A 956,876-nucleotide genomic window follows, 5' to 3' on the forward strand; every position below is an offset into this window, starting at 1 on the left:
GTCTCTCAGCTGGAGGTGGGTGTTGCCACGACTGGTCGGAAGGGTCAGCATCGACAATGCGCGGAGGCGCAGCAACGGCGGGCGGGACTACCGAATAGTTGTTCAAGGTGTTCGGACGGCGGTGACTCTGCGAGCGATGAACCACGTTGGAATGCGCAGGATGTTGAGGTGGAAGTGGCGGCACCGGTTCGTTGGTGGAGACGGAAAAGCGTCGGTCAAGATCGCCAGGGAATGCGACCGAAGATGGGAGATGCTCGACTGATCGGAATGCAGCAGAGTTGGTCGTGGGAGGAGTCTTGGGCTTTTTTTTAAAGAGGGGCATGGAGAAGGAAGTAACAGGGGGGGAGTGGGGAAGGAAATCGGGAAGAAGGAGGAAAAAGGGAGGAAGTATATGGGTATGAAAATGAGGGTGAGTTGTACAGGTGAGGAATAGGAGAGACAGTCTCCCCGCGAGTTTTGACTGGAGTAAAGGTAAAGGGACAGAGTGTTTGTGTTGTTGTTGGATTGACTGCAAGTGGAGAATCCGACTGACGACGAAGAGGAGAAAAGGTGGGACACGTGCCTCGTCATTGGTGGGCGCAACACGAGGCTGGAGATTAAATTACTTCCATGTTATTTTTAGAGTTATCGTACCGTATCCATTCGGGCCATAAAATACCCTCCCTATTCAGGTACCGGAGTATGGGGAAACCAAAACATTTCAAATACCATTATACTGTTCGACATATCTGGATGCAAAAAGAAAAAAAGCCAGAAGAACAACAAAAATATCTCGTATCATTCTTTCTTCTCGATTACATAGTAAGTCCCTCCGTACCTGAATTGAAAATACAACTGCTGACCATCGTATTCACAATGGGGCCGGTCAGGCAGAAATGATGCCTGAGCTTTAAGCTTGAGCGGCAACGATCGACGCCAAGGGATACCCGCTCAGCCTCAATCGCCAAGCATTCTTTCCATCAACAATGCTGTCCTCAAGGAATGTGCAGTCTCTCAATTTGGAATATTGTAGTGTGAAGAGGATAAGTTTAGAATGTTTCCTTCTTTAACCCACCTCTAACCGTTTCTCCGTGACCCCGGTGCCGATCGCAATATCTCCTCGGCATTTGTGTTCCAATTATATACTTCCATAGCCCTACGTAGTTACTTTGAGTACTCCGCATGAAGATGAGTCCACCGCCGTTACCCCTTTTGATACTAGGTTATAGTACATAGTGTCCTACCACTTTAGTACCATGAGCCGGCGATGAGCTGCGTATATGGTGCTGCAATGGGATTGTTTACCAACCTATCCTGAGTATCTAATATTGTAACACGGGACGATTCTTTCGTAACAGAAGTGCTCTATAGCATAGATGAGAACTCTTTACCTGATAGCATGAGTTTATGGCAACACATCATTAACGTAGTGCTACTAAATCTCTTGACCGTATCCAAACTGTAGATATTCTGTCCCTTTCTTCTTTTTTTAGGGGGTGGCTGTTTAAAGTCCTGCAATGGACTTGAAAGGCTCCCGGATAGATCGTGATAAAATATCCATAATGGCCATTAATTACTCCTAAGGCTCGATCATCGCTCCGCACAACACTAGCACATCGATATCAACGATCAAGGCTTAAAAGACTTTCTATGCGGATGTCGAATCAGAAGTACCTACTTGGTACCGCTCACCTCGTTGGGTATGCAGTAGGAAACACCCAAAAACTAAAAAGGTGGACTCGCATTAGGTAGATACTATATCTAAGTAGACTACAGGGGATTTTTGAATAATTGCCTTGCTTGTATTTTATTACTATAAGACAACATGTAATTTGCAGCACGTACCCTAATGTTGCCTCTCTGACATAGTCATAAATGATTTAAATTCATTCCAAATACGCAGCATTGAAGTCGCGTTACAGGTTACTATGGAATTGAAAATACAAAACTTTTCCTTACACACCCTGTTTAATTGACGTAACTCGGCCGGGAGGATGATGAATCTGTATTATCATTTGTAGGCGAAACAACATAGCAGGTTAACAGAATGAATATACATCGCGCGGATACACATGTATATTCATTGAGGCTCAGTTATACTTAGTCCTTAGCGATAATCAGTCACTGGCAAAACCATTAGTAAACCACCAACGCAATGAATCATATAAGTATCACATTTACTTCTCAACTAGTGGGTATCATATTACAAACTCGATAACTGTAATCTCACTATCTTCCTAGAACATAATATAACCTCCTTGGTCAAAATGATAGCCTGACACCCCAGGCGGTACCCCAGTGCTAAGACATTATCAAACATCAGCCCCTTTGGTGGATATATCCAACTCGGTATGAACCACAATCCCCGGTGAGCGACACTCATCGTGTTGGTGCGCGTTACCGCTGACCTTGATTGTGACCTGTGTCGTCGTTCGTGACCAACGATCCGCGGGCCCCGTGAGTTCAACCTGAGAGCCAGTATCGGCGTCCAAATCCCTGACTCCGTGGATTGGGTAGTGCTTGCCGCTATGAAGGCTAGAAAAACTGGAATCGGACCGAGAGCTGGCCCGGCCATGGATGACAAGGAAGGATCGGACAATCGACGCGAGTGATTGGCCCCCGCGGAGGAGGGCGCCGTAGCATGGGAGACAGGCGGCTATGATAGAACAGTTGGTCTCGATGATCATGAAGACAAGCTGTTTGGAGTGGATATCTGGGGAACACCATGCTAGTGTCAGATGTGTATTCTAGTATGGCGACAGGCTATACTTACGGACTACGGATAGGTCGGTAGCCTCTTTGGCTATAGAAGCATGGAGCAGAACCAGCCGAATAATAGCAGCAGCGCAACATCTGGGGTTTGCGTAGGTCCTTGTTAGTACATGTATAGAGCGACTCGGGGAAGGGGACGAGAGCTTACAGGGCACCTAGCACGTAGACGAGAATGAGATCCCACACCCTGTGGGGAGACATGGGTAGGAACCAAAGCATGGGGAGCGGAAACAGCAAGACGACGACATTTAATGCGATACTGGTGGCGGATTGCGCGAACTCCATTGCGACTTGATCGAATCTAAAGTGGCCCTTTCCAGTCCATGCTCTGCTGATCGGATCACCTTCTAAGAGAATCAGCTGCATTATGTTTGTTAGTTCATCTGGGATACGTATGCCGAATTTAAGAACAACTCACGAGGAAGAAGGTAATTCCCCAGCATCCAACTATGGTAATGGCAATGCATGTAGCGATCTGGAACTTGGGGATGGAAAATGTTCGTTTATAGAATAGCAAGATCGAGATCTTCACGGCAGATAGGCTAACTTGGAGGATGGCACTGCAGATGAAAACGCATTGGAATGATCTTTGGATCCCCGTCGTCACACTGATTTTGTATTTCGAGATACCAGTGATACTGCCAAAAATCCAAATAGTAAGGCTCAAAGCAAAAGTAAGAAGCTTGTGGAACGTTAGCTATAAGTTTTATTCCATTAGGCTTGAGGATACATGCCCACCCTGCCAAGATCCACCAGTCATCGGCTGCTAATTTTAACCGTCCTATTCGGCGTGCTTGGAACCGGAGAATAATCGACATTAGAGACAGTATTGGAACTATGGTTGACACAATGACGAGGGCAACAGAGACGACCGGCGTCACGTTGATGGACATTGCAGCGTCCATGGCTGGGGCCGTTGAAGAAAAGAAAGAGGGTCAGGGAGACAACATGTGGCCGAATGAGGGGATAAAAGAGTGATGAATTGAATCCAATCTCTGTGGCTTACTTTTTAAGAGGGGGGCTGAGAACCCAGGCTGTAACGTTATGCTCGGACATCTCCAGGGTTCTTTTCACTAAGATTGTGCAGAATGGAGGGTTGGGGCCAATTTTAGCAAGAAAAGACTTGGCCCTTGAGGGGCAGCAGAAGAACTGCCCAAATGAAAAAGAAAATGGCCCCCAATATGACATGCATGATCAAGACATGGAAGAGAAGAAAGTCAGCTGTATTCCACGTGGCATTGGAAATGTTATTCGAGGACACTAAACGAGGCGTTTGCATGGAGCTAATGCAACAAGGTTTTGTCTGACACCCACGCTTACCAGACTACTGAGCAGCGGTGTGAAGAGTGCCTTGAGCCATAATACCAGAATCGTGTACATAATTGTGGCATTACTTTTACAGACTTTACCTTTCCCATGTCTTTCGCTCCGTGGTGACCAAATTGATCAAACGTTGCTCTATACTGGCGAAACTAGAGCGATGGAGAACCTGCAGTCTCCCCAGTTGATATCTTGTTGATCATGGAATGCCGGTGGCTGCTTTACATGGATATCTGAGGTTTTAATGAAACCGAATTCGAGGGATTTCGGAGGATTCTGACCGCAGGTTTGAGGATCCCTCGATGGCCAGTTATGTGCTATCTAGGTATTATCTGAAGGGCTTTAACTGACCCGAGAGTAACCTTTCTGCTTTCAAATTTACTTTTCTCCTAGAGCTGAATGCAATTTTCATCTGATTTTACCTGTGACAAACTTAAGGTCGGATAGCGTGTCGAAAGTCCTCCAGCATAAATCGCATATACTCGCATCCAGCCTCGTGCCTTACCTTTTTCGCTGTAAGGGATAACACTATAGCTTAACTTCCCATACTAACTCCGTAGTACTCGCTCTCGAATGCGTTACTGATTCCAACATGCTTCGAAAGCATGCAGTCCTTGCTAATGCAATTCCTTCGCCATGAGGAGGCACCGGTCAAGTATTAACATTGCTCTACAGGTTGATCTACTTGTGCCAATCTTACGAGCCACAGCCGGCCCTTCTCTACCCTATTTCTGGATTCCTCAGAGGAAATAATTTACTGTGCTGCAGGGAATTCATGGGTAACCCTAGACAGAATCGTCAACTCCCTATCCCATGTTTTTGCCATCAATGGTTAATTCGATTGTTTGAACAATAGCCTTAGAATTATAGCAATGATGGGCATGATGCTGCAAAAACGGCGGCAGAGTCTTGTAGAGTGAGCCTGGTTGATAGGAGATGGAGATATTGATATCCGACTCTTTTATGGTCCGACCGGGGTGTTAGCACAGCAGATTGGCCATCGACCGCAAGGCCTGCCTGCAGTCGCCTTTAGGACTGTAATGGCCCCAAGAGATTATATGACGCCGTGGGTATAGCACTTAATACAAGGGGGATATACCAAACGAGACCATAAAGTGATGTACCGCCCCATGATTTCATTGATCGACCCACAACCCTTTGTTAATGGATGTGATGGTTTAGAGTAGGTGCATAAGCATTAACAAAGGATTCCATCCCGAGGATATTGCGGCGCAGCAGCCGCCTAGGGCGTGCCCCCAAAAAGCAAGATCAATCAGGAATATATTAAGGAAACGCCAGTCTTTCTTCCTATTTCTATTATATCCACCAAGAAACTCCCGTCTCCCATTCCCTGAGGCATTATGACCAAGCTCAATACCAAGCCAATTACCGTTTGGCTGACCCGTAAGCCGATTTGGATTTATGCTTCATGCACAGTATTACTGATTAATTTGTCCTGGCAGCTTCTGGCCCCAATCCATGGAAGGTACGAGCGCTGATCGACAGCACGGTGGATGCTGAAAGAAGATCAACGGGGCGGATTTGCTGACTTCATCCTGGTGGATCTTCAGGTTGTCCTCATTCTTGAGGAACTCCAGGTTCCCTACGTGATTGAATCCTTCAGGTTTAACGATGTCAAGCTCAAGCCCTACACCGATATCTGTCCTAACGGTCGAGTCCCAGGTATGTATCACACTAATCTAGACCAGTCTCGAATCGTTGAATTCTTTGGAATGGACATGCTAAGCGGAACAAATAGCGATCGTCGATCCCAACACTAACCTAACCCTCTGGGAATCTGGTGCCATTATCCAGTATCTGGAAGAGGTCTACGACACGGACAAGAAGCTAACCTATGAGTCGCTCAACGAAAGGCAGCTGCTGAACCAGTACCTTCATTTCCAGATGAGCGGGCAAGGGCCCTACTTCGGCCAGGCTGGATGGTATGACAGCCCCTTTTACTCTCTGTTTCCTCCCTTTCCCCAACTACCCCCAACCCAACATTCCACGGTGAAAAGATCATTCATATTCTAAAATAATCAGGTTCAACGTCCTCCATCACGAAAGAATCCCCTCCGCCATAGAGCGCTACAACGACCAAGTAAAGCGCTTCCTGGAGGTGTTAAACACCTGTCTTGAAGGCAAAGCCTGGCTCGTGGGCGATAAATGCACTTTTGCAGATTTGTCCTTTGTGCCCTGGAACTGTCGCCTTGACATGCTGCTGCAGACACCCCCGGGCGAGGACCCACTGGCCAAATACCCCAATGTGCAGGCCTGGCATCACCGTATGGTGGATCGACCTTCATGGAAACGCTGCATGGAGGTTCGAGATAAACTTATGGATGATCAGGGTTTAATGCCTAATGGGATGCCCAAGGGGATAAATAATATTCAAGAGTACGAGGCGGAGATTGCGCGGGAGGCTGCTGAGAAAGGGAAGGAGTAAATTGCAATAGGAGTGGTGATATATGTCAGTTTGTGAGATATACCCTACCAGCAAGTTTCGTTAAATCCGTACAAGATGAGAGATCGAATAGATATTTGTTCTTAATTTGATGGATCTACATTATTTTTCGAAGAAAATAATTAGCACAGAAAGTAGACCATGTGCCAATTCGCATGATATTACATCTAGACACAATTAATTTAGCACTTTAAAATGTTTAGGCTTAGGGTTACGTCCGTGCCCCAAGTTTGGGGGCCAAGAAATGGCTCCATGGATATTCTCCAATGCCCATCGATCGGTCCATGTACGTACTAAAATCTGACCGACCGAGAAAGACCGAACTCCTCCTTTTCTTCGCATCGACAGGAGAAGCAACAAGACAAGGCCCGTGCCCAATGTCACTCGGGAATCTACGAAGAGGGAGAGGGAGTGAAAGGAACCGCTATTTAGAGTACTGCCTTTCTTTGCTGTGTTCCATGGAATTTCCTGGCTTAGTTAGGGCTGTGGAGGATGAGGAGCAGTGGCTACCATTGTACGCGGGTTAAATCGAGTTATATACAAAAGTGGGTGGAGAGAGACTTCAGAAAGGCAGTTGATCGGTGATTCGTATTGTATTTATTGGTGCTTTTATTTGACGGTCTACGCATGTAAGATTCTTCAAAACGAGAACGAAAACGAAAACGAGAAGAAGGGAAGAAAAGACATGATGTAACGTTAGAGTGAGACACAATTTAGAATGATGACTGTATCGGTGGGTATCTACTCCTAGACTAATTAACATATGGGATAAGCAGCTAAGTATTAATGGAATAGACGAGTAAACTAATGCACAACTTGACCAGGCATCCATAGCTGCAGTGTGACTGGGGTTCCTAGGTACTTCTCCGATGGGCTGATAATTGGGGGCCGTCTGCCTTGTCTCTGTGACATGGGTTTAGGAAACAGTAGAATGGCAGCTGAATTTAAAACTGGTATGTAAGGAACAGGCATCTCGTCTCATCTCAGCCGGTGATATCCGTGGAGAAGTGACATTGTTGGCTGGCATCCCTGCCCTATATCCTAAAATGACATCCGACTGAATGCTTGATTTCCCCCCCATTTTTACGATGTCCATAACTGTCACATTGCAGAGTACAACATGCTTCAACTACATGTATTGTATGTGTACTTTGCTGTGCTTTAACTGTTTAGTATTGAGCGTGTTTCAATCTAACAGCGCTACAGAGCTAGTTATAATCACTTTCAGCCTTCAAAGATACGGTTGATCCATCAACAAGATATTCAATTGTTTTTGCGAAGCGATAAAGGCTCTAGCCTCGAGTCACTAGCGATAGTCAAGATATAATACGCTAGACCATTTCTCATCTGGCAGCATCTGCTGGTGGAGCACTGGTAGCAGCCCTATGCCTTGCGGGGCCTCTACAACCTACTACGGATGATTTGCAAAACTCAGATCACTGGTTATAATTCAAACATCTATATCGGAAAACAAGAAATACTGCACCTCTTGTCCTGGCAGCAAAAAGAATTTCTTTGAAACATTGTGCAGGGCTAGCTTTGCCAGAATGGAGATTCTTCAATTGTAAGGTTAGACGAAGGGTGATAATATTATAAATGTTATGTCGCTAATAAAGTGGAAAGTTGACATGGTTATTCTTATATAGATCCAAACCGTCCAGGCACGGGACCCGAATTTACAACTGGGAGATCAAACATCCGACAGACTATTTAAAAAATAACACTTGCAATGAGTGAATGTTGATCCAGTTCTCAAAATTGCAGGAACCAGTTTTTCAGAGCAACAATGCTCGGGGTGAGGACATTGGTGGTATAGTCATGGCGATCAAACTCGGAAAAGGCCTCCAAGGTACTCCAGGGACCTTGAGGTTGCGGCCGATAAGAGAGAATGACGCAGATGATAACTTCTTCTCCCTTTCCAAAATACATCCTCCCAATTATAACTTCGATTTTATTCAATATGTCTGCTATTATTGACCGGCTCCCATTGGAATTGCTTGAACTGGTTTGCGATGAACTAGATACGAGAGACTTGGCGTCGCTGGTTGGGACCTGCCGCGATACATACCACCGGACGATAAACCGCTTGGCGCAACGATATACGGAAATTCACTTGGACTTCTCGCAAGACAGCTTCAATCATATCCATGCGATTGCCAACAACAAGGTCATGCGACAGCAGGTCCATCGCCTGGTCGTGATGACGCCGGAGCCTTATCTCGGCCGAGACTTGCAATGGCAGCGAAGCGCAGCAGGCCACATACACAATCCGCTACAGATACCGGCCATTCAACGCTTTCGAGATGACCTCGTCGAAAGGCTTACGAATTGTCGTTCTTTTGTCATATCTCCCGTCAGAACCAAGTTCGTACCCGAAGAAGAGGACGTCAACGATAGTGAACACTTCAATCCCGACGATGCCGCTGGTATCTTGTTGGAAATAATTGCCGATGCGTCGCTACCCATGAAGCTATTCTGGTATGGCACTGGAGTTAATTATACATCAAATATCATGGATATTCGTCGATTACCAAAGAATCTCTTTACAAATCCCACTTTCAAGTCCGGGTGGGCGCAACTGGAAAATCTTCACCTGGACCACAAGCTTACGCCATACAATTATTCTTTTATTTTGAATATGATCCTCCATGCCCCTAATCTTCGCAAAATATACCTCAGTCTGGCACCACGAGATATGGCAATTGAGTTCTTCTCCCACCTTTCGCAATCTCCGTCTCTCCCTAGCTCACTGGAGAGGATTGCCTTGTGCTTCACGTCGGTACGAGCGGTTGACCTCATCACAATCCTCAGTCATTCTCGACAGACGCTTAAACGCCTCATTTTAGATGATATTGGGGGTCTATCATCGGACGGGTCCAAGCTGCATAATCAATTACAGGGTTGCTTCCCACGGCTGGAGACTATCGATTTCAACAAATGCCAATGACATTGGACGATGTATTCTTTTAGCGATGATTCAATATACCATACTTTTTGTTCTTTGATGTGTGTGTAGGTAGTTGATCAGAAGAACGCCCCGTTATATCACCATTTCCTATGCGGAAACTATGATCAACGTGTAATATATATTCGGTAATTTCACGACTTGAACTCAACGCTACCAAATTACCGACTTCATCGTCTTCACCTTCGCTCTAAACCATTCAGTATTGCATGACCACTTTTATTCGACGAATACCTACTACCTTTCACAAGAGACAACGAAAATTAGAAGCCCAAAGACGGTTCATTATTGGAGTCTATGACATTTGGGAAGCTCCGATAAGATAAGGGAAATTGGTTGTATTCGAAGTAGTGGGGCCCGGCAAACGGTGGGGGCGAAGCCCAGTCAACTTCATATAAGACTCTGGACCGCCCCAACCACGTTAAACAGTTCCTATAGCCCCTCTCTGTTGATTTCTCTCAGCGGTGCCTCGATTTGAACTGTATAACCATGGCCGAAAGCTCTTCTGTGGCTCAGCCACCTCTGAGAATCGGTACCCGACGGTCAAAGTTGGCTATTGTCCAAGCCGAGGGTATCCGTGATAGCCTGCAGAAAACTGCACCGAACCGGTCCTATGAGATTGAAACACTACACACCCTGGGTGATAAAGACAAGTCTACAGCCCTTTACAACTTCGGCGCAAAGAGTCTGTGGACCAGTGAGTTGGAGGAGAAGCTGACCTCTGGCCAATTGGACGTCATCGTGCACTGTCTTAAAGGTAAATCCGCTACTGTGCCCCCACTCAATGCCGATGAGCAATCTTATAACCATTGATTAGATATGCCAACCACGCTGCCCGAGTCGTGCGATCTCGCGGCAATTACTCTCCGCGATGATCCACGTGATGCGCTAGTTATCAAGGCCGGTCTGCCTTACACTAGCTTGCAGACACTCCCTGAAGGCGCAGTAGTTGGCACTTCGTCGGTGCGGCGCTCGGCGCAACTTCTCCGCCTCTACCCCCATCTGCGCTTTGCCAACCTGCGTGGCAATGTTGAGACCCGCTTGGCCAAAGTTGATAATCCAGAGAGTGAGTATACCTGCATGATAATGTCTGCCGCTGGCCTTGAGCGCATTGGCCTCAAGCATCGCATCAACCAATACATAGGCTCTAAGGACGGTGGCATTCTGCATGCAGTCGGCCAGGGAGCACTTGGCTTGGAAACTCGCAAGGGAGACAGCAGTACCCAAGAGTTGCTTAATAAGCTGGTTGATGAAAAGTCGACTCTCGCCTGTCTCGCGGAGCGGGCCCTTCTACGGACCCTTGAAGGTGGCTGTAGTGTCCCAATTGGCGTTGAGACGGAGTGGGTCGATCAATCGGAATATTTCCTGAGAATGCGCGCTATTGTGGTCAGTCTTGACGGGACCCAAAGCGTTCAAGACACTATTGATGCAACAGTGCGGACCAAGGATGAAGCGACAGTGTTTGGGAAAGAGCTGGCTACAAGACTTGTGACAGCGGGCGCAGATGCGATTCTGAAAGATATCAACACCAACCGACCGCCCAAGGACTGATGATTAGCGTTGTTGCTATGTAGTTTTGTATGAAAATACCCTCCACTCTGGGCATTCAGAAAATAAACGGCTTCGTTCACCTTCGATCTCCGTGACTTGGCCTGTGCTTGCCTTTCTACGGACTTGGAGCGGCTTTGTTTAGCGGTGGTATTCCACCTGGTATTAGGGTCACTCTATGGCTGCTATATTTTAAATAGCGGCTATTGTCCACTTCATTCCACTGCCAGGGTCATAATTTCGTCGGATAGTGGGTCGTGCAGCGATTCAGATGCAGGGACCAGAAAAGCACGTGACACGGACGAGGTTCCGGAAGACCGAATGTGAACTGCGATTCACCAGTAGTTACTTGAGTCCTGGCTGTTGTCGCATAAGCTAAATACCATGGAGCATGTTCATTTTGCCTAGCCGTGTTGCTGAGGACTACTCGATCTTCTAAAAACCGACAACAATGCAGATTCGGCTTTTTAAGGGACGGCGGACCGAGCCGGTAGGGAGACATGAATGGAATTGTTCCACGAGGGTAGCGAAGTCTCATCAACTAACTCGTGCTACAAATTTTAGATGCAGTGCAGAACCATGAAACCCGATTCGCTAGTCGGAACGCCACATATGTGAAGCTCAAAAGAATCCAAAGGGTCTCGAATCAACGGTCAGAATACTCCGAATTGGGCTCTGCCCTAAGTGTCTGGTCGTGGTAGGGTCTCGGTTAATACGAAGAATGACCCACGCTGGCCCACACCCTCACCGTCCATCGTTACCCTTATTGGATGGAATAATTCCGGATATTACAGGAGATCCTCACTATCTTGAGATAGTCCTGCGACCGCTGGATCCCCTTTTTCTCCTGAATTTAAGCACGTTGGGCTTGGGAAACCACCTCGTGCTGAGTTGCGCTTAAGGAAATACCAGACTTTGGTCGACTAAAGAATAGTTTTGATGGTAGTGGCCCTCTGAAGAAGGACTGATAACAATGCAAGTCTTCAAGTCGATACCCTCCAAGCAAGGCATTTTATGTAATTCCAATGCATGGACCACCACACCCTGATGGCTAGTTCGACCGGCGCCGGTTCTAACCAAGGCACTAAGTCGCATGAATCGAAAGACCAACAGGTCGCTCCTATTCTGCGTCCATAATTGGCCCCATCGTCGCAGGCCTTTATATTTCGCCGACTCCCCTCAGCCCAACGGATGTTGAGAGATTCAGGATGACCGTCCCTCGGCCAAATCCCGGGGGGTTTGAGGCTACAAGATTATGTCTGACCTCCTGTTGTCACATTTGATTTGAATTTCCGACAAGTGCCGCGTCCGATATTCAGGGGCAGCCATCCCCCCGCTATGATTTCGCTGCTACAGTCCCCGGTGCGGCGGTACGGCCTTCTGGCTGTCACGGCTATCATCCTCCTTGGCACATTATATCGTCTCTATTTCCACTCCAACCCCCTCCCACAAGTTATCCGACCAAGCGGTAGCAGCCCGGATAATAGCAATCCCAAGGGAAAAGAAAAGGAAACGGGACGATACGGCCATGACGACCCAGAAGCTGTTCCGCACCCGATCGACGGTTTAATCCGCAACGCAGAGCAAGAATGGGACCGCCTCCTCACGAAACAGGTATACAACCTCACCGACGCAGCAGCGCAATACCGACAGCGCCGCGGTCGCCACCCACCCCCAGGGTTCGACAAGTGGGTAGACCTCGCACAGCAAAAAGACGCGATTCTCATCGAAGACCTTTTCGACCAGCTCTACGATGACCTTAGTCCATACTGGGCCCTGGAGCCCAAGGTCATGCGGACACAGGCATCTGGTTGGGAGCCGCGTATCATGGTGCGTAACCACACACTCAGCTCCGCTGGCCACACAGGCGTGAACTGGCTAGAAGTCTGGATGGATCTCGTGTCCACCATCGCCGACTTTCTCCCGGACATAGATATCCCATTAAACGGCATGGATGAACCCCGCATCATCATCCCCTGGGAAACGCTCTCCGAGTACCGCGAGAAGGACCGCGCAAGCCAGAAACTGCTTGACCCTGCCACCGCCGTTGACCAGTACATGGCCCTGCCCGCCTACGACGAGGCGCATCCGAACGAACCCTTCAAACCGCCGTTCGACGGCCCCGACAGACCCTTCTGGGAGATCATGCGCGACGCCTGTCCCCCAGAAAGCCCGGGGCGAAATAGCAACATCCCACACATGGACTTCGCGAACCCGCCACCCGAGTTCTTCAATTACCGCAACTTTTCCAAGACAGGGTATATCGAGGACTTTGAGCGATCCAAGGACCCATGTTGGCGCGCAGAGCTGCAAGCCCTTCACGGCAGTTTTATCGAGCCGACATCCACATCCACCACGCACGAACTCGTCCCTCTATTCGGTGGCTCGAAGCTAACAGTCAACAACGAGATCCTCATCCCACCAGCCGTATACTGGGACGACGACCCACGATACTCAGGCGGATGGAAGAACCAAGGCGGCTCCTGGTCCGACAAAAAGGACATCGTGTACTGGCGCGGAATCGCCAGCGGCGGACGCAATCGTGTCGACACATGGACAGGCTACCAGCGCCACCGACTCGTCTCCATGCTCAACGGGACAGAAGTATCCTTGACAAACGGGTCCAAATCCGCCGGTATCAACTTCCGTCAACCGGACTACCAGTACTACAATATCTGGGCCGGCTTAGACGGTACCTTACCTGACTATCTAAACGAACACTGCGACCTCGGCTTCCTGGACCTATGCTGTTTTCCCCGCGAAGACGGCAAGCACTGTTCATACACCGACCCACATTACAAGATCGTGGAAGGCATGCCCATGAAGAAAATGTACCAGTTCAAGTATCTGCCCGACATCGACGGGAACTCGTTCAGTGGGCGTTATCGCGCGTTCTTGTTGTCGACTTCTTTGCCTATCAAGGCGACTGTATATAAGGAGTGGCATGATTCGAGGCTCATTCCGTGGGCACATTTTGTGCCTATGGATTCATTGTATATGGATATCTATGGCATTATTCAGTATTTTATTGGGTATAAGGGACGGAATGGACATGATGGACAGGCGGAGAAGATTGCACTGAATGGAAAGAGCTGGGCCGAAAAGGTGCTCAGACAGGAGGATATGCAGCTTTATGTGTATCGCTTGCTCTTGGAGTATGCCCGGTTGTGTGATGACAGGAGAGATAGTTTGGCGTTTGTGGGTGATTTATTATGAACAGATCATGATGGAAAGTTCACTTTGTAAAATAAAGCAATATAATGCAAGAAATTGTTAGCAAGACCAACCCACCATACCACTTGCTAGAAAACTCAGAAGAAAAAAGGAAAAGGCAGAAACAACGAAAAAAAAAGCCGCGCAACCCCCCCTAGTCTATGAGATGTCAGTGAAGTCTTGGTGACCGCCATGTCACTGTCAGCAAATTCTCACCGTTCATCACCAGGTCATCCTCCAGCACATCCTCCTCGTCCTCTTGCTGGTCCTGTGGCTGGGGCTCGGGCTGGGGTTGGGCCCGGGGCTGGGTGTTTTGGTGAAGATGGTTCTGTTTTCGATATCCAAATTAGTCACAATATATTCAATGCCGAAGACTACTAAAAACCCCAATGATCCGCCCCTGTAGAATTGTTAACTAGCTGTATAATGTATGGGAGCTCATAACATACCAAGGCCATGTGCCCGGCCATGTGCCCGGCCATGTGCCCGGCCATCAGCGGGCAATTGCGGTAGTTGTGCCCCCTTTCGCCACTGTAGTGGCACTTGTTCCTCGTTCTCTGCTTGATTGTTATATGCGTAAATCGAACAACGCATATCTAATACGCCGAGTCAAAACCAGCTTCTTGATGGCCCCGCGATGGCCACCACGACCACCCCTGCCTCCTCCCTGCGCCTGTACGTTTCTATTTGCGTCCATTTTTTGTTCAAAATCTGTACGAGTAGTATAAAAATGGAGGTTGGTAACTACAACAACTCCCAAGGGCCGTCATCTTAAGATCGACAGCAGGGTGCTGTATAGCCCATGCAACAACCTGTGCTTGTGTAGCACCTGTGTTACTGTGGGTTATTGTTACGCAGCTCCTGACAGGCTTGGATATGATTCTCGCGCTGTTGTTGTTGCGCTGTTGTTACTGATTATCCATCCATTTCTGATGATCCATAGGCTGTGTAGCACCTGCGTATCAGCCGTCGGCGCATGCCTTTTTCCTCGTGTGCAGTTCGGTACTGCAACTATCGTAAAATATCTTAAGCCTTGCAGTCCTCCGTCAGTGATGGCGACATATTGCCGCAATACCTGCGTCTTGCCAGATTTCGCAGTCCCAGGGTTCGCAAAGAGACGAACCCTGTTCGAACGCTACATCTGGCGATGATAGGGATCGAATGAGACGACGGCCTATAGAAGTGACACGAGAGAGCTGTTCGCTCTAGTCTCGTCATGTGTGATCAGTGGATTCTGTGTGCTTTTGGAATCCTGCAGCACTTTCCATTGCTGGGTTAAAGTCGTGGGAAATGCCGCAAGGCTATTCTGCCGACCGATTCCGACAACAGCAATGTGGTTTTGGTTGTCTTGCTCACTAGCTAAAAGAGCCTGAGGCGCTGTGAGATTCAATCCTATGTTGGTAATATTGAATTGAGTAAAGGACTCAGCAGGAGGACAGATTGTCCGGAAGAAAAGGAGCTGCCCCTGAGTAATTTAGGAGCCAGAATGTAAGTTCTAGCAGCTGAGTAGAGTCTTATCTCTCATCTCAGCTTGGGTTGCTGCAGCTTTCCAAGAACTGGAGTTCTAAAGAAAGGTTTTTGGGGGATTGTGGGTTATGTCTAGGAGTAAGAATCTACTAAAGCTTGGTTGGTAGTAATAATATAACCTACACTAGCTCTGGACCTAGGTGTGAATAGGTAGAGAGGGAAGGGCATGGGTCATAATTCGTTTGTTGTAAAGAAGCCCATGAATTCAACAAGGTGTGAATATATTCAAGAATGGCGCTGGATATGCAATAGCAGCAGTATTCCCCAGATTCATTCAACTATATGCGCCACCATTCCCATGATTAGAGAATATTGCACGTCTGCTATGCGGTCTATGTTGTGCAAAACGTGAAGCAGGAGGTAGCTCTTGGGTGTATAGTATGAGGGTATCACAAATTACAGTGCGTACAACGTATTAAGATCCATTAATATATTCTATTTCTACAGTCGATCGGTACCATCACTGTAGTTTAAAGTAAGGAACTGTGTAAGTTGTTTTTGGTTATACAGTATTAGAGATAAGATCATATTAGAGATTGCAACATTGACAGTCGAGTAATTGACTTTCTACCTCACAGCATACAAAGGGTGCTGGATACAACGCTAAACGAGCTCCCTTGTCACTGACTGCCCATGTCATACAGCTGTACACAGCCAACCGTAGGAAGCTTCACTATGCTAGCTAAATGAGATGACGAGGAATGACGTAGTGAAGTACGGGAGTAAGGGTAAGGTCCGATGGTACACCAGTTGAGGACATCTTATTCCCTATTACTTCACCAACACGTACTACTGATAGTAGACATATGACTAGGATTATAGCCAATCTTTATACTCTCCCCTCAACCTCTCCTGGTTTTATCACCAAGCTGCTTTAAGGTCTCTATTTTCTGTCTTCTCTAATGACCATGTGCACCAATAATGGGGCGTCTCGGAGGGTCGAGCTCCTGTCCGAAAGACTAATCGTGAAGTAGCCAGATGCTCTCCTGAGGGGCAATGAAGTCAACGATACTGTTGTAGAGGACTTCAAAGTTCGACGTGTTACATTTGACCCCGAAAGCTCAGATCAAGGAGCGTTGGCTTTTTTTACACCTATGCCCCTTGAAGTTCTGCGAATGTACCCAGTTCGTCCAGATCTCCTTCTCCCCGAAGAGCTGCCAAATCTCGACTTCAGAGATTATGACCCGCCGGCAGACGCACAAGCCGATGACAACGAGTACTGGAATACAGGCCTATGCACAGAGATGCTAGCTGAGTATTTCAAAAGCTACATTCTGGGAGGGTTTCCGAGACGGTTGCCCCCAAATACATGTAGCCTAGCTGATATGCGCCAGCTAAACTGGATAAGGTGAGTAGACTTACGCCTTTGGTACTTCAAATAAAAATACTCACTGACTCTGATATATAGTGTGCCTCATCCGTTCCTTCTAGGGGCTGGCCTTGACTGCTACTATCCGCGCAGTCGTAATTCCTGGTCAGCGGGTCCGATACTCGAGCCAAAATCATCTGGAGACCACGTATATTCGCATACTACGCTCGTAGTGACCCAGGACTGCGAAGGGAGCAATGATTCGATGCTATTCGGCGAGTTGGCACCAATCATATGTTCCATGTATAACAGGGCCCGCCAACCCCAGGTACCCAACGAAGATCAGGAGTCTATGTTCGATGCCCCGGGAAAGATCGCCCAGTACGACCTACAATTTCCCGAGGTTCACTTCCCAGTGATGCTTATATCTTTCGTCGACCCACAGCATGGTCGGATATTCTGCGGTTATATGAATGGGGGAGAGCTTATTATTCATCAGTCAAAACTGTACAGTTTCGAACGCAAGGAGAGTGCACCATTCGATCTTTTCGCTAGCTTTGCCTTAAGTCAACCAGCACATAGTACTACGTGAGACTGGTGGTTGCGAACGTTTCTTTGATTTGCTGCGCGGTTTTACATTATTTAATTTTTTGTTTCTAGGTTTCGAATGTTTGTTGTTGTATTTGAATTTGGTTGAAACTGCGTATAGGTGGTGGGCCTATGCAATTATGCGGAAAGATTAGGATCCTCAGAATATGTAAGTAGTGATGCTCTCTTAATATAAGTTTAGGATCGTCATCGGGGGACAGGGCATCTGCCTACCGCCTGCCTTCGGCGGCCCGCCAATCTAACTGCTAACTCTAGCTACTGTAACCCCTAAGTTAGGCAGTTGTACTCCTAAGCTGAGGCACAAGCACCCCTAAATTTGGACACCCGTAGCATATTATTGGATTTACTAGTCTAAGTTTTCATAGGATTAATGAATAACTAGTATTTCATAGCCTAAATTGAGTATCTTAACTCCCCTTATACTGAACACCTCACATAAAAAGTACGCGTTTTAGTATATAAAGTCCGAAATCGCTATATGCTGAGGCTGAATTCTGGCAGTCGAAGCTCTATTCTGACATAAGCCCTATGCCTGATTAGGTTAGTCGCCCCCCGATGACGCTCCAAAGTCTGTACCAGCCTCTCAATCTAAGCTGTATTAGGCTACGGGTATTGTCTGTGCTAACCGCCTTTGGTTAACCACGTACGAGCGGCTATGAAGACGCATTGCCTCAGCCCTAGGAGTCCATTTTTCTTTAGCTTCGCATTGGCTACATCGTTTGACATGTCGAAAATAGATCCAAGGTCCAGATATACTTCTGCCTGGTCCAAAATGGCCCCAAAACATCGAACCAAGTATAATTTAATTGCCGCGGCGGCGGTGCAGTCCATCCAACATATAAATTATGGCCCTTCACCCAGTTCTCACCCCCAAACCGAATCAGATCTTCAAGACGAAGTACTCCTGAACAATGGCAAATCTTATATTCAGTCTTTTCTTTTGCAGCGCTGTTACCCTTGCGAGCTCTCCATTCCCACCCGAGCCACAAGGACTTAGAACTCTTCCTTCGTCCCATGTTGATGGTGCATCCATATCATACAAGAAAGTACGTACAATCCAAGATTGCGCCCTTGATATTTCTAACGAAATAAGACACAAATCTGCTCAACTCCGCACCTCGATACCTACAGCGGCTATGTCCATCTTCCACCCCGTGCAGACGATGCGCATCCCCACCCAAGCAACCTGTTCTTCTACTACGCCAAATCGGCTGAGAAACGTACAACTCCGTTGACAATCTACCTCGGTGGTGGTCCTGGAGCAAGCTCCATTTCCTCCATGGCCACTGAAGTAGGACCTTGCTCCGTGAACTCAGATTCGAATAGTACATCGCCGAATCCCTGGTCCTGGACACGCGAATCGGACATCCTCTTCATCGATCAGCCGGTTCAAACTGGATTTTCATATGATGTACTTACAAATGCCACAATTGACTATTCCACAAGCACCACCACTCCAACAGACTTCGATGATGGAGTCCCGCTAGCGAACCATACGTTCGGAGTTGGGGTGTTCGGGTCTCAGGACCTAAACGGAACGGCGAATTCGACGACGAATGGAGCGAGGGTGTTGTGGGACTTTATGCAGGTCTGGATTAATGAGTGAGTGTTTTCTTTCTTTCTCGAATTTATCTTCTTGTTCTATGCTGATTGTCAGATTCCCGGAGTATGAATCACCGGATAAGAAAATACATATTTGGTCGGAATCCGTAAGTACATTATTCCCTCGGTTGTGCTTGTCTGCTAAAGAATACTCTCAAGTTCGGTGGACGATACGGCCCAACCTACGCCGCATATTTCCTGGATCAAAATGAGAAGATCCGTAACAACGAAGTGACCGAGATCTCATCTCCTTCTCCAATCACCATCGACGCACTAAGCATCCACAACGGCTGCAGCGACATCACGACGCAGGGTGCATTCTACCCCGAATACGCATACAACAACACCTACGGCGTACAGGCCATCACTGAGACACAATACGAAGAAGCCAAATATAATTGGACCAAGCCCGGCGGGTGTCTAGATATGGCCGTTCAATGTCAGGAACTCGTCCAGAAGCTGGACCCGTATAATTTCGGAAACAATGCGGAAGTCAATGATGCGTGTTTCGCTGCAGATGAATACTGCTACGAGAATGTGTTGGCAGTTTATGCCTTGTCAGGGGTGAGTTCTTCAATATGGTCAGATGAGCGTGTGTTGACTGTTGTAGCGCGATATCCATGATCTGGCCGAGGTTCCTACTACGACTGTGCCGCTGCCCTACTCGGATGGCTTTTTTAATAGGGCGTGGGTGCAGAATGCCTTGGGAGTTCCGGTGAACTATACTATGAATTCGTATACTATTTATAATGGTGCGATCCCTCTGATGGAAAAATTATTTGCTGAAGATAGGTATTGATGATACTAGCGTTTTGGAGTACCGGAAATGCACTCATTACGCGTGGCAATGCAATGGACCACTTTTCATCGATTATGGAACGGGGTGTGAAAGTTAATCTTATCTATGGGGATCGGGATTATCTCTGCAATTGTATGTCATTCACCCGTTTAACCAGAACGCCCACTTACAGTAACAATAGGGATGGGCGGCGAGAACGTCAGCTTATCCATCAAGCACGACCAGTCTGCGGAGTTCAGCTCCAGTGGGTATGCTGATCTTATTACGAATGAAACGTACGTGGGTGGTGTTGTTCGTCAGCATGGAAACCTTTCGTTTACGAGGGTGTTTGATGCAGGTCATACTGGTAAGTCTTGATAAAAAACGTGTTGATCCAGGTATACTGACTTTACAGTTCCGGCCTTCCAACCTGAGACCATGTTCCGCGTTTTCTCTCGGATCATGAACTCGAAGGATATTGCAACAGGGAATGTTACCTTAACAGAGAAACGCAGGGAGACCTACCGCACCCAAGGTCCACATTCAACCTTTGACAGAAAGAACAAGCTCCCCTCCCCAGCGACCCCGCTCTGCTACACACTGGACATGCCTACGACATGTACAGACAACCAGCAGGCGGCGCTGTTGAATGACACGGCCATTGTGGAAGACTTTGTAGTGAAGTGGCCTGTCTCCTAGATGGATGGAGCCAGTGGATGGGTGTGGCTGAGGCTGGTATACATCTGAGCTAGCTAGACATAATCATTATAGTTGTATAGACTAGAGGCACATAGAATCATCATTCAAACTCTATACTGACCCCATTATCATCGTCCAAGACAGCAGTCACATTTCTAACTCTCCGTCCAAGTGACTTCGGCCAAATATCCCGAGACCCCTCAAACTCCATGACCCGCCTAGCAGCCATTGCAGCCAATGTAGAATCCCATAGAATCTCCCTCCGTTCACAGCTCTCTAGTAGCCAGACGGCCCTACGACGAATACTCATATCTCGACAGCGCACGCCAACAATATACAACGGGGAGACAATGCCAAGATCGAAAGAAAACGCCCGTTTTTGTGAAAGTTGCCTATACAGAACTTAGTATACCCAAACTGGCCAATTAGCACGTATGAATATGACAAACCTTGTGCGCAATAGATAACTCTCCACAAGCGAAACAATCGTCTCAAACCCCGGCCGAAACTGGTCCCACGCATCCTCTGAACCATCTGGTGGGACAGCAACATACATCTTCCCAATGATATACCAAATGCGCATAATGTCCGGATCCTGACCGCCTACATACGACGTCCCATATTGACGACTTAGCCCTGGCGAGGACATGGTCTCCACAAACCTACCATGCCACTCCTTTAAGTATCTCGACGTCCGTCTCCGATCAACTGGACGAACAGACGGCGAGTGACCCTCCATAATCAATGCCATATCCAGCCGATCATGGAAGATAGAATTCAGCACACCATGCAAGGAATGTACCACATACTCGCCATTGGGTCCGAGAGCAACTCTCTCCAAGATAGACGAACCTCGCTCACCATCCCGCTTCAACGTCCGAGACAACGATGTACCCAGTAGCCCAAGCAACTGATTATCCAACCTTATAAACATTGATATCATCGTATCACGCGACACAACATCCCAGGCTAGCTCCTCTCCACACTGCAGCAGTATATCCAAGCCAGATTTAATATGAACAACCGCCGCCCTTCGACAGCCCCTGATACACTCAAAGCAAGCAAAAAGCAAACAATAAACGAGACTCAGGTCCTTCGCACCATTCCCAAGCCAAACCCTCACCTTTTCCAAGGCCCGTCCATACTGCCGCATGGCGAACTGACCCTGCGGACTCAGAAGAGAAGGATCATCACCACACTCGTAGATCTGCTGCAGAGCTCCGAACGAGATAATCGCGCGTGCAAGCCCCTCGTCGCTATGTGCAGCGCGTAATACCGGATCAGTGAAGTCAATTGGAAAGCGATATCTCGTTTGGTGGAGGAAGAAGTCAAATGATTGTCTTTCCTCGTCGGATGTCAAGAAAGGCGATCTAGATTCTGGTGCGCGGTAGACCACCATTCGTAGTTTAGGCGACGAATTCCTTTTCGGGACGACCGCGTAGCTACATGCATGCCCTGCTGAGGTACATTTCTGACAAGTTGGCTTTGTTTCGTCGCATTTTATACGTCGTTTTCTGGTTGTGTTGTTGGTACATCTTTAATTGTTGATGGTTGGGGTTATGTACTTGCAGGTTATGCAGCCTGTTTTTACTTTGCTGCCGCAGATTCGGGGCGCTTTTCTGGGGTTGGGCATTTTAGATGAGGATATTGTATTTGGGATGGATGATTAGGCTGACACATTCGTGGGATGTGCTTCTGATGACTGCTTATTTCGCCCCCAATTGAGATTCGATGCCTTAATTTATTCACTGCCTCAGGCCGCTGACAGAGTGAGTATCTCAAGATAGACGTTCGCCATTAGCAAGATGTACATAGTGGTATTAAATCAGTCATAAAGTCCCCGCGCATGAACCCCATGGTATTTCCTGTCCCAATACAGACATCAGTCCATCGCTGAATAAAAAGAACAACCGCCCAAACCAAGGAATGAACCAGATTGGATATATCAAACCCTCTCCTCAACCGTCGTATGAAACTCTCTCTGTACCGCAATCCCATCTCTAGGAATAGGTCCCATCTCAAACCCGTCAGCCTTCATCTCAGGACTCATACCTTGTACATGCGTCTGCATCTCGGTAGAGTCACTCTCATTCGGCATCTGAATCCATCTTTCACTATCAGTGCTGCGTCGGTTTTGGCGGCCGTGAGATTTAGACCCGTACGCCCTGGAATCGTACGCGTATTGAAGATTCGAGCCCTTGCTTTTCTGGCCCGAGACGCTGCTGCTGATTTTCTGTGCAGCGGTTTTGAATAATCGGTAGATTATCGGGAGGTTGGCGCAGAGGACGCCGCCGAGGGATTCGAAGGCGGAGAGGATTCCTAGAGGTACACCTTCCCCTATTTTTCTGTTAGTGTTGGGGCCCATATGGGCTTGGGGAATCGGGCTAACAGGTAATGTCTGCTGAGCCTTGGGCGACGACGTAAGCTAGGCGGGCGGCGCTTATGCCGCAGGTTCTGTTGAATATTTGTCAGTTCTTGTACGTCAGGGTCCGCGTATCAAGATTGAGGAAGATTGTCGTACATGAATCCAATGGAAAAGATTGTGATTAGAGCGATCTTCTTCTTTCGCGTTGTGCGGACTCTTACGATGACCGGGATAGGAAGAGCGAAAAGCACGAGGTCAGTGACCATGTTGGAGGAGTTGACGAAGTATGTCAGGGCTGTGGAGTTGAAGCATTCACCCTTGACGGTGCGATCCCAGAATGCGTTCAGTGGGCGACATAATGCGCCCATGAATGCTTCGATAATGGTTATCCATATCAGGACAAATATTGAACACCCGATCACTGTCTTGCTGAACCAGGGGATAGGGAAAATGCGGTAGTATAGGACGAGGATGCCGAGTTTGGTTGCGGCAAGGAAGAGGTTGTAAAGGTGACTGGCGATGTACTCTCCCTGCGTCTGTTGTCAGCGAGGCTGAGGTCTGGAGGATCACCAGGTGCTTTGACCTTCAGGAAGATCTCCAGGTCTTTGAGGTCGATAGTTGCGGTGTGACGACCGAATCCATGGCCCACACCTGTTGGGATCAGCAGGAACTAAAAATAATAATGTACAGACACTGGCCTATTCGACGTACCGCAGGCCAAAATCGTGACCGAGTATGCTACTTCGAGGGCCTGATATAAGATCAGCAATCATTGTTATATGCATAGACCCAGTTCGTGTGTGGCGAGACAGACACTTGCCAGGATGATTAGGTGGTCATCTAAATGAAGGCCCTCGTTCGACATTTTAGCAAACAGTCGCAGCACCGTGCTCGCAACTAACAGGACCGTCGGAACCGTGTATCCTACAATCACCAATGTCTCTCTTGACGGCGTTCCGTCCCAGGTCGCCATATTGGGGTATGTTCCTGGCACGCACGCTGATCCGGTAGGATATCACCTTTCCGTTTCGGACACGACAGCATCAGAGTTGCTTAGACGGCAACTGGCGCTTGACCATAAGGACTAGGAAAAGGGGCTCCATGCGGACTTTAACGGACTGTGTCCGTTTCTAGTACCATTAATATGAATTTACATGGTTGCTAGCTCTCATCGTATTGCCCCAGGGGCAGGATCCTTCAGGTCAGGCAAGAAAATGCATAAAATGCTGCCCTGTTGATTCCTAATTGTCAGCATAATCCATAAATCCAGTCCCAAGGCGGGTCTATTTGCCCGGAATAATAGAATCCCACGATGGCGACATGGGCCGAAAGCGTGGCATGAAATGAAACTAAAATAACAGGCCTTGCGAGACATAATAACCACATGTTACGGTCGCCTATATAAAACACGGCTTAAGCGTGATGGCTGAGACAAGCTCGTTGACGGACTGTGACTATGGCTCTAGTGTCCGTAATAGCGACCCAGGGTGGACCTTCACTTCAATCAGTGACTATCCATCGTATCCAATAATCATAACCACGGATGGCTGATCTTTCTCGGCATAGAATACGAGTGGTGATGTTCCATGTCAGTTCGGTTTCTCTCCCCACTTGCCATCGATCCCCCCGTATTCTCATATCACGCAGGAGGCCAAGACCCTAAATCCTGCGTTTTACCTTCGCCACTCCTTCCTCCTCGTTATTTGGGTCGACCCTCCACTTCCACGGTTCCTGAGGGATTGCACTGTGAGAACCCGCATTTTCTTGCATTGAAGGCACAACAACATCATGTTCATGACTTGGTCCATGAAGCCAGAACCGGCCTCTCCACGATCTGACTCGTCGAGTACTTCGTTCCTGAAAGAGCCAAGACGTAGAGTCCGAACGCGCAATGGCTGCAATACCTGCCGAAGGAGGCGAGTGAAATGCGACGGTAGGTGCAAGTCCGATATACCATTTTTGCTCCGGCTCGCTCTCCGAGATTCCAAGTTCAGTCTAGAGCTTTCTTATCCACCCAATACAAGGTAAAAGAGCAGAGGCTTATCCACTACTGATTTAGAGAGTCGTCCCATCTGCACACGCTGCCAGCGATCAAAGAACTCCTGTAGCTACGAACTTCAGTTGCAATGGGAGGACGAGATGCGGACGGCTGGGAAGTGTCATGGGCGAACAGGCGTTCAATCGAGGAGACATTCCTTGCAGCGCCCACCGGCAAGCGACGGAGAATTCCAACGGTTGACACGGGCCAGACGCAAGGACATGACCCATCGGCAACACGACGCTGGTTCCGTGGCGATCCGCTCTCCACCCAATACCCATAGCTCACCACCGGCCGGCCGAGTCACCTATTACACCCACTACGAGAAATGGAAAAGGGTGACGACTATTTCGCGTCCGGTACCCCTTTTACCATGGAGTATCGGTATGCCAGACGTGGACGATGTATGCTTGTCGTTTTACAGTTCCGTGATGTGCGCTGTCGGCGTGACCGTCGATGATGAGCGCTTCAACCCACTTCGAAGCACGGTTATGCGTCTCGTGTTTCGGACTGAGACAGCGTATTATGCCGTTCTTATGGCCAGTGCACATTATCTGCGCTCGGTTGAGAGTAGGTTTGAATTGATGGAGATCCAAATCCGCTCGGAGGTCCTGAGGGGCTTGCGGCGAGCCTTGATGAAAGACAATTTGGATTGGGAGGATTTGTTAGTGCCGACGATCTTTCTCTGCTCTTCCGCGGTATGTGAGGTCTCCACTGTAAATTACCTTGACTAGCGGTCATGAGATTCAAGGTTTGGCATGAAGGTGATCACTAATCATGCACTTAGATTTCTAATAGCTGCGACGGCTCCTGGGTAAAGCATCTCGCCTGTTTTCAGTTGATCGTCAAGGAGATGGCCTATGGCCACAGGAAAGCTCCTCCTGTGCCACAATTCTTCATCAGCTACTTCTCTGCGCATCTCGTGCTGGCTAAATCGGTGTTCTCGATTGACGATGTCCTGCCTGTGGGTAAAATACCAACCAACTCTACTAACCATAGCTCCTTGGTCAACTCGACGAACACTGAAAAGGTATCATGGACCTCCACCAAGGATCTCGCCAAGGTGATGCCAGCCGACACACTCCATGAGATTGACATGTGGAACGGCCACAGCGGCCACATGTTACTGATCATTAACGAAATCCTGAGTCTCAAGCACGATGCCCAAGCACTCCGCCATCAATCCTCGGACCTGTCCACTCCCCAACTAGCAGTGCAAGAGAAACATGCAGCGATTGCGGATAAGATTACAACATTGGAAGCAAGTCTAGCGACAACGACCCAGATAATCCCGGTCTCCTTATATAAAGACCGCACCTCTGCCGAGTCGAGACATGGATTTCGTTTACTGAAAAGCACAAGCGAGGCCTATCGTCTGGCGGCCTATCTCCTCCTATCAGAGGCAGTTAGTCCTCGCTTCCTCGGGTATACCCCAGCCAGCACCCAGAGCATCGAACAGCTGAGGGATTCAGCCCAGAGGGCACAATACGTAGACCGCATCTTTCATTTAGCGAGCTACGTGGTCTCATCGGTGGATCATCTCCCCATCTCCTGGCCGCTATGGCCCCTGTTCATTGCCTCCTGCTGCTGTTCAAGGGACGAAGAGACTAGAACCAGAGCTCTGGAGATATTTGGCTCTGCCAGAGAAAAGGCCCCGTATGAGAATATCCCCAGAGCTCAAACATTAGTTGAGCTACTCTGGAAGCGCAGGGACATGCAGACAGAGTCGGACAACAGTGTGCGCATCGGTCGGTTCGAGTGGGAATCAGCGATGGAGTCTCTTGGCTGGCAGACGAGTTTCGCTTGATTATTCGGTACTCCATTGCTTCTTCTGTCATCCTATTACGTTAGCTATATATACCCTTGGTGAATCACGGTTATCCCAATCCCCCACCCCACCTTCCCATTATGCATATACAAAAAGTTCCATAGAGCCACAAAACAGAACATAATACCCTACAAACAGAATCGAAAGTTCGGATTCTGCCAATCCGACACATCGCCCACCTCCTTCCCAGCAGTAGAATCCCCCGAATCTTCCACCTCCTTAGTCTCAGGCTCGATAACACGGCCCTGCTTTCGATCCCGTCTCTTATTCTCCCAGACCATATAAACACGTAGCAGAACTACATCAAGAACAGCAATGCAAAAACAAGCCAGAATAGCTGCAAACGTAGACTAATTCTATCAGTCAGCGTATATCAACAAATAAAACCAACACCCCCTCAGGCAGAAAAAGAAAGCAAAAAGAAGAGAAAACTCACATAATAATGCGGCGCCTGATTCTTCTTAAAAAGCTGCGGGCCCGCAATGTTCCCCACACAGTATCCGATAAACAAGATCGCAGTGACGGTACTCTTCTTCGTGAAGCCGGCGAAATTACTCGAGACCAGACTAAGGCTGAGGGGGAATCCCGCGCCAAAGACCGTGACCAGCCAGACGCCTACCAGACGGCCCCATTTCTTCTCGACTGGGAGTTGGCGCATGAGAAGGATGCCGATTAGGCTAACCAGCAGGGTGATTATCATCCAGTAGCAGCGGAGACCACGGAAGCGGTTGCAGGTGACTGCGCTGAGGAGGAGGAAGATCAGGGCTACTGCTGCCATGGGGATGGTGTAGAGGAGGGTGTTGAAGGTGTCGAAACCGAAGGAGGCAATTACCAGACTTGAAAACTGGTGTGCATCTTTTTAATAATGGATTCTGTGGGGGTGGTCTGGGTGAGTACTTACGTTGGTGATTCCGCCGTTAGGAAGGGAAACTAGGAAGTTGTAGGTGAACAGGAACCAGGTTTTTGGGTCTATGAGAGCTTCGATGAATTGGTCTTTCTTCCATTCGCGGCTTTGGTAGGTTTTTTGGCAGGCTTGCGCGCGACGGTAGGCTGGGCCGCGTTGAGAGGGGGAAAGGAATTTGGCGTTTAGTGGGGAGTCGGGGAGGACGAAGAATTGGAAGATTGACCAAACCAGGGTGATTATTCCGAAGATGATGAATACCCACTGGTATACTGGTTAGTCTGGTGGACCTTTTCGGCATGATGGTGTTAGAGGTTTGGTGAATATACCTGCCATGGACCCAAGCGGTTGTGGACATGGCCAATTGCGTATGAGAGAACTCCTCCGAAGATAGACGCAACGCCGTTGCCAGCAAACCAGATGCAGCTTCTAAGAGCATGCTCGGAGGGTGTGTACCACATGCCTACCACGATAGTGAAGCCTGGGCTAATAGCACTTTCAAACACGCCAAGTAATACTCGCAGTGTTGTGATGCCTGCGAAGCTGGATGCAGCCGCATGGCACGTTAAGATGATTGCCCAGATGATCCTGAGAGAGTTAGCTGATACTACCTCTGGGATAATATGTATTGAACTTACATCATGATCGAGAGGTACTTCCCGATTGGAAACTTGACAAATCCTATCGATACGGGATAGGATGCCACCATGTAGCCGAAGTAAAACGCACTGGAGGCCCATGAGTACTGGTCGGTATTCATGTGCTATATATAGTAATAGTTGAAGTCAGACTCTGCTGCTTGCAAGTATCGAATAAATTCTAGCGTACCGTTCCAGGCAACAGCCCAAGAATGGAAGTATATGACATCGCGGTTTTGTCCAGATACTGTAGCAGGTACGACACAAACATCAGAGGAAGTAGACTAAATGATGTTAAATTCGTATTCGCCAGTTTTTGAGTCAGTTCAACTCCGCGGCTGTAGAGTGCCATGTACATACCAGAGGTCGATACGACGGAGGATCGCTTTTTCTTCCATCGCCGTCAGCGGTTGATGTTCGGCAACGGTCTCACTTGGAGCTTTAGGCTCTGACCCGGGAGAACTGCTGTAGTCGGTCATGGCGAGATTATCAGTCCTGCTGAGGAGTGGGATACGTTACAGTGCCCTCCCTCGTACAGAGCAGCAGAGGAAGCAGAGAAAATGAATCTCATTGGGAGCTGTGAGTTTCTTAAAGGCCAGCACCCAGACGGAACGACTTCCCTGGAAGTCTGGTTGCACCGAATACCACCACATAAGTTAACCTCCAGCTAGACCAACATTGGAGGGATCTTGTTTCTCTAGACGCATCACCACCCAGTTAGTGGCTTTTAGCTGCATGTAAGCGTAATACTGTCCCGACTTAAGCAATCCTTCAAACCTCCATCCCGTGTCGCTAAGCCCGATCAGGTAATCAGAGGGCTCGCTTCGACCTGACCGAAAAAGTGATAGCGTGCAATGGAGGATTTGAGGCATCTCTTTGGCTGCACGCATGGACACTCCAGTCCCACCTGGATCGAACCATATTGTAGATGCAAATGATTAATATTCGTTCCCCTACAGGGCACCATCATGAAAATGCGGAGCATCATGGAAAATATTTAACGAACAAATCCTTCTGCTCCGTCCACAAAAAGAACCAAGCACGAGATACCCAGACCATCATCCGATCATATTGCTGGCTCCTGAGATCCTTTGACACGAGGAAAGCATGCACCGGATGCTCACAGACGACAGACTCTACCGGGTCGATGCCGACCTCCTCATACCAGGAAAGGGGGACCCAATCCCCCACGGTGCCGTTGTTTGGCAATGTAAAACCATACGCTACGCAGGACCCCGGTCAGAGGTCCCCGCAGAGTTTCAAGGGGCCACAACAACCCATGTTCCTGTCGTAATGCCGGGGATGTGGGATTGCCACATTCACTTCCTGGGCGCCACAGCAGCAACTATGAATGCGATCGTCGATACGCCACAAGCTCTGGCCGGTGCTCGGAGTGTGCCGGATCTACACGCCACCGTTATGGCCGGATTTACCTCTGTGCGTGAGGTCGGGGGTTACGGGTGTGATCTCGCGAAGGCTGTAGGGGAGGGGCGAATCCCTGGGCCTAATATATACTCCAGTCACTCTGCCATAAGCATGACTGCGGGACACGGTGATGTCCACGGCGTGCATAGGGACTCGCTGCTTGACCTGTGCGCGCACGGCTTACCGTTGACAATTGCTGACGGCGTACCCGAGTGCCTGCTAGCGGTACGGAAGCAGTTGCGCCGGGGTGCAACAGTCATAAAGGTCTGTGCTAGTGGAGGGGTCGTGAGCGCTATCGATGACCCGCAGCACCAGGAATTCTCCTTCGAGGAACTGAAAGCAATCGTCGACGAAGCGGCGCGGGCACGGCGCGTTGTTGCTGCTCATTGCCATGGTAAAGCGGGTATTATGAATGCATTGCGCGCTGGATGTCGCACGATCGAGCATGGCAGCTTCCTGGATGAAGAGGCCGTTGAGCTGATGAAGGAGAAGGGTGCAATCTTAGTGGCCACCCGCAGTGTCATTGAGAGTGGTCTGGCAATGAAAGATCTCTTTACCCCGTCATCCTATCAGAAGCTCCTCGAAGTCGCTGATGCACACAGAAAAGCGTATCAACTTGCTATTTCGAGAGGTGTCACGATAGCCCTTGGCACCGATCAGTTTATCAGCTCGGATAATCCGATGATAGGCTATGGTCGTAATGGACATGAAGTGAGGTATGCGGTAGACGCCGGTTTAACCCCGCTGGCGGCCATTGAAGCTGCCACGGCCAATGGGCCCCTTACTCTAGGTTACCAAGCGCCACAGAGCGGTCAGCTAAAGGAAGGATATGACGCAGACATCATTGCGGTGAGAGAGAACCCACTGGAGAATGTTGCAGTTCTGTCTAACTCAAAGAATGTCACGCACGTCTGGCGTGGCGGCATGCTGATTAAATCATGAAACGAGCATCTGAAGTGGTTTGAACGATTTAATTTAGCAGCATGGCATTCCATACATAGAATTTCGCTTTCTCGCCCAATTCAAACTCGCTTTTTGAAGAGACCTAATAGCATCCTACCATTTTATTAAATGATAAACGCAACCATACTATTCACTAAAGAGCTTATTATACAACACATACTGACAAATAGCAAGTTATATTGTACCGAAACTCACGAAGGACAGAGGAAAAGCACAGGGAACATGAGGGCCGCCTATCAGCTGTAGATCTGTATACGCATCAATCTAGCTCTTGAGGAGTAAGACGTATAAAAAGTCAAGGACATATTATATTTTGCAACGGACATGCCTAATCTTTGCACTTCTTGCAATGGTTGTACAAATATTCTCGTATCTCTAACGCTTACTGTCTAGGTTGTGAATATTTCCACGATATAGTACACCGTGAGTAAAGATATGGTTATCTGGGCCTCCTACTCATCATTACTCTATCATTACTAGATCTCAAACGCTTATACGGTTCTAGGAAGCTCATGATGGTTCATGGTAAACTAAAGCGACTTGAACGACAGAAGCAATCTAAGTTGGTACAAACATAAAGCCAAAAAACTCAACACAAACTTCAAACAACACATAACGACAAACATTCTCGACAGATTAAAACCCGAAAGTGTGGGAAACCGTAGGTTTCCCAATCCGTTCATCAAGTGGCCCAGAATGACCCAGACTCTGTCCTTCCCTTCAAGGAGTGTGCCGAACCAACCGATGAGACTATGGACCACATGCGATTGGTCATTGTCCCCAGCCTCAAACATCCCAGGTCTTTTCAGTAGCCGGTAGTTCTGATGGCGAGCTCTTTGACAGGTCCATCACAGGCAGCGACATCGCCGAGTTTTCGCGGGAGGCCTTCTTGCTCCGACGGGTGTATGACTGAGCTGCCAGACTCAAGAGCATAACCGTGAGCAAGAACAGGATAACATAAGTAGCATCACGAGCCGCCCTGTAGCCTCTGTAGTGGTTGAAGGTGGACACTTCATTTGAAATGAGTCGTGGCGTGGTTTCCACCGGTACAGGAGGCCGATGAGGCGGATCAGTGATCGTCGCAGTCTCAGGATTCCTTTCAGAGGGTCCCCAGGTTCTGTCATTTCATCCGGTTCCTCGACGAGTATATAGCCACTGCTTGAATAGATTAGATGGTGTGATCCCCAGTAGATATGATGAACTGGAACCTAGTACGTACACTGAACAAGGCTGTACGGCAACGAGGGTATAGCCTGGGGGACAGAGAGCAGTGACATCATCACCATCTCCCTCCCACTCTGGTGGAACAGAACCAGCTGGACTTTCAGGCGCAAACCCGAAGAATCTCCAGCCGTCTGGGGTCCATTCATAGAGGTTAGCCGGATATGATGGCTCCGGCCATGGTGGTTTTGGGGGTGTAGTTGAGGGAGTTAACATCGCTGCTGGCGTTGCAGTTCAACGGATCAAGTACAAAAGTGAATAATGAGGACGAGTTTCTCAGTTGATGGTGGTGTCAATGAGCTCTCATTTGGACGGGGTAGATGGGCAACAAATATGTATTTCTCGTCGTGGGAGAGTGTCAATCGGGTTATGGTGTAGTTGCTTGAGCGTCCTGAAACACAGGCGTCAGCGTCGTAGCTGCTATCGGATTCTGCTTGGGGAAGAGTAATCAGGGATAACAACAAACGACGGAATATGAAACATGAAGCAATGAAACACAAATAATGATGAATAGTTGATAGGCGAGGTGTTGCACTTCATCGTTCTAGAAGACGCACATGTGGAGATCTTAAGACAGTGGCACAAACCTACAAATTTATCTTGGTGAAACAGCTGATTAAACCCGCATAGACAGGCTCTTGACATTAGTAATGGTTACAGAAACCTAAACCTAAACTCTGCTCTGGTATTTGTTGCAGCATCGACCTGACGGGCTCGGCATTAGTCAATTTCAAAGACTACGAATGTACTATGAATGTTCCATAGCTTCTAAAGACAACGCTAAGAAAAAAAGAGACAGGTCAGAAAGTTAGCATTATGGTGTTTGACTGCGGCTACATGTTAATTTTAAACATCTGTTACTATCCTTTCTTGCATACTTCGTAGGCTACTCTTCCTAGGGGCACCTAGTAACTGACACCACTCCCCCCACGACGAGCTCTACGTAGTCTTAGAGGGAATATTCTAGGTGTAGATTGCATGGACGATTTGTCACAAATTAGTTAAATAGGGGATAACCTATTTTGATATCATCACATTGGTGGCTGCACCAGGGTCCAGGGATAGCAGGGTTAGGATATCCTCCAAGACATGTCATTCGATGGGAAAGCTGCGCGTTGCGGATCAGAGCATCTATAGATAGAATTCTAGAACATTTATGACATCTTAACAAGGTAATAGTACCTACCGAGTGGATTAGAAATCGTGGTGGAGTCAGCACCTGCGACGGAAACGTGCAGCACTACGGTACAGCCACCGGTTCTATATCCGAAGACCCGAGGATCTGCAGCTTCATTAACAGCAATGAAGCTTCCAGTGGACGGATATAACCTCGCTTAATCGTGTCATAAAACATCTCCCCACAAATAACTCGCAACAGTCTTGGATCCGGGGCTCGATGATTCGCCTAGGTTGTGATATGTATATATGTCTCAGATACTCACTGCGATGGCTGACAGAGTTTGCGTCAAATGTCATGTAAGCCAACTTGAAGCTGGCGGCTTTTAGGACATTTATGTCTCGGGTGTCTGTCTTGGTCTTATACTGCCCTGATTCTAGAATCCGTCCAACTCTCCCTGTCCAAACGGACAGTTCCTCCATAATGTTAGGTAGAATGATGTATTTGAGGCGGTATGACATACTGGTAGAGCCGTGCTTCTGGCTTTCTTTAAAAAGACCTAGTCGGTATCTTGATATACTGTTATTATAATCTCCAGTAGGAATAATGCTGATGTTATCAGAATAATAACCGTTGTCCCCAAGCACCTACCCTTTAAAGCCTTAGATTGACTTTTTGCCACTTCCTTGAAGCATAAAGTGTCGGTGAATCTATGAAAGAAAGGAGGAAGTCTTACGTGTAGAAGGAACTCGGGCCCAGCCTGATACATTGAATTGAGACATCTACAGGAGAGGTGAGAATAATCGAGTCTGGCATCCTATCCCATATCAAGGTTTTTGCCCTTTGTCTCACTTTGATAGCTCGGAATGACGAATGATGAGATATACCTGCCCTGACCTATGTCATTAGTGCGTGGTCGGCTTACCTATAGGCTGTCGATGAACGATGCTGTACTTTCTAATCACGTCGAATGGGGGATTGTGCCTCAGGGAGCAAGGTGCAATATGCGTGATTATGTATGTTATTTGGCCTCCTTTCCAGCCCCAGGCAGCCAGGCTTCCGTGGCCTTCAGACTTCATTTTCATCTTATAGAGAACGGGTCTATTTAAACTGATCCCGGAGAGCAACCGTTAAGGACCTCTTCTGTAACTCTCGTAGCTCCTGTGTTAGCCCTAGGAACCACGGCAACAACATCGGGTTTATGTTCCACTCTTATTTTTTATAATGTTGTCTTGGCTTCTTCGGTCTTTACCACGATTCCCCCTTGGGCGAACATGGAGGCCACTCAACTTCTCTAATCCGAACTTCGGCCGGATCTCTGCAAATCAGATAGTGGAAGAGGAAACTCTACCCGATTATATTGCATCACGCTACTATCCTACTCGAATCGGCGAAATAATCATGGACCGATATCAAGTCATTGGAAAATTGGGATATGGGACCACCTCAACTGTATGGCTTGCGCGGGATATGAAGTAAGGCCTCCATAGTACTCTTCACACACCTTCTTATGCAGGAGAGAAACAGCTGCCGCTCATATGTGACTCTCAAAATATTTATCAAGGCTGCTTCCATGGGACAGCAGCTTCATAATGAGCTCAAGATGTATCAACGCCTTGACAGAGCGTCAAAACGCCCAGGTCGCCCGGCCATCCGGTCTCTACGTGACTCTTTCCATATTGATGGGCCCGAAGGTAACCATCAATGTCTCGTTCATCCTCCATTATTCGAGAGTGTATGGGAGTTCCTCCACCGTAACCCCATCCAAAGGCTGCCTAAACAGTCCTGGCCTTTACGCTTTGGCGGGTGTTTCTAGCGCTAGACTACCTGCACACCGAGTGCCAGATTATACGTACTGGTATGCTACAACCTGAATCCTTTGCTTTTCTTGACTGCTAACTTAGTTTAGACATCAAGGCAAATAACATCATGTTTGAACTCGCTGACGATTCAGTCTTCATCAAGTCTGAAGATGACGAACTTCAGAATCCTTCTCCCAGAAAAGAGCTAGATGTAAGAGCAATCTATCTATCCCGGGAACTCGAAATCCTTCCGGGGAAAATAGACGCCCCCGTGCTATGTGACTTTGGCTCGGCTACGTTGGGTAGTATAGAACATTCAGAAGATGTCCAGCCTGATATTTACCGAGCGCCAGAGGTAATCCTAGAAGTTCCATGGTCATATAATATAGGTATATGAAATGTAGGATGTATGGTAAGATGGAAAACAGCCTGATCCCATTGAAAGACCTTTTTAATCTTGTTACAGATCTGGAATATCTTCGAAGGCGGCTCGTTATTCACAGGCCATGACCCTGAATTCAAAGCATACCGGAGTAGGGCACATCTTGCTGAGATGATCAATCTCCTTGGTCCTCCGCCGCCCAGTCTTCTTGCCCGGGGCAAGCAAACCCATAGGTTCTTCTCCGACACAGGCGAATTTCGTGAGGCAACGTTATTGCAAAACATGACTCCGCTCGACCAGAGGGAAACAACCCTTGAAGGCGAGGATAAGGAGAGCTTTCTACGTATGATGCGAAGGAAGTTGCAGTGGGAGCCGGAGAAGCGTAGTTCTGCGCAAGAGCTTGCGGAGGACGAGTGGATTTGCAGGCAGATAGACTAATAAATCACTTTTTGACCGGTCTCAGACTCCCAACATGTTCATTCAGGAAAGGTAAGGCTACCTCATGTAGAGAGATGGCAGAGCCCAGCGCGTCGACAAATCAGGTGCCCTGGAAGGCTCTAAGCAGATAATTCTCTGTTCTATCTATCTTCTCATAAAACTATTTCCGGGTTGACAACTAGCCTAGATAGTTGAGTCTTGACTACTACTAAATTACGGGCATTCTACTTGGCACGAAATCCAGGCAACCACTTTCAAGGTGCGGAATCAGACAGACAGGCTGCAGGCCAGATTATATAGTACAGGTAGAGATACAAGACGTAGCTCGAAAAGCTACCACAGAATCAGAGCCTGATAGGAAGATATGCGGTCAGGGAGGCATGTGGCAGGTAGCTCGGCGGTAGTAAGGTCCCGAAGAAGGCTTTATCCTGACTTCCTAGGTGCCTTTAATGCTATTGGCTAGGCAAGATTGGTCGGCGGCAATATAGCTTAGCACTGTGACAACCACACGGTAAATCAAATTTCTTCACCATTGAAAACTATAGCTGCGTCCGGGTCCTGGTTTATACCTTCCAGCTGTAAACTAATATTGGTTGGCCCCTGGTATCCCGTTGTCACCGTCACTAATAACCCCCAAACATAGACGTATCTGCTTTTGGGTTGGCATCACTTGCGAGGTATCTTGCGAAGAAGTCCCAAGAGGCTCGATCATCCGAGCTACACGGCACAAGATTAGACATTTGGATGCGAAGTCTATGGCCGTCGTAATGGGCAATAATGACCCTCCCATGTGCGGGCGCCATAAACGAGATAAGCATGACCTCAATAACAGGATAAAGTCAGCAACAAAGGTACGAACATTGTGGGAAAATGGCCTAGTTTAGCAAGAATTCACGTACTGGAATAACAAGATGTTTTTCGAGTCCTTCATCCATAAGACGGGTAGCGATTGCAGCGATTATGGTAACAACCTCAGAGCGGAGTAAAAGGATTGGATCCCCATTACTGGTATTGTACACGGCTATTTTGATGTGAGGTAAGCCGCCTTTGACCCAGCAATATGCCGGCTCACTGTAGGGGGGGAAGTAGGGATGTAGGCAAGGTTCGAATCTCGCTTCAAAAGCAAATCTAAGTAGGTCGTGATTAGCTCTGCCCATTCATATTAACATTATCACGTCAGCTCACCCAGGGGATTTCCAGCCCGTGACTACCCTCAGAGGTCTCGAGTTTCCATCGGTCCCCATTCTGGGTACAACATCCGCTTCCCACATGAGTTGATAAACTATACTGTCCAAATACTCTTCCTCGTTCCAGCATCCTATCTTGACCAGCGCAGGGCAATTGCCATCAGTCAATTGGTTAACCTCGGAGAAACGTTTTCTAATCTCGGGGGACTCCAGGTTCATTTTGTACTTGGATGAGATGCTTTCGCGCGAAAGAGGAAGAAAGAAGTTGGAGTCATTGCGTGCTGTGGCACGGGGAGTCTCCTCGATAGTGACATCGTTTATTGGCAGAACCTTGATGTCGATCTTCACTGGCAAAGATTCAAATTCATTGGGTTGAACATAAACACTAGACATATCCTTCAACCGCGTAAACGTGTCACACAGCACCCCGAAGGCTTTTCCTCTCTGGGCCTCTCGGTCATCTCGTTGCCGAAGGTGAGCAAGGCTACCCGTGAGGCGGGACAGAGATCGAAACATCTCGGACTTGAATAGGTGAGTTGGTCGATTCAGCAATGGGTAAGTCAAGGGAGAAATGGTGAGAAGGCTGACAAGAAGGGAGAGGTGGAGAAAGTAATGGAAAGGGAGAAGAGGGCGGGAAGGTAAAGAGTAACACGTCAAGGTTGCGTCTCTCTATACTGACTAAGGATTCACCCAAACAGTTTGCAAAAAAAGCCGATAACTACAGTGGGGGATCCAAAGGTATAAGGGGTCATATACTTCTGGGCCCCCACTGTAGATACTTGTCCATTCTTGAAGCAGTACGAACTAGACTGGACACAGCGCCAGGTCTGATGACGGAGCCACCTCGATTGTTCTTTGAGCTACGTCTTGTGTATCTCCTATATATAAACAGTCCTGTAGCCTGCATCATCATCGTACACAAAATGTTGTCCTCCTAGTGGGCGGAAAGACATAAATATCGCGAGTCCTGCGGTTCTGAACTTCCTGTATCAAGTTGCTGCTCTCACGCGCCAGCCAAAAGTCTCGTTGAACGTATAAACGAGGCGTTTTCCAATCATACTTTAGAAAAACTTCTTATCGGGCATACACGGATGGCGCACTACGCCCTGTCGGAGAACATATCCACATCTTCCCAGCCTGCATTGAGGGATTTGTTCGAAATAGATTCACCGCATAATGTGGCAATTGTGCTTGAAGCCCAGACAGGGTCTTCAAGCTTGTTGGGAGCGAATATGCGTGTCACGGAGTACATCCAGTACTCTCCTAAGGGGCTCCCTGCTGCAGCGCTGCTTGGAGAGATAACAATGCGGTCAAGTAACTGGAGAGAGTTAATTACTGTTTCCGCAAGAACACCATTCAAATTAATTGAGGAGTGATATTTTCATGAAATATGCCCTCATCAAAGTAAGGAGGTGCGCCGTTTCAACGATATTGGAAATATGCAGGAGCGTACAGAGCTTGTGAGCTAGATGATAAGCTGCAATCACATAGAGTCCCTTTCCAACAGGCCCCAAGACTATGCGTTTAAGTCTGCGGTCTTGCCATTCAGCCAACTCATGATTTCCGGGGTGCCCCAAAAGCGGCTTATCTATAAATTTGCCAGCAAGCCAAGTTGAGGCGTGCCTCACGCATTCATTCTAGGCGCTGGCCTACACAGCTAATATCCGAACAACCCGGAATTTCTCGTCTGCGGGGATGATACTTGAGTCCGAACCACTTGAGGACTATGTCTATTTCTATATTCCGCTAGTTAGTATCCCAAACATGCAATGGGAACGATGAATCAATGCTCCTTGTGGAACCAGGGACCATAATCTATGCGATGTACAACAGGTACTACAAAGCGTCACTGCCTTGCAGTTATGTGACAGCGCTCTGATCTCGGTCAAGACACTTATCACAACTTACAAAACCTGGCATGCGGTACAATTAACAACTCAGCTAGCAGCTCATAGTGTCAAGACGGGACACAGAGCTTTCTAACTGTCGCCAAAATATCATTCGGCTCTGGGTTACTAACAGGCGGCATTTCCTTCAAGCCGACCTCACCCCAGCTCATGTACAAGAGCTGTGCACCGCTGTGAGCGAGAATGTGTATAACGGCGATAATCATGGACAGCAACTTACGGGGAAAAGCCACACGGACCTATGGTTCCCCGGTATCCACTCGAAGGGGAACGGACGCTATATCGCAGCCCAACACAAGTGGCGAAACGGCCCAGCCTCGTTTGCCACGGGGGAGTGTATTAAGACGTTCCAAAACGTGCAAAAGGCTCTACACGACGAAGTGGAGGATCAATTGAGCAATATGAAAGAAGCCGTCGAACAGGCTTAGAGAGAGGACCGCGAGAGTAGATGAAAGCTGCGAGCAGCGAGGAAGCGCACCCTAGAAGATGACGGCGTGCTCGTTCAACAACGACACACGGACATTCCGCAACCTGAAAATCATCATCACGCATTACGGTCTTACCATGTAAGCTGCTACCCAAAATTTCCCGATCATTTATACGGATGAGGATTTATGGTCCGTGGAATGTACTGTGTGATTCCCACATGAAACAGTTTGGTATTATCGTTGTATATGTTGGCTGTCAACGACCAGACTAGCTCTTAGTGCAATATTCTTTCCAGTTTGAATGCTCTTGTTGAAGCTGGCCATGCATTGCAAGAAATGACACACCTTTATCCAATACAATTAATAGAATAGAAATTAAACTAGTTTCCTGTCTCCTAACATAGTGAGATCTATAGGTTTATTGCTTATTGATATAATGTTAGCTATATGTTGACTGCCTAAGCGGTGTGATTTCTTAACAATTTCTTCTCCACAATTGTGTTAATAAATTTAATGATTATCAAGCTCTCACTATGGATTCAAGCATGTTATTATCTTAATAGAATACATATTTTATCTAAAGGCTCTGTCTAAGGCTGCTAGAATAGTAATGTTGAAGTGAGAAGGCCATGCGTAAGCATTAGCATACATATGTTGTTATAGCTACTTTTGTTCTTATACTAAGTAAAAGTGGTGTGCAAAAGATACCACTATTGCAGTGCACCTAATCGAGCTGGCAGGAGAGATGGTTATCCAGTTTACATAGAGTGATATCGCCTGGTTACTACTCTAATATCTCCAACGGAAGAGACATTGAAAAACTGCCGGCCAGGCCGTCACAGACCCCAACGTTCCATGTGAAAGAAACCCACCGCGTCATGCAGTGGATACATGGATGGGGAACCGACGGGGGATTCATCCTTTAGAAACTGATTGATAAGATGAACGAACGGTAGATTCATCATCCGGGTGAGGCCAGAGGCAAGAAACAGCGGGCCAAGCCCACCATGGCAATTCATAACGTTATGGTTATAGTAAAAGTCCAGAGAGGTTCTTGGTGTCATTACCTAACTTCCTTTAGGGCGCAATACTACCAAGGAAAATGAGACATCCGCATCCATGTGTCGTTGTAAAATGCACTAGTATTATCGATCCACTGGTATTTTTGCAAATGTGGTCCGGCGAAAGATAAAATACGGACTGGCCCCATCGTAAAATACCAGACGGGTGGGTCCATTCCCGTACCGTGTCGTACAGCAACAGCAGATGTAACCGTGAAAGTTATCTGATCATCTGATAGGGTTAAATGGCAATCGCTTCTGACCGCCACCATACCACACGAGGAAGATTGAGCCGAGTGAATTAGTCTGCGTGGTGGAAGTCTGATATTTATCAATCGCACGCTAGTCGACCTCATAGATCTTTTAGGCTGAGCTTGGGCATGTATACTGGAATGTGTTCCGTATGACTTTCTACGAAAGCCTAAGCTTTCCCAAGGATCACTAAGAAGTCTTGTGCGAGATAGGTTCTCGGTCTGTAACTTCCATTAGTTAGATTGCAGCGCTAAGAGTCGTAACACCACACTAAGTATCTCGGCATAGCCGTTCTTCGATCTCTTGGTTTGCTTGTCAAATTGGCAAGATATACCGCTTTCAGTAATGATTTACCAAGTTGATTTCCAGGTCAATATCACAAATGTTCATGTAGAAGAGCGTTTTGCCACAGGTTGAGGTGGGCCGGTGAGCCAAGCAGCTATAGGAGATTAAGAGTACTCCAATAGTTATCCTCGCCCGGATATACGCCAGCTTGGGCCTCGTAATCCATCATGGTGGGCCATATGCGCTCCTTCCATCAATTACCGATGTCGCCGGCAATCCTGCCTGCGTTCTATAGTCCTACCGATCGGAGATGGAGACTTGGCGAGAAACCGGCTCCTGGGGCACATAGCATATATGCAGGTACAGATATGGCAGCAGCCTCGTCGGGAAATGAGAATGTGTTGTATAATGGTGTGGTAAGAAGAATTATACTGTTCTCTAGTAGCCACCGTACACTTCATCAACAAAGTCTATCAGCATCCTATATACTACATCCGTTAGACTTCTAATACTAACTGCTAGAGATTTACCTCCGATTTTACAAGGAAATCGGAGGGGATGCAAAGGAAAGAACGAAGGTCAAAGTCATGAGTGGCGTCGCGCGATATTACATTAAGCTAGGTCTATCACTAATAGGCGGTACTCCTTGGATATCTTTATTCCTTCCAACCCTGCTGAGAATCACCACCTCCTCGCCCGTTATATAGACTGGTATCTCCTAAACAAAAAATTCAGAAACTTCAAGCAATTCTCTCTTAACCTCCTAGAAACCCTCATCTTTGGATAGTTCCATAGTCCGTATCCACGGTACAAAAGATTCTCATCAGATTCGCTTTTTGTTGCTGACATCGGCAAGCAAAAAGCATAATCTAGAACAGAATACCCTTGGATTGCTGCTTCGTAAGCTTAATGTCTCTCAGGACGAACATCCAGATAAGCGACAGGGCCATGATAGCCGTTCCCGCAATCAACATGTTCTTCTGCGAGCTGGCGTAAGCAAGGGCAATGGCCTGTCGTTCAGGCGTGCCTCTTTCGTAGCTCAGTTGAACGTCAAGATCATCATAGATCGATTCCCAGTCGCTCTTGATGGAGTCAGGCAGAAGACGCTTCAATGCGTCAGGCAAGGTGTGAGTCCAGATAGCACCAGAGATACTACCGCCGATCGCACCACCGATGTTACCAAAGCAGTTGAGGAAGGCAAGAGCCGAGGAGACGTGGTTGTGGTCGGCAGCGGCCTGCACGGCAACCTGTTGACAAATAATCATCGTACCACCGGCAAAGGCAAGGAAGACCTGACACATGATCGTGTAGCCCACGGACCAGCTTGGGTTGCGGAAGTATATCATCAGGCCCACTCCAAGCAGATAAAGAGGCACGGCACCCTGGATCAGCCAGCGGAAGCGACCCGTCTTCATGATCAAGAAACCCACAACGAAAAGCCAAACTCCGGAAACTACGTCGAAAATGCTGCTAATGTATCCAGCGGTTGCAATGCTGGTGCCATAGACGACCTGTAGGTATGATGTGAAGTAGTCGAACCAGCAATAGTATGCAACTTGGTAGGTAACATCGATAAGACAAGCACCCAAAACCGTTCTGGAGAGAAGGATTTCGTATGGAAGGAAGGGCACCGGGGCGAGGTAGCGTTCGGAAAGACCGAAGGCAATCAGGACGACGAAACCGACAACAAGCATAACGATGATATGAGCAGATGCCCAGTCATCTTCCGCGGAGCCGGCGATAGTGAAGGGGAGGAGGAAAAGAACGAGACCGGCTGCCAGAAGGAAGGTACCCAGAACTACAATCATTAGTTTAATGCCTTTCGTGGCCAGAGCATGAGAACTTACGATCGAATTCGATGATGTAGTGGATGATGCTCTGCATCAATGTCCTGCCGCTCTTCTCCCTCGGTTTCAGGAGGCCGTTCTTCTTTGCCAGGTGGCGGTTGTACCGAAGGAGACAGAACATCGGGAAGGCAACGACAGGCAGAACAATGGCAAAACAGCCGTATGCCCATCGCCAGTTTGACTCGTAGAAGTGCTCAGAAGCTGCCGAACCTGCATATGCCGTGATGATATAAGGCGAGGAAGTAAATGCGTACGCAAGACCTCGATGGCGCAGCGATGATGTATCAGCTGTGATAACATCGATACTGAAAATTAAACCGGCAAAGCCGATACTGTAGAACACCTTTAGGGTGGTAAGTCTTTTGTCGCGTATGTAAAATTAGAACTTGACCTACCTGGGCTGCACAGTACGTTGCGATATTTGAGCATGTTGCAGACAATACCAAGCCAAGAATGGAGAATAAAACCATGACTAGGAAACCAATGGATCGGTCCCACAGGTTCAAAATTTTCGCAAGTGGCATATAAGTTGCGGCGGACATGACGCTGGAGACGACACTAATGGTCGGAATCAAGGAGTGTGATTCGAATCCACTAGTCACGTAGGCCGATAAGTTCCCAGTAATTGAAGATTGAAAGGCATTCACAAAGTATAGAAGCCACATGCTATTTGTCACTTAATCAGTTGCCGTACCCTCAAAGGTACCTGCTTAAAACTCACAGGATGTAGGCCGATCCCAGGGACCATTTGTTCCATGTTAATGTGATGGCTTCAGCTTGCGCTACGCCATCCTGAGCTGTATCATCAGGCACATCTTCCCTTGAAACATCATCATTAACCACTTCTTCTGGGCGTTTTGAGCCTGGATGGATATCTTCATTGGTCCCATATTCCGGAGGGTTCGGATTAGCCTCGGTTGGGCCATCCGATTTCTCAAGGAACTTCTTCTGCCACGAAGACAACATGTTGAGAGTAGAAAATGCACTCTACTACACTCTGGTAGGAAGAGATTGCTGCGAGTTGAGACAGAAGTTGTGAGATCTTCGTGGGACAAGCTTCCTGGGCACCGTTTTTCAAGTTGGATGTCTTCGCGACTAAGGCAAACCTAGCAGACCACACCGGAGAACGATCGGACCATGCCTTATCCACCTTGATGGAGCTATTGGTCGTGGCGGAGACCGCGTGGGAAAGATTCGTAAACACTGGCCAATATCCTTACACGCAAGGGGGGGAAAGGTTGGCAGAGCTTTTTTCTAGCTACTAGGGCGGCTGTACCAAATATTTTCCAATACCGAAACTTTCCGTAGACAGCCAGTGACCCGACTGCCTTGCTTAATATCGCCGACACAATCCTGTAATCTGTTAGTCAATAGACATACATTAGGGTATTCCAATGACTCGTATGACGTTCCATACATACGATACGCCTTGTGGGGGCCCCGTATTGTACTGATACCTGGATCATGAACACCGGTAAGTTAGGATACGGTCAGACTTACGTATCATTCATTAATAAATTGATTCATATTTTAATTCTTTTTTTTTTTTTTTTTTTGATTCTGTTCTCGACGCAGTCAGTGGATCCAAGCCGGCATGTTGGTTTCCTATACCGGTTGTCTCCGACTCCTAACCCGTGGTTGAAATTTTCTCTTACAATTTTTATCAATCTGATAATCTTACGTAACGATACGCCGGTCCCCACTTGACGAGACACCTTCAGGCCCTCAGGCATCACCAGGAATAAGTCACCTTGTCTCGGTGATCACTTTTCCTTTGCGACCTCGGACTCAAATTGAGAGTTCCTTGACATGTGTGTGCATTTTTCTCCCAGGTGACCCATATATTTTCTCCTTCCTACATCGTTGTCGACGAACCTCCGAAGATCAATGACCCCAACGACAATTTTGCAAGCCAAGCACACGACAACGACGATCATAAGGTTGCCAAGGGGAATTGTCGACGCCGGGTCATTATGAAGCTCGGCAAAAAGCTTGCAGGCTACCCCAGCCTACTGCTGGCCGGTAATCCTTCGAAAGTCGACATAGGGAGGCTTTTGTTGGGTATGGTAGCTTCAGCAGCGTCCGGTGTCCCCTTCCCATTAATCGCTATTCTTTTCGGTCAACTGTTAGACGACTTCAACGCCGTAACGTGTGATGAAACCGAATCGACGGGTTCCGATGCCGATTATCAACATGACATTAACGGCAAAATCCTGATCATTGTGTATCTGGCCATTGCTCAATTCGTTGCGATTTATATTCATCTTTCCTGCTGGAGCTTGAACGGCGCTCGGCTAGCGCAGAGACTGCGGGAAACGTATCTTCAAAACTTGCTTCGACAAGAACCTTCATTCTTCGATGATCTACCTCCGGGAGAACTTGCATCTCGGCTTAATGGCGATATCCAGGCGATTCGATCTGGCACGTCGGAGAAAGTGGGGATATGCTTATCGACCTTATCGTTTTTCATCACGGCATATGTCGTTGCTTTCATCAAAGACTACCGGCTGGCAGCAATGTTGATTTCATTAGTTCCCGCCTACTTCCTGATGTCATTTGTTGGAAGCCATTATATTGAAAAATACTCTGGACGTATGTCGGATTATTCCGCGACTGCCGCATCAATCGCTTCCGAGGCGCTCTCCAACACCGTCGTGGTGCAAGCCTTTGGCGCGAGCTACCGACTGGAAGATAAGTTTTCCAAGGCGCTCAAGGCTTCAGAGCAGGAAGGCTTGAAGAAGGCCGCCGCCGTGGGTATACAATCTGGATTCCTGTATTTTATCGCCTATTCTGCGAATGGTCTGGCATTCTGGCAAGGTAGTAGACGTGTTGCGGATGCAGTAGGCTCGGACACTGCTGGTGCCACCGTTGGCGCTACTTTTACAGTGATTTTCGTCCTCGTTGAAGCTACCTTGCTTCTGAGTCAGGTTGCTCCATTCCTCCACCTATTCACGGCAGCCGTTGCCTCATACCAAAAGCTGCGTGCAGACATCGACCGTCAGCCGCAAATTGATGCTACTACAGAGTCCGGCATTCGCCTCTCACAGGCAGAAGGTGGATTCGAATTCAAAAATGTCTCTTTCACTTATCCCTCACGTCCCGAGATCACAGTGCTTGACCAGATCAGCCTTTCCATCCCGGCCAACAAGCATACTGCCCTTGTTGGTCTGTCTGGAAGTGGGAAGTCAACCATCGCCGGTTTGGTTACAAGGCTGTACGATCCCACGGAGGGGCAGGTCCTCTTCGACGGCCATGACCTTCGTGAGGTCAACACCCGTGATTTGAGAAGCTTCCTTAGTCTGGTGCAGCAGGAGCCGTCGCTGCTCGATCGGTCGCTTTTGGAAAACATCGCACATGGCTTGATCAATTCGAGCAATCCCAGTCATGCTCATCTGAGGACGACACTTCTTAGCACCGGCCTCACAGATCTGGCAGCAGAAGTCAGGGAAGGTGTGGATCTCATGGCTGCGGCAGAGAAACGAGGCTCGGAAGTTGTTGAAATTGTCAACCTGGTGCGAAAGGCTGCGACGCTTGCTGATGCAGATGGCTTCATCAGTGCACTGCAGTATGGTTACGGTACACTTGTCGGTTCAAGTGGGCGACTGATCAGTGGTGGCCAGAAGCAACGCGTTTCCCTTGCTAGGGCCCTCATCAAGGATCCTGCGGTACTTATATTGGATGAGGCCACAGCCTCTCTCGATTCAAGGAGTGAGCAGCGTATTCAGCGGGCCATCTCAAATATTGCCACTGGTAGAACTATGATCACAATTGCCCATCGTCTGTCCACAATTACCAACGCCGACAATATTATTGTTATGCACAAGGGACATATCGTTGAACAGGGTGATCATGCGACATTAATGGCTAAGAACGGAGCGTACGCTGACCTAGTCAATCTGCAAACTTTGGGTTCCGCCCCCGGCAAGAAAGAAAAGACAGCTAGCGCAGACAACGTCAGCAAGTCTGACCAAGCCTCTTTATCTGACGCTGGTATTGAGGAAAGTAGTGTCTCGAAAGATGGTCTGGAAACTGCCGAGAAAAAAGAAGTCTTAGCAAGTGCAGCTCCAGTCACCGAGCCTGCTGAACCCGCTGAAGAGGAAGAAGAGCCTGAAACCCCTAAGAAATCTATGTGGGCTTTGTTGCGCGGGTATGCGCCCACATTGAGACCCCATCTGCTTTTCATTTTCCTCGCACTTCTAGGTTCTAGCATTGTCGGCGGTGCCTTCTCTGGCGAAGCCGTGATTTTCGGAAACACTGTCGGAAGTTTGAATCCCTGTCACAGTGAAAGCTATATTCGGAGCGCAGGAAACTTCTTCGGGCTTATGTTCTTCGTACTTGCCATTATCGAATTTTTCGCGAACCTGGTTAGCTGGACCGGGTTTGGCTGGGTATCAGAGAAAATCGTCTTTACAGTCAGAGTCTTGTCATTCCGCTCACTGTTTGAGCAAGATCTCCAGTGGCATCAATCTAATGGTCGGTCACCTGCCTTGCTCCTCTCCTACATTACTCGAGACGGCAATGCCTTGGCGGGACTGAGCGGCTCCGTCATTGGAACGTTGTTCTCTATCACCGTCAACCTTATTGCAGCAATCATTTTAACTCATATTATTGCCTGGAGAATCGCATTGGTTTGCCTGGCTTTAGTACCACTCCTGCTTGGAGCCGGTCTTATGGAACTTCACGTCCTTGGCAAATTCGAGGAACGCCACGAGAACGCATACACCAAGTCAGTTGACATTGGTGTAGAGGCAGTCACGTCGATCAAGACAATTGCATCCCTTTCTCTTGAAGAGGACACTTTGAGAACTTACCGACGATCCCTAAAAGGACCCCGCAAGGAGACATTTCAAGTCACTCTTCATGCAAGTCTCTGGCAGGCAATGACTTACTTCCTTGGCAACTGTGTCAATGCGTTGGCCTATTGGTGGGGTTCAAAGCAGATCATCAATGGCAACTACACGCAAACACAGTTCCTGATTGTAGTATTCTCGCTCCTGGTCAGCGCACTGCTCTGGAGTCAGATGTTTGCCCTTGCACCGGAGCTTTCCGCCGCCCGAGCGGCGATGGCAAGGATCTTGGGTCTGATTGAGATTGGGTCGGACAAGATGCAAGGACGCGTACCATCTCGTTCACCCACTATCTCTTCTTCTGAGGAGAAAGACGTTGAGACAGCTGAAACAAAATCGGTGTACGTGTCTGGTAACAACCGGGCTTCGAGCGTACAGCTTCGCAATATCCATTTCGCATACCCGGCTCGGCCGGACATTAAGGTACTAAAGGGCTTAGACGTCGATATTCGTCCTGGGCAATTCTGCGCCCTTGTCGGACCAAGCGGTGCTGGTAAATCAACCATCATTTCGCTGGTTGAACGGTTGTACACGCCCGAAACCGGATCCATCGTGATCGATGGCGTCGACGTTACCAGGCACCGAGGCGTTGACTTCCGCGACTCTATCGCTCTTGTGCCACAAGAAAGCGTGCTTTTTGAGGGCAGTATTGAGTTCAACATTGGCCTTGGTGCTAGACCAGGGCATGAAGCGACTATCGAGGAAATCAAAGAGGCATGCAAGCTTGCCAACATCCACGACGTTATAGAGGCGCTGCCAGAGGGCTACAAGACTCTTTGCGGACCTAATGGTAGCCAGTTCTCGGGAGGTCAGAAGCAGAGGTTGTCTATTGCTCGGGCCCTTGTTCGGAAGCCTAAGCTTCTGATTCTCGATGAATCGACCAGCGCTTTGGACGCTGAATCGGAGAAGCTACTGCAAGACGGACTCGAAAAGGCCGCAAAGGGCATTACTGTCATTGCTATCGCCCATCGTCTTCACACAATTAGAGCAGCAGATGTCATCTTCTTGATTGAAGGGGGTAAATGCATTGATCGCGGATCGCACGAGGAGTTGCTCGAAAGGTCGGACAGCTACAGAGCAAACGTCATGCATCAAACAGTGGCCACGTGATCGTGGATTGTGCCGGATAAACCATTGTTGCGATTTTTGGACCATTTTGATTGCATATCTGCAGAGACTGTTTTTAAATTATTCCCCGGATAGACTTTCTACATATTTGTAATAGCGGCACCTTTTTTTAAATCTATATATTATAATATTTCAATTTGTGGTTTTTATGTTTTGCAAGACAATGAGAGAAAAGTACAGTCTAGCCTTCATCTCTACCATAGCTCGGCGGTGGTAAAATCTATGTACCTTGCGTGGTTGAAGATTCAAGCCGCTTGGCTTGACAGCTCAATCACCGAGGTACAAAAGAAAGAACAGTAAGAATTTATTTACACAATTCTTATTGTAATCATTGAATACGTTGTACAAGTCCCGAATATCTCAGCTGAATTGTTCAAAACCTCCAAAACTAAAGGTACAGCTATATGGCCGTATGTATTTTAGGGTTGCACGGACAGAAAATATATCTTAACAACTAGCCCTATTCTCGCACTTCTACGGTAGGTAAAATACAACGATAATAATGGTGACTTAAGTTCGAGTCATAAATCTTTAGCTATGGCACAATGACTTCCTCCAACAGACTCTTAATATACAGGTCTGTCCAATATGACCTCATTATACACTGTCCCGTGACTTTTGGGGAAAACAGCGGGAGGTGCCAAGAACATTTGTTTTAGAGCTGGATTTGACATTTCTAATGATATACTACTAGGATATAACAAGAAAATCGACTCCTAAGAGAAATACATGCAAAAAGAACCAAATGAAATCGTTATCCATGAACCAATGTCGAGGGAGGTATCGGCGACTTTGACCAGTCTTGGGTCTAGAACATGTGACCGTCAATCAACACGTGCTCCGACGGACGCGTCGCCAGCTCCTTGACCGTGGCAGCCAACTCATCAAGGGCTGCGTCCACGAACGCCGCATCTCTTTCACTTCCAGCGACTCCGACATTCAATTGCCCACCACGGACAAACGAAACAACCTTCAAAGGATAAGGGGCATCCCCATCTGGGTTCAGAATATCAACCTTGCAAGTTCCCCCGGCAAAAGGCATGGTGTCAAAATCATCCCAGTCCTGATGATGGACAAGGGAGTCAAAACATGTTGCTTCCGATGACCATTGCGTGCATTTCTTGGAGATCTTATTGAATCCGAGGAAGTCGTGAGCTGCAGATTCGGCGCTTTGCCTCTGAACAAAGCGCAGTAGATCCATCGCGGTCCACTGTGACTGGAACGCGACTCTAATCGGGGTTAATTGGTAGCAGGGACCCATTACATTTTCCACATTTGCGAGGTCGATATTTCGGCCTGAAGTCACGCCACCGAATGTCACGTCGGGTTTTTGGAGACGGCGTGCCAGTACCAGTGCCCAAGCTGCGGTGAGCAAGTTCGCAGTCGTGACCTCGTCGAGGTCGAGGGGCTGGGAGACATCGACGGGCTTAGTATGGAATATGGCTTTGTCTGTAGGCTGTACTGACGTTCCCTCCAGAACAGATAGGGATGACCCGTTCAAAAGGTTGCGCCAGTAGTTGATTGCTTTAGTTTGGACATCCTCATCAGAAATCCGTGCAATGTATGCTGAGAACGGCTCGAAGTCGACAATCTTTCCGCCAGTGTACAAAGTTTCCAGATCTTGTAGCAGCCTAGGCAGAGACATTCCGTCGTACTGAGCGTGTGAAAGACCTAAGATGAGGCATTCTTGGCCATCGTTGCCCTCGACATGGAGCAATTTGAAGAAGGACGATCCTAGGTGGAAGGATTCTGTGTGTGATGTACAAAGATCCTTGATGTATGGACCAAGATCCTTATCAGCTTGGTGCATGGCTACAGGAACTTCCAACTCATTCAACACAACCTGGTAGAAAATAGATTCGTGTTCGATGAAGACAGTGCGCAGAATGTCGTGAGTCTTGACCAGGTCGTTGCAGGCGCGGAACAATTGCTCTCGATCGATGCTTTTGTCCAGATACAACATAGTATATTGTATCGAGGTGCGCGGTCCCTGGATGGTAGCTCTGACGTCGAGTGCTTGGGAGTCTGTCACCGGACATACGTCCTGGATGGACCACGTAACATCAGCAAGCTTCGGCCGGACAATTTCGGACAAGAACTGCTCTACATCCAAATGGCCCAGAGTCGAGAAAGCCTTGTAAGGCTGGACTTTCTGTTGCGATACCTGGCCCAGTTTCAATACTTTAGCTGCATCACCAAGACGCATGTGTTGGAAGATGTCAGCCACTGACAAACTGTGCCCCTGTGCACGAAGGCTTGAGACCAGTTTCATCGCTAAAACGGAATCACCACCCAGGCGGAAGAAGTTATCGTCGACATCAATCTTCTCGGGACTGATTCCTAGTATCTTTGCCCAGGCGGACCGCAGGATACTCTCTGGAAGGGACATATTAGTTTGCCCTAAGTTCTTCGTCCAGGCCTGCTGGAAGGCTTCACGAAGTTGGGTGAGTACGTGTTTAGGAATATTCGAGGCTAGCTGTTTGAGCAAACTGTGGTTGACTTCACCCACATCAGTGGGCAATTTGTCAAGAACAACGTAGGCTGAGGGCACCATGTATGATGGAAGGGAGTCTTGCATAAACTTGCTGAGTCGCTTCAGTGCAACGAGAAGACTAACGGAAATTGTGGCACGAACAGACGTCGAGAGGTTTTGCGTGTCTGAACCCTCACAAGTGATGTCATATTGCGCCGATAGGAGCTCAACACTGTCTTGCTCAAAAGGCTCTTGCTCTATGAATACGGCCAGCTCTTGTTCTGTCACAGAGTGGGTGTCATCTGAAGATGGTTGGAAGACGGCAGCCGCAGCACGAACATTTGGTGGGAGGTACTTTGAAAAGTGAGATTCGACATCGGCGATATCCACCGCATGCCCGTGAACTGGCACAACATTTTCCTTTCGGCCAACAAATACTAAGCTTCTATCCTCTTGTAAATTAACCATGTCTCCAGTCGGCTGCACTCTTCCCGTCCGGCCTCTAAAATTGGAGCTGCCAGCCACGAGCCAGGAGGGGGATTCAATGGCATCTCCTGAAAGGAAAGCGCCTTCGAGCCAGAGCTCGCCAACACAGCCGATTGGCGATAGCAACGACGGGTTCCTCGGGTCGCACACCCAGGAAACCACCGTAGGTGGGTAAACCGATCCTTGCTTGATGTTTGTGTTTGCTCGAAGCCTTCCGGACGATTCATCCAAGGACAAGGGAGCAATTTGATTCCATTGCCAAATCAGATCCAGTTCCGCCTCGGGCAAGCAGGATATCTCGTCTACCCTTCTAGAGAGGCCTTTTGTCAATTGCAAGCAAGCCATTTCGAGCTGCGCGAGGATTCGTTCCATTTGTGGGATCTCCACCAAGGAGCTATCGAAATTTGCGCATATTCTGAAACCACCCTTTCGGATACCACAGCCTAACATAAGCGGATACGGGTTGAAATGCAGCGCTTCACGTACGACGTCTCCGAGCTCAAAGCCAAGTTCGCTGCCCACATACTCCGGCTCTGGCTGGATGACCAAGCCTGTACCAGCTTCACATGCATGTTGCGCGTCTTGGCTGACCTTCCGAATGTTTTGCATCCCCATATGCTGATACGGGGTACGGGCCACAACGCTTTGCTGCACATCCCGCAAATAAGATTCGACTGAGCTGGTTCGAGGTATACGTACGCGGATAGGTACTGTTGCAATCAATGGGCCCACAATGCTTTCCACTCCTGGCAACGAAATGTCTCGCCCGGTGAGTGTTTCGCCGAACACAACATCGTCGCTCCCTGTATACTGCGACGCTACAAGGGCCCAGGCACCGCGAATAAGTGTTGCCAGTGTGAAAGGCCAACCGGAACCTGTCTCGAGCGGTATCTGACGTTCGACCATGGCATTCGGAACGGGCAAGTAGTCTCTCGTGGGCAATCGAGGGAATTGAGGTCCGACCGCGCCTTTTAATTCCCGTCTCCAGAATTCCTGCATGGCAACTTCATCTGTATTGCGTACCCATTTGACGAAGTCTCTGATTTGAGCCTGGGTTTCAATCGACTGGCCTTGCAAGGAATCACTGACATTCTTAAGTATTACTGGCTCTGACCACCCGTCGTAGACCACGTGATGAATCGTCCAGACCATATACCTCGTCTCAGTCTGTGGATCGCTAACTATGGCGTATCGAGCTAGACTTTCTCCAAGACTCATTCTCTCCTTCCGATCAGTCTCTAGGTACTGTACAAGATCGGATGAAGACCTCCAGGAGATAGTTTCCTTTAGCACGACTTGCTGAAGACCACGTTCCTGCAGCTGGGCCACTCGAGTGCGCAGGATGGGGCTTGCCGCGACAACCTCACCCCATGCCTTTTTCCAAGCATCAGAACTGATGTGTGAGGGAATGCGTGCGACTCTCTGGGCAATATATGGCTTGACTGACTTGAGCGAGAAGGTGAAAAGCGACTCTTGCGTGGGTGTACAAGGGTAGATGTCTTCGACGGATGCAGGATCTGATCCGCAGGCTTCTGATGCTTCCAGACAGGCGCTCTCGACAGCTTGAGAGATCATTGAAAATGGCGGTGTTTCTGTCTTTGCCTTTGAGTCGACAATGCTGACGACACTGGCCATCGCTGAGAGGGTAGGGTGGCCAAAGGTGCCAGTGACACTGAGATCGAGACCCTCCGCTCTGCAGACAGACACAAGTCTCATGGCCGCCAGGGAGTCACCACCGAGTGCGAAGAAATTGTCGTTAGGCCGAATGCCTTCGGGATCTAGTTTCAATACTTGGCCCCAACCGTGGCGCAACCGTTGCTCAAGGTCCGTTAACTCCCGTGCTGGCCCGTTGTTTGTGCCTTGATCCAACTGTTGTAAGTCTACTGTGGCGCCGAATTCACGGAGCCGTTTGCGGTCCGTCTTTCCCGAAATTAAAACCGGAATGTAATTGACCGAAATATATGCGTTTGGCACCATATAACGCGGCAAAACCTTTGCTATCTCTGCATCGGCTTTGGACAGCGTTTTGCGCAGGTCGTCGGATAGCTCTGCTGACTTTATTTCGGTATCACCATTCTTCTTCGTAGACTGGGACGCAAGGAATGCCACCAACGTGGGCTGACCCCCAGAAGACTGAGGCTTAATCACCTCCACAATCACGGTGATTTCTGCAGTTAGTCTGGCGTTAAGCTGGCTTTCGATTTCGCCCAACTCGACACGTTGTCCACGCAGTTTGACTTGTGTGTCTTTTCTCCCAGCAAAGACGATGCCCCCAGATCCGTCCGGATCATACTTTCCAAGGTCTCCAGTCTTGTACAGACGCCCCGAACGACCAGCGTAGCCATTGTGGCCAGAGACAAGCCAAGCTGGGTCGTGGATGAAAGCCGCTGCGGTTTTGTCTGGATCATTCAAGTAACCCTGTCCTACAATCGGACCTTCAACGAGTAGCTCGCCCACAGCGCCGACTGGCATTAAGACATTGTGGTCGTTAGGGTCGGCAATCCAGATGGCTGCGCCGTTTCCTGTCCCAATAGAGATATAGTCTCTACCAGTGGCAGTATCGCTGTTCACCGTACATCCGATCGTGCACTCACAGGGGCCGTAACCTATGACAATCCTAGTGTCATGGCCCCAGCGCGTCACATCCGTTGCTGCTGCTGCCTCTCCTCCCAGACCAAGAGCACTCAGCGATGCTATTACATCAGGCTCCAGAATTCTGGCCACAGAAGGAGTTATACCTGCGTAGTTGATTTTCATTCTTCGTATCACTTCATTAATATCGTTCAGTCGATCCTCATCGGAGGGAATACAAAGGCAACCGCCGTTTGCCAACGTCAAAAGCATGCTGTCGATACTGACATCGAAAGCGTAGGATGCAAAATCGAGGACCCTGGACTCCTCCGTATAACCCACAGCCTTGGCTCGTGGGAAAGCGCTGCTTGTATATGTTTCGTGAGAGATCTTGACTCCTTTGGGCGTACCCGTGCTGCCAGAAGTGAAGATGATGTACATTAGGGCAGATGAGGGGACTGCCGGCAACTGTGGAAGGGGTTCCGAATTTGACAGGTGTGCAAATGCGTCTGCTTCCACAACGATGTGCTTTCCGTCTGACATGATAGTTGTTGCCAGCTCATGCTGGTTGCGGGACGATACCATTGCCTTCGCACCGACTTGTTTAGCCATGTTCTGCAGACGAGCGAGCGGAAGTGTTGGGTCCATCATCACCAAAGTTCCTCCTGCTTTCATCACCGCAAGTACAGCGACGATTGTCCACCTTGATTTCTCAAAGCAAACCGGTATGAAATCATGTACATCCACACCCATTTTTTTCAACGAGCCTGCCACAAATGTGGAATACTGTTCGATTTGGCCATACGTCAACTCGCCATCCCATGATGAGATCGCCACCTTGTCCGGGAATCTGTTCGATTGTTCGGAAATCACATCGTGCATGCAGAAGTTGTATGAGGGAGGAAGTTCGTGATTCCATTTCCATATCGCATCCAAATCACTCGCGGTTGGCCGAAGGCAGGCTTCAATGGACGCATCGGGATTTGACAGACACATCTTGACAGTGTCGACCAGCGACTTGATGTGTTGTGTTACTGTGAATTCTAACATCGTTTCGGAGCGCCAAGCTGGGCGAATCGCGAGTCGGCCATTCTCAAAGCGTGTCTCGAGGTGAATTGCACCCTTTTTCCGCACCGGTTAGGTACTTGAAATACAACGAAAACTTCATCACTCACTTCATCTTTTACATCTTCTGATGTTTGCGACAGGGAACCCGTACTCAGCAGGAGTGAGGCAGGGCTAGACACAGTCGCACACTCACTTGACGTGACGGTCTTAACATGTTGAGAAATTGCTGCCGTGGCTTGTCCGACACTATCTTGCAATCCTGTCAATAATTCTCCCATCGACAAACATGCTTTTACTGGCTCCTGTTCAGCCCCATTATCTCGCCCCTTGTACGCCCACTCATATTGGACCTGACCACTATCGCGGGTTCGCAAGAGCACAATAAGCCATGAGATAAGCAAAACTTCCTCCTTCATGCTAGTGGGAGTGGTGGGCTCGTCGGCTGCAAGGCCGACGACCTCAAATGATGTGAAACTGTCACCATCAGCCTGACCGGCAGATGATTCGCCAACAGACCCATTTCTGTGTTGGCTTTGATTATGTGTACCATCAACCTGTATAGCCATTCTTCCGGCAGCCCAGCCTACCTGGACTCGAAATCTTGGCGGGGTATAAGGGTACGAAGAGGGGTTAGACCTCGGCCGGCCGTTCAAGTTGCTGGAGCTTTGGACTAGCCGGACCGCACTGAAGTGGTAAGGCGCAAGTTATATAACTAAGCAACCAAGGTTGTGCTAGCATTGTCCTCCACCGACGGACGAGCCGGAAAGTAACCTGAATAACTCCGTACCTGCAGGTACTCTGTAGAGTCTGACCGAGATCGCCATGGCAGGAGGCTGTGGGCTAGTCAGATTCCCACATGTCTCTTGGACGCAAGTAGAGCAGAGTATGTGTATGTACTCCGTATCCGCGTGTCCGATGAACGGATGGGACCCATAATTGCGCAGTGGAAGAGTGTCGGGCCCCAATGCTGTTCAGGTACAATACAGCCTGTACAGTACGAAAATATGGTATGTATGTACGGTATGTCTCGCTTGAGAATAGGAAACAGTAAACAAGTTACAAAACGGTATTTTCAGTTTCTTTTTTCTTTTTACTCGTGAGGGAGCTAAAGTTCTGATACTGGCGTGCGAATTAGGGGTGCCCGCATCACCTGATCATAATACCAGGCGGAAAATGATATCCGTCTTAGCCGTTGAAAATCTGCATCATTTATACACTGGCATAAGACACATTATGGTTGTGTAATATTTGCATATCGTCATGTTGAAATGGCATATATTCATAGCCAAGAGTAAAAAGATCTCGCAGAGAAAAGTCAAGAGCAGTGGACTCTGAACGGAATCTTCGTCTTCTGCTCTTCTTCCCTTTTTCCTTTTCTCTTTTTATTTTTGACAACTCGGATTTTATGCGGGCCAAGACGCCAAGATACAATCCGTACGGGATTTATTACCAAAAAACCGTGGGCCGACCCATCGGAAATACCCTAGTATCTGATAAATCTTTCTAGGGTACAAATACTGTAACATGTATTCTCCAGTACGGTTAAACACAAAGACGCCAAGATAAGGGTGTATAGCTGATCAGTACTCTGTAGGGAGCAGGATCAACGGTGATAGCCATGTCATGTTAAATATAGAGATGATCTCTGCAGGATCCTGGACCCATTTAGTAGAATGAAAGCTCATGGAGAGGAATGTCGAGAGAAAAATAGTAACAACGACGTTTTAGAGAACCGCCAAGTCCTCTACAGAGTAGTACTCTCCTAACATACTAATTTATTGATACAAGAAATGACCGCCTGACTTAGTGGATTTTTAGTACGATTAATTAATTTATCGTGGTCTTGGTGGCGGTCTTGGCTGTATTGATCCAATTTTGCTCGGGACACTTAGGCGAGAGATTCCCTATCAATCACCATTTCAATCCTTGGTAGATTACAAGTTAGAAGCTCTCCACTTCGGTTTCCGTTTCTCCACAAATGCTCTCACGCCTTCGTGAAAATTCTCCCCGGCCATGAGCTTAGGGTACCACCGGTCTACCAAGGCGGTACTACCTTCTTCCACACTGGCAATCTCCCACGCGTAATGGAGACCCTCCATCGTAACGCGGATGCTGTCCGGGCTATTCTTCGCAATGGCGCTTGCGATCTCCACTGCCGTGGCTACTAGCTGACCATGCTCCACCACGCGATTCACCAACCCCCAACGCTCTAGCTGCGATGCAGGGAAAGTCAGACCACTCAGTGCAATCTCCGCAGCTCGCTGTTTGCCCAGCACCCGAACCAACCGAGGCAGAGAGCCTGCAACAGCAGCAATTCCTCGTTGTACTTCGGGAAGCCCGAAGGAAGCTCGCTCACTGGCGACGACAATATCGCAATTGACTATCATCTCAAATCCGCCTCCGAGACAGTATCCGTTGACGGCGGCGATAATTGGCTTTCCTCCTCGCCGGCGAGGGAGCCCGGCCAGTCCGGGTGCTGTCATTTCATTCGTTTCACCGCGCGCATTGAGTTCGTTCCATTCTGTAGGAAGAGGTTAAATCGATGAGCTACAACAATGACAAAGAGGTGAAGTGTAAGGACAGTTGGCACCTTTGAGATCAGCTCCGGCGCAAAAGGATTCTCCCGTTCCTGTGATTATTGCCACCTGGAGAGTAGACTCCTGATCGAACCAATCCCATAGTCGCTGTATCTCGGCGCTCGTAGCGAGCGGTATGGAATTGCGCTGCTTTGGCCGGTTGAGTGTGAGGAGGAGAATGTTCGGAGCAGGGAATGAGACTAGACAGCCCTGGACTGGTGGATGCTGCATCTCTATCGACATTGTGTATTAATCTATAGACGAATATATCTCGGGGCGGGGAAGAGGAAGTATGTGCTCCGTAGTGTTCGTAGCGAGTGGCTTTACCACGTTTTAAGTAAAGGAGCCCCCGGTACAGTAAAGAAATAATATCTTGGCCAGCTTCACATGGACCAATGCACAATTCTAGCCAAAGCTCCGGCTTTCTTGTGCTCGGCTTTCCGTATAGTGTAAACTTTCTCCACTTAACCGTCCCTGGGCCTCGGAGTTATCTCTCTCCATGTCTTATATATACCAGGCCCAGATCCTTGCGCTTTGAGAGCCACTGTCCTCATTACAAATGCTCAATTGCTCAGATATAAACCAGGGCAACCTTCATATTCACGCAAAAATGAGCCTGTCCCTCGCAGAGTCTACGCCTAAGAGCAAACCATCATATCCTTGGGTGAAACTTCCTCATCCATACCTCACCAGCTACAAAATTCACATTGTTTCTGAATCTACACCACGAGTGCTTCAGCTCCAATTACATGATTCTTCTCTCGGAAAGCCACTCCCAGAGCCACTGCACAACAATTCCCTCACCTACACAGACGTTTCCTGGGACGAATCCGCCAAGGAAATCCCCGACAATGACAACAGTCCCTGGGCGCGAACCCGCAGAGCGCCAGGAATCTCATTCCATTGGACAAGCCCAGAGGCACCAACTCTCGGCCAGATCTGGAACGTCATCCACGCAACCTTTCTGACACACCCACAATACGAGATCCTGCGCCTAGATTTGATCGGATCCGGTAGCGAGATCATTCGCGATGAATGCATTCGCACCGGCCTGACAGTCCCCTTCCCCTCCCGCCGAGTCCCATTCGGCAACGAAAACAAATCCTCCGACGTCAACACCCTCGTCCTTCTCCGCTCCGCCTTCTGGCAAGGCGCCGCCTCACCACTCGGTCCCCGACCCATCTGGGCCGTCGACCAGGACATTCACGGCCTCCTCCGGAAATCTGTAAGCCAGTATCCAGCCCTCGCACAGAATTATGAGTTTTCGATGAAGTTCCCCGAAGAGCGCATCTACGCTCGTCACCCCATTCGACCTACAAAGCCCACCCCGGGATCCTTGGTCTACAGTCGCTACATCCCGCATCTGGACAAGCATTTCTCCCTCATGGCCGTCGACTGGCAGGACGAGGAGCACCTCCGGCTCTTCAACAAATGGCAAAATGACCCGCGCGTCGCAAAGGGCTGGAACGAGACCGGTACCCTAGACGAACACCGCGAATACCTGCGCCGTCTGCATGAAGATAAACATGTCCTGTGCTTATTCGGCCGGTTCGACGATTTCAAGTTCGCATACTTCGAAGTTTACTGGGCTAAGGTGCGTCTACACCATCCACTATACATCCCCATCTAACTCTATTATACCTGATTCTAACCCCCCAAACAGGAAGATCACTACGGCGCCCACTACGACGCAGCCGACTACGACCGCGGTCGCCACTCCTTGGTCGGCGAAAGCAGTGTCCGCGGCGCATACCGCGTAAACGCCTGGTGGGGTAGCGTAATCCACTACATCTTCCTCGATGAGCCGCGCACGCAGGCCGTGGTCGGCGAGCCGAAGGCGACGAATACAACTGTTTTGTCCTACGAGAATGCCCAAGGATTAACGATTCAAAAATACGTTGACCTTGGTCATAAGCGCTCTGTCCATGTGCATTGCAGTCGCGAGAAGTGGTTCCAGTTGTGTCCGCTTTTCTGGGATGGACGGGAGAGGCCGTTGGAGAGCTCGGATCGTATGGCTTTCGATGCGAAACTTTAGCTTTAGACTTCTTATGGAAGCGAATAGTCTTATATAATTTGTGATATGCATATACGCGTTATGGATTATTTTCTCATGCTACTGTGATACTATGGTCTATGCTTTGGTCCATTGCTGTAAAGTCAGAGGGATGCTGTAGGGATTATGCTTGTTTATTCAATGAATAGTGACAATGAATAGGCAAAGGGAAGGGCGGTTCGGCAAATCAGATAAGGAAAAACCGAACTGATAATCGGTTAGACAGTTGAACCCCTCGCGAATGATCCGATTATATTCCAGGCGGATACGCCAAGCAAGCAAGTCCTCTTGCCCAGGAACTAGTGGATTGTTAAGCGAGAGGTCAGATTTTTCTTTGTTTAAACACCTAGGATCTCGCTGCGTTCGGCTTTGTTATTCGAAATCGGCATCTAGCTACCAGGGCAGATATGTAAATCAATTACTGCTTTGGATAGGGCTACAGTAAACACCCTGTTTACCCAGAGCAACGGGTATAGGTGGGCCAGCTGTCAATGTCGATGATCGAGCAAAGATACCGGACTAGAGTTACCTACTTTACCGGAACTCGGGTGTACGAGCGGAAGCGAACTAACCTCCGATCGCTTGTGAGAGAAAACAAAAAACAAAAAAGGATATTGCAAACCTAAATAAAAGTGCAGGTTACACCCGCCAAGGCCACCAATCGGAACATTGACGCGGCCTATCAATCTAATCAGATAATTTTATCAGATAAGCTAATACCAATGGAGCATCGACCTCCGAATCCCTGAAACAAATGTCTCTCGCCGAGACTCTAGACTGCTCTAGTAAAAACATTCGACCCCAGTTATCCGCCGAACTTCATTCCGGTTTTTATTCCCTCATCGAGTCAATGATTGGCGAGCGGGACGTTCCGACCAGACTTGCACCTCTCCGCATCCTGTTTTGGTTCGGTGTGGTGGGTATTGGGAGAAGAATTTATCTGATCCGTGATTTAGTGGGATGCTTTGTTGTGGACCGGGTTTTTGTTGTTGGGTGACTTTTGTGACTGGGGTTGTTGCCTATTGTGGTGGGTTAGTTTGATCTGATAAAATCACTCACCTGCTTATTAGGTAAAGAGTCTTTGGTGCCGAAGGAAACGTGGTAGTGGATATTAATACTGAGCCCTAAGATTAGAAAATACTGTCGATATGAGACTAGCGATGTTGTTGCGGCCGGAATTCAAATTACCATTAATACGGGGTATGCTCAAATGGATACCTGAGCTTACCTTACATACAGTACAGTAAAATACACTTTCACATCGTTTTGTTACTTCGGCCCACTTTCGCAAAACCAGGCTCATGCATGTGTGGCAGGCTGGCAGCTTCTTAACCTGAATACGCTCAAAGTTCGACATGAGAAGTCCAAGAATTACCAGTGGCTACTGCAAGCTTCGGTTACATTCTTGGCTCGCTTGTCTTGTGCTACAATTGGAGGAATTTCAGTATCATGAAATTTTCACGCACACCCCTCGTCTATGTTACTGCTTCGCTTGGATAAGGCTACAACATTTTATATGCAGGGTTTGAGTTTTCAGTGTGACACTAAACTGGATAAAATGGGTCATCATGCACGGTCCCTATGTTGAATGCCATGTGCAGATTACTGGTGATGGGATGGAGCGCGACATGGACTTGCTTGGTGGGATGACTGGAGATATTTTCACATTGGTCTCTCAAAAGGAAGTACATTGCATACCCAACGGCATCAGTCGGAACAAAAACAGTAGAATTTGTAACGTAATTCTAGCTTGTGTCTTTACGTTAAGACGAAAATGTAGAATAACAACCTTGTAACCTTTCAGGCTTCTCAGTCTCATACTTGTGAGGGGTAATTCATGCAGGATGTGAATATATGCGTGATCGGCTACAATTTTATTGGCATGTCGGGACCTGCCGCTGATAAGATATATTGAGGTGGGATCCATGATCCTATTGTAGGCTAGTATGCATCAGGGCTGCATATACGAATGACTGGGCACATGTTCAAGCATCCATGGCATTATTTCCTACTATGTAAACCTCAGGTCCTTGCAGCAAGCGACGCAGCAGTGTGTTGGTCCTGAGAAAAAACAAAAAAAAAACCTACTCTTCTAATTGTTGAATTCAATATTTGTTTCATCACGGCGAACAGCGTCGCAAAAGCTGGGCCCATCGTTGCTAACCTTGGGTCTATAGCCCGAATTGGGACTTCGACCGAAGGGTAATCTAATCAGATCCCGACTGCCGCCAGAATATCTAATCTGATCTAGTTTCTTAGCGTACCAGTATCCAGACGGTCCTAACCCTAGTCGGCTTCAAAGTCTTTTAGCTTCAATATCAGCATTCGGTGAAATTCTATGCTCCACTTTTCCGTTACTAGGGCCATAGTATTCTCCGATATACACCTTACACAGCGTAATACATAAGTTACGTCCGTGATACCGCATAATGTGCCAAGAATAATTGTATTTGCTTTTCATTCACAACCTGCACCTCGTGTCTGGAATCTGCTACCCTGGGTCCATAGGTCGCTTCGGTTCCGATAATATCATCGCAACCAGAACCAAACCACTCATAGGTGGGTCCGTCGTTTCGAGTCGAACCACCTTCTCATGGAGATATCCACAGCATCCCAACGCCGACGAAAAGCGCAACCAAAGGCACATGAATCCGATCTCGGATATTCCACACTCCTGCAGAAAATGAACCGTTGCAACGAACTTCTTGACTTAATCCTAGTTCACGAAAGTCACACACGAACTACTACTTACTAGTTTTGACAAGCGTTCGATCAATCAAAGTAAGAAAGTGACATCAGGATCTCGTATCTGATTAGCTGTTCAAGATGTACTCCAAATTCTGGCCAAAAGGCGGTCTTCCCGGTATCCTGCATCATTATGTGAGTGTCCCTTGACCAAATACACATAATGAATTTAGCTGACTTGACGATGAATGCTAGACCGAAACGCTCGTCACATTCGAATACACAACCTCCACAGTCAGAAAGCCACACAGTCTCCTCTTCGTCGGCGGTCTAGGCGATGGCCTCGCAACAACATCCTACATGGCGGATCTCGCACACGCCCTCCAACCGACAGAATGGTCCCTCTTCACCCTGAACCTCACATCCTCGTACCAATCATGGGGCCTCGGCCATCTAGACCGCGACACGAACGAAATCGCCCAATGCTTAAACTACATTAAAGAATACAAGACCGAGAAATTCGGCAACGGGAAGATCGTCCTCATGGGCCATTCGACGGGTAGCCAGTGCGTTGTGCACTACCTTTCCCGGCCTAACCCGCACACCACTACTCCCTCGTTCGACCCAACGCTGGAGCATATTAAGCGCATGGTCCTTGACGGCGCGATTATGCAGGCTCCTGTCTCGGATCGGGAGGCGATCAAGTGGGTTCTTAAATGGGGTATTGGGGGCAAGTCGCCCAGCGAAGTCCGGGAAATTTACGATAAGGTTGTGGCTCTGGCCAGAGAAGGTGTCGCCAAAGATAAGGATAGCGGGTTTGACACCTTGCTGCCGATTAACTTGACCGGGACTATGGGGTATCCGCCCAATACACCCATCAGCTGTCGGAGACTTTTGAGTCTTGTTAGTCCCGATAGTCCCGATTCTCCTGGGGAGGATGATATGTTTAGTTCGGATTTGAGTGAGGAGCAGCTTGCGAAGACCTTTGGGAAGATCAAGCAGGGAGGTTTGCTGAAGCATAAGCTTATGGTTTTGTTTTCGGGGGCGGATCAGTCGGTTCCCGATTGGGTTGATAAGGAGCAGTTGTTGGAGAAGTGGAGGAAGGTGACGGATCGCGATGGGGAGGTTCCCATCTGGGATCAAGAGCATAGTGCTGTTATTCCGAATGCTTCTCATGCTTTGAGTAATGATGATCAGGCAGAGCCGAGGAAGTTCCTGGTCGAGAAGGTTATGGGGTATTTGCGTGGTGCTGAGAAGGCGTGAAGGATATCGCTATGCAAATAACTACTAGAATGTATATATGTGAAACCATCTTAAGCAAAGAATGGATAATGATATGTTACTTTAAGATCCCCTGTACTGTTCAGCCACAGCGCTATAGAAGCCCTATCCAGACTTTGATACCAGCTTTTAAGGAAAAGAAGAGCGGTCTTCACACGTTTTAGGGGGTCTTCGTCCTTGGTTGGTGTTCCACTCACCTACGTCTGATATGATGCTCTTGTGTCTCGCTATAAGCTGCTATAAACCCACCTCTGTCATCACCGCTTTCTTTCACTAAGATAGCAGCAGTTTGCCAACGGAATCTAACACCAGTGGGGTCGATGATCTTAACAGAGAACAATGGAAATGGAGCTAATGGCCTTGGTGACGCCAGTGGCGCCGATGCCCTTGACCATGTCAACACAGACTTGCAAAACACCTCACACAAGGATCCCATAGCCGTGATTGAGGTATTATGCAGACTCCCTGACGAATGCCATACCCTGAAACCTCCTCGAGGTTCGTTGAACAAGGCACTATTGCGAAGAGCCGGCCTCCTGCGTCAAGGATCAATATTGGTACTCATGTATATCCTTGGCACCAAGTGCTGAAAGCATTGACATGTACTCGGTTTGCCTGCATACTCCGTCAACCTGGGCGGCATTATATCACAGAGCCGGGCCATCTCGGTCGGCTGGAATCGCAGGGTTGGATGCCCATCAACGAGGCTCTGTTGCATAGGATCCTGCGCCTTTCTATTCTGCAGCAGACATCATCGCCGATAAACTTCGATAGTAAGACGTAGCTCATATCATAATTGGAGTCTCTGTCACTTTACTTCGGTATCGCTTCTAATACTGTTCCACCATTTCAGCCCGTTGCGGCCGACAGCTGTGGCCCATCAGCGGAGCCATCTGCCCGTACTAAAGAACGCTGGACTCTGGAATGTTCCAAGGCAACCGGGTGGATGATACCGCGCTTCTAGAATCAGCCATGCAGTCATTCATGTCGGGCTGGTCGCCACAGAGGCTTTTACAGGTGTCAATTGAGAGTTTATACATCAGCTGTAGATTCCAAACATCGTACTTTCGCGCTGTGGAGAGGACCGGGCCGACCGCATTTGTCTATATTAGACTCCGGGAGGGACACTCGGTCGAAGCCGATCTCAGGCTACCAGCTTTCAGATAACTGCAGGGTAACTTTCGAGTGGTGCAGGTGGTGGTACATAAGGGCCGTGTCTCATCACACTACTGCTGTCAGCATCTCCAGGACACCCAAGCTGAGGCGGAACTACCTTAAAACGCCGCCATTTGTGTTGATAGTATCCATTCCAAGACTTCTTGTGAAATCAACGTTGCATAATTTCCAAATGGTCGCTAATCTAATCTCGGAGAGAGCTTGGGGTGGATACACGCGGGAACTACAGATACAGAGTTAAGCCCCAAACGCGTACGGAGTACCGCACTCGAGCATGGAGGCTGCAGTATTTTCCGAATCACCTGACACAAGCCCAATAACATGTAAAAAAAAAAAAATTACCATACAGATGGAATGATAGTAGTTAGTTCAATTATCTGAATTGATAGTGGCTAGTGACTAGTCCATAAAATATCGTTGACGAAGCATAAACGTTACCGATTGTATCCTATACATGTTAAATATGGAAAGAAAGTATATATATATATATCCACGCCATGCTACATCAACGCTGACAGTTTAGGATCCAAGTTAATTTGGATGGATGCAATCTGAATAGATTGTTCAGTTTAGAATAAAACCTAGAAGGTCATTCAGACCTTACAAGGATATATAGCACTTGAAACATATCTTTTCTTCTTCTTATACTCCACTCCATATATTCTACGAGGGGCCATTTTGACGGGAACTTTTGGGCGCTGCAAGAGGTACAAGACTTGCGCCATCGGCCATCGTGGTCACCGGGGGTATGCGGAAAGACTATAAATCCGAGAACCAGACTTATCTATCACGTGGGTTGACAGAAATTTCACGGCAGGTGGCAAAATCTCAACACAAAAAGATTCGTACCCAACCCTCATATGGATATGAACCCGATGGTATCAAACAATCATTTAGCTTCTAATTTGTTGTCGCTAATCTGTTAAAACGAGAGAAATAACCGAATATATTATTATACTGAGAGTTGTTCCAGAAGGTAAACTCTGCCTTGTAACTACTGCTCAATCTTCCTGCATCACACAATCTGTTGCCTTGACCCGATTACGGCTGCGGATCATTATCATAGCATACCCCATACTCGCTTAACATCAATAAAACTAGACAGTTATCAATCTCCAGCCAACTTAGATATCCTCGTACATGGCACACATCCTAAGGCTCTATACGCGTGAAATCAAGGTCGCAATGCCCATTTATCAAGGCACTTACGCGTCCAGTCATCGCAGGTTCGAAAATCTCTCCATGCGAGCATTCCACTCGCTGAACCTCAATGTGTGGACACTGATTCCGCCACCAATCTACAATACCTGACTCAACGGCCTCCGGAGTGGCTAGGTAGAGTGAACGGCCGAGGTATTTGTCCGGGCATACGGAATTCTCCCATATATGGGCATGTTTATCAAAGTGTTCCTCAATCATGCTTGTTTGGCCGGGCCCAAAGAGGCGAACGGCATCATCAGCAGCTGTTTGTCTCTCTTCCTCGTCCTTGAAAAACGGCTGGTCTGGGTCATAACAACGCGTGTCAACAATGACTGTAGAGAAAGGTGATCCCTTTCCAGTCATCTCTAATAATCGAGCCATTTCCAGTACCAACAAGCCGCCAAAAGAGTACCCGACCAAAACGACGGGTCGGTCCTGTTCGAGGTGGACGTGAAGCGCTTCCAAGTAATGTGCGGCCCAGTCGCGCAGGGACGCAGGGCCGTCCGGTTTTCCAAAGAAAGGATCAGAGACTTGCACAATATCGTACTGTTCGCTTAGAGCCGGCACCACATGGTCAAACACGCTAGACTGACCAAAGAAGGGATGGATCAAAACCATCGTCGCCCGACTGGTGCTGCGTGTGGTTAACTGCATGTAAGCAGGGAGCTTTTGCGGTTGCACGTCACAGAGGATTCTGAATGCCTGAGATCGAATGGTCGAAAAGGAACCCAAATCTGTCAAATTGAGCTGGAAGTTGTTACGCCGTAGTAGCGCGAGTAGGCTGATAGCGCGCACGGAATCTCCCCCTAAGTGAGAGAAAGGTGTCTCCAGGCTAATGACCTCCTGGTCGATTCCTAATATAGTACCCCAATACGAGGCGAGCGTTGCTTCCAGAGTACCTGGGGAAGGGCGAAGATCAGCCGGTGGTATCCGGCTGGTGCAGGAGGACAGTAGATCTCCATTATCGACAAGCTGTTGCGCTAGAGCATGGATTCCCTTTCGATCCAGCTTATCAGAGGCTGTACGAGGAAGTGGTTTGTCGAGCAGTCGAAGGTGCGCAGGAACCATGTAGGATGGGACATTTTGTGCAATATGTTGCTGGATGGTGACAGGGGTAATGTGTGTTTGGTGAGATTTTGCCACCTCGATGAATGCAAGCAAGGTTTCCTTATCTTCCAGGGCCAGCTTGACGACGGCACACGACTGGACACCGTTGAGCTGCCTGGCTGCGGACTCAATTTCGCCCAAGTCAATACGCAGGCCTCTCAGTTTGACCTGAGAATCCATCCGCCCAACCCACTCAATCATCCCATCTCCGTGGACCTTGGCAATATCGCGAGACCTGTACATCGTCTGCCCGGCCCAGAAGGGGTCTGGGACAAATGGGCTTTCAGAAGGATCGCCGCCACCCCGGTATCCCATAGTCACCTGTGGTCCACTGATGCATAATTCACCTGGTACTCCAATAGGGACACGGTTAGATGTACCTGGCTGTAGGATGTAGACGCGACAGCCACGCAGAGGAAATCCGATCGTTGTAATCTGGGAATGGGGAACAGGTTGGTAGTAAGTGGGTCCTCGAAACATACATCCAGTCACAACAACGGTCGTTTCAGTTGGACCGTACTGTATCCAGAATACCATCTCCGTTGGTGCTTTATCCAGGATGTCTCTCTTTACGGCCTCACCTCCCACTATCACGTCACGCAAGTGCGCTAAAAGGAACCCGTCGGACAATGCACTGGAAAGCATCATATCTGCCACCGTAGGTGTTGTCATAAGTTGATTCACCGCGAAGGCATCCACCCACCCAGCAAGATCACTCCAGAGGGACTGTTGTCGGGCGAGTAAGACGCGCCCCCCTACGGCAAGTACGGGGAAGATATCGCTGACTGACATATCGAATGCATATGAAGCGATCTGAAGTCTATTCGCGGTCCAGGACATGTATGTCTCATTTGTTGCGGATCTCATAAAGGATACCAAATTTGCGTGATTGACCATCACGCCTTTAGGCACGCCCGTGGAGCCAGAAGTGTAGATAATATAGGCTAGAGAGGATAAATTGGGCTTTTCTCCGGATCGTGGAGTGCTTCCCCAACCGTCCACTGCGTCAGAAAGTTCGTCCACGGTCGAGATGGTGGCGCCTGAAGAGTGCCCAATGGCACGCAGCTTGTCAAATCCGTTCTGGCCATCCCAAAGGATAAGCTTGGCCTGGGCCGATTGACATATCATTCTTAATCGTTGCTCTGAATGGGAAATATCAAGTGGAATATAAGCAGCCCCAGCTTTTAGAACCGCCAGCATAGTCACTATCATGTCAAGTCCCTTGTCGAAAGAAATTGGAACCAAGGGTTGTTCATGACTTACTGATTTCGAAAGGTGATCGAAAAATGCGCGGATCACGATTGATAGCTTGGTGCTCTCCCTGTCGAGCTCTCCGTACGTCATGAACTGGGAGAGTTCATACTGCACAGCTATCTTGCAAGGGCTCTCCATAGCCTGTCGCGATATGAGATCATGAGCGCACAGAGACTCGCTATCAGTACCCAGCGGTAGCTCTGGGGTTTGGTCTTTCGCACAGCTGAGCTTTGTTAGCGCTGCCTCTTCAGCGTCACCAACCGTTAACCTGGCAACGGGCTGAGAGGAACTGTCAGCTATGGAACTCAGAACCTGTGATATGTGCTCGAGGAACCACTCAATGTCCTCTGTAATTAGAACTGTTGGATCAAACATGCACTGGAGGCTCATGTGACCCGTGACTGGATGGCATGAGGCTTGTAGCACGACAGGAAATTCAAACCGACCAAGATGCCCTCCTTGGACCTTGAAATTATGGGAAGCTTCTTCCCGAGAGTCCGTTTCGAAATCGAACGCCTGCTGATAAACAAAAAGCACCTGAAACGGCAGAAGATCTGGGGCATCTGACTGCCGCCGGATACTGGGCAATCCCAGCTGGTGGTAGGGCACCGTCTCCAAGTAGGAATTCAGCGACTGTTTGACCAACTGGTCAAAAGATAATCTGTGCTGACTACTTCTCGATCCCTGCCTCTGTTGCATACGTATCCTGATGGGGTGTGTTGAGATACAAGGTCCGGCTACGAACCCAGCAGCGCCATCAGTAATAGACCGTCCACTAGACACCTCTCCAAGAACGATGTCTTCAACACCACTATGCTCTGCTACGACTAGAGCCACTGCAGCCCTAGAGATCGCGGCAGGGGTGACTCCTCTTGCTCCAGCTAAATTGTGCATGTTCCCCTTCCATATCAAGGACCGGCTCGAGAACTCGTCTATTTCTGTTATTCGACCACTCTCCAATCCTCTCGCAACCGGCCAGCACGCGGCAGGCGCCCCGTTTAGATAACTTTTCCAAAATGAGGTTGCACTCTCTTTTGGCATTGCTTGCAGCTGAGAAACAAATATGCTAAATGGGATTCTGTTCATAGATGTTTGAGGAGCTCTCAGGGGAACGTAGTCTTTCGCGAGCCGAGCTTTATGATACTCCCGGGAGAGTTCGTGAATAATCCATCGGAAATATGCCTCGTCATATAGAGCGTGGTGTATGGTGAGTTCAAGTTGTGTTGAGCCAACCCCCCTTGCCTTGCACACGGTCGGTACATCTGTCAATATCAACGAGACTGGTATATGGCCAAAACCTAAAGCAGAGCGGTCGACTCCGCTATTCCGGCCCTCAATACACAAAAGCCGCTGAACCTCACGGGAGTTAATGTTGAAGATGCATTGCCAAAACGTGCTGGAGGTAATGCATGCTGAAGAGAGATCCTCAGCAACCGGTATGAATGCAGTGCGGAGTGTCTCTTCGCGCTCAACCACTTTCTGCCATGCGAGCCGCATTGCTTTTGTATCAAGCTGCGACTGCAGTCCTAGCCGCACGACACTCAGATAGCCGGAGTCTCCTGGTACAGCTAGAGAGTTGGAGAGGACCCCCTCCTGAAACGGAGTGCAAGGCATCAAGTGGCCCACTTCACTTGACTGAACACCCCAGTCGCGCAGAGTATTATGATACTTCACCTTGTCTAACGCAGAGTGTTGCGTTTTCCCATCAGTGGAAGTGTTGGCTTCTGTGTTACTATCCGATTGTTTTGATAGTAACCGGTCGGCTAACCTCACAGGCGTCGGGCAGTCGAATAGGTCCCTAACAGTCGCCGTACAATCTAGGCGTTTCGAAACTCGTGAGGCCAGGCGGGGAGCCAACAGAGAATGACCCCCGAGGCTAAAGAAGCTGCTTTCTCTGTCAACCGATTGCAAGCCTAATACCTCAGCAAAAACATCGCAAAGGATTCGCTCCATTTCACTGCCGTATTCCACCGTTACCCTGCCCGCACTCGACTCGGATTCCGTAGCCACTGGTTCTTGTTTTATGATTCTCTGGCGAAGGGCCTGGCGGTCGACCTTGCCACGATCTGTCAGTGGGAGCTGATCGAGGATTGTAATCGTGCGTGGAATCATGTAGGCTGGAAGCTGCGCGCGCAACGACTCTTTGAGCTCAAATATGCACTGTTGGTCTTGTTGGCCTTGAACTGGATGGTTGGTGAAGGAGTCGACATCCCGACACTGATGATCGACGGGGAAGTCGAACAATACCCGCTGTCGTCTAGAATTTGGCCCCATTCGATGGAAGATTGCATCAAATGCCCCGCGCTGTGAGCTTTGGCGAGCCCAGCTAATCTCTACTTGGAATCCTGCCTGGTTCGCTATGGCGACCAGATCTCCTGGCAACAAGGCCGAGCTTTGTGCTGCTCGATTACGGTGACGGACCTGCCAGTGGCTCTTAGTGTCCATGGAGCGAGGCTCAACCCCTTCTTTGAGGGCATCCACTATATACCTTTCAAGGATCGTCCTGCGATTTGGTATATTCTCCACTGCTATTATGGTGTTGTCGTGCGAACTTCTCAGGTGCTCTAACAAGCTTCGAGAATTGAGAGACCGCGCTGTATAATCGATCCAGTCGGCCTTTTTAACCTGGCAGGCGATGCGTGTCGCTGCTGTAGCATGTTTAAGGTGAACGACGGCAGAGAAGCGGTAGCAGCTGAGTTCGTTTGTGGCATTCATTAGCTTTGGGAGAATCTCAACATGCGCTACCTGATCCGGGAATTGATTGGTCAAGGAGGTGAAGAATGCAGGATCCACAAGCAACTCGGTCTCGGCTGCTTTGGATTCCTCTATACATTTCCGGATCTGATCCTGTGTGGCTCTCGCGCCGGCGTTGTGCAAGGCCTTCGAGACCAGGAACTCGTCATACAGAGGGTAAGACCGGATATCACCGAAGAACAATGACTTCACGCCCTGCAACCGAACAAGCTTCTGGACAATCTCAGAGAGATAACCTGCGCTTGGAAAGTACTGCGCGACGGAATTGATGATGACCAGGTCGGGGATGAACCCAGGGATGAAATCCTCGACACGGTCAGCCACGCCTGGATGGACCTTCACTCTCCCTGCCAATCTTTGGTCGGCGTTGGCCACCTGCTCCACCATATGAGCGAGCTTTGGTACTAGCTCAATGCCAACGTACTCTTCCAGCCCTTTAGTAATGTTGAAGAGGATCATTCCAGAACCCGTGCCTATCTCCAAGACCTTTCCGGGGTCTTGCCCGTTCAACAAGGTTTGAAGAGTGTCATCCAGCCACTCATCCATTTCTGTAAGGTCAATATTGCATCCATCGTACATAGAGAGCCATCCAACAAAATCTCGCCCGAGTCTATTGGGTTGATGTGTGAAGCTGTCATACGCCTCCGTATCAAATACATTCTTCCATGCATCCACCCGCTCCGTCTCCGCTACATCATCGTGAATTGGATGCAATGTTACAAATGCTGCTAGGTCAGCCTCTGCTCCTACACCGTTCATAACGACAGCAGCACTGCGTACTGCGCTGTGGGAGAGGATGTTGTGTTCAATCTCCCCAATTTCTACTCGATTGCCGCGGATTTTGACCTGGTCGTCTCGACGGCCAAAGTATTCCAATTGCCCATCAATTGGTCTCCATCGAGCATAATCGCCGGTCCGATATGCCCGGACTGTATCTTGACCGATGACCACGTGTACAAAGCGGCCCTCATTCTTCTCGGGGTCCGTATATCCTCTTGCTAGCCCATCTCCAGTGACAACAAGCTCCCCAACCACGCCTTTGGGGACGACATTGAGTGAATCATCCATAACATATGCACCAGAGTTGCCTATCGGCTTCCCAATAGGCACGCCATTTACGCATGACTCCTCATCCGGAATTGGGTAGATGGTACTTGCCCCTGTGTTCTCAGTGGGCCCGTACCCGTTTAAGATGATGCCCTGCGTCAGTTGCTTTGCCTGGAAGACATCCTCAGGATCGAGACGATCTCCGCCTAGAATCAATAAATCCAAGTTTTTCACAATGGAAGGGCTGTCATGCAGACACTGCTTGAATAATGCAGGGGTGAACATGGCAGCTCGCACGTGGTGGCGGGCATATACATCGCTCAGGGCCTTATAGTCTAGTACTGTCATTGCATCAACGCAAACCACCACACCACCGCTAAGAAGAGGCATAAAGACTTCCCAGGTAGACACATCAAAGGACAGACTGGCCATATGAGCTAGAGGCTTGCCTGCGGCTTTGGCGAAGTTGAAGTCTTTAGCTAGTCGTACAATTGCGCGGTGCTCGATCATGACTCCCTTGGGCCTCCCGGTCGATCCCGAAGTAAAGAGGACACATGCTAAACTAGTAGCGGATATTGAAGATTCACTTTCAAACTTCTGATTGTCTGATGGTTTATGTCGCTGATCATCGAGGAGGTTGGAGAGAGCAACGAAATCAACGTGAGCCAAACTGACGTCTGGAACAGCAACCTGAGCTCCATCCACCACAATAACAGTTATTCTTTCACTTATACACGACAGGACACTGCAAATCCGAGTTTGCGGAGTGGAAGCATCTAGTGGTAGGTACGCAAGATCTGCCTTCATGATTCCTAGAAAGACGGTGATTGCTTCGGCAGATCGAGCTGCGAGCACCCCGACGATCGTCTCCCGGTCGAGATGGAGGCTACGTAGCCACCGTTCGATATTATCCGACTGGCGGTCGAGTTCCCCATATGTGACCTCTTTTCCTTCATGCACGATAGCAATACTGTCTGGATGAGATCGTGCTTCCTGACGAAATAGGTCAACTACAGTCGCATCCCGTGGATAATCTGTCTGGTTTATGCTCAGCAGATCGTCCATGTCATGCATAGAGAGGTCATTGAGTAAGGCCATCGAAGCAACGCTTATGCTTGGTTGGTTTAACCCACACTCAAGAACTGCGTAAAACACTGAAATCATCGCCTTAACGGTTTCAGGAAAGAATATATCCTGAGCAAAAACGACCTGACCGCTTAAACCATCTTCTTCCTGGAAAAGGTGAAATTCGAGATCGAATCGAGTGGTACGTGACAGAAGGATCTGCTCTGTTAGGAGTCCCTCCAGCTCCTCCTTCCCTTGTGTTTGCGGGTGAACGGCAAATACTGTCTGGACCAAGGGATTCTGAGTTGTCTCTCTGTCGGGCTGCAGAGCAGACACGATCCGATCGAAAGGAATATCCTGGTGGGCAAAGGCCTCAGTAGCGGTTGACTGCGCCTGGTTGACAAGGTCTTCAAACGTGGTATGATGATCATCGACCTTGAGCCGGATGCACTGCACGTTGACAAAGAGTCCAATTATGTCGTGGAGTTCTTCCCGCCCTCGGTTGGCGATTGGGGTACCGATAGTTGCATCGGCTTCCCTTGTAAGGCGGTAATGGGTGGCTCTGAAGACAGCCAGTAGAACAATGAAAGGCGTTAACTGATGTTGCTTACAGTATTGGCGTAATTGGTCGTACATCGCACCATCGATGCGAACTTCCTCGAAGATTGCTTGCCTAGATGGTGCTTGAGGCCTTCGCTTATCACAAATGAACTCAGCCGGCTTACTTCCAGTGAGCTTTTCAATCCAATACTTTAGCTGGCGGTCATGTTCTACCCTTTGCTCCTTTTGACTCTCCCAAGCCGAGAAGTCGCGGTATTGTATGGGTAGCGGTGGCAGCTGAGCATGGATGGGTTTCCCGTGGAGCGCGGCAGAATAGAATGTACTCAATTCCTTCAGGAGTACTGCGACAGACCAACCATCACAAATAATGTGATGGATAACAATCGAGAGAATATGTGACCTCTTATTCTGGCGAAGAACCAGCGGTCTCCAGCCTGGATGTACTTGGAGATCAAACGGGGTGGATTGCTCCTCCTTTAGGGCCCCAAGTAGACCTTCTTCGTCCACTGCAGGTGGGACCTCAACAACCCTCAGCTGACGATGTGCGAATGGATGGACGACTTGGACGTTTTCGCCGTCACGATGCTCGAAGGTCGTCCGCAGTGTTTCGTGCCTCTCCTCAATTGCGGACACCGCGGCTTCCAACGCATCGAGATGGAGATCTCCCTGGATGCGAAGGCCAAATGGCATGAGATACCAAGTTGAACCAGGATGTAACTGGTCTAAAAACCAGAGTCGGCCCTGAGCGAATGACTGCCTGACTATCATTTTATCCTGAGTGAGTCTGGGAATTGAAGTGTAGCTTCTGTGGTTGGTAGCCGTCGACTCGAGTTGTCGTGCCAAATCTCGAGCGGTCGCAAAGTCAAACACATCTTTGAAGGTAAGGTTGGCATGGAGGCGATGATTGATCTTGGATACTGCTCGGATGGCGAGGATGGAATGGCCACCAAGGTGGAGAAAATTGTCCAATACACTTACACGTTGGGCCAGTGTTTCCTCGAAGATCTCACAGATCACCTTCTCTCTCTCGGTCGTTGGTGCGATGTAGGTGTCCTGACCCTGACTGGATAGCAGAGAGTCCGCCAACAGGTCTGTTGCTCTCTGAGCTAGCAGCTGGCGATCAACCTTTCCACTGGGGACGCGAGGAAGCTCCCCTTCCAACGGGAACAGATACGAGGGTACCATATGAGCCGGAAGCCTGGTGGAAATCCATGTTTTGATTTGGACGGCAGTATTGGCGTCCCACCCCTTGCCGGGGGTTTGGCTTGAAGTCTTCACACAGAATCCAACCAGGCTATCTCCGGTGGGAGTGTTCACCACCACGACCGCACAACCATCAACGAAACTATGCTGAGCTATCGCCATCTCAATCTCTGCAAGCTCCACACGTTGACCACGTATCTTGATTTGACGATCGAATCGACCTAGGTACTCTAGTTTTCCATCGGGATGGAACCTTCCAATATCTCCTGTCCGGTACAGGAAGCCCTCCGGTGCCTGACTTATAACACCGCGTTTAAAACGTTGCTTTGTCAGTTCTGGCTGGCCAAGATATCCCTGTGCAACTTGTGGCCCCATCACACAGATCTCGCCGATACATCCAACTGGTACATGATCGTTAGATTCGAAGCCTAGGAGGTGAATTACATTCTCCCCAAAGGGATATCCAATTGACACCGAGGTTTGCTCCTTAGCATGTGCTTTCGGAACACGATAGAACGTCACATAGAACGTTTCCGTTGGGCCGTATCCATTCCAAACCCGACACTCTTTTGGGACATAGCTCATAAGTTGTGCATCAAATACTTCACCAGCCAACAATAAAACGCTGAGGAACGGAAAGGCTATTTCAGCGTTCTTGACAGGCTCCCAGAGCATATTTGCGATTGTCGGAGTCAGAGAGATATGAGATGTGATTGAAGCATCCACCCAGGCACCTAGTGATGGGAGTAGCTTTTGTACTGGAACAAGAACCACTCTACCGCCGCAACAAAGGGTCGTAATGATGTCTGCCATGGAAACATCGAAGGTATATGAGGCCACGGGCATCCGAGAGTTGTACCACCGTCCATGGACATCCGGGTTGTTATGTCGCATGAAGGCAAGTAGATTGCGATGGGTGATCACCACTCCTTTTGGAGTTCCCGTGGAGCCCGAGGTAAACAACACATAGGCAATCCGGGAGTCGTCCCTACAATATCGTGAGATCACTGCTTGATCCGATGAGGCGGGTCTAGATTTGAGATCCTCAAGAGTAATGAGTTTGGTGTTTGTTGCGTGGCACACCGAAACCAGGATCTCATTGCTTTTATCCTCCTTCCCACAAATCATGAGCGAAGCACGAGCCGTCCTTACTATACTGATAAGTCTCTCTGGTGGGTAGCCAGGCTCAAGAGGTACAAATGCAGCGCCTGCTTTAAGGATTGCCAAAATTGCGACAACCATGTCTGTGCTGCGCTCGAAACAGATTGGAATAATTGGCTGTTGTGAACCGACGTCGTCCAATGAGACTATATGTCTTTGGAGGGCCATGGACAGACTTGTGCTTCGCTGTTGTAGTTCACCATACGTAACATATTCATGTTGTGCAAATTGCAAAGCAACTTTCTCGTGCAAATTCCTCGCAGTATCATCGAAGGCATGCGTGATGGACGATGTCTCCGTGGGCATAGTATCATCAACCTTTTCGACATCCTTTGCTGCATGACAGCGGCTCCATAGCTCTAGTTGTCTAGTCTCCTGGGCGCTGAGAGGAACTCGTGCCGACCTCAAACTATCGCTCCTGGCCGGGTCTACCTGTACGAGAGCATCGATTGATTGAGAAATATGATGTAAGAACCATTCAATCCTAGGTTTGTCGATCACGTCCGGTGCATAGGTGCAGTGGAACACAACCCCTGAATCTCCAGAGAGACACGAACATTCAAGCACAATGGGGAAGCCCATTTGCCCCAAATTACCCCCCTGTATTTGGAAGGCGTCATCTCCAGCGAGTCCTTCCTTCTGGCGAAAGGCATCCTGGTAGACAAACAGAACTTGAAACGGAAGTAGGTCTACGCGGCAAGATTGCTCTCTGATCCGTGAAAGCCCATAAAACTGGTGGGGGAGTGTTTCCATGTACGATGTGAAAGACTCGCGCAAGAGCTGCAGCATCGTACGCCTTTTGGATGCCCCTTCATCGGCTATTCGAATTCGGACTGGATGAGTGGTTGCACATGGCCCTGTAATGAATCTCGCTCTCGCGTCGCCGGGGCCGCGAATATCAGGTCTCCCCTTAGAAACCTCACCGAGCACCACATCAGTAACATTGGTGTGTTCAGCCACAGTCAGTGCTAATGCTGCACGAGCGATCGCGGCGGCAGTAACTTGGACTTTGGAAGCAGCGGCTCGAAGGTTGCCTGTCCATTCAAGTACTGCTGTCTCCGGGCTCTTCACAGAAGTGATGGAGCTTTGCATGCCGTGTGGAAGAGGCCATGTACTAGGAGTCGCATCCGCCAAATAACTTTTCCAGAATTTTCCAGCAGTAGATGTGGACGGTGCTGTACCTAGCTTAGAGTGCACGAAACGCACGTAAGTGGAGAATGGAATGCGTTGGTCTTCTGGCACTTGAGGAACTACCTCATTGCATGCGATTGACCTGTATCTGCCGGACAAATCCTTTAACAATAAGGAAAGATACGCCTCGTCGTACAATGCATGGTGCATTGTTATGAGTAGGGTGCATTCTTGCCCTTCGCCGTCCTGGCTCCCGATGGCAACTAAGGCAGCGACTGGAATATGGCCCTGCTGAGCTTTTCCTTGGAGAGATGGATAGGATGGAAGCGCAGCGTTGGGAGTCGCAGGAGTGCTGACTGTCTTCATTGTCTTAACGCGACCTGCCTGGGGTGATTCAGGATACAGAACCACTTGGAGGAGTGAGCTACCCTGTCCAAGCCCTCGTATATCAGTCATATCCATATCAGCAGGGATGAACGTGGTGCGCAGCATATCCTCGTGGTCAACTGTTTCCTGCCAAGCATATTTGAGTGCTTCTACATCGATTTCCTTGCCCAGGCCGACCGTCATATGTGCCAAATATCCAGCAGAGCTTCCACTTTCATCGTTGCTGGAAAGCACACCTTCCTGGAATGGTGTACAGGGCATTACACACCGCACCTGGCCGGGGTCTATCCCGACGCGTTGCACTATTGTCTCCCAGCCCTGAATGCCGTTGTCGGGGAGACGTGCCATCTCGTTAAGATCTAGTGTCCAGTCTGCCATGTGCACCGGAGAGACAGCCTCGTATGATGTGTTCAGTATCGTAGCTAGCTCAGCAAGACTCTGAGCCTCCACAATGTCCCGAGGGGTACATTTTAGTCCCTTCTCCCTCAGCCTAGCGTTCAACTGCAATGCCAACAGAGAATCGCCTCCGGACGATATGAAAGACTTGTCTAATGATATGATGTCTTCATTAACCTTGAATAGTTGGGCACATGACTGTCTCAACATGATCTCAGTAGGGCTTTCAGGACCTCCCGAAATATCCTGATGTGTCTCTGAGTTCATTTGTGTGGACAGAGATAACTCTATGATCGATGCCTCAGGCACTGTTTCTCCTTCCTCCAACCTCGCCATCCACGAACGCAACATTCTCTTGTCCGCTTTACCACTGGATGTCAGGGGAACTGTGCGCACATAAATCCATGTGGATGGCATCATATGACCTGGAAGCTGATTTCGACAAGAGGGCTCTACCTCTTCTTGGAGGAACGTTTTGCAAAGGCTGGGAGGCACTGGATCTTTTGTTGAGATGAAAGCAATCAGGCGCGGTAGCCCGCCTCCCCGCTTGGATTGATAAAGATCAACAATAGCATGGGCTACGCGAGGTGAGGCGGCATGGACCACTGACTCAATCTCTGCAGGCTCGGCTCGCTGTCCCCTGATTTTGATTTGGTCGTCCATCCGTCCCAGGTATTCCACCACACCACAATCCGTGAACCGCCCTAGGTCACCTGTTCTGTACAGCACCGTCTGTGTGTTGTATGGGTCTCGTGTAAACGATCGGCTTGTTAAATCTTCTCGTCCGAGGTATCCCCGGGCAACCTGGGTCCCGCCGATGCAGATTTCTCCAATTGCTCCTATGGGTTGACGGTAGTTACTGCCTGGTCGAAGAATATATATTCGATTACCACCAAAAGACCTTCCTATGGGAACCTGGGCGTGCGTTGGCTGCGCATCCACAGGGTGAAAAGATGCATAGAAAGTTTCTGTAGGGCCGTATCCATTCCATACACGACATTCACGGGGGAGTGCTTTCATAATATTTGGATCGAAAACCTCCCCTGCTAGCATCAGCACAGCTACATGTGGTGGGAGGCTCCTAGCGAGAAGAGAGGCCAGTGTTGGGGTCATGGATAGAGTAGTGGCTAGCGTCCGGTCTGCCCAGTATGGCATGGAAGCCAACATCTTCTCACTGTCCACCAATGCCACCCGAGCACCAATAGCCAGACTTATCAATAGGTCTGCCATAGACACATCGAATGTATATGCGGCCACTGGCATACGGCAACTCGTCCACCGGCCAATAATCTCATTGTGTTGAGTGGTTATGAATGATGTAAGATTGCGGTGCTCAATCATCACTCCCTTAGGCTCCCCTGTGGACCCGGAGGTGAACAGAACGTACGCGAGCGACTCGGAGTGGGCTTTACGAAGGGAGACCTCAGAGGGAGGCAATATAGAGAGGCCATCGACAGTGTATACCGTGGTCGATGTGCGGTCACCAAGCGCATGAAGCTTGCGACGGCTACCCTTGTCAAGTAAGCCGTCGACGAGTATCGTAGACCCAGTTTGGCGCAAGATAGCTTCTAGCCTGCCCTCTGGATCAGAGATATTCAGCGGTACATATGCTGCTCCAGCCTTCAATATGGCGAGAATCGCGATAACCATGTCCACGCCCCTGTCACAGCAGATTGGGATCAGCGGGGGAGTAGATCCGGACCGTGGATCAACAAGCCGTTCTATCACTCTAGCAATAGCTGTGGACTTCTTCTCTATCTCACCGTATGTTACGAACTGTGACTCTGCGACCTGAACCGCCACCTTTTCTGGCACCTGCGCAGCCCATCCCGTAATGAGATCGTGGATGCAAGGATATGAGTCAGATGGCCGCGAGTCGACGGGCTGGCTCCATTTGGTAAGCAATTGGTCTTCATTGGAAGTGATCGATAAAACACTGTCGAGTTTCCTATCCATATGGTGCGACAGTGTATGACAGTACCAGGCCATGCGCTTCACCAGGCACTGTGCAATTCCTATCTGCAAAGGATGTCGACGCTCCAGACGCATCACCATGATATTAGCGTCAACCTCCCGCTGCCAGCAGGACAGCGTAATGGAGGGAGGTAGCCCATCGTCAACACTGTCTAGCTCAAGTATTGAATTCAAGCCATCATTTTCGAGCACGTCCGTTCGAACACCAAAGAAATTAAGAAGCGTATTGACTAAAGCCGGGGCCTCCACCCCAGCGGCTCGAGCCACGCCATCGACACCAACCGTACTGTGTGAGCCGGCCAAGCGAATTGCAGCCTCTGTCGATTGCAGAAGATCCAAGACCTTACCGTGTCGGTTCAGATGGGTACGAATGGGGACAGTACTGATACAGGGGCCGATAATATCTGCCACGCCATCAACTGGAAGCTGTCGCCCTGAGAATAGCATTCCATGAGTAACATCATCGGTGTCAAGGATCTCCGAGAGGACAAGACTCCACGCCAGTGACACCAGTGCTGCAGGCGATATGCAATTTTCAGATAAAATGGCTAGGTTACAGGCCTGCTCAACCACAACGGCCGCGGCATTTATTGGGCTTGAAGACATCAAGGAGAGAGGCAGAGACTTAGGTTGTACTCCATTCAAGGTCTCCGACCAGAATTTCCCGTGGCTATGGTCTGCACGACTATCCGAAGTCACATAGCGGGCAAACGAGCCAAACGAAGGCCGTGGGATCAAAGATTTGGTTGGGCAACCATCCACAAGAATCTGGGTCAGCTCACTGAGAAGGAGATCTTGGCTCCAAGCGTCAATAAGGCTGTGGTGTAGTAGCCAGATTAATCTTGCCCCGGACCCATCGGCGGCGTGCACTATTCGAACATAAAACGCTTGCTTCATCGGATTTCCATAGTCAGGGTTGCATAATAAACTCGTGACCCTTTCCTCCATCTCAGTATGATCTTTGACCTTTACATGACCAACCGCGCTGGCGGTGGGGCTTTGTGTGTCGCGCAAGACCAAGGCCAGTGGCCCTACTTCAGGGTCGATATGGAAAACCGTCCGCAGTATCCCATGCCGCTGTATGAGGCTCTTGACGGCTCCCTCAATTTGAGAGCATATTGCTTGATCTGTGGGGATCCGCCAGATGCGGCATGTAACATATGATCGCGATTCATGATCGGCAATGCCTTCGTAAAGAAGGGCCCGTTGCATTGGGGTACACGGAATTATATCGTCCAGTGTATCTTCCGGGTAAAGGCTAAACACACGATCGAAGCAGTCGTCTGGCAGCAATCCGAACGCTGACGTCGATGACGCACTAATTGATGTCTTGCCAAGGACATCCTTTTCGGCGAGATACTGGCAGATATTTGTTATCTGCTCACCCATAAGTGTGGCGACATCCTCCTGATCCATCTCACCATCTGACGGCCATGTGGCCTCAATATAGGCTTGCCTGTCATGCACGTATAGCTCAAACGCGGCATGCGATAGAGGAATGGCGTGTGGAGAACTCTCGATCCAGCTTAGGCCTGGAATTTGGACCGGATGTAGCATCATTTCATCATGGTCATGTGGATCGTGTCTAACCCCCTGGTAATTGAAAACCAGTGGCATAATCTCGCTTTTTCGCGCATTAGCCGTACTCCAGCGGGAAGCTACGAAATGACGAAATCCTCGGTCGTTTTCCATCAATAGACGGCGCTGGTCTTTGACCCGACGCACCACGGACTCGATAGACGATGACTCACATCTGCAGTCAAGGATCATAGGTATAATTGCGGTGAACCAACCTATCGACCGCGAGAGATCGGCAGTGTTTGTTCCGGTGTGTCGACCATGTGTTTCCAATCCAACTACAAGGCGGTCAACAGCGCGCGCGAAGTGCTTGGATATCGTCATGGCTAGCCCTGCTAGTAGTAGATCGAGAGGCTCCGTCGAAAGTACGTTGTTCGAACGGCCTAGAAGTAGCGCCGTGATGCATGGGCTTAGACTAGCAGATGTTGTGGTCCGATTTACTGGGTGAATTGGAACCAGCTCCGGCTGACGAACCCACAACGGTAATTGATCGGAGTCAGATGAAGATAGCAAGATATCAGGTTCCTCCGGTATACTGCCTGTGGCTAGCGACGCATCTTGACTCTTCATCTGGCCTTCCCGCGTCCACGCGAGAAAGCTCATTGTGGCAGGCTGCAGAGCGATAGATTCTGGTTCCTCCTTTGCCCGTACCAAGACATTCAGATCATCACGAAGGATTTGCCAGGAAACTATGTCAACCACGAAATGATGAACGGTCCAGAACAGGAACACACGACTATCACCATCCAGACGATAGAGTTCGGCATCCATTACCTTACCCCGTCGGATATCTAGTCCGGTTATTCGGTGCTGGATTTGCTCTCTTAGAGCTTGTAGTGTGAGTGTCCGCGGGCTATCCAGGACTAGTGGCTTAATGTCCGAGCAAGGAAGTATCCTGATTGTCCACTCTTCCACGGGAATATCTAAGCTCCAATGTACTATTGCGCGCAAAGGATCATGATGATTGCGAAGACGTTGCAAGGCTTGCTGAAGCCGTAAGGGGCAGAGTGTTGTCACGTCCAGCAGCACTGACTGGTTAAAATGATCAATGATCTGTTCTCCACGTTGGGAAGCATACTTCAACTGGATGCCAGCGTATCTCCCAGCAATTGGTCCTAGTGCTACCGGTCCGGTATGCGCATCAATGTCCGTTGCGTCTTCAGTGCTCTTCTTGGCTGCAACAGTGTGGGAGGTCGCGCATTTTGCCTGTGAAAAGATCGTGGATGCGTTGCTTACGTCAGTCATATTGAGCTTCAGCCCAGCTTTACGCAGCAGCGATAACAGGCGAATGGCGCGAATAGAGTCACCTCCAAGACGAGAAAATGCAACATTTGGGGTGATGTTTGCCCTGTCGATCCCAAGAACCTGTACCCATGCGTCAGCAATTTTGTCTTCAATACTACCTTGTTCCCAGCTTCCAGCATGGTTTGTATGCTGGCTCGTAAATAATTCCCCTGCCTGGTCCATCGTCTCTGCTCGAGCGCCGAGTTGTCGTCGGTCGACCTTCCCGCTAGTGGTTAGGGGCATGACTTCGATAGGAACAAAACGGGAGGGGACCATGTAGCTCGGAAGGCGACTATCCAGATGGCGATGCAGTATAGACTCAGTTTCGGCCCAGTCCTGCGAACAAGTGCTTGTCTGCTGGTCCTTCTGAGTCTGGACAAAGGCAACGAGGACCTGACCATCTTCTCGATCAAGCACAATTACCGTACAGGCGGTGGCTATCGCATGCTCGAGACATACTGACTCGATTTCAGATATTTCGATTCGTAAACCACGCAGCTTAATCTGGCTATCAATTCGGCCATGGTGTTCTATTGATCCATCTCCACAGAGCCTCCCAAGATCCCCACTCCGGTACATCCGTTCGCCGACAATATGAGGATCACTAAGAAAAGACCGAGACGTCAGTTCTGGCCGACCTTGGTATCCTCTTGTGACTTGAGGTCCTCCTATGCAAATCTCTCCTATCACCCCAATGGGAACCTGTTCCAAGGTCTCTGGGTTGAGAATGTATAGTCGACAGCCCCCAAACGGATAGCCAATTGGGATATTGCGACGAATTCCATCTCCTTTGCGAATTTTATAATGCGTTGCATATATTGTCGTCTCTGTTGGACCAAAGACGTTATAGACGTCACACCCAGGGGGCATGTGTGGTAGTATGCTGGGATCAAAGGCCTCCCCACCAATATGAAGCGTACGCAGGTACGGAGGGTGGATTTCCGTCAAGAAGTTTGCCGCCACACGAGGTGTGACAAAGAGGTGGGTTATATTGGTTCTTTCGAGCCAGTCAGGCAGGCCGGCGAGTATTTCGTGGGTCTGTCCGAGGATCAGCCGACCACCACACCCTAACGTGCCAAAGGTTTCCCCTGTTGCTGCATCAAAAGTGGCTGTTGCCAGCTGCAGCCGCACTGAAGTCCAAGTTCCTACCGCCTCCGGTTCATTCGCTTGCATGAAAGCCGCTAGATTGCCGTGTTCGACCATCACCCCTTTTGGCTTTCCAGTCGATCCAGATGTGAAGATAACATATGCCAGAGATGCCGGAGTAGGCCTGAACGAGGGCTTTTTCGCTGTCTGCCCTCCATACAGAGTTCTAAGCCTTTTACTGGTAATAAGTGTAGAATTCGCCTGCTTACTGGCGGCCTGGAGCTTTTCCAAGGTTTCAGCTTCACCATCGCCCAGCATCGCTCTTGCGCCTGACAAGGAGAGGATTTGCTGGATACGCTCCTGTGGGTGATTCTGATCTATTGGTAGATATGCTGCACCTGCCTTTAGTACAGCAATCATAGCAATGACCATGTCGACAGCATTGCTGAAGCATAGAGGGACAATCTGTTGATCTCGTGATTGCTCAAGCCCCAGGCTGTCTAACCAGTTCACGAGCGCGTTGGACAGCTGGTTGCATCGCTTATTCAACTCTTTGTATGTAATGAACTCGGATTGGTTCACTTGAAGGGCAATCTTCTGTGGTGTCATATCGGCCTGCATTTCGAAAAGCTCATGGGCACAGATTTCTGCGTTTCTCGTAAACGTTGAGCCGAATGGGGTCCGTTTTGTGGACCATTTCTCTATAGCTCGTCTCATCTCCTCATCCACGACACCTGTTATGAGCTTTTGATCCGAGAGCCCATCCCGAGCACCGGCTGAGAACATGTCGAGCGTCCGACATATAGATCGCAGAAACCAGTCAACGTCCTGATCGCCGAGGTATCGCCGGTCAAAGCTACATTCAAACGCCAGGTTACCCGTCGATCTATCGCATCTCGATTCCAGTACGAGGGGAAATCCGATATTTCGTAACTTAGCCGACTTTACGTGGAAACGACTACCAGCGGTGTATTCTACAAACGCTTCCTGGTGGGCAAATAGAACCTGGAAGGCCATCAGGTCTGGATCAGCCGTCTGTCGGTGGATACTAGCTAGTCCACAATGTTGATATGGCGTTGTAGCGAGATATGATTCCAGGGCCTGAGTCACAAGCTTTAGCATCCCGGACGACGATTTGCGATCAATCTGGATGCGGACAGGATGTGTAGCGAGACAAGGCCCGAGGGTAAATCGATCATGGTCGAATCGGCCACTGGACACTTCCCCAAACACCACATCATCTGTCTGAGAGTACTGTGCCAGTGCCAGAGCCAATGCAGCACGTACAATCGATGCAGGGGTTGCTTGAAATTTCTGACCCAAAGCAACGGCGTTTCCCGTCCATGATTTGACCACGGTCATCTCTACATCTTGGCCATTTTCTTCTCGCATTCTTCGTATTCCACTTGCGACAGGCCAAGTAGCGGGGGCTACTTCGTGCATGTACTTCTTCCAGAACCCCTTCGATACCTCGGGATCATCGTTGCAGAGGGACTCCACAAAAGCGGAGAATGGCCGGCTTGGGGGCAGGGCAGCCTCTGAGCTTTCCATTTCCAGTGCTTCGTACACGATGCAAAGCTCCGCTACTATTCTTGAGAGGAATGCTTCATCGTATAACGCATGATGAATCTTAAGGTGTAACCTCCAAGGCTCATTAACAGACCCCTGACTGATTCCCGCTGAAAGAGGGACTACTCCGAATTGAAACGCTATATCTCTGTTGTCGAGGCTAACCAGCCGTCTCACGTCCTCGGCGGATTGACTCAGAACGACTTGAAGGATGTTGGACTCACTGACTGGCGGATGTTGTACTTCCGAGAATGATACAAATGCGGTCCTTAACATGTCACAACCGAATACCAATCGGTTCCAGGCTGCGTGGAACGTCCTTAGGTTTAGGCTATCGCCTAGATGTACGGTAATAGTGGCGAAGTAAGCGGACTTATCTCCGTGAAGGCTGGTCTGGATAAGACCTTCTTGCTGGGGTGTGCATGGATAAATCGCATCGATCGTGTCAGCGGCAATGCTGGAATCAGCAACGATCCGTTCCCAACTGTCCTCATGATAAAACGCCTTTGTGATCTGCTTTTTGGGGGTGCTAGACGGAGACATAGCCCTTGCTACATCACCCAGAGTCATGGGGGTAAGCAGGTCCCGTAAGGAGCAATTCATCCCTTCTTGTCGCAATGCGGCCAAAAGACGCATTGCCAACAGAGAGTTACCACCAAGGGCTATAAAAGTGGAGTCCATGGATACAGCATGAAGGGTTGTGCCCAGTATGTTCGCGCAGGTGGCTACCAAGAGCCTTTCTGCTGGGCTTTCTGGTAGCCGCTGTGTTATTTCTTGTGTTTTCCATGGCGCCGTTATTACATAGAGACCATCGTGGGTACCACCTGTTGCAACATGTTCCACCCACGAAGCTAAAGTGCCCCGGTTCAGCTTGCCACTAACTGTAAGGGGAAGATATGAAATCATGATCCACACTTCTGGAATCATGTAAGGTACCAACCGGCGTTGGCAAGAAGGCATTATGTCTTCCTGCCATGCAAGTTCAATGTCTTGCGAACCTTGACTGGCTTCAGGAACTATCCAGGCAACAAGAGCCTCGCGATCGTAACCCTCGAGGTGATTCACACTGACAGTTACCTGTGCGATGATAGAAGAGGACTGCTTGATTGTCACCTCCACTTCACCGGTTTCCACTCGTAGCCCACGCAGCTTGATCTGGCCATCTGCTCGGCCGAGATGTTCTAGCATACCTCTATGATTTAGGCGTCCCAAATCGCCAGTGCGGTACATCCTTTGCGATGGGCGAAATGGATCCGTGACAAACCCAAGGCTGGTCAGATCGGGTCGCTCGAGATAGCCGCGAGAAACCTGAGGGCCAGCAACACATATTTCTCCGATCGCATTTGGAGGAACGGCGGTATTACTACCTCCACGTCGTAATATATAGATTTGACACTGGCCGAAAGGTCGACCAATGGGCACATCTGGATTTTCTTTTTGAAGTATACAGCAGGCAACATCGACAACTGTTTCTGTAGGACCACAGGTATTCCAAACTCGTGCTTCAGCTGGGGCTTGCGCCAGGAAGCTTTGATGGAAAGGCTCACCACCAAACATAAGCGTCTGCAACCGGGGAGGTAGATGCGAAATGATAAGATCACCAATCGTTGGAGTCAATGCGAGATGGGTAATTAACATCTCCTCCAGCCAGTGATTCAAATTCGAAAGCATTTTGTTCCGCTGCACCAGAGCCAGACGGCCACCGCGGTATAGATTGGCGAAGATGTCCCCGATGGATGCATCAAAACTGTAGGCGGCCAGCTGCAATCGGGTTGATGTCCACGTACCATCCGCATTCCCCTCTCCAGCTTTCATGAATGCAACAAGATTTCGGTGCTCCACCATGACTCCTTTTGGAGTACCTGTAGACCCGGATGTGAAGAGGACATAGGCCAGAGACGATGGAGGCGGATGCTCCGACCCAGATAACTCATCGGTGGACTTGTCATGCTCGGAAAGATTCTCAATAGATGTCACCAGGATACTTAGCTCACTGCATGTTGAATGCAGAACATCCTGGAGATCTGTCTGGCCTGCAATGACCACGGTGGCATGACAGGCGCTTAAGATACTCACCAGGCGATCTCTCGGCTGAGAAGGATCTAATGGCACGTACGCACCGCCCGCTTTGAGGACTGCCACTATGGCAACCACCATATCTACGCTTTTGTCAAAACAGATGGGGACAAGTGGCTGGTCTTTCTGGTCACGGGGGAGGCAGTGCCGCAGACCTTTGGCCACCCTATCACTCTCGTTCGAAAGCTCCGCGTATGTCATAAACTGATTATGTTCCGCTTCCAAGGCGATCTTGCTGGGCCACTTGCTAGCGGCTTGTTCAATCAGGTCGTGCACATTGACAGGGTCATCCGAGACGCCTCTAGGGTTCAACGCCAGGTAATGTTGTCTGTAATCCCCCTGGCGACATATTTCCGATACAGCTGCGGCAAATGTCTGGTGGTCGATGCTATTACCGGTGGCTTGCATCCACGTTAAAGTTTGGCAAAAGAATTCAAGAAAAGAATCTGCAAATTGCTTCTCGAACCGGTTCTGATGGTATCGTATCTTGGCAAAGAATACTCCTTCTTTTGGGGGTAAAATCTCTAGGATAAAGGGGAGATCGTTCCGAGCTTCACCCTTAATCCACTCCCAGTGACCGACACCATTCGAAGGATACGACTCATTGGTTTGGCAGACTAGGCAGACGTCCAGGTCCCTGCTGCTCTCTGTTAGAAAAGACTTCAGCTGGCTAACACTGAAGTTATGCTGGGGGTCGTTGGATGAGCGCAAAAGCTGCATACATTCTCCAAGCGTCGTGTGTTCCTTCAAGTGTATATTCCGCACTTGCGGGGCCAACACCGGCCCCAATACTTGCTGGTCCTTAGGGAAGAGTCGGCTTCGGGCGGAAGTAATTTCTAGGAACAAGGAGTCATCGCTATTTCTAAAAACACTTATCGTCATGCCCAGAGCGAGCCGAAGAAGCCGTGCGGGAACAGCTGGTCGATCCGGTAACCAGATATCAGAACTGATAGAAACTTCGCGGGTTACCTCCCCCACCCTTAGGTCACCATTTGCAACTGGTCCAGGACTGAGTATAGGCGATGTCTCAATCTGGGCCAGTCGTTCGCGAAGTAATGTCTCATCCTGCTTCCAATCGCGCTTCAGCGGCTGTCGTACTAGGGAAAAGAAATCGGACCCCTTCAACACAGCTCCGGGATTCAGCATCTCCTGCTGAACCAGCTCTAGAAGAGCCCTCGCCGACCAACCATCAAGCAATGCATGATGATACCTAACGGTGATATATGACTTTTGTTCTCGCTCACAGACAACCAATGAAAATTTCCACGGCATAACTCCGTCCCACTCATCTGTACCTATGGATTCAAGTGGAAGAATACCGAAACGAATCTCCTCGCCTATCGGCTGTAGGCTTAGTAGCTTCGCTCGATGGAGGGTGTATGCCTGGTCAAGCACCGCAATCTGCACATTTGTGGAGTCAAATTCGGTTGGATGGACAAAGACAGATCGCAGCACCGCATGCTTCCTTGCTACTGCGTGAATCGCTCCATTGAGCTGGTCTGGGTCAACGATCCCCTGGGCGCTGAAATGGTAGGTTTCAAAGTAGGATTTGTGGGAAGGATCAGCAATGGTAGATACTATCATCTCCTCTTGCATCACCGAGGGAGCATGCATTGATTGCACACATCGTGGCAATGGGGATTGTACGTTTCCGATGGAGCCCATGCTGGAAGTTGCAGTGAAAGTCCAGGTAGGAGGAAGAGAAGCAGGTAGATGGCAGTTGCGACCAAGATTGAGCAACAATCGTTGCTCTGAGGGTATTCCGACTTATATTGCAGGTTCAGCCAGAATGGACACTGTCTTTCGAATAACTGACAAACACAGGAATGCCAGCTTGACCGCTATATCAATGTGATATGTACCGATGTTACAACAAGGTAAGCAAAGAAGTTCAGCCGCAAAAATCTAGGAACGCAAGCGCTATCCCAACAAGATGCAAGGAGTGTAGATCTTTCGACCTCATCTGCCCCAGTCGGAACATAATTCATTACTTAACAGCCTATTGCGCGAATAAGTCAACGCTGCGTCACTTAAAATCTTTATTGGAGAACGTATATATATACTACCGGCAGGAACAGAAGCCCTGCTACTCTTCAAATGACCTCTCAAAGTTCCACACAGCTCCATATATCTCTCTACGCGCTCTAAATCACTTGCCATGCCGACGCTTTCCGGGATTTACACCTCGCTCACAGGCCAAACCTTGGCTATCGACGAGCATGGTCATCTCAGTATCATCCACAACGACAAGCAGAAAACTAAACTGCGTGCAGACGCAGAGTTCTGGCTCTGTGAGGATGATGGAGTCAGTACTTTGGCTGTAACCCCCCACTGTCGCTGGAGAGCCCTGTACTAACTCCTGCCTTTTGCCAGAAAATCGGGAAGTTCGGATCTCCTAAGAAGGTAGCTTTCCCCACCATATCCTGATTTGCAAATCATTGCGACTAATCATTGCTAACTTGTTTCCACAGGTTACTCTGCACTTGCAGGGGAAGAAATACCACATCTGGGTGGAACCGCGCGGTTTTAGCGATGGTGCTTACGAGGCATGTAATGTGAACTTAATTTGAACACTTCCCTTTCCCAAAGAGTCCCTTCTTGGTATTGCCTTTTCCTGTCTAGCTTCGGTGCATAGCTGACTGAGGGTGATCCATGGGAACAGTACGGACTAATTCCGATCGAACCCGATGGCCAGTATAGCAACCAATTTCTCGCCCTGAATGAAGAGGGAAATCAGCTAGAGATTCTGCAGTCCTGGACTGATGCAGCCAAATTTCGATGCATGGAGTGATTTCGGGGCATGATCCGGTCGATCGATCTTATTTCATTGGATGTAGGGCAAGCCCGCGTCTGCACGGTTGCCCTGGACTCGGACTATTGTTCCTACGAAAGTATATTATCAGGGAAAAACAACCATTCCAATAAAAAGGTTGTCAGAATAGAATGTGTTCTTATTATACTTTCAATAGTGTCAGCTCTACAAACTTTAAAAGACAACTATGAATTTATAATTTTTTTTAATCTTTTTCGCCTACTTTTGACTTGTTTCGGAAATTCTCAAAATCGAGGCTGCAAGACGGCGGTGCCAAGAACTGTACCTCAAGTCAAGATATGTTGATGGAGACTGCATAAACCAGGTTTGGCTGAACAGAATCAAGGAAAGTGGGGATCGCGCTTGACGAGAAGACTCAGATCTCGATCGATCGATCATCTGACATATACAGTAAAACCCCGTTATAAGCATCCAATTCAGCAAGCCCTTCAAATTGCTTATATCGGGGGATTGCTTATAGTGAAATTTCTATATAGACTAGTAGAAACCAGGATTTAAGTAGTATATACAATTGGTTGAAATGACCCACTACACTCCTTTATAAGCCATTTTGTATGGTAATCAATTGCGGATACTCAATTAGATTGCTTATAACGCGTGAATTCCCTATATCAGGGTTGCTTATAACGGTGTTTTACTGTACCAAGCCAACGTGAAAATGAGAAGGAAATTGCGAAGCGCATAACATAAACAGCGGAGTGAGGGAATTCCATATCACCATCGCTGAGCTGAAATTCCTCACCTACAATCGGTAGTCTTGTGGCTGAGTTCAATGATCTACCAAAATACTAACCAAATCGGTAACTAAGGCGATTTAGCTTTAATAAACTAACTTTTAGCTTTTTTTTTTTTTTTTTTTTTTAGCCAGAAAGCCCTCGGAATAGCGGCGATCATGTTTCTATTCAGCCAGCCAGTACATTCCCCTTTGGTGTATCCTTGCCAGTTCACTAGGTCAAGATAGGCTTGTTGCGACCAGATGTGGTTTTTATGACAAATTGATTGAAAGGCCTTCAGTCAGCCTCCTGGCAACATTCCCTTGTCTGACATTCATTGCGTTCTTTGAGCATAGGGTTGTGCGGATAGTAGAGTATATCCTGTATTCCTTAGATCGGATACAGTTTCATTGGATGCATGTAACGCCATACTCAGGGTCAGTGAGCTCAGGGGCCAATAGACTATCTCGGTAAGCAGTACAGGGAATATCACTAATAAGGGGCCGGACGATCTCGGCCCCACCGAGCAAATCACGCGGCGGAAAATATGCTTGAATCATATTCTACTATTTCATGCTATGTTATTCGTTCCGTCTGCAAGGCCATACAATGATGTAAAGGTCCACACCGACCTTTCTGATCCAAATTAGGTAGAGCCACAGTCTCAGCGGCTCGTCTCCCTCTCGAGCATACATGAGGTATGTCATGAATCCAGCCGGAATCGCCGTGGGGGGTCTATTCGAGGCGCGTGAATCATGACATCCTCTGGGACGGCTCGAACGAATATGGACATCCTTCATCGACTCTAGTACACATCGCTGCATAGGGTATGTCGGAGGATCTTTCTAGTTAAGATGTGCGGACGTTGATCTCAGGCGAAGAATGTAAGCGCAACGAACAGAGTCTGCGCGATTTCAGAGTCAAAGTCCCTATGTGTAAATGCAAGCTCCTTACTTCGGCATTCGTGGTCTCACCGGTATTTCGAAAAGATAGTTGATGACACACCGTTGACACTTCTGGAAGTGTGACAAGATCAAGTCGATGCTCCAGAGGGCCATAACCATACACTGGGTGATATTTTACTCAACTTAGTCTGTAATGTCTACCTGTGTCTCCTCCTTCACGCTTATTAACTCACCTTTGCAAGCCCTAGCATCCTGACTCCCAACCATGGGATCACTTGGAGAGGTAGAGCCATCGGCTCCCAGCAAGAGTCTCTGCCGTGAAGACCCTGGCATTAATCTTACCAGCACACTATCCAGCTATGTTCAGCATCTCGAAAGGGAACGTGCCAAATTACCATCGTCGAAGGCGCAGGCTTGCCATAATGCCGCGGAAAAGTCGAACATTGTCGCGCTCTGCAATAAGGTCATCGCGATGACCATGGACCCGGAGATGTATCTCTTCACCACGTCCTTACAGGTACGACAGCTGACCATAGTGTGATAATATGAGCTCACTTATTTCCCTACGCGCCAGTTTCACTTCTGCTCGTGCCTGAAAACCGCGGTTGATCTTAGAGTTCACGAGCACGTTCCCCAGCATGGAGCAATCGCTGTCCAGCAATTAGCTGGGGCCGTCGGCGCCGCCGAGAAGCTGTTAAGTAAGTGCAGGACACATACATCGTAGGACCTCGGAGCTCGAAGTTAACCTAACATGCGGATTAACAGGGCGAATTATGAGGATGCTGGTGAGCAAGAGCATATTTGCCGAGCCGGAACCCGGATACTATGCCCACACCCCAGTTTCCCTAGTTATCTGCGCGCCAAATATGCCGGATCTTCTCAGCCACAGGTATTTCCTACATATAAGCTCACTTGTAGTTGGCAATGAATGCTAACTCCCTGCACGTCGAGCAGACTAGAGGATGGGTTCCGAGCTGCAAGCCGGCACGCAGAGGCACTCGCAAAGTTGCAATATCGGGATCCAAACGCGAAGGATGTTCTTGGCTTTCAACTTGCCTTCTCGACTACCAAGAGTTATTGGGACTATGTGGAGGAGGATGACCCTGAGTGCGGACAGCGGTTTTCCAAGGCGATGCGGGCAGTGACAGTCAACAAACTGGGTGATGTTCCGAAGCTGTATCCGTTTAACAAGCTCGTCGACGATGGCGGAATAATCGTTGATGTTGGGGGTGGAATGGGACAGGTCGCACAGAGTATTCTCTCCCACTGGCATGGACTCGGGCTGAAGTGCATTGTTCAAGACAAGTTTGCATCCAAGAGCGGTAGCACGCATCCCGACTTAGAGATGCAAAGCTATGACTTTTTCAGCCCACAGCCGGTTAAAGGTGTGGCAATTCCCTGTCCCCCAAGGTCTTCACGTGATTATGATAGAGAAGAACCATAATACTTGTCTCTAAACTCACTGGTTTTAGGATCTGCGGCATATCTCTTCCGTCATATATTCCACGATTGGCCGGACGATGCCTGCATAACGATCTTGAAGAATACTGTAGAGGCAATGAACCCTCACCAGAGCCGAATACTAATCTGCGATCAAATCATGGAAGAAACAAATCCTTCCACAGCAGCCGTGCTTTACGACATCGATATGATGTGTTTGTACGGCGGCAAGGAGAGAACCTTGTCAGAATGGGAGGAATTGTTGAAGGCTGCAGACCAGAGGCTGGAAATTAAGAACGTATTCAGGAGCCCGAATCAAGTCTCGGGTATTCTTGAAGTACAACTTTGCTGCGATTAGTTGATGTGGGTTTGAAAGCTGGTGGTTAAAGAGATGCCGAGCAAACGGTACGAGCCTTGGATATTTTGTCTGTTCATGGGGAGCCTAATATCTCTATTACTGTGATGCCTATTATAGCGAGCTATTTTGAACCATAATAAAAGAAATAAGGATGAAAAAATGGAAAAAGAACAAAACAATAAGCCGGTCCATCTATAACTTGAGAATTTTCACGGCCTACCTTTGTTGAGAGGTGCCTGAGGCATCTAGTCTAGCCCTAAGGCTATGGGGTGGCTCTGCAGTGGTAACTTGCGCTCGTTTGAAATTTTTCGTACCAACCGGATAAGTTTGGATCAACTTTTCCATCTGCTAGTCTATGTCCAAATACGGTTAGACCTACCCAGTTAGGCAGTATGTACTGGGTTCAATCAAGCACGGGCCAAGGCCAGCGGGCTAACTTTTAAGCTCAACCCGTCAGGAAGCTGTCCCAGGCCAACTACATATACATAGAGTGAAGATAGTGCACACTAGTAAAAGACTAGATCTTGTTAAGCTATTTGGTGACTACAGCAGTATAAATTGACTTTGCCGAATTTTGCGCAGAATTATAGATTTGTATAGTTGTGTACAAAAGTTAAGGACCCTTAGTCAAGGACATGGAAAATATATATCTTGCCTTGGTATAACAGGATTCGCTTGATGTTGTTCTTGGGATTTAAGAATCATGATTGAGCTTGGTCTATCAGTGCTCCTTGTGAATACTATTGATTAATTAGCCTTCAGCAGTTCTTTGGCTTGTCTCAGTGATATACTGAGGTTGAAGTTGCACCCCATGTGGAACATTGCAGGTGCTGATGGTGTTTCGGATCCGAGACGCCGGATCCGAACTCCCGAAGCACCATCAGCAGCATTATCTCCGAGGGCGGAATTCCGCGTCGCTGCGCGTGCGGAGCGCGTTCGGGTACAGAAGCTGAAAATATCACTTGTTACCATATATACAGTTCAGTGAGTTTTAAAGTTAGTTAATATAGAACACAAGTTTTTATATAATAATCCTACTAGTCTACCGTTCACTGCACTTCATTCAGTTGAATGCCAACTAAGAGTAAGGCTAACTGTGTTTTCATTATTATGATGCTTGGCTTTGCATGATTAGAAGCACAAAAGAATTTTTAAAGATATTGAACAATTATGGATCAATTCAGTGCAATGAAGGCACGATAGTACCATAAGAGTCTTATCATAAGACTCTAGTATATGTACTGCACATGTATACTCTTTTGCGAGAACTTTCGAATCCCAGACCAGCCACCCAGTACCACAAAGGAGCGATAAGAGGACGAGATGATGCATAACCCAGTACTTGGTTAAAGGAGAACTGTACCGACCACATCACTAGCGACACCCTCAACGGTGGGCACTACTACTCCCAGACTGCCCGGCTCGGAGATCGGCAACAACTCATCAGTCCACGAACAATTAGTCTCCGCAGCCTCGCCATCCATCCTCTTCTCTAGCCAAGCAAACGCTTCCAGAAACCCATCAAGCTGTAAAAGTACATGCTCATGGGTCAGAACATCCTTATAGTTGATCACCGTGCCGCCAGCACAATACCGCGACACAATAATTTCCGTAGAGCTAACGGGGCTGATCTCATCAAGCGCGCCCTTGTACACGAAAATCGGCATCTTAGGCGGTATCTGTCCGAGGTTGTTATCCTTTAAGGCCTGCTGCATCTGAGGATAACTTAGGATGCTGGGATCCTTGAAGTAGGAGAAGAGATCCTGGAAGGGGTATTCAATGATATTTGCCAAGAAACAGTTATGGTTCGCATCGTAAAACTTTGCCTTTTTGCTTTCGACGAGCTGCTCCTCAAACAATGCTGCGATGTCGGGGTATTCATGCGCTATGCCGTTGATGCCCCCGAAGTTTAGCCCCACAAATGGACCCTTGTTAACTGTATATGTGACGACCTCAATATCGCCGATAAGCCCTCCCAGCGCTGCGCCAACGATCATGTCTAGATCGGGAGCGTAGGTTGGCTGGAGTTCAGCGGCGAATCCGGTTGCCAGACTTCCTCCGGAATAACCCCACATAGCGACGGATGCGTTGGGAGAGACTGTAGTGAAATCTGAAGAGCCAAGGACGGCTCTAATGCCATCTAGAACTGCATGTCCAGCGCGACGATTCGCCAAGAAGGCGGCCTTGGGACCCTCGTGATCCGGCAGACTCACAATCCAGCCCTTTTCCAGCGCAGCTCTGAATAGGATCGTATGACTCTGGATTCCCGTTTTGGAAAGGATATCGCTGTCGTCTATGCCGGTTTGTAGGGTGTATGATGGGGCGCAGTCGACGGAAGATGAATCCTCTGGAATCTGATACGACAGGAGTCTCGAGGTGTTCGCATTTTCTGGGACAAGGACTGTGGTGACTGTTGCTGTGGCATTTGCCCAGTTGTCGGTGGATCGGTACAGTATTTGGTAGGCAGCTGCTAGTTTGATCTTTATGGGGTCGATAAGTGCTATCGGATTTGGCACCTCTCGGTGTCGCAGGATGGTTCCTGGTTGTGTGTTCTCATATCCTGATGGGGGTTCGTAGAAGGGGTCTGCACTGGGAGGGGTGACTGTGGCCCTATTGGCAAGACTACCAGGGTAGGCGAGACATGTCGTGAAGACGAAGAAACACAGTAGAAGTGGCCCTAGACCAAGCATTTTGAGGATGTGCAGAACTGCACGAGCTAGTTCTCTATACTCGGAAAATCATATATAACTGGACAAGGGTAATGGTTCTTAATTAGATAACATTTGCTGATATCATCCTGGGCAATATAGAAACAGCAGCTGCATAGTGTTGACGACCTTGCATGTATTTACAGTGTTATACATTCCATTCCAGTCCATGTACTCCATATACAATGATAGCAATGTAAAAACTAGTGAATGAATCGGACTTGACCAAGGATCTGCGTTTTCCTGTCTGATATGTCAGAGACTTTGAGTTCAGCCACCTTTTGTATTGACTGGCCCCCTATTAGCTAGATATTTGACTGTGTAAATGATTTCCCAGATGTGGATAACTATCAGGATGTTTTCATACAGTAAAATAAGGAGCGGATAGGAAAAGGAAATGATCAACATACCTTCTTATCCCTCGGGTCCAGATATTGGCTGGCGTGTTCCGCTACTAATGAACATCAATAGGAAAGATCCACAGAGCAGCGGAGAAAGGTATGCGTATTGCGAATCTCGCGCTCTCATGATCGACAGGGTTACATTACATAGACCAGACACATATGTCTACAGTTGGAGTTCAGGGTGTAGGTAGAGACTGTTCTCGAAAAGACCGACATCAATACGCGCTAACCGTATTGGGACTTCTAGAATTAGAGTTAGGAATCATTCTTGACCTGATCCCTTCCTATCCATTGGGTATGGAAAAACATTCCGTAGGATAAATACACACCCTGGATTGGTGCGCGATGACCTTGGGCGAATTTACACCTGGTGACCATCTAAATCCTAATTCCTGGACCCCTCATGAGGCCATGGCGAGGTCTAATCCTGGTTCCCTTCGGTCCAAACGTCGGATTGCACAGCTGGACATCTGCATATAACCACTGCCTGAATGCAACAGAAAGGTTTCTTTCCTTAATCTATTGAATGTTTGTCAACAACTCGCCCCACCTCTTTTGTCTCTGTTACACGAGTCTCGTTTACAGCAGCAATTGTGCCCCTCAGTTAAAGCCGCACGAGAGACATTTCCTACAAAGGCCCCCGGATAAAAGTCCCTACTAGTCATGGACTGTATCGCTGTTGCACGTCAAGCCAGCCCTCACTACCCTATGGTTTTGACAGAATTCCTCAGTGGTTGACAAACTTTCGTAGATATATGGGAATGTCAGAGAGTTGAAACAAACAAGGCTCTAAATAACAGAAAGCCTAGTCGATAGGAGAAACCATCTCTAACAGAGGGTTAGTGCGGGAGTAAGGCAAACCAACTAGTCACAGAAAGCATGCGTTACTGCACACAAAACGCACCATAAATCTTGAAGCTTACATAAACCTGCGATCAACCGAGTCGTACCCAACGAGTCGTTAGTTCCCGGCGAGGTTGTATCTGCCGAATCGTAGTTACTTTAGGGGTGGCTTTAGAAATAAGCCTCTCTCTTGAAAGCCTCAACCATTAATCGGACTCTGAAACAGGAGTTGTGGTGCTGATATTGTTCGGATGGCAAAGAGATCCGGTATCCAAAATGTGTCTACACTTTACCTCCGTTCAATGGCTGATGGCTGAATGATGTAGATCCGGCTCCCGTGAGATCTGTGGCTATTGCCCAGCACCTTCACATACCCATCACGTCCATCTTCCGAATCGCCGAATCAACGTAGACCCGGATCTACAACACGGAACTCCGGAGAGGTTCGAGAAAAATCATCCTCTGAATGCAGAATGGTTCGCATCGTAGTGCAATGTTAAAAGATGAAGAGCACGTACTTCCCATCTCAACCTCAGGCCTGGTTCCATCATTATCGAACTATGGAAGTACAATACATTCTGGAGATTTTGCACAACCTTGAAGCAGCCATTTGGGCTGTTCTCATCTTCATAGCCTTCGTCTTGATTTCTCAGGCTCACTACAAAGCCCAATTAGCCAAACTCCCCACCTTTGATATTGACGAAGGCAACGAGAAATGGAGGCGGACGTATTTGAAATCCGCACGAAGGCTCTATCAAGAGGGATACAAAAAGGTCAGCGTCTGCCTTGGGCTCTCAGTATCACATACGTGCTAATAACCTGACAGTTCAAAAACCAAGCCTGGATCATGCCAACTTCAGACGGTACAGGGACACCTTGATGCACCTCACAGTGTTTTAAATACTCACTATCGTGCATTTCAGGCCGTAAAACCGTGGTTGTCCCTGGTCAGCTTCTATCAGAGTTGAGCAAACTACCTGAAACTGTTCTCAGTTTCCCCACCGCAATTAACAAGGTTGGCTACCCACTCTTACACACACATGTCAGGTGTTAATATGACAAAGGTATTGGAGGTTAAATACACCAAGGTAGCTCCCGATGAGCCACTTGCACCATATTGTATCAAGGCCGATTTGAATCCTGCTTTATGTATTGTCTCTACAAGATTCATCACGGAAGCTAGTCTCTGACAATAATTAGCCCGGCTGAACCCCATTATCTATCGGGAGGTTGAAAACGCTCTAGAAGAAAAAATCCCACAATGCGAAGATTGGGCACCGGTATTCATTTATCAGAAACTTGTGAATACAGTAGCGAAAGTGTCTGGGAGAATATTCGTTGGCGCGGAGCTTTCCCACAACAAAGATTACCTCGATACAGCGATCAACTACACCATCGAATTGGGCAATGCAGTACAAGCTGTCAAGAAAATGAAGCCCTGGCTTCGGCCCTTCCTGGCATGGAAGCTTCCAGAGGTCCAACAACTCAATAAGCGTGAGGAGATGGCAATACGATTCTTAGAGCCGATTATACAAGCTCGCCGCGAGGCCTCTAAGGATCCAGATTACCAATAGCCCGATGACATGCTGCAGTGGTTCTTGAATCGCAGCGAAGATTATAAGGTTCACTCCACAAGACGCATCGTGAAAATGCAGCTTCTGGTAATATTCGCCGGGATCCATAACACGACGGTGACTGCAACCAACGTCTTATATAATCTCGCCGTTTCTCCCGAGTACATGCAGCCTCTGCGTGAAGAGATATGCAAGGCAATATCAGACAATGATGGGACGCTCACTTCACGTGCACTGCAACAGATGGAAAAGCTTGACTCGTTCATGAAAGAGACAATTCGCTTCTACCCGCCAGAACTCACCTCCTTCTCGCGCCAAACGGTCCAAGGCATTAAACTCTCCAGCGGCCAATACATCCCACCAGGTACATCCATCGAAACACCATTACAGGCCATATATCAAGATGATAGCAACTATCCCGACAGTGATACCTTCGACGGTTTCCGATTCTACAAGATCCGGCAGGGCGGTGGGGCAACTGTACACGCTCGCAATCAATTCGTCACGTCCAACGAACAGAATCTCGTCTTTGGATATGGAAAGCATGCGTGTCCAGGAAGATTCTTAGCCGCTGCGGAGATCAAGATGATCGTTTCCAAAATACTTTTAACCTACGATTTCAAAAATGCGGACGATTGGACGGAAAGATATTCGAATTATGAAGTTGGTCGACTAGTACGCCCCCCCCACTCCCCCCCGCCCCCCAACCACTGCAGGTGATGTATCAGCTAACGATCGATAGAATATGCCTGAAACGGCCATTCCACTGCTCTTTAGGAAGACAACGGCACAAGACAGTAGTTTGTGAATATAGGTCTGTGAATATAGGCAGTAGGTATGCGGAAGCCACGACGTGTTAATCATGGTTCGATCCACTTTCCAAGGATCCCTTAGGGCATCTTGTGAGTTGCCAACTACTTGTTCATTCTTTTGGGTGCTAAATGCGACGCTCGGTTAGTTTACTATTACTATTTATTATTCTATCTTTAGTTTTTATTCTTGAGTATTGCCTGGACGTGATTTGCTCCAGGCAACAAAAAAAACCTCTCAGCCACCTGTTGTTCGGGACAATATTGTGTAGTAACGATCATTTCCCAGGTTTATAAATCACGCATAGTCTCGGTTTCAATAACGATCGTAAGATACGATCGTCTCTTAGGTCTTATGGCCAGAAAGTGACGATCAATACTGTAAGGGGTAATCAACCAGATCCACGAGGAATCCACAAGTGGGTCTCCATATGTGAGTAGGATTGGGCGATGTTTCTGGTAACTGTACCGCTACAATAAGGAGTTTAACAAAGCCTTCAGAATGGCTTAAAGGTTTTGCCGCTATCATAACATAACCGGTACGCAAGTCACCAGTCTATTGACTTCCATATAAAATGGAACCTTTTAGGGTTCTTAGTAACTTCTGAGTACCATAGATATAGATTGATGCTAGGTGGAGGAGTATATACACCAGATGCCATACTGTAAGTTGGAGTTTCGAACTATGCTTTTCTCATAATTTCGTAGTAGCTGCGCTAAGAGAACCTTGAAAAGGTTGAACTGCCTTTATTCACTTGCAAATTCATTACATATTGGAAATCCTGTCTTAACAATCTCTGGTCAATGAGAAATTATGATCACAAAAGGTGTCATGAACAGTAGATGGCGGGACGCTTAAACTACTCACTGACTGGTTACATTGGTGTTTTGTAGTAGTATATATGTCCATCTTACAATATATTGCTTGTCTTCTCAATGGGGTTTCTATAATTCAGTATTGAACCTTAGAAAGCTCTGAGAGGTATACTGTTATCAAACAATAAATTGTCTTTCTTTTCGCATCTCTTTTTTGTTTTACATTGTTGTTCATTCTTATTTGTCATGGAAGTATGCCAGGATCGACAAAGAAGCCGTTCATCCTTTTAAATGTATATAGATTGTTCTAGAAGACAGATGTTGGTGGTTGCCAGTAACAATCATTGTGCTAAGGCAACCAGACTACTGCGAGGGGGGTATTTGTAAGATATCCCCACCGCCGAGCATATCCCAGCTATCGAGATCAAGAGATCCTGCAGTACATGGGTCTCTGGGGTCGTCAACGACAGGTGGATTAAAAATAGGCAGTGATCTGGGGAGATTAGGATCGAAATAATCCCCAGATTGGAGACCAGAAAGGTCAAGAGTCTCTGCATTTCCGGTATTACTGAAAGAATCCAAGGATGAGTGAGTGAAGAACGGTTGGTTGTCCCTATTTCCACCCATGATGGGTACCGTTGAACCCGGACATACCATCGTCTGCTCCTTTCGGTAACCCTCTGTAGGATAGAGGTAGGGTGATGAATATAGGGGATTTGGAGGATGCTGCATTGTCGACTGGGAGAAGAGCCTAAGCTGAGGCCATAATGTATCAGGTACCAAGGCTGAGTGCCGACGGGCTGCGAAGGCGTGGGACGCGGTAAGGAAACACTTGGTGGAAGAGTAGGTGCGAAAGAGCGGATGTCGGCACGTATGTACGGCGCCAGATCTGGATATTGGGCAATGAAATTGGCCTGCATAGAAAAGTTCGACACATCGGTAAGAGCCTGCTCGAATTCGTTGGTCAATTCAAGGTCGTTGTTATTTGGTTTCACGCGAATCAGCGGCTGATCTGGTTTAAAGCCCGCAGTTCGGACCTTAAAGCCGAGGATCAGATTGCGTATCAGGGTTTCCATCTCATGCTCTTTCCAGGTCATCGATAGGCGCTCACGTAAACGGGGCCTATTTTTGGAGGAGCTCGACTGGTTAAAATTACTCAACGCTATACTCGTTTAGTAAACTCACCACATGATGAAGTCTAGACATCCGGGATGGTGGTGGAGAAGCCGTGCGGGTGTCGGTCGATACCAGCAGGGGCATCGAGCGAAGTTTTCGGAAGATGGGAAGATAAAAAGCTGCGAAAATTACGGTAAGCCTTAATACGGGAAAAAGGCGAAGGGAAGCGTACCAGCAGATGTCGGAACTGGGTCCAGAATATTGCAATCATCTCGGCGTGAGAACGACAGCAATCTTGCCACGGCGCCATGATTCTATAGGCCAGATAGGCAGTCTTCCGGCGCACTACATCTAGAGGGCTCAGTGGCAGCAGTGTCTGCTTTTCGCACGGAAGGGATGCGCCTGTATCACTATCACCCACGAGGAGGCCCAGAAGCCTTTCATTGAAGTCAGAAGAAAGCAACCTTTCGTGCAGGACATCTAGATTTGATTTATCAGATACGAAGTACAAAAGCCAATTTGGAACTCGGTTCAAGTTCTTACCATGCGCGGCATATCCCTGCGCCTTGAAGTGTTCCGCTAGGAACTGCAGACCATCGTTGAGTCCCATAGAGTATTTCCAGGCCATTATGGCCTCCGTAAAACGATTGATAGACATCCCCGACTCTTCACTGTTCTTAAGCATGTCTGAGATAGGTAAGAAAATGGAGGGGCTCTACGCGAAGGTTCTGCAGAGGTTGCTTCTCTGTTCAACAACAGGAACATCCTGGTTGGAACCGGAGGGTGCCTCCAATCCCGAAGATGTGAGACAGGGGTCTGGAACGCCTGGAAGGCCGGTGACGCCAGAGACTAGAGTGTCTACTCTCCCAGGTCCTTCATCTAACCCCAGACACTCTTTTGAAGCCAAATAAATTTGCTCAAACTTAGCTTGGAACGTTTTTACTTTTGCCACCAGGGCCTCATTCTCGGCTAGAGTCCGCTCCACCAGAGCTTTGTGGTTGCCGTCCATGAGAAGTTCCATTTTTTACTTAAAGGCTGCAGCAGTCTGCTTTGACGGCTCCCGCATCCTCCTCTGGGTGATCCGGTCGGCCTGGCGTTTTCGCTCTAGTTGCCTGTCGTTGAACTTAAGTTTCCATGACTGGTTCGATGTGGTAGTGGAAGAGGCTGGGTTGTCTTCCTCCGAGGGACAGGTAGCCTTGCCTGCGTTCGCTGATCTTCTCTTAGGTGACATGTTACTTTGTACCCTTAACGATACAGGGGTGGGATATAAATGCCAAGTACATAGAGAGGAAATGACTGAAGAAGAAGAACAAGAGTGGAAAGTGAAAGATTCCTACCTAATCCAGATGATTAACGATTTTTGGCGCGCTAACGCAGCATCGCCCCGAAAGATCGGCGTTAATGTTTCAGGGCTATATATATTACGAGTTAGTACTTGAAGTAAATTAGGGCCTGTAATTGGTTCACGGATTTCCGGGGCCATCCGGTCACCACACGCGGCTCTCGACTCACCTCGTTTGTCTTGAAACAATTCGGCAACCAATATGATAATATGGTCCTCCTATACAATGTGAACATCCAACGCATTAATTGTCTGTGAATGTCGCCGAAATGTTCCACATTACGAGATTACTGCGGCGCTATCATCAGATACCACAGGGCACCTCTCCCTCATACCTCCCGACGGCATACTTCAGTACCTATACTGTAGTATACTTGTTCTGCTTCTTCTTGGTCTGACAGCGTGATCAATAATCTCTCTGGTCAATTTAGTTCAAGGTTAATTGTTGAAATCTAGACCTCTGGTGTAAATATCTCCGCAGCCGCATGCATCATCTTTGTCCCATAGCCAATGGCCAGCTGCTTTCGCGATGGCCAGACCCCCTTACTCAGCCAAAACCATGGATTGAAACCCATCAGACTTCAGCCAAATGACCGCTATATATTAACCTACGGTAACTAGCTACGCGAAGGTCAAGCATTATAGCCCAAATTAGCTATCGTTGTGCTAGAGTTGACCTCCATCTAGCTGCTTTAATTATCTAGCAGTAGGCAAGGTAGCAGCATCACAGCACAATCATGACAGGAATGCATCCATGTCGAACTGCAAGAAATCAGTCCAAACTTGGGGAGAATCTCGTAATGTCTTCGAGCTCCCTGACCCCTCTCACAGCGTGCCCAGCCGCTGGTGGCGTAGTGCATCACCCTTCCCTGTTATGGCGGTAATTGCCATTCTCATAGCTGTTTGACCTGCAGTCATTTAACACATGCCTAGGGAACGCTATGCGCTATCGCGATCATGTTCAATATCTGCACTGTCTCCCAAGGATGGCAGGAAACGGAAAATGCTGATGGGAGCATAACCATATTGTCACAACAAACTTGGTGAGTTTTATTCCACTTTTCTTTCCCTCCAGGGTATAACAATCAGAGTATCCTCCAGGATGGTCGCGCTCAAAGCAATATCCTTAGCTCTGGCCGCCTTATCATACATAACTCTAATATTGACAATGATGTGCAAACGGAACCCGCAACAAGGATTTATTGTGACAATATCCGGCTGGTTGATTGCAGGCGCGTTATTGTTCAGTCTCATAGGCGTCAACGCTCGACGACATCCTATAATACAATCACGACAGCCATGGAAGTATACACAGAGCTACTTCTACGGCATCATGGCTGCAGGTCTGTATACCTTGATTGCTATTTTACTAGCAGTTTATACTGCCACTGCGCGCTCAGTCCCTTTAAGTCGGCATGACAGGAGAATAGTGGAATATACAAGCATCATCCTGCGAACTATCACATTTATAGCATTTCTTACTGGTGGAGCCGGTGTATACAGCGCTGTTGAAGGGTGGTCTTTCATGGACGCCGTGTACTTTACCGACTACACCGTTCTCACGATCGGAATCGGAAATATTGTTCCCAAAACGCATCTCGGAAGAAGCCTGCTATTCCCGTACGCCACTGCCGGGATCATCACGTTGGGTCTCGTTATTAGCTCGATACAATCGTTTGGAAATAGCATCAGACATATGAAACTTAAGTTCGAGATCCAAGAAGCACGCAACAAGCTTCTGGAACAAAAGAGACCCACACAGTATGAGCACAATGACAGTAGAACGTTGTGTAGCATACCATCCACTACCACATTTCCTCAAACGAGTGACGTGGTGGAGCTCCAGCGCATCCGATACGACTTCAACCAAAGAGTCCGATGGATGGCCCTTATATTTTTCGTCGTGGCCTGGTTTGTCCTGTGGCTTCTCAGCGCCGCAGTATTTCGTCGATCGGAACGCGGCCAGAACTGGACCTACTTCACAGCTCTTTATTTTACATACACTTCGCTAACAACCATTGGCTACGGTGACTTCTATCCGACCAGCAATTTTGGCAAGGTATTTTTCGTCTTCTGGTCTCTACTCGCTATTCCAGTTCTGACCAATCTTGTCACTGCCATGGGTGAGATAGGTGTACGGACGCTTGTTTATTTTGCCGGTTATATCTTGAGACTAGGCAAAATGAGAAGAAAGAGTGGGCATGGCATGAAGAACTGCTCAGATACAGAGCCCCTGGGAAATTGTAGAGATGTTGAAAAACATGCCGAATGGTCGTCAAAGTTGAGGAAGCCATCACAGGACATAAGTACACCAGGGACAAGGAGCACTTTGACGACTAACGAGCTTGAGTTATCCCTGTCAATGAATAAAGCTGGACGGCACGGGCTTCTTCTAGCAGAAGAAATCAAAAAGCTCGTAATAGCGCTTATGAACGGATCCAATGAGCAGGACCCTCGTCACGATTGGCCTTTTGTCCTCGCCCTGCTCCATTCCGGACATGATGAAGCGCATGGTTCAATGGAACACATTTTTCCTGGGGTCATGAATGAATATACATCATACGCGAGTGGGGCCCTGAGCAGCGAAGAACGAACAGCGACGGAAAGGAACAATGAAACCTTGTTGATGCTCAAGTTGTTGGCTGATAAGCTTTGTTTGGATTTAAGGAGGGGGCAGGACCAAGTGAACCCTAGCGAGTAAATATGTTGAGTGCTGCAAATAGAAACAGCCTGGTTCTTTAAGTTAATAATAAAACAGTACAAAGGTTCAGACGAAATGTAGCACAAGGGCACCTAATGTGCCTTTACTAACATTCTTCATTGATCTTGATCCCATTATTTACTGATCTTAGGCCCCTAGCGCGGCTCAAAAGATTCCGATTGAATAACCTACTATAACCCTAAGTACTAAATCACACTCATTGCATGCGAGAACGGCTTGAACAAATACCAAAACCATGAATATTCCACAGCAAGAAGAGGAAAGAAATTATACAACCAGAGCCATCAGGAATCCATCGTGGCTCTTTGTACCCAGAGTCTGTACAAGAGCTGCCTCCACTCGCCTATCTTGTCCAACCTTTTCCACAACGGATATAGCTCCTTGCTTACGTTTCTCCGGCCCCACGATCCCATCTCCCAGCATGGCCTGAACGACGTTGTCAATCAATATGACAGCCCCAGGGCCCTTGGCTAGTTTGACACCATAGTCGAAATACTGCCACTGGTTATCCCAGTCCGCATCAATGAACACAAAATCGAACTTCGGTCGCTTCCCTTGCTGGATCTCCTCTTCTAGTCGGGGCAATACTTCCAGACCAGGTCCGAGCAACACCTCGGCCTCGTCCGGAACTTTGACCCCAGCATTGCGCAGATTTTGCATAGCAAGCTCTCGCCTGTCTTCGAGGATCTCGATGCTAGTCACTTTCCCCTTTTTGCCATTAGCATTCAGGGCCCTGGCGAACCAGATGCTGGAGTAACCGCCCAATGTGCCGATTTCCAGCACGTTGTGTGCGCCCGACATCTTGGTCAACAGCGAAAGGAATTTGCCCTGAGCCGGGGAGATGGCAATTGGTGGTATTCCACTTTTGGCACAGCTGGAGATCGTGTCGGTTAGAGCTTGGTCGGTTGAGACTAGATGGGACACGACGTATGAATCGACTTCCTTGGCGGTTGGGAGCGTGGTGTTGGTGGACATTTTGATAAGTTGATGAGATAGACTATGTTGGATTATGGGTATGGTAGGCTTGAGTAGCTGGGTTTGATGAAGATTGTCAAGGACGTGAGTTTTGGAATTCAATGGATGAGATGGACGAGCTTTATATAACTGCATTTCGCTCCTCCGGGGCTCATATAGGACCACTATCTCCGAGATGATCAGCGAGAGTCAGACTTGGCAACGTGCCACGACTCAAGTGGATCTGACTGTTGATCTTGCTTCTTGATCAAAGTTTGTTATAATCTAGTTTCAGGATTTCCCGGTTACTTAGGTCGTTGTAGTTATGACTCAACTTGGAACGCAAAGCCATTGGAGCGACACAAAGAGCGTAATATCGCTTACGATACCTGTTTATATTGTGCATAGCAATCATTAGCTTAACTATATTGTTATATGAAATTAAACATAGGTATATCTAAGACCCTCAGCCAGGGATGTCACAGTAGTAGTCTCTCGAAGGCATGCTTGTTATCTGATTGAGATCTATATTGATACATTTTCTCCTTATCGCCGAGTCTTTATCGCCGAGACCCACGTGTTTTCTCCGAGACTCACCGACGTCACGAGTTATATCTCCGCGACCTCTCGGACATCCGTGCTTCAACTCATCATCTGATAAGATTTCAATCCGATCTGATAACAAGAAGCCCGTTCTTTTAATCAAGGCGAACGATGCTACCCAATAGCGCACAGGGGATGTCCGACCCCACAGCGTCAAGTCGACCGATTACCCGGAGAAAGCGGAAACCCTTGTCTTGCTCTCTCTGCCGACGAAGGAAACTTGCTTGTGACCGTGAATACCCGTCCTGCACTCGCTGTCGCAAGACCGGCAACTCTGATTCCTGCTCATACGACGACTCTCCTGCTCCATCGCGTAATAAACAGCAAAGATCAGACGTGCCGGGGCAGAACAGACCCGTGCTTACTGCTGCCCCGGCCCCAGAGAACGCTGCCTCGTCTGCGTTTTTGGAGAGCTACAGAGACAATCATAACAATAGACCTATTGTCTCGGACCTAACGGAGCACGCAGGTACTTGGCAGCTGATAGGTGGTGATGTCGATGGAGCTACCACTATTAAAGAGCGACCGGCCATTAAAGCCGACGTGACTGAACTCACATATCCTCCTGAGCCAAAGCCAACCGAGGCGGTGGTCTTCCGAGGGGAGAACTACAAGACCCAGTATTATGGAAGTACAAATCCGACTAGTTTGATCGGTCATGTAAGCGTTGTCATAAAACTGTGTGTCGACTACAATGCTCATTGGTAATCCAGTTCCCCGAGCTTCGGTCTTACATGAAGGAGACGATCAAACACCATGCTTCTTTACCCGGTGTCCAAAAAGAACTCAAAGCATTGGACACGAAATGGAAATACGAAAAACCTCATAACCTGCCAGTCAAAACTGCCGACCTGTTGCTTCTGCTCCCAGACCAGGCAGAGATGGACGCGGCTATTCGGTTGTATTTCGAAACACTCGAGACGATGTATAGAATTTTGCACAGGCCCACTTTTATGGAGGAGTATGAACAATTGCAGCAGGATCGGACTGCCGCAAAGCCCGGATTCATTGTCCTCGTTCTACTGATCATGGCTACTGTCAGCTGCACAACCGCAACCGACCGAACATACGTAGGCAGCAGCAGTATCGGTCGAGAACGGGGATCATTGTGGATCGAAACCGCGGAAGCATGGCTTGGAAAGCAAAGCAAGAAAAATATCTACTTGGTTATATGGCAGATTCGCTGTCTACTGGTGCTGGCAAAACAGATGTGCCGCTACAAGAAGAAGCGCATGTGGTCGGTGGCAGGCGACTTGGTGAGAGAGGGAATGGCAGCTGGCTTTCATCGCGACCCGAGTCGTCTGGGAGGCAAGATATCCTTTTTCGACCAGGAGATCCGCCGACGACTGTGGGCAACAATGGCAGAGTTGGAGTTACAGGCCTCTGTTGAGCGCGGAATGCCGTCAGCACTAGCTGCAATCCGAATGGATTGTGCCCCTCCAGTTGATATCGATGATGAAGATCTCAGACCCGAATGCGATTCTACCCAGATACAGGAATCACCTAGTCACAATACCTCGACTTCCTTCCTGCGCCTATGTAGGCACAGCCTCGACCTGCGCGTGTCATTGAATTCTCGGATGAATGACCTAACCTCGGATCTGCCATATGAGGATATCCTCAGATATGAAGACATGATCATGAGTGAACTTCGGAAGCTCCCCTCGCCAACCGAAAGCAACGAGGATACTACTGACAGAAAGCTATCTCAGATGGCAAGGGTAGTCCTTGATCTGCAACTCCGGCAATTCTTGGCCTTGCTACATGCCCCCTTCGCCAGGAAGACAGAGATCAACTCACGATATGCAGTGTCAAGGATGGTTTGTTTTAACGCAGCTGCCAGCTTGATTGACCAGCATTGGAGGCTGGTACAGTCTGGAAATCCCATGTTATTGCTGTTGAGACATGACTACTTCCGCGGAGCATTAAGCCTTGCTCACTACGCATATGTATCTTCAGGTATTCAAGGTAAGTCATTTTGATTAATATATGATCGATCCTCTTACTAGCATTCCGTTGGTTAATTAATATGTCAGCCGATCTATGTTTTCCAGTCGACCACAACGCATTATTGCAGTATATCCAAAACGCTCTCACCATGCTGGAGGACAGCATCACCTATCTCGGAACCGGATTCACATACCATTGGTACATTTCTGCTGCGATATCCTTTCTCCGATCACAGTCACAGCCGGCGAAGCCCAGCGCGCTCAAGCAGGAAGCGATCAACCAAGTCGTGAGACAGTATTACCGAGTTCTTGCGTCCCAAGAGCAATTTCCTCGTGCGAAGGAGAGGATCTATTCATCACGATTCAGACAGGTACCTAAACTGGAATAGTAATTTTTAAATTTCGAAAAGGTATATGCTAAATACTATCCTACAGGGAAACCCATCGGAAGCTGAGCGACACTTCGATGTGTTAGACCCAGGGGAGATGTCCTTGGATGATGTGGGATTCCCTCAGGTATGTCACAGAAACTAGTCACACGCAGCTCGCTTTAAAATAATTAGAGATATGGATACTGATACAAGTTAGTTCGATCCGACGGTTCCCCCAATGGATCAGTATTTCTTTGGTGACCCTGCCGCTTGGACATTTGATAATCTCTGGGAGGTTGCATAGTCTACTAAGTCCTCTTATCCGCTGTCCTACCTCTTTTGATGGTAGGATCTCGATTTACTAGATTTAGTAATATTGCTTCTAAGAAAGCCAGTTAATATATGCCAGTCTTTTACAAATATTATGGTTATAATATTTCCTAACGAGAACGCTCTAGTTACATGGATAATTGTCTTTATCCTTTCCAATACCCCAGTTCAGATGTGCTTCTTCTGCACTGCAAAGTGGAAGCGTACTGAACCCTGCGGCCCCAATCTGGTATGTGATAAGCGCATCCAAATTCAGGTCATCAACGCTCTGAACGTCACCCATGCTTTTTAGCGTCCAACCGTTCTTGTTACCGTTCGCCTGGTAAGACCGGACCGTGCTGTTTGATGCCAAGTTAGATTATATCGTCTCATTGGTTGGAAGATGGGAACAAAATAGGGCCTGAAAAAGAAGAACCGCCGTACCTGGCTACTATGTCAACGGGTTTCATACCACCATAATCCTTGACGGCCCCAGTCAACTCGTCCAGCCCCGGTGGGACTTTGAATTTCAACCGCACACACACAGGGGTAGAGCCAGGCAATTGACATGTATCTCCCGCATTCCCATCTGGATACGCCAAGTAGTACAGTTTATCTTCAAAGCATACCGCGGTGGTCTCTGCGTTGGTGTCATCTAGGTAGTCAGGAATGGGATTACTCCCATCGCATGCATGGTTGGTGTCAATGACAAATGCTTTGGTGCCAGAACTCTGCCAAATACGTGGAATAAGATAAGCATAGAAGGCACGTTCAATTAATGCTTGGATTTCCGTGGCGGACATCTCTGTTGGTGGCGTAGCACCCTCAAAGCTTCCTTGGATCAATTGACCGTCTCGTATAATCTTGGATAGGTCGCGAATGGCGTCCTCCGTACCACTAAAGAGGTATCGACTGGTGTTTTCAGTTTCGTTCTGCCATGTGTGCCACACGTCCGTCATGAAGCCCATAAACTCCCATTGGTCCTCTTCATCCCAACCACTACCACGGGTTAGTAACAGCCTTATTGGCCCAAACGGAGGTTTTAGGGGAAAAGACATACTAGTCTGCCGGGTTGCTGTCCTTGGCGATATTCACCCAGGAGCCGACCATCGTGTAGACCACGTCTTTGGCGTTATCCAACATAGCAGGGTTTGCACTGAAATAAGCAGTTCTGCTCAAAACTTTACACATATGATCAGCAATAGAAGGCCCTTCTTTCTGGAAGTGTTAAATACCGTTGTTAAAAACAGGTGCCATCCCCGCTGGAACTACAAGCCCCAGAGTATCCATGAACAAGTTGAATGTCATAGTGTAGTCAGGTATTGGAGCGAACTTATTCACGAATTCAAGATTCTTGCTCGCGACCACACCTGCTGCACCAACAATACCCTTATAGAGGGATTCAAATATCTAAAAAGTGAGTTGGTGGAATAGTGTCCTAGGGACAAGTACCTGCACCTACCTTGTGAATGGCTACGAGTGAATTCATAACCTCGTAACCTGCTGGCCCAGAACCCTCTCCTTTGGACTGCTCGCACTGGAAGCTCATGCTGCAGTCAGCTTGTGCCGATAATATGCCACAGTTCATATTCTCGCGACCGTGGAAGGTGTCGCTAATAGATTTGGTAAAGTCCCAATTTCGAGGAAGGTCAAACTGGCGGTATTTGTCCAGCGCATCTTGCCACGCAGTACTGCAATCAAGGTCTTCCCATCGCTTCTTCGGTGGGATATCAAGCACACCAACGACGGCGTCATCCGTACAGGTAATCGAGCCATCCGCCCAGTGCCCGTTGCGGTCGCCGTGTATGAAAGGGCTCTTCCCATTAATGACTGTCTCAACAAAGACAGGCCATTCCTTGATAATATCTGAGAGCGACCCTCCAGGTACCAGTGCATCTGAAGGAACTTCGTGGAATGAATGCATACTGGTGGCCCATTCCACAGTGCCACCGAAGTTCAAACCCTTGTACAGGATGTCGCGGTCCGCCTTGTTGGCGTCATCCATATAGGCGACCCACTCGGTCTCGTTGTATACAAGGACGTTGGAGAGACTGTCATCAGTCCATGTGTCCGCACTTGGATTGGTGCTGAGAATCTCATCTATCTCAGCTACAGAGAGATATCCTTGTGTGGCAGTGCATCGCCCCGCCCTAGCCCCAGATGTGGCCCCTGTGAAATGACAATCAGGGCCTGTGCAGCCGGGCGTGGTCATTTTGAAGGCACGTCCGAAGCTGGCAATGCCGGTTATCACCTTGTTAGAAGGCATGCCGGCCTTGGTGACCATTGAAAGGGCGCTATATGTCTCCGTTAAATTGACATGGCTCCTCAGACAGTTTCCTTCTTCACAGCCAGGAGCTGCCCAATGGTTGCTGTGGTCCCATTGTCCGTGAAGGTCGTATGTCATGAACACGAGGTAATCGAGGACATCAGCGAGCGCGGCAATCTGGTACGGCCGTAAATACCAATACGAGGCTGGGGCAGCAATGGACAAGCTTTTGTCGCGTAATAGGCCTTTCAGAAGAATAAGAAATATTGCATACTCGACACCTTCATCCTCAGAGCCAGGTGGGATTCCAGGGATATCAGGAGCCTGTATACCGTTAGCAGTTACACCCAGCAAGACTATGGTCAGCAGCGGAGAGGAAAGCAATAAAGAAAGGAGAAGGTACAAACCCCAGGATACTCCCAATCTATGTCCACACCGTCTAGGTCGTGCTCCTCCACGAAGTTGGCTATGTTCTCTGCCATTGTCATCCGATTCGCAGACTTAACTCCCTCCCGAAAAGTCGTATACGTATCGGGAGATGTTGAGAAGTCCCACCCGCCAATGGAGAGGATACGTTTCACCCCAGTCAGCTGTTTGAACTGCTCAAACTCAAATTGGGAGAGGGCATCGCCGACTTTGACGTTGAAGTCCAATGTGAGTGTACCAAACCCGAAATGAATATGAGTATATTTCTCTGTATCGATTTGCCCGGCATCCATGTTCAAGCAGGCACGGCCAAGATTATAACCCTCAAAATATCCAATGCGTAGGTATTCCTCTGGAGGTGCTGAGCTTACCACATTTGCGTTACAGTTGGAAATACAGCCATTTTCTCCAGGTGCCGCTGTTCCTGGAGCGCCGGAGTCACTGGAACTGTAAGTGCAAAATTCGGCTGTTGTACCACATTGGCCCCACTAATATAATTAGCCTCATCATGGTCACAGCATCTCAGGTTTACACATACTATGTCACAGCATGCATTCAATGGACATGGGTTTAAACTGGCAAGGTCTTGCCCATCTGTTGGTGCTTCTGTACCAGGGACCTGGGGGCCACAAATGGCATTGGCCACGGAATTAGGCATTGGAGGATCACCAGAGCTGATACATATCTTTGTACCTTGCCATAAGGTACCGCATCCATTCCATCCTACAAGTCCGCGTGAGCGTTGGAAAGGACATTATTTGAGGAGAAAGCTAAACTTACCCCATGTCTTTTTGTTGAATTCGTCCAGATCTTCTAAAGTGATGGAATTAGCAGTGGCGATAGACTTGCAACTTTCATCCACCATAACGGTGTACGTGGCACATGAGCCATCAGGGTTAGGCTTAGGCCGAAAGTCGGGAAGGGTACCGGCTGAGCAGCAAACATGCTGTCCAGGCTGTAGACTCGAGCATAAATTAGATTGTGTGTTGTACTTTTCGAAATCAGCACCAGATACACCACATCTATTCGCAAGCGTGCCACAGCTGTCGCCCTCTAACACTTTGATGGTTGAGCATTCGGCACGACGTTGCAGGGTAGGCGTTCTTGCATTCAGGACACGAGGCCTTCGATTAAAAGCTGTGGTAGGAATCATAGCACTGTGGAACGAGGTTACCCCGGCCATGGGGGATATGGGTGTAACACACTTGCCCTGCGACCAGGTCCGAACAGTCTCCTGGACGGTGGACATACTGGCTGAAAAGGACACCATGATGCCCCAGACTTCATGAGCGTTTCGCCTAGTGCCACAGATTTGCTCTAGGACGCCATTCGAGAAACCATCATGAGTGATGTGCCGAATGAGTTCTGGAAGAAGCGATGTCGCCATCCGTTGGGTGTCCATGAGGGCACCTCCGAAGAATCCCACCGTCGCATTGCCTGACGTTGAAAACATGATTACGTTATTATCCTGCTCAACATTCTGCTCGAGATATCGTTGGATGTGGAACACGGCACCAGCGGCAACAAGACTGTCTCCGGAGGCCCCGTCGTATTCTATCCTCTGCAGTGTGACATTCTGGGCCGAAGAGTTTAGACCAGGGACAGAGGTCTCGGGGGCAGGGATATTGTCTCCCCAGATAGAACAAGCTCGAATCTTGTTCCGAACATTAGGGTTATCCAGCTCTGAATCCAACTTGAAATCCAATAACAGGGGCCGGTTACATCCGTCTAAGGCATCTGGGCTATAATATACAGCCCAGTCCTGTGGATCGGTGCCTACAAGACCGCACTGCCGCGGGCATGGATCTTTGGGGTCATAATCCCGAAACCGAGTAGGAGAAGGAGTAGTAGTAGCCAAAGAAAGAAAATGAGTGACTAAAAAGAGTGACTTGATGGGAAGCATAATGAAAAATCAAGGATTGACGGGTAGATCATTCGAAAAGAGTGTATGAAGAATAAAACGAGAGGAGTATGGATTAGACATTGGACTGAGCGAAGGCTGTCTCTTATACCTCTCTCCGGATAAAGGAGACCGTCCTTTACCTTTCTAGGGCCTGTTGCACATGTCCCTATCGAACGGCACAGAGAACGACCTAAATCTCCGGAGTGATGAAGGGATAGGTGTCCTACGGAACCCTACCAGGAAGGGCTTGTCTTGACTAAAAATGACAATTTTTGGGAAATTATGTACATGACGCTATATCTCATTGTGCCCACAGTATATTACAACGGCTAGTGTATCCTCGTCTAATTTGAGGAGGGTTGGCTGATGCTAACGGAGATAATTTTTCAAGACATTGTGGATTATCGTTGGGGCCGAGTCCGATCTCAAGTAGTAAACAGGAAGATCTCTTGAGTGGTTATGTTTGTTTTGATTAGAGCTAATAGTTGGACCTGATTTGCTATGAAAATAATGTCAGTACCAAGCTGGACTGCAAGTTAGAAGTCAGGATGTCTATGTAAATAAATTTACATACGGCTGATAGGCCGGATGATCGGCTATATTCCGCCTATTTAGCGGTCAGAAATAACCATATATGACAGACGGATTTGGCCCCTTGGAGGGTAGTAAGTACTGCTTCTGGCCTTAAGCAGCGTAAGAGTTTCTCGCTTTACCTGCTCACGGCGCCAAGCCCTTGGCACTATAGCTCCAATAGATCTTGCTTGGAATGCGGCATTTCTGTGCCCCTCGGCAAACAGACAATCTATCATTAGCAGTCATGGGACAGCTCCAGAAGCCGTTTATTCGGAGCATGTACCCAGGGCTACCGATGTCCTTAGTTTTAGCAATCAGGCAAAATCAAGATCCAATCACATTGGGGCTTAATTTCACTCATACCTGGTCAACGAGAATGCCAAGAGGTTGGTTCAGCTTAGCGAGGGAGCCGGTTGCTAATCCGCCGCAGGGCTACAACGAACGATGTAACCTGGTTATCCAAGCGCGGGCATCAGGCCCTTTATGATTCTATATCCACTCGGAAAGTCGCCCGCGTTGTTAATTCTGAACCCGGGGGTCTTATTAAACGGCCCCACATACCATAAGAATTTCCTCGAATGATGAGAATGCCCTTTCTTGTTGGTGCTATACTTCAACCCTGCATTCACGCCAAAAGATTGATCCGAAATTTGCTAGAACAAACCACGATGGCCACAATTACACTCCTTTTTTTCTGTTTTATTCTTGTCAATCATTCACTGGCACAGGAGTGGCCATATACCCCTCAAACAATCGAACTTGATCTTGTGTTCCCGCGCAATGATACGTATGCCCCCTTAGAGTACTTCCCACTCATACTGGGTCTACAAAACGCCGAAGCTGCCTGGCCCCAGGGAATCAAAATAGACTGGATGCTAGAGCAGCTGGACGCGGACACGCCTCCCCTAGAGGGATATTTCCCACCGCGCGATGAAAAGAACTACCTAGACGACTCATACCATACGCGGGACGAGCCACCGTCCGACCCATTCATCTACTACCATTTCCCCTTCACCCTACGAAACTTTACCACGGGGCATTGGCGATATTCCTGGCAGTTTGGGTTCGCCCAGAATTGTACCGCTCCAAATTCTCGAAGCGAGGGGTGGTTCTTATCCCAACCACGGCAAGAGGTCATCTTTCGTACTGCTTCCGGGGGTAGACCTGTTGATCTCCTCGACCTCCCGGAAGATTGCTTTGGTGAACCGGTTACTTTTGAGATCGTGGACTGGACGAGAACGCTATGGACAGATTTGGATACGTGTCCGATACTGAATGGAACGTCGCCTAAGCCAAATCCTTGTGCATTGCAGTTTAATCAAACATTTGTTGATAACATCACTGCTGCGATAGAGGCGGAGAAGGGGTGTAAAGCGGGGAGTTTAGCGAATCTCACAGATGTATGTGAGAGTGGTGCCGAGAGATCTGGCTCCTTGGGGATGCTCTCGTTGCAAATGAGTGTTTTTTTGATTCTTCTAACTGTATTACTTTTTTGAGTCTTGCACTGTCATGTAGACTTCAAGGTTATTGTTTCAACTCTGAATGAAACCAAAGGATAGCATTAACCTTAACGGAGGTACATCATTTAGGGCTAGTGGACGGCCCGCCTAACGCCGCAGCCAAGCCCCCCCTCCCCGAGAATGTTTCGCGGGTAATGTTCATTTAGTCAAATCCCCTGACTCCTAGATAAGCTGCCCCACAAGGTTTATAAGAGATAGGTTTCAGAAATAGCGTGATATCCAATATGGTTTAATCTGGCAGAGCCAAGCTCTATATTGCACTCCTGAATGTGTGGTCACTGGTGTCCTAATTATATTGTGGGCTTGATAGATCTCGTGTGGCCTAGACAAGCTTAGTCATATCCCAGCAGGGTTGTATAACTATAGCCTGGGACCCTTACATCGAAGAACCGGAGCAAAGGTTCTGGAACGTTAAAATCATTTCTCTATGCTACAGGCTGCATGTATCTATCATCAGTTCGCTAAAGATATACAAAATCGGTTCATAAAGTATTTCTTCAAATCAAGGCGGTCGAATCAGATCGCAGCTGGTGTAGAGAGTCCCGGATACTAGACTATATATTTTTTCATTACCTACCATCCATGTACAGCACAGCGTATGAATATCTAGGAGAAGGACACGTAGGGACGGGGAAGAAATACACGCACACAAAGGGCAAACAAATATATGTAAGAATATAATCTGGCGTTTTGATGTGTGAGACTGAGATACTATATTATCCAATCTGTTATTGATCTGCCAGATGGCTAGGTTTACGTGCAGCACAGGACTCCTGGGACGGTTCCCCAGAACTTAAATGGGAACCAAAGGGTAGGACGAACGTACTAACTTGGAAAGAGGTGTGGAAGGCACTAATTAGGAGGCTTCTGGGGCAGTGCTCTAGGCTCAGTAACGCCAATTAGCCCCGAAACAAACCATAGAGAGAACAAAATACATCAACGAGCGTTAAAGAGTGGTTTGATTAGGGAAAGACCGCTGTGGCAAGATGCCTTTGTTATTCTTTCAAAGCATTTCATTCATTTGTTTTCTATGTATTGGTTTGGGAGACCTAGGCGTTGTGGACCAGGATTCTACCCCACCGGTAAGGCACCTGCCAGGCTAGAAGTTTAATAGCTAGACCTTAACAGGCTAATAGAACTTTAGTTGATTAACTGGTTAATCATTCGTGGCTATAGCCACTTATAGGGTTGTGAGGAATGGGCCTCTACCCCTAGGGATTGGAGTCTGGCAACGGCTGTGGCTTGCTGGAACTGGATTGATGTCGTTTGTCAATCTTAGATTACCCTGTAAATTAACCTATGGAGACCCCTATGGTGTTCAGACATTTTTTGGTGGTCGAATGGGATGAACTATCGTTTGACATTTTTCACCAAGGTTGGGGGGCAAATGGGCGCCTTTCGTTTGTTATTTGGGATCGTGGCTGTTTCCGGAGTGACGAGGAGCTACACCAGGGCATATCTTGTCTCGTCTAGCAGTATTGTCGTATAGCAGACAATAGCCCTGATATTAGAAGACGTAAAAGAGCAATGCCTAATCGCCCATGATAGACTTCAGAAAAATAATAGATATCAAGGAGAGATTGCGAAGAGGTTTCGGGCAAAAGCTATACACATAGTAAGTGATGAGCAGAGGAATTGAAACAATGAAAAAAAGAGAAAAAGGAAAAAGAAAAGGAAAAAGGCAGGAACTCAAGTTAGGATGAAACAGGTTACTAGTTACTACGGCTCGTGCATGCAATGTTGACTGTACAAAGCTTTCATCTTTCATAAATATGGGAGGACTTATCATCGTTAAAGGGTTCACTGTTCTTCCTTATGTAAATCATGCCATGAATCCAGTGCAGTTGAACCATTCAGATCGTCATTAACCCTAGGTTAGCTCCGACAATATCCCCGTCACATTTAAGGGCTTCAAATCATCAAATATCTGTACTACTTTAGGAAATAGCTGTATGATATTAGCAGTGTACTGAACAATGGGTCGTGAAATAGACATACCTCACTAACGCCATCAATCAATACTGTTACAGTATTGGTACAATTAGGGTACACGAGAATATGCCCACGTTCGGTAAGGTTCTTAACTTGACCAAGGACCGTTGGGTCAATTACTGGGGAGACGTTATGAATCAACTGCAATATCTGATCTGTGCCATCAGTGGTGAGGAGTTGACCTGCATTGTCCAGCAACGTGGCGACTTGTTGAAGCAGCTCGGGTGTTATTCCCAGTGCTATCGTGTCGATTAAATCAAAGTTCCAGTTGTATTGGCGAAGTCAGCTGTGAGGAGAGTCTGTGCGACGTTCAACAGACTCTCAACCTCGTCAAGGGTCTGGTTTGTAAAGAAGCTAGCGAGACTATCAACCAAACTACCTGTTTGTGAAGCTGATTCAGAGGTTAGTACACCATTCCCATTTTGGAATAATGTTGATATTTTATTGATCGCTTCGTCGCTTAGGAACTCGAGCGCAATGGGAATCAATGCTTCGGCTTTGGTGAGTACCGTCTGGTCGGATAGGAGTCCGCTAGCGGCGGAAATGAGTGCCTCAGTATTGTTGACCATTTGAGCCGTTAAGAGATTGTTGCCGTTACTGAGGAGGTTGTTGATCTTCTGAACGTTGCTTGATGTAAGGAAGGGCGTAACTTCGTCAAGGATATTGTCGACTTCGTTGATTAGATCGCTTGTGAGGAGATTACTGGCGTTATCTAGGGTGGTATTGAGCTTGCCAACAAGCTCCGTCGTAAAGACGGGTGCGGTGGAGTCCACTATTGATCCGACATAGTTGACGACGTCGGTGGTGAGCAAGTCGATGGTAGTGTTTAGGAGAGGCTGAATGCCATCGGCGTTAGATGAGAGGAAGCTGTTGGCCTCTTGTATAAGACTCGGTATTTGTTTTGTCAAGTTAGCAGTAAGAAGGTCATTGGCATTGGTGAGTAAGTTTCCGATGTCGTCGGTATGCGGCGTGATGTACTGATTGACAGAGGTGAGTAACTGAGGGATATTTAATGCAGAAGAATTGGAGGATAGGTCGGACAACAGCGGGTCGACCTGAGTGATGAGTGATTTGGTTTCGGTTCCAAAGGAAGATGTCAGGAGCGTCCTAGTATTTTTGAGAAGGTGGTTTATCTCATTGAGGAAGTCCTCCGTAAGCAGAGGGGATGCTTCCTCAAGTAGATTGTTGATTGACTCGGCAGTGAGGAGGACATTTGCACTATCCAATAGGCTCATCGCCTCATTGATGGCCTCATTGGTGAGCTCGTCGGTCCCTATCTGGATAAGTGATTTCGTCTGGACCGATGTTTGGTTGTCAAAAAGGTCCGCCATGTGAGTGATTGATGAAACGACATCCCTGAAAAAGGGTCGTTGAGAATAAGCCTATGATGCCATCGATGGCATCCCCAACGTTTTCCGAGGTGCTGTTTGTTGTTCCGTCTGGTATCAGACTACCAAAAATATCTTCGAAGATGCTGCCCAGATCAAGACTATCCCTAGGCACTGGGTTGGAGTTGTCTGTTGCTGAATTGGATCCGTGAACCTGGAAGGTAAAAAGGAAGAGAGTGGCATATGAAATGATGGTATACATTCTGATGATGCATATGAACACCATGGATGCCTATATTCAACTACACCCTACCATTGGATCTCCACTCCTATCTCTACAGCATATATCTATATGTTAGTACATTGTTTGTTTTGCATATACCGATGTAATGCGGGGAAGTATGTGGGGAAGGATATAATGACTGCATAAACCGGACTCGGAACCCAATTTCACTGCGGATCTTGGTAGTTCTTAGGCACGTGGCTAGAGCAGAGCCTGGTAGTTCTACGGAACACATATCCTTGCTAGATATGATTGGCGTGGTAATACGTAGGCTTTGCAAATCTCCATCTCGCTAAGCTTCTTTAATATAGCATCTCGTCAGATTGCGTAGATTCCCTCCTTCCCCTGCATCCCGGGCAAATCATATACAGATTCTGGCCAACCCGGGGAAATGGCGTAATAGAGCACCACTTAGCAGGAGCCAGTTGACGTCAGGTCCCTCGGGGATGGTACCTAGTCTGAATGCTTAGCACTCTACTGAGCTAGCAGGGTTGAGTCCTGTACCTGGCTCAATATGTACAATCAGGCACCCAGCAAGGAACACATTACTTGCCGGTTAATATGGCAAGAATGTAGAGCTTGGACCCTTATTAAGATAGATTGCACTATAGAGATATTGAAGCGGGGGGAACCTCCCGCTCTTTCTGCTAGCATGCCTAGAATAGCAATACATCGGCATGCAAGATTAGAGGGAAATCATCACGCATCCAAAGGATTGACATAGCCAGAATTGTTATTGTGTTAGAATGAGGTGTTATATATTTGAGGGACACACGCATAGGATTGAGTAGGTATCACAAGAAGGAACTAAATTATATTTTTCATCAAGCAACGGTGTCTCGCAACAACGAAGTGTATATAGACTGAAATCCACCATGACCAAAACCAACGTCATCAGCCCTCTCTTTCCCAGAGCGCGATGCACCCATCCCTAGATGTTGAGATTGATCCGCATCCAATGTATGCTCCGTCTCCATCTCCAATATGTCATCCAACTGCTGACTCCCAAACTCAAAGAAATTCAAGTTGATGGCATCATCGCCAGTACTACCCTCTTCAGGGCTGGAACTGCCTGCCAGGTTGAGGGTTTCTTCCCTTATAGATTCTCCAATTGCGGCGATGAATGGAAATCGAGCATCGACTTGGCTCTCGGTATCATCGTCTTCCGGGATATCGACAGGTTGCTCTTCTGGTATAGTGCTTATCTGAGATATGGAACTTATGTCCTCAGTCACACGGCCATTTGGAGGAGCATCTGGATACACTGCACTGTCATCCGTGTCCAGCCCAATGGTCCATGGCAGGCGCTGTTGTTTCTTGGCCCAGGGTGTCTGACGGACAAGCAGGGGTAGTGCGTTGTCATACGGCAGACGACCGGTTGCAAGGCTATAGTCAAGTGACACCGATATCCTCAAATATGCCCGAGGACTACTGAGGAAGGCGTCGTACCAGTTTGTCACTCTTTTCGCGTTGAGGACAGAGGCGTCGAGTGACATTCCACCAGACGACGATTCTATCTCCATCTGCGAGGAGCCGATAGCATTCGTGCTGCATCGTAGAAAGGCTTCTTGTGTAGTAATGTATGCCAGCTGGAGAATATGGTTGGTCCCGGCAGCCACGTAGTCAGCCACATCATAAAGCATCCTCGAATGTCGGACGATCTCTCCAAGACGCTCGAGACGACGTTTTCGGATCGTCATTTCTGCCGGCGTTGGGGACAGTTTCACATCGATGGCAGTGAGAACAAGAGGCACAGCGGTATAGGCCAAACTGAAATGTCAGTGTCTATCGCCAATCGACAGTCAGAGGAAACGTACACGCTCAAAGGGATCCGCTCCGCACGGCCTTGGCTACAGAAATACTCTATAGCACTTGTTAAACCATTCATGGCTCTGCGAAGATCCGCGCCAGTTTCCAGCAGCTGGGCCCGATAATTAGCTCCGGTGAAGCTCAGATGTTTCTCGATAATCAATGCTTCGTACTGGGCCAGATCAACGCGGGCGGCACTAGAGCAATCAGACATGTTTGAAGGTAAGGATGAGTGTTAACCTACTAGTAATACATCCAAGTCAGATGAGTAAAGAAAGTGACGGTCTCATGACTGGTAGATGGTAGGACAATCGAAACGTCCTCCCACTTCGTCAGATATCGCTTGATGCGCCGAATGGCAGCAAGAACGGCCTGGAATTCGGCCAACGAAAGTGACGGGGACGATACGCCCTGCGACGAAAACACCAACGCAACCATATCGGTGAGAAGAACCGCTAGTTTGCATTGTTCCTGCAGTACTTGGAATAGTAGTATTTTAACCTGCGGGTCATATACGCGCGAGCTTACTATTTCCTCTGCGAAATCCTCTTCTGTGAGCCAGTTTGCGCCCATGTTGAATTCCACTGATGTAATTTGAGGACGACGACGCAGGCCAATCGATAGAACCCGATCACGTAGTACCATAGACCACCACAGCCGTTTCATCAAGGATAAGTTGATCCCTTGGTCACCTGGGCCTGGTCCACAACCCACAATCATAGCATTTTGAATAGCACGCATCAACCATATACTGCTAGCTTGAGGATCGTGAGCGGAGGTGTGGTGGGCGAGGAGAACGGAGCCTTGTGCTTTGGCGAATGCGTCATTTTCTGCTTGGAGATCGAAGAGTAGCTGGTGGCATTAGCAATGCTCCAACAGGGACAAGAGTAACAGGGCTAGCTACCTTGGCACGATTGTAGAATGTTGTTCTAGCTTTTCGTCTATCACTGAATCCGCATTTGTGGAGCGTTTCCAAGGAGACGTGCTGATGGTGTTAGTGGGAATGAATGACCAGAAGGATAGTGTGTATACGTACAGGGCAGCTCGAAAAGAGAAGAGCTTGCAAAACAAATAGTGATATTGTATGTGAAGCGGAGTCGGCAGAGATACGCCAAAACCCTGCTTCATCCAGAACAGGAAGACATGGATGAATTTGGAGAAAATACTGCCTCGCGAATTCATTGATCGTTGACCAATCCGGAACACTCAAGGACCCTTTCGATACCAAGTATGTCACATCTTCCTGGGGTAGGATCGCCAGACCATTGAGCGTGAGGAAAGGACAAAAGAAGAATGACACGTTGCCAGGAGTGGTGAGATCGACAGACGTTTCTATCCCAGGCCCAGTTCGAAGGTTACCATAAAGCCCATCGATTGGTTCTTCTCGGTGTTTGATTCGCTTCGCTGTTTCGTTGACAGATGCATCCCGTTGAGGAATATCCTCCTCTGCATTCCCAGGCTTTGCTGAACTATGAAAGAATTAGCTGAGTCAGGAGGGAGCTGTCGGTACATACTGCCTGCTAGCTCTTGAGCCGAGTGTGCAATCACTTCGACCATCTTGGCGACATCTCGTACATGGACAGCCATGGATAGAAGCGTCGCATCGGACCTTCCGATGTCGACACCAATAACAGGCCCGCGGGGCCCGTTTAGTTCGCTGCCACATCGGTCAAAGTCGAGGTAGTCTCCTGGACGGATGAAGATCGTGAATGTGAAAGTGAAGAGGTGTTGGGCTATGAATCTGGGGGGAGGAGACTTCCCCGCCCTTCGGTATTTCAAATATTCCCCGGATGAAGCTAGACGTTGTCGATCATGCTGGTAGAATGAGGTCTAATATTTCCGAGAACAATCCGCCAATGGACATGGACATGACTCAGTGATCAGCTTGGCAGCTTGCGTACTAACTCCAGTTCATTAGAATTACCCCTCTTTACCAGGCGGGACCTATCATTTAGAGTTATAACGTATCTATTTCTTAGAATTAAATCTCTATTGAAGGTGCCGATACCCCACAGATAATCCCGCGGCATATTCGGATCTCGGCCCCACCATGTGAAGCATAAGCAACAAATAATCCACAATAAACGGTACACTAATAACAGCTACTTATGTTGGGCCTTCTTCATTCTCTTCCGCATGTCCTTCATGTAATACCGCATAGGGTAGGTCCGAATAAAACTCGGTGTAGCAGGGTACACAACCTTCGTAAGTCCCCGGACCACCTTTTGCATTCCCCTCCGACTCCTACTGGTCTTGAGCCCATACTCCTCCCGGATACGATCTGGAAGCAAATCCGCGGTCATCAACCGCACCAGTGGCATGGAAATGCGGATCACGAAAGGAACCTGCTTATTGAACAGCAGATCCTTGCATACATTTTTCGCTTGTGGGGTTATCTGATGCTGTAACTTGTTGATTTGTTCATCCCAATAGATCCAGAACGCCTCGCGAGTCGGCGGCCACATCTCCGGCTGGACACGGAGGGAGACCGCAAGAACGGCATATTCACGATAGATTGCTTCAGCGGTGGCCTCGTCCATGCGCCCAAAGACCTGCTCATACAGATCAATCCCAACGGCGTAGAGAGTCGCCGCAACCCAGACCTGCAGGTGTGGATCATCGGCCGAGTAGTCAGGGCCTCTGACGACTGAATGTGCTTTATGGACCATCTCGATAATGATTTTCTTTTCTTCTGGTGTACCGAACGCCATGCAGTAGACGTATGTCATAGTCGTGCGAAGTCGATCCAACGGACGATAGGAGAAGTTGCTGTGTTCATCAACGCCTTTGCCAACGCCAGGCATGGCAACTTGCAGGAGAATGGCCGCTCCACCGCCGGCGAGTAGAATGCCTTCGCGAACTATTTTTTGGATTTTTTGAGGGTTCTCCAGCTCCGTGAGGAGCTTTTCATCGGCACCATTTGCTTTATCATTTTGAGTGGTGATGTCTTGTTTCTCGTCCATTTTGAAAGAGAATGGAGTAATATGGTATTATTGATTCGATTAGTTCAGAAATTAAATCTGCCCATTTCTTTATATAACATGTCCACGGTTCACATTTTCTGTATTATCCAAGGACACATGCTTGACTGGGATTCAAATGCTTATGCATACTATACCGCGGACCGGACGGACTGTCGAGAACGCCAATCTATTCTGGTAAGAACTCATCCGCGGAAGCTGTTCAAGGGGTGTGATAGCGGGGTAGCTCGATGGCGATCCTCTAGGGTACCTATTCGCTAGACTAGGACGATCAAGTGCCGCCACTGTCCAAGCGTAAGTTAGGGACATGCGGGGTGTTGCAATCTCCCGTGTTCGCAACTATTCCTCAATTTGGGTCTGTTATATACGATGTATAGATCATTATATCTACATTCGATCATTGGCCGTAAATCAAGTTGAAGATGAAGAACCAAGCTTTTCCCCGCATTCCCCAGAAATTCCATCAGAGGGCCTAGGATGTCATATAAAATAGCATGATATAGACTTGGTACATGTAGACAAGCAGCGCAATGGAGAAGAAATATTCTGAAAAGGATACACGAGCAACTAAGCTCTCTGCTCTCGACGCGGAAATTGAATATGTCGAAAATGCAGGTTCCGATGTACCTGGTCAGGGCAGAAAAGCAACCAAACTAAGAGTTAAGCGCCATTTCCGCCGTTTCTGGTTTTGTTACCTGGTCGCTGGCATCGTGTTTTTGGCTATCTTCCTCCCCATTTTGTAGGCCTTATGAAACACATTTCTTAATATACATCCTGATAATCTACAGTTTCATCTACATTATCCCTGCCATTGCGCAGAGAGTCGTCGACGATACCAGCCTTCCCGTCTATGCAGCACGTATTCTCGATCCGACGCCGGACAGTGTCACCTTCTCGATCGATACGTCGTTGAAAATCCCCGCTGGCCTCTCTGTGCGGATTGACCCATTCTCCCTGTCCCTATTCAACCGCGAAGTGAAGCCGATGGTTCCATTTATCGACGTAGCATTGCAAGGGTACAATCTCAAGGGAACTACGAAGATGAGCATCAGCAGCAATAACACAGCTGTCCTCAACCGGGAGCAATTCGTCGAGGCATTAACCAAGGCCGTATATTCGAAGCAGTTTAAATTGTCGGCAAAGGGTTCGACAACAGGACATTTGGGGGCTCTCAAGGCACCGGTGACTCTGGATAAAGATGTGGAACTTGCTGGTCAGTTCTCCGAGGCGTCATATGTTAAATGTTTCTGACAACCAAGAAAGGGCTGGACAAACTCAGCGGGTTCTCCATCGATACAGCCAGCCTTATCCTACCAGCGGAAGAAGATGGAACTAACCTGAGAGGAACCGCAACACTGCCCAACCATTCTGTTGTCACGTTTGCTCTGGTGAGTCAGTTCATTGACTAGATCTCTTGGACCATACTGATTCGATAGGGTAACGTCACTCTCAATCTCAAAAGCGCAGACGTCGTAATTGGGCAAGGCTATCTCGACAACGTCGTTTTGTCGCCGGGTAATAACACAATGCCTTTACGAGCAACACTCAATATCCGAACCGTGTTGGAGAATCTTCTGGACATCCTGGGAGCCCAAGCGTCAGCACTGATGGATGGCAAATTGGAAATATCAGCGTCGGGGAACTCCACCGTATACAATGGGCAGCATATTCCATACTTTGAAGAAGTTTTGAATAACCTCACAATTACGGCACGAGTGCCAATTGCGACAATTCTGAGCGGTACGTTGAGTGGGTTGAGGAACTCTAGCTTGTTGGATGGTTTAAATGGGACGCTGGACAGTGCGGGGGGCCTGCTCGGCAATATTGCAAAGTTGTCAGATATCCTTGGAGACTAGTTATGCATTTTTTTTATACTTAAGCAAAATAGCTCGACGATCTGCGGTCCGTGGTCCGTGGAAGTAAACCGAGGTCTGCAACTTTGAAGACAACCCCGCCCACTCATATATACAGGGTATGGAAGCACCGTATAGTCGTTATCATCAATCAATCTGCAACCATGGCTCAAATATCGGATTCCATCAACACAATCCAACGATTTACTCCAGAAGACGTTTCAAAACACAACACTCCCGATAACCTATGGACCATCATTGGCAATGAGATATATGACTTGACCGACTTTCAGAAAGAGCATCCAGGGGGAGCAAAAAGTACGCCCACTCTTTTTATGTGTTGTTTTCCAAGTTCTGACAACATTAGTTCTTCAAGCCGTTGCAGGAAAAGACGGGACAAAAAAGTTCCGCAAATATCACCGAGAGGCGTTGTTGGTGAAATACAAAACATTACTGGCAGGAGAGCTGGTAGTCCAGCCAAAGGGCCGAAAATGGTTATTCTTCAAAACTTCCAAATGAGCCATCATGGCTTCCCGTGATGGGTAACTTGTTTAGGGCTGTATGTAAAGGTGTAACGAAATTTCTCGGCTTGGGTACGTCCCAAAGCTCCTGCATGTAACTCGTTTTGTACTCATATTCATGTCTTTATCGTCTCTTTCCATTCGCTTTTCAAATATTGCTTAAAGTGCATCCTTCTTCATCTCTAGCGCCGATCGCCTAGTCGCCTCCCTGGAGGGTTCCCAGTGCAAAATTACTTTGCTTTCCTTGATGAGGGCGTCACATTTCATTTCAGATCCATGTAGCTCGAGTGAACGAATAGCAGCTTGATATTCTGGAGGAACCCTCTTGTCTTGTAGTCTATGAGTTCCCAATGCATCAAACTCTCCTCGCATTGGTCAAACCCTAGGATTTGCAGGTGGCGGAATATACATCGATTACTGCGGTATTCTTACCACTGCTCTACCAGCGATAGCATCATTTCTCAACCCATCCACTAGACGCGGCGTCTCCTCGAATTCAAAAACTTCAATTGCAGGCGTAATCTCTCCCCTGCCTGCCTGCTCCAAAAGCTCACTCATCTGGTCCTCCGTGCCTACCGAAGAGCCAACAATACAAAGACCTATCCACATCAGACTTAACACTCAAGGGATAGGATAATCATAACTTACCTCTAGCCGCGGATACTGTCGCAGAAATAGGCCAGTCCATCTCATTCGGTGGTAGTCCCACCCCAACTATCAATCCCATATTCCTCACAACCTGCGGCGCCATCGCAAATGCCTCTCTCGTCCCAGGCACCACAATTGTCGCATGTGCACCCTCTCCGCCTGTCACTTCTCGGACCCTGGCCGCAACGTCTTCCGTCCGGTAATCAATGAACACCTCGGCACCAGACTCCAAGCTAACCTTCCTCTTCACTTCGCCACTATCAACCGCAATAACCCGGAATCCCTTTATCCGAGCAGCAATCTGGACCCCCAGATGCCCCAATCCACCACCTGACCCCGAAATCACCACCCAATCGCCGGAGCTGAGGAGGTAGTCATCCAACCTCCCCACCGCACCAGCCATGGTAAGACCAGCACATAGCAAGGGCGCGGCCACTTCATCCGAGACTGTCTCCGGGATCCGTGTGATGAATCGCGCGTCCGCGATGACGTACTGTTGTAATGTACCGGGCACGTGGCGACTCGTATTCTTCTGCTGGGCGCAGTAATGATTAAACCCGCGTTGACAGGCAGGGCATGTGGCACAGGCACTGTAGAGCCATTTCACTCCGACTCGCTGGTGAAGGAGGGAGGGGGAGACGTTGGGGCCGGTTTGGATTACACTTCCGACACCTTCGTGGCCGATGATAGGGTTGTAGGCGCCCCAGGCTAGGACGGCACGGATTTCAGAGTGACTGGCTTTTGTTTAACATGTGCATTCTTTTTCCCGCTGAAATGTGATGGACGGGGGGGATGCTCACCAGAGTCCTGTACATGACAACTTGACTAGGATCTCGTCCGCTCCGGGTGTTCTGACTGGGATGTCGTCGCGGATGATCATTTCATAATTATTCCCTGGACTTTGCACGACCACTGCGCGCTGAGAGCTAGGTATGGAATCCATAATGTTTGTTACTCTACGACTATCGTTTGGTGGCATTTGTCGTGGTCTACGATGCGTTGACTACTTCTATTGATTTTGAATTTGAGGTCATCATAGGGCTACAGCCGAAGATACCCAGACGGCAATTCAGTCGGCATTCGTGTCACGTGACTTGTACCGAGATGACCGGGATGTGTATGTGATTATCTTAGTGATTTGTTCTCTGTTCATTGACTAACTATTGAACGGTTCTTGTTCAGAAACTTTGCGACTTTCCCTTTCCGGAACAGGACTAGCTCAGGGCCGCTTTTTACTCAGTGATTACTTCTAGAATATAGAGATAGACAGAAATATATATACCAAGCGCTCCGGGAGCACTAAATTAATATATCAAAGTGAATCGTGATCCGGGATCAATTCTGTATTCAATCTATGTTAGTTAACTAAGCCGACTACTTTAAACAATAGGCTAACTAAAAATCATAGCACCAAGGCCCCTCTCTTCAACAATTAACTAAGGGTATAACCATCACGACGCCTCCAGATCTATAACTAAGTTCTACTTCATTCCCTAATTTGCATATCTCTTAAATTTGCTTTCCTACGTCACAACATTGTTATTTACAAGATATAATGGGTTCATGGGTGGGAGATACCGGGAATGAGGTCATTTCCTTCTTTGGGTTGAATGATGCAAAGAGACGGTTGCGTGCAGTATGTGACGGTGTACGGAGGCTCGATCGCCAAGTGCGTCGTTCGACTTGGGTAGATCACTTCGCCGATCAAGGTATATTAGCTTCGGAGATGCTCGGTGTCACTACTGCATGCACTGTACGAATTGGGCTCTACTGACCGCTCACTGGGGTGTGGGGCAAAAAGGTTGGACATGAAGACCAGGTCACGGGTCTCAAGGTCTGATTGGCTCTCAGCTGATCTTGGAGCTTTTTGACACGCCTTAGTGCAACTCCACTGAGATTAGCACAAGTGGATCGATTCTTCTGACAATCGATGTGTCATGATCCGAAGCCGAGCCAGTGCAAATATCGTCCCATTTTTCTTGTTTTCCTGCAGCGGGTGACAAGCTTCTGCGGCAGATCTCTGGTCTCCGTATTTCATTGCCGAGAGAATGTCACTCACAATAACATTGATAACATGAGCTAAACAACAGATGGAGCTACCAATGCCTAGGAATCTTCGACTTCCACTGCATAAGGGGTCAAGTCATCTGATGAATACTACTCTGGGAGGATGAAATAGAGTTCAGACGCCAATATTTCATTATTCGAGACATTGCAGGCGGTGATGGTGAGCAACGTATCCTCCAATTGAAGCACAGAAAGCATATCCACAAGCAGTTCAGCCAAGTCTTTCCCACTATGTGACCCGAAATCTCACTGAACTCCAGGACTCGTTCCCAATATTCAAAGTTTGGAGGTAACCAGTAGCCCATAATTCCTAATATTGATTTATGATTCGTGCCGATCCACACATCCAGAGAAAGAGCAATTGTTGAGCAAGTTCTCGCAAGTTCATCAATTAGGTGGGCTCGATACTGGTCGAATCCGAGACAATATGTCGAGCGAGGGTGCGAGGTCTGAATGGAAGCGAAACTGTTACAGAACCTGGTCTAGTGTACCTTATTGAAGGCGGACACACAAGGCAGAATATCATGGGATTATGATAGCCGATTGTGTGTCATTCTTTATGCTATACTCTTTTAAACCAAACAACAGAGTGTACTTATCATCAATTGTAGTTGACGAGGATGGTAGCAAGTTTCCGGCACCTCATCCGCTACTTTCGCTGAAATAAGAAACTTTCAGCGGGATAGATCCTTTCTATGGTTATCAGTACATACATACACAGGAATTGAATGGAACTGCTTTGATTCTTCTCAAATTTGGATATTGTACCGCGGACTGAATCGAGCGGTCAGGTTCTGGACATTTCCTAGCGCTACTAGATTCACCAATAACCACCAACGCATGCTCTAGTTCCGGAAAGGTCTCGCAACAAGAACAGCAACCTCATCTCCCACCTCTCCTGGACGGTCCCGAAACTGCTTCTCCAAATGCGGCATGAGGGCCATCTTCATCCTCTCCAAATTGATATCGTCTCGGAACCAGAATCCCGCCAGTACCTCCGCCGCCTTTGCACACCTCTCTTTTAGGTCCATCTCAGGGAAACTGCAGAATGCATTCACCCGAGATATCTGAATATCACCGAAACCGTACTCACTAAAAACTCTGGCTGCTTCATGCAAAAGATACCCCTGGTGGTCAACAGCGGTGTTATCAGCCGACAACGGTGCACAGACATCATTTAAGAGATTCACGAGTTCGTTATCCGGGGCACCTTGCACAATCACGATTTTGGATTCAGGGGATGCCGGGTCCACGACGCGGGCTATCTCGTGCAACGACCTCTCCAGATCCTGGACGTAATGCAGAACCCACATGGCCACGGCTGCATCGAAATATCCGCTGGGAAAGGGGATATTCTCAGCTGATCCGGAGCGAATGACGACACCTTTCTCTTGTGCCTTTGCGGTTTGGATTTGGTTTCTGTCGGCGTTCGGTTCGATGGAGTAGGATTGGACGCCGCGGTTGGCAAGTTCGATGGGAAGCCCTAACTCCTATCAGCGGATATTCGGTAGGTGCATCTCAAGCGGTGCTGTCAGGGGTCGGAACTACAGGGGAGGCAAAATAGCATACTCCCATGACCGCTGCCCACATCCAAAACCCTTCTATTTCCTTTCAGGATATCAAGCACGGCATCGAACTCGTCCCGGACAAGTCTCTCCGAGAATGGTGCCCAGGCGCCCTCGCTCAGCGGGTGCGGCCCTCTGTATTTTGTTGGAAGGGGATAGGGAGCCATAAGTGCATGCTGCACGACCTTTTTAGCAATGATGAAATAATGATCCTGGATCTCCTTTTCGTACGGCGGGGGGGAGGAAAAGCTCGCAAATTTCTCGCTGACAATTTCAAATCCACATTTCTGGACTAGGTCATGCCAGCCAGCAGTTGTGTACAGTGTTCCTGTGAAGCGATGGTTCATGAATATCAGATCGGCGTGGCGAACCAACTTTCCAGTGCTGTCATAGAGAGTTTCATCATGCACGAGAGATGTAGCGGGGATGGTCCCTAGAACTAATACCCCGTCTTGTTTGAGCCAGTCACAGTAGTTCAGCATCATGGTGTATGTCTGCGAATGGGTGAGCTGGAACATGGAGAAGATGGAGAATATAGCGTCATATTTCATTGTAGGCTGGAAAGTGAGCATATCTGCTTTTTCAAATTTACCCTTGATGTTGGATGACGCGATCTTGATCATCGCAGTTGAGATATCGATGCCGTGTACGTTGTGGCCGGCCAGAGCGACGTTGCTTGCGACTGGTTTGCCCGTGCCACAGCCTACGTCGAGGACATGGGATTGAGGAGGGAGGAGGGAGATGGCATCGGTTACCGTTTCTTTGAGGGTTGGATTGTTCATGTAGGCATCTTCGTACTGTTGACCCAGAGAGTCGAACAGGGTTTCTGCGGATAAAGCTGAGGTGGCCATTGCGAAGGGGCTATGTTTTGTATGGATAGGCAGGGTGATCTCTACAGCAGGAGCTGTCGGTTTATATATTCATCTGTTCTATGCTAAACAGGTCTATCGACCCCGATTTGAGCCCCCAGCTGACCTCTTGGCCGCTGCAGAACGTGTGATATGTAACTATCTCCGCCTCACTTGACCTTGGACATTAGGCCCAGCAATAATCGGTACGAAATAATCCCTGTAGTGGAGTTCGCTGTGGGAGGATGGACCAGTTAACTCTCGAAAACTTAAAAGGAACATGTCACATACCCCCGATCCTCGTATTCGATTTCAAAGTCTTTCAGGATGTAGGCAAGGCACACATGCAGTGCGCTCATAGTCCAGCTAACCAACGTAAGTATAGCCCATGAGAGAGTACAGAATGCACCTAGGGAGCAGCGCATGATCCATATCGGGATACTAGATTCATACCCAATTGCCGGACACTGTCGTGGCCCAACCGAAAAACTGAGTTCGAGCTTTTGCATCTCCTTGCCTCCGACGATCCATCGACCGGGGTTGAACTGGCATGGGCTTTGGAATAGACTTTCATCATGATGGATAAAGTGACTACTGCTCGATACTTGGACCTAATGCGGTGTTAGTTTGTTTAGTGCATGGGATGTAGGATGCGCAAACCCCGCCAGGAACATCAGTCCCCGCAATTATCATCCCAGTTTCAGGTGTTAACCGTGGTATTCTGTCTCCAATGTTAGTTCTTTGTAGTTAATGGCTTACTGTGCACTACTTGGTAGATGAGGCACGAACGGTGAATTCACGCCCCCTGTGAGGCGGAGGGTTTCCTTGATGACAGCACTCTGTATTTACAGTGAGTAAGGTATGTCATTTGGAACAGAAAAAGGAGAAACATACAAGATATGGTAACTTAGCCAAGACGGTCTGTGACGGACAGGGCTTTGCACTATCTGGCCATGCCACCTCTAGCTCCTGTTGTAGTTTCCTTAGGAGGTGCTTATCCCGCATAACATAGTAAGTCGCTACAGTGAGTGTCGTCCCCACAGTATAAGCACCGGAAAACATCATGGTGAAGGCGTCTGACATAAGGGACGACCTGCTACGTAGTGCTACCTGGTGATCACCCCCTTGCATGGTCATTGCCATAAAAAATGGCAGCTGATTTCCCTTGGGCTCCGTGTCTGGACCATCAGTTAGGAGTCGATCGAGGTGGCATTCGAGATCCTAAATCGCAGTTGATGGGCTTCGTCAGAGAAATTCAAGGTTCTACCCGAGAGAGTGTGAGCATGAGTGTATATACACACCGCCAGTTTAGCGAATAACTCAGCACTCGCAGGATACAGAATGGATAAACTCCAAGGGCTGAAATAATCAATCAACTGTTGCAGCCAAGTCCAATGGCTCTGCAGCCACAGCGTCACCACCAGATCATCGATACCTAGGAGGATCGGGCAACGAAAGGCGGGTTGTTCAAGGGACCCAAACGTGGAGCCAAATGCATATTGCATCGTCAAGTCAAAGGCGAAGCATCGAAATGCCATATACATGTCGATCTGTTGCCCACTGGATGAATCTAGGCGATCGCAGAGCTTTCGAGACTAACCATTGTTGGTTACGCTTTTTATTCCGGGGCTGTGGGGACGAATAGTGTGTAGATTACCTGCGAGATAAATTGCTTGGCTTGAACTATCGACTCGCGACCCGAAAACATGCGCAGCCAGGGTTTTCTGAGGCTCTTTGCGTCTGCATGGCTTAAGGTCGAGAACGTTCCATCAGGTACGAAAAAAGCGTTGTAGAATGTAGGATCCTTGCTTGTTTCTCGGGAGTGGTAAATATCGCGGTAAGCTTCCAAAGTGGCAAAGTGTATCTAAGGCCGATTAGAGGTTTACATGTTTCAATGCGGTCGTGGAGGCTGGCTGAGGCGTACCGAGTTTGGACCTATCCTAACGACTGGGCCTGTTTGGGAATAAGAAGGCAACCCTAGTAGGAGTAAAATTTCACTCACCGTATCTTTCATGCAGAACTTTGAGTTGATGTAGCATACCACCCTTTCGAACCACGCTGTAGTAGAAATGGTATAGGTTTGTGACGGCTGCCAGGCGCGGTCCCGGAATTGAAGCCAGAGGGTGGACGAATAGGCGATATGCCACGACGCACAGGAATGCCCCCGTCAGTACCTTCAGCACAAAGACTATGAAGCTGTTTACAAGGGCGATCATCGTGATTTTGCTGCGGTGGTAGGAATTGAGCTAAGACATAAGTTAGGCCATATGGTATCATACTCTACTGAAGCCCTGTATTTATAGTTAAAGGGGAATTAACATCTGAATCAGTTGCTCATCGCAACTATTGCCTTTCCTCTCGTCTGTGGGTGCGCCTTGGTCACCAGATCTCTCGAGGACTGCACAAGCTCCCTATGTCAGGGGCTCTAGCGAATGCATATTTGCACCAATGAATTGCACGTATACGGTCAATTGGATTGACCCCATTTTCCTTTATAGTATAGCAAATCTAACAATAGGAAGGACGGTGTAGGTGGTCCTAACTAACCCACCCTAAAAGGAAGCGACTGTGGGTGTATAGAAATATATGCCCAGCCACCACCCCGGCTTTTCCATTTACCTGTGTATTTCCAGCCTCTTTCGTTGACGCTCCAATGTCTATTGAAAACAGTCTTCACTCAAGAGCGGAGGCTCTAACCTCCCTTATAACACAACATGCTTCTGGTGCGGTTGCCAATATATCTAAATCCCGCTCGATGAGGTCAACAGTCCAAGAGCGTGACCAGATACAAGTAGTGATAAATGCCTGTCAGGAGCTCACAGCCCTGCTGACAGAGCCGTATGAATGGATCGCAAACGCAGCATGGGGATATGTTGACAGTGTCGCCCTCTCGCTAGTGTTGAATTTGAAAGTCCATCGACATGTCCCCAGAAACGGTGGGACAATTTCACTTGTGGAGTTGGCTGCAAAGACAGGCAGCTCCGTCGTTCTAATCAGTGAGGTCTTTTAACTTGGATATGTAACTTGAGATTAACATAAGCAAGGCAGGATAATGCGACAATGCGTGGGAGCGTTCATCTTTGATGAAGCACTCCCACAATGCTACCGTCACAACGAGCGGTCACTGTGCCTTCTGCACGATGATTTCTCCTCCTTGATCGACTACATGTATGTAGAATTTCTTGTCCAATTCTGCGCCGTGTACAGTCCCTATTTAACCGCATAGAACCGATGATGGCCTCTTAACCGGAGCGCACCTCACTAGAAGTCTCTCTAAGACAGCCTTTCAGATTCCCAAACACTCTGGACAGGCGGCATTTCAAGACGCATTTCAAAGTGAGTCCTGCTCCGCGATTACGCAATAAATTCGGTCACTCAAGCTCTGCAGCGAGTAAAACATTATACGAGTATTACAACGCTGTTGACCTCCGCCGAGGCCAGCGCTTTGCAAGTGCAATGGCAGGACACTATAACACACCGCTAGATGACCCTATCGAGAGCATCTACCCTTTCAATGTGTTAAGAGATAATGCCCTCGTCGTTGACATCGGTGGAGGCAAAGGCCACCATTCGATCCGACTTGCTGAGAAGTACGAAATGATGTCTTTCATCGTCCAGGACCAAACCAGTGTTGTTGGAACTGTTCAAACTGAAGACTTACCACAATCCGTCGCCGGGCGAATCGAATGGCAGGCACATGACCTACACTCTCCACAGCCGGTCCAGGGGGCAGATGTTTACATATTAAGCCATATCATGATGGACAATCAGCCTGGGTGTGTAAAGAAAATTGATCCCCGTTACTTGGGAGCAATAATTAACGCCTGTTTCCTCGCAGTATCTGCGCAAATATACTCAGACATGCCTCAAACGCAATGAGATCATACCACTCGAGGATCCTGGTACATGACTTCGTCGATCCCGACAAGGGCGAACGTGCCTCTCGTTTTCTCAACGAACTTGATTTTCATATGCTTGCGAGCCTGAATTGTCTAGCAAAGCCGCTCCATGTTTGGACAGCCATCTTCTATGAGGCAAATCCGAGACTTCAATTAACTGCCGTATACAGGGGGTCCAAGAACGCAGCGGTCTTTGAATTAAGTTTGGTGGATGCTTGATAAAAATCGCTAAGATAGGCGGACTTTCAATAAGGGACTAGTCTTCCTTTCCTGTGCTTTCTTCGGTGATTTATTCAATACTTATCTACCGCAAAATTTCTGGATCAAGATCTGCTCGGGTCTGTCGAGCTCAATCGACCACCATTGTAAGCCGAAATATATATTATCGTTTCCGATTGTTCGAAGGCAAATAGTAAATTGAACAGGTTATCCTCAACACAGAATATTGTACGACTTGATCATTGGAGGCATAAATATATTAATTACAAAATTCTCTAAATCTCCTTTGGCAGCATCAAAGGCCTGCTTGAACACCTTCCTCATCCCCACCATGTCCGTCACCACGCTCATCATCTGGAAACCCTTATTCGCGTGTTCCCTCGCTTGCTCACCGGTGTCACAGTAAATTCCAGAAGCCTTGCCTGCCGCCCGGGCAGCATCATGAATTGACTGAATAGCCTTCACGTGCTCAGGATCCATTTTCTCAGGGTTGGTGATAGGGTGACCAATATTGACACTGAGATCAAAAGGCCCAATAAACAGAACATCAACACTCGGGACAGCAGCAATTTCCCTAACATTTTCCAGTGCAGCTTTTGTTTCGATTTGCACCGCAATGACAAGCGAGTCATTGGCTTGCTGTAAGTATTCCATACCCGTGAACTGTATCACCTCACCACCGTGAGGATGTTGCTCCACGAACTTCTCCACCGCGAGAAGACTCTCAAAACCCCGATTTCCAACAGGGGGAAACTTCGAATATCGGACCACATTCCTCGCATCCTCGGCTGTATCGGTGACTGGGACAAGGATGCCGTGGGCGCCGGAGTCTAATGCTCGTTTTATCATCCAAGGTTGACCTTCCGCGACACGGACGATGGGTGAGACTCCACATGCTGCGGTAGCTGCTACGATCTCATGCATTGAGTCATCGGAGATGTTGCCGTGTTCGAGGTCAATGAGGAGCCATTCGAGGTTGCGTGCTGACCGGCATATGGTTCTGGTTAGGTTGGTTCCGGGGAGCATTTGCCAGCCTCCGAAGGAGGGTTCGCCTTTTTTGAGGGATTTTTGGAGACGGTTGGCTGCTTGCATTTTGCTGATGTTGATGTGTCTGGTCAACAGAGAAAGCGATGGAGGGGATGCGACTAAATGGAGAAGAGGATGACAGTCGGCACGGCTTTTTGTCCTGATATAACTCTGCAGTGGAAGAAATCGGACTGTGCTATCATTTTCCTTGCTATATCAAGGATACAATGTCGGCATCGTACACCGACCTAATAATAATAATAAAAAAAAAAAAAAAAAAGCAAATGGGACCCTCTATTCCCTAAAATGTGTAGATGTTCGGCATCGTCGGGTTTCTCTAGAGGATCAATATTGTCTTAGCAGTAGCCGTCCCGTCGATCCCGACTCCGCGCCTCGGCCATCCATAGCCGCTCGGGAAGTTCGGGTTCCCCATGGGGATTCTATTCCACACTTCATATTGCCCACAGCTGTCAATAGACTAGTTATGGCTAGGATAGCAGGGGATCCATTTCATCATCTATCGGCATGACTATTCCTTTTGATAAAAAAACATACAACAGGAGGGATTCGCTGGTGGTCACCCACCCAACTACTAACCTCCCGGCGTGTGGCTTAAGTACGGCTGAGCGGACGGGAAGCCCTGTTCTCCACACCCTGTGGTCGTATGTACGAAGTCTCTGTATGTAGAGCATTATAATGATAAGGTCACATGATCTGGAACTAGCCTAGTGGTATACTACAATCACATAATCTAAACCGAGTAGATGGAAGTGATGTCTTTGAGGAGGCCTTAGCCTTCAACCTGTTCCAATCGATTCCCAAATGGCTTCCGTATTATCCTCTGGACCATGGTTTCCTATCACATTTGAGAGTGACTGATTCACAACCATCAGCAAATAGCTGGGGCTCGCTGTCAAAATTGTATCTATTGCGTACGCCTATTAAGATGAATCATATCATTTGCCTGCGCGCCCACTTTGTCTATATCTATAAACCTATCCCCTTGACCCCCTCATAGCGCTAAGATCTCTATAATCAACAACTGTTTGAGGCTTGCTCTTCCTGTCGAACTCGCCTCCACCCAACCGTCTCAAGTATCTCAGCCCAAAAACCCTTCGGCTGAGAGGTAAGACCCACCTCATACGCATCAATCATTGGTCTCTCCCAGATCAAGTTGGCCTCCTCAGGCTTAACTACCCTAGTACGCCAGGATAATTTCCAAGCGATGTATAGTACCGGCGCTAGAATGAGCATGGTATGGTGAGTGAAAACGTTCGAGACGTCCTAAGGAGTGAAGCTGGAGTAGCTGTAGAAGATAACGATGAGGCATTCTCCAGTCAATCCAATCGAGGCACTGTACGGCTGGAACCGGCCCACTTAGGTGAAAGTCTTGCGATCTACGGACTGTGCTTGGCAGGCTCGGTAGAAGAAAATGTAGGTAGCGCAGACAACAATGTAGTCGATGATAGCGCCAGCAGTGATAAGATTGCTGAGCCAAGTGAGCGCCTGCGAGACCCATTTCCAAGGGAAAGAAGGGACAGTAGGGGAAAGCACATCACGACGATCACACAGTATATCGGGACACCGTTCTTGGTGCATGGTTGTTCAAGGACAGGCCATATTTATTGACTTCGGCTCGCACAGTACATGTATGTATTTCCAGCCGAGAAGATCGTGGTGATGAGGAGAGCGTTGATGAGATGCGGAAATCCCGCAACTTTCATATTCTCCATTGCAAGAAAGAATGGCGATGCCGCTTCGGTACCACCTCCAGCATTTGTCAAAAACACAGATACAAGGGTCGGGTGGTTATAGGCAACGAGAATACCAACACTGATGGCAGCCAGTATATAACCTTGAAAGCGTTCTTGATGTGGACCCGTGGTCGTTTCGCTTCAGCGGCTATAAGGTTTATGAATTCCGGGCCCATAAAAGTAAAGCTGGCCGTCCATAGAGCGGCGAGGACTCCCTCGAAACGGCCTAGGTCTCCGGTGTGAAGGTACTCAGCCATAGGGCCCGGGTCACGCCAGGCTCGAAATCCGAAGGCGTCATGCTGAGGATTGCCGCCAACCATCGTGATGAAAGTGAATAGGAACAGCATTATAAGTAAAGCTATCTTACCGCTGGACCCCCAAAATTCGGCTTCGCCATATACCTTGACAGCGAAGACGCTTAAAAGACTAGAGAAATATTCAGTTCAATGTTGCTTATATAGAAACATGGAAGGCGGAGCTTATTGAGCTAATCTTACGCATAAGCAGCGATGCATGCACCACACACGGCACCAGTTGGAACATCATCTCTCCAGAACGAGAGCACCATGTTGATGGCGGTGATTTCAATGGAATTGAAAGGGCTTCAAAGAGGAAGAAGTTCCACCCTGCCATGAAACCGAAAGCATCATCGACCCATTTACCAGCCAGGCGGATGAACCCACCCGGGACAGGATACAGAACAGTCATTTCGGCCAGGCAATTGTTGACACAAGCAAGTATAAGGCAGTATATCGCGTAGCCGAGAAGCAAGCTTAGTGGTCCACTTTTTGGCAAGGCACCACCAATGCTAATGAAGAGTGCCGTACCGATAGCACCGCCGACTCCCATGATCTGAATTTGCCGATTTTCGGGACGTCGTTGCAGTTGGCCCATACCAGCGACGACTTCTCCTGGCTTCTCAATGTCCTGGGCGTCATAGTCATCCGTGCCATGGCTGACATCCTCTATGCCGTCGCTCATGGGGGCTTCTTTCATGCACATGATTATAGGAAAGGGGGATTTGAATAAGGATAGATACAATCCGAAAGGCGAGAGACGGATAACGAAAGACAGTGGCATATATAATACTTGAAATCTCTATGGACATCCTGGGGAGTACTACCAGCTCCATAGACCCGGCATTCTCGTTCTCCAGACTTCACGGTGGCTCTCATACATTCTATCTAACTTTCAAGAGCAACCCTCGGGCTCCACTAGCTTCCTACAGAGCTTAGTTCTCCAGCGATGCTGAGTTGGTTAAATACTCTCCTCAAGTTCCAGTACTCACTCATTAGTCTAGCAGCAATCATAGCATTAATATATATCTTATCTTAGCTTCATTTAACACCCCTGTCTGAACGGTCATTTTTGATCACTATGTAAGATAGCGATAGTATTTCTCAGTTCTTCGTTTCATATCGCTAAATTCGGGTTTCGCGGAGCTAGATTTAGTGAAAGTCCCAGAAATGGTAGGCATCGCCAACAGCAGCCGAACACCCGATGAATCCGATATAGCTCCGCAATCCGATTGAACCGAGATACGGCACTCGTGATTTAGGACCACCACATAGTTTGCCTCTCTTGGATAATACGTACAGCTAATCGGAAGGATACTCCGCCCTGGTTGATAGAGTTATGGTCACACGAGCGTTTTTAGTAGCGTATCTCCAACTTGATGTCAAGATCATATTAGGTTATATAAACGACCTCACTTCCATCACAATATTGGAAAGATCCACACGACTACAACAAACTCAATATTCCTGAGTCAAATAACTACCTCTTCAACAAATATGTCGACTACAACCGTTAGACCCCCAACGATCCCCCACACAGTGGTTGGCCCTGTGAGACTCACAGGAGCACGTCCAACCAACGAACTGCCACAATGGCTTATCGATGAAGCAAAGATCGAGGAAAAGCAATCTTTTGACCCCAAAATGCACATGAACTACCACCCTCCGTCGAAGATCTACACCATGAAGGAGATCGGCCTTGAAGGCCAGGGGATCTCCCCGAACGCAGTCACTGCACCATTCCAACTTTTCAACGAGGAAGCCATTAAGCAAATGAGAGCTGAGATTTTCAGCAAGCCAGTGCTTGATGAATGCCAATATACGTCATTCTTTGTGAAGAACACTATTCGGGACATGGGACCTGCGTGAGTTTGCCTGAGGTCCGGACGGGGCCTCACATGTGCTGACTACCGATATTAGACGCGCACCATTTATTTGCGATGTCTGGCGTTCACCAGAGGTTCTCGCAAAGATCTCCGAGGTGGCTGGCATTGATCTTATCCCTGCCATGAACTATGAGATTGCCGCCATCAATATCTCGGTGAATGACCAGACTACGACGGTTCTGAACAACACCAAATCAGAGGACGAGGATTTGTCTGCCTTTGCATGGCACTGGGACAGTTACCCATTTGTGTGTGTTACGATGCTTTCTGATTGCACCGGCATGGTTGGAGGAGAGACTGCACTCAAGACAGCTAGTGATGAGATCATGAAGGTTCGCGGGCCTGCGATGGTAAGTTACTGAAACACCTCTAAAAGAGCTAAGGTATAAGAGTGGTATACTTACTAATGACTCCACAGGGAACTGCTGTTGTTATGCAAGGCAGATATATTGAACACCAGGCTCTCAAGGCGTTTGGAGGCAAAGAACGCATTAGCATGATCACTTCGTTCCGCGCCAAATCTCCGCTTGTGAAAGACGATTGTGTTCTTACTGGAGTTCGGTCTATCAGCAACGTATTGGAGCTTTACAGGGAATGGTCTGAGTACAGACTGAAGGTTCTCGAAGAGCGGATTCGTGCTGAATTGGAGAACGAACGCCAAAAGCAACTGGGACAGCGTCCCTTCAGTATCTCAGATATGAAGACCTTCTTGATCCATCAGAGGGAATATTTGGATGCTACGATTGCGGAACTCATGGAATAGAGTTCCGCTCTTGTGATGTTTTTTACAACGATTTGTTTTTGTATTGTGAAAATGTATAGTTTTTCTAAGCCTTAGCACCGTCTGATATGTATTATGGTCACAGTTAAACAAACCAGGATTGACTACTACCTGAATATTTAAATGAGAACCATCAATATTTAAATTGCAGAACCTCTCAAATTCCATAATAATGTGTTATAATTTCCGTATATGGCAATATATCCAGTACAAACCCGAGAAAGCCGAAAGATTTGCCGCCATCATCGGATGGGTCTCCCGAAGATGTGTGGGGACGAATCAAAAGGGAGGATAAACGACGTAGTAGGCCTCCAAAGCTTACCTTTCATGGTAAAACTATCCTTCAAGAGGCGAAAAGCACGAGAGCCACCGAAATGCTGTCAATAACGGGTTAGGATAGGGTTGTTCCTCCACAAAGGATTGGCCTTATGCTCCACTGAAGTTAATCACTCCTTTTCGGGTGCGGGGTACGTACGCTGGGGATTCCGAAGAAATTCGACTTATATGAAAATACTGATCTTCAGAGTTGTATCTTTTCATCCTTATCCCATATCACTACTCTGGAAAAAATGGAAAGGGGTTCGAGTTATGGTCCGTCGGAAGACAAGACGGACGGCGAATGCGTAAGCATGACCTCTCGCAAGTCAGGCGGTTATAATTGAATAGAGACTTACCTGCTTCACAGATGCATTGCTTGCCGTCATAGTAAGATATAATGTACCGGTGATGCGCCATGCGCCAACTGTCAACGGCGCTCACTGAGGTGTGAGTTTGTGGAAGGAGTCAATCGGGCTGTGGTTTCTGAGAGGTCAGTTGATCGTGATTGTTGCAGGAATCTGACTGATGACACAAGTAGGACAGATATCTCCGACAGTTGGAGAAAGAGGTCGAAGAACATCGACAACTTGCTGGAGTGAGAAGCCCTCCGGTGTCGCCGTTTGAGTCGCAGACCAGGTCCAAAGACACAAGCACAGCAGAGTCAACAGAAATAGTTTCTGATTCAACAGAGGAGCCATTGCAACTACCTGGTTTAGGTTATGCACAAAGTATCTGGACGAGTCCATTTACCTTACCTTCCACAACCATCCGGAATACTCAGCAAAACAAACGCACTTGGAGTAAGTTCGTCGACCTATGTATGTCACATTAAAAACTAGCAATCGTGGCAGTCTGGCTAGCTCCATCCTCAATGTGGTCATTTACAACTCGATTAACTATCATGGTGACAGAGAAACTGCAACTCCGAAACACACACAGTGCCCATACATTAGAAAAGGAGAGCTATCCTATACGATGGGATGCCAGTCCGCCGATGACCCCCCGGATATAAGTGGCCTGCCATCCCTCGACCACGCGCTTTATCTTTCCGAAACAGTCAAATTCCACCTGGGGCAAAGCTATCGTTTGTACAATGAAGATGAATTCATCCACAACGTGCGAGAATTCTACTATGGGGACTCGTAAAAATGGCAACTGAGCATCGGCTATGGTTTATCCAGTTTCTGTTAGTTTTGGCATTTGGAACCGCCTTTCTCCACCGGTCAGGAAGATCCAAAGATCCCCCTGGATCGAAGTTCTTTATCCGTGCGATGTCTCTGATGCCCGATCAGGCGCCTTTATGGAAAGGAAGTCTGCTAGCGATTGAAGTCTTAGGTATGGCTGGGCTGTATTTATACTCCATCGACCAAAGAGAGTCTGCACATATTTACGTAAGGTTTACGTTCCCCCCGGCCTATTACGCTGTTGCTGACACTTACTTTATACAGGTTCGCCAAGCGATACAAATTGCACAATTTGAAGGCCTACACACCCACCTTCCGGAGGAGCAACTCGGCGCCGCCACCGTGTCCCGATGTCGTGACCTGTGGTGGACTTTGTACATCCTAGACCGGCATTTCTCTTACTCTGTCGGACTTCCGATGATGACACAAGATAGTGATATCAGTACTCCAATCGGTCCTCCCAGCACGTGTTCGCATCGAGACATTGTCATGAGTCTACAGGCCAAGTTGTCCCACCTGCTATTAAATATCTTAAATAGCATGTCTCTCAAGGCCCTGATTCCATCTACAAGACTAACAATATCATACTCAAGCCGTGTACAAAACCGAAAAAACACAACTCAGAGCATTCCTAGAAATGACTAGGTCCATCCTCCATACATTAGCCGGTCACGCCCAGGAAGTGGAGAAAATCATTCACGTCCGGTTCTCGAATTCCGTCGATACAATGCCCAAGGGGACGCGACATATCACGTTGCTGTACCATCAGGTATGCCTGGACGACCTGCGCAGCAACTCCCAGAAGTCTATTGTCTAATTGACGTCCCATAGTGCGTAATCGTGGCAACCCGACCACTTCTCCTCTCGGCTCTCATCGAGCGATTAGAAAACCTCGATCACGAGAGAGAATACTGGCAATCGTTTTTAGCTCTTACAAAAACCCTCATATTCATTGGAATCAAGTCCGCCGTGAAAATGCTTCAAATACTATCCAACGAGGATAATCTTCTCGGTGAGCCACTCACATTTCCACTCCGATAAAAGCAACCTAACCACATATAAAATAGAAATCTTCCTCCCCTACGACCTCGAATTCACCTACGCCGCTGCCCTCCACCTCGCAATGGCAAACGCAGTCTTCCCCCAAGCCCTAGACGGCCAAGCGTACCTCGAAGAAGCACACTGGATCCTCGACGAAATGATCTCCAACGGCAACAAAGTAGCCGAGGTCCGGAAGGCAGAACTAGTACATCTCGAAACGCTATTTGAGGAGCTAACAGCACGAGTAAAGTCCCAGGGGCTCCAGCCTCTAACATTAACCAGCCCAACTGGTGCGGAAGCTGTGCCTCAAACCCAGATAGTGGAAGAGGATGGAGAGGGAGAGACGGTTACTGATATTGGGGTTTGGGATCTCCCGATTCCAGGTGACTCACTTACGTCGCATCCGGCTGATATGCAGATGTCGAGTGTGGAGTTGCTTAATAATATTGGGATTTCTTCTTCGGACTTTCTATATATTGTGGACCAGATTGGGAATCCGGATGTTTCGTATAGTATTTTGGATCTTGGGCGCGCTGGGGGTGAGATGGAGTGATTGATGGGCAGGTCATGTTTTGAATAATTCTGGATATAGTATACCAGCTGCTACAATTCCAGAGGGAGGTTTGGTTTGTACCTCTGACTATGGGTGAAGCTAAGAGCTTCTGGCTTAGTGTTTGGGATGCATGTTTGGAGATGGAAGATATCATGACTTGCACTAAAATAGAGGACTAGAAATCAAACATGGAGTTCAATCGGACAACAACCTGAATATTCCATAGGTCAACAGGGAGAGCAAGGTGTGCAACATCTCTTATAAAGCCGAGCCCCCGGCATAGCCCAATCAATCGACCCATATCCCCAGCGACGATACATGAAGCAGAAACAGCATCTCCCCTACCCATCTCAGTCATATTCATCCTCATAGATAGCAGCATTCCAAACCTCAATAAATGTATCATAAGCAATCCCCGACTTACCCTTCGAACTAACCTCTGGTTCTACTTTCTTAGGGCTGTAAAACCTAGCACGAGCGACCGCCTCTCTTTGAGACGACGCCTTCTCTCCTCGGTAACTCTTCGGCATCATAACAATGGCGGTGCTGGGAATGGTGGATGGTTGAAAATAAGCCATATAGGGCAGATATGAGCTCATGATAACCTTAATATTCTTTCGCCGCCCAGCGAGCTCACACGCCTCACGCATTGCAGATTGGACATCTTTGTCTATCGAGGGGATGACCTTCTTGGCTGAGTCAAGTTAGTCGTGGAACTTCATCTTAAATGGAGTAAGAGGGTTGTGATACACACATGACAGATGCCACCACCTACGTCGGTACTTCCTTTTCAAATAGGTGAAGGACTGTTCCTCCTTGAGAACGGCAATGATAATTGTTTTCTTGTTGCTGTACTCTTTAATGGTGTTTACCATATAGTAACATTCATCCTCCACTGGAGTCATCGTACGTGCCGCCTTGCCAGCTTTGGTGTTAGCCTTGTGAGATGCAGTCAGACCCCGAGAAGGCGGCAACGGTCGAGCAGTGATTAAAATACCAAGCCGACGAAGCAGATGAATCCCGAAAAGCAGGAGCAGCGCAATCGTAGTACACCAAAGGTACAGGAAAATTACCATTGGAACACAGGAAGAACGTTAAGTTCTCATCTACAGCTATTGATGGCCTTGATGGTGGGTTAGAGGCGGGAAGGGTGAGGACCTCGACTCATAATTAGCCAATTGGGGCGTATGCCCATACGTCTTCACTAGATCATGGACTGCGTCAGTTAACTGATTCAATTGGTAGGATTGACGTATGGGTTATTCTGCTGCTCAAAGACCACGCTAATAGACAGTCGTACTGGGTTGAAGATAACTCTGATCAACATCTCGTCAATTAAGACGGCAATACCTCTAGTCATTAAACCGAACAGCAATAGTAGGGGACACTATACTCAACAGCCAACCTCAAAGTTCCTCAGATAGACGAGCGGAACCTTGGCTAAGTGCATCTCCACTATAGACTCAGTAAGAACCTAGGGACTGCCGGCATTTACGGTTAATTTAATTACAATTCTATCAAATCACAACTCCCTTCTTAGAGACAGGTAGGAAAGACAAGAGGAATCAAACATGAACCCAATCGTAAAAAGAATCCGAGAAAAGAAAAAGAATCGAATCCAAAGAATACACATTTAACCTCAAAGAAGAAAAGCAGACAACCCTACCGCCGATACCACATCCGTGTAACCTTAGTGTGCCTCATCTTCTTCTGCAATTGGAAGATACCATACAAAAATGCCTCCGGCGTAGGCGGACAACCCGGGATATAAACATCAACGGGAACAATTCGATCCACACCCCTAACAACGCTATAACTGTAATGATAATATCCACCCCCGTTAGCGCAGCTACCCATGCTGATAACCCATTTCGGGTCCGGCATCTGATCATAGCACTGTCTCAGAGCAGGAGCCATCTTATTGGTGACTGTGCCAGCCACGACCATGACGTCCGATTGTCGGGGCGAGGCGCGGAAGATTATTCCGAGTCGATCTTGGTCGTAGCGGGGCATAGAGACTTGCATCATTTCTACGGCACAGCAGGCGAGGCCGAAGCTTAGGGGCCATAGGGAGCTTTGACGGGCCCAGTTTACGAGTTGATCGATGGTTGTCCTGTGGGGTTGTTCGTTAGGTGCTTTTCGTAAAGTAATGGTTAACTGTCTGCAGTCTTACAAAACGTGCTCGGCTTTGTTGGAATGTGTTCCGTTGGTCTTAATAATTGACTTAGAGTTAGGGAAGGCTTTTGTGAGGGCCGTTCGGGCTTCGTTAGCTTTCGATTCAGTTGAGCTGTTGTGTCGACGTATTTCGAGAGTGGTGGAGGTAGCCGACGATAGTAATGGGGATGGTCTTTGGATAGTGCAGAACACAGCTTCTGGAAGTTAGTTTCTGTTGACAGCCATTATGATCAGGGCAGCGATTTCCTCTTTTCATTTTACTTACTTCGAGCAAGCTTTAGAGGGTTCATATTTATGATCTTGGGTATATTGTTTGACTTAGGCTCACTAGGGGAATCGACAAGAGGGCAAAAAGATATAATGTATACAAGGGAATCAATAACAGTGTCTAGGAGCAAATCAAAAAATATACATATTGAAAGGGGCGTGGTTGCGACTCTGCGAGGAGTATATCATTTTCCTGTTAAGTGGGTTTTCTCCTACTATGTGGGATTTTCCCGACTAACCATGGCAACAGCGGAAACGTGACTGCATGACCCATACTACATGCTGGACGGACTCTTTGGCCTTTTAACCATGGCTGCGAAGTCAATTTCATTTAATAAGAGTATCCTTGCAAGTATGACACTGTAAGAAAAGGTAGTTAGAAAATGATGGTCGCAGATTTATCTTCAACGGTCAATTGGGTCTCGGAACCGTGATGACAAAGCGCACATGATTTTCCTCTTCCCGATTTAATTTTTCCTGTATCGCACAACTTCACTAACGACGGACGATTAAAATGAAATGAATCACCCGAGAGGCATACTCATGAGAATACGACTAAACCAACGTTGAAGTCAGTTGTCAATAGTCAGCAAAACCCGGACAATGCCGGTGTCCCGCCAGAGTTATAAATGCGGCCGGTGCCACCAGGTATATTCGACGAGCAGTCACTTGCGACGACATGAAGCAACGCGTAAGCATAGACTGCGACAATATTGGATGGACGATGCTTAACAAACCTATTAGATGTACCGAGAAAAGGTTTCACTTGCCAGTTCTGTGAACGAAGCTTTGCACGAAGGTATGTGTGCCGTAAACATAATACCTGCCGACAAGACACTGATGGAAATACCCAAGCGACGTTCTTCGTCGCCACTTTCCAGCCTGCAAGCGGAAGGGTAGGAATCCGATTCCTTCTGAAGGCACGCGCGGCAGAAAGCGAAAAGCTTGCGATGCATGTGTCGAGAGTCGTACGCAATGTGATGGGGATCTTCCATGCGAGACATGCCTTCACAGAGGCTTGGAGTGCTCACTTAATTATATAAGAGAGCAGGAGAGGACGGCCAGGAGCAACCAAAATGGACAGGAGAGATTAGACGACTCGAGCGTCAATAGAATCCCAGTTCACTTTCTCCTGAATTTTGCCGATCCAGCAAGCAAACGATTATATGACGTTCAGCGGGTTCTTACAGGGTGCGATAAAGACCTCGGGAAATATGCATCGTGTGGGAAATACGAAATCCCCAATGTGGATAGTTCAACAGAGCAGTGGATGGGGCTTTTCCATCTCTTTATTGACACCGCAGCGTTGGATAACCCAGACCAAGACAAGTCTCTTATGTATGGGCTGGCGGACACCCAAGAGCTGAGCAACACGGTATCGAGGATTTTAGGCCTGATGAAGGACATGTTCGAATCGCGGTTCAACAATAAAGGGCATCATACTATGGTAGGGGCTGAAAGCTTTTTCTCACCAACTAATATCACTCTTTTTGTCAGCGCCTTCTTTGAACACTCATACAAAGGTATACGCTTCATTCATAAAGCATCTTTCAACGTTCATACCATCTCAGCCCAGTTACTATTAGCTATCACTTTGATGGGCGCGACATGTGTATCACCGCAGGATGCTTCTAGCGCGGAAGGGTACTCCGACGTAGCTGAGTATCTGATCTTCGATGGGCCTGAATTCGGGAAGGTTTTTAATATAGACAACCCGTCGCTCGCCAGAGAAAATATGGAAATTCTCCAGGCTGCAATGGTGATAAGTGTCATCCAGTGGTCGAAGGGCGATGTAACCATCAAAAGGCGGATTCGAACGCAGCGGTTCCCAGCTCTAGTTTGCGCTGCACGAGCGCTGAGACTGACGCAGGTGACCAATCAGGCTGTCAGCGACACAGAGTCTCTTGATTTAGACAGGTACTTCTATAGGGAGAGTCTTGTGAGGTTAGTCCAACGGTAACACGCAGTGTAAGACCCAAAACTAAATTCCTTCGCAGGGCCATGGCGTGGCTTTACCTCATGGACTCGCACTTGGCCGTCTACTATCGGAACCCGCCCCAGTTTAAGATTGCCGAGGCTTGCTTTGGCTTACCACAACATGAGGAGCTTTACGATACAATGGAACCTTCCGCCTTGGTAAATGCGTCGCAAAATGCGACCAATGGCGGACTAACCCTGACTTTGAAGTCCGTTATTCAGCGCTTGATGGAGAAGGACAGTGGACGATTTGAGGAACTAATCTCACAGCGATTTACACTATTTGGTCTTTTTTTAGTTATAGCGAGTAGGTCGCTTCACTGAAAGCCGACTTGCTATGCATGCCGCTAACTCTAAAATGACATAGGTCTTCACTGTATATTGTTCGACTTCCAAGCACTGGACACCTGTGTCGATCTATCAGGACCCTTTGGCTCCCTTGATACTGCCTTGGATAGATGGAAGAAAATGTGGGATTTAACATATACGACCATCATGCCTAGTGATATCAGAAAGTCTGGGTACATGGTGCATGCTCTCGAGCTCTGGTGGCTTGCAAAGAAGCTTACTCAGAAACCAACCGGGATATATCTAGAAAGCGGGTTTGCGCTGGACTCCACCGCCACCTTTCACGAGATGGTTCGAGAATTAAAGGGCTTTCAGCCAGTACAATGAAATACCGTATCAGCGTCTGGTGACATTGGTTCCAGTTTACAATGAATAGCCTCTTTGCTTTCGACCAACAATAACGCCATTTTGCAGACCGTCGAACAACAAAGAAAACAAAGACAATGGTATATCCCTCGAGGGTCAATGTTGGCGTTCGAAGGTTCTTTGAACCAATAGTTTATTTAAAGCCATCCAGACATTGGGGCCTCTGTGTATGGCCTTCATGCAAACAGCTATCTACCCTACTCACAGAGTCAGTTATCCAGACCTTCCCAAAAAGAACACTCCGTCTCAACCTGGGGTCTTCGTCGCCCTTTTCTCAAATATTCCTAAAACAAAGATCGTCCACGATGTCCTCCCCTCAGAACGGAATCGATTACTCAACGGATTCCTCCGTAACCACCGAATTTCGGAGACAGGATAACACTCACCAACACGCCCTGGAAGCATACAAACTGCGAGATCTCACCTCATGTCTCGAACGCCTGACCCGCGCCCAACTCATCGAAGTTCTGCAAGCTGCAGGAAACGATTATGTGGAAGTGCGTAAGCTAGTGCAGTCGAAAGTATCAGAGCAAATGGACGACAAGACCCGGATATACCGCTGCGAAATGAGTGATGTAATGAGCTTCAGGGGCTGTCGTGAGGCCGCCCGAAAAGCAATGGAGGAGGCAGAGAGTCGCGTTCGATTCTTGCGTTTATGGAACAGCTTTCCAGACAGTGGCAATGATGATTTCACAAACATGGTTCAACTCATCGCTGATCACTGTGGGGCGTTTGCGCACCCACAAACTCGTCTCAACGGGCTTACAGTTCTGTGTGAGATGTGTTATATTTTCATGGATGTGGCGAGCGATGACTTTTGGGAGCAAGATCGAAGCAAGTATGACTGGGATGTGAGTATTGAAAATGCTATGTTGGAGATAGCCACCGCCATGACGCCAGCTGAGAGACAGGCTGTGGTTGATGATGATGACTTGTGGTCTGCTCTGGTTTATGTGTATCAGGAATCAGATGAGAAGATATTCCGTGCCTTTAAAGATGTGTTAGATGAGTTCCCCAAAGTGGACACTGGAGCTGAAGATGATGGAGGGGAGAACGACGAATTACGATCTTTGTTCGAAGAGAGTGATCAAGCTGGTGAACCGAACGAGGTTGACATGTCGGAGGCTGAATAGACATAAATGTTATCTTTCCGCAGCTTGTCAGTTTTAGACTTATCGGAATCTCGTATATTTCAACCATACACTTCCTTTTATGTATATTACATAGATTAGTTATAACCGTCCATGGCGATGTCCCGGACGGGGAGCGAGGAGCGAAAGAAAAGCATCGCGCTACCCTCTGTAGTGATGGGTATAAATCATTATCAATAGGAGACTAGAGTAGAAAGAATGGTCCTTCAAGTCAGCCTGGTAATATCAACCATTTTTCTTCTTCGAGTCTCTTCTATTTGTATATAAAACTGCAGTAGTTATTTGTCCTAATAGGATTACATAACATCTACTAAGCCGTATAAAGCATAGGCTATTCCACTTTAGTACATCACTAACCTAAATAGGAAAGTTGGCTGTACATACGGAATGGAAGGCTGTATACTCGGAGAAGAGGGCTGTACGCCAATCGGTATCCCAGGTTGATCACGGTGATTAAGTGGGAGTGTGCGATTAACACTTACATTAGTACCTCTGCCAATAAAATTAGGCTTTCTCAGGCAAAGTGAGGCGTACTATCAACAACTCGGCTGTGATCTCAAATGCTGGCCGTGAATTGCCTATTAGGGTAATTTGCCCTGTGTCCCTAGTGAGCTTATGGATAAGAATGGATCCTTCAATAACTAACGCGTCGCGCGTTGCAGTCTGCCTATTTTAACATTTGTTTTTTTCATTACTATAGTCAAGGTGCCCTCAACAGCGCAGGAAATACAAAAACCTGATAGCATACTCCTTTGTTGACGCCTTAACATTTTCAAATCACCGCCCGACACTTTCCACACGGGATAACTGTCAAAATGTCCAACCCTCGACCGACCAAGCAAGCGCGCGTAAACCTCGCCGGCGACGCTCATGTCACACATCTCGAACACGACAACGCTAGTACCCAGCCAGCTAATGGCGCAATTAATTCGGAAGAGCTCCTCAGGCTAGTGGACCAGCTCAGCCACGACCAGCTGCGCGATATCGTAATCAAGGCAGCAGAAGCACACTCGGACGTGGCTACCCATATTAAGAACACGATCGAGGAAATGCGGGAAAAGGAACGCAATCGCGTAATAAATTTCGGCTCTCTTTCTAAGAGTGTCTGGTATTCTATCAATGTGGCGCATCGCAAACTAAAAGGCTCGCGCCAGTATGACGTTGCAGGCGATGTGTGGTATGAAGTCCTGGATACGATTAAGTCTATCGCTCAGCAATGCGGGCCCCTTACGAGTCTCCAGGCGCGACTTAATGGGCTGTCGGTCCTGCGCAAGATCGGAAAGACTATTTGTTTGTCTGATAATGATGTCGTGGGTCATGAAGTGCAGAAACAATTTCAGTCGGATCACTCTCCTGAAGAGGCAATGATCGAGATTCTTTCAACCATGTCAGAGGGTGAGAGAAGAGCTATCCGGGAGGAGGAATCCAGCGAAGAAGATTTATGGCCGGAGATTCTTGAGCTAGATGACCTTGCTTATAACTCGTGTCTATCTGAAAGACTTAATGAGGTGATAGATTTGATCAATCCGCCACGAGCGTGTAAAGATGCATTCGATAATGGAGCACATCTTAAATGTGGATAGCGAATCTAAGAATAAATGAATTCGTTTTCATTATTGCTCGTTAGTAACTTCCCCATAGACTCGTTAATGTCCCACAGGCTATAAGTAACAATTATTTCCTTGGCCGATATGAGCACAATACTTGTCCACATTAATAGGATAATACAGGACTGACCCATGGTCATTTTGCACGCAAATAAGTGCCCTAACGGGGATGTGCCAAGATCCATATAGCGAAATATGTGGTTAAATTGCGACTAATTAAGGTTAAGATCTGAAAGTGGCATAGTGAGGGTATCCAACTCAGCCTCACGAGGCTGTGATTATTTTACAGCTCAAAGGATTTCCCCGCATATCCTCGCTTTCAGTACCGGAGTGCTACCTCTATCCTCAGAAGTGCTGGAGCTATCACTGGGAAATAATAGCCTCGATCATCTCTTATTTCTCGATCTGTACGTTGATTCGCACAGCATTCATGCCACAGCGAGCGATAAAGAGGTTGCCGAGCTACAGTAAGCCGAAGTCATGACTGTCAACAGTCCACCCACAGACAGAAGTCAATTTGGGGTCGGTATAATCTGTGCCTTACCGTTAGAAGCCACAGCGGTAAGCGCACTTTTCGACACAGAATGGGACAGCCACTTGTATGGCAAGGCGGTAGGGGATACGAACGCATACTCCACCGGTTCCATTGGACGCCATAATGTCGTTTTGGTACATATGGCAGGCATGGGGAAGATCGCTGCTGCGACCGCGGCTGCAAACTTGCGTGCGAGCTTTGAGGGTGTCCAGCTTGCCATTGTGGTGGGTGTTTGTGGCGCTATTCCGCTCCGCAAGCAGTCAGATATGGAAATACATCTCGGCGATGTGATAATCAGCGAAGGGCTTGTCCAGTACGACTTCGGGAGAAGGTACTCCAGCAACCAATTCGCAAGGAAGGATACACCGCGCGATAACTTGCCAAGGCCTAGTCCTGAAATCCGAGCAGTCCTGGCCAAGCTGCAAGTAGAGCAGGGCCGTCGGGCGCTGCATGAAAGGACAATAGGGCATCTTTTAGACTTGCGCGAGAAGCTATATGGTGTCGCGACATATCCCGGAGCGACCGAGGATAAATTCTTTGAGCCAACATATAGGCACAAACACCACGTGGATTGGACGTGTGCGGCTTGTTTGAAGAATGATGATGTCTGTGACAGTGAAATAAAGCTTACTTGCGACCATCTCCAGTGTCATGAAGGCAACCTTGTGCCACGTCAGAGATTATCTGAGCCATTCAACCCAGTGATCCACTTCGGACTTGTTGCATCAGGGGACACCGTGATGAAATCTGGAGTGGATCGAGACAGCATTGCAGCGCGAGATCAGGTGATCGCATTCGAGATGGAAGGCGCTGGGGTTCGGAAGCTCTTTCAGGGTGTGCTGGTCATCAAAGCTGCATGCGACTACGCTGATAGCCATAAGAGTAAGAATTGGCAAGGTTATGCAGCGGCGACAGCAGCTGCTGCCACGAAAGGATTCCTAGAACATTGGGCAATAAGTCTACGAGTTGGTGCGTATTGTTGCCTCAGGTTTGGCGTCAGCTTTCAGGAGAATAACGAAAGATTCCAGATTCTTCAAGGTCCCTGCCACAAGATGTCAGCTCAGAGGCAACAAAAAGCTCGGCACAGAAACAGAAAGAGACCAATTTTCTAAAGAGCGTTCGAAAGTCGCCCTATCGAGATCGCAAAGACCGAAACCCTGATCGAATAGCAGGAACGTGTGAGTGGTTTGTCGGTCATCGCCTCTTTCAAACCTGGGAACAACGCAGATCATCGACACTTCTCTGGGTTTCCGCAGATCCAGGGTGCGGGAAGTCGGTGCTTGCCAAATACCTGGTGGACACTGTCCTCCCTGCAGATAGACGAACAATATGCTACTTCTTTTTCAAAGATGACTTTGAAGATCAGAGGAGCAGTACCAAAGCCTTATGCTGTATTCTCAGCCAGTTATTTGAGGCAAGGCGCGACTTGCTCTCTGAAGGAATCCTCGAACAGTTCGAGATCCAAGGAGACAATTTTACCAATTCATTTAGCGAACTTTGGGATACTCTCGTTACCACTATCGAGGCCCGTAACGCAGGCGAAGTAATCATCCTCCTAGATGCCATCGATGAATGTGAAGATGAAGGGCGATTCCTTCTCGAGGATGCATTGTGCAAGTTCTATGGCAGGAAAAGAGACTCGAATCTGAAGTTTCTTTTGACGACACGACCATATGGTAAGATAAAGCGGGGTCTTCGACCTCTGGACATTCCAGAATTGCCTGTCATTCATCTTTCCGGGGAGAGCGATGCTGAAATGCACAAGATCTCCGCAGAGATCGAGATATTTGTCAGAGAGAGGGTGAAGAATATCCGCGCAAAGCTGAGACTCGGACATGAGGAACAGCAGCTCCTCCTGGAGAGACTCCTATAAATTCCCAATAGAACTTATCTCTGGGCTCAGCTCACGCTCGAACTAATCGAAAGCGAAGTCGACATTGATAAGAGAAGGATTGTAGATGTCACTACCAATCTTCCCAACAGCGTTTATGACGCTTACGAAAGAATATTATCGAAAAGCCGAAACTCCGAGCAGGCCAAGAAGCTCTTGCATATTATAGTCGGAGCAGCGAGGCCTCTCACAGTCCAAGAAATGGGGGTAGCGTTAAGACTCCAAGAAAGCCACAGGTCATATCTTGATCTTGATATTATTCCAGAAGAGCGCTTTCGCGACACTATACGCGACCTTTGTGGTCTCTTCGTGACCATACTTGACTCCAGACTATATCTGATTCACCAAACTGCCAAGGAGTTCTTGATCCAAGGCGCCTCACGAAACTCTCTACAACGCACATATGACACGTTCGAATGGAAACACTCACTGAGCCCACAACAATCGCATCATATATTGTTCAGGATATGTGTCTGGTTCTTGCAGCTAAGGGAAGTAGAAATGGCACCCCTCGATGCAAAGACCGATTTGTGCATGTACGTCGACGCCTATCCTTTTCTTGACTACGCTGCGACGTTTTGGACGCTCCATCTGCAAGGTGCACATATCAATGCGGACACAATAATGCAGTTACTCCGAAGATTTTGTGATACAGGCTTGAAGGACTCGCGATTGTGGTTCAAGATATATTGGTCCAATACGCATGGGGAGATACCAAGAGACTTCACCGCACTCATGGTCGCCTCCTATTTTGGACTTGATTCAGTTGTAAAGGAACTACTAGACGATTACAAGGGTGACTTAGATTTCGTGGATAGTAAGCATGAACGGTCAGCACTTTCTTGGGCTGCCGAGAGAGGGTCTGTCGGTGTCGTCAAGCTATTGCTCAAAGGTCGGAGGCGCTCATTTATCGGAATCCACGTCCCCTCTGGGAAAGGTGCAGAAATAAACTCGATAGACGTATACATGCGTACACCGTTAACATATGCGGCATGGAACGGGCATTTAGAAGTTGTGAGCCTCCTACTACGGAAGGGAGCTGCCATCAATACGATAGACGAATTCGGCGCCACACCACTCCTTTACGCGACATACAATGCAAAAAAGCCTGTTGTTGATCTCCTTCTTGCGCAGGGAGCCAAAACACATTCTGGTGAGAATATTATCATGGCATTCTGCTCGGCTGCAGGAAAGGGGCAGGAACCCGTAATGAGGTTACTGCTCGAGAACGGCACTGATCCTGACGCGCGGCGCAGTGATGGGTGCAACTTAATCTCATGGGCCGCTTCTCATGGATATAAGGCTGCGCTTACATTGCTGATTGAGAGCGGTGGCGACATTAATAGAGGAAACTATGAGAATGGCCAAACAGCGATACACCACGCTGTTAAATATGGGCAAAAAGGAGCAGTCAGGTTGCTTGTGGAATATGGAGCTGATCTTAAACTCGGCGACAAGAATGGACAAACACCGTTACATTTCGCTTCCAGCATTGGGGACCGTGACATAGTGCAAATACTGCTCAGCAAAGATAGCCGACCGCAGCTGGAGTTGAGAGATAAGGTATATACGCGGACCCCCCTTACATGCGCTGCTACACACGGATATACAGAAGTAGTCAGATTATTACTGGACAGCGATGCTGATATTGAGGCGAATGATCTTAAGTGGGGACTAACCCCATTGTCGTGGTCCGCATTAAATGGATATGAAGCAGTGGCAGAACTTCTTCTTGACCACGGTGCCGAGTTAGAGTCCTTGGATACATGGTCTTGTCGCACACCTCTCTCCTGGGCAGCTTTTAGTGGACATGAGGCTGTTACAAAACTACTACTTGAGAGAGGGGCTTTCATTGAACATATGGATCACCCAAATGGCTTTACGCCGTTATTACTAGCTGTCAAGAATGGTCACCAAGCAGTGGTAAAACTGCTCCTTGACAAGGGCGCCGACGTACAGTATGAAGATACCTACTCCAGTCAGGACGCAATAGCATGGGCAGCTGTGAATGGACACGAGGCCATTTTAAGTCTGCTCCTTGGAAGAGGTGTTTCTATTGAGGGAAGGTCTAGCCCTGAAAGCGGACACCATTATCCCTGGCTGTTGAGAATAATCGCATGGCTGCCGTCTTGACTCTGCTCGACAACGAAGCAGATATTGAGACAAGGGATATCTATAGCCGAACCCCTTTGTGCTGTGCAGCAAAGCACGGACATACGTCAATGGTGAAGATACTCCTGGAGAGGGGCGCTAATCCTAAAGCCAAGGACATATATGGCTTTACACCATTATCCTTAGCTGTACAGAATAAGCACGAGGCTGCAGCCCTGCTCCTGTGCGATATGGAAACAGACATTGAGACAAGGAAAAGCTACAGCTGAATAATTCTTTACTGTGTTGTAAAATGTGGATATACTGAATGGGATTCTCATTATATACAAGGAAAGGGCCAGTAATGACTACAACGTGAATCTTAGGGAGACGAACGCTCATTGCGGACTAAACTGTTCATGATGCACGGCGTTCTATTCTATATATTTCCTTCTGGGCAGCCATGAAATTGTCGTTTGGCATGAGACGACCGGTGTATATATTCCTTTCTCTGCGAGTGATTTCTGACGCCATTGGACTAATGACAGCTGGTTCCGATTCAATAGAGACCTGTCTCTTTCATGATTCAGGCCAGGCCGCCAGGGCATTAAAGCACCATGGAACACTGAACCCCTCTACTTTTCCTACCGGGTAGTTGGTCAGATGCAAGCTCAAAATGTACAAGGCCAAAATGGTGACGAGCTACGTAGAGAGTCTGCAAATAGTTTTCAGTATTTCAAACTGACGGGTCTCATCTGGACATATATGGGTATGGTACTCTGTGTACGTATAATATGGATATTCCAATACCAAAAGCCAAAATTGGCACTAGATTTAATGATAAAACATTGCTTGTAGGTCCATAATATATATAAAGCAGCACAAGATGGAGAACCTCACAATTGCCAGTATCACGCCCTAAATATAGCTGTCCATGATGTCTAGAGGGCTATTTCTCACCACCTACCCCACAACGAAGGTCTCCAAGTAATCCAAGTGCGGATCAGGATATCAAATCCACGGAGACGAAGATCACGAACCATGAAGCTGATTACCGCAGCCGGAAAGGCGCGCCCCACCGGAGCTCCCTTGACTGGACATGGGCCAAACAGAACCTCCAACCCAATCCAACCTTTATATGCTGTTCTTACTACATGGAAGAATTTTGTATAAACAATCGCACAGTAATACCTCAATATCATGACAGAAAAGTACCAGCAGCACGCAATGCAAGCAATATGACCCCCCAAAGCCCCAGGTGGATCACAGCAGCGCGATTACTTAAGCGCGGACCCGCACATCCAGAAACCAAAAGATACAACCAACATCACTCCAGCGCCAACCAACTCCCCCTAAATCCAATCCTCCATCCCCCAACCATGTCCACAGACCCCGTAAAGCTCCTCCAAAGCAATAATGACGGGCCACCAGCAACCCGCCCGGACTCCCAAATCGACCAAGCCGTCGCCGTCAAATACTGGAGCGACAAACCCGCAACAGTGAACGGCATGCTTGGCGGCTACGCCCAGGTCTCGCGGACCGACCTGCGCGGATCCCGGAACTTTCTCGCAAAGGCCCGTCGATTAGTTCCCGGATGTCCGGTGACTGGGAAGCTCAAGCGTGGCGTGGATTGCGGAGCTGGGATCGGACGCGTGATTAATGATTTTCTGGGCCAGGAGTGCGAAATTGTTGATGCCGTTGAGCCGGTGGAGAAGTTTTCCCGGGTACTGAGTGAAAGGCGGCTGACGAGGAATTGTGCCCTTGGGGAGGTGCTGACTATTGGTATTGAGGATTGGGTTCCTGGGGTTAAGGTTTATGATCTTATTTGGGCGCAGTGGAGTGTTCCTTATCTGACGGATGCGCAATTGGTGGAGTATTTGGTGCGGTGTCGCGGTGCTTTGACTGATGTTGGGCTTATGGTTATTAAAGAGAATATCTCTGAGGAGCCGGAGGGGGATATCTATGATGAGTCGGAGAGCAGTGTGACGAGGACTGATGAGAAGCTACGCAGACTGTTCAAAGAAGCTGGAATGCAGCTGATCTTGTCGGAGGTACAATCGGGCTTTCCTCGACAGTTGAGGCTTTTGCCTGTCATATCTTATGCGTTACGGCCGAGGATCTAGCTGGGCTAGATCAAGGACCCTACCCTGAAGTTCCTTTGTCGATACTTTTGTCTGACTGGTGTCATTATTGTGTCAATGTCATATTGGGGGTTATAACTTGGTTAATTGCAAACCGGTCATACATTAACAATGAAAGTCATCAAAATCGATGACCTAAATAAAAAAGGACATTCTGCTTATATGCACCCAACCAAATCAAACACCATCCCAAGTAGACATGCATAGCTATGCAAAGAAAGGAAAGACAGAGGATTATGCCAGCATGCACCCACTCAACTCAAGGGCAAAGATAACGCCTGGTCAAGCCTCGTCGTAGAATATGTCCAAGACATTAAGATATAGACAACCTCGAGGACATAGGTGCACATCATCATTACCCACCGGCGTCACCACCCAGTTATTAAAAACGGCCACCAATCTCAGTCAGCCCACACAAGGCCCTCGAGACTAGGTACTCTAGTTGCCTCGGCAGAGGTTTCGAGTAACGCTCGACTTCTTTCCCGTCCTTGTATAAGATGAGTGTAGGACGTTCCACTTTCGCAAAATCTGAAATATGCTTCTGATCGCCGACGTCGACTTCATAGAATGCGACGGTGTCACTATATGCATAGGAGGCGAGGTCATCGTAGGCCAGATCGGTATCAGACGAGCGACGCCGAGAGTCACGGAAGTTGAAGACCGCGTAATTAGCTCCGCTGACTACATTGTGGTATGTGTCCAAGCTGATCACGGTCAGTATCATAGATGAGGCGTACGAGGGCAATATGAAGTTGGACTCACTCGGTAACCTTGACAGATCCCATTGTTCCTGCGATTGTGGTGAGCGTGCGCTTGAATAGATGTTGGGTTTGTGCTCTGGGGTAAATGGGCCAGCCATAGAGTGTGATATGCCTCCAGATACGGCCTGAAAACTCTTTAAATAGTTAATTAAATGTCGTAGCGAAAGCGCCACTATCGGTATAGACGCAAGTATTGTGGCATGACATGGAGTGTGGGTATAATAAGCTTCATTCCTTCACTAGCGTGAAGCAAAAGCACTTCGGATAGGTTACAAACATTGGTTACTGGTTCTGGGCTTGACGGGATTGTGTGAATGATTCATGATAACCAGTCTTCCTTGAAATATTCTTAGATTTCTTGATTTGGATAATAGAAGAAGCTATTATCGTACTATAGAATCTGACATGTAAGCCAAAGCCAGTACTCATCCCTACCCAGTTCTACAAGTCAACCATTAGGGTATACAATGAACACGTCGACCTATATAGACCCCGAAACAACAATCACCTTACTCCCCAGTATTCATACGATGTACCCGCTTTTCCCCGTATCTAAGTGGATAAGAATCTCTGGAAATAAACTCCACCCAAGTCTGGACCACTCCCCGACCAAGTGGTGTTATCTCATTCTGACGAAAAACTTTATCAACCGTTCAGGTCTCGTTACGTTCGATGACGAGCACTGTTCCCAAACCTGTTAAGTAACAATGCTTTATTCGACCCCGTGGAAGAAAAATTACAGCACGTTCGGCTGTCCATACCGAGGTGGTCTCTTGGGCATTCTTGGCTGAAGCATTAATTGGCGGGTCGATAACCGTTTTTGTAGCGCGTATTGGGTTGTGTCTGGGACTTCAACCAGACCTATTACAAGCATTCCTTGGGTGACGGGTTCTTTTGCCTGAGTGGGAAAGGACGATAATGGAAATTTGCCTCTGTGCCAAGTCATGTTCAGATGGGTATTTTGGGGTCGAATGGCATGGTTGATCTGGACTTTTATCACTTGGTTTTTATGGTTGACGTAAAGACAGGCAAACTTCCAATGTATTACGTCAGACATTGATTATAGTTATTGTCTGGTCTATTTTTATAATAAAAGTATTTTGCCTCAACTCTTGGGCTTCTGAGGAAACAAGAGGCTAGACCACCGCCAAGACGTGTCGTTAGTTTGCATTTCTCATTAAGTAATGTAAGGTTCAAGTTGATTCTGAAGTATCGGAGTCGGATTGCTCACCCACGAACAGTCCGCCTTACAAAAGCACCACGATGGCTACGAATCCAGCTCAACTGGGCAAAATAACAGTTCAGCCAGTTGTAGTTCAATCAGTTCAAGCAATTCAACTCATGTATTAAAGTAACCTAACCTGTAAATAATGTTACGAGCCGTAATTTCTCGTTCGCTAGGTGGCGACCACTTTATGATACTCTCTACTCAGCTTTCCGATATAACGCTTTATAATCATCTTATAGAGTGCCAGTAAAACACGCTCAACGGCTCAAATTAAGATTTAGTTATTTCATCTTGACCCCGAAGAGTTGAATGGTGATTCAACTCAGAAGCTGCACGGTATAAACGGCGCCGGATGCACGAAAAGCCTGAAGGTTATATTTATATTTTAAACAAACAAGGGTAGGGCAATACCAAGTATGATTTTGCAATGCTTTTTACCTACTCAAGCCACTGAGCGAAGCGAGGGATTGCAGCTTGTTGAGGTTATGAGAAATGCCATTGTATATAGAATACGAGAAACACCAGGTTGAAGAAGGATAAAATACAGTGTTGTGTAAAATAAACCCCTCACCCGCAGTATTGATACCCAACCCACATGGCTTGATATGTCAGCCTTGCAGCTACTGCTGGATTTGAACTACCCCAGTCTTTTCATCAACTCTTTTCTATATCAGAAGTATAGTTTTTATCATGCTCTGCAAGAAGTGTACTTGTATAATTCAGGACCTTCTACGGGATCCGGATAAAGAGTTTAGTAAGACATATTACAACTACCATGCAGGTATTTCATCCTCGAATGTCAAAGCTGGGGGCTGTGAGATGTGCAAAGTTCTTGTGCCACCTCGTTACAGATCACTGTCAACGGTTCATGAGTTTACGGAGAAAGACCATAAGGTGGAAGTTCGTAAACTCAATACTAAGATAATGGATCAAGACACCTTGCGGTATCTCTGGCCACCTCTGAGGGCGAATTAAATTAGGGCCATTCGCAAATTTCATATACGTCATATTTTGCGTACTATTTATTCTAAAGTCATTGTTATCAGTGATAGATAGATCCATTCATTGCTTTCATGTCTTAACATTAGAGTAATTGCCCTCAGGGTAGAGTATAACCTCCATCCACAACAAGATCCGCACCGGTAGTATAACTTGACGCATCCGAAGCCAGATACAGATAGGCACCTTTGAGCTCATGTGGCAGAGCTTCCCGACCCATCGGAATTTTACCTTTCCAAATATCCTTTGTCTCGTCAGGAACAAACGTGGAAATATCAGTAATAATGTATCCAGGCGAGACTGTATTCGCGCGCGCAAACTGAACCCATTCCACGGCAAGTGATTTACCTATAATCATTAGCACCTTGCAGGCTGTATCCAGAATAGTAGGATCAACATACACAAATGGATCACTCCGGCCTTAGCCGCATTATACGCAGCTTGGAGCTGTGGTATATTGACAATGTGTCCACTCATGGAAGCAGTCGCAACGAAACTACCGTATGTGAAGCCTTGTAGAGGATTGCCAAAAATATCTGTACCCTCGGTCTTCTGCCTTCTCCAATGAGCGCCAGCGGCTCTGGCACAATAGAATGTTCCATCTAGATCGGTTTGTGTCACGTCTCTGTAGTGGTCAAGCGGAGCATCGATCATGGGTCCTTGAGTCCACGGAATCCCGGAGTTGGCGATGAAAATGTCCAGGCGACCGTTCAATTCGCGGACGCATGTATTCAACAGCTCTTCAACCTTTTCGCTTTCGCGGATGTTTATTTGGTATGCACGGCCTAGTACATGATTAATCCGTGAATTAAAACGAGGCGCCCAATTTCGGGCTGAGAGATGGTATGACATACACTTAACGCCATATTTAGACTGGATGTTTGCAGCCTCCTCAACGGCTTTACTGTTTCTGTTATACCAGATGGCAACGTTGGCGCCAGCCTCCGCGAGTGCATGTGCGACGCTCAACCCGATACCCGATGCTGCGCCGGTGACGACGGCAGTTTTCCCCTTGAGCGAGAAGAGAGCCATAACACTCTCCTGCGCTGGAGGGGTAGTGTTGTTATGGCGGAAGAGGCCATTTACTACTGGACCTTCGGGCATTGTGTTTGCTTGCGTAGAATTGAGTATGTGAAAAGCTGGTTTGAGAAGACAGGAAGAAACTCGTACCTCCTACCTAGCCCAAGGTACCCCCATTAAATAATCTCCAGACAGAGGGTGTGCAACCTGTCGTGTGGAGTTGTGACCCCACTGTAGGTTAGACATTCATTGATGTTGTCGTTGAGATGGCACTAGAGCTCAGATTCCGGCGGAAGTGCTCCATGAACATATTGTCCACCACTGGGCTCAATGTTCACCACAATGTAGAAGGAACAGAGCACTACAAGGTCATTACATAGATACTAGGAGCTTGTGCCTCTATCCTATCCAAGTTCTCTTCTTACACATGTAGTAAATATGTGGTGGTGCACCAAAGGACGCCGCGAACGTATCGTAGATTCAACCCCGCCATAAGGTCCGGTTCCGAACGTCGTGCATTTCCGGCGGAAGCTCGTTTCTGTGTGCTAGACTTCGTGAAATCGGTCCTTCATACGGCATAGTGTGGTGGGTCGTGGGTCCCTTTCCTTCTAGTTTAGGGCATGGCTCGAGAGTATGGGATCACACTGATAACGACGGAATAATCTGGTCTACAACTATCACCTAGCTCAATCTTGGTCCATATCCAATGTTATCGTGATTCACGCTAGCCATAGTTGGATTATTGTATAATACTTTACTAGACCATGGAATACATTTCCGATTTCTTCAGCTGGTGGCAGAATGGAGACGGGAAACCGGACTGTGGGACGGACCCACACCACGGTCTTTGGGGTTGTACGGCGGACTAAATCTAGCTTACGGACAAAATAAAATATTACCAAATTTACCAATACCAACGCACTGTATATTAGCTCTACTATACTAACTATATACCATAATAACTTTAGATATAATAACCCTAAAGATTAGGATCTAGTCTTATACTACCACTACCATCACTACCACCACTACTACCACCATCACTACCACTACCACTACCACTACCACTACCACTACCACTACCACTACCACTACCACTACCACTACCACTACCACTACCACTACCACTACCAATACAGCACTACCAATACAGCACTACCACTCGGCACTATTACTATTACTACTACCACCATTAATTTAATAAATATTATTGATTATATATAAGATAAAACTACTATCTTAAATTTTTAATAATAAATATTCTATATAATAGTATATTTTAGAGCTTTATTAAATCTATATCTTAAAGTGCGTGGCAGTCGTGGCCGAATGTAAAACAGCGAGATTTCGGTAAAAAATCCGATAATCCGAAGTTTTGTCCGTTAGCTAGATTTAGTCCGCCGTAGGTTGACCGCCATATGCCATATGTCTTGCGATCAAGGTAACCTCTGATGTTTGTGGCCTCTACGTAGTCCTTAAAATAACAACTGTTGTAGACATATATGCCAATCATACCCTGCGATACGTATTTGATATTGACTCTTTTTAGCTTTCCAATTTTCTGCAGCACGTTATCAATGTAAGCCTCTAAGAATTCCAAATGAAAAAGTAACATACGGCTTCAGCGCTCCCACCGGGCTTTGTGAAAGTCTCCACTGCATTTTTCCAATTCTTCTGGAAGCCTCTCCCTGTCGAACCCTGTCCACTTCAGAAGAGTGCGAACAGATGTACTGAAAAGTCGAGACATCTTCGTGGGCACAATATGCTCGTATCCCACTGGCGCTGTCGCTAGTATATACCAACGGTCGATCAAAAGGAGTAGCGAGTTCTCTCGATTTGGCAAGTATCAGAAGATTTGTTTTTCAGACTAATATGAATTTGTAGAACAATATAGCATATCATACGGCCTTCTACTACATTGCAGTGGGGATACAGGCCCTATTTATGCATAGGAATTTGGGAGTCTCATTCAGTTCTGAAGTCCGAATGAGATGGACAGGTCGTCCGCCTACCGACCGCCACGATCATCGGCGTGTGGCTTATGAAGGATACCCCTGAGAGCTGGCTTCGAAGCCAAGACGTGCTGACTAGACCTATGACATTTCTAACGTCTTACTATGTTCGGTCGAGTTGACTTGGCCTATGCGTATCTACGCGGCAGGCGCTTAAATTTACAGACTCAATGGACGAGAGATGTGACTAGGTGCGAAGAAGCTTAATACCGTTAGACGAGGCGCAAGGCTAGATGAATTGATAGGCCAATAGTCATCAGGCTGGCAGGAAGGATTCTAAAGGGGTCTGTGCAGTATAGTGACAAGGTGCCATACTCACACGAGATGATCTTTATGAGACACGACTTGGGTGATCAGATCTCTTCCAATCCATTTCGTTTCTTATCATTTTCGCGTCCGTTGGAGTTTGTGCACCTTGACGAGGCAGGGTTTCCAGTGGTTGACCGCGGCCAATATGCCCTATTTTTAGCATCTACGAGGAATCCTGGAGTTAGCGCTGGGGCATATCTGGTCAAACAAATCAGCAAAAAATCATTGGGGATAATGATCGCCAGCTTATGAGCAGTGTTGCGACCAATCAACAGCAAAGACGCTGATCATAACCTAACATTAGTCATCCTCCTCCCATACATAATTAACCACCATGAGCCAGAAACGTTACAAGTGCTCTTCTCCCATCCCAGACAGCCTTCAACACATTCCGGGCCCTCATGCATCTGATTTTACAATGGCATCCATTTTAAGATGGGCAAGAAACTCATCTAGGAGGGCTCCCCTCGCCCCCCATGTGTTTCCCAACCACTGGCTTTGACATAGTTACCCCATCCCAGATCCTCGAGGAGCGATTCGAGGACATGAGGAAAGGTCAATATTATCCTGTCAATATTGGCGACATCTTCCGCTCCAAATATCAGGTAGTTGGGAAGCTGGGGTTCGGTATTAGCTCTACAGTATGGCTCGCTCGCGACCTGGAGTAAGCTTGCTCCTATTCCTTGGCGTCTAGCCGCGATAATCTAATGGCGTCAGAGGGCATCAATACGTGACACTCAAACTGTACACGCGCAGTGAGTCAGACTTGGCCGAGTTTCAGATTTATAATCTTTTGAACAAAGGGAGTTCATCACACCCCGGCTATGCTCATGTACGCCGAGCGCTAGACGTGTTCACCATTCCTCGCCCGGGAGGTGACCATTGTTGTCTTGTTCAGAAACCGATGTGGGAAAGCTTTCGGGATCTTCTCTACCGAAATCCCACTCATAGATTCACCGAGGAACTACTTAAGGCTGGGCTCATGCAGGTTTTCCTTGCCCTTGATTATCTACATAACGAATGCAAGCTTGTTCACACAGGTAGGAACAAATTCACTCAACTACGACTGAGTACAAGGGAAGAAGAAGGAAGCAAAAAGAGTGCATGGTCGACTAACTATGTTACTGACTAGATATCAAGGGTGACAATATCCTGCAAGAAATCGAGGATGAATCAATCCTTGAAAAGTTTACCGAGGCTGAAATGGAGGACCCTTCACCTTGAAAGACCGTCAACGGTATCCCAGTATATGCGTCTAGACGATTTGAGTTGCCAAGCTCATTTGGCCGAGCCGTTCTCAGTGATTTTGGCTCAGCAGTGCGAGGGGATGAGAGGAGAAATCATGACGCACAGCCGAATGTTTACTGATCTCCGGAGGTAATGTTTAAGACCGAATGGAGCTATCCAGTGGATATATGGAATGTGGGCACTATGGTAAGTCCTAAAGTTCATATCTGTCAACAAATCCTTGCTACTCTATACAAATATGGATGACTAGATTTGGGACCTCTTCGAAGGAAAACACATGTTCTATGGCAACGATCCAGACGGGAAAGGATATTCTACCCGTGCGCACCTTGCGGAGGTGATTGGCCTTCTAGGACCGCCACCGTTGGATATGTTAAAGCGCGGAATACGGATCAACGAGTTCTTCACTGAAGACGGTATATACTATGTGGTTCTTGGATCCACGAAGCGTCAGCAAGCGGCTTATCAATATTCCATAGGCCAATGGAAACAAGATATCGAAATACCAGATCAAAGCCTAGAAATGTCGGAAAAATTCCTTAATGGGAGAAACAAAGAGATGTTTTTAACATTCATGAGGGTAACGTCGCAATGGAAGCCAGAGGATAGAAAGACGGCCAGAGAACTTCTTGAGGACCCTTGGCTCAATGACCGACTAGACTAATATACCAGTGACTCCATCATACAGATATTCAGTACCCTCCCTACTCCAGTTAGCTCAGATGACATTCCGGGCATTCAAGCTGCGACCAACACTGCCGACCTTATATTACAAGTCGTTCAACGCTGCCCATTCATATTTCTTGCCATGTCTTTCCTGAAGCAGCGACCCAATGACGAGACTATGCAATCTCTCCTTTTAGCAATACAATATGTTGAGTCTTTAATCGTCGTTATCATTTCACACATTGGTTGATTCGATTCCATCTCACAATTTGGGAGTGTTTCCTATACGACCCTATTATACCCAACATCTTCTTCATTAACATTTCAAATAAGGAATTACTTCCTATATTCCTCATCAATCTGAATCAACGCATCCATCCCATCCCGCTCCAAAGCTTCAGTGTCCAATACCATCGTCGCGATCAAGACCGCCGACATAGGCTGCAACGGCAGCACCGCCGTGCAGGGGGCGTAGAGCCGTTTGTGGGAAGCTCAACGCGAAGGCCAACAATGCTCTTGTCAGGGGTATGCGTGAGTTTGTATTGGTAGACGATGTTGATGGCAGGCATCGGGCGGCTAGCTTATTAGACTGGACGTCGAAGTTTGTGACATCAAATATACATACCTGGGATCGTAGGTTGGCTCTTCCATTTTGAGATTCGGATGCTGGTTTTGATTGTCCTGTAGCTTAAATTGGGAAGTTTGTCAGGATGCTTTTGTACTTCCAGGCCCCTCTTACGGTGACCAATTATGACACCATTAGCTCATATACGCTATTGTAGCGTTGGCATATCAGATATCGAAAACCTATTCGGCCCGAGCACCGTGCGGGTGGTACTGGACATCGCGCACCGGCATCCCGATGGGCTATCAATAGCCTATTCTATGCCGACCGCAATAGATTATCGATCTTAAGGTTCATATATCCAATTGGTCCTAGATTCAAATCCATTTTCTTTGCTGGCTACTGGCACATAATGAGCAAGGATTTCCATAACATAAGCCCTACGGAAAGAACTGTTAATGCGACTCTAAACCTCCCGGCGACGAAGATCATTAACAAGCGTTCGTTACGGTCGGAACCGAGCTAGATCGGGAGCTCAGGTGTCTCTGGGAAAAAGAAAAATGATGGGGCAGCTCTTCATTTTCCATTGGTATACTCTATATTCGAGACGTTGAGATGGGTGATGAGAACCCCGAAAGCCATAAATCCCCTCGCACGGGCCTCTCTCGCCCGTTGCGATTATAGTAGAATGGGCTCGGTTTTCACCGTCGGATTAATTTATTGAAGACCAGGCGTCTCACTAGGTCCAGACTTCCAGAACGTTTAACATGGTCAAAACATGTCTTGGTAAAGGACATTCTTGCGAGCTGCACATCTCCAACTAGTCCGCTTGAAGGCATGATCGTGGAGTCACGGGATGCACTTAAATGATTGAACACGCGACATCCTTCCGTATTTGCAACCCTACCATGATTAGTTTTTGATTGTTGATATTGTTGATGAAACCTCGTGTGGTTGTTATTTCCACCGATATCGGCCAGTCAGAAACCTGGTTTCACGAGAAGTGCCTGCCAAGACTGTGAACTTTATTAAGGAGAAAAGTTTTCCATGTCGTATAAACAGAGATAAGGATTTTTCCTATCCGTGGGAACGACCAGTAGGAAGTCTTCTCACGGGCGCGATCGTTGGAAAACGCGTGGAAGCTCGTATTTATGGGTCCTAGGGTATAATCTCGGAGCTTTATAGCGTACCGTTGTCTCGGGCTGAACGGGCTAGATATAATTGTCTTAGCCCAAGCTAAGCTTAGTCGTCAATTAGGGACGCATCATTTTACCCTGAGTCCCTGACATGTTCTCCAGGCTGGGGGAAGTTGCCACTCTTAAGGTCCTTGGCCTAGAGTCATTTATCGCGAAATATTGCCACATACGGTACGAGGATGAGTATTCTCGGCGCGGGAAGACGGACACAGGCCGAGGTCCAACGTTACGAACCTTAAAATTTATGGCTTACAGGTTACAACCGTATGAGCGAGACTTTTTTAGACGCCACTCCATCCCCTAGCGGTGCTAGCACACACAACCACTGCACCAAGGATGATGCTGTTCTTATCCACTTAATCTTATTTTTGCGCATGGAGATCCCTGTATCTTCCGAACGTCTAATCAATCGTCTTAATCGCTGCAAGAACCACGTTGTGCGCCACGGTCCTATCCCCATTAAACGTAAAAAATGGCTGGCCCGTGTCCACAGTGGATCCGGCTCAGTACCTCATAGTTGGTAGCCACACCTTTCAGTCCCAAGGATTGGAATGTCGTTGTGACCCGTAGTGCGGGCGCCTTCTTCTCGTTTTCGCCGAGTCATGTCCATGTGTCCATATATGAGCTAGGTCTCTCTCCCGTATTAATCATTACAGCGATGGGTTCTTATTACGGGGATCACTATTGTCCCTCTCCATCCATCGGGCCGGGATGGTGTCAAATGCTAATAGCTGGGTGTGGTTGGCAGTCGTAGTGCTGATCGGTAGGTTATCTTAAACGTTGGGCAACTCTGCAGATCTCTAACAGATTTACCCTAGCATTGCTACGCTATGTCTCCCGCTGGCTTCAATTGGGTACGCCTAAAAATTTCCAAATTGAAGACCTTCTGATGATTGTCAATGTGGTGTGTTAGCAATTTTAATGCTCCCAGGCTTTACTGAGAGACTAACTATACCAGATTCTCTACGTTCTATTAACGGTGTATTTGATCGAGGTTGAAAAGTATGGGACCAATGGCATTCCCTTAGACAAAGTCGACCAGATCAAACCTTCAGCGATACCGGATCTTATCAAGGGTAGTAAACTAGTCATTGTGGTAGAACAGCTATGGCTCGGGGTCATCTGGGGATGCAAGGCCTGCTTGCTCTTGCTATACTCGACCATGACGTGAGTAAACAAGCTACCTTCGACGATTTACATCTAATCGAGCGATAGGTCTGGTCTTTCGCAACATCGAATTGTCAAACTTATCGGCACATTTTGTGCACTGAGTTTCGTGCTAGTTGAAATCCTCTTTTTCGCAGCATGGTGTCACCCCTTCTCCGCCTACTGGTCGGTCCCACCAAAGAACATACAGTGTTCCGTCTACCGCAATCACCTCATTCTAGTCCTGGCCCTGAATATCGCCACGGACCTGATGATCATGTGTATCCCATTGCCACTCTTGATCAAGGCCAAGCTCAGCCTCACCAAGAAAATTACCCTCTGTGCTGTTTTCTCACTGGGTATATTCGTCATCCTCTGCTCCATCCTATCCAAGTACTACTCGATATCGAATCCCTATGGAGACCGCTGGGTAGACTGGTACGTCCGAGAAGCAGCAACTGCGATCGTCGTGGCAAATATCCCCCAAACATGGACCCTGTTCCGCCGGATGTTCAACTGGAAGTCCTTCTTGGCACACTCGTCATATAACCGCAGCCACAGCCGCAGCAAGTACACGAACCGTCTTGATAGCTCCACCATCCATCTATCGCGATTTAAAGGTGGGGATAAGTCGCACACGCGCTCCGTTGATATCACGGCGTCTGGGGAACATATTAATCCGGACCAGCCGTTGGAAATCTGGGCGCATCGTCAGTTCCAGGTCACGAATGAACCGGGGGGATCGAGCGATAGCGGTAGTCAGAGTAGTGTCAGCTTGGAGTATGATACTACTGGACTAAATCCTCAGGGGAAGACGACTGTGACGACAAGGTCGTAATTAGACGTCTGCGTGATGTGGTATGAATGGCTGGGATGAATAATCATACACTAGAGCTTGTGTGGACATGCGTATTTTGAGACAGCGTTAACGTTTTTGGGAGGATGGTTATAATTAGACATTTATAGATATTTAGAGATACCTCGATCGAGAAGAGCACACTTAGGGCCCAAAAACAATCCGTTCATAGGAATCCCGGAACCCGCCTGCCAAGCTGCTCCGGCATGCACTGACCAGGGTTAAATCCTTCCCGCAGCATTCGTCACTCATGGTTGCCTGCAGTTGGACCACGTATGATTGCAATTCATACTTTTATTTGGCCTTAAATCAAGTTATATCCAAGAAAACGCAAGATTTTGAAGTTTCACAACTGTCTAAAAGCTTATCTAGACCTATATACACCTCTGAAGTGAACCACCCACTTCCTACTCAAAACATATGCTTTAAATTAATATCTACAACAGTATCTATTCCACGTTGTCACGCTTCGCTTCACTCGTAACACTCGCCCTTCATCAAGACTCGCCGAACGTTACAATATGCCCGGGTTGGCATTTAACCCCGACAACGATATTCCGGACTTGTCCGGTAAAGTGATTTTCATCACAGGAGGTAAGTTGCCATGCGTCGACCTCTTCCTTTTCTCTCTAACGGCGAGCAGGAACGGCTGGTTTGGGTGCTCAGTCAGTCGCCCAGATGGCCAAGCATTCTCCGGCGCGAATCTATATCAGCGGTCGGAACGCGACAAGCGCAGAGAAAATCATCAAGGAAATTGCCGAGACTGGGTCAAACACGCCTGTATCATTCGTCGAATGTGACCTCACCTCTCTAGACTCCGTGAAAAGGGCCGCAGATGAGATCATCGCGAAAGAATCGCGACTCGACGTGCTCATGTGCAACGCAGGTATCATGGCACTCCCTCCAGGCCTAACAAATGACGGATACGAGGTGCAGTTCGGCACCAATCATCTAGGCCACGCACTACTGATCCAGAAGCTGTTACCACTACTCCAACGTACCGCCGAAAGAGGCGCGGATGTACGAGTCATTATCCTCACATCTAAAGGTTATCAGCTGCATCCCTATGGGGGCATCATTTTCGACGACTTGAAGACCACGCAGGATTATGGCTTCTTGGGTTCCTGGAGACGGTATGGTCAAAGCAAACTAGCCAATATCCTGTATACTCGGGAGTTGGCTCGTCGGTATCCAGCCATTACTGTCGTATCTGTTCATCCCGGGGTGATAACTACCGGTCTGGTTGAGAACCTAGGATGGGCTCATCGATGGTTTATCTATGTGACTACTTATAATCAAATGGTGACACTGGAGGAGGGTGCTTATAACCAGTTGTGGGCTGCTACCACGTCGAAAGATGGTTTGGAAACTGGTCAGTATTATATACCGGTTGGTGTTGCGTCTAACGACAAGCTCACTAAGACTGGGCGTGATGATGTATTGGCTGGTCAACTCTGGGAATGGACGGATAAGGCGCTGGAAGACTATTTGTGATTGATTCGGAAAGATAATGTTTTCTATAATCCCCTCTCGATTTTTCTTTTCCTTTTTACCTAAGGATTTTATGCTTGGTTAACTTCATTGTACCTTTGCCTTTTTTCCCGGAATATATATATTCGATGATGTCATAGCATCTTACACGTCAGCCCCCGTTTTGATAATAAACATGTTGGTATTTCGAAGGCTTATGCTGTAGAAGTTACAGCGCCACGGTGATCGTTCTATATACTACAGTTTACTTCATTTCCTTTTCATATTCGAATGCCAGTAAAAACTCTCAGGTCGAGACTGATCCAGTGACGATGATTTCCCGAAACAAGACTAGTGACACTCACGTGTAGCGCTATTCCCGAAGTGGGGCTAGTGACTCGTCCATTCCAGAATTAAGATTCAATGATCACCAGATGCATTATACTTTTGCGCCAGATTTCTACGTGAGACCCCTGAAGAATTGTTTGGTATAAACCTATCGTTGGGTTTGCTACTTGGCAATGACGGAGTTCAATCGTACTCCGCGAGGTGGCAGGCATAGGAGTGCATGCGATCTATGTCGGCACAGAAAGGTACTGTACATTGAGTCCGGACGATATCCCGAATCCCGATGAATGACTTATCAACAACTGGTACAGATACGTTGTGATCGCGCCCAACCATCTTGTGAAAATTGCTTACTGGCGCGAGTGTCTTGTACCTTTACTGTGAAGCCATCTGAGGCGCGTAAAAGCATAAGACAGTAAGACACATCTTGAAGCTGCTTTCTGAGTTCCAATAGCCTGAAATCATCCCATCTAGGCGTCTCTCAGAGACTCAACGCCATGTACAAGATCTTGAAAACTTGATCACCAACGGCGACGCAGGCTCCCGTGGTCCAGCGAAAGCTTCGCCTACTCATCATTATTCCACGCAATCTCATTTTCATGACACGGCTGACTTTGAGAATGCCATGTCTACATTCCAACAGCATTTGGAATATTCTTGGCCCGGAGGTGATCGGTCATCCCACAGGGCCAACTTCTGCTCTGCAATTCTTCACCACACTGGTTCTCATTTCGACCTTGACGAATTCTTCAGTCAGGTCACGGGCTCGTACCACTCGCAATACGGGATGGAAGACAAGAAGCAAGCGATTTCTCAATGGCCTGACAAGCGTTTAGTCAGGAATTGTATTGAGTATTATGATCGTAAAGGGCTTTACTCGGTCTTTCCAATAGTCGATATTCGTGTGACCCGTGAGCTCTTCGACGCAGGTGTGCTAGACGACCAATCCAAAGCCAGCCCTGTGGCCAACAAGGCATGTCTAGTCGCATTCACGGCCCTCATAGCTCAGCTACATCGCCACAGTCCAATGTTCGCGAACGCCAAGCCAGATACTTACGTGCGCGCAGTATTATCGTTGTTACCGGACTTATTCATGGAAGAGGCTGACGTGAGAACATTGGAAACGTTCATTATATTGGTAGGTGGCTGAGGTGCGGAAATGGAACCAGTGTCTAATTTTTACAGACAATATATATACCCCCGACCGGGCAAAGCTACCCAGCCGAGATGATGCTTGCTGCGGCTGTACGCATCCTGTATAAGCTTGGTGGCCACCGACAACGCGCCCCCAGTGAGAATCACGGGACGCACAATCATTATCATATACGGTCGCTTTTCTGGCTCAGCTATTGGATGGACAAAGAAATGTCATTACGAGCGTGCCGCGAACCGATGATAAACGACGCAAGCTGTGACTTGGAATTGCCGTCCACCTATGTCTCCCAGTCCTCAACTTATCAGTTCCTACAGGCTCCCCTATCGTCCGACATACTATTATATCCTTCCGATCTCCGCCTTGCCTTGATCAAATCGAAAATCTATCGTCTGCTTCACTCCGAATCGGGCCGTGAAAAGCCCGAATCTACCCGGATGCAACGTATCCTTGAGTTAGATCAAGAGCTGAGTGCCTTGGAGTCGAGCTTTCCTGCACATTGCCAACCTCATGTTTTCGCAACACCGGACTGCCCTCTATACGCGTTCCATGATCTTAGCATGCGTGGGGTGACCTTGCACTTGGACTACTACTATTGTGTGAAAAGAATCCACGAGGCAAATGCCGCCTCCGGCACGCAGTACTCCTTTTCGTCGGGGATGGGACTTTCTTACCAAACGTCCCGATGTATGTTGCTATATATTAACCAAGTGCGGACTTTTATCACTTGGCATAGTTTCTGGTTCGTACCAACCGATATCCCCTCGCTATTCCTATGTACAAGCATGATTGACCTTCACGGCAGGATATATGCTCAATGGCTGCTATCGGCTGTGATATCTCTATTTTATCACTGTATGGCCAACCCCACATCTTCTACCTTTTCCGGGGATCTTGAAATTCTCGAAAATACACGAGACATTTTTACTTCTTTGATGCGCAATACCGAAGAGGGGAAGTGTATTGCGCCGTTCTATATTACCGAGGCTTTTGTTGACAAACTGATCCAATTCGCTAAGCAATCATACATGAGAGCCACCGCTATATGAGCGTTAACGTGTACACTACCTTTTTCTCCGATACGTTACAATTTCCTGACTATAATATGACTTTGACAATATTTCGAAGGAGGCTGGTACACTTACGACTTCCGCAGCTGCATAGTCAACTAGCTGGAACTTTAACACGAGGCAAGAAGGATCAAAAAGGCCCTTCTGGTTGGTCTATAGATACATATGGAGAGTTGATACCCAACCTCACGAGTCATGCCGCGGCACAGTACATCAAGGATACCGGAACAAATGCCGTTGTTTTAATTAGCTTCGGTTGTTCATTGGCGGCATTAAGCCGACTGTGGCCTCGATGATCTACGTGCTTGGACTTTCAAACCGCGGACCTCGAGGACCTCGAATTCCACCATGGGTCCTCGAACCTGCGCTCTTGGCAGACCTTAATTTTCCAATCGACTTTCTCATGTACATAGACTCCCTGATTGGCCTTCAACGCCGTATGGAAAGGTATGAAGTGCCGGGAAATCTGAGTGCAGCTCCACAGGTGAAACGCTTAATCACAACAGAGCAGCGCGCCAAGAAACACCGTCTTCTTTATCTGGACCCGCGAGGAACGTCCGAACCAATCGCTTCATTGCCGCTGAATAAGCGGGCCGTTTTTGTGCCGAGACATGAGATGCCAAGCCCAGATAACCAAGCATGCGTACTTGCTGACAAGACTGAATCTACAGTAGGGAAACTCGTCTTCACTGCCTATGAGCGGAGAATTCTTACTAACTAGCTCAACATGATCGGGTTCCTACATATCTGAAGAACTTACAGTGAGTATTACCTAGACATCAGTAGGGGGCACAAATCGTGCATAAAATGCTTACTGTCTCTACAGAATTACAATACTACGCATGGGCCTCATCACAAGCCAAGTAATCCCTCGGATTCGGTTTTCATAGCATGTGCTCCGAGTTAGAAATTAATCATTTCTTGATTGACACTAGACAAACTCGGTCATTTGTCGCTATCATTTGTTACGTGGAAACTTGGAATGTGTATACCCCAGCGAGTACTCCTGCAGACATAGATGCATAACAAGCTGCGCCCCAAAACAAAGGCGGTCTTGGCTGCAGATCTTGTGGCTCTCCGGATTCAATCTACTGCTCCAGCAGCCCCACTATACGGACTGTGAAACCCAGTCACGTTCGACCCATTCGTCATTCCAGGAGCGATTCACTGTGGTAGGTTGCGAAATGCTGTTGAATAATGATTGACACGCTGCGTTACCGTATTCAGAAGGTCAAGATTCGTTCTGCCTGTATCTCGAACATTCAAGCCGGAGTTTGCTGACGACGATGGTGACGAACGAGGACGGATCTAATCTATCGGCAGTAGACCTTGGTAGAACATGGAATCCCATCTGCTCATGGCCCCGCAAGTTGGATAATGAAGATTGGGGTATATATTGGGTTGCTATCGTCGGCATCGGGATGACAGTCACTCAGATCCTTCTTTCAACTGTTCACCGCCAGTGATATCTTCCTGTTGTTCCGACCCTCAATATGCAAATTATTTCTTTGAGCAAGCTGGCCATTCTAGGCCTGGCCGGCCTGGCAATTGCCCACCCCGGCGCCCACGAGCCCAGCTCAATGTCGCACTCCGCGAAGAGAAGCTTCCTCAACAACGCAAAGCGTTCCCTCAGCCAATGCAGCAGCCATCTGGAGCGCCGTGGAATCAACGACCGGATCCAGGCTCGCCGTGCGGCCGCATACGAGATGTACCGTAAGCGCAGCATTGATGCTCGCGATTACAACCCCTCTGTGAACACCTCGCATCACTCTACCCTTGATGTGACCTCTCAGACCACCGAGGAAGAGCTGTTCGCCAAGAACCCCGTGTGTATTCTTTCCCCGGAAGGAGAAATCGGACCTTTCTGGGTGAAGGGTGAACTGGTCCGGTCTGACGTCCGCGACGGCGAAGCCGGTATCCCGATCATCATGGACGGCCAGTTCATTGACATCGAGACCTGTGAGCCTATCAAGGATCTCTACTGGGACGTGTGGAACTGCAACTCCACCGGTGTTTACTCCGGTGTCCAGGACTCTAGCAATGGTAACGGCGATGACGACTCCAACCTCGACAAGACCTTCCTCCGTGGTATCCAGAAGACCGATGCCGAGGGTGTCGCTCAATTCAAGTCCATGTTCCCCGGTCACTACGGCGGCAGAACCACCCACGTCCACGTCGTTGCCCACGTCGGTGCTACCCAGCTGCAGAACAACACCATCACCGGCGGTCACGTCGCTCACATCGGTCAGCTCTTCTTCGACCAGGATCTTATTTACAAGGTCGAGGCTACCTACCCTTACAACACGAACAAAGTCTCCATCACCACCAATGCCGATGACCATGTCGTCCAGGATGAGACTGAGGACAGTGCCTCTGACCCCTTCTTCGAGTATGCTTTCCTCGGTGATGCTCTTGAGGATGGTATCTATGCTTGGGTTACTTTGGGTGTCAATGTCTCCGCCAGCTATGATACTAGCTATGCTTCTCTTTTGACTTCCTCTGGTGGTGTCTCCAACTCGAACAGCGGTGGCCCTGGTAGCACTGTTAACCTCTGAGCTGTTATGTCTGTCCTGGAAGCAGACTATTGATACCACAACATGTGATTGTATCTGTGTCCATTTCACTCCTTTCCTATTTCTGGATGCACACCATGTTATATAGTCATGTCGCGTTCTTGTATCTAAACTTTACCAATAGTACTTGAAGTCATTGTTTTAACCAGTGCCCTTTGCAAAAATGTAGTAGAGAATTACTCGGCCTTAAACTTGAGAAGGTTAGACGTAATCATAGGGCGTACTATGAAAGATCACTCTATTCGAAAGCCTTCACAGCCCAAGCTGAAACGCACTCCTACTCAGCCGGCTAAAGATTCTGAACAGCTCATCCGCCCCCCAACCTCCTTACATCACGTTCTCCCCCAACAAGATCGTTAACGGACTTCACCACTCACCAACATCGCCCATATGGATTTATTCACACGTCACATATAATTATCGGTTCTCAGCATGAATCCCTTCTACAAGTTAACAGGGTCAACTAGTGACGCAGATGTCGTCTTAACTGGGTCCCATGCCGTGCTCAATTGCAACTCCTGGGTATTCTGGTTCGTGTATCTATATCTCCAATGGAACGATCAACAGAACGAAGACTTACAAATTGCACGTTCAAAAGGTAAATCCCAATTGTACCCAATCCGATCCTCCTTCCTGACCCGGAAGCACCGACGCGGTTTAAATTTAGCACATATTGAGCCACAAGGCTATTGTTGTTAGGAATGTATAATAGGTAAATATACTCTGGTAATGTTACTCTGCCAAGTAGGAATATATTGGCGGGGGGTTCTCGCTGGCGGTTGCAAGTGGGCCGGGATATGTGTGTATGGGGATCCCAGCTGAGCCCGAGAACCAACACGGGTTTTCTTTGAATTTGAACCCAACCCGCGGAGCACTCTATGCAAGATGTAGGGCTACTTAGCGAAGGTAATTCATGTTGTTGGATCGATCGGAGAGTATAATTACGCTTGACAGTTCGAGCACCTCGCTGGGCAAAATTGACATGCCGGGCTTCCGGTATCAACGAGTGCAGAAGAGAGTACTTTACTAGTCTATTAATATATTGATATTCACGACTGATTCAAAGCCAGGCACAAGGAATGCAAAAGAAGTGAAATCCAAGTGATTATAGGGACCGTTGGCTGATATTTCTAAATCGTCGCGGCTCTTTGATAAGGAATGTGATGCGTAGAATCTGGGTACAAGGATTCTATGGGCTATTAAGAGTGGATTATAGATTTTCACGTGGCCCCTGACGAAGAACACGATGGAATCACTAGACACTCCATGGAACTGGGAGCGAATTGATAGACTTTTACATCGGCGTCGCTATCCGGAGAAGAAGCGGACTTGCCGTTTCGGAAGACCGGATTTAGATGGATTTTTAGTCCGGCGTAGCGCCCTAAACTCGGCTTGCCGTTCGGATTTACATTGGTCCACATCTCGGCCCTGAAATGGCCGAGCGGCAAGATTCGAGAATCGGGATGAATAATCTTTGACTAAAGATGAATCAGTATGTTAGCTATTGATAATCAAAGGTTAATAAGGACCAGACCCTTGGTCTATTCTACAAAATATCCACCTTGGACGGAGCTTCCCGCAGTGGCCTGCTGAGGACCCATATTTATGCAGTTTGATAATCATGACAGATCAAGTTTCGGAATTTGATTCAGCAAATGCGCCATTCTCGCTAAGACTATGATATTCCGGATGTTTCAACGTTTTTACATGAAGCTGATCAAAATTTTAACATTTCGACCCACTTGAGGTTTTTCTATGCACAATAGAGGCAGATAGTCCGTTTGAGTGTATATATAAAGAGATAGATACTGACTCTGATCATAATGTCGATCATCAGTTTAATATTCAAGTAGACAATCGTTGAGGCTCGACCCATCCTCAAGATGCTTTTTCCCTCTTTTGTTCTGGCGACCTTGTTGCTAGGCGCAGCGGCCCGAAGTCATGCTGGCTCGCCCTCTCACTATGATTTTGTCATTGTCGGTGGAGGCACCAGTGGATTGGTCGTCGCCAACAGACTCTCAGAAATGAACAATGTCACTGTGGCTGTCATCGAGGCCGGAGAATCAGCACTGAACAACTTCAACGTGTCTAACGTCATGGGCTACAGCACCGCGTTTGGGACTCAGGTCGACTGGGCCTACAAGACCGAGAACCAGACCTATGCAGGAGGCCTGCAGCAGACTATCCGTGCTGGAAAGGCTCTTGGTGGTACGAGCACGATCAATGGTAAGTTATAGCCTTTTTAACAGAAACACAAAACACTTTTGTGTTGACGAACTTTCTCGTAGGAATGTCCTATACTCGGGCCGAAGACGTGCAAATCGACAATTGGGAAGTGGTCGGGAACAAGGGTTGGAACTGGAAGAACCTATTTCAATACTACAAGAAGTCGGAAGGCTTCCAGGTGCCTACCAAGGACCAAATCGCTCATGGTGCTAGCTACAACGCTAGCTATCATGGTCGGAACGGCCCTCTGAAGGTTGGCTGGCCTACCTCCATGACCAACAGTAGCGTCTTTCCCGTCCTTCAACAAACCTTTGAGAAACTGGGCGTTCAGTACAACCCCGACTCCGAAGGTGGGAAGATGGTCGGATTCACTGTCCACCCCGACACTCTTGACAGGGAGATGAATGTTCGCGAAGATGCTGCCAGAGCTTACTACTGGCCGTATGAAGCCCGCTCAAATTTGAAGATCATCTCGAACACTCGCGCAGACAAGGTCATCTGGGCCAATGCCACCCAGGGAGAGGCTGTTGCCGTGGGAGTCGAGGTCACCAACGCTTACGGCACGGAAACGATCTACGCTGACAAGGAGATCATTCTGTCGGCTGGTGCGCTTCGATCCCCTGCCCTTCTCGAGCTGTCTGGCGTGGGAAACCCCGCGGTCCTCAACAAGTACAATATCCCCGTCAAGGTCAATATAACCACCGTCGGCGAGAACTTGCAAGATCAGACCAACAACGCCCTCACCTGGGAAGGCGTCGAGACGCTGACTGGCTTGGCGACCTTCTCCGTTTTACCCTCCGTGAACCAGCTCTACGGTGACAACGTCACTGCTCTAGCTTCCTACGTCAAGTTCCAACTCGCCACCTATGCAAAAATCGTCGCCAGCGCCTCTAACGGCGCCGTCAAGGAAGCCAATCTCGTAGAGGCTTTCGAGCGCCAGTATGATCTGATCTTCAACTCCCAGGTCCCCTACGCGGAAGTTGTCTTCGCCCCCAGTGGGCAATCGTTCTCCGTCGAGTACTGGCCGCTTCTCCCCTTCTCCCGCGGCAGCGTCCACATCCAGTCCGCGAACGCCTCCGACCTTCCTGCCATCAACCCCAACTACTTTATGTTTGGGCAAGACGCTGAGGCTCAAATTACGGTAGCGCAATACATCCGCAAGGCTTTGGGTACTGCGCCTTTGAGCGGTCTTGTGGGCGATGAGGTTTCCCCCGGCCTCGACGTGCTCCCTGCTAGTGCATCCAGCTCCACTTGGACCAAGTGGGTTGAGGCAAACTGTAAGCGTTTCTCCTTCCTCTGACCCCACAATCTGTAGCATAATCGCTAACCTAGCCTACCATTTCAGACCGAACCAACTACCACCCCGTTGGCACTAACAGCATGCTTCCCCGCGAGAAGGGCGGTGTTGTCAGCCCCGAGCTCAAGGTTTACGGTACCAAGAACCTCCGCGTGGTCGATGCTTCAATCCTGCCGTTCCAGCTCTGCGGCCACTTGACCAGCACTCTGTATGCTGTTGCCGAGAGGGCTTCCGATCTGATCAAGGAAAACTATCGGGCTTAGGATGTTCAGCGGTGCGCTAGATGGCTATCGTCGATCGTCCGGACAGTTCAAACGGACACGGCAAGGGACTTCCAATCCACAACTTCAACTGATTGGAAGCATATCCATCTGTGAGCGACTTTCATTCCGACGATATGGTCTGTAACAGATACTTGTATATAGGGGGGAGGACCACTTAAACCCTCCCTGAAAAACATAGCATTTAGACTTTTTACTCCCCCATATCTAAATAATTAATATTTGTTCATCTTCATGATCCGATCGGCCTCAACATCTTGAGTACGCATATGCAGACACATATATCTCCGTTGCAGAGTACCTTGTATATTCTTTGACCTGCTTCCACCTCCTTTCGGAAAAATCTAGGCCATGTCCCTTCTATCATCACTAAAAGATTTACTCGGCTGCCGCAACCTTCTCCCAAAGCACAACAAAACAAACGAATATGGCACGAACGGCACTAACAAGAAGCCAAGTAATGGCGGAAGCTCGTCGCCCCAAGAGGCTTCCAACATGACGGAGTATAATCCTCAGTCTTCGAGGTCTTTTTCATAGCTATTAGGGTTAGACAGAACCTGCCTCTCCGGGTTTCATCTCCGGTGCATTGACGACGTACGAGTTCCATAGTTGAAGGATGTTTTTCTTCTCCTCGGAAGTCTAATAGGCGACAGATTTGCCAAAGAGGGTGTCGCTAATTGCCTCAATAATCGCAACTCCTGATTGCCTAAAATCGCAACGACTAGATTACTAACTGTTTTATAAAGTCCATTGTTATTTTAGGCTCGTAGTAAGCGCATACCACGACCAACGCTCATGACATGAAAGCACAAGATCTATGATATCTAGAGGCTTGTTTACCTCCTGGGTTTCGAGCTATAACCTCAACAGGTCAACCCATGACTTAAATATCCAAATCTGTACCCAATCCACGGTTATGCTGATGCCTAAAATACAGGTATCCCTTCCTAAAGATATGGCGCAGCATATCAATGGCCCTTATTCATGTTTCAAGCCTGCCTAGTCCGTGGTGGAGCCGTTATCAAGCATGCCCAGATTAGAGAGAAGCAAAAATAGAGGGCGATCGATGACCCACTTTCGGGTTCGGGTTCGGGTTCGGATGCGGACATCAAACGGTCAAACCCTGACTTACTATATTAGACTCACCAAGATAACCATTAGGCAGCTACATATAACATGAAGGATCGTAATTCATTTTTAAGCACATAGTTGAACAGCATCAGTCTACAGGGCGTATAATAGGAGTACTTAGTTTTCAGCTTTGCACAACCAAAAAGCGAGCTTGAGCCTTGAGCATGCAGTTTACTAGTTGACCTGCATTTATAACAGTCTGTCTCTATGCGTAGTGAAGAGTCCTTATCTTGGAAAGAGCAGTACCCTCAGGTGCCAGATTAAAGTAGTACAGTTTCATAATGTAATCCTTATCCTATCAAAGATTCCCATGCCAAGTACCCGCAGGATCGACATGCGCTTGGCATCCACGCTAGCCGAGACATAGATCTGACTCTCCGTCACCCTTGAAGCTAGCTCCGTACAGCCTCAAGAATAGCCAAGAGCCAAGAAAAGTTTAAGATTATTGTAAATACATCAAATCTGGCTGCCTTGAACAGACCGAATACGAGACCCTACCTCTCCATCCATAACAACTACCGCGATCTCTTGGCTTCGCCTGGGAAACATGTATATAAGGGCTAGCTGTACAATGCAACTAGATATCAGATCATCCTACTATCTCAAGACATAATCTAGATCTCCATCGTCACAATCATCGCTTAAAACCACCCACCAACGACGCACAACACCCAACACCAAGAATGAACCTCTTCGACCCCCGCTGGAAACTCCCCCTCCACTGCTTCCAGCTATTCCTAATTGTGATAGTAATTGGCCTTTCCGCCCCAAGACTCTTCATGAAGAACCAACCCCGTACACGAGCTAGTACAATTGGCCTGGGAATGGTATATCGCCCCTCTTCCCCTCCACCCCTAAGAACCCCACAATTAACTATGGAACAAACTCAGGCCGCAAAATCCTTAGTGATTATCCTCTACCAACTGGTAACCGAACACGTCACCGCCCTCCAGAAATGGGCAAGTTTAAAAGCATACACGATCCTCAATGCCCTGGAGATCGTCTTCTGGGCCGCTGTCGCAATCTTGACTATCCAGGCCAATGTGCAGATGTGTGTGGCGCCTGGGTGTATTTTGGGTTGGGGTGTGGCTATTACGGGAATCAATTTGAGGTATGGTATCTGGCTCAAGGTGATTGGTGCGGAGATTGTGTGGCTGATGCGTTTGAGAATAGTGTTTTGGCTATTTATGCCACGATTATCTGTTATCGTGAGTGGAAGCAGCCTAAGGGTGGGTTGAGGTCGGATGGGTATAAAAGGGCTCATGAGTTGAGGAGTGTTAGTCCTGCTTCTAGCGTGTGATTTGGGGGTTGCTTTGGGATGCTTATGAGGTTATGTCTGCTTCTGTTGTGTTTTATGTATGCTTGGGTTGTTGGCTTCGGGTTTTAGAATGGATATACTAATTTCATTTGTTAGAAATATAGATTACATATGATTAAGTATATTTATATGCTCTCTGTAGATAAGATCTCCATTATATCTTTAAAGTAGACGGAGTGATGCTACATAAAAAATAAACACGGTATCGCGCTTATACTGCGTCTTGGAGTATGCCTCAGAAGGGATTCTTGGAACTGTCAACCAGCAGTCGATAGGGCCGTAGAACCCTGCTTCGTTAATGTCATCGCTACACGCGACTGACTATCGAGCAGCTCGTGAAGCTATTTCTTTACATCAGGATACGACAGTGTTCGAAGCCGCGCAGGTCGAAGAAGAAGTCAAGCTGACGAGCGAGCTGTAGGGCATCTAACGGCATATCCATATAAACCGTAAAAACGGTAGGGAAGTAATAAAGTAACAGGCGTGGAACTTCTGAAGTTTAAATGAGTAGTTCGAGGTATTTAAACACGGTTCAACCGGTCGGTGAGCGAGGTCCTAGACGGATTCACCGCTCGAGGAGGTTGAGGAGTGAGGTTCCTAGACCTGGACGGTCTGAAAAGGGCCTATACGGTCATTGAAGGCCGCCGGATCGACCAGTATGCTACCATTTCTGTAAGCTGGTCTCGTATGTGTGTGCCTTGACTAAAGTGTGGGTAAGACCATGGTACATACAGAGACGTCATTATGTGATCGTTTTGTGACAGTGGACCACTCTGAGTCAGAGCTAATGTCATCAATGATCATTGTGACTGTGTGAAGGTCATAGGTGCGTAAATTATACGACACGACTGAGCTCGCTATAAAAACCCTCTACTACCTCCTGGCTTCTCTCCATTCTTACACATGTGCTCTGAGAAGCAACTACAGAGTACTATGGCGGAGAACACCAAGGATTCAGCACCAAGTGCTGTGTCTACTGACAACCTCAATCAACCAAAACGTGTCATCTTACAACATCGTGCAAATGATTTTGACAACTGGTCTGGGGAAGATTATCACAGTGTTATAAGACTATATGCGGCCCTTTCAAGGCGTCCAGTCGATGAATTTGACTTTGGCCGAAAGATCCATTACACACATGCCCAAACCCCATTAGCAGCAGTCCGGGGATTCTTCTATATGACCCTCGATCTGCACAAGGATCTGCTCAGGAATCCTGACCCGAGCCAAGTACAGCACGAGATCTACCGCGTTTGCCGGACTGAGGATGGTACAATGTATGTGTATCACACAGTCTTTTCTGAGAACTTGGCTAATATATATATGTATAGTTCACCTTGCAAGTTTCGGAACCCAGTTAAAGAGCAGAACCTCCTACGAAAGATAAGACACTTTAGTGATACACTCGATGGGGGAGATTAGTGTGCATGCTAGGGATTTAGCAGAGGGTGTCCCGGCGGTTAGGTTTTACTGAATTCACTTCTTAGGGATTAATTTGACTCGATGGTAGTGTTGGTCATCGTGGTTTGACGGTTTAATCTGACTATCTAAAGATATGGTTGACATGTAACACATTCACGAAAACTCAAGTACCACTAGGCGGATTTAAAGTAATAGAAGGATGGTGGAAGAGAACGGATGGGAAAGAAAAAGCAGTGAAGCACCCATGATACTCCACATAAAGATATCGTTGCTAGAATCCCCGAAAGTGCTACTTGTTGCCTACTCTCATTGTCAACAGGATCCAATAAACACAATTGAGATAGTCCATATCGACAGATGGAATTGTAGCTTACAATTTGCTGGGACACCTGTTGGTGTGAGTGGGGACCTGATGTGGACGATCCTTTACTGGTAGCACTCGGGGTCGCAGTAGGAGAGGCGGGAGTGGGCGTTATAGAAACCGAGGTGGACATAGATCCAGTACCCACACAGACATAATAACCCGGTTGTATACCAACGCATCCCTTACTGATGGAGCTGTTGATTGTATTAGTTATGGTCAACTTAGTCATACTGCTGTCTATTCACAAATCATAGACTTACGGGTTCCAGGAATAGAATTGTTCAAGAGTATAGTTCCCATATTCATCCTGAATGGTGTAACATGTATCTCTGAGATGCACTAGATGATACTTGGTACAAGATGAGGTGAGACCACTTTGCGTTGGAGCCGCTGTGCCAGAGTATGTGACTGTGCCTGGAGGGCTGGAGGGCCGGGTAGCTGTGGTGGATGTGGTGGATGATGTCGCCGAAGATGGCGCTGCGACGCAGTAGCTCCATCCACGAGTCATGACACATGACGGTGACAGAGATGGATTCTAAGGAAGATTTAGTAACTTGAACTCTGTCATACAGAACAAAATGCATCCACCGATCAACAAATCACACGCAACTTGTGTGAGAGGCCAAGTCCCAACGGGATAAGACTAGGTAGTCTGAAGGAGAGAACATAAACTCACCCAAAACCGAAATTGTTGCCTCGTGATCCCAAAGTAGTCTTCAATGAACTCACAGCTGTCGCTTAATCCAATGTCGTTCGCCCAGTACTCACAGTGATCAACAACGGATGGATCAGTCGGTCCGGTCGCACTGACGCCATTGATCCACGCAATAGCTGATTTGCAAAGAAGAATCTGAAGGAAAATGAGAACACGAAGCATTTTGATGAGCGTATGGTAGACGGAGAATGGAACAAGAATCAGCACATTTCCTAGCTTAATGGTTCGAAGTCAGGAATTATGGGGATGTGGGTGAGCGGTGATCTGTAGGGACCATGGGTTAATCAGTAACACACCAATATGGGACTAAAATTAGGGTCAACCCGTAGCTCAGCTATATAGAACCTGGTCAATTGACATCCTGCTCCCCTGAATGTGGTTCGTGCTGGACCAACTAGGGAGAAGACGTGAACGAAATTCTAGGTACCTTCTAACGTTAACCAAGTCTAGCATAGACTAGGGAGTCTCAATCCCTACTGTTCTTTAAGTAAGTAACTTTCGTACGAGGCCACAGATTTCACCTCGGCAGGGTATTATGAACTGGGATTGAAATTACTATGCGCTAGCCAGGGCGCCCTACTACGACAAGCCATAAGAAGGCGTTCTTGGCACCTAAGCTAAGACTATAGTGGAGAATGAATTGATAATCAATACTACATTGTGTCACACCACCAGATCATCGGAAATTAAAAAACACTTATGTGGTGGTGGTACATTCGCGTTGAAACCTCCAATAGTGCCGTTAGAAAGAATCTTGCACTGGACAAGGAGTGTTCGACATCTAAATATGAGCTTGGTAATAAGCCACGATTGGGTCCTCGTAGCGGCAACACCTGATTCACAAGCCCAATGGTACAACCAAGTTGAATAGTATCAGAGACAATACTACATACACCCTTGGCCACCATAATGCAACTCTTAACAATAGTAGTAACGTAGTAGAGGTTCTTCAAAACGTCTACTTTGAATGCAAAACTACAGATATTACCTGATGGTTGTTCATTATTTAATACTTCGGTAGTATAAGTATTGAAATACATGCTGTTAGAGACCGTCTAAGAGCTGTTTGAAATGTAGTAAGTCTTGTCTTTATGTGTCAAGTTCAGGTTCTTCTTCGCTCTGTTCAGGTGTTTCCCATTCTAACATGCAGACATAGAATGAGCGTTCATAGGCGACAGTTCCATCCATGCCATCGCCGTCTTCTTGATCCCATTCATACTGGGATTCTTCGGATCCCTCGTGATGCTGCTGCTCCGGATTCGCGCCTTTCCTTCGTAAAAATTCAACCATCTCTTGATTACGTGTTCGAATAGCCACACGTAATGCCCGGTGTCCATACACTGCAGCCTCTACCCCACGATCGAAAAGAAACTCAAGCATGGTTCTGTCCCAGCGCTGTACCGCTAAGTTTAGAACACTAGCATAAGATAGGGGGGCCCCATGATTTAATAGTATTGCGACAATATTATATCGACTGTCTTCAACCGCTCGGTACAAGGGAGACGGGCGATAGCGGTCAGGATCAGCCCCTTTCTCAAGCAAATATTTGACTAGCTCCGCATGCCCACATTTCACCGCTAGATAGAGTGGTGGAGGGTCTTGAGCACGATGGTGTCGACGTCGGGACGTGCCAGGATCGTCATCACGCAGATTCCCACGATAGAAGTTTGCTTGTGCACCCCACTCAAATAGAAGGGTGACGATCTCCTGATTATTTACTTCTATGGCAACAAGGAGAGCCTTCTGGATATGGACAATGTCTGCAACACTGTACCCAGCCATTCTTAGTGGATGAGCTGAAATGTCGCGGGTGAATGGAAGCTCATTTTCGTCGTCCGAGTCCCACTCAAGCTCATCTTCCCATTGCTCCTCAAAAAGGGGTTGGCTTCTCCAGCTTGGTGCCGGTGGAAATCGCGACTTTGTTCGGGCGGTTTTGAGTCCCGTTAACAGCTTTTCAACGCGTCCTATGTTTCCCTGATTAGTGACAAATGCTAGTGCATATCCATGGTAGTAGCGACTGTTGTATTCATAGAGGAAATCGTATAGCGTATGATAGAAACGGCGGTTTGTCTGTACCAGTGCATAGACATCTTGTTGACAAGGCAGATACGAGGCGATCGAAAAAAGCGTCTCATTCGGTAGGCCAGTGAGATGCATTGCAAGAGAGGAAAGTTGCCAAGAGGGGATCAAGGGGCAATGATGGAACGGTGACAAAGAGCCTTTTGATGGAAGTTTTTAGCCCTTACAACAAAGAACTAGACCAGGGTGTTGGACAACACGGGATCTACTCTTCTCGTTAGTGACATCGACTCGCTTGGTCCGTGGATGATCTAGACCCGGACGGAGATCGGATATATTTGGATTTTGTGGCCACCGACGGCCCCACAGTGGCTGTGATAATCTTGTTAGATCGCTTATAACGATGTTGCTGTCGTACCAGCTACAACAGTTTCCAATGTCGTGGTTCAGGGACTGTCAATGGTGTTAGGAGCGATTGCAGTAGGACAATAGGAACGGTGTAGGTGACAACATAGAAAACCGTCAATACATATAAAACATACAGAATAGCAGATTTCAATAAAACAGATACATTAATGAATGTGCCAACACAGCAGGTGACTCAGCGCCGATTCACAAAATAGTCCTTCTATTGGACTCTTTGTACCAGGAAGCCCTTTTCTGCTCAAGCAGCTGCCGCGGTGTCTTGCCCGCTGCATTCGGCTCATCTAAGCTGCCTCCAGCATCCTGCAGGACGCCCATCATTGTATCTTGTGTCTTGATACGGTCGTCCAGAGTCACATACTCATTTTCTTGTGTCCAGACATCTCTCTTCAAGAGCGCTCCACGCCCCGCTGCTTCGCATAGTGGGGTGTCTCCCTTTAGGGTTTTTGCGTTGACATCAGCTCCTCTGTGAATAAGAAACTGTGCCGCCTTCACCTGTCGCAAGTTCCTTGCCATAATATGCAAGGCGGTAATGCCATTTCTATCAGCATGGTTGATGTTGGCACCATGCGCAATCAGGAGGTCTATCACATTGAGATCCATAGGCTCACCGTATACGGACCAAAAGGCTAAGATATGCAACACAGTCTGTCCCTTGCAGTCCTGCAGGCTTGCATTTGCACCACTTTCGCATAGAAATTTAACTATGCTATACAGATGATTGCGGCCACCTGATGCGTGTGTTGCCACTGCATAGTGCAAAGGCGTTTTGCCTTGGTTATCCTGAACATAATGGCGGTAGGATTGCCGACTAAAAGTAGTTCAAATGTATCCAGGACTCGTTGGACGATAGCACCGTCAGGGATTATAGCTTTATCAGAATCTCCTGCGCCCGCGGCAGCCCAGTGAAGGGGTAGGCGTCCCAAACTATCACGAACAGATACCATATCTGCAATATCCACATCCGTCCCTCGAAGATCAAATAGCGCTTGTACTCCTTCCACATTCCAAAACATGCTACCATAGTGAAGCGCCGTTGTATCTTGGAAGCTAGCATGCTTTTCCTTAAAGTCGGGACCCCCTATTCCCAGGCACTCCTGCCTTGTGTGTACATTTGCTCCTTCATCTATAAGGCCTTTCAACAATTTGTAGCCGGCCCGGGAAACAGCCAGGCCAAGAACGGTATGAAGTGGTTGCGGCTTGACTTCAGCGATATCCTCGTCCGGGCACATGGTAACATCGTGAACAGAAGCTCCTCTATCAAGGAGGATGTTAATCAATTGTTCACTCCGAGTAAGGCGCTTATCAACCCAATCAAGAGCCTCATTTTCATGATACTGGAGCTCGTCACTCAAGTTCCAGATAGACTGCGCCGCGCTAAGCAATGCAGTTTCACAGCCGGGCATGTTGGCGCCAACACTCCCCAGCGGAGGTTGACTATCCAGCAGGAAAAGTGCCGTCTCTAGCTGACCATATTCACAGGCGACATTCAGCAACACGATGTCCCGCTCCTCGAGAGACGTTGTTTGACCGAGATTGTCATGATAATGCTCCAAAAGCACACGAAGAACATCCGTACATCCATGCCTACAAGCGACGAAGAAAGGGTCCATTTCGCGTGCTTCTGATGAGCAAGTAATACCTCTTGGGTGTTTCTCTTTATACTGATTTAACATTGGGACATCGTTCGACTCTATGATTTTCGCTAAAAGTGAGCCGAATTCGTCCTCGTGCAGCTCGGACCCGTCTGTGTCGATAATGGGCTCGTCGTACCCCCAGGGTTGAACTCGGCGAAATTCAACATATGACATTATCTTTGGATTTCACTGGAGACGACTTTCGGAGCGAAGAAAAGATATTGGTTGAGATGTGGAGTGAATGAAAACCACACGGAAGGCGAGAGAGTATGGCGTATTTACGTCGAGAATGGATCAGTTAGACGACCCACTACCGTGCGCTAGTGGTATTACAGTATGGGGATCCAGTATCACAGCCAGCTCAGAGAATGCATGAAATCACGCCTAATCTTATAAACGTGTTGGTCAATGTCACTAATGCTGCGGATTGACAAAGACTTTCTTTCCACTGACTTTCCCGGCCATAAAAGTGTCCAGTGCATCCTGTACTGACTCTAGCCCACCCGGGAATATGTAAGAAGGGTTCGAAAAGATCCTGCCGCTGGACAGGCCTTTGGGTAGGTACTCTTGAAGATACCACACTTTGGCATCCTTGTTTTCATCCCTTGACACTAAGATATCCGAGTATCCTCCCCATTCCTTCTTCACATTCTTTGGTAGGCGTGAGTCTGCAGGGGTGGGACTTGTCGACCAAAAAAGGCCACCATCTTCCGCGAGCAACTCGCCCAAAAGTTCTGTTACTTCCGCGGAGCCAATCGCATCAAATATTCCGTCGTAGGGGCCACTGGCCTTGATTGATTCCAGGAGCTGCTCTCTAGGCAGAGTATGGTCAACGATGGATGATGGACCACGTCGCTGCACCAAGTCCCAGTTGGCAGGAGATGATGTTGTCACGACCTCATACCCAGCGTCTGTTGCATATTGAACAGCCAAACCACCAACCGAAGATGAACCACCATAAATCAGTATCTTCTTGCCATTTTTGGGGTCTCTCTCATTGATCGGAGGATAATCGAGTTTCATGCAGACGGAAAGTGCAGCAACAACAGTCGCTAGGTTGGCAATCACGCCAGACCCTTCCTCCAAGGAAGTTTGACTGTCTAGTTTCACGAGGTTCTCTTCCAGTGCCAGGGGATATTTTTGGTAGGCACCAAACCTTTTATCAACAGCTGCTCGACCCCAGCAAGCAACTGCCACGCGGTCGCCCACCTTGACTGAATCAACATTGGGCCCCACCGAGACGACTGTGCCCCCAAAGGTGTATCCGAGAATTGCCGGATATTCAATCTGAAACATTTCCCATCTAGGATTATAAAATATTAGCCAAGATGTCCCTTGAACCTATTTTCCCAAGCATCAAGAACACCAAAACATCAAAAATAGTCCAAATCACCTTTCTACTCACTTCTGGATTTTGGCTTCAATAGGATTGAAGGCAATGGCCTCATTCCGCACCAGTACTTCTCCCGCTGCTGGTGCCCATGTTTCGATCTGCTCAACTTCGACTGAAGCCCGTGGGCTCTTCAGCACAGCTGCCCTATTCACTTCCATCTCGCAGTTTAGTAGGTGAGCTTGAACTTTAACCCATCGGAACGGCAGATATATATATAACACTGGCCCCACATGAAATTTTGAGACTGTTATGTGGGGCTGATTATAATTATTAATCCATCCTGGACATTATTAAGCCAGTTCATTTAGAAGTGAAGGGCCATTGTCACCAACCAACACTACCATGGGTGACAGTGATATAGAAACACAGTGTGCATGGAAAGATGTTAAACATATCGGGAACGGAATTAATCAAGCTCCAGCAGGTATCCTGGCAAAGACCTGGAATATCTATCCATAAGGTAATGACTGTAAACGATATTAATTAATGAAGGCATAGCTAACTAAAGTTGGTAAACACTAATTGATATGGGGAAACAACACCAAAAATATGCTTAGAACTGGAGACTCCTTCAGATGTGCTGAATCGTGGTACCATTCATTCATGAAGATCTCAGGCGGTGTAGCCCTTCAGTGGACAAATCACATTCCCCTCGTCCCTCTTGCATAAAACGTGGCTGGCGTGCAACACGGCATTCTGTGAACGAATAGGTTCTCAGCCTCGGCCATCATATAAAATGGCTTACCTACCACCACTGCATACGCGCTTTGCATATCCTTCCCACTTACTCGACTTGCACAATATTCGCACCTTTGTACACTGACCTTCAAACTATGATGGATACTCTATCCCACAAATGCCAATTGATAGCTGTTAAGTCCAGACACTCTTCGACTGACAGCATGCCATGTCCTCTGTGTGCATGCATGCGGGTAGTTCCATGGTTAAGGAAAAAGGACCGCGTTAGAGCGCAAAAAGTAAGACTGATGCTCTTCCATGATGAGTGTACCGAGTGCACAGGGCGATCTGACGAAGGCTTCTGCCATGTGTGCAAAAACATGAGACTCGGACACATTCTCGGATGTCTGCTACTACGTGGGCTATTACACAAGGTGGACAATCACCGTTTACACGATATTGTTGTACGCTTTGGAACCTTGCGCGAGCTCCGTCAAAGGTCGAAGACTTGTGTTCTCTGCCAACGATGGATGCAGGTGGTGGAGTCAATTCCAGGTGATAGTGAAGAGGGCGGCGATGTTACCTTAACTTTGCAAGGCCGTTTGGATGTCGTCGATGTCTCCAATAATAAAGGTATGATAAGGAGGGCTATTCCCTTACTCACATTCAGGGCATTTTCTAACCGGCAGCGTCTGCCTACTTCCAACAGGATCATTGGGCGACAAATCCATCCAGATGATTGTACATCAAGACAGACCGGATCTAATCAGGACCCGAGATTTTCTAAAGTACTTATAGACTGGGGGGATGTCGCTTCTTGGCTTCACAAGTGTGACACTGAGCACGGAGACAAATGTGGCCTACGGTCAAGGCCCCAACATCCACCGGGGTTTCGATTAATCGATGTGACGAACAGTTGCGTTGTGACAGCTTCTCAATTCTGCAAGTATGCAGCGTTGAGCTATGTGTGGGGGGCGAATGATAAGCCGTCTCTTGAGGCAACAACGCGAAACATACGAGATCTGGAAAAAAAAGGATTTTTCCACAAGGCTTGCATCCCTGCAACCATTCGGGATGCAATGATGGCTTGCGCTAAGATGGGAATCCAATATCTCTGGGTTGACAGATTATGCATTATACAGGATCATGTCCACGAGAAGGGTATACAGATCAATGCCATGGGCACTATCTATACCAATTCCTATGTCACACTTGTCGGATTGGAAGGTCATGATGCGAATCATGGCCTTCCAGGAGTTTTTGAAGAGGAACCACCTCGTCGACAGGTCCTCCGAGTAGAGGATATCGTTTTGACCGGGTTATACGATCATCGCAGATATGAAAAGCTTGTTGGAAGGTCAGCGTGGGATAGCAGGGGCTGGACTTACCAGGAAGCTTTACTTTCTAGGAGACTACTGCTCTTTTCACATTCGGGACCCTTTTTTGAGTGTAGTCAAGATGATGGTCTATGTGGCGAACCGAACAGTATGGATCGCTATCATAGAATTCCCCTCTTCGGCGCTCGTATGGACCCGCCTGGTGAGGAGTATTGGCCATCGCAAACTTTCTCAGACCTGCTAGAGGGGTACACGAAGCGAGCCTTTTCCCATGAATCAGACATTCTGCGAGCGATTTCTGAAATCCTAAACTCGTTTTACGAAAGTCACCACTACTTCGGCCTCCCGTTTTCCGTATTTGACAACGCTATTCTGTGGAATGCAGCAGACACGACATACTCCACAAGAAATCCAACTAGTGGCGACGTTTTCCCCTCATGGTCATGGGTCTCGGTCAAAGGCGGTATCACAACCTATAATTTGCCTCTTCAAACCCTAGCAGTCTGGGCTGTCGCGTCTACGGATTCTGATTTCCTTCCGCAGCCATTGAAAGTCATCGCACCTTGGGAAAGACCGCTAGCTAATGAAAGGCAATCTTATGAGTTGATGCCAGATCATTCTGCGCTGCTTATACTGGCCTGGAAGGAGGGTTGCTTCTCAGGGAAGCTTCCAGAGGAACTGAAACCTGCAGCAAGTTGGTCGAAAATTGAAAGATTAGCACAAAAACGATGGGGAGCCAACGGTCAACATCGCATGATCCAAGACGCCCTTGGAGTGGGTGAAAGCATCGATTACAGCGACAAATTCCCACCTGAGCACATATCATTGTCGCGCTCGCGCCCTGGTGGACTTATGGTGTATACCCAATCGGTCCGGGTTCGCGTAGTGCCTCCTCAAAATCTATCTGGGAGGTTTGATGAGCACATTAAACTTTATGCCGAAGCCGGTGAAGTTGTGGCATGTGTAAGTGATGGAAGCGTGAATAAGGACTGGTTTCTTGCAACATATAGTGGTCGGACAAGCGGCACTTATGTAGATCTCCTCGCTCTCTCCCTTGAGCTCACTCCAGTTCTCTGCTTCGGCAGTGGATCATTCAGAGGTATGACCCAGCCCATCAACAAGATGGTATACAAAGACCGACAGGGACGTCCTCTGGGCAAATATTCCATAGGCCGAAAGAAGGTACCTATTGTTAATTTGATGGTTGTTGACACCCAGGATGGCGTGAGTAGGCGGGTGGCACTCGCCGAAACCTATCTCAAGACATGGGTTAAGGCGGAACGGAAACTCGCCACGTTTGTTCTAGTGTAACGGAAGTCTGCATTAGCGATAATGTTATAACTTTCTCGGATTCTCGAAAAGTGTATTGAGAAATCTCATGTCTACCCTGTATGCGTATCCATATGACGATTGGAACTGGGGTTGTCCAGAGATCCCGGATTCTACATTTCAGACACTTTTGGTCGATCGCACTGACTTTCCTTCCAGCCCTGTACATTGTGCAATACGTAGCTGCCGTAGATTACACTTGATAGACCCTATTGATGCTGCACTCTTGCAATTCAAAAGCTGAGCTTTCCAGTTAGACAGTGTCTGTAGCTTACATCCTTGGGGTGACGTACATAGTCATGACACGCTAAATGGGATCGTTTCAGACCCATGGCTATGAAGTTATCCGTAACCTATCATTGTTCAAGATATTCAAAAAGACTTCTCGAGGGGGTTGCGTTGTTGTTTCCTTTACGACTCATTTGTTGCCAAAGGGTGCCGTTCACTACCTTTCAAATGACCATGCTTTTTATTGAATACAAACTCGGTCAAACATAGTATAATGCTGCCTCCGCTCATTGTCAGATGGAGATGACTTTCTTCTGTCAGAATCATGTACCGTCTCTCTATGGTAATCCATTATCCAGTTTGGGTATTTCAAACTCTATGGCTATGCAGTATATTTGATATCAGACATCAATAACTCCGTACCGGAGAGGGAGCTTTCCACCTGATATGTATGAGAGTTGATTGGGAAGTCATGTTCAGACTGGTAACAAAAGATACGAATTAATGTCCAGCTTGAATTCATAATTCATCTATCTCGGAATAACTAAGTTGTCACTTGTTGATGTGTGTATGTATCCTTACTTAGGTGACAAGCCTTCTACGCTGTATAGCAGACCTTCCATTAGATCGACGATAACAAAGGATTTAAAAAAAAGAAAAAAAATTAATTTCATTGTTCATTTTTGCTGAGACTAAGTGGGACTATACTAGTCGCAAGGGGCTCTGGGAAAGGCACCTCGAGATAAGCTGTGGTGGGATAGAGTCCATGCAAGGGGAAGATTACGTTAGCCAACCAAAGTATTGCTGTCGATGGTATGGTCTTGGCTCAGCTGAACGTGTGGAAAGACGCGAGGGATAGAGTAAGAAACACGCAGCCAGCAAGGGTAAATGCCAAATATGAATGGAGTCCAGCAGTCGTTGATATCATGGTTTGTGGCTCTTAGGGATGGATACAAATGCACCGAATGACATTTTAGGCAGCGACCTCTTTAGTTACATTATTTTGTATCTTCGTCTGTATCTCGGCCTTGTATCTCTCGGCCCTGGCAAAGGTCTCCTTGTACGACAACGACACCACCTCTTGAACCGTTGCAGGGAGGTATTTACCAGGCTCACCGTCTTTCTGGAATCCAGGCAAGCATTTGCATACATACTTTGGATTCCCGGTGAGGAAGAAGGGGATGGAGTAGCGATCATTCCCCGAGTCGTTGATGACTCTATGCAAGTTGGATTTATACGTGTCGTTGGTCATGCGTGAAAATAAATTCCCCAAGTTGACCACGTACGCCCCAGGGATTGGCTGAACCTATATGCATAGTATCAGTATTGTGGAGTTGTTGCTAGGTAAGGAGGAATATACGTCGATCCACTCGTTGGTTGGCACGTCTAATACCTGGAGGCCGCTCACTTCATCTTGTAGCAGAAGTGTAATGCAACTAAAGTCGGTATGAGCACCGATCCCCCGCAGCCTCTCTCCCATCTGCTTGGGTGGCGGTGGATAATGCAGGTATCGCAGTGTTGCTACCGCTCCATCAGTGAGAGGATCAAAGTATGCTTCGTCGTGGTTCAATGTGAGTGCCAGAACAGCCATGATATCCTTCGCAAGGTCGAAGACGGCATGATAATATTCCATCGTGCTTTTCTGGAACTCCTCAGGGTCAGGAATTGTATCGGGCCATTGGTTGGGGCCACTGTTTAGCAGGCCCTCGAGGAAGTAAGGGTGATCCGTAGGGATCTCCCGGCCAATGTACAAGCCTTCCTTTAGATCTGGGCTGGCACCGGCCTCATTCATCTGTGATTGAAGGAGCTCATACCCGCGGTTGAAGGTGTTCTTCTCTACTAACGTCAGTGCTAGTTTTATTGCAGGTTGAGTCAATACATACTTTTGTCGATTTTCAATTTTTCTTCGAGTGGGAGGCGGAAGAAACGCTTGGAACAATTCATTGCGCGGTGTTGCAGTTCCAGCGGAATGCGATGGCCAGTGATCTGGAAGAAGCCATTGTGCAAACAGCTTTCACGGACCTGTTCCACTAGCTGGGCCTTGGCCTTGGGGTTCTCACCATAGAATGCAGAGAAATCGAGGATGGGGAGTCCCTGTGTCGCAGGCATGATGGGTAATACGTATGATAGATAACCTTCCGCGTCTAAGATTGAACTTGTCTTGTTAAACGTCTGGTACGGGATTTATAATCTCGGAAGGCTTGGCGAAATGGCTATTTTTATATAAAATGGGTCAAGCATAAAGCCTCTTCTCCTGTGATGGTATGTACGGGAGCACCAAATGAGCCACGACGCGGTTTCAATTTACTGGCCCACTCATCTCGTTCGGCATTCCATAGAACCTATTTGAGTGGTCCAAAAGCACCAGGTAAACGTAATAAATGAGGCAACTCGGACTGAATATGCGCGCTGACTGCACGACGCTCAGTAACTAAGCATGCGGGATGGAAGGATCGGCATGGGTCCAAACACCAAGGGAGCGGAATGCATCGTCAATTTCACCCAGGTTTGATTGAGTTCAAAGCTTTGTGAAAGGGCAGCCGTTTGATAACATCCATCCTTTTCTAGTACTTATTCGCACGGCAGTAAGCTATCTGGCACTACTGGTGTTGTCAACAAGAGCCTTAATTAAGAACATTCCTTAACCAGTCCGCTTTCGACGATGGGTAGAGCTGGTAACTTTGCGCAGCCATGTTTCTTTCCGCCACTTATCGCTCAGTTTGGCCGACAATCAGGAGGATCTGAGGTGGTCGAGCGGCGAGAATCTGTCACTGTACCACTGAAAGAGCTAGATATACAGTTGCTAACTTGCTGGCTTCACTCGGAAACTGTCGACCTTTTATCTCTGCTCAGAACGGCCTGGTCAGTGGTGTTGCGGACCTATACGGCCGGAGATCACATTGGCTTCGGTTTAGTGGATCTTGAAAACCAAAAGATACCAGCAAGTGACTGGTCCGACTTGAGAGAACAGATTGCTGTGTACGAATCTACAATCAATAGCTTGACAGTAATCCGCGAGCTTCTCCACGATGGCAAACAGTCCAGCAAGTCTGAGGGCTCTGAATCTAGCGACACGGCCAATAATACTCTGCACACGTCTAGCTGGCCGTTTAACTCAATTGTCTGTATAGATCGTAATGATGCTCGAAAAGGAAGTGAATTCGTGCGGATGTCACTGTCCGATATGTGCAGGGAGGCATTGAACGAAGTACATACACCTTACAATTTCTGTTGCCAACGGAATACATCCGTCACGCTACTATACTCGCCACACGTTGCTAATGCTGCCTCATCACGTATAGTTTCAAATTATCGTCCGCATCCGTCGCGATGAACTTACCGGTTTACTCACAACCATCATCGATTATACGACCACGGTCCTCTCCTACGAGCAAGCGCGGGCCGTGGCAGGAACTCTGAACAAAACGATATCAGAAGTCGTTCAGCACACGAATCAAACAGTGGCAACCCTGGACATCTGCACTGATTTCGACATTCAGCAAATGATCAAATGGAATACACCCCCTTTGAGCATGCCTCGCCTGGAACAGTGTGCATTCCAACTCATTTCCCAACGGTGCGTTGAGCAGCCCGGTGCAACGGCAGTTTCAGCATGGGACGGTGAAATGACCTATGGAGAGCTAGACCGGCGGTCCACCGCACTCGCTGTTCAATTAGCTGAGGTCGGAGTGGGCTCTGGAGTCTTTGTTCCTCTCTTTTTTGAGAAGTCCAAATGGGCGGTGGTAGCGCTTCTCGGAGTGATCAAGGCAGGGGGGGCTTTTATTCTGATCGATATCTCCTACCCACTGAAACGCATTCGCACCATCTGCCAGTCTGTGTCTGCAGAGGTTGCAGTTGCTTCCCCACAGCATCAACTCCTGGGACAGGAAATCGTACGGTTGGTCGTGGCAATTGGAGATGACTGCCCAGAAACCCCCAGCCTTCCTGCTTCTCCCAAACTATCCCCAATACACTCTGGCACGCCTGAAAGTCCGCTCTACGTCGTTTTCACATCTGGTAGTACGGGCGATCCTAAGGGTGTGATTATAGACAATGTCTCGTTCTGCTCAATATATGAGACGGTTTCCCGCGCGTTCTCATTTAGCCCTTCAACTCGACTGCTGCAATTTGCTTCACATGCCTTCACTTTATGCAGCCGAGAGATACTGCTAATCCTAATGGCTGGCGGTTGTTTATGTATTCCATCCGAGGTGGATCGTGTAAACGATCTTGCAGGCTTTTTGTGTCGCCATCGGGTTAACTTTGCTACCTTAACTCCATCCGTGGCAGGTACTATCTCTCCCTCCTCTGTTCCATCTCTCCAGACATTGCTTTTGGGAGGTGAGGCCGTAAAGCCAGCTCACATTGCTACATGGGCTGGTAAGGTCCACCTGATGATTGGGTATGGGGCGAGTGAAATCGCAGGCACAGCCATCGTGGGGTCTAATCTTCAGTTGGATAACGATCCCCGTAATGTGGGTTTCGCCTGTGGTGCAGGTCTGTGGGTCGTGGATGCTGATAGTCTTGATAAACTTGCGCCAGTTGGGGCAGTCGGGGAACTTATATTGCAGAGTCATGGGCTCGCAAGTCGCTATTTGAACGGTAATGAGCAAGTTAATCAACCGTTCTTTCACGAGGCAAAATGGCAGAAACGATTGCCCATGGAAGCCCGGATCGCACGTCTATACCGGACTGGGGACATGTTCCGGTACAACATGGACGGGTCTTTGTACTACGTGGAGAGGAAGGACAACCAAGTGAAGGTAAACGGCCAGCGGATAGAGCTGGGGGATATTGAATCGCACATTACCGCCTCTTGCACAATGGTGCATAGTTCGGTTGTCCTGCTGCTCCAACCTGATCAGCAAGCTACCAGGTCATTTCTAGTCGCCTTTCTCTGTCCTAAGGAACCTCCACGTTGGGGCACAACCACAAACAGCCCTTTAGCAATTGTCGAAACCCCAAGTAGTCAATTCTATCTTGACATTGAAAGGCTTTCCCGAGAGCTGCAGGAGTCTCTTCCATCCTACATGATTCCATCGATCTTCGTTCCCCTTTCTTCTATTCCCCTAACGCTGACAGGAAAGGCCAATCGTCGTCTCTTATTGGAAACAGTGGCGAGATGGCCAGAGGACAGATTTGGTACATATCGTTGTGGGAGTCAATCTTCGTCTACATATAAGGCCCCTGTTAATCAACGAGATGATCAGATTCGTCGCCTAGTTGCTACTGCCCTAAAGAAAAAGCCGGAGGCCATTTCGATGGGCAGCAGCTTCTTGGCCCTCGGTGGAGACTCCATTTCCGCCATGCGCCTGGTCACGCTAGCGAAGCAAGAGGGGCTATATCTCACTGTTGGTGATATCTTCAATCACCCGATCTTGTCAGACCTGGCGAGAGTTGCGCGAGAGGGCGCCATCGAGGAGTTGCAGCCCAGAAAGCTCAAATTCAAAGGGCTCAACTCTTACGATGGACTCCTCCGACGGTTAGCCCCGGACATAGCTGATAATATCCATGAAATAATCCCCACAACTGCATACCAAAGGATGACCCTGGCTGAACTACGTCCCAGATACTTGCGCATCGCTCTGCCTAGTAATGTGGACCGGGACAGACTTCTCAGCGCATGTCAGCAGCTACTAGAGAGACATGCCATCCTACGCACCATTTTCGAAATCGACAATGAAACTAATGCCTCTCAGGGCGAGGTGGTGCAGGTCATACTCCGCCCATACAAACTTAAATTTGTTGAATATCATGGTATTGATGACCTGGATCAGCATTGTCTAAATGAGTCACTCATGAGCCCTTCCTCGACTGGAGGAGGACTGCAATTCCAGGCACAACTGCTCACCATGCGGGACTCACGCCTTTTCCTGGTGCTTCGCTTTATTCATGCCCAGTATGATGGCATAAGCCTCCCGATTATGAGTCAAGATATCTCCGCGGCTTATAACCGTGTTTCCCCTGACCCAACTGCGCCATTCTCCGACCACGTTCACGCTGTATGGGCTAATCACAACGATGAAGGCCTTGAAGCCTGGAGGAGCATTCTCAAAGGGTCAGAGATGACCGCTCTGAAGCCAAAGCAGATGGCCACCACGCATGTGGAGAAGCCTGTACATGAAGCACGTCCAGTCAAGGTGATAAAACGGACACGACTAATATCTCCTCCCGAGAATATCACGATGGCGTCCTTAGTGAAAGCCGCTTGGGCACTGACATTTGCAAAGTTTGTCTCCGCGAGAGATCCTATCACCTTTTGTGCTGAGGCTGTCGCCAAAGACATCGTATTTGGCCAGGTTGTCCATGGCCGAGGTCTAGGCATTACCCACGAGAACCGTATCCTCGGGCCATGTGTGAACACCGTCCCTGTCCGCGTCGGCCTTTCCAAGTATACCAACAACCATGACTTGCTGCACCATGTTCAACAGCAACACCTCGCCACAATGCCATTCGAAAACATCGGTCTGGATGATATCATCCGGGACTGTACGGACTGGAAGCCCGGAACTAAATTCGGCAGCGTTCTGCGGTTCCAAAATTTCGATGCGAATCTATCATGTGTTTTTGATGGAGTTGCCTATGACGCTTCTGTTTATCATCTTCCAAACCAGCCATCGGAGAAGATTCATGTGATCATCATGCCCTCTGAGAATGATATGCGAATTATCATGAATGGGTATGATCATGTTGTCGGTCAGAAAGAGGTGGAGGATCTGGTAGATAGCTTCTGCGCCGCAATTGAAGATCTGGCTAGGACACCTACGAAGTGATACCATTACAAAAGTTGTTTTGGTTTTGGGTGGGGGCTGTGGGGGATCGCAGATGGCCTCTGGAATATATATCTTCCGCCCGAAGATTATGTATGAATTTTTAAGGCTGAACCTCGGTTACAGTCCCAGTCGAAAGCTGTCAGCTTTACACTTACAACTCGATGTCTTAATGTTTTAACTGCAGTTTTTTTTTAGGAGCTTTCTATACTATTTTGATTAATTGCAGTATCAATTCATATTTAAAAATTGTATTTCTTAATCATATTACGAAATTCATGAAGCCATGTTAAAGTCATGTATGGAAGAAAGATAGAATACAGAAACCTGACTTGAATTAGAGTATATATATATTTGAATCAAGTAACCGAGCTACAAAAGTTTCATACACAAAAGATTATTCCAAAATACCACGAGAATATATATACATTAGTGAATGAATAGATCCCGAGATGTTAATCTTTAAACTATTTAAGTTGCTATCACCAAATAACAAATAGTTTAAAGCGAGCGAACTAAAAACCTCATGTATTGGTAAAACAGGCATGGAATACATATTGGCAGTGGATTCCGGCTGGCGTAAGTAGCCCGGAACATGGGTTCTTCCGGCCGCTAAGCGGCCCCACAACAGCTCTGTGTTTATTTTTAGCTGGTTTTAAGCCATCATCAATTCAAGCATTCACGATCAAGACCATCAATAGACCGTCGACAATTTTTATAGTATTCACCCCCGAACTGTCTTCTTACTAGTCCAGCTCAACACGTACAGTTTGGCCCTCCAAATTGACAATGACATCCTGCGCAGCGACAAACCACGGGAACTTTGATTCCCTCTTTGCTCTACCAAGCCAATACAGCATATGCAGAGAGTCCATCTGATCGGCTCCTACAACAGTCCTGTCAACAGCTTCTGCTGCATCCGATAACTCAAATGTGGTCGAGATCATATGATTTTCGATCGTCACTTTTGCTGATACCTGTTGACCAACACTGATCAGTGCACGCCTTACAATAGACGTAGCCAGCTCGCCGAGAGGCAGAAGGGAGATGAGGCGACCCCATCCCTGGGCCGTTGGAATGCAGTTCATCTGTTCTGCTATTGCAGAAAAGGCGGCAATTATATCCTGCGGTGGCGGTTGCACATTCGGGGCCTGTGTGAGACGGTGGATGGTCACCTGCGTGTTCATCTTCTCAGCCGCCGTTGTTAGGATCTTCTCACTTGCCCACTTTGATGCGAGATATCCATTACGGCCGTCTGTCGGCGGGGCGGCATTGCTTTCAACTACCTTCTCTACCGCACCACTGGAGAGGAAATGGATCGGGATTTTCCGGTGGCTGGCAAGGGCGACGACATTCTTGGTGCCTAGCACGTTCGCGCCACGAATGATGGGGTAAGCGTCCCAAAATGACCGGTTGGCACCGGAATGAATTATGACATGGGCGGAAGCTGCCAGCGTAGCAAAGGTGCTTTCATCGAGCCCAAACATGAGTTGACCAAGGTCTCCGTTCAGCGCGGTGAATTTAGGAGAAGCTGAAGGAAGAGGTCGGCCAATGCCTCTGCCCTCGGTACGGACTCCAACAGCATATATATGAGACACGGCAGGTTCGGCAAGGAGCCGTTGGAGAATTACGTGGCCCAGAAAGCCCGTGGCGCCAGTTAAGACAATGACGATGCCTTGATCTGTTACCGGCCGCGGTGGTTCGTGATTGATGGTCAGGTCCGGCAGCGACGTTTCCTCCATCCAATTGAGCTCAATGGTAGGGATCGCATTTTGTACAACTCCGGCCATGTCACCCAAGGTGCTAGCTGAGAAAAGGTCCACCAGCGGCACAGAGACTCGCAGGATCTGCCGGATGAGCGCTTGGAGCTTGACTAGCAAAACAGAATTTCCTCCTACCATGAAGAAGTCATCCTCGCGACCGACGCCAGTAGCATCTAGTGAGGTCGATTCCAGAACCTGAACCCAGATCTCCCGGAGCATGGCTTCTGTCCCCGACAGCTCCTCGACAGGGCGGTTGCTCGTGGGTGCTTGTGGCAGTGGCATGGCACGAATAGCTTTTCGGTCTACCTTACCATGGATGGTGAGGGGAAAGTCATGAACCGGTATGAAGACAGATGGACACATATATTGCGGAAGAGGAAGGTTTGCTCGCAGCTGCTGGAGGAATCCCTCAAGGTCAGAAGGTGCACCGCCCTGTGTACTCGGTGCAAGGACAACATGAGCTGTGAGCAGCTGGCTGTCCTCACCGTGGATAGAGACCACCGCATTCAGCACCTTGCCATCTGAAGCTTGGATGATACTATTTTCGATGTCCTCAAGCTCAATTCGGATGCCACGGATCTTCACTTGTGTGTCTCCATCCAACCGACCTTCGATCACCAGGGACCCATCACTTAGTAGGCGACCACGATCAAAAGTTCGGTATGCCCTGGTCCAGCCAGACTGGGTGTATTCAGATGATGCAAAGTGGCTTTCGATAAACTTCTCTGCAGTCAAGGCTTCACGATGAAGATATCCTAAGCACGGCCCAGCACCCCCTATCAAAATCTCGCCCGAGACTCCGGGGGGCACGAGCTGCATGTCCTCGTCGACAACATATGTGGTATAATTAGGCAACGAGAAGCCGACGGGAAAAATGTCATCCGGGGTCACACTAGGCTCTTTGTAGTCAATCTTCATTTTGTGAGAGGAGATAGTAATCTCCCCTGGTCCATACGAGTTGTACAGAGATAGATTGGGTAGTTCTAATGCCTGGAATCCCTGCGAGAGTGTAGTGGTCAGGTGCTCGCCACCCCCGAAGGCATGTTTCCAGTTGGTAGCTGTACGCAGTGAGGCAGACCCATACCGCAGCCACATTGAATATTCAGCCGGAGTTGCTTTGGTATAAGTGATTTGTTCATCCCCAATCAACTTGGTAAGCGACACAGGATCCCCGCGAATATCGCGTGTGGCCACCACCACGCGGCCAGCGGTACAAAGACCCGTCAATATCTGATCCAACGAGTGATTGAACGTCATGGCTCCCTGTTGGAGTACTACCTCCGGCCCTAACTCCCAGCGCCGTGTGTATCCCTCAACTTGATTTCGGATACTAGAGTGTCGAAGCAGAATACCTTTGGGCTTGCCAGTTGACCCACTTGTGTAAAGAACAGCGGCAGGCGCATCTGGGCTCGAGAGATCATGAACGGTTAATGGTAAGCCGCCGTAGGCGCAAATTTCCGACGTATTTAGTAGCGCTATGCCAGGGCAACCTAGGTCTCTAACGGTGGGGTCCGTTTCATCATTACAGAATATAGCTGTGGGTTGACAGTCTTGGATGACCGTCATTAGTCGGCTGGGCGGGTTACGTAGGTCAAGCGGCACATAGACTGCATTGAGGCGCCAGATCGCGAGCATGCAACACACCCATTCTGCGGTTGGGTGCTGGAATATGCAGACAAACGAACCCGGGCCGACACCGACATCCCGCAATGCGAAGGCCAACGTGCGTACACGATCCATCATCCCTCGATAGGTGAAGCTGCGACCTTTGGTGTCCATTACAGCGATAGTGTTGCTTGGCTGGGCGACAGAAACTTCCTCGATCCTTCTTGATACAGTGGAAGGCCATTGTGACTTGTAAGTCGGGCCTTGGCCAACCTCAACAGCGCGCTCCAGGTCTGAAGGGTGCCAAATGCATGGTGCATGTACTTGAAGATCGAGGTCACCCGTGAACGCTTCCAAAAGGTTAATGTAACTGCGAGCAAGAACCTCACTGCCTTCCTTGGAGTAAAGTGCTTTCTGGGTCCGAAAGTGAATTGTCACATCGCCTCGAGCAGACTCGGTGACGAGAAGCGTAAGGTCATAGATTGTTCGTCCGACAGTCATCTTCGTACAGGATGAGGTTATTTCTCCTAGTTTCACTTCGCCTCCAAGGCGAGGTTGCCAATCCATTAGGACCTGAAACAGTGGACTATGTGTGTTGCTCCGGGGGACTGCTAGTTCGTCGAGCAGTTTATCGAAAGGCATAGCAGAGTGGGTCAGCGCACCATAGCATGCGTCCCGGGTACCCGCAAGAACATCGGTGAAATTATCTGGAAGTGTCCGGAAACGTAGTGGCAGCAAGTTCAAAAGAAACCCCACCGTGCTTTCGTTGCTAGGATCCAGTCGGTTAGAATCAGCAACTCCAATGCAACAGTCCTGTATCTTGGTAAGACGAGCCAGAAGGATTCTCAGCACCGCTAGAGAAAAGTGAAATGGAGTGACTCGGTGCCTACGGCACTGAGATCGAATTCTGTCCATTATGGTATTCGAGATACAGAACTGGAGCTCGTGCGTGTCATACTCCTTAAGGGGTGGACGAGAGCGCACTTTGGTCATTGGAAGAAGTCCAACTGGCTCCGGTAACGGGTTCAGCTCCTTCTTCCAGTAGTCCAATTCTCTATGCAGCATTCCTTGTTCATACGATATTCTTTGTGCAGCGGCGAAGTCTGGGTATTGACGAGAAACTGGTGGCAGCGAGAGTTTCCTATATGCTTGATCAAGTTCCTCAAGGAGAATGAAGCAGCTAGCACCGTCCATGCACATATGAGGGTAACCAATTATCAGGAATGTACTGTCGGCCGCAGGAGTCTTGACCAAGCGGAATCGAATGCATTCTCCCTTCTCTGTATCATACGGATGGTCACAGATTCGGGCATATTCATCGAACAGCCCGGACTCGTCTTCAATATCACACACTTCCAAAGTCACTGGAGAGATAGGCAAGATGGCCTGGCATGCACTCTTCATCTCTGCTCCCTCACTCAGATAGCACGTTCTCAGCGATTGGTGCCTTTGGCTGACAATCTGGATAGCTGATTGTAGATCCGCTTCAGAGGGTTGGCCATCCATAGTAAAAAGGAGGGTGACATTGAATGCTGTCCGGTCTTCATAATATTGTTGAAGAAACCAATACCGAGATTGTGCATATGATAGGTGTTCCACTCGGGCATATTCTCCTTTGCACAATGGCATGTCACCCAAATTCGATGCGGCACCCGAGCTTCTAGTGGTTGGTGAAGCAGAGCCGGAGCTTTCGGAGGATCCTTGTGCCCAAGAAACTGGCGAGTCCTGTTCATCTTGTTTCGCTGTTTGGGTAAGCCACTCCTTAGCAGAATATTGGACCAATGAGCCAATCGATGCGTTGTTGAGGAGGTTCATGATTGGCATGTCGATACCCATTTCATTCACAAACCATGAGCGAAGGCTGGTAGCAACCAATGAGTCTACCCCTAGCTCGAATAACGCTGTATTGGCAAGAATAGGGTCCTCTTTCCTCAGTCGAAGGGTCTTCTGAAGCTTTGCAGTGAATCTCCGTTGGATAATCTTCTGCAAGTTATCAATCTCTCGGCCACTCCTGATCAGCTCCTCTTTAAGGGTGAGGTCTTGCCCTCTGGACTGCCCCTCTACTGGTGTTGAAGGAGTAGCTTCGGGACCAATCATAGACCAAAAAATCGGGTTCTGAGAGAAAGCAACGTCTGAATTCTTCATGCCCTGGTCAATAGCTGCCGCAGGGATCACATTTAGGGCACCCTGGGAAGACACGCGGCCGCCAATGATGGCTTCTGCAAATACTTCACCAATATCCTCTTTCGAAAGGCCCATTTTCGCAAGGGATTTGGAATGTATTATGCTGGCTACTAAGCCCTTACGTTTCCGCTCATATGCAATATCGAATAAAACGGCGCCATTCAGAGAAGTCTCATATTGGTTTGGAAAACCAGCTGGCCACATATTTGGCGCGGAAAGAATGAAGAAATTCATTTCGCTACCATTAAACACATCGCTCAGAATTCTGGCGCCGTGGATCTTAGGTAGTGATGTGCTTTGGACGGTTATGGAGGCCGTGTCTGGCGTAATATCAGGGTCAGATGTCCTAATAACCCCACTCATAACACCTCCTATCTGGCCGATATCTTGAATGATGGTGCTTTTCACCGCAACGACCGACTCCTGATCGGTGATATTCCTTTTTCCGTGTCTGTGTTAATATCCAACCATCTTGCAGCTTCTTGGAGGACACTTACATGCTCATAACATTCACCTGGGCTCCTAGCTGGGCCATTTCATGTATCCAATCCCGATCAACAGCAGAGGATGACTCTATGAGCACGACCTTTCTCGCGCCTTTATGAATTAGTAATTCTGCTACTAGCATCGCCGTTGCCCCATCCATATTTATAACAAGATAAGCCAGCTCCGCGGAAAACAACAGCTCAGAGCTAGCTTTCTGCACGATGGTTCGAACAAAGGAATGCTTAGACCAATCGACCACTGCCGGTAGTCCTGTGTCATATTTCAAACCAGCAAGCTGCTGGACATCAATCACGCTACATCCCGGGTCCCTAGCATAATCTCCGCCCTCCGTTAGACCTAGAGCTATGTGCAGAAAGTCTGCAATTGTGGAACTGCTGGCTTCATGGCCCCCTATGCAGGGCTCCGAGGAGAAGAGGTCTTCGATTCCTGCCACAGTAACGCCCGGAGCTAGCGGTAAGTCTGAGCGAGAAAATATGCCCCCAGTCTCTTCAGCACACCTCAATATCATCGATACGTTATCTGGAAGTAACTTAACAAGAACGCGATTGGGGCTCAATGGATGGATAAAACGATCAGATGTGGCGGATTCAGAACTGCCGGTTGTGAACAGCAATGAAACATTTTGTATATGCGCATAGGCTACCAGTAGCGCCCGAAGAGGGTTGCAAGGCTCGTGGACGACGAGAGTGGTGTTCGGACCGGCGAGGGTCACTGCTGCTACAGCTGTAAGTGCCAAGATCACAGCCATCAGGGCCTTCGGCCCATCTTGAGCAATACGCTCGAACGGCCAGACCCAGCAAGATGGAACTGAAACAACCGAAGCACATTCGTCCGAAAGAGAAATAACGGAGGACTGCCCGTTGAGCACCTTCCCAACGACAAGATACAAATACGCGTTGCCGATCTTGATTGCCGACTGCGAGGATAACGTTACTTGAATTCGAATCTTTTCAGGTTCCTCAAGCACCACTGGCTGTACGGCCAAGTGATGATGGCCGGAGCTGGAAACAAGGCGGACTCCAGACTTTGAGAGCTGGACGTCTTGGTATGTGGTTTGCTGATAGGCGGTCGCTCGCTGGTTCATTAATTCACTATACCTCATCCTGGGGATGTAGACCACTCCATCCTCCAATAACAAATGGGGCTCGTTGCTCCATACGTGTGTTGGGAGTTGGTGATCATTACTAACTGAAGTGTCAGTCACCCGAAGAAGCGCCGTTGCAAGGCTACACGCGGTGGGCTGAGTGCCATGACTCATTACAAGGCACTGCAGGCGAAGATTCTGCTTTTGCGAAGAGAGACTGCGCAACACGGCAGTAACGTTACCTTGGTTCCAGATACTGGACCTAGTCCCTCGTTTCACCCAGAGGATATTGTCACTCATGTTCACCATGTTTTCAATTGCATTGTATCGGTCTTCGTCAAGGTCTTCGGAGTATGCGGTGCCTATACCTTCCAGGTAAAGGACATTTATCCGGGTTTGGCCCACCACGCGGAACGCTTTCAATTCCGGAACCTTAACGAGTGAGCGGAACCTCGGGGTCAGAATTGCTTCCAGCCCCTGCAAAAGATTCACAGTTTCAGGAGTAATGCCTCCAATGATGTAAAGATCACGCTCGTCGGCGGCTGTCCTAGCACTCATCAATAGGTCTCGAAGGGTATTAACTGTATCATCGACTGCCTGTGACACTATCAAAGAGTAGGGCTGCAGAGACGCTCCTACGGCGGGAGTTATCGTATCAACCCCGGAGAAGCCACTATCCTGAAGGGTAGAATGCCACATATCGGGTGTCCATATTTCCTCTCCCTTAAGGCCCACGGAAGCTGCAAGAACCACGGTATGGAGTACGGATGGATTTGTCTCCTGGATAGCCAATAAATAACCACCTGGTTTCAAGAGGCGACGAAGGTTCAACAACGCTTGCTCGCGGGCGGTATGGTTATAGAGTACACTGGGAATTAGAACCACATCGTACGAATGCTCTGTGTAACCTTGGTTCACTGGGTTCATGGACAAATCAAGGTGCATGATTTGCTGCTCATGTTGGTTGTCCACGTCACTTTGTGCCGTCGCGCAGTAACTGGGTGGTTGCGTGCGTACATGAGACTTGAAAGCCAGGCCCATACCAACCAATGCATCATTTGCTTCTGCGTACCCTGCGCCTCCCACCTCAAGAATGTTCAGATGGGGATATCGGAAACAGATCTGCTCCAACACGGCCCGCATGCGACATCTGAGCTTATGGAGATCAACTGAATTCTTTTGCCATTGAACCAAAAGATCGCATGATGCCTCTACCTCGCCCTGCTGTCGAACACCATTAAGCAGGTTTCTGCCTGCCGTGTGCAGAATGCCATAGGTTCTACAGCTTGAGCCTTCGGGCGCTAGCGCTTCAATTCGTTCGATTGTATCAAACATCCACTCCTTACGACAGGTCGGATGACTTCCGGCGCTCGCCTGCTCTAGTACATTATCGATCCAGTCCAGTAAGGCGGCAGTCTGGCCACTCGTGTGGATTCGTTCGTGCTGTGGGACAAGCCTGCCCGCGTGGGCCAGATAGCAGAGGGAAATCCGCTCAAGTGCCTCCAGGTCCGTATCCTCGACCCCAATAGGTAGATCTGCGTTATCTGCAGTGACATGTGGAACCAAATGGCCCCAGGCAACTTCTGAAAACAGTGTGTGACTGCCCGCGTCCGGCTCCCTGGATGGCACAAGGGTAACGCCCTCTAGCTGCATAATCCCTTGTCCCCCGTCCGCGAACAGATCAACGTCGCCTTCTATTTTATAGCTAGTAGCATTGCTCAAGATACTGTCGAATACCACTGCATTCTCTAGTAAATGCGAGTGCAGTGACATGGGATTTAGAACAATCCGCCTAATCTTACTCGGCACAAACGGGACCGACAATAGTCTCGGACTCTGTGCATCTGCGCCTGCTAGAAGAGTTTGAATTGAAGCGTCAAGGGCTGCTCCATAGTAAACTTGGGTCTTTGGGCACGTCTGTTCCAGGTTCCTTAAGAATCCGCGTGTATAAGGGACATGATGATGCAGCTTGGAAATCACCTTGAACTCTTCAGAGACTTCATATCCCAACTTGGCCAGTGTTGAATAAAATGGAGCAGAATCCGTTAGCGTCAGGCTGCAGTTGTCAAATGGTTGAGTAGGTAGCAGCATTGAGGACTGCTCTCCTTTATGGAGCGACGCTTTCCCCGACGCACAGCGCCGCATAAACCCTTCAATTTCAATATAACACGCGAAGTCCAGATAAACAACGTTCTTATCTTCAGTCAGCACATCGACTTTGAACAATGTTTCGATGCTCTGCTCCATATGGCCATCTAAAACAACTGTATGCAATAACTCGACGTCGGATATCTCGACGAAGCGAAATGGTTGGGCGTTTGTAATGATCCTTGCACCTTTCCATAACATGGCCAAGTAGGCGCTTATGGGAAATATGATCTGTGATTGAACACGGTGCCCATGAATCCACGGGATATCCTCGTGGCGCAGGTGGTTGCGCCAACGCCATTCACCTTCGCCTGAGTCCGGGCAGAGAATTCCTAAAAGCTCATCCGGCGCATCCTTGCGGTTAAGCGCCACATCTGTTAGGCGTGATACACCCCAATATTCCTCCCGATGATCAAATGGGTATGATGGGAGATGCTTCAGGAGCCGTGGCTCACGGGTGCTATCGCAAAGCTTAATATGTTCTGCCAGGTGAATAGAGTCCGGCCCTAGGTGGGCCCAGCAGGTTCCAATCATAGATGCGACAGATAGCATGTCATTAGAGCCACGTTTGAGCATACTCGTATAGGGTATCTCAGGACCAGATAAGCTCTGTTGGAAAGGCCCTTTCAAAGCTGGATGTGGCCCAATCTCAATGACAAGGTCAAATGACGTATCGCGGGTTACTGCAACCACAGCCTGGTTGAACCTAACTGGGCTGACCAAGTTCTCGTTCCAGTACTCTGCGGAGAGTAGTTTCCGGTCACCTTGGCTCATTATGCGACCTTCAAGTACGCTAGAGAACCATTTTGTGGCCGCACTATTCCGAGTCGGTGTGATGCGACAATCCTCTAGCGCTTTCTTATATTTGGCTGAGCAAGCCAGCATATGATTTGAGTGATACGCAGTGTCTACCTTTAGCGCCCTGCAGAATTTGCCTTCATCCTGCATCACACTGCAGAACTCGTGAATTCCATCAGCATCTCCTGAAAGAGTTACACTACTCGGAGAGTTATAGGCGGCAATTGTCACCCGACCTGCCCACTTTGACTCTCTGCACAGGGATTCTGCTTCCTCGTGGGACAGGCCAGCGGCTGCCATGGCACCTGCCTGGCCACCCCTGCTCCGAGCCAGTCGCGAAAATACCCCCCTGAAATAGGCGATGCGAATTGCATCAGAGGCCGTGATGAAACCGGCTGCATGTGCAGCAGCTATCTCGCCTGATGAATGCCCTATAACAGCTGAGAGCTTGATTCCTAAAGTCGATAGAATCTTTATCAATACTATTTGGATGGCGGTGCACAAGGGTTGCGACACGGTGGCCTGGTTTATCCGTGATGTGTCTGGCGATAACGAGAGCTCGTGCATCAACGAAAAGCCTGTGTCGCGATACTGGTCTGGTAGCTCATCCAAGGATTTCTGCATTTCAGCAATCCAATTGCCTGCTTCAGGGCATGCTCTGATCAGCTCTATACCCATTTTCGCCCATTGTGCTCCCTGACCAGTAAATATCCCTAGAATGCGTTTTGGACCACAGGGCGGGGCTCCCAGGATAGTTTCAAGTGTGCCAGATTGCCGGGAACATATTTCTTGTTTTATGGCATCTCGTAATTCTGAACCTGATGATGCACAGAACCAAACTCGGTGACTGAGTAAACTACGTCGAGCGAACAATGACCACGCCAGATTTGTCAAGTCAGTGTCGGGATTCTCATCAAGAAATGTACAATAGCGATGCAGCAGCTGCCCCAAAGCCCACTCCGAGCTTGCTGAAAAGACGAAGGGTAGAATAGCTAGTGGACCCTTCAAGGAATGGCTCTCTGAACCCACATCGTAACTTTCCAAAATTATATGGGCATTAGTGCCCCCGAAGCCAAATGAATTAACTGATGCACGCCTAGGGGTTCCCGGTGAAAGGGTCGGCCATGGAAGAACTTCGGTGGGCACTCTCAGTGAGCCTGCATAGGGAGCAATGTCAGGATTAAGGTTCTCAAAGTGCATGTTTGGGCTGATGGTGGCGTTTTCAATGCACAGGGAGGCTTTTAGTAGACCGGCCAGGCCTGCTGCGCCTTCTGTGTGGCCGATGATCGTCTTCACGGAGCCAACCAACAAGGCGCTACTGTCGTTACTAGCCGTAGCACTCGGCCCGAAGAAGGCGCCATGAATCGCCCTAGCTTCCTGTGGATCTCCGGCCCGTGTCCCAGTGCCATGAGCTTCGAAGTATTGACACCGATCCTCGGGACGGTTCTGAGGATCTAATCCGGCGTCCGAATATGTTTTCATGATCAAATCCTTCTGGGCCTCTGGAGATGGCATGGTAATACCCGGCGTTCTTCCATCTTGGTTCACATTAGTCGCTCGCACCACGCACTCAATGTGATCGCCATCCCTTATTGCATCGCTTAGCCGCTTCATCACCACAGCAGCAACGCCCTCACCACGAGCGTATCCGTCTGCATTTGCATCCCACATACGACTGTGACCAGTGGGACTTAGCATGTTGAGACTCGACTCGCTCAGGAAGACATTAGGAGCCAGAATCAGGTTTGTGCCAGCAGCGACGGCAAGGTGGCAATCGCCGTCTGCCAATGCCCTTGCCGCTAAGTGTACGGCTACCAGACTAGAGGAACATGCCGTATCCACGGTGATCGACGGCCCGCGGAGGTTGAAGAAGTATGAGATTCGATTTGCGACGATTGCTTGGGAGGTTCCCGTCGCAGCGTATTGGGGAAGGGTGTCCAAGTCCCGGAAGACCATGCTTCGATAGTCATCACACATGACACCGCAGAAGACCCCGGTTGAGGATCCTGATAAATCCTCAAGGCGACATCCGGCAGCCTCTAGGCCTTCATACACAGTTTCTAATAGCAATCTCTGTTGGGGGTCGATACTCTCAGCCTCGGTTCTCGAGATGTTGAAGAAAGGTGCATCGAATCGGTCTATTGGTTCGTCAAGGAAGTAGGATTTGACGGCGTTGGTTGTTCCAGGGCGTCTTGGATCATTGTGGTAGAAGGCATCTGCGTTGAACCGTCCTGAGGGTGGCTCGGAGGAGAGGTCCTGAGGCTCCAGGAGAAGCTTCCATAGTTGCGCTGTGGTAGAAGAACCCCCAGGAAATCTACAGCTGCGCCCAACAATAGCAATTGGTTCTGCTTTGGCCATGGTAGTTGTTGCTCCAATTCAAATATGAAGCCTCCCTAACACTGGACGCCTGTTTAGGTTTCAATCTTTTGCTATCACGGACAGGTTACATACATACATATATATATATATATATATATATCTTTGTTCGTCCTCGCGGTTGTATAAGCACGGCTTATCGTTCCCACGTCGCCGTTGGAGTTCGAACAAAATAAACAAGAAGCTTTTATTATTGAATGACCACCCCACGGTAACCTTTCTCAAATACTACCAATATCTAATTGTTCTTCGGGTTAGCCCTTGTTTGAACAACGGAGGCCGTGCAATTGCGCGCTACAGCTGGTCATAGCCCGGTCAGTATGAAGATCTCTCTGTCTGGCTTGGCATTAAGCTGCTGTTCCACGATCCTTACAGATAGTGGCTGGCTGAACCGCGCTGCACTCCCCCCTTGCTTCCACCAACATGAGTAGCAGCAGCCGCCCAGTGACCACATTCAAGACGATGCAGCCAAGAATACCAAATGCTAGTGAATCGATCGGCAAGTTTGCCAAGCCGGCGATGCGGAGTCGAATGCACGTCGGATTATCTCGGCCTCTCAAGCAGAACAGAAACAATCGCCAGACGAATAGGGGGATTTTCCGTCCAGTACGGCTTTATCTATTGCCCAGCCTCGTCTTTATATTCGGCGGGCTTACAGGAGGGCTGACCACATGTGTATTGGCCCAACGATCGACCGCTCAACGGTATTTAAATAGATATCTGTGTTTTGGTATCGACGCTATAGAGATAATACGAATCTCCATATCTATCGCTGTATAGCGAATAATAAGCATCCCATTTCTCAGTCCTATGATCATGTCATGAACCTTATTTGAGGACTTTCTGCATTCCCCAACAAACATATCCATCGTCCTTGGAATGAGCGGTCAAAATCAACTCGGGCTCCCCGATACAGAGGATTCCTGACGCCATCGTGGGATACCTTGATGTTAGATGCAATGCAGCTTGCCTTGCTTATCCTTCACCCCCCATGCGTGGCTCCTTTGAAGGTATTTTTTTTCTTGGTCATATATTAATTCCCCTTACTACGTGGCCTGCTAACTTGGGAAATGAATGTCAAGGAAGTATGTCTGGCGGTATGAATAATACCAGGCGGATCGTCCGAGAGTGAACTATTGTTACGTTGCATCGTGCGAATGTGGTCCGACAGCTACAGAAAGGGGGAAACCTTTCAGCTATCCAAGCATGCCGGCGGAGGCACCTTGCGGCTAGAGCTGATTGTAGGAAGTGTCAGCACAGTATTTACATTTACAATGGTTGGAATCTCATCTGAAGCTGTCTAAAGAATATCCAAACAGTTGTGTGGTCTGCCCCAGAACAGTTACAATGGCCGTGAACTTTACTCAAATCCCAACCATTGACTTGGCCCACGCGCAGTGTCCGGTTACGAAAGCCTCGTTCTTGTCAGACCTCAGAGATGCGATTGTAAAGGTAGGATTCTTCTACCTGAAGAATCACGGCGTGCCAAACAATGTCGAGCGGAACTTCGTAGAGCAATCGGTCAAATTCTTCGATCTGCCCTTGGAGGACCGCCTGGAAGTTGAGATGCTCCATAGCAAGCATTTCCTTGGTTATGTTCGCGAGCAAAACGAGAAAACAGCACAGCGGACTGACTTTCGCGAGACATTCAATGTATGTGGAGCTCCGCATCTATGGCAAAAATAACACGGCTAATGACGTCCTCCAGCTTGGGATGGACCTGGCCGCTCCAGGAGAAGAAGAGCCCGCCTATCGCAATATGAGCGGTCCCAATCTTGTGCGTATGACATTCTCCTGCGCGCTTTGTGGTGGTCCCTCGCTAATTGAGATGAATGATACAATAAAGTGGCCCAACGAGACTGCCATTCCGGGATTCCGGGCAGCAATGGAGGATTATGTGAAGCACATCCAGACGTTGGGTGACGACTTCAAAGTCCTGGTAGCCGAAGCGTTGGACTTAGAGCCAACAGCCTTTCTCCGCTTTTTCGACGAACAACCGCAAGATAGGCTGAAGCTCGCCAAGTACCCTGTTCCATCATCTATTGCCGACAGTGAGCCATCAGGCTCCTTTCAGGGAATCGGACCGCACAAGGACAGCAGCTTCCTAACCTTCCTTCTACAGGGAACGCCACACCGTGGCCTTGAAGTTCAGAATAAATCAGGGGAATGGATCCCTGCTCCCCCGGTTCCTGGAACATTGGTCGTGAACATCGGTCGCATGTTTGAGGCACTGACCGGGGGTGTTGTGACAGCCACCACGCATCGAGTCAGTCTGGAAGAGAAGAATTTCGTGGATCGCGATGGCCGACCTTTGGGTCCTCGGTTCTCGTTTCCCATGTTTCAGCTTCTGGCCTTAGACCTGAGGCGAGACCAGATGACTTTAGATATGCCCCCCCACATAGTAAAGCTGGCCAAGGAGATCAAGGTCATGTCGGATGCAGAGAAGTTCTTTGAGGAAATGTTCCGGGATTGTGCTGGTAGCGGGCTTTTCATGGCGCGTGTCATCAAGCACGAAGACGTGGCGCGCAAGTGGTATCCAGATGTGTTAGATAATGTCCTGAAGGCGCAAAAGGCGGAGCTTGGTCACTAAGACCACTGTGATGGTTTCCTTGATATAGTTTATAGCTGGAATGACAATACTATAGTTTCCTAATACGGTCTACATTAATAACGTGCTCAGATTGTTACAGAACTTTCAAACATATATATATCTTATAGTTCTACGGTACCTTATTTGAACACGGATTTTGTAGTAAATGTTAGCTATCGCTTCTTAGATACACGTATTCCTAATGATTCTGTGGTACAGTGATTAGACACGATTGCTTGTCCAGAGAAGTCACATAATCGATTATCCACAAAATACTCTGTCACATATCTTCCCGTTCTTGCTCCAACCTGAGATAGTTAATTTCCGGAAATACAACTGTTTCTAGTATTATTACCTCCCTCTGGAATGAAGTATGAAAGCTTCATCTACAAGCCAACCGGTCCTCTCTCTAGCTCCTCACGTGTTATGCCACTTTGATTGCACATTTCCCAGAAGATACCCTGTTGCTCCCAGAGACGCACAGGCGTGTCTAACTCGGCGATGCATCCTTTATCCATGACACAGATACGGTCATAGTGAATAATCGTCCGTGGCCGGTGGGCAATGCAAAATAGTGTTTTACCATGCATCCCAGCAATAGTTTCCTGGACCTTCTGATCGGTCTGGTAGTCAAGGGAAGAGGTTGCTTCATCGCAGATGATAATCTTAGAATCCCGCACAATAGCCCGGGCTAGAGCCATTAGCTGACGTTGACCGAGAGACAGATTCAGCCCTGCTTCATCCACTCGGGTGTCGAGATGCAATTGGCTTGGACCTGCCGCTTGCTCATTGACTACCTGGCGTGCATCTTTGTCACCATCGGACGGTGACTCTAGCGGCGGGTCCACTAAATGCGCCTTCCGGAGTGCTGACCAGAGCTCTAAATCTGTATACTCGTTGAACGGGTCTAGGTTGGACCGAATGGTACCCCGAAAGAGTGTAGGGTCCTGTGGAATTATAGCCAGTCGGGGTCGTAGATCATGCAACGCAATACTGGCTATATTCACACCATCGATCCAGATATTGCCTCCTGAGAGCTCAGTCAAACGGAAGAGAGCCGATACAATACTTGATTTTCCTGCCCCCGTTCTCCCTACCACACCGATGCGCTCCCCACTTTGGATGGACATTGTGAGGCCCTTGAGCACCAGAGGCAACCCCTCACGGTAACGCATCTGTACATTCTGAAAGGTAATTTGGCCTTGTGCTGGCCAGGTGCTTGAAACCTCCACCCGGTGTAGAGGGGCCGTTTTCTCCTCCTCCTCCTCCAGGGAGGTGCCATAGTGATGGAGTCGTTCGGCAGAGTTTATGTGCTGTTCAAGCTCCGTATACTGACGAATAGAGAACTGTAGAGTCTGTGAAATGCTAAGCATATAGGAAAGGATTAGGCCAGATATGCTGGGTGAAACATTGAAACGAGATGTGACGACGAGAACCCCAGTGACAAGAAGTAATGTATTGCAGACAAGATCTAGACGAACCGAAAGCCACCTCTGGTTGGCAAATATGAGAAAGTAGGCAGCGTTCGAAGAATCGATTGCCTGACCGATATTTTGTCGGAAATAGACCTCCATATTGTACGCTCTGATACATGCAATACCCGTGATGGCCTCATTGAATCTCGCAAACACGACTGAACGGAGAACAGCTTCATGTCGCTTCAGGCTTTGAGCAGAGGCCCGGTGGTATATTGTAATAAGAATGACAATGGCTACTAATGGTCCCACCGCAATAGCGAACTATCGAAAGATTGTCAGTTCTGAAATAGCGACAAGGAGCAAAGGAAGGGGGCAGCTCACATAGTGGAAGTACACAATGACAAGTATCATGATAGCAACAACCATGAGGAAGAGATATAGAAACAGCCGTAGTGCCTCACCCAACTCACTATCCAGTACCTGCACGTCTTTTGAGAACCGATTGATGATGCGCCCTAGCGGTGTCGTGTCAAAGAATGAGGTTGGTGCCCGCAGAAGACGGTACATCGCATCTTCGAGCATCACTTTACTAGCATTGGCCGCAAAGGCTGTCACGCACACCGAAAACAGATAGAGGATAGCGGCTTGACCAGCTGTTATACCTGCATATATACCCAGGTATTGGCCAAGACTCAGTTGTGGAAACTTGTTAGATGCCCAAAACGACAGCCACAACCCGCCCAAAATCGCTCCTCCAGCAGACAGGATGGCTAGGGCGAACACGATGAAAATATTAGCCATGGAACCGGAGGATACGGCATATGCCCTCCAGATGTCTCTTCTTCTTGCATGCCGCGCTCTCTCCTCATCCTTCATCAATGGCGCAGCATTTCTATTTTTAAGCTTCGATTCAGGGCAGGCTTTCTCTACTTGGACTGCATCAGCGATGCTAGGAGAGCTTGGTGTTTCTTCCTTCTCCTGATGGTTGACTGATACGAGACTCTGGAGTACTTCATTCCTCTGAACTAAATGATCGAATGTACCAATATCAACGACCCGACCGGCCTCCATCACGATAATTCGATCACAATGAGCAAGGATGTGTAGTTGATGTGTTGCCAGTATCCTACACCGATCTCTGAGTAGACCACATATCGCCTGTTTCATAATATGGAGCCCAACATTTGCATCCACTGCGGATAGCGGATCGTCCAATAGGATAATATCGCAGTTAGAGTAAATGGCTCGGGCAATATTGAGACGCTGCCTTTGGCCTCCAGATAGTGTGATACCTCGTTCTCCTATCTCTGTCTGGTCTCCATCTGCAAACGTGGCCAGGTCCGCTCGGAGAGCACAAGCGTCGATTACCTGGTCATACCGGGCGTCATCGTATTCTTGGCCAAATAATATATTGTTTCGAATAGTAGTATTCTGGATCCAGGCGTACTGGGGACAAAATGCTGGGGCAGTACGCATACGTACTGAACCTGCCGTTAGGCGCATTTCACCTGCTAAAGCTCCTAGCAAGGAACTCTTGCCACTGCCGATGGTCCCTATCACAGCGATAAGCTCCCCCGGAGCAGCCTGAAAGTCAATGTCCATGAGCCGGAATGGTCTGTTATCCTTGCTCTCACTAGCAGGCTTAGTGGCGCCATCCCAGGATGACACTGGGGGTGCAGAGGCCGATACGGGAACGGAATCCACTCCTGGTGTCTCGGCCTCTATGTCTGGTACACTCTCCCAGGTGAATGACGCTTTTTTAAACTCAAATGCGTTTTCCATGTTCCTATCCCATGTAATAAAGTCTTCCCTTTCCTCTGCTAGGAGAAACTCCTGGAGTCGATTAAGGGATGTCACAGCGTCGGTCGTAGACGTCACGACAACATTCATCATGCTGAGCGGCAATCGAATCGCGTTGAAAACCGCAAGGGAGGCAAAGATACGATCGGATGACAGTGTATGACCGCTCAGCACGTATGTCATGAAGGAAAGCAACGAGGCGAAGTTTGCCATGCTAGTAAAGGAAACAGTAATAGAGTGCCGCGTTGCCAGAAACCGCCGAAGTGAGTCGATCTCGAGTTTTCGCGTCACTCGAAGTCGCTCTAGGAAACTGTTCTCCCACGCAAAGAACTTGATAAACCTCACATTCTGTAATATCTCTTGTGTCAGGCTGACCCGCTTGTCTGTGATAGTATTTATCGCCCTGCGGCGAACGATGATGGACCGAACAGCAAAAGTGAGCAAGCATGTTATAGCAACAAGGAAAGCATATCCGGCCAAGGCGCTGTAGCCTATATTAACCAACAAGGTCACTAGAGCAACGATCAAGGCAATTGGGGTGGCACAAAGTATATGGAGCGAAGCACAGCCTTTCTCGAGACGGCTCAGATCTACCGCCATCAACGTGGTTATCCGTCCATCGCTGTAGCCTGTCCCATTGCCGGCTCTAGCATGACCAGATAATCTCATCGCTTTGGAAAACAAATTAGGAGTGAGGACTGCCTTGAGCTCGCCGCCAGCGATCAAAGATTGATAGAATGCCTGATTACTAGATAGGCTTTGTACCAATTGCATGGTAACAAGGCCGATAACCAAGCCCATGCCCTTGCCCAGGCTCGGCCCCGGTAGATTGTTGTGTTGGGAGGTATAGGCGTCCATCGCAAACTCGATTAAGCGTCGAACAACAAAGGGCGCCAGCACCAACAAACACATACTAAGAATCTGGCATATTATCCCAATGCAGAGTTCTATTTTTAATGTGTCATATAAAGCCCAAGCTAATGGCCTCTTTCCTCCACGTTCAAGCCGCCCGGCGAAGGCTTCATCCAGCTTTTTTGATAGGATACTTACGGATCGAGTTGGATTTACCGTCCAAATATCCTGGATCTCCATCTCCCGCTTGTAACCGAGCTATACTATGGTAAGTCTGTGGACGTACGCTCTCCAGGTAGTCGGTACACTGACCTTGACGATGGGGTTGACCCATTGAAAGGTTATAAGACTTGCAAAATTGGCGCCATATTCTCGAGATACCTGCCTTTCCTGTGGCACTGGAGGGGTTTTACTGGATCGTAATGGATTCAACTTAAACCACTGGAAGTACGATGGCTGTTTTCCCTGTTGCTGTTGTTCGTGTTGATTCTTCTCAATCGACTCGATCGCCGGTCCTTGTCCAGTATCGAGGGTCATAGTTGGAAGACTTGGTCAGCTTGATGGGCTGCCACGACAGACAGCTAGCAATGATCCACGAGACTCTCTTCCATACAGCAGGTTCATCAAATCAGGTAAAGGGGATAAGTATTTTCATGGCATTCTTGCTATTCTCCCTCAGAAGGATCGGCGGTCAACCCCTTTGATGTAGTCAGCCAATCCTGTCAGGCAGAGGCACTGGATCAAGTTATGCATAGTAAAGTAAGGTCTTCGAAGGAGTCCGTCTGGGCTGTATACGGCAAGGCCATGTGCTATGGGGCAAAGGTGCAATTGTGGTTGTTGGAATTATTGGAGAATGTGCATCCTGCAAGGGGCAGTATCGATCATCATTTTGTCCCCCCTTGGTCGACACCATTCCTCCATGATGGGGCATTCCACTAGTGATCAAATGAACTTTGGACCAGCTTCTTGTGACAATGAGCTCTGTTTTCTAGCCCTTGATTTATAGGGCTCCTAAATCTGCCGCATGGGAATATGACACAGAATTCCACCAATGATGTTTTCGACTTTGTTTGGAAACAAGCACTTTACATAAGTATACCTTAAAGGGGTCTGCCCAGATCAGTCAAGTTCCGTGATTCCTAATTTAATATCTCCTCCAATTTCTCTAACGAATAAATAGATTTCATAGCAAGATCAACTCCATAACGATCAGAATTTGAGGAGTTCAATTATTTGTCTAGACTTAGCAATATTGAAAGGGCAAATGTGACACCTATCAGTATCCAGTAGTCATATACCTACCGAAGCAGTGCACTGAGATATTGAATATCGAATTCCACGAGAACTATTAGAATAATCTGTTTTCTGCTAACAAACTTTGACTCTCCACCTCTATATAGTAAATGTTGGGAAGGCTTGGTTTCCAAACAATCCTGCCAAATAACTTTGAAGTGTACAGCTCACTTTATATATAAGATTTCTGTCGAGCTTTTCATAGAATCCGATCTGGTGACACTAGGCTATGATACTGCCTCTGCTGATCCTGATACGTCCTTCCACATGAAAATCGCAAATTCTCCCTCTGCCTGGGTACCAACGTACAACGAGACGTCCAGGCCAGCTATCTCGAACCCCATCTTCAGATAGCTCTGGATAGCAGGATAGTTAACATTCGATACTTCCAACCAGACATGGCGGACTGGCCATCTAGCAGAGCCAAGCGCTTCCGCGAAGCGGATTAGATTCCGTCCGATTCCTTGGCGTCGGTACAATGGGCTGATCTCGATATCAGTGATGATCAATCGAGCGTTCCAGCTGGAGAACTTGGCAGATATAAATGCGACGACTTTATTATTATTCCCGGTGGTATTAGGATCTATTGTCGGTGAATCCATAGTAGATAGCGTATTGGTATCCTCGACTACCACTGTGAAGCAATCCGGTGACTCGTCGTCCCCATCCGAGTCCTCATCATCTGGGAAGGATTTGTGCAAGGGAGTGTCTAACTGAACTGCCTTGATGTCCAACCCGAAGCCTATATCTTCGAGTTCTAAGTTGGATATGCGGGATTGAAGCTGGAAAACCCGATCTGTCACGAAGGAACTGTCTATCGTGCGCATGGACGCTTGGTCATCCGAGGTCGAGAGGCGGTACCTGAGACCCCTTGCGGCATCTGTGAAGGGTAGTTCGAGGATATCTGGCTCAGTAGGCCCCATAGTAAAGCTTATCATATCTTGAAAGAAATTTTTGGCAACAAAAAAGCGTTTAATGGAGGGTGTTGATAGTTTGCTATGTAGCCGGGCGAAGAAAACTAGTGGGGCTCATCCCGCTACATTCATTATAAGCAAATCAAATTTTGGAACGAACGGGTAACCCGCCAATAACCCATCTAAATCATATCTCAATATATGGACTGGTAGCACCAGCGGGATTTTCAGGTAGACCAAATCTCAGCTTCACACCACGAGCAGCAATGATAATAAAGATGGATCCAGGGCTGGCAGACTAAGTGGGCCTGATAGACTAACAAGTCTTGGTCCAAGTGTGTGTCTTTTACAGCCTATGTTGCATGTATATATCTTGACAACTATCAACAAACAATATATCATCGCTCCATAGTCAACTCTTTCACAATGTAATTAAGTTCCCAATTAAAGAAATGAAACTATTCTTAATGATATGTATTATAAAAAAACTAGGACTCAGATCAATCTCATTACGATACAAAAATGGTAGGTAGAATACCAACAGTTACATGTGTAAATAACAGTATTTATCCGAATACCCGCGGGTTGACATGATTTTGATACTCCTTGTGACGGCCCTGGCCGCTCTGTATGTCAGCACTAGATTCTCTAGGCTCCAACTGGTTGATTGTGTGTATTTGTATAAATAGCACAAAGCAATCTGCGTACGCTATCTGTGTCGATTCTTCTTTCCGCCCCATGTTTAGTGTTCCAGATTTTAGCTACTATTGTTATGTTATGTCAGCTTTGTATCACCCTTCATACTAAGCCTCATATATATCTCAGTGGAGCCTTGATATGGTTGTTCGACTAACTCCATGTATTATGCCGATTTCTATATAATTAAGCTTTTAACCTGATTGCAAGCTTTTGAGCAGTTCCAATTAACCCCCATTTCAGTGGAACTGTGAAAGTTTGATTTCCCCTATCTCAAAATATCGGTGTAGGCCAAAATCGGGCGGTTGGTGGTACTGGGCGTCGTGGTGTAACTAACAGTAGTTATTCCACGCAGCTAATATCCGCGGGCAAGTCGACTAACGCACATCCTGAAACTGGTGCAACTACCTACGGTCAATCCAAAGGAAGTAGCATTTTGTCGAGTTGGTCGCACCTGTCGTAATCCTGTCATCGAAGTATCTACAGGCCTTGAAATATCTCCAGAATGAGTTAGAGACTTATTAAGTCTATTTATAGTTACAATTCCCATTGGCACTCATAATAGACTTTCTAGATATGCTGTGCTATACTTAGCCACAGTGTTCATAAAAGTACTCTATGGATTTATAAAATAAAATAAATCCACGAACGAGAGTCTTGAGGACTCGGAAATTGGCCATTTTCCTTCAGCCACTCCCTGGTCTGGATGTCAAGGCAATGTAGTAGACTGGCTCCATCCTTGACACATTTTCTCTTGGACAGATACCAGCAGCAACGGCGCGCCCACTCGTCGGTTTCGAATGGGTATTGGCTCCCTGTGGCCGTTGGATATTGAGGGACTTTGGCTAACGCACACGAAATAGAAGCTGAGTCCGATTACTCCCATGCAGACCATAAGGCACCAGAGGACAAGCAGGCTACTATTTAGCTAGTTACGGTCTGTTTTGGAGACCATGATGAAACAGCAAAAGCTTCATTCTCCCTAAAAGATGATTGCGTGTCTCTCCTCTGAGAAATTTATCCCCTTCTCTCTAATTTCAAACATACGCCTAACATATACAAAATTGTGACCAAAGAAATCGAAGTCACCAAAAAGTAAGTTTTGGGCTGAATGTGGATGGTCAGAATAACAGTATATTGAGAACAATAGAGCCATTGATTCCTGTAGAAGTCCTCAAGGTTCAGTAACCAGCATACATCTTATATTTGGGGAAACCGCCCAGTCTCGCCTCCAAGAGAAAAGTTAACAGGACGATATCAATTCGCAAACCGCGCAACGGGTAGATCGATTACTTCACCCGGACATCACCGACTATCGCGTGTTGACTTCTTATCAGCGTCCAAGGAGTACAGGCATCGGCATCTAGAGTAAGGGGAACTGGTATTCTATGATGACTCATGGCCATAGTTAATCTTGGGTATCCTAATTTTTCCGCTGATATTCCAACGCCCTAATCTTATAAAAGGTGCTTCGTGACCGTATCGTAGGAATTCTCAATCCAGATTCCTCTGGTCGTTGTACGCGTTATACCACTTTTATAATCTACCCCTAACCCTATCTGCACTACAGATGATTTATGGATCTGAATGCTTTATAGAACGTATGTGTTGCATATATAGCAGTCCAGCCTTTGGTACAGCTTCGTTTTGCTCAATAGATACCCCGAAGCCGACAAATATCCAGTGTATGACATGTTGTGAAACCCTGCAGCAGAGCGGTCAGGTGTGCGTACATTGCGCATAAGATCACGACATGAAAGATCTGGTGCGAGCTTCCCCAAATATCAAACCTACCCGATGCCAAACGCTCCGGAATTCGGAACTATAGATGCTCATCAGAAATCCTGTCTCTCGGGGAACGGAACACACGGTGAGCGTACAGACATACCGCGTATAGACTGACTCCGGTACCATAGAAAGTAAGGTCGAGCAGATACCATTTTATTCCCGAGTATTGGAGCATATATTCAAGCCCGTATCGCTGGACTCCATGTAGCAGGGGTATAAAAGATGAAGCGCTAAAAATAACGAAGGCGCCCACCTTCGCCTTTCGCCAGCGCGGCGTTCTGAGCAAGGGGTTTGAGATTAGAACACCCGTGACAGTACCTGTGGTTAAGACCTAGAACCCATGTTAGCGTATCATTGGATTTGACCCGACTGCCAGGAGGATGGGGTCAATAGTGAAGATCGCTCGGAGGGACTCACAATAGCCCAGTGCAACTTTTGCAGGCTCGCTTCACAAAAGAATCCATAATAGATGCCGGAAGCGAATGTGCCCATTGCCACAATGACAATACCAAGTAGATCCATTCCATGCCAGAACTGTTCTAAATGATGCGAGTGGGGTTGCATCAGATGGTAAAGTGCGCTCAGGACCAAACAGATCTCCGCACAGCAGAAGTAGAGTCCAAACATAGCGTAGTCCATAGACGAGACATTGAGAAATTGAGGCTCTGCCAGGTACCGCAACAACGTAGTTGCGACGAGTGGTAGGAGCAGAGCTCCGATCAGATGAGTGTACACATTGCAAGACTCGTTGTGCAGAAAGGTCAGGCTGGTAAACATCCCCAGATAGCCTGCTTTCGCTGGTCGATAGCCACTTAGGATATACTTGTTGTCGAACTACCATTCGGAAATCTCCTGCCACGTTACGATTCGGGCTTTGACCTTTGGCTGGTTTGTGGGGTCCTTCTTTGTGCTCATATTGACTTTCGGCACTTGCCGTTTTCTGGGTTCTGCTCCTGACATGATTCCTTCTCCCGGGATGTCTGAGCTGGCTGGATTACTGAAAGAAGATCAGAGGGACGGCTGGGAGTCATAAAGAAAATGAGATGTAATAGTAAGCGGTTCTATAGATCCAAGACATAGCGGACCCTTTAGTGGTGTGGATGGATGAAACCAGATGTCGGACACGGAACATACGTCTTTGTACAGAACATTGCTTCAAGGGGTTAAGGGTTTCAGGTGAAAACTTCGAACAATGATCGCAGGAGTGGAGAAGTTGCTTCAGTGACCCGGGGGACTTATATTCATGGCCCTTTCCCCCCTCATCCCCACGCACAGTATGGAACTAAACTGTACACTGTCTTCTATCACAACATCACACCGAGTTCACAAGCTAATCGTGAATGGCCGCTGGTGTGTTTGGTACTACTAGTATGTTGGGTCTCGCCGAGTGCGCCAATGATAGGGTTCTGGATCCATACCCTTTGTACCGCTAGTATTTGTAACCCATACCGAATCAGCTGACACTTTGAGGTCCATTTGGTCGCGATTGCTCGTCCAACAAATATTAGGAGCCTCTTTTCACGCAAAGACGGGGATCAGTCACAAGGATTTGCCGACAGCTCGCCATGGAAATTCTAGATCGCGTGGAAGATACCTTCCTCCAAGACAATCTTTCCCCGACCATCGCAGAACATGCAACACAGTGCAACTCTCTCTTCCATAAACACATGGCTGTGCCGGATCTTGTTCCAGATCCTACTATCATGGATGATCAGCTGGCACGCTTTAAACTGTGGGCTTCAAACATGGATGTTTATGGAACGCCCGATGTTTCGTTGGACTACAGACTCCGATCCAGTGCCACAGTCCTAGAGATCATACATCAGCTCCTGGACATTATTTGTGACACTCTGACTTCTTGTAAGTACATGTCGCACCAACCATGGATAGACCGAGCGTCAAAGACTGTGTGCTAATGGTAATTTCGTCAAACAGTGAAGCCGATCGAGGGCCCCCTGCAGACTCCGAGCAGGAAAGACAACACTTATCAAAACAATGCGATTCTAAAGTCACGAGGAGACCCAACGACGATGCAAGCGACTCGGACAGCGACATGGATCCCGCAGAAGACAACATTTCGGAAATCACCGATACGATCGGCGGAACCGTGATACGGCTCTTTCGTCTATCCAATGCTGTTCGAAAGTCCGCAAAAGCCTACCGGGCTCATGAAAATGGAAGGTACAGAGACGGTGAACAAGCAAATAAGGCCATGGCCGAATCGCGCCTCCACACAGAATGCTAATTCGTTTCCAATTTCCAATGGCGCCGGATTCACTTCGCTCAGCATTGGCCGAATCCAATGCGATGCGACTTCGACGAGTGTATTATCGGCGATCGGATCCCATCGAAAGAGCCTGTTTTGGTTTAAGTCAGGCAGCGACCAATAGCCTCACCAGATAACCCCTATTTCAGCTCCAACCATCTTCTAGACTTGAATTTTGTCTCTGCTCCCACGTCACGGAGGGACTCCTGGATCCAGACAATATTCTTTTCATATATCCGCTTATCTTTGTTTACTCCGAGGCTCTCTTTCGCGGATCTTACCATCTGACAAAAGACCTTTCCAGGGTCACGGAATTTTCGAACTGCTTCGCGGACACCCCAAGAGCCTGATCGGATCTTACGTGCATGGTCTCTGAGGATGTGGCTGGTCAACGGATCATCATCAATTTCATACGCGATCATCTCGTCAGTAATAGGTACGTCGGCTCGGCCATAATGACAGAGAAACTCTATCATCGTGCGTTTCCCATAGTATGGATCAAAGACCTTTCTGTCGAACAATGTTGACCTTCGGGACCTCCTTCCTCCTCCTTTGTTAGTCAAAGCCCTCCAAACAACAGCCTCAGTGATAGGCAGATGCTTCCCAGAACTTTGGCAAAGCCACTGCATGAGTCTAGGTGCAGATGGGCTGGCATTCCCCACAACTTCGCAGAGAACAGCCTCAGTAATACGCAGATTTTCGTTCCCATAATGGAAAAGAATCTTCATAAAAATATCTCCATTCCTCTCCGTTCGTTCTGCAACGGCTTTCAGTACATCTTCAGTGATAGGTGGGTCCCCGCCCGCAAGTTCACAAAGGGCAATCAAAATCGCAGCGCCTCCAAAGAAGTCAAGGCCTGAAGCAACCTTAAGTACATCCTCGGTGATAGGCGGGTTTCCGCCAGCATATTCGCAAAGGATAATCACCATGGCAAGGTTCGCAGGTGATGCATGACTCACCGCAACCTTCAGTACATCTTCCGTGATAGGTAGGTTTTCACCACCATGTTTACAGAGGAACAGCATAATGTCCCGTGCGGGACCTCGCGATCTTGCAGCAGCAGCTTTGAGTACATCTTCCGTAATAGGTACATTTTCGCCGCTCTCCCCACAAAGGATCCTAACCATATAGTATGCAAAGTCGGAGGGATTCGTCAATGCTGCCTGGAGTACCCTGTCAGTGGTATATTGAGTCATATCTCTACGGTGGTGCTGCATGAGCTGAAGCCCAGTCAGATAAAAGTTTCTTGCCGCAGCCTCGAGTACTTGCGAGCTGATAGGCAGGCCGTTTTCTCCCCAGGCTTTGATCATGTAAGTAAAATGGGACTCTTCCGTACTGGTAGCAGCAGCACAAAGTACCTTGGCTGTGACTGGTAGTGTGATCCCGACCTGATCAAGAATAAGGTTTACTGCTTCCCAGTCCGTCTTTGCAATTCTTTCCACGACAAGATCTTCCACAATGCTGCGTATATCATCCTTGCGTTCGACTGGGGCTTGGAATAAAATGGATTGCAAGGGGCACTCATATTCACCCCCCTTCCCCACAATTGAAATACATGATTTCCAGCTCCAAATCAGCGAAATATCACGGGACCCCGTCTCTAGCGACATGGTGATTTCCGTTTGAGGGCTCTCCCCTCGCCACCTGGGAATGATATGACGCGCTCTCGTGGGTTGCAACCTGGTTCCATCATCAGAGATATGCTGATGTGTATCTTCTGTCTGCTGTGAAGTCACTGCAAGTACAATGATGACAGGATAGCCTTCGTAGAGCCTTATGACACTTGGCTTCGAAGCGCCCTCTAGAAGGATAAGAACGTCACCCTGCCGAACAGGCTTTGCCGATGGTCCAATTACCCATCGAGAACCCCACTTCTCCTTGAAATGGGCAGCGCAAGAAGTGTAAACAAAAGTAATAGTGAATGATTGCCTCACAGACGAGGTGTAACCCTCAATTGAGCTTATTTGGCCGATGGTGTACCCTTTGCCCGTTAAGAATACACTTTCGGGGTCTGGTAAAGTCTGTACACGGAATGACGATGGAAGAACGTACGTAACGAATCGTTGGAGGACCTTATCCCAAGGTGCAGTGTAGTCTGGAATAAGAGCCGCTGCTTTTCGGTCATCACACGTCAAACCGAGCAAAGCATATATTTTATCATGTAACTGGGTAGCCGCACGAGTATGGTACATGTCGACAAGCTCGGCCATAGACAGCTCTCCTCGGGTACTAGGTGTATATCTAGGACGTGCAATCGCTCCACTCATAAGGCTGAGTGCAGAATAGACTTGGCCGTCTAAATCCAACTTCAACCTTCTCAGGCCTAAGCAAAAAATGTACCCATGGATCTCCGCAGCTCCACACATGATAGAGATATCTCGTGCGACCCCAACCTCCTGGAGCACCTATATCGACTTCTTAATATAGCGTTCCAATTGCTCTCCATATGCACTTGGTGATCCCTTACCCAAATACGTCGAAACCAATCTCGATTAAGCAATTCTAAACATGCTGCTTGGTGAAATTCAGACTCCGGAGTGACCTCTTGTGGACACGTGTTTCCTGCAAGGGCCCGTTCTCCGGCGAGGCGAATAGTCTCAAAGACAAGATCGCTATTGTCTGCTACATTGCCAAGCCAGACAATGACTCGGTGAGCATGTCCATAGATATCCCGCATCAGAGGGATTTGTCGGGCTTTTTCATCTTCATTGTTTTGATTGATACATATTGCATCAACCCATAGATGTCGAACAATCTGGTCGTCTCGAATATGAAGTAATGCAGTATGAAGGTTTCGCCCAACTTGAAAGTCATCCCCGTCGACAAGGATCGACTCAGGATCATCTTGGTTACCCCAGACATAGGACAACGCCTCATAGTGGTGTGCTTTCCCCGTGTCTGCCAGGGAGTATTCAGCTAGGCAACATTCCACTCGGTCGGTTTCTTTACTTTGAGGCAGTACCTGAAGTATGCGAATAATGGTAGGCTCCGAAAGTGGACGATAAGTGTATGCAGGCATTTTAGCTCGTGCTTTTACCGTTAATGAGCTCAAGATCTGGAGAGTGGATGAAACATTGTATCCGTTGGGGGCAGGTGAGGTTTTAGGATCTGTATTTATATGTGGCAGGTCGCATAGCACCCGTATTCTGCGGCATTTCTATTGGCCCACGCTTGAGATGCACAATTGACAAGGCTACGGACCTATCATAAATCCGGACGTATTTTAGAGCCCGATCGGAAAGGCGTGGGGTTTGCCGTGCTCACTATTTCGATATAAAAGTAAGACACAAATAGTCGTAAGAAAATAGATACTAATAATTTTAGTATAGTAGCGCAGTCATGTTTATATAAAAACTTGGAGTAGTGAAATAATTGCAGGGTAATGATCCACCTGCGGCCATGCACGGCACAGCCAACATTCCGATTCAAGAATACAGTACCTTGCATACTATAGAGATTATTAGAAAGACTTCCTCTTCTATAACTCACTATTCCACAACCTCATTTTGTCTCTTTTGTGTAATGGACTAAATGTTGGCGAATCAAGTGTTCAAGGCGCGACCTTGATATCCATGACATTTTGGTCGAGTGGGCATGAGACTAAATATATTGACGGGGCACTGGTAGAGACTTGTAGAGAATCTAGAAATTCTCGAGATCCCAGGGCGCTGACCTCACACAATGCTTAGAAGTCAAAAGTCGTCTTTACCACAACTGAGTTTCTTGATCAGGTGATTATCTGCCTCTCTAATTCAGAAAATAGGCGTGGATTTGAACCACCTGGCTGGAGACAGATCGTTTCCCAATACATACCCTGACTTCGCCCACACTTTAACGGGATTGGCAGAAAGGGGGCAAAGCCCATGGAAGTGGGGCCGAAATCACTGGCACAAGAAGCTTATAATCTGGGCCTTTTGGACAGTCTAAAATTCAATAGTCCCGTTGTAGGTGGGTTAGCGGCAGTTCTAACAAATTGTCAACATCCGAGGCTGTCATCCACTGGAAGACCAAGAGAGACTAGTTCATATCAGTGGGACTAAGACGCAATCTACGTGGAAGGTTCCCCCCTTCAGCCTGTAGGGTTTATGTGTTGAGTGGCGTAAAATCAACTAGAGCGGGTAGCGATCGACACGGACACGAAGTTAAAGCTCGGGTTTCTTTCAGCTTGACGTATAATTGGTCGATCCGGCTTGTGGTATGTGGATTTGCCACGTTCCCCCACCGTCGATGCTTTCTATCGTTGAACTGGTTCGTTATCTATGCAGGGGCGAGTGGTGAGTTCACGCTATCGGATGTTAACTTTCCAGGAACTATTCGAAGAGTATTAGATTACTGTCTGTCCAGAGCCGTCTGCTGGTAATAGAAGCTGTGCAATCCAGATAGCAGACTAAGTGGATGTGTAATGCATGTAAACGTCAGATTGTGGGTAGTTAACTATTGACAAAACGAGATGGTCTGAAGGTGAAAATCTCGGTGTTGAAAAAATAACGCAACTGAGTTCCCATGGTTTGTGACCCTGATCTGCAACCACTGGTCAGAATTGTACTATCCACCAATGCATGTCGACCCTGAATGATAATCACTTTCTGGCGCTAGCTACTCGCACCATACGCAAAACACACAAGCTTTGGGGGCAAAGCCTGAGCCTGTCGTGTGCGGAGTGGGCCTTACGTCTTGTACTTGTGGAATTGTGCTATGGATCATTCCGAGGGGGGCTTCCCTGAGCCCCTCGAGCTTATCTCGAAGCCGCATTTTATCTTTCGCCATCCCCTTATTTAGCAAGGTAGCATCACATTGTCTGCTTTGCACCAGCCCTCTACAATACGAATCAAAATGGTATCCCTACGGGGATCAATATTCGCCTCGCTTCTTTTAGCTACCTCACTTGTAGCTGCCAATACAACAACTGAAGTTCTTCCACAATGCGCGGTGCGGTTCGGTGTCTTTGACTTGATAGAACAAACCCTGACACCATAGCAGGTCACCTGTGAACAAAGCACACTGCAGCAAAGGAACTCAACTTGTTCCGATACTCAGTCGACGTGTCTTTGCACCGATCATCTGTATCAGTCTACTTGGGAACAGTGTGTTCTTGCAAATTGCACGGTCAAAGAATCATTCAGTATGTGATCATATGGGCTTTCCTTGCTTGCTTCAAACTGAACAATGTACAGCTGCCAAACGGCTACAGTCTCAGCAGTGCAACCTCCCCACTCATCACGGACGCCCCGCCGCAGATCCCGCTCTCATTGTTCCGTTATGTCTTGCGACAATCCTCTTTGCTACCCGGATATGCGCTAAGTATATGCGTATCACTGGTAGTTGGGGGTGGGATGATTATACTATTATTGGGGCATATGTGAGACTGCTACCTGGCCTACCTAATTGCAACAACATCTGGGTTTCTAACATCTGCTAAGGTATTGGCCGTGACTGTATTCTCATTGAATGTGTCCAGTTAGTCACAATGTCCAAACCTATGAGGAGGAGGATGTAACTAACCTATCTTAGTGATTCATCATGGGTTCGGGAAAGACATCTGGAACATTACGCCTTTTGGAGAAATAACAGAGATAATGAAGGTAAGTCATTCCTATAACGTTCAGGGAAAATGCTCATCTCATTCTCAGATCTTCTATATCTATGTTTTGTTATACAAAATTCAAATATCTCTCGCAAAGATCTCCGTTTGTCTATTCCTATTGCGAATTTTCCAGTCCATAGCATTTCGCTACACAGCGTATACCATTATCGGTCTCAACGCCGCAATCGCAGTAACCTGGGTTCTGGTTGATGGCCTTCGGTGTACCCCAGTCCATCTGGCATGGACAGGATGGACGAAGGAAGAACAAGGGAAATGCATCGACTTTATTGCGGCAACGTTCGCTAATAGCTTCGTCAACATTGCAGTCGACGCTGTTATGGTCGCCATGCCAGTGTACGAGGTGATGAAACTAAATCTCAGCGCGCGAAAGAAACTAGGAGTTGGTGTTATGTTTGCGATGGGCTTGGTGTGAGTAATGGCCTGCGTTGCTGAACTACTTATTGTCTTCCAAGCTAAGCATTCTCACTTCCAGCCTCACTATTGTTGGAATTCTCCGAGTCGTTGTTTTCTGGTATAACCGCTGGAACAAGAACCCAACTGGTATGTGAACTAGCAACGAACCTGTGTTCCTCCCATTTCCCAGGTTAACTGGCTTCACGATAGTCGAGTTACAACCGATCAACGTCTGGTCGGTCATCGAATGTCAGGTTGCAGTGGTCTGTGCGTGCTTACCTGCAGCCAGGGCTGTGTTGGTCCGCTTCTTCCCTGGAATAATGGGTGGTTCTGCTGGTGAATCTGACGCACGTAAGGCCACGAGACCAAGTGCTCCGGGTACCAGTGGCAAAATCTCGCAAACGATGACCTATACTGTCGAGTATAGTAGGAGGGCCCAGGAAAGGGCATCGAATAGCGCAGTCAATCTTGTAGAGTTACATCGGGAGAGTGTTTAGATATGACCTGAACGAACTGGGGACCGATTGCCGTCTTTCTTACAGATTCAAAGCCGTGTTTCTTGATTCAAAGCCGTGGGCTGCCTTACTATACATATATATTTCCTTGTAATGCATTGTTGCCAAGATTATTCTAACGTCCTCATGTTATCCAAAGCCAGAATGCTCGTCAGTATTATCCTATGAATAGAGGTATATCAATGAAGAGAGCTAGATCCCAATAAGGACGATCAGGAAGGTTGACAATGTGTCATGATTCAAAAGCCGATCATATCAATTCGCACATTTTCAACTTACTTCCATAGAAGGAAACTTTAGGATTATCAACTCTCGGGGAGGAAATGGTTCCTCCCCGGCTGGTGCAAGGTCGATAATAGCTCAGGGTCTTCATCGGAGCTCCCTTCTTTTACTACGATGGCGGACTCCATCTTCGACCCTGTCTCAAACGTCACTTTGATACTGTGCAATCGGACTGCAAAAAAGGGCAACACACCGCATATTCTGTCGGCAAGGCTCGCATTGGAAACATCGGAAACATATACTTCTCCTTCATCATAATGGCTTCGGCGTTAAATTCGGTTTGTTCTTGTATAGCTGGGCTTCATAGAAAAAGTACTCTCAGGTCCGGATCTTGTGGGAAGACCATCGCAATGATCTATTCATTAGTGGCTTCGGAATCCTGACTCCTATTGACGGGTGGAGATTCAGTGGTGGATTGACCCGATGGGGGTCCTCTGGCTATACACGTCCATTGAAGAATGCAAGCTTCCTATCGGGGTCAGTGCCGACTCAGACATCCTAAACGTGGTCATCTATATTTGAATGACCGACTATACTGTAACCCGAGCTGTTCTCATTTTCCGGTGAAACTATGCTGGCCGGCGCCTCATTGTGGAAGTGGATGTTGTGATGGATTCGCAGAACAACCTTGAGACCTTACCGAATGTCGACCGGGCATTTGTTCATATTGATTATGAGACAACACATCGGCCAGAGCATGCCAAAAAGATTTATAATAATTTGGCTGCGGAGAGAACAAATCCCGTGTATCAGGGGCACTGCATGAGACAGACACTAAATAGCTCTCAAGAGAAAACCGGGTTGTTTTCGCATCACTATGTCATTCGCTACGGATAATCAACATAGCAGTGTTTCGGGCTCTAACCGCACGTCGAAGCTTACGATATCTTCGTACATTCTTGACTGGATAGTTGTTCTGTTTGTCTCTCCATATTAGCGTTCTATGTGTTTCGTTCATACTAATGTCATTTTTCTCCAGCGTGCTGGCAGCAGTAGGAGGCATATTGTACAAGATAACCGGGAATCAACATGCATTCTCCCTAGACGATCCAAACATATCTTATCCTTTATATTCGGATACATTCTCCATCACCGTGGTTGGAATCCTTGCATTAGCCGTCCCGGCTGTCATAATAATGGTTCTCAGCCTCCTAATCCCGACCTCGACAATCACCGCATCAGGCCATGGAACGCGTGGATTAAGCCCCACGAAAAGCCGCCTTTGGGAATGGCATACCGGTTGGCTCGGTCTGTGCCTCAGTCTTGCTGGTGCCTTTTTCGTGGTCTCAGGACTGAAAGATATCGTCGGAAAGCCTCGACCTGATTTCCTAGCCCGATGCAACCCCGACCTTTCCAACATCTCCGCCCACTTGGCCGGCGGCTTAGGTCTGAGACGCGAAGGAGCCGCAGTTCTAGTCCGCGCCAGTATCTGTCAGAACACAGACGCTGCTGTTATCAAAGATGGATTTGCAGCCTTCCCATCGGGACACTCCTCCTTCGCCTGGGCAGGCCTTCTCTATCTCTCACTCTGGCTCTGCGCTAAATTTGCAATCATCCCTCCGTCCCATCGTACCGGACACTCCGCACTTACCAGGAACGGACCCTCAGCATACCCACTAACTTCACGGCCAGCCGCGCCGCCTCTATATCTCCTTTTGATTGCCACCATTCCTGTTGGTCTTGCCCTTTGCATCTGTGCGACCCGCTACTCAGACTACATGCATGCCGGGTGGGACATCATGAGCGCCACTATAATTGGAATCTTGTTCGCGTGTCTCAGCTTCCGGTGGTACCATACCTTCCCATCAACGAGGCTTATAAGTCCTACCGAAGACGGTGGAGGGTGGGCATTCCCACCACGGTCCAGATCGCACGCTCTTTGGGTGGCGTATGGCAGTCGAGGATATGCCGAAAATGACAATATCAGTGGATATGAAGATTTGGAACTGGGGCCTGTGGGACACTGAATCTTTACGGTGTTATGAATTGTTTGAGATGCTCTCTTTCTGTCCACGTTCTTTGTTTCTGTGTAGGATTGACTCGGCTTTTGCTTCGGTAAATATTACCGTACCGGTATTTAGCCAGTGTATATTTTGACTCGATTATGTATAACGTCGCAGACATTGAGGTCAGAGTTTACGGATTTGTGGCACGTTTTCCAAGAGATTAAATCCGCAAGTCCGAGATGCAGATACCAAGACTCAGTTAAGGAAGAGAACCAGGTCAACCTGCGCCAAAGAAGAGATATGGTTGGCTCGGGATTGTTGCATGGCGTCTCCACTAAAGCGTTGTCGAATCTTGACCCTTTCAGACCCACTCTGGAGAACATTAATATAGCAGGACCCCTTTATCAGCAATCAAGTTTGCTGGGCCCTGAATTGCTTATAGTGAACTTTTATGAAGGGTACTTATACTTCAATTCTGAAGATTTTATGTAGTTTCTATGATATATTTGTTACGATTTCTGTGTTGCTAAGGGTTTTCGAATGGAAGATCATGATTTAGTAAAGCAATATATATGTTTTCGTTATTGAAAGGTTGTATAGGTGGGATCTCCTAGCTAAAGCTCTTGAGTAGTAGTCAGGCATGTGCTATTATACACTTTCAGAGAAAAAATATATAATTGCCTAAATAGATCCACCGCACTGGTTTCTAATTCATTTGGGGTGAAGAACTAGATATATGCCTGCAATTTCCCCAAATCAGGATTTTAGGGTATTGCGTATATGGAATGAAAGAAGTCAGCCTGGCGAAGCACTTATACCAGCAAATTCCAGAGCTCACTGTAGCTTATAAGGGGTTCGCTCTCAACTAATGTCCTACTTCCTAACTCAGAAGTTTCTAACATTGTTCCTACGAAGTATAACCTCGATCACAACCGAAGTTATTCTTGCGTGGTGGGTTTTTGTCCGTTAACGAGGAAGCTTTTCACGTAACAAGGCTAAATGAGCTCACCACGTGCTCTCGATATCTAGACTACGAGGAGGGTCCAGGGTACTTTCGCCTCATAGCTCCCTCTTCGTATGGAAAAGCCTCTGTCAGGATGGAACAAGTCGATAATAATGGAACCCTGCACAACAGTCCTTGCGCGGGCCCTCAGGATGTAGGTTACTCCAAATATGTTACTGTTAATAATAGGTACCCGTTAGCGTATCTCCTCCACGAACCTGACGATTAATAAGTTCTGTCTAGCTCAATGGGTCAGTATTCGTGGTCCACCCGAGGTATAGGATTGGCATACTGACTCGGCAAATGCTTGGGGCTCGGTCCAACCGTGGAAATATCACGGTATATTTGCCTTTCTTACCAGGAACCGTAGCTCTGAAAGCCTATCTGAAGGCATGGCTCCACAGATTTCTGCCACGAAGACTTGAAATCCATAGCAGAGTAGTCAACTCTGGACTTCCTTTTCCTTACATTCTAAACTCATATTAGGCTTCATAGTTCCTGGCCAAGCCTCATTAAACGAAGATACTTTTACTCACAATGACACGGACTTCACGAATATATTGGTGCCCTGTCCATATTTCAGGGGACAACTGCTCTGTATCTACGCTGTCCTTAATACCCTCTTTGGTCAAATTGATCTCGGTCATTACAATATTACGGGAACAATGCTCCTACACGTTTTTGTGGCGAATTCATACAGTGAGATGATTCAGTTATCTCTAGTCAGTTGCGGTTGTACATTGAGAATGGGAGAAGGGATACACGTCGGATTATCTCGGCGAACTCCCACAGGATAGACAAGGACGACCCAAAACAACCACTATCTCTAGCTTAGATATTGGGTATGGTTTCATACCCAGCATTAAGAAGCCTACGCTCTGCCGACTATCTACAGTCGTCTCCCGACTCTAGCGCAACATTCTACATCTAGAGACATTTTCCTCTCTTCCAGCCCCTTTCCTCGCTTGCTCTTGCGGTTGCCTAGTATCCTGAATCTTTATGTCGTGTATAAAAACATAAATCGCAGACCTAGCGCAACCGCAAAAAAAAAAAAAAAAAGAAAAGAAAAGAAAAGAAAAGAAAATGAAGGGAAAATAAGAAATACGCAGCGCTATAGTTTCCACGCTGTTTCAAGTATACAGCTGCATAAAATACATTGTATTCCCAGCGATGTATATATTATCCAGTGTTGTTGAAGATATAATTTGCTACTCGTCCACCGTACGCATTTGGTGTTTACCCCTGCCCGTATGCATCATGGTACCCTAAAGGTTCATGATTCACGTGGCACTCAGTGCCCTAAGTTGGGAAAACAACGCCGGACCAGGATGGATTTGAAGCTATCAAAACTCTAATGAGGTAGCCCGACAGAAAAGGTATGGCCGGAGGCTGCCAGAACATCCAGGCTAACCTTATCCAACCCAAGCGCTGGTCCTTTCAGTCTATAGCCCCCCACTATAGACGCGCCAAGACCAGTAAGCCAACGAAGGATGCATACAGGTTAGTGAAATCAGGAAGTGACACGAATCAGAGCTGCTTAACTAGGACGAAAAGCCGAGTAATCGGCTCCAGCTCCTCTTTCGGTGCTTACGAGGAAAACGCAAATAGTCTAATCCCGGGTGAAGAATTGACGCGTTCCTCATAACTCTTCTTCCACTTCGGTCAGTTATTGTGTGCTTTGCACGTAATCACATGAGTTTTGGTTTTTGCCTGTGTAATATCGCATGTTAGTTAAATTTATAAATTTTACTACCTGTTGTACCCCGCCAGTTGGATAGTGTACGGCAAGATGGGGATTCGAAGCAGCCTCACCAGTATGAACTCCCATGTTATCCAGCCGTGCGGGGCTCAACTGACAATTCGCGTTTATAGGATTTGTCCCTTTCATCGCGTACCACCATATTCTGATGGGTGTCTGTACGGTTGCAATTATCCTCTTATGTAAGAGTTTCTCAATCCTATACTAGATCTTTATTTTTTTCGGACCATAAACTTCCTCACATTTCTCCTACGCGATGGCTGATCAACCCACCAGCTGTCCTCCTCGCGGGATGCACATCCTCCAACGGCATGAATAATATCTATCTAGTCTCCCTCAAGTATAGAAATGCTAGTACATCGACCCCTAGCGACCCCTCACTCATTAATCCCAGCATTGCTGAAAAGGTCTACAATTTATCGCAACCACGCAATACTACGATTCAAGAAGTGCGGGCTGGGTACATGGGTCTCTGCTTGACTCGGAGTGACGGCGCGCAATTCTGTTCTAGTAATGCGGCAGCTTTGGCTAGTATGGTCAAGGATCAGGGATTGCAGGGTAGTAATGATACTGCCGATCCACTGAATTTGATTTGGATTGCGAAGAATTTCAAGGAGACGATTGTGTTTGACGGGTTGATGTGAGTTTCCCGATATTACTTCATTTTCCCCTTCTCTTTTTCTCCCTTCTCTTCGACTTCTTCAATATTATTCTGTCACCATGCCCATGTAAAGATGCTTTGTAACCCTTAATCGTATGTTACCAAACAAGCAGATAGCCTAACAAGGAATACCAGATTCATCGCCGTCGCCGTGGCATTCATTTGTTTCCTCGCATTAGCCACATTCCCAGGCTGGCACGAGGAAGTCGACGAGGACGGCTCCGAGCGCGAAGTCAAGCCCTTCCCCTCACGGCGAGTCTCGCAGGCTGCACTAGGTATGAGTACATTGGGATTCATATTCGCCTTGATCTCAATCCTCTGGCAGCACATCAACAGCAGTGCTGCAGGAACCATGTCGGAGAGTCTTACGTATGGGGCCATCGAGAGCCATGTTGGGACGGCGGCAATGGTTCTCGGGTGGGCTGCCGTAGTCTGTCTTGGGGTTGTTGCTCTGGCATTGCTGGTTATGATTATGAGTATTAGTCTTCTCCGTCAATTGACGGAGGAGTAGTTTCATGTCCATTTTTGTTCATTGGGGTAGGGGTTTTGGTCTTTGATTGAAGAGGCTCTAGGTCAAAAGGGCAATATATTATCAAATATATACTAGTTGCTGAAGGATCGTAGATTCTAGATACGCAAATCCTGTACAACAGGCTCTGCAGAGACGGATGTGCCCTCCGAAGAGCTAATTGTAGTCCCCCGCGATATGTTTAAAGCCCTAGAGTACAAAAGCTGCATGACTAGAAACCCGACACCAGTGACCAAAATCACCACAATAGCCGCAGTCAAGCCGGCTTTAATACCTGAAGCCAATGGACGCGTCCATATCAATGCAAGCGGGATTGCAACGAAGGCCATGATTCCAAGAGCCCAGATAAGTATCAAGCGGGTTGTTGGCGGAATACGCTCAAACAAACGCAGGATGACCCTGGGGAGTGCATAGCGAAAGTCTGGATCGGAATTGCGCCAATATGGTATGCCAACCAGTCCTAGGATGGCAAGCATAATCGCAGCGGTAACTGTACCCTGCACGCCCTGGTCCATATTCCGAGTCCAGAGTACGGCTATGGGTGCAACGGCAACAATACCGGTAATCAGAATGAGACCGACTGGGAATCCGATCACCTGCCATAACTCCGTCCCAGCCTTGCGACTCGTCTTGTTTATCCATGACCAGGTTGCCTTCCCGCTCCGGTTGAGTACACTCCCGAACCATCGCAGGAGCAGCAACATTGATAGAGATCTGACCTGCACAGGAATGCTGTGTTGCTCTGCGTACCGTCTAACATCCTGCTTCACATTCTGCTTCAAACTTGCTAGCCATTGGCTGCGCATTGTCAGTCGCATCAGGTAGGCAAAAGTTGTTACGGTACTTGCGACAACGAAAAATTTCCACACGGGCGCCGAGTCTTCGAAGGGCTCGATCTGCATGCCAAAAACGGACGTTGAAAACGAGAGTGGGATGAAGATGAACGCCAGCTCAGTGAGTCGCGTTACGGCGTGTGCCTCGTCGATGGAACGTCGGCTGTCCAGAAGACCCATGTTGGATGTCAATGAGGAAGATGCACGTCGGAGCCGGGCAAGCATCTGGTTGATTTGGTCAAAAAGATCTGATACGCTTCGTAAGATATCTGAGCTCTCATCGGATGCTGCTGGAGATGTATTGGCAGGGTGTGTGATACCAAAGAACGCCAGAAATTCCTTAATAGAGGCAATCAGATCCAACAGCTCTCGCTCGGCTTTAGTTAAGAGTTGACGCCACAATGTTAATCGATCCTCCATTTTCGTGTCATCCAGGATATCGACCTCCATGTCGCTCAAGATCTCGTTGAGCACCCGGAGCAGGGTCAAAGTATCCTGGCGAATGATCTCGAACAGTGTATCGAGCAGACTGACTGGCGCAGTCTTTTTCTCTACCATATGGTGAATTTCCTGCTGGGTAGACCTAGTCTCGTTGAGCTCATCCTGGAGAGTCGCCAAGAGATCGCCTGTCACAATAGCCTCCTCCAGATCGATAGTAACGGGTTTCCGTGAAGCCATCTGCTTGACCAAAACCTGGATGGTTCTCTCGAGATTCACTTTTGTTCTATGTACTTCGGGCCTCTTCCGCCTAAGTAGCCAGTCGAATACCCGACGTCCGGTTCTCTCTCGCCGTGGGTTCACGATCGGGATCGCCAGGGCCTCGACGCCATCATCACCCTCAATTATCAAAATTGGTCGAGTTCCTGCTCCATCACTATCACTAGCATCACCATAATCGTGATCACTGTCGGAGTTCACATCGATCTTTGGGATGACCTGCGTCTGATCATGGCTATAACTAATTGCCGGCAGAGGATCAAGCAGTACAATAACTAGACTTTCGCTCAGTTCCCCAAGTACAGAGCCGACAAGAATGACAATCGCCTACCAATCTCATAATCCCTATTCTTAGCCTTCTTCTTCCAAATTGATGCCCGTTCGACTAAGCCAAACTCTCTCGTCTCCTTTGCTGTCCGCCGCGGATCAACACGTAGGTCCCACTCGGGACGAAAGATATTTGTCTCTGCTTTGAGACTAAAGATCGAGTTTCCGGATATATAATCCAACCCATCATGATCCAAATCAAGTAGGTCTTCCCGGTCGCGGCTGGAGAATAGTGGTTGACGACGATACATGGGCCGAACCCACTGGATTGACACGTACGACTTATTCAATCCAGCTGTCTTCCATGACCGCGCCGGCGGATCATCATACTGAGCACCGCCGTACCCAGAATTCAACAAATGCTCTTCGAAGAATTCTGGCGTGACTCCGAAGGCCTCCCCCAAGGCGTGGATAGTACGTTCTGACAGATCTTCGACGATAAACACGCGCCCGCTCAACCCCTGAGGCGCGTCGCTATAGTTGGATATAAATTCAGGGTCCTCAATCTCTACACTCGAGGCCGTGTTATCGCTGTAGTACTCATAGAGTGTGATTGACGTTCTCTCCACTCGTGGAACCTTGCGGACATTGCCATTTTTGATGTGGTCGAATACACCCCCTGCGCGGTCCAGAATTTCAGCATAAGTTTGGCGTTTCTTCGGCGGATTCTCGGTCGCCTGTTCTAGTACTGGAGGTAGTTTTGGTGAGGGCGGCAATGATGGTGGCAATGGAACAGACGAAGGTAGTATGAATGTGTCCTCGTGTTCAATTAGCTCCAGGGAAGATTTCGCGGCATTTCGACCTCGTTCCCTCTGGTCACTGGCAGTCGCTGACCCATCGCGAGATCCGGGCAGTGGAATCTGCTGAGGTGTTCTGCCAGACGCGGCTGGATCATTTTGCAGGATATCCTCCAGCGAGTTTCGAGGTCTTGCCTTTAGCTTACGCGTCCTACGTGAAGCGTCCCCCGCTTCGGCGTGTTGTTGCTTGATCCAGTCCAGAACACGACGGGATGGCTGTTGCTGAGCCATAGGGTTTGACGGGGTTATTGCGTGAAATGATTATTTTCGTCTCTCCCTGTTTTGAACTTCATCATGTACACCATCGCTGGTTTTCAACTGCTGCTCTCCAGACGAAATGACTCGGTAAGCGCTGACAGTTTGTGCGCCAAGTGGAGGTGCACGACTAGTGTGATAGGTGAGGCTTAGCTGCAGACTTCAAGTGTTGGATAATGGCCTAGACCGGCTAAACATGGAAAGAAACTTGCCGATCTGCAGTAGATTTCTTGTTCTTCTTTGCTTTTCGTATCTTTCAATTTATGGATTTTGCTTTTTTTCTTTTTGTTTTCTTTTTTTTTTCGTTTGTATTTTCCCTCTTTTCGTTCCTTTGCTTTTTGCTTTACTTTTGCTTAAGGCCTGAGTGCGGCTCTAGAAGCACCTAGCTGACCTGAGCTCACGATTAAACTGTAATAAGTCCTTTCTCTCAGTTCTATATCTTGGGATCTTGCCGACTCGAGAAAGGACCTCTTATATCTCCAAAGTTTTTAAACCGCTAGCATCCCTTCAAGAGGCTGCCCGCATTATCAACTGACAAACGCTACTTTCGGAAAAATGACAACTTTTTCAAAAATCGCACTTAGCTAGCTCGATTCTTCCCAAAAATAATTCCATGCATTTTAGTACTCACGCCTGCAGTCCGTAGCATGCTAGTAAAATTTCCCTGTTCTGTTTCTACGACCCCGACAACTCGAAATCAAAATTTAGAGTACACCCGAATACCATCTGGCGAGGATATAATAAAGATATCAAGTTCATACTCGTCCACATAATCACAGAGCATCTTCAGGAGCGTAGAACCAACGCCCTGTCGTTGATGATGTGGAGCCACAGCCATAAACACGATCCCTAGGGCAGACGGGTCAACAAAGCTAGAGAAAGCTTTCGCTTGTTGACGGCTTACTGTATATCCCATTGCCTTTCCAGCCTTGCAAGACTCTTTGCCTCTCTTTTCTGAGCATTTTCGAGACATTACGCCATGAGGATACATCCAAGGAGGGGGGAGTCCAGCTGTTGTGATGTCTCGTTCTTCTCCCCTGCCTTTCTTCGCACTTGATTATCGGGCCCTCTTGGATACATTGCTCTCCATACTTCATCCCCTTTGAAAAGGGATGCGAGCTGGTAGTCCAACCTATGATTCCAACAGGTTGTCCGTCTGCTCCACATGCTTTATATAGGATTTCGTCTTGTAGATCAAGTGCCTGATAAATACCCTCAGTTACCCATCTTATTTCGTCTTCCCTATACTTCCACTGCTGCTCTGCCGAGTGTGCGAGCATCAAGCGACGCAGTGGGCCATGTAAATGAGCGGGATATTCGACGTTTCGCACGAGCGCATCCACGTCCTCGATTTCAACAGGCGACAAGGGAAATGCCATTTGGTCCTGGTTTGAGAGAAAGAAGCTCTGACCTGTCTTGAATGCTTTGCACACAGAAAAAGAAAAAGAATAAGAAGCTGATATACATCTGATTCAGCTGACGACATTATGACAAGGTACGGAAACTTCCTGGTAGCGAAAAGGGAAATTCGATTGTTTCGACGTGCACTACAGGTTAATTATGTATAGGGAATGTTTCTCACTAGTAGCCTTAAAATAGATATAAAATTTCTCTTATTTCTGCTTCATGCCTTTTATTACTGTAATAGTGATATTTCAAGCTAATGGATTGAGCTATCGAACAACATATATCTGAACTACCTCATTGCTATTATTTTAAACTCTTTATTTCTTTTCTTGAGTAACGTATACAAACCCCTTACCATGATTCCAAGTGGATCGAGATGCCTTTCGAAATCAATCACATCTTTCACACCAGGTCTAGGCCCTTTAGAGCGCTGCTGAATGCCATATTCTTCACTCATTATATGTTGACAAGGAGAGTTTCACTTATCCTCAATTTCACGTCTACAGCTCGTTTCATAAGCTATCTGTCCAAAGCTCGAAGAATGTCATCCTGTCCCGACAGATTTTCCCATTCCCATACAATTCACCTATCCAGAGGTGCTAGCACAATTAAAATTATACAAGGCGTGCACAGCCAAACCAAGCTCTCGACTCTCGACCGTGAATAATAATATTGAGACCATCAATGTGTGGTTATCTAACGGTGAATTGGACTCAATATTGGAGAGACTTTCGCCAATCTGGCTGCACTGCATGCAAATCTTCCTTTACAGTGATGCAAGCCAGAGCGAACTTTGCTTAACTCGGAGCCCTTTCAGGTCTTCATATAGTCACAAACAGAAGACTTGCATTTCAACAGGTCGCTTTCTGTTTCTCTTCTTGCATTTAAGTCACATTCTCGTACTGGGCGATTTGCTGCCATACCCCTTCATACACATCAAAATGGGCTTTACATCTATTATTGCCCGGCTTCTACTTGGGACAGTGGCAATCTTATCCTTCGTGGGAGCTATTAACGAGCAGGATTTTGCACCTGATGATATCGTCATCCGGGATATATGTATCCTTGGCGGTGGGTCCACAGGCACATATGCAGCAATCAGCTTGAAGGACAAAGCGAAAAGCGTGGTAGTCGTTGAGCGGCATAAGATCCTAGGAGGTCACACTGAAACGCTCTACCTTGGCAACAACCAGTACATCGACTACGGTGTAGAAGGAGTCTTCAACGACGAGCTAAGTCGAAAGTACCTTAAGCGTCTGGCAGTGGACTATAAACCTCTTCTGCCAAGCACCCAGACCACTGAATATGTCAACTTCAGAACTGGGAAGAAAGTGCCTCCTCCGTCTGGGATCCCTTCTGTCGTTGAGGCTGCAAAAGTATACCGCGCGGCTATCGAAAAATTCAGCTATCTAAAGGATGGGCTTTATAACCTGCCTGACCCCGTTCCCGAGGAGCTTCTGCAGCCTTTTGGCGACTTTGTGAAGAAAACCGGTATTGAGGGCTCTCTCCAAGTCGTCAAAATATTTACCCATGGTGTCGGAAACATCCTCCAAGCTCCACTACTTCGTGTCCTCCAGCTCTGCGGTCTCCCGCAGGTTGACTCACTCCTTCAGGGTGGATACATTACGCCCAAGAATGGCATGTACGAAGTCTACAACAGGGCCTCAGAAATCCTCGGGTCCGATATCTTTTACGAGACTAGTGTGATCGAAACTGAACGATCAGAGTCTGGTATCAACATCTTCGTACAAAGTGCCAACGGCATCCGCAAACTTATCAAGGCTAAACAGCTTCTCGTCACTTTTGTCCCGATTATAGAATCCTTAAACGGATTCGACCTTGTCAGGCCCGAATCTTCCCTCTTCCAGAAATGGAACTGGGTCAACTACTACGTTGCCGTCGTAAAGAACACAGGAATGCCAAATGCCACGACGCTCGTCAACGCTGACCCCGACAATACCCCAGGCAATCTCCCACTGCCGCCATTCCAGTTGGAATTGCAATACCCCGGTGTCGACGGATACCTGGTTAGCAAAATCATTGGCAACAGCACTTTCACCGCGCAGCAAGCGAAGGATCTTATACTTTCTGACCTTCGTCGCATGGGAACAGAAGGGACTTTTCCAGGTGGTGATCCCGAGATTGTGGTGTTTGGTGACCATACGCCAACCACAGTGTCGGTTTCCAATATTGATGTTCGGGATGGTTTTTATAGAAAGCTGTCTGCGCTTCAAGGAACCAAGAATACGTTCTATACTGGGTTGGCCTTTTGTTCGGATTATTCGTCTTTGTTGTGGGCGTATACGGAGACTGTTATTGGGGAGATGGTGGCTTCGTCGGCAAGTACTTGTTCACTCTGTGTCCAAGGGTATGATTGACTGGTTTTGATATTTAAATTGGAATCTATTGTCATGTTTACTTTGGTGTTCGTCTTGTATGAAAGGCGAGGTTAAGAGAAATAGGGCAATTGGATGTTGAGGGTTAATATATCTGTCCGGATGCATAGGCCAGTGCAGTGAAAGTAATTATCCTAATCACGGCTACACGGGATGCATTAACAGGTTCGCGCAAGGCTAAGATTTAATGAACTAGTAATCATAAGTTATTAGACTCAACTTAGCAACTCAAGGACTTTAGAACTAAAGCAAAGGTCCGGCAAAGTCAGGGTTACTTCTGAGATATATATCTTGTAGGAGGATACTAAACATAGGGCTTTTTGCTGCTCAAGCCTTGTGCATACGAAGTATAAGTACATCAATACAGTACTTTCGTACAATAAGGAACTGACTGAGAAATCAGTTAATTGGAAGGTTCGAGGTTCCTAGGGGCTTGCAAGTTGCAACACTCGGCTGTCGGGATACTTCCCTTCTTAGTAGATCTAGGGCAAGATCTGTATATCTCTACTGATAAGGACACGAGTCAGGTGTAAGGAAAGCGCGGCAGGTACTGAGTTATGTGGATCCTGAATAGAGTTTATCTGTTATTTGAATTACTTTCATGCATGAAAAGAAGAACATCCCTCGCTGTGGTTAATCTTGCCAAGCGTGCCCCTTGCATAGACGTTGTCCTTCGCCATGCTAGTGGACTTTTCTACGCCGATTGAATAATGCTATATTCATTGATGGAAAGTGACGCGCCCTCGCGTCTGAAGTAAGAGAATGTCATTGTTCACTATATTACATACCGCAAGGATATATTCCTCGTCATCGATGAATTAAACACAGCGTCCGGAACCCGAGTAATGACCGTAGATAGTATATGTTTCGCCGCCATATCAAACAGCCCAAGGCCTCCCATAAACCACCTATTATTAAGATATGCCTCATCTTGACATGATCACCCCCACCCAATAGACGAAAAGTCCCACTAGAACACCCATAACACTAACGCGCTGACCCCAGCCTTAACCTCGACTCACAGAAGCGGCGACGGAAGTGAAATTAGCGGACCCGACACGAGCGGAGAGTCGCCAGTGAGAGGACCAACAGTCACATTTGCCTTCTCCAGAAGGCTACCCAAGCTTGGCCTCTTGCTGTTATCTTCATTGTTGCTGTCCTTGAGATCCATAGAGGGAGAGTGGTCATCGTAGGATACTGCGGCGCTGTTACGTGACTTGTCGATGTTATTGTCACCAACTGTGGTCTTGTGGATATCTGCTTCGCCGTTTGCGGTGCCATTAACGAAGCGGCCCCATGCTGGGAAGGCGATGGCCGTCCCGGAGAGGGTAGCAAGGATTGTGAAGAAATGCATGGAGGGGAGATTATGGGTTGTATAACAGATAAACGTAGGAGATTGAAGGAATGGATCTCAAGTTGGATGAGAATTGTTGTGGGCGCTCCAGGCGCAGATGTCGTCAAGGAAAGAAACAATTTTTAGCAGTGTTTCGTTACACAGAGGATGCTTTTATATGATGAGCTTATCTAGAATATTGGCTTAGCTTGAATACTTGGCTATCTTAGGAATGTTGTGGTGGCTGCGTCCTTTGGCATCTACGAAGTTTCCATGTATTAAGCAATTTGAGGAAAGTTAAAACTGGCTTTATAGGCTGACAGAAGTTTACTTTGGATCTGGCTTTATTTCTGTTCTACTGTTTGTTGGCTATTTCGTTGGATAGGGGAGCAATACTGGGCGAAGAAGGATATATCCCAATCAGCAAGAGAGATCGACCAGCGTAAGAGATTTGGTGTCTTAGATCCGTCCAAGATAACAGCGGCGTGCAATTCCGGTGTCGGGAGATCCTCCTGGGGGTCGTGGTTGAACGTGACATGGGGATGGGATGCAAGGGATGCTGCGGAATGGCGTTCGCACATCATCCACCAGTTGAATCCGCTTCTCAAGAATGTCAGCCAGTATAAAAGTATGCTCCGAAGGGAAAAAATGGTATGCGGGATAATTCCAATGTCTGACGAGCAAGACATATGTCACTCCTCGTGGATCAATCCAGCGATTTGATTTGAGTTCATTATTTGACGAATGTCTTTCCGTCACTTTGACTGTGTCTCAACATGACTCGACAATTAGCGGAACCGGATTCAAATTGCTATCTATTATCGACATTACTCATTCTTTTCTGTGAGGCATTGGGCTAGTAGTGATCCACACCCTCCCATCTTTTATCTGAATAGAGTATGCTGGAACAAGCGACACTAGTGCTATTAGTGCTGGGATTTGCATAGCTTACATGCCATTTTGGATCCGTGTACATGAGACGCGTAGCAGCGCGCTTTTTGAATTGTGGTACAAGAGAAAGATTGGCAATTGCGGTGCAGGCCCAGTGTAAATGCTCCTAAATGGAAATAAAAAAGCTCCGCCGTTGCTAGAACATGTTCACTATTTTTATATTAGAATTGAAGAGTAATCTTATCAATAAACATAAGATTTAGGCCGCCCGCTCCTCCGTAGCTTCCTATTCAAAACCACATAGTATATGTGCAGCGCAACGCACGAAACACAGACAAAAAATAGTAAAGAAGCATTCGTCCAATGGCCCGTGGGGTACCCCCTCGTAGCCTCATTCGCCTTGTAAATCCACACCCCGACGATCTGACCCGGAGCACCAAAAGAGATGTTGAGCGCTATCGCCAGTCCGGCTCCAGCAGTGGAATGAAGGTTGGAAGATAACCAGCCAAGAAGTGGTGGAATGCACGAAAACGCACCGCTGGCCGCCACAATCAAGCAGCCATACCGATGCTGCGATACTGTTAGAAGCTTAGCTTTTCTCCGCATGGAATTATCCTTACCTGATACGCATCCGCAGGTAAGACGGCAGAGGCCAAGAAGCCCACAGCACCGATGCATGAGAATATCGCTGCGTGGATTCCGCGTCTGTTCCGATGCGAAGGTTCAGTTAGCGTATATTTCACGTTCAGTTGTCAGAGTCAGCATACGCGTTGAAGTGGTCGGCTGACCATGAAACTGCGACCGTTACTACATATGCAACGGCATAAGGCGGGACAGTCATCAGTTGGGCTTCTAGATTCTCGTATCCCAGCCCGGCAGTAATGGATGGGGTAAAGAGTGAAAGACTGGAGAAAGGAGTTGAGATGCCGAAATAAATCTACTACATATTAGTAAGTGTTAGGAAAGCAAGCATAGAACACATACCGCGTAATGGCCGTATAATCGCCAGTCAGTCAGCACAGTCTTAGCGTCAGACCAGCTCATCGTTTTAGCGCTACTCTTGGAGCCTTCCAACCGGAGTCTGTGTTTTGCCAAGTTGAGCTCTGCAGCGTTCAGCCATCCCGCTGTTTCTGGATAGTCTGGTAAGAGAAACCAGACAAGGATTGCTGACGCACACGACGGAGCTCCTTCAATTATGAATAGCCAGCGCCAGGCCGACAGACCATGGGAGCGGTTCAAATATCCCACTCCATAAGCAATAGCACCACCAAACGCACCGGCTAGTGTAGCAGAGGCGAGAATTAGTGCCACACGTATAGAGCGTTCTGAAACACGATACCAAAACGTTAGGTAATATACGAGTCCAGGGAACAGCCCGGCCTCAATGACTCCGAGCAGGAAGCGAATGCCCGTAACATCCGCAAAATTGCGAGAGCCACCCAAACCCATCGTGATGCCGCCCCAGGCAAACATGAGGAACGCAATCCACCTCTATATTAGATTAGCGCGTGCGAGGGAAAACAAACTGGATGATAGATACATACACTAGGCCTCAACTTCTTCAGCAAATAGTTTGAGGGCACCTCAAACAGTGCATATGCGACGAGAAAGACCATTAATGCAATCCTAGAAATGGGACAGTTAGCATATGCTCAAGCAAGTCAAGGAACACAGTACATACGTGTACTGGTAATTGCTCATATTTGTTTCCGAGAGGAGATCATTTCCAGTATCCTTGTTCAAGACCTTGGCATTTCCTGGAGTCAATAACGCTTAGCTGGGTTTTTCAATGGGCGTGCTCTTCATGTTTTTACCAATATTTGAGCGATCAAGGTAGCACAGTAAATAGATAAATGCTGATAAGGGTACGATGCGTAGGTCTTGTTTCCAGACCAGAGCTTTTTCAGCGGCGGTGTCATAAGCGGGTGCCGCTTCTGGGCTATTCGAAGTGTCCTGGGCCGCAGTCAACACCATCTACTATTCTCTGTCGGCAAAGAAGCATTGCTACCTACGTGGATGCCATTCTCAACGTCCTCCACTTCATGGTCGTGGGGCTTTTCGTCTTGTGCTGCCATGTCTCTCGGATCAAAGCGAGAGTCTGGTGCGTTAGGTACTCTCATTGTTTTACAGGGCGGGTTCGTATGGAAAACGGGCCCAAGAAGCTCGGTAAAAATTGATGATCATATATAGCGTACTAAAATCTCAAGACTTACGAAGTACTTCAAAGGGAACCTCACTCAGGTTTTGACATCGTCGGCGTCGGCGACCGTCGCCGACGGACAATGTCCGAGCCCACATAATTAGGGCTTCGCTTCACTTCCACCGCTGATTGAATCTGGAGAAAACGCGGGGTAAACGCCACTAGCGAAGAGCCGGGCCCTCGGCATTGGTCTATAACGTCCCCGCAGCGACGATTAATTGTGTCCGGCTTTTCGGACTAAAACTCGCCGGCTTACTTGACCGAAAACAACGGAGTCCCATCACACTTGCACACTCCGGTCTGGCGGCTGCAGGCGACATTGAAACATGCATGCTTGCGACAGATGCCATCGGCGCAAGTCAAAATGCGACAAAGTGCTACCGGCGTGTGGACCATGCCAGAAAGCTGGAGTTGCCTGCAAGTATGTCGATCGGACGAAAGGCCATCAGCAACTTCTGGAGAAATTGCAGCGTCGCTTGAAACATGTCGAAGCTACCAATCGCGCCTTGGCGGCGAAACTAGCTAGCCATGCTTCTCCAGCTGCACAAAGTGAGGCCAATGAATATGGTAACGAGGTGGATTCAGAGATGCCCGCACTGGATGATGCGCTTAGGGAAGCTACCGCTAGACGGCAGGAAATAGAAAGGGACGATAATGAGGTCATAGAGGAAGTCACCTTTCTATCCAGTGGGGCAGGGGGCGAGCAGCACTTCCTGGGCTCCGCCAGCGGTGTGTTCCTTGCTAGCTTGGTCAGTGCGACTATGGTCAGCTCCCGGTCTCAGGGTACGCACGAAGGGGATTCACGAGGAAGATCGAGTAGATTTCAACCGGTTTCACCTCTTACTACTGCCTCTTCTGAGGCTCCGGCATTACCTGCAGAGCAGGTCGCGCGTAATCTACATCGTGCCTACTTTGAACATGACCATCTCTGCTACCCTTTCCTCCATCGCGAGACCGCCCTCTGCGCATTAGACCAAGCCTATCAGGACCCCTCCTTCTTGGAACAAAATGCCTTTGCATCGTTTGCATTTGATATGATCCTCGCTATAGCCACCGCCAGTGTGCACAAGTTTAACATCGAAGCACTTCCTGATGCGGAAGCATATCAAATACGGGCAACACAGAGACTAAACGAGGTAATGCGTGATGGTGGTGTACAAGCACTTCAAGCGCTCCTGTTACTGTGTCAATACAGGATGACAAATTCGATCCAGGACACATCAACAAGTAAGTTATAGAATTTTCATAGATGTAGTTGATTGATCTGACTTTCGCCAGGCTTATGGCACATCGTTGGTGTTGCTTCCCGGATGTGCTTCGAGCTGGGACTGCATCGGGAGCCGACTTACCGGCCGACCGAGACCACAAACACTAGTGACAAAACTTCATATGCAACCATACAGTGCGAGATTCGTCGCCGATGCTTCTGGTGTGTTGTTGCGATGGATAGGTACAGACAGCTTCGTTTATCTTGGGTATAGAAACTGACATCATCCAACTAGAATCGTAAGTATTACATTGGGAAGACCTCTTGCCATACACCTACAGGACGTAGAGGTCGCCCTTCCTGACTCTAAGCATGACACTGTCTTAGGTCATGATAATGTAAACTTAGAACGCCAGTCCTCGTCATCCATCTCCCGCACGGCGTTGTTTGTTCACATTGTCCGCTACCGAATAATCTGTGGCGATATATTGTCTGCACTACACAACATATCCGGTCGAACACAAAGCGACGCTGCCTTGGTGGCTCGAGATAAACTTGCCGATGATCTTGCTCAATGGCATAATGAAACCGCGGCATTAGCGCTTCCAGAAATAGATCTGGCTAGCCCCCTTTTAGGAGACCAGTCCAGCTATCGTGCCCGGGAATGGTATGAGCTATTATATTATAATGCCCTCCTTATGCTGTATAGGCCATCACCAGCACTAGGATCATCGCCTCATCAGGACGCGGGCGTCCTACAAACCATATTCGTCGCCGCGAAACAGTCTATCACATTGTATTCACATCTTCACCGCTCCCGGCGCATTAACTACACTTGGATAACTCTCCATTCTGTTTTCATGGCTGGCCTGTCCTACGTCTATGCCGTGGGTAGACACTTCCGAGCTCGCAAGCGTCGGGCTCCCAGCAGTACATCCTCCCTCCTTCAGAGCGATCCCACCATAATTGAAATAGTGCATGACTCAAGAGCATGCTCGAATGTATTAGTCGGTATCTCTGAACGGTGGAACGTGACGAAGCACTGCCATGATGTCTTCAACCGTCTGACTGATGCCATGCTCGCGGATGCCATTGAATACCATTCCCAGACCACCGGTTCAGCATCAGCCCAACACAAGTCAGCAGCGCTTGGACCTGACGAGCCATTATTATCGGTAGATAACACAGCAGTTAGCGCCACACCGGGCATTGCACCAGTAGCTTCCTGGGACATAAGCGATCCCTCCTCGAACTCCCTGGGCGTTGACTCCGTTTTACGGGAATGCTTCGATGACCTCCGGCGCTTCCAGATGCTAGAAGGGCATGGAGATGACCCAGTCGGACGGCTATTTCACGATTGGCTAGGAGAGATCGGCGACATAGACATGAATCTACCTCCTATGTGGTGAGGATACAATTTGTATCAAAACATCATATTGATCTATGTAGTCTATCTATTTTCTTGGCACGCCATGTTCGCAGTCAATTAGATCCAACCTCTTTCTAAAAACTTCTTCGGAATGTCCACCACACGACTTCTTAAGTATTCCCCTATCCCTTTGCCCAGCCCATCAATCCGACTAGAACTAGCAATGCCACCATCTAAGAAGTCTAGAACTCTGAAGTGAACAGCTAACAGATTCTGAAACTCGCATCGTTCCGCTCGAGGCTCATTCTCTCTTTTTGGCCAGTCATCCCCAAGTAGCTCTTTGAATCGATCCACTGTTAAGAATGATTGCAGCCACGGGTACTCGTCGGAGTTTCGGACAAAGAAGCCCACATTAAAATTATCCCCTTTGTCTCCTGAGCGGGCGTGAACTATACTACCCAACGGGGCGGCCTCCTTCGCGCCGAACTGGCTCAAAGGTATGGGAATCTTGGTCTCGTAGGAAGGTCTCTGGATCGGGTATATTCTTGTGACTGGAGCAGACGGTGCACCCTGCTGTATGCCATTGGAGAGAATGATTCGATGATGTATAAGGTCAAGCGGAATAACTGCTGGAAAGACCTCCATGAATGGTTTTGCATCCATCATCCGAAAGTCAAGATTCATGTGATATCCTTTCTTCCGTTAGAATATCGCTTCTAAAACAATATATAGGGGTAGCATACCTGGGTAACTTTGCATCCGCAGGGCATATATCAGTGTCTTGAATCTCTCTGCTGAGATGTCCTCAATATTCCTCGCTTGTGTAAATACTCGTAGAAATACTGTTCCCGCCTGTTGACTAGACGGGTTGATGGCAGGTGAGCCGTAGAGTTCAATGGATAATTTGCAAAAGCCGTTACCACGGAGAGCGTGATCAAGTTGATTTCGAAGCATCTCTGCTTTCTCGTTCACGTCCAGACCATTGATGTAGAATATCGCTTCTGCTTGATAGCCTCCCGGCGCTGCTATCATGGCTTTTGTCGTCGGTGGTGGCGGTTGTCCAATGGCACCATAAACCTTGACGCGATCAGGGCCGATCTCGTCTACGGATATATTTCGCAGGTCGGCTGCGACGTCTGGATTGAGATATAACTCCCCTTGTAGCTCGTAAAGTAGCTGGGCGATGGTGTTGAACTTAGTCACTGCTCCACCATAGGCTTCACACTTAGTGATTATGCAACTGCCATCAGGACTGATTTCAGCGATGGGGAAGGAAAGGTCGACAAGGTTGGGAAGCAAGGGCTTGAAGCCGGAGAAGTTGGCACCTGTCACATACGGGCCACACTCAATGAGGTCTATGGCAATTGTGGTAAGTAACATGTCAGTAAGATCAAGCAGGGAATCATACATACGTCCAGCAACCAGTGCACCGGCAAGCTCATCCCAAGCGTCTCGCTGCCACCTATACCACCACGCCGCGGCGCCAATAACTGGCGAAGCATCAGTGACACGACCACATATGACAATGTCAGCGCCTGCATTTAGAGCTTCCACAATACCCCAAGCCCCAATGTATGCCACAGCGCAGTGTGGCTTCAATGGCCAATCCTTCAGTTTCCACTCGTCGTGGTCCAGATGATGTAAGTCCTGGAAACCAGCCTCCTTCTTCTGGATTGGCTCCGAGATATCGTCTCCTAGTACTGAAGCCACCATGACTTTGCTATGCCCTCTCTCTTTGCATAGTGCGCAAACCTTCTGCATAAGGGATGACGTGTTCAGCGCCCCAGCGTTCGCGACGACTTTTATATCCTTTGCTACAACGATATCTAGGCAGTCGCTTAACTGGGCGAGAAACCCAGGCTCATATCCCAAATCCGGGTCTTGTGATTTGGTTATCGCATTCCATGCAATATTCATTTCCGATAACCAGTCTCCGACGATGACATCGACGTTACCGTGCTGCGCCATTCGCAACATTGCCTGGGGGTGGTCGCCGGTTGCACCGGAGACATTACCGATGCGGATGGGGCGTGTGTCGAGCATTATTGATTCTGTTCCCTTTTCCCTTGCCGAGTGTATAATGCTACTCGCAACCGATGGCAGGAGGTGTGTAGTATCTAGAGCACTTTTAACTGAGCTGACCTCTGCATTGGCCTAAACTCACACGCAAATAAGGTCTCCGATGCTGTGACCAAACAGTAGGCAAAGATTCCCAAGTTTGGTCGGGTTCAACTACACCGACCCGATATATGTAATTGTATTGCTCACTCTGGGCGTCCAACCGTAGATCATGTTTCGCGGTTACTGTTCCAGGTACTCTTATCGGCCATCGGCGCCGCCAGCCGATATATCGGGGTTTCGGTCCTAGACCATGGATGATCCCATTTAAGGTTCAAAAGAATATTTCTTGAAATATTCAACCGGTAGATATTACCCGCCCATCAATCATGACTCGTGGAGCATTGTCGACCTTCCCAGGTGGGGAGGAAATCAATGTCCTGAGAAATTGATGTCCCTCAGAACTTAAAAACCCCGTTTTGCTTTGAAGTCACGACTGGCAGCCATCGAATCTCATTTCCCCTGCCACTTACAATGAGAGTATTATCTATAACCTACGTATTTGCGGTCCTACAAGTCGTCAAGGGCATCCCGCTGGGGCGGCAAGAGAAAGTGGGCTGTGCAAGTCTCGCTGGAGCCCAGATTGACAATGCGGCACATATCCATCACGCTCAAAATGTGCCTATAGGAGGGCTCACGCTATCCAGTAATGGAAGTCCCGTCAGAAATGAGCTTCCTCTCTGCCATGTTCAAGGAACCATTAACTACATGGCTGGCGGGGATGCTACGCCGGACCCACGCGGGAATAACACCCTTACCTGGGAACTATTCCTTCCAGACCAGTATCATTACAATGGACGTTTCCTTGCCGTTGGTAAGGGTTGACCAACTATATCTAAGGGGAGTACACTAATCGAGGCTCTAGGAAACGGAGGCTTCGCTGGCGATATTGATAACTCCACCATGCTCACAAACCTCAATTCCGGCTTCGCAGTCGCAGGTTGTGACAGTGGACACCCACTACTCGAAAGTGAAGCCAGTGGACCTAACGACTCTGTACCGTTCTTAGACGATATCGCGAAGGTGAAAGCCTGGATCCACAATTCAATAGCCATGACCACCAATGTCACGCGATCCATCACTGCAAACTATTACGCTGAGCAACCAGCCTACAGTTATTTCTGGGGCTGCTCAACTGGCGGTGCCCAGGGCTATGCACTTGCACAGTACCATCCTACCTTGTTTGATGGTATCTATGCTGGAAGTCCGGGAAATTGGTACAGTCACTTGATACTGAGCTTCCTCTGGAATGGACTACATGCGACTGGGGAGGGGTTTATGAGTCAGGATGCTTTGAATCTCATCACGAAAAGAACAGTAGCTGCCTGTGATGAGCTAGATGGTGTCAAAGACGGGTTGATTGAGAATCCGTTGAGGTGTGACTTTGATATCAGAACACTGGAATGCCAGCCCGGTCAGACTGCCATCAGCAACAATAAGACTGTGTGTCTTACTCCAGCCCAAATTCAATCGACACTCCAGATTTATGCCGGGCCGAAGGATCAACGTACCGGAAAGCAGATCTATCCCGGCTTCGACCTGGGCTCAGAAAACGGTTGGCTGGCCCAGGAAACATATCTGTACTCCTCGTACGCGGCTCCTATTCTTCGCCAGCTAGTCTTCAAAGACAAAACGTATAATGTCACATTTTTCAACTGGGGCTCTGATGTCGATCATCTAGACCACACTGCATCACCGGCCATTGACGAAATCTCTCCTGACCTGTCGGCATTCAGTCAGCGAGGAAGCAAGTTAATCACGCTTCAAGGATGGGCAGATCAGTACAATGCAGCTACGTGGCCAATCGAGCACCTGAAACAAATCCAGTCGACTATGAAAGGGCAAGATGTCTCAGATTTTATCCGCTTGTTCATGGTCCCTGGGGGTGGACACTGTGGGGCCAATTCAGCGTATACTCACGTACCCGCCACTTACCATGCTCTTGATGCTTTGTTGCCGTGGGTGGAGGATGGGATTCAGCCCGGGGAAGTCATGAGCTCGGCACCTCCTGATGGGTCGAATACAACTAGGAAACTGTGTGTATGGCCCAAGGAGGCGAGATTTCTTAATGGAAGCCCGGGCGATTGGCAGAGTTACACATGTGTTTAGGTATCATGACCGCAGATATATCACGTAGAGAATATTATCGCTCATTTATCTTCAATATTGTTTACTGGTTGCATGATTGGGAATACAACGCGGGTAGTATAGGATAGCCCCCTTATGATGTCCCTCTTACTGAGTCCCTCACGATACCACTCATCTTTCAGGTGTCCTTCTAAGACTGACCGTCATCACCAAGAGCCTGGTAGATTCTGTGTTCCTCAGGGGCTATATCCAAAGAATTCGAATATCCAAGGTGGGAGTCCATGCTCCCGACAGCCGAAAGAGTTGCTTGACAAAGAATAAGCTGTGTTACCCTCGGCATCAAGTTTAGTATGGATCAACTAGTCTTTCTTTGCTAGCATTGCTTGGCGGGGTCACCAGTTGAGTTAGTTTCGTTGCCCCATTTGCCCAGTTCCTTGAGAATCTGTTTGCCAAAAAGGGTCTTTACCCACTGCTTAGAAGGATTTTCATGTAATTTTTCAAAGACCTTTCTAAATGAAATTAATTTCGGCTGAATCTAGAATACCTACTTGCTACACGGAAATTGACCTCTGTACGCAAGCCGCACTTTACAAAGAAGTAGGCAAGGTCTCTTCTCATGCGATCAGATAACCCGACGATGAATATATCCGGCTCTATAACCCAGCACCCTGTTGAGATAACTTAAATCATCCCTATTTTCCTCTCTTCGAAGTCCTGTCAGTCACTATCTTCTACACCGCAGAGATGTTTCGAACTTATATCCTCATTGCTTTCTATCTCTCAGCGGTAGCTGTCAGTATAAGATTTGGACCCGGAAGCCAAGCCGGAAGCAGTGGAACAGGGGGAGTTTATGAAAATACGATCCAGCCCCCACAGTCTTCAACCCGACAAATCCACGACCAATGCGTGGGTGTCAAGATACTACCGGCAAGGAACATAAACGCAGCACCACCGGAGCCAAACAGAGGTGGAGCCAACAGAGCTCCTCAACCTGGCTCAAACGCGATAATTCCAGAGCCAGTATATGGACAACTTGGACCGAACACGGGTGAGCCACCCGTACCTCCCAACACACCCATGAAACGCGAACCTGTACCGCCGCCGAACGAAGCAGCACCCCCTGCCAGCAACAGAAACCAACCAGTCGGAAACTCGGATGCACCGCCGCAGCTGCCTCGGGCAAAGCTGTTCGGTAATTGTAGATCCAATGGCAGGGATGCGCGTCCTACAGAGGTGGTCTTGGATAATTGTCTTGGTTGGGATACTGTTAGCGAGGCATTGGTCGCGTTACCGAAGTATGCATATCCCCATGCTCTTTCTATTCATATTTATTGTTAGCTGGGTTTGTACGTCATGGATACTAAGTACTACATCTAGTGGACAAGGACTGGCGAGGGGTGGTTGCTGGGGCTGTGAATATGTCAAGATCTCTCAGGACAGGTACCGAATCGATTGTTGGTGCGATAATGTGGCCCGACGCCCCTTGGAATACGTTGCTCGGGGATCACAGCGACGGGCGGCTAAGGTCACGTTTAATCAGGGTAAGTCTTGAATGAATGGTAAGCTGATTTCAAGCTAACATGCTATAGATGGGGTGTTCCGGTTAGTCAATGGCCAGCTCGCCTGCCCTGCACAAAGGTCTTGAAAGCGAGGTTTTCATTTTACCATGAATGGTGATTGTGATGATTTAGGGTTGGGAGCACAGGGGACGTTGAACATTTCCGATGACCTCAACCAGCCATAGATTGCTATCATAGATATTGATCTCGTTACCCGCTTATCTCACATTAGCCCTAATACGAACATTTAACCACTCCATTGGGTCAGAAGCCTATACATCCTAAGCAGCTTCGCGTAGCTAACGAGCTCGAAGACAAAATTGATTTGCTTATAAGTGGATATCAATTTGCAGATCGACTGGTGGCTCCGTTACCCTATCCACAGCGTATATATAGCCGATCAGAAGAGCAGCAAAGACCTGGACCAAATGCCCAAGCTTTTAGCCGTACCGTTAGCCTATGGGAGGACTAAAATAATTGGATGTCTTCTCCGAATGGCCCCCAATAACAGCCGATTCGATTCTGGGAAAGGATCAGCGTGTTTTAGTCCTCTTTAATCGCTGCTAATATTAATTAAACTCGCCAAGGCAGACACGGCCTCGATTCGATTCAGGGACCAATGTTGATCCTGCGAAATCTCACTCTGGATCGTCAAGGCGCATGTCGATTCTGAACTTCCTCTATTTGTTCACTCTGACATGGCAAATCAACCCCGGATGCTACATATTCACCCTTTAACCACAAAATATGTCCCAAAAAACATTTGACCGGGCGGAAACGGTAGAACTGCTTTCAATTCCACGAGATGAAGAACCACTAGGGCCGAACTCGTCCAGCGAAGACGGAACAGATCTCAGCGACCGGACAGGAGTCCAATCGACGCGAAAACACCGAAAGAAGCGCAAAACGGAAAACTGGAAACGGTCGTTATATCTAGGCTCGTTATCAAGTATTATCGTACTACTGTTTAATGTTTCCTTTGTCGCCTGGGCCGTGTCGCATCATGATCTTACAGAAGATCGCGGGGTACTCTACACCGGCGATTGTACCAAGACCAAGAGAATGAGTACTGGGATTCATTTGGTCATCAACATTTTAAGCACTGCTCTGCTTTGCGCAAGTTCCTATACTATGGTAGAGAGATGTTTCTTTTACCTGTAGGGATGGTGCTTAGATCCTGACAGTCAGACAGCAATGCCTATGCGCCCCTACACGAGCGGAGATTGATCGCGCACATCAGAAGAATCAATGGCTGGATATCGGTGTGCCTAGCATGCGGAATTGGTTTCGAATCTCGAAAATGAAACTCATTCTTTGGCTGATTCTCGCGCTATCGTCTCTCCCGCTTCATCTATTGTACGTACATATTGGTTACTCTACGTTCAGTTCATATACTTATCAGAAATATTAACTGTAAGAACAGTTACAACTCGACCATCTTCTCCACAATCACAAACCTCGAGTACGAAATATTTGCAGGAAACAAGCCGTTCTCCGATTTTAACGCGAACAACGTCCGCCCACCTCACGATTTTATAGACAAGAATAACACCATGTATACGAACCCCTACTTCTCATTCTCAAGAATGCTTGACAAAGGACTCCACAACGAGCTCTACCGTCTGGAAAATGCCGACTGCATGTCCGCCTATGCCACGAACTTCCAATCCGAATACGGCAGCGTACTTTTACTCACTGACGACTTTCACCCAAACGACACCGACTTTGACTTTCTATCAATTCAGGGAGCCTCTACCCCGGTAAAAGGAAACAATCCATACGCTTGGATGTGTTGCAATCAAACCGTGTACGCCTGCGATATGCAGACTTTATGCCGCGACCAACTTCCGGAGATCCGTACTCATGTTGATAACTGGATAGTCGGTGGCTACCGCGTGAATTATTGCCTGGCGGAGAAAGTTCCAGGAAATTGCAAGCTAGAGTACAGTCTCCCTCTAGCTATTATCGTTATCGTGTTCAATACTGTCAAGGCGATCATCATCTGCGCCGTGGCCCTCACGATGACCGACCTACCCATCCTCACAACCGGCGACGCACTAGCTTCATTCCTCAAGACCCCCGAGATAAGAGATAGAGACCACTGTCTCATGACCAAAGCCCTAGCCAAGAATCCACCCTCCAAACCCCTTCCCTACAAAGCAAAGCCCCAAAGATGGGCTACCGCAGTCTCAACAGTCCGATGGATCATCTGCATAATATGGTAGGTACACCATATTCCCCCCATTACCAAAGCCAACACCACCCCCACTAACAAAACCCCACATAACCAGCTACACAATCGCCATCGCAATCTGCATCGGCCTCCTCTGCTTCGGTCTCAGCCAAATCACCAACAAAGGCAACCTCTGGTCCGGCCTCGGTATCACAAACACCGAAACCCTAATCAGCGGAAACACCTGGCCCCCTTCCCTCCTCACCAACACCATCATAGCAAACACACCCCAAATTATCTTCTCCATGCTCTACTTCGCCTCCAACAGCGTCCTCACAACCATGACCCTCGCCGCGGAATGGAGCAACTACGCCCTCCACCGAAAAGGTCTCCGCGTCTCCTCAACCCCACAGGGCTCCCAACGTACGACCTATTTCCTCTCTTTGCCTTATACATACGCTATCCCGTTGTTGATATTCTCGACCGTGTTACATTGGCTCATATCCCAGAGTTTATTCCTCGTCAATGTGGAAACATATGATATGCAATTAGAGCGGTTCCGGCTATTTGATTTCGCGACGTGTGGATATTCTCCTGTTGCTATTGTTTGTGCCATTGTTGTTGGTGGGGTCATGGTTTTTGGGCTGGTGGGGTTGGGGTTCAGGAGGTTTGGGTCTGGTATGCCTGTCGCTGGGAGTTGTAGTTTGGCTATTGCTGCTGCGTGTTATCCTGGGGTTTCTTCGGTAGATGGGGGTAGGGATGCGGTGGAGACTATGCCCCTGCGTTGGGGGGTTGTGTATCAGGGGACTGGGGATGGAGTGGAGGTTGGACGTTGTAGTTTTTCTAGTGGGGAGGTTGAAATGCCGGTAGATGGGGTGCTTTATCGGTGATGGTGTTGTTTTTTTGTATTATTAGGGTTTTGATACATGGAGTCTGTTTATTTTGTGATTAGGGTTATGTTACTTTTCATATACTGGGGTAGAGTTGGGAGAATTAGTTTGTTCTCTAGGATAGTATTGTAAATTGGAACCAGTTCCAGCATATGCATGCTTTGGTTCTCAAAGTGAAAATGTTATATTCACTGATTGAAATAATGAATAGACTCAATGCCACGATATATCCATACCGATGTCCGTATACTCAATGAAAGCCGAAGGCAAAGAGAGAGATAGAAAGAGAAAAATCAAGGAAAGGTAGAAAAGGTAGAAAGAAAGTACATACTGTAAACACAGTATATAAACAGGTGATAAGACAACAAGGTGGTATCCAAGAACGAAAAAAGAAAATCCAACATAAAATCAGAACTCATACATATACAATCAAAACCGTCATAAACTGCGCAAAAGGTATTAGAACATATGAAACACACCGTCTGCGTATATACACCGTGTATCCAAGCACATTAGCATATTAATATATACAGGCCTCGACAGAGTAAGCCCTATTGCGTTCCACGAGCCCGAGAAGCCGATCAGACAGCCTCCTCCTTAATGGGATCAGAGGATCTGCGACTCTTAACAAACTTGGGCCATGTATTAGTGAGAACGAGATACTTGATACTCTTCTCGGCGTCGTTAAAGACAGTTGGCCCGAAGGCCTCGGGGACTTCGCCCCAGAATTGCACGCGGTCGTCTGAGGACACTGGGTGGAGCTCGACCTGGGAGCCGTTGCCAAAGCTGGGTGAGGAAAGAGATTTCATGGGGAAACTGGGGGTATCGAAAGGAGTGACGGGGTCGACGGCAGCGCGCTTCTCGCCGTACAGGGAACGAGCAGGGCCCTCGAAGATGTTTTCGAGCTTTCGGAGATCTTGGGAGGAGATGTTCACGGGAAACTCGGCCTGGCTAACGCTGATAAACTTAACGTAGATATGCAATGCGCGGTTGAACCGTTCGTGGAGCAACTCTTTCATGTTATTGTCCATGGGGTCGGTGTTTTCTCGGAGCGCCTTGGGTAGCGAGTTCTTCCATTCGGCGACGCTGGTGAGGAAGGCGACATTCTCGCCGGAAAAGTCGTTGAGGGCGGAGAATTTCTGGAGAGGAGCGGGGTTACGTTCTAGGACGTGTTCCAGGGCGCCCATGGTTAGGATACTGTCGCGGGAGCCGGTGGTATCGACGGAACCGTTGTGGGATTTCCAGCCGGACATCATGGAATCGACCAAGGTAGGGATGGAGTTGAGGGACCTGGCTTCTGAACCAGACTTCCTCATTTTTGACTCCCACTGCTCGATCGCGTTGAACGTCTCTTGGCGGAGGGCGTGGTGGCGCATCACCTCCCAGCAGGGAAGAAAGACAGTGAAAATTTCCATGATCCAAATGGACAGGCAAATCCTATACCACGTCAGAAAGTTGTTTTTCCAAATATATAGACGAAGGGCTTACCACTGCGGAGGAATCCAGTACTGGTTGACTACCTGCATGGCAGGAACGTAGAGAGCGATGAGCCACATCGGGGTAGCGTGGAGGCTGCGTAAGATGTTAATGATAAAACCCTCTCTTCTTTACTTTTCATACTCACTTGGCGATAGCGCAGCCAATGGTCTGGACTCGCCAGCCTTGGGTATCATGGATATGGCGAGCTTTCCAGAGCACGAAGGGAGCGACAATCCAGGCCCAAAAGAACTGAAAAAACGCGGTGGGCCACCTAATCTGGGTTAGTATCAACTGAAATCGGGCGACCGCTTCACATCAGCATCCATGGTGTTCTTACCATTCCCAGCCTGTGCCCTGTTTTGCGGCCTGCTCCGATGGAGTACCCGTAACCTCGGTGCCGGGAATCCCCCAGGAGCTGTGCCACTTGCGAGAAATCACCCACAGCAGGATAGTGAGGAATATCTGAAAGGACATTGCGATAGCAACGAGGATGAGGATCCTCTTGGTATAATCGAGTCGGCGGAAGCGAGCAAACAAGCCGCCTTTGGGCTTTTCATCGGGAACAGACTCAGATATACGGCTATTATGGTGGGCAAATTTCCGCTGGTGCTTTGCGACGTGGAGGAAACGAGTGTTGGAAGCGTGGAATAGGGCTATTCCGCAGCCCAAATAGGTGCCCATGATCCAGTATTGGGCGTCTCCCGGCATAATGGGACCGATCATAACTCCAAACTGAACCGATGCCCAATACAAATGAAGCAGCACGATAGCTGATAGCGACATACCGATGCCTCGAATTCGAAGAGTCGGCATGTTGCGATTGGCAATGAGATAGATCATGCCCAGTGCAACGGCGGTCGTCCACACGCCGGCCCAGCATGCCCACCATATGCTCACCGGGGTGTATACGGCCTGCGGCTTAGTTTCCGGGGTGATTCCGAGTTCCGACCCCATGATGGCGGTGTTTCGCTGAAAGAATGGCTAAAGGAGCGTGGGTGTAGTTGGGTAACGTTGGTCAGCGATCGCCAGTCAAGGATGACAAGTTCGTGAGGATATCGAAGCCATGAAGGAAAGAATAAGTCAATGCACCTGCAAGGCAGCAGTTGGGCACATGGTCACCTTAATGGGTTTGCAGGATCTTAGATTGGCGATATCACTTGCAGATCGGTTCCAGGACGTGCATCCATAGTGACTCTCTAGGGCCATCTCATTGGAGGTGAGCTAGCCTAGATTGGAAGTCACAAAGGCCCACCCTTGGGACGATTCCTTGGTTTTTTAATCTCGACCCCCTCCGAACTAACGATCTGTGATTTGGAATTAATTACTGGCCCACATCCCACGCTAAAATACTACCGTCCATTTCTCACGCTGGATCACCGAAACAAAGCTCAAAAACGAGCGTTTCCAGTGGAGACGTAGCATCAGAGGGATTATCACGAGCTGGCAGTGAGATCGTCAGATAGCAAACTAGGTCATAACTGTTAACATGCTTGATATAATGAGGTGTTTCTTGCACCACGTAGGGCGGGATTGCGACGGGTTCACTCGGCGATACCGCCGGTGGACCCAAACTAAAAAAACTAATCCGCGGTCTGGGTCGGAGTACGTGCCCTATTTCCACGTGAACTAAACCGATCTTGCACGATGTCCCCTTGCACGATGTCTTCATGCACGAATCATACAGTGGATAATGCTCTGGACCTGCCTACCTAGGCAGGAGTAGATCTTAACCGAGATGGTGCAATCCGCCGATGGACCAATGTCGTCTCTGCTTAAGGTTTTCACCTTAGTCAGTTAGATGAATCCTTGTAGCATCGCAATCTCGCCGTTTGCGACCTTTTCCGTTTGCTAATGCTGCTTCGCTTGAGTCGTCCCAAATCCTAGGCTCTTTTTCTTCTTTGATATCTTTCGTTGTTGGGTGGAAGATATCCTCTATAATCTCGGCTACAGACCAGTTCATCTATTTTTTTACATCGCTTCGGACTCTCACAACGCACCTCGGCAATACCCAGTGACCAGTATTCCGGACCTCGTAGGTTCATGGCAGGGATCATAATTAATTAATCTACCCACTAAAAATCCAGCCGATCGGGAATGATCAGGAGGGATTCAAGATAGGTACCTGCGTCCCGTCTCTAGTGTACACTGTACAGAGTAGACAATCAACATAGGGCGCACGGTCGCACGTGGATATGGCGCTGTAAGGTACGGACCGTGAGATTGGATTTATAATTAATAGAATCCTTCCGTACATCTCAGTAAAAAAGAGTGAACGACCCATTAATCCGAATGTCCACCCCTAGCGTCTCTTGGCATTAGGGCTTGAGGTTTTTAGATGGCAATGGCTAGCTGAGCGGTGTGACCAAGTGGAGGGTGTGAGACGACTCAAGAAGTCAGTGGAGCTGGCAGCCGGTAAAGAAAAACGGGAGCTTGGGATTTAACTATTGTCTCCTGTCTCACCCCAAGGTTCCGCATTTTCCAGTTCTTGAATCCTTGAAAATGGAGAGAGTCGCCGATCCTTACGGCATCTAGTTTGAGTCACGTGATATGGTTTGGGTCAACAAACCAAACCAATTCTCGAATCCTGATTCTTGAGGCCATTATAATTTAGCCGTAGACCCGGTTAGCAGCTTTGATTTTGTCTTTACCGATGTTACCGATGAATATACCAAAATCAAGAAGTAAGTCATGATTCATGATAGTAATGTATTAGAACGTGAAACGATCGTGAGTGGGTTTGCGGGTCTTTTATTGGCAAAAATTCTGCTAGTCCCGTCTTAACACGGTTCTAGATATGATTTAGGAATATACAACGAGCTACTTGCAAGGGGACGGGATATTCAAGGAATATATTGTTAAATAACCTCATATCACTACCCAAGTAGGAAGCGGGTCAAAAGCTGGAATCGCCACAGTGGCTCTATCTGTCCCACCAACGCTCTTCTTGCAGTACGGCATGACGACATCTGGTGGAGTGGAAGGATCAGCAAGCTCAACTCGGGAGCATTTCTCAGGGGCCAAAATGATCAACATCTGCAACTTGAGAACAAGAAGACTGTCATTCTCTACTCCGGGATAACTTCTGGAAAACTACGGTGGATTTGATGGAGTACTTGAGCGAGCTACACTGTAGCTTGAGAGGATTTTCTCCGCTGAGCTAGAGCAGCACATTCTGGTCGCTGAGTGCATCGTTCATGTACCGAAAATATCAGACTATCATCGCCCTTGGTTAGCCACTTTTTGCAAGGGGAATAGCTGCCTATATGATCACCTCGTTATCACTATCACGCTCACAGTCAATTAAAGTTATCATCCTGCAGTAGGAGATTTTAGCTCCAATCTCTGAGTCTGGGCCCAGTACATAGGTGCTGAATCCGTGCAGAAGAGGGACCTAAACTTTACAAGGATGCACTAGCTGCGAGACATCCCGTCGGATATAGACCGAGGATACATTAAGCCATGTGGCAAGCATAAATGGGGTAAGTCGAGAAAGTAGAAAGGGAACGCAATCAGGGGTTCTAGGTCACCGGAGCGGAGAGAGCCCTGAGTTCTGGCCGAGTCCGGGGAATGTGATTGGGAATGTTGTCGATAACCAACGCGAGATGTTACGATTGAGAAGGAATCGCATCCCTGCCGCACTATATGCAAGGCTTAGGGTTAATAACAATAGTCATACTTGGCCAAAGGATTTGTTGGTTTTTTCCCGACTGCGTTACAGTACATGCTTTTGGAAGCCCTAAAGCCAATCGATCATTGTAGGGAGAATATTTCCGATTATATGAGGCGATAGCGAATAAATCCAGCAATCTGTGATATTTAAGAATTGTGCTGGCCCTGTATTTACGGAGTGCCGTCAGTGTGATAGCTTTTATATACTGACTTCAACCCAGGCTTTCGATAGATGCTGATTGAGAGTTTATTGCCGCGAGTCAAAGAATCAAGATTTTATTCAGCTGTTAGAGACCAACTATTGACTGTGCGGCTGGCAGCCACCTCACCGGTGTGACAGAACCTAGCTCCGAAGCACCATCGTAATCCCCGAGTCCAATACAAAGGAGATAGATAAGATGAGCGAAAAGAGATTGAATAACCAAGTCAATCCTCCCACATGTCACCAATTCCTTTGTAGATAAACCATCCAGTCTGCGCTCCTGGTTCTTACTCTGTCTCCTCATATTCAATTCGGGGCCTCATTACTAATAGTAAACGTTCTTCCATTAAAGAGTGATGCCAGCAGTCGAAGGTTACCTATTTCACATTTACCAGTATAGGCGTAGACAGTCTACTAGGCAATAACAAGTCAACTTCATAGGATAAACTACATATTGTTTGTCGGAAACTGCGAGGTCGAGATATGCATATCGTCTTGAACCCTCGACCATGTGACCTAGGTAAGCATATGTGGATTAACGCAAATTCTTCAATCCGTGCTCTTTTGTGTGATTCATCCGTTGGACAAGATATACTGCGTAAAACACGAGGCTGTGAGAAAATTATACTATGATCGAATGTGCAGATGACACAATTTAATAATATTGGGGTGTGGCAGGTTGTATACAGGATCCAAGTCCGTTTCAGCCTCGCGTTACCAAGCAAGCAAATCATATGTGATTACAAAAACGAATTCTCCTCGCGAACATTCAAACTCTCATCCTTCCTTACCTCCATGTCGGGGTTTACGGAGATATTTATAGTAGTAAAGAGCAACCACAATATACTTCACGCCGAGCCATATACTGTAAAATCTGGAGTATGCTGGGCCAGGAAATTGACAATAATACCTTTCAAATACATTATAGTAGATGCAACCGACAAGATCGGAGCAGTACACCAACATTCTACTGAAGTTCTAGTCTGGCAGTCTATCCACGATCTGTACATACTATCCGCCATGTATGCGTTTTACTATTATTATGCATCAGGGTGGTATAGTCCATGTTATATGACTCCTGGATACCGATATGTATAATGCACATATTAGATGGGATGGGAAGGCAGGGCTTACTATGGTTCAAACTTTGTTATTGTTTAAGTTTGCACAGTACCGCCCACCTTTATTTCTCTCTTGAGCTATCTTTACTTCTCTATTCTATATACGATGGAATGTATACGTGCATGAGGTAGAGATTGAGATACTATAGTAGTATAAAGTCTAATCACGCTGAGCTATCTAAACGTAATACATCCTTTGCAGTTGGTCTTGATCGTCGAGATTTGAAGTCCCCGCTTCAGGCACTACCTTTGAAGCGTGTGACGGGAAGGCTGTACGCGCCCTTTGCTCTCGGCCAGGTCAGTCATGATTGTGAGTTGCGATTCGTTGACGGGAGTAATGGAAATAATGGAAATAAAGGAAATGGAAAAAGGCTGCGTTGCTTAGGCACTATTAGTGTGCCTTGTTGCGCAGCGTAAGCAAGCATTATCGATACCTGAAAAAATCGGCAGGCCCCCATGTTCTGATTCAACGCGCAGCTTATATATCGCCCTGAGACCACATATATAAGCCATCCAGTATTCCCATCCCTAATCTTACCATGCACACGTCTCAAATGCGTCCTCATAGCAGACACTGTGGCCTCCTATTACTTAGCTACTTATGTCTCTACCCATACCTACATCGTAATTCATGATCATTCTTGCCTACTCTAGCGGTGCACGAAAAAATATATATATCCTCAAAGAAATGGCAAATAAAAGACCTCTCATTGAAAACTTCACCACCAACAAATAAAACCACTCCGGCTGCAAGTTAACGAAAAACTGATAAATATTGATAGCTGGTCTTGCTATTCTGGAGTGGTAATCAGCCCGGGTTAAAATGTATGTATACTGCTCAACCTCAATTTGTGCGAGTTTTCAGTGACCTTTTGATGAAGCTTATATTTTAAAAACTGTTCCAACTGTTCAACAACCAGCGGTTGTGTAGTGTAATGGTTATCACCCTGGATTCTGATTCCAGTAATCCCGGTTCGATCCCGGGCACGACCTCATCTTTTTGTTTTTCTCCCCCTTGAACCGTCACTAAGATCCCTTGGGACCCACATTCACCCGTGTTCCCATAGCTTTGTTGCTTTATGCGAGCTAAACAAATCGTGTTTTAGCTGCGCCGTAGTTCTTGAGCAGCTACGGAAGATTTCAAAACGTCGATGTTGTATGAAGTCGTGCGATTTTTAAGCACCCTTAAAAAAGTAAATTAAAATCTTTCTCCAAGATATACCATTCCCAGAAGGGCTATTTTACACCACAACATAAAGCCATCACGAACCGGTTGAAGTGCTAGGCACATTCACCTTTAGACGATCATCGACAGGGGAAAATGGAAGATCTTGATGATCAATAGCCTCGCAGAAAACACTAATTCTAATGAAGAGAAAAGGAAGTGAATCCTTCCGATTGTCATCCGAAAGCCGAGGTATAAGTCTATTAATAGTTTATCGTTTGGCCATAAGTTGAGGCAAGCATCGTTATACTGTTCCCTGCTTATTAGACTACACCTATCCCAAAGTAGGCCACAGAACATGATCAATTGAACCGAGTCGTAAGTTACAAAAAGATTGGGTCATGTATGGGGAGACCCCACACCCTGCCTTATGCCTAGATTGCCATTTATGTTACAGCGAGGATGAACTGCGTCGAGTCAAATAGAAATAGTAAGTACCCTTAGCACCGAACAGCTTAGGTGTATCCATGGCACCTGCAACCATATCGTCGCTCACATAACGAAAATGGTCAAAAATAGGCTTTTGGTCATAGATCATGGCGGTCGAGGTGACTCCTCGATAGACCACCTCCCGTAGCTATTCAGAAATAATAAGAATGTCAGCATGGTTAAGAACGGTTTCAACCACGGGTATGCGTACCGAGCAATGTCCCCAATCTTCCTTCCATACCCGGTTCCCTTCTGCATCATGAACCATGATCGGATCACCGTCGTCTACCGACCGGAAGTCTTTCCCGGCCCATTTCATTTCCTTGAGAAGCTTATGTCCAATATGTCCCGTGTCGATATCGCCGCCGTTCCACTTGCCAATCAGGAAGGAGGGAGGAACTGGCTTTAGTTGGTTGTATACATTCTCCACCGTTGATTCTGGCACAAGGTCGGTGGCCTTGGTGAGTTGAATAAACTGTGCCTCAGGTCTGTCATAGATTGTGAGTTCCTCCAATGCATTTGGATTGTACTGAGGCAAGCATGGCGGACAAGACTTACCCTGACATGATTCCTTGACGAGTTCGCAGACTCTGTCCGACTTTTTCGATAATACTTGGCTGATATAGCATAAAATTCGTTGATTCATAAAATAAGTCCGAATAAATGGCATTTATACAACTCTACTTAGGCGGGGGTTCCCCATGGGCATCTGGGGTTCGAAAAGCCTAGGTCCGCGGGGAGATCGACCCGCGGGGATTCAGTAAACCGCCGTGGACAAAACAAAGTTCTCCGTGTATGTGATTTGACAATGTCAGATACGATTTGGTCCATACCCCATATATCCTTTAGAAGATTAGACATTTCCTCTAATTGAAAGGATGACAAGGAAGCTTTATCCAATGAAGCGTCGTCATCAGTACTGGTAGACCAGTATTATGGCGGTTACTTGGCAGAGAGTTTTTAGATCAGGTATATCGGTGGTAGGTGACGTTCACGTCGAGCGCCGTATAAGTCACTGTTTTGGTGTCCTACTAGTATGTAATGCTGCCTGATTAGAGTAAGTACTTTCTGAGTCGGCCTTCTCCTCCGATTGTTTTCAAGGTTCTTTGGGTAAAGGCTTCAATGGTCGATTGGTTGGTCAGGTATCCGGCGCTTAGCTGGCGCTATGAATACCCTCCGCCACGTGAAGGTAGGGAGCAAAGCCCTTCTCGAGATCACTTCTTATTTCCAGACCAATCCTCTTTTGCTAAAGCACTGCACTTTGTTATGATTACTGAGGTAGCATGGAGGTTGTATGCTTGCCCGTGACGCTTTATGCCGCGCTGGTAATAAACGCTGACAGAAGGTCTCAGATGGGCTAATAACAGCCACAAGCATGCCCGGTCTCGTAAGAGGCGTTAACACCATTTTCTGACCATGGGAGCGATGGACAAAACTTCAATGACCTTGAATAACCATGATGGCGTAAAGAATCAAGCCGTTCACCAGAACTTCTATGGCCGGTTAGCTTTGGGAATGGCGGCTACCCAAAGCCGGAATTGGAGAGCAATTCGAGCGGTATGAGAAGCCTAAGTAAAAGTAGAATTACTTTGGGTGTGCTAACATTTGTTAGACTCGTCCGACCGACATGATAATGGTAAGCGCTCTACTTCGGATTCGAAAAGCCTCCATCGCTGAACGATATTTATAGATATCCTTCGCTCACTAGCGGTCCCAGGGATGTTTGATCGACGATGTAACCTGCAACAGCCCTATCCCACCACCTGCGAATGGATATTTGACCTAAAAGAGTAGAAGAACTGGGAGGGAAACTCTCACGGTCTGCTTTGGATAAAGGGTAAGCCTGGCGCAGGGAAGTCGACGTTAATGGCATTCCTATACAATAGACATAAGAAGATATACAAGAAAGGACGACAGGGTATCAATCTCGAGTCCTTCTTCAACGGTCGAGGGGTGGAGTCGCAGCGCTCCCCACTCGGAATGCGCGTTCGTTATTAAATCAGCTCTTTCGGCAGGATGAGGTCGTACGCCCACTAGTAAGGGACGAATACCGTGAGAAGTACCATGTCTTTGGAGGGAGCGGACATGGCTGGCATTGGCTACGGTCGGAGTTGGAACAATTGCTTCAAGATTCCATTCTTTTGTCAGCACAGGAACGACAAGTTACGATCTTCGTCGACGAACTGGATGGAGTAGGCGCACAATTTGCGTCGGAGATTACCGCGTACTTTCACCGGGTTGGTGACTCAGTTGCTGCCAAGATGGTGTCGGCAAAAATATGTATCTCATGTCGCTACTATCCCGTCCCCACCATTAGGCCGGGGGAAGAAATATTTAATTGACCAGCATAATAAAAGCGATATAACCACCTACGTCAACGACCGCCTAGATGTGGAGCACCTAGGGGTCCCTGAAATCCAGGGAGAAATTCATGGACTCATTTACAATCGGATATCATTGCACAGAGCGGTGGGTTCTTCCAATGGGTGCATCTTATCGTGGCCTTGATTGAAAGCAAGACTGCTGACGGTGAATCGGTGGATCAGGCTCGCCACTAGTTGCAATATGTCCCTCATGGACTGAGCGATGTTTACCAGGGCATCCTGAAGAATACCATCAAGCGAGAGTATCGCAGCCAGGCGCTTCTCCTTTTCCAATGGGTCTGCCATGATGGGCGACTACTCTCAGTGACGGAGATGCGATATGCCTTGGCTGCAACAGACACTGCACAAAAGTTGCATTCCATCCGCTGCCAGAGAACAGGCGACTTCGCTCAAACCGACGACCAGATAAAACAGCGCATCCATGCTTTTATCTGGCGGGTTGATCGAGGTTGTGAAGGTGCCTGAAGGTGGTGGAAATGAAACCGTCCAAGTTATTCACCAATCGGTAACTGAATTCCTGCGCGCACGAGGATTGGCTTATCTAGCTACGCTCGCTGAGACGGACAAGAAAGCCATTTGTGTTATGCCAGACACAGAGCCACCAGGCAACAATAATATCCACAACTGTCCGGCGCCATTCGACGGCTCATGTTTGAACCATCTGGTTACAGAGTATGCGAAAATTGTCGTAATTGCTATTTTAGTTGAGATGATGTTCTCAGGGTTCCCGACGAGTCCAGTTTCAGGCTAGGAATACCTGGGAAGCAGTTGTGTTCTCATTCTATTGACAATTCCGTAATGCCATGACCTTTGAGTTGGGGTTAGCACGTTACCTACATACAAACTTGTTAACACGAAACTTGAAAAGTAGTCTAGAATTATATATGAATATACTCAGCATACCAAGTGGTGCACCTGCGAGTGCATGTAAACGGATAGCCAGGCATGATACATATGCCTTCTCAAACATTATCATACGGCTGGTCAGATTCATATCTACCGCTGTGATTATAATTACGCGTAATTCAACCTGAGCCAAGTGATGAGGCACCCGATGGGATAAGGCTCCTGTGTTTCTCTCTACGAAGGAGTTCACCATGTTCCTGCCAGCTGAATCGAAACTCTAATTTCAATAGTTGTCTCCACTTTCCGGCAGATTTGGTATGTTGCTGTACCATACCTCCGGTATGCGTGTTCCATGCTCTCAGACTGAGAGTCTCGGAGTCCCACGGACAGTGCATGATTGGCCAAGGGAGTGTGAGGGATGTTGTCGATGTTCAAGCTAAACGCAATGGGATCAGTGGAAGTGGTACGTATCAGATCTAAGACTTAGACGGATCCAAAGTAGTTCCTCAGCGCGGCCGAAAGCACAGATCGGCAGTGGGGACGAACACCTCAGCTTGCTTTTTTTATTTCCCGTTTAGGTCTAGATAAAAGAGTTTTCAGCTCAGCCCAGGTGTAAACACAACTCATAAAAGACCGTAGTCCCATAACAGCGTACAGAAAACAATTATCTTGCTCGACTACGAGCCAGTCAGATTCCTATATTGATTCTATGATATAGACCGTCGCGATGTCACGTTACGCATATCCTGTGAATGCTGCCGAAGCGTGGATTCGCTCGACTAAAGTACGAGTTGTCTCAGCCCTGACAGGGCTGCCTTTTCGGCAGCTGGCGCTATTGGGTGAGTGTCGATGAAATACAGTGACTATATTCAGTTTACTGATCAGCTTCCTTAGCAATATGTCACTTTGCTGAGACCGGTATGTAATGCCCCGGATAATAGTTCCGAATATGTGACCAATGACGTGTGGAGTGGAACTGACGTTCTATCAACAGTCGTACTCACCTCCATCGTCCCGTATATGGTATGCTAGCTCAGCCTAGATCTCCTTGCATGACCTCTGCGCTTCACAGAGATTTGACTAATAACTTCTCGCACAGCCCGACATGCTCGAACATGCCGGTGTACCAAAGAGCGATGTGGCTAAGTGGGTTGGCTTCACCACTACGATCACCGCTACCTGTGCGGGCCTGATGGGCGTGATATGGGGTATGGCTTCCGATTCCATGGGTCGAAAACGGGTTATCCTGCTTGAACTGAACCTCATGCTGGTATTTGTCTTCCTGTTTGGCTTCTCACAACACCTCGCCCTCCTGGTGCTGTTCCGCGCTTTGATCGGTCTCGTGAGTGGTAGCGTCGGTATTATGCGCACCATGATCGCAGAGTTGGTCCCTGAGAAGCTGCTCCAGCCATATGCATTCAGCATCCTACCGACTGTCGAGACAATTGGGTCCGGGTTCGGCCCCGCTATAGGAGGACTCTTGGCTCGTCCAGCAGAGCATTATCCTGGCATCTTCGGCAGGATTGGACTCTTTAAGATGTTTCCCTTTGCCTTGTCTAGTGTTGCTTCCAGCTGCGTTGTAGCTTTCGCTATTACGATGGCATCTTCTTCCCTTCGTGTACGATTCACCTTTCGTTAAGGAAGCCCAGGTTGCTCTAACAGCTGTATAGGAAACGCAACCCGGGCGGAAAGACTCCCCTGACGATGGGTTGATGATCGGAAAGATTCTGAGTAGCGTGTGGGCATTGCGAAAGAGAAAGGCCGACATCCGACCGGAAGTCGTTGATGAGACAACAGCTCTACTCGGTGACACAATAGAAGATGTAGAAGAGGTTTTGGAGCAAAGAGCAGCTGAACTCGTGGGCCGTTGGAAAAGTGTTATCTCGCCACAGCCTATTCTCCTGGTGCTGATATCAGGTGTGATGAGCATGCATACCGTGGCTTTCGATTCATTGTTCCCGGTACTCTTGCACCTCCCTAAACAACATCTAAAGGGCAATCCAGATGTTCACCTGCCATTCAAATTCAGCAGTGGACTCGGGCTAGGTAAGCTAACTACCTTCGGCATTATTGCCATTTTACTAACAATTATCTGTTCCACGTAGAAACAAATGAGATGGGTCTCTTCTATTCAATCGTCGGTGTATCCAGCATGGTAGTCCAGCTCGTCATCTTCCCATGGGCGGCCAGAAAGTACGGAATTCTCCAATGTCTGAAACTGGCTTGTACCGTCTTCCCTATCATGTACCTCGTGGTCCCATTTGTACCTCTTCTCCCACAACCCCTCTCCAGTGTGGCAGTAGTTGCAGTGTTGGTTCTCAAGATGGCAGGGGCCGCCTTTGTTTTCCCATGCTGCACAATTTTAATCAGTGAGGTAGCGGGAGCCATCGGCATGCTAGCAACGGTGAATGGAATCGCTACTAGCATTATCGCCTTTGGACAGGCTCTTGGACCGGGAGTTATGGGACCTACATTCTCGTTTGGTGTCAAACTGGGCTACACGATTCTTCCTTGGTGGCTACTGGCTGGGTTCGCGTTTTTGAGTTCGCTTCCAGTTGCTTGGATTAAAGAGGTGGATATTAAACTTCCCGAGGAGGGTCTTCTTCCTAATGAGGAAGAGCAGCAGGTTGGTGACGGTGAGAATGATATGGAAGCCCGCGGCAGACAGCCTACTCTGATTTAGTTGATCTTTCGGGGTGGAAACCAACCCCATTGGCCATACACATATTGAAGCGTCGTTTACCTGCTTAGTGAACTCGTTTCAGATTAACCTGAATATTTGTTGGAACACTAATTTTCTATTTACTGCAAACAATTGTCATCAACCGAAGGGGACTTTCCAAGAGCATACATATTTGATTATTGTTTAATAATTAGTATCCATATAGGATTCCTCCCAGTATTAACTAAGCAACAATGCCATCACCACCAAGGTCATATCATAAACCTCACTGGACGAGGAAGACCAGAACAGCACACCGATTTACGCCTACCAAAACATGCCAAGCTTACTAGCCACGGCTTCATCATCTTCATAACTCTTGCAGCAAGAGTAGCATTCCTTATACATCAGGTTAACTAACGTACCGAAGACCAGTCTTGGTCATGGATACTACTCACCCCGAATTTCTTGTCATGCTGTAGCCCGAGAGTTAGCGCTATTCCAGAAAGTGTTAAGATGCCGATATGCTTACCCATCCCTCGGGACAATGTGGCTTCTCTGGGAAGCAGACCCTCCAGCAAACATCGGTACTATGGACCTCCACAAGACGCGGTACGGCGTTGGCACCGGTCAGGAGAGCGGTGGTTGCGACAAGGATGGTGGAGAACTTCATTTTGGGGAGTTGATTCGACTCCAGGAAAGGTAACGAAAGGATCTGATTTGTTGTTGTTCAGGTTGACGCGATGTGTCTGAAGAATGGTGCAATTTTGAGGGATAATGGCGCTCTATTTATCTTTGTTTATGTGATTCTAGACACTTGTTCTGCCTGGGTTGTTTCGTATGTACATTTCGACATTGTGACGTTCATGATAGATAATGTACGTTTTTGGCAACACCCTCATTCTTGTTAGATAGGATATGGTTCAAGTGTTCCGAGAGTGATTGTGATTGTAAGGCATAGTTTATTCTAGCGGTAGTACTCCAGTAACTCCATGATGTATGCGGGTAATGTATCCATTTAAGGTTATCTCTCAATGTAACCCAACAAGTCTAACCAGTCAACAACAGCAATCTTGCAGTTAAAGTTTCCGACGATACCGATCTTGAGAGAGTGGTGAGTTTCACTTGTCCAGATCATCGTGCTGTAATAAGTTTTCCGCCGGGTTGTTAGAACCGTCTATTCACTGGCTGACATAAAGTTAATATATAGATTGGCCGAAAACGTCGGTGGCAGCATGAAAAAGCCGATGTAATGACGTCAACCATATGTGCGATACATCTACCGTTTGCAGAATGCGAAGTTTTAGGTATACCAGATTCTGTATCTCGCTTTACGAGTTCTGTGATATTCATTTATATACTCATCTCTAGGATAGTGCTCTTATAAGGTTTGATTGAGTACTAGGGATCAACCACTGGATGAGGATTTAAACTACTCAGTCTGTTCCAAATCGAACATAGCTAGTGATAGCATGAGATATTACTATCGGTAGCAATGTAAAAACAGTCTCGACCTAATGACATGTTTGAGATAGTGGACACCGGCATACACCCGGGCGATCCGGAGCACTCTTCCGGTAGTGGGCTGTACGCCAAGAGCGGGTGCTACCCACGGCCCGATGGGGTTCCCGCTCACGGAAGATTCCGACCCATGCCACATATGACCTATGCAGTAGATCGAAGAATAAATTCTTAGATTCATGCACAAAGATGCTTGCGAAGCTGAACTCAATTCAATTGCACTTGCGTTTCGTGTGAAAAGTTTGTAAGTTTCCTGTGAGTACCTAACAGGTTCAACTACATTGAGTAGTAACACCAATACTTTGCAGGATAACAGTTTGTAAACAGCTTAGAGGAATTCGTCTTTGTTCAAGACCACAGATCTCGAAAGCCAGCGTACCCCTGTACGCATAATAATGGATTATGACATCGAAAAGCAGAAAGATAGTGATCCCTCCCCAGGCCTTGGCAGAAGCAACATGCTCGGAACCATTGTAGAGTACGTCCGAAATTGGTGTGACCACTTTTACTATCATATATCAGGTCACCTATCAAGTATATTCTTAGATAGTCAGTTAGAACCGCTAGACCTTCAGAAGATCAACTACTTTTTTATTATTAGAAGACTATATTAACTATTAAATAGATAGACTATGGTATATTTATAATAGTTTAGTAGTATATTCTAGAAATACTAGGATTTTGATTTATTTATTTAACTATTTTTTCTATTATTTTTATTAATTTTATTAATTCTATTTATTTTTTTAATTTTATTTTCTATTATATTATTTTATTACTATTTAAGTACTTTTTTTATATCTATTAAGCTCTTTATTAAGTATATCTTAACTATATTATTTTAATTATTAATTTTATTATTTTTATTACTTTTTTATTATTTTTATTATTTTTATTAATAATATTATTATTATTCTCTTATTTATTAGTTTATTATTATTAAGACGCTATTTATTAAGCTTATATTTAGTAGAAGTTAACTCTATTTAGTTAAATTAGCTTATTAAATTCTATTATTTTATTTTTTATTAGATTTACCGTTAGTAAATAAATTTAATTAAGATACTTTTTATTATATTAATTATTTAATTTATAAATTAAATATTAAAAAATTATTTTTTTTTAATATATATTTCTATCTACTAAATTAATTAATCTATTGGTCTATTCTATATAAAAATATTAAGGAGTTTTTATATTTATTTAATAATTTTATTATTTTTTTATTATAATACTAGTAATAGATTAAAGAATATTTAGTAAATACTTTATTAAAATTAAAATAATTTTTAGAATAAGTATTAAAATTATAGTCGCGAGTTTTAAATATTTTAATAATTAATAAACTAAGTAGTAATACAGCTATATAGATACTAGTTAAAATAAGATTATTTTAGATAAATAATCTAGATTTAATAATAACTACTAGTTAAGTAGATAATTAATTAAATAATTAAATAGATAATTAAAAATTATTTTTTAATAATATTATTAAATATATATTATTATTATATTTTTTTTTATTATTTAATTAATTAGAATATATTTTTAATTAGAATAGTATTTTAATCTATATTAATTTAATTTTAATTAAATAATAATTAAATTAATTTAATAGTTTTAATATTAATAATTTTAATAATTTTAATAATATTTAAAGTTATTAAATTTTTTATTATTAAATTTAATATTATTTCTATACTAGTTTATAACTATAGAATAGTTAAATCTATTTATTTTTATTACTAATTAATTATTTAAAATAAATATAATATTAAGTATTATATTAGTTACTAGTAATTTATAGTCTATTAATAAATTATTAATATATAAATTTTTTAATATAATAAATAATATATAATAATATTTTAAAGTATTTAAAAATTATTTAATTATTTTAACTATTAATATATAAATTTTTTTTATTTAGAATAATTAAAATAATTATTAAGATAATAGTAAAAGATTTTAATTAAACTAAAGATTATTTAATAATTTTTTATCTTTATTTTCTAATTTTTTTTAATTATTTTTTAAGTTATTTTATAATTTATTTAATAACTAATCTAATTTTTTTTATAATCTATTAAATAATTATAATAATAATAGAAAAATTAAAATAAAATACTAGAAAATAGATAAAGTAGAGTATTTTTAGCTAAATATAAAAAAAGATATTACTATAATTTAAATTAATAATTAAATTTATTATAAAAATATAAATATTTTTTTAAATTATATATATAATATAGCTATATATAAGAATAAAGTATTAATAAAAGTTAATTTATTAATTTATTTTTAAAAAGCTACTTTATTCTAGTATAGTTTTAAATTTATTAATAGAGAATAATAATTAATATATATTTCTATTATATTTAAAAATAGTATATTTTTTAAATTTATTAAATAATTTAAATTAAATTTAATTATTATATTAAATAAGTTTAATAATATAATCTATATTTTTATTAATATTTAAATTTAATAATCTATTTAATTATTTATTTAAAAAATTATTTATTTAATATAAGCTATTAATATTAATAATTTATTTAACTAGATTATAATAATTTAGAATTATTTTAATCTATATCTTTAGTAATATATTTTTTAATTAATTAAAAATAATTGACTAGATTCTTTTTTTAATTAATTAGAATAGAAGTTCTATATATAGTAAAATCTAATTAATATAAATATTATTTATTAAATATAAAGAAATATTATATATTATAATTTTATATAAAATAGTAATATTAATATTAATTTATAATAGATTTTTTATTAAATCTTTAATTTTAGAAATATTTATAGAGATTTTTAAAATAATTAATAATATAGTTTAAATATTAACTAATAATATAATAGATTATAGTAAAATCTAAACTAAAATTAAGATTAATAATAAAATTATTATTAAATATAAAATTATTAATAATTATATTTCTAGAATTAAAACTAATTACTATATTAATATTATTTATTTATTTTTTTATAAAATATAAATATAAATTATAATATTAATAATAATAGATTATTAAATATTAATAGAAATAATATATAGAAAAATAATTAAAAAAATAGTAATATTAATTATTAAGATTAGAATAATTAATAATTATAAAATAAAAATAGCTATTATAGTAATATTTAATATTCTATTAAAATATATTTAATAATTATTAATAAAGCTCTATTTTATAAAAATTAGAATTAATTTTATATATTATTTAATTTTAATTAAATTATTAATTAAAATTAATTAAATTATTTTATACTATAAGAATTTTTTAATTTATTTAATAATTTAAATATATATTATATAGATTAATTATATAATAATTATAATAACTATAACTATATTATTTATATTATCTATTTATTTAATAATTAATTTAATAAGCTAAATAAAGTATATTATATTAATTAATTTAATTAATTTATTAATAGTCTATATATTTTTAATATATTAATTAAATTTATTTTTTTAATTAATAATATAGTTTTAAATATATTAGATTAGATTAAAGATTTATTAACTATAGTAGTTATTTATTTTAATTATTATAAAAATTTTATATTAAATAATAAACTCTATTAATATTTATTATATATAACTATTATTAATAGAAATAAATCTATTATTTTATTTAAAATTGCTATAATTATTAAGTCTAAAATATTAAATATTAATAAATTATTTATTATTAAATTAAATAGATTTAATAATATTTTTTTTTTAATTAGCTTTTATTTATAAAGAGCTATTATAGTAGATTTTAGTTTAAATATTACTATATTCTATAGTTAAGTTTATTTTAATATAGATTATTTATTTACTATTATTAATATAATTTTTATAAAAACTATACTAGAGTTTAATATATATACTATTAACTATTCTATTAATATTAATAATATTAGATTATTATATTTATTAATTAAATATATAATTTTTTATATCTATTTTCTATTTTTAATAAATAATTAAAATTAATATAGTTTTACTAAGATTAAAATTAGAGTATATATTATTAAAGAAATTAAATCTAATTTATTAATTAATATAAATATTATAGATTATAAAGATATTATTATAAATCTAAATAGTAATTATAAAATAATTTATTTTTATAAAAATTTTACTTTTATAATTAATTATAAATTAAAAATTAATTATATTCTCTCTATTCTAGTCTATATAATTTAATAAATTATTATATCTATAATATTATATAGAATAATTTTTATTAAAATTAAATTAAAGCTTTTTAATTAAGATTTAATATTTAAATTAATTAATAGTATAACTATATTTTAATTAATATACTATATTTATTTAGTTAATATAAATTTTTTTTATATTAAAATATTAAATAATATATTTAAATCTATAGTTATCTTTTAATATATTTATTTTAAAGTAATTTCTAATTTAAATTATATAATTATTTATTAAATTAATAAAAATATTACTAAATTAATTTATTTATTTATTAAATTAATTATTAATAATCTAGATTAATTACTAGTTTTTAATAAATTAATTAAAAAAAAATAAACTATTCTATAGAAAAAAGTTTAATTAATAATTAAAATATTAATAAAAATAAAATAATTATTATTTTACTAGATATTATTATATATAATAAAAATCTAAAAACTATTTAATAGATTTATAAAATTACTAAATAATTTAATATATAGATAAATAATAATAGTTCTAATATTAATATTATTAATATTTTTAAGAATTAATAGTTATAAATATTTATAAAGTTTAGTTAAGAATAATATATTTTAAAATTATAGATTTATTATTTAAATTTAAAGAATTATAAAATTATTAATAAAATATTTAATTTTTTCTATAACTAAAATAAATTAATTTATATAATTAATTATACTTTAGTTAGTTATTTTATTTTTATTATATATAAAAATATATAGATACTAGATAGTTTTATTTTAAAAAATTATATAGTTATTAATTTAAAAGATATTAATAAAAAATTAATATTTAATATATATTTAATACTCTCTATTAATAATATAATTATTTTAATTAAAAACTATTTTTTTATAATTATATTTAATATTTATTAAATATTTTATTAATAATTAATAAAATATAACTATCGCGATTATTTAATAATTATTAGCTATTATAGATAAAAAATTTTTAATATTATAATTATAGATTTTATTAATAGTATATTATTTATTTAATATTAAATAAAGTTATATTTTAAAAATCTATTTAAATTTTATTAAATATATATTAATAATATTCTTATTATTTTATAAATATTTAAAAAATATTATTATTATTTAAAATTAATTTTTAAAGAATTTTTTAAGCTATATCTTAAATTAATATTTAAAAAAATATTTATTAATTTTTTATTAATTTAATTATTTAATTAATAAATTAATATTTTTAAATTATATACTTTATAAAATAAATTAAAGACTATTTAATTATTAAAATTTTTATTAATTTTAAAAAATTTTAAATATTATATTAATTTAACTAGTTAATTTTATAATTATATTAATTATTTTACTATTAAAATTAAATTTTTATAAATTTATAAAACTGCGTTATTAAAAGATATTTTAAAGAATTTATTTATTAATTAAAATAGATATATTACTACTATATTCTATAATAATTCTATTAATTAAAAATAATAAGTATTTAATATATTATAAAAAAAGTTCTATAATAAAAAATTTTTAATATATTATAATTATTATTAATAATTATATATTAATTTAAATATATTATAGAAAAATTATAATATAATAATATATTATTTTATTAATATATATATATATTTAGATATAAAAATATTATTAATTTATATTATTATATAACTAGTATTTTTTTTAAATTAAATTTTTATAATTATTAAGTCTTAATATTAATCTATTAAATTAAAGATATTTTATTTTATATAGATACTTTAGAAAATCTAATATCTTATTAAAAATATAATTAATCTAGTTATTATCTATATTAACTATTAGTTAATAGTTAATATTATTAAATAATTATTATTAAATATAATTATTATTAATAAGCTTAATTTATAATTAGTTTATATATTTTATTATATTTAATAGTTTTATATAATTATTATTTATTAATTTAATAAAATTAATATTATTATTAATATTTTATTTTATTTTTCTATAATTAATAATATATTTATTAATTATAATATTAATTTTAATAGTATATTTACTAGCTAAGTATTTTAGCTTAGTATAGCTATTTATATAAATTTAATAATATTATTAATAAATAATTTTAAGAATTAATTTTAAAAGAACTATACTAAAGATTTTTAAGTATAATATATTATTAATATTTTATAATCTAATATAGAGATTATTTTACTTTATTAATTTAATAATAAAAAAATCTTTTTTATAAAATAATAATATATATTAAGTATTAAATATATTTATAAAAATTTATAGATTTATTTATTTTATTTAATAGTATCAAAATTTTTTAAGTTTATCTATAATAATTAGAATTACTAGAGACTTAATAAATATTTTAATATACTTAATAATATAGTTATCTATTAAAATTATTAATTATTTAGAAACTATATTATTTATTATTTTATCTATTTATTTAATAAATTATATCAATATTTATTTTATAGTTAATTATAATTAATTATTATACTACTAGAATTATTTTATATTATTATTTTTAATTTTATTATAGCTTTATTTATTAAATAGAATTTTAATTAAATATTTATTTTTATTAATAAATTTATTAAATATATTAGGTTTTTATTTAATAAATTAATTTAAAAATTAATTAAATAAAGAAAATAGTTACTAATCTATTTTTAAGAATATAACTAGGGTTTATTAAAAGTTTTTATATTTAATTAAAATTTTTACTTTATAAGTAATATATAGAAAGATCTATTTTTAAAATTTAATATTATCTAGTATTATTTAATAAATTATTATTTTTAGATTAATAATATATTTAAATAAATAATTTAGATTATAGAGATTATAATCTATTATATTATTATATAAGATTTATTATAATTACTTTAATTATTTATTATTATATCTATATTTAATATATTATTAAATATTTTAACTAAGAAAATTTTAATCTAATTATTATTTAGAATTAATTTTAAATAATTATAGAATTTTTTTAAAAAATTTATATATTAAAACTATATTAATCTATAATTAAATATAGAAAAAGCTCTAAAATATATATTAATAAAAATAAAATAATATTATAATTAATAGTATTAATTAATATTATTTAAATTTAAAAATAAAGTATTTATTAAGCTATATAAAGATTATATTTTATTTATAATTAAAATAATTAATTTAAAATTTTTATAATAATATATAGAACTCTATATTATACTATAGAAAATTAATTAATATATATACTATATTAATTTACTATTTATATAGAATATATATAATATTCTTTTTATTATTTAGCTTAAGCTATATACTCGTAATATTAATTATACTATTTTTAATTAAATTAATAATTTATTTATCGACTAAATTAATTATTAAATAAATAAATTAAATAATTAATTTATTAATTAGCTTAATAATTAAATTAATAAAGATTATTTTATAGTATCTAGTTTAGTCTATAATAACTAGTTCAAAATTAACTAAATTATTAATAAATAGATTATTTAGAAAGATTATAGATCTTATTTTATATAATATTTGGTTTAATATACAGGTTATAGTCTCGATTATAATAAATAGATTAAAAATATAGATATAAATATATTAAAATTAATTAAAAAATATAAGCGCTAATAAGATTAATATTTTATAATATATTATATATTTATTAATAAAAACGTTAATATTTTTTTTAACTAGTATATTATTATATATTAGATTATCTATTAAGTATATTTTTAGATAGTTAGTTAGAACCGCTAGATCTTTAGAAGATTAACTACTTTTTTATTATTAGAAGACTATATTAATTATTAAGTAGATGGACTACGGCGTATCCGTAATATTTATTGTTGTATTGATTCTTAAATTCTAATGACTAAGTCACACTAACACGTATCGACAGTTTTTCCGAAGTACCCACTTCGATGATCATCCGTTTTCGTTCCATGGTTGGAAAAAGTCAATCGATCGTTCGTAGTCAAGAAGAACGGGATGGTCCCCGATAGGGATCGCACCCACCCAAGTTGCCATCGTGATAAACAATACCCGATACTGCCTGCCTATGCCCAAGATGGCATTATTCTAGCTCGAGTTTTTCAAGGCTCGACTGATGCTTCTGTCTTTGAGAATTATGTTGAGCAGCTTCTTCGGCACTGTGGCAGATGGCCTGAGCCAAAATCTGTGTTAGTCATGGATAACGCATCTTTTCATCATTCCAACCGCATAGAGCATATGTGCTTGGAGTCAGGTGTGAAATTGGTCCATTTGCTTCCATATTCCCCGGACCTGAATCCGATTGAACGATGCAATAACTAGTGCTCATTCGATCGGCCAAGAAACTATAAGTTTCTTGTTTTTTTGCAACTACTGGCCAAACTATCTCATAGAGTCAACCCGATCCCTTGAGTCCCCATCGAAATGTATATTTAAGGGACAATGCCGCTCTAGGAAAGAGCTGCTCCGTCGGTGAAGAAACCAAATATAGTATCATCATCAAGAAACGTATGTTTGGCCCCATCATGGACATTAAATTGACATACATCCTCCACGCCGTCTTCCCCGAGTGTGATGGTTCCCGGCACGAGGTCAGTACCGATGTTGGCAGCTAGGCGAGAGTTAGTATGGTTTATATTAGCTCAGCGAAGCCAACTGACCATGAAGAGACGACCAGGAACTGCATCGGAGGTATTGTCTGTGATGCAGGGTGCTAGTTTCGCAACACGAAGCATGAGGCTTTTCAGTAACGCCAATGGCTTTTTCAGCCCGGATCCACATCCTTTCTGATACTCCAACAGAGCAGACCAGAAGAAACGACACGCCTCAGTATAATCATCGCGGCCTTGACTATCAGACTGAAGTAAATTAAGCACGGCACTATACATAGCATATGAGATGCCAATTTGGGCACGTCGGAGTGTGAATGACCTTTGGTATGTTTCGGCAAGTGCGCGGATGTTAAACGCCGCTTCGATACATTTGTCCATTGCTTCATGCTTGTCCTGTGCGTGCAAATTAAGGCCGAAGCGATTCTGTGTCGTAAATGGTTGTTGAGTCAAGATTACTAAGGTCCAGTATGTGGTGCTAAGAATCTTGTCAGCAAGATAAGAAATGATGCCATAATTCCATAACAACACATACTAAAGTGTCATCTGGTGTGGTGGAGGGGGGTCGTCCACGCTTGGATCAAACGATAGATGCGAAGGAAGGCCCGATCTCCACTCGTCTAATTTCATCATGATTTGTTGTCTGGTCTCTAAGAGACTAAGCAACGATTTGACCCCATGTCCTGTCGAATAAAACGCTCCTATGACTGATTCTGTTATGACTGAAAGTTGGAGCAAACATTCAAACGTGCTGAGAGCGAATGAAGGTCTACCGCGGTACATCGGGGCCTTGGCATTGCATAGCTCAACATTGGGGTCGACATAAGGTTTCCATTCTTCCAGCTCCTCGAAAGAGTCAAGAAACTCCCGAGGTACATTGGCCTGGGACAGGTACAAAGCCGGATTTTGACTGAAATAAAGGGATTGAGATTTGTCGGTGGCATAGGCACCCCAGTATACTCTTCTTCTGATCTCTCGCTCCAAGGGAGAGAGTATCATATCGTCTCCGCAGTGAGAAGGCTTCCGATCTTCCAGATGGTAGCCGAGATCGAATATCATTCGGTAGGCCATACCACAAAACACCCAGCCAGCACTCTGTTTGCCATACTGTACCAGGCAGGCACCACAGAGAAAAAGCGCAACCACGGTAGGCAGATTGGGTTTGTCGATATAGTGGACAAGCAAAGATTTGAATCGGCCGTAGAATGCCATTCCTGGGGCTCGCGGGTCGCCGCTATCTGGTAACAATGGGTTCCGGTCGCTGTAAAGGCTGCTCTGTATGTATATAGCATTCATGAGAAGTTTGTTAACGTAAGGCTCATTGGTAAGAAGACTATCCACAAAGGCTGGGCGATAAGTAAGAAGATACATCAGGTGAAGTCGGTTCCAATGAAGGCCCAATAGATGCATCGCTGTATCCATAGGAACGCCATCAAAGTCGATGTATGCGTCCATGCTCGACGTGTGATAAAGCATGTGTTCTTTCTGTCTACTAATTGCCGAGAAAGAGATGAGCTGGTCTCGAACGGCGGTCCGGGAATCATTTTCAACATCTCTTGGCTGTGTTGTGGCTGACGAGTGTTCGAGGTAGCGATGACAAAGATTTGTCACACCATAGGCCTGTATGCCAGAGATATCAGAGTCGATTCGAGGATTTCAAGGTGCGGCGTCATTATCTTGACTGGCTGACCGGTGATCAAGTGATAAACGGGAGTTAGTGGACGGTATAAACCCTGGCCGCTTTTCGTGTCGAGGAGTTCCTGATATCTGCTCAAGTGACACGATTCCAGATTTTAATTCATGATCTGGCTCTAGCCCAGAATTCGGATGTCCTCTCTGAAGTAGTTCTGAGGGCAATTTGGTACTGCTAGAATTCCCGTCGATGACATCTCCCGCACCGCTTGCCTTGTGGGCTTGATCCTTCAATTCTTAAATTTGCTTTTGAAGCAAGTAGACATCCACTCTCTTGGCCCTGGTAGCTGTTCTCCTCCCATCCTTGGGATATTCGCAGTGCTGATTCTTCAGGATACATAGGCCGCATTTTGGAAGCTGACCGTCACATTTGATCTTTCATCAGAAGTTAGCTAGTCCTTCAGAAGCGTAGGAGGCGGAAACCCGAGAGCCAAAGTCTTTCTTTTCCATCCATGTTTATTTCAGGCATCATCCACGTGACTTGTGGGATGACTTACCTTCTTGAGACGACAATGTTTGCACGTGGAGCAAGCGGCACGAGCTTGGGCTCGTGCCTGCCGACGAGGGCGCATTTGTCGTGGGGGCGTCATGCAAGAAGAAGGCCGACGTCTTTGAGATCATATTCGCCACTTTCGGCTTGTCGTGTTCATGAGACCGCACGGCTTCCGCGAAAAGGGTCAAGCTCGGGATCGAGAAACCTGAAGATGGGGCGGAAGTGCTGGGAGAAGGGGCGGAGCGGGAAAATTAGTCATCATACGCCTCGGCAGCCCTAAATCGCCATTGGATGCAATAGGATGAGGTTCGTATAACTGGTAAAGTTCATAGTTATATTTGCTTTGCTGACAGGTTTAGAAAATGCCATCTGAATATTCGATCACCATTCTTTAATAATCCATTCTGTGATTGGCCACGTCAGGCATGGCTACTTTCGGACATTTAGAGTACCGGCTTTGGTCTCGGAGTCTTGAAGAACCGGATAATTTGCTATCTATAAAGTAATCCCTCGGACTGATTTGTTTTTTGCAAGCTCGCCGCAAATACCTTTCCTTGATACTACGCACCTGTCCTCAAATTCGTTCAATCCAACGATATGCCAATTCTTCGACACCTTCTCGCCTACTCCCATCCTCGTCTCCGACACGAAGCTTTGCTCACTCGGTTGCATCTCCGGCCACCGGGTCGCATTCCAGTGGGCTATCATCACACCCGAGCTACCAATTTGCAAACAAAACATGGTCCAGCTCCTACGTCCGTGATCAGAAAACTTCAGAGACCAGTTACAAGACTATTTTATTGGTTCTCAGATTCTCAAACCCGACGACCATGGATTACCCAATTATGCCTCACGCCGCTGATATATTGTCTTGGTGACTTCTCAGCGCAAATGATAGAGGATGAGGATTAAAATTTTTATCGCTCACTACGAAGTTTCGTCATCGGGCTAGTTATAGCGATTCCTAGCTGTGAGTGGTTTCTGTTCTTAGGGCGACGGTTCAATTACAGTTCGCCCTCCTTGTCTCTGGGCGCTAAAGTGGCTGCCAACCAAATCTCCTACACACCGATGTTCAATGTCTACTATTTTACATTTCATGGGCTCCTCGCCGGGGAGGGGCTTTGGGGTGCATTTGAAAGAGTCAAAAACACGGTCCCTATAAGTATTCCGGGAAGCATCCTTTATTGGCCTTTGGTGATGGCTTTCAACTTTTCACACATCAGACCCCAGTCTCGATCGATAGCAACATCTCTATTTGCAGTTTTCTGGCAATCATACTTGAGCTGGCTGAATAGCTCCGCTGGTAAGGGGGAAGCAAAGCACACATGCAATAAATGGACATCTGGCGTGGCGAACGTGGAGGATTTAGAGCGTCAGATGCTAATATTTGACGATAACTAAGATACCAACCATTTTCTGCCTTTTTTTCGCCATCTCTCCAAACTTTCCATGACCATTTGTCTACTTGGGAGATAATTGTTGATGTTGATTGGAGGATAGATAGAACCGATGGTAGAAGTCTTTGAAACTTTCTTCTTTTCAGTTCGCTATTTTTTTCCTTGGCATAAAGCTGCTCGCGAAGGCTGTCGGGAACATCATTATGGCTCTCAAGGAGCCCACTTTGGTCTACGTATTTCACGAGGGCCTTGGGATGGTGCGTCTTTAGCCTGTGACACCAGCTGCCATCTGGGTCTTGCCAGCAGTTTTGCCCTTCATGGCGGCATGGAGGTCCGGGACATCGCGTGACACAATACACGTCCCGCCAGACTGAATGTTGACCGGAAGTCTGCTCAGCGAGCATCCGCTTAGTGACCGATGATTTACCTCTCTTGTCAGTTGAAGTAGGTAGGGACCATGTCTCCTCTATGTAATTAAGAGAAATCTGAAGTCGTAGCTTCTTGCGGAGACGGTATAAATGGGTCCAAGCCAGTAGCTGCTTCTCCACCACCGTCCAACCGATACCAGTGCTCTCAAAGCCCTTGTAAGATCTCGTTGAAAACGATCGTTTACAGATAGCGCGAGCTCGGTGTCGTCTAGCCCTACCCCCCTGCTGCGGGCTATTTTCCGGCGTAGAAGATTCCCAGAAGTCTCTACTATTCGAGTCCAATGATCACTAGGTGGGCTAGTCAGGTCTTGTTCCGTATCCTTCACCACAACCCGATTGTTCAATTTGACCCTCCATTCGCTTTGATAGGGTATACAATTCAAAGATTGTTCGCCCCACACAATTTCATCTTGACATTCAGCTACTGGTATCAAAGCTAGATGGTCAGAGGAATGTTGAAGTAAAGGGGGTTTGGTTTGACCATACCATCGGAACAATTTTAGATGCAGACTTTGAATAGTCATCCTGGTCTAGTGGGCAAGGAGAGATATCTATCTCTCGCGTATAGACTAGAGTTGCTTGACTCGCTCGTAGGAATTCATACCTGGGCATGGGTTTCATACAGTGACGTCTGTGTTATAAGGTCGAGGAACTTAGTCATTCGAGTGAGTCATGTTATAACTTATAGAGATGGCTAGCGGACACTGTTACTCTGTTCTGGCGAAATACTTGAGGAAATTAGTTGCAAGGACAATACTAGAAATGTTCGGTCTTCGCTCTTGGGTCTTCTGATGCTGTGTTGGATTGGTTAATGGTAGAGACCCAGTGTTAAGGCTATCTTCTCAAGTAGGCCAATGTAGCAATATTTGATTGGTAGGTTAGTTGATATAAAAATTGTTAAATATTCATTTGTCGCGACATGCAGCGATATTACAGGCGGTGAAAATCAGCTGGCAGAAACTATTATACCGTGAGTATATAAAACCCGCTGCTAACATTGTAATGTCCTTGCAACGATGCCAGAAAAGGAATCTCAAATGAAGAAGATTGCACAAGACTGAGTCCATTGGGAAGCTTCGTCCAGCATTTCTAATAGCTTACTTCTCAGCCAAGCCATCAGAAATCCTTATGTCGAGATCGTTGTGGGCTGTGCGATATTTACTAAGCCTCAACCGGCAAGGCCAGTGCCTACAGTTGACTTCCTAATCAAGTATAGAGAACACACGGCCTCAAGCTTGTTTGTCGGACTGTCCGTGAGTGTTTGCAATTCGTGCCTTAGTGAATGTCGCATTGTATTGGAGCCTGCAGAGTCGAGAGGCGGGGTATATGGACCTCGTTTAAATCCCAAAGAAAATACTCCGTAGTGTAAAGACAAAATTGCCAAAATGCCGAAATTTCCGGCAGAGACTTGAGTTCACCCTTGATTGGAAGACAGTCGCGTGTCATGACCAGGTGGAGGTGAGGGTTGCATCCACGGGAGATTGGGATTGTCGTGATGGCTGGGTCCCACGGTGGAGAAAACTGCTGGAGGCGCCAATGATCGACCCTGGCCCCCAACCTACATCGGGCTAACTGGCTGCGGCAAAGGATCGTCATTGAGAATCTGCGAGGGAAAAAAAAAATGAAAATGAAACATGTAAACAGTCCCCTTGCTGCGGAACGGTGACTGAAGTGTTCGGGAAGGCAGTTGTCCAATCCAACCACCACCTGAGACGTCGTGGATGAAGTTACTTTATGGACGAGTGGAGGTTTCTCAATAGAATACTCGGTCGTTCTGCGAGTGGCCCAACCTGCGATCATACCGTCAATGCGTTGGATGCAAGAACAAGGGCAGCTTAGTAGCGGTTCGTTGGTAATTCGTGAATGGGTTGATCCATCCGGCTTTCTAGCTCATATTGTCTTTTCGGAGCTTCCAGTTCAGTCAGGGGCTTGAGAGGCGGCTGAGGACTGCTGGTCACCGGCATTGCCCCTTCCCCAGCGGGCGGCTGAGATTGTTTTCGGCCGCGCATGAAGAAGTACCAAAGAAGAGCAACGATCAATGCGACTCCTGCAACACCGCCCACAACACCTCCTGCAATGGCTCCAGCATGGTTACTCGAATGAGAGGTGTTCGATGAGTCGGAGTCTGAAGTAGTTGTTGCAGCGGGTATCGAGCTTGTTGATGTAGATCCGGTAGAGGTTGTTGTAGTTGCGGAAGCCGTTGAAGAAGTCGACTCGAAACCTAAAGATAGAAAGATTCCTGGTCAGAGTGGAGGCTCACTTTAATAGAAGAAAGTCATCACGGACTCTGAGTCTTGGTTACCAAGATTGTTTCCCCGCGCGCGGTGGGTGACCCGTCGGAGCAGCCTACAGCATTGTCGGGATCATCCGTCCAGAACCCTGTTTGCCAAGGCAAACAGCAGAAGTATCCAGTGTGGTTATACATGATCCCGGTCTCATTGGCACAGTGCGGAGTCGCTTTCAGTGGTGCTGTACAGTCGGATTCCGTCGGACAGCAAACGTTGTTCTGGATTGACTGCGTAGCCCCTGGGCAAATTGAATCGCCAGGGCAGCAGGCATAGAAGTCACCCCATGTTTTTCCGCAGCTTGTTTCACTGGTAAGGCAGCTGCCATTTCTGCGAAGAGGAAACCCGTACGGTGGATCGTATGAAACCATTTTGTGAGATCGTAAGAATTAAGCATGCAGAAGAGTGGGAAAAAGGAGGACAGAAAAGGCGACCGTGCGTAATAAAAAGGACATGTCTGAGCAAATGAATCAAGCCTCAACTCTATGATGGAGCTAAGGTCTTAGCTTTCGGAGCGGGCCAAAAAACTGGGGACTGAGCCCAGTTAATTCCAGCCCGTGGCAGTTGCTGAGGATGCCCCTCTACATTTGTGTTTACGCAGTTGAGACCAAATGCAGGACGTGATACGGCTCTAGTTGTCGGAAGATTCGACCAAGAAGATGCTGGTAAGCGCTTCGTCGTTCCGTAATCGAACAAACCTTGGACATACCATGCGTAGTGGTGAGATATTCAGCCGAAGCACCGTGAACGGCAAGCAATTTGGCAATACTTGAAGACATCTTTTGTTGCTATTGTCGTCCAACGAATGTAAATTTGAAGCTTCGATGAACGTCTGTCTATGCAACTCATTCGTACCCGGGGCTAAGGCTCCATGAATTGTACGGAGCTGTGTAGTTCTTGGCGCTTCGTAGTTGGTAAGGAAGGTGGTGGGTGGTGGTGAATATCAGGCACTCTGTACCATTCCTTCCTAACCAGGCAGCAAAAGTACGTATTATGTCAGCAACGCTCTCACCTTCCAACACAAAAGTCCTTTCACTTTCGTTTCAACTTCCTTTCACCTTCCTTCTGTATTCCCTTCATCTGTTCATCACTCCTCTCTCATTTCCTTCTCATTAGTTTCTCATTCCTTTCAAATCCAGTCCTCCAGGAACCCCGTCATCCCACTGATCTCATAATCCCATACTTTCTGATATCCTTTATCTCCTTTTCTGAAGAGACATTCTTGCTATTCGAACGTGTAACGCGTACAGATGATTATGTATACTACTATTGTGTTTCTTATGTTCTTTTCCTGGAAAGAGACCCTTGTTTTCTTGCGGGGTTCACAACATATGGACGATAGCCTTTGCCCCTCAGCAGCATTCTTTCAAGGATGTATATATCCTGTATAGCTTCATGTTTTGCATGGCTATGCCTAGCCGATGCAGAGGGGAGCGTATACCCCCCGATCGCGTTTCTCGAGGCTACATGTATGCTGCATGGCTTCATGTTTTACAAGACTATGCCTAGCCTATCAAGACGAAAGCCTATGCCCATCTGTAGCATTCCTACAAGGCTACATGTACTCTACATAGCATCATGACGTTTATGACTATGCGCTGCCTCTTGGTGACATTTTTGCAGCGGTTTTTACTACATAGCTTTATGCTGCGTATGAATATGGCGAGTCCATACCGAGAACGGCGTCTGGGATTCGTCAGCGTTTTTGCAGCGGTTTCTATACTCTGCATGATTATGCATATCCAGATTATAAGATCCGTCAATTGGCAGTGATTCTGCAGCGGTATAATGCCCTGCACAGCTTCATTCTGTGCATGACTATGCCGAGTCTATAAGACAACAGCGTCCGGCACTCCGTGGCGTTTTTACAGCGGTTTCTATACGCGGCACAGCTTCATGCTTTGCATGACGAAGGGTCTAAGATAAAGAAACAATAGTTGTTATTCGGCTATTTTGCAGCGGCTTTTATATGCTGCATAGCCCTATGGTTCATAGAACTATGTATATAAGGATCGCAAAATCCGACACTCAAGACTGTCGGGACAGAAGTCCACAAACCCTTCAGCATGGGTTATTCTATTCTTTGCATGACTATGCTTCATACATGCGACAACATTCATTACTCGGCAGTATTTCGGCATTGCTACTTAGACCATTCGTCATGTACTTCTTTATGTTTTGCATGACCATGCCAATTTCTTACGAATAATGGCCTCGGCCATTCGGCAATATTCTTTCAGTGGCTGCCAGACCCTGCATAGGTTCATGCTTTGCATGACTATGCTTAGTACATTTGGACGAAAACCTATGCCATTCGGCGGCGTTTTTGAAGCGGTCTTCAGACCCTGCATAGTTTCATGCTTAGCATAACTATGCCAGATATGCTACATATAGTAGCAACGACAGCTGAAACACCGGAAAACGATTCTGACCAACAATAAGGTCAACAGAAAGAAAAAAGCCTGAGGATAATGGTAATTATCCTATCCGGACAGCGACAACTTTGCAGCGGTATTCGTACCTTGCAAAGTTTCATGCTATGCATATATATGTGAGTTGTGCTCAGCGTTTAGCAACGACAGCTCCAGATTGAGCGCAACACGGGGGCAAATAATAGCGTTCCCCAGGAGAAGAGGGGCGAACTATTATACGCTTCGCTTAGCCATGCTTTTCCAGCGGTATTTATACCGTTTATACTTTTATAGCTTCATAGCTATCTTCGATATGCTACACAAAGTAGCAACAGGGTTTACAATTAGGACGAAAAGTGGGGACAACGATAGCGTTGTCAAGAAGAAGAAGAGGGAGTAACTGATAATGCCCTTCGGCTATAATCTGGTAGCTATGTTTATAGCAGGCATAGTTGCATAGCATAGTCTATATGATTATGTTGAATATGCAACATATCTAGGGGCAGCAACTAAGAAATGGGTTGGTATTGGGACCAACAATTAGATCACCGGGAGGAAGAGGAAGAAGAAGAAGAAGAAGAATAAGGGGAAAATGGTGATTATATCCTTCGGTGCACCGAGTTTATGACGCCTCTACTAATTTCATTAATAACATGAACAGCTTTACCAGATGTTACGACCGGAGCCCCCCCTCCCTGCCGATTCGACTAAACAGATCGTTTTCCTGTCGTTTCTTTATCTGTCTCGGGTAACTCATTCAATATTTATCACCGGTAGAGAGCCTTGCGCAAGCCAACCGAAATCGTCGTCGACTTTGGTACAAATGTCCCCTGACACGCTATGTGGAGAAGGTAATGATAAAGTCGAGAATGTCTCTATAAACATAGGCTGTTAACAAGTGAAGCGGTAACAATTGCATATTTAAGTTTCGACAAGTTCAATCTACATCGACGAGGAAGTCTATCCAGAGCATAAGGACGAAGGTGATCCCCAAGAGCAGACCTCGGACTCATAAAGAACTGCTGGAATACGGCTTAATATGATTCTTTTCATGACTACCTCCATACTCGGGGCTTATCAAAAGCCAGAATTTATTGGGATAGTCTTCAGTTCGACACATCGCTTAGCTGGAAGAGGAAACAAAGTGAGAAGTAAGAATGTGTGAAATACACTCTTCTACGATGATCCATTGAAGGATGCGGGTACACTGTCTGCGAACTGGTGATGAACCGTGCTCGTCATAGATAGACCCACTAGTGGGGATGGAGGGAACTTTGGAGTTACCGGTCTTATGTCGGATGAGCTCACATTTTGCTTCTAGCGACTTTGAGATGGCATAAGGTAAGGCATCCATGCCCTGAAGGCAATTGTGGCTAACCTTATAGTAGTACACTATACAAAACGTGCAATAGTTATTAGCGATGAGTGAACAGTGCGCCAAAATGGGTAGTTAATGACTCGGGGCCTCTAACAGGTCCATTGTTGCGAGAGGCCATGTAACCACGCAGTGATTGATTACTTTACTCAGCTACAGCTACGCAATGTATATACGATCGACCTGTTTTAACATATGAGCGTCGATACTGGTGGTTCCAGAGGAAGCAATGTTGAGCACTACCTTGGAGAGCATGTAAAGAGCCAAATCGTTCGAGGAAGAATTAAAGCTTTCTTCTGAAATAGCATGATCTGCGGTTCGCCAATATTCTCAATACGCTTATTCTACATAACTCCATTGGCAAACATTGAATCTATAGGTGCTTTCATAGCGATCGTGTTGGAACGTAGGATGATTTACTCGTTGAGTTGCACGTAATGCTGCATTGAGGGGGAGCAAAACCCATCGTCTTGAAATTCCGGAGTCATCACAGGTAGATTGGCCAATACAAGCGTTGAATGTCAGACATGCTTCTGCCGGCTGACAATGCGATCTAGTGTACATTCTAATAACTGCGCACTATTTCTCCTCTACCCCAGATTGATTAGCAACAAACTCCTAGTCCAAGCCAGTAAATTTAAATTGATTGACCATCCGGTTGCAAATACGGTTTACGATATATGGTGCATACGTCCCCACCAGTATAGTAATCTTACACTTGACCAACCTCCCAAGTTATAAATGAAGCGGTCCAGTGCTCACCATTATAAGTGAATTATAGAAAGTCTTATGTAATCGTGCATTGATGGTATAAGAACTTGAACATCCTATCTCCTCTGGTCTCGCTAAGATCGATATCCCCCCAAACCATCAAAATCCGGTATCACAAAGAAAATGGCGAACCAGGCAACTGTACTCGACCAACCTCATGGGCCCCTAGTCATCAAGGACATTCCTGTCCCGCAATGTCATCCAACAGAAGTCTTGGTCAAAGTGAGAGCAGTTGCCACAAATGCCGCTGACTGGAAGATCTACGAAGGCCATTTCCCTCAAGTTCTCCCTGTTTTGCTGGGCTGTGATGTTGCTGGAGAGGTTGCCGAAGTCGGTAGAAGTGTGGTTGGTCTGAACGTTGGTGACAGGGTATGCTCCCGAGTATTTCAAGTGAAATGTTTACTAACTTGTCGGCAGGTTGCTGGATTCACCCAGCAGCAATTGGTTGGAATGGAATCTATGATGGCTATAGGCTCTGTTGCTTCCGATCTCCGCCACGGGGGCTACCAGAAGTTTGTTCCTATGCTACCGCGTATGATCTTCAAGATTCCGGAATCGGTTCCAAACGAGATTGCGACTACTTTCGGTTGCTCTTTTTTTACCGCCGCCGCAGGAGTGTTCAAAAGCCTTGGCTTCCCCTTTCCAATTCCGGAAGTGGCGTCAGTGGAAAAGGTCCTTGTATGGGGCGCCGCAAGTGCAGTAGGTGCCTTTGCTGTCCAGCTCCTAAAAGCTTCCCATATGGAAGTCATTGCTGTCTGCAGCGCAAAGAACTTTGACTACATTAGGAACTTGGGTGCGAGCCACGTCATTGACTACCATGGTACTGACGTGGCTGCCCAACTGAGAGAGCAGCGCATTCGGGTCAAAAAGGCTTTTGATTCAATTTCCTCATTGGAGACGTGTAATGCTTGCTTGGATATTGTTGGAGAGGGTGGTACAGTGGCCGATGTACAATTCCTTGAGGCTTTGAGACGACCAGGCATTGGAATGGAACATATAAACGTCGTTGATATTTTGGGGGAAGCGGTAAGTTTCTCCCATAGGAAAGAAGGAGCTACCAACGATACTAAGAATTCACAGCAAGCCCCTCTCCTCTCCCCTTTGGTCAATGATTGGGTTCCAAACGGTTTAGTCGCAGGGATACTGAAGGGAGTTCAATACCAGATATATTCCGGTGGTCTAAACAGCATCGACCAGGCCATCAGAGATCACCGAGACGGGAAGATCGCTGGGAAAGCAGTGATCACTGGGATTTAAAAAACGGTTGACATGGTGATATCCATCAAATTCTTTTCTTCCTGAGCTCTGGTCGTTTAGTCGTCTTTACTTACAGCAGCTTGCGGTCCCCGCGATTATTCTGGCACCTTGTTGTTCATCGAGTCAAGCCGTGGAGAAAAGCTTTTGCAGAAATTTTGGATCGGTATGTAAACTGTTTTACTGCTTTTAAAGGATAATAGAAGGATTTATACTTGTACTGCGAGCAACAATCGGAATCAAGTCAGGCCAGTACGAAGTTGAGGTGGCGAATGGAATATAGGAGGAGCGATAGTGTACGCCAGCAATTAAGTAGCATTGAATATGTCTTGCACTTCTAAGATAACCCTTATGTGGAAGTGTGCTCTACTCGCGTCCCCTAACTACCCGCTCTACCATACAAAGCTAGCGTGTCTCGGGGAGAACGAAGGGCAAATGAATCTCTTGACCACAATCTATCTATCAAGGGAGCCTCTGCGGTATTGAGGACCGCGGAAACCTCAGCATACGACATCGCTTCGACTAAAACAACAGACACATGATTTGATTCAACGATGGGACTTTAAATTCGATATAGTCAGAACGATATGACCTGGACTTTGAGAACATGGTAGCGGAACACTAGACTGTCTGTGGATTGATCAAGGGTCATTCTCAAGTATCAACCGCCCTGGGAGAATGTGGCATCATGAGATGTTTGTAGTCCAACCTCTAGTTGCGGCCACTCCAAGAAATTGTCCCAGTAAGGCCCGATCACTTCAACTACCTCCTGGACGATTCGCTTACCGCATCCTTTGGCCCACCAGAGGCTATCAAGATTGTGAACAAGCGCACCGAAGTAGGCAAAGATCACGAGAGCTGTCGGTTGCCTTTGATTTAGGCGAAGCAGATACATGCTGGGAATAACGTGGAGCCACTTGAATGGGCCGCTCCAATATCTCATGTCGGTCCGGTGTGCAAGAGCACGTCGTAGTTCGAGCAGCGTTTGATCATACACCGCCTCATCGCTTTCTCCACGCCAGATTTGCCGGAGACTGAGGAGGGCCGTATCTGCCGAGCTTGATTCAAAGGCAGGATCCACTGTTTCCCAGTTCCCAATAGAAAAAAGCGAGCTAAGAGGGCCAGTCTGAACGCTTTCCAAAGTAGATTCTAGGACTGTGCCAATACCGCGGGCCACAAAAACCCAATCGATAGACAAAAAGCCAGGTCTCCTGCTAGTCGCCGTGGATACTATGTCACCAACAGCCCCACCAGAGGTCTTGAAAACGTAAAAGGTGTTCATAATTGCCATAGCAAAGACGGCATGGCAGTTACGTTGGTCGATGCAAGTGAGCGCCTCTCTAAACCAGCCAATGGCCTTGTCATAATGGCTAGCGGCGACCAATGTAAGTTCCGCTTGACATCGTGCTTCCAATGACGCCTTATGCAACGCCGCCAGGCAGAGAAGAGAATGCATGACGAACGGATGCTCCACGGCTATCCGCGGGACGGTTTTTTGCCAGACATGGTCTACAGAGGCATCTTTGAAAGTCTCTGGGCTGGTTTGGAGAGTCCAGTGATGCAAAAGCGCCATATCCACCATGTCAAATAACATTGGCGGGGTTTGCAACGAAGTGGGTGCCACAATTGGCATTTTTGATTTGCATGGGTGCATAGTACGGGTTTGACTTTCCGGGTTCGCCGTATCTCGTAAAAGACACTGGCGAGATGCATTAGTGCTCTCGACAGAAGCCGCCGGGTAGACGCAAGCTACCTTGCGTCGCTGGCAACTAGTGCATATCGGCTTAGCTTCACTACACTAGAGCCATAGTTAGCATACTCTGGGTAAATCTGCATAGGATCCTGTCTTTGTAGGAGACACTAGCTTACCTTGATCCGTAGTCGTTTGCATTCACTGCACCCCAAGCGTGATTTTCGATGGGTTCGACGCATGGCTTTCATGATGAGGCTAGATACCAGATGGCTGTCCAAGAAACATGAATGTCATTTACGGTGATCGCGAGATTCCTGGTGCTTGTTGGACGCATAGTAAGGTGAACCTTTTCGGTCCGAGTACGTGATCACGAGATACGGAATACGGGATAAGGAATACGGGATACTGGTTATCCGTGCTGTTCGGTCGCGCCCACCTTGCTTCCGGGACTCAAATACGAGCCGTAATTACGGCTCATTTGAATGATCCGCTTGCAGAAGTCAGCCAGTCATATTCAATCAAACCGGCGGTGGCGGATTATTCACAGTAAGTTAGGCCATGATGGTTTTCTTGAAATTTCCATGTTGAGAAAAGGCAGGCTCAGGCTGATTAATCCTCTAGGTGCGCGGTAAGTGAGCTGTACGTGCAGGCCAGCTTCAACAGTCTATTTGCAAATAATAATATCTTAACTAATTCAATTTGTATCCACTTAAAAATAACTATATGGCTTATCATCTAGTAGAATGATTATATATCAAGAGAAGCGATGTTTTACCTTTCCAGTTGCTAGAGTAAGATAATTTAAAAGTATGTTTATATTATATCATTACCATTTATATCTCGGACTGCTTTTGTACTAGGATTAAGTATAAAAAAATCCGCATAACTTTATAGATATTAGGAATTTCTTTTTGCAGGCAATGTAGCTTTTAAAACTCGTTTCTTCCCTTTAACTAGAGTGTTTATGTTGTTGATATTTGTCGTATGTCGGTGTCTTGCACTGGGTAAAGGATACTGCAACTTAATGAACAACAAATGGATTGATACTAACATGGATCGATGCTAATGAGTGTTCGATGATCACAGACTGTTAATATACCGCGCCAGCCTTCACTAATCTGCTATAAAATTATCCTAGGAACTGAGACAACCCACTTGCGGTTTCCATAGCCGTCTGACTCAGGCAGAAGAAATATTGAAACCGTCCGTTCGGCCTTCTACTTGTAAGCTCTCCACCATATGCTGGTACTTTACAATGCCTTCTCCCCAAGGCGCTTTTCGAAGGTCACGAGCAGTCTCTTCCGCAGATTTCGGCAGTGCAATAGCGCCATCGTGAGTGAAATAACCTGGAGTACAAGTTTTTAACACCGCGAAATATAGTGCTCTTTTCACCACTTCTTTGGTATAATGCTCCTCACCGCCCAGAGTGGGCTCAATGAGAATCGTGCTGCAGTTGGACATCTTCTCCATAGCTTGCTTGATCAGGTATGCAGAGAATCTCGCGGTTATGTCATATGAAGATGACAGATTTGGGGACGCAGCACCCCCGGGGAAGAAAAGATTGGGAAAACCTTCGGTCATAATGCCATACAACCCACCGACCTGGGGACTAGCCCATTTCTCTCCCAATGATCTGCCATTCCGGCCAACAACAGGGCCTCCAAGTGCGTCTTCCAGGCCTCTGTCCTTGGATCTGCTCGATGAGAAACCTGTGGCGAGAATGAGTATATCGACCTTGTATTCGACTCCACCAACCACGATCCCCGAGGATGTATACTCCTCCAGGCCCTTCCCGTTGGTATCAAGTAGTGTGACATTGGGCCGGTTGAAGGTCGCCAGGTAATGATCATGGAAGGTCGGGCGTTTGCACCACCCCGAATACCATGGCTTGAGCTTCTCGGCAATCTTGTCGTTTTCCACTTGACTGTCGATAAAGGCTCGGATTATTTCAGCTCGTGGGATGTCCAACTCGAACATTGACTCGAGGTGCTGCGGCAGAGTATCCTGAGTGACGATTTTCGGCCCACCAATGACGCCTGCGAAGGCACGCGTCTCTGTCCAGCCATCATTCACAAGATCCACGGGAAGCGGATCGTTTGTTATGAAATGGTTGAAGTTCTTTCTCCTTCTGTGTTGCCAGCCTGGGTGGCTTGTAATTTGAGCCCACTCGTTCAGGTCTGTCTCCTTCTGGTTTCGGGGACCTACGAAAGAAGGGGTGCGTTGAACCACATACAGATGTTTTGCCCATTTCGCCACCTCTGGAATTACTTGAACTCCTGTGGCGCCAGTACCAACAACCGCCACCGTCTTATCTCGCAACAATGTCAAATCCTGCACTTCCGGTGACCCACCCGTGCACTTGTAATCCCAGCGAGAAGTATGAAAGACATGATTGTTGCGTTCAAAGGCATCAAATCCTGGGGCACGAGGAAGGCGGGGTACAATAAAGGGGCCTTTTGATGCGAAGACGAACTGGGCTTTCACAGTGAAATTCGTTATTCCTTGTTCCGGGCCCCGGTTTTGACTCATGATGACAATCCAGCGAGCAGACCCTTCATCCCAATCCATGCGCTTCACCGTCGTAGAGAACATGGATCTGCATCCTATGTGTGATGCAATGCGTTCGGACTGCTGTCGGATCTCTGTACCATAGGAGTATCGATGCTTGGGCATGTACCCAGTTTCCTCAAGCAAAGGCAGGTAGATATATCCTTCCACATCGCACATGAGACCTGGATACCGATTCCAGTACCACGTACCCCCTACTCCTCCGGCAACATCAACAACACAGATGTCACGTCCCAAGACTCCTGTCTCAAACACGCGGTAGGCAAATGATAGACCCGCATGCCCTCCACCAATGACAAGAAACTTGATCTCATCCTTGTCTTTCAGGTCCGGTTCCTTGTTCGCAATGTCGTCGTAGTTGATCCAACAATCTTTGTTTAGATGCGCAAACTGCTCATCATGGAGATCCACGTATTGCATCGGGCCATCCAAACGTAATCGCTTGAGGCGTTCCGACTCGTAGATCTCTTTCAAGTGGTGGAAATCCATTGTAATAGCTCTGTGAATTGTTGCTCAGAAAGACACCCGATTTCGTTCCGAAATAGAAAGTTGCTTTTCATATTCAACACCGTTGAGCGAGCTAGGTTTTATATCCCAAGGTCCCTGTCTCTTGGGCTAGATGACATAAGCGGGGCTTTTGGGCTACAAAGCTGTATGAAGACAGCCTGGTGTCACTATAGATGGGGGGTGAAGCACAGGTGGTGTAGTGTATACGATATACGAAATACGTTGCTTCGGATACGATATACGAAATGATCTAGATGAAGTACAATCAGCACTCCTTGTAAGACTCACTTCCAGACACCGCTTGGATGGTGGCCACGGAGCATTTACCAAAAGATGTGCTGGAGAATACCGGGACGGCAGATGCAGGAGAATGAATTGCGCCGAAGCATGGGTATACTTCGCACCGTCCATGCAATGCCCGGAGCTATTCTGAAAACAACTTCAATTAGCGAGATCTTCGATTGATCGCGTTAGGCGCTCGGTTATAGCGAGAATGCCACCTCAAGCCGGCATTCTAGAACCGCGTTAAACTGCGTGTGAGTATTTTACCATGCATTTCTACCTCAGCCTTTAGAACTTAGCATCAAGTTACACCTGGAGTTGATCGGCCGTTGAGTCAGTTACTAATTCCTCAATTTTAAAATAGTCCCATGTTGGCTTGCAGAAGCGCCTAGGACCACTTCACATAACGTCTTACCATAGATTTGTAACTATCCATTACAAATGTTGTGGACTTTCCACGTATGTATGTAACTCTTCTTCCGTCTCACCCTTACCGTATACCGTACCCCGTATTCCGTATTGAATTCTGCCTGCTGCAACTTGAACCAAGGCAGGGCTGTCAGGTCACCAACAAGGGTGTTAGAAGCTATGGAAATTAGACAAAGTGGTAAGGGATATCCAGGTTCCCACCGAACGAGTCTCAATTGATTGCTAATCAATTACTTCCGAATACAGACTCAAGTATGGAAGGAGAAAACTGTATAGATATTGGCATCACCTACCACAGTTGCCTAGTAGGAAAACAACTCTGAAAAAGGATCGCTCGGATCGCTCTGGTTTTTTTCTGATCACTCCTCTCGAAAGTCTTTTTTCCTTTTAAACCCCTTGTATCATTTTGTTTACAATGACTTTTGAAAGTGCTGGCGTTAAATTTATCTTTGGAGGAGCCTCTTTCCTGGACGAAAGGAACTCTCCAGTGGACCAGGTTGAGGACATCCTTCAAGTAGTACAGCATGGAGGCATCATATCCATTGACACAGCTAGTATCTATGGATCTAGTGAAGAGCTCCTAGGAAAGGCAAATGCAAGTTCGTGCTTCAGCATCGATACGAAATACCCCGGAGGCATGTGTCCTGACGTATCTTCCAAGGAGGCTGTCATCTCTTCGGCGGAAGAAAGTCTGCGAAAGCTTCGAACAACACAGGTATGGAGTTGATGCGACCTCGTCAAACGAATGTGTACTGAATCGCGTCCTAGGTAGATGTGTATTACCTTCACGCGCCCGACCGCAGGAGTCCGTTGAAGGAGGTCTTAAGTGGAATCGATGCTCTCTACAAGGCTGGGAAGTTTAAGCGCTTCGGCCTGTCCAATTTCCTCGCGAATGAGGTTAATGAGGTGATTCGTATCGCTCGCGAAAACAACTACGTTTTACCTACAGTCTATCAGGGAAATTACTCAGCTATCGCGCGCCGCGCTGAGACTGAGCTTTTCCCCGTCATTCGTGAGAACCGCCTGGCTTTTTATGCCTATTCTCCAATTGCTGGTGGGTTCTTGACTAAAACTGTCGACCAAATCATCCAAGGTAAAGGTCGGTGGGACCCTTCTTCAGCCCTGGGAGGTCTCTACCATATGATGTATAACAAAGATTCCATGTTGCAAGGGTTGAGGCTCTGGGAGGAGATTTCGAAACAGTCGCGGATTCCGAAGGCAGAACTTGCATATCGTTGGGTTGTTTATCATTCTATGCTTAACGGCATCAATGGTGATGGTGTAATTGTGGGATCGCGCAATGCTGAACAGTTGAAGGAGACTCTTGCAGGCCTTGCGAAAGGCCCTCTTCTCCCCGACGTGGTTCAACGAATCGAGCAGGTCTGGGAAATAGTTGAGGGAGTGGCACCGCTGGATAATTTCAATACTAGTTCAGCAGTCTGACAAAGAGAATGAACACTTTGCCTTTTTTTTATAAAGTGACTGCAACACGTTATTGGGTAAAAAGAACACCCCGCGTGTTATGCTTTTGTTGGTGGTTCTTCCACGCTGTACAGTAGGAAGATCTAGAGTTGTTAGGGTTCCCCGCAAACCCCAAACCCGGCAATGTTTTGGGGTGGCTTCTAGATCCTAAATCTAGGAAGCTTGGTTGCTAATAGTGGCTGTTGGCTTGTAGTGAATATCTATAGTGGCTGTGACCCTGATGCATCCTGTTTCTAGTCACTCGTAAAGTGATTATCCATACAATTCCGTCGGTAGTTTGAACATATGACAATAGACAGATATCCTTCACTGTCCATTCCTAGCCAAGCAGCAGAGTCTTATGTATGTCACCAAGCCTCTCGCATCCAATGTAAAGGCCTGTAAAAAATAAATACTAAGGCCGTAAAAATGCCCTTCTCACTGTTTTAAGTGCAGTTTTCCAGGCATCACCTCTATCTACCAAGTCCTTTTATCTTGATATTTTGTTTTCTTCGTAAGCACTCCCTGCTATGATTATCGCTTAATCAAAGACATTGCTAAAAGCGGCCGAAATGGCTATCTCTTTGGTGAAGAAGTTCCCCAATATATTGGGCGAGAAAGGCCAGGCTTTGGCCTCCATAAAAAGATTGCAAAAGGCCGATTTTGAAGGATTTGACGCCTACATGCAAAGGGTGCGGAGGTAGTTGAGCATGTTGGCGAGTGACTCTGCTTTCCTAATCGACGTCTCACAATTGGGTTAGATTGGATCTTAGGAGTATATGAAAATGCATACGAAAATGTACCATAGAATGGGCCTCGAGCAAGAACTCAACTCGATAATCTCCTTCTCACGACGACATTTATCCTCGGTGTGTATGAAAGGCCAGGTGTCAGCGTACAGTTCAAGGCCTCACTTAGACATAGAACAAGAAGAAAGTACAAGGTCGTGCACGTTTACACTCTTTTACAACGACCTGTCTAAAAATGCGAGCAATCTGCTCCCAATCGAGGCAAAGAGACGGGATGAGTTCAAGCGTGGTCGGGTGAGTTACTCGCTTATATGGCCTAGTTGTATCAAACTCCAGCCTCTTCGTACTATTGACTAACTGGTGATTAGCGATGGTCTGAGGAGCTAGACACGCTGCTGGGGATGGAGGGAACTCTGGAGTATTCGGTCTATTGTCGGATGGCTACACGTTTCACTTTTACCAACTATCTCACGATATGAGATATACCGTGCACACTGTGACTTAATCGATCGGGGTTACCTATCAGTGTACTATCATGGGTCTCCTCTCTTATTAGAAAATTTGATTAAAAAGATGCTAGTAAGCGCTTCGTTGTTCTGTAATAGAATAATACTTAAATGTACCTTGTACAGTAGTAAGATATTCAGCTGAAGAAATAAGTGCGTGGTAAGCAATCTCCCAATAAGCAAGGAATTTATCTTACAGCGGAATGCAAGAGATCTTTCCCTGTTATGATCGTCGGATGGATATAAAATTTGAAGCTTCGACCAGCGTCTGTCTATGCACCGGGGCCCTAAATTGCCCATTAAGCCCACATAATAACTACTCAAATTCGCAGCCGCTATGGACAGAGACTATTTTGGCTTTTTGGTCATGATTTTAGAGGCCCCCTCTGTATCTATGCCCCGTGTTATTGTTAATTTTCTGTGTCGTTCCATAGACCGCCACCCCCTTCAATGGCCCTCAATCGGGGCCAAGGCTCCATTAATGGCAGTTGTTGGTGCATCATGCCTCGGTGCATTCTTTCGTTACATCTATTGAATGGTAGGGAAGGTCGCGAGCTGTGGTGAATATTTCTTACCAGTCGTGATCATTAGGCACCCATGGGTCAGAACTGTACAGTCACTCGCGAATTCGCTTTCCGTACGAAATTGCATTGAAGTGGGTACATGACGTGGACAGATACTCTTCATCGTTGGTCCCTAGCAAGGCAGCACATTATGATATAAGCAGGTCTCTCGCATTCAATACAGACCGGTGGAACTTCAATGCAAAGGTCTGTAGAAATTTAATACACAATAGTCAATAAAACTTCCTTCTCCCTTCCTTAAGTCCAGTTCTCCGGTAGCCATTTCACCATCCCACCAATCTCATAATCTCATAGTATTGAACATCCAGTATCTCCTATTCTGAAGAGATGTTCTCGGTTTCCGAACGCGTAAAGCGTACAGACGATCACCTATACTACTATTGTGTTCTTATGTCCTTTTCCTGGAGAGAAACCCTTGTTCTCTTGCGGAGTCCACAACAGATGGACGGTAGCCCTTGCCCCTCAGTCTCATTCCTAGAAGATGACTGGACAATAGAAAAGGAAGAAAGACAAAGCAAGGCTCTCCAAGTCCACGAGAAATGATATTGAACCTTTGTTCATGGCTCTGTGGATCGAGAGGGTGACAAATCAAAGCTTTATCGACCCCACTCCTCGACGAATATATCCACTGGCTAGATTTGGATTCAGATGAGGTGGAACTCAGAAGACAGGCCCACAAACTGTAGTACAGGTGCCCTGGAAATTAGATACTTCACGGAGGCATATCGTGGTCTATGATACTGCAAGAGTGACTCCAGCGAGGAAGTATTATCCTCCGCATTTGAATAAACAGCAGGACGTCACCTGGAACGACAAGCTTACGATGACCATGAAAATCCGAATCTTACTCGATAATGGGTCAGTAAACATGGCGTCGAGCATTTGGCTTGTCAAGAAGACTCCGAATGAGAAGATTAGCTGGGCTATTCTATGACCCGTCGACTTTTTGATAAGTTATATGCCATTATCTCAAAGCAACGCTTACTTTACAACCTGGAAAATTACTCTTAGAGATATACCTGAGAGGGTAGTTGCTGCATATGACATCGGTTATTCTTCTAATTAATCATTTATGTGTCCGGAAAGATACATGGGCCAGACTCTTTTCTGATATCTACATGAGTTCTTCCCTTATTCGAAATGTCCACGGAATGAACGTTGGAATCACAGGGCATGGTTATTTAAGGGCTTACTACAATGTACATGGTTACATCCGACTTAAAATACATCATTGACATCTTTATTCGACGATACGCCTAGCTGGTAGCGGCCAGTACCCACGCGCTCCTGCCTTGTCTACGATTTTGAGTCCAAGGTACCTGCTGTATCAAGGATCTATTGTCATGACCGTTCCTTCCTGTTCATGGAAGATTGAATCTGTGCTATTATGCCCCAACTTCAGCCCCCGAGCCACCTTTCTCTCTTTTCTCCCCGTGCTTTCGGTATTATAGCCCATTGCATGAAGATTTGTTAGCCAGAGCTAAGTTAACCATTTTCTTTAATAACACACTCACACACACACTCACACACACCCTCCCCCTCCCCCACTCATCCTCTTACCCAATAACGATGGTAGATTGGGCTAACGTGCGTTGGTGGGTATCGCTTGTTACCTCCAATCTTCTTGGAGGCGTCAGTCATGCTAAGGATTGGCTCAAGCACCTGGCCCCTGTCCTCTGGCCAAAGGACAAGGCCAAAGTCAATTCTGAACCAGAGGCCGAGCTGAGAGCCCTGAGGACGGACCTGCTCCAAGAGACTCAAGGCCTGCTGACCGTGGCCCACGACCTGATCTCACAAGCCGAAAAGCGAGATGCCAGCTCGGTCGGGTGGGAAGCCCGCTTGAACAAGCGTGATGCCGGCTTGGATGAGCTGGCAGGCCGCTTGAACAAGCAGGCGGACTACCTGACCAAGCTGGAAGCCCGCTTGGACTTGTGGGAGAAGGATCTGCGGGCGCGGGAGGACGCACTCCGTGGAGTTGAGGAGGGGTGCAGCGCTCTCGAGGGGACTCTCCGTGGCTTGTTCTATGATATCAGAGGGGTGCTTCGGCCTCCTAAAGATGGCCGCTAGAACAAGTCCAGCTCGGTAGTATGGGGTAGGGCTGACACCAAGCGGTACTCACCGAAGCCCGTGGATCCACGTTGGTGCGGCCACACTGACGATGGGGAGGGCCCATCAGCAACGAACTCGCACTTCTACGCAGTGCTGATGACTAGTAGCCTTCGGGTGAAGCTAAGACGAGTTCACGGTTTTCCTCCCTGCCACGATGATCTCGATCGCGCTCGATAGTACCTCGTTAGCAGATCAGGCGGACAAACATGGTGCAGATAAATAGCGAAGAGGATACTGGTCGTGACATATGGGCGGGTGTTGCTGGTACTTCTGTGTCATACAATTCTTGTCCGTCAATCCAATAGCTCTATCATCACCTCACCAGAGCTCTCACACGAACGACATTGCTTGACGTCATTCCCTGTGCCATGCTGTCTTGGGTAATTTCCTGTGATAAACTGCATGGGTTCTGCTGAGTGTTGTCAATGAATGATATGTCATTAACGAGAGGCCAACTACTTTCATGCACAGTGACTGATTCATTTGCCCACACTATTCAGGAAAGGTTTTGTATATCTTTCAGAGGTGCCTTCAGATTCCTTGAGATCGAAGTTATGCATTTGTGTGGATGACTCCACAGTGACGGCAGTCATTCAAAGTATGATGGCGCTCTTCCGTCCGTAAATCGACCACTTCGAGCCTGTCAGAGTCCTCTCCATCCATCATCTTGGAGCCTTCCTGTTTCATCCACACTAAAACCTAGAAATGCTTTCGGCTATCATGACCCCTTTCCTCGGTGCAAAGATACGGTCTTTCCTTCGACTATTCAGACGCAAGTCGAAGCCTATCCCTCCGCCAACGCAACAGGAGGTACAGGACATCTATATCCCTCCACCACCGCCACAGGAGCTACAGGACATCTTTATACCCCCACTTCTGAACCTTCCCCTCGACATCCTCTTCGAAATATTCCCACTGCTGCCGCTCCCGTCTCAGGTCTGTCTCGCACTCAGCTGCAAGCCTCTGTATAGACTCTTTAGCTCGACCCTTCAAGATGAGCAACTAGCCTGGCCAAGGCTGTTGGCCTGTAAAACATTCAGGATATCTGACACTCTGTCGAGCAATGAAGCTCCGCTAATTTCTCCAAGAACTCAGGTTCTGCTTCAGCTCCAAGATGACTGGTGGCTTTACTGTGCGGCATGCTTAAAAATACAGCCACGCGCATTGTTCTGGCCAGGTATCGAATCACTGCCACTACGATCCCAGAAATGCATATTTGGGGCGCGTGTTATAGATCTGTGTTCTTGCCTCTCGTTGACTTATTTCGACCGAATTCGGTTAGAACGGTGGTTATATACAGGACGTACAGATACACTCTCCCAGCGTATCCGCGAAGCTTTTCAGCCGTTGATCATAGACGACCGGTCCTCTCTTCTACACCAATGTTCAATACCAAGTATCCCGGAAGTGTCTGTTGACCTTGAGATAGTGGTCGCCTTGAATGACAGAAAGCGGCTGGAAGCTCTGACCAGATATCGTGTGCGTATGAGCAGCTACCAACCAAGACCTCGTGGGGTGATTCCTTGGTTCTCCGGGCCGCATGACGCTACTGAGCGGATATACCTCTGTCCGCACATTGACCTCCTCCCTTTCGTACGCGATTCATATTACTGGCCCCAAATCGAATGTTGGTCGTGCGAGACTAGTGTGTGCGTCGATAGCTCTGAAGATGAAGGTTTACATGTCGTTCTACTGAGCGTACGAAATTTGGGGGAACCTCACTACCGTGAAGGTCTCCACCTACCATGGGAGAAGATCGCTCGCGAGAATTCACATGACATTACTGGTGCTATGATTGCAGACATGGCTAATGTATATGGCACCAGCCCACTTTGGGGGCAGGTCTATTCTGCGTGGAATAGGCGTCGATTGTTAGAGCCACAGGTGTCTCGCGATACCTAGTAGGTTGGGGATGTGATGGCTAGGAAGGGTCCGGATATATTGCTCCCTTGCCTTTTTGCTATGTGCAACGGCCATGGAGGAGGGGCTTCATTTGTGCTAATCACCGGACGGCTTGGCAGACATATTAAAGGTATATGGTGTCAATGCCTGTTTGGACAAGCGAGGTTGGATGAAACTGGAATAAGTGCTGATACTTGCTTACTGTCCGTTCGTTGGCCCAGTTTAAAAGTCTATGTGAAAACTATTTCTTCTGGTCTCAGTTCTTAGTTAGGATTGTATGTGAGCTAACCTCTTCGTATACTATTAGTTAACTGGTAGTTAGCGATGGTCATCAAGGCCAGACTTGCAGGCCTGGGATACGGAAAACCTGGATGCCCCCGGCCCACCACCGGATGACTACACATCCCACCCTTATCGACTATCTTACGATATAAGATATACTGTATACACTGTGAGATGGTCGATGGGGATTACTTATCAGTGTACTATCATGGGCGTCCTCTCTTATATTATCTTGGAGGCAGTACGAAGTTCGTCGTAACTATAGCGATTGACGCATTCATAGTTTCGGCTATGAGACTGACGGAAGCTTTGCGGGATACACTGCGCACGTCACAACTGGAGAGTCTTCATCTCGATATTCAAGTCAGGATCAAGGCGATGGAGTTTAACAAGAACGCCCTTGAAGAGGAACTCAGTCGTAAGTTGGAAGCCATACAGCGGCAACGAGAAGAACTGGACAAGAAGGAGGTAGAAGTTCTATGCATATCAATATAGTACACCCTTTTGCAGTGCTATAATTAGTTCCAGAGCTTCGAACGCCCTGTGACTCGATAACATCAAGAAACAACATGCAATATATAAGCTCTGCAACCACTAAATTGGCACATACGAGCATAGGATGTGGAAAGCTGGGCTCAGCCGTGTTTAAGCCATCTATTAAAGGCGGTAGACTGACAGTTGAGTCTATCCAGCGGAAATGCAATGCGAAATAATTACTTCTTATGCTGTCAATAAAAGGTAGCGTGAGACTTATTGGCTGATATGTGTAGTTGCTGGACAGGTCTGTCGGATGAGCATCAACGGCGTCTATTATTTGCTGTGCACGAATAGGTTGTAGTAAATACCTAGGCTATAACTGCGCCTTTGGTGAACAGCCACTCTCTGTCTATTATGTTGATGACTGTTGTGGCAGCATGGCACGGCCTTGCAACGTATGTATAATTCGGGATCATTATTATGTTTCTTGTCCAGGATGTGTGCGTATTATGTGCTGCAGTTTATTCCTGTGGTGCTTACAGTGGATGGAGCATAAGAAAGAATAGGATCAATGGGAGTTTTAAAGTCAAAAGCAAAGACAGAGAGAGACACTATGAATGGCAACAGCAATGGCTATTCGGTATACAAGCTCTAGCGTTCCTTGAATTTGTATCGTTAACCCCAGTGCGAAGGTCTATCATTATAGAAAGAGACTGATTCGGTGTCCATATCTTATTCAACAATTATATTCTCCCACAGTACCTTAAATTATACTGAACTTTATTAAATGTGCTGAGTTGTCCCACGACAATCTATATTGTGTTAAGGACATAACGGTGACTATTAATAAGGTCCAACTTTCATTGCTCATGTTTGATCAAAGCCACTGCGCCCACAATTACTATTGTTCATGTTCAACCCAGTTAATCTCCACAATGGATCTCTGTCAAGATATATGTAGGTGCCGGACTGACACATATCATACAGAATACTACAAGTCACCCTGCCAGTCCTTGGAAACCTTTCTTTATGCCCTATTTGTCACAGGCCCATAATTCAAGATCAAAGGAGTTGTTATTATGACAGTCTGCAAAATATTCACAGGCTCCTACTGTCCATCAATTTGATAATGCATAAATTCCGAAGAGTTTACAAATTAAGTTAAGCGGCAGGAGCAGACCGTCTTCTACAAGATTTCACGTCCAGATCAACGGATTACGCACCCCAGAGCACACTGAACTAGCATCGCGCGGCAGTAATCGTACTTACCACAGCCCATGCATTTTTTTTTTCTTTTCGTTTCAAAGTTTGTTCATTGTGCTAGCTATATAGTCTCTAGTAAGGAAGGGATACTATATTACCCACGAAAAACTCTATGGTTGAGTTGGTTGACCAAGGTTCCATACGCATTAGTGTCTATTCCAAAATTGAGAAGGGCCGCAAATAGCAAGCCCATTGGATGAATAACCCGAAATATACAAAAGAATGGCCATGCATTTTACATGCAACAAATTTAACCAGCCGAATACCCACGTAACCATTGGGAAATCTCAAAATGACCTTCCTCTTCCGCATAGCCCGCCGCCTGACGACGTACCGGCTCCAGATCGGCATCTTCACCATAGGCGTTCAAAAGCAATTGAACCATATCAAAATGGCCACGCTCTGCAGCGCCATCAATTGCTGTCCTGCCGTTTCTCGGTGCAGCTGGCGCGGAGACATCTGCTCCACGCTCAAGAAGCCGTACAGCCAGTTCAAACATCCCATTGATGGAAGCCGCCTGGAGCGCAGTAACGCCTCTGTTCTCTGCTGGGAGGGCATTGATATCTGCTCCATGCTCTAGTAAAACGTTAGCTATGTTGACATGAGTCGACCTGATACTCTCCTGAAGAGGTGTTCCCGAATATTTTGTTGGGTAGATGTTAACGGCGGCACCATGGCCGATAAGAGAAGCGCAGGATTTGTCATAACCATAACGAGCTGTGCGCAGAACAAGCGTGCTTCCATCATCAGCGCGAGAGTCTAATGGTACTCCTGATTCGATGAGAAGCTCAATAGTCTCCACCAAAGTCTCTTCAGTATCATCTAAACCATCGTAATTTGTAGGCAGTGCATCCCATGCCTTCTGGATTGCTCTCTGACGAAGCAACGGCGGCAGTAAGTTTATCTTCTCAAGTATTCGTTGACGATAAATAGTACCAACTTCAATGGAGTCCACTAGAGCAACTTTAAGCGCGTTTTCCCATCCAGGATGTTTTTGCAAATCGGGGACCTTTGCTAGAAGCAATTCAATAACTTCAAAATTCGCTCCTTCGTGTATTGCATGTATCAGTGCGCTTCGAGAGTTAGAGTAATAGAATATAACTGTTCCAAGAACATCGGCATCATGTTGCAACAGCAAATCTATCATCTCCACGGAGGCGTTTCTGATAGCCCAGCCCAGGGGGCTTAATACTTCCCATAGAGCATATAGCTCATTTTCATCCGGGTCAGACGGGGTGGCATCAACATTCGCACCATGTTCCAAAAGGAAGTGCACTCCTTTGAGCCAATCGTGACTGGCCGCCTCGCTAAGTGGAGACAGGAACCCATACCCTCCGGTTGCATTAACATCCGCGCCATGCTGCACTAGTAACTCGAGAAGTGGCAGCGATTCGTGCTCTATAGCAGCTAGAAGAGCAGTCCTGCCTCCTTCGCTTGCCGGGGCATTCACCTGTGCCCCAAGGGTAATGAGATCTCTCACAAGCCGTATGTCACCATGCGCGGCTGCTGCCTGGATAGCTGTTAAGCCCTCCACGGATGATGGACCTAAGTTTAAATCCGCCCCATGGGCGAGCAAAACCCCGGCTATCAGAGAATTGCCATTCAAACAGGCGGCCTGCAAGGCAGTCATGCCTTGTTTCGCTCCAGCGGGTTCATTTATCTGCGCGCCGGCGTGCCGAAGCATCAACAGAATCATCAAGCTTCCGCTTTCTGCTGCCCCTTGCACTGCAGTGCGGCCATTGCGAGACGCAGGGGGGGCATTTAAATCAGCACCCCAGCTCCAAAGCAGTCGAAACATTTCGACATTGCCTAACCTTGTGGACATTTGCAAGGGTGTATCATCTACATAAGGTGCAACTCGGGAGTCTGGAGCAACTCCTGTAGACAGCAAAAGTGCGATGATCTCCATATTTTGGTTTAGAGCTCCGTATTGCAGAGCGGTGTACACTTTATGCTTGCTGTCATACCGAGGCGTATATCTCTGTGTGTCGTTCCAGTCTTCTTCAGCTCGATGAGAAAAATAAAGTTTGAAATCAAAATATGCGGAGACCGGGCAAGCCATCGCAGATGCTCCGTGCTGCAGCAAGATTTGAACAAGACCCAGATTGTTAATCTTTGCAGCAATTTGAACGGGCGTTAGAAGAGGAATTAACTCATCACTGAAGTAGAAGTAATTAGTAAGGTGGATTTGCATGACACAGGGACCGTTGGTGTCTGCTCCATGTTGAATGAGATATCTAGCCACCTCCACGTGACCTTGAGAAGCTGCAGCTTGCAAAGCAGTTCCATAATACTGAGCAAGGTAAAGATTGACTCGAGCTCCTCTATTGAGAAGCAGTTGCACGGCCCTAAGGCTACCATTGAGAGCTGCATTGATTAATGGGAACCCAGTCTTTTCTTCTGTGAAAAATCTTTCTGGATCGGCACCAAAGGCGAGCAATGTATGTAAAATCGGAAGCTGCAAGTCCCAGTCATCTCGCCACGACCACCTATTTTTGACCTCAGGGCGAACCCCTGCCTTGCAAAGTAGCTCAACCATAGCCTTGTGCCTACCATGGATCGCTGTGGAGAGGTAATCAGTCAAACGGGAACGCTGAGAGGGATCATCAGTCTGCAGCCGGACCCCACACTGTAACACTTTGCGACCAAGCGATATATCTCCAAACATGACAGCACTGCAGAAGACCTTTCTTGCGAACACCTTCATTAACGGTGACTTAAGCCGACACAGAAATAAGAGGATATTCGCGCCACCTTTCTCCACGATCCAGGAGAACACCTCATTGAACTGCCATTGATCGAGTCGATTGTTGGCAGACAAAAAAGCAAAGCGTTGTAAGAAGACCTTGAGGATCGATAAAGGTGACTTGCCCTGCAGTGCCCTTAGATTTGTGGTAGAAGAATTTCCAATTTCCAGGTCTTCAGGTGGAAGATATATATTGAGGTCGTTCTTGGTCCCCAAGCGAGAATCAGGACCTACATGCAGCTGTGGTAGATCACTATCGGATTGAGGAGCAAGCTCTCTCACGGAGATCTCCAGAGATGTACCAGGACTTGATGGGGCGAAATGCCTTCGGAGTAGTCCTGAGACTAATGATCTTGTCAGTTTCGGTTGATGTTGATGCCCTCGTCAAGGCCAGGAAGGCCGTAGTGGAGGACGAAAAGTATGACCAGCGCATGAGTGAGATATTAAGGAGGAAGGGAAACAGAAGGAACGGAAGACTGGTCACTAAGCACTTACCAAGTGTGTGTATCTCCTGATTGCATTGGTACCAAGGAAGGTCACGAAGAAGGAAGTCCCGACGTATGCCCAGCGCCCCAGTTGGTTCTATCCTGGGTGTACAGATTGTGATGTAATCTGGGAGCACATCATCCGAGCTGCACCATTCGCGTCCCAAAGGAACGTGCCGTGCGATTTCTTTTTCAATTTCTTCCCTTGTGTACTTGCGGCCACGGATATGAACATCGCTATCTTTGCCCATTTGGCTTCGCTTCCGCTTCCTGGACTGGATGATCGCCCAATCGCTCCCGGGGTGATATTTCCCTACTCCCCATAATTTCAGCTTTCCGATGTATTGGTTTTTACTAGAAATAGCCGTACGTCAGCATCAGAATCTAGGTTTTCAGCGAGAAAGTGGACTTTGTACCTCGCTTGAAAGCCATATTCCTCAACCATATATTTCATCGTTCGGTCTAATGGATTCCCTGAATAAAAGGCGATAATCGCTTCTTTGTGTTGGTCCCATGTCTCGTCCGGAATTCGGGGGGCTTTCTTTGGCATTGTAGAGTAAGTATAAAGACAATTTCATCCTAGTGAAGAAAGAGTTTCTCAGAGAGTTGGTGCCCTAGCAATACTTAAGTGCTAAGGCATAGCCTTATAGCCTTGTCGCTGGTGTGTCAGCTGAGACGGCTGATCTGATTCGACGAGGCCAAATCTGTTTTCCAGGGGCACCGCCTCAATTGACTGACGCCACGATTGGCTGAAAATAGAGTTGCCTTTCCAAAATCTGGTTTCCTTGGCTGATTCCGTTTACAAAAGTACTGTTGTTTATTCCGTGGGCCGTCACCACAATTTGGTCCCCGCCGATATCCTTTACTTATGATTCCAAAATTTGGTTTGACACCTGGAATATATAAGGATCCAGATGGATGACGATGGACAGTTTTTCAACATGCAGCGAAAATGCCTTGGTCAATAGACACATCAATATCGTTCATCACACTTCTTTTCACTGGAATCTCGTCCATTCTCGGGATAGGGAGTCATGTTGCCAATGCTTGCAGGCGGATTTTACACCAAGGTTCGCCGTCGCAGTTATAATTAATACAATAACTAACCGGCCTTGTAGGTGTCGAATCTAGTACCGAAGCCTCGATCGCCAGAGAGCAACCACGACCAAGCCACGTCGATCCAGAAATTCTACTCGAATCAGGGCTACATAATGAGATCCACCGTGTACAGTTCGTCAGCCAGGTTTGTGAAGTGACACCACCCTGGGCTCCGAGCCAAGATTGACTCGCAGAAGATAGTCGTTGTGAATTCCGGTACATTCGTGCAATTATGACTCGCATGCGTTTGTTCGAGCTTCATTCCAACGCCCATTGGGATGGACAAAGAGTTGAGGTCACTTTTGAGGAAGATTCGGGGGAGTCTTGATGTCTCCTTTCCAGATGACCATCACATTTGTGAAATAGAGATTTAGCCTTTCCAAGCATCGACCCGGGCGGGCCTCGAGACAGTGGAATTAGAGAAAGGAGAATAAACGGAGGTCTAGAATCACCAAGATGGACTCGGTAAAGCCATGCGATAACAAATACAGTCTAGTTACGGCGTGGAATAGAAGGAAGCTTAGTTCGGGAACCTTAGAATACTTGTATCTCTGCAATTAAAATGCGGGCTCCGCTACCGGTGTGCCCTATTTCTTTTGGTCAATTCTTCTGGTCAAATAGTCAATACAGTAAGAATCAAGCTCGTGGTAGACATTCATGGTTATCTGAGTTGTACATGTGTATGGGATGAATGATATAAGACAGCCTTTTCGAAGCAGCCATATTTTCGTGACGATTTTGTGGCTATGTCATGTAGCCAAGCGCGCTAGTGTTTTAATTGCTGATTTCAGTGTCCAATCCATCTTAATACTGTTAGTAGCGGATGTAAATATTTACAGCCAGGCGATCGGGTTTACAGCTCAGATAAGATAAATGCGCCTGCAGTAAGTTGCTCATCCTGTCTATTATTACACCCACCCTGAACTACCGCCAAGCTGCCTTACTGGCTCTAGCTTACATTTTTAGATACTATACATGAATTACTAGTCAATTGAACGCACTGGGATAATAAACTGAGGTTTATGAGGCAGATAAAGATTGTGCTGTATTACATCTCCGTGGTATCGCACGCCCCATCTTCTAAAACTCAACATATGCCTGCTGTTTGTGATCATGTCCGCGGCAGGGATGAGATTCCCCAGCTGAGCTGTCACTCCAAGTAATTGAAGGAAATAACAAAATCCTAATAAATAAGATGAAAGGATCCTCTTTGGCGGCCCCGTCGCCTGGTTTGCCGACCGGCTCGGCCGATACACTATACTCCTAAGTATTAATAACCCTAATATAAGAGCATCTTGGCATTGTACAGTCCATAGCTTTTGATCTTCATGCTTATGGAAGAAAGTTCTTGCAGCCCATACTGTTGTTATCAATCTCTTCCGCTGCATTCTACTGCGGTATCCATTGCCCTTCTTCTAAGACACGACTAACAATAAACTTCCCGAGCATCTACCTTGTATCCTAGTCAGATTAGTTCAAGCTCTTGAAGCTAATTATACAAACAGATCGCCATTTTACACCAAACCGCAGTGAGCAACGTTAATCAGCCAATGCTGGAGACATATTCTAGCGAGCAGCATTTTCGCCTGGGTTTTATAGCTATTGTTCGGCCAAGTGCGCCTGCGTTTAGGATGATCAACCCTGCCGAGTAAAGACCGCAGAATAGCGGAGAACGAAAAAATTCCAGTGAATCGCTTACCCTCTATCTATCATAGACTCATGCTACTCATCCTAATGTCGCATAGCGGTTTCGTCCACTAGCTCGTCCGAGCGGCTGCTAACCCAACTTCACACGCTAGAAGGTTAATTATTGGATGAGTGACACCTGAGAATCCCTCCAGCTGTATAGTTATCTTTTTATTATTTTTTATTGTTTTTGGTTAGCTTCTGAGCTGAAGAGGGTTGTTGTGGATTCTCAGAGGCGATGGGCGTGTCCTGCGTGATATAAAATCTAGTTAGGTGGGGTGGTCTAAATATATATATACCCATCTGACCTGCTCCAGCTTATAGTCTTCGGTTATTATACCTGACTTAGTCCGATATATGCACTGAAACAACAAATTTAAGTTCTATAACACAGATGAAAATATATTATTTGCATAGAGTTGTCTCGTTGGCCCCGGGGGGGGGGGAAGTTATTCGGTTTGGATCATTCTTCGCAGTAGTAGAAGCGGATGACGCACCTAAAGAGTAACCCTAACATACCGCCCCTTAACCGACTGTGCACAGCTTATAAATAGCCTGACACTGGTGGTCCTGTAATATAGAGAGTGATATTATTCCTTACATTGGATTTTCACAATTAGAGAGCGACGGAAAAGAAATGAGAGAGGGAATAAAGAAAAGAGGTGTGGTGGTTGTTCGAGGTGTGACAGCTGAACATAACGCTAGGGTGTATAAGAGGGACATTGGAGAATATATTCGATGGAATCCACACAGCAGAGGTTAGTGTATTGATTAAATATACGCAGTAAAGAAGAGGAAGAAAGAACGACAGAGAAGAAAAAATACCTACGAAACACATACGTTTCCCCTAGAACGATCCCCAAGTCAACTAGCTGTACTGGTCTGCGCTGGGTCCCACTATTTTGGCTGCGCGCATCCAAAATAGTGGGGCCCAGCAAGGCTCTGGTCCCTCCACATGCGCGCACCATCTCGAAGCCCGGGCACACCCTTCGTTGCTAAAGGTTCAGGTTTTGCCTTACCATGCTATATCATTCCTAAATATTAAGTCAATTAATACATACGACCATAGGGTGTGGAGAACAGGGCTTCCCGTCCGCTCAGCCGTACTTAAGCCACACGCCGGGAGGTTAGTAGTTGGGTGGGTGACCACCAGCGAATCCCTCCTGTTGTATGTTTTTGTTTTTTTGTATTATCTTGCTTAGCAGAGGTGCTTTGATCACCCCTTTCACCTGAGCATGCCTGAACGTCACCTAATTTTTTTTGCATAGACCATGAAGGGCGAACGTGTCTGCTCATTTATGGCCTGGTAGTCCGGGGCTCCAATGGAACAGTAATGCCACTTTGAAAGGAAAGTTACTGGTCTTACTGACAGTCATCTAGGCTGCGACACCGTTGTTACTATTATTGATGTTCGTGCGGACCCAGACTATCACGCGTGCCACAGAGAGAGGTTGGTTGATATTCGCTCAAAAACCTATATGAAGAGAGAGATGGCCCTAGACGAAGTAGGATATTGAACCGCATTGGGGAGAGTTAGATGGCATACTATGTATTGGCCATCCTTCCATCGTCCCCAAGGAGAATGTAAAACAAAGTGTGGGAAGCTGAGTGCCCCTAGTTTAGCATAATATCACTGCAAGCAGAGTTAGTGCTGGTATCTATGGGCCAAGAGTGCTGAATCATTCTCTTGGAAGGAAGATATGGAGACCAGGGACATCGGGTGGTTTGACCGGCTGATCGTGAGGGAGGTCAATAGCATTATCTCGATCATAGAAAGAAAAGGCTGTGGTTCCGACCAAAAAATGGGATTCCTCCCTACTAATCCTTCATTCAAAACACCGAATACTAGCGAGACATCATTAACAAGGTTCTAAGATGATCCACCCAAGCTGAGCTAGAACTTGACAATCCTGCGAAGACGCACTTTTAATACCTAGTCATTCATTTACGAGCACACCATAAAGCGGAACATACCTTGATAAACCCTCCTCCAGGGTTTCCATTTCTACCGAAAAAGTGATGCGGAACCAACCTGGAACCTCATTATGATAGGCATAACCTGAGGACATCCTCACCCCAATCTGTAGTAACCGGCTGGACAGATCCAACTCTGCGGCCCAGCCGCCTTGATCAGCGATGAGTGTAGGATTCAAGCACCTAGAAAGGTCAACCCACAGAAAGATCCCCTCAATCCTGCAGGAAAAACAATGGTTGGTTTTGCACAGTGTGAATTCCACATTTCACGAGTTAATACGAAGGGAAGACTTAACCTCCTGGAGCAAAAGGTATTTCCGCCCCCATCAAGACTTGAGTTGCAAAGTCCCGATGCGAACGAAGTAATCGGTGGCTTTAGTTGACAAAAGTCTTTATGAAAGATTGATCCTCGAGAATGATAGTAGCAATACTACATGATATATTCGAAGGCCAATGGAAACGACTAAACGAGTTATCCGCATTGCCGCGCCGAGGTAAGATAGTTGCTATGTGAAGATAATGGAAGGCTGAAAACCCCTTACCTTATAGATAATGCCGCCTGCAACAACTTCTGGTTCTGGCTGATCAAACATCCCAGTCGTAAACCCGCCGCGGCGAAATCCTTCGACATCCCGTATAGTACATGAATCAGGGCAGGATTTACCCCGATGTTGGCCGGTTCGATTGATAGAAGAGAAATAAAGCCATCTGTGTAGGTATTCTCTTCGTAAACCGACAATGCGTACACCTCATCGCTGATAATGTGGATCTGATACTTTTGACAGAACTGCAGGAGCGCCTCTAGAGTCTCCCGCGGGTAGCATCGACCAAGCGGGTTATGAGGGTTGCAAATTAGGAGAGCCCGGACTGACACCCCATCCTCATCTCGTGCTTTTAAAAAGGCCTCTTCATACCGAATCACAGCACTTGGACCGAATGGATCGTCCCCTTGGAAGGAAGTGTAGATAAGTTGGCAGCCGGAGGGAACGGAAAGGTCTCAGTCAAAGGAGCCGTAGATGGGCTGACCGAGCAATATCCCATCCTTGGGATCGGTCAGACATGGGGCACAGACTGCGTTTAGGTTCGTTACGCCGCTCGTGAAAAGGATATTGTCAGATGTGATCGGTGAAGCAGGGTAAAAGTAGGTGGTAATCAGCTTAGCCATGGCTTCTCGGAGACGTCTGGAGCCGAAGGGGCCTTCACGGTATGTAAGTCTTGTACGGTCAAGTCCTGATGCTGCTCTTGTGCGAATATAATGCAGTATCACGTCTTGCATCAGGAACTGGCATACTTTCAGTTAGTAAATGCGCGTACATATCTAGTATTGCAAAAAGAAAGCTTGCATTATTGCTTTACATTTTCTGCATTGCTGAAACACACAACGCCTTCTTTGTTTTCTTTATCGAAGGGGGCTTTTAGATGGCCGAGGTAACCGTTAGCCAACCCGGCCTCGGCATACGTTTCCCCACGTTTAGAAAGCATGCCGTTATGGTTGATAAGGTTGTTACTGGAATACAACTGTTGTTCGAACGAGCAAGCCTGTTGGAAACCAAATGGAGCTCTGCCAAAGGTAGGGAGATGAGTGAGAGTTGGGGAACTCCCGTGTCGGGTTCTAGCTTCAAGCTAGTGCTTGACATCTTATGCTGTAACATACACGGCGTATTTTGCTGTCACATCTTTTAATACATGTACTGTATGTACTCGACTCTGTCTTCGTTAGCCGTCCATACTTGATTCCAGGTATCACCGCCACAGGACCCTTCTACAAAGCTGTTTTGCAAATACTCCATGTCTAACCTGTATTTATAGAACAGCTACTAGCCGACCCTCTACTCCTTATAATACATTCGTTCAAGAAATCTCGGAGTTGATTCTTTCGTGTTCTCTATATCTTTCTGGTATAGAAATCCCGAAATTCATACCGTGAAGCTTTCAACGTAACTCCGCCAAAGTACATCAGCTGAAAATCATTCACACGTTCTCAAATACCCTCATTTTATACTTCATTGTGGAATAGACTCGTAAAACTCCTGCTGAACTTCATCCTGACTCGAAGCCTTTATAGCCTGCTCATCAATATGTTCCTGATCCTTCCTCTCCTTGCACAGCCGATAAGCTCTCTCCATATCCCAATGAAATGGTCTCGAGGTCGAGAAAAGATATTCAATGGACTCCAAAGTTCGATTACGCGTCTCTGGGTAGAATAGGTAGATGACTGGAACCCACAGTAGATTCAATCCAGCAAGGAGGAAGTAACTGCGACTTCCAATACTTCCAAACATGATAGGATTGACCAGTGTGGTCATCCCAACTCCAATGGCCCAGCCGGTAATACCAAAGCCATTGCCTTGAGCCCGGAGGTTGGAGGGAAATATCTCGGTCGGTATCAAGAAAGCGACGGTTCCCCACGTCGCTGCATATGCCAGGTTGAATAAGAACAGCATCGCAACAGCAGCGGGGGCAAGCTGATCAGCTTTATCCGGCCGATGAAGGGATGCCTCGTACACAGATCCTGCCTGGAGTGGATACATCTTAGCATCAGAGCTACAAACAGCTTGTACGGGCTCTGGCACTTACTACAAGCTCGACAATGAATAACATGACGGAGCCCAGAATCAAACATTTCCTCCTCCCGATCCGATCGACGATCTGCGCACTGATTATCGTACCCAGAATACCGATCGTATTCAACCCCCCGGCAAGGCCATTTTGGGTCAGCTCGCTGTAGCCGGCTTGCCTCAGCAGAACAGGAGAATATGCAGTAACGGCCTGTAAAAGTGATATCGATTAGCGTCATTATGTATACAACCAATACTTTGTAAAAACAAAAAAAAAAAAAAAAAAAAAAAAAAAAAAAACATACTGTAATTCCAGTCCAAGATGCCATAATCTGGAGCCATACACACAGCCAGGCGCGCCGGCCTAGATTGGCGCCGGGCTTTCCGCCTTTTCCAATCAAGATCTTAGCAAATTGAACAGGTGAGCTCGATTTGCCTTCTTCCACTGTCGCAATAATATTTTTATATTCGAGGTCAATCTCTGATTGACTGGCTTTATGACAACGGATCCTGTTAAGGACCTCCTGAGCTTCGCTATAACGACCGACAGATGCAAGGAAACGCGGACTATCCGGCAGCATCTTAATGAATAGCAGCAGGATAAGTGCCGGAACACATTGAAACGCTAACAGAAAACGCCAGCGAATATCTGAGTAGCCCCGATTGATGAAAGCAAGGCCAAATGCCAGCCAATATGCGACAGAAATCCCCAGATCTACCAAGATAATCCAGTCAGTAGATTCTAGGGGTGCTTTATATCAGATCTGGCACTCACAGTTTGCAATGAAGACATATCCTAGGAAGGCTCCGCGGTGATCAGCTGTTGACGTCTCCGATACCAGTACTGGTGCGATCCCAGTCAAAGCTAGCCGGATCAGCGTCTTCTAATAGGTTTAAGAATGGAAGGCGGGCATACCACCAGTGCCAACGCCTGTCACCACCCTGGCGACGAGCATGAAGTCTGAGCTCTGAGCTGCAGCTTGCAAAGCGCCTCCCACCAGCGCAAAAAAAGCTCCGATCAAGAGACCATTGATACGGCCTAACCGATCGGCCAGCCAGCCACCTCCGAAGCAACCGAAAATGCATCCAAGGTAGTAGATGCTAACAATACCTCCCTGATGAGTGGTATTGGTGACTGTGCCATCGGGTTCGCCAATTCCAACCTCGGTCACATATCTTGGAGAGCTGTTGACGCCTCCCATGACACCTTGATCATATCCCTCGAAGAATATGCAAACGAGGGAAAAAGCCTGAATCATGACATTGAGTTGGCGTGGGGATAACACCCTATAGAACGTGGCATACCCCATAGTCGTAAACATGCAAAAATGCACTGAATGGGATTATCAATCAAATATGCTTTCAATTTCATTGAAACACAAAATGTGATTCAACCAGGCGGTGGTTGGGCTTTTTATACCGTGGCCTATAATACGACTGAATTTTGAGATTGCATTCCTGAATTCGCCAACCTTAAAACAACGTGGCGAATCCCCGCAAGATCCAGGGACTTGGGGACGACAAGAACTATTGGGGAAAGAACGTTGAGCGGCACCGCATGGAAGAACTGAGTATTCATGCGTCCAACAAGGGTTTGTGGGAGTGGCGCCGTTTTACCGTTTAGGCCTTTAACCGTTTAAGCATTTAAGCGTCTCGGCTTGTAGACTTGCAAGAACCGAACCATATACAGTGGGTCATTGGTGGCCACTCCACAACCTTATCGATTTCTACCAGTATGACTCTCCATAGCCGTGTAGCCGTCTAAGCGTCGGCTTTCAAAAGAGGCATTCTGGCAACCAAAGCGGACCAGATATGGACTGCAGCCGCGACTCATGTATTTATTTCCACCCTTCCTCTTAGAGGGGTTTTGGTAGTCACTGTCTCAAGCTCTCTTTGCGTTACGATAATATGGATCCTAATCCTTCTGTGTCCCGGTCCCTGGACCTGACCGTCCTGGGACTGAATAGCGGTACTTCGATGGTAAGCAGACGAACATGACATGAGCAGCGAACGATTAGGAAGTGATGCAAGCTTACCTACGTAAATATAGGATGGAATCGACTGTGCTCTGTGCCATTTCCAACAAGAAACACCAGAGTCACCCATGAGGTTCGAGCTTCTCAAGGTATGCTAATATCCCATGCCGTCCAAATCCCATTTAGGCTGACTAAAGTCTTCTGTCCAACAGTATGGTGAAATCCCCCTAGAGCAAACAATCAAGCAACGGGTTATGAATATGATCCTCCATAATAAAACCTCTCCCTCTGAGCTATCGGAGGTGAATGTCATCCTCGGTGAGACATTTGCAGCGGCTGTCAAGGAGTTCTGTGCACAATACAATGTTGATATCTCGTCTATTGACGTCATTGGTTCCCACGGACAGACAATCTGGCTTCTGTCTATGCCTGAAGAGGGAGAGGTCCGCAGTGCTCTTACCATGGCTGAGGGCTCATTCATTGCCTCCCGCACGGGAATCACTACCGTGACCGATTTCCGAGTCAGTGACCAAGCAGCGGGCCGCCAGGGAGCACCGCTCATTGCCTTCTTCGATGCCTTGATCCTGCACCACCCAACAAAGTTGCGCGCTTGCCAAAATATTGGTGGCATTGCGAATGTCTGTTTTATTCCGCCCGATTCCTTAGGGGGTGTTGATGCCTGCTACGACTTCGATACAGGCCCGGGCAATGTATTTATCGACGCTGTTGTCCGGCATTACACCAACGGCGAGCGGGAGTATGACAAGAATGGCGAGATGGGCGCTCGCGGCACAGTGGATCAGGATCTGGTAGATGAATTTCTTCAAACTCACCCGTACTTCCGGCTTGACCCACCGAAAACCACTGGCCGCGAGGTATTCCGAGATACTCTAGCCTTTGATCTCATTCACAAGGCTGAATCCAAGGGTCTTAGTCCAGATGATGTCGTTGCGACTGTCACGCGCATTACCGCGCAGTCTATCGTTGACCATTACCGCCGCTATGCCCCCAAGGGCCTCCCCATTGATGAAATCTTTATGTGTGGGGGTGGCTCGTATAACCCAAATATTACACAGTATATACAATCACAGTACCCCGACACGAAGATTCTGGCACTGGACCAAGCAGGTATCCCCGCGTCTGCAAAGGAAGCTATCACCTTCGCCTGGCAGGGCATGGAAGCGATCGTGGGCCGTTCTATCCCCGTCCCCACCAGAGTCGAGACTCGGCAGCCATATGTGTTGGGAAAGGTATCACCAGGCAAGAACTATCGTAGGGTGATGCGGCAAGGTATGCGGTTTGGAGGTGATAGGGATGAATTGTCTCCAGTGAAGGAGGTGGTCAACTATGTGAACGGAAAGGAGTGGAACAACAAATGGTGATTGTGTTAGTAATAAGGAGAGATCACAACAATCAAACTGTATAACACCTTTTGGACATATGAGGACATCCGTCGAATTAGAGGGTAGCTTATAGATGGAGATTCGTCCATGCGGCTATTGTGTCCTACATGGAGTCATCCATATGTTAGCCAATGACGTTAGCCAAAATGAATAAACTTTCTTTAGCGTGTTAAGAGTATGTGGGGCGCCTGACATAATCACAGTCGGCAACGTTCTCGTCCATGTAGAAGTTGGAATGTAAACCTTGTACCGCATCTTGTCGGGCGACAATTTACGTGGGCGTGGTCAAGATGCCCCAGCGACCCCGGAAATTCCAGCGTACCTCAAAGGCTTGTACGGTACACCCTCATTCCTTAATGGTCCCTCTCTCATAGCGCCCAGGTGACTTTTGCCATCGACGTAGCATAAAATGCACGAAACTCCGAGGCCCACTCGAGCGCTGTCGGAACTGTGCGGATTTTGATATACCCTGTACTTATGAGCGTCCATCACGCAGACGGGGTGGTAATAGAAGAGCCCTCCAAGAGACACATGAGCCTGGAAGTCGACCCATTGGGGAAGTCGGGGCTGCTACCACCCCTTCTCGACCAGTCCATTCGGCTGATGCTCTTCAGTCCGGCGTGAATTCTCGACCATCGATGGCAGTCTATAACTCTTGGCCAACCGCAGGTCAGGAGTATAGCTCCGATCCACTGTTAAATCCTTGGAAGGCACTTGCAATCACCTGTCAGTCTGTGGTACTGGATCTCGCCCAGGTGTATTTTGAGATTGTCTACCCGATGTAGTTCTCTCCTTTTGTGCCTTGACAGGGTATGCGAGGCAATTGTATCCGAACTAACTGCCTTGTACTACACAGATTTCCTTTATTTCATCGACCGTCATTCTTGAGAGCCCTCCATAATAAAATGCATCTGGAGGACCAGGGTCTATTTGCCTCAACAATGGCAATGTGCTCCCTGGCTTCTGCACGAGCTAGGGATGGCGCTTTATATTCGAATCGGCGATCACCGTCTCAGCTCTTACATCCACCACCGGAGGTTTTCTGGACAGCAGCTGCGGAGTCTATACCTCGCCACCTGGCTGCAGCAAGAGGCATCGAATATATGAGAGCATGTGCCATTCTCAGCATCACCGCTATCCAAAATGGTCAGATCCGGGATATGCATCAATATCTGGGACACTATCATACATTAAGTATTATGGAAGGGCTACATGATGAGAAGTCATGGCCGAATGACTTGAGTACCGTTGAGGTTGAGATTCGACGGAGGCTGGTATGTCACTGTGCACATGCGATACCTATGACCAAAGTCAAACTAATGCCCAAGTTAGTTCTGGTCCATGTATACACTTGATGTGTATTCGGCGACTGTATGGGGAGGCATGGTCCGTTTCAGAGAAATTCAGTCCAACGTTCGCTACCCCAGAGAGATAAATGACGACCTGCTTGATTTCGAAAGCAAATCACAAATATCGGCGGATTGTACCACTCCGACGTCCAATACTTATGAACACTCTGTCTGGATGCGGGGGTGGAATTTCACTACTGATCTTTACAGAATATTGGAGCATGCTATTGACGGCCAGCGGCAAACTTTGCGCGGCGAGAATGAGAGCCCCTGGTCATTATTTCGCCCGAGCCCTGTCCCAGGCCGTTTAATTATGGAGCATGTACATTCTATGTTCTCAGCTTTACCGTCGCAGCTTCGATTGACTGGACCTGTCACTGGTGATCCTGAGAATGATATTGTTGGATTCCAATCGGCCAATATCCAAGCAACGCTCCAGCTTCTAAACATGATCCTTTCTTCAAATGAGGACCAAGGAATAGAGGAGAAATGCGAGGTTGCTGGTAACGTGCTCAGCGTCTTTACCAAAGTCCCGATTGAATATCTAAAAGCGATCAGTTCTCCGCTGGTATGTTCTTTGCCTGGCATAATTCGTACCTCACCGCTCCCACCAGTCGAGATAGGGACGTGCTGACCTTTCGGAAGCTCTACCACTTGGGTGGAATTGGTTTTATTCTTGGATCTGTCATGGAAGGAAGCCTCTCCGAGGCGTCTTATCAAAGAGTCCGCAAGCTTCTGTAAGCATCGAGTAGTATCCTGTGGCGGTTTACGGCAAAGCTTGCTAATTGACAAGTAGACTAGAGATGGCAACACTTCTGTATCAAATGGAGTCAGCACTTACCCGCTCCACTGGCGCCAGCGAACGACTCAAAACACAAGTTAAGCGGATAGATGAGTACATGGATAAGGCTCGGCATGCTGGTATGCACTCTGGGCTGGCTGAAATTGGCCAATCGCAACACTTTGAAGGCTACGTACAACCTACTGCAGTCCAGTCTGCAGACTTTGATGATCCACTGGCTTGCTTTGAGCTTCCTTCAGACTTACTGGATGATTGGCCATGGTCATCCGGTGCTGGCTCTTTGGGAGGGATGTTTCCAATGGCGTTAGCGAAGACAGATAATTAGATGATTCCTTGCCTCATCTAGGTTTTTCAAACCTCCAATCTTCCTGCCATGGCGTTGATGTATAATACACATATAACTAAGTAATGTTTTTCTTGTATCTTTCGGCGCCATTTTGCCATGGTATCTGTTTCTTTACTTAACAGCGGTCCCGTCTCGATTCACATACTCAGGCATCCAAGAAGGTCAGCAAAGGTTGGATCTTATCGAGCAGGGCCTTTGCTTCTGCCATCTCCAATAGCAAGGCGCAGCTCCATACCACAGTGTAGTGATTATGTTTAAAGCACATACGTACCTGTCATAGATAACTAAAGATTAGTGCATAATTAGTGATATAAACTAATTTCGTCTTCTGAAAAGAAGCCATGGTTTAGAGCTATCGAGTAGTTGATTAGGTTAAAAACATGCCGCGGACAACTCGAGCCCGACATGTTCAACATATATAAAGACCTTAGGGATCAAATCCATGTGAGCAGAATATGTTGCGGACAAGTGAGATGATTTGACAATGATATGACTACAAAATATATCTCCATTAGCCCAGCCTAGTAATAATCCTCGCCCTTAGAGAGGGTTGTCACCGAACCCTTGGACCCGAACGCCGCATGTCTATGCTGCAAATTCGCGCCCTCGACCTCCCCAAATTGCAACCGAACCTTATCAATATTCCCCTTCAGCGGCTCGGATCCCAAGCAATGACCAACAGCCAAGCGGTCCAGCTCCGGATTCCGCGTCGTCATCAAGAAACTTGAGAACGAGTTGTTTTGGGGGACGCCGTTTCGTCGCAGGGAGCAGAAGCCGACGACGACGCACGCAATCGTGACAGCCAGCGCACTCATGTAAGCTCCTATCAAGGATGTAGGGCCGTAGAAATAGTAGTTTCGGTAGGTTAGGTCCATCACTTCGACGGTGGTGTTTCCGCCATTGAGGCTGAGAAGACTATAGGTGAAATTGTGGCCGAGGTCCTGGATTGCCTGGGCCAAGGTTCCGTTCCGGCAGAAACTAGTGGAGTCATTGCCATGGCTATAATAATAGCTGCTGGTGTTCCATAGTTCTGGACAGTTAAAGAGACCTGTGTACGCAAGTGACGTATCGGTGTATGTCGTCGTAGATGCAACAGTCTTGTTCTCTAATACTCCTGCTCTCTTACTCTGGACTAGTTCACCTTGGAGAAGGCCCGAGAGGATCATGTGCATTATGTAGAAGCCTGCATTCACTGTTGGATCTAATCCTGAGTATGAAGGCGCTGCGGAGCTAGAAGCTGCCCCTTCACTCCAGTTGGCATAGGCGACGTGGTCGACTGAGATCGGCGTCAGCGTTTGAATGCCGTTGGTGAAACGCATGTCGACCACGTAGGAGGTATTCCAAAGCTGGCAGACAAGCTCAGTAGGCTGTGTGGCGTTGTCATTCCACAGCGGATTGCTGCCTGCAGCTGATATGAAAATGGTATTGTTGAGATTCGAAGGTGCAGTCCCCATGTAGATCCTTGTTGTCTGGAATTGCGGGTCTGGAAATTCGCTATCCCACAGTTTCTGTGTCACCCCGTCTATCTCCATGAGAGCTTCGCCCAGTCGCTGACATTTGTAGGAAGGACCCCAGAAGGAGAGCTCGTAAGACGAGTTGGAGAACGGTGCAGGGACTGGAAGCACTTGGGTTGATGAGGCCATGGTGGTGAAGAGGCGGGCCATGTTGCCAGATGGGGAGGTGATGTGCCACATCTCATCGAATTGTGCCTCATTCCGCCAGAATGATGGGTCGAAGTTAACGTTTGGCACGAGTCGCTCGATCTTGTCCCTGGCTGGATACGTAACCACGGTCAAGGTTGCAGGCGTAACGATCGCCGTCAGGGGAATCAGCCTGGGTGGATCGGGAATCAGTCATAGACTCACCAATAGCCATGGAGGTGCACATACCAGGAAACAATCCCCAGCACGGTCAGCGTCTTTGCGTAGATCCATAAGTCCAGGGTGAGGAAAGCAAGAGGGCTGTCCCGGATGGCAAACATGCTATCGATCCCACTGAGCCGGACACTCTTCCGACGGAGGGTGGCCCAGGTCTCCTGCACTGCTGCAAGGCCAACCGCGGACACCAGGCATGATTTGATCGAAAAGGCAAAGCCAGTTCCAATCCGGATCGCCCACGTTTGTTCCTCGCGAGACGCGACACGACCGCCGTCGAAGCTCTTGTAATAGTAATGATGACCCACGGACAGCATCGCACCAGAAATAACGAGCCCGACCATCAGGGCCGGACACCTCCATCCAATGCCCCATGCGGCTGGTGTCTGTGTCTCTTGCACTGACTCTGACTCTGACACTGTCGCTGGCGCTGGCGAGTGGGGTCGTTTGTCTGGAACCGGGTCGCAATCGGCGAGGTGATTATAAGTTATCGGAGACATATTATATTGAGGTGCCCGCACAAGAGCGGACTCTGGCCCCGCCGGGAGACAGAGGCTCTGCAGCTGTTGTTATAGCAAATAGGTTCATGAGAGAACTCGGAATAGCAAGTGTCTGTGGAGGGCATTTATTGTGCGTGGGCCATGGTTGAGCCTTTCCCGCAGAATCCTTCGCCATTCTGCCTACCAGTGCCAATTCCATTGGCTCTATTTCAGGCGCGGACGAAAGGGGGCCGTTTCATGACTACTGGGTGTCAACAAGAAATCTAGAGCAGGGGCTGGTTTTCAGCACACTATTACTGGCAGGTTATGAGACGGGATCGGCCGTATAGTTTCTACTGCGGGAAATGCACAGACAGCGGAGGCTGAAGTGGCATGGAAGTAGTGCTGACTTCAATCGCCCAGAAGACAGCGCTAACGGGTTGGAAGGCCGTTTGCGATACTTGCAGCCTTGAATATGCATGCTGAGCCAGCCTTTTCAATCAATCGGCAGTGGTCGCATCACACAATACTCGGTGTAGCGTTGCAGGCAGTCACACCAGACAGGCGAGGAAATGAGAAATGCCGCTTGAAGCTATCGGGAAGCAACAAGAACTTGAGCGAGATCAAGAATGAGAGGTTGCATACTCTCGTTTGAGACAAGCGCGGGATTCTGCCAAATCTTCCCGAAGTCCTGCCAAGCACCGGCCAGACATATAATACGAGATTGTCCCGTGTTCATTTATCCAGTCCCTACGAGTTACGGCCTTAGTTTATGTCAATTGCTCCCAATGGCCCCCACCGTGGCTTTTGTCTTGTGATCTGTGTGCTCTACCTTATTGGTCACCATCTGTCCGTCTAATTCTGCATGTTTTCCAACCTGACTCTAAGTTAGATGAGTTAGCGCCACTGATACTGCTCCTTTGAGGAGGAAGTTCATCAGGGTTGAATGGTGCGGATAAAGCATGTCAGGAGCCGTGATAAAACACTTGTTTTGTCCCAGTTTGTTCAGTTGGCATGAACCATCAAATGATCGGCGGTACGGCTGATGATAAGGTAGACCTGGCTGCTCCAGGCACTATCTAGAGAGGTTTGTTCCACTGGATCTTATTGCGTTGGCGGGGTCAAGGAGAATCTTATCAATATCCCCTTGACAATCATACAGCCATTCTTACGATTCTAGTACCGGCTTAACCTAAAGTACGGAATGAAGAGTGAGCATCTGGGAAAATGGCCGTGCTCAAGAGAGCTGTATTGCCGAAAGGCTTACTATACACATGTCTTGGTCAAGTTGATGCTCAACGGCAATCAGTTCAGCTCGCAGACGCACACCGGGTCTCCAATGCGGCCGACAATATGTGCCTGAAGGGGGCCCACACATATTACTGGATTAGACCAAATGGCGTGTGTATCAGATTACTCCTTCACTTCAACATGGACAGCAGCTGCCTTGCCCTCTGACTCTCTGGCTTGCTCCTTCATATCCGCAACGGCAATTTCACCAACATCAACCGCGTCATCGCCATCGAAGTACTTAGCGATTTCCTCCATGGGAGTGTACCGGGTTTCGATCAGGAAGGTGTAGATAACGAACACCTCCATCCCCAGGAAGACACAGTAGACGATGTAATACTTCCAGCCAATGGCATCGAGGGCGATAGCGTTAATGTACTGATTGAAGAAGAGTGCCGCGGTGACGCAGAAGTTCAGCCAGGTGAAGCCCTTGGCACGAAGACCGTAGGGAAGAATTTCGGTGGTGTAGGTTGCCATTAAACCCGATCTGCGAGGAACCTCAATGTCAGTGGCTGTTGGTATAGAAACTGGAAGATGCTGTACTTACTTGATGTCGTAGAATACTCCGTAGAGAACCGTCAGAACCACGAAAGTGTATCCGAGCGCCTGATTAGCTGTGATTGCGTACCGAGCTGACACTATGGTCCATGCATTGAAGACCACGCACGTGCCAACTGTCGAGACCATATAGACCGGCCTTCTTCCCAATCTGTCGATGAAGAAGGCCAGGGTGAAGTTGGTGACCAAGGCTTCTGTCTTGATACCCGCGTTGATTCCGAGTTGTGTGGAAGCCTTGGTGATACCAACACTGTCCATGACCTGCTTGAGATAGTAGGAAATCAAACCATTGCCACTCCATTGACTGAAGAGACCCAGAGCGGTGATCAGACCGATTCGCTTGCGGTTGCCCTTGGTTTTCAAGAAATCAACCCAGCGAGTTTGGTCAATCTCCTTATCCAGATCAATAGCAGCCTTTATCTCTGCACATTCCAGATGCACAAATGCGTCATCAGGGTCCCCCTCGCCGTGATATTTGACCAGATTCCGCATGGCTTCATCGTGCCTCCCCTTGCTCATCAACCAACGAGGGCTTTCTGGCATTAGCCAAATACCACACACAATGACAATGGTGCAAATGGCCTGCAACAGGCTCGGGAGACGCCACGACCAGTCGCTCTAATAGAAGAAAAGAATGTGAGTGAGAACAATCAGATCCACAGTGGTTGTTTGGGTAATGATACGTACCTGAATCTTCAATGTGCCCAATGTCACCCAGCTAGCAATGAACGCACCAGAGTGATAAGAGGCACCACTTAGCGTGACAAGAACGGCACGGTCTTGGGGATGCGCGATCTCAGCGATCAAGAGCGGAGCGCTACCAAGAACGAGACAGTCACCAAATCCAATAAGGAGACGGGCGGCGATGAACATGCCAAAGCCAGTAGCACCAGACTGCAACCCCACTGCAAGCAGCATGATGAGACATCCAACGAAACACCCGAGCCTGCGGCCCCAGGCATCGATCATGTAAGGCACGACGAACAGACCGAGCAGAGAGCCAAGACTCATGGAGGCATTGAAGAGGCCGAGAAGCGAGCCATGAGGGTAATTGAAGTACTCCTGCCAGTAGGAAAGGGTTTGGAGACCGTTCATCATGGAACCATCGAAACCGTTCGCTGTGTTGGTCATGATGAGGATGACAATGTAGATGTACAGGGTACGCATATTCTTCCTCTTCCACCAGGGCACGCGCTTGAACTCCTGGTGAGCGAACAGGAAATGGCCCTTTGTTGGCTTAACAGGTAGGATCTTCTGGCTCGGCTTCGGGGGCCGGAATCGCAGCGCCATGATTGTGAAAGCGTGTGCTGGATGCAGACCTAGATGAGAAAGCAACAGAGGTGTAGCAAGTTAATGAGTCCACTTCGACTGCTGTCGGGGGTGACAGGAGCATTGAATTAGGAGAAAGCCCTCTTTATGAATCTCGAGAAACACTTGAGCTTGACCACCCAAGTACTTCGTACGGATAGCGTCTTGGTCGACTCCCGGCTCAATTGTCCCCAACCGGGCTTCCACGACATGTTGCCAGCCATTCAGTGTTGGCATTAGTCGAGCTGGGTGTGTCACATTTGCCTTTTCTGCATTTTACCGAAGATTGGCGTTTTCTTCTTCTGCTCGTGTCCTTGAAGCGCCATCGCTCGGGGTCATCATCCTCCAGACCTCGGAGGCCATACTCCAGACCCTGTGGGGGACTGGGGGTGGAGACTTAGGGTTAGCGGGGGACACTTGCGGGGGCCCGAGATCGAGATGGGGAGGCCTACTCCAGCTATACCTTATATGGTAAGAGGTTGATTAACTTATTAATTTAAACTCAGGTAACTAGCTGGAGACTAAACCTTACACTGATACCACCGGCAAGTGGATGGTCCAGCATTAGCCGAACTTGAAACCGAGAATGTTTAGTTGCTTTAATTCCAGTCTCGAGCGCCTTTAGATAAACTTGACGAGAAAGGCAAAGAAGCCACATGTGCGTCAAGTCGTGGGCATGTCGATCTAGCATTCAAGCTTGTAGTGATATTCTTCAAAGCTCTTATCGACACCCAGCAACACTTCTCCTCTTTCGACGAGGCTTCTCTATCCCAGAATCCGTTAAACCTAACAGTCTAAGCGATCGCTTGCCCGGTAATTGCGAAGCGGAGCTATCCATGTGATTGCATTGACTACTGTATGTTCTAATCCTTTCGGAGAAAAATGTGGGGGAGAGCCTGGTCCTGGACCCTGAATTCGAATTTAGGCTATACAGCGTGCTTGACATCCATGCTTGGCCGACTATGAACAGCCTAATTTACTTCCTCATCGAGCTTTACACGCCTAACAAAGAAATGCACAGGCCGTTGAAAAGTTACAGTTAGGACCCTGATTCCCCTCCTGGTATATCTTTCCTTATCAAGCCATCATGTACCGTGTAGCTCGACCCGGATAGAGGTCACTCATCGTGGATTGGCTAGCTCCCCCGGGGCTAACCCTAGGTCTCCCGGAACTTGCCTCGACTTCAACCGGGCCCCTCTCATGCACGTGTCATCGACGAATACTTTTTCAAAACATGACGAATTGATCCCATCTGCCTGGTTAGCATGAGGGCTAATGGGGTGAATGAGTGCCGCAGAATACCTGAGAAAAGGACACCTGCAAGAGTGTGTGGAGCAGAAGGCGCTAGCTATTACCTGCCACCCGCATACCAAGCGGACTATCTGAAGTGAGATATTTAAATGTTTTACCCAAGGCTGGGTGACGAGATCGACCATAGATAATTTCCTCCAGCCTTCGTTCTATTCCTTGCGCCAGCCAGACAGCCATGTCGGATACAGTGAACCCCATCATTCCAGGCTTTGCGCCTGATCCATCTGTGGTCTTGGTGGACGGCTGGTTTTATCTCGTCAACTCTAGTTTCCACGCTTTCCCCGGTTTACCTATCTACGCATCTCAAGATCTGGTGTCATGGAAGCAGATTGGTCAGTCTACTGACTGGTCACTTAAGTATTTGGGAGAACACAGTTCAAGTCATCGCTAACGTGTAAGTGCACAGGAAATGCAATCCATCGACAGTCGCAGCTCAGCCTCGCAAAGTCGCAGGCAAATCTCTACCCGGTGGATGATGGGAAATTTCTGGTCGGGAGTGGAGGTCTATATGCCCCCACCATCCGTCATCATCAGGGCACATTCTACGTCGTCTGTACGAATGTCATCCGTGCAGAGGGGAAGAATAGGGATGTGACGGAGAATTTCATAGTTTCCACCAACGACATCTGGTCAGGCACATGGAGCAACCCGGTCTACTTTGGGTTTGAGGGAATCGACCCCAGTCTTTTGTTCGATGATGATCAAAAGGTTTACATGCAAGGGTCCGGTGGAATAGGCCCAGGCACGACGATCAACCTTTTCGAAATTAATTTAAAGACCGGTGCAAGACTCTCCGAGGAGAAAATCATCTGGCGCGGCACTGGCGACATTTACCCCGAGGGACCGCACTTGTATAAGCACAAGGGCTGGTATTACTTGCTCATCGCGGAAGGCGGAACCCATGGCGGGCATATGGTGACAATGGCACGCTCTCAAAACGTATTTGGCCCATATGACTCCTGTCCAAACAACCCCGTCCTCACAGCGCGTGACACTCAAGAGTATATCCAGTATACGGGTCACTGTGAGCTGTTCAAGGACGAAAAGGCCCAATGGTGGGGAGTCTGCCTCGGGGGCCGCCTAGACACCCAAGGGAGATGCCCCATGGGGCGCGAGACCTTCTTGACCCGGGTAGACTGGGATGGCGAATGGCCCGTCTTTGACCAGGTGGAATTGAATCCCCGTGGCCTTTTAGCAACCCGTTCGAGCCCACGCCTCACGGCAGAAGGTGGACTGGACTACCTCTACATTCGAGATGCTATCATGAGCAATTATCGGCTCGAGAATGACCATTCATCCCTGACATTGACCGCGTCATCGGTCGATCTGTCTCACCCAGCAGACAGTCCGACCTTCATCGGCAAGCGACAACGGAAATTAGCTGGTACGAGCACTGTGGTCCTTAAGGGAATTGAAGATTCCTGGAGCTCTGCAAAGATCAAGGCTGGCCTCGCCTGTTACAAGGAAGAGCACCGCTTCTCACGGATCTACTACGATGCTGATCAGCAGGCGGTGGTTCTCGAACTGGTCAATGCTGCTAAGAAGATTGTTCGAACTGAGAAACACACACTTGGGGAAGCTCCTTGCTCACTGCTTTTCCGGATAGAGTACACAGAGAAACAATACTCCCTGCTTTATTCATTCGAACCCCACGTGGGAAATGACTGGACATGCCTGGGGACGGTTGATACTTTAGATATAACTGATCCCGATTTCACCGGCCCGATTATTGGTGTCTACGCTGTTGGCCAGATGGAGGGCGTGCAAGTTCAGTTTGACGGCCTAAGTGTGGAATAAACATTGAAACTGATAGAAATGACAATTTCTCGCTCCCACCTCAGCGCCCCAATGAACTAATTGGTTCTGTCAAGGGCGACTTAAACAAATCTTAGCTTTAGCTGTAGCAGTAACGTTTTCATGTAGACCGGTCTTCCCGATATACCGGACCCTGAATGGAATTTGAAACATTTTGCGTCTTTATTTCTACCATGGGCTTGCACCTAGGAGAAATCCATGCGAGACTGATTTATTAAGATCGATACGCTTTTAAATTGTCTTTTGAAATTTATTAAAATCACATTAATACACACATGGGAATGCACATGACAGCCAAGATAAGTTAGCCGAAGTAACTGTCAGTGACACCGGAAAGACCAATGGCTGTGCGTGGTCTGTAGATAAAAAACCGTGGTCTTTCCGCGCTGCACATTAGTGCCTGCAATATCCTAGATAGGCTATATGCAGTTTGTTCTAGGGTAAATTCTGTGAGCTAAAGTTATCGTGGTACATTCATACAGCAAACAAGTAGCAGAGAATATATAAATCCACCCACTTTCTTCCGAACAAAAACAACATCTCGTACAACTGAGAGATGGGGGATACACGTGGAACCGAATCCGTACTGGATCTCCTGGCAGAAAGAAAAGCACATTCTAGGCAGCTTGTTTTAGCAAGCTTAAGCGCTTCTCGAGGCAGTTCACGAAATGGTGGAAGAGAGCCTACCTGGGGCCCAGATGTGGTGCTCTCAAGAGAAGGTAGCAAGCGGGGGTTATCGACGTACTTAATGCACTGCCTCATCAGCGCCAACGGAGCCTCTTATCCAAGTGTCAAATCACAAGCCAACAGTACATCTCAACACAGCCGCGCGAGATGTCTCTGCCGACTGATTGGGTGATGCTTCTTGGCGGCGCGTACAACTGTCTCGCGAAACGCCTCTCATGTTGCACTCCGCGTTGTTGCTATCAACTGGCACTAGACTAATCGATTCCAATATGTGTTGAACTGAAGTCTTCTGTAGTAGTGGTGGTTGCACTGCATAGATCTTCAGTCTTGTAGGTAGATAGAAAGATGAAGTTTTATTGACGAGAACACAACATATGGCTTTGCTTGCCCTATATGGGAAGCTGAGTGCCCCAGGTAGAAAACTGAAACCGATTTGGAACCCCTAGAATGGGGACTCCTGGAGTGGGCGAGTTTCGATTTCTATGACCCAATAGTAGCGGGAATCGAAAGCTTGAAACTACGCCAGATGAAAACCCACTCACAGTTTCCCACGGATTTCAACGGTAATTAATGATAGACGCGATCCTTTGACTTTCGCTATTCAGGTTAGGGGGGCGTCATTGTTTTGCATCGCTGCTGTGCGCGAATTGAACCTACAAATTCCAGGACATACCTAGGAGGGAAGCTCCCGGTCGAGCACAGAGATCAATCCCCAAGAATAAAATGGGCGGTGTTCCTTTCATGTTTGAGCTCTTGAAGTCAGCTCAAAAGCAGGTGATCGCTCAATCAGATATACCCTTCAAGCTAACTATTTGGCAAAGTGAGCATCAGTCAATATTTAGTAGAATAAGATAGGAATATTACATAATGGCGTTCGTCTTAATTGAGATTAGATGCGTACACTATAGGAACCGCCCCTGCGTTAGACTCTTGCTCTGATCTCATCAAAGGCAAGGCTGGCGTGATCGACCTTCATCTAAAAAAAGTGCCATTAATTCTGCTGAGCGGATGATTAGTGTCTCTAATGACCTCAAGGCTAGGTTGAAAGAAGCTGATCCTATGAAGCCGCATGTCATGTCTCTGCACGAGTCAGATCCCTTGTGTGTGTGCTCCGAGAAAACTGGATGTAATAAGCGAATTCATTGGTCTAAGGGCATGCTAAATGCTAGTGACGAACCGCATGGTTCACCCACATCAAAATTAGTGCAGCCAACGAAACAAAAAAACAAGCCACATTCCACACAATTCCCCAGTCATTGTAAATGACCTTAGAGACCACGACCAGAAGAAAGAAGAACGACATTGCTAGAGGTATAACGACGCTCCGTGTACCAAGGTCCCAGCCTTCTGTAATCAGCAGGGCGTGGAATGGAATCTCGCTGAGATCCGGAACATGCCATGCATCAAGTTTCTTTAGCATATCACTATTACTGGGCATTAACCATTGGTTTTCTTAAGTACGCCTTGGGTCCCTTACCTATGACTTTACAGCAACTTCTCATTCTTGACAAGGTTGCTTCCATTCGCAACATTTTCATTTGTAAAGGCCTGGGTCAACAACGGTCGCCTTATAAGGTCAAGTAACTGACGTTGTGATTCATATAGACGATTTTCAGGGCACTCCATATCATCCACTATGCACGATATGCAGTAATTTGTAGAGCAATTCGCTTTACCTGTTGACGGATTATATGGGCATGGAAAGTCCTGTGGTTTGTAGTTTGCAATATTATCCTCGAGTTCACTCCTTTTGTTTGCTGGCTCAGCTTCACGATACAAGCCAAGGTACTGAACTTCGGATATTTCCCCCCCGAGGGATACAGATTCGTATCCTGCCATTGTGACCTAGTTTATAGAAAAGCAGAATGAGCAGTGGTGTCTCTATTGTTTGTGTGAAGACATACCTCGACGATATCCACTTGTTGCACTCCATAGAGGGGGATGTATGTTCTCCAATGACCTCTGCGTGCGTACCATGCTGCGCGGATACTTTCCCAGATATTCACTTCGTTGGCTTCGTGGGGGATGCTTGTTGGAATAATGTGGCAGCGGTCCTTGTCTCCCCAGCAGAGCAAAAGCACATTGTTTGTGCTTTCCGCAAGTAATGGGCCAAGAATTTGTTCTATCTCCTTCTTACGATTAATGTGTGATATCCGTCCCTTGTCGGTAACTACTCGTCGAGAGGGAAAGATGGATCGCTGCCTGCGACTACCTTCTGTGACCTGATCGCTGGTTCCATCTGTGGTCAAGAGCCTTGATCGCCGTCCCCTTCGAGGGCCACGATTTCGGACGTGGATAGGCTGAGGCCGTAGAGGAACAATTTGCTCCCCTGAACGAGCCGTAATGGGATCGGTATTGGAAAGGGGTAGCGTAGGGGTTCCTGAACGGAAAAATGACAATATGGTATCCGACTGCAGAATGAGCGATCTATCACGTCTTGATCGTTGAACATAATGAACCCATGAATAGCTATCTGCCGTAGAAAGTATTTCTTCGTCGTTAACATCCGTGCGTTCTGATCCGACTGAAGAAGGTATAGGAATAATGCTCATCTTGCCATACGAAACGCAATGATAAACATAGAAAATGGGAGAAGTTAGGGGAAGTATTGAGGAAGTTTATATATGACCCTTCCATCTTCTGCACGAAGCTGAATGGTACAAGGCGAAAATGCCGGCTAGTGCTTATGCGCATGGATGCCCTAATGTCAGCCTTGCAGAAGCCAACTCATATTCCAGCCTCGCATGAGCTAGTTCATGCACGTACAATCACACTCCAGCCAACGTCTAGCCACCTGCAAATTGATATGGGTGGGCTGCTGGAATTGAAGATGAACCGATAGCATGGCTGTCGTCTGCAGAGCCAGACTTCTTGATCCATCAGAGCTACTGGAGAGGCCCCGATATATCCCGGGAGATGATACCGTTCTGTTGTAGATGAGAAAGCCCAGCTAATTCAGATGAATCAGCCTGGTAATTTCGTGGTCACGCCAAGTCCTGTTGTATTCCCGTTGTCAGCTAAAAAGTCCAAAAAATCGATAAGACGACAGTCAAGAAGTGATGCGGGATGATCCCGACTCAATACAGTAAAACGGGGTGGCTAAGCGCAGAGTACAGCAAGTCCAGCCCAATAGCAAAACTGGCTCAAGTTGGTCTGAGTCGACACGGCATTGAAAGATGGGAAAGCAGCGAGGACAGGAAGACAAGAAGGCTACCTATATAGACCCACGCACAATGTTGCCAAGCGGCTTTCCCCGATTAGGAATGCTATACTATATCCAGTAATTCACTGTCACTGCGGAGACTATGGATCTGTATATTGACACAACTAATGCTTCCCATTTTGTTCCTTGACATGACTCTGGCGTTGAAATAAGGCGCCTAACCCAGTATTTCTTTAACTGGCTGGAAGGAAGATAGGTGAGCAGAGAGAAGAAGTTGGGTAATATGGTAGACAGTTGATAATTGTAAAGGTAGACTATGTCTAGCTATATCTAGAACACATGCTAATAGAGTATATTCCTCAGTTTTTAATAGTGTCTGGTAATTGGCATTTCTTTCACCTTATAAGGTTATTCCCCCTATCCGTCGTCGGAGAGTAGTTGAGGGGACATTAAAGGCCAAAGACACTGATTGTAGGGTTTTGAATCGGCCTTTTTTATAGCTATCTAATGCCAATCCGATTCGCTTTTCATTGGATTCAATTTCCATAGTATAGAGTGTGGTAAAAAGGCATAAGGACCGTTTGAAAATACTACGGAGGATAATCTGCGGAATTCGTGGCCGCTCGGTGATCGATTACGGTACCCAAATAGGCAACTGACACCTAAAACAGGGATGTAAAGAAATTCAAGATCCGGATTCTTAAGCCGGCCAGTCAGTCCAGCACCTGAATCTAACTTCCAGGTTACGTCTATATGTTCTGGTTGCATAATCTGGTCCACTTTCATGCATGGACACGTAATAATCGGGCATTGTATTCTTGCTTCAGCTCAGCTTCTCCACGCATGCTCCATCAGCAGTTCAGCACCAACTGATTACAAGGACCCTGTATACTGAATATAGTACTCTTGTCAGCTCTTGTTTCCTTGCCTGTGTATACATGTAAGCACACAGTAGTTAAATTATTGTCGAAGTACCACTTCAGAATTGAACACGGGAACATCCAAGCCCTAATACGAACATGCATTTGCAGACCCACCGAGATCTTCGAGCTGAACCAGCACCGATGTCAAGCTGCAGCTTGACCGGTAAATCATGTTGCATTCTTGGAATTGCTTGCTAGATGTCTTGCTTCTCAGCTAATGATATTTGTGTACGTGGTTTCGGTCGGATGGAGAGGAGGAGGGGCCGTCATTGCTACTACTGCTGCTGTTATATATACCATGGCCATCTCCCACTCCCATTCGGAAGGCCAGACCGACCAGACCCTCTTAAAGACATTACATCCACTACATACCATTCTCTTTACTACACAAAATGACCGCGTCGAAGACAGGGGTGGATCTTTCCAACCCCGGAGACATGACCCTCAAGAAACAGCTCGACCTGTTGGAAGCAAGCGGAGCCGTCAAACGCTTTGACTCGCACCCGTTCGTGAAAAATATCATTGACAGTCGGAGCCTACTCACTCGTAAAGACATCGAGGTTGGCCCCGATCACCCAACCACCACTTCCCAGCTGCGGAGGGCGGCCGCCAAAAACAATACCCTCGTGGTTGGTGGCGCAGTGGCCAAGAACCTTTCTCTTCTGCTTGCAAAGGATCAGGATACAGTCGCTGAAGTGCCTCTCCGGGCCTTGCCTGCCGTTACCAAGCCGACCCCGAAGGCCAACAGCCTGCTCATAGCTCCTGTAAACGCCGATCATCTGACGCTGCTTCTGTCACCCCCCAGCCCGACATCATATTTCCAATTCACGAGCCATGTAGTACCCGATCCTGTACGGGCTTCTTCTTTTGCCGACGAAGCCACCGACGCGGACACATCCATGCCGGCCGATATAATCAACGGCTACTCGCTGAGCGGAGACCTGGAGAACTTCTGGGGCATCAAGGGACTCACGGGAAAGCTGTACGTTTACAATGGCGATACCGTGCGCGAGAAGGTCAGGTTCAGCGACTTTGCCTTTGACGCCGAGAAGAACAAGCCGCTATCCAAACTCGAGCACTCGCCACTGGCTAAGTTCTTCCCACACATCGACCTGGAACCTATCAAGCAACTTCCTATAAATAATGTCGAGTTTACCTATACTGAGGCTGACAATGACTTTCTCTACAAGAAGGGGCTGCGTCTGGAAGGTGATGTTCTGTGCACCGGTCACCTCCAGCCTGTAGCGGACATGCTCAGGCGCATCTACGGAGACAAGGACGCGCCGTCGAAGCTGCATGTCTCGGCTCATCTTAGCGATGAAAGAGACTGGACCAAGGCACCCAAAATTACCAAGCTTATTCTGAGTGCCACGTTGGTGGACGGAAAGCTCAAGGTCTGGGACTTTTTGGCCTTTGATTCCGTGGATGTTCAGATTTTGGCATTGCAAAAGGACAAGCAGGAGAAGGTCAAAAATGATAAGGATAAGGATGAGTCCAACGATGCTGCAACGGAAGCAAAGGATGAAAAGCAAGCCACTGAGCCAGAGTCGAAAGCGGGCAAGGTAGTAGACAAGGCCACTGAGAAAGTCACAGACAAGGCCACCGAAAAGGTCAGCAAGGCCACTGGCATAGCCAGCAAGGCAAGCGATTATAAAGCCCAAAAGAAAGCCGAGGCCACGAGCTCCCAGGAAGTCTCCAAGAAGGCCACTAAAGAGTCCACGGAAAAGGGCAAAGAAGACGCGAAAGATGACAAACAGGGCGAGGGAGAAGCCAAAGAGGACGACACCTCTGCTATTGATGAAAAGGCCGATCAAAAAGCACCCGCCAAACCCAAGAAGACCTGGGAGTTCGGTCTATGCATCCTGGGAACAGGCAGCCTCATCAATTTACCCAAGGCGACAAAGCCATTGTGGGTGAAATACCGAATGGCGAGGGACCCACAGGAGACTACAAAGGCTTTGTATAAGGTGCATATAACGGCCGAAGACTGGAAAAATGCGTTTGGTGTCAAGAACCTGAATGTAAGACTTTGTCCACTTCTGTACATTTATTCCAAATGCTACTCAGAATGCTAATTCCTGCTCCTTCAGTTGACTGAGCTCGATTTCACTGCATCGTTCGAGGCTGGCTCCTTTGCCAGTACAGCCCAACTCAATACAACTGCTAATGTCAGTTTCGCGGATATCAAGGTTGACCTTCAAGGAAAACTGTCCAGGGGTGTGTATATCATCAGTACCCCATTCCCATTTACTGGGGCCAATGAGTAACAAATCCCCCCCAACCACAACAGATGACAGCTACCTCGTTGGCCAAGTCGGCACTTTCACCTACAGCCAACTCTTGCAAGCCTATGCGCAAATCCGTGGCGACCAAACACCAGAACTCTCTCCGCTTGATGCCTACGGCAATGACCTGAAATTCGATGACGTGCATCTCCGTCTGTCCCGGGACATGATTGAGAAGGCGCTCGAGTTATCAGGCAAGGTCACATTCAACAAACATTACAGTACGAACGCTGCAATCAAGATTGGTTCAGCTGGGTTGGCCATACACGGTGATGTTACTGACTTCAAGATTGAAGGCACGGAAATTACCGTGAAGAAGGCAGCATTGGATATTGAAATTGGGGCCAAGCCGCCAAAGATCGACAAGACCAATCAGGGTGAGAAGGAAGAAGATGAGAAAGAGAAAGAGAAAGAATCCAAGGCCATCGAAGATGCTCCCAAGGAAAAGGCTGCTAACTCTAAAGCAAAGACGCCCGATTCTATTGACCCCAGCGCAGAAAACGACAAGATCGAAAAGAAGGAAGAGGCCATTAACAAGAATCTCCGCAACCGCAAGAGCAAGTTCTCGGTGACTGGTGACATCGACTACTCCGGACGTAATTTCCGGGTAGGCCTGTTCTACGGACGCCAGGCTCAGACCAAGAAGCGAGAATGGCTTGTGTATGGCATTGTTGATCGATTCAACCTGTCGGAACTCTTCCATAACGTTAAGGACACCGATTTTGACTTTACCCTTAAGAATGTGGCTCTGGTGGCTGCGTCCAAGGGTTATGTAGACAACGGCGAGATCAATATAAAGGGCTATACTATCAAGGATGGTACGTCGTTGTATACCATACTTTACTACATCTTGGTGAACGTCTACTGATCTATTCACCGCTTCTCTTGTAGGAATCTCGCTGTGGGCAATAGTCGAGCCTCCTATGCCGATAGCTAAGCTCAATGTCAATCACGAGCGTTCTTTATTGGCGCTGAAGCTCGCAGTCAATTACAGCCAGGGTATTTATACCGTGGGCCTGGAAATGCCGGAAACATTTTCCGTAAGTGTTTCCCTTCCTTTTTCTACGCTTTCTTCTAACACAGACATCTTCCCCAGGTCTACTCACCGAAGGAGCATCCCAAATATGGCCTTGAGAAATTCACTGCTGGTGTGGAGGTCGCTACGGATCCCAAGTTAACACTCGGGGCTACACTTAAGATCTTCATGCCCGATCAAGAGCCGTTGGACGTTGAGATTATGGTAAAAGGTGGTATGGTGAATGCAAGTGCTTCTCTGTAAGTCTTCATATGTATGTTTCATGTTCTATTGCTCGATAGCTGATTGTGTCACAAGGCGAACCACAACACCATGGATTAACCCATTCAATGTCAGTAAGCATATTATTCTCGAGGAAATTGGTGGCGAGTCAGGCTTCGACTATGCAACGGTGGCCGAACAGGGTCCTTCGTAAGTTCTTTTCTGTTTCCCGCTGGGTATCGGAAGCTAATAATTGAATACAGAGACGTTGCAATAATTGCCAAACTTCAAATTGAGGAAACCAAAGCTGGTGTGGCCATGAAGGTCAGCGAGACGGATGGCGAAATGCTAAGCGTGTCAGTCGACAAGTTCAACGTCTGCAAGATTATCCGCTACGCTGGCCAACTTACGGAAATTAAAGAGTTGCAGAAGATCGGGAATGGCGAGGACGTTTTCATAATCAATCAAGGAAGCCTGTACATCTCATCGGGTGTCAGGATTGGAGGCAAATCCTACCCCCGGGGAATCAGTGCCAGTGCGTCAGTGACCATCTTTGACCAAACTGGCCAGTTTGATGCACGAGTTGATGACTCGGGATTTACCGGTAAGGGCTCGATTGACCGCTTCAAGCTTGGTGCGCTCGAAGTGTCTGCAGCCAGTGATGTGACGAAGCCGGCGACATTCGACATTGCCATGACCCAGGATGAGCAGAAGATCAAGGTCGATGGGATGATCCATTATCATGACATCAAACTGTTGGCGTTGGTAGATGCTGATTTACAAAAGCTGCCACCAATGTTCAATGCCCACCTGCTTCTTGAATTCACTGGGCAATACAAGATTGACTTCTTTTTCAACGCCAGCCTTGGCTCAGTCAAGAGCCTGTCTGAGGTGAACCTAGATTTCTCGGCCTTGATAGAGGGAGACTTGTTTGATCTGATCTGTGATGGGGTGAACTCGTTCCTGGACAGAACGCAGACACTTGTGGATCAAGGTTTCGATAGTGCTAAGCAGAAACTAGAAAACGAGCTGAGTGAAAAGAACAAGGAGCTCAAATCGTTGCAGGAGGATTTGGAAAGGCGCGACCAAGGGATGAAGGAGCATGAAAAGAAACGCCAACACGATCTCGAGGAGGCAAAGAGAAAAGTGAAGGAGAACAATGATAAGCTCGCAGCCCTGGAGAAAGATGTTAAGGACGCCAAAAAGAATAAAGAAGACGCAGAGAAGAGGTACAGGAACGAATTAAAAAAGCAGCAAGAAGAGCGCAACGAAATAGTGGCAAGGAAACGCCGGGAATATGAGGAAAAGCTGAGGAAATTGGAAAACGACGAACGGGATTACCGAACCAAAAAGGAAAACCTCGAGGCAACACACAGGACGAACTACGGAGAGAAAGAGACTGCCCTTGCGTGGTTCAAACAACACAAAGAAGATACATGGAGTGAGTGAAAATGAAAGCCTTGATTCCTTGGCCGCTCCAAGCTGACTGGTGGTAACCCTACTCCTAGATGATTTCCAAAAAGCTCAAAAAACAATGCATGACTGGGATGACAGATGGAACAATGCCTCATGGTTGGATAAAAGCTTTGATGTCAATTTGGTGAGTCAATAACCTTTTTTTCCCTTCTTCCCCTTTGTGACTAATGTCTCTCAGAAAGCAGGTGTGAACAAAGCTAAATGGGATTTGAATGTAGCCGCGGCTGCCTGGGTGGGAGTGACTAAGGCAGAAGAAGGATTCGTAGAATTCACTCACTGGCCCGCCTACAATGCCTTGATGCAGGAAATCAACTCTGCGATTAAGGATCTTACAAAAGCCGTTACGGCTGTACAAGAGTTCAGGCAAGGAGGGGTCGATGCCTTCATTTTCGCAGTAGTCAATGATGAAGATCGGAAGGTCAAGGAAAAGGAAGACCAGCTGAATCTACTCCTCGACAGTAATTCCAAGGAGCAGAAAGCCATCCGTGATGCAGAGGGTAAACTCGACGCAAACAAATCGAACATCTTGGAAATCATCCAGGAAAACGATAATAAAATCAGAGAGTTGGAAGAAAACAACGAGCGCAAAGTACTCCAGCAAGAGTACGATAACAAGCGAGCGGAGTGCACAAAGTTGGAAAACGCCGTCCATACCGTGGAGCACGTCCTGAACAGTCTGCAAGCTGACTTCGACAACGGCATCATAGCCATCAAGGGCGAGGTCACGGCGTGGCGCGATTTCCTTCCACGCATCACCCGGATTGAAGCAAAGGCCAGCAGCAACGCCCTCAAGAGCAACGAGCCCATTTTCGTGATAGTCACGGCGGTTTACAAGGGCATCACCAAGACATTTGGCGTGCAGTGGACGCCGAACTCGAAATCCAAGCCGTACGATCTGTACAAGGCTATTGGAGATTCCGCCAAAGGCAGCTTCCCGGTTCCTGCCGGTTCCAGCTAATCTGCTCATTTACATGTTATTTCTTTTGGTTTTCTCTCTTTACTAGTTCCCTGTCTCTCGTTATCTGAAAATGGATGTATGGGGTTGCCTATGCATAACCCTAATAGTACCCGTCTCTCAAAATTGGCAATAAGCGGGCCATTCAACCTTTGTCCGGTAGACTAGCAAAGTAATGAATCCAGGCAATTATACGCCATCGTGAATCTTGAACATCCTCGAAATATAACGCTGCTGTTGATCGATGCCCAAAGGACAAAGTATTTTAGCATAGTTAGATTTACGCGGAATCAATTGATACTACTTTCAACATTGTTCCCCCCAGTTGTCGCTCGCAGTAGAGGGTGGAAAGAAGAAAGGGGTAGTCAGGGCCACGTCTCAGTAGCCCAACCACTTATACAATCATAAAGAGCATAACTAAAACACAGATCCAAAATATATTAAACAGGCAGACAGAGATAGAAATTCTACAGCACTCGATGCAACTGCCCAAAAGGTTACGGCGCTGCTGTTTCCCATTTGTACCGTTTGCACGATTACTTTGTTATGGATGTTTTCTTTTCTTTGTCTGGATTGAGCGAGAGTGTATATACGGCCATTGCCTTATTTTCTCTTCTTCCTTTTTTGTCCCTTCTACTTGATTTCCTCGTCGATAGCTACATAGTAGTTTAAATATTAGTTCATTTACTACTATCTGAGCGCGTGACAATGGCCATGTCCTTGACCAAACTGCACAACTCACCACAGCCACTGCAGGGCAACAACACTGGGCAGGTTTGCATGAGAGCCAAAGCATATATTGAGCAAGCAGGACAGCAAGAAAGAGGAATGAGGAGGGCGAAAGCCAATGGGAACTGGAGATGAAACTGTAGAGACAGACATGATCAGCAGGAGAGCATAGAAAGCACTGTAAAACACGTATCTGGAATATTCAATAACATGGACCCAAAGTGTTGAGACTTGAGAAATTGGCCAGGAAATGGGGGCACGGCCATCATAATGGAGTATTTATACGGCACCTTCGCTAAAAGACTGGAAAACGTCGGAATGGTAGCAGCGCGTGGACTCTAGCCGCTACAAGCTTACGGTATGTATTCCGGAGCTTCGAGTAAAAGGCTCCACAGTAGAATATAGACATCATGAACTAATTCAATCCGGTAGTAACTAGAAGATGATAAAGACGCTATTTGAATTAGCACGAAAGCTTTGCCTCGCAACATGCGAGGTAGATCATTCCAGTTCTACCATAAATCAATCAATCGATAGATAAGTGTAATACTGGGATGGAAACATTAAAAACCTTACGGTGGCTAATTACGATATGATTGATACTTGTTCTTCAGTGACGACAAGCAAGTACCAGTCTTGGCATTAGAACCCTAATTTTAGAACCACTGATGCACAAGTGTGCCCTCACACTATCTATAAGAGGCCAAGGTGGTAGACTAAGATGAGGCTGAGCACCGTCCTAGACCCAATTATGAGGCTTAGGCATAGAACGCTTATTGGCTACATCAACTAAGATGGAAGCGGAAGACATATAAATTCAACGTCGCCATTTCTTCACTGTACTCCTGCTTGCAAACCAAGACTCACATTATGTCACTTCAAACACCATCACCCCTCCTGCGACTGCCGTCCGAACTGCGGTTGGAAATCTACCGACACTTGTTTGGCATCGCCCCACACACTCGTCTCCGAGTGGGTGAGGCATGTCTGGACAGCGATCTGCCACACAGCACCGAAAGGTCGTGGCGTCTCTCGAAAGCATTCGAGGTCTACATGCACAGACCCTCGCCTCCAAATGCAAGCGAATACGCAGAAATGGACTATAAGCACTGCTCAGCGACGGAACAGTCCCGACGAAATATATACCGCGAACACCGACATCTGTTTCTCGCCATCCTGGCCACTTGCAAAACAATATACGAGGAAGCAATGCCATTCTTCTACTCGTCAACATTCTTCGCCGTATCGGGAAATATAGCAAAGGCTAGCAACTGGTTATATGCGATGAGCCATGAACGACGCAAATATATTCGGAGACTTAGCTTCCACTTCTGGAGCAAGGCTTTATCGGAATGTTTCTCGAACCAGGGCAACATGGAGCACCTCGCTAAGCAATTGACATATATGGATCAGATTGACGTTGTGGAATTGCTGATCACGGATACACGGACGGAGGACGAGTTGTTGGATTTCGCGGATGCAGAAAGCCAAGGTATCCCGCAGTATGCTGTGTCTCGAAGGCCGTGCGAGCCACTGGTACTGTTTGGCGTTGAGCAGTTGGAAGCAGTGCCGAACCTGGGATGTTTACGTATTGTGGGCCGTATTGATAGGCTATTGGTATACACTGAGGATAAGGAGTATTTAAAGGCCTTTGCAGAAGGCAGGAAGCGGGCTGGGCTTGGAAAGGAAAACGGGCATCGACCTGTGGTGGAGCTTGTGCAGTTATAGGGGATATGCTTGACTTGGAGGCAATTTATTGCAACCATCACTGGGCTTGAGGGACCTCTAAACCATAGTCGACCCCGTTGTCACTAGGGATCGAAAGTTGCAAAGGTGATTAAAGAAGGATCATACGAACACATAACCGTCGAGTAGCAGTATGACATTGATGGTATTACGAAACGCTTTGAACCTCCAAGCTATTCATCACGCCTTGGATAGGTCTTCAGTCGATTAGGCCATGAGAGCTAAACCTATCGAGTTCATGAAGACATACCTGGTAGGAAGAATGATTTTACAATATCCAATTTCCCAAATGATTGGTATGAACCCAAGAAGCCCAATGCTCCAGTGATTTACGGACAGTGGGTCTATCGAACCTTCCCAATTGTCCAGGAGACAGTGCAATTTCGAGCGAACGAAGCGCTTATCGCAGGACTCTCATTTCAATACATCGACAATGACAGTTGGGGTCCATTGACTGGCCAATTGTCACTGTAACAATACGTAGTAAACGTACAATAATTTGTGCACAGATTATAGTATCGGGGCTCAGCTCAGAGGCTTTTTGTTCAAGCTGCCCAAATAGGCCTAGCGCTTTACTTTCTCCTGAGTGATTTTCTTCTCCCACAATCATTTCAATGAAAATGAACAAGTTTCTCTCCACCAAAGATATCCCGGGGTATTTTTTATGGGATTGGATAGGAAGAGAGTCCGAAGCCTGAGGATGTCTTGAAATATTTCGCTGACAATATCTGAATCATTTATTTTGGAGGTCGGATTGGTGAGGACACAATGAATCTTGTCGGAAAATCGCCAAGCGCCGTCAGGGATGATAGACTTTCTTCCATGGAAGCCTTAGCCAGCATAAGGTCTTCCTGTTTTATCTCACCAGAAGCACTTTCAAATTCTCTCGCTAACCTCATCTGCGAGTCATGTAGGGTCGTATCCAACGAGCCATCGAGGGAAAGCTGACTCAGCTTGCGACTACAAGGAGCTGTCGCATACTGCCATCATGCCAAGAGAACGAGCAGTAATCTCGTCGATATGCTTTCTTGGTTTCTGTCGCCTTTGCCCCATGCTATGGTACCATCGATTCCACTCAGGGCAAGCGGGGGGTTTAACGATAGGGTGACAGTGACGGTCTTGCTGATATCCAAGCCCTTGGCATGGGCCCAAGGCCCGGGATTCTTTGAGATAATAATTTGCCAAGCAGCTTGGCCCTGTGCCGAGCATCCCCCTACGGCCGGTTTCGTAGGCACCAAGATCAGATGAAAAGAATCTTCCGCCTTCTCGCCCTATGGCCATTGCCACACATAATGTGATAACGCCCGGGAGGGCGGGGCGAATGTACGCTCCCAGACATTCATATATCCATTCAATCTTGACGGTATGCATATGTGAGCATCAGGATTGAGACTGCATCTACACTCTGCAGCTCAAAACGTGGCGACCATGGTTCTTGTGCCGTACCTGAAAAAGATCGCGAGATGGCTGGCGCCACCGCCCCCAAAGTCGGAAGATGGGCGCGATCAATGGCCCTCTCGCGCGGCCTTTCTTCTAGCAGCGATGGGTGGTTGCGCAGGACAAGGAAATCTGTTACGATACCCGTCGGTCGTGTATAACAACTATGGCTTGCAGTGGTTCATTCCTTACCTGTTAGCGGTGTTCCTTATCGCCATCCCCGCCCTCATCCTCGAAATCTCGATCGGTCAGGCCTACCGCGGAGGCAGCGTGATCGCGTTCAACAATATCAACCGACGGCTCAAGGGCGTGGGACTGGGCCCGATCCTGGTCAGCTTCATTGTCACACAGTACTTCACTGTCAACCTAGCTTGGATTATGAACTATTTTCGCAATTCATTCTACAGTCCCTTGCCATGGGAAGGTCGAATTGAAGAGTTTTATATGGGAGATGTCATTCATAATGTTGATCCCGTGCAAGGGAGCTTGAGTGAAGGCAACAAGGACGTGGTCGCGTTCACCAAGTATCCCGGGCTTGCTGTAATCGGAGAGACCGTGGGTTGGAGCGCTTTCATTTGGTTCCTAATCTGGGTGTCGATCTTTCGCGGCGTGGGGCTGACGGGGCGCGTGGTCTACTGGACGATGGGTTTGCCGATTGTCACCACCATTATTTTTGTCGGCCGATCGTTGAGTCTAGAGAACGCCAGCGAAGGTGTACGCCTACTCTGGGCGACTTGGCGAAGCTCAGAGCTAGCATCCGGGACAGTGTGGCAGACAGCTGTCGGGCAAGTCTTCTTCTCTACGGGGATTGGGTTCGGCTATTTTACCTCTTATGCCTCGTACAATGCGAAGCATTCTAATGCCGTGATGGATGCCATCCTCATATGTGGTAGTAACGTCTTATTTGAGAACTTTGCGGCGTTCGCCGTCTTCGGCGTGGTGGGCTACCTGAGACGGTGGCCACAAGAGGGCGAACGACTGGGTGCCTTCGTCGTCGGCTTTTTGACGTTGCCTGAAGCAGTTCTTCACATGCCCGGGTCAAATTTCTGGGCGATTCTGCTCTTCTTTACTCTTGTGGTGCTCGGGTTTAGTTCGGCGTTTGTGATGCTGGACGCGGTGACGACCTTAGCTGTCGATTCCGGTCTCAAGGTTTCGCGCCCGATAATTGTAACGACATTGACTCTGATCTCATTCTTGCTGTGTCTTCCCTATTGCACCGAGTTTGGTTTCTATTTGCTAGACGGTATCGACCGGTGGATCAACAATATCGCCTTGATATTCGTAGTATGGTCCGAGCTGGTTGGCGCCACCACGGTCTACCGGTGGACCGACGTGGTTGGCCAAACAGGGCTACCAGCGTTTGTTGTGTATAATTTTGGCTATTTTGGTGGACAGATTGTCGGTATTTCAGTGGCTCATGGAACCGAAAATCCATCTGCCGGAGCGGGCGCAGGCTTTGGCTTGTATATTGTCTGTCTTGCTGTCGCGGTTTGTATCGCAACGACGCCGGAGGCAGAGGCAGCCAGGTTCTGGAATCGAAACGCAGTCCTCCGTCGGTTCTGGTTTTTGATGTTCTATTCGGTAAGTTGACCCAAGATATACCTACCATCTGCCTTATACTCACTAACGTCCCACTCTCACTCTAGGGCAACCAACTGCGCCGCGACCTTAACCAAATCATCGGCGGCGGTCGAAACTGGAAGATTCCTGTCTTCTGGCCTGTGCTCCTCCGCTACATTAGTGCCCCCGTTCTGGCTATCATTTTCAGTTTTGCCTACCCAGAGTTCCATACTCTGCGGTATGATCCCATGATGATCGCTGGTTTCATCCTGGCTCATCTCTGCCTGCTGGCCATGCTGTTGGGCCTTGTCCTACCACGCTACTATGATTGTTTCATTCCACCAAGCCGTTACGGCGAGAGCACGCAAGGAACTATTCCAAACGAGCCCCGTCCACAAGATCTCGGGCAACCAGCCATGACCTCCTTTCATGGCACGGAGATTGAAGCGGTCCCGGCAGGATCTGCTCTCGGAGACATACAATCCTTAGAGTTTAAGTCACATAGTGGTCATGTGGGAATGAAGTTATGAATAGGGCATGTTTGATTCGCGTGTAAATATAGTCGATGTCCTTGCATTTTACCGCGCTATGTTAGAGGTTTATATATTAGATGTGAACCAACTCTTTAATATGGAACTCCCATCACAAAGACTGCCTATTATTGGAAAATATATATTGTCAATATAGATCATGGTACCTGTGATAAGACATCCGCTCAAATGACTTACGTCTACCTTCTATCTATCTATTTAATTCGCTATGCACATTCTCATTCGTGTGTCAGCCTCAGGCATAAGATTATGTAATGTCTCGGGGCTCATCGGCTGACAGTTCGGAGATAAGCATCATTTCCCGTCAACGCGACGCCCGCCGATTCAAGTCTTTTGCGATCTCGAGCAGAGTTACCGGAATTCTAGAAGAAATGGACAGCCCATCCCAGCCGATCCGGAAACGCCGACGGCCCGCGTACTCTTGTACCGAGTGTCGTCGTCGTAAAGTCCGATGCGACCGGTCCCAACCATGCAACCAGTGTACTAAGCAAGATGTGGCCTTGTCATGTACGTACGAGGAGCATCCTCGTGCAGTTCCCAGGAGCCAGCAAACGAGGAGACAGCAGAGTACGCCACAAGAGCCACCATCGGTTGACGACTCGGCACACAGCTCAAGCACAAGAGGGATTCGAGGCACGATATCGAAGACGCGGGTGTTTGGCCACGGGCATTGGATGAATACCGTCTCTATGGTGGAGGCCTCCCGCGTGTGCCATCGTTGTCTAATATTCTGCTAACAATCATGGAAGGTGGAAGACCTCTCTGCTCTTCAGCCACTCGGGGAATTCTATGATACGATGTTCCAGGCGGAAAGTCACAGTCATGACAAAATCGCTGAGAAGGTCCTCGAATGCAAACAGCTCGCTCGGGACGTTAAGAAGAAACGTCCAAGTAGAGGATGTCTCCCGGCTAATCTCTATCGATCCTTTCCCGACCGACGCGTGATGGATGAACTGATTGAGATCTATTTTGCTACCTTCGAATCGTGCTACCGTATTCTGTACGCCCCCTCGTTCCGAGAGGACTACAGGAGCTATATAAACCATCCAGAATCAGCAAGGGGTCCTCTCCTGTTACAGCTTGCTCTTCTCATGGCCCTGACCGGTACATTACACCGAGATGTAAATATCCGCAGTGAGATGATGAGTAAAGCCTCCACGTGGATCCATATTGCTCAGACATGGCTTTCTGCACCATTGGAAAAAGACCGCTTGACATTGGAGGGCATCCAACTCCATTGTCTACTACTCCTTGCACGTCAGGTAAGTCGAATAGGAGCCGACTTGGTATGGATCTCTGCAGGCTCCCTTGTAAGAATAGCCATGCAGATGGGCTTACATCAAGATCCCGATTGTCTTGAGGAGATGAGCATAACACAGAAGGAGATTCGACGGAGACTGTGGTACACTATTCTAGAGATTAATGTTCAGTCGGCACTAGATTCGGGCATGGTACCCATGATTACAGATATAGACTACAATACCCAGCCGCCATCTATCGCCATTAACGGCGAGGCACAAGACAACACACAAGTAAATACTTCAAATGGGATGTCCTTTCAGCATCTATTGGCAAAATCATTACCTCTCAGATTGCGCGCGACCAGAGTCATCAACAATCTACAGGACGAACCATCATACGATGAGGTTCTGGCCCTTGGAGATGAACTAGCCTTGGAATGTGGCAAGGCTGCCATGGCAATTGAGCACGATGTCTCCGACACAGACACACGTTCTGTGAGCTTTGCATCCAGCTTCTGCAACCATCTCCTTCGTCGCTTTCCGCTGTGCCTTCATTACCGGTATGCGGTCAAGGCCAAGAAAAATCCGATTTATTGTAACTCCCAGAAAGCTTGCCTTTCGGGCGCCCAGAGCCTATTATTACTTCTTGAAGATGATATGTATCACCGTCTTCTCCTCACCGGTGGTGGTATGTTTCGTGATCTCATCACTTGGGGAGCAATGTTTATTTTTCTCGAGTTATGCCCGGAGCCCGATGCAGACATGTCGATGTTTGCAAGGAAGACTAACCGCGCCCGCAATCAACCATTGCTACAAGATGCTCGTCGTGTGGTGCAGTACGCAAGAGACAGAATGTGGAACGGGGAAACGAATGTTAAAGTCTACGTCTGCCTCAGCATGATGATGGCCCAGGCCGAGGCTCGTCTGGGCGGCTTGCCTGTAAAGGATGCCATTACGAAGGCTCTGCACGAGAGTCTTGGTGAATGCCATAGTCTTTTGAAGGCTATGGCTGCTGATTCTTCCGTCAGTACAACGGATCCGGTTCTGGATTCATGGGCATCCAGCGGCCTGATGATGCCTTTATTTGCTGATTTGGATGCCGATTTTGACTTTTTGGGTGACGGAAACGTTGATATGAGCTTCCTAGACACTTGCTTTGATCTGCAGTGATTGGTGGTTCAAGTATAAATATCTTTCAGAAACTCGAAGAATCAGTGAGGAGTCGTCGCAGTATCCTAGTTACTAATATATAGCGCCACAGATAGTGCAGTGGTCTCCACGCTATATAATACGAACAAAAACTATTGATTGGACTTGGTCAGATACACAAGAGTCTGATCAGGCATAATATTACATCGAGCAGAGAGTATCTACAAAACTTGACGTCGAGACAAAATCTCAGTTGCAAGCACAATCCGTCATCAGTTTATACTCCGGGAGTTTCCAACCCTTCGTATCTTCGCGCAACACCCATTTGGCAAGAAAGTCGAGCCTCAACAAAGATGCAACCCAAAAGAGGACGTAAACCATCTGAACGCCAAGAGGGGATGATGGAAACTTAGCCATGTAATTTTCGTTGTCTGTTAACCCTTTCTGGACCGTATTGATGAACGGTCTAAGCCTTCCCTCATACTCGGCCAGAGCAACCGTGATACTATTTTTGGGAACTGGTATCCCTCCCGGGAAGCCCTTGCCACAGTGCTTCCCAATTTCGCCAGCGAGGACATAGGCGCCGGCCATACCACAGGTCGTGCCCATGCCCGTCATAGCGGTCGGGCAGTAAGCTGCATCGCCAACAAGCACAATGCGGTCCTGGGACCAATAGTCCATCGTGACAACCCCCATCCGCTCACAGTAGAAGTCGTCGGCATCGACTAGGCCTTTAAGAATCTCGCTTGTCTTCCACCCAGCCCCACAGAAGGCCTCTGCCAATCCTTTCTTTTCGTCTTCGATGTCGCCCTTGGTCGCGCTATTTAGTCGGTGAGAGGAATTCGGGTTACAGAACAGATATGCTTGGTATTTATGGGGATCGGCGCGGCGAGTCATGATGCCTTTGTTCCCGGGAGCAATAAAAGCAGTTGCATTGTACCCCTCGCCAGGTTGAAGTGACTTCTGGATCGTGAAATACCCAGCATACACCCCAAGTGGATGAACCGGGTCTTTAGCACCAGCATCCAGTATCATCTTCCGTGTGTGAGACCCGGATCCATCCGCCCCTACAACAAGATCGAACCGCTCTCTTCCCTCATCCGAGAAAAGGACATCAACATAATCCTCCGTCTGCGCTAGCTTCTTCACGCAAACCCCGAAGCGGTATTCGACACGATCCTTCGTAACATCATACAGAAGCTGACATAAATCTCCTCTCATAATCTCAAAGTCAGTCGTGAAGCTCTGTAATCCTCTCCCGGAGCGGTTAGCAGGGAAATATCCCCAGCTTTTACCCTTGTCATCGACGAGCTGTAAACCTTGCTCCGGGACGGACCGAGCGCGGAAAGCTTCTTCCAGGCCCATTCGTCGCATCACTTCAATGCCTGGTCCGCGAAGGTCGACCTGTAGGCCACTGGCGCGTATCTTCGGGAATCGTTCGATGACGGTGGTCTCGTGGCCGAGCTTTGAGAGCCAGAATGCGAGGGCGTTGCCTGCGATCCCTGCGCCGCAGATGAGGACTTTGAGTTGTGGCATGTTATGTACTGTTTCGGTTTGGTGGGTTAGAGAGAGAAATATGAATATGAATGATACAGCAAATTATGGGAAGAATAGAGAAAGGATGTCCGTTATAAAGTTATATCGGTTTGTATAATCCGTCGGCCGACGCGATACATGGATACCTTCGACTGCCGATATGACCGATATGACCGTTACACCCGACATACCCGAAACTGCATGAAGAAAATCCACATCAGAACCTAAGAAGCAGATTATCCCTTCATGTAATTACATCTATCGCCATTTTCGGAAGAACAGGTTCAAGGATATTTAGCCTTAGTCGCGTCTGGGAAGCAACCAGGCAGACCATATTCCACCGATGTAAGTATTGAGAACAAATAGCAAGCGAGCCAAAGTTGACGTTCTGTCTCAGAAACTACACGCTACCTGTGATACCAGATGACACCACAACATCACTTGATAACGCACATATAGTCATGGTCCTCATACTGGTTAAGAAGAAAGATTGCTCTGACGAGCCCTGCTTCCCCCCTTCACTATCCACATATCAGGATTCTGCCCACAGGCTTGGCTACCCCCCATGTCGCCAGCTAGTTGAATATACTGGGTGGGAGGATAACTGTCGTTACGCGGAAGAGAAGTCCCGTATCACAGAGCATATCCAAAGAATCGCAAAGGATAACGGGTTCACATACTTCTACGCCTACGTCTGTGCAGAGTTAGCATCCTCTAGAGCCCGTTTTGTGACACAAAAAAGCAGCTTATGAAGGAGCTAGGGAGATGATTATGAGATATCAGTATAGGTGCCAAGGCTATGAATCGATGTGTTGTGGACTAGTGAAGACGCTGCTGCGCCCCCTCAAGGCCTGGACCTGGCAGCCCAACAACGGTCACATTGACCAGGGCACCTGCCCTATCGCTTAGCGTACTCTATTTGGGCTGAATTACATTATTCACAATTCCACGCAGGCAGATATATAAGGCGACTCCTTCGTTTCTATTCTGTGGCCTTCAGATGGCCATTTGACATAATTCTCGTCGGCGGCGATCACTGTGATGAATTGTCAAGAGTGTGTTCTTATCCCTCAAGAGCTAAAGAATATGCAGGCAACGAGAAGCAAGTTCAGACCTTGGACCATTATCTTGAGCATTTTCGCACTGGTAGCCTAGGGGCTTACGAGGAGTCGCAGAAACTATGGGTGAAGGATGTGTCTGCAAAGGCAGAGCCCTTGATTGGTTTCATAGAAGAGCCGTAATGACATTCTGTGATTGCAACGAGTCTCATCTAGGGTGCACATTTTTCATTTGTGCTTTGGTCCGCTATTTCTTTTCTTTTATTGCTACCCGGTTGTGGCCATGCTTCAAAATGCACCGCAATGGCCGCATGTAAACATTGTCTTCTCATCAATCAATAGGCAGTCAATACCGACGAAACTAGGTTTGACAACCGGAAGACCTTACAGAAAAGCCTTTTACAAGCAGCAACATGGAAGGCGCTGTATAGTCCCAAGAGCCCATTGTCACTATGTCCTCTACAACCCACAAGCGAGATAGTAGCCAGTCAGGCAAGTTAAAGTATAGAGGAGAAGCCGTCAAGGGTGACATCGTAGCAAGATGTCGGCGTCTGGGAGCCAGCGATGAGCGCATCACGGGCAGCGCGAGAGTTGGATGTTGCATCTTGTGGGTTATACAGACCTCCAGAAACCAATATTAACCCAATCCGTAAAACATGAAGCGACTAATGAAATCCACCCTCCACAGGAATAACCTGCCCATTAATGTACGAAGCATCATCACTGAGCAAGAAAGCAACCGTATTGGCTAACTCCTCCGGTCTGGCAAGTCTCCTCAGCGGCACATTCTTAACATAATAATCGACAAAAGCTGGCGGCACACCCCCAAGCAAGGGGGTATCCGTGGCCCCAGGCGCAACACAATTTACCCTGACCCCTTTATCCCCAAAGTCCTTTGCCCATGTGCGAGTAAGCCCAAGAACAGCATGCTTGCTTGCACAGTAGGACGCAATGCCCGGACTTCCAAACAGAGACGCAGTGGATCCGATATTTACCATACTCCCGATTCCTTCCGGAACTGAGCCTTCCTTTTTATCGCGCATGGTATCTGCGTGCCGTTCCAACACATAGCGTAGGTACGTCGTCCCCATATTCCATGTTCCGCCGACGTTAACTGCCATCACTTTGTTGAAGTTCTCGACTGGCTCGAGGATGTTGGACGGGAGTATAATGCCCGCGCAGCTGACGAGGCCGCTGATCACCGGGGATTGTTGTATGATTGATTCAAACGTCTGAGTTACTTTCTCATGTGAGCTGATGTCGATGTTGGGGTGGAAGTGAAGTCGGTCAGAGTCGGGTAAGGAGACGATTGGCATTTGTCCGGCTTCGTCGATCGCGTGCACTGTGGCCGATAGACTGAGGAGCTTTTTCACGACAGCCTGGCCCATTCCTGATGAACCCCCGGTCACTATGTAAGCTCGGCCGGTGTGCATTTCTGTGATTTGTACTGCTGTGCTGGATGTGGGGAGAATTTGTAAAATTGAAGTAGGAATATAGAGTAAAGGGATGCGCTGCGGGGGAAGCTGATCAAAGCTTCCTTGGAGCTTATTTTATGCAGTCAGCCTAACCATGGCTCAGGCATTGTTATGGATATATTAGGTAGGCGCCAAGAGACACAGCAGTGGCTGCGGTGTGACAGTAGGAATGAGCTAGGGATGGAATCCAGGGATATGCTTGTCGATATTATTGACATGGTTTCAAAGTCACACCAATGTAGTTCAACCTATGCGTTTGCTTCAATACCATATGACATAAAGAAGGCGTTAAAATGCGGTACATCCGCGATGAATGGCTACCTTCACCCGCCGCCCCAACATCTACGATGTGCGCTCAGTGAAATCAAATCAGACCCTACGCTATCCAGAACACCCCCACTGCAGGCATATCTACAGCAGATTCAGAAAAGTACCAAACACTATCATCACCCCGGTCACGAAAATGATAAGCTTTATGCGTCAGACTATATCCACCAAGACGACAACAAAGCTTGCGATTCTTGTGATTCTGAGCAACAACTACCCCGGACGCCTCGAAAATCCACTGATCCAGTGATTCAATACGGGACCATAGCATCTGGCAATCAGGTGATCAAGGACGCAGAGCAAAGGGACAAGTTGGCCAGGCAATATGACATTCTTTGCTTTGAAATTGAAGCAGCAGGAATAGTGAACACGATTCCTTCGTTGGTAATCCGCGGGATTTGTGATTATGCTGACTCCCTTAAGAACAAGATATGGCAGAGATACGCTGCTGCTACGGCTGCTGCGCTCGCTAAGTTTCTTTTGTCTCGTGTGAGAACACATCAGGACTTGGGCATGAACTCTTGATAGAAGCCTCCCTTCAATGGAAGATCATGAGAACTATCTTCGTCCCTCAACACGACGCCCGATATGGGACTCCAAATATTCAGCTGGACCGTCTCACTGTTAGTCCACGTTCGCTGGAGCACCTTTGTGTTAGGATTGGAGGCGAATGAGTTCGCCTCCACGTTGAGTTGATGCATTGACGACTCGTATCCTTATGTGCCCCGTCGGGCTTAGCGGTGGTCGCCTTTCTACAAGCATCATGGCAGCTGTTGCAATCGTATCTCGCGTGGCGCTTCTGGGATTCAGTCAGCGACTCAGAAGTGGCCGTTTTGCGAACTTTAGTGCCGAGGTTGATTGCCAGCAGTTAGCTGATTGCATCAAGGATTGAAGTTGAGCTCATTCATCCATAGTAGGACCAAGGTCCATCTTGGTATAATTTTGGGGCTAGTTTTCGATATGTCAGGATCCTAATGAATTTATGACATTTCACGAAGGTTAAGGGGATTTTGACAACACACACGATCGCTTAGAAGCGCTTTTCGCGCTAGGAGATTAAGTGTCTTGGCATTTCAACCGCTACTCGACTACATAATCTACTCCGTAGTTGAGAGGTTCAACCCAGCACTTGTCAATTCACAACGTCTTTTGCTAAAAAGTCGACCTTAGCATTATACGCTAGGCTTAATATGGCATCCAGAGAGGGATTTTGCTTACAACAAGATGAGGTACTAGCCAAATCAGGTTGGTGTTATCTGCCGCCTAGTCGAAATCTCATCCTCCCGAGAATATAAACGCGGTGACACTCTAGAAAAGCTACTTCTAAAGGCAATGAAGACGCACAACTTTCTATGGATTTAACACAAGAATAATTCTCAAGCGAGTTTCGGGGTATTAGAGCGTCTGTTTAAGTTACAAGAGAATCATTTTCGTTAGCAAGACTGACAACTACCGAGTGAGGGCGAATTATATATTTCTCGGTTGAAAACCAGCCATCTGGATATTTTCAGTTCAACAACGAACAACGGACCTATATTCCCACACGCTATTTTAGACTAGGATGAAAAAAAAAGACACGCTTTCATCAGTTCGGACTTCTTCTAGGGAATATTCCGGAATTCATTGGCAACCGTAAGCGCCCTTTTCTATCCAGAAACATGATCGGCTGGTATCCCAGCTTGTAGGAGCAACATGGCGTGGAGGTTTAACAAACTAGTGTCACTTTTGCGATATGGTCCCCACATCACAATGACAGGCACGCTTTCATGTGTTTTATAGAGTGTTACTGACTAGGTATGGCGAGAAGACTGCAGAGTACTACAAACACCACGGACATTCATCCCCACCTCCGCAGAAGCTTGCCCAACGGCAACAACAGCACGAAGATCAGCAATGTGGGGGTTCCGACCCGACTTTTGATACCAAGATCCAGTCCGGTGGGGGTGTTCTACAAACCCGTTCCGACGAGCGGGGTTGAGAGGGACAAATCCGTCCCGTTGATGGAGCCGACGGGGCCGACGGGGGGAGGACAAGCATAATAGATGAATAGCTTGCATCGTGAAGAGTAACTCTATTTAAAGTTGACACCATTCCCCCTGACGCGTCACACCTCTGTTGCTTGAGTTCCCCTTACATATCAAGTGCTGTGGGACATACTGTGACACGTGCAATCGACGAAAGCCATGCCCCCCGTGAAACAACTGGTTGCGCTGCGCCGAAAGGCCGGTCTGACAAAGGAGGAATACCGTGATTATCACTATCAGAAGCATGGTGCAATTAGCACTGGGCCGACTCCAGCCGAGACACCTAGGTAGGAAAGTCTGCTCTTCTCATTGTTGCCGCCGCTGAATATGACCCAGCAAATACTTCCAAACGCATTTCTTCGATACAGCATATCATGCGGATCCAACACAGAAGGTTCCAAATGTCCACCCACCGTGGGCATTTAGTGATGGTGTAACGGAGCTGTATTTCGACTCACCGGAACACCTCAAGCACGTCTTCCAGTCGGAGTGGGTAGCCCAGAAAGTGGGACCTGATGGCGCAAACTTCTCAGACTTCAGCGCGGTTCTTCCCATGTTTATGAGAGAGGATACGGTTCCTTTATCCATTACCGGTGCCTCTGCCTCCCAAACACACCAGCTGGATGGGAATGCCTTTGTCGCTATGTATTTTGTTGCACTACGGAATCAGCAGACACCGTCGGGGACCATAATCTCGCAGCTTGTATCATGTATTAATTGCTATGCGTCACAGGAAGTGCTGGCGATGGTTGTGAACACCCCTGATGATACTGATTTCAATCTGGGTGCTTACTTTGGAGGAGAGCCTCCAGTGCGCTTTCAATTTGTTTTCACAATTACATTGCGGGGGAAAGAATCAATGGGGGTCATCCGCAAAGCCCAAATAGACTTCGAAGAAAAGATCGAGTCTCTTGATCTGCCAGCTACGTGGATTGGCTTTGGAGAGCGAGCTGTGGTGCTGGACCAGACTGAGAATATCAAAGTAAGCCGGATCTTCTTCATCTTTCACCGTACAAAAGTATAGCTAATCACCAAGTTGCAGTTTGACGCAAGACGTCAACCTTTCAAGAGGTCCACATGAGCAACTTTATATCAAAGTTTTGGCTAACACTTCTGGTGGAGGAAATTGTGAGTCCTGATTTACTGTACTATGAACTTAGGCTATTGCTACATAAATGGCCAGACAGTCCGAATGTAACCAATGAAGTGTACATGATCTCCCTCACTTGTTGTCAATAAGAGTCAGCTAAAACATCCAACATATCCCACGATCATGAGATACCAAGATTTGGTCATGTATGTTTGATCATACCATAAGTGAGTTACTCATCAGACAGAGCCTTCAGCTTCTCCTGCACGGCAGTTTTGGCTTTCCCGTGATCTTTCGATACCTCGATACCGACTAGTGTAGTAGCAGCTGCCCATACAGCATAGCTAAAGAATATCACAACTGTGGATATCTTCGTGACAATACAGAGAGAGCCTTCGCATTCAGAAGCCCCCGATAGGAATTTCGCGAGGCAGACAAACGCTACCAGGGATACGAAAGACACCAGCCAGTAGAGGGCGAATGTGGATGCCTTGCTGAGGCCTAGATGATTCTCAGTACGGTCCTAGTGAGCGGGCTGTCGAACGTACCTTGCGAAGGGGAGAGGGACGTGTAAGCCTTATAAGTGACGGCTACGAGCGAGAGGCACGAGGATAGTATCGCAAGAGATACTTCCCACGGGACATGGTCGAACGCGGTAAGGTAGGAATGACCAGCTGTGAGAAATGGGCAGGTTAGCTATGTTTGATCATGAAACTGCTAATATCTTCGCTTACCGGCACACAAGAGTGCGAATGTAGCAACAGCGTATATCGCTTGTGAGACTCTCAAGGAGAAGAACACACCAGGCGGGGCCATTGTCAGTGAAGAAGCGGAGCTATAATCAGTAATAGCTTATAGGAGATATGAAGGAAACATTTAGACCTTGCCATAGTGGAAAGGAGAGCATTGACAGTCATATATAACACGGGATGATGGTGGCAAAGCTGGACTGAACCATGTGGGTCCTCGCAATCATTCTTACCCACCTGGTTACAAAATAGTCAAGCTTTTTAGTCTCCCGTCTATATTAAGCTTACCTAGCCTTTGTGCAGATCATTTAAGCTATAGTTGTACTAGTTTATGTTGCAGTGATATTGCATTCAGGGTCTAACAACGGGGGAAATTTCCGGGAGTTTACTCGGTGAAACACCATTCCTTCGAGCTCTGCAACTCGCGATATTCCTTATCAATGGAAATATGTCATTTAATAATATGATTGTTCGTCTGTGCCGATTTCCGGATCCTTCCCACTTCCGTGGTGTTGCCTAGCTGTCGTTTGACGTCTGATCTGCTGGCCAAGAAGCTCTTGCGCCGTAGGGAGTACTTGGCTCGTTTATATCGGTTAATCCCTTCACCATCTCATAGTCCTTGGCGGTGATCACTCTTGGCTTCATGCAGAAGTCCCACACTCCTTTTTGGAAGTCGATGTTTCTGTATTCATGAACATATGAGGCCTTTTGCTTGGCTGCGTCCCGAACTTGTCTCACATTCAGCTTCGGGATCAACTGTCTTTAGCCTGCCGGGTACATCGAGGCAAAGGCCACCGGTTAATATAAATGTTTCATCCTGGAGCAGTAGGAAATGTCAAAAGGCCATTCTGGATTGCCGCGTGCCTCATGCTGAGCTAGGAAACACTCTCGCTGGCCCGCCGACACAGATCAACGCCTGTACATGCCACCATTGGAGCCCGGTGTTTGAAGAAACGTTGAAATTACCCGGCCGTCTCATGGTCCTCCACTGCGGGCCGTAGCGTAACATAAGACAATGCATCCGGTGTGTTCCCCGTCTTGGCTCAACGGTTGCTCCACCGGGATGCTCGATATGCATCCAGGGGAACTCTGCAATGCTAGGTTGGCATTACATATTTAAATACATTTATATCCTAACTTCGTATCTTCTCTTCCGTAAAGCTGAATACTCACCGACTACACTCTGTGCTAAACATGGTGCTACGCCAATACTATTAAGGGACATAGACCTCCGGATCAGGACCTAGGAGTGTGGCTAAGCTTTACTAAGAAACTAAGCTCTACTAAAAGTCTTAGATTCTGCATGAGTAGAATTTATGTAACTTAGTTGCTATAGTTAAATTGCCACCTGCACGAGTATCCGTATATGGTAAGACGCTGCAGAAAACGGCTCGTAGTATAATCGGTGCATGCAGCTACTCCACAAGCTTAGTCGATTCGGGGCAATGCTTCAACGTGGTTTTCCATTATTACTTATTTGGAAATAAGCATCTGCGATGCGTATACTACAGAATAAAAGTTTCAGATATGGATAGATAATGGTCCGTTGTTTCTTTGCAGATTGCTGTGGTCGGTTGAAGGGGATGGTGTATCGTTGAATGTCTAGATATATGTGTCCTTTGTAGACGTTCGAGGCTCGTAAAACCCCTGATATATTATCTTAGTTGTATCGTACAATCAAACAGTTGATCTTCGCTCTATGTCAAGTCTAACGTTTCAATATGCACGAAGTGGGTAAATCTCAACAGCTATTAGCTTAGCGCATCGACTATATTGATGAAAATCATTTTAAGGGTGTCAGGTTCAGTAGCTCCAACGGTTTCCTTAGTCTCGTTGCGGATATTAGTATCTTGCTGCGTACGCCTTGCGTTCAGGGGACGCTTACAGCCCGTTGTTAGACCTGATAGACTACATTCGACCAGGGCCCACTACGCCCGTTGCCTAAAGAAAGCATAGTGTGAAGACTGCCACATGGGACTATTCAGGCTCCTGGTCTAGCAAAGTATAGTGCACACGGGGTAAAACCATAGTCAACTTCTCGAAGGGTGAAATCCCTTCTGTATGCTGATATGTCGTATGAGCTAGTCAAGTTCTACTCCCACTCCGTAGTTAAGGTTATTGTAGTCCTACAACTCAATCTTGCCATAGTAACGTGAATCTCTGTAGACTAACATACTCTCCCACGGTGGTAGTCAGCAGAACACATCTATCTAGTTTGAGCTGGTCACTGAGAGGCATCTGTCTATAATCAGTGGTAAAATCCCCTCGTTCTGCTGAATGCTTTAGACGATAGAATAATACATCCCACTAGCGACGCTTCGTTCTAAGACACTTTCGGAACAGAGAGAAGCGCGGTGATGCCTTCTAAATGCTGCGCGATTTAGGATCCTGATATATTCCTAACTCCACAAAGTGAGCGAGTCCTGTCCGGAGTGTCACGGAGAGAAGTCCCGATAGAAGAGAATTAGGGGCACAATATGCACTCAAAAAGTTATATAAAGGCCCGTTTACTTCCCCATCTGCTACAGAAACCATCCAGCGCAGTTCCCCCCGCATCCAGACAATCTTCATCACTTGCAAGCTTCAGCTTCCTCGTCAATCCCATCCAACCTTCAAGATGCAGTTCAAGCTCTTCGTTGCCCCTCTCCTTGTCGCCCTGGCCATGGCTGCTCCCTCTTTCGAGGACGGCCATCTCGCCAAGCGTACCTGCGGCACCCTTACCGGCGAGAAGCTGAAGATCTGCCAGGAAGCTTGCAAGGCCATTTGCGTACGTTGAAAGTCGGCAAAATGGATAACCATGCAACAGACCGCTAATTGCTTAACAGTCGGCTGGAACTGCAGGCATTGCCTCCGGTCTTTGTGAGAAGGCCTGTGACCTTGGTGTATGTCTTCCTTTCCTTTCCACTATGTCAGCTACATCTTACTAATCATTCCTGAATATAACTAGCCCTTGAAGCGTAAGGCCGCTCCTGAGCCTGAGCCCTCTTTCGGACAGAAGGCCTGCGATGTTGCTGTGAGTTGAGCAAGGCTCAACCATAGTAGTAATGATCCCTATTGCTGATACCTTTCATCTAGTGTGATGTTGCTTGCAACTCTACCGTCCTCGCTCTGGAGCAGCGCAAGTGCCTTGAGAAATGCGTGAGTGTCATCCATCAATGTTCCTTTCCTGGTTTCTGCGGTGCTAACATGAATTCGATCCTACAGAAGGCCAAGTGTGACAACTAGATCTCCGGGCACAGATGTGCTGGTTTAGGCCTCTGGACACTCTCTGTACTATAGAATCTGTTACATTAGTCGTGGTGGTAATTTGTGTGGTGGAGAAATTAATACTTCACTAATCTAAACTATTGGTGCTAATTGGAAGTATTATCCTGGGGTACGTAGCAAAAGTCTATTTGTCTATATTTCTTAAGGGCCTTCACGTAATCCTAAGTCTTTGTGATAGCGAATCTGAGGAAGACGAATTAATCTCACTATCCCTTAGTGGAATTAACTTAGAAAATGTCTACGTGAGAGGAAATGATTAGTAGGAGAATCGAACTCTTTATACAATTGCGTCGTATAAAAAGGGTCAGAAGCAGAAAATGTAGGTATTCCGGTCACGGGGCTTACTCCAATAGAAGTGACTCGATTGCTTATAAACCGGTCCATGTAGATCTTATATATACTCGATCTCGAGTCTCATTGTTATATATTACTAGTAGGCACTCTTTCGACTTCGTACCATCTTCAGCATCACCTCATGAATACAACTGATAAACTTATACTCATACTAATTCAAAGAGAATCAGGGCCGTGTCTCGAGAGCCCTTATTGTATTGCTATCCATGGAGCTATCACAGGGCAGTAACTTCACCCCTCGTTGCTACCATCCAGGAATTACAGCGACGGATTTGTTCAAATGCTTATCAGAAATGGAATCCCAGCTTCTGTCAGGAAATAATCTACTTGCGCATACACCCGTTCTACTGTGGTATTCATGTAAGGGATGAGAATGGCGATTGCTACCCTATGATTTTGCCAAAAATAGCAGGATGTGTATAATTTGTCACAGACTTCATGGGCGCAGATTACAGAACACAAACTGTCTCAAACTATCCCGCACATCTCTAGGAAACAAAAGCTCAAAATCCCATTATAGGTCAGAGTAGACTATTAATCTGGCAGTACTATTGACCTGTCAAGATAAATCTATCTTGTATCAGTCGTATAACTTGGTAGCACGACGATCAGACCCTCTTTCCCAATGTGAAACCCATGCCTTCTGGATTGCATCCATGTATAACCCCGGGTAGGTTTTCATATGCCCGACATGAGCTGTACCTTTGAATCTCTTCTCTATCACACGCCAGCCCCTTTGACGAGCCTCGGTCGCGTGTTCCCCTACATGCCGCCAGCCTATTATTTCGTCCGACTCAGAGTAAATATAAAGACGTGTTGCACTGTCGCGGAGCAAGGACGTATCATTTAGTTTCCGCCTACTTCGACTTGCAAGATTTTCCACCCCAAGAAGTGACGGGATACCGATGACACAAAAGATCCAGAGTGTAAAAAGCACAATAGTACATATTTGGGGCCAGGGTAGGTATGATGCGATGCCAGTTGCGATACCCAAACCACCGTTGGTGTTCTTCCATCAAGAGTCCCCGCCAGATGTAGAGTCAAGTACGAGAAGTACATGCGGAAGGGTCGAGTTCGTACCCGAAAGCTGGCGGTAGACCTCAGACACGGAGATGAAGTTCACCAGTCCACTGTTGGAAAGGACTACCTTGGGCGGACTTCTGCTTTCCTCGTCGTTGCCTATGGCTTGCTGTAGAAATTTTACGACTGGCCGTAGCGCCAGCCGGGAGGATGTGCGTGAACTGAATTTCGCGGATAGGGTCGATGCAGTTACCAGGATAATACATGTGGATGGGTATAGATCTCTGTATGCATCAAGATACTTTGCAATGCTCTTCGGGGCTGCGCTTCCCCAGCTGAAGATCATGACTATGTCTGGCGGATACGCGGTGCGTGAAACAGAACTTTCTGGCCGAGCATGCCGGTAACACGCTTGGGGTCCAGATAGAATTGACCATCTGCGAGACGTATGAAGTCAGGGAAAATTGAGGAGGCCATGATGAGCCGTTGATCTTTGGGAGCGGGTCAATAAACCGACTTTAACATGCCAATATAGGGTGACTGCAACAGATCAAGCAACACTGCCATATTTAATCACATTCATCAAGAAGCTGAACCGGATGCAGCTGTTTGATCAATAGAACGTTACATGAGCTATAATGGCACTGTCGCAATATTCCATCCCCACGCACGCTTTGGAAATACCCAACTGAACGCAAAACTTGTCCGTAAGCAGACAAACTACGAAGCTGGCCTTTGGGTGACAGCGAACACCAGACGATGTAACCATACATTGCTCCACTACTGCTTAAGAACTCTACATTTCTAGGAATATGATTTCCGGATGTGGAGGGCGGTTGTAATGCGCTAATCAAAGTGTACGACGACCGCTTCTTTCTACCATCGCTAGCCCTGAGTGATGACGTGTAGAGCAAAACCAAAACCAGCCCTGAGCCCAATTCCCTATTAGAATGCTGTTTGCCGAATAACGGCCTCAAGCTTGGAGGATGATGAAGCTGCACACAGCTCGTTGTCTTTCGGAATTGTCATACAAACACACCCAAAGTGAGTGAAAGACAGGAATCTAGTATTTTATGAACATGACGAGAATCCCACAGGCGATAACATCGAAGTTCCAAACTTCGAGGGCGTCGGATGAGGAGACCTCTTCCGTGAAGATCGAAAACTGCGTGGGCTTTACCAGAGTTCCACTTGGGGTTGCCGGTCCCTTGCAAGTGCAAGGCAGTGACGGCACCACGGGCTCATTCTATGGGCCTTTAGCAACGTGCGAGGCTACCTTGATAGCGAGCTGCTCCCGCGGATGTAAAGCACTTAATATGTGCCAGGGCGTTCGCTTCAAAATTCTTCACGACTCTATGTCCCGCGCTCCGGCGTTCTGGTTTGCCAACACTGAGGATGCAGTGGCGTTTTTCGACCTTGTGCCTTCTTTACAGCCCAAATTCAAGAAGGACGCCGAGTCAACAAGCAAACATGTACGTCTGCGGACTGTTATACCACATATTGTTGGTTCGAGTGTGCATGTTCGTTTTGAATATCTATGTGGAGATGCTGCTGGACAGAATATGGTCACTATTGCGACTCAACGCGTCTGTGATCGCTTCTCCGCGTCGGCCGAGGCTCATGCTTTACGATTGCAGAGAATCACCACCGAAAATCAAATGAGCTCAGATAAAAAGCTGGCGTGGGGAAATATCATTCAGACTCGAGGTGTGAGAGTTCTGGTTTGGGGAAGTGTGAGCGACGATGTTAGCAAACGAGTGCTTGGGTGCAGCACTGAGCTCTTATACCAGTCTATCCTCAACAGCAAAGAAGGTGCGGCGATGAATGGCCAGCTTGGATACAGTGTCAACCCATCCAATGTTATTGCTGCCATGTTTATAGCTTGTGGCCAGGACGCCGCGAGTGTGGCAGAAGCGGCGTGGAGCCAGCTGACAGCCGAATATGACGCCGATACTAAACTGCTCCGCTTGATTTCTTACATCCCTTCACTTCCGGTTGGGGTTGTAGGAGGAGGAACTGCATATCCCACGCAAAGGGAATCGCTGGAGATCCTCGGCTGCAATGTACCAGGAACTAAACACCGTCTTGCTGGTTTGATCGCGTCGTTTTCCCTTGCATTGGATATTAGCACCCTCGCTGCGATAGCCACCCAGACATTTTCAAGGAGCCATGAGAAACTCGCAAGGGGGAGGTGGTCCCCGGAGTCAAAGCTTTAGGGTTGGTGGGCATGCTATCACATCTTCTTTAGTAAATGATGGTACCACACGTGCAGTTAATTGAGCTTTCGGTAGGGGGAGTACGGAGGCAGCTGGAAAATGGTCAAAATGAAAACTTTCAAAAATATCAATAGCCACGCACTTACTACTAATTCTAGTAAGCTTACTGAGTAGATTATTTCAACTGTCTAAAGTATTATACTACTTTATAAAGTTTGGATAGCTTCGTACTATAGTAGCTTAGTACTTGAACTTCTTAAACTGTTCATTACTGATCGTAGTATAGATGAAGCTTATATTAAGCTTCAAAATATATAGATTGTCTATAGAGTTGTTGTTAAATGTCTGGGATTCTGGTTTTTCTATATTCCACGTATATCTCCTGTACTTACCGTTTACCTATTGAGTAAACCTAGTTAAGCCCGGCACTAAAATAGGTAGATGCTCATATCGTAGAACTGGGTGACCAAATAAAATACACCAAGATTTCTTACTTTACCCGGGTTGCAGCTCGATTCTGCCGTAGCTGGGGGCCATATTTGCAAACATCAAGCCTATACGGCATAGACACGAAAGCGTCAAGACTGAAGACCATGCAACTAAGTGGGTTACATGACCGGACCCAGTTACTTGTGATAGCACCGTTCCATGTTCATTTCTGCGTTATATTCAAGGTAATTGTTGCCGCCTGACTTCCTCTGGTGACGCATACGCCAACGTGAGTTCTCATCTTATAAGTCCCTACAAAGCCAGGCTATTCTCGTCCATTTTTCCTGTTATTGGCCCAACTCCTTTTCCGCTGTTGAATTTTCAACGCGAAGAATATCAATTATGAAGACCGAATCCCTTCCTTTCAACTGGGTTACGATAGTAGTGTCCCCTATCATAGGGTTCCTGGCTACCGTGTATACTCCATTGAAACGGGAAACTGGGTGCTTTCCTGTGATATACTACTTTGTAAGCGGTATAGCGATCACAGCAGGTGTGAACAGACATATGGACTAGCCATTCGACAGACTTGTATGCTAACGAGTCCCAGGCTATCACAGACTCTGGTCGCACAAACCATATGAAGCAACCTTACCGCTTAAATGGTTTCTGGCTATCTTCGGTGCCGCATGCTGTCAATGGTCCATAAGAACGTGGGCTGAATGCCATCGTTCCCATCACCGCTACACAGACACTGACAAAGACCCTTACTCGGTCAGACACGGGCTCGTCCACGCGGGTGAGTCCTGCAACCGGAGATCAGGGCTGGCCCAACGGATCTCTCAGACCTGGACGCAGATCCCGTGGTGAGGCTACAGCACCGGTATTACTTGACCTTTGCTATAATCATGTCTTTTATTTCCCCTCCGTTGTGCCAGGACTCCTCTGGAGCGATTGGCAGGGTGGATTCATACACGCTGGAGTCATCCGTCTATTCTTTTGCTACCAAGCTATCTTCTCAATAAACTCGATCGCACACTGGCTTGGCGACCAGCCCTACGATGGTAGACACACACCCCGAAACCATACGCTCGTCACGCTTCTCTGCTTTGAAGAAGGATACCATAACTACCACCATGAGTTTCCAGCGGACTATCACAACGGCGTGGAGTGGTACCAGTGCGATGTCACCAAAATGGTGTATCTGGGTGTGGAAGCAACTCGGCCTTGCATATGGTTTGAAGCAGGCCCCAGACAACGTTGTGGGCAAGGGAACGTACCAGCAGGCCCGGAAGAAGCTAGAGCGGAAGGCTAACAAACTTGACTGGAGGTTGCCTCTCTCTCAGCTGCCCGGGATTACTTGGGATGGTTTCCAAGAAGCAGTAAAAGATGGCCGGCAACTGATCATCCTATCGGGGATGGTCTATGATATAGCGACCTTTATCCCTTTGCATCCAGGAGGAGTAAAGATCCTGGTCAGCCACATAGGGAAAGATGAGGCCTTCAATGGCGAAATTTACTCACGTACGTGTTATACTCCGATGATTGGAACGAGAGATTAACTGCCTCACAGACTCCACTGCCGCACGGAATTGGTTGGATGAATTTCGTATTGGATTCCTGTGTGGCAATGGCCAGAAACAGTCTCATGTTCCGATTCCCGCGGTTGTTCAGGATAGCAAAGGCAAGAGGCTGTAGTAGATGGCATCTTCTCTAATTGCACCCTTGTAAGACCGATTGTCCCTGTAGTACTTTTGAAATTCACGAAGTTTTTGATGTTGCGATACTTTCGACCCGGTATTGTAAAATAATGATAGTGTCCGCCTTGTCATGTTTCAGGAACCAAGCCCGGGATGAGACCAATAGAAAGCAGGATAAGGCCGACCGCCGCACCCCACGTGAATGGTTCTGCCAGCAGAATAGAAGCCAAAATGGCGTGTTCTATGTTTTTCTCGGGATTAATTTACCCAATTCATTTCCCCTCATTCATCCCCAAGCCAAAATGCCCCTCATCACAGACTTTAAACTCCCCACATCACCAAAGCAGCTCGAGCTGCCTGAGGGCGCCGATGCAAAAGCGTTCATCGTATTTGTGACTTCCGATGACCCTACGACTGGTCAATCCTGGTGTCCCGATGTCCGTGCCGCCTGGCCTGTTCTTGAGGCCACGTTCTCCGGGGTGAACGGACCGGCACTGAGGGTTGTGGAGGTTGGACAGAAGCCAGAGTAAATTTATCTCCTGATATTCACATTGGTTACTTACAATACTGACCTCCTTGTAGATGGAAGGATTTAAATAATGTCTACCGGACCAACTGGAAGGTCCCTTGTATCCCGGCTTTGGTGCGATACGAACGCGTCAATGGCGAGACCGCCGAGACAGGGAAGCTGGTCGAAGGAGAAATTCTGGACAAGAAGAGGCTGGGGGAGTTTATTGGGATGACGCTTTAGTCGTCGCTATCGATGTGTATCCGAATCCTTTCCTACTGTGAGACAAACGCAGAAATACCAACTAAATGATTTTCCACTTCTAAACCAAGAGAGATTCTGGCCAAGGAAACACAACCTCAGTAATCGGACTGTTACGATCAAAAAAGAACAACCCATTGATCCACCGTTTGATAACCAACCGTTTGGGGCCCCTGCTCTTGGGCGAGCCGAGTAACTCAACCTCTAAAGAGACATGCTTTTCGATGTCGTCTTTACGATTCTCAGTCGGACATACGGCGGTCAACACATACGCTGTTTCGTCTGTCCACTGATGCCCTGCCTCTCTGATAAAGACTCCACTGTACGAATCAGTACCTCCGTAGTCTTGGGGGATTAGTGAGCCAAGCCGAAGCCGAGGCGAACGTCGATCATCCATTGCCTTGACAATCTCCTCTGCCATGAGATCCTTGTAGAATTTGGAAAACGTGCTCTTCCTATTCCCCCACCTTTCATCTTGGTCAAGATATTCATCGATAGCCCTTGCAATATAATCATAGCAACTTCCACATTCCCCTGAACCTAAATGCCTAGCAAGCTGACCCAAACGCATTCTTTGGTAGGCATTCAATTGGTAATCGTCGCCTCTGGGTGGTGGTCTCGTGCTCCGAGGATCCTCGACTATTTTGCCCAACCGCCAGAGGTGACCGGACGTTAGAATTCCCTCTTCTGACAACTTCACGTCGGCGAAACGACAACTTTTGATGAATGTAAGTTTTTGATTAATATCAGGTGTCTGGAACGTGCGGAGAGACTGGCTCCTCAGATAATCGAAAATATTGCTTCTAAGAGCGCTTTGAGAGTTATCAGGACCATTCATGAGAATTTCCCCGTTCAGTAAAAACAACGCCAGCATAGCAATGCTCAAACTGTATCCTTTGCGCTCGATCTCATAGGTATCGAATCGGACCAAGTAGCCTAAGCAGTTGGCGATCACTGCCAGACGATCCGACTCGAATGTGATCCCTCGCTTCCCGACATTTGAGAATATTATTGGAGACATGGACTGCCTTATCGTGCGCTTTCCCTCATTATCGAGCTCTAATAGCTGAACATTGTATTTTGAAGCTCGGTCTAGAATTCTCTCGCACGTGTGCTTGAATTCTGGGCTCTTTCGATACTCCATGCAAAGTTTAGTGGCTTGGGAGCGAAAGTCCGTCGATGTAATGCAAAGCTCGCCCTCCAGCTTGCCAAACATTTGATGGTTGGTCTCTTTGAGTACCTTCAGAGAGGAAGAGTGAGGGATCAAAAGGCACATTTTGGTTGATGCGCAATAGTCTTCCTGAAATGTCCAACCTCTCTCCCACCAAGGGTCAGATATGATATAATCGAGAAGGTTGAGAGCGCCGCGGACCAGGTCCCTCTTCTCATTCCTGAGTGGATCCTTTCTCCTAAGGATGTATACCAAATTTTCCAATTGATCCTCCGATTCAATCCGCACGGACAGCAACGCCACTGGGAGGGCACTGTGGCTATACACATACTCAATGGATTGTACGGCACGCTGCTTTTCCGCTTCATTCTCTTGGTCAATGCATTCCTGATCAATCCAGAAACCCCGAACGGAGGTCCCCCTGGCTTGGCGGTAATTGGCATATGCGATCACCCTATCAAGCACCTGATCTCTGACTCGATTTGAATCTGCATAAGTTCCCTCCCTTGATTGTACCAGATAAGCATCATGAGAGCTGGGCTGTTTCGGGGGAGGCTTCCAGGTATAAGAAACAGCGATATATTTCTGGCTCAGATCGTTTGCATCAACGCGTCTTCTCCAGAGCAATCTCTTCCCATAATTGCTAGCTACTACCTCATCATCCCAGCGCCTTTTATAACCTCCACCGGAAGCGTTGAGGTAGATTACCTCCAAGTTCTTAATCCAATCATAAGTCCGGTCATCATATTTTCTGTGCTCTTGAAGGTCAAGCAACGCGGACACGATAGACGAAGAGGTCTCACGCCGGATGGTTGCGAGAGTACTGGAGGTGTCGGCTTGCATTTTCTTTTTGGGAACAGTTTCTTGCATTTTGCGGGACTTTAGAGACACTCCTATTTAAATGGGATCGGTTATTTAAATTGAGTAGAAGACGAGGCTGAAATCCGAGGCTCGCGCCGGGGCTGAGTCGTAGAGGCTCAGACCCTCCACTCGACAAGGATGGTATGCACCTACACGAATTCATCACAGGCTAATGCATCATGATTAACTTACCACCCAATAGACATTTCCTACCCATTCATGTGTGAGAGACCGCACACATACTCGCTACAGCTAGTTGGTCACTGGTACCTAACATATTACGGCTGATCTGAGAGCTATCTGATGTAGAATGTCATCAATTTGGCTAAATGAGTAGACGGACAAAAGACCCACCCTGTTTCTGGAAGGAATAGGACGTTTCTCAGATTATTTAACTTGGAACTTACAACTACCCTGCCAATGACCATATTCGTTAACAGAAAACAAAATTTGACTCCGGGGTACAATCGAGATAACATTGAATCAGGCTAAATCTAACGAATCGTTATGAAATCATTGAAAATTGTAGGGCTGTCTATCTATTTCTGGACATTGTCAGGTGACTCCGTGTTAGCGTATAGATCGTTAGGGAGAACCATGGTTCAAATCGAAGAGCTGGCAGCTTACAACCACTCATGCGTTGTTTTGAGCCCGAGCTAAACATTGTTAGTAATATAATGTAAGCGTCATGATTATTTAAACACCATGAATTGTTGATCAGGCTATCCTTGACCATTAAATCATATTCCCTGCATCCTCTCACTACTAACTGATCTATGCACATTTAATATGTAAGTCTCCTCTCTCACACTATTCTTGCTTGTATTCCACTATAACGTCAATCAATATCTGAATCGGACGAACTAACACTCCCTCGTCTTTACCAGTTCAGTCACACGAAAGAACCACCTAAGTTCAGTACGCGCCACACATCTATCAATAACAACAGAGAAGAAAAAAGCATATGACCTTGTATCCTCAGTTCTCTCTTGCGAACCAATAATCAACCGAGAAACCATTCGGACAAGCAGAAATGGACGCAAAGAAAAATCTACTCTGCGCTCAGTTAGAGGGTCGTGAATCCCCAGCCCCCGAAAGTCAGACCGCTGAACAGCAAGAGCCTTACTGCTGGGGTAGGATGCCTCGCAGTTCGCAACAACCCGGGGAAATCCAAACAGAGGGGATTCCGGTTAATACCAAACCCTTTGTCTTGGAAAGTAATCCTGTTCATCCCCTTGAGGCACTGTTGTTGAGACAGTATGCGGGCGATAAGATGAGGCGTATGTCGGATTGATATTGTTACTTGGTCACATTTGAGTGGTGTTTCATTTCGACGAAAGGGCTAGTTGTCGTTGATTCTTGGTAGGACGACTCTTTGAAGAAAGGTGATGCACAAGAAAACATTACTACGTTTTATGACTCAAAAGTATGAGTGCATGTGTTGGGGTAAATGTCATATTAACTCAACTCTGGGAGAAATCATTAAGCTCCGATTATAAAGTGAACAAATATTATTCCTATCGCACTAGAGCTTTCCAAAGATGGGCTTCTCCTTCGATAATATAGATGAAATAGCAACTGGAACATCCTTGGTTTGAACCGCTGCGACATTATACGCTAGTTGGTATTGGAGCCCTATATGGAAAAAATTAGCAACTTGACCTAGGCTAAATATCAAAGGGAGAGATATGAAGTACCTTCAGCAACGGTGCGATCTCGGCTGTAATCCAAAAAGTGTTTGATTGTTTGTACCGCGACCGGGCTTTTCTCGCTCAGATTCCTTGCAACTCTGAATGCTTCACCGATCACATCATTCTTTGTTGGGAGGACAGTGCTCACGAACCCAACTCGGAGGGCCTCATCCGCATTGAAATTTCGGCCAGACATGGCTACATCTTTGACCCATGTATATGAGCCAACGACCTTTGGGAGCCGTGCGAGAATCCCAATGTCAGATGCAATGCCGATATCGACTTCTTTGACACAGAAGACGGTGTCCTTAGAACAGATTCGCATGTCCGCCGCCGAGCAGACGTCCATTGCCATGCCTAGTGCGTAGCCGTGCATGGCACAGATAACAGCTAATTAGTGTTAGCGTTCAGAGATCAGAACAATATACTCACGATGCTGTCTTCCATCTCATCTATGGGAAACTAGATAGGATGAACAGAAAAGGAAGATCTTACGTTTCTCACACCTCTCAATACTAGAAATACACTCCTGGAATTCAACCCCAAATCGTCGAAGAGTAGTGACTGCCCGTCTGCCTGGATCGACGATCTCGTCTGGCCGGGCCATAAATGGTGAATCTTTGTTGGAAACCCATTTCAGATCTATGCCAACCGAGAAACCCTTCTCACCGGATCCGGAGAAAACAATGGCACGAACGGACGGGTCTGTCGAGAGACGGTCAAAGACGGTTCGCATTTCCCGCCATGCACTAAACCCTATCAGTTTATCGTCGGTGGGATATAATTACGTCTTTGACGTACTCTTCCAAGAAGGCGTTCACGTGGCCTGGCCGATTGATCTCAACGTGAGCGATCCATGGCTCTGGTACAGTGACCTTGAAGTATTTATATTCTTTGTCTGACATATTGACAATGGAATTTCCAGGTTAATGATGTCCTTAGAGGGTCAGGGTTTTAGATAGTGAGCTCATTCGACACTCAAAACGTTTTCCGATTTGGTAACGTAGGTTAACCAGGGCGGCTTTCCTCGGCTTTGTGGATATAATGATTGAGGTCAGCCTCTGACCTGATCGTGCTACGCTATATATGAGCACAAGTGTGGGGGATAGCACCGAAGGTCTTGGCGATATCAGTCAACCGGAGGAGTTAATGCGCCGTATGGTGCGGGATTCCCCCACAATTCCCCACAGTTTATAACAACGTCGTATCAAGCCCTCTGATCTTGTCATCACATATCTTAGTCTATCCCGAACCTCGGCTGCTAGATATATACTCCTTGAGTTGATGTCCCCTTTGTTGATTAATAATAAACGTCTGGCCCTAGAAACAATTAGTATTTTAGAGTAATCTTGTATTATCCCCGAGCCAGTTCGATCATGTGCCCCCGCAATTGGAGGCAGTTATGCTATGGGGTGTCATATGTCGGAATAAAGACCATTTCCTGGTTCTCATGGCGTTACATAAATACTCTCGAACAAATATCTTCGCCTTCCCTTTGTTAAGTCGCAATTCCTGTGTCCAGAAGAAAAGTACCATACATTTTATATTTCTGAACAAATTCAAAAACGGCAGAATGCCTTTCAATACCGCGCTCACAAAAACACTGGGGATTAAAAGTGAGCCTTTTCAAGCATATTCGGCTGTATAATGGCAAGCTGACAACCCTAGTCCCCGTAGTGCAAGGAGGCATGCACTGGGTAGGGTACGCCGAACTAGCCGCTGCCGTCAGTAACGCAGGGGGACTTGGTCTAGTTAGTAAACCCTTTAGCTGCTCGCACGGCATCATAGACTAACATACCTGGTTACATGTTACTGCTCTGACGCAACCTACGCCGGACGATCTGCGCAAGGAAATTCGGAAATGTCGATCATTGACCAACAGGCCATTCGGCGTGAACATCACTCTCCTCCCCTCACTCATGCCACCAGACTACGGCGCCTACGTTCAGGCTATCATTGACGAAGGGGTCAAAGTTGTTGAAACGGCTGGAAATAACCCTGGGTCCGTTATTAGACCACTCAAAGAGGCTAATATCATCGTCATCCACAAATGCACGACTATACGCCATGCCAAGTCAGCTGTGAAACTAGGAGCGGACTTTTTATCGATCGATGGGTTTGAATGTGGTGGCCATGTTGGAGAGGATGACCTGACTAATTTAATCCTTTTAAACCGGGCAAGGCAGGTATTGAGTGTGCCGTTTATTGCTTCTGGGGGCTTCGCAGATGGACATGGTCTAGCTGCTGCGTTGGCGCTGGGAGCAGAGGGCATCAATATGGGGACACGTTTTATGTGTACGGTGGAAGCACCTATTCATATTAAGGTGAAAGAGGCGATAGTGGCAGCCCAGGAAACGGATACGGCATTGGTGATGAGGCGGTGGAAAAATACTACGCGATTATATGCGAACAAAGTGGCGAAGGACGCTCTGAAAGTCGAAACTCAGAGTGAGAGCGGAAAGTTTGAAGAGATTGCGCCGTATGTAAATGGGAAGCGCGGACAGCAGGTATTTTTGGAGGGGGACGTGGATTCCGGTGTAAGTTTCCTATTCACCTTGCTATGGTACATCCGAGTTAACTGTTGCATAGGTATGGACCGCCGGTCAGGTTATTGGACTGATCCACGACATACCTACGTGCGCTGATCTCTTAGCGCGAATTGAGCAGGAGGCTCTGACTTCGATGAAGAGGACAGAATCACTGTGGACCGGTGAAGCCTCTCAGAGTAGGCTTTAGACTCTGTCTTCAATCTGAAGTCTCCGCCTCGTCGACCTTAAAGATTCGACGTGCAACATTGCTATACGGCACCTGTTCATAAGCTTCATGAACTGTATTCACTCCTCGCAATCTAGCAATCTCAATAACCTGCTCTTTTCTGACAGCCACATGAAGAGTTGAAGTATCTTCGTTGGTGGTTACAGCTGCTTCATGTTGCCCAGTTAATTCTCTGATGCTCTCAGTCACCGTTTCCAGAGATTGATTCGTTGATCTCTGAAGTGTCACATCGACGGTAACTCGGTCCGTAGATGCATTGTCTCCTAGAAGCGAAGGCGAGACGTTTAATCCTGGATCTGCATAGCCCGCATGCTTGAGGAAATTGTGTCTCTCGAGTACTCCTGGGTAATCTCCGTGCGTCCAATCGTACATGGCTTGAAAACCATTGCCGCCGAGACGATGAAGACCTGTGAACCCAAGCTCGCGGAGAACATCTTTATGTCTCCGTGTAAGTGGACTCTGAAGCATGAACCAAACATATTCTGGCTTTTGCCCTTCTCACAGTACCTCGCGGGATTGCTTTTGTTTTACTGGAACGCTCTCAAGGTCAAAGGAGTTACCGGTGATTTGCGAAAGAATGGTGGAACTTAGGAGAGCTGAACGGTAGTGATGGCGTCTAGTAATGCTTGTAGAGATAATCGTAGAGGAGATAGCTCCGGTCTTAAGGATCTTGATGCATAATGATGCTTGATGAAGAGCAGAAATTATGCGAAACATTTTGACTCTATACCGCACGGAACTGAAGGGGAGTATGGGATTAAGAGGTACGAGCTATGACTGTCTCACAGATTAGGGACTGCCGCAGCGTGGGGCGGAAGAGGCAGAAATATTCACGTAATTGAGAAGAGATGTTCACCTAATTAGCTCGATTTCTTTATTTCTAAGGCAGGCAGACCTTATGCACATAGCCGCTTAGCTAAATGCTAAATTGACTGTAAGTCTACATAAGCTCAATATTAGTAGCCCACATGCAACAAGTTCACAGTTAGTCGACCTGAACATATTTGAGATTAGATTGCTTTCTATAAAGCCTGCAATGGCCCCTCATGTATGAAACTGGTTAGGCCTTGTAAGGGACTTGAAGCGTTTCCGATCTATTGATGTCGAGAACCACCGTGTTCGAAAAACACAGACGGCATGTTACTGAAATTAAGGCGTAAGGCGTTGATAGAGACAGGGAGGATCACAAAGCTCCTGCACGGCTGACCATCCAGCTGCGGATCAGGGGTCTCTCAATATACGTTTCACTAGCGTCGTCCCTGTGGTCAGTTATCATTCTTCCTGTTGAGTGCTCTCTCTACATCAGTAGCCTTACAATTATTGTAGATATTCGTTCGACAAGGCATACATAGTGCGTCAGTGACGGTCCACTCTAGGTCAGGTTGAAGATAATATCAAAGGAAGAGAGAAGAAATATAATCCCGTCTTGGCCATCCAGGATCATCTTAGTCGGTAAGCAAGGACAGAAGTGAATGGATGTTTTATCATTTGCCCCTAAATGGCAAGAAAAGGAAAGTTCACGTAAATACATTAGCCTGGCTCTGGAGCGCCAAAAAAGTCTCTTTATCATGCCCAGGTATGACCTGTCCCTTGGTAATTCGTTGGAGGTGCTTGAGACGCTGTGTGCTCCTGAACCACGATGGGTGGTCTCGAGCCAACCAGCCCTGAGGAATCCCATCCCGCCACTGGTATGAAGTCAGTAAAGCTATCAGTGTATGAAGCAAGGGTGACTCACATTCTCAATAACATGGCAATGATCACTAATAAAGAAGAAAGTCCCCGTGTTGAGCATGTTAATCTGCATGCCAATAAGACCATCCGTATGCCCAGGCAAATGATGCAGTGTAATACCCTGACAAAAGTCTAGTGTTTGATCATTGAACGTCTTCCAGTTCCTAGATCCCGTTAGCCATACTCCATACCAACCAAGGAGAAAGAGAAGCATACAGAGACAGCTTAAGATAATGTTCCAAATAAACCCCAACATCCGCCCCCGTAGCAACAGACCAGAACGCATTCGTCAATTCCTTCTCATGTACCCAAACCTCGACATCCGTGCGATGCAAAAACTCATCAAGCCCACCCGCATGATCCAGATGCAAATGCCCAATGATAATCTTCTTGATATCATCTAATTTGTGTCCCGTTGCCTCAACAGCAGCCCGAAGCTCATGTCTCGGCTCGTACTTCACTCGCGCAAAAATATCGGCGATGGCAGGACCCCATACTGTAGGGTAATCTTTTCCGCTGCCGGTTTCCCAGAGGATCAGACCTTCGTGCGGGTGGTCGATTAAAATGCAGTACATGGGCATTTCGCAACGCTCGTTGACGAAGGAGCCGGTCTCTGTGGACTTGGTGCTTGTGTTGCCGCCTCGGATTACGAACCCTTTGTCGCATTCCAGCCAGCCTACTTCAAGGACGTGGAACTTTGTGCCGGGTGGGCAGACGTTGGAGATGGCGTTGGGGACGGCGCCTTGGTCTAGTTGGGTTTGGATTCCAGCCATTTTGTCGTTGGTATTGGGTTGAAATGGATATTCTTGGCTATAGTCGGAATGTATAGTCAAAGATGAGAGAGATTCGTAGGATTCACGGGGAATGAAGTTATATGAAGTTTGCTATTGCTACGCCTACAGGGAAATGTGACAACCCCGCAGGGATACGTGATGTGCGAGACCAGAAATGAGCCCCGAACTGCGGGGAAACAAGTGGAGTAACAAATACGATAGTCATAGCTTCTATCCCTGCATTTGAGAATGGATATAGTATAACTCTTGTTGGCAATTCCGCTGGTCCGATTGGCCCTGCCCGAGAAATTCGAGGCTAGATCAAATAGTTGGTATCCTTCAAGCGCCTCATTATCCCAGCATTTCCATTCATTGGCCATAAGGCACCAGATTCCACATTTTGAGGTCTGGAAGAGCCGCTAAGGTGTGACAGGGTGCTTCGATACACGTATTATGCAGCCAAATAAATAGCTAGCGGCCCGGGCCAGGATACCCCATGAGAACGTTCTTGGCGAGCTAAGGGTCCATGCTCTTGTCTGTGACGGCGTTTGCATAAGGTATACATGTCCATTCGCACGTTTGGAACGCTTAACTATATCCTATAGTTGTGATCTGACAATGTTTCTAGCTAATGGTATGCGGTTACTGCGCTGGGTTTGTGTATCATTCAGGTAGAAGCAATCAAGGGGAGAAGTGTGGATAATTTGGGGATCATAACGGCCTCGGTGGGGCTTCCTACCCCAATTTGGGGTCCACTCAGTACTTTTGTCTCCTCTACCCTCTGACCTGGTAACAATTTAATGTTGATTATCAACATTACTTAAAATATAAAATTTATGACCATTTACTATTTATCAAGTTTGAACAAGTTTCCCGATGTCCGGATACACGTCATGCCTTCTCTGAAAAGTTATGGGAATTGCCATACGACTTCGCTTGATGGTTTCCGGGTCCAACAGCGCATAAGCAATGTCCTCGCTTTGGTTGGTACCAGCAACAACTTGACCCATCGGATCAGTAACCATGCCATATCCCTAGGCAGGATATGAGGAATTTGGGTCTCTCGATCGTGAACACAAAATGGTGTACTTGGTTATCCACCGCACGAGCACGACCTAGGAGCTCCCAATGTAGAGGCCCGGTAGTGGTGTTGAACGCTGATGGGTAAACTAGCGCGAATGCTCCCTGTCGGGCTGCGATAGTACTTAGTTCGGCAAATCGCGTATCATAACAAACTCCGAGGCCGATCTGCCCATATCCCTCCAGGTCCACGGTCGTTGTCTTCTTCCCAGAGGACAGAGTATCTGATTCATGGAATGACATGCCGCCAGGGACGTCCATGTCGAACAGGTGCATCTTACGATGGAATGCAATCAGTTCTCCTTTGGGAGAGAGTATACTGCGCAGGTATTGTAGATGTTGCCAGATGTGTCGCATTCAGGAACACTGCCACCGATGATGAATGCACCGGTATCTTCGGCTATTTGTGCCAATGCAACGAAGCTAGGTGACTTTCGCCGGGTCGGGTGATGCCGATAATGGCTCGGCATATTCACGAAACTTCGTGGCGGAATATGGAGAGTTGAAGCATTCTGGAAGGATAATCAGTGAAGCACCTTTGGACGCTGCTTGCAAACCTTCTGTGTCGCGTTGGCAAGATTTTGCACTTTGCCGGTACTTGGGATACATCATTTAACTGCATTCTAGCGCCACAGTCAGATGTACCTACTCCAACGGGTTGGAGGAATTCCGTTGGAGTTTTGAGATGCTACTCCAAATGTTCAAGAACCCCATGCTTAGCAATAGAATCTTCCCCATATTCCTAATGCATTGCGCGGGAACGAGCAAAGATTTCAGATGATCGACCGAATAATTTTCAACCGATACCAAGTCGGATCTAGAGGAACTGGGCGTGACTACGGTGGTGACCAATTGACTCATTCTACCACGACGCTATATCTTCCAAATTGCCCCTTCCCATCTCAACTAGCAGTGCAATTGTATCTAGAGTCAACAAACCACACAGTCCCCGAAAAGCAACACCATGGCCGACTTAGACACTTGTCTCCCGCTCACAGTAGATCCATTTCATACTGCAGACCGTTCGATCAGTCTATACATTCACCATACCCCGGTACTGACGTCGAAAACCCTTGATCGCATCGCCTCAACGCCTCAAGAAAGATCCGCCCTCGAGGGCACACTTTTCGAAGACCAGGAGCCGGCCAAGCCAGTCTTCCGGCTCTATTTCAAATGCGAGAAATTCCAGAAGATAGGGGCACTTAAAGCTCGGGGTGCGTTCCATGCCGTGTTGAGGTTATTTTCTGGGTTGGGTCTAGAGGAGGTGCGCAAGCGTGGTGTAACCACCCATAGTTCTGGTATGAAGCTCAATGCCCATCAGAATGGGGATTGTTACTTACTTCTGTCAAAAGGGAACCATGCTCAAGCACTTGCACTTGCGGCGGCTACCTTGAATATTCCCGCCCACATCGTCATGCCTTCGATCTCGACATCATCTAAAATCGCTGGCACGAAGGCTTACAACGTCCGCGTTCTTTTCAGTGGCTCTACGGAGCCTGAACGCGTAGCTGTAGTCAATGAAGTTATTAGGTAGACTTGTGCTATCCTCGTGCCACCGTACGACCACCCAGATATTATCCTGGGTCAAGGTACCGCAGCGCTTGAACTCGAAAAGCAAGTAGCGGCCCTGATGAAAGATGTCGATACTGAGGTGGATATCAAGAAAGATCATCCATTAAATGTAGTTATCACACCGTTGGGGGGCGGTGGTCTATTGGCGGGGACAGCCACCTAATTCTCGAATATACCATCAACTCATGTCTTCGAGCAGAACCTTCGTTTCAGGGCGGCGATGATGGTCGACACGGTCTCGCTGCTGGGTCCCGCATTCCCGCTGTCAGTACTCTCACAATTGCGGACGGTTTGCGAACACCAGTTGGGGAGATTAACTGGACCGTCATCCCCGATCAGAAAAAGGTGAGAGGGGTCTTCGCCGTGACAGAAGATCAAATTAAAGATGCTATGAAGCTCGTCCTGGAAAGAATGAAGCTTCTCATTGAGCCGAGTGCTGCTGTGCCCTTGGCAGTTGTGCTGTTCGACGAGCAATTCCGAACCATTGCCGAGAAAGAGGGAGGAGAGAAGGGCTGGGATGTTGGTGTGATTTTCTCAGGGGGGAATACTACAGTGGAGGCAATCTGGAATTTGCATGGTAATCGATGAGACGGAATAAATGGAGAGTCGGGGTCATCATGGTTGATAATGTCATTAAGGCGATGCAACTAACTAGACTGCAGCTTGAGTTATTTCGGCTGCTCATGATTGAAAAGGTATTACTTTATTTTAATTGAAACTTTACGAGGTAAGTTATAAAACTCTTCATATTGGATAAGACGTATGATATAAGCCACATTACAGCGAAGGTGCATTGTGCAATAAATTATTTCTAGCATATGCAAAGCTGCTAGGCATCTATTCTCACAGCAGTCTCAGCTATGCGGGTACCAAACCTCAGGAAGCGATGCAACATCTGATCAAAGAGATCGAGGACTGCAAAGAAGGTCTGCAACGTCATCTCCAGTTCTTCCCCTTAAAGGACCTTGTAATTAGTGTAGGAGCAACAACACAAGCACTATCGTCGCAGTTTCTGCTGCAGGATGGTTATCCAGATCCCAAGCTGAACACTTTGAGGAACCTGCTTGCGAACCCCTTCGGAAATGATTTAGATGCAAAAGTGAAGATGGAAGTCCTTGCTGGAGTATACCCGCTGCTCAATATGCAACAATTTTCAACAAATGCCAGCATAGAGATGGGACGCCCTGGGGACGATATTGCTATCTTAGTGCTTGCAGAAGTGTGTAGTGTCTGCAACGATGGCGAAAGGCCTCGCCCAGAAGCGCTTCTCGTGGCCGGAACCTTGGCGCTTGGGAGACCAGTCTCATTCACACGTCTGATTGTGGAGCGTATCAGCCAGGAGCACTCCATCGTGTCTTGTGAGGAGAAACAGGCCGATTCATCAGGTATTCCCCGGCCCAGGACCGTGCTGTATGTAGTCTAATCATACTTGTCACTTTGTCATCCATTTCAGCTTTATTTCCGATATATTTGAAGATGACACATACCCGCAGCATCAATGCTTTAGAAACTTGAAGGCCGTGCTGGAATCCGCCGGGTCCAGCCTGGAGAAGACGGTCGAAGTAAAGGTTTTCCTGTCAGATATGGAGGACTTTGAGAAGATGAATGAGGTTTACTTGCAATGGTTTGGTGACATCAAGCCCGCTAGAACGTAAGTAGTCACCAGCCCCCCGACTACAAGTCCCAGTTCTATATATGCAAGTTCCGTCATCATGGTAAGATTCGCAAGAGCTCAGCAATATTTCCAATCAAACAGTTGCGTGGCAGTCAAGTCAATTCCGGAATACACCGACGTTGAGATGAAGTGTGTCGCGCTCATGTAATTCGAAAAACCCAAGACGAAATGATTTAGCGAGACTATCCATCTTAAGCAGGAATTTGAGGATTTCCCGAGTTTACCTAGTCTTTGTATTTGTATTATTGGAAGGACGGGGGCATTACATACTCTACCCGCCGGTGCACTCAAATTCTTCACCATTCACTAGCTCAGCGAACTCCTGGTAATAATAAAAGTCGCCACTGACTTGCCTAGATGATATATTCTATGTAACGAAAGCCTTCAAAATGCTTTACACTGAAAACGCGTATAGGAGTTTGTGTGCCTCCCCAATAGATTGGCCAACGCTTATACCCTACGTTACTCTGGCCAGTTGTTCTGTATAAAGGTAGTAGGCCATACCTGGTATGCAGTAAGTGATGAAACGGCAAAGCTTTTGACTAGGAATCTTCTTATCTTACGAGAAGTATAATTATACTATGTATGTATCATAAGGCCAGATATTATATTTATCGGGCTGCTGGCCCGATTCGACATGAACATCACTGGCTATTTTATAACGAATCCTTTTATCATCGGCTTCATTGTCGTGATAATAATCATACCCAAGGTATTGCTGACCTATCGTATCGAGGAATTCAGGTACGTTTGGTGCGTGCCTGGCGTTTCACTCAATGGCAGCCTTTTGGAGGTTGGTATAGAAGTCCGAATTAAATGGTCTATCATTTACATTCATAAAATGACATCGACACCTGTGTCGTGATCAGCGGAAGTCAGATAAACTACGATCAAGTCACTAACCAGCACATTGCTCGGAAAACCATGGCTATAGTTGCCTCCCTTATCTCATCCGAGTCGACTGAATCATATCCCCTGATACCTTCACAGCGGACTACCACATCAAACTGATCCCCTAGAGTTCCAGCGGACATCCCGTTGGCATGCATGATTGCGCGTCGTTTTCCCCGTTCGCGGAAACTAGCTTCGATGACGTTTAGGTTATCAAACAAGGCCTCCATCGTGGCCCGCCACTGCATGATCGGTCCTTTCCGCGTCTTATTCGCCTTTCCTGACTGCCCATTGTTGTTCTGTTCGATGGCAAACTCGAAAAATGCACAAACGAGGTCGAAGTACAAGTTGGTGTATATACCAATAGCTGCGTCCTTCCTGCGGATGAGAGAGGAGAGCTCCTCTTGTACCATGTCTATATAGTCGTGCACCTTGTGAAAAAATATTTCCGCCTCTTTATTATTATCGTTCTCGAAATGAGCCCATGCTGAAGCTCCACCTTGACATACTGTCCAGTAGTTCAAGTCTTGTACTCCGGTATTTGCACGTCGAGGATACTGCCGGAGGTCATCGATCGCTGCTGCGATCTTTCGGACAAGCGTTCCAGGGCGTCTCTCTTGTACCATGTTGTCAAGATGGCTACAGCTCTGTATGACACGATCCACAGTTTCTCTAAAACTATCCGTAATCTTCGGACGTGCAAAAGGCCCAATGGTGAAATGGTGGGGCTTTGGAACACGTACAGCATAGGTGAAACGATCGCTAATGACTGTCGAGAGCAATGGCACCAGACAATGGACGAAAGTAGATGAAGCGGCAGGGCGTTGGTGAATCCACATTTGCTGTAGCCGGGTTTCCCAGGCTGCAGCATCCCCAACTCTGATCGGCAAGTACCCAGGAAGAAGGTCGTCATCCGGGACTATGTGTCCATAGAACATGGCGACTGTGGCTTCGTGGATGATGAATGTCTCCATTCGGGGGAATCGGAACCCCGGTGGCGATTGTTCTCTCTGCTCATACCGCAGCTGGGGAAGTTCCTTTTCAGTCAGGGCGAGACTGTTTCCAATCGCTTGAAATCCCCCCCTCGGGGGCAGACTATCCACTCCCGCCGAGGCTCCTTGCTGCTCCAACCTTCCTGGGGTGCCCATAAATGGCCCACAATTCCATTGGAGGCCCAGCAGACGGCCAAACACGGCAAGGTCCCGGACTGAAACTGTGCCTGTCAAGATATTGGCTGTTCCCGGAAGGTCATCCCAGGTACACGGCTCGAATTTGACACAGATACCAAAGTGTCTATTTGGCTCTACGCTGTGGTCTGCCTTAGCAGAAAGGACATATCCGGATCCATCTTCTAACTCCCGGTCATCAATCTGATCACTGTCCGAAAGTTGGTCGTAAAGCCTTGATGTTTCAGAGTCTCGATCAGTTCCAGCATGTGATGACGACGAAAATGTCTGCATTCGTCTATTTGAGAGGTCATTGAACATTTTGATATGCTGTAGAAACAATGTCCAGGAAACATGGGTGCGCACGTCACTAAAGTCATCACCAAGCTGGCTAATCAAAATAGATTTCCCCAAGTACTTAGACCGCCAGGCGTTATCTTTCCGTATGGAGGGAATCAGATCCAGTACACTCCATGAAGGAGATGGCGGGGCTGGCGCATTAAACTTCGCATCAGCAAAACCGATATAAATATGGGGCCGGACAAATGTGGTCTCAAATCGGAACTCCCGCCAGATATACCGTCGATGTCGGAAGCGAGACCAGTCGCCGATAAACCGCCTCGAACAACGATTGTAACCATATGCGGTTGTGAAATATTGCTGTAGCAACTGGGACGCTGTTGCAGCCAACGCGATTATAGATACTACAAATGCCGTGAGGGCTATAGAGTCACTTGTATCCAGCATGTGCTCAAGCAAATATACCTTACAGGATTCCGCGGTTAGTAGGCTCGAGGCGGTACAGCATTCTTCGCAAACCTTGATACCCTTACTATGAAGTTAAATATACAGGTCGTGGGAGATGGTAGGTAAAAATTAAGTCACCATGTACCGTCAGTCGTTGATGCGGAACGGAAAACACACACACACAGAGAGAGAGAGAGAGAGAAGGAGAACCCACCGCTACTCTCTTGGGTTTCACGCTAAGTGATTATTACAATGACACTAAAGCTCGGCTATCGCAGCAGCTCCCAGTGACTGGTCCAACCTAACGCCCATCGCTTCTCCGGAGGACGATCGTAATAAGATCTCTGGTACGGCTAAGCCATGGTGACCCACCCCACCGATAAGCGCGTCTAGATAACGATGCTTGATACAGTAAACCCTGGTATAAGCAAACCCGATATAGGGAATTTACGCGTTATAAGCAATCTAATTGATTACCATACAAAATTGCTTCAAAAGGAACATAGTGGGTCATCTTGACCAATTACGTACTCTTAAAAATAAAAACAAGAATCACGTGTCCACTTTCTTTTAGTATCTTTAGATTTAAAATCCTACCTGTACAACACATCAATACGGTATTGACAACACCTAATGTATATATTTCTATACTGCACAACAATCCTTATAATAATACCCTCCACTACGCAAAAGATCAATAAATATACAATACAAATTATATATTATATATACTACTTAAAATCCTGATTTCTACTAGTCTATATAGAAATTTCACTATAAGCAGTCCCCCGATATAAGCAATTTGAAGGGCTTGCTGAATTGGTTGCTCATGACGGGGGTTTACTGTAGATAAGTATCCACCTTCTGGTCCTTGGCACCAATGGCTACAAAGTTAAGCACTGCCACAAAGTCAAAGTACACGACGGCAATAACTTGGATGTCTGGCCTAGTCTATCATCCTTGTGAGTTCGAAAGCTAATAAACAAGACCTGAGAGCTCGGTACCAAGTATTAGAGTCCCCTTGTTTGTCTTTCAATTGGTCTGCGTCTAAGATAAATCCTATTTTTGATCAGATCAGTGTAATATAGATATTTTTGGATCAACGATTGCTCACTTGATATTCTGACTCTGCTTTCAACGGGGTCCGTTACACATTTTACAATGTACCATCCCATGGCTCCAAACCAAACGGGCTGCCAAAGGTGAATAAAATGTTTGTCCCTCCAGAGCCGTTACATAATCCTTTCGGGCCCGACTGAGGCGACACCGGGTAAACCTAAAGAAGGGCTGGAGTAGAAGTGGCGAGCCTAACGTTGTCTGGGGCAGAGAAGGCACAGCCAATGAACCATCGCCGATCAATGTAGCTCAATCTCTCACATTCCATGACACGGTTACTATTGTACAAGCCCTCAGGCTGTGGGGCTTTGGCCCCTAGGGAAAGGATCCAAAGAGATGAGCCTCTGCTAGATCATGTCCTGATAGTTACCCGCTGAGCCGTTATATTGTCACTAGATGGTCTTGTCTTTAAAAACTCTCTAGCCTCCCAATTCAGCATTCTGCTGACCGAAAAAGCAAATAGGTACAATCAATATATTCATTACCAGCGTTCTGATTGTTATTTTTCTCATTTTCCTTTCCTTGTGCACATGTCTCATACCATGACGAAGGTTTTCCGTGCCTGCGTGGTACTTACATTATTCCTACTCGCCAATGCCGCTGACGACCGCACCTGCTACTATTTGGATGGCTCCACTGCGAACAATCATGTCCCTTGCACTACAAATTCCGTCACAAACTGCTGTGGCTCAAACGATATCTGCCTGAGCAATGGACTATGCTATCTTCAAGGGTCACAAGGACTATCCCTATCGCGAGGGACCTGCAGTGACAAGAATTGGGGGTCTGAATGCTATAAGCCATGTTGTACGTCGAAAGATACCGTGATTCTAGGAGAGAGAAATCCGTGAATTCAGTTAACGAGACAATTACTAACTCCCATTTGATGCTAGCCAGCTACAGACGTAATACCGGAATGCCAATTATGAACATCGGCTACAATTACTCCTCAACGCAGTACTGCTGCGGCACGGTGATCGTCGACAACAACGCTGTGGGCTGCAAATATGAAGACCCGTTTGAACTGACAGAAGCCACGGTTATTCCCGGGGTGGCTTATCTGGCGAACAACGGTGTGAATGGGAACTCTACTTCATCGCCGTCATCGTCATCGTGCATCGCGGTCGAGGCCGGCGTGAGTATCCCGCTTGGGGTGATTGCCATTGCTGCTGGGATATGGGCTCTTTGGGAACGGCGCCGTGGTCGCCGCCAACTCCGGAACTATTCCCCAATGAGTGATGCCGAGGGAACTGTGTCAGTGGCACCCGCGCCGGGTCACCAGCATCAGACAGCAGAGCTCGGTGGGCAGGGGGTGGCGATGCCGTTACCAGAGTTGATGGACACCAGGACGGAATATCGAGAAGCCCCCAGTAAGCCCTGATAAATGCTCCGGAAGTGGTGTATATATCTTGTTAGCTTTTATATGATGAAAACATGACACTAGGTGAAACGGGTCATAGCACGATAAGAATAATAATAATGCATAGAACGCTGTATTCCAAGAGTGCAAAAGGGGAATGTTGAGGGGAAATAAGCCATCCCACGAATACTGAAGAGCATTGTCATAGATGGAGCGATATTGTACACGAAATAAAATATGCTCCGCTTTACTTCCATTAGTCAAGGCCCTAGAATAGAGGTTTAACTGAGAAATACGACTGGTATATAGGGGAGACACATCGTAGTGTTCTGGTAGTGATATATTAGGCTATAGCATTACGTATTATCTGAGTCGTTTATTGCCGTTAGTCTTTCGAAGTTGGTGGAGCCTTTTATTAGAAGACCCGCTTGTACCGGCGTTGTGTTAATTATCTCATCTGATCATAAATCACACAAGATGGGCAAATATTCAAATAGCAAAACGGGAAATGACCAGCACAAAATAAAACCAAAGCTGCCTGTGCTACGTTTCTTGTGCATTGGCAAAATACGGCAGCATAGAGGGATCAACACTAGGCTCTGGGTTGCTTAGCCACCGAACTCTCTGCATTGGCTATTCCAGCAGATTCCATTGTATCCTCACTTGCAGCATGGGGTGACCTAATATTGCATCGGGATTTCACCGTCGCCCAGGGTTGGGGCTACACCCACTCCATTTAAGGAGCATCAACAATGGTGAGCGATGCTTCCTTATAATAAGCAATGATAGCACCTGATAGACAAGAACGTTCGCCACTGATCCCGTATGTCTGCCTTGATAGATGAGAACAGACATAAAACTGATATGGTAGGAGGATGAGACCGGTCATGGCGTAGAGTGGCGCCAAGGCTAGGCAAATATTGTTTGTCTAAGGATGGACTACACATACGTATATATGGAAGTAACTTGGATTTTGTTTACACCAGCCTGGGTCTTGTTCTTGCCCTGAAAGATGACAACCAGCCGCTTGGAACTGTTTTAGATCTCCATCTGTTATCTAAGCGCGCTTATCTGCCATAAGAAAATTATGGCACTGACCTGGAGTGGTATTCGTTCGAGTGATCATTGAGTTCGGGTAAATGTATAGGCGGTCAAACCAAGCGTAACAGGTTATAAAGATCCGTGGTGAGAGAATAGAGCTTCCAAGGGAAGGAGGATTCGTCTGGTCTCGACGTGTGGGGAATGATCGTAAATTCTCCTATTTGTTGAGACTGAAAACAACGAAATAAAATCCTCATGATTGTGGGGACGGGTTTGCTTGTTATGGAGTGTGCTCGAAGGAAAGTTTGGCATTCTCACCTTTTGATAGGGTGAAGTAGAACGCGTAAGAGCCCCAACGTCCAAGCCTTTCTGCACTGCCTCAAAAGACAGAAAAGACCTCCCATACGTGCTTTAGATTCAACCCCCAGGGCTGACTAGTCTCATGGACTGTCTAACTACGAATCCCGGCAACCTTCATGTTTGTTTGTACGAGAAGAGGATGATCCCAATATAGCATCATCGAACAGAATGTGTTGGACGCCTGATGTAGACTCAGCTCCCATTCTGCTTTCTCTGCGGAGACCGCAATGTGAGTATATAAAGAGGATACGACACATTCCAAGCACAATACCGACCATTGAAGTTCTCCCACAAATCTGATAACATGCGTCTCCTTCTCATCGCGCCTCTCTTCTCTGCTGTCTCTTACGGAGCACAGGCTACAAATTCATCTATCTCTATATGTCCCCCGGCTACCAAGCCCGCCAATGCCTCCGACGCAATTCCAGCCACGTTTCCTGGATATGCATTTGAGGAGTCCTCCTTTGTATATTACGCGGGAAATAAGACGAATCCCAACCGCGTCTCTCAAAATCTGATACGGGCAGTTTCGCAGAAGACCAAAACTCGCCCGGTCATCCGAGTGGGAGGGACATCGCTGTAAGATAGAGCAGTGGCCGGCCTGGGGTCAACACTAACTGATAGTAGGGACCGTGCCACATACGATCCAAATCTATCCGACCCCATCTACAATCCCGATCCGAACAGCGGCATTCCGACACACTTGAAAATTGGACCGTCCTTCTTCGACCTTTTTGCCAACTTTCCGGAGGCAAAATATGTCATTGATATCCCCATGTACCATGATAATCTGAGCAACTCCATCCTGTTCGCTGAAGCAGCGAACAAAAGAATCGGCGCATCCAACATCTATGCCTGGGAGATTGGTAATGAGCCTGACAACTACGGGAATACTGGCGCGGATTGGAACGAGAAACAATTCAGCGAGAAGTGGGGAAATTGGTCCAAGGCTATATCGAAAGCGCTCAACGCTTCATTAGATTCACAAACCTACCAGGCCGTTGCCTTGTCCTCACAGACTGGGGTTACTGGTACACCTGGCGGGGATGCAGACTCGTGGAAAATGTACGTCCTCTCGCTCATGGCGTTTCAAGGTGATACTTACCAGAAGAAAATTCAGAGGGGAGATTTTTAAGCAAGGGGGTATGGAACAATACAAGGAGAGAATGAAAACCGTTTCTATGCATTAGTGAGCCATCCCTTGCTACACGTTCTTATACATATACTCACTATACTGGTACAGTTACCAAATCAAGGCCAACGAAACGTCAGATTTACAAGGTAGGTTCTCTATATCAGCCTGTGATTCATTAACCTAATGACCGAGATAGCGGACTTGATGAACCACGACGAAGTCATCAAGGGCACAGCCTTCATCAAAACAGCGCTACAGAACTTGGCGACAATCGGAGTTGATGTCCCCATTGTCCTTGGCGAAGTGGGAAATACACTCGGTAATGGGTCATCGGGTGTAAATCTGGAAGGAGTTCTGGGGTCTGCCTTGTGGCAGGTAGACCTCTCGCTGTACACTATGTTTCTGGTAAGATGACCATCTGAGAAAGGAATGCTCCTCTAATCTTGACTGACTCTGGTGTAAGGGAGTTCATGGTATCAGTATGCAGTCGGGAACCAAATTTCCCTTTGCGCTCTGGCACCCGCAATATAACAACACTGCCGGTGCTGTACTGCCAGCCTTCTACGCGCAGATCTTCGCGGCAGAGTTCATCGGCTCTCATGGAAATGTTACTGTGGCAAATATCGACCTTGGACAGCCACATCTATCCGCATATGCTGCTTACGAGGGAGCTAACTTGGCTCGGCTCGCCATTATTAACCTCGAGCTGTGGGATGGCCGCCATGAAAGCCAGGAAAAGCGCCACTCCAAGCAGATGCTGCTCCACGTGCCCGCTGGTACCGACAGTGTCACAGTGAAACGGCTAACTAGTCCAGCGGGGGGTATGGCCAGAAATTCTAACCAGATCACATGGGGTGGGATGCAGTGGACTTACGAGAACGAGGGCAGAGGGGAAAATGTTTCTACTGGCGCAGAGAGATTGTCTGTTAAGGATGGTACCGTGCACATCGCCGTTAACGCAAGCGAAGCTGCTATGGTCTTCTTTTGAGGGATTTATTGCTTCTTCACCAGATCTATGTAACAGAATACCAGAGTTCTGCTCAATGTTGGTAAACTCTTCCAGTACAATGTATAGCAGGACCAGTCAATGTAAGCGAGAACCAGCGCTATAAAATTCAAAGAAAAAGGGGGGAAATAAGGAATGGGGAAAGTACACACTGGCAATTGATTAGTCTGGTGAAAGAAGTGTATTTTAATCCGGATTTGACAACCCGTCATCCATAGGAAGTTAGAGGGTTAGGAGCGTAGCAGGAAAGGCCAAGAATGCATAGTTAGTACCTGAGGCGCAATACACACTTCTGGCCTGAAACCTAGAAACGCGATACAGCACGTGATATGTAATGCTGGCCAGCAAGAGCAGCCTGAGGCCCTTCACCCCATTTCCCCTCAGCCCAACCCTTCATCCCTGCGTACGGCAGCCCGTTGGTCCCCTTCCAAGTACGGGAGAACAAAATATGAGACAGCTACATAGGGAGACAGCATTTCAATTCTATGTACGATGCCGAGTGCTCCACATGCGATGCGTTTGCGCCCGCGACAGGCACGATCGAAGGATGGATGCTACACGTGTCGGCGCCGGCATAAAAAGTGTGACGAGGAGAGGCCTGCTTGCCTGGCTTGCCGAAGAAATAAATTGACTTGCTCCTGGCCTACTCAAGCATACCCGAGTCATCTGGAGGCGGGGCATAACGAACCAGAGAAAACCAGACTTGATTCTTTCTTTGGCCATCGAAATAAAGAGATTATAATCAAAGGAACGTCCGCATCGCTTCTCAACTTCTATTCTCCATCCTCAGCTGGAATATCAGAGGGTCTCTCCTATTACTTGAGATATACTGCAAAGAGCCTCGAGGATTTGACTTGTCCACTACTTAGGCCAATCTGGAAAGGGCAGATCCTTGAAGATTCAAAGGAGTTTACCTTCGTTGCCAGTTCCTTGGACTCTATCACCTCACTCCATCGCGCCAGATTACAACCTTCCGAATCTTTGCGCCATATCAAAGAGGCATTCTCTTGCCGGGCAGCATCAATCAATGAATTTCGATCCACCGTTACCGAAATTACGCCACGCAATGCGTCGGCTGTTCTAGATTTTGCTGCACTTCAATTTGTCCTGTGCCTGGACTTCCCACGATCGACCACAAATTTTGGGCCTGGCAGAATAATTAGTGCCATGTCTGCACTTATCTCTGCCCTACGCGGGTTTTGGAACCTCCAGCCATCAACAGTTCCCCTTGTCAAGGATCCATACATCCGTTCCTGGTCAAAAATTCCCCAGCCCGAAATGAATGACACTACTCATAACCCCAACCTGCTTGCAAGGCTTGAATGTCTGTACGAGTTCATAAACTCGGGCCAGCCTTCGTCGGAAAGGACCACATGCTGTATTGCTCTGGCCCAGCTCCACGCATTTTTCGCTAAAATGTCCCTCCGTGAACGCGATTGGAATCTGTTACGTACGTGGCCAGGAATTATGCCGGGGGAATTCGTCAGCCTGATAGACAAACGGAACCCTCTTGCTCTAGTAATAACAACGTATTGGTGCGTTCCAATTTTTCGGGGCTCAAGGCACTGGTTGTTCGCTGGCTGGGATGGTGGGTTTCCTTCGGCAGCTGCTACGTTCATGACCGGGGATGCTGATCTAGCTTTGTTTCTGTCGGACGCAACGAAGTATGGGATGGCCGGGGATAGTCTGCGTTCAGATGTGACATATGAGACACGCTTGTGTCACAAGAATATATTGATACCTTATTATGGCAAAAACCCACTGGTCGACAATTACATTAGCAAGTCACCATGCCCAGAAAGCTGACAACGTCTCACCTAGCGTCAATGGCCTGGGGAGAACCGGTATACGACGGACTTTGGGACGAAACCATCTCCTTCATACTCCCCGCGCAATAGGGGACACATTCGTTGAATTATTAAATATACATTCATAGGACTACAAGCACTGCCTCGTCCCGGTCATTAATCCTTCAACCTTCACCCGGTCCCGTTACTGCATTTATCTGTTTGAGTTACTGCAGGAATGGCATTGCTAGACACGAAGGACATGAAACTGTCCTTACTACACTTCGATCCTTTGATTATGGGAGAAATGGTGATTTTCGCACTACAATGGTCCGCTTGTTCTGTTAAAGTGTGCCAGTCTCACGCCTACAGTGGACATCAGTTGGGGCTGGTCCAAGATAGTCCACTTAGATAAGACCTAGCGTAAGATCAGACTTAGCAACCTTCTCCACCAAGTCAGCCTGTGTCTGAATCAAAACTACTAACGATGATTCTGGGCTCTGTTGGATAAAATGTCACCCAGGACCTCTACTTATACGGGTGTAAGTGAACGTAATAATAGAAACTCTGTCCGAAGGCTATCCAGCACCAGTGTGATCCCTCAGCTGAGGGGTTGATCTTACAGGATGGTAATGCTATACCGATGTCGGTATAAAATAGGTCGATCAACCGGTGGGGCCGCCGCCCGTGGACATATATATTACTCGAGTGGCTTCCTGCTCAACGTGCAGCTGGCTTATCTGACTTCTCCCTTCCGGTACATGTTTTTCAAACCCAGTCGTCTCACCAGTACCTCCACAGCAGAGTGGAAGATGGACCAATTTTTCAAATTTCTGGCGGTAAATCCACGTATTAAGTATGCCAGGCCAACGTGGCCTGATTTCGGTGGTTGGCGTGCTGGTTTTGTAGTTGATGAAGATACCATCCCCGCAGTGATTGTGCGCCCGCGCTTCGCCGAAGACGTTGCAGCCTTGGTCTCCGTCCTTGCCACAAACAACGTTCCCTTTTCCGTTCGTGTTGGTGGTCATGACATGTTTGGACGCTCACAAATACACGATGCTGTTACCATTGATCTCCGCGAGATCGCATATGTTGACATAGACCACACTGGTCATACCGCACGTCTGGGTGGTGGTATACTTGTTGCAGGCTTGATTAAAGAGCTGGAGAAAGACAACCTGGTGACACCACATGGCGTGATACCTGGCGTGGGATATGTGGGTTGGGCAACCCACGGCGGGTATGGCCTCCTCAGCACTCAGTATGGGTTAGGGGTGGACCAGATTCTGGATGCCCAGGTGGTGGATTGTGAAGGCCGCATTCGCCATGCAGATAAAGATATGTTGAAAGCCATCCGAGGAGCTGGAGGATTGTTAGGCATTATTGTCGAGGTCACGATCAAGGTGTATCCGTTGGGCCAGGTCAGTGAAGCGTCCCCTTCTCGTACGTAACACCTAGTCTCATGGCACGGATATCAAGGTTCTTGCTGGCGCTATTATATATGAGTCCAGCAACCTGAGTGCGGCCATCAGGCATTACAACAATGGTTATCACCAGCTAAAACAAGACTACCTGCCCTCCTCCCTGAGCCTCTACCAGTCCGTTATGAACGGACCCTCTGGCAAAGCATTGACAGTATTGTTTTGCTGGGCATCTTCAGATATGGAGACTGGGTTACTTTGGTTATCCAAAGTTCAAGCCTTCTCACCCGTGGCGATGTGTACTGTTTCCCCTACTACAATGGCAGCCTTCACCCTGGCAACTGAACTACTCATGCCTAAGAGTGTACATGGTACTATGTTGACAGCAAATATCCACGAGCTGACTCCAGAGGTCGTCGATGTTATTGGTTTCCATTCATCCCTGCAACCTAATGACTCGGCCATAGTTTTCGGTATACATGAATTACGCGTATGTACCCCAGTACCATCGCTGGACTCAGTCATATATACTCGGTCCCCACATTTCGTACTTGAGATAGGAGCCATTGTCGAAACACCACATCTGTTGCCCGATGCAATTAAGTGGGGCCAATCGTTCTATAACGCTGTCCACAAGACGGACCTGGCAAACATTATGCCTTCAACATATCTTCCCTTAACTGGCCCAGAGAAGGTCGATATGGGAGCAATCTACGGGCCTAACCTTGAGGTCCTGAGGGACATCAAACAGCGCTATGATCCACGGGACGTTTTCAGGCATGCGCTAGTAAAGGTGTGATTGTATCGAGACATTATATTTTATGCTGTTCTACGTCGCTTCACTATCAGACATCTTCTATTCCAGCTCTTACGCAGTGCACTCGAGGGTAGTTCCGTTGGAGGGGTTTTAAACACTATTGCCGGTGCTAAATGAGGTGATGATTAGGTTAGTAAATTGAACAAAACTAAAAATATCGAAAAGGATTACTTGGTTGAGAGTATATCTAACATTCAAGGCTCTACGTGGATTCTACATAGAAGCAGACATCGTAGATTGGAACAAACAATATTAAGCGAGTTCTCTAATGTTTACACGTATTGAGCCTCCGGATGACAGAAACTGATATACACTTCAGGGCAGCCTCATCAATCGTTTCCCATTGACGCCAGTAGCAACCGGGCTACCTATCCCGTTGCCCTAAGCTCAATAGCTTTAATAAACAATAATAGTCTGCTAGACTAGTCTTTCAGCCACAGAGCTCCATTCGTACGATATGATAAAGCTTATACATTGACGTCAATCACACGATGGCTCCCCGGTTCCATTCAGGACTTCGAACTATACTTTCACCTAGAGTGCATCATAATTCTGAGTACTCTTACAGTTTTGATTCATTCTTTATAGTGTCTCTGATAATCCGTCGCAAAATCTTGCCAGACTAGAGAGTCATCAGAAGCCAATACACGTTATCACATGCCCTTGTTAGTATCTAGTAAGACGTACCGGAGATCTGGGGATGTTGTTGGTGAAGACCACGCCACCTGTGAGTCTTTTGATCGTTGATACTCGGTTGTTGACGAATTGCAAGATGTCGTCCGAGGTGACGGAAGTTTCGGGTGCTGCCACAATGTAGGCACGGGGGTGCTCCTCGTGGTCTCTATCTCTATCAGTCCCCAAACCCTGATCCAACTCTTACAAAACTGTATCAAGTCTTACTTTCTCACACCGATGACGGCAGCATCCCTGACAGCAGGGTGATCGAGAAGGAGTGCTTCCAGCTCAGCAGGCCAGACCTGGACGCCCTTGAAATTAATCATTTCCTGCCACAAGATGTCAGCTCTCATCGGCTTTAATCCCTCGTCCACTGTGACTTGCCTTCTTTCGGTCCACGACGTAATACCACCCATTCTCATCCTGGCGGACCACATCCCCTGTCCTCAACCATCCGTCCGAGGTAATCGTCTCATGGGTCGCCTTGTTATTTCGCCAGTAACCCTTCATAAGGTTTGGACCCCGAAACCATATTTCCCCGCTTTGTCCCGGTTCAACCTCATTTTCATCATCATCCATCAGCCTGATCTCGCAGTTCGGCATTGGCTCTCCAACGGAGCCAGCTACGGCCGTTAGGGTAGGATCCCACCCGATTGTATTACAGCAGGATCTACGGGCAAAGCCAGTAAGGGCATAGACTTAAAGCTATGCTAAGTGGGACTGGGCGAAAGGGATGAGACGAACTCAGTTGACGCAAGCCCCTGCTTGATGTTGACTTGGCCTTCGGGCCAAAGCGACTCCTACTGAAAGGTCGGTTCGGGACCTAACGGTGCTGCACACGAAAAGGTCTTGGTGACGCTGTTGAGATCGTATTTGCCACTCTTCACTGCAGGGTCCTTGGTCATGGCCACTATGATCGGGGGCACGAGGTGCAGTTCCGTGATACGATACTTCTCGATGCTTTCCAACATACAGTGAATCTCGTACTGTCGCATGATATATGAAGGGACCTGTCTCGCGATAGAGATGGTGCAGAAATAACATAATGCCAGGCCGTGGTAGAGTGGAATAGTGCACAGCCACCTGGAATTCTTGGCTGCCAGCTCCTTCGTGCGGAGGTTGGGATCAAGGCTCATGACGAAATCTGTCTGGACACAGTTGGCAAGGATGCCATAATGCGAGACCTCTGCTGCTTTGGGGAGACCAGTTGTGCTGCCAATCGTCAAGTTCGGGTGACTGGAGATCATGGGAAGGCTCAGGATAACTAACCCAGATGTCATTATCATATAGACGGTGGTCAACTTCGATTCACTTGGGGTTAGTCTCTTCCAATAGAAGCTTCGGCCTATCTCTGTCGATGCCAATAAATTCTTCCAGTGCTTTACCCCCGTTTTAAAATCATCATTGCCGCTGCCATCCTTGGCAAGCGGAGCATGATTAAACACGTAAACCCGCTCCCACCCAATACCTACAATTTCGGCGGCCTCCAGAGCGCAGACCAGAGTTTCTTGGCTTGCCAGAATAAAGTGTGGCGTGGTGAGCTTGAACTGATAGGCCAGCTCGCGCGCATTTGAGTGTGGGTTCGCGGACTGGTATATGCCGCTGGCCATGATAACGCCAAGATTGATTACAGGGAACATGACGTTGTTACCGCTAAGAAGAAGAACTCGGTCACCTTCTTCTAACCCTGCGGCTTGTAGTCCTGCAGCCAAGCCCTGGGACCAGGGACGGAGTTCGGTCCAGGTCATGGATAACGTCTCGGGGTCTTCGGCATCAGCAAAGGCGAGAGCATCGCCTAGAGAAGTTGTAGGGTCTCCGAAGAGTTAGGTAGGGATGTCGACTTCCGGAACAGACACGTTCCACCGTGATCTCTGTGGCATGGCTATATGCTTTACTTGCACATTAATACTGATATAATTGATGGATAAAGAGTCGAAAATGAAGCAATCGTAATCTTGCACATTTTCGTAAACTACCGAAGCTTCCAATATCGGGCGTTTTACATCACGTGCGCCGGTGAAAGTTTGATTAGCCTGAGCTCTGGTATTACACAAAAATAGTTGAGATACTGAAGCATTAATATCGATCATGGTGTAAGTCCTCTATGATATTACCGTTATAGGCCCTTTCAGTGGGCTTTAGGGAGGGTCGTCTCAGAACCCGCGATTTGCCGAGGTCTTAAGAATTGCAAGTTAAAGCTGGACCCTATACGGTACAGAGCGCTACCGGGCTCTGATGTAGAACCGTTTAAATATACCAGACAGAAACATGTATTTTCTCTGGAAGGCTCGCTGACATGTCATTTCAGAAAACATAGCGTACAGGACAAAGGATTGCCCTTCGAGTCGACGACACTTTTGTGTATCAGCTTCTCATGACCGCATGGTAGTATGTATCTCCGCACATCCTTATATGTTATTTATCTTGTCTATTCCGTACTTGTTTAAGTTTTACCTTCCCACTACCAATAGCCTACCTGAAGAATATATTCCAAGGCAGTGCCCGGTGGCTCTGACCTGATTGCATTCCGATCGAGCAGTGAAACGTGATGGCCTAATGCCCACTCGGTTAGCGTAAATCATATACCCAGTTCATCTTCCGAGAAGAGATGACATGTAATACTGCTCTCGTGATTTGTTCAGTAGAAAACAATAGCGTTAGACCAGTCACGTCAATACCATATATTCAGAACCTCTGCTGCTTTGGCAATCTATGTCAGTAATCGTTTATTTATACCCTTCACTTTGCCCGATTACTTTTTTCTCTTTACCTTTCTTTTCTTCCCCAGCAGTTTCTGTCGTACCGGGAGGTCCCCAGTTTGTTCGCGTCCTGCGAGGTAGTCTGAAGCAGCATCGGATTACCCGAGCGTGTGTCCCATGGTAGGCTTCGCTTTGCGTGTCCGATGGATTATGGACGTCCCCAACTGGTACGGCCCAAATCCAACATTGGTCGCGAATACGTTTGCATGCTACAATCAGAACCGTAGGCCCAGCAACACAGTGGAGGGGCACCATAAGGGCTGTCTGGTCAATAAGCAAAGCAATAATAGTTATAATAAAAGCAACAAAGTAAAGCGGGAGAACATATAACAGTCGGCACTCGTTCAGGTCTCACAGTCTTCAATCGACTGACTCTTCATACGGGTTCAAGCCCCGGTCTTGAGAACGAGGTTATTAGGGGTGATCAACGTACATAATACTTTAACCTGCCGAAAAGGATACGTACAATGACACAAATATTGTCTAATGGGAATCTCAGCTAATGAGTTGCCCTCTTGCCCGTCCTTTTTCTTGTTTCTTTATGTGTTTCATTTGATGTGAGTAATATATATACTTCGACGAAAATAATAAACTAGACCCCTAAGTATACCGGTGATTTGTATGTCCTTGATATCGTTGTAATAAACTACCCGTTTGCCTCACCCCAATCTTCACCATTGCATACCCTTTTGTAAGTTGTGAAAGCAAATCTCAAGCAAGTCGCATATTAAGTAGCAATATAGAGGAAAATCGATTCACATGAAGGAAATAACGTTTCAGGTGATAAATGATGAACGATTTTTGAGGCTTTCCCAATTCGCAAGGCATACCGAATTCGGTATCCTTTGCACGCGGACCAATCATAATGGGGAAAGTGGAGACTAGCAAATATTCAGATTCCCATCATTTGGCCAAGACCTCGATTTAGGCTCCTTTAACAGGTTTCCGAGAAATGATCATCGCTAGGATGGATATCCTCTGAGTACTAATCCGGGTGGATCTCGTCGATCTCTCTCTCACGTTGACACAGAAAAAAGATGTGATTGATTAAAGGCAGGACTACTAATCAATAATGGAAGCCTGATACCATTCGCGGGGAAATGTTGGGGAAAATGATCCACACCTCGGTTGCACTTCTATTTAGTTCACATGTTGGACGGTTGACTAGTGCTAGTGTAATAGAAAAGATGGAGGGGTCTCGAGTATAAACGCGATGATGCCCAGTTTCTTCACCCGTAGCCTTACAACGCATCCCCTTCGAGATGGCTACAATTACACGAAACCCGTTGGACTCGATGAAGTCCACTTGGCGTTCTTGGGATAGGACGCAGTGGACCGCAGCCCACTGGCTTATCGAAACCCTAAATATACACCATATCGATCTTGATAAAGAGGTCCCGATTCACCAGAAGACAGACAAGGTTCCTTACGCCCCAGAGCTACAATTCCATCGTTGGGTCCTCATCCACGCCAGTATCCCACTCATCATTCACCAGCTCTACATCAACTATATCGGTCAGCCCTCGGCGCTGCTGGTCTTCATCTTTTACAGCCTATCCCTGGAATTGATTGCTATCCACGAAGTACATGTCCTGCGCCGCGTCGGGCACAAGATCGGGTTCTTTGATGGCGATAAGCATCCTCGCGATGGTGTGCCTGATGTTGGAGTACGAAAGACGGTCCAGACACTCCTGTCAGTTATATTTCTACGTCCGATGGCCACAGTAATCATCTCCTATCGCGCAGATGAACCCCCGTCGTCGATCCGGTGGTTTTGGCTCATCTTCGAAACCGGCGTCTACGCAGTCGTGCTCGACTTCTGGTATTACCTATTTCACCGCTCTGCACACGAGACAGAATTTCTATGGCAGTTCCACCGCAGACACCACTTGACAAAACACCCTAATCCTCTCTTGACGGCGTACGCGGACCTCGTACAGGAGTTCTTCGATCTTGTCGGTACACCTCTGATCACATATGGGACAATGAAGCTGATGGGCTTCCCCATGGGATTCTACGAGTGGTGGTTCTGCCAACAGTATATCATCTTCACAGAGATTTTGGGTCACAGTGGTCTGCGGATGATCGCCACAGCGGTCAATCCCTGGACCTCATTTTTAAGGCTATTTGATATGGAGCTCTTGCTCGAGGACCATGACCTGCACCATCGCAAGGGCTGGAAGAGCAGCTATAATTATGGGAAGCAGACCCGTGTGTGGGATCGCTTGTTCAACACATGCACGACTCGTATAGAGGGGCACCGGGATAATATTGACTATATCAACACTGCCGAAATCCCGTTGCATTGATTTGGTCTGCACGGCTTTCCCTGGTTCAACGAAAGAGGAACGGTTATATTGTCCATATCTTATGTATACCTGAGTGATAGATATATGTTATGAGTTTCTTCAAGACCTATGTTTCGGTGGCAATACTTTCCCTGTCGTCTGGTATCCTTGCGTAGCCGTACATTCTCCAGAACGATCATGCTTAAGATTGTTCCCAAGCTGAACGGTATAAGAATAGGGATGATTGGATCAGGTGTGACATGTTGAGGACATCATGATTGAGGGTCTAGTGTTCGTCGGATTTCGGCGTTTGCAGATGTGGGGTATCATCCACGGGCGATGCAGTCCAATAGATGCGACCTTAGGATTACAGGTGAATGTGTACCGTAACCCGGAACGGAATAGCTTGCTACTTAGTACGCTGATATGGGCTTCTCTATAATCCTCATGAAGCTGTCTAAATATCGTCAGTAATTAGACGGGGTATCGTCTTGGTCATTCTAAACGCCGAAGACCGAAATAGGTACTCATGATCTCCCTATAAAGCCATTTCAAAAGAACTGTGCCCGTTACTGTAGTCCTTTAACTACTGTCAAATGGATTAGAAGTATCTCGCCAATTCCACTGAAGAAAGTCTAGCTCACTCTTTGGTATTTGTGTTATCTTGAGAAGCCATAGTTGTCACTTAGCTGGTACCTGGGATCGTTTATTGCTCGATCAGAATCACGGATAACCAGAATCTATCGGCACCAGAATGACACAAATTACAAGTAACTTGTCCTCGCCACTTCAAACTCCTGGTCAACAGACCGGGTGTACCCTCGATGTCATTGTGCACGCAATCGACGCTCACGACAAAGAGCTACAGTTAATTAACGAACAGGTATGATATAGCCTTCGTGTGGAAACCACTGCCCGAGCGTGGAAATTGTCATTAACATTTGCCCACAGATACACAAAAACCCTGAACTTGCTTTTGAAGAATTCAAGGCACATGACAATATAACTACCCTGCTTGAAGACCTTGGCTTCTCGGTAACAAAGCATGCTTACGGCCTCGCGACTGCCTTTGTCGCAGAATATGGAAGCGGAGGACGCGTGGTAGCCTTCAATGCCGAATATGACGCCCTTCCTGGAATAGGCCACGCATGCGGCCATAATCTCATTGCGACCTCCTCGATAGGCGCTTTCCTTGGTGTGGTCGCCGCCTTAAAAGCATCCACGCTTCCTGGTAGAGTTCGACTGATTGGCACACCGGCAGAGGAAGACGGCGGTGGTAAGATCAAGCTCATCGAGGCTGGAGCATACGAAGACGTCGATGCGTGTCTTATGGTTCATCCCGCAGCTCATAAACGGTTCCCAGATGGTGTCACAGGTGTTTCATATGTCACGTCGAATGCAATCGTCAAATTTAGAGCCCGCTTCACTGGCAAACCAGCTCACGCGGCGGGAGCACCGTGGCGCGGCGGGAGCACCGTGGCAGGGCGTCAATGCGCTCGACGCGGTCTGTTTATCCTACAATGGAGTTTCAATGTTAAGGCAACAAATACAGCCCCACGAGAGAATCCATGGTGTGATTGTCGAGGGTGGAACGAAGCCTAATGTTATCACGGCCAGTGGAACCGTGGACTACTTTTGTAGAAGCACGAGTTTGGAAGAAGCCGAGGCTCTGAAGGATAGAGTTATAAAGTGCTTTGACGGGGCTGCAATCGCAACAGGCTGCTTGGTTGAATATGAAACGTGAGTACAAAGTGCAAAGCAAGCCACTACCATCCTAAGCACTGATATCAAACAATACCGAGATTGTTAACGGGGCATTCATTTGCCGCAGTCGCGAGGCGTACGCGGATCTTAGGCCAAATAAGTCTCTTTGTGCTAACTATGATTCTGCAATGGCAACGCTTGGCTTCCCAGTTGCGAGTTCTGGAGCCACGCAGCCCGGTTCAACTGACATGGGTAAGTCATTGTTCTCCGTGAATGGAAGATTTCGATATCACTCTCTCCCTATCGATATTCATTCATTCAATATTAAGCCCTGCGAAACGGTCCAAGCAAACATACTGATTGCCATCTGCACTCTAGGCAACGTAACGTACGTCTGTCCTGGGTTCCATGGCGGGTTCGCTGTTCCGGCCGATCCAGGGGCATTCAACCATACCCCTAGCTTCACTAAGGCAGCTGGAACAAGCAAAGCCTATGAACTCGCCCTAAACACTGCGAAGGGTATGGCTGTTGTGGGGTGGAATGTCCTATCCGATGATAGCCTAGCGGAGAGTGTTAGAAATGACTTTGAGGAGGATAAGAAGATACGGCAGGCGTCTCGCCGTTAGGTTCTCTGGCTAATTGTGACTTATTATCTGATCTTTAGATGCTTGAGGGAATATAAGTATGGATTTTTATAGGACTAGTTGGTTATATGGACATATTCAGGGCGTGAATGGCTAGGTTGCACGTAACAGTAAGGTTGTGGCAATGCTCACGCGTTGTCCCTACTAAGAATCTCGTGTATATGTTTGTCACCTGTTGAATAGCTCGCTCTGTAAAGTGCTGTATGTGAAAAGATATATCGATGGAATTGCTGCTATTTTAGAGTCCGGTCTACAACGGACACGATGAACTCTAATTATAGTGATAGTATACCACACTAAAATTACAACTTCTCTATATACATCTAGAATCATTATAATGACCACTCCATTATACAGAACATGCGAAATTATCAGACGGGAATGATTTTGGCGAATGTGGTATGCGTTGCCTCTTTGACAGCAGATCTTCAACGTTTGTGCAACCTCTTCAAAGACGGGGGATCAGCAAATAAAATTAGTTCAGTGAAACCGTGACTACCGAGACCGGAAGGTCTCAGTGGTTTCTTGTATTCGATAACTTGACGAGATTAGATCCGTAGCAATTCGTAAGTATTTGCTTGCTGCAATCTCGGGTCATGTTATCCTGGCAAGTCGTGAACAGGCAGTGATCGCAAGTAAAGCCGAGGAAGGCCAAGAATATAATGTAGGACGAACCGATGTATCCAGGGGCCCAAATGCTCTGTATCACTGACCAAGTCCTGCTGAGTTAGCCAATCACCCTTTTTCGTGAACTAAAGTGAAAGAGTAATTTATTACCACCTAGAATCACTCAGGCCTGCAGATTTTCAACATGGAACGTACATACGAGGTGAGATATGAACACATACTTTGCTTCTGTATAGTGTTAATGATGAATAGAACGCACTGAAGCTCTTAGAGACGTGAAAGCGAAAAGGCTGACTGGCAGCCCCTGCCGTATCCACGAAATAACTGGTAATCTAATTCTATCTAATTTTATAAATAGTTTTATCATACTTAAACATCTATGTAGTTATACAACGGCTCAAGATTCTTTAACTAGATTTAGGCTATAGAAGTGCACTCCTACTCAAAACCGCCTAGGAGAGCGGGGTAGATTACCAGTTAGTTAATTGTTAACAATAGAAAACGAGGTAATGTGACGGAGCTGAGATGAACGTTTATACATCCAGCATGATGTCTACCATTAGGCCCGTAACAAACTTCCTGCCAGTTCGCTCTCCTCCTGCATCCTAACGTAAGGGATGCTTGACGTGCGACCAAGTATGTAGTAAAGGCAGTATATAAATCGTTGTAATGCATCATATGTGAAAGCTGACATATGGTTTCTGATTCTAGCAGTGATCTAATCTACATACTGACTTTGTCAAACAACTTAGTTCTAGTGCAGCCGACAGCTACCTAGGTGACTAGTTGTAGGACTCTCAGTGATATGTTATAAGTACTATCTCAAAGTTTCATTATTTTAATTTCCAATTTAAGCACTAAAATCAGTTGTGTCAAAAATATAATAAGTGTACAGGAAACCAAGTTTAGCTGAAGTTAGTTTTAAATCTTAGAATTGTTAACTTTTCTTTAGGATGTAGAATATTGGATCTAGTGTGTTGCTAAATTTTTTGGGGGTCTGCTTCTTCAATACTAGGAGATCTGATGAGCATACAGGTGGGTCATATGGGCAGGGAACCAAAATGAGAACTACGATGGCTGGCTGAGGCTGAGGGGTACATACAATTCTAACTGGATGAACAGACCTAATTTATATGGAGAATAGCCCCGCTCTCGGCAATACTAGAGACCATACTAAGAGATAGAATAAGTCGCCATCTGGCGACCTGCATTACAGTGATGGTAGAGAACGATTCCCTGGGTTCCCACTTTCCCACTGATCGGCAGATTGGCCTCAGCCCAGACATTTATTAGTGGCCGGGCGCAGCCCTCACTGAATATATCAATGAGCTGATACGTCACACCTCGGCTACCACGTCAGCTCAGCTGAGATGTGGGGGGGTATGCTGCGAGTGTATTTCCGACCAATTGTTCGAGCATAAATTGAGCTTGGCCGACACTCTGCCAAAGCTCTGTCGAACGGACAAGATCTATCATCATTTATTTACCGTCATCCCCGCATACCAGCGCAACATGTCCGACAGGAAGGTAACTGAGATGTGTGACGAGGGCTTTTCATTCAAGGAATCAATCAAGAATTAACATAACTCTACCAGGAAGCCCTCATTCGATTCGTCGATCCGGGAAGCTTCGAGGAGCATCAGACGGAAGTCATGTCGTAGGTTCACCTGAGGTTCATCTAAAAAGAGACAACTTGCTAAACATCGCCACAGGATCATTAATGACGATACCGAAACCGATGAGTTTATAATGCAACCCAGCTTCCCTCCGATAATTTGCCCTCCGTAAGCTTTCACCAGCTTCTTGATGTATGAATTGACCCTGTGAGGGCTAACCCGGAAGTTTTACCTAGGCCATTGACTAAGCAGGCAGTCAACAAGTTGAAAGCTCTATCTGGTGTCCAGGTTGTTCTTCCAAATGATGAAGAATAGGATTGATCATGGTGACCTATCCTAGAGCTGCAGCATAGACTACTCTGGAGGAATTTGGTCATTATATAGCTCGAATCGACATCATATTTTATTTCAAATTACATCAAACTACCCCAAGCCACAACAGAAAGATATCTGTAATCACCTTTTCTCCTGTCTGTTCCTTGTCCCCTGATAACCGAGGCCAACAATCAACGACTAGATCCCGAATGACGGGTTGGTTGAAAACACCCACAGGCCCACACTGGGCTCTACTTTCTGAACAGTCATATACAAGCTCTCTCCTATATCCTTCGCTTTATGACGCAGTGGACCAAGACATCCAACCCTCCTTGCTTTTAGAAGCACCCTAGCCCAAGCGACGACCTCAGGGGTAAGCCTTCCGGTGCGCTTTACAATGGATGTAAAGGTAGTCCATTATTCTGCGACCTATGGTGCTGCAGAATTAATGCGATGTGCTATGAGAGCATATTATTATGAGAGATGACAGGTGTATAGTCTTGATAGGAGCCCCCCGGTTATAAGCACATGTTGGAGGACGGTCAGTTCAGAGAGATATGAGATATGAGATGTGCAACCGATATTCGGAGCAATGATTCCCACCTCTGCCTAAGTGGACATCCAAAAAGCAGGATTGGGCAGGTGCTATGACAATGTCTGCTTGGAGGACATGTCGATCAACACAAGGTTTATCTGGTGGAGAACGTCCATACCATGTCACATAGCTACGCGATGCCATTTATTATAGGACAACCCGTGATCAGAGTTTGAGAACGACGAATAATAACAGGGATCTATAGATCTTCGGAACCATCGTCATTCATCAATCTGCTGAATAAAGCAGGCAACGTAAAGTCTTAGAACTACTATGGATGCCCTAGGATCCCAGACAATGTAGTATACTAGTCTTGATCCATATAAGCTCGGAGCCTATAGATAGCCCAGAATGGGCTCAGGCATATTTTCATTCTTCCAGCGACATCTTCTTTAGGCATTCGGAGTAAAATCTTGCTGATGTGAGTCCATCTAACCCCATTGAAAGACTTGTCAAGGCAAAGGCACCCCAAGCTACGCTGCTTGGACGATTGATGAAAACTCCTGATAAAGGCTATCGACGCTCAGTCAGCCTTTAGATTGCTACGGAACGAAGGCTAGGAAGCAAAAATACCCAACAAACGCCAATGACGCAAGTGGCCACAACAACAAGGTCCAGTACTTATGTATCTGGGTCATCGTCCACAAGAAATTGGAAGTAAACGCCATGAAACCTACGGCTGTGTCGAACTTCGCTTATTCCCAGTGTGCCATGATTCAACATGTCTCTACGACCGATTTAAATTATCTGGTCTGATCTAGCCACACCCCTCACGGAGGTGTGAAGAAGTTCTCCAGTAAGCGGATTCACCGTCACGTCAACTTGTGGGCCTTGTATTTCGCGCAATGAGCTCGTGCAGAAATGAATCGCTCGGAGAGTGAAATATCCTCGTCCCGAGATCTGGTGATCATCCACGAGGTATTATGTTTTTTTCCTTGTTATCAACAGTCGCATAGGCCTGCACGATTAAGCCATTTCATTAGCTGTTTCCAAGGAGATTGGCATGACTCGTGTTGTCAAAGGATGAAGCATAAGTAGTCATCTTACCTGGGCGTGGTGCATTTGACAAAGCTCGAGACAAGCATATCCTACATCACCACGTGCAGGACGGACTATTTCATGATATTTGTAGTTAGAAACATTGAGCTTTGGTGTAAGACGGAGATTGAACGGAAACTTTTGATCATAATCTGATATGACATGGCTTTTTTTATGTCAATATTTTTACAGCATACAAAGTTAATGTACTCTTGTGTTAGCCCTTCGGTCATTTTCCGGTTCCCTCTGTTTGTGAGCGCCTTTGAAGATGCACACCGCAAGGGGGACTAGGCCTAAGAATATGACTTCTTCGGACGTACGGCTTTACGTGCAACAGAATTGATTATATGCAGGTCGGAGAAACATCAGTTGTATTTATCAACGCTAACTTTAAACATTGATCACCCATATATATTGTTTTGATGTGTCTTTTCTCTCCTCTTCTTGAACTTCATTGCATGTCACAGATGGCAGTGAATGGTTTGTAATAGTATTTGGAATAGTTAACAATTTTTCATATATCGGGATGTTTGGGCTCTGAACAGAGCTCCCATGGTTCTCATCGCGTGCCATATCAATTCAGTCTCATTCCCCGTCCTGCCTACTAAGAGAGTTAGAAAGGCGACTTGGCTAAATACGGATCTGTGATATAGTACTTTAGTGTCTTGATGGCAAAAGTTTGGGCCCGAAATTGTGCAACCCCTGATGGTCTAGTTGGATATGGCGCTCGGCTGTAATAGTCTTTTCAAACAAATGTCTTTGTAACCGAGAGGTCCCCGGATCGATCCCGGGTCGGGGGAGTACGATTCTTTTTTTTCCGCCCTGGTGGTGGTCGAGTGGTAGGCTCACCAGGGCGCCGCTAACCGCTGTGAGTTCGAATCCTGCCTGGGGCACCCTTCCTACCATGTTAGCTAAGTATGGGGTTTAGTTAGTTGTTGGTATGCATGGCAGATTGGCTGGATTCCCCGATTTCTCCTACCATCCTAGCGGCCTAAGGCCCCTTTAGGGCCTAAGCCCTAGGTAGAGGTATAGTGCTACGCAACCTAAAAGGGAAAGCGCGTTAGTTTGTATGTTGGAATTGATGGTCTACTCACTGCTGCGCCCGGTTAAGGGGTGCCCCATATACAAGCAAAGTGTGTAGTTGCTATAAGGGCTCAGGCCGGGCTGAATATACTATAGAACCGAGGTACTTTCCAAGGCAGAGCGGTATTCTAACATGAGAGAAATATAAAGTTATGGCTAGTACTACTTCTAAGGGTTCTATATCGCGCTTAGTAGGTGTGAGAGCGGTGGCCCACGTCATACTATCTACCCCTATAGAGTGGCTCCCATATTAGGCATATGCAACACCCCTTGTGAAAAAAAATAATAAACAACTACTCCGTCATAAAAAGGCAACGCTGGATGAAGGTCGTAGGGGTGAATATGATAAGGTCACCTCGGTAATGCTTGGCTGTGACCGTTTTACAGAAGAGGAAGCACTATCCCACACTCTTACGTACGCCTCCACAAGCTACGAGACTACAGCTCTTACCATGCAATGGGCCATTGTGGCCCTGTCCACGTTTCCTAAAGTGCACCATCGGCTCTGTGAATAAATCCGAGCTCATCTCTAATTTCTTCATAATGTCTTCGACTTCAGTCCTCATGCCGATACTCTCAAGTGTATGCCGTACCTGAACTCCTTCTGTAATGAGGTCCTCTGCCATTACTGCCCAATTTCTATCACTACAGGAGAGACAATCCAGGATTACCAAGTCCGCAGGTCGAACAGTATTTCCTAACATCTTGATCTTATGCCAACATGAATCTATACGTCTGGCTTTGAGGTTCTCTTATTTTTCTAGACATATCTGCTTGTCTTTACGTCCACTGCAATATATACCTCGTTGTCATAGATTTTAGCTTTCATTGAATAAGGCCAGCTAATCAAGTATAGCTATATCGTATCATTCTGCAGCCCCTCTTCATTGGAGGTTCTAGCTCAGGGTAATTCCTTTGGGGGCCTGCGTCCCGGCCGTGGGGTGGGTACCCGAGAGATATGAGCCTGAGACTCGAAGAGGACACTTGAGGCTACCACGTCAGAAGTTTCAGGGACTCAATACTTGTGTTAGTGCGACTGATGAAGATGTTACTAATAGAACTATCATCTTTCCCACAGCCGTTATCGTCACGATGGCTCAGATCGTTGTCTTCATCTTCTGCAAACTAGCCCTTCATCCTAGGGCGGGAGTATAAGTGATCGCCGTACCAAGTCGGCTTAGCATTCTTAGCCCTAATTGTCAGTAGCTCTCTGACACTGCCCGTGTTGTCAATGACGATCAAATGAAGGCAAACGTGCTTGAACCCAAACCAGCAGACTTGTTAGATGCCGTGAGGATATCATCGGCGTTCATCCGGAAGAAGAAGATAGGCGAGTCTTCGAGACTGAAATTGTAAGTCTGGACCATCCAGGAGAAGTCCTTCACCCCAGAGTTGTGATACACTATATAGCTTCCCTAGTTTATTCGGGCTGTGGAGGTTTATCGTATACTGGGCGAAAACGAAACAACGACACAGGTGTTTTACATAATATTGAAAGTCCAACCTTAAAGAACAGTTTTCATACATTCCCTTTGATAATCTCATTTATACCGGTATCGTCAAGCATCTTCAACGTCCCTTCCGGTAGTTCCAACTTAGTGGGGTCAATTTCAGGAGCCGGTGCGTCGTTCAATACTGCATGCACTGTACGTTCACCATTCAACAAGCGATGAGCATTGTCCATGGCACTGTATACAGTTCCAACTGGGGTCTCCTTTTCGATCCAACCATCATCATTGTGGATGTCCGACTCCCGTGCCTTTGGACCGGCCGCCTTCCAGAGTCCAATCAACGACGGAAAGGGGGCAATACATCTCAACCAGCCATTTTGGCAGGACCGACCTATCGCCACGTCGAACGGAGCACCATCACCTTTCGGTGTCAAGGAAAGCGCAGAAAGAAGCTTTTGGGCTCCAAGATAGGTAATTGCATATCCAAGACTACATACTCCATCATGCATCCTTGCTACCAGACGAGTGCCATTGTCAGCACCCGCGGGAAAACCGTGCCAGTAGCGTGGTAGCTCAGGGAGAGGAACGGTCGTGATATCATCCGTTGTCACATGAATTGGACCAGTCTTGTACTGTATCCCACAGTGTCCTATCCACAGAAGGTCCCACAAGTCCCCATATGGTGAATGTGAAGGTCCAGTATCACCTTGCACTAGCTGCGAAGCGGATGCAAATCGTTGAAGTTGTTTCTTCAAGTTGACATCCCAATCCGCGTCGTCCTCCAGGACGAATGCGGTGGAGATCCGGTCCTGTACTATTCTGGAGCAGAGAAGTTCCTTTTAGCGCGAATCAGACAGGATTTACAATTCTGCCTATCTTTTCGTACCTTTGCATGACATTCATATGCGCCCGCCAGGCCCCCATCTCAGCTGGTAGCTTGCCATGGTCCCAATTCTGAGACAAATCACAAGATCTTAGTAGCGACTCTAAAGGCCGTCCGAGCGAAAGTGATACTTACTGAAGGATATGCCTTTTTGTCAATGTCGTCTACAAACACCCCGTTCACTGGCTCCGGGTGGAATTGTAGGATCGAGGAAGCCAGTGTGATATAGTCACGCTTGTCCGGTCGGTTCGGCATGTTGATGAAGAAGACCTTCTCAAACTGGTCGAGGAATATCAGCGACCGGTATGATCATATTGCTGCGCGTAGACAGGAGTACCCCAAGAGTCTCATTTTTCACTGCGTCTACATCGCGGCGGGTTGCCCCGGACGCGTTTGCGCTCGCTCCTGAATACGATGAATGCGGCAGCGCCAAGAAAATTAAGAGAATTATTATGAACACAATAGCAGCCTGTAATAATGGGCGATTGATTAATTTCAATAACCTGGCGAAGTTGGCCATTTTTACTCATAGGTAAGGATGACGAAAAACAGCACGTCAGCCTGTGGAAATGGGCGGCGGGCGATAGATAAATGGACTTTGAAAAACATGCAACTATCCGCCGAGCCAATTTGCGAGGAGTGGATCAGGATGTACTCCGGAGTAGGATTTGGACTTAAATATCTATCATTTGTTCTCATGCGGTTGCCCGCCCCACCGACTGTCGTGTGTCTTTGTTCCCTTTCGCCTCAGACCGGTCTATCCGGTTCACGGAATGAGCCGCGTGAATTGACTAAGCTCGCCTGTTAATGTCTTAGCTAGCGCTTATCATTACGCAGTTTGGGATTGTAAAGGGACCAATACAATTGCCGGACTCCCGAGACAGGCTGTGTCATTCATTGTCATTTATGTAACCCTAACAGTAATCACTTCTGTGATTATTGACCCCTACTTGCTTTGGCTAGGTACATGGTTAGTCTGAAACAGAACTCTGAAACTAAGGTACTGTGGGACAAGGGTCTTTCAGGGATCATCACGATGATGTCCAATGTGTGTTGCGGAGTGAGCGTCTAAGCGCCCACAGTTAGGCCATCGAGACCCTGATTCTTAACCCTAAATCGCTGTGATCGTCGGCCCGATACTGGGCTAGGAATCACCATGTAAAACACCACGTTTCTAAAGCCTCGGCATGAGGCTTGCCTGGTACAGTCATGATAAGTCTCTTTTTTTTTTTCTTTTTGTTCTTCCAATATTATCTAGTTTGTCAGTCGCTCTGGAGGAGCCATAGTTCATCTCTGCACAGTGCACAGGCAATCCCCCGGATATCATGGTGGATCAGCGCGTAAGACCCTGATGCCGGTTAAGGTTTGATTTCGGTAAGACGGAAGCTTGATATGATAGCTTTTTCGTATGGGGAGTTCGTCCGTGTACAGCCCATTTAATCTCTCCCTCCACACGGCCTGGCTCCGTTTCGTCCGAACAGCCGACCTTCCTAATGGGATTAGTAGGATCGCTATCCGTGTCCTTGGCATGCACGCTTAGCTATTTATAACTACTTTGTCTTCTTTTTTTTTTTTTTTTTTTTTTTTTGTTCTTTTGAATAAGAATAAGCACCATTGAGTGAAGCCGTCGGGGCCATAAGAGAAGGGCAGGGAAACTTGAATTTATATAGTTGAAAGTACACGTTTTTGACGTTGCCGGGCTGTTTTCCTGCCCCAGATGTAACATTCAAGCACACTCCTCAAATGGGTAATTATGTACATATTGATAGTTATGCCACGATTTATTACTAATCTATAAGCTCTAAGCGCTAAACCTCTTTGACAGCCCTTGGACCACGCATCTCGACCGCAGCTATGAGTACCTCGCATCCTCCTATTCCGCCATCGAGAGCCTTGATCGATCACGGGCGGTAATTCGAAAGTATCACATTCAGCGAGATTCGCTTTAAATGGAGTATTATTCATGGATTTGATGAGCTTAGTAATCGATCACTCAGTGTCTCTTTTGGAGTTGTCCAAAGACAACATATACTCAATATCACGACGTTCTTTTAATTCTTCGCTGCATATTTCCTTAGCCTGACGGTGTCGAACCACAACACTCATAATGTGTATAATTAAGTTTTATGCCCTATGCGGCTCCAAGTCGGTATCGTTGATGAAATACCTTCTCTTGCAGAGCTCCATGGCGAAGTTAAAGAGACAGTGTTGCAATGACTTAATCTATGCCCGCATGGAAACAAAACTCCTGTGTCATACCTAATAAAACATAATCATGGCACAGTACATCCTGGCGGGTTGTGGGTTCTGACAGGGCATGCCGGTTTCATCTTAAGTGGGGAGACCATTGTTAATGCTAGGGCAGCCAGTGTTTCGAAGGCTTTCCGGATTGAATTTTTCCTCGTGACGCACTATCTATGCATATTGTTGAAAATTAGATACAACGTAGGTGTATCATTCTATCAAGGAAATCCGTCCAACCCACCCTAGTCTCGACAAACATCCGGGTTGCGCGATCTTGAACGAGTCAGATACTGCCCGTACGGTTGGGCTTAGAACGCGTCGTTCCAGCAAGTGGTATCATTCTTGAAGACCGAATCATTATTAATGGCATTTTACCAGAATTTCACATCGAGACTCTGCAAAATAGCAGAGCGGTATAAGGCAAACATACTGAAGCCTTTCGACCAGAATGTTGGCTTACCACTGACATCCGGTAGGGGCGACACATGCAACAAGGGCTATTTGAAGTTTCCGTTACCAAACGAACTTTTTCATCAATTTGGTTGCATGACTTAAATTGAAGAAGACCGCAGCTTTGGCGATATTGAACTTCGATGTAAGTGAATTGCTCAAGCAATAGGGCATTATATTGACATTGAGCTGGAAATCACGGCCTGAACCACAAGCCCTATCATTATATGTGACCTCTTGGTTGTCAGCGATTTAGAGGATACACTTAATAGACCAAGCATTGATCAGGGAAAATGCCAGAGTCCGAAATCACAGCTCAACACAATCGATGGCTATTTCAGGGGGACTCTAATACCATATTTCATTTGATGTGGTAAAGCCTTATGGGATAAGAAAGATATGTAGGAAATACCAAACGAAATGTATCTTCAGTAAGTCTTACCAGCGCAAATCTCTTGCAAAACATTTGGTCTGGCTAGATATGTCTTCGCCTGAGCTGTGGAACGGCCGAGGGTCGATATTTGCTTAATTCTCTCCGGTACCAGTGCCTATTCGCATTGTCAAATATTTCAAAGTTTAATATTCCGATATGTCGATGTGCTGGATTAATTCCTAGATGCTTGAAGGGCCATAGAAGATCAGACTTCGTTTAAAGTTCTACAGTACTTCTGCTGAAGCTTATCACCAGAAGCGGCGTTGATCTTGCTGGCGGGGATACCCCCAGCATCCTCGCAAAGCAGTTCGACGACAATTGGTATCATAAGCACTCAAATACAGAAGGTTAGACCACCAGTCTTGAAACAAAACATGGGCATTACAGGAAAATCGTTCCCCGAGCAAAGCCGTTCAATTATACCTGTTAGAAAGATGGGAGAATTGAACGAAGCTACTGCTTCATTATTGGTTTATCTCTCTGTCTCAGAAGTACTACTTAAAAGCAAACCACCACAACCTGAACCTACCAGCGGACGAAACTCTAGTATAGGTGCTTGAGAATCAGAGAGGAAACAGTCGATGGAGTCCAATTCTATAACTCCTGCGTTGATTTGTCTTCATGAGATAGTCCTACTTCACAAGAATAGCCAGTGTTAATAGGCAAGGGGCTTTATTTGATCTTAGTTTCGCCAGTCAAAATCAAGTCATGAGGAAAGGCAAGTCCTTTGTCAGTGCTGCCCGAAGAAGGGTCATCAGCGTCGAAGATGTGCTTGCCAGGATAGAGCAAGTTCGTAGTCAAGAAATAGTCGAGTGTGTTCATCTCCAATTTCGTATTCGGGCTGGGGACCTGCAAGTTCTGAAGGGGTTCAGGTATTTTGTTGCTGGCCCCGCCGAATGCTTCCCACCAATGTACGTCTTCCGCAGATTTAGTGATTGTCCAATTTTTGTCACCTGCCCAGTCGAAGCCGAGCAAATTAGGGTGGCCAGGAGTTTTCTTATCTTTCCACGAGCCCGTTGCGGTCCACTTGAACTCAAGATTTGTTGTGCCATGTTCATGGCCAGGGACCCTTCCAGTGACTGTGTCTGTTTTCCATTTTACTTGTTGCTTGTTGGTGTAGTTTATCTTGTTAGACTTGGAAATGATGCCGTCGCCGAAAGAGATCGTCGTCTCCGGGTCGGAGAGACTAAATTTCATGGGATCCACTGTTGTAGTCTTTATACCCCCGGGCCCCCACGATTCTTTTTTCTTCATTTCCTTGATGTCTATATCGTCGGCTATCATTGTTGCACTGAGATTCAATCCACCTGCAAGTCGGGCATCATGGGTCAGTCTTTAGTCACTTTAACGGATTCTACTACGACTTACCCTTGCCAGAAGTTTTGTCCTTGAAGCTCTTGAACCCTTTGCTTAAATTAGGCTGTGGCATTGTTAGCAGTCTTTACCCAGAGATATAGATAGGGGTAGTCGTACCATTATGAATTGTTTAATAAGCAAATCATTGTGCATGATTAGACTGCAAGTGCGTCCACGGGGGATGGGGATTAAACCATTGGCATAAAATGTACCCTCGAAAGCCTGTGTGTAACTTTCGGGTCTGTTTGTTCCTTCCTTGACTGAGATCCACATACACAACGCTGATTCGTCGTTTTTTGTCTTTCCTTTCAATGTGTTGAAGCGAAATGAGCGAGGTTGTAAAGAATCTGATCCTGACTCTGGATTGTATTTGTTGGAAACACCAGCTACAAAATACTTGAGCTCTGCATGTTGCTGGAAGTATTCCTTAACGGCTCCTAAAAGGAACGCCATGCCTGCGACACGCTTTTTGGACTCCTCGGTGGTGCCAATAAAGTCGGCTGATGCCTTCTCAAAGGTAATGCAGACATGCTGCGATATGTCCTTCTCACCTGGGTTGAAGATAACTAGTTCGTTCGCTGATGCGGTTTTCACGCCTTTCCCTGTGGGCTCATCTTCGCTCTGACTTGATTCTACTGTACCTTTAACATTATTGAGCGTAGTCTTGAAGCTTATCGCCATGCCAGAGGGTAAATCTTTGGTTATGTTCTTGGCTATAATGACATAGTGTCCTTTCTGGATATCAAATGTAAGGGTAATGTTTCCGTGCTCGTCCTCAAATTGGAGAAGAGGATGTTCCAGGTCCATGAAGACGTTAAGGTGGATTGTCTCGTCTGTCAAAGGGTCGACGTAAGATGTCTCCAATGGGCCCATTTTCAGGATGGACTTCAGCTGTTCTGAGCGCGCCCGGAGAAGTTGATTGACTTTCTCCTCAGAGTAAGATACCAAAATGTCGAACCCTTCGGTTGTCCATTTGCCCATCATCTGCTTAGAAAGCGCGGGGAAGTCAAGTTGGGTGGCCATTTTGTGTTTTAAACGTGAGACTGCTCAGACAAAAGGAACCTCAATATGATCGTGATGTTCAAAGGGTTTGTCCTGTGGAAGATCAAATCATGGTATAAATCACCATATCACATTCCCTGAAGCTTCAATGTGTAGTTTTAATTGTGAGTGTTGGGCAAACAATATGGCTGAATTGGCCAACGCATGCAGTAGACTGCAGAAATGTGCTCGGCTGAGTTGTCCATATTACTGATCACTGATTGGGTGATGGTCTATGCACACCCCGCGTTGTCTCTATGATGCACATCCATTTATTCCTATTTGGAATGAGCTACTATGGCACGGATCACCACTCTTCAGTCGCCAGGTACCCCATTGGCAACTTACAGGCTGACCGCCGGCAATCCCGATCCTACCTCAAGCATCAATACCCAAAATGTGCTCCATGGTGCATGTACAATGACATACTAATGCACGCACAAAGTGCGCGTTTAGAAATTTGGAACAATGCCTCAGATCAACTGACTTGCTTTCGGATTAGAAAGAGAAGGAAACCCGCAGAGCCAGTATCCATGCCTTGGAGGCTTTGAAAAGGTCTCGTCAACCGGGGTGTCTTCATATTGTTCACAGTTCATCAGAAGTGGTCATTTTCCCTGAGATTCCATTCACCATGGCTCCCATTCTGCCAGATAACAACTATGCATACCACAGTAACGCAAAGGTCACGATTATCCTGAGCACTGGAAAATACACCATCGATGACAAGTTCAAGTTCTCGACGAATGCCTGCCTGATATATGCAGAGACAATCCACATTGCCTCCTCTATCAAAGCTCCCGGCCAGAGCATTGGCCTCTTTTGCCATACACTCACAACCCCAAGTCGTGTCACCATTAACGTTTCAGGCGATGAGGGCAGGGCAGGCGCCAATGGTGTTGATAAAGATGGTGGAAAGGGGGGAGACGGTCAGAATGCTGGAAATGTTTGGATCTGTGTCCAATCCCTTCCAAGGGAAAATACTTTCCTGAACTTGGAGATCAAGGCGTATGGTGGATCTGGTGGCAGAGGTGGCGACAGCACGTCATCTCAATACGACGCAAATAAAACCAAGGGTGGAGATGGTGGTAACGGTGGAAATGGAGGTTGGCATATATGCCGCAATTCTCTCATGAATAGATAGAGATAATGACCTGGTCTAGGTGATATCGAATTGCTGTTTGGAACAGCAGTCATGGACGCCGCTCGTGCTCTGGTGGAAATTCAGAAGCGACCGTGGCCGGAGCAGGCTTTGTGTCTCACAGAGCCAATACTATCCGACAGTCTCCCTGGCTATCTCTCACAAGAGGACACACAACTCCTTGGGCCTCTCAAGAGCCTCCACAGTGTGCTTCGAGCCATAGTCCGCCAGCTCAAAATCTTGTCCGGAGCAGGTGATAGCAAGGAGATTCAAGACACTGCTTCTTCCCTCATACGGGAAGTAGATACCGACCTCGCAGCAAACGATAAGGCACCAAAGAATGTCACCACTGACACATTCAAGTCTCTCCAAGGGATACTGGAATCGATTCGCTCCCTCAACCAAAAGACGCCAAACCTTAATGCAACTGATATCCTTGCAAACGCCAAAAAGGCCATCGGAACCGTCGTCCCTCAAAATGATTCAAAGATGATTTCTATCACTGAAAACCTTCAAAATACCCTCCTTAGAACTATATTAGACATAGAGACTTCTGTCTATGACATAGCCAAGTTTAACTCTAGAGGTGGGTATCTGACTGAACCAAACTAGCTTATTCTCCAGCTGACAACCTCAGGTGCCGCCGGTTTCGGTGGTATCGGTGGCATCGGATCCCAAAATGGTGCTAGCGGCAAAGCCGGGCAAAAAGATGGCCGGAGCCGTGCTAGGAACTTGCATTTCCAAGGCACAAAGAGAGACGCTGATGTTTGGCAAGCCTATATCTTCCCCGAACAATGCCAGATGTTGTTGAACAAAGCCGACGATTTGTTCTTCAGCAGCAATACAGATGACTGGAAAAGCGCAAATACAATCTACAACACTTTGCTTGCTCGTCTTCAAGTGCTACATGACCAGGGAAATAGCTCCTCCGGTTTGTTCAGTGCTTTGGAACATCTGGAAACTGAGCTAAATGTAACATATAATCCCATCGAACAATTGAGATTAGTATATGAGCAAGCCATTAGTCGTCGCAATCGCTTGCTCTTGGGCCAGGATATGTTTGGGCACGTCGACAGTTGGGTACCTCGCCTGTCATTTGGCTTCTATGCCCAATCAGTTGAGCAGCGATTCGAGGTGCTCAAATCGGCGGAGTATCTGACGGCAGAATACGAAGAAGCCTTTCAGAAGAACAACGACCTTCGAACCACGGTCGAAAAAGGCATTAGCAAGATGTTGGATGCTCAAAAAGAAGCCGAAGCCAAGATCGATCTCCTCACCTCCTCCAACGGTCCGCTGGTAACTGGCATCTATAAGATCTCCTCTCTGACCAAGGAGGTCAAGACGAAGCGCCAGCTACTCACGAAAAAGTTGACCAATATTCAGTTTGCTGCAAAGCAATTCGACTGGACAATTCTTCTTGACGCAGCCTCCACCCTGGTCTCGCTACGTGCGGATCCGAAATCTATTGTCGATACGGTTAAACAAGGCTACGAAATATATAAAAAAGTAACAGACGAATCAACGGCTAAGAATCTACACGGTGATGCAGTGAAGAAAGAGTACATCATCGACCAGCTCGCACAATGTTCCGACACGTTGGAATCACTAGAAAAAGCCTTCACAACTAGAAAAGACAATCAGATCGAGATTGATGACCCTGGAGCCCTGAAGATTATGGCTACCAAGGGCAACATCCAGAAGATTCTTCGCGAGTTCAAGAATGCCATTGTGGAGAAAGACAAGAAGGACATAGAAAGCGCCTTGGATGATTACATTGCTGTTACTCTCAACCGGAACAACGCCGTTCTGGATTACAACTCCTCCCTGCAGCTACTATTCGAAGCAAGCAATGCTCGAGAATATAGCAAGAGTCAAGCCGAGTCCCTAGGGCAGAGGAGGCATACCCTTGACCCGAACACTCCCGCGATTTTATTCTGGTTGCGCAAGACACGCGATAATATGCGACTACAGCTCATGCAACGCTTGAATTACGAGAGCCGTGCTATCAGATTCTGGGGACTGAAAAAGCACCTCGACTATTCTAGCCCAGGTCCCCTTCGTTCTTTCATAGAGCTACGAGATGGTCAGTCAAAGCTGAATGCGGCCTATGAGGACAGTCTCAATAGCTACGCTAATAATATTCGAGTCACATGGCCACGTGAGGAGAAAGAGAAGGGCTTGTTTTACATCTTGAGCAATGCAGAATTAAAAGCTTTCAAGCAGCGCCAGCGACTTACTACCTCGAAGGGCGACGACGGTGTTTACAGCGCATCCATTCGGTTGGAGCCAGGTGCACCCCCGTTTGGCCCTGGTCGTGCAGATGTCAGAATTAACCAGGTGCGCTTGTGGCTTCTTGGAGTCGAAGTGAAAGCCGACAATGCCGGCCGCAAGCAACTGATGGTGAAAATTGCCCATTCTGGAAATGAAACCTTGGAGAACACTGACAGACAGGCACTTGGGTTCTCCCACGACGCCGTCAATATTCAATTCGAATACAATACGGCCAAAGTCCAAACGTCAGACGATTTTAAAACCGATGTCGTGTTCGGTAAGCAAGGGCTCGAGAATGATTGGAGTGGCGGTGATAGTAAGCCAACTGCATCAACGTTTGCTGCGATAGGGCCCTTTACTGAGTGGCGCTTCTCCATTCGCGAGTCCGAGAACGTCGGCTTAGATATGAGATCAGTGACAGCTGCATATGTTGAATTTCGGGGCGCCAACCGACCATTCTCAGTGGATTACCGAAAAGCATGAATCTCAAGGGATATCCAACTTGGTATCTGAGATTCTCCGTTCCCGTCTATCTCGGGGAGTGTGGAGATAACACTTGTAATTAAATGCCATTACTGACACGTCCCTCTATTAGCTTTTATTCTCAGAAGAATTAGGCCGGTTGGTATGATCTGAATCCTTCACATAGATCCTTCCTGGTTTCGTTGGCTGCTCAGAGTTCTGGGAAGTGATAGGTCCATCCTTCTTGTTCAGAATCAACACAAGTATAATGTAATAACCTCGGATCCGTAGATCGATGAGCGGATAAAATTCATTCTGCAGGGCGGAAGCTCGACATGATCGACATTCCGTATGGGTAATTCACTCACGTATAGCCCATCTCTCCGTGTACTCGACCCTCCTGGCCTTCCTAATTAAATTGATAGGCTCGCTATCCATGTGCTCCGAACCATGAGTATCTCGCCTCCTCCCACTCCGCTGTCGAGGGCCTTATTCACAGCTATTATATAACTACTTTGTCTCTTCTCTCTCTCTCTCTTTCTTTCTTTTGCTTTTCCTTTTCCTTTTCTTTTCTTTTCTTTTTTTTTTTTTTTTTTTTTTTTTTTTTTTTTTTTTTTTTACTATAAGAATAAGCCCTCTCGAGTAAAGCCGTCGGGGTCTTCAGTGAAGGCAACATCTATTTTATATAGTTAAAGTAAAAGTTTTGTACATCTAAGTTCTCATACCGAGCTACTTTCTCGCCGGTAATTCCATTTTTAGGGTGATCGGTATAATCAATAGTTATCAAGTAATTATGCAGAACCACTATGGAATATCTAGGATTATACTGTAGCCCCTAAGCGCTATACTTGTTACTTTTAACCAAGTTTCTGTCTTCGTCACGTAGGTTAGATTATTTACACACAAGGGCAATCTATGTGAATCGCCAAACTTTTACGGATCATTTTCGTCGCACACAGGCTGGTTTAGTTCACAACACGACAGATAAGCTCGCAGTTGAGTTCCCATAGCTATGGAATCAAGAAAAATATACGATCACTTGCACTCCTATGAGCCGAAACAGGGCGAGATTTGCCGGAAAGTGACTAACCACTTCGACCCCTGGCTGCTATGGCACTTCCATAGATAGACCTGAACCATATTGGTGCATATTTGACCCCATCAGGATCACGCATTGTTTGGCCTTGACAGGGAGTCCGTCGAATAAAGCCGATCGTGGAGGCCCCTTCGGTGACCATAATCGCATCACATCACTCGGTTGTGAACTGCTTCTTAAGAAGGCAGTCAAACATCGCCGCCATATTACACTTGAGTATCTAAGGTTGTATATTCGTTACAGGCGCTTAAAAAGGGTAAAACATGATGAGACATTTGAACTATATGGACTAATCCATATTTCTGTTATTCAAGCAACAACTCGGACCCTAACAAGAAGCGTCTCAAAAGGTGAGACCCGTACATATCAAACTAGCAGTCAAGACACGCGGAAAATAAAGCACGACAAGAACAGTCATAAATACAGTCCGCAACACATATATTAATTGAAGAACAAGCATGAAAACACAAATATAGGAACGTCGTGAGACAAAGACACGAAGATATAGCCGTAGACAGAAGCCAGGCAGCAGACGAGAGGGAGCAGTTGGCTATTCGTTGTATGGTGAGGTGCGGATTGCTAGTGTCCGACAAAGTGTAGGGTGTTCACCGAACCTCCGCAGAGTATCTAAAACGGCAGGTACCAAGCATCCTCTCCTATCTCAGACAGGTCAGATAAGATGCTTTCGGCTGATCCAGCCACCAGTGGCGTTGTAATAATCGACGGTACAGTGGCGCCGTCTGTCGCTTCGGCTGGTGTGCCAACCGTTCCTAAAGACTTTTGTCAGCGATTTGGTTCCAATGAGGGACGCGACCAGCTTACACGACGGTGGCACTCGCAGCCCCCGAAGGTGCTTGACTAATGACCAAGTTGATGATTGTCGCCTTTTCCCGGGGATTGTTCGAGTACATGTTGGACGGGTCAAAAGTAACATGGCTCGAATTCATGATGAATCAAGGTAGGAAATGAATTTAGAAGGAAGACGATTGTTGTCACGGGCAGATAGTATTTGAATACTGCGGTTGGGCATGTCCGAAAGTTGTGCTATGGCGAACTCATCGTCAATTTATATTCGTTGCTCACATCAATGGGATCATGAACAATGGCTGCCTAGGAATCTCGACCTTCCATTCAACGACTTTACTTTGGTGATTGAGGTGCATAAGCGCTGGGATCATGGCCTCTGTTGTAACCTGGTATGGCCGGCCACGACTAACGATCCAGTGAACGTGCTTGCTCCTTCGGTAAGTGCATTATTGAACAAGGGTAGAGCGTCTATCGGAACGTGCTAGATATCCATGATCAACATAACGGTGCCAGGAAAGCGCGTAAGTACCAGTGCTGCGCTCGTACATGGTTTCCATTAGTTGCTGTTCTGTCACGTCGGCCTTCGTCGCGGCTTGACCCCATGAGGCGAGGGAACGAGCCATACATCAGGTAGGCCAATGAAAATAGCTCAGGCTTCTTAGTCATATCGGACTACGATGATTAAAAATAGTACGCGCCATGGCGCGCGTTCCGTAACAAGTTCCGAGACCTCGTCCATATCGAGAGAGCATAAATGTACCGCCGAGGCCCTGCCCCTCTTTGGGATCATCTATCTGGTTTCTCCCGGACTTTTAGACTCCCACCATCACAATCCTTCATCTCCTGCAAAATATTGCAGTCGGCAACTCTCAGACAAAGAATCTTCATCGCAGCCATGAGTACCTCGCCTCCTCCCACTCCACCATCGAGGGCCGTAATAGATGACGAGTGGAGATTCGAACCTATTACATTGCCCTGTGAGTGGGTGGAGGATTACCGGCCGGGCGGTTATCATCCCGTTGTTCTCGGCGATATCTTCAACAACGGTCAGTACAAGGTCATCCGGAAGCTCGGCGAGGGTTCCTACTCAACCGTTTGGCTGGCCCGTGACCTAAAGTAAGTCCATCTTTTGTATTTTGTAGTTCATTGTTGCTTATTTCGTTTTAGAAACCGTGGATATGTCGCCCTGAAGATTCTTGTGTCGGAAATCTCGGGATCGACAACCGAGCTACGAATCTTACGCCACATCACCGAAGTCGCACCAGCAGAAGGGGGCCGGCATATCACGCGACTGCTAGGCGAGTTCGAACACCACGGCCCCAATGGCGTCCACAGGTGCCTGGTATTCGAGCCGATGGGTCCGAGTGTGAATACCATGGTCGAAGAGCTGCCACAATTTAAACCTCGCATGCGAGGAATGAAGATTCGCTATCCTCTTCGCATGGCAAAGAGCATCCTCAAGCAATCCTTGCAGGCTCTTGCATTCCTTCACGAAAATGGCATCGCCCATGGAGACTTCCAGCCTGGGAACATACTCTTCACTCTTGACGATATCGGCTCGACGCCCGAGGACGTGCTCCGGCAAGAGGAAGATGTACAAGCCGAGTCGATCTCGCCCCCGGTACAGAGGCTAGACGGTAAAGAAGATAAGTGGGCTCCTCGTTATCTTTGCGTTGCGCAGCCGCTGGTGCCCTTTACCTACTACGCCGAAGGCTTCAAGGTCAAATTATCCGATATGGGCGGCGGTCAGTCCCTCCAGTTTGATTCTTTGTCTCCTTTCATTGACGAATATCTATACTCATACTTGTCAATTCTGAACAGCATATTTCTTTACCGACCCACCAACAAAGCCCGTCACTCCACTCGGTCTCCGAGCTCCCGAGTTAATTCTTACCGGAGCTGTCGACAACACTCTTGATATCTGGAGTTTCGGCTGCCTTGTGTTCGAGCTCATCACTGGACAGCCACTCTTCTGTATACCAGGGTCCGACTTTGAAGATGATGACCATCTTCTCTCCCTTTCTGACCGGCTCGGCGCCCTCCCCGACGAGCTCTTCAAGCATTGGAAGACCTCGTCGCTGTACTTTACGTCCGAGAGGAAGCTCTTTAATTGTCAGCTTGGGGGAGTTGCTCCGGGGGAGGAACCGCTTATGGTGGAGCAGACGTCCATGGAAGAGTTGTTCGATCAGGCAGGCCCGGATCTTGATGAGGAGGAAGCCCGCAAAGTGAAGGCGCTGATTCGATGGATTTTGCAATATGATCCCGCGAAGAGACCGTCGCCTGCGGAAATCTTGTCTGATCCATGGTTCTGCGAGATTGACGTTGAGAGCGAGTCGGCCAGGGTATAGACCAGTATTAACCATTCATAGAATGGGAGAGTTTTTGAACTGTTACGAAAGGATTATAGTTTAATTTGACCAAAACGTAAGGGAGCATTATTTTGACATTAGTAGTCCAGTCTATTTTACTATAATCTGAGATAGGCTTGGCTATTGTAAAGGTGATGCCGCTTATACTGTAACAGTATAGACCTTGCCTTCAAATAAAATGTGTATGAGACTGCGAAGAATGATCGATAATTCAATGTCAAATCCAAGCATCCATGGAGAATGTTGCTCTGTTTTCAAAGATTCCTGCAGAAACCACCCTGTCATGCAATCGCAGATAATTCCTACTAACAGTCGCAGTCCTCCCGCGTCCCTTCGCAAAACGTGCAGCTGCCTTAGCTTTCATCAACTGTCTCAGTAATGTGTGTCAGATTTACGCGCCTTACCTTTACCTCGGTTTGTTCTTTGTTCAAGGGCAGTAATATGAAATCGCTAATGATCTTGCTATATAGACTCAGGCGCTCCTCGTTATACCATCGCTTTCAGCGTTAACATCGGAATGTGTTCTATGACGATTATATTTTCCACCATTCTTCGCATCTATCTTGGAAGATTGAATAAGAAACTTGACTAGGAAGAGGGCATTGATCTGGGGACGGATGCTCATGATAATGAAGAGCATGGCTTGCCTGGATTGGCAGTAAGACAGGGATTCCGATTCTTGCTATAGACGCAGAGAATCCAGCCGCAAAACTGTTGTAATGCTCTGGAATATTTTCAAAGAGAGGTAGTAGCAACCCTGCGACAAGAGAAACATAGACGGCGAGTATTTTGTAGTAGCGTCAAAAATCTACTTACTCGTAAATGTTGAGCAGTGTTCTCGGTCCAGACCAGGGGTGTCTACTTCAAAATAGGGCTATCGCCTGATACAATAATTCTACAGGAAGCCAGGGCACAAGGTATGCGAGACGCCCTGGAGTATCCAGCAATAGAAATTGCGCTAAGAGCAACTTTTCTACGACAGACAGACTAAGACTAACTACGGAGTATCAGGTATGTATCGTTTAGTTTCGGGGAGTAGCGGAAGGCAGGATTGGTTAGGGCATTGAGACTCCACTTGCCGATATTCTCCAAGATCAATCATTCTCATCTGAACCTATGAGCGTGACACGAGTGGGTCATTCCCCATGGGGAACCAACTTCAGTATCATACAGCAGGGATGTAGATGATGTAACTCAAAAATCTCCCCTGAACCCTTTGATGTTGTTTCTATTAATTACACCGCTATCGCTAGTTGTGATAAGTGTCTCGCTTCTTCTCCCTACATCCTACCATAGTTCCTCATCACAGCCAATGATTCCAGCCAATTATCCGCCTTTGGTAATTCAAGCGATATATTTCTCGCTGCTTCTTGAACATACGAACGCAGGCCGATAAGCTGGCTTCTTTGAGAAGATGGTGACTTTGAAAAGGAAGGAAACGGAGCTAGCAGCGGGCTCGAAGCTTCGCGCAGTGAGTACAGTGGCCAATCTCGCCGAAAAGTCCCCCGATTCTGACAATGCATTAAAGGTTCTACCACAAGGGTCTAAGCCATGGTATCGTACATGGCACCTCGTGAAGCTCAATTTAATCCTCATGGTGTCATTGGTGTCGTCTGCGTCAGTTGGCTACGATGGTTTGTCTTCTTGCAGTCTCATGGATTTGAAGCTTTCCCTAACCGCTATCGTCTTTGCAGGGTCGATGATGAATTTCTGCACGGAGATATTAACAGTTATCATTCCTCTTCTCAAAATAGAAACGTCCGTGCTCGTGAGCCTTAAGGCTAGATAGAGGGAAAAGGGCTGGTGCTTTGAAGGACTCCAAAGCTGATCGGCCATAGACATAAAGGGCTCATAATTGGCTAACCCAGTCTCTGCAACGGACTCCACTTAACTCCGCTATTCAAACCCCCACAAGTTGAAGGCTTTTGTAAAGCTAATGTTTACATTAGTTAGCCTACAGTCATCTAGACACAGAAATCTGGATTGGTATAAACTCAATGTATTATGGATTCGACTGGAAGTAAAGCTTGATATACATCAATTCGGAGCCGTTGATTTATTAACCCCCAATAACTCCTGCAGATATGATTGTATCACCCCCTGGAAAGTATATGCCAGCTTTGTCTTTAAAGAAACAGTTTCCATCCTGTCCACCATCAAATGAGGACGTCAAATTGGCCGAATAAGTGACGCCTTTGCAATCTTCCTTGTGAGAACCAAGACAGCTGTCGATACATTCTTGTATAGAGTATACAGTCGCACGACCAATATCACTCACCTTTCCCTTGCCATTTATTGCTTGAACGCCCTTTGGCCAGTCAACGCCACAGAGAACCGTAAACGCAGATCCAGTGGAGCCCGTGACGATAGTTTGATTGATTCCTGGGCACGAGTTAGCGGCTATACCACTTGTGCCGGATGTAACGGGGGCAGAAGAGGTTGTCGAAGCTGTTATTGACCGCCCCGATTCACTAGAAGATGTAGCAGAAGTGGATGTAACAGGAGCGGATGAAGTTATCGAAGCTGGTATTGACGGCTGCGGGTTGGTGCTCTTCTTGGCTGCTAGCGAACCGCCTATTCCTCCACCAATTGCGCCGCCGATAATGAACGCTATTATCAAAGCGAGTATTACCCAGAAGCTTGTTCTGCGTACGCCGCAAATTCTGTTCTGTGGGCTCCCTTTTTCTGGGAACTGTTCGATCATATACGGACCATTCGATACCCCATTGCGCGTCGGTTCCGGGGGTACATACTGTAGACCCTCTGCATATCTGTTGTATTCGAGGCCTTCGACTCGTGCGACCTCGAGACCTTCAGCACTGAGGCTTCTCTCCATGAGTTTACCCGTACAGCTCTCCTTCGGTGTATATAGATCTAGAAACCGCTTGGCCTGTTGCGTAAGGCCACTTATATGATGACTGGGCAGATAATGTTGTCCACAGGTGACAACATATATACAGAAATTCTCAATTTACCCTGGCGCAGTTGATTGAGAAAATCCACCTCAGACTTTTGAGATCCAGAAAAAGAGGGTCGGGCCTTACACCAAAAGCAATAAGATCCAACCCTAGTTGTGTAGTCTGAGCAGCGCTGCACCCTAATCGAAACACTCAGTTTGTAGATGTTCGTGCTAGGCCAATCTTAAATTTTGCGGCGTGAAAATAGCTGATTCATAGGCGGGATGTAGTGGATGAGAATCGCTCGAAGCTGAGCAACAATAAGAGGCGAACATGGTCTACAATCACATTATGAGTGGAATCCAACCGCTCGCATCTCAGGGAAATGAGCTGTTTTACAGCGAGACCCTTGGCGCTAACTGACCGGGATTCCCTCCAATCCGGTGGCCTTACTAACGCAAACCCCTGCCCTACGATACGCGCCGAGGGTTCACCAATGCACCTCGCCACCATAATTAGTCGGGAAGCTGCATAGCTAGCTCACTGGAACAGAATGCAATATACCCCAATGTTACCACGAATTTTAGGCCAAGGCTGTGGACGACCCCTCCCTGAAAGGGCTCGGAATAAATAGGAACAGGTTATAAGATCATAAATGGGTATGCGAAGTCCTTACCTGGCCGAGTCTGCATGAACGCGATATACGTTGACTTATGTAACTATGTATTGACGTGGCTGCAGCTATGCTAGACCCCTCTTTAGGGTTCGTAAGTAGCACGTGAGATACACACAAAAGATATGATATTCCTGTAGGGCATTTAAAGATCTTGGTTAAGCTATAAACTTTGACCTAATCAGCAAATTTCATCTTCAAATTCATATGATAATATAGAATAACATAAGTTCGTGGCTTAATGTGAAACGCCAACGGTAAAAAATCGCAAGTTGACCCGTAACCTAGATTCGGTCCGTCGTGACGCTTGGCATTGGTTAAGAATATACCCAAGTCGACCTTTGAATGTGAATTACGGTTAACCTATATTTACCTCTGTAAGCTCATCGATTGGCCCTCGGATAAATTCTACGGGGAATAAATACAAGTAGACCAGGATGCCGGATGGAACCCTTTGCAGGGATATGGCCAACAAGCGCCAGTTATCGTACCATTCTAAGCGCCAAACATCAATTTGACACAAGGCAGAATGGGGCCGTTAGAGCGCCTACGATAACTTCGCATATCTACTCTCGGCTTCCTTTTCTTCTCATTTCTTTTTTATTTTCTGTTAAAGCCAAGTTCTCTCGCCCACCAATCCCATGATGACCGACTCATTCAAAGAGGTATCGCAAATTCAGGGTATAGAAGTTGTTCAGGCGGGACTAGAACCCATTCCTAATCAAAACAACCCTCACCATGTCGTCGTGCCTGTGTTAGCCAATGAGTCCGTGCCTCGCGAAAGCAGAATATGTGGGCTACGCAAGATGACCTTCTGGCTTGCTGTAATAGTAGCAGCACTTGTCGCGATCGTAATCGCCTTGGCTGTTGGGCTGGGAGTTGGCCTTACTAGTATGTTTCCAGAGCCACTTCAACATACAAGGGCTTATATTAAACCTTTGCAGGGTCGCATTCTGTGTCGACGCCTCCTACGGCGACCACCAGCTCAAAAAGTACATCAACCCCTTCATCATCGCCCTCATCCACATCGTCAGACACAGCCTCATCACCCAGCACATCAACATCAGCTCCATCACCAACATCCACCACCCTCTTTAACAAAAACACAAACTATACCTGCCCCGATGCCAACAACACTGAAATCAGAAATGTCTCAGGTGGATCGGGAAACTCGAGCTATTATATCTTCTGCGACGCCGATATCAGTTCAAGCTCGAAGAAAGATCTCTCGTCAAGTGTCCAGAGCTCATTCGCGGATTGCCTTGCTCTTTGCAATTCCATGAACAATTTCCAGGATCGAACTGATGTCGGCTGCACTTATAACTTCGAGGGCACGGGCAGTCAGGATAAGGGGACCTGTTGGTGCTTGAGTGGTGGGAATAAGTCCATTATCACGAACGTGGGGAATATGGCTGCTGTGTTGTCTACTGGGAATGCAATATTAGACTTATGATTTAGCGGGGCCTTTCATCCAAGGCGTGGGTTGGCTTTGTTCGATAAAAACCGCATAGAGAAATATAATCAGATGATGCTACACATCACCACATCTTCGCTATAAATCACATGAGTGAAAGGATGGCATGAAATACCTGTGAGCCAGACACGGTAGAGGATAGATGATTAGCGTTTGAACAGCTCTATGAACGGCAGTAAAATGCTTGTTAGGTCACACCTCGGCCCACTCCACAATGAATGCAAGGCTGTTTCGAGGTGGGCCCTGCGAGGCGCCGGCGATAAAAAAGGGTCACCTCGTTGGATCCAGAACGAGGGGTACAAGACGCTAGAAAGCTAGTGCGAGTATCATCATGCTGGACTGATTTCAAATTTGCGGCCAACCTGGCGGTATTTAAATCAAATGTTGTGAATCCCTGGAAGCGAGCTTCTGCCCCTTTCATAATGGAATCTCGCCGCTTGACATTCGACATAATCAAATCACTGGCCTACCATGGCATGGCTCATGTCCCTGGGTTTTGTCCACCTGGTTTCGCTGTTATCTCTAGGTGAAGCCAAGGTATTGAGCGACTTATCGGATGGATTTTGTCGGAGTTACACTTTCGGGGGTATGCGCCTTGATCCACCTCCGCAATGGAAGAGTCATAACGACTAACGAATACAGCGAACATTGTCAACGATGTCCTGTACATGGTAGATCTCGACGGAGGTCTCATTCCCGGAGACACGAATTCCTCGAGTACACGCTCCTCTCCTCGAGCTTTAAACATCTGGTCGTTCCCGCTAATCTTCCAGTAGACAATTATCTCGTGCAACTCGATCTATCCTCCTCCTTCTCGACTGATGACGGCGCAAAATATAAAATGAGCTTGGTCGACAGTGAGGTCCCGAAAATCAAGGGTCAAGCGCTGTGGTCAGACAAGGCCAATACGACACTCTTTACGTATGGTGGGAATTACCTAGACGTCGCATCGGTAGACCAGGGGTTGTGGACATACACTATTGCCGATGGGTCATGGAAATTACAGCAGACAAGTATCAAGCCAGTGCGACTACAGGGAGGGGGTATGTCTTACTCTATCTATGCGTGGCTGGATCTACATTTTAACGTATAGAATAGCATACGTCGATGCGCCCCAGATCCAAGCTGCGTATTGGGTAGACGGGTTTCAAAACAGCGATACAACGCCCGCCATCACCGATAGCACGGTGGACTATGCGACGGGGATGATTCAGTTCAACACAACCACGGGAACATTTACACAGTTGGATGCGCCGTTTGCCCCCGTGCAACAGGGAGCGCTGGTATATCTTCCCATTGGAGAAAAGGGGGTCCTGGTGTTTGTGGGAGGCGAAGTTCCGTCTATCCAGAATGGGATCAATGCAACTTTGACTCCAGTGAGTGTTTGGACTGCAGCATTGCTGGAAACCCCTTACTAAAGCAAAATACCAGAACCAATGGAATTATGCATGGGTCTATGATATTGCAGGGAACAAATGGTACAATCAAACCACTACCGGCAGCGTGGCATCACGAACCCAGTTCTGTGCAGTTGTCGAAAAAGATCTCTCCACGTCGTCGTACCAGGTCTATGTTATTGGCGGAGCGGACTACAAATCGAAAGACTCCCTCACGGACGTGTATGTTCCAATCATTCCATATAGAACAATCCAACCTAACACCGACTCACCAGCTCCTATCTATCGATCCCATCGTTCAAATGGTTTCAAGCCGCGTCGCTGAACAAGCCACGTATGACTCATGTATGTCAAGCGTATGGACGGCAGATATTCGGTGTAGGAGGCCGACTCGCGTGGTCAGACGACGCCGGTGCAGGATGCTATGATATGCCGGCGTTTGTATATGACGCTCAATCAGAGGTCATCCGGACCCAATTCGACGTATGACCCTTTGCCTTTCCTCAAATGTTTAGGATATAAGCTCACCCATCCACAGCCTGGACTATCGACATATTCACTCCCCTCCGCAACAGCCAATGACATTAAATCCTCGCCCTATCCATCGACGTGGGCTGATCCAGCTTTGAAATCACTTTTTGTGCAGAAACCCAACGATACCACTAACTCACCGGATGCGCAACCCGACCCATCAACCAGCACTAGTGGTTCATCGACGAAAGTCGGGCCGATAGTAGGTGGTGTGGTGGGTGGCGTTGCCGGTGCAGCTATCATATTGGCAATAATCTTCTTCGCCCTGAGAAAGCGACGGCGAGATTATCAGAAGGAACCACGGGGTGAAAAGTGGCCAGATAATGCACCGGTAACGATGGGCCGCGTGGGAGGTGAACTACCAGCTGAAGCCCCGCGGCGGGAGTTGGATGCACGCAGCAATGCGCGCAGTGAGTTGCGAGGGACTACAAGGTCAGTTTATGAACTAGATAGAGGCCGAGGAACGGGTGTGTAGGATTAATTTCCGTTCTTGGTGAGCTAGTAATACTTCGTACAGTAGAGTCTTAAACATAATGAAAGGTTCTCAAATTATCAAGACACGGCAGTAGTCCACGAACTGTGCGATGTGGATATTGTGTAGTGTAGCTACTTTATATGGCATCGAGATTTACACCACATACAGCAGATGCTAGGTTATGCTCATCGTCACTTGATGACAAGTAGTTAAGTTACTACTTTGTATATATCTTGATATAAGGCCTCGAAATGCAGCTTTACTCCCCAGTACCAAGGCTTGGAGGATCTCTACCGTCGGCTTCGGGAAAAGTACGACGAGGACTTTGTCATTGGCATTCCCTTGTAATCAGTCCCTGTGGCAGGAACCCGGGTCCAACGACGACATTCAGAGCTTCTGCAAGCTCAACTATGGGGTGACGTTTCCGGTGTTGGCGAAAATAGACGTCAATGGAGGTCAGGCAGCACCCCTCTATCGCTGGCTGAAACAGCAGAAGAGAGGATCCTTGGGGTGTCAGAGGATTACGTGGAATTTTACCGAGGTATTGATTCGAATGTCCTACATGATGGCCGAACAGGAACAGTAACAATATTGCTTAGTTTGCCATTGATCGCTTTAAATGGGCGAGAAGTCGCTGGTCACCAACAACGAAGCCGAATGACATGGAGGCGCGTTTGATCCAATTACTAAAGGAGAAGTGACAATGTAATTAAGCGAGTGGCTATTCTCTCCTATATGTTCCGTCTTTATGTTATTTTAGTTTATTTCTTTGAATTTCCTTTTTTTTTTTTTTTTTCCTCGGTGTGTTTTCTTTCATTCGGCGGGTTTTACCCGAATTGGGCGTCCACCGAAGATATCCAAGCCTACCCCTATTAAACCTATAAAACTGATGCGCCTTTAATAAGTAACGTGGCTACTGCTCTTCGTAAGGGCAATTATATCAATCGACTCAATTCACCGATTGCCATTTTATTATCATGGCTGTTGAGAATGCCATACCGACAACGAGCAGCACCGATGCCCAAGCCCTCCCAGACGAGCCGAAGCCTGCCAAAAAGGGCTATGGATGGCGGTTCTGGGCCATCTTCCCCGGTCTATGCGTCGGGGGCTTGCTGAGTGCTCTTGACACAACCATCCTTTCCACTGTCCTGCCCACCATATCCCACAACCTAGACTCGTAGGAACTATACGTCTGGGCAATCAACGGGTACTTCGTCAGCCAAACCGCCGTTCAGCCTTTATACGGCCAAGTTGCCAATATCTTTGGCCGCCGATGGCCGACCATCCTCTCCGTGGCTCTCTTCGCCTTGGTAAGTGGTCTCGGCGGTGGCGCATCGAGTACGGAGATGCTCATTGCGGCCCGAGTCATCCAGGGTCTCGGCGGTGGCGGAATCAACGTGGTGACAGAGATCATTGTTGCCGACCTGGTGCCTCCCCGTCTACTTCCAATTGGTCCTCGAAGCCACGCCCAAGAAATCCGGCATTGACCTATTCGCCTCCTTCATCCCCATGGTCCCCGGCGCCATCGTCGGCGGAGTCCTCATCACCGTCACAGGCAAATACAAGCCGCTCCGCGTCGCCGGGTTCATCCTCATGGCCATCGGAATGGGCCTGTTCACCATGCTCGATGACCGCACCAACACTGTCCGCTGGGTCATCTACCAAGTGATACTAGCTCTTGGCTCTGGCATTTTCCTCATCGCCACGCTTCCCGCTGTTCTGGCCAGTTTGCCCGAGTCCGATGTCGCGACTGCTACGGCTACCTGGGCGTTTCTGCGTAGTTTTGGTTCCATTTGGTGTGTTTCGATTCCCTCGGCGGTTTTTAATTCGAGGTTTACGGACCTCGTGGGTCGTATTGCTAGTCCACAGTTGCGGGGCGTTCTTGTGGGTGGTGGTGCGTATCAACTTGCTACTAAAGCTTTTATGGAATCGCTGGATGATACGCCTGTGGTTAAGGCGCAGGTGGTGAGCGTGTATGTGGACAGCTTGAAGCTTGTGTGGCAGGTTGGGATTGCTTTTGCTGCGCTTGGGGTGCCTTTGTCTTTGCTGATTCGGAGTCTTGCGTTACGCGATGAGTTGAATGCCGAGTTTGGGCTTGAGGAGACAAGGACAGAGAATGTCGAGGAAGTTAGGGTGCAGTGACCACGTGGAAATATCGGTGTCTCTGAGTTGAGCAATTGTACTAGAATTCCTGTCCCTAGAATGGTCGGAGTATATAATTAATACGATATATTTTAATAACAAGATGAATACTGGTAACACGTAATTAATTGAAACAGTTAAGGATAGTAAAACTTGACTATAAAGTTATAGAGCCCTTGAAGGAAACAAACCACCACAGCTAGTGGTAGTGGTAATACCCGGAGACTAGGCCTTAAGTCTAGGGATTGCAGTGTCCAAACTTAGTAGGTGTTGAGATAGAATAAACCCTTCTTTTACGAAGCGGTAAAATACGACAGGGCTAAATTAGAGGCGGACTAGGCAATAATCCAGGGGTTTTTACGATTATAATTGGTAGATAGTATAGTGGGGCCTAAAATCAATAGGCCTCATTGGCTGGATAATAAGCTAGATTTAGTTCGCTGTACATAGCGCTTAATACTTATTGGAGGAGGGTCCGGTGGAGACGTGATCTCCCTGGTCATGGCCCGCGCCTTAGTGCTTATTCCTTTGGCATAGTATACTGAACTATACCAGGTTCATCATATTTCTTTCATGGTATGCCTGGTCGTAATTTTCTCTCTCCCACTCTCTCCCCTTCTATCGGGCCAGCAACACAATATCCCCCTATCCAATCCTTTCCACATTGACCACACACACAATCCTATCTGATACTATCCATCCTCTAACGGCTCGTGATGCCAAAGTCTGACTGGGTGCAGCACCAGGTCACCAAGGGATTACGTGCAGTGATCGGCCAAGTGTGTCGACATCCCATTCACACGTTTCTGGCGACTGCTCTGATTGCCACAACCACTTATCTCCAAGTTTTAGAAGTCACCTTTCGCGCTGCCAACCGAGGCCTCACCTCCAAGACTGACGCCGCTCCCTTGAACGTCGAGTCATTCCTCTGGGGCAGCCGAAGTCTCCGGGTTGGTGAGACAAGCTCGTGGAGATGGCAGGTAGATGACCTGTCTGAGGCGACTGCTGGCAATGGCCGAGTATGATAAGAACCTTCTTTCTTTTCAGTTCCTTCAATCCCCAAAGCTTGCTTGCGTGCTGACTGCGACCGCGTTGCTCTCGCTTTCTCTCTAACCAGGTCGACCACCACTGGGCTCTTGTCACTCTTACCTTCCCCGTTGCCTCTGCCGATAGCAGCCCCGCCTTAATGAACACACTGCCCGACTCAGTGGGCGCAGAACCGATCACGCCAACCTCCAACTTCTTCACCTCAATCTCCAATGAATTCTCGCTGGCTTACCGAGTTCCGTATACCCAATTGAGCGTTTTTCTAGAGGAGGTGGAATTTGTTGCCTCGGATAAGAAGGATCATAGCTGGGCGACCAGGTCTCCTCACGGAGAGGGCAGGCTTTCACTGGGCCGCTGGCTGGGAAGCTCATGGCTCTCATTCCTTCACCGGGCCAAACACGCCGAGACGGTTGATTTGGTCATCATCGGTTTAGGTTACCTTGCGCTGAATATGACCCTGGTCTCACTCTTCCGAGCGATGCGTCACTTGGGCTCGCGTTTCTGGCTGGCAGCCTCCGTGCTGCTTTCTGGGGCATTTGCCTTCGTGCTCGGACTTGGGGTAACGACAGCCTGCGGCGTACCAGTCGACATGTTTCTACTCTCAGAAGGAATTCCCTTCTTGGTTTTGATCGTGGGATTCGAGAAGCCGATCCGATTTACCCGTGCTGCTCTCCACGCATCGAAGGAGCGCCGGCGTGTCTCGCCGCCCCGAGAGGCTGCCGACAGCAAGGACAACCGGCAGCGCCATATGATCCCCAACACCATGCTAGTCGCAATCAACAGAGAAGGATGGTCCATCATCCAGTCGTATCTACTTGAGATCGGGGCTCTCGCATTGGGAGCGGTCCTCCAGCCACGGGAACGGTTCGGCCAGTTCTGCTTTTTGGCTGCATGGATGGTGCTCTTCGACGCCATCCTTCTTTTCACCTTCTACGCCACCATTCTCTGCGTCAAACTGGAGGTGACCCGGATCCGAAAGCCCAACACCCTGGATCTGGCAGATGAGCAACATGGGCCGCGGATCTTCGGGTACAAGGTCAATGCGACCAGTGTGGCCCGGTGGAAGCTGATCATGGTCGGCGGGTTCGTGCTCGTCAATGTACTCCAGCTGTCATCATTCTTTTACCGCGTTATGGGAGGTTTCATGACCAAAGCTGCTTTTACTCCAACCACCGTCAGTCCACTCAAAGTGGCTGCCAACGGTCTGAACGATATCTATTTGGATGCCCGTGCCGGCGGAGTTGAGACACGGGTAACGGTACTACCGCCGATCAGATATGTCATCGAAGCATCTGGATTGGATGTATCGACCGGGAGACGTCCTGGATTTGACGGCGTATTGGCCGGGCTGGAAACACCCCTGGGCCGACTCTGTCTCATGGGCGCTTTGGTTCTCAGTCTTTACCTCAACAATCATCTGATCCACGCCGCCCGCTGGCATGTTTCTCCTGACGCACCGAAAGAACCTGCTGCACCTGCACCCTCTTCGTCGCCCGCACAGGTCCCTAGTGCTGCATCTCCCCCTGCGCCCCCTTCTCGCAGCTTTGAGGAAATTGAGGCTCTGTTCAGAGCGAACCAGACGGAATCTCTGACCGACGACGAGCTGGCGGAGCTATGTCTCCGTGGCAAGATTCCCGGATACAGCTTAGAGAAGACCTTGGAGAACATTGTCTCAGCAGGATCATCAAGCACAGCAACAACTAGGCTGGAGGCATTCACTCGTGCAGTTCGCATCCGCCGGATCATCGTGTCGCGAACGCCTTCGACTCAGGACCTCAGCGGCGGTATCCAGAACTCGCTGCTCCCCTACCAGAACTACAACTACGAGCTGGTGCACGGCGCCTGCTGCGAGAACGTGATCGGATACCTGCCCCTGCCCCTGGGACTCGCGGGACCCATGGTGATCGACGGTCAGGCATATTTCATCCCGATGGCCACGACGGAGGGTGTGCTGGTTGCCAGCGCCAGCCGGGGCTGCAAGGCGATCAACGCCGGCGGCGGTGCCGTGACGACGCTCAAAGGCGACGGCATGACGCGAGGCCCCTGCCTGGGATTTCCGTCGGCGAAACGCGCCGCCGAAGCTCAGCGCTGGGCTGAGTCCCCCATCGGTCGTCGGGTCCTCACCGACACCTTCAACGCCACCAGCCGCTTCGCTCGTCTGCAGAGCCTGACCTTCGCCCAGGCCGGCACCTACCTCTACATCCGGTTCCGCACCACGACAGGCGACGCCATGGGCATGAACATGATCTCTAAGGGTATTGAGCAGGCTTTGCAGGCGATGACCGCCCACGGGTTCCCCGATATGAACACTATTACGCTGTCCGGTAACTTCTGTGCTGACAAGAAATCTGCTGCTATCAACTGGATCGGTGGCCGCGGCAAGTCGGTCATCGCTGAAGCTACTATTCCCGCCGAGACCGTCCGGAAGGTTCTGAAGACCGAAGTCGATGCCCTGGTTGAGCTCAATACAGCTAAGAACCTGGTGGGTAGCGCCATGGCCGGTAGTATGGGTGGGTTCAACGCCCATGCATCCAACCTAGTTCAGGCCGTGTTCTTGGCTACCGGACAGGATCCCGCCCAGAATGTGGAGAGCAGTAGCTGTATCACGACGATGAAGAAGTAGGTCCCCCTCCCTCTTGTGGTCCCCCTGCTTCCCTTCGATATGGTATGAATTATACTCACATTGAATGCTCTAGTATCGACGGAAACCTGCACATCGCCGTCTCCATGCCCTCCATGGAGGTCGGAACCATCGGTGGAGGCACCATCCTCGAAGCCCAGGGAGCCATGTTGGACTTGCTGGGAGTCCGCGGCGCCCATCCCACCGATCCCGGCGCGAATGCCCGCCGCTTGGCCCGGATCATCGCCGCGGCCGTGCTGGCGGGTGAACTGAGTACTTGCTCGGCCCTGGCGGCGGGTCACTTGGTCAATGCCCATATGCAGCATAATCGGAGTGCGGCGTCGTCGAGGGTGAACTAGCTGCCCCTCAACCAACTTATTCTATAACGAAGGCAAACATGGCAGCCATTACATTTCGGCAACTGTGGGCTTTTCTCTTGAGGATGTACAAAATGTCGAAGATAGGAGCTTAGAACAATACTCACTGCAATAGACCGTTTGATTTATAAATGCTATGATCAACGACGGAAAAGTACATTACTTAGGGAGGCTAGAGTTAAACCAGAAATACAAATAGATATAAGTAAGGTAAAGATTTCTCTTTCTTTCGATCAATAATCAACACCTCGTCTAACCATTCAAACGTCTTGTCATGGACAACCGAAATGGCCGCCACCTTGGCCTGCAATCCACCGGATCCCACTCCCTTGGTCACCCACAGTTTGGCCATTTCAGGATGCAACTGATTGAAAACCTCGAAAATCTTGGTCGCATTTCCCTGGGCGGGAAAATACGCCCAGTCCGCCGCACCGGTGACAAACACCGGGCACTGGACCCGGGCCAAGTATTCCCCCTGCTCTCCATCCCCGCGCAGAGAAAAACTTCTGAAATGCCCGGGTCGCCTGTGCATAAGTCGGCAAACATAACGCAAATCGCGCATGTGCGAATTCAAACCGCGTATGAAAGTGTACTCTGCCCAGTGAGCGGATGACCCGGTCGAAGAAGCGATCACCCAGTCGATCCCAAGCCTTTAGGAAGACGGGGGGAATGCGCGAATCGGCAGTATCCCACATGTCGTAGAATCCGTCCATCGCAATGCACGCTTTGATCCAGGGATCGCCTGCGCCACGAAGTGCAAAATATGCGCCCATTGATTCGCCAAAGATGGATACCCGGTTGAGGCCGAGGTGGAGATGTTGGTTTGCCTTGCTGTATGTCCACAGTCGGTCGAGGACGGGACGGATCACGGCCTCCCAGTCGTGTCGCATATACGCGCCCTCCGGTGCCTGGGCCGGGAAGCCAGCTCGTTGGTCTAGTCGCCGGTGGAAGATCCCCTGACCTGGGCCGTCGAAGGTGAGAACGGCGTACCCGCGTCGGCGCGCGCCTGCGGCGATGTAGAAGTACAGTTCCTCCTGGGTGGAGTCGAACCCGCCGCTGTTGACCACGACGGGAATGGGCTCCGTTAATCCTGCCTCACGCAGCGGCATGAACAGATACGCCGGCAGCATCAGACCGTGCTCGTAGGGAACCTCGAGCGAAAGAACCTCGCCGCCATAGCCCGCGGGGTCAGCGAGCAGAGCAAACCCACGCTAGAAGTTGCGCACGCTGTGCTCCAGCGTCTCCAGAAGTCGGGTGTCCTTGGGCGTGCAGTGGAGCATGTACTCGGCTGCTCGAAAATAGTTCCCTGACCGGATTCATGCCCAACGAGCGGCTGCTTCTGCTTTGCGTCCTGCAGCAACCCAGGCGTCAAACCAGCTCTCTGCATCAGGGGTTTTGATGCAGGCAATTGTCTCGAGACACTTCCCAATCTCGCATCCTTCAAAGGGAGCGGTGCCTAGGACACGGAGGAATTCGAAGTGGAAGAAATCCGAATCAAAGAATGTATACATGGTGAACGGGACGTTGAAACCTCAAACTGCGAACCGAGAGGACAAGACCAGAACAATCTCTACCCGTAATATTACCGCTGAGCTCAAGATGGGGAATCATTCGGCGCTGAACAGGTTCGGCATCGGCGTCCGATGCTTGTTTCGCTGGGGCTGACTGGGGCTGAATAGACGGTTTATGCGTAGCCTTTCGGCTTCACTGCCCCAAAGGAACCACGACCAACAACGATACCTCCGAACAAGACCGAGTATCAATAGTAGTATAGTATGTCTTCAGTGATTCTCAGCTCTAATAACTACTATATTTGTATAAGGTTTCCAGATCATCTGGCGCAATGCTCCTCAGTTATGAAACGATAGAGCGTACATCGAGATTTCTTTCACTCCCCCCATTCATCAACTGAATATGGATACCAAAGTTCCTGAACCTATTGCCATTATCGGGAGCTCTTGTAGGTTCCCTGGTGGAGCCTCTACTCCCTCCGAACTGTGGAAGCTGTTGCATTCTCCCCGCGACCTCCTTCGCCCGATTCCCGCCTAACGATTCGACCCAGCCGGCTTTTATCATCCCAATGACGAACACCATGGTGCTTCAAACGCGCAGCATCCCTATCTCCTGGAGGAAGACCCCTGTGTCTTCGACGCCCCCTTCTTCTCCTGGAATGCCCGCGAGGCGGAGGCCATGGACCCTCAACACCGGGTCCTCCTGGAAACCGTGTACGAATGTCTAGAGAATGCAGGAACCAGCATCCAGGAGCTGCAGAACACCCAGACGGGAGTCTACGTTGGCCTCATGACCAACGACTACCACGACATCCATCTTCGTGACATGGAAACAATTCCCAAATACAGCGGCACAGGCACCACGCGAAGCATCCTCAGCAACCGCGTCTCATATTTCTTCAACTGGAAGGGCCCCAGCATGACAATTGATACGGCCTTTTCATCATCATCACTGGTTGCCGTACATCCCGGCGGTGCAAAGCCTGCGGTCAGGAGAGACGCCTGTGGCGATTGCAGCGGGCGCGAATCTGATATTCGGGCCCGAGATGTACATCATTGAATCAAAGCTGCACATGCTCTCAACCCACGTGCGATCCCAGGTGTGGGACGACAAGGCAGACGGGTACGGCCGTGGAGAAGATGTTACTGCGGTTATGCTCAAGACTCTCTCAGGAGGCAGTTATATCAGGACGACCTGGCTCAGGCTGTCAGCCCGTATTGACCAGTGGCATGCAGAAGCGTGTGGGTCTAGCGGAGGAAGACTCAGCACCTCCTTTGTGGCTAAGCAACCCCCGGTTCTCGCATATGAAGTGGGAGGATAAGAAAGTGCTGCCCGGAGAGGCGACCACCGCTGCATCTGCCAGGATTCCCGTGATGGATCAGCTCAAGGCCGCCACACAAGTCGCCCAGGCCGAGTCGATTCTTTGTACATCGTTTGCCACTCGTCTCGCAGCCATACTCCAGATGTCGGCCGATTCAATTGCCCAGGACACCCCCTTGGTGGAAGTCGGTACGTGTTCTTCTCCTGTATTCTAGTTTCGACATGTGAACCCAGATATGCTAACTAGCCTTGCTAATTTAGGAATCGACTCTCTTATTGCGGTAGAGGTGCGCTCCTGGTTTCTCAAGGAGCTGAATGTGGATGTGCCAGTTCTGAAGGTTATTGGGGGCGCATCCATTCGGGACATCTGTCGCGATGTTCTGGATAAGTTGTCTCTTACGTTTGACGCTTCTGAGAGCCCCAGTGAAGCACCCAACGACAAACCAGTGAGCGTGACAACGGTTGATCAAGGCAAGTCTCCCTTTGTGGGTGTGGTGGAGATAATAGACTTGGAGAGAGGGACAATTTCTCAAGGTGAAGAGTGATTGTTTTGTGTCATAGTTTAGAGTATCTTCTATTGACGCCAATCGCTGTTATATAGATAAATCCAGTATTGATGCCTCTCCTACCACATCATCCACAGAGTCAGTGTCGGAGGACAGGAATACCCCTACACCAAGTGAAGGTATTCGATCCCTCCTCCACCCCGAGATCTTCCTGAAAAACTCTGACTTTGATACTTAGATTAGATACGGACGACGTGTCCAGCGAATTTGATCCTCGCAGTGATGGCTTGAGCTTGATTAAAGATAATATCGCTCCCCCATCATTGCAGTCGCTTGCAGTGATTCGATCGGCCCCTCTATCTCACGCACAAGAGAGGATCTGGCTTGCCCATCGGTATAGTGATGATTCCTCAGCATACAATGTGGCGTTTGCTTGGAAACTGCAAGACCACTTGGACTGTGACCGCTTTGAAGCTGCAATCCAAGCAGTTATCCAGCGCCACGAGGCCCTGCATACAGCCTTTCGAGTAAATTCAACCACAGGCGGGCCCGAGCAATTCACTTTCTGTCGGGAATGATTCGTACTCGAAAGAAAGACTATCGCCAATGGGAGTGATATTAATGCTGAATTTCTCGACGTCCGCGACCATGTGTCTGATCTTGACAACGGTAAGACTCTGAAAGCATCCATCCTGCAATTGTCAAGAGATACACACGTCTTTATGCTTTGCTATCATTATATTGTCATGGATGGAATCAGTCTCCGGACGTTTCTGGGCGATCTCAATCAAAGCTATATCTCGCCGGGTGTATCACAACCAGCGTCGCAGTACCTAGATTATGCCATCGCAGAAAGAGAGCAGCTCAAAGGCCAGGCCATAAAGGATGATCTTGAGTACTGGAAGGAACAGTTTGAAACACCAGTGGATTGCCTGCCTCTCCTACCGTTCTCCCGCGTCCAATCTCGACCTTTCTTGAGCATCTCCGAAAGTTTCACGGCCCATGCCTTTATTAAGAAGGAGACTGTGGCCAGAGTGAAAGAGTGTAGTCGTCAGTCTGGGTCAACCTCCTTCCACTTCTATGCCGCAGCCCTGCAGGTCCTTTTCTTCCAACACCTTAATAGTTCAGTTGACGATTGTGCATCGGAATTGCTGATGCAAACCGGCACGACGACCGATATTTCGACACCGTGGGATTCTGTTTGAATTTGCTCCCGTCAGAGTCCGTGTTTGCGGTCAGGATACTATAGCACAGCTGCTCAAGAAGACTAGAACATCCATGTACGGGGCCCTCGCGCACTCTGAGGTTCCATTTGGCGTTCTCTTGGAGGAGCTCAAAGTCCCACGCTCTTCCACATCCAGCCCATTGTTTCAAGTACTCCTGAACTACACCCTCGGCATCCGTGAAATGTCTACCTTTGCGTCCTGCGAAATGGACATGGTGGGAGTCGAAGACGCAAGAAGTGGGTGTGACCTGGTTATCAGCATTGTTGAGACCGCGGGTCAGGACACAGCCCTCTCCTTCACGATGCCGCCTTCTCTGTATCTGGACCAGGACTGTGCCCGTCTGCTTGATATATACGTTGGCTAGTGGCCCAGATATCAGAGCTTCCCCATAGTATTGTTAGCGAGGTTGATCTGCACCCCCAGTTTGATCCAGCGCTGATATCGGAAATCGGCAGCGGTGGAGTAGTCGAAAGGTGGGAAGGTTGGGAGACGACCGTTTCCCAGCAGGTAGATGTGGCATCTCAACGATATCCTGACAACATCGCTGTCAAGCTAGGCTTCACAAACACGGAAATCACCTATGACATGCTCAACGAACTAGTTGGTAGGGCCGCGAGGGCGCTTAAGGATCTCGACGTTGGAATTGCTACCAGGGTAGCTATTCTCTGTGAACCTTCAGCCGACATGATCGTCTTCATTCTCGCCATCCTCCGTGTGAGCGCTGCGTACGTCCCTCTCGACTCCCGCAATTCCCATGAGCGTCTGTCTTCGATCATTGGTGACTCGTCGCCTCGTCTTCTGCTTTCCGACAGCAGACTGGGCGAATGCGCTTCCCTCCTAGGCGAAGAACACATCATGCCTGTAAGGTTGATGGAAACGTTACTTATAGCAGATTCCCCAGATGGTCCGTATGAAGGAAATGTATCTCACCCAGATCATCCGGCTTTTGTTCTCTACACCAGCGGTTCAACGGGTGCTCCAAAGGGAATTATACTGGATCATCTCAATTGGGTCAACCAATTTGCTGCAGTCACTCAGGAATACGGACTCGCGCAGGAGAAAGTGCTGCAACAGAGTTCTCCAGGCTTTGACATGGCCATCGAGCAGGTGTTCATTGCTCTTTGGTAACGGCGGCACAGTTGTCGTGGCTCCCAGCTCCTTTCGAGGGGACGCGGTGGAGCTCGCGCGGCTGATCATGGAGGAGCGTATTACCTACACCATGGCGCTGCCTTCCGAGTACTCGTCCATGATTCATCATGGCGCGGGCTGGCTGCGACGCTCTAGCGAATGGAGATACGCGTTTTCTGGCGGGGAGAAAGTGACCGATCGCCTGCGGGACGAGTTTAAATCCCTTGCCCTGCCGGCCTGTCCAATTTGTCAGAGTCGGATGTGATTTACCGAACTGGAGACCGTGGACGACTCCTAAATGACGGGTCTCTAGTGTTTCTCGGAAGACTTGAAGGTGACTCCCAGATCAAACTACGCGGACAACGCGTTGAACTAGATGAAATCGCACATGCACTGCTCCTAGTATCCAAAGAGAAACTCGCCAATGCGCACGTCTGTGTGCGTGGAACTGGCACCGATACGTTTCTCGTGGCCTTTGTGGTGTTTTCCAATGACCCTCTAGACGAGGAAGTAGACCGAATAACTTACCTGAAGCAGCTGCGCCAGAGGATTCCTCTGCCCCGATATATGTGCCCCTCAATCATGATTCCCCTGCAAGAACTACCACTTAGCGTCAATGGAAAGGTCGACAGAAAAGCCCTTGACGCAATTGTACTGCCTGACTCATCCGTCGACGACCAGGTGTTGGTAGATCTCGACGCGGATGAGGTGACACTCCTTGGAATGTGGCAGGAGGTCCTACCAGACACGGCGGCAAAGGGCCTTAAGGTCGCCAAGGACACTGATTTCTTCGAGGCTGGAGGCAACTCCCTTTCCCTAGTGCGGCTGCAGTCATTCATTAAAGAGCGGCTAGGAATCCAGCTCCCCTTGGTGGAGTTGGTAGAAACCTGCTCACTTGAAGCGATGGCTCGGCGACTCTGGTCAAATCATTCGGTTTCTTCAAGCCATTTTGCGTGGGAGGACGAGGCATGCGTACTGATATCAGATCAGGATTTGGAGCACGCTAATCTTGAAGCTGAATCTGCCAGTCTAACTGGCGATGCTGGCAAAATCGTGATCCTCACCGGCGCCTCCGGATTCCTTGGGAAGCAGATTCTCCAAGGTCTCGTTTCGTCTCCTACAGTATCCGAAGTGCACTGTATTGCTTTCGCTCTCAAATGTCCATGAAGAAATTAAACGCGAATGGGTCTTCCAAGATCATCGTCCACACCGGAGACCTGGCTCTTCCCCGTCTGGGGCTAGACATCACAACGGCTCGGTCACTTGCATCAAGGGCCAACATCATCGTCCATAACGGTGCTGATGTGTCTTTCCTGAAATCTTACAGCTCACTGAAAAAGGCCAACGTGGATTCAACCGCCGAACTTGTTCGCCTCGCAAAACCTTGTCACATCCCCATCCATTTCGTCTCCTCGGCCGGTGTCGCAGGATTCGTTCCGCGCAATGAGCTGCCCCTTCGTGAGGTGAGTGTAGCTGCCTATCCACCACCTAGGGATTCGAGTGCGCACGGCTATCAGATCGCAAAGTGGGTGAGTGAGCGTCTCCTTGAAATGGTAAATCAACAATACGGTCTTGATATCGTCCTGCATCGACCAACGGGGATTGTAGGGGAAGATGCTCCCGACGCCAACATTCTTGGCAATCTTCTTCACTATTCGAGGCAGCTAGAGTTAGCACCGGACATGGATGGTTGGGATGGTTATCTAGATTTGGTTGACGTGGAAGCGGTAGCGCAACAGATAGTGGCTGTTTTGGAGTCACCAAACGTCTCTGAAACTGGAGTGCGTGCAGTTCGTGTGGTTCACACTTGCAACCCCGGTGCCTTTCCAGTTCATGAACTGGCAGAGTACCTAGGAAGAACACGGGGAAAGCCGTTGGGCACATTGCCCATGACCGAGTGGATTGGTCGTGCCATGCAGGCTGGAATGAATGAAATGGTAGGGTTGTATTTGCAGGAGGTGACCTCCAAGCGCCTCAGCTGGTATCCTCCGGTGGTGTCAGACTCTGTCAACTAGAAGTATCTCTCTTTTGTTTCCCTCAAAAGCTCCTGTCAGATTTGAATAGTTTATCAATTCAATAAGCTTCATAAGCACTATGGATCGGTAAATACGGGGAATATGGGTCATGGAGAACACTGTCGTCTGTGTCTGGGGCTCTGGACGATTCTCCTGAGAAAGAGAGCAATTCACTATTTTCAGATGCATACAGGACATGCCTCGATCTGGGATGAATAAATATCCATACTTCGGAAGGCGATCGCAGGTGGACTCTGAGCGCCGATACCAGAACCGGACAATTCATTAACTATGCATCTCTTGTTGATTCAGTGCATGTCCTGCTCCCCTTCTCATCCACCAATCGCGTTGCTGTCTGTTATTAACTGATTCTAGGGATGAAGGATCATCGATAGAAGATCTGCAGTGTGCAGCCTGGATCCCAGTGGTCTGGGTTAAGCACTAATGTATTCTCCGCTATCTCCGTCTTTCCATTCATAATATATACCAGGAGGGGCCCATGCATGCAGCTGTCCCTGGTAAGTGCAAACAGACCAAACTACAATTCCTGTCTGGTCGGTCAGCTGGCATGGGACACCCAGCCGATGACGTCGATATCATTGTCTATTTCTATAGAATTTACGATGGTCGACTTCCAAGAGCCGGTGGGACCTTCAGAGCTATTTGGAATACGAATCCATTGCACCCAAGTCCTGGTGGCCTGAAACGCGACGCAGTTGCGTCGTAAAACAGCCTGGCAGCACTTATGTGACATCTCTCGACCTGGGACAGCGGAAAGGCTTCCGCGGCGTCGTGTACGGCGGAGGTACCTGGTCTGCTCTGCCGTCGAACGCGGACAGCCATAGCTTGAATTCCGGGCTAGGGTCTTATAACAAGAGAGTCATATCGCCTTGATAAGATCGTAGATGTGGTGCGACAACGCCGAGGTCCGCGGCTGCAACAGTAAAATGTTAAAATTTACATATGTTCAAGGAATGTTTCCGAAACACCAGTTGCATCTCAGATGAGCACAGCCGCTGCCTCGCACAATACCTGCAGAGATTTTTTTTACTTTTTGTCGCTATGTGCTTGCCCTTTTCTTTTCTCTGTTGTTTCTTCTAATGTGCGTTTTATCTTTCTGTATGCCTTCGCCCCGCTGTAGGACCTTAGTATTATTTCCCCAATAATGAAAAGCAGAAAACTTAGAAGGCTCAATTGAACGTCAAAGATGTACATACAAAGGCCGAAGGTACTAACGAGAATAGAGATGAAAATGGTGTCGAGCCGAAAAAAGAAATGGAAAAAACAAAAGGCAATATCTTCGGCGCAATAGAGAATTTTAAAGTCAAACCTTCAAATCGCATCATACCATCGTACACGCCTATTCTCCATCCTTATACCTCAACATTCAGTACAATTTTGGTCGGGCGTGTCCCACAAAACAGTGCCGAATAAGGAAGCCCTTGCGCGATCAGCATATCCATCACCAGATGCAGTCATTCGTGGGTGGCTGATCGAGCAAGACATGAGATGGCCGAGGCATCTTAAGCCGCCAGGAGGGGCTCCTTCTCCGCGTTCAAAGCAGGATGCTCAATCGACTCCGCCACAGCCACGGGCTCCTCCTTCACAGCAACGGGCTCCTCTTTAGGTGCCTCTGGGAAATCCGTAGTCTTGAATACGGGCTCGGTGTCGATCTCCTTTTTGATAACGGGCTCGGGGGTGGAGACCTTGGTCATCTGCGGAGACACGGAGCGACGCTGACCGATGTATTCCTGGGCCTTGGCGCTGTAGTCATCAACGTACTGCTTCATCAAGCCCGTCGCATGGGAGGTACGTTCCTCGGCAAGGTCCTTCAGTTGGTGGGCCTGGGAGTTCACAACTTCTTGGATGTTTTCGATCTGTGCATCGATGACTTCACGGTTGTTCATGTAAACCAGAGGTCCAATGTAAGCAATGGTAACGGCGATCAAAGACAGGCCCCAGAATGGAAGCCATTTGATCAACCAGTAGGCGCTGAAGGCGGCAGCAAAAGCCTGTACCGGTGAGAAGTTTATTAGCTTAGGGCACATCCATATCGATACTCCCATAACTTACAGCGACAGTGTGGACGATGTTCTCGGCGAACAGGATACGCTGAAATTCGAGGAGCACGAAGTTAAGAAGCTGCTCGAGATCCTCATAGACTCCCTCGATGGTCTCCTTCGGGATGGTGTAGTATTTACGAGGGCGGAAAGAGCTTGCGAGGCCCTGCGACAGCACGAGTCTACCACCGAGCTCGGCGGCAGCGGTGACTAGACAGGTCAATTACTGCCCAGCTTATATCACACAGGGGATCGCAACTCACATCCTAAAGCCACATAGATGAACTTAAAGAACCAGCGAAGCAGAGGCAGGTAACGGGCGGCGAAAATAAAAGTCACGACGGTCGCAAATGAAACAGCAGTAGCTCGAGGTTGTTCCCACTGGTTACGGGTTAGGTTTATAGTGCTCATCACAGTGCAATGGCTCACTCACGCTCAGGAGGCTGTACAACAGGGAGTGGTAGTCTGGAACGAATTAGCTGTGTTTTTGTGGCATTGTGGACTATCTTCACCACATACAAGTCAGGTGTTGGCCGGTCGCAGTTGTGGTCGAGGGCGTCACACGAGCGTTTTTCAATTCGCGTAGCTCTTGTTCGGTACGGGCTGCCTCCGACTTGATGTGATCAACAACGGGCCCTGTTAAGGAATTAATCAGGTCAATTGTCCTTTTGCCACTGGTTATTGAGCAGCGCGGGTGTTGTCTAATTACCATTAGTTACGGCATTTTTGACACCTAAGGATAAGCGTTAGCTTCGGATTGTGGAACGTTTCCGATGGCCCTTCTCGGGGAATTTTGAATAATAACTAAGATACAGTCAGCTATTGCTCCTTCGCAAGTCAATCGCTATCCGATGTCATTCCCACGTACCTTACTGCTTCCATTGGTGTCGGGATAGCTCACCTCACCGGGTCTTGTGCTTTCGGCCATGTCGGAAAGATGTTTGTGCAGCGCTGAAGCTGGGTAAGATAAGAAAACGCAAAAAAGAGAAAGGAGAAAGAAGGATTAAAATAATGACCACTTCTCGGGTGGAGGAATTGAAGGAATTAATGAAGAAAAGAACGAACGAAAGAGAAGAAAAGAGGGGGCGCAGGGTAAGAATCTGGGTGACCTGTGAGGGAGGAGAAGATAGGAGAAGGTGAGTGAGGGTGATGCAATTGACAAGCGAGAGTCCCGGGGCCTGAAAGGGTCGTGTGAGGGAAACCGACTACTGTTCTGACTTGCGTCAACTCCGCTTTCTTTTTTTTTCTTTTTTGCTGTTAAGTTCGGATGGTCAAAAAGAAATGCTGTTAATTAGTTTGTTGATTGTCTTCGCAGATGTAAGAGTATCTCCAAGGTTGTTTTTTCTACTTTTATTTCTGCTCGTCTTTGCTTTTATTTTTTATTTTTTTTAGGTATTTTTCGAATGACCGCCTATAATCGTCATTGTTTGAAACAAACCAACCGCTACGTAAGAATTACGGTACCTTTACCGCGGTTCCTTTTCTTAGTGTGCCTCAAGTTCCCTTTAGCTCTTCTTTCCGCCAGTCTAGACCAATGAACATGTGATCTGTTTTTACTTTCCTTATGAACTGAGCTGCCAACTTAACCTTCCTTCCTCCTCCTCCTACTACTACTACTACTTAAAACGTTAGCGGCCGCAAATAGAACCATCTCAGTACTGGTCGATCTAAAGATTTAATGGAAAATTAGAACGAAAGGAAAACCACCAAAAATGAACGGGGGGATAAATATAAATCATAAATACATAATAAAATAAGCTGAGAAAAACTACGTTGTCCACATACGGCCATGACGGACAAGTCACAAGTGTGAAATATCAAACCTCCTACCTTTGGGCTTGGTTGGCAGCTCTAAGCGGCTCTAGACGAGCAACGCGCTACTTACTTTATAGGATCTAGCGGTCCGCACCGTAGCTGCATGTAAGGTTGGTCTCTGGACAATTAGCACAGGAGGATGATTCCCAATCAACCACCCACGTCGGAGTCATAATCATATTACAATTACACATCCACCCACAAAAAGGTATACATCGGGTAGAAACAGAGGTGGTTATTCTAGCAAAGAGTTCATGAACCGGCTACCTTTTCTGGGGTAGATCTAATTCGATGAGCGGTGTCTTGTATATTTAGAAACCATTGTGTTGTAGCCAGCGCTACGATCCTTTTTGAGCGTTGCAAACGTGGCTAGTGGAGAGCTACTTGCCCTGCCCAACGATGCGATATCTGATCGATTCCCGTGAGTTGTCATATGCGTGATATATCTTGGGCCTCGAACACCGCCACTGCTCGTTTTGAATATTTTCTGGGTGCAGTTGGACAAGCATGTCGGTTTCAAGGATCTTCGAACTGCGTTCTTGACTTCATTTGTCGGTCAACGAGTTGAAACACGCCTTTCCTTCTCTAGGTCCGCTGATGCTTGGGCCGCATTCTGATACCTAAGGCTTGCTCTATCTATTTAAAGGAAGCTACGATGTCCAAAGGGAGCATGAGTCCGAACACTCAGTTTCTGTTTTGATTGAGATTCTCATTCCATGTTTCCAAGAAATGAACCAAGGTACCCTAGAACCCTTACTTCAGTAGCGCTCTATCCTCACTCAAACGAGCTACCACAGGCTTTCTCAGTTAATCCGCTCTATTATCTCTGTACTGAAGGTTTCGACTTCTCGGTTGGCTGAAGCCGGTCTACACCTCGGGAACCTCTTCTAGGTAGTCGCAGAGTGTCGCTATGATTCCAGCATCGACCAATTAGTATTCTTCTGCCAAATGTAGATCCCTTCAGTTACTATTTACTAGATACATGTCTATAGATTGTCTTAGCGAGAAAATCATGGCCTTGAATAAGAAACCCTAGAGTACATACAACTGCTTGACGTAAGGGACATTGGCTTTCTACCCTACACCGCAAGATACCAGCACGCATACACAATGCATTCCCTCTGCTTCCTAAGGCACAGATCTCATCATATTGGCTTCGAGAACGTGACTCTTTTCTCCGTTTCCCAACCCGGACATGTATGGATCTAGATTCCGCCGGGATGACCATGACATCATACCATTCGGAAAACTCTTGCGAATCGACTTGACCCAAACCTGACCGCAGTCATTAATTAATCTTCGATCAACCTAACTACGGAGTAGAAAGAATTAGTTGCAGAGCGCAGGAACGTTCTTCTAACCGAGATCGAAGCGGGGAATTGAGAGTACACTATCCATTTCGCGCATATAAAGTCTCAGTGATTACGATGTTTGTGTGAAGAAATAAAAGGTCATACCCTCCGTACTCGTGCCAGGTATCATATAGGCAATGGATGTTGAAGAGCATGCTATACTACACAGTAAGACACTGCAGATTTATGCCTGTAAAGTCAGGCATACATGATGTAAAGTCACGTGTGTAGGTGGGACTCACGCGTATCCGATGTTTTGATGCCTCGACTCTTGCCGACGACGGACATCCTCAGCCCACCGACGACAATCAATATCCACCGACTCCACGCCAACTTTCAATGCCGTTGTCGCCCCGGTTGCTATCCTAATTCGGGCTTTGTCGCCCTCGATTTCATTCGTTTAATCTGAATATCGACCTCGACCGACCGACAGCTGGGAATCGCGTTTGTTTACATCGCCATGGCCGCTAGTGGCGCGAGGGCGCAGAAGCCTGTGGGCTCTGCCGCATGGATTTCCACGGAGAAGGAGAATTTTACGAACCTGCTCAATCAAGAGATGGAAGAAGTGGAATACCCGGTGCGCCATGAGATGGACTGGTTGAATGAGCATATGGCCGAGATCTTCTCCAACAACCAATTGTCTGTTGCGACCGACATACCCCCTACATCCGTTCCCGTGCTGACACATGCATAGCAATTTCACGGAAGCATTTAAAACCCCCGGAAAGCTTAGAGGCAAGACGCCGCGGACTGCACGCAAGAGGGATCCTGCCGAGAACCGAGTGGTATGTTTCTCATTATCCCTGGGTGGCCTTCAGCTCTACTAACGTCTTTAGCCCTTGAGTGAGATCTTTTCAACATCGCATAACAGGTTTGAGGACAAGGTTGCGAGTCCAACTCCTCATCGTTCTCCTGCTAAACAAAAGGCCCCTGTTTCCGTGCCTACTCCAGCTCCAGCTGCCGCCACACCTACAAAACCCAAACACGCTACGGAGAATGCCCCACGACTCCAGTACCCTGATCTCAGCAAGGACTTGAACTCGCTCACGACGTATAACACGGACTCGGGTTACCATGAAATGCCGGATGAGGGCGAGGAGGAAGAAGATGACGATGTTGTTCTGACACAGGTGCAGCCTGAATCGCAAACATCCACACAGCCCTTCGATAGTCAACCCACTCCTAAAGACGTACAGGAACATCGTTCTTCAATTAGTCGCCGTTCCACGGCCGCTTCGTTCCACTCAGCCCATGAGGACGTTCAACAGCGCGGAAACACGGTGGAGCCTATGCAAATTGACTCAACTCCGAAAGAGGCCACAAAGGAACATACTCCCCAGCCTCTGCCGAAGGCGAAAGCACCAGAGCCGAAACCGGAAACGGAGGTCCAGCCTGAACCTGAGCCTGAACCTGAGGTAGAGCCTGAGGTACAATCAGACGTGGAGCCCGATGGCGAAGATGACGCGGAACCTGAAGCGAAAGAGCCAACACCAGCACTGCAGCAAGAAGCGGAACAAGTAGAAGAACCGGAAGCGGCATCAGAAACTCAACTTCCAAAGACGATATCATCACCTGCAAAATCTTCTCCTATGAAAACTTCCGCTCCCCAGCCGTCGGAGCCTCGTGAAGAGGTGAAGGATGATGCAAAGGATGATATGGCCCTTGACGACGAGAATTTGGATGATATTGGGTCGCCTTCAGATGGCTCTACTCCCGATCGCCCGCTGATTCGCAAGAGCAGCCTTTCTTTTGCCTCGCTCCCTGCCCGCGAGCCCCTCATGAAGAAGAGTCTGGGTGGTTCCCGTATCTCCCGAACAAGCCACATTGATATTGCCAAGATCAACAACACCGGGGGCTCCGGCTTCCTCGGTAGGCAGACTGGTGGGCACAGATCAACCCAGGCTGCTCTGGATGAGAATGCAACAAATGGTGAAAAGATGGACCTCGATGATGATAAACAAGGCTCCCAGGAAGACACGGACGCAGACACAAAGGCTAGCAAGCTTCACAACAAGTCATCTACTCAACGATTGCATGAGAAGATCAGTATGCTTGGCAAACTCCAGCCATCACGACCTACCAAGTCTATTCCGGCGGTCCAAGGCCTGTCCTCTACACAGGTAACCTATCCGGAGCTTCCGTCATCTAAAGCCGATACAAAACCGGAGACGGCCTCCCAGAAATCTCACGGAACGCCAGCTCCAGAGCCCATGGAAACGGAGGATGACGATTGGATCCGGCCCTTCGGCTCACCCTCGAAGGCAAACTTCCCCAGAGGCCAGACAGCAGATGCTCCAGAGAAACGCTCTGGCGTAGGTGCAAGCCATGCCACTGATCACGACGATGCTCCTGCTGCTCGAAAGGAAAGTGCAGCTTCTGAAGAGCCAGCGAGATCCAGCGCAAAACAGGGCTTGGAAGCAGTCCTTGGCAAATATTCGACCCCGACGTATTCATCCCCTCAGCGCCCTAGCCACCAGGCCAAAGTCTCCACTTCACATTTGGATAGCCAAGTATCGACCACCCCTGCAGGCTCTCCTCTCACCCAAGACGGTCTGGTGAGTGCGTCTAAGTCCAGATTACAGTCCATCGTGAGGTCTGCTAAAGGCCTTTTCACGAACTCTGGTGGTGTTGCTGCGGCTGCAAGGATGGAGGCCTCTTCACCGGACGAGCACAGAGTACAGCGCAGCGAACGTGTTGAGCCAGATAGAACCAGTAGGAAGGTGCCACAGCCGACGCGGGACCACAGTCCCCCGCGACAAGAAGGCCGCAGAACACGAAGCTCGACCGAGCGGGAGGAGCGTCGAAAGCAGAAGGAGCTTGAAGATCGCCAGCGTGAGGAGGAGGAAGAGCAAGCAGAGAGGGCACGCCAGCAAGAGAAGGAGAGGCAAAGAGCTGCTCAGCTCAAGGCTGCGCAAGAGAAACTATCGGCTGAGAATGAAAGCCGCAAGGCTCCGGTTGCACCAACTCCGCAGAAGATGTCACAACTACAGAAACACTCATCAAGAGAGCCAGAGCCTAGCTATGAGGCAGCCTCGAAACCCACCGCCCGTCCGTCTGTATCACAGCAGCAGTCAACCAGGCAACGCCCTCCCAGGCCCACCCGAGAAACTCTGCAGAAGCCGAAGCCTCAACCCCAGCCCGTGTCAATTCGTGTTGGCAGCGCTCTTTCTCGTCATATACCCTTAGCATCCTCTTCGGTGTCCGGTGCTGCGGAGTCCAGTGTTCCCGCACCCACCCCCGCTTCCGCTTCTAAGCAACCTACCCTGAAGAAGAAGGCGAGCAACTCCTCTTTGCACACAGCGTCTTCCAACAGCAGCTTCAAGAGCTCTGTCTCCAGCCAGACACAGAGAAAGGCCCAGCTCGCAAGTGAGAGAAAGCGAGAGCAGGAGGAACGCGAAGCGCGCAGGAGAGAAGAGCAAAGACGCGAGTTGGAACGCAAGCGTGCTGCTCAGCAACAGGAGGAAACTCGTCGACAAGAGATGCGGAGTCGCGCGGAGGCCGAACGTCGAGAGCGACTTGCTTCCGAAGACCCTAAGAAAGCCGCCCAGATGCAAGCCATCGAGAAGCGGAGACTGGAGAACGCTCGCAGGCTTGAGCGGCAAGGTAGTCAGCAACCTGAGATGGTAAGTACAACACTCGTGCCGATGCGTTGGCTTTGAGAACTATACTGATTGGCGAATATTAGAACACTACGCACCCGCCAGAAAGGCCGGCTTCGCAGGCTGCTCGTCCCGCTTCACGACTGGGCTCCATGCAGCCGTACAACCGCACAATCAACCCACCTCAACCCAATCCTGCCAAACCACCCAAAAGAGGGCTAGATGATGAGCCAGGTCATCGCTCTGCAGCACCGAAGCCCGGTACTATGCAGCCTTCCGGCGAAACTAAGCGAAGGAGAACGGAAGACGAGCACAACCCCGTTATGCGACCTACAATGGCTCCGCCGATCCGCCAGTCGAACATCCGTAAAGAGTCGATGATTCGCAAGGTAAGAATTCAAAGGCTCTTCATGAAGTTTTTCTCGTTGTACTGACGTGACTAGGAACCTACAAAGCCCTCCATGTACGGCCACGCACAACCTGGTTCTTCGATCTTCAAGACTGCTCAATCACAGCGACCTGCGCATCCGATGGACATGGCCAAATACGCGAGTGGCAAGATACCCTTCGCGGAACCGTCGAACGCCCCCCAGCCTGCTACGCATAAGACTCCAGTTGCCAGCTCTTCAGCTAAGAAGTCTGCCCACAAGCCATCACCAAACTATCCTAATGGCGAGAACATTCATCTGCCGGAAATCGCAACTGACAGTGAAGATGAGGACTCCGATGCTGAGATGCTCCCTGTGCCGAAGTGGGCTCAGCCCAAGGAGCTCGAGTCGCTTCTGCGGCAGCAGGAGGGCTTAGAAGCGGATTCCATCTTTGGGCCCATTGCTCCATTCTCGCTGGAGGAGACGTTCAAATCCGACAAGAGAATCAAGAAATTCCGCGAACGCACCAGCAGTGCAAATTGGGCTGGTACTGATGCACTCACTCAGGAAGAAATCCGACGGGATCTTGCTGAGCGACAGCGTTTGCGACTTAATGGGGGTTGGAGTTTCAATTAGTGTCCGTTGCATGGGTTTATCTTGATACCGAGTGGTTTTATTCTGGTTTGTTTTAGTAGGAGTAGACTTACGCGTTGGCATGACTGGTCGGCGTTATTGAGATTGGACACTGCTTAGCTGCATTATGAACATTATAATCATGCATTGACTTATGTTAAGCTTTTATTACTGTGCGCGTTTGACAATGCTTGCTTAGTCTATACTTAGTGATGGTGTCATAGCTACAATCCTAAACTCGCAGTATAGTCTTTAGCTATGGAGTACAATGGTTCGTAACATATTTTAATACCATTGGAAGTTGTATGGGCTATCCACTTTTATATATATCTTCAATTGACACCCCAAGAATATAGTAAATTAGTCCATAACTTCCACTCCACGCAAGACTTGAACAATCCACCTACACGAACTGGTCGAATCCAGGAAATTAGTCAAGAATCTAAACCAAACTATCACTTCGAAGGTAAATTAGAAAGCCTCTCGACAATGTACTGTATAGAGTACGAAATCTTGTACTTGGCAAGTCTATTATTTTTACTCATAAAGCTAAAAGAGAAGGTTTCTTTCAATAACAAGCATCATTGGTCTAGTGGTAGAATTCATCGTTGCCATCGATGAGGCCCGTGTTCGATTCACGGATGATGCACTTCTTTTTTTTTCAGTCTTTTATTCCTGCTCCTCCTAAGTATATATCACCAAATATGCAATAATCGACGCAATCACGGCCACCATACAACTCTTCCTTTTCTTCTCTTGTTCCGTCAGTTAATTAAAGGGTAGACTACTTGACCTAGGCAACAGAACCCCTTTCCCTTTCATGCACCGTACAATGAAATAGGGGTTGATTGTGGTAGGGCTATGGGTTTGGAGAATTGCCAGCCTCTAACAGGCGCCTACTCATTATGAAATAAAGAACAACTACTAGTACAATCATCAAGTCATCATTTTGGATATATTAGTCACGCACTGTACATGTGTGGTACGTACAACAAGGTCTATTATACACAAGCCGCCACTTTACTCCGCCTCCGGTTCAATATCGCTGGCCCCGTCATACCCCTGTTCCATGGCGTCCGGGTTGAGATTGGCCGCGTCCGGCGCAATGCCGTCCTTGTGTTTGGATTTATTGTGAGAAACCGTCCTCCAGCCGCACGGCTGAGAGGGGTCCTTGAGATACTCAGACATCGGGAACTAACGCAATCAGCTTCATGCCAGGCCTCTGAAACATGGGATAAAAACTCACATAGTGATCGTTCTTCTTCATAGTCACCACCCAGGGAACATTGTCGAATGTAACCGCCCGCAGTCGGAAATACGTGTTGTCAGGGATCTTGCTCACTTCCTTCACGAAACGGTCAAGATCCGGGGTCGGCACTCCGTTGACTGCAGTGATGAAGTTGGTCGGAGAAAGGCCGTACTGATACGAAGGAGAGCCACGACTCTATTGAAAAGTTAGCCAATACCGAGTCTCACCAAGGGGAAAGGGATTAAAAATATACATACCCTTGCGCTCACGTAAATCTCGCTGTGCAGCTTGGAGATCTGCTGGCGGACAGCGTGGTGCGGCTTCTGCAAAACGGCACCGCAGAAGACAACCGCCCGGTCGGTTTCAAGGTCCGCCGTCGGTACGGTGGGCACCTGGATGCGCATTTCTTGTCCATTCCGGACGATCAGGGCCTCCAGGAACTCCTTGTCGTACATCACATCGAGTTCGGAAACGCGCGTGATCAGCTGACCATCTAAAGTGAGGAGGATATCGCCCTCCTGGAAGGTGTCGGCCGTGTTGTCGAAACCAGCAGGCGGGCAGTCGACTTTGCGCACCATGAACAGCTGGTGTCGCGATGGATTGGCCTGCGTCACCTTCTCGATCCATTCCTCTGACACACCCATGATGCGGGCCTGGCTCATCTGGACCACGTAGCTCTCCATGTTCAGGATCCGCAGCTCGGGCATCACGCCCTGCTGGATCTTGGACACGACCGGCAGCAGCGACGGGGTCGCGAATCCGAGGTGATATTCCACATCCTTATGCGAGCTGGGGGTGCGCTCTCCCAGATAATTCAACCATAATGCCTGAACGACTCCGTCTTCACCAATCAGAACGCCATTGGAGCACTGTCCACTCAGGCCAGTGTCCACAGTGACGGCATCCAGGTTGATGGCCCGGTATCGTGGAGCAGACGCATTTGCTGGGATTGACACGGTCGTGATGTCGGTGACAGCTGTCTTGGCCACCACAATGCGGAAATTCTGGTTGAACCCAACGAAAATGGTGTCTTGGCCCTGCTTGATGTACTCCGTACTGAGCTTGGCGCTCTGCACGGGGGCCTGCACCAGACTGGGATCATACTGGATGATGGTGTAGTTCTGCAGTGGATGCAAAAATACGACCTTGGCATTAACAATGATCGAGTCGGCCACGGTAATATTGATATCGCAGAGGTCGTACGGGACAATGGCTCGCGATACGACAACCAACCCCTTTTCCGCATCCACGACGAGCCCAAATCCAGTCTTCTTGGCCTGGGGGTAGCCGTCCAGCTTCAAGGGCATGGTGCAGGACACACGCACAAAGCTGCGCACTATCTCCGAGGCTGCAGGCTGACTCACGCCATCCAGTTGGATGAAGTCGGCCTTTCTGGGCACGGGGGGAAGGGCCGGGAGGGCATCCGCTAGATCGGAGAAGTCCCAAAGACCGGTCTCGTCATTGCGCACCGCCAATCGCATCTTGGGGTGCCAATGGCGGTCGATGTAGACGATACTGGTGCCCCGCGTGTGGAGGTCCCGGATATGTCGATAAGAGATGACCACTCGCGAGCGGTCGGGGATGGTCTTCATCACTTCCACAAACTCATCCAGGTTTCGCGTCGGCCGTTTGTCCACGGAATCGATGAGCCATCCGGAAAGAGTGTTTTCCAGCTTGAAGGAACCAGCTGCTTCGCAGACGTATACGCCGCGTGTGGCAATAGCGTACAGTCGCGATTGTTGATAGGATAAGTCATGGAACGTGCCGCCGGCCACGGTCACGAAGCGATCAGGCGTGATGGCATGCAGGTCGCCCACTTGGCATTCGATCTCCATATCTTGACCGCCTCTTTGCACGAGCAGACGCACTGTCTGCCCAACGCTCGAATCTAGGATATCGTCCAACCGGATAAACTGTGTCAGAAGTTCACCATTGACCTGCAGGAGCACGTCCCCCTCCTCTAGTTTTCCATCGGCGGGACCCTCAGGCAAGATGATTTCTGCCACTAGCATGCTGGTCTCCGTGGGGGCCGCTTTGCGCACGGTGGCTTCCCACTCTGGTGTCAGGCCCAAACGGCGACACTCGTCAAAAGGTTTTAGAATCCACTGGGTCTGGATGGTACCTCTAGTGACAGGCTCGCCCCGACGTATGCATTCCAACGCACGCAGCGGACGATCCAATGGAAGGAAATAGTCGGTTGCAGCCCCGTCTGCACGGCCACCGGCTTGCAGCGCAATCGCATGACCGTCGATATTCACGACCGGACTGCCAGAACTACCGCCGCTAGCAGCTGCAGCGGCCTGGATATAGTTTGTATTGAAGTCGCTGTAGCCTTCGCCGTACTCTGGCGCATTTCTATCCAGTCGACTGATGACGCCCGACAAGATACTCAGTTTTTCTCCTGCATCGTTACCAACGACCCGGATCTCCGAACCAACTCGTGCAGCGTCAGGTTGAAGCTTGAGCTCCGTTAGATTCATATATCGGATGGCTTTCGGGTCGAATTTAAGGATACCAAAATCGTGTACAGGGTCTCGATACACGGGACGGACATCGCACTAGGGAAAGCCCATTATCAGCATCGACTACGGTGATATACCCCGCCATACAGCTTCCCCGAGAGTTAGCTCTATGGCTAAACTTACTTCCTCATGATTGTCAAAGATACAATAACCCCAAAAGGGACCGGGGCAGACCACATGTCGATTAGTCAAGATATAACCCCTCTCAGCATCGACTACAAACCCGGTAGCCTGACTACTCATCGATAATTCTGTATCAAAAGAACATGTTTGACAGAAGTGAATGGAAACCACGCTTTTCACAACCTCCTCGATAGTAGCTTGCCACTCCGGCGAATCAGCCTGGGCGGGCCCAATGGGCAGTAGACGGCTCGCATCATCCTCATCCTCGATATCGTAGACGGTCCCATTGGCCGGAGTGGAATCTCCGGGGGTTAACGCAGAGCTCTCGGGCTTGAGATGTTTGGCTGGACGCTCGGCGGGCACGATGGAGCTGCGCTTGCGTTTCGCGCCTGCATCTCCGTTCAAATCCATGGCTTTGATCGAAAAATTCTTAAATCGCGGATGAGAGCCGAGAGGAGGTGCGAGCGACGCGATCGACCGAACAAACTCGTGACGATGGATGCTCTGAGCGGGAGCTATGGCGTATGAGCAGAGCTGGGGACCCGGGAGCTGATCTGCTAGCGGACGGCGGGTACGACCAGAGATTGACCACGCAGCGCTTGAAGACGGAACAGGCGACCACTGAAACGCGGTCAAAGGACCACCAGACTCCGTGGAAAGGTGTTCAGCAGTAGAAAACGTAGAATAAAAATGATAATAATAAGGAGGCGGTGCGGCGGGAGAGGATGAAGAAACCGTAACAGCAGCAGTCGTAGAAGTAGTAGTAGCGACAGACAAGCTCCTTCTGCACACCAGGAGCGAGGCGAGAGACATTCACAAGACCCCCCGACGGTCTCAAAAAGGGAAGGATAGAGGGGACAAAGAGAAGGGTTGGGGGTCAGCGTGGAAAAAAAGAAGTCAGGCGAACTGCCGCTGGGTTGGAAACACTGCTGCACCTCCGGCAGGCGGAAAGCCCTTATCCGGGACCCTGATTGGTCCATGCTCCCCTCTGCGGTGGCTGCAGACGATCAAGTGATATGGAGCTTTCCATGTCTTCTGACCGTTGATATTAAGATGATCGGTGGAACAGCCAGGAGGAAAACAGGGAAGTCTAAGCACAAACCCAACGTTTGTCAAACTTTCAAGCTGTGGGAAGAAGCATCCTCCCTCACCCCCAAAGCCCTACGGCAACTACTACACATTGACATGGTATCATTGATGCTATGCACGGATTGAACCGATTCAATTTTTACAGTTAACTTCACAAAAACCTGTAAATAATCCTTGTCCTTGTCGTCTCTTGTCCCCACCTGGATCCGGACATAATTTTAGTAGAAACCCCAGCTGGTTCCACAGGTGGACTTCTGAGTCTCACACCTGGGGGCACACGGCATTCCCCAACAGGTTCCTTGCGGAAGAGGCTTTCTCATATACCCTTGATATCCGACCTTTGCCAAGCTGAACTCCATCAGGATTAATCCGCGGATTGATTTGCAAGCCACATTAGCAAGGACAGTTCCGGGTCATAGACAGATGATTTTGTGAGTATGTTGGCGTCCAGCTGTGGCGTTGAATGTGAGTCTCAACTGAAGAGATAGCGCCTATGGAGCTTTGTTCCCCAACATTGCGCTGAGCCAGAATCGCCCAATTTCTCGACAATGGGGACTGCGCGCACGTGTGAATTATCGGATCATTCCAAACCATTGACTTTGCTCAGACGACGGTCTCAGTAGCTGGAGAGGGGCTGGGCTTTCCATTGCCCTGAGGACTTGGCTGGGGCGTTCCAGCGGTGCCTGGCGCCGTGCGTGGGAACAGCTCAGCGAGCTTCTTATACATTTCGTTCATGGACGGCATGTGTGGGGGCGGCGTCATGATACTTGGTGCTGTAGGAGGCACTCCTCCAGATTTCTTGGCGCGGTCGGCGATGGTTGCCAGGTATGCCAGATTGGCCTGCAGTCGGCGCATACAATCGATGTATTCCTGACTGGGCTTCTGGGTTGGCCCCTTTGCGGTGTCGGGGTTCTGATCCGACGGCGGGTTTGAGTCCTGCGGCTGAGCTGGAGGACCACCGGCCTTGCCTGCTGCTTGCAAATTCACGACCTCTTGCAACAACATTGAATTGATATCGAGCAGAACAGTGACACGAGCCTTCTCTCGGGCCGTTGCGGGCGATGGAGTCACCGGGGGCGCAGACGCCTGTTGGGGGTTCTGCTGTGGAGCGGGCCTTTGAGGCTGCGCGGGCACGAGGTTATTCGCCGAAATTGAAGCCATGTTTTGAGGGAAGGACGGCGCCGTGGTTGCCGGAACGTTCGACGCAGGAGTTGAAGTCGCTACAGTTTGCGGGGGCATAAATTGGTTTATGGTCGCGGGGACAGGTGGCTGGGCAAAGGGAGCAGAGAAGTTGGCTAAAAGCGAAGATCACACATTCCGTTAGCGGCTTGTCACCGACGTTGTTGCTCAAATGACGCAAGGCACAGAACAAAACTCGAGGACATGGCTCCGAACGATAGTTCCATGGCAGATCCCCATCAGACCAGAAGTATAGCTCTCCATGTGTCACTGAGGGGCCGTGTATATACCGATAAATCTGTGAAGCTAACGATCCATACCATTGTCCAAGGGGGCACAGAGGGTCGAGGGGAGCCCGGAATAAAGAAACAAAGCCAATATAGAGAGCCACCCTTAAAGGACAATGAAGTATAGTCTAAGGAAAAAAAGAAAAAGAAAATAAATCGAAAGAGGAAGTACGACGTACCAGAGTGTTGGGGGAAACCCGCCGGCATCATAGCTCCACCGGGAGCGCCTGCCTGCATCGGCATGGCCCCAAAGGAATGCTGTTGTGGAAGATGGGAAGGAGCCTTTTGCTGGGGGTAAGAAGGGATCGCGTTCGGATAGTAAGGAAACTGCTGTGGACTCTGAGAGGTAACCGGAAAGTGTTGCTGTTGCTGTTGCAACATAGAGAAACCGGTCGCGTTGGGATCCATGATTCTTGGGGGTGGGAATGTGGTTGGACGGCAGGGGCTGTCTGTCGAATAAAAAAACGAATGACAGGAAATGATAAAATCAATAAAATGAAAAATACAAAATCAAAAATAATACAAATTGGAAAAAAAAAAAAAAGATATAATAAAAGAAAATATAATAAAAAGGTATTAATTTTGTAGTGTCGGTCACCGCACGGACGACAATGGGACGGGTTGAATGAGAACTGTCGCTGACTCGCGGGAATTCAAGGGATGCCAAAGAATCGCGCCGTTGAAGACTCAACAAAGTTTTCTGGAACAATCCGCCGAAAATTCAAGGAAAAGAAAATAAAAAGAAAATAAAGGTGTAATGAAAAAAAAGGACCGAGGACGCGGAATGATTGGTGGCGATGGTAGTACTATGGTCCTAAGTTAAGGGGGGCGTGGTGGGAAAAAGTCGGTAGCAGTAATTTAAAAGGAGAACAAGAGATTGATTGAGGGAACACGATCGACTCGAGCAGTCGACGAGTGAAAAGAGATTTGCTGATCAGCCTTTGCGGAGAGACGAACTAATGCAGCGGATTCTCTGGGCGGTGGAGTTCAATTGGAGAGGAACCAACTCCAGTCCCCATAATCGTTGCTCCGATTTAGCTTTGGGGCGTGTTTGGGAAAAGATGAAACGTCGGCCGGCAGTGAAACTGTTTGGAGACCCGATTTTTTGAAATACAGAGTATGTATGACAGGTGATGGTGACGGTAGAGTTCCAGAAGGGAAGGAGTTGAGGTTGTAGTGAAGTTGGAATGTGAGGGAAAAAGTACGAGGCAGCTGATGTGCTCGTGCCTGAGGAATCAGGTATCACTATCGTGGGAACACAACTGGTCATGCTCCAGGGCTGCTTGGAGTCACCTCAGGCATCCAGTAGTTGCTGCCTTTACCCGCCCAAGCTAGACCTGTTCCTTAACGAACTTGCTCCATGACGATATCATATATCGGAATCAATGGTTCAGTCGATACATCACCTCCGCCAACCATTACCATCATCAATATAATGCAAAGAAGTCTCGATACTTTCCCACGATCACGAAAACAATAATTTCCATCGCGTATCTAGAACAACTTTAAACGCGACAGTCTTTCCCTGTCGGGTAAGTACGTCGTCTCCCGTCCTCTTCCCAACCTCCTGATATCGGCCTGCAGCGAACTACTCCTGGGTCAAAAGTACATGTTAACTGCATTCACAGAAGCCTGTATCCTTGACAGTGGCGCTGCGTAGGATCCCCCGGACCCCAACTACACAGCCATGGTCCTGGGAAACGCTATTTGAAATAGCCATCCAACTTAGTTCAGAGCGGGATGGGAGCCTCCTATCAAAATGAAGGACAACACCATGTTGAGATAAAGGTACTCTGGGACAGGTACGTGCGGAACGAAAGGCACTTAGTTCCGATGCCACTGGCCTGTCACTAGTCATCGTAGCTATTTCTGTAGGGCGCAATATTCTCCTTGAGGTGCCGTATGGAGTACTGCTAGCCCCTACGGGTCGTATCTTCCGAGCTTCCTACAAAGGATATCTGACAGACCAGCGAATCTGTTAACTGAATCAGGAGATGACTCGTGTCCACTGAACAACAGAACGATAGACATACTGTACGTTCGAAGCGACGTGACTAGTGATCCTGCCTAGCGGTTATCTACGCCATGCAACAATAGTTTCAAATAAAGTGTCATTGAGATGATCGTATCTTCGAGTGGGTGTTCGTCCTCTCCATGAGTGATCTCGAAGCTCGCTTCGCCTCCATCGACCATCTATCTATCCACTGAGCGCATGTCACTTCACGCGTGAGTTACTATTTATTTCCTATTTAGATCCAATTTATAGTAGATAACGTACCAATGGGATGGGCTCCGAAAATCACTAGCTTAGTTCGATCCCTACTGACTCTTAAACCCGCAGTCGTCCAGTGGGACGAGTCATACAGATCACAAAGTTACTACATCCGCGATGCACATCTATACCATTTGTCGCTGACACATCAGGTGAGCCACCTGGAAATGGCAGACAGATGAGAACGCCACAGCCGCTGAAAGAAAAATAATAAGATTCGATTAATTTTCGGTTTTAATTTGTCGAATTATCTGCTATTTTTATTCTTACGTTTTGTTTTTATTTTACTCTTTTTATTTTGGCTCTCGCCATGGTTGCCGCGTGATAACCCATTGCTCTGGGTCCCGAACGCCTAGTTCGGACGGTTAGGGCAGGCTGTCACCACACCCTAATCCTTCTAGGTTGTTTGGAATCCCGCGTACCTACTTCACAAAGATCATCACACCAACCCACAGCTCCAATTCCACCAAGCCGCTAGTTAAGAACGGAAAAACGACTTTGAAGCTTAGGCACTAAAACAGTAGGGACCTACTAACTCATTCTCCTGATTTTCAGCGTGGGGACGTCGAAGCAGAGTGTCAACTACCGATAGTGATTCATCATTCTTCGAGTGGGGTTTGAGCGTCAGGATTCAGCCATCCAGAGTCAGAGAACCAACGGCCAATAAGGTTCCGTCGTATACCTTCTGTCCTTCGTTTCCAGCTTTTATTTCATATTTTTCTTATTCAATTGTCTTACGCCAAAACTTCCGCTGATGGAAATGGACCCATGGGTGAATTTGACTATTGCCACAACCTGGACCACCAAGAGGGTTCAATAATAGAAACAAAAACCGCGGAGAAGGCAGGACCACTTCCCCTCCCGTGACAGAATCATGCCTCAGAGAAGAAAGAGCTATCGTTAGCGCCAAAATCCACTATCAATCCATCGAAGCGAGTCATAGTGACAATTTGACATCCTGCCATGTGGAGTCCCAAACTTTCCCAAGCCTTGACTCTTGAGTTGTCCAAAAGCTAGCCCGAAGGATTTTTTATTTTTTTATTTCTTTCTAATTTTTACGAAGGGAAGGAAGAAAAAGGAAAGAAAGGAACAATACCCATTCAAAGAGCTGCAACACGCCCCAAGAACCCTGGCCCCGCAACTGATTTTCGGAGCCAGTGATATTGGCTCACTTAGGCTTCCTGGTCAATCCGGACTACAATCGTTCGATGGGCTAACGCATACACATCAGCGTGGTCTACAGTTGGGCCTTAAAAAAGAAAAGTAATAATAAAAAGAAAAAAAAGGAAAACCGTCCCACAACGTCATCCGTATTGTCTTGCATACATACGTCTTGCATCTTCCTTTCCCTGTGGATAGTATTCGGTGGGACATGTATGGGGCTTATTGACTTGTCTGCATTGATTCGCCTCTGTCAGGACCCTGCGACGGAAATTGCCGTATCTAGATCGGCACCAGGGAGTCCTTTTTTACATTGGATTCAGTCATTTTGACTTTTTCTACTACACTATTTTGTCAGCAGGAACTCCACAGCTTAGTGGCGCAAGTGCATATGCCTGACACCCGATGCGCGAGGTAAGGGGGTTCGAGGGCCGGCCGAAACGACGCTATTCAGTTCTATCGAGGAAGATCACAACATGAACGACAGAGATGGACCAACATGGGAGGGAATCGTGACCACCATGATCCCTCCGGCTGGGACCCCTCTGGCCGGAAAAGATCTCCAAGGACCAGGGACCATGGCTCTGGGCCTCGCTACGAACCGTGCAGGTGGGAATCGTATGCTCCTCTAAATTATTGACTATAAGGCGTCTCGGTGATTTTTTTTTCTAGCCCATGAGCTATTCTTTTCGTGGCTTTCGACTAGATGCCGAGCACAGCCGACAGTTTGCCACGCTCGATGAGCTGAAACAAAGCTCATACTGCATGACCGCATCATGAAGAAATCTTTCCTGATTCTGTCTTGGGTGACTATCAGGATGATGCTGTACGGGGTCAAAAAAGAGACAAAAAACAAGGTAAAAGCGTGGGAAAGCGCAGCCAAAATAGTATAGTAGTAAAAAAAAAAGCCGGCTTAAAATCTAAAGCGAACAAACTAGCATGGAATGACGCTCTGCAGACATGATCCAAACCCGATGGATCCAGACCTTCCGCCGTCCAGACAGCCGATCATTGGAGAGCAGGACAATGCAGAAGAGCCATTAGTTCGAAAGCCCAATGCATCCGAGCGGATCGAAAGCTGTGCCACATACGGAGTAAGGCCACGCACCTTCCCTGACACAGCTTTGGGCTGATTAATTTATTTTCTATGGTTTCATTACCGTGTAGATACACTCACCCCTCCTAAGAAAGTTGCTTTTTCCTTTTTAATTTTTTTTGGTATTTTATTTTAATTTATTTTCTTATTTTGTTTTCCAAATATTGGTGTTGGTGTCTCTCGACGAAGCGTGTCCAACGCATATAAAGCGCATCGCAGCATCGCAGAAGGAAGAGGCGAGAGTGGTTACAGCTCAGGAAGATCCTATAAGCTTATTGTCGGTGGATCCTCCGCAAACAACATCGTCTCTCCTGCACCTTTCAAAGAATTATGTTGGTTTTCGTGCCCTGGAAATAGAGATGTCTTCTGCGCGTATGTACTCCCCTGCCGAGCGCCTCATTGGTAACGGGGGTATTAAAATTTAACATTTAGGCGATCCCCAGTCCCCAACTTTCTTTGAACAAAGGTCAATGCAACCACAGACTATGGTACTGTCACCTTGCGTTTTCCCTATGAGGTTCCTTGCTGACGGACTGAACCAAGGCCCAGACACCGATATCTATGGATGCGCCGCTGGACGGCCTCTCCTCGCTGTCCTCGGTCCATTTTGCTCTCATATATATCGACGAGAATGGCAAGCTCCGGTTTGAAGCGTCGCCCTCTATTGCGAGCAACTGCCAGTCGATTCTATCTCCTAATGTAACCGATTCATTCTTGAGAGCCGTGGCCTTGTCCAACAAGGGTGACCCCGGCGTGATAGGTAAGCCCTCTTGTACGTTCTACAGTGGCGTCCGAGTTGACCAGACCATACAGGATCTCCGAGATTAAACCAAGAACATATGGCGGGCAAAAGCCCCATGTCGCCCCAATCACCCGGCACAAGTAACTTGAGCCGCAAAAACTCAATGTATGTGGCAGAACTCTCCTTGAGAATCAGGGTCCGTCTAACAAAATTAGGTTTCAAACACACCAGGACGGTCACCAGGCCAAGAGAAAGCGGGTATCTCACGAGTGTGTGGTCCCAATGAGCATCAACTGCCACCAGAAAACCATGTTGCCTATCCGCAACCACGGTCTCCTACGTAAATACTACGAGAAGGCATTCGAGAGCCTGCAGCAGATCAACTGCCGTATTCTTGCCAAGGCGTATATAAAGCTTGTCGAGCCCCGCAAGCAGGTCAATTATCCTTATAACGGACGCAAGATCATCTCGGGCTCCTCACAGCAATTTGACCCGGAGCTTACCAAGCCTGCTTGGTGGCCATCGGGCGTCACGCATCGGGAGCCTGACCATCTGCTTAAGGCCGAGAGAATCCGACTCCTGGTACACATTCTCTGCGAACTACGCAGCAGTCACGCGATCTGCGTCGAGAAACTGAGAGAAGCCGACCAATCCATCCGCCGCCAGATCTTACCTAGCGAGCGGCTGCAAGTCCTGGACGAGATATACAGCGTCCGCGAAGAAGAGGAAGCCTTCCTTGACGGCAAGACAGGTACATACTACCCTTTACCCTTCCAAGTAGTACCACCAACTAACACCCAGCAGACGGACAAGCTGTAGTCTGCGTATCCCGCGTAAACCTCCCCGACATGGCCGAAGCCCAAGCAATGGGCTCGCCAGGCTCGACCATGAAGACCGACCTCAACCCAGTCTACCGCAAAGAGGTCCCGGACATGGAATCCCACACCTCCGTCTTCCCATCCACAGGGAGCTCCCCGACAAGCGACACAACCAAGCACAGCATGGCGAGCACCAAGTCCACCAGCAGCGTGAGCACAACCTGGGACCCGTGTCTCCCGCCATCCCTACCCTCCCTAAGCACATTGAAGCGCACCCGGCCAGGCGAAAGCTCATACCCCCTGGAGTTCAATACGAACATATTTCAGCACGAGCCCCCAACCACTGTCTCCATCGACTCGCACTATCCGTTGAAATACTACAGTGAGCCGCACCTGGGCCATAACCAGCACTCGCAACCTCTCCCTGTGATGGGGATGACAGGGACAGCGGATATGGGATGTGCGAACCCGTACTATTTCACCAGTTATTAATGAGCCATTTTCTCTTTCCTCTCATTCCTTGAATATGCTCACTCACCGACTTATCCGCCTCTACTCGACTCGACCCTTCTTTCACATTCTCCTTGACTCATATTCATATACTCACGTTCAACGTCTCCCATTTTCTCAATCTTCAACGTTCACGCATCACCACACTCCTTTACTACCCATTTCCTTTGTACCTGTTTCCAGCGAACCGGCGTCAGGGGCGTTGCATTCATTCACAACATCATCAAGAACTCATAAACTATAATACTAGACTTTCGGACAGCGACCAGGACCCAGAATCACTAATAGAGGGGGGAGGAAAACCAGGCGTACATACTCACGAACATCAACCCAAACCCAAACCACAGAAAAAGGAACATAAAACCAAACAAAAAAGATCCAAGGAACGGGAACGGGAATGGTAACAGACACGGGCACTATACAAATCTAATGTACTGGGAAATCAAGACACGATGTCACTTAGAAATAAATCTTGAAAAAAACAAGAACTTACCACTGTACTTACTCCACGGCCCTCTTTATACTCAGACAAATAACAAACGCAAGGCAATCCACCCTTGAGTCAGAAGAATAAACATGCATATGCCATAAGCAGAAAGTAAAAGCAAGGGGTGTAAAGTAAGTCCAACAGTCAGACCGACAAGATCTCAATCCCTAGTCTAAATCTCAATCTGCATATGCGTTGGGGTAGCGTTGGGATTCCCATCTGGCATATAACCTACATAACCCATAGTCTTATTCCGGCGCCATGCATTCCATTGTTGGCCATTACATAGTAAAACTTCAGTACTTTAGGTAGTCACCTAGTAAATTATCTAACGGGAATCCCCCTTTTGGTAAAGTTAGGGAACCCTGAAAGTGCACAGATCCCCAAGGAGGTCCGAGCACGAGGCTACCCATATACAATTATACATTCTCCTGACATATGTACTAGTACGACCTAAACAGTTATAAAGTACTGTACCTGAAATAGACCGCCAATTTCTGCTATATGTGATTATATACACATCCCGCCTTGCCAGCTGGCAGATGGAACCGAACTTAATCTGCGCTTGGGTACCGTTCTAAATCTGCATGTATGCATTATGCATGGTACTCCTTGGCTAAGATGAGATAAGTACAGTGGTTCACTGGAGAATTTGGTTAATAGGTGAGTCTGCTATAGGGAACTTTGGGCAGGGTTGGTTGGAATCCCTGTTTTATAGAAAGGGGGACCTGGGGTTTGCTGGGGTTTGAGTTCGTGGTGGAGGGATTGTTTATGTGAGTTTACTTTTATTAGGGTCTGGAGGGGGGAGGAGGTTATTGGGTTGGGAGTTTGAGTTTTGTTATCGGGGTTTGTTCTATTTGTGTGCTATTTCCTATTATAGCTTCCTACCGACAGCAGGTATCTCTATTGTCTCTGTTTATCAAAGGAAAAGATTTATTTTATATATGTTTTATCTTGAACTCAAGACTATAGTAATAGTAACTATATAATCCAGAGCGCAAGATAAAACATCTAAGCCAAAACCACTGATAAACACTCGTGATTCAACGAACCATTCATAAAGCGTATATAAATAAGCTTAGGCTTGGATACACTGCGAATAGTAAGGGTTCCACTTCTTGCAGGTCAGACCCTCCTCGCACTCCGTGCTACCCTGGTAGTTAATACCGCCGCACTGGTAGTAGACCTTGACGCGGCCGGTGGCGGTTGAACTAGGCTGAGGGATGAAGTCAGTTGGCGTGGCTGAAGAAGAGGAGGAAGGAATGGCGGAGGAAGTTCTGGATGAGGTGGCCAGGGTAGTGCTGGGAGAGCTGGAAGAAGTAGGAGCGGCAGGAATGCTGGAGCTGACGCTTGTGCTGGTGCTGATGCTGGAAGAAGAAGTAGAGGTGACAGCGGCAGCAGTGGTAGCGATAATGGCGGAAGTGGTCTCAGGTGCAGAAGCAGAAGCAGACACAGAAGTAGAAGTAGAAGCAGAAGCCTCACCTCCCAAAACCTCCAAAATGCCCTGGTAAGCGGGCTTCTTCTCAAAGTTCTCGTCCCAGGGGCAGGCAGCGCCGTAGCCTGGGAATGTGCTGGGCACCCAGGAGTACTTGTCGGTCCAGTCCCAAATGGTAACACCGACACAGCCCTCGGTATCGAGACAAGCACCGACGATGTTGGCGAATTCGGTGCTCTGCTGCTGCAGGTTGGCGTCCGTCGCTGGGGTCTCCATACGCACGTCAACCTCGGTGTAGGCGACCTCTACGCCGAGGTCGGTGAAGGCCTTCAGGTTGCTGGCGAGGTCCTTGCGGGCGGGGGTTTGGCCGACGGTGAAATGGGCCTGTAGACCGACACCGTCGATCTTACCGCCGTAGGACTGGATTAGCTTGACGATGTTCTGGGCGGCGGTGGACTTGGAACCGCCCCACTCGATGCTGTAGTCGTTGTAGTACAGCTTCACGTCTTTGTCGGCGGCAGCGGCAGCTGCGAAGGCGATGGGAATGTACGCCTCGCCGATGGTTTTGTACCAGATGGAGTCGCGGTAGGAGCCGTCGTCGGCCAGGGCTGTTTCGAGTCAATATCTGTGCTCTAAATGGGCATGCTAGGAGATAACAAAAGTACCCTCGTTCACTACATCCCATGCGTAACATCGTCCCTTGTAGTGCTTCACAACATTTGTGATATGGTTCTGCAGAACGGCAGTTAGGGTTTCGTTGGTCCAGGACCCGCTCGAAACTGTCCTGATTAGCATCCGATATCTACCATCACGGAGGCACGCGAAAAATAGAGCATACCCCAGTTAGGCAGCTGCTGGTGCCAGACCAAGTTATGGCATCTCAGCTTCTGATCATTGGCGTCGGCCAGATCGGCAATGACGTCGCCGTTGGTGAAGGAGAATTCATTCTGAGACGGCTCGGTTGAGTCCCACTATTGGTTTCATTCAACTGCATCAGCCATTCATATTCTTTAAATCCTTCAGGATGGCAACTAGGCCTCACCTTCTGCGAGTTTCCAGGAGTGATCTGACCAAAGTCACCCGTGTTGTTCAGCTGGGTGACATAGGAGGTGTTGGTGAGCTCGGGGTTATCGGTTGCGGTACCGAAGTAGAGCAGTCCCTTTGCGACGGCAGCGTCATGCAGGCCAGCTGCTTGAGCACTTCAATTCTTCGTTAGTATCTGTACTCGGCTTAAGATCGGATATTAAGTTAGAAATAACAGGGGAAGAACGAACAGATGGGCAGAGACACCCACAGCCAGAGCCGTGGTCAAATGCTGGAAACGCATTGCAATTATTACTTGACAAAAAGAAGAAAAGAAGGTAAGAGTTGGACGATCTGATCACCAGGATCACAGCTTAAGGAGTGAAAAGAGTTAACAGGAGGAATGCTTATGTCGAGGTCGACTCCAAACAACTTATACGAATTCCCAATTAGACTAAGTCGACCTTCGCAGATAAGCTGAAGCAAGCTAAATTAAACCATGGATGGCCTCTGCCCTAGCCTCAGTTTCATTTAATCGGCATCGCAAGACTCCATCGCGGAGAATTAATGCCGGGTTTCTTCAGCGGTTCGTTTTCATTCATGGACTTGGCTGTTGGCCCGTGTGCGATTTAGAATCAAGTGTTGCCGTTAATCAATCTGAAACGGTTCCACGCCCTTACTGACTAGGACGCCAAAATGTCTCGGGCTTTTCAGTTCTTATAGCCTAAATCGAGTGGGGATTCTGCATGGACCGGCGGTTATTCCTCAATGGTGTCGTTTTGGATTTCAATAGTGGATATAGGTCGATAGATACACTATCCAGAGTCACGGATAAATGTCGGTTTCAAAAAGTAAATTAAGGGGATGGGGTCCTCTCGACTATTATGGATTGACGTCCGATGTCAGCGGCACTTCGGTCAGCCGAGGTTCTATTCATGGCATTCGTTCTATTCTAATAATGTACGAACAGATATATTATCATCATCATAACGGCATTCGGTCTATGTTTCCGATGGATTTTTGGAGGATGGTCAGACGAAATGTATCGCTCCAATGAACAGGTGGGCCCGAGCTGGAATACTGGAGGTCCATATTCATGCCTGAGAGTTGTATGGGCAAATAGACCCGTGTCCATGTGGTGAACCACTGACGGTCGTTGGCGGAAGAACTCCAGTCAGATGCAGGTCTGTCATCTGCACTCACAGCCTAAAAGCCTTCTCGCTGGTGCCTCAAGTCTCGGGGAGGAGTTGCTCTTTGGCTTCCTGGATTGTACAGAGAAGCATTCTCAAACCTGCTTCCTCTTCTTCATTTCCGCAATGAATTGGCCACTCTTCGCGGTCGGCACAATGAAAAACTTCACCAATTGATCCACAACTTCAACCTTGCTGCCGCTAAGAATCTGCAGAAGTGGCAGTTTCTTCCCGGCCTTGATCAATCCTCCAGTCGCAGTCTCCATGAAACAGTCCACGCTCTTAATAGTATATTCATTGTTCGCATCCCACGGCAAAGGGAAGATGTATTCGAGATGGTCCTCAATGCTATGCATTTCAGAAAACGCCTTGATGAAGTCTGACTGGGCATCCATGGGATAGAGAAACACCGCAGGGAACTCGAGCGTGCTCTCGGGAGAGAGAGGGTCGGGAACAAGATGCATCACGGCATCCTGCAGGTCGGCCGGATTGTCTGTCGTGCGAGTCCTGATCTCTCTAGCCTTCAATGCAACATCAAGCAACTTCTTCTCCTGCTTCTTTCTCTCTTCCTCCGCCTTGCGCTTAGCAGACACGCGCTCGATGGCAGCCTTGCGCTCAGCGGCCTTCTCCGCCGCGATCTGAAGAGACTTGTTATTCGGGTCAATAGCCAAGCCCCGCTTCGCCGCATCCTCAGCATCGTCGACCTTATCGAGCTTCAGACAAGCCATAGCGGAACGATAAAACGCCTTGATATTCTTCGGATTCATCTTGAGGGTCGAGGCACAGTCAAGCGTACATTGCCGGTAATTGCCTAACAAGTCAGCACTCCCCACACAACCCGTGACGACCGTATATAAAAAAGAGAAAACCTACCCAGCTCCAAATTACACAACGCGCGATTGATATAAGACGCCTCTTCAACCTGGCGCAGCAACTTCTGCTCCGCGTCCAAATCCTCCGGCTTCTCCCACTTATCAACCTTCGCGAAGATAACGGCAAGAGCCTTAGTATAGAACTCCTTGGCATCGATCCATCGCAACTCCTTCGCAGCTTCGTTACCCTGTTCGCGGAAGTTCTGCGCGACTTCTGCACGCGTACCCTCATTCTGCAGCGCCTGAAGGGCATCTAGAAAGACATTCTCGCCATCTATACGTAGTCAAAACGTTAGCCCAAGCCAGCTCAGCAGCAGTTTAACCCTTCCCAAGGCCTTCATCAAATACATAGAAGAAAAATGAAGGAAAATAAGACATACTCTCATCCTTCGCCTTGTCTATATCCGTCATAAACAACGGCGTCTTGTTCATCATGTCCGCAATCTCGTCCGTAGTATGCGACCGCACAGCCTCCATCGCAGGGGGCATCTTCGGCGCGCCCGGGTTCTCCTTCTCGAATTCCTTCGCTCGCTCTTTATCCACCGGAAATGAGGTCTCTACCTCCTTCGCCGGCGGGGCATCTTGCGTCTCGGGAGTCTGCTTGTTCAAGTCGAGCGACTCGTCGAAGTCGTCGGGGAGTTCTTCGATCTGGCCCATGGTGATGGATCTTATCTCGCTGTTGCGGAAAATAGCGGGGTGGGAGTTCCAGTGAAGTTGGTCATGCAAATCTGTATCTTCATCTGATAAATCGAAAGACAAACGGTGCAAACATGAGGGGGGAGGGTTTACCCTATTTCCTTTTCCGGATGCTATCCATAGATAGTAGGGTTGCGATCATCTGGTGGAGCTCTATGGTTATTACCGTGCGATATCGGTAGGGTAATATAATGGCCATAGCCTATATGTAGTCTGTTACCTCGGGTTAATGACAAGTTAGAACGGATCCTATCCCAACTCTAATACAGTAGATCTACACCAACCAGTCTACTCCGTCTATCGGGGCAACGCCGTGAGGAGAACGTCTTCTTCCCCGCAAATCGGTCTATTGGCCGAACCCTATACAGATCTATATAAAGAGCAATATGGGGCGAACGGAAGAGTCATTGAAATATATACACTATAGTAATCTACTTGTTCATCTAGTAACTTCCTCAAACCTATCACGCACGACCAACCCATTCTAGTATAATCAAACCAAAACAAACTACCAACATGACCATAGCAAAAACCTACAACATCCTCGTCCTTCCCGGGGACGGCATCGGCCCTGAAATCATGGCCGAGGCTACAAAAGTGCTCTCCGCCTTCAACACATCCACCGTGCAGTTCAACACCCGCTCGGAACTTATCGGCGGATGCAGCATCGATCTCCACGGCAAGCCGATTACGGATGCCGTCAAGGAAGCAGCTCTTGCTTCAGACGCGGTGCTGTTCGCTGCCGTTGGCGGTCCGAAATGGGATAATATGCGGAGGGGACTGGATGGGCCGGAGGGCGGGTTGCTACAGCTGCGGAAGGCGATGGATATCTATGCGAATTTAAGACCTTGTTCGGCGGATTCACCGAGTAGGAGTGTTGCGAGGGAGTTTAGTCCGTTTCGACAGGAGATCATCGAGGGGGTGGATTTCGTGGTTGTGAGGGAGAATTGTGGAGGAGCGTATTTTGGGAGAAAGGTAGAAGAAGATGAATATGGTACGGTACCTCTACACTTCTTTATACCTCCCTTCCTCCCTTTACTACTGTCTATCGAGATACTATGCTAATGGGAAAAAGCAATGGACGAATGGGCCTACTCTACCTCCGAAATCCAGCGCATCACCCGTCTCTCTGCTGAACTGGCTCTGCGCCACGATCCCCCCTGGCCCGTAATCTCGCTGGACAAGGCTAATGTGCTCGCATCCTCACGGCTCTGGCGCCGAGTTGTCGAAAAGACCATGGCGGAAGAGTACCCGCAGGTGAAACTGGTACATCAGCTGGCGGACTCCGCGTCGTTGATTCTGGCAACAAACCCGCGCGTGCTGAACGGCGTGATTCTGGCCGATAATACCTTCGGTGATATGCTTTCTGATCAGGCGGGCTCGATAGTTGGCACGTTGGGCGTGTTGCCGAGTGCGAGCTTGGATGGACTGCCATCTGAAACCCGGAGGAGGACCAATGGGCTGTATGAACCCACACATGGATCGGCGCCGACGTAAGTTTCCTGACAGTTCCCTAAAACCCCAACAGAGATATTGCTCGAAGTCCAAGCTAAAGGTTGATAGCATCGCCGGCAAGAACATCGCCAACCCCGTTGCTATGATTCTCTGCGTGGCGCTGATGTTCCGGTACTCCTTGGATATGGAGCGTGAAGCACAGCAAATTGAAGAGGCCGTGCGGACTGTTCTAGACTCCGGCATCCGCACGCCAGATTTGGGTGGAAAGGCTGGGACGACAGAAGTGGGTGATGCGATCGTAGCTGTGCTACGCGGACAGAAATTGTAGAGCGTTATGTGTGTTGAATGCTACGGTTAGGGCTTTGTTGGTTGCCTCTTCTGATGCCATCATTTGTAAGTTTGCTTCGGACGAGATTGTTCTCTTTGTTTGTAGCCATGAATAGCAGGAACAACTTGTTGAATAATCAATACGTGCTGAGCCCTTTGATGCAGCTCCTAGTTGGTCAAACAAAGGTTGAGTGAAAGAAAGGGCTTTGATCAACGTAGAGTGAATCTTCTCTAACTTATTCATCCCTTCTATCTTGTATATACTAATCGTGCGGTTAGTTTCTACAGATACTACTTATGAAACCTACCTCCATATTACCTTGCATTCTACGAGCTCTCCTTGAAAGATCCCCATTCGAGCCTATAGTCTTACCTTTGACAGAAAAGCCAGTACAATGTCGGCAGAACCCTACTTCACGCCAGGCTCTTGCGCAATGCGCCTCCAGAACGTAGAAGGTCTCTCATCGGTCTCAAAATCCGCCCTCCTACGATCCATCGCAGACGATATTTCAGCCGTTTTCATCTGCATCTCCAAGCAACTTTCTTGCGGCACGTTGAACGCCAGGCATACGAGGCCCATTCATGATTTCATCACGAGCATCAGATGCACTGAGCGATTGGAACAACAAAGGCTGCAGCAAGACTTAGAACGGTACCGTCAGCGCGAACGACGGTGGAGGGCGGAAAGAAAGTGGATGTGCCGGAAAGTTGAGGGCCTAGTAAAGCACTCTGAAGTGATTCACAACCAGTGGAAGGAGCGGTTGAACAAGGCGAAAAGCAATTTTGAGGGTGCGACAAGGGAGTTGGCGGCGCTGAGGTGGAGATATGAGTTGTCCAGGTCACAGGCCGTCAAAGAGAAGCTGTTGGGCAGAGGAGATGCGACTCTAGCGGAAACTAATCGGTGAAGGTGGTTTCTTTCGTATCTCACTTGTAAGCAATGAAGACAATTAAACCCACGAAGACTTCTAAGCGTGCCATTCTTCCGACTTGAAATGTAAAAATGAAGTGGATGTTGACACCCCAATATACACAGCAGAAAAGCGAAACCATTCACATGTGTGGATCTCGACCGATAGCCAGTCAAGAATTGGTTGTTATCAGCAGCGGGACGAGTGGCGACAACCTTAACTGGGTGTCGGGGTCCATCTTGTGATGTTTTCCAGCGTTCCAGAACCAGCTTTAATAATAGGACGAAATATGCAGAACGCTGACCGCGATCACAGGCTTATCTGACGCAACTCGCGCGCAAAATTATGGCGACGGAAGAAATGGATCAGTTGATAGGGAGACAGTTCTCGCTGGTCGGGAAATCAAGTTCCGAGGTTGCTCGTATCGGCGGCTTTTGATCGGGATGCTGGTAGGACTTGATCACGAAAACCGGTCAGGGAAAAAAAAGCCATAGATGATCTATCGTTTTAAGATCCCTTGCTCCGTTATCGCAAGGGCCAAGCTGCAAAAATTCTCTGGGGGTGAATGCGCCTCAACTCATACCCTTATGTAGACCCGTAGGGATGAACCGGAAGTCGTAGCGATTAATTGTTTCCATCGAAAATCCACGATCACCATAATTTTAGTATACTCCGGTTCTCCGTGGGGAGTGCCCCATTGTAGAGGACGCTGAAAGGGACGAGCGAATGAACCTCGGCATTTGATACTGTCGGCCAAATTATTGATTCGTGCCGCGGGTCCACTCATTGCCTCTCTTCATGTGCGACCAGCAAGACATCGCCTCCTGGACCGACAGACTTCTCTCATATTTCTTCCTTAACAACATCTTCAATCTCTTTCTCTTTCTGTAATCAAATTTGTGTCGCTGCCTTGCGGACCTCTCACTCACACCAGAGCGCGTTGAAAAATTTCACCTTCTGAGGCTTTTCCTGACCCACCTCTATACCCGACTTTTTTTACCCCAGACACATTATCGGCCGAGATGAGCACACCAGGGGATTATGACGCCGTACGGAGGGACATTGTCGCCCAACTGAAGAAGCCGGACTACGACGATGGTAGCGCAGGACCTGTATTTGTTCGACTGGCATGGTTAGTTTCTTTTTCTTTTTTCTTCTTCTTTTTCCCTTCTTTTTTTCTCTTCCACGTTCTGCTCTTCCTCAAAGGACGATTTACCTGACGCATAATCCCTAGGCACTCTGCAGGCACATACGATGCAGAATCAGACACAGGCGGTTCCAATGGTGCAGGCATGCGGTATGAAGCAGAGGGTGGCGACCCAGCCAACGCCGGTCTTCAGCACGGACGGGCCTTCCTCGAACCTGTAAAGGAGAGACACCCCTGGATCACATACTCCGATCTATGGACATTAGCAGGCGTAGTAGCTATCAAAGAGCTAGGCGGACCCGAAGTGGAATGGAAGCCAGGTCGTACGGATTTAGTCGACGACTCGAAGGTGCCACCACGTGGTCGTCTGCCCGACGCTGCCCAAGGTGCCGAGCACCTGCGTTTCATCTTCAACCGGATGGGCTTCAACGACCAAGAGATTGTCGCATTGGCGGGAGGACACAACATGGGCCGTTGCCACATGGATCGGAGTGGATTCCACGGCCCCTGGGTGAACAACCCGACCCGCTTCTCAAACCAGTTCTACAACCTGCTCCTTAAGCTCGAGTGGACGCCTAAGACGCTGGAGAACGGTATCCAGCAGTTTGTGTATGTGGACCCCGATGCCGAGGAAGGCGATGAGCAGCTGATGATGCTGCCGACCGACGTTGCGTTGATCACCGATCCGAAATTCCGTGTTTGGGTGGAGAGATACGCGCAGGACAAGGAGCTTTTCTTCGATCACTTCGCGAAAGTGTTTGCTAAGCTGATTGAGCTAGGTATCAAGCGTGATGCCAAGGGAGTCATCATCAACTCGGACAATGTCAAGGGCGGATACGTCTCCGCGCCCAAGAAGAGCAATGTCCCAACTGGACTGTCACAGCGCGGTGGTGGTTGCCCCATGGCCAGGTTGTAAATTTCTGTTTCGTGTTTGTCTCTTATTTCATTGTATATAGATAGAAGATCGGACATAGAGAACGGGTCGTTTAATAGATTTAGAAGTTTGCGAACAGTACTTCCTTCTGATCTCGGGTTATAATGAAGAAGAAAAATAATAATAATAATAAAGGAAGTAGGATAGTACTGAAGATGAGAAGATGCGAAAGAGAGGAGAGAGGCGAGAGAAGGGATAGAGATGCTAATAGGAAAGAAACTGGAGTAGAAAATGCGGGGAAGCTCATCGCACAGACTGACTTATAACCGTCCCGTCATTGGTCAACCCTCCCGACAACAAATAAATTTAATGCATAGGGAAATGAAACGGTTACTTTATGTCGCTTAAACAGGAAAAGAATTCCCCGGAAGCAATTGCCGCTCACTGACCCCTTTCTCCCTAAATCAATTCTAGTGTTATGGTGTGGACAGGTTGGTGACTTGATGCGTGTTGTCCGGACGGATATATATGGATGTTACCGGATAATACTTGGTCCCAAGAAATATTTCTACATAAGCCACTTTTCGCTTCATAAATAATCTATGTTACAAGAATGATTCAACAGGAAGAATGGGAGAAGGTATAAAGAACGACCAAAGTTATGAATAATGCATAGCGTTTGATGACGGAAAACATGACAAAGACGTTGTCAACGCAAATTCGGCGGATGCCGCCGTGGCTCTGCCTCATCGACTCTCTTTCTTTTTGACCCTTGCGGTGTCTGGTTCGCCGACATGTGGGAGCTGGCTACATTCCCGTGGCTATGCCATCGAATACCCGCCGCAGGCGCAACGTGCGACGCAGGCCTTTGACCGTCCACGGGCTTCGGCCGGACCTGCTGTGGTAGCGATGATGGGTTCTGCGGAGCTGCAGTCAAGACGCTAGGATCAATGTACTGTGGCATCGAGCCGCCATTGTTGGTGTTCTGATGGGAATGTTTGATGCTATTTTCGACGGGAGCTGGAGCGCTGTTCGTACTGCTAGCGTGACTCGGCTTTGGTGAGAAAAATATGCTGCTGCTGAGCTCCGGAAAACTAAAACCGAAGTCGTCGATTCCTCCAGTAGTCCAATCTTGGAAAAGTCCGTCATGCATGATGTCCTGCAGGCCAAAAGATGTATCGTTGAATGTGCCGTGCGGCTCGTGAGGATGTGTACTTGGCTGGACGCGGTATTGCGCATTATGCTGCACCTGATGCTGTTGTGCGTTATATCCGTTCGGTTGCTGCGCAGTGGTCTGTGTACGGTGATGTGGGTTATACGGGCGCTGGTACTGTGTATTCGTCTGTGTTGCGTTGTATTGCCTATCAGCTTGGCCATGTTGCTGTCCACTCGGCTGCGTAGTCTGCTGCACGTTATGCCCCGCATGGAGCTGCGAGCTGGACTGTGTAGCATACTGTGCATTATTTTGTACGTTGCTTTGCGCACGATATTGTTCTTGATGTGGTCCATTGAGCTGTTCATTAATCAGCGCGGTGTCCTCTATAATAGATTCTAGACCCGATAAAGAAGGGGTCGGGGCGAGTGCGAATAGAGGCGAGATTTCAGCAAACATAGAAGCAGTCGGAGCCTCCCACAACGAGGGTGATATCCTCCCTATCTCTGGTTGCGGTTCTGGTGCGGGTGCTGAAGACGTCGAAGATCCGACATCTATCTTCGACGGACCAGCTGAAGATGGGCCGGGTATGTTGGCATGACGATCAACGCCTGAAGGCTCCGTCGATATTTGGCCTTGGTTTCTCGGGTCATAAGCACCTGAGGCTAGGTGAAAGCGATCTTCTTTTCGATCGATAAGTCGCCTCCACGGAAAGCCTGCCCGAGCTCTTGGGGGTTCCGAGGGTGTCCAGGAAATATGCCCCTGGAGGAGCAACTTCTGCTGATTTCTGACTTTGACCATGTCACCTAACGCGTGCAAGGCGACGTTCATGACCTCATCGTCTGGATTCATGATGCGTTCGTAGACGAGGAGCGGCACAGGCTTGTTCTTCCACCAGGTTTCGGGTACTTTGTCGTCTCTGTGTGCTTGGGCGATACCTCCGACGATGACGCCCGAAAGCATGGCACTGTCATACATCTGGATTTGGCCTGTATCGACTTCTCCCCGCTTAGTGTCATTCCAGTAGACCCGATAGTGGTCGGCCTTACAGTATATCCCGCCTAGCCAGCGGTATGCTGCTGTTCCGCGTTCGCCACCGTTGGTAATATAGTCGAAGGATATATCTCGGGTGTGTTTCTTGACAGGCACACTGCCATCAAGAGTTACAGTCAAGCGCATCGGTAGGCCATGCAGCATTCTCCGACACTTCACGACTTTATCTTGACATTTGCCACAGCGGCTGATGTACTCCGATGCAAACGAACGGGAGATCAACTGTTGCATCGATACTCCTTTCATGTCCTCCGGACATGTAGGTGGTGCCACAGTTGCGCTCTTGTACGCAGCATTCGTAGTCCTGTTCGTGCATGGGGAGCAGAAAGTAGTTTGCTCATCATATGTGAACAAGAACTGGTCGAAATGTTCTGTTGACACATTCCACATGTCAAGGAGAGGGGACTGTACACCTACTCCGACATTTTCGGCCTCCGCTGCCATCACTGCCCAGAAGCGATCTCGAGAATCACCTCTTGAGCAAAGATCCCAATTGACATCAGTAGCCTCAATAAAGGCCTTCTCCACATTGGTGAAGCGCCCGCGCCATTCAGGATCTTTGCGGTCCAGCACGGTGGATCCCGCGTCGAGCAACTTACCAAGGACAATGATACTGTCGATGCCAGAAGAATTGTTACGGTACACGGGTCCACGGCCCCTGTAAGGGTATTTATCGCCGTCCGCACTGAAAACTAGTCTATCGCTATTGTCAGGATCCACAGCGAGTTTCACATGGGATGTTGCGGGAAAGGACCCGATATTGGCTTGCCGTAGATCTTCTTCCGTCTTCGCAGTCAGGTGTACCTGACCATCTTGAGCAACAGCGCTGCAATCTCGAGCGAGATCTTCATAGGCGAATTGCATCACAGTGCGTTCAATAGCCTCCATAACGGATCGGGCCATAACTTTAGGAAGACGTATCTTGTGTTGGTTTCTGTTGCCTGTGCTATTGCCTGTGGCCTGAGCGGTAGGTGTCTCGATCTCTTCGGGAAAATTGTCGACTTCTTTCGGGACACCAAATACCGGATACAGCATCTGTTCTATGTGACTATCTGGCCTGCTCGCTAGAGCATCGAGGGGCCTGTGGAACCCTTCCGCCGGAAGCCTAGTGGCAGGGGGTGGATGAGGATAGTACCTGCTGATTGGAAGGAGGCCAGGCACATCCAGCGAGCATTGCAACAGCCGAGGACCAGCATCTCTCGTCTTAAAGTCCTTTATTTGATCGAAGTCTTGAGGTCGATGTTTGTCCTGCTGATAGTAGAAGAGCTTCCACAGGACTTTGAAGCACCTGAGATTGGTCAAGTCGCCCTTCACGCCCATATCGATGCCCCAACTGTGGTATCTTACCCATTTCTTCGCCTCCTCGCTGGTTGCTTTTCGAGCTTTGGAAGCTTCCTCTGCTGTTCGCCCACAGACACGCCAATTCTTGGGGGGCTCGGGTAAGTCAGCCAGCTTGACCATGGGGTAGTTGAGCTCAGGGTTATATTTAAAATCATCCTCCTCTTTCAATGATCTAGCGTCACTGTTTTCTGACGACATGGTAAATCTTTAAGGTTAGCTCCACTTCGCAAACGATATAACTGAGTGAGCGAGCTAGAGAAGCTCAGTGGGTTTAGTCAGTGTGGAAAAGCAGTATACCGTACAGCTTATTCCAGGCATGAACTATATCAACAGCTATTCCATGCAACAAAACGGTAGATCAAGTCAAGAAGTCTCAAAAGATGAACATCTTCTGCAACAAGGGGATCTTGATACCCTGGGCTATCTTTTAAGGCGACCATGGTCCATACACGATTGTTCAATGTAGCGCATATATAAGACGTAGGGACAAAGAGCAAATAAGGTCAGTTAAGATTATTTGAAAGCGAAACAAGGGCATTCGTCCCATGACAATGGCATAAAGAGATTGTGCCATCTTTGTTTATTGGCATCCAATGCTTAGCGGATGTATAGAGGTAGACAGTGCTGAGAGTCGTCTTCAAGCAATTGAAGCCACCCACGCAGGTATGGATAACAATTAGTTGTCCTAACAGCCGTAATATTCAAGTCGGCTTATTCGCTTCGGGGTTAAGCTATTCTCTTTGCAGACAAGATAACAGGATTCTATGGCTATCATAAGCAGTTCAGTATTTAGTAATATCACATAAGAATGCAGTAGTACCACATATGAGTGGCATATCCCAGTGTAGGGTGACTGGGTCAATGGAAAGCATCCTGTAGATGCTGTTTCCCTGAAGAGCAAGCGCATAAAGATGCAAGACATGGTAAAGTACGACAACATTGATGGAAACATTCACTAGAGTTAGTATCTCATCAGATATACTAAGATTGAGCAAGATAAATTATTGACATACGCTCATAGAGATCATTCCAAGTCATATCTTGGAATGATGTCCCTACAAGACTGATAAGCAGTGATATGGAGAGAGGCAAAGGCAATCGATAAGCGTAATATTACCATACTCCCAGAACCGTATCATTACATAGTAGTCACATGAGCCATGTCCCAAAAGACCAATCTAGCTGTTCCAAGACTAGCGCTAACAAGTAAGCGAGCGCACAAATGCCTAAAGTGGGCTAGCGTGATTACCCGATCCCACAACGGGAGCCGAAGCAAAGTCCAAAGTCAAGTCGGGCCCTCGATTTCACCTCCTTCTCACCCCTCTCGCTGTCGACAATCAATCGCGATCCCGTCGCGCCAACCGCCCATCATGTGTACGTTTTACTCCTGATCCCGAGCTGCTTTTGATTTGCAATATTCCTGGTGCCTTGTCGTTTCGCCATTTTTCCCGGATGAAAGAGACGGGTTGCAACATTGCGTGGGAGTTATCGACAGGAGATGGAAGGGGATGATGATAATGAAACGACGACGTTGTCGGAAATACAATGGATAGTACAGAAAAAAGGCTGACTGTGATTTTGTGACCTACAGCGCTCGTGTCCGGCGAGAAGACGAACTTCCAGTACATCTTGCGTCTGCTCAACACCAATGTTGACGGCAAGCAGAAGATTATGTACGCCTTGACCCAGATCAAGGGTGTCGGTCGCCGTTACTCCAACTTGGTCTGCAAGAAGGCTGATGTTGACCTCAACAAGCGGTACGTTCTCCGGTTCTTTCCATCATCAGAGACCTTGCGAGTGGGAGCAATGATAAAATGAAGAGGAGGAAAAAGAAGTGGTCACTATGATCAAGTGAATGAAGACCGAAAACACAGGACAACATGGTTAACGTGATTCTCTCTCTGCAGCGCCGGTGAGCTTACCACCGAAGAGCTTGAGCGTGTCGTCACCATCCTCCAGAACCCTACCCAGTACAAGATCCCCACCTGGTTCCTGAACAGACAGCGCGACATCACCGATGGCAAGGACTCCCAGGTTGTCTCCAACAACTTGGACAGCAAGATGCGTGAGGATCTCGAGCGCCTGAAGAAGATCCGCTCCCACCGTGGTCTCCGTCACTACTGGGGTCTCCGTGTCCGTGGACAGCACACCAAGACCACCGGTCGCCGTGGCCGCACCGTCGGTGTCAGCAAGAAGAAGGGCTAAGCCATACGAGAGGGTCACTATGCTGTGTTTTTTCCTTCGTACTTGCTGGTGGGGATGGGGGAATTCCTTTTTGTATGTTGGTGTGTTTTAACGAATTCTCGTGGGACCTGCACATGATCTGGTGTTAAATATAAAAATTGGCACGGGTCGAAAAATGAAACAATCATACCAATATGACACGAAACATAAAATCTTCATTTTTTTTCGTTCTAGAAGAGGTCTACCGGGACTAGGCTTGCTTCTACTGGTAGAGTCATTTCCCTCATGCCTCCCTGCGGCCGTAAAGTTTTTGTCGTTGGCCTGTCGTATTATGTGAGTACAAATATCAGGTGCGTATGTAATTAATATTGGAGGATCTGCAGAGTATACTTATCGGTGAATTCGTCATCTTATGATAAGGACATCGTTGCTGTTATCTCTGTATGCAGCTACTCCAGTATCCTTGATGAAGGATGTACCAAACCAACACCATGCAATCTGTCTTCCACATCACTACATTAAATGTGTAATGAAAAGTGTAGTCAACTACGGAATAGTTACGGTCTAATAAAGCAAGCACATGCACCGTGATTACTCTATGAAAAGGATCTGTATTCTAATCGTCGTATCGTTATATATATATATCGAGACATATAGCACGATACGACCATGAATGTTGATGTACAAACATCACAGCAAACAAGCAATTGGAGCACATTACGCATCGAAACATATTCTGTGTGGCAGGTTACTGGGCCAGCAATATATCATCGAGACACATCCAGACATGTCTTATCCAAGTCCCAACTAGCCATCTAGAACCATTCACCACCCAACCAGCGGTTGAAGAATTCCAGACTAGCCTCGGGCTGGTCCATGGGAACCATGTGACCTCCACCGTAGAGACGCATGAAGGTGAAATTTCCATGAGACTTAACCTGACCGATCTTCTTGCCGGTGTGTTCGTTCTGCTCGATCTTAAGGTCCTCCAGTTCGGCCGAGGCGTACTCCTTCTGGCCAGGCCATTCAAGAGCCTCGGTCCAGGCCTTGTTGCCGAGCCAGTTGCAGATGTAGTCAGCATCACCGGCGTAGATCAGCACAGGGATCTGCTCGAGAAGGCCGGGAACAAGACGGTGGTAGGGCTTCATCCAATCACCGTGGAAGAGGAAGTTACGGTTGATGTCGAAGTTGCAGGAGTCATAACCACCAACTTCGGCTCCGACGGCCTCGCGAACCTCAGCCTTGTTGAGATATTCACTCACGTAACCCATACCCTTGTAGCACAGGTTGCTTTCATCCTCACACTTGCTACGAACATCGTAGACGTTCTGTCCGGTGCGCTGGTAAGGTCCGATAAGAGCATTATTGCAGTAAATCGAGGCAGGGACACAGACCCAGGCGCTCTCAGAATTATAGCAAGACTCGATCATGGACCGACAGCGGGGTAGGGCATTGTCCATAGATTCGCAGGTAGCCTCATCGAGGACAGCCTTGTAGCCACCCTCGCCACATCCCATGGGGCGGTAGTACCCGTACTGAGTGAGGCCGTCCGTGAGACCGTTGCCGATCAGGACTGACTTGAGGTTGATGTTGCGGTTCTTGTGAGCCAAGATCTCGGATGCAAAGACTGGAATGTAATGCCCGGCGTAGGACTCGCCGGCAATATGGAAGTCCTGTTCCGCATATTCGGGGAATTGTTTGAAGAAAAGAGAGAGCAGAGCGTAGACATCCTTGCCAGCAGCAACAGTGTCGCTAACAGCGGAGCCACTGTAGGAATAGCCGACGTTCACGGGCTGATCAAGGAAAATGACGGAGGCGTTAGAGTTCCACGAGAAGTCATTGTAGACGGGCTTAATGTTCTCATCGATGCTGCTAGGTCCCAGCTCCATAAATAGACCAGTGAGGGAAGAGCAACCGGGGCCACCATTCAGCCAGAGCACGACGGGGTCGTTCTTAGGATCATTGCGAGATTCGAAGAACCCTTCGCGAATTAGTATCAAGCAAATAACTAAATGGCGGTCAAGGTAACTTACAGTAGAACAGATGCTTGTCATTACCGTTATCGTCGAGATAACCAGTGTATTGCTTCACATTCGGGTCGATACCGAGAGCGCTCGGGTCAGCTTTCTTGACCCTGAGATCGTAAGCCTCAAGCTTTCCATCAATCTCTCTCTCCTTCTCTCCGTCGGCATTGTTCACCCAGATCTTCTGGACATCAGAACCACGGACAATGTGGTCCCAATGAGAATCCGGACGACGGGTGTGCTTCTTGGGAAGAGAGAAGATGGGGCTGTGGTCCATGCTGTCCGGGAAGTAGTTGGCAACTTCATCCCAGAGTTTACGAGCGTCCTCTGAAAGAGTCTTGAGCTGCTCTTGGAAGGCATGGAGTGGCTTGGAGAAGCTCATGCCCTCCTCAGGTCGACCCAGCACCTGCTGAAGAGGTGGAACGGCCGCAGAGGCAGCTCCAACCAGCAAAGTAGCCGGCAATACTCTCATCTTGAATCACTTCGACTCTAAATGAGATGTAACAAGGGGGTGCTTATGATGGCAGGACGAGATGACGATAAGAGGGTACCTTGCGGTCTAGGCAAGTAGCTTATCAGTATCACGCTGTTAATGGGGGTAGACAGGAGATATGGTAGGGATTGTAACATACAGGAAAAACAGATCTAACACAGTAGTTTAGGTAGCTGATGAAGAACCAGCTACAGGTGATAAGAGGTCAGAGAAGAAGATGGGGAGGAAGAGGAGGTGAACCTAGGTTGGTTGGGGACCGATGGCAGGCGCTGATGACGCCGATAGCAGTCCCCAGGGCAGCCAATCACGCGAGAGAGGACCTCCGGGGAAACAAAAGTCACGCGCTGAGTCAGCCGTACCTACAGATCGCTGACTCAGGCAGTCACGAGACCCGCGTCATCGTCGTCTCCGCCAATCACGAGACTATCGGAAAAGATCCAGTTTGGCTTCTGGGAAAATGTTGACCTAATTTCTTCACGCATCAACAGCCAGAAAGATACCCTGTACGTCTTGTTAATCATTCTTTTTTTGTTTTTGTTTTATTCCTTTCTTATCAAAATTTGCATTCTACGTCTTCTGGGAAGACACATCCGCCAAGATGCCGATTATGCAACCTAGTAATCAGATTAAATTCACCAATGTATCAGTGGTGAGGTTGAAAAAAGGTCCGTAAATATTCTCTCTGTTTCGGTGCTTGATTCTATAAATATACACCTCTGGGAAAACTTTTGTTGAAAGGGAAAAGGAGGAGTAAAAGAGAAACCCAGAAAATTAAAACTCACGAGATCGACCCCGCAACCCCGCTAATATTTTTTTTTATCAGGGAAAAAACGATTCGAACTCGCCTGCTACAAGAACAAACTCTTAGAATACCGCTCCGGCGCCGAGAAAGATCTTGACAATGTCCTACAAGTGCCTACCATCTTCCTCTCCGTTTCGAAAGCACAAACCGCCCCGTCTGCGGAGATAGCCAAAGCGTTCGGTGCCAACACTCCCGCAGACGAGATTCGACAGGAGATCTTACGGAAAGGTGAAGTGCAGGTTGGTGAGCGTGAGCGAAAGGAGATCATCGAGCGAGTTGAGAAGGAGGTGTTGGATATTGTATCGGGCAGGCTTGTTGACCCGACGACTAAGCGAGTCTACACGCCGGGAATGATCTCTAAGGCGTTGGATCAGCTGAGCTCCGCGAGTGGACAGATGCAACAAGCGCAGAGTCAGAACAACAATGGGGAAGCAAGTGGTGCTGGAGATGAGTCTCGCCCGGCGCAACCTCGGAAGCCACTCTGGACTGGTGTCACGCCCAACAAGTCGGCGAAAATACAAGCCCTCGAAGCCATGAAGGCACTCATTGCATGGCAACCCATTCCAGTGATGCGAGCACGGATGCGCCTCCGCGTGACCTGCCCCGTGCCGCTTTTGAAGCAAACCGTCAAGTCTGCAGCACCAGCGGGCTTGAACAAAGAGAAAGAAGCTCCGTCGGGCGGCAACTCCAAATCCAACAAGAAAGGCGGCAAAGGATCGAAGAAGTCCGCCCGTCAACAAGATTCCGATGCTGAGGGTGGCTCTGACGCTGAACCCTCGCAGCCAAAGGCACCGACCAATGTCAAGGACAAGATTTTGAGCTTCATCGAGTCGGTCGAGTCGCAAGAAATTGCAGGTGATGAGTGGGAGGTTGTTGGTTTTGCCGAACCAGGCGCGTTCAAGGGACTAAATGAATTTGTGGGCAACGACACCCGGGGCAGAGGACGAGTAGAAGTGCTGGATATGGCCGTTACTCATGAAGACTAAGCTGCCAAGAGGGTGATTGATTCCAGCAACTTGCGAGCCTCGGACAAGGGTCGATCCATGTATAGATCGCTGAGACTCACTCAGATGTGTGCTATGATTGATGATTATTCGGATAGATGGCGGACTAACGAAATGATTGTTTATATGACGATTTCCCGGTAGTTTCTCATATTGATTAGGATAGACAAAATATATCTAAACTTGACTCATCTCATACATAGCATGCATGACGTGAAGGGAGCCCGTGACCCAGCTAGACTAATTTCCTTACCTCTAGCATACTCCTACCTCATCCTGTCCGCACGGCAATTCAATAAATCCCTCAGACCCGTTCCAACTTGATTCGATGACTATCCAAGCTAGCCACCCCCACAGCTGGAAAACGTTTCCGAAATCCGCAGTCGCTTCTTATCATCAACCGAGTCCAGTTAGTCGAATGGGTCGTCAATTCTTGCCGAGGTGGGGTATGACCGTTAGACCGTCGCTGGATTGACTGGATGGTTATTTCGTTTGTTCTGCTCTTGCATTGTTCATAAGACCCCCACACCGTTTCTGTAACGTTGACAAAGGAAATGGGGTGAACAATGGCCAACATTGGGCCGCATAAGGTTTACCTTTGCCTTGGATACGTTCACTGGTCAATATGAATACTACTGACAATGTCGCGTTCATTACTCACCAGCACAGGACTAGTGCTGCAAGGAGCTCCTGACCTTCGGTGCGACGATCTTATTGCTGGATCGCGTGCATGCCTGTGGGTACTCGAAACCGTATCAGGCTACGGCGTACACTCTTCAGCAAGACATCCCTGCTCTCTTGACGGCAGTACAGCCAATACTCCACATCCGAGGCTCCACTCTTCACCTGGAGAGTGGCGGATAAGTGGAGCAGTGGCCTTCGTATTGAAGTATCATTGGTTCGAGCAATGGCGGCGCACGGTGCCTGGGACTAAACCTTAAGTGGGGAGAGTCCTCATTCGGAGTGGAGCTTATGCTGGAAGTTGAAAACAACCAAGTTTCCCGGTTCTCGCCCGGGATGTGGAGTAACTGTCAAACAATCTCACCATGGGAGCTGCGAGACGCCAGAAGTCGCCTCGGTCGGACTCGGAATCCCCGCCGAGGGACGAAAACGCAGAGGACAATTACGACGAGCATGCGGTCAGTCTCCCTTTCTCGTCATCCCCTCATTCTTCGTCGAAACGCGGGGCTGACCAGTGTAGGGAGAATTGGATGATGGCACAGATTCTGATTATTTCGAGGAGTTGTGAGACACGACCTCCTTGATAGATGTCGCCCGCCCTGATAATTGACCTTCCTAGCGCGAGCGACACCACCTCGATCAATTCGATGATTACCGCTTATCGCTATGAAAACGGGAGACGATATCATGCTTACAAGGACGGTGCTTACTGGTACTATAATCGCGCGACTTTCTACCGAGTATGTGGATGGCTAAGATGACCAGGGGGCCCAACGACGAAACCCAGAACGAACAACTCGACATAGCGTATGTACGGGAGGCGAGGTCAACAAGCACTCAAACATTCTAACAGTACCCTATAGCCATCATATGTTCACAATGCTTCTCGGAAACAAACTGTGTCTGGCCCCTATCTCTGACGATGTCCAGGTAAGGTCTAATGGCATCGACTGGGAGCGCGGCTGACGGAAGTACAATAGAGAGTGCTCGACATCGGTACTGGAACGGGGATATGGGCCATGTTGGTGCAAACCAATATCAACTGACCTTCCATGATTGCTAACGTGCGTCCAGTGACTTTGCAGATGAATACCCCTCCGCAGAGGTCATTGGAACCGATCTTTCACCAACTCAGCCCAGCTTTGTTCCGCCAAACCTTCAGTTCGAGATCGACGACGCAGAAGATTCATGGGCATACCCCGAGAACCATTTCGATTTGATCCACGTGCGTGCACTCTACGGGGCGATTTCCGACTGGCCAGCGTTCTATCGCAACGTGTTGATGTAGGTTGCACTGGTGCTCCCTGTTGAACCTCATACTCGATAGGCAATTTCTAATTGCTACAGCGGTCTACGGCCCGGCGCATGGTTCGACCAACTGGAGATGTCGATCCAGTTCAGATCGGATGACGGCACCGTGACCTCCGACCACATCCTGGCAGAGTGGTCACGTATATTCATCGAGGCAGGAGAGAGGTTCGGCAAAACGTTTCGCATCGCCGACTTAGCCCGCCAACACATGATCGATGCAGGATTTGAAAATGTAACCGAGCGGCGATTCAAACTCCCTGTTGGTCCTTGGAGTAATGACGAGCACTACCGACAGTTGGGAAGGTGGAATCTGCTGCATTGCGAGCAGGGCATCGAAGGATGGTCCATGGCACTGCTCACCCGTGTGATGGGGGTAAGGCCCTATTTTTTAGCTTTTCCCGGATGACGGGACAGTTGGATCTATTCACACAAAACTAACACCATCAACAGTGGAGCTATGAGGAAGTGCAAGTATTCTTGGCCAAGATGAGGAAGGGATTGCGCGACTACTCCAAGATCCATGCCTATTTCTACGTGTAAGCCCGCGCCCTGGTTCGATATAGAAAGCTGGAAGATGGGATTAGCAGCTAACTGTCTTCGTTACGCTGTAAATAGGTCGAGTGTCTACGGCCAGAAGCCGCTCAAGGGACCTGTACCTTGATTTCACTCAAACGACCTTCACGACGAGTGCCAGTAAGCAGGGCAATGAGATAGGACATAGAGTATAATTTGGGCAATGATTGCGTGATCTAGACCCTGTACGTATGCGGGCGGTCTTTTTCGTTTAGTAGCTGATTTCTAGCGGACCTCTTTTCAGTATACCGTTGGGGTGCATACGGGGAGGCCTAGATTCTTTATATATCGTTCTACGAAGAGCAATGAACCTGTGCCATTTCCATGCATGATCAAACACTCACCAGAACAAGCCAAAGTCTCGACTACAATCTTCCAAATCAGGATATAACGAGACCTCACCCTCTAATAAAGCAACCCAAGCCCCCCAAACCCCAAAACAACCCCGACCACCGCAATGAACAGCATCATATTCCTCACAGTGTGTTTATGATGCACCTCCATCGTCCTCGCAATCCTCTCCGCCCACGCCTTCGGCGGATTCCCACTAGGAAGCTCAACATCCGGAACCTCCTTGCCCAAAAACCTACAAAGCGGCTCCCAACCATCCTCAACACACCACTCCAAAAGCCTCTCCTCCGGCAAAGGGGTAATGATGGTGGAAGTAGAGTCTGTTGTGCATAATAATACCAATTGTGCCGGCGAAGAACGCACAGATAATCTCCCGGAGAGGAAGATATTCCAGACTCGTAGATCATCCGCCATGGTTTCCAAGTGAGATAGGGTAGGCCTGGTAGAAGAGAAAGAGTACTCGATAGACAAATGACGAGTACAATGACAGTGCCAGGAGAGTCAGTATCAGCTGATGATGATCAGCCCTAGGAGGAAGGGTCTTGCTTAGCTATCGCATTTTGGAGAAGCCATTGACGAGGGATCTGTATAATGGCAATCGAGAAACCGGCCGAACCAAATACAAATATACTTGCATGTGTGCATTCAGGCTAAGTGTCTACTCATCTGACCTCGTCTTGATGTCTGGATTGCCAGTCTTCGTTTCCCAGTTGCCGTGCCTTTTGCCATCGCCGAGATTAATTCCAGATGATAGTGGCGTTTGAAATCGGCCGCAAGCAGATTTATGATTATCAAACGCCGAGTCGCCGAGTGCTCATCTCTCGATCCTTATTTTTTTTTTTTTTATCACGTTTCCAGTAATTTCCTCGCATATGAGTCAACACTAACTTATAATATGCGAGATCATACTACTGGAGGTAGTGAGACATAGTAATTAAAAGATTAGCTGGGGAGAAAAAAGGAGCTGCGGCGTCTCCGGTGTCTGAAGCGCCGATTCTCTCCGCATCCCCACTTGCCACTTGCCTTCAATGATAAGACCTAGATATATAAAGATATATAATGCAGAGCATAGAGCTCTTGCTGGCCTTCCATCCGGTGACCCTTCCGCCTGGTATCACAGAATATCTGTCTCTCGTAATCCGCATTCGCCAACGTCCACCATGACTCGACAAATCGTCTCACCCGTTCCAGCGGACGACGAATACTATGATCTTGGCTCGTTTGGCCATAGCATCACCACCAACAGCGGTGATGCCCAGATCTGGTTCAATCGCGGTTTGACCTGGGTATACTCATTCAATCATGTTGAAGGCGCCTACTGCTTTGAGCAAGCCATTGCGCACGACCCTACATGTGCGATGGCATATTGGGGTCTCGCCTATGCGGTCGGTCCAAACTACAACAAGCCGTGGGAGAAGTTCGACCTAGGAGACCTTCACAGATCGGTGCAACGAGGGTACGAGGCATCGCGAGAGGCAGCCAAACACGCCGTCAATGCCACTCACCTGGAGCGAGCTTTGATCGAGGCTATCCAATCCCGGTTCCCCACCGATCAACCTGCGACGGATTACGCAGCCCTCAACAAAGGGTATGCCGCCGCTATGAAGCTAGTTTACGATATTTTCGGGCGTGATCTGAACATTGCCACCCTCTATGCCGACGCGCTGATGAACATGACTCCGTGGTCCCTGTGGGACCTTTTCACTGCGAAACCAAACCCGAATGCGCCCACAATGGAGGTCAAGGCGGTTCTCGAACGAGCTCTTGCGCAGGAAGAGGATGGGCCATATTTAAATCCCGGACTGCTCCATCTCTATATTCATTTCATCGAAATGTCACCAACCCCGGAGTTGGGTATTAACGTGGCCGATCATCTGCGAGACCTTGTGCCCGACGCTGGTCATATCCACCATATGCCCACACATTTGGATATCCTCATTGGTGACTGGCGACGGTCCATAGCGTCAAACCACAACTCCACCCTTGCAGATGATAAGTATTTCCGCAAGTCAGGAGCCAAGAACTTTTACACGTTCTACCGTCTGCATGACTATCATTCTTTGATCTACGCTGCTATGTTTGCCGGCAGACGTAAGACCGCCCTTGATGCCGTCACTCGCATGGAAGCAACAGTGCCGGAGGACGTTCTTCGAATTCAATCACCACCCATGGCCGACTGGTTAGAACAGTTCATGTCTATTCGCCTACATGTGATGGTTCGCTTTGGTATGTGGGAGGAGCTTAAGCGCAAAGAGCTGCCGCATGATCAGGAACTTTATGCAGGTGTAACGGCCACCACGCACTATGCTAAAGGTATTGCATTCGCCGCTACAGGTGATGTTGCCACCGCCCGAGAGGAACAAGAGCGCTTTCATCAGGCATGGGCTCGCGTGCCAGCGACTCGCCGTGCCTACAACGGAAAGATCGTTGACGTACTTGGTGTGGCTTCTGCTATGCTAGAAGGAGAAATTGAATATCGGTGCGCAAACTACGACAAGGCCTTTGCATCCCTCCGCGAAGCGATTGATCTTGAAGACAAACTACCGTATAGCGAGCCGTGGTCGTGGATGCAACCTGTTCGCCATGCGTATGCGGCCCTCCGAATGGAACAGGGTTATCTGGAGGAAGCAGCACAAACGTATCGTGCCGACCTGGGCCTGGATCACTCTATCATCCGACAGCGTCGGCACCCAAACAATGTATGGTCACTGCAGGGATACTACGAGTGCCTGGTTCGCCTAGGGAGGATGGATGAAGCAGCTATGATCGAGCAGCCGGCTAAACTAGCTCTTGCCGCGGCTGATGTTCCGATCAAAGCATCATGCTTTTGTCGCTTGGATACCGCTGAGATACCGCAGGTTCTCAATGGTTGCTCGAAGGGGAAGTGCTGCTAGAATATTGGCATCGATTTGTACTTGCAACAATCAAGCAAGATTTGTAATTGTGGTTGCCACTTATAACTGATAATATATTGCTTTGTAGCCATATGTCAACCAGTATACATTGTTCAGTAAAATGATAACTTAGTATCGACTTTCGCTCTGAAGACCATGCGTAATCCTGCCATTGTAGAATTCTATCTCATAATTACAAATCCACCTCCTCTCAATCGCTATGTGTTAACTAAACTTGCAGCATGTGTGCATCATAATATGTTATAGTTATTTTGAGCTGCACTGTTGGCCCCGCGTCTGTCAGAAGCAAGCCCAAGAGACCTAAATCGATCACCGCAGTCCAGGATAATCCACGGCATGAGGGTTAATCAATCCTAAAGCTAGTCAAGAGTACGTTCAGGGTGGGGTTTTTTTTTTCAGGATCAGTAGCAAATCGGTGATGTGTATCAAACGCCGAATGTTCTGGCGATATATAAAAACCGCCGATCTGCCAAGAGCGCCTACGCCTGTTAATGCGGGGTGATATAGATTCCATTTTGATATGGCTGATATCATGTTTAAAGTGAAATGTGATTAACCTTACTGGAGTGCCATATCCGATATCGGGTCAAGTATCTCTATAAAAGACAGTCTCATCTCACGCCGGAAAGTGTTGGCATACATGCTGGCCTGAACATACTTCACTCAGTTTCATCTTTATCGGCAACTCTGTTACTACGACATGGGATCAATCGGGTATCCGGATGTCCAACCCCTTGAAATCTTTTCCAAGCGCGGCCAAAATGCTGTTGAGCTGGGTTCCAAGCGAATAATCTGGGATGTGATCAGTGACATGTGGAATCCTGATACTAATCCGTCCGGAATCTTGTCCATCGGAATGGCAGAAAACACGCTGCTACACAATACACTACTCCAGTACATTGAAGCCAACTTTCGCCTGTCAGCCGAGCACCTCACCTACAATAACGGAAGTATGGGGTCCAACGCGCTTCGAAAGGCGGTATCACACTTCTTGAACAGACATTTCAATGCCTTTCGACCAGTAGAGCCTAGTCATATCCTGATGACGAATGGATGTTCTTCTGCCATTGAGCATTTGAGCTGGGCCTTCGTTAACCCAGGTGAGGGTGTTCTTCTTGGAATGCCGTACTACAGCACCTTCATCGCAGACATATCACTACGGCCAGAGGCAGTGGTTATACCGGTGAAGATGGGAAACGTGGACCCTCTGAGCATCGAATCAGTTGATCTTTATGAAAAGGCTGCAGTAGAATTTGAGGCGTCCACAGGGAGGCGAGTACGAGCTGTGATCCTCTGCAATCCGCATAACCCCCTGGGGCGGTGCTACCCACGGGAAACCATTGACAAGTTCATGGAATTCTGTCAGTCGAAGCAAATGCACTTGATCAGTGATGAGATCTACGCGCTGTCGGTCTGGGAGAATCGTGTGGATAAAGATATTCCTTTCACACCGTTCGAATCAATACTGTCGAGAGACATAACTAGGCTCATTGACCCCAGTCTTGTGCACGTTCTCTGGGGCATGAGCAAGGACTTTGGTGCCAACGGCCTGCGAGTCGGTGCAATCATTTCACAATCTAACCCCGAGCTCCATATTGCTCAGAAGTGTCTGTCCTTGTACTCCTTCGTCTCTGGGATGTCGGATCAGATCACTGCATCTATTCTTTCAGACGACCATTTTACTGATAAATACATCGAGATGAATCGCGAGAGACTCTCTCTGTCTCACCAATTCCTCGTTCACGCCCTGAACAAACACAAGATCGAGTATTTACGTGGCTGCAATGCTGGATTCTTTTTATGGGTCAACCTCGGCGCGAAGTATTTAGCGGCCCATCCTGAAGAGGAGGGCCGGGCAACTGACCTCACTGATAGAATCTTTCAGAAGCTACTGGATAACAAGGTCTACGTGGCTCATGGGACTGCGTATGGATCGGAGAACCCGGGTTGGTTTCGTCTAGTGTTTGCGCACCCCATTCCGTGGCTGATGGAGGCAATGGCACGCATAGTTTGTGCCATTCAATGAGGGGAGGTGTAAGACCGGTAGCGTGTATTTGCTCACATTTTTGAGTTAATAATTATGTTGGAAGTTCGTATTATTCCGTGCCCAGTGATGATATACGGAATGCACTAGGGACGAGTTTGTATTTAGTTTTTTCTTTTTTCTTTTTTTTTTAAAAAAATCTAGCCATATGTATGAAGATACTCTCAGATTACCATCAACCTCTGGCCATGCTAGTCAGCTCCATACATATGATGCAATAGGATAAATGATGTTCCTACATTAGGATATTCTTTCCGAGTCCTTCGGCAATGGTCTTCAAACCTAGGGAAAACGATATGTATGACTGGTGGCCCAGTAACACTATCTCAATTACCGAGATAATCGAGATAGGAGAGCCTTAGCACAAAGCACGGACGGGAGATGAAGCCACTGAACCCTATTTCAAACGGCGTTTGCTTTCCACAATATGTCTTATCTGGTTATGATGCTAACTGAGCTGATCCCCCGCATTTACGGAGAGCTATCTAATTCCCAAGGCCAATCCAGGGCAGGTCAGGTTCACTCCCTATTCTTTCTATCATCAGGGCTTATCTTTATGATTATGTCAAGGGGCTAAATCAGTTAGTGAACTGGAGCCCAGCTATCAAACTGAACCTAGGTTGGATATAAAAGCACTGTTCTGTCCATAGATGTCTGACTAGCACAACTGATATAACCCATCTTGTTGGTTGTATAAATTTTCTTTGTATTCAATTTTCTTACTGAGAAGGCCTTCTATTTGATCTCGTTCACCCTCAATATGGAATCAAGTCCAGTAGAACTCAAAAGCCATGAGCGTCCCGTTCCCGATAAACCTAGAGAGAACATGGGCATATATATGGAAAATGCGACAGACAAGGCACAAGGGGAACCAGTTGACCATGGAGCAGATACCCAACTCCATCGCACCCTCGGCACCCGCCATTTGACTATGGTTGCCCTCGGGTCAGCAATTGGCATGGGGATGTGGCTAGGAAGTGGCACGTCCTTGGCCAACGGGGGCCCCGCCAGTCTTTTCATTGGATTTCTTATAAGCAGCTCAATTATCTGGTCTGTCTGTCAATCCATTGGTGAAATGGCGGTTATATATCCTCTTCCTTCGGCATTTGTGCAATGGGCTACAATCTTCATCAGCCCAGCTGCTGGTTTCGCTCTTGGGTGGGGATATTGGTTTTCCTACTGGATCACAATTGCCAATGAACTTCAGGTCCGTCTTGTTTTCGAAAATTGCAGACTTTTTGGCATGCCGTTATAGTACTAATGCCTATGCCTTTGTCGCCAGGGTGTTGTAACTGTTCTCAACTATTGGACAGACGAGGTGCCAAAGGCCGCATGGATATCTATTTTTTGGGCTGTTATCATCTTGATCAACATCTGGGCTGTGAGGTTCTTCGCAGAGGTGGAAGTAGTCGCATCAACCATCAAATTTGGCTGGATGTTCATTTGTGTCATTGCATTAATTGGTAATTGCCTTGCACTGCTATTCCTTCGGTAGTACTAACTACCAGCAGTGGTTACTGCTGGAGGCTCGCCCCAGGGAGGCCCTATTGGATTCCGTTATTGGAATGCGCAGCCTGTTAACAACGGGTTCAAGGGCTTTATCAGCGTCATTCCGACCTGTATATTTGCAATGGCTGGCTCGGAGAATGCTGCGTTGGTGGCTACTGAAGTTGCTAACCCGCGAGATTCGGTACCGAAAGCTATCAAATCCGTCTGGTTCCGTCTCGGCCTTTTCTATATCTTGGGAAGCCTTATGATTACATTAACTGTGGACCCGAATGATCCTAGTTTATTTGGTGGTTCCGGGAGTAACGCCTCGCCGTTCGTGATTGCTTTCAAGAATGCCGGGATACCGATACTAGCCCATATCACGAATGCTGTGATTTTTATTTCCGTGATATCCACTGGTAGTATATCGGGGTATGGTGGCTCTCGAATCCTGATGGGGCTGGCACATGTCAAGATGAATCACAAGGTATGGACTGGTACTCCTTACAGTTATCGAACTTTTATATGCTCACACAGGATGTCCTCCAGGTATTCGGTAAAGCAGACAGTGTAGGTCGACCATGGGCTGGCTATATTGCCACCATCGGGATTGGAGGTGCTCTCGCTTACCTCAACGTGACACATACTGGAGCACAAGTTTTCACATGGCTTTCCAACCTAGTCTCCCTACTTACACTATTTGGATGGTCTATGATATGTCTTTCCCACCTACGGTTTAGATATACCTGGATGCTGCAAGGCCGTAATGAGGCGCACCTTCCTTGGAGATCGTGGGCATACCCGTATGCCGCATGGTGGGGCTTAATCTGGTGTCTTGTTGTCTTTGGGATTCAGTTTTACTTGAGCATTTGGCCGCTTCACGAGAAGACGTCCGCGAAGAATTTCTTTGCCAATTACATCAGTGTAATAGCTGTTGCTATCATCTGGGTTTGTGCTCAGGTTTGGTATAGCTGTCCACTTTGGGCTGATGCGCGCAATATCGACTTGGATATGTGTCGGCGCTTCTATGCTGATACTGTAGATGAGGAGTCTACCCCAGTGGCCAAGTCTTTGGCAAGGAAGCTGCGTGTTGTTTGCAAGTAAGGGTATTCATCAGAGAATTACTCGCTTTGGTGTGAATGATGGTATGCTTTTAGAGCGAAGAAAATGTAAGGATATACACCTAACCCGGTTCTTGGTCAAGTCAGCCTTCTCTGTGCCTCATATAGCATCTTCTACTTTTAACATTCATGTCAATTGGATTAAACATATGAAAACGTTGCCCTAGGCTAGTCTGGATCAGAGAATGGAAAAGAAAATCCTTGATAAGTATTCTAATAGTTGATAAAAAGTCAGTCGAGCATATACAGAAATTAGGATATAGATAGCTAACAAGGTTAAGAGGTAGCGCATTAGTAGGTAGGTATATGATTGCTTTTACGTTCAGCTCAAGACCGCACACCACTCCGAAGGTTGCTGCCTTATAATTTGGGATATCTATACTCAGTTGTTTGAAACCAAGGCTCTGATGTTAACTATCGATTCACACCGTCGATATGCTTTTGCTTTTTATTTTTACCTATCTCCATTCGACGATCATAGTCCATATGTTGCCATTTTAATGAACCATCCTACCTTGGCGATCCACGCTGGGGAAATTTTAGGATGGATATTATTAGAGCATAGCGATGTCTGATTCAGAATTCAGGATTGGCTAGTTAGAGCCATCCTTGAAATGGCTATGCCTTACTGTGCTTTCAGGAGACCTGAATTATAGTACGGATCTCAAGATACGTCTTGCTCAATGGCGGGACGGGGTTTGGTCGAAGAGGTATTTTAATGCTGGTGGTCGGTGGTTGAAGATGGTAATGATTTTTTCAACAGCAGAAAGCTTTTTTATCTTGCAGAAATCTTTTTAATTTTGTTTTCCCATTTCGTATGACGCTCCTAGAGTTTCTATATACAAACAATCGAAACAGCTATTATACAGGAGGAGAGGGGATATGTAGGCATTGAGGGGGCTGTTTTAATACTCATTCAACCTCGCAGTTGCTTAGATTACTCTAGTATATTAGTTTAATACTCTAGGAGCGCTTAGTATATATACTTCTATCTATTTCTATATTCTAGAAGCAATTATTAAGTAAAAAGCGGCCCTAAGCTAGTCCTGTTCCAGAAAGGGACAGTCGCAAAGTTTCTAAACAAGAACCGTTCAATAGTCACATATTCTCAGATAATCCTACACAGGTCTAGGGTTGGCTTTCTATTGTCTACGACGATCAAGAGAGCATTAGAGCAATATCTAGATGCTATTTATCAGAAATGCATAATAAGAATTCTCCCCGGTTATGATCATTCTTAACACCTGAGAATATTTGGAGAGTGTTTATTCTACATATATTTGAAACATAGAATAAAAACTGTTCCTGAACTCTAAAACCATGCTCTATATGTCGGGGCTGTCAGCAATGGCAGTTCTGTATCCCCATCGGATATGCACCTCCATGGTTGGCTAAATTGAAATAGATTTTCATTTTTCCGTTCATATGAAAAGGCACCAGGTTGTAAACATCTTCAATATATTATATACCTTTTCCCTCTGTACCTGTATTAGTCCCTGTCCCAGAACCAAGATCAAGTTATATACACAAAAGCTCGAGATACAGGGCCATTATTCTAGGAGCGAGTCTTCTTCCCATAAGGGCTCTTTCCACGACCCTGGAAACCAGCAGCCTCAGGCTTAACCAACCAAAGTGTATCCCCAGCCGAGCCATCACTGCCCTTAACATACTCCCACTTCAGAGCAGTAGCATTAGCAACAGTAAGCTTGCTGAAACCATACTCCTTGGTATTAAGCACCGCAGTGATATTAGTAAGGCCCTGACCAGCACTAAATTCACTATGACTCTCAATATTACCCGCCATACCATTCACGATATGAGTCATGGACTTGCCAGGGTTGACTCGGTACGTATTCTTGTTCAGCACGGAGGCGGTATCGATCGTGCCGTTCGCACCAAGCGGCCACAAGCGCTCATACCAGTGGATATGGCCGGAGAGGTAAGCATCGACGCCATACTGAAGCAAAAGCGCTTCGAATGCTTCCCGGATGTTCTTCTGGTAGGAAGAGTATGCGGAACTGTACATGGGCCGGTGGCTCATGACGATTACCCAGGGTGTCTTGGTGCGGTCGACGCTGGAGAGGTCCTTCTTCAACCACTTGTACTGCTCGTAGGCCTTTGTGTTCTTGACGCTGCCGTCGATGGCTCCGAAGGGCCCGCTGTCTGTGACGAATGTCTCGGATTCTGTGGGGAAGGTCTCGTCGCCGGTGAGATCTTCGGCGAAGGACCACTCGGGGCTGTTGGCGTAGTCGGTTTCTCCGTCCATGGAGACGAAGTGGGCGAGGCCGTAGTCGAAGGAGTACCAGAAGTTAGTCACACCACCGCTCTCGGAGCCGGGCATGCGGAAGCGGTGCTGGAAAGCAGTGAAGTTTCTACAAAGAAACAAATCAGCATTAGGAAAGAGGACTAGTGTGGGGCAGAGTAGGAGCTTACCGCTGGGAAGGAGGACAGCTATAGTAATTGAGGTCATTCTTGGTCCAGGTGCTGTTTGGCTCGTTGTGATCCAGATAGGCCGAGAGGACATTATGGGGACCGTCGAATTCAGCACAGGCAGCCTCGTGGTTACCGGGGAGAACCATGTAAGGAATCTTCTTTGTGATATTGCCCATCCACTGTTGCCAGAGATCCCAGTTGGACTCGTAAATTACACTCATGTCACCACCCTGGGGACCGCCTTGGTTCGGAATTTCTCCCTGAGGAAGAGGCTTCTTGTACTCCGAGGTGATCACACCACCGGGAAGCGAGGTGCTAGACCCGTTGTAGCAGACAGGCCAGGAATCCTCACAGGCCATGATACCAGAAGACCAGTCATCTGCGTAACTGATATCACCGCCGTGCCAGGCAAAGGCGGCCTCGCTGGCAGCCTTGGTGAGGTACTTGTGGGTACCCTGCGCGTTGGTGTAGCCCATATCATTCAAGACGGCCACCGAGAACTCGGTGGGGTCACCGGCTTTCCGGGCGGTTGTGAAGCTCAAGACCTCGGACTCGGTGGTGCCATTTGCGGCGGGAATCTGGTAGTAGTAGGTCTTACCAGATTCCAAATGGGGCAGCGAAACCTCGTGGAAGAACTGACTACACTGTGTGACAGCCTTCATCTGCGAGCAGGAGGGGGTACGGTCGTAGCTAATATCGATCAGTATACAATTCATGTCATAATTGAAGTCCTCGGAGCTGCTCACGTGTGAGAAAAGCCTCGCGCAACGTTGACCAAGTGGTTTGGGCTAGTGCCCCATTTCACTGCGGGCGATTGTCCCAGTCCAAAGGGCGTTTGGTAGTGAATGTGAATACCATCGGGGATATACGATAGCGAGATCACATTAACATTGTTGGTCGGGTGCGACGACGCAGGCTTGACGGCCGGAGGCTCCACGAGTCGGGTGAAACCCTTGCCATTGCCGTTGATCGTGGGATCGAGCCAGTCACCTACAGGAACCGCGGGACCCTTGTATGGAAAGCGATTATCAACTGTAGGACGGCCATTGACGGCGCTCGACAGGCCCAGCAAGACGGAAGCAGTAGTTGCCTTCATTTTGAGAGAGAATTGAAGCCGTTCCTCCCCCACAGCAAACAGCCAGCTGGCTGAGCTTTTTATAAGTGAGCTGCATGCTTACAGGGCTACATCCGTGTGTTGCTGATAAGCCAGGCACCAAGCTTCCACACGTGCAATTGGGTAGTTGAGCGATTGGTCTATACAACTTGAAGATTAAACTAAGAGTCTTAGCTGGCCCCGCTTCGGCAAGAACAAATAAAAGACCCTAACCGAGACCAATGATATCGGGAATATACGCACGACTAGTTATGCATGGATCATAAGAGGTTGTCCGTCTTAGGCAATATTTCAATTGCCAATTTCCGACTTAGGTTTGATGGAACCTACTCAGTACTAGAGGCTCCGTAGACTTAGGGTTAGGAGAGCGAGGGTTTGCCTATATCAAGGAAATCAGTCACTAGATAGATCGTTTCTTCTAGCAATCACCTTTATCTGGATGTTTCGTGCTAAGAATACCTCCAGCTACATTGATTATCTCAAGGCCATTCGACATATTTAGAAATGTTCATTTCATTCAGCGTCAATCCTCTACAGCATTAGTGCTAGGAGTATCTTACAACTCTTGAGCAAAACCCTCCTCCTCCTCCTCCTCCTTCTTCTTCTCATTATCATCACTACGACATGCCTGAAAAGGGTGTCTCCATTCATGTGCATCCCGGCAATGGTCCTTGCAGAGCGTCCCTCCATAATTTACTAAACAGCCATCTTTATAGAACCTAAATATTGATTTCAAAAATCTGTTATATTTCATCCAGAAGCCAAACCTATTATCTTAATAGATATTATACCAACAATAACTCTATTTGTAAGCACTCTTTCGGTGTACGTGATCTACCTGACAGGTTTTATAGAAAAATTAATAAAAGATAAGACAAAATAGAGTAAATTACTTAAGATCACAAGTTTCCTATAAGAAGAAATCAATATAGTACATTAGGCTACTATTACTATATTGTACAGCCATCCCAATCTCCATATAATTCTAGGGTAGTTGCTCGGATTCTTGTCAGTCTTAGAATTGGTAAAGGCCACACTGAAGTGAAGATATCGTTTCAGTCTTGTTTAGTTGATTCCGTTACTGTCTCCAAGCTTAACATTAACGCCATGTCAAAGGCCCAACAACAAACGATATACAAGACGCAAAGATAGGTATACATAGCTATATACCAAAATGGGCATTGTATTCAAGGTTCAATTCTTACAGATAAGACCGTTCTCAGTTAGTCTAGTATTCCTCCCGGATTGTTTAACCATGTCAACCTATCTGGCCTTCTGTGTGCTTCTTAGTTGAAAGTTGAATTATAATCCCTCTGTATATGGATAACAAGAGTCTATCGTAAATGATGTGCCTAGGTAATACAGCATGAGAATGAAGACTGCAATACTTTATATCTCTTTTTGGTTTACTCGGCCACTTAGAGTGTGGGTTCATATGAGGAAGCTCGACGGAGTAATATGCGTGGTTTTTCTATGAAGCTTTCTGTGTGATCTGAGTTGGACATTGATAGGATGAGTGTAGTTTGTAGTTGTAGGGAGAGACTGTATTTGGTGGTAGTTGTCAATACTGAGTGACAGTCAGTAGTATAGAGCGAGTAATGAGGATGATATGCAACTATGGTCTGGAATATACTCTGGTGAAATAGCAGTGTAGGTTTGACACCTGGGATTCCTGTCCAATATTTATGCACATGATCAGTCGATGCTCACGTGTTATCGTAAAAGCGGCGATACGTGTATCGGCAACCGCTTGATTACGACCACACAAGATGTATATGAGTCTTTGCATATCTTCGTCAATATATGCTTATGGGTGTACGTCATCTAAGAACAGTGGAAAGGATGTAACGGAACCTTCAAACACGTCAAAAGTTACTACTCCATAATTCAACATGACAAGTAGGATATGACCCGAAGTGCAACGAAGCATAAAGTTAACCTCGCAACGACGTCGAGTCTATCTCCACAACCTCCGACGATCCCACCAGGCGTCCCAAAAGCCAGACCAATGATGCGATAACGGTCTTCACCTCATTGGTAGTGACATCGCGTGACTGACATTCGGGGTAACGCGGATCGACGTTGGGTCGAGGCGATTATCGGTCTATTGTCTTGGCGGCAATGATTAACATCCATGGTTTGACTCGAAGTTTGACTTTCGGTGAGGGGAAGAGTCTAGAAGCCGGTTCGTTTTATCTATGTCCTTACATTGCTTGGCTGGGCTTACTCCGCGGAAATAAACAGGAGCAAGGGCTTATTGTTGGTACACTGATTTTCTATTCGTCTAATAATCATGTACGTACAGTACAATTCACCCCGGAAACCGGGGGAAATTCAAACCTCAAACGGGTATACGCTCAAAAGGACAATACACGGGAAACCGTTCGCTTTTGAAAACATCGCTCGTTGCATGCATGAAGGCAGTGGAGGCCCAGGTTGGGGGTAATTAAGATTCGCCCCTTGCGTTGAAGCCGCATAAAAGTGGTCCTCGTAAATCGGGTCGTCGCGAATCATGACCGTCCGTCACACTACTCGGGTGAAATAGGGCGGGAAGAAGGGAAGCGCACACCAGGGTCGTCGAAGATTAAAATATGAGAAAAGGGTCCGAGTAGGTAAGCGCCGGGTGGTCGGATGCTCACGTGACGTAAGAATGGAAGAGTGAATTGACTTGGCCAGAAGTCGGTTTAACCACAGATTTGCACGGCATTCAACGCACGGGTCAAATCTTCGGGGGCAAACGGCATGTAGCTGCCCTTGGGGGACAGCGGGGGCGGGGAGATGGCCCGGACCACGGGTGACGTGTACCGGATCGTCTCCTTGAGTTGGGCGATCGAGTCCTGACGGATAGCTTCATCGAAGAGGGTCATCATCGAGCTGCTGTAGCTGTCCGGGTCATAAGCGGTCGAGGAGGTGGATCCACTGTCATCCTGGCGCTCCGCGCGCTCGTTGTCGGAGATCGTGGCGGATGCTAGTCCATGTTAGAACAACGGTCAAGCACGTGGCGGTTAAGAATTTAGAATGCGGCAAGGGGGACACTAGAAGAACCAGGTTTACGTACCATCAGACAGACCCTCTGGGGCAAGCGAGGGAACCTCATCAGGAGCCACACTATCCTCCTGGACACGAGGCCTCAAATAGTCGGGCAAAGATGCGCAAGGGGACAAAGAAAGATCCGGGGAACGGGGTCGTTCGGCCTGGGCGTCGTCAAAGGACCACGCGGCCAGTCTCTTTTGGTGCTCGCGGTCAAATGGGCCCTTGAACTTGGACGGCGGGATCTCATGGCGCTTGTAATACTCGATCTTGATGGAGTTGGAATTGTCCTTCGATTTGGAACCGCTAGGCGAGCGACGAAACACTCTGCGAACCTTTTCGCGAAGACTCATGTTGGCGAGAAGTACCCAAGATCCCTCCTATTTCCCGTGTGTACAATCAAATTGTTGGACCGGTTTGTATAGTTCGAAGTATGGGAACAAGCGTCAGATCCAGTCAGCAACTCACAGCAGACCGTTCCCGAGAAGGGAATGGACGCGAGGGAGAGCGTGCAGGCACAAGCGACAGTCGTAATTACGGAGAGACTGTGATATCATCGTTTGCATGGACGGGTATAAGGGAAGGAGGTTGGTGTGAGCAAGGAATGGGAAGAAGAAGAAGAAAAGAGAGAGGGACAGACAGGAAGTCATAGATAGAGGATTTGGGGGGGGGGGCGCTGGAAGGAATATAGCTCAGACAGGTTAAGTGGTAAACTACGGAACATCGACGGAATCCCACTCCATCAGTTGGTGACATGGATCATACCGATGATTTCATGGGTTGGGGGGAGTTTCCATTAGGAGCGAAATGCAAAAGCACGGTTGTCATTGGTTCAACGGGCATGAACGGGGGTGTCCATACCAGGTACTGGAATACCAGACGACGAGGCATACCCGACTTTACCGTCGGTACCGTATCAACCGGTCCTAAGGTTATCGTCTACTTCCCTCCTGGGTTTAGTACAGCGCTCTAAGCCGCGATAAGCCATCGCTTCATCCGGTGAGACAATCAGAAAAAGAGGGGCGTCAAGTTAACGTGGAGATTTCATTAGGATTGTCTCTCTCTCTGTGTGTGTATGTGCGATTACAGTATTGGATTCCAGACCACGATCCGGTTTTCCCGTATGGTTTAGTCGATTTACCTATCGCATTCATAATGCGAGTTTTGTCCTCGATAAGTCAAGAGTCACTGGGCAGTTTACTATTTGGAGAAATCTGACGGCTTAGCTGGGGGCCAATAATAATCGATATGATGACTGTCTGCCAGGCCAACTGTTCTACTGCCCAGCAAGGCTTTTCACCTGGGCATTGTCAAAGAAATGCCGCAAGGGTGCAGCGATGCCGATGTCCGGATGTCTCGTCTCCCAAGTCCTGGCCGATTGATTACCTTTTCTCGCCCCGTTCATAATCGAACATAAAGCATCGGGTTGCACCGACCTCTGCTGCTTCAAGGAAGGTACTACTACCCTTTTCCACCAATCCTACCATGGTTACGTTCTCTCGGGTGGTTCGCCGCTGGCCAAGCATTCCTGGCTGTCGATGGGTTGCAAAAGGATCCTCCCTCTTAAATCTCCCAATCAGAGGGCAAGATAAAATACAGTGGTCAAGAATGACAACTGGTTGCCCTCCCCGACGCGCGGTATTGGTAGTTCGCCCACCCACTGCTTAATGGGGTGGCAATGGCACACCCATGTTGATTGAAAAAAGACCAAAGGAATGCAATGCTGTCGTGTCCTGCAGCGAAGAATTCCAGAACGTCCGTCGGCCAAGCCGGACCGATCGACGTGCCACCACCGAGCCAGCCAACCCAGGGAACCGTAGACTTTGAAGAACCCGAGTGTCACCCGGATGTAACATCATACATGCGGCCGGAGCCCAGCATAAACATTATTGTTATCTATCATTACCGTAGCATGCGACTCATATCGAGATCATTGTTCGTTCATGTATGCAACGTCAATCCTTGGTCGGGGCGGTGACTCCGACCGCGCTTCCCATCGTCGCTCAAAGCCCACTATGCCGTCAATGGCGCTGGAGCAGTGGGTATACAGTGAATAGATACACTAGTAATTTTTTGCTAATATCCATCAATAATGTGATTAATGATAAGTGGGTGTGGGCAAATGATGTGTCTGGGATGCTAATCCCGGCGGGACGTCGGTGTTGCCCCCACTCGGCACGCTGCTTCCGTGCTGCTGGCGACCAGTAGGGGTTTGCCTTATGTAGACAAATAGAGCTTACCTCTTCCAACAACGAGGCCGGCTGGCCCAATGGCAAGGCGCTTGACTACGAATCAAGAGATTGCAGGTTCGACCCCTGCGTCGGTCAATCTTTTTGCATAACATTTCTTACTTTAATGTTAGCTTTTTGTTTTCTTCCCTTCTCCTTCGTTGTTCTTTGTTCTTTTCTTTTATTCTTCTCTCCTTGGAGATAACTACTCTAGTACGGAGTACCCCAGTCCGCTTATGCTGTGGCTGCAAGGGGTTAACGGAGGCTTTGTTGGGCACTCAGCTGCGTATGACCGATGATGTCACTGATGATGTTGGCCTTCTGGAACATTCAGATTCTTCAACTTGTCTCCATTAGGCATTAATGCATGTTGTACGCATCATTGGATGTCGCTTCACACGACCATCGGCAAGGGATACCAGACCATATTCAAGCCAAGTAAGCATGAGTTACTTCTGTCCATTGGCTGGCTGGGTCTCAGACTGTGTACATCAACTTTAGTCATAGAACCTTCCTTGAGTGTTAAGACCTGGGCCAAGCTCTGCAGGCGCACACTGCCATTCCTGTATGGTCTATCGGGACTACAGCTCTACGTAACCGGAAGACCGCACATTCTGGGCAACGGGCTATTTTAGGTTGATTGGCCAGACACATACCTGGTGATGTAACTCGCTTGTCCACCATACTCTCTACGAATCTATGCGTACGCCTGTAAAGCCAGTGTGGGTTTGTTCGTTGTGCCTCTGCATATTCACTGGGCATAAAGCACATATCGTGATCGCAGAAGGATCAAGCCCAACGAATCAGCTCACGTCTACTCCAATCTTGCGCATGCTGTGCCATTTCTCGTGCGATGGCTCGGCCAAGTGCAAACTTACCCTACCCGGAAACGTCGATTCCGGAAGAACGATGACCCGAGGTAGGGCTCACTGTACCCCAGCCTTGCTAAGAGTCCAACTACTGCAGGCACACCGCGGATCGCCGCCACCGAAAACAGCGGACTGCTTCGAATTCAGTTAATGCCTTTTGGCGAATAAGAACTCCTGAGATCCCCCTTTGGGAAAAATTTAAGGACATGATCGCATCAATCATCTGAAATCAACGGATGTCTGAGTTCATTTTTACGGTTAATTGAACAGATCTCATGCCAATTGGAGGGGAGACAAGTTGTTTGTTCCCGAACTATGCGGTCAACAAAGACGGTGATAACGAGTAACCATAGCTGTAAACTTGAGCGATTCCCCTGTAATTGTTAGACATAGTTTGGCAGGAAGAGAATCGCAATCTAGATTGCCTTCCCTTCCAGCCATTTCTTGAGTCAATTGCCCTTAGAAGACGAGTTTCTGTAGCGCGCAAGGATCGAAAGTGTCCCCTTGGATGTGCCTCATGTGACCCGCGCGTGACCAGTGTGTGTTGCGTCTAATGTTTGCTTTGGCTGCATGGTTTGCGAATGTCAATTTAGAGCTTGACGCCCACTACTCTTACCCTCCTCCCTTGCAATTACAAGTCTAGCTACTCAAAGGATTGTTGCGACGGGGACAATTGTTGTTTGGGCAAAGCGTGGACTGCCCTCCCGACTATCGCGGATTAACGTTCGCCGACCGATTTAATTTAGCATTCGGAAAGAACCAACATACCAGGCAGACATTCACCCGCCCCTGACTTCCACGCAACCTGTCCGTTTCCAGACTGTCCACAGCCGGAATTGAGTCGTCCAACTTCTCAATTCTGTATCAACCTTTCATCCTCCATCGTCCTCGACCCTACTGTAAGTCTCCATGGGACCCTCGGAACCCCGCGCAACCTTTTGTCGTCATCGATACGTGTCCCAACCTTCTCTAACCCCCCGCTCGCTACCAGACTATCATCGGTCACCATGCCCAAGAAAGGAGGAAAGGGTAAGAACAAGAACAAGGGCGGCAAGGCTGGCGGTGCCGGCGCTGCCGCGACCAAGAAGGTCACTGATATTCAGAACCCTGTGTAAGTCGCACTTCGCATCGCCCGCGCCGGATCGTTTCGGGAGGGGTGGTCGCGTCTTTGCAGCGATACTGACGCCCGCGCAGGACCCCTGGTCATGAAGTCGAGGAGACCGTTGCCAAGGGAGAAGGCGAGGTCAGTGATGTTGTCACAGAACCGGTTGAGGCTGTGACAGCGTCGCCTACGACCACTGTCCCCGATGCGATCACCAATATCCCCTCGGCCGCCCCTCCTGCCTCCACTGAAGAGGCCAGGGAGATCTTGCAGGACGCTGTAAACAAGGCGGAGACCGGTCCGACCGACAAGCCTGAGTTGGTTGAGGGAGAGGCAATTGGTGCGGGTAAGTAGCGCATTTGCTGTCGTCCACAAAACACTCCTGGCTTAACCATTTATTTCCACAGTTGAACCGTCCGTGACCGATGAGCCGCTTAAATTGACCCCCGAGACTCTGCCCGCCACGACTGGAACGGAAACCTCCCTCCCTGAGCGCCCGAAAGAGACCGTTACAGACACCTCCGATGTTCATGCCAAACGGCCGTACGAGAGCAGTCTGACAGCTAAGGACGACGAATTGCCCCATAAGATTGCTAAGGTGGACGATACAGTTGCGGCTGCGGGTGCAACCTCTGGTCATGTTGCTGAGACGGGATCCTTGGCGAGAAAACCGGAAGTTCCCGCTGAGACGGGTAGCGTGCAGCCTCAGATTGTGCCGGGTCTTGGTGCTGACCCTAATGATAATGTGTCAACCGTCCTGAATGTCCCCGGTCTCTCTCCCATAGAGGAGAAGTCTACGGTCCCCTCGGCTGCTGAGGCATCGGCTGTTCCTGCCCCCAACACCTCCACTGAGCCCAAGGGTGCAGAGGACATTGCCCCAACGGGCGCTCCTACCTCTGATGCAAACGCTGATGCTACTGAGAAGTCCAAAGACTCTGAGATTTCTAAGGCAGAGGAGGAGATGGTCGCCACCGAACCCAAGGGCGCAGAGGACATTGCTCCAACGGGAGCCCCTACTTCTGCCGGCAATGTTGATGTTGCTGAGCAGCCCAAAGACACTGAATTATCAAAGGCAGAGGAGACAGTCGCAAGCGAGCCTCCCACCACCGCTGCTCCAGCCGTTGCTAGCGAACCGGAGGCTCCGTCTACAGCCGAACTGACAACTGCCGCAGCTCCTTCGGAGGTCACAGGCACAGAGACAGTGTCTCCTTCCGGCGCGACTGCTCCTTCAGCAACCAACTCGACCACCAAGGCCGCATCTGCATCTACCGACACCGGTACTGGCACCGCAACTTCCGCTCCAGCTCCTCCCGCTGAACCGGTTCTTAAGGTTCCCTCCAGCATTCACGACGGTCCCGACTCGAAGGTTACTTCTGCGAACAAGTCTGCTGCCGACCAAGCCGTGTCCAACGTGGAACAGGAAGCCGAGGGCGCATCCGCTAACACGCAGGCTCCTGTAACGGAGACCATCCCTGAAAAGACCAAACCGGCCGCCGAGGTGCAGGAGGGCACTGGAGCAGTCAAGAACCAGGTCCCAGAGAATCAACCTACTGCTAAGGAGGCACAGGAAGCGGGTGCCGGCGCCGCAAAGCAGCCAGAGGAGATCCAGAAGCCCGAGGAAGCCAAGACCAAGGAGCCCCGTGCCGTACAGGATGCTCAGGAGGAAGGTGCTGCTACGGTCAAGAAGCCGGAGGAGCTGAAGCCGGAGGATATCAAGAAACCCGAAGAGGCCAAGACGAAGGAACCTCAGGCCGCTCAGGCCGCTCCAGCCGATGCCACCAGCAAGCCCGAGGGCAAGGAAACAGTGAAGACCGAAGCCGGCAAGGCGCAAGATCAGGCGCAAGATCAGGCGCAAGAAAGTGCTAAGGCCGAGGCCGCCAAGCTGGAGAAGCGGAAGAGCGGTTTCTTCGGATGGTTCAAGCGTAAGCTCAAGGGCGAAAAGGCCTAACGGAAGTAACAGACTGATATCTTCTCTGCTCTCGTTTTGTTTTTATTTTGGCTATTTGACGGATGGGATGGAAGCCCACGGAGACTTTAATTCCTGATACCCACGGACCCAAGAGGGTTGGTTCAAGAAAGAAAAAAGAAAAAGACGAAAAAAATTTCTCAAGTGATATATTTCATGTATGTCAATGGCGTGTATGATAATCGACGTGATAGGATGGATACCAAAAGGATGCCGGACGGTTGGATGGGATGGACATTCTGTCGTGTTGGTTGTAAAGCAATTGGCTGTTCTGCTATTAGTTAATGGTAATCAAGAAACTATTCTCTTTATTTTGTTCGTCCTCTCTGCTCTTGGTGTTTTGAAAAAAATTCCCATGGAAATGAAATGGGCTGATATCTGATCTTGTGCCATTCACCGCCATTTGCCCGTACTTTTGACACCGTGAGATACCGATCATGACACACATTCTCCTGATCTGATATCTATTTTTACCGTCCTATCTGAGTCTCACCCAGTCTGGGCATGTCTATCAGAGAACCGTCCCTCAAAGCCGAGCGGGGCAGTGCTCATTCTTTCGGGAATGGTGTACGGATTTTATCTATCGACGATCTAAATATGGAGTCGTAGAATAGGGGTTTATTACTTGTCTATGGATTGTAGTATCACTAGATGGATCTACTATTGAGAATATAGCGTACTACATAGAAGACTCGATGGCACTTTACCTAACCTTTACTTTTACTTTCTTCCTTTCTTTTTTCAGAGCTCCTTTTGTAAGCAATTGGCTTGATTTTGTCTTTAGGGTCGACTAGCGTGTAGGATGATTGACAGGTCGATATACCCTTAAGGTAACGTGACGTGATCGGTAATGAGTTCTACTGCACTAAATAAGCAATAAATAAACCATAGTTTGGGTACCGTCTTATGGCATAAAGGGTTTTTCGATTTATTAGGAGTTTTCTAATGGAGTTGTCAGGTATTCGAGAGCATATCGTGTACGAAAGAGAATAAATAACCTGGAATGGGGGATTGTACGTATACAGTAGGAGTGAGAAAATGGTGTGAACTATTGATTATTGCCTTGAAAGGTAAACTACTTAGGAAGTAAACTAGGAGTATTGAGTATATGCAGTTGGTCTAGTCTGGATTATACAAGCTTGTAAATAGCTGGGTTAGTACTGCCGAACGTTTGGTATACTGGTTGTGGATGTAGTTATGGCTTGACTACTTGTCAGATGTATATGATTTTGAGTATTAAGAGGGAGCAAGACAATGTTACGGGTCTTGGATCTGCAGGATTCCCGGGATTAAATGGAGCCCTGGGGAGAGAAAAAGGAAGAATATTGGATTTTCATGGTCGTGTGTGTCGTCGAACTTGCTTAGTTGTGGAAAGGTATATACATGTGGTGATCTACTTATCAAGTGTGTACTTCCGAGCAAAGATCTGCGCTTTAAGGGCATTGCATAGAGCTACGTACTAGTGATGGCATGATAGAACTTCCCTCCGACACTGTAGCTAAGACGGATAGCAAGTATGACCTGAACACCTAAGAGTTCAGTAAGAAGATATTTTGTAAAACAAGGCATACCTATGTTCTTAGACTCTATGAGATAGTTCAGTCGCTTGCCCCTGCGAAATCCTCAAAATTGCCTCGAAGTCGTCACGATGCTTGCGTGGTATAGGTCGTGAACGTATTTTTTCGATTTTCGCTTTGCATTCATTGTCCATTTGTGTTCTATCATGCTCGAGCAAAATCCTCGCGATTTTGAACGAATTATAGTGCGGCTTTTTCAATTCACAACAATGTAGCGCTAGTGAAAAGGGTGTGTCATATTTCGACTCATAAAGCTGAGGTGCTGGTGTTCGACGTATTCTATCCACTTTGGTTAGCATTTCAATCACCATCTCTACAGCCCCAATAGGCACTGCACAGTTCAATGGAGTCATGTGGCGCGAGCTGAAAGCCTCGGGGTCGGCCCCCTTATCAAGTAAGTAGGAGAAAAGGGTTTTGTTACTCGATTGTACGGCTAAATGAAGAGGTGTGCGTCCATCCTTCATCGGCATGTCCAGAAGTCCAGGCGCATGTTTCAGTAGCAAGTCTAGCACTGGTTGTTTTTCAGGGAGGCCGACTTTGTTATTGTTATCGTTCGCTAGATGATGCAATATTGTCATGTCTTTGTAGAAGCCTCCTCGTAGACTAGCTATATCAGTTCCGTTGGCGAGAAGCTTCTGGATCTCTAACACGGACTGACATTCATATATGCGCCCAACAGTAGCAAGGTCAGTGACCCTGGCCCCTTCTTCGTATAGAGCGGCGCATAATTCTCTATTCTTGAGAATCTCCAAACTAGCAAAATCGAGAGGCAGCCTGTTATACCGGTTTGGTAATTTTGGATCAGCGTCACACAGTAGTAGGAGCGCGATCAGTTCGGGTAATTTATCAGACTGTCTAGGCTTCTCTTTTGCACGTTCCTCCCCATTCTGGGGCACGTTCTCCTCGACAGTTTCTGACCTCTTCATGGCAATAGCGAGTAACGTGTTCCCTTCGCTGTCAGTGGTGTTAGGCTCTATCCCGACTATCAGGAGGTTCATGAGGCTGTCAATGTCGATCTGTTGAATAACATGTACAAGACGTGGCAGCGTTACTAGATGGAGACAATGAGCTGCAATGTCCTCATTTGCCGCTAATAAGTTGCTGAGGCACTTGATGTCCAGTAAACTAGCTATTTCGAGGAGGATCTCCATTGGGATTTTGGTAAAACAGCCCATCGGGACTTCCATTGTGACTTCCATCGTATTGAACAATGTGAGGTTATGGATTAAGGAGAGTTATCGAGAGGCGCGAGATTCTTATATACAATGCTTGCATCATGGCAATGTCCGTCAACTGGTCAAGCAAGCGATGCGATGACATAGGCAACAATATGGCAAATGCCATCATGGCGATACTTCAGAAGAGATCAATAAAACTCTCCGCGGCGATGCCTTAGTCTGAAAAGAAAGACAAAGAATTTGTCCTCACCGATATTTGTTTTGTCTTGCAATTCCCCACCAGTGGTCAACCGGGACAAAATGTAACAGGAAAAGGGTTGAAACAAGTCAGGTGGGGTCACGGGTTTGTCGGATGGTGCGTCTTGCCTTCTTCCGGTAGCGGTAGTCGGATACTACCTTTCACCCTCATAGTCTCTCCAATAGTCCGGGATAATTCTTTTAGCAGTGGACCCTCTTTGTTCCCCCCATTCATTACGTCGATGCCCTCATTATGACAAAAATCGTCGACAACTTCCAGGAATCGCATCAGGGGCAAAACTCCCAGAAACAAGTTGCCGATGAGACCCCACGGCCCCACGAGGGATTTACCAGGAACTAATAACCGAGAGAATCGATAGCGGAGACTATCCACCAATTTACGATCCATCCATTGATGCACAATTCCAGGCCAAGCTTTCTCAACGCCGAGTAAGCTTTGAATAATCGGGCCCCTGAGCCAGCCTTCGCGATTCGCCCAGCAACGTGGTGATCTCCTCACCCACTTGCTGCGCCACGAGCTGAAAACTGCGTAATCGAGGATGGCTGCCGACCGTCCGGGCGAGCGATCTGTATGGCTACTGATCGCCGCCTGCAGGGCTAGCGAAGGCCTAAACATCGTCTGTGGAACGATAGCCAGTCGTCCCGGCTGCCCCTCCTCCTGATTAGGTTGCCTGACTGACCTCGGATCGTGCCGCTCGCTGAGTGCTAAAAGCGCGCCTTCCTGCCCCTCGTTTCCGTTTCTCGCTCTTATATTCCTGGTGAATTCCTATCTAGCATATCTAGCATAGTCCACTGCAATCATGGTCCACCTCGCTCAAGTCCACCGCAACGCTGATCTCGACAGCACCATCAAGCGTGTCGACTCCATTCAATTGGAGAACACTGACGAAGATGGATTCTACTCTAGCGTCTACGGAACACGGTTCGCAACAGAACAGCTGCCTCAGACTGAGATGCCGGAGCGGGAGATGCCCAGAGAGGTCGCCTATCGCATGATCAAGGACGAGCTGAGCCTCGATGGAAACCCAATGCTCAAGTAGGCTTTCATTCTCTCCTCGGCGGATTTATGCCATTGGTGCTAATAAAATATAGCTTGGCGAGTTTTGTCACGACCTATATGGTAATGATTTATTCTACCTAGATGATCATGAGGTCCCATGCTAATTGTAGCAGGAAGATGAAGCCGAAAAGCTCATGACTGAATCCTTCAGCAAGAACTTCATCGATTACGAGGAGTATCCTCAGTCAGCGGAGATCCAGAACCGCTGCGTCAACATGATTGCGCGTCTGTTTAACGCGCCAGTTCACAGCGAAGACGAGCACCCGATGGGCACCTCGACCATCGGATCGTCCGAGGCAATCATGCTGGGTACCCTGGCTATGAAGCGCCGTTGGCAAAACAAGCGCAAGGCTGAAGGCAAGGACTACTCCCGCCCTAACATCGTCATGAACAGCGCTGTACAGGTGTGTTGGGAAAAGGCCGCACGGTACTTTGACGTCGAGGAGCGATATGTGTACTGCACTGAGGACCGCTATGTGATTGATCCCCAGCAGGCGGTTGACCTGGTTGACGAGAACACTATCGGTATCTGCGCTATCCTCGGAACCACCTACACCGGTGAGTATGAAGACGTCAAAGCAATCAATGACCTTCTGATCGAACGCAACATCGATGTTCCCATCCATGTTGACGCCGCTAGCGGCGGTTTCGTCGCTCCTTTCATCAACCCTAAGTTGGAATGGGATTTCCGCCTCCCAAAGGTCGTTTCGATCAACGTGTCTGGCCACAAGTATGGTCTGGTCTACCCTGGCGTGGGCTGGGTCGTCTGGCGGTCCCCGGAATATCTCCCCAAGGATCTGATTTTCAACATCAACTACCTAGGAGCTGAACAGGCCAGTTTTACCCTGAACTTCTCTAAGGGTGCATCTCAGGTCATCGGCCAGTACTACCAGATGATCCGACTTGGCAAGCGTGGCTACCGCTCCATCATGACCAACATTACTGTTACTGCGGACTTTTTGGCCCAAGAGCTGGAGAAGATGGGCTTTATCATCATGAGCCAGCGTCGCGGCCACGGTCTCCCATTGGTCGCTTTCAGACTGCCCGCTGAGCGGGAGGGTCAGTTCGACGAGTTTGCCTTGGCACACCAGCTGCGTGAGCGTGGCTGGATTGTCCCTGCATACACGATGGCGCCCAACAGCAACAACCTGAAGCTGATGCGTGTGGTTGTCCGCGAGGATTTCACAAAGAGCCGGTGCGACGCGCTGCTTAGTGATATCAAGTTGGGCCTGAAGACGTTGGGTGACATGGACAAGGCCATGTTGGATAAGTACACCCAGTAAGGAACCTCTATGCATCCCCTTTTATTTCTTCGTAACTGAAACTGATTGAAACAGGCACGTCCGCACCCACGCCACCCACTCGCACAAGTCCAAGCACAACCACCCTCACTACAAGGGAGAGACGCACTCCCTGCAGGGTAAGCATGGCAAGACTCATGGTGTTTGCTAGATGTCATTTATTTTCAGATTTACTGTGTACATATTTGAGACAGGGTCTCCTTTCACGTTTATGTATGTAGCTGCTTTAATAGGGTTGTACCACTCTGCTCAGTGAGCAAATCGGAGAATCGTCATCCACTCGGCACTTTCTATTGATATCCTTCTGTCATAAATTTGCATCGTAGAGGATCGCTGTAATTGAAAACCACTGATGTTTCATTTATGTACTGCACGTGCTCAGAAACCGTAGTATCACTGCACGCTATACCTATTTCATTCTAACCCTACGTTTGCTCCAACCTAGCATCTACTGATCGTCTATCACTACCTGCAAAAAGTCTTATTCTACGCAAGAAATCGAAAGAAATGCAAACGATCATTGATTGAGAAGAGAGGGGGAGTGCCCCGAGTGCGGTGTTGGAGAGCGCCTAAGACATCATTTTTACGATGATCCAAGTCGAAGGGTCAATATTACCGAATGCCACGGTAGCCAAATGACGATGACGTCTCTGTTGCTTGTTAATAGCCCCCTCATCTTTGATACTCACCTCTTAGAATTATCCCTCACACCACAGCTATAGGGCAGAACAAAATGGGCATCGCCACGGTTCTTTTCGGTTGGGTGCTATCGTACTTGCGCCTCCGATCAACACAGACCAAGCCACCAAGCTCCGCATGTTCTAATTTAGCCAACCTACCAGCAGAGCTACTATACATGATAGCGGACTATCTTACTCCATGTGATCGAGCTTGCCTATCACTCTGTAACTGTCGACTACTACACACTTTTGGATATGGTCCTCGATCAGAGGATAATTCTAAATCAATGTTCCCGACAAGTCTCTGTCTCTGTCTAAAGCCGACAACCAACGAACATCTCCTAACTGCTCTCCGACAACTTACGAAAGCAGTCAACTTACTTACTCGTGAGATTCGACGGTTATCAGGGCTTATCCAGGAACGAAACCTCATGTTGGGGGATATAGTGGTCCTGAAGACTGAACGCCCTCGCTCTGACTCACATGCCAGCTCGGAGTACTATTTTTCTCCTCAGAATCAGTCTTCTGATACCCACCAAGTTTAGTATCAATTTGACTCTCTGATGACGTTGTCATAGAGAGTGACTGCAAAGTCAGGTCTTGACTATGGTAAGTACTGGCAACCAGGGGTTCATAGCCTGTGCTAATGACCATGAATGGAATGCAGAGCTCTCGTTTCCTATCATGCTGCTTACGACGCAGATTATTGCAGACACGATTGAATCTGTGAATGTTAACTGAAATGTGATTTTCCTTGCTGTGGTACTTTCGGAATAACCCGTGCAGGTTCTATCGTGTGTTGAGTAGTCTATTCTAATAGCAAGATCGGGGGTTCAAGGCTTATATACTATGATATCCGGCAAGATTCAGTCATATATGTTGGTAATTGGGAAAGCACAAGGGCTCTTTTTCTTCTCACTGATGACCGATATAGTGTAAAATATTATGTAAGGTTGGAAGTAAACAGAAGTTAGAACTGTATAAAGGTTATCGCCTCCTATTGTGGTCTTGCTTGAGAAAAACTCAACCTAAAGAATATCAGATTCTATATTCTCTTGGTGGAAAGAATCTACAAATTCCATCATCAGATCCTCGACGAGATATAACAGCTAAAATCAGTAACAGAGATCTGAGCCCGGTGGACTTGTATACAAATACCAATGCCAAGACTCGTTATGTTTGTTTAAAAAGCAATGTAGTGGTTACATAGGCATAGAGAATTCAACCCAGCCTATGAATGCGTTTGGTCAATTGGAACGTCTTAGAGATATGCAGATGCTCAGGTGACGATGCGTATTTTTGGTTGCGGCGACGAAGACTTTGCCCTATTGGTGATTAGCTTGGGTCTAGTAGCTGCATTAAGTGACTTCCAGGGGCACCGACTGGGGAATACGGAAAGACTACCGCCTTAGCGCAATCTTAGGCTGCATGATGTTGCACCCGGCCTTTTTTGATATCTGACAGCCACTTATTGATCGGTTATCGATGCCTCTTTGCGCCGGTGAACACCCGGTGATCGAGATATCTCGAGTCTAGATCATTCCGCAGCAATGATACCCAATGGCAGTGAAGATAGATATTAGGGACAGATATGCGGGCATTAGTAGCTTGCTAAAGGATCAGTTTGCTCAGCTGCTTTACCCTGAGCCCCTTTCTATAAAAGGTGGCTTTTTCCCACGAGGAAAAAAGAGTGCATTAAGAGTTCTTCGTGGCTTATATTCCACAGAGAGCTGCCTTTATTCCTTTGTATTTGACACCAGCCTTGAATACCTCTACCTAGGTGAATACAAGTACTTGTAGCCATGAGAGCAGTCGTTTACACTGGAAAGGACACCATCTCGGTGGAGGAACGTCCGAAGCCATCCCTCCTAGAACCCACCGACGCCATCGTCAAGGTCCAACACACCACCATCTGCGGAACAGATCTGCATATTCTACAAGGCCACGTTCAGACATGCACACCCGGACGTATCCTCGGCCACGAGGGCGTTGGAATCATTGAGTCCTTGGGTACCGGCGTCACACGCTTTTCTGTCGGACAACCCGTCCTGATCTCCTGCATCACGTCGTGTGGCTCCTGCAATTTCTGCCGCAAGAGAATGCCCTCACAATGTACATCTGGTGGCTGGATTCTGGGCAACACCATCGACGGCACGCAGGCAGAGTTCGTAAGGATCCCCCACGCATCGTTCTCGCTGCATGCGCTACCAAACGGCCTCGATCCTAAAGTCGCCGTCACCTTATCCGATGTTCTTCCGACTGCATACGAATGCGGCATTCTGAACGGTCAGATCCAGCCCGGGTCAACTGTTGCTATCATCGGCACGGGTCCAATCGGGCTGATGGCGCTTCAGATGGCACGGAATCTGTTCGGGCCGTCCATGACCGCCGTAGTCGGCAGGGGACAGCCCAGACTTGACACTGCAAAGGAGATGGGCGCAGATCATGCGATCAGTGTGCTCGGGGGCCAGGCGGATGCCGTCGCCTCCGCGCTCGCAGTGACGAGTAATCAGGGATTCGACGTGGTGATCGAAGCAGTGGGGACTACTGATTCGTTTGAGCTCGCGCAGGCGTTGGTAGGTCCGGGCGGGACGATAGCTAGTTTGGGGGTGTTTGGGACACCCTGCGCTTTGCATTTGGAGGACCTCTGGCATCGCAATATCTGTATGTGTATTTTGTTTGTTGTTGCTTGGTTATTACTGACTATGGAAAAGGTATTAGAACTCGGCTGGTCGATGCGTGTACGACACCTGATTTACTGAAGATTGTGGAGTCGGGCAAGATTAGCCCTCATTTTCTGGTTTCACATAGTAGGTTGTGCATTATATTTATTCAAGGTGGTGATACGCTGACGTGTGCGATAGATTTCTCCTTTGATCAGATATACAAGGCTTATGAGACTTTCCAGACGCCTTCCAAATCCGGATCTCTCAAAGTGGTCATTAGTATGGCTGAATTGCAGCCCGCCAATCCAAGACTGTAGTCTCGGGTATATGTTGTATGGATGCAGATATGGATTGCATTTTGGTCTGTTTTGTCGACATAGTCCGATATACGATAGGCTGCTATGCACCTAGTCTCAAGCTTTTTATTATCTACATTACAGTGGTACTGTAGTAGGGCCCTATAATATGCTGTTCTATCGTAGTATATTATCGATAGTCATTGATTCATTATAGATTCATAGTAGTAGTAGTAGTAGTAGTAGTAGTAGTAGTAGTAGTAGTAGTAGTAGTAGTAGTAGTAGTAGTAGTAGTAGTAGTAGTAGTATTTAAGACTTAGGATCCTGGTACTTTGAGATTAATAGTAACAAACCCTAAGATCAGAGGCTACAGTGTGTACAGATAAAATTTTTAAACGTATTAAAGTATTTTAAAATTAGAATAATAAAAGTACTAAATATATCTAAATTAGCAGTCTTTGAAACAGAACTAATTGGGTAAAATGTAGCGAGTTAATATTGGCAAACTTGGTAATATTCCAATTTAGTCTGCCCTACTTTATAAAAGCGGCAACATCCGCATCGGGCAAGCAGACGGGACTTACAGCAAAACACTTCAGTTCTACACGACTAGTCCTACTCTTCAACAACCGTGCCAATCCATCCAATCGCTCCCATTTACCTGAGCGCTTCTTTGCTCTAACTGAGATGCTGTACCACAGAGCGAGCCAGGTCCACGTGTGATTGCAGCAGACAAATTCAACACGAAAGAATGTCTTACAACTCACGCCATGTTTAAGCCTCTTTTTTCGAATCCTACTCACTTCACTTTGGGGCTTGTTCGTTTGACATGCTCTCTTTTCCAATTCAGGACTCCGAATGAACTTCGTGTTTCTGGTCTCACTCCAAACCAGGAACCGTATGTTTCGGGTATTGGGCTTCCTTTCGCTTTCTAGATCTTCAATCACGAGCTATTTATCAACAGACTGGCCAAAGGCATTCCAATGTCTCTCTTTATTGTGCTTTTTCTACCCCGAGCTGGAAATGCCCCCTGCGAGATGGCTGGTTTGCCCTGAGCCCCGGGTTGTAGACTATTGTCGAGCTTGGCTTTCCCGCCAGAGGCAGGCGATCCTTGTCGAAAGGCCTAGGGCTGTGACCGCAAGGGACAAAGCAAAGGAAAAGGGGAACTTCCATCAATGTAAAATCCAGAATCAGGAATTAGCAAGGCAAACACTGCGAAACGACGCCACCATGCGTGGGGCTTGCAGAGAAGCCTGCGTGGAAGGTTCTTTGATGCCCATAGCCAGTCGCCTTAAACATTGGATGCAGTTATGACAAATACCTTCGCGGGAACAAAACCTTCAGACCAAATTGGAAGTTGGTTCATGGATGCCGAGCAGCCAGCCTAGTGGGTGGAGTGGTGTTACGATCGAGGTGAGGCTTCACTGAACCTAGACCAAGTTACTAAAGAGGCATCGCTCAGGCGTGACGTAGCGTTGGCTGACAAAGATGGAGAATGAAATAATCTCAGTATTCTCTCTTCATTGGCATTAGGTTGGTATAATTATTGTCCGCGGCCTCGGGGCTACTTTGGGCTTCGCTCATGGGATAGCGGTCAACAGGTGCAGGTTCACATGGCTTACCCTAAGCTTTCTCTTCAGGCTCTTACCAACACACACGCTAAATCGACTGGATAGGGGTCAAAGATGACTCATTCGTTGGGAAAGTATGCAGGTATCCGTAGTGAGACCCTCCCAATGACGGCCTCACAAGCCCGGCACCGATGAGACCAGTCGTTTATTGGCCGTACTACTATGGGAGCTAATGTCTCAGCGACCCTAGCCCTCGCTCTTTCTGGGATCGAATTGATATACACAGTTAGTTACTTTATATCAGTCGCGGAGTAGCTCGCCCGATATCACCATAGTGGAAAAGGACCGGTAGAAGATTGCGTTCAAACGATGGCGACACAAATGGATATCTTCAGGTTCCATGGTTCCTTTTCTCGTTTAGGTTTCCGTCTGTTTGCATGGCGCGGAGATAAAAAAGCAATGAGTGTGGTTTCAGTCCTGCTCAACCAGGTAAGACCGCCACATGGGACAAAAGTGTCTGAAACGGATCTACCCTGTCTCGTTCCTGGTTCTGCGTCATGTTGAGGGGATAGCTGCAGGTAGAAAGGTGGAACAAGTGAAGCCTCGAAGAGAAGTGAATTCGTCGTGAGCAAGGTCGCCTGCTGGTATCGCAACTGAGCTCGTTGCCGAGTCAAAGTCTACCTTTGCCTGAACTCTTTGGCGTGAGGTATGGCAGGATGGGTTCGCCAATGCTGTCTGCCCGATCTGAAGGGTGCCTCGTGATGTCCCTTTGGCCAAGTACCGGTGAGGGTTTCTTCTGCCGACAACTCTAAGACATGATCCCAAGCCAGCTGTCCAATGTAGCTGTAAGTCTGGCTCACCGCTGCCTTGGATGGCCCGTTGCCTCGAAGAGAGACGGCTTTTAGCAAACAGGGAGTTCTCTAAACCTTTTGTCGGGTGTCGCTGAGTATCCACTCCGTGGTTCTAGGTTGCGCCGCTGGATGTACCTGACAAAGGAGATGCTGTGGCGTAGGTTACCTCAGACATTAATATTTGTTATTTTTGTAAATCTATGGTTTATTTTTATATTTCTTGTCTGCCAAGCTGTCAGAGATTCAGACAACTGCGGTAAGCTGGGAGATCTACCCTCATATCCATCTGCTTTCTTTTGCCTCCGTCATTGTCTCGCACCTCCCTGATGCTCTACGGCCGTTGATCTGTGGCTGAGGGCCTAATAAGGATCGCCCGTCCTGCGAAGTCAGATAAATCCCTATCATCTCGCCACCTTCACCGACTACTTTGCTCGGGACGACACTTCTCATGCTTCATTAGTACCTGGAATCACTGCTGGTTACAAACTCTATCGAGCATGGCATCCATCGAATCACTTCTGAACCCGCTTCCTGATGCAAGTCAGTTCTCTCTCCCAAGCCCAGCTCCGACGAGCTCCGACCCGGTTCCTTGCAGTGAACCACGTCAGAAGCGACCCAAGATCGCGAAGGATGCTCCCATCTTCAACCGGGGAAAAATCAGGGGGGAGCTGCGGTATCCACCCTGTGAGGAGCGCAGCGAAGCACTAATCCAAGCGCATCGCCAATTCCAACTTCATCCCATGGGGGATATCGCCGAATATCCCAGACACATCCCCTATAACAGCGACAAGAAGTCGTTCTCAGAGAAGACGGGACGAGAGAGTTTTGAAGGTATGTCGTGCTTTATCTACGTACCAAGACAGCGATCCTGATATCCCCAGTGTTCCAGTATACGTTCAAGATCCCAGGTCAGGAGAAGCAATGGACAGTGACGTGGGACTATAACATCGGGCTTGTCCGCACTACACATCTTTTCAAGTGCCAACAATACTCCAAGGTACGTGTATGCCCATGACTCTGCGGAATCGAACTCACCGGAGGATTTCAGACCACTTCTGCCAAGGTCCTGAATGCCAACCCCGGTCTTCGCGACATCTGTCACAGTATCACAGGCGGGGCGATCGCAGCACAAGGTTCCGATCATGTTTCATGTCCTATTCATACCCAACTAATCTTCGACAGGATACTGGATGCCCTTCGAAGCCGCAAAGGCCGTCGCCGCAACATTCTGCTGGAATATCCGCCACGCGCTCACGCCGTTGTTCGGCCTCGACTTCCCATCTCTATGCGTGCCTCCCACCAACACCAGTCAATACGGCCACATGCTCATCGATCGGGAGATCGTGCAAAAAGCCACCGAAACCGCCCACTACTACCGAATGCTCGAGCTTCGCTCTCCGGTAGACACCTCCCTCCGACCCCCTAAACTCCACAACAGCGAGCTCGATCGCCCTGCCTCATCCCCGGAGCGCAGCACTCCAGACAGATACTACGGGACCCCGACCAGTCCGTTCCATAACACATTCACCCCGGTGAACACACCCCGCAGCACAGAAGCGGCGTCTTCAAGCCCGCGGCAGGTCCTGGCTTCTCTTTCGAGTGTGCGCGGCATACCCAACGACGATAGTAGTTCCGAGGTGACGCATTCTTCTACTCCGTACTCGGAGAGTATGGACACTCCGACCGAGTCGGATGATGAGTATCATGCTAGCGATAGCGATAATGGCAATGCCATTGGCAATATCATCGGGCCGCAGAATCCAACGAATGATGATGACGAATATAATGTGGAGACGCGCGCCCGACGGAAGTATAGGTCGGCGCTCTTCGCCCGGGAGGTGAAGGCTGCGCATGCTCTGCTTAGTCTGTGTATGCAGGACGCAACTGGTAGTGATGAGGAGGATGTCTGGGTGGATAGGGGGAGGAAGAGACGCAGGGCGTCTGCTTAGTCTTCTATAGTGGGTTACTTTGCTTACAGTGAAGAATGAGACGAGAAATGAGAATTATAGACAGGTCGGAATTATGTTTTTGTCTAGTTATCAATTAAGATTGTATTATAATTACATGTTCATATCTATGTCTATTTTAAATCCATCGACACTTTCACCCAAACAGAATAAATCCCATCTCCCTTCCTTCTATCTCTAACCCCAACCCCAACCCCAAAAAGGAAAGCAAGAACCCCCCCCCAAACCCTAAACCCCCGAAACAGCAAACCTCGACATCCCCCTAATCCTACTCCCCCAAAACCAAAAAACATACGGAACAGGCGTCATAAGCACGCTAATACAAGCGAGGATCGTAAGCGTATACTGCACGCCCAGATTCCGATAAAAGGGGATCCCGACGACCGTCATTCCACCTGCGGCACAGTATCGCGATACAGTCATGAATCCTAATGCGGAGGCGGCGTAGATGTCGTAGCTGTCGATTACGTACATGTAGCTGGAGATGAAGACGGTTATGGTTCCGAAGCCGAAGATTGTGGAGGCGAGGATGGGGGACCAGATTGAGATTTTTTCCTATTTTATTGTAACTTTGTTAGTATTTGGGGGGAAGGTGGTTTTGAGTTGGGGGTTTGGGGTGTGCCTTACGTAGTCTGTCCAGCCCATCCAGAATAATCCGATAGGAATGAATGGGGCGCCGAGCATGGCGAACCAGAGGCGGTTTTCGGGTCTTGCTGGGTGGGGATTTTTGGTATTTTGTTCGTCTCTTCCCCCTTCTGGTTCTTGTTCTTGTTGTCCATGTTCGCCCTCTGCATTGACGTTTGGATCTATCCCCGTTACACACGGCACAACCCCAGTACCAGATGTAGTAGTAGTAGAAGAAGAAGAAGCAGCCTCAAACTCCCTCTTAGTCCACCCATAAACAACCGGAACCCATAACCCTGCCGCCGCAATACCTACATACATAGCCACCCAAACAATATTCGTCAACCCCTGACTAAGACCATACACATCTTGAAAGATAAACGGATAGCCATCAAAGAAGGTAAACAAGACGATATAAATCACCGTCATGTACAACGAGATCAGCAAGATAATAGGCTCGTGAACCGTAAGCGAGAACTGGCGTTTGCAGGCCCCGAGGATGCGTTCGACGAGGGCGATTTTCTGTACGTCCATGGCGGAGCGGTATCGTTTGTCGCCGGTGACTTGGCGCAGATGGGCGGCTTTCCATTTTAGGAGGAGGGGCCCGTAGGTTTCGGGTTGGAGGAGGAGGATGAGGCCCATGACGAGTCCGGACATGATTAGCATGATCCAGTTGGTCCAGCGCCAGGAGAGCGTGCCTTGGCCCATGTAGGAGGCGATGACGGGGCCGAAGACGGGGCCGCCGAAGGAGAGGATTGCGTATAGGGGGAAGGTGAGGGTTTTTTCGAGCGGGTTCCAGAGGTCGGCGATGGTGCCGCCGGCGCAGGTGAGGGGTGGGCAGCCGAAGACGCCGGCGAGGAAGCGGAAGGCGAGCTGGGCGCCGATGTTAGGGGCCAGGCCGCTGGCCATGATGAAGATCATGAAGAGGGTGAGGGAGCCGATGTAGACGGCGTTGCGGCCGAGGATTTCGGATAAGGGTCCTGAGACCAGGGAGCCGGCGGCGAAGCCCAAAAGGTAGAGTCCTGTTGCGAGGGAGGCGACCACCTCGCTGACGTTGAAGGCCGCGGCGTTTTGAGGGATCACGGCGGATTCGATTGATGATGCGGCGCCGACTGCGAAGGCGAGGGCGGAGACGATCAGGGTGGCCGTGATTCGCGCTGTCATGCTATAGTTGCGTGGATTCATGGGATCCTGGTCCTGCTCCCAGCTTACCAGGAAGACTGACGAGGGCGTCCCGCTGCTGTCTGTAATGTCTCGACGTTGTACGCCTGGGGGCAGCGCCAGTGGCCGCGATTCAGATCTCTTCTCCCAGACTGTCTCGTCATTTTCGCTGGTGTTGCCGCTGGGATCTGTGCTTTCGCCTTGTACCCTCTGGCCCCATTCCGGATGATCAGCAAACTGCTTGCGCACGGCCTGGCCGATGCGACGATACTGGAGATAGGACTGCATGGTAAGAATCAATCAGTACGGGCCAGTCCAGGAAACAAGAAAGCGAGGGAAATCGCACAGTCAATATAGGGCCATTGAGCTGCTGAATAATAGGGCCAGGGCCATTTTTTCCTAACTCGGATTTACAGTGGAGCGATTCGGAAGCTCTTGTGGAATAGAGCCAGTGACAGGGACCCTGTTGATAGACGGGGACTGCAAGTTCATGGACGACCCTTCAAGACTACCCGAATGGGTTATCGGGCCCGCTCCCTACGTCCGATTTGCCGACTCGGAGAAAAAAGCTTGTCGAGACGTGGGGCTTCGGACTTCGCGCCGGCTTACAAATGGCCTACATGACTGGTTCTCTTCTCGGTGGTAAATGCCTTATATTACTGCTATCCCCTAAGGCCGAATCAATCCCGAGACCCAACGCCAAGATACAAAAACAAGATATGGAACACAAGAAAGAATGGCCGTGTTTGATACCATCACGAAATGAAATCTAGACGCTCAGCGTCTCCCGCATCACATCTCCCCTCAGTCGCTGTCCTCCTCGAAATCATCCTCCGAAGCATCGCCTCCGTCCTCGCTGTCGTCGTCCTCGATCACGTAGGTTTTCTTGGCGGCTGCAGTCCGCCGCGCAGGCCGACCAGCGGGCTTCCGAGCAGGACGCACTTCTTCGTCTTCTTCTTCCGAATCGGCAGCCTTCTTGCCTCCAGCCGGGGAGTCCAAGATATCATTGGCCATGGCGTCAATATCGTCATCGGACAAGTCATCGACTATCTGCTTCTTCCGGGTAGTGGTCTTGGCTTGCTTGGAAGCGTAGGCCTTGGCAGCTGGTGACAGGGTGGTCTGCTTGGTGGCAGCAGCCGGCTTAACAGCAGCGGTGGCATCCTTCTTAGGACGACCGCGTGCCTTCGCGGTGGTCGGCTTCGCGGCAGTGGCCGCCGCCTTGCCCCTTGCGGCGGGCTTAGCTTTGGCGGCGGGTTTCACCGGCTCCTCCTCGTCGTCCTCTTCGGCGAAGTTATCATCCGAGACCTTCACTTCCTTGGGCTTGACCTGCAATGATCGCCGCGGAGATTTCGAGGGCAGGAGTTTCCCGTAATCAGTCTCATCGTCGAAATCAGATGAGATTCTCGATGTCTTGGGAGGGCTTGTCTGCAATCCAGAGCTGCTGCCAGGCTGATGCTCGGAGAAAAGCTGTCGAGAGTCGGACGTAGCGCTGTCCTTAGCTCCAATGCCCTTGACCATTTGGCTGACATCGCCCAGGAGATCATCGCCATTGTCATCACTGTCAGACTCGATGGCATACTTGACAGGTTTGCGAGACCGGCTAGGGGGAGCGGACGACTTGGCCGCCTCAGCCTTCGTGATCTCCGCGAAGTCATCGTCATCAAGATCGTCCTCGTCCGCCTCGTCCTTGGGCTTGGGCTTAGGCTTGGCCTTGGCCGCTGGACGGCCTCTCTTGGGAGGTGCCTCGACTTCCATTACGTCCTCGTCCACTTCTTTCGCTTTGGGGGCGGCTTTAGCGGCGGCTTTGGGTGCTGAACGACTCTTCTTCGGCATGACCTCTTCTACTTCTGATAGACCCATCTCGTCATCTTCATCCTCCTCCTTGGGAGGCTTGGACGCTCCACGGTTTTTCTTGGGCATTACTTCCATAGCGAAGTCTTCGTCGGAGTTGTCTTCGTCCTTGGGCGGAGATTTAGATTTCGTGGCCGGCTTATTCAGGTAGTTGAGGAGGCCGCCTTTAGGCTCAGCCTTCTTGGCCGCAGCGGACTTCTTCGTCTTAGGCGCCGCAAAGTCCTCATCATCCGGATCATCCCCAAGAGCGGCCTTGCGCTTCTTCGCTCCCGCTCCACGGCCAGCCGCCGTCATGAGCTTCGCGGAGGTGCGCCGACCCATCATGGCCACCTTACGCTGGCGACGATGTTCATCCTCAAGCTGGAACCTCCATTCAGCGATGAAATCGTCGAGGTCACGCTTCCAGATATCTTCCTTGGACATCTTGATCAATGCGTCGACCTCGACCTCCTTTTCGCCAATCTGGCGGCGGAGCTTTTCGACACGCTCCTGGGTCAAAGACCAAATGGCCATACCCAAAAGGTAATCGTAGGCACTGGAAAGAACTTCGGTGTCCTGAGAATCAGACTCGTCATCATCTTCCTCAACGACGCGCTCTTCTTCTCCAGCCTTAACGGCTTCGGCCACCTTAGGGAATGCCTTGTAGCCTTTGTCTTTCAGTTCCTGGACAAGGACATTCTTCTTCTTCTTGGAGACGACCAGCTTTCCATCGATGATCTCCTGGACGAAGCGCGCCTGGTTGCTGAGTTTGTCAAGCTCCTTTTGAAGCTGTGAGAGCTGGTACTGCTTGCGCTTCTCGTAGAACTTGAGACGATAGGTATAGAACTCCTTGAGAATGTCATCAACAGTGGCATACTTTGTGATGCGACCTTCTGGGTCGAAAGCCACCAAGTTGGTGGTCGCCACCGTTTTAGACAATTTGAACTTCTCCTCCAAGCCTTCAGATAGGGCGCTCTTCATGTTCTTCTCGTCCAACTGGATGACGAAATGTACCTTGGTATGAGTGTTGTAGTCCTTGTAGTCCTTGATGAATGAGGGAGTCTTCTCAGCCTTGATGATATCCTCCAGCTTGTCCTTGAAGTCCTGAGTCCAGGTCCGGATAGGAAGTTCGGTGATCTCAACTTCCTTCTCGCCAGTCTCTTTAATGATACCGCTGAACTTGAAGCGATCACCACCGACATCGGTGACTTCACCGGTGAATCCGCGGAACCATGGTTGCATGGGCCGGGTTTCTTCTCCGTCCATGAGTCGCTTAAGGTTGTCCACGATGTCCTCGGGGTTGTAGTTAGGGATGGATGAACTCCAGCCGGTGCCGATACCGTCAGCACCGTTAACCAGGATCATGGGAACGACGGGCACGTAGATTTCCGGCTCGATTTTTTCACCATCATCCTCGTTGTAAGTAAGTAGAGGATCATCATGAGCATGGAAGACACGTCGAGCGAACGGCGACAGGCGAGTGTAGATATAACGAGCACTGGCACAGTCTGATCCACCCTGGAGACGACTACCAAAGTTACCACTGGGCTCCAGACAGTTTACATTGTTGGACCCGACGAAGCTCTGTGCCAGGCCGACGATGGTCTGCTGCAGGGAGATGTCACCGTGTTGATACGCAGTCATACCCGAAACGTGACCCGCTAATTCGACCACCTTCATATCCTTCTTCAGGTTGCGTCGGAAACAAGTATAAAGAACCTTACGTTGACCGGGCTTGAGGCCATCCACGACCGAAGGAATCGATCGGACATTGTCCGCCATACTGAATAGGATGAGCTCCTTGTTGATGAAGTCGGTGTATGAAATCTTGGACACTGAGTGATCCAAGAAGGTTCCCGGCTTGAATTGACGCAGCCACTCCTTGCGCTCATCGGCCTTCTTCTTGGAGAAAGCAAGCTCAATCAGGCCCACCTCGTTGTCCTGCATGGTGTGGAACTCCTTCAGATGGCGGTCAAGGTCCCGGAAGTAGACTTGTGCATCTTCGGTGGTACTGGTACCCAAACCCTTGTAGTACTTGTGTTCCCAGCCGCGTTCGTGCTTGTGTTCCTCTTTCCAGGCCTCATACTCAGGCATGGTGAAGAACGAGCGCTGTTTCGTTGGATTCTTCGGGTCACCCTTCCACACTTTAATGATGGGCGTGATGAACTCGATGAGGAACTCGGGGATCCTCAACAAGCTCGGGAATTGGGCTTGCAAAAAGTTAATGAGCAAACCCTTGATGTGAGAACCATCATGATCCTGATCGGTCATGATCATCAGATGTCCATAACGCAGCCCACGGGTATCCGTGTATTCTTTCTTGTGCTGCAACCCAAGGAAGTTTTTGATGTTCTGGATTTCTGCGTTCTTCGAGATCTGTTCGAAAGTGGCATCACGGACGTTCAGCAGCTTTCCTCGGAGGGGGAAAACACCAAAGAGATCCGGACCGACCACCGCACGTCCAGCCATGGCCAGACCCTTGGCGGAGTCACCTTCTGTCAGAATCAGTGTGCAATGATGGCCATCCTTGGTACCAGCCTTGTTTGCATCGGTCAGCTTAGGGTTGTTCATACGAGCACGGCGACCACCATCGGTCTTCTTCAGCATCTGGTCGGCCTTTTGCTGAGCGAAATGCAGAATATTTGACATGACGTCCGTCTTCAAGATCTTCTTGTAGAAGTCCTCTTCGAGAACACATTTGCTGCCGAATTGAGATGACTTGGTAGTCAGCTGCTCCTTGGTCTGAGAGGTGAAGGCCGGGTTGACAATCTGAGCATTGACGAAAATGAAGATGTGATTCCGAATCTGAGCAGGCTTCAGAGTAGCACCATTCTTGTTCTTTTTCTTCACTTGATCGGCCAATTTAGAACAGATCTGGTCGGCGATATAGTTTACATGGGTACCACCAGACGTCGTAGCAATGGAGTTCACGAATGACACCTGTTGGAAGGAACCATCTGAGACTGCAAAGCCGACCTCCCAACGAGGATCGGGGCTGCAAGTTATAATCTCGTCCTTGGCGGCAGGGCCATCATCGCCACGTTCCCGACGGATCGCCTTGGTGTACATCTCCATGTACTTCTTGAAGTTGCGAACGGGTACCCGGCTACCGTTCAACTTGACCGCCACTTTCGCAGTACCCGCCAAATCGTAAACACGACGCTTCACAAGGGCCTCGAAGTCGTTATCCATGCCGTCCATTCCGAACTTGGCGTAATCTGGCTTGAATGTGACCTTGGTGTAGTCGTCACCCTTTGCATCGGTGATCTTCGCCTTGCCCATCTTTGTCATGTTGCTGGTCCACGTTTGCTTGTATTTCTTCTTCTGCCGCGAGTCCTGAGTCTCGATGCTGAACTCGGTGGAGAAGACGTTACAGAGCTTCGCACCGAAACCGTTACGACCACCAGTGACCTTTTGCTGGGTATCATCGTAGTTGGATGAGGTGAGCAAATGACCGAAAATCAGTTCCGGAACGTAAATCTTCTCCTTTGCGTGCATTTCGATTGGGATACCGCGACCGTTGTTCCACACACTAATTTCGCCGGTCTCCCGGCTAATTGTCACGCGAATCTCGTCCATGTTGGCATCGTTTTGTTTATTATCGGCAGCGTTGACGACGATTTCATCGAAGATCTTGTAGAGACCAGGGACATACGAGACCTCACGGAACTCCATCCCATCCGACTCCGTACTGTACACCCACATCTGCTGCGAGGTACGTTCAATGGACCCGATATATGTATCCGGACGTTTAATGATATGTTCAAGTTGTGTAAGCTGCGTCTTTGGTTAGCTAGCGACTTGCAAGTGTCCCGACCGCTACTTGCCTTCTGGTACTTCTCTGATACGTTCGAGTCCTTGGGGCCGGCGTCAGCCTCGTTCGTGAAGGATTCATTTTCCACATCTGCAAGAGGCTTGGAGCCGCCCTTCTTCGATGCGGGAGCTTTCTTCGCCTTCTTCGGGGGTGTATGTGACAGGACGGAGTCTTCATCATCGAGCGGATCGCCGTCTGACATGTCGTCGTCGTCACTGTCCGGCTTGGCGCGCTTCTTTGAAGCAGCGGCCTTTCCGGTCGCTTTGCCTGTGAGAGTTGTTTGCGTCATCTTTTTAGGGGCAGCTGCTTTCTTGGGGGCCGCCTTCGCCTTGGGCTTCTATGCGACTGTCAATATATGTACGGCTGGATTGAGGGACGTTGCAATCCAACATACGGGCTCCGGCTCAAAGTCAGAGCCGTCATCCTCAAAGACGGAATCATCCATTATCGAGTCGTCCATGGTGAGGAAACTGAACAGTTAAGAAGAAATTATAGAAGGAAAGGTGCGCAACGAGTGACAAAAATTAGAAAAATAGAAGAGAAGGCATATGATCACTCTCCGAGAAGCAAATGAAGTTGGGTGGCTTTGAAGATAAACAAACAAACTACAGTAAGTCCCCCAGTCAGAATACCCTCCTTTGTCGTCTCTTGTGTTGATTTTTTGTTGTTGACGCGCCCATGCGACTGATGGGTTGCTGGCAGAAACTGTCTTTCCGCCATCGGTCCAGCATTGTTCCGCCCCGTGGTGGCGGAGTTTTGGCCGCAACGGGCAATTCCCAAACACTTGTGCCCGAAAGGGAAATGGCGACCAAAACATCCAGGGGGCGCGGGGGAGGGGAAATCAGCCTGGACACGAACCAGACTTGATTTCATGACATAGTGAGTGTACGCGACTATTCTTATCTTTGGTCATTGTACACTCTCCCGAGACCTACTTAATCGCATAGAAAAACAGGGTTAAGTGACTCTCTACCGTCTTTTACTGCTAGTTTCCCTAGACAACCAGACCGATCAATATGATCCAAACAGAAGCATTGCTCACTTTACACAATTCATTGTCAATGTGTCCTTTGCGTTGGACCCAAAAGTCCTTATTCTGTCTTAGAACAGATGGGGACTGCTATATCCAGAACAATAATGGCTGTCGACTCTGTAGTGCGACCAGTGGGTTCGACGGAGATTTCCCCTTTTCCAAGATATATATATTTCTAGCCTGAGTGACTACCAACGGCCGAAGCTATAGCCAAGCACTCTATATGCTCAAGTCACTAGCCATTTCAAGTTAGCTCTTTAGAGAAATCTTCTAAAACTATGATGGAAGTTTCCATCCATTGTTATCATCACGTCCACATGCTTCATAATCCTCCTTTTGCCTTTATTATCTGCGTAGATTAATATTAATTAAACTAAAGAGACGTTGCCCAACGGCGAACAAGGACATCAGGCTGGCCTTGGCATACAATACCCGATACAGATTATATTACATGACGGCCAATGATGTCGCGGCTGACGTCTCACCAGCCAATCAATATGAGCGCCATCATACCCGAAACGCATGAAACTCGTTAATGGGGGGTATCATTACATTCAGGGGAAAGCGCCCTTAATGGGCCAGTCATGGAATTTCTATTGTCTTTGAAGTGGATTTGCCCTCAGGGACTGCATGCAGGTACGGAGTACAGTACAGACATACAGTACTTGTACTGTATGCAACAAAGAGTCATGTAATAGTTTTTACTAGGAAGCGTAAACGGTCAAAGACGATATGATCATCACTGTATGACTTCCTCGGGGGTTCCATGTCAAAGCTCCAAGTCGTCGTCTCCTCACCGTATCGAAGTGGATAACCACACCCATCACCTGCAGGGTTAGAAATTGTTATGGACGATTATAGTGCAGTGGAGACTCGGTCTGGATCGACCGGATCCCAAGGCACCCACTGATTCCGCGGTGTTTCCATAGGGTTTCTTTCGTCTTGGAGTTCGGAGATTACCCCGTCAATACAATACAATAGATTGACACCGTGGGTATGAGAGTGATCTATCTATGATTAGTCGTAGTATGGAGTATAAAAGATCTATTTTCGGGGTTGGAGTGCCCGGGCGGAGGAGATTCCATGGTTCGGTTCACGGTGGATGTACCCTGGAAGTACCGAGTACCTGATCGAGGCCGTGGATCGAGTGTGGTACCATGTCCACGAACTCACAATCCTTACAGTCCGCACAATGATAGTCACAAAGAAGAAGAGGAAATCCATGGCGAGGGGAAGCGGAGATGATTATTGAAAGCGATCGGCAGGCGAGACTCTCAGGGACTCGGAGGGGACGAAAATGCTAATAATTTGAATTTCCCCTGAGGCTGTCATGACCGTGTACTAACGACTTTGGAAATACTAGTGGGTTCCATAGTATTGAAGTAGTGGCCGACACTAATTACTCAAGCTAAACAACTTTCTACATTGCTGTCATTATTATTTCTCTCAGGAGTCCGATCACTCAACTTTCTCCCCCCTTCTCTTTTTTCTGGGAAATTTTGAATTGTGTGCTCGACTTGTCCTCCACTCGTTCTACACTTCGCTACGATCTCGTCGTCGTTTCCATCCACTGTGGTCGCACCCAGAAATGCTGTCATTATTGACGGCCACTGCTTCGATTGATCGCCGCCACTCTTCTTATCGTGTACTCGCTCTCCTTTAGCCCCTCGTTCCCCTCAAACCCGCGTTATCCCATCAGCGCGTCCTTCGCCAGAGACTTCCCTGGGGAATGAGTCTCTGATCTCGATAATTCTATATAAAGAAATTAAAATAAAGAAAGACAACTCTGACACCATGGACAATTCTGAGACGATCACCCCCCAAATTCATTCACCCGGCGTGCCGAAAAATATCCCTGCGATCCATCAACATTCCGACTCAATGGTGACCGTCCCCTTATCCGACGTACAGTCGAGTTCCGAGCATACACAGCCCGATTGGCGGACGCTTGACATTCCTCAGACCCCGATCGAAGTTACGTCCCCGACGGGAGAGAGCGTAGATGACGACGAACCTACGAGTACCACGCCCACACGAGACTCTGAACCACAGATTCTGCAACCCCGTACATACCGCGCCTCGGTAGTTTCACGAAGCAGCGAAGAAATCTTCCGTGGCGACATCGATGGTGTGGACTGGAGGGAACTAGATAAATCGGAAGAGCAAGAACCGCGTGGAGAGGGATCCGATGAGGTGCGTATCGTACGATGTTGACAGGCGCTAGGAAAGTATGAGAGAAGGAGTTGACCAGATTTAGTCCACCTCGCTTCTCCTAGCTCGGCTGGAGCAGGAGAATAATGCTCTGGCAACCGATCCCAAGTCAGGCTTGCAAGCACAGCAGTTTCGCGGAGTGAGGAAGTCCCGATCGCAGTCATTACGCCAGGTGAAGCAATTGATCAATGATGACCCTCGGTCGCTGCGATACTCCCAGCTTCCTCCGCCCCCGTTGACTGAGCTCGAGTTTTGGGCGGCTCTGGTATCGGATTACCCACAAACGGCGCAGCGACTGCCGACGTTGACCTCGAATAAGATCCGCTGTGGTATCCCGCCTCCTCTACGGGGGGTCGTATGGCCTAGCTTGGCTGGAGCACGAGATACGACATTGTTAGCGGAGTACCAGCGACTTTGCGGCGAGACGAGTCCATACGAAGGGCTGATCGGGAAGGACATCGGCCGTAGCTTCCCTAATGTGGAGATGTTCCGCGATCCCAATGGGGAGGGACAGCAAATGCTCGCTCGAGTGCTCAAGTGCTTCAGTCTGTACGATACGAAAATTGGCTATTGCCAGGGCCTGGGGTTCGTGGTTGGTCCTTTGTTGATGCACATGACGGACGCCGAAGCCTTCTGCGTCCTTGTACGGTAAGTCAACATTTGCTCTATAATGAACCTGAGCCATGGACTGACGGATTAGGCTCATGGATCACTATGACATGCGCACATGCTACCTTCCAGACCTATCGGGACTCCATCTCCGGGTGTACCAGTTCCAAAATCTTCTCGCCCGTCTTCGTCCTGCCTTATATGCGCACCTGGAATCACTGCACGTCGAGCCTATTTATGTATCGCAATGGTTCCTATCGTTCTTTGCGGTCGCATGTCCGATGCCAATGCTTCTCCGGATCTACGATATCATTTTCCTCGAAGGCGCCTGCGAAACTTTAATGCGAGTGGCGTTGTCGCTCATGCAGCGCAACGAGAAAAAGATTATGGCATGCGCAGAGTTTGAAGACGTCATGCAGCTGTTGCTATCGAGGAGCTTGTGGGATACGTAAGTCGCAGTTCTTTTCCGTCATGAGAACCTCGGTCTAACAGAGATAGATATGCTTGCCACGCGGATGATTTCGTCAATGACTTTGTCTCATTGACATCGCTGGTCACAAAGGAGAGTCTCCAGACGCTGGAGGCCAGCTACAACCAGTCGCAAGGAGTGCCGACCGGGATTTCCTTCCCACAGATGCAAGCAGCGGCGTCCCGGTTTCTGGGCCGTTTCTGGGCGGGGTCTGGCTCTCACACTTCTGCCAAGCCCTTTACCCTCAACCCCAATCACGCTAGTTCCTCGGCCAGCATTCGCCGCACCACTTCCAAACAAAGCATGACTTCGACACTGAATTCAATTGAATCCACGTCAGATGCTAGCACTGCTCCGACGGAGCTGTCCACTGATGCGCCGAAGCCGCGCGTCAAGTCCGTCATGTCTCAGCACAAGGATCGCGATCTCCACTCGCAGATTGAAGACTTGCTCATGGCACTGAGTGACCTACAGCGACAGCACGCGGACCTCACTCGGGAACTACAACAAGAGCGCGAAGAGCGCGAAGCAGACCAGGAACTGTCTAAATCGATGCTGAGTTACATTAAGGAGCTCGAAACCCCCCCGACCGATCTGATCACCAAGGTGGAAGAGCGATTTGGAGCGACCGACGCCCCTGCACGAGAATCGATCGGCCAAACTAAGCAGCAACTTCTGGAAGATCTCAACCGGTGGAAGGAAATGCACTCGGTGGAATCCGGCCGGTGCCATGATTTAACGCGCCGTATTGACGAACACGAAAAGGAGAATGCCTCACTGCGAGAGCAGGTGCGCGAAGCGCGGGGTCGCATTCAGGATGGGTATCGGGAACGGCAACGGCTCGAACGCATGTTGCGCGAATTGCGCACGGCTCGAAACCCCCGAAGTAGTGCCGAGACATCAACAGATTACGGCTCACCAGTCAGCGAACCGGGAGAGGGTATCCCAGGCGGCCTGCGGGAGTTGAGACTAGTCCGCACCAATTCTCAGAAGAGCACTTTCACTAGGAGGACTAGCAGTCTCGGGTTGCAGAACGTTCTGTCGACGGAAAATAACAAACCGGCTGCCGAAGAAGCCCTGCTGCTCGAATTGGTTAATGCGAAGACGGCAGAGGCGGTAGCCAAGCAGGAATTGGAAGAGATGAAAGTCAAGATGGAGGGAATGAGGAAGTTAATCGCAGCGTCTCAGCGATCACCGTCGCAGAACGGCGACCGCAATTCCATCGTTCGATCACCGTCGTCCGCGGGAAGTCTCCATAAGGCGTCTACGGAACCTGCTACCGGCGGCGGCGGCTTCTTTGGATGGGGCCGTCGGGCGGCCTCTACCAGCAACGAACAGTATGCCGAGAAATAATTGCGGAGAATCAAGTGCATATATATGGGTGGGTTTGTTTGTACATTGTCAGATTGACCTTGCATAGCGGAGTTGGTGTGGTTGGTGTTCATTTGTTGGTCTCCTGGAACGCATATATCCCAAGTACCATAGGCTGTATTCTGGTGTACATACATTGATATCTGAGGGCTTGGTGCATATTGTCTTGACTTGTATACCCTCAACCATGTCGGTTCCGCCGAGTTTTATAGAGACATTGGAGATAAGGCCGCAGCTCAGCAGAGACCCGAGAAACATCCGGCATGTTAGGGCTCAGTTACTTCCGAAGGCTCTTCTCTTCTTCCTAGCTAGATTCTCCTCTCATATAAGCATTTCCTAGCCAAATACTAATATATCCCAATCGCATAATGCAAAGAGCGACCATCAACTGAAAGATCGACAACCAACGGACCGAGTTCCTCGGCCTTGGCATAAACCACCATTCATTTAGCCATTCTAACCCACCCCTGAAGTCCCCCTCCAACATCAACGATAATTATCTACTCTAACAACTCTTCCCTTCAATCCACGTAACAAGATCCAACCAAGATGCCCACAGCCCTCCAGTCAACAGCCGCAGGCTGGCTCCTAATCTCCCTCGGCCACACGGTACATACACACCTTTACCACTACCCCAACCACATACTCTCCCCAGAAGAAAAAGTACAAAGTAAAACTAACGATAAATTATTAAAAAAACAAAGCTCTCAGCAAAAGACTGGCAAACCCTCCCCCAAGTCCGCACCCTTCCCAATCTAGCCTACACCTGTGCCAGAGCAGGCTGGTACCAAGGGAGTGGGTTCTTCCTTATGAATGGTACGTTTCTCTCTCTAGAACCGAGAATCCGAAAACTCATAACCTCTATTACTTCCTACAAATCCATATCCAAATAGCACGAACAAAGAATACTAATAAAAATACATAGCCCTGATAAACTACAACTGGTCCCAAAACCCGGCTTTGCTGAACGACCCTATTAACCGGGCCGTCGCGGCTCTGATGACGGCTATTGTGGGGATTAGCTCCGGGTGGTATTTGAAACGTGGAGTGAAGAGTAATGGTATCGTGGTTGCGCTTATGGGGGCTTTGCAGGCTTGGGCTGCTTTTGGGAATTGATTTTTGGAGTGGTTTTAATGGTTATTAAATCTGGGTGAGTGGAATGGTTGTTGCGATTGAAGTTATATAGGGAATTTCCTGATTCCCTGGTTCCCTGGTTATATGGAATGAATGAGTTTATTAACTCTGGATAGGTAATGGGAGATATTTCAGTGTATTCTGTCGATTGATGAATAGTAGTTGTTAGGTGAAGGCAGATTGGCTATTCCTTCGTCTAGGTATATATACCTTCCATGTCCTGGAGTATCTCATAAACCTCGATATCTACCTATACGAGACGAGAAAGGGCCTTCTAACTCTGTGTCTACTTTCATACTCTACCAGAAATTATGCAGCGATCATATATATGACCAAGCTATGGAACCCTCTTGAACAACGATGGCCATTAAGATACATAAGATTATCCGATGCCTGGTGTGTTAATGTATGTCAATGTATCGCGTCTGCCAAGGGCATACCCCGGTAATTGCGGCATTTGGAGATAAAACCTGTGTGGTGTCATACCGTGGATACTACTCGTCTCGTTTATAAGAGAACACTTCACTCGACTCCGTCCATCCCTACCTAATCAACCGAATATCCCGGCGAGGCACTTCAAGGAAGAAACCTTGAGGTTGGGAGCTTAGAGTACCCACTCGACAGATATCCTACCCTCAGTGAACCGATTCAATTTATGAATCTACCACTGGCAAAGCAGACAATGCCGAGTTTTATCTTTCGGAGGCGATATGTCCACCACGCTATACTACGTGAACTGATGCGAGGTGTATCACAGCTATCATATGTTTACCAGTCCGTAATCAAACAGAGGACTATCCATATGACTTCGACGTAAACGGGAACGTACGTATTACTCGCTTGCCCCGTGGCGCACGAATTCTCACTGCGAGTCAAGGCAAAAACTGGCACCCTGTGTGGAAAGATTACTATGCTTTCCTTGGCGAAGACCTTCCTAAGATTTCATCCCTGGCTAATCAACAAGTCACCAGGTGATTCGATGTTAAGCCAAAACTTAGAAGTCGACAGCCTACCCACTTACGTAGCAGATGGTACAAGACAAGCAATCGAAGTAAGAACACTACCGTTATCTCAGCACGCGATTTTAAACTTTATGTGTTGGACGGCATATGTGGTAAAGCATATCCTAGACCGGATAATGTCTGCTAATAGGTGAAACGATGGATGGTATTCCGATGCCAACACAGGCATTAATGAGCTATGGGTTGCCTTTCCTGGGTCGAATTGGTCCCGAGAGAGAGGATATACAAGTGGCCTTACGACTTTGAAGCGAACGGAAATGTCACGAAGACATGCATAGTGAGATCTATTGGACCATCATAAATCGCTATCGAAAGCGTTATGGTGTGGAGACAGCTCATTGTCGTGCCCGCTGGGCGACCAGACCAGTGATTATCGAGATGAACAACACACGTTAGATAGCCGTTTACAAGGGCTATTACGCATTTATTGGGGGACACCAAGGAAAGAAATCGATGTGGCTATGCAGCACATACCCTAGGACCCCAGTATGTTCCTACATCAAGTCTGTGGCGTCGAAGCTCGCGTGGGCTGTACGCACTGTATGTCCGGCGGAATATTTGACCGCTGCGTTATAACTCTCCACCCAACGGGGCTGGCATAACAAGGTTGAAGCAGGAATGCTGAGATACAGTGACTTGACATTGAACGGTGACAGTGATAAAAACTCATTCAAAGGGGGTTAGTCTATGTCGAGCAACAACTCAGTTACCGCAATCGTAATTGCTGAAACCGTCGAATGGAGTAGGCCAATGCGCATCACGCAGCACTTTCGAACTGGTCTATAAAGTCTATATGACTGCCATTCATACCTGCTTCTGCAAGATATCCTGGTCAACGTGATGCTGGTGCATATGATTATCGTTGATCTGCCGCTCCCACAGCAAATCCCACGCCTAGCAGGTCTTGCTGTGTTAAGCCCTAGACACCTATAAGAGCGGCATCGCAACATGGGAAGATACAATCGTCTCGAGATTCTTTTGGACAACATATTATCCACACCCAATCACCAAAGTTACACTTCTGCAATGCCATCACAAAACAGCGTGATGTTTACCAGGCTATTAGTCCCCTCCACTAGCTAAATATGCGAAGCGAAGTGTAAACCCCCCACTTTCGCGTGGTTATCATAATCCCTACCCCAATTTTCGGTATCAGGCGATCATCCCAGATATGACAGATGCCTGTGACCTTGACGCTGACAATAAGGCAATCGACTGGACTTGCAAGGGTTATCAACGACTCCCAAGGGAGGAGGTCGTGGATGGTCTCGACCCCGATAAGACGCCATGGGGACCGGTCGTACCATGCTGGATAATCTTTTGCTTCCAGCTACCAAAGGCGACACCCCTCACCCCATACATAGAAGGCAGTATCCTCCTGATGGATGTCGAGCGGTTCTATAGGAAAAGTAACGGCTTTTCCGATCCCTTGTTTCACAATGTGAGTCTACCCGCACCATCTAGGGCCACGACAGACTGAGCGGTTATACATGTTATTGTTCTTCCGAAGATGAACCCTTCAAGTAGAGAAAAGGGTGTGTATCTGGATTATGTCAGTGAAACGGTCTTTTCCCGCCAAATCGTATCCAATGGCAGATGGGTACTTCAGTACAGCGACCCCATCAAAGGTAGCACTGCGTGGGAGGAAGCCCTAAATGGGAACTACGAAGATCGGGTTACCTTGCGCGAGTGCTTTCTATACATGATGCTTTAGCCAATGTACACCACACTGCGGTAAACCCCCTTCCTATGGCTCAGTGGGTGAGGGATAGCCCTGTTTAACTCTCCGCGTCCCTGGTCTGATGATCTCTGCGAAGAAGTGGGCTCTATACAAGGTCAACTAAAGCTTGTTTCGTTAAGCGGATTCCGGAGCATAAGCGTCAGATCTAACGAGTTGGCTTTGAAACGAATCTGGAGTACACTATAAGTACATCCGAGAGAAGACGCCAGACATTGCCGACATAGGCAGCTTGGGGCATTGAAGTCCATGGGCGAGCTCAAGACCGCGTGGATGTGATTTTCATAACTGCGAAAAGGACCTACCTGGATGGATTTGAGAGGTGATAACTCACACATGAAATGTTCCATCCGATTACAAGGGCATACATAAATTGACTCCGCACACGGAACACAAACATTTTTCATACCACTAGTATGGTCACCATTGACAGTGCTAGTGCTACTTATGCACTTATCGATACCTTAAAAGACAGACTGTTTCATATTCATCTTAGTCACAACCGGGTCGATTGTGGTAAAGCGACATCGTGATAGTCCATAGCAGTTTCAAGGAATGATCGAAGTCTCCTACTCTCAGGACAGCTGTTAGCTTTCTACGAACGCCAAGCCACAGAGATTACTTGTGTTTGTGCACAGCCCTGCCATAAGTATCGTGATCATTCTACTACATCTACATCCGCCTTTGACTGGATGCCCACGGGCAGCTCGGTAGTGTGCTTTTGGCTATGAGCTTTTCCCCATTTGCAGAGACAGCACTGGGTTTCATGACCAGGTTAGGTCTGATAGAGACGTGCAGCCTCCCTTTGTTACTCGCCTTGAGGGTGGTAGCGGAAGAGGTCTCGGCTACTCTGCCTAACACCCTGTGTACTGCAGCCAGCGATCTCCAGGGACTACTCCTTGGTCTGAAGGAAATAGGGCTTGATCTGCGAGAGATGGCGTATACCGCTCGCGCGATGGTAGATCATCTTCAGCACCTGCGCGGCGATTATGAGTAGCTCCGCTTCAGTATTAATACCGTCGGGGATACCCTCTCCCGTTCTGTTCTCCTGTTCGCTGCGAAGAGCGTATCTGTTAGTGCCGTGCCAAGCTTCATGGCGACCTCTGCAACGGTTCGACGGCACTGAGCAGCGCGTTTCGCTGTCCAAGACTCACTCTGGCTCTCCGAGTTCGCTTCTACTTAGTAAATGCCCAGGAAAGGCTGGCCGCTCCTTCTGACGAGGATGTCGTAATTGATACCTGGGTCGCCCATCTAGCAAGTCTCGACATTAATTCTACCCTCGGGACGCCATCGAATAGCAGTCCGAGTAAAGGAGCTGTTTCTCCTCCGAAGCATCGGCGTTCAAACGTCTTCAACACTTCTTCGAAGCGGGCTCCAGGGTAGGGTGGACAACTTATGGTTAAACATTCTCCACAACTATTTCCCTCTAACTGCTAACTATGGCGTGAAGAGAGAACCATATGTTCCCTCTAAGGGATATGAATTAACTGGATCAGCATTATACAAACATGACATTCATAGTTAGGTCGGCCGTTGTCTTTCGGCCTTTCAGAGGCCAGAGAAATAGAACGGAAAAGCGTAACGATTTCGTTCAACCCTACGATCGAACTTTCCCCCACAGTTATGCCTTCAGGTTTCAATTTTTGGGCCGATAATGCGAAGATGAGTATATTACTTTGCTAGTCTAAGGATACTAGCCTCCAGCATAGGGCTTACGGCAAATCTCGTCTAGATTTGCGGAGAACATGTGGAATGACAGGATCTGACGACGATGATGATAAGTCAGACCGCTCGCAAATGAATCCCTACGCAGCGGTTGCTGCTGTACGTTTATGATTTTAGAAAGTCTAATGAGTAGGGAAATAGAATCCCTTCATGGATTTTCTGAAAAGAGAGGGGAACGACTCTGTGACGGGGCAAAGCACGCTTTGCATTCCGAACAATTCAAACAACAGAAACGGAACTCAAGATGGAGTTCTACTGGTTACCCGGACGCAAGAGAAATAAGATCAAGTTGTGTGAGGAGTCCACGGATGGCAGGCCGGCAGCGTCTGGTTCAATACATCAAGCAACTACGGCAATATGGCCTATGGCCACGAAAGAGTATGACCCGAGCATTAACGGAGACTGGCCGCCACCGAGGGCGCGCCTGAACGATTTACTCGTTGGATTTGTTAGCATACTGTCAATCCTTTCGACATGGGAAATCGTGTTGAACTTAATACGGACAGCCATATTATGGCTCGTATCCGTGTTCCTGAATCAGGATCGAGAAATTGCAACGATGGACAAAAGCTGTTGCTCATTAGGGCGCAGAAAGCCAGGTGGCCCCGGCCCCTCCTTCCCACCTCAGAACCCTTCAGTGTCAAGGGGTTTAAACGACAGTTGAAGCCACACCAAGTATACGGGGCCTATCAGCTACTTAAATGGGAGCCAACGACCGAGATAGGTGGGTTTCTGGTCGATGGGATATGTTTGGGCAAAACAACCCCTCCATTGGCTGTCATGGTATTGTTGAGATTGATCGGTGTCGCCTGCCTGGGAGAAGGGTTCAGTGGTCGCGTTGGCATGGGACAAAAAAGCATCACCATAACTCCTATAAAGGGGAAGAGCGTTGCCTCTCCTATGGAAAGCTTCCCTTTTCATTCCGCTGCTCCTGTGAGCCGTTAAGCCCGACTAAAACATACGGGCAGTGCCCGGGCTTCAGCTCGGTCTGTTACCGAAGAAACTGCTAAGAGTCTGGGTAAAGGAATGGAAAAACACCATCGACAGCCAGCCAGCAGGTTTGGAGCTTGTGAATGGTCATCTCTTCTTACGCTAAAGCTACGGAGCTGTATCAACCAGAAAAAGCCCGATAAATTACGCCACAGAGACGCCTCAGGTGCCCGGACATTTTTAGGTAGTCGAATATGCAGATATTCCATGCCAAAATTATAACTCCGGCGATCGTAAAAGGCGACCTTGCTTGAAGCCTGCGGGATCGTCTACGATACTGTCTGCAGAATCATAGTGGCGACTACATGGGCTACGATGGACACAATACGACCAGTCAAATCATTTTCGGCTGCAGTGGACGTATGGGAACATAGATAAGGAACGTGATAAGTTCGTACTAAAGGATCAATGATCGACAAAGCTCAGTTGGGTCCACATATCAATTCAATAGTTCAGTAGTTCCTTTCCAAGTTTTAACCTTTTTTTACCCATAAGAATCAATTGGTTGTAGCCCTGGCTCGGCGCGCCATAAGAGTAAATAAATAAAATAAATAAAATAAAGATAAATTAACCACTAATAAATTAAAAAAAAAAAAGAAAAGAAAAGAACTAAAAGAAAAATGAAAAGGAGAGGAATCACCCCGGCTACCTAGAGGGTTCTGTCGGAATGAAAAAAGTACTTAGGCCACTCCATCCTCGAAGCTGAGCCTGCAGCTTCTCCATTCCATATATTGACTGCACAAGCCTCAATTAATTACGACTTTCTCAGGAATAGGTGGGCCGGTTAGCCGCGAGTGCAAAATGAATAAGAGTCTCCCTCGAATCGCCTGCTTCCACGGTGGTGGATCTTCTGCAGCGATATATGAGATTCAGTGCTCGTTCCTCACTGCGCTTCTTGCGCATGAATTCCAGTTCGAGTTCTTTGAAGGTCCCTTTGACAGTATCGCTGGCCCTGGTATTCTCCCAGCATTCGGTGGATTTGAACCATATAAATCTTGGTTTTCCAAAGGTGAAAGCAATGGGCACAATTGGACTGAACAGGATAGTCTGGAATGGGTGTGGACTATGATGGAAGAGCGACGGGCCGGACAGGGAGGGGAGTGGGTGGGCGTGATGGGATTTAGCGAGGGAACTCGGATAGCGAGTGGACTGCTCTTGGACCAGCAAAGTCGAGAGAAGCTCGGTCTACGGCCAGCAGTGCCTTCTATTCAGCTGCGGTTTGGCGTGCTGTGTATGGGTGGGGGACCGCCGATGGCCGCCCACTTTGACTATGGTAAAAAAAATACCCCCCTCCTCTGCTCTCTTGCCTTCCTTCCCCCCCGGTTTCCCATCATGGATTCCGTATATCTGCATGCTGACAACAGTGAGTGCAGGGACAACGACAAATGATCAACGAGTTATCCGAATACCGACATTGCATATGCATGGATTAAGAGACAAGTTCCTGGCCCTTGGGCGCGACCAATACAATACGTACTTCGACCCATCCAGGGCCTTCTTGTTCGAGGTTGATTACCATCATGCTATGCCCTGGCTGGAGAAAGAGTCGCTGGCCCTGGCGCAGCGGATTCAGAGTCTACATAAGAAAACACAGGCAAGCCGATAGAGGCTTCGGAGGGTAGATTATAGTAAATAATTTCTATTAGTCTCAGGTCACTTGTTCATTAACTATGTGTCGAACCATTTCTTGTAATTATTAGGAAAGAGCATTTGGGCTCGGGCAGCAAGTCGCTACTCCAAATCTCTGCATCAGAACCACAAATTGAGCGAGGGTAAGGGTAAATCTAAACGCCATGTCATCAGAACCTTCAAATGCTCTGTGTAGGTTGCCTTTGGCTTTTCCCCAATCCACAAACCCAAGCTTCTTGACATTCTCCTCAGTCACTAATTGGTTGAAGAGCTGACATAGTGGTCCATCCTTTGGATAGCGGACTGGTGCGGCGTAGGACCTTTTGGGTCTAGAGTATATCTCATCGGGAATGAAAGGCTTCACTGCTTCACGAAGAATGTGTTTGTCGCGAAACGTCTTCGAGACTGGGTCGACAGACATCTTTAAACTGGGAGGAATCTGGTTGGCATACTCGGTAACGCGATGATCCAGAAATGGAGGTCTACTCTCCACCTGGTGAACCATGTCCACGTTATCGCCCGCGTTGCGAAGGATAAAGGTTGACAGGAAGGTCTTGATCGAAATATACTCTGATGTGTGCAGGAGATGCCATTTATTCATCATCCGGTCGCGAGTACTACCGCTGAAACTTTCAGCAAGGGCAGTGTGTGGAGGGACGGAGGCGTAGAGATCTGTCCAGGATGCGAAGGGTAGAAAGTTGAAATACGCCATTTCTTGACCATAGAATGAGCCGTTGAGCATGCGCTCGGCCGACTCGACCCGTCCGACAGAACCAGAGGAGTCAACTTGGCGATAAAGCTTCTCATGCATTTGAAGCCTTTCTGACTCAGGGAATTGCGCGGCTGGCCAGGACGGATCTGGCTCAGCCAGGGCATCCAGTCTCAAGTACGAGTAACCTCCGAAATGCTCATCGGCACCCTCACCTGTGTGACGCGCAGCGTTAACTCTTGAACTATCACACGATACGGAGGCTCAATACTGACCTGTAAGCACGACCTTGATGCCTTCTTTATGTACTGCCTCCGCCAGCGCCAGTTTCCCCACGCCACATAGATCCGGCAGTGGTGATTCGCTGAACCAAATGGTATCTTCAAACCCTGCGGCAAGGACAGCTTCATCGACGGGCACGAGATGACAATTAGCGCCAAGCCAAGTAGCGGTACGTTCGGCGACATCTGTTTGTAGTATCAGTATCCGGGAAACTTTCTAGATAGCGAGGTCTAATCGAAAACACACCAGACTCATCATACCCACTATCCCGGTCAAACTGCACTGTAAAGCAATGCAGCTGCGACTTCAACCCATCGGGGTTATTCCCAAGGCGTTCTCCGTTCTTCATCAAGTGGGAGACCATCCCAGCCACGGCGGTGGAGTCTAACCCGCCACTCAGGTAAACACCGGCCGGCACATCAGCCCGTAGACGGAGCTTCACAGCCTCCAGAAGATGCTTCCGAAGTCCCAGAATTATTTCCTCTTCCGAACGCGGTTCCAAGGCTCTCTGACCGGTGTGAGTACTATGCCACTGTTCGTCCATGTATCTCTACTCACCTTGTCGGGGAACTCACAGTCCCAGTATTCGGTTTGCTCCAATGGACCGAAGCTCTGACTGAGGAGGTAGTGACCCGGTCGAATCTGGTGCTCCGTGTCAGATAGAAATCATCATAAGCTAAATGTCGTGCACAGGGCTGAGGTCACCCACATTATATACGCCTTTGAAAAAGGTGTTTGATCCATGTTGCCACGAAAGCGACCGTAAACTCCGAATACACCATTCAGGCTTCCATCCAAAGGCCAAGAACGATTTCATCTCAGTTGCGACTAAAAGGCGATTGTTGACGAGGGTGTAATAAAGTGACTTGATACCATACCGATCGCGTGCAGCAAAGAACAACTCTCTCTTCGCATCCCAGAGGACCAAGGCAAACTCGCCCCTCAGGTGCGATAAAAAGGACGCGCCATAGTGCTTATACAAGGCGATGACAATTTCACAGTCACTATTTCCCTTGAAGTCAAACTCTGATGCTAGTTGCTCCCGATAGCGTTCATGATCATACAGCTCGCCGTTGACGACCGCATGAATGTCACCCTGAGAATCATGAAAAGGCTGATTTCCGCTGGGGCTTGGATCAACTATAGACAGACGAATGTGGCCGAGCCCTGCGATCTTTGGTCAGGGACGATACTAACTCAGTTGAACAACGGTCGGTCTACTTACCCACACGGCCGTCTGCATTGACCCATTTTCCTCGAGCATCTGGCCCTCTGTGTTTTATGAAGTCGAGCCCATTATCAATTTCAGACTCAAGCTGTTGATGGCTCACTGGTTGAGAGTGATTGTGGAAATCCAGAAATGCCCCAATTCCACACATAATGCTAATCCCTAAAGCCTCGAGAATGTGCCTTTGCAGGTTTCACTGGAAAAGGGAAAAAAGGAGAAAAGAACACTGTAGGAGCTATTGCTTTGTATCACTTCTAGCCCGGTTCAACACACCCCCCTTCTCAATCATGCTATATACTCTTCACGATGGAGGCTTATGCAATCTCTGTTAGGATGTGCAAACCAACTCCCATCCCGTTCTGACCTTGGCTGGCCAAATTGATCGACCCTTCCTGGATCTTGTGACCTATACATACGCGTAACTAGCAGGCTAGCATGGGTCAGTTTTGACTAACTATGTGACTTAAGCTGAAAAATATAGGAAAAAAAAAAAAAAAAAAAAAAAAAAAAAAAAAAAAAAAAAATTACCAGCCTATGGCTTATCACACTAGGACACTCTTTCATGCGGCTATACGGAGTAGTTCATGTCGAAAATTGGAACTGAAACTTTGTTGAGATCGACATTGATTAACGAGGTGGGCTGGTTAACTAATAGTTCTTATCCCTAATGATTGTTTGTTGCCAGGTTATGTGCGAGATTGGCAAGGCCCCACACATACTATATACGGTCAAAGCAACCCCGATGTAGAGAATCCCACCAGATAGGAAGCCTTTATAAGTCCGTCGAATCCTCTGTCTAAACTCCCTTATATATTTTGTATAAAAAATATATAATTACGTGCTTTATCCTTCCTTCGTGGTATTAAGATACCCTGTAGTATACAGCAAAATCAGTAGAGGTTCAATATTAGTAAATGACGTACAAACTTCAAAATTGCTGTCAGGCCTAGTTCATATAAAGATTTCTCCAGAGGGAATCCCCGTCATAAGCCACTCAAATGGGTTTTACCGTAGATATGTAGCTTGTAATTTACTTGGCTGTCCCTGGTGATCGGCACCCACAAAGGGAAATGAAGCAGAAAAATAGGCTTCGTCTAGTGCCCGACGGACTGAGGTTGGCTGCCAATGACACAGACAGGTTTCCAGGTCCGTAGGTGCTAAGTGGAGCTCATATCTTCCGCCCCACGATATGGTTCTGCAGAAACTAGCGAAGTCAAAGCTCCAGACTTCACAGAAAAGCTGAGGCTTGATCTGGCCAGATCATAGGAGGATCGGAGTAGGACACTGATGTAAGAGGAGACACTATTGAAGTACTATACACCATGAGAGTTATCATTTACGCTAGATCTTCCGTAAAATTTTATGTCTTCATATGTGAAGAAACCTTCTGGGTCAAAAGTAGCTGATCAGGGGCAGCATAGCCTGCCTTCTTTGTTCTTTTCGCTTTCTCTCTTTTCTTTTCTTTTTCTTTTTTCTGTGGGGCCGTAGGTGATCGTCGGTGCAAAGTATACAAAGATACGAGAACTTGAATTCGATTTTCATAAATATGATCCTGATCAAATTCAAATTTGACAAAGTTTAAGGGCGTCCATATCCCACGTTGAGGTAGAACATTATCACTGCTGGCACATTCATTCAGATGAGACTTCTCTCTTATTACGATACACAGCTAGAAGGAAACAATTTATGAATCCTTCCGGTCCAAGGGCTTGATCAGACCTAGTCCTTTGGCATTACTCATTGTTCATAAAGGTGATGACAAAGAACCCAAGAGACTGCTAACTAGACTTATAATAGATACCTAATCCTTCAACGAAAATCGACAAAGTCATAAAAATGGGAAGCATTGGAGAAACAGTGAAAGCTTGGAATCACAACGATGGCGTGGAAAACCAATGGATGTGGAATGCCAAGGTGCCTACATGTGCAGAGTCCACTGTGCATGAATTAATTGCCCAGCGTGTCCAAGACCAGCCAAATGCTGCAGCAGTCTGTGCCTGGGACGGCAGTTTGACCTACCAGGAACTGGACAGACTATCTCGCCGCCTCGCATGCCACCTCGTCCAGAAATTGGGCATTGGGGAAGGCTCTATCATACCGCTATGTTTCGAGAAGTCTATGTGGACGCCCGTTGCCATGTTAGCCGTGATGAAGACCGGAGCGGCCTCTGTGGCCCTGGATGTAACCCTTCCAAAGCCGCGTCTGCAGTCAATCACCCAGCAAATACAGCCAAATGTCATCCTATCCTCCAAGGCACAGTGCAGCCTTGCAGGTAACCTTGCCGCGAGTCCGGTTCTGACAGTTGACTGTCCTGCTCTCGATGCAATGGACACTGCCGGCGTATGCCTTCCCAATGTCGACCCTTCGAGCACGCTGTATGTCGTCTTCACATCTGGGAGCACAGGGACTCCCAAGGGTGTGATGATTAGCCATAGAAACATTTGCAGTGGTCTCCGACACCAAAGAGCTTTGGGATACGCCAACGCTCGTCGGGTGTTTGACTTTGCATCGTATGCCTTCGACGCCGCCTGGCTAAACTTTCTGCACGCCACTGTCTCTGGCGCTTGCTTATGCATTCCGTCGGAGACAGATAGGAGGGAGAATATTACAAAATGTATGCAGGATATGAGAGTTGACTTCGCCCTACTTACCCCAAGTATCGCTAGAGTGATTAATCCTGCCGCGGTCCCAGCGCTGCGAACCCTTGTTCTCGGGGGTGAAGCGATGGCTGAAGTGGATATAATGACTTGGGCCTCCCAGGTGGATCTTCGAAATGCTTACGGTCCAGCTGAGTGCACCATCGTGGCAACGGCAGCAAGAATTGGGGACAGTACAGGCCAATCGGGAAACATTGGCTACGGATTAGGTCTCAATACCTGGGTAGTGAGCCTTCAAGGGGACTGTCTTGCATCGATCGGATCAGTTGGTGAATTGTGGCTTGAAGGCCCACTGGTGGGAAAAGGGTATCTTAATGATCCGGGGAGGACTGACGCTAGCTTCGTGCACAACCCACCCTGGCTGACGCAAGGATGTGGACTGGTGACGGGACGTCGGGGTCGTTTATATAGGACAGGCGACCTAGTCCGATATGAAAAAGATGGTTCACTCGTGTTTGTTGGTCGCAAAGACTCACAAGTCAAGATTCGTGGACAACGGGTTGAACTGGGAGACATTGAATACCATGTGCAGTCTGGCTTGTCACAACAGCTCCAAGGACCGGCTGTAGCTATCCTGGCCACCCCATGTGGCAGTGATAAGACCTTTTTAGTGGTATTTCTTAGCGTGAGTAGGGCATTCATGGAATCATATCATGAAAGACGGAGGATGGTCCAGGACCTCACGTCGGCCCTACACGACAAGTTGGTCGAGGACCTTCCCATGTATATGGTACCGAGTGCCTATGTCCCAGTGGCAGAGATGCCCATGACAGCGACCGGCAAGACAGATCGACGACAACTTCGGGAGATGGCCAATGCTATGAAAGTAGAAGAACTGGTGCAGCTTCATCCAAAGTGGGAAGGGAAGCGAGCGCCAGTAACTGAGATGGAAAAGCGTTTACAGGAATTATGGGCGCAAGTACTCAATATCAACTCGTCCAGTATTGGTCTTGACGATACTTTCTTCAGCCATGGGGGGGATTCTATCTCTGCCATCCAACTTTCAGCGAAGTGTCGAGCTGCTGGTTTCTCGATCACTATCCCACAAATCTTTCGCCACAAATCACTTCAAGATCTCGCAACTGCTGCATCTCCCTTACCCAGCTTGGTCACTAAGCCCATAGTGGAAACCAACAATGCCCGCTTTGCCCTTTCTCCGGCTCAGCAGTACTTCTTCGAGCATCATCCGGACGGAAACAATCATTTCAATCAAAGCTTCTTTCTTCGAGTGACGCAAACAATCGATCCGGCGCGCCTGGGCAAATCACTCCAGCAGCTGGTATCATGGCATCCAATCTTAAGAGCTAGATTCAATCGGGCGGGAGATGGGAGTTGGATGCAGTCTATTCAGACAGAAGCTGCTCAATGCTACCACTATCATGTAACTCGAATAGAAGAGCCAAACCAGGTGAAAGATGTGCTCAACTCAGCACAAAAAAGGCTTGATATTGAGAAAGGCCCACTGATATCATTTGATCTGATCCAGACAGTCGATAGCCAGTTTCTATTTCTTGTGGCACATCATCTGGTTGTGGATCTAGTTTCCTGGAGAATCCTGATAGAAGAGCTGGAGGAGCTATTGACAACCGAAAACACAAGAAGGGAGCATTCATCCCTCTCATTCCAGGCATGGTGCAAAATGCAAGAAACATATAGCATGCAACATCTGCTACCGGAAAAGAGTCTACCATTTCCTGTAACAATCCCTTCATATGACTGGTGGGGTCTCGAGCGAAAGGAAAATACACATGCGCATGCAGTCCGGAAGAGCTTTTTGACCTGCAAGAGCGTCACGCATCTCCTCTTGGGCGAAGCCAATCATGCCTTTCAAACACGACCGGTTGAGATCCTGCACGCAGTATTACTGCATTCATTCGCGATGACATTCCGCGACAGACCTCCCCCGACTGTATTCAGCGAGGGTCATGGTCGAGAAGCATTTGACGACACAATTGACCTTTCTAGGACTGTTGGCTGGTTCACTACCATCTGGCCGGCGCACGTTGAGTGGAACAACCGACATAGTATAACCGAGGTTGTACGTCGCACAAAAGATGCTCGACGGCGGGTGCCAATGAACGGCTGGGCATATTTTGCCTCACGTTACCTTAATGAGTCTGGAAAAGACATGTTCAGGGGCCATGGCTTGCCAGAAATCCTTTTCAACTTTGAAGGCCTCTACCAGCAGCTCGAGAGACCCAATTCTTTGTTTCGTAATACAGACAAGCCCCACGACACGATTTCAGACTTCTCGGGAACAACTCATATGTCCGCAATCGTTGATGTAACTGCATTAGTTGTCGATGGGTGCCTAACATTCCAGTTCCTTTACAATGGAAATATGAAGCAGCGAGATGGGGTGGAAAGGTGGATCGCTCAATGCAAGGAGTCGCTCGAGTTGGCAGGGCACGAGTTGGTCCGTCTAAAGCCGAGCTATACTATGTGCGACTTTCCACTCCTGTCTCTGACGGATGAAACACTCAAAAAGTTGAATGAAGATGTTCTTCCAGAGCTAGGGATCTCCTATGGAGAGGTTGAAGATATATATCCATGTTCTCCCGTGCAACAGGGGATCCTTCTCAGTCAAGCTAAGAATTCCGGCTGGTACAATACTCAAGTAGTGTGGCGCATACGATCTTCATCGCCAATCAGCGTTACTAGACTACAACTAGCATGGAAGGAGGTGGTTAAAAGACACCCCATTCTTAGAACAGTTTTCACAGATGGAGTGTCCCCAGAGTCCTACCGCGACCAAATTGTGCTCAGGAAGCTGGAGCCCGAAGTTAACTGTGACTGTCAAGAGAATGGAACACACATCGCCGCCTCAAAGACACCTCAACCGAACTGGAAGGTCAGGCCGCTCCATTCACTGTCATTAGTCTCGAGAAGTTCGGGCGACGTGACTGCGGAACTGAATATCAACCATGCGATTATCGATGCAGCATCTATGGAAATCTTGAGACGTGATCTTTGTTTAACATATAGCGGGTTAAGCCTACCAACCAACGACGTCTCCTACCGTGGATACATCGAAGTCGTTCAAGGCTTCCCGGTGGACCCAGCGAGAGCCTTTTGGAAGAAATACCTAGAAGGTGTTAAGCCCTCTATTTTCCCGAGCTTGCGTAGTGACACCCCCACAGACAGGACTCATGTAGAGCTTCCAGTGACGCGGGTTGCCCAGGAACTACAAGCGAACATTCACACCTTTTGCGAGCGACATGGGGTCACACCTTCGAATATCTTCCAACTAGCATGGGCACTCGTACTGAGGTACTACCTGAATGATGAAGCTGTTTGCTTTGGCTATATCGTCTCTGGACGAGATGCACCCATTGCTCATGTCGAGGATATTGTGGGCCCTTTCATCAATATGCTCGTCAGCCGATTTGACCTAAATGACAGCGTGACGGTCCTTGAAATATTGAAGGACACCCAAGACAATTACCTGGAAGGACTGGATCATCAGCATTACCCATTGGCTAGTGTGCTGAACTCCTTAGGCATGACGGGGAAACAGCTGTTTAACACAGTGCTCCAAGTGCAACGAAACGTGACGTCGAATGAGATAGAGGGCTCCGCAATATCTGTTGACATTATAGAATATGATGATCCTATGGAGGTGAGCACCGCTCCTATGATATCTCCATTGACAATCTGCACAAGATTAACACATTGGTCCAGTTCGATATTTCTATCACAGTCACAGAGAACACCCGAGATATGGCCATATCATTGCAGTACGACCCGGCTATCATGACAGAAACACAAGCCATTAGCCTGATAGGTTCATTCCAAAAGTTCGTTGAAGAGATTATACAACTACCTAAATCGAAACCTGATAATCTTATTGCAATCGGAAATCAGGACCTGTCAAGAGTATGGGGATGGAATAAAGAAATCCTTTCTCCCAACAGCATATGTGTTCACGATCTATTCTCGGAATGTGTACGCCAACAACCAGATGCTCCAGCTGTGTGTGCCTGGGATGGTAACTTAACTTACTCTCAGCTTGATGAGCTTTCTACATCTCTCGCCTATCGCCTTCTGGCACATGGAATCGGCCCGGGGTCAATTGTACCCCTCTGCTTCGAAAAGAGCTTATGGACCCCTGTCGCGGTGTTGGGAGTAATGAAAACAGGAGCTGCCTCGGTAATGCTAGATGTTACACTGCCGAGACAGAGGTTATTATCGGTAATAAATCAGCTCGAGAAAGGTCGGGTGGGTGCCAGTGTTATATTATCCTCCACATCGCAATATAAGGTCGCGAGTGACCTGGTTGCCGGTCTGACTATTTGTGTTGATGCTCTTGACCAAATCAACCAGCCTCCTGGACCTAAGCTACCTAATGTCGATCCCTCTAACACACTTTATGTGGTGTTCACGTCGGGAAGTACCGGGACCCCTAAAGGGGCGATGATCAGCCATACCAATTTTAGTAGCGGCATATGGTATCAGCTCCAGGTGCTGGGGCTTTCCTCAACGTCTAGAGTTTTCGATTTTGCGTCCTACGCTTTCGATGTGTGCTGGTCAAGTATACTCCATACACTTGTCGCTGGAGGGTGCATCTGCACGCCGAGCACGGCCCAAACTCGCAATGATATCCATGGGGCTCTTGCCATGATGAGAGCCAACTGGGCCCTCCTGACCCCAACTGTTGCTCGTCTCCTGGATCCAGCTACCGTCGGCCATGGGTTTGTGCTAGTTCTCATTGGTGAGAAGATGACTGATGAAGACGTTACGAAGTGGCAGCCTCATGTGGACCTAGTTAATGCATATGGGCCTGCAGAGTGCACCGTGATCAACACAGTCAACAGAGTAAACGATATCCCACAAGGGAGTGGAAACATTGGTAGAGGCTTTGGTTGCCACACGTGGGTAGTTAGCCCTTCGAATCACCATCATCTTCTTCCTGTTGGCTGTACAGGTGAGCTATTGATTGAGGGGCCGTTGGTTGGTCAAGGATATCTTAACGACCCAGCCAAAACAGTGTCACATTTCGTGGAGGCACCATCATGGTTGAAACAAGGTAGCCGTACTGTACCTGGACGTAAAGGTCTTCTCTACCGAACAGGTGATCTTGTTCAATATCAAGAAGATGGCTCACTCAAGTTCATGGGACGTAGGGATGACCAGGTGAAGATTCATGGACAACGTGTTGAACTCGGGGATGTGGAGCATCATGTTCGGCAAATCCTTCACGACCAATTCCAGGAACCAGATGGAGTCGTGGCGGAGATACTCCAGACGGGTATCGGTGACGCTCCAATCTTGGTGGTCTTCCTTACTGCTGGAAAAGAGGATGGTGTATCAGGGCATGGTACCTATCCTGCATTGCACCGACATTCAGGGGTATTGAGGGAAGGATTATTAACGCAACTGCCACTGCACATGGTACCTGCATCCTTCATAGTCGTAGAAGCGATACCCACTACCGCAACAGGTAAAACCGACCGTCGAAAGCTTCGCGAACTTGGTGGCTTGCTTACGAGAGAGGAGCTTGCATGGGCTGTCCCCACCCATACAGAAGGCGTTGACACCGAAGGAAACCCAACCTTGAATAGTATGGAGCTTCAACTGCGAGAGCTGTGGGCTCAAGTGCTACGAATCAGTCCGTCGCGCATCAACGGCCAAGATAGCTTCCTCCAGATTGGAGGTGATTCGGTCGGTGCTATGCGGCTGGTTGCGGCAGCCCGAAATCAAGGACTGTCTTTGAATGTTGAAAAGGTGTTCCAATCGCCCCGACTCTGTGAGATGGCCCTCGCTACTGGAATATCACACGAAACCAGGCAGCCGATCCCTTGTTTCTCTTTATTATCGAGTGACGTACACGTCAGCAAACTGTGCGAAGATGTCGCCCAACGGTGCAACGTGCCAGTCGACAAAATTCAAGACGTATTTCCTTGCACTCCACTGCAAGAAGGATTGCTTGCCCTGTCCGCGAAGCAGCCCGGAAACTACGTCAATCAAGTCACAATGAAGCTATCCCAAAGGACCAACCTTGCACAACTGATAGGAGCCTGGAACAAAGTCATACAAGAAACACCAATCTTGAGGACTCGAATCGTTGATACTCCTGGGCTCGGTCTGGTACAGGCTATCATATCAGAGGAAGTTACATGGAGGACTGCTTATGACCTTTCAGTGTACCTGAAGCAAGATACTCAGACGCACATTGGTCTCGGCACACCCCTGGTCCGCTTTGCAGTTGTGAAAGATGAACAAGGTGGAGAAGGATCCATTGTGTGGACAATACACCATGCATTGTATGATGGATGGTCAATGCAACTGATCCTAGACCAAGTCCACAAGGTATATCATACCAAGGACACTCTTCCCCTCGGTCAATTTCAACGATTTTTGCAATACACGCTTCAGACAGAGGATTCACAGGATGAATTCTGGCAGCGATATCTTTCCGGTGCCGATATAGCATCGTTCCCTTCGTTACCCAGCCCATCATATCGCCCACAGGCCAACGCTATAGTATCACACAACCTAACCAACATAAAGTGGCCTGAAAGCGATAATATCACGAGTGCGACAGTGATTCGAGCTGCTTGGGCCATCTTACAGTCTCAGTACACTAATACTTCTGGTGTATGTTTCGGTGCTATTGTCAGCGGGCGGCAAGCACCAGTGGTTGATATTGAACGGATAGCAGGACCTACAATTGCTACAGTGCCGATCCATGTGAATATTGACCGGATGAAAGACATAAGAGGGCTTCTGTTACAGATACAGGCAGATGCAGCGGCGATGATTCCATTTGAGCAAACCGGTCTACTAAAAATCCGTCGAACTAAGTCAGATGTCGCGAAGGTAAGCGAGTTTCAAACGCTGCTGGTCATTCAGCCAGTTGCCCGAGATGAACAGCCTCCTCATGTGGATGATTTGTGGAGTATTGAGAAGTCCGCGCATGACACCAGTGCTCCTGGTCTGAATGCCTTCAATAACTACTCGATCCTAGTTGATTGTGAACTCAAGTCAAACGGTGCCGAACTGACCGTCAGCTTTGACACACATGTGATAGATGAATGCTTTGTGCAGAGGATGGTAACACAACTGGAGCATATCATAGAATTGATTTGCAATCACCCGCTAGATTCCACCTTAGTCAAAGACATGACAACAATCAGTACCACCGACCTCGACGATATACGTCGCTGGAACAGGACTGCTCCCGAGCCACATACAGTCTGTGTGCATGACTGGATCATGGATCAAGCGAGGAAGCATCCAGCCAAAATGGCCGTCCTTTCTTGGGATGGAAGCCTGACCTACGAGGAACTGGACAAATTGTCTACCTCCCTGGCTCAGAGCATCATACCCATGATCAACCCGGGATCCATCATTCCTCTATGCTTCGAGAAATCTATGTGGACCCCAGTTGCTATGCTCGCGGTCATGAAAGCTGGTGCTGCATCCGTGGCTTTAGACACGACCCTCCCAAAACAGCGACTTCAGGCAATTGCAGACCAGGTCAAGCCTCGTCTCATTCTTTCGTCAAAAGCAAGCGCTACCCTAGCACTGACCCTCTTGGGTGATGTGAAAGGTAGCCAAGTGATCACTGTGGATTATGACGGCATCAAGGCGCTGGAGGTGAAGAGCCCGAAGCTGGATCTGCCAATAGTAGACCCTTCAAGCACTCTGTATTTGGTATTCACGTCTGGCTCTACTGGAAGCCCCAAGGGTGCAATGGTAAGCCATGCCAACTTCAGTAGTGGGCTTTTTCACCAGTTAAGTGCTCTTCAATATAATACCGACACGCGTGCATTTGACTTTGCATCTTACGCCTTTGATGTGTCCCGCACGGTTTGCTTGCGCACATTAGCAGCGGGAGGCTGTCTCTGTGTTCCACATGAGACAGACCGTCGAAATAATACAGCACAGTCGATGTGCCAGCTCGGAGTGAACCATGCGCATCTCACTCCAACAATGGCCCGTTTACTACTACCTTCCGAAGTTCCTGCACTGCGTACTCTCGTACTGGGTGGAGAGCCAATAGGAAAGGACGATGTTGACAAGTGGTATGGGCATGTTTCTCTCATCAACACTTATGGCCCCGCGGAAGCAACTTCGACCAACACAATCCAGAGGATTAACAATACCGAGGCACCTTGCATCGGCAGGGGCATCGGCTGTACAACATGGATAGCTGACCCCTTGAACCCCAATCATCTATTGCCGATTGGCTGTGCCGGAGAGCTGTTGATCGAAGGCCCTCTTGTGGGTCAAGGGTACCTAGGTGATGGGGAAAGCACCATGACCAACTATATTGAGAATCCACCTTGGCTACTGAAAATGGGACGAAGAGGTATTCTTTACCGCACCGGAGACCTTGTCCGGTATAACTCAGATGGATCACTGATGTTCATCGGCCGCAAGGATGCCCAAGTAAAGATTCGCGGCCAGAGGGTTGAACTTGGCGACATTGAGCACCATGTTAGATCTATTCTTGTTGCGTCAGACTTTCAAGGCTCTATAGCAGCAGGAGTGACAAAGCCACAAGGCAACAGTGCCGCTTTCGTGGTAGCCTTTTTGACGGGTGATAAGACCCATAGCGAGCCTAATACCTACATACAAAGCTTGACAAATCGCTTGAATGATGGCTTAGCCAACGAGCTTCCATCCTATATGATTCCACGGGTTTATATACCATTGAACGCTATGCCATTGACGGCAACAGGGAAGATTGACAGACGCAGGATTCAGGAGATGAGCGAAAGGCTTACGTTGGATGATATTCGCAAATTCCAGCCACAACACCAGGATCGCCATGCACCAACAACTGACATGGAGCTCCGTCTCGCTCAACTGTGGGGTCGGGTCTTAAATATATCCACCCGTGAAATTGCGAGTGAAGATAGCTTTCTACAAGTTGGAGGCGACTCAGTTGGGGCCATGAGGCTGGTTGGCGCTGCTCGGGATCAGAGCTTATCATTAACAGTTGAACAGGTTTTTAAATCGCCTCGTCTGCGTGATATGGCACTGCTTGTCAAGGCCGTTGAGTCAAGCGAGAAGCCCCTTGCGCCATTCTCCCTTCTTCATCTAGGTGTTCCCGAGGAGGGCTGTCCAGATATCGGCACCTGGCGCGCCCGTGCGGCTTTACTTTGTAACGTGAAGCCCAGCCAGGTTGAAGATGTCTTCCCCTGTACACCGCTACAGCAAGGTATTCTGGCACTGTCACAAAAGAGACCTGGCCACTACATCAACCATGCGATACTCCAGATAGATCGCACCAAGGTGTCGCTAGACCGGCTAAAACAAGCTTGGCAGCAAACAATCCAGATGACCCCAATCCTGAGAACACGAATCATTGATGTTGAGGGACATGATATATTACAGGTCGTCATATCAGAAGAGAATGCATTAAAGTCCCTAGTCGGATGTACTCTTGAATCATATATCGAAAACGACCGCCGAAATACTATGACATTTGGAACACCTCTGGCTCGCGTTGCATTCATTGAAGAAAGTAATCAGTCAGGCGACAATGCCATTGAGAATAAAAGCACTAGAACAGTGTACATTGTGTGGACGATGCACCATGCGGTGTATGATGGTTGGACAATGGAATTAATCCTCAATCAAGTCCATAATATCTACAGGGAGAAGGACGACCGCCCCTGCCTCGAACCATTCCAAAAGTTCTTACAGTATTCAATAAAAAGAAACGATGCCGAAGAACGCTTCTGGAATGATTATCTTTCAAAATCAGACATGTTCTCTTTTCCGGCATTGCCATCGACAAGCTATGAACCACAAGCGAATACCTCACTACAACATGAAATCAATGATCTCACATGGCGCCGCAAAGATGACATCACTGCATCAACAATGATGCGAACTGCGTGGGGAATTCTGCTATCCTGCTACACTACAACACCAGATGTACTGTTTGGCGCCACGGTGACCGGGCGACAGGCACCGGTTGCAGGTATTGAGAATGTTGCGGGTCCAACTATTGCTACCGTGCCAGTAAGGATAGGCGTTGATCCGCACATCACAGTTCATGAGCTCCTTCACCAGGTACAGAGACAGGCGCTCGATATGATTCCATTCGAACAGACCGGCCTGCAACGCATTCGACGGATCAGCGCAAACACAAATAGAGGGTGCCAATTTCAGACCCTTATCGTGGTGCAGCCTCCGCCTTCGAACCAAAAAGTTCGGGAAGAGTCCATCTGGCAAGTTGTTGGAAGAGAGGGTGAAGGAATATCATCGTTCAACAGCTACGCAGTCCTTGTGGAGTGCCAAATGAATTCAGAAGGTGCTCACATTGAAGTCAGCTTCGACTCTCAGGTGATAGACACAAATACTATGAGCAGAATGTTGAAGCAACTACACCATATCTTGCGATTGCTTTGTGCGGATCAGAGTAATGAGCTTCAAGTTTCAGCTCTTGGGATTACAGGGCCCGAGGACTTGCATACTATTTGGTCATGGAACTCGTTGCAGCCGGCCGCCTATGAGACACCCGTTCATGAAATGATTGTTGCTCGTGCCCGAAAAAGTCCAGACGCACTAGCTATATGTGCCTGGGATGGGGAGCTAACATTTAAAGAGCTAGATGACTTATCTACATGTCTGGCTGATTACCTACTCGCTCATCATTCCTGTGTCGGATCAATCATAGCGCTTTGTTTTGAAAAGTCGATGTGGACTCCGGTTGCTATGTTAGCGGTCATGAAAGCAGGTGCCGGGGCAGTAGCATTGGATGTTGACCTGCCCAAGCAGCGACTGCAGTCAATAGTCAGTCAAGTCAAATCCGTGGTTATTTTATCTTCAGTGGCAAGCTATGAGCTGGCGAACGGTTTCAATGGTGGGGCAGTTATTGTGGTTGATCACCAAAGCATTTATTCAATGAAGTGCTCACTCAATAGCAACATGCACAAGCTCACAAGCTCGTCAACAAACCCCAGCCTCCCTCCGGTCGACCCGTCGAGCATACTGTATATTGTGTTTACCTCTGGAAGCACTGGAACTCCCAAGGGAGTGATGGTTAGCCACGGAAACTTTAGTACTGCTCTTCGGTATCAGCAAGATGTATTGGGATACGCTTCTGCCACTCGAGTGCTAGACTTCTCATCCTACGCATTCGATGCGGCTTGGCTGAACTTCATACATTCAACAGTCGCTGGTGCATGTCTATGTATCCCAGCAGAGCATGAGAGAAAGACCAATGTCGGTGCTTGCATAGACCGGATGAGGGTTGATTTTGCCCTGCTCACACCTAGTGTAGCAAGATTGATAGACCCAGAATCAGTCCCAACCCTGCGTACGCTTGTTCTTGGTGGCGAGGCACATAACCCAACTGATGTTGCTAGGTGGAAATCAGATCGCGTTGACCTCCGTAATGCCTACGGCCCCGCGGAATGTACAGTGGTTGCTACCGTTACCCGGTTGGCGAATGGTACCACTAAACCTGGAAATATTGGGCGAGGATGGGGGCTGAATACTTGGGTCATAGACGTCTCCGGCAACAATCGCCTTGCTCCGATTGGTGCTGTGGGCGAGCTATGGTTAGAGGGCCCTCTTGTTGCGCAGGGATACCTTGGTGATTCCAAGAAGACATTAGAGAGCTTTGTTAAAACCCCCCCATGGCTCGCAAGAGGTATACCTACCGTATTTCCAGGGCGCCAGGGCCGTTTGTACCGTACAGGTGATCTCGTCCGATATAATCACGATGGCTCGTTAACATTCGTTGGCCGCAAGGATTCACAAGTCAAAATCCGCGGACAGCGTGTGGAACTGGATGATATTGAATATCATGTACGCCAAAGTCTTCCCAAGCAGTTTCGGGGGGCGGTGATAGCGGACGTTTTTGCTCCTCGAGAAAGTGATCACGCTATCTTGGCGGTATTTCTCAGCTTGGCAGAAGATGTAACTCTCAGCAATTTGTTGGAGGGCCTCGGTGATAAGATCATGGATCTATTGCCTGAATATATGATACCGACTGCATATATCCCCGTGCATGAGATACCGATGACGGCAACGGGCAAAACAGACCGCCGGAAACTGCGCGAGATAGGGTCTTCTCTAACCATCGCCGAACTTGCTGGCTTGCGCCCATCACAGAACTCGGAGCCCCCTGTGTCGGAACGGGAGTGGCAGCTTAATGCCATGTGGGCAGAGGTCTTAAATGTTGAGCCAAGTCTCATTGGTAGAAACGATAGTTTCTTTGGTTTCGGAGGAGACTCAATTACTGCAATGCAACTGTGTGCAAAATGCAGGATGGCTGGCATCAGCATGACAGTGCCACAGGTATTTCATTGCAGGACCATCGCAAGGCTAGCATCAGTGGTGACCGCCGATGTTGCGGTCCAACATCACAATGAGGTGCCCGAGACTGATTTTTCCCTGTCACCGATCCAGCTGAGGTTCTTTGAATATGAGCCAAATGGCCATGATCATTTCAACCAAAGCATGCTATTGCAGCTGACCCGGCAGGTGAGCTCACTGGATGTGGCCCAAGCACTTGAATCCCTCCTGGTGCATCATTCAATGCTTCGGGCTCAGTTTTCCAAAGGACCTCAAGGTGCCTGGACTCAACGCATAAACGCTACCGCCGGGGGCAGCGGTTACAGGTATCGATCGCATCAAATGCTGACCATGAAAGATTCAATACATGCGATAAATGAAAGTCAGAAGTCCTTGAATATTCGTGAGGGCCCTCTTATGGCGGCCGATCTATTCACGACAGAGGAGGATGGACAATATTTATTCGTAGTTGTACATCATCTTGCCATCGACCTCGTGTCATGGCGGGTTCTACTAGAGGATCTCGAAGAGCATCTTACCACAGGGGGCATATCTAGCGCCACACCCCTCCCCTTCCAGGCTTGGTGCGAAGGACAAGTGCGTTATGCCCGGAAGCATCTCTCTTCACACATCTTGCCACCTTTGGATATATCATCCCACGCGCATGATTACTGGGGCGTTGACATGACGAATAATATATACGGCACAGTGCTGGAAGAGAGCTTCACTATATCTCCTGACATTACCCAAGTTCTGTTGGGTCCCGCCAATACTACATATCAAACCCAGCCTGTGGAGATCTTCCATGCCGCTCTGGTCTACAGTTTTGCCCAAGTATTCCAAGACCGACAACCTCCCCCTATTTTCACGGAAGGGCACGGTCGAGAACCGTGGAACTTAGCATTGGATCCGTCGAGAACAGTTGGCTGGTTTACTACATTGTGGTCCGTGCTCGTAACGCCCAATATAGCGGATGGCTTCGAAGACACAATCCGTCGAGTAAAGGATAGCCGTCGGCGGGTCCCTATGAATGGCTGGGCGTCTTTTACGGCGATGTATCTCAGCAGCGAAGACAACAGACGGCGATATGATGTTCCAGAAATCATGTTTAATTATCTGGGCCTCTATCAACAACTCGAACGACCAAAGGGGCTTTTTCGTCTAGCAGACGCACCTGCTGGCGCGCTATCTAATATTGCAGATAATGTTCACCGCTTCTCACTGATTGATGTGTCGGCTTTGGTGATGCAAGGCGATTTGCATTTCAAATTCTCATATAACCGATTTATAAGGAACCAAGAAGCTATCGCCGACTGGATCATTGCATGCAAGTCCGTACTGGAAGAGGCCGCTTCGACGTTGGTTCGAAGTACGCAAGCACGAACCCTTTCAGATTTTCCCTTGCTACCGCTAAGCAGCTATGATGAATTGGATACCCTCATCAACCATACACTGCCTTCGCATGGAATAATGCTGGATCAGGTGGAGGATATCTATCCATGCTCGCCTATCCAGCAAGGAATTCTACTCAGCCAAGCCAAGAACGAAAGTCGATATTGGACGCGAAAGCGATGGCAGGTTCACTCATCCTCTCCAATATGTCTACAAAGATTCAAGGATGCCTGGAATAAGCTCGTAGACCGCCATCCAATCCTCAGGACGGTGTTTATCGAGAGTGCGCTTCCAGATGCATATCTGGACCAGGTAGTCCTCAAGTCAGTGACTCCAGAAATCCACATCGTCACCCTAGCGGACGTTGATCTTGAATCTTCACTAATGAAGCATAAGCGACTGCGGAAACCACAGGACAGGCTGCCCTATGTACTGGTTCTTTATGCTACACCATCAGGCCGAGTCATCTGCGAGCTTTTGATCAATCATGCAATCACAGATGGAATGTCCATGCGCCTCATCCAAGACGAACTGCAGTTGGCGTACGACGATGCACTCCCTTTGTGTTCTGCTCCACCATACAGCGACTACATTGCGCATCTTCGATCGCTCGCCCCTGATACCTCACGGACACATTGGCAGCAATACCTTGTTGGCGTTAGCCCGTGTATGCTTCCGCACATGAACGTCAACCATCAGGAAAGCGACAGTGTAAAACGATTACCAGCTATGCATCTTGGCAATGAACTCAACTCCTGCTTGCGAGATCTTTGCAAGCGCCACGTGTTGACAGCATCGAATATTTTCCAAGTCGCCTGGGCCCTGGTTCTGCATTTTTACACTGGCCATGAGACACCTTGCTTCGGGTATTTGACATCAGGGCGCGATGCTCCCATAGACAATGTTGCTGCTATCGCAGGGCCTTTCATCAACATGCTAATCAGCCGCATCTGCCTCTCTCATGACAGATCCATATTAAGCATCATGCAGGAAACCCAGGCAGACTATCTTCGAAACCTCGAGCATCAGCACCTCCCGCTAGCCGAGATCCTACATTCTCTACCCGCTTCCACATCACCTCTGTTTAACACGGCAATATCTGTACAGACCAGCAGGTCGGGACCGGCAGATAGCGTCACGTCAACCATCCGCCTTCAAGATACGGCGACCGAAGACCCAAGCGAGGTATGTAACCCAGTGGCTCCAAAGGGTGTTTGACGTAGTAGAATACTGACCACCTTGATACAGTACGATATTGCGATTAATCTGTTCGTCGACGACGGAGATGTCCAAGTAAACTTCAGCTACTCTACAATTGCCTTCTCCGATGAACAGGTATCTACCATTCGCGGCGTGTTCATGCAGGCCGTAAGAGAAATAGTATTATCTCCCCTTCAAGAGATTGGCCAACTCAATATCATGAAATGGAGCTCTATGGTGGAGTAACCAACAATCTCAGGGTGTCGTGTACGTTAACAGATGTTATTCTCTTTTCCTGCCATACATAATATGTCAAGGAAAACCTCTGTTTTTCCGAAGTACTTGTGAATTTATTATTTCAGTTTATGCGTAGATAGATTCTACTCAAGAACCGTACGGAGTTGTCATGGATTTTTTTCCACCCATGTTAGCTGGATATCCAACCCCTGGCGATCTCTGCCTAACATGATAGAGGATTTAGTGGTACTCGTCATATAGTTTCCTGGTCAAGGTTCTGTTAGTCCACCAGAACCCGCAATTTATTGATTTCCTGCATTGCTTTTTGCTGTCCTTCTGCTTAATTTGAGACTGCCCCACTCGGCGCCTGCTAGCAAAATCGTTCTTTTGATCTGAAATGTCTTTTCTTTCTTGAGCTTCTAACCTTGATTATTTCTTTCATCCTCCTGATCTGTTGACGACCATACTGATTACTATATTGTACCCGTCCATGATTCGATACAATGCCGCCGCCGATATGTAACGATCATCTGTTCGGGCCCGTGGTCAGTGGTTGTTCAGGGAGAACATTTGACTTTACTAGGGCCTTTGAGGACATATTCTTATCGCTGGTCCCCAATACTCTTTTTCTGATCACTGCCCTGGTTCGCATTGGATACTTGGTACGGCAGGTCCGGGTGGCCAATGGCCTATTATGTCAACTTCTCAAACTGGTGAGTTCAGATCATCCATGGCTCCAACTCGCTGTCAGCTTGAAATCTGACACCAAGTTTTGCCTAGGGCCTCGTGCTGTGGCTGCTGTCTCTGGACCTCGCACGTGCCATCTTGCTGACTACCAAGCTGGATGAGACAATCCACAAGCTGACTACGGCTAGAACAGCGATGACTGTTGTCAGTGCGGCAGCGATGATTCCTCTTTCTTTTCTGGAGCACACAAGGTCGCCGCGGCCGTCTGACCTACTGACGATCTTCCTAGTGCTAACAATTCTGTGTGATATCGTATTGACTCGGACATCCTGGTTGGCCGGTAGTCAGTCTTGGCAAATAGGTGATGCATGCATCCAGACGGCAGCAGTAGTAGTAAAGTGCATCATCCTTGCGGTGGAATCGAAAAGTAAGGACAACTGCATAATGAATCACTCTGGAGTGGAGCACAGTCCGGAGGAGACCAGCGGTCTCTTGTCTCTGGCATTCTTTTCTTGGCTCAACCCTCTCTTTTTGCAGGGATACCGAGAAAATCTCCGGGTAGACAGTTTGTACGCTCTCGATGAAAAGCTGAAAGCAAAGACTATGTTCTCCAACCTTGCCACAACACTCAATGGTATGCCATTTCCTCGGGGTTTCGCGAGGACACTCGCAAAGGAGTTGATCGGTCCATTTCTTCTCCCGGTGACTCCTCGGCTAGCGATGTTAGGATTCACATTCTCTCAGCCCTTCTTCATCAATGCATTGGTGGCAAACATTGCAGAATCCAACAGCGTCTCCGCGGTGAACGATGGCTATGGACTGATTGGTGCTTGTGTTTTAATCTACGGGGGCATTGCGCTGTCCACTTCCTTGTATTCATATTACTCCCTGAGAGCCTTGCACATGCTTCGTGCATGTTTAGTTTCTGTCATCTACCAGAAGATGTTGGAATCGGACACAAATACTCTGGACAACGGTACAACAGTCACACTGATGAGTACCGACATTGAGCGCATAATGACCGGGTGGATGGATATTCACTCCGTCTGGGCGAGTGTGATTGAAATTGCGCTTGGCTGCTATCTTCTCCATTCGCAGCTAGGCATGGCATTCCTTTCCCCAATTATTGTGATACTAGTTTGCTTTTCAGGCATGGCTTGTGTCAGTGCTAAAGCTGGGAACAGCCAGTCGGCGTGGATGGAGAAGATTGAGAACCGGGTTTCCATGATTACAACGCTCCTGGCTAACATAAAGCCCTGTAAGATCTCCAGAATGGCCTCAGAGTTCGCCCGCATCCTCCAAACTGCACGTGACGAGGAGATCCAGGTTGGAAGCCACTTTCGCTGGCTTCAAGTAATCGCCGCGACACTTGCATACACTCCCATGTGTCTTTCGCCGGTTGTTGCCTTTGCTTTTGCCGGTCAGCACTTGAATGTCGCGGGCTTCTTCACTTCCCTGTCATTCTTGACCCTCGTCACCTCGCCTCTCACGGCTATTTTCCAACAAATTCCTGGCGTCATCGCAGGCTTTACGTGTCTCTCCCGTATCCTCCTGTTTCTCGAGGGGGACATTAGATCCGATCGCCGGACCGTTTTCAGACTACAAGATAATCAAAAGCCCGCGGCTTCCTCTGCTCCGTCTGCTGCCCTTGTATCTGTCACCAACGGCCATTTTGGCTGGACGCAAACGCATTCTGTGCTCCGAAACATCAACTTTAATGTTCCGCGAGGCCAGCTCACCGTCGTGGTTGGTCCTGTAGCCTGTGGAAAGTCAACCCTCTGCAAGGCAATTCTCGGCGAAGTGCCCTTTGTGGAAGGAGAAGTCCTATTGACTTCTCGCATCCCGTCGGTTGGGTATTGTGCCCAGACTCCATTTTTATCCAACCTCAGCATCCGGGACAACATCATTGGGTTTTCCCCCTTCCACCCAGGGAAATATCAAGAGATCATTACGGCCACAGCTCTTGGTCCAGATATAGCAATGCTACCAGCAGGGCATGACACTATTGTTGGCAGCTGCGGGGCCATGCTAAGTGGTGGGCAGAAGCAGCGAGTGTCCTTAGCTCGTGCGCTATACCAGGAGACTCCTCTGTTACTCCTTGACGACACTCTTACCGGACTCGACCAGGCTACAGAAGCCGAGGTATTCGCCCGCACTCTTGGTGTAGAAGGGTTTATTCGCCGGCGAGGAACGACTGTCATTCTATTCACCAGTTCCAGGCGGTATCTGTCGTCAGCGGATCATATCATTACGGTCGGAAAAGATGGTACTATACGTGAACCCGGCCACGAGACGGAGCTCCTTGAGCAGAAGGACGAGCTTTTCAATCCTGAGAAGAATACAGAAACAGCTTTTCCAGCCAGTACAGATAGCAACGCCTCAGCTAAACAGCAGAGTCACAATATGGTGGTCAAAGGCAAGGCAAGCCAAAACCTCCACGTTCAGGCCAGCCAAGTAAGAGATCTTGATGTGTATACACACTACTTCGGCACGATACGCACAGCTGTCTTGGTAACCTTCGCGCTATCCTGTACATTGTTTGGGTTCGGTGGTAGCTTTCCCACCGTTTGGATTAGCTTTTGGTCCTCGAACTCCTACAACGCCCCGAACGCGTTCTATATTGGCATTTACAGCCTTCTGAGCTTCCTCCAGCTTCTCGGCTTTTTCTTGGCCGCTCTTATGGCCCTGGGCCCTATGGTTACAGACGCAGGATCAAAGCTTCACTCTAATGCCCTCACAACAGTCATTCGCGCCCCATTGCGCTTCTTTACTGACACAGACACTGGGGCTATCACCAGCCTGTTCTCACAAGACATAACCATCATTGATGGTGAGCTTCCCGAACGCTTGTTCAATATCACAGCCGGCCTTTGTGGTATTATAGGGGCGGCGTGTGTGATTGCTGTCGCCTCTCCGTGGCTGGCCCTGGTGTACCCGGTATTAGTGATAATATTTTGGATCGTCCAGCGACTATATCTCAGAACCTCGAAACAATTAAGATTTTTAGACCTCGAGGCCAAAGGCCCCTTATAGTAAGTAATCACTCTTCGATCATATCTCTTCAAAGGCCATTAACACAATCACAAAGTGCCAACTTCATGGAGACAACCCAGGGCATAACAACGATCCGGGCCTTCGGGTGGACCACTCAGAAGCTTGAACATAATCACTATCTGCTCGATCAGTCACAGCGTCCATCCTATCTTCTTGGAGTGATCCAGTTCTGGTTACTTCTGACAGCGAATCTTATCACAACCGGTATCGCAACCTCATTGACAGTGCTCGCCACACAGCTCCGAACAGATCCTGGATTTACTGGTGCCTCTGCCGTGACCCTCATGACGTTTAGTGGACTTGTCACTATCTTCATCCGAGATTATACCGCTTTCGAGACCTCACTTGGAGCTGTGAGCCGTCTGAAAAGTCTGAGTGATAATGTCAAGGCAGAGGCCCGGGAAGGGGAAGATCTCCACCCAGACGAGCAATGGCCCAAAAAGGGCAGCATTGAAATCGAGAGACTTTCGGCTTCCTACGAGTAGGTTGAATTCCTGTCCCGCGCCCACGGATTTCGGTCATATTAACCTTCTACACAGTGATGTTCCTGTGAACCATCCATCGGGCGAATCACACCCCAACCTTATATTGAAAGATCTCAGCCTCACAATCGCTCCCGGCGAAAAAATTGCAATCTGCGGACGCACCGGGAGGTATATTCTTCCCAGCTAAAACCCTTCCTTGCACGTCAATTACTAATCTATCTCTGACTCACCCAGTGGCAAGTCGTCTCTTGTCCTTCTACTGCTCCGTCTCCTAGATCCAATATATAGTCCATCCGCAAAGCTCACAATTGACGACATACCAATCCAGCATGTTGACCGTTCAACTTTACGTGAACGTATCATCGGAGTGCCACAAGATGCAGTATTCCTCCCCAACGGCAACACTGTGAAGGATAATCTCGACCCATCAGGCCTAGCCACTGAAGATGAATGTCTCTCGGTGCTTAGTACAGTCAACCTGGACGGATTGGCTAATGGGTCACATGGTCTCCATACACCCCTAACGACGAATCACCTCAGTGGCGGGCAGAAAAAGCTATTCGGCTTGGGGCGCGCAATCCTACGTCGTATCATAAGGGATCGAGCTACAACAGATACAGAGAGTCATGGGGGCATATTGATACTTGATGAAATTAGCAGTGGAGTTGATGCGGCCACTGAGAGAACCATGCATGAGATAATTTCCCATCAGTTTGCGGACTACACGGTTCTCGAGGTGGTGCACGGGCTGGATATCGTGCCACACTTCTTTGACCGCGTAATCGTTATAGAAAACGGTTCCATTGTGGAGAGTGGGTCCCCAGCAGAGCTGCTCCAGAGGCCAAGCAGTTGGTTCAAGCAGCTTCTTCTCATGAATAGCGCCTGTGATCAGCCATAACCTATTGTTTATCGTCAGCCCACATGTCGATGTGTTCATGTCCCGATCGAGAGCTAATCCGAAAGCAAGAATATTAGTGTATAGCTGACGAGGAAGGATCGATCCGTTGCTTGAGTGTTTTACAATATGAGATCATGTACACGGTGCTCAACCAAATCCCTTCATGACATATATACCGCATATTTCACAGATTATCGAAAGTGCTGGGAGGGATTTCCTTGAGCTTCCCTCCAGACGAATAGATGAACACATTATTTGAAAACTCGACACGGTTTGTGGTCATTGTTTAGTGGTGGAAGGCTTGGAACTGGTCATACAGATCTGCAAATGATTGAATTTGCCTCTTGTCACTCTTCACCGCTAAGACCTTAGTTAATGAACGCCTACCAACGGTATTGACATCGTATTGTAAAATACAAGCAAGGAGTCACACTCAATACTCAGCCACGGCAATATAGGGGGATCCTGTGATGAGTCGAATTCTTCAATCGCCCCTTTAAGTCAGTGATAATTCATGCCTCTCAATTGTATAAATAGAGCCAGAGTGCTAGAGCGTGTTCGTCCAACAAGTGTCATTATCGTTCCATTCCTATATTTTCACTTACAATAAATCTCCCTTTCCTGCCACTTCACTCTTGAACGTCATGAAGGCTGCTGTCGTACCGTTTCTTGCGTTCATTGTCGCCTGTGCAGCGAATCCTGTGCTCTCTCAGCGGCAGGACCAGTGTTCTGCTATCGCCGAGCAATGCAATGCGAAGGTTAGCGATAAACTATCGATTATGACATCCTTTCATTCGGTGCTGAATATTATGGGCATCCAAATATAGGAAACAAAATGTCGAGCGCAGCACGTAGATACTTTATGCCCTGTCGATGTTGCTCGATTTTGTCCTTGCTATCATGTAAGTTGTTCTAGCATGACGTTCTACCGTTCATTTAGCTAACAGGCCATAGGTTGCCAAGGACTGCATAGTAAGCTTTTTAATCAAAACCGGGTCTTGTTCATAACTAATGGTAATCTCTTACAGAAGGATGCCGGGTGCTAATCGTTGTTTACTCAGTATTCTGAGGAAGCTGCAACTGGCATGGTTATGTTCAATGGGGCTTAGAACAGAGTAAGACGACGCTTTCTACCTATGGAAAGATTATATAGCGTCTGCCAATACGTATAAAATATACTCTCTATATTGAAGAAACTATTTTTAAGGAACTGTCTCTTTCAAAGTTATACTTCTCTTTTGTCTGATTTATGACTTTCTTCTCCTTTGTCAATGTATCTTTTATCTACTGTATTCTATCTATAATAGAGTCTGTATTTGGCTTGGAAGAGAGGTAAATAGAAACTTGTCCTATCTAATACTTTGATAATTACTGAAAAATAGCCATTACTATAGCGGCTGTGCCTTGGTTCAGGCCTTGATTTTGGTTGGGGTTGGGGGTTAGTACTATGTACCCATGTATGTAGATAGCTTGGTAATTTTACCTTCTAATTTGTATAGGTAGCTCTCTGGCACAGTAAATATGCGGTTTCTTGATGTAAAGATATACTTTTTATAGATTGTTTAGTATTTAATATAAAAATGTTCTCTTTCCAGAGACTGTTAGAGCTACTAGATATTTAATAAATAGATATAATTCTACTACCACTATATTTTATCTTCTAGCCACAGTAGTAGGAACAGGCGTTGGTACTTCTTCCTTTAAGTCAATATACCCTGGATAGATTAAGAGCTTTAGATTGTCTTTTAAAGTAATGATATCGGAATCTGGTTCTTTTTCAGTGTTAGTACCCTCTCTTGACTGTTATCCCACTTGTCCGTACAATACCATTTTTCACAGCAGGCTATCCTATATAGTGGAAGGTAATACTTTAGACTCATTAGTATAATGCCTAGGCCATATGCCATAAGTCGGGAACTGCATCGCACATCCTATCCTCGCAATGGGGATATTTCCGGCGAGATTGAGTATTGCAAATTTTCTATCAGATACAATTCTTTTTGTGGCTGTTTATATACACGCTTCTAGTATGCGATATTCGATGATAGAATAAGTTGGGAAGATTGCCCGGCTCGGAACCAAGCTGTTTTAGTGATTGGTCCTTGATCCGTGCGAAATGATCTATCAATCAAAGTTCCCAACTGCCGTTGTATCAACACCGATAATAATATACCCAACCATGCCCTTGGCCACATCCTTGCCCTCTGCCAGGACAATGGACATAATTGGGTTATACCCGCCTGCCGTATCCTGGGAGAAAATGGAGTCTTCAGCATTGGTGGTCCGGTTGATCTGAGTATGGGAAGCATAAACTTGTCCATGAGTGTATGGATTGGCTTCTGAAGTAGCTAAGCTATCATTATCTGCAGTATTAGCTCAGTTCAAAGGGTGGTATTACTTCAGACCATGGGCTTTGATTTAGCCAATCAAAGAAGATGGAATATATGCAACGAAGTGCAAGGAGAGGATCGAATCTGCTTGTAGATCAACTAGGCGACTTTAAGATGCCTGAGACAGAGATTCCTTTGCTTTGCTTTTCCCTTTTCACTACTTGGCAATCTTCATGATAGCGTGGTCTCTATCGCACCATTTTCTAGCTTCTGTGTAGGATGCATGGTTTTCTCACTTCAGTTAGTCTGAGTCTTATATTGTTACTGTATTCAGTAGGAGAAAGCTCCAGAACTTCATGTTTTCCTTCTATACCATGCTAAACTAATAAGAAAGATGCTTTGCTAGTAGTTGATATCCCGGAGAATCTCCGATGCGGGGATTGAAGTATCTGCGGGGTTGCCCGAAGCCATGTCCAGACATTAAAAGAGAACCCACATTCTTACAGTTATCTTAAACCTGGATAGTGTGGTATACTCTGTACATATACATAGAAATGGTTCTCGCACAGCCGGAAAACAAGCATGTATTGAAGGCTTTTGACCTTTCAGGCAAAGTCGCCGCCGTGACTGGTAGGTTCTGTTATATGAACAGTACTACACTTAACGTCCGCTCAGTAACTTACCCAGTATTCCTTCAGGTGGCGCCCGTGGTATTGGTCTAGAAGTCTCAATAGCATTAGCAGAAGCCGGGGCCGATGTAAGTCTTGACCCTACAGTTGCTCCATATGAACAAGCGACTAAGCTATAACCAAGGTCGCTCTGATCTATAACTCATCCAAGACAGCCGAAACACTTGCAACCGAGGTAGCAACCAAGCACAACGTCAAAGCAGCAGCGTATCAAGCCGACGTGGCGAACCAAGAAGACATCGAAAAGGCAATCAAGCAAATCGCTGCCGACTTTGGGAAATTAGACATCATTGTCGCGAACTCAGGAATCTGTTCCAATGTTCCTGCAGAGGATTATACTACAGAACAATGGCATAATATTACCAAGGTTAACTTGGACGGTGCATTTTATACTGCCCAGGCTGCAGCACGGATTTTCAAGGAGCAGGGACACGGGAATGTTATTTTCACGGCGTCTGTTAGTGCGACTCTGGTGAATGTGCCTCAGAAACAAGCTGCAGTAAGTGAATTCATGTATGAAGTTGTGCAGGGCTAATGATAGTAGTATAATGCCTCAAAGGCTGCGGTTGTTCAGATGGCTAAGTGTCTGTCTGTTGAATGGGTGGATTTCTGTCGTGTGAACTGTATCTCTCCTGGATTTATTGCAACGGATATTCTGGATATTCATCCCAAAGAGTGGCGCGAGAAGTGGTTCGATATGATTCCAGCAAAACGGATGGCGGAGGCTTATGAGCTTAAGGGAGTAAGTATATACCATCTTTTACGTGGGTTTTACTTGCTAATTATTGTTGATAGGCGTATGTCTTCTGTGCTTCGGACGCGTCGAGTTACATGACTGGTGCGAATATTGTCATTGATGGCGGCTATACTCTTCCTTGATAGAGTTTGTGTTGGGCAGTAATTTAATATTTCTCATCCAGAAGTTCGGCATGAAATATTGATTATATGAGGACAGTGTAGGAAATTCCCGTCGTAGATTAGCATGCGTTGGCTGGGAGTATATAGCGAACCTTTTTGATATTTTTTGAAATACTTTTCTTCTCTCCTTCGGTTGACAGAATATTTGTTTACTATAACAAAACCAAAGCAGCTACAAATAATACGTAGTATATCATTCAATGTCAGGAATAAATAACAACCACTGGGTTCGTCTACATATGGCCCAATAGGAAGCTCAACGTCAGGTGAAATCCCAATCTGTAAGCCCGACACCCATAAAGACATCCACCGACCTCAGTCCTCTCCAGAGCAGAACATCACCCTCAAGAAATCGGTCATGCGTCATCCCACGGATGATGTGGCTATGCTCCGACCGTTACAAACCCGTCTGCAGCATTGCGCCAATGAAGTTGGACAATTCCATCCGATATCGCGGGTAAGCGCCGACTACGTGGCTGCCATGCGCTCCACTCAACACCAATCGCTTGAAACCTTCTCTGATGTGTCACCGTCTAAGCCCGAGGAGTTCACTCGCCTATCAGAAGAGCGATCAGAGACAGGCACACCGGAATCTTCCAATCCGATATGCCCAAAGTGCGGGGCAATTTTCAGTGCAGATAATGCGGCCCCAACTTTCTCTTTGTTAGCGGTCAACGCACTGGTTTCATCAACTCGTGCGATGGAGGTCACTGGTGCCCTAATTTTGCCTGTGTAGTGCTGCTTTTTTCGCTCATGCGATTTGCCGTGAGGCTTTTGTCTTCACTGACTTTCCCCTGTTTGTGTTACGGCTGCTTGCATGGAAGACGTAGCTTTCGACGAGTGATAAAAGAAGGGCTGACTCTCTTTTCGTCTTTGTTTTATTTTTATTTCTTTGAATAGATATCATTATTAATATCTGATTTCTCCTCAAAATCGTGACAAACAAAGATGTCAGGCCGAAACATCAACCTCCTAAGCCTAGATGGCGGAGGCGTGCGAGGTCTCTCCTCGCTTATCGTCCTCAAAGAAATCATGGAATCCATAGACCGCGAGAATCCCCCCAAGCCATGCGACTACTTCGATTTGATAGGAGGCAGCGGATCGGGTGGGTTCGTTTGCCATTCAGGCTGTGACCTGACAATATATGAATACTCACCAATATCGCAGGTTAATAGCGATCATGCTCGGGCGCCTGGAAATGGACATTGACCAGTGCATCCATGCTTACAAGCTACTATCCATGAATGTGTTCTCCCAAAAGAGACTCCTACCCATCGGTAGCAATCTGCGCAGTCGCGCGAAATATGACATCAAGAAGGTGGAATTGGCGTTGCGGAAGATCCTGCGAGAACTGAGTTATGAGAAGGATACTCTTCTGAGGGAGGAGGCGGGGTGTAAGGTGTAAGTGTTCTTTTTTATTCTTGCTCTTGTTGTTTATGTTGGTGGTGCTGTTTCCTTGGTTGTGGAGAAGGTATTTGGACTAATTGCATGAGTAGATTTGTTTGTGCCACCGATGATACAAATCGGAGACTTGTCCACTTGACAAGTTACCCGAGTAAATACTGCTCAAATGAGCTTTTCAAGTCTGCGAAGGTCTATGAAGCCGGTGCGGCTTCTTTCGCTCACTCGCCTCTTTTCGACTCTGTTAAGATCGGGCCCAGTGGGCGGCGGTTCCACGATAGTAGCTTAGAAGCGAACAATCCGATGAGAGAGGTGTGGATCGAGGCCAGAGGTGTGTGGCCAGCGGGGACCTTGGAGAATCAATTGAAATGCATGGTTTCGATTGGAACCGGGGAACCGTCAATCAAGCGGTCTCGCAGACGACTGTTTGGTTTGGTCAAAGGGGCTGATGTGGATGCTGTGGACCCAGAAATTGATACGAATCGGTTCATTCAGGAACATACCGAACTGGATGATGAGAACCGGTTGTTTCGGTTCGATGTTCCTAATGGGCTGGGGGAGATTGATCTGGATAGTATTGAGGAGATGGAGACCATTGTTGATGCCACTCAGGATTATCTTGAGAAGGAGCTTGTGTATAAGCAGATACGGAGGTGCGGGAGGGCACTTGCTTGATTTCACAGTCTAGGGTGATGTGATCATGGTTTGTTTGGAGGCTCTCTGCTTTAGGTTGGTTCTTTGCGTTCTGGTCGGCTTTTTTGGACTTATTTGATGAGTATATCTAAGTTTAGTCTCTTCAATAAAGAGATTTGACGGAAGCTATGGATAAGAGTATCTATGGAGTTTTGATTAGCATATTTTTCTGTTCAACAGTATCTTATCAAGGATAAGAGATACCTCTATAATCTTTTCCACCATTCTTCTCGGCTTATTAACAACAACCTTCCCTCGTTCTAAAAATGTCATTCATTGCCCTGAGATGACGTGCAATCTCAGCACTAAAGATCAATGTTTTTTTGCTAGTTAATCCCTGCATACTACAGCGAATCAGAAGAACACACTCGGCCCGACATTAAGACCGACAAACAAATTACTTCTATCACTCAATCCAGCCACTTGAATAATTACTACTTCAAGTTTCGTTCAATATACGTGACCACCAAAAAGGAGCTTCACTCTTACCTCTATCAGCCACATCAGTACTCAAAGACAATAGTCCTAGCAGAGGTACAGTACCGCAATTTACCTGTCATTTCGTTTATTGCACTAGTAACAACGTCCAGAAAACCACATAAAGCATAGATGGATAACCACTTAGAGAAAGGGGGAGAGTCAACTCCTAAAATAAACACCACCAGACGTGCTCTCGAATGCATGGAACTTTCTTCGATACTTACTTATATCCGACTGGTTATTGAGGATTGGTTCCGTTTTAAGGAGGCCTATCCGTTCCCTTACAACGCCTGGTGGGTTGTGTTTCAGTTCATCATCCTGTATCTGTATCTCGCGTATAGGTGATCAAGAGGATATTTATTCGCACGTTGTTAAATGTGGTTTAAGGAAGTTAAAACAGCAGCCATCCACCTTGAGGTTTTCTAATCATCACATACCCAACACCATATGTTACCCACTCAATAACGACAAAGCTGTCGACAGAAGATCTTAAATCATAATTCTTCATATCTATTCTTGAACTGCTAAAGACGAGAGAAAGATCATCGCGCATAGCTATAGTGAAATTTCACTTCTCAAGGTTACTAATGCTTCGTATTCTGCACTGTGCACTCGCGCGTTCTCTCAGCACTAGACATCAGTTTAAAGTGTGTTATTTGGCTGGGTGAAGTGCTAATCTAGGATAGATGCTTTATGCTTGAAATCTGGGTTTTTCTTAGAACGAGCGTCGAGGGGGTACTGAGTTAGGCGAGAAGATACCATCTGTATTAGAGAAATGAGCAACACAACGCAGCAATACAATGCATTACTGTAAGTAGATATAGTGAAGAGACTTTATTGGGGCTGCTCATTGCATACAGTACGTAGACTTCAAAATAGAATCCAGAAAAAAAGCATTTCGTAGCTTGGTATAGACCTATTCAGTACATCACCAGCGAAACGTCAATATAGTATCATGCTAATGTTGGAAGCCACAATATGATGCCTGAACTACTTCAAATAGAAAACCAGATCAGCGCCGGGCTGTCTCTCAAAAGCCAATCATCCATTACCCATAAATCTGAACGGGTTAGAGGTATTATATTGGATCTCAAAATGCTCGGGGCGGAGTTTTTCTATACATGCTATATAGACCGTTAGCAGGACTTTCGGGTGTTGGTGTTGAGAAGGCTAGCATACCTTTGAAATGAAGTACACTTCCTGGGTACATCGCTGTGACAGTGTTATCGGCCCCTTCGTTCCTTTTATTGTACCAGGCGTGACAGCCCTTGGACCAGACACAGCGCTTCAGGGTTTCTTGAGCGAATTTATTATAAGCATGGACCACGGAGTCTTTCACGACGACAGGTCTGGAGGAAATTAGTTCTTGTCGTGAATTCGAGGGGAAAGACTCCTGAAATGCACTTGATATCCTCTGTCGCAATCTTCTCGATCCAGTCCAGCATTTAGCTAGCCGAGAAGTAGATCGCGGCAGGCAAAGAGCCATGGCCAACGGGATAGTTTGGTCCACCAAAAATAAAATAGTTAGGAACTTTTGCAGCACATGTCGCAAAGTATGCTTCTGCCGTGTCCTTCCATCCCTCATCGAGCCGGCGACTGTCGCGCCCGATTAACTCCCAGGGAGGAATGAATGAGTAGTTGAAACCCGTGGCGCAGACGATCAAGTCGAATTCTTCTTCTCCTTCGTCTGTCTCGATACCGTTTGGTGTAATGCGATTGATCTTACTAAATGCTATCCTAGAGTTGTCCTCCTAGATAGTCTCCAGATAGCCTTCGCCGGGACTAATACGTCGACACCCAATTTCGTACGTTGGTATCAGCGTCTTGACCAGCTCGGCGTTCTTGGATAGACGGCTTCGCATCACTCCCTGTACCCACTCGTAGAGGGCCTTGCTTTCCTCAGATCCTGAGATCATTGCGTTATAAACGCTGTTGATACTGCAGTTGACCTCATGTTACCCGGACGTTAGGTAAAAAGCGGGCTGACGGAGAGACATACGCCCCCTCAATAGATTTCCTATACTCCAGAAACTCGTCTGGATTATCCTGGAATCGCTGCTTTTCCTCTTCTGTGTATTGGAAGTTTGTACCTATACCATCCCTCGTCAATTAACCACCGAGGTTAGGCGTAGTCCAAATAGCATGTCGAATGCAATTGACCAGCTTTGCGGCGTTAGGTTGAAGAGAAGGAATTACCTGGATTCCTGACGAGCCGTTGCCGAGGACTGCGATTTTCTTTCCCTCGTAGTTGTATTCCGGATCCCTATTAATTTAATCTATTGCTCATGCTATTCTATGGATAGATTGATCCTACCATCGAGCAGTATGGCGTAGTTTTCCTTTAAAGGTATCCAACCCCTCGATCTCTTGCCATTTCCATTGACTGTCATCGTTAGATTATCTTCATAGCAGAAGTAGATGAAAACTTACTTCAAAACACCACTCCCATCCAGTACGATATCCGCCTCATCTTCTATAATGAGCCCACCCTGTTGCAATTGAAGTTTCCATTTCCCCTGCGTCTCACACCAAATTGCCTTGACAAGCTTCGTATTGAACTTGATCTTTTCCTTCAGATCGTACTTCTCAGCAGTGCTGACAATATACTCCTGGATCTCCTTTCCACTGGCATAGTAGCTAGACCACGCGGGATTAGGTGCAAACGGGAACTGATAACTGTCTTGTTTGAGTTAATTTTCTACTCCAGATCTTCCAGGATATGAGTATCACATACGAACAGGAACATCACTAGAATCATCAGCAAAAAATGATCTATGCACAGCATACCAAATTAAGGTACTCACCACGCCACTCCAGGATAAATATTCTCAAACCACGTGCCACCAACTTCCGGATTCTTCTCGTAAATAGTGAGATCAAGGAAGTCTAGAGGCTTCTCGTGCTTTAATTTATACGCAATGGTTAAACCAGAGAGACCTGCTCCGATACACACCACGCGCAGCTTTCTGGGTGTGAAGGCAAAGAGGGAGGGATTGACTTTTCAGTCGTTCTGGGCTTCGCCATTGGAGATGGAGGTCTCGTTTGAGGGCATTCTGTATTAATAAGTGATGGGATATGGGTAGGGGTGGATCAAGAATTACATCTGGGGCCAGGGGTATCGGTTTCATTTTATAGGGCTATGGCCGTGAAATCACGAGTCCGTGACATGACTCGCGATTGACAGCTGCTCGCTTTTGGGATTCGGCTGTTGGCTAGTTTGTTGGAGGTTGCTAGTGGTAGTTTAGGGCATTGCGGATGTTGATTTAAATGTTGATCTACCCGGGTCAATCCGTGTTTGGTTATGTTGGCCGGTCAGTTGCGTTAGTTGTTAGCCTACGAGCAAGTGCTTGATGTAGATAATGAGAACATTTTAAGAGGGAAAAATATATAAAAACAAAAACAAAAGTCTGCGAGGCTAAGGTGACTGCCATGTGGTTCTCAGCAGTTTCTACATATGCGTCGCGAAACTGCTTAGGCTATACCATGCAATGCAATGCAATTGCTGAAGTTCCCAAGGTCTCCACTATTTCATATCTACCCCATATGCATATCCATGCTTCATGCAGCGTAGCACTGGCCTTCTCGTTAAGCATATGGAATTACGCAATTCGCTCCGACGTGCAGTAGTTGAGACGGCGGAGGCCAGTAGTCCTTAAGAAGGATTCGCCCCATGGGGCCTAACGGCTGCTAATTTATGTAAATGAGGCTAATGACCACCGTTAAGTGGAGCCACAGGAATTCGATCCGCCCGAGCCGAGATTGCGATTGTTTTACGATAGGACACTGCACGCTCTATTGATTGCCGCAATTTGGGCTTGGCAATTGTACATTGTATGCACCTCATAGGAAGTAGTACGGGGAATCCTGTATTACTTGAAATGTCCCTAGGCTGTGTTCCCACTGGTGCTCCCTTCGGAGCCCGGTTTTCGCGTCGATACTGGCTGTGTAGGCGTTTGATGGCCGCCGAAGCGTGAAAGTAACAACTCCTTCGGTGAACCGACCATTACTCTCGATCTTACAGAGAACCACACACCAAGAGATAGTTTAGTAGTTATTGCGTCAATATTCTTGCGGTCTTGGAAATCCTACGCCGAGTCATTGCCAGAGTAAGGGTGCAACATGCGACTATGGCGGCAGACGATTTAGAAGATAATAATGTGATAACGACTATAAACGTAACGATTATTCTACATGTTTCAGATGCATACACAGCACTGCGTGCTACATATATACCCGTCTAGAATCATGACTTGAAGGGATCGTGTCCCCAGTTCTTCAACGACCGGTGGCTCTTACTGTTGGGATCCTGCTTGGCTTTCTCCTCTTGTGCCAAATGCCGCTTACAATACGACACTACCCGTCGCATGTGGTCGATGTCCTGGTCCGAGTATCCCTCTGGATCCTTGGATGGGTTGTGTTCGAGGATATCGACGATCTTGCGACCGCTGTGCTTTGTTAGTTTTTCATACAAAGATTGTAAGAGGGGTGTGAGTAGATGAGACCTTTCATGCCCAATTGTCTCTCCAGATTCACCACTCCACCCGGAAGACTGCGACTGTTCTTCTTTGAGCCAGTTGCGGAGTTCGTTTGGGGTCATGTTGACCAGGTCGTTGAATTCCCTGGATGTGAGTTAGCTCGGGATTAGGGCTGAGAGAGAAGGGCAGTGTACTCGATAACGGTGTTCTTATCTTTGACCATTGTGATTGCTATTCTAGGAGTCGTACTATTCCTTGGTGATAATAAGTAATTGCCCTTTTGCTTGTCGGGAGGAGTTTGCGATCTATTTATGTCAGAATGGAACTGACGTCATGGATGGATGGGTATAATTGAGTTCATTATGATGCTCGGGCTGCTCGGCTGTTCGTTTTAAGTGCGCCTCCCGGAAGTTAATCTGGGTTAAGGTATAGCTATGCGGTCATATGTGACAAGGGTTGGGACAGTGACCGGGATGATATCATAGCATATTTCTTCCATACTACCCAAGTACATATGACAACGATCTATCTATCAACTTTATTGATTTCGCACCAAATCGACAGTCTTTCACCTATAACCCAGCCGTGCAACCCAGGTCGATGAATATCCAGGTAGAATCGTGAATACAATGAACTAGCCCACGGTGCGTGGAGAACATATTGCAGTCACGTAGAAATCACCCTTGCAGCTTTATCACCTCCGTAACGGCCAGATGTAATCGAGTAAAAGATCTGCCCGGCAAGACATTCAGCTAACGCCTTTACAAATCGGATCTGAGCACTGTTCAAGAGGCCGGACGATATTAGCTTTTTAAACTCCCCGGAAAACGCACACTCCGTGTCCAAAATGAAACCCCAAGGAAGCTGCTTCGCCACTACCGGAGAGACCTGGTATACCTTGCGTATCACCCCGATTGCGTTGATGAGCAGTCCGTCGGTTCGCTCGTACTCTTCCCTTTCCCTTTCGAAGGAGTAAAGATCATTCGTGAGAGAGATATGAGTCACATATATCCGGACCACATTGTTGAATACTTGTATTTCCATCTCGGAGAGGTGAATGTTACAAGCAAATAAAGCTTGTGCTATAATAAATCTAATGAATGTTATCTATCTTCTGTCAGAGTGGACATATTCCGGGTTTACGTACTCACATGCAATATCATCCGATCGAAACTCTAGATAATTTCTCAACGACTCAAAGATTGCTGGTGAGATTGACCCATACCCCTTTGTATGATTGAGCCAGGTAAATATACTAGAGAGAAGTCTCTTTCCCAAGCTCGGGTCTTCTTCAATCATTGCTGTCAAGAAACCTCCCAGCGCCTCGCGACGGCTCTGCGCGGTGCCCGTCTTCGGCTCATATGTAGCGAATATAGCATCGGTGATTGTGGATCCCTTAAGATTAACCTGAATAAACAGTGCAATCAAGCACGACAATCTGACTTACAGCGTCCAACGGAGAAGTTTCCACAACATCTATTTTATCCGAATGTTAAGGCCAGATATCCTATGCATAGAAGATATGCCTATGTCGCTCACCGTCATGAAGAAAAACAAGCAGCATGGACTGACTTGATATCCCCGCGCGTACTGGATTCGCGTTTGGATACATATATGCAGCGGACTTGACTGATGTAGCTATGAGCTCTGTCTCCTTGCGCATCCTAACTTCCGATGACATGTCTTGTAGCTCCGGGGGCATTACTCCATCATCTCGAGTTTCTCGACACGAGTCCTCGTATATAGCATCTAGCAGTTCCCTGGTCATTCTTTCTGCTATTTTCCAGTGCTTGCTCTGTCTACAGCAGGGCAAGTAGCTAGGCCAATATATCGATAATTCGGAAGGGTACAAGACAATGAAGTTCGAGTAGCATCCAGGTCCGCCGACTCCTTCGTCTGGATGTTGGAGAAATTTGAAAAGGTTTGCATCGAAGGAAGTTCCAACGTCCAGTATAGGGTGGTACACATATGTGATGGGCATGAAATGTCCACTTTTGGTGCCATCCGTGGTTGTACCCATGCTTCTGGTTTTGTGTTGCTTGGCTATTGCGGAAGGTCTAGGAAACGAGACTAAAAATACACATTGTATAACAACTTTATCTCAAGAGGCCAGTCTTTATAACAATCGTGGATTAATGGCGTAAAATCTGTTTAGGGTTCCAATGTTCCTGTTTTCGTACGCGGCGGATGGCGCTCCTCGTGGCGCTCAGTCGCAACCACATCAAAATCTGTTGAAATTCTACCTTGATACTATGCGTTCTAAGTTGATGATGGATTAATTGCAGAGCTCTTGTCTCTGAATGATTCTGTTGGTATGACAAACCGGGTATTTCTTCCATACCCTGGGCTGAGCTGAGAAGCTAGGGGGAGTGGATAATCAAGCAGAGTCGAAGAAATGTATGGATAGAGAAATGTAAGATGACGCGTTGCATTATTGTTGCTTGGCACTTACTATATGCTGTGAATAAGAGCCCAGGGACGATGGTCACAGCCAGCTTCATTATTTGAACTGAGCCTTTGTATAATAACATCATGAGCAGAGCTCTTGGTTCGAAATTCGAAGCGAACCAGACTTCTGCAGGTACGCAAAAACTAGCCACTAGAATGAGGGAAAGACCAATTACTACCTCCATAAACATAGGGCTTTTGTGCCAACAATAAAATTCCGAAATCACAGTCCACAAGGAAGAGTCCTTTAACCTTCCTTTCTCTTAAGCTTATTCCCGTCCTCCCACTCGGCCAGCTGCTTTCTAAGTTCCTCCACATGTTCAGCTGCCAGTGGGCCCTCCACTCCACTCCCTGACTGTGCACAAAGTTGTCCGTAAAGCTTCATCTGCTGCTGCAACAGCATCACTAGTCCCAACAGTACTGCTCCCGCATCGCGGAGCTGCTGCTGCATGGCCGCCCGCCTTGACTGCCACATCCCGAATGGCCGGAACACCTGCGTGAACAGTTCCACCAGTACCTCTTTCTGAGTCGGCTCTCGCTCCATAACATACTGTGGATGCATCCCTTGTACCACGTGCATCTTATGTCCACTCAAATCTAACTCCCGCACTTGCCTTGATCGCGCCCTCACCCCTGATGAGCAGAGTTGCTCCGCCAGCTCGTCGTTGTTGAAAAATCCCCACCGATCATTCCCCGGCCTTGTGCAGCACTGGCACGAGACCAGCACCCGCGGCTGGATCAATGCGAGACTCGCCCTCGTGAGAGCGAACGATTCCCGCGCCAGCTCGTCCCGCCTTGCCGGCCCCATCTGTCTCAAAGTATCGTCTCGGAGCTTATCCCGAAGCATTGGGAAAGTGTCAAGGATTATTACGTCTTCGAGTTGGAGCTGTAGCTCTTTCAGCGTCTTTTGCAGCCAGGAGAGCGTCGGTGATTCGTCCACCATCTCGTCAAACGGCAAGTGATCCCAGGGGCTAGGGTTGAGCAACAAGATAGCTGGGAATTCGACCCAGCCCAACAATAATGATTTCCAATTGTTGAAGCCCTCCTCTGAAATTCCCCATTTCTTCTGGAATCGCCGGCCTTGAAGGTAGAGATCATCGGTCTCGTTGAGTATGAATCGCCGCGGTTTCTGGAGTTCGGCAAGCTGCTGCGGAATCACATCCCGCGTCAGTTTCTCAATCGTTGGTTCTGGATTGGGTTCCCCAGCACTGGCGACTAAGTATGGTAAAAAGGGATTGAAGCCACCAGTATTTTTCTCGATCGGACCCGTCACCGGCGCTGGGGAGAGGAGTGCCAAAAACGGGTTGAACGCACTAGATCCCTTTTCAACCGTACCTGTCTCACGAGCATCTGTCAATGAAAGATCAGTAAGTAAGCCCTCTAGAGCGTCGCCAGATCCATCCTCCAAAGGAGAAGCATGAGATATGTAGCGCGGCATCGTGAATAGAGATGTAATATGGAAAGTTAAAGAAATGGAAGTGGTCGTCATCCTCTACCCGTGTCGGCATGGTTATACGTCAAGCGTGTCGCCACTCGGCCAAAATACCTTAGGCATTCGGTCGTGCCCCCAACCATAAAATCTGGTCAACATTATATACTGTTGAAGCTGCCTATGTAGACCTAGAGCCTCATCGCTCTGTCTCCTATTCCTTTGTATGCGAACTTTTGTTTCAGAGGCAGTATAAATAAAGCCTCAACGCCACCTAGATAGAAAATAAAGACCTCATTATTCACCGGACATGACGCTTTGTTGTATACCAATGTGCTACCTAGAGTTCACCTGAATGAGGCCGTTTTTACATCTTTCATACAACTCGCCATATTCCACAATACTCTACATCGCACAGGTGAAGGAGGCCAGCGCTGTAAGCGGCGAAAAATAAGGCGTGGGTTTGTATGATGTGGTCACCACCAACACACTCCCAAGGAACCGGCGGCCCACCCCAGGCGATGAATGACACCCCCTGAGTCGGGCGGGCAACCCTCAAGATTAGGGCATCCTCTTAATTTCCTGTAGTCAGCTACACGGTCGTAGGTTTAGGTTTCGGTTTCGCTCTCCTCACTGCCGTCCGCCTGCCCAGATGCGGAAATCAAAGCCACAACCTTGCACAAACTCTAGCACATCTATAAGTAGCATGGACAATGAAATAGAAGATAGATATTCCACAAATATGAGAAGGTCTTTATAGCCCTCGCAGCCTTGATGTAGTACAAATATTCCTAATATGTGCATGTGAACGATGCCTATTAATTAGTGCCATGATTCCACAAAGGTGTAGTACTTTACATAGAAAGCCCAGACCTGCAAGAACTAGGACAAAACAAATATGAAACCTCATGTTTGTTATATTGAGTCTTAGAAAGTTTCCCGCATTTGGAGCTGTTATTCATGAAGTTACTTCATCCCAGAGTATTCGACAGGACATCGCATGCGAGTCAGGGTCATGAAGAAAGGTCGCCAACAATTGAGTGAAGTCCTCCTCTCGGCGGATACACATCGTAGAAATAGCTTCCGATACAGAAGCAAGGCACCAGCTTTTCAGGCTATTCCCCGTCTCAGGCGATGCTACAATAGACAACACCCACAGCCTGAATTTCGGAGTAAGCCACATGCATGCTGCATCATCGTCCAATAGCCCTTTAAGTTGAGTGATAAGCATATCACATATTGGAACACCCTGTGGAAACTCATTGCAAATAGAGACTGTAAAGAGCAAGAGAGAAAGTCGGCATATCTCCAGGGCTTGTAGCCGAGGAGTCCTTGAGTTCCCATACCTAGTCGATAGGAGGCGGTATTGCGTTGAAGTAATCCAGAATCGGACCTGTGCTGCCTCGGCCTGGTGGTTTTTATTCTTTATGGTGGAGAGGGTCTTTGTGACATAGTGTAGATTGCAGATTGACTCTTTGAGCAGGATGTCAAGATTCAAGAGTCGATCTAGTTCCCAAAATCCATGACCAAGGTGGTATGTCTGAGGTCCTGACCCGCAGTTACCCTGGTAGCGTGCGCTGAAATAAGGGCTTTGCGCAGCATCTACCGAGCCGCATAGGTCGGCACTAAGAAATAGAGAATGTCAGTCGTAACATGAATAATATCTTTACAGCGAATCTTACCGATAAAGTTTACTCTGGATAAGCGGTTTGTCATTTAGGTTGTCTAAACCGCCTCGTAAGTCGACAAGGCTTTTTAAGCCTTGCATATGAACATTCCATTCATCGTGGTATCCTAGCATCTTCTACTTGGATGTCAATAATAATGTAAAGCCTAGGATTTGAACGTTCCTACAACACACCTTGATCATAGCAATGCTAGCAACGACGACCAAGGTTTCATCGGATACCGAAATAGTCGAATCTGCCATTCTCTGGTTGACGATGGCTATAGCTTCATTCAAGTGTTTAACAAAGAATGGATATCCGCAAAGCTGGTTAGCTGTCACCAAAAACGATGCAGCACATCCTATTAGGCTATGCAGCAAAGCCGGGTCATTGAATGCCAATGGTAACCAATAATTAACCATTGGGTTGCAGCCACTCCTCTTCTCGATCGAGTAGAGCGTCTCCCAAATAGTAGTAATATCTTTCAGTAAAGGTCAGCTATTACATATTTTCAGCAAGACTAAGAACAATAAGCCTACACAAGGAGAGTAGATCATGCATATATGGCTCAAATTGAATCGGTAGCGTGTCGAAGGGGTCCACACGGCCAAATTGCGAGGGCATCACTTCTGGGGAAAGTCCTGTCGCGGTGCTTGTCTTTTCTTTTGTACGTTCAGTGGAGAGCTGTTTGCGCTTCTGGTTGGTGTGTGTGTGGTTGAGCATCACCCTCTTTCTAATATATTTCCGGGTATCACGATCGATGTTGGCCGAATTACTACCCAGATTGATAAATTGAAATCTTTCATGATCTTTCCGTTCCGGCTCATCCACATCATTTCCAGTTTTTCTTCTCTTAGTTGCTGGTTAAACAAGTCAGCATCTAACTTGGTAGTTCTAGTATACAAGACGAGTTGCTTACATCCTATCGGCCGCCCCCTCTTGCGGGGAGCGGGGACCTTGACCGAGCCTTGACCATAGCGAAATACAACACCCGATTCAATCGGTGATGACGTTGTCGTGAACACTACCTCACTAGGTCCATTATCCATCTTGAGGAATAAAAGTGTCTCATCTAATGAACATAATAACAGAAGGAATGAGATGGCAAAGATGTTGGTTAGGGTCGGAGCTGTCACGCTGTAACTCCGATCAGTCTAACTCGATTCGGTTGCAGGTCGAACAATAATTCGGCCCAAAGCGGTAATAGATCGTCTACATTATGTCATATCCCTGATTCTATACACATATTCTACGCAGCTTGTGAAAAGACAATAACCGACAATTCGGAAGGTCTCAAGTCTTAGAGCGTATTTACGATAAGTCCGATATAGTACATTGCTTACTGTTGGTCCTGTAATGAAGAACTGGGAGATATAAAAGGCATATGGCTAACCTCTGACTCGGACTCTACACTAATATATTCACAACGCTCAATATACAATGATGCCTCAATATAACGCCCAAACCACAGCTGAAGAGGTGGCAAATGATTGCCGTGCATCCATTGCCAACAAAACTATCCTTGTGACCGGTGTTACTCTTGGAAGTCTTGGTGCCGGCTTCGCGACAGCGATTGCAAATTACGCACCGTCCCTTTTCATTCTCGCCGCGCGTGATGTAACGAAAGCTCAGCAAACAGCGACGGAGATCTCGATTATCAACCCTTCCGTGAAGACCCGTATCCTGCACCTGGATCTAGGCTCCCAAGTCCAAATCCGAGAGGCAGCAAAAGAGGTTCTCGAATATGAGGAACATATAGATGTACTGGTTAATAATGCAGGGGTAATGGCACCACCTTTCTCACTGACTCAAGATGGCGTGGAAAGCCAATTCGGCATCAACCACATCGGCCATTTTCTCTTCACGAACTTGATTATGAGCAAGTTGGTAACACCGGGAAAATCCTCACGGGTTGTCAATATCTCCAGTGATGGTCACCGGCTAGGGCCTATTCGTTTTGATGACTGGAACTTTGACGTAAGTTGGATGCACTGGGATGGAAAACGTGAAAACAAAGACTAATTGGCCATAACAGGACGGTAATACGTATGATCCTTGGCTGGCTTATGGCCAATCAAAGACAGCGAACATGCTGTTTTCTGTATCGCTTGCGCAGAAGCTTGGTACCAAAGGCCTCATATCGGTTAGCCTACATCCTGGTGTTGTGAGTACGCAGATTCTGAGGCATGATGTTGACGAGTCGGTTAAGGCACTAGGTGAGAATCCACTACTTCAAGCCCTAGCCTGTCATCGTCTGTTTAGCTGACATGGAATATTAGTCAAATGGGATCGTATCCAAGGCAATCGTCAGTGCTGGGATGGGTTTAAGTGGAAATCTATCTCACAGGGCTTGGCAACACACGTGTTTGCCTGTTTTCACAATTCAATCTCAGGTGAGCGGTCACATGAGGGCTTGATCTGTATCATCCTAACCGGGGTTCAGAAAATAATGGCGGTTATCTTGAGAACTGCAAGTTTATGGAACCGGCCGAAATTCGTTGTTGGGGTCGAGATCATGTAGAGGCGGAAAGACTATGGAAGTTGAGTGAGGAAATTGTGGGACAGAAGTTTGACTACTAGTCTTGCGAAGGCTGTGAATTTCTGCGATGAGGTTATGTGTCTCGAGTAGATGAAACTGCCATTTGCTATTATTACATTAGGCATGAGTCGGTATAGATGATTTTCGATATTCTGTGTAAAGACCTCAAGTACTCGATCTCAATGGCAGGTTTATTAGCACTCGAGATGCCTGATACAGCTCAAGCACCAGAAGGTACATCCTGCCAATCTTCCAGGCAACCAATCATATTCCAGATGACTCCTTGCTCGTGTCTTAGACGCATGATTAATCAACATCACGCCAAGATTACACTACGGAGTAGAAATATCCCCAGTGGGGAAGTTATGACCAATACCGTTAGGTAGAGGACTCGCGCCGAGTTCCCATACGAGATAAATCATAACTAATACAAGGGGTTCTTGTCAGGAGAGGCCAAGAATCCATAGATGCTCCTGCCGAAATATTACTAGCCGACATAGGTATTTACTGACTGTATCTACTGTGAACTCACCTAGATTACCTTTCGTCGCGAGATCCAAAAGCAGTCTCAACTTCTAGCTGATCCTAGAGACACCCACCGAGGTATTGACGAGGGAGACGCCACACGCCGTCAGGAAAGTGTTGGGTGAGTTGATGGTTATTGAAAGATCCCTAGTATTGTTTTTGTTTCTTTTCTTTTTCCGTTGGGACTGAAGTAACAGCGAATTGGGTAAATTGGGTAATTAACTTATGATTGCCAACATTATCTTCATGTCCTAGACGATTGAGCGGGATAGCAACAACAGCGGCGATATAGACAAGCTCAGAAGGCATTGAAAAATGCATCTGACAAAGGCGCCCTCTTATTCTGCTCTACTCCCGACAAAGACCAGGATAACCAGTCAGTCACCCATTTTCTTTTCCAATGTGGCGATTCTAAAAAAAAAAAAAAAAAAGAAGGATTTTAGGATTGGTGCAGCAACACAAGATGGAGCTCTCTGGCAAAAGGCCGGAAATCAAGTCGACTTTATCTTATCAGGAGATAACATCGGGCTTAGAAAAGATGATCCAGACCTCCGAGGATCAGACGCGAAGACAGGATCCTCAATAGCCACAGGCTTGGCCACCGGGCTTGCAGCGCTTATTATTCACTGTGTCAGGCTGGGTGCCCTTTACCATCAGCACAGTCAGGTCAATATGACAGGAAGGGTGACGGTGCGCGAGTTTCAAAAGATTCAAGAGCACGAGTACATAGCGTTCGAACATATCGCAGGTCGCGGCAAACCTGACAGAAATTATATCAGAATTCGCGTCGAGTCGTTTACAAAAAGCCCTCTCAGAAGCTTACCGAACCATCCGAAGATTGCGACCTATTGTGGAAAGAGATCGCAGAGATGGCTCGGGAGCTTGTTATAGAGAATTGAAGCAGCATCCCTCACCAGGGACCTTCAAGGCCACATCGGGCCTATAAGGTGGTAATCACTTTCTCTCATGCTGTGGCTGTGGTTAAATGTTATTTCAGAAGTTTCTGAAAGGGAATACCCTTGGACCCGAGAACATTGCACTTCTTATGTCCGTTACACTTATTATTCTAATGCAGTTTGCTCCCCATAAGTAGCAAATATCTTTCATTTAGGTCTTAACGAACTTTTCTCCGACATCAAGTGTATCATGTGATTATTAAGAAGCAGTCATGCGCGTTTCTTCAATCATAGCAGCTTCATTGCTGTATATTTGAAGCTTTCTACATCAACGAACGATGGAGAATAAAGAACACAAAGGCTTTCAGCCTTGTGCTTCAGGTGTCAAGATGATTAATGAACCATCGGGTAAATGACCCTGTCCAATCCGGCAGTCTCCGGCAAAACCCTAAGCGGCCATAGCGCCGATTGGTGCATTTCTACCGGGACGGTGGGTACTCCGTCTGATCCAATTTGAGCAGATTTCGATTAGATTAACTTCCGGCATGGCGCCAAGCTGTGTTACACAGGGATAATATTCGGTTTCGTCAGGCCAAGAGCCGAAAGCGATTCGCCTTTATACGAGTCATTTGCTGTAGGTGCTCCCAAGAATCGATGAATCCCAATTAATCATACAGTTATAAACTTGACACAGACCAAGTGGCCCACTGTCTCATTACCAGACAACTGCAAATCAAATAGTTCTGGCCATGACGGTCTTGGCATTGCACTTGAGCACATTTTCTCCTTGGCAGCCCACTTTTTAACGTATGCGTCTTAACGACTTTTCGTGACGGTGGGTACACTTTAATATGGACATCCCCCGCAGCCATCCAACATGTTCTCCTTCCTCCTCTCCAGAGTCCAGCAACGTTCGTTCTATCTCTCGAGATGCTCTCCCCACGCCATGCTGATATCCCGGATAGTGGCCCCGGCGTTGAACACCACTGGGGATACCTTAATCGTCAACTCCCCTGTACCAGTGGTGTGGAAAAGTGTGCATATTTAGATACGGTCTATCATAGTCATGATTTGTCGGTGCTCTATAGCGCTATTTTCTGGGCGACCATTCTTGGAATTATATTGCTTTGCTTCATCGGCCACTACTGCAATCCCATCTCACGGAAGTCCACGTCCTCGTGCGTTCAGAAAGAGGGCGAAATTGAACATAGATCACAGAGCTCATTTTATCGCATGAGAAGATCACTGGGTTCGATATACCACCGCTATTTTGTCCAAGAATCTTTGACCCTTATATTCGGCCGCACCACTCGTTTCAATATCCTCATCCTCGCCATTCTAGCCGGTTATCTCGTCATCTTTAGCTTTGTCGGAATCGTCTACAAAACATGGTACATCCCCGTCAAGGGGACTAATTTGACTTCAACTCCCAACGGAATTGGTCCGTGGGCTGATCGAATTGGAGTTCTCGCATATGCCTTAACGCCTCTCGCCGTGCTTCTGTGTACTAGGGAATCCCTCCTTTCCCTCTGTACGGGAATACCGTACCATCACTTCAACTTCCTTCATCGCTGGCTGGGCTGGATTATTTACCTTCAATCTGCTCTTCACACCTTTGGCTGGACCCTCATGGAGGGGAGGATGTACAAACCACAACCCTCAACATGGAACGCTTTTATAGCTCAGGAATACATAATCTGGGGCGTCGTGGCCATGATATTCCTGTCATTCCTAGTCTTCTTCAGCACCAAATGGGCCATCCGACTCACTGGATACGAGTTCTTCCGCAAGGCACATTATGTTGTCGCCATGCTTTACGTGGGTGCTTGCTGGGGACACTGGAAGCAACTTTCATGCTGGATGATCGCTTCTCTGGTCGTGTGGTTACTTGATAGAGGCATCCGGCTCTTGCGCACTTTCCTCACGCACTTCGGCCCGCACGCTTCAGAAACTTACTCCTTCTGGGGTCTGCACATTCCCAAAGCTCGCATGACCTCCTTTCCGAACGATGAAGACGGAGACGTCGTCCGTCTGGATTTCGAGCATGACCATAGTCCTTGGGAAATCGGTCAACATTTTTACCTGTGTTTCCCCGGCCTTAGTATCTGGCAATCGCACCCCATGACACCGTCCTCTGTCCCTGGCGGGTCGAAGCAGTCGCATACTTACATCATCCGCGCGAAGAACGGCTTAACCAAGGATTTGGCTCACATGGCCCGTCAACCCCAGGGATCAAATTCAGAAGAACCACCAAGTACATCCATCGTTCTTTCTGGGCCATACGGGCAAACCATCGTCGACAACGATCTACACTGCTCGGACGACATCAACCTCTTCTGTGTCGCAGGCGGCACAGGAGTGACATTCGTCCTTCCCATCTTACAAGCCATAGTCTTGAACCGATACTTCTCCACCCGGAGAAGTCTAGTAGAACTCATCTGGATCGTCCGCCGCAAGTCAGACATGCGATGGCTCAGCGACGAATTGGAAATATTTCGTACCGCCGCACAAGCATGCACCCACTTCCGGATCCGGGTATACGTTACCCGCGAAGACGACCGAGCCAATGTTCGAAACTCCTTCACACCACAATATATCACCGATTCTGAAATCAAGAGACCTGTGTCTACTGTTTCTCACGAAACGCATCTGTCGGATAGTCCATTCTCTGTGCATTGCTTGCGTCCCGGCAATTCCGATACCTCGGTACACCCAGATGTGCCGGCGGATTTGACTGATTTCGTTCAACGCACTGTTCACGGTCCAACAAGGGTTATTGCCAGTGGGCCGACGGGGTTGATCTCCTCGCTTCGCACGACTGTGGCCTCACTTAATGATCCGGGTCAGGTGTGGAAGGGTAATGAGAGATATGATGTGGAGTTGGTTCATGATGATCGGTTGGAGTATTGACCTATTTTTTGTCGGGTTTGCTTAGCGCTTTTCCGTTCTTTAACATTTTGTTGTATATATTGCATTGCACTGCATCACTTTCATGCCGGTCATGAAATGTCCATGCTCAATTCGTTCCTGTATATACCCATACGCACAACACTTTCAATTGACAAAGTCAATCAGCATTTCAACTAAACCGCAAGAACTACCCTATACTAAACCCACAGAAAACTTCAAATAGACACTAGTGCTGATTCTCTTCACCCTCCATCTCCATATTCCGCACCCGACCCTTCTGATCCTGCTGTTCCCTTCTCATATCTCCCACAACCATCGGCGGATCGTTATTCGTCCGTCTATTATGTTAACATCGTAAGAAATATAAAGGATGCTCAACATACGTAGTAGTCCATGAATTCTCATAATCACCATATAAATCCCAGTACAGCTCTTCTTTATCTAGGAGGTTTTGAAGGTCCTCTGGGAGTGAGGAATCGCGGCGATGTGAGGATTTGTTGGTGGATTGATTGGATTGGTCGGAATGGGAGGACATTGTAGGTTCGATTTGGCTTTAATATACGATTTACAGGATATTTTGGTGTAATGGGATTGTAACCTTTGTAAGACAGCTTAAGTTTTAGAGGTGATTTGGCTTATTATGGTTAGGAATTGCATTAGCAGACGTTTATATAGGAACCGGTGAGTATGACTTCATAGCTTGGACAATAAGGCTAACGCTGTAATTTTGCCACAATGACATTGTCTTTCATGTTTGTCCTTATAAGAAGTTGCTTTATATGAGGGGTTTATCTGGGATGTGGTCTAGAACCATGTCCTTTTGGGAGGGTGATGTCAGGGCCGAGTTATCTCCGAGTTAACATCGTAGGATCTATTCTCTCTCATATAGAAGTGATATCAAATGCGCATTTCACGTAGAAACCCTGGGTTTAAAACAGGATATCTCACTCAAGAGACACCCATCCATCGGTCGATCAAGTGTATCCCACATTAACCAACCACATGAACACCTCCACCAAAACCAATCACCCAACCTACATCAAGACACAAAAGAAGAAAAACCAACGCTACCTCCCCAAAAGAACCCCAACAACATCCTCAAACCCATTCTTCCTCGCCTCCACAAGGGCTGTCTCGCTCCACTCTCCTCTCGCCTCAACATCCGCCCCCCTCTCCACCAAAAACCGCACAATATCCACAAACCCCCTCCCAGAAGCCAAAACAAGCGGCGTCCCAAACGGCCCCGCCAGGTTCACATCTGCCCCGGAATAAACAAGCACCTTGACAGTATCAAGGTGTCCCGCTAAAGTAGCAGCAGCTAGCGCACTCCCACTCGGTCCCCTACTATTCACCGGAGCACCAGTATCAAGAAGCGCTGTGACGATATTCGTTAGACCAAACGATGCAGCGTAGTAGATCTGATGCTGATGACGGATTAAACTAGACCCATCTGTTCCAGAGAAAGGTGTGTAACCATCCAGAAAAGCCGTCCAGTTGAGGTAAGCTGTTTCTGAGCCCAGGAATCGGAGGATTAGGGCTGTTAGCTCGGGGTCTGTTTCTGGGTGGGCTAGACGGGCATGCACGGCCCAGTAGTTTGTTGCGTAGCTTAGTAAGTACGAGGTTTTGATTTTGCTGGGAGTTGTGGTGTAGGGTTCTGTGAATTGGAGGAGGTAAGTGAGACTGTCCTTTGCGATAGTTGTGTGGGATGTTGCTTCTGTTATTGCGAGGTGGTTTTGTGCATTGCTTTGGAGGATTTCCGGAGATTGGAGGTATTGTTTTATGGTTGGGTCGGTGAAGTGGATTTGGTGTTGGTTTGGTTTGAATTCGTTTTCGGGGGGAGGGTTAGTGGGGATTGGTGGTGTGGTTGCTATGAGGGTGTCTGGGCATATGGTGAGGATGGATCGTGGATTGGAGAGGCGTTTCTTAACGTCGATCCCGGTTTCTGAGATGGTGACTAGTTCAGCGAGTTCTTCGATGTACAGGGTTCGGGTTGAGTATGCGAGCCATTGGACGATTTTTGAGATGAGTTGGATGTTTTCGGTGGGCGGGACTTCCTCTGCTGGGGAGTTTTGTTCTTCTGACGAGCCTGGATCATCTTCTGATAAGCCAGGAGTAATATATCGTATGACGTTGAACGACCAGGAACTGCTCGCTTTGCGCTGATAGAATGAGCCTTACAGGTCAACGATCGAGTACACTGACCACCGTCTGGGAGAGTAACTCCGCACTGCTGCTCTACGTTGACGGGGACGGATTGGGTGTGCTGGTTGGTGGGGGACATTTTTGGGTAGGATTTATTATTTCGGCATGGATGCATGCGAATAGGGAGTAGGTGAAGTTGAGAGATATATGTACCGGGTACTATTAGGCAATGAAAGCCTTGTCGATCGTTTCAGCCTTGCGTTGATCATCGTTAACCCCGCTGTGGCTTAGCATACAGCCAGCCAGATATTGACCCACTTATATGACCCAGAGGGCGTTGCAGCTAGATATACCTATCTAAGATTGTAGTGGGTAAACAGGCCTAGTTTGGTGCCATGTGCCATTGGTCTCCTACTCTAAATCCTTCTGGGAAAGGGTCCGTTGAATCCAGGACAATCTGCTTAAAGCTTGTTATCCAACCTCGACCCTTGACCGTAGGCAAAACAGCCTTGTAATCTCCGACCATGGACGTGCCACGTATGTGGCATATGAACTCTGTGCCTATAATACTCCGGTGTTTGAAGACCTCTCCTTCGGCAATTTCGCCCCTTGCATGCATAACTGCTAACCTCGCACATGTTCCGGTGCCACAAGGACTACGGTCAAATCTCCCGGGGGAGACGACCACAGTGTTGACAGCAACCTTCACTCCATCTTCGATTTTGATAGGCTCTGTGTACTCCAAGACACTGAACCCTTTGATACCAGGGTTTTCTGGATGGATAGCAGTATAAGAGGCCTCCACTGCACGTTTGATGCGCTCGCCAATTTCGATTAGCTGGCGAGCGTGGGAGTTGTCTACTTTCAAGCCGACCGATGCAGCGTCAACTAACACGTACATCATACCCCCGTATGCGATGTCCACAGACACCTCGCCGATTCCTGGAACTTGAACTTTAAAGTCTAGTTCGAAGACAAATGCAGGGACGTTGTTGAATTCCACCGTCTTGCACTTCCCTGCCTCACATTCCGCCGTGACAGTTACTAAACCAGCGGCAGTATCCAAGGCCAGTTCAGTGACGGGCTCTTTCATGGGTATCATGCCCGTTTCTAGTAAAACGGTTGTGGTGCAGATGAGATTTGATCCTGACATTGGCGCATACTCTTCGCTCTCCATGATCAAGAAGCCAGCGTCTGCACGCGGATCACAAGGTGGGAGAAGAAGATTGGTGTTCATAGACGATCGGCCTCGGGGCTCATTGTGCAGGAATTGCCGTAGATGGTCATACTTCGTTGAGATATGGGCTAGCTTCTCGTACATCGTTTTCCCTGGAACATCGAGGACACCGCCGGTAATCACATCCCCAACCTCACCTTCAGAGTGGCATCCAACCACAGTTAGCGAGCGCGAAAAAGGCATGGTTGATCAACGGCCCAATTCTTCTGGTCGATAGCGGAAGCAAGACAAGTCACAAGTAATCAAGGTGTTGAAGTGTAGGACAATTTGTGTAGAAGAATTTGTGCGAACAGGAATCTCTTTCTAGTTTATATCATAACCACTCAGTATTTTCAACTTACACCACAGAGCCACTTAAATAGAAAGAATCAGGATCTTATTGTCTATCGATTTGACCCTTTGGTTATAGACCTAGATTACTAGATAATACGGAATATCGCCGATTGGATATGATCACCGGGTTAGCGGCACATTGTGGCAGGTTGGGAAGGTAATTCCGGATCCTATTGTAAGCGGGTTTGAAAGTTGGCGCAGCAGCGGGATAACCTTCTAATTCTAGTGGGATAATAAGACATCGTATATGTTGGTACTAGGTAGAGCATTCCGTCCAGCGGCCCTAAGTGGGCCGGAAGGAGGGTTCTTCCGGCCGCTAAGCGGGTCCCTGCCCACACCTAGGTAGTAGTAGTCAAAAAGCTAGCCTTAGATAGGATAGTATAAATTCCTGGAAGCATCAATGTCATATAGACCGATAGTATATACAATTCTTGCTCTTACCCTTCCATCCTGGTCGAATCTCCTTTATCTCAGGATTTAGTGAATCGCTGTATGTTCAAAACACACCAAAGTCTTTTCGTATGAAGATGGATATATATATCTCCCTTTCCACGCCCCCAAACTTTAGGCCCCCAACCGCATCCGGACACGACACACTCAGGCCCCCAATCGACCCGCTCTAAGAATCATGCGACCGATCATAGCTACTACTTATGATGTGGAAGACCTCCCCAGGGTTCTTTTTATGCTCACGCCAGCTTTACCTTTTTTTGAGCCCCAATGTACGCCCTCCAACGATTACTCTATGGATTCCCCGCGCCGGCTCCGCACAAACGCACCAAGCCCGTCGAGGTGCTTTGCTTGGGCATGCCACGCACCGGCACCGAGTCATTAAGCGTGGCCTTGCGAACTCTGGGCCTGCAAACATACCATGGCTGGGACTTGGTCTTCGAGCCAGATGGCAGCAAGCTGCAACTCTGTGCGGAGCTAGTGCGGCGGAAATACAAGGGGGCTCGCGATGGCGACGTGCACATTAGTCGCGCGGAGTTCGACATTCTCGTCGGTGATAGTCAGGCGGTGGTTGACTCGTTATGTATTTTATTCGCTCCCGAGCTGCTCGCCGCCTACCCCGAGGCCAAAGTGGTCCTCAACGTGCGTCCCGATTCCAACGCCTGGTACCGGAGCATCAATAAAACCATCGTCGAAGAGGTCGATCAATCATGGGTGATATGGGGGATGCAGTGGTTCTCCGCGGAGTTTCATTGGCTGTACAGTCTTTACTTAAGAGATGGATATCCAGGCATCTTTCACAGTGGCACCACCCAAGACGGTATCCAGCGAAACGCAAAGTGGGTGTATCGCGACCACTGCAATATGGTTCGGGGGATGGTGCCTAAGGAGAATCTGCTGGAGTGGTCCGTTGAGGATGGCTGGGAGCCGCTTTGCAAGGTATGGATGATGAGGAAGAATCTGGACTTTTCTCAAAACGATAGCTAATGACCGAGATAGTTTCTCGACAAGCCTGTTCCGAACGAGCCCTTCCCCCGAACCAATAATCCAGGCGATTACGCCGAGCGCGCAGATAAACTCATCAAACAGCGCCTCGCGCAATGTCTGCGCAACTTGACTCTCACCGCTGTCACTCTAGGAGGGATTACCACTGCCGTTGTGATATGGTGGCAGGGACGCATCCCGAAGGTGACGAGGCTGGGTGATCTTCTTGTGCGGTTCACTAAAATGACCTAGAATCACTATATTATCAGTTGAGGGCTTACCGATCTAGGCGCTAATTTAGCTCTGCCGTATTTTAAATGATAAGGATTTATTCTATCTCTAACTGTGCGATAGTCTTACAGGTGATTCGGCATCCAAGCTCGCCGGAAGATTCGAGTCAGATTCATAGGGTCGCCGAAATCAATGGTCTTATGTTGTCATATGATTGAAGGAGAGGCAGACAGTATTTAAGCTGTATAATTACAGTAAGAACCCTTGGAATGATCACAGTCTGGTGCTTCTGAGTGGTCCTCACCGTGAGCGTTGATACAAGCACCTTTAATTTCAAATATATCATACTATGTAAAGAAGATGAATCACTGCTACCTAGCTAAAGTACAGAATAGGGACGATATGTGGGTATAATATAACTGTCTCCCTCCCTCTCTACTCTCCCCAGGGGGTGAGGAAAGACTAATGAAAATAAACTCAACATTCATGCTTCACTGGCCCGGTCCTGATAAGGCCAAATCTTGTCCATCCACTCTCTCTGTTCCTCGTCCTCTGCTAACGACATGAACCTTTCCTTTTGTGCGTAGTTTGTCTTCTGCACAACCTCATAGTCCTCAGGATCAACAATCCCATCGCTTGGCAAGATTCCTGCTCCTTGAAACTCTTCCATGAGTCCCTCAATGTAGTCACGGTTCTCCATCTCTTCGTTATGCAAGTTTCTTTCTTCGTCTGTGAAGGAGATAGGGCAATCCGCTGCAGGTTGGATTTCCGCCCAATGATCCACAACTTCCATCAATGAGGAGCGTAACATAAAGACCTCTCTCGAGGACCAAGCCCCGCTTATTGATTTTAACGGGAGAATAAGAGGTGACTTCCACGTATCGTTATGACACATAGCAGCGTAGTGTCGCTGGTTCTTCTTGGCAGTGCAAACCTCGTAGTACTTCTGGCATAGGGCGCTCTCATAGAGTTTATCTGCCTTGAGCTTATCCTTCTGGAAGAACGTCTCGTAGCCCTCTGGCTTTTCCGGCATCACCCAGCCTAGTGGGAGTGGATTGATGTGCCGAGCCATCCGAGGTATCTTAGCTTGCAAGAGCAGCGGAGCAACAGTTATATTCTGCCAGTGGATTATATCAGTAATCGTTTCTGTGTCGAGGTCAACGTAGATGTTGTTAAGATGGAGGTCACTGTGCCACAGTGTCGGTTGCAGGAGATCTGCAGTGTCAGGTTCACAATGTGTTATGTGTGGAACAATCCGCAGATACTTCTCGATAAGGTCGATGTATTCAGTGGGCATCTCAAAATCGGTGTTGCTTCGGTAGTAATTCATACGCGGTTTTGCATACTGCATTGCCCACGTTCTCTCGTTGGTACCAATGCTTGTCGCATAATCGGATAAGTGGTGCCCTAAAAGATACCATAAGTCAGGAAGAAAATAAAAATACTTTGGAAATTAACGACTTACAAGGACCTCGATTTAGTCCCATCTCAACCCGCTCATCAGACCAAAGAATTGGGTCCACGACTGGGCCGACGCAAAACTTCTTTAGGTCATCGCCATAAAGCGGCAACTGATTCTTGGAACATTCTCTGGGTACATCTTCAGCATAATAGATGCAGCCGTGTGCAGTGAAAGGCACTGTCGCTAATTTTGCCTCTAATTCCACCACTTGCCTTATAAATTTGTGCTTAGAGGGGGTCGGGAGTTGATACCACACATCACCGAGAGCCGTCCCTTTTGCCTTTTCCATGATGATATACTCACTTCTGACCGGGTTGGAGGAATTGGAGCTCCAACCTAGCACCTCCGGAACAGGAAGACCCAGAATTGTTCGCGCCTTCCTAGGTTAGTTCCAGTGTCTGTCTCGCGAATTCAGATCTCACATATTCCATCGTTGCAACTTCACTGGCAGTAGTGAGGGTTCTGGGCCCAGCATTGGGATTTGGCAGTTTTGCGACCACCTCAGACCCATTACTGAACGTTAAAAGAAAGGCCTTATTATAAAGCCCCTCTGGGCATTTCATCACGTGGTTACCTTGATATATCCTTAGCAAAATCATAAAAAGGGAAGGTTTTGGGAAACCTACATCTAGCATCACTACCAATCGATCGAGGAGCTACATCAAGAAGCTCTTGAATATCGAACCTCTGATATCGCTGTGAAGCTTCCTCGGTGTCATTGGACCTGCTGTGGAGTCAATAAGCAGTCAAGCATAGTCGTTAGGAGCTGAGACACACAGCCATCGCTTGGTGGTATATCTGTAGAAGTCTTCTTCTTGAGCCGCAATCACTGTGGGAGATTATGATAAGAAGAACGCACAATAGTATACATTCCGAGTGTCCTCTTACCGGTACCATCTTTCTTCTGTAAGTATAGTAAATCAGAGGGTATCGCTTGGTTTCGACTATGGAATGGTGCCATTTGTCTGCTGAAGTGACGGTAGGTAGATCTAGAAAGGTATTTCCTCGGGGCCGAGATTAAAAGCCCCCATGACCGATTTCTCATGAATGATTCCGGCTAAAGTGGAGAACAAGGGTATGTTGACCTAGGAAGAGTGAAGTACCAGCCGCGCGGAGGACTTGATTGGTGTGAACGTCATCTAGGCGCTGAACAGCCCGCCGTTAGTGACTCGGGACTAACTACACGATTCGATAAATATACATATGGACAACCCGATATACTCTCACCTGTCCCTGAACACATCGATGGGGGTGCGGGCGACGTGCGTGCAAGAAGGTCTCGGGGTGGCTTGCATCATGCTGCTAGAAACCAACCAAAAGATTCAGGCTAGGAACAAGACGGTATGTAGCTGAACGCGGAGAATGCCGCGAAACCAGGGAAATTAGGTGAAGTGACGAGAAAGCGTTTCAGCTACCACAAGCCAGATGAGTAGAAGCTTATAGCGTTACGGCGGTCATACATATTAATCCAGAGCGGCGGTGGGAAGGAAAATAAAGGTGCAAAGAAAAGTGCAAAAAGAGAAGCCGAACGCGGGGGTCGAACCCGCAACCTTGAGATACCGTGATGACTAAGAGTCTCACGCTCTACCGATTGAGCTAGCCCGGCTACTTGTTGAAGAACACTTTGTTCTTTGGTTATATAAGCCTAACCGCATTTTTGTACTTCACCCGGCTTAGATAGGTCGGATAAGAAAAACCAGTACACAGATATCAAGCTCTAGATATCTAAATTTTCCTCCTATCTATTCCAAGAGAGTTCTAACTATAGTACTTCAATATAGAAGTCTTATAGATTGAGTAATTTTTAGCAATGGTATCAAAAAAGTATACCCCGAGGTTTTTAGGCCAACGAATCATGGAAGGAGGTTTCAAGTTGATATATATTTAACGGCCTGTGGTGTGCTTGGTTGAAAGCAACCGCGCACCATTAGCCTTTTTTCCCTCGTGGAATGGCGTACCCTGGAGCACTGGTCCAACAGACATTTAGACCTTGAAAATATAGAATTGAACAGTTATAAGCCAATAAATCTGAAACTGTGTCCTTTTTGTCTCTATAAATTCCAGGGACTACCCATACATCAGGGGTCACTGAGAATATTCGTACACATGAAAACATCAATAATCAGTGCACCCCAGCCAACTTAAAACACTTGTTACTTATTCTGGATGGTGATATCATGCATTGGATCATACCGGCCACGGTTCAAAATTGATACAGGAGGGTACGCATTCTGCGATCCATCAAATTTTGCCCGTTTATGAATGACCTCCCAACTCTAGCGTAAATTGTGCTCCGCTGCCGGGTTATCCTTGGGACTACCTCTTGGTATCAAGCGGGCATAAAAGGTGGTAAAACCTCCGGTAAGTGCAACACGGACTGAGCCCCTCAAGTCATTCAGGTAGGTCGGCAGTTTTGTAGCGTCATGGGAGGCAGCTACGGCGAGAACACAATCTCTCGAGGGGAAGGGACAATGACCGAGAGAGGATTGGATAGCAGCGGTATCAACATAGAGAAAGGCATCCTGCCGGAGTCATGGTTCTATCTTACCTTCATCATGAAGATTCCGGAAATAGTTAGATATATTAAACGGTCATGACACACGGAGCTATAGGCGAACGTATCCGCAGATATCTTTCAAGTGCCGCGTTCTCATTCACTGGATCCTCAACCCACTGGATCTTCCATCGTTGCTTCAATCTCTCTGGTGTCAAAAATTGGTCCTTGGGATTTCGGACGAAGGTCAGGTCTAGGCCAATGGTCCCCCCAAATTGATGTTGGAAATGGCACCAGGCTGAATCATCGTGAAATGACGTTCGGATACAAACAAAACCCTAATACTGTTGGGGTTGACTGCCAACACGAATCATCCAGGGGGCCTTGTTAGATATCCGGATATTGTTGAAATCATACACCGTGATTTTGTCTTGGGCCACTCGGTCCAACTCCTTACGCCTATGATAGGATTTATCTGCATTTGCCTGGGCCTTCTTCTCAATATCGGTCAAAATCGCTTCCTTCGCGGTAGTGTACGTGCGTCATATATTTACCGCCAACGAATCACATTCATTGCATCTATCATGTCAGGGCCACAATCGTCCATTTGATTAGCTGGGCCCCAAACGATAATATCCGTTTCGAGGCGGCTTAAATCGTCTGTTCTGGCATCCTTTTGAACAAGTTATTCAATAGTCAATCCAGTATGTGCCTTGAAGAAGTCATCATATTTTCCATACGGGTCATGCAAGGTGAGGCTAGCAGGGTTAATAGCAGCCTGCTCGCATCGTTCCACAGTTTTCGGAGGAGGAACTTTTGCTGGAGGTCTCTGGTAGTAAGAAGTAACCATGGTACAAGACATCCAACACCACAGAAATCTACAAGAGGAGAATACCAATGTCTCAGATTGACTTCATATGTAATAGTGTGGGTACGCATAAAGAGATATATATGTTTTTCATGCTCCAATGCCGCTATGATACGGAGCTGGTCAGCTGACCTTCCCCACCAAGTGCATATTAGGTCGACAACCTTAGATATGGAGATTTATTTATTAACTGCATATAAGAGACCCTGCACCATGTGACATGTCACTTAGTATGAGTACGAGTTCATTAGTGTCGATTTTAGATACACAACCCCCGATGGACCGACTCAGCCACATTTGCCCTTTTCCCCGCTCTCTTTAGACATGCCAACTCAGCACCTTTGCAAGGCTGTAATATTCCTGGATCATAAAACTAGATGGACTTGCGCAGATTTGATGAGCTCACGCCGAATGAACTCCAGCCACAATCAGTGCACACTAGTATAGGAAAACCTTTACACCGAGATGCCTCTAAAACGAAAACGTACCTCCCATACCACCCCGCCCGCTTTTACGTACCCAACGCTTCCGCAAGAGCCTTATACTACTCGCATGATCCGTCTTTTGCCGCATAATGATAAGAGTGCTCCAATACAGTGTGAGCTGCTCAACTATGATTTATCGAACACATACGCAGGAGCGCACCTTTATCAGGCACTTTCGTATGTATGGGGAAGTGAGGCGAAGCCTGAATCCATCATTTTGAACGGCTGTACTTTCGATATCACAGCGAATCTTCATGCCGCACTTTCACACCTCCGAAACCGCCAATTTGAAAGAATACTGTGGGTTGATGCAATATGTATCAACCAGGATGAGGAAGATCAGGGATATGAGAAAAGCAAGCAAATCCCACTTATGCGGATGATTTATGCGCAGGCTGAATGCGTTATTGTCTGGCTTGGAGACGCTGCCGAAGAGGGCGACAAAGCGCTCGAAGAAATTCGTTGTCGGGGAGAAGAACAATATACAAACTCCACTTTGAACACTTCGGAAAACTATGATGCGTGTCTGCGGTTGCTACAACGAGATTGGTTTAGCCGTATATGGGTAAGATAGTGCTCAATCACCAGTGGAAACAGCCAATACTAACCAGAAAAAAACAGGTGCTTCAAGAAGTTGGTGTCGCACGATGTGTTTATGTCATGTGTGGCTTTATTTCTATAAACGGACATGTTTTCTGCGAGGGACTTAGCAGACTACGGCTTCCTTCGGCCCTCCTCAGCGCGATTGGCCCTGTTGCTCATCTCATACGTGGTGCGCTTTATCGACCAGAGTATAAGCTTAATTCACGCGGGTTCATATCTATAGGGGAGCTCATTGGCATGTATCATCGCCATAACGCGGCCAAGCAGCATGACAAAGTATATGCATTATTAGGCTTGAGTGCCGACCCGATCACAGCTGCCCTAGAGCCGAACTATAGCCTCCCATGGAAGGAGGTATTCAAGCGGACCATCAATTATATCTTCCCTGAATGTTCAGTGGAGGCATTTATTGAAACAGAGACAGTTTTGATGAGAAGCGAAGGATGGATTTTAGGCGTTATAAACTCTGTTGAAGAGAACGCTTCTAGGGTTGGCAAACAAAAAATTGAGGTCCTCTTCAGTTATACTGCTTTGTCATTGGGTTATCAATATCGCTGGGAAACTAGCTGGGAGTCTCAGGCTTTTGCAGCGTTGATCCAGGAAGGCGATATCATCTGCCTTCTGAAAGGGGCTTCCAATCCAAGCATTATACGATTGTGCAAAGACCATTTTGCCGTCATCACACCGGCAGTGACACCTCAACAAAGACAACACGAAAAGAGTCCAACAGTGAGGCCTGAGGGAATGACTTCTATGCGGGGTCTATTCGATATTCCCCTCATATGGAAAACTCCTCTGGCTAAAACAGAAAGTAAGGATGAGCCTGAAGTTCTGGTCCTACTCATGGATACACCGCTAGTTCTTCAAGGAGAAGAGCAACTCGAGGCTGAAAAAAGACTGAAACATATAATGCTGGCCGTCGTAGATATTGCGTTGACTGTATTAAACCAGGAAAAGTTCAAAACCAAGATGATAGAGAAAATACTCCGCCAAAGTGGAACAAAAGATTCAATTGCCAAAGAATTGGCTGAGGCTTCCGCAGCTGAAAATAGATGGTGGATAAGGAGGTGGAGAGATGAAGATGAAAGTCCTACGAAGACACTCTCACAAAATATCTTGCAGCACCAAGGAAATGACCTACCAATCTCAGAAGAAACAATAATAGCTGCAACAAGTGGTGACATATCACATAACTGTATTATCACGGAGCTCTTCCTGCTATACCAAAGAGTGAGCCTTCCAGTCTCTGAAAAAGTGGTCAAGGAAGTGGCAGGGAGTGGAAGATATGTGTTATAGACCCTTGTCTAGCGCACCTTATCAAAGGCGGATATACAAGGCAGAATAATAATAGAATAATAATAGCCAATTTCTAAGTAGAAGGTATTCGATGAATTATTTATTTAATAGTTATTTAGAAAGGGCTACGGACGCCGATATTAGCTACTATAATAAAATTATATATATTATAGTAGTAATATAATTAAATATATTAGTAATATAATAAGCTTATAGTATTAATAAGATATATTATATTACTAATATAAAAAGTTATAGTAATAACACGATAAATAAAAATATATAAAAATATTTATTTATATATTTAATTTAATTCTTTATAATTAATATATATTATTATTATAGAGTTATTTTTAGTAGTAAGACTAGTCTTAACTTATTTATACTCTTTTAACTATTAAGTATATATATTTAATAGATCTGGTTCTTTAGATTTAAGTCTAATATTAATAATAATCTTATATTAATTATATTTCTATAATAATAGTAATTTTATATTGACTATATTTTTATAATAATAATAGTCTAGTATTAATAGAAGTCTAGTATTAATAGTAGTCTAGTATTAATGGAAGTCTAGTAATAACTTCTATCTTTTCTAGACTGTAATCTAATAATAATAGAAGTTAAAGAATAACTTTAGATTAGTAATTCTTAAAATATAATCTATTAACTAATCTTAGATTTAATAATAAAACTCTAGATATAATATATTAATTATTAGTCTATATAAGTTAAATTATATTTAGATTTAAAATAATAATATAACTTTAAAAGTAAGTAGAAAGAATATAGTTATTAGCTCTAATACTAGTAATCTAATATTAATACTCGCTGCAACTCTAATCTCTACTTAATTAATTAAAATAGTTAGTTAACTCTAGAAGTAAATTACTTGGCTAGAGATACGCCTAGTAGTTAAGACTATTAAAATTAAAATTCTAGAATTATTTAATAGATAGTGTAGTAAGCTTTGAAAGTTTCTAATCTAACTAGAATTGTACTTTAGAGTTAATTATAGTAAGATAGAAATTGATAATAATAAAATCTATTTTATTTCTATTTATCTTATTAGTAGAGCGTTTAATTAGTTTAAACTATTTATCTAAGAATACTATAAGAAAGCGGAAGAGAATTAAAATAAAGAAATAAAAAAAATCTTTGTATTTTTTAATATATTTAAAAGATATTTTAAATAGATTTTTAAAGATATTAATATAACTTGGAACGTAGAATAAGAACTTTAGTAACTATAATATACTAAATCTATTAGTAAATTAGTATTAGATTTTATATAAATTATTATTTATTTAGATTAGAATAAAGATATATATATTACTAAGTTTAAAAAGTTATTAAAATTAAAAATCTAAAAAAAGCTTATTTAGATAGAAAGACTTGATATATTCTATAAAATAATTAAATAAGTAGTTAAAATTAATAATAAATTATATAATTTTAATTAAAGAAGAAAGAGTTAAAATAACTATAATATATTAAGAAATAATCGCACTAAATAATATAACATAAATAAAAAAAGATATATATAATTATAAAGTTAAGAATATTAGGATTTTTATAGTCTGTAATCTATAGAATTAGACGTTACTAAAGAAAAAGACTAATTAAAAAATATTTTTTAAAAGAAAAAAGAGCGTTAAAAATAAGAAAAGCTTTATTTTAATTATAAAAAAATAGAATATATATTAAAAGACTATTAATAAAAAAAAAGTAATTAATAATAATAGAGTAGATTATTTTAATAATTAAATTTAATTAAGAATAAGAAGTTAATATAATTAAGTACTATCGTAGATATATATACTATTAATAATTAAGTTAAAGAAGTTTATTATACTATTAGAATTAAGAGTCTAAATATAGATAAGATTAGTAAAGAAATTAAAGCTATATAGTTTAACGTTAATATAGATTTATTAATAGAAGAAATAGAATAATATAGAGAAAATAAGCTAAATAATAATAATTAAATTATATTAGATTAATTTATTATTTATATTAATTAAACTATATAGCTATATATTAATTAGAATTAGAGTAATCTATAGAATACTACTAAGTAATAGTATAGATAATTTAATAAAAGTAAAATTAATAAATTAGTTGACTATATAAATAATAAAATTAATAGATTTAAATAAATTAATAATAAAGTATAGTATAAGACTATTATAGAATTAATTAAAGAACACGTAAAATATATACTAATTAATAAAATAGATAATTCTAAAAATACTAATTAATATAATAAGTCTATTTTAAGTTTTAATTAATTAAATTAAGTTTTAATTAAAATTAATCTCTTAAATAAAGAGTATAGTATTTAATAGATTAGCTATAATCTTAATATAGAGAGATTTCTTAAAATATTTAAGATACTAGAAAATTCCTAAAATAAAAATAAAGATATATATTAATAAGTTATAATATTTATTAATATATTATAAAAAGTAGTATTACTATAATTAAAATAAAAAATACTAGTATCTAGACTATATTAAATATAATAAATTAAGATTAAGCCACTATAAAAATAAAAGATTTTTATAAATTAGATAAATAATATAATTAATAAAATTATATAAAATCTAAGAAAATTTTTATAATTGTTTAAAATATTATTAGAATAATGTCTATATTAGAATTATAAATACTAGAATTTAAATATTAAAAATTAAAATAAATATTATTAGTAATATAATAAATATCTAATTATATATAAAATATATAGTGTGGATAGATTTAAGTACTATAAAAAATTTAAATTTATTAATCTAGATAGAGTAAAAAAAGAATATAAAGAAATATATTATTAGTTAAAAGAATATAAATATTACTATTATATAATAGAATTAATATATAATTATTATTTTTAAATAATATATTTTAATAATAGTTATATTTACTATTATATCTAGAAATAGATAGTATATTTTTAGCTATAAAATAATATAAATTAAGAAATATTTACTATAATTAAATAAAAAAAATATATTATTATAATTATTATTATTAACAAAAAACCAGCGCGAGTAATAATAGATTTAGATATAATAAATAACTTTATATTACTAAAATATTAAAAAGATATAAAGATTAAAAAATAATAGAAAAAGAATATTAAATCTTTATTTAAACTAGATAGCTAGAAATTAGAAACTAATTAAATTTTAGTTAAAATAGTATCTATTACTATAGTTATAGAGTAATATATTAAAAATATAATTTTTAATATTATATTTTTAGAAAATAAATATAATATAGTATTAAAAATCTTATAGCTTAAAAATTATAATCTAATAATAGATTAAAAATAAAGAATACTCTATCTAAATAATTACTATTATTTAAAAAGATTATATATAGAGTATAGTATCTGTATCTTTATTAATAAATATACTAATAATAAAAGAATTAAATAGTGTAATTAAATTATTATAAAAAGAAATTCTATAAAAAATATAATTATAGTAGTAATCTAATATTTAAAAAAGAAATAGTTAATTAAATTAATAAAATAAATATTTATAAATAAATAAAAATAACTAGAGATTATAATACTAAAAAGTAAATTAGAAAAAAAATAGTACTTTTTATTAAAAATAAACTAAATATTATTAAAGTTAAATAGTAACTTTTAAATATCTTTAGACTTTTAGAAATTAGTAGTTAACTTTATAAAATAATTAAGTCTATTTAAAGAATATTAGAGATTTTAAGAATTATTTAAATAGTTATAAATAAATAAATTACTAGAGTATAGACTATATAATTATACTATTTTTATTTAAAAAAAAAAAGAAATAATATATAAATAAATCTATCTAATATTAAAGAAAGAATTATAAACTCTAAAAAAATATATTAAAAATAAATTTAAAAAGAAATAAATTTAATTATTAAAAAGTCTAGTAAAATATAGTATATTATTTATATTTAAAAAGAAAAAAGAATTATAATTATATATTGATTATTAACTATTAAATAAAATTATAATTAAAAATAGATATTTACTACTATTTATTATAGAAATATAAAATAAAATAAAAGAAATAAAATAGTTTATAAAACTTAATATTATAGATATATACTATTATTTTAGAATTATAGAAAATAAAGAATAGAAAACTATATTTTAAATAAAATATAAATATTTTAAATACTTAGTTATATTTTTTAAACTTATTAATATATTAGTATTATTTTAAAGATTTATTAATAAAGTATTAAAAAAAATTCTTGATATATTTATTATTATATATCTAAATAATATTCTAATTTTTTTATATAATCTCGAAGAATATATTTAATATATTAAAATAATTCTAGAGAAACTATAAAAAATAGAAATATAACTTAAATTAAAGAAATATAAATTCTACGTCTAAGAAATTAAATTTTTAAAATATTAGATATCTATTAAAAAAATATAAGTAAAAGAAGAAAAAATAAAAACTATTTAAGAATAATTAAAATTATTTAATTTTAAGAAATTATAATAGTTTATTAGATTACTAAACTATTATTAAAAATTTATTAATTAATATATATATAGGCTAGTACTACTCTTTAATTTATTTAAAAAATTAAAATAATAAAAATAAATAAATAAATATTAAAATATATTTAATAAAATAAAAGAAGTAATTATTATTATACTAATCTTAGTATAATATAATCTAATTAAATAAACTATTATTAAAATTAATATATTTAACTATATAATTAGTATATAAATAATATAAATAGAATTAAATAAGAAACTATAATTAATAATATTTAAATTTAGAAAACTAGTTTAAGTAAAACTAAATTATAATATCTATAATAAAAAATTATTAACTATAGTATTAATATTTAAAAAATAAAAAATTTATCTAGAAAAAGTATAGTACTAGATTATTATAAAATTAGATTATAAAAATCTAATATACTTTATAACTATAAAAAAGTTTATATAAAAATAAGTAAAATAGACTAAAATATTATTATAGTATAATTTTAAAATTAAATATTATAAAAGATTAGAGAATAGTTAAGTTAATGTTTTAAATTAAAAATTTAATTATAAAATTAAAGAAAAAATAATTAAATCTATAATACTAAAGTAATATAAAAATAGATTAATTAAATATAATAAATAAATACTTATAGTAGTAACTATAAAAATTAAAGATCTAATTTATTATTTTATTATAAAGATAAATAAAAGAAATAGAGTACTAATAGAAAAGTTTAAATTAAAAAATAAATTATTTATATAAAATAAAGATAGAATTATATACTATTGAAATCTTATTTAAGTTTTTTAGAAATTATAAAATATAATTATTTAGAAATACTATAATAACTCGATATAAGAATACTTTAAAATTAAGAAAATATTAAAATAAATTATAAGAAACTATTATTTTTTAAATATAGTAAAATAAATTAAAAAATATATTAATAAATATAAAATATATATTAGAAATAAGCTAATAAAATATAAATTATATAGATTTATACAATTACTAGATATATTTTTAAAATTTTAGAAATAGATTATAATTAATTTTATAAAATTACTATCTAAATTAGAAGAATAGAATATAATAATAGTAATAATAGATTAATTTACTAAATATATTTATTTAATATTAAGTAAATTAATACTTGATATAATATATTTTATATATCTATTTATTAACTATATCTTTATTTATTATAGAATACTAGAAAAGATTATATTAAATTAAAATAAATTATTTATATTAAAGTTTTAGTAATTATTTATAAATTTAATAGAAATAGATTAGAAGTTAACTACAGTATATTATTCATAAAAAAATAATTAGATAAAAAAAATAAATTAAATAATTAAATAATATTTATAATACTATATTAATTATTAATAGAATAATTAAATAAATCTATTATTAATAATATAGTTTATATATAATAATATAGAATACTTAATAATAAAAATAATATTTTTTTATATAAATTATAGATACTACGCTAAAATAGTAGAAAAACTAAAAAATAAATAATCTATTATAAAAAAAATAATTAAAATAATTAAAAAATTAAAAAATTTATATAATTAATTATTTTTAAATATTAAATTTTTTAATTATCGCGCGGCAATATACTATAACTGATATTATAAAAAAAGATTTATCTTTAAAAAAAGAAAGAAAATATTTCTATTCTATAAAAATATTAAAATAAAGCGACTAAGTTTAAAACTTAACTATTAAAAAATTAGACTATTTAAAATTAAAAAATAAATTAATAATATTAATTATTAATTAAAATTACTAGACTTAATAAAAAAAATATATTCTATATTTTATATCTTGTTATTAAAATCTATATTAGAAAATATTAAAATTACTAAAAATATTAAATTTAATAAAGAAGAAATAGAATATAAAGTTGAAAAAATATTAAAATATAAATAAATTAATAGAAAACTATATTATTTAGTAAAGTAAAAGAATTATAATATCTTAAAAAATTTATAGAAATCTATTAAGAATTTAATAGACTATTACTAGCTAATTTAACAGTACTACTAGTAAAAAAATTAAAATTTATTTAAAAAAAAAGATTATCTATTAGTTAAATTAAGCTAAAATCTAATCTAGAAACTACGGCTAGTTAAATATTATTATTTAATATATTAGCTCTAGAATAAAAAACTATAGTTTTTTAATAGCGCAACTTTTTCTATATCTTATATTTTTTTTATTTTTAATACTTAAGTTTTTTAAATTTCTTAATTTCTTTAATATTGTGCGTAATAAAATTATTTATATATTTTTATAATAATTATTTTTATTTTTATAAATGAAGAAGCTTTACTAAAATAATCTTTTTTTTTTTTTTAATAATATTCTAGGCTTTTACGAGCCGTTTTTACTTAGTATTAAAAAAAAAAGATTTAGATATTTTATAAAAAGTACTATTTACTTTTATATATTTATTATAATAACTAGAATTTTTAGATTTAATATAAGAATAGTAAAGATAAATATAATATTTATAAGAAAATATTATTTAAAATCCCTTGTCTTTGATTTGCTAGTAAAGCTTAGATTTATAAATAGAATTAAAAGATATAGTTAGAATATAGATAAAAGAAAAATTAAAAATAGATATCTTTTATTTAGATAAGACTATAACTTTATATTTTTAAGAATAAAAGTCTAAAAAAAAAGAAATAATATTATAGACTCTTGTCTAGTATATCTTATTAAAGATAGATATATAAAATAGAATAATAATAGAATAATAATAACTAATTTTTAAGTAAAAAATATCTAATAAATTATTTATTTAGTAGTTATTTAGAAAGAGCTATAGATACTAATATTAATTACTATAATAAAATTATATATATTATAGTAGTGATATAACTAAATATATTAATAATATAATAAGCTTATAGTACTAATAAAATATATTATATTATTAATATAAAAAATTATAATAGTAATATAATAGATAAAGATATATAAAGATATTTATTTATATATTTAGTTTAGTTTTTTATAATTAATATATATTATTATTATAGAGTTATCTTTAGTAATAAAACTAGTCTTAATTTATTTATACTTTTTTAACTATTAAGTATATATATTTAATAGATCTAGTTCTTTAGACTTGAGTCTAATATTAATAGTAGTCTTATATTAACTATATCTCTATAATAATAGTAGTCTTGTATTAACTATATCTCTATAATAATGGTAATCTAGTATTAATAAAAGTCTAGTATTAATAACAGTCTAGTATCGATAGAAGTCTAGTAATAACTTCTATCTTCTCTAGACTGTAATCCGACAACGACGGAAATCAAAGAACGACTTTAGATTAATAACCCTCGAAACGTGGTCCGCTAACTGGTCTTAGACTTGACAACAAAGCCCCGGGCGTAACAATATGGACCTGAAATTATGAAGATCCTATTTCAACATCGAGGGAACAGTCTCCCAGTTTCTAAGGAGGTGATTAAGGCAGCGGCAGGTAATCGATTTTATAGATCTAAGATTCTAGAGATTCTATTTTAATAAGACAAGAATCTTTTAATAATTAAAGAGATAGTTAGAATAGTAATAGTAAATACTAAAGAATATAGATCTAAGATTCTAGAGATTCTATTTTAATAAAATAAGAATCTACTAATTTTTAAAGAGATAATTAGAGTAGTGGCAAAGAATATTAAAAAATCTAGATCTAAGATTCTAGAGATTCTATTTTAATAAAATAAAAATCTATTAATTTTTAAAAAAATAGTTAAAGTAGCAATAGAGAATACTAAAAAATCTAGATCTAAAATTCTAAAGATTCTATTTTAATAAAATAAGAATTTACTAATTTTTAAAAAAATAGTTAGAGTAGTAGTAAAAAATATTAGAAAATCTAGATCTAAGATTCTAGAGATTCTATTTTAATAAAATAAGAATCTTCTAGTAACTAAAGAGATAGTTAGGACAGCGATAGAGAATACTAGAGAATCTAGATCTAAGATTCTAGAGATTCTATTTCAATGAGACAAGAATCTACCAGTTTCTAAAGAGGTGGTCAAGGCAGCGGCAGGTAATCAATTTTGTGGACCTGAGATCCTAGAGACTCTATTTCAACGAGACAAGAATCTGCCAGTTTCTGAAGAGGTGGTCAGGGCAGCGGCAGGTAATCGATTTTGTGGACCTGAGATCCTAGAGACTCTATTTCAACGAGACAAGAATCTGCCAGTTTCTGAAGAGGTGGTCAGGGCAGCGGCAGGTAATCGATTTTGTGGACCTGAGATCCTAGCGATTCTATTTCAACAAGACAAGAATCTGCCAGTTTCTGAAGAGGTGGTTAGGGCAGTGGCAGGGAATAATGGAAAATATGGACCTAAAATTCTAAAGATCCTATCTCAACATCGAGGCAATTGTCTGAGGGAAACAGGGTTAGACCTCATATCCCGCAGAAGACGTGAACGCTGAATTTCAAACCCACCCATGGTCCTCGCCCCGATTCCCCAACACACAGGCTTCATTCGCAAATTTGGCCAACTCAAGCACTTGACCAATCAAAAAATTAACCATGAAGTTCGCCGTTTTCATCGCCTCCTCCCTCCTCACCATCTTTCAGAAAAGGCTACCTTCACCCTCTACAGCGAGGGCGATACTAGGGGTTCTCCCCACTGCGCCATGACCACGAACGCCTGTGGCCAGCCCAACCAGTCCGGAATCAGTGCTGCCCTGAGCCAGGCTCAATACAGCCTGGCGGCAGGTCAGGGAGTAAGCCCAGAGTGCGGAACTTGCTGGGAGATCACCGTCACTTCAGACATGAGTGGAAACCCCATCAAAGAAAAGACTATAAAAGTTACCTTGAACAACCTTTGCCCTATCGATGGAAACTCCATTTGCAATACGTCGAACAAATACGAAGCTGGGATTCATTTTGACTTGTGTATGGATATTGGTGCTGAGAGCTTTCTTACTTTTGGGGCTAGGATTGGGACTGCAAGGCAGGCTTTGTTGGGAATTGGCGAAATGGCCGAGATTCAATATGTTGCGTTTATCCTTCTTCTTTCCTGGACTGATATTGATGGCTAGTATTTTGCTCAACAGCGATAGTTTCAAAAATTGCACATGATTTTGACCGTCCATCCGAATATAAGGGGTAAATGTTTAATCTTAGAGTCCAACGTTCTTACTGACCCACCCTACTACGTCTGGATTGTATTATCCTCAACGCCTCTAGCTCCTGAAGTTAGATTGAAAAAACAGAAGATAGCCCTGTGTTCCATTTCCATGAGCTGTGCAATCAAGAACCTGATAATTTCCTTGCTTGATATGAAAGACTGGACTACATTTTTCAAAGAAAAAGTGACAATGGCTCCGCATATCATAAAACCTTTTGGTAGTAATTGTCATGAGCTTCGAGAAAATCCGAAACTAAGAATGGCCTTAACTGGTCAAACTGTTCATAGTCGATCGTTTTGCACCCTTAAATTGACTAGAAGATAACATATCTCATCAGGTATGGTAGGCGAAGTAGTATTAACATATCCACAGATCAAAGGCCCATAGGTGCCACCTTATTACAAAGCCTGATGTTCAACCCTGTAAACACAGGGGTTTAGACAAGTATGCCATTAATATCCCGGAAGCCGCCTCGTGTATCCTCAGAAGCAGAATGTCTGGCATGATAGTCCGCATCCGTATTCCAATCTCTCGGAATGTGCCAAAATTTGACTTCCATGTCATTGCTATCCCATTTTTCTATTTCACTAAGTAGGCACTCCCAAAGGTCCCGGTTCTTAACCGCTGCTCCCATACTTGTCTTCCAGCCTCTCCTTATCCATCCGCGTACCCAGGACGTAACACCCTCAACAACATATTCATAATCCGTCGCAATCACGAGACTATTGAACCCTTCACCGGTCCAGAACCGGAATCGCAAAGCGGCAATAACGGCGCGTCATTCGGCGCGGTTGCTTGTTTGCGGATGCGCTTCACCAGTAGGCCCTTCGTTTTCAAGAGGAAAGCGCAAGTAGCCAGCATCGTCAGGTTTGAAAACAATGCCACAACCGGCTTTGGGGTTAGCTCCGCCGTTGTTTAAGCATGCACCGTCTGTGTAGATGAGAAATTGTTTGGGGTTGGTTCGATGAATAAATCGGGATACATTTGGGGAGGCATTAGTGCAGATTCCAGGTGGGAAAAGTGACTGGGGGGTATCCCTGGTGTTTCGAGGGTGGAATTTTGTGGGAATCACGCGTCCTGTGCCGACTCTGAGTCGTGTCATGTCGTCAAATGTTCTCTCCTCGTCGCTCATATCTTCATCTTGAGAATCTTGGGAGTCTTCCGATGCCTCTTGATCCTCATTCAATATTTCTTCCATAAAACTATAATCAACAGTGCAGAAAGGACAGACGACGAGGTGGTGCGAGCCACACACTAGACAACCATTGGGAAGTTCGACGGGGCTATCTGGGCGGAAAGGCATCTTTCAAGCTGGGTGAGGAGTGAAACACTCTAGGCGCAAATCTTCAATAATAGAGTAGTATTCTGGTGTTTCCTTTTTTATTCTTCCTTGGAGGGAATTGGGGCGGTTTGGATACTTGGAAGAGGCATGCTATTCTTGAGCATAAATTGATTAAGTGGCGTGCAATGTTGGGAAGATATCAGGTTGGGTGATTCGGCTGTATGATAAGGGTGTTGGTGTGGTAATCATGATGCCTGTGGATACATCTAGCGGGAACATACAGCCAACACTCAGGATAACCCAATAGATCTGGAGCTATTGAGACCCACCTCGAATGTTTTTGCAGAGAGCTCCACACGTCTTTAGTATGTAATTTCAGGAAGGCCCTAAGTTCTTTCTGGGAACTTTTCATTTCCTCGGGATTTATGTACAGGTTGCTTTAGCTCGAGTAGTTCCCAAATACCCTACTTCAACCCCCGGTCCGTAGCCTAAACACTTTGACAAGTAATGAACACAGTAGGTCCTTTTGGCCTCCTCGAGACTGGCAAAGTTCGACAGGTAAGTGTGAATGTGTCTTGGCAGTCAGCTAGCAATGATCGATGGTGCCAGCAATGCTCGTAGGTATGCAAAAGCAGGACTAGAGAGAAAATCAGTTCTATGTGAACGCACATTAATGCTTTTCAACTGAAAATGTAGCACGCTTTGGCATCATTTGTATGCTATATATTGGTTAAATAGGTGCATACTAAATGTCTGAATGAATGAATGGAGAAAATACCCAATTGGGTGCAGTTATCGATTCGTCAAAGTGCTCCGTGCGCAAGGCCCTTGGTGACTCTTCAATCTCTAGAAACGCGGAACCTCTGATTCATGGAATCGAGTATTGGACTAAAATAGATTTACAACATGGTTTATAGATTAATCATGGACGTATGTATTTACTTGTAACCCTATGAGCTGTAGAGCAAAGCGTATGGTAAAATAGTAGACGGTATGAGGACTCATTTACAACCATTGGTACGTATGTACATTGCTCCAAAATAAGTCCAGTCAATTAATCTAGAGAGACCGGTCCCATGGACACTTTGTTTAGTAGTGACTCATACTGGGAGGAAGATCCTCATTCTGCGTCCCCCAAGCACTTTCCGTCAAACCCAGCTCGAGCTCAAGCACACCACCCTGGTTGAAAAAGTCATGACCAATCCAATTCTTCGTCCACGGCTTACCATCCCGCGTAGCACTCTGTATATAGATGGCCTTATAAGTAGGATCGAAGTTGAGGTTGCGAATTGTGGCAACCGCGCCGGTAACGCTGTTCCGGATACTGATCTCTTTGAAGAATGGTGGAGTGATCAGATAGACATCCTGTCCATGGACTGGGAAGAGGCCTATCATGCTTAACACAGCGAAAGAGCCCATCGCTCCACCGTCGTCGTTTCCGGGGATGCCAGAGACGGATGTATTGAATTGAGACGGGATGTAAAAGTGGGAACGCGCCGCCGAGAGTGCCGGACGACCAGCATAGTGGAACTGGAAAACGGTAAGAAAGGCCTGCTCATCCCCAACATAAAGTATACCCGAATCGTGTAGGTAGTTCAGTCGAGATGTAAAGAGCTGAGCGCCGCCCAGTCGCTTTATCAGTAGACTCATATCCTGAGGTGCATAACTAAGCGTATTTATGTCAGCTTAGGGTATTATACCAAAGGTGAATGACGTACAATGTATAGAGCCAGGAGCTTCCTTCATATGTTTCGTGCCCATCTGGGTTCAGGTAGCAAGATGTAAAGTTCATCAGTGGACTGCAGAAGATTGGGTCCTGATATCCCCATGTCCCGTTCAGATAGCGAGGCTGCATGAAGCCCACATAACCTGTATCCACACCGTTGATTGTAGATCTTTGATCATCCTTGAACATATTTTGCCAGTTAGAAGCTCGCATGAGGTATTTCTCATAGTCACTGTCATGGCCCATTCGCTTAGCCACTTCAGCGATGCAGAAGTCATTGTATGCATATTCGACGGTTCTCGAAATACTGCGTGTGTGTAGCCCTGAGCCATCAGGGTCGTAGTCATCCGTAGGGATATAACCTAGTCCCTTCCAGCTCCGAAGACCACCGCGCCCTTCGACACCCCAATTCGCAGGTTCAACCTCCGCATCTTTTACAATGGCCTCATATGCTGTGTCCCAATCGACATCGCTGACATTCTTCAAAAACGCATCGGCGATGAGAACGTCTGCATTAGACCCTCCTTGAGTGTACCCCTTGCAAAGAGACATACGGCAGTCAGGTAAGTAGCCTTCATGGCGGTAAATGTCAACCAGGCTCCTGATCATTCGGGATTGAGACAAGGGATCCATCAGAGTCAGCAATTGGTGTACGCCACGGTATGAGTCCCATATACTGTAAGTTCCTCGTCAGTGACTTAATCATCTGGCCCGGCGGGCTCTCTCACCAATAGAAGCTGTCGTAATACGGTTCTTCACTTTTCCAAAGAGGATTCTCTCCCGTGTAATCCTGCGGGCTAATCATGGCTCGATACGCACCACTCCAGAAAACCTTCTGTAAGTCGGATGAGATGCCTTCTGCATTAACACTTATTACATTCAGTTTATCTCTCCAGGCAGATTCAGCTGCAGACACTGTGTTAGCGAAGTCGAAATTGGGCAGCTCCGTCTCTGCGTTGGAGCACGCCTGTTCAACACTCATGAAACTGACACCAACACGCGCAGTGATGGTATTGTCTCGCAATGTATGAAACCTCGCGAATGTACCAGCTGAAAGGGTGGCTGGGGTATTGCTCCCGTCTTCGACAAGACTGACAGTCTTCTGACTGGAATTAGCCCGATTTTTGACCCATGTCCCTGTGTCGCGGATATCGCCACCCTTGAAGTCTACACAGAAATGGAGTTCATACGACCCAATACCGAAACTCGGGTTGAATGTTGCGTTCCCAGTCAAGCGCCCAGAAGAATCAACTGAGGCTATGCCGCCCTTTCGCGATTGGGGCAGGTCCATGAGATCAACCAGAATCACTGGACTGAGCGACTCTGTGGGGACATTGTTGAAAGTAAATCGGTATAATGCCGAGTGGTTTGTCACCGTCATCTCAGCTTGTACACCATTTTCCATAGCGATGCTAAAGTAGCCTGGTCTTGCCTTGGGGGAGTCTCGTACCCACGCGACTGCGCGATCGTTTTGTTGCCATTTACACTGGTTGAGGTCATCGTCTGGGCAATTAGGCTGTGCGAATATAGGAAAATTCCCCATAGATGGCGACTAAGAGTAGGTCAGAACCTTACGAATTACGGTAGAAAGATGTTCAAGGTCGTCACTTACACCCCCCGTCCCGGAGTCATGGGTATGTGAGAAGCCAGTGACCGTTTCGGTGTCAAATGCAAAGCCAGCTTGATTTTCGCCCTGTGTGTCTGCTACCGCTTTTGCCATACCTTTGTGTATGTTAGCGGCTGGTTTCAGACGCTAAATAAGGGAAAAAATCACCAAATGGTAGTGTCGCCCCAGCAAAGGAATGCCCTATATCACCTAGTCAGCCTTGTGCATGCAGAACTGCCTTCATGCAGATACATGCCTCCATTGGAAGTTCCGATAAGCGGATCAACATAGTCTAGGACATCAAACTCATTTGCACCCGTATCTTGTCCACTTGCTTGGTTAAGAAATGAGAACGTTAAAGCAATCGCCCCTAGGAGCTTCCGAGAGAAGAAGCCTGACATATTGTGGGACTCAGATCGCACATGCAGGTATCGGAAATCTGATGAATTAAATAAAGAGGGAAACAGCAGGAAGGTACTCCGTATTGAAGGAATATTCTCAGGAAAGGGGCACCACGCACGCACTGCTATGTTTCACCCCTTGCATATTTCCAATGTGGCTGAACTGTAGGAACTGACATTCCTTAAATGCTCTACCTTGAAAGGGGCCACATGTGTTTCTGTTGATCCCCGCAATAATTATTTGACATGTCAGAGCGACTTGAACTAATTGTTGAGATGTGACATTGAATGCACCCCCTCTTTGTGGAACGATGTGACATGGCGGAAATTACCGCTGCGACTAGGAACAGAACAGCCTATTAGGGAAAATCGTGTACAAAAATGACCCAGACCAGAAGGGACTGTACTCCAGAGCAGACAAGTTTCTGGGGGTAAATGCCGATCATTTCGGATCTTACTTCGGCTGCATTATAGCTTCGGCGTAACCCCGCAATTCGTTGGAACGCTGCTCCACCTTTGATTGGGCCCTATTGAAAGAGCCTGGTCGAACATCAAACAAGATCGTATGACCTCGGGGGGTAAAACCATAATGCGTGTACTGAGTTCCTTTGACAGTCGAGCCGTACCTGAGGAATATTCCATACCTTTTACAATCCACTTGATGCCAGTGCGCATGGAGATAGTGGCCGATAAAGACTTGTAATATGCTTCAGCCATCTGGTGGGTGTCCTGGGGTTGCTTCCCAACGAGTTGGATACGGTCGAATTTCCTTGAGGTCTGTATCTTAGTGACGACACCAGCGGAGTTGGAGCCCCATGTCGTCAACAATTCGTGAGAAATATGCATGAGTTGACGCGCAAAGGATATTGCCCTCCCCGAGTATCGATGAGCAGTGTATGCATCTCACTTATACCTGGATAAGGTTAGATTAAATCCATCACGATCCTATCCCAAGTCTTCCCACTGGTATCGGACGACGGCCTTGGGAAGATCGGAGGGATGATGTTTGACGAAGAGTTGATCATGGGCTCGTTTGTTGGCAGCCGGGAGGTAAAGTATCCCCGGAAGTTGGCATTCTCGTTTCGCAAAGCAACATTTTCTGCCTTCAGTTCCTGAACCTCCTGTTGCAGTGATTGTTGGGCTTCGAGCTCTGTCATCATTGACGCCAATTTCAGCAAGAGCTCGGGCCTTATATCTTTGTCAGCATCAAGTTGACCATAGTCAACAAGAAGGTCCCTGGCGCGGGACAGGACGTCAGTTTCCGGAGTTGCAAAATTCCCGTGATCTTCAGAAGACTGATGACGGTCGACATCAGGCGGAGATCGTATAGACAGAACCTGGGTGGGTCCTGCCAATGGGCCCAGAGCTGCCAAGGTCCGGCGTCCATCTATAGAAGCATATTCACGGGGACTGGTGACTCGGCTATAGCCATTTACACCAGGAGTACTGCCCCGTGAAGCGTTAGACGAAGGTGCGGACCTGTCGAATTGAGGAGGTGACTGATCCCACCGTTTGTGTCTGCAGGATGGACAGTGGAACGATCCAGTCAATAAGGATGCATCTTGCGATGGCAGGCATGGCCCGTGGTAAGACCTGCAGCAAGTTTCACACAATAACAAATTGCCTGGATAACGACAGCCAGAGCAGACTAAGTTGTGCGGTTTTCCAGCACCTAGCGGCATTAGTATATACAATATTTATGAGATTACCCAGCAGAAACTAACGAATCCATTCATCATATATATGGCCTTTTTCCACGTCGGAGATACTACCAGTATCACACCTTTCGCTACTAGATGCTGCCACTGAGGGCATTGACTGTGATGTCACTGTGTTCTCCACGGGGCGATGGGTGTTCCGTGGCCCAGCTTGGCTCACAAGCCCACGAAAAACTTTCGGCTGGTTTTCATTTGTCCGCAGCATGACTAGTGATCCATGAGAGCCGTCTGAAGGATGTACCTGTAAGATTGGGGCGATAGAGGTGACATCGTATTCGGTATTGATCATAGAGAATAATGTGGAAGAATGATGTTCCGTGATCCGAAGTCGGGTTGATCTCCGAACCTCATCCGAGGTACAGCCGTCCCGTGATCAGGCCGCTGCCAAGAATCCCTGACGACAGAAGCTTCTCCAATCCTGCGATAGTCTCCAAACTAAAACCATTACGGTTATCTGAAAACCGATGGAGCACTCGAATAGCAGTCAAGGGGCCCCGCTGTGTCGCGACATGTAGGGACAGTTCATGCCTGTTGTATTTGATGAAAGTAGATACTATTTCGCCACAATTGGAAGCCCCACTACACTGTGGACACCATGCCTGGGGTACCATCCAACAAAGCATGTGAGCGATGCAAAAAGAGGCATCTCAAGGTGCGTGCCAACCATAGCTTGACTTACCGTCTTCCATTCTAAACCATCTAGTGTGATGAGGCACGTCCGAAGTGTCAGCGATGCACGAACGCTGGGGTGGACTGTCCGGGATATGTTCAAACGCGCAAATTTATAGACCAAGGCGCTTCGGTAAGGCGCCGATACGCGCCCTACCAAGAAAGTCACACAAAGCCACATACAAGCAAAGGCACAGAAACTGTAAGCTGGCACATCGTACCTTAACATCCAATGCTTCAGGGACAGTGTCTCATATCAACAGGCTACAGGTGAACGCTTGCTCAGCTCGAACCAACATGGTGACCAGCAAAGTGCTGGTCCCAGTCAAGCCCATTCTGCACTTCCTGCGAGCTGGAGATCTAGCGAGTCGAGTCAACCAGGCGCTCACTCACCAACCCAGAGCATAAGGGTTAACGCGACAAAATCGCCCGTTCGAATGAATGCTGTTAATTTCATGGCAAACCAGCCCATCACAGACACCACGCCCACTGAAATTATTGGATTGAACCAGTCACGGAGCACTTCTAGCAGGAGTGCTGGCCACAGTCCACTAAATTTTAATAATGCTACATCTCCTCACGTCCCGGGTAATGCTTACAATATCGTTCGGTCCAGGCCCCCATCTTCTAATACTGCCTCGGGGAGCCCATCACAACCTAGCGAGAGAGACGAGTTCCAGGATATCTTTTCTGAACTCTTAACGGGCACTGAACATGAAATAGCGTTTCTGGTTCGACATTTTTCGGAAAATTTGGGGCCTTGGTACGTAAGACCTTGAAAGAGTGTCGGTGTGACTCGCGCTGATTGAAGGACAGGCTAGACGTCTCGGACTCGACCCGGTTTTTTGAAGTTCATGTACCAATACGCGCGATCAATGATCCCTTCTTAAATTTTGCAATTGCCGCTCTGGCTGCGAAACATCTCGGCAGGATGAAAGGCGCAACGTCACCAGCTAGTGGTGGAATGTTCACAAGCCCCGCGACCATGGAAATCTATCCAAATGCGACACAAGTGGACTGGTTTCTCAAAGCAACTAACTACTACTATATTGCCGCTTCCCGCATGAATTCCGCCATCTCTGAAGCTTACACTTCCGTATCTAGCTCGGCCATTTTAGAAGAATCGGCAATTCAAATCGCCAGCCGATGGTTGAGTTCTCAGCCACAGCAGTCTAGTTCCGCTGCCGAAGAAGCCGCTGCCAGCACTTTCTCAAGAAAGGCAGAGAATATCCTCGCAGCCTCAACTATCATGACGATGTATAAGATTTTGGATGAACCCGCAGAAAATTGGCAATCGTGCGTGACCACCCCGTTCCACCTGTTTGTCACAACTAAATACTCATAATCGCTTCAGGCACCTTTCTGGAATAAAGTCATTATTTGACTCTTTGATAGAAGTACACAGCGGTACTTCGCCTATTCCATGTTTACTACCTCAAGGGGCTAGGGCGGCGTTCTGGAACCTTGCCCGGTTGGATTACTTAAGTGCTTATATTAATCGAGTTCCAACTCAGTTTGACCAGGACAACGTTTCATTATGGAGAGCTGCCGGCATTTCAATTGATGAATCGGGGAACATATCATTGGATGCCAAGGATATGACCGATAAGGCGTTATCACACGAAGACCTTGCAGCTAACAGCTTGACTTGGCTCGTTGCAAAAGTGATCAATTTTCTAGCGGAGTCGAAGAAGTCACAATGGGAACAATTAACCGGTCTTTCATCTAGTGATCCACCCACACCATCTTCAGCATCATACCCTTCTACTTCCACCTGGTTGAAACTCTGCTTCGATTTTCAAACCTGGTTCGAAGGGTTACCGGAGACATTCCGCCCGTGTCTACGACTAGACTATCCCAAAGACCTAACGAAGCTTCCCGAAATCATTTATTTGCCCTTTCCCGAGATATTTTATGGTCTAACATCCTGTGCTGCGACAATGCAGCAGTACCACTTTGGACGCCTTGCGTTATCCCTGAACAGGCCAACAGATGCAGTCAGCGGGCCCAGCACTGCCTTTGACCGCCTACAAGGGTACCGGGAGTTGATGAAAGAGACCGAATATCGTGGTCGGGAAATTTGTGGCATTGCACTCGGTCGTCCTCGGAGTGCCGCACGTGTTTATACGATACCGCTTTTGTTTGCAGTCGGACAATGTTTTGAAAATCCGGAGGAACGCCAAATAGTTGTTGATCTTCTACGTGGAATCGAGGCGGATCTTGGATGGGAGACGAGCGTTCGGATCCAGAAGTTGGAAGCTTCATGGGCTCAAAGATAGACCCAAGTTTTGCCGCCCGACTTTTCCCTCACTATCATAGAGCGAATTTGCAACCATGTCACAACGACCATACTCCAAGGCAGCGATCCAGACGATTTTGCCTATGCTTAGCTGGCATACGTCCGAAAAGCGCATTTTCCATCCATCCGCGTCTTGAATTCAATTTTCGGTTACCGCCGCGGATGCCGAACACAAAACCATTCTTGGATCAGCATCACTGGCTCAGTGATCATCATATAATCGTTCTAATACACTTAGAATTAGCAGCACAACCTCATATCGAGGATACCAGAGGCATTACGCTCAGGAGCGTCTACGTGCTCCCTTCTGAATGATAGGTTAGGGCTTGGGGTTTGGGTGAAAGTGTGCAGAATACCCACGCTACTGGATCAGTTATCGGGACGGCCCGTCTGGGAACTGAGGTCCCCTTGGATTTATATTAAATCTTCAACTTTCTAGATTATAATTGCACTTAATATATGGCAATCTGCTCCGATACGTGGTTGAATATCTCAGGAGTCCTTCACTCATGCCAAAGCTACTCGGTTCAAAGCTACCATGGATATTCGGCCGTTCACTTTACTGATCAGAATCGGACGGTCGGTCCCACAGCTAGGATTGGACCCATGCTCATTTTTCTCTACGGTCGTTTTTTAGGTGCGGTTTTTAAGCAGCCATCACTGCATGGTGTCGCCTATAATGCTGCCAAACGAAAAGGCGCGATGCACGTCTTTAGCCCATGCCGCTGAGTGCTACTTTTTAATTTTTTAATTTTTTTTAATTTTTTATTTTTTTATATTTTTTTCATTATTTTTTCTTCTGTTATCTGGTCTTCCCCCTATCTGTTACCCACTAAAACCCTATCTTCCCAATCATCTGATTATACGACAGTGGATACGTACCTAGCCAGGGGGCTGGCACTACGTAGATAGTTGCTGTTGATCACGCCGACTCAAATCAGGGGGAAGGCCCTCAGAAATGGTTACTGGAGCTGTCGGAGTGGCTAAAAGCTAACCGCACTGTGACAGAAGACTTGTACTTTGCCTCGGCCGAGTGTTGCCTGTCGTCAACATGCCATACTGTAACCTTTCACTTGAGGCACTTCGTACATTCTTATATTTTCCACTACAACGGCCTCGGTCAGCCGATCTTAGCCGTTTGGACTATTGCTATGCTAAGACAAACGCACGTCCCTTGGAGGCATCCTGCGAACTCTACAAGCATTGGGTAGTATCTGATAAGTAATAGACTTGATTAACTTCCGGAAGGGGTAAAAGTTGGATGGGTTGACGATGTTTGCTTCCCGTTGGGGCAAAAGACGTGCCAAGAAGTTCTCGAATCGGGGCCAAGGTTTGCATCTCTCCGAGAAATACCCGTCACCAACAAAAGTCTCCAACGTCTCAGAACAACGGACAAGCATGCCCATTTCAGCAACGGAGATCTCACCGGATGGAGCCTATAGCACTCCATCCTGTTCTCATGCTACGGTTGTGGATCGGCACGCACCTAGCCCTATGTACAAGCTCGATGATTTGAGCTCAATAGACGAATAAAATGAGCTGTGTCGCACGTCATTCGGTTGTTGGTGGAACTTATTTGCCGACATAGATCCACCTATGGAGTATGTCCGTGACCACAGGGGGTATGCGCCTCCACGGATCATTATCGGCTCGCCTCAGAGAGGGCCGAGGAGGCGCATAACCATAATGTCATGGTTTCATGTCACCTGCGTATTTATAAGAGCATGTGAACGTATAATTCCCTTACTGCCGTCGAGACTTTGATCCCTGCTATTTTTCCGTTGCTTTCAGTTCGAATTTTCTGAGCTTTATTGAACCGGTCATGTCTCCATTCAACTCTGGCACCAGGTCAGAATCAACCAGCCCCGTGCAGAAAAACGTGAAGAAGTGGTGGAAAGAGAGCACAGTATACCAAGTCTACCCAGCATCTTTCAAGGACTCCGATGGAGATGGAATTGGAGATATACAGGGTATCCTGTCCAAATTAGATTATATCAAAAGTCTCGGGGCCAACATACTATGGCTCAATCCAATCTTCTGCTCTCCCCAGGTCGATATGGGATACGACATCAGTGACTACTACAATATTTATCGGCCCTATGGGACGGTCGAAGACCTTGATCAATTAATAGCCGCTATCCATGAGCGGGGAATGAAGTTGGTCTTGGATTTAGTAGTGAACCATACTTCTGACCAGGTTTGCTACTCCTGGATCACGGCCAAAGACAACACTGACAAAGATGTGTCTAGCATCGATGGTTCCAAGAAGCGCGTTCGTCCAAAGCCAACCCCTACCGTGACTGGTATATCTGGAGGAAACCTATATATGGAGAAGATGGGAAGCCTCAGCCACCGAACAACTGGAAGTCCTACTTTGGCGGTGCGTATAGTGTTTACCAAGTCCTGATAGACCCGTTCTAACGTTGTACAGGAAGTGTCTGGGAATACGATGAACCGTCCGGTGAATACTACTTGCATTTGTTCGCAAAAGAACAGCCAGATCTGAATTGGGAGAACCCCTACGTTCGCGCGGCAGTACACGACATCATCCGCTATTGGCTAAATAAGGGTGCCGACGGTTTTCGAATGGATGCGATCAATCTTATCAGCAAGGATCAAAACTTTCCTAATGCCGAGATAACGAACCCAGACTCACCGTGGCAAGACGGAACGAAACATTTCGCATGCGGCCCCCGACTCCATGAATACCTTCAAGGTATTGGTAAGATTCTGAAACAGTACGATGCTTTCTCAGTCGGAGAGATGCCAGAAGTCTACGACCTTAACGAGATGCTCAGAAGCGTCGGGAGCGATCGTAATGAATTGAGCATGGTCTTCCACTTTGAGACGTATGTTGATACTGCCTGTCTAGAGATATTTAATCAGAACTAACTACGAGTCCAGGGTTTCCCTCGACCACGGACCCGGAGGCAAGTTTACATCTAGAAAATGGGAACTACACGAGCTGAAAACCATCGTGTCGAGATGGCAAACATTCATGCACGAGAACAACGGCTGGAATACATTATATCTCGAAAACCACGATCAGCCACGAATAGTCTCGCGATTCGGCTCCGATGAGCCTGAGTACCGGGTGCCGTCAGCAAAGATGCTGGCCACTTTCTTGGGCTTTCAGAGCGGGACTCTGTTCATCTACCAGGGCCAAGAGCTGGGAATGCCCAACGTGCCCAAACATTGGGGCATCAACCAGTATCGGGATATTGAAACCTTAAACCATTGGAATGAGTAAGCGCATTGGTCGTAATCGTTTCGCATAGAGCACGGGCTAACCAGGGTCAGGATCACCAGCAACGCTCCACAAAACACCCCACTACATGAGGCCTGTCTTGCTGAATACAGATTAAAGTCGAGGGATAATGCACGGACGCCTATGCAGTGGGACGACTCTGCCAACGCTGGATTCTCGTCCGTTCGACCGTGGCTTCCCGTTCACGATGACTATCAGAGTCTCAACGCACTAGACCAAGTCAACGATAAGGAAAGTGTGTACCACTACTGGGCTAGCGTGCTGCGACTACGGAAAGCGTACCCCGATGTCCTGGTATATGGCTCGTTTGAGCTCCTATCCCCCGAGCATCCAGACTTATTTGTCTACGCTCGAATGGCCTCTTCTGGCCGAGCTGTTATAGTCACTAACTTTCGCCCGCACGAAGTAACCTGGTCTGTCCCGGAGAAAGCCTTTAACTCCTCTGGGGATGTCGCGCTCTCTAGTTACCCTGGCCGAACGAGCCATTCCCTACTTCAACCAACGGTTACCATCAAGCCCTTCGAAGCGTTTGTCTGGCTCAGTGGGACCGAAACATCTCGACTGTAGATTATAATACGAATAATTAATGAGCCCATTTAGTATCATTTCATTGCACATCATCCCCAACAATACCCCTGTTTCCTACGCCGGACGACAGTCCAGACCCTTTTCGTGGTAACTGAGTCGTCGAGACTTCCCCAACTGTCTGACCCGTCAAACCTAGAGACCCAAAGGTAGAATCTGCAAAAATGCCACGGCCATACATCCAGAACCAAGTTCTCGTCCGAGATATCAAACCTCCGCGGCACAGACACAATAAGTCTAATCTCACATTTTGGGGCAGTCACACTCTTTAGTTAATTCCCTGCACAAAGGAGAAATTTTCCGAAGAAGCTCCGAGGACGGACCTAGTTATCTCCTGGACCTTCCACCAAATTATTTCTTTTTAATCTGTCGCTTACTGCCAATTTCCAATGATCTGACACAGATCAAAGCGGGGCACGAGGGCCTTTCCATGGCACGCGATCATATTAAGCTTGATTCGTGGACTTTTTTCCCTCGCTTGTGTTGGTTGTGTCAGATGCGCTGCTCATTCTCCCCGGTGTCAACTGGCTTCGGGGTCCACATCGATGATTGTAAATTGATTGCTGCCAAGTTAGCTTTTTCATAGTGATATCAGTGCTTCATGGCCAAAAGAATTCCCCTTAATCAATCGGATGGTTGAGTAATCATGCATCGTTAATGTGCCGACCAGTGGATTGTTTCAAAACTAGTCGCTAGATCTGACACAGGGGCTGCAAATCTATCGCAGCCCTAACTCCATCCCGATCGGTCCTTTTCCTGCCCAAATCACTCAATGCTCAAGGGATAAAAGTCCTTCATTGACCTCCTATGCGCCTGATCCATCTTGTGAAAACACTCCGCAAACTCAAATAACTTCCCAGCAACGCACGCCTCATGGAGATCCAGCGGACTAGCTTTTCGCAGAAGTCTCTTGTAAAGCTCCATCAGGGTGCACGTTTCCGTGAATGTCTTACAGTTCATAAATCCGTAGTCTGCGCTAATCGTATTATCGGGCGGGAACTCAGCCGGGTTATAAATAGCCAGGAACTGCTTCAGCGACCAGACAGATAGGTGCGGCCCACAGGGTGGGCTTGTGAAGAACTCTTCCAGATAGGGGAATTGGAGCCGATATTGTTTGAAGCCCTTTGAGTCCATCAGTTGGATCATTGTTCCTGATTCGTAGGCTTTCCAGAACTCCGTGAATGTCGCTGTTTGTATATGTTTCATCCGGGGAATGGAGGTCGGGACGTCGTCGAATAGATTGTCCCCGCTGAGGAGCTTTCCAAACAGGCCCCCGAGAGCCCTTTCCTGATATTCGTCGTAACAGGTGCAAAAGCCGAAATTGAACCAGGGGGTTTCGACGGGGTTGGGATAGGCCATGTGTAGGGTTAAAGCTAGCATATAGAAGCAGTCTCGCTTGGCTTTTGGTTTGAGTTCGTTGCAGCGTTTGTCGCGGTCTTCTTTGTCTAGGTACGAGCGTGCTTCGTCGAAGAATGTAGTTACAGTCCGCTCCGTTGCCTCTTCTTGTGTTATCAGTGTATCCAGACATTGGGTATGCTCTAGAAACCATGGGAAATATCCACCCCGGTATCGCTCAGGTATCTGGTAAAAAACTTCTTTGATGTTGGCAACAAGGGAGCCTTCAACTTGCCACTTGTGGATGTCCTCAACAGGAACATTCTGTATCCATAGGCCTTTGTAGAGTCCCAAGAGCTTACTCTTGTCTGCAAATGACTCGAAGTAATTGAAGCCGAAGTCTGCGCAAACATCCTCTTCTTCAGGCATCCGGTCTTCTCCAATGCTTATATATAGGAAATCCGCGGATGTTAAGGGGCGTTTCGCACAGGTGAAGAGATGCCTTGCTGAGCGCTTGTCCTCGCACGATTGGCTGCAGTAGAAGCCCCTCTGGCATAAACTGCAACTTCGCGATGTTTCTCGGTAGCAAATACAACATTCAGCGAGATATTCTGCATGGCCATGTTGAGTACTGCTAGCGTTTGGCTGAACATCCGAGCTTGAAGCCTGATGTGCCAATGCTCCTTCTTCCTTTTCTAACCTGTAATCCTGTTACTTTCCTGATTGAGACGACTTGTCCAAAGATGTTATTACTTGGTTTCTTACCTTTTGAAAGCCTCAGCAACTCGGTTCTGCTCAGCCTTTATCCTCACCCGCTCAATGTCGGCCTTCCTTCGCGCACTGCTAGGGTCATGGTTGGTCAAAATGCTGCTTCCACCGACAACGGACGTCTTTTCTTGGCTAATCTCTTTCTTAATCTCAGCCTTCAGCTCCTTTTTCAGACGTCTCTGTAGTTGTATAAGTGCATTCGATATTTTCTCCCAGCTCCCAGGAGTCATTCCTGATACCTCAGGAATAGACCAAGGCTTAAACAACCGACCATGACAACCCCTAGTTCCGATCTTACTATGCGCCTGCAGAAAGTGCCAACACATAAAACAGCTGTACTTGCTACAACCAAAGTACTGAAATAATCCATCAAACGTTTGTCGTCCCTTACTAAGATAAAGGATCATTTGTACCTCGGCGTGTACGTTAAGCTTTTGTTTCTGCAAGTCCCTAAAACTGTCTTTTGCTTTGGCAAAGGTCCATTTATGACCTATTACCTTTTTGACCGTCGATGGGTCTAAAGGTATATCGAGGAGATTAAATGCTTGTTCTAGGTTGAGGGGGTTTTCAGTGCCTTCTGCGTGCCGATGTCGCGAGGTATCGGGATTATGGTGACTTGTTTGAAGCTTGGGAGATTGAGGGCAATGTCTTTAAATGTATTGAAGGCGACTTTTGATCTACCGAGGAAGCAGATGTTTTCCCATAGTTTCTTGGTTCGTGGTGTGCTGTGAGGGGAGGTTTGGAGGAGGTCTCGGACGAGCTTCATCATCCGTAACTCGTATGCCTTTATGACAAGTATACTATGTCTGTCTGTCATGACTTGGCCGGGGGTATTCCCATCGAAGATCAAATTTTGAAAGGCTAAGAGACCCTGTCGAATAGTGGTAAATCCATCACCTTGATCATCACGAAAGAGATGCACGCAGTCCTTCAAACTCGACCTCAAGGCCGGGATATACGTGCTCTCAAGTCGAGCACGGTAGTATACCAACATCTCACTCCACAGTTCCTCTCCATATCGACCTTCTACACCATATCAGCATCCCACCCATCTCCATCCTAGATAAATCTACACTGAGACAGAAACTCACCAGAATCACCAGACCCCAATCCCCTTAACAAACGTCCCAACCTCTCGAAAACAGTATAATCAACCTCCCGAAACCCTTCATTCCGACTAATCCACACAGTCACCTCATCCTCCCCTTCTCTCATACAAGAACATGCCACAAACCTTGCGCCCTTGTCATTGGCAGCGAGTTCTGCCAAACAATCTAGGAACTTTCTTTTTAGTTTGGTATTTCCAGAGTCTGAGATTTGATGGACTTGGGTTGTGTTGATGCTGTCTGCGTCATTGGTATTGTTGGGGTTGTCCTCTTCTTCTTCTTTTTCTTCGGAGTCATGGGGTGAGGAGGCTGGTTCAACCTGTCCGCCGTTTCGGAGGGCGAGGAGATTTGCGAAGGTGATGAAGTGGTGTTGGTTTAGGTTTGGGGAGGTCCAGGTGAATTGCTCGTTCATGGTATTTGGTGATGCCTTTGGTGTTGCAGTGGGTTATGAGGGGAAAGTGCGATGAGGGACATCCCTGTGGCGTGTGCTGGTAGCCTTGTGTAGGTGTATCTAGTCTAGTATATAAATCTCTCGCACAGCCACACAACAGACAACACGAAGAGAACTTTTCGATCACTTTCTCCACATCATGACTCATGGCGCAGCTGAAATTCTGAATTATGCGCAATTTGCAAATCTAACTGTTCGTTGACGTAGACCGTTATTCTCACAATAGATGCAGAAACTAGGGAGAGTCAGTTTGTAACGGGAAATACATTGTTGGGGATAAGGTAGTCAAGGCGTGACCTTGAGGTCCATGGCATTTTGGTCGAGCGGAGATCTATTATAGGAGGCGTATCCTATTGCTATTCATACTCTGGATCGATAGTTAACTTCTAGAACAGACCTCCCGACAAGTGACATGTCTCTGGGGGTGCATATATCCCAGAGATAATTCTAAGGTTCTCTTTATCGGTTGATCATATTGCTAGGAAAACTAATATCCTTTGCAGTGCTGGATAGTTTCAAGGTTCTTTAATAGCATGGCTCGAATAAAGATATCATAACAGGGCTCACTGCTCACTTTATTTACCGTAATAGTTTGAAAGATTCTATACAAGCAAGAAATAAGCCAGATCCTGGACTGCCGTCATGAGATCGGCTTGAATATTCCCAATTGGAAGCCCAAAGGAACTACATGATCTGGACATCTAAAAAGGAAACACACTGTATTGTCGCTGAGGACTATTTACACTTCCACTGCAGAGAAAATGGCCAGCACAAATACAGTAATATCTTCCACCAGTTTCCGAACATCAACTTGTCGATAACATCTTCTACCCCTCATTCTACCCAGATATGAATAACTTCCGTCAAACAGGCTCGAGAATCATGCAGATCGATCACTGGGCACTTCACGGTATTAACCATCGGCCTCTCCCGACGCTCAAACCCGGGAGGGGAGACGCTGGAATCCGATGGTCGCTTTTAGTCGCACACCTCCGATATTATAGTTTTGTATAGTGCACATATTTGACGCGTGCGGGAACTCTGGATTGTGCTTGGTCGATTTTGTCGTGTAGTCCTGAGATGCGTTCTGTATTGTTGTTGCGTGTATGTTTACTCGGCGGAAAGAGGGTACAATGTGTGAAGGGTTCAATTCGCGGCAGCAGGTATTACATTGCAATGCCGGAAATCGTGTATGTGTTTGAGGAGGCTTTTGCTATTGCGTTATGGGGTTGCTGGGAAGTACCTAGATCTGTTGTTTATAGCGCATAGAAAACGAACTTGCCAGTCATATACCGTGAGATCTGACTAGTGATCCCTCAGTAGCATAGAATACATCTATAACGAGTAAACTGAGCATGGGTCCTTCTTAAAGTCTTTATTTATTTTGTCATCAAATGACACATAAAAAGCAATACTCCCAACAATGCATGACCAAATGCGTGGTATCAATCGCGCGTACACCAGATCCGCCAATAAATAAATAAAAAAAAGCACATTTCCACCAAGTCTCAAAAATCATCCTCATCATCGTCATCATCCAGATCCAAATCAAGTGTAGCCTTCGGTTTCGGCTTCGGCGCAGCAGCCGACACTCCACCAGTACCAGCACCACTACCAACGGCACCAGACCCAGCCTTCACAGCAGCCTTCGCAGCCTCACCCACACGGCTCTCCTCATCACTCACATTCGCAACCGGCGGCGCATCCGCAGCCCCCAATCCCTCCGCCTCGCGAATCAACCGCTCAACCTCCTGATCAGGATCAAACCCGGGCCGTCCCTCACCGGCAGCCAACTGAATCTGCCCCATAAGACCCAACCGAATGCGATCCTCCATGGGATAAGGCAACATATACACCTGGCGCGTCATATTGGCCGACTCATCCAACCAAGACGTCGCATCCTTGGTAACACTCGACACGGGCTCCGCCTCCCCATCCTCTACTCCATTCGTCCCTATCGCTCCAGTTCCCGTCATCTCCGTATCCCGATCCTCCCCAATCTGAACCCTCGCCTTCGCCCCCGCCTCCGCATCCGCAGCAGCCTGATGATTATACTTACTAATGCGCCTCGCAAAATCAAGCAAAAGCCGATAATCCACCTCCCGAATGCCCCTCAACTTCCTCGGCCTCCCACCCGCATCCTGCATCTCCGCATCACTATCATACCCCGAACTATCGGAGTCAAAGTCCGAGTCGCTATCGATTTCATCAGAGTTGCAGACCGTGCGGATTTCCTTCTCGTAGTTCACGGCTGTTTTCACGATCTCTTTGACTTTTTCTTCGAGCGAGGCGGCTTCGTTCCGGAGACGGAGGATGCGGGCGTAGTTGTCTTGGTGGTGTCGGAGGGTGGAGATCGAGGTTGTGAGGGCGTCATCGGCGTCGAGGAGGTTGACTGCTGCTGCGGGCGCGCCGGTGGCTGTTGGGGAGGTGGTCAGGCTGGTTATTAAAGTGTTGAGCTTGTTTTCGAGGTTGGTGAGGGTGGTTTGGAATTCGGTGTTCATTTTCGGGTCGGTTGTTCGGGTGGTTGTGCGTGTGAGTTAGAGCATTGGTGAGGGGTTTGTAGAGGGGTGGTGAGTGCAATTGGATGGTGTTGGATTCGTGTAGAGGTGTCGTGAGCGTGAATGTGCTGCTCTATATTGCGCGAGTGAGGTTTGTTGATTGAGGACTGATGGAGCTGTCGGCGGTTCCCGCAAACAATGCCGATAACATGTCACGTGCATGCTTGCTGTTGCTGGCCAATGATGAGTCGGTATTTCTCTACATCTAGACTGACTTTGTTGTAGGCACACCATTGGGCTTGATCGACACTGATGGGTATATTGTGTAACTTGATTGATACTCAGTCTTTTCGCAGTCCATTGCTTCCAGGTGATTAATACCAAGAGTGAGATATCTATCGGGCAGAGCGATAGACAACCATCATCATTTACAGTCCCCTTCTATACTGCAACTAGAGCTGTAAACAGCCGGTAACCATGGGTATTCCTAGAAACCAATCTAGACAACAAGGAAACATCAAGTCTAAGTTCTGGAAACAGGAAATCCAGGCGCTAAATGCTCAAAGATCTAAACAAACAAAAAACACAGGAACGCCAAATTTGAGACATAAAATCAACAATAAATCTACAAAACCATAGCCGAGGTTCTTTTTCTGTCAGATATCGCTAAATCGATTGAACTCGCGTTCACTCGTCGTCAAAGAATTTCTTCATGAAGTTGTGAGCAAGCTCAACTCCCGCACTGCCAACTGTTAGTCGATTGGTCTCGTATGCTATGGTAGAAGGGGACATACAAGGTAGCGGCGTTGGCGGGAACAGCTCTGGCCAAAGCCGGGCCAAATCCAGGGAAGAAGGCCTTGAAACCACCGCTGGCGTAGACGCTGCGGATAGTTCCGCCAATTGTGGGCTTGCCGGGGGCGCTCTGCAAGCGCGACTTGATGGTGTCGACGGGGAAAACGGGAATCCACATGGCAATACCAGCCGCACCACCGGCGGCCAGGACAGCGGGCATGGAGAGCTGGCCGGTGGCGTTGCCGTTCGCATCCTTGGGTGTCAGGGAGCGCTTGATATATTCGTAAGCAGCGAAGTAGGCGGCCGAGCCGGGACCATCACGGGCCAGGGTCATTGCGCTTCCACGGAAGACACTGCGGATGCCACCCTCCTTGTACAATTGCCGAACCACGTCCAATCCACCGGAGTACTTGGGCTTCTGTCCCGGAGGAGGCGGGTTCTGGCCTTGGATCTGCAAGAGCACCTTGACTCGCTCAAAAGGAGCTGTGATCAAGGTCATGGGGATGGCGGAGAAGAAACCGGCGGCGGAGATCTGGCCAATGGTGTATTGGGGGGTGTTGTTCTCCACGCGCACTTCGGAGAACTTGCTGACGAGCGTCTTGCCCACGTCATAACCCTAGGAAAGTGTTAGAGTCCATTTTACATAAGTAAGACGGTCGGCCATTCCAATAGAAACATACCCAGAAGCTGACAGCGACTGGTACACAGTCAGTAATCTAAAACGTAAAATATGTCGTCTGGATAGAAACTTACACATAGGGGTAACTCCGACAAGAGGAGCAGAAACACCAGCATACAATCCCTAGACCCAGTTAACGCGAAGTTCAAACTTGATCGAAATTATAACTTACGCGAACAAGACCCTCGCGGGCGACCGTCTTCTTCACAACATCAATTGCACCGGAGTACACTCCCTTCTCCGCAGTCTGTAGACGGACCTTCACCAAGTCGAAAGGGTGTCCGACAACAACGGCGCACACACCACCGGCAGCACCAGCAACAAGGGAACGAATCTGCGCGATAGTCTGGTTGACAGCCTTGGTCTCGGCGACCTTGACGTCGTCCCGGATTGTCTCCGGGGTAGAGGCAGAGGCGGAGGACATCGTGGCGGGGTGGTCCGGGAGCGGGGAAAGCTGGACGCGGGGAGAGAAGGTGAGTGTAAAGGGAGAGATTTAGAGAATGCCGGGTTGCCGGAGGTTTAGAGAGAGGAGAGGTGTAATTTAAAGAACGCGAATTAATTAAGGCAGCAAAAACAATCTCACCGGGCGAAGGAAAATGAACAAACGGCTCCAAACAAGTCAAAAGCTGGAGAACGGCCGAGGCCGAGCGAGTAGGAGGAGACCGACGATTACCGGAATAGGATGCTCTCGTGACTTGGACCTCGGCTCGGTACGGGTCAACTAGCCTTCCGACGCCGAATGACTGCGAATCTCAATCCCGAGTATTATCCAGGTACCGCTCTGTCTATGTGACGGAGTCTGTATGTAGGCGTAGATTTTAGCGCTAAATCCAAGTCATGACATTGGTCCATCTCCTTATATGTATATGCATTCGTCCAGTTTCCCCATATTGAACTTCCTGTGACAGCCACGGCGCCGGGTGAACGGGCGCCAAACTCCAATGGTTGAAGTCATCTTGCATTGGCTGCCATTGCTCCGGTGTGCTTTGTCACGGACAACAGGAAGTTCATATTAACTCAATATATCCGTACTCAGGTTTCTTCTTCTATCAGCTGAACCGCATCGAATGATAATCTCGTTGAACTGACCTCACACCGCCAAGCAATCACATGCGGAGTGATGCCATTGGGTGCACGTGCGCGTCTCCCACCGGAATAGAGCCTGAAACCTAAGGTAGCTACTTAGTACCGAAGGAGACAAGCGTCTTTGAAGCTAGATGGTCCCTGATCTAATCGATCTAAGGTTCGAGTATCACGAGCCTTCATGTTAATTCGGCTACGGATCAAGAAATAAGCAGGAGAATAAGCTACGCTTGGCATGCACGCATGAGAAATGGTTAAAATGTAATTATGGATCAATTCAAATTAGTACGTCATGACTCAGCTATAGCTGGGTAGTCACTAATTATCTACCGTCGTCAAGGAAGAGTCCGTTACAAAAACATGTACAGTACAAGATGCAAAACAAATCAGGCGAAAGGCGGGGAATCATGAACGCCATCGCTCAGCCAAGCGTGCAGTCGGTCATTAATAAAGCGTTTAGAGAACGAAGAAAGCGGCGAGCGCAAGAGCACCCAGGGCACCGCTGCCGAGGACGGTCTTGGAAGCGCCAGAGTTGGTCGAGGTGCTGGAGGGAGCAGTCTCAGTTGCGCTGCCGCCGTTGGAACCGCCGTTGGAGCCATCAGTGGAGCTGCTGCCGTTAGAGCCGGTCTCGGAGGAGCTGGAGCCGTCGGTGGTGGTGCTAGCAGAAGTGCTGAGGGTGGAGCCGGTCACAGTAGTGGAGGCGTCGCCAGTCTTGGACGCGTCGGTGCCAGTGGCAGTCGAGTCACCGGTCTTAGAAGCATCGGTGCCAGTAGCGGTGGAGTCACCAGTCTTGGAAGCGTCGGTACCAGTGGCAGTAGCGGTAGAGTCACCGGTCTTGGAGGCGTCAGTGCCAGTAGCGGTAGAGTCACCGGTCTTGGAAGCATCGGTGCCAGTAGCAGTGCCAGTGGCAGTCGAGTCACCGGTCTTGGAAGCGTCAGAGCCAGTAGCAGTGGCAGTCGAGTCGCCGGTCTTGGAGGCATCAGTGCCGGTGGCAGAGGCGGAATCACCAGTCTTGGAGGCACCACCACCGTTGGTACCAGTAGCGCTGCTGTCAGAAGAGCCGTTAGGGCAGGAAGCAAGAGCGGCAGCCACGACAGCAGCAGCATCCTCGCTAGGGCAGGCCTCAGTAGTGCAGTCGCGCACACCATAGGAGTAGTTGCCGCTCTTGCACAGGCAATCCAAGTCTCCGCTGGAGCAACCAAGCTCGGAAGCCTTGGCGTTCATGTTGCTGATGCACATTTGCTGAGGGAAGCGTTAGTAGTGTTTCTTCGCGAGCAACCATGGACAGGAACCACTTACAGCGCATTCACCAACGGAAACATCGGCGCTCACCATGGTGGTGGCGGCAGCCAGCAGGGCAAAAGAGAGAGCAGTGGTCTTCATGATGACGAATGTGTGAGGCTGGACGTGAATCAGGCAGAAGGTAGCGAGGAGAGGTGATGGAGGAAGCTGGATGAAGTTCGCTGGAGATGTGGCAGGGGAGAAAAAGAAGGGTAAGTGATCGGAGGGAAGGAGCTGGTTTAAAAAGGCAGGAAGCGACGCGCAAATTTCAATTCTACCTCAAGCTTTTCGGGGGACCCGATCAACAAGAGAATTTTTTTGATTTTTTGTTTTCTTTTCCGAACTTTCTCTAATACGATCGTCACTGGCTACTTGCGCGGTTGGCTTTCCAAGGTCTCCAGCCAGCGTGGCTAGGGCAAGTATCACGGACCAATTCCCATGCAAAGTGAAGTCATTGACCAGCCCACCGAATTTGATTTTACTTATTTTACTGATTTTAATCTTAGCCTGCAAGGTAAAATGTCTGAGTGGCTCGATCCATCGCGGCCTATTAACCAATTTAATCTGCCGCCACAGATCCACTTCAGCCCACCTCCATCCCACGCCAGCTTCTCATAGGCTACGTGTGTTTAGTACTCGATAGTTTGGGTGGATTCAAGATAAGTTTTTTTTTTTTTTTTTCTGTTTCCCACTTTTCTTTTTCCTTTTTTTGTTTCTTTCCCGGCCTTTCTTATTATCGTATCCATGGAAATCATGGGAAACAGCGTGGTTGAAGTTCCCATCGCACACTTTCAGTTAAGAAGAGATGGGCTGGTATAGGCCGAAAGGCTAATTTAGCAAATCCAAGACTTTCCAGAGCCATGGTTAAGGTACCTTATCGCGGTCAATGTCCTCTTTCAGCCCGCATAATGAGATTGAACCATGTACAGATCCATGCACTCTGCAAGAACGTGGTGACGATGTTCAAGTGTGGTTCAACTCTAGAATTAGCATCACCTACTACATTGACTGTGATGTATCCTGCACGGCGACTGTACTAACCCTGCATTAAGTCAAACAGGAAGTTGGTACGACCACCGACGTCAAAGGCAGCGTCATGGTGACTGCCCAATATCAAGGAGCTGATCTGGAGAGCGCACGGGATTGGAGCTGGCAAGTTCATCCGCGCTCTTGACCGACTGAAAGGAAATGGATCGCCGGTGGACCCGATCACCAGTGACCAACAGATCGTAATTGAACAACAGACACCAATCATTCCACCCACTGTCCAGCTGGGTTGTGGGTCACTACTGCAGTGGGAACTTCACCAGCCACACTTCTCCCGGCTCAGAGGGTCTTTTAGTGGCACTCTGGACTCGGTCGCAGTCCAAAATCCCCTTGATGTGGAGAAAGCTCTTGTTTTCCGCCACCCGCTAACTGCGACCATTGCCTACGGCAACCATGGTCGTCTTGCGCGCCGAGAGCGTGAGATTTTGTTCTAGTAATTTCGGCTGGTTATCGCGGAGTTTCTCGTGTGAGCCCCTCTTGCATTTACAACACAACTGACTTAGGGCTGGGACGTTTTCCAGCCACCGCGGTGATGCGGAGTGGCTGGAATGAGGGACTGACACTGAAGTGTGTTACATTCGCATGTAAGGGGGTACCTTGCTTTTATGGTCGGGTAGTAAATGAGCAGGGTGTGGGAAAAAGTAGGGAGTAACCCGGACGGAAAGGAACTGAGTTCGATCGACAGGACATACGAGTTCTCCTTCTCCACGAAAGACAAAGATCGCCGGGGAATAGCTTTCCCCCCAAAAGGAGAAAATGTGACCAAAAAAACAAAAAGTTGGACGAACTGTGGCGGTGCAGCTCCGCAGCCCTAAAGCCGGAGAAAGTCCGAATGGACGTCACAGCTCAATCATGAACAAGTTATCGACGATGGAAATACAATCATTCTTACTTGATACTAACTGATAAATCCTGTCGCCTAATGACGAAGAACAGAATTGAACCCCAAGCTTTCGAGTCATGCAGCCCTCGCATGAGCCACACTCGCCCAGAGACCCAGCCTGAAGAGATAGACTTTCCAACCCGGTAGGTAGTCACCGAACCGCTGCCGAAAATTTGTCAACTTCCCAAGTCCTCACAGGTTCAAGCCTCATGAGCTTTCCTCGGCCGAGATTCAATACTATAGTAGTAGGTTCGATAGAACGACCCGAAGTTCCCCCTAGTGCATCGACTAAATTAGATCCGTGTGATGAGGAATCTAGACCTCAGTCAAGATAAGCGACCGAGTAGATTAGATGCTGGCCAAGGGTCGATTCAGAAAACAGATTCGCAACTTTTCCTTGTCGCATGCAAGTCATCCCGACCTACATACAGAGACAATGGCTATAATTGAAAGGAAGCGAAATTTCTTGGAATATCTTCTTCCACCGTAAGGGATATATATTCAGTCCTGAGCTAATTTCGTCCTCCCTGTTCTAAACGAGGGCGCAACCCTTGCTTGGGCAATACTACACAGTAAGTTCTTGATGTAGCTTAGCATGCAATGGCACAGAAGCACAGACAACTTCAGAGAGCTCGATAAAGTCTGGAATTTGTAACCGACGCGTGCTTATTCCAAATTACCATATCGCCCGTCGTATAGATCGGAGTACGGAGTAAATCCTATCGATTCCAGGAATGCTTTCCCGAGGAAACGAATTCCGGGTGCATCAACCAATGATCACGGATTCTGATGGCGATACTCCCACGTGTGTAAAATGGTATCGATCGGCATTTTTAAGTTTTCCCCATGGGAGTGGGATCCGCACGTTCCTGATTTATGGGCTAAAGATTCATCTTGTTATCTCTATTTTAACACTGCATTCTGCTCATGGGTTCATAGCTTGATGGTTGTCCTATCTGATGAAGATTCTAGGTAGACTAGTACATAATAAATCAATAAATCTTCGATAGTCACTCTTGACGAGATAATATAATACATATTTATTAATATCGGTACAGGCTTACCCAATCGAATAATAAATAAAAGCATCACCATTTTATATATAATTATTCCAGATAACATACTCGTACACTGAGCTCGAGTCTTGACAACCGGTTGATACTAGTTTCTTCCACAAATAAGCGGTCAGGAAGCGACCAGTTCATGACCAACCTTGATGTCTAATTCCAGTTCGCAGTGACAGATGCGAGGTGACCTTACAGAAGCTTAAAGCCTTGTCAATCGTCTAGAACCCGCTTCCCTGTTATATGGTCGTTATAATGTAGAACCCTACCACCGCCTTATGTCAGAGCCATCATTGTTCAACTTAAATGATTCGCTATACCTAGATACTCTTGTAGATAAATGCAACCGTCGTCAGCATGCAACTACACCGCGAGGCTGTCCAAGGGTTACGTGTATCTCCGTTGTCTGTTGACGAAGCCTGCAGTCAGAAATATAAAATTAGAGTGCCGCAGCCCGTGACACATAACGCCAACGCATAGCATGCTATGGCCCTTCTTTTGGGTTCGGATATATCATATAATTGTAGGTTATGACGTGGGCTGTGACTTGCAGATCATATTCCGTTTACGATATACTGCATGTTGAACGATCGTTGCTATATAGGGAAGTTACAAATGTATAAAGAAGGCTTTGAGATTCTTCTTGGGGAGATTTCAGGTAATTCTTAGGTTGGTTTTGGGGCTTTTCTTTATCATTTTGTATGTATAGAGTAAATAGAATTCTCAACGATTACTGTAAGAATCTTTCTAAGCGATCGATTCAAGCATTTTCCCTACAAGACTAGCTCTTGCTATAAGAGATGAATTCATAATGGTGTTCTAATGATGATGTGCTTCTATCTGGATTGGTTGTATCAATCTGTAACGTGTCTTAAACCCACTTTATCATAGTCTCTAGCTATTCTATCTAATTTCGATCAATATATACATCAATCTCACACCAACAAGCTCTAGACTACAGCAATCCTATATACACCAAATATCATGCTACAAATCCTCTAAAACCTCACATACAATCAACAAGTTCACAATCCTCCATCGACAAAACAAGCTGCCCCTTCAACAGATCAACCGGCGTCATCTCATCATCCCCATTCAACCGATCATCCAGCCTCAAAACACACTCACATCTTGCTTGCATCAACCCCTGAAGGACCTCATCCTCATTATACCCAACCTCCCTCGCAATCCTAACAGCCAACCGCATCCCAACAGTCAACACCAACCCCGCAATATCAGTCGCCGGGTATCCAACGCCGGCATCCGCCCAATCCAATATGCCAGTAATTCCCCCATCAGAATCCACAAGAATATGTTCCCCCTTGATATCATTATGAATGAGCACCTTCCGAGAGACCCCTTCATCGGGACGCTTAACCCGATCTATAAACGCCGTCTTCCTCTCACCCAATCCTTCGAACTCATCCCCATCTGTAACCCCAAAATCACCCGCTAAAATCTGCCCCCGACTAACCAACCTCCTCCACGCAATAACCGCCCTCTCCCTCATCCCCCGAATCTCAGGCCACGGAATAAACGGAACCTCAAACCTAACACCCAAATCCCTCAACCTCCCCTCCAATCCCGAGATATCAACCCCCTTCATCACACTCATCAACTCCACCAACCCCCCAACAGTCCTCTCACTGAGAAACTCCCCTAACCCACCCCGACACAACCCCGTCCCATCTAACATAGTCTCCAACGAAACAGCATAAACCCCATCTCCAGACAAAACTTCATGTGCCACAGCCCTAGGTATAATATCCCCATCCAACCCCCGAGAAACGTATTCAGAAGCCACGAGTTCCCGAACCGCGATATCGAACTTTTGCATTTGCGTCCCGGTCAGGGGCCGGTCTTTTCGGGGTTTTGTTACCCGGAGGAGGTGGTGAGGGCTTTCGGCGATGGTGAAGATCATATGATCGTCGCCTTCGATTTTGGGGTGGCGGGTTAGGGTTGCGGAGGGGATGTTTAGGGTGGTTTGCGTGAAGGTTGAGAGGGTTGGGAGGGGGATTGGGTTTGGTGTGGTCATTTTGAGGATTGTTGTTGGTTTTTTGGTTTTCTTTTTCTTTCTTTTTTTTTTTTTTTTTTCTCTGAGGTGTGATTTAGGTTGGAATTGGGTTTGGTACTGTGGTGTTGTATAGTAGTTTGGAGTGTTTGTGCTTTGATATATATGTTTAGGTGTGGAGGTTGCATTCTCGTATACGATGTCGGGGTCCCAATAGGGTAACCGACTTCGAATGGGTATTCTAGGCATCAGCAAATAGAGTAAGTGCCTTACGAGATTGGAATCATATGATTGTTAGATATGCGCAGATTACTCGGTTTGAAGAAATGTAGTAATATACCATTAGATAGAGATCGTGAGTTGGAATGTCGCGGTGGCGATGCTCCCATTCCCAACTGGCTTGTCACTGGGTCCACCACACCCTGAGCATGACACTGTATAGAAAGGTTTTAGGATATCAACTTGAATTATTCCTCCACCAGAAATGACCTCGAAAGTATCAATATAGCATTTCTTCAAGGATTGACTTGACCAATGCTCAAAATAGATACTCCGGATCCACTCGGGTGTAGGGCTGGTTCGGAGTGGAGCCACCCAAGTGAAGAACTTTTCACGGCCCAAAAACCGATCGAAAACGGCCAAAAATCAAAAATATTGACCGACGCAGGGGTCGAACCTGCAATCTCTTGATTCGTAGTCAAGCGCCTTGCCATTGGGCCAGCCGGCCTTGATTGTTGAAGGATACGGACTTTAACGGGTATATGTTCGAGGGATACAGCGTAAAGAGTGTGGTCATCAAAATCTAGGCATGTTACATTGGGTATATAGATGCTATCTGAGAAAAACACGTGAAAGAAAAAGAAAAAGTAAAGAGTGTAAAGAGATCGTATCTTGTATGGTCAACACTGATCATCGCACATCGCCATCAAGCGCTCCTTTTCACTGGGAGCGCTTTCCACCACCACTATCCGGGGAATGGCAGTCTCGTTCTGCTTCTGGTGCTGCTTCCTGTAACCCCGAACACAGTAGAATACTGAGATGAAGATTTTGCCCAGCACGAATCCAACCATGCAGGCGATCACACCGGCCATCACACCTAGAAGGGCAGGCATGACGACCGGACGCATGAGCCTGCCGAAGTTCTTCTCCCGACCGGCCCAGTAGCCGGGTCTGTGGTGGTAGCGGTGATGCTCCGGAGCGATCGTGCGGTGATGGTCGACTGGAGGTTGCATGTGGCCGTGCTGGGGTCTTGCGGTCGGATGCCTCGGTCCCGGACCGTGCATGCAGTCCTTGACGGCGTCCTTCATTGCCTGAAGGCTGGCGGTTAATTGGGCCATCCATGATGGTGGTCCGTCGTGATGGTGGTGGCCGAGGACGGGGTTGGTTTCAAGTTGAGTGATTTGCAGGTTTCCCTCCGAGTCTTGATTCAGGGTGATCGTGACCAGGTGATCGGAGGCGGGCCGCCCTTGGAGGTCAAACAGTCTGAGTTTCAAAAGGAATACGCCCCCCAGTGCTTCGTCAGGGCGTGACGGCATGGGTCGCACATCGAGTTCATAGGCCAGGTCGACCGTCTCTCGGCCTGATTGAAAATGCCGGACAGCATGGAATCGCATTGGGAAAGTGGGTGGGAAGATAGGGTCATGGTTGGCGAGAAGGGTGCCATTTTCCGTAGAGAAGTCCAGGGTCTGTCTGGGTTCGCGAGGGTGTCCTCATCATATTTCTAGTTTAAAAGACCAAACGTACCAGCTGGGAATGAAGATCGATATCTTTCGAACAGTCGGAATCTGAGAATGAACAAAGAGCGGTCGGCACGTTTGTTGGACGGGCATTGGAGATGATTCGGCTTCGAAACTCGGGATCTAGCCCCCATAGTTCGACCTTATGCTCGGGCAGTGACAGCGCAGCACAGCTGCTCAGACAGAGCGCGCCTGTCAGGGACAGGAAACGCAGCAACATGGTGGAAGGAGTTGTGGTGGATGTCGGAAGGAGTGTAGTAGTGAAGGTTCAAGGTTGATGGAAATGAAGGTGGCATTTAAGGGTTAGGATGGAGGCGTGACCGGGCTCGATTCTCTACTTCTGAAACTCGGCGAGAGTTGGTACAGAAGTGGAAAGTTGAGGGAAAGAAAGACAAGTGGGAGCCAGCGGGCATTATATAAAGGCAAGAGGGGTCGATAAGGCTTATATGCATTTATTAATACATTAGGTTTAGAACCTTGACTCACTCTAGGCATCTGGGGAACATCCGATTGCCAACACTGGGCGATCGCCAACTGACACCTTCAGGCAAAGAACCGACCCCAATCAAACTAATTAGGATTGGGGACTGGCGTACAATATGATTGGGCAGCGTGAGACTCGTGGGTCAAAGATTCCCTGAGCATGGATCGATCGAGTCTAGATATTGAAGGCTGAGTAGCGGACTAAAAAAAGACCACGAAAAATTTCTGCTGAGTAGCTCTTTAGCCCGTCTCATCATGAGACTACCGAAGTGCTGATCATCTTTTCCAGCCGATTGGAATCTATTTACGATGTTATTTCCTCTCGGCAGTCTCATCTAGGAAACAAATTTACGCTGAGATTCAGCAAAGTTTGGCGATCATCCTTTGTCCGCAATACATGTCATGCAAAGGCGGTTGCCCGTAATTGTAAGAGAACCTTAAGACCCTAAGAGTCAAAGACGATAGGAGAATGTGGTGACTGTCGCAGGATCAGCGATTGGCTGCGCCTCTCGTTGGCTCAGGGTTCAAAACGATGCCCCACGACAAGCTTCTTTTCAGGGGCTTGAAGAGGCAATGATAGCCGGTCGCGTAAACTGATCAATGTTGGTCTCTGATTGCGCCACTCGTCTGTTATATTTGCTATCTCACTACATAGCCGACGCGTCCCGTGCACTTTCCACCATGAATCTAGGAGGTCCCCCAGGATTTTGGCTGAGGACATCTGCTGTGCTCTTCGCTGAATTATAGGCCTTTCGGAAGGTCGAGCAGGACGGGTGACAGACATTGACAACTGCAATGCAACAGCTAAATTTGGCCCAGACGCTAGAGTGGATCAATTTTGAGGCAGTGCATCAACACCATTGGCCGCGAGGCAGTTTGAGGGATTAACTGCTCCAATAACAATGAGGACAAAAGCTTAGCAACCAAGTTTAATTAGTGACCCGTATTGGTCCCTTCTTCGTTCCTCGGAGTATCTGTTACCGTGGTCGACACTGAAGAAGGTCCCCGACACGAGCCTCATCAAACCCTACTTTTTGGTATTATGTCTGCCTACGGCGTCACATTTCCCCAATTTGTGGACACTGGATCCTTGACTTTTGATTGTATTTTATTTTATGTGTAACTTTTGTCCTGGTTTCCTCTATTTTGAAACCGCGATCTACCTAGGAATAGTCTACTCCATCAGGTAACCTTTTTTGTCGTTCGGAGCCTCCGAACCATCATCGACTTCTGAGACATCTTCTGGAACATAATGTGCGCGCTCCACTTCCCTGCTTGCTAGTACTCTACGGAATCCCACACGATTTACTCGGGTATAGAAAATCTCCTCGTGGTTGTTGTCACCGAAGCCAAGCTCATGGACAGTCATTGAGTGACCGGGTTTCACCTGGCTCAAGCGCCACATTGAATCTGGGCCTGAAATAAGAGTTTTCATTTACAAATACGGTCATATCCGCCCACGTCCGGTGCAACAGTGGAAATTCCCGTGTGACCATTGTGTTAAATCGTCCAGTTGAACGTTGGAACGCTTATTTGTTGTTCTTCCGTGGGGTCCGTACGGTCATTTTCTATGGAATGACCTGGCATACCCCTATGTTGGTGGCCAACAACCAACGTCGAATCTTCTCCACTCATGCAGCCTGCAGCTGTTACGGACAAAAAGACGTTGATCAGATACTCCCGGTCTCTTTAAGGTGAGGGACAAAACTCTTTCATAGGCGTAGTAGAGGGACACTGGACGTATTTCACCCACTCTTTTCGATCCTTACGGATGCACGTGGTCTATGAGTACCACTCATGTCCCGGGGCTTCGATGGTTCTTTAGGTGTACTGATGGTGGAAGTAACATCGCAATGGTGGGCCTCAGTAACCATGTGTATTGACTTTCATATGGAAGTCCTGGGACTGCGTATCCCGCGGGTCTTGGGTAAGGTAATAAGAGGTGGATCGTGGCATCTTGTCCTTGATGCTTGTAAATCAACGTTCCATGGAGAGTTATATTGTTGCCTGAGATTATCGTCCATCCACGCGAGTACGGTTTCTACTCCAGGCAACCGGCAACGGTTCTCCACCATAGTGGACCCTTGAGTTTCTTATCGAGCCTTAATTTTTCTTTTCGCTGCTGCCTTGTTGCTTTAGGGCTACAATTGCTGTAGGGTATACTCGAAGCGTGTCGATCATTCTACCCACGGATATGAAAGAAGGCAAATTTAGGGTTGACCATTACTCATTGCTCTGACATCGAGAAATGACTATATCATGCACGTGGGCTTACGCGATGATTGTAGGGTACTATTCGCCGGGACTGATGCTTAACTCAACAGGTCTTCATTCTTATTCCGCTCTTCCAGCGGTCTGAGCGACAAAGGGTAGATGGCCAGTGATCTCTCCATTTAGATCCACGACGTACCATACATCTTCTGTGCTTTGGCCTCCTCGACTCTCTTTTGACTCGTTTCGTACCATCTACACGATGAACCTTGACTCCATCACGCCATAATCACATCATTCATCATCTACCTCGCGCACCTTAAACTCAAACATCCCGTTTGACGGCACTGCATGTTCATTCTGCAACTTCATCGCCGTCTCGACTCCAGCAGCAGGCACCCGATACTCAAATCTCTTTCCGGGCCCTGGTAACTGCCCGCCGGGGAGTGCATACGGGTAGGGGAGGTATTCCGGCATCAGACCTAGCTGCACGAGCACTGTCGCCTGATCCCACGCGATATGTTCGTGGTATAAACGATCTCCACGAATGTTCACAACTGAGGTAAATGGGATACGGAGCGGCTTGCCAGTCGGTGGGATGCCGGGGAGTCTAATCGAGTAAGTTATACTCGGGATAACGCCATCGACCGGAGCAGTACGGTGGGACAGTATGGACTAGATATGATGGCTATACTTACAACCAGTCGATCTCCTTGTTGTGTGTCAGGCTGAAGATGAATTCGTCAACGATCCGGTCCGTGCCGACCGTCCGGCTGATGAGTTCCAGTGCGGTGTCGGTAGGGTTGTTGAAGATGAAATTCTCAAGGTAGAATTTGCTCAGTCGTGCTCGTCCGATTCCCCCCGTCATCTTGTTGCATCAGTCTGAGGATATAATCATGTGTAGGGAGAGAAGTGAGACTCACAGTGGGGATATGGTTGACATACGGCTCCTGCACCATCGTCGCCATAGTCTTTTCTACGGATCGATCTCCGAATTCGTACCACGTGTGCTCCTCCCAGATCTTCTCGAGATCGAAGTACGGTCCGTTCAGATGCTTCTTCAGGAATGTCAGGGATCGCGTGTGTGTGACTCCGGCAGAGGTGATTTTGAAATCTGCATGTCCTGGGACGATAAACCCGGCGGAAGAAACATCTGCATATGAGTACACAGTGTGGTTGTCCTTCTTCGCAGGACCTGTAGGTTGGAAATTCCCAGGAATATGTGAGAGAATAGGAATCGATTCCTCACTCATATCCCAGGAGCTGAAAAACACTGCAGCCGCAAGCTTTTTGTTCAAAGCTGTGATGACATTGCCCAGGATCTTTCTGAACTCAGGCGCATAATCAGCTGGGGAACCGTAGACTATATGCCATCAGCATTGATTCCTCGTAAATCAATAGACTACCTCATACTCAACATGGCAAACCTATCCTTCTCACACTCATTCGATGACTCAAATGCTGCAATTCCTCTCTCTACAAGCCCCAAAACACCACCACCATCCGCACTCATCTCATGCTCCAACGTAATCTGCACCACCGCATAGCTCTCCTCGGCCCATTTCTGCACGGGCTCTGGGTCAAGACTGGTATTCTTTGCTTGACATTCTGCATAGCTATACGGCCGGATGATTATTAGACCGGGTCCACGCCCGCATCGCGAAAGTGGGGGTTGGAGGAGAATGTTCTGTCCCAGAGATACTGGAGGCGCGGAGGGGAGAGGTGGCGCTGCCATTTTCTAAACTGGTTTCGTTTCCCTTTTATGATGGATTATTCAGACAGTTGTTCATGTACGTACAGAGAAAATGTGAGGTCTCTCGGTTGGTTGCTGACGGTGTTTATTGTAAGCCGAGGTCGACCCCACTTGTTATCGCGGAGTTGATAATCGGGATTCAATTCTCTTTCTCTTTCTCTGAGTTCATGTTCGTATACTCCGTACTGTTACTTGCACTGCATTTCGCGGTGGACTTCACACAAATTACAAATCTATGACACCTTTTCTGAGGATGCCTCTTCTATGATTTAGGCAGTTATACTCAGTAGTACACGTACCAATATCCAACACCTCATTTCAACACATCCAACGGCCGCACCGCCGTAAAAGTCAAGAAAGGAGGACATTTCGAAAACGCATCCCAATCGACCTCACAATCCCCCAAAAGACCCTCAGTAATAGAAATCCACCGAAAATCACTCAACCCAGCTAACAAAGCCGATTTCTCATATAACATACTCGGCAAATAATAATTCGTAAAAGAAAAAGGCTTAGACGTAAACAAAGTCGCCCTCACTTCCAACCCCCCATCCTCAATCGAACCCAGTACTTCCAATTCCTGCCCGAAACGCCGCCCCGTAGGAAACGCAGTAGGCTCATCCAGTAGATGAAGGTTCGTAGTAATCCCAATAACCTTCCCACCGGGCTTCAGGCTGTTATAGGCATTGCGCCACATGCCTACAAGCTCGGACTCGTTTCGGGCATAGTTCAGTAACCATGGTGCGAGGATGAGGTCGAATTGACCGATGTTGGAATTGAAGGGCCGGATGCAATCTGCGATGTGGAATTCCATTCGCTTATCCCCTTTTGCGTTGGCGCGTGCCGCGTGGATCATTGTTGGGGAGATGTCGACCCCCGTGGCGTGGCGGGCGCCCCATGAGATGGCTTTTCGGCAGTAGAAGCCGGGTCCACAGGCTAGTTCGAGGACGGTGAGTCCTTTGATGTCGCCGATTAGGGCTTGGATGGCTGCTAGTTGGAGTTTGCCGGTGGCGAGTTGGGGGACGTCGTTGTAGGAAGCGCCGATTGTATCGTATTTTTGGATTGCCATTTTTGTGGTTACCTTCCGGTTGGGTCAGTCAATGTTGGGTTATGAATATCATAAGAAGATTCAGGATATATGTAAATACTGTTGATTTGAAAAAGTGTGCTTGGCAAAGCGGGCACTTTCGTGCGTCATGGTCTGGTTATATTAAATTGCTCTGTCGGCGCTCTCCGAATGGCAGGTGTTTCGGCAGTTCCTTGTCGCTTTTGCAGCTTGTACGTAATATTCTATGCATATTGAGGAGCGGGCCCTATATAATATTTATCGTGAATCAGCTCACATTACCTGGACTAGGTGAATCATTATCCTACAAGGAATGATTCATTAACTCGCAACATAGGGAGCCCCTTACCTAACCCGTCATTCGCCCTAGATCGTGTCGGGTGAACTTTGCAGTGACCATCTCCAGCCTACACCTATTGAATGGAGACAGCTTAAATATCTGATAGAGCTTCTGTATCCATTCTATATATTTACAACCTGTCTCTCAGATAATTAAGGACCCACAGTACACAAGGTATACGATATCTATAATAATCTGTTTAACTATCTAGATATATCGATTGATTGTCTTGTAAGAAAGTGAGTATTTTAAAAGCAATAGATTCTTAATAGTCTTAGAGATGCTTATTAAAAGCTTCGAAAATATTATTGGCAAATCTATCACACCGAGGGTTATATCTATGTAATTGCAACAATCCTGGATTTAATATCAAAGCTTGAAATATTTAAGAAAGGTCCCTGGCTCAATAATAATACAGACTGGGCTCATAAGTATCGGCAGGTCTTTGAAGGGAATTCAATCTTTACCGCTTTATAATCCTAATATTAATACACAGTCAACAGTCTCAGGCCCGCTGTCAGATCTAGATAGAGCCTTTTACCATATCTCTAAGCGACGAAAGAAGTCACCCCCCTTAGAGATATTTGAAGAGCTTAAAACCTATCTTGATCTTGAGGGTAGGTTACTTCTATCCCTAGCTTGAAAATGCTAACCAGCTTATAGGATTAGGTACAACCGGTCAAACCGATATCCTTACCTACTGGAAATCCCGCCGCGATGACTTTCCTATCCTTTACTGTATGGCACGGGATTTCTTAGCTGTGACAATAAATGGTGTCGGTGTAGAACGTTTATTTAATAGTGCTCGAGATATCTGCCACTACCGCCGAAGTCGCCGCCATTCCGATACAATTGAAGCAACAATGCTCCAGATGTGTACTGATCGATTTACAATCGATGAAGAGTTTCGGAATATCATGGATGATATAGATACAGAGGATATTCTTTTTACTGTTGATGAAAGGCAGGATGACGATATGGAGAACATAATCTATATCAGTGATATAGAGGATGTGGATGATCTTGAAGATGATTCTGAGGACAGTGCTATATTGATTGAGCAAGCTGCTGAACCCTCACTCCCTAATTCAGATCTTACGCGTACCCAACAGGAGGTAGATGCTCGTACATCCCGTAGTTTACGACATCATGATCGACGTCCAAGGCAATATAAAGAATAGGTTTCTATAGTATTTATCTAGACAGAATCCAGGCTATTTATTACTACTGAATTTCTTGACTATTAATTCTTGAATTCTATAATCTAAATCATTCGACGTGTCGCGGTAACAGCGTTGTAAGTAAAATAAAATGGAAAAAATGTAATAAATATTGTGAAATCATAGTGTATTAATTACCAATTAACCTACGGTTATTAACCTAACCGCCATAACCTAACCTACCCTAGCCTACGGTTAACCGCGGTTAAGAGGTCTCTTAACCTTAACCTAGTTTATTATTAATATACAGATTAAATCTCTTAATCAGATTCTCTAACAGTACTGTATTGGTATATTGACTAGTCTAGAAATTCTATATAGAACTGTAGATATTAATATACGAGACAGTTCACCAACTAGGTGGAATGCAATACTTATACCAATGCATCTCCGTATCAGCATCCTTGAACCTTTGAATTTTGTCAATCACCCCATCATCTCCAATCTTCCACTCACCAGCCTCCACCATCTGCGTCTATTGTATTAGTACTTTATCTAACTGAATATAACCACGATTATTAAATCCGTTGAGTCCCGATTGGTAGAGACTCTCATCATCGTCTTTAGGTTGGGATTCTTTATCTTCTATCACTATTCCAGTTTGAGCTCCATCGCTAGTGCGAGTCCACCCGTTTTCCCCAACCTTGAAAGGTAAAAGAAGATAACACGCATTTGAAAAGGCACGGGTTGTTCTTGAATGGATAGTTTCTATGTACACCCTAGCTGGGATCTCTGGAGTATCGCTACGTGGTTGAGAGGTCGATAACGGGGGCGGTGGGGAAAGAGGATGAAGCCCATGGCCAAGGCCCTTCTCACCATCCGTATAGAAAAGAAGCAGGGGCAGTGATGTTGGATCATTCGTTGGATAGGAGCCGAGGTAAGGTTGGTTGGCGAATTCTGCGACGGTTGGTAGTCGAATGCCAGGTGCAATATAGCGAAAGTGGATCTTTTGTGTGGAGAGACCCATGAGAAAGTCGTGCGCAAAGGTATTTGGTGGTAGATTGATTGAGGCAAGCAGGCTTGGGTCGGACCAAGGATTGTAGGAGTCAGCTGCTTCACGGGATGGTTGGCGGGCCTCAATAGCCTCCAGGAGTCTCTGCATAGCAGACAAGGCTTTTTCTACATCGATGTTGGTATATGAATGGAGAACCCATGGCTTAATAGGCCTCGGCCAGTTCGGAGGGTCAGGACCCATCAGGGTGACCTTGCCTTCGTCAATCATATCGAGATAGGAATCGAGAATGACCTCTAGTGGCTTGAATCCCCAGCCGTGGATACACATTGGACGCTCTTCGAATTTATAGCCTACGAAGGCTGCTAGAGATTCTTCCTGGTCGTATCTAGATCATCGCTTATTAGCTATATTACATATTGTGGTCAACGGGCGCTTGTCGCTCTTACAAAATGCCCCTCTCATCGCCCATGAGATACCCTGTGGCGCAATAGAGCCACACAAACCGACCGGGGTATAATTCCTTAACCCAGGTCTCGAAGAACGCATCAGGGTCATTGAGGCTACTTATCCAGTAAAATAGAGCAGGTCTATCTGTCCAATCGCTGGGGCCATCCTTGGGATCGAACAGGGCCAATTTTAAGAACTTAATAAGAGAAGGGTCTAAAGTTTCTGCAGTCTTCAGCGATGGCGAAAAATACTCCCACCAGGTAATATGTGATCCTGAGTAATATCCACTCCATGACAGGCGATAAATCTCATTGTTCAATGCTGCGCATCGCTCATAATCTAGATGGCCTTGTTGCCGCACTGGATTGGCCGAGGTGATGCGTGGTTCCACTGACATCTTTAATGATTTGACGGGAGGGTTGGATTGATTAATTAAGACGAGGCGGCACTGGAAGGGGAGAGAGGCGGCGATATATAATCGATTGCGTTTCGTTTCTTGGCAAAGGCCACACTAATCATTTTCAGGTTACATTATGATTTTCCCGGTTTTGCTACCCACTAAGTGGAAAATCCAATGCATCCTGTGGCCATATCCATGTTTTCCAGACTAGTATCTTTGCAATCTATGGCATATTGCCCAAATTGAGTGGTATAGGTTGTACCTATGTATTGGAATCTCTTTAAAGCTTACTACAGACAAGGAGTATTCATAATCGGTAGAGTGGTATAATTAGAATCTTCACTTCAGACACCAAGCAGAGTCCCAACTGTGAAGGCTCAATATACCACTGCTGTTGACTCGATATATTCATAGCTTAGCACAATCGCCAGAATAACAGGAATACTGACTATTCGCAGTGTTAGATTGTATATGATAGTATTCTCTCTTTATTACTCTGTACAGTTCTAATTAGCGCCGATAGTTGGGATAGATTTTGGAATCTACTAAGTTAAGAGCCACAATTTATTATTTCCGTAGGGCTAGAAAAGGATACTTGTCTTTCTGTCTTTGGGCGCTATTTAGTCTCTACTTCTAGCTCTAGTGGGGACTGCGCGCCAGATTTATAAATTACTTTAGTAATTTTTATTAAGAAGAAGTTCTGAAACAGTGCGGTATATGCTGAAATATTAGGTATAGTTTATAGTCTCTGAATAAAAACGGCTAGGACGGGGACTCAGGTATAAATATTACTATTGATCTTAATAAGCCTCGTAGTTCGCCCTGTAAAGTGGTATAACTAAGCTCTGTTAGGGAAAATCTAAATAGGGTATATTACTATTAGGCGTAATAAGTTAGCGCACAAATTTATCCCCTAATCGGTGTATTGATAATATAAAAATCCACAAGCTTTATTTAAGTATCTAGGACACAACTCTCGACCCTTAGAGCTATAAATATACTAGACGTGCCATTCTCCTGTCAGAATTTCTATGATAATAAGAAAAGCCAATGAAAAGATTCACCGCGTCAAGTACATATGAATGTATGTATATTGGTTACAGTCGTACTCCGTAAGTATCTTCTCCAGCTTGCATAAAGAGCAGTCTTGTTTAACCTGTCTCATTGGAATGAATTAACCGTCTTCTTATATCTATCTTGAGTCTATCTATTCAAGTTGTTTCTTATTTCCTCTCAATGGCCTTCTTAAAGGGCTCCCAGAAAGAACCCTACTTTGGGATGAAAGGGGGGGGTGGCTGACCTTCTGGATTACTGTAAGCTCCTTTCCTGTCCAAGTCATGTTTCCAAAACGTGGCTAACTCCTTGTTTACTGAGCAGGTTGCCTGTGCCACAGACATGAGTTTGTTTGGATATGATCAGGGTCTTCTCAGTATGCTTATCCCAAGCCCCTGACCCCTGAGAGGGCCGCGTATGATACTAACAATGATCTTCGAAAGGCGGCGTTGTGGTTACGGAAGACTTCTTGGTGGTTCACGATCTGGTCGGAACGTCAAAGACTAAGACGCTCTCCACTGTCACTGCCATCTACGACGTTGGGTGTTCCTTCGGCGCACTCGTGGCTTTCGACATTGGGGAACGCCTGGGTCGAAAGAAGTCAATCTTACTAGGAACCACCCTCATGGCTATCTGCACCCTCCTCAAGTGCACATCTTACAGTCTTTTACAAATATTCGTCGGTCGAGTAACTCTGGGGTATGTTTCCGAAATCAGTGGTTTCTTACTTCGATTCCTTTCAATGACTAAGGTGAGGCCAGTTTCGGAAATGGCATCGATACATCAACAGCGCCAATCTGGAAAACAGAGACTTCCTCACCAAAATGGAGAGGGAAGCTCGTTTTCTTAGAAATGGTCATGAACCTCCTTGGCTTTTCCGTGGTCAACTGGATCAACTACGGTCTTTCATTTGCCGGTGGTGCGGTGGCCTGGCGGTTTCCGATCGCTTTCCAGTTCATGTTCATCTTCGTTCTCTTTGCAACTGTCCCATGGCTTCCCGAGTCCCCGAGGTACGTTGTCTACTCTGATCTTGTTTAGACCTACGAATGTGTCTCCAGTCACTAACTTACTATGTCACCCTAAACGCAGATGGCTCATGCAGAAAGGATACGAAAAGGAAGCCATCGAAATCCTATCATGCATCGAAGACAAGCGCATCGACGACCCCTATGTTGTGGCACAGAAAAACGAATTCGAATACACGATATACTACGAAAGAGAGAATGCCATCCGATGGCGCGACATCCTTCTACGCAGAAAGACCGACAGCACAGATTCCAAAAGCTTGCGACGACTGATCCTTGGCGCTGGCACACAATTCATGCAACAATTCGAAGGTATCAATATAATGCCTTACTATCTGCCCACTGTCCTCATGAGATTTGTGGGGCTTTCTGATTCGATGGCACGGCTTCTTACGGCAGTCAATTCTGTCACCTATCTTATTTACACCTGCTGTGCCGTAGGGTTGATTGAGCGAATGGGACGCCGCGGCCTGATGATGCTGTTTACCGCAGGCCAGTTCTTTGCTTTCCTGAATATTACGATCCTGCTGCGTTATGCGGAGGCCAATGCTGGTACTGTCGAAGGACAACGATTTGGTTTCGCCTCTATTGTGTTCTTTTCCCTCTTCTATATTTTCTTTGGTCTTGGCATGCTCAAGATCCCGTGGCTTTCCTACAGAGCGCAACTCCCTCCAAATGCGGAACAAGGGAGCTGCTGTGGCGACGGCAACCAACTGTTAATCAAATTCGATTATATATATTCTGTTCCGACAATCATCCTGACTTGTCCAGAATGACAAACTTTGTCATGGTGGAGATCACTCCTATTGGAATTGAAAACATCGGTTGGAAGTTTTGGATAGTCTGGACAGTGTTCAACGCCGCGTTCTTGCCAGTCATCTATTTCTTTTATCCAGAAAGAGATGTTGTCTCTGCTTTTATTCTTTCCTGAGGAAATACTTACCTTGAGTTTGTTCTAGCCAACCGCACCCTAGAAGACATTGATGCGTACTACCGTTCGAACCCGTCGTTGATCGTCATCAAGGATCCGGATGCCATCTCCGTCAAACGCCCGTTGAAGTACATTGAGCGCGAAGACCACGAGATGAAAAAGATTGGTGAAATCAGGACGAAGAAGGTCGATGATCTTATGGTGGAACATGTGGAATAAATGAAACTGTCGGAGTGTTGGTTATATGGCGCAGCATGAAGGGGTGAAGGGATTGACGATGTCGTGATATACCTTGAGATATAGGTAGTAAGCGGATCACTTCTTATTCAAGCCCTCTGATTACAACTACATCGTAAAGAAAAATTGTACGGCCAAGACTACACTGGTTATATCGGAAACAGCGAACCTGCCTTTGGGATCTGATTCAATATGTTTATGCCCTTGCAGTAGTAATATTAAAGAAGGCCTGGCTCCACATTCCCACGACGAGCCGCAGGAGGTCCGCGGAAATTGATTCCGCAGAATTATTCCAATCACGGTTTCTAATATCAGTCTGTTATCTTCCGATCTTTTCGAGATTTAGGGCTAGCTAATGCCGTGGCCCAGTTCCTCGAGACTTACGTCTCATCGTACAATCGACCGAGGGATTTTAGAACACTCCTTTTAGTGTCCAAGATAGCGGTTTAGTATTTAAACTATAGTCTACTATGACTTGAGTAACATGACACCTGGATAAGATTGATCAGATGCGTGATTATGCATAAAAGATGAGGTTCACACTCGCGTTGACCTGAAGTACGGAGAAAAGAGTTCACAGCCTACCTGTGGGATTCTCCCGCCCTGAAAAAAAAAAAAAAAAAGAAAAAGGAAAAGAGGAAAAAAAAAAAAAAAAATCAAATTAAAAAGCTGTACAGTGCTCTCTCCAATTAATTATCGATTATCCTAAGAACCCACTGGTCGCAGTGGTACCCATTTTCAAGGCATAAGCAAGTCGGGTGTGGGGCAATCCGTGCAAATTAAATTCATGCAAAGCTCCACTTCAGTCGTCTATCCAGTTTAAAACAATCCTAGTGGAAAGATAGCCAGGCACCGTAATGAAGATTTTCTCAATTTTTCCTCCATCAAGTTCACCAGGGCGAGGTGGCCTTACTACAAGTCGTTATGAAAAGACAACAGAGGGAAAACAAGGAATGTTATACAAAAGGGCATCAGTTGAACAAGTGACGATATTTCGAGTTAGGGCTTTAGAGTTTGCCGTTCGATTTGCCACATCGCAAGTATGACGGAAGATCTTCGGCGGTACCATAAAATCGTGAGAGATTTACGGCTATTGTGCGAGAGAAGAGGAAACCTGCAGTGGAAAGCGTGTAGTTATGCTACAATCTACAGTGTAGACAGGGTTACGACCCTAGAATGGTGGGTGGATTAATATAGAAACAACGCACTAGCTCAACGAGCGATCAATGCCTTTCATAGTAGCAGTTGTTAGGCAGCCTTAGAAAATGCAAAACAAAAGGGGCAGAGAAATGGAAATGCAACCAGATGAACTGATTATCGAGAAAAGTCTACGGAAAAGTGCTTCGAAGCCAGTGGCGGATGTAGTTCGTCATAGACATACCGTTCGGATAAAAGAGCCGGCCGGAAGCTCATATTGTTGCCGTGGTCGATTGCAAGGTTAACGACAGTTTTCACGAATATGCTCCGGAGTGTGGTTGCTTTGAAAATGAGAATTTCCTGGACGGATGAGTCTCATATTGAAAAGCCACTGCGTCAAGAATTAGCGGATGTGTCGAGAACGTTGCATTAGTCGTACTCCACCCAAGGCATCGTGGAGCTATAGCCGTGGGTCTTCCAGCGCTTTGGCCTGTCACAGAACTCGAAACTCTTCACCGGCCCCAAGAATGGATTTGCCATCGAATCGACCGAGGGTTCCGTACTCCATAATGACGAAATCCTCGGTCGGCTTTCATGCTTTTCACTTGTCTGTTCGGCATGCCGAAACGGAATCCTCGGGGTCCAGTCTAGGAACGCCCGGAATTAACTTTCTCATCTGAACGAATTTTCAGCTCTTCAAATGTAGAAATCGGCGGTGCAGTTTCCTGTTCCTTTTCTATTCCCTTTCCATGAGACGGTCGGATTGGTTCGTAATCCACTGACTCCAGCGCCTTTCTGTTGACTGTCTCTTACAATGGCCGATCAACCCGCCAACAACGCCCCGCATAGTCAGTCCAGTAATTCTTTTCTGGACAGGTTAGGACCTGAATAATTGCTGTGTGTTTATCACGGTCGGGCTGACACCTCACTAGGCTAAAGGGCTTCTTCGGCTTTGATAACGATGTCGACCCCGATGAACTGCGTAACAGCAAGGACATCGAAATCCACTCTTGGAACGGTCCAAACGACCCTGAGAACCCGTACGTAGTCATCCTGTCTGTCAGGATGGTCGCATTCGTACTTACTGACCCTTCTTAGGTTCAACTGGAGTCTTAAGTACAAATGGCTTTTAACAGTCACTGTTTGCTTCATGTGAGATCCTATCGCTTCGCTTTGATTGATATGCGCTGACCCCTTATAAAATAGCTCTATCTTGACTGGACTTCCAGCAGGAACCTATGGCTCTGGAAATGACTGGATGGAAGAGAAATTCCATGTTCAGAATTCTCCTTTTCCCAACCTCTACTGGGCAACGACGTCCTGGAATATGGGCGCTGCCTTCTGGCCGTTGATCTTTGTGCCTCTCACTGAGTCTTCTGGTCGTATGCCTGGGTACTTTGTAGCCTATGTGATCCTGGTGATTTCCTTATTCCCATCGGCATTCGCGAATAACTTCGCCACGCTGGTTGTCACTCGCTTCTTTGGTGGCGGTGCCTCCTCGGTCTCCATCAACATTGTCGGAGGAAGCATCAGTGACGTTTGGTTGGGTGAGAAGGCTCGCAGTCTGCCTATGTCGTTGTTTGGCTTCACCAGTGTTGTAGGTATTGCACTGGGCCCCTTCATCGGTTCGGCCATTGTACAGATCCACAAGTCTGACCCTTGGCGTTGGTAAGCGATCTCATCTCTTCGTGTATCAAATACACATCTCTGACAGCACATGTCTCGCAGGATCTTCTATATTCAGATTATCTATAATGCCGCCCTCATCCCCGTGTTCTACCTGATCCTCAGCGAAACCCGCCCTGATGTGATCTTAAAGAAACGGGCCCGAAAGATCCGGAAGGAAACCGGCCGACCTGTCTATGCCCAAGCAGAACTCAACAAAGTCAACACACTCAAGCTTCTGCAGATCTCCTTCCAACGTCCTACACGTATGCTCTTAACTGAGCCTGTTGTTATATTCTTTACTCTCTGGATCAGTTTTGCCTGGGGTATTTTGTATCTATTCTTCTCCAGTGTGGTCCAAACCTACAGCACCAATTATGGCTGGGGCGTTATGGCCACTGGTCTTGTTCAACTCGCTATCTCCGTGGGTGCGGTCATCGGTACAGCCATCAACCCTATCCAGGACTGGATCTATCTGAGTTCGGCCAGACGCAACTCCGAAAAGCCCGGCAAACCCATCCCCGAGGCTCGTCTTTACACCGCGATCCCCGGTAGCTTACTTTTCGCAGCTGGCCTGTTCTGGTACGGTTGGGCCAGTATGCCCGACGTGCACTGGATTGTACCCACGATCGGCATCACGGCTGCCGGTATCGGTATCTACTCCATCTATATGGCTGTGGTCAACTACCTTACCGACGCGTACGAGAAGTACGCCGCCTCGGCTTTGTCGGCTGCTTCGTTGGGTCGTAACTCGTTCGGTGCTTTCCTCCCTCTGGCTTCGCCTCAGCTGTTCTCGAATCTCGGCTTTGGATGGGCCGGTTCGTTATTGGGCTTTATCGGTATCGCGCTTTCGGTTGTCCCTGTTGTCTTGGTGTTGAAGGGTCCTCAGATCCGTAATAGTAGTCCTTTCATGCGTGAGTCTATGTGGACTTCGGATGAGGTTGATGAGGTGGATGAGCCCAGTGCGGAGAAGGTGCCTACTGCTGAGATCCCGTAAATGGTGGTTCATATTTTCCTTGAAATGCCGGTAAGAGGCAGCTCCTTTGGTTTCAGTCTTTGTTAAAGCTATTGCTTGCTCTTATATCGCTCTTAATTGAGTTGAGTGTACATATTAAGCCTGCTTACATATTGGTTCACATGGGCTACAATGTCATATGAATACATATACAAAAGAGTTTCTGGCATGCAGAATGCGTATAAACTTTTGCACGAATTATTCATTTGGTCCTGGACTAAATACGAGAAAGGCAAACGGTCGTTATCCAAATAGTCAGGTGAGCTAGGTCTGCTTGGTACTGGACACCAAATCTCGAGCCAGCTTCGCTATACTGCTCAATTTTGCAGCAGTGTCGCTGTCCTTGAGTCGCTTTGCTGGTTCTGTGAAAAAGGTTTCGACCCCGAGCCTTGGATCTTATTGGACTTCCCTTGAGAATCGATTCGGCTGAAAGCTTCCTTCATTACATGGAAGTCTTTGACCACTTGCAAAGTCTTGTTGCTCACGGACTATGACACCGTTCACATTACACGAGGGCGTGGCTCGATTAGTTTACTTCGCAGTTTCGGGCGCGACAATGCCATCAGCTGGGATTTTCTCGAGAATCCAACAACGAAAACCGGTGTGGTGACCAGCTTGCAGGGCGCCATCTTGTCGAAGCGAAGAACCATGGATCCCTTCAAGGCCATCATTACACTCAGTGCTCGCCTGGATACATTTGCCACAATCAATACCCTTTTCAAGAAGGATCCCAAGGATGATGATGTCTGGTATGACCCTAAGGAGGCCACTACAAACTCACTGAATCAGTATGACATCGACAACCTCGGAACACTGAATCTGAAGTCCCTCTCATGTGTAACGTTCCATACTCTACTAATGGACACGGTGAAGGAGGAGCGAATACATGGATAGAGATGACCGCTGGAGGGAGATGCAACATAACCATTGCATACTCACTCTTTCCGGGAAGAAGATAATTACACTGACCAATAACCGTTTAGCTGGGTAGGAGAGAGACAAACACCTCGCACGTCGTGCAACTACAAATGGGATATGCTATGTCTCCAAAGGTGGTTGGTGTGGAAGACTTGGGTGTAGGACAGGGTTACGATTGTTTGTTGTTCAAAGAAATCTCGTCGCTGAAACAACTTGTGAAAGAGCGTTCTTTATGCCTAGTGGAAGATGTCCATTCTATTTTTGATAATTCTATTCCTTTGCTGAGCTTCGTTTAACCTTTTGTGTACTGTGGTTCACTACCAGTCTCTAACAGTCCCAAAATAAAACCGAGACACTACATTTCCGCCAAACTATTAAGAGCGTCCCGATTATAGTGCTGCAAAGAGTCACAGTTAGACGTTGCCAAACAAACATGGACAAGTTGAGAGTTATCAATAACCCACCAGAAACTGAGATACAAGCTGTCGAGTAAGAGATATCCATTCGCCTCTCCACAGATCAAGTGTCATTTCACTAACACACAGCCTCATTTAGTGTTGTTGCTGTCCATGGCGTCGCCGGCTATAAGACTAGCACATGGGAGTCCTTAGATCCCGGCACCATAAGTTATGTCGAATGGTTCAGCGGCCGTTCCATTGTGCGGGTCTCAGTATATGAATACCATTTTATTAGCAAAGGGGCGAACGCTTTCACCAGACTTGGACTTCGAGCCGAGGCGCTTGAGATGCTTGAAGCCATTTCCAGGTTGCAAGGAGGAAAACAAACAAAAATTGTATTCGTCGGGCATGACATTGGCGGGATACTCATCAAAGAGGTGACTATGGCAAAGACCCTGTGTTGATCTGAGATCCGTACGCTAAGATAACCAAGGCACTCATCCAGGCCGCCTTTGGACATGATGCTGATGATCAACATAACGAGGGCGAACTTGAGAATGTCGAGGGCAAGGAGTACTCTTCCGACGATGGAGACCTCAAGGGAGATGACTAGGGGGCAATAAATCAGCTTGCACAGGGCATATGATAAAACTATTTACTTTTCCTAGGTCTCATACACCCGACGCTGGGGATAACATTCTAGTGCTAGTGGTTAACGTAAGAACAATCATTTGGCTACCATGAATCACCGACTATAGGCTCCCTCGAGATCGATTGGAAGACGGTAGTCTGGGGATGTTCCCAGTTACCCTTGACATACTTGGCACCGAAAAGCTTTGAGCCACATACTGTACATGTTTCTAAGACTGCCATACGCCCTCGTAACCCACAATGAAAACTCTCAATCCACATATAGAAATCCGTCCCTGGAGTTGGTAGAAATCGAGTTTCAAATGAGGAATTAAAGGGCCATTGGTAGTACGGTCAACACATCAAGGCACCAAGGAAACGTGCTAAGGCAGTGGCAACACACGGGTATCATACATCGTAGTGACGGTTAATGTCCTCCCCAACAGGGCGTGACTACAAGATAGTCTCGCACCTTGTAGGGTCCAGATGTTCTTTCCAGTAAATTAGGTCTAATCACTTACCCTATCACCACTGCCTATTTAGGGTAGTAAGGCTATACATGTAGTGGGTACTACTTTAACATGCTATTAGGGAGAGGGGTCTAACCTAGGAGCTATTGAGATACCTGAATATATACATGGAGGGACCTACATAAACTTTGTAAGTAGTGGTATTCCTCGGAGCACCTATATACCTATACTACACAGGGCCCTACTAGACTGAATACATTAGATATGATCAAGACAGTATATCCATAGTGAGATACACAACCAGCATACAGGACTACCCAGGATATACAGCACCATCAGCCAATCAGAATACAGGTCACTATAGCGCTTTACATGCATGTTGTTAGGGTTGATAGTGCTCTAAGCTTCTCTCCACCAGGCATGTTACTACTAAAGGCTCACTCAGGAAAAGCTCAGAAGTATAAGGAGCCTCGCCCATGAGACCTATTTACAGTGATTCAGTCCTCACTAAGCACCACTGGTCTCTTAGCCAGTCAGCTTGTAGGGACCCGTCCTCCCACAATCCCACCGACCTCGGCTGGATGAGGGAGATATATCCAAACGTTTCCATGTCCGAATGTCATTTTGGGGGGAAGTGAATTTGGATGAGGCTCCTATACAAAGTGGGCCCCTTTTGTTTTTTCACTTTTCTGCCAAGTTTGATAGAGGATGGCATTGTAGTTCTTCGGAGTTTGTGGACGTTTTCAATCCCACCTCAGATAGGATTAACCGTTCTTTACTACGGGGAATGACATACATGTCCTCTGAATCCTCTTTCATTATTATTATTCGTCTTTCTATTCTTCCTCCTTTTTTACTCTGTTTGTCTTTATCTCTTCTACAAGATTACTAGTTGTCCAATATCTGTTACCTCGACAGCTTGCTCGGAAGGACTGGTTTTCCTTCTCGTACCCCAGGCTTGACGATGACAATCACTTACCCATTGTGGTCAGAAATTATTGGTTGTGGCTGAAGTATACTGAAAGGCTTGGGGAATCATTAAATTTCATTCAAATAAGTTGACACAGCATTGCTAAGGTGAAGAAAGTTATTTCCAGGGTACCTCCACGTCAGGTGTAGTGCTAGGACTAGAATGGTATGGTGGGGCCCGCCCCGATGATCATTGGTGGGCCCGAACACGGCGTACCGCTCAGCCTCTTTGCGACCCTCGTTATCACCATCTTTCATCATCTTCCTTCATCATCTTCAACTTTCGATTTCATCTATTATTTTATCATCCAAACTATCGGTCTTTCGTTTCGTATTCGTTTCACCTACTTTACTTAACGTGCTCTGGTCTAAATCTTGATTACTGTGCTCTCCATCTCTTCAGCCAGTAGCTGACACGATAAGGAGTCCGCAGCCATGGTTGTCTCGTCCCTTGTTCGCCGAGGCATGGAGCTGGCCTCCGACATGCCCATGAACTCCAAAAATCCTGAAGTGCCTTCCATTCATCTGTCAGGATGGCTGGCTGGTCTTTTTGTCTTCTCTGTCCTAGCTTTCTTTTTTGTTGTCTTCTCGGTAAGGTCACTGTTCTTTGTCATGCTCCTATTTTAGTGGGTTGTGCTCCTCGAGATGTCCTACGGTCGCTAATACCATCTCTAGATCGAATACACCTATGGAATGGTGGTTGCAGCTCTCGCCGCTGTCGAGGAGACTAACCCCGATATCTATATCCGCGTGAAGACCGACTCCAATCCCGACAAAGATGTCGACGCGGCTGAGCCCGAGGCAGATATTCTTCGCCCTCAGCCTATCACTAGTAAACTGCGCACCACCATTAAACATCTCCGTGCACGCGCCGGCTTCTGGTCTCGTTTCCGCGGTTTCGGTCTGTTCTTCGCATACTCTCTAGCCGAGGGGTTTCTCTTCTCGATTCTACCCTTGTCCATGACCAACTTTGCCGGGCAGTTGGTCGCCAGAATGATCATCGGCATGGCCCTGGCCAACCTGGAAATGACCTGGGTGCATATTGTGATATCTGAGCCCTCCCCCAAGCGCTTCTACCAGCGCATTCCCGGATTCAAGAGCTGGCTGAGGATTGCCCCTGTCGTTGCCTTTGAGCAAGGCGCTGTCTGTGCCGCTTTCTACATCCCCCTACTTATCTCCGGAGCTGCTGGAGCTCTGAGCGACTTGGTTGTTGATCCCAACGCTAACCTCCCACCGGCTGAGCTTGTGAGCCGCGCAGCCACGGTCATCGCCATCCCATCCCTGCTTGCTGGTCTCGTATCCATCCCCGTGCGGGCCGTTACGATTCGTGTTGCAGCCTCCATGCTTCCAAAGGAGGATGAAGCGATCATACCCTTTGACCGCTCCTTCGGCGGAAAGGTGGTTCCTGCCACTCTGGGCGGCAGCGGTAAGCTCAGCATCAAAGATGCATGGACGACCTTTGATGGACCTGCTCGCATTCGCTACCTGAAGGTGATTGGTAAGGCCTTTGCCATGGAGTTTGCCGCGACGATTCTCTTTTCATTTGTACTCGGTTGCCAAGTCCACGCGGGGGCATTGGCATACGGTGTCCGGCGTAGCGAGGTCAGCGCTTAGCTGATCCACATATTTTAACGTACATGAGATTTTCTTTCCTATCTATCTTCTACTATTACCACTTCTTTCTTTTTCTCTCTTGTTTTGTTGTACAACTTGGACATACCTTTTCTTGGCGCTGCGTCATAACAGGTTTTTTATCCACTACGAAGCGTCACGGTTCGTTTCGGTTGTCCTGTTGACCTCTCCTATTGTGTCGATACATGCGCTCTGTAGCCCTTGGTTAGTTATGCCGAAAACGTACTTGTGTTTAGTGCATCTGAAATACTATATTGAACCTACTCTACATTATGCACAAGACCGTCGCTTACGTGGCTGTTCCAGAAGTTCAGTATATGTACAGTATACTGTAACATGTAGGGTGCCTGAAAATTAACTCCCCGATGCCTGACTAAGGCCATCCAACTGACCAATAGCCCCGCACCCCGCCCGACCAAACACACCGCCCTCAGTGGCCATCCTTTCACCACTTCTCTCGTCACTGATAATCTTTTTTACCCTTTCTTCCTCCTGGGTACCTTTGGAGAGTTGTTCTCTTGTTGAACCGCCATATTAATTGTATGCGCTCCTAGGGTCTCGTCAGGCGCCTGATTCCTTCATCCCGCTCCTCTTTCTCGCCCCGCGCTACCACTCCCGAGACCAGATTTCCACCACTATGGCTACATCACCAGCAGGTCGTATGTTGGTGAGACAGCTGCAACAGATGCAGTCTGCTAAAGACCTTCCTGGCATTAGCTGTGGGCTTGTCGATGAAAATAACGTGTTTGAGTGGGAGGTCATGCTCATGATCTCAGACGATGTCAAGTTGTACGGTGGTAAGTTCTATTTGACTTCCGAAAAGATTCGATAATTCGGCAGTATATATCTATATCCTTAGACACTTACTGATCGACTTTAATTTTTTAACAGGTGGCTTTTTCCGTGCTCGACTCTCCTTTCCTCCCGAATACCCACATATGCCACCGAAGATGAAGTTTGAAACGCCACTTTTCCACCCGAACAGTATGAATTTCTCCCCTCTTCCCCTCTCTGCCTTGTATATCCCGAGCCAGACGCTGATGATTTATAGTTTACCCCAACGGCGACGTCTGCATTTCCATTCTGCACCCACCTGAGGAAGACAAGTACGGTTACGAGTCTGCTGCAGAGCGCTGGTCCCCCGTCCAGACCCCGGAAACAATCCTGCTATCTGTGATCTCCATGCTCTCGAGTCCGAATGATGAAAGCCCCGCCAACGTTGAAGCTGCCCGCCTATGGAGAGAAGACCCCAAAGAGTTCAAGAAGAAAGTTCGCAAGTGTGTCCGAGACAGCCTGGGTGAGGAATAAAGCACTCTTGATTCATGACGAGATTTATGCGTGACTGGTGTTGTTGGCCATTGGGTTGAAAGGCTCGAACATATTTTTTTTTCTTTTGTTTTCGCTTCGCATGATAGACTATTTAGTCTATCGAAGAGCGCCAGATTTTGTCTCCGCGAATTTTTATCTTCCATTTCTCTAAGTTCTGTCTCCCCTGGAGTTACGTGATATCGGCCCGGAGTTGAAATTTGGACTTCTTGTTTTGCATTGCCGTTGATTCATACTTCTCCGACTATACTGCAGCCTAGCGCTGCCGACATATGTTCAGTTTCTGAACGAAATGAATATATCTATCTGCATCTATCTTAAATATTCGCTTCTGTTGTCATACATGGGGTATCTTTAGTCGTATATGATGAGTATATCAGGCAGCTTCGATGTTCTTGTTACCCTTCCTCAATGATGGGAGGAAGAGTCCAGGATGAAAAACGGTCAGGGCCAATACCGCCAAGGCAACCATCCTATTGAGATTAGCAAATCTGCATGATCAGGAGACGTCCACGGGGGTACTCACATTCCATCCAAGACCAGGAACTCGTCCTCCTTTTGCATCAAGGGGTTTCCCCATCCGCCTGCCATCTCCGGGATACTGCAGATTACGTCAGTAAAGGTGATCCCCATCGCCCCTGAGAGACTTACCGATAGATACACCGAATGAGAACAGTGAGGTAGGCGAAGATATCTGCGAAAACCACCAACTTGATCCGTCCATTCCCCCCGTCTCGTGCCTTCTCTCCCGAGCTAGACCGAAGATAACGGATGAAAAAGTCCAAGGCCAATAGCCCACAAACGGACATGGTCGCGACCTGGAACGCTATACCCGTGATGATAATATCATTTCCCGCATTGAGAAGATCCACTTGCTCACTCCCAGCAGCAGCCGCCACACCACCACCGGCAGCCTGCAAAATCAGAGACCCAATGTCACAGCCGATGAAAATCCAGGTGAACAATTTCGGTTTGAGGCGCGAGTGTTCCGGTCCCAGTGAAAGGATGATGTGCTTCAGAGTGAGGTAGATGCCCGCAGCGATGAACGTTGGCCCGAGGATAATCGCCACAATTTGTAACTTAAATGCGCCGCCGTCCCAAGGGTTCTTATTCATCAGTACTCGACCGATATAGCCCGCCATCTCGAGGAGCGTGCCGACCACCAGTGCCACCATCAGTGTCCACGAGCGAAAGTAGATGCCGAAACCGAGTTGAAATACGCCACAAAGGCCATAGAAGACCGAGAAGAAGATGTTGCCGCCATAGTTGGGATAGTAGCCGTATGTTGTAGCTTCGACGGGGCACAGGGGCGTGACTTCTGTACAGGTTTGATAGCTGGCCATGTTACTTAAGGCTTCGAAATTATTATATGTGTATATAAGAGAAGAGAAAAGAAAATGAGCCGAAAAAGAACGACAGTCGCTAGAAACGAAGGAATATCAGAACAGATTTATATGGCTTGTAGTCTATCAAGACAAAGGATCAGGGAGAGAAGAGACCGTTGAGACAACTCCATGGCAGGCACCTCGTATATATTTGATGTAATATTTTAGAGTCCCGGTTCTCTTCCCCGATTGCCATGACTCGAGTGGATCCTATCGGCAAATTTCCTGCGTCTTGTAGGAGAATATTATGCTTTGGAGTACCTGATTGGATCGCATTCGCTCTCGCTCTCGCATTCGTTTTCGCAGCCCCACTCGGCCTTCTAAAATTTGATCGTGGGCCCTGACTGATTCGTTGATCCGTAAGCTCTGTTACTCGAAGGAACACCGAGATAACCACTTGGCACCACGCTGACATATTTGTTCATCTCTGTAGACCGTGCTTACTTCCCAAAATACCCGATAAGCCTCTATACGTACGTAGTTGAGCCGCAATCCTGAAAGAAAAGGAAGATGTACTGTGTACACTGTACTGTACTGCGAACGAGACAAGGCACTATGGAGTAGCGGCCGCAGTGGGGAGCCAAGACCCCACTGCGTCACTGCCTCATTTGGGCGTTAAACGTTCAATAAACCTATTCTTTCAAGAAAAGGAGAGCAGCAGTCTTTATCCTCACCAAGATTTAATACCCAGCTCGTCTGCCCGGAACCACGTGACATCATTTGACTACGGGGATTTTTCCCCACGTGTCCCCACGTGTTCTCCACGTGGTTCGCAGTCACAGGAAATCTCCTAGTGTCAAATGTACTTTTTTGCTCTTGTGGATTGACCATGCCACGGAGGGCCCATACGAAATCGCGCAATGGCTGTGATCAATGCAAGAAGAGGAGAGTAAAGGTAGGTAGCTTTTTCTCGGTCGATCCACCGTGTTACCAATCCTACCATGATCTGTAACTGAACATACTTCCAACTCCTCCCTGGCGCTTTTATCAATCTATAGCCAATCATATTTCCATCATGATTAGATAAGGAAGCTTAAGCTCTAATTTGTCTTCTTCATTTTATACTGTTTACACCTGTCCTTTCTCCTAACATCATACAGTGCGATGAAAAGGGCCCGCCATGTTCAAATTGCGTCACCAGAGAACTTGGGTGCTCTTACTTGAACACTCCCGCAGCACGCAGCATAGCCAGTTCTTCCTCTGCGAGTCCGAACTCCATTCATCCCGGACAGGGCCAGACCTCGGATGCAGGCGGTCACCCCTTCGCTGGCGTCGCGGCTAGCGTTCCATTTACCTATTCTCGCAAGCGGGAACTAGAGCTTATGCATAAGTTCACCACTGATACATATCGGAGTCTCTGCAACAAGGAGTCAGACCACTATGTATGGCAGATTGTAATGCCACGCAAAGCTCTGGAGCATGACTTTCTCATGAGTGGAATTCTAGCAGTAGCCTCCCTGCACACGGCCTCGGCTTTAGAACCTCCAGAAGCTTTGTCATATATTGATACGGCCCTCGAATACCATAACCAGGGGCTTGCACCCTTCCGACACGCAATTACCAATCTAACCCCATTCAACTGTGACGCCGTCTTTGGCCATTCCGTCATCACCATCATGATCTGCATCGCTCTTCCCCGTTTACCAGGCTCCAGAGGCGAAAGCTCTAGCATGACCGAGAACCTCATATTCATATTTGAGTTACTAAAAGGTGTGACCAAGATTTTCACGATCACGCGGTCCTGGCTGGAAAATAACCTATTTGCTTCCAAGAACGGCTTCTATGAGAAATCTGTTACCCCACTAGATGCTGGAACTGAGGCTGCTTTGACCCGTCTAGCCGATCTAAATGATACACTCCTGTCTAGCGTTGAACCAGGCCAACACAGTATCATCAAAGATGCCATCTCTCATCTTCGTCGCTGCTTTGCTCGCTATGCTCATGAACAGGATGCAGCGTCAGTTCTGTCCTGGCTTGCGGGCGTCGATAAGGAGTTTGTTCATGTTGTTTATCGTCGCCAGCCGCTTGCATTGCTTGTCCTCATGCATTGGGGTGTTCTACTAGCTGAGCTTGATGGAAAAACATGGTGGGCTAGGAAGTCTGGTTCGGCCCTCGTCTCTGAGATATTGATTGCTCTGCAGGGGGGTGATACCCGGTGGGAAGAGGCGGTGTTATGGCCGAAACAGAAACTGGGTCTTTAAAGTGGCCTCCAGAAACTGGTCAGAAGCCATTTTCCCAGCTCTTACGACGGGCGAGTGTCACTTTAGCCGGATGCCCCATGGAAATTGCATTTACGGGGAAAGCTCACTTTACGTGGTATGGTCTCCTGGGTTTGTTCACAGGGAGAGGGCATCATCGTTCTCGCCATCAGAGGGCTTCTTGAACTAGAACACGAGAGAGAAACTCCACCCCTGGAATCTCGAGCCCAGCAACATTTCAGAACAGAAAATTCCACAACGAAATGTAAACCATGAACTAGCCTACGCTAGTCATTATTCATTTAATATCCAGTGGTGATGACAATGAAGGGATGGTCTGCAATGACGCGACACTAATGCACATATCGGCGGCATTAATGATGGCTGGCCCGGGTACCACCCACATACTAGCCTATTCCGATGCTATTAAAGTTTGGTTTATGCTGTCCATTTCCCTTAAATCTGCGTGCCTGGATCCTAAACTACGCATAATGTAAAGCTCACAGTTATATGGATATCTTACCTTAACTGCGGTTCAGGTAGATGAGCTCCGGTCGATTTTGTCCGTTATTACGGTCCTTCCAGAGTCGAGTCTCAACAACAGAGAATGTAAGGAAGCAAAGGCAATGGGAAAACAATTATCGTTTCGTCGGATTCAAGACAGACAAAGCTGGTCTACGATGTGTGATGTGCATAAATCTCTGTTACTCTGGATTGGATTCGACACCTGAGGCTTGAACTAAAGCGGAGAATGAGTTAGCCGTAACCTTTGAAGGTATAAGACTTATTGCGTGACCGTTAGAGCCTTTCTCTAGAGTCCAAATGTACGAGGGTTCCTTCTCATGGTCTTGTCCGCTAAGGGATGTTCGAGGCGAGGCGGTGGGGAGAGTCTTAGGAAGCTTAGCCTTTAGGGTTGAAGATCCGCCTCCACGTCCCGGTTAATCTTAACCGTAGCGGACGCTGCTCTCTTGGCAGTGGGGGAAGTGCTGCGGAGTTGATGCGATGACAAAGAGGTTTCAACCTATTTGAACACCTACGTGTGGCACCTTCCTTCTCCAAAAGAAACACACATCTCGATTCTTTGAGGAAGGGCAAACACCGCACTCAGACCACTATCTATATACATTGTCTTCTTTTGCCGTGTTGAGCATTTGGATCCAATTCACAATGACTCTGTCAATGCATCCATTCGATCCTCTGACACCCAGAGAGATCTCCAAGGTAGGATTTTCACAATAAATAGGAGAGCATTGTTGACCGAGAGCAGGCTGCAACTATTACACGCTCTGCGCTACCTGGAGAGAGCCCCATCTTTCGGGTGATAACGCTGAAGGAGCCCCCCAAGCAAGACATGATTCACTTTCTAGACAGGGAGCACTCTGGGCAGCCGCTAGATGTACGCCCTACTCGGGTAGCTCGCGTACAAGTGGTTACCCGCAGCGAATCTAAGAACAAACTCATTGAGCTGCTGATCGATCTTGACCATGCGGCAGTTGTCAAACAAGAACATCTCGCAGGGAAGCATTCTTATATTGACTCTGAGTACATGAAGTCAGTTGAGCAAGCCTGCTTGGCCGATGCAAGGATCCAAGAGGAGATTAAGAAACTCAAGCTGCCCACAGGAGCAACAGTGATTGTCGAACCGTGGGCGTACGCTACCGATGGTATGAACGACATGTCCGAGCGTTTATCGATGGTGAGTATACTCCTCTGTAGTTAGGTGCCTGGCTGAGATTCAAAAACTAACAAATTCATATAACAGTGTTGGTTCTATATGCGCTTGCTCGACAATCCCGATGCCAACTACTATGCCTACCCGCTGGATTTATGCGCAGAAGTCTCCGAACAGCTTCAAGTGACCAAGATATACCAGCTTCCATCATCGTCAGAGGAGCGTATCCACAACCACCCACAGCCATATGACCAGCGCAAGGTTCATTCCACCGAGGCAAGCGAATACCACCCAAACCTACGACCACCGCCGCGGAACACCACAAAACCATACCAGGTGGTCCAGCCCGAAGGCCCCTCATTCAACGTCGAGGGTAATGTTGTGACCTGGGAGAAATGGCGCATGCATGTAGGGTTCAACTACCGTGAAGGCTTGACCCTGCATGATATCCGCTACGACGGCCGTAGTCTCTTCTACCGTCTATCCCTAGCTGAAATGTTCGTGCCCTACGGAGACCCCCGCGCCCCATATCCTCGCAAGGCGGCCTTCGATCTAGGAAATGACGGTGCCGGCATCAACGCCAATAACCTACGTCTAGGCTGTGACTGCCTAGGTTTAATTAAATACTTCGACGGCTGGCACAACACCAACTCAGGAGAACCACTGAAACTCCCCAACGTCATCTGCTGCCACGAACAAGACGACGGGATCCTCTGGAAACACACCAACTTCCGCACACAAAATGCAGTAGTCACCCGCGCCCGCGTTCTAGTCCTCCAAACAATCATCACAGTCAGCAACTACGAATACATCTTCGCCTTCTACTTCGGCCAAGACGCCTCAATCCACTACGAAGTCCGCGCGACAGGTATCCTCTCCACCTGCCCCATCAACATCGGCCACAAAGTCCCCTACGGCACCATCGTCGCTCCAGGCGTCCTAGCCCCATATCACCAACATCTCTTCTGCCTCCGCATCGACCCAGCCCTAGACGGCCACTCCAATTCCCTCCAAATTGAAGAATCAATCCCCATCCCCCTAAGTGATCCCACAAACCCCAATCCCTTCCGAGTAGGCTACACAACAACCAGCAGGATAATCGAACACGAAGCAGGCCTCGACCTCGACTTCACAAAAAACCGCACCTTCAAAATCATCAACGAACACTCCACAAACCCAATCACAGGTACCCCAATCGCCTTCAAACTCCTCCCCTACTACTCCCAAATGCTCCTCGCGGACCCGTCCTCCTACCACGCGAAACGATCTGAATTCGCCTCCCACGCCGTCTGGGTTACCCGCTACCACGACGATGAACTCTTCCCTGCCGGCAGACATACCATGCAATCTGCCGGTGGCGAGGGGATCGCCTCGGCCATTGAATCCCGCCGTAGGCAGTCTAGTCAGGATTCAAGTGTCCGTAATCAGGATATTGTGGTCTGGCATACTTTCGGGTCTACGCATAATCCCCGTATCGAGGATTGGCCTGTCATGCCTGTGGATAAGATGGTGGTTGGGTTGAAGCCTGTGAACTTCTTTACGGGGAATCCGGCGTTGGATGTGGCTGTTTCGACGCAGGAGAGGAATAAGAGTGTTTTGTTTGAGGGGGTTGGGAAGGCTTCGTCGGGCGGAGGTGCTGCGTGTTGTAAATTGTAGATTCTTCTATTTGTTTGTGTGTGAATTGGTGGAGGGTATGTTGGGTGTTTGTTTTCTGGGGTTGTTTTGGTGGATTAGATGTTGTGGTTCTTTGTTGGCTGTTTTGACCCGCTTCTCGGTTTTGACGTTAATGTTTTCAAGTGGTTGGGAATTAATCTCAATCTCTCGGACGAGGGATCATCATCTGCATGCCCGAGTATACGAAAGGGCAATGGGCAATTCAGAATATGTTTAGAGAAGACATAATGCATCAACGGCTTCATTGCAGATATACATCCGCTATACTGTTATGATATGTACTACATAACATCAGTCAAGACAATAGAAGAATAATCCAACTGCCACAGTCTATCGTGGGATTAGGAGCTCTTGTTCCCTCCACCTCCGCACCAGCATCGTCCGTCACCTTCTCGTTCTACTTGGACCAGAATATCCATGCCTTTTTCTCGGAGAAAATCGACGGTCCGTTGGCGCACGTCTTCAAGGTCGGAGCTGCGGGACGCGATGACATGGATTACGCCCAGAACATTGGGGTTGGACTTTTCGTGTGCGTGGTCGTGGTCGTGGCTGTGGGAGTGGGAATGGGAGTGCGAGTGGCTGTGGCTGTGGGCGTGGTTGTGATTGTGACTGTGGTCGTGACCATGACCATGACTGTGGCTATGACTGTGTTCATGGCCGTGATCGTGGTCGTGATGGCTATGGCTGTGGCTGTGGCCGTGACTATGACCATGGCTGCAGCCGTGGTCGTGGTCCGATTTTGCCGTATCGTCGAGCCAGAATTTGGGAACAGTGTACCCTACAACACCCCGCAAGGTGCTAACGCCAGCTAGCGTCTCGCGAACATTATATTCGACGTCGGCCGGAAGTGTGAGGAGCAGTTTCTTGGCCGTGCTGCTGACTAGCGGCACTGCAGAGGCAAAAATCAAGATGGCAATCATGCAGGACGCGATGGGGTCGTACCCTGACCAGCCAGAGTAGTGTACGAGAATGGTCGATATCACAACGGCGACGGAGCCAAGGGTATCGGCGAGAATGTGGAGAAAGATCCCGTGCATGTTCTCATTGTCATGCGAATGATCATGGCCATGGTCATGTCCGTGGTGCGCATGGTCGAATGCCATGATACCCACAAGATTCACAGCGAGGCCGGCAGCACTGACCACCAAGAGCTCTCCGATACGGTGCATCTGGCTGCCCGATGATAACCTTTCCACCGCTTCGTAGATGATCTCGATACTGATGATCCTAGAAACAAAGTCAGCGATACAATCTGATAACGAGCGGATGGCCACTCACATGAGGAAAACGCCGTTAGCAAACCCAGACAGTGTGTCTACTTTGCCATATCCATAAGGGAATCTTGCGCTGGGTGGCCATTTACTCATAACGGCGGCGCAGAGGCCAACAACAAGCGCGAGACAGTCAAAGAACATATGGATGCTATCACTGAGGAGTCCCAGCGACCCTGTGAGAAATCCGTAGGATAGCTGCACGAGCATGAACGCAAAATTGAGACTAGTAAGGTTAGCAACAATGAAGTAGATGAGAAACAGCGATCTTACGTCATGAAATAGAAGATGCGACGAGAGTCACTCTCTTTGAGAATGCTATACAGTAGAGGATACGGTTCACTATAGCGGAGGATAAGCTTCGTGATGTTGGACGCATCATCAATGGAGTGAGTGTGGTGATGGTGATGATGGTTATGGGCTTGCATCACCAAGCGCAACTGTCTATCCTCAAACCTAGAGGCGAGAACCGCGATCCCAGCAAGTACTCCTCTAAAGACGAAGACCACATAAACACCGTCGCGCGGTGGTGGTGCGCATAGCAGGGCGGCGCCACCAGTTGCAATAGCAAGACCAATCTTGTGCGGCGAGCGTAAGTTTGCCGGCGCCACATACATTAAGCATGTTGCAAAACCACCGGCAGCTGCCACTACATACATTATATCCGAGAAATCGAATGATAAGCCCCCGACAACAGCCGTGCCAACTACTAGGAGCAACCCAAGAAGAGCAGTGAGCATGGGATCGCTGGGCGAAACACCAGATGATTCCGCTCTCGAAAGCTTCTCCTGGGCTACTGCTGGGTCATAGGCAGGGTCAAATGTAAAGGCCAGGAAAGGCGGGCGAATGACAAAAACCGAGGCAAGCAATGATACATAGCCCAAAAAGGGCTCTGAATCCCAAGCAGTATTCATTCCATAGAAGCTCAACACGACCACAGTCGCGATGACACCAATTGTCAGTTTCTTTTGACTCAGCCGTCCTTTGCTGTCTTGAAAATCATAGCCACGCGCAATTGTCGGTACCCCGGACGACATTGCCAGAGTAAGCACAAATGCGACAAGGAATCCCCCCACCTTAAGCGCCGCATAGATGGGTAGTGCAATTGAGCTCATTTGCGCAAAGGAAGCAGTAACGGTTGTCGGATGGAGTTTGGGTAATGCGACTAGTGAATCACGCCTATCCCGTTGGGCTACTCGAAGTAACTGCCCCCCTCCCAATATAATCATTGTTATGGCCGTCAAGATACATGTCCTCAATGGAATGTGGTCTAAATGCCCTGTGCCTGAAGGTGCGAAACTTTCATTATCAATTGCCGGTTGCGACTCCGTCCATTGTGCATGGTGTGTATAATACCACGAAATGGCAATCCATGGCAAAGCTATCAGGGCTCCGGCGAACATTTCATGACTAAACGGCCGTTAACTAGTGATACCAACCCAGGATATGGACGTACTCACGTCCTCAATGACTCGGGGTTGGACGATACGATAGGCGTATCTGGCACCAGCCCCGTTACGCTACCAGAATGGCTATGTTTCGATATGTGTGTGTGAAGACCATTGGCGTGGTCGAATTTTCCCCACGGTTCGCCATGACTTGAAGAGTGTGAGTGTGAATGTTGATGTCCATGCGACGAGCTCGATGCATTCCCGTTGACGTCTGTCGGTCCAGTCAATGGTTGAGACGATTGTTGAGTGGAAGCTGCATCAGACGCAGAATAGGAGATCGGCCCCTGCGACCAGCGTTTGGAGCGTGAATGACCACGGCTAGGAGTGGGCTTATAATGACCCTGTGTCGACAATGTGGGAGAAATTGTATCCACACTGGACACAGGAGCGCCCGTTGACATGGTCTCGGTGTGCGACACCTACGTCGCAGAGAATCGGTTCGGCGACAATCAAGCAGACAGGAGGCGGAGAGGCCGAGGTTGAGAAGAGCAATCAAGGAATGGGGGCGTTCTGGGAGCTTTAGCAGCTCAAAGAAGATATTCAACCGGGCGATTGAGGCAAGGGACGCGGCATAGCGCCAGGGATAACAAGTAGACTTGATGCAGAAGCAAGCTTGGTGAACAATGGGAGTGGCAATGGGGAACCTCCAGATGCGATCTGCAAGCGATAACAACGGGCCACGTGATCGCGCTCCTCGGTTTGTTATCTCCGCACCTCCAGATCAGAACTATCGACATGCGATTCATATGATGAAAATAGAAGAGATAGAATTGTAGTAAAATATAATAAATCGACTAAAATGTCCAGGATGAAGTGGGAATCTCAATCCAGTCGTTATCCAATAAGAAACTGTGTTGCTGACTCCTAATCTGGTAACCAACTGCATTGCAGGTTGATAATCCCTTGCCCTTGCAGCATAGCCGCGCGGTTGATATGATAGAGTGTGGGGGGAAGAGGACCGGGCCATGTTTACTCCGTCTAACAACCGATCGTCATCCTGCACCACCTTTACAGGATTAGAGCTCTTGCGGATCTTTCAAACACCTCGCTGGCATACAGTGAAAACCCTCCATGGTCTCAAGATAGTCAATTGTCCTCCTTTGCGCATTATGATTGATATCTAAACTAGCTAATTCCCCCTACCCTTCCATCGCTCGCCATGATTGAGTCCGTCGTCAGCGTCGCTTTCTACATCTCCACCGCAGTCACCCTTTTCATACTTCTACTACCCTCACAATATGCGCCGAAACGCTCGACAGCGCAAGATGCCTCTACCGATCCCAAAACAACCGTACAAATTCTCGTCTTGGGAGACATCGGTCGCAGTCCGCGCATGCAGTACCATGCGCTGAGCATTGCCAAAGGCGGAGGTCAAGTGGAAATCATTGGTTATCATGGTACGCAGGAATTCCACTTCGTCGTCACCTACTTCGCTGGTGTTCTAACACTCTTCCATAGAGTCAGAAGTTCATCCCGATATCTCTTCCGACCCCAGAATCTCGATTGTCGCACTTCCCCCGCACCCAGCCTATCTTCAAACAAGCAACAAGCTTCTTTTCCTAGTATTTGGTCCGCTGAAGGTCCTCTTCCAGGTTGCTTGTTTGTGGTGGTCACTAGCCTATCGCACGCGACCTGTGAAGTGGCTCCTTGTTCAGGTTGGTCCCCGATTTCGCATGACTTCCAACGCAACCCTTGCTCACCAAACGGCTCGTATCACATAGAATCCTCCATCCATTCCAACTCTAGCAGTCGCATCCTTAACCTGCTTTCTTCGTCAAACGAGCCTTATTATCGATTGGCATAATTTCGGCTACTCCATCCTAGCGCTCAAGCTTGGACATGGTCATCCATTGGTCAAACTGTCGAAATGGTACGAGAAGACATTCGGAAGATACGCCACGGCACATTTGTGCGTGACAACCGTCATGGCGTCTGTCCTGAAGAAAGAATTCCTACTGGAGGCACCTATTCTACCACTGCATGATCGGCCAGCCAACCATTTCCGGCCCATACTCGATGATAACGTTCGACAAGAGTTTCTCTTATCCTTGCCGGTAGCTGCTTCCGTACAATCACTGATCAATTCCGGGGCACTTCGCGTTCTAGTCAGTTCAACGTCATGGACTGCGGACGAGGACTTTTCCTTGCTTATCGATGCCCTCTGCCGCTACTCACAGTTAGCAGCCACGACCATGCCGGAACTGCCCCAGGTGCTTGCCATCATAACGGGCAAAGGCCCACAGAAGGAAATGTATATCAAGCAGATTGCCGACCTAGAAAAAGCGGGGAAGCTTCAAAAAGTGACAGTACGCACAGCATGGCTGACCACCACGGACTATGCAAAACTCCTGGCGTCCGCGTCACTCGGCGTCAGTCTACACACAAGCAGTAGTGGTGTCGATCTGCCTATGAAAGTGGTTGATATGTTCGGTGCTGGCCTGCCAGTGGTTGGCTGGAACCGCTTCGAGGCGTGGCCGGAATTAGTCACCGAAGGTGTTAATGGAAGAGGATTTGGGAGCTCCAATGAACTCGTAGAGGAGCTTGTGGACCTCTTTGGAGACACAAGCAAGCTTGACAGACTCCGCGTTGGAGCGCAGAAGGAAAGCACTCGTCGCTGGGATGACGAATGGAATCCAGTAGCCGGAAAGCTTCTAGGACTGATATAAACAGTAGTCTGTACAATAGAAACACAGGTATAGAGAAAGAAAGAAAGTAAGTCTTACTGCTAGGCTTGAAATTTGCCGCTGCAGTATATACAGGTGTCGAATACGTCCGACAGGATGCGACAGGTGTGTTTGAGTTCATCATGCACAAGATCCTCACTGAGATATTCTGTTCCACAGCGCGAGCAGAATTTCGAAAGGCCCGGCTCTTGAATAGCAAGAAATGTCACACCGCACCGCACTATCATTGACAGTTAGCGCTTGTATCGTCATCGATCACGATCTTAATTGAGCAGTTACGTACCAAACAGATGGCCAGCCGCACACTGAGCTTCCACGGCGGAGTACCAAGAGAGCCCTGCATCGCATATAGTACATTGTTCAAAGATCTGTTGGCCTGAACCCTCCAGCTGTTCTGCAGTTTTTGCGTCTATTGTACTGCCTGGCGCCGAGCATTTGCCTATCTCATTAGACAGGTCAACGTCTATACCTGATGCTAGCCACTCCAGAGCTTTTCGAGCCTGAGACAATATCTTGTCATTCTGAGAGTCCACAATCGCGCAACATGCTGCTGCATAGAGCATTTTCCGACTCAACGCCAGTCTGCTGTAGTCGCCAACTTCAGTGAAGAGAATATATCCCAGAGCAGCCTCCCTTTTTCTGCGCAGGGTGTCCGGTGATCGATCTGGTAAAGGATAGGGGAAAGCCAGGTCATCATGTTCCGTAAGCTCTGCATTCGCGTGAGAGAAGACAAGCATTGTTCGCTCCTCTGCAGAAGTTCGATATTCAACCGTGTCTCCTGGATGTAGTGTAAAAGCTGCCACAACAAGACTGTCATGGGACGCCAGGCCCCAGATTCTGCTGATGGTATATCCGCCAAGGTCACGGGCTATGTCAAACTGTTCGCGGGCATTATCGAGTTGTTTCTTCCAAGGCGTTTCTGGGAGTTCATCGCTGCTTTGGATACCAGAAAGTGTCATGGTCGCCGTGTATCCACCTACAGTGCCGAGATGAAGGATTGGTGTCTGAGATACTTTGTCCAAAGCAACAGTCATGGCTAATCTCCGTTAGTGACAAATATTCGTCGAGAGTAATAAAATCTCACCACTTGTCTGTTCCCAGTGCCTCGGGGAGTCGGTTCCCATATCACTTCCGGTAGGCTCGTAGAACAGCAACTCTTTAACTTGGATACCCTTCTTTGCTGTCTTCTCCCCTTGATATGCTGCTCGAGTAAAGCGTAGTGGAATCATTCCAGCAAAGCTAGCTACGGCAAGACCTATTTCAGTCGATCCCTCCTGCATACTTATGAGTAAAAGCGGTCCCATTTTTTAGTGCAAACTTACTGTATGTATCCAATGCAGAGCACCAGTCAAGTGGTAATTGTTCAAGAGCCCACCGTACGAGGTGTTCTCTTCAGAAACACATCGAGCCTTGTACTTCACTGCAGAATCTGTCTGGTCATTGTCCAATATCAAGGTTACGACATGTCTGACCATCTTGAGCTTTACCCCCAATGTGATAGCCACATTCCCAATCGCAGAACAAACACCCTTATTCTCCTTGGTTGGCTGATATATCCACGGGCCCGGCGACATGAAAGATGCCCTAGCGCGGTTCCTGAGTGCAGAGGAGAATATCGAGCCCGGTTGAACATTTTGATTCTCTGTATGTTCATAAAGTGAAGTCAGTGACAGGACTTCGAAAGAGTATAGGCTTGCGGAAGTCGGATCTGTGGATCTCCGGGCCTGCAGAAGAATCACATCATTGTCGTCATTGGTAACCGAGAGTAAGTACATGCCCCAGCGGCTTTCAGGGGGTGGCACTGCGTAGCTTGTGGCATCCTGTTCTGGAATCGGAACTTTAAGAGGCGGACACCACGTAAAAGAACGGATATTGGACTTCCGTAACCTGAGCTCTTCATCATCAATAAGCGATTTGAAGTACGAGTTTAAACAGTCGTTGACGATAGCAACCCGTGTCCATTTTCCTTGAGGACTAATATCATAGAATGATAGAAGAAGACCAGAAGTCAATACTGCCAAGACACAGCGTCTATACTTGGCAAGTCCTGGCGGGGACCAGGCCAAACCGACAACAGTACTGATGGACTGCTCCGGCCCGATTGAAAAGTTTTCTCGCTTCTGTGGATGTATGATGGGCCACTCCCCGTTTGTGAAGACATTCGTGCGAATGCGTGTCACGTTCCAATTTTTGGTTGCGGCTTGGGAACCAGGTCCGTTTCCTCCTTCCTTCTCTGTTGTGTGCTTCGGCGTCTGTCTTTCATTAGCTCAGTTTACTAAGATATGGTCATTGATCTTTACGGTGCTTTGCTTCATTGACAAGCAAAGTAGGATTTGATGCACTGACTAATATTTGGACATATTCCCCTGCCGCTACGGCAATCTCACCGTCTGCGGACCATGATATGCAGTTGAAACAAGAAGGGAAAAGCTGCAATTCTAATGGACCTAGCATCATAACACCAAGACGGTTCAAGGGTGACTGGTTGTGTACTTTAGAATATAATCTTCAGATATAGACTGAAGAGTACTACTACAGGTCATTCATGTGACGCTTTAGGTTAAGCGCGTAGATATTTCGCGTGTCTTGGCAAGGGGCATGTGTTTACCTATCACGTGGTGTTGCAGCATTTACAAAGGCGTGGCTAAAAGCGGCATTGCTAGAAGTAGTTGCAGAGCAACTTGGAATACTCATCAATTTCGGTTCACCAATATCCTATCTCGGTTCACCTAAATATACATATGCAGGTTTTGGCTGGTCAATTTTTGTCCAGACGTATGCGGGTATAAACTCATCGCGGTTGTCGCTTTTCAAATCAGAAAAAAAATCAAAAGAAATGTCAAATGCCGTACACAGGCCAAAGCCATGGCATCACTCTAATCAACCCGGTCCAACTTCTGGACAACCATGGCACTAGCGGCGCCACCACCATTGCAAATCGCGGCCACACCATATTCACCAGGCTGCAGCTGGTGGAGAAGAGTGACCAGGATACGGGAGCCTGAGCTTCCGAGTGCATGTCCCAGAGAGATAGCTCCTCCCAGAGGGTTGACACGGGCGTTCTGCAATCCAAGAATCTAGAAGCACGTTAGACTCAGTATTGATCATCCTCCACGTGGTGGGTACTAACCTTCTCGTTTGCTTTGATAACGGCAGCAAATGCCTCATTAAACTCCCAGACGGCAACCTGATCCTTGGTGATACCAGCTCGCTCGAGGGCAATGGGAACCGCCTTAGCTGGGGCGACAGGGAAGTCCACGGGGTCAATAGCTGCATCCGCGGAGGACACGATACGCGCAAGAGCCCGGTTGCCCTGGCCAAACTCGCGAGCCAAGTCCTTGCTAGCCAGAACCAGAGCTGATGCCCCATCATTCATGGTGGAAGCATTACCGGCAGTGACAGTGCCTGTGCCGTCCCTTAAGAATGCGGGCTTCAAGGTCTTCATCTTATCAACCCGCAGATTCTCATAGCCTTCGTCACGTTCGACAACGGTCTCACCCTTCTTACCCTTGACAGTGACGGGGGCAATCTCATCGGCGAACTTATTCTCGTTCCAGGCCTTCTGAGCCCGCTGGTACGACTGAATCGCATATTCATCCTGATCTTCCCTCGAGATCTCATACTTCTTGGCTGTGGTTTCGGCACAGATACCCATATGAAACTTGTTATAGACATCCCACAGACCATCCTTGATTAAACCATCTTCCAGTTTGATCTCTCCGAACGGTGGAAGCTGGCTGGAACGTGGGAGGTAGTAAGGGACACGAGACATATTCTCCATTCCTCCAGCAACTTGGGCGTCTGCCAGGCCAAGCTGGATATTCTGTGCAGCAAGTGCTACAGCCTTGAGACCCGAGGCGCACACTTTGTTTACTGTCATGGATTCCACTGTTGGCGACAAACCAGCGAAGATAGAAGCCTGGCGAGCTGGTGCCTGGCCGACCGATCCTTGGAGGACATTTCCCATGTATACATCGGTGATCTTCTCGACAGGGAGTCCAGACTTGGTCACAGCAGACTTGATGGCAACGGCGCCCAGCTCGGGGGCAGAGACGGAGGCGAACGATCCATTAAACTTTTATAAACAGTGAGTTCACTTGTAAACAGCATGGGAAATAGTAGAGTGTCGAACCTTAGCAGTCGGAGTTCGTGAAGCACTGAGGATATAGGCATCCTGGATCTCCTTGAGTGCTGGGGCTGCAGCGCTGAACTGTCGCTGCCACTGGCGAGATGCGGGGATAGCCGCCCTCTTGAAGAGACGCGTAGCCGAAGCTTGGATCGCCATTTTTTCAATGCTAGTAGAATAGAAGGGAAAAAGGGAGATAAAAGAGGAGACAGAGATGATAAGTACCTTGCCTCAGGGTTTATAGGTGTCCAAGTTCCAAGGTGCCTTCAACCTGCTTCTCCGCAAAGTAATCCGCCTCTAGCCGATGTAACTGCTGCTTCACCCGTGGGCGCGGAACCACTTCGCCGCTCATCCGCTTGGACCGAGGCTGTTTCGAAACAGGGAGTGATCACATGATATGAGATCATGTGCCCTTGAGGGTTGGTATGCTTGTTGCCCGATAAGGAACCCTCCCGTGACGTCCACCATCGGACCGCATCAGTGCTTAGTATCAAGGATGGATTCATGATCCATTAAGTCTCCGATAAGGACCACACATTGTATCAATGCAGATTCAATGTCCACAGCTCCACCGCTACTATCCACTATAAAAAGTAGTAGTGACTTCGAAGGTGGCTTTTTATCTGTCGCTAAGTCATCCATCCTTTGTTCAACAGCCAGCCCAAATGCTTTACACGCCTTGTATAAGACTCCGTCTCGTCCATGTTTGGTTCAGGAGGCGTTCAGTGGTAGAATTGTCTTGATATGCCGGGTATCGACTTGACGTACGCACGAGTATGAATACCCTAGCACTCCTGCTTGCGGAGGGACTACATATCTCTAATTCACGATAGGGTATGTAGCTTCAAGCAAATAAATTATGCTCATGTAATTATCGCAACTGGTTCCTAACAACAAAGGAGGTTGAGAACTGAGTAGCATTACGTGACATGTATCACCGTCATTCCTGCGGATGACGAATGTATTGAATTACCAAGAGGATAGATATCTAAACACTGAATTATATCAGTTTTTAATATATACATACAATTTAATTTATTGGCTCTCTATTGCAGTGAAATGTGTAGTTCTCTATTGACGGTTAGTGTTAATTAGTTGGGGAATTCGAAAGAGCTATATGATAGACAAGCTGAAGACGGATATATATTTCGAACACTACATCAGCACATAGATAAGTACAAAGTGATTACTCACAAAGGAATAAATAACTACTAAGTTTACAATAGCAAGGAACAATATAATATAAGAATAAGCATTTTTTTAATGAAATCATAGTTGTGGTAATTTTTCTATTTACCCTATTATCTAAGCTACAATAGTCATTGTGTTGAGGGATCAGCATACGCCAAAGGTGTTGGCATTTTGCCCTCTGACAGAAGACATGGCAGGGATTGGCTTGCTAAGCTGAAAATCTCGGCTGATAGACAAAGACCGTCGTAATGAATCAATATATTAAGTGTTAAAAGGTAAGTGTCGTTAGTTGGGATGATGGAGCATGAAGGATCATGATGATACATACACGGGTGAATTCCGCGTTGAAGAATCTATGTCGAGTTGACTTGGGCTAGGACTCATTTGGTTTAGTCAGTAGGAGCTTGTCAATCACAGTGGACCGGATCACGGGACAGGAGATTCCCCAACACATATTCGTACATGCCTTGTAGAACAAGTATTCTGGGAAACAGGCATGAGAAAATGCCTATCGAAAGATGAGGATGATACTAGACACAGCAAGAGGGAGAAGTAATAAGCCAGAGAGCCTTTTGGATGGTTCAAGGGCTAGAATGGAAGCCGTGGCGGTTTGCCGTCTATCGTAGGAACACTCCAAACAGCAAGCGGTCTGTAGTGGATCTGCACGCCTCCCCCCATTGTTACTCATCTTTCTTCTTTTCCCAAACCACATCCGACTTTCTCTCTCAAACAACACTTGAGTACGATTTAGTATCTCGGAGATTCAAGATCAGAACACTGCCTTATCTTCTGTATCACAATTTAGCCCTAGTGTGGCAGTCACCCTTGCCCGCTCCCATTCATACTCCCATCCCGTACCCCGCCGCAATGTCGACCTCTGCTCGTCGTCGTCTCATGCGCGACTTCAAGGTACGCACTTCTCGTAGAGCTCAGAATCTGTGGTCCTTGCTTTCGTTTAATAAACTCATGTGTACTACTCGAATGATGATTGTTTTGTCCAGGAAGCTTAATTTCTTCCCCACCCCGTCCAGATCTCGTGAGCTAATCTCTTCCATGCGCACAGCGTATGCAAACCGACCCTCCTGCCGGTGTCTCGGCCTCTCCGGTAGCTGACAATGTGATGACCTGGTAAGCGCCCTGAGTTATTGGTTTTGTAATTTATCGTTCTGGTTCATGTGCTGACCCTGTTTCTTCTACTAGGAATGCCGTTATCATCGGTCCTGCTGATACTCCTTTTGAGGATGGCACATTCCGTCTTGTCATGCACTTTGAAGAACAGTACCCAAACAAGCCCCCTGGCGTTAAATTCATCAGCCAGATGTTCCATCCCAATGTATACGGCACGGGCGAACTGTGCCTGGATATTTTGCAAAATCGTTGGAGCCCAACGTATGACGTGGCGGCCATTCTCACTAGTATTCAAAGGTACGTTCTCTGTCCACTAGTGATGGTGAGCGATTGGCTCTAATTGATTTCCGCCTTTCTGCAGTCTGCTTAATGACCCAAACACATCATCACCTGCCAATGTTGAGGCATCCAATCTCTACAAAGACAACCGGAAGGAGTACATCAAGCGCGTGCGTGAGACTGTCGAGAAGAGCTGGGAAGACTAGGGGACCCTACATGTGATATTGGTTATTTCTCTTAATTGTTTTCTATTCCCTTGTCTCGGTATGATTTATCTGTGGGCTTTTATGACGAAACAAATATTGTCTGCTCATGTCAAAAGGTGACAGCATACTGCCAATGGTGGCGGACACGCCGTTGGCATGACTTGTCCTTGGAGGATTCACACGCCGTTTGATGACATGCACAGCGCGGGGTTTGGGCGCCTGGTACATATTCTCCCTTTGGTCTCTTTTTGTGGATAATCGCATGTTTCAGTTGCGAGGTGCATAATGCATTAGCTTAGGATGTTTTCTGCCTCAATTTTGCCTTGCTGTCTATTAGTCTTTCCCTTCCCGCTCTGCTTCACTTTGACTTAACCGATAGCGTGGTTTGCTTTCGCCTCCTGAGTCTTTTATGGAACCATTCTTAATGCCGCCCACTTTTCATTGGTGAAAATCAAGATGAGCCTTATCTTATAATGAAAATCACACAGTCAATTCCACTGCTGCAAATCGACATTTGCCGAAGGTACTAAAGTCTTAGTAACTGCGGGACAAGTTGACCGACAAGATAGTCTTCAGCCAATGCCAAGAAGGAGACTAACGGCTCGTGTGGAAGCATTATTATTTAGTGTTATTATTATTTCCTTTACAACTTTACTCCTCTGATGAAACACAAGAAACGAGATCCCACATCTCCTTGTGTCTTTTCACGTCGATCTAACAAGCCCTGTCTCCGTAGTAATATATTGTCCTTCCGGCTGAGACGGGTCTTGTCTAGTATTTTCTCTCTTTTGTTTTTTTTGGCCTCGGGGGGTTTGGAAAGATCACGAGTCCCCTCACTAAATTGCTCCCCACGCAAGTGTGTCGTGCACGTGGACCCCTGACCCAAACAACAAATCGCCCACCGTACCTGGAGTCACCACCCTCTCGTGCAACTGATCTGAACGACATTTCCGATACTCCCCCCTCTTCGTGGGGCTCTCTTCCTCGTCTCTTTCGTTTTATTCTGTTCCCCTAGAAGCTGTCGCCGGGTTTCTGGGTCAGAGTGAACATGGCGTGAGTTTTTGTTGATTCACCGCTTCAACGCCCAGAGCGGCGGAGACTGACACTTTTATGTCTGGCATGACAGGTCATCTGGCCCAAACTCCTCCAACACCTCCATCAAGGGTGCGCACATCCTCCCGGAGACTGATGTTTCTGTTTCGCGAGTAGCATTACTGACCAGTTCTCCGTAGTGGTTGCGAGGTTCCGACCGCAAAACAAAGTTGAATTGTCTTCCGGAGGAGAACCCATTGTAGAATTCGAAAATGAGCAATCATGTCAGATCAGTGTGCGTGGTCCCGGCTGATAACATCTCTTTTGAAATCCTTTCTCTGGATCTCGATTTTGAAATTTCTAACCCATGTACAGTCCAAAGAAGGCACCGGCTCCTTCACCTTCGACCGGGTCTTTCCCATGAACTCGAAGCAAACGGACATCTTCGATTTCTCTATCCGACCCACCGTCGATGATATCTTGAATGGTTATAACGGAACGGTTTTTGCCTATGGTCAGACTGGTGCGGGTAAGTCATATACGATGATGGGATCCGATATCGACGACGACATCGGCAAAGGTATCATCCCCCGTATCGTCGAGCAGATCTTCGCCAGCATTCTTACTAGCCCGAGTAATATCGAGTATACGGTGCGAGTCAGTTACATGGAAATTTATATGGAGCGTATTCGCGATCTGTTGGTGCCACAAAACGATAACCTTCCTGTGCACGAGGAAAAGTCCAGAGGTGTCTACGTCAAGGGCCTACTAGAGGTATATGTTTCTAGTGTGCAGGAAGTGTACGAAGTGATGCGCCGTGGTGGCACAGCACGAGCAGTCGCTGCGACCAACATGAACCAGGAGTCGTCTCGTTCCCATTCCATCTTCGTCATTACGGTTACGCAGAAGAACCTCGAGACTGGTTCTGCAAAGAGTGGTCAACTTTTCCTGGTCGATTTGGCCGGTAGCGAAAAAGTTGGGAAGACGGGTGCCAGTGGTCAGACACTGGAAGAGGCGAAGAAAATCAACAAGAGTCTGAGTGCTCTTGGTATGGTCATTAATGCGCTGACGGATGGCAAATCCACCCACATCCCGTATCGTGACTCGAAACTCACCCGAATCCTGCAGGAGAGTTTGGGAGGTAACTCAAGGACCACTTTGATTATCAACTGCTCTCCCAGTAGCTACAACGATGCGGAAACCATTTCGACCTTGCGATTCGGTGTGCGAGCCAAGGCAATCAAGAACAAGGCGAAGGTGAATGCCGAATTGAGTCCCGCCGAATTGAAACAGCTGCTACGCAAAGCGCAGAGCCAGGTGACCAACTTCGAGAGCTACATATCGGCACTGGAGACTGAAGTCCATGTATGGCGGAGTGGCGAGAGTGTTCCCAAGGATCGATGGACTCCAGGAAGGAATGACGTTGTCAGTGCGACGAAGGCCGAAGCTCGACCCCGCCCTAGCACTCCATCTCGACTTCAAGAGGCTCGGTCAGAAACCCCTCGTCCCGACTCGAGAGTCGGTGATCGCTCGAGCACCCCTAGTCTTGTACTTGAGAAGGATGAGAGGGAGGAGTTCCTCAGGCGCGAAAATGAGCTACAAGATCAGATCGCTGAGAAGGAATCGCATATTGTCAATGTCGAAAGGGGCCTGCGCGAGGCACGGGAAGAGCTCCGGGCATTGAAGGAGAACTCCGCACGCTCGGGTAAGGACAACGAAAAGTTGAACACTGAGGTCAACGAGCTCCGCATGCAGCTGGAGAAGGTTTCGTATGAAAGCAAGGAGGCTGCCATCACCATGGATGGTCTTCGGGAGGCCAATTCGGAGTTAACAACCGAACTGGATGATGTCAAGCAGCAACTTCTCGACGTGCGAATGAAGGCCAAGGAGACCAGTGCTGCATTAGACGAGAAGGAGAAGAAAAAGGCAGAGAAGATGGCGAAGATGATGGCTGGATTTGACCTCGGAGGCAACGTATTCTCCGATAACGAGCGCAAACTTCAGGATCTCATCAACCGTGTTGATACATTGCACCAGATTAGCGAAGCGGGCGAGACCATTGCGCCGGACGACCTCCTGGAGCTTCGCACGAGTTTGTCGGAGACCCAAGGTCTTATCCGGCAGGCCGAATTGACCATGAATGACCGGGGCGAGCTGAGTGAGCTGCAGGACAGCCGTAGAATAGAAGTTGAGCAGAAGCTGGCTGACCTCGAGCGGGACTATGAGAAACTTCTGGAACGCAACTTGGGAGAGGAGGACGTGGAGGAGATCCGGGAGAGATTAGAAAAGGTCTATGTCACCCGGAAAGACGCCGAAATGCAGGCAGCCTCGGAACTTCGCAAGGAGATTGCGCACAAGGATGAAGAACTCAGCAAGCTGCGCCAGTCTCTTGCCGACTCGCAGACTCGCGTGTCGACGAACGGGGCCGTGGGCAAGAACCTGCAGCAACAGATTGCTGAATTTGATGCCATGAAGAAATCCCTCATGCGCGATCTGCAAAATCGCTGTGAGCGTGTCGTGGAACTGGAGATTTCTCTGGACGACGCCCGCGAGCAATACAACAACGTGTTGCGCTCTTCCAACAACCGCGCTCAGCAGAAGAAGATGGCATTCTTGGAGCGCAACCTTGAGCAATTGACCCATGTACAGCGGCAGCTGGTAGAACAGAACAGCAGCTTGAAGAAGGAGGTTGCTATTGCAGAGAGGAAGCTGATCGCCCGAAACGAGCGCATCGCAAGCTTGGAGAGCCTGCTCCAGGAGAGCCAGGAGAAATTGACCCAGGCTAATCATCGGTATGGACTTATCTTATCTGCTTTCTGGATTCCACCGTGACTAACCGCAATATTCCCAACAGTTTTGAAGCTCAACTTACTGCTGTCAAAGAGAGACTCGAGGCTGCGAAGCAGGGCTCTACCAGGGGTCTTCCGAGTATGGATAGTGGCGGCAATTTTAGTTTTGGCGGCTCGAGAATCGCGAAGCCGCTCCGTGGCGGCGGCGGAGGATCCGAGAGCAGTGCTCCGGTTGCCGGAGTCCAGTCCCAGGAGACGGGAAAGCGCACCAGCTGGTTCTTTGATAGACGATGATCCACGATTTCTCTTTTGTTGTTTATTTTATCCTTTCGCCGAAGATATTTGAAGAACATTCTTGACACGCCGATATCCTACATTTCCATGTCTTCTCGTGCCATATATGCCGAGCATGTTGTGTGAATGAAGCTCCCTACTGTCTTATGATTTCCTTTTGCTTGTTTCTTTTTCCTTTGTCCTCTTGTCTCTTCGTCTTTCCCCGTTTGAGCCCTTGGTACATTAGAATGAGCACCCAGCTTGTGTCACTAGAGGCCTCTGGGTCTCGCCGATACCCTTGTACATGATGATAGAATGCATTACGGCAGAGTAGTTGTGAAGGACGCTGGAATAGGTTATACAATACAAAACGATCTTCTATTGCAAGAGACCGGTCATATACACCGTACAATTATGCGCTGCTTGACTGCTAGTCTGTAGTCAGCAACTTAAACTTCAGTACGGGTCTGCTTTGTACCAGGTCATTGATATATGCGCAGATTAGATTCACTATAAGCTGTCACTGCCACTTTACCTATCAAGCATGCATACCTGGCCAGCCCTGAATCCACTCCTTGAAGGCTCTTTGCGATACAAGAGATGCTTTCTGTCAGATAACATACATCACGATCCCATCCAATCTGCAAAGGAGTGTGCATGGCTACTTGATGAAACATTCGTCCCAGCCGTACAAAAACATAAATTGTTTAGAATTCTCCAATGGTATCAGAATAAATAGTCACAAATGCGTTCATTCTCAAGCAACGTCTCAAGCAACGAGGAAAATAAATGCAACTACCGTTTCCAGCCCTCGATCTTCTTCCGCCGCTTCTCAAAGATTTGACCCACGGCTGCACCATCACCGCGCTGCCCGTCCTCGCCGTGCTTGCGTTTCCGACTCCTATCCAGTGCGCCACCACTTCCCTTAGCCCTGCGTGTAAGCCTTGAAATACGGTCTGCACCTTCAGTAAGGCCTCTCCATTCTTCACCCCCATAAGTGCTCCTGGCGGCCTGGCCACCTCGTTTGGCTCGGTCCTTCTTGCTCTCCTTTGCCAATCGGATGAAGTTGGTTTCTTCATAAGTTGTTCGTTCCATCTCGTGTTCTCTTTCCTTCTTGGACTTGGTGTGTCTGCCTCCGTGGACGATCGTACTACCAATGCTAGGCTCCGCCATCGGTGCGGACGACATCTCGGCATTGACGAACTCATCGATAACGGTTGACCGGCGTGGACCACGTTCCCGGCGCTCTCTGGTTTCAGTGGTGGGAAGAGCTGTCGGCATGATCTTCGGTGGGCGATAGATGCCGTCGCTGGGGGCCATCTTGTTAGACTTCTCTGCCCGCGCTTCGGGTTCCACTTTCTTCGCAAAGGCCGAGACGTTGGGCCGGTAAGCCATCTCATCGATATCTTCCTGGTCTTCATCACTTTCATCCGCGCCATCGCTTTCACCATCCGACGCCGATTCATCGTCGCTGCCAGAATATTCTGCTTCGGTTGCCTTGGTCTTCGCGGCGGTTCGCTCGGTTCTCTCCGCATCCTCAGCGGCCTTGATCACTTTGTCTATTTGGTATTTGAGTCGTCCCTCTAACGGCCTCACACCGCGGTCCAGGTAAACCCGTAATTCTGCAAGCTTTTTGACAGTCTCTTCACGCAAGGACTGATCTGCTTCAGCTTCGTCATCACGATCCTTTGATAGTCCGCGCAACTGAAACAGCATCAGAAAAACAAGATTGTGCGTATAGGAGAGAAGCAAGTCGCTTTTGGTGTCTAGTAGCGATATACCATCTTGCGGAGGTTCGATCGATACCTCCGAGGGTGCATCTCGCTTGTCCTTGGGGAGGGATGATCCGGCAGCGGTGAGACAGCCAGTAATGGTTTCCAATAAAGCGGAAATATTTTGTAAGCCGGAGGTTTCCGGCTGTTGCGTAGCGGTCGCCATTGTGATGCGATGGGTGGCTCTGTTTGGTTTTCACTTGCGATCTGTAAACCGAAGATTTGCAAGGGAAATTTTTGGATGCCTTATCAACACGTGCCGATAGTCACCTCAGAGGAACCTATCACGTGTGCCAAGACTAGTAGCTGGCCTCATCGCAACCGTCGAAGCCGTTTTGCTCCATCATTTCCGCCCGAAAGGTCTAATCTCCGTTTAGCTCAACGCTTGACCTACCTCAGGAGGTAGCGGCTTTTCCTTGAACCCGACCATCACAGTACCCGCCCAATGAACCACTGAAAGATTTCCCCTGGAGTGGCAATTGTAGACTTGTACGTCACTGGAATGCATTTCTAGAATAACATAGTACCCCGGAGCGACGGACCAGCTAATCCTACGCTTTGTTATTGTACAGAAACGCCCACAATGGCGTTCAACAAACGAACGTTTTCCATATATTCTCTTCTTCTTGCGGCACCGTCTCTCACAACAGCCTTCTACTTACCGGGTGTAGCACCCACCTCGTACGATGAAGGGCAATCAGTGCCGCTGTATGTCAACCATCTCACCCCGGGGCTTGCGCAACAGGACGAGCAACTTCACTCCGTGTTTTCCTACGACTACTACCACCCCGCTTTTCACTTCTGCGCCCCAGAAAATGGACCCAAATATATACGTGAATCGCTAGGAAGCATTTTATTCGGGGATCGAATTCAATCGTCACCCTTCGAGCTCTTTATGGGCAAGAATGAAACGTGCAAGGCTGTCTGCAAGGAAGAGGCCAAGTTCGATTCCCGTAGTGCCAAGTTTACCAATCGGAGGATCATACAAGGCTACAACTTCAATTGGCTCGTGGATGGACTCCCCGGCGCCCAGATCAACGTGGAATCCGTCACCGAGGCCAAATTCTATAACCCGGGCTTTGCGCTGGGATCATTGAACGACAATGGACAGGCGGTTTTGAATAACCATTTTGATATCTTTATTGAGTATCATGCAGTAGGATACGGAGCCAAGGACAAGTATCGGGTGGTCGGCGTGCTCGTTCAGCCCGACTCCCGAGGGAATTCTAAGGTTCAGGGAGATGGGACTGTGGACTGCGGATCCAGTGACGTCCCGGTTATTCTGGATGAGGACAGTGAGACCGGTGTTACTTGGACGTACAGCGTGTACTGGCGTGAATCATCTACTCCCTGGGCTACCCGCTGGGATAAGTATCTGCATGTCTACGATCCCAAAATCCATTGGTTCTCCCTGATCAACTCCGCAGTGTTCGTGGTCTTCCTGGTCGGTATGGTGAGCATGATTCTGGTTAGGGCTCTCCGGAAGGACATCGCCCGGTATAATCGGCTGGATATGATCAACCTAGAGGATTTGGATGGAACGTCGGCCGCCGTGGAAGACGGCATCCAAGAGGATTCTGGCTGGAAATTAGTACATGGTGATGTCTTCCGATGCCCGAAATCTCCTTTGTTGTTGAGTGTCCTTGTTGGAAACGGCGCACAGCTTTTCATGATGACGGGCGCGACAGTTCGTAAGTTTACTTGGTGGTGATGGCGAATCTGTATACTAATCCGGCTGCCCTAGTTGTCGCTCTCTTTGGCCTTCTATCCCCAGCCAACCGTGGTTTCTTAGCTACAGCTACCCTTCTCATCTACACATTGTTTGGGTTCATCGGTGGCTACGTGTCCGCTCGAGTATACAAATCATTCGGCGGAGAAGCTTGGAAGCGCAATATCATCATGACCCCCGTACTAGTTCCCGGTTTTATCTTCAGCGCCTTTTTCTTGCTGAATCTGTTCGTATGGGCAAAAGGTTCCAGTGGGGCTGTACCCTTCGGCACTATGCTAGCTCTCGTTGCGATTTGGTTCGTTATTAGCGTTCCGTTGAGCGTTGCGGGTAGCTGGCTCGGATTCAAGCAGCGTGTATGTTTGTTTTGCTTGTGATGCCTATGATATCCTGCACTGGAACGTATGCTGACTCCTTCTCTAGGCTGTTGAAGGACCCACAAAGACCAATCAGATTCCCCGCCAGGTACCTCCCATGACTGGCAGTCTTCGGACCATCCCTTCGTTGCTGCTGACAGGTATTCTTCCTTTCGGGGCGATCTTCGTGGAGCTATACTTTATCATGACGTCGCTTTGGACCAACAAGATCTACTACATGTTCGGTTTCCTGTTCCTATGCTACGGGCTGATGATAATCACAACGGCGGCTACGACGGTGCTCTTGGTATACTTCTTGTTGTGCGCAGAGAATTACCGATGGCAGTGGAGGGCTTTCGCTGGCGCCGGTATGACCGGTGGCTATGTCTTCCTCAACGCGCTGCTTTTCTGGGCAACCCGGGTGAGCTTTGGTGGTTTTACGGGTGCGGTGCTCTATGTCGGATACTCCGCACTGATCGGGTTCGTTGTTTTCATCTTGACTGGTAAGCTCTGGGCTGTCTTTTCCTGCCAGTTCCATCGCCGCTAATCTTTCATCTCCAGGCTCGATCGGCTTTTTCGCAAGTTGGGCATTTGTACAGCGCATCTATGGCTCCATTAAGGTCGACTAAACGTCTTGGCGTTGTATTTCTTCCATTGACCGGACACCGCGCTTGGCGGCCTCTCCTCCTTACCTCCGCTCCATATAGAACGATGGAAGCTCTTTCTTTTCCCAGGCTTGTTCCGGATATCCCCTGTATAGCTTGCGCGCATTCGTATTTCCTTTGCTAACTCCATCCGATGCGTTGTCCACGACCTGTACATAGAGTATACGAGAATGCTGTTTCCGTGTTTGGAAGATTGTTTGGCGCTAGTGGAGCGGGTGGGATTTGATAAATTCATGTGCACGGACAAGGTCAACCGAGACGTATTGTATGATATACGAACGAAGTCATTGAACACGGTACCAAGTAGAACTTTCCTGAAATGTGAGGTATATAGTAACTCAAATCCTACAACGTGGATCCCTAGTAGTGCGTCAGCTCTCTTGCGTCTTCCCCCTTGGCGGTCAAAGGTCTGGACCCGCGGCTCCCCCGGTGTTTAACGCCACTTATCACTCTTCCTTCCCCCCGGTTTCTATTTTCCCATTTCCAAATCCCGCCGATCGGACTTCCCAAATTGTTCCCATTTCCCTGGTCTACGTCAAATATTTCGTGGTTGAATTCTACACTGGCCTGGTTTGCCTCGTGCTTTTATCCGGCAGTTAATATCGTGAAACGATCCCTCCGGCCACGGGGCGCACGATCTTATCAATCCCAAACCTCGTTTACCCCGCGATCTTCCGCAGTTGCATCTTGCACTCCCCTCCTCAGCGCATATTAGATCGGAGCCGCCTGTGCGATCAAGATCTCCACGAAAGCTTTTAGGTGATCTTTTACAATAAATCTGGAGCGGTCTTGAGGCGCGTGTTGTGACCATGGGTAAATCGTAAGTGCGCGTGCTTCTCCGTTTTGCGGTAGGGCCATGAAAACAATATGAACATCCAAAGCGTGATCCCATGCGCAGGTCCTGTCTTGCCCTTGCTGAGAGCGACAGCCTTGACGATAAAATCGTCTCGCTTGTCGTCACATTTTGTTTGTTCCGCTTTGCTTTCCTTCTTTCTGCGATGTCGTGATATCCCCCACTGGTTGGTCCGTGTGCGCTAACACCGATAACCGGTCAGTCAGTCGAAGCTTTCCCCCTCCCAGCTGGATGAGCTCCAGAAAGCTACCCATTTTGATAAAAAGGAACTGCAGCAATGGTATAAAGGTGCGCTGACACGTGATCCCCTCTATGTCCAGAGGTATTTGCGCTGACCGAGACTTTCCGGTATAGGATTTTTGAAGGACTGCCCCTCGGGGACCTTGACCAAGGAAGAGTTCCAAAAGATCTACCGACAATTTTTCCCTTTTGGCGACCCGTCATCATTCGCCAACTACGTATTCCGTGTCTTCGATTCCGATAATAGCGGGATGATCGATTTCAAGGAGTTTATTTGTGCATTGTCGGTCACATCCCGGGGCAAGATGGAGGACAAGTTGGATTGGGCGTTTCAACTGTATGACATCGATGGCGATGGTAAGATCACATACGACGAGATGCTCGCCATCGTGGAGGCGATTTATAAGATGGTATGTCAACCGCTAGCACCGGATGGATGCTGTGACCGAGGGCTGACGGACAACTAGGTGGGCTCCATGGTGAAACTCCCCGAAGATGAGGACACACCGGAGAAACGAGTTCGCAAGATTTTCCGGATGATGGACAAAGATGAGAATGGCAGCCTTGATATGGAGGAGTTCAAGGAGGGTAGCAAGCGCGACGAGACGATCGTGAGCGCCCTGTCTCTATACGATGGGCTGGTATGAGTCGGTGGTGGTCGCACCTGTATGTTTCTTCTCCCATGGCCTCTTCTTCTTTTCTTTCTCGGCGAATCCGGTGTGGTCGGAATTCCTGGTTTTTTTTATCTCCTTTTTTTCTTATCTTGACGTAACCATTCCTGTTTTGTGTTTATTATCTTCTTTTTGGTCTTTTTGCGTCTAGGATTCCCATTACTACCTGTCCTTGTACTTGTCTACCCGTTGCCCCGTATGGGTGGTATTCTGGTCGGACTGCTTCTCCTGTACTCTTTCTCCACGTCTCGATGAAATGTGCTATATCCTGGTTTCATCTTTCGGGGACATTTATATCATGAAAAATCACGGGCAATGGTTTGTCTCGCTGGCATCATTGGCTTTGATTGACAAATTCCTGTTCTTCCAGTTTGCAGTTTGCAGAAAAGAAAGCGCGAGATGGTTGATTGAGTTTATGCTTCTCCTGATATGGCGAGGGGAAGGATTGAAGATTATGTTGACATGTTGAAATGTTCGCGGGCATTTGCATGATTGAGCCTTTTCAATGCAGTTTTTAGAGTTGAGACGTTCCGAACCTGAGGTGTACCAAGATTTGGCATACATACAAGATATATATATATGTGCATTTACTCTTTACTCCAAGAGGGTGGACACCTGACCTGTGTCCACACCTAGACTCTGCTTGTGTTGAGGACGAAATGCTACCTGAGTAGGTAGTACTACCCCATTGATTAATTTCAATAGAAAATTACCTACCTCCTAGTAGTTTGCAGTTAATTATTGTAACACGCTTCTGCGGAGCCTTGTGGGGTCTTACTCTTTCCGGATTCGGCCCGATATGTTGCCGCTTTTTGCTCAGGACCACCTACTAGTATAGTACTTCCTGAAGCCATGTGCATCTACACGCTAACTGTGTTAAATAAATCGTTGTATGACCATGCCAGACAAGGTCTCCATAGCCTCTTCTCAGGTCACCAACATACTCTACATTTTGTAGCATTAGATTCGCTCAATGCCTGAACTCAGATCCCAACATGGACATGTCTTTATTTTGCCAACACAACCTCCTCTATACACAGGAGTCATTGTCAAGATACCGATCGGGGGGATATCACCCGGTCACCCTCGGAGATACATTTAAGAATGGCCGCTACAGGGTATACCATAAGTTAGGTTGGGGCGGGTTTTCTACCGTTTGGCTTGCGGGCGATAGAGAGTTACGTAGTTGATCAACTGACCGAAGCTCCTATTTCGCCGTGGCTAACTGTATGCCAGCCGAAATCGATGGGTCTCGTTGAAGATCATGACAGCAGATCTACGAGATTCACGAGATTTGGAAAAATTGAAAGTTTTGGGGAGTCATTCTCGACGAGGACTTTCTTCAAACTATATCGTTCAGCTGCTTGATTCCTTCAGTCATGAAGGCCCCAACGGAGTTCATCAATGCCTTGTATTTGAGTTGCTTGGCCCTTCCGTTGATAGGATTCTCGCAGATTACCGCGAGGGGCATGACAAACTCTGCCCCGAAACTGTACTTCAGATGTCTACGCAGCTTTTGAAAGCTCTCAAGTTTATACATAGTGCTGGCATGAGTCACGGTGGTAAGAAAAGCGCTCCCTTCCAATTGTATTTCTACGAGTTGGGGAAAGTGTTTCTTACATAGGATTAGATATAAGCGGTCGAAACATGGCATTTAGTTGCACTAATCTATCTCATGCATCGGAAAATGAACTTTTTGAAGTCCTTGGAACTCCAGAGATCGAGCTGCTGGCCCGGGTCGATGGCGCACCTTTGCATAATGGACTGCCAACCCAGCTGGTGAAGGCAGCAGAGTGGGTCGAGTGGGTAGATGAAGACGACGAAGAAATTCGTCTGCTTGATGTTGGAGAGAGCTTTCTTCAAGGGGAGGAACCTAACGTGTTGGCTCAGCCAGGAACATTACGGGTACCCGAGACATTTTCACAGACAGTTTTGATTATCGCGTCGATTTGTGGCGCGCAGGGTGCATGGTAAGTGTATTCCTCTAAAACCTACAGCAAAACCCTCTGCTAAAAGATAGGATAAAGATTTATTCGTTCGTATTCACGACATATCCATTCTGGTATCTCGGAGAGGGCGAAGTTTTAGTCTTCCAAATGGATTGGCCTTGTGGAGAGTCTACCGGCCGAGTGGAACTCAATGCAGATGAGATATAGCCATGATCTGACAATGGAACAAGGCGAGTAAGCCGGGTACACCGTATGGAAACTGTTTCTAATGCGGTTTAAAAGATTGCGATCTGTCCAAGCTGGAACGAAAATTCGCAGAGGAAGTGCGAGATCCAAAACTCGCCCCTCTTCTTCCCGCTATTCAGGGATTGATGCGATTCCTACCAAGTGCTCGCACCACTGCAGACAAGGCGCTTGATGTATTGAGCAGGACTGGAACGCAACTGGAACAATAAGGCAACCTCTTTTCGATTCGCACACTGTTAGCATTTGGGTTTTGAACTCTGCCTTCCAGTGAGTCAATGCATTGCAAGGAACATCAAAAGAAGGGTCAGTGATGAATGTGACTCAAGTCTCTAATGAACCACTAAGAAAGAGGTGGATGGGAGAAAGGAAGAGTAAATAATCGTATACGACGAAAATACCTCAACGTGTCTTATAAGTTCATAGAATGATATAGTTAAGTACTGAGATGATGACCAATTTATTTCCAATTTCTCTACAAAGGTGTTGCTGCCCTGATGAAGACTATATAGTATTGGGATTGCTTTCTTAGTGTACTCCATTGGTTGCCTGAAATGGCCATCTGTCACAACATACATTATATCCAGTCACAATCCAACTCGAAGTTGAGTGTTCATAGATTCTCTTTTGTCGGGATGAAAGCAAGTGGGGCTGTCCAAAAGCTGGACTCCTTTAGTTAGGGACTTAGGGTACTTCTTTCCCGACCCACCGTGTCAACTCCACCCTTTCACATTGTATTTTATTTTGTTCCCCGGCAATTTTTCCCCAAACCGCCAGCCGATGACTCCATTTTGAGAGAAGCTACTGCGTCAGTCGTTTGAGACTAACGCCTTGCTCCATGCCGAACGGGTCAGGATACGAGCATAGAGGCGCTCCTTGCTAAGTTGACTTCCTGCGCTAATGGTTCGAGTGCCACGCGGTTGTCGTGGCTGCATTGACGCCCACATTAAGGTCCGTGTAGCCTTTGCCCACCAATGCTTGTTTCCCAACCCCTGAAATTCACTGCTGCCTAAGGGCAATGTGCAATGTGCAATGTGCATGCCTTTTCCGCCCCAATCAATTTTCCCATGAATGTTTGTGCTGTGACCACATTCTTTTCCAACCGCCCCAGTGGCCCTCTCTCCCACTGCCCCCTAAACAAAACCCCCCCACCTCTCCAGATGCCGAGATCCCGATCTATCGTCTCGATCTAGATCATGGCCCTTGCAGAGAAGTGGAGCCTGGCATCAATGCATTGCCTTGGTTTTGGATACCAGTCAATGATCCTGCCTATGATAACGCTAACCCCCCGCGACAGTGTGATGGCAGGACCCCTTGCGCACGATGCAAAAGTCTGAACACACCCTGTCTGCGCCAAATCCGAGCGATCGAGTTCCGCGACCAAGGCCCCGCCCTGCGACAGAAATATCGGCCGACGTCGCAGCCCTCGTCGCGCCTCTCATCGGTCTTGGATCGTGAAGGTGATCCTCCCCTGAGATCGACCCGGTCCAATGTCCAATATCTACCGGTGGCCTTCCCGATCAACGAGAAGGTGTCGCATTCGCTATCCGTTACCGCTGTCTCATCCCTGCAGACCCAAGTATTTACCAACTTCGTCCTATCAGCCTTCCCCTGTTATTTCAAATGTACCGAAACACAAGTGCCGGTAAATTGGGTGGAATATGTCGAAAATCGGAGAGGGACTAATTCATGTTTCGATTGGGCTCTTCGCGCTTGTACTACCTCTTTTGCGGGCGCTGTGCACAGTGATCAGCGACTTCTGAAAGAAGCTCGGGTGATGTATATACAGTCCCTGCGGAGCCTTGGCGGGTTATTGTCCGACGTCTCAACGGCTAAATCGGATGAGGCCTTGGCCACGGCTATCACCCTCGCGGTCTATGAGAAGCACCACTGTACCGATGCAGACTCGTGGCTTAAACATGCAGCAGGGATTCGGACACTGATGAAGCTCCGTGGTCCATCGGCTCATCTTCATGGGTTCGGTTGTGCGATGTATGTCGCTTATCGAGGTTTTCTGGTAACAGCGGCTTTGATATCCGGGGAAGAATGCTTTCTGCAGGAGCCGGAGTGGCAGGCCCTTAATGAAGAAATTGCGGCGAACAATGCTAAGCTACCCGATTCGTCCTTGTATACGGATGTTGTGGAGCGTGGCTTCCTTGAGGTCCTGAAGATACCCGGGCATGTAAAGCAAGTGCGCACGTTGCTTTCCCTTGCATCGGAGGAGAGGGCCAGGCGTCAGCCGGGCGTCTTGCGCAGCGTTCAGGCTGCCCGCGCGGCGCTCCGAGGGATTAGCACGGAGTTTGGTATTTCGGTGTCGATGCGCCGTGCTGGTCAAGATGCTCGACAAAGCTTCATCGGCCCGTCTCCACACTTCTTCCTCGACGGCTATTCGACACTTTTCGCGAATGGTGTTCGCTCAGGCCTGCTGATCCTCAATCAGCTGGTTCTCGCCATAGATAGGACACAGCGGGCCTCGCTTGAGTTGGAATGCCAACTTCTTTCGGGCGATAGTTGTTCGAGTCCAGCCAGCTCCGAAGGCTCTGTAATATGTCCTTCAACACCCCCGGACTCACCATTCGCGCCGCAGATAGTAGTAGAGTCCTTGATCACACCGTCGTACAGAAAGCCGCCCACGACAGACTGGATGGACCACATTGCAGGGACGATGGGTATGGACGGAGTACGGGTGAGTTTGCTTGAATAACCTTGACTGCTAACGGCGTTGAGTTGTTACGTTTGGAGTTTGATTGCACGCAGTTGGACCTGGTGTTGTCGTTTTTTTTTTTTTTTTTTTTTTTTTTTTTTTTTTTTTTTTTTTTTTTTAATACCCCTACAATTAGATAGAAATGTGAATATCGGTGATATGTATTTGTACTTTGCGGCAGTCACTACCTTGGCAAAAGCTCCTTCCGGATTTTGCTATTGAAGCTTCTCGTTCCGTGATTACATTGTCTACATTGTCGTTCTCCAAACTCGTTCACCCCAAAAGATGTGAAGCATCAGTCCTTCCCATGGAAGGTTGCCAAGTCGCCTTTCGCTTTCGCTTCACTTCTGTCAGAGTCAAAATTATCAAACATTGATCTCCATCGTGTTCATGGGTCGCATAGTCTCAAATCATTAACCGGGCCATGTTCACTTCCAAATCATCGGCACGGGTCACTCCGGCTACTGTCCGATGGCCTTGACCACCTACGCGTGCACCACATTCTGGACAGGTGGAGATTTCCATAGCACCACCGCATTCTCCGATGGTGAAAGGATGGTTATTCTCGCAACGATACCAATGTCCGGTGCCTCTAAATTCCCCCGCCATGGCTGCCACAACAGCCATTCTTTCTTCACTGGTCACAGGCGTGTAAAATGTACCGCCGCGGAGCATCTTCAAAGTGCCCTCGATCTCGTCAGCAAGTCCACGTACCTGTCCAGGGTGCGCCGTACACAGCTTTTGGGCTCGTTCAATGCATTCATTGCCCTCGTTCAGAAGATCCTCTGCCCGAGTTGGCTGATCGCTGCTCTGGCGCTCTAGGGCACACAGCTGAGCGCGGAAAAGATAGCCCTCGACCTGGTGCAATACGCGCTGTGAATTGACAGCCATGGCCGTCAGATTTTCACCCTCCTTTCGGTTTGCCTGGAGGTCAAGGTGCAGAACACATTTGTTGGACCCGCTAGGAGTTTGCTTATACAAAGAGAGGAAGTCTCCAATCAATGCCGTGTCGAGGCGAAGTAACAGAGAAGCTGCTTGAACGCAGCCTTTCGTCTGCAGAACATTCTCGTCGAATTCAAATTGTCCAGTTTTTCGTTTGCGACGACGGGCATCTTCCACCATGTTGCGTACTTGATTGAATGGCTGCTCCTCCACCTTGACTTTCTTGTAGTATTCTGTAACCTGCTGCCGCAGGGCGATCAAATCCTTCCATCTTGCCGAATCATGCTTCTTGAGATGCTGGTGCATCAATCGGATTTGATGGTCAGGTGGCCCTTGAACCTTGAGAGTAAGTTCAGTTTGGAATGCTTTTGCTGTCGCCGTCCCGTCGTTGTCTGGCAGTTGAGCCACCAATTGGGTAAGCTCCCGAGCCATCGGTACGTATTTCTGATTTACGTACAGAATGAATTTCTTCGTCGCTTCGTCCAGTAAGGCCCGTCTCACCAGTCTCCCATACCGGGATATACTTCTCAACGAACCTCGACAAGTGGCACAGTTCCGAACGTCTGAGATGGAGAACGGCTCGGATGATTTGGAGATCGAGGACGGCTTTCCCATTTCATCAATCACATAGTGTTTCCCAAGGTCCATTTGAGCGTCCATGTTTTCCACAGTCAGAAAATGTCCGCATGGGGGAAATATACAAGGATTCTCGTCTAGATCAATCTCTTTGTATGTCTGACCCAGGATGAAGTCCACCGAGATATCCTTGATGTCGTCGGTCGCGCATGTTTGGCAGAATTTCGCCGCTGGACAAGGTTCACCACATAAGGACGGGCATTGGTGGCCGCATGGTAGAGGTTTCTCACATCGTCGAGAGCATGGAATGTGATCACACGGCGCGGCGCAAGGCATGGAACACGCGCTATGCGGACACGCAGACAGGCATTGTGATACTGCACAAGGGGCACATGGCTCGGAACATTTTTGAGAACATCTGGAGTGGCCACATTGGACGTCACAGGGCGCCGTGCATGGCGGACACGGAGAGTCCCCGTGGCATTCTGTTGCGCAGGTATGGGCACATGTGGAATACAGACGGCCACACCTTTGCTTGCATTTCCCATGATCTACCTTGATGCCCTCCTTTGTCTGAATCGTACATTGGCTGCATTGGCGCTTACAGTTGTGACCGCAGGGTAAGGCAGCATGACACTGGCGCGTGCATTTGTACTCGGGCTTGCTCACATCGATGTGGCAGGCGATTGTTACTTCATGGTTGCAATGAGGAACATACTTTTTGACAAATGTTGGACATTTAACTAGGCTGAGATCTTGTGCTTGCCAACAAGGAAGATTGGCCATTGAGTGACCACAAGGGAGGATCCGGCCTGCATCAAATACCATGATGCCGCATCTCTTTGGACAAGCATCACCACACAGTTTGGGGCAGGGGTGGGAACAACCCTTCTGTGGACGCGAGCAGGGCTCTGGGCAATAGACCGTCTGGTGGAGTATCTCTGAGTGGCATTTCTGCTTGCACGGATGACCACACTGTAAACGCTTGCCGCATCGCAGACTGCAACCTCCTTCAGGCGAAAATTGCACGAAGTCGTCCGGCTGTGATACAGTGATAGGCGTAGAAGGGTGGCGGGGGCACTTGAGCTCTAAGCTTGTGCCAAAATTATCATGTCCTTCGAAGATGTTAAGGACCTTATGCCACATATCCACACCCCTTGAGGTTTCCGAGTTACCGATGATATACATTCCATGCTGTGCGCGTGAAAGCAAAACATTGATGCGATTTGGCGTGCGGAGGAAGCCACATCGATTTTGATCGTTGCTTCTAACCAGAGAGATCACCACCACCTTTGCCTCCTCACCCTGGAAATTGTCAATAGTCGCGACTCTCAGTGCTTGCAGGAGAGTTGATCTGGACACTGCGCTCGGTGTCGTCGGTCTTTCGTCTTCTGTGAAGCCTGCCTTGTCGAGGTCGTCCTGGTCTCTTTCTCCCAAGGTGATCGTGAACGCTTGGCTCAGTTTACGCCTCATTCGATGAAGCTGACCAAGATATGGAGTCAGAACAGCTATGTCACCGGCTTGGTATTCTCCTTGACGGAGCAGGTGATTCACCAGGGCCAGTGTCAATTCAATCTCGTGATCATTCCAGTGAGATGTTGCCATGGCATCCTGGACCGAAGAGTTGCCTTCAGGCCGTCGGTGGTCAAGCCAGAAAAGCCTCTTTCTCATCCCTGCAACTTCGGGATACAGGCTAACTGAAGGTGCATCTTGTAAGCGAGGGTACAATGTGTCTCGGACCAGCTGTGCGATTGAGGGATGCATTCGTCGTTGTGTTTCCAGTGTAGAGAATGGAAGCCTTATGCCAGCGTCATCATCCGGTTCGACAAGTCGTTCAAACAGGGAGCGATCCAAGGAGTATTGCTGTCCTGCTCTGTTCTCTCGAGAAAGTCCGTAGTTCTGGATTTGAGGCCGAAGCTGCTGATGATCTCCGATTAGAATGACATGCTCGGCCGATGGCAAAAGTGAGGTGAGCAAATGAGCTTCTAGGACCTCACCAGCCTCCTCACACATGATCACTTTCGATTGTAGTCTGCGCAGCATATTAAGATTGCGGGCTAAGCCAGTCGTCGTGACTCCTATAACATCAGCATTGCGCAAGCATCGCAGATCTAGCTCGTCTCGGATCTTGTCATAGGATGCTTTGTTTTCCTGGTGCGAAGTCAAGATCGAGTGAGCTTGAGTATGAAGTTCTTCTCTACTTTCCCTGATCCAATGTTCGTATAGGATCCTGCGTTCCTTGGACGTCATGTTGTCCACAGGGACCTCCAGAAGGTCGTTCACCGCACGCTGCTGCCCCTTAGTTGCTGGACCAGATCTGAGCCACGTCTGTAGAAGGTGTTGACGGCGCCGGCCAGTAACCTTCTCGAAACCATCCTCGTCCTTGTCGAACAGTTGGCTAAAGTGGCGAGGATGGTTTCGCTTTAGATGGAATTCTAAGCTTCGATCGGTGCCTATTGCATCTAGTCTGAGTGCATCGAAACTGTTTTCGTATTCGTCGAAGTTCATTTGTAGCTTCCACTGCTCCTGCTTCTCCAACCTAGTTTTGTCAATCTGCCGAGCCACGGTTCTGAGATTGAGCGGCTGCAGTCTTTCTGACTTGGACTGCGAGCCGATACGGATAATTTGGGTCGTGATTTTATCGTCCAATAGGTCTTCTAGAAGCTGATCGAGAGCGTGATTTGTGTAGCAGACGCATATGATGGGGCCAAGTCGTGGCTTTACTTTTGCTTTGTTGGCTAGCAGGACCTTTATGAGAGCGACTCCAGTATAGCTTTTGCCCGTCCCTGGTGGGCCTTGAATGAGTCCTATCTTTCGCTGAAGGGTGTGGACAAGGGCTTGTGCCTGCGCATCATCAAGGGTAGACTTCTCTTGGAGCTTCTTCAAGTCAAGCGGTTGCGACGGGCTCAGGAGAAGGTCTGACTGGTCGTTCATGAGACAGCGTAGGTTGAAACTAAACCCTGGCACTGCCGCATACTTAGGAGGTGGCATATCCACTAGGCCGGTAAGCATCTCGTCCTCGTCTGGGGCGAGGAATTCGGACATCGGAAGGTCTGCAGCTTTCTTCATTGACTGAAGTGCCTTCAAGGTTGGTTGGAATGATGGCAATAAAATGCCAGGAAACTCAATCAGAGAGACCGCGCGGTTGCTGTGGCGCGGCCTGTAACAATCTAGGATATACTGCCGATTCTCCTCAGTCGGTTCCACCAACTCCATGGTCACAGATACAACGCTCGCCTCCTTCCACAGCGAGGAGACCTTCCTCTGCCGCCGTTCTTGCCTCCCATCCGTTCTGGGCCGCTCTGGCCCGGCGACAGTGCAAAAGATGGCGAATCCTTGGTGATCCGTGAGGCAGACGAGAGCACTGGATTGTAGTCTTTTCGATAGCTCCCACCATTCTCTGCGGTGAGCCTCCGACATGGTCCTGACGTTCAACGGCTGTGCAAACTGGACGACGAACTGTAATCCCGTCAAACGATCGAAATCCAGGCCCCGCACCTGGACGTTCTGATAGACATTGGTCCGAACTTGGCTCCTCTGCACTTGTCTTAAGTGGCTGGGCATCAGCTCAGCATGAATAACGTCTCGAAGCTGACCGATGGTGTCTTCCCTCAGCAGCCGAAAGTTTCGGTCCAAGAGCCCGGCAAGACCACCAATATGCCACTGTTGCGGGTGTTTCCCGGGGAGATATTCTGAACGTGGACTCATTATCTCCTGGAAAGTAGGCAAAATTTGGACACTGCAGATATCTGCATGATCGTTGTCGTGGCGACCACCAGGCGGGTCTTTCGGAGTGACAAAGGTTACAGGAGATTTATAGGTTTGTAGAGGCTTTGAGCTTCCCAGCAAAGGTGGTAGGGCGGCTCCAATCTCCAGCCGGCGTTGTAATACTTCTAAATGATGCCGTGATAGGTCTAGTGACCCAGCAGTCTTCAAGGCGTGAAGGATCATGAAGAGGTCGTAAAATCGCCTCGCTACCGGCTTCAACGGCTCCTGAATGAATGCAGTCGAGTTCAGCTCGATAATCTTACAAAACACTTGGAGCGATAATTCTAGGTAAGTCGAGGTTGCATCGGAGTGAAGTTCAACGTCCAGCTGCACAACATCGGCCAGAAAATTCAGAAACGGCTCTGCACGACGCCCGGCTGGTCCGAAGATACAGTTGTAGATTCTCACTACGAACTCCTCCATCACCAATGACCCGAGGACTTTGTGGTGGGTGATACTCTCGAGAAAGGGGACGAACTGCTTTTGGAAAATATCTTGTTTGGTGGCATTTGGCATCAGGGAATAGTCGCGCTGAATGAGTTCCTGGATTCGTTGCAGGCCGCCTTCGTGGGAGAGGCACTGGATCACTTCCTGGGCCGTGCTGTCGTCATCAACTTCGATCAGCCTTCTGGCCGTTGCGAAGAACTGGCCCAGTTCCGCACCCAGCGGACGTATAGCTAATCGGCTCTTGGGGGCTTTTCGCTTCCAGGCGGCAAGGCCGTTGACGTCGTTGGTCCCATGACTGGGTTGTTGACTTCGCGCGCTTGGTCTTGAGTTGCTTCCTTTGCCTGGAGGCTTTGACGGACCGGCCCCGTGGGAATACCGACAATTCTTGAATCTGCAGGACCCAGTTCGGGCGAAATCACGACAAATCCTTGCCCAGTATATTAGCATCCGTCCGACATATTTCAGTGTGGATATGGTTACTTTGCGGATCCCATTCTGCTAATCCCACAACGGAGCCTGGTACACTCAGAGGGATGATCGGATGTATCCCAGTCCGCATGAAATTAACGCTTTTCCTTGGACGCAAGTGTGAATGAAGAGGACCCAGGGTATGCTGGGGAATGATAGCTCGATGTTATATCTGGCTTGTACACCACGGTCGCAGAATCTCTGTGGAGGGATTCCAGCGCACATCGACAACCCACGAATATTTCTTTATTTTGATTGAACATGATCGAAAGTCATGGCAGACCCAGTATATATTCACCAATCTACTTGGGATGCGTGAATAGGGCATTGTGGCGTAATGCCCCGCCAGCCTTCTCTCAGTATCACCCAATCAATCAGGTTGGGGTTCAGCAAGTTCCTTCACTCAGCCATGGTGAGTCTCCCCCACCCGAGCTGAAAGAGCTGCCACATCATTTATGGCCCTGAGTCAGTGAATCACACTAGCGAACATTGGTTGGCTGTCAATTGCAGTGTCCTTTCTCAATTGGAGGCGCAGTTCCAGCCTTGCGGGTGAAAACCCACCTGTGGTTGACGTGGTCCTGTCGCAGGCAGCCATACTAGCATTACTATCAGGAAGCTGGCGCCTATGTACGTTGTATGTTCCAATGAACACCGTTCGATCTATCAATACACAGTTGATTAATATGTATACACAGCCATTCCAAACCCCAAATATACAACCCCACCCTCCTTATCCACCAACCTAAGAAGACGGCCCAGACCCAGCCCCGATAGCCCTTTTCTTCCACCGAATATCATAAGCAATATTTCCACCCCTCAACACCAACCCGGGAATCCAGCCCTGCTCCTCCATCCACACAAACGGCCACCACAGAAAAGCCCCCAGCACACAGAACACCGTCGCGAACGCATGTATCGCCAACACAATCCAGTGCCCGATATGCGGAAGGACAAACTTGATAAATTCAGATGTTTGATATAGATCCTCTTGTTTGGTGATATAGTAGAATTTGCGGTGGCCGTTAGTGTGGGCGGTTAGGGGCGTTTTATGATCCGGGTTGCCGTTGGCCACGACATCGGCGTAGCTTGCTTCCTCTTCTTCCTTTGGTTCGTGTGCTTTTTCAGAGGCCGCAGTTGATGAGTCGGAAGAAGATAAGTATCCATGTGGATTAGTAGTCAGCGATAACACCGTCGTAAGCGTCACAGGCGCAACATGGAACGGAACAATCCAGATTGTGAAGATTTGCGACATGGTCACGTAGAGCTTTTGGTTGTCCGAATCATATGCTATATCCCATTAGCATCGATCATCAATTATGCATCTCCTCTTCTCTATAGGGAGATATATAACAGATCTATATGAGCAGGGTAAATAACTAACCAACAGAATGAATCTTCAACTCAATGCGCGGCGACATCACTTTATACCATTGGTAGATCTTCTTCACGACCCAGCGGCTGCCTCGGAAATGCTGGATCCGGCAGAATGGATGAACGAAGGAAGCATCTGGAGTGAAGTACTTGTCGATGGTTTGGGCTTGTTGCGCCGGGGGTGATTGCGTGAGGTGTTGGATTACCGTGGGGATTTCGGATACTGGGGTTTTGGATGTTAGGTTTTGAATTGTTAGACCGGGATTGGGGAAGGGGGTTGGAGGCACCTGGATCTTCCATATTGTATTTCTTGCTGTTTATTGAGAGATTTTGAGGGATTGATGGGAGGATGAGAGGAAATAAGAGTATTGTTTTATATCAAAAACCGGAACCCGATGATGATGTCATTACATGTGAAAGTCCATTGGCTGCGCTTTCCTGTTTGGGTGCTGTCACATGATTCCGATCTCCATGAAGTCGTTATGGGGTCATTCGGCTGTTCTATGTTCGATTGATATAAATAGATTTCATGGATCTACAAAGCAGTAATCGTGACATATATAACCCAACAGAAATGCATGTGGCGTGATGCTAAGGTTCGGGGAATTGCAGTGTAAGAAAGGCCCCTGATTTGATCATCCCATTTTAACTCCATCTAGACTCGAACGATAAAGTCTGATTTTTATGTGGACATGGCCAAGATGTCAGGATGAGGGAAAATGTCGATAGTCGTGGATTGGATCCCTAAATTTGCTGCACACCATCAGGTGCCCTGAACACACCATCTCTGAAACCATGGGGCTGCCATTTACAACACGATATATCAGCACTCGTTTGAAATGTTCTCTTACAACATATTCCAAAATGTTGCAAGGGAGTCGCGCTGGGAGCCTTAATACGTAAGAGCTTCTTGAATCCAGTTGATTTTACCAATATGTCCGAGCAGCAGCAACAGAGGAAACGGGAGAGAGATATCAATGAAGGGACATCCTGGTCTGGTCGGTCGTTGACTGTACGGAGAGATCCCCCTTATAATATTTCCCGATTATTTTCTGTAGGTATTTCTAACGACTCCATAACACGCACAGACTATCTACGCCGGCATCTCTGTTTTGCACCGCGACTACGAAGATAGCAGAGCTGCCATCGCTTTTCGAAACTCGGCGTACTTATTTGACTATATCGTGTTTGATTTGCCCGCTGAGTCGTCCAACACACCTGTCCATACCATTTGCAACCGGATCGTATCCGAACTGCGGACCTACAGTGAGAAGCACAAGGAAAAGCTCATAGGTCTGGCCATGCCGCTGTTGCTGGCCGACAAGTACCCACCTCTCTGTCCTCAGCTCTGGCGGGAATTGGATATTCTACCTCTAGTTCTGGAACACAAGGAACGCGCAAGGGCGGATGCCGACCAGGGTGAACTGGCGACATTCGCATCATGGAACACTAAGGAGTTGGATGAACAGGCGGACTCCATGGTCAGAAAGTGTTTGCGGTATGTATCCGTGGTCGGCCTAAATCCATAGGCACACACCTGATCAGTCACAGATCCTTTGGCGCGGGCCATGTCCTGCAAGGGGAAATAGGTCTCGGGAGCTTGGTAGGGGTTGACCGGAATTTTCGGGTGCGGTTGGCCGATTTGCAAGACTACCAGGAGACGGTGAATGCTCGGACATGGTCTATGGCTCAAGATTATGCAGAAGAACTCAAGCGACGGAATGTGAAAATTGCGTTCTTCAGTTTATCCTCCCATGGGAGGCCGGATATCCATACGAGGCACTCACTGGTGAGGTTCTTACATTACCTGGGGGTCAATGTTCAATGGTGAGGAGGCCTCCCTGATTCTGCACACTTGATAGTGGCTTAAACATGTGGTCTAGGTATGTTCCAAAGCCACGTCCAGGGATCAATAGCATTATCCGGAAGATGCAAGATTCTCTAGAAGGACTGGGTGAAAGGGATGATTCCATCACTGTCGATGAGGAAATGTGTATTTTGCAGTGGGTCTATGAAAACGCCCGACGGTACTGGCTCTGTGAAGATGATCCTCTGCAGGCTCGTTCCAAGGGCGGTGCAGACATTGTGGTCATCGACGATGTGCCGCTTACACCCGCAGCGTTATTATCGAAACAGACGGATCCGGGACGACCAGTCATTTTTGAAAATCGACTTCAAGTGCAAAAGGGCGCGTTGCAGGATGCGAGTAACTTTTCGACACGTCCGTGGAACTTCCTGCGGGAACGTCTCAAGCATGTGGATCTTGTTGTATCTCAGGCCCCGAAAGAACTGCTACCGAATATCATGCCGCAGAAGAAGGTTGTGTATATTCCCGTGTCTGTAGATCAGTGAGTCTCTCACTTTCTGGTAATATGTTACCACATGCTAATGTGCTGTAGACTGGATGGATTAAATAAGTGTATGAGCGACTTTGATCTCACGTTCTATGGTCGCGAGTTCAACACCTTGTGTCGATCCTTCGAAACACCGACTTTGAACTATCCAAATGGTAGGTCATGTTTCTTCACGACTTTTTCGCAATACTCATGGAACCATATGAGCCCTATGCTATTGACTGATATGTATATAACCCGCAGAGGAATACATCCTCCACCTGTCACAATTCCGAAACCTCGACGAAACAATCACAGTCCTCAACGCCTATCAAAAGTTCCGCAGCCACTGCATGGACGCAGGGATGAACACCCTCTTCCCTAAGCTCCTCATATATCATTACGGACCATCTCGCAGTTCGAGAAGCACCCTGATCTACGATGCTATCCTCTCCTACATCGAGACGGACATGCCGCGTCTCAAATCGTGCATCTACGTAATGCAAATCGGCCCGCCAGACCAACTTTGGAATACTCTTCTGACCAGAGCGAAAGTCGTCATTGAGCTATCCATGTGCGAAGGCATCCCCGCCATGCTTCTGGCCGCCGTGCAGAAGGGGAAACCCATAATCACTGCCAAGGAAATTGGTCAGTTCTCCTTTACCAAGGGTGTTAATAACATACTTTTCTGTGAGAAGGGTGATGCGGATATCATTGCCAGACTTCTGAGGGATCTCTGGACTGATCCCCGGCTGAGTGAGTTGTTGCTGCCGGGGTCAAGGAGGTTGAGGGACGAGTATACGACGGTTGGGAATGCGGTTAATTGGTTGTTTTTGGCAGCGGAGATGTCGCGAGAAGGCAATGTTGTGGAACCGGATGGGAGAAGTATCTATGAGTTGGCTGGTCAGGGGGCTGGTTTGTGTGCTTGAATGCTGTTAGCGGACGTTTCTTTGCCAACTAATGCTTGTGATGAAGCTCTTCTAGTTAATAATTACGACTTAACATTTGTATGGAATGGATGCTATGTTAGCCATACGACAATATCGAATACGATCCAGGTTAAATTGTTGATTATGGGGTTGCCCGATACACAGGAATTGTCATATCTATTTTCCGCCAAATATCAAGGAGGATAGAGACATAATTAAACCTAGAATAGAAAATGCTCCTCCATCTCCGTAGCCAAGCTTCTCCACGCATTATCATCCATGAACATGCTGCTGGGCCAAGCAGACAGGTTCTCATCCAGGAATGTATCCATCAAAGGATGGGCAAGAGTATCTGCACAGTTCATACCGGAATCCGCTACTAAACTATGGCTTATCGAGTGCTGTACTGCTAATTCAGCAATGTCGGAAGGTCGACCATGGTTTCTGGTCCGACCCACTTGCTGAACTCGATCAGTTTGCTGGCTTCTACCTAGGTTAGGATTTGCGTGTTCCGACCCGGATCCAGTAGAAGCACCAGCCTGTATCAAAGAAAGCCGCTTGCTGTAGTCTACTGCGGGAATATTTCCGTGGTCCCGCATGGTCCGAAGTATATTGATAGACGTTTGGAGAAGATCAGAAGTAGCCACATTCGGATTCAAAAGAGCGGAGATAATAAGGATTAAGCAAGATGAGAATATGTGCTGTGCCTCCTAGTAACCAAATGTGGCGATTGATCCCTCGATGAATAGGCCCTCCATGATTCGGCAGGATGTTATCGCGGCATTCACACAGCTATCTGCTAAGAGAGTGGTAATGGGTGAAAGGGTGTGGAATTCTGGAGATGGATCTTTTTCATCGCCCTGGCAGCGTCTTCGGAACAGATGCAGAAGAATGGGACGTGTCGTTTGCATGATGCACTCGTTATAGGCCATGTGGAGGCTGGCAACGGGTCGCGGCGTTCGACTTTCCCGAACACAGAGTTCTGGAGGGAGCGCGTCGTTCCATGCTCGCAGTTGCTTTATGATACTGTGTACTCTTTGCACGAACATGCTGTTCGCTCGTCGTGGTAGGCAGTATATTTCCGTTACTGTCTGGTTAGCATGGACTTGTAAGTTAGTGAAGTGGCAGACGTACAGATATTTCCTGTGATACGAGCTAGCTTGACATTGGCACATATATGAGCGGGGTCTGCAAATTCCTGTTGCTCCTCTTCCGTGAGGCCGTTCATGGACGGCAGCTCTACGTCTATGTCTTCGTCCCGTACTGTGATGGGTAGCCCGAGCTTGGAGGCTGACATTCGCTCGAAGTAGTATAGCATCCACAATGTGCGTCGTCGACTCTCAAGTTCGACTGCGGTAGCTGTGGCCGGAGCAGATCCTGATCTATGTAACCCAAGGCTCAATGCCAGCCTCATGGCAACGCCACTATAGGAATATGCGGATCGGATGCGTCCCAAGCTGTTTGAGTACCATGCCTGTCGTTGATCAATATGTCGTTGATTCAGTGATTGCGAAGCACTTACTATCAATAGAAGGACCTCGACATGTAATAATGTCGCTTCTTCATATGTGTCGTGGAGCATGTGCAGGGCCTGGAGATAGTAGTTCGTCCCCGGGATTATCTATGCGTCGTTCAACTTCCTGCGGTTGGTATAGAGTTCACCCAAGGCGAGAAGAGCAAGTAGCTTGCACAACCAAAGAACAGTTGGCCTTACTGTCCTCTGGTATACAGCCTCGATCTCTTGCATGAAGGAAATTTTGAGAAACAGATGATGATCGTTACCGATAAAGCGCCATGCAACGTTGACCAGCAGCTTGGCTTGGGTTCTGTCTGGCAGCGTGTATTCATTGTCATCTAGGACACGGTTTGCGGTTTTCGTTGGATGATAGTAACACAGCGTAGCATTGGAGGGAGTTGAGCTTCTGCTGATGCACTGAAGTAGTCGGTCACCAAATGCGATACATGATGCTTCTCCTGTGAAGCCCGGCTCTGTTTGTTTGTCGCAGGACTGCTTTGGTTGTGTCTCGAAAAGTGGGTTCACAATGCCATGTTCCTCTTGCGGCAGAGTATCTGATTCATCTTGGGGGGTTGGTTCAACTCTCTGCTCTTTCGAAGATTCACTCTTCAGCAGGTTCTGCAACCGTTTGCTGTCAGCCTCCAGCCGCCTCAAGTAGCTGCACAGAAACTGTCAGTAGAAAGGCGAAGTCGCTTGAGGGGAAGAATGCGCTCTCACTTCTCCGATACGGTGACTTTCCTCTCTCTTGGCGGAAACACACATTCATCACTTTTATTTGCTTGAGCACAAGCGCGACACGGATGCTCCCCCGAGCATTTGACCTTATGGGTATGACATCGGTAACATCTGCCGCTTTTTTTAGTGTCTTTTCATCGTCGGCATTGGGATCCGCTCACGCAGCAAACAGTCTCCGTGTGCGTTTGTGTGTCTTCATAGTGGGCCACCTGCCATCCAGAATGTATTCTTATTGATATAAAGCATATCATTAACTGCGTGCGGGGAGGAAAGACGGCAATTCGGCCCGCATTTAATTTGCCGACTCTCCTCTCGGTTTGGATGGAAGTTGCCGGAGGTTATCGTCGTTTATCATCGTAACCCCGCATCTTGACGTGAGCATCAATCACAGCGATTGATAACACTATTTAAGCATGAAGTCGCCGACTGAACACTCCTGCGGTCATTCTCCATCCAGAATTGTCTCTACATAGCCTGAACTACTGACACAATGATAAGGAATGGAATCCGCATTGCTATCGACAGAGGTGGCACATTCACAGATGCCTGGGCAGATATACCTGGTCGAGGAGATCATGTCGTCTTCAAAGTTCTATCAGTCTCCCCAGACGAGTATGATGATGCCCCGACAGAATGTATCAGACGGATTTTAGAATTGGCAAGCGGCGAGGAGATACCTAAGGGTTCTCTGCTCGACCTGTCGTCAGTTGAATCTATTCGAATGGGTACGACAGTCGCCACAAATGCGCTTCTTGAGCGGAAGGGCGATCGTGTAGCCCTCATGGTAACCAAAGGCTTTCGCGATTCGCTCTTGATTGGTAATCAGGCTCGACCCAACATCTTTGATCTCTCGGTACAACGGCTCAAGCAGCTCTATGAGACCGTGATTGAGGTTGACGAGCGCATCACGATTGAAGGGTATAGCGAAGATCCCGAACCCAAACCCATCGACACCGCGTCTGATCCCAATCTCGTCGTCGGTCTGACAGGCGAGGTAGTGAGAATATTACGAACGCCAGACCTGGATGCCGTTCGCTCACAGCTAGACACGCTGCAATCGCAAGGCTACCAGAATCTAGCCATTGGACTCATGCATGCATATACCTATCCCGAGCACGAGCTTCAGATAGCGAAACTGGCCGAACAAATGGGCTTCAAAGTATCGGCGTCGTCAGTTCTTCAATCCATGGCCAAATTTGTCCCTCGAACCCAATCGGCTGTGGCTGATGCTTACCTCACTCCAATGACTGCCTCGTATCTTGAAGGCTTTCGGAAGGGATTCAGGGGACAACTGGACGATGAAAATACAAACAAGGTACTACTAAGTCAGTCAGATGGTGGCCTGGCCACCTGGAACAGCTTTTCAGGTCTCCGAGGAGTATTAAGTGGTCCTGCCGGGGGTGTTGTAGGTTTGTCGCGAACATGCTACGATGCGGAGGAAGGCCGGCCAGTGTTGGGATTCGATATGGGCGGAACCAGTACTGATGTGGCCCGGTATTCAGGCGCTCTGGAGCATATCTTCGAAAATACCATTGCGGAGGTTACCATTCAGACACCCCAGCTGGATATCAACACTGTCGCAGCGGGAGGTGGATCAATCTTGACCTGGGAGACTGGGTTGCTAAAGGTTGGACCGAGGAGTGCTGGCGCAAATCCTGGTCCAGCTTGCTATGGAAAGGGTGGTCCGTTGACCGTGACGGACGCCAATCTGCTGCTAGGACGAATCATTCCGGAGTATTTTCCAAAACCTCTCGATCTGGACATTGTCAAACAGAAGTTTGCCGATTTGACGGACGTTGTTAACAGAGACAAAGGAGGGGGAGATGCCTTTACCTCAGAAACCCTGGCGCTAGGCTTCTTGGCCATCGCGAATGCAACGATGACAAGACCCATCCGAAAACTGAGTGAAGGCCGAGGGTATAGCGCCGCGAGCCACAACCTTGGATGTTTCGGAGGTGCTGGTGGGCAGCACGCTGTCTTTATTGCTCGAGATCTCGGCATTCAAAAAGCAATCATCCCACGCTACTCGAGTGTCTTGTCTGCATACGGGATGGCTCTAGCTGATGTTGTGGTCGAGAACCAGGAGCCTGTGGCGTGGAAGTTTGAAGACGACACTCTGTCCGAGCTTCAGGCACGGCTAGATTTAATATCGAAGAAAGGTATAGAAGCGTTGAAATTACAGGGCTTTGATGAGGAATCTATCGTACATGAGTGCTTCCTGAACATGAAATACCAAGGCAGCGATACAACCTTGATGATTCGGAAACCTGACCAACTATCAGACTTTGGAGCGGCTTTCAATACTAGACATGCACAAGAGTTCGGATTCTCACAGTCTCGGGATATATTGATCGATGATATCCGCGTGCGGAGTATTGGAAGGTCTCGAGTCGTGGACACCTCGAGCCCGTTCATCGAACTGAACAAGTTGGATGATCGTTCTACAGTTCAGCCACCAGCACCTGCATTTACACGAAGAGTATTCTTTGATATACTCGGTTGGGCAGATACCAACGTTTACACACTCCCTGACTTGAGCCCCGGCACTCGGATCAATGGACCAGCCATGATCATTGACGAAACACAGACGATTGTGGTCGATCATGCAAGCAGAGCTACCATATTGCCCGAGCATGTGGTTTTGGAAGTGGGAAGTGTCAACCAGGAGCAGCTGTCTACCAATGCCGTGGACCCCGTCCAGCTGAGCGTGTTCAGTCATCGATTCATGACCGTGGCGGAGCAAATGGGCCACACGATGGAGAAAACCTCCATATCGGTTAATATCAAAGAGAGATTGGATTATTCATGTGCTATCTTCTCAGCTGATGGTGGACTCGTGGCTAATGCACCTCACATCCCCGGCCACCTTGGCTCCATGAGCACGGCAATCACAGCTCAGATTGAGCGACATCCACCGGGAGATCTGAAACCCGGCGATGTCATCATCAGCAACCACCCGGCTGCGGGTGGCACCCACCTACCCGATATTACTACCATTACACCTGTGTTTGACGACGATGAGAATCCATCGGCGATCTTGTTCTACGTGGCTAACCGCGGTCACCATGCCGACGTGGGTGGAATTGCCCCAGGCTCCATGCCTCCCAACTCGACCGAGCTCTGGCAAGAGGGTGCGGCCATCGAATCTTTCAGACTAGTCAATCAAGGTGTCTTTGACGAGGCTGGATTAATCCGGCATCTGTACGAGATCCCCGGCACATTCCCGGGCTGCAGTGGCACCCGCACGCTGAGCGACAATATTGCCGATTTGAAGGCGGCTGTAGCGTCAAACCAAAAGGGTATTCAGCTGATCCAAGCTCTCATTAAAGAGTTTACTTGGCCGGTCGTCGAGTTCTACATGAAGGCAATCCAGGAGAATGCCGCACAGGCCGTGCGTGACCTACTGAAAGGCTTCGCTCAGCGATATGAAGGAGGGGTGCTCGAAGCAGAGGAGAGGAACGACGACGGAATCCCATTCCATCTAAGAGTGACAATCGACAAGGAGACGGGCAACACTATTTTCGATTTTACTGGCACCGGACCAGAGCATTCGGGGAACCTAAACTCGCCGCAAGCTTGCTTACATTCTGCTATCATGGTAGGGGTCTACGGGTTAATAGATATACTCACTGCTAACGAATGATAGTACTGTCTCCGATCGATGATTTCCGCAGATATACCTCTCAACCAGGGATGTCTAGCTCCAATCCATGTAGTCTGCCCCAAGGGTACTATCCTCTCACCGTCCATCACAGCCGCGACAGTTGGATGCACCACCGAGACGTCATCCAAGATCGCCGACCTCGTCCTGAAAGCCTTCCAAGCAGCCGCCGCCTCCCAAGGCACCATGAACAATCTAACATTCGGCTACGGAGGCACAGACCCCATCACAGGAAAAGTCATCAAAGGCTTCGGGTACTACGAGACCATAGCCGGCGGGGCAGGAGCTGGACCCGACTGGGAAGGCACCAGCGGAGTACACACCCACATAACCAACACTCGCATTACCGATCCCGAGATTCTAGAAAAACGGTACCCAGTCATCCTACATGAATTCTCCATTCGCCGGGGAAGTGGAGGAGCGGGTCTCCATCGGGGAGGCGATGGATGTGTCCGTGATATGGAGTTCCGGATTCCCCTTCAGGTATCGATTCTCTCGGACCGACGCGTCACGGCTCCTTATGGAATGGCGGGTGGCAAGGAGGGGAAGCGGGGAGAGAATGTTTGGATTCGGAATGATCCTGTCACTGGCTCTACGAGGAAGGTTGCCCTTGGGCCTAGGCAGACGGCTCACTTCCGAGCTGGGGATCGTATTGTGATTCTCACGCCTGGGGGAGGTGGCTGGGGGGAGGAGATTTCCCGGGATCAGAAGGAATCTGTGGGTTTACGACAGAAGATTGACAGTGCGGGTCAGAGTCTACTGAAGACACAGGGGAGCTTGTATGAGAGGAATGCGATTGCGGTGGGGAACTAATAGACATCTTTACGATACGCTACTCAGATTGATCATGCTGTCTAGAATAGACTTAACATAGGACGCACAATTACGTGAAATATTCGTTTGCTTATTTTGCCCATGTATGTACAACCACCTGCCGTATTAACTTGTTGAAATGCTTCGCAGCAACTTATTTCTTTACGGAGAATATATCAGCACAATAGCTACTATATGAGTAGATAGGCAGTGCAAGCCAGTGGGGTCCCCACAGGCCCGGCTCTTCCGGCACAGACGAGGATCCATGACGATGACGGCCCGAGGCGCCACATTCAGGGGAACATATTTAATCTTCAGGGGGGCTGTTACTTAGTTTTGACGTTCAATGCTTGCTTTTATGCCAAGGAATATTGTATTGTTCCGATCCACATAGTATTCTACTCTGAAAGCTTTTGTAGAGTATACACGTATTGTAGGACTTTTACAGAGTTATATTATCAGTACATAGTATAATATCTAACAAGGATCTTAGTTCTTCAGCCTTACCGGTTGCCGATTTCTAACAAGTCATTACGCCAAACTAAATATGATAACTGAGATGTTCGGCCTATGAGCTTAGTTGGATCTGGTACTGTACACGAGTACATGGGGGCCATATCCGAGTAAAAGCCTCATTAGGGTCAGATACATTGCATCCCATAATTTGTGCACGTCGATCAGGTCGACGGCCAGAGAAGGTACCGAAGAAAGGTATAAAATGCAGCGTCCTGACCTGAGCATTCAAGGTAATCAGTACTCAGCTTCTCTAAGACCGGTTCTTCTCTATACACTTATAAACTGTCCATCATGCGTTTCACATCTGCCATCCTGTTACTCACAACCGCCATTGGCGCCACCGCCGAAAGTGCCATTACCATCAAGGTGTGCAACGGTGCCAATCTGGAAGGGGACTGTGTTGATCTCAATGTCTATCTTCAACACCAATGCTGTTGGTGGCCCTCTAAATGAAGATTAACTGCCCTTGTCATAGCTGATGCATTATATGCAGACAATTTGAACGGCACTCCCGTCTCCAAGGATGTCCGGTCCGTTTCAATTCCTGACGGGTACCGCTGTCGTTTCTGGTCGTATGTGTTCTCTGCTTCTGGTGAATGGGGAGATCCTGGCTGATTTAGAATTTGTTTTTTCATAGATCCACTGCGTGCAATGGCGGCGGTACGGGCGATATCCAGTACCCTGGTCAGGGCTCAACTAGTCCTCCCAGTGTGAACTCTGTTAAGTGCTATGCGGACTAGAGATGAGATATATATGATGTCGGCATTTTAACGTCACTTTTCAGTAAGGCAATTTGGATAGGAGGAGGGCTTGACGATTGAGTCTTATAGCCTTTTGTTGAGATGAGCGTGGTAGATGGATGATTGAGATGGCTGGATGGGGTGGTAGATCAGCAGCTACCAGATATATGTCGATAGTTCTGAGTGCTCGTCTTTCCCCAACCAATGATTCTTATCTCGGAGGACCTACCATGGAACCTTTCCAACTTTCTTGATTCCCGAATCTAAGCTTACATGCAAGAACGGTACTAAGGCTTAGACTAATTCCCTTACGCGTTAGTAGTATATGAGAGATCTAATATACCCTGGGGGTATTTTCTGACATTAAACTTAATTATAATGGTTATATAACGGTTCATGTAATGTTCCGAACTAAGTACCCTATCGTAGCAGCGCCAAGAGTAAGCCCTTAAAATCCATTGGTCAACAGCTCTCCGCAGGCATACTGGCAAATAGAACGTATTATATCAAAGGAACGCTTACACCGCTATAAAAACTCAATTCTGAGTACAATGCCTTTATCATTTACCGTTGAGTGGCGGCAGAAGATAGACTTCTGAAGATATACTACTAGCGTGGAATTGTAGCCAATCATGATTGTCCCTTCTTTTCATTATTTGATCTCATTGATCATGAATTTCAAAGCAATCTCCGCGCCATGAACGGCCAATGGGGCTAGAGGCAATGATAAGGGACCCCCGGATTTCGGCAGTTGAAGCGTTTACCTCATCTCCTTAGTGGCAACACAAGATAAGCGATCTTGGCTCCCTGATTGGCCGGAGATAGTCCTCCGTCTATCTTATCGGGGAGTATCTCCGGAGTAGGAGCCTCGAAACCCTAATCTTCCCGAGCGGACGGTCTTGGGCTTCTCTCCCCTACTATAGGGGCGCTAGTGGATTCCGCTAGATGACATGGCGTATCGACTAAGCTGTCGACCATGGAAGGTATATGAATGACTCGGGTGCGCCCCGGTTGGAACCATTCCAGAACTCCAAGGGAACGTTCCGACACGACGCATCATGGATAACACAAAGTCACTGGAAGATCCAGTTGTGAAGCCACCAGTGGATCTGGGGAAGGATGAACCAGAAACGCGGGTTGTTGCGGGCGACTCGATCGATGCCTGTGCAGAGCGTGCGCTCGTCCGGAAATTCGATTTCCGCATTCTTCCTGTCCTGGCCATCATGTATCTGTTCAATAGCTTGGACAAGTCTAATTTGGGAAATGCAAAGACAGCAGGGTTAGAGGGTATGACAGATTGACACTGAGCTTGACCAACGCCATGCTGATAGCTTCTCTGCAGAGACTCTTAACCTCAAGGGCGACCAATACAACATCATCCTCAGCATTTTCTTCATCCCCTATGTCTTGACGGCGCCGTTCCTGGGCATCTTAGGCAAGATGTACGGGCCGAACCTGGTTCTGCCCTGCATGATGCTCACCTTTGGGCTGTGTACTGTTTTAGTGGTGGTTGTGTATAATTTTGGGGGCCTGATGGCGATTAGATGGTTTCTTGGCATGTCCGAGAGTGCCTTTTTCCCCCTCGTTATCTATTATTTGACAACGTGAGATATTGCTCAGCCGTTCCTCTTCATTCAACTGGATGGCTAACATGTATACGATCAGATTCTATCGTCGAGGTGAACTGGCCAGACGTCTGGCGATTTTCTATGCCGCACAGAGCATTGCCTCGGCCTTCTCGGGTCTTCTCGCCTTTGGTGTTTTCCAAATCCACTCCGGTCCACTGACCCCATGGAGGTACCTCTTCCTTATTGAAGGCCTGGCGACCGTTTTGTTCGCGCTTTTCGTCTTCTGGTATCTGCCCCGCTCGGCATCTGAGGCGCGCTTCCTCTCCGAAGCCGAGAAGGCACTAGCATTCACGCGGATGCAGCTCGACAGTTCGGCAGTTGTCAACGAGAAACTCAACCTTCGCGACGCATTCCGTATCTTCAAGCATCCGACAAGCTGGGCCATTGTGGGTATTCAGATCTGCCTCGGCGTCCCTCTGCAATCCGTCCAACTGTTCCTCCCTCAAATCATCTCCAAACTCGGATACGGCACCGTAAAGACGAATCTCTACACCGTGGCCCCCAACGTCTCAGGTGCCGTCGTGCTTCTTATCCTCGCCTTCTGCAGTGACTGGACGCGATGGCGATTCCCATTCATTGCCTTGGGCTTTTTATTCACTTTCCTGGGTATGATCATCTATGTGGCGATCGACCCCGAGAAGAATATCAACGTGGCCTACTTCGCCTCGTTCATGATGACCTGGGGTACCTCCGCACCATCCGTGTTGTTGGATGTCTGGTACAACAACAACATTGCCAGCGAAGGCAAACGAATCGTCTTGACGAGTATCGCAGTACCTCTTGCGAACTTGATGGGTGTGGTTAGTTCGAATATCTTCCGCAACCAGGATGCCCCGAAGTACCTGCCGGCGCTGATCACCACGGCGTCTTTCGGAGGAACGGGTATCATTCTCACACTTCTTCTTGGCTTCTGGATGACGTTGGATAATAAGCGACGGGATCGTGCACAAGGGATCAAATTACGGGCTATGGATGTCCCGACCGAGAGGTTGGCAGAGGGTCCCAGTAGTCCCGATTTTCGGTGGTTTTTATAAAATCCTCACGTCACGATAGATCTTATGAGTTAATGACCTGTACACACCTTTAATAATTACCATGTTCGTTTCATCGCATTCGTTTTCTGCCACTTTCACGTTCACTTTCGCTTTGATGCTTTGTTTGGTAATGTTTAGCGAAAAGTGTGGACTGTACAGACAGTTCAGTTTAGTCTCCGGTGGGATCGAATCTAGACCAGCCCTATTTTCAAGTGGCTTCTTCCCACACGGCCGTATACTATCTCCGACTTTGGGTCCATATTCTCCGGGGGGTTTGCCAGGCATACGATCTCCATCCGCCTGACGGTGACATTCCGGTCGGATATGTCCGATGAATGCGTTCGTATTATTTTGTATCTCGAGGTTAAAGATCAGCGGGTTAGGTTTATATTTCCGAGACGGAATGACCGAGGAAGGAATGTGGTGGGGAAGACGAAAGATGATGAATTCGGTTGATGGAGTGAAAGCAAAACGAAAAGGATGAGCAAAAGGTTATTGTTGGCCTAACGGCACGGGATTGGTGCCTGAGGTCGGGCAAGTCCGGCGTTCAGCCCTATAAGCAAACGTGACCCTTGGGTCTTACCAAAGGTACCAAAGGGCCCCTCCGCATGGTCGACATTGCGTGCGGACGGACTCTCCAGCAGTCGAAGAGTCATAATGACACGGCGGCGGTGCATCCTCGATGAGCGATTGCAGATAAAAGCAGAATACAGATCGATGGCTGATCGTGCCTGTGCCGACTATTTCAGATACATTCCAGTATCTCGAGAATGCCACCGAGTCTTGGCCCAAACTCAGAGTGCATTAGGGTGTGACTAGTGCTGACGCCGGACTCCGCCCCGCTTGGCTCATTCGTTCAACCTGTCTTCAGTTCAGCCTCGGCTGGCGACCCTTTCCTTTTCCTTTCTTCCCTCCCACTCTATATCCTGCTATAAACCATGTGTGCCTGCCACAATCTCGAGAAGAGGAGATTCATGGAGAAGACTCGACAACGGAACTTTGCTAACAAAAGGTCGCGGACTGGATGCCGGACCTGTCGGTGAGTCCTATGAGTAAATGCCCCGCGCGACTGTTGGCCGGTATAACACTAACCGTCGATCGCACGCAGGGTCCGCCATGTTAAATGTGATGAAGCCCCAGGGGCGTGTGGAAACTGCACGTCGAGCGGTCGCTCCTGTGATGGCTACGATATGCAACGATTGCCGCCGCCGGCGAGATCCAGCAGGAAGAAGACTCCCTGGACCCGACTGCTCCCCGAAGTAGGCGATGGCATTCGCTGGATCACGAATACGGATGAGCGCCGCTGTTTTTCCTACTTTCAGTACTACACCATTCCCACCCTGTCGGGGTTTTTCAATTCGACCCTGTGGGAAAAGCTCGTCCTGCAAATGAGCTATGCCGAGCCCGCCGTGTACCATGCGGCTGTGGCGCTCAGCGCCATCCATCAGGATGTCGAGATGCACGGCATGCCCTTGCCCGGACAGGAGCTTGAGCTCTACAATACCTGGCATCGATTCACCCTGGAACAGGCCGGGCGGTCGTTTGCCATTCTCAATGAACGTCACTTTTCACAAGACCCGCGCCTACGTGAGGTCATGCTGCTGTGCTGTCTCTTGTTCGTGCTGATGGAGCTTTTACGAGGAAAATATGACGACGCCTTCCAGCACCTCGAAGGTGGTCTACGCATATTGAATGAGCTCAAGGCTCAACGGCAACTGGTCACCTGGGTTCCGCATGAATCACCAGTGGAAGAAGCTCTCGTCGCTGCATTCGCACAGTTGGATATTCAAGCCGCGAGCTTCAAGGTCGGCGGACCAATCCTCTGTATTGAAAACGAGCTTGAAGCTTCTGTCACGAAGGATTGCCTATTATTTTCCAATGTTCGTGAAGCGCGCCGTGCCATAGAGCCCTTTTTGAGTCGTGCCTTCGGCTTCCTCTTGGACTGCTGGTCCAAGTCGGACAAAGAAATCATATGCCATTATAAATGGCTTCAACAGGAACAACAAAAGCTAATATCCGAGTTGAATCGCTTCTCAGCGCAATTCGACAACTTCTATAACTATTCTTATACGCGAGTCAGTCGAAAGGAACAACGAGGAGCAGATATGATCAACATCCTCCGACATACCACATCCCTAGCAATCCGAACGTCTCTCATCCGAGACAAAGTCTTACTCAGTCAGTACCAGCCCGAGTACAAAGTCAACCTTGCTCTTATCGAAGGGGTCATGTACAAGTTCCGAGAACGTCCCAATTACACCTTGGACATGGGTGTCGTACCTCCGTTATATATTATCTCGATCGGGTGTCCCGACTACACCCTGCGCTGGCGAGCGATCGAGTTACTTCGGTCTTGGCCGCATCGTGAGGGCGTCTTTGATTCAAACTGGGCGGCTTTCATCGCAGAAGAACATATTAAGGTACAGTTGCAGTTGCAAGGATTTCATGGGATTGATGGGTTATCGAGTTATGTGGGAGATAGTGGTAGTCCGACGAGCTCTGTGGAGTCTAAGGAGGATTCAGGAACAGACGAGAAATTGGAGAAGGGAAGATGGTCGACTTTGGGGCAGGAGGAATATACCATCGAACAGGGTCTGGAAAAAACGAAGTGCATGGAGGATTGGCCTTGTGTGCAGTCTCTCATGGCTGCGAGAAGGAGATGCATGTTGTGATTTTCTGGATTTCCGTAAATAATTATATATACCATGGCGATGGCATTTATAGCAGATATCTTGACGGAAAGGAAAACAAGGACATATCACTGCTCTCAAGTCGAATACTCTAATCACGGCGTCGAGACGAGTGTAGCCTTTCACTATTCATGGCATAATATTAAGGATACTCTGAGTATTTATCCACCCTGTTTCGAAAACTGCCGAGACGGAAGGGTGGCTTCCAATGCCGTCTCAGCTAGAGTGCCAAGTTTTGGGACAATCCAGCCAATCTTCAGCTCAGCAATGCATGCCTTTTTCCCTTTTACCCATTTACCCAGGAATAATGGCATCCTCAGGGTTTCAGCATCTGCTGCAGAAAGTGCCCTGCATGCGCGGGTAGATGAAGAGGCCCGATCTGCCGAAATGCTACAAGTTTGCGGGGACGCTGCAGATCGCCGGATTCTCCACCAACGGGAGGAAATAAAGTACCCGTCTAGCTAGACTAACGTCGGCTTTGGGGTCAGTCCAAGTGGATCCTAATTCAGGTCCGCTTCGTATTTGGAAAAGAATTAGTATCCCGGGGTATTAGGCTAAACGTGGCTATCATGGTGAAACAGGCTGAAGAACGGTTCCTGGCAGGTCAAATGGGAATATAAATAGGGCCATCGTTGGGTTCGAGGTGGTGTTTGTCGATCACGACTGAGTTTATCTATTGCCTCGTTATCACGTCTACTATTCCTTTTTGTTCAAAATGGTACACCTTAAGGCACTTGCCAGTGGCACTCTCTTCGCCTCCCTCGCTTCGTCTGCGGTTATCAGTCGACAGGCAGCCGCCAGCATCAATGATGCCTTTGTCGCCCATGGAAAGAAGTACTTCGGTACCTGTTCCGACCAGGCTCTGCTGCAAAACAGTCAGAATGAGGCCATTGTCCGGGCGGACTTTGGCCAGCTGACTCCCGAGAATAGCATGAAGTGGGATGCTCTTGAGCGTTTGTCTCCTGGTCTCTTGTTGTTGGGTGTTTGCTGATGGACGCAGCGAGTCAGGGTAGCTTTAGCTTCGCTGGAGCTGATTTCTTGGTAGGTGTCTAACTTTTAGGGATGAATGTCGATGCTGATTAGTTATCTTAGGCTGATTATGCTAAAACTAATAATAAACTTGTGAGGGGTCATACTTTGGGTTTGTTGTCTCTCATCCAGGTTAATTTGCCTTGGTAATGGATGCAGGTTAATGAGGGTATAGTGTGGCACTCGCAACTCCCATCCTGGGTGCAGGGTATCACCGACAAGGATACTTTGACTGAGGTAATTAAGAATCACATCACTACTATCATGCAGAGATACAAGGGCCAGATCTATGCTTGGGTACGTTGACATTGCGCATACTCCTATATCATGGCATTAACCAGATACAGGACGTTGTCAACGAGATCTTCGATGAGGACGGCACTCTTCGTGACAGTGTCTTTTCCCAGGTCCTAGGAGAGGACTTTGTCCGCATTGCCTTTGAGACCGCTCGTGAGGCGGATCCCAACGCTAAGCTATACATTAACGATTACAAGTAAGTGATCATCCAGATGAACAAACCTCTGGCTAACCTTGTTAGCTTGGATTCGGCAGACTACGCCAAGACCAAGGGAATGGTTAGCTATGTGAAGAAGTGGTTGGATGCTGGTGTTCCCATTGACGGCATTGGTAAGTTGTCACCAATCTCTAGATAGAACTCCTTCTAACTGAGTTTAGGCTCCCAGTCTCATTACAGGTAGGCTCCCCGGTATCACGACGTCAACAATACTGACTGTCTAGTGCGAACGGCTTCCCCGTTTCTGGCGCCAAAGGATAAGTCTCTCTCCTGCCACCGCGAGACGAAGGGCTAACGTCATGCACAGCTCTGACCGCGCTCGCCTCTACCGGTGTTTCTGAAGTCGCCGTGACCGAACTTGATATCGAAGGAGCTAGCTCCGAGTCTTATCTCGAGGTTAGTGTACTATCCACATTATCTTTGAGAAATCTATTAACCTATACAGGTGGTCAACGCCTGTCTCGACGTCAGCTCCTGCGTCGGTATCACTGTCTGGGGTGTATCCGACAAGGTAGGTTTCTTACAAAGTCTACCAAACCGAAGGAAAGCAGACTAACTGTTATAAAGGACTCGTGGCGCTCCAGCACCTCCCCGTTGCTATTTGATAGCAATTACCAGGCCAAGGATGCGTATAATGCTATCATCGATGCTCTGTAAATCCAGATATCCGTCATGGTGGTATGTCACACTGCTTGATGTGAGTGGATGATTCTGGGATAGTGTATAGCTTTGGTTCAAATATGTGGCACGGTAGTCTTTGCTGCCGTGAGGCATTGGCATTCGAGACTTATTGTCTGAACAGCTTTGTACATATGGTCAATTGAACTACAATTTCAGAAATACTATGAGCAACCGACTTCAAAGGCTTTCAACCAAAGGTAGGTCGTACGAACAAGCAACCAGCTTTCATGGCTATAGATCATCAACTGAACGGGACAATGGCGTGCAGACCAGTTCTCCTCGAGGGAGGGATACAAGCAGAATATTCACACTGTAATTGAATTACCAAAGTTCAATACTGCAACCGTTCTTATATTCACATCGCTCGAGACTACAGGTCACCAAGGACGTGAATCAAAACTGGACACTCAAGTCGAGAACAACATGGTTCGGTGTAGTGATACTCTTCAGCGTGACATACTTCTGGTTGGGCCACTGCACGACCAGCGGAGCAGTCTCCACGAAAGTTCCACCGAGGTCCTGATTCTTGTTCTCCACGACCGCATACATAACGCCGAGAATGACCAGCGTGATCCAGGACACGGCCGCGACTAGCCACTCCCAAGGCTCTGCTTTCGTCGATTTGCCTTTATCCTCCTTGGTCTGCTTGAGAGTGATCTTCTGCTTTTCATCGATCTGGAACTTCTGCCAGCTTTTGTCCCATGTCTCCACACGGAAGTCGGCGAATGTGACATCAGCCTTCACATCTAAATAAAAGCAGAGTGCTTTTTCTGTGGTATCAACGGAGGCCGTCAACGATGAAATCCAAGGGTCGTGATCTTTCTGGAGGTTGATATCCTGGGTGTTATACACTTGGTATAGGTACGGCTCTGAAAGAGATTTGACGGCGATCTGACTAGCCACTTTGTCTTTGTGTTTGGCTTGCTTCTTGACATTTTCGATCATGGCAGGCATGACAAAGTTTTGTAAAAATACTTGGTTCGAAATGAGCACCATAAACTCCTGACCCGAGGCTAAGAGTGGCTTGTTGAAGTATATCTCGCCTTTAGAGGGAGACACTGTCTGCATCAACACGAGCAGGTTGCTACGGCCAGGCTTTTCGGGGTCTTTAGCGAAGGAGAAGTCGGCGAGACGAGGGATCAAGGCGTGGTACTTTTCGGCATCCTGATTCGACAACGCAAAGGATGCGACCTTGTATTCCTTGCCACCTTTCAGGTGCTGCTTTATGGTCTCATTCAGGACGGTGACCAAGAAAGCGAGGTCCCCCGCAGGGATGTCGAGCTTCATATCAACGATATCAGAAAGTCAATGATGAGATCATAATTGGTTTGCTTTGGGTCCTTGTGTGGTTCCAATTTGTTCTCGATCTGAGTGAGTTGTGTCGTCACAATGAGCTTTTCGCCTTTGGGGATGGTCACTTTCGTGGTGTTCAGGGTAACGCTGCACTCCATGCATGGGGAGCAGGACGTCAACCTGACGACCCGAGCCGTCCTTAACCCGCAGCTCCGGCTGATGGATAGTGATGTCGACATGAGCGACATTTGTATTTCCCAAAAGCTTGAACGGGACATCTGCCTGGACACACACTGGTGGTATCTTGGCAAGCTGCGTATTGAGCGCGTTCTGGGAAGCAGCGGCGATCAAATCCCAGCCATTGCTAGTAGTTTCGTTTTGAGACATTGCGGGGTGGGCTGTCAACACATCACGCCACATCCGTGAGTGCAACCCTGTCTTATAAAAAGCACCAATGGGTCGAACTTCGCCCCATTCTTCTCCATTGCATATCCCTCACTTCTCCACAACTTCTGCCCCCTGTCGTGAGAAAGGTCCGAAGATGTCCACCACTCGTTACAAGGACCCTATCCCTGATGGTGTCTGCGTCTTCACCACCCTCGACAAAGCCGCGCAAATCCAAAAGGCGAACCCGCATGCCATTTTCTATCCCGAGAATAACGGTCACTACGCCAAGGATCCTGATGGGACTGTCGTCGCCGTGGCATCGGATGAAATGTGCGAGGAGAAGAAACGCCGAGTTGGAAGCGAAGATTGCCGCGGGCGAGAAGTTGACGGATGAATATACAGTTTGAGCGGGCATGGATTTTGGTAACCCTAGTGACAGGGATTACGTCCCTGCTTATGGGGCTGTGGGATGTAACCAGACGTGGTGTGATGAGGTGAAAATTATATCCCGAATCAATTTCATTGTCAAATTATAACTCGACTGTATGGCTATTGAAGTCGCATATGTCTCTTTGGACACAAGTCAATATATCACTCATACTTCTTGAGTATCAGGAAGAAAGTAAGAGAAAATCCAAATCTTGCCCTAGCTATGCAGCCACCACTCACTTTAACATCCCTCTCCCGGAGGGTGCTACCGTTCTGGACACTGAGAACGACCTCCGAGAATTCACTGCCTCCCACCCAAATCTCGATCTCGAGATAGCGAAGGAGGCTATACTATCAACGAGCCTAATAGTCGGATATTGGCTTACGTCAAGGATGATATAAGTAGAGGAATGGATAAACGAATGGAGTCCTTGGAGCTTTTCAAAAATCTATTACCCAAGAAAGGCATGTTGGGAGATGATGTATCTAAGGTCTTGAAAACAGCCCGCCCATGCTCCAATCCGATCTGTGCTTACCCTAGTGTTCCAGGCAAGTACCAGCATTACACTAAGTGCTGTGTCTGCTCCCATGGCCATCTCTGTGTCTAGTCGGTGAGTCAGTGATAAAGAGAGCAGGCTTCGGCCGGAACATTTTTATCGTTATTTATGACCCCCATAGGGGACTTCAAGCTCAAATCTACATCTAGGTTAACTTTGTGAATAGGCACCTGCCATCCCACCTTAACTGAAAGAATATACTTCCGTCCTTAGTATTCCAGCACCTGTTTAGCCCCGTCAATAGGATTCGGCTAAGTAATTGGAGACCCGGATACCGTTCCCGAACGCTAGGCTATGGATATAGCCGAAAGTATACGGGCAAGTAAATCGACACCCAATTTATCCGATAGATAAATGAGCCAATGTATAGACAACATTAGACACCTCCTCATTACTTCTACAGTCCAATATCAAATACAGACAAATTAAAATGACACTCCCAACACCACAACACTACCACATCTTCGGCCAGGGCATATCCCAAAGTCTCTCCCCTACAATCCACAATGCCGCCTTCGCGCACTACGGCCTCCCACACCGATACGACATACAAGAATGCAACAGTCTCCAAGACGTCAAGTCCCTAATCGATGACCTGACCTTTGGCGGTTCTAGCGTGACGATGCCCCATAAACTCAGCGCCGGGGTGTTCTGTGCTCATGTGTCTGATTCCGCTACTCGGCTGGGAGCGATTAATACTCTTATTGCTCGGTCGATTGAGTCTGGAGATGGAACTTTGACACGGGAGATCCATGGTGATAACACGGATTGGTCGGGTCTTTATTCCCTGATCAAGGAGCATGCCTCTGGGGAAGGAAAGCAAGTTGGACTTGTGATTGGAGCTGGAGGCGCAGCTAGGGCAGGTGTTTATGCGATGGCTCAGGCTGGGATTGAGCGAATTTATGTTGGTAATCGGACGTTGGCGAAGGCGGAGCAAATTGCGAGAGATTTTGAGGATTTGTGCCGCGTTATACCGGTTCAGTTTCCATCGGCGCTGCCAGAGGCTCCGGATGTGATTATTGGGACTGTTCCCGGGGAGGCTATGCCGCAGGAGGCATTCAAGGGTTTGTTTAGGAATGAGAAGGGTCTGTGTATTGAGATGGCGTATAAGCCACGAGTGACGAATTTGTTGGCCGTGGCGAGGGAAAACCCCGGATGGACTACGGCAGATGGGGTGGAGGTACTTCTTCGACAGGGCTTTGAGCAGTTTCGGTTGTGGACAGGGTTGGATGCACCGGAGGCAGTTATGAGGAAGGCTATTGAGGCTGCTACGGAAGGCAAGGTTGGAGGGACATCGTCATTGTAATATAAAACGCAAGCCTACAGTAAATAGAACATCACTAGGAATGCGTTGATTTAACTTTCATACGATGTACAACGATGTCGACTTAGACCGAGTAATATGGAATGTATTTCTACTGGGCATCCTATCAATCATCTACCATGCGAAGTGTAGGATGTAGCCGTTGTATAGAATGCATGCCAGATCATATACGCGATCTATATCTTAACTGTACTTTCTTGCAAGACAATAAATATACTGAATGAGTTACAGGTAAAGTTGACCGAGTAGATACTAGTGACTAAATGATATGGATAATTATTCAAGTCTAAAGCCCTCGAATCACTAACATGTCTAACAACACAACGTACATTTACCAAGCAACATCCTTTCCATCCATCCAGTCCTTGGCCTGGAAATAAAGCAAATCATGCTTCTGTCCATTGATCGTGGACCCTTCCCTACGATGACCCGGCAAATCCAAAAGCACCTTAACCCCCATAGTCTCCTCCTGCATATACGCCAAATACCTATATCCAGGCGGATACTTCTTCAACCTCTCCTCATCTAGAACAGGAACACGTCCCGGATTCACAGGAATCAACTTATCCTTCTCATACCAATGCCTAACAAACCGAGCCCGCCACTGACCCCGCAAATCAGGATACGCCGGATCCGTCATCTTCTCCCAGAAAAAGATAAACCGACAATCACTCTCCGCATCAGCGTCGCATGTCCCGCCAGATACACAGCTGACGTCGCTGAACCGCTGCGTGATGGTTGCTTTCATCTTTGTGACGGCACGTGTGGCATCGGGGTCGATATCGGTTGTGCTGCCGTGGATGCGGTGCATGATGAACGCTCCCTTGTCCATGCCGGCTTGGGAGGCTTCGATGAATTTTTTATGGTGGGTGAGTCCCGTCCAGGTTGTGTAGATGTGGGCTTCTGGGTGGAAGATTGAGAGGAGGTTTTCCCATTCGCAGGCGTCGCGGTAGCAGGGCCATCCTTCTGCTAGTTCGCGGAGCATGTAGCGTTCTAGGGCTAGTTGGGGGGGCCCGTTGTTGCGGATGGCGTGTTGTGGCCGTGTGCCGGCGGGGAGAGAATGGAGGTCGGGCATTTTGAAGATGGATAGGTATGTGTAAGAGGAGATGAAGTTCTCTGGAATTCAAGGGAATAGAGAATCAGTGCAGAGAGAGAATGTTAAGTAATTCCAGGTGCGGAACTATAGTTCCCACTATGCATGACTGCCTGGTTGACGGCTAAATCCTCCCCGCATCGGCTGTATACACAACCGATCTCTTGTGCATAAGAAGATATGGTAGCTTCTACTACACCTCACATTTACCTACACGGATAATCATTGCCTCTATCGATTCAGCATACCTTCGTTTACGTATTTCACTATGCCCTCAGAAACAGATCCCCGTGCCTATGCTTACCTTGTCGGTGTCGGAGTGACCCACTCCATCGCTCCACCCATGCACAACTACATTGCAAAAGCACTGGGCCACGACTGGACATTCATCGCGAAAGAATGCCCAACAGTTGAAGATGCCGTTGAACTGTTTCGACGATCTGACTTCGCCGGCGGCGTGGTGACCATGCCTTACAAGCGCACTATCATGGACCACCTCGACGGTCTGGACGAATACGCTATTCGACTTGGGGCATGCAACAACGTATACCGGACATCTGACGGAAAATTAAGAGGCACCAATACCGACTGGCGCGGGATTAAGGGATGTTTGCTGGGAGCGAGCGCAGAAGGCAGAGGAAAGCCGGCTGTGCTTATCGGGGCTGGAGGAGCTGCACGGGCGGCGATATTTACTCTACACGATCAATTGGAATGTCGACAGATCCATCTCGTTAATAGGGATCGCGATGAAGTCAAGGTCCTCTTGGAAGAAGTGAAACAGGTGTATGGTGACGGCTTGGAGATCATTTATGTGGAGCGCGTCGAGCAGGTAGCGGGTCTCCCCTCGCCGTATTATATTGTGGGCACTGTTCCGGACGCTGAGCCTAGCACCCCCGACGAGGTGGAAGTTCATCAGATTATTGGGTCATTTTTGTCGACCCCTCAAGAGAAAGGCGTTCTACTCGACATGTGTTTTAAGCCACGAAAGACGCGGATCCTGCAAGCTGGACAGGCGAACGGCTGGAAGACCGTTGAGGGAACCGAGATTATCGGCCACCAGATTCATGAGCAATACCGACTGTGGTGCGGCGAGGAAGAAAGTAGCCAAATTCCTGTGACTGACGCATGGGCAGTGCTTCGCAAGGCAGCAGAGGAAAGTCCTGCAATCAACTTTTAATTAGGGAGATTTTCTGTATCGATTATGCATTTGTAGATAAACGATCGGACATTTTCCGATTCTTCAGTTCGGTTAAGAATAGTGCCGTTACCAAGAAGTATATGTACAGGACCGGTGCCTCATATCAATGTACGTTTTGTTGGGTTCTCATTTATAATTTCGACCTAATTATCTTTCTCCGTATTTACACTTGTCCCTGCCACAACTCGAACGCCAAAATGCCTTGTGCGCCAGCAATCGCATCTATGTCCCTGGGAAGAGCCTGGGTGCATTCCCTCCCCGAAAAGCTCTCTCAGGCAGCCAAAGCAGGATTCAAAGGTGTCGAAATATTCTACGAAGATTTGGAATACCTCGCTAAAGAAAAAGGACCCGTGAATGACTCAACATTGTTTGCTGCCGCTCAAGAAGCGAGAGCAATCTGCGACCACTACGGCCTCGAAGTGATTGGAATGCAGCCATTCTTGTTCTATGAAGGTCTCACCGATCGGGCTCAGCATCGGGAAAAGATCGAGCGCCTTAAGTTGTGGTTCGCAATCGTCAAGATCCTCGGCACCGATATCATCCAAATACCCTCGAACTTTCAATCCGAAGGGATATCGGGTGATCTGGATTTGATTGTTTCCGACATGATCGAAGTTGCGGACATGGGACTGAAAGAGGAACCTGTTGTCCGGTTTGCATACGAGAATCTTGCCTGGGGTACTTTCATTTCAACGTGGGAGGATTTGTGGGAGGTGGTTCGCCGCGTGGACCGGCCTAATTTCGGGTGTTGTCTGGACACCTTCACCATCGCTGGACGGGTATGGGCGGACCCTGCCAGCGCCTCTGGTAAGACACCAGGTGCAGACGCCGCATTGGCTGCATCATTACAGAGCCTTGTTCGGACGGTCGATGTGAACAAGGTGTTCTACGTGCAGGTCGTCGACGCAGAAAGAATGCAGCAACCGTTGATCGAGGGTCATCCATTTTATGTCGAAGGACAGCCAGCACGCATGAGCTGGAGTCGCAATGCCAGACTGTTCCTCTATGAGCAAGAGCGCGGTGGCTATCTGCCAGTAGTACAGGTGGCTGAAGCCTTCCTAAAACGTCTTGGCTTTGAGGGGTGGGTGTCAATGGAGTTGTTTTCGAGGTCGATGGCGGATCCAGACCCGACAGTGCCAGAGACACATGCACAACGGGGCATCAATGCCTGGAGGAAGCTGGCGGAGGAATTGGATCTCTAAGTCGGCTCGCTGTGTATCTATCGAGTAGACGGTATTTCCTGGTTACATTCGTATAATTATTAAAGATTACAGATCAGTATCAACCGTGAGCTGGTTGTTGCAACTCGGCAACAAAGTCTGTTACCAGGTCTCCTGCATGGAAGCCCAGGTTATGTGCAAACGTAGGTTCGTGGCTGTAGAGTGTTAGAATACACGGTTACTGGGGGTGTCTTGGATAGAGCATACCTCATCGGCGTAATGGAAGCAACCATTTCTTCAAATAGTGCGTCAAAGTTGGCTGTTTCATCCAATAGATGTGGCGTTTGTTGATGACTTGAAGATATTGGGGTAGGGATGGTAGGTGCTACTGTCAATTCAGGCGTGTTAGAAAGGCCTGAGGCCAAGTAGGTCGGGGCATCACGCATGCTGGTAGGATTGATGATGGGTGCAGTTGCAGCAATATGGGCCATGTTAACAGGTATCCCAGGGGTGTAGGTATTATTCAAGGCTTGGATCGCAGGAAGAAGATTATCCAAGTCGTCTACATTCCAGCCCGGTCGCAAGTTACTTGTATTCGACCTGTCTAGTCTCGTGGGACTGGCCAACTTCAGTTTGCCCGTAAGCTGACCGAGACGCTTTTGCAACATATCCTCTTCACCACAGCCGCTAATCAAAATGCTCGTGCGTAAACATCGTTGTGCCTGGAAAAAGAACCAATACAGAAGGGGAGAAGATTTCGTTTTTCCTGTGATCTCAATGTATTGATCCAGCAGATCCAGACACGATCGCAAGGCATGGAGTGCCATGGTGGTAATGGCCGCATCGCCGACGTTGCATTTGCTAACGAAGCACAACGTAACAAAGGCTGATGTCAGGTGCAAATTCAGCAATGGAGGGTTGAGTGAGTGACGCGGGGGATATGGGTAGCGTGTGGAAAGAACCGATTGCCAGTCTCTTAATTTAGAAACAATCTGTTGTATGCCCTCCTGTCCCGGTGGACAGTGCAACACTTGGGTCAATAACTGCATGAGCTGATGGACCAGGTTAAACATGCTCAGGGCTCGCAATGGCCCCTTCGGAGCAGGTCTTTGACTCGGGACTTGATCACTAGAGGCTGTCCATGTCTCCCATTCCTCCAGGTCGTCCTCGGCGATTGGTTTATGTTCACTCTGTTCTTCCAAAGAAAGACACGGAGTCTTTTCGAGAAGTGCAGAAACCATATTGTCAAGAAACACACAACCTTGGAAAACGTGTTTGTATCTCGGTTTTCTGGCAGTCTCAGGGAGGGTCGCGACAATTCTCATAGCCTGGCCAACGAGCACCCAGGCTTGGGTTAGGTCTCCACGTCCAATATTCAGGAGAGCTACAATTAGTAGGGCCTGAACGTGACTCAAATGTAGATTGTTAAAATCTAGCATCAGGCGCAGGCGTATGGAGGTTTCTAGATGTTTCGGCTCTAGACAAGCCTCCCCACTGGCATTTTCTCGCATCGTTTGCACGTATGCAATAATAGCCCATAGAACTAACGGACAGCCTGTGTCACGATCCTTTGTGGAAGGGTCACTGTGCATGGTCCTCAGGATGTCCCGCCGGTCAAGGATAGGGAACCAACATTGGATGTAAACAAAATAGAAGTCCACCAGCTCAGCGACGTCGTCTGGGAATGACACACTGAGGATGTCATTGGATGAAGTTATATGTAATGGAGGCGGAGGAGCAGGGATGGACTCCATATCAGTATTCGAGACATTCACTGGGGTCTGGGTCGTCCGCTCAGGACTATGTGTGTCGCATGACTCCCATTGGTGGTCATCATCGCCATCGCCAAGAGCTTCGTATATCTCCTCTTGCGAAACTGGTGCTAACAGGCGACTGACACCTTTGGCGACTTTGGAATTGCGCCATATCGATGTGTATTTCTCGGACCATTCGGTGGCGAAAAAGCCACTGTGATGTCGAGGGTTACGAAGGAAGCCTTGAACCAGGCTTTCGCTGTCAGGTATTTGCTGGAACACAATTCCCAGTATAGTTTCAAGGGCCTTCACGTAGCCAGTTTGCAATCCACGCCGTCGACCGTTATCCTGGTATGTACATCGCCGGCCGGCCTGGCGGCAGATGGCACACTCTGGTTGCTCCCCGTCGCATTTGGATTTGCGGCGACGACACTGGTCGCATGCACGACTAATCCGCTGGCGCTTGTTGGGGTGTGATCTTGGCATATCTTTGAGTATGCCAAACAGAGACCGTCAGCACGGTATGCTCGCTAGCTGAGGTCGTCGTCGTCGTATAACCAAACACGGAGGATACGGACGTGGGCACGTGATCGGATATGGAATTAGCCGATGGCGAATCCGAAACTCAAAGATCAAGAAGATCCAAACGATCTCGTTGTGTATGGGTTCAGGATGTGATTTTTGATTTTTTGAATACGTACACTGAGGATGAGCTTCCAAGTGCCCAGTAGCCATGTACAGCACCGTGGACTACCATCGTCTTCTCGGCGATATAGCTCGGACGCTAGCCTGGTGCTGGTTGGGTTTCCTGGGGCGGGCAAGAAAACCCTAGGCATCATGGCCGCTGTGGCGTTGCGTCGACGGCTTGTTGACTTTGTCGCTGTTTTTCAGCAAAGGCACGGCATGCACCCTCAAGCTTATATTGTCTCACATGGCTCGGAACGATATCGCAAACTCGAGCTAGAAGTGACCGAGGAGATATTAACAGAGCATCGAAAAGGATGCGTGATTGTTGGACTCGGCTGGCTGGCAAGCAGACAACAGCAGGTACTGTTGGAAGAGTTCGCCTCTTGTCATCCAGTTCTCTACATCCGACGCGACCGAAGGGATCTACAGCAGCTTATCGCGACTAGCCAGGACAAGTTTGAGCGCATGTGGGACGCTGGAAATTCGTTCTTTGAATCGTGTTCCAACCTGGAATTCTACAACGTTACAGAAGGTTCGACTGACGAGGCTCGCTCCGCACTACCTGCGTATTTAAAGTTGAAAGAGACGGAAAGGACGTTCGTAAGGTTCCTGCATCGCATCTGGGGCCGTGAACACCTGACTCGTTATTCGGCAGATCCATTATCTGCGTCGTATACGTATGCTTTGCAGGTACCAATGGCTTGCCTAGAGGGACCACTCGAAAGTTACGAGGAACTCGAGAATGGGGCGGATGCAATAAACTTGAAAGTTGAGCTTTCTGAATTCCACGGCAGAAGGCCATCCGAGTCAATGGCAAGGGCGGTAGCCATGCTTAGGAGGCACTCGCGGGCCCTGGTGATCGTAGATATCATTCCGTCCTCGGTACCGGATATATTGAGCTATCGCAAGCTCCTAGGGATGGCCTTACGGACCATACCAGATGCTATCACTTGCTCCATGGCGCATGGAGATGACCTGGCGCAGGAGGTAGCTGCAGCCAAGGGTTACATTAAGGCTATAGCAACGTATCATCAAGAATATTCTCTGGCGAGGAATGAGACACGTCCAGAGCTTTTTACCTTCCGCCAGAAAGCACAAAGTATTGGTTTCGACGCAATCCATATAACCGGCGAATCAACAGCACCCGGAGACAGTCTTCACGGTATATCCTTTCCGCACACTCTCGCCAAAGACTCTCTCATACCTACCATCGCATACGACACGGGACTCTTTGGACGCACTTCTGTGTGCTTAAATCCAATCTTGTCACCGGTAGTGCTCGAAAGCATGAAGCCGACAGGTGTTACCTTGCGGGAAGCAGAGATGGCCGTGTCAGCATGCTTTCTTCGTCGCAGGAAAAGATTCGGCATTTTTGGGCAACAATTATCGCACACTCTGTCACCTGCGATGCACAATGCTGCATACGCCGCATGTGGATTACCATATACGTATGGCATAGCAGAGAGAGAAAGGCTATCTGACATTCGCGAAATCTTAGATGACGAGAGCTATGGAGGCGTGGCGGTGTCACTTCCCTACAAAACTGAAGTTCTGCCCTACCTGGACGAGATAAGCCCAGAAGCTCTTGACATCAACGCGGTAAATACGGTGGTACTGCATCAGGAGTGCCAACCGAATGGAGTACGCAAAACTATTCGCAAGGGCTACAACACTGACTATCTTGGGATCAAGGATTGCATCTATAAACACCTTTCCCCAGCAAATGCTATCCGTGACGGATCAACTGCGCTGATAATCGGTGCAGGAGGCATGGCCCATGCTGCGATATACGCATGTTACCAGCTTGGTGTAAGGCGGATATGTGTCTATAATCGAACCCTTTCCAATGCCCGACGACTTGTCGACTACTATCGCGAATGGGTGAAATCAAAGGATAAGGCCCCTTTAGAGCTCACCATACTCTCATCAGCGGATGATCCGTGGCCGGCTCACCTTCGCCAACCCACAGTTATTGTGTCGTGTATTCCCGGGCAGAAGTGTGACATCGAGTCATCGAGTGCTTTGAACATTCCTGACCACTGGTTACAAAGCAGAACTGGCGGGGTCTTTGTTGAGGTAAGGCCTTTGTACAATCACGCGAAGACCTTCTACTAACAGCTATAGGTCGCCTACGATCCCTTAGAAACGCGCCTCATAAGATCGATGAGACAACATGTATCACGAGGCTGGATCATTGTTGATGGCCTGTCGGTCTTAGTCGAGCAGGGTATTGCGCAGTATGAGCTCTTTACAACACGACCGGCTCCAGTGCATGTCATGAGACGTGCCATTCAGCAGTCTATTTTAGAGAGGACTGTTTGATCTTTTACGTAGATTGTACTAGTGTCTTAGCTCGGTTTATCCATGATTATCACGCAAGGTTCGCAATAACGGGCACGAGTGTCTTCATAACATCGCCTTTACTAGATAGATAATCTACCAATAATCCTATAACTAGCAGTTTATGCAAGCAGAATGAAGTCAGTGCCTTCTAGCTACTCTTAATAAGTCTCGCCTCCTCCAATAAGCAACCGGATTCGTATCCAGCTACCCGTGTCAAGCACTATATATACAAGGCAACATCAATTTACTCACAACCCCAAACACAACCTTCGATCTATACTAAACTGTACAGACATAAATTCCCCTACTCTCCATAACCCTCCAATCACTTCCTCTCCTCCAAACCGACCAAATTCTCCAACGCATGCTTCACCGCAACCTGATACCCAAAAGTCCCCAACCCAATGATAACCGCCGCCGCCTTATCCGATAAATAGCTATGATGTCTGAACGATTCCCTAGCATGCACATTGGTAATATGCACTTCAATAAATGGAAGCCCAACACCAAGCAATGCATCCCGCAACGCAACACTGGTGTGCGTAAAGGCACCCGGATTGATGACGACCGCCTGAGATTTCCCTCTTGCTTCATGGATTCGGTCAATCAACACGCCCTCGTGGTTGGATTGTAGACATTCTACTTCTGCGCCGTAGCTGGCTGCTAGTTCTTTGGCGACTGTTTCGACGTCGTTGAGGGTTGTTGTTCCGTAGAGGTGGGGTTCGCGGGTGCCCAAGAGGTTGAGGTTTGGACCGTTTAGGAGGAGGATTGAGGGCATTTTGAATTTTGAAAGGGATGTTTGGGGTTGGGTTTGGAGTATGGAGATGGGTGTAGAGAGTTGGGTGTATTATAGATTGTTTGGTGTCGGATGAACGGTTGTGCACTAAACCGTCGGGTATGGATTGAGCCGATGGGAGTATAGGAGTCCCAATTACGATGCTATTAGGACTTCTAGTACCCAGAACTGTATCTTGATTAGTGCATCGGTCAAGCACGAACAGAGATGTAGGTGTATGATGGCGCCCAAAAGTTGTACATTGGTGGAGGCTTTGTTCGTTCTCCTATTTCGCTTTGAAGATCCATTGTGTGTAGTATTGAGAATTGTAGATCATAGTATACCCTGGTATGATTTTAGGAAATATTCTCTCGAAGAAACTAATAAAGCTCAACATTTTACTCAGTTCCTCCGCATCAGGGCATCTCTGATCTTAGCGCGTATTGTAGATAGCGTAGATTCTTTTTCAAACACCTCACCCTTCTCTGTCCAGAGAATATGCTGGGCAACTCCCTGCCAGATCATCGCCTCTGTTCCAGAAATGACTCGCCAGCCATTTCTCTCCGCGAACTGATAAAATGAAGTCTGCACGCGAGGATGATAACACATTTCCAGCACGACCCCCTGGCTCTTCTGCATCCCTCCTGCATCACATCCCATGAGAGTATCCACAATCCTCTTTGCGAGAATCTCCGCCTCTGTCTCAGGATCCCGGTCAGGAACGGTACCAACCACCAAGTAAGGTCTGGAGAGCTCTGCTGCGGATTCTACCGTATCCACGAACTGAAGCTTCGCCTTGAAGTCTGGTACTCGCCTGAATGACTCAATGATATCATCTATCTCCTCCTTTAACCTGTTCACAAGGTATATCGTCTTGACGCCCAAAAAAAAATGGAGAGCGTAGACCGCAGAGCGACATGCACCCCCGCCCCCAATGATCAGACCAGGTTGACTGGAACCAAAAGCAAGGTCCTTGGCGTCAACGTTTTGCAGAAATGATTCTTTTACGCCGATGCAGTCCGTGTTAGTTCCGATCAGGCGCGAGCGACCGTTATCACCTCGCCGGATAAACACGGTGTTAATGGCGCCGATAGATCGTGCCTCGTCCGTTACCGCGTCCACCATGTCCATAGAACGGACTTTCAGGGGCATTGTCACGGCCGTTCCGAGAGAGTCTGGTTTTACGAGAAGCTCTAGGAGCTTTTCGCTGTTGTCCGTTTCAATCGCTTCGTATGTGCATGCCGCTCCTGCCAAGGAGAATAGGGTGTTGTGTAGGAGAGGTGCCAGGGAGTTCCTGAGTGGGGATCCCAAGAGGTATGTTTTAAGCGTCTGTGTATCCTTCTGGGAGACTGGAGAGAAGAACGATGTGCCATATTTGTAGGAATCCCTCAGGAGGGCTTCGGTGTCGAGAGTATGTTCGCTCATGCTTGCCGCTGTTGAGGTTTTAGGGTTCTCGGCCAAAATTAAATTGTTCAACGAGTGGGCAAGTGTGTAGAATCACAGTGTATATTTGCATTTCTAACAGGGACTCATGAGCAATAAAAGGGATATTTTGGGTATTCCGTGCGTATTTGGTCGCCAAAGGACTTAGCCGATGGCAGGCATCCCCTCCGCAGAGTATTTGGTTGGTTGGCTGACTTCCACTGCTGAGACTATGTCCCTTAGATCCTCGCCGCACAATACAACACGCTCGAGTGAGATAGGAAGAGCCTTCAGGCAGATAGTGGACTTTCGCCGCATTTCAATTTCCATCCCCACCTCGGCTCTATATTCGATTCTAGTTAGAAGGTAAAAAGGTTAGAACTACATAGCTTGTGAACTGAATTCAATAGTAATCTTATTTACGACGTTCAGACGAGAATTAGGGCTCAGCCTAGGTCTAGTAACCTGCGGCTCGGAAGACGCTTTGCCCGGGAAGCCATAGTTCGTGGCGCAGACAAGAGTTCAGAACTTCCGCCTTCCGAAGGGTTGTGGTCTCTGCATTAGTATGTAGTATGCTCCCTAACCTCCGTGGGTTCCGGAATACCGAGACCCCAGGTAAGGGCGAGATTGTCAGCCTGATTCCTAGGCTGATTACTAGGAGTCAGGAAGTAGTTTCTACTGCTAGAAAGTCTACAGTCCACTATTAGTCTATAATATATACAATTTTCAATTTCAATATTGTTAGTAGTAACCTCCTTAGCTTCTGAAAGTTAGTAATTGATAAAAGATTTCTTTCTACATTACATATCCAGTTTTTAGTTATTGTTATTGTATAATTTCTGCCCGGCAGGCTGGACTGTATACCTACCTCCTTGATTGAGTATGTACACTGGCAGGTCAAGGTTTCACTTATTGGAGAGTCGTTATATATTGAGACTAAAAGCATTAAGAGCTGGCGACAGTAGAATGATAATTTACCCGCCCACAGCATGTGCTGTTTCATTGTTAAACACATGCGTGCCGGCCGGAACAGCATAGATGGTATAGTCACTGTCCACACGGACAAACCTAGCCCGCCGCGATGCGTTTACTTTCCCGACAGATGGTAAACGCACCTCTGCCTCAGCATTTGCGGGGACATTTACCGTGAGATGAAAGTTACCTTCTGCAGTCCTTTGCCACTCACAACGAGCCTCTCCCTGGAGCATCTGATAAGTCCCACTAGCGCTCGTCAGATCCCCGACCAGCTTAGGCTGGAAGATTAGCCGATTCTCCCAGGTGGAGCTGAGAGTAGTTAGAGCAACGGGCTGAATCCCTACTACTCCAGCGTGGAACCATTCGTCAATCTGCGCGAGAATCATGTGGTTCTTAGAGTCGCTGTGGTCCCATTGCTCGCCAATGGTCGTAAACCCATTAGGATTAGCCACCGTGGGAGCCACGAAATAGCCATAGCTTGGCCGGTCATTCTGCTGAAGTGCATCCCAAAGAACGTCGTCACGACCCCCAGCTGACAACGCTCTTACAATTGGACCCAGGCCAATCTGGCCGCCACTTAGATGTGGGCCTACTCCGTCTCTTGAGGGGTAGTCGTATGTCAGCTCGACGAGCGCATTGAGGACCTGTTGGCGATGTTTTTCGGGGACAAGCCCGGAGTCTAAAGCCAATTCCTGCGCAGTTTGGGTGGCGTTGCTGGTGTCATTATTGCCAGCATCGGTGTATCGATGATTGCTGTCATTCCAGAAGGCAGTGTTGAAGGCGTTGCGGATGTCGTGAGAAAGGTCGGCGTAACGGTGAGCGTCGGCTTGGTGTCCAGTAAGGTTGGCGATGCGGGCCATGGCTTTGATGGTAAGATAGTAGCCCCAGGTGCCGGTGATGCGGCCCGAGGTCTGCGAGCTATCCTCCACCCAGTCAGCTAGGGCCGCGTCGACAATGTGTCCTCGAGCTTTCTCCCGCTAGATGTAGTCAACAAAATCGACTAATCGGTCATAATAGGTTGCCATGACTGTTGTGTCACCGTACAAGTCATACAGGAGTGAGGGAACGAGGACAATGGCATTACCCCAGTTAATCTCGTCTCCAAAACGGCCACTATACCCTCAATCGTAGACGGGTGTCTTCAGGGCAACGTTTCCGGCCATCGACGTGTTTGCGATGGACTGGCCTTCCACCAGGTGATGCGCGGTAGTGCGCAAGAAAGCCGGAAATTGGAAGTTGCGCGCCAGGGCCCCGAACGGCTGAGTGTAATCTGCCGGGTAAGAGAGCTTCTCTCGTCCGGGGCAGTCAGTGAAGACGGACATGATGTTGCTGGCCATTGAATGCCACGCCATCTTGTGGATCCGGTTGAGACGAGCGCTAGAGGAGGTAAAGCTGCTCGCAGCTGGAACGTCCGCTTGAACACGGAGACCTGTGATTAGGTTCCGGCTAGGTTTGTAGCCGCGAGGCAAACCTGTGACTTGCACCCACTGCATACCGAAGTAGTTGAACTTCGGGTGCCATGTCTCACCACCAGGCCGGCCGGCAGTGGTATACGTATTGAACAAATCGGTGCCGGGGTCTCCCGGACCCAGTGACGCCTGGTCAACCGTGCCGTTTGCAGCAAGTGACTCGGCGGGAGCCACCTTGACTGTCGTACCAGCTGGTAGTTCGGGGAGGTTGACTAGGGGGAAACCGACAATATTCTGGTCGAAGTCGAAGACCCAAGTCCCAGGGGCAGGCTCGCCGACTGATACCGGCGTGAGCCGCTCCTGGATCTTGACAGGCTCAGCTGCACGAGCGACCAGCCGAGTAGCAAGGTTAGGTGGAGGGAGCTTAGAATCTATAATTAGAGTGTGTTTCGGGTCAGGTTCAGATCCCAAATCTAGGACCTGTCACGGTGCGATCCTAGATCGCTGTTCTCTGGTTATGCTGTCTAAGTGTAAGAGATATCGCCAGGGCCCGATATTCCATAAGGTCAAAAGGTCAAATTATTCTGAATCAACGATTTAGAATGCCCTTGGTCAGACCTATATAGCTTCCCGCCGTTACACTAAGCTACTTTAAATAATATATTAAAGCGAGATATTTCTATTATTTTCTGATTTATTTTTTTGTCTAATCTGAATTCTATAAAAGATATATAGGATTAGATAAAGAAGTAGATTTGGGAGTAAATTTCTGATGAAATAGAACTATTATATAATCGCCTGAGGTAGATAGTTATTTAGGCCTGGGAGGCGGTCCCGGAATCATTTCTTCAGATTTAATAGAAAATATATAGGCTAGGTGTCAGGCAGTCATTTAGGCAGAAGGTGGCCATATAATCTACTAGATTTAGAGCTTTTAATTCAGTGCTTTTTGTTAATTATTTAATATAGGACGGAGTATTTTTATAAAAGTTCTATGACTCTTCTAGTTCTGCTTTTGGGACTAGAGATTAGTCCTAACTCCTGTCTACTGCGGGAAGTCCCAGGTCCTATAGTAGAAGTCCTGTGGGACATGTCAATGTCTAAACCCGATACCGTGTTCCGGCTCCCCACGCGGGAAAATCTCCATTATCTGATGGATATATTCAGATTCGTCGCTACCGCTGAATCCCCAGATATTGCCCCAGCCCAATTGTCCAGCGACCTGACTAATGTTAACTCAATCTGAATCAGGTAAACATGCATTGCAACCTACATCGTCCATTGACCAATTTGTGTAATACATATGATAATCGCGCGACCAGGTATCGATATAACCACAATACCTTAGACCTGCGTCACACCTAGACGGAAAAGTACCCGCCTCGCCTCCATCCGGGTAAAACCAACAGAAGGCGCCATCAGCCACGATAATCCCCCACTTTCCCAAAGTACAGGACCAGCCCTCATCCGCTGATCTGGCCTTCATGTTGCTGAAATGAATTGTTTTGGGATCCGGCGGACAGGGTTTCTTCGTTGGCTATGATTGAAGTAAGATTTGAAAACAAGTATAGAAGGATGAAAGAAGTATGGAAGGATGAAGAAATAGAAGTCAGCTTCACTGAGAGTATATAGTGGTTTTATAATGGATTTATGAGAGATTTTGACTAAGGTGGCGTCTGCTTATTCTTTCCAGTTACTTGATTTAATCCCGCGATGAGGGTCTGTGGCTGGCTGAGTCTGACTGTAAGCGAATATCAACCGTGATACCGAGGTCTTTAGTCCTTTTGATCGGCGATCTTTTGCTACTAAAGCGAAATACTGCATAGGCGAGCTAGAGCAAAATAGTGGGGACGGTTGAGAGCGATCTTCCACATACTTACTCCGATGTCGATGTAGTAGAACTACACAGACTAGCCACTCACACTAGATTAAGGAAATTCAGACAGAGATCAATGCAGATTGGTGAGAATCTATCTTAGTTGATTTTCAATATAGATACTATTACTTGAACATACAGTTGCAAAATAAGTATTTACTATTCAAATTCACTCACTTCCAATTACTGATAACTCACCCATCTATGCTTGAGAATTTCAGGATGGGAATCTAGTTCGTTGCTAGTTTAACGACGTCACGTTTTGAGATCAGCTACATAAAGAACAGCTGACGCGGCCCAGAGGACAGCTAACGCAGAAGAAGTGGGGCTATTGTTTGGCTAAAGAAGGAGAGGTCTGATGGACTGGGCAATGTGTGTACGCGGGTGGATCGCCGGGCTATAGCGAGCTGAATCCTAGTTCCACTGTCCAGTTAGATGTGGGACGAACCGCAATATAAAAGTCGGAATACAACACTATAGTATCAGCCAGCCACAAAGCGTGTGGGGCATAAAACGAACTATGGAAGTATACAAGATAAGCGAGCCCAGCGCCTGCATAGAGCAACACATGAGATCGACGCCAAAACAAGAAAAAATGAAAAAAAAAAAAAAAAAAAAAAAAAAAAAGACAAAAAAGAGAGAGAGAGGGGGGGGGGAAGAAGACTAATCTTGATGCAGGGCCATGCCTTAGAGGGCAGAGTGCAGGTCTGTCTGCGTTGCTTCAATGTGCGGTCATATCTGTCAATATGGCAAGCTGGAAGTTTTTATGGTGGTACATGCCGATCAGTGGCAGTTTCCCTCTCTTTATTAGACAGGCAGATTAGAAGTGTAGACTCATGCACATGGCTGGACAGAATCTATTGGCTATGACGCTACACTGGAATCCACCTTATGGTTAGGGGAATTTCTCGCCCATGTAGAAAACCCCAGCATTGTTCACCATCAAACCCGGAAATCTACTCATTGTGTTCAGTCTAATGACTCTGCATGATTTCGAACCACGCCCCTGAGCTTATCCCCACGAAATATGACTACCAGGAAGTGCCAGACCTTTCAGTACAGCTTAAAGTGGTAGAGTTCGCCGTAATTTTGCTCTCCAAAAAGATATCAAGAAAACAAATCACAAGATTCAATCAATTTGGGGTCAGAAGCTACTCAGTGAGCTAGTTGGTACTAGTTGGAACTCTATGACGGTGATACACGTAGTTTGCTGCTCGTGGGGAAAGCTTTGATCTACGTATTGCTCTTTCATTTTGAATAGGAACTGCTAGAAAGAGAGTGTTATGGACCTTACTACTTCTATTTTCGGTATATTCTGATCGCTTTAACTTCTTGTGACATCAAGGTATCTTCTAAAACTAAAAATGTAGGCGTTGCTATACCTGAAGCCTACGATATCTGTCTCTCGTACTCTGGCAAGGAAAAGGTTTGACAATTTAGCTATATAAGCTGACCCCTCTCGATATTTCCCTATGTTCTGCAAAAGGACCTTCGGACCGCTGACGCATGCAGATTGAAGATATAGCTGAGAAAGTAGTAGGGTTCCAACGGACCGATATGCTAGGAGCCGATTGGCCATCACAACGGGTTGATACAGCGGGCCTGTGAACAAGCTCATTAGTAGGCACAATGAAGCCCCCATTCATCTTGTTGATTGTTTAGCATGGTGTGGTTTGTCATGGATGAATGGATTGATATATAGGGCTTTAGGAGCGACCAATAAGGGGGAGACTGATATTATAATTTGCAAACTCCCGGTTCATCTTACCTCACCCCGAATCTACCTTCTTACCAACGTCTGACGACTAAGTGTTCCATACTATACGAAAAGAGACAATCTCAAACGAAAGTCAACAATGGACGTCTCTTCGGACTTACCAGGCCCTGGTCAGTTGACCTTATCAATGTTGGCACTCTTCATGGGGATGTTTACTGCGAATCTCGACACCACGATCTAGGTCACAGCTATTCCACGCATCACGGATGATTTCCACAGTCTTGGTGACATCGGATGGTATGGATCGTCGGCCTTCCTCACATTTGCCGCCTTCTAAACCACCTGGGGAAAGGTGTTTAAGTATTTTCACTTGAAATGGTCCTACTTACTCTCACTTTTTATCTTTGAACTGGGAAGTCTCATTTGCGCCGTTGCACCTAATAGTGCCACCTTGATCACCGGACATGCAATTGCAGGCATTGGTACTGCTGGTCTTTGCACTGGCATATTTGTGATAATTGGCTATTTAGTCAAGCTAGAGCGCTAGCGAGCTTTCATGGGTGTCATGGGGTATCTTATGCTCTTGCTTCGTTTATCGGCCCGCTTCTAGGAGGTGCATTCAACGAAAGAATCAGCTGGCGCTGGTGCTTCCACATAAATCTCCCAATCGGTGGAGTTGCTGCTTTGATTATAAGTCTATTCTTTTGGACACTTAACGCTGCCAAACCCATGGCTGCACCGCTGAGGGAAAGGATTATCCAGCTAGACCCCACTGGTTGCGCATTGATCATGGGTGGAGTTGTTTGTTATCTGTTAGCCCTAAAATGGGGTGGTTTGCAGAAATCCTGGTCGAATAGCAGTGTTATCGGCACGTTGATAGGGTTTTTTCTCCTATTTGCCGCCTTTGGAATCAATGAGTGGTGCTTTGGAGAATATGCCTCCATCGTGCCTCGGTTGTTAAAGAAACGGAGAATTCTTGTAAACTCAACCGTGGTTTTCTTCAATTTGAGTGGATTTTTCGTTCTTATCTACTATCTACCCATTTACTTTCGGTCTATTAAGGGTACTTCGCCCATTACCTCCGGTGTCTACAACCTCCCCCTCCTTATTGGTGGAATATTTTCCATGATTGCGGGCACTCTGCTCACGGCTACACAGCAGTTTGTACCATTCATGGTGGTCAGTGCAGCTCTCAGCGCCGTGGGTGGAGGACTGATATACACTTTGGATCAGAACACATCAACTGGCAAATGGGTTGGTTACCAGATCATCGCCGGCTCGTCCACTGGATTCATTTCTCAAATCCCGATCATGGCCAATACCGCCTGCGTTGAGATGCAAGATATGAGCACTGTCTCTGCGATGACGTTATTCTTCCAGCTGATTGGCGGTTCATTCTCAGTCTCAGCAGCGCAATCTGTCTTTGGAAATGTGCTCTTCAATCGCATTCAAAACACCGTTCCTGGTCTGTCGCCGGAAGCGGTAATCGGCGCAGTTGCCGCTAATCTTCGAACCAGCTTTTCTGCAGAGCAACTTCCCGGTGTGCTGACGGCGTATATGGACGGCCTGAAAGGGACATTTGCTGTGGCTACGGTTCTGTTGGCAATGAGCGCTCCTTTAGTGTTATTGCCGAAGTGGGAAAGGTTGAGGCCGGAAGCGCCTCAGTCGATAGACTTGGAGGTGGCGGTTGAGAAGTCGCCAATTGAGTCTGAGTCAAAATAGTTAGATTTGGCGTCTGTTTCTGTTATGCGTTTGTACCTGTTTTGAATATGTTGCGCGGGCTGTTTTACGAATTCTTAATTGCGGAATATTATCATTTTGGTTCAATACCGGTGCTAGGATTGAGAACATATAATCCACGGAAAAACTGGAGGCTGGCGGAAGTACGTCTTAGGTGGCCGTATATAATAGTAGAGCATAATCGAGATATTCCAACAGATATATTAGCCCAGACCTATGGTGTTATAAATATCTAGCGATCTATCAAAAGTTCACAATATATCCGACTAGTTAAGGAACAGCAGTAGTAGTAGGGGACAGTAGCAGTGATTGTGGTAGAGGTATAGATATCTAGAGACTAGGCCCTAAGCATAGGGGTAATACCTAAACTTAGGGCTCAGCGTGCCTGGAGATAGAATTAGTCCTTGCTTTACTTTTAAGAAGTATTATCTTCGGAAGCGGACTGGTCGATAATGTGGATATTTCAACCATTGTAATTGGTCGATGATGCAGTGGGCCTAGATAAATCGATCTAATTGGCTCTATAATCGTGCATTGCGTAAAAACCAATCGGTTGACCGCCGTGCATCATCAATTTATCGATTTATCCTTCCAGGATCATCAGCAGAGGTAATAAATAGCAAAATGTCAATTGAAATCCTGACTACTGCCTCCGACGATGGCGATGTCCTGGCTGACATTTTCTTTGCCGCTTTTAACACCGACTTTGACCGTCGCATTCTCCCTCCCACCCCTGACGTCCGGGACTGGCTCGCCGCTAAATTCAACCGCGTCAGTAAAGCGCAATATGTGAGTCCCGCGGGCTCAATTCTCATTAAGGCGGTTGATACAACTACCGGTGATATTGTTGGATTCGCACAGTGGAAACTTCCTCCCATTGAGTTATCCACGCCCGGGGAAAATGTAGACAAGGAAAAACAGGTGACGTGGCCGAAGAGTGGTGACACTGCACTGTGCGAGAAGCATTTCAAGGCTATAGATGAAAAAGAGGAGGAGTTTATGGGGCCAACACCTCATTTCTGTATGTTCCTTATCTCCGTATCTTTGTTATAGGAATGCTAAACCAGGATAACAACAGCATTGGAGATGCTCGCAACTCACCCCAAGTTTGGTGGAACGGGAATAGGCAGTCAGCTTTTAGGCTGGGGACTAGAGCAGGCTGATGACGAGCGTACACCTACATTCTTAACAGCGACCGTGGCTGGCAAGCCCTTGTACGAAAAGAAGGGATTCCAGGTTGTGGGGTCAAATGAGATCACGGAGGGATTCGTCCAGATTTACATGGTTAGACCGGCGAAGGCCTAAACTTGCGTGTATCAATATATATATCATCATGTACCATACTGTGCTGACATGGAGACAAGGATATGTGACAGAACTCAGGTATAGCGCTACTACAACGTATATCACTACTGGATAAACAGGTAATTGTGTGGCGGGTTGGTATAGATATGCAAATATATGCCAATACTGGAACTATCTTCAACCAAATAAATACACAACGCCATTCAGGGACACGGAGTCATGCTATATGAGTAGAAATATCAATGCACAGTGTTAATAAGGCAGGCGAGCCGTATATATCGTTGGGAATGAGGTGTACAAGGCACGACTTTAGTGCCATGTGGTTGTTGTAGTCGAGTGAGATTGAGAGATAGTATGGTAACTATGAACAAACTTTTAGATCAACTTGGAATCATACACACGCCCAAGAATATAAATGTTTAATACCCGGACCCCGAACGCACTGTAAATAAAGCCCTGCAGCTAGGCGATCATCTCAAGGTCTCATGGAGTCCGAAATAGGTGTCCAAGAAGAGTCCCGTCAGAAAGCAAGCCTTGTATCAGCAGCAGGTGTTCATTTAGAGCATACCCAAAATAGCATAAATCCGTTTTGGTAGATAAAGGTAAGAAAACCTGAAACTAACAAGATATTCTAAAACATCAATTCGCCTGCTCCAACTTCAGATAAGACCTTGCCGCGTCGACGATAGAGTCTTCCAAAGGACGATATCTCAACCCCAACACATTCTCCGACTTGGATGCATCAATGCCATAGACATCTCCCATACCGGATCGTGGTTTACCCAAAGGAACACGATCTCTCACTTCCGCCACCTTATCTCGAAGGATATCGGCTATTCGCTGATAGCTGTATCTACCTTGAGCAACCAAGAACCGCTGTCCTCCAGCCTCGGGAACCTCGAAGGCCTTTAGATGTGCGTCAGCAACATCACGCACATCCGCCCACGCCCACACCAAAGTGGGTGGCACAGCGTGGCTTGGCTTTGACATGGGCGACATGAGACGGTATACATCCATGGACGAAGTATTTAGGTTGACCAAGCTTGTTGTAGCATTCTTGACCGGACCAAACACGTACGGCGGGCAGATAGTGACCAGGTCAAATGACGGGTTCTCTGTGGCCATGAAATCCCACGCTGCATGCTCCGCCATCGTCTTCCCTGCGCAGTAGGATACCACGTCAGGGGTGCTTTCACTTAGGGCCTCCGCATAGGTCATTGGATTCCAGTCTGCCTCGGTGTATATGTGACCCGGCCGGTCTCCCTTTGACGCATCAAGTATATCGCCAAAAGAAGACGTATGGACGACTCGGCGAACTTGGTGACCGTTTCTCTTAATAGAGTCCAGGAGATTGATAGTTCCTTCGATGGCAGGTTGCAGCAGATCTCGTTCTTTGTCTTCGACTTCTGTTTGGAAGGGCGCCGCGGTGTGGATCACACCAGTGACCCCTTCAACGGCCTCATCGAAGGCTTTGGCAGCAACGACATCGGAGACAATAACAAAGCTCAACTTGTCCTTGTACTCCTGGAAGGCATAACGGACCCTGTTTGCCGTCCGTTCGGATCGAACTGTGCCGCGGACATTGTAGCCCGCACGCAGGAATGATTCGACGATGTGAGTGGCGATGAAGCCTGATGCACCTGTGATCAAGACAGTTTCGCTGGCCATGGTTCCGCGGTAGGAATCTGAGAATCACGGTGGGGATGTTGTTGCTGCCACTGTAGTATCATTTACGAATTGAAGTTTCAACTCCACTTTCTTGTCGCTTCCACCTGTTTATATAAATCTTCAGAGCTTCACGGATAAAACTAGATATCCTCTTGTGTTACTGGTGTGACATCATGTTCTTGCGCAATTACCAAGGTATTCTTGGAATCCCTTTTGTGTGTTTCCTAGATCGAGCCTCCATTTTGGTCATTCAGCTCCGTTGCTTGTTTTTGGTGAGCGCCAAGACAGAGTAACAAGATGCATGATTACACAACAAGATACTGATTCTTACCCATGGTTGAAAAAACGGGTATTACGCAAAGCTTAATAGCCATGATAACGATCTAGATGATCCTTATACATGTTTTAGTTGAGGTTTCGTGAAAGCGCTGGCGGGTTCAATTGGATGTAACGAGACGAAGTTGCACGATTCAGGCTCTTGGGAAGGGTTGCCGGCTTCACAGTCGAGTTTCGCATAAATTATAATGTATGAAAGTGCTTCCTCTATCCAATTTGAGCGTGGCTTGTGCTCTTTATTTAGTTGCAAAATTTCAGAAAAATGAGTTGCGAATCTCATCACAGGACCTTAGAACAATCTGTAACTTTTTCCATACAATAGTCCAGTCATTCTCGTGGTCATTAATGGGTATCAATTGGTAACACATGTCCAAATAGGCAACCGCTTCAACATGATAATTCTCTACGCAGCCCATGCGTCATTCAGTACCTTCTGCCCCAACGCCAGCGTTTTGGACGGTTCCTCTCCCAGCCATTCCGGCTCTAAGCGATCGATGTTGGCTTCGATCTCCCACGCACGACCACCTTCCACGTACATGGATGTGCCATTCAGAGAGTCGTTAGCTAACACACCAGCAGAGACGAGAGCTACCTCCTGAGGCGTGCTCACGGGCAAGCCTTCCTTCGTCCAGCGGTCCTGCACTGTCTTTGTAAGGGTAGTGCGGGTCTCCGTCATCCAGGGGCAGATGGTATTGATGCGGAGATTATGTTTGTATGGTGATGGGAAATAAGGGCGGAGAGAGCGCATGAGGCCTTGCACACCGTGCTTGGAGGCTTGGTAGATGGATACACCAGGTGTCTCTTTGAAGCCAGCGGCACAGGAGAACAACAGAATGGATCGATCAACTCCTGGTCCTCGGTTATGGCGGAGGTAGACGCTAGCAATGCGGGTGACATAGAGGGAACCGATGAGGTTGACGTCAATATCCTTCGTGGAAGGAGGCTGGTGGAAGCTCAGCACTCTAACTTTCCAATGAGTATGTCTAGGCCAGGACTTACCTGTTGCACCGACTCCAAATTCAACTTTTGGTCAAACCAATTGTTGCCCGCTTCCATGCTACCTGCTGTGACTACTACATGATCAATGCGCTTGTAGGTCTTGAATACACGGTCAAAGAGGGAGGCTACGGCCTGGTAATCGGTGATGTCCGTGGTGTAAAAGGAGGCTCGGGGCGGCTTTGGTGGAAGGGCAGGGTCCCAGTAGACAGGCCATTTGTCCCGGCATTTCTTGCTTAGGGCCTCTCCTCGGGCAGTATCGATGTCTCCAATGCAGACGTAAGCGCCGTTTTGGCAACAGAGCTCTACAAGGCTAGCTCCAATACCATTGGCGCCACCTATCGCAAAGTGGGTTAGGACTGGCACCTAGTGGGGTTCAAAGAGGGCCACCTACCCACAATCAAGACAACCTTTTCATCAAAAGCCTCCTTAAAGTTGGCATTGGGAAAGAATTGGGTTAGGGCTGCGGCAGAGTTGGAGGATGGGACGGGCTCTGAAGGGGCAATCATTATGTAGAACTGGTATACAGGATAGCTTTTAGAAAAGAAATAGGTAACCTAAGGTTAGGAGTGACGGAGAAAATATTAAAGATTGAGAAGGTATAAGTACCGAATTTCCGGGGACACTAGGGCGCCTTTTATGCTGGGCAAGCAGACACTTGCGTCCTTATGATAATGCCCCTCGTCCACACATATCCAGGTATCTCAAGGCCAATCAGGGTCACTGGGCTATACTAGGGCAATCAAAGCGATGTTCTCGATCCCTGGGTCCTGGTGGAGTTTGCATCGGACGAGTAGATGGTGCCCTGAATCTGGTGCAGTGACATTGTTGGACGGACGATCGAAAGCACTCCACCGTCCTCGTCCTTCCCCGCCTGCCAGTATCGCTCTCACCCACTGTGGATCAGTGGATCGGCACAATGCGGGGATAAGCGAGAGAGCGATATCAAGGGATAGTTGTGAAGTGAGGGTTGGGTGGATGCTTGATTGTCGAATTGAATTGCAATAGAGGCAAAAGATAAAGAAACGGAAGGATAATTTTCTTTTGGTGGGAAGAGTTAGGGTGTGGTATCATCAGATTCTCGCAACCTGAGGCCATGACTTGTTGGGGTTTGCCTAGATCACTGGACCATCGGGAACCCCATCCAAACCATTTCGTGTTCTATACACCATCATATCACGACTCATCGCCATACTTTCCAAACATTATTAACCTTTCTGTCTTGTGCTTCCGTCAACTTCTCAGGCCACCAACAAGACAAGACCGGACAAGACCTGAACAGAAAGCCATCCCCCTCAATGGAATAGCGGACCGGCGAACTCAATGCAACCATTCTTTTCTGTTCCCGGTGCAGGCCACTAGTGTCTGTGCCAAAGTAGCTATCCAGGGGTTTTAAATTGCCTGGACAAATTTGCCAATCATATTCAGAATTGACATTTACCATCCTTCCAACCGTCAGCGACGGGGTTGACGTCTGATCCACCAAAGCCACCAACACGAATCGCTGCAGCCTTTCCGTCATCCGCGGACCCGCTAATTCCCTCGGTAACCATAATCGGCGAAGGATCAACCTCCGAATTCCGCGTTGTTTGCCTATAGCATTGCTTCCCTGGGTCTCTAACAGAAATTGGCAGCCAGTCAGGCAAGTACCAGTTGGGGCTGAGCCATACAGGTCGGCACGCTGACGTTCCCCCTCTGCGCGATGATCAATATGGCTAACAGGTTAAAGTATGGTGGCCTGAACAATCACAGACTGAAAAGTTCCGTCTACTCTCTCACTCCCGCACAAGAGAAATAATGTTAACACCACCGGGAGAAACCTTGCCTTTAACTTCCACCATGGATGGCCCACTGCAGTGACGCGACAATTTCTTGCGCGAGACATGCATGATGATGAGGATGATGCAAGCGGCATTATCCTCAGAAATCAGCTCTGGAGTGCCCTGTCCCTCCGCATAAGTTGCTATGATAGACTGTGCCGAGACTGGTGCGCCGAGACTTTTGGCTGAGCCAGCAATTCCGGCAGGAGGCTAGGGGCCTTGTCCTGAAACTATTCCAGTGCCTCAGCCGTGTGTAAAGGTAGACAAATTATTACGGAGCAGGGTGCTCCGCTATAGTTATGTATCTCTGCACACCGTCGCACCCAGCAATTGGAGAAGCAAAAGTCGAGATATTGTAGACACCCCATTCGAGCAAAGAGTCGACCTGCCGATCGTCCCGATGGATTTCAATCAACCCTTCGATTGCCCACACATCGCTCGTGGTTCTCCACCGGGTCCACTTCTATACGACCCCACGATTACCTTGAAGCGACATTGTCTCAACCAGAGAGTTCCTTAAGCAATCTATCTTTGTCCAAGAGGACGGTACAGTTTTCTAGGCGCTTGAAGTCTCATTGCTGAATTAATGTCCCTGGCTTATGTCCTTGATACGAGGCATTCCGAGTAGGTTTGAAGCGTGCCTATACTCGGGATCCAATTGCCTGCTGCCGCTCTGCCACACCAAACGGATCGCGGAAATGACACCATGCACCAATCAGCATCCTCGTGTCTTCTAGTGCACTACTTGGTGCCAATGTACTGATTATCCCCGGTTTCTATACTTGGTTCGGTAACTTGTACGGGATGGGTTTGGCCAAGGCAGCCAGCCTTTGCATATGAGGGCGAGTGGCCTGATACGTCTTCACGGCTCCGAATCTCAGCCCGTCCGTGTCCTCCTTTCGCTTTGCCCTTGGATGAGCAGTCTTTTTTAGGCCTCCTAAGCTCGGACCCTCTGTCGAGTCTATTCGTTCTAGGTTACTAGAGCTATTCGAGAAAGTAATATCTGTCGTTATAGGTACGATAGACCAGAACCTACTATGGCGTTAACCGAGACTATTATTGATCAGTGTGAACTTACACTACGTAATTATAAATTGTTGTATATGATTTTCCATGGCTACCTATGGACGAAGAGGATAAGGAGTACATATAAGAAGAAGAAAACTAAAGGAAAAGGAAATGTTAACTTGGGTAGAATAAACGCATGATAGTCGGATCCCAGCAACCCCTGAAAGTAAATGAGCTATAGTATTTATTCATAGCCAACCAGCATCACTAATAGTGCTATGGAGTATGCCGTGTCTCTTATAAAACTTTTACTATAATCTGAAATGCGGTAGGATGTAGCCTATTATTGTATGAATTCAACAGTAGTGCGGTTAATCAGAACCTGGCATCTTGACTAGAATACGGTAATTCTAAGGACCGGTTCAATGGCGTAGTACTCTTGAAATGATATAGTATCAATGGGTAGTAACCTGGTCCTCATCATAATCGTCTCCAAGACGCGGCTTATAACGATTTCCTTTTTCACGTCGTTCCCTTTGTCTAGTCTTTGCTTGGGTCTTGTTTGGGCCCTTATTCTGACCTGAAGACTGCTCGCAATCTTCGAGATCTCCAATATCACGATGTGTAACGTTAATAATCAGTTGCCAGTGCTGAGAAAATCCGTCCTCATATTTGAACATAGCCAGCCTTCGGGCCAGTTCCTCAACAAACGCAACACTCCGATGACGACCCTCTTCGCAGCATATTGTCACAGCTATATCAATGCCTGCACCTTCTAAGGCGACCTCCTCGCTTGAAGGAGCATTTGAATCCGAGTGCTTATCGGCTCCCTCAGGTCCTTGTTTAGTTTCACCCTGCTCAGTTGAATACAATAGTTGGTCACATCCTTCTTTGACTACAAGCAAAATCTCCCGTTGGACCTTTACCAGGAATGCCTCGACATTATCATTTTGGAGGAACTCCTTCTGAAGTCGCCGAGATAGGCCGGTTGCTTTGAGTCGAAGATGACGTGGTGGATTTGGCAAATGTCGAATATTGTAAGCCAAGGTTTTATGATATTGGGCCTCCCTATGCTGTTGCACCACTGGCCCATTGGCGTGGCCATATGAAAAGAGTGAAATCCGGACTGTTCTTGCGCATACCGATGGAGAAGCCATAGTCAAGCTTCCACCCGATGTCTTTAGCAAGGATCACGAGCTCGGCCTCAAAGCAGAGTTATATACTGGTAATCTTATTAGCATATATGAAGCTTTACGATAGCTGATCGCTCTTGCTTCTTAGACCTTGGCTGACGAAGTGCACGGAACATACACGTACATAGTAGGTGACTGAGAGCACTGACGGTGAATTCGCAAGGAGAGGGAGAAGTTCTTGGGGTGATTGGCCGAGACTCACTGGTGGCATCGGGCGGTCTTATGGATCTACTTGAAACAAGATACTGGAAACACTCTTATCACGAGTTTAAAACGTTTGCAAAGGTCAATAGGTTCAGCCGTGAAAGTCGAGGGAGCGACTTGGTTGATTTGAGCCCTAACGCAGCCCAACCGAATGACAGTAAGTGCGGGGCTTTCTTTCCCCACTATTTCCAGGGTCAAGAGATGATATGATATATTGTGATTTCTCCCCACAATGACCTTAGTTACTAAATACAAAAAACTATGCGCACCCCATATATTGAGAACTCAAAGACATGTCAGTCTCATATTCTGCCTCTATAGCTAAATATATATATATCGCTCATGATGGCAAACGAACGGCAGCCAACCCTGTGCTCAAGATGTCAGACCATAAGCCTGGACGACCTCTTCCAAGAAGTAACCAATGACTATGGACTCGTTGAGCCAGATCCAAGTCTCGTCCTTCACCGGACTCCAGAGTGGTCGACATGTCCTCTTTGCAACTTCTTCCTGGACATGGTCCCACCCGAAGAACGGGATACTTGCTCAGAAATATGGATATATCGTGCCCGGCAAAGTAGTAGAAACGGCTCGAGAAACAGCACGTCACTTAGTGAACCAGACAAAGCCCTAAGAACGGCTCTATTAGTTCAAACGCATCGTGACAGGCCGACAATTAGCGAACTACCCTTTGTGAACTATAGCAAAGCGCCAGAAACGCCAGTCCTCATCAACCATGAAAGGGTCAGATACAGAACGCTGAGGAAATGGTACAACATGATTCAGAAAATTCCAAGAGAAGAAAGTGACGTGCTGCCCGTCTCAGTAATCGACTGCCACAAGCGAGAAATTGTCCCAGTGTGTGGTCCTTGCGACTATGTGGCTCTCAGTTACGTCTGGGGTCAGACAGCAGCGCAAGAGGCTCCCAAAGGCGACTCTCTGCCTCATCACCTTCCACGTATAGTCGAGGATGCCATGACTGTGGTAAGAGAGCTCGGCCTGCAGTATCTCTGGGTGGACAGGTACTGTTTAGATCAGAGCAAAAAGGCCGAGTTCCAAGCACAGCTCAACCAGATGGCCGACATTTATCGCCACGCACTTATAACTATTATCGGAGCAGCTGGCTCAGACGGGGACTACGGACTACCCGGCGTCAGCTCCCGACATCGAATCAAGCAGCCTCGCATCAAAATTGGCGACTACACGCTTTGGTCTTCTATGACTGACCCGCGAAAACTAGTTCGAGAAAGCGCATGGATGACTCGCGCCTGGACATACCAAGAAGGGGTCTTTTCTTGGAACTGGATCGCATTCACCGATGAGCAAGTCTTCTTCCAGCGCTCGAACACAGAGCAGACAAACCTGGAACGCTGGTGGAAGACGTCCTGCGAGATGTTCCCTGACGGTGGGCTAGGAGCCGACGCAAATTGTCCGTTGCTGAACATGTACGACAAGGTATGGCAGAACGAGGGGGCTATTCACCAGCTTCTTGCACAATACACAGCTCGGAAGTTGACCTATCAGTCCGACGCGATTAACGGAACATTGGGGTTGTTGAAGCGTTGCGGAAATGGGCCGTATCGAATGAACCACTACTTTGGCATTCCGATTCTAGGACCGTTGGTCATCCATCGCAAGGCCATGGGTCGTGATCCCAGTCGGAGGTGGCCGCTGATGGAAGCTTTCCTGGTGAATTTATGCTGGAAGACGAAGGGGCCTGGGCCGCGCAGAGCTGAGTTCCCTAGTTGGTCATGGGCTGGCTGGCAAGCTGTCTATGAGGGCTCTGCTCAACCACTGGCTCATATTGGGCTCACTGGGAGAAGCTTGACTAAGGTGAAGCTGTCGGTGAAAATGAAGCAGGTCTTGGTAGACTGGGAGGCCATGTGTAACATGATTCACTGGGACCTTTACGGGGATTTAAAATCCCTACCGCCCGAGTTGTATATCCAGGCACCGACAGTTCCACTGACTGTCTGCCAAGGGTTAAAAGAAAGCGAGGATAATTTTGCTGGTCATGCTGCGCATCTTGCACCTATGTCCTGGTGTGCTGTGTTGAACGACAATGAATACCAGATTTTGATTGAGATCGATCTGGTCGACGAAGAAGTTGCATCGACGCTCCAGACGAAGGACTCTCTGCTGTTGAAAGGAATCATTCTCCGACATTTGGACCCTCATGCAGCCCTGGAATATAACTACTACGATAACCAGGTCTGGGCGTTTGCTCTGGTCGTGCTAGAAGATAAAGGCGGGACAAGGAGGGTTGGAAGCCTGGAGCTGCGGCCAGACAATTACTTGGTCCGTTGGAAATACAGTGTCGACCATTCAAGTGCGAAAAGTGGAAAGTGCTGGGTGCGCGGTCTCCTAAAGGAGTACGTAGATTGTGATGAATGCAGGAGCAAGGCATTAAAGAAGCTTGTAAGTGGACAAAAGGACGAGCTGATCAAGCTGTCATAAGCCTAGAGGGCGTCGGCCGACGTTGAGATTCCTCCGAGCTCGGGAGCTTCTTCGGGCCCGAACACTAGCATTTTAGTGCGTCTCGGGCCCGAGCCTCTCTTCATCCAAACATATAAGATGAAAAAGCCCCATCGTGGAATGCAATCCAAAACACAAGACAATCGAAAACTTCATCATTCAGACAGACTGAATTCCTCATTTCACTCGAAATATAACTGAACTCAGTTTTGTTCAATATCATGCAGGCTACTTCAGTTCACCAACCCGTCATCATCGTCGGGGCCAGCCTGGTCGGGCTTTCGGCCGCTCTGTGTCTATCCAAGCACAGGGTACCCACCATCGTCCTAGAGAAACATGCAGCCATCTCGAAGCACCCACGTGCTATCGGCTTTACATCGCGGACCTTGGAAATCTATCGCTGGCTTGGCATCGCCGACCAAATTCCGGAAGTCCCCAAAGACTTCAATCTGATGAGAGCGAGAGTCGAGAGCATGACAGGCAAATGGTTTGAAAGCACCTCCTGGTCAGACACGGGTAACTCCAACAAAAGGTCAAGCCAGGAGGTACCTGCTCCGAAGAAACAATACTCGCCGTCCCGCGGAGCGGCCTTGCCCCAGGATCAATTGGAAGCCATCCTCCAAGTGACAGCGATCGACAGAGGTGTGGACATCCGGCGCCAACATTGGGTAAAAAACGTGATGCAAAATCAGGCAAGTGTTATTGTCACAGTGGTTGATCCGCAGGGCAAGGAGATTCAAATCGAAGGTTCGTATCTCATCGCCGCAGACGGCAGTCGCAGCACAATTCGTGAGCTACTTCAGATCCCACGGAACGGGCGTGGCCATATGCAGACCATGCGCAGCGTACTGTTCCGCGCGCCCCTGGAGGAGTACATGCAGGGAGTGCACCAATTCAACATCGATCAACCGGATCTCAAAGCGTTTATGACGACCTATAATGATGGTCGGTGGGTATTGATGTTCCACGATGACGTGGAGCGCGATGAGCCCACCCTTCGCTCGGCAATCAACCAAGCCATCGGCAGATCGGACTTATCGGTTGACATTATTACGACCGGTCGCTGGGACTTAGCAGCTCTTGTCGCAGACATATTCCAGTCGGGGCGTGTTTTTCTCGCTGGTGATGCGGCACACACGCTGCCACCGAACCGAGGAGGATATGGAGCAAACACGGGAATCCACGATGTTGATAACCTCGCCTGGAAGCTAGCGGCCGTTCTATCGGGCAAGTCATCCCCTGAACTCTTAGACACGTACGATGTGGAACGGCGTCCCGTGGCCCTCCTTCGCCATGATCAGATCTTTGCCCGAGCCGACTACAAAGTCCATTTGGACAAGGCTACGCCCGCCGGTAAAAAGCTCGATGATGATGCGATGGAATTTGGACAACTGTATCTATCAAATGGCTTTATAGGGGTCGACAATAACCTCCCACGAGCATTGAAGCCAGACGAATGGGCAGGGCAGCCGGGTACTCATGTGCCACATTTCTGGGTCATTCAAGATGGCACCCCTTTTTCAATCTTAGACCGGGTGGGCGAGGATTCATGGACACTGCTCTCTGAGTCGGCAGAATGGGGGAACGTTGTGGCTCAGGTGAATCTCGGATCCACGGTCACGTTAAAACATGTTTGTATCGGAAGAGATGTTCAGTTTGCTGACGAAGGGAGCTTCCAAGAGACTCTGGGAGTGTCTGCCACTGGCGCATCGCTCCTGCGACCGGATGGATATATTGCCTGGAGGACAAAGGAGATGCCAGCAAATCCTGCGAAATGCCTGGATGATGTTGTAACTCAAGTCGCTTTTCGGGTGAATAGCCGTCAGAACTGAGTCATGAATCACGGGGAACTTTCCGTTGGCTTCGGCGTTGGGAGGCTGTCGGTTATGACTAGGATATCTGTACTTAATATACAATCAATAAATAGGAAAACCTCATCATATTAATTCTGTTTTGTTATCAAGGCGCTTCCTTTGGTATTCGTAACTCAAAGGAACTGAAGCCCAAAACATGGGCTTTACGAGGAAAAGGTTACACGTTTGACGCTGAATACCGCAAGTTCCATTAGGTCATGTCCACTTCTGGTCCAATATCCATTTCCACAGAGCTCGTCTTTGGCTTACCCTGATCAAGTCGAGTCTTATCACTTCCTTAACGTATTCTCAATCCAGTCTGTATCCATATCAATATCGATCTGGTGTAGAACCTCTTCCCACAGCCCTGGGTCGTCGTTGATGTCAAAGTTAAACGTAATATCTCGCATCGTTGGTAGATCTTGTTCCAGTGGCCACGGCGACACCGCTGGAGGTTGCTCTTCAACCACGTTCGTGGATGGTGTTGGCTGTTGCGTACTATCTGGAGTGACAGGAGCCTCGAGGACAGCATCCTCTCCTCTCGTACGGTTCGGACCAATGGCGGACTGCAGCTCGAGTAGCAGCGAATGACGCGAGCCGAGATACGTATTTCCACGGTCTGCCATGCCGCGAAGCAGACTCAGTGCCGTCTCCATCGCTCGGGCATTCGTTTCGCTATGCGGGAATGCGGCATTAACCATCACCAACAGGAGGGCAGCAGAGAAGATATACTCCCCGTCGAGATAGCCATATGTAGCTTTTAGGCAGTCCGCATCATCAGTTTTTAGTAATCTCGAAAAGCGAATCAACGTCTACTCACCGACCAAATTATGTTTCGCAGCGGCATCCATGATAACTGTGGTAGCCCGTGCTGCCGTTATACAGCTGTCGATTACAGCTACTGTATTCTGAGACAGTCCGTCCTTCCAGTCTTCGGTAGCAGAACCTCGGGCTTCGGCATCTAATCGCCGCTGAATGACGTAGAAGACTAGTGGTCGAGCTGTCATGTTCACGCACGAGTAAAAATGTAAGAAGATCGACACCAACTCGCGGTTAATATGAGTATCCAAGGCTGAAAAGTCGATGCGCAGCCGGTCGGGTATTCGCCGCAACCACTCAGACAAATCGTTCGTGATACTCTGGACGGACGCTAATAAGTTGGAGCCGGATCGAGGTTTCTTACGATAGATTTCTAGTGTCAAAGTCAGTCTGACAATCCCTTACTGGGACAAGGTGATTTCCCACCTTCCCCGATTCTGCCTAAGATCCTTGACAGTTGGGTATAATATGTAAGCACAACTGATGGCCATGGGACAGCCGGGGAAGCTTCGGCTGGAATCGGCCATTTAATTCCGATGTCTTCATCTTGTATAGTAATCGGATTTCCCGATTTCACTGATAATAATCGATCCAGACTGTACACAGACCACCAGGCTCGGCGCCGACGGTTTCGGTCATCTTCACTGATCGCAGGGTCCGAAACCTCCTGATGGAGACCCAGCGAGATCGCCATGCGGAGAGCAAGACCTATCTGTTAACCACGTTAGCAGCGTCGATATTGTGTGAAAAGGGTTTGCTAGACGCACATAGAGGAAGGCAGCATCTCGTCTGTTGAGATTCTGCATATAATACGCCACATAGCAGAGGACCTCCACGAAGAATATGGAACCTTCTTCATGGATGTCCGGTAAAAAGCGCAAACCATGTTTGAAATACTTGAATCCCGGTGGGCCATCATCTCCAGACCATTGGTTCACCGAGTACATGAGCCCAAAGGCTATGACGAGCAAAACTTGGCAGTAAACTAGGCATGCTTCTCGGTTGGAGAAGTCAGGCGGTTGGTTGTAGACAACCTGCAGTCGTTCCTCAAAGTCCTGCGGGTGAATGAGAGAAAATATCGTTCCAATATAGGCGTACTGGACCCAGAACAACCGTTTGGCGAATTCAAAGGGCGGCAGTTGAGGAAGTGCTCGTGCCACCGACCGACGGAGTGATGAAGGATCGTCATATAGAGGACGGACATCCCACGCAAGATTAGTCGACGTTGGATGCAACCGTTTCGCTAAATGGGTGGCTGACGATGCACCGACAAATTCTACTGGATGTTAGCCAAGACCATGACAGAGCATCTATAATTGAGGGCCACGCACGGTGTTCCCCCGACCGATTCAGGAATAGATGATCGGTGCCCTGATACCACCAGTCATCACGGTCAAAAGGTACTTCGGTACTGGTGTACGGTGTGGATTGAGTAGGACTAGTAGTAGTGAACAATGAAGACTGTCGGCTGTCCTGTGAACGGGATACATTGTTCTGGGTCTGTGCCTGGGCTTGAAGTTGAGTCCGCGCTTGAGATTGGAGTTGACGATAGTAACTTGATATCCAAGTCAGTCAGCTGCCCTGGTAATTTGTCAAGTCATGTGCAGTACCTTTCGGGAATGGAAACGCGCTTCTCAGCTTCGGAGTAGACACACACTTGGCCGGCGTCCTCGCATGCAGCACATGTATACGGTGGATTGCCAGCACATCGGGTCTTTCTGTTGCGACATCGATTACACCTGTGGCCAACCGTTAGTCACCGTGACCTTACAACAACGTATCCACCCGTCACCTACGCTACGATGGACCGTCTCGCATTGGAGCGGTCCTCCGAACGAGATTGTAACCCACTTCGGTTTTTTCCTTGCGCCATCTGTCAGGCAAACAAACATATCGCACCGATTATAGGTGCTGCGTCCAAGTTCTGCACCCAATTTCAATCGTGGTGCTGATCCCCGCACACGCTGTCCTTGGAGGCCGGTGGTCTTCTTGCCCGCGGGATAGATGTTGATGGCGTGGGTCCGCGATGAACGAACGCACGGACATGCAAGCTATTCTCCCCACAGATTCCGATTGGACTTTGACAGTTCATCGACCTTTTGTCATCTCATGCAGAAGAGAATCATTTCCCACTAGCAGCGACTGGAACAGCAGACGGTTTGGTGTGTACGGTCGCGTGCCATGATAAGACTGGCAAAGTGAGCGGATCGGATACGAACCGGTTGTGGGACCCAAAGAGTTAAGCCCCTGGCCCTTGACTAATTATCGCTGTTATCTGAATCACTATCAGTTCTCAACTTTTGTCCCCCTCTCTCCTTTCCCCACATTTAAGCGTTGGATGGTCCCGTCAACGCAGCACATCGGCCCGATGGGCACACCATTCATGCAATGCATACTTTGGGCAAATAGTGAGGTGGGAGCGATTAGTCAAACACTAGAGAGCTGACAGACTTGATTCAAAGAACGAAAATAACAATATGTCGGTGGATATTGGGGACCGTCCGAGTGAACCAAAATGCCACCTGCCAATTTCCGGCTATTTTTCTTCGTTCGGGTTCCCTCTCGGAATATTGCGGCCCAAGAAAGGGGACAATTTGGCAACGGTTGGGCTTTGTACTCGCAAATTCGAAAGCCAACAAACCTCGGCCGCTTCTACAGGATCTTTAGGAAGATGTGCAGTGCTTTCGCCAGGGATCGGCAATGGTTGTGTGTGTGATTACGGTCTTAATCTTGGGGTTTTTGGCCTTTGTGCGTGCGCTCTGCAACTACACCCGCTTAAGCACAGTTCCAGGTCCTCTGTTCACTGGCCTATCTGACTTGTGGAGAACATACGCTCGCAGTACAAGCGACTATGGCTGTAGTCTAGCCGGTCTTCATATGAAATATGGCAAGGTCGTCCGTTTAGGGCCTCGTTCTATCAGCGTTTCCGATCCTACGGCCATCTTCCCGGTCTATAATGGTCGGCCTAGTGAAAGAGTAACGTTTTATGACACATCGCCGTCGTATCTATGTACTGATTGATTTCGTAGCCAATATTTGAACATGGCGATCGGATCGTATTCACCCAAGGCTCGTTCACGAAGTCGACCGATATTGAAAGTAGTCTAATGAGCAAGGTGGATCGACGGAGGTCTCTGGAATCAGCGATGCGATATGAAGGCATCATTGATCAGGCAGCCAACAATTTGATCACTTCTTTGAGACAACGCCCTCTAGTACGCCTAACGACCTTGCTTCAGGGCTTTGCCACTGAGTTCATTAATCGTCTGGTCTTGGAAGAATCGGCCACGCAAGTCATGCCTTTCAGCGCTCAGGGGGCGAGCTGTCACTGGTATAACCGCACAGGCAAATGGTTAAAGTTACCAATGATCGAATATGCGCTGCTACGAAGCCCAGCTGCTAGGTTGAAAAGGCGTCGCGGCATTTCATTTGTCCCCAGAAAAGTTCAGGGAGGGATCAACGGCAGTCAATCATCTAGGGCTATGAATGATGGTGGAATTAGCTACAACATCAGCTTCCCCAGAAGTTACAGCAATGCGGACGGCGCATATGCCTGTATTGCTATGGCGTTTGTATCAACATTCTCCTCCCTGCTAAAACACGAAAACGTTATGACGAGACTCCGATCTGAGATAGACACAGCATTCAGCAAGGGCTTACTCTCCGACCCTCCTCGGTGGCAGGAACTGGGTAAACTCCGTTACCTTGATGCTGTTATCAAAGAATCAATGCGCCAACTGCCTAGCTTGGGCTACAACCGTGAGGTCGTAACACCCCCCGAAGGTGCTATCGTTGCGGGGTACTACATTCCGCCCGGAACCATGATGGAACTTCATTCAGAGGCCTTACGAGATGATCCTGGTATTTATGGGGAGGACGTTCACACTTATCGGCCGGCACGATGGCTCACTGCTGACCCGCGACAACGGTGGGCCATGAACCAGAACTTACAACAGCTTAGCACCAGCATCAACGATTGCCCAAAGGTTCGGGTCACTTGGCTGGAGTTGAAAAAGATCGTTGTCTTAATACTCCTAAAGTTCAACGTGGGTTTGTTCTCCGTTACGAATAGTGCTTTTGACTGACTCAGATGATAGCTGCAGCTCGTACGTCCTGGAGAAGGACCAATTCCCAGTGAAAGGTCTGATCAGGGCTCGCCACCATCGATGGCATACTGTACCCCGCGAAATCACTGAGTCGTGTAATCACTACGTAGTAACATAGCTTAAGATAGATACCCTTTTGTTTGAGTGAAAGTAAATACTTGATAGAGATATATAAAAATAGTGCATGCTACGCTTCGCTCCGCTACGCAATGAGATATGAGAAGAATTCCTAGTACACAATTTATCTTGAGGCATGACCGAAAAGGACGCCACCTGGACGTAAAGAGTGTCTCTAGAACTACTTCATACAATGTAGGCGATGTACAAAACCAACGCAAAGGATGACAACTCGATGATGCACGCGTCGGGGTCTTCGGGCCGACACTTCCGCCGCCGTTCATCGTCGGCCCGACACGTGACCACGGGGAAGGACGCAATCGGCAGGAATGCGAAGCAAGACGGTGGATGTGGGCTCGCGACAACCAGTCGGAGAACAGAGCGACCAAAATGAGGGAGGGTTCCATGGTGTGTCCCGCTGTCGTTATCATCGTCCCGCACCAGGACTGCGGATAAATCATAAAGGTATATTAAACCCGGGGAATACCCACCTCGTCAGCAGTATTGCGTCTCTTCTTGTCCTCCTCCCCCTCCGTATATCCTTCTCTCTCGATCCGGTCAATCTACTAGCACGCAAGCAACATGGCCGGAGACGGGAAAATAACCATCTCAATCGATCGGGGAGGCACCTTCACTGACGTACATGCCATCGTACCCGGGAAACCTGACATCATCCTCAAGTTACTCTCCGTCGACCCCGCCCACTATCAAGATGCTCCCACCGAGGGTGTGCGCCAGATTCTCGAGCTCGTCACAGGTGAACCCCACCCCAGAGGGCAACCGCTGAAGCTGGATCGGATTGGGTCTCTGCGCATGGGAACAACGGTGGCTACAAATGCGCTGCTGGAGAGGAAAGGGGCCCGGTCAGTCCTACTCACGACCAAGGGCTTCCGCGATCTACTCAAGATTGGTGATCAGTCACGGCCAAACATTTTTGATCTGTCGATGGCCCGCCCAGGAGTGCTGCCGGAAGGCGTGGTTGAGGTCAATGAACGTATTGTCCCGTGCCATCCATCGGCAGATAAGGATTGCTTCTCCGGAGCTCGCATCGTGGAGGGTGTGACCGGGGAAAAGTTCCGTGTCGTGCAGGAATTAAACCTCGAGGAGGTTCGCTCGGAACTCCAGCGGTATAAGGAGCAGGGCTACCAATCCCTGTCGGTCGCGCTGGTCCACTCCTTCGCATACCCAGAGCATGAACGTCAGATTGGCGAGCTGGCCGAGAGCATGGGCTTCTCCGTGACATTGTCCTCCAAGCTACAGCCGATGATCAAAATCGTCCCACGAGGCATGTCTGCCGCGGCTGATGCCTATCTCACACCCGTCATCAAGACATATATTGACTCGATTTCCTCCAGCTTCGAAGGCGGCTTGGAGCGTCAGCGCGAGTGCCGCTTCGAGTTCATGCAATCGGATGGTGGACTGGTCGATTTTCGCCGATTCAGCGGGCTGAAGGCGATCTTGTCCGGTCCTGCAGCCGGCGTGGTCGGGTTCGCCGCCACGAGCTGGGATCCCACCGAGAAGACACCCGTGATCGGCTTCGACATGGGCGGTACATCAACGGATGTGTCTCGTTTTGACGGTCATCTCGAGCATGTTTTCGGATCCAAAGTTGCCGGTGTGCTCATTCAATCCCCGCAACTCGATATCAATACTGTCGCGGCAGGTGGCGGCTCTATCCTGTCATATCGTAACGGATTGTTCTATGTCGGACCGGAATCGGCATCCGCCCACCCCGGCCCTGCTTGTTACCGCAAAGGAGGACCATTGACAGTCACAGATGCTAACCTATTCCTGGGCCGCTTACTACCTGAGTACTTCCCACACATCTTCGGTCCCAACGAGGACCAGCCTCTTGATCTCGAAGTGACCACCAAGCTTTTCAATGAGTTGACCCAGAAGATTAATGCGGAGAGAAAAGAGAAGGGGCAGCCGGAGTACGCTCCGGAAGAAGTTGCTCTGGGATTCTTGAAGGTGGCCGATGAGTCGATGGCTCGCCCTATTCGCAACCTGACTCAAGCCCGTGGCTTTGAAACCGCATCGCACCATTTGGCCTGTTTTGGAGGCGCCGGTGGTCAACATGCATGCTCGGTTGCGGCATCACTGGGCATCTCACGCATTATCATCCATAAATACTCGTCTGTCCTCTCCGCGTACGGGTTGGCGCTGGCCGAGGTGGTCAAGGAATCTCAGGAGCCGGTCTCCGCTGACTTTGAGACATCTCAGTCAAGCCTCGAGAAGCGCTTCAATGACATGACAGACAGCGCTACAGCAGAGATGAGCACCCAAGGATTCTCAGCGGATCAAGTGCGGCACGAGCTGTACCTCAATATGCGCTATGAGGGCTCCGATACCAGTTTAATGATCTTGAAACCTGAAGATGATTCGGGCTTCCTGGAACAGTTCAAGACCCGGCATCGCAGAGAATTCAACTTCAATTCTGACCGAGCGGTCCTAGTGGACGACATTCGTGTGCGTACGATCGCTTCATCGAATGTGCGCACTGAGAAGAGTCCTCTGGTCCAGTTGCGGGAGGCCAGCTTGCAAGATGTGAGCGGAACTCCGGACAATACAACGAAAGCGTACTTTGACGGATACTCCAGCCGCATTGACACGCCAGTCTATCTTCTGGACAAGCTCCAGAAAAATGCTCGCGTCCATGGTCCTGCCGTCATCATCGACAAGACCCAGACTATCGTGGTAGCTCCAAATTCCATAGCCAAGATCCTGGATACTTGCATCGTCATTGATCTAAAGGAGGAGCAGACTACCGTCAATGGCGTTCCTTCAGAGCTCTCATCCGAAATTGACCCTATTAGACTGAGTATCTTCGGTCATCGTTTCATGTCCATCGCTGAACAGATGGGTCGCACCCTGCAGAAGACATCCGTCTCAACCAACATCAAAGAGCGCCTGGACTTTTCCTGCGCTCTGTTCTCTCCAGATGGCGGGCTTGTGGCCAATGCTCCCCACGTTCCTGTTCATCTCGGTTCCATGCAATTTGCCGTTCGCTACCAACACCAGAAATGGTTGGGTAATCTGAGGGACGGTGACGTCTTGGTCGCCAACCACCCCAGTTGCGGTGGAACTCACCTTCCTGACATCACAGTAAGCCAATCCCAATGCACTCCAACATCACTAGCAACCCTAACCAAACGATACAGGTGATCACGCCTGTGTTTGATAAGCCAGGTGGCAGTGAAATAATGTTTTATGTCGCCTCTCGTGGCCACCACGCAGATATCGGCGGCATCCTGCCAGGGTCGATGCCACCAAAATCCACCGAGCTGTGGCAGGAGGGTGCAGCCATTGAAGGAGAGAAAATCGTGAGCAATGGCGTCTTTGAGGAGGAGCGTATAATCGACCTCCTAGTGAACAAGCCAGCAGAACACCCCGGATGCTCGGGCTCGCGGTGCATTAGCGACAATCTATCGGACTTGAAGGCACAGATCGCGGCTAACACACGCGGTATCGCCCTGATTCAGTCCTTGTTCGCCGAGTACGGCGTCGAAACCGTCCAGAAGTACATGTACGCGATCCAAGCCACGGCCGAGACAGCCGTGCGCAACCTCCTGAAGGATCTCTACAAGCGCTTTAACGGCGAGCCCCTGGAAGCCGTCGATTACATGGATGACGGTACTCCCATTAGACTGAAGGTCACGATCAATGAGTCGGACGGATCTGCCGTCTTCGACTTCTCCGGCACCGGGCCCGAAGTGTACGGAGGCTGGAACGCTCCCATCGCCATCACCCATTCGGCCATTATCTACTGCTTAAGAGCCATGATCGCCTCAGACGTGCCTCTCAACCAGGGCTGTCTGGCGCCTATCGACATCCAAGTCCCGTCACACAGCATCCTCTCGCCGACCAAGACGGCAGCCGTCGTGGGCGGTAACGTCGTGACATCGCAAAGAATCACCGATGTCGTCCTGAAGGCCTTCCGCGCCTGCGCCGCCTCCCAAGGATGCTGCAACAATCTGACTTTTGGCACCAACTCCAAGGTAGACCCAGACACCGGCGCAACCATCCCTGGCTTCGGCTACTACGAGACCATCGCCGGAGGCAGCGGCGCAGGACCAACCTGGAAGGGCGAGTCCGGCATCCACGTCCACATGACCAACACGCGGATTACTGACCCTGAGATCCTCGAGAAGCGGTATCCCACTCTGCTGCGCCAGTTCACCCTCCGATCCGGCTCGGGCGGAAAGGGACTCCACCCCGGTGGTGACGGCGTCATCCGAGACATTGAGTTCCTGGCGCCTATGGAATGCTCGATTCTATCGGAACGGCGAGTCCATCGTCCTTATGGTCTGGAGGGAGGAGAAGACGCCCAGTCCGGTCTCAATCTGTGGATCTCCAAGGATGAGGAGACGGGTGAGGAACGCATCGTGAATATCGGTGGTAAGAATACGGTTTCGATGAAGACGCATGATCGTATCGTGATCAATACTGCTGGTGGGGGTGGTTGGGGTGCTGCGCAGTAGGGTATTCTACATGGGAGTCTATGCTTGTATTACTTAATGGTGTTCTATATCTGATGATTGTACGGAATTGTTTATGACTGATAATACACGCTTCGTGATTAAAATGTGCTCATGGGAGTTACCAATGGATGTAAAATTTGGAAGTATCTCAATTGATTTAGGCTATCCACAATTGATAAATACTACCCTTGCTCCTCCATATATCGCTTCAACTGCGAAAACGTCCGGAATGCTTTCAGACTCAGAAGAATACATTTGCAGGATCTCGATATCAACCACCAGGGTTAATGATCTAAATTGATATCGGAGAAGCAAACCAAAATGATAACATTCATTGCGCGACAAAACGCTCCATATATGAGACATGATACCCGAAACATGTTCTATCATAAATCATACCGAAAATCTTCTATAACTCGTGATCTATCATGAATCTACCGTGTGTCCTCTATCACAATGCGCCCTTCAAGACGCGGGGAGATACCCGGAGTCCAAGTCGGGGTAAAACCAGCATCGTCGGTGCCGTTCAACGTGGTCGGCTGAAATCCAGCTTTCTGCATCCATTTGCGCACGACGCGTCGGGCTAGTCGAAGTCGACGCTCTTCCTCTGCGGCGGACTGTGCGGGCAGGGTCACATAGTTCGTGGTAGGTTGCGGAGAAGTCAAAATTTCTGGATCCGAGTCAGAATCTGAATCCATGTCCTCATGGCTCTGGGCCTCTTTCTCCGGACTCTCTTCCGTGTCAATCTCCGTGAAGCGGCCGTATTGATAGTACTGTTTGCTCCGTTGGAGGGTCGGTCGCTGGGGCCGTACCGGAGCCTTCTCGGTTACCGGGGAGGTTTGGCCAGATGCTGGCTTCAACCAGCCATTGCAATGGAGGTTCTGGTGCACGGTGTCCCAGTGACGTGCCAAGCTCTTACTCCAGCGCTGCCACCTGCCCATCACCTTCAAACTCAGAAAATACTGACGAAGGAGGGTGCTGACCAAGATTCCGCTTTCCTCGTCGACAACCTCCTCTACCTCGCCGCCAGCAGACTGCACCAGCAACGACGCGAAGCCGTCCTTTCCGCGGCCCATGTATCCTCGTGTGGCAAGGGAGTACGTCCGGTCGTACTCGATCGGGTGCCCTCCGATCTTCGCCCAGTTGATGCGCGAGCCGGGCGGAGCGGATGCATTATAACTGAACGTAATATTTGACACCTGTGGAAACCGACCCTCCAGGGCGGGCAATTGGCTTACACCGTTCTCGAGGGCATCCATCAGAGCTCGCCCTTGAGCCCGGAGCAAGACAATCGGATCTTCGAAAGGAAAACAGTTCAAGATATCTTTCAGTCGTAAAATGCCCGGCGGATAAATTTGGTCCCCGCGGATGGTACCACCAGCCATCATGGCACAATCAGCCGCATAGTAGAATCGCATAAGGTCGCACACAAAGTTCCCTAAGTTTGACTCTCTCTGGCGGACGGTGGAGAACCGGGCGTCCAGCGGCCGAACCGTGTAGCCAATGGGTTTCTCCAACTTGGATTTCAGGCTGGATGTCAGCTTGGCCACCAGTGCCACAGTTGCTGGGTCTTCCGGAATTGATCGGACTATATCGCGCCGGATAATGTTAAAATCCCATCCTGGTCCATCCGCTTTGCGCCACGCTTCGATATAGCTAAGCTGTTTAAAATCCGTACCGGAGCGCAGAACTTGAATCCCGTTGACGATAGCATGTGCGTAGTAGTGATCGTGGCCTCCCAGAATGATATCAATGAAGCCCGGTGGAAGTCTCTCCGCCAATTTGTAGTCGTTCGGTTCGCGTTGGTGGGTGACCGCGACAATGATGTCGGCGCCTTGTTCACGAAGACGAGGGACGAGGTCGAGGGCGGTTTGGGCAGCGGATTTGTAAATCAAGTCTGGGGGAAGGGAATTGATTGTTCCTAGCCTGAAGTACGTGAGGACCGAAGGTAGCATATATAAAAGTTTGCGACAACCTACCACTCTCTCTCCCCCAGACCAATCACGCCCACTTTTAAACCGTTCGATGATGTCAACATCCGGGTCCGCTCACAGTTCGCAATTGGCACATCCTCTCCTAAGGCTGGATCGAGGATATTGGCCAACAGCCAGGGGAACTGGCACTGGCTACGCAGGTGACGCAGCTGCGCAACACCGAAATCGAGGTCATGGTTCTATCACCCATACACGTCAGACCTTCATTGCCCTTATCGTATTTTGCGTAGGGCACTCTCCCCGTACACGAGCCAACATACCCCTACACATGCGACATCTGTGCCCGCTTTATTCAGAAAAGGGACCATATGGCGCCCCTTGGTGACCGTGCTTTCGAGGCTTGGGTTGAAGGCATCTCCGGAGAAGAAGGTGAGAACGTCCGGTTGTCCGGCGAATCGGGGATCGGAACGATAATGATTGATTACGGATTGGAATCGAGAAACACCACCGACTGGCTCCGCAGACCCTGGTCTTGACTCCGAGTATTGGTTAGTGAGCTGTCGTGCTGGATGCCCAAGGGGAAGGGGTTGACATACTCCACGTGGTAAACATCATTGTAATGGATGAGACGAAGATCGGGGGTTCCGGTTCGTTCGGAAGAATGGGTGATGGTGAGTCCGTCGGTTTCCACAGCGGACATTCTGTCTAGGAGTAATACGGCGACCGAGTATAATCAAGAAGGATGAAAGACAAGAGGAAGCAGAAGCAGGAGGAGGGGTTGGAATCACTTGACACCAGCGGTGACAGCGGACACCCCAGGCATGCAGGCACCCGGGCCACCTGTGGATCCCCCGTGTGGTCCGAGCCAATCAGCCACCAAAGATTACCTACGGCATCTCCACCTGGGCAGTATTCATTAATGTGTACATCTTTCCCTAGGTCCTTTATCTTACTGCGTACATTTCTGAATCTTTGGAATTAGATATCCTATAGCATATTGCACGACACAAATAGCGGCAAGATCAGTGAAGCCATGCCACTCTCCTCCAGACGTCACCGCTTATTCCAGATTCATACAGCCGTCCATATACTCTGTCAAGAGCTATGAGTGAGGTAACTTATAAGAATACCTCCCGGGGGCTGGGACTTACCGTCAAAAGAAAGCTGGCCGTCGTGATCTCTATCTAACTTTTGGAAGGAACTTTGAATTGTTTGATCACTGAGGTCATCACCGAAAACCTCCCTTGCCATGCTTCGGTATTCGTCTGCATTCATCGTCCCTAATACAAATCTATTAGGTCTCTGAAAGGATTCTTACGGCTCCGCTCACCGTTGATGTCCTTGTCCTACCAGAGAAATGCATCAGCGGTTTCATATATAGGTATTTGGGAACGTCCACAGGGTGCTGCATACATAATCTTCAAATGTTCTGATGAATATGTCAACCATGTCAACGTTTGGGCTGTTCTGTTATAACTTAAGCTTGGATATACAAAGGGCACAGAGGAAGTGGGTTACCTTGTATTTCTCAACCAGGCTATTTCTATCCATTGTAACGTTGCTAGATGGTGATGTATAGTTGAAAGTGTTGCAAATATCAAACAGTAGGATGAATGACTGCAAGCTCAAAGGGCATACCAGGCATGAATATGAACTATTATATAAGTGCTTTGCTATGAAAGACTTCCTATCTTAAATCATGGTCTATGTAAGATCACTAGCAAGCGAATAATGACGTCTTACATTGTTATGGGCGTCATTGCAGGTGGCAAATGTAACATCTGAAGCTTCCGATGATGTCGTACGAATATTTAGGAGATACAGGATATCAATAGCCCAATATCCATGCTCCGAACCCAGCTATCATGGTAAGGTTGACGATATGGGCGCCGAACCCATATACAGCACCTCTGTATAATGTTAGGCATACAATCTATTCTTGGGCATCCGCGTTGCTTGTCTGAATAGAGGGTTTTGCAATTCTGGCTCTGGACTGTATAGACGATAACTAATGCAGGTAATCCTCTGCCCCTTGACCTGGTGGTTGTATATTGATAACTAAGCTATTAAATATAAGTGCGACAGCACAGACATACTCACACCAGGAAAGCCTTGTACCGCTACTTAAATAAATGCAATTACGCACTATAATCTTCTTCATTGAAACGGGAAGATGGTATAGAGACACATGACTTGAGTAAAGAGGCTGGTCTATATTGAGGAGGACCATGCCAAGGAGTCGGAAAACAGCATATTGTATACACAAGACAAGGACCTTGTCATTGAGCCTACAGATCGTCTCTGTAAGGAGTCTGATTAACATCAACGCACTGTAAAATCGCGTTGTCCAACTTCACCCATGCTCCGCGATCCAAGAATGCCCAGGTTGTCTGCGAGTGCATGATAACGTTCACGTTTGGCTGCTGTAAAATACGGCATGCTGTCCCTTGTTCGAACTTCACGAGTGATGCACTTGTCGCGTAGACTTCACCGTCTTCACCAACAAGGTCAGATTTACCCCAGAGATCCTGAATGAAGTGCTTTAAATTGTCAGGCGCGATAGTCGCATTGGCGTTAGCGCCTGTCCAGTCATTGGCGAGCTGCACGATTACATCTTCGTTTAGGGCGTGGGCAGGGGACAGCAGGGAGGAGAGAGCAGGGGCGGCGACGCTGAGGAGAACAAGAAGAGGCGTGGAAGTCTTCATCTTTAGTTGGAGATAGTGGTTGGAAGACGGTCGGGGGTTGAGAATTCATGATCTCGCAATTTTCTATGTCACTTTTTTTATAGTCCTGGGGTCCGCCATCATAGAACGATTTGACATGCTCTCCAGTGCCGACTTATGACATAAACCACTTCGGAATGAACTACAACTTTACTGCAACTGGAAATGGCTTGGAGGGTGAAGGTCAAAATTCGGCAATTAGGTTTCGAAACCATTTCTTTCCGTGGTTAAGGATCCAAACCATACTACTTGAAAAAGGTTACACGTCTATATGATTTAATGCTTTCCGCTAACAATCACGTATGGCTTCGGACTCGAATTGTGTAGATGCTGGGGCAATTGAGGATGGTTTCTCTTCATGAAACTGGTGTTTCAAACAAATGCATTCTTTGGAGTGTATATGGGCGCCAGTCATATTGAACTGTCCTTTGTAGTTCGTGCTCGCTGCAGAATCCGGGGGAGTGTCACGTTTAGTAACATGGCGACTTCAGCTATCCCCCCAGCGCCGAAAAATTGATCTCTAACTGTCAATTACCTTTCTGTTTTCTTGGGTGTACGCTCTTTATCAAGAGGGAGGCTATATTAGATACTGTTCTACTCAAGATTACTTGGAAAACGGCAACATGTAATCAGTTGCTTTTCTGTTGACACTGCCTAGAACTCTTGTACCCTATATACATCTTTGAGATAGTCACAGCGAACTAAATTGGAGATATATCCGACTCCTGAGTCAAAGAGGCTATCCTCCACGGTTGGCTCGACTTCGTTACGCATTTCCCACAGTGTGTATCCCTAAATCGGGTAAGCAGCTTGATTCAAGTCCATCCAGGAGGCTCCCTTGAGCTTCCATATATATTCAACAGAATTCCAACACCATTGCCGAGCTTCTACCCCATCATAAAAACATAAAGCACAGCAAGAAGCAGACAATCCACCAGACAAACTACATTACAGCTCCTCAACAACCGCCAACCGACTTCGCACTGGCACATTATCCGTTCTCGACCCCGGCTCTGGGAATCCCGACACTTTAACGCCCTTTCCAAAGAGCAAACAGTGTGTCGATCCGCCGAAATGAAACATCCCCATCTCATCCCCCTTCACCACCCTCTGCCCCTCCTTAACCGTAACCTCACAGCTCGACACTTCTGACATACCCACCTCGACGACTGCCATGAGACCAATAGCCGGGTTATCCGCCTGAATATAAATAACTGCCCTCGCCGCCACAGCCGACAGGTATCCCTGTGAGTACCGCGGCGCTTTCGGCCAGGCCCCATATATCTCCATGGAAGCAAACAATGGCTCGGAGAAATAAGTCCCATTGAACTTGGCCACCTTGACTATGGTTCCTGTGACGGGGGCATGCCATCGGTGGTAGCTCAGGGAACTGAGATAGGCTTGATAGATTGTTCCACCGACGAAATGCTCACTTAGTTCGTCTTTACCGAGCATATCCTCGACCGAGTATGGTTGACCTTTCACCCAGAATCGATCTCGTCGTTTGACATTCTGGGCTATTGCGAATGGTAGTGATTCACATACGTTTGCGATCACCGAGTCATTGTGAGGCTCGGCGACTGGGCGTCGCTCTGATCGGAACGCTCGTGTGAAGAACCCATCCCAGGATGTGAAGTTGTAATGTTTCTCGCTCGGATCGCAGACGAAGAGCTCATCGAATGCGTATGATGACCCGTCCACATTCGCAACAGCAGTGAGCTGTTTAATAGCTGCTGGACTGAACCATCCTGTGGTCGAATTATTAAGAACCTCCGCTGATGCGGGGGACTGGAGATAATCCTTCCAGACATCCAAGACGCGTTTCAGGATGGCATTGACCGCAGGGTCGAGGAAGAACCCATGGCCGTGAAACGTCCCCATTGGCCAGTCTAGCAGCGCATGCATGGGTAGTCCGACCAGTCCGACCTGGTTCTCGTGTTCGCTCCATGGCGGCGCGATGGTGAGTAGATGGTTCATGATACTTAGCATGTCCGTGTAGCTGCGCACCACGGGCTGGCCGCTGGGATCAGTGAAGTTCGCTGGTATATCGTCGTACATTCCATTGGCGAGGAGATAGATCCGCGAGTCGCCCTCTATCAAGTCCTTCAGATCTTGGACAGCGGGGTGGAGTGGTTTGGGATTCGCTATTGTGTCTCTGGCTATCTTTTTGGTCCATTCTTGTTGGATGCGGTAGTCTTTCGGGAGCCAGAGACCTGGTCTGGGATATCACTTAGATGTTTGGTGTACATCACACGATCAGAAGTGGTGTGCTTAGACATACCTCTGTGCCCGATGGAGACGTGGGATCTCAGATCCGCCCACAGCATCCCTAACACATAATAGGAGCAGCAGGGTTCGAAGAATTGCAGACCACGTCCATTTATATGTCATCTTGCCAACGTATATATGTGCACAGGAAAGAAATTTGGTCTACAATCTATAGTACCCCTCAAGCCAGCAATGGCCCTGTTCTTAGCGCCTTTATATAGTTGCAGGAATTGTACTCCGCTCAACCAGTGACTTTCAAGCTGTGGGTCTTTCGCCTCTAGGCGTTATAGAAACAGGTTACCATGTTCAACTATATTCTGCGATTACGGATAGCTTGCCAGAAAATCCATTGCGGAGAAGACCGGGATGTGTGGATAATGACCGCTAGGGAATTAGTTCGTTGTTTTGCCGCTGTAACTCTGCATAATAGGACCAGATGCAGTGGCCCAGTTCTGTTCCTGGTAAACCCTGCCGAAGATTACTCTTTGCTTGCTTGAACTAGCTAGTGGGACTGGACTTATCTCGTCTTTACTAGTAGCTGACTTTCAGGAGAGGAAATATTAACCGACCTATGGCTGGGGTTTTGACGATTGGTTATCACACCCGGTGTGCAGGAATGGCCTCGATCTTTCTCTTAGTAGTTTTCCTTACGTTCATTTTCGACCATGTTGAGTACTTCCACGTTGATTTTTATTATGTTAAATTCTGTATACTTTAAAGTAGAAGCTAGAAGATGGTCTGGTCTAATTCTAAATTACAGACTCATTTCTGTAGCGTGCGTATGCCTCTATTCCTCCCGGTCGCTGTCCGCCTCCCTTTCGATCTGATTCATTTTCTCGTCCACCTTGTTGTACTTGGAAAAGAGCACGTAGACAAGAATAGCCGCTAGAAACATCATGCCACTGAGGCAAGCAAACTGCACTAAGATCTGTGGTTTCTTGGAGGTGGGTGAAATCGCCAACCCCAGCAGTGAGCCCAGAGCGCAGAGGAGCAGATTGACCGAAGCAACCAGACTCTTCATGGACCGGGGAGCCTTTGTATAGGCATATTCCATGCTACTGAGGAAGGCGGTAATCTCAGACAGCGCTGTCAAGACGTAAATGGGGAGAATAGATAGGAAATTTACCTACGTATGTAAGGGATTGACTCGATCCATCAGATGGACTTGTACTTACCGAGTAAGGGGGTGAGTTATAGGCAACTGATTGAGTGTCAGTGGGCATTTTCAAGGGTGGATAAGGTCAATACACATACGTGATTGCAGGCCGGCGGCCACTGCAATGGCTCCCGACATGATCACGAAGCCAAAAGTGATGCGCGAAATGGGCCGGAATGGTATGTTAACCCGACGCAATGAAGGGTAGATTACTCGCTCACTATATTGACGTCAGTGGACATTGACGGGTATTATCGCGCCGAAGAGACTACTAACAACAGAGGTAGCAAAATGAGGATACTGAGAGGGTTAATGCTTCCTGCCACTGGTAACCAGTCAATTTCAGTCCGCGTTAGAAGTACCATGCAGCTTACAGAAGTCGTTCGGGAGTCCCATTGTATTCATGAGCCCGGCCAAACTGATGAGATTTCCCACTGTGTTGCCATAGCATAACCAGAAGATAGGGCTAGGAAGCTATTAGCGTCCTTCTCCAAGGGGTCTACAGTACCCACAAGAGCGAGCTATTGGCTTGTTAGTCAAACGTATTGAGTCACTAGGTTCACGGGGTCTACTCACATAACTCGACATGCCATCAAAGCCACCTTGATCTCGTCCACAAACTGATCGTCCCAGGGTAGATCTATTCGTTCCCCTTGCTGCCTCAAATAGGATGGCTTGGCATGGTCCATTGTCCTGTTTTTCTTGAAGCCAATCCAGAGTGCGTGGGCAGCACGAATAGCAATTGAGCCCTGCGGTGGCCGGATGACTAGTTCTTGTGAGCAATGGCACCAGTCAGTCATTAAACAGCGTCTCTCACTATATTTGTTCCGACAGAATATCAACACCACAGTAGCACATCCGTAGATGCACAGCGGTATTAAAAATGTCGCCCAGAACCCAACCTTACGTTCCACCCACTGATGAAGTTAGTGCACCAAATCAAAAGAATGAGTGGGATGTACATACCGGCGCAATGAGACCCGCGCAAGAGCCGATGTTAATGAGCCTGCAATATCTTAACGCCTGCTTCCGCTTGTTCTCCAAGCAACATACCAATAATAGCGACTGTAGATGGTTTGAACAGTGACATCCGGGTCTAAAATCACACGACGGTTGTCGGCTGTGATCTTGACCACGGGCTTCTTGCCCGTGTACTGGTCGGCCACGAGAGGCCCGACATTGCTTTTGATTCCACCCGCACTACTCGTGTTATCTATTGTTGACCGCGCGTGTGGTGTATTTGACGTACCCCAATCCAATAATTATCAAGGCAACCAATAGTCCAGGCCATCCGGCTCCATTCTCCAAGGACACGGGCAAAGAGGTGAGGAAGAGAATTAAAGTGCCGATTGTCGCCGTGCTAATGCAGTTCTTGTTAATATTCTCTAAAACATGCTGATTCACGACGGGGACAACTTGTCTAGAACTCACATGCTTCCAAGAAGGATAGTTTTCACACGACCCAGATAACAATCTGCTATGACAGCTCCTAAGATCGGCATCAGAAAACACCAACATTGAAAGAAGTACCCGATGGCCGTAGCAGTTGCTTGTCCCTAGTGATAACCACAAAGTCCGTCAAAAAGGAAAGTCGATACCCAAATGGACATGGACACCATTCCTCGACATACCTTGCCAAGGGCACCGGGAAGACGGTCATCGTGTAGAGGGTTCTGAACGTAATTCTCTGTCAAAATCGGTTAGCACTCGAACCTTTTGGCGGCGATGCGCACTGACGCAGTGGTCCTGTTATGGAGCGAAAGGTGAATCTCTCGGCCGCTTCGGCAATTACTACCATGAATATCGTGTAGGGGATCTTGTCAGCGATTCGAGGAAGCGTTTCCAGCTCTTCACGAGTAGGGCCGACCTGTTCATTAGTAGAGGGCGCTTTTTCATTGTCGCCTGGGGTTCTGGGACATTATTAGCTCATTGAAGTTGGGAAACGGCAAGACGCATTGGAATCAACAGACATTATTTGCTCTTCGGTGGGCTCCTTCATCTTTGCCCCCAATACTGGAGTTGTTGGAGAGTCGAATGCAACACGTTTGGTGGAGGGTGAGTCAGGCAACACTTGCTGCTGCTTTTACTCCTCGAGTAGCACCTGACATCAATTCCGGTTGACTCTTAGGGCTGTATGTTGGGGAAAAAAAAGAAAAGAAAACAGCAAAAGAAAAAAAGACAAGAGAACAAAGACAAAGAGGAAAAAAAAAATCTCAAAAGCAACCATTAATAATCAGCAGATTGTCCGAGGAAACTTCATTATTTCTGGTAGGGTGACCAGGGTGTACCCTAAAGGGCGTATCAAACAAAGAGCCGGAATACAACTCCTCCACTGGCTTCGGCTCTATATAGACATATTGAAATCATTGGTTGACAGGCTTAACCCCATCATTCAAGCAGGGGATACATTTGATCAATAACAGAGAGGGTTGGTCCTTTTGGAACAACTTCACGATGTTGTTCAAGGGTCTATAGAAAGAGGAGACGACATCCATAGAGTAGAAACTCGTCGCATCCAATCAAGTCATACGAAGGTAGTAGAGCACGATATATGGTGCATAAGTTGCGCCAGACCCGTTGTCCTTGGATTGGTATATATTTGAATCAGAGTGTGATCCCTCACTCGAACACTTCCCTTCTCTTCACTTCACCTTCCAGGGTAACAACAGTCCCACACCGAGCATGGAGACCAAACATCCGCGACCGCGACCGCCCATGGAGGACATTGTGAGTCCGACCCTTGAGGATCTCATCCATCTAGCATTGCGACGAATGCGGTACCTGGTGGCCCCGGACCTGGACAACAACCACCCTCCACCCCTCTTGTTCCCCCTGGCCGAAAGTATGCGCGGGAATCCCTTCACCGTCGATGATTGGGACACGTACGGAGATCTCGAGTCCGAGTATGGTCGATTAACATATTTGATTTCTGTTTACCCTGAGCGGGGTGCACCCTTCGCCTGTGAGGAGGTGTTGCTCGATCTCCTGCAGCGGCCGAGCTTGCTGACGGAGTGGCCCAACTTTCTGCCTACACTGATAGCTCATGCACAAGCAACCGTGCATGGTGTGGTCCAGAGGATGGTCAGCAGCTCATCCAACCGGACACGATCCGCAAAGTCCGACTACGTTGCTATACCCGTGGATTACAAGGCGACCTCGTCAGCACGCACCATCGCGTTGCAGCTCTGGAAACGCTCTCTAGGTGAGATGGCGTCGCAGCTGGGGAGAGGGCATTTTGACGGAGCATTGGCGTTTTTACAAATCCATGCCTTTCTCAAGGACCCAATCTATGGACTGTCGCGGCCGTTCTCGCTGCAGCAGTTCTTTTTCAGTCACCTGTTGGGGAAATGCATGGCAGCCACTAGGGTACACATCCTGCATGCTAAAGATCTAGAACGGTTGGCCGCGCAAGCCGCTCAAGAGGCCTCGTATCTGGCCAACCCGTTGCTGCAGCGGCTCACTCTCGTCCACTTCAACGCACACCATCAACTTCCCTACGTGAATGTACCCTTGGGCCGATTGGCTCGAGCGGAATTTTCAGTGCCAATGCATGTCCTCGAAGTCGTGGAGGAGATGCTCGGGGCGGTTGCCATGAGCGATGGCCAGGCCTGCCCCCTGGTCCCGATCCTGGTCGCCACATATCCGCGTTACGCCCATGACGACCAATGGCTGATCCCTATCATAGACGGCAATCACCGTGCCACCGCGACACTCTTGCTCCGATTTCTAGCGACACTGACACTGCCCGTCGACCGTCAGGCCATGTTAGAAGGCCTGCGAGGCTACTGCACAGCCCATCACCTCGGTCGGAAATGGCAAATCGATCTCTGCGACGTAGTGACGGAGCTTCACTCCCCGACCAATCGAAAAATGTATGACCAGATAACGAGCCAAGCGGCGCTCGTACGAAAATTTGCTTGGGTCAGGTACATCCCTGCACTCGTCGTGCAGGAGGATGACTTCTACACAATCTGCAAACAGCGATCTGCAGGCAAGCATAAGCCGGTCTTGTTACATCCGTATCACCAGGCTCTCTTTAATGACGACGACATACCTATCGCATTACCGCAAAAGGCAGGACAGACACATGGACGACCCGAACCATTCAGACTTATGTCGCTGACTCCATTTGGGGGCGAACATTCCGGCGGCGTCGATGTCGATGTCGCTCTAATCTGTCAGGCTAAAGTGCGACCAAGCATGAATGGCCTCGCCCAAGAACCTCAACCACATGAGAAAGTGCAGCAGCACCGCGCATGGTCTTGTGTCGTGTCTTGACTTTCGAGAATCAAATCATGTCAGATAGCCCGCTTCCCCAACTAGGCAATAGAGCCTGTGTTCTAAAGATATCTAGTCTTCCCCGCAGCTTACTCGCATTCCGGACGGGCCCTGATCATGGCTGAACGCTTATCTGGATGCATTATTGCCCAGGGGCAGATTCTCCTCAGACCCCGCAACTTGACTTGTTTAGGCTCCGTTTCACCCCCGGAGGGCTTTGGCTGCAGGCTGCAGGAATAATCTGCAGTGAAACCATTAATACTCTTGGCTACGCATGACTCCGACTTGGCAACAGGGTCTGCAGTCCCGGTCTTGACAATCGAGAAATGAGACCGGCGAATAGGGTCTCTAATCCTTGTTCCGAACATTGTCCCTTCTTGGGCTACGCTTGGCGGAGAATTTCGCAGACACGGGGATTCCAATCCTCTGTAAGATGCATACGACTCCGTTGCGTTCGTCATTTGAATTTCTCACCATGGCACTTGTGGTTCAATTGATCGAAATCCGCGGTCAAAAAGGTCAACTGACTCAAGTCCTTGATCGCCATTCCAACTTGTTCACAACACTTACTCCTTCTAAAAAAAAGTAATCGTCGTTGTTCCGGAGACTGTTATCCTTGCATCTTCGCTCCTACATTATACCTAATTAGGAAGCCATGACAGCCTTAGACGACCTGGACCTCTTACCGGAAGACTTTCCGCAGCCGAGTCCGTTTATGTCAGAATGGCCTCTTCGGCGAGACGTGGTCCATATGGATCATGGCTCTTCAGGGGCCTGCCCGACGAAGGTGCTCGAGCACCAAAATGCGTTGCGATGGGAACTGGATCGTGGATCCCCCGAATTTTTCCTCTCTCGCTGGTCGCCTCGCCACCGCGCTGCGAAGGAGGCTCTAGCGCGCTTCGTGCATGCCGACTACGACGAGCTACTGCTGACCCCTGGTTCGACCCTGGGTCTCAACATCGTCACACAAAGCCAGCAGTTCCAGCCAGGCGACGAGCTACTGACGACCAATCATGCATACAGCTCGGTGACCATGCTCCTCCGACATGTTGCAAACCGGGATGGCGCCAAAGTGGTCATCGCGCAGGTTCCATTCCCCGTTGCATCTGAGGAGGAGATTGTCCAAAGTATCCTGGCGTGTGTGACAGAACGAACCCGGTTCGCCATCATTGATCATATTGTCAGCCGCTCCGGCTTGGTGTTCCCCATCAAGCGCATTGTCCAGGAGCTAGCGGACCGTGGGGTCGACACCCTCGTCGACGGTGCCCACGGCCCGGGGCAGGTGCCAGTGGATCTCCATGACATCGGGGCAGCGTACTACACCACCAGCTGCCACAAATGGATGTGTGCTCCGCGCGGGGTGGGATTCCTGTACGCGCGTCGCGACCGGATCCGCCGTCTCAAGCCCCTGATTATTGCTCGCTCTGGCCACTGGCGGGACTCGGACGGGGCCGCCTACAGTTGGTTGGAGCATACCTTTGAGTGGAACGGCTGTCACGACCCATCTGGCGTGCATAGCATGCCAAAGATTATCGAGTTTCTTGAAACCGCGCTGCCGGGCGGTCATGCTGCCATGGTCAAGCGAAACCATGAGCTTGCTGTTGACGCGCGCCGGAAAGTGCTGGGGATACTTGGCATTGGCCTTCCTTGCCCAGATGATATGATTGCCAATATGGTGGTGTTCCCCCTTCCAGAATCGGTGTTACCAGAGACTCAGGGCATTCTCCCTCTGTGCAAGACGCTTTGGGAGGATGATCGTGCAGAGATCCAGTGTTACCACTGGCCGGCCTACCCGAAACGGATCTTCCGATTTAGTGTTCAGCTGCACAACAGCATGGAGCAGTATGTCTGGCTGGCGGGGAAGATCAAGGCCGCACTAGATGAGGAGACTAGAATAGCCCAAGCACATGCTGCAGACGTCAATGGTCTTGGTACATAGAATCGAGTACGCTCCGATGATAGCACAGTGACTCACCTCATGAATTGACTTGAGATTAAAAACGCCACGACCAACGCTAGAGTTTTCATTTTCTTTGTTGTCTCGGGCACATGACCGTACCAACCCTTCTCCTTCCTCCCCCGTATAAATAAATCAACACTTCCAACCCCGCCTCCCAATATTGTGTAGTATTATTACCTCCCAGTCACGGGGCTAAATATAACCCTACTAACAGTACGTATGTATCTTAAAAAAGGCTGAGGTTACATGAAGCACCAAATCCCCTCATTACTCTACTACCTCCCAATTCTGCAGATGATCATCGAGTTCTCATTGGAAAGATAAAATAAAAATAAGAATAACCCCTGCACAAGGTAGTTAGTAAAATATATGCAATATCAAATGTCTAACCAAACCAATCTCAGCCTCACGCAGAATCCACCACCCCTCTCCAACCCCAAAAATTGCCAAAAGTACAAAAAAGCCGTTACTATACTTTTTCACAACACACTCATTCCTCCTCCTTTCATTGGAGAATTATCAGAGGAAAAAAAAAAAAAAAAAAAAAAAAAAAAAAAAAAAAAAAAAAAAAAAAAGAGAGAGAGAGAGAAAAGATGTCTCCGCATGTCAAACCCCGACTCGCGACTTCCTCCGATAAACTCACGATTGAAACCCTGGTCAACGAAGCTTACACCCCCTACATTGAACGGATCGGCCGAAGGCCTGGCCCCATGCTTGATGATTATGGGGCACTGATCGATGCCGGGCGAGTGCATGTGGTGGAGAAGGATGGGGTGGTAAGTGCAATTTTGGTGCTGATTCCCGAGGAGGGGACGATGCTACTGGATAATGTGGCTGTTGCGCCGGCAGCGCAGGGGTTAGGGCTGGGAAAATATTTGATGGGATTCGCTGAGGAGAAGGCTAGAGAGAGTGGCTTCAAACGCATCAGGTTGTATACGAATGAGATGATGGTGGAGAATGTGGGAATTTATGAGAGGTTGGGGTATGTGGAGACTCATCGGGGGTTGGAGAATGGGCTGAGGAGAGTTTATATGGTGAAGGTGTTAGGTTGATTGATTGGAAAGAGCTTGACTTGTCATCGTGTATGTATCTGGCTAACAGGAGGAATCTTTACTGATCAGGTTTTGATGGCGAATTGTTTCAGGTACAGGTAGTCTTCCATATTGTCCTCGACATTCTGGTGAATGAGCATGGCAGCCTCGGCCCCAAACTTCTCGGTCCATTCGGCAATATCATCTTCAAGGGTTGTAACTCGCTATGCCACTTCAGTTAGTGATCGTATGATACGAGGCGTTAGCGATAAATTGACTCACCGGAGGCTGGGGATTGAGTGAAGTACTCTTCAGTGCTGCATCATGGAACGGGATCCAGTTCTGGAAGATATCACGAGCTCGCTGTTGATCTTTTTCTGCTCCCCAGTGCAAGGACCGAGGGTCGTAAGGGATCCCAACAGAACAGCAGTACTCTTCAACGATCCCCTCGGGATCCGCCAAGAGATCATCGGCATCAACAATGCAGATATCGTTCCCGGTTCCGGGACCAATGATCTGAACCTGCACAAGATAGTCAAACAGAATACGTAGCTCCGCGTAGCCCGCATCGGTCGCTTTGAACCCGTTCCACCCGGTGATGTGGGACTTCGGTGGGATAGAGCATTGGTAGAGACTGGGGATACTCTGTCGAGGGTTCCGGATTAAGAAGGTGTAATGGAAGCCGGAAAGAATATCGGGGGGGAAGACAGTTGGGTTAGGAATAGCAGTATGATTTTGCAAGGAATCCATTCTGTTAATGGCCCTCTGCTCGTAATGTAAAGAGGGTGCGATACGAGGATCGGCACCAGGGAGTGGCATCAGGCACTTGGCCATGTCCTTGACAAAGACTCTTTTGCCCTAGGCGCAATTGTTATCACCTTGACACTCCTCTCGCTTCTTGTAGTCAGGGTCACCTACGTTTTGCTTGCTGTCATTGACAAGGCCCAAAGCAACACGGTAAGTGTAGTCTTGGAAGCCATTCTCTGCCCGTAACTTCTCAACGTTCTCATATCTTTCACTCAATTTCTCCGGACCCCAGTGATATGCATCGGAAAAGGGCTCATGGACACAGGCAATATCGTTGTCTCGAGTCAGGAAGGCCTGAGAGTGTTAGTTATTTGAATTGGGCGGGTGTTGTCCGGTTGGGGTAACAGTTAATTTATACCCTTTCAAATGCGGTAGAAATAGCTCGGGGGTGAGTAACAAGGAAGATGGGCTTTGAAGATGAACTTATTCCCACCATTTTGGAATTTAGGTCCGCTGTCAATGCAAGAAACAGAATGCAAACAACCTGTTCGGCTCGCTTTGATTGAACGCTGATGTCGACATAGTCTGCCCCTTTGGCGTAGGTTAAACTTTCCTTTATACTTAGTCCCTAGGGAGGCCAGCTGCCACAGCACACATGTCAGCTTGCGGGGAACAGACCTCTGATGCACCATAATCAGGCGTACCGAGATAGAATACCACAACTGTGATACCTAGGGGTAAAGGTGAATGCATGCGGGCAGGTAAGGCTGATAGTATCCCCGCGCATATTTGCCCTGATTCAACCGGATACACAAATTAGGTACGGCGCAAGTCCGACTGGCTACTCGAGAAAACGAGGAAGGTGCCCTGGAGAGTATCACAAATCCTGCTAGAAGACTACCTTCCATGTAGCGTTCAGTCACGGTGCATAATGCAAGGATGCAAAACTAGGTCACTGCTTGCAGATACGAGATATGCCTTTCGAGCGACAAGGGGTTGCCTATGTTCCTTTCTGTAAGCCGGTTTCTAGGCCAGTGTCAGCGCAATGCCCTGAAGAAGTAATTGCTGCGTGAACTCACCGTAGTCTTACTAGAGGGTCTAACAAATATGTCGACCATGGGCTGTTACCAAAAAAAAAGTACACAAATTCCACGCTTACGACGCTGATACCCGGATAAAATATTGCTTCTTTGGGGTTCTTGCAGGTGCTGCATGTCTGTTAAGTCGTACACTGTCTTGTTCCGCTAAACCTTGGGCTTCGGTAAAATTGCACCGTATCCTGACAGTCAACCACAAGGCTGTGGAGTAGTAGCAGAGAGCCTGATACACTACCAATCGGTGTATCCGACGGGGATTATTCCCCGCATGCATGTGTCAGAGGAGTCTCTGTGCGAGTGTGCTTAATATCTTATGCCCTTTGTCTGAAGCTGATGCAATCCAAACTCTCACTGTTTTACCTAGAATCTTGCTACAACCGTCTCTCATCCCCAGGTGCTCGGTGATCTCTCACCATGGATAAAACCGATATTGCTCATCTAGAGGTCTTGAGCTTTGCGAAGCTTGCGAGCAAAGACCAGACCGAGTTGAACAGGCTTCTCGAGGCTTGTCGCAAACAAGGCTTCTTCTACCTGGATCTTGCTGGTTCCAATGTGTCTCATGGGCTCCATCAGCGACTGAAAGCCCTCTCTTTGATGAAAGATTGGTTTGACCGTCCCAATGAGGAGAAGATGAAGCTTCACAAGGATTCAGTGACCAATGGGTTGGTATTCTGACTCTTCCCTTTCTATAAAAGCTGACTTGATTCAGATACAAGCCTCCTGGTACATTGAGCGGTGTTGTCAAGCATATGAAGGACGGATTTGAGAACATCAAGGTGAGTCGCAGACTATACGATCAATGGCCAATGGTCTCACCATCTAGTAGCTACCACGGGACAACTTCTTGGGAACTGGCGACTCTCTTCCTGAGGTATTCAAGAATGACAAAGAGGTTTTTCGCGACGATCTGGAAATATCCCACGGCGTCACATTGACTATTTTGTCGTGTCTGTCTGATCTGCTCCAGCCACCTGTGCGACTCGAGGATTATCATCAGGAAAATATGTCCTCGCAGTCCACCATGATGTACTTCCGCTACGCCAAGCAGTGCGCAGACAAGTCCAGCGGTGTCGGTCACAACATGCACACCGACCTTGGGACTCTGACTCTCCTTTACTGCGAGCAATGGGGTCTCCAGGTCTATGCGCAGGCCACCAACAGCTGGAAATACGTCCAACCGCGACCAGGGCTGTATGTCGTGAATGTCGGGGATGCGTTGCGATTCTTATCGGGAAATGATTTGTTGAGTGCACTGCACCGCGTTGTGCCGGTTCCAGGCCATGAGAGTGAGTATCGCTACTCGACCGCCTACTTCCTCCGTCCAGGAAACGAAACCGAATTCCGTACGAGCGAGAACACTGTAGTCTCCGCCCTGAACTGGCATGACCAGAAATACAACGTGTTCAAAGCAGCGCATGTGGAGCAGGAAAAGAACACCATTCTTACCGGTGGCATCGGTGCCTTTTAGAGGGAGACCTCCGTTGGTGTTGTGATAGGCTGCTTAGCTATAGATCAGTGCCATTGCTGCCGTAAGACCTAAAAGGTTAGCGAGAATTTCCACAATCAGATTGACAGAGAAGCAAATGTTCCAACTGTTTATAAGAGGAGAATCAGGTTTGGCTGGAGTGAGTCTGCAGATTCAATGATCTCCGCTTTACAGAAACGACCTTTAAGAAATGCTGTTCACTAGTACATCACATCAAAGGCCGCCAGCCGAGGTTACCGAGGTGGAGTGGTATTAACATTGTTGTACATTCCCAGAGTTGAGTAGATGTGCTCAGATGGGTTAAAGAACCCGATCTCCCAAAGTCATAGTATACTAGTATTTTCATGCAATCATTAAACGCTCCAGTTCGCTATGATCCCAAAAACGCCTCGCCGAAGAACTGAGAAGAGAAAAGAGGGAAAAGGGAAAGGGGAAAGGGGAAAGGGGGAAACCAAAAGGGGAAGAGTCCGCTAGATGTGCCTGATACAAATGAGAAGAAAGGTATTCTGCGCCTGGTCTAATCGTCTACGCCCGTTAAACTCGTCGTTCGGTCACCGTCCAGCGCCGCTTGACATGGGGCTCCTTCGAAGGCCTACTCCCCCATAGACCTCGTTGAGAGAGCGTCCTCTGTGGCAGCTGTGGCGTCCAATCTGACGACTCTTCCGACTTCTTGCCGGAGTGGTGGTCATTGTTGCTAGTCCCATTGGACCCCGACCAGGGATCACCGAAGTTGGGGATGATATCGTCCGCCGTGTCCCCTGCCGAGATCGAGTTAGAGCCCCACAGACCGCTGGGACCGCGAGGAGCGGTGGAAGGTCGTGAAAATGTCCACGAACCGGTGCCCGGTCCAGACACAGCAGAAGGACCGATCACGAACCCGCCTTGTGGTAAAGACGGGCGGGTCGAGAATCGAGGACGGTATGCGGACGATGGAGAACTTAAACTACTGGGCGACGAAAGGACGGATGTCGACAGGTTCGTGACCGGCCGTAAATGATCGGTCGACGCCACCAGCTGTAGCTTGTAATCGCGTAACTCGACCTGATCGTTTCCGGGACGATACGGCGCTACAGGTCCGCCGATCGTGTCTGCTTTCTCGGTGACAGCCACCCGGTCCTTCGGGACTGCCAGCGTGAGGGACGCCGTATTGATGTCCACAAGCGCAGGCTCGCCGGTGATGGCTCCGATGAGTGCATTGCAGCCTGCCCCATGAGTGACGATTACCAAGATCGTGTCGGTGGGCTCGTCCTCGTCGTCCGGGATCTTCGACTCCTCTGCGCTCTCGGACACGGATAGTTGCGAATGACGCCGACGCCGACCGGAGGGAAGGGATGCATCGTGCTCCTGATACCAGCGGACCATCCGCTCCAGTCCGGTATGAAAGCGCGTGTGCATCGTACTCCATTCTTCGCCGTACTCACCCCCATTTCCCCAATTCGGCGGGTCTCGCATGCTATCCCACGGATAGTCGATTCTCACACAAGCATCCCGAGCGTGCGTGACATAACCGGTGGGGATCGGATCGGACGGCGAGATGGCATAGCTCGGCGTCGGGGGCATGTACGCCCCATCGGGGATGGGCGGGAGGTTGGTGTTGATTTTGCTGAGCAACCTCCGGGTGCGTGGGGTGTCTGCGGACCGCAGGGTGTCACAACTGCCGGCCCGATTTCTCTGTCCCTCCCGACGCTCGTTTGACGTGTACACGGAATAGACCTTGCGATCCTCCTCTTCAATAGGGGGAGACAGGGGTTTGTTGCCAAGGCTGCCCCAGCCACCCGGGAAAAAGCCCGTGGCAGGTTTAGTATCGGCTTCCGGTACGATGCTGTCGCGTCGTAATAGTTCGGCCTTGGCGGCAGCGATCAGCCTCTCTGACTTAGGGGGCGGGGTAATTTCCTCGAAATAGTCTGGACATAGCCATTCGCCGAGAAAGGCGTCAACACGTAGAAGAGATCGCTGATCACCGGGAGCTGCAGGGGCACTGGTGATTGCGCCAGTGGTCGGCTCCTGTGCTGGAGACATGACGGGGGCGGACAGGAACCCATTCGGCTGACTCCAACCCGGGCCTGGGCCTGTGCTATCGGGATAGTGCTGGCTTATCCCGGAACCGACAGCGATCGAGGTCTGTAGACACCGAAGATAGGGGGAGGAATGGATAACAATTCGACGCTTTCGCTTGGAAGGATGTGGGCGAAACGATGGCAACGTCTCGCCATCTGTTTGCTCGGGAAGGATATCGTTGTCCAGAGACTTTAAAACATTGCCGATACGGGCCCCCAGAGCACGGGACTGAAGCCAACCGCCATAAGAAAGCGGAGGGTCGTAGGGAGTTGGAGACGTCAGATGCCAGTTCTTATCGGCAGCATCTAAACGGGCACCATGTCTAGTACATCACTACCGGTCAGCAAGTTCCGTTAACATAGAAAGAAAGAGGAGAGAAAGAAAAGAACAGAAAATGGAAAAACACCAGTTCGTAACGGAAAGGCCCAAAGTCTTTGAGACATACCTCGCAATAACGATCGCGGCGGGGGCTTTCCCCATAGTGTGGAAGTGCGGGATGTCAAAAGTAGAGAGTTTCTAAACCCGACCGAAGAATGAGATGAAGCGAGCGAAAATAGAAGAAGTGAGAGAGAGGAAAATGTAGGTATGCTGGCAACTGAAGCGACTGGAGAGCCAAGTCAAGGCAACAGTGGCGTAGTGACTCGTTGGATGTTTCGAACCTCCGGCGGGGTAAATAGGGGAAGAATGAGGACGGATCAATAGACGTCTATAACCGCTTCACGAGATGCGCCTCGAAAGTGTTGTATATATTGTTTGTGAAGGGAGGAAACAACAAATACGAGAGATCAGCGAATGCAAGGAGTTGAAGAAGACATGCTGCAGACAAAGCATATCCTATTAGGGATTGTATTGTTTGCTTTCCCTGTCACGCCCCGTCCGCCTGCACGGGGTTTGACTTTTTTTTTTTTTTGTCCTTTTTTGTTTCTTTCTTTGACAGCCAGCATGTGATTTGGGTTAGGTAACCGGATGAGGTCATCGGGGATCGTCATAATCTCACCCGATTGGGATGGCTATGCACTTTAATGTTCCTTTAATGTCGTGGTTACATAAGATTCAGAGTGCACAACTCGTCTTCGGCTGACTTATCAACCCCAAAGGCGGATAGAATTGTCTCTGGGTGGCTCTAAGAGCCGGGGATGCATCCGTTAGGTGCATTTGGGGTCTCTCCTAGTAGATAATCCTCTAACCTTAATTCTCATCTGCAAGCATTCCTAGAGCCGGGGTGCGGGGGTTTTCTTGCAGGAATATTATGTACTCCGTACTGTATAACAACAGGTACCTTAGGCGTAGATCACGTGTCGGGCATGCATCGCGCATCATGTGCCACAACAGACTGGACTTGGGGATCATTGAACCATTCAATGAATTCATAATGAGCTATAGTCTTAGTTATGAGAGATAGTTTCCTGGTTAACTAATCATAACGATATCCTGTCTCATGAGGACTCTGACAAGCATGATAAACGAGTTGGGCTAATCAGAGAAAGATATATATGTGTGTACACCATGGCTGTAACAAGCAGGTTCTTATTGTTAGGTAAGACTCACAATTTCTACTTACTAGAACAACACCGTTTTACAATGCCTTTAGAGCCTTCCTTATTAAACCTTCTAATCTAGTTTTCGCAACTACCGTGTCTTATCAATCAGGTTGGAATCAATTCCGAGCCATGTTCCGTCGGGACGCGAACATTGAATCCGACGGGAATCGAGCGGATCCACAATGCGCAACAAATGACGAGAGCGCAAAGATCAAGTCACTTATTGTAAAACCTGACTAAACATGCTCGCTAGTTAGTATCAAGCAAGGCCGGGGAGAAATTTTAGTAGATATCGCTAATGCGTTCAGGGGCCGTTCTCCATGGATTGTCCCGATCATGGAAGATATAAAGGGCGTCATCCTCGACTAGCTGGACTTTGTTTCCCTTTGAATCTCCATCGAGGGACTAATATACCGAGACGTTACGGAAACCGCTGGAATCAAGATGATGGAGTCTGATATGTACGATGCAACACCGTCTCCATCCGCGTCGAGATCCGACGTAAGCCGCAATGAGTTGAATGGGAAACTGCCGGACGACCCCAATGATGATCCCGAAGCACTGACGCGCACTGACACTACTCTGTCCGCCGTGGTACCGCCGAAGGAGCTGTGGCGGGAGATTCTCTTCGTCGTGGTGGTCTGCATGGCTCAATTCATGACGCAGGCGGGCCTGTGCATCTCGATCGCCCCGGTATATATCATCGGCAGGAGCTTTCAGACGTCCACCCCCGGCGAGTTGAGTTGGTTTGCGGCGGCATACAGTTTGACGGTTGGCACCTTCATCCTGGTCTGCGGTCGGCTCGGCGACGTCTTGGGCCATCGATTGATGTTCATTATCGGCTTCGCTTGGTTCGGTCTGTGGTCGTTGCTGGCGGGCTTCAGTGTCTGGTCGAATCAGGTCTTCTTTGACTGCTGCCGCGCTTTACAAGGAATGGGACCGGCCATGTTGCTCCCGAATGCGATCGCCATCCTCGGGCGCGCATACCCACCGGGCTTGCGCAAAGAGATGATCTTTAGCTTCTTTGGGGCCACCGCGCCGAGCGGCTTCATCATTGGGGGAGTGTTCTCCTCGATCTTGGCACAAATGACGTGGTGGCCGTGGGCGTACTGGGTCCAGGGCATGGTGTGCTTTGCCTTTGCTGTGCTGGGTGTTTTGGTCATTCCGCACACGTCGCGACCTCATTTCCAGAAGGACCTTCCGATTTGGGTGCGACTGGATCTGCTAGGAGCAGCGGCCGGTATCATCGCCCTCGTACTGATCAATTTTGCTTGGAACCAGGCCGCGTTGGTCGGATGGGCCACCCCGTACACCTACGTGCTGCTCATAGTTGGCTTTATCATCTTCGGCGGCTTCCTTTGGATCGAACGCATTGCCCAATGTCCGCTGCTGCCAAGTGCAGTCTTTACCGGTGACCTAGCATGGGTGCTGGGATGTATCGCCGCTGGGTGGTCCAGCTTTGGCATCATTATCTACTACTTTTACCAATTTATGGAGGAAATCAAGGGTAACTCTCCGTTACTAGCCACAGCCAAATGGGTTGCCGCGGCTCCGTCTGGTGCTATAGCGGCTCTGCTGACAGGATTCCTGCTCGGCCGACTGCCCCCTAGTGTCATCATGTTTTGCGCGATGGTCTTCTTTACGGCCGGTCTGTCCGTCTTTGCAACGGTCCCCGTGGACCAGACCTACTGGGCTCAGGCATTTGTAGCTAGCCTTATCACGTCATGGGGCATGTAAGTTGATTGTCTCTCCTAGCCCAAAGTTCACCGCTTTAACAAGTTGCGACAGGGATATGTCCTTCCCATCCGGCACCCTCATCCTCAGCAATTCAATGCCCCACCACCATCAAGGCCTCGCCGCATCCCTCGTGACCACCACGGTCAACTACTCCATCTCCCTCGGACTAGGATTTGCCGGGACCGTGGAGTCGAATGTGAACGATGGTGGACGCAATGTCCTCCGGGGCTATCGAGGAGCTCTTTACTTGGGTATTGGCTTTGCGGGGTTGGGTCTCGTGGTCTCGATTTTGTTCATGTTTGTATCTTGGAGGCGTTCTCAGGCGTCGCACAAGTCTGGATGAGTCTGGCAATAAATCGAGAATTCGTAGACTAGGAGGCAATGTGTATACGTATCTAATCTAATCTAATCTCGAGGATGAGGTCATTACCCGTGCATTGACTTTCCGAGTGGGGAAAAAGTCCCGATCAACACCACAACAGGCACCCGCATTTCAAGGGTACTTCACTCAGCATCTCCTTTCTGAACACCTATGTTGTGCTTCAGGATAGCACCATGGAAGCTCACAATATAGCTGTCGCCACCATCGCGGCACAAGTTCACCAATTCCACAAAAACCAACAACCCTTCCGCATTTACCATGGCTCCACGAACAGCACGCGACAATCGCAACATAGCGCGGCCAACACCATTAACACCGCGAATCTGAACCATGTCCTGGCTGTTGACACAGACCGCAAGACAGTTCTGGTCGAGCCTAACGTCCCCATGGACGAACTCGTCAAGGCCACCCTCCCTCACGGCCTTATCCCGCTGGTCGTGATGGAATTCCCCGGTATCACCGCAGGCGGCGGCTTCTCCGGAACGTCCGGCGAGAGCAGCTCCTTTCGACACGGATTCTTCGATGCGACGGTGAACCGGATCGAGCTCGTCCTAGCTAACGGCGACATTCGTACAGCTTCCCAAAAGGCTCCCGACGAGAAGGAACTCTTCTGGGCTGCGGCCTCATCCTTTGGAACTCTCGGTGTCGTAACTATGCTCGAGATCCAATGTCGCGAAGCAAAACCCTACGTCGAACTAACCTACCACTCCACCTCCAGCATGTCCCAAGCGATGACAGTCTTCCGTGAGGCCACTGCATCCCCCAAAACCGAATACCTGGACGGCATCATCTACGCCCCAGACCACATCGTCGTCTGCGCCGGTCGCCTGGTCGACCTGCCCTCAAATCAAACCCCCATCCAACGCTTCGTACGCGCCCAAGACCCCTGGTTTTATATCCATGCGCAGCGCCAAACTCGAAAAATCCATCGCCCGAACGCCGAACCCCCCGCCTCGGTCACCTACTACGTCCCCATCCAAGATTACCTCTTCCGGTACGACCGCGGTGCATTCTGGACGGGTCGTTATGCCTTCAGTTACTTCGTCACGCCTTTTAATCGTATCACCCGGTATATCCTCGATACCTTTATGCACACCCGAGTCATGTACCACGCCTTACACGAGAGCGGGCTCTCGAAACAACACATCATCCAAGACGTGGCGGTGCCGTACAAAGCGACAGGAGAGTTTCTCACCTGGCTCGATAACAAAGAGACCTTCGGCGCGTATCCGATCTGGTTGTGTCCGCTGCATCATTCGCAGGGGATCATGGCTCGCGGCGCCGAGGCGGGACCGCATCAATCTCAGAAGGAAGAGGACCCTGAGGATGACGGGGACTGTCTGATGAACTTTGGGCTGTGGGCGCCGTCCCCCCATGCGTCGGATACGGGAGCGTTCATTGCGCAGAATCGGCGGCTGGAACACAAGGTCAGGGAGTTGGGCGGGAAGAAGTGGCTGTATGCCCATGCGTACTATACAGAGGAGGAGTTTTGGTCGATCTATGATCGGAAACGCTATGATGCGTTGCGGGAGAAGTATCATGCGGCGCATTTGCCGGATTTGTATCAGAAGGTGCGGGTTAATTTGAGTCCCAAAAGCGATGGGGCCACCGAGGGATGGATCGGGTGGGCGAAGAGGATGGCGTGGGAGACGTGGCCGGTGTGTGGGTTGTACGGAGTATATAAGGCTTGGAGAGGAGGTGACTACTATCTGATCAAAAGCAAGAAGGACTGAGGTGGGAAGTACTGCTTTTACTTCCCGCTATCTGAAAGTTGATTTTAAACTAGTCTTACATGGCCATATACCGGGTGGCTAGCATTGAAGCCAGGACAGGAATTGTAAGGACATCAATGGTATCATAATATATCACATCGCGCTGTTCATGGAAAGAGCTAGGGAGCTTAGTCGCGCGAGACTCCGTATGGGCTCCTCAAATTACTGCACGCCCACTGGCCGTGCCCCCGACAGGTTCACGACGCGACCTCCGCCGGCCGCTGCCAGACTACCACCAGCCACGGGCGGCGGAGGTTGGACCCAACCAGGGACCCGGTCATCCTCCGATTCGCGGGCGGAGATAGTCTGCCAGACATTCGGAAAGCCGGTCGGCAAGGCGCCACGCAGGCGTGCACCGGGAATGGCGAACCGAGGGTTCTTGTGGGTTAAGTAGCCGCGCATTAGTCCCTGGGTGAGGAGAGACGCTAGGATGGATTCAAGCTCTCGCATCATGGGCGTTGGCTTTCCTTGCTCAGTTTCTGAGTCTAACTCGACCCGGTGGGTGTATGGATCTAGTTCATATTGAGAGTAGTCGGCGTCGGGCTGTCCGTCCACCAAGACTCCTGGTGGATTGGACTGCCACTGTCCCATGTCGTCAAAACATCCGTCCGGCGTGAGAAAGTCTTCATATTTGGACAATAATTCTGGGTCAGGCTTGGACTGCGGACCGTCAACCTCGTCAACTCCCCCGAAATCGTGATCGGGTAGTTTATACACCAGTTGCGATCCGAACTCGTTCTGCCCGGCCTGTGCGTCACGGTTTTGACCGGACGGATCAAAGCCGAGAGAGCCATGCAAGGACTGCGCATGTTGTGATTGGAGCCATCGCACTGCAGTTTCGAGTTTGTGGAGGTACAGGAAAGGAGGAGGTCCGCGCTGGGCGGAGCCTTGGGGTTCCCCATGAAAGCCGCCGTGGATGAATACTTTTCGCGCAAGCGCACGCCATACGATGATTTCGCACCGATTGCGCAGGGCAAGGAGAATGCCCTTCTGTGCAAACCATTCCGTGGCCGGTGAGTCCAGCGCAAGATGCTCTCGGAAGGCAATGTAATCACCGCGAACGATGAGTCGACAGATCGGAACAAATTTGTCGGCTAGCCCCTCTGATTCCGGCCGTTGTAGCAACTCTAATGAAGGAAAGCGACCCATGATGATGTTACATGGTATCAGGTACGTCAGGATGACTCGCTTTTGGCTGAGCGCCTGGCGATGGCATTGGTCGTAGGCGGATTGAAGGGCGATCTGGGCGGGGTAAAAGAGATTGTTGGAAAAAAGATATCGTCCGAGGTAGTAAAGGTAGGTCACTCTTTGGGAAGCGGGGAAGTATTTCAGCGGCGGGGACTGGGCGCTGATACTAGAAAACATCTGTTCTGCATTTCGGAGTTTCCCGCACTGGAGTCATCTGCGTCAGTTCCTAGGAGCGGTCGAAGAGGTCTCAATCTGGACCGTACCTGGAAAAGCAACTTCAGGCACAGGTTGGCCATGAGATAGATGCCCACCCGCTTGCCCTCGGGCTTGCCATGAACCCCCGGGGTTCCGCTGCGATCCGTGAGGCACTTGATGAACGCTTCCCGGACGACATTCGCGGATTTCTCGACTAATGTCACTTTCTCAATGCTCTCGTCCTGATCAGAGCGACCCTCCATTCTCAACAAATGTGCGATCAATTCGGGGCGGCGATCGAGGCCCATGGCCAGCTTCGCGAGGACTTTGGAAAGGTACAGGACGGTGGGTAGCACGATCACACCGTATTGACTGTCACCGAGTGCAAGAACAGACTGGCTATGGGCGGGGACGACCGCAGAAACAATCAGTAACCGGCCAGGACGACAGGAGCCCAGCGTTACTTCCGATGGCGGTGATATACCATAGAGAGTAATGCTGCGATTCAGGTGAAGGATGCATCCAGAAGGACTTACTTCACCAGCCCTTTCAGCAGGTTGTAGGTTTCGAGCAGGTTGTCGACGTTCACGTCGCGGAGAAATGTGAAATACAGCTTCATGAAGGTCGGAAACGCGGTCCATGAGCTGCCATTCCTGGTGCGCGGGACGAGCCCTTCGCATCGGCGCAGGAGATCAGCCTCTTTCGGTCCATTGGGATATTGCTGCCGTAACTCCTCGACCATCTGTCGGTAAATGTCGGACAACGGAGGTTCGATTTGTAGGAAATCTTGGAGCTTCGAGCCGTCGCGATTCCCAATAATCTCTGAGATCCCCGACAAGAATTTGTCAAGGACCGGAGCGCCTTGCATGGCCATATTGGTGAATGGGTTCTTGGGAGATGGTTGGCGTCAAGGAATGAAAGCTGGTGGGCGAATGAAGATCGTCATGGGCGTGGAGTTCGCACGACGCGTGGAGGAAAAGGTTTTAGCGATAGTTGCACATGGTTATCGAAATCCAATATTTAGAGTGCGCGTATAAACAACAACGGTGACAAGGTGGAATTGGCCCGTGGAGGTCGAGGTCGACACAATTGAGGATCACATTATCGCTGGAAGTTCTGGCGGATGCCATGCTTGACCGCCCTAGACCCAATCGGGAACAGGTCACGTTTTGGGCAGAATATCCACGTCTCTTGTGTTTACAGAGTATGTTCCGTATTGTCAAGTATCATTAACACACACACACACACACACTCAGTTACGACTTAGTATTCCCACGGATTGATCGCATCTCCAGTAAGAAGTCGGTGATGTTGACTAGTTGGACTGGGTTGATCATGATCCGTCAATCAATGAAGATCAGTCGCCTCCAATGACGTTCCGACATGGGATTCCACACCAGGATATCCTAACATTTTGAATTTCCATATGAAAAAGGCTGGACTCCAGGACAGATGAAATAGTAACTCGTCAGTACGACTCGGGACGGAAACTGGTTCGAAGACGGAGCTAACGGGAACAGGCAACTCCCGATAAGATAAGATGCACCTGGGAAGGGATGATGCCTGAGAAAACAGGATGGAAATGGGGAGAGACGGGATGTGATGGCATGAGAGAGGAACATAACGTAATGGAGGCAGCATGGATTCTGACCAGATCTCTCCCGCATGATGAAACCATTGGTTCTTCTTGCGTGGCCTTCTCCTTTTCACATGCATTGAAAAGAAAACGACCTTCCGACCAGTGATCCACCCACTACGTCATGGTTTTGCATCTTGCTGCCATTGAAAAAGCGCCTCGATTCTCTCCTCTCGTCGTCTTTCTTTGACACACACAAACTATCGAAAATAAACTGATACACAACCGTTTCTTACTTTTCCCTTTTGTATCAATTGACTGGCTAGTTTCGGTGAATCCTCAAAGACAGCCACCATGGTTCAGCCAGGGACGTCACAGTCCTCCTGGGTGGACTTCATCAAACACCCTTTCGTGGGCACCTTCACCTTTTTCTATCTCCTGTTTCAAGCGGTTCTCAACTGGTTCTTTGCTCCTGCCCCTCCGCCACCCGCTTCACTCGTCAATGGCCTTCCCAAGAAGCGAGTGGCTGTCATTGGTGCTGGGTTAACGGGCGTGTCCGCCGCAGCTCACTGTGTTGGTCATGGATTCGACGTACAGATCTTCGAGGCGCGTTCCAAGGCGAAGGGATTGGGCGGTATCTGGAGTGTATGTTTTCATGATTTTCAATTACAAGACAATGGCTGATACAATGACCTGGCAGAGGGTGAACTCCACGTCCTCCTTGCAGATTCATAGTATCATGTACCGATTCCATCCGTCGGTGAAATACGATAATGCGTATCCGACGCAGGGAGAGATTCGTGAGCAAATTGTAGACGTGTGGAAGCGCTATGGCCTGCAGAAACATACGGCATTCGAAACCCCCGTGACCTCCGTGAAGCAGGCCAAGGATGGCAAATGGATTATCAATGATGACGAAGAGAAATACGGCCGCTTTGATGGCGTGGTGGCATCGGTAGGTGTCTGTGGAGACCCGAAGATGCCGCCGTTGCCCGACCAGGAGCAGTTTAAAGGTAATATCTATCACTCGTCGGAACTGGATGGCAAGGATGTCGAAGGGAAAAAGGTGCTCATCATCGGCGGCGGTGCCAGCGCCATTGAGGCCCTGGAGTTTGCGGTTCAGTCAAAAGCGGCGGAAATCGATGTCCTGTCGCGGTCGGATAAGTGGATCATCCCCCGGAACGTGCTGGTGCAGTCCTTGTTGGCGTTGAACATCTTTGGAATGGAGACATCCTTTTCGTGGATCCCGGAATGGTTCCTGCACAAGTTCTTCTATCGGGATTTGCAGGATATTGCACCCTCGGGCGGCCTCTTCACGACAACGCCGATGGCGAACTCGGAGCTCTTCGACAAGATTCGGGAGGGTAAGGCGCGATGGCTGCGCGGCGATATTGTCTCCGTGAAGGAGAACGGGATCCTTTTCAATCGCCGCGCCAGAAAGGTGCCCAAGGGCGGTCCGGGCCATGAGTCGGTCATCACGGGAGATGTTATTATCATGGCGACCGGCTTTAAGCGTCCGTCACTATCCTTCTTGCCTGACGATGCGTTCGAAGAGCCGTATACCCCACCTAGCTGGTATTTGCAGGTGTTTCCCCCGAAGTACCCCGAGATTTGCGCCAACAATAGCACTTATGTGGACGCTATTGGAACCGTGGGCAATATGCATATTGGCATCTACACGCGCTTTTTGCTCATGTTCTTGACGGATCCCTTGACGCAACCCACGGAGGGTCGCATGAAGACTTGGATCGACTTCACCCGCTTTGTGAAACAACATTCCCCGACCAACGCATTCGACTTCTTCACGTACTCCGAATTGATCTACTGGTTTGTGTTTGTGATCCTGGTCAACCCATTCCGGTGGAAGTGGGCACCGTTCGTGCTGTTCGGTGTTGGCCGAGCGCTCCCAATGGGGGTGGTCAGGCAAGAAGAGTCGTTCCGCAAGCAGTTGAAGCAACAGCGCTAAATCATGTTTTCAAGCACTGGATTAGAGCTGTTTATCGAATGAATGGGTACTCTTCCATTCTCTCATTTGACCAGGGACACTCGAACTGCGCCTGGCCGGTACATCTGAGCCAATCGGGCTGATGTGCGCACTTCTCGCATCTCGGTGTCTCGCGGTTACACCGCGACCTAAAAATTGATTGACGCGGCACATAGATGATTAATGAGGTCATGTCTGCTTACATAGTTGAAGCATATTGCGACGCATGTAGCAAGCATTTTAATGAATGAACATTGATACAAGTTACTATGCCAGCGCCCTGTAATTCAGATCTGCCATATGCAGTTCCTACATGTAGATGAAGAGTGCTCAGAATGTCTCAACAGCTCACCCTCTGCCAACCCAGCCGGTTCTAGCATCTAATGACACAATGGAGACAGCAGTAGCCTGGCATTGGATGTAAATCCTTTCACCGTCATGATGCCGAGGGACAAGAACTGAGACACCAGCGTCCTCTAGCCGATCACTTCAAAAGGCAGTGTAGCATAGCACGAGTTTTGGTATCAATGATAAAAGATCATATCCCAATCCCTTGAACAGACATCCTTACACCTGGTGGTCCAGAGAGCTGGCAGAAGTATGGATATCAACCAATGTCTTTAAATTCAAAATCACCCCATAGGAAACCTCTTTCTCGCACAAGGAAAATAGCATAGCTACACCTCTTAGTATCAAGCATTAATCTAGACCATCGAGGAAACAACTGAATGCATCTGATATCTGTTGGAGTGGTCTACTCAAGAACTGATCACAACGTTGTAGGGCTATGATCTGGGCATGGTGTAGCACGTGTCCTTCCAGCGAGTCGCAGCTGCGGTGCCAGCCATACAGTTTGGCGACCAGAGCATCTTAACTGCAAGGAAGAGACGTCCCAGACCAGAAATCGGTCAGCTTGGCAGCTTGCCCATGGGGTCCGAGGGGTTCATTTGCCCGCAGGGCCAAACTTCAGTATTGCTCGAGGGAAATGCCGAGGGAGAGGAGGAGAAGTGGAGTGCGCATCCCATGGATCCATACGTGTCGTTTGAAGCGCGAGGATCAGTGGCAAAATGTCATGTAGGAACTAGCATGTCAAGACTTGAGGTAAGGCTGGATTCAATCATTGGGAATTGTATAATATCGTGTGGAGGAAGTGCCTCAGAATGATCAGTTTAACCAGCCATTGGATGCGTGATTCAGTAGAAGGACTGTCATCGCATGCAACCGGCTCGTCATTGCCAAGAGGCCCCGAACGACAGGACAGCCTCATATGAGTTCTAGACATCGAAGGCAATGTGATTCCCAAAGATGGGATGTTGTCATAGACATTCGGCCGAGGTATCAAGATTGAGAATCGACCAGACGTCAATGTCGATATTGAATTTCGGAATTGAAGGATGGCAAAAGGTGTTCGGGCCCGAAGAGGTTCATCGCACGTATTTTGTGTGGGCTGACGTTCTCTACCATGGTTCGTCTCGTACCTGCGTGAAGCTATTGGTGCGCTACGTAACTTAATTGGTAATACTGAGCTTCATGCATACCATAAAATCGCGCATAAATTATACAAGGTTTCTGCCCTACCCCCATCGATCTCGGAAAACCGATGTTGGCCAAATCTGGAGCACAACCCCCGCAAATATCCCAACTTTATGTCCGTTCAGGCGTGGGGGATCCTGCTTTGTGCGAGTGGATATAGGCCATGATGGTACAGCTTGATCCTTACAAATCACACCGGCTGGTTCCGTCCTAACCTAGTAAGTCCCCTATGGTCTGATTGGGGACTGTAAAGGTTCGGGTTCGCCGGCTGATGCTGTCACTGATCTAGGTTATGTGGAAGCATACAACCGATCGCCTTGACCGGGCCGGTTCGGAGAAGAACGGCATGGATCATTTAAAGTTGGGACGCAAAATTGCTTCGAGAATAACCATTGACCAGTGTGGGAAAAGTGGAATCTCGAAAAGCCAAACCTGCAGTACCTCTGAGCTCTTCTGTCTGACACACAATGTGGGGACTTGCCGAGATGAGCAGCTCAGCAGAGAGGGGAACAGTTCTAGAGTATTTTTTTTTTTTTTTTTTTTTTTAAAAAAAAGGAAATACATGATTATCCAAGCTTGGACCGAGTGAAATGAAACCATTGAATTGACCATTAACCGTTGGGGAAACGGTTGGCATATACCCAAGGAAGACTGTTATGATCGGCACCAATTTCTGTACATATCACGCAGTAGCTTGAGATTTTGCGAGGCTCTCCTGACTCTGCCAGTGCTCGGCATAGTCAAAATCTTACACGAAGGCAAATGTTCTAGAAAGGATTCAAAATTACCAAGGGGCCCAGTTGGATCTGCGCCGTGCATCTGCTGGACGAAGCACACACGGTATAGAACGGCATAACAGGTTTTGTATGGTTCATGCTAGTCGTATCTTAGGTACAAGATGAGACGACGGCACACGGCTTAATCAACCTACGAGCATATGGTTGGGTAGAGTGCGATTGCATCTAGGGCCATACCCACTGGTGTTGGTGTGGATATCACATCGTCCCTGCGTGGTCAGCTCCACATTTCCTCGATTCTGTTCTCTGGACCCTGAAAAATCTCTTCGTCCGCGGGGAACGATAGAATTCCCACACAAGACCTGTATGAATCTACGTTTTACTTGCACTTATGGGACCCCGTTCGGCTTGTAATCCTCCCATCGTTGTGCCTAGGATGCATAAGACCCCTCGCGATATATTTAGAAACCCTGGCAATTATAGTCAATATTATCATATTATGTGACCAATGCGCCCCCATTGGCTCGTGCTGATGGAGTCAGATGGCCAATTGGTAGCCAGAACCCTAAATTGCAACTTCTTGATGTCAGGGAAAAATGTCCCGTGCAGTTGACCCAAATTAGGGATCTCAATCGCCCAGATACGACTTGGCAAGCAGCTAAAACGAGAAAATTCAGCTGGTGGCCCAATGATGCCAGTGGTTGCGGCCCGCGGCTTTGGGTTTATGGACCTCGGCCCACATGGTGTACCGATGGTGGTTTTACCCTTCGCACTCCAACCACAGCTGAGCTCAACCATTAATAAATTTACTATGACTGGTGGAGACTCCATTGATCCTTCGGCCGTTCCAGTCCATTCATGTATACGAATCTGCTGATCAGGGGCCTCGACGTTCCATTCGACTCGAAGCCCATCGCCAACGAGGAGCCATCTCGGGTTTGCGACCCAGTAGAAAGGCCCTCGATGTTGGGCATCGGCTTTCGTTCGGGCATGCTGTTGCATTGGATAAACTCGCACGATTATCCCTGGTTGGAGGAATGGCTCATCTCTTCGAAAACACTCCTGGCCCGAAAGGGTGATTGCGATATTGCTCCTGAGGCACTTGTGGACGAACTTGCCCCGATTTGGTCCGTGGTTGTTGTTTGTTATACCGTCCATGTAAAAAAGCAATGAAAGCCCTAACGGCTTAGCAGCTGACTCTATCGAAACATGTTGGAGACGAAGTGCCCATAAAGTGGACCTCGGAGTGCCAGCCGCGGCGATGGATCTTCGCTACTCTCAGACAGGCAAGTGATAAGTGCATCATGGATTGAAGCGGATCTTGCCCGGCTCAGAATAAGGTTCCTCGATCGTAGAGTACTTTCTAAATCCATGGATATCGGAGAGGCCATCCCCTATGACAATTAGTCTTCGCACTAGGGTGTAGGTTTCTCCATTTTTGAGGCCAACCCATTGGCAAATTCCAATCTCCTCGACTTGGCGCGCCTGTCTCGGGGGTGCATCTGTTATATCAAGCATGCAGTAGCCCACTTCTTGAACCCGAGCTAGTTGATGCACAGCGTTGTCTGCTTTCATCCACACAAGGGCCTCGTTCTTTTGCCATTCGGTATGGCAGATCTTGGCTTTTACGATGACAAGTCATTTCTCCCTGAACAATGGACAGAATTCGGCCTCGGCGTTCTCATTGTCTTCGTGCGAATGGGTGTTCGGATCCGGACTGTGGGTGTTAGAGGTTTTCAAGGTGATGATTATTTCGCATTCCTGGTACGATCAACTCTTCTTACTGATGCCCTTCTCAGTATCCTGGAAAGCTAACGAAATGTACTAGGCGATAGGCCTCCTAACAATGGATGCTGTAACAGTACACCTATCATGTAAGGATATCTCTCCCAGGGCTTACTGTCATCAGTGCTAACATCCAAGAAGACGTATTAGGTACCAATTTAGAGATACCACATGGTCTACATGGTTCCCTCACACCGACCCAATATTCCTCGGTTGTAGCGGGCTCCAAGGCGGAACTCGCTGCCTGGTACTCCTACACTGCCCTGATTTGGGTCATGAAAGCCAAAATGCTATTCCTCTAGTAAGAATCCGTGCTTCCCCCTTATAGGACTTCGGACTAAGACGAACTGCCCTATGGAAAAGTAAGCGTCTGACCCTTGGGTTATGGCAATCTCGGGTCATCAAATGGCTTGCGGTGTTTTGCGGGCTTGCCTACATTGCAGTGTTTCTTACTGTGACATTTGGATGTCATCCGTAAGAACCCTTCGATATCTACTTTCCATCGTACGCCCATATGTGCTAATGCACCATGACTAGTATATCGAATAATTGGAGAGTATATCCTCCACCGTCCAGTAAGCAACAGCTTCACTCCGGAGGGCTGCATGATGTTAATATCTTCCAGATAAGTGTGGACTCAAAATCCAAAACGTGATAGTTACGTGCATCTTGAACGTCACGTATGCATATCTACCGCAACCCCCTCTATGTGAATCGAGCTGACCAGTTCCTGATAGCACTGACTTAGCTCTGTAAGATACTTGGACATCCCTGGATATTCCTCCCTACTCACATCCCATCGTTCCAGGCTCTTCATTCCAATCCCATTACTCTGGAAAGTAAAAACATCGTTCTCGAGGTAATACGCAGTCCATTATACATACAAGAATCGCTGGAAAGAGAGCACCCCCTGACTGACCTGCTTTCGAATAGAAAACTCGTCATCGCCGTATTCCTTAGCTCCGGCATCTTCGTCATCACCGCGTCGATTATTCGAACCGCTCTCACATTAAAGGCAGAACCGTCTAGTATCACCGTCAACCGATGGGGAATCCGCGAAACCTTTGTCGGCGTCGCCACAGTTAACCTTCCCATCCTGCGCCCGCTGTTCACCAAGAGATTTTGGAAGTCGAATTACGTGGAGGATGGCTCCAGTGGCCATCCATATGGATACCATGGCGGATCGGAATCGTACAACTTGACGACACGGACAAAGAAGAGCTCACGGCGGGAGAGTATGAAAGCGATTAATGAGTCTAGCCAGGATGGAGGTTACGACGTCTATGTCAGCACCAGCTATAACGTGAAGGTTGAACAAAAGCATACGCGCGAAGGCGAATCATCCGACGGCCATCACCCTAGTAGTGTTTGGGAGATTGATAAAAAGTCGATAGTCTAATACAGCACTTGGGCCAGGCTTAAACCTCGGCTTTCCTTTCTACACTAAGCTCATGCTAAACCAAATTTTCGTTTCATTTATTTTTTGTACTAATTAGGGAACTGGGGGCGAGGACGGCTTCGAGCTCCACCTCCCTTTTCTGGCAGCATGGGAGTTGTCAAGTTGTAACCCCTATAAGAGCGGGAAATACTACTATTAAGACACTTTCATTGATAGCTGGTGTCTAATATATCCATGATGCCTTCAGATCCTCCACTCAATACTAGATCCGCCAGCCCGTCGAACTCACCAGGGACCAAAAATGGGTCTTCCTCAAGGTAGGTGGTGATTGATCAATTATAAGTGATGCGTTATATAATTATAATTAGCGCAGACAAACGTCCAGACCGAAACAGGATAGGATCGCGAGCCATAAAATCCAAGCGTATTGGCATACGTGGATCCGTCAATTAGGGCTGCAGCGAAGCAAGACTCTTCAGTCGTAGGACGGTAGCAGCACTTCGTAGTCCAACCGATCGGCAGAGAGGAGACCCAACGTATTCATTGGAAGGCTTTCAGGTGGAGCCTTAAGTTCAGCTCCGAGCTGTATCGCAGCAGATTCTTCGTGTTGGTCCACAAGGCTTGAGATCGGGATCGGCGCCGATAATAGTGCATTGAGGATCTGTGTATGGCCCACCACAAGGCGCAAGTCACGGTCGGGATGGGAGCATTCCTCGTCCAATTTTCGTTCGCATATGCGAAGGAGAGTCAAGTGGTTTCTGTCCATTTATGTTCGCTGTTTTCTCGGGTGGTAGTACTCGGCCATGATTATGTTGCTTGTGTTCTGGGAGATTTAATGAATTCAGTACTTGCTCACCACTTCGCTCTTATAATGAGTACTTTCAGTCAGATGCTTTGCTGTGCTGAACAAGGAGAGCCATTGTAACGCCTGTCGAATGCAGGCCAGGCCTTGGTCCGGATATTGGCACGACTCGTGGTTGGTCTCCAAGCTTTCTCCGCAGAACCAAAGGTACCGCGAACCTAAACCACCAAACGCCTGTTCAACTGATCTCGCCACTACCAATCATCTAGAAGTTGGCAGACTTTCCCAAAGGCCCAATCCTAATGGGCCGTGCTTCGATCAGTGGCGTGATTGAAAGTCGCTCTTGTGTCATGATACAGACCTCATCCTCGTCACCTCATACGAATACAGCTATAAGCACCGGTATACATATAGCTAAAATGGTTTATCGTAGCAACCTCAACACAGTCGCCCGTCGTATCCCGAGCCTTGTTGCTATCACTTCTAAGCCTCGAGTGCAGCCATGCGTCGTCGCTACGCAAGGGAGGCTTCCGAAGGCCAGAGCGATGACTCTGATGCCCCAGTTCCACCGAGGCCCTTCCACCATAAAACGACTACTGGATGACTACGATCGTTATCTATCAGGGCATACCCTCGACCCTCATCCCCGGGCATACGCACCAACCTTCGACATGCGCGAATCGAAGGATACCTATCAGCTGGAAGGCGAACTTCCTGGCGTGAAGCAAAGCGATGTTGACATCGAGTATGTTGACGCGCACACTATCGTCATAAAAGGGCATACAGAGCATGCGTCTGAAGTTGAGGAAGGTTCTTGGTGGATATCCGAACGGTCCACTGGGGACTTCCGTCGGTCGTTCAGCTTTCCATCCGCCGTGGATCAGGAGAACACTCGTGCTCGGTTGAAGGATGGAGTGCTTTTGGTGACTATTCCGAAGGTGGCCTCTACTTGGGATGTGAAGAAGGTGAAAGTGGATGAATAGGTGAAGAGACACTGGAGTTCAGATTGATATAGTGATGTGATATGACAGGGCTTTCTCTCGGTCTTTACATGCATGGTATTTGCTTGTACTATTCTTCTCTACCCTCAAATTGCGACAGCTCTCTGGTCAAGGTGTGTGTGTAAGGGAAATTGATACAGAGCGTGATGATGGGGGCTTCGCTAATTTTTTATATGCATATTCAGCGAGACTAAAATGTATCTATTCTATTTTTCTTCTTGACTTTCTTCCTTTGCAGTCTGTAGCTACTTATTCTAATAGATATAAATCGACCTCAGGAATACAACAAGCTAAGACTGGCTGTGAATCCAGGCTGTCATAGTGCATAAAAGATGCCCGACTGAGTCCATACCCTCCGTCACAGCAACCCATATCTCATGCGCCTTGCTTCACGCGTAGCTCAAAATGGTACTTGGCAAGTACCAGGAAATGATCGCCGTGGGGTTTCTATAATAATGTATGCAGATCATGGATCGAATGACGACATCAGGCAGGGCTCCCGGCAACTCGATCCAGCGCTTATTGCACAACTTCTAAAGTTGAGCCTAAGGGTAATTCGGTAACAGACAGTGGATTTCTCCTCTCATATTCATGGTAGCCCTTGACAGCATGTCCCGGTCAGTTGTGGTTGGGATTCCCCTCATTGGGTTCTCAGGCCACTTGAGCGATTAACCGGACGAATTAAAGTTTAGGGTGAGCCCTCCCTTACTGCCGATATAAAATCAGAGATAACTACCTTCTCCCCAGCAGAGCAGTTCTTGTCTTTGCGCCAAAGGATCCTACAGGGTAAATCAAGAGCGTCTAGAAATGAATTCAACAGAGACGGATGATAAAGCCACGAAGCACATCACGGAGATTCATCTCCAAATTCGTATACTGGTCGCCATCTGCGTTCTTATTTATATAGTTACAGCCATCTGGTAGGTACCAATGCTGAATCTCAAGCGTAATTAGCACATGCCATCGGCTGATGATCGGATGCGCAGAGAACTAATCTTTAAGAACTACTAATAGGGTCCTGTTGAGAAGCTATTATTTTACCACGCTGAATCTGGACCTCAGTGCCATCCTAGATCCGTCGTTCTCTGCTCCCACAGCCACAGAGGAGGAGAGAAGACTCAATCTTCTGGAACGAGTCGCGCCGACCAAGCCCTTTATTACTTGGTGGAGATCGATTCAGACCGAGCAAAGTCCCCTCAAAGAGTACGATCGTGTATTTGACTGGTACGCTAATATTCCCTCCCTGCGCTGTCTGCTGTTGAAAGAACTCTTTTCGACTCACATCTCATCAGCGCAATTTGTCTCGAGCCCGTTTCTAAAACGTGCCCCATTCACACTCTTCCCTGCCGACATGTATTCCACAACCAGTGCCTGGAGACATGGTTCCTGAACTATCACTATACCTGCCCACTATGTCAGAAGCCGTTTCATGTTCGCGTAGAAAGCAGCCCTGATACTGCGGTGTAGGGTCTGCGAGCGGCCTTCTGCATCTGTAGCTGGGCAGAAGCTATGCTAAATACACTGGGCCAATTTCGATAGTTTATTGCAACTTGAAATATCCCCTACACAGCCCTTCCGACGTAAACACGCCCTGGGGGTCAATATCCCTCTGAATCCTTCTCAGTTTCTGCAGGTTTGCCTCTCCGTAGCTCACAAACGGGTCCTGGTCCGTGCTCGCGTAGTTGATATAGAGCCAAGGATGATGCTTAACGGCGTCTTTGGTAGTAGCAGTCGACTTCTTCACCCATTCTTGTGCGAAGGCATTCATCCGATCATCGTCATCTGCATTTTCCCACAGCACAGTCAACAGAGCAACTGTAAAGAAATTAGCATCGACTCTGGCTTGCAGCGGCACCGTGGGAGGTTGGTTTATACGTGCCTGTCAAAGGTCCATCAGCATCTATACCGGCAGCGTTTCCTCCTCTCTGTTTCCCAGAGCGAATAGCAGCCTCATACAATGGTTGGATGACGAGATTCGGGTAGAAGCCAGGTGCCTTCTTGAGAGACTGTATCTCCCGGGCCATTATATCCTGAATTTGCTTGTCAAGATCCGCGGACGGAAAGTAAGTAACAGTGGCGAATAGGTTTCTATGACCAGTTAATTCAGTATGGTATATGACACCCAGACTGACCAAGTAACTCACCGGCCACCAGGCGGTGTTGCCGACGCACTCTCAATACTAAACCGACTAGTCCGATCAAGGCGAACAGTGCTGTGCTCGAACGGGATTTGATTGAGTTGCTCAAATGGTGCGGGACTCAATATCGGCAGAGAATACTCCTGAGAGACCGCAAGGGTAAAGTCGTCTCTCTCCTGGTCATAGCCATAGCTATAGAAGAACGCCATATTGGTATCGTTTTTCCAGCTCGTCGTTAGTTCGTAGACTTGTTCAAGTATCGCGCCCCTCTTATCGGCTGTATAGGTTCGGACCCCTCCGAGCATCTGACCCTGTCGGACTGCTCTCATAGTAAAGTGAGTGACGATACCGAAATTGTTCATTCCTCCTCGGAGGGCAAAGTAAAGGTCGGGGTGTGTCTCTTGATTGACTATCGCAATAGTGGCATTGGGTAACACGATCTAAACAATATTAGCTCCATAGTGTACTAAGGGCGCAGCTCGTCATACCTCATATTCAAAAACATTATCCATGGCAAGGCCGTACTTGGGCGAGAGATGCGAGAATCCTCCACCGAGAAGATAGCCTCCCAAGCCAACATCGGCGACTCGTCCGCCAAGTGTGGTTAAATTGTACTTCTCCAACCCCTCATACAAACTCAGTAGAACATGGCCACTTCCTACCTTGGCTGTTTTCTGATCCGGTGAAACCTCAACAGACCTCATCTTTTGCATGTCAATCGTGACGCCGCCAGCTGAAACAGAATCGTCGGGGTTTCGGGCATGCCCACCACCCTTCACTGCGAATCGGCATGATGTGTCGATGATAACACCCAGAATGGTTGCCACGTCTTCAGTTGAGGAGGGTTGGACCCAACAGGCGGAGTGTGTTTCCTGTTGCTTTGCATCCCAAAGAGTAACGTTCGCATTACCGAGGGAGTACGCATCAGGACCAAAGATATTCGACAAATGGGAGCACTATATCTATTTTAGAAAGTTACTTGCCATAATAATAGGAGTACGTACTGCTTGGACACATTCGGGCACAACTGAGGCATTTCCTTGGTTGACGACTGCTGTCCCAAGGGCGATGGCTGGGCCAACACTCAGAAATGCAGTAATGAAAGCTGGACTGATTCCTGCCATTGATATCTGGATACAATTGTTGCTCGTGCTTGTTTTTCAATGATGCTCCTCTCCTGGGGAGAATGGCGACCTTATATGGAAGAGCCATTCAATAGAACTGATCGTCGCTGCATAGTCGTAGACCTGGTGATATGCAATGTGCTTACTCTGGAGATAGGATAATAGGTCCTAGATGATATATCTGTAACATTCTCTAAAAGTTTGGTTACAATTCGACTATGGTGATATGTCGATCATCAGGCCGCTGCAGGGTCCGGCATATCCCAGGATTTAGAAAGCTGTTGCCTATCAGTTTGAACGTACTTGTACCGACTCCAGGTGACTGTGGAAATGCATAGGCGTCGTGTAAGCAAGAAAAAAGCCGTAATTGGTCATATTCTGAACACTTATATCACTGTGGTCACAACAATGTACACCTTTACGATTGAACGGTGGAAGCAAGGAGTCATCATCCCTCTCGTTGCGTACCAGCTATAAGATCATCATATATTGCAGGTATAATCACGACTAACGCAACCTGCTGACGCTGGAATAATCTTAAATCCGATGATATCCTTGCACCTAGTGGGTCTGCGTAAGCAACTTGCCGCAATACTGCCGTGACTAAGTTATGTCGATCTTCGTCTATAAGTGAGAACATACCTCTTAGTTAGTCCCTTTATGGACCAGTGAAGACTTTGTATATACGGGAGGGCCGGACTCCGATGTTTGAGAATTAAAATCAGAGCAGAGAAACCCCGCCAATATAGTATCTCTCTGAGAATGGTGGTACTGCATGTCTTGCCGTGTGGAGGTCGTCAAGGCCTTCTCCGCCTGATAGGCACAATGATTCAAGCACAGAGCTTGGATACATGTGCGGTGATATGGGAATCGGAGGGACCTGGATGATTTTATTGGTATAGCCTTGTTGTATTGAGCAAGCAGTACAGAACACGTATCCAAGTTAATCCAGCACCTGAGATGATAATTGACGGGTCAAGACCAACGTCCCTGACAAATGAGCCTTTTATCCAGAAGATGCTAGCCAGGATTGCTGAATAGAGTGTGTAATCAGGCCAATGTTCAAACAGCCGCTTTAAGCAGCACATCACATTAGCTGACAAAGATTCACTCGTTTCTCCTTCTGCAACCCCGGGACCCATACCGCTTAATGTAGAAGACTCTGTGGAGTAATTCATCGTGCTGAATGGGTGGAAGGTTATTGCATACAAAGACATACTCCAGTTGGTAGTCAGGAAGAATGTGTACTTGAAACAGACTGATCACAAGTCACTCTGGTCTTCATATCCCCAGGCACAAAACCCTTTATATATCACCTTGCCACCAAACTCGCCTCTGTCTTTGTCAAACCTCTGAAGTACATAAACAAGAGGTTGTCCTACTTCTAGTCTCCATCTAGTGTCGTAATGATGCCCTCTTACACCTTTAAGTTAAGGGCCTTGGGGCACAGGCACCATCCCTTCATCTGTCTTCGAGTAGTCTCTACCCAGCTGGAAATGCCGTATAACGGAATATGATATCACTACATGGTGAAGTAGACTATCACGCGCATCAATCTTCCACATGAACCGGGATGGACACCCACCACGACGGTGAGTTGAGGCACATGTCTGCCACCAAGATTATGTGGCGTTTTCGATCTATGAGCATCGCTTCCCCAGCGGAAAGAATTCAGCATCTCTAAGAGGAGGCTATAATACATCGGTACTAAGGTATTTATTGATATCTGAAGTTGGATTCCTATCGGATGATACAGAAGGCAGACGCCAAGGGGAGGCGTTTCTTAGCACACTTCCTTTCGAAGTCAAGGAGTGCGTATTCAACATCTATTCTCAGCGTACAGTAGGTCTTCTCACGTATGAAGGGCAGTAGAGGCTGGGGCCTTTCGCACATGGTCAGCTGGTGATAAAATTCTAGGAAAATGAGATGAAGGTGGAAGTGGCTTACAAGTTGATGAATCCGTTATATCCGCTCAGCGAACAGCAGGACCAATCTGCGCGCACAGCAATAAATGATTTCCCTCGGCGACGGACAAAGGATTTCCGTTCCTCGCTACGGCTGAAGATGAGGAGATCCGTATAGTACGAGGCTAGCGCCAGTTAGGGCCAAGTGAACTGTTTCTCGGTCACATGCTACCTATTGGACGAATCATATTGGAACTTATATAATTCTGCAGTGCACATCACAATCTATCCTGCATTAGACAAGGAGGATAGTTCATTATATGGCCCAAACCGTACAGATAACCTCTATCGTGGAATGAATTGCCATCAACGACTCAATAGGATCATTCTGTCTTATTTCACCTTCGCCTCGCGCCTTTCCGTGCTCCTCTCCATCCACTTGTGCGAATATTCCTGCTCGACATGGCCTAACTTATATTGGAGGGAGTTATACAGCACCAGCGTTTCTCTTCAAGACAGGTTATGTTGGCTATAGTTCATAGAAGAACGAGGATTCCACTATTGAACTAGCGCCATGTGAAAAATGTCTACGATTGGTAAACCGAATGAATGCAAAGCCCTCAGAACCGTACCATGCCTAACTATTGTCACTAGCTCAGCATTTGCGGAACAAGATGTCCATAACTTCCGAGAGCTAATGGAAAGAAGGGTCCTGTCTCAGCCTCTAATATTATCGAGTTAACGTTAATTTTTCCGGGACAAGGGTGTCCAAGGGATCCGACATGGCGGATGCACAGCAAACTCAGCTCGTAAACCAAGGATTAATCGCCCTTCAGTTGTTGCCTGCTTTCCACATGTTAAGGACCATGCTGCTCAATTGCCAAGATCGCATCCGGAAGTTGTTTGTCGAAAGCCCCTGATCATTTCCAGAATGAGTCCGAAACGCCGCCGTTTTACTTGGTCCCTGACGAGCCCTAACCGGTGGACTAACCGGTGGACTGAGCGCCGTCAACCATAACAGAGAAGATTAAGAGCAAATTGTGATGCGATTGGCTAGGAGGGAAAGAAGTGTCCTAAAAAAAGGCGACGGAGATCCACTTCATCGGCTAAGAAGCCGAGTTGAGTCTTAGTCCGGTGGGGGACCAGCTTTTGAACAACCGATAGCGTCGGAATATCTGTACCGGCATGATTTCCTGTCTGACAGTCAAGCAATTGAGGTTTAGAATAAATTATGCCAAGACTCTCGCCTTCCCCTGCTCAATTTCGTTTCCTGGTTCGGATAACTTGAAGCCATAGAAACCCTTCCACCTAATTCCAGTATGCTGGCACGTCTCCATCACCTGCTCTTAAACTGAGACCCGATGGGGCGCACTAACGAGCAACGGCGAACCTGTCCAGGGAGTTGTGAGATGGGCGTCAATTGTACCAGTGAGAGTGCACGGACACAGTCACCGTTTATAAAGCTCGCTAGAGAACGACAACCAAGCTGAAGAATCCCAGAATAACACTCAAACCAGAGTAACGATAAGTTGATATCGCAAAGACACAAGATGCATTCCTCTCTTCTTCCCATGCTGGCAGCGATGCTGCTGAGTCCGGTCAGCGCAGCCGGAGTCAGCGGTACGGCCTTTGGATTTGCTCAAGGAACGACCGGTGGTGGCAATGCCTCACCACAAACCCCTTCATCTCTTGATGAGTAAGTGATAAACCTCGATTGGTGGTATAATGGTGAAATGTCCTCTAACTTTGACACAGGCTGAAGACCTGGATCACTGACGATGTGGCGCGTGTGATCCTGATTGACCGCGAGTGGGATTTTACCAACACAGAAGGCCATACCTCCGGCAAATGCTGCAGCTCAGATACCACCACGAAGTGCCCTGGTGGCACCTCCGCTGGTCAGACCTGGATTCAGGACAAGTGCGACGACGGCACCTGGGTCTCTTGCACCTACGACAACGCTGCCAAGAAACCATTGGACGTGGGCAGCAACAAGAGCATTGTTGGTGTGGGTAACAAGGGAGTTCTCAAAGGCAAGGGCTTGCGCCTTACTGGTGGTGCCAACAATGTCATCATCCAGAACATTCATATCACGGTAAGAGGTTAAGCTGGGTTTGCAACTATGTGAGAATATACGGGTTGACTGATGTCATGTCGTGTAGGATTTGAACCCTCAATATGTCTGGGGCGGCGATGCTCTCACCCTGGATGGTACCGATAACGTTTGGATTGACCACAATAAGGTATCTTGATCTTTCCCATTTGTTTGCTTCATCGTTTCTAGTAGGATATCTAACGAATAATGTGTCCAGTTCTCCCTTATCGGTCGCCAGATGATCGTCAGCGGCTGGAACAAGGGTGGCCATGTCACCATCTCCAACAATGAGTTCGACGGTGTCACCGAATGGTCGGCTGGCTGCAATGGCAAGCACTACTGGTCTCTTCTTCTCCTGGGTCTGGAGGATTGGTATACCTTCTCTGGCAACTGGCTTCACGATCTCTCTGGCCGTGCTCCACACATGGGCACCGACCACGACGACTCCAAGATCTACTTCCATGGCGTCAACAACTACTTCCAGGATATTGATGGACATGCCTTTGATGTTGACACCAACACTTGGGTACTTCTGGAGGGTAACTACTTCGACAACGTGAAGACCCCGATGACCGATACTTCCCTCAAGAGTGGTGCTCAGCTGTACACCACCAGCACTGTCAACGCCGCCAGCGGATGCGTCTCACCTCTGGGCTACATCTGCGAATGGAACCGTAATGGCGGCAGCACTGGTACCTGGCCTGACCGGACTGATGCTTCGGTCTTAACCGGGTTCTCCAACCTCAAGGAACATCTTATCAGCCACACTGGTGTCGCTGACGTGCCTACCAACGTCAAGGCCAACGCTGGCGTTGGCAAGCTGTGAGTTGCAAGTTGCATGCGCTGAGCACAGCAAGAAGGAGAGCGACCCTTGAGAACTGCCATAACCATCTGCCACCTTTTGTATCATAATCTGGGACATTTATTGTAAATATTGCTCGTTCTATTCTTGTACAATATAAAAGAGAGTTCAATAACCCTTGGAATATAAAGCTTATGCCCTATAAGATCATGATAAGGTGGCTTTGGCATCATTAGTCAGTATGGCCGAGTGGTTAAGGCGATAGACTCGAATTCTGATATCTATTGGGTTCGCCCGCCTAGGTTCAAGTCCTAGTGCTGACGTTATTTCGTTTTTCTTTTTTCTCTTCTTTACTCTCGTCTTTTTTCTTTTCTCTATTTTTTTTTATTCTCTCTCTTTTTTTCTTTTTCTTTTTTTTTTTCTCTTTCTCTTCTTTCTCTCCACTCTGACTGATATCCTGATAACTAAAGCGTTCCATTAGGGACGCCGTGGTCAAGACGCCCGTGGATCTATTTGATGCTGCGTGCAAATGAACCTGGTTGGCAGTCAGAAACTCAAATAGTGAAAGGAGAAAACCGCCGAGCAGCGCAGCAACAGGGAAATTGGGAGTTGGATCGCGCAAGTGCTGTTCATATCGGTGGATGGCTCGGATGCATATCAGATTGCGACCATCCCGACACAGTACAAATAAAGCTAGCAGCATCACTATCCTCGGGCTTTTTTCATTGTCCACAATCGTGGGAAGGAGTCGATGGTCTGCAGTGATAGGTTATACTTGAACTGCGTGCACCCACTCCTCCGTGGTAGGCAGGCCTAGGAGAAAGTTGTCTGCCTCTGCCTCCTTGACGGCCATCTTTGCACGAGTTCCTAGCCAGGCAATCGTTGACTTTAGTATGTCTCTATCCAGGGCTGAGCACCTATTTCAGTTCTATTTCCGGGTGTCGAATTGGCTACTCGTAGAGGTATTACAGCACCAGAAATATGTTCCAGGAAACGTAAGATAATGGTGCCATCGTGCCGCTCAATCATCACAGCTCCTACTGCATTAGGGATACATGAGCCACGAATGAAATGAAGACACATTCCGTCGCATGGGATCTGCATCAGAACAACTGTTCCGCTGGGGTCGGTCTAGACTTTATCAAAGTGCCATCCCCCACGCTTGCTCTCCCCCTCTCTGCCTGGGCATCTCTTCTGGCAACCTGGAATATAACCACCCATTCGCACACGGACTATACCGGATACCCTACTTCACTCACTGGAGAGATGCAGTCTTTCGCTAACAGATGTTCCTATTCAATCCATTTTTCAATTCGCAACGAGTGCTTTAAGGACTTCGTCAGAAGAACCCCACAAAGCCCCACCAAAATACAGCAAGACTGGTCCGTGCTGTGGGGGAATATACTCCCGTGTGGGCAGAAACAGGCCTCATTTGATCGAGCCGAAGCACAGCCACGATGGAATTGTCTTGGCTCCCTCAGCTCTCTCAGCTCCCATCAGCTCCCCTCAGCTCCCATCAGCTCCCCTCAGCTCCCCTCATGATAAATAGCACAGTATTCTTTCCTCATTCCCTGCTTCTAATCCATTCCTCCTGTCTGTGATATAGTGTGCGGTAACACAAGTATATCCATCCACCATGTCGGTCGAAATTGCTCAGCTCCACAGTGAGGTCGAGGCTCTCGTCGAGAAGTTCGACGTTCTCTCTAAGATCAAGGAAATCCAGGAGGCAGGTGATGTCCGTTCATCCGGTAAGTAATCTATTCTTCTCGTGTATTGAGCAATGCCTTGACGCTCAGCCGGTCGGTGTGTGTAGTCCCTGTGACCATCTCTGTCACTACCGATGCCACCATCAGTCTCCTCGAGGACAAGTCAACCATTGGCGAGTCGACCGAAGCCCCGAAGAGCCTCTCCAAGGGCGAGAAATCTTCCTTCAAGATCACCCAGGGCGATGAACTCAAGTACACCGTCACTGCTGGTGAGCTCACTAGCGATTTCAAGATCGTCTTTGACGTTGACAAGAGCGCACCCAAACTGAAGCTCAGCGACGAACTCGAGGACGACAACGCCCCAATCGGATTCGAGACCACTAAGACCGAGACCAAGACTGAAATCGAAATCGAACGCGAGGTCGAGGTTGAGAAGGAATGGACCAAGGGCAAGAAGCCAGAGAGGAAGACTAGCAAGGAGACTAAGCACGAGGCAAAGGCTGGCGCACACTCCCTCCAGCACGAGGTCGAGACCAAGTTCAAGCAGGAGAAAGATAAGAGCGAGACGGAAACCGAGACTGAGATTGAAATTAGCAACAAGAAGGTCGAGGTTGAGTATGTTATCTACTAGCGCTTAGGGTTTCACGCTACTATCACATAGGTAAAGCATAGAAGAAGCAATACAAATATATCGTTCAAAGATTATTCTGTTTTTCTTTTCTCTTTTTTCTTTTTTCTTTATATCGTGGCCTGGTGTCCCGATGACTAGAGTTCCCTTCAATTCCTAATGCATAAATGTCTTAGCCAGTTATACAAATAATACTGGACAGTAAATATATTTTAGAAAATGTAGACTGTACATTCCTGCATCGCCTACTGTAGGGTAAGGCCGCCCATACACCCACTGTGCCAACCTATCTACCACAACTTATATTGCCTTGGGTACATGCGATCTATGAATAGAAATATGATCTATTCCGCTGGTCGCCTAACACCGCGATGTTGCCATAATCGGTCGGATGCGTCATGAATACTGGACGCCTAAGGCCCGATATGCGCCTCTGAGATGAAACATCCTTTTCTATTATTAGCCACTAACCGAACTGATCAAGATATAAGAAGACAGTGAAATTGCTAAACGGAAAGCATCCGCATCAACTACTCACTTCTCCTCAGTTTCACAGAAAGAAGTTAACGATCTATCATCATGCATTTTTCCACGCTTACTCTCCTCCTTTCTGCCTGTGCATCTCTCACGGCAGCCTGGAATGTAACCGCCTACTCGAACACTGACTGTACCGGATATCTTACTTCGTACGCTGGAGATACGGTCTGGGGCTGCCTGTGGGTGGCTGGTGTCGACGATATAAAATCCTTCAAGGCCAGCGATACCCCTGAAGGATATGTATTCAGCGCAGCGAGCGGAACCGGTTGTGATAAATTTCGTCAGACGGGAGGAGATGGATGTTATACCCAGGGACAAGGTTTCCAGTCCTTTACGTTTTACAAGCAGTCGAACTGATTCAGAAGGTATTTATTATGTACTAAGCTATAGGAATACCCTTGCCTTGTAATTAACTTTTATTAGACTTGGATAGCGGAGGGTGACCAGGAGAAGGTAATGGCAATATCAAGAGATTACGGGCGCGGCTGCATTATGGCTCAGACTTTGTTGCTGCTATGACTGAATCGATCGAAAAGAAGCCAATCCGAGCATTACTTGAACTGCCAAAAATCGCCCAGGACGCATATTATAGTTTCAATATATATATGCGAAGATGTAGCTTCAATCAGAATGGAAAACTCGACTTTGGGACAACATATTTATCGCTCTTACAGAAGCTATGGAAACGAATTCAACGAGTATACAGAACTGAATGTGCCCAACTGGGATGTATAAAAGTTCATTGGTGTAAACATCTCCTTGACCAGGTTAGAATTTCGATAACATATCAAACACTTTTGAGGCACGAAGATAATTTACAACGTGGTACTCGATGTACTTCAACTGTGCTCTCGCAACATTCAGTTTCTACGGTAGTTTGTAATTCAAGGAGCACTCAGTCGTCATACGAGCCGTAGCCTGCGATGTCATAGTAGGCGGTCCCCTACCATCCTCTAAAGAATATTTGTCGCTAACGAGACGTTTACATATCTATTTCCTGACAAATAGACAAAGATGAATGGCCGTTTCCGCAGACAAATACAAAATATCCCGCCTTATACAGTGAGCACCCACAGGGACATAGCAATAAAATGACGCAAAACAGACAGAATCACCAAAGTCCAAATGTACATCAAGGGTGTCGGACATGCATCTGTAAAAGCACAAGGCTCAGCGTCATGAAGCACCGGATATTCCCGGAGGCGCTTTAGTAACTAGTATCGCTGAGAGGGCGTTGTTGTTTCGCGCGACAAGCAGGTGGCATCTTGACCGCAGAAATGTCGCCACGGAAGGTGAATCCTATATATGCAACGGTCCTGTCGGTGGAACATGCACTGGAACAGAAATTATAGGTCTCCGCTGCCTCATGGGTCATGTAGTATGAGCCACCAGAGACCCTGATCGGAATCCGGTCTCTGCCTTCGATGGCCATCCCTTGCGGGAAAGTCAACCTCCTCGATCTTGTATATCTTGACTAGGATTTCAATTTCCTCTTTCTGCGGAGTAACAGCCAGCAACTCCGCTTCCTTTATTCCTTTTCTGACCGAGCTCTAGTCGCAATCATGTCGCTAATGAGCCTCCCAACAGAATTGCTTAGCCAGATGGCAGAGTATGTTACATCGCTTCAATCATTAGCAAGTTTGGCTAGTGTAAATCACCGGCTTTATGCCATTTTCAACCCTCTCCTGTATCGGCGAGATGCGAGATCAACCCATAGTCTCGCTACTGATTGGGCCGCGAAAAAGGGAGACATGAGGGTTCTAAAGAGAGCTCTAGAAAATGGAGCCGAGATAGCCGTATCTTCCCAACCTACACAAATATTCCCGGGGAAAGAACGTTGGCGTCATGGCCGCATGATTTCTCATCGCTTCAAACACACCCCAGCCCATCCGCTGTGCATTTCAGTGGAGGCCGAAAACGAGGCAAAAATACAGTTTTTGCTCTCAAGGGGCTCGGACCCAAATATGCGAGATTCGGAAAATTTATCTGTGCTATCGCTAGCTGTTATACGTGGGAATCTGCGAATAGTGAAAATCCTACTTTCTGCAGGTGCAAATCAGTTTTGGCACGTTGACACGGAGAATTATCCACTCCAGATTGCTGCCTACTTGGGAAATAAAGAAATATTTGATTTGCTTCTCCATCATGACCCACAGGGACTACGAGAGACATATCATCTATGGGGGTCGCTCGAGAGTGCTTTACAGGGCCGAACTCACCACCTCATACGTTCATTATTGGAGTGTAAAATTAATTTAAACGGCTTTTTTGCTGGGAGTCCCTACACCCCTCTATCATTCGCAGTAGAATCTGGCGATTCCGACACCGTGAAACCTTTGTTGGATAACGGGGCGAATCCAAGCTTTCCCAGTCATGACTACTGGGAGTGGGAAGTAAGATCCCATGTGTAATGGGAAGGCGAGCCGGCTTTAGTCAAAGCCGTTACAAGAGGCCATGAAGCAATGGTGCAACTTTTGATTAAAGGCTCAGACCGGGTCACGCGTACTCGTGCGTTATCTCTTAGCATGGAACAGGTCGATTCCTGTATCTCCAGAATTCTTCTAGCCCATGGATGCGCCGCCGAGTTTGAAGATAGAGACTATCTAGATTACCCGTGTTATGACAGACCGGGTCATGATAATAGTCTCATTGCGCTAATAGTTCGAGCCATCAATGCTGGAAATGTGGATATGGTGCGACCTTTGGTTAAGCAGAGAGGGGCCTCTGTTAATGCCTGGTAGCAAGGGTTGTATAAATCTCAATCTACACGTTCGTATGGCTCCGCTTTGCAATTGGCCATTGATCTAGGTCAGGTGGATATCATTCAGTTTCTTCGGGATAATGGCGCACAGGAAGAGATGCGAAGCTGGTGGGAGTTTATTTCTCGCAGATGCCTGGGGTGAATCAAGACTGAGACTTCTTAAGTTCATGCCCGAACGAAAGCTACGGCGGGATGTTACGTTCACTACAGGGACAATCCAATCTTACCATCCCTAAGGCAGTTATTCATTGCTTAACTCACCACGCTGTACTGTAATTCTTCTCCAGCCTTTCCATAATCAGGTGTTTGGTTCCAGTGGGTCCGTAATGATAACTTGAGACATGTTTTGAGGACATCGAGGCAGGGAAGCTCAAGACATAAAAATAGAAACATGAGGGGATCTGAAATTCTTATTTATGTTACAGTTACTTAGATGATTAAACAGAGTATAGACAATGTCGACTAGACCACATTGTCACGTCCCCAATTCATTATTCTACGGCTAAGAATGCATTAGAAAGAACGGGAATAAGAAGATGCCAACACTGCAAACACTGAAGAGGCATTAAAATAATAGAAAGGAAAGATCAATCAGTGAGCCTAAGCCTAGTTCCCTTAGTCGGTTGATGTTGCTGGAATTGTTCCCACCTTGATGCCCTACGCGGAGGGCAAGTCGAATACCTGAGACGGAAGTGGGACACCTCTACTGGGTAGAAGCGTTCAATCATGCTTCGTCAGGTGCTTGTAGAAGAAAAGTCCCGTTAATATTATTATCTATCCTTATGTAGCCTAATCCTAATGGAGGGTTCTCAAACAGGGGTCAAGGTTACATTCGTTTCTGGAAGGGATAAAAAAAAGCCATGGAACCGTGATGTGTTTGAGATTCAGATATTTATAGAATAATGTAGTAGTTCGAATGAGAGTACCACTAGATAAACGTAGGGACTGCCCCAGTCTAGCCCTCACTGGCGGGAAGGAGATACGACCTTTAAGGGTTCAACCTCGTGTGGGTCCACCGTCCGATAACTCTAATCGGACCAAATTTGCATCAAAGCCAAGGTTGCGTGCCTGAGGGTTGAAAACTTTGGATGCGAGGATTTCTCCTGATTTTACTATTATGGTCCAGATCGGCGCCCCAGGTCTTGAGGTTGTTCTTCCGTCCTTGTACACAATTATCTCTCTAACGAGACTATGCGAGGTGTAGGACTGCGAAGGCTTTTTTTTTAGCCCATTTGATAATAGAATGCATACGAAATCATTGTGCAGAGGGTGAAAGAGTAGGGATCTTGAGTGCATTATCCAGTCTGAGAAGGGTAGTGGAATATCAGATGCTGGTACCAAGTTCATTGTGTTATGGAATCCAGCCTGTCCTAAAAACTCGGTGTAGGAGTGGTTCTTGAAACCTGACTAGCTTTTGCTACAACTATATTGTGGATGGCACAGTTTCAAACATGGATCAAGGCTATCGAGAGTCGAGACCCAGATAGCCTAGGCGAACTCAAAAGAAAGAAAAAGAGAAGGTTATATAAGAGCCCAGGAACGCCTCAATGTCACATCTCCATTCCGCTCTCTAATTCAATTCACTCGTTCAAGTCTCTTAGATTGTGTTTTGCAGTATTCTGGTTTTACTGTCCTTTCGTTTTGGTTCTTTCCTGTCTCGCTTTGAAAGATGAAGACTTCCACTCTCTGCACTATTGCCTTCTCAGCCACGGCCCTGGCGGTTCCGGTGTCTGTGACTACCAGCGATCACGGCCTGGCTGATCCTGTCCCTGCCCATGCTCCCGAGGGTGAGGACCATGCTCGTCTGCAGTCTCGCACCTTTTTCCCCATGGGTGGCCTATGTCCCCCATGTGGTGAGGAAGGAGCCAGTCTAAAGGCTCGCACCTTTCTGCCTTTAATCGAGGGTTTGATACAGCACAAGATGGATAAGTTCGGCCTCTGCTCGCCATGTGATACCAGCACCAACTCGAATGAGAATTCAAACTCCAATGATAATTCCAACACCAATGACAACTCCAACACGAATACCAATACCAATAACAATAACAACTCCAATACAAACAACAATTCCAATACCAATAACAACTCCAACACGGTGACCAACAATATTAATGGCGGAACTCCTCCCGGAGGCACTCCTCCCACAGGTGGTACGCCTCCTTCGGGTGGTATGCCTCCAACTGGCGGTATGCCTCCTACTGGTGATGTGCCTCCTACAGGCGGTACCCCCCCTACCGGTAGTATTCCTCCCAGTGGCAGTAATCCTCCAACTGGCGGTACGCCTCCTACTGGAAGCACTCCTCCCACGGGCAGTACTCCTCCTTCTGGTGGTACTCCCCCTTCTGGTGGTACTCCCCCTACTGGTGGTACTCCCCCTACCGGCGGTACTCCCCCTACCGGTGGTACTCCTCCTTCTGGTAGTACTCCTCCAACTGGTGGTACGCCTCCTACCGGTAGTACTCCTCCAACTGGTGGTACTCCCCCTACTGGTGGTACTCCTCCAACTGGTGGTACGCCTCCTACCGGTAGTACTCCTCCCAGTGGCGGTAATCCTCCTATTGGTGGCACCCCTCCTTCCGGTGGCACTCCCACAACTAGCGGCACTCCTCCCACTGGCAGTAATACGTCTTGTGAGGAAGACGACGATACCTGCACTCCTACTGGTGGCACTCCTCCAACTAGCGGCACTCCTCCCACTGGCGGTATGCCCCCTACTGGCGGTACTCCTCCCACTGGCACCAATACAGCTTGTGAAGAAGGCGACGATTCCTGTACACCTACAACCGGTGGTACCCCTCCCACTGGTGGTATGCCTCCTACTGGTGGTATGCCTCCTACTGGTGGTATGCCTCCTACTGGTGGTATGCCTCCCACTAGTGGCACTCCTCCTTCCGGCGGCACTCCCCCTACTGGAGGTAACCCTCCCACTGGTATGCCTCCTACTAGCGGCACTCCTCCCGATGGCAACAATACGGGAACCAACAAGGGAGGCAATACATCTTCTGGCTCTTCTGGTTCTTCTAGCTCTTCCAGCTCCTCCAGCTCCTCCAGCTCTTCTTCCTCCAGCAGCTCTTCATCTTCTACTACTGGTGGAACTCCCGGATGCGCTGAATGCCAAGCCCCCCCTCCCGAGGACTGTGAAGAGTAAGCGGGCTTTTTACTCAGTAAATGGTGATCCCAAAGTCGAGAAATGAGATCCTTTCCGGGATACGCTATCTCCCTTTTATTACTTCGACCCGACTGTGTTGGTCTAATTTGGACGTTTGATATAATTGTTACTTACTGGTTTTCCATAACCTGTCACTCGTTTGTATGTAATCGTTGATTGTCTTTCACCTGTCGTTCGTAATACAACGTTCTTTTAGATATACGTTTAGTATATTTTGATTATTACAAAATACTCGCATTTCGCTGCAAAAAGAAGGCTCTGGCTTACATCGAATCTTTCATCATTGTTTAGTGAGATAACCCCGATCGCAGGAAGAAGGACACCGTGCTAGATTGGGTGAAGGTGAATCCCTATTTTACACCGTTATTGTTGTCTCTTGTTGATAGTACTACATATCTCACCCTGTGTTGGAGAATGATGCTTTCATTAAGACAGGGAATTATTCAGTCACTATATTTGGCAAGCTATACGACCATCTACTGCGTAGACGTATGACGGGAAATAGAGCAAGCAGTTGTCCTAGCATCAGCGCCAGCCTATTCCATTCCAAGATCAATCACGGCCACTACCTTATACTTGAGTACTTGCACAAGCTTTAATGCCAACATTGTAGAAGGGAGCACGGATTAGGTAAGGGAGGAGAATGTACAAAATGGAAGATACTCTTTAAAGAGGCAAAAAGCGGAGTAAAGGTTGACATCTTAGCTTGTTTGGTGGAGGTGGATGCAGGGTTCGGGATAAGACACTATTCCGGCCTCTCGCAATATTTCAGAGAAATGTAGGGGACTCGAAGTCGATCCTCCATTAATAAAGTCAAGTCCCCTTTAATATAATTTAAGCCTGCCCCTGTGATCCAGATTCTACCTTCCACCGAGCTCGACATTTTGTTTTCTTTGCTCTTTTTTGCAAATACGGCCGCGATGTCTATCTCTGCTCTCGACTCTCGAATTTTCCGGAACCTCTTTGGCACAGAAGAGGTCCGTGAAATCTTCACAGATGAAGCGTATGCAAAGTTCCTTGTACAAACCGAAGCCGCTCTGGCTCGAGCAGAGTCCAAAGTCAATGCTATTCCAGCAGACGTCGGCGATGCGATCACCGCAGTTCTTGGTAATATCGAACTTGAGTACGTGGACAGCGACATGCAATCGTTGTGGAAGGATCGAGCATTGACTTACAATATTAAATAGCTTTGACAGGCTGTCGCGAGAAACAGAAACTGTCGGATATCCTGTTCTACCTTTGGTGATGCAGTTGGTGGAGAACACTCCTGAAGACCTGGCGAAATATATCCATTGGGGTGCCACCACGCAAGATGTCATGGACAATGCAAGCATGCTTCAGATCAAAAGAGGCTTGGACTTGGTGAAACGGGACCTGAACAAACTCATTGATATTTTGCAAGTAATGGCTGAAAAATACCGTGATACGTAAGTTGAGCATCGAACGCACCCTGGCGGTATTGCGTGGTACTGATTCCGCTGTCTTCAGTCCAATGGCCGGCCGTACGCACTTGCAACATGCCCTACCTTGCACCTTTGGCTACAAGTGTGCCGTCTATCTCTCCAGTATCCTGAGACACCGAGACCGGCTTTGTCAAATCGAACGTCGATGCCTCTTAGTACAATTTGGTGGTGCAGCGGGTACTCTGGCTTCCCTAGGGAGTGACCGGACCGGGATTCTTGTGCGAGCACAGCTAGCCAAAGAACTTGAGCTGGAAGACCCGATGATCACATGGCATGTCGCTCGCGACAACATTGCAGAGGTTCTCAATTTTCTGGCGCTAATAGGCGGCACACTGGGCAAGATTGCTTTAGATATCATTGTCATGTCGTCCAATGAGCTAGACGAGGTGGCAGAGCCTTTCGTCCCTCATCGCGGCGCCTCCTCAACCATGCCACAGAAGCGGAATCCCATTTCCAGTGAGATCATTCTTGCAACTAGCAAGCTTCTTCGAGCCAATGCATCCTTGGGGTTAGATGCTATGGTTGTCGACTTTGAACGTGCGTCCGGGCCGTGGCATTTGGAGTGGGTGGCAATTCCGGAGTCCTTTACATACGCAGTTGGCGCATTGTATCAAACAACTTTTGCTTTATCAGGACTGTGTGTGAAAGAAGAATCCATGGAGAAAAACCTTCATTCCACAAGGGGGCTGATTGTCGGGGAGGCTGTGATGATGGGGTTGGCGCCGTTCGTTGGCCGACAACGAGCACACGACGTGGTCTATGAGGCCTGCAAATCAGCCATTGAGCACGATCGAGTCCTATTAGATGTGCTAAAGGAGAATACAGAGGTATCGGAGCATTTCAATGAAGCCAAGCTGACCCAGCTGTGTGATCCTTTGAGTTATCTCGGCTCTGGCCAGCTGATGGTTGATGACGTTTTGAAAAGAGTCGCCGAGGGGAAAGCGGGACTGAAGGCGATGTAAGCAGAGATAGTCAAACACAATGAAGCTATTTTATGTATGTCAATCTCTCGCGTATGGTCATGGTGCCAATGTAGATGTCGCTAGCAACAAAGTGTGAAGAATAGCATAATCGCACAATAAGGGGATCCCCATGGGTTCGATGTTCCAAGAGATTCCCATATGGCATGCAGTAACCATGGTGTAAAGATGTAATATCGGGTAGCGTAAGCACTGCCTTCAAATGACCATGTACTGAGGCGTATGGCCATGTAATCATAATGCTTTGTTGTCGGGGCGAGAAGGGTTAGGTTCTTATTCCACGAACAGTCAGGATGCGCCTTCGGATTAGAGCTTAATTCCGACCCCCAGAAAGTCTGTACCCCGGATCAGCTGATATCCCCACAACCCCAGACACGAGGCCTACGGCAGAATGTAGTGAACTATATAAAAGAGGTATGAATATCGGATCAATCCTAAAGAAGGCAGCTTTCTCCCCAGATTTTCTGAACTGATCCTATTCCGCTCTGCCGAGATCTTGTATCAAGTATGAGACCATCATCATTCATGGGCCTTTGTGGAAGCGCTCTTAACTTAGCACAGCTTCTTCTAATCGTTTGTCCTGCTTTCATTCTATTCGGATACAATCAATCTAACCTGGGTGGATTGGTTTCGGTAACGGATTTCACGAATCACTTTCCTCGGATCGACACCGTGCACACGGAAGGAGAACAGAAGAGCTCAAATGCTACGATACAGGGTGTTGTGGTGGCAACCTTTACACTAGGAGCACTGTTTGGATGCCTTTCCTGTTCATATACCAGCGACAGGTTTGGGCGTCGTATAGTAATACTTGCAGGGGCCATCCTCACCGTGGTGGGGGAGGTCCTCGAAGCATCTTCGTTCCAACTAGCTCAGCTCATCATCGGTCGAGTGATCTTAGGTGCTGGCGTGGGGATGTTGAGTGGTACAGTGCCTACCTGGCAGAGCGAATGCTCTAGCTCCTCGAACCGCGGAAAGCACGTTGTTCTCGATGGGCTTTTCATCTCAATTGGATATATCCTTCAGGCTTGGATCAACTTAGGATTTTACCAAGTCAAAACTGGGTCAGCATCTTGGCGGGCACCTATTGCCATCCCAATCTTCTTTTCGCTTCTCTTAAGCCTTGCTATTTTGGCAATGCCAGAGTCCCCACGATGGCTGTCTCAACAAGGCCGCATGCAGGAAGCGCGAAGCACCCTTGCCGCGCTGAAGGGGCTCTCAGACGATGACGCGAGCATAATTGATGAATTATCCGCAATCGAACGGTCTTTGGAACAGTCCGGCCGCACCGCGGCATCGCTTGGTGATATGCTCAAGATGGGACAGGACCGACTTCTCTATCGCTTTTGCTTGTGTATCTTGTTGCAATTTTATCAACAAATGTCTGGGGGTAACCTGATATCCGTCTATTCCACGGTCATCTTCCAGGAGGGTCTTCGCATGAACTCTGAGACATCTCGAATCCTATCTGGAGGTACTTTGACCTGGAAGCTTCTCTCCTGCTTTGCTGGCTTCTTTGCCATCGATCGATTTGGACGACGGTTTGTGCTCATGGTGAGCGGCACAGGAATGGCGACTTGCATGATGGGGCTCGCCGTCGCGACATCGTTTCCACATTCGAATTTTGGCGCACAAGTCGCCAGTGTCTTCTTCATTTTCTTATTTAATTTCTTCATCCCGATTGGTTTCTTGGGTGCCAATTTCCTTTACTGTACCGAGGTTGCGCCCACGAAGCTGAGAGTAGCCATGTCGAGTATATCCACCGCTAACCATTGGCTGTGGTATGTATATTGCTGATATGATGTATTTCCGATGCTAACAATGCGTTCAGGAACTTCGCTGTCACGATGATTACCCCCGTAGCGATCAACACAATCGGGTATCAATACTACATTGTGTTTACCTGTATTGGATTCTGCATCCCGATCTCCGTCTACTTCTTTTATCCCGAGGTGAATCAACTCTTCCCTGTGTTCGGTGGGATGTAAGACTGACATATCAACACAGACCATGGGTAGATCGCTCGAAGAAATTGACCTCATTTTTCGGAATAGTCCGTCGGTCTTTTCCACTGTCCGGTATGCGAGGGAAAATCCTCACCTGGCACTGGAGCACGACTTGGAGCATGAGAAGGGGGAGATCAGGCACGAAGAAAATGTGTAAGAATGAATGGGCATGTATTACAGAGTATGGGAGTTGGGGTGGTAAACGAAAAATAGATATGATTTGGTAGAATCCTGAAAAGAGATGCAAATGCAAACAACCAGTATAGAGGAGAGAGTCTTGGACGATCCATTCCCAATCTTGGCCAGGTCATTCAGTGCGGCCTCAGGCGTGAAGCTATGGATGCCTGGGTCCACCATAAAACCCCCACGCCGGAATAGCCGTTTATCCCGGTGCCCTTAGTCCGTGTCATCCCCACCATCCTAAACCTCCTCGACCAATGTCGGTAATTTGACGGTCGCAGTCAGGTTGTAACATCCTTGTGACATCTGCTGCAAAGAATGGCCGAAAGACGGCCAGCCCAGGTTTGGTAAGCGGGGTTCTTCTGCATGCAAGTGGGTGAATCCCTCTGCAACACCAACACTGACCTTGCCTTCCTTCACCTAGCGATCGGTGCCGCGTGTAAGCACAACAGAGAAGAATTCAATGGTGTTATGGGAGGTCTGACGGGACTTTCAGGAAAAGAGTCAAGTGTGATGGACGCCGACCGAAGGTCTGTTTCTCGTTGCCACTGTTTGCGTCTACCTCGGCTCACTCGGTCACTCATTCAAGTGTGGGAAATGCGAGAGAGCCGGTGCTGAATGCTCAGTGTCTGTCCAACTGAGACGGAGAACCACACCACGAGGGTATACACTCCGATTATTACTCTTGGATCTTCCTCCTAACCATGTGTTAGGTACATTGAGCCCACCGAAGAACTCATCCAACAACTCAGGCAAGAGCTGGAGTCAGCTCGAGCCCAGCTGCAACTTTTCTCAGCACGAGAAGAGGGGCTCCAGGAGACTATTGTGTCGCAGAACAAAGAGATCGAACATCTGAGGGAGCTTCTTACAGCATCTCGCACTGGTGGCTACACCCAGCATGGAGGAGAGAGAGCCGGTAATGGCTCCGTGGTGGCACACCTTGGACGACTGGTCTTGGGTGATGGCAACTCTGAGTTCTTTGCAGGTTCTACGACAGGAGTTCATTTTGTTCTCTCGGCTCAGCAGCTATATCAGACTACTTTCTCTTCCCAGGAGCACTTTCCCGAATGTTTGTTTCGCCTGCACATCCTGCGGCATAAAGAATTGCCCGTGGCTTTGGAACAAAACATAAGCATTGCAAGTTGTTTGGAGAACGGTCAACTCACTTCGAGCAATATCTTTGAGCCCCTACGTAATCACCTCCGTAATGTTGGGGTGGTTGCTGTCCGCAAGGCATTTGACAAGTACCAACAATGTTGGGGAATTCTATATCCTGTATTGTTGTCAAAACAGTTCCTCGACACTTTTGATGCCACGATTAATGATGCGTGGACCACACCTCTTGAACCGCATCTCAGGATACCATTTCTCCTTCAGGTGTATGCCTTAATGGCGCTTGACAACGTCGATAGCAGTACTACCGCAACTGAAATAGTGCCCTTGCCTTATCACCTGGACACCATACTGAGCAACCTACTTGGCCAGATGCCCTGCCGAGGAGATATTTCCAGTCTCCAAGGCTTAATTCTTTACCTTCTCTATCTGCAGATGACATCGCAGCACTCATTAGCAATACGGACCTGTGGTATGATCGTAAGGCTAGCGCAGTCGCTCGGACTTCATCGACACACCAGACGATTTAAACACACACCCGGTGAAAGTGAGTTGCGAAGGCGGTTATGGTGGTCTGTATATGTGCTTGACGTGTATGAAAACCCTTCACCCCTGGGTGTTAGAATATACAAGATACTGATATTAAACCTTTGTAGACAATCAAGCATCTTATATGGTCTACCCAGAAACATACAAGCAGCAGACACAGATACCGATCTCCCTACCAATACCGACTATGATGACATGCATAGCGATCAGCTGTCGTATCCGTTACCTGGAGAAACTACCCATATCGAGCCATTTCTCCAGTATGTGAATCTCGCACAAATTCTGTCCAGATGTCTAGAACAAATGTATACAACGACCAACCGAAGAGGTGGAGTAGACAAGATCCATCGACTTCAACGCGAACTTGATGTCTGGAAACAAGATGTTCAATCAAGTTTACCCAACATCGCACGCACTAGTGAACTTATTCAGATGATATTGCATAACAAAGAAAATACTACCACTGCCTACAAGTCTGTTGGCCTCCATGATTTTATTTCTCTATGGTTATTCATCCTTGGAGAACTAGCCACCATGCTTATCCACCGTCCCGCATTGACCTTTGGTCAACAAGAACCACAATTCGCCGATAGTCTGCGCGCTTGCAAGGAAGCAACGACACACCTCATCCTAGCATTCGAATTAGCCTCAGATGCGTCATTCGTACCCGGCATATGGCCATCTGGTCACCATCTCATTTTCCAGAGTGGACTGATGCTTCTCTACGACCGGTGGTTTCAAAATCCAATCCAGTCGCCTGGTATTTCATCAGAACCAGATACCCTCCCCAAATTCATTCATATCGCCATTACTCTTCTGTCGAGATCAGCTGCGTACCTGGACGAAAGAGTAGGTTCTGGGAGACCAAGGTCGCCCTCTACGACAGACACTATAGAATCCCTTCGCCAGACATCGTCCTATCTTCACTATCTTTGTACGCGAACATTAGGAGGCCAGGGTGAATTGTGCTCCTGGATACAGCTCAGTGGAGACCGCATGGAAAGCCCAATACCTCAGGCTACTCCAACAATCGCCGACAATCATTCATTAGCTGGACCTCGGCAACCGACACCACTTCCAGACTACTCTTCCTCCCTATGGGCGCCCTTGTCTATCGAGGAGATCAATCAAATGAAGATATTCGAGCTTACTGACCCGCTGTTAATTCCTTGGGATAGTTAAAGTTTGCCAATAGAATGTAGTGTAATTGTATGCCAGTCAAAGCGAATTCAGCACAAATATGCATCCATCATACTTCGTATACTAGGAAAAAACCATCTGATATGGCTTCAGGCTTCAACACAGGGAGATGACTTCCCAATTCAAGGACCAGGACTAACCGGAAATATCGATGGGGAAGTCTATGCACAGTAGGTCCCACCACTGTGGCCTCCACCAGCAGGGGTTGGTGGCAGATTACAGATAGTGAAGATCCCTTCTCGCCTACAATTTTGCCGTTGATTGAAGGAATTATTCTCGTCCGCCAAGGGTTTTAGTTTCTTTAGGAACCTCAACCCATTGTGGGTCTCATCATCAAGGCCTGCAGCTTCGGAGGTATTCGGCGCAATCGAGGATCATGGAGGGGCTCCAATGGTTTGTCTTGATCGGTATGTGCTCGTTAGAATTCGATACTGGCTCCGTATCTCTCCATATGTGGAAGTCTTCCTTGAAACTTGCTTCCCGACATAGCTATACTGAAGTGGAGTTATACTGACGTAAAGCAGCAGAGGAAATCCGTGGCGCTTCCCGAAGCCTTCCCTTGGGCATGATGTGGACCTTGATTCCTAATGGCTCCACCGGCTTGGTATGATCGTCACAGTTGCCTCCTATATTGGCGATATTGATGAAGGCCATGGCGTCCCAAACTGGCTTTGCGTTTATCCAAGCCTTTCTTAACTCAACTAGGTCCGTCAAGGCCGCCATAGGCAGGACTATCGTGATTATGGCCGTACAACTTAGCGCTGCTCTGGAGAGTGTAGCCACCGCGTCCCTACAGGTCTCCGCCACGTATTGCCCGAGATGCGCGAGTTTGTGACACACTAGATGGATGAATGCAAGGGACCTTTGCATGACGTCGCTCTTTGGCAGCCAGACCTGTGACTCGTGCAGACCCGCATGGATGCAATCTCTACGACCGCATTGTTAGGCTAGAAGGCCTCAAAACCATGATCTGACAGCTTGAATTACTGATTGAGAACATACTATCAAAATTCCACGTTGAAAGGAAATCCGATAGCAATTTTCACCGCGGTCGCGTCTCTTTTCAACATTTTATCACAACCCAATTTGCCACTTCCTCTACGAAAAACTTGTTTACCCTACCGTGGTATGATCCACAGTAGCTGAAAATAAGACATGAGAACCCCTCAGCTGAGCATGCCTGCATCGTCTAACTATAGTACGAGGTATTATTAGAACAAGGGTGTCGGGCAACTCCGAGGTCTAGGGCCGAGATGCTCGACCGACTGCCAACACAATCGTGGATCTCAAGTTCTGACTATGCAGTTTTGATCAAAACATCATGCTAATATCAAGATTTTCCGCAATCATATCTTGGGAAATCTGATGTATTAAACCATACACCCGTTCAGATCGTCTGGGAAAGATGCATAATGGGCACATTATGTGAGGATTAGTCAATTTCACAGAAGCCTGGAACAAACGAGACGCTATAGCCTGGCAGATTCATGTAGCAATCCCTGCACTTGAAGCAACTCTGAATGGTACTTTCCAGGTTTCTCTCCTATTAGCCTTTTGTCTTGCCATCGCCAAAATGTCGACGCGACGCAATGCATGCTTTCTCAAGTGGAGTCAATCAACAAATAGACAGCGACAACTCCACTCGATTTACCTGGAAGAATGCAGCTTCCGTGCAACATCAATATGTGTGTCCCGCATAAGGTACTCAAGTTTTACTGCACAGAAGCTTTCACCAAAGTACTGAAACTCTCCTATAAATGACGGTAGGATTCCTTCCTCAAGCCCAATTTTCAATCCAAACTACACCTGCTCAACCCTGGCATACAATTCCCTTGCTTCAAAACCTTCTTGCTTTTACCTCATTTACCAATCCAGCCGACTGTAGTAACCAAAATGGCCGGTCTCTTCAAGGGTATCCATGGGGTTGTTCAAGATAAGACTGGAGTCGCTGCAGGTGATGTTCAGGAGGCAGTAACCGCTGTTGGAGAAATTCCAAAGGGTATTTTGGACATCATTACCAGTTCGTCCCTCAGACGTGACATCCATTGACCGTGATCTCCGCAGCTAACCCCAGCTAGACGACAAAAAGGAGCCGCAGCTGATCTTGCATGTTTACTCGTACAGTCGGGAGAGTAGGCTGATCAAGGAGAAATGCTGTCTACCGTTCAAGAATGTGAAAGATGAAGAGATGCAGCTCACGGATATTCGCAAGCTGCTGATTGGAGAGAATATCTTGGAGCCGAGACTGTAAGCAAGCTGCCCAGGACTCTGTAGCTCGATTTCTGAGTATTATCTTCAGTGTTTGGAGCTCTTTCTGCAACCAACGTGGAGCAGTTGTGCAGGATATCACGAATTTCAAGGCATATCTCCAGATTTTGAACGAGAAGGTGAGCACTGTCTCAGAAGCTGTCTAGTTTGAATCGGTGCTAATGCCTGGATTAGTCCAGTGAGGTTGCTGTAAGTAGCACCATTCCATTGATCAGAATTAGCGCTATGTGCTCATGGCTTGTAAGGAAACATCGGAAGACAATGCCGACACCTATCGAGTCTACCTTCTTTCGGAGAAGATCATCAACCAGGATGTCATCAACAAAGCAATCCTTGACAGAGGAGCAAAGGTCACTACCGACGTATGTGAGCTTCACCATATCGTAAAAAACATATGTTGATTCTCCCGCATAGAAAAAGCTTGCAGAGCTACCAACGGCCTCACAGCCTGAGCCTATTCAAGCACCTACCAGCTTCAGTCACAATATCTTCGTCAATCCTACCACAACATTCAGCATCGTGTAAGTGGAAATGCGAAAGGGCATTATACCATAGGACTGATCATTGTTTAGACACCCTGCGGACATGTCCGAGAAGCAGTGGAGTGTGGTTATACGTAACAACAGCCTTCTTAACCCTTACCGAGTCGTCGACCTCGGCAGCAAAGGGGGAAAGTTCGTGGAACGTTCCATACATAGCGGTAAGATCCTACTCTGAGCTAAACCTTTTGAGAAGTTTCAATACTTAGGGGGGTCAATGTAGCTTTTGTTCTGAAGCCGCGCGCGTTCCAAGACTATCAGATATCCGCCAGTGGCGCAAAAACTTCGGTTAGCGCGCAGGTACGTGCACTCACTAAAGCTTTCATATACCAACAACCTTCTAACAGGCATACAGCAATTACTACGAATTCCATTCTTCCGCATTGAAGATGACTCATATGTTGAACAATTCGAGGAAACCAAATCAGTGTCTCGGGCTGTTGCAGCAAGTTCTATGTCTCAATTTGACGCATCCCTGGCAATGTAGGTCACTTTTTCTCGTGAAATGAACAACAAGATGCTGAAATATATTTACAGTGAAGGCGGTGCTTTTGGGTTCAGTGCAAGTGCATCAGCAAGCTATGGAGACACAAGCTCTTCCTCAGACTCGTCCAGTTCCAATGAGGAGAACAAAGTGATGAATATTACATACAACGTAAGTATCACATTCGACCATCAATGTACCTAGGTATTAATTTCTACTACAACAGTTTCCTCGGGTTACCATCGACTTTGACCACCAGAGCCTTGACCTTTCTAATCAGTGTAAGGCCGACTTGAAGGCCGTGAGCACTGCTGCCGATATTGAGAGCTTCAAAAATAAATATGGTATTGGACACCATTGACCTCACCATACACCTCTCTTCTCATATGTAGAGTGTCTAACGGGATATAGGTCGCTTGTTCGCTATGCGAGTCCAACTTGGTGGAAGACTGCATGCCGCAGAGGAGTCTACCGCCCGTACCTCAGCTGAGAAAGCAGAGCATGCTAAGTCTCAGAGAGCTGCAGCTGCACTATCATTCAAATCGCCATATGTGCAGGCTTCCGCCAATGTGAGTAAATCGAGTGCCGAGGACTCGAGCTCTGCGACACAAAACAGCTCCTCGAACAAATCCATGTGTTGGGAAGCGAAGGGTGGCGACACCCTACTCTGCAATGAGTGCGTCCCCTCTCTGTTGTTATCTTAGCATGCACTGATTATATGTCCGGTAACTAGTCCGCCTGCATGGGCATATACAGTTGGTTCATTCTACAACTGGCGTGTTGTCAAGGTAAGTTCCAAACGTCACCCTTTCGAGCCCGATGCTAAGACAACTTTGTTATCCTATAGCAATCTAGTGTGCTCGCCATTGAAGACGTAATTTCGTCCATTCCGGGATACCAGGACACCAAGCAGATATTTGCAGATATTCTTGATAAGAATTCTAAGAAGGAAGCACCTGGAAAGACCGAGCAGAAACCTGGCACGATCGGCTTCCAGTTCCGGAGCAAGATGGTCGACAAGTATGTGACCATAGGGCAGCAAGCCGCGAAAGACGAAGTTGGTATGAGCTCCATAGTTCACACTGCCAGCGCAGCAATTTACTGATGCTTCCCAGCTAAACATATCTCTGAACTTACCGCTGGAAAGCCCACTACTAAAAAAAGATTGCATTTCATCTCAAGGTTATCTGCCTCTATCACCGATGCCGCTCAATTACAGTTTGAGAACAAGAAGGACTCCGCACCTCAAAAGTTCTACGTTGATGTCGAATCCTCTAATGATACCACAGAGACTAAGGCAAGTCTTAGCACCCATTTACTTCTATGTTGGCTCCCGGAGGATAGGCCTGGCTGACTGCATTGGCTCGCAGCTGAAATACAACTATCCTTACAAGATCTACGGTAAGGATGGAAATGAAGACAAACTATGGCTCTTCTCGAATCAGACCATGCCAGGATTTATGTCCACCGCTTTTGTCTGGGCTGCTAAGGAGAAAGGCGCGACATCCTTCCGATTCCTCTTGCCTAGCAATCTCGACAATTCGCCTTCTCGGGATATTGAGGATGGAGAGGAAGTCTCAGTCCAGCTTTTTGACAAACATGATCATGAAATCAACCTGGCCACGCGATTTGACAGAAGAGGCGACAAAGTAGGCACCGTGGTGGATCTGGATGATTTCGCGAAACTCGCCAATGAGCTTGACACGACTTGGGAGGTCCATTATTTGTGAGCTTATGGGGTTTATTCGAAAGGGGATAACTATTTAGGACACCTCGCTGTAAAGCTGAGATTCCAGCTTGTGATATTTACCCCGATTCAAATCTAGCAGATCACTTTTAATTCACTGGCACTATGGTTCTCTCCTTCGAGTAAGACAGGTGGTGACTGTTCTAGTTCCTTTTGCCATTCATCACATAATCCTCGGTGATATAATAACGCTCCAAGCTACCAGACTAGAAGGAATGGGAAAAGCAAGACACATTGTGATTGCCACAGAATCAGTCGAAATACGATAGAGGATAGGATATCTCACGCAGCGTACAACAAAACGAGGAATCATGTCAGGTATATATAATCAATCGGGTGGCCATATATCGCTTTTAAAGTTCATTCTATTGGTTGCTGATGCTAATGTACTGGATATGATACAGCTTCTGAGGCGACGCTCATTTCTATGATGAGGGCCGGAAATACCGAATTAGGAACTCCGACGAGAGGCGGCTTCTATCCCAAAAGGGAAACATGCCGCCATTCTATAGCAATGTGGAAAAGCAAGTGGAGAATGATGATCGACCCTTTCTCACCCCAGTTTTGTGTGCATAGTGTCTGGTTGACCAATTTAGAGACCTTTGGCCGTCAAGTAGCCCAGGAGCAATCAGAGAGCAGGTATCTCTTGAAGCTCGACATTCTCGACATTATCGGCATTGTTCAAGAAGCTCAAGAAGCAATTCCACCCTGGCGCGGTTAGTATACACTGATCTCTAAAAAGGACTACCATATTACATACCGATATTGAATACATTGACCGTCAGTACTCGGTACTGCAACGGTACAAGATACAGATTCACGGTTTGCAGGGCGGGCCAGATCGTCCAGTTGGTCCGGAGGGCTTCCCAATACGTCTTTTTCAGCTTGTCCCTCGGATCACCTCCTTCCATCAGGGACATGCTAGAGAGGAAGACGCCGATCATGGTCGGAGCACAGACTAACTGGTCCGTGGCCACGCGAGCCACGAGGGTTTTCCCCGGGCTGCCGAGATTGATTCGGTTCTGCAGGAATTGAAACCATTTTGTGGCAACCGGACCGAACACAGCTGCAACGAACTCAGTAATACGCCTTAGATCCAAGCAAGTCAGGCTCACCTCCGCCGTAGAGTGCCATGCGGGCAGTACGGGTTACATCATGACGAGCAATGCCTTTCTTCTCTACCCCTTGCTGCGCTAGACCGTCTCCCACGGCGAAGAGGCACTTCGGACGCTCAGTCAGTCACTAGAAACTTAGATTGACAGACAGTAGAAGCGTTACATACCGCCGTCGTTAAACTTTGGGTCAGGACGGGGCGCTGGATTAAGCTTCGTTGATACCTGCATCCATCGCATCAGTATCAGGTAGCGAATTGAGGCGAGATGACCTACCAACTGAACATGGTGCCGCAAGGGTTTGAGGTTTGTTTCTCTCAAAGGTAAATGTAGTCAAGAGGGAAGAGATGTTCAACTCCTTGAGAAATCAACAATCAATTCAATTGTTGACAAAAACCTGCATTCCAGTGGCTGTGACGCAATGTCGGGATCTTCCCGATTCGGAAACCCTTCCGCCGCGCTCCTCAAACACATCAATATATCGCCATCAGCGTCAGAGTCCCGCCAACAATAGTTGTCAGCTAATCTTGAGAAACTCGGTAGGATTTCCAGAAGCATTGCTCTAGATTGCGCTGTCGAGTTCATATGTGGTATGACAAACACTTCCTGAAATATATTGTGACGTCACAACAAGAGTCATCAAGTAGTATAAGAAGAGGCAAATGGTCGAAGATCACTCCTTTATACGGGTCTTGACGTCTCCACAGGCAACCTTGCCGTATTCAGTGCGAATGTTCTTCCTGTGCTACGGGAAGAACGCTGTCCCGCCAGTAGTCTGGTGAAGCAGTGGAGGGACTTCTTTGAAAATGGCAGTGCATCTACCACGTTGTTTTCCAAAATGACGGTCATTCTCGGCTTCTTCCGAGTACACGGTTGACATTCGTCTCTTGTTCTCGAACCACAATGGAACTGATGGGCTTGGGACGGGGCTAACCCTTTCAAGATCACATGGGCTGAACAGCTGACCTCGTCGTCCCCTAAGATGCTAATCCAGCCTTGAAGGAAAATCCCCGGTTTACGTCGCCAAGATGCAGGGACAGCGACAGCGATAGATCCTTATATCCCGCCGGCTTTGTCGCACCATGAAGCTGAAGTGCGACCGGGGATAGCCATGCTCGAATTGCTCGACGCGGGGAGTTACATGCGAGAGAGCACATGCTGTGCTTCCCTCGGTCCCACCAGTTCTCTCCAGTCTCATGGGGCTAATGAAAGATGGAGCAGTCCTTCAGCAAGTGTCGCAGCTGTGTCTCCTCCGTCGCATATCTCCGAGGTGTGTACAGTAGCTACGGTTCTTCATTCCACAGCGATCATCAAGCATAGCTCCCTAAGATAATGTCAGAAGCTTAACTCAGCGATACAGAATAGAATACAGAGTCAAGAGATATTATCCGGATACCTTCGTATAGTTTCTACATATGAATATTTACCATTCGATGCATGTCTTAGATTCGCAATCGACTGCCAAGAGTTGCCGTGACTCATCTCGTACTTCAACCCACAAGGATATAACAAGAGTGTCTTCCTCGCATATCCCAGGCTTTAGCACATCCTCATATTCTGCATGTCTTTGTCAGTTCAAGACGATAAACTCACTGAACAGTTGAGTGTCTAGATTATACACACAACGACGGACTTCGAAAAACGGAAACACTCATCACAGCTCAAATCACAGGCAAACATCCTCTCGTCAGTCATCCTTAAGTCATGACGTTGCCCATCAAACCGCAGACCTGGACCAAAGATGCGTTCATCATATCAACGGATAAAACGCTTCTCTCAGTGTCTGCCATCAACACCGCGTTCGACAATGATTTCATGTACTGGACGAAAAGTTACCCCGAGAATATCCTAAAACAGATCATTGAGGGTTCCTTTTGCTTCGGAGTGTACAAGGCCAAGCAGAATATCACTGGCCAGAATGGTGACAGCAACAGCATCCCAAGTCATGGTCCAACAAAGTCAATAGAAGGTGTAGATCAGATCGGATTCGCGCGGCTCATCACGGACAATGTTACCTTCGCGTATCTGACTGACTTGTACATCCTCCCGGAATATCAGGGTCACGGTCTTGGAGGCTGGCTAATCGATTGCGTGGATGAGGTATTGCGACCGCTGCCGCACCTGAGGTGGTTTATGTTGCGGACGTCGGCGGAGAAGAGCAAGCAGGCATATGAGAAGCGTTTGGGGATGCATGTTTTGGATACGAGCTGTGTCAGCGAGGGGGGGATCATGATGGGGAGGAAGGGGAAGGCAAATATGGCTTGATCTATGCTGAGAATCGACGCTTAGGTTGGATCTCTGGGAAGGATCGAAGCTTGTTAGGTTGAGTGCGTTCAGGATGTCAACATGTACCTGATAGAAGAAAACACAATCAATGCATATGCGACCGTTTATGTATCTGCAGGCAGTTTATTCCACCCTGTGGTGAGTCGGGACTCTTTACGGACCCACGATGACAACCAAAGTAGAGACCACCCATGGCTTCACGTCGTGCTCCTCACTGTCCAAGCCATTACACTATTGAAAGGGCCACCCGGCGGCTTGAACCGACAACACTACCGTCTATCTGATGAGCCGGTCCCACTGTGATCACTTCGGTAGAAGCTTTCCAGGTCAAAAAGGCCTCAAATCCTGGCACTTGTCGGGATTTCGCCGCCGGAAATTAATTATCAATCAATCCCTCTGCTTGCCAAGAGCTCAACACGTCGTTCTTCTTATCAGATTGGGTCACCAGGTGTCTTGAAACCCCCACCAGGTCCACTGGTCTGTCTCGGAGATAATATCGAGGCCCTCATCAAAGCTCGGCCGAGGTAGTCATGTAGGGCATAGACTCGGAGATTGAGAAGATAATCTTATCCGATAATGACCACCAGGAGAATAAATTTCTAAACGACCATGCAGATCTTTGTCTGTTCGAGTGAACTAGCCAGTGGTTGAGTCTGCTTAACTGCGCATACTGTTGCATTTCGCCGCTCATCTTAATATCGATTAATTTTCTGCAGTCTTGGCGTCGTCTGTACAGAAGAAGTCCGCTGCCCAGATCGACGAAGACGTTGCCTATCATGGCGTACAATGTAAGCTTCAGCCGATATGCCACCGTTTCATAACGCTTGATTACGCACTATGCAGTTGCCCACTAGTTAGTTGGTCACTGAATCCACAAGCGCAGGCTTTCCGCTTGGCGCAAGACCGGTAATTCGCATAAATACTATACCCCATCCACCTGGCTCAAGCATTGTTCCATCGTCAGTAATACCAGAGAAAATACGAGGCCAAGATCATGCGCTGGCTTATCTCTACGATATGGGCCCTTGCTGTGGGCTCAAGCTTTGCGACGGCCCGCAAAGCAATGCACTTTGCGATGGAGCAAAATCTCGACATGCTGCCTCGTACCCATTCCGCTCGTGGGCTACCTGCTCCAGGCAAAAAGGGAGTTATGCTCATGAACCGAATTGGACCATCGTCATCGGAGCTGTACGTGGCCAACATCGATGGCAGCAATGAGCGGAAACTGCTGGGAAACAACTCCAGATTCGACTACCATGCCTCTTTCTCACCCGATGGGCAATGGATTACCTTCACCTCGGAGCGCAATGGCGACGGTAACTCGGACCTCTACCGTTGTCGCGCGGACGGCTCCGGGCTGGAGAAACTGGTGGCAACCTCCTCCGTTGAGGATGCTGGTGTGCTGTCTCCGGACGCCAGCAAGGTGGCCTGGGTCTCGACAGCGAACGGATACACGACAAATGTCTGGGTGATGGACCTGAAGACGGGCGAACAACGAAACCTCACCAACTTGGAGGGAGTCAAGGGTGACCCTACAAAACCCAATGGCTACTTCCGTCCCAGCTGGTCGCCTGATGGTGAATGGATTGCGTTCTCATCAGATCGCAACACGGAATGGCGTGGACACGGCAATGGCACTGGCTGGGAGCATACGCAAGAGTTGTCAGTGTATGTTATCCGGCCAGATGGAACGGACTTTCGGAAAATCGCATCCAGGGAGGGATGGAGTCTTGGGTCTCCCAGATGGTCGCCAGATGGCTCGCGGATCATCTTCTACGAGATCACGACGGAAAACACATGGGATGCACACCGGCCCGAATCGGTCGCCAGTGCCACGTCGCAGATTGTATCTGTCGACTTCGCCACTGGACTGGATCGGATACAGCATACAAATGGAACGGGGGTGAAGGTCTCGCCACAATACGTAACGGCAGACAATATTGGCTATCTGATCAAGGGCGGATCGAGCGAAGGCATTCACTACACCGCTGAGAGCTCAACTGGCACTGTAATTAATGGCACGATGCGCTCGCCGTCGTGGTCGCCGGATGGCAAGTCCGTTGTCTATGAGAAGTCGGAGTTCGAGGCGCGTCCGATGGAGAAGAAACTCTACAGCTGGGATCCCGAGTGGGAATATCGGTTTACCGACGTGTTCCCGGATCTATCACAACAAGGTCGACTGGCTATCACGCAGAAGCAACTGGGTAACTCTAGCATTGTCACAATGAGACCAGACGGATTGGACCAAACGCTCGTCTTCGACCCATTGACCCAAAGCAACATCAGCTCCAGTGAGGTCGGCCAGGGCCTCGCCGGCGCATTCCAGCCCTCTTGGTCACCCGATGGGGAATGGATTGCCTTTGGCATCGGAGCTTGGTTCCAGTCCCGCGCGACTGGTAAGGGATACATTGCGAGGGCCAAAGCAGACGGGTCATATCATGAGATTCTCACCAACGGTACGATCAATGCGGGATTCCCCAGCTACTCGTTGGATGGGAGGTACTTGGTCTATCGTGTATGGGGTACTGAGTTTGGCCTTCGCATCATGGATTTGACCGATAAGAGTGTTCGCGTTTTGACTACCACCCGGGACAACCTTCCCTTCTACTCGCCTGATGGGCAGCGGATCGTCTTCACTCGCCGAACGAGCTACACCAACTTTGACGTGTGCACTATACGTCCGGATGGGTCAGACCTGAAGGTGCTCACGTCTAGCGGAGCCAACGATGCCCATGCGACATGGACCGCGGATGGCCGCATTCTGTATGCAAGTGGTATGTATGGCTTCCGGGATGAAGCCGCCATCTATGACAACACCTTCCAGCCGTACGGTCAAATTTTCGTCATGAACGCAGACGGCTCGAATAAGACTATTTTGACCGACAGTATCTGGGAGGATTCGATGGCGTTGTACTTACCCAACGAGGTGCTTGAATAGATATGTTAGCGCTGTCACGGCATGACAGGTCTATTAGATGTAGCTCTATATGTAGCGAGATTGAAGGTGCTGAAAGAATGAACCCGTATGCTGCTTTTGTCCGGTTGAAGACACCACCAAGTCTGTATTCATTAGAATCCGAATTTGATTTCACAAACAACAGCCATGTTTGCAAGAGTACAATTAAATAACCTAGTGGAAAGTCCGCCACAACATTGTAAGCATCTGTCTCACAGTTACAGATGGCTAGATACCAAACAACCGGATTCAAAGACTCAACAAGGTACTAAGTGCAATAGGATTATGGACATACAAGATGAACTGTGACTGCTCCAGAACAAATACACTAAGAGAGTAGATGGGTAGTTCATTATAGAGATGAGAGCTATGTACACAGATATGCTTTATACACAAAAAGTATAAGTAATGCTACTTGGCTTTATTCACAATGCGAAGCAACGCTCAACAGAGTCCGCATTATTGCCCCACCAATTGGGCATCTTGATTTGTTTCCCGGAGCCAAAGAACAGGAAGATCAACAACATGTTCAAGTTGAAGCCGGCATCGAAGGCGGCGGCAACCATGTAGCTGTACCGTTTCCAGGTCTCAAACCGACGCCGATACGCCCAGTACATAACCACATATCCTCCGATGATGGCCGAAGTATAGCCTGTGCTGATATTCCCGTAGAAGACCGACAGACCAGAGAAAAAGATTGTGACGTTCCACAAGTCAACCCGCAATCGTGGGAAGCAGCGGTGGAGTATGTACAGTATTGGGGGGATGACGGCTCCCACGAGGAAAGAGTAAGGGAGAATCCTCAGTTCGGGGTTTTCGAACATTTTCTGAGGTCCAATGACAGCGTATTGCACTCCGAGAGTGTTAGAACCTATGATTGATTGACCTGTCCACTGGTTCAGCGGGTCCTTCTCAACACCCTTGAGGATGTTGCCCTTCGTGTTCAAGACCCAGCGAATCACGCCGTAATTCACTGGAATGCCGAGAACAGTTCCAAAGATCTGAGAGAAAAAGACCGTTCGCGGTGGAATGTGCATATAGTGTCCGATCTTTTGATCTTGAAGCATGTACTGAGCTCGATACCAAGCGTCGCCAGCGATCGCTCCGTAGGTGGACGGTCCACAGGGGTGACGGTGAGACGCGCCTGCTTTCGTGTGGACCATGTACCCGTACAGCATCTCGTTGAATGTTCCCACCGCGAGCTGATAGTTGGAGATTGCGTACAGCCAACCGAAGGGGAGGACGAAAACACCGGCCGTGGCCAGGCCAACGAACAACGTCCAGACTGGGATCCAAAGGTATCCACATGCGGTGGCCACAAGAAGGATGATAAACCCAGCCATGAAGAGGGCTACGTACCACCACAGGGGCACCTCCTTGTATTGCCTCTGGAGCACATTTAGACGATCGTGATACTGATAGTTGATATTTTGGCCCTTGGCCTTTTCCGACTTCCGACGGGAAGCAATGGCCTTCTTCAGGTTCGATTTGACCTGGTAGAACCCGAATGTAGCGATCCAGGTAACTGCTGCGGTCACCTTGGCATAGTCGAAGAATGTAGCCCAGGCATTGTGGAGCCCCATGTACATGAGACCGTGTTCTTCGTAAGCGGTTTGATTTAAGCGAAAGTCCGGGGTCAAAACGTCTAGAACCGGATACTTGGTGCCGTTTGCCATGAATAGCGAGTTCGACATCAGGCCGTGCTTGTATGAGCCCAAATTCCCCCACTTGGCGGCCGGCAGGAGGACCCAACAGCTCACGACATACGCCAGGAACAGAATGACCTGTGTCCACCAGGGTGTGAGTAGAATCGATGAGCCATTCCAGTTGATATTCGACCAATCGAAGGTTAAATTGAGAAAGCCCATTCCCCCTAGACCGGAGCCAATAAAGTTGGCTACAGGGTTGTGGGGAGCCACCCAGCAAAGAAACGCCAGGGAAGACGTGAAAGGAAACACGTACTCGGGGAGGAATTGCCATAAGGTCATTCCCACCAGAGACAGAAAGAAGATCTTGAGCTGACGCCGGGCAAGGGGCGACGAAACATCTTGCTTCCGGAATGTCTCGAAAAGGGTGGTCTGCATGAGGGCCTGTGGCCAGACGTATGTGGGATCATAGAGAAGTAGCTGGCGCGCGATGGCTGCAAATGCGTACCCAACCCAAACAATGGCGAACATGAAGAAGATTGCAACTGCCGGATTAAGTTTTTCCCCGTAGAAGAGCTCTGCAAGTGCAATGGGGGTATAGCCCAGGTTGTACGTAGCACCAGACGCAGCGGTTAACGTAACCAGCACATGTTCTTTGGCACTCCAGGGCGCTGGGTTGAGGTTGAATGACCATTTTGTGAATGGGACACGGATCTCCCAGGCTGGAAACACGCGTGCAAAGAAGTTTCCGACGTAGTGGGTTGCGATCTGGACAAAAAAGATCGAATACGGCGCCTGAGTTGTACGGAAGTGGCTCATCTGAGACAGAAAAGCCCCGGGAACGATAAAAATGATCGACAGGAGGAAATATCGGAAGGTAATCGTGGGTAAGGTCGGGTCATCGGTGAGACTGACCAGCTGCCGGACTTCACGGGGTAGCGCTGCGATCTCTGGATCCTCTTCGGTCTCCTGCTCTATAGCATCTGTCTCGCTGGGCTTCTTCACGTGTTCCTCATCGCTGGACGATCGCTCGTCCACCGACGCCAACTTCTTGTCCACATTGGATATCCGATCGCTGTCGTTGTCCGTCACTGGTGAGGGAGTATCCAAGGGATCCTCCGTTGCCCTCGAGAACTTTCGAGAGACGGCGGACAGCACCATTGATACTGGATGGCGTCGATCCTTGTTACTGGATTCGACTGACCTTCAACACACGTTGAGGGCTTTCAGGCCACGGTTTTTGCGGAGAGGACGAGCTGAACCACACACCCATCATGTCCACCAGCGAGCCACTTCAGTTATAGATAAAATCAATTCCGTTGCCCTCATCGACTAGGCCAAATGACGTGATCGAGTTTTCAATAAGCCACCGAAACCTCAACCGGATCCGGAAGCGGTGCTAAATGTAACATTGACAACACCCGTCCCACTTTTACATGGAAACAGCAAGACAACAATGCTTAACTGTAGCCAAGTTGCGTGCAAGCAATTGCAGCGGGTCCATCTGGTAGGTTGAATTCTCATACGCCGGACCTGCTTGGCAAATGGCGTTATCGGAGGAAGCGCATTCGTGATCGTTCGAGACTTGTTCTCTATACCAACTAGGGCTGGATGAAGCCCTAAATCCTGGCCGATGATTGGCTGCGCGGCTAGAAAAGCGGCCCGTGACCGACACGCTTAATTTAGTCTAGTGGCAACTTTGTCCCAATCCGGTCATCGCTCAACCCTAATCCTTTTTTTTTTTTTTTTTTTTTTTGCGGTCTCTCATGGAAGTGTGAAAACAAATCGAGGGGGAAAAAAATAATAATATAGGAGAGCGTAACAAACCCTTTCACTTAACCTTCGGCAAGCCGTCTCCGAGTACAATCCTATCCCATATCTCTGTCGATCCGCTATGTTCCGACCGTCAGGATCAGGACACAGATCCACCCGAGTGATCATGTCAGTCATTGACTTCCATCGACTTGCAGATTGCGTGCTCGCTTTTCCTCCGTCGTACACCATCGGAGAACGGAGTCGTGTTGGTCATGTTTTCAGCTGCTGCTAGCCTATTGATTGTCTCAGATCCTACCGTCCATCCAACAAATAAATGACTAGTTAAGCTCCGACACTACTCCGTAAGCCGTGGGCAAAAGTGGCGACATCTTCTCCCAATCCAATGGTTCCTGAACTAAGAAAAAAAAAATTTCCCTAGTGATTTTCCACGTTAGATGGGTATATCTCTCAACCCAGTTATGGGCAGTAGTCATCTTAATCACCCGGAAGCGCCATTAATATGGTTAGTCAACGTATCGTGTTACCGGTAAGATGATGTCAATACCCCGGTCCTCGCAGAAAATGCTACCAAGATGGGCCAAAGCGCGTTGGGCGCCATATGGGAGGGGGTGAGGTCATCTCAATGATTGCTTTGGTAGGATTGTCATACAGTCGTAGTACCATGGGCACATTATCCGCCAATTTTCGATCCCTTGGCAAGGAAATGATGCTGATGCAAGCTGTGGATGATCACGGAGATAAACCAAGTGCGGACGTAGCCTTTCGAGGTGTAGCTGCACTTACAAATATACTGTAAGCCTTACTGGCTAAACAGGTTAGCGAGTAGCTTCTATGGCCGGTCTAGAATTTACCATAGGGGCCTCTCATCTTCATCGATTTCCTCGTACGACATGTACTTATTACACGCCGACATCATCTCTTCTCTCTTACTGAACTGTGATGACTGTGCATTATATAGCACGACTTTCCCACGTGGTATTGCGAGATATGTCATCGCGTCCACAGATAGGGCCGAATATATTTTCGAACCAATGTATATGTGACCTCACATCGTGCAGCCGCATCTTAAGCAAGAGGTGTCTTCTTCGCTGGTCCTTTTGATTGCTACCATCTTGGTTTCATGACTCTTCGTATGGAACTCCAATACGCTCACTCCCTTGGAAGTTGATGGGTAAGACGCAGGGTAGCCTACGATAGGCGGCAATGGGTTCGCTCTAAGTGACATCAGCTTTGAGCTACTTCTTCTTCTCATTTTGTTCATGGAATCACACGACTTATTGATAAGACTAGATTCACTAGACTGATAACACCACCATATACTACCACTTCATTAGGGTCAACATTAAAAGGTGAACGAACCTATAAACGGATAGCAAGAAAAAATACCACGGCATTAATTTCTCCTGCAGCTTTACTAGCCCACTACCCCCAACCGGTTTCACAAGTCAAGAAGCATATATGCACCCGTCTAAACTATTTCCACTGATCGGGGGTCTACTTCTCTCCCGCCTCTGAAAGATGCTCCGCTCCTTCGTACAGTTTAGGCAAGGGCTCGAGCTTTTGCCGCAGAACCCAGACACGAAAATGCCAGACCGTATTTCTAAGTTGGTACATCGCATGCTTCCTAGTCGGAACTGAAAACACCTGATCCAATTCCTCCAGGGTGAGAGCTATCATACGTTAGTAATTGGCCAATGCCGGTGTGACTAAGGATCACTTACATTTCGTCTCCGGAACGAACAACAACACAAGAACCCATCCAACCAAACACCATGCAGCGTACCAGCCAAAGGCCCCTTGCGGCTGAAAGGCGCGTAGGAGTGAGGGCCACGTGAATGACAGGATGAAATTGAAACACCATGTCGTGGCGGTAGCCCAGGACATGCCCACTTCACGCACATGCAGGGGGAAGGCTTCGGCAGAGTATGTGAAGGGCACAGGTCCTTCACCAGGCGAGTAGAATACTTCGAACAAGTACATACCCGTTGTCACCATGGCCACCCGTTTCTTGCTGTATTTGATTCCTTCCTCGATCCAAAATGAAAAGCCGGCCCAGAACAGGCAAATGGCAAGGAAAGGGAAGGTAAATAGCAGGAGGTTCCGTCGTCCCCATGTGTCAATCGTGAAGAATGCTGGCAGCGCAAAGACCCAGTTCAGAATCCCTGTTCCCATCGATGCTAACAGCGCCTCCTGAATCGAATATCCTGATTCGGTGAATATAGTTGTTGAATAGTAGGCGATAACGTTCACGCCGCAAAACTACGAAGATATAGCCTCGATTAGCCTCTGGTTCCATGCGCAGAGCATCAAAGATGAGTTCCAGGGGCCAGGGTTGACATCCGGAGCGCTGGAGGTGAGAACGCTACTTGGCCAATCAACGCTTGTTGAGACGCGTGCTGACATAGTCCACCCCGAACGTTCATTAAAGAGAATTGGCCGGAAGTTTCATGACTTACCTGCTGCAAAAACATGACAATCCAGGTGGCAAGTGTTGCACGTGCATTGCGGGGGATTGTGAACAGCTCCAGAAACATAGTGAAGAAGTTCTTTCCCTTGTTCACCTCCCTTTCGAGCTGGACACCGACGTATGCATAGTACAAGTCGCGTGCTGCTTGTAGATCTGAAGGGCGAAGGATGCGGAAAGCCTCATAGGCCTTGTTGATCTTGTTGTGCTCAATCAACCAACGAGGAGACTCAGGGCATAAGTAGACCTGCGCACAGACGATCAATGGCAACACCACCGTTGAGCCCAGCATCAGACGCCACGATAGATTGTCTGGCAAGCCCATGAACGCAACACCCATGATGTTCCCCAGCATAATACCGAAGGCGGTCCACATCTGCCACATCATGACCAACGCCCCTCGAATTGGAGCGGGCGAACACTCGGCGGCGTAGACAGGGACCGTCGACGATTTGGAACCGATGCCGAGACCAAGGACGAAGCGAGCGATAAATAGGTTGACCCAGGAATTGCATACACCCTCCCAGACTGAGGCGACGGCGGCAATGAAGCAAGACACCCAAATCGTACCGCGCCGTGCCAGGTACCTATTCATCGGCTCCGTGAGCCAGCAGCCGATAACCGCACAGGCCAGATACGGGGCGCCAACGACGAGACCAGTGATATATTCGCTCTTAATATTAAGTTCCTTGACACATGATCAGCACTGCAGTCCTCGTAGTCGAATATGACTATCTCACCTTGAGGTAAATGGCTTGGGCGCCATTGTTGACGGTTTCGTCCATACCTTGAACCGCGGCGGCCAACGAGCACATGGCTAGAACCCAATAAGCACAGTTCATGATATCAAAAAAATGAAAAGATATGCCGCTCTCAGCGGCTGACTTCATTACGTACACGCCATAAAGTAGAGTTGCCAAGGTTGTGACCATTTATGCGTGTGTTCGCGCCGAATGGCCGCCCTCTCATCTTCGGTCAGCTCTGGCATATTGTGGGCATCCTGAGGATTCTGCGAAATCAGGGCTCCTTTACGGAAAAGCTCCTTGTGGGTCTCCAGGCCATACTGGGCACAGAATCTGTCCACATCCTCCATCAGCTGCTGGCGGGGAATGCCTTCCAGAGGGTTCTTGAAGACGGCGCTGAGCTTATTGGCGGGTCGGCCCTCGATGTCGTAAATACTCGAGCGCCTTGGCTTCTCTGAATGTTCGGCTGTAGGAGAAACTTCATCCATGCCATCTGACTTCTTCTGGTGGCCGGCATCCGGTCCGAGTTCGTCTTTCATCGTGAGGCTCTATGGAACTTGGGGAAAGGAATAGAAGGGAAGTCTGAATAGCAGATCTAGCAGGGGAAAGGGGGTTTTCAAATGAGTATCAGGTATCCAAACTACAGAAACACAGTAGTTCTAATTTCTGGAGTGGCTTCCAGGTAGTTAGCATAGCTTGGCGGAAATAGCTATGATACCTCACAAGAACAAGGTAAGGTGTCCACCGTGAGATGCGGGGATGCGTGTCTGGCTTTATAGGACATATTGGGTAACAGCCTCAGCGAATGTCTTCATACGGCCAATCATATCATGGCCAATCAGACTGCCTGTAAATTCTCTCAGTAGTCAGACGCGGCCCATGCCGCTACCAGATAATGGAGAGTGCGTGGACGGGGAATTCAGTCTACGAACCATGTTTTCCAATGGTGTCAGAATACGAAACTCAGGCTCCATCCACCACTATAGCCATGCAGTTATAAGTGTTGCAGGCCAACAGCGGGATTGATTGTTTTCCCATACCCTGGACGCTATGACTTTCCAGTGTGAGTCAGACAGTAGTAGTAATCAACTACGCATGGTGTTGGGCTGGTCTCAGCATCGCCGAATCAAACGAGACCAGACCGTAGCATATGTATACTACGGGGAAAGTGTCGGTCGTCATAATACAATCACGATTCATGGCAAAGTTGCACGGTCACTCCGTTTTGACGTATTAAAACGCCTTTTTCTAAGGAGATTGCCCCCAATCAGACGAGTTACCCCACACGAGCGATTTCCCCAACGCGGAACCCCGTGGGGGAATCGCAGTGAGAGAAAAGAAAAGTGGAGGGACATGCATGGTGGGGCACAAAGTAGTGCAATACACAGCGAGTCAGACCATGAGAAGGCCCCAGATGTTGAAAATAACAGTCCAACTGACATTGGCCGTTTCGACCTTCAAGACTAGTCATGAACTAAGCAACACGAAGCCTTTGGGGGGCCTGAGGCCAAGGATGATCTGCGGGGTGGCGTCCAATCACGTGTAGGCGGAGCCCTATCTCTTGCGTCATTGCATTTTGGGTCTGGCAACTTCGTGATGGATTGGCTCCCGTGGGCTTCCATGGGGCACGCCTGGTTAGAGGACTGTGACGTTCATATGATCGCTGCGGCGCCATGGGTCTGTTCGCCCCAATCACCTACGATTGTGGATATTGCCCGGTGGGGCAGAATCCCAGTAGGTATTAACCCCAGACTACTAGTAGCATTGTAACAAATCCAGTACCTCTAGCAGTCTCTCTCACGCGCGGCCAGGGCTCCACCTTCCAAACCAGGTTAACCTACGTGGTATGCGGGGATTTATCCATTCATAATGCTGATGTCCCACTTTTCAAGTGGAAGAAAAACACCTGAAACATGGGGGAGACCAATCACTCTCAAGTCGGTCGCCTCCTTAGGCTCAGCAAGAGAGGCATCAGTATGGAGTAGAATATATATAAACATGTGCAAGCCTGTCCAATTGACCAACATATAAAAGGAGAAACACGGAATACAACGTTCCAAGCCATTTCGCAGTCGTCAATCCATACATCACTACTGGTGGCCTTATTTAGCTCAATAGCCCCTCTCAAAACAAGGCTTCTGGCCCCAGGGGGGAAATATCGTATCATAGAAGGAATAGAAGCAGCTGGCGCGGAAATCTACTTAGCAGCATTCATAGCTAGTCGGGGTACAACAGTTCACGTCACAGTTTTACAGGTATATGAAAGAGTTTTGGAGTACTCCTGCACTCAGGATAACATAACTACCCGCTCACAACCCTAGCTAAATAACATGATGAAGGGGTGTCTCAAGGAAACAGAGCTTTGCTCACTAAATCCTTTCGTTATCGCCGTACTTAGTGGGCAAACTCTTCACCCCCCGTCACACAGATAAGTCATTCTGTGGACAGTAACGTACTTTATTTATATAGGATATCCGCAGGGCGACGGTGAAAACTATCGTACATTGTTTTGCATACTGAGGGAGAGCTTCAGAAAAAGGAACAAGAGGGACGTCAGGAAGGTAAACAATCTATTAGCCATAGTCCCTCGTAGCAACGATCCGCTACATCCACTTTGTTGGCATTACCTTGGGGCCTAGAATTTATAGTGCTACCCCTGTTCACATACACACCAACGGTGGCCGCGCACAGCTTTTTTAAAGCAATGTGTCGTAGAGAAATTATCACCCGAGAAAGTATTAGCCTTACCCTGCTATTTTCCTAGGTCAACACCAGCTCCAGGAGCCAAGTTGAAGGGGCTCAGGCGGAAAGTATAAGCTCACAATCGAGTTTCGCACCAGGACTTGAAATTCGAGAGTCGCAATTTCTAGGCATTAGGAATGGAAATGCGAATGCTCGAGAATGGTAGGCAATATAACGCTCAGTGCCTGTACATATTTTTAGTTGGCAAGATACGTAGCCGATAACCCTGCCAACTAATATGAGACGTCAACACAAGTTCAAGGATCGATCGAACGGCGGATATGCCTTTACGTCTGTGTATTTGGGATTTGTCGATATCGAAAACTCTATTGATAGAGATAACAGAGTAGAAAATGCGGACGAGGAAGGAGAGAAAGGGACAGTGGCTGCGTGGGTGAATGAGTAGAAGTAGGTACGAATAAGAATACGACACATGCGGTAAGGAAACGTCAGAATACCCAACGCTAGTTGTATAAGGTCTCTAGCATCCGCCCAAAGGTCAAATTCAGCGCTCGAGTGGCCTTCATGGTGGATTCGAGTTGCGCCTGTAGGAAGTGACATTTGAAGACATAGTACATTGTATACCACATTTCTCAACGTATGTCTCAATGCGCATGAGCCCACAGGCAGCTAGTATCTCCTGGTTCTCATCTTAAGAGTAATACCGCAGAAAGTGGAATCTAGCCATAGTACACAGGCAAATTATTATATATTAGAGCAAAGCATGGATGAACACTGCAGCCTGTGATCCAAAGGGAAACCAATCGGCGCAAGGCAGAGTATCGATAACCGACAAGTTAATGTTTCCCCAGAACTAAACGGAGGTCTCTAGTTCTATGCGCTGATACATCTGAATCGTATACTGGACGTACCAACCGTCATATCAGAACTGACATCGGACGTCTATATTCGTTCTAGCTAATTTATGTTTATCTACGTAATGCTCATTCATTCCACGGACCAAGAACAATCTAGCTGCCCGTCTTCAGGCAACATTGGTTCAGAATTGACGGGCTGGATATAGTTAGCTGTGGATCCCAGCAATTTGCCCGAACAAACAAGGAAGGTCGGCTCCGTAACTGACTTCAAAGTTTATTAAATTGACTAAAGTCGATTCTGACAATCATAGACATTAAAGTATTTCTCTTATTCAGGGCTCCACTGTGCCCCCTCGCTCTTATGCTAGGCATTCTGAGGCAATCATTAATAGATTGTTAATTCAGGGGGAAATGTCTACATACCGAGCTCGAAGCAGGTAGCTATATAAAATATCTCAATTGCTCAAATACATCTCGATTCTCGAGTTCCTTTATAAAAGAGTCCTTATGTTCACTTGTGAAATTGGATTGCATTTACAACATCGGATGTCCCTTTGGAGTAATGGCACGCGACTTTCCACTTCACATAGCTGCCGAGGCTTCACCGATAACCTCCACTAATTTTCTTCTGAGAAAGAAAAGATCCACCGTGAATCTTCGAATTTTTGTTGCTCGCATCAATTACTTGTATGGGACATGGTGATCGGCACTCAGGGCCTGGCTAAGCCCAAGCAGGTTAGTCCTCCGCATGACCCAAAATAAGCTCATGCGCTCTGGCAAACCCTAGTCCACTAAGTTGAGACATAATTTCCTACGATGCCGAGATCCTGCGGCCGTGTGTCGATCACTAGGAGTTGCGTTGGTAAATCACTGATACTAAGGAGTGTGGTGATCCCTGCGAGGTAATGGTTTGGACTGCCGACGATGTGATACGACACTGACAAGAATAGCACATCTCCACCCAAAAAGTGTACTCTTTGCATCAGTCAACTTCTGGGGTAAACCTCATGATCTGCTCCCGCGCGGCCGGGGAATAAACTGCTTTGAGCTGCCTTGACGGACGAGTCCCGATGCCAAGAAAGAGGACGAAAAGGGGGCACGCTTATCCTGGCACTTTGGCAACAGTGCTGTGGAGTCCTCGGTACTTGGCTGAACAGAGGGAAATTCAGAGAATGCACCGAATTTGTATTTGAAAAAGCGATCTGACCAATCTTGATATGAGTAGTGCCGTGTTAGAGGCCGTCCCTTCGTCAGCTCTGCACACGCAGATGTTGAATTTCTTTGAAGAAACAACGTTTGATACTCTGGACTTGCAACTTTGACAACCCACACACGAAGTGTTGTGCGGCTGGCACAAGGACTGCAATCCACTGCGTAGAATCGAGCCTCAACAGTCATTTGCCAAGTAAATATGGGCCAACTCTGGGCGGTGCCTGAATCGTAATCTTCTCTGTTTCCGCGAAGCCGGACAGCCCAAGTCATCGTCTAAGGCTAGTTACAGAAAATGATTCCACAATAAAGGGTTCATCTACCGACCGATGAATGTGGCGATCATCGACCTTGGAGCCGTCCAATGATCCACTGACCCTAATAGGAATAGTACACCCATGAAGTTGACCGGGCCACAGGTGAAGATCGGTCCCTGCACCTGAGGGATTGACTAGCGAGAACCCTATTCTGTGTTACTCCTTCTTATAAGGTCACATAGCAGAGTTTGAACCACTGCTGGCCTCATGGCACAACACAGACTGCCGCTCATCTCATCAAAATGGCGAATGATAAGAGTGAGGCGATTATCATCGTGACGTCCATCTTTCTTGCCCTGTCCTTGCTTGCAGTCAGCCTTCGATGCTATGTCCGACTACATCTCATCCGAGCCTTTGGAGCGGATGACTATATGATGGTCCTTGCGATGGCCTTCAATCTTGCATTCGCTATCTGTGGCATTGCTGGCGGCTCAACGGGGCTTGGAAAGAAGATGGACTATTTTGCGGATAAACCGACTGACCTGAGAGACTCGTTGCGCGTATGCTCCCTGTTATGCTCCATGTGCCCTCATAAGACCTCTTTTTTATTCACCAGGTACTCATCCATTTTTAGTTCTGGTGGCTTGGGCAGGTATTCTACGCTTTGACGGGCACCGCCGGCAGGACTTCTATTGCGATTTCACTTCTGCGTATCACCATCGTCCGCGCACACCTGATCATTATCTATGCGACAATCGCCTTGAGTATCGCGGTTGGTCTACTTTTCTTCTTCGCGACCCTTGTCGAATGCCGCCCCATCCATTACGTCTGGGATTATGGAATGAAGTCTCCACACTGCGTCAGCAAGGACTTTCTTCTGGATATCGTCTATACCCATAGTGTGATTGCTGCTTTGTGCGACCTCACCCTAGGTATTCTACCTCTTTTCATGATCTGGAAGCTGCAGATGAATAGACGTGCGAAATTCTCTCTCGGAGCCATCCTTGGATTGGGCTGCTTGTGAGTTCATGAGCCATGACATGCATGACACGACCGAAGAGGGCATATGCTGATAGACTATACATGAGTTTAGGGCGGGAGCTGCTGTTGTAGTTCGTTTACCATACAATGAAAAGTTCAAAGATCCGGACTTTCTCTGTAAGCACACTCTGTGATAGCAAGTAGGTAGGATTCTGTGGAATCCAACTAACAGTGCCATAGATGCCACTGCCACCCTCTCTATCCTAGCGAATATCGAAGCCGGCCTCGGAATCACAGCCGGTTGTCTGTCGACCCTTCGGCCCCTCGTGCGAATGCTGCGCGATGGCAGTTCCGATCCGAGTCAAGGAAGAAATGCAGGATCAACCATCCCCTTGTCCCGGTCACTTCTTACTCGCAAAGAAAGGCAAAAGCGGTCCCACCACGAATCTGGCACTTGCTGGGCGGATGTTCCGAATGACGGATATAAGAATATCACCACAACTACAATCTTAGGGAGGCGTGCGACGAAATGTGACAGTAGTGAGGAAAGTTTCTCCCCAAGATATCTTCCACCGACGGTGTCGGTGCAGAACACGTTCGAGGTATCTGTGGCGGAGCACTAGCAATGATTATGTCGAACTTACGAAAGCGTACAGAACCTTCTGTAGGATAATATCTATTACTAATCACCTGTAATGTTTCTCTTGTTTAACAGACTAAGCAGGATGTCTCTTTGATCATACTCCTGTGGACATACGAATAGTATCTCGCATAAAGGGTGTCTTTACTCAATCACCTCGATCTCGGCTATGATGCCGCCACAGATTTGTCCAGGGCATTGAGTGTCGGCAAATCGACAACAGTGGCAGAGATTTTGAAATCCAAGTAGGCCCCTCATTACTTGCCTTCGACCTCTAGAGGACCACAATCAGATAATGCTGATGACCCACATTGTAGCACCAAATAGATCCGCCTGGCCCGGACTGTTTCTAGGCCTCGACACCAACGGACCCACTAATAGCTACGGCCGTTCTTTCCTACCAATAAGGGCCCGAAATGGCCTGGACATGCAGCATAAACCGCGTCGGAGGAACTAAATTAATCGTGCTGTACCGTGGCTGAGAAAGGAAATGTCACCCAAGACATGATCCAAGGAGATAGTTTGTTTCGGGGGGAACTTTCCATCTCTGTGGATAAGTAATTCTTCATACTTCATGCATGTCAATCGTTCATAGAACCTTGGTCGTACTTGCGAGAACCTCATCTCATGTGCTGGTCAGATACAAACTTGTAGAACCTTGGGGGAAACCTGGGATTATTTCGACTTCTGAAAAACGTAACAGCCAAGAACCTGGAGTACTTTTGAACGTACTGGCCACTATCATTCGAAGACCGTCACTGATCCAAGGGTTCTGTCCTAGTGTCGGACACAGATTCTGGAAGAGGACTAACTGATGGCTATTTACAATGGAGTTTGTCTCGGTAAGTCAGATATGTACAGCACCGAGATCTTCTGGGGTAGCTGAGGATCCTGTAAGAACTAAGAGATTAGGTTCTCCGTTTTTAGGTCTGGGTATCCATCAATGCGTTCAAATTCCAGGCTACCGATTGGATATAGATCTGGGCTCGGCAATTCCCCTTCTGGTGCAGGTAATCCTCGGTATGTGCTCTGGGCCGTGCGTTGGTTCGGCTGCCGAAGGATACATTATACGAACCTCGAGAACTAGTTGGCTCGATCAGCAATTCGATCATAGTATCCTTGAACTCTCTGGAGTGTAGGCTCTTCCATAACTCGTAATTCGACAGGGATGAAAGGATCGGTCTCAGAGGCGTTAGCCCTTGTTTTTGCAGCTGATCAAGGGCCTGAGGTATGAAACCATAGATTGACTTTGTTCATTGGCCGATAAGCATTCCAGAAAATGTCTCGTCCCTAATATACACATAGCTCGGGTAGCTCGGTATAGTAAATGAGAAAATGCTTGATCTGTAAGATTGATTGACTGTGCACCGATTGAGAGTGCAGTCGGGGACTCCGTTGCCAATCGGCTTTATTCAGATTGAACGTTGTGCACGGTAGACAGAATTAGAAATCCACTCGAAAGGTTGTCGAGCTGTTGCGATACGTGAAGCTATCTGACTTGTCTGCAAAAGAAGACCCCCTTCAGCCGGAGAATTCCTGTTGAAAGTTACGAACGTAAATGTGCTTGCACCGCGATGATTGGTTGATCTTTTACCAAAGCCCCTGGTGAAATCCAATGAGTCTGGTTTGACTGCAATGTAAGAAGCAAGGGGTTGAGAAAATAGACACAACAAACACAGAACCCTTGGAATGCCAGACCACGCAGCAAGGGAAGAAATGCAGTGGACCTGATGTTTAAAATGAACGAACCTATACCCTCATCAGATTGGCAATGGCTTCAATGACAAGTGCAGAATACTTTTAGCCATCTCCAGATCTTATAGCAAGCACAACCCAGGCTTCTTAGAATGAAGACTTCATTTCTTCTCGCAGCCATTGGCTTCCTATACCGGCTACCATGTTCGGCTGCACAGACCCTGAACATCGTCGCGCATCAGGATGATGATCTACTGTTCCTCAGCCCCGACCTTCTGCATGAAATTCAAGGTGGCCGCAGAGTTCGCACAGTTTTCCTGACTGCAGGCGATGCAGGGGAAGTTTCTAGTGGCTACTGGGAGCAACGCCAGGCGGGCTCCCAGGCCGCATACGCGCAGATGGCCGATGTAAGTGACATCTGGACGCAATCGGACGCTGGCATTGACGGGAAGAACATCCCCACCTTCACACTCGATGGGAATCCAGATATATCACTGGTCTTCCTCCAATTGCCCGACGGTAATGGCTACGGAAATGGATTTCCGAGTACCGGAAGTGTCAGTCTCCAGCAACTCTGGCAGTCGGAAATCAGTAGCATTCAAACGGTGAACGGATCGACCAGCTATACAAGTGACGAGCTTCTTGACACACTCGCTACTTTGATGAGTGATTTCAATCCTGATCGGATTAATACTCAAGACTACGCCCATGCTTATGGTGATAATGACCATAGCGACCACCACACCACGGCTTATTATGTGCAAAAGGCAGCCGAACGATACTCCACCACGCATACTTTGACAGGGTACACTGGGTATTCGATCGCATCGATGGCCCAGAACGTGTTTGGGGATGACCTCAACGCCAAGCAATCCGCTTTCTTCACATATGCTGCTCACGATTCGAAAGTTTGCCATGACTCAGCCAGTTGTGGTAATGGCAATGAGGCACAGTGGCTGCAGCGCCAGTATGCTGTCACAGGAGAACCAGTAACGAACGCCCGTCTCCTTAATAGTCGGCGGACGGTTGGATTAAGGGAGAATGTCGTGCTTGATGGTACGCAAAGTAGAGACCCCAACGGTGCCTCCCTTACTTATCAGTGGACACAGACTAGTGGAGCCGATGTCGTCCTCTCCAACGCCACAGCAGCGCGCCCGTCATTCACCAGTCCTAAATCGTCGGAAACACTGGGGTTCAGCTTAGTAGTCGGGAATGGAAATACAAGGAGTACGCCGGCAAAAGTGACGGTGGTTGCAACTAATCTAGAGAATGTCGCCCGCAACGCAACGGCGACCGCATCTTCGCAGAATTCTGACGGTGGCCAGACAGCGGAAAAGGCCCTTGACGGAATAATCGATGGTTATCCAGGAACAGCAACCACAGAATGGGCAACGGTGGGTGGAAAAGCTGGGAGCACTTTGAGGCTTACATGGGCCCAACCGCAGTCAATCTCCGAAGTCTATCTCTACGACCGTCCAAACGTCGATGACCAAGTTACTGGCGGTATTCTTCAGTTTGATAATGGAAGTAACATTACCGTTCATGTACTAGACAATTATGGGAGACCCAACCGGATTCAATTCGAGGCGAAAACCACGCGAAGTCTCTTATTCATAGTAACGTCCGTTAGCCCGTCTACTCGTAATGTTGGCCTGGCAGAGATAGAGGTGTACGGGGCTTCATCCGGCTGATCAATTCATGCGAGTTCGAGTATATGTCTGCCATGCCTTTTCGTCTGGTCCGAATATTTGGATAGATACAGCTTTGTACATACCGTCGCACTTTCAGCAATATATTTGCAATGTGGAGAAGCTCTTCAGTACTTCTGTACGTATCGCGGATCTATAAGCTCCAAGGGCCAGTGTAGGGTCTGCTCTTTAGAGACTGACCACCATGCTCGTGGTGAGCACCGAGTTTGTCGGCGAGTGGATTCCTGAAGGCTATCACCAAGCAGGGGTCGGAATTCCCTATGTCGTGATCCAAGCTTAAGATAACGGATGGTTACTTATATTGTATCTAAAGAATGACTCACTAGTAACCGTGGTAACTCTATGGTTAACTTTTTGCGTCGGCTCCTTCGAGGCTATGGGTTCGAAATCCGCCCGAAACGCCAGATCATTTTTTTTTTCTTCTCAGTCGACCTCGTCTCTTTCCGGTCTTTTTAAATCCGTATATAAATCAGTATGTATTTCTAGTGTTTTCTAATGATTTTTGTGAAGTTTCAAAGATGGTCGTTCTTCTGTTACTGGTTTTACACGTGTGTGGCTGTATACTTGGGGGATATATATATTTGCATCTGCAGAGGTTCTACGGAAGACTTGATTGGGAAGTCTGGCGCTGCTGGTCTGAAAACCGCCCTTACATCCCTCAAAATCGAAAGAGCAGAAGATACTTATCGCGAAGTCATAAAATGGTATACATAGAGCCCTAGACTGTTGTCATTGTCCTTGAATGTGGAGGTATATACAAGGGCATGGTGCATGGCAGCCGGATATACATATACCCTCGACGGAGGATAGTGATATCGTCATCTCGCTCGGGATTGTCACCACACCGTCGGATTAGAAATCCACTTCTTCCCCACCCCCCGCTACGGTGTATATCAATACCCTCCGTCTTCTCCGTCTTTCTCATCCTCTCCCTCCTCAGCGACCGCTTGAGATTAACCAACGAACAACTTCAGAATGACCACTCCAAAGATCACGCTGTATACCAACCACCGGTGTCCCTGGGCCCACCGTGCTCATATTGCCCTCAAAGAATTGGGACTGAACTACGAGGAAGTCATCATTGACCTGACCAAGCCACGAGAGCCATGGTATCTGGACATTAACCCGGTATGTGTACTGCTACGATGTCTACGCCGGCGAACATCCCCAGCATGCCCATACTGACATACAAACCCCCCTGCAGCGCGGCCTTGTCCCCTCGATCACCTACGGTGAGCACATCATCACGGAGTCTGCCGTTGTTGCCCAATTCCTGGCCGACGCCCATCCGTCGCACCTCCTTCCTCCGTCCAACAGCGAGAACGGTGCCCTTCAACGCGCTCGTATCGCCTTCTTCGTCGACACCTTCTTCAGCAAGGTCCAACCCCACTTCCAGACATCCTTGCGCGCCTCCATCACAGAGGAGCGGGACGCTGCCGCTGAGGCGCTCGTCGCTGCGATCAAATCAGAACTGGAGCCTCAGTTGCCGGAGGGTTCCGATGGCAAAGGTCCATTCTTTGGCGGTAGCGAGAAACTGACGTTGGCCGAGGTGCTGACCGGTTCATTCCTGCTGCGCATTCTCTCCTTCCACAGACATGGTTTGCTGAGTGAGAAGCTTCCTAGCTTGCTGGAGGACACGCCGCGGTTCAAGCGGTGGGCGGAAGCAACGGTGCAGCAGGACAGTGTAAACTATATCTGGGACGAGAAGGTGTCGGCTGATGCGATCAAGGCCAAGCTGGCGGCGCTTGCCAAGAAGTGAACATGGGGAGTGTCTATACGTTAGTTTTCCTGAAGAGAATGAATGAATGAATGAATCAATGGACGAACACAACAATGAAGTCCCGTGACCATCGGCCTCGCGCTCTTCCGGTTCCGGGAAGTGGGAATGTAAACAAGCCAACAGTGCAAACAGTGCAAAACACCGGCATGTCTGCCTGGGGCAACCAACCCATACATAGAGTAACAAACCTGACTCCACGAACCATCGGCATTTCAACGATGTGGAATCTCCAGATCCTTGTCCACTGAGATCTCACCCCAGACCACAGCGTTTATGACTCGGAATTCACGGTAAATTAGTGGACGGCGTGATACCCTGATGCACAACCAAGAAATCCGGTTTGGCTGGGTGGCGAGGGCGCCAGTGATGAGTAGTTCGACACAGCTCATACCCATAATGAAAGGGATGTATTGTACTTCCAGCTCATACCGAAACGAAGTGGTGTCGCCACTGGAGATTGGCTCTTTGGATAGCTCGCAGAGAGGTGATTCATGCTCAATATCCGGATTAGTTATCCAATCTACATGTTAGGGAAGAGATCACGGACAACAACAGTGTCTCGGTAGTTTTCGATCGCTAGGTATCTTGATGTTTCACCTAATAAATACAATGCTTGACAAGCGCTCTAGTGACAACATGAACATCTTCCAACAAGGTGTCACTTGCTCACGGGACTTGCGCATACACAGCTATTTTACATGTAAACTGTCTGGGGACTGCAGTGGCAAGATGCGGCGCTGGGTAAAGATACACAGAACATAGCCTTGCACGAAATCAATGTCCGCAGACGCATCCTGCCGATCCATGGACGAATCCACGCAGTCAAGTGAGTCACAGCGTAGGATTGTCAGCACTAGTGCTTATTCTGCCAAGCCCGGTATTGCCAATGCGTCTGGGGTTTGAGGATTGTCCTCTTGCTCGGCTGGCCATTGCTCCTGTACGTTAAGGGCCGTATAAAGAAATCCTTCCCGGGCATCCGGCTTTCGCGTTGTGTACTTCCATTCCAAAGCTTCGACACCATGAGGATTATCGCAGTCGCAGGGGGGACTGGCAGTGTCGGCCAGACCATCGTGGAAGCCCTTGTGGCGCATGGCAAGCACACGGTTCTCATCCTCACGCGCAAGGTGAGTCGGCATACTATGGGTTACGGTCGCCGGGGTATGTTTGCAAGAGTCTGATACGCTCAGCACAACAGCAGCCGCACGACCCAGTCGACGAGCTCACCTACTTAGCGGTAGACTACAGTAACGTTGGCGCTACAGCAAAGGCTCTTGAGACCGCAAATGTTGACACTGTCATCTGTGCGTTCGGCATGGAATCCGATGCCATTAGCGAGGCCCAGGTAAACCTGATCCGTGCCGCAGACATGTCGGGGTCGACGAAGCGCTTTGTAGTGAGTGGGTACGATATGTTGTTTAAAGAGGAGTATGTTGATTGTCATTCTTGTTAATAAGAATTGAGAGCAGCTGACAGCAACTCTAGGCACATCCCCATGGTACCTACCGCAAAGTGGGCTTTGGCGGCGTCTCACGCCGTGGAGGAATCGAGTCTGGAATATACACGGGTGGTCAACGGGCTATTCCTGGACTATTATGGTCTTCCACACTGGAGAAGCCATCTCAAGCCATGGGTCAACGCTGTCAACGTGGAAGGGAAATGGGCCGTTCTTCCGGGTGATGGGGCTTCCAAGGTCAATTTCATCACTTCCCAAGACATGGCACGGTTCGTCGCAAGACTCATGGACCTATCGGAGTGGTCGCCTGTGAGTTTCATCGCCGGTCAGACTGCGTCCTTCAAGGATATTCTTCGATTAGCCGAAGAAGCGCGAGGTACGATACTCAGGAAACGCTAGATGGAAACCCTTTAACTTACCTTTGTAACAGGTGAACGATTTTCCGTCAAAAATGAGAGCCTTGAAGACCTTCGAAACGGCCGCATATCTTTCCCTGAATTCGAGGAAACTGGGCTCGAAAGCACTGGACGGTCTACGGAGTACATCTTCGCATTATTCCACCATATATCTGGCACTGGGGGATATACTATTTCCCGCGATGGTACTCTGGACGCTCAATTTCCCGATATCAAGATTACAACAGCGGCGGAAGTCATCGAATCTTCTTGGCGAAACCCGTGATGAGCTTAGCCTTTTAGTTACTTCGGATGACAGGTTCTGCACTAGTTCTTTCACTTACGACTTGTTTGTGACCCCAGGAAATTATCTGTCGCTATGTGTATCGACTGGAATCTTGAATGTGGTTGTGCAAGATTAGGAAATCTATAAATGAATGCGTTTGCTACCTTGTGATGAGTTGCTCGTAGTCCCTCGCCTCGGTTTCCACCTGCACAAACGACAATTGAGTAGCGAAATTCGATTCCTAGCAATGAATCAAAGCCCAAGTCAGGTGCCTGAGCTCAGGTGGATGTGGGCTACTCGTAAATGGTCTAAATTGGTACCCCTGGAAGAATGAGCGACTCCCCCGAAATCCTCTCCGATCCATGCAGTGTTCTCATGGTCTAGGCTTACTCCCTTCAGCTACGTATCCTAAATTGCTTTGTTGATTGCCTAACTTCAACAGACCAGGCTAGACCGATTTATCCCCAAGATTAGCTTTCATTGAGTCTATACCGGCTCTAATGCATCGATCACCGAGGAACGGGAGGGAGCACCGATGGTCCAACAATAGACAGACAATACGAACTCCGTCTATATATATCTTGTCATACGATCCTACGAAGCAACTATCAAGGTGAATCGATCCCGGGGTGCATGCTCAGCGTCTAAATAAAGGCAAGAGGATGAGATTGGGTTAGAACACGATGCGGGCGGGTGCTAATTCCACCCTGTATAATGCGGCGAAACTACAGTTTGCACTTGCTTTCCTTGGGCGGGTCTGTTCTAGCCTAGTCTGTTTCAATTTTCTTGTTTCCCTCAGTAGACTCCCAGACTGGCACGCAAAATAGATATTCGGGTCTGGCTGAGTCTCTGAGAATCCAGGCCTTGGGCCAATTCATTAACCGGTGCTTGACCCTCTTGGCACCTCTTGGCAGTTATTGGCATGAACTTACTCAGGAGTGGAACAGGTCTGCCGAGCCTATCAGGTGTAGTCGGTGCATGAATGTGTAAAATATCACGCGACCTTTCATTTGTATCATTCTTTAACCTTATCAAGAGAGCCTCCAGGTATCTTTAAGCTTGAATAGCTCCAATTTATGGTAGACCCAACCTGCTTGGGCTAGCAGTAGTCTCCTTGCTGTTCAAGGTATACATCATACGAAAGATCATTGTAGGATTCCCCCGGTCGTGGGCATACAGGTGATCAATGCCAGTGAAATCTAGGCCCGATTTTCAGCGGGTCCAGATGTGCCAAACAACCTATTTCTACTACTATATCTCGATATCTACTCTACAAGTGCATTCGTGATTAAAGCTACCTTTTATCCCCATATCATTTGTTCAAGTCATTCTCCTCGCAAATATGACTAGATATCTTTCCTTCCTATTCCTTCTCATCCTCTTTGGCAACTCTGTCTTCACGGCGGTCATTCCAAAGTCCTATGGTTCTGACGATCATGAAGTCACTGCAGAACGCGAGGATGAGCCGGGGAATGACCTAGTCTTGGATGACATGTGGAGCCTTGAGGATGGTAGTGGAAGTCTCAACACTCGTGCCACCGACGCTGCCGATAGTTCAGATGAGGCAGCCCTTCTCGATGAGAGACAACCCCTAGCCCCTGAAGACCCGAGTGCGTCAAAACGTGATGACACAAGCTCAACGGATCTACCCTTGTCAGATACCATTGTGGCTCGAGCTCCTGAAGAATGCAGACGTGCGCTTGGCACGGGCGTTGACTCCTGTAAAAAGAGTGTGCAAAGTGGGGTCGCAAACTGCAAGAAGAAAATCCAAGACGACATTGCAAAATGCAAGGTCGATGCAAAAGGGGAAATTGATCGGTGCAAAAAGAAAGCTAAGGACCCTTTTTCAAAGGCTCGCTGCGAGTCTCGACGGCCTAAGCTCATGGCCCAGTGTGAATCCCGAAGAGCAAAGATTCCGCTTTGTGAAAAAGCTCGCCCTAAGGTTCTTCTGTGCTGTGAACGCATGCGACCGCAATTCCAGGCTCTCTGTGCTATCCCATCGTTCCCGGTCTCAGTTGTCCGCTCTCGATTGCAGGATGCGCAACAGCAATGCATGAAGGGCTTTATTATCTAATCAATCATGACTATAAGGTTCGTCCCCATATTGAATCTTCTGGAGGGGATTCTGATGGTAATTTAATAGGCTTGGTGGTCAAAATTTGTAGGCATTTGACAACTTCTGCGGGAGGGGAGATGGGAAATTCATCACTGAACCTACATGGTTAAAAAAGCACGAAAAAGTGGCCGATAGTCAGGTGGTATTACTTATGATTACTCATCAACTATGAGTTGCAACTGGACTATAATCTATGGAGGTGCTATATGGGATGTTGTTCGTTGACTGAAGAGGGAGAGTCTTACAGAACAAAAGTCTGCTTATTTGGGTTGTATTGATACTTGCCATATTTATTTTGAGATCACCGGAGTGAACTACCCTGGTACTTCATGGACTCGGGATAGTAGAAAGGCAAGTCGTGTCTCCTTGTAATTTAGAAGATGTATTTGAAGTGTGAGCTGGCCCAAGTGTAGCCTTCAACGTTCCAAAGTAGTTGTCCCGTCACGACATATCAGACTGCATTCATAATATACAGCACACTATCGCCGGACCATATTTCCTGGAACAAGACAAATTGAGTGTAGTCGCAGCACTGGCGACGTAGATTCCTGAAACTCGTGATCAGTCCTATAGCAATAATCATTAATTTGTTGTTAGGGTTATCAAAGTGATGATAATCCTCCACGGCTTGGCGACATCAAGTCGTTCCAGTAAACCCACTTATCATAAATCCGAAATATGATTGGAACAGACACCTTCTGTGGACCAACGTAAACCAACTTATAGCTTCGACAGCTGTCCCCTTCCATGACTATATCGGTAAGATATCCCTCAGGAAAAGAAAATTATGGAGGGGGATCTATAGGACTGCATCGCAAGATATCAGCAATCACTCGTTTTAGCACAGCTATTCTTGTCAACGGCAATGGGATCAAACATATCTTCTGTTTTGATTCGATACAGAAATAGGTGGTCTTCCTCCTTTCTTCCGTCGCGGAAATTAATTTCCGTCTAAACAACATTTAAACCAGCGAAGTTCTTATGCTAGCATCATAGATCATATTCTCGTCTCTCCCCGAATTTAAACCGCGGTGAACATGTTAGGCAATGAATTGGCGATGAGCAGCTTGTCAATAGGCCAGCACCCTTCTCACCTCTTAGACCAAAAAATTGAGGTCGCTGCTTCTTGAATCCAGGCTAGACCGATCATCTCTAAGATTACATATTCGGGTCTGGCTGAGTTCCCCCCAGCCCCACAACCACCGTCTACCATTCGGCCCGAATCGAAACACCACGCTGGTCGCCCACGACATTCCCAAATCCCTGGTCCCCAGCACGATGAGAATGAGATATCCTATATGACCAGCGGGTTTCCTCCGAATCCGACCGGGTTCAGTAATTGCGAGCTGGGGCTCCGATAATGCCCCACTTATAGATATTTAACCATCTCGACGCAGTTGCGTTTTTCGGATTATGCGACTGAGATTCCTTCATATATCAGTATATCCGAATCTCTAACGATGCCCTCCGAACCCACCATCCCCCCCGATTCACCGTTTACTTTGCATAATATTCCGTTTGGAGTAATCTCAACTACCTCTGACCCTAAACCACGCTGTGCCACGGCTCTTGGACATCATGCGATTGACCTATGCTTGTTGTGGAAGGATAAGGATGACCTCGAGCCCAACCAAAGCCTTTACGATATTTTCAGTCAAGTCAGTGGCCCCATAAGTCAATAGATCGGCTAGGCTCATCCATATCTACAGCCCTCGCTCAATGCATTTGCGGCTCTAAGCGCAAAAACGAGGTCCCGAGTGAGAGAAATTCTCATTCACGATTTATCAACTGGACGTGTACCAAAACAATGTTTTATTCCACTCGACCAAGCTCATATGCACCTTCCGATGAAGATTTGGGGCTACTCGGACTTCTTTTGCTCGCTGGAACACGCGCAGAATGTATGGCCACGGATTTGATCCAGACCATACGATTGATTACATGACTGACAGAGCTAGTGTGCTCCTTTGACTGGGGGCGAGGTCACGCGGAACTTCTTTTATGCTCCCTCTGTTTACAATGGAAGAGCATCAAGCGTCATGCCATCCTCCACTCCTGTGCGACGGCCGAAAGGTATTAGATGGGACCATGAGAGCGGTCAGCCAGTCTTTGGTCCAGCGGTCCAGATGGACTTTGAGCTGGAGATGGGATACTTTGTTTCGAAGCCCATCCCTATGGGAGAGACTATCAAAGCGATCGATGCACCGGATCATATCTTCGGGTTTGTTCTTTTGAATGATTGGTCCAGTCGAGATATTCAAGCGTTTGAAATGACTCCATTAGGTCCTTTCCACTCCAAAGGTAAGATAAGCTAATCATATACGTGAGTATCTCGCGTTTAGTATGTACAGCACACCTAACAGATTAAACCTTCTCAGGATTTGGAACCAGTATATCCCCCTGGATTATCACACTGGATGCACTTAAACCCTTTGCTTGTGAGCCTGAACATGTCCATTCTGCTACTGAATTCGACCATCAGCGTTATGTAGAACGCGCAACTGCCACATTTGATATACGATTAAATGCGTCGCTCATTAGTAAGCTAATGATTCGTTTTCTGTTACCGTTTGTTAATGATTGTCTCTAGGGAATGGGGAAAGGTATAATACTACAGAGAGCAACCTACGCTATCTTTACTGGACCCCATATCAACAGCTCGCGCACCATGCATCCGCAGGTTGTGGTATCGAGACAGGTGACTTGATGGGTACAGGAACAATATCTGGCCAGGTGTGTATATAAAGCGTCGGTGGAGTCTATCATGTTTCAGAACTGACGAAGGCCTGCTCCATAGCACGAAGGCGAACTGGGATGCCTTTTCGAGGCAACTAAGGGTGGCAGTCGACCACTTAAATTTCCTAACGGCACCACAGTTAGGTATTTGGAAGACGGAGATGAGATAGTTCTGGAAGCCTGGTGTGATAATGGTACAAGGCGTATCGGCTTTGGTGAATGTCGGGGAAAATTATTGCCATCTTTGTAAAACTGATAGTCAGCCGTGAAGTCACATTTGGAGATGGTACCCTGTCAACAAGGAATGTTTGTATCAGTATACTAGCTATATTCATCTCTGAAATATATCCGATTTGTGTCTCTTTCGTCCGAGGCAAAGCCCATCTTTTGGATGGCATAAACTCACCGCTCTGGGTTCGAAAATATTTAATTTAGGTAGGCGGTAGGCGGTAGTAGTCGTCTACCTTCTCTTGCTGAGAGCCGTTTCGGTCCATTCAGACGAAGTACAACCTCGAATCTATGGATACTCCGCAAAGAGAAGAGCATTGCCAGGTTTCCATAAATGAACCGCGCCCATTGAGTGATGCTATACAGCGCTGTATTGTCGCGTGTCAGAGATGTCGTAACCAAAAAGTGACGCAATCTGCTCTGGCTCTGCTACTCATGCTAAATAGTCCAGCAGCTTAAATGCAGTCGTGAACGCCCCTCGTGCAGTCGCTGCCGGAGGCTCCGGGCGATCTGTGTATACCCACTTCCTGCCAAACGCCGGGGTCGGAAGCCGCAGCGTAACTGCCGGGAAACACGCACAGCAGTTGACCAGAGTTGCCTGGACCTTCCGCAGCCACAAACGGACATCGTCAACCTCACCGGTGAATCCACCAGGTGTGTCCCAGATCTAAACCTGTCAGACCGCATCGTTCACCAGTCAGTACGTCCTGACGGTGCGGTGCTCTCCCCAGGCGAGGGCTCACGAGAGGGCGAGCGAGCTGCCAGTTCTAGTAGAGCAGCCCCAGCATTTCCTGAAAGGCACACCGGGACTCGGACTCCCTATATCGCGAACGGCCGTGAGTTGATTCATCCAACACCTCGATCCAGTGAAGCCAGAGGGCGAACGAGGCCAACTCGTCATGGTATATCTCCCTACTCAGATGACCCACCCTTGCCGCCTCGCGCCCTTGGCCTGGCTTTACTTGAGATATACTTTTCACGGATCTATAATGCATCTTTATTGTTTCAGAAACATGTAGTTTTCCACGAATATCTTAAAGGAGATCTTCCTAATATTCTTGTGAAGGCCATGTTTGCGCTAGCTACGCTGTATGTCGTTCCATAAAGTCAAAGTTCTTCGCCAATGAATGATTACAGTTTCCTTGATCCCGACCGTCAGCACGAAAATGCGACGTCCTTGGAGGCTTCTGACTTGGACGTGCTACAACGTTATGGCTCTTGTGGTCTTGCATGGGCCAAGTCTGCTGTGCGGGAAGCCTCGTCATCCGCGATCGAACAGCCTTCCCTGGTGACCACCCAAGCACTTGAATGTCTGCAGCTGTATTGGTTTGGCATTGGCAATTTTCAGTCTTGCAGTCTCTGTCTTTGTAAGCCCCTTTCCATCGAATGGGGTATTTTGATTCCAGTCTTGCTGATTGCAAACCTCCATTGTGGGATTTATAGCTCTCGCCTATCGTTCATGCCACCTCCTTGGATACAATCGAAGGCTAAATGATGGCTGCAACGATTTGGATTTATCGTTAGAATCCGAGCTCAATCGTCGGTGCTTTTGGGCTTGCTGGATCTCCACCTGCGTCAGCATGGAGCCGGAATCTTGCATAAGAGCCGCCTGGAAAGAAGTGGCCATGGTCCCACTTCCGGCGTACATTCAAGATTGCGGAGCAGGCCAGGAAATAATCTTGAGGGAAAAGATGAATCAGGATTGGGAGCCGAGGCCACTTGAACTTAACATGAGGCACCATTCCACATCTGCAGCGGCATTTCTGGTGAAAATAATGGGAGTCTGGTATGAAACTCTTGTGTGCAATTTACCCTTAGCTCTCCTTCTGATGTTTTGGATATACCAGGGCAAAGGTTCAACTTCTGGTTAACGATTGGAATGCTTCTTCTCCCTCTCTTAACATCAAGTCTGTCTTCAGTCTCTCGGACTTAGCAACGTCAATTTTCAATAGTGCAAGTTCTGTCACGGATCCGATGACCGTCAACGATATAGAGTCTGAATCACACCCTATGAAGCTACTTGCTGAATCTCTTTTCCATCAATGTCAAATTATTCTGCACTCAATGCTTGTCCCCTTGTTCTCAGGTGCTTCGACAGGGCCAGAGATGGATGTGGAAAATGTGAAACGGAGCGCCGAAAAAGTTATACGTCATGCAGGACTGCATGAAAAGATACTGAATCCTTTCCTGTATGGAAGTGGCGATATCACAGTCCTGCCTCCGCTCGTGGGCTACGGGGCCTTTATAGCAGGAATAGTCCTGTTGACCACAGAGACTCCCTTCCAGGACAAAATATCGCATGCAACTATTACTGAAAGTCGTAGATTACGTGCCGTGCGGGCGATTTTACGTCTCCTGAACGTCCTGTGCCGTCATTGGAGAACTTTGGGTCATCTGGTGAGTTGATCCTACTCAATAGAAAATCTAGTTCGCGCTGACATTTGCGCTGGAAATCAAGCCAGAACAACTTTCTTCTGCGCTAGACCGACAACTGCATCCTTTCAAATCACAAGAGCCGAGTACCGAGCGAAACAGAATGTATGGAATAGATCGTATGCAGGCTCTCAACGAAGCTACACACCTTGTCGATGTGGCTCAGGAAAGCCCTGGCCCCCCTACACTAGCACAGCATTTGGAGACCATGAACCATTCGATTTACCAGGCAAACAATCCTCGTGGTGACTCACGGAGCTCTCTCGCTCTTACACAAAATTGCTCTGGTGTCGGGGAAGCCGACTCAGTCGATCCTGAAGAATTACTGATGGAGCCGCCTGGTGTGCCCCTAGACGATTCGTGGTATAGCTTGTCTATTGGAGACGCATATCTTGAAGGACCCTCGGGATTCGAACCCTTAGCTCTGTTTCAGCAAGGCTGGAGGATGTTTAATTAAGTATGTTTGATGGACCCGCTGAAACCGCTGGTCAATATGTTAAATATGCCCCAAGAGAATATTTTTGCGTATCAAGGATGGATCAAAGAAAAATGTCTTCACAAAATCCCGGTAGATGAGATTTGCACGTCAATTGTTGTCCCAGCACTGGTCCCAGGCCATCATACTCAAAGGCAGCATGCGTGGGATCGGCCCGACAGCACGAACTTCAGGAAACTTTGACAAGGCTCGCCATCAGTTAGACATCAACACCCGATTGCCTTTGGCAGTAAACTGGCTTGCTGATCTTTTGGTGGCGAAGTTGAGCCCGAGCGACTTCCATTCGGAGAATATGGAATACTCCGAATCCGAACGTCGGTCCCCCGACCTTCGGGATTATAAACGTTATGTATTATATAAACCAACCTTTCGATTGTGGTCTCACAATGTATTCTATTCGATATCTATATTCCGAAGAATACTTTCTTTTCGCTCTCCAGCCTTACATGAGGAACTAGTCCTGTTAGTATGGAGAACCTTTTCCCACACCCGCGACGTATTGTCACAGGCCATGACAATGATGGAAAAGCCATTGTCGTAGCCGACAGTTTGATTCCCTGCGAGCCAACCAGAATCAACTGCAACTTCGCCGTTCTCTACGAGACGCATCAGTTTCCTGAAGTGAATGACCAATGGATTGACCCAACCAGGACCCGTACACCGGACCTAGCCAACCAAAAAGGGGTTGTCTTGCGTGTGGTGGACTTTCCACCACGTACAAAAACGGTAGGCCCTACAATTGGTGCACACGGAGAAGTGTTAACATTGATCACAGATGTTTCATCGAACCGAATCTCTCGATTTTGGCATCTTGCATGCAGGAGAAATTACATGGTTCGTTTCTCATTGGGGCCGAGTATCATTGCTAATCCTTGGGAATCCTCGATAGCCACCTTGACGGGGACGAGCGCATTGACATGAAGCCCGGGGACGTCTGCGTCCAGAGGGGAACCATACACGGATGGACAAACTACTCGGACGCACCGGCACGAGTGTTTTTTGTATTGACCGGTACGTTCTGCATCCTTTTATTCCGGCCTGATCAAGTGGACTGATGTGAGGACTTCTAAGCGGCCAAACCAGTATTGATCAACAACCGTATACTGGGAACGGAAGGGTTTAAGAGGGAGGATGTTGCATCTGGAGGAAAAGTAGATACCCAAAGCTAGTCAGGCTGTGTTCGATCATCAATCATACATAGCGTCACCCATATATCCATTCTATCACGTCGAAAGCCCATGGTAATGCAGTGGTTTTCAAAGGTGGTATACTAACAAGCTTGCAACTTGAGTCCTGGAAGATCTATCCGAAATACGAGTCTTGTTCGAACCTTCGTGGAGACTCATAGACCACTCCGGTGAAAACCCGCCAACCAGTCGCAGGTGAGATATTAAATAGCTATGGTAATCGCCTGAGAGATAATCTCAAATCTCTGGTGTGGTGCCTACATTCGGAACAATCGTATTCTATGCAGAAATTGTCATTCGACACCACGCCAAATGCAACATTCCTCTGCGGCACGGGAACATTAGCCATCATGAAGGAAGATGGCTACTGGTCCGACAACAAGAAGAGCGAGTATGATGAGAAAATTTGGGACCCCAAGCGCTCCGAGCTACCCATCAAAGAGCTCCCGGCCTCGACAGCATGCTCCTCCCTCCCCCAGAAGGTTAAAGGGGGAAAGCTTGGAATATTCGAAAAGGCTTTGGACTTTTTTGGGGACGGAAGCTTTTTCCTGGTCGATTCACCTGGCCATCTTGCTGGAAATATTAGCGCTCTTTTCAGAACTCGTAGCAGGGATGGAGAACCCAGATGGATTTTTCTTGCGGGTGACTGCTTCCACCCTCATCACTTCGTCCACTATCCAGAGGCTCCTTTTGGTGATATTCTTATCGCTCCAAGCGGATGTATCCATGTTGATCCAGAAGCCGCTCGAGAGACTATCCGCAAAATTTCTGCTCTGCGAGAGAGCGATCCGAGTGTTCGAGTGTGGGCGGCTCACGCTGGCTCATTAGAAGGTTACTGGGAGTTTTCAAGTTAGAGCTGGTGCAAAGGGCTGAATGTTACTCCTCTCTGGTGAAAGTACGTGATCAGTCCATAGTAATATTTGTTACTTTGCTGTTAGGGTTTATCAAAGTCATCCTCCACAGCTCGGCCGACATCAAGTCCTAGTTAAACCTCCCATTATAAATTCGTAATACAATTGAAACAGACGCCTTCTTCTGTGGGCCCTAGGCAATTTCCCTATAGCGGCATGTTCTTGTCTTTCCGTCTGTTGGCTCTGATGAGGCCATTTCTGGCGAATTTAGTACAAGAGGTCCGCTTCTACCTCCAGTATGAGGAGAGGCTTGTGAGATAGTGTAGGTCGAACATACATTCTATTCTTATTCGACTTCGTGACTGGTTATCACGGAAATAGACGGTTTTCCTTCTTTGTTCCGTCGCGGAAATTGATTTCCGCCCAGACAACATTAAAACCAGCGAAGTTCCCATGCTAGCATCATGAATCATATTCTCTTCTTCCCCTCGAATCTAAGCTGCAGTACCCGGTCCAAAACGAAAGATGCTAGGCAATAAATTAGCAATCAGCAGCTTGTCATTAGGCCAGCACCCTTCCCACCTCTTAGACCACAAAGTTGAGGTCGCTGCTTCTCATGGTTTTGCGGGCATTGAGATCGTGTTCTCCGACATTGAAGTCTACGCGCGAGAGAAGAGTCTTTCCTTATCGGAGGCAGCATCAGAGATTCAAAAGATATGTGAAACGCACGGGATCGAGGTTGTGTCCCTGGCTCCATTTGAGAACTTCGAAGGGCACAACTCGCTTGTCGAGGAAAGGCTCCAACTTGCTGCGAAGTGGATCGATATTGCGAAAATACTGAAGGCAGCATATCTACAAGTGCCGGCTCAGTATAGCAGTGACTGCACCGGGGAGGAGGCGGTGATCGTAATGGAGTTGCAACAGCTGGCGGATCTTGCCCGTGCCCAACAGCCGATTATCGCTATTGCCTATGAGCCAATGTCATGGTCCACACATTGCTCGACATGGCAAAGTGCTCTACACATTATCCAACGTGTGGATCGACCGAACTTTGGACTTTGTTTAGATACCTTCCATGAGCTCACGAGACTGTGGGCCAGTCCGTTCGATCCATCGGGTAAGCTGCCCAACGCGGACCAGAATCTGCGAGAATCACTACGTGATTTCCAAGATCATTGCCCTCTAGACAAGATCTTCTATGTGCAGCTCTCAGACGGGGAGCGGTTCGATCCTCCCTTTTCAACGTCCCACCCGTGGTATCTCGAAGGCGAGGCGCCACAGTTTACTTGGTCACGCCACGCTCGACCATTCCCCCTGGAGGCCGAGATGGGTGGATACATGCCAATACCAGAAGTCGCAAGGTCCTGGATTGCAGATAAAGGGTTCAATGGCTGGGTGTCTTTGGAGATCTTTGATCGGAGAATGCGGGAGCCTGCGTTTCAACCAGAGACCGCTGCACGGCGCGGCAGCTATTCCTGGCGAAAGCTGCAGGATGCGCTGTCGATTACTAGTCATATTTAGGGAAGGTCGCACTGGTCCTTTCGCGAGACATGTGGATATGAATCTTGTACGGATGTTGTACGTACTAGGTTACTAGTTGAACTTGTTATGATGTTGTGAATAAGATAAGCCAAAGTTAGGTAGTCTGCTAGATAAGGCAGTAAGATGACATACTACTTCACACCTGTCAGCATCGCCGAGTGTGTGGTTGGCAATTTTAAAGAGCAATGGGTGAATGTAAGATGACCCCCTGTCATTCGTAACTCTCAACGTTTTCCTCTCAAGAGTGATGGCTTCTGCTAAGAAGAAAAGCGTTATAATCGGTTATACCTTAGCGCTAAGCCGTCAAATACTGTCTGAAGCATTTCTTAGGACTGCCCGAAGATAAGTCTTCACTTGTCACCATTCTTCCGGCATAGTACTGTCTCACCATCTGCTGTCTTCATCCACTTATAGAGTACGGACCGTCGAGTTCCAGTTCCATCTTAAAATCTCGAATTGCCCTTGGTTCTAGACCGCAAGGTGGATTCAAGACTAGTCTGAATGCAGGAGAAACTCTTAAACCGGCAGTAATACTGGAGGGCATATAATATTATTCCAAACCCACGGCGTGGTCACGGTAGTCTGTGTTCCCCTCGGTGGATCTTCGGCTTTTACTGAAATTAAGGAGCTTTTCCTTCTGACTACTGTTTCACCACCCCCGAAGCGTCAAACAATGGTCTGCATTCCCGGAAAAGTCACTGGAACGATTTTGACCAAGATTTCACTTACGCTCCCATGAAACACTCAGAATGATCGATCTAGATGGGCAAATGTCTGGTTGCGCAACGTTTACCCTGCTATTCCGGTTCGCCGTCAGCCTTTCAGAGCAGGACGAACTTGGCCAGTCAGTCAATGAAACTTCATATCTGCCCCCGTATTATATATGCTATTCGGGCCTTCGCATGTATGATAGATCGCACTGTCATGAGATCCTGTGGCTCCACCCTCTTTCTGCTCGAAACAAGATCTTGGCAGCGGGTATCGAGTTCTCCTGGCAGACTCCCTCTACCCCTTCAGTAGTAGTCTATCGAACCGTCTGCTCGGATTGATTAAACCTGTCAGCTTGACACACTGCGACAGTTAGCACTGTCTCAGGGATTGCTGTTTGGCGGTGATATCTGGTAGTTAGGAAGGGGTTTGCTCCGTGCGGTGATGAGAGTGAAACATCATATCGACCGGTGGAGAGCTTTCAGTGGGCGGTAATTGGCATTCGGGATATCGAGCTTCGTAGGGCCTAATCCTGTTGTGCGTATTGGTGGAAGGTATTGCATGTTTCAGAATTAGAAACTCGGGAACTCCCCTGAAGGATGACAAGAAGCTATCATACCAGCTGCCATGGCTTGATGTATTGCGGATTTCTATATATTACTGTGATCCCTCTGCGACAGATATACTGGCGTACACCAAGGCATTGTCATCCACTCACTCACCATGAGAGGGATTGTCGCTCTTTCTTTCCTCTCTGTGGCGCTGGGCGTCACGGCGGACTTGACTGAATCCAACTTGCACAAATACCCTAAGGTGCTGGCACTCGAAAATTCTTTTAACCCCATCAAAGAGGCTTACTGGACTGGATATCCTCACCATCGACGAACTCCATTTTCGGTTTCTCCCGATGGAAAATCAGCTTACGTTGCCTACCTTGACGCGAGCGAAACAGACATTCATGTGCAGCAAGTGGATGTAGACACGTTTCAATCGACCGGGACGTCGGTTACGGTTTCCGGTGGCAAGGAAGGTTTGTGAATAGTCTACAATGGATCACCATGTGGGTGCTTACGATGCAGAGCAGCGGGCGGACTTGTCGCCCATAATGATGGTTTCGCCCTCCTGACGAACGAGGCCATGCCATCTGGAACGACAAACGCACCACCCAGCGATACACCGGTCCCAGTCCTATATCGATACACAGATGGGAAACAAACGTGGAAGACGTGGCTGGGTGGACCTGGTGTCCACGAGGCTGACGGTCTCTCCGCGTCGCCTGATCTCAATGGCGATCTGGTCTACTCGGAGCAAGCGGGTCTATACGGCGCCTACTTTGTCGTCACCGATTACTCTGGCGACGCAGCCGGACACTATGGTGACAGTATTCAATACGTTGCAGCTAATGGAACACTTGTCACAATCACAGGGGCCAGCAGCTCCTGGGGCTGTAGCCATAATACTGGCATCGCTTTCGAGTCGGCCGATGAACCTCCGTTTGCGAGTATCTGCGCAGAAGACCAGGGAGCTATTTGGCTGAATAGTAAAACACTGGGTATGTCAAATGACGGCGTGAAAATCTCCAATGAGAATACCACCAACGGAGCCTCGGGGGAGCCCATGGGGGGCATGTCCGGCAGTTATAGTGCTCTCGCTCGCTTTGCGGAAAGCACTCGGTATATCTTCGCCTGGGTTTCCCGCGGTGCAATGGATCTCACCGAAAATACGTGGATGGGAAGTGGCTACACGCATGCCCTGAATCGCACCAACAATCGTAACGTAGCCATCTCCCTGTTCTCCGATAAATACACCATTGTTGGAGAGCAGGCGACTTCAGAGGTCGGTGCCGAAGATGGCGATAAGCAGATCAATTGGCTCACCGAGGGCGCAAACGACTGTTCGAATGCGCATGCCGCGACGTTCGGAAACAACAGTGCACTGGTGACGTGGGAGGAGATCTCGGATCCAATTTGCGACTTTGTGGCCATGGGATGCCGCGGACAGTTCGCTGGTACATTCTTCCAGCAGGTAGATTCCACTGGAAAACGGGTCGGCAGTCCGTTGAAAAGCATGGATACCTTTGTCGCCGGCGACATGGTGACAATGCCCGATGGTCGGATCTGCTGGCCATATGTGAGCATGGACTGGGATCTATCGCAGGCTGTATATGCATTGACTTCTTCGACCACCACGACCATGAGTTTCGCCTGTATTGATCTCACTGGTGACTCTTCCTAGATTGCAACCTCATCGAGCAACGCCATCCTGACGAGCGCTGCTCCATCGAATAATGCTTTGCTTTTTCCTCTCCTGGTCGAAGTAGGTTAGGTTAGGAATATGTCTGTATCCATAGCGATGTACACAATCGTAGGGAGATGAGCCGAGAGAAAGAGAGAGAAGTCCATTCGACTTGAATACAAGGACCCCTAAACCATATGCTTATATATTTTTTGTATCTTCAGTATTCCTACACGTTACGGCGAGTCAGCCTAAGGATCTGATCGTCTCCATCTATTGGCTTTCCTGGTCCGAGACTTGGCTTAGCTTCATCAAGCCTTGGGAAGCCTTTCCCTCGCACACCCAACACTTCTTGATCCGGTCCAATTACCTCCAAATCGTATCTCCAAAAGAGAAGTGCCAGATAGGCGAGCACCTGATGCCTTCCCACAACTCTCCCGCTGCACAATGTGGTGCCGCCGCCAAACCCGCGAAACTCCACCTTCCGCAGGAGCGACTTGTTCCGATAAAATCGGTAGCAGTCAAAAGTTTCAGGATCCGGTCCAAAGGCCGCACTATGCATCATTTGAGTCCGCTGTGGGATTATAATCTTGGTACCTTTGGGAATGCGGCGACCGTCCAGGGTCGTATCTCGGGTGGTTTCACGAAAGCTACTACCCGTAGCGGTGAAGCGTAAGGTCTCATTGAACGTTGAATTCATGATGGGACAGCTGTTGAGTAGTGGGTCTTTGGAGACATCTGCCAGTATAGTTCCATCAATCGTAGGGCTGGAGTCGAGGGCCCGCATCATGGGCGCGATCTCCTCTCGGATCTCGTTCACCACTGTGGGGTTGTTCATCAAATGGGCAATCATCCAGTATGATATAGCGTTGACATTGGAATTGAGTCTGGCACGTTTCAGTCGATCCTCAGCCTGGGTCCATGAAGAGATAGCATGGAAAGCCTCTGACTTACCCCCACAGGATCGTAAAAACGATACCTGCGATGTCTCTATCGGGAATCCCGGCTTGCTTATAGTCATCATAGACATCGTTAACGAATGAGACAGAGCCGGGCCGCTCCTCGGCGGGAAAGGCGTAGTATTTCACAAGAACCTCAATCAGATGGTCCCGGAGCTGCGTTGCGTGCTTGGCTAGAAAGGACGGGAGTCTGTATGAGACCTTCCAGCTAATGGAATCCCATGCTTTAAGGAACGATCGAATATTGGGCTCTATCTCTAGTATGCGAGGGCCAAAAAATGATGTTAGCTGGGCGTCGATAATCACATCACGGCACAAGCATTCTAGCGAAACCACCTTCACATCTGCTGTTGCAGCGAGGACACTGGTGTTGTAGAACGAGTCCCACTGCAGTGTGTTGTTCACATGGACTAGGGAGTTGGTCATAAATTCGTGCATTGCATCTGGCTGCGTGAGCTGTTTATGTAGTAGATGGATTCCTGTATGCGCGGCGGTCATTTGTTTGGCGCTTGGAAAGAGCGATTTATAACCTTCCGCCGGGGTCCTCCACAAAAGCGGCTTGCTCTCGCGCGAGACAGTGGCGATCTCATCATAGACGAGATCTACGAATGGCTCGAAAGCAAATGTCGGGCTGTCTTTGTCAATAGCGGCAATCTGTGCAGCCGTTGTGACCATCACCATATCCTGCCCGGCTATACGCAGGGCACATAGTTTGTGGCGGAACTCTTTCTTGGCCCTAGCAAAAAGGGCACTAGAATTTCTAAAGAAAGGTACGGCATGACCTATAAAGTAGTGGAGTTTGCACCTCCAGTCAGTGCTGCGGCTGCGTCCCATTGGAGATGGCCCTTATAACACACCGAGATCTAGTAGCATTAGCCATGGTGACTCGCAGGAAGAAAGATATCGGAAACCTACATGGAATCCAATATGGGAGATACTCTAATCGGTCACGATAGAGCCGCGGGGAGATAGTGAATGCCCATAGCCTCCACGCGAAGAGTACTAGAAGCAGTAGATACAGGACGCGATGGAACTTGGTCCGCTCTCCCGTCGCTATGTCTTGCGCGTCGGGCGAGGAGATGCTGCTCACTAGGTCATCCAACATTTTTTGTTTCTCACTCTAGGTGACCTACAAACAAGCAAGTACGAAGTGGAGTGGTATTCGAAAGGGTCATGGTGAAGCGTCGTTGCTCGAGGCTTCCTTTTGAAATAGGGCTCCAAGGCAGAGTAAACCAGGTATTCAATAATTTCTGCATAACCTTCCAATTAGGCAGTGGCTCAGAGAGGAGATAAGCGCCAAGAGAGGCGGAGTCATGAAGCAGCAAACAGACATCATCCCACAGTTGCATATGAGGGGTTATGAAGCCAAGACATAAGGCTACTTCTGATGCTATAATAGGCGAGTTGTGGACTGTTTCGGGGCTGTTTTGCATGTCAGAAACGGTGTTTGTTATGATTAAGCCCCAGTCTTAGATGGCCTCACCGCGAGCTATAACCAGGTATCATTTTCTATTGGTAAGACTGCAGATCCACGGCACCTTTATTGATCCCTGCCCCCTTGGCCTATGGATGAGGGTGTAAGAAATTAGGGCAAGGCGGGCATAACCGCGGAAACCGACAAACAAAGACCAACAGGCTAATGTAACCTCAGCTGCACCATTTCCTTTCGTCCGCGTCAATTCCCCTTTCTTCGTATTTCACTTTCCATTGATTCCTACTCCGTACCCACCCATCACCATGCTTCTACTGCTGCTCGAAACTCTGGCCCTGGCCTACGTGGCCTGGAGCTTGGTAGCGATGGAGATCAACTACCGCCGCGCGTGTGCTATGAAAATTCCTCTGGTGCGGCTGTGTATCGACCCCCAGAACCTACTTTGGGTCATTCTCGAGCCCCATCTCTGGCCCTGGCTCGATCGACTTCCCATCAACTGGGGTAATTTTGGTCGCTACTCTCGGCGCGGCTGGTACTTTGCCGACCGAGGCGAGTCGCATCGCCGCTACGGTCCGATCTGGGCGCTGGTCACTCCCAAGGAAATTTACATCAATGTCGCCGACTCAGAAGCAATCCATGACATCTTCCAACGACGGACGGATTTTATTCGCCCCGTGGAACAGTATAGTATGTCTGCTACCGACCATTGCGTACCTATAACCCCGGTGCCTAATCATTATACTGCATTGTAGCGGTGCTCGAAGTCTATGGACCATGTATCTCCACGGCAAATACAACCGACTGGCCACGTCATCGAAAGGTGCTTGCTACTCCTTTCAACGAGAGTGTGATGTCCTTTGTATGGGATGAAAGTGTGGAGCAGACCCGCCAGATGATTGACATCTGGGCCTCTCCAGACCTCGATAAGATCTCCAGCGTCGCGAAGGATACCCGTACACTATCGTTGAATGTCCTCGCTGCTATAGGATTTCGAAAATCGTATCCTTTTCGCAGTGGTAATGGCAACAGTCACCGGGAGCAAAGTGACTCTGTAAGCTATCGTGATGCCTTGCAGACCGTGCTCGATAATGCCATCTTGCTGATGATTATGCCGCGGCGACTCCTCTCTCTTTCGTTTGCTCCGGAATCGTGGCAACAATTGGCCAAAGCCGCGACGGACTTTAAGCAGCACATGGTGCGTATGCTGGACGAGGAGGTACAGGCCTTGAACGAGGGCAAAGCTGGCTCGGGGGGTCTGATGACGTCCTTTGTGCGCGTCATGAATCTCAAGCAGGAGGACGCACCGTCAAAAGGACTGACTACCGACGAGATCTTTGGCAACATATTCGTGATCAACTTTGCGGGACATGATACAACGGCCAATACGCTAAGTTTCGGACTACTTCTATTGGCCGCGTACCCCGAGGTGCAAGACTGGGTTGCAGAGGAGCTCCTGTTGTTGACAAACACCAAGGGTCAATATGCTGACCTTTTCCCCAAGCTCAATCGCTGCCGCGCTGTCATGGTATGTCTATTTTTCCCCAATCGCATATCGTTCAAACATTCATCTTGATTCTTGATAGCTGGAAACCCTCCGTCTCTACCCCCCGATCCCTTCCTTACCCAAATGGACCAACGACCAGGCCCAACCACTGAAAGTCGGCGATAGAACGATCATGATCCCACCAAAGGTAGGAATCAATCCTAGCCTTCTCACAATGCACATCGATCCTCAGCACTGGGAGGATCCGCTGGAATGGAAACCATCACGATGGATCACGCCCACCAAGTTGGTCAGGGCGACTTCGATCGAAGATGAACAACTCATCACTCCGGTGCGGTGCACGTACTTCCCCTGGTCGGATGGGCCACAGAACTGCCCCGGGAATAAATTCTCGCAGGTGGAGTTTGTCGCGGTCATCGCCAGTCTTTTCCGGCATCACCGGATCAGTCCCGTCGCGAACGCGGGAGAGACGTTCCAGCAGACGCGCGAGAGGGTGCTGGCTACTACGAGAGATGTTGATCTGCAGCTGCTTCTACGGATGAAGGATGCAGAGCGGGTACATTTGAAATGTCGGCGGGTCTAAACCACTGCGAACCTCAAATGGACCTAGCAGAGCACCAGCATCGTACTATCAGGCGCAAGCGGAGAAGGCAGCCGGCCGACTCGAGAGATGCCAGAAAATAAACTTGCTAAACTGGCGCCTCTAGTGAGTCTGACAAAGGGACATGTCGCACCACCACCAGACAACGCTATTCTGTGAGCGATTCTAGAAGCCTTCGCGAAAAGTGAGAATACAACCCAGCACCTGCACCAGGAGAGCCAAGCCAGGCAGGCGGAGACCTCTCGATTCTATGCGCTGATCACGAAGCTGCGTGACAAGTTGTGCTTAGAAGCCAAGGAGACAAGCGCCTAAAGCTATAGAGATAATATATACCAGATACGCCAGTACATGGACCAAGATCTCTACATTAGAAAAGCTCTACTACTCTATTGAACAAAAGCTGGACACATCAAATGACCTCCTTGTACTGGTAAAAATCACTTTCGGGAATATTGGAAGACCAAAATAGAAAGATAGTATTGTTAAGAAACAGTAGCCTAGGCAATTAACCGCAATAATCAGATAATATCAGATCCATGTGCTGGTAGGAAACCGCGAGTAACACTGACATAAGTTCTCTGCAAATATAGCAAATGGACAATATACAGGTAAGAGATGCTTCAGCGATACCGGTGTACATCCAGGTACATCCAGGCAATCCTCCCTCTCGATTTGGGAGGCGAGTCATCGTTGAACACAACAAGATGGAAGTCGAACATGGCTGCTGTACGAGCAACCATTCGCATCGTGATGACCACTGGCCGTCTTGACAAGGACAGTCATAACCACCCTTACCACTGTCCACACCAGATTCACATCACGTCTCCGCGTTTGTCAAGGTAGTATCACTGTTCCACGGTGTCAGCGTTTTGTATGAAAGTAGGTAAAGAAACGGGCTTGTTATTAGGATTTTAGAGAAAAGAAGAATTCTACCAAGGCAAAGGAGGGTTGCGAAGATGTGCCTGGTCTAATTGGCGGAGTATCTCTTTCGCCGGTGCCCATGAAGTAAGAACAGATCCAGCTAATGTCAGCCAGGCCATGTTGCTGCCCAACATCTGCAGTACTTTCGGCTGAGTCCGGAGACCATTAATGCGGGTGATGAGATCAGCTTCATCGAAATAGTCCCAGGTGCCTGCAGGGTTGAGCAAATTTGGGTAAAGAATCGGGAATACCTCATAGCAGAGAATATGATCGAGCTGATCACCCTAATAATGATGCCGAGACGATGCAGCGATTGTGCCATAAGGGCTATGTCATCTGACGACATTACGCAGTCGAGGAAAAGAGTCGAAAGGCAGATGCAGGCGTCTTTTTCAGCCTCCGTCAGAGATTCGATGTTGCTCATGATTGTTGCTGGTTTTGCTGGAAGGAAGTAGACAATTCACAAAAGGCAAGTAGGGTTTCTACAGGGAGAGGGTTTCTTACCGTGATGTCTCCAGCGAGCGGTTACTTCCGAACAACTGAGGGAACCAGCAGCACCGCAGAAGCAACTTGTTGAACCACAATGCAGATGTATCTCAATCTAGTATTTTCCCTAAAATTTTACAATCATTAGCAGCCAGGTTCTGTAACACTCACGGTAGGATGAATGTCTGACCTAAGCATCTGTGTCTATTGTATATCGTGTGTGCATATGTAAAAGATATATACCTCTACAATTCGCTTAGGTTTGCCCAAGGAAAACTTGCTATCCTAGCACTCTCTATTCGAACCATGCAATGCCGTCTTCAGTAAGTACCTGATTCTCACTTATGGACCCATCCAGTCAGCCTCAATGATGGCCATCCTCGCCCCAGCAGGCACAGTAACGCCCAAAAACCGGAACCGCTCATCCGCCTCCTTGAACAGCTCCCCCCACGTCTCCACATCTCTTTCTCGAGCGTTGTTGAACGCTTTCATAGCGATGTCCATGAACCTGAGAATTGTCAGCAAGACACTCACTAACACACACGAAACAGATTACAAAAAGGTCAAACACATACCTCAAGTCCCGGTCCGCCTTAGGCCCCAGCTCCCCCGGTTCGGGAATACAAATATCATTAACAACCACCCTAGCCCCCTTCTTCAATGCCGGGACCAAATTTCTGAGAATTCTCACGCAATATTTGTCTGACCAATCATGCAGAATCCAGCGCAGAAGGTAAACGTCCGCTCCGTGGACAGGCTGAGGGGTCAGGAAGTCATGCGCCATACAGGTTACTCGATCCTGCAGGGACGTGGGCACGCGTGTAGTCCAGTCCGCGATCGTCTCTGGAAGGTCCTGGACGATACAGCGGATCTGGGGGTACCGGGAGGCAATCTCTGTGCTAACCTCGCCATGAGAGCCGCCGATGTCAACGATTGTGCATTCGCCGGTGCCGAAGTCGTAGTTATCGAGGAGATGAGATAGGTGGTAGGATGGGTGGAGGTGGGAGAAGCGCATGGCGGTTATGAATTGTGCTTGTCGACGGGGGTCGTTGGAAATCTCATCGAAGGGATTCTTATTTGTGTTGAAGGCGAGGGAGTAACCCTGTTATAGTGAATGGGGTCAAAATCATGTGTTCTGGTGGAGGAACTGAGATAGTAGTTTCTTACCGTTTCATTGGGCTCTTCTGAACCGGGCCACTTCTCTGTCGCGTCGACTGTTCGTGTGAACGCGGGCCAGTATTCCTCAGCAATGTTAAGAAGCCAGGCCTCTACCATAGGATTGTTGATCAGGAGTCTGGAGGCTGCGGTGTGACCGATAATGCCTTTTTCGGGCTCATCGAAGACATGGCGACTGATGGCCACGCGAAGAAAGCGAGTGAGATCCTTAATGTTCAGATTCGTTGCTTGCGCGAGCTCTTCGAAGGTGATCGTGCCTTCGATAGGGACTTGTGGGGCGATCTTATAGCGGTAGATGTACTGGAGGCTAAGGAGAAACAATTGCTTGTACAAAGTTCAGATGGGGGAAAACAAGTGTTGCCAAGGTTGGTGAAGGGAGCTAACCTCGCCAGGGCAGCTAAACAGAAGCCCAAGTGGACCCAGGAGTAAGTGATGGAGCTCGTATGTCGCCTCAATGGCGGACTCCCTGGCATCTGCTACTTCCTGAGGGAGTGGTTGGCGGGGATCAAGTCCATCACCATACTGGTAAGATGGCTCCGGGAGGTTCAGGGACTTTACAAAGTCAAGGTAAACCTTGGTAGTGTTGTGGACTCTATCCAGTAATTGTGTAATGCTGCCTGTCGCGGCACTTTGCGATGAGAAGCGGGCCTGTATTTGCCCTAATGGCCGGCGGCACAATGAGCGCGAGGCAATTCGAACGGAAAAGGCCCGTACAGGCACATGGAAGTTTACCATGTTCAACGATGAAGATAATCAATTGTTGAAAGGGTGAAAGGTAGTTGTCCTCTTGCCCACTGCTCTCCGAATGCTTCAATCTTATTGCGGCTATATGAGTGCCCATGAGGCAAATTATTTTTTAACCCCTAATATGTCTGTAAGATTGTGTAATTGTATATGTACAGCCCCGCTCGGACTTTTCCCCCCTGGGACCCGCAATATAGCCCTCTTGAATGGGATCTGCAGGGACTGGGCACCATTGTAGACGTGGAAACCCAGAGGGCCATGTCAGAGTGTACTAAAGAGCAACAAAAAAGCAGGTCATAATCCTTGTTATTGCAGTCATTTTTTATGATTCGATTAACATCGGTTAGCGGTGTCTCCGATATGGACAGCCCTAACTAATCCCCGCGCGAAATGACCCCGCAGGATGGCGACTCGTGATTCTGATTGCCTGTCTATTCTTGGGGTCCTCCTTGATTGAGCTAGATACCAAAGCTATCAAAGTTGCTATTCCGCAGATCTTGCCGGAATTCTTCACGCTGAATTCATAATGTGGCCTGTTACGCTTTTGAACTGTGACAGACGATGTTCTTCTGGGAAGTGCATGCACTCATCCAGCTGTAGTGGGCAGTATGCCATGCTCATTGCCAATGGTTCACAGCCGGGCGGGCGGGCCATTGCAGGTTTAGGCCCTGCTGTGGTCACCATTATTCGCCCAGCCCTAATACTCCAGAAGCGGTCATTTTGTACGTGGAATGTTATCAATGTATTTGTGTTTGTGGTGTGTATCGAGCCTTTTCTGCGTGCTATTTCACCCAGCCCGTAAACTGGCAATGTGTTTTCTTAGTGTATCTCTTAATAATTTAAATTCACCAATAGTAACCTACCTTCGGTGCTGTTGCTCTCGTCGGACACACGCTCTTTCTGACCTTGAGAATTAAAAGAATGATGACCGCTCGATTCTCCTGCGCGTCGAACTAGTTAGCATGGATGTTTTGGGTTGCAATGACTTGATTGAGGCAGTATCCTGCCTAGTACTATTCAATCGTTGGCAAACCTTTCGTCGGTGTAGTCACTTCAACCTTGCTATTCGTCTCCAATCATTGGAGATACAGCGATTGCGCCCCAGTCTCGCTGCATGTCTTTCGCCGGGGGCCCGTATGCACATGTGCATTCATCCGTTTCGTTCTCGGGATAGCAAAGTACATACCTGGTGCGCTTCATACGTGTATCTTCTACGTCTTCCTTAGTGATGCGGCAAGGCATACGGATTTCCCCGCTTCTTACTTCGAAGGCCCGCATCGTATCAGTCCAGTGCCAAGCGGGATTAATTTTACCCTGCTGACGATTTCGGAAATGCCTGCATTAGCCCCCAGTTGGAGCAGGCACTAGACGGAGGGGTCATTACGTGAGATACAGACTCTTCTTGTTTAAACCAACCTGTATAGGTACCTAAAAAATCCCTCTGCGTAATAAGTCGTACTTGAATATACTGGTGGGACAGGCCATTAATCCGCAGCACTATTCTACTACGAACCGCGCTTCTCGCCTATCAGGCTAGCCTCGGTCGTTCTCCAGTTCGCGACACTGGCTAATAATAACTGCGCCATGTCTATCTTTCTGGGTAAAGCGGTAATCATAGTACAATTTAAGAGTAAATTCACGGTCAGATTTCGGATCCTGACCGGGAAAGGAGGTTTAAAAGTCTGGGCGGAAAATCTGCAGATCTTCGCCTCAACCCTGGACGCACTGGCGGTCCCGCATGAGATTGGAGATGAGGAATTCATTAAAAGATGTATTTGGTCCGTGGTGGTGCCGTTTACCTTGGGATCAAAGTTCACTTTTTAGATGAAGTAACCACCTCCAAGTCGCTACGAACGTGCACAGCATCCATCGGCACAATCGCCGCATCACTTGTCTGAGACTCTGTGTCCCCAACATGGCTTTCCTGCGACGGGCCATGTTTTTTGCCCGATACGCCCAGTAGCGGGTTATGAGGTGTATGCTTGACCTTGCCAAATAGATGCTGGTTTTGTGAGGTGACGAAGAGCTGTCTGAATGACGCGATACAAGCAATAATGATCCCTATTGAAACTACATCAGCAAGAAGAAATTACATGGTAGGAGATAACACACCGGTACCCATCTCGACGAAACTCCACAAGTACAGCCAGCCAATATCCACACTGCTGTTGAGGGAATTGTTGACGACTACTCGGATAATGGCGACAACCATAATCAGGATGGTCGCTGAGAACACGCTGAAAAGAATTAACTTCTTACGGAGCGAGATGCGGGTGTTCCATAGAATGAGAATAGGGATTGAGAGGACTTGATCTCGCAAGCAGTATTAGCTCCATATCCGACTATTTCGAATTTAGATCAGATCAACGCACTCAAAATATCAGTGACAATATCCCCGGCACAGTTTGCCCAGAATGTGCGGTTCTGATAATGGACATGATCGAGGTCGCTGCATTTGGCTGATTATAACCCCACGTTAGTCTTTGTCTTCTGGGCTGGACCAGATCGTCAAAGTTCTCACTGATTATATACTCCATTCCGCCTAGGCTACACTTGTAGTCGACGTCGGCCACGCATGCAATATAGACGCCTCCAACAACCAGCATGACAACATACCACCAAATACGATGGCTCTTGACCTTGGAGTTGAGGCGGAAGAAAAAGGACATGAATGAGAACTTGATGGCCCACAGCCCTGAGTAGAACATAATCGTCATGGGAGCTATATATCGCATGAATGATTCAAACATAGGCAGAACTGCGGGGGTGTATGATTCCTGGCCAGTGCTGATCGCATACAAATTATAAAGCACTTGCCCCTGGATCTGCCAGATGATCGCATTGGTCAGCATGATGGCCCATGCGAGTAGCACGAAGATATCATCGACAAAGAGTCGACGGAATGAGGCAATCCGGACAAAGATGCGAAAGAGGACGAAGACAGTGTCAGTAGCCGTAAATGCCCAGAGCACGCCCTGTAACTCGGAAAGTTAGTGGCACAGACAATGGATGGCTCTGAATAAGTGCCAATCACCAGAAAGGCATGTTTGGAAATTTTGGCATGCATCATTAACATTGAATCTGCCATGATATCGGGGACCTCAGGGAAGAGAGGAAATGGACTATTAAGTGATGAGCGGAGAAGTGGGCTGGGAATGCGATAAATGGACTCGGCTATTTCAAGATAGTTAATTCCAATGCGATGGTAACGAGCTGACAGGAGCAGCGTTCAAACCCATGCTAATGCTCATATCACCCACATTAGATGGCTTATTGCTCCTCTTCGGCTGCATAAAAACCCGTCCCATTCCAGTGGGGGCCATTCTGCAGGCAGGGCGCCATTCAGGGTTATAGAGCCAGGCGTGACAGACGTGCTAATGCAATTACTATGCACAGACTATTACGAGGCAGTGCTGTCATCCATGCATTGAGCCCCTCAGTTATGGTATTATGGGTGCCACCTGGAGCATTACCTGATTCGTGTCAATGTTTCAGGTAAATCATAATCTTCTGACTCGATCAAAACGGGACGTCTAATCGAGGACAGACTGCTCGTGCGTAGGCTAAATAGAGCGTAATGCCAGCCGCTTCAGGTGTCTCCAGATAGTCACACGGATGGAACCGATATTGGCAGTTTGATCATGCCTGCATTCAGTCTTTCTTTGATTGGAATCGGGGTGGTAGCTGTGGGTACAGTGTGGGCACTTTGGGCTTTGACCAGGAAGTTGCAAGTCCCAAACAATTATCCCAACGCACCACGCAGCCTTCCATACTCAATACCATTCCTGAAAAGCACCATCCCATTTGTGCTCGACGGACTAAACCTTTTCCGCCAGGCCTCGTGAGTATTCACCCCGGCCAAAATGCGAACGAAGTAAGGGACTAACCAGCTGCCAGCCTCTATTGCCAGGATCGTTGGCCACTGCGGGTAGATCTTCTAAACGGCGAGGTCTATATAGTCCAAGGAGCTAAGAACATCGCTTCCATTTTCAGCACGCCCGGCCTTACAGTTACACAAGCATATGGCATTGCACTGAAGCATTGCTTTGGGATGGAGCAGAAAGCCGTTGATGCCTATCTCGCTGATACCTCGGGCTCCTGGCATCGGCCCATTCCCGGCAGCCAAACGCCGTGGCACGGACGTGTGAGTTACCACACACACGAGAACCTTGTTCAGGGCCTCTTAGGCGCAGGGTTGGACCCAACGACGGAGCGCATAGAACGGCTATTACTTGCCTCTCTGGAGGGGGCCGTGTCAAGGACGTCTGAGTGGACGTATGGTATGGACTTGACCGAGTTCTTTGAGACCCATCTCGGGTCAGCGATCCTACAAGCCTTATATGGTCCGCTGCTGGTCACAAAGAACTCAGACTTCAACCGCAACCTGTGGCGGTATGATAAACAAATAATGAGACTAGCCAAGCGCTTACCGTCGTGGCTAATCCCCGAAGCCTATCGTCTGCGGGATGAGCTTCTCGGCGCTATCATGAGGTGGCATCAACAGGCTACTCTACTCTCAGAAACAATCCCAAGTTGTGAAAGGACCAGCGGAGGTGAAGCCGATCCATACTGGGGGTCGGCGATGATGCGCGAAAGGAATAAGATGCTGTTGAGCATCGAAGGACAGGATGCCAAATCAGTGGCATCCACGGATCTTGGCTTCATCTGGGCGTATGCCTTGTAGTGTTATTTTGCTTGTCTTATTTACTGTCATGACTGACTTGTAACTAGCTCTGTTACGAATGTGGTCCCATCTACCATGGCCCTTTGCACCCACATGTACCGTGATCACTCCCTCGTCGAGAATATCCGTTTAGCGGCGCTGAATTGCATCCGGCCAGGGGCCACCTTGCGCTTCGACCTCAATAAGCTTGGGAAGCAGCCTTTGCTGCTCTCGATGTATGCCGAGACCTTGCGCTTTGGCGTACAAATTCATATCCCCCGGTGCTCACCACATCAACCGCTTTCGGTGGCAGGAGTAACCATCCCACCTGATAAAATGATCTTTATCAACACAAGTCTCGCGCACACTGACAAGTCCGTATGGAACACACGGAATGGAGAATATCCGCTGGATACCTTTTGGGCACAGCGATTCCTGATTGACCCAAAAGACGAAGGCAGCGGGCCTACAAGGAAAGAGTGTTCTCAGCCACTTGAATCTACTCCTAGGGGAGAGTACAAGAGGATGGATGGTCAAGGTTCAAGCTCAGGGCAATTTACCTTAGAAGGCCTCGATGGAAGCTGGATACCGTATGGAGGTAAGGCCGATTCAAGATTTATAAAACTTTCTACGGAAAACACTGGGCCGGCTATTGACAGAATGTAGGCGGACAACACGCATGTCCGGGTCGTATTTTAGCAAAGCGCATTATATTGCTCGCAAGCTCCATGATGGCTACCATGTTTGATATTGAGCTGCTGGCGCCCAATTCCTCCTTGCAGTTTGGGTCACCGCGCTTCGGATTTGGAGTCCGCAAGCCATCTGCGCAAGTGCCTTTTCGGATCCGACGCCGAAAGCCAGTCAATCAAGATCCTTTTACCTGCTAGGGTCTAACTATCGAATGTCCATAGCTGTAACTAGACTAATATAAATCTAACAGCGACCACCGCGTTTGTGGTACCGCTTAGTAACTGACATCAATCTGAATGTAGTCGTCAGAATAAATATAGTATCGAAACCGTAGACCCCCTCTATACTAGGTAGTTCGATTCCCATATGGTTGGTTCAATCCAGAAGAATATCAGGATCTAGGAGAAGAGAACATATATCCCTGTCTAGCCTTCTTTTTAGGCAGCTCAAATTCAGATGTCAGACACTCCTTGTTGACTCACCCCGTCGGCAAGCATCGCACCTTTATAATTGAAGGGTTCGAATTCGATTTTTGCGAGTTGTCTTTGATTCAGCTTGAGCCCTAAGCCAACAGTAGACCTGATACTTAGGCTATCAAGCCACGCATAAATGGGACAGGCCGAGATATTCACACCCGCAGTTCGACAAGAATCCGATTTGGACAGGAAATCTAACGTTACTGGAGGCTTCCTCCATGGCGCGGTCCTGATCTCGCTTCTGCAATACTTACCCTTGCTTTACCAAGCCGTACAGCTCGAAATGGCTATTTTATCCGCCATCTCCCTGCTGCCCATCGTCATCATTGATGTAGTGATTGCAGCGGCCTCCATGCTGATGGTTCCGTTGTTCGGTGGATATGTATGGGTTCTACGGGTTGGCTTGGATCATACTCACCCTGGGAACCGGCTTGCTGGCCCTGTTTGATGTGGGATCATCATCCTCCATGCGTCTCGGACTGCCCGTCCTTTGAGGAGTCGGTGTTGCCATTTTCAACACGGTCTTCTCAACATCCATGTCCGCTGACCCCTCTCCAGGACCCTGCCAATGCGGTTGCCTTCATTGACAAGCTAAGTTCTCTAGATGTTCCTCATGGAACGCTTGGCCCTGTCCTGAGAGTTTATCTAAAGTGCTTCCAGACAATATTTTATACGATGACGGACCTTAGTGGACTAGGATTGGTGATTTCGATTTCCGTGAATGAGCTTGATCTCATGTCCCAGGAACTTGGAAATCAGCGCTTCGAGGAATAGTCGGAAAAGCAGATGCTCATAGCTCCACAGACTCAATCGTAACCTACTTTTGGGCTGGTGGAGAACATCTTGCAAATCCTCGATCGTCCCCTGGAGATCATTCAACCCCGAGTGCAATGGCAATTTAATATAATTCTTGGGATGACTGTTAACTGAATACATTTCCGTTCTATCTCCGTTTTGTTCTCGCCCATCGCATGGATGACTTTTCCCCGATCAGGAGATAATCCTCCGTCTCCATCTCGGCAGGGATAGTCTGCTTCATGTTCCCACGTTCGTGAAAGGGCCATTTGTTGCTCCCAGGTGTGATGCGGGTTGCGCCATTGTCATCCATGAAATCGTAGAAGGTGAAGAGGAAATTGATCTGTCGCTCTGTGCATGGCGTATAGGAGATCGCGGTGCAAGACCTGGGAAGCATTGTTCGTCACGTTGGTCGTATCTCCCACAACGCACTCGAGGAATTTACGGATTTCTCCCTCCCGGGACTGCTTCGCCATAGCCTGACCTCTCCCCTCGATTTGGCGATGCAGCGGCACAAATGCCAACCACCGAGGACCCGCCAGCGCTCGCTCGTTAAGCACTCCTATCCGTGAAAAGGGTCTCCCTGAAGCAGAATGGCAAGAACTCCTAGCAGCCAAGAAGGTGCAGGATATGCAACGCGCAGAAGGCCTTGCCACGAGGGACCGCCTCACTCATCAATTGCAGGCCGCCGCCGCCGCCAACGACACCATCAGTCCATCATCTCCGTCCAGCGGACGTGGGGGTGCAGCGAGCGAGGCAGTCCGTAATGAACTGTCGGCTGTTGAGCGACGAATGCAGGATGATGAGAGGGTGCAGTATACGCTTGCGACTATGAATCGGTGTGTCAATGGGTATTGTTGGGTGAGGGTTGCCGGGGGGGGGGGGGGGCGTTTGACGATGTGAGGGAGGGATGCATTACGTTAGTATGGATGAGTTGAGAGGGAGTCTTTTATAATCTGCTAGGATGACATTGGATAGGTTGTGTCGGTATTGATTATGGGGGCTATCTTTCTGTTACTTTGAAATGTATGTACCAGTATAGACTGCATTTGACTTCAAATCGGAACTTCGAGTCTTCAATGATGATTGATCACGCCTGCTATCCAATCAACGGCTGGGAGCATCACGTTGAGATGAATATCGTCACCCGTGTTAGCCCCAATATCAAATGCATGGTGCGCTCCGTCGACGATATGTTCCTTGTGACGGAGTCCTTGACTGTCGAGACATTCGGCCAGACCAACTGCATGTGCGACTTCAAAAAACTCGTCTTGACTTCCAAGGATCTGGTACGTTGGGGGATAGGCAATCTGCTTTGCAAGATGCAAGGGACCTAATGTATATTTCGTTAGCAGATCGTTATATTAAGCATACCATTCTCAGGCAGCGAGGGAAACTTACTGATGCCATCAATCTCAAATTCTTGCGCTTCTCCCTTTTCCGGCAGTTGCCATTCTATAGTGCTGCCATCAGGGCAATGTCGAATCAAACCGCGAAGGAGAAATTCAGCTACCAGTCCTCGACGGAAAATTTCCGCTCCAACCTGTTGCCTTGGATTGAAGACGAAATCTTTGAAACTCTTCGGAGGTGGTGTTGAGGCTATTGGGCGTTCCATATCAACTACCGAACTGATACGTTCCGAAGTGAGTTCTGGCACATCAACTGAATTAATGGTCCCCCCTTCACTAGTTGAATTCGACGAAGGTCTGTTGGGCCATATATAGAGAGAATTGCGGCCGGCTTCTGGCTCCATAATTTCGGCTGATTTTGTGTTATGTCCCTTTCTGTGCATAGACTGGAGGAAAATGCGAGGCAGAGAGAGGGGGTCAAGAACTTACTGTCAACAGGGCAAGTAATGCACCGGCCGATGCACCGGCGACAATGACATCTTCTATAGAAGTTCTCGGCCCATTCTGGCTTAAATGATTCGACAGGCCTTCATGCATCCATTTCGATAGATCGCGAATGTCTTCGAGTTGGCCGGATATAAAGTCCGACTCCGGTAGGAGTCTTGTAATTTGCAGATGCCACGACGTATTGCTGAGCAAGAAACTCGTCGAAAAGAGGTCGGCAGTACTCGGTGCGGTCTCCGCCGATCCATCCTCCGCCGTGAAGGAATAGAACAGCTGTGGTCGTGTCTTTATATGGGAGATTGTCGGGAATGAAAACATCCACTTCGAGCTTCAAATCACGGATGGTCTTGTAGACGTATGTCTTGGCCCCGGGAAAAGGAGGCGGGGGTTGTTTGAAAGATTCCATGAGCAAGGCTTGGGATGACGAGGGAAGAGGGCTCAAATTCGCTAATGAGGTGAGTATTAACTATTGATATATTTTGTTCCAAGGCTCAAAGGATATCCCTTTCCAAACCTGACCTGTCTCCTATCTGATAACCCCCAGCCTCCTCGCAATTCTCCCATTCGTAACCCAATGCTTGAGTGGTGCTCTCCCACTTGCCGAACATGCGCAGCCAGATCGTGCGAAGAACGTCCTACTTCGGATATCGGCTGTAATTCCTCTGCAGTTCCACATCTGCATGCTGTCGTTTCTACAGATCAACTAATCCTCAGGTTGCGGAGTGCGAAGGATGCCGACGGCAACTGAAGTGATGGATAATTATCAAAATTCCGTCAACGATTAGATGCTTAACGACAAATGCCGTGGACTACAGTTTGTTGCATCCCTGTGCAAGATATAAAGAGAGTTGACAACAGATGTTCTGTAAGGTTTCGTTACTGTAAAAATAAATCTTGATAGTAATTTCCAGAAAATCGTAGCTCTTGATACAAAAGAATGGTGTGACTTCGTGCCTTTCAAGCCTCAGCCTTCAGATAAGGAATACCTGTCAACTTGAATGCCCTCTCACTAAGCTGGGGCTCATTCACTGGCTTAAAACGGTTACTTGGGCACTCCTTGCCGTCTCGCTTGGCAACGTTGGAGCCTGTGTGCTTCGCGTTAGGCCAATGGGTTGTTCCTAGCCAGTTCTCAAACGCTTCTTTCTTGCGCGACAAGTCGTCATTGGTGGTGTCCGCTACCGGCATGTAGCAGGTGTAGATGCAAAAGCGAGGGGTTTCTCCCTTCGGACTGAGGTTATAGTGAGGAGTTCTGGAATCCCATAGCAGAAGGTCGCCAGGTTCAGCACAAACTTTCTCCCACTTACACCCATGGTCATCAAGCCACTTCATTCCCCGTTCCGTGTATCCGTACCACTCCGGAGTCCAGGCCGGGATGCGTTCCTCATCTGCTAACTCGCGGTGGAATTGCTCAGAGAGCAGGTGGCCTCCGCGGCAGACAATTAGGCCGCCATCATCAGGGCCATTGGGAAGCAAGTTCACCAAGCCTTGCAGACACCGGAAACCTGGCTTCTCCGGGTCCTGGTCCTGGTGTGGCCAAGGCTTATTCGCAGGAAGATCTGTGCGGCTAGTAGAGTATCAGCTTGAGTTCTGGTTCAATGTTCGGCGGAGGGGAAAAAACATACTTCGGGAAACCGAAGTTCACGGCATCAAAAGAGACAATGAGATCTTTGTCATTGTACACCTTCTCGAAGGTTTCGACGACCCCCGGTTCGCTACGCACATCCCAAACGAACTTCTCGTGGGTGACGGCATACTGCAAGCACATTCCCTTCTCATTGATTACGGGAAGGTTGTCTTTGTGAACACTCGACGGATCGTGACGATCAAACCCCAGGTTACTAAGTTTGATGAGTTTCCTGCGAGACAGCCAATGAGGCGTAGAATCCTCAACCCCGGATAACTTACAAGTTCTCCAGCCATGAGAACATCTCATCGGCATATTTGAGGGCCCGCTCACGGGGAATGGCACCCTTCACAACGGCAAATCCATCCCGGGCAAGATCATCCCGGAAATCACCAAACTTGGGGTCGCTGCCGTCGATCCGCATGCGGACATTTTCCGGCGCTGGCGCTGCAGCTGCAACAGATGCAGTGATGGTGGTGGTGGCAGTAGACATGACTTGAGATTGATTCTTTGATTCTTTGATTCCTGTGAGTCAGTTGGATTCCTACGTTGATGCCAGCGGTCGGTTTATACCATATCTCCGGACTGCCAGTAAAACCTCATTTCCCTTTGCAACTGCCCCACCCCACCCCCACTTCCCGAACAGAATGTTATGCCGATTCAGTTGGTGTACGGCAAGTGGGAGTCGAGGGTGGAAAAGTGGACAAGCCGCGGATTTCATGAACTGGGTGAAACTGAGAAGATATTCTTCATGCGACGATGTGACTCGGATCTCATGTCATTTTTGTTCTTTCTCTCCCAACTCATCATGACAACAACAAGCACTCCGTTCCAAATTGTCATTGTCGGAGGTGGCATAGCTGGCCTCACGGCAGCTATTGCCCTCCGGGGCCCCAGCAGGAAGATTATCGTACTCGAACAATCACGGCTTAACAAGGAGATTGGTGCTATGATTTCTCTCCAGCCAAACGCCACCAAGATCGTTTATAAAACTTGGGGTTTGGGGAAAGAACTGAGCACATCTCGTTCAATGGTGGATCAGGGATTCCGAGTGTATTCAACTGAGGGGGAGCTGGTGAATGAAGTCCCACTCACAACCAAAACAGAATACGGCGCCAGTCGCGTCCTATGGCATCGAAAGGATTTGCATGACGCACTGAAACGAGCAGTGTTGAGCCCTTCGACTGTCGCAGGGGATCTGGTGGAGATTCGAGTCTCCTCTCGGGTGGTTCGCTGCGACCCTTGGGGCGGAGTGGTAACTCTTGAGAGTGGCGAGGAAATCAGAGGAGATATTATCATTGGCGCTGACGGAATGTAAGCTAGCCCACCGGGTATAGGGCCAGGATTACTCTCTAACAGGGTTCTATGCAGTCACAGCAACTTACGCAAGGTGGTCGTGGAAGATGGTCCTACCCCAATGCCAACAGGGCTTTCTGGTAAGAGCCAACCCCATCTTTAGCAGAAAAGGCTAACTTTGCCAGCCTATCGGCTCATGGTAAGGGGACACCCCTAGTGTTTTGGGGGCAGGTTTGCTTATCAAATAGATCCCGTCAAATGTACTTGAAACAGAAGAGAAGGAGTTTTGTGATAAGATCGACCCCCGAGCGCCATTCACATCAATGGTCGTTGCACATGATTGCCGTCTGATTATGGGTCCTGGAAGGGAGGGCGATGTCTTTGGAATAGTTGCGCTGGTTCCAGATGGTATGGCCCTTGGTCTGTGCGACAACGATGGTTAATATTTATGGTTTTTCTTGCAGAGCGGATGAACGAGGATCCAAACGCAACACAGTCTTGGGTTTCAGAAGGAAAACTAGATAAGTTGATGGAAACTTTCTCAGAATTCCCCCGATGGATCACGGATATTTTCAAGTGAGTGAAGTTGCAATGGCCAAAGACCTCACTCTCTCTGATTCACTTCATATCAGGCACTCCCCCGATATTGGGCTGTGGCAGTTACGAGACATTGTATGTTTAGATATCCATCTCGAGCGAGCACCACGTCGCTTTCAATGATGTCGGATTAATGTTGATTGTGACAGGAACCGCTTAGCACATGGCATCGCGGTCGGCTCTTCCTGATCGGCGATGCTGCGCATGCGATGCTCCCCACACAAGGTCAAGGTGCCAGTCAAGCAATTGAAGATTCTGAGGCCCTCGGTGCCTTCTTCAAGGAAATAATGGAACCACCATCCCTTGAGCAAATCACAAGGTTATTTGCGGTATGACTCATCCCTGAATATCGCTCTTAGGCCCTTGTTAGTCATGAGTTCTTATGACAAGCAGGATACCTTTCAAAGTCGATACGCCCGTGCCAGTCTCATACAAGGATACAGTCGACAGGCTGCGCGACCAGGCACCGTCAAGCAGGAGAAGACTGTCATAATGTAGTTGCCCACACCACTGACTCCCCGGCTCCCTGTATGCTGACTAGGCTTGTTTAGGAAACCGGACGAATTTATGGCTTTTAACAGCATGTACAACGGTGCCAAGGAGTGGCTGCGAAGTGAAAGATCTCTAGCAGGCCTGGCTTAAGTGAGAGTTGCCATAGGACTGTGACAAGATCATAGATGCACTTGGTTGTACTTCTCAATTATTACCGCGTACCATTTGTAATTGTGTGTTTTTGAATTTCGGCAGCTGAATTCAACGTATTCAAGAAGCTACTGCCGTATATAAGAAGTTCTACAGTACCCTTATATTTCGCGGCGATATGTCAACTACACATTGGTCCCATGCCTATAGTATAATCGACTTCCATCAGCCTACTGAACAATTTGATTCTCGTTACAACTATGTTCTTTAAAGCTTCACCTAAGACTTGCCACGCTTCAAGACTGCTTCACGACGGATATGGGAAACCATTTTCCCGGGAGGCATATTTCTATAACCTTATTTCCAGGCTTAGCACAGCTGACTGTTGGCTTTCACTATGTCTCTCATTGCCAGAAGGCCTAGGAGAGCCCTGATCATCCTACTCGGAATTTGTGTCATGGTTTGTCCCTCGCAACACCTAGACGAGTAGTCTACCAACTATGTATTGCGCCGACAAGTCTAATAGGGTTATTCTGATTGGTGTTCCGTATTGCGGGGGGGGGTTCACCAGCATCCGCTTCCCCAGACTTCGGTCCGAGTGGGGGAAAGTCCGTGCGAAGATCCACCACGGCTCTTTTCCCTCCACTTGCCGTGTTGAATAGTTTGGGGACCCCAGGTTCCCCAGCAGACTTATGTTCCTATATAACACCAAATAAACCCCCGGTAAGGACCTGCTCCGTATCGGACGCCTTTGCAATCACGATTGGTTTGAACCATTCGTTATATATCACCGATAGGCGCCATGGATGACAAACCCGCCATTGAGCTAGCAGAATGTGTGGAAGCTGGGACGAAGTCGCGGGGGAATCTTCTGGTTGATGCCGATGGTCAGGTTCAGCGCTTGCCTGTGCCCAGCAAAGACCCCAATGATCCGTTGAACTATAGCACATGGGAAAAAACTGCGATCATTGTGAGCTGCTGCTGGTTTTGTGAGTTTTTCGTACTCTGGACGTCTCTTCCCCCTGATTTCGGAAAGCTGACAAATATTCTCACTAGCTACCATGTCCTTGTCCTGCATTGGGGGCCTTGGGGCAATTCTCAACGTGTTCTTCCAGTTGTATCTGCCTCAAGGGTATACTACCAACCAAGTCGTCTGGTTATCGACATTCCCGTCCATGTTTGTCGGAATTGGTAGGCATCCCCTGCAAACTTCTCGAACAGTTTAACTAATTGCACCGGGGGCCTCATAAGGTAATTTTCTGATCCTTCCACTTGGGTTACTTTACGGTCGCCGTATCGCAACGATCATCTCAACAGTCGTCCTCCTGGGAGCCACCATCGGATGTGCCGTTTGCAACACATGGGAACAGCATCTGGCATTACGAATAATACAGGGTCTTGCGGCAGGTGCTACAGAGTCAGTGGGTAGCTCGAACTGACCCCGATGAGGCTCGTCCAGGAAGTTAATAATTCATCCAAATCAGGTTCTACCACTCATTCTTGCCGAGGTGACTTTCGTTCATCAGCATGGAATGGTATACGGCCTTTACTGGGCCGCACAGAACGCGATTACGGGCTGTCTTACTCTGGCAGCTTCTTATGAAGTTGCTAGTCTCGGCTGGCGATGGTTCTATTGGGTCTTCGCCATTGCGGTCGCGATAGGGCTGGTTCTGGTGGTTTTTGGCGGCTTTGAGACCGGTTACAAGAGGCGGTCTCAGTTCGTCAATGGCCGTATGGTAATAACAGACCGATTTGGGGTGACCAGAATGCTCACAGAGGATGAAACTCGCGAGGTCCTTGAGTCCCAGGGACATCCATCCAGTGGTGAGGAAATTCCAGAGGAGCTGCGACCCAAAAAGACGTATTGGCAAATGTTGAAGCCGTGGTCACATCCAACCGAAAGCGCCCTCACCTTTATCCCACAGATCTTGTTTCAAATCGTGGAAGCATTACTGTGTCCTGGGATTCTTTATGCCACACTTCTTTCTTCTGTGGTCCTTGCCTCATCAATTGGCATGTCACTATCTTACAACACCGTTCTTGAGTATAACTACCATTGGGCACCTGAATCAATCGGATTGATTAACCTCGGCGGCGTGTTCGGTGGGTTCGGTGGGATGTTGTATGCTGGCTTCCTGGGGGATAAATTTATCGTTTGGAAAGCAACAAGAAATGGAGGAGCCTTTGTCCCTGAGCATCGTCTCATTCTCTTGATCTTCCCTGGCGTCCTCGGAGTCGCGGCTCTTCTTCTTTACGGATTTACAGCTGATGGTGGCGCCACCTGGGGGGGCCCATACATGGGCTGGACGCTTTTCCAAATTACTTTTGTTTCAGTTCTCATATTGTCGACCTCTTTCGCGGCCGAGTCATGGGAGCGGAACCCTGGTCCTGCTCTTGTTGCGGTCGTCGGTATGAAGAACATCGTGGCATTCGGTTTGAGTTACGGAATCAACCCAATGGTGGAGAAGTACAGCTACCCAACTGCAATGGGGATCCTGGCCGCCGTCACCGGTGGTATCTTCTTGCTGGGTATTCCAGTTTACATACTCAACCCTAAGGTAACCACTAACGTTAGCGTTTAACACACTCTCTAACTTTCGGTAGTGGCGCCAATATATGGAAAAGAAGCAACAGAGAACCGCCGCGTATTGAGACTTTCAGTCAGCTAGCATTTGTCCGTCAGAATCGGATTCCAACTGCATCTGCTGCCTTGCTACGGTTGAAGATCACAATTTTAGGAACGCATGGAGAAGGCCAGATGTGGCATTACCTGTTCTCGATTGTTGCTTTTTTGCCAGGATTACAAGTATTCCATTCTCTCTGCCGCAGAATACCATTCTCCTATTTGAAAGGTACAGTTTCTCTTGGCCTTAGACACAACCCTAGATATAATCAATACCACCACAAATACAACTTTTGCTACAGTCCACACAATAAGTGTTTACTTTGGCGTAAATATCTGAAACGCATTTGGTGTCTCATTATGAGGATTTAATGGCAACTTAGAATTGAAGATGTAGAAAGGCAAGATATAAGAATGTATATATGGCTTTCGACCCATCAATAACAAAAGTTTAGACCACAGGGAAGGGTTCGTTCCGGGGGGAGTAGATTTCAGTGCGTCCTGAAACCGGTGCAACCTTTCTACACTCTTGTAAGTAAGTCTCTAGGCCAGCGCAGCCTCCTACACTGTTTTATGTCTCTCCGCAAAATCGAAGAAAAGCATGTTGGACGCCCCACTTCCCGGGAAAATTGCCGACGCCCCATTCGACAAGGCTGCTCAAGGGCAAGATCGGGAATGGCCGAGGCTATTGGATGGCAGTTATTTTAGCTCTGCACCAACAATTTGACCGGCCAGCCATCGGCAAGTTTGTGGCCCGCAAATTCATTCGCCTTCCCGATTGCCCTCGGCAATCCATACATAAATCGATGGCTCGTCCGCTTTTGTCTTCCATACTTTCCTCGAAGTTCCATTATGCCTGAAAGTCCGGAGGCCCCTCGACGTTCCCCGCGGAGGGCTGTGAATCACCAGTGTCCACATTGCGACAAGGCGTATGAACGTCCGGAACATTTGGCGCGTCACCTCGATTCGCGTGAGTAGTCCCGGTCGAACATGGAGCTCTCTGCAGGAAGGCTGAAAGTATAGAATTAATCAGATCGCAATGAGCGCATGTACAAATGTCCGATTTGTCAACGCGGTTTCAATCGCCGGTCTGTCACCCTGACCAGCCAACTACAGCCAGCTAACCATGACCAGAGATGTCTTACAGCGCCACCAGGCAGTCCATGAAAAAGATGAGGCAAGGGGCATAGCCTCACTACGACGGACCAAGGAGCGCGCAATTGAAGCCTGTGAAGCTTGCGCGACCGCAAAACTAAGTTGTGGTAACGAAAGACCTTGCAAAGTACGCCGCACAGTTGAATTTCTAAACGTACCCAGCACTAACAAGCTTGCAGCGATGCCATTCAAAGCGAGTAAATTGTGTCCCTAGACCCAAAGGCAGGCGTCTATCGCGCGAACGTCTTTCCTATTCAGTGTCTCTCCCGCCTTACTCTCCGCAAGTAGGAGAATCGCCGCCGGGCCTGTCAACTCTGACACCAGCCCTTGAATCTGGGCTATCAGAGTCATTCCCGGGCAATGTGCATGAAAGGTACGATGCGGACGTTGCCCCAACCAGCGAGTTGGTCTTAGAGACCGTTATCCCCGACACGGACGCGCAGGCGCATTTACCCATGAACGGATTTCCGGCATTTTTCGAACAAGTGATGCTGCCGGTTGTCGACGCCGACGATGCAGTTCACGATACACAACAGCCACGTGTGTTTGATTTCATGCAGGACACCGATTTCACATATCTAGATACCGACATCTTCGGCACAAACTTCATACCAGATCTAGATAAGGCACTCGATGTTCCAATGGCTTTCACTGAGTTCGAAAACCCTCCACAATCCCCGCTAGACGATCAGGAGTCCGCAAGTCAGCGTGCTGCAGCCTTTGGACGTTCATTGTGGTGAGGTCAATTAAGAATTTATTATGTAAATCCCGTTTGGTCTAATGTCTAACACTCTGGTTAGGCTTTGGGTGCCCGAGAAGAATCAACATGCATTCAGCGAAGAAAGACAGATTCCCTTACGCGACACTGACAGTATTCCATCCTCGTACCAAAATCGCTTGGATGCAGTAAGAATTCCTGGGAAACTCTCATATCAAGCTAGGGATGATATTTTGAAGCTGGTCATACGGACCGGAGGCTCTCGACTTTCAGTGACGACCTTTCCATCTCCAGACTATCTTGACACTCTGATTAAAATCGGGATTGGGAAGCGAACTGAGACGGACGCCTGGATCCACCCCTACACTTTCTATGATTCAGACTATCAACAGTTGCGTCCAGAGCTGCTCACGGCTTTGATTGCGGCGGGATGTGTCTGTTGTGGAATGCCCTCTATCAACAAGACTGGCATCATTTTGCAGGAAATTACTCGAGTGAGCCTCGCACAATTAGTAGGTCCTTCCAAATCATTCATGACAGGCCATCGCCATTGGATTGCGCTAATAACCTCTCTATTTAGGTTGAGGATGATAATAGCGTACTCCGCGATCTCCAATACTTGCAGGCTTCAATGATGTGGCTTGATATTGGAATCTTTTGTGGCTATACTCGGAAAATGCAAATTGCTGAAGGCTATTTACAGCCGCTTTGCACAGTGCGTTGGACACCTTAACAATTACCAAGCCACGTGCTCACAGTACCAGGCGGTGCGTCGTGGCGCAGCCTTCGACAGATCAACCTACACAGTTATCACTCCATATTCATTCGGTAATGACAATGAATCATTGAAACGAGCGTGGCATGCCTGGGTACGGCAGGAGTCTCTCAAGAGGTATGGAATTAAATTCGTTTTCTCGATATAGTTTCCCAGTACTGATCGAATTAGACTTGTGTACCATCTGTTCGGTCACGATGTGGAGGTGGCCACGACTATGAACCGACCCGCCATCATTTCCTATACAGAGTTGACGGTCCCATTCCCCTCGACAAGAGGTTTATGGTTTGCTCCCTCTGCCGAGGCCTGGCGGGATATCTGGATAGCGTACCAGTTGACTGGTTGCTCCGAGCTCAATCTACGTGATCTATTATCAGATCCGTCATTGATGACTCAACTAGCTCCCGAACTAGATATCGAAGTCGCGAGATCTGCTCTTCTGCAGGGTCTTGCGCTGCAGGTTTGGGAGTGCCGTCAACAAATGCTTCTATCTCAGACTTCTCTATCTGGCCCGCGTGCGACAACTCAGTTGTGGCTACAAAGTCGACAAGAAGACTTGTAGGTGTCGTGCTGTGATACATTTAGTCATTAAATGATCTGACTGCTGCATCTCCAGATATACGACCCTTCGAGCGGTACAGCAAGACTCCCTAAGCGTACCCCCGGTGACAACTTTGATGAGCGAGTTCGTGATGATGTACCTCCACATAGATATTGACGCAATCCAGCGCTTCGTCGGAAGAATGGGCGAGCTAGATGCGCGTCGCGCCTATCCCGGGCTTCGGGACTGGAGCCGGACGAAAGAAGCGCGGTTTGCCATTTGGCACGCTGGCCAAATGTTTCGAGCGGCTCGTAACGTGGCGGCATATCAGTTCCGCGGCTTTGAATCCTTGGCTATCTACCATGCCACGCTGGTTCTATGGGTGTACGGTTTGATTCAATGTGGCGAGACCAAGCGACTCGAGGTGACTACCCCTATGAGTGAAGCCGACTTGACTGCACCAGTTCCCCTGGATGAACCCGAGAACCAAGTGACGAAGTCGTTCCTAAGCCACGGCGTTGGGCGACCCGGATTAATGATGCTTCAGCCTCGTGGAAAGAACGAACAAGATGTAAAGGTTTTTTATGAATTGGCCAAGCCCCGTGCAGTAACAGCGGTGGCGCAGCAGGTGTTTGAAGGGAATTGCCGACTTCCTTTCTCAGATGTTTCACTTCCACCGATAATTCAAAACCTGTGTGCACTTATTAAGGATTTAGGCAACTTACAATAATCATACTACGATTTTAGATACTGAATCAACAGACCATATACCGTATAGATAATCAAATTATACATGGCTCTGTATGAATTTGTTCATAACTACCGAGCGAAGGGCCAATCAGCGACCATCAAATTATCGGGATATAAATTCATCCATTGTTAAACACGGATATCACTATTTCGTTTGCATCGCAGGAATTGGTTGCGGTGAGCTAATTACATTGATTAGTACAATAGCCACCTACCTGTACCTAGTTTCCTTCCTTCTCTAGCACTTCTACTTCATTCCTTCGTGGCCTATTGGGACGGCTAGAGTAAAGCCTCGGACTGAGATATTCTAGCCCGTGACAGACCATGTACGATCCGCAGTACTGTATAAGAAAATCCTTGGCTGACTAGTGTACAAAGTGCATGGTCCCTCCACGGATTGTCAACAAGGAGCCACAAAGGCTTATATGTATTGGACGAATCACTGTTGGATGACGCTTCCTCGGATCTTGGCCGAGGGGTGAGACAGCTGATTCCGGGTCTTCTGAAGGGAGATTGAAGCTTATCACGTCAGGGTCAGGGATAGCTTTGACAGGCTTCAAGAAAGGCTAATACGGCATTCTTTAGATGATTTCTGGGCTCGTGACAAGCCCCCGAACAGTGATATTGGCACCCAGTAGGATGTAGTACGAGCTTGTCGTCCGAGAGGCCAATAAGATGTACGAAATAAGGCTAGTAGATGTCTCAGATGCAATACTAAACGAATGACAGCATTATCCCAATGTGGATTATTTAGCCTACAAATCCTGAAGACAAGGAATCCAGAGGTGGATATTGAGCGAAAGCTCAGCTAGTAACAGTCCCCACTTCCATGTCCGATAACAACCAACCAATATCACTGTTTGGCTGCTTCCACAGGCACTTTTCAAACTTCGATGCAGTGAGGTTCGTGGTACGAGCCAGTTGTGATTTTGCCGTTGAGGCAAACGAATGTGGTAAAGTCGCAAAACGTTCCAGGCACTCTTTCCTTCCAGAATGAGCCTTCAGGAGCTCCATTACTGCATACCACTGGCGGAGTGACTCCACCATTCTCCGCAATACATGTTTCATATCTCTGTTGAAGGTCTTGCGCTTTCGCATAAACATCCTTTGCCACTAATCTAACTGCAGCGCAATAGGTCTCTGCAATCTGCAGGCAAGAACCGTGGGTCAGGGGCTCGCACACTGTTGCACTGAGGATCTTCTTGCAATAGGCTTTACGGCATGCGTTCCTTAGGCCACCACAGAAGTTTCTGTTGCATTCATCGACGTTAGCACCAAGCGTGTAATAGCAGCGGTCGTGCTCGTCGCAGACGCCCCTAAAGTTTGCGCTCCCCCAACTGTCGCGCACCTGGGTCGGGTTGTCGCTCCAGCTTGAGCAACCGTCAATCCGCTTAGCAAGGCCGTCGCCTGCTTTTGGGAATTGGCCTCCGCAGGTAATGTCGGTGCCTGCTGATACGCCTCTCTGCAAGCTGCATATGGCTAGAAGCCCCGGGACGATGAAATGGAAAGATAACATCTGAATAGTTGTAGGGAGTTTCTTAGGTCTGCATGAATCGAAGTAGCCAGGTATTCAACTTCCTGATATTGTGCTGGCTATACGCGCCAGCCGGTCAGCCAATGGCATTTATTGCAATATTTGTCTACATGATATGACACAGCGATATCATGTACTCTGTAATCCGTAGTAAGGTCAGTTTGTCATTCGTTGGATTCTGCCTAGAGCTAGTCCCTTTTCCGCAAACGGGGAATGGTCCCACACCCAATGATGGGGTGACTATGACATCCAACTGAAGACTGACTAACTTGTTACGAGTGAAATAATTTTTGCTTTCCAATGTCCTACCTTCGATCGAGAACTTCGTCGATGGCACTGCACTCCGTAGACCAGATGGCGATCCGCTAGATCTGCCTAGAACTAGACCCTTTCCGCAGATGGGAAATGACCTTACGTCCTTGTTAAAGACGTCACTTTAGTTGAGGCACCTCGTGACACTTTATACAACTGCGCACTGCGATGCACAAGGACTAAACTCTTTCGCGTAATTCACTGTCCCCATCGAATAAAGTATCGCTACTAATCAGGACCTGATTCTGCGCAGCACTCAACCGCGGGCAACGGAGGAGAACCCACAACTACGGCGAGGCCAGACGATTCTATCAATGTAGCTTTTCCAGGTAAGTCGGCTCAGATGATTGACCTGCACAATCCAAGGCGCAACTTACGGTGGCCCTCAGTTTTACAGGGCCTGCTCAATAAATGATCTACGCCAAGGCCTTGGTGGTGGGGCCATTAAAGAGTTACTCAGTGTATGGAGTATCTATCGAAATGGCATCCGGTCCTCAGTAGGATACGTACGTGTAGCTGATACAGCCTCATCCTACCCATCTTTCCCCTGAGATCACAACAGAAATATTAATAAATGCGCCCCCGATTTTCCTCCGTAGCTCTCGTCGCAGATCTCTGAGTCTTCGGCAGTCTACCAGTACATGGACTACCGTCTCTTAGACACCGCAGATACATCTGTCATCGTCTCAGAAGTGATGTAGTTTACTATACATCGCCAGCCAAGAGTGGCCTGTCCAAAGTTGCGTAAGCAGATACGCTCGGTACCGTGGGAGCGATCCGTGTAGTGAGAACAGACTTTTGTCGATTTGGCGAAGGTGCCCTCCCTTTGTAGATTTGTCCACTCTTCCATCCGGTCGTTTAGGACCTTTTTACGGATGAGCGTATACAGTCATTCTCGATTGACCTGTACACACTGAGGAAGTCTTTACTAGCCCCAGTGCCAAGGCTTTAGCGAAGATCATCTAATGAACTGCCTACGTAAAATTGAGGGGCGCAGTAATATACGCCTTGTACAATGCAAACCTTAATACCTCCGTCATATTGCATTATGCGTGCAAAGGTCCGTGGAGTTCCATGGAACCCAATCGTAAATCTGCGGAATTCTGGTTGATTAAAAGTCACATTATACTTTCTGAAAAGGCAGGAGCAAAGTGGAAGTGGCCTTTTGCCTTGACCCTAATGGGATACAGTATAGGTCTACTGGTTCCGTTTTATCGATATGACACGTCTACGACGGCCGCGCTCAGAACTTAAAATGCTCAGCACGTACTGTAACAGGGGATCGCCCCGTCGGCGCCAGATACTTCTAATTGACGTCTTTCGCAGATTGCCACAATGACGGCAATTCTACGCCTTGTATCGCTGGTGCATCTAGACCCTAGAAAACCCACCAATTGTATTCTGAATTCCGCAAACAGTGAAATGGCTTTGGACGCGATGATGCAGATACTATTTTACGATAATCGCCTGTTCCATCCCTATACTAAATTTGTCTGAAGGGTCAGAATTTCATAAAATGGAATATATAGAACCGCCGCCATCCTTCCGTGGACATTGGAGATCATTCTCTTGACACTGTCAATCACCTATTATATTCATACCATTTAACCACCAGAGGGATTTTATTCATCTCAAAGCTATGCATCCCTTATTTACAAAATATCCTGTACTCAGCTTGCTCTTGGTTATTCCTCATCGTGCATGGGCTCAGGCGCCTTCGCAAAGCCAGACAAATATTACAGAGAGCATTTACTGCATCGAAGTCCCCGAGGTTCCAAATTTTCAGGGACGGCTCTCAGGGCCCCCGAAGATAACTTGTCCTGCCGGAGTAAGTAGGTCTGGATGACAAAGTAGAGAATGTTCTCTGACATTAACAGTGTGGTGGGCCCCCTCCTTGTCGCCAATGTGAAGGTCCTAAACCATCGACACCGTGCCCAGGACATGGTTGCCACCGAATGCTTTGTATCGCAGTTCCCGATGATCCCAACTCTCAGGCTCAGCCTGAGCTTTTACCAGATATTTGGTGTCCTAGTCCAGTCAGTAATTCAAATGAATACTCAAAGAGCAACTTTGCTAACTCCATATAGTGTGGCGGACCTTCTCCTTGCCGCCAGTGCTGCACGAGTGGTGATACACTCACTGCCTGATTGTTGACTGGGATGGTGGTATTTCACCAGACTGCTGGCCATAGTTTCGTGACTTCCAAATGAAAAGGCAAATGGAACTAATCCATGTTCTTTCATATGTTTATCACACGTATCTCAGGAGGGGACTCTTACGGTGTGTATACGGCAGACTCTTGTACTGTATGCGGAATATATTGTTTACTCTTGGTTGCCATTGCTTTCTAGTAGTTCTACTGGACTGCTTTAAAATCTTCTCGTTAATCAGGAAAGTCTTGGGTCGTTAATATCTAGCGATATGTTATCTCGAATTTTGTGTGAATGTATATGTACTACAGAGATGATGCGCTGCCTTAAATTAAGTATTGTAAGTATTCAGAAACTCGAACAAAGCTTGAATAAAGTCGACGATGTAATAACAGAAAGGCTTAGATGTGTGATTGGCTTATGCATGGTCAGGACTCCTAAGATTTGTTAGGCTTCAACTTCAACGTACGCTATATTGTATTTCTGTAGCGTATGGGTACTAATAAAAACGTGTATATGGTGGTATCTGATTCTATAGTGTGTTTGATATTTAAGTGGCTAGTTATATTTTTTATTGTGACCACCCTTATTTATATTTCTCTTCCTTGAATCTTAAGGATTATTAGATTTTAGAGATTAGAGGTAGACCAGAGGCGGATACAGACCACGCAAATATTAGTCTTAAGCTATACCTATTACGCCCGGGGCTTCGTTGTTAAGTCTAAGATCAGTTAATGGACCACGTTTCGAGGATTATTAATCTAAAGTCGTCTCTTAACTTCCATCGCTGTTGGATTATATCTAGGAAAGATAAGAGTTATTATAAAACTTCTGTTGATACTAGACTGCTGTTAATACTAGAATATAGTTAATATAAGACTATTATTAATACTAAATTATTGTTAATACTAGATTACTATTAATATTAGATTATTGTTAATACTAGACTTAAGTCTAAAAAGCTAGGTCTATTAAATATATATACTTAATAGTTAGAAAAGTATAAATAAGTTAAAACTAGTTTTTACTATTAAAAATAATTTTATAATAATAATATATATTAATTATAAAAAATTAAATTAAGTATATAAATAAATATTCTTATATATTTTTATTTATTATATTATTACTATAATCTTTTATATTAATAATATAATATATTTTATTAATACTATAAGTTTATTATATTACTAATATATTTAGTTATATTATTACTATAATATATATAATTTTATTATAGTAGCTAGTATTAATATTTATAGTTTTTTTTAAATAACTACTAAATAAATAATTTATTAGATATCTTTTATTTAAAAATTAGCTATTATTATTTTATTATTATTTTATCTTATATATCTATTTTTAATAAGATATACTAGATAAAAATCTATAATATTATTTTTTTTTTTTTAGACTTTTATTTTTAAAAGTATAAAATTATGGTCTTATTTAAATAAAAGATATTTATTCTTAACTTTTTTTTTATCTATATTTTAATTATATTTTTTAATTTTATCTATAAATCTAAGCTTTATTAATAAATTAAAGACAAGGAATTTTAAATAGTATTTTTTTATAAATATTATATTTATTTTTATTATTTTTATATTAAATCTAAAAATTCTAGTTATTATAGCGAGTATATAAAAGTAAACAGTATTTTTTATAAAATATTTAAATCTTTTTTTTTTAATATTAAATAGAAACGGCTTATAAAAGCCTAGAATACTATTAAAAAAAAAAAAGATTATTTTAATAAAGTTTCTTTATTTATAAAAATAAAAATAGTTATTATAAAAATATATAGATAATTTTATTATATATAATATTAAAGAAATTAAAAAATTTAAAAAATTTAAATATTAAAAATAAAAAAAATATAAGATATAAAAGAAATTATATTATTAAAAAACTATAGTTTTCTATTTTAAAGCTAGTATATTAAATAGTAATATTTAATTAATTATAATTTTTAAATTAAATTCTAGTTTAATTTAGTTAATAGATAATCTTTTTTTCTAGATAAATTTTAATTTTTTTACTAGTAGTACTATTAAATTAACTAGTAATAGTTTATTAAATTTTTAATAGATTTCTATAAATTTTTTAAAATACTATAACTTTTCTACTTTATTAGATAATATAATTTTTTATTAACTTATTTATATTTTAATATTTTTTTAATTTTATATTCTATTTCTTTTTTATTAAATTTAATATTTTTAATAATTTTAGTATTTTCTAGTATAGATTTTAATAATAAGATATAAAATATAGAATATATTCTTTTTATTAAATCTAGTAATTTTAATTAATAGTTAATATTATTAATTTATTTTTTAATTTTAAATAGTTTAATTTTTTAATAATTAAGTTTTAAATTTAGTTACTTTATTTTAATATTTCTATAGAATAAAAATATTTTTTTTTTTTTTTTTAAAAATAGATCTTTTTTTATAATATTAGTTGTAGTATATTACTATATAATAATTAAAAAATTTAATATTTAAAAATAATTAATTATATAAATTTTTTAATTTTTTAATTATTTTAATTACTTTTTCTATAATAGATTATTTATTTCTTAATTTTTCTATTATTTTAGTATAATATTTATAATTTATATAAAAAAATATTATTTTTATTATTAAATATTCCGCGTTATTATATATAAACTATACTATTAGTAATAGATTTATTTAATTATTTTATTAGTAATTAATATAGTGTTGTAAATATTATTTAATTATTTAATTTATTTAATTATTTAATTTATTTTTTTTATTTAACTATTTTTTTATAGATAATATACTATAGTTAACTTTTAATTTATCTTTATTAGATTTATAAATAATTATTAAAACTTTAATATAAATAATTTATTTTAATTTAATATAATTTTTTCTAATATTCTATAATAAATAAAAATATAATTAATAAATAAATATATAAAATATATTATATTAAATATTAATTTATTTAATATTAAATAAATATATTTAGTAAATTAATCTATTATTACTATTATTATATTCTATTTTTTTAATTTAAATAATAATTCTATAAAATTAATTATAATCTATTTCTAGAGTCTTAAAAATATATTTAATAATTATATAAATCTATATAATTTATATTTTATTAATTTATTTTTAATATATATTTTATATTTATTAATATATTTCTTAATTTATTTTACTATATTTAAAAAATAATAGTTTTTTATAATCTATTTTAATATTTTTTTAATTTTAAAATATTTTTATATTAAATTATTATAGTATTTTTAAATAATTATATTCTATAATTTTTAAAAAATTTAAATAAGATTTCAATAATATATAATTTTATTTTTATTTTTAATAAATAGATTATTATTTATTTTAAACTTCTATATAAATATTTTATCTTTTTTATTTATTTTTATAATAAAATATTAAATAGAATTTTTAATTTCTATAATTATTATTATAAATATCTATTTATTATATTTAATTAATTTATTCTTATACTATTTTAATATTATAGTTTTAATTATTTTTTTTTTAATTTTATAATTAGATCTTTAGTTTAAGATATTAATTTAATTATTTTTTAATTTTTTATAATATTTAATTTTAAAATTATATTATAATAATATTTTAGTCTATTTTATTTATTTTTATATAAATTTTTTTATAATTATAAAGTATATTAGATTTTTATAATCTAATTTTATAATAATCTAGTATTATATTTTTTTTAAATAAATTTTTTATTTCTTAAATATTAATACTATAACTAATAATTTTTTATTATAAATATTATAGTTTAGCTTTATTTAAACTAATTTTCTAGATTTAAATACTATTAATTATAGTTTTCTATTTAATTTTATTTATATTATTTATATATTAATTATATAGTTAAATATATTAATTTTAATAATAGTTTATTTAGCTAGATTATATTATACTAAAATTAATATAATAATAATTATTTTTTTTATTTAGTTAAATATATTTTAATATTTATTTATTTATTTCTATTATTTTAATTTTTTAAATAAATTAAAAAGTAGTACTAGTCTATATATATATTAATTAATAAATTTTTAATAATAGTTTAGTAATTTAATAAACTATTATAGTTTTTTAAGATTAGTTAATTCTAATTATTTTTAAATAGTTTTTATTTTTTTTTTTTATTTATATTTTTTTAGTAATTATTTAATATTTTAAAAACTTAGTTTTTTAAATATAGAATTTATATTTTTTTAATTTAAATTATATTTCTATTTTTTATAATTTTTTTAAAACTATTTAAATATATTATATATATTCTTTAAAATTATATAAAAAAATTAAAATATTATTTAAATATATAATAATAAATATATTAAAAATTTTTTTTAATATTTTATTAATAAATCTTTAAAATAATACTAGTATATTAGTAAATTTAAAAAATATAATTAAATATTTAAAATATCTATATTTTATTTAAAATATAATTTTTTATTTTTTATTTTTTATAATTCTAAAATAATAGTATATATTTATAATATTAAATTTTATAAATTATTTTATTTTTTTTATTTTATTTTATATTTCTATAATAAATAGTAATAGATATCTATTTTTAACTATAATATTATCTAATAATTAATAATTAATATATAGTTATAATTTTTTTTTTTTTAGATATAAATAATATATTATATTCTATTAGATTTTTTAATAATTAAATTTATTTTTTTTTAAATCTATCTTTAATATATTTTTTTAGAGCTTATAATTTTTTTTTTAATATTAAATAAATTTATTTATATACTATTTTTTTTTTTTTAAAATAAAAATAATATAATTATATAATCTATATTCTAGTAATTTATTTATTTATAGCTATTTAAATAGTTTTTAAAATCTCTAATATTCTTTAAATAGATTTAGTTATTTTATAGAGTTAATTATTAATTTCTAAAAATTTAAAAATATTTAAAAATTACTATTTAACTCTAATAATATTTAATTTATTTTTAATAAAAAATATTATTTTTTTTTTAATTTACTTTTTAGCGTTATAATTTCTAGTTATTTTTATTTATTAATAGATATCTATTCTATTAATTTAATTAATTATTTTTTTTTTAAATATTAGATTACTACTATAATTATATTTTTTATAGAATTTTTTTTTATAGTATTTTAATTATATTATTTAATCTTTTTATTATTAATATATTTATTAATAAAAATATAAATATTATACTTTATATATAGTTTTTTTAAATAATAATAATTATTTAAATAGAATATTTATTATTTCTAATCTATTATTAAATTATAATTTTTAAGCTATAAGATTTTTAATATTATATTATATTTATTTTTTAAAAATATAATATTAAAAATTATATTTTTAATATATTACTCTATAGCTATAGTAATAAATACTATTTTAATTAAAATTTAATTAATTCTTAATTTTTAACTATCTAATTTAAATAAAGATTTAATATTCTTTTTCTATTACTCTTTAATCTTTATATTTTTTTAATATTTTAATAATATAAAATTATTTATTATATTTAAATTTATTATTATTTATATTAATCTTCTATTAATAATAATATTTATAATAATATATTTTTTTTATCTAATTATAGTAAATATTTTTTAATTTATATTATTTTATAGCTAAAAATATATAATTTATTTCTAAATATAGTAATATATATAATTATTATTAAAATATACTATTTAAAAATAATAATTATATATTAATTTAATTATATAGTAATAATATTTATATTTCTTTAACTAATAATATATTTCTTTATATTTTTTTTTTATTTTATTTAAATTAATAAATTTAAATTTTTTATAGTATTTAAATCTATTTATACTATATATTTTATATATAATTAAATATTTATTATATTATTAATAATATTTATTTTAATTTTTAATATTTAAATTCTAGTATTTATAGTTTTAATATAGATATTATTCTAATAATATTTTAAATAATTATAAGAATCTTCTAGAATTCTATACTATTTTATTAATTATATTATTAATTTAATTAATAAAAATCTTTTATTTTTATAGTAGCTTAATCTTAATCTATTATATTTAATATAGTTTTAATATTAATATTTTTTATTTTAGTAATACTATTTTCTATAGTATATTAATAAATACTATAATTTATTAATATATATTTTTATTTTTATTTTAGAGATTTTTTAGTATTTTAGATATTTTAAAAAATCTCTCTATATTAAGATTATAGCTAATCTATTAAATATTATATTCTTTATTTAAAAGATTAATTTTAATTAAAATTTAATTTAATTAATTAATACTTAAAGTAGATTTATTATATTAATTAATATTATTAAAACTATTTATTCTATTAATTAATATATTTTTTATATATTTTTTAATTAATTCTATAATTATTTTATACTATATTTTATTACTAGCTTATTTTAATCTATTAGTTTTCTTATTTATATAGTTAGTTAGTTAATTAATCTTATTTTTATTAAGTTATTTATACTATTATTTAATAGTATTCTAAAGATTACTTTAATTTAGATTAATATATAGCTATATAGCTTAGTTTATATTAAATATAAGTTAATTTAAAATAATTTAATTATTATTATTTAATTTATTTTCTCTAGAGTATTCTATTTTTTTTATTAATAAATCTATATTAGTACTAAACTATATAGTTTTAATTTTTTTATTAATTTTATCTATAACTAGATTATTAATTCTAATAGTATAATAAACTTTTTTAGCTTAACTATTAGTTATATATATATTTAAAATAGTATTTAGCTATATTAATTTCTTATTTTTAATTATATTTAGTTACTAGAATTTTTAATTTAATTAATAACTATTTTTTTTTTATTAATAATTCTTTAATATATATTTTATTTTTCTATAATTAAAATAAAGCTTTTCGTGTTGTTGATACTTTTTTTTTTTTTAGAAGATATTTTTTAATTAGTTTTTTTTTTTAGCAATATTTAATTCTATAGATTATAGACTATAAAAATCCTAATATTCTTAATTTTATAGTTATATATATCTTTTTTTATTTATACTATATTATCTAGTATAATTATTTTTTAATATATTATAATTATTTTAACTCTTTCTTTTTTAATTAAAGTTATATAATTTATTATTAATCTTAACTATTTATTTAATTATTTTATAAAGTATATTAGATCTTTTTATCTAGATAAGTTTTTTCTAGATTTTTAATTTTAATAATTCTTTAAATTTAGTAATATATATATCTTTATTTTAATTTAAATAAATAATAATTTATATAAAATCTAATATTAGTTTACTAATAGATTTAATATATTATAGTTACTAAAATTTTTATTCTATATTTTAAGTTATATTAATATCTTTAAAAATCTATTTAAAATATTTCTTAAATATATTAAAAAATATAAAGATTTTCTTTATTTTATTATTTTAATTCTTCTTTATTTTTTTATAATATTTTTAAATAAAAAGTTTAAACTAATTAAATACTCTACTAGTAAAATAAATAGAAATAAAATAGATTTTATTATTATTAACTTCTATTTTACTATAATTAACTTTAAAATATAATTCTAATTAGATTAGAAATTCTTAAAGTTTACTATACTATTTATTAAATAATTCTAGAATTTTAATCTTAATAGTTTTAGCTATTAAATATATCTCTAATCGAGTAATTTACTTCTAGAGCTAATTAACTATTTTAGTTAATTAAATAAAGATTAAAATTATAGTAAATATTAGTACTAGACTATTAATACTAGAGCTAGTAGCTATATTCTTTCTATTTATTTTTAATAATATATTAATTACTTTAAGTCTAAATATAGTTTAATTTATATAGACTAGTAATTAATATATTATATCTAGAGCTTTATTATTAAGTCTAAGACTAATTAGTAAATTATATTTTAAAAATTATTAATCTAAAGTTATTTCTTAATCTCCGTCGCTATTAGATTATATCTAGAGAAAATAAGAGTTGTTATAAGACTTTTATTAATACTAGACTACTATTAATATTAGAATACAGTCAATATAAGACTATTATTAATATTAAATTATTATTAATACTAGATTACTATTAATACTAGATTACTATTAATACTAGACTTAAGTCTAAAAAATTAGATCTATTAAATATATATATTTAATAGTTAAAAAAATATAAATAAATTAAGATTAATCTTTACTATTAAAAATAACTCTATAGTAATAATATATATTAATTATAAAAAATTAAACTAAATATATAAATAAATATTTTTATATATTCTTATCTATTATATTATTATTATAATCTCTTATATTAATAATATAATATATCTTATTAGTATTATAAACTTATTATATTACTAATATATTTAATTATATTACTACTATAATATATATAACTTTATTATAATAGCTGATATTAATATTTATAGCTCTTTTTAAATAATTACTAGATAAACAATTTATTGGATATCTTCTACTTAGAAATTGGTTATTATTATTCTATTATTATTCTGTTTTGTATATCCGCCTTCGATAAGGTGCGCTAGACAAGGGTCTGTAACAATACCTGGTCAAGATAATAGCTGTTTTTTTATAGACAAAGTATAAAAACATATCTTAGATGTGTGGTGTTATAGGATATATAAGCCGTAATCCCTCGCTTTACTTAGTAGCTTATATTTTATACTTAGTAATATATAACACAGCTATAATAAAAAATTTCTATTATTTATACAGTTTTAATAAATAATAGAATAAATAATAATTATATTACTATTTCTATAATATTAACTATAAATATAATATTTAATTAAATAGAATTATAATAATAAAAATAAATATAATATTCTATAAATTATAGTATTAATTAATAATATATAAAGAATAATCTTTTTATAAAAAATAAAAAAATTAAGTATCTTTTCTATATATTATAGATAGTATTATTATTTTTTTTCTATATTTATAGATTAATAGTAATATAATTTATAGCTATAGTAATAATTTCTAAATTAACTAAATTTTTTTAATTTATTAATATAATTGTTACGCCTGGGGCTTTATTGTTAAGTCTGAGACTAGTTAGCAGACCATGTTTCAAGAATTATTAATCTAAAGTTATTCTTTAATCTCTATTATTATTAGATTATAGTTTAGAGAAAACAGAAGTTATTATAAAACTTCTATTAATACTAGATTATTATTAATACTAAATTATTATTATTTTAAAAATATAATTAATATAAGACTATTATTATTATTAGACTTAAGTTTAAAAAGTTAGATTTATTAAATATATATATTTAATAATTAGAAAAGTATAAATAAATTAAAACTAATTTTTATTACTAAAATAACTCTATAGTAATAATATATATTAATTATAAAGAATTAAATTAAATATATAAATAAATATTTTTATATATTTTTATTTATTATATTACTACTATAATTTTTTATATTAGTAATATAATATATTTTATTAATACTATAAGCTTATTATATTATTAATATATTTAATTATATTATTATTATAATATATATAATTTTTATTATAGTAGCTAATATTAATATTTATAGTTTTTTTTAAATAATTACTAAATAAATAATTTATTAGATATTTTTTATTTTAAAAATTAACTATTATTATTCTATTATTATTTTATTTTATATATCTATTTTTAATAAAATACACTAGACAAGAATCTATAATATTATTTTTTTTTTTTTAGATTTTTATTCTTAAAAATATAAAGTTATAGTTTTATTTAAATAAAAAATATCTATTTTTAATTTTTTTTTTATCTATATTTTAATTATATCTTTTAGTTTTATTTATAAATCTAAGCTTTACTAATAAATTAAAAACAAAGAATTTTATATAATATTTCTTTATAAATATTATATTTATTTTTATTATTCTTATATTAAATCTAAAAATTCTAATTATTATAATAAATATATAAAAATAAATAGTATCTTTTATAAAATATCTAAATCTTTTTTTTCTAATATTAAGTAGAAATAACTTATAAAAATCTAGAATATTATTAAAAAAAAAAAAAAAATTATTTTAGTAAAGCTTTTTTATTTATAAAAATAAAAATAATTATTATAAAAATATATAAGTAATTTTATTACGTGTAATATTAAAGAAATTAAAAAATTTAAAAAACTTAAATATTAAAAATAAAAAAAATATAAAATATAAAAGAAATTATACTATTAAAAAATTATAGTTTTCTATTCTAGAGCTAGTATATTAAATAGTAATATTTAATTAACTATAGTTTTTAAATTAGATTCTAACTTAATTTAGTTAATAAATAATTTTTTTTTTTAAATAAATTTTAATTTTTTTACTAATAATATTATTAAATCAGTTAATAATAGTTTATTAAATTTTTAATAGATTTCTATAAATTTTTTAAAATACTATAATTTTTCTATTTTATTAGATAATATAATTTTCTATTAATTTATTTATATTTTAATATTTTTTTAATTTTATATTTTATTTTTTTTTTATTAAGTTTAATATTTTTAGTAATTTTAGTATTTTTTAATATAGATTTTAATAATAAAATATAAAATATAAAGTATATTTTTTTTATTAAATCTAATAATTTTAATTAATAGTTAATATTACTAATTTATTTTTTAATTTTAAATAATTTAATTTTTTAATAGTTAAGTTTTAAATTTAATTACTTTATTTTAATATTTCTATAGAATAGAAATATTTTCTTTTTTTTTTTAAAAATAGATTTTTTTTTATAATATTAATTATAGTATATTATTATATAATAATTAAAAAATTTAATATCTAAAAATAATTAATTATATAAGCTTTTTAATTTTTTAACTATTTTAATTACTTTTTTTATAATAGATTATTTATTTTTTAATTTTTTTACTATTTTAGTATAGTATCTATAATTTATATAAAAAAATATTATTTTTATTATTAAATATTCTATATTATTATATATAAATTATATTATTAATAATAGATTTATTTAATTATTTTATTAATAATTAATATAGTATTATAAATATTATTTAATTATTTAGTTTATTTTTTTTATTTAACTATTTTTTTATAGATAGTATACTATAATTAACTTTTAATTTATTTTTATTAAATTTATAAATAATTATTAAAACTTTAATATAAATAATTTATTTTAATTTAATATAATCTTTTCTAGTATTCTATAATAAATAAAGATATAGTTAATAAATAGATATATAAAATATACTATATTAAGTATTAATTTATTTAATATTAAATAAATATATTTAATAAGTTAATCTATTATTACTATTATTATATTCTATTTTTCTAATTCTAGTAATAATTCTATAAAATTAATTATAATCTATTTCTAGAGTTTTAAAAATATATCTAGTAATTATATAAATTTATATAATTTATATTTTATTAATTTATTTTTAATATATATTTTATATTTATTAATATATTTTCTAATTTATTTTATTATATTTAAAAAATAGTAGTTTTTTATAATCTATTTTAATATTTTTTTAATTTTAAAATATTTTTATATTAAGTTATTATAGTATTTCTAAATAATTATATTCTATAGTTTTTAAAAAATCTAAATAAGATTTTAATAGTATATAATTTTATCTTTATTTTTAATAAATAAATTATTATTTATTCTAAGCTTTTATATAAGTACTTTATTTTTTTTATTTACTTTTATAATAAAATATTAAATAAAATTTTTAATTTCTATAGTTATTATTATAAGTATTTATTTATTATATTTAATTAATCTATTTTTATACTATTTTAATATTATAGTTTTAATTATTTTTTTTTTATTTTATAATTAAATCTTTAGTTTAAAGTATTAATTTAACCGTTCTCTAATCTTTTATAATATTTAATTCTAAAATTATATTATAATAGTATTTTAATCTATTTTATTTATTTTTATATAAATTTTTTTATAATTATAAAATATATTAGATTTTTATAATCTAATTTTATAATAATTTAGTATTATACTTTTTTTAAATAAACTCTCTATTTTTTAAATATTAATACTATAGCTAATAATTTTTTATTATAAATATTATAGTTTAATTTTACTTAAACTAGTTTTTTAAATTTAAATATTATTAATTATAATTTTTTATTTAATTCTACTTATACTATTTATACACTAATTATATAATTAAATATATTAATTTTAATAATAGTTTATTTAGCTAAATTATATTATACTAAAATTAATATAATAATAATTATTTTTTTTATTTTATTAAATATACTTTAGTACTTATTTATCTATTTCTATTATTTTAATTTTTTAAATAAATTAAAAAGTAGTGCTAGTCTATATATATATTAATTAATAAATTTTTAATAATAGTTTAATAATTTAATAAACTATTATAATTTTTTAAAATTAATTAATTCTAGCTATTTTTAAATAGCTTTTATTTTTTTTTTTTTTATTTATATTTTTTTAGTAGATATCTAATATTCTAAAAACTTAATTTCTTAAATATAGAATTTATATTTTTTTAATTTAAATTATATTTCTATTTTCTATAGCTTTTTTAAAACTACTTAGATATATTAAATATATTTTTTAAAACTATATAAAAAGATTAGAATATTATTTAGATATATAATAATAAATATATTAAGAATTTTTTCTAGTACTTTATTAATAAATTTTTAAAATAATATTAATATATTAATAAATTTAAAAGATATAATTAAATATTTAAAATATCTATATTTTATTTAAAATATAGTTTTCTATTTTTTATTTTCTATAATTCTAAAATAATAGTATATATCTATAATATTAAGTTTTATAAACTATTTTACTTCTTTTATTTTATTTTATATTTTTATAATAAGTAGTAATAGATATCTATTTTTAATTATAATATTATTTAATAATTAGTAGTTAATATATAATTATAATTTTTCTTTTTTTTTAAATATAAATAATATATTATGTTCTACTAGACTTTTTAATAATTAAATTTATTTTTTTTTAAATCTATTTTTAATATATTTCTTTAGAGCTTATAATTTTTTTTTTAATATTAAATAAATTTATTTATATACTATTTTTTTTTTTTTTAAATAGAAATAGTATAATTATATAGTTTATACTCTAGTAACTTATTTATTTATAATTATTTAAATAATTCTTAGAATTTCTAATATTTTTTAAATAGACTTAGCTATTTTATAAAATTAATTATTAATTTTTAAAAATTAAAAAATATTTAAAAATTACTATCTAACTCTAGTAATATTTAATTTATTTCTAATAAAAAATACTATTTTTTTTTAATTTATTTTCTAGTATTATAATTTTTAGTTATTTTTATTTATTAATAGATATCTATTTTATTAATTTAACTAATTATTTCTTTTTTAAATATTAGATTACTATTATAATTATATTTTTTATAAAATTTCTCTTCGCGATATTCTAATTATATTATTTAATTTTTTTACTATTAATATATTTATTAATAAAAATATAGATATTATACTCTATATATAGTTTTTTTAAATAATAATAATTATTTAAATAAAATATCTATTATTTCTAATCTATTATTAAATTATAATCTTTAAGCTATAAGATTTTTAATACTATATTATATTTATTTTTTAAAAATATAATATTAAAAGCTATATTTTTAATATACTACTTTATAGCTATAATAATAAATACTATTTTAATTAAAATTTAATTAATTTTTAATTTCTAGCTATTTAGTTTAAGTAAGGATTTAATATTTTTTTTATTACTCTTTAATTTTTATATTTTTTTAATATTTTAATAATATAAAATTATTTATTATATTTAAGTCTATTATTATTTATACTAGTCTTTTATTAATAGTAATAATTATAATAATATATTTTTTTTATCTAGTTATAGTAAATATTTTTTAATTTATATTATTCTATAACTAAAAATATACTATTTATTTCTAGATTTAATAGTAATTATAATTATTATTAAAATATATTATCTAAAAATAATAATTATATATTAATTCTATTTTATAATAATAATATTTATATTTTTTTAATTAATAATATATTTTTTTATATTCTTTTTTTACTTTATTTAAATTAATAAATTTAAATTTTCTATAGTATTTAAATCTATTTATACTATATATTTTATATATAATTAGATATTTATTATATTATTAATAATATTTATTTTAATTTTTAATATTTAAGTTTTAGTATTTATAATTCTAATATAAATATTACTCTATTAATATTCTAAATAATTATAAAAATTTTATAAAATTCTATATTATTTTATTAATTATATTATTAATTTAATTAATAAAAATCTTTTATTTTTATAGTAGCTTAATTTTAATTTATTATAATTAATATAGTTTTAATACTAGTATTTTTTATTTTAGTAATACTATTTTTTATAGTATATTAATAAATACTATAATTTATTAGTATATATTTTTATTTTTATTTTAAAAATTTTCTAGTATTTTAAATATTTTAAGAAATCTTTTTATATTAAAATTATAGCTAATCTATTAAGTATTATATTTTTTATTTAAAGAATTAATTTTAATTAAAACTTAATTTAATTAATTAATACTTAGAATAGACTTATTATATTAATTAATATTATTAAGATTATTTATTTTATAGATTAGCGTATATTTTATATATTTTTTAATTAATTTTATAATAGTTTTATACTATAATTTACTATTAATTTATTTAAATCTATTAATTTTATTATTTATATAATTAATTAACTTATTAATTTTATATTTATTAAATTAACTATACTATTATTTAATAATATTCTATAGATTATTCTAATTCTAGTTAATATATAGCTATATAGTTTAATTAGTATAAATAATAAATTAATTTAGTATAATTTAATTATTATTATTTAGTTTATTTTCTCTATATTATTTTATTTTTTTTATTAATAAATCTATATTAATATTAAATTATATAGCTTTAATTTCTTTATTAATTTTATTTATATTTAAACTCTTAATTTTAATAGTATAGTAAACTTCTCTAATCTTATTATATAATTTACTATTTTTTATAGTAATATTAAATTATATAAATCTTATTTTTTTTAATAGTTCTATTTTATTCTTTATAGTATTTATTTATTAAAACTTTTAATTTAATTAATAATTATTTTTTTTTTATTAATAATTCTTTAATATATATTCTATTTTTCTATAATTATAATAAAATTTTTTGTATTTTTAATATTTTTATTTTTTTTAGAAGATATCTCTTAATTAATTTTGTTTTTTAGTAATATCTAATTCTATAGATTTTAATTTATAAAAATTATTATACTTAGTGCTTATATATTTCTACTAATTATTTAATTTATATTATCTTTTTAATTAATAATTATCTTTTCTCTAGATCTTATTATTTTATTTTTCTATAAGTTATTTATAATAGTAATTATCTATTTTAATAGTAAAGTCAATTACTTTATTAAGTATTACTAATTTATTAATTTATATAAATTTATTTTTTATATATTTTTTAAAACTATTAATAAAAATTAATATATAGATCTTCTTATTCTAATTTATTCTAGATATAATCTACTAAAATTCTACTATATAGATTAATATATTATTTTATTAATATAGCTATTTTAGCTTATATTTTATTACTACTTTAATATTAATATCTTTAAAAATCTATTTAAGATACTTACATAGATTTCTTAAGTTAATAAATAATTTTTTTATAATATTTAACTAATTATTTAATACAACTTTATAATATTCTTAAATATATAGTTTAAACTAGTTCTATATTATTTTATATAAGTAAGTAAATATAAAGATAATTTTATTAATTTTATTAATAAGATTTTTTCTATTTATATAAATATATATATTTATTTATATTAGAAATATTTATAATTTTAAGCGAGTTCTATTAAAAGACTTAGTTTTTAATAGTTTTACTTTTTTAATTATATTTTTAAATACTAATATTTTAATCTAAGTATTAAGCTAAGTAATATAATCTTGTTACTTACTTTAGATTTATTTAGTTTCTTTAAGCTATATTTTAAAATTTTTAATTTTTTAATTCTTTTCTTTAGTATTATTAATAAATTAAGTAATTATATTTTTTATTTATTTTAACTATTTTTTTATAGTTATTTTATTTTTAAAATTAGTTTTTATTGATAAAGTATTCTTGACTAGAGTTTTCTTACTATTAAATAATTAAAAAAATATATTATCGATATTTTTAAATCTAAATATAGTTTAATTTATATAGATAAATAATTAATATATTATACCTAGGGCTTTATTATTAAGTCTAAAATTAGTTAATAAACCACGTTTTAAAAATTACTAATCTAAAATTATTTTTTAATCTTCGTTGTTATTAGATTATAGTCTAGAAAAGATAGAAATTATTATAAGACTTTTATTAATACTAGACTATTATTAATATTAGATTATTATTATTTTAAAGATATAATTAATATAAGATTATTATTATTACTAGACTTAAATTTAAAAAATTAGATCTATTAAATATATATATCTAATAGTTAAAAGAGTATAAATAAATTAAGACTAGTCTTTACTATTAAAATAATTTTATAGTAATAATATATATTAATTATAAAGAATTAAATTAAGTATATAAATAAATATTTTTATATATTCTTATTTATTATATTATTACTATAATTTTTTATATTAATAATATAATATATTTTATTAATACTATAAGCTTATTATATTACTAATATATTTAATTATATTACTACTATAATATATATAACTTTTATTATAGTAGCTAGTATCGGCGTCTATAGTCTTTTCTAAATAATTACTAGATAAATAATTTATTAAATATTTTCTATTTTAAGAATTAGCTATTATTATTTTATTATTATTCTATTTTATATATCTATCTTTAATAAGATGCACTAGATAAGGATCTGTAATAATAATATCTCTTTCTCTATTTTTAATTATTTAAAATAAAAATATAACTAATATAATTATATTTATATAAGATTTTATAAATATACTTTTTTAACTATTAATTATTATATATTTAATAATAGTAATATTTATTTTTTATAAGCTAATACTATAGTTTAGTAATTTAATAATAAAATTAAATTTATATTATAATCTTAACTATAAGATTTTTTTAATATAGATTATAGAAATAAAATAGTTTAGTAAATATATATATAATTATTACTAGAAAATAAATAATTTATTTTCTAGATATATAATTTTATTAGACTATTTTATAGATATATATATTAACTGTTATTAGAATTTATTTAAATTAAAATATTTATTTAAAAATTAGTAATTATATTATATAGATTATATATTTAATTAATTAAAATTATAAATAGTTATTCTTGTTAAAAAAATTAAGAAAGTTAAGAAAAAAAAGAAAAAGAATAATAAAGAAAAAGATAAAAAAAAAATAAGAAAAAAAAAAAAAAAAAAAAAGATATAACTTAATAATCTTGGCTATCTCTTTTTTTTTAGTTTTAGCTTATTAAAAATACTATTATTTATTATATAATCTATATATATTAATTTTTTTAAATAGTAATAATCTAATTTAATTATATAGCTTTAATTTTAGTAGCTTTTTTATAGATAATAGCTATAGTTATAGAAATATATATTTAAAAGACTAGATTTAAAAATATTAAAAAAAAAAAGATAAAAAGAATTTAGATTTATTAGACTATAAAATACTAGAAAAATAGTAATTTAATAAAAAAATTAATAATATTAAAATTAATTTCTATATAAATAATATATCTATAGACTATAATAGAATAATCTTAATCTATAAAATAAATTAGATCTATAAATTAGTAATATAATTAGAACTATAGATTAAGAAAAGCTCTATAAAATTTTAGAATATATAATATTAATAATTATTTTAATTATTAAAAATAATAGTATAATTAAATTTTATATATCTATAGTTTTAGATATTATTATATAAAACTAATTATATAAAAAGATTAATATCTATAGATTAATATTTATTAACTATAGAGATTAATCTTAAAATTTATTAATAGTTATAGTAAAGTAAAACTAAACCGGAAACTAATAATATTTTAAAATAAAAGATAGATTATTTTCTAGAAAGATTAATAATATATATAAAATTAAATAATATTAATTAAAATAATTATTTATAAAAATATAAATTTTAATAATATAAGACTATAGACTAATAATTATAAATTTTATATTATTATAAAATTTATTTTATAACTATAGATTTTAAAATAATATAATAGATATATTTTTTTTTAATTATAGAATTAAAGATAGTAGATTAAATAGATCTAATATATAAAGAAATTTATAGAGATATTTTTTATAATTAATTTTAATATTATTAATAATAGTAATATTTATAGTATAATATATAGCTAGCTTACTAAATAAATAATCTAGTATCTAGTTATTAAACTCTATAAAAATTATATTCTAGACTATTAAAATTATATATTCTATAAAGAAATTATTATTAAAGAGATTTTATAAATAGATAGCTAAAAAAGATTTATTTATAGAGTTTCTTTATTAACTATATATATTACTATATTATATAGTTAAATAGTTAAATAGAATTAAACTACTAGTAGTTATATCTACTATATTATATAAAAACTATTCTCTTGGTATTTTATAGATATACTTATATTTATAGCTATTCTATACTTTATATAGTTCTGTATTTTAAATCTTTATAGTTCTATCTATCTATAATTTTTATCTTTACAGCTTTGTCTTCTATTATCTACTATTTTTATCTATTCTATAATTTATCTTTATATCTATATCTCTATAAATTAGATTTAATTAAGCTTATTATTTTTACTATTATATATTCTATTTTAATAATCTTTTTTATTTTATTATTTCTAATTATTCTTATAGACCAATTCTCTATAAAATCTACTTTAATTATTATATTTATTTAGATTTCTTTTTATAATTTTTCTTTTAATTTTTATAGTTTACTACTTTTTATTCTTTTTATATTTTTTATAGTCTTATATTTTACTCGCTATTTATAATATTTTTTATTAATTTATCTATTTTTACTATCTTTTATATATATTTTTTTACTAATTTTTATTTAGAGTTCTATTATATATAATCTTTATAAATTAATTATATAAATATATATTATTAATTCTATATAGTTTTATATTAAAAAATTAAGTATAAAACTAGCTTTTTACTAAATAATTCTATTTTTATAAAATATTATTTTTAAAATATAATTTTTTTATTTATAATCTATAAGCTATTTATTTTTTTATATAATTTATATTCTAGTATTTTTTTAATATTATTAAATTCTATAAAAATATTTATTATTATAATAGTACACTTTATTTTATATCTATTAATTATTATAATAATTATATTATTATCTCTAGCTATAGTTTTTTTTAAATTTATAACTAACTTTACTATATATATAGTTTTTTATAAAATAAATTAAATAAATAATCTATTTTTATTTAGCTATAGTTTTATAATTTAGACTATAGAAATTTAATATATTATAATTATAATCTTTATTTAAAAATCTATATTTTTAGATAGTTAATTAATATAATATATAAAATTAATCTTTTTATAGTTCTTTATTAATCTATATATAATTAACTATATAATATATAAAATTATAGTATTTCTATAAATTTACTACTAGTATCTAATATAAAATTAATATTTAAAAAAAATATTAATTAATAGCGATATAATATTTCTATAATTTCTAAGATTATTACTATTATACTAGATATAGATATAGATTATAAATATTATATATTTTATAATCTTATTTTTTTATTTTATTAATTAGCTAAGAATTTAGATTTAATATATATTAATTTTAGTTATATATTCTATCTACTATTATAATATTCTTTATTATTTTTTTATAATAATATAGATTAATACTAAAATCTATATATATAATTATTTATTTACTTTAATAACTATCTATTTATATATAAATTTTATATCTATTAGATTTTTATCTATAATAATAATTTTAATATATATCTATAAATTAACTATTTTTAGTAATAGTATCTTATAGATATATAGATTATAATTAAGTAGTTTAGATTAAACTAGATTATTTATTATTAAAATAATATATAGTTAGATTTATATAATAAAATTATAGATACTTTAATTTATATAGATAGTAATATTTTTTATAAAAGTAATCTAGATTATAGAATAGTTCTACTATTTAATTATATTAGTAATCTATAATATATATAATAGCTATTTTAGAATATAATAGCTATTTATTAATTTTATAATTCTTTAATTTTTTTTATTATATTTATAATAAATTTTTATTAGAATAAGATTATTTATAAATTTCTACTAGAGTAGAATTCTATAGACTAATTTAATTTAATTATTAAGATTTTTAATATTAAATAATCTAAATTAATTAATAATCTTATAAAAAAATAGATTTTTAATTTATCTATTATCTATTTTTAAATTATTAAATATTAAAAGCGTGGTCTATTTTATATATATTTAGTTTTATTTTTAATAAATTATAATTATTTTCTATAAATTAATATTATTAATTAAATTATTTTTATAGAGTTTCTAGATTTAAATAAAAAATAAAAGCTTATTAAAATTATTTAAAATTATATAATATATAATTTCTATAGTTTATTATATAATTTAATAGCTCTATATTATAATTATTATTTTTAAATTAATTATATTTATTATTTTAAGTAATTTTCTAAGAATTTTATAGTTAAAACTATATTTTAAAAAAATAGATATTTTTTCTATAAATAGTACTACTAGTTATAAATAATCTTTTAAAAAAAATTATAAAATAAAATAAAGATTAAAATTAATAATATCTAGATTATTCTCTATAATTTATATCTTTATTTATAATTCTAGATATATATAAATATTAAAATATATTATTTTATTAAAATTATTAAATATATTATAAAATATATTTATAAAAATCTATATTATATTATACTTTATTTATAGCTATATAATAAAATTAATTAATAGTTAGAGAGCTATTATATTAAATCTATAGAAATTATATAATATTTTCTATTATATTCTATATATTAGAAATTTTTATTTATTTAATTACTTATAATCTATTTATTTAGTTAATAATTTATTAGCTTTATATAGAATATCTCTATATAAAAAATTATAAATTATCTAGAGAAATTATATAGTATTCTTATAGTTTACTTTATATATAATAAATATATAATTTATAAAGATTTATTATTTTATAAATATATTAATATATTATAATATTTTATATAAAATTAAATAAATTAATTCTAAAAAATTTATTAAAAAGATTTTATAATTAAATAAATATATTACTATATTTCTAATTATAATAAGTACTTTTATTTATAGTTTTTTTTAACTATAGATATATATTCTATTTTATTTCTTAATTTATAAATAGTTTATAAAATTAAATATCTAATTTTTAAAATTATCTATATTACTCTAGAATTATTAAAAAATAATTATAAATAAATTATAATTTTTAAAAAAATTAAAATCTTTATATTAAACTCTATTTTATAGACTCTATTTATTATTATCTTAGTTTTTAAATTAATTAATAATTCTTTAGCTTTATAAAATTAGTTTAAAAATAGTATTTATAATAATTTATGTTACGCCCGGGGCTTCGTCGTCAAGTCTGAGACCAGTTAGCGGACCACGTTTTAAGGGTTACTAACCTGAAGTCGTCGTTGACCTCAGTCGTTGTTGGGTTGCGGTCTTGGTGAAGCGGGAGTCGCTACGAGACTTCCGTCGGTACTAGATTGTCGTAGGTACTAGACTGCCGTCGATACTAGACTTGAGTCCAAAGGGCCAGGCCTATTAAGTATGTATACTTAATAGTTAAGAGAGTATGAATGAGTTGAGACTGGTCTTTGCTATTAAGGGTAACTCTGTAGTAATAATGTATATTAATTATGAAGAACTAAACTAAGTATATAAATGAGTGCTTTTATATATCTTTTTCTGGGGTCTTTATAATAGTTGGGTTGGTATATTAGTGGTATACTCTTGGTATATAATATACTATTCTATATATTGTTTGGTGATCGCCTGTATACTATTTAGCGTGATTATGTGATTTGTGCCGTGGATTAATATAAGTAGTTCTCTTTATTCTCGTAATACACCTTTCAATTCTTTCTAATCTATTATCTTTCTGCCTCGCTTGTCCGCCTTAGATAAGGACGCTAGACAAGGGTCTGTAACATATATATCTTTAGTATACTCTTTTTAAAATAGATTCTAGAGTAGATATTATATAATAGAGTTATATTAATATTTATAGCTCTTTTTAAATAATTACTAGATAAATAATCTATTAAATATCTTCTATTTAGAAATTGGCTATTATTATTCTATTGTTATTCTGCCTTATATATCTGCATTTAATAAGATGCACTAGACATGGGTCTGTAACACCTTTCAAGAAGACCTCGACGTTGCGGCCGATCCAAGGATGCAATGGCTTTCGGATTTGTGATGTGTACTCGCAACCTAGCGGATCGATGAAGAAAATTTATAAATAGACCTGTCCACTCATCCCTTCGAAGATCGATTATACCAAACCTGCGATCGTCAATTGGCTGTCCTCTTCTGTTTCTAGGTGGGGTGAGTTCCCCTAATATAGTCTTCAGCCGTTGTTGATATATAGGACCATGATGTCTTTTCGCCGCTTTGATTGAACCGATCGTTTGCAAAGGACGACGGGGCCCTTACTGATATGTCGCGATCATCTTGGATCAAGACAATTCCTGCATTGATGTTATTCATTTTGGAAGCAGACAATGAACCAAGTTTTGTGCACAGGCAGTGGATAAGTACCGAATCTGAGGAATATCTGCAGATCTGTATGGTAATCGAGCTTCTTTAATCTGACGCAATATAAGGATCATAGTGACTCTAGACCTCGCAAAATGTTATGTAATTGTAAAAGGAAGTAAGCGTGCCAGTTCTATTCTGTATTGTTCATTGGGCCAAACGTCATCGAGAAAGGGTGTTCTTCTATTGATAACGATCCTTACTCCACACTTACCCTTTAGAATATGTCTGGGCATTGGAACAGATAGATCTTGTAATATTTCAAGCTTCGAAACTGCTACAAATATGCGACTTCCACTTAACTAATTGAAAATCTGCTGTCGGGCTGATTACTATAATAGGTATTGTAGTCTCTCATTCTCTTCATGCTACTCAGCCAGATCTGTAGCTGATATTAATAGGTCTGTTTGGCTTGCTGATTGATCCTGCGAGCCCCGCACAAGTCGTTCAGGTGGCCAGCCAGCAATAGTCCCGGGTGATCACTGTTGCAATCTAGGTCGTAACATATTTTGTGACGCGCTGACAATAACAGTAACATTGGTTTATCACGTCGCTCTGCCGCCTGCATTCAAACCAATTTGTGTAACACCCATACTCAGCACATGCGTCTTTGCATGGCTGGGAGCATTCACTTTCTCCTCTGGGACACAATGCGATTATATAACCTTCACCGCAGTTACCGGTGCAACCAGACTCGACATCCTTGCTTTTGTGGGATACTGGGAAGTCTTGGAGGCCTTCCAAAGTTGATCGAATGCCAAAAGCGGGGTCATCGGTGCTACGATGACTGTAGTCGTCGGCGAGGCTGGCCACACTAGTATCGGAGACAAGCGGACGATCTGGCGCATATAAATGCCCATCATGGTCAATCTGCACGAGAGGGTTGATTTGATGGTCCATGCGGCTGCGTTCGTTCTCTCCGTCCTCATGAGTGGACGAGCGCGGGCTTGCCATGGTGGTGGTAGCGAATAGAGCTAGCAACACGTAGAACACGAACATCTTTATCCTATAATATATGAAGTTCGTTTCGATAATATGACTAGGTATGAAAGTAAGGATACGATGGTTGAAATCGCCTGAGTCTTTGCTAGCTGAGGAACAAGACCACTCTGCTACCGCTCGATGGCGCTTTTATATCTCCCTGAGGCAATAAATTACGCCATAAGTTTGAAATGAAGGCAAGAGTTGTAAGCTGATTCGAGTTGGTTTGGTACCGTGACTGACTGGAAGGAGGGCTGACATTCGGCTGACGTCAGAAGTTGAAATCGTGATAAACCGATCCTTCCATGGGCTCATCTAGCCTGGTATTTACTCCGTCAGAGGTAGAACACTAAATGAAAGCGGAAAGAGAGCTGTATTGTGAGTAGGCGGTTCCAGATAGTTACCCAATCATCGCAGCTAATCAAGTACCTATAGAATCCTTGTGGCTATTTGCTTGATCCGGAGTAGAGTGGTACGGGTAACCCGAAAAACCCAACCTGAACCCGCCCCAACCCGGCTCCCGGTTCGAGTTGGGTTCTAGATCTAGAATCCGGTCCGGGTTTTAGGTTCTAGAGCTAAAATCTATATTAAATCTAGAAATTTAAGTAAGTTAAAATAGAGTAGATTTTCTAGATTAAATTTAATTTATCTAGTCCACAAGGGGGTGAGTATTTATAGAAGGATAGAATAAAGTAGAGCCAATAGTAGCTATAGATTAGTAAAGTGGGTTAGGATTTTTTCTAAACTAAATATTATAGATTAAAGTATTTTAAATATAATATTAACTAAATTATAAAATTAATAATATTTAAATTAATATAGATTAAAAAAAATTATAGAAATTTATATTTAGATAATTTTTAAATATAAATTCTATAATTTATAATAATAGAGATTAATTTAAATAGATTATAATATTTTATTAAAAATTTATTTAAAGTATAATTTAATTAAATAAAATTTTTTATTAATTATCTATAATTTTAATTATCTAGTAATACTAGTAAAATTAATAATTTTAATAAAATCTATTTAAATTATATTTTATTCTAAATTAAATATATTTAATTTAAAAAATTAATTAAATCTAATAATAATTTACTAATTAATTTAATAAATTTTAAATTATTATTTCTATTTTATAGTATACTAGTAATAATATTCTTTATTTTAAATTCTATATTTAAAAATAATTAATTAATTATAATTTATATTAAATTAAAAATAATAATATTCTATATTAAGCTATATATTTTATATTATTTTTTTTTAATTTTATTAATATTTTATTTTATTTTCTATTATCTATTTTCTATATAAAATTTATATTATATTAGTTATAGAATATTTAATTTTTTAAAAATTAAATAGATTATCTATAATTATTTATAAAAAATATTAGTATAGTATATAATTTAATAAAATTATATACTATATTAAAAATATTATCTATAGTAAAAAATATATTAAGATAATCTAGATTTAATAAATTATTTAATAATAAAAGAATATTACTCTATATATAAAGAATATTAAAATTTTCTATTAAATAGATTAGATATTTTTTAAATTATCTATATATTTAAATAGATTATTATATTACTATAGCTATTTAAACTATTAATATATTAAATAAAATTTAAAAACTATATATAATTACTAATAGATAGTCTATAAATAGTTCTAATATATTTAAAAAAACTAAACTATATAAAAATAATAATAATTCTAAAAAATAAAGCTATAGTAATTATATATAATTATAATATATTAATAGATATTTCTATTATAAAAAGAATTCTATTATATCTATATTTATAAAAACTAGTAGAAAAAACTATATATTTTTATATATATAAAATAAATAAACTAAATAATCTAATAAAATACTATAGTATAGAAAATAATAAAAATCTAGACTAAATCTAATAAAATTAAAAAGATCTATAATATTAATTTATAGCTATAGATAATTAAATAGATCTAATATTTATAAAAGTTTATTATCTCTAGTAATTTTAATATATTATATACTATAGTAGCTACTCTATTATTTAATATAAATAATTCTATAAAATAAAGTATATAATATATATAAATAGCTATAAAAAATATAATATATAAAAGCTAGTAAATAATATAGTATATTAAATAAGCTATTTAAATTAAAATAATATAATTTAAAAAAAATTAAATACTATATTATCTATTACTAATATATATAAATCTAGATAATATAATTAAATATATATAACTATAGTAGTAGATATTAATATTTATTATCTATATATAGATTCTATATATTAAAAAATATTTATTATATAAAATAATACTATAGTAATAGAAAAAATAATATTAATTATAATAAATAATTATTACTTATTTCTCTATAGTAGAGAATAATAAAAAGAATTTTAAAAAGAATAATTCTAAACTATTATAATAAAAAATAAATAATATAGAATAGATATATTTAAAATTTTATATTAAATTAATAAATTAAATATACTATATCTAGAAATATAAAAATATATTAATATATACTATAGTTATATTAAATTAAAAAAAATTTAAATAATAGAATTCTAAAAATTATTTATTAATTTTATTCTAGATAATTAAGATTATCTAATTTATAATTATTTAGAAAATATTATAATTAAATTCTAATATAATAATTATTATTAAAATATAATAAAAACTATAGAATTATACTATATAAATATTATATAGTATTATAATTATAGATAATATTAAAATTAATTTTATATATAGTAATAAAATAAAAAATAAATCTCTATTATCTCTACTAATATTATTTATATAAATAAAGATTCTATATTCTAGATTCTATAAAGCTAGATCTTATTTTATAAAATATTTTAAAAGTAAATAATATAGATAATTAATTAATTAATAGTCCATAATATTTATATTTTAATAGAAATATTATAGAATTAATAAATATATAGATTATATATCTATTATAATATTATAATCTCTAGATATATAATATAGATATATCTAAACTAATTATTATATAAATATATATAATTTACTATAAATAATTTTTAAAGATTTATATATAAATTAATTAGAATTATTTAATAGATATTATATTAAAAATTAATATTTAAAAAGATATTTATTATTTTATAATATATATTATATAATAATTCTATATAAAATATTATAAAATAGAGCTTTTTATATAATTAATATATAATATAATTAATAAAGAATATATAATAAATTATAAAATAGATATAAATTAAATCTAATATATAGATATATTTTATCTATTAATATTAATCTATCTAATTCTAATTATAATTAATAATATAATATTTATAGTAAATAATCTAATTTAAAAAAAAATTAGCTATACTAGTATATATTATAGATAAATAATTAAACTAAATATTTAAATTATTAAATTTATAGTATATTAATATAGAGATTAACTAGTAATATAATATATTTATTAAAAATAGAATAGTAATATTAATATCTATATATTATAAAAAATTTTATATTAATAATAATATTAAGATTATTAATTAATATATATTATAAAAAATTAATAAATTAATTATATAATATTTATAATTAATATTACTATTTATATAATAATTAGAGATATAATACTATTATTTAATTAATAAATTATTTAAATCTCTATTAGAATTAATTATTTTTTTAATTATATTATTATTTAAACTACTATTAATATCTATATTATTATATATTTAAAGTTCTAACTTTAATATATAATATAAATAGAAATCTAAATAATTCTATAAAATATTAAAATATAAGATTAAAATATAATTATAATATATTATTAATATTTAGATATATTATAAGATTATAATTAAAATTAATTAATAATAGATATAATCTAATAGCGTATTCTTTAGTAATATATAAAAAAAAAAGATTTTTAAAATATTTTTTAAATATAATATAAATAAAAATTAATAAATAAAGATTATTATAAATAAATAGATTATATATTCTTTTTATATAGCTAATATAATATATATATAGAATATTATAAAATAGTCTAGAATTATAGTATAATACTAGACTATATTCTAATTATTTAATATAAATTAATATTAATTTTTAAAATTTATTATAAATAGAGCTTTTATTAAAATTATAGATAAATAAAAATAATTTTTATAAAAAAATAAAATTAAATAGAATTAGATAATATAGTAGTATTAGTTAAATACTATAGATATAATATTAATATTATAATAGATAATTAATTAAATAGCTATTTAATTCTAAGAAATATAGATTTTAGTATTATAGATTATCTAAAATAATAAGAATTTAATAATAATAATAATATTTATTAGAAATAATAAAAGTATATTATTTATATTATCTATATTTATAAAATTTAATAAGACTATAATTATAGTAATATTACTAATTTTATTATATAATAATATAATATAATAATACTAAAAATTAAATATAATATATATATTATAAAAAAGCTATTAATTATTTAATAATATTATAATTATATTAATTATATTTAAGTCTACTATTATAAATAATTTCTATATATTTATTAATTAATTATAATAAATATAGTAATTAAACTATATTATAATTAATAAATATTATATAGTATTATATAATTAGTAGAATTTTTAATTAAAATTATAGTAATTAAAATAATTAAATTATATATAGATATAGATAGTATTATTAATAGCTATATTATTTTTTATATTAAAACTATTATTATTATAGTAAATAGAATACTAGACTAATTAGATCTATATATTATAAAATTATATTAGCTATTTTAATATAATATACTATATATAATATATTTTTAATAGATTAATATAGTTTATCCACGCGTCTATACTAATATTTATTTAAAAATAAATCTAATAAATAGAATATAATAAAATAATTATTTATATAAATATTATTTAATAGATAATTAGATTAGCTAAAAAATTATAGTATAAAATATATTATAGCTAATAGATTAATAAATTATTAATTTTATAATAATTTATATAGAATTAAATATAGATAATTATAGTTATAAATATATTAAAAATAGAGATTAATATTTCTAATATCTAATATATTATCTATATTAAAATTCTATAGATATTCTTAAATTATATATAAAAAAGTAGATAGACTAAATAAAATAAATAGTCTAATAAAATAATTATTATTTAATTAAATAAACTAATAAAAAAAAATAAGCTAATATAGAATTATATAAATATAGTTCTAAAGATAGAATACTACTAATATATATTAAATAAATATTTAAATAGATCTATAAATAAATATAAGTAATAATATTACTAGAATAAAAATATTAAGAAAATATAATATAATAGATATAATTTAGATTAATAATTACTATTTAATTTAAATTATTCTATTTATATAGATTATATAGACTATTTAGACTATATATATTATATAAATTATTTAAATAATTATAATTTTTATAAAAATCTTTATTCTAGTATTCTAGAGAATTCCTATAATTTTTTCTATAATAGATTAATTATATTCTAGGCTTTATTAATTCTTATTAGTAAACGGCAGTAATAATAAATATAGATCTAATAATAAATAGTTTTTAATATATAGTAATAGATATAGAATATTAAATAGTAATTAAATAATAAGCTAATTAAATAGTATAAAACTAAATATTATTTATATAATCTTTAAAAATCTAATATTTACTATATAATATATATTAAAAATATAGAATATTATAGAATATATATCTCTAATAAAAAATATAGAATTAAATAAATTATAAATATTATAATATAATAATTTTAATAGTAATAGTAATATTATATAAATTATAAATATTCTAAATATAGCTATTATAGACACACTAATTATAAAAATTTAGAATTAAGTAATAGAATTTACTATAGATAAAATAAATTTTTAAATAGACTATAGCTAAGATTAAGAGCTAGTATAATTAATTATTTATATTATTTTATTAATTATAATAAATATATACTAAACTTAAGTAGGTAGTACTAGTAGAATTAAAAATTTAAGATTATATATTTAAAATATAAATATATAGAATTAATATATAGAATCTATCTATTAAAATATTAAAATATATTTATTAAATTTTATTAAAATATATACTTTATTAATTAATAGATTAAAATATATTTATAAAATTTAATATTATAAAGATAATAATTATTAATATTAATTTAAAATTAATTTATTAAATATTACTAGAAACTAAAGATTTAGATAATTAATTATTAAAATTAATATAATAGTTTCTAATAGTATATATTTAGATTTAACTAGAATAGATATAGTTAATATCTAAGAAATAGATATATATTTATTATAGAACTATATTAATATATATATATTTAAATAAAATATTAATTATAATTATTAATTTTAATAATATATTATCTAATATTATTAATTAATTAAGTCAACATTAGGGTCAACATTAGGGTCAACATTAGGGTCAACATTAGGGTCAACATTAGGGTCAACATTAGGGTCAACATTAGGGTCAACATTAGGGTCAACATTAGGGTCAACATTAGGGTCAACATTAGGGTCAACATTAGGGTCAAC

At 46.7% G+C, this 956,876-nt stretch overlaps 354 protein-coding genes and 7 non-coding genes across 361 annotated transcripts; 207 read left to right on the plus strand and 154 right to left on the minus strand.

The window, feature by feature from the left end:
* Nucleotides 1–2,104: 2,104 nt before the first annotated feature.
* On the minus strand, nucleotides 2,105–3,950 carry F9C07_2287579 (uncharacterized protein). Its single transcript, XM_071510914.1, has 5 exons — nucleotides 3,486–3,950; nucleotides 3,170–3,433; nucleotides 2,900–3,111; nucleotides 2,753–2,832; nucleotides 2,105–2,692 (listed from the first exon to the last, which is right to left on the minus strand). Exons 1-5 carry the CDS (start codon nucleotides 3,654–3,656, stop codon nucleotides 2,292–2,294), a joined length of 1,128 nt encoding a protein of 375 aa, XP_071367441.1. The 5' UTR covers nucleotides 3,657–3,950; the 3' UTR covers nucleotides 2,105–2,291.
* Nucleotides 3,951–4,930: 980 nt separating this feature from the next.
* Nucleotides 4,931–6,659, plus strand: F9C07_1954274 (glutathione S-transferase). Its single transcript, XM_041295825.2, has 5 exons — nucleotides 4,931–5,475; nucleotides 5,535–5,557; nucleotides 5,643–5,754; nucleotides 5,831–6,014; nucleotides 6,115–6,659. Exons 1-5 carry the CDS (start codon nucleotides 5,433–5,435, stop codon nucleotides 6,515–6,517), a joined length of 765 nt encoding a protein of 254 aa, XP_041151018.1. The 5' UTR covers nucleotides 4,931–5,432; the 3' UTR covers nucleotides 6,518–6,659.
* A 1,236-nt stretch (nucleotides 6,660–7,895) lies between these two features.
* On the plus strand, nucleotides 7,896–9,900 carry F9C07_1954408 (uncharacterized protein). The gene has a single exon (XM_041287798.2). It carries the CDS (start codon nucleotides 8,424–8,426, stop codon nucleotides 9,480–9,482), a length of 1,059 nt encoding a protein of 352 aa, XP_041151017.2. The 5' UTR covers nucleotides 7,896–8,423; the 3' UTR covers nucleotides 9,483–9,900.
* An 89-nt stretch (nucleotides 9,901–9,989) lies between these two features.
* F9C07_13187 (putative porphobilinogen deaminase Hem3) lies at nucleotides 9,990–11,051 on the plus strand (the record flags this gene model as incomplete). The annotated part of the gene is made up of 2 exons (XM_041295824.1): nucleotides 9,990–10,257; nucleotides 10,318–11,051. 2 exons carry the CDS (start codon nucleotides 9,990–9,992, stop codon nucleotides 11,049–11,051), a joined length of 1,002 nt encoding a protein of 333 aa, XP_041151016.1.
* Nucleotides 11,052–12,386: 1,335 nt separating this feature from the next.
* Nucleotides 12,387–14,264, plus strand: F9C07_13186 (putative endoplasmic reticulum-resident kdel protein; the record flags this gene model as incomplete). Its single annotated transcript, XM_041287797.1, has 1 exon — nucleotides 12,387–14,264. The coding sequence occupies one exon, from the start codon at nucleotides 12,387–12,389 to the stop codon at nucleotides 14,262–14,264; it is 1,878 nt and encodes a 625-aa protein (XP_041151015.1).
* A 166-nt stretch (nucleotides 14,265–14,430) lies between these two features.
* On the minus strand, nucleotides 14,431–14,958 carry F9C07_13185 (uncharacterized protein; the record flags this gene model as incomplete). Its single annotated transcript, XM_041287792.2, has 3 exons — nucleotides 14,431–14,589; nucleotides 14,711–14,792; nucleotides 14,849–14,958. 3 exons carry the CDS (start codon nucleotides 14,956–14,958, stop codon nucleotides 14,431–14,433), a joined length of 351 nt encoding a protein of 116 aa, XP_041151014.2.
* A 1,498-nt stretch (nucleotides 14,959–16,456) lies between these two features.
* On the plus strand, nucleotides 16,457–17,931 carry F9C07_1954468 (uncharacterized protein). Its single transcript, XM_041295823.2, has 2 exons — nucleotides 16,457–17,136; nucleotides 17,197–17,931. The coding sequence occupies exons 1-2, from the start codon at nucleotides 16,883–16,885 to the stop codon at nucleotides 17,687–17,689; spliced, it is 747 nt and encodes a 248-aa protein (XP_041151013.1). The 5' UTR covers nucleotides 16,457–16,882; the 3' UTR covers nucleotides 17,690–17,931.
* A 686-nt stretch (nucleotides 17,932–18,617) lies between these two features.
* Nucleotides 18,618–20,785, plus strand: F9C07_2237211 (carboxypeptidase S1; the record flags this gene model as incomplete). Its single annotated transcript, XM_041295822.1, has 8 exons — nucleotides 18,618–18,752; nucleotides 18,800–19,308; nucleotides 19,364–19,415; nucleotides 19,468–19,872; nucleotides 19,919–20,060; nucleotides 20,117–20,239; nucleotides 20,289–20,453; nucleotides 20,502–20,785. 8 exons carry the CDS (start codon nucleotides 18,618–18,620, stop codon nucleotides 20,783–20,785), a joined length of 1,815 nt encoding a protein of 604 aa, XP_041151012.1.
* Nucleotides 20,786–20,885: 100 nt separating this feature from the next.
* Nucleotides 20,886–22,184, minus strand: F9C07_2237212 (Zn(II)2Cys6 transcription factor; the record flags this gene model as incomplete). Its single annotated transcript, XM_041295816.1, has 2 exons — nucleotides 20,886–21,177; nucleotides 21,235–22,184. 2 exons carry the CDS (start codon nucleotides 22,182–22,184, stop codon nucleotides 20,886–20,888), a joined length of 1,242 nt encoding a protein of 413 aa, XP_041151011.1.
* A 546-nt stretch (nucleotides 22,185–22,730) lies between these two features.
* Nucleotides 22,731–24,123, minus strand: F9C07_2075764 (integral membrane PTH11-like protein; the record flags this gene model as incomplete). Its single annotated transcript, XM_041295815.1, has 6 exons — nucleotides 22,731–23,122; nucleotides 23,175–23,239; nucleotides 23,307–23,680; nucleotides 23,734–23,801; nucleotides 23,862–23,901; nucleotides 23,965–24,123. 6 exons carry the CDS (start codon nucleotides 24,121–24,123, stop codon nucleotides 22,731–22,733), a joined length of 1,098 nt encoding a protein of 365 aa, XP_041151010.1.
* A 1,286-nt stretch (nucleotides 24,124–25,409) lies between these two features.
* Nucleotides 25,410–26,995, plus strand: F9C07_2077517 (fungal-specific transcription factor domain-containing protein; the record flags this gene model as incomplete). Its single annotated transcript, XM_041295821.2, has 2 exons — nucleotides 25,410–25,886; nucleotides 25,976–26,995. The coding sequence occupies 2 exons, from the start codon at nucleotides 25,410–25,412 to the stop codon at nucleotides 26,993–26,995; spliced, it is 1,497 nt and encodes a 498-aa protein (XP_041151009.2).
* Nucleotides 26,996–27,144: 149 nt separating this feature from the next.
* On the minus strand, nucleotides 27,145–29,034 carry F9C07_13179 (putative vitamin H transporter; the record flags this gene model as incomplete). The annotated part of the gene is made up of 7 exons (XM_041287791.1): nucleotides 27,145–27,366; nucleotides 27,453–27,860; nucleotides 27,918–28,181; nucleotides 28,247–28,505; nucleotides 28,556–28,680; nucleotides 28,746–28,839; nucleotides 28,916–29,034. 7 exons carry the CDS (start codon nucleotides 29,032–29,034, stop codon nucleotides 27,145–27,147), a joined length of 1,491 nt encoding a protein of 496 aa, XP_041151008.1.
* A 275-nt stretch (nucleotides 29,035–29,309) lies between these two features.
* On the plus strand, nucleotides 29,310–31,041 carry F9C07_2287589 (uncharacterized protein). Its single transcript, XM_041287796.2, has one exon. The coding sequence runs from the start codon at nucleotides 29,663–29,665 to the stop codon at nucleotides 30,920–30,922; it is 1,260 nt and encodes a 419-aa protein (XP_041151007.1). The 5' UTR covers nucleotides 29,310–29,662; the 3' UTR covers nucleotides 30,923–31,041.
* A 688-nt stretch (nucleotides 31,042–31,729) lies between these two features.
* F9C07_13177 (uncharacterized protein) lies at nucleotides 31,730–32,313 on the minus strand (the record flags this gene model as incomplete). The annotated part of the gene is made up of 2 exons (XM_071507959.1): nucleotides 31,730–31,953; nucleotides 32,163–32,313. The coding sequence occupies 2 exons, from the start codon at nucleotides 32,311–32,313 to the stop codon at nucleotides 31,730–31,732; spliced, it is 375 nt and encodes a 124-aa protein (XP_071367442.1).
* A 2,192-nt stretch (nucleotides 32,314–34,505) lies between these two features.
* Nucleotides 34,506–35,903, plus strand: F9C07_2224516 (kinase-like domain-containing protein; the record flags this gene model as incomplete). The annotated part of the gene is made up of 4 exons (XM_071509750.1): nucleotides 34,506–34,756; nucleotides 34,809–35,063; nucleotides 35,186–35,438; nucleotides 35,550–35,903. 4 exons carry the CDS (start codon nucleotides 34,506–34,508, stop codon nucleotides 35,901–35,903), a joined length of 1,113 nt encoding a protein of 370 aa, XP_071367443.1.
* A 467-nt stretch (nucleotides 35,904–36,370) lies between these two features.
* On the minus strand, nucleotides 36,371–37,692 carry F9C07_2287591 (uncharacterized protein). Its single transcript, XM_041295814.2, has 3 exons — nucleotides 37,089–37,692; nucleotides 36,803–37,031; nucleotides 36,371–36,724 (listed from the first exon to the last, which is right to left on the minus strand). Exons 1-3 carry the CDS (start codon nucleotides 37,604–37,606, stop codon nucleotides 36,527–36,529), a joined length of 945 nt encoding a protein of 314 aa, XP_041151004.2. The 5' UTR covers nucleotides 37,607–37,692; the 3' UTR covers nucleotides 36,371–36,526.
* Nucleotides 37,693–38,912: 1,220 nt separating this feature from the next.
* On the plus strand, nucleotides 38,913–39,425 carry F9C07_2111019 (uncharacterized protein; the record flags this gene model as incomplete). Its single annotated transcript, XM_071509071.1, has 2 exons — nucleotides 38,913–38,923; nucleotides 39,113–39,425. The coding sequence occupies 2 exons, from the start codon at nucleotides 38,913–38,915 to the stop codon at nucleotides 39,423–39,425; spliced, it is 324 nt and encodes a 107-aa protein (XP_071367444.1).
* Nucleotides 39,426–41,892: 2,467 nt separating this feature from the next.
* On the minus strand, nucleotides 41,893–43,836 carry F9C07_13174 (putative siderophore iron transporter mirB; the record flags this gene model as incomplete). The annotated part of the gene is made up of 4 exons (XM_041295813.1): nucleotides 41,893–42,821; nucleotides 42,871–43,213; nucleotides 43,266–43,536; nucleotides 43,592–43,836. The coding sequence occupies 4 exons, from the start codon at nucleotides 43,834–43,836 to the stop codon at nucleotides 41,893–41,895; spliced, it is 1,788 nt and encodes a 595-aa protein (XP_041151003.1).
* Nucleotides 43,837–44,843: 1,007 nt separating this feature from the next.
* F9C07_13173 (ABC multidrug transporter SidT) lies at nucleotides 44,844–48,827 on the plus strand (the record flags this gene model as incomplete). Its single annotated transcript, XM_041287794.1, has 1 exon — nucleotides 44,844–48,827. One exon carries the CDS (start codon nucleotides 44,844–44,846, stop codon nucleotides 48,825–48,827), a length of 3,984 nt encoding a protein of 1,327 aa, XP_041151002.1.
* A 1,495-nt stretch (nucleotides 48,828–50,322) lies between these two features.
* On the minus strand, nucleotides 50,323–56,510 carry F9C07_2175396 (uncharacterized protein). Its single transcript, XM_071509372.1, has 3 exons — nucleotides 55,584–56,510; nucleotides 50,696–55,485; nucleotides 50,323–50,622 (listed from the first exon to the last, which is right to left on the minus strand). Exons 1-3 carry the CDS (start codon nucleotides 56,007–56,009, stop codon nucleotides 50,580–50,582), a joined length of 5,259 nt encoding a protein of 1,752 aa, XP_071367445.1. The 5' UTR covers nucleotides 56,010–56,510; the 3' UTR covers nucleotides 50,323–50,579.
* Nucleotides 56,511–57,377: 867 nt separating this feature from the next.
* F9C07_13171 (enoyl-CoA hydratase/carnithine racemase) lies at nucleotides 57,378–58,262 on the minus strand (the record flags this gene model as incomplete). Its single annotated transcript, XM_041295811.1, has 2 exons — nucleotides 57,378–57,964; nucleotides 58,034–58,262. The coding sequence occupies 2 exons, from the start codon at nucleotides 58,260–58,262 to the stop codon at nucleotides 57,378–57,380; spliced, it is 816 nt and encodes a 271-aa protein (XP_041151000.1).
* Nucleotides 58,263–58,578: 316 nt separating this feature from the next.
* F9C07_13170 (putative siderophore biosynthesis acetylase AceI) lies at nucleotides 58,579–60,054 on the plus strand (the record flags this gene model as incomplete). Its single annotated transcript, XM_041295820.1, has 2 exons — nucleotides 58,579–59,613; nucleotides 59,683–60,054. 2 exons carry the CDS (start codon nucleotides 58,579–58,581, stop codon nucleotides 60,052–60,054), a joined length of 1,407 nt encoding a protein of 468 aa, XP_041150999.1.
* A 2,034-nt stretch (nucleotides 60,055–62,088) lies between these two features.
* F9C07_1954908 (uncharacterized protein) lies at nucleotides 62,089–64,265 on the plus strand. The gene is made up of 3 exons (XM_041287800.2): nucleotides 62,089–62,274; nucleotides 62,332–62,952; nucleotides 63,013–64,265. Exons 2-3 carry the CDS (start codon nucleotides 62,899–62,901, stop codon nucleotides 64,018–64,020), a joined length of 1,062 nt encoding a protein of 353 aa, XP_041150998.1. The 5' UTR covers nucleotides 62,089–62,274; nucleotides 62,332–62,898; the 3' UTR covers nucleotides 64,021–64,265.
* A 2,101-nt stretch (nucleotides 64,266–66,366) lies between these two features.
* Nucleotides 66,367–89,712, minus strand: agiA (putative nonribosomal peptide synthase; the record flags this gene model as incomplete). The annotated part of the gene is made up of 2 exons (XM_071507958.1): nucleotides 66,367–76,752; nucleotides 76,807–89,712. The coding sequence occupies 2 exons, from the start codon at nucleotides 89,710–89,712 to the stop codon at nucleotides 66,367–66,369; spliced, it is 23,292 nt and encodes a 7,763-aa protein (XP_071367446.1).
* Nucleotides 89,713–90,205: 493 nt separating this feature from the next.
* F9C07_13167 (uncharacterized protein) lies at nucleotides 90,206–90,617 on the plus strand (the record flags this gene model as incomplete). The annotated part of the gene is made up of 3 exons (XM_071507957.1): nucleotides 90,206–90,352; nucleotides 90,421–90,450; nucleotides 90,519–90,617. The coding sequence occupies 3 exons, from the start codon at nucleotides 90,206–90,208 to the stop codon at nucleotides 90,615–90,617; spliced, it is 276 nt and encodes a 91-aa protein (XP_071367447.1).
* A 2,654-nt stretch (nucleotides 90,618–93,271) lies between these two features.
* Nucleotides 93,272–94,296, plus strand: agiB (the record flags this gene model as incomplete). The annotated part of the gene is made up of 3 exons (XM_041295804.2): nucleotides 93,272–93,387; nucleotides 93,453–93,883; nucleotides 93,971–94,296. 3 exons carry the CDS (start codon nucleotides 93,272–93,274, stop codon nucleotides 94,294–94,296), a joined length of 873 nt encoding a protein of 290 aa, XP_041150996.2.
* A 1,241-nt stretch (nucleotides 94,297–95,537) lies between these two features.
* Nucleotides 95,538–97,107, minus strand: F9C07_2287600 (putative lipase 2 precursor). The gene has a single exon (XM_041287783.2). It carries the CDS (start codon nucleotides 96,984–96,986, stop codon nucleotides 95,643–95,645), a length of 1,344 nt encoding a protein of 447 aa, XP_041150995.1. The 5' UTR covers nucleotides 96,987–97,107; the 3' UTR covers nucleotides 95,538–95,642.
* Nucleotides 97,108–98,811: 1,704 nt separating this feature from the next.
* On the plus strand, nucleotides 98,812–100,672 carry F9C07_2224525 (cytochrome P450; the record flags this gene model as incomplete). The annotated part of the gene is made up of 8 exons (XM_071509751.1): nucleotides 98,812–99,030; nucleotides 99,078–99,114; nucleotides 99,175–99,266; nucleotides 99,316–99,400; nucleotides 99,452–99,745; nucleotides 99,866–100,136; nucleotides 100,170–100,500; nucleotides 100,568–100,672. The coding sequence occupies 8 exons, from the start codon at nucleotides 98,812–98,814 to the stop codon at nucleotides 100,631–100,633; spliced, it is 1,395 nt and encodes a 464-aa protein (XP_071367448.1). The 3' UTR covers nucleotides 100,634–100,672.
* Nucleotides 100,673–102,648: 1,976 nt separating this feature from the next.
* Nucleotides 102,649–103,251, minus strand: F9C07_13160 (uncharacterized protein; the record flags this gene model as incomplete). The annotated part of the gene is made up of 2 exons (XM_071507956.1): nucleotides 102,649–103,046; nucleotides 103,110–103,251. 2 exons carry the CDS (start codon nucleotides 103,249–103,251, stop codon nucleotides 102,649–102,651), a joined length of 540 nt encoding a protein of 179 aa, XP_071367449.1.
* A 30-nt stretch (nucleotides 103,252–103,281) lies between these two features.
* On the minus strand, nucleotides 103,282–103,587 carry F9C07_13159 (uncharacterized protein; the record flags this gene model as incomplete). Its single annotated transcript, XM_071507955.1, has 1 exon — nucleotides 103,282–103,587. One exon carries the CDS (start codon nucleotides 103,585–103,587, stop codon nucleotides 103,282–103,284), a length of 306 nt encoding a protein of 101 aa, XP_071367450.1.
* A 521-nt stretch (nucleotides 103,588–104,108) lies between these two features.
* Nucleotides 104,109–106,673, plus strand: F9C07_2287606 (uncharacterized protein). The gene is made up of 4 exons (XM_041295800.2): nucleotides 104,109–104,300; nucleotides 104,365–104,788; nucleotides 104,842–104,951; nucleotides 105,010–106,673. Exons 2-4 carry the CDS (start codon nucleotides 104,663–104,665, stop codon nucleotides 106,607–106,609), a joined length of 1,836 nt encoding a protein of 611 aa, XP_041150991.2. The 5' UTR covers nucleotides 104,109–104,300; nucleotides 104,365–104,662; the 3' UTR covers nucleotides 106,610–106,673.
* A 72-nt stretch (nucleotides 106,674–106,745) lies between these two features.
* On the minus strand, nucleotides 106,746–107,847 carry F9C07_2287607 (O-methyltransferase-domain-containing protein). Its single transcript, XM_041287782.2, has one exon. It carries the CDS (start codon nucleotides 107,738–107,740, stop codon nucleotides 106,898–106,900), a length of 843 nt encoding a protein of 280 aa, XP_041150989.2. The 5' UTR covers nucleotides 107,741–107,847; the 3' UTR covers nucleotides 106,746–106,897.
* Nucleotides 107,848–108,298: 451 nt separating this feature from the next.
* F9C07_2237236 (uncharacterized protein) lies at nucleotides 108,299–110,811 on the plus strand (the record flags this gene model as incomplete). Its single annotated transcript, XM_041295799.2, has 5 exons — nucleotides 108,299–108,847; nucleotides 108,901–110,155; nucleotides 110,224–110,507; nucleotides 110,572–110,652; nucleotides 110,725–110,811. The coding sequence occupies 5 exons, from the start codon at nucleotides 108,299–108,301 to the stop codon at nucleotides 110,809–110,811; spliced, it is 2,256 nt and encodes a 751-aa protein (XP_041150988.2).
* Nucleotides 110,812–110,961: 150 nt separating this feature from the next.
* On the minus strand, nucleotides 110,962–117,626 carry F9C07_2248249 (uncharacterized protein; the record flags this gene model as incomplete). Its single annotated transcript, XM_041295809.2, has 9 exons — nucleotides 115,986–117,626; nucleotides 114,289–115,910; nucleotides 114,047–114,231; nucleotides 113,490–113,996; nucleotides 112,279–113,406; nucleotides 112,052–112,226; nucleotides 111,877–111,997; nucleotides 111,261–111,815; nucleotides 110,962–111,175 (listed from the first exon to the last, which is right to left on the minus strand). The coding sequence occupies exons 2-9, from the start codon at nucleotides 115,409–115,411 to the stop codon at nucleotides 110,962–110,964; spliced, it is 4,008 nt and encodes a 1,335-aa protein (XP_041150987.1). The 5' UTR covers nucleotides 115,412–115,910; nucleotides 115,986–117,626.
* Nucleotides 116,219–117,480, plus strand: F9C07_1955130 (uncharacterized protein; the record flags this gene model as incomplete). Its single annotated transcript, XM_041287787.2, has 1 exon — nucleotides 116,219–117,480. The coding sequence occupies exon 1, from the start codon at nucleotides 116,563–116,565 to the stop codon at nucleotides 117,478–117,480; it is 918 nt and encodes a 305-aa protein (XP_041150986.2). The 5' UTR covers nucleotides 116,219–116,562.
* A 2,121-nt stretch (nucleotides 117,627–119,747) lies between the features above and the next one.
* On the minus strand, nucleotides 119,748–120,827 carry F9C07_13153 (uncharacterized protein; the record flags this gene model as incomplete). The annotated part of the gene is made up of 1 exon (XM_041287781.1): nucleotides 119,748–120,827. One exon carries the CDS (start codon nucleotides 120,825–120,827, stop codon nucleotides 119,748–119,750), a length of 1,080 nt encoding a protein of 359 aa, XP_041150985.1.
* Nucleotides 120,828–121,805: 978 nt separating this feature from the next.
* On the minus strand, nucleotides 121,806–124,871 carry F9C07_2287613 (uncharacterized protein). The gene is made up of 6 exons (XM_071510915.1): nucleotides 124,431–124,871; nucleotides 123,953–124,385; nucleotides 123,821–123,901; nucleotides 123,161–123,768; nucleotides 122,925–123,113; nucleotides 121,806–122,877 (listed from the first exon to the last, which is right to left on the minus strand). Exons 1-6 carry the CDS (start codon nucleotides 124,580–124,582, stop codon nucleotides 121,932–121,934), a joined length of 2,409 nt encoding a protein of 802 aa, XP_071367451.1. The 5' UTR covers nucleotides 124,583–124,871; the 3' UTR covers nucleotides 121,806–121,931.
* Nucleotides 124,872–124,877: 6 nt separating this feature from the next.
* Nucleotides 124,878–125,892, minus strand: F9C07_2287614 (uncharacterized protein). Its single transcript, XM_071510916.1, has one exon. The coding sequence runs from the start codon at nucleotides 125,877–125,879 to the stop codon at nucleotides 125,019–125,021; it is 861 nt and encodes a 286-aa protein (XP_071367452.1). The 5' UTR covers nucleotides 125,880–125,892; the 3' UTR covers nucleotides 124,878–125,018.
* Nucleotides 125,893–126,370: 478 nt separating this feature from the next.
* Nucleotides 126,371–127,753, plus strand: F9C07_2287615 (uncharacterized protein; the record flags this gene model as incomplete). Its single annotated transcript, XM_041295798.2, has 4 exons — nucleotides 126,371–126,636; nucleotides 126,686–127,110; nucleotides 127,161–127,285; nucleotides 127,334–127,753. The coding sequence occupies exons 1-4, from the start codon at nucleotides 126,428–126,430 to the stop codon at nucleotides 127,751–127,753; spliced, it is 1,179 nt and encodes a 392-aa protein (XP_041150983.1). The 5' UTR covers nucleotides 126,371–126,427.
* Nucleotides 127,754–127,790: 37 nt separating this feature from the next.
* Nucleotides 127,791–129,930, minus strand: F9C07_2287616 (alcohol dehydrogenase). Its single transcript, XM_041295808.2, has 4 exons — nucleotides 129,720–129,930; nucleotides 128,920–129,653; nucleotides 128,118–128,870; nucleotides 127,791–128,068 (listed from the first exon to the last, which is right to left on the minus strand). The coding sequence occupies exons 1-3, from the start codon at nucleotides 129,896–129,898 to the stop codon at nucleotides 128,686–128,688; spliced, it is 1,098 nt and encodes a 365-aa protein (XP_041150981.2). The 5' UTR covers nucleotides 129,899–129,930; the 3' UTR covers nucleotides 127,791–128,068; nucleotides 128,118–128,685.
* On the plus strand, nucleotides 127,915–128,269 carry F9C07_13147 (cytochrome b5-like heme/steroid binding domain-containing protein; the record flags this gene model as incomplete). The annotated part of the gene is made up of 2 exons (XM_071507954.1): nucleotides 127,915–128,068; nucleotides 128,118–128,269. 2 exons carry the CDS (start codon nucleotides 127,915–127,917, stop codon nucleotides 128,267–128,269), a joined length of 306 nt encoding a protein of 101 aa, XP_071367453.1.
* A 1,901-nt stretch (nucleotides 129,931–131,831) lies between the features above and the next one.
* Nucleotides 131,832–133,402, minus strand: F9C07_13144 (putative 2-heptaprenyl-1,4-naphthoquinone methyltransferase; the record flags this gene model as incomplete). Its single annotated transcript, XM_041295807.1, has 2 exons — nucleotides 131,832–132,469; nucleotides 132,556–133,402. The coding sequence occupies 2 exons, from the start codon at nucleotides 133,400–133,402 to the stop codon at nucleotides 131,832–131,834; spliced, it is 1,485 nt and encodes a 494-aa protein (XP_041150980.1).
* Nucleotides 133,403–134,154: 752 nt separating this feature from the next.
* Nucleotides 134,155–135,615, minus strand: F9C07_2264509 (cytochrome P450; the record flags this gene model as incomplete). The annotated part of the gene is made up of 6 exons (XM_071510179.1): nucleotides 134,155–134,238; nucleotides 134,294–134,620; nucleotides 134,701–134,994; nucleotides 135,057–135,263; nucleotides 135,324–135,352; nucleotides 135,402–135,615. 6 exons carry the CDS (start codon nucleotides 135,613–135,615, stop codon nucleotides 134,155–134,157), a joined length of 1,155 nt encoding a protein of 384 aa, XP_071367454.1.
* A 437-nt stretch (nucleotides 135,616–136,052) lies between these two features.
* Nucleotides 136,053–137,517, plus strand: F9C07_2237247 (O-methyltransferase-domain-containing protein; the record flags this gene model as incomplete). Its single annotated transcript, XM_041287786.2, has 5 exons — nucleotides 136,053–136,395; nucleotides 136,444–136,567; nucleotides 136,626–136,735; nucleotides 136,788–137,175; nucleotides 137,238–137,517. The coding sequence occupies 5 exons, from the start codon at nucleotides 136,053–136,055 to the stop codon at nucleotides 137,515–137,517; spliced, it is 1,245 nt and encodes a 414-aa protein (XP_041150978.2).
* A 213-nt stretch (nucleotides 137,518–137,730) lies between these two features.
* On the minus strand, nucleotides 137,731–138,609 carry F9C07_2076829 (2,4-dihydroxyhept-2-ene-1,7-dioic acid aldolase; the record flags this gene model as incomplete). The annotated part of the gene is made up of 2 exons (XM_071508829.1): nucleotides 137,731–138,219; nucleotides 138,286–138,609. The coding sequence occupies 2 exons, from the start codon at nucleotides 138,607–138,609 to the stop codon at nucleotides 137,731–137,733; spliced, it is 813 nt and encodes a 270-aa protein (XP_071367455.1).
* Nucleotides 138,610–139,578: 969 nt separating this feature from the next.
* On the minus strand, nucleotides 139,579–141,146 carry F9C07_2206165 (AAT family amino acid transporter; the record flags this gene model as incomplete). Its single annotated transcript, XM_071509625.1, has 7 exons — nucleotides 139,579–139,827; nucleotides 139,864–139,905; nucleotides 139,945–140,132; nucleotides 140,174–140,311; nucleotides 140,332–140,723; nucleotides 140,795–140,899; nucleotides 140,923–141,146. The coding sequence occupies 7 exons, from the start codon at nucleotides 141,144–141,146 to the stop codon at nucleotides 139,579–139,581; spliced, it is 1,338 nt and encodes a 445-aa protein (XP_071367456.1).
* A 944-nt stretch (nucleotides 141,147–142,090) lies between these two features.
* Nucleotides 142,091–143,242, plus strand: F9C07_2287620 (uncharacterized protein; the record flags this gene model as incomplete). Its single annotated transcript, XM_041295796.1, has 3 exons — nucleotides 142,091–142,458; nucleotides 142,514–142,829; nucleotides 142,898–143,242. The coding sequence occupies 3 exons, from the start codon at nucleotides 142,091–142,093 to the stop codon at nucleotides 143,240–143,242; spliced, it is 1,029 nt and encodes a 342-aa protein (XP_041150975.1).
* Nucleotides 143,243–144,553: 1,311 nt separating this feature from the next.
* On the plus strand, nucleotides 144,554–146,356 carry F9C07_2206167 (uncharacterized protein; the record flags this gene model as incomplete). Its single annotated transcript, XM_071509626.1, has 6 exons — nucleotides 144,554–144,694; nucleotides 144,739–144,969; nucleotides 145,027–145,300; nucleotides 145,356–145,531; nucleotides 145,594–145,774; nucleotides 145,830–146,356. The coding sequence occupies 6 exons, from the start codon at nucleotides 144,554–144,556 to the stop codon at nucleotides 146,354–146,356; spliced, it is 1,530 nt and encodes a 509-aa protein (XP_071367457.1).
* A 350-nt stretch (nucleotides 146,357–146,706) lies between these two features.
* Nucleotides 146,707–147,432, minus strand: F9C07_2237252 (uncharacterized protein; the record flags this gene model as incomplete). The annotated part of the gene is made up of 2 exons (XM_041295805.1): nucleotides 146,707–147,050; nucleotides 147,132–147,432. 2 exons carry the CDS (start codon nucleotides 147,430–147,432, stop codon nucleotides 146,707–146,709), a joined length of 645 nt encoding a protein of 214 aa, XP_041150973.1.
* A 323-nt stretch (nucleotides 147,433–147,755) lies between these two features.
* F9C07_2287624 (uncharacterized protein) lies at nucleotides 147,756–152,690 on the plus strand. The gene is made up of 7 exons (XM_071510917.1): nucleotides 147,756–148,469; nucleotides 148,530–148,725; nucleotides 148,797–149,489; nucleotides 149,543–149,597; nucleotides 149,654–150,742; nucleotides 150,796–151,082; nucleotides 151,143–152,690. The coding sequence occupies exons 3-7, from the start codon at nucleotides 149,402–149,404 to the stop codon at nucleotides 151,448–151,450; spliced, it is 1,827 nt and encodes a 608-aa protein (XP_071367458.1). The 5' UTR covers nucleotides 147,756–148,469; nucleotides 148,530–148,725; nucleotides 148,797–149,401; the 3' UTR covers nucleotides 151,451–152,690.
* On the minus strand, nucleotides 147,841–149,024 carry F9C07_1955230 (NADH dehydrogenase iron-sulfur protein 7). The gene is made up of 3 exons (XM_041295803.2): nucleotides 148,797–149,024; nucleotides 148,530–148,725; nucleotides 147,841–148,469 (listed from the first exon to the last, which is right to left on the minus strand). The coding sequence occupies exons 1-3, from the start codon at nucleotides 148,819–148,821 to the stop codon at nucleotides 148,019–148,021; spliced, it is 672 nt and encodes a 223-aa protein (XP_041150972.1). The 5' UTR covers nucleotides 148,822–149,024; the 3' UTR covers nucleotides 147,841–148,018.
* F9C07_1955235 (uncharacterized protein) lies at nucleotides 151,435–152,860 on the plus strand. Its single transcript, XM_041287785.2, has one exon. The coding sequence runs from the start codon at nucleotides 151,567–151,569 to the stop codon at nucleotides 152,620–152,622; it is 1,056 nt and encodes a 351-aa protein (XP_041150970.2). The 5' UTR covers nucleotides 151,435–151,566; the 3' UTR covers nucleotides 152,623–152,860.
* Nucleotides 152,861–153,224: 364 nt separating this feature from the next.
* F9C07_2287625 (uncharacterized protein) lies at nucleotides 153,225–154,296 on the plus strand. Its single transcript, XM_041287784.2, has 2 exons — nucleotides 153,225–153,247; nucleotides 153,303–154,296. The coding sequence occupies exon 2, from the start codon at nucleotides 153,456–153,458 to the stop codon at nucleotides 154,221–154,223; it is 768 nt and encodes a 255-aa protein (XP_041150969.1). The 5' UTR covers nucleotides 153,225–153,247; nucleotides 153,303–153,455; the 3' UTR covers nucleotides 154,224–154,296.
* Nucleotides 154,297–154,727: 431 nt separating this feature from the next.
* F9C07_13131 (nucleoside phosphorylase domain-containing protein) lies at nucleotides 154,728–156,655 on the plus strand (the record flags this gene model as incomplete). The annotated part of the gene is made up of 2 exons (XM_071507953.1): nucleotides 154,728–155,751; nucleotides 156,099–156,655. The coding sequence occupies 2 exons, from the start codon at nucleotides 154,728–154,730 to the stop codon at nucleotides 156,653–156,655; spliced, it is 1,581 nt and encodes a 526-aa protein (XP_071367459.1).
* Nucleotides 156,656–157,174: 519 nt separating this feature from the next.
* On the plus strand, nucleotides 157,175–158,806 carry F9C07_2237258 (ankyrin; the record flags this gene model as incomplete). The annotated part of the gene is made up of 1 exon (XM_041287777.1): nucleotides 157,175–158,806. The coding sequence occupies one exon, from the start codon at nucleotides 157,175–157,177 to the stop codon at nucleotides 158,804–158,806; it is 1,632 nt and encodes a 543-aa protein (XP_041150967.1).
* Nucleotides 158,807–160,143: 1,337 nt separating this feature from the next.
* F9C07_13129 (putative ad-003) lies at nucleotides 160,144–160,887 on the plus strand (the record flags this gene model as incomplete). Its single annotated transcript, XM_041287776.1, has 1 exon — nucleotides 160,144–160,887. The coding sequence occupies one exon, from the start codon at nucleotides 160,144–160,146 to the stop codon at nucleotides 160,885–160,887; it is 744 nt and encodes a 247-aa protein (XP_041150966.1).
* A 58-nt stretch (nucleotides 160,888–160,945) lies between these two features.
* On the minus strand, nucleotides 160,946–162,096 carry F9C07_2287629 (uncharacterized protein). Its single transcript, XM_041295792.2, has 3 exons — nucleotides 161,944–162,096; nucleotides 161,668–161,791; nucleotides 160,946–161,609 (listed from the first exon to the last, which is right to left on the minus strand). The coding sequence occupies exons 1-3, from the start codon at nucleotides 161,987–161,989 to the stop codon at nucleotides 161,288–161,290; spliced, it is 492 nt and encodes a 163-aa protein (XP_041150965.2). The 5' UTR covers nucleotides 161,990–162,096; the 3' UTR covers nucleotides 160,946–161,287.
* A 1,814-nt stretch (nucleotides 162,097–163,910) lies between these two features.
* On the minus strand, nucleotides 163,911–165,416 carry F9C07_2287630 (reductase with broad range of substrate specificity). Its single transcript, XM_041295791.2, has 4 exons — nucleotides 165,064–165,416; nucleotides 164,748–165,005; nucleotides 164,295–164,678; nucleotides 163,911–164,241 (listed from the first exon to the last, which is right to left on the minus strand). Exons 2-4 carry the CDS (start codon nucleotides 164,995–164,997, stop codon nucleotides 163,994–163,996), a joined length of 882 nt encoding a protein of 293 aa, XP_041150964.1. The 5' UTR covers nucleotides 164,998–165,005; nucleotides 165,064–165,416; the 3' UTR covers nucleotides 163,911–163,993.
* A 476-nt stretch (nucleotides 165,417–165,892) lies between these two features.
* F9C07_13126 (uncharacterized protein) lies at nucleotides 165,893–166,574 on the minus strand (the record flags this gene model as incomplete). The annotated part of the gene is made up of 2 exons (XM_071507952.1): nucleotides 165,893–166,034; nucleotides 166,531–166,574. The coding sequence occupies 2 exons, from the start codon at nucleotides 166,572–166,574 to the stop codon at nucleotides 165,893–165,895; spliced, it is 186 nt and encodes a 61-aa protein (XP_071367460.1).
* Nucleotides 166,575–167,710: 1,136 nt separating this feature from the next.
* F9C07_2206176 (kinase-like domain-containing protein) lies at nucleotides 167,711–169,146 on the plus strand (the record flags this gene model as incomplete). The annotated part of the gene is made up of 7 exons (XM_041295790.2): nucleotides 167,711–167,898; nucleotides 167,952–168,274; nucleotides 168,367–168,421; nucleotides 168,494–168,593; nucleotides 168,624–168,668; nucleotides 168,733–168,898; nucleotides 168,962–169,146. The coding sequence occupies 7 exons, from the start codon at nucleotides 167,711–167,713 to the stop codon at nucleotides 169,144–169,146; spliced, it is 1,062 nt and encodes a 353-aa protein (XP_041150963.2).
* A 424-nt stretch (nucleotides 169,147–169,570) lies between these two features.
* F9C07_2237264 (uncharacterized protein) lies at nucleotides 169,571–169,799 on the minus strand (the record flags this gene model as incomplete). The annotated part of the gene is made up of 2 exons (XM_071510006.1): nucleotides 169,571–169,724; nucleotides 169,774–169,799. 2 exons carry the CDS (start codon nucleotides 169,797–169,799, stop codon nucleotides 169,571–169,573), a joined length of 180 nt encoding a protein of 59 aa, XP_071367461.1.
* A 1,195-nt stretch (nucleotides 169,800–170,994) lies between these two features.
* Nucleotides 170,995–173,182, plus strand: F9C07_2287632 (ubiD family decarboxylase). The gene is made up of 4 exons (XM_041295788.2): nucleotides 170,995–171,672; nucleotides 171,728–171,813; nucleotides 171,868–172,076; nucleotides 172,125–173,182. The coding sequence occupies exons 1-4, from the start codon at nucleotides 171,621–171,623 to the stop codon at nucleotides 172,891–172,893; spliced, it is 1,116 nt and encodes a 371-aa protein (XP_041150961.2). The 5' UTR covers nucleotides 170,995–171,620; the 3' UTR covers nucleotides 172,894–173,182.
* F9C07_2287633 (oxidoreductase) lies at nucleotides 173,183–174,824 on the plus strand. Its single transcript, XM_071510918.1, has 2 exons — nucleotides 173,183–173,505; nucleotides 173,555–174,824. The coding sequence occupies exons 1-2, from the start codon at nucleotides 173,433–173,435 to the stop codon at nucleotides 174,403–174,405; spliced, it is 924 nt and encodes a 307-aa protein (XP_071367462.1). The 5' UTR covers nucleotides 173,183–173,432; the 3' UTR covers nucleotides 174,406–174,824.
* On the plus strand, nucleotides 174,825–177,910 carry F9C07_2287634 (uncharacterized protein). The gene is made up of 6 exons (XM_041295787.2): nucleotides 174,825–174,974; nucleotides 175,041–175,144; nucleotides 175,204–175,867; nucleotides 175,915–177,713; nucleotides 177,779–177,815; nucleotides 177,888–177,910. Exons 1-4 carry the CDS (start codon nucleotides 174,903–174,905, stop codon nucleotides 176,929–176,931), a joined length of 1,857 nt encoding a protein of 618 aa, XP_041150960.2. The 5' UTR covers nucleotides 174,825–174,902; the 3' UTR covers nucleotides 176,932–177,713; nucleotides 177,779–177,815; nucleotides 177,888–177,910.
* A 535-nt stretch (nucleotides 177,911–178,445) lies between these two features.
* Nucleotides 178,446–179,507, plus strand: F9C07_13122 (putative extracellular dioxygenase; the record flags this gene model as incomplete). Its single annotated transcript, XM_071507951.1, has 1 exon — nucleotides 178,446–179,507. The coding sequence occupies one exon, from the start codon at nucleotides 178,446–178,448 to the stop codon at nucleotides 179,505–179,507; it is 1,062 nt and encodes a 353-aa protein (XP_071367463.1).
* Nucleotides 179,508–180,960: 1,453 nt separating this feature from the next.
* F9C07_2287635 (choline dehydrogenase) lies at nucleotides 180,961–183,591 on the plus strand. The gene is made up of 3 exons (XM_041295786.2): nucleotides 180,961–181,751; nucleotides 181,814–183,028; nucleotides 183,097–183,591. Exons 1-3 carry the CDS (start codon nucleotides 181,409–181,411, stop codon nucleotides 183,309–183,311), a joined length of 1,773 nt encoding a protein of 590 aa, XP_041150959.1. The 5' UTR covers nucleotides 180,961–181,408; the 3' UTR covers nucleotides 183,312–183,591.
* Nucleotides 183,592–184,879: 1,288 nt separating this feature from the next.
* Nucleotides 184,880–185,883, plus strand: F9C07_1955627 (uncharacterized protein). The gene is made up of 3 exons (XM_041295785.2): nucleotides 184,880–185,287; nucleotides 185,351–185,571; nucleotides 185,634–185,883. Exons 1-3 carry the CDS (start codon nucleotides 185,144–185,146, stop codon nucleotides 185,758–185,760), a joined length of 492 nt encoding a protein of 163 aa, XP_041150958.2. The 5' UTR covers nucleotides 184,880–185,143; the 3' UTR covers nucleotides 185,761–185,883.
* A 798-nt stretch (nucleotides 185,884–186,681) lies between these two features.
* F9C07_2264532 (uncharacterized protein) lies at nucleotides 186,682–187,287 on the plus strand (the record flags this gene model as incomplete). The annotated part of the gene is made up of 2 exons (XM_071510180.1): nucleotides 186,682–187,055; nucleotides 187,110–187,287. The coding sequence occupies 2 exons, from the start codon at nucleotides 186,682–186,684 to the stop codon at nucleotides 187,198–187,200; spliced, it is 465 nt and encodes a 154-aa protein (XP_071367464.1). The 3' UTR covers nucleotides 187,201–187,287.
* A 4-nt stretch (nucleotides 187,288–187,291) lies between these two features.
* On the minus strand, nucleotides 187,292–188,742 carry F9C07_1955646 (uncharacterized protein). Its single transcript, XM_041295779.2, has 6 exons — nucleotides 188,707–188,742; nucleotides 188,576–188,613; nucleotides 188,241–188,495; nucleotides 187,825–188,099; nucleotides 187,575–187,758; nucleotides 187,292–187,500 (listed from the first exon to the last, which is right to left on the minus strand). The coding sequence occupies exons 3-6, from the start codon at nucleotides 188,439–188,441 to the stop codon at nucleotides 187,384–187,386; spliced, it is 777 nt and encodes a 258-aa protein (XP_041150957.1). The 5' UTR covers nucleotides 188,442–188,495; nucleotides 188,576–188,613; nucleotides 188,707–188,742; the 3' UTR covers nucleotides 187,292–187,383.
* Nucleotides 188,743–189,259: 517 nt separating this feature from the next.
* On the minus strand, nucleotides 189,260–190,975 carry F9C07_1955679 (ankyrin repeat-containing protein). Its single transcript, XM_041287769.2, has 2 exons — nucleotides 190,841–190,975; nucleotides 189,260–190,751 (listed from the first exon to the last, which is right to left on the minus strand). Exon 2 carries the CDS (start codon nucleotides 190,434–190,436, stop codon nucleotides 189,369–189,371), a length of 1,068 nt encoding a protein of 355 aa, XP_041150956.1. The 5' UTR covers nucleotides 190,437–190,751; nucleotides 190,841–190,975; the 3' UTR covers nucleotides 189,260–189,368.
* F9C07_1955671 (uncharacterized protein) lies at nucleotides 190,800–192,652 on the minus strand. The gene has a single exon (XM_071508525.1). It carries the CDS (start codon nucleotides 192,530–192,532, stop codon nucleotides 191,426–191,428), a length of 1,107 nt encoding a protein of 368 aa, XP_071367466.1. The 5' UTR covers nucleotides 192,533–192,652; the 3' UTR covers nucleotides 190,800–191,425.
* Nucleotides 190,911–191,324, minus strand: F9C07_13117 (ankyrin repeat-containing domain protein; the record flags this gene model as incomplete). The annotated part of the gene is made up of 1 exon (XM_071507950.1): nucleotides 190,911–191,324. The coding sequence occupies one exon, from the start codon at nucleotides 191,322–191,324 to the stop codon at nucleotides 190,911–190,913; it is 414 nt and encodes a 137-aa protein (XP_071367465.1).
* F9C07_1955654 (putative alcohol dehydrogenase) lies at nucleotides 192,653–193,923 on the minus strand. Its single transcript, XM_041295778.2, has 2 exons — nucleotides 193,764–193,923; nucleotides 192,653–193,661 (listed from the first exon to the last, which is right to left on the minus strand). Exons 1-2 carry the CDS (start codon nucleotides 193,907–193,909, stop codon nucleotides 192,773–192,775), a joined length of 1,035 nt encoding a protein of 344 aa, XP_041150954.1. The 5' UTR covers nucleotides 193,910–193,923; the 3' UTR covers nucleotides 192,653–192,772.
* Nucleotides 193,924–195,511: 1,588 nt separating this feature from the next.
* On the plus strand, nucleotides 195,512–197,077 carry F9C07_13114 (uncharacterized protein; the record flags this gene model as incomplete). The annotated part of the gene is made up of 2 exons (XM_071507949.1): nucleotides 195,512–195,786; nucleotides 195,916–197,077. The coding sequence occupies 2 exons, from the start codon at nucleotides 195,512–195,514 to the stop codon at nucleotides 197,075–197,077; spliced, it is 1,437 nt and encodes a 478-aa protein (XP_071367467.1).
* Nucleotides 197,078–197,970: 893 nt separating this feature from the next.
* Nucleotides 197,971–204,462, plus strand: F9C07_2287642 (uncharacterized protein). The gene is made up of 2 exons (XM_041287772.2): nucleotides 197,971–200,531; nucleotides 200,626–204,462. Exons 1-2 carry the CDS (start codon nucleotides 199,986–199,988, stop codon nucleotides 204,094–204,096), a joined length of 4,017 nt encoding a protein of 1,338 aa, XP_041150951.1. The 5' UTR covers nucleotides 197,971–199,985; the 3' UTR covers nucleotides 204,097–204,462.
* Nucleotides 198,297–199,432, minus strand: F9C07_13113 (putative oxidoreductase; the record flags this gene model as incomplete). Its single annotated transcript, XM_071507948.1, has 3 exons — nucleotides 198,297–198,629; nucleotides 198,684–199,162; nucleotides 199,207–199,432. 3 exons carry the CDS (start codon nucleotides 199,430–199,432, stop codon nucleotides 198,297–198,299), a joined length of 1,038 nt encoding a protein of 345 aa, XP_071367468.1.
* Nucleotides 204,463–204,744: 282 nt separating the features above from the next.
* On the minus strand, nucleotides 204,745–216,760 carry F9C07_1955750 (uncharacterized protein). Its single transcript, XM_041295776.2, has 2 exons — nucleotides 210,143–216,760; nucleotides 204,745–210,084 (listed from the first exon to the last, which is right to left on the minus strand). Exons 1-2 carry the CDS (start codon nucleotides 216,538–216,540, stop codon nucleotides 204,840–204,842), a joined length of 11,643 nt encoding a protein of 3,880 aa, XP_041150950.1. The 5' UTR covers nucleotides 216,541–216,760; the 3' UTR covers nucleotides 204,745–204,839.
* Nucleotides 216,761–217,905: 1,145 nt separating this feature from the next.
* Nucleotides 217,906–219,148, plus strand: F9C07_2077507 (uncharacterized protein; the record flags this gene model as incomplete). Its single annotated transcript, XM_071508841.1, has 3 exons — nucleotides 217,906–218,211; nucleotides 218,267–218,335; nucleotides 218,405–219,148. 3 exons carry the CDS (start codon nucleotides 217,906–217,908, stop codon nucleotides 219,146–219,148), a joined length of 1,119 nt encoding a protein of 372 aa, XP_071367469.1.
* A 386-nt stretch (nucleotides 219,149–219,534) lies between these two features.
* Nucleotides 219,535–223,755, minus strand: F9C07_2237281 (multidrug resistance-associated protein; the record flags this gene model as incomplete). The annotated part of the gene is made up of 3 exons (XM_041295775.1): nucleotides 219,535–220,887; nucleotides 220,948–223,476; nucleotides 223,531–223,755. 3 exons carry the CDS (start codon nucleotides 223,753–223,755, stop codon nucleotides 219,535–219,537), a joined length of 4,107 nt encoding a protein of 1,368 aa, XP_041150948.1.
* Nucleotides 223,756–224,481: 726 nt separating this feature from the next.
* On the minus strand, nucleotides 224,482–225,841 carry F9C07_1955785 (acyl-CoA N-acyltransferase). The gene has a single exon (XM_041287767.2). The coding sequence runs from the start codon at nucleotides 225,447–225,449 to the stop codon at nucleotides 224,739–224,741; it is 711 nt and encodes a 236-aa protein (XP_041150947.2). The 5' UTR covers nucleotides 225,450–225,841; the 3' UTR covers nucleotides 224,482–224,738.
* Nucleotides 225,842–227,667: 1,826 nt separating this feature from the next.
* On the minus strand, nucleotides 227,668–233,326 carry F9C07_2287644 (heterokaryon incompatibility protein-domain-containing protein). Its single transcript, XM_071510919.1, has 4 exons — nucleotides 232,643–233,326; nucleotides 228,327–232,580; nucleotides 228,010–228,240; nucleotides 227,668–227,943 (listed from the first exon to the last, which is right to left on the minus strand). Exons 1-2 carry the CDS (start codon nucleotides 233,192–233,194, stop codon nucleotides 230,316–230,318), a joined length of 2,817 nt encoding a protein of 938 aa, XP_071367472.1. The 5' UTR covers nucleotides 233,195–233,326; the 3' UTR covers nucleotides 227,668–227,943; nucleotides 228,010–228,240; nucleotides 228,327–230,315.
* On the minus strand, nucleotides 227,773–228,824 carry F9C07_2206197 (hemolysin-III related protein; the record flags this gene model as incomplete). The annotated part of the gene is made up of 4 exons (XM_071509627.1): nucleotides 227,773–227,943; nucleotides 228,010–228,240; nucleotides 228,327–228,743; nucleotides 228,774–228,824. The coding sequence occupies 4 exons, from the start codon at nucleotides 228,822–228,824 to the stop codon at nucleotides 227,773–227,775; spliced, it is 870 nt and encodes a 289-aa protein (XP_071367470.1).
* On the plus strand, nucleotides 229,475–230,154 carry F9C07_2237284 (uncharacterized protein; the record flags this gene model as incomplete). Its single annotated transcript, XM_071510007.1, has 2 exons — nucleotides 229,475–229,769; nucleotides 229,850–230,154. The coding sequence occupies 2 exons, from the start codon at nucleotides 229,475–229,477 to the stop codon at nucleotides 230,152–230,154; spliced, it is 600 nt and encodes a 199-aa protein (XP_071367471.1).
* A 968-nt stretch (nucleotides 233,327–234,294) lies between the features above and the next one.
* Nucleotides 234,295–236,759, plus strand: F9C07_2175553 (uncharacterized protein). Its single transcript, XM_041295783.2, has 8 exons — nucleotides 234,295–235,104; nucleotides 235,156–235,297; nucleotides 235,350–235,534; nucleotides 235,596–235,632; nucleotides 235,687–235,757; nucleotides 235,806–236,188; nucleotides 236,253–236,320; nucleotides 236,384–236,759. Exons 1-8 carry the CDS (start codon nucleotides 235,009–235,011, stop codon nucleotides 236,668–236,670), a joined length of 1,269 nt encoding a protein of 422 aa, XP_041150943.1. The 5' UTR covers nucleotides 234,295–235,008; the 3' UTR covers nucleotides 236,671–236,759.
* A 1,028-nt stretch (nucleotides 236,760–237,787) lies between these two features.
* On the plus strand, nucleotides 237,788–238,974 carry F9C07_2264537 (diacylglycerol pyrophosphate phosphatase; the record flags this gene model as incomplete). Its single annotated transcript, XM_071510181.1, has 2 exons — nucleotides 237,788–237,888; nucleotides 237,950–238,974. The coding sequence occupies 2 exons, from the start codon at nucleotides 237,788–237,790 to the stop codon at nucleotides 238,935–238,937; spliced, it is 1,089 nt and encodes a 362-aa protein (XP_071367473.1). The 3' UTR covers nucleotides 238,938–238,974.
* A 1,039-nt stretch (nucleotides 238,975–240,013) lies between these two features.
* On the plus strand, nucleotides 240,014–240,850 carry F9C07_13102 (uncharacterized protein; the record flags this gene model as incomplete). Its single annotated transcript, XM_071507946.1, has 3 exons — nucleotides 240,014–240,073; nucleotides 240,163–240,258; nucleotides 240,815–240,850. 3 exons carry the CDS (start codon nucleotides 240,014–240,016, stop codon nucleotides 240,848–240,850), a joined length of 192 nt encoding a protein of 63 aa, XP_071367474.1.
* Nucleotides 240,851–241,284: 434 nt separating this feature from the next.
* F9C07_2287647 (Ca2+ regulator and membrane fusion protein Fig1-domain-containing protein) lies at nucleotides 241,285–242,941 on the plus strand. Its single transcript, XM_041295782.2, has 4 exons — nucleotides 241,285–241,733; nucleotides 241,792–241,860; nucleotides 241,955–242,318; nucleotides 242,475–242,941. Exons 1-4 carry the CDS (start codon nucleotides 241,709–241,711, stop codon nucleotides 242,848–242,850), a joined length of 834 nt encoding a protein of 277 aa, XP_041150942.1. The 5' UTR covers nucleotides 241,285–241,708; the 3' UTR covers nucleotides 242,851–242,941.
* On the minus strand, nucleotides 242,942–245,971 carry F9C07_2175559 (uncharacterized protein). The gene is made up of 2 exons (XM_041295774.2): nucleotides 244,750–245,971; nucleotides 242,942–244,693 (listed from the first exon to the last, which is right to left on the minus strand). The coding sequence occupies exons 1-2, from the start codon at nucleotides 245,771–245,773 to the stop codon at nucleotides 242,967–242,969; spliced, it is 2,751 nt and encodes a 916-aa protein (XP_041150941.1). The 5' UTR covers nucleotides 245,774–245,971; the 3' UTR covers nucleotides 242,942–242,966.
* Nucleotides 245,972–246,113: 142 nt separating this feature from the next.
* On the minus strand, nucleotides 246,114–247,196 carry F9C07_2224571 (uncharacterized protein). The gene is made up of 3 exons (XM_071509752.1): nucleotides 246,702–247,196; nucleotides 246,521–246,646; nucleotides 246,114–246,487 (listed from the first exon to the last, which is right to left on the minus strand). The coding sequence occupies exons 1-3, from the start codon at nucleotides 247,174–247,176 to the stop codon at nucleotides 246,378–246,380; spliced, it is 711 nt and encodes a 236-aa protein (XP_071367475.1). The 5' UTR covers nucleotides 247,177–247,196; the 3' UTR covers nucleotides 246,114–246,377.
* Nucleotides 247,197–248,145: 949 nt separating this feature from the next.
* F9C07_13098 (uncharacterized protein) lies at nucleotides 248,146–249,582 on the plus strand (the record flags this gene model as incomplete). Its single annotated transcript, XM_041287770.1, has 1 exon — nucleotides 248,146–249,582. The coding sequence occupies one exon, from the start codon at nucleotides 248,146–248,148 to the stop codon at nucleotides 249,580–249,582; it is 1,437 nt and encodes a 478-aa protein (XP_041150940.1).
* Nucleotides 249,583–250,297: 715 nt separating this feature from the next.
* F9C07_2287649 (uncharacterized protein) lies at nucleotides 250,298–251,069 on the minus strand. The gene has a single exon (XM_041287764.2). It carries the CDS (start codon nucleotides 250,952–250,954, stop codon nucleotides 250,619–250,621), a length of 336 nt encoding a protein of 111 aa, XP_041150939.1. The 5' UTR covers nucleotides 250,955–251,069; the 3' UTR covers nucleotides 250,298–250,618.
* Nucleotides 251,070–252,067: 998 nt separating this feature from the next.
* Nucleotides 252,068–254,055, minus strand: F9C07_2287650 (major facilitator superfamily domain-containing protein; the record flags this gene model as incomplete). The annotated part of the gene is made up of 7 exons (XM_071510920.1): nucleotides 253,837–254,055; nucleotides 253,639–253,777; nucleotides 253,506–253,581; nucleotides 253,369–253,450; nucleotides 252,809–253,315; nucleotides 252,592–252,761; nucleotides 252,068–252,512 (listed from the first exon to the last, which is right to left on the minus strand). The coding sequence occupies exons 1-7, from the start codon at nucleotides 253,942–253,944 to the stop codon at nucleotides 252,068–252,070; spliced, it is 1,527 nt and encodes a 508-aa protein (XP_071367476.1). The 5' UTR covers nucleotides 253,945–254,055.
* Nucleotides 254,056–254,350: 295 nt separating this feature from the next.
* Nucleotides 254,351–256,640, plus strand: F9C07_2076181 (fungal-specific transcription factor domain-containing protein; the record flags this gene model as incomplete). Its single annotated transcript, XM_041287775.1, has 3 exons — nucleotides 254,351–255,251; nucleotides 255,303–255,474; nucleotides 255,527–256,640. 3 exons carry the CDS (start codon nucleotides 254,351–254,353, stop codon nucleotides 256,638–256,640), a joined length of 2,187 nt encoding a protein of 728 aa, XP_041150937.1.
* A 77-nt stretch (nucleotides 256,641–256,717) lies between these two features.
* On the minus strand, nucleotides 256,718–258,643 carry F9C07_2287653 (uncharacterized protein; the record flags this gene model as incomplete). Its single annotated transcript, XM_041295772.1, has 3 exons — nucleotides 256,718–257,292; nucleotides 257,344–257,955; nucleotides 258,013–258,643. 3 exons carry the CDS (start codon nucleotides 258,641–258,643, stop codon nucleotides 256,718–256,720), a joined length of 1,818 nt encoding a protein of 605 aa, XP_041150936.1.
* A 388-nt stretch (nucleotides 258,644–259,031) lies between these two features.
* On the plus strand, nucleotides 259,032–260,827 carry F9C07_2287654 (putative feruloyl esterase B precursor; the record flags this gene model as incomplete). The annotated part of the gene is made up of 2 exons (XM_041295781.2): nucleotides 259,032–259,532; nucleotides 259,584–260,827. Exons 1-2 carry the CDS (start codon nucleotides 259,193–259,195, stop codon nucleotides 260,825–260,827), a joined length of 1,584 nt encoding a protein of 527 aa, XP_041150935.1. The 5' UTR covers nucleotides 259,032–259,192.
* An 890-nt stretch (nucleotides 260,828–261,717) lies between these two features.
* On the plus strand, nucleotides 261,718–262,451 carry F9C07_2287655 (uncharacterized protein; the record flags this gene model as incomplete). The annotated part of the gene is made up of 3 exons (XM_041287774.2): nucleotides 261,718–262,101; nucleotides 262,184–262,347; nucleotides 262,396–262,451. The coding sequence occupies exons 1-3, from the start codon at nucleotides 261,884–261,886 to the stop codon at nucleotides 262,449–262,451; spliced, it is 438 nt and encodes a 145-aa protein (XP_041150934.2). The 5' UTR covers nucleotides 261,718–261,883.
* A 551-nt stretch (nucleotides 262,452–263,002) lies between these two features.
* Nucleotides 263,003–265,543, plus strand: F9C07_2287656 (uncharacterized protein). Its single transcript, XM_041295780.2, has 4 exons — nucleotides 263,003–263,499; nucleotides 263,558–263,721; nucleotides 263,789–264,586; nucleotides 264,657–265,543. Exons 1-4 carry the CDS (start codon nucleotides 263,113–263,115, stop codon nucleotides 265,426–265,428), a joined length of 2,121 nt encoding a protein of 706 aa, XP_041150933.1. The 5' UTR covers nucleotides 263,003–263,112; the 3' UTR covers nucleotides 265,429–265,543.
* A 466-nt stretch (nucleotides 265,544–266,009) lies between these two features.
* rgsD lies at nucleotides 266,010–267,861 on the minus strand (the record flags this gene model as incomplete). The annotated part of the gene is made up of 4 exons (XM_041295771.1): nucleotides 266,010–266,865; nucleotides 266,917–267,000; nucleotides 267,053–267,178; nucleotides 267,245–267,861. 4 exons carry the CDS (start codon nucleotides 267,859–267,861, stop codon nucleotides 266,010–266,012), a joined length of 1,683 nt encoding a protein of 560 aa, XP_041150932.1.
* Nucleotides 267,862–272,820: 4,959 nt separating this feature from the next.
* F9C07_t230 lies at nucleotides 272,821–272,892 on the plus strand. Its single transcript has one exon. It is a non-coding gene; the product is annotated as a tRNA-Gln (tRNA).
* A 448-nt stretch (nucleotides 272,893–273,340) lies between these two features.
* Nucleotides 273,341–274,223, minus strand: F9C07_2264556 (uncharacterized protein; the record flags this gene model as incomplete). The annotated part of the gene is made up of 2 exons (XM_041295762.2): nucleotides 273,341–273,701; nucleotides 273,765–274,223. The coding sequence occupies 2 exons, from the start codon at nucleotides 274,221–274,223 to the stop codon at nucleotides 273,516–273,518; spliced, it is 645 nt and encodes a 214-aa protein (XP_041150931.2). The 3' UTR covers nucleotides 273,341–273,515.
* Nucleotides 274,224–275,994: 1,771 nt separating this feature from the next.
* Nucleotides 275,995–276,222, minus strand: F9C07_13087 (uncharacterized protein; the record flags this gene model as incomplete). Its single annotated transcript, XM_071507944.1, has 1 exon — nucleotides 275,995–276,222. The coding sequence occupies one exon, from the start codon at nucleotides 276,220–276,222 to the stop codon at nucleotides 275,995–275,997; it is 228 nt and encodes a 75-aa protein (XP_071367477.1).
* Nucleotides 276,223–276,358: 136 nt separating this feature from the next.
* On the plus strand, nucleotides 276,359–276,744 carry F9C07_2287660 (uncharacterized protein; the record flags this gene model as incomplete). The annotated part of the gene is made up of 2 exons (XM_071510921.1): nucleotides 276,359–276,609; nucleotides 276,660–276,744. The coding sequence occupies 2 exons, from the start codon at nucleotides 276,359–276,361 to the stop codon at nucleotides 276,742–276,744; spliced, it is 336 nt and encodes a 111-aa protein (XP_071367478.1).
* A 670-nt stretch (nucleotides 276,745–277,414) lies between these two features.
* On the plus strand, nucleotides 277,415–279,589 carry F9C07_2287661 (MFS transporter). The gene is made up of 6 exons (XM_041295770.2): nucleotides 277,415–277,622; nucleotides 277,678–277,701; nucleotides 277,778–277,806; nucleotides 277,883–278,401; nucleotides 278,454–278,829; nucleotides 278,889–279,589. Exons 1-6 carry the CDS (start codon nucleotides 277,511–277,513, stop codon nucleotides 279,464–279,466), a joined length of 1,638 nt encoding a protein of 545 aa, XP_041150930.1. The 5' UTR covers nucleotides 277,415–277,510; the 3' UTR covers nucleotides 279,467–279,589.
* On the minus strand, nucleotides 279,590–280,313 carry F9C07_2175616 (uncharacterized protein). Its single transcript, XM_071509373.1, has 3 exons — nucleotides 279,978–280,313; nucleotides 279,904–279,921; nucleotides 279,590–279,844 (listed from the first exon to the last, which is right to left on the minus strand). The coding sequence occupies exons 1-3, from the start codon at nucleotides 280,116–280,118 to the stop codon at nucleotides 279,773–279,775; spliced, it is 231 nt and encodes a 76-aa protein (XP_071367479.1). The 5' UTR covers nucleotides 280,119–280,313; the 3' UTR covers nucleotides 279,590–279,772.
* An 8,704-nt stretch (nucleotides 280,314–289,017) lies between these two features.
* On the minus strand, nucleotides 289,018–292,218 carry F9C07_2287664 (fungal-specific transcription factor domain-containing protein). Its single transcript, XM_071510922.1, has 4 exons — nucleotides 291,981–292,218; nucleotides 290,327–291,858; nucleotides 289,843–290,269; nucleotides 289,018–289,793 (listed from the first exon to the last, which is right to left on the minus strand). The coding sequence occupies exons 2-4, from the start codon at nucleotides 291,265–291,267 to the stop codon at nucleotides 289,578–289,580; spliced, it is 1,584 nt and encodes a 527-aa protein (XP_071367480.1). The 5' UTR covers nucleotides 291,268–291,858; nucleotides 291,981–292,218; the 3' UTR covers nucleotides 289,018–289,577.
* A 223-nt stretch (nucleotides 292,219–292,441) lies between these two features.
* On the plus strand, nucleotides 292,442–293,042 carry F9C07_1956078 (uncharacterized protein). Its single transcript, XM_071508526.1, has one exon. The coding sequence runs from the start codon at nucleotides 292,574–292,576 to the stop codon at nucleotides 292,886–292,888; it is 315 nt and encodes a 104-aa protein (XP_071367481.1). The 5' UTR covers nucleotides 292,442–292,573; the 3' UTR covers nucleotides 292,889–293,042.
* A 2,594-nt stretch (nucleotides 293,043–295,636) lies between these two features.
* On the minus strand, nucleotides 295,637–296,457 carry F9C07_13081 (uncharacterized protein; the record flags this gene model as incomplete). Its single annotated transcript, XM_041295759.1, has 2 exons — nucleotides 295,637–296,022; nucleotides 296,088–296,457. 2 exons carry the CDS (start codon nucleotides 296,455–296,457, stop codon nucleotides 295,637–295,639), a joined length of 756 nt encoding a protein of 251 aa, XP_041150927.1.
* Nucleotides 296,458–300,601: 4,144 nt separating this feature from the next.
* Nucleotides 300,602–302,061, plus strand: F9C07_1956142 (putative alcohol dehydrogenase). Its single transcript, XM_071508527.1, has 2 exons — nucleotides 300,602–301,669; nucleotides 301,724–302,061. The coding sequence occupies exons 1-2, from the start codon at nucleotides 300,767–300,769 to the stop codon at nucleotides 301,898–301,900; spliced, it is 1,080 nt and encodes a 359-aa protein (XP_071367482.1). The 5' UTR covers nucleotides 300,602–300,766; the 3' UTR covers nucleotides 301,901–302,061.
* Nucleotides 302,062–302,558: 497 nt separating this feature from the next.
* On the minus strand, nucleotides 302,559–303,838 carry F9C07_13079 (uncharacterized protein; the record flags this gene model as incomplete). Its single annotated transcript, XM_041295758.1, has 2 exons — nucleotides 302,559–303,695; nucleotides 303,767–303,838. 2 exons carry the CDS (start codon nucleotides 303,836–303,838, stop codon nucleotides 302,559–302,561), a joined length of 1,209 nt encoding a protein of 402 aa, XP_041150925.1.
* Nucleotides 303,839–304,495: 657 nt separating this feature from the next.
* On the minus strand, nucleotides 304,496–306,727 carry F9C07_2287666 (putative monooxygenase). The gene has a single exon (XM_041287759.2). The coding sequence runs from the start codon at nucleotides 306,645–306,647 to the stop codon at nucleotides 304,770–304,772; it is 1,878 nt and encodes a 625-aa protein (XP_041150924.1). The 5' UTR covers nucleotides 306,648–306,727; the 3' UTR covers nucleotides 304,496–304,769.
* A 759-nt stretch (nucleotides 306,728–307,486) lies between these two features.
* Nucleotides 307,487–308,826, plus strand: F9C07_2287667 (putative aldehyde reductase). Its single transcript, XM_041295768.2, has 3 exons — nucleotides 307,487–307,554; nucleotides 307,623–308,091; nucleotides 308,145–308,826. The coding sequence occupies exons 2-3, from the start codon at nucleotides 307,792–307,794 to the stop codon at nucleotides 308,817–308,819; spliced, it is 975 nt and encodes a 324-aa protein (XP_041150923.1). The 5' UTR covers nucleotides 307,487–307,554; nucleotides 307,623–307,791; the 3' UTR covers nucleotides 308,820–308,826.
* Nucleotides 308,827–309,712: 886 nt separating this feature from the next.
* Nucleotides 309,713–310,065, plus strand: F9C07_13076 (uncharacterized protein; the record flags this gene model as incomplete). The annotated part of the gene is made up of 2 exons (XM_071507943.1): nucleotides 309,713–309,880; nucleotides 309,955–310,065. The coding sequence occupies 2 exons, from the start codon at nucleotides 309,713–309,715 to the stop codon at nucleotides 310,063–310,065; spliced, it is 279 nt and encodes a 92-aa protein (XP_071367483.1).
* A 2,180-nt stretch (nucleotides 310,066–312,245) lies between these two features.
* F9C07_2287668 (uncharacterized protein) lies at nucleotides 312,246–312,743 on the plus strand (the record flags this gene model as incomplete). Its single annotated transcript, XM_041287762.1, has 1 exon — nucleotides 312,246–312,743. One exon carries the CDS (start codon nucleotides 312,246–312,248, stop codon nucleotides 312,741–312,743), a length of 498 nt encoding a protein of 165 aa, XP_041150922.1.
* Nucleotides 312,744–313,490: 747 nt separating this feature from the next.
* On the plus strand, nucleotides 313,491–314,895 carry F9C07_2264573 (uncharacterized protein; the record flags this gene model as incomplete). Its single annotated transcript, XM_041287761.2, has 1 exon — nucleotides 313,491–314,895. The coding sequence occupies one exon, from the start codon at nucleotides 313,491–313,493 to the stop codon at nucleotides 314,685–314,687; it is 1,197 nt and encodes a 398-aa protein (XP_041150921.2). The 3' UTR covers nucleotides 314,688–314,895.
* Nucleotides 314,896–315,220: 325 nt separating this feature from the next.
* F9C07_2175642 (uncharacterized protein) lies at nucleotides 315,221–315,504 on the plus strand. The gene has a single exon (XM_071509374.1). The coding sequence runs from the start codon at nucleotides 315,261–315,263 to the stop codon at nucleotides 315,462–315,464; it is 204 nt and encodes a 67-aa protein (XP_071367484.1). The 5' UTR covers nucleotides 315,221–315,260; the 3' UTR covers nucleotides 315,465–315,504.
* Nucleotides 315,505–316,646: 1,142 nt separating this feature from the next.
* Nucleotides 316,647–320,601, minus strand: F9C07_2287670 (putative ankyrin repeat-containing protein). Its single transcript, XM_041295757.2, has 3 exons — nucleotides 320,357–320,601; nucleotides 319,951–320,294; nucleotides 316,647–319,799 (listed from the first exon to the last, which is right to left on the minus strand). Exons 1-3 carry the CDS (start codon nucleotides 320,488–320,490, stop codon nucleotides 316,960–316,962), a joined length of 3,318 nt encoding a protein of 1,105 aa, XP_041150920.1. The 5' UTR covers nucleotides 320,491–320,601; the 3' UTR covers nucleotides 316,647–316,959.
* An 87-nt stretch (nucleotides 320,602–320,688) lies between these two features.
* F9C07_2196976 (uncharacterized protein) lies at nucleotides 320,689–321,642 on the plus strand. Its single transcript, XM_071509404.1, has 3 exons — nucleotides 320,689–321,010; nucleotides 321,059–321,183; nucleotides 321,236–321,642. Exons 1-3 carry the CDS (start codon nucleotides 320,893–320,895, stop codon nucleotides 321,272–321,274), a joined length of 282 nt encoding a protein of 93 aa, XP_071367485.1. The 5' UTR covers nucleotides 320,689–320,892; the 3' UTR covers nucleotides 321,275–321,642.
* A 3,019-nt stretch (nucleotides 321,643–324,661) lies between these two features.
* On the minus strand, nucleotides 324,662–326,335 carry F9C07_2224593 (acc synthase; the record flags this gene model as incomplete). The annotated part of the gene is made up of 6 exons (XM_071509753.1): nucleotides 324,662–324,910; nucleotides 325,083–325,161; nucleotides 325,241–325,694; nucleotides 325,725–325,980; nucleotides 326,055–326,216; nucleotides 326,249–326,335. The coding sequence occupies 6 exons, from the start codon at nucleotides 326,333–326,335 to the stop codon at nucleotides 324,662–324,664; spliced, it is 1,287 nt and encodes a 428-aa protein (XP_071367486.1).
* A 169-nt stretch (nucleotides 326,336–326,504) lies between these two features.
* F9C07_2287672 (putative transporter) lies at nucleotides 326,505–328,807 on the minus strand. The gene is made up of 5 exons (XM_041295755.2): nucleotides 328,173–328,807; nucleotides 328,032–328,121; nucleotides 327,562–327,971; nucleotides 327,276–327,467; nucleotides 326,505–327,214 (listed from the first exon to the last, which is right to left on the minus strand). The coding sequence occupies exons 1-5, from the start codon at nucleotides 328,576–328,578 to the stop codon at nucleotides 326,702–326,704; spliced, it is 1,611 nt and encodes a 536-aa protein (XP_041150918.2). The 5' UTR covers nucleotides 328,579–328,807; the 3' UTR covers nucleotides 326,505–326,701.
* Nucleotides 328,808–329,080: 273 nt separating this feature from the next.
* Nucleotides 329,081–330,715, plus strand: F9C07_2287673 (Anhydro-N-acetylmuramic acid kinase). The gene is made up of 3 exons (XM_041295767.2): nucleotides 329,081–329,236; nucleotides 329,307–329,381; nucleotides 329,445–330,715. The coding sequence occupies exons 1-3, from the start codon at nucleotides 329,165–329,167 to the stop codon at nucleotides 330,612–330,614; spliced, it is 1,317 nt and encodes a 438-aa protein (XP_041150917.1). The 5' UTR covers nucleotides 329,081–329,164; the 3' UTR covers nucleotides 330,615–330,715.
* F9C07_2287674 (Zn(II)2Cys6 transcription factor) lies at nucleotides 330,716–333,408 on the plus strand. Its single transcript, XM_041295766.2, has 7 exons — nucleotides 330,716–330,738; nucleotides 330,829–330,968; nucleotides 331,017–331,416; nucleotides 331,492–331,909; nucleotides 331,968–332,552; nucleotides 332,630–332,721; nucleotides 332,781–333,408. Exons 2-7 carry the CDS (start codon nucleotides 330,926–330,928, stop codon nucleotides 333,109–333,111), a joined length of 1,869 nt encoding a protein of 622 aa, XP_041150916.2. The 5' UTR covers nucleotides 330,716–330,738; nucleotides 330,829–330,925; the 3' UTR covers nucleotides 333,112–333,408.
* Nucleotides 333,409–333,653: 245 nt separating this feature from the next.
* F9C07_13067 (uncharacterized protein) lies at nucleotides 333,654–335,506 on the minus strand (the record flags this gene model as incomplete). The annotated part of the gene is made up of 2 exons (XM_041295754.1): nucleotides 333,654–334,965; nucleotides 335,022–335,506. 2 exons carry the CDS (start codon nucleotides 335,504–335,506, stop codon nucleotides 333,654–333,656), a joined length of 1,797 nt encoding a protein of 598 aa, XP_041150915.1.
* Nucleotides 335,507–336,213: 707 nt separating this feature from the next.
* F9C07_2287676 (general substrate transporter) lies at nucleotides 336,214–338,721 on the minus strand. Its single transcript, XM_041295753.2, has 3 exons — nucleotides 338,021–338,721; nucleotides 337,323–337,951; nucleotides 336,214–337,262 (listed from the first exon to the last, which is right to left on the minus strand). Exons 1-3 carry the CDS (start codon nucleotides 338,621–338,623, stop codon nucleotides 336,899–336,901), a joined length of 1,596 nt encoding a protein of 531 aa, XP_041150914.2. The 5' UTR covers nucleotides 338,624–338,721; the 3' UTR covers nucleotides 336,214–336,898.
* A 311-nt stretch (nucleotides 338,722–339,032) lies between these two features.
* On the plus strand, nucleotides 339,033–341,906 carry F9C07_2287677 (beta-xylosidase). The gene is made up of 2 exons (XM_041295765.2): nucleotides 339,033–340,284; nucleotides 340,359–341,906. The coding sequence occupies exons 1-2, from the start codon at nucleotides 340,128–340,130 to the stop codon at nucleotides 341,747–341,749; spliced, it is 1,548 nt and encodes a 515-aa protein (XP_041150913.1). The 5' UTR covers nucleotides 339,033–340,127; the 3' UTR covers nucleotides 341,750–341,906.
* Nucleotides 341,907–343,582: 1,676 nt separating this feature from the next.
* Nucleotides 343,583–345,006, minus strand: F9C07_2264586 (uncharacterized protein; the record flags this gene model as incomplete). The annotated part of the gene is made up of 4 exons (XM_071510182.1): nucleotides 343,583–343,878; nucleotides 343,944–344,021; nucleotides 344,097–344,299; nucleotides 344,359–345,006. 4 exons carry the CDS (start codon nucleotides 345,004–345,006, stop codon nucleotides 343,620–343,622), a joined length of 1,188 nt encoding a protein of 395 aa, XP_071367487.1. The 3' UTR covers nucleotides 343,583–343,619.
* A 1,861-nt stretch (nucleotides 345,007–346,867) lies between these two features.
* On the plus strand, nucleotides 346,868–352,736 carry F9C07_2287679 (uncharacterized protein). Its single transcript, XM_041295764.2, has 9 exons — nucleotides 346,868–348,561; nucleotides 348,631–348,757; nucleotides 348,831–349,643; nucleotides 349,717–349,865; nucleotides 349,922–350,100; nucleotides 350,159–350,272; nucleotides 350,326–351,503; nucleotides 351,571–351,662; nucleotides 351,717–352,736. The coding sequence occupies exons 1-9, from the start codon at nucleotides 346,933–346,935 to the stop codon at nucleotides 352,494–352,496; spliced, it is 5,061 nt and encodes a 1,686-aa protein (XP_041150911.1). The 5' UTR covers nucleotides 346,868–346,932; the 3' UTR covers nucleotides 352,497–352,736.
* Nucleotides 352,737–354,092: 1,356 nt separating this feature from the next.
* F9C07_13062 (uncharacterized protein) lies at nucleotides 354,093–354,950 on the plus strand (the record flags this gene model as incomplete). The annotated part of the gene is made up of 1 exon (XM_041287760.1): nucleotides 354,093–354,950. The coding sequence occupies one exon, from the start codon at nucleotides 354,093–354,095 to the stop codon at nucleotides 354,948–354,950; it is 858 nt and encodes a 285-aa protein (XP_041150910.1).
* A 1,446-nt stretch (nucleotides 354,951–356,396) lies between these two features.
* Nucleotides 356,397–358,495, plus strand: F9C07_13061 (putative sodium/chloride dependent neurotransmitter transporter; the record flags this gene model as incomplete). Its single annotated transcript, XM_041295763.2, has 2 exons — nucleotides 356,397–357,986; nucleotides 358,052–358,495. The coding sequence occupies 2 exons, from the start codon at nucleotides 356,397–356,399 to the stop codon at nucleotides 358,493–358,495; spliced, it is 2,034 nt and encodes a 677-aa protein (XP_041150909.2).
* A 275-nt stretch (nucleotides 358,496–358,770) lies between these two features.
* F9C07_13060 (uncharacterized protein) lies at nucleotides 358,771–359,253 on the plus strand (the record flags this gene model as incomplete). Its single annotated transcript, XM_071507942.1, has 2 exons — nucleotides 358,771–359,044; nucleotides 359,141–359,253. The coding sequence occupies 2 exons, from the start codon at nucleotides 358,771–358,773 to the stop codon at nucleotides 359,251–359,253; spliced, it is 387 nt and encodes a 128-aa protein (XP_071367488.1).
* Nucleotides 359,254–359,313: 60 nt separating this feature from the next.
* On the plus strand, nucleotides 359,314–360,927 carry F9C07_13059 (putative C6 transcription factor; the record flags this gene model as incomplete). Its single annotated transcript, XM_071507941.1, has 1 exon — nucleotides 359,314–360,927. The coding sequence occupies one exon, from the start codon at nucleotides 359,314–359,316 to the stop codon at nucleotides 360,925–360,927; it is 1,614 nt and encodes a 537-aa protein (XP_071367489.1).
* Nucleotides 360,928–361,155: 228 nt separating this feature from the next.
* On the minus strand, nucleotides 361,156–362,442 carry F9C07_13058 (putative monooxygenase; the record flags this gene model as incomplete). The annotated part of the gene is made up of 1 exon (XM_041287758.1): nucleotides 361,156–362,442. One exon carries the CDS (start codon nucleotides 362,440–362,442, stop codon nucleotides 361,156–361,158), a length of 1,287 nt encoding a protein of 428 aa, XP_041150908.1.
* A 1,723-nt stretch (nucleotides 362,443–364,165) lies between these two features.
* On the minus strand, nucleotides 364,166–364,933 carry F9C07_13057 (putative short chain alcohol dehydrogenase; the record flags this gene model as incomplete). The annotated part of the gene is made up of 1 exon (XM_041287757.1): nucleotides 364,166–364,933. The coding sequence occupies one exon, from the start codon at nucleotides 364,931–364,933 to the stop codon at nucleotides 364,166–364,168; it is 768 nt and encodes a 255-aa protein (XP_041150907.1).
* Nucleotides 364,934–365,284: 351 nt separating this feature from the next.
* On the plus strand, nucleotides 365,285–365,827 carry F9C07_2237328 (nucleoside phosphorylase domain-containing protein; the record flags this gene model as incomplete). The annotated part of the gene is made up of 1 exon (XM_041287763.1): nucleotides 365,285–365,827. One exon carries the CDS (start codon nucleotides 365,285–365,287, stop codon nucleotides 365,825–365,827), a length of 543 nt encoding a protein of 180 aa, XP_041150906.1.
* A 1,121-nt stretch (nucleotides 365,828–366,948) lies between these two features.
* On the minus strand, nucleotides 366,949–367,359 carry F9C07_2077295 (uncharacterized protein; the record flags this gene model as incomplete). Its single annotated transcript, XM_071508834.1, has 2 exons — nucleotides 366,949–367,015; nucleotides 367,094–367,359. The coding sequence occupies 2 exons, from the start codon at nucleotides 367,357–367,359 to the stop codon at nucleotides 366,949–366,951; spliced, it is 333 nt and encodes a 110-aa protein (XP_071367490.1).
* A 126-nt stretch (nucleotides 367,360–367,485) lies between these two features.
* Nucleotides 367,486–368,407, plus strand: F9C07_2077548 (uncharacterized protein; the record flags this gene model as incomplete). Its single annotated transcript, XM_041295751.1, has 3 exons — nucleotides 367,486–367,613; nucleotides 367,663–368,308; nucleotides 368,369–368,407. The coding sequence occupies 3 exons, from the start codon at nucleotides 367,486–367,488 to the stop codon at nucleotides 368,405–368,407; spliced, it is 813 nt and encodes a 270-aa protein (XP_041150905.1).
* A 241-nt stretch (nucleotides 368,408–368,648) lies between these two features.
* On the minus strand, nucleotides 368,649–369,232 carry F9C07_2237330 (uncharacterized protein; the record flags this gene model as incomplete). The annotated part of the gene is made up of 3 exons (XM_041295738.1): nucleotides 368,649–368,917; nucleotides 368,965–369,090; nucleotides 369,151–369,232. 3 exons carry the CDS (start codon nucleotides 369,230–369,232, stop codon nucleotides 368,649–368,651), a joined length of 477 nt encoding a protein of 158 aa, XP_041150904.1.
* Nucleotides 369,233–371,782: 2,550 nt separating this feature from the next.
* On the plus strand, nucleotides 371,783–372,921 carry F9C07_2206248 (uncharacterized protein; the record flags this gene model as incomplete). The annotated part of the gene is made up of 6 exons (XM_071509628.1): nucleotides 371,783–371,932; nucleotides 371,991–372,047; nucleotides 372,113–372,178; nucleotides 372,241–372,343; nucleotides 372,556–372,691; nucleotides 372,744–372,921. The coding sequence occupies 6 exons, from the start codon at nucleotides 371,783–371,785 to the stop codon at nucleotides 372,919–372,921; spliced, it is 690 nt and encodes a 229-aa protein (XP_071367491.1).
* A 486-nt stretch (nucleotides 372,922–373,407) lies between these two features.
* On the plus strand, nucleotides 373,408–376,022 carry F9C07_2098463 (hydroxymethylglutaryl-CoA reductase; the record flags this gene model as incomplete). The annotated part of the gene is made up of 2 exons (XM_041287754.2): nucleotides 373,408–373,585; nucleotides 374,874–376,022. Exons 1-2 carry the CDS (start codon nucleotides 373,469–373,471, stop codon nucleotides 376,020–376,022), a joined length of 1,266 nt encoding a protein of 421 aa, XP_041150902.2. The 5' UTR covers nucleotides 373,408–373,468.
* A 345-nt stretch (nucleotides 376,023–376,367) lies between these two features.
* On the plus strand, nucleotides 376,368–378,055 carry F9C07_2224608 (acyl-CoA desaturase; the record flags this gene model as incomplete). Its single annotated transcript, XM_071509754.1, is given in 6 exon segments — nucleotides 376,368–377,004; nucleotides 377,062–377,254; nucleotides 377,275–377,317; nucleotides 377,413–377,649; nucleotides 377,669–377,979; nucleotides 378,025–378,055. The coding sequence occupies 6 exon segments, from the start codon at nucleotides 376,854–376,856 to the stop codon at nucleotides 378,053–378,055; spliced, it is 966 nt and encodes a 321-aa protein (XP_071367492.1). The 5' UTR covers nucleotides 376,368–376,853.
* Nucleotides 378,056–378,453: 398 nt separating this feature from the next.
* F9C07_13053 (uncharacterized protein) lies at nucleotides 378,454–378,902 on the plus strand (the record flags this gene model as incomplete). Its single annotated transcript, XM_041295748.1, has 2 exons — nucleotides 378,454–378,677; nucleotides 378,734–378,902. The coding sequence occupies 2 exons, from the start codon at nucleotides 378,454–378,456 to the stop codon at nucleotides 378,900–378,902; spliced, it is 393 nt and encodes a 130-aa protein (XP_041150900.1).
* A 79-nt stretch (nucleotides 378,903–378,981) lies between these two features.
* F9C07_13052 (heterokaryon incompatibility protein-domain-containing protein) lies at nucleotides 378,982–380,934 on the minus strand (the record flags this gene model as incomplete). The annotated part of the gene is made up of 1 exon (XM_041287749.2): nucleotides 378,982–380,934. The coding sequence occupies one exon, from the start codon at nucleotides 380,932–380,934 to the stop codon at nucleotides 378,982–378,984; it is 1,953 nt and encodes a 650-aa protein (XP_041150899.2).
* A 955-nt stretch (nucleotides 380,935–381,889) lies between these two features.
* On the plus strand, nucleotides 381,890–382,487 carry F9C07_2175717 (uncharacterized protein). The gene has a single exon (XM_071509375.1). The coding sequence runs from the start codon at nucleotides 381,986–381,988 to the stop codon at nucleotides 382,244–382,246; it is 261 nt and encodes an 86-aa protein (XP_071367493.1). The 5' UTR covers nucleotides 381,890–381,985; the 3' UTR covers nucleotides 382,247–382,487.
* On the minus strand, nucleotides 382,478–383,548 carry F9C07_13051 (putative delta-delta-dienoyl-CoA isomerase mitochondrial precursor; the record flags this gene model as incomplete). The annotated part of the gene is made up of 4 exons (XM_071507940.1): nucleotides 382,478–382,587; nucleotides 382,650–383,033; nucleotides 383,139–383,392; nucleotides 383,445–383,548. The coding sequence occupies 4 exons, from the start codon at nucleotides 383,546–383,548 to the stop codon at nucleotides 382,478–382,480; spliced, it is 852 nt and encodes a 283-aa protein (XP_071367494.1).
* A 668-nt stretch (nucleotides 383,549–384,216) lies between these two features.
* F9C07_2237337 (uncharacterized protein) lies at nucleotides 384,217–385,379 on the plus strand (the record flags this gene model as incomplete). The annotated part of the gene is made up of 4 exons (XM_071510008.1): nucleotides 384,217–384,259; nucleotides 384,312–384,394; nucleotides 384,494–385,180; nucleotides 385,233–385,379. 4 exons carry the CDS (start codon nucleotides 384,217–384,219, stop codon nucleotides 385,377–385,379), a joined length of 960 nt encoding a protein of 319 aa, XP_071367495.1.
* Nucleotides 385,380–385,388: 9 nt separating this feature from the next.
* On the minus strand, nucleotides 385,389–386,135 carry F9C07_2077582 (uncharacterized protein; the record flags this gene model as incomplete). Its single annotated transcript, XM_071508843.1, has 2 exons — nucleotides 385,389–385,877; nucleotides 385,926–386,135. 2 exons carry the CDS (start codon nucleotides 386,133–386,135, stop codon nucleotides 385,389–385,391), a joined length of 699 nt encoding a protein of 232 aa, XP_071367496.1.
* An 800-nt stretch (nucleotides 386,136–386,935) lies between these two features.
* Nucleotides 386,936–387,922, minus strand: F9C07_13048 (beta-lactamase-like protein; the record flags this gene model as incomplete). The annotated part of the gene is made up of 3 exons (XM_041295736.1): nucleotides 386,936–387,103; nucleotides 387,154–387,313; nucleotides 387,366–387,922. 3 exons carry the CDS (start codon nucleotides 387,920–387,922, stop codon nucleotides 386,936–386,938), a joined length of 885 nt encoding a protein of 294 aa, XP_041150896.1.
* An 832-nt stretch (nucleotides 387,923–388,754) lies between these two features.
* On the minus strand, nucleotides 388,755–389,740 carry F9C07_2264601 (carbon-nitrogen hydrolase; the record flags this gene model as incomplete). Its single annotated transcript, XM_041295735.2, has 5 exons — nucleotides 388,755–388,956; nucleotides 389,012–389,321; nucleotides 389,368–389,396; nucleotides 389,435–389,559; nucleotides 389,695–389,740. 5 exons carry the CDS (start codon nucleotides 389,738–389,740, stop codon nucleotides 388,777–388,779), a joined length of 690 nt encoding a protein of 229 aa, XP_041150895.2. The 3' UTR covers nucleotides 388,755–388,776.
* A 226-nt stretch (nucleotides 389,741–389,966) lies between these two features.
* On the plus strand, nucleotides 389,967–392,229 carry F9C07_2206259 (serine racemase; the record flags this gene model as incomplete). The annotated part of the gene is made up of 5 exons (XM_071509629.1): nucleotides 389,967–390,515; nucleotides 390,537–390,711; nucleotides 390,774–391,151; nucleotides 391,363–391,984; nucleotides 392,028–392,229. 5 exons carry the CDS (start codon nucleotides 389,967–389,969, stop codon nucleotides 392,227–392,229), a joined length of 1,926 nt encoding a protein of 641 aa, XP_071367497.1.
* Nucleotides 392,230–392,665: 436 nt separating this feature from the next.
* On the minus strand, nucleotides 392,666–395,339 carry F9C07_2287692 (uncharacterized protein). Its single transcript, XM_041287756.2, has 3 exons — nucleotides 395,140–395,339; nucleotides 393,153–395,071; nucleotides 392,666–393,103 (listed from the first exon to the last, which is right to left on the minus strand). Exons 2-3 carry the CDS (start codon nucleotides 395,051–395,053, stop codon nucleotides 393,019–393,021), a joined length of 1,986 nt encoding a protein of 661 aa, XP_041150893.2. The 5' UTR covers nucleotides 395,054–395,071; nucleotides 395,140–395,339; the 3' UTR covers nucleotides 392,666–393,018.
* Nucleotides 395,340–396,007: 668 nt separating this feature from the next.
* On the plus strand, nucleotides 396,008–397,703 carry F9C07_2287693 (uncharacterized protein; the record flags this gene model as incomplete). The annotated part of the gene is made up of 3 exons (XM_071510923.1): nucleotides 396,008–396,976; nucleotides 397,027–397,539; nucleotides 397,657–397,703. Exons 1-3 carry the CDS (start codon nucleotides 396,700–396,702, stop codon nucleotides 397,701–397,703), a joined length of 837 nt encoding a protein of 278 aa, XP_071367498.1. The 5' UTR covers nucleotides 396,008–396,699.
* Nucleotides 397,704–397,871: 168 nt separating this feature from the next.
* On the plus strand, nucleotides 397,872–401,326 carry F9C07_2287694 (uncharacterized protein). The gene is made up of 7 exons (XM_041295745.2): nucleotides 397,872–398,913; nucleotides 398,966–399,509; nucleotides 399,558–399,995; nucleotides 400,051–400,119; nucleotides 400,174–400,211; nucleotides 400,262–400,470; nucleotides 400,529–401,326. Exons 2-7 carry the CDS (start codon nucleotides 399,235–399,237, stop codon nucleotides 401,051–401,053), a joined length of 1,554 nt encoding a protein of 517 aa, XP_041150891.1. The 5' UTR covers nucleotides 397,872–398,913; nucleotides 398,966–399,234; the 3' UTR covers nucleotides 401,054–401,326.
* Nucleotides 401,327–401,450: 124 nt separating this feature from the next.
* F9C07_2175732 (uncharacterized protein) lies at nucleotides 401,451–404,123 on the plus strand. The gene has a single exon (XM_071509376.1). The coding sequence runs from the start codon at nucleotides 401,564–401,566 to the stop codon at nucleotides 402,875–402,877; it is 1,314 nt and encodes a 437-aa protein (XP_071367499.1). The 5' UTR covers nucleotides 401,451–401,563; the 3' UTR covers nucleotides 402,878–404,123.
* Nucleotides 403,671–405,213, plus strand: F9C07_2077489 (uncharacterized protein; the record flags this gene model as incomplete). The annotated part of the gene is made up of 4 exons (XM_071508839.1): nucleotides 403,671–404,279; nucleotides 404,338–404,707; nucleotides 404,783–405,072; nucleotides 405,145–405,213. The coding sequence occupies 4 exons, from the start codon at nucleotides 403,671–403,673 to the stop codon at nucleotides 405,211–405,213; spliced, it is 1,338 nt and encodes a 445-aa protein (XP_071367500.1).
* Nucleotides 405,214–405,762: 549 nt separating this feature from the next.
* F9C07_2206264 (uncharacterized protein) lies at nucleotides 405,763–407,861 on the minus strand (the record flags this gene model as incomplete). Its single annotated transcript, XM_071509630.1, has 9 exons — nucleotides 405,763–405,937; nucleotides 405,997–406,216; nucleotides 406,275–406,394; nucleotides 406,421–406,476; nucleotides 406,516–406,571; nucleotides 406,659–406,757; nucleotides 406,782–407,373; nucleotides 407,458–407,528; nucleotides 407,628–407,861. 9 exons carry the CDS (start codon nucleotides 407,859–407,861, stop codon nucleotides 405,763–405,765), a joined length of 1,623 nt encoding a protein of 540 aa, XP_071367501.1.
* A 1,586-nt stretch (nucleotides 407,862–409,447) lies between these two features.
* Nucleotides 409,448–413,585, plus strand: F9C07_2287697 (uncharacterized protein). The gene is made up of 6 exons (XM_071510924.1): nucleotides 409,448–410,829; nucleotides 411,297–411,301; nucleotides 411,840–412,193; nucleotides 412,234–412,558; nucleotides 412,650–412,774; nucleotides 412,901–413,585. The coding sequence occupies exons 1-6, from the start codon at nucleotides 409,793–409,795 to the stop codon at nucleotides 413,146–413,148; spliced, it is 2,094 nt and encodes a 697-aa protein (XP_071367502.1). The 5' UTR covers nucleotides 409,448–409,792; the 3' UTR covers nucleotides 413,149–413,585.
* Nucleotides 413,586–414,917: 1,332 nt separating this feature from the next.
* Nucleotides 414,918–416,000, plus strand: F9C07_2248341 (uncharacterized protein). The gene is made up of 4 exons (XM_041287751.2): nucleotides 414,918–415,320; nucleotides 415,389–415,450; nucleotides 415,506–415,577; nucleotides 415,646–416,000. Exons 1-4 carry the CDS (start codon nucleotides 415,306–415,308, stop codon nucleotides 415,722–415,724), a joined length of 228 nt encoding a protein of 75 aa, XP_041150886.1. The 5' UTR covers nucleotides 414,918–415,305; the 3' UTR covers nucleotides 415,725–416,000.
* Nucleotides 416,001–418,056: 2,056 nt separating this feature from the next.
* On the plus strand, nucleotides 418,057–418,157 carry F9C07_t231. The gene has a single exon. It is a non-coding gene; the product is annotated as a tRNA-Tyr (tRNA).
* A 1,394-nt stretch (nucleotides 418,158–419,551) lies between these two features.
* Nucleotides 419,552–421,506, minus strand: F9C07_1956837 (uncharacterized protein). Its single transcript, XM_071508528.1, has 4 exons — nucleotides 421,112–421,506; nucleotides 420,910–421,053; nucleotides 420,778–420,845; nucleotides 419,552–420,710 (listed from the first exon to the last, which is right to left on the minus strand). The coding sequence occupies exons 1-4, from the start codon at nucleotides 421,292–421,294 to the stop codon at nucleotides 419,960–419,962; spliced, it is 1,146 nt and encodes a 381-aa protein (XP_071367503.1). The 5' UTR covers nucleotides 421,295–421,506; the 3' UTR covers nucleotides 419,552–419,959.
* Nucleotides 421,507–424,573: 3,067 nt separating this feature from the next.
* On the minus strand, nucleotides 424,574–426,280 carry F9C07_13036 (uncharacterized protein; the record flags this gene model as incomplete). The annotated part of the gene is made up of 3 exons (XM_041295732.1): nucleotides 424,574–425,208; nucleotides 425,270–425,321; nucleotides 425,375–426,280. The coding sequence occupies 3 exons, from the start codon at nucleotides 426,278–426,280 to the stop codon at nucleotides 424,574–424,576; spliced, it is 1,593 nt and encodes a 530-aa protein (XP_041150884.1).
* Nucleotides 426,281–426,929: 649 nt separating this feature from the next.
* F9C07_2237352 (serine protein kinase) lies at nucleotides 426,930–430,190 on the plus strand (the record flags this gene model as incomplete). Its single annotated transcript, XM_041295743.1, has 3 exons — nucleotides 426,930–427,401; nucleotides 427,459–428,022; nucleotides 428,074–430,190. 3 exons carry the CDS (start codon nucleotides 426,930–426,932, stop codon nucleotides 430,188–430,190), a joined length of 3,153 nt encoding a protein of 1,050 aa, XP_041150883.1.
* Nucleotides 430,191–431,935: 1,745 nt separating this feature from the next.
* F9C07_2237353 (uncharacterized protein) lies at nucleotides 431,936–432,212 on the minus strand (the record flags this gene model as incomplete). The annotated part of the gene is made up of 2 exons (XM_041295731.1): nucleotides 431,936–432,035; nucleotides 432,088–432,212. The coding sequence occupies 2 exons, from the start codon at nucleotides 432,210–432,212 to the stop codon at nucleotides 431,936–431,938; spliced, it is 225 nt and encodes a 74-aa protein (XP_041150882.1).
* Nucleotides 432,213–432,826: 614 nt separating this feature from the next.
* On the plus strand, nucleotides 432,827–434,420 carry F9C07_13034 (putative serine protein kinase; the record flags this gene model as incomplete). The annotated part of the gene is made up of 3 exons (XM_041287750.2): nucleotides 432,827–433,188; nucleotides 433,240–433,817; nucleotides 433,894–434,420. The coding sequence occupies 3 exons, from the start codon at nucleotides 432,827–432,829 to the stop codon at nucleotides 434,418–434,420; spliced, it is 1,467 nt and encodes a 488-aa protein (XP_041150881.2).
* A 1,435-nt stretch (nucleotides 434,421–435,855) lies between these two features.
* On the plus strand, nucleotides 435,856–436,230 carry F9C07_2111143 (uncharacterized protein; the record flags this gene model as incomplete). Its single annotated transcript, XM_071509072.1, has 1 exon — nucleotides 435,856–436,230. One exon carries the CDS (start codon nucleotides 435,856–435,858, stop codon nucleotides 436,228–436,230), a length of 375 nt encoding a protein of 124 aa, XP_071367504.1.
* A 180-nt stretch (nucleotides 436,231–436,410) lies between these two features.
* On the minus strand, nucleotides 436,411–437,444 carry F9C07_1956910 (uncharacterized protein). The gene has a single exon (XM_071508529.1). It carries the CDS (start codon nucleotides 437,275–437,277, stop codon nucleotides 436,501–436,503), a length of 777 nt encoding a protein of 258 aa, XP_071367505.1. The 5' UTR covers nucleotides 437,278–437,444; the 3' UTR covers nucleotides 436,411–436,500.
* An 855-nt stretch (nucleotides 437,445–438,299) lies between these two features.
* F9C07_2287702 (uncharacterized protein) lies at nucleotides 438,300–439,557 on the plus strand. The gene is made up of 2 exons (XM_071510925.1): nucleotides 438,300–438,902; nucleotides 438,956–439,557. The coding sequence occupies exons 1-2, from the start codon at nucleotides 438,653–438,655 to the stop codon at nucleotides 439,462–439,464; spliced, it is 759 nt and encodes a 252-aa protein (XP_071367506.1). The 5' UTR covers nucleotides 438,300–438,652; the 3' UTR covers nucleotides 439,465–439,557.
* F9C07_2175774 (uncharacterized protein) lies at nucleotides 439,558–441,969 on the plus strand. Its single transcript, XM_041295742.2, has 7 exons — nucleotides 439,558–440,071; nucleotides 440,128–440,202; nucleotides 440,262–440,528; nucleotides 440,584–440,861; nucleotides 440,917–441,104; nucleotides 441,158–441,365; nucleotides 441,421–441,969. The coding sequence occupies exons 1-7, from the start codon at nucleotides 439,957–439,959 to the stop codon at nucleotides 441,886–441,888; spliced, it is 1,599 nt and encodes a 532-aa protein (XP_041150880.2). The 5' UTR covers nucleotides 439,558–439,956; the 3' UTR covers nucleotides 441,889–441,969.
* A 640-nt stretch (nucleotides 441,970–442,609) lies between these two features.
* On the plus strand, nucleotides 442,610–444,030 carry F9C07_2224625 (uncharacterized protein; the record flags this gene model as incomplete). Its single annotated transcript, XM_071509755.1, has 3 exons — nucleotides 442,610–443,065; nucleotides 443,108–443,252; nucleotides 443,296–444,030. Exons 1-3 carry the CDS (start codon nucleotides 442,866–442,868, stop codon nucleotides 444,028–444,030), a joined length of 1,080 nt encoding a protein of 359 aa, XP_071367507.1. The 5' UTR covers nucleotides 442,610–442,865.
* Nucleotides 444,031–444,746: 716 nt separating this feature from the next.
* Nucleotides 444,747–448,056, plus strand: F9C07_13027 (putative hmg-CoA reductase; the record flags this gene model as incomplete). Its single annotated transcript, XM_041295741.1, has 3 exons — nucleotides 444,747–445,049; nucleotides 445,148–447,696; nucleotides 447,774–448,056. 3 exons carry the CDS (start codon nucleotides 444,747–444,749, stop codon nucleotides 448,054–448,056), a joined length of 3,135 nt encoding a protein of 1,044 aa, XP_041150879.1.
* Nucleotides 448,057–448,252: 196 nt separating this feature from the next.
* On the minus strand, nucleotides 448,253–449,585 carry F9C07_2111149 (Alpha/Beta hydrolase protein; the record flags this gene model as incomplete). The annotated part of the gene is made up of 3 exons (XM_071509073.1): nucleotides 448,253–448,598; nucleotides 448,651–449,285; nucleotides 449,436–449,585. The coding sequence occupies 3 exons, from the start codon at nucleotides 449,583–449,585 to the stop codon at nucleotides 448,253–448,255; spliced, it is 1,131 nt and encodes a 376-aa protein (XP_071367508.1).
* Nucleotides 449,586–449,988: 403 nt separating this feature from the next.
* Nucleotides 449,989–451,451, plus strand: F9C07_13024 (putative PKS-like enzyme; the record flags this gene model as incomplete). The annotated part of the gene is made up of 4 exons (XM_071507939.1): nucleotides 449,989–450,034; nucleotides 450,137–450,633; nucleotides 450,759–451,095; nucleotides 451,141–451,451. The coding sequence occupies 4 exons, from the start codon at nucleotides 449,989–449,991 to the stop codon at nucleotides 451,449–451,451; spliced, it is 1,191 nt and encodes a 396-aa protein (XP_071367509.1).
* Nucleotides 451,452–452,690: 1,239 nt separating this feature from the next.
* On the plus strand, nucleotides 452,691–453,709 carry F9C07_2048057 (uncharacterized protein; the record flags this gene model as incomplete). The annotated part of the gene is made up of 2 exons (XM_071508554.1): nucleotides 452,691–452,993; nucleotides 453,062–453,709. Coding segments are annotated over 2 exons (951 nt in total), but the record flags the coding sequence as incomplete, so codon positions are not given.
* A 21-nt stretch (nucleotides 453,710–453,730) lies between these two features.
* F9C07_2206278 (NRPS-like enzyme) lies at nucleotides 453,731–455,781 on the plus strand (the record flags this gene model as incomplete). The annotated part of the gene is made up of 6 exons (XM_071509631.1): nucleotides 453,731–453,762; nucleotides 453,794–453,874; nucleotides 453,923–454,014; nucleotides 454,080–454,534; nucleotides 454,598–454,897; nucleotides 454,936–455,781. 6 exons carry the CDS (start codon nucleotides 453,731–453,733, stop codon nucleotides 455,779–455,781), a joined length of 1,806 nt encoding a protein of 601 aa, XP_071367511.1.
* Nucleotides 455,782–456,948: 1,167 nt separating this feature from the next.
* On the minus strand, nucleotides 456,949–458,935 carry F9C07_13021 (Reticulon-domain-containing protein). Its single transcript, XM_041295729.2, has 7 exons — nucleotides 458,715–458,935; nucleotides 458,551–458,574; nucleotides 458,361–458,477; nucleotides 458,275–458,306; nucleotides 458,105–458,222; nucleotides 457,855–458,051; nucleotides 456,949–457,793 (listed from the first exon to the last, which is right to left on the minus strand). Exons 1-7 carry the CDS (start codon nucleotides 458,767–458,769, stop codon nucleotides 457,305–457,307), a joined length of 1,032 nt encoding a protein of 343 aa, XP_041150876.1. The 5' UTR covers nucleotides 458,770–458,935; the 3' UTR covers nucleotides 456,949–457,304.
* A 508-nt stretch (nucleotides 458,936–459,443) lies between these two features.
* F9C07_2175791 (uncharacterized protein) lies at nucleotides 459,444–466,091 on the plus strand. Its single transcript, XM_041295739.2, has 5 exons — nucleotides 459,444–461,647; nucleotides 461,703–461,793; nucleotides 461,845–464,631; nucleotides 464,694–464,996; nucleotides 465,051–466,091. The coding sequence occupies exons 1-5, from the start codon at nucleotides 461,469–461,471 to the stop codon at nucleotides 465,609–465,611; spliced, it is 3,921 nt and encodes a 1,306-aa protein (XP_041150875.1). The 5' UTR covers nucleotides 459,444–461,468; the 3' UTR covers nucleotides 465,612–466,091.
* A 95-nt stretch (nucleotides 466,092–466,186) lies between these two features.
* Nucleotides 466,187–466,257, plus strand: F9C07_t232. Its single transcript has one exon. It is a non-coding gene; the product is annotated as a tRNA-Gly (tRNA).
* Nucleotides 466,199–470,414, minus strand: F9C07_2287708 (putative nuclear serine protease HtrA2/Nma111). The gene is made up of 5 exons (XM_041295714.2): nucleotides 469,503–470,414; nucleotides 467,115–469,415; nucleotides 466,855–467,052; nucleotides 466,599–466,802; nucleotides 466,199–466,532 (listed from the first exon to the last, which is right to left on the minus strand). Exons 1-4 carry the CDS (start codon nucleotides 470,313–470,315, stop codon nucleotides 466,629–466,631), a joined length of 3,486 nt encoding a protein of 1,161 aa, XP_041150874.1. The 5' UTR covers nucleotides 470,316–470,414; the 3' UTR covers nucleotides 466,199–466,532; nucleotides 466,599–466,628.
* A 340-nt stretch (nucleotides 470,415–470,754) lies between these two features.
* F9C07_1957504 (uncharacterized protein) lies at nucleotides 470,755–472,728 on the minus strand. The gene is made up of 2 exons (XM_041295713.2): nucleotides 472,237–472,728; nucleotides 470,755–471,886 (listed from the first exon to the last, which is right to left on the minus strand). Exons 1-2 carry the CDS (start codon nucleotides 472,463–472,465, stop codon nucleotides 471,195–471,197), a joined length of 921 nt encoding a protein of 306 aa, XP_041150873.2. The 5' UTR covers nucleotides 472,466–472,728; the 3' UTR covers nucleotides 470,755–471,194.
* A 4,151-nt stretch (nucleotides 472,729–476,879) lies between these two features.
* Nucleotides 476,880–478,638, plus strand: F9C07_13017 (uncharacterized protein; the record flags this gene model as incomplete). Its single annotated transcript, XM_071507937.1, has 6 exons — nucleotides 476,880–476,958; nucleotides 477,019–477,074; nucleotides 477,130–477,346; nucleotides 477,400–477,493; nucleotides 477,544–478,079; nucleotides 478,133–478,638. The coding sequence occupies exons 1-6, from the start codon at nucleotides 476,946–476,948 to the stop codon at nucleotides 478,636–478,638; spliced, it is 1,422 nt and encodes a 473-aa protein (XP_071367512.1). The 5' UTR covers nucleotides 476,880–476,945.
* Nucleotides 478,639–480,221: 1,583 nt separating this feature from the next.
* F9C07_2237370 (endo-1,4-beta-D-xylanase precursor) lies at nucleotides 480,222–481,905 on the minus strand (the record flags this gene model as incomplete). Its single annotated transcript, XM_041295712.2, has 5 exons — nucleotides 480,222–481,186; nucleotides 481,244–481,357; nucleotides 481,417–481,549; nucleotides 481,621–481,777; nucleotides 481,853–481,905. The coding sequence occupies 5 exons, from the start codon at nucleotides 481,903–481,905 to the stop codon at nucleotides 480,222–480,224; spliced, it is 1,422 nt and encodes a 473-aa protein (XP_041150871.2).
* A 981-nt stretch (nucleotides 481,906–482,886) lies between these two features.
* F9C07_13015 (TPR repeat protein) lies at nucleotides 482,887–484,320 on the minus strand (the record flags this gene model as incomplete). The annotated part of the gene is made up of 3 exons (XM_041295711.1): nucleotides 482,887–483,602; nucleotides 483,665–483,937; nucleotides 484,044–484,320. 3 exons carry the CDS (start codon nucleotides 484,318–484,320, stop codon nucleotides 482,887–482,889), a joined length of 1,266 nt encoding a protein of 421 aa, XP_041150870.1.
* A 555-nt stretch (nucleotides 484,321–484,875) lies between these two features.
* F9C07_13014 (3-isopropylmalate dehydrogenase) lies at nucleotides 484,876–486,142 on the plus strand (the record flags this gene model as incomplete). Its single annotated transcript, XM_041295727.1, has 3 exons — nucleotides 484,876–485,353; nucleotides 485,435–485,852; nucleotides 485,923–486,142. The coding sequence occupies 3 exons, from the start codon at nucleotides 484,876–484,878 to the stop codon at nucleotides 486,140–486,142; spliced, it is 1,116 nt and encodes a 371-aa protein (XP_041150869.1).
* A 394-nt stretch (nucleotides 486,143–486,536) lies between these two features.
* On the plus strand, nucleotides 486,537–487,046 carry F9C07_13013 (uncharacterized protein; the record flags this gene model as incomplete). The annotated part of the gene is made up of 1 exon (XM_041287746.1): nucleotides 486,537–487,046. The coding sequence occupies one exon, from the start codon at nucleotides 486,537–486,539 to the stop codon at nucleotides 487,044–487,046; it is 510 nt and encodes a 169-aa protein (XP_041150868.1).
* A 1,025-nt stretch (nucleotides 487,047–488,071) lies between these two features.
* On the plus strand, nucleotides 488,072–489,112 carry F9C07_13012 (heme peroxidase; the record flags this gene model as incomplete). Its single annotated transcript, XM_041295726.1, has 2 exons — nucleotides 488,072–488,181; nucleotides 488,284–489,112. The coding sequence occupies 2 exons, from the start codon at nucleotides 488,072–488,074 to the stop codon at nucleotides 489,110–489,112; spliced, it is 939 nt and encodes a 312-aa protein (XP_041150867.1).
* A 667-nt stretch (nucleotides 489,113–489,779) lies between these two features.
* Nucleotides 489,780–492,815, minus strand: F9C07_13011 (uncharacterized protein; the record flags this gene model as incomplete). Its single annotated transcript, XM_041287742.1, has 1 exon — nucleotides 489,780–492,815. The coding sequence occupies one exon, from the start codon at nucleotides 492,813–492,815 to the stop codon at nucleotides 489,780–489,782; it is 3,036 nt and encodes a 1,011-aa protein (XP_041150866.1).
* A 1,028-nt stretch (nucleotides 492,816–493,843) lies between these two features.
* F9C07_2287713 (40S ribosomal protein uS13) lies at nucleotides 493,844–495,045 on the plus strand. The gene is made up of 3 exons (XM_041295725.2): nucleotides 493,844–493,991; nucleotides 494,209–494,374; nucleotides 494,525–495,045. The coding sequence occupies exons 1-3, from the start codon at nucleotides 493,988–493,990 to the stop codon at nucleotides 494,820–494,822; spliced, it is 468 nt and encodes a 155-aa protein (XP_041150865.1). The 5' UTR covers nucleotides 493,844–493,987; the 3' UTR covers nucleotides 494,823–495,045.
* F9C07_2287714 (Alpha/Beta hydrolase protein) lies at nucleotides 495,046–497,583 on the minus strand. The gene is made up of 3 exons (XM_041295710.2): nucleotides 497,458–497,583; nucleotides 496,835–497,384; nucleotides 495,046–496,782 (listed from the first exon to the last, which is right to left on the minus strand). The coding sequence occupies exons 2-3, from the start codon at nucleotides 497,295–497,297 to the stop codon at nucleotides 495,617–495,619; spliced, it is 1,629 nt and encodes a 542-aa protein (XP_041150864.1). The 5' UTR covers nucleotides 497,298–497,384; nucleotides 497,458–497,583; the 3' UTR covers nucleotides 495,046–495,616.
* Nucleotides 497,584–499,323, plus strand: F9C07_2287715 (UPF0023 family protein). Its single transcript, XM_041295724.2, has 2 exons — nucleotides 497,584–497,983; nucleotides 498,142–499,323. The coding sequence occupies exons 1-2, from the start codon at nucleotides 497,917–497,919 to the stop codon at nucleotides 499,104–499,106; spliced, it is 1,032 nt and encodes a 343-aa protein (XP_041150863.1). The 5' UTR covers nucleotides 497,584–497,916; the 3' UTR covers nucleotides 499,107–499,323.
* An 847-nt stretch (nucleotides 499,324–500,170) lies between these two features.
* Nucleotides 500,171–501,777, plus strand: llmF (the record flags this gene model as incomplete). Its single annotated transcript, XM_041295723.1, has 10 exons — nucleotides 500,171–500,263; nucleotides 500,326–500,369; nucleotides 500,425–500,517; nucleotides 500,571–500,612; nucleotides 500,669–500,735; nucleotides 500,786–500,826; nucleotides 500,880–501,089; nucleotides 501,153–501,489; nucleotides 501,567–501,652; nucleotides 501,732–501,777. 10 exons carry the CDS (start codon nucleotides 500,171–500,173, stop codon nucleotides 501,775–501,777), a joined length of 1,059 nt encoding a protein of 352 aa, XP_041150862.1.
* A 1,423-nt stretch (nucleotides 501,778–503,200) lies between these two features.
* Nucleotides 503,201–504,934, plus strand: F9C07_13006 (uncharacterized protein; the record flags this gene model as incomplete). Its single annotated transcript, XM_041287745.1, has 1 exon — nucleotides 503,201–504,934. The coding sequence occupies one exon, from the start codon at nucleotides 503,201–503,203 to the stop codon at nucleotides 504,932–504,934; it is 1,734 nt and encodes a 577-aa protein (XP_041150861.1).
* Nucleotides 504,935–505,458: 524 nt separating this feature from the next.
* F9C07_2287718 (putative aminotransferase, classes I and II family) lies at nucleotides 505,459–507,184 on the plus strand. Its single transcript, XM_041287744.2, has one exon. It carries the CDS (start codon nucleotides 505,656–505,658, stop codon nucleotides 506,979–506,981), a length of 1,326 nt encoding a protein of 441 aa, XP_041150860.1. The 5' UTR covers nucleotides 505,459–505,655; the 3' UTR covers nucleotides 506,982–507,184.
* A 575-nt stretch (nucleotides 507,185–507,759) lies between these two features.
* On the plus strand, nucleotides 507,760–509,591 carry F9C07_2287719 (putative arginine permease; the record flags this gene model as incomplete). The annotated part of the gene is made up of 4 exons (XM_041295722.1): nucleotides 507,760–508,206; nucleotides 508,282–508,462; nucleotides 508,511–508,974; nucleotides 509,025–509,591. 4 exons carry the CDS (start codon nucleotides 507,760–507,762, stop codon nucleotides 509,589–509,591), a joined length of 1,659 nt encoding a protein of 552 aa, XP_041150859.1.
* Nucleotides 509,592–510,942: 1,351 nt separating this feature from the next.
* Nucleotides 510,943–513,296, minus strand: F9C07_2224641 (purple acid phosphatase). Its single transcript, XM_041295709.2, has 3 exons — nucleotides 512,788–513,296; nucleotides 512,042–512,731; nucleotides 510,943–511,980 (listed from the first exon to the last, which is right to left on the minus strand). Exons 1-3 carry the CDS (start codon nucleotides 513,135–513,137, stop codon nucleotides 511,164–511,166), a joined length of 1,857 nt encoding a protein of 618 aa, XP_041150858.2. The 5' UTR covers nucleotides 513,138–513,296; the 3' UTR covers nucleotides 510,943–511,163.
* A 2,543-nt stretch (nucleotides 513,297–515,839) lies between these two features.
* F9C07_13002 (uncharacterized protein) lies at nucleotides 515,840–516,538 on the minus strand (the record flags this gene model as incomplete). The annotated part of the gene is made up of 2 exons (XM_041295708.1): nucleotides 515,840–516,123; nucleotides 516,214–516,538. The coding sequence occupies 2 exons, from the start codon at nucleotides 516,536–516,538 to the stop codon at nucleotides 515,840–515,842; spliced, it is 609 nt and encodes a 202-aa protein (XP_041150857.1).
* A 1,902-nt stretch (nucleotides 516,539–518,440) lies between these two features.
* Nucleotides 518,441–518,512, plus strand: F9C07_t233. The gene has a single exon. It is a non-coding gene; the product is annotated as a tRNA-Arg (tRNA).
* A 1,777-nt stretch (nucleotides 518,513–520,289) lies between these two features.
* On the plus strand, nucleotides 520,290–522,332 carry F9C07_13001 (uncharacterized protein; the record flags this gene model as incomplete). The annotated part of the gene is made up of 3 exons (XM_041295721.1): nucleotides 520,290–520,393; nucleotides 520,477–520,730; nucleotides 520,792–522,332. The coding sequence occupies 3 exons, from the start codon at nucleotides 520,290–520,292 to the stop codon at nucleotides 522,330–522,332; spliced, it is 1,899 nt and encodes a 632-aa protein (XP_041150856.1).
* A 725-nt stretch (nucleotides 522,333–523,057) lies between these two features.
* Nucleotides 523,058–525,114, minus strand: F9C07_2077558 (uncharacterized protein; the record flags this gene model as incomplete). Its single annotated transcript, XM_071508842.1, has 2 exons — nucleotides 523,058–523,100; nucleotides 524,576–525,114. 2 exons carry the CDS (start codon nucleotides 525,112–525,114, stop codon nucleotides 523,058–523,060), a joined length of 582 nt encoding a protein of 193 aa, XP_071367513.1.
* A 927-nt stretch (nucleotides 525,115–526,041) lies between these two features.
* F9C07_2287724 (glutamate decarboxylase/sphingosine phosphate lyase) lies at nucleotides 526,042–528,077 on the plus strand. Its single transcript, XM_041295720.2, has 4 exons — nucleotides 526,042–526,399; nucleotides 526,456–526,483; nucleotides 526,537–527,702; nucleotides 527,761–528,077. The coding sequence occupies exons 1-4, from the start codon at nucleotides 526,164–526,166 to the stop codon at nucleotides 527,873–527,875; spliced, it is 1,545 nt and encodes a 514-aa protein (XP_041150854.1). The 5' UTR covers nucleotides 526,042–526,163; the 3' UTR covers nucleotides 527,876–528,077.
* A 2,129-nt stretch (nucleotides 528,078–530,206) lies between these two features.
* Nucleotides 530,207–531,387, plus strand: F9C07_2237388 (threonine dehydrogenase; the record flags this gene model as incomplete). Its single annotated transcript, XM_041295719.1, has 3 exons — nucleotides 530,207–531,068; nucleotides 531,119–531,214; nucleotides 531,269–531,387. 3 exons carry the CDS (start codon nucleotides 530,207–530,209, stop codon nucleotides 531,385–531,387), a joined length of 1,077 nt encoding a protein of 358 aa, XP_041150853.1.
* A 749-nt stretch (nucleotides 531,388–532,136) lies between these two features.
* F9C07_12997 (uncharacterized protein) lies at nucleotides 532,137–532,661 on the plus strand (the record flags this gene model as incomplete). The annotated part of the gene is made up of 2 exons (XM_071507935.1): nucleotides 532,137–532,264; nucleotides 532,568–532,661. 2 exons carry the CDS (start codon nucleotides 532,137–532,139, stop codon nucleotides 532,659–532,661), a joined length of 222 nt encoding a protein of 73 aa, XP_071367514.1.
* A 1,624-nt stretch (nucleotides 532,662–534,285) lies between these two features.
* On the plus strand, nucleotides 534,286–535,737 carry F9C07_12996 (uncharacterized protein; the record flags this gene model as incomplete). The annotated part of the gene is made up of 4 exons (XM_041295718.1): nucleotides 534,286–534,619; nucleotides 534,670–534,785; nucleotides 534,837–534,921; nucleotides 534,971–535,737. The coding sequence occupies 4 exons, from the start codon at nucleotides 534,286–534,288 to the stop codon at nucleotides 535,735–535,737; spliced, it is 1,302 nt and encodes a 433-aa protein (XP_041150852.1).
* Nucleotides 535,738–535,983: 246 nt separating this feature from the next.
* Nucleotides 535,984–537,828, minus strand: F9C07_12995 (major facilitator superfamily domain-containing protein; the record flags this gene model as incomplete). Its single annotated transcript, XM_041295707.1, has 2 exons — nucleotides 535,984–536,310; nucleotides 536,383–537,828. The coding sequence occupies 2 exons, from the start codon at nucleotides 537,826–537,828 to the stop codon at nucleotides 535,984–535,986; spliced, it is 1,773 nt and encodes a 590-aa protein (XP_041150851.1).
* Nucleotides 537,829–538,173: 345 nt separating this feature from the next.
* On the minus strand, nucleotides 538,174–543,849 carry F9C07_2175876 (DNA topoisomerase type II). The gene is made up of 3 exons (XM_071509377.1): nucleotides 543,579–543,849; nucleotides 543,198–543,521; nucleotides 538,174–543,147 (listed from the first exon to the last, which is right to left on the minus strand). Exons 1-3 carry the CDS (start codon nucleotides 543,642–543,644, stop codon nucleotides 538,345–538,347), a joined length of 5,193 nt encoding a protein of 1,730 aa, XP_071367515.1. The 5' UTR covers nucleotides 543,645–543,849; the 3' UTR covers nucleotides 538,174–538,344.
* On the plus strand, nucleotides 543,850–548,859 carry F9C07_2287730 (rab-GTPase-TBC domain-containing protein; the record flags this gene model as incomplete). Its single annotated transcript, XM_071510926.1, has 4 exons — nucleotides 543,850–546,410; nucleotides 546,475–547,076; nucleotides 547,129–547,485; nucleotides 547,530–548,859. The coding sequence occupies exons 1-4, from the start codon at nucleotides 546,012–546,014 to the stop codon at nucleotides 548,857–548,859; spliced, it is 2,688 nt and encodes an 895-aa protein (XP_071367516.1). The 5' UTR covers nucleotides 543,850–546,011.
* A 567-nt stretch (nucleotides 548,860–549,426) lies between these two features.
* Nucleotides 549,427–549,993, plus strand: F9C07_12992 (uncharacterized protein; the record flags this gene model as incomplete). Its single annotated transcript, XM_071507934.1, has 3 exons — nucleotides 549,427–549,486; nucleotides 549,582–549,693; nucleotides 549,803–549,993. 3 exons carry the CDS (start codon nucleotides 549,427–549,429, stop codon nucleotides 549,991–549,993), a joined length of 363 nt encoding a protein of 120 aa, XP_071367517.1.
* Nucleotides 549,994–554,394: 4,401 nt separating this feature from the next.
* Nucleotides 554,395–554,778, plus strand: F9C07_12991 (uncharacterized protein; the record flags this gene model as incomplete). The annotated part of the gene is made up of 3 exons (XM_071507933.1): nucleotides 554,395–554,437; nucleotides 554,504–554,595; nucleotides 554,638–554,778. 3 exons carry the CDS (start codon nucleotides 554,395–554,397, stop codon nucleotides 554,776–554,778), a joined length of 276 nt encoding a protein of 91 aa, XP_071367518.1.
* A 231-nt stretch (nucleotides 554,779–555,009) lies between these two features.
* Nucleotides 555,010–555,441, plus strand: F9C07_12990 (uncharacterized protein; the record flags this gene model as incomplete). The annotated part of the gene is made up of 1 exon (XM_071507932.1): nucleotides 555,010–555,441. One exon carries the CDS (start codon nucleotides 555,010–555,012, stop codon nucleotides 555,439–555,441), a length of 432 nt encoding a protein of 143 aa, XP_071367519.1.
* Nucleotides 555,442–556,287: 846 nt separating this feature from the next.
* Nucleotides 556,288–557,092, plus strand: F9C07_2076946 (serine hydrolase FSH; the record flags this gene model as incomplete). The annotated part of the gene is made up of 2 exons (XM_071508830.1): nucleotides 556,288–556,759; nucleotides 556,851–557,092. 2 exons carry the CDS (start codon nucleotides 556,288–556,290, stop codon nucleotides 557,090–557,092), a joined length of 714 nt encoding a protein of 237 aa, XP_071367520.1.
* Nucleotides 557,093–557,138: 46 nt separating this feature from the next.
* F9C07_2216882 (asparagine synthetase) lies at nucleotides 557,139–559,485 on the minus strand (the record flags this gene model as incomplete). Its single annotated transcript, XM_041295706.2, has 6 exons — nucleotides 557,139–558,039; nucleotides 558,100–558,291; nucleotides 558,353–558,614; nucleotides 558,665–558,748; nucleotides 558,816–559,273; nucleotides 559,332–559,485. The coding sequence occupies 6 exons, from the start codon at nucleotides 559,483–559,485 to the stop codon at nucleotides 557,183–557,185; spliced, it is 2,007 nt and encodes a 668-aa protein (XP_041150846.1). The 3' UTR covers nucleotides 557,139–557,182.
* Nucleotides 559,486–561,170: 1,685 nt separating this feature from the next.
* On the plus strand, nucleotides 561,171–577,792 carry F9C07_2287736 (uncharacterized protein; the record flags this gene model as incomplete). Its single annotated transcript, XM_071510927.1, has 3 exons — nucleotides 561,171–565,610; nucleotides 565,673–576,829; nucleotides 576,893–577,792. The coding sequence occupies 3 exons, from the start codon at nucleotides 561,171–561,173 to the stop codon at nucleotides 577,088–577,090; spliced, it is 15,795 nt and encodes a 5,264-aa protein (XP_071367521.1). The 3' UTR covers nucleotides 577,091–577,792.
* A 171-nt stretch (nucleotides 577,793–577,963) lies between these two features.
* F9C07_2098592 (putative multidrug resistance protein) lies at nucleotides 577,964–582,205 on the plus strand (the record flags this gene model as incomplete). Its single annotated transcript, XM_071508892.1, has 4 exons — nucleotides 577,964–580,800; nucleotides 580,857–581,303; nucleotides 581,362–581,475; nucleotides 581,542–582,205. 4 exons carry the CDS (start codon nucleotides 577,964–577,966, stop codon nucleotides 582,203–582,205), a joined length of 4,062 nt encoding a protein of 1,353 aa, XP_071367522.1.
* A 601-nt stretch (nucleotides 582,206–582,806) lies between these two features.
* F9C07_12985 (uncharacterized protein) lies at nucleotides 582,807–583,395 on the plus strand. The gene is made up of 4 exons (XM_071507931.1): nucleotides 582,807–582,963; nucleotides 583,033–583,107; nucleotides 583,160–583,177; nucleotides 583,234–583,395. Exons 1-4 carry the CDS (start codon nucleotides 582,850–582,852, stop codon nucleotides 583,249–583,251), a joined length of 225 nt encoding a protein of 74 aa, XP_071367523.1. The 5' UTR covers nucleotides 582,807–582,849; the 3' UTR covers nucleotides 583,252–583,395.
* A 1,694-nt stretch (nucleotides 583,396–585,089) lies between these two features.
* On the plus strand, nucleotides 585,090–586,103 carry F9C07_12984 (oxidoreductase; the record flags this gene model as incomplete). The annotated part of the gene is made up of 5 exons (XM_041295671.1): nucleotides 585,090–585,165; nucleotides 585,234–585,292; nucleotides 585,349–585,723; nucleotides 585,769–585,966; nucleotides 586,020–586,103. The coding sequence occupies 5 exons, from the start codon at nucleotides 585,090–585,092 to the stop codon at nucleotides 586,101–586,103; spliced, it is 792 nt and encodes a 263-aa protein (XP_041150843.1).
* Nucleotides 586,104–586,500: 397 nt separating this feature from the next.
* F9C07_12983 (uncharacterized protein) lies at nucleotides 586,501–586,878 on the plus strand (the record flags this gene model as incomplete). The annotated part of the gene is made up of 1 exon (XM_071507930.1): nucleotides 586,501–586,878. The coding sequence occupies one exon, from the start codon at nucleotides 586,501–586,503 to the stop codon at nucleotides 586,876–586,878; it is 378 nt and encodes a 125-aa protein (XP_071367524.1).
* Nucleotides 586,879–587,090: 212 nt separating this feature from the next.
* On the plus strand, nucleotides 587,091–588,218 carry F9C07_12982 (acyl transferase/acyl hydrolase/lysophospholipase; the record flags this gene model as incomplete). The annotated part of the gene is made up of 3 exons (XM_041295670.1): nucleotides 587,091–587,251; nucleotides 587,310–587,543; nucleotides 587,639–588,218. The coding sequence occupies 3 exons, from the start codon at nucleotides 587,091–587,093 to the stop codon at nucleotides 588,216–588,218; spliced, it is 975 nt and encodes a 324-aa protein (XP_041150842.1).
* A 1,539-nt stretch (nucleotides 588,219–589,757) lies between these two features.
* F9C07_2098600 (uncharacterized protein) lies at nucleotides 589,758–592,088 on the minus strand (the record flags this gene model as incomplete). Its single annotated transcript, XM_071508893.1, has 11 exons — nucleotides 591,715–592,088; nucleotides 591,521–591,682; nucleotides 591,451–591,464; nucleotides 591,147–591,396; nucleotides 591,031–591,099; nucleotides 590,831–590,979; nucleotides 590,716–590,806; nucleotides 590,546–590,654; nucleotides 590,210–590,467; nucleotides 589,896–590,106; nucleotides 589,758–589,831 (listed from the first exon to the last, which is right to left on the minus strand). Exons 1-11 carry the CDS (start codon nucleotides 591,738–591,740, stop codon nucleotides 589,758–589,760), a joined length of 1,413 nt encoding a protein of 470 aa, XP_071367525.1. The 5' UTR covers nucleotides 591,741–592,088.
* An 871-nt stretch (nucleotides 592,089–592,959) lies between these two features.
* On the minus strand, nucleotides 592,960–593,414 carry F9C07_12979 (uncharacterized protein; the record flags this gene model as incomplete). The annotated part of the gene is made up of 2 exons (XM_071507929.1): nucleotides 592,960–593,335; nucleotides 593,386–593,414. The coding sequence occupies 2 exons, from the start codon at nucleotides 593,412–593,414 to the stop codon at nucleotides 592,960–592,962; spliced, it is 405 nt and encodes a 134-aa protein (XP_071367526.1).
* A 148-nt stretch (nucleotides 593,415–593,562) lies between these two features.
* F9C07_2287744 (isoprenoid synthase domain-containing protein) lies at nucleotides 593,563–595,211 on the minus strand (the record flags this gene model as incomplete). The annotated part of the gene is made up of 4 exons (XM_071510928.1): nucleotides 593,563–594,284; nucleotides 594,339–594,598; nucleotides 594,639–594,667; nucleotides 594,731–595,211. 4 exons carry the CDS (start codon nucleotides 595,209–595,211, stop codon nucleotides 593,858–593,860), a joined length of 1,197 nt encoding a protein of 398 aa, XP_071367527.1. The 3' UTR covers nucleotides 593,563–593,857.
* Nucleotides 595,212–595,636: 425 nt separating this feature from the next.
* F9C07_2175938 (uncharacterized protein) lies at nucleotides 595,637–597,113 on the minus strand. Its single transcript, XM_041287703.2, has one exon. It carries the CDS (start codon nucleotides 597,075–597,077, stop codon nucleotides 595,887–595,889), a length of 1,191 nt encoding a protein of 396 aa, XP_041150838.1. The 5' UTR covers nucleotides 597,078–597,113; the 3' UTR covers nucleotides 595,637–595,886.
* Nucleotides 597,114–597,416: 303 nt separating this feature from the next.
* On the minus strand, nucleotides 597,417–599,836 carry F9C07_2287746 (uncharacterized protein). The gene is made up of 5 exons (XM_041287702.2): nucleotides 599,655–599,836; nucleotides 599,275–599,595; nucleotides 598,930–599,216; nucleotides 598,751–598,872; nucleotides 597,417–598,693 (listed from the first exon to the last, which is right to left on the minus strand). Exons 1-5 carry the CDS (start codon nucleotides 599,782–599,784, stop codon nucleotides 598,027–598,029), a joined length of 1,527 nt encoding a protein of 508 aa, XP_041150837.1. The 5' UTR covers nucleotides 599,785–599,836; the 3' UTR covers nucleotides 597,417–598,026.
* Nucleotides 599,837–599,987: 151 nt separating this feature from the next.
* F9C07_2175941 (short-chain dehydrogenase) lies at nucleotides 599,988–602,175 on the plus strand. Its single transcript, XM_041295669.2, has 5 exons — nucleotides 599,988–600,712; nucleotides 600,771–600,951; nucleotides 601,015–601,128; nucleotides 601,179–601,920; nucleotides 602,055–602,175. The coding sequence occupies exons 1-4, from the start codon at nucleotides 600,176–600,178 to the stop codon at nucleotides 601,313–601,315; spliced, it is 969 nt and encodes a 322-aa protein (XP_041150836.1). The 5' UTR covers nucleotides 599,988–600,175; the 3' UTR covers nucleotides 601,316–601,920; nucleotides 602,055–602,175.
* Nucleotides 602,153–606,267, plus strand: F9C07_2175950 (ferric reductase like transmembrane component-domain-containing protein). Its single transcript, XM_041287706.2, has 2 exons — nucleotides 602,153–605,943; nucleotides 605,989–606,267. The coding sequence occupies exon 1, from the start codon at nucleotides 603,626–603,628 to the stop codon at nucleotides 605,603–605,605; it is 1,980 nt and encodes a 659-aa protein (XP_041150835.1). The 5' UTR covers nucleotides 602,153–603,625; the 3' UTR covers nucleotides 605,606–605,943; nucleotides 605,989–606,267.
* F9C07_12973 (uncharacterized protein) lies at nucleotides 605,832–606,140 on the minus strand (the record flags this gene model as incomplete). The annotated part of the gene is made up of 2 exons (XM_071507928.1): nucleotides 605,832–605,943; nucleotides 605,989–606,140. The coding sequence occupies 2 exons, from the start codon at nucleotides 606,138–606,140 to the stop codon at nucleotides 605,832–605,834; spliced, it is 264 nt and encodes an 87-aa protein (XP_071367528.1).
* Nucleotides 606,268–607,886, minus strand: F9C07_2197175 (ankyrin repeat-containing domain protein; the record flags this gene model as incomplete). The annotated part of the gene is made up of 2 exons (XM_071509405.1): nucleotides 606,268–607,764; nucleotides 607,845–607,886. 2 exons carry the CDS (start codon nucleotides 607,884–607,886, stop codon nucleotides 606,673–606,675), a joined length of 1,134 nt encoding a protein of 377 aa, XP_071367529.1. The 3' UTR covers nucleotides 606,268–606,672.
* A 71-nt stretch (nucleotides 607,887–607,957) lies between these two features.
* On the minus strand, nucleotides 607,958–609,575 carry F9C07_1959085 (proline racemase family). The gene has a single exon (XM_041287701.2). It carries the CDS (start codon nucleotides 609,165–609,167, stop codon nucleotides 608,130–608,132), a length of 1,038 nt encoding a protein of 345 aa, XP_041150833.1. The 5' UTR covers nucleotides 609,168–609,575; the 3' UTR covers nucleotides 607,958–608,129.
* Nucleotides 609,576–609,706: 131 nt separating this feature from the next.
* F9C07_2287751 (phosphotransferase family protein) lies at nucleotides 609,707–613,999 on the minus strand. Its single transcript, XM_071510929.1, has 8 exons — nucleotides 613,646–613,999; nucleotides 613,333–613,590; nucleotides 613,222–613,273; nucleotides 613,071–613,168; nucleotides 612,867–613,018; nucleotides 612,448–612,820; nucleotides 610,767–612,389; nucleotides 609,707–610,706 (listed from the first exon to the last, which is right to left on the minus strand). Exons 2-7 carry the CDS (start codon nucleotides 613,487–613,489, stop codon nucleotides 611,467–611,469), a joined length of 1,755 nt encoding a protein of 584 aa, XP_071367530.1. The 5' UTR covers nucleotides 613,490–613,590; nucleotides 613,646–613,999; the 3' UTR covers nucleotides 609,707–610,706; nucleotides 610,767–611,466.
* Nucleotides 610,038–611,003, plus strand: F9C07_12970 (P-loop containing nucleoside triphosphate hydrolase protein; the record flags this gene model as incomplete). The annotated part of the gene is made up of 2 exons (XM_041295668.1): nucleotides 610,038–610,706; nucleotides 610,767–611,003. The coding sequence occupies 2 exons, from the start codon at nucleotides 610,038–610,040 to the stop codon at nucleotides 611,001–611,003; spliced, it is 906 nt and encodes a 301-aa protein (XP_041150832.1).
* On the minus strand, nucleotides 613,967–614,050 carry F9C07_t236. Its single transcript has one exon. It is a non-coding gene; the product is annotated as a tRNA-Lys (tRNA).
* A 1,957-nt stretch (nucleotides 614,051–616,007) lies between these two features.
* On the plus strand, nucleotides 616,008–618,283 carry F9C07_2287752 (heterokaryon incompatibility protein-domain-containing protein). Its single transcript, XM_041287707.2, has 2 exons — nucleotides 616,008–616,856; nucleotides 616,913–618,283. Exons 1-2 carry the CDS (start codon nucleotides 616,272–616,274, stop codon nucleotides 618,188–618,190), a joined length of 1,863 nt encoding a protein of 620 aa, XP_041150830.1. The 5' UTR covers nucleotides 616,008–616,271; the 3' UTR covers nucleotides 618,191–618,283.
* An 8,924-nt stretch (nucleotides 618,284–627,207) lies between these two features.
* F9C07_2111199 (uncharacterized protein) lies at nucleotides 627,208–627,807 on the plus strand (the record flags this gene model as incomplete). The annotated part of the gene is made up of 1 exon (XM_041287705.1): nucleotides 627,208–627,807. The coding sequence occupies one exon, from the start codon at nucleotides 627,208–627,210 to the stop codon at nucleotides 627,805–627,807; it is 600 nt and encodes a 199-aa protein (XP_041150829.1).
* A 153-nt stretch (nucleotides 627,808–627,960) lies between these two features.
* On the minus strand, nucleotides 627,961–629,200 carry F9C07_2264787 (putative ribonuclease H1; the record flags this gene model as incomplete). The annotated part of the gene is made up of 2 exons (XM_041287700.2): nucleotides 627,961–628,629; nucleotides 628,714–629,200. The coding sequence occupies 2 exons, from the start codon at nucleotides 629,198–629,200 to the stop codon at nucleotides 628,334–628,336; spliced, it is 783 nt and encodes a 260-aa protein (XP_041150828.2). The 3' UTR covers nucleotides 627,961–628,333.
* A 534-nt stretch (nucleotides 629,201–629,734) lies between these two features.
* Nucleotides 629,735–633,373, minus strand: F9C07_1959235 (alpha-1,2-mannosidase, putative subfamily). Its single transcript, XM_071508532.1, has 6 exons — nucleotides 632,768–633,373; nucleotides 632,680–632,712; nucleotides 632,518–632,627; nucleotides 631,634–632,457; nucleotides 630,898–631,581; nucleotides 629,735–630,845 (listed from the first exon to the last, which is right to left on the minus strand). Exons 1-6 carry the CDS (start codon nucleotides 632,910–632,912, stop codon nucleotides 630,269–630,271), a joined length of 2,373 nt encoding a protein of 790 aa, XP_071367531.1. The 5' UTR covers nucleotides 632,913–633,373; the 3' UTR covers nucleotides 629,735–630,268.
* A 462-nt stretch (nucleotides 633,374–633,835) lies between these two features.
* F9C07_2206334 (PHD finger domain protein) lies at nucleotides 633,836–634,835 on the minus strand (the record flags this gene model as incomplete). Its single annotated transcript, XM_071509632.1, has 2 exons — nucleotides 633,836–634,584; nucleotides 634,637–634,835. The coding sequence occupies 2 exons, from the start codon at nucleotides 634,833–634,835 to the stop codon at nucleotides 633,836–633,838; spliced, it is 948 nt and encodes a 315-aa protein (XP_071367532.1).
* Nucleotides 634,836–634,910: 75 nt separating this feature from the next.
* On the plus strand, nucleotides 634,911–637,818 carry F9C07_1959401 (C6 finger domain protein). Its single transcript, XM_041295667.2, has 5 exons — nucleotides 634,911–635,282; nucleotides 635,334–635,501; nucleotides 635,563–636,062; nucleotides 636,116–636,595; nucleotides 636,654–637,818. Exons 1-5 carry the CDS (start codon nucleotides 635,226–635,228, stop codon nucleotides 637,576–637,578), a joined length of 2,130 nt encoding a protein of 709 aa, XP_041150825.1. The 5' UTR covers nucleotides 634,911–635,225; the 3' UTR covers nucleotides 637,579–637,818.
* Nucleotides 637,819–639,420: 1,602 nt separating this feature from the next.
* Nucleotides 639,421–641,433, plus strand: F9C07_12963 (putative alpha-amylase; the record flags this gene model as incomplete). The annotated part of the gene is made up of 5 exons (XM_041295666.1): nucleotides 639,421–639,795; nucleotides 639,849–639,978; nucleotides 640,030–640,447; nucleotides 640,503–640,844; nucleotides 640,899–641,433. The coding sequence occupies 5 exons, from the start codon at nucleotides 639,421–639,423 to the stop codon at nucleotides 641,431–641,433; spliced, it is 1,800 nt and encodes a 599-aa protein (XP_041150824.1).
* A 783-nt stretch (nucleotides 641,434–642,216) lies between these two features.
* F9C07_2077189 (uncharacterized protein) lies at nucleotides 642,217–643,784 on the minus strand (the record flags this gene model as incomplete). The annotated part of the gene is made up of 3 exons (XM_071508833.1): nucleotides 642,217–642,950; nucleotides 643,014–643,486; nucleotides 643,552–643,784. 3 exons carry the CDS (start codon nucleotides 643,782–643,784, stop codon nucleotides 642,217–642,219), a joined length of 1,440 nt encoding a protein of 479 aa, XP_071367533.1.
* A 320-nt stretch (nucleotides 643,785–644,104) lies between these two features.
* On the minus strand, nucleotides 644,105–645,725 carry F9C07_2264799 (uncharacterized protein; the record flags this gene model as incomplete). The annotated part of the gene is made up of 3 exons (XM_071510183.1): nucleotides 644,789–645,725; nucleotides 644,646–644,731; nucleotides 644,105–644,580 (listed from the first exon to the last, which is right to left on the minus strand). Exons 1-3 carry the CDS (start codon nucleotides 645,070–645,072, stop codon nucleotides 644,105–644,107), a joined length of 846 nt encoding a protein of 281 aa, XP_071367534.1. The 5' UTR covers nucleotides 645,073–645,725.
* Nucleotides 645,726–646,619: 894 nt separating this feature from the next.
* F9C07_12961 (vitamin-D-receptor interacting mediator subunit 4-domain-containing protein) lies at nucleotides 646,620–647,612 on the minus strand (the record flags this gene model as incomplete). The annotated part of the gene is made up of 1 exon (XM_041287698.1): nucleotides 646,620–647,612. One exon carries the CDS (start codon nucleotides 647,610–647,612, stop codon nucleotides 646,620–646,622), a length of 993 nt encoding a protein of 330 aa, XP_041150822.1.
* A 660-nt stretch (nucleotides 647,613–648,272) lies between these two features.
* On the minus strand, nucleotides 648,273–650,061 carry F9C07_1959218 (carnitine-acylcarnitine carrier protein). The gene is made up of 5 exons (XM_041295658.2): nucleotides 649,253–650,061; nucleotides 649,155–649,203; nucleotides 649,082–649,098; nucleotides 648,404–649,017; nucleotides 648,273–648,351 (listed from the first exon to the last, which is right to left on the minus strand). Exons 1-5 carry the CDS (start codon nucleotides 649,502–649,504, stop codon nucleotides 648,297–648,299), a joined length of 987 nt encoding a protein of 328 aa, XP_041150821.1. The 5' UTR covers nucleotides 649,505–650,061; the 3' UTR covers nucleotides 648,273–648,296.
* Nucleotides 650,062–650,619: 558 nt separating this feature from the next.
* Nucleotides 650,620–651,546, minus strand: F9C07_12959 (CFEM domain protein; the record flags this gene model as incomplete). Its single annotated transcript, XM_041295657.1, has 2 exons — nucleotides 650,620–651,405; nucleotides 651,463–651,546. The coding sequence occupies 2 exons, from the start codon at nucleotides 651,544–651,546 to the stop codon at nucleotides 650,620–650,622; spliced, it is 870 nt and encodes a 289-aa protein (XP_041150820.1).
* A 994-nt stretch (nucleotides 651,547–652,540) lies between these two features.
* On the plus strand, nucleotides 652,541–653,143 carry F9C07_2206341 (uncharacterized protein; the record flags this gene model as incomplete). Its single annotated transcript, XM_071509633.1, is given in 3 exon segments — nucleotides 652,541–652,543; nucleotides 652,563–652,887; nucleotides 652,995–653,143. The coding sequence occupies 3 exon segments, from the start codon at nucleotides 652,541–652,543 to the stop codon at nucleotides 653,141–653,143; spliced, it is 477 nt and encodes a 158-aa protein (XP_071367535.1).
* A 270-nt stretch (nucleotides 653,144–653,413) lies between these two features.
* F9C07_12958 (uncharacterized protein) lies at nucleotides 653,414–653,824 on the plus strand (the record flags this gene model as incomplete). The annotated part of the gene is made up of 3 exons (XM_071507927.1): nucleotides 653,414–653,517; nucleotides 653,573–653,619; nucleotides 653,727–653,824. 3 exons carry the CDS (start codon nucleotides 653,414–653,416, stop codon nucleotides 653,822–653,824), a joined length of 249 nt encoding a protein of 82 aa, XP_071367536.1.
* A 1,620-nt stretch (nucleotides 653,825–655,444) lies between these two features.
* On the minus strand, nucleotides 655,445–656,473 carry F9C07_12957 (uncharacterized protein; the record flags this gene model as incomplete). The annotated part of the gene is made up of 1 exon (XM_041287704.1): nucleotides 655,445–656,473. The coding sequence occupies one exon, from the start codon at nucleotides 656,471–656,473 to the stop codon at nucleotides 655,445–655,447; it is 1,029 nt and encodes a 342-aa protein (XP_041150819.1).
* Nucleotides 656,474–656,514: 41 nt separating this feature from the next.
* F9C07_2175979 (uncharacterized protein) lies at nucleotides 656,515–658,646 on the minus strand. Its single transcript, XM_071509378.1, has 2 exons — nucleotides 658,194–658,646; nucleotides 656,515–658,135 (listed from the first exon to the last, which is right to left on the minus strand). The coding sequence occupies exons 1-2, from the start codon at nucleotides 658,403–658,405 to the stop codon at nucleotides 657,349–657,351; spliced, it is 999 nt and encodes a 332-aa protein (XP_071367537.1). The 5' UTR covers nucleotides 658,406–658,646; the 3' UTR covers nucleotides 656,515–657,348.
* On the minus strand, nucleotides 657,105–657,176 carry F9C07_t235. The gene has a single exon. It is a non-coding gene; the product is annotated as a tRNA-Arg (tRNA).
* A 2,527-nt stretch (nucleotides 658,647–661,173) lies between the features above and the next one.
* Nucleotides 661,174–662,908, minus strand: F9C07_2264809 (LEA domain protein; the record flags this gene model as incomplete). The annotated part of the gene is made up of 4 exons (XM_041295655.2): nucleotides 662,293–662,908; nucleotides 661,803–662,242; nucleotides 661,578–661,747; nucleotides 661,174–661,489 (listed from the first exon to the last, which is right to left on the minus strand). Exons 1-4 carry the CDS (start codon nucleotides 662,612–662,614, stop codon nucleotides 661,174–661,176), a joined length of 1,248 nt encoding a protein of 415 aa, XP_041150817.2. The 5' UTR covers nucleotides 662,615–662,908.
* A 37-nt stretch (nucleotides 662,909–662,945) lies between these two features.
* On the minus strand, nucleotides 662,946–663,701 carry F9C07_2206345 (methyltransferase; the record flags this gene model as incomplete). The annotated part of the gene is made up of 1 exon (XM_071509634.1): nucleotides 662,946–663,701. The coding sequence occupies one exon, from the start codon at nucleotides 663,699–663,701 to the stop codon at nucleotides 662,946–662,948; it is 756 nt and encodes a 251-aa protein (XP_071367538.1).
* Nucleotides 663,702–664,542: 841 nt separating this feature from the next.
* Nucleotides 664,543–665,317, plus strand: F9C07_2175985 (uncharacterized protein). Its single transcript, XM_071509379.1, has one exon. It carries the CDS (start codon nucleotides 664,779–664,781, stop codon nucleotides 665,217–665,219), a length of 441 nt encoding a protein of 146 aa, XP_071367539.1. The 5' UTR covers nucleotides 664,543–664,778; the 3' UTR covers nucleotides 665,220–665,317.
* A 290-nt stretch (nucleotides 665,318–665,607) lies between these two features.
* Nucleotides 665,608–667,099, minus strand: F9C07_2216908 (uncharacterized protein; the record flags this gene model as incomplete). Its single annotated transcript, XM_041295654.2, has 3 exons — nucleotides 666,660–667,099; nucleotides 665,749–666,598; nucleotides 665,608–665,727 (listed from the first exon to the last, which is right to left on the minus strand). The coding sequence occupies exons 1-3, from the start codon at nucleotides 667,055–667,057 to the stop codon at nucleotides 665,608–665,610; spliced, it is 1,368 nt and encodes a 455-aa protein (XP_041150816.2). The 5' UTR covers nucleotides 667,058–667,099.
* Nucleotides 667,100–668,296: 1,197 nt separating this feature from the next.
* F9C07_2077122 (putative transporter) lies at nucleotides 668,297–670,288 on the plus strand (the record flags this gene model as incomplete). Its single annotated transcript, XM_071508832.1, has 8 exons — nucleotides 668,297–668,351; nucleotides 668,379–668,489; nucleotides 668,557–668,812; nucleotides 668,875–668,992; nucleotides 669,068–669,130; nucleotides 669,216–669,781; nucleotides 669,910–670,042; nucleotides 670,088–670,288. The coding sequence occupies 8 exons, from the start codon at nucleotides 668,297–668,299 to the stop codon at nucleotides 670,286–670,288; spliced, it is 1,503 nt and encodes a 500-aa protein (XP_071367540.1).
* Nucleotides 670,289–672,257: 1,969 nt separating this feature from the next.
* On the plus strand, nucleotides 672,258–674,105 carry F9C07_12952 (putative MFS multidrug transporter; the record flags this gene model as incomplete). The annotated part of the gene is made up of 5 exons (XM_041295425.1): nucleotides 672,258–672,319; nucleotides 672,376–672,483; nucleotides 672,542–672,595; nucleotides 672,650–673,111; nucleotides 673,172–674,105. The coding sequence occupies 5 exons, from the start codon at nucleotides 672,258–672,260 to the stop codon at nucleotides 674,103–674,105; spliced, it is 1,620 nt and encodes a 539-aa protein (XP_041150814.1).
* Nucleotides 674,106–674,771: 666 nt separating this feature from the next.
* F9C07_12951 (uncharacterized protein) lies at nucleotides 674,772–676,052 on the plus strand (the record flags this gene model as incomplete). Its single annotated transcript, XM_071507926.1, has 2 exons — nucleotides 674,772–674,960; nucleotides 675,945–676,052. 2 exons carry the CDS (start codon nucleotides 674,772–674,774, stop codon nucleotides 676,050–676,052), a joined length of 297 nt encoding a protein of 98 aa, XP_071367541.1.
* A 1,639-nt stretch (nucleotides 676,053–677,691) lies between these two features.
* F9C07_2287764 (uncharacterized protein) lies at nucleotides 677,692–679,427 on the plus strand. Its single transcript, XM_041295424.2, has 2 exons — nucleotides 677,692–678,099; nucleotides 678,184–679,427. The coding sequence occupies exons 1-2, from the start codon at nucleotides 677,944–677,946 to the stop codon at nucleotides 679,120–679,122; spliced, it is 1,095 nt and encodes a 364-aa protein (XP_041150812.1). The 5' UTR covers nucleotides 677,692–677,943; the 3' UTR covers nucleotides 679,123–679,427.
* Nucleotides 679,428–679,777: 350 nt separating this feature from the next.
* On the plus strand, nucleotides 679,778–680,448 carry F9C07_12949 (ubiquitin-conjugating enzyme E2 15; the record flags this gene model as incomplete). Its single annotated transcript, XM_041295423.1, has 3 exons — nucleotides 679,778–679,937; nucleotides 680,032–680,124; nucleotides 680,192–680,448. 3 exons carry the CDS (start codon nucleotides 679,778–679,780, stop codon nucleotides 680,446–680,448), a joined length of 510 nt encoding a protein of 169 aa, XP_041150811.1.
* A 394-nt stretch (nucleotides 680,449–680,842) lies between these two features.
* F9C07_2077504 (RTA1 domain protein) lies at nucleotides 680,843–681,809 on the minus strand (the record flags this gene model as incomplete). Its single annotated transcript, XM_071508840.1, has 4 exons — nucleotides 680,843–680,939; nucleotides 680,993–681,067; nucleotides 681,118–681,219; nucleotides 681,274–681,809. 4 exons carry the CDS (start codon nucleotides 681,807–681,809, stop codon nucleotides 680,843–680,845), a joined length of 810 nt encoding a protein of 269 aa, XP_071367542.1.
* Nucleotides 681,810–682,680: 871 nt separating this feature from the next.
* F9C07_2076710 (C6 transcription factor) lies at nucleotides 682,681–684,052 on the plus strand (the record flags this gene model as incomplete). Its single annotated transcript, XM_041295422.1, has 2 exons — nucleotides 682,681–682,746; nucleotides 682,952–684,052. 2 exons carry the CDS (start codon nucleotides 682,681–682,683, stop codon nucleotides 684,050–684,052), a joined length of 1,167 nt encoding a protein of 388 aa, XP_041150809.1.
* An 829-nt stretch (nucleotides 684,053–684,881) lies between these two features.
* F9C07_1960868 (copper amine oxidase) lies at nucleotides 684,882–687,557 on the plus strand. The gene is made up of 3 exons (XM_041295421.2): nucleotides 684,882–685,270; nucleotides 685,317–685,745; nucleotides 685,812–687,557. Exons 1-3 carry the CDS (start codon nucleotides 685,217–685,219, stop codon nucleotides 687,375–687,377), a joined length of 2,049 nt encoding a protein of 682 aa, XP_041150808.1. The 5' UTR covers nucleotides 684,882–685,216; the 3' UTR covers nucleotides 687,378–687,557.
* F9C07_1960087 (CDF zinc ion transporter) lies at nucleotides 687,557–690,688 on the minus strand. Its single transcript, XM_041295429.2, has 4 exons — nucleotides 690,127–690,688; nucleotides 688,940–690,076; nucleotides 688,674–688,892; nucleotides 687,557–688,622 (listed from the first exon to the last, which is right to left on the minus strand). Exons 1-4 carry the CDS (start codon nucleotides 690,516–690,518, stop codon nucleotides 687,737–687,739), a joined length of 2,634 nt encoding a protein of 877 aa, XP_041150807.1. The 5' UTR covers nucleotides 690,519–690,688; the 3' UTR covers nucleotides 687,557–687,736.
* A 588-nt stretch (nucleotides 690,689–691,276) lies between these two features.
* On the plus strand, nucleotides 691,277–692,783 carry F9C07_12944 (putative beta-1,4-mannosyltransferase; the record flags this gene model as incomplete). Its single annotated transcript, XM_041295420.1, has 3 exons — nucleotides 691,277–691,514; nucleotides 691,576–691,772; nucleotides 691,839–692,783. 3 exons carry the CDS (start codon nucleotides 691,277–691,279, stop codon nucleotides 692,781–692,783), a joined length of 1,380 nt encoding a protein of 459 aa, XP_041150806.1.
* Nucleotides 692,784–692,812: 29 nt separating this feature from the next.
* On the minus strand, nucleotides 692,813–695,467 carry F9C07_1960083 (transcription factor IIIC subunit delta N-term-domain-containing protein). The gene is made up of 5 exons (XM_071508533.1): nucleotides 695,148–695,467; nucleotides 694,124–695,053; nucleotides 693,886–694,075; nucleotides 693,085–693,837; nucleotides 692,813–693,021 (listed from the first exon to the last, which is right to left on the minus strand). Exons 1-5 carry the CDS (start codon nucleotides 695,256–695,258, stop codon nucleotides 692,843–692,845), a joined length of 2,163 nt encoding a protein of 720 aa, XP_071367543.1. The 5' UTR covers nucleotides 695,259–695,467; the 3' UTR covers nucleotides 692,813–692,842.
* Nucleotides 695,468–695,677: 210 nt separating this feature from the next.
* Nucleotides 695,678–697,086, minus strand: F9C07_12942 (putative acetyl-coa-acetyltransferase; the record flags this gene model as incomplete). Its single annotated transcript, XM_071507925.1, has 3 exons — nucleotides 695,678–695,878; nucleotides 695,932–696,876; nucleotides 696,934–697,086. 3 exons carry the CDS (start codon nucleotides 697,084–697,086, stop codon nucleotides 695,678–695,680), a joined length of 1,299 nt encoding a protein of 432 aa, XP_071367544.1.
* Nucleotides 697,087–698,795: 1,709 nt separating this feature from the next.
* On the plus strand, nucleotides 698,796–704,221 carry F9C07_2287772 (kinesin heavy chain). Its single transcript, XM_071510930.1, has 7 exons — nucleotides 698,796–699,027; nucleotides 699,120–699,246; nucleotides 699,319–700,784; nucleotides 700,858–700,895; nucleotides 700,964–701,058; nucleotides 701,139–703,555; nucleotides 703,618–704,221. The coding sequence occupies exons 3-7, from the start codon at nucleotides 700,780–700,782 to the stop codon at nucleotides 703,844–703,846; spliced, it is 2,784 nt and encodes a 927-aa protein (XP_071367545.1). The 5' UTR covers nucleotides 698,796–699,027; nucleotides 699,120–699,246; nucleotides 699,319–700,779; the 3' UTR covers nucleotides 703,847–704,221.
* F9C07_12941 (putative ubiquitin conjugating enzyme) lies at nucleotides 698,986–699,731 on the plus strand (the record flags this gene model as incomplete). Its single annotated transcript, XM_041295419.1, has 4 exons — nucleotides 698,986–699,027; nucleotides 699,182–699,246; nucleotides 699,319–699,543; nucleotides 699,608–699,731. 4 exons carry the CDS (start codon nucleotides 698,986–698,988, stop codon nucleotides 699,729–699,731), a joined length of 456 nt encoding a protein of 151 aa, XP_041150804.1.
* On the minus strand, nucleotides 704,069–704,484 carry F9C07_12939 (uncharacterized protein; the record flags this gene model as incomplete). The annotated part of the gene is made up of 2 exons (XM_071507924.1): nucleotides 704,069–704,171; nucleotides 704,378–704,484. 2 exons carry the CDS (start codon nucleotides 704,482–704,484, stop codon nucleotides 704,069–704,071), a joined length of 210 nt encoding a protein of 69 aa, XP_071367546.1.
* Nucleotides 704,485–704,620: 136 nt separating this feature from the next.
* Nucleotides 704,621–705,763, minus strand: F9C07_12938 (putative U3 small nucleolar ribonucleoprotein LCP5; the record flags this gene model as incomplete). The annotated part of the gene is made up of 1 exon (XM_041287575.1): nucleotides 704,621–705,763. The coding sequence occupies one exon, from the start codon at nucleotides 705,761–705,763 to the stop codon at nucleotides 704,621–704,623; it is 1,143 nt and encodes a 380-aa protein (XP_041150802.1).
* A 41-nt stretch (nucleotides 705,764–705,804) lies between these two features.
* F9C07_2287776 (endosomal integral membrane protein) lies at nucleotides 705,805–708,805 on the plus strand. Its single transcript, XM_041295417.2, has 4 exons — nucleotides 705,805–707,288; nucleotides 707,342–707,679; nucleotides 707,747–708,182; nucleotides 708,241–708,805. Exons 1-4 carry the CDS (start codon nucleotides 706,181–706,183, stop codon nucleotides 708,306–708,308), a joined length of 1,950 nt encoding a protein of 649 aa, XP_041150801.1. The 5' UTR covers nucleotides 705,805–706,180; the 3' UTR covers nucleotides 708,309–708,805.
* Nucleotides 705,897–706,105, minus strand: F9C07_12937 (uncharacterized protein; the record flags this gene model as incomplete). Its single annotated transcript, XM_071507923.1, has 2 exons — nucleotides 705,897–705,959; nucleotides 705,992–706,105. 2 exons carry the CDS (start codon nucleotides 706,103–706,105, stop codon nucleotides 705,897–705,899), a joined length of 177 nt encoding a protein of 58 aa, XP_071367547.1.
* Nucleotides 708,806–715,004, plus strand: F9C07_2248420 (uncharacterized protein; the record flags this gene model as incomplete). The annotated part of the gene is made up of 5 exons (XM_071510045.1): nucleotides 708,806–709,310; nucleotides 709,400–709,485; nucleotides 709,552–709,847; nucleotides 709,905–712,078; nucleotides 713,609–715,004. Exons 4-5 carry the CDS (start codon nucleotides 711,756–711,758, stop codon nucleotides 715,002–715,004), a joined length of 1,719 nt encoding a protein of 572 aa, XP_071367550.1. The 5' UTR covers nucleotides 708,806–709,310; nucleotides 709,400–709,485; nucleotides 709,552–709,847; nucleotides 709,905–711,755.
* Nucleotides 709,235–710,084, plus strand: F9C07_12935 (putative calcium sensor; the record flags this gene model as incomplete). The annotated part of the gene is made up of 4 exons (XM_071507922.1): nucleotides 709,235–709,242; nucleotides 709,400–709,485; nucleotides 709,552–709,847; nucleotides 709,905–710,084. 4 exons carry the CDS (start codon nucleotides 709,235–709,237, stop codon nucleotides 710,082–710,084), a joined length of 570 nt encoding a protein of 189 aa, XP_071367548.1.
* On the plus strand, nucleotides 711,104–711,732 carry F9C07_12934 (putative srpk; the record flags this gene model as incomplete). The annotated part of the gene is made up of 2 exons (XM_071507921.1): nucleotides 711,104–711,285; nucleotides 711,345–711,732. The coding sequence occupies 2 exons, from the start codon at nucleotides 711,104–711,106 to the stop codon at nucleotides 711,730–711,732; spliced, it is 570 nt and encodes a 189-aa protein (XP_071367549.1).
* Nucleotides 715,005–716,251: 1,247 nt separating the features above from the next.
* On the minus strand, nucleotides 716,252–720,713 carry F9C07_2076307 (P-loop containing nucleoside triphosphate hydrolase protein; the record flags this gene model as incomplete). The annotated part of the gene is made up of 3 exons (XM_071508822.1): nucleotides 716,252–716,285; nucleotides 717,499–719,682; nucleotides 719,734–720,713. 3 exons carry the CDS (start codon nucleotides 720,711–720,713, stop codon nucleotides 716,252–716,254), a joined length of 3,198 nt encoding a protein of 1,065 aa, XP_071367551.1.
* Nucleotides 720,714–721,947: 1,234 nt separating this feature from the next.
* On the minus strand, nucleotides 721,948–722,876 carry F9C07_12930 (uncharacterized protein; the record flags this gene model as incomplete). The annotated part of the gene is made up of 3 exons (XM_041287574.2): nucleotides 721,948–722,492; nucleotides 722,587–722,799; nucleotides 722,864–722,876. The coding sequence occupies 3 exons, from the start codon at nucleotides 722,874–722,876 to the stop codon at nucleotides 721,948–721,950; spliced, it is 771 nt and encodes a 256-aa protein (XP_041150798.2).
* A 634-nt stretch (nucleotides 722,877–723,510) lies between these two features.
* Nucleotides 723,511–725,838, plus strand: F9C07_12929 (putative heat shock trehalose synthase; the record flags this gene model as incomplete). Its single annotated transcript, XM_071507920.1, has 6 exons — nucleotides 723,511–723,588; nucleotides 723,665–724,074; nucleotides 724,128–724,403; nucleotides 724,439–724,924; nucleotides 724,976–725,085; nucleotides 725,174–725,838. The coding sequence occupies 6 exons, from the start codon at nucleotides 723,511–723,513 to the stop codon at nucleotides 725,836–725,838; spliced, it is 2,025 nt and encodes a 674-aa protein (XP_071367552.1).
* A 221-nt stretch (nucleotides 725,839–726,059) lies between these two features.
* Nucleotides 726,060–728,288, minus strand: F9C07_2224703 (fungal-specific transcription factor domain-containing protein; the record flags this gene model as incomplete). The annotated part of the gene is made up of 6 exons (XM_041287573.2): nucleotides 726,060–726,548; nucleotides 726,627–726,925; nucleotides 726,973–727,312; nucleotides 727,361–727,459; nucleotides 727,553–728,012; nucleotides 728,251–728,288. The coding sequence occupies 6 exons, from the start codon at nucleotides 728,286–728,288 to the stop codon at nucleotides 726,060–726,062; spliced, it is 1,725 nt and encodes a 574-aa protein (XP_041150796.2).
* Nucleotides 728,289–728,579: 291 nt separating this feature from the next.
* Nucleotides 728,580–732,563, plus strand: F9C07_12926 (putative 5-oxoprolinase; the record flags this gene model as incomplete). Its single annotated transcript, XM_041295416.1, has 2 exons — nucleotides 728,580–731,687; nucleotides 731,736–732,563. 2 exons carry the CDS (start codon nucleotides 728,580–728,582, stop codon nucleotides 732,561–732,563), a joined length of 3,936 nt encoding a protein of 1,311 aa, XP_041150795.1.
* An 807-nt stretch (nucleotides 732,564–733,370) lies between these two features.
* F9C07_2237454 (uncharacterized protein) lies at nucleotides 733,371–733,819 on the plus strand (the record flags this gene model as incomplete). Its single annotated transcript, XM_041295415.1, has 3 exons — nucleotides 733,371–733,512; nucleotides 733,573–733,651; nucleotides 733,717–733,819. 3 exons carry the CDS (start codon nucleotides 733,371–733,373, stop codon nucleotides 733,817–733,819), a joined length of 324 nt encoding a protein of 107 aa, XP_041150794.1.
* Nucleotides 733,820–734,877: 1,058 nt separating this feature from the next.
* Nucleotides 734,878–736,481, plus strand: F9C07_12924 (putative MFS transporter; the record flags this gene model as incomplete). Its single annotated transcript, XM_041295414.1, has 3 exons — nucleotides 734,878–735,106; nucleotides 735,162–735,423; nucleotides 735,485–736,481. The coding sequence occupies 3 exons, from the start codon at nucleotides 734,878–734,880 to the stop codon at nucleotides 736,479–736,481; spliced, it is 1,488 nt and encodes a 495-aa protein (XP_041150793.1).
* Nucleotides 736,482–737,419: 938 nt separating this feature from the next.
* Nucleotides 737,420–739,153, plus strand: F9C07_12923 (uncharacterized protein; the record flags this gene model as incomplete). The annotated part of the gene is made up of 2 exons (XM_041295413.1): nucleotides 737,420–737,520; nucleotides 737,590–739,153. The coding sequence occupies 2 exons, from the start codon at nucleotides 737,420–737,422 to the stop codon at nucleotides 739,151–739,153; spliced, it is 1,665 nt and encodes a 554-aa protein (XP_041150792.1).
* A 367-nt stretch (nucleotides 739,154–739,520) lies between these two features.
* F9C07_1961368 (endo-1,4-beta-xylanase F1) lies at nucleotides 739,521–741,580 on the plus strand. The gene is made up of 11 exons (XM_071508534.1): nucleotides 739,521–740,124; nucleotides 740,172–740,212; nucleotides 740,264–740,312; nucleotides 740,376–740,497; nucleotides 740,548–740,693; nucleotides 740,739–740,827; nucleotides 740,876–740,894; nucleotides 740,939–740,971; nucleotides 741,020–741,110; nucleotides 741,160–741,225; nucleotides 741,282–741,580. The coding sequence occupies exons 1-11, from the start codon at nucleotides 739,887–739,889 to the stop codon at nucleotides 741,369–741,371; spliced, it is 984 nt and encodes a 327-aa protein (XP_071367553.1). The 5' UTR covers nucleotides 739,521–739,886; the 3' UTR covers nucleotides 741,372–741,580.
* A 208-nt stretch (nucleotides 741,581–741,788) lies between these two features.
* Nucleotides 741,789–742,682, minus strand: F9C07_2077256 (uncharacterized protein; the record flags this gene model as incomplete). The annotated part of the gene is made up of 1 exon (XM_041287572.1): nucleotides 741,789–742,682. One exon carries the CDS (start codon nucleotides 742,680–742,682, stop codon nucleotides 741,789–741,791), a length of 894 nt encoding a protein of 297 aa, XP_041150790.1.
* Nucleotides 742,683–742,784: 102 nt separating this feature from the next.
* On the plus strand, nucleotides 742,785–743,216 carry F9C07_2077426 (uncharacterized protein; the record flags this gene model as incomplete). The annotated part of the gene is made up of 2 exons (XM_071508835.1): nucleotides 742,785–743,110; nucleotides 743,138–743,216. The coding sequence occupies 2 exons, from the start codon at nucleotides 742,785–742,787 to the stop codon at nucleotides 743,214–743,216; spliced, it is 405 nt and encodes a 134-aa protein (XP_071367554.1).
* Nucleotides 743,217–744,491: 1,275 nt separating this feature from the next.
* F9C07_2076789 (uncharacterized protein) lies at nucleotides 744,492–745,517 on the plus strand (the record flags this gene model as incomplete). The annotated part of the gene is made up of 2 exons (XM_041295432.2): nucleotides 744,492–745,363; nucleotides 745,454–745,517. The coding sequence occupies 2 exons, from the start codon at nucleotides 744,492–744,494 to the stop codon at nucleotides 745,515–745,517; spliced, it is 936 nt and encodes a 311-aa protein (XP_041150788.2).
* Nucleotides 745,518–745,716: 199 nt separating this feature from the next.
* Nucleotides 745,717–746,460, minus strand: F9C07_2237462 (pathogenesis associated protein; the record flags this gene model as incomplete). The annotated part of the gene is made up of 1 exon (XM_041287570.1): nucleotides 745,717–746,460. The coding sequence occupies one exon, from the start codon at nucleotides 746,458–746,460 to the stop codon at nucleotides 745,717–745,719; it is 744 nt and encodes a 247-aa protein (XP_041150787.1).
* Nucleotides 746,461–746,746: 286 nt separating this feature from the next.
* F9C07_2076588 (shikimate) lies at nucleotides 746,747–747,655 on the plus strand (the record flags this gene model as incomplete). Its single annotated transcript, XM_041287577.1, has 1 exon — nucleotides 746,747–747,655. One exon carries the CDS (start codon nucleotides 746,747–746,749, stop codon nucleotides 747,653–747,655), a length of 909 nt encoding a protein of 302 aa, XP_041150786.1.
* Nucleotides 747,656–747,873: 218 nt separating this feature from the next.
* On the plus strand, nucleotides 747,874–748,878 carry F9C07_2077039 (putative 4-hydroxyphenylpyruvate dioxygenase; the record flags this gene model as incomplete). Its single annotated transcript, XM_041287576.1, has 1 exon — nucleotides 747,874–748,878. One exon carries the CDS (start codon nucleotides 747,874–747,876, stop codon nucleotides 748,876–748,878), a length of 1,005 nt encoding a protein of 334 aa, XP_041150785.1.
* A 1,701-nt stretch (nucleotides 748,879–750,579) lies between these two features.
* On the plus strand, nucleotides 750,580–753,599 carry F9C07_2077739 (uncharacterized protein; the record flags this gene model as incomplete). The annotated part of the gene is made up of 3 exons (XM_041295431.2): nucleotides 750,580–750,770; nucleotides 751,304–753,353; nucleotides 753,402–753,599. The coding sequence occupies 3 exons, from the start codon at nucleotides 750,580–750,582 to the stop codon at nucleotides 753,597–753,599; spliced, it is 2,439 nt and encodes an 812-aa protein (XP_041150783.2).
* A 192-nt stretch (nucleotides 753,600–753,791) lies between these two features.
* On the minus strand, nucleotides 753,792–754,427 carry F9C07_2287793 (catabolic 3-dehydroquinase 2). The gene has a single exon (XM_041287568.2). It carries the CDS (start codon nucleotides 754,396–754,398, stop codon nucleotides 753,946–753,948), a length of 453 nt encoding a protein of 150 aa, XP_041150782.1. The 5' UTR covers nucleotides 754,399–754,427; the 3' UTR covers nucleotides 753,792–753,945.
* A 370-nt stretch (nucleotides 754,428–754,797) lies between these two features.
* F9C07_2287794 (putative quinate dehydrogenase) lies at nucleotides 754,798–756,203 on the minus strand (the record flags this gene model as incomplete). The annotated part of the gene is made up of 1 exon (XM_041287567.2): nucleotides 754,798–756,203. The coding sequence occupies exon 1, from the start codon at nucleotides 755,818–755,820 to the stop codon at nucleotides 754,798–754,800; it is 1,023 nt and encodes a 340-aa protein (XP_041150781.1). The 5' UTR covers nucleotides 755,821–756,203.
* Nucleotides 756,204–756,791: 588 nt separating this feature from the next.
* On the minus strand, nucleotides 756,792–759,910 carry F9C07_2287795 (alpha-L-rhamnosidase family protein; the record flags this gene model as incomplete). The annotated part of the gene is made up of 3 exons (XM_041287564.2): nucleotides 759,579–759,910; nucleotides 757,926–758,632; nucleotides 756,792–757,769 (listed from the first exon to the last, which is right to left on the minus strand). The coding sequence occupies exons 1-3, from the start codon at nucleotides 759,685–759,687 to the stop codon at nucleotides 756,792–756,794; spliced, it is 1,794 nt and encodes a 597-aa protein (XP_041150780.1). The 5' UTR covers nucleotides 759,688–759,910.
* Nucleotides 759,911–761,933: 2,023 nt separating this feature from the next.
* Nucleotides 761,934–763,576, plus strand: F9C07_2224717 (major facilitator superfamily domain-containing protein; the record flags this gene model as incomplete). Its single annotated transcript, XM_041287566.2, has 4 exons — nucleotides 761,934–762,004; nucleotides 762,036–762,078; nucleotides 762,147–762,285; nucleotides 762,330–763,576. 4 exons carry the CDS (start codon nucleotides 761,934–761,936, stop codon nucleotides 763,514–763,516), a joined length of 1,440 nt encoding a protein of 479 aa, XP_041150779.2. The 3' UTR covers nucleotides 763,517–763,576.
* Nucleotides 763,577–764,158: 582 nt separating this feature from the next.
* Nucleotides 764,159–764,839, plus strand: F9C07_12910 (acyl-CoA N-acyltransferase; the record flags this gene model as incomplete). Its single annotated transcript, XM_041287565.1, has 2 exons — nucleotides 764,159–764,555; nucleotides 764,613–764,839. 2 exons carry the CDS (start codon nucleotides 764,159–764,161, stop codon nucleotides 764,837–764,839), a joined length of 624 nt encoding a protein of 207 aa, XP_041150778.1.
* Nucleotides 764,840–765,478: 639 nt separating this feature from the next.
* On the minus strand, nucleotides 765,479–766,507 carry F9C07_12909 (putative NAD dependent epimerase/dehydratase; the record flags this gene model as incomplete). Its single annotated transcript, XM_041287563.1, has 1 exon — nucleotides 765,479–766,507. One exon carries the CDS (start codon nucleotides 766,505–766,507, stop codon nucleotides 765,479–765,481), a length of 1,029 nt encoding a protein of 342 aa, XP_041150777.1.
* A 739-nt stretch (nucleotides 766,508–767,246) lies between these two features.
* F9C07_12908 (putative 3-hydroxyacyl-CoA dehydrogenase) lies at nucleotides 767,247–768,348 on the minus strand (the record flags this gene model as incomplete). Its single annotated transcript, XM_041295178.1, has 3 exons — nucleotides 767,247–767,786; nucleotides 767,843–768,177; nucleotides 768,234–768,348. 3 exons carry the CDS (start codon nucleotides 768,346–768,348, stop codon nucleotides 767,247–767,249), a joined length of 990 nt encoding a protein of 329 aa, XP_041150776.1.
* Nucleotides 768,349–769,010: 662 nt separating this feature from the next.
* On the minus strand, nucleotides 769,011–769,392 carry F9C07_12907 (uncharacterized protein; the record flags this gene model as incomplete). The annotated part of the gene is made up of 2 exons (XM_071507918.1): nucleotides 769,011–769,240; nucleotides 769,281–769,392. 2 exons carry the CDS (start codon nucleotides 769,390–769,392, stop codon nucleotides 769,023–769,025), a joined length of 330 nt encoding a protein of 109 aa, XP_071367555.1. The 3' UTR covers nucleotides 769,011–769,022.
* Nucleotides 769,393–771,122: 1,730 nt separating this feature from the next.
* Nucleotides 771,123–771,824, minus strand: F9C07_12906 (uncharacterized protein; the record flags this gene model as incomplete). Its single annotated transcript, XM_041287442.1, has 1 exon — nucleotides 771,123–771,824. One exon carries the CDS (start codon nucleotides 771,822–771,824, stop codon nucleotides 771,123–771,125), a length of 702 nt encoding a protein of 233 aa, XP_041150775.1.
* Nucleotides 771,825–772,409: 585 nt separating this feature from the next.
* On the plus strand, nucleotides 772,410–776,371 carry F9C07_2206388 (2-polyprenyl-6-methoxyphenol hydroxylase; the record flags this gene model as incomplete). Its single annotated transcript, XM_071509635.1, has 4 exons — nucleotides 772,410–774,436; nucleotides 774,530–774,596; nucleotides 774,767–776,137; nucleotides 776,195–776,371. The coding sequence occupies 4 exons, from the start codon at nucleotides 772,410–772,412 to the stop codon at nucleotides 776,369–776,371; spliced, it is 3,642 nt and encodes a 1,213-aa protein (XP_071367556.1).
* A 311-nt stretch (nucleotides 776,372–776,682) lies between these two features.
* On the minus strand, nucleotides 776,683–779,084 carry F9C07_2111260 (putative C6 transcription factor; the record flags this gene model as incomplete). The annotated part of the gene is made up of 7 exons (XM_071509074.1): nucleotides 776,683–777,149; nucleotides 777,213–777,584; nucleotides 777,617–777,923; nucleotides 777,979–778,487; nucleotides 778,543–778,766; nucleotides 778,822–778,950; nucleotides 779,008–779,084. The coding sequence occupies 7 exons, from the start codon at nucleotides 779,082–779,084 to the stop codon at nucleotides 776,683–776,685; spliced, it is 2,085 nt and encodes a 694-aa protein (XP_071367557.1).
* A 430-nt stretch (nucleotides 779,085–779,514) lies between these two features.
* On the plus strand, nucleotides 779,515–781,522 carry F9C07_1963808 (cytochrome P450 monooxygenase). The gene is made up of 4 exons (XM_041295187.2): nucleotides 779,515–779,619; nucleotides 779,674–780,187; nucleotides 780,241–781,257; nucleotides 781,309–781,522. Exons 2-4 carry the CDS (start codon nucleotides 779,912–779,914, stop codon nucleotides 781,405–781,407), a joined length of 1,392 nt encoding a protein of 463 aa, XP_041150771.2. The 5' UTR covers nucleotides 779,515–779,619; nucleotides 779,674–779,911; the 3' UTR covers nucleotides 781,408–781,522.
* A 494-nt stretch (nucleotides 781,523–782,016) lies between these two features.
* F9C07_12901 (putative 5-oxo-L-prolinase) lies at nucleotides 782,017–785,915 on the plus strand (the record flags this gene model as incomplete). Its single annotated transcript, XM_041295185.1, has 2 exons — nucleotides 782,017–784,539; nucleotides 784,596–785,915. The coding sequence occupies 2 exons, from the start codon at nucleotides 782,017–782,019 to the stop codon at nucleotides 785,913–785,915; spliced, it is 3,843 nt and encodes a 1,280-aa protein (XP_041150770.1).
* A 434-nt stretch (nucleotides 785,916–786,349) lies between these two features.
* On the minus strand, nucleotides 786,350–788,549 carry F9C07_12900 (Metallo-dependent phosphatase-like protein; the record flags this gene model as incomplete). Its single annotated transcript, XM_041287441.2, has 4 exons — nucleotides 786,350–787,841; nucleotides 787,895–788,088; nucleotides 788,170–788,380; nucleotides 788,446–788,549. The coding sequence occupies 4 exons, from the start codon at nucleotides 788,547–788,549 to the stop codon at nucleotides 786,350–786,352; spliced, it is 2,001 nt and encodes a 666-aa protein (XP_041150769.2).
* Nucleotides 788,550–788,628: 79 nt separating this feature from the next.
* F9C07_2176145 (uncharacterized protein) lies at nucleotides 788,629–789,556 on the minus strand. Its single transcript, XM_071509380.1, has 5 exons — nucleotides 789,368–789,556; nucleotides 789,263–789,316; nucleotides 789,180–789,195; nucleotides 789,001–789,129; nucleotides 788,629–788,941 (listed from the first exon to the last, which is right to left on the minus strand). Exons 1-5 carry the CDS (start codon nucleotides 789,398–789,400, stop codon nucleotides 788,910–788,912), a joined length of 264 nt encoding a protein of 87 aa, XP_071367558.1. The 5' UTR covers nucleotides 789,401–789,556; the 3' UTR covers nucleotides 788,629–788,909.
* Nucleotides 789,557–790,137: 581 nt separating this feature from the next.
* On the minus strand, nucleotides 790,138–790,554 carry F9C07_12899 (uncharacterized protein; the record flags this gene model as incomplete). The annotated part of the gene is made up of 1 exon (XM_071507916.1): nucleotides 790,138–790,554. One exon carries the CDS (start codon nucleotides 790,552–790,554, stop codon nucleotides 790,138–790,140), a length of 417 nt encoding a protein of 138 aa, XP_071367559.1.
* Nucleotides 790,555–791,520: 966 nt separating this feature from the next.
* Nucleotides 791,521–792,963, minus strand: F9C07_12898 (putative phosphatidylserine decarboxylase; the record flags this gene model as incomplete). Its single annotated transcript, XM_041295190.1, has 2 exons — nucleotides 791,521–792,790; nucleotides 792,854–792,963. The coding sequence occupies 2 exons, from the start codon at nucleotides 792,961–792,963 to the stop codon at nucleotides 791,521–791,523; spliced, it is 1,380 nt and encodes a 459-aa protein (XP_041150768.1).
* A 617-nt stretch (nucleotides 792,964–793,580) lies between these two features.
* On the minus strand, nucleotides 793,581–796,031 carry F9C07_12897 (putative oligopeptide transporter). Its single transcript, XM_041287440.2, has 15 exons — nucleotides 795,967–796,031; nucleotides 795,734–795,906; nucleotides 795,628–795,683; nucleotides 795,428–795,552; nucleotides 795,246–795,356; nucleotides 795,050–795,196; nucleotides 794,963–795,002; nucleotides 794,814–794,913; nucleotides 794,573–794,762; nucleotides 794,509–794,517; nucleotides 794,371–794,462; nucleotides 794,273–794,321; nucleotides 794,095–794,216; nucleotides 794,016–794,041; nucleotides 793,581–793,966 (listed from the first exon to the last, which is right to left on the minus strand). Exons 1-15 carry the CDS (start codon nucleotides 795,993–795,995, stop codon nucleotides 793,628–793,630), a joined length of 1,608 nt encoding a protein of 535 aa, XP_041150767.1. The 5' UTR covers nucleotides 795,996–796,031; the 3' UTR covers nucleotides 793,581–793,627.
* A 647-nt stretch (nucleotides 796,032–796,678) lies between these two features.
* F9C07_12896 (uncharacterized protein) lies at nucleotides 796,679–798,274 on the plus strand (the record flags this gene model as incomplete). Its single annotated transcript, XM_041287449.1, has 1 exon — nucleotides 796,679–798,274. One exon carries the CDS (start codon nucleotides 796,679–796,681, stop codon nucleotides 798,272–798,274), a length of 1,596 nt encoding a protein of 531 aa, XP_041150766.1.
* A 655-nt stretch (nucleotides 798,275–798,929) lies between these two features.
* F9C07_12895 (putative cysteine desulfurylase) lies at nucleotides 798,930–801,286 on the plus strand (the record flags this gene model as incomplete). Its single annotated transcript, XM_041287448.2, has 2 exons — nucleotides 798,930–800,205; nucleotides 800,811–801,286. 2 exons carry the CDS (start codon nucleotides 798,930–798,932, stop codon nucleotides 801,284–801,286), a joined length of 1,752 nt encoding a protein of 583 aa, XP_041150765.2.
* A 65-nt stretch (nucleotides 801,287–801,351) lies between these two features.
* F9C07_2237487 (uncharacterized protein) lies at nucleotides 801,352–802,508 on the minus strand (the record flags this gene model as incomplete). Its single annotated transcript, XM_041287439.1, has 4 exons — nucleotides 801,352–801,489; nucleotides 801,548–802,123; nucleotides 802,184–802,366; nucleotides 802,431–802,508. 4 exons carry the CDS (start codon nucleotides 802,506–802,508, stop codon nucleotides 801,352–801,354), a joined length of 975 nt encoding a protein of 324 aa, XP_041150763.1.
* A 1,015-nt stretch (nucleotides 802,509–803,523) lies between these two features.
* On the plus strand, nucleotides 803,524–804,577 carry F9C07_12892 (gibberellin 20-oxidase family protein; the record flags this gene model as incomplete). Its single annotated transcript, XM_041295184.1, has 3 exons — nucleotides 803,524–803,771; nucleotides 803,819–803,885; nucleotides 803,936–804,577. 3 exons carry the CDS (start codon nucleotides 803,524–803,526, stop codon nucleotides 804,575–804,577), a joined length of 957 nt encoding a protein of 318 aa, XP_041150762.1.
* A 552-nt stretch (nucleotides 804,578–805,129) lies between these two features.
* On the minus strand, nucleotides 805,130–807,133 carry F9C07_2287807 (uncharacterized protein; the record flags this gene model as incomplete). The annotated part of the gene is made up of 2 exons (XM_041295189.1): nucleotides 805,130–806,975; nucleotides 807,099–807,133. 2 exons carry the CDS (start codon nucleotides 807,131–807,133, stop codon nucleotides 805,130–805,132), a joined length of 1,881 nt encoding a protein of 626 aa, XP_041150761.1.
* A 1,505-nt stretch (nucleotides 807,134–808,638) lies between these two features.
* On the plus strand, nucleotides 808,639–810,274 carry F9C07_12890 (major facilitator superfamily domain-containing protein; the record flags this gene model as incomplete). The annotated part of the gene is made up of 2 exons (XM_041287446.2): nucleotides 808,639–809,927; nucleotides 809,983–810,274. The coding sequence occupies 2 exons, from the start codon at nucleotides 808,639–808,641 to the stop codon at nucleotides 810,272–810,274; spliced, it is 1,581 nt and encodes a 526-aa protein (XP_041150760.2).
* Nucleotides 810,275–810,486: 212 nt separating this feature from the next.
* F9C07_12889 (FAD binding domain protein) lies at nucleotides 810,487–812,046 on the plus strand (the record flags this gene model as incomplete). The annotated part of the gene is made up of 1 exon (XM_071507915.1): nucleotides 810,487–812,046. The coding sequence occupies one exon, from the start codon at nucleotides 810,487–810,489 to the stop codon at nucleotides 812,044–812,046; it is 1,560 nt and encodes a 519-aa protein (XP_071367560.1).
* Nucleotides 812,047–812,247: 201 nt separating this feature from the next.
* Nucleotides 812,248–814,342, minus strand: F9C07_12888 (uncharacterized protein; the record flags this gene model as incomplete). Its single annotated transcript, XM_071507914.1, has 3 exons — nucleotides 812,248–813,477; nucleotides 813,537–813,867; nucleotides 814,005–814,342. The coding sequence occupies 3 exons, from the start codon at nucleotides 814,340–814,342 to the stop codon at nucleotides 812,248–812,250; spliced, it is 1,899 nt and encodes a 632-aa protein (XP_071367561.1).
* Nucleotides 814,343–815,296: 954 nt separating this feature from the next.
* On the plus strand, nucleotides 815,297–817,307 carry F9C07_2287811 (flavin-binding monooxygenase-like protein). Its single transcript, XM_041295183.2, has 2 exons — nucleotides 815,297–815,689; nucleotides 815,745–817,307. Exons 1-2 carry the CDS (start codon nucleotides 815,399–815,401, stop codon nucleotides 817,008–817,010), a joined length of 1,557 nt encoding a protein of 518 aa, XP_041150758.1. The 5' UTR covers nucleotides 815,297–815,398; the 3' UTR covers nucleotides 817,011–817,307.
* A 2,849-nt stretch (nucleotides 817,308–820,156) lies between these two features.
* F9C07_12886 (uncharacterized protein) lies at nucleotides 820,157–820,611 on the plus strand (the record flags this gene model as incomplete). The annotated part of the gene is made up of 2 exons (XM_071507913.1): nucleotides 820,157–820,438; nucleotides 820,492–820,611. The coding sequence occupies 2 exons, from the start codon at nucleotides 820,157–820,159 to the stop codon at nucleotides 820,609–820,611; spliced, it is 402 nt and encodes a 133-aa protein (XP_071367562.1).
* Nucleotides 820,609–821,635, plus strand: F9C07_1962235 (uncharacterized protein). The gene is made up of 4 exons (XM_071508536.1): nucleotides 820,609–821,062; nucleotides 821,127–821,172; nucleotides 821,225–821,384; nucleotides 821,447–821,635. Exons 1-4 carry the CDS (start codon nucleotides 820,850–820,852, stop codon nucleotides 821,559–821,561), a joined length of 534 nt encoding a protein of 177 aa, XP_071367563.1. The 5' UTR covers nucleotides 820,609–820,849; the 3' UTR covers nucleotides 821,562–821,635.
* Nucleotides 821,613–822,482, plus strand: F9C07_2075810 (uncharacterized protein; the record flags this gene model as incomplete). Its single annotated transcript, XM_071508816.1, has 4 exons — nucleotides 821,613–821,658; nucleotides 821,709–821,763; nucleotides 821,821–821,835; nucleotides 822,017–822,482. The coding sequence occupies 4 exons, from the start codon at nucleotides 821,613–821,615 to the stop codon at nucleotides 822,480–822,482; spliced, it is 582 nt and encodes a 193-aa protein (XP_071367564.1).
* Nucleotides 822,483–823,586: 1,104 nt separating this feature from the next.
* F9C07_2076324 (HSP20-like chaperone) lies at nucleotides 823,587–824,267 on the plus strand (the record flags this gene model as incomplete). The annotated part of the gene is made up of 1 exon (XM_041287445.2): nucleotides 823,587–824,267. One exon carries the CDS (start codon nucleotides 823,587–823,589, stop codon nucleotides 824,265–824,267), a length of 681 nt encoding a protein of 226 aa, XP_041150756.2.
* Nucleotides 824,268–824,970: 703 nt separating this feature from the next.
* Nucleotides 824,971–825,868, plus strand: F9C07_1961967 (uncharacterized protein). Its single transcript, XM_071508535.1, has 3 exons — nucleotides 824,971–825,205; nucleotides 825,300–825,509; nucleotides 825,578–825,868. Exons 1-3 carry the CDS (start codon nucleotides 825,093–825,095, stop codon nucleotides 825,750–825,752), a joined length of 498 nt encoding a protein of 165 aa, XP_071367565.1. The 5' UTR covers nucleotides 824,971–825,092; the 3' UTR covers nucleotides 825,753–825,868.
* F9C07_2176254 (FAD binding domain protein) lies at nucleotides 825,299–828,146 on the minus strand. The gene is made up of 5 exons (XM_071509381.1): nucleotides 827,428–828,146; nucleotides 826,912–827,379; nucleotides 826,430–826,863; nucleotides 826,165–826,373; nucleotides 825,299–826,100 (listed from the first exon to the last, which is right to left on the minus strand). The coding sequence occupies exons 1-5, from the start codon at nucleotides 827,545–827,547 to the stop codon at nucleotides 825,826–825,828; spliced, it is 1,506 nt and encodes a 501-aa protein (XP_071367566.1). The 5' UTR covers nucleotides 827,548–828,146; the 3' UTR covers nucleotides 825,299–825,825.
* Nucleotides 828,147–830,631: 2,485 nt separating this feature from the next.
* On the plus strand, nucleotides 830,632–832,526 carry F9C07_2287815 (pectin lyase). Its single transcript, XM_041295181.2, has 4 exons — nucleotides 830,632–831,147; nucleotides 831,207–831,546; nucleotides 831,614–831,694; nucleotides 831,764–832,526. Exons 1-4 carry the CDS (start codon nucleotides 831,002–831,004, stop codon nucleotides 832,370–832,372), a joined length of 1,176 nt encoding a protein of 391 aa, XP_041150754.1. The 5' UTR covers nucleotides 830,632–831,001; the 3' UTR covers nucleotides 832,373–832,526.
* A 57-nt stretch (nucleotides 832,527–832,583) lies between these two features.
* On the plus strand, nucleotides 832,584–832,671 carry F9C07_t234. Its single transcript has one exon. It is a non-coding gene; the product is annotated as a tRNA-Ser (tRNA).
* A 748-nt stretch (nucleotides 832,672–833,419) lies between these two features.
* On the plus strand, nucleotides 833,420–833,890 carry F9C07_12882 (uncharacterized protein; the record flags this gene model as incomplete). Its single annotated transcript, XM_071507912.1, has 1 exon — nucleotides 833,420–833,890. One exon carries the CDS (start codon nucleotides 833,420–833,422, stop codon nucleotides 833,888–833,890), a length of 471 nt encoding a protein of 156 aa, XP_071367567.1.
* Nucleotides 833,891–833,984: 94 nt separating this feature from the next.
* On the plus strand, nucleotides 833,985–834,685 carry F9C07_12881 (uncharacterized protein; the record flags this gene model as incomplete). Its single annotated transcript, XM_041287444.1, has 2 exons — nucleotides 833,985–834,096; nucleotides 834,162–834,685. The coding sequence occupies 2 exons, from the start codon at nucleotides 833,985–833,987 to the stop codon at nucleotides 834,683–834,685; spliced, it is 636 nt and encodes a 211-aa protein (XP_041150753.1).
* A 576-nt stretch (nucleotides 834,686–835,261) lies between these two features.
* Nucleotides 835,262–835,576, plus strand: F9C07_12880 (uncharacterized protein; the record flags this gene model as incomplete). Its single annotated transcript, XM_071507911.1, has 1 exon — nucleotides 835,262–835,576. One exon carries the CDS (start codon nucleotides 835,262–835,264, stop codon nucleotides 835,574–835,576), a length of 315 nt encoding a protein of 104 aa, XP_071367568.1.
* A 1,205-nt stretch (nucleotides 835,577–836,781) lies between these two features.
* Nucleotides 836,782–837,960, plus strand: F9C07_2206411 (ankyrin repeat protein; the record flags this gene model as incomplete). The annotated part of the gene is made up of 3 exons (XM_071509636.1): nucleotides 836,782–837,015; nucleotides 837,142–837,589; nucleotides 837,653–837,960. 3 exons carry the CDS (start codon nucleotides 836,782–836,784, stop codon nucleotides 837,958–837,960), a joined length of 990 nt encoding a protein of 329 aa, XP_071367569.1.
* Nucleotides 837,961–839,488: 1,528 nt separating this feature from the next.
* Nucleotides 839,489–841,761, plus strand: F9C07_1965479 (uncharacterized protein). Its single transcript, XM_041287443.2, has one exon. It carries the CDS (start codon nucleotides 839,650–839,652, stop codon nucleotides 841,126–841,128), a length of 1,479 nt encoding a protein of 492 aa, XP_041150752.1. The 5' UTR covers nucleotides 839,489–839,649; the 3' UTR covers nucleotides 841,129–841,761.
* Nucleotides 841,762–842,069: 308 nt separating this feature from the next.
* F9C07_12879 (putative argininosuccinate lyase) lies at nucleotides 842,070–843,574 on the plus strand (the record flags this gene model as incomplete). Its single annotated transcript, XM_071507909.1, has 3 exons — nucleotides 842,070–842,272; nucleotides 842,337–842,576; nucleotides 842,638–843,574. 3 exons carry the CDS (start codon nucleotides 842,070–842,072, stop codon nucleotides 843,572–843,574), a joined length of 1,380 nt encoding a protein of 459 aa, XP_071367570.1.
* Nucleotides 843,575–843,928: 354 nt separating this feature from the next.
* F9C07_2264947 (putative transporter) lies at nucleotides 843,929–845,976 on the plus strand (the record flags this gene model as incomplete). Its single annotated transcript, XM_071510184.1, has 4 exons — nucleotides 843,929–845,373; nucleotides 845,424–845,544; nucleotides 845,600–845,751; nucleotides 845,865–845,976. The coding sequence occupies exons 1-4, from the start codon at nucleotides 844,100–844,102 to the stop codon at nucleotides 845,974–845,976; spliced, it is 1,659 nt and encodes a 552-aa protein (XP_071367571.1). The 5' UTR covers nucleotides 843,929–844,099.
* A 168-nt stretch (nucleotides 845,977–846,144) lies between these two features.
* F9C07_2077474 (fungal-specific transcription factor domain-containing protein) lies at nucleotides 846,145–848,389 on the plus strand (the record flags this gene model as incomplete). Its single annotated transcript, XM_071508837.1, has 4 exons — nucleotides 846,145–846,308; nucleotides 846,492–847,484; nucleotides 847,548–848,289; nucleotides 848,336–848,389. The coding sequence occupies 4 exons, from the start codon at nucleotides 846,145–846,147 to the stop codon at nucleotides 848,387–848,389; spliced, it is 1,953 nt and encodes a 650-aa protein (XP_071367572.1).
* Nucleotides 848,390–849,954: 1,565 nt separating this feature from the next.
* Nucleotides 849,955–853,661, plus strand: F9C07_2265013 (uncharacterized protein; the record flags this gene model as incomplete). Its single annotated transcript, XM_071510185.1, has 15 exons — nucleotides 849,955–850,660; nucleotides 850,719–850,887; nucleotides 850,940–851,048; nucleotides 851,154–851,270; nucleotides 851,323–851,429; nucleotides 851,481–851,608; nucleotides 851,671–851,747; nucleotides 851,803–851,930; nucleotides 851,985–852,102; nucleotides 852,158–852,275; nucleotides 852,343–852,607; nucleotides 852,665–852,719; nucleotides 852,779–852,992; nucleotides 853,047–853,228; nucleotides 853,302–853,661. Exons 1-15 carry the CDS (start codon nucleotides 850,534–850,536, stop codon nucleotides 853,659–853,661), a joined length of 2,274 nt encoding a protein of 757 aa, XP_071367573.1. The 5' UTR covers nucleotides 849,955–850,533.
* Nucleotides 853,662–854,306: 645 nt separating this feature from the next.
* Nucleotides 854,307–855,077, minus strand: F9C07_12874 (putative integral membrane protein, Mpv17/PMP22 family; the record flags this gene model as incomplete). Its single annotated transcript, XM_041295177.1, has 5 exons — nucleotides 854,307–854,386; nucleotides 854,439–854,744; nucleotides 854,794–854,899; nucleotides 854,961–855,015; nucleotides 855,067–855,077. 5 exons carry the CDS (start codon nucleotides 855,075–855,077, stop codon nucleotides 854,307–854,309), a joined length of 558 nt encoding a protein of 185 aa, XP_041150749.1.
* A 1,232-nt stretch (nucleotides 855,078–856,309) lies between these two features.
* On the plus strand, nucleotides 856,310–857,563 carry F9C07_1965150 (uncharacterized protein). Its single transcript, XM_071508537.1, has one exon. It carries the CDS (start codon nucleotides 856,495–856,497, stop codon nucleotides 857,053–857,055), a length of 561 nt encoding a protein of 186 aa, XP_071367574.1. The 5' UTR covers nucleotides 856,310–856,494; the 3' UTR covers nucleotides 857,056–857,563.
* Nucleotides 857,564–858,070: 507 nt separating this feature from the next.
* Nucleotides 858,071–860,014, plus strand: F9C07_12872 (uncharacterized protein; the record flags this gene model as incomplete). The annotated part of the gene is made up of 1 exon (XM_041287438.2): nucleotides 858,071–860,014. One exon carries the CDS (start codon nucleotides 858,071–858,073, stop codon nucleotides 860,012–860,014), a length of 1,944 nt encoding a protein of 647 aa, XP_041150748.2.
* A 343-nt stretch (nucleotides 860,015–860,357) lies between these two features.
* On the minus strand, nucleotides 860,358–863,434 carry F9C07_2287826 (sexual differentiation process protein). The gene has a single exon (XM_041287437.2). It carries the CDS (start codon nucleotides 862,837–862,839, stop codon nucleotides 860,458–860,460), a length of 2,382 nt encoding a protein of 793 aa, XP_041150747.1. The 5' UTR covers nucleotides 862,840–863,434; the 3' UTR covers nucleotides 860,358–860,457.
* On the minus strand, nucleotides 863,433–869,075 carry F9C07_2287828 (putative transporter). Its single transcript, XM_041295176.2, has 7 exons — nucleotides 867,594–869,075; nucleotides 866,816–867,508; nucleotides 866,659–866,735; nucleotides 865,911–866,606; nucleotides 865,176–865,713; nucleotides 864,306–865,124; nucleotides 863,433–864,256 (listed from the first exon to the last, which is right to left on the minus strand). The coding sequence occupies exons 2-6, from the start codon at nucleotides 867,198–867,200 to the stop codon at nucleotides 864,949–864,951; spliced, it is 1,872 nt and encodes a 623-aa protein (XP_041150746.1). The 5' UTR covers nucleotides 867,201–867,508; nucleotides 867,594–869,075; the 3' UTR covers nucleotides 863,433–864,256; nucleotides 864,306–864,948.
* Nucleotides 864,125–864,448, minus strand: F9C07_12870 (uncharacterized protein; the record flags this gene model as incomplete). The annotated part of the gene is made up of 2 exons (XM_071507908.1): nucleotides 864,125–864,227; nucleotides 864,306–864,448. 2 exons carry the CDS (start codon nucleotides 864,446–864,448, stop codon nucleotides 864,125–864,127), a joined length of 246 nt encoding a protein of 81 aa, XP_071367575.1.
* Nucleotides 869,076–871,989: 2,914 nt separating the features above from the next.
* F9C07_2265030 (uncharacterized protein) lies at nucleotides 871,990–873,319 on the plus strand (the record flags this gene model as incomplete). Its single annotated transcript, XM_041295168.2, has 4 exons — nucleotides 871,990–872,247; nucleotides 872,322–872,707; nucleotides 872,781–872,845; nucleotides 872,909–873,319. The coding sequence occupies 4 exons, from the start codon at nucleotides 871,990–871,992 to the stop codon at nucleotides 873,289–873,291; spliced, it is 1,092 nt and encodes a 363-aa protein (XP_041150745.1). The 3' UTR covers nucleotides 873,292–873,319.
* Nucleotides 873,320–875,155: 1,836 nt separating this feature from the next.
* On the plus strand, nucleotides 875,156–876,694 carry F9C07_12867 (F5/8 type C domain protein; the record flags this gene model as incomplete). The annotated part of the gene is made up of 1 exon (XM_041287434.1): nucleotides 875,156–876,694. One exon carries the CDS (start codon nucleotides 875,156–875,158, stop codon nucleotides 876,692–876,694), a length of 1,539 nt encoding a protein of 512 aa, XP_041150744.1.
* A 394-nt stretch (nucleotides 876,695–877,088) lies between these two features.
* On the plus strand, nucleotides 877,089–877,426 carry F9C07_2287831 (uncharacterized protein; the record flags this gene model as incomplete). The annotated part of the gene is made up of 3 exons (XM_071510931.1): nucleotides 877,089–877,184; nucleotides 877,223–877,260; nucleotides 877,306–877,426. 3 exons carry the CDS (start codon nucleotides 877,089–877,091, stop codon nucleotides 877,424–877,426), a joined length of 255 nt encoding a protein of 84 aa, XP_071367576.1.
* A 102-nt stretch (nucleotides 877,427–877,528) lies between these two features.
* Nucleotides 877,529–878,557, plus strand: F9C07_2287832 (putative glutathione S-transferase). The gene is made up of 2 exons (XM_041295167.2): nucleotides 877,529–877,840; nucleotides 877,917–878,557. The coding sequence occupies exons 1-2, from the start codon at nucleotides 877,688–877,690 to the stop codon at nucleotides 878,469–878,471; spliced, it is 708 nt and encodes a 235-aa protein (XP_041150743.1). The 5' UTR covers nucleotides 877,529–877,687; the 3' UTR covers nucleotides 878,472–878,557.
* Nucleotides 878,558–879,417: 860 nt separating this feature from the next.
* F9C07_2287833 (uncharacterized protein) lies at nucleotides 879,418–880,824 on the plus strand. Its single transcript, XM_071510932.1, has 4 exons — nucleotides 879,418–879,616; nucleotides 879,688–879,917; nucleotides 879,975–880,321; nucleotides 880,376–880,824. The coding sequence occupies exons 1-4, from the start codon at nucleotides 879,512–879,514 to the stop codon at nucleotides 880,624–880,626; spliced, it is 933 nt and encodes a 310-aa protein (XP_071367577.1). The 5' UTR covers nucleotides 879,418–879,511; the 3' UTR covers nucleotides 880,627–880,824.
* A 1,144-nt stretch (nucleotides 880,825–881,968) lies between these two features.
* F9C07_12863 (uncharacterized protein) lies at nucleotides 881,969–882,700 on the plus strand (the record flags this gene model as incomplete). Its single annotated transcript, XM_041287433.1, has 1 exon — nucleotides 881,969–882,700. The coding sequence occupies one exon, from the start codon at nucleotides 881,969–881,971 to the stop codon at nucleotides 882,698–882,700; it is 732 nt and encodes a 243-aa protein (XP_041150741.1).
* Nucleotides 882,701–884,202: 1,502 nt separating this feature from the next.
* On the plus strand, nucleotides 884,203–885,728 carry F9C07_2206425 (fumarylacetoacetate hydrolase; the record flags this gene model as incomplete). Its single annotated transcript, XM_041295165.2, has 6 exons — nucleotides 884,203–884,400; nucleotides 884,452–884,643; nucleotides 884,701–885,043; nucleotides 885,121–885,282; nucleotides 885,333–885,475; nucleotides 885,540–885,728. The coding sequence occupies 6 exons, from the start codon at nucleotides 884,203–884,205 to the stop codon at nucleotides 885,726–885,728; spliced, it is 1,227 nt and encodes a 408-aa protein (XP_041150740.2).
* A 1,101-nt stretch (nucleotides 885,729–886,829) lies between these two features.
* F9C07_2206426 (uncharacterized protein) lies at nucleotides 886,830–888,596 on the plus strand (the record flags this gene model as incomplete). The annotated part of the gene is made up of 4 exons (XM_041295164.1): nucleotides 886,830–887,073; nucleotides 887,150–887,492; nucleotides 887,554–888,103; nucleotides 888,165–888,596. The coding sequence occupies 4 exons, from the start codon at nucleotides 886,830–886,832 to the stop codon at nucleotides 888,594–888,596; spliced, it is 1,569 nt and encodes a 522-aa protein (XP_041150739.1).
* A 507-nt stretch (nucleotides 888,597–889,103) lies between these two features.
* Nucleotides 889,104–889,804, plus strand: F9C07_2237514 (uncharacterized protein; the record flags this gene model as incomplete). The annotated part of the gene is made up of 4 exons (XM_041295163.2): nucleotides 889,104–889,361; nucleotides 889,411–889,469; nucleotides 889,525–889,646; nucleotides 889,707–889,804. The coding sequence occupies 4 exons, from the start codon at nucleotides 889,104–889,106 to the stop codon at nucleotides 889,802–889,804; spliced, it is 537 nt and encodes a 178-aa protein (XP_041150738.2).
* Nucleotides 889,534–890,937, plus strand: F9C07_1966518 (uncharacterized protein). Its single transcript, XM_071508538.1, has 2 exons — nucleotides 889,534–889,646; nucleotides 889,707–890,937. The coding sequence occupies exon 2, from the start codon at nucleotides 890,104–890,106 to the stop codon at nucleotides 890,674–890,676; it is 573 nt and encodes a 190-aa protein (XP_071367578.1). The 5' UTR covers nucleotides 889,534–889,646; nucleotides 889,707–890,103; the 3' UTR covers nucleotides 890,677–890,937.
* A 261-nt stretch (nucleotides 890,938–891,198) lies between these two features.
* Nucleotides 891,199–892,194, plus strand: F9C07_12860 (putative 4-hydroxyphenylpyruvate dioxygenase; the record flags this gene model as incomplete). The annotated part of the gene is made up of 1 exon (XM_041287431.1): nucleotides 891,199–892,194. The coding sequence occupies one exon, from the start codon at nucleotides 891,199–891,201 to the stop codon at nucleotides 892,192–892,194; it is 996 nt and encodes a 331-aa protein (XP_041150736.1).
* A 1,452-nt stretch (nucleotides 892,195–893,646) lies between these two features.
* F9C07_12859 (uncharacterized protein) lies at nucleotides 893,647–895,158 on the plus strand (the record flags this gene model as incomplete). Its single annotated transcript, XM_041295162.1, has 2 exons — nucleotides 893,647–893,953; nucleotides 894,008–895,158. The coding sequence occupies 2 exons, from the start codon at nucleotides 893,647–893,649 to the stop codon at nucleotides 895,156–895,158; spliced, it is 1,458 nt and encodes a 485-aa protein (XP_041150735.1).
* Nucleotides 895,159–895,387: 229 nt separating this feature from the next.
* F9C07_2237518 (cytochrome P450 monooxygenase) lies at nucleotides 895,388–897,222 on the minus strand (the record flags this gene model as incomplete). The annotated part of the gene is made up of 4 exons (XM_041295171.1): nucleotides 895,388–896,045; nucleotides 896,113–896,899; nucleotides 896,975–896,980; nucleotides 897,033–897,222. The coding sequence occupies 4 exons, from the start codon at nucleotides 897,220–897,222 to the stop codon at nucleotides 895,388–895,390; spliced, it is 1,641 nt and encodes a 546-aa protein (XP_041150734.1).
* Nucleotides 897,223–897,537: 315 nt separating this feature from the next.
* Nucleotides 897,538–900,189, plus strand: F9C07_2287840 (cytochrome P450). Its single transcript, XM_041295175.2, has 3 exons — nucleotides 897,538–898,236; nucleotides 898,302–899,074; nucleotides 899,133–900,189. Exons 1-3 carry the CDS (start codon nucleotides 897,855–897,857, stop codon nucleotides 899,634–899,636), a joined length of 1,659 nt encoding a protein of 552 aa, XP_041150733.1. The 5' UTR covers nucleotides 897,538–897,854; the 3' UTR covers nucleotides 899,637–900,189.
* Nucleotides 900,190–901,216: 1,027 nt separating this feature from the next.
* F9C07_2287841 (O-methyltransferase) lies at nucleotides 901,217–903,127 on the minus strand. Its single transcript, XM_041295170.2, has 4 exons — nucleotides 902,622–903,127; nucleotides 902,229–902,561; nucleotides 901,637–902,163; nucleotides 901,217–901,569 (listed from the first exon to the last, which is right to left on the minus strand). Exons 1-4 carry the CDS (start codon nucleotides 902,970–902,972, stop codon nucleotides 901,404–901,406), a joined length of 1,377 nt encoding a protein of 458 aa, XP_041150732.1. The 5' UTR covers nucleotides 902,973–903,127; the 3' UTR covers nucleotides 901,217–901,403.
* A 1,667-nt stretch (nucleotides 903,128–904,794) lies between these two features.
* F9C07_2076771 (uncharacterized protein) lies at nucleotides 904,795–906,048 on the minus strand (the record flags this gene model as incomplete). The annotated part of the gene is made up of 5 exons (XM_071508828.1): nucleotides 904,795–905,011; nucleotides 905,075–905,288; nucleotides 905,354–905,440; nucleotides 905,503–905,956; nucleotides 906,016–906,048. The coding sequence occupies 5 exons, from the start codon at nucleotides 906,046–906,048 to the stop codon at nucleotides 904,795–904,797; spliced, it is 1,005 nt and encodes a 334-aa protein (XP_071367579.1).
* Nucleotides 906,049–906,453: 405 nt separating this feature from the next.
* F9C07_2287843 (cytochrome P450) lies at nucleotides 906,454–908,625 on the plus strand. The gene is made up of 4 exons (XM_041287436.2): nucleotides 906,454–906,822; nucleotides 906,879–907,652; nucleotides 907,713–908,242; nucleotides 908,311–908,625. Exons 1-4 carry the CDS (start codon nucleotides 906,623–906,625, stop codon nucleotides 908,529–908,531), a joined length of 1,725 nt encoding a protein of 574 aa, XP_041150730.1. The 5' UTR covers nucleotides 906,454–906,622; the 3' UTR covers nucleotides 908,532–908,625.
* A 1,483-nt stretch (nucleotides 908,626–910,108) lies between these two features.
* F9C07_12853 (uncharacterized protein) lies at nucleotides 910,109–910,942 on the plus strand (the record flags this gene model as incomplete). Its single annotated transcript, XM_071507907.1, has 3 exons — nucleotides 910,109–910,156; nucleotides 910,182–910,456; nucleotides 910,648–910,942. 3 exons carry the CDS (start codon nucleotides 910,109–910,111, stop codon nucleotides 910,940–910,942), a joined length of 618 nt encoding a protein of 205 aa, XP_071367580.1.
* Nucleotides 910,943–911,543: 601 nt separating this feature from the next.
* Nucleotides 911,544–912,066, minus strand: F9C07_2237525 (uncharacterized protein; the record flags this gene model as incomplete). The annotated part of the gene is made up of 2 exons (XM_071510009.1): nucleotides 911,544–911,905; nucleotides 911,973–912,066. 2 exons carry the CDS (start codon nucleotides 912,064–912,066, stop codon nucleotides 911,544–911,546), a joined length of 456 nt encoding a protein of 151 aa, XP_071367581.1.
* Nucleotides 912,067–912,322: 256 nt separating this feature from the next.
* F9C07_2287845 (uncharacterized protein) lies at nucleotides 912,323–913,639 on the minus strand. The gene is made up of 3 exons (XM_041287430.2): nucleotides 913,364–913,639; nucleotides 913,081–913,296; nucleotides 912,323–913,022 (listed from the first exon to the last, which is right to left on the minus strand). Exons 1-3 carry the CDS (start codon nucleotides 913,573–913,575, stop codon nucleotides 912,416–912,418), a joined length of 1,035 nt encoding a protein of 344 aa, XP_041150727.2. The 5' UTR covers nucleotides 913,576–913,639; the 3' UTR covers nucleotides 912,323–912,415.
* A 35-nt stretch (nucleotides 913,640–913,674) lies between these two features.
* F9C07_2287846 (zeaxanthin epoxidase) lies at nucleotides 913,675–915,817 on the plus strand. Its single transcript, XM_041295174.2, has 9 exons — nucleotides 913,675–914,396; nucleotides 914,454–914,518; nucleotides 914,564–914,577; nucleotides 914,627–914,786; nucleotides 914,843–914,954; nucleotides 915,011–915,050; nucleotides 915,125–915,304; nucleotides 915,369–915,469; nucleotides 915,527–915,817. The coding sequence occupies exons 1-9, from the start codon at nucleotides 913,735–913,737 to the stop codon at nucleotides 915,615–915,617; spliced, it is 1,425 nt and encodes a 474-aa protein (XP_041150726.2). The 5' UTR covers nucleotides 913,675–913,734; the 3' UTR covers nucleotides 915,618–915,817.
* A 441-nt stretch (nucleotides 915,818–916,258) lies between these two features.
* F9C07_2287847 (major facilitator superfamily domain-containing protein) lies at nucleotides 916,259–918,530 on the plus strand. The gene is made up of 5 exons (XM_041295173.2): nucleotides 916,259–916,606; nucleotides 916,674–916,808; nucleotides 916,869–917,038; nucleotides 917,102–918,175; nucleotides 918,222–918,530. Exons 1-5 carry the CDS (start codon nucleotides 916,420–916,422, stop codon nucleotides 918,267–918,269), a joined length of 1,614 nt encoding a protein of 537 aa, XP_041150725.2. The 5' UTR covers nucleotides 916,259–916,419; the 3' UTR covers nucleotides 918,270–918,530.
* A 449-nt stretch (nucleotides 918,531–918,979) lies between these two features.
* F9C07_2287848 (uncharacterized protein) lies at nucleotides 918,980–922,287 on the plus strand. The gene is made up of 9 exons (XM_041295172.2): nucleotides 918,980–919,210; nucleotides 919,274–919,328; nucleotides 919,375–919,522; nucleotides 919,575–920,131; nucleotides 920,196–920,625; nucleotides 920,694–920,828; nucleotides 920,878–921,005; nucleotides 921,060–921,446; nucleotides 921,505–922,287. Exons 1-9 carry the CDS (start codon nucleotides 919,093–919,095, stop codon nucleotides 922,157–922,159), a joined length of 2,613 nt encoding a protein of 870 aa, XP_041150724.2. The 5' UTR covers nucleotides 918,980–919,092; the 3' UTR covers nucleotides 922,160–922,287.
* A 775-nt stretch (nucleotides 922,288–923,062) lies between these two features.
* Nucleotides 923,063–923,695, minus strand: F9C07_12847 (uncharacterized protein; the record flags this gene model as incomplete). Its single annotated transcript, XM_041287429.1, has 1 exon — nucleotides 923,063–923,695. One exon carries the CDS (start codon nucleotides 923,693–923,695, stop codon nucleotides 923,063–923,065), a length of 633 nt encoding a protein of 210 aa, XP_041150723.1.
* A 2,066-nt stretch (nucleotides 923,696–925,761) lies between these two features.
* F9C07_12846 (uncharacterized protein) lies at nucleotides 925,762–925,968 on the minus strand (the record flags this gene model as incomplete). Its single annotated transcript, XM_071507905.1, has 1 exon — nucleotides 925,762–925,968. One exon carries the CDS (start codon nucleotides 925,966–925,968, stop codon nucleotides 925,762–925,764), a length of 207 nt encoding a protein of 68 aa, XP_071367582.1.
* A 23,499-nt stretch (nucleotides 925,969–949,467) lies between these two features.
* F9C07_2176380 (uncharacterized protein) lies at nucleotides 949,468–950,659 on the minus strand. The gene has a single exon (XM_071509382.1). The coding sequence runs from the start codon at nucleotides 950,250–950,252 to the stop codon at nucleotides 949,746–949,748; it is 507 nt and encodes a 168-aa protein (XP_071367583.1). The 5' UTR covers nucleotides 950,253–950,659; the 3' UTR covers nucleotides 949,468–949,745.
* Between the last annotated feature and the right edge of the window lie 6,217 nt (nucleotides 950,660–956,876).

This window comes from Aspergillus flavus, chromosome 8 (genome assembly GCF_009017415.1).
Source record: "Aspergillus flavus chromosome 8, complete sequence".
NCBI classification, from domain to species: Eukaryota; Fungi; Ascomycota; class Eurotiomycetes; order Eurotiales; family Aspergillaceae; genus Aspergillus; species Aspergillus flavus.

Coding starts and splice junctions, on each gene's coding strand:
- F9C07_2175774 (XM_041295742.2), top strand. CDS start 439,957: ATGGCATGGCTCATGTCCCTGGGTTTTGTCCACCTGGTTTCGCTGTTA. Junction 440,203..440,261: donor CGGAGACACGAATTCCTCGA/GTACACGCTCCT, acceptor ATCTTCCAGTAG/ACAATTATCTCGTGCAACTC. Junction 441,105..441,157: donor AAAGACTCCCTCACGGACGT/GTATGTTCCAAT, acceptor CCGACTCACCAG/CTCCTATCTATCGATCCCAT.
- F9C07_2287630 (XM_041295791.2), bottom strand. CDS start 164,997: ATGCCCGAAGGTCCAGTAGTAAATGGCCTCTTCCGCCATAACAACACT. Junction 164,679..164,747: donor GTCTAAATATGGCGTTAAGT/GTATGTCATACC, acceptor ATCATGTACTAG/GCCGTGCATACCAAATAAAC. Junction 164,242..164,294: donor GGCCGGAGTGATCCATTTGT/GTATGTTGATCC, acceptor TAATGATTATAG/GTAAATCACTTGCCGTGGAA.
- F9C07_2248341 (XM_041287751.2), top strand. Junction 415,451..415,505: donor CATCAGACGGAAGTCATGTC/GTAGGTTCACCT, acceptor ACATCGCCACAG/GATCATTAATGACGATACCG. Junction 415,578..415,645: donor CCTCCGATAATTTGCCCTCC/GTAAGCTTTCAC, acceptor AGTTTTACCTAG/GCCATTGACTAAGCAGGCAG.
- F9C07_2287600 (XM_041287783.2), bottom strand. CDS start 96,986: ATGCTTGGTCTAGGGCCACTTCTACTGTGTTTCTTCGTCTTCACGACA.
- F9C07_2287764 (XM_041295424.2), top strand. CDS start 677,944: ATGGTTGTCTCGTCCCTTGTTCGCCGAGGCATGGAGCTGGCCTCCGAC. Junction 678,100..678,183: donor TCTTTTTTGTTGTCTTCTCG/GTAAGGTCACTG, acceptor TACCATCTCTAG/ATCGAATACACCTATGGAAT.
- F9C07_2287673 (XM_041295767.2), top strand. CDS start 329,165: ATGGATCCTAATCCTTCTGTGTCCCGGTCCCTGGACCTGACCGTCCTG. Junction 329,237..329,306: donor TGAATAGCGGTACTTCGATG/GTAAGCAGACGA, acceptor ACGTAAATATAG/GATGGAATCGACTGTGCTCT. Junction 329,382..329,444: donor TGAGGTTCGAGCTTCTCAAG/GTATGCTAATAT, acceptor TCTGTCCAACAG/TATGGTGAAATCCCCCTAGA.
- F9C07_1959085 (XM_041287701.2), bottom strand. CDS start 609,167: ATGCCTTTTTCGCGCTCGCTAACTGTGGTTGGATGCCACTCTGAAGGT.
- F9C07_2175553 (XM_041295783.2), top strand. CDS start 235,009: ATGGTATCCCTACGGGGATCAATATTCGCCTCGCTTCTTTTAGCTACC. Junction 235,298..235,349: donor CACGGTCAAAGAATCATTCA/GTATGTGATCAT, acceptor AACAATGTACAG/CTGCCAAACGGCTACAGTCT. Junction 235,758..235,805: donor AAATAACAGAGATAATGAAG/GTAAGTCATTCC, acceptor TCTCATTCTCAG/ATCTTCTATATCTATGTTTT.
- F9C07_2287815 (XM_041295181.2), top strand. CDS start 831,002: ATGCATTCCTCTCTTCTTCCCATGCTGGCAGCGATGCTGCTGAGTCCG. Junction 831,148..831,206: donor ACCCCTTCATCTCTTGATGA/GTAAGTGATAAA, acceptor ACTTTGACACAG/GCTGAAGACCTGGATCACTG. Junction 831,695..831,763: donor TTTGGATTGACCACAATAAG/GTATCTTGATCT, acceptor TAATGTGTCCAG/TTCTCCCTTATCGGTCGCCA.
- F9C07_2287772 (XM_071510930.1), top strand. Junction 700,896..700,963: donor CTCCAACACCTCCATCAAGG/GTGCGCACATCC, acceptor AGTTCTCCGTAG/TGGTTGCGAGGTTCCGACCG. Junction 703,556..703,617: donor TTGACCCAGGCTAATCATCG/GTATGGACTTAT, acceptor TATTCCCAACAG/TTTTGAAGCTCAACTTACTG.
- F9C07_2287846 (XM_041295174.2), top strand. CDS start 913,735: ATGCCGATTCAGTTGGTGTACGGCAAGTGGGAGTCGAGGGTGGAAAAG. Junction 915,051..915,124: donor TGTGGCAGTTACGAGACATT/GTATGTTTAGAT, acceptor TGATTGTGACAG/GAACCGCTTAGCACATGGCA. Junction 915,305..915,368: donor AAATCACAAGGTTATTTGCG/GTATGACTCATC, acceptor TATGACAAGCAG/GATACCTTTCAAAGTCGATA.
- F9C07_1956837 (XM_071508528.1), bottom strand. CDS start 421,294: ATGGCCAACTTCGCCAGGTTATTGAAATTAATCAATCGCCCATTATTA. Junction 421,054..421,111: donor TGAAAAATGAGACTCTTGGG/GTACTCCTGTCT, acceptor TTCCTCGACCAG/TTTGAGAAGGTCTTCTTCAT. Junction 420,711..420,777: donor CATATGAATGTCATGCAAAG/GTACGAAAAGAT, acceptor TCTCTGCTCCAG/AATAGTACAGGACCGGATCT.
- F9C07_1955671 (XM_071508525.1), bottom strand. CDS start 192,532: ATGTCATATGTTGAATTTCGCCGAGTTCAACCCTGGGGGTACGACGAG.
- F9C07_2287751 (XM_071510929.1), bottom strand. CDS start 613,489: ATGAGAAATCGGTCATGGGGGCTTTTAATCTCGGCCCCGAGGAAATAC. Junction 612,821..612,866: donor AAGTTGCAACGATGGAATAT/GTGAGATCTGAA, acceptor TAACCTAGGAAG/GCGCGAACAATTCTGGGTCT. Junction 612,390..612,447: donor GGGACTAAATCGAGGTCCTT/GTAAGTCGTTAA, acceptor GGTATCTTTTAG/GGCACCACTTATCCGATTAT.
- F9C07_1965479 (XM_041287443.2), top strand. CDS start 839,650: ATGAAGACTTCCACTCTCTGCACTATTGCCTTCTCAGCCACGGCCCTG.
- F9C07_1963808 (XM_041295187.2), top strand. CDS start 779,912: ATGGTTGTGTGTGTGATTACGGTCTTAATCTTGGGGTTTTTGGCCTTT. Junction 780,188..780,240: donor ATGGTCGGCCTAGTGAAAGA/GTAACGTTTTAT, acceptor TTGATTTCGTAG/CCAATATTTGAACATGGCGA. Junction 781,258..781,308: donor TAATACTCCTAAAGTTCAAC/GTGGGTTTGTTC, acceptor CTCAGATGATAG/CTGCAGCTCGTACGTCCTGG.
- F9C07_2287843 (XM_041287436.2), top strand. CDS start 906,623: ATGCCTGCATTCAGTCTTTCTTTGATTGGAATCGGGGTGGTAGCTGTG. Junction 906,823..906,878: donor AACCTTTTCCGCCAGGCCTC/GTGAGTATTCAC, acceptor ACCAGCTGCCAG/CCTCTATTGCCAGGATCGTT. Junction 908,243..908,310: donor AAGCTGGATACCGTATGGAG/GTAAGGCCGATT, acceptor GACAGAATGTAG/GCGGACAACACGCATGTCCG.
- F9C07_2287776 (XM_041295417.2), top strand. CDS start 706,181: ATGGCGTTCAACAAACGAACGTTTTCCATATATTCTCTTCTTCTTGCG. Junction 707,289..707,341: donor GATGACGGGCGCGACAGTTC/GTAAGTTTACTT, acceptor CGGCTGCCCTAG/TTGTCGCTCTCTTTGGCCTT. Junction 707,680..707,746: donor GGCTCGGATTCAAGCAGCGT/GTATGTTTGTTT, acceptor CTCCTTCTCTAG/GCTGTTGAAGGACCCACAAA.
- F9C07_1966518 (XM_071508538.1), top strand. CDS start 890,104: ATGCAGAAATTGTCATTCGACACCACGCCAAATGCAACATTCCTCTGC.
- F9C07_1954408 (XM_041287798.2), top strand. CDS start 8,424: ATGACGCAGATGATAACTTCTTCTCCCTTTCCAAAATACATCCTCCCA.
- F9C07_2287632 (XM_041295788.2), top strand. CDS start 171,621: ATGGTGTCAAATGCTAATAGCTGGGTGTGGTTGGCAGTCGTAGTGCTG. Junction 171,673..171,727: donor GGCAGTCGTAGTGCTGATCG/GTAGGTTATCTT, acceptor GATTTACCCTAG/CATTGCTACGCTATGTCTCC. Junction 172,077..172,124: donor TTGCTATACTCGACCATGAC/GTGAGTAAACAA, acceptor ATCGAGCGATAG/GTCTGGTCTTTCGCAACATC.
- F9C07_2287591 (XM_041295814.2), bottom strand. CDS start 37,606: ATGTTTCGATCTCTGTCCCGCCTCACGGGTAGCCTTGCTCACCTTCGG. Junction 37,032..37,088: donor ACGGGCTGGAAATCCCCTGG/GTGAGCTGACGT, acceptor CGACCTACTTAG/ATTTGCTTTTGAAGCGAGAT. Junction 36,725..36,802: donor AAAAACATCTTGTTATTCCA/GTACGTGAATTC, acceptor CCTGTTATTGAG/GTCATGCTTATCTCGTTTAT.
- F9C07_1959218 (XM_041295658.2), bottom strand. CDS start 649,504: ATGTCCTCCGCCTCTGCCTCTACCCCGGAGACAATCCGGGACGACGTC. Junction 649,204..649,252: donor CCCGCGAGGGTCTTGTTCGC/GTAAGTTATAAT, acceptor AACTGGGTCTAG/GGATTGTATGCTGGTGTTTC. Junction 648,352..648,403: donor CCCGCCAACGCCGCTACCTT/GTATGTCCCCTT, acceptor AACAGTTGGCAG/TGCGGGAGTTGAGCTTGCTC.
- F9C07_2287677 (XM_041295765.2), top strand. CDS start 340,128: ATGTCGGATACAGTGAACCCCATCATTCCAGGCTTTGCGCCTGATCCA. Junction 340,285..340,358: donor GGTGTCATGGAAGCAGATTG/GTCAGTCTACTG, acceptor GTAAGTGCACAG/GAAATGCAATCCATCGACAG.
- F9C07_2175559 (XM_041295774.2), bottom strand. CDS start 245,773: ATGGCTCAGCAACAGCCATCCCGTCGTGTTCTGGACTGGATCAAGCAA. Junction 244,694..244,749: donor GAATAGGGATTATGAGATTG/GTAGGCGATTGT, acceptor GCGAAAGTCTAG/TTATTGTACTGCTTGATCCT.
- F9C07_2287625 (XM_041287784.2), top strand. CDS start 153,456: ATGTCCAACCCTCGACCGACCAAGCAAGCGCGCGTAAACCTCGCCGGC.
- F9C07_2287664 (XM_071510922.1), bottom strand. CDS start 291,267: ATGCTTTATCACACGTCGAGCATGGACGCATACATCGACTTTGATGGC. Junction 290,270..290,326: donor CCACACCAGATGACACTTTA/GTATGTGTTGTT, acceptor CAAGATTCTTAG/CACCACATACTGGACCTTAG. Junction 289,794..289,842: donor TTCCTGGTCGTCTCTTCATG/GTCAGTTGGCTT, acceptor ACTCTCGCCTAG/CTGCCAACATCGGTACTGAC.
- F9C07_2287616 (XM_041295808.2), bottom strand. CDS start 129,898: ATGCCACCAAACGATAGTCGTAGAGTAACAAACATTATGGATTCCATA. Junction 129,654..129,719: donor TTGTCATGTACAGGACTCTG/GTGAGCATCCCC, acceptor AACAAAAGCCAG/TCACTCTGAAATCCGTGCCG. Junction 128,871..128,919: donor GACAGTATCCGCGGCTAGAG/GTAAGTTATGAT, acceptor TGATGTGGATAG/GTCTTTGTATTGTTGGCTCT.
- F9C07_2287607 (XM_041287782.2), bottom strand. CDS start 107,740: ATGCAGTTATATAAAGCTCGTCCATCTCATCCATTGAATTCCAAAACT.
- F9C07_2175717 (XM_071509375.1), top strand. CDS start 381,986: ATGGACGCAAAGAAAAATCTACTCTGCGCTCAGTTAGAGGGTCGTGAA.
- F9C07_1960083 (XM_071508533.1), bottom strand. CDS start 695,258: ATGATGCTAGGTCCATTAGAATTGCAGCTTTTCCCTTCTTGTTTCAAC. Junction 695,054..695,147: donor GGGAATATGTCCAAATATTA/GTCAGTGCATCA, acceptor AATGAAAGACAG/ACGCCGAAGCACACAACAGA. Junction 693,022..693,084: donor TGCGGCTGGCCATCTGTTTG/GTACGTAACTGC, acceptor TGTCAATGATAG/TGCGGTGCGGTGTGACATTT.
- F9C07_2287666 (XM_041287759.2), bottom strand. CDS start 306,647: ATGGATTTCCACCACTTGAAAGAGATCTACGAGTCGGAACGCCTCAAG.
- F9C07_2175616 (XM_071509373.1), bottom strand. CDS start 280,118: ATGAAGTTCTCCACCATCCTTGTCGCAACCACCGCTCTCCTGACCGGT.
- F9C07_1954908 (XM_041287800.2), top strand. CDS start 62,899: ATGTACTCCAAATTCTGGCCAAAAGGCGGTCTTCCCGGTATCCTGCAT. Junction 62,953..63,012: donor CCGGTATCCTGCATCATTAT/GTGAGTGTCCCT, acceptor GATGAATGCTAG/ACCGAAACGCTCGTCACATT.
- F9C07_2287793 (XM_041287568.2), bottom strand. CDS start 754,398: ATGCCCTCAATCCTCCTCCTAAACGGTCCAAACCTCAACCTCTTGGGC.
- F9C07_2175791 (XM_041295739.2), top strand. CDS start 461,469: ATGGCCGCTAGTGGCGCGAGGGCGCAGAAGCCTGTGGGCTCTGCCGCA. Junction 464,632..464,693: donor GTAGTCAGCAACCTGAGATG/GTAAGTACAACA, acceptor GGCGAATATTAG/AACACTACGCACCCGCCAGA. Junction 464,997..465,050: donor AAGAGTCGATGATTCGCAAG/GTAAGAATTCAA, acceptor TGACGTGACTAG/GAACCTACAAAGCCCTCCAT.
- F9C07_2287702 (XM_071510925.1), top strand. CDS start 438,653: ATGATGACCGACTCATTCAAAGAGGTATCGCAAATTCAGGGTATAGAA. Junction 438,903..438,955: donor GCTGGGAGTTGGCCTTACTA/GTATGTTTCCAG, acceptor AAACCTTTGCAG/GGTCGCATTCTGTGTCGACG.
- F9C07_1960087 (XM_041295429.2), bottom strand. CDS start 690,518: ATGTCAACGGGCGCTCCTGTGTCCAGTGTGGATACAATTTCTCCCACA. Junction 688,893..688,939: donor CGCATCTTCTATTTCATGAC/GTAAGATCGCTG, acceptor TAACCTTACTAG/TCTCAATTTTGCGTTCATGC. Junction 688,623..688,673: donor GCTAACGGCGTTTTCCTCAT/GTGAGTGGCCAT, acceptor CTTTGTTTCTAG/GATCATCAGTATCGAGATCA.
- F9C07_2287579 (XM_071510914.1), bottom strand. CDS start 3,656: ATGGACGCTGCAATGTCCATCAACGTGACGCCGGTCGTCTCTGTTGCC. Junction 3,112..3,169: donor GGGGAATTACCTTCTTCCTC/GTGAGTTGTTCT, acceptor AACATAATGCAG/CTGATTCTCTTAGAAGGTGA. Junction 2,693..2,752: donor TACCGACCTATCCGTAGTCC/GTAAGTATAGCC, acceptor GGTGTTCCCCAG/ATATCCACTCCAAACAGCTT.
- F9C07_1955785 (XM_041287767.2), bottom strand. CDS start 225,449: ATGATAAGCTTTACTATGGGGCCTACTGAGCCAGATATCCTCGAACTA.
- F9C07_2287697 (XM_071510924.1), top strand. CDS start 409,793: ATGGCTACAATTACACGAAACCCGTTGGACTCGATGAAGTCCACTTGG. Junction 412,559..412,649: donor TGCTTGGTTGAATATGAAAC/GTGAGTACAAAG, acceptor CATTTGCCGCAG/TCGCGAGGCGTACGCGGATC. Junction 412,775..412,900: donor GCCCGGTTCAACTGACATGG/GTAAGTCATTGT, acceptor TCTGCACTCTAG/GCAACGTAACGTACGTCTGT.
- F9C07_2287840 (XM_041295175.2), top strand. CDS start 897,855: ATGCTTCTACTGCTGCTCGAAACTCTGGCCCTGGCCTACGTGGCCTGG. Junction 898,237..898,301: donor TCGCCCCGTGGAACAGTATA/GTATGTCTGCTA, acceptor ACTGCATTGTAG/CGGTGCTCGAAGTCTATGGA. Junction 899,075..899,132: donor ATCGCTGCCGCGCTGTCATG/GTATGTCTATTT, acceptor GATTCTTGATAG/CTGGAAACCCTCCGTCTCTA.
- F9C07_12985 (XM_071507931.1), top strand. CDS start 582,850: ATGAAGGCTGCTGTCGTACCGTTTCTTGCGTTCATTGTCGCCTGTGCA. Junction 582,964..583,032: donor CCGAGCAATGCAATGCGAAG/GTTAGCGATAAA, acceptor ATCCAAATATAG/GAAACAAAATGTCGAGCGCA.
- F9C07_2287848 (XM_041295172.2), top strand. CDS start 919,093: ATGCCTGAAAGTCCGGAGGCCCCTCGACGTTCCCCGCGGAGGGCTGTG. Junction 920,626..920,693: donor GAGTGAGCCTCGCACAATTA/GTAGGTCCTTCC, acceptor CTCTCTATTTAG/GTTGAGGATGATAATAGCGT. Junction 921,447..921,504: donor CAAAGTCGACAAGAAGACTT/GTAGGTGTCGTG, acceptor CTGCATCTCCAG/ATATACGACCCTTCGAGCGG.
- F9C07_2176380 (XM_071509382.1), bottom strand. CDS start 950,252: ATGTTCGTGTTCTACGTGTTGCTAGCTCTATTCGCTACCACCACCATG.
- F9C07_1956142 (XM_071508527.1), top strand. CDS start 300,767: ATGGCGAACCAGGCAACTGTACTCGACCAACCTCATGGGCCCCTAGTC. Junction 301,670..301,723: donor TTGATATTTTGGGGGAAGCG/GTAAGTTTCTCC, acceptor AAGAATTCACAG/CAAGCCCCTCTCCTCTCCCC.
- F9C07_2287752 (XM_041287707.2), top strand. CDS start 616,272: ATGCCTCTAAAACGAAAACGTACCTCCCATACCACCCCGCCCGCTTTT. Junction 616,857..616,912: donor ATTGGTTTAGCCGTATATGG/GTAAGATAGTGC, acceptor AGAAAAAAACAG/GTGCTTCAAGAAGTTGGTGT.
- F9C07_1954468 (XM_041295823.2), top strand. CDS start 16,883: ATGCCCCTTGAAGTTCTGCGAATGTACCCAGTTCGTCCAGATCTCCTT. Junction 17,137..17,196: donor CGCCAGCTAAACTGGATAAG/GTGAGTAGACTT, acceptor TCTGATATATAG/TGTGCCTCATCCGTTCCTTC.
- F9C07_1955230 (XM_041295803.2), bottom strand. CDS start 148,821: ATGAACCCTCTAAAGCTTGCTCGAA. Junction 148,726..148,796: donor CCCTCTAAAGCTTGCTCGAA/GTAAGTAAAATG, acceptor AACTTCCAGAAG/CTGTGTTCTGCACTATCCAA. Junction 148,470..148,529: donor AACAAAGCCGAGCACGTTTT/GTAAGACTGCAG, acceptor ACAACCCCACAG/GACAACCATCGATCAACTCG.
- F9C07_2287833 (XM_071510932.1), top strand. CDS start 879,512: ATGAGGATTATCGCAGTCGCAGGGGGGACTGGCAGTGTCGGCCAGACC. Junction 879,918..879,974: donor GATATGTTGTTTAAAGAGGA/GTATGTTGATTG, acceptor CAGCAACTCTAG/GCACATCCCCATGGTACCTA. Junction 880,322..880,375: donor ATTAGCCGAAGAAGCGCGAG/GTACGATACTCA, acceptor CCTTTGTAACAG/GTGAACGATTTTCCGTCAAA.
- F9C07_1962235 (XM_071508536.1), top strand. CDS start 820,850: ATGCACAGCGTTGTCTGCTTTCATCCACACAAGGGCCTCGTTCTTTTG. Junction 821,063..821,126: donor ATGATTATTTCGCATTCCTG/GTACGATCAACT, acceptor GAAATGTACTAG/GCGATAGGCCTCCTAACAAT. Junction 821,173..821,224: donor TGTAACAGTACACCTATCAT/GTAAGGATATCT, acceptor ACATCCAAGAAG/ACGTATTAGGTACCAATTTA.
- F9C07_2287826 (XM_041287437.2), bottom strand. CDS start 862,839: ATGGTGCTGTCCGCCGTCTCTCGAAAGTTCTCGAGGGCAACGGAGGAT.
- F9C07_2287674 (XM_041295766.2), top strand. CDS start 330,926: ATGCCCCAGCGACCCCGGAAATTCCAGCGTACCTCAAAGGCTT. Junction 331,417..331,491: donor TTTGAGATTGTCTACCCGAT/GTAGTTCTCTCC, acceptor TGTACTACACAG/ATTTCCTTTATTTCATCGAC. Junction 331,910..331,967: donor TTGAGATTCGACGGAGGCTG/GTATGTCACTGT, acceptor TGCCCAAGTTAG/TTCTGGTCCATGTATACACT.
- F9C07_2287606 (XM_041295800.2), top strand. CDS start 104,663: ATGTCGAACTGCAAGAAATCAGTCCAAACTTGGGGAGAATCTCGTAAT. Junction 104,789..104,841: donor CACCCTTCCCTGTTATGGCG/GTAATTGCCATT, acceptor ACACATGCCTAG/GGAACGCTATGCGCTATCGC. Junction 104,952..105,009: donor ATATTGTCACAACAAACTTG/GTGAGTTTTATT, acceptor AGTATCCTCCAG/GATGGTCGCGCTCAAAGCAA.
- F9C07_1961368 (XM_071508534.1), top strand. CDS start 739,887: ATGGTACACCTTAAGGCACTTGCCAGTGGCACTCTCTTCGCCTCCCTC. Junction 740,125..740,171: donor GAAGTGGGATGCTCTTGAGC/GTTTGTCTCCTG, acceptor TGATGGACGCAG/CGAGTCAGGGTAGCTTTAGC. Junction 740,313..740,375: donor TGTGAGGGGTCATACTTTGG/GTTTGTTGTCTC, acceptor ATGAGGGTATAG/TGTGGCACTCGCAACTCCCA.
- F9C07_2287847 (XM_041295173.2), top strand. CDS start 916,420: ATGGATGACAAACCCGCCATTGAGCTAGCAGAATGTGTGGAAGCTGGG. Junction 917,039..917,101: donor CGGCAGGTGCTACAGAGTCA/GTGGGTAGCTCG, acceptor CATCCAAATCAG/GTTCTACCACTCATTCTTGC. Junction 918,176..918,221: donor TTTACATACTCAACCCTAAG/GTAACCACTAAC, acceptor AACTTTCGGTAG/TGGCGCCAATATATGGAAAA.
- F9C07_1959401 (XM_041295667.2), top strand. CDS start 635,226: ATGCCTGGGGTACCATCCAACAAAGCATGTGAGCGATGCAAAAAGAGG. Junction 635,283..635,333: donor GCAAAAAGAGGCATCTCAAG/GTGCGTGCCAAC, acceptor TAAACCATCTAG/TGTGATGAGGCACGTCCGAA. Junction 636,596..636,653: donor CCCGCAGAAAATTGGCAATC/GTGCGTGACCAC, acceptor TAATCGCTTCAG/GCACCTTTCTGGAATAAAGT.
- F9C07_2175396 (XM_071509372.1), bottom strand. CDS start 56,009: ATGGCTATACAGGTTGATGGTACACATAATCAAAGCCAACACAGAAAT. Junction 55,486..55,583: donor TCCTGCTGAGTACGGGTTCC/CTGTCGCAAACA, acceptor GGTGCAATTCAC/CTCGAGACACGCTTTGAGAA. Junction 50,623..50,695: donor ATCGAACACGAATCTATTTT/CTACCAGGTTGT, acceptor CTTGGTCCATAC/ATCAAGGATCTTTGTACATC.
- F9C07_2287635 (XM_041295786.2), top strand. CDS start 181,409: ATGCTTTTTCCCTCTTTTGTTCTGGCGACCTTGTTGCTAGGCGCAGCG. Junction 181,752..181,813: donor TGGTACGAGCACGATCAATG/GTAAGTTATAGC, acceptor ACTTTCTCGTAG/GAATGTCCTATACTCGGGCC. Junction 183,029..183,096: donor CAAGTGGGTTGAGGCAAACT/GTAAGCGTTTCT, acceptor CTACCATTTCAG/ACCGAACCAACTACCACCCC.
- F9C07_2287624 (XM_071510917.1), top strand. CDS start 149,402: ATGCCGGTGTCCCGCCAGAGTTATAAATGCGGCCGGTGCCACCAGGTA. Junction 149,490..149,542: donor GCGACGACATGAAGCAACGC/GTAAGCATAGAC, acceptor CAAACCTATTAG/ATGTACCGAGAAAAGGTTTC. Junction 151,083..151,142: donor TCTTTTTTTAGTTATAGCGA/GTAGGTCGCTTC, acceptor AAAATGACATAG/GTCTTCACTGTATATTGTTC.
- F9C07_2175950 (XM_041287706.2), top strand. CDS start 603,626: ATGCTCTCCCCACGCCATGCTGATATCCCGGATAGTGGCCCCGGCGTT.
- F9C07_2287708 (XM_041295714.2), bottom strand. CDS start 470,315: ATGTCTCTCGCCTCGCTCCTGGTGTGCAGAAGGAGCTTGTCTGTCGCT. Junction 469,416..469,502: donor TCTTTGACAATCATGAGGAA/GTAAGTTTAGCC, acceptor GGCTTTCCCTAG/TGCGATGTCCGTCCCGTGTA. Junction 467,053..467,114: donor AGATTTACGTGAGCGCAAGG/GTATGTATATTT, acceptor ACTTTTCAATAG/AGTCGTGGCTCTCCTTCGTA.
- F9C07_2175985 (XM_071509379.1), top strand. CDS start 664,779: ATGGCACGGGATTTCTTAGCTGTGACAATAAATGGTGTCGGTGTAGAA.
- F9C07_1956910 (XM_071508529.1), bottom strand. CDS start 437,277: ATGGAGAGAAGCCTCAGTGCTGAAGGTCTCGAGGTCGCACGAGTCGAA.
- F9C07_1959235 (XM_071508532.1), bottom strand. CDS start 632,912: ATGTCAGGCTTCTTCTCTCGGAAGCTCCTAGGGGCGATTGCTTTAACG. Junction 632,713..632,767: donor TATCGGAACTTCCAATGGAG/GCATGTATCTGC, acceptor TAGGTGATATAG/GGCATTCCTTTGCTGGGGCG. Junction 630,846..630,897: donor AGCTCCTGGCTCTATACATT/GTACGTCATTCA, acceptor AAATACGCTTAG/TTATGCACCTCAGGATATGA.
- F9C07_2287845 (XM_041287430.2), bottom strand. CDS start 913,575: ATGTCTACTGCCACCACCACCATCACTGCATCTGTTGCAGCTGCAGCG. Junction 913,297..913,363: donor TTCTCATGGCTGGAGAACTT/GTAAGTTATCCG, acceptor CATCAAACTTAG/TAACCTGGGGTTTGATCGTC. Junction 913,023..913,080: donor GTGAACTTCGGTTTCCCGAA/GTATGTTTTTTC, acceptor ATACTCTACTAG/CCGCACAGATCTTCCTGCGA.
- F9C07_2175876 (XM_071509377.1), bottom strand. CDS start 543,644: ATGGACGACTCGATAATGGATGATTCCGTCTTTGAGGATGACGGCTCT. Junction 543,522..543,578: donor CTGACTTTGAGCCGGAGCCC/GTATGTTGGATT, acceptor ACAGTCGCATAG/AAGCCCAAGGCGAAGGCGGC. Junction 543,148..543,197: donor TATCAGAGAAGTACCAGAAG/GCAAGTAGCGGT, acceptor CCAAAGACGCAG/CTTACACAACTTGAACATAT.
- F9C07_2287647 (XM_041295782.2), top strand. CDS start 241,709: ATGGGGATTCGAAGCAGCCTCACCA. Junction 241,734..241,791: donor GATTCGAAGCAGCCTCACCA/GTATGAACTCCC, acceptor TCGCGTTTATAG/GATTTGTCCCTTTCATCGCG. Junction 241,861..241,954: donor GGTTGCAATTATCCTCTTAT/GTAAGAGTTTCT, acceptor TCAACCCACCAG/CTGTCCTCCTCGCGGGATGC.
- F9C07_2287672 (XM_041295755.2), bottom strand. CDS start 328,578: ATGTTTACGACTATGGGGTATGCCACGTTCTATAGGGTGTTATCCCCA. Junction 328,122..328,172: donor GACAGGCGTTGGCACTGGTG/GTATGCCCGCCT, acceptor TGATCCGGCTAG/CTTTGACTGGGATCGCACCA. Junction 327,972..328,031: donor ATATGTCTTCATTGCAAACT/GTGAGTGCCAGA, acceptor TTATCTTGGTAG/ATCTGGGGATTTCTGTCGCA.
- F9C07_2287679 (XM_041295764.2), top strand. CDS start 346,933: ATGACCGCGTCGAAGACAGGGGTGGATCTTTCCAACCCCGGAGACATG. Junction 349,866..349,921: donor AAATGCCGGAAACATTTTCC/GTAAGTGTTTCC, acceptor CATCTTCCCCAG/GTCTACTCACCGAAGGAGCA. Junction 350,273..350,325: donor GTGGCCGAACAGGGTCCTTC/GTAAGTTCTTTT, acceptor AATTGAATACAG/AGACGTTGCAATAATTGCCA.
- F9C07_1957504 (XM_041295713.2), bottom strand. CDS start 472,465: ATGGATCCCAACGCGACCGGTTTCTCTATGTTGCAACAGCAACAGCAA. Junction 471,887..472,236: donor GGGTTTCCCCCAACACTCTG/GTACGTCGTACT, acceptor CTTCGCTTTTAG/CCAACTTCTCTGCTCCCTTT.
- F9C07_2287832 (XM_041295167.2), top strand. CDS start 877,688: ATGACCACTCCAAAGATCACGCTGTATACCAACCACCGGTGTCCCTGG. Junction 877,841..877,916: donor GGTATCTGGACATTAACCCG/GTATGTGTACTG, acceptor ACCCCCCTGCAG/CGCGGCCTTGTCCCCTCGAT.
- F9C07_2224571 (XM_071509752.1), bottom strand. CDS start 247,176: ATGGCATTTCCCTTGTCGCCTGTTGAAATCGAGGACGTGGATGCGCTC. Junction 246,647..246,701: donor GAAAGGCAATGGGATATACA/GTAAGCCGTCAA, acceptor CGTCTGCCCTAG/GGATCGTGTTTATGGCTGTG. Junction 246,488..246,520: donor TATTATATCCTCGCCAGATG/GTATTCGGGTGT, acceptor TTTGATTTCGAG/TTGTCGGGGTCGTAGAAACA.
- F9C07_2224641 (XM_041295709.2), bottom strand. CDS start 513,137: ATGAAGGCAACTACTGCTTCCGTCTTGCTGGGCCTGTCGAGCGCCGTC. Junction 512,732..512,787: donor GCGCGAGGCTTTTCTCACAC/GTGAGCAGCTCC, acceptor GATCGATATTAG/CTACGACCGTACCCCCTCCT. Junction 511,981..512,041: donor AGCTGTCCTCCTTCCCAGCG/GTAAGCTCCTAC, acceptor GTTTCTTTGTAG/AAACTTCACTGCTTTCCAGC.
- F9C07_2287676 (XM_041295753.2), bottom strand. CDS start 338,623: ATGGCGCTGCGATTCCGGCCCCCGAAGCCGAGCCAGAAGATCCTACCT. Junction 337,952..338,020: donor TGGGCACATTGAAGATTCAG/GTACGTATCATT, acceptor TTCTTCTATTAG/AGCGACTGGTCGTGGCGTCT. Junction 337,263..337,322: donor GGAGTATTCTACGACATCAA/GTAAGTACAGCA, acceptor GGTTCCTCGCAG/ATCGGGTTTAATGGCAACCT.
- F9C07_2287715 (XM_041295724.2), top strand. CDS start 497,917: ATGCCGATTATGCAACCTAGTAATCAGATTAAATTCACCAATGTATCA. Junction 497,984..498,141: donor AGTGGTGAGGTTGAAAAAAG/GTCCGTAAATAT, acceptor TTTTTTTATCAG/GGAAAAAACGATTCGAACTC.
- F9C07_2287828 (XM_041295176.2), bottom strand. CDS start 867,200: ATGAAAGACGAACTCGGACCGGATGCCGGCCACCAGAAGAAGTCAGAT. Junction 866,736..866,815: donor GCAACTCTACTTTATGGCGT/GTACGTAATGAA, acceptor ATTGGGTTCTAG/CCATGTGCTCGTTGGCCGCC. Junction 865,714..865,910: donor TTGTCATGTTTTTGCAGCAG/GTAAGTCATGAA, acceptor ATATCTTCGTAG/TTTTGCGGCGTGAACGTTAT.
- F9C07_1955235 (XM_041287785.2), top strand. CDS start 151,567: ATGGTATATCCCTCGAGGGTCAATGTTGGCGTTCGAAGGTTCTTTGAA.
- F9C07_2287694 (XM_041295745.2), top strand. CDS start 399,235: ATGCGTCTCCTTCTCATCGCGCCTCTCTTCTCTGCTGTCTCTTACGGA. Junction 399,510..399,557: donor CGAGTGGGAGGGACATCGCT/GTAAGATAGAGC, acceptor AACTGATAGTAG/GGACCGTGCCACATACGATC. Junction 399,996..400,050: donor GATGCAGACTCGTGGAAAAT/GTACGTCCTCTC, acceptor AAGAAAATTCAG/AGGGGAGATTTTTAAGCAAG.
- F9C07_2287629 (XM_041295792.2), bottom strand. CDS start 161,989: ATGAATCATTCACACAATCCCGTCAAGCCCAGAACCAGTAACCAAT. Junction 161,792..161,943: donor GCCCAGAACCAGTAACCAAT/GTTTGTAACCTA, acceptor AAGAGTTTTCAG/GCCGTATCTGGAGGCATATC. Junction 161,610..161,667: donor GGATCTGTCAAGGTTACCGA/GTGAGTCCAACT, acceptor GACCGTGATCAG/CTTGGACACATACCACAATG.
- F9C07_1956078 (XM_071508526.1), top strand. CDS start 292,574: ATGCCAATTCTTCGACACCTTCTCGCCTACTCCCATCCTCGTCTCCGA.
- F9C07_2287670 (XM_041295757.2), bottom strand. CDS start 320,490: ATGCCAAAGAAAGCCCCCCGAATTCCGGACGAGACATGGGACCAACAC. Junction 320,295..320,356: donor GAATATGGCTTTCAAGCGAG/GTACAAAGTCCA, acceptor GGCTATTTCTAG/TAAAAACCAATACATCGGAA. Junction 319,800..319,950: donor TCAGGAGATACACACACTTG/GTAAGTGCTTAG, acceptor CAAGATCATTAG/TCTCAGGACTACTCCGAAGG.
- F9C07_2196976 (XM_071509404.1), top strand. CDS start 320,893: ATGCCTTGGTCAATAGACACATCAATATCGTTCATCACACTTCTTTTC. Junction 321,011..321,058: donor CAGGCGGATTTTACACCAAG/GTTCGCCGTCGC, acceptor CCGGCCTTGTAG/GTGTCGAATCTAGTACCGAA. Junction 321,184..321,235: donor GTGTACAGTTCGTCAGCCAG/GTTTGTGAAGTG, acceptor GACTCGCAGAAG/ATAGTCGTTGTGAATTCCGG.
- F9C07_2176254 (XM_071509381.1), bottom strand. CDS start 827,547: ATGGCAGGAATCAGTCCAGCTTTCATTACTGCATTTCTGAGTGTTGGC. Junction 827,380..827,427: donor TGCCCGAATGTGTCCAAGCA/GTACGTACTCCT, acceptor AAATAGATATAG/TGCTCCCATTTGTCGAATAT. Junction 826,101..826,164: donor TGCTGATGGACCTTTGACAG/GCACGTATAAAC, acceptor ATTTCTTTACAG/TTGCTCTGTTGACTGTGCTG.
- F9C07_2176145 (XM_071509380.1), bottom strand. CDS start 789,400: ATGGATAGAAATAGCCTGGTTGAGAAATACAAG. Junction 789,317..789,367: donor GCCTGGTTGAGAAATACAAG/GTAACCCACTTC, acceptor AAGTTATAACAG/AACAGCCCAAACGTTGACAT. Junction 788,942..789,000: donor CGGCCAGCTTTCTTTTGACG/GTAAGTCCCAGC, acceptor AGCTCTTGACAG/AGTATATGGACGGCTGTATG.
- F9C07_2287649 (XM_041287764.2), bottom strand. CDS start 250,954: ATGCATTTCTTCACAATCCTTGCTACCCTCTCCGGGACGGCCATCGCC.
- F9C07_1955646 (XM_041295779.2), bottom strand. CDS start 188,441: ATGCTTCGTGTTCTCATTTTCCTTCAGATTCTTCTTTGCAAATCAGCT. Junction 187,759..187,824: donor CAATTCTATTCCTGGAACCC/GTAAGTCTATGA, acceptor TACAATCAACAG/CTCCATCAGTAAGGGATGCG. Junction 187,501..187,574: donor AACAGGTGTCCCAGCAAATT/GTAAGCTACAAT, acceptor CAATGAGAGTAG/GCAACAAGTAGCACTTTCGG.
- F9C07_2287724 (XM_041295720.2), top strand. CDS start 526,164: ATGGTCCACCTCGCTCAAGTCCACCGCAACGCTGATCTCGACAGCACC. Junction 526,400..526,455: donor GATGGAAACCCAATGCTCAA/GTAGGCTTTCAT, acceptor AATAAAATATAG/CTTGGCGAGTTTTGTCACGA. Junction 527,703..527,760: donor ATGTTGGATAAGTACACCCA/GTAAGGAACCTC, acceptor TGATTGAAACAG/GCACGTCCGCACCCACGCCA.
- F9C07_2287633 (XM_071510918.1), top strand. CDS start 173,433: ATGCCCGGGTTGGCATTTAACCCCGACAACGATATTCCGGACTTGTCC. Junction 173,506..173,554: donor AGTGATTTTCATCACAGGAG/GTAAGTTGCCAT, acceptor AACGGCGAGCAG/GAACGGCTGGTTTGGGTGCT.
- F9C07_2287811 (XM_041295183.2), top strand. CDS start 815,399: ATGGTTCAGCCAGGGACGTCACAGTCCTCCTGGGTGGACTTCATCAAA. Junction 815,690..815,744: donor GATTGGGCGGTATCTGGAGT/GTATGTTTTCAT, acceptor ATGACCTGGCAG/AGGGTGAACTCCACGTCCTC.
- F9C07_1960868 (XM_041295421.2), top strand. CDS start 685,217: ATGACTCTGTCAATGCATCCATTCGATCCTCTGACACCCAGAGAGATC. Junction 685,271..685,316: donor CACCCAGAGAGATCTCCAAG/GTAGGATTTTCA, acceptor GACCGAGAGCAG/GCTGCAACTATTACACGCTC. Junction 685,746..685,811: donor TGTCCGAGCGTTTATCGATG/GTGAGTATACTC, acceptor TTCATATAACAG/TGTTGGTTCTATATGCGCTT.
- F9C07_2287667 (XM_041295768.2), top strand. CDS start 307,792: ATGACTTTTGAAAGTGCTGGCGTTAAATTTATCTTTGGAGGAGCCTCT. Junction 308,092..308,144: donor GAAAGCTTCGAACAACACAG/GTATGGAGTTGA, acceptor ATCGCGTCCTAG/GTAGATGTGTATTACCTTCA.
- F9C07_2175941 (XM_041295669.2), top strand. CDS start 600,176: ATGATGCCTCAATATAACGCCCAAACCACAGCTGAAGAGGTGGCAAAT. Junction 600,713..600,770: donor TTGATGACTGGAACTTTGAC/GTAAGTTGGATG, acceptor TGGCCATAACAG/GACGGTAATACGTATGATCC. Junction 600,952..601,014: donor CGAGTCGGTTAAGGCACTAG/GTGAGAATCCAC, acceptor ATGGAATATTAG/TCAAATGGGATCGTATCCAA.
- F9C07_2287644 (XM_071510919.1), bottom strand. CDS start 233,194: ATGCCTGCATACACTTATCGTCCACTTTCGGAGCCTACCATTATTCGC. Junction 232,581..232,642: donor ATTGGTTTCGACGTATTTGG/GTAAGGGATCAC, acceptor AAGTCGATATAG/GTGCTCCAGGAGGTTGGGGT.
- F9C07_2175642 (XM_071509374.1), top strand. CDS start 315,261: ATGAGACTGACGGAAGCTTTGCGGGATACACTGCGCACGTCACAACTG.
- F9C07_2287589 (XM_041287796.2), top strand. CDS start 29,663: ATGCACCGGATGCTCACAGACGACAGACTCTACCGGGTCGATGCCGAC.
- F9C07_1961967 (XM_071508535.1), top strand. CDS start 825,093: ATGAATTCAACAGAGACGGATGATAAAGCCACGAAGCACATCACGGAG. Junction 825,206..825,299: donor TATATAGTTACAGCCATCTG/GTAGGTACCAAT, acceptor AACTACTAATAG/GGTCCTGTTGAGAAGCTATT. Junction 825,510..825,577: donor TACGATCGTGTATTTGACTG/GTACGCTAATAT, acceptor ACATCTCATCAG/CGCAATTTGTCTCGAGCCCG.
- F9C07_1955654 (XM_041295778.2), bottom strand. CDS start 193,909: ATGGAAGTGAATAGGGCAGCTGTGCTGAAGAGCCCACGGGCTTCAGTC. Junction 193,662..193,763: donor ATTGAAGCCAAAATCCAGAA/GTGAGTAGAAAG, acceptor TTATAATCCTAG/ATGGGAAATGTTTCAGATTG.
- F9C07_2287613 (XM_071510915.1), bottom strand. CDS start 124,582: ATGTGGCAGCGAACTAAACGGGCCCCGCGGGCCTGTTATTGGTGTCGA. Junction 123,114..123,160: donor CTGACTTGGATGTATTACTA/GTAGGTTAACAC, acceptor TGATTGCTCTAG/TGCCGCCCGCGTTGATCTGG. Junction 122,878..122,924: donor GAGCGGATCCCTTTGAGCGT/GTACGTTTCCTC, acceptor CTGACATTTCAG/TTTGGCCTATACCGCTGTGC.
- F9C07_2287714 (XM_041295710.2), bottom strand. CDS start 497,297: ATGAGAGTATTGCCGGCTACTTTGCTGGTTGGAGCTGCCTCTGCGGCC. Junction 496,783..496,834: donor TGACAAGCATCTGTTCTACT/GTAAGTTACCTT, acceptor TAATTCGCGAAG/GGTTCTTCGAATCTCGCAAT.
- F9C07_2175979 (XM_071509378.1), bottom strand. CDS start 658,405: ATGTTGCTGCGTTTCCTGTCCCTGACAGGCGCGCTCTGTCTGAGCAGC. Junction 658,136..658,193: donor ATCGATCTTCATTCCCAGCT/GGTACGTTTGGT, acceptor CGAACCCAGACA/GACCCTGGACTTCTCTACGG.
- F9C07_2287746 (XM_041287702.2), bottom strand. CDS start 599,784: ATGGATAATGGACCTAGTGAGGTAGTGTTCACGACAACGTCATCACCG. Junction 599,217..599,274: donor GCATGATCTACTCTCCTTGT/GTAGGCTTATTG, acceptor CTTTACTGAAAG/ATATTACTACTATTTGGGAG. Junction 598,694..598,750: donor ATCCAGAGTAAACTTTATCG/GTAAGATTCGCT, acceptor TCTATTTCTTAG/TGCCGACCTATGCGGCTCGG.
- F9C07_2287634 (XM_041295787.2), top strand. CDS start 174,903: ATGACGGAGTTCAATCGTACTCCGCGAGGTGGCAGGCATAGGAGTGCA. Junction 175,145..175,203: donor GCGCGTAAAAGCATAAGACA/GTAAGACACATC, acceptor CATCCCATCTAG/GCGTCTCTCAGAGACTCAAC. Junction 175,868..175,914: donor TGGAAACGTTCATTATATTG/GTAGGTGGCTGA, acceptor TAATTTTTACAG/ACAATATATATACCCCCGAC.
- F9C07_2287841 (XM_041295170.2), bottom strand. CDS start 902,972: ATGGTAAACTTCCATGTGCCTGTACGGGCCTTTTCCGTTCGAATTGCC. Junction 902,562..902,621: donor TGTTTAGCTGCCCTGGCGAG/GTTAGCTCCCTT, acceptor ACTTTGTACAAG/CAATTGTTTCTCCTTAGCCT. Junction 901,570..901,636: donor AAGGCGGACCGGGACTTGAG/GTATGTGTTTGA, acceptor GACAATTCTCAG/GTTCATGGACATCGCTATGA.
- F9C07_13021 (XM_041295729.2), bottom strand. CDS start 458,769: ATGGCCGAAAGCACAAGACCCGGTGAGGTGAGCTATCCCGACACCAAT. Junction 458,575..458,714: donor TCCCGACACCAATGGAAGCA/GTAAGGTACGTG, acceptor GCTTATCCTTAG/GTGTCAAAAATGCCGTAACT. Junction 458,307..458,360: donor GACCGGCCAACACCTGACTT/GTATGTGGTGAA, acceptor AATTCGTTCCAG/ACTACCACTCCCTGTTGTAC.
- F9C07_1954274 (XM_041295825.2), top strand. CDS start 5,433: ATGACCAAGCTCAATACCAAGCCAATTACCGTTTGGCTGACCC. Junction 5,476..5,534: donor AATTACCGTTTGGCTGACCC/GTAAGCCGATTT, acceptor TTGTCCTGGCAG/CTTCTGGCCCCAATCCATGG. Junction 5,755..5,830: donor TCCTAACGGTCGAGTCCCAG/GTATGTATCACA, acceptor CGGAACAAATAG/CGATCGTCGATCCCAACACT.
- F9C07_2287614 (XM_071510916.1), bottom strand. CDS start 125,879: ATGGACGAGAAACAAGACATCACCACTCAAAATGATAAAGCAAATGGT.
- F9C07_2287661 (XM_041295770.2), top strand. CDS start 277,511: ATGTCACGTTACGCATATCCTGTGAATGCTGCCGAAGCGTGGATTCGC. Junction 278,402..278,453: donor TGGCATCTTCTTCCCTTCGT/GTACGATTCACC, acceptor ACAGCTGTATAG/GAAACGCAACCCGGGCGGAA. Junction 278,830..278,888: donor CAGCAGTGGACTCGGGCTAG/GTAAGCTAACTA, acceptor TGTTCCACGTAG/AAACAAATGAGATGGGTCTC.
- F9C07_2287692 (XM_041287756.2), bottom strand. CDS start 395,053: ATGCTGGATACAAGTGACTCTATAGCCCTCACGGCATTTGTAGTATCT. Junction 393,104..393,152: donor GTTTTCCGAGCAATGTGCTG/GTTAGTGACTTG, acceptor ATCACGACACAG/GTGTCGATGTCATTTTATGA.
- F9C07_2175732 (XM_071509376.1), top strand. CDS start 401,564: ATGCCGAGTGCTCCACATGCGATGCGTTTGCGCCCGCGACAGGCACGA.
- F9C07_1965150 (XM_071508537.1), top strand. CDS start 856,495: ATGACGTTGCCCATCAAACCGCAGACCTGGACCAAAGATGCGTTCATC.
- F9C07_12897 (XM_041287440.2), bottom strand. CDS start 795,995: ATGAAGGAGCCCACCGAAGAGCAAATAAT. Junction 794,914..794,962: donor GCGCGGGTCTCATTGCGCCG/GTATGTACATCC, acceptor TAACTTCATCAG/TGGGTGGAACGTAAGGTTGG. Junction 794,217..794,272: donor CTCATTTTGCTACCTCTGTT/GTTAGTAGTCTC, acceptor ACGTCAATATAG/TGAGCGAGTAATCTACCCTT.
- F9C07_1955750 (XM_041295776.2), bottom strand. CDS start 216,540: ATGGCCAAAGCAGAACCAATTGCTATTGTTGGGCGCAGCTGTAGATTT. Junction 210,085..210,142: donor CAGGTGAATGTTATGAGCAT/GTAAGTGTCCTC, acceptor ACACGGAAAAAG/GAATATCACCGATCAGGAGT.
- F9C07_2287656 (XM_041295780.2), top strand. CDS start 263,113: ATGTCCCAAAAAACATTTGACCGGGCGGAAACGGTAGAACTGCTTTCA. Junction 263,722..263,788: donor TCTCTCCCGCTTCATCTATT/GTACGTACATAT, acceptor CTGTAAGAACAG/TTACAACTCGACCATCTTCT. Junction 264,587..264,656: donor TGGATCATCTGCATAATATG/GTAGGTACACCA, acceptor CCACATAACCAG/CTACACAATCGCCATCGCAA.
- F9C07_2287642 (XM_041287772.2), top strand. CDS start 199,986: ATGGGTAGAGCTGGTAACTTTGCGCAGCCATGTTTCTTTCCGCCACTT. Junction 200,532..200,625: donor GCAGGGAGGCATTGAACGAA/GTACATACACCT, acceptor CATCACGTATAG/TTTCAAATTATCGTCCGCAT.
- F9C07_2175938 (XM_041287703.2), bottom strand. CDS start 597,077: ATGCCGCGCTACATATCTCATGCTTCTCCTTTGGAGGATGGATCTGGC.
- F9C07_2287718 (XM_041287744.2), top strand. CDS start 505,656: ATGGGATCAATCGGGTATCCGGATGTCCAACCCCTTGAAATCTTTTCC.
- F9C07_1955679 (XM_041287769.2), bottom strand. CDS start 190,436: ATGCATCTCACTGGCCTACCGAATGAGACGCTTTTTTCGATCGCCTCG.
- F9C07_2287713 (XM_041295725.2), top strand. Junction 494,375..494,524: donor GATGTTGACCTCAACAAGCG/GTACGTTCTCCG, acceptor CTCTCTCTGCAG/CGCCGGTGAGCTTACCACCG.
- F9C07_1955627 (XM_041295785.2), top strand. CDS start 185,144: ATGAACCTCTTCGACCCCCGCTGGAAACTCCCCCTCCACTGCTTCCAG. Junction 185,288..185,350: donor GTACAATTGGCCTGGGAATG/GTATATCGCCCC, acceptor GAACAAACTCAG/GCCGCAAAATCCTTAGTGAT. Junction 185,572..185,633: donor ATTACGGGAATCAATTTGAG/GTATGGTATCTG, acceptor GTTTGAGAATAG/TGTTTTGGCTATTTATGCCA.